A 1153433-nucleotide genomic window follows, 5' to 3' on the forward strand; every position below is an offset into this window, starting at 1 on the left:
ACAAACTTATTAGTAATTTTTTTAATAAACTTTCGTAATATTGTGTAGGAAAAAAGCTGAAAATTTCAGTATTTTCTCTATCTGCAACATATAAACCCTTAAGTATACCAATTAATTGGTATACGAATTGGAATAGGTTCGCCAAATTTTGGAAGAAGTCTATAAAATAACCTCTTGAAAGCTACCTAAAAATTGTTGTAGTTCGATGCAATAAAAAATCATATTTGGCAATTCATATTTGGCTGATACAATTGGGGTGTCAATGTATTATAATAGATACTCAGCATTCGAAGAAGTTTCTTGTGAACGAGTGTAGAACGACTTTGTTTCTACTTACTTGAAGTCAGCGGCGTAGCCAGAAATTCGGTTTGGCGGGGGTTTGGTGAAAATCGATCTTACTGTCTAAACGGCATAATTCCGAAACCATAATTTTTGAAGTTTTAAAATTATGCAGAATTATTTTCCAGAAAATAGTAACAAGGTTCGTGTCTTTAGCGAATTTGTTGCGACTTTATTGTAGTCATGAATATTAACCTGAGAAAATTCACCATAAATACTTCTTGGACGATATACCGTCAAAATTGTTTTATCAAATGATGCGCTGTTTAACGTTTGTAAAACTCATCGAAGATACTAAACCTCCGAAATTGGCGGTTTCAAAATGATGTTATCTTGACCTTAAATGACTGTTTTTAAACATTTGACCTATACATACAATTGGTCATACAACAAAAATCAAATGCTCATCAAAATCGATCAGAACCTGCTAGAGTCGAATGGAAATCGTCATTTTTCATAAATTTCTCTCTACATTCGGAAAGTGTTATCCTCGTTATTAATCATATTACGTTTTCGTCTCAACTCGACGCATTCCCAAAATAAAAACCTGTTTTAATCCATCTACGATCCATGGCTGGTTATGTTCAATACAATGGTGGGAATAAATATTACATGTTCAGTACGATTTGCACATACATACAATGGATCGACAGCCACGATCTTGAGATACTATGTGATACTGAAACATCGCTTGAAACCAGCGGCGGATCATGGAGAAAGATCCGAGAGGTCCAGGTCCTGCCGAAAATTTTCAACTTGTTAAGAAATTTTAAATTAGTTTTAATTTTAAAGTAGCAACACCTCACTGCATACTCCCTCCGGGCCGGTATGATTGAAGATTTTTAGAGTGATTGCATAACCTTTCTATACGAGAAAGGCAAAAATGTCCAAAGTCCAAAAAAGTCAATTTTTGTCAAGCATCTTAATGTTTCATGCATTTTAAAGTCATTTGGCATCAAAATACAAATTTGATTTTGAAAATTTTTCATTTCAGTTTATATGAGAATTTGCCGTGTGATTGCACTCTTTAACTCGTAACTCCGGAACCGGAAGTCCAATCAATAAAAAAAATCAATAGCAGCCAATGGGAAGGTATTACCTTTCATTTGAGACTAACTTTGTGTAAATCGGTCCAGCCATCTCTGAGAAACTGAGGTCACATTTTTTTCCACATACACACATACATACACACACAGACATTTTCCGATCTCGACGAACTCAGTTGAGTGGCATATGACACTCGGTCCTCCCGGTCGGGATTAGATTGACGAATTTTAGAGTGAATGAGAAAGGCAAAAACATTTTTAGCAAATGTTGAAAGTTATGCATTTTTTTGGTGAGCAGTTCTATGTTTCATAGACATTAAATCAATTTTAACTTCGCTTCCTATTAAATAAAGACCCTTATTACAATACATTTCTACAAAAACAAGATCAATTTGAAAATAAATCTGAGGATTATGATTGATTACAGAACTCTGGAATTTTCTATTGGAATGTTTTCAGGCAGGAATTTGATATTGATGCTATTAGACAACTGTGAAATCATGACCAATAGATCAGTTACATATCAGGACCCCATTCCGACAATTTATCAAAAGTCCTAATGATGTTAACAACAACAGGTTATCAATCCACGGATCAGATAATTGTTATTGTAATATTGAATTAAATCAGTCTGCATCAATAAATTTTCAACTTCAATCCAATATTTTTTTTTTTGGTGTTGTGGGGGGGGGGGGGGGTGTTGTACGGTGTTAAACCCCAAAACTTTCTCTTGGCTACGCCGTTGCTTGGAGTTATTTTTTTCGCTTTTCATTTTCCGATATGTTTCAGATCGATCCGATGGTTATAAGTTAGAAAAATTGCAGTGAGAAGGTTCGCACAAATGAACATTTTTGTACTGATAAGGTATCAAGTTCCTTCCAGACAACTTGGAAGTGTTCAGTGATTATTTCTAGCGGTTGTAGATAGTAAAATGAAATACAAAAGTCGTTTTATCGAAATAATGTTTAGCTTATTTCATTGGATTATTACTATATTGAACAATAAATAGGCGACAAAGAGTAATCAACAAACAACAAGCCATAACTTTTAAAGTATTCAAAATAGATATTTAAAGTCTTTAGTAAAGTTATTCGCAAAAGTAAGAGCTACAAATTTGCTGAAGACATCATTTCGATATAATCACTTCCAAGAAAATTTGTGAAAATATCTCACTCATAGGGGGATTAATCAGCAAAAGCACAATTCCAGAAGAAAGGCCATATTACCTCCATTAAATTCTCCGAAGATACTATTGACCTAAAATAAGCCGTTTTGGCGTTAATAATAGATTATATGTTTTTGGTCATATTTCTGGCAATGGGAAATGATAAAAATCTTTCGTCCGCATTTAATGTTAAATATCTCTTTTGATAATAGTCCGATTTCTACAATCTATAGCTTGTTCGAAAGGTATTCGTTAAAGCTGTCTAAAAACATATAAATTGTTAATCTATGTTGTCAATTTCGGCAGATAATTTCAAAAAACTGCAAAAAACGCCATTTTTACGCATTCAAACATTCATATCTTGGAAACTAAACATCAGAATCAAAAACAAATTAATAGCGTTCATACTGTTTTTTAGTTCTTTCATTTAAAATTGGTTTGGATAAGATCGGTTCAGCCATTGCTGAGAAACACGAATGAGAATTTGTCCGTTACATACACACACACACACCGACACACACACACACACACAGACATTGTCCCAAATCGTCGAGCTAAGTCGATTGGTATATAAGACTCGGCCCTCCGGGCCTCGGAAAAAACCTTGAAAGTTTGAGCGAATTCTATACATTTCTTTTATAATAAATGTAAAACGTTTTCTCAAGTACTTCATCACCAAAAACGAATGAGAACAGAGAACTAAATACGTTATATCAGCTTTTTTAATTATGTTTGGAAAATTTTCGGCGCAATATTAATACGCTACTATTTCGGCATATTAATATTGAATATTAGGAATCAATATTTTGGCTCGTCTCTATCATCTCCTTATATTCACTTGAAAGAAAATCGAAAAAATATAACTTCACTTAAACTGAGAACTTAGAAATATTCTCATACCCTTGTCAGATTGTCAAATTGTGAGAAAGTACATGACTGTCATTTATTTTATAGAAGGTACATCCTCTAGCAATCATGATGCAATTCTTTTAAGTGGATTTTCGGGTTATGTTCATCTACTGAAAAGATTATTTTTACTATATAGTCTTGTATATGTTATATTGTAAGGAATCTATGTTAATTAATTGGCATTTACTTGATTTTCCTATTAGATTTTTAGAATTCCGTCGCATAATAGTCACATGGCGATTTACTTTTTATTGACTTCGTTAATAGTATTTACTGAAATGAGTGATTGAAAAGGACAAATGAGGTTTATTTCCTACAAACCCTGAATTAGTTGATTTATAATTTAGCGATCGACAATAGGAATCATGAGAATAGAATATGCTTCGTAAAATTGGTTTTTAAAGGATTGTTATATAGAGTTTATTTTACACTAGTAGACAGGGTGCCGCAATATTTCATTAATCACTCGGCATACAATCGATGGAATGCGTATAAATTGACATCAACATGTTCGCTTCGATCCAAAGAACGAATATAATAACAAAAATTATCTGAAAACGGTGAAATGCTCGTATTAGAATGCAACAAAAACTCGAATCCCTCAATTATTGCACTCTCCTTTGAGCCAATGTGTTGAACAAAGAAAGCAGACGCGTCTCTAACCAACTGTTTTAAATGGGTTAAGCGATAGTATAAACTTCAAGCGTAAAAGTTGGATTGGGGCTCTTCGATGTAAGAGTCGCTTACAAAATCTTCAGTATGAAAACCGCATAAAATTTATCCGGTTCTAACAAAGTAGTTTTCGTTAATTGACTTTTAATTTTTAATGTAGCGATATAGGATTCACGGTGTCTTTTTTTAACAACTTTATGCAAAAAAAATTCAGCATCTCTGAAACTTCAGGATATGAAAGAATGTGTTTCTCCCTTTCATTTGAAACCAAAATCAAAATAATCCGTCGTGGGTTCTAGAGCAACTTTTTTTTGAAGTTTTTTCGTGAAAATATAGATTTTACAATGGAACTAGCTCATATTTCTGCCCCTAGATGGTGCTTTTGACATTCGGACAACACTAAAAGTAAGAATCTGATAGATTATTTAATAGTCTACAACTTTGTTACCAACTAAAAACCGATTTGAAATTATCCCGAAAAGTAGTTTAATATTTTAACGAATTCTAAGTCTAAGTTAGTTTCACAGAAGACCTAGTGGTTTGTCAATTCACAAGCACTTTTTTTATTTGCCAAATAGTTCTGTTTAGTTCAATAGTGAATTCAGCGGAATTTGAGAGCTTGGAAAGTCTCATCTTTTAGCTGAAAATTATGATTCCCTGATACAGGGCACCATTCATATTTTTGGGATGAGAAGTGTTGACCAAACTAGTATGATATTAATATTCTTTTTCATGATGGTAAGTGATTCCTCCCGCAGAAACAGCTTTTTCAATTATGTATGCCTTCTTTTTCATTTTTTCGATTGTTCTCAGGGATGACTGATAACTATTCTTACATGAATCTCCTACTCTGTTAGCATCTTCGTATAAAATTGACTTGTCCTGAACTTCAACCTTTATATTTGAACAAACTCAATGAAACTTTTAACGCACCATTGCAATATTTCGCGGATTTCATTACAACGCTTGGTTAAAAACGCTGATTATCCGTTTTCAAAATTAACTCAATGTGACAAACAGTGAACAAAATACTTTGAGTTTTTGGATCAAGATAATTTTTTTTGCGATATATTCGAGGACTTCTATGTATATAAGGTTATTGTTGTACTCAAATCATATTTTGTTTTCAAAAGTAATACATATCGCATAATCTAGGATCAATTTAGTAACGAGATCTCGCTTAATTGATAGGAAATGGCCGTAAAATCCAACTGCCACAATATGCTTTGCGGAGAAAATTTGAATAAATCGTTTCACGCTAACCACTAATTTGGATAGCAGTAATGGTTTGCGTTAAATTAGAAACGGTGTGTCCCAACATTTCGTCTTGAACTGAATTATAATAGCTGACTTAGGCGATCATAACCTAAATTATACGACGTATGGTCCTTTTTAAAACATAAATGTAAGCAAACCCTTGTAATCAAGCAATACCTTCCGATGAATGGTAGTCCCTTCGAACCTATCGGGAAAGATTACAAACCAAAAGCACAAATAGTTTTCTGACTCTGCCAAACATCCTTATTTTCAGAAGTTCAATTAGAATTGTCAACGTTATGAATCCCGTCTAATATTTTCATGCCACTAAACCCAATTATTTTTTTGGTATTGTAATAAGTGCGAGAAAACCAAACCAAACCAAACCGAATTTCCAAACCACTAGGCCTCGTGTAAAACTATCTTAGATATAACTTTGTTATAATCTTAAACAACTTTTCCGGATGATTTCAGATCAATTTTTAGTGGTCAACAAACTTGTAGACAATTAAATTTTCTATCAAATTCTCACTTTTAATGTTGTTCGAATGCATACAGCGCCATCTAGGGACAGAAATATGAACTATCTCCAGTAGTAAAACCTATATTGTTGTGAAAAATTTTTTTAAAAAAATTGCTCTGGACCCCCCGACGGATTATTTTGATCTTAGTTTCAAATGAAAGGGGAAAGCCCATACTTTCATATTCCGAAGTTTCAGAGATACTGAATTTTTTTTTGCATAAAATTGTTCTCATAAATACACCGTGGATTGCCTTGCGATCGAATTATTCCAGCCTGTTTTTACAATCGAGGTTCATCTTCGCCGATATTTTTGGGCGGGAAATTTTCAAGCGATTCTCTTGCTGAAGGATCTCAGTTTAATTTTTAAGAATGAGAGGTTATATCCGAATTTTACATTCCTATATATTTAAGGTGGAGTTTACGAAGCACGTTCAGTCTTTGCGACTTTTGTTTTCGGTCGCTCAACTATTGTGCAATACTGTTTCTAATCACCCAGCTTTGCTCGTTCCAGAATATGTGTTTTCCAAATTATTTAGGTCGATTGAATTTATGGTATCTTTTGGGAGAATCCAATCAACAGCTATGACTGATCATCATCCTAAGGGTTTAACCTGCAACGAATCTATTTTTATTTTGTTCCTAAGAATTTTTCAAGTTCAACAAGGTACATTTTATGAAAATTGATTGAGGAATAATAGAGATATATGCACAAGAAAATGATAAAATTTAATATGAATTACAAAAGCCCTATACCACCAACTTCTCGTGTTTGGACACAGGTCGCAAAAGCTCCGTTCGATTTCTGAGATTTTTTCACATTATGAAAACTGCAAATATGTATGATTTGCAGCACAGAACTATTAAAAAGGGGTGACTTTTGGGACAAAATGACCAAGTTCCCAAATTTTCTGAGTGCTACTTCAAATGTTATGGCATTTAATATATTATTTCTCCATATTTTCCCATCGTAATAATTTTAAAAACTTCAAGCGAAGTGGGTGGGGGTATAAAATTGTCCAAATGATGTGAAATATGGTATCTGAACTTACTTTGACATTTGTCACAATATGAAAGGGGGTACTTTAAGAATTCAAAAATGAGAGATTTTTTGCAATGTCCTAAATTCTCCGTAAACAAAATGGGAGCATTATGCTTAATCTTAATGTGGTTTTACAAAGGCAGTGGGGCAAATCATTCTGGAATTATTTTGCGAAAGCACTGTTTATATAAAAGCCAAATTCGTATTTTTATTAGAAAAGGCAAATAAATGAAAATCGTACAAGTTATAATTTGAAAAATAATTTACATATCTTTAATATATTCAGAAATATATTGGATTTTAACATCGGTCTTGAATATTGTTTTGAGTGTACCATTCTACCAATACTCAGTATTTATAACTTATGTTCATGTTCAGTATAAAACTGCCACACGATTGGATTCTGGAGTGCTATATCGATTGTAAGCAACTCTTTCTTAGTATTTTCCGTTATAATTTATATACTGAGACACAAAAGATCGGGGTAATATCCGATTTGTTGACTTCATGTATGTACAGGGTGATTCATCATGAGGTTCTCTATTTAAACTAGCAAAAAAATGAAAAAAAAAAATTAAATCGCGAAATCTTTATTATTACTTTTGCTTATTTTGAATTCTGACTTTTAAGATCACATTACAAGATTTCAAATTGTTGTATATATGCTAAATATTAGGTATACCGTACGTCCGTACGCATGATATTGTTTGCGCCATCAAATTTGTTTTCCCTTTCACCTGTGCATACAATACCGTGGTTTTCTTTGCACGCATGTAAGCTTCACAGGTCGCAGTATTATTGGCTGTGAATAAATTAAATAGATTTTCTTAGTTTCATATAATTAATAGTAGTTTTCAAAAGATGTAATTTTTGTTTTTTGATTTTTTAACATGTGTTTTGAGTATTTTTTGTATTACCTGGTATTTGTGCTTAATGAGATATAAAAGAATATTGAAGCGGGCATAGCGCAGTTGATAAATCGATTGCCTTGTACGCAGCTCACCTGGGTTCAATTCCCAATCTCGCACATAGAGCTAGAGATTTTTCTAAAGAGATTTATCTAATCCAAAGGAGGCGAATGACCCTAAGTTTAAAAGTTCTATAATCAAAATTAAAAAAAAAATACAAGTTTCTGAATATGTTGTTAAAACCGGGAAAAAATTGATGCTAAAATCGAGTGTTGCCAAATTTTCTAGCTATCTATGTGTGGCTGCCCTAGAGTTTCTGGAACAGACAGCCTTATAGCCCTGTATAAATAAATATGTGTTCATCCATAATTACGGGAAGTATCACCTTTATCCGGACGAAGTGTTTCCGTTATCGTCTCCAGATTCTGGATAGAGTGACCATCAGGAAAGCGGTTCAGAATTCTTGTTGGTCCACCGAAATTTTGACTCCGGCTCTTTATCCAGCTGAATTAACTGGCTAGTCTCCGTTTATAAGCAGCATATTAAATCCGTTTTCGGCAAACAAATGATTAATGATATTATTTTGAACAAAACAAGCTGCCAACCACGTCATCTAAACCATCTAAACCATTCGATAGTGAAAAGCAAAAAAAAAAAACAAAGCAGCTCTCCAAACAACGTGTCAGATTAAGCGTAGTTTAGCTATTATGAGAATGAACAACACGCGTTAGGAAACATGTTTTTGACTAGGCAATCTGTAAACTAGTTTGTGCATGAGTTTGTTTGTCGGCAATGCACTGAAATTTTTTCCAAGATATAAATGCAGATAAATTTCGTAAACTCTAAAATAATCATTATAAAAAACTGAAAACACAACGTTTTATATTCCTATGATTGGTCCATGCTCGATTGTCTTCAACTTGAGTTAGTAATTTTCCATGCTGAATCATTACCAGCTAGCTGTTTTTGCTATTTTTGTTATGATGGTTTATTTTTACTTCCCTCATTGGTGACGATCCGAACGCATGACTTACCAGTAACCACAGTGGTACGAAAAAATATCCAACGAACGAAAAGCAATCCTCCTTGAGCTTGAGAGGCTCGTCGTTTTTTTTTCAACCAAAATGAAAAAAAAAACAATGCAAACCAGTCTTAACTATATGGGGTCGACCAAGAATGGAAGTTATGCAATGTTATTATTTTTAACGATATTCGATGATGAACGATCTTAACGTGAGTCTACGCATTTGGACCGTGTTCGACAGAGATCATGCCTCACAGGCATTGACGTTGGAGAAGGTCAACCGTGTCAACCCAGACAACGCCAATTGTTATGTATGTGCCATTTTAGCGGTGTGGAACGCCCATGTATAGATTTAGTTAGAGAGTTACACCAAAAAAGATCATATTTACAGCAAGCAAGAATACAACATAAATGTTTCAAATAACATGTATGACAATATTGCTATATCCATTTAGATAACTTTCAGTGTTGGCCTGTGTATACCCAACGAAGTATTTGGTTATTTTTGTGATTTTCAGAAGTTTTACAAGGTCGGTTAATCATTTGAAAAATAAACCGTCACTTCAAAAAATACAAAAATAAAACTTCCCTGAGTACAGGCAGGTTTCTAGTGCAGATGAATGCTAATTACTTAGGGGCCATGCATAAATGACGTAGCATTTTGGGGGGCAGGGAGGGTATGCCAAATTTGTTACGAAGTGTGACGAGGGGGAGGGTAGGGTCAGAAGTTGTGCGACGTAGCATTAAGTTTAAAACCCATTGTTTAGAGAAAACAATTTAATGATCCTCCATTCCCAAGAGAAATGAATTTAAATTCAAACAAGTTACTTTTCATGCGGTTTTTCATGAGGTAAATTTTACGATTCGCGGAATTACAAGTTCGCAAAAATACGAAAAGATTTTGTATGCGGATTTAACTTGCTACATTAGTTTGCTAATGTTGCTAACTAGTAGACTTAGTTTGGAAGCTGAATTAAATTTTCACTTCGGATTCAACCAAACAATATTTAGTAATTTAGATGAACGTATGCTTCTTTGAATCATTGGCAGCTGCAGGATTGTGAACTGAGAGAACTTCTCTTCATGCTCCCCTTGACATATAAAATTCAAAACAAACCTATTAAACATTTTGAAACGACATATATTTAAAATAATTGAAAAACATGTAATTTTTTTTCATCACCCGGGCGCTTTGCATGGGACGAGGGGGAGGGGGTAGGTAAATGCTACGTTATTTACGAGGGGGAGGTTAGAATTTTGTAACCAAATGCTGCGAGGGGGAAGGGAGGGGTCAAAAATCGCCAAAAAAAAGCTACGTCATTTGTGTACGGCCCCTTAGTAGAAGAGTCAGCGCCATTCAATAGTTACTAGAGACTGCGCTGGTTCACTTGTCGTGTCAACTTTTTTGGACCCACTCGAAACTGGAACAAACCTAAAGTTTGAAAATTACCACGTATGTGCTTCGCATCTTCGATGTACCACGATGCCATTACCGCGATTGATTTTGTGAATGCGAGGTGTTATATCCGAATTGAAAAAGCGACAAATCCCCAATAAAGGACCTTACGTTTACCTTACCTCACCCTATACTCATCGTACTACCCACTCGGGCTAAAATTTCAACACAAACCCTGGCGTGAAGAGCACAAAACTTATAACTAAATTAGTTATGGAATTTATTTTTTTATTTCGTCTCAGCAGAATCCGTCCTTAAATTAGTATTATTCGGATAAAGTTACTATGACAACGGAGACTATTTGGATTTTCAGAAAAAAAATCCTGATAAAAAACTAGTATAGTTTCGTAGCACTTCAACAGGCATAAATTTACCCAAATTGTCTCCTCTTTCGAAAAATCAAATGTCATTACGAAGAAAAAAGCACTACTAACACTCAAACCATTTCATTTGAGAATTGAACCCGATAACTTTGGGGAGCAGTTTGGGATGTCCTGATGTTCATTCGCCTCTTTTTGAGGCTAGAAATATATCTGGGGGAACCGAACCCACATGAGCTCCGTACAAAGCAATCAAATTACCAAATACGATGAGCTTGCCCTTCAGTTGTTGTTTTTTTTTAACTTCAAACCAACATAAACTAATAAATTAGGGTTTGATGTTCCAACCACATTTACGATCTTTTACCGCCTAATGATTAGCTTGTAATGTAATAATAGGCATTGCCTCAGATCAGATGTAGTTCGACTATGTTACAAAAATTGACTGATAAGACACATGATATCTTTTTAGGAGAATTCGAAATCATTTCGTTATTGGCTAGCAAACTCGAAGTCACGAGAAAAGTAAGTTCCATTATCTTAACTGTCATTCAAAATTGTTTTTTTGCTCGGCAACTACGCATGTAGGCCAAAACTGATCTATTTTCGATTTTTTTTCTTTTTTATTACATTGAACGTAGTTGTGACGGTGTCATTGACCCAGGCTTGTGGTAACTCTCATATTTAATTTGATTGACTATTTTTCAATGTAGGACAGAGCCGATATAACAGTGATATTTTTTTTTTCTTTTTCTATGCTTACTTTGTTCTTGTGGATTATATTGAACCATTTGTCGAATGGTGTTAAGTTGTGGTTTCGATTAATTTATCGATTGGTAAATATTTTTCAGAATATCACAAAACAACGATTTTTATCGACCTTTCGAGCTTAAGAAGCAAATTACTTGTCGAATAGTTATGTAATCTTGATCGGGTGAAACATACAATTATGTGTATATTGCGAAAGGTTCGCGTTTGTTACTAGGCTGACACCGTGCAAAACAACCCGTATTTATGAATAAGGTATGTATACATTACACATACAAACACATCATTAACAATCCCCTTGAGGTCGCAAACATCGCTCTCACCGTCTGCTCCGTTGAACCGAAACAAAACGTAATCAATCTTATCAATCAGGTTCCTTAGTCGATCCGGTCAGTGATGGACATGTTTGTATACAACTGTTTCTTCCCCGACTCCGTATCGGTGTGCTGCTGAAAACAATAATGTTTGCTTACTTGTTTCCATCTTGACATTTCTATTGAAAGCTAGCTTCCACGCGCGTACTGTGATTCTGTCGTCAGATTTGCTGTGCTAAATTAAATTGTTATTATACGGTCGCATTTTCCATTTAGATTTTTTAAAGCGTTACCAGTTCGATAAGGATAGTCATAGTAAAGGTAAAGATAATTCTCAACAGCTCAAATAATTAGTAGCGATAAACATTAGTCAATGACCATGGAGTCATTGTTGACCCCTGTATGACATAAACTAGCAAAAAGTAGTACATACGTAGATTCTTCTTCTTTCATCGAACTACAACGAATATTTCTGATTCCAAATGCATTATTCACGAAAGCGTTAAAGGTTACATTAGTTTGGATATCGTACATATCATAAATACAATTATTTGTAGAACATTATATTTGACATTTGAAAAGGCATAATTGCGATTGAAGAAGCTCATCTGGGTATTTTAGACAGTTTTGTTTATCGTTTACAGGCCAAATACGATTATCTGTATACACTCGACTATCCGGTGAGATTATCCGAAACGCGATTATCCGTGGAACATGACTCGATTATTCGTAATCCTATTACTGGGAGACATTACCCTCGATTATTCGAACAATTTTTATTTCTCCCAAACCAATTTTTAAATTGTGTTAGCTACTATTTCTGTAAAAATCTATATCTAAAAAAATAATTAAATACTTTGTAGAGGAACAGAAATTTCACTTATTTAACTAATAGTTTTGAATTCAATACGATGTCTTACATATTTTCATATACCAATTAATTACAATTGATTCCCGCTACAATTTTTGGAAGAACACAATTTGATATTCTCCAAATATAATCACGAAAATACGTATTAATACAGAAGTTTCCCTTATTTAGCAAAACACTTTGAATTCGTTGCGATGACCTACATGTTTTAAACCGATTGCAACTGATGCCAACTACAATTTTATCTTAATCAATTCGATTAATCCGAAAACATACAGAAGTTTCATATGTTTGACAAATAATTGGGAATTCTACGGTGATCTACAAAATTTCTTACACCAATTGATTGTAATTAATATCAGCTACAATTTCCCGAAGAGAAATGTATGCCAGCTGCAGTAAGTGAAAGATGGAAATTTCGAAATCTGTGATTTTTCTCCGAAAAAAATCACGAAAGTGAAGAGATGTAGGAAGTTGCCCACAGATCCCGATCAGAAAGAAATAACAAAATTATTACGGACTGAGTTACTTTGTTACGATAACAAGTTGTGTTATAACTTTGGTCTCGTTAGTTGGTAAAATAACAGAAAACATAACAGAAATTCTTCTAGTATATATCAAAAATATGACAACCTGTGATAGGCTTCTATCAGAATTATAACAAATTTTGTTAGGTTCTCCCACTGCCAATATAGGTTTTATTACCTATTGTATAGTATCAACGAATTTAGCGTGCAAGTCTAAAAATAGAATAGAATAGAATAGAAAAATATAGCATACATAAAGGCGTTTTCGTTTGGCAGCAAAAAGCTTCATATAGCAAAAGCTTTTTATAGTTTGGTCAAATGATTGCATACATGCTGGCTGATTGTTATTACGAATATATGACACGCTGATGGTTATTTGTGGATTATAGGGATTTGAACCTGGGTATTCTGAGTTTTATGTGGATGTTTCCTGCATGAACCAACAACGTTGCTTTCGACTGATGTTTAATGGTAGCATAATATTCCTCGAATCCGTCAAGGGCAAAACGATTATAGATGCATCTTGTTTCCAGAACGCACACATTGAGCTTTGCCAAAGCCTAAGAACTGTTTGTTTTCCTTGTGTCATACACTTTGTTTTCATGCAGTTTTACTCACTACTACAGCTGCCTATATTACGATAGACTGGATAGCTTTATAATGTCTTTTCAGATTGGGAATGTGGGGCTATTTTTAAATTCTGAATAGTGCACTTCGGTGCTTCTCTTGTACGTTAACATGATTTACACGATTTTTAGAAATAATGTCGATGCGATATGGTAACATTGAGCGGATAAGTTACCTACATTATTTTACGGAGAATACGACATAGATTCAAAGAAACATATACCAAAGTTTTGAGGCTTGCATTTTGAGATTTCAAGTAAAGTCGTTTTCGGGGTTTTCTTATTGGCATTTTTTATATGGGGAAGATTAAGCAAACCAGTACAATAATCTCATATCTAATAAATTCTGCGAATATTATAACAGATAATCATAAAAGCCGAGAAATTGTTGAGGATTCTTCGGTGTGACAAGTTTTGGAATATTTCATGTTTTCAAAAATACATTTTCTTTTCTAAATTTGTTTAGTTTTAAGGAGGAAATTATTCAATATTTTTACATTAAAGTTTTTAGCTATTTCAAGCACTATCTAAAACACATATTTAAATTGTAACAGCAAACAATAATACCAGCTGGGATATGTATATATTCAGAGATTTCTAGGCCATTTTGGAATATTGATAGCTTTATGCAGCATACTCACAAATATTAATTTTAATCGACAATTTGAACAGGTCGCATTATTCCTATTTTAACTTTCTACAAAATGAATCAAGTATCTTGATTATTACGAAAATTTGTTAGTTCGATGTTTTTTTTTAAACGAACGAAGAACCATCGAATACAACGGAAACATTAGTACATATGCGCATTCAAAGCAATTGTCAGTTCATTGTAAGTGTCAAACTGTCTTAGGTGGAATGAAAAGATACAACAATCTCAAACTCAACTATTTTTATGCGGGAGTTTAAATAAAAAAATTACAATGCTTTGGTAACTCGAACGCACAAAATAAGATACCCACAAACTGGACAAGTTTCGGTTGTTTATGAAAAACCCGCATAAATTGGAGAAATCGGACTGAAGATCCTCGAAGATCCTCAAAATGCATCACGGTTTTGTGGAAATCAGTGTATATCAAACAGTTGTTTAAGTTCTGAAAATTCGTTTTCGCAATATGCACAATTAATTAAAAGAAAATTATTTATATAATTATTTGACTAAACCATAACAAATAGTTTAAAAATGCTTTTTTATTTGAATCCGCGTTTCTTTATTTCATCTGGAGTGCTTGATACTTCCTGCATCTTCTTTAAAATAAGTTTTATATGAAAATTATAGTCTTTAGAATAGCTTGTTGATAACTTTACGATTCCAAAACTTTTTGAATAAAGTTGAATATATACGCATAAAAAGAGACTTCAGCGTATTAGCAAATAGACAATCATTTGTATAATATAACAATCATTCACAGCTGATTGATTGATTTGTTTATTGGGGCTTTAACCAACTGGTCATTTGCCCCTTTACAATTTAGAGTTAGCAATCAATGATAATTGTGAAAGAATATGTAATATATTATAACACTATCGTTATATGCGTACATTAAAATCATATTAGCAGTTCAATGATATACCAGAAGATATAATCTTGATATAAGTTTGCTTGCCTTGCTGATTGGGATATCACAAAAATAACACAGTGAGTAATAAATATCAACATGAGATATAAATTTGATAGCTTTCTGTTATGTCGTTCTGATCGGGATCACCACTTCATCATTTCGGACAGCCTCAGCTCGATCGAGGCTCTTCATGTGAGGAGGCCCAAATAACAATTCCGGTATTTTCTGGGGAAGGTACGGGAGTCTCTGCGTAAGTTATCTGAAAAATATTACCAGATTACCTTTGGGTGTCTTCTTATTGGTCCAACTCGGGTAATGAAATGGCCGACACTTTAGCAAAGGTGGGCGCATTAGGAGGTGACATTTATGGAAGACCAATTTGCTTCAATGCATTTTTCAGCATTTGTCATCGGAGGATGCTCAACAGTTGGCAATACTCGTGGAGCCATAGGGAACTTAGACGATGGCTCATTCTATTATCCCGAAGGTATCAACAAACGTGGTTCAAGGGGATGAATGTGGGTTGGGGTTCACTCCTGTAATGTCCCGGGTCCAACCACTACACGTTGTATACGCATTTGCGGCGTATTGAGGTTGCAGAGAATAGTCTGTGCGCTTCTAACGAGGGCTATCACGACTTCGAGCACGTTGTCTGGGTATGCACTGGGTATTGCAATACCAGGTATGATTTAAAGGATTTCTTTCGGGCCCGAGATAAACCTCTCGAATTGGGATATGCTGGCAAATCGCTATTTCTTCTATATGTCCTTATTTACATTTAAAAAAAGATGTATATCCCAATATTACCCCATCTCTTTTATTTCTCTGGTGCTGGTCGACTCCACAAGGCAGGGCAGGCCTTGTGGAGTCGACTAGCACCAGAGTGCCTTCCGACGCCCATACCACGTCATAAAACGGTTTTGAAGCGAGAGCAACCGGATGGTCTGATCACTTTTGAAGGATTCCCCGCGGGTTCGAAGAAATCCACCCGTCAACCCGACGTTTTTTGTAGGCTGAGGCTCTAATTCATGTTGCCGATCTCCCGTTTGCCTGAAAGTTGCATGTTTTGGTCATTGACGCCGGCGTCGGCGGTAAAACATGATGATGAGTTATGTTCTATCAATGACCATGCGGTAGACTTGGGTGCAACGCCCAACTCCTACTTAGCAGAAGGCAAAAGACTCTTCACATTTCCTTTCGATCATGTCCATATGAGCCTGCCTAGTCCTAGTTTTCCGTTCTAAGTTTATAACTGATTCACTCTAGAATACCTATCCGTCTTTCAATTTCATTTGCTTACGTTTCTCTTAGTCTTAAATTTGCCGAAAATAGCCAACAAAATCGATATAGTAGAACCTTGCGGCAATTAAACATAGTAACAAGTTTTGTTTTTCCTTCCTTGTCATCATGTCCGCCTACTCTCCACTGTCCCTGATACAACATCGATGTTGGAAATAAACCCCATCTGAATATCATGACCAAGTATAAAATTATAAAAATTAAATTCTTATTACGTATTCCTAGTTTTAAGATAGCTGTAACGTTTTTCATAGAAATTCAATCTTCTCAGTTTTGTATACCTAATTGTATTCCTGATTTTATGATAGCTGTGAAATTTCTCATAAACTATTGTTCCCACTCTAGTATATCGAATTGTATTACTAGTTTTAGGATAGCTGAAAAAATCCATGAGAAAACGACCGACCGCAAAATATGACCATCGTCGATTCGAACGAAACTTTGCAGTTGTGTTCGGTTTATGAATCTCCCTGATTTTTTCTGCCAATTGCAATATTTTGATACAAGAGCAATTCTTCAAAAGGGCGTAGACGTTTCAACGTGCATCCATTTTAATTCGATTACTGTATTTTAAACAGCAAAACTTTCTGAGAACGAAATATAGTGAATGAATACGTCTGTACAAAAAATTATACATTGAAAAAATGTGCCATTATTCATAAAAACAAAAATTTGTGTTAAAAATATAAATTGCAGAAAATCCATTTTTTAAATTTTTTATGTATTGTTAAAAAACCCGAAAACAAAAAAGAACATTTTGAATGTGATTGCATGATGGAGAACTTATCGGTAAACAAGTTTTTCGAACAATAATGTTAGGGTAAGGTGGAGGTAAATCGGACGGTTGGGTAAACCCGACCCCCCTCTTTTATCGAAAATCGAAAGTTGTCGTGCAGAGCATCGAAAATAATCATAATAGTGGCATGACAGGATTTTATTTGTCTACATTGAGATGCTCAAACGACAATTAGTGTGTTTTTACAACTTTTGATTTGATTTTTCTATTTGTTTTTTGTTTTCTATTTTTTTCTATTTCTGATTGTTAAAGTGATTGCATAAAAATATAAGTGGATTTAAACTCTTTGATTAAAGTCCTACTATGTGCATAGATGAATTTAGTTCAACTTGCTTCATTTTTTTAATTGCATCGTAATTAAAAATGACGCGGTGCACAGCGTTTCCAAATAGGCAAAAACGTGATCGAAAAAACGATTTTCGAGCTATAGTGTCTTCAGCAAAGTTTGTCTATAAAATATTCCCCATCTTATTAAAGTATTAGTTTGATGATTAATCCCCCTAAAGCTGAGAAGCAAATTCCCCACCTTCTACCCCTCCACCATGTAACAACATGCTGGGGCAAATCCGACCTCTAAATAGTGGAGTAAACCCGACCGTTTTTTTGCTAAGAAAATGTTTATTTATTAAATTGAAATATATTTTTATTAGTATTATTTATTATTTTTTGCACAATGGTTCATAATTACCAATGAAAGACACAAAAACGTGATGAATATAGTATTCCTCGAGCAATTGCTCCGATGCCTTGGAATCTTTACGTGCTACTGCTCGTGTTTTTGACATTCCAAGATTGACATTGAATTCCATTTTTGCCTTTCTCACATAGAAAGGATATGTAATCACTCTGAAAACCGATTTTTTAATCGAAGCCTGTATGTGTGTGTGTGTTTGCAAAACTCACTCACTTTTCTCAGAGATGGCTGAACCGAATCGCTCAAACTTGATTTCAAATGAAAGGTAAGCTGCTATTGAATTTTTTGTCGATCGGACTTCCGGTTCCGGAGTTACGGGTTGAAGAGTGCGGTCACCCAGCAAATTCTCATATAAAATGGTAACACCATGGTGTCCAAATGGTGTAATACATATTAAAAAGGGTGCAACATAACTCGAATTTGCGGGTCTAGATCATTAATGATCATTCTAAGCAGCTTTGACCACATTGGCCACCTATGACGGTTCTTGATGCCCCGGGTACTTTCCAAGTTCGTAAGTTAATCTCACATCTTTTTCTCAGAGAATTCTTGACCGATTTATATAAACTTGGTTTCAAATGAAAGATACAATACTCCCATGGACTGTAATTGAATTTCATTCGTATCTGACATTTAGTTCCGGAGCTACAGGTTGTTTATTGCGACCACATAGGAATTTCTCATATAAACCGGTAAAATCGTAATACTTCAAAGGATAAAAATCCATTTCTATTTGCAAGTCTAGATTACATCATTTCTATTTTCAAGTCTAGATCACTGATGGCCAATCAAAGATTCTTTGAATTTAATGTCCACTATTGTCAGTTCCGGAATTTTCGGGTTCTGGACATATTCCACATTCCATAGTCACATCGATTACTCGGTGATAACTGAACCGATTTTCATAAACCAAATCTCAAATGGAGGGTATAATATGCTGTTGGGTGTTGCATACTCCATCAGCCCCCTCTCAACTTCCCCTCACACCATCTCTTTCTACATATACGCCCCCTCCCTCCCCTTTGACCTATATTCTCTTTATCCGCCATATACCTTTTTAGAGAATTTCGTTCCATAGCCATATATTATAAGTGAATTTGGAGTCGCTCAGCTCAAATTTGATATCGAAAAGGTCAGATCAATTCATCTTATAGTGATAAATTGATTTTATCACACATTTTATGATATAAGTTTTGCCAATAGTTGGTAATGAATACGAAAGAGAACATAAATAAAATATCCGATTTCATTATCGTCAATTCGGACCTTGCGGATAAGATTTCGACGTACTTTAGTGAACTGTAACTTTTTTACCACAAATTTTATATTAGATGATAGAATCTATCGACATTCTTACTATGACTTTCAGCTATCAACTCGGTATCGTTTGTTGGTTTTAATCGACGATTTTATTAATTGTATGTTTAGGCTAGCCTCAATTCGCTTGATTTCTTAGCTGTATTTTCGATTTAGGTATAACACTTTTTTACATTTTAACGACATTTAATTAGTTTAAGATTACTGGGTTGGGTAGGGAAAGTTATGACAATTTAGAGCCATAGTACTCAAATGAGAGCAAGGATGTGAAGTATACAGATCGGAAAACTCGAAGTATCTTTAGAAAAAGCGCTTCTGTTTTAATCTAGCCAAATATTAAAAGGCGCCTTTCTACTACTTATGCGCAAATTAATAAGTATTGATGCCTCGTTAGCTTAGTGTCGACTATCAGAGATAGTACTTCATCAGCCTTTAACTTCGCAAATTCTGTAGCATAAGCACTCAAGTTAACTAGCATAATTTTCATAATAACTTGCATCAATTTTAGACAATTTAGAAGATCCGTTTGGTGAGTTTTAGGCTGTTAAAACGGGGATATTGACAAAATCGGGACATATATTTTTCTTTCTTTTTAACAACCGAAGTCCTTAAAATATTCTTCTTTAGTCCCTTCATAACCCTTTCCAATTATTTAGTTTAAATTTCGCTTAATAGGGTCAGACAGCGCAAAATTGAAAATAAAATTAAAATTTTATTTTTTTAATATTAAGGATCACTAAGATAAGAAAAATATGCTCAAGAAAAAAATTTACTCGAATTCGACTTGGTTCGTCTGCTAGAGCTCAACAAACTACCAACTATCAATTTTCATATGAGGCTGACAAAATCGTGGGCTGATAAAATCGGGTCTTCACTATAATCTATCAATAGTACAATGCAATGCTACAACAACATGACAACAATGTTACATAAATACCTTCTCGTCTCATTGCGACTTTACTCTCCGCAAAATAGATCTTTGCCACACACGTCCATAGCGAAATAGTCCATTGTTCACATTGTTCTTTCAATTTATGTTCTTTGGGTGTTTCAAACAACTCGAATAATTAAAAATCATATTAGATTTTGTTCTGTTTGCTTTCGTCCATTTCTGGAAAGCCAGTTTATAAAAGGAGCAAATGAGTTATTTTAAATCTGCAATCTTTTCAAAATACACTAGTTATAAGGCTATTTGTAACTTGTATGGACTTATCAGCTTCAGATTCATCCAAATCTGAAAAAATCAGATCCGTCCAGATTTCGAAAATATATATTTTAGCTAATTGTCAGCTAATAGGTCATGCATAAATAATTTTCTCATATAGAAAGGATATGCAATCACTCTAAAAATCGTCAACCTAATCCCGGCATGGACATAAGGTTTCTGGGTTTTAACAGGAGAGATTTACACCCCCCCCCCTCTCCCTCTCCGGTCACCACCAATTTAAATTCCCCTTAGATCACCACTCACTGCACCTCCCCCCCAGGCCACCACCCCATCCATCACTCATACACCTCCCCCTCTCAACTCCATCATCTTTATACCACCGCTATAGCACAAGGCATTCCGAATTAAGCTGGGGAGTGGTTCGTTCGTAGTTAGCAGGAAGACAACATTGAACTAATGCTGATTAGGCTAATAAAGTATGATATTTTTTGTTTCAAGTGTTTCACCGTCGACACATAGCTCATCAGGTTCGTGCCTGCAAACTATTGTGTGTGGGTATAAAGTGTACTAAGAATGTAGTAGATGTTTCCATAATTGAAACGAACATAACCAGCCATAGACTCATAGTTTTAAGAAATGAGAAAGGCACAATTGCACCACTAGGTGGATTAAAACAGGTTTTTTCATGTTACATTTCAATAACATAACATTGATTGATTTATGATTAAAAAACCATAAAATTTGAATAATATCTGTACTAAATCAACCAAAAACATAGGCGATCGGGTTTACCCCACCATTTTTGAAAACAGCAAAAATTAACTTTTTCGTACAACGCTTGTATCTCAAAATTTTCCCGGGATACGAATAAAATGCTGTAAATAGAAAGTGGCCCCAAAAATCTAACCTTTAATTTGGTTTATAAAACGACTTGATCCGATGTAAAATGAGCATTTTACAGTCAAAAGCATTTACTAGGTCGGATTTGCTCCACCTTACCCTATACATGTTTTTTTTTTAATTTCGTACTAATTGACATACAAATCGGTAATTTTATTACAGAATATAATTCTAAGTATCATTTAAACCAAAATGCATTTAGCAAAAGTTTTTCAAAATGCGATGGTTGTCGAGATATTTGGAATTTTGATACTTTGAATTATATTCTGTAATAAAATTACAGTTTTGTATATCAATTAGTATGAAATTTAAAAACATTACTGTTAGAAAAACTTTTTTACCGTTAAGTTCTCCATCATACAATCATATTCGAAATGTTTTTTTTCTTTACGTTTTTGTTGACAAAATATAAAAAAAATTAAAAAAGGGGTTTTTCGCAATTTAAATTTTGAACACAATTTTTGTTCTTGTGAAAATTGACACAAATTTTTTACAGTGTTTATTTTTTTTCGTACAGAAGTATTGATTCCCTGTAACTCGTTCCCAGATAGTTTTGCTTTTTTAAAATACAATAATGGAACAAAAAATTGAATTTAATACATGTAGAAACGTCACACCCTTTTCAAAAATTGCTTTGGAGTCGAAATAATCTTCAGGAATCAGTAGCGACTGGCTCAAAGAACACGTTCCCCATGTTGATCGGAGATTTGTGTCTTACCATGATTTGCATTTTCATCATTTCCCTAATGGGAAGGATTGGGGAAGTGGAAAGGTTATGGGTAGGGAAAATAACGACACAGAACAATTAAAACAGAGTATTCTGCACCCCGGGAAGGATGTTGAACGATCTGCAGTTGTAGCAAAACCCCGGATGGATTCAGAATTTGTATTTAAACAGTGAGCGAATATATCAACACGCTCGATGGGAAATTAAGATCACAGAACGAAAACACCCCCGAAGAGACATTGTCATTGAAATACGGCTTAAACTATAGCTCTTTACAACACTGGGTTGGGAAAAATAGCATATCCTTGAGTTTCAGCTATCTTTTTCATAGGTTCATCTATGTATGGAGAACCAAAAATCCGGTTCCTCATTAGCATTTACATATCAAATGATATGAAGTTCCGTAATCGGATTCACAAAGATCACACGAATAATACTCAGCACGCTGAATAGTAGCCATGTGATAATTGAGTTTGCAATGTCCAGTCAGTGCACTGACTAGAATACTGCAAGTGTATATTCATCCCAAGTAACTATTCGGGGCCACAGTCTTGTGTGGCTAGTAGCACGATCTATTGGGTTACTGTTCCAAAGCCCAGTAACTTTTAGACGGTATGCACAAGATAGTGCTTCTTGTTTCACATGTAGTGGTTTTATGTTCAAGAGTGCCTCTAGAGCAGCAGTAGATCTTGTCGAGAACGCAGCTGTCATTGTCATGAAGACCAAGGAAAAATTAACGAACTGAATAAAAACTGAATAAAAAATCGTATTGACGGTTGCATGTGAATCTGCAATCATTATAACGTATAGCTAGATTCGCATTGTCGATGTGAAATAATGTCGATCGTGATTCTGTTTGCCAACATAACTAAGTTTGGAAAGTAAGCAAGCAAAAAAACATGATTAATGTTCCATTTGTTTCGTTTTCAAAGCTAGTATAATACTTATACCAATGGTAAGAGTAGTGAATGGCGAAAGGTTGCGTTTATTAGTCAATTTTGCATTAAGTCCTACAAACGTTATTGAATGTGCCTACGATTGAATCGTGAACAACCGGTTCAAGTATCAACGAAACAAATCTGCCAAATTTACCTATTTTAACCCTATTATGGATGTTAGCACACGATTCCGTTTTTAAAATAAAATCATTATTATGAAAAGTGGCATGAATTGACAGCGTACGACTTGTTTTTCAACGAATCGAATGCCCAAGAGTTTATTATACCAGCGAGATGAACAAAGATAGCGGACATTGCCGTAGTTGTGTGAGTATTGAAATAGGATGAAAATAGGCTCACATCCAACACGAAACATACAACTGTCCAAATGCCACCTCGAGAAGGATTGTTGACTGAAAGCGTGGGGATAACTATGACACAGACATGATGACCTGTTTTATTTTGCTCATGTTTAGTTCTGCTATACACATAACAGTCCTATGTATTATGGCAGTGATTCTCAACCAGGGGTCCGCGAACCCCTAGGGGACCGCGAAGTCGTTGCTGGGGGTCCACGAAGAAAAATATATTTTCTGAGTGCATATTAAAATTTCAGGTCTTGCTTCCTAGCAAATTGAAAATAACATTTTGATTGCATACCAAATCGATGTTTATCAGTGGGAATCCACGGCAACCCGGTGTGATTTCTAAGGGGTCCATGGTATAAACAAGGTTGAGAACCACTGTATTATGGGATTCCCTACACACTTGGGACAATCATGCGTAGAGCGGCAGTTTAGCACATCATTATCCATGATATTAGTAGTGGGGTATGATTTTGAAAACTGTTTAACAAAGCTAAAAAATTTCAATATTGTCTAACTCACGGTTGAAACTCCTGCTGAGTAGGACAGGTAGAACAAGGAAAACCATCAAACAAGGCCCAGCAAAACTGCAAAATACACAAAGATACACCTTTACCTTGATGTTAGCATACCAACAAATGAATACGTACAAACCTATCCGTTCTGTGTGGACTGGGCGAAATGAGTCAAGGAGGTTTCTTCACACAGCTGTTCGATGTTCGAGCTCGCGACCGTGCAAAGAGATAGCTTGCGGGGGCGTCACTTGGTCGGAGCGAAGTGGAAAATTATCACCGACACATTTTCCGTGCTTATGTGTAATGGTGCCTTTTTGTACTTATCGCTGTCTTTCCTTATGTTTGATTTCCATTCGCAGTGTCACTTCCAACACCAGTCATCTCCACACTGACTGTTGAGAATCACCGGATATTTGTTTTCAATGGATAGCGACAATCTGTTCGGAGCGTGGCCAGCTGTCTGTTGGTTGATAAAGGTTAAACAGAAACAGGCGGAAAAAAGCAAAAACTGACGAAAGAAGGCAACCTCGAAATCATATGATCGTTGCGTGATCCGGCGACGCGTGCAGTTTTCGTCCCGTTCTTTGTAGGACATTTACTACACGGTGACGGGTTTGCGATTTTTTCTTGTTCCTAAACAGTCAATCGTGAAATCGGTTTTGAGTTTGGGAAGACGTGAGATGGTGTAGGTTTTGATCGAGAAGACTGGTATAGAGGTATTAATAAACAGTATGTCATTTGCGATCAGTTCGTTCGGTGGGAAAGCTGCATTGGAATCGTTTGTCCTGTCAGAATGGGTAAAACAGTAGCGGAGAACAATACTGCAAATTTAAACTATAAACTCTTGATAATTGAATTATAGGTATTCAATTATAAATGTTCAATTATTCATTGTTCTTGTATGCAGGCCGCGAAGACAACTTAGTAAAATCGAAAGACAACCTTACGAGGAAGAAGAAAGGAACCATCCAATCCAAGACCGAGGACAAATTTTCAATGTTCAAATCCCTGAATCGCTTGACTAAGAATTTAGGCTTAAAACAGAATCAGATGATGAATTATTCGGTAGATTTGTAGAGATATATGATAATAGCCCTAATATAATTGTTACGAACTACTTTGAAGCAATTGGAGATCATTTGAGAAAGCTTTCTTTTTAGTTCTATACATATATGACAATACAGTTGGAATTAAGTCGAACTCAATGGTATACACGTAATATTCATTCTATTTCTCATATAATATGTTATATTATTTGCTTCATCAACAGTTTCATACTGTTCAAAAATTTGATATTTGTTTCATTATATTACTCTTTAGATATATTTTGAAGCAGTTTGAGTTCCAATTTGCGCAACTTTTCGATAGAAACTACGTTTAGTTAACAACAAAAACACATTTTTCTGACATCTCGGAATCGGGTTCCAATGCACCACAGTTGAGCTAAGATTTTTTTCCACTTTCTCGTTCAGTTTGTTCTAAACTAATCTAAAACACAACGAAAAAAGTCAGTCAATAATACATACTTTCATCTTTATCATTATAAACAATAAAAACAAAGCTTCCTTAAACGTAACTGTATGTATCTTGGTTGGCTCAGTTTTAGGTATACCTTGAATCTTGCACATGCGTTCACCTATTCTCATTCGACCGTACTATGTAACACGCTTAAGTAAAATTTACAAAAATAATATACAATTTACTAGTTGCAACTTGCAACATGAGTAGTGTTTGTCTGCACTTTGTAAGGTACCGTTTATTTGTCTCTTCACTAGCATCCCTGATCATGTTGGCAGCAGTAGCTTATGTGTATGTGAATAACTTGTGGTTGTGTATTTTCCGTGATACTATAATATCTTTGTCGTTTAAACTCATTGTTGTTGAAAGATTCAAAATTATATCGTTTTCCTGACACAGTAATAACACACGTCTTTTTTAATTCTCCTGGAGAAAACATCCATCTACCTAACGAGAATACACAATTGCAGTAAGTATAGACAGATTTATTGTGGTATGTTAGATGCATGCAATCAACCGATGGTTTAGTTGTCCACCAGGCATGTGGTTAAAATGGCATGACAAACACTGTAGGGATCACAATTGGAACTGGGACGTCGATCCTCGAGGTAACCTTTATTGGCTTCGGCAACGCCGCGTGGAATGCGCACACTTGTACTACGGTCAGCGACTCCCCAGCTGAACTTGTCGATCGACGAAGTTTCCAACCTGCCAACCAGTCGACGTTCGTTGTCTTTTCCTCCGCGAGGATCGTACGCCTTGATGTGTTTGGCATGCTGTTTGGAGAGTTTTTCGATTGCAGCCTTGATGGCTTCGATGCCATTCTCTGCCCGCATTTGCTTAGTGGAAAAGTTGCAGTGACCGCCGGCACCGTTCCAGTTACCTTCCATTGGTTTGGGATCGAATGTCACAACGACACCGTAATCTTCAGCAATTCTCCACAAGATATACCTGGAGACCCACAGGTCATCGGCACATTTCATGCCTAGGTTAGGTCCAACTTGATATTCCCACTGAGCAGGCATCACTTCGGCGTTAGTTCCTGCAAAGTCGATTCCTGCATACAGACAAGCGAGAGTATGAGCTTCAGCAATATCGCGACCGACAACATTCTGTGCCCCGGTAGCACAGTAGTAAGGTCCCTGTGGTCCAGGGAATCCACCAGACGGCCAACCTAGTGGTCTACCATCGATATCTAAAAAGGTGTACTCTTGTTCGATTCCAAACCATGGCTCATAGCTTTGCGTTTTGTCGTACGCATCCTGCATGGCCGCACGTTTGTTTGATTCAGTCGGTTTACCGCTCGGCTCATATGTGTCACACAGAACAATGACATCATTCTTGCCTGGCTTGAACGGATCCTTGTACAGAGCCCGTGGAACAAGTTTGATGTCTGAGTTCTTGCCCAGAGCCTGATATGTTGAGCTGCCATCGTACTGCCAGTTCGGAACGTCTTCTGGCTTCTGCGGGACATAGTCCAATACACGGTCCTTTAGGCGAACATTTTCTCCTGTACCATCAATCCACACGTATGTGGCCTGAACATACTTGGGGTCGTATTTCAACTTCTGATACCGGTCCAAAACATTTTTGTTTAGATATGCGTTGGGAGAATCCTTCAAAATACGTGCAGATCGAACCGTGCTGCTGCTGATCATGCGCGTTGTCGTCCTACCGCCAAGGGCAGAAACTTCCTGGCGAATCAATAACCCTACCACTCTCAATGCCATTTTCATGTGTTAGGCGTTGTTTGGCACGATATATTTCACTTTTTATCGACACAAACTCACTTTTCTTTCACCTCACGTCGATTTATTTTAAACTTATATCACAGCGAAACTTGGCACAGGCATTCAATGTGGCTGGCTATACCTGTAATTGAAATAAAAGGATAGTCAGTTAGTTTCGCCCTCACACTAGATGGATTAGCCTATTTACTTGAGTAGCACAAATCAACCTACCAATAAATGCTTCAGAGATAAAACATTCGAAATGGGCAATAAAGGTATGGACAACGGTTTCAAAGCAAAATATCGTCCTTGTCCATTGAATAGAGTGACTGATTAAAACAACACTGATATGGCTTCTAGTCGCAGTACGGCAACAAGTCCGACTGACTGAAAGGGCAGAGTACAAATGAATATCACTATGCAACTTTGCGCTACCAAAGCACTAGAACATGAACTACACTGAACTGAACATTCTCTCTTACTTTTTCTCACACTCCGGCGACTGCCTTTCGCGAGGAAAACTGGTCTGACGCTCACTCCCACCAAAAAACGAACGGTTGATGCGGTAGTGAATGGCGTGCCGCAGCTTGAGTCGATGATCGCTGGCGGTCGTTGTCTCGAACAGCAGGAATGGCAAGGCACAGACTCTCGAGCAGTAAGGCTTCCCGGAGCAACACGGCAAAACACTATTCCACGACACAGCACTGAATGCTACTGAACCGATTGGTTCGAACGAATTGGGCGAAATGTTGCAGCACAAATCGCGGTTCAACTACTTAAGCTAGGCCACACCAGTGCAGTAAGGAAATATATGGAAATCCACACACCACGGCAGAGAACAAGAGCTCCGCGTACTGTTTACAATGTGTGGCAACGGGGTAAATGAAGATAATAACAACCAAACAAACCAAAGTGTCGATGTGTAATTATATTGACCACTCTTACTCTCTACATGTGTTTTGCGCCAAGTGATGACGGTTCTTACTAACGCATTGGTATACAATAGCGTGGGTGGCCCGAGTAGTGGGCTGTACTATAATAGAAATGAATTGAAGTTTTTAGCATCGAAAGATAATTATGTTACACAATTATATTTTTTCATGGGTCAGATACATTCTGGATTAAGTGATGTCCGTTTAATTTATTAATTTTATTGAATTCGCATAAATTAAGGGGCTTTATCAGAGTGGACGCTAATCTTTTTTTGATTTTCGACAATTTTTTAAAAGGAAAATGTTTCATAAAATATTTTAAGAATAGTAGAAGAAAAGCATTTAAAGGGGACAAACATAGCGTAGTTGGTAAATCGATTGCCTTGTACGTAGCTCACCTGGGTTCGAGTCCCAACCCCGCACATAGGGTTAGAGAATTTTTCCAAAAGAGATTTCTTTAACCCGAAAAGAGGCGAATGACCTTAAGGTTTAAACCTCTATAATAGAAAAAAAATTAATTAGGCTATTCGTAAAGAAAAAATTTTATATCCAAAAAGAGCGACTTATGTGCTGTTTTGGAATGCTCCGAAAAAGTTCCTCTACTGCTGCCACGATGCCTGCCAAATGAGTAGCTGTAAAAAAGTCGATAAGCTATTTCCTAAACATTAATGGAGAATTTTCTAAAAATATCCAAATTCGACATAATGGGGTACTGTTATGGATATTTTTGTAAATCTAAATCGTCAGTATTCATCCAATCTAAAAAATGTCATTGCAGAGTAAACATAACGAAGAGCAATCAGTTAAAATCGATCGAGATCGATCGGATTATTACTCTGTGAGTTGCAATGACAGCAAATTTGACAAAATTCGAGAAAAATTCATTCAAATATTAAATTATAGCTTTTTCAAGACTAAATTGTATTTACCATAAACACTGCCAATCCACTATACTTGGCCCATTTCACAGAATATCGATTAACGTATAAACTATTGAATAAGTTAGAAAGAATTCCGAATTTATGAAAGTTTCACATTAGTATAGCTCCTTAATTCATTTAATTAGTTTAATTCACTAAATACTTTCAAATAATTATGTAACGTAATTGTTTTGACTTATTTGAATAATTTAATTAATTTAACTAGGTAATTTAATTATTTTAAACAATTTAATTAAATTGGTTCAATTCATTGAATTCTTTAACTCATTTAATTTAATTCAGTAATTCATTAAAATTTATTTAGTTAATTTAATACGTTTAGTTAACTTAATTCGTTAATTTATTTAATAATTTTGATAAATTTTACCTATATTATAAAATAAATAAATAATTTATCAAATTCATTAAAATCATTAAATTAATAAAATACATTAAATTTATTAAATTTATTAAATCCATTTTATTAATTTTATTCATTGAATTAATATCATTCATTTCATTAGTTTAATTAAGTAAATTCATTTAATTCATTTATATATTTCAATTTAATTAATTAATAATTTAATTAATTTAAATTAAAATAATTTTATTAATCTTTTTGCCTTTCTCATATAGAAAGGTTATGCAATCACTCTGAAAAATGTCAACCTAATCCCGGCCCGGAGGGCCGAGTGTCATATCCCATTCGACTCAGTTCGTCGAGATCGGAAAAAGTCCGTATGTGTGTGTATGTGTGTGTATGTATGTGCATATGTGTCAAATAATGTCACTCATTTTTCTCAGAGATGGCTGGACCGATTTGCCCGAACTTAGTTTCAAATGAAAGATGCAACCTTCCCATCGGCTGCAATTGAATTTTGGATCGATCGGAATTCTGGTTCCGGAATTACGGGTTTCAGAGTGCGGCCACACAGAAATTTCTCATATAAACTATAGGAAAAATTAAAAAAGAATTTTTATTTTTGATGCTAAATATGTTCAAGGTGCATAAAACGTCGAGATTTGATGCAAACTCGAAAAAAAATTTGACGACGATTCACTTTTTTGGATTTTGGCACATTTTTTCCACATCCCGGCCAAATTTTTTTTTCGACTCACATAAGGTTTCTGGATTTTAACAGGGGCGTAGTTGATGGTTTACGGATAGAGGTTACACCCCCCCCCCTCTACTGTTCACTGTTTAAAAATCTCCTTAAATCACCCCTCAGACCACCACCCCATCCAGCCCTCATACCCCCCCCCCCCCTTTCAACCCCATCATCTTTAAACCACCACTATATCACAAAGCATACCAATTTAAGCTGGGGAGTCGTTCGTTCATGGGACTTTCGCCCTCCTCACATACCCACCCCCGCATGACAAAATGAGTTAGCAAGCAGCTAACATTGATCTAATGCTGATTAGGCTAATGAAGGATGATATTTTTTTGTTTCAAGTGTTTCACCGTCTAGACGTAGCTCATCAAGTTCGTGGCTGGCATGCCATTGTGTATAAGTTCAAAGTGTACTAAGAATGTAATGGACATTTCCACAATTATGTTGAACATAAAAAGCCTTCGTGCCATAGTTTAGAGAAATGAGAAAGGCACAATTGCACCGCTAGGTGGATTAAAACAGGTTTTTCTTTTTTATTTCGGCTATGTTAGTCACATTTTCTTTTTTTACATTTTAACGACATTCAATTAGCCAGAGATTACTGGGTAGGGAAAGTTATGAAAATTAGAGCCATAGTACTCAAGTGAGAGCAAGGATGTGAAGTAAACAGATCGGAAAACTAGAAGTGGCTGGGTCATTAGAAACAGGCTTAATATCGTACGGGCTTAACTTTTGTCTTCTGCTGATGAGGCTCGAGCTTAGGCAGCATAACTACGAATGTTTTAGTTTTTTTGTTTTTTGGTCCACCCAGGCAAGCAATTGGTGAGGGACCAAAAACATAAAACTAGCTCATTCAATGAGTTTCAACGTCGCAAATGCTTAGTGTGGAAGTTTACCGTGACTTAAATTTTTGTCGGTTCCGACAGCATGAAGTAACAAGTTACTTTACGCTTGTCCGGACATGCCGTAGACTCATGTGATTCGCCTTTCTAATGCCAAAAGATCTTGACTCCTACGGTAACAGACAAAGGGTTAAGTCGCCAGTAAACTCTAAGTTTGCCCATATGACCCTTCCACGCTTTTCTAAACTTTCTCCCTTCAACTCCTTGCTCTCCCTTGAGTACTATGGCTCTTAATATTGAAAAATATACTTCACCTTCCAGTCCCTTGCTAATTAAATGCCGTAACAACAGTTGACAAATTGACTCAATACGTCGTTATAACAAAAATTGTTAACAAAAAAAGGTAAAAAAACTGCCATTTCTAGTTTTCCGAACTGTTTACTTGATATCCTTGCTCTCACTTGAGTACTATGGCTCTAATTTTCATAGTTTGCCTATCCAGTAATCTCTAGCGAATTGAATATCGTTAAAATGTAAAAAAAATTATTCATTCTATTAATTTAATTAATTTAATTAATTCCATTATTTTTTTAATATAATTAATTCAATTGATTTAATTTATCTAATTAATTTGTTCAATTTGACTAACTTAATTTATTAAGTATTAAGTTAATCTCATTTAAATCATTTAATAAATTTAACTTATTTAATTCATCTAATTTATAGGGGAACAGGGCCAATTCGGACCTAGTAAGCGTTTATGAGCTATACAACTGAAACGTGTCAACCGAATCACAAAAGACATATTTTTTCCGCACATTATTTTCTAAGACGACTTTTTCCGATTTTTTACCGTATTGTGTATAAACGGTTCTGCGTAAAAGTACATGAAAGGTCCGAATTACCCCAACTTTGTTCCAACTCGGACCACGCATTTCTTTTCGATTTCTTGCAATAGAAATGAATTCCTAAGTAATAGTTGATAGTAAACGAAAGACATTATCCGGCAGATCCAAAATCGCGACAATGCACTTGATTTAATTAATTGTTGTTACCAACAAAAATCTTGTTTTTCGACTAAAACATTCTGAAGCAACATTCGCTCCTAGCGCACGCACACGAAAACTGAGAACCGCAATATTTTGTGAGACAGAACAGAGCTACATGACAGCCATGATATACAATGAAGACTCGATTTTATCACCACCCGATTTTATCAGCGTATTGACCCGATTTTATCAGCTGCTTTCGATATCTACTGGAAAATTTGTGCAAAGTGTTATAGTGACGTCGTAATAATCGAAAGAAAAAGCAAACAAAGGCTTTCAATGTTACTTACATATAATTCTAAATTTTCTTCAGAATTAATTTAATTCTTTTAATTCATTTAATTGATTTTAATTATTTAATTAATTTAATTTATTTAATTCATTTATTTCATTAAATGCATTGAATTTATATCATTACTTTAAATAATTTAATTTATTTAATTTTTTAACTCATTTAGTCGTTGGTCTCGGTTCATGTGTCGATGGGTCGCTACCCGGCCCAGAAGGTGGAGTTGCCTCTCTGGTGTCGGTGAATGGTACAGTGTGGAATGATGCCGACGGAAAATAAACATGAAAAAACTCATTTAACACATTTAATGTCATTTACTTCATTTAAATGATTTAAAATTTGATGCATTTAACTCAATTAATTCATTTCAAATCATTAAAAAAATAAATTAATTTAGATCGCTTAATTTATTTAAATTATTTTATTATTATTTTTTTCATTTTACTCATCCGAAGAAATTATTTCAACTATTTTTTAAATTAATTTAGATAATTTAATTATTTTTATTATTTTATTCAATTTGATTAATTAACTATTTTGATTAATTTCAGGAATTTATTTAATTAAATTCATTTGAATAATCTATTTAATTTAATTAATTTAATCATTTTTTTTTTTCAATTTATATAATTTAATTAATCTATACTAGTTAATGCAATTTCCCTATTTCATTAACTTCATCATCATCATTGTGATAGAATAATCCATGTACTCCGAATCATGATAAAATGTATTGTAGATTTCCAGGTTACTCGGTTACTTTGGCGCAGGTCTCTTATCCGACATTCTCGCTACATGCCCGGGTCTATATACCTGTTTGTACACTTGGTATAGCTCGTTGCTCATGCGTCTGAACCTCTCTCCATTTTCTACTGTACCGCCGAGTAATGAACGAGTTTTTCTCTCGAAAATACCGATCATTCGATAGTGTGCGTTTTTAGCGCCCATGCCTCGCGTCCATACAGAGCAACAGGGAGTATCATCAATTTATATAGTTTCTGTGTTGTGTATGTCTGTAGGCTGGACTGGACTTTAGCTGACTACGTAAACCATAGAAAGTCATATTTCACAGCCGCAGCACGTCTTTTTTTCGCGGCTAGCATCGTTATCACATGTCATCAGTGTTCCAAGATATATTAATACGAATTTAATTGATTAAATGCATCAATTTAATTTAATTGGCTAAATCAATTCAACAAATTTGATTAAGAGTTTAAAAAAATTCCATTCCTGTGTGAACTTGGAAAAGAAACGAAATTCAATTCATGCTCACCGCGATGAATGGAATGTTTGGTTAGTTTCCCTCGTCATTCGTTCTCCCGGTACAGCGCATTCCGGTTCGCATATGTTCAGTTTCAGAAGCGAACTGAATTTTGTTTCTATGCTTGCGCTGAGAGGGATTATTGAGCAAGAGTGCACCAGATATCGATTACGCAGTTCATTTATGCTCGAAAATGTAGAAGATGCCAACTTATGCCTTCAAACTGTCCACATAATAGCAAATGAAGGCTTTGGTTGGTGAAGGAATTTATATTTCCGGTAAATACAAGCAGAAATAGGTAACTGATTTTAAAATTATGCAACTCTGACTAAATAAATTAATTCATTTAAATAAATTAAAATAATTAAATTAAGCGGTTATATCTACTTGAGTGAGTCGAAAAATTCGATTTTTTGCGTTATCTTAATGAAGAATGTTTCAACAAAATTTAAAAAGAATCTGACTATTAGAACTGAAGTTACAGCACTAAACAGTCGAAGCTGCCTAACGACCGGGCGACAGTTCAGTTTTCGCTCGTTCGTCTGCTGGCGAAAACAATATCTTAAGCTGTTATAATAAATTGAAATCTTCAGAGGTCTCAAATCTAACCCATGAGATTTCTGGAATGCTTGACAAAATTGGAATTCAAATCACTCTGAAAATTTTTACTTACTCACTGCACAACCATTGAAGTCGAGTCTACAAGCAAAACACAACCAATTCGTAGAGTGAGTGTCGATTACATGCATTAAAAGCGGATCTTAGCCTCAGTAGACAAAATAGACGCCTATCTGGAATAGCAGGTTTGGCACATTAGGTTGATCGATGGATTGTTTTCATTTCTAAAATGGCTATTGAATTGGTAAAATGTGTATACTTTAGCGTTTTATTCAATATGAAAAAACCTGTTTTAAACCACCTAGTGGTGCAATTGCGCCATTCTCATGTTGTTCGTGACAATTAGTTGATAGTTTTTTATTCATTAAGACAATATATGTCAGATGAATGTTTCATATACAAATAAACAAATAAACTACGATCCCATGACTGGTTATGTTAAATATAATGGTGGAAATGTATATGGAATATTCATATACATACAATGGATCGACTGCCACGAACTTGAGATCCTATGTGTCGACGCTGAAACACTTGAAACCAGAGGCGTACCCAGGAGGGGTAAAATTTTCAACTTGTTAAGAAAATTTAAACTAGTCTCAATTTTAAAGTAGTTTCAACTCAAAATCATTTCAAACCATTGGCGGATCCATAGCGAGGGTCCTGGGGGTCCGGGCCCCTTCCGATTTTTTTTAACTTGTTAAGAAATTTTAAAATAATTTCTATTTGAAATTCATTCTAAGCTCAAAATCAGATTTAACCACCAAAACTTACTTGAGGTTATTAGATATTACGTATTGTACACTGAACATTTCAAAATCGATTTTTTTTGGATCTGCCCTTGTTTAAAACAAAATTTTCACTGGTTTTTAATAAATGCAGTTATTGCGTATTACGTAATGTGTTCTTTTCAAAATCGAAATTTCAAACCCAATGGGAGATTTTACTCTGGATCCGCCTCAGCATGAAACAAAAATATATAATATTTAATTGGCTTGATCAGCATTAACTCAATGGCGTCCTTCGGCTAACTTATTTTATTATACGGGGGTATTTGTGTGTGAAGGGGGTGAATAACCAACAACCGAATCACCCCCAGCCTATCTTGGTACGCCTACTGGATGAAGGTGTTTGGGATGAGAGAGGGGTAGGTCTGACGAAGGTGTATGAGGTGGTCGTTTGAGGGTCTGTTGGAAAGCTATGATGGGGGGACTTTAGTTAGTCATTATTGATCTAGACTGGTAAATCCAAGTAACTTTGCATCCATTTTAATAGGTTTTGCATCATTTTGATATCATGGTGGTACCAGTTTATATGGGAATTTGCTTTGTGGCCGCACTCTTCAACCCGTAATTTCGGAACCGGAATTCCAATCAATAAAAAAATTCAATAACACCCAATGGGAACGTTGTACCTTTCATTTGAGATTGTGCAAATCGGCCCAGCCATCTATGAGAAACAGAGGTGACATTTTTTCCACATACACACATACACACATATACCCAGGCATTCTCCGATCTCGACGAACTGAGTCGAGTGGCACAAGATACCCGGCCCTCCGGGCCGGTATTACGTTAGTCATGTTCAGAGTGATTGCATAACCTTTCTATATGAGAAAGGCAAAAACATATGAAGAGAAAGCAACCAAAGAGAATTTGTCATTGTTACTTTACGACCTAATCCAAACTTTTTCCAGAAATAATTTTAAATCTAATCATATAGGACATTTTTCTAAATCGCTGTATTTGTCTGTGTTGTGCTGTATTATTCAAATGGTTTTGAGAACGGTACAATATATATATAATATTTTTAAACACTTTGGAAACCAAATGTTTTTAGATAAAATCCAACAAATGTAAGTATGTACAAACTCCAACAAACTGCTTCCAGCTATGCGCGTACTTCACAGGCACTCATTTTCTCTATATCTTTATCCTGCATCCATTTATCCATTCAACTATAGATACACGAAGATACCACCACTACTACCACCATTTATCAGATAATGAGAAGGACAAGGAAGTGGTAGTTGTAATACGAGTTCCTACCACAAACTTCAAACACTTAGCCCTCATCAGCTCTCATGACTGTTGTTGATTTTGTTTATTTGTCAGTTGGGAAAATAGTCAGCAGGGCGAGCGTAATGGTTTCGACGATATCATAATAATGATCAAAATGACAGCATGTTAACGTGGCTCGTAGAGCTAAACAGAGAGTATAAGCATCGGCATTGCTGTTTTAATTGCGTCTACCAGAAGATCCTTTGACTTTTAAAAAATAATTTTTCTTTGCTTGTGTAAATGGTTTTGGGGAGAAAATAAAACCCATTTTAAGCTTATTATGTTGACTTCTTGACCCTATCGAAACACAGCTGTTCTAAGTAGTCAATCACGTTTCCATTTAGATTAAAATTCTTTGCTATTTTCCTAATAACAATCAGACCTCATTTAGAATGGAACCAGAAACAATTTAAAATATAGTATAGATTTATCTAATTGTTGTTTCACCACAAATGTTTGCAAGAATGAAACAAACATAAGTGTTAATTTACAAATAATGTAAGTATCCCGAATGGAAAATTACTTTTACTTTCAATCATTGCTCATTGTACTTCTGGTGTCCTGACTATAGCTTGTTTTTCGTCTTAAATAATCAGCAAACTCATTGACGTAGTTTGGCACATGTTGGTCATTTTGCCTTACGGTGTGTCACGAGAGTTCATCATTCCTTTCCAGCTTCGCCCCGACTTATCAGTTTGTTTATTCTTCCTTTCATCAAATAGGAATGTAAATACATCGTATATTACCGAATGGAAAATAACGCAACAAAAGTGGCAAAATTTTGGCCGGCAAACCGGATCGAACAGGAGTGTGAAATCGCATGAAATTAATTTTTATTGTCTTAACGAGGGCCGTAAAAAAAGTCACGCGCCAACTCGAGAGCGGCAACGGCAATATCATTCGAAGATAGAGTGACTTGGCACTGTGCGGTTATTTTTTTTCCTAGTTCAACACCTTTGACTGCGCGCAGCTTAATTGGGTTAATGGGCAATCTAATCAATCTTCTTTTCGTCTAGTTCGTTCCACGCGATGCTATACCTCAAAGGGAGTCTCGATCTAAGCAGTCCAAAAAATTTGATTTGAGGGGTCTTTTATTAGTTTGTGCTCTCGACGAGTATCACATACTCCCTGTCTAATGGAATTCTCGATCGTGTTAGCCACAATCAGATCAACAAATGTACTGAGCTGATTCAATATTTTCAACTGAATGTCTTACTATAAGTTTGTTTCGATTATAAATTATTTTTTAGTTATGATGCTAGATTATTGAGTAAATGGCAAATCATTTCCAGGGCCGTCTTAGGACCACTCGGGGCCCCTGGGCACTACTGAACGAAGGAGCCTCTATAGTTGAACATAATTCTTCGTACTTCATGATGCGTTTAAGGCTATTTTCGTATACAATGCGCTCGGCTACATATAACTGCGTGAATATTGCAGCATCTATTATATATGTCAAAATATGTCAATCTTCATTGATAGATAGCCGAACATTACTAGTTTAGAAATCTACAGCTGAAGTATAAGACTTTTTAAAACATTAATTATAGACAAAATACGGAATCTATTCATATTTCTCTGTTTAGATTTTTGTTGGTTCATTCTATCTTCAAAATTTGAGGGGTTTCCCACTCTTAATGCTGCCCTCAAAAATATTGCACCACAAAAAAATCCATGTAAAGTTCGAGAAATTCGGTGAGTTTACTTTCCATAAATTAACATAACCAGAAAATTTAGCCAAGCAAACTTTAGAAAATTCAGCGCATCGCATGAATTCTATGTGATACCATCGCAAACGCAACAAACGACTTGGGGCAGTGGACGCCACAGTTTCCAAAGTGCCTGATATTCACCACCAGAGATAGATTTAATATGGTTGAAAAAAAAACAAACAAACAATAATTCGAAATGGGTCATTATTTTTTTTGGTCTGGCAGGCAATCTGCGGTTGTGGCAAACAAGGACAGATTTATGCAACGACCGGGATTATGAACTAAGGCATGCAACTTACCACAAAGAGTGCTTTCACAAACGTCAACTATTTCTTTTAGACAAGACTGTGGTTCGCCAGTGTTTTGGCCTGATTTGACATCATGTTATCGTGCAAAATCAGTTTTAGGGTTGGATAGAGTCATCAAAATAAATTTTGTGCTTAAAGACTGGAACATGCAAAACTACCCGGGATTTTAGTAAATCGAAAGATACTGGGCAATTACGAAGCAGCAGCTAAAAATCCGATGCTACTAAAAATTAAATGAAAATGTAATGAAAGTATAAGATAGCTGGGAGAGAAGTTACAGATACCATTGTGTAAAAGTTTATGAGTACAATTCAAAACTGTTTGTAAATATAACATATCACAAACTGAAACTTTTTCCTAATTTGGATAACGAATTAATCTTTGTCCCCGGTTTCTACGTAGTGCGATAATTTCGTGGACAACCTTTGGTTGTAAAACTAAAAAATATCTAACGTACTAAAAGTACACATGATACATACTACATCAATACTACTCACTTGGATGCGTTTTACTTTGGACTGAGCTCACTGAAGTCAGATGTGCAAGTACCGAGAATTCGTTTGTCTGTTTCGTTTGACCATGGATTAAAATAGTTCGTTTGACCATGGATTAAAATAGGGCTGATATAACACGATGACAATCTACGAAAACCAAGTAACAATATGCCAATAAAACTCAACTGTTAAAATTATACATTGGTTACAATTTCAACACGAACATGTCTTTAAACGAATCGATCAATTTGTCATGACATCTATTTTTAAACTACGGGGCTTACAAAAGAGTTATTCTTAACATATTGAACGTTAGCAGTATCACGTTCCTGATGTGATGAAAGTGGATATAATGTAGAATTCAGAAAAGCCATATTTTGTGTTCCAATAAACATTCCACTTTGCGAACAGAAGGCTTTGAAATCAATCAATACTGTTTTGGCAAATCCCTTTCAGATGATTTAGAATCAGGATGATTTTTTTCAAGCCTCGTGCTTCTTGCTGCAGGATAAGGAAGAACGATTCTTTGGTTGGTAGAGTATATGTCGCCGTGACTCATAGTTTATCTTTGCGTTTGACATTAATCTGGTTAAGCCTAAACTGTAATCAGCAGCTGAAGAATATTATACTTGTGATCGGTATATTAATCCAAAAATGTTCATCAAAATATTTTTGGAAACAAAAAAGATTGGGCCGCTCTCTGCTTGTGAAATTTTAATGGCGCCAGTAGTGCAGTATCCTCATCGCGGGGCTCCAAATATCCCTGGGCCCAGCGTGTCCATGCGTAAAGACGGTGCTGATCTTTTCCCGCACTAGCATATGATAACTTCGAAGGAATGGTATCAGCTATCTGATATACTGTGAAAGATAACCCTAGTTGGTCCAATTTCCAAATGTCGGAATGGCCTTTAATTATTAATTATGCCTCAAATTTGTCAAAATGTTTTTTATACTATAACATGCTTAGAAGTATCGAAGAACCTTCTAACAGTATATTTATATCACTTAGTGTGAATGCCCACTGAGAAGTCCAAAAAATTGTTTCAAAATCGTTCAACACGGGTCCAACGATGGACGTTCGTTGAACGGTTATTTGGACGTTGTCCAAATTGGTCCAACGAACGTCCTTCATTGGACAATTTTGAAACCAACCGTTCTTAGAGGGTGGTACCATACTACAAAGTACGACCGTTGCTATAATTGTTTCGAGCTCACGTTATCAGCTGATAGAGCTACATACAGGTTGGCAAACATTGCTTGTTTGCAAGGAAAATGAATACCAATTATGTGACAGCACTGGGACGCGATTTGTAAATTGTTCAGCGGAAAGATTACGTTATAGATTACATATAGGTAGGGTACTGTGCCTATTATAGCAATAGAGCCTACTTTCACCATATATCGCACCTCTTTGGTTCGAATTTTGAATATGAAGTGATGGCAGTATCAAATTGGTCAACACAGGTGTACTGTGATTGGACCACGTTTATTTCTACACTAATTTATAGCACATATATTCAAAACTATCGCTAAATACTAACTTTTAGTTAAAATAAAATTATCTACATGATATTTCCACTACTTTACCTCATTATCATAGCGAACCGAAACAACACACATAGGAGTATTTGATCGAAAAACATGGTCGAAATTATTTAATTATTTCTGGCTGTGGTGTCAGGCTGGTTGAAGTATCTCAACCAAGAATTGATCCGCTGGGTTCCTGCTCCCATGTCGTAAGATGTGACTGAAACAGGAGTCCTCAAGTCAAGGTGTTTCTCCGAGGACTGAGTGGATGGCAGGACTAAAATATGCCAGTCGCGCACGGAGTGCCGTGGGTGTTACTCTTGGTGTGTTGAGCGAATCTCTGCCAGAGTGGACGTTTGTTTCTTCGCAAATCTTGGGATTCAAACGATGGTCATGTAGGGGGCCATTTCGGGGTTCGCTATGGATGATTGAAAGCCAACGTGTTTGGTTTCTTCTAGTTACTGTACAACAAGTGCTAATGATAAAATGTGTAGTACTGTGATCGAGTCTGGTTATAGTAGAACAAATTAATATTCAGCATAAACATCCATAGCTTTGGTTCAAGAACCGTATTTCTATGAAAAAAAAACTTTTATGTTGGAAAGTACTTCACCCAGTCTTTACAGCTATCAACAAAAATGTCATGACAAATCCACGTGAAATGCCTCGTGCATGTACACTTGCGAATACTGCTATTGACGCATGTCTTATGTCCGACGTCACAACTAGCGATATTTGTTCTGTCACGGTTGATATAACTGTTGATAACATAAACAAGAAATACTTCGATTGTTCGGCACATTTGCCGCATAATGAACCATCACCTTCTGATGATGTTGTATCATACTGTGGCAGAAATGGGTTTCATTGACTGTAACTCTTTCTCATATATATTTCCTATAAAAATACGATAATCGAATATTTCGGAAATTCAATAATTTTCGGACGGATCTTCGTGGAAATTTTGAACTAGTAAAAATTAAAACTGAGCATTTAATCTCGCGAAAGTGATCCACATTCAGCTACACCACGTAAAACACAGGGTTTGATAACGTTTAGCTAGGTATCTAGTGGGGAAAATTAAATAGATCAAATGTGTTTGGTGGCAGCTGTGGATGTTCGTGATCTCACTTTAGAGACAGGACACGATCACTGTCGCCAATGCGATAATCATCTGTCCATTCTGGCACATCTATCCCAGCGATGGCATAAGGGTTTGTGCATTGGGCCGTAGTCTCAAAGGTTACAGGTTCGAATCCTGCCTCTGGGGGATTTTTTTCCACATTATTGTTTTCTCTTCACTCACTATTTTGATCTGTTTCCCCGTTGGATACCACCAAAAAGTCGTAAAATGTTTAGAACATCCAGACAGAAAACTTTATTACGAAGAACAATATGCAAGACGACCTCGAATGCAATAACATCAGAACTAAGATCCCCGTATGTATCGACAATGATATAATTACTGTGCATATACACGACTTAGCTTCGCGTGTTGTAAGAAAACGAATGATTAAACCTATTCCTTATTATTTGACCATCGAATGCAAACCACCCAGTGATGGCGTAACCTATAAGCAAACAACGCTGACTACATACTCCGGGGAGACCCCTACATGCCAGTTCTGTTTCCAGACGGCCCACTGCGAAAAAACATGCACCGAAGAACTAATCAAAACACAACAAACAACTCTAATATTAAGTTTTGTTTTTTTTTGTGTTCCGAATTCATCTCGTCAGTAACTAGCACCATCTGGGTGTCTAGTTAGACGATGTATCCAAACTAGTACCCAAATTAGCGCTAGTTACACAAAAAATTCCAAACAGTTCACACGACATATGTGAACGCCTAAAGCCACATGTCCCGAGTGATGTCCCGGGAAGCAAATATAGCTCTGGTTTGCTGACGAGAAAGCGAAGACGAACTCTTGTCTTTTGGTTCAAGAAACCAAACGCCTGGCATTATGCAATAAAAATTGGACTAAACCGTTTTGCGCGTTAAGGGCACAAGACATAATTTTAATTAAGTTTTGTTTTTTTTTGTGTTTCGAATTCATCTCGTCAGTAACTAGCACCATCTGGGTGTCTAGTTAGACGATGTATCCAAACTAGTACCCAAATTAGCACTAGTTAGACACAAAAAATTCCAAACAGTTCACACGACATATGTGAACGCCTAAAGCCACATGTCCCGAGTGATGTCCCGGGAAGCAAATATAGCTCTGGTTTGCTGACGAGAAAGCGAAGACGAACTCTTGTCTTTTGGTTCAAGAAACCAAACGCCTGGTATTATGCAATAAAAATTGGACTAAACCGTTTTGCGCGTTAAGGGCACAAGACCTAATTTTAATTAAGTTTTGTTTTGTTTTGTGTTTCGAATTCATCTCGTCAGTAACTAGCACCATCTGGGTGTCTAGTTGGACGATGTATCCAAACTAGTATCCAAATTAGCACTAGTTAGACACAAAAAATTCCAAACAGTTCACACGACATATGTGAACGCCTAAAGCCACATGTCCCGAGTGATGTCCCGGGAAGCAAATATAGCTCTGGTTTGCTGACGAGAAAGCGAAGACGAACTCTTGTCTTTTGGTTCAAGAAACCAAACGCCTAATATTATGCAATAAAAATTGGACTAAACCGTTTTGCGCGTTAAGGGCACAAGACCTAATTTTAATTAAGTTTTGTTTTTTTTGTGTTTCGAATTCATCTCGTCAGTAACTAGCACCATCTGGGTGTCTAGTTAGACGATGTATCCAAACTAGTACCCAAATTAGCACTAGTTAGACACAAAAAATTCCAAACAGTTCACACGACATATATGAACGCCTAAAGCCACATGTCCCGAGTGATGTCCCGGGAAGCAAATATAGCTCTGGTTTGCTGACGAGAAAGCGAAGACGAACTCTTGTCTTTTGGTTCAAGAAACCAAACGCCTGGTATTATGCAATAAAAATTGGACTAAACCGTTTTGCGCGTTAAGGGCACAAGACCTAATTTTAATTAAGTTTTGTTTTTTTTTTTGTGTTTCGAATTCATCTCGTCAGTAACTAGCACCATCTGGGTGTCTAGTTAGACGATGTATCCAAACTAGTACCCAAATTAGCACTAGTTAGACACAAAAAATTCCAAACAGTTCACACGACATATGTGAACGCCTAAAGCCACATGTCCCGAGTGATGTCCCGGGAAGCAAATATAGCTCTGGTTTGCTGACGAGAAAGCGAAGACGAACTCTTGTCTTTTGGTTCAAGAAACCAAACGCCTGGTATTATGCAATAAAAATTGGACTAAACCGTTTTGCGCGTTAAGGGCACAAGACCTAATTTTAATTAAGTTTTGTTTTTTTTTGTGTTTCGAATTCATCTCGTCAGTAACTAGCACCATCTGGGTGTCTAGTTAGACGATGTATCCAAACTAGTACCCAAATTAGCACTAGTTAGACACAAAAAATTCCAAACAGTTCACAACATATGTGAACGCCTAAAGCCACATGTCCCGAGTGATGTCCCGGGAAGCAAATATAGCTCTGGTTTGCTGACGAGAAAGCGAAGACGAACTCTTGTCAAAAAACAAAACTTAATTAAAATTAGGTCTTGTGCCCTTAACGCGCAAAACGGTTTAGTCCAATTTTTATTGCATAATACCACGCGTTTGGTTTCTTGAACCAAAAGACAAGAGTTCGTCTTCGCTTTCTCGTCAGCAAACCAGAGCTATATTTGCTTCCCGGGACATCACTCGGGACATGTGGCTTTAGGCGTTCACATATGTCGTGTGAACTGTTTGGAATTTTTTGTGTCTAACTAGTGCTAATTTGGGTACTAGTTTGGATACATCGTCTAACTAGACACCCAGATGGTGCTAGTTACTGACGAGATGAATTCGAAACACAAAAAAAAACAAAACTTAATTAAAATTAGGTCTTGTGCCCTTAACGCGCAAAACGGTTTAGTCCAATTTTTATTGCATAACTCTAATATGCAGCCACCGACACTAACAGATAAACCACAAACAGCCGCTCAATCAAGCAATAGCGAAGGGACATCAACTAGCGCTTCTAATCCAACAGCCAGCATCGCCAATAAAGAAGCAAATAAAGACGATGAAGACGGATTTACTACAGCGACCCGTAAGAGCATCTGACCGAAAACAGCAAGAAAGTGGTACTGATGACGACATGGACGTAAATGATAACGCGAGATAAGGCAGACCGAATGATCCTCAAGCTGGCGGCAGATAATGCAACTAATGCTTCACCATCAAGGAAGTGGATCACAACATGCAGCAACAAACCGGGTCAACAAGATCCAACAGGCAGGCATGTTTAGTCGGACTAAACTAAACTAAACTAAACTTTTTTTTTTAATTTTCACATACTTTAATTTTTTTTATTTCGATTATAGAGGTTTTAACCTTAAGGTCATTCGCCTCTTCAGGTTAGAAAAATCTCTTATGAAAAATTTCTAACCCTATGTGCGGGGTCGGGAATCGAACCCTGGTGCGCTGCGTACAAGGCAATCGATTTACCAACTACGCTAAACCCACGCCCTCAATATTGTAAAACATAAAATCTCCACGGTTCAGTTGTGCTAACGCATTGAGCTGTGTCAAAACCTATTAAAATAGAGCAGAAAGGTCAAAATTTGGTCAAACATGAAAGATCATGCTGATTACATTAATCTATAAAAAGACAGACCCATAAAATATAAAATTTTATTAATTCTGATAATTTGATATTAGGGTATATACTACCAAATGCAGGATCGTTCTAAAAACTTTAGATATTTCAAGAATACATTATAACTACTAACCTTTTCCCTTTTCAAAAGCTTCAAGAATATTCTACAGTTAGGAGGTCTCTAAAACTTCAGGGAATTTTGATGAATTTTAGTAAAAAGCTGTGAACTTCATAAAAATTGTTGTTCTACCAACTCTTGCTAAGTGCTTCAAACTACATAAAGGCACTACAAACATAGGAAACTTTCTCAAACTTTAAAAATTAAGTTTCTACATCAAGACTTAAGAATTTTTATGGAATTCCAATAAGTTTCAAGGCAGTCTTATAGATGTATCTAGTATTTTATCAAATATCCACATCCACAGTATTGACTTTTAACAATATCGCAACATTCCAATACATTTTTGAGGGTTTCGATAGAAAATGTTGCCTTGAGCTGTTTATGAAGTAGAAAATATGTACTTGTTTTTAGAGGAGCTTCCTGAGATTGACAATAATAATTACATTTCGACTAAGGATAAAATTCAAAATAAACTCAAAATTAACAACAATAAGTGGATATCTAATTGTTTACGGTTAAAAAGTAAAATATCGGTCCAGAACAAATCGTAAAAACTTTTGGTCTAGGGGACGGGCATATCGTAGTTGATAAATCGATTGCCTTGTACATAGCTCACCTGGGTTTGATACCTGACCCCGCACGTAGGATCAGAGATTTTTCCAAAAGAGATTGTTTAGCCCTAAGGTTAAAACCTCTATAATCGAAATAAAAAATTAAACTTTTGGCCTCGAGGATGCGTAAAACCCCTTACTCATCGAAAATAAATGTTATAATAATCTACTGTAGTTGTTTAATAGTGTTGAACTTTTCCTATTTTTTCAGTTTTCGATTCCCCAGCTTCGAACGGCATGGTTCTAGATTCCAGATAACATAAACGAAGCTTACCCGCATTTTTGGGCCGTCAACTAATCAATTTAAATTGTTTTCTTCGGAGGAAACCGATACAATCTTCCAGCTCGAACGAGTATATCTCTGCCAATCAAACTGATAACCCTACTTCTACAGTGTGTGTATGTAGCAATAAATCAATTTATGCACCATTTAAGAAAATAGGTTATTGATCCTTATTTTCAACTTGTTCCTACTGTCACTATTTGAATTAGTGATTTAGGGCTATTCAACGCAATATTTGGCAATTGGAAATCGAAGTTTCGTTTCGCGAAAATACATCTTTTTAATTTTACATACTGTTTTGTTAAGATACCATGTTTGGAACGGAGCGAAAATATTGATGAACAATTCTTCGGTATTAGTTGTAAAACTGTAATTTGTAATTTTATTAAACACGATAATCTGCTAATGCAACTTTGACTCGGTCCGAGGAAATTGAATAGTGTAGCAGCCTGGCAAATAAGTTCATAATAGGTTAATTTCCAAATGTTTTTTTTTTGAAATATACTTCTATGCGAGCCGTTACTATGCATTTCTTAAATTATACTGACTGAGAGACAGAGAGGGAAAGAGAGTTGCAATCAATCGCCATGGGGGAGTTTGAGATGCCTGAATCAAGACGATAAGTATTCAAATCTGTCCATCATAAATTGTTCACTCGACATCGGGCAATACACGAGTGAGACGCTGATCAAAAACATTGTATAGGTACTCAAAATCAATCGTTCGGATGATGTACTCTCCAGCGATAACATTGTGTCCCTGACTAGCAGCGTAGATAAGAACTCTTGCGGGGTTCATATCTGAAGGACTGTTCACTTCTAATTTAAAGGTATCGATAATTAATGACGTAATAGTGTCATTATCAGCTTTATAGTGCATTACAATTGGCTGATTTTGACACGTACAAAGCTTTAATCGTGAAATGAAAATAACATTTTATCAATTGGGGTTATAAAAGATTATTAGATAATGTGATTTGTAAAACTCTTCTTGAATAATTGTTGAAAAACATTCCTAATCAATTGTTCAATGTATTTTCATAAATGAATGTCGTGAATCATTTCTAAATATTAGTTTTGAAGTAAGGGTTCAATTAATCATCATAACAAAGTATTTTGTACTATCCCAAAGTTACACGAATGTTGTTAGCGTTGTGCTTGTGGTTGTGTCTATGTTTTTGGCGGAATGCTGAATAACTTCATCATGGTTCCTTGCTGATTATAAAATAATTCCCTTGGAAATGATAGGTAGGAGTTCGCTACTACCGCTGAAAGCAGATAACAACCAGTTAACATCGATCTGAGGACCAAATGAGAATCACGCCAAGCCATGAAATAGGAGACTTGTAATCACTATGTTATCACACTGATTTACGATCGATCGCTTAACGAATGAGCCTTGCACAACGACAAATGCTGACTCTTCTATTCTTTTGTTAATTTACTAAACTCTTCATCAGTCAAAAAGCATTAAACATAAAATATACATGAAATAATCAACACTTCATGACCGATTTAATCAAGTCAGTAGCCAATAATGTTTTATCAACGTGTTCAAACTAGTCTCGTTTCACGTTATCCTCTTTACTTTGCCACTTGCCATTATATGGAAATTAAACATCAGCCACAATTAAAAATCTCTACACAAAGAGACCACAATCCGGCTTGGGGAATTGAAGGTGAAAAGGATCAGTTTCTCCCATGCTCTGCGTACACCCATTATAGAGTACGGGTTTATCAGTGCATTGTGGATAGAAGAACTGACACGTGGCAGATTCTTCCGTTGCCGCAATTTCTAGGGATTAAAGCCGATAGAAAACCACTATAAATCACATAATTCAGCTCAAGGAAACTGTGTTAATTGGTCGGGGAACCGAAGAACTAATCAGAAGTGATGGTGGAAACAGTGTAAAACGAACGGGTGCTAGACTAAGTTAAAGGACATCAGCATGTGTCCATCCAGTAAAAGCATTAGGATTTGTGTGTGTGTGCGATTCAATATCAAAAGTAGGTATGATGAACTCGCAGATAAATGTATGGTAATCAAACGCAGACGCATTACATAAACGCTTAGTATTGTGGTGAATTGTGAAACGCCTTTCATTATGCAATCGAGAGTATGTGTTACATTAGCGTTGGAGTAACGTTACCTATGAATGAATGGATGGTCGAAAATAAAATTAACCGGTTCCTCTTTTATTGCGGGTTGGTACTATTGGTGAAATCGATACAGAGTAATTGTTCACAAAACCATCAAAGCTACTATAAATGGTTATATCTTGTAAAGAATTCGAGATCCTCTCTGAAATGTTTTCACGATTTTCCAAAATTTGCAGAGAAAAGCAAATAAAATAACGATGCAATTTGAAACACATCCAGTTTGTAAAAAGGATTACAATTGTAATTGTAAAGCTAGAAGACAAAACAATATATCATATTTAAAAATTTTCCAGTAAGCTCATACGAAGACGCCTTATTTTTTAAAAATCTATGCATCAAATAGTTTACGAGGTACCAATGATTGAATTTTATAAATTTATTTGAAAAAAATTACATTGAGCGTAGGTATTAGATCGGCGACTTTTTTAAACTTTTTTCGGAACACTGCTAAATCAAGTGGTAATTAGCTCTCCAAACCATATGCCAAATAGGAGCTTTTTCCTATAGCTGTACTTCACTCACAAGAGTTTAGATGTTTCTATGGCGAAATAAATGGAAAATCGGAAATAAAAATCAAAATTCAATAAAAGCTCAGTACACAGTTACTCTGTATAACTTTGTTGAAAGTTGCATAATGATTGGATGTTACCGGACAAAGTTATTTAAGATTCGAAGATCAAAAGAATTTTCGAAAATGTCCTATTCTGCAAAAAATACAGGGTCATTCCACGCGAAGTGATCAAAAAAAGATGCAAACTTGAAATCGACCTTCACGGATTTGAACAAAATTTGGAGGAATTGTTCATCTAGGGCCAATATATAAAAACCCAAATTTTTGTGTCAATTGAACCACCCCTCGTGTCATGGGAGAACCCTCAGTTTTGGAAAATTGCCAAAACCCTTGATTTTCTTTTGATCATATCTCCGGTTCTATTTACTCTAGAATCAAACCACAAGATGGCTTTTGAAGAAAATTGTTCAAGGAGTCTATAAAAAATATTATTTTTTGCCGACAGTGTTGCCAACTATGCAATTTTTTCAGTTAAATATTAAAAGTTAATTTTTCTCTCAATACGTATATTTTAATTTTGAAAATATTAATGCCATCGCGTTCCTCAGACATTTTTACATTAAAAACACTTATCGTCCCAATATAATATGAGCGCATTCTGAGATACACCGTTTTGAAGGGAAAAACTCCGATTTTCTCATATAAAAATCCATTTTTATTGGCCAAAATTGAGAAAATCTTCAAACTGTCATAAAAATCGACCCTGATGTGCTAGAAGCAAACCAAATACGTAGTTTTTCATCATTTCTCGTCTACTTCACGAAAAATTATGTTTGAACCCAGAATACTCAAGTTGGTTTTTTAGTGTTGCGCGCTTGCGATTTTATATGGGAAATTGCGGTTTTTTCTCTTCAAAACGGTGTATCTCAGGATGCGCTTATATTATATTGGGATGATAAGTTTTTTTTATGTAAAAATGTCAGAGGAACGCGATGGCATTAAAATTTTTAAAATTAAAATATACGTATTGAGAGAAAAAATAACTTTTAATATTTAACTGAAAAAGTTGTATAGTTGGCAACACTGTCGGCAAAAAATAATATTTTTTATAGACTCCTTGAACAATTTTCTTCAAAAGCCTTCTTGTGGTTTGATTCTAAAGTAAATAGACCCGGAGATATGATCAAAAGAAAATCAAGGGTTTTGGCAATTTTCCAAAACAGAGGGTTCTCCCATGACACGAGGGGTGGTTCAATTGACACAAAAATTTGGGTTTTTATATATTGGCCCTAGATGAACAATTCCTCTAAATTTTGTTCAAATCCGTGGAGGTCGATTACACGTGCCTTGATCACTTCGCATGGAATGACCCATATATATATATATATATATATATATATATATATATATATATATATATATATATATATATATATATATATATATATATATATATATATATATATATATATATATATATATATATATATATATATATATATATATATATATATATATATATATATATATATATATATATATATATATATATATATATATATATATATATATATATATATATATATATATATATATATATATATATATATATATATATATATATATATATATATATATATATATATATATATATATATATATATATATATATATATATATATATATATATATATATATATATATATATATATATATATATATATATATATATATATAAAGAAAGTATGTTTATTCAAAGATCAGGTTATTACAATCTAATTTAATTTCTTTTCGTTTGGTCTTCCTCTCGGTTGTTTTTGATAAATGTTTGCGGGTTTTGGTGTCTGGAATCTACATTGATCGCAGAGTACAATTCGATTTGCTGCAGGTGTAACGCTTCTACTAAGACACTTCGCACATTTTGCAAAGTAACCAGGAAGTGTAGGTCCAGCCTGATAATAATGCAGACAAATGGGGTCAAAACACGTTATTTTTGTACTCTGATAAAGTTCGGGAAACTCGGTAATATCTGCACCACAGACGAACAACTTGTCTTCGAAGAACTGTTGTATCTGCAACATCTGCTTTTTTCAATGGCATATCTCGTGTACAACATTCGTGGAAATTCACACTCAGTACATCGGACAATTAATCGTGCTCGGGTGTGGGCCAAAGCGAATGGAGCTTTCGGAAGATTACTAGTGTAGGTTGATGTTGCTGTTCTGGCACTCGGAACGTCTTTATCTGTGGGTTCCCGCCCAAAAACATCGGTAAAGTTTAAGAATTGTTCACCTACAAGCTCGGGACTCGGTAGCCAATTTATGTTATCGAAAACCTCTGAAGGTAATCTGATGCTCTGATGGTACCGGCACGCTGCATCTTTGCATTTTATAATTTGAATAGCATATTTTGTACAGCGTTCGTGTTTGGCTACAAAATCTTTCATCTCCGGAATGCTCATCATGTTAGCCTTGAGTAGATGTTTGGAAAAATCAAGCTCTAGCCACCGATTATTAATCAACTGTTTCAGTTCATCGATCTCGACTGAGGAAGCAGGTTGTCCAATCAACACTTTTTCACCTTTATATGTTAACCTTTGGAACCGTTCGGTTAACAGTATTCTTGCATCCTTCATTCCGTCAAGAGCTAGTTGACGAAAATCAACTTCCGGATGCCTCTGCTGTGCATCCCTCCACTGTTTCTTACTCATAAAAGAGCGCACTTTTTTTTTGTTACTTCCGAGGTGATTCCTAGCCAATGAAACTCCAACTAATGCAATGTTAGCAATGCTTATAAACCGTTCAGCTGGGTTTATAACTGAAAAAATTGGTGGTGTTCGTACAGTAGCCAAAAAACCAAGATCAAGTTCAAAAAATAATGACATGTAGCTTAAAATGACTTGAATTGACGTCACATTATGATCTGGACCTCCATCCGTTCCAAAAAACATCATCGGCTTCGAATAGTCGGTAAGAACAAGATTTTTAACAATCTCCGCCGCATGACGGAAAGCAGTGGATGGTTCAAAAATAGCATCCTTCAATATTATCGTAGGCTGTCCGTGATACCACGAATCGGTGAGCTCTCTAGGCGGAACAAGTTTGATAGTGACGGATGGCACGATGTGCTGCAGTATATTATCGTGATCCATCGCGTTTAAACCCTTTTCGTCTAAAACAGCCATCAACACTTGCCTTTGACGGCATGTAGCACTAACAGGTGCTCCTACAAACCCCACGGGAATAGAAGCTTTATCATCAAGAAAAAATATCAACGCGCTATCCGAAAACATGCCTGCAACGAGTGTTTCGTTGTAAATCTCGTAAGAATCTTAAAACTTTTAACAAACCTGCCATCATTTTCAGATATTGAAACTGCTTTGCTCCGAAATACTGATCGACATGAGCTTTGTGAAGTGTTCGTTTTTGTAACCCGAATTTAACGTTGAAACGACCATAGTACCGGTTCGCAACTTCAGAGTTGCTGTTACGTGGAACAAACTGTAACCGAAAATACTCATACGATGGTACGAAATTGTGATCAGAATTCGGGAACATTTTCTGCATCTCATCTTCACACATCTGCACAAATCTTGGAGTGACACACAGAGAGGTGATATCCATGTTATTTCTCCATGGTGACGTTCCTCGGCGATAGTATAATCGTTGGCAGCTAAAACCTTTTCGGCTGTTTTCCAGAAGTTCGCGAATTTTCCTCCTGATGAAGCTTTAGCTTCGCATTCTAGCTCTAATACCTCGGGTATTTCATACCCTTCTTCCAGTAGTAGCTTGTATCCTGCTTGCAGTGAATTTTCCAGCTCACTGTCGTCGTCTGCAACAGAAGTTGGTTAAGTAGGTTGGTTTATGTGACATAAATATGTACTTTAATTTACCTTCTACTGCAGAGACAAATTCTTGAACTTTTCTAGTGGTCCATTTAGTTGTTCCACTATACACTTCGGAAATCCGCTTGATTTTATCCTGCTTCAGACGTGATTCGAGGTTCAATTCTATTCTGCTCATTACGATTGCCGAAGCGATTGAATTCTCTTCTTTTGACACTTTCCAAATAAATGTTCCGTTCAGTTTGAACGACCTGTAGAGCTGTACAGGAAAACTTAAACATAGTCCAGCAATGAACTTATGCTTCAACCTACGCTCGGTTGGGGTGAAAAACACAATATTTATTTCCGAATACTCCAGAAGTTCAGACAGGACAGGACCTCACTAGCTCGTCTCGCTTCCCGCATGGAGGAATGATCTTCAAAACACAATTTTCTCGAGTTTCTGGGACAATTGCTTGAGCAGTAGCCTTGCTGTTAATCGCTCTGGTAATGTGTCGAATGTAGTCCGAAATTGCTTTTTAAGTTGTAAAACATCATCAAACACGATTTTCCAGCTGTGTGACTGCAGAAAACGCTTCGTCATTAATTGTTCTAATCTTTCGTGATTAAAAACTAGCTCATCCAGTTTGATTTGCGGGATGGTCTTTTTTTGTGAGTTCCATGGTATAGAACACGGTACGTCTCTTGATTAGGCGGAATAAAGTGTAGCGTTTTCGGAGATTTCGATACATTCGACGCAACAGAAAATTTATGCCAATGGCCATCTAATTGCCATAGTGTCGTGACGACTGTGGTCATGAATAGTTCCATATCTGATTTCTGATATATGCGAAAACCCACTTTGTTCTGCTCCAAATAAACAACGAGGCGATTATAAATTGCCGTTCGACCGTCTTGCTCCGGTCGTTTATCCGGCTGTTTTAAAACCGCGGCGCAGTTCATCATTTTATCAAAAACATTTGTGCTGGTTCGTCGTTTAGGAATATCTGACTTCAGGATGCACAATACTTTTGTGCAAGCACCAATTGCTGTGATAGAATCAGATATTCTATTCGTGGCTGAAATGTTATACAGTTCCTTAAGTTGGAACGATTGTGCTCCAGCATATACAATTTCTATTTGCTCTGCCCCATGGGGTAAATCGATTTTCCGCTGTATTAAATCGAAGAACGATTCGTGTAGCTCAACTCCGATCACAGATTGTTGAATCAGCTTACCATCACGTTCAATTCTGAGAGCAATCGGAACTGTGGTATTTGCGTTCTGTAAAAGAGGTGTAAGCGTTAGTAAACATTAATGTAGAGAGTAATTTTAACTTACCGTATCCATATTGATTAAAATCAATACGATTTTCTCTGCTAGAAGTTGAAATTTCCGAAAAAATTTATAAGTTTACGCAATTGGACGTGCGCTGTACGATGGAAAATAAAAACAGTCATTGTTGCCAGTCACTGTGTAGCGATGAGTGAATGACAGGAACCGCTGTTCGTTTCACACAGTAGTGTTCCTCTAGCAAGAGCCTGGACAAAATAAATATAAATAAATTGGTAACCATACGTCAGCACAAGAATATATATGAACACTGAGAAAACTTTTTACACTGAGAAAACTTTTTTTTGCCCCTCGATTTTTCGAGTCGTTAATGAAGGGGAGGGAGACAAAAACTTCGAAAAAAATTTGTAATGGCCTTATTAGGATCACTACAGCCATTGATAGAATCACTTTTGTTTGCTTACCATCTTAAAATCTACTAACAAAATCTAACATCCACACATATATGAACGCTATTATGACATTTGATTAAGTAATGTAAATCCAATTTGTCTTCAAAGATTCGATTATGATTATGCCATTATGAAAGGAATATTTTTTTTTCTTTTGAAAGTTGGGTATCGGTTTTACCCGTAATTAGCCTACAATTATACAATGTTCTTTCAAAATTGAAATTTCAGACGCACCCCCCCAAATTTTTTTTTTCTGGATTAGCCCCTGCTAAGAGATTAATGTGTACTTAAAAAGTACTTTTTATATACTATCTGAACGTCTGGTTGCTTGGATAGATTTCGTTCCGTCGAGGCGGCACACCAGTCAAAGATTATTCTGCTTGATAATAATGCACGGAAACAGGATCATAACATTTTATTTATGGACTTTTGGAAACACGCAAAATTTTCGTCAATGTAATTATCGATCTTTGATATTTTTTCCTCCGGTATTTTTTCTATTGCGTATTTCGAATACAGTAGGTAATAATATCATTGCTTTACGCCTTAACGTAAATTCAAATTTTCTTGAAACTCTGCTCGCAGAAAGGTATATATCCCCTTAACGATTCTAATAGCTTGTTAAAAACTCAAAGGAGCCACGGAGATTAATTTGTGTATGGTGAGACAGATTAAATACGGAAATATCGAGAAACTATACTATTTCATAAAAAAAAAACTCCTTAAAAGTGCTATAACATTTGTGCCCTGATCAGAAAGGATTCTCGTAATCATTACGATAGTTGCACTTTTCTTACAATAGTGCTATGCGGAATGAAGTTTGTCAAAAGACAATATTAATTTCCGTTTCGCGGTAAACTGCTGGTTATTTGCCAAAATTGAAAATTAAATTGTTCAAATTGGATGCATTCTTAGAAATTTCCTTTCACTTAGTTTATTAAATTTTTGATAATGAATCTAATAAACCGTATGCTATGCCTTACGTTTTATTGGACACTTCCAAATGTTCTTCTCATATTCCTCAATCTATACTCAATTGGATTATGAACCTATGTATGGTAATAAAATTCCGTTGAATTGTGAGTCTATATTACGCTTCCGCCTGTCAAATCGTTGTCGCTTTACGACTAAAAGATTAGTTTATTAACCAATAAATCACGAAAACATTTCTAGAGCGAAATACGAGCACTTCTACTTAAAAACCTTCCGGCTGAATAGGGGACACGTGTCCTCTGTGTGCCTGCCAGGAAACGTCACTGAATATAACCTTCTGCTACGAACGACCAACTTCGCATATTGATTTCTGGCAAACATAACAAGGATCCTACTAACAATAATACTAAGAATCCTTCCCGGTTGGAGCTCGAACATTCGACGCGCCATGGCGTTAAGACTAGCAGCGCCTTTCATCGATACAATCAGGTCAAGATTTGTTTAAATCCATTATTTGCTGTGTTTAAATTGTGTACATGTTACTGCATTCAATGATTGCCTTGGAGTTAATGTTTCACCAGGAATGTAAAAATAAACATACTCTCTACACGGCTTTGACATATAGTTTCATTGCCAGTATAGCGATGAACTCTTTGTTAGTTTCATCTAAGCATTGAACACCTGATCGGTGTTTAGATTTCTCGAACACTTATAGCTCAGTGTGTAGTTTGGTATCGTTATGTATCCGAATGGGGAATCAATACCCAAAGTAAACAGAACGCCCAGTGCACGTGTCAATGAGAGGGTGGTATGCGACCATGAATCTCGATGTTTGTGCAATGATGGCAATTTTCAAGGCATCGAATAGCCGAAGATATTCATTCATCCTTGGCTAGGTCGAGTGCTGTACGTAATCCAATGAATGTGTGTTCCCCCGGGGCACGGGGTGATGAATTATTGCATTTGACACTAATTTATAACACCTTGCTGACTGGGTGTATTGTTTTCCACATCCTGCACATATGAGGTACACCTTACAGTCTAATGTTTTGATTGGATAGGTATTGTAAACAAGTGATCTGGTATGGGGCATATGGCGCGTGAGTCGAGTGTGGGAGTGGGTCAAGTAATTACTGTCCCTGTAGTATAAACAAAAAACAATTTGATGATTTTCGTTCATTAGTTCTGCGTGCATTGTGATTGTTCTCTATTAGAGCTTTCCGGATGGTTTATCGTTGGGGGTCATTGTCCGCCTATTTCCAAGGATAACAAACGCTAAGCAATAATACAGCTGTATTGGACAGGTAGGAAGAGAAAATAAATCCTAGTTATCAAAAAACTTTTGCGCGGATCCCTGGGTAAATAACAACGTAAATTGATGCAATTCAGCTAACAATGTTTGCAGAGTCGTGCTGGAAAACCTAATTGAAATAATTAAGGAACGGGAATAGTCTTTTTTAAATCAATACAATCAGTCGCAGCTGTCGAATTTTTTTGTTTTCCGGCGGTGAAGATTGTTCTTGCTCCATTTATTCATCTATGTTTTGTAAAGTTATTTAGAAACATTTCTTATATCTATTTTCATAAAATCGTGTAAATGGGTCTACTGTAATTAACCAAAATCCATGATGAATCATTTTTTCTTTTCTCACCTGAGCCGCGGTCTCTTTTACGAACATAACATCAAAAAAATCAGTTCGGTTTCTCATCTTGCTCAGTTCAGAAGCTATAGCAGTCCAAGTAAAAATTGATTCCTTCTATCTAGTGTGTGAAACGTGAAAAAACAATCAGTGACAATGCAAAGCAAGAGTATGTCAAGTTGCGGATATACTGTGTTGCTGTTGACTTCTCGAAATGTCCGGTAAGACCATCGATTAGTGAAGTGGAGAAATTGTTGAAGTTGAACATGAAGCTGAACATAGCAGAAGTTAGTGCTGTGCAATTCTATCATTTACGTCATGCAGTACCGATTACGTTCAAAAACATTAGTCAAGCAGAATCATTCGCTTCGCAGAACAACTTGAAACACGCCGTCGAATGGAATGACATTTTAAACAGCATCCCATCGTACACTGATAATGACAGTATTAAAATAATGCTACATGATCTGGCACCACGTACTACTTCCGCCGCTATCAAAAAACTCATGTCAAAATACGGAGAAGTGGATAGTGTTAAAGAAGATACTTGGAGGAATTTCTTCCCAGGACTTGGCAACGGCGTTCGTGTAGTGAGAATGCTACCGACATAACCTATTCCCTCCTGCTTGACCATCTCAGGCAAATGCCCTCAAGGTATTGTACATTCTCAACGAACACTAGGCTACGTGCCAATATTGCGATCTGCCGCTTTACCACGGAAAACCTTGCGCAGAGGCTGCTAAGGAAATTCCCCCTGCTACGACCAAAGCCGGTATACAGTCGTCGTATGCTAAACCACAACCAGTTGGTAAACCAACCGCTGCGGACCGGGAAGCAACAAACGCCAGCTCAACAACAATCGGGACCAGTATCACTAAACCAACTGCTATTACCAACATCGAAGTAACAACGATTACACCAAATGTCTCCAAACCAACACCACCAATAAAGAATCAAACACCAATGAAGAAGGATTTACAACAGCGAGCCGGAAGTACAATAAACAAACAAGAACATCCGACCGTGAGCATCACGAATTCAGTACAGATGACGACATGGACGAGAACGAAAACGCGAGAGAAGACGAACCGAATGACCCTCAAGGTGCGGCAGACAACGCACCTCATTTTTCACCACCAAGGAAGAGGATTTCAACACGCAGCAGCAAGCTGCGTCAACAAGACCCTACGGATAGTTGAAAGTTAATTTTAATTTTCACACATTGTAAAAATCTTTAAAGACCCACGGCTCAGTTATACTAACGTACTGAGCCGTGTCAAATAAACCAGAAAAAAAAACATCAACAAAATACCGCATATTATTGGGCGTCCGTCGAATGTGATGCATGCTATTTGTTACTAGCGCATAGAAGTCCGGTTGTCTTTGTTTGCTTATTAACCCTCTAGGGCTCAAATTTTTATTTGGCTTGAAAAAACTTTTGTAGGTGGGTTTCATGATGAGAAAAACGAAAAAAATGTTGATAATTCATGTAAGCAATGGATTTTTCATTAAAGCCTTAAAAAAAGTAGGCCGCCTAGAGGCGGTGTTAGGCGCCTGGGCGAATAAAAAACAAAAACTTTTTTCTTCTAGTTTCTTCATCAAGCGAACTCAGATGGTTTATATTTTGGACTCCATCAGAACGCAAATTACCCAAGCTAAGGAGTATTTCTCGCTTTGGTTGTTTAATTATTGACTTCTAATTTATAGTAGGGGAGACCAGTGTCTGCTGGCGATGGTTTGACTTATCATGTTTTATTTTTTAATTTAAGAAGATCGTGTAAAAGAAAATTTTCGAGATTCTTCAAGTGAAATTCCGAAGTAAACAAACAAAAAAGAACAAATTTTGTTTGTGGTTACGTATATTGTATATACGGTCTCGGAAAGTTCTTTTCGCGCGCTATCGAAAAATATAGCAATTCGTGGAATAGCTTCGAACTAGCTCTAAATAACAAAAATGCTGAAATTTAAAAACTTCACCTAGGGTAATGAGCCTATTTTCGCCCTAACCATGTGAAGCCGGTGGTTAGAGCAGCGTTAGCCATCTTTGTTCAATGCATTAGAAAGCAAAGATACTGGTGCCAATGCATACGCATTGCATCGATTGTATTTCGAGTAATTAACGAAATGGTGAGGCACCCTGCCTAATACGACTAAAATGGGCTCTTCACTCTAATATGCTCAAGAACTAAACGCTTAACGTGAACGAAACAGAATGTAATGCAACATAAGTACATAGGAGAATGTATTACACAGTACTTGAAGTGCAGGACTATAAACAGCGCCATATATCTAATACAAAAGGAGAAAAAATATTTCGCCAACTTACCCCAGACTCCCCTAAATACAATTAAATGATAAGGACATCCATATTCTAACAGCAGCATTCACCCAAAGATTTTCAGCTAAAATTGCACATAAAGCTAGTTTCGGTACGATAAGTAATCACAAAAGACTGAAATTTTTTTTCGCCCAGGTGCCCAACACCACCTTTAGGCGGGCAAAGTGTTTTACCAAAAAGCTAAACTTCCGAATTATTCCACTAAACCAATTCACACCTAAAGTAAAATGCTACTAACATACTACTCAAAAATATTTTTTTAGCTACTAAAATTTCCAAAAATAGTTAAAATTTGTGAAGATTACGACTAAATGCAAAATAGTTTTTTTTTTCGCGTAGCGTAAAATTTTCACTCGTGAATGTTTGTCACATAACTTGGAGAAGTTCACAAAGTTTTCTTGATGCATGAATAAAACATGATACCTATTTTTTCACTGCATTTTTACGGACAGAGCGCTTCGTTGGTAGTTTTGTGATACCATACAAGTTCTACTGAAGTTCTGTGCGGCTCAGTTGTTATCGGTGCCTTTTTGCAAATCTTGCAAAAAAAAAATTGCTTATCACCTATTCTTGAAGCGGTAAATGGTTTCCCAAATACATATTTACTATATTGTGCGAATGTAAAAATGAAACTAAACTGTGTAGGGGAGACTGAGGAGACTTGATCCCCGGGGAGACTTGATCCCATCATTGTAACTCAAAGGCGGATCAGAATACATTAATCGAATATCCTAGAAAGTTGCGCAGTTTTATCTAAACATAAGTTTCTTTAACACAAAAAAATAAATTGGACATGTGTTACCGAATTTTTACTGATTCAAAGAAAAAAATCTCAGAAGAACTGAAGAAGATTTATTTTCTAAATTTTCAAACTTTTATACAATTGATAAAGTCACCCACTACATACTATACTTTTGCATACAGAATTACAGGAGAATGTCAATTATATGAATAAGTTATGATTGAGCTGATTTTTTTGTTCAACTATACTTGTACTAAAGTTTGCTGAAATAGATGCTATGGGTTCACTTGATCCCTTCAAATTCGTGGAGTTTTGATCCCCTTCGCCATGCTTCATACACACCACTAAAAATAACCAAATTCACACCAGAACAATTGAAGTCATTGTTACCATAAAATAACAAAAAAATACTGTCAAAAATGAACGCTTCATCGTGCAGAAACTTAACTGTAATTGTTTACTACAGTATACGTAGCAATCATGCATTCCACATTTGACGTTCCTCAACCATAATAACGACAGCTTTCAAATAATTGCACAGAGATTTGGGGAAATCGTAAAAAAATCTTGTGAGAGATGCGTAATATGTAGTAACAAAAATAGTAATATGTAATCACAACAATTTAATCAATACCACAATACATTTATAACATTGAATGGGGTTAGGTACCTATTTTTGTCCTATTAGGGAGCGTACCACATTATTTCATTATTAATTTTATTATTTCAGCTTCTTTGCTTTGTTATTAGGAGCCATTTTTTATTTCGATTATAGAGGTTTTAGCCCTAAGATCATTCGCCTCTTATTAAGAGCCAATATAATAACAAAATTGTCTTGAGAATGGTGAAAATCTTCTGTTTGAGCGCAGCAAAAACTCTAATCGAGTACTCCAATTATCACAACACCATTTGAGCCAATGCGTTGAGCAAAGATGGCAGGCGCTGCTCTAACCAAAGGCTTCAGATGGGTAGGATGATAATAGAAAAAGGGTAAAAATAGGCTTATTACCCTACATGCTCTTTTAAACACGTTTTCAAAAAATAATCAAGTGTCCCCAAATTAGGGATCGAGTCTCCACTAATCAAAGAATTTTCCAGTTTTTTGTTGTTTTCCAAAAATGCTCATAGCTCATGTCCAGTATAATATTTCCATGTAATTTTTTTATGGTTATCAGTCAACCCTAGAAACAATATAAAACTACAAAAAATACATAGTTTTTGTATCATTCCACGGAGTAGGATTGAAAAACAAAAAAGGGGATCAAGTCTCCTCAGTCTCCCCTAATGTAAATCCTATACAGACCGCGAACCGCTCGAGAAAAGCTTCGCGGGCGAAACCTTCCGCGTTGGGAAAGGACGGAATTGAGGAGCAACTGATGTGATTCTTCGTTGGTTGTTATAGCTTTGGCTGACCAGGATCTGGAATTGCAACAGTATTTTTAACAAATCTAGCAGAAGAATTCACTCTACCATTACATGTCACTGAAAATGGAACATTCCCAGAAATATAATCATCGTTTTTAGTGTGTGTGTTCATGCAATATTCATGCAAATAACTTGGTTCGTGGATTTAGGTAGGTGTTAGCTCAATTGACTTTCCGATGACCTATATCGTGTACAGCGCCAGACATGTTCCGAGGTCATCGGTCCATCAACCAGCCCCGCCTTAATGTAATGTTTGTATCAATTTGATTTTAGCATTACAGTAAAACTTTCGATTCCTTTCCGGAAGGAAGAATCGACGCGTATTTAGTGTATTTATATATATATATATATATATATATATATATATATATATATATATATATATATATATATATATATATATATATATATATATATATATATATATATATATATATATATATATATATATATATATATATATATATATATATATATATATATATATATATATATATATATATATATATATATATATATATATATATATATATATATGTTCGCATACGAAGAAGAATCCAGCGCCTTCTAGTTGTCATCGTCACCAAAATTCGCCAATCATCGACATTTCATCGACATCTTTACCAATGCCCAAAATTAGACCAGAGAGAAGGGTTTCCGGGACAACATGTTTCCGACTGAGCCACTATAAAAGGAGCAATGACAGCATTGGGCAACCTTCTTGCCCGACTGTGGAGTGAAACGTCAGTGTCATCCGATGTCAGAGAATATTTTCATAAAGTTTATATCACAAGTTATTTTATTTTGAAGTTATATGAAGAACATTATGTAGTAAAGTGAAGAAAAGCTGAAATAAGAAAATTTAGTTTAAATTACCTACTGTTTGAGCCGCCGTTCCTGCCGAAAGTCCGTCACACCTGTACCAACATCACTTACCTGCATCTGCCGTACCTGAAAAAGGAAAAAGGATTAACTCACCTGTAAGTCCAACTCCGCTGCTTTCGCTGATCGCCGTCATCTGGTCCTTCGAGCCGGATAAGTGTCGAAATTCCACTTGTCCGCAACCGCCATCCCATTGTGGCGAATCGAATCGCCATCTTACGTCCGCCATCCTGTGGATCCACTCGGCTGGGAATCGGCCGCCATCCTGTATTCAACTCTACCAAGAGGAATTCAGTTGTACAAGGCACATTTATTGCCTCAAAAAGGTAATTAGTATTCCATTAAGTTTCACCCGTCTCGTTTGAGCTACGCGGTCTTCCGTTTGCAGTTCCCGTTCAAAATGTCTACGGAACGACGCATCAAATCGCTCAAACTACGGCAGCGTAGTATCCAAACGTCCTTCGATCTCATCAAAGCGTTCGTGAATTCTTACGAGGACGATACTGACGCCAGCCAAGTTCCGGTACGATTAGAGCATCTTGTATCGCTCTGGTCAGACTTCAACAAGGTACAAACGGAGCTTGAATCACTCGATGAAGTCGGTATTGAACAGCAGTTCAAGTATCGCACCAGCTTTGAATCGTCCTACTACAAAGTAAAGGGCTTTTTGCTCACCATTAATAAAACACCCGTTACACCATGCGTCGCTTCTAGTTCTCCTTATGCTGGTCATTTCCCTCCATCGGCATCGCACGTGCGCTTGCCCGATGTAAAGCTCCCAGTGTTCAATGGAAACCTAGACAATTGGCTCAACTTCCACGATTTGTATTTGTCACTTGTCCACTCATCGGCAGAACTATCGAACATACAAAAATTCTACTACTTACGCTCTTCTCTGACTGGGGACGCTTTAAAATTGGTTCAAACAATACCCATTAGTGCCAACAATTATGCGGTAGCCTGGAACATGCTAGTGAACCACTACCAGAACCCTGCGAGGCTGAAGCAGACCTATGTGGATGCCCTGTTCGACTTTGCCACCATCAAGCGAGAGTCTGCGTCGGACCTACATTCGCTCGTGGAGAAGTTTGAAGCCAACGTCAAGGTGTTGCAGCAGTTGGGCGAGCAAACGCAATATTGGGACATCATTCTTATTCGCATGCTCAGTATACGACTGGACTCAACAACACGGAGAGACTGGGAAGAATACGCGTCAACCAAGGACACAATATCGTTCAACGACCTCACAGCTTTCATTCAGCGTCGCGTGACTGTGCTGCAAAATATTCACCCCAAAGCCGTCGAAGCACCGGCAGTAACTAGTAATGTGAAAAGGCCAAACTTTCGTCCAGTTGCTAGTAACGGAGCTAGTCAGTTTAATCCCCGAAAGTGTGTCATATGCAGTGAGCATCACCCGTTATACCAGTGTTCAACATTCTCGAAGATGCCCTTAGAAGACAAGGAGAGGGAAGTACGTCGTCATCAGCTGTGTCGTAATTGTTTGCGTAGGGGACACTTAGCCAAAGATTGTTCGTCATCCAGTACGTGTCGCAAATGTCAAGGTCACCATCATACTCAATTGTGTGCTAGTGGGGTTAATCATGGGAAGTCAATAGATTCGTCTGCCTCCAAACAATCATCTTCGCAATTGCCCGAACAGCAATCAGCACCGTCAATATCAGCCACTGTCGTCGAACGTGTCAACTACTCGACATCGAGCCACGGGCGGCAATGCGTTCTTTTAGCTACTGCCGTCGTTATCTTAGTAGACGACAACGGAAACCAGCACACTGCAAGGGCACTTTTAGACTCCGGTAGTGAGTGCTGCTTTATTAGTGAGGCTCTCGCCCAAACACTCAAAGTTCAGCGGAAAAAGATATCACTTCCGATCGCGGGAATCGGCCAATCATTCACTCAGGCCCGCCAGAAATTTGCAACGACAGTACGGTCACGCATCAGCAATTACACTGCTAATGTAGAGTTTCTAGTCCTCCCAAGGCTCACTGTAGACTTACCAACAGCTTCAGTTGACATCACATCTTGGCGAATCCCACCTGAAATCCAATTAGCAGATCCATCATTTTGTAAGGCCAATCCAGTCGACCTCATCCTAGGCGCCGAAGTCTTTTTCGATCTCTTCAAGGTGTCAGGCAGAATTCCATTAGGCGACTCGATGCCAGTGCTTGTAAACTCGGTACTTGGCTGGATAGTAGCGGGAAAGACCACGCACTGCAAGCCCATCGCTCCCGTCGTGGCGAACGTAGCTACAATTTCTGATATACATAAATTGATAGAAAAATTTTGGACATTAGAGGAAGGTCATCCGTCTCCCTGCTATTCGGTAGAAGAAGCGGAATGCGAGGAACATTTCCGTCAAACCGTCTCTCGTGCGCCAGAAGGACGGTATATCGTCAGACTCCCACTAAAACGGGACACACTAGCCAATTTAAGCGATAATCGCGGCACTGCTATCAGACGGTTTCATTTGTTAGAACGTCGGTTAGCACGTAAAGAAGAGTTAAGTCAAAGGTATCGCGAATTTATGGACGAATACTATACTCTCGGACACATGGAACGTGTCGACAACCCGCAAGAAATAACTAAACCGTGTTTTCACCTCCCCCATCATGCCGTGGTACGTGAAAGCAGCTCAACAACGAAAGTACGAGTCGTCTTCGATGCTTCGTGCAAGTCAACCAGTGGACCATCTTTAAATGACGCTCTGATGATAGGTCCAATCGTGCAAGATGAGTTAAGGTCCATCATCATGCGTTCTCGGAAGCATTCTGTAATGCTCATCGCAGGCATTAAGCAAATGTATCGGCAAATTCTGCTGCACGAGCAGGACACTCCTCTGCAACGAATTGTTTGGCGAAATTCAACTGACGCACCCATCGACACATTTGAACTCAAAACCGTTACTTACGGAACGGCCAGCGCCCCTTTCCTAGCCACACGAGTGTTAAAACAACTAGTTGAAGACGAACGAACTAATTTCCCTGAAGCAACTGCTGTACTCGAAAAAGACTTTTACGTAGACGACTTGTTCACTGGCGCGCGAAACATTAATGAAGCTACAACACTACGGAAGCATCTAGAAATTCTCCTAGCGAAGGGCGGATTCGAGTTGCGTAAATGGGCATCGAACGAGGAAGCTGTTCTAGAAGGCATCCCAAATGAAAATCGCGCGCTCCAGCCATCCGTCGATTTCCATCGTGATCAATGCATCAAAACACTTGGCTTGCATTGGGAACCGGCTTCAGATGTACTGCGATACAAAATCCAACTACCCAGTTCGGATACATCCACCTCACTCACCAAACGAATCGCACTCTCACAAATCGCTCAATTATTCGACCCACTTGGATTGGTGGGTCCGGTTGTTACAACGGCTAAACTTTACATGCAAGCACTATGGGCGATGAAGGACGAAAATGGACACTCCTGGGGATGGGATCAAGTACTCCCGAAAGCGATGATAGAACGTTGGATTGCCTACCAATCTCAACTTCCCCTTCTGAACGAGCTGAGCATCGAACGCTGCGTGCTGTGCCCAAATCCAATAACGATTCAACTACATTTGTTTTCTGATGCTTCGGAACGTGCCTACGGGGCATGTGTGTATGTACGGTCAACAAATTCAGCAGGCACCGTCAAGGTCGCCCTGCTAACAACTAAATCAAAGGTTGCACCACTCAAGCAACAAACCATCCCACGATTGGAACTGTGTGGGGCCTTACTAGCAGCACAACTTTATGAAAGGGTCGTCGAATCTCTACAACTACCAGTCCAAACATTCTTCTGGGTGGACTCAACTACGGTACTTAGCTGGCTCAAATCACCATCCACAACTTGGACCACCTTCGTAGCAAACCGTGTTTCCAAAATTCAACAAGCAACGGTGAATTGTACCTGGCGACACGTAGCAGGCAAGGAAAATCCTGCCGACCATCTATCACGAGGAATGACAGCAGAGACACTCCTAGAATGTGTCAACTGGTGGCAGGGAACAACCTGGTTGCACCTTGATGACAACGAATGGCCCATACAATGTCCATTTGCAATCGAGGATCCTGAAGCATCCATTGAGGCGCGCAAAGTAAGTTGCACAGTAGCACCGGTGGAACCCGAACCAGCCTTCATCGACCAGCTCGTCAGTAGATTCTCCCAATATCAACGAATGCTGCGGATCGTCGCATATTGTCTTAGATTTCCTAGAAACTGCCAACTCGCAAAGGAAAATCGACCAGAGAACACCTGCGTTACTGTAAACGAAACACAAGAAGCAGAAACAATTTTAATTAGACTCGTTCAGCAGCAATCATTTGTGGAAGAATGGCGGTTAATCGAAAAATCAATGCCAGTTTCCACGAAATCACGAATCAAATGGTTTCATCCCATGCTATCATCCCCTGAGCGCCTGATGCGCATTGGAGGAAGGATAAATCAATCCCAGCAACCCTACGACGCGAAACATCAAATCATCCTACCGTCATCTCATCATTTGTCAACTCTACTGGTAAGAAGTTATCATGAGCGACACCTTCATGCCGCTCCCCAGCTGCTAGTCAGCATTCTACGTCTCCGGTATTGGATTATAGGAGCCAGGAACTTGGCACGCAAAATTGTCCACAAGTGTGTTGTTTGTGTCAGAGCTCGTCCAAAACTAATCGAACAGTTCATGGCTGAACTACCAGCGAAACGCATCATCGCCTCTCGACCGTTTTCAGCAACTAGTGTTGACTACTGGGGTCCGATACTGTTACAGCCACCTCACCGTCGAGCCGCTGCGCGGAAGGCCTACGTAGCCGTTTTTATATGTTTTTGCACAAAGGCTGTGCACCTGGAACTGGTGGCAGACCTCAGCACTCAAAAATTCATACAAGCACTTAGACGTTTCGTTGCTCGTCGTGGATTGTGTTCCAACCTATACAGCGACAATGGTAGAAATTTTGTTGGAGCTGCTAACGAACTAAAAACTCTTATTCGCAGCAAAGAATATCAGCAAGCAATTTTCCAGGAGTGCAACGAAACCGGAATCAAATGGCACTTTAACCCACCTAAAGCTTCACATTTTGGCGGCTTATGGGAGGCTGCCATTCAATCGGCACAGAAACATTTTGTTCGAGTTTTGGGAAACCGTTCACTAGCTCATGACGACATGGAAACACTATTAGCGCAAATTGAATCCTGCCTCAATTCGAGACCAATAGTGCCTCTCAGTGACGATCCTTCGGACTACAACCCACTAACACCAGGACACTTCTTGACGGGGTCAGCATTGAAGGCCGTTCCTGATGTCGATCTGTCCACTGTGCCTTTCAATCGCCTAAGACAGTGGCAGCAGACTCAAAAAATCCTGCAGGATGTATGGAGAAGATGGCACACCGAGTATCTTTCAACTCTTCAGGCGAGAACGAAGTGGTGCAGTCCACCAGTACAGCTCGCCAAAAACCAGCTTGTTATCATCAAGGAGGAAAACTTGGCTCCCATGCGATGGCCAACTGCTAGGATTCACGAACTGCATCCTGATCCGGATGGCATCACCAGAGTAGTTACACTACAAACACCACAAGGGAAATTTACTCGTCCTGTTGCGAAGCTTTGTTTACTTCCCGTCGTGTCATCTGATGAATCAAAGGCAGCAGAAGCGGATCACCTGAAATAAAATACAAGGCCCTTTAAAAAAGGGGACAAGGTAAGCACCTGTCCAATATTCCCTAAATCCTTTGAACCCGCTACCGGGTCTGTTTTATTCGCCAGAAATAATTGTCAGCAGCAACCGTCGAACTCGTGGCAGCCAATGAAATAAAATGCAGAAACGTCATGTTAGATGATCATCGATTTTGGCGCGAGGGACAAACCGTTCGTTTCATCGATTAGCAGATAGCGGATAGTTGGGATGTTCAAAAATATGTTTTCTGAAGGGGTCAGGATGTTCGCATACGAAGAAGAATCCAGCGCCTTCTAGTTGTCATCGTCACCAAAATTCGCCAATCATCGACATTTCATCGACATCTTTACCAATGCCCAAAATTAGACCAGAGAGAAGGGTTTCCGGGACAACATGTTTCCGACTGAGCCACTATAAAAGGAGCAATGACAGCATTGGGCAACCTTCTTGCCCGACTGTGGAGTGAAACGTCAGTGTCATCCGATGTCAGAGAATATTTTCATAAAGTTTATATCACAAGTTATTTTATTTTGAAGTTATATGAAGAACATTATGTAGTAAAGTGAAGAAAAGCTGAAATAAGAAAATTTAGTTTAAATTACCTACTGTTTGAGCCGCCGTTCCTGCCGAAAGTCCGTCACACCTGTACCAACATCACTTACCTGCATCTGCCGTACCTGAAAAAGGAAAAAGGATTAACTCACCTGTAAGTCCAACTCCGCTGCTTTCGCTGATCGCCGTCAATATATATATATATATATATATATATATATATATATATATATATATATATATATATATATATATATATATATATATATATATATATATATATATATATATATATATATATATATATATATATATATATATATATATATATATATATATATATATATATATATATATATATATATATATATATATATATATATATATATATATATATATATATATATATATATATATATATATATATATATATATATATATATATATATATATATATATATATATATATATATATATATATATATATATATATATATATATATATAATTACTCAAAAGATCTTCCATACGTAACCTTCCGGCGAATACGCTGAATTGTATGACAATAGTAGTACACATTTAGTAACTTATTTGTCAGCTTTGTTGAATCGAATATTGTGTAGTAAGTTTCTCATTCCCTCTTGTAAAACTCGCTTACCGCTGCTCATCTCTTTCGGCATTTAGACGCCCTCGGTCGACCGTCTCATAGAAAAGATTCCTTTCATCGAATCCTCAATTTCCGTCGGAACTCGTATATGAGACGCTCAAGGGATTCTACAAGCTCGAATATCAACTACCTGAAGCAAAACAAATATATAATATGAATAATTTTATAAAAAAAAATCCCTAATTCTATAATCAACTAAGGCTGTCTGACGATTCCAGTGCAGAAGCTAATGATGTGACCATCAATAATACGTCAGACAACCTTAATTGACCCCCCTCGATACCAGTTTGGCTTTACCAATCCGTAACATGGGTGGCGTTATGAGAACAATCGAATAGGAGTTGAGAACAGTTTGAAACAACATCTGATGTTGTTCCAAATGTATATGATGTATATCGAGCCTAGTTTGCATACCGTACATAACTAGACTCACTGTTCTCCGTTCACCCACAAAGTTCCATTTTTGCCGTTAACCCTTTGCGACGTAGTAGGACGTATACGTCCCACCTACTTTTTCTAAGTTTTTATTGGATTTCTAGTTTGCGTTGAAATATAAATACGAATTCTTTCTTTTAATCAACTCTAAGGGATGTAAGGAGTACAAATAGCACAAAAAATTATGTGAATTTGTTAATTACTTATTAGTTATAAACAATTAAAACTAAAAAATCTCGTCTTTTTACAATAAATTCGGCTGTGCCTGAACTAAAAGCCCTAGAGATCTAAAAATGCTCATATAAATTTCAATCGCAATGCGCTACGCCGGGTCACCACCATCGACGCCAAATTTTACATTTATTTAGACCACAAATGGAACCAACAAAACTTTGTGCTGAAAAAAAGATAATTTTGCCCCACTCTAGCATGTAGTTCTACTTTCTGTACATGGTGAAAAAATAGGGAAAATATTAACCCATTCATGCCCATGTTGTTTGTGGACAACAACGTTTTTAAACAGCTATAACTTTTGATTAAGGCAAAATTTGCTCACAAAAACAAGTAAGGCTGATAAATGTGACTATTGCCTTTCACTTGAGTATTAATAGTTTCAAGGACCAGTTCTATAACCGAAGTTATTGCAATTCATCTGATTGGATTCCGATGGAGCAGTGCTGCCAGGAACAGTTTACGATAACGACGGAAAATGAATTTTTTTGTTGCAATATTATTGAAAATTGATAAAACTTATCAATTTGGACTGTCTTTGGCAACATTTTCCACGCAATTGGACTATTGAAAATATTATAGGAGAATTGTATTGTGCATTGGAAAATAAAAATTGAGCAGCTTCTAGCACTGCGAGGGAAGCACCTATCGTTATGAAAAAATACTTTTCGTGTTTCTTGACCCTAACGTTTTCAAGGAAAAATGGTTTTAAAACCCTACATGCACGAGAAAAAAATTGGGCATGAAAGGGTTAAAATGCTTAAAGATTGAGATTAACAGTGTTTCTACATAGACCTTTATGTTATACCTATAATCACAGATGAACATATTGAATGTTTTTGTGCATGCAAAATTCAGCACTATTCTGTACGAGATTACAAATGATTTCTCTAAATGTAGTTCTTCTACGGGGGAATTAGTCTAACGAATCACTTGAACATTTTTTTTTTCCAGAAAATGAATTCCACCAGTCTTTATTTGAAAACTTCAAATTAATAACAATGCCTGGAGATAAATATATTTCTTTCAGCCAATGACGGTATTATCCTATAGTGTACAGCAAACCGTCTGTGTAGCAATCAACATTAGCTATTCTACGGAACCATTAGCGTGCAATTTGATGTTTGTGTAATTCGGTTTATTGGGAAACGATTTTCAATTTTATAGAAGTATCACTTTTCATCTAGCTCGACATATCGGGTTTAGCCTTGTTCATCTGAATTCATCGAATTATTATCTGTAACATACTATTACGTTGCTATTGCAAAGATTTTAATCGTATCTAGCACTGCCACTCGTACTTATTCTGGTTTTCGACTGAGTGGGTCTTTCGTACGATACGGATTTGTATTATCATTCCTTCATAAAACGTATCCTTTCATTAGTGGTGTCGAGTAATGTTTTCACTTCGAGGATTTTTATGCATTTTTCATTCCATCTTTATTCCAACGACACCAGCTCAGTGCAAATGAATGTTACAGCATGGGGAGACAAAGTAACCGTAAATGTAGCATGTTCCGATCCTCGATGGTTATCAGTCACGTAAACTATTGTTCACATCACATTCAAATGTTCAAATAATTTCAAATTTTATTAGGTTGGTTTAGCAATAACAGAGAAAACTAGGTACTGTCCGCAATCGTACACCTTCACGATACAGTGGAAGCTCACTGAAAGTCAGCATGATAAAATGTTCATAAACCACGCGCCCTGTTCCGGAGAGAGCTTCCATGGCGTTGTTTATTCATTCATTGAACCTGGATGCATATGAGTATCCCACGAAATGTAGTTCACGGAATATAAAATACATTGCAGGGTGTTTTCAATGAAAGAGGAAGACGTGAGAAACAAAATGTACGTACATATCAGTCAAGCTGTGAGTTGTCGCTTGCTTGTGCACCAGGAAACCGACGACAGCACGCGTGTCGAGTAGTTCATGCAAAAGCTAGCAACGTTCAGGAGTTAAAGCGAAAATTCATGAATAGATTGCAAAATTGAATGAGATAGATGTAGTATCCGAGTGACAAACTGACACGTTGAAACCGATTCTGCAAATTTAGGATAGCAACAAAGTTAAATTTTCTTGGAACTATTCCATTGCTCTAGATTTCACCATTTTATTCTGTTCGGTTAATTATAGAAATATTTACTATTAGCAAAAAGTCGTTTCAGGTATTATTTTCCGTACATTGCAATGGGGACACTTTTTGCCTTTCTCAATAGAAAGGTATTGCAATTGCTCTGAAAACCGACGCTTTATCGGAGGTCCGGAGGGCCGAGTGACATGTACCATTCGATTCAGTTCGTCGAGTCCGGCAAATGTCTGTGTGTGTATGTATGTGTGTGTATGTATGTGTGTATGTATGTGTGTGTATGTGCGTCTGTGTGTGTACGCGAACACAATCTCACTCACTTTTCTCAGAGATGGCTGAACCGATTTTCACAAACTTAGTCCAAAATGAAAGGTGCAACGTTCCCATAGGCTGCTATTGAATTTCTAATGGATCCGACTTCCGGTTCCGGAATTACATGGTGATGAGTACGATCACGCAGAAAATGTCGATTTTAATAAATTCTGCAATGAATGTATAATGGTGAAAATTTTTCAAAAATGTGACCACAACTGCTTCGATTTGTAGTACTAGGTCATTAACAGCCATTCAAAGTCTTTTTGGTCACATTGGCCACCATCATCGGTTCCGGAAGCCCCGGCGGAAGTATCCAAATTCAGAATAACAGTCACATCGGTTTCTCGGAGATGGCTAGACCGAATCAACCAAACTTAGTCTCAAATGAAAGATGTTGCGTCCCCGTAAATGGCCATTTAATTTTATCCCGAACCGACTTCCGATTCCGGTGTTACGGGTTGTGGCGTGCGATCACATAGCAAATTGTGATTCAAACCGATACTCCGATGAAAGCAAAAAAGGTAAAAATTTCGCTAAAATGTCTCTCAAACAACTCAGTTCTAGGTCACCGACGGCCAAACAAACTTTCGTTGACTACATTGACCAGACGGTTCCGGAAGTGCCCGGGAAAAGCGGCCATCTTTCAAAACTAGCAAATTCATATCAGTATCACGGAAATGGTTGGGCCGATTTTCACTAACTTAGTCCCAAATGATAGCTATATTATCCCCACAGATGTCTATAAAATTTCGCACGGATCGCTTATATGGTTCCGGAAATATAGACGGAACCGTCCAGTCGCATATGAAATTCCCATATAAACCAGAACTCATTTTTTTTCAAAGGGGGGACCCCATGAAATTTCAGAAATCGAATTCGTATTTTAAACATCTTTAAAATGCATGAAACGTCGAGATTTTATGTTATCTCGAAAAACAATTAACCGAGGGCCGGAGGGCCGAGTCTCATATAACATTTGACTCAGTTCGCCGAGATCGCAAAATATCTGCGTGTATGTATGTGTGTATGTATGTGTGTATGTATGTGTGTATGTATGTATGTATGTATGTATGTATGTATGTATGTATGTATGTATGTATGTATGTATGTATGTATGTATGTATGTATGTATGTATGTATGTATGTATGTATGTATGTATGTATGTATGTATGTATGTATGTATGTATGTATGTATGTATGTATGTGTATGTGCGGATTTGTTAACAAAATGTCCACATCAGTTTCTTGGAGATGGCTGAACCGATTTTTACAAACTAAGATTCAAATGAAAGGTATAATATTCCCATAGGTTGCTATTGAATTTCATTTTCAACCGGAAATTTTCATTTTCTTGTTCCGGATTACGAGTTGAAGAGTATGGTTACAAAACAAAATTTTGTTGATTTGTCCACATCTGTTTCTCGGAATTTTCTGAACTGATTTTGACAAACATGATTTTAAATGAAAGGTCCATCAGCTGCTGTTGAATTTTGTGTGGATCCGAGTTCTGGTTCCTGAATTACAGGGTGATACGTACGATCACGCAGCAAATCCCGATTCTAACGAATTCTGCGATGAATGTAAAAAGGTGAATTTTTATTCTAAAATGTAAACACAACTGTTGAATTTGTAGATCTAGGTCACCAACAGTCATTCAAAGTCTCTTTGGCCACACTGGCCACCATCGGACGGATCCGGAAGCATCCAAATTCAGAATAACGATTATATTGGTTTCTCGAAAATGGCCAGACCGATTTGATCAACTTAGTCTCAAATGAAAGGTGTTGCGTCCCCGGAAACTGATATTAAATACCATCTCCATCCGATTTCCGGCTCCGGAGTTGCGGGTTGTGGAGTGCGATCACATAGAAAACTCCGATTCAAACCGATACCGCGATGAATGCAAAAAGATGCTCTTAAATATACTTACCAAGTGTAATAAGAATGAAAGACATTTCCATAATGTTATATTGTACGAACCAGCTATTAAATCATAGTTTGGAGAAATGAGAAAGGCACAATTGAACCTCTAGTAGCGGTAAGCTTGAAGCTAGTTGGTACCGCCGCACGGTACTATCTTTGATTTTAGGCCTGAGTTTAGTTCGGTCTAAGACGTTAGTACCTGTCATCGCAGAAATGGCTGCATCCTGAAGCCAAATGAAAACAGTGTAAAGGGGCGCCATATTCCTCTTGCATACATCTCAATAATTTGAATCAACTTTTCGACCTTTATGTGCAATATTATGGTCCATGTTGCACACAAACCATATGAGGGCAAGTAAGCAAGTTTTATCCCGTACGAAAAACAGGTATAATCGAGTTTTAAATGTTATTTTTTTGATATTCTTTATCGTCCTATCCATAAGGTGCTGCAGGTGCTCATTTGAAAATGCCATGTCGAAGAGTTATATTGCAGGTTAGCAGAAGTCGAATCAATTTGAAACAAACCGTAGAACGAAATTTTATAATTGGATGCAGAGCTGCATTAAATAAAAATTATTTTCGTTTGTTAGTTTACTTATGGCTATCAAAATGAGTGAAGCTGTTTAATTTATCCACAATTTTTTAGTTAGTTTAACTAGAGGCAAAGAAAAGAATATATAATCACAATGTGTACCCTTTTCTACTTTTATCTTCTCACAAAGAACACAATAAGCAAGTGGAAGTTTTCTTATATTTTTACTGCTTTTGAAAGAATCCAAACTAATATTAAATAAAAGATTGTAAATAAAGCCATGTCATACAACCTAAGTAATACTATGACGACAAACAATCTGCTACAAATATTCTCATTTTGATCATTATATAATATCGAAGCTTGCTTATATTGTTTCACTGTTTAAAATTTTCCATCAGATCTTGGACGATTAGCATTTCCACTATAGAACAAATTGTTGTTTAATTCTTAGTGATAGAACAGAAATGCACAGGGTTTGAAAGAAGTTGTGAAAGTTGAGACTGGACAGATTACTTGGCAAAATGACACAAAAAGTTGAATGTGGAAGAATCGCCCAAATTGTGTCGGAACTTAAGGGGGGTTGTGCAAGGTATTATCGGCAAAAAAATTGGATTCCTTAATTTTTTTCGATATAAAGATACGAAAGTTTTGCGGTGTACACCATAACTCAAAATCTGCTGGACCAATCGTTGATACATTTGCATAGTTGTTTTTAACATCACTAAGTAACCAATGGAGCCTTTATTTTTTGGTCGATTTTCGAACTTTTCGTAGCACTTTGAAGCCAAAGTCCGATTATTGCTAAAAAACGATGAAAATGCTATTGAAAAAATAATAATATTAAGCATTTGTAGTTACCTGGGCAATGATGTGAAGAAGAAAAACTGCAAAATTCAGTATGATTGGTCCAGGAAATTTTGAGTTACGGTTTACACCGCATTTTGTCGAGGCGCCTCCTGAAGATTCACTGTCTGCATCAAGTGTCAGGTTCAATTTGTTAAGTTATATCTGTCAATTGATTATCAGATCGATTGCAAACTATAGGAATTAATTAATTGTAATTTATTATTTTGTAACCGGGATTTGAAGTATTCTCAATTTTCGCATGACGTCGAAAAATTTCGTTTTAGCAATCCAAGATGTTGAAAGCTCAGCAATTTGGATTTAACCCATTTGACAGATTTACTTCGTTGAAAATCAGCTTTTGAAGTTGTCAAATTCTCAGCTCAATTACTGAAATTTTGGTATTTCAGGATTGATTAGGTAATCGTGCTGATAATTTAAATTACTTCATTTTCAGCAAAGTAGGTCTGCCAAATTCTATATGCATGGTTAGTGGAGTAGTTGGGTAGGATGGTATAATAAGCCCCACCAGGCTAAAATGTCAGATTTCTTTTCCAATGACTACATAATTATCTGAAGCAAATAATTGGTTTTGGCTTTTTCATGTGCTGCAGAACAGCAACTAATACAAACGTTTCCAAAAAAGGTAAGCTTCCATTATTGTTCTGTAAGCATTTGATTTAATTTGAAATAGTCAGATTTGGTTGAACTGTCTGACTACTAAATATAATGTTAGAGAAGCTTTCCTTGGAGTGGCTAGAGACTATCAATACGACTCTATACCGTTCACGATAGCATGCACCATTATTAGCAAAATAGCGAAATAAAGTTGTCACTTGGATCTTAAATAATTCTAATGTTATTTTCTTTAAGCTAAATCGAGGATTCCAAAATTATTTTAAAAATATAAATACATCAGACTATTAACTGGCATAAACAGTGAATTTTCAATTAACCTCATTGTACGGTTTTTAACATTGCCGTATACCCGAGCAGAAGAAAATAACTGCGGAATACTAAATTTAGGTATCAATACCAACGACTGTTTACCACAATATGGTATTAATGAGCTCTACATACGAGGTAAAATACCACAAAAAATACCACAGACATGTTCTACACATAACTATTTGATAATGAAACGAGTTATTATAATACCTGAATAATAATAAAACATTTTTCAAACTTCCAATAATAAAATTCACTCTATGGAGGTATTCAATAAGGCATTGGTTTGGTATTTGAAAAATTAACTGGAATACATAAATAATACTAAAACAAAGTATTATACCTCATTGAGGTATTAGGCAGGTATTGAAAAATGTTTCTTCAATACCTGCTTAATACCTCAATGAGGTATAATAATCAATTAATACTAAGTTTTGGTATGAATACCAAAAAACAGTATGCTCGGGTTATTGCCCAGTTATTTTCTCCTGGTCGGGTATTGCCGATGGCAGCATCATGTTACAGGAAAAAGACAAAAATATGACATGCTCCTCTTGCGCATACTTCGTTATTTTCAATCCTGTCTTCGGCTTTCTTCTGGATCAATATGGCTCTCTTTGCTCGCAACAAAGATGGCCATAAATAAGCCAGTTTTAACAGGTAGGAGAGACAAGCACCGTCGAGCTATATTTACCTGTATTTTTGATTTCTCTGTTCTTTCCTTCTCTCTACACGCTTGATTTCAATTGCTCATCGAAGAGTTACAGGAATGCACATTTGGATAAATCGAATCGATTATCGCATATTCAGATCAAAGTTGTTTTTGCGAATTAGAATCAAAACTGCAATAAGAATTGTTTTGATTTTTTCTTTTACATATCGCTGTGAGAATAAGTGGGATCATTTTATTCCTAAATATAAATCAATAACATGTTATCACGAATTATTGCCCATATATCTGTCGTATCTCACATCAAAGAAAGTGAATAACGAAAAAAATTAGTTTTTTTCATTGGATAGATCCAAATAAATGACAATCGGATGTAGATCGTAAAATGCACTATTTAAAAAAAAATCTTATTTTCACTCCCAGTTCACAAATTGAATCAGAATGTTAACTGCCTACAAAGTAACTCCATAAATACCCTAAGCAAAGATTAAATAAAAGATTTTAAATATACGCATTTTTCCTATTTGATTAAACTCACTTAAAAAAAAAATAAAAATATTTTAAAATTGATTGCGAACGCAACGGCGAACAATATATTTGTTCGTAAAAATATATTACTAGGATGCTCAAAACTTTCATTTCTGTTTTAATGTACTTATTATTTTATTTATAAAATCGTAGAAATTTTGTTAGCAAATAAAATCGTTCCAATCTGCATTGATGCATTACAGAAATATGCAATCAACAATATGAAATATAACAGTTGTGATCATTATGTCAAGGTTTAATTTTTTGTTTGACCTTTGTTTACTTTTTATTTAAGCTTCGCTGAAAAAACGAGTACAATTCCAATTCGCAGAGTGGTATCTAACCTTTATTTATAATTGATATTTATTCCAAACTTGTGAAAATTAGCTTGAAACGAATATAAATATTCTCCCCCCGTGTCGACAGGTATCGTGTTCAATTAGAATGATATTCACAGTTCATTTTGAATTCAAATTGAAATATTTCAACCAATTTTTTAATCAAAGTTTAAAATAACTATCATGGCACCAGTTACAAACAATGGTTCAACTACTTCAAACTTATTTTCTTTTGTGCATTGCATTGCATTGTTACTACAAAATGCTGTACATCATCGGCAACTATAAACTATCCATTAAGTTAAAGTTCTAAGTTCAGAAACATCAGTTACATGTTGACAAAATTGTTCTCACACGCTATGGAACGAGACATATGACGAAGAAAAGCTATTTTACTGCAAGAAAATATCGGAATGAAAAACAATTCTCCATGTTGTCTAATTTACTCATTTTCTTTAACATGAATTTGTTGCTTTTTAACATTGTCGTGTATCGCAGATCAGAACGCAGCCATATAAATGACAGCATCGTTGGGTTAAAGCTTACCAAATAGTTTAGGCCGGTTTAAAAGTTAGTCCGGTTTAAAATAGTTAGTACGCGTTTGAGCTTACGGCTATAGGTGGATTAAAACAAGTTTTTCAGTTCAATATTACCGTTCAATAACGGCGCGCTTGGATTTTCTATTTTGGGCTCACAATGTCATTCCCAAAAGCAATCCTTTTTGAACATTGAGCTGTTCACGCACAATTCGAGATGAGTGCAACGCTCACAAAAAACCTGTTTTAATCCACCTAGCGGTGCAATTGTGCCTTTCTCATTTTTCTAAACTATGGCACGGAGGCTTTATATGTTCAACATAATTGTGAATAAGTCCATTACATTCTTAGTACACTTTGCACTTATACACAATGGCTTGCCAGCCACGAACTTGATGAGCTACGCGTCGACGGTGAAACACTTGAAACAAAAAAATATCGTACTTCATTGGCCTAATCAGCATTAGATCAATGTTATCTGCTTGCTAACTCATTTTGTCATGCGGGGGTGGGTATGCGAGGAGGGCGAAAGTCCCATGAACGAACGACTCCCCAGCTTAAATTGGTATGGTTTGTGATATAGTGGTGGTTTAAAGATGATGGGGTTGAAGGGGAGGGGTATGAGGGCTGGTGGTGGTCTGAGGGATGATTTAAGAAGATTTTTAAGGAAGGGGAGTGAACAGAAGGGGGGGGGGTGTAACCCCTCTCCTTAAACTATCAACTACACCCCTGTTAAAATCCAGAAACCTTACGCGAGTCAAAAAAAATTTGCCCTCCGCCGAGATTAGGTTGACGTTTTTCAGAGTGATTGTATAACCTTTCTATATGAGAAAGGCAAAAAAGTGCCAAAATCCAAAAAAGTGAATCATCGTCAAATTTTTCGAGTTTGCATCAAATCTCGACGTTTTATGCTCCTTGAAGACATTTAGCATCAAAAATAAAAATTCTAATTTTAATTTTTTCCTATAGTTCATATGAGAAATTTCTGTGTGGCCGCACTCTTAAACCCGTAATTCCGGAACCAGAATTCTGATCGATCCAAAATTCAATAGCAGCCGATGGGAAGGTTGCACCTTTCATTTGGGACTAAGTTTGGGCAAATCGGTTCAGCCATCTCTGAGAAAAATGAGTGACATTATTTGACACATACGCACATACATACACACACATACACACACACACACATACAGACTTTTTCCAATCTCGACGAACTGAGTCGAATGGGATATGACACTCGGCCGTCCGGGCCGGGATTAGGTTGACATTTTTCAGAGTGATTGCATAGCCTTTCTATATAAGAAATGCAAAAAAGTGCCAAAATCCAAAAAAGTGAATCGTCGTCAAATTTTTTTTCGAGTTTGCATCAAATCTCGACGTTTCATGCTCCTTGAAGACGTTTAGCATCAAAAATAAAAATTCTATTTTTAATTTTTCCTATAGTTCATATGAGAAATTTATGTGTGGCCGCGCTCTTAAACCCGTAATTCCGGAACCAGAATTCCGATCGATCCAAAATTCAATAGCAGCCGATGGGAAGGTTGCACCTTTCATTTGAGACTAAGTTTGGGCAAATCGGTCCAGCCATCTCTGAGAAAAATGAGTGACGTTATTTAACATATACGCACATACACACACACATACACATACACACACACACACACTCACACACACATACAGACTTTTTCCGATCTCGACGAACTGAGTCGAATGGGATATGACACTCGGCCCTCCGGGCCGGGATTAGGTTGACGTTTTTCAGAGTGATTGCATAACCTTTCTATATGAGAAAGGTAAAAACGATGACGCATACTCACACACAAGGAAACTTTGTTAGTATTTGGTTTCGTATCTTTCTTCTACACCTTACATTCCCCCCACCTATCCGCCACAAGCAATCTCATCATTATTGCTGCTGCATTTGCATTTTGTTTTGTTTCATTCTTTTCTCTGCTGCTATAAATAGCTGGTGACCTGAAACTTCTAGTAAAAAATCCTGATATCAGAGATTCTAGAGATTAGAACCGACAAACTTCTATTCGGTAAAAACACCTCTTTACTACCCGTGCCATGACGACAAACTGGTGCAGTAGTAAAATGACATATATAAGCTTTAAACTAATGATGAGTGAGATAATATCGTTTGCCTCCCCGCCACCGCGTCGTCATTGACGCATTTTGCTTTGTGCCATTTCCCCGCTGTTATTATTATTTCGTTTGTATGTATGTGTTATGAACAAAGCCTTACTAGAAAAAAAAAAAGATTACGGGTTGCATCAGGACTGGAACCGACAAAAATCTACTCGCTAAAACGCCTACTTTACAGCTTAGACCATAACGACACATAATGAGCTATATAAACTTCTCATCATTGCAGCAACGATCACAAATGGGACAGCATGGAGATGATGGTATGTGTTATTTAAGTTATGTCTGGACTGAATGAGCCAACAGCGTGTAGCTATGGATACGATATTGTATTGCACAAGTATGAGGTTGGTTGAACACTAACGGAAGCTTTTCGCTCACCGTTCGAGAGCGAAAAAAACAGATGCATTTCCGCTCTCAAAGATTCTTTTTGGGTATGGTTGGCAACTGATAGAAATCGCTAGTTTTAATTGCTCAAGTGTTCGTTACTGGTTGAGAAAAAAAAACATAGTTTCACTTTTCAAGATTTCAAATCATATACACCTAACACATATTGCTCAGGATTTTTAAAATTACCCGGTTTTCTTAATATATTCAAATGAAATTTACAGACTAGAAACTTCAATCAGAACTTGGCTCATAACCCACAATATTCTCAAAGACGGTGTTAAGTCAGATCGGACTAAGTCGCAAAACATCAAAAAATGAGATAATGATATCACTGGATAAAGAATTTCGTCACCTACACTCGACATTTGCCAGATTTGAAATATGTAACAATAAATAATACTTGTAGCAAAAATTAATTTTCAATTATAATGTAAAGGATACTGCGATTCAGCATCCTTTATATTATAATTGAAACTCGTTTTTCTCGAAATCAATATTTTGCCACCTTGTCCGGTCTGACTTAACACCGACCATATCACCATATTATTAACTTGTCCAACATTGTGAGACCCGCTCCACCTTCTCGTATAAAATCTTGATAGTTGGAGAAAATTCTATACCTAAATACTTTGATAAAAGTTGCCTTCTACCTATACGTGATGGTATAGGTTCACATGAGACCTCCTGGATTGGCCAGGGAAACCTTTCTGTAACCTGTAACGGACCTTTAGATTTTGCATCATAGCCTTTATCCATTCTGTATTGAGTAAATCACTGACATATCGTCGCCTTTTCTGATTCGTTACTCTCGATTGTGTATCAATGTTTTAGGTTTCTTCTGGCGGTTGTACAATAGCCGTAAAGGATGAAGTCTAATTCAACACTAAGTAACAGCATATATTAATATACCGGCTCTTCCTCGCCAAGGTATAACTTTCAAAGCTTTGGTTTACAAACCGTATTTAAAAAATAAACTTTCCTGTATGAAATTTATTGATCGGCCCAAGATGAAGCTGTCGAATTGCAAAAAGGATTTTGTGCTGCAAGCAATCTGTAGATGTGTCAAAATAAGCTTGTTTTTTAAATCTGGAAACGACTACCGACAAATCCACATTGACAAACACCCCAAAAGTGACTTCTTGAGTTCTCACGAAGGTCCGACACTAGCTTTGTTCTACCTACTGCTTTCCTAAACAGTGGTAAACATTTCAACACTCCAGAATTTCACTCTGTCAGAAAATGTAGGGCCATCAGAAGCTAAAACTTCATAAATTCGCGCACCTGATCCATTCTTCAAAATTATCTAGTGCAGTACTCTGCGTCACTGGGTGCAAGGGCGTGGCCATCTACTTTATTGATCATACTATAATCAGTCTTTTTAGGTTGCACGTTGAGTATCATGTACTACTCCCAAGTATCATACAATTGGTTCAATTTTGAATTTCAACAGGCTTTGATCAATCACGGGAAACTAACGGGCGGTCAACAAAACTAAGCTGAGCTTAGATTGGGAATCTTTTCAGTAAAAATGACGAAATAAGGGCTATTTCGTAAAAACCCGCGGTAGTTCATTATCACATTTAAATTTGAAACTATTCTATAAGGCAATTTCATGAATAATGAAATCTTATATAATCCTCTTCTTCGTGAAGTGGAAGATTCTACAGATTAAAGATTGAGCACTTCATTTCAAACAGGGCGTTACAACTCAATAATATGAATGAAAGTAGCACAAAAACAAAACATATAAGCTTTCCGTTCATTCGAACAACTGGCCAGTTAATGCTATGATGTATGTACAGTAATCAAATAATTACAGCGTGTGTATCAAACAAGATATTCAAATCTGGAGGCACAACGTGAAAAATCATCGCCACCAGAGTGGTCTTTATCATAATCAAACAATAACAATTGCGCAGATAAGTTTCTCGGGGAAGTACACAACGTTGTGATTTTACGTTGTTTACACTGTACATACTTTTACTAATCCGTAGTTGACGCTAATTTTCCATTACTATACAGACTATACGCGCACAAAAATTCCAAAGAACTTGACACATTCATGATTACTCCATGTCGTGTCGCTATGGAATGCAGTAAACGATTTGCGACAGAAATTTTTACAACTGTCTAATTAAATATATAACTCATTTCGTTCATCAGAGTGTCATCAGCGAAAAGATTGCATGACGGGCAACCTCCTTTCTTTTCTTTTACGTTTCAGTTCTGACAAAGAATCGCGCTAATCTTCGTTTCGCGATACCCGCCAAACGATACCAACAAACCTCGCCAGACAAGAGCGTTCATTAGACGGCACTTGAAGGTCGGCTCATAAACACGTCATTGCATCTCATACGAGGAACATCACACGGGAGCTGATTTTGGTTAGGTGAGATGTAATGAAGTATTGGGGAAACTGCTGTTCATATTGTATGGATGTCCACTGCTTCAGCTTCAGGTAATTGAACTGCTGAGCTAATCATGAGAAATACAGATTCTGTAGGGGAATGTCTCAAAAATAGGTGTCACCTATAATGGAATTTCCCAAATACTTAAAGGAGACCGATCGTCTATTGCGACTCAAGAATCAATTATAAAATAACAATAGAACACAATTATAAAATCCTTTTATTTTCACATACCGATCTTTGGAAGAACAATATTTTGACAAAAAAATTGAATCTAATTTCGAAATTATCTTCTGCAGGTTCCATAACAAAAATTTATTTGTTTTTTTTTTAAGATTTTGATCATCAATTTTTATGATAGTTTTTCAAGAAATAGTTTTACGCAGATATCCCACTTTTATGCGGTTAAATTAGTGAACACACAGTATAAGAAGAAATAATTAGATTAAATGGGGGGGAGGTGGTGCCACATTCAACCGCATATTATGCCTTCCATTTGAGACTTGGATTATGAAAATCCAACCATCACCGATGAACCGATATGATTTTAATTCTGGAATATGCCCGAAACCCGGAATTTCCGAAATTGTCGATAATGGACAATATATTAAAATAATTTTTGATTGGTCAGCAGTGATTTAGACCTATAAATCGAAGTAATTTGATGTCTGAGCTATAACAATTAGGGATTTAGCGTCAAACCGGCGCTAATCTATTCCGACAAAAAGCTAGTGTCGGTTTTTGAAGATACGAAGTCGAAACGCACCTCATGACTAACAATTGTACTGGTTTACATCGGAAATTCTTATGTGACCACAGTAACCAACCCGTAAATCCATGTCAGATCTGAATAAACTTCAATAACTGTCAATGGGAGCATAATATCTTACATTTAAAATCAAGGTTGAGAAAATCGGTCAAGAGTTCGATGAAGAATAGATGTGATATTAATTTATGAACTTGGCAAGTTCCTCGCGGGCATCAATAATTGTCATAAGTGGTCAATGCTACTTTGATTGGTCATAATTTTTCTCGACCCGCAAATCCAAGTAATCTTGCATCTTTTTTAATGTGTATTGCATCATTTGGCCATCATACTGGCCGGTGCATTCTTCAACCCGCAGTTCCGGAACCGGAAGTCCGATCAACAAAGAATTCAATACCAGCTTATGGAAGGGTTATACCATTCATTTGAATCTAAGCTCGGCAAATATTTGTGCCTGCGTGCGTATGTGTTTTCCCTTATTTATAGTAAGGTTTAAAAAATTTCAAAAGTCTTGAGTGTATTGGCACTGTGTGGGGCTCACGACTCATTTTCGTGCCTAACCACTAAAATACTCTTTATTCTTTTTTCGCCCTTCTTCCTCACGGAAGTACATCAAGTTATTAGTTCGTGGGGGGGGGGGGGCGGGTTCGTTGTGCTTTCGTCGCACTGCTTTCTTTAGATCACGAGTTTTCCGCAGCTATCTTAGAGCCTCATTTGATCTTGTAATGGTTCGATCATTTAACTCTCAACTCTTCTCTTGCTTTTCATCTTCATCTATTACGTCGCTATTAAGCTTTCGGCTCAGTAAGCCGTTTAGCTGCTGATTTCATGAATTATTTAGCTCCTGTTTTCGTGAGTCATTCAGCTCCCAGCCTTATCAGTACCCGGCGGTGAACTCACCCTATTCCGACTGAGAGTTCCCCGACGGAAGAATCCCTTCCGACACCGATACCCACTTTCTTGAGCCATTTTGCTCCCGCTGCTTTATAGAGATCAACTCGTTTATTATCTGCCGGTGAAACTACCCTACTCCAAATAAGTCCTTCTCCGGCGGCGCAATTTCTATCGGTACCGATATTTGTTTTGTGAGCCAATTAGCTCCCCGCCACTTAGAATCTGCGCTACGGCGAGTTTCTCGGCGGTGGATCCCGCCTAGTCAACGAGCCAGCCAACAGGTGCCAGGGTCTGTCCAGCGATTCCTGGTGGACCATAGCTTCCAGTTTACTGGCACCCCAACGACCTTTTGCTGGCTGTTCGACGCGATCTACTCGAACTAGTCCCTGGCGGTGGATCTAGCCTACTAACGAGCTACCTATGCACCCACACCGACTTTGAGTTTCGCAGCAGCTGCCCAGGTTGGTACGCCATACCTCAGTATTGAGGATGAGACACCCGCAAGAAGACGTCTCGTACTGCATCTTGCTGCTCCGATATTCGGCATGATCCTTGCCAATACGTTAGTGGTCCTCACAGCCTTCTCCCATACATAGTCGACATGGCTGTTGTAATTTAACCGATCGTCGACCTGGTGCTTCAGCGCACGCATCGTTGGAATTGAGTGTCCATCGACACTGACCACTTTCACATGCAGAAAAAAATCCAATTTTGCGAAAGCTAAAAAATTGTCGGCAAATAGCTAGAGAGAGTGCCAGTTATCAAAGACCTTGGTGTACTCAGGGACTCGCAACTGACATTCAGAAACCATTACTCTCACATTATAGCACAGGTAAAAAGAAATCTTGGTTGCATAATATGAATCGTCAACGAGTTTATTGTAGTAAATCCAAAGTAAATTAAATTTATTGTAAGAATGACCTAAGAACGGGTGAAAAACTTTAAATTTGACGTAATGTCGATTTTTTAGTCCTTTTTCCACTAAGGATTTACTAAAGATAGTGACTACAAAGAATTTGTAGATTTTGTAGGTCATGCCTCAAGATTTTCTTGCGATGAATTTTTCAAATTGAATCGTTTTCAAATAAATTGTACGTAGTTTTGAAAAATCATGTTTTAAGATGAACGCGTTTAAATTTTAAAGAACACTTTCGATGAATTATTCGTGGTACAATGTCAATTTTGTAACAATTACATGGAATTATGGCCTTTAGACATCGCCGATTGCGATTCTGCAATCCGTTTTTCGAAATTCAATATGGCGGGCTCCCATTAAAAATAGTTGGTATTTCAGCAAAAAACGAAAAAAGTTTTTGTGATTTATAAACACCAATTTGAGTTGTTATGTATCCTAATCAAAAAATGGCGATTCTAATGCTGGACTAAATGTGACTTTAACAAGTTTGAGCATTTTTTCGTTTTTCACCGCATTATGTTTGATAACTCACAATTAGTCTGCGATACCTCTACAGATCAAGCCGTTCTCGAGGCTGTGCACATGTACAGTGCAACGCGAACCGTTCTGGGAACGTGCATAATGCCATGAACAGGTTTCTACCCGAGGCGCCGCTTCGAACACCCAAGTAACCATAAGCATTAAGCCATTGAACTATATTTGCTATATATTTGAACTAATGTTGCATTGAAACTCCATTACAGCATTAACAATGCAATGAAGGTCTATATTAGCATCAATAATGCATAACTGCGCAGTCGACATATAGCATTATCGCTTGCTCTATATGCGTATATAAAGCTGATATAACGCGTACATGCTTCAAGGATCTTTAAAGCATGTAAGCTTTATAAGTGCATTTAGTGCCATTATAGAGCAAATAAAAAGCCGATATAATGCTATTGTAATGCTGTGGGTTTATCTGTTATGCAACTCTTCTTGAAGATTATATTCGGCATATTTCATTTCAATCGAACATGTGCAATATAGTCTAGGAGGCAACCGCAGCGCACTTACCGTCAAGGACGAGGCAAGCTACCTCAGTTTGAGACTGACTAAAGGTAATTTTCGTAAAACAGTCATATTATGTGAGAACGAAAACCCATTAAGGATATTCATTACAATGCATTAGAAGAGAGACAATTGCGGTTTTAAACAGCACATCTTATTTTAATTTTTTCCTTTTTGCTCATCATACCGAAGGAAAACATAAGAAATGGTTTCAAAACCATGGCGGACAATGACAGCCAACTAAAACTTTTTAATAGCATTAGTATTGCCAATATGAGGCTTTCAAAATTGACATTTGTGTGCTGGTGCTATATAATAGCATTAGTACTGCAGAAACGAGCTGTCAATCTCTGCACGGTAATAGCACTATATTTCACCTTTTCTGGCATAATATCAGCATTATATCAGTATTTAGGGCTTCACGGCTCTTTAAGACAGCTTTATATGTGGATCTAAAGCAGATATTAGGCTACGTTATAATGCTTATTGGTTACTTGGGCAAGGTAGAAAATTTTATTTATATGCGGATCGAAAAACTCGTTTAACACAATATAGTAGGCACTTATATTTTTCAAAAATGCAAAGAAAAAAACCAAATTTTTGAAAATTTTGAATGAAAGCCTTTCCTTAATTTGTCAGGACAGGTGATTAGATGAACTTTCGTATCTATTGTTTCTTTAGCCCTAGTAGGCAGGGGATCATATTACATATTATTCAAAGCACTTACAATTCAAATTGACTACAAAATGGAGAATTTTGAAATTTACATTTTTATTTCATTGAGAAATTATGAGAAAAAACAAAAGTGGGATCAAGTGTACCCACTCTCCCCTACCATATATCTAATACAAACGAAGCAAAAGGATTGCGCTAACTCGTCCAACCACCAGCTAGTCCCGGGTCCCCATAAAAACAATAGGCTTTAAAGATAAACTGTGCAAAAATCGGTTAATTTGCTCCCAATCGGAAAAACGATATGCCCGATTGTAAGTATTGCAATAATTTCGTTTTCACCCTTTACAATCCAGGGAAAAACAATAGTCAAGAGAATTAATTTATTCCAGTCAATCATTTCAAATTAAAGCCTCCAGAACATATATGATTTTCACATGGCCGGTAATGTGGGTTCTGTGGGTTGCACCACCCACTCGAAACATGTATCTTTGCGCCCGCCATACCATATAATGTAACTCACTACCCACTCGGTTGCAATGTGTGTTACTGGGCATGGCGGGCCATGGTGAAGCATACGCAAATAGCTGCAGGCTGGAATTTGAACAGTAGTTATAATAGCAACAACAACAATTAAAAATCATTCAAGTGTAAATATTTAAGCAATACATCAAACACAAATATGAATATTTGTTTAAAGCTGCTCTTATCAGGCCCTAAATTGAAACACTGATGGTGCATCTTCTTCTAATTTGTTGTGTGAACATTAACATTTAGATTGACAAATGCAATAGTGTGCGCAACTATGTTAAATTCTGCATCATACCTGATGTAGGTTTAAATGCTGGTTAGATCAATCTTTAATAAGTACCAAATTTATCTCAGCATGTAAACTGTATGTAACTGGTAATCGATTTTTCTCTACCGTTGCATAAGCAAGCATATAATTATCAATGCTGACCGAGATTTCGGTACGGCAAATTTTAAACAATTCTTTTATACTGAGTTCGTTTATTTTTCTGGTTTCCGTTGTGATCGGAATTCAACCAGTTCAAAATGGAACAACCTATAGCTTGCGCCTATATAGATACATATATAGGACGGACATTTTGGCAGGAAGCGCATGCGCGTGTTTTTCTCTAGCTATAATTTTACTCCCTTTGGTTATAGCAAAATCAACTGCCGGTGAAGAGAAAGCCAGTCCTTTGCACCCATCGTACGGTTCGAGATATATATGTCTGGCGACGACTTGAGCTGGTTTCAGTCTGTTGATGAAGATTCCTCAGTGCATTTCGCGCAGTACACCTCGGAATAAATAAATCTTTATATAAAATAGCTGTATATGCTGACAGCAACAAGTTGATTCTCTTTTTCTTCTACCGGAAGAGCTGTTCTCCGTGTGTTGGTGTGGATTCTCACATAATTATGGATGATTTTCGCTGCAATGAAAACGGATGGAATTGTTGAACAGTGCCCTGCCATTGGGACCAGCTGAGTGAATACATGTGTTTAGTGGACGAAGAAAAGCTTATAAATAGTGATTGGAAACATGATATGCTCTGAAGAGATCTAATTTGCAAGTGAAGTTTGGTTTAATTTGGAATATCGAGTAATAGTGGGAAAGACTCTGATTAATTAGCACCAAGCAAAAGCAGAAAGGACTTCTATAAATATCTTCTGGATATAGTATTGCATCGGCCTTCGAAGTAATACAACATAGTATTCAAGGTAGGTGTTTCTAGAAACTACAAAAGATTTATGTATAATTTCTAGTGGCATAACCAAATCCCTCAATCAATGGCGGATCCAGGGGGAGGGTCCTGGGGGTCCGAACCCCTCCCGAAAATTAGTTGAGAATTTTTAAATTAGTTTGAATTTTATATTAGTTTCAAACCCAAATCTTTTCAAATAAAATGTGACCACCAATACTGATTTTCATTACATGAGGCTTTTACGTATTACGTATTATACAATGTTCATTTTAAAATTGAAATTTCGAACCCCTCCCGAAATTTTATTCTGGATCCGCCCCTGCCCTCAATAGTATTAAGTTTCAGATGGAGTATGTGGGCACAAACCACCTACCATTGAGTTGAAAGTTGAACACCGCATAAATGCGGCAATGTAGCCTTTTATATTCTATCTAATTTTAAAGTAAATGGCTCCAAACTAAAATTGAATACATCTTCAATTTTCCTATGGTAAACGTTTTGTTTATAGTCGAACTACTAATCGACTGGACTACATGCAGCTGGTTTCCTTTAACTAGATCATTATAGGTGCTTTGTTTACAGTTAAATGGCTCAAATTAACCAGGTCTGTGTTTTCGTTTGTAAGACTATATGAGACAACTTTTGTGAATGAAAACTCGACAAAAATCATGAATCACTTCTTGTTACTCTCAACTGAGCTAAACCGATACTCAGGTTTCGAATGATGGCTGACCGGCACGTAATATGACAGTAATGTTCTGACGCACGGGACTTGCGACAAAATATCTCTGCCAGATGCGCGTGGTCCTCGTTAAAGTGTGTTTTGATATATTCTGTTGGCATGGTTTCTGAAACTGTGTAGGCTTTCTAGGGTTTGAAAGTCTTTAATAGAAAGAAAACTTTCTCTGCAGAACTTGGAAGGCAATTTTTTATTTCAATTTGTGAATAACGCCTATAACGTCAGTACTGACGCATGCCGGTTACATGGTTACGGAATTCCCCCATCTTTGGTGTGGTTTTATGATTCTATTTTATAATTCTATACCTTGTAATATCACGGTGCTTTCGTTTTTAAAGGAGCACTACACTGATGTAGTCAGTGCCACACTCATCAAAACATAGATGCAATCAGTCTATCTCTTTTTTGCACGACACCGGTGTACCACCTGATATAAACGAAAATGCTATGATAGAACCGTGTTATATCGTCGCTGTTGTGCTATCTTATGACAAGCGCCATTTAGCACAATTCGAAAAAAATAGATTTTTAAAGTTTGAGATTAAATATCTTGAAACTTTCAAATAGTATAAACAATTCAAAGAATTGTTATTTTCCATAGGAAAAAAAATCATCAATTATTAACCTTTATTCATATCTTCACGTGGTCTATAAACAATCGGTGAATCTAGAAAAAATAATTATTTTTGGTTACAGTATTGCCAAGTTTGCTATATTTCCAGTTTTAAACTTAAACTGCATTTTTCACACAATTCGTGTATTTTTGTTTTGAATATGATTATGCCATTGTGTTTCTACGATCGTTTTAAACATAAAAACATCTTATGCATCAAGATTACTTGAGCCAATCATTTCCAGCAAAAAATTAAAAATTTCTCGCTATATCTCAGTAACCAAGCAGAATGTCAAAATTATGACAACGCCACTTTGTATAGATTTTTTAGACCAGTGATGTGGCATATCTCAGTTTACCCCAAAATGGCGTTTGTCATAAGATAGAACAACAGCGACGATATGTGATACGTTTGTAGTTTGTTTCCTTTTATTCGCTATGGGATAGACTAACTGTGGCAGCAAAAAATCGTCATTCCAGTTGAACTAAACTAAATAATTTTTTTTATTTCGACTAATATGAAGTAACTTTTTTACTTTTTGACGACATTCAATTAGCTAGAGCTTACTGAGTTGGGAAAGCTATGTAAATTTAGAGCCATAGTACTCAAATGACAGCAAGGATGTGGAATATACAAATCGGAAAACTAGAAGTGGCAGGGTTATTAGAAACAGGCCCAAAATCTAACGGACTAATCTTTTGTCATCTGCTGGCAGGAGACAAAAGACGAGTTTAGACAGTGTTATTGCGAATCGCTCAAGTCTACCAACATGTCTCACGGCAAAGCAGACTTGTCCCTTGTCGGTTCTCATGGAGAAAAGAAACAAGTTTGTCTTTGCCGTGTTAATATTGTGGCAAATGCAAAAGTAAGCACTTGTGTCAAATTGAAAAGCTTTTGACCCCTGCAGTGAGCCATCGAAGTGTTTACCATATGGCACTATGGGAAAATATGAGATAAAAATGCTATAATTTTTTAACTAACTATCGGAAAATTATCGTTTTTATCATTTAAAAAAAATTAAACTTTGTAATTGAATGAATATATGTGAATTTCATGTGAAAAATACCGGTTGTGGTTTTGTCATTCATATCAAATTTTCTCTTTTTATCATCTGTATTATTTTTAAATTAATTTTTGTTAAGGGTTTCTCCTCATCTAAAGCATGAAAAAGTGACTTCATTTCGATTTTTAGTAGGTAGAAAAAAATATTGTAGAACCAAACAATTCCAATTTGGGATTTACCAAATAAATCGTATAAAAGATAGACAAAACGCATATTTAGACCTATCAAGCACAAATTATTCCGATCATTTTTCGGTAAATGCATCATGGAAAAATGAGCAAAACATTGCAATTGAATACTGCACTCCATTTTACATATAAAAATTCTCTTCCTAGAAATTTAAATTATGAGGTAGTGCCAGAATACCACGAAACAGACATTGAAGAAGTCAAACATAGATTATGCTCAGTACGTTGGTTAAATATAATGAGTATAGAAAGAAATGTTAACAACGAAGAAAACCATTTTTATTAAATTATAAAGAACATAACTCTCAAGACTTTTTCAAAAAGACATATCTAACAGTTGTTTACCTTCTTTTCTGTTAATAATTAAGTCGCTTTAACATTCAAACCTCAACTCATTGCTTAATATGCTAGTCAAAACAGCTATCTTTCGGTCGGTACTATAAAATCAATGAAAAGTGCTATAGTGTCTCCGTAAAACCCGAAAGAAAAAGTAAACAAAGAGAGTCTCTAGTTGTTAGATGAAATTTTGAATAAAAACTCTAGAATTGATTAAAAAGTGGGGCGCCAAAAAACGGAAGAAGAAGTCATGGTAGTAAATTTCAACGGTTCGATTCGCAATGGAAAAATTAAAAAATAAACATAAACAGAAAGCTCATAAAATCTACAAAAAAGAACAACACTACACTAATTCACAAAACTATCACGACATTTGCAGTCAACTCGACACGTCTGTTGTAACACAAATGTTGTTACAAATATTCTATATTAGTACTTTAATATGCAAAAAAAATTCTTTCAGGAAGTTTACACCATTAATTCCGAAACCGACTGTAACCGCGACTTCTTTTGTTTTATATCTGAGTTCTCAAACGACATTAGTGTTTACCGACTGTCAGTATCCGACATATTTGCTGCACTAAATAATCAAGGCGCAGCAAAAGGACCAGGACCTGATGGAATACCCCCATTATTTTTGAAAATTCTGACAGGAGAACCCGCCATTACGCTATCTTTTCAACAGACTAAAAATTAAACATTCACAGAAAAATCCTCCTGTTAAGTGCCAATTTTCAAAACTGGGTCCAAATTGGACATACGAAATCACCGTGGAATTGCCATTATCTCTTGCATACCCAAACTATTCGAAAAAAAAGTGCTTGAAAAAAAATTCCAACAAGTAAAACATCAAATAATTTTACGAGCAGCATGGCTTTTTGCCGGCTGCTGAACTACATCTAATTTACCAAAATTTATAACATTTACTTTGAATGTAATCGACAATGGTAACCACGTGGAAACCCTATACACCGACTTCTGTAAGGCAATGGACCGTATTGACATTTTACTACTTTTATTCAAACTGCAGAAATTAGATATAGGATCAAGACTTCTGGAATTGTTGAAATCATATTTAGCGAAACCTGTTTCTAAAGCAATTCAAGTCACTTCTGGCGTCCTCTAGGGTTCCCATTCGGGCCCTCTTCTTTTTATTTTGTACATAAACGACATTTCTTTTATACTTAAACATGCTTATATATGCAGACGACTTGAGACTCTTTATGGAAATAGGTAATGCAAACGATGCCGAAATATTCCAGAATCAAGTCAATCCACGTCACATGTGGTGTACTAAAACACAACAAAAAAAAAGTAATTCACTAGTGTTCAGCAGACAATTTGATTCTCAATCAATAGACATATATTTAGGAAACTAACTTATAGAAAAACGTAAAATGTCCGAGATTTAGGCGTAATCTAAGACTCCATACTCACATTGTTGAACATTGCAATACTAAAATTAATAAAACTAATAGTATGCCGGGCTTGAACGCTTAAGCTATAATTTTGAAGACGCTTTCAAAAATTAAATTAGTATACAATACATACGTCAGACCAATCCTGAAATATTTAAGAGTAGTATGGAGTCCATATACCATCCTGCTTGAAGAATGCATTGAATCAGTTCAAAAACGGTTTCTCTTATATGCGTTCCCTCTTCTATCATATGAGGCACGCTGCATGCACATTCGAAGTCAAAAACACTTAACGAACACTGCGAGTTTGCAATAAATTATCTTATTAACGACATTATTTCCCAACGCATACAATTTGCAAATAAAATTGTATGCGCCGAGCTGTTATTTAAGATTTCGTAAAAAATATTTTTAGAAAAACATTTTGCAACAAATTATGCAAAAAAAAACGGGCTGCTCAATCGAATGTTGCACCAATGTAACCAAAATTCTGAGAAAATGATCATGCAACGTTAAAACATTTTTTTTTTCAACCGTAGGAATAACGAACAGCATGTAATCATTGTAATATCATTTTTGTAGTCTTCATCTGTTTGACGAAATAAGCATGTTTTTTTAAAAATTTCAAGGTACGCAGATTATAAGGAATCAAGAGTATAAACTATATTTTGAATATTTTTTATGAAACTATTTTCGATTTGCACTTACAGTGCCTTCATACAATGAATGAGATTGTCAAACAAGTGAAACTGATAGTAACTGTTCAGCAAATCATCTCTTTATTGTTGTTGCTTTCAACACCAACTCAAAAATCCGAGCGCGTGTTTTCCCAACGATGTCAATTGCCGCTCGGTGCAGCATTTTTTCCCCGTCACCTTTCACTGTGTTTTTGTTGGTGTGCTATAAATTCACTTTTCTGCGCTTGACTTTCCGCTTTTCGTTCAAAGATTGGTTTTTCTTCTGCCTGGCTGTGCACGGAAATAAATGTTTTCGACGTAGTTGGTATCATCAATTTTGATTCAAAGATATACATTTTCTTCAACTTTCATTGAAATAGTTTTGGAATGAGACGAGAGACGAGAACAGAAAAAATCCAACGTCAAATGCAGCCAATCATTTGCAGTCAAATGCAGGCAGATGTTCTGTTATTCCAGTCAAATAAGCTCAATGATTGGTTGATGATAAAGTTGGTATAATTGCTATTTATCTTTCCTGTAGTCGAATAGTCTTATTGTACGGTACAGTTCATTGAAGTTGCCGTCATGAAAATTAACTTTAAAATTATTGCAAGTTATATCAATCAGATTGAGAAAGAACGAGTCACTTAAATAATCAATTCAATTTTATTACTCCAGAGCACAGAGTAAAGAACTAATCAATATTAAGAGCTTATATGCTTTCTTACGATATAAATCAATTTAAACTTCGAAAAAGGTCACCCCAAACATATCTCACAAATTTGATTCAACCAATGAACTTAACAGCTATTATCTTTGATCAGATCAGTCCTATAAAATTATACTTTATTACCATAAACAACACATTGCATCGGCTTAATGCGCCAAATTCTTAAAAATTTAACATGAACTTTATGCTATTGCTCATAAAAGCTCAATGGATATAACATAATAAAATTTAATAACTTTCGGATGACTAGCTAGCTCCAATACGAATACTAATTTCAAGCAAGATCCTATGTGAGATATTTTCACCGGACAAGACTGTCATACTCCTTACCTTTTGGATACATTGAATTAAGAAATTTATTTATATATTTTTTCAGTGTTCACCGATCAGCCTAAACTAACCGTAATTAATTCGTGCCTACATTCCTTTAGTTGATTTTTTCATTTTATTGTCAAACAGCTAAAGTGCCTGTGTTATAATACATTCTTTTTATTTTTGTAAAGACATCGTTCCCCCCATTGTTGATGTTCACATTTCACATGCCAGCGGCGCTGTTTCCTATTCGATCTTCTACTCTACACTGATTCACTCGGCTACACCGTCAGAAGGAATGCAAAGATGTTTCGATTTTATATACATTTATCGTTATATGCTGTAGAATCACGGTGTGGTACTTCATATCAACTCTAGTCGGTTGCAGTTTGACAGCGATCGAAAGCATACCGCAAATGTGTCAATGTATCACGGAAAGGTCAATCTGGAAACACACGTGTGCTCTCAAATATGCCATTTCTTGAACGGCAGAAAGAAATGCACCCCGTTGACTAGAAAGCATGTGTAAGCCGTAGGAGATCAACGATGAATCACTACTGCGTGTAATGTAAGGACATGTCAGGAAGGCCCACGCGTAAATTTTTTCACCGTAGACGCCGCAGTGCAGGAAAAACGCGTCGACACTTAGTACTGTGGAGGTTGTTAACCTTTGCCATATTTTGTGCCTGTCGGAGTCAATAAATTCCTCGCGTGTGCAGCTCAATAGCCAGCTTTATCGATATTAGCATTTTATAGTTGCCAAGGAAAGGTTGGGAAATACTTCTCAGATTTGATATAATGAAGAATGATATTCTCGCAAATGGTTCAAACTTTCTCAATAGTTGGGGTTTGATACAGAATTTTGTCACACACAAATTACAGTTATTGCAAGTTAGCTAGTGGAAAGTTTTTTTTATTTCGATTATAGATATTTTAACCTACGCTATGCCCGCCTCCAAGTTATGTTTTTGGTACAGAATATCCTGCCTCTGCTCACAGGGACGGTATGTGGTTTGAATACCAAAGGCGGGAATGAGTTGCCCATCAACTAGGTGTCTTCAATCAGTCATAGAAAGCCAATACCTTTTTAAACGACTCGTCGACTTCTTTATGTCCAAAATTTTTAGCGCATGTAGGGTTCCAAAGTTATTTTTCGTTGAGACTGTTTTGATCCAGATAAGTGCTCGCAGTGCTAGAATCTGCTCAATATTTTCTTTCCACTCAAATTATCACGCAATATTTATAATAGTCCAATTGTATGGAAAAGTAGTCAAAGACAATCAAAAAAAATAGGTTTGAATAGTTTTCAGCAGTATTTCAAGACAAAAAATGCAAATTTGATTGTTAACCGTTAACTGAAAGTTCCCCTGGCAGCACTGCTCCAACGAACTTAAATCTGACTAATTGCAATGTCCTAGTTCTTCGGATAATACTTATAAGTAATAGTGTTTAAATGAGTGCTGGTAGTCTTAGTTAGTAACCTTAGTTGTTTTTATGAGCCAATATTGGACAAACCAAAAGTTGTAGCTGATTAGGAACTCTGTTGTTTGTGAACAATATGCGCCATAGTTTTTGTCTGCCGAATCTCAGCTTTTTCGCATCTTCTACTCAGATCTGAACAGCTGATATCTCAGCAAAAAATAGAATCTTGTAGAAGAATCTGACACATTTACGCTTATTTATTATACGCAATGCATATGTACAGATGCTACAATTGTGTTCTTGTCATACACGTCAAATAACTCACTTGCCTTGTCTAATCTTAAGACGAAAAAGTAGACTATTTACGTTTCATGAGTCCGTTAACCTAATTTAACGACGTACTCAAAAGCTTCGAACCAACACGCTCAAAAATGACAAAAGTCCACGCCTTTCTTTTCCTACGCCGTGGTGTATTTCATGCATTACACTGTTTTATGATTAACACCTCGGTAAATGCTAGGATGTCGATTTCAGTACCTTCCGCATCAACGGAAAGCAATCCAATGTGTTCAATCATACAATAATACAGAACGACGATGCTTCGGATTTATGGTAATAGTTTATAGCTCAGCTCAAAAACAAAAACGTATAGCTATCCGCCATATTCCTAAGTATTGTCGGCCGCGAACCTAGTTCTGTCGAAATATAGCAGGAACATCAATAAATATTCGCGATAATTAGTTCACCACCACCGGTTTGTTGTTTCTAGCGCAAGGACGGCAAAAGTAATTACCATATATCCGTTATGCGAAACCGTCAAAATGTTGACACGTCAGGTTAGCACTGGTTTTATGATTGGTGTCATTGTGAAGCGAGCAGACGTAATTTTAAGGAAAGCGGAAAACGGTTTTTAGGAAATCAATAAAAATGTTTTACACTCACACATGGAATGTAAAAATGCAACCGGATGGAGAAACTCTTGTTTGCCATTAGCCGAACATGACAATTTCATTTTCCTAACATTAAATGGCATTGAGAGGAATTGCCCATCCAGCCGCAGCCAGAAAGTTGTGACGATGGTGATTGTCGATGCTTTGTTGTGTGGCTGAGAAGAAAAACATTTAAACATAAAGGGAAAATTGATCACGGATCAACTCTTGCCCGGTTAGAACGTATTAAATTATAATCTTTAATTAAGTTGCTGCAAAATCATAGCATTTGATCGAAAACGAAAACCTACATATTTCATGACATGAGATTATACTATCGGTACATTTTCCGAAGAACTGTTTTTAATCCATCGAACGGTGTGAGAAGACGATTCTTATTGCACTTTTGAGTTTCAAGTGTAGTTATTTATGATCTTGACCGCACGCCTGCTAAAAAAATCACACCCGATTGCGTCGCAAGTACCACAGATAACAGACATTTAGACTAGTACAAAATTTACTAAAAAAACTGTGTAAATTTTCAATTTAATAATCGCTGGAAATTAGTGTCTCATTATTGATTTTAGGGATATTTCTATTTTTAGACTATTTTTAGACCAAGACACCAACTAACTAGTTCATTCAATATCAATTAAATTCCAAAAAATCCCCATTTTGATGCAATCTATTTTTATTTCGCTGAATTATTCTACGAGCCGCCCAAAACATTGCTGTTATGGAACTGAAGTGAATAGAATTTCCGCTTTGGGTAACCAGATGGTAAAACCTTTTCGAGCGATTCGCATTTGGTACAAATGGCTCCACACGCTTACACAGAAAAAAATATTTTGTAATTTTAAGTTTATTTTCATGCACATATTTGTAGCATGAATATAAATGTAAAATTAAGTTCTACCAAAAATCCACATAATTCTACAAGTGGATTGAAAATTACAGTTTCTGCAAACGGAAAACCAATGCACTTTAATGTATTTTTTACACGAATAATGAAAGTGTAAAATTGTATGATTTTTGATGCTCCAATTGAGTGCATTGATTTTAACGTAATTTTCAATCAAAGTTTTGGTTCAATCTTTGTATATTTACATTCGTATTGATTTACATGTCGTTTAAATTCCATTATTTTTTTGTGTGTAGCCGTATTTGAAACGCCAACCGGTGTTCCTCAAGAAAGTCGCCAAGGGCCACTTATCGTTCTCTTATTCATCAACGATATCTGCACCTGCATCAGGTCTTCTCTACGCTAATGATCTGAATATTTTATGTTTAATTGCCTCAGGACTCGACTCAAGATGACAGAGTCAGTATTGAGGAGTGGTACTTGCTGAATGGCATGCAGATTAACGCCAGTAAGTGTAAGGTTGGGTGCTCGATAATTCTAAAGTATTAGCAATACATCATTCCAGTTTGAATTAGCGAAAGGATGGGTTATATTCGTGACTTGAGTGTGTGATTTGATAAAGTCCTTTGCTTCGCTGACCATTCACTGCGACAACGTAAGGATTTTGCACGATTGGGCATTTTGAAACAGAATACTGCTGATTTCGAGGATTTCTATGTACTTAAAATCTGTACACAGCACACTGGTCCGAAGAGTTTTGGAGTACGCTGTACAAGTATGGGAGCTATACAACGCCGTTCGAAGTAACAAGTTGGAGTATGCTCAAAGAAGCTCTGTATGGTTTGCTCTGCTACTAAATTTACCAACACTTAAGTCTCGCTCTACTTTCTTGCAAGTAATGTTCATTTTCGATACGTTGTTAAGCAATATTGACTGTCCCAATATTCTATCAAGGATTAATTTCTTTGCTCCTCCTCGTGTTATAATTAATCGCTTCTGTGGATCCCTAGGCACTACACAGTCTAGGCCATTTTAAGGTCACTCGGGGCCCCAGGACACTATTGAACGAAGTTGCCCTATAGCTTAACAGATGTAAACAGATTATGCGTGACATCACAGAGATGATATCAGCATATTGTATTACACTTCAAGGATTCCCAAATGGGACATTTTGTAACGGCAATGGAAAAGATAAAAACCTATTTTAATCCACCTAGCGGTGCAATTGTGCCTTTCTCAATCATGAATCACGAGAATGTGTGCATTGTTTATATTCATTAAAATCTTTTAAATGTATATATTACATTTTATTATTATACATCACATGACAACTATATACAAGAAAATAAATCATTATTCGAGTTCTAAAATTTTGAAAAAGAAAAAACAGCCACGGTAATATTGAACTGAAAAAAAAGGTGCAAAATCGGCAAAGTCCCAAAAAGTCGATTTTTATAAAAAAATTTTTTTCGAGATAACATAAAATCTCGACGTTTCATGCATTTTAAAGATGTTTGGCATCAAAAATACGAATTCGATTTCTGAAATTTCATGGTCCCCCCTTTGAAAAAAAAATTGAGTTCCGGCTTATGTGGGAATTTCATATGTGACCGGACGGTTTAGTCTATATTTCCGGAACCATCCAAGCGATCCGTGCGAAATTTTACAGACATCTGTGGGGATAATATAGCTATCATTTGGGACTAAGTTTGTGAAAATCGGCCCAACCATTTCCGGGAAACTGATGTGAGTTCGTAAATTTTGAAAGATGGCCGCTTTTCCCGGGTACTTCCGGAACCGTCTATGGTGGTCAATGTAGTCAACGAAAGTTTGGTTGGCCGTCGGTGACCTAGAACAGCAAATTTAAGTTGGTTGAGAGACATTTTAGCGAAATTTTTACCTTTTTTGCTTTCATCGGAGTATCGGTTTGAATCACAATTTGCTATGTGATCGCACGCCACAACCTGTAACTCCGGAACCGGAAGTCGGATCGAGATGAAATTAAATAGGCATTTACGGGGACGCAATACCTTTCATTTGAGGATAAGTTTAGTCGAATCGGTCTAGCCATCTCCGAGAAACCGATGTGACTGTTATTCTGAATTTAGATACTTCCGCCGGGGCTTCCGGAACCGAGGATGGTGGCCAATGTGGCCAAATAGACTTTGAATGGATGTTAGTGACCTAATACTACAAATCGAAGCAGTTGTAGTCATATTTTGGAAAAATTTTCACCTTTATACATTCATTGCAGAATTTATAAAAATCGACATTTTCTGCGTGTTCGTACTTATCACCCTGTAATTCCGGAACCGGAAGTCGGATCCATTAGAAATTCAATAGCAGCCTATGGGAACGTTGCACCTTTCATTTGAGACTAAGTTTGTCAAAATCGGTTCAGCCATCTCTGAGAAAAATGAGTGACATTTTTGGTCACATACACACACACATACATACATACACACATACATACACACACAGACATTTGCCGAACTCGACGAACTGAATCAAATGGTATATGTCACTCGGCCCTCCGGGCCTCCGTTAAAAAGTCGGTTTTCAGAGCAATTGCAATACCTTTCTATTGAGAAAGGCAAAAACAACTGAAGGCGATGCGAGTCTCTTAACAGCATCCGTATAATTGAATGCGCAGTTAGTAGTTTACTGACAGAATTATCAATAGTCATTTGGCCTCCTTAGTTACACTGCGTTATTTGAGGATGAAGAGTTTCTTGGTCAAAGAGGAGGAATAATGGAGTAGGGTAGATTCACCGTAAATTCACCATTCGAACTGCATTCTCCAGGGAGAAAGAACATATCGGAGGGTGATAGACTGTCATATTTGGAGAAAAAAATTGTCCTACACATACCATCAAATCTCAACCGTTACAGAGTTATTGAACTTTTTGTGTAAAAAACTTATTTTTCCTTAAATACCTCTAACTTTAAAAGTATACTTTGTATTTTAAATCTTTTAGTTCCATTCGAAAGGTGAGAAAATTTCCTATTGAATGGTGTTTTTTGTTAATTAGTTTTAATTACCTTTTAGCTGCAAAGTAGTTAAAAGTTACTGTTTTTATTGAGGTTTTTGCTAATTTTCTCGAAATAATGAAGTATGATTATAGCAATATCCATTATCCAAAAGTTGGGTGTTAGGACGATTCATAATTTGTTCTTGGATATCATATTCCTATCTCTTCTCATTTCTTTGTAATTTCACTGCTATACTTTTCCTGTAACCGACTTGCAAGTGCTTAAAAGACTCTAATCTAAGAAATATGCATTACATCGTTATTTACAAGGTTTCATTGGAAAGCTGAGGAAATGTTCTATCAGTGCATGTACAAATATCTTTTAGTTAAGGGCACTAAATGATTTTTTACTAACGAAATAACTAAAAAAATAACGTTTTTTGGAGTTTTGTAATTATTCTAATTATTAATCAACAAAATTTATCGTTACTATTGTTCATTTGATGCCCCTTAATGATCTCTATAACTTTTTATTTGTCATTTTGCCTATATCTCTTTTCATTTTGCTGCTATTTAATAGTTAACACAGCGTGACCAAGCCACAAATGTAGTGGGTTTGAAATCGTTATTTTACATATGAAACGATGTGATAAAAACGATTTTGCGTCGAAACCAAAAGAGATAATTGAATGGAGTCAAAGAAAGAACTGCAGAACTTGCTGAGATGCATTATTTCCATGATAATAATGGTGATGTTTATTATTTACTATTTAATGAAAATTAACGAAAATGCTAATAATTGCACCAAGGATAGGAAGAATCGCATCGTTTTATGCTCACTCAAGGCTCACGCGCACTCACCCACCTCCGATGCTTTATTCTGTCTTTCTTGTTTATGAGTGTCATCTGTTGAGCTCCCGATCGGCTAAAGCCAAGCGAATATAGTAGCTCACATGTTCGTATTTTTTCTCTCTTACGCTCACCTTGGATCGCTGCGATTTAGGTTCTTTCCGATATATGTTCGGAATTGTATCCGAACAATGATGAGCGGATCCGTTCGGCAATGCGATTCTTCCTCAAAAATTTGGATCGCGATCTATGTTCGTCTAAATCGAAAATCGATTCAATTCCCACCGCACGCGAGCGGGAGCGGTGCTTGCGATTGTTAGCATTGACGCTGCCGCGGTGTTTTGTATCGATGAAGTGGTGTAGTGTCAGTCGAGTGCATGTGCGTGTTTGTAATATGCTAAGCGATTAAATGAATAGCGGACTTTACGGGTTCAATATTTTTGATGCACATCGTCAACCCAACTTTGTTATACCACAATGGATTATTGAAGCTTAAGAGCCGCTAATCATTAACAGACTTTGGAGTTTTTGTTTTCAAGACAGTTTGATGTTTTGCATAATTTGTAGTATGATAGTACAGTAAGTTGACTTTGTGAGCAAGCCGGGGTGCGTGGAATCGGTTTCTTTCACTAGACTGTTCACAGTGATGTTATGTGGATCTAATTCGGAATGATGAGCAGTCAAGAATGGATCTGGAACGTGATGTTCCGGGTACGACGATTTATCCATCTGTTCTAAATATCGTTTTCTAAATATTGTTTTTGATTGCTTATCCTTTTTGTGGTGCTTTTTGTTTTTCCTGCTGTCAATCATCATATATACTAGTGAAGAATGTTTGACTTGTTTGTGTTCCATATTAGCGGTCCTTACACGTTCAGTTGTTTTGTCAATACTGGAGCGTATTAACAAGGTTATTCAACGTGTAATGGAATGGAGGAAGTATTGACGATATGTGTGTTTTATGTTTCTTGGAGGCTGTTCATTGATAGTACAGTAAGATTACGTTTTTGGCACGTTCCGATTTTTGCATGCTCCCTTTTCGGTACACTCAGATTTTGGCAACCAATGGATTCCGTTTTTGGCAACATTATTGTTGTACATAATAGGTCTTTTAAAAAAGGCGCAATAAATATTTTTTGTATCAATTGATATCACATTTTACTTTATTTTCAACCATGGGAGTCATATTAACCCTCAAAGGCGCAAATAATTATTTTTTTTTATTTTGTGAAAGTTGTTTCATAGTTTCAATACATTACTGTGATAATTTTGAGATGTTATATTTATTGATTACAATGCAAAGAAATGTATTACTTATATATAATATAACTGGTAACAGTGTAACTAGTGTCTAACGGGATCAATTTTTATAGTAAGACCCAGAGTCTATGCACTTTAGGAGTCAAATACAGAGGAATGCGCTACACTGGATAATAAGACTATTTCTGGAAAAATAAATTCAAAAGAACCTTTTGTTTGGACAGTTGAAAGTGATTTTTGCAACAAAAATGGTTTCCTTCAAACCTAAATATCTTCAGACTTTACAATTCGATTTTCAATCTATCGAGCTCGGTCACTAAAAATATGACGACAGTAACGCACCGGGTGGAGATATCCCAATTAGCTTCGATAACGTTAGTGATTTTTACACAAGTTGAACGCTAAAGATGGACGTCTGTTCTCTGTGGTATGTGCTTCTCTTTCAGTAATAAGCTACTACTCAATTTTTACTTTCCGAAGCACAATAGAATTCCCCTAGAATCTTTGCAAAAATCCAGATGCTTGGAAAAGATAGCCGAAGACTGTCCAAATTGATAGTATTTATAAGTTCTTCAGTTCTACGCAGTTCTGTGTCGTAAGTGCCCCAGTTATCGCAATGAACACCATTCTCAGCAGATAGCTAAGCTTTTACAGGATCGTCGTCACTTCTTCCATCTGACACCACACCACATTATTAAACATACAATTTTTTTATATAAACTCAAAGATGTAATTCGGTTTGAGACTCCAAGTTTTCCTAACAGCTTTTCTGTGCCGCCTGAAGGCTTTTCACCTTTTTTTTTTTGGTCTGATCCTAATGAGAACAGTTTTGTTTAAATTCTAATATAATTCGCACAATACTCACAATCATAGAATTGCGACCTGGATTAAAATTCGCATCTTCGTAAAATTAACCATGTATCATTTCAAATTTGAATCTTAGGAAAGTATCTTTATACCGTGATTTTCTCTGAAAGTATTATATAACATGGGGTTTTCTATTAATATTAGATTCAAACTCAACCGATCTTGTCCGATTCATAAATTCCAATCGATTTGAAAATACTGTGATTTTAAAAAATTTGAGGCGGATCGAAATGTTGTTGGCCAGTTATTATGATTGGAAAAATATATGGCTACGAAAGTTGCACACGTTTTCCATCCCCGGTTTTTGAATGATGTCTATAAACAAATTCATTCACACCGATCACTCGAAACCTTTCATGCTAATTTTTTTTGATTTGTTTGTATCAAGAAACACTAAAAACCTCTGATTATTAAGAGTGATGCTTCTATCAGAGTGCTATGGGCTGCCAAGTTGTTCAATAGCCCATAGCACAGGAAAAAAAGACAAAGATAGTCTACGTTTATGTGTTTTTATCAGTTTTCAATAATAATGCAATATAACGAATTATCTACAAATTTTATTTTCACTGCTAACTGAAAATATCCCTGGCAGCACTGCTACAGCGGAATCCTTTCAGACTAATATCAATAACTGCAGTGCTATAGATAATACAATTGTAAGCGCATAAATGAATGGTTATAGTCTTAGTTACTAGCCTTATATATTTTTGTGAACAAATCTTGCCTGAAGCAAACACCAATAGTTACTTCGCCAGAACGGTGATCCTTGTTACTAAATTTCACGCAATCCACATTCCAATTATTAGTTCCAAGAGACTTAATAAACTTAACAGCATTTCAGTGAAAATTTCGTTTGGTAAACTGTTTTTAAAATTTCGATTTATCTATTATATTGTATGATATTGTTATTAGTTGATACATATGATTCCCTTTCTATCTGTTTATTCACACCTAATTTCATGCACACAAAAAGGTATGAACTTTATGCGCCGGACTCGTATGCCCTAGCTCGAATGCGTTTTTGTTTGATCTCGAAACTGAGTCAGGTTTCAACCGAAACTGTTATCACTTAATTTATTTAGACATCAATTTGAGTTATAATATGGGCCAGCTTCGCCTCTTACCAAAACCACCTAAACGTGGATAATCATATGATTGAAGCAAAAGATATTACCATTACAGTTAAAAACAAGAAAATTGATCAGCGACAATCGATATTTTGTCAATTCTATGCAAATGCATATCACCGAAAGTAGTGAGCTATATTAGCGCAATGATACGCTATAAAACGCACAACTTTCGAGATTATTTATTAGCATAGAAAAGAAGACATCTAAGTTTCCTCTCGAATGTAGCGCATGGAAGGAGACGAACGCGCCTGAACATTGAAAATTAAACTAAATCAAAACAAATCTAACCCAATTTACATTACCATCTTGTCTACATCGCAAGTACGGCATTTGTGCTTACAATGGTAGAGTTCAACACGAGCGATAACATGTATAGCGCATGATAAAATTAACACGCACCAAGGAAATGACTGCGAGTTGAACCTACACAGCAGGAATTGCCACTCCGTACGGTGTCCAGGCGGACACTGACTCCTACCGATATTTTCAGGCCAGCCATATATTTCAATCGTTCAGTTTCAGGATTGCGCACGAAGATTTGGATCATTTTTCCGAACGAACATGTTCGCTGCCGAATATGTTCGATGGCACTCATTACGATTTCCGATTCTCTCTCTCTTCGTAATCGCATACGGTGTGATGTGGAACGAGTTGTGTGGGTCTGTATCTTTTTAACGAGAGCGTAAACCCCCGACGATGTATAAGGAAACAAATTCATGTACGCTCATGGCGGTGAGCGAGTTTTCCGCACCTTGAATAGCACTAACTTTAAACTAATTTACTTCTAAAAGAATACTAAATTCACTTAACTGAAAGGTATTAATACATTTTTCTCTGTAAAATTTTTCTGGATTTCGAATAAAAAAAAAGTACAATAAGTGCCATACTTTTTCAATTAGAGCTGGTATTAGTGAAAATGAGATAAAAATATCCAAGTTAAATAACCCAAACTCATGAAAATAAGAAAAGGTAAGTGTATCATGTCAAAGAACAAATTATGCAGCTCTTCAAGATCACATCACGGGACATCAATCGAGACATATGGCTTTAGGCGTTCACGTATGTCGTGTGAACTGTTTGGATTTTTTGTGTCTAACTAGTGCTAATGTGGGTACTAGTTTAGATACATCGTCTAACTAGACACCCAGATGGTGCTAGTTACTGACGAGATGAATTCGAAACACAAAAAAACAAAACTTATTTAAAATTAGGTCTTGTACCCTTAACGCGCAAAACGGCTTAGTCCAATTTTCCCTTTTGGGAATTTATTGCATACTACCAGGCGTTTGGTTTCTTCAACCAAAGGACAAGAGTTCGTTTTCGCTTTCTCGTCAGCAAACCAGAGCTATATTTGCTTCCCGGGACATCACTCGAGACATGTGGCTTTAGGCGTTCACGTATGTCGTGTGAACTGTTTGGATTTTTTGTGTCTAACTAGTGATAATTTGGGTACTAGTTTAGATACATCGTCTAACTAGACACCCAGATGGTGCTAGTTACTGACAAGATGAATTGGATAAGCATGAACTCTGGCATGCAAAAAAACTCTTTTACGTGATACGCCTATACCCACATATTATTTTTATACCTGGCTATACTGGCAGTCAGTAGGGTAAATACGGGTATAATACGCCCCACCGGGGCTAAACGCCCCTCTTCGATTCCCAGGATTCCTGAATTATCTAAAAAGTAAAAATGACTGATAACAGTATCGTTTCATGAAATCAACGTACTAAGTTAGTTTGGTATTTTCAATATGTTGCAAAACAACAATATACACAAAAGTTTCAAAAGAGCTACTTTTATGTAAGCTTCCACTTTTTCCAATAGCATTACAACCAATTAGAAACAGTCGGATTCGATAGAACTATTTCAAGTAGCTTACTAGAATATTATAGTTACTATCTTAGATTTTAGCTAGGCTTAAAACTATGTGTGTGTAGAATTATTCACGTATTCACAATAGCTCATCACTGGCCAAAATGCCCCACCCATTGTTGTGGGGCATACTCACCGATTGCTGTGGGGCATACCGTCCTCTTGTTGTGGGGCATATTACACTTTCACCGGGGGCATTTTGCCCTGGGTGAAAGAAAAAAACTAGAATTTAGGCATCTTTGAAAAATGTTTAATAGTACTTGTATCAGGATGTTTTTAATAAAAAATGAAACGGATACTAATTTCTAACTAATATAACAATAAATTAGAGTAGTTAGTGAGAAGATCATAGCGTCGAATGGTGAAATATAGCTATTTTTGCTTAAGGGGGGCGTATTAGACCTGTTTACCCTAGTAGGTAGAAAGCATGCTTGCAAAAATGTTATGCACTATGGTACTTTCAAAAAGGCAGAAGCTTTAAATTTTGGCGATATCGGCTGTTACTAAGGGGTGTTACTATAATAGCTTGTTAGGAGTAATCATTAAATTTGCGAAAATCAAACGAAGCGGTAACAACATCGAAACAACTCTTCGATCGTATCTTGATTTTTCATCATTGGATACAATATGGGCATGAATATTGTGAAATCATGAACGCCTCGTGTATTTTCAACTATGTACATTGTACAAATTATCATCCGTGTCAATTCATACGTGAAGCATTTGGATGACATACTATTTACGCAGCACACCCGTATAGTAAATCTGTTTCACAGATAAAGTAATCAAGGTTAAACAACTCGAGCTTATATGACATACCTAACTTATCTCCGCGTATGGCTACGACCAAGCAACAACAGTTATTTGTTATGTAAACAATCGAATAATACGATTTTTCTTCTCACTCCTACACGAGACGAATAATATTGTTAAAGAACATTTGGCCGGATATTTTTGGTTCGAAATTTTCGAAATTTTTTTAGCTTAAAAATAACTCCTTTGAGTCAACGTTTTTGCACATCAGCAACTCACAGCGGATTATTTTGCAAGAAGAAATTCGATTCCTCAATTTTTCAAGTAATTGTACATTTGAATTGCATTGATTATTCGATTTACTCAATTGGAACCCATGCGGAAATCAAAATGAATTATTCTGAAACGGTTCCTTTGTCAGCTACAACATACATTCCGTAATATCCGGAAATCTGCTCCAAGCAGATCGATCCATTCGACAAATAAAATTCTCTTTGTACCATCCCACACTGCAGCATCAACGGTTTCACTCGTTTAACTTGATGGCTTATAGGTGAAGATAAATTTCGATTTTCCTACGCGGCTTTTCTATCACCAGTCAACTGTGGCGCGATATGTACGGCTGCAATACTGTATACTATATGGTTTTCCACCTCCCACATCCAACTAACTAGAGGGTTCTAAAATCCACCGCCAGTGAGCAGAAGTGGACACGTTCGAATGAATCTTTTTAATGGTACCCATTTGTATGGCGTGTGAATCTCTCTCCGCAATCACACACATACACATGCTCACTTCGTCACTTCCCACACGTCTTTCCGCGGATCTGTGAGCGATCATTCCGTCGGGATTTTTCGAAACAGGAGGAGGCACGGCTTGGGAAAGGAATTTAAGATTGGGCCACGCTGCCGTGAAAATGTTACTGTTTCGATTCGATTTGATTTGTTTTACGGCGTGTTTTGGTCAGTCGACAGCGACGTCGTCGTCGTCGCCGTTGTCGTTATGAAGTGTCGCCGCAACATCGGGACTTTGGCGCCAGCTGTTTTGATTGCCACTGGCGGAGAACCGGATGGCGAATGGTGCGATGCGTAAATTCCACGTGTCGTCACCTCTCGCAAACCGATTAATCTGAAGGGGGCGGTGAATTGGCAGGCAGCTCACTGAGAAAAAAAATGGATTTTTAGTTCATATGGCTGGTAGAGTTTGCTTAACGTGTTTTCGATTGAATAAAAACTAGTTATTAATGAGCTATTTTTGATATTTTAATTTTGCCTAGCAATTGCCTGTACATTGAGAATCGACTGCTAAATCTGTCGAAACAGAAATTAAGTTCCGCAACGGAACGTAGTACTAAGGTTTCGCTTTGATTTTGGTATGTTATCTTTTTAACTCTAATCTCTAATCTCTAAATTGGTGGGTATTTTGTTAATTTTGATAGCTTGGTCCTGTCCATCGGCATCGGCATTTATCGGCATTTGAAAACGTTTATCGGCATTTGAAAACATTTTCCTAGAAAATTAGTGTAATGAATATATTGTACGATATTCAACTGAATGAATAAGATGGATAGTTGAATGAATATTTTTTCTATTCACTGCGAGTCACAACAGGTTCATTTTCAGCCGTCAAAAAATAGCTTCGATGATTTTAACTCTGGTCCTGTCACTAGGTTAGTGTCGGATTATGATGAGACGAAGTCGAAACACAAATTCTATTTCTAATTTGGTTATAGGTTTTGTGCCCTTCACATAAAAAGGCAGTTTTAAACAATGTTCTCCTTTGTAGAGACAAATAGTTTTTTCCAACTTTTTCTTCATTGAGCAAAAATATGGCATAGTGCATATTGCATTGGTTTGTTAAGCCAACCTAGTTTCGATTTTATTAATACTCATCAGCTTAGTCAGAACTCCTTTTCTTGCGGGACATCACTCAGGACTAGGTGTTTCTCAGAAACACAAATTGTGTTTTCAGAGCTGGCATCAAACCGACAATAGTCCTGTCATTAAGTTAGAGTTGGATTCTGAAAGCTTGGACGAAGCTGAAACGCAAATTCCATAACTAATTCATGATACATCCCGTTATAGCTTTCTCCCTCTCCACCCATTTGTCACAATCTGTCAGTCCATTGATAAAATCAAATCACCGTATTCTGGTTTATAGTTGCCTTTTAAGCAAAACATGCGTTTCTCTAATTATGGATTTTCAGTATTGCTGAATCAAATTTCTGTAGAAATATCCATAACATATCTTTTAACAGCTTTTTACTATTTAATCAGGAAATAGTTTAAAAGTACGATCGAAAAGTGCAGTGAAACTGATCCCTATCATACGTTCGCACGAATTTGTGTTTGATATGCAGAATTACGCAGAAGTCCTCTCAACGCAATACAGAACCCTGCGGTGTTCTGAAATGGATGCATGTGATGTACGAGATGTGACTCATTAAAATAATATATAATACTTCCAACCGTGATGCAACCGATTCACCGCGAGCCTAACCGACTGTGGTTTTCCCAATGCTCTCCAGGGGCCATCAATGCCAGACTCTGATAATCATTTACCATGTGAAGTGTAACAGGTGCATAGGATAGCAGTGTCATAACAGTTGTTTTATCATTGCCCGCCGTTTTGTTTTGCGATGGTTGTAATCGCCTGATACCTAATAATAACACATAGATCCCTAATAACGGAGTGAAATGCGTCTCGCGGTTGTTGTAAAGTGACTAAATATTTCTGGCAAGATATCACTTTAAAAGTATAACAATTGTAGCCCGAAATTTAATCAAAAACACATTTTAACGGTAATACCTGTCTAAGGTAAACCGATATATTATGAGTACCGAGAAAACAGTTCAGAAGAAAAATAAGTATCGATAATGTTGGTATCACGTAAAACTTTTTATATTGAATTCACCAATAATTTCAATATGATAGCCCGTGTCAAAATATCGGTCAGAATTTCAACACTAATGATTCCCATTATACTGAATGAAACATTTCAATCTGTATTCGAAACTAATTACAACGATTCTATATCTAATTTCAAACTATGTACAACAAGCTTGAATAATGCGTAAATTGTTATGAAGTAGAATACTTCTTACGTTTCAATATTGGGGTCCCGTTTCAACAATTTCTGCTGAGAAATTTTCCTAGTTTTTACGAATAACTGTCATGCTACCGAATGAAATCCCAATATTTTTGCACTATATGCTTGTAAATATGTGCACGTGTTTTGTATTCAAAAAATACACGACTACTTTAAATAAAGAAAAAATTGATTTTCTGAAAATCCTTCAAAAACGACGGGAAAAAAGCGAAATTTCCAAGCCTATTTCAGGCAGAGCCGTCAAAGAGGATCATCTAAGCGTTTCATCACCAACGGGAAAGTTATTTATACAAGTCACGTGTGCTCGTTTTGTATCAGTCGATGCTCACTTGCCAAACGAGCAATATGTTGACTGTATGGTCGAGACGGTACAATAAGCGGTAGATACTATAGATTTTCGGCAACGTTGGAAAATGCACACACTCGTTCCTAAGCAACTCAATTAAATACGGGTATTCATAAATAGAGGTGCCAAGTGTCTGTTTTAATCACACGGTTTTTGAAAACTCAATCGGCCCACCCCTGAGTCGATTCCTAGTCCCACTAGGAGTACTTGCTCAAAATTTGAAGAAGATCGGATAAGTCTAGCAACCGGACCAACGTGCCTAAAGTTTGTATGGGATTTTTTGACAATTTACATGGAGAAAACCAACTAGCTCGCATTTTTACCGCTAGGTGGCACTGTACGTATCATATCATCACTGTAAGTGATAATAAGGTAGATAATTTAATTGTCTATAACTTTGTTGAAGACTGCTAGTCAATCCGGCTTTGTTAAAAGAAGTTATTAAACTTTTAACGAAGTGATGTCACTTTTGCATGGGGCCTAGCAGTGTATGGTTGTGTATCAGTGCCAGAACTAAATATATTTGTGAAATAATGGTTAGATTTAGCTGAATAGTATGTTCGGAAGAAGTTTCGGTTAGAAAATTTTAGTTCTACCTGTGACCGCATAGAGGGCGCCATCACTAACTCCGGTCCGGTAGCTAGACTTGTCCGATTTGCTTCAAATTTGGAGCAAGTACTCTTACTGGGACTAGGAATCGACTCAGGGGTGGGCCGATAGGGGTCATTCTTTTCTTGTCACTCTACTGCACACTAGATCGGCAACAATTTTAACCTTTTTCGGAACACCGCTAATTCAAACGGTAATTTACCAAAAGCCAAATATGAGCGTATTCTGACAACTCTAGTTTACTCACAGGAGTTTTCAAGTTTCTATAGTAATTATATATATATATATATATATATATATATATATATATATATATATATATATATATATATATATATATATATATATATATATATATATATATATATATATATATATATATATATATATATATATATATATATATATATATATATATATATATATATATATATATGAAAAATCGGCAATATAAATTCAAGATTCATTAAAAAAAATCCACAGTAACTCTATATACCTCAAAATAACAATTAATTTTGTTGAAGGTTGCAAATTGATTGGAGATTACTGGACAAAGTTATTCAATTTTAAAGGACAAGAGGTTTTTTTGAAAATCTCCTATTCTAAGTATGTGCAAGAAAGAGAGGCAACACATAGCTTTATATGAGAATAACTTTTTATTACAAAATCGGATCAATTTGCAGTCTTCGGCAATATTGTATCTTTCACCCAAAACTATAAATCTGTGGATTTTGAGATGCGCAAGGTGATACTGGAATTTTTTGTTTCCATTGTCGATTTTTCATATATTTTCACATGCAAATTTAAACATTCTTGTGAGTAAACCAGAAGCAACCGCCCAATCTCATATTTGGCTTCCGACCTATAAAGCCAATCACCTTTCGGGTGAGCAGTGTTCCGAAAAAAAACAATTTTGGTGCCGGTGTACTACACACACTACAGCAGGGAAACGGGTGCATGTTTTAAGAGGTTTAACTGTGTGCGAGGTGCCGAAAATACATAGCATCAAGGGACTACTATGGGATTTCGGCAGTGGTTGCATTGACTCGTACACAGATGGATTGAGTTCAACACTGCACGTTGCTACGTATGTGTGTTGCTTGTGAATTACGCTGGGATAAATTATTTTTTCTACTTGTGTGTGGGTAAGGTTGATACATGTTTTCGGCGGTTTGTGAGTGATGAGCATATTGACACCCATGTTTCATTTTTCGAATATGCGTGAGGCGTTTTTCTTTTATACCTGGAGCAACTGATAACATGTTTCTGTAGGTAGCTTTTGGTTAACGAGAAGTTTGAGCTATGTTAGAGCAGTTTCAGTTTGTTTCAAAAAGTTGCGAATCTTTAGCGATTCTTGCTAGTCAACCCAAGGGTAATGCCATCTGACCAAGATAAACCAGCGATTGGTTTTTATTGTTATCGCAGGTTTGCAAGCATTAGTATTAATCAGGATCCTTAGAGCGTATTCAGCAGCATAGTGTGAAATATAGGAGTTAAGAAGTGGAATTGGATCGGAAACAATCGCATCCCCAGCAGATGGTTTTGATTTATTATTACGAACAGTTTTGTTTCGTACTTTAAAACTGCTGTGTGCTGCCGTTCTCCTTGTTTCTCCAAACTAAACATGTTTAGAACTGTGTTTTGAATACATAAAGAGTATTCAGCACATACACTCAGCCTCGATAGATTGGAAAAGATATGAGGTTTACCGATGGATTGAATGGACGGAGTAGAGTGTCCCACTTTTGAAACGAGTGAAGGCTGGATTGCTGCCACTTCCAAACAATCACATTGCTGAAAGCAAATTATTTGTCGCCGCTTATCTCCACTAGCAATGAAATTCATAGGGTAGTATCAGCGCGTTTCACACGTGCTCACTCATATTTTGTTTATAAGCTTCAAAGATGCTAAAATACATTCGATCTACATCAGTTATGGTGTTTAATTAACGGATTACCCGACATACTGATATGATTGATCAATGCGAAAATGGTTCAAGTGATGGGCCTTTTATTCCAAACACATCACCGTATATATCAGCGGCTCTCAACCTTTTTCGTATCAGTGTCCCCTTCGAAATTAGCCATGGTTGTTGCGGACCCCCACGGTTTCACTTCGATTTTTATTTTTATTTTTGTTTTACTTGACACAACTCAATGCGTTAGCATAACTGAGCCGTGGAGTTTTAATGTTTTAATATTATGTAAAAATAAAAGAATAACACTGTTACTGCGGACAGGAAAGTCTTATGAGTCAGTGATGCTACGTGTATAGTACCTTTTTCTTGGCTGTGTTGTCCGCCAAAACTTGGGAGCCAGCTAATTTGCCTCCTCTCGTCTGGTTATCAACCTGGCACGTAGGAATCTGGCCAGGGTATGTGTACAGCGTTATTTGTCAATCGCATTTTAATCACAAGAACGCCGTTGGGAATGCCACTGCAGTATCGTTTATAATGGATTCCACTTCTCCGTATGTTGACATACATCTTTCAATGTGTTCTGGTCTAATTCGTGGCGTTAGGTCGAGTAGGCGCACTTCGTTTTTATCGTCATCCATATATCTTGGTTCAAACATTGTCCTATTCAGCACCGTGTTGCATGTTGCTCTTTGCAATAAACTTTCCAGACGTTACCATACACAGTAGGGTGGGGCATTGTTATATGGAAAAACGTAATTATAGCCTCATCAACCGAGCACAGTACTTTTTTGGTTCCATTTTGGGGTCCCAAACAACTGTGCAAAATTGGACCCGGCGTAGCGCATTGCATTTGAAATTTGTATGGAAATTTTTTTACAGGCTAAAATTTTTTTACAGACTAAAATTCTTCCTGCAGTATACCAACAATTAGATAGAAGTGTAGTCCAGGATATGCTGACCAACTTTGCCAAAGGATGCATGGTGTTATAATGTTTCTAATACAAGTTATAGCTGTTCAAAGTTCGATAGTTCGAATTAATTGCCAAAAATGATTTTCTTTGCCAACACTGCGGGTGTACCAATGATATTTCATATAGTATACTAAAATAACATCATATATTTTAGATTTATCACATTGGTATGTTTGGATGAATTATTCAAAAGCCATAGCTCAATTTCATGGGCGTAGGTAGTTTCGAAATAGGGCGTAGTGAGGGGAGAGGGGGGAGGCTTCAACATATAGAAATTCCAACTGAAATAACTAAAATATTTTCGAGTTGAAATGTTCAGATTAATTATTTTAAAACATTTGCACAATGTCCTATGCATAATAGTAACGACGAAACGAAACATACTGTAACCCTCTGCATTGACTTATATCAATGGAAGTATGTTACGTGGTGTAACTGTATGTATGTCAATTCAATATATTATTTTCTGTTTGTTGCGAAAAAGCTATAAATTTCAATTACCAACCAGAAAAAAATATTCATCTTCGCGAACCTTCAGAAACTTTATCACCGGAAAACCATGCACAAGGTGAACAGGGACGAGCTTCCAACGCATCCTTTGAAATTAAGCAATATATCAATAGTTTGAACTGTGCGTCATCCCGGCGTTGCGATCCTCTACCTCTTTCATCTTCGACAGACGCTAATATAAATTCAAACGATTCACTCGACTTTTATTGCAACTACTACAAAATGAAAATGCCATTTGTAAAGCAAGAAATGCCGGCTGCCCCTTCGCCCCATCCACCTGGCGACTAGAGCACTAGATACTGCAGCAACGGTTTTGAGAATTCCGAAAAGGAAACGTAATCAATAGATGCGCTATAGCTTCACAGATAATACGATAACTTTCTTGCCGCAATTAACTTTTTCATCACGTAAAAATGTCAACGTTAATGAAAAATGAATAACGTGTAAAGCTCTGGAATGATATGTGCTTGTGCCAAAACCCTCGAATTGGCCGTTGTCGACTGATTCACATGTCGCAAATTTATGTTGGCAAAATGATGATATTTACAGCGATGCATATTATTTTCTGAAAGGTCAACGTTTCATATTTCGACCCTGTTGTGGTATCTTATGACAAAATGTTTGGGGTATACTGATTTAGATATGTCACGATACTCCGAAAAATTTTTGGTTCAAATCACTGTATTTTGGGATTGACTCAGGTTATATTGAAGTTTTAGATGTTTTTCCATGATAACATGTCTGAGGGACACAAATTTTCACAATAAAAATACAACCTTCGCGAGAAAAACCAGTTTTAGTTTTAAACTGGAAATAATGCGTATTTGGTAACACTGTAACCAAAAATTTCTATTTTTCTAGATTCCTTGGCAAAAATCCTTCAAAATGCACTTTATCAATTGTTTCTAGACCAAGTTAAGCCGTAGATATTAATAAAGGGTAATAATTGAAGCTTTATTTGTATAAATTTGTCATGCCATATATATTTCGTCATCAACACACACACACTTATGACTCGTCTGAGCCAATCGACCGTTACCGGTAGTAGACGTAGTTGAACGGCGCTACGCTACAAGTATTTATTTGATTAATTTAATTCAAGCCGCGCGCGATTTTCGAAAAAAAAAATAGTCAGCATTATGTCGTGCAGTGTTCGATCGTGTTCAATTAGTGATGATCGTTTTTTATGGAAGTGCGAGTTTTGCAACAAATCGTATCACGCGGCCTGTGTAGGAGTGCAACGGCACCAAGAGCATCACATCACGTCTTTTATGATTCCTCTATGCTCGGATTGTCAGCATAATCTTAAAACGGGGATTTACACACGTAAAGTGCTTTTCCAACAGGAGCAGCTCTTTAATTTAATCAAGACGCAAACGGATTCCAATCTTCGAATGGCTGCTGACATCAAAAAGTTGAACGCATTTGGTGAACTGTTCGATAACATTGATCACCAGCTAAATGAAGCGGTGACTAATGTAAATAATATCACCTGCGCGAAAGTTGATTATGCGGTGTCAACATTATCGCGCACTATGGAAAACAACGCGGTCAATAAGGCCGATGAGCTCGTTGTTTTAAAAAATCATATAACGTCATTATTCAACATATCTATGGAATCCACAAGGAAGCGCATTGAGGAGTACATGGTGGAGCTCACAACTGACCTGACTCGTGAGCTAAAAAAAATATGCTGCGAAGTTCAAAATTTAAGCGTAATAACCATTGACATGGCGTCTCAATGCAACGAACATACCGGCAACCAGTCGTTTTCTGCTCGTGATGCTCTTGACGAAATAAAATCACAAGCCAGCGCTGTTGGCGACGATATTGTAGACGAAGTAAGGGCAATTGCCGCGACAATTAGTACCCTGGAAACCAGTGTTAATAATGCTCGTTTGACACCTGCGGTGTCTCCCCCCAGTCTGATGGACGAATTGACCGTCGTTTCAAATAAAACTGCTATCTCAGGTTCGCAGCATAATCAAGTGGCAAAAGATGGATGGCGCACACTTGGTTCGAAAAGAGTGTGGCGCTCCGACTGGTCAGAATATGACTTACGTAAACAGCGTCGCATTAAACAACAAAAAGAGAAAGATAAAGCAGCAAAGAGTAAAAAATCGAGAAGAAAACAGGGTACAAGATACAGCAATATCAACAGTAATAACAATAACAACTACAACTACAAAGATAGCAAGTGCAATAAGAACAGGAACCGCAATAAGTACAACAATAACAATAATCACAACTACAACCAAAATAGAAACAACAACAATAGCAACAAAAACAACAGCTACAAGTCCAATAATACCACCAACAATTTCAATAGAAACAGGCACAACATAAACAATAACGACCACAACGGAAACAGAAACAACAACATTAACAGCAGTAACAACAACAACAACAACAATAATCACAGAATAAGCAACTACAACAAAAACAGCAACTACAACAGCAACAACAACTACAACAGAAATAACAACAACCACAACGAAAACAGAAACAGCAGTTACAGCAACAACAACAACAACAGAAACAGCATTTGCAATAGGAACAACAATGGTCTTAACAACAATCACCATAACAATAAACATCATTGTTCATCTTGCTCCTGTGAACGTTCGTGTTTTCGCCAATTTTAACGCACTTCTCAGAGACAGACCAGGACAAGCATGACGCAGCTGGTAACAGTACAATAGTTTTAAACAATATTTTTACGAATAACGAATCACAACCAACTTCTTCGAAAGCCACTGAAATTTTGGTTTACTGTCAAAATTTTAATACAATGAGGAGCGCCGTAAAGATGAACGAAATCCATAAGAATATATTAGGCTCCTCATTTTCGATAATTCTAGGTACCGAAACAAGTTGGAATGAGGATATAAAAAGTGAAGAGGTTTTCGGTAGTGACTATAATGTTTTTAGAGATGATCGTGATTTACGACTAACCCAAAGAATGTCAGGCGGAGGAGTTCTCATCGCAGTTTCATCTATATTTAATTCCGATCTTATTGTCTCACCAAAATTCAAAGAATTTGAACATGTATGGGTTAAAGCACATATCGCTGATGAAATCCACATTTTTGTCTCAGTGTACTTTCCACTGGACCTAGCTTGCAAATCAACATATGAGATTTTCTTTCAAGCAGCTGAAGAAATAATCTCTAATTTTCCTCCAGAATTCAAAGTTCATATTTATGGTGATTTTAATCAGCGCAACTTAGATTTTATTCCTGACTCTGACAATGAGAGCATTCTACTTCCTGTCGTTGGTGATAACGAAACATTACAATATATGTTTGAGAAAATTGCATTGCTAGGACTCAATCAAATAAACCATATAAAAAATCAACACAATCGTTATTTAGATCTGCTATTAACAAACATTAATGAAGATTTCTGTGTTGATGAATCTCATTCTCCCTTATGGAAAAATGAAACGTTTCACACAGCAATAGAATTCTCTATTTTTGTGCTCAAGAATCATAATTTCATTGATTGTGACTTCGAGGACGTTTTCGATTATAGAAAAGCAAATTATGAAAATATTAAATATAAATTAAGCAGTGCTAATTGGCAGTCCCTTTTAAAGAATCAAGTGAACGTTGAATGTGGAGTGGAGATCTTTTATAATATTTTATGGCAAATAATACAGGAGGAAGTTCCACTCACGAAAAAACGACGAAATCATGCATCCAAAAATCCAGTTTGGTTCAACAAGGAAATTATTAATTTGAAAAATCGGAAGCAAAAAGCTCACAAAATTTACAGAAAACACAATAATCAGGATAATTTGGAAAAATACCTTAACATTCGTGACCAACTAACTTTGGCTATTTCTTCGGCACTAACTGTATATAATGCAAAAACTGAAAATGAGATCAAGTCATGCCCAAAAAACTTTTTTAATTACATCAAAACTAAGTTGAATTCATGCAACTTCCCATCAAAAATGTATTTAGATGGGAAAGAGGGTGAAACTTCAAAAGATATTTGTAATCTCTTCGCAACATTTCTTCAAGAAACTTATTCTAACTATTCAGACAATGATCGTGACTTTGAATATTTTTCTTATTTTCCTGATTATTCAAGGGATGTTGGTGTCAGTCACATTAATGTTCAAGATATCTTGTCTGGTCTCAATGATCTAGATGCCACTAAAGGCTCCGGACCTGATGGAATTCCACCTGCTTTCATAAAGAATTTAGCAACTGAGCTTACATCACCTTTATTCTGGCTGTTCAATAAGTCACTAGAATCTGGTATTTTCCCAAAAGATTGGAAAAAAATCTTTTTTAATACCTATTTATAAATCGGGTAAAAAATCTGATATTCGCAATTATCGTGGAATTGCCATTCTGTCTTGCTTTCCCAAACTTTTCGAATCCATCATAAATAAAACCATTTTCAACCAAGTCAAACATAAAATAACAAATTCACAACATGGGTTTTTTAAAGGCCGTTCAACTAGTACAAACCTTTTAGAATTTGTTGATTACTCGTTAAATGCCATGGGTAAAGGAAATCATATAGAAGCTCTTTACACTGACTTCAGCAAAGCTTTTGATAAGCTGGACATTCCCATGTTAATATTCAAACTTGAAAAATTGGGAATCGAGATGAGACTCCTCAATTGGATTAAGTCGTATTTAACAGATCGTCAGCAAATAGTAAAATTCTATGAGATGAAATCTGATATAATTAAAGTTACTTCGGGGGTTCCGCAAGGTTCACACTTAGGACCTCTTCTTTTTATTTTATATGTCAACGACATCTCTCTTATTTTAAAAAACATTAATATTCTCATATATGCGGATGATATGAAGCTATTTTTAGAAATTAGAAATAATAATGACTATAATATTTTTCACGATGAAACACAAATCTTTTATACATGGTGTTGTAAATGTTTACTGGAGTTAAATGTTAAAAAATGTAATCTCATGACTTTTAGTAGAAAACAAATCACGCCTTCCGCGTCAATTACATTAGGTAATCAAACCGTTCAGAAATGCGATAAAATAAGAGATTTAGGAGTTATCTTAGATAAAAAATTAAAATTTGTGGAACATTACAACACAATTGTTCATAGAGCTAGTAATATGCTTAATTTTATAAAACGCTTCGGATATCACTTTCAAGATCCTTACACAATTAAAACTCTTTACGTAGCATATGTTCGGTCTATTTTAGAATATTGTAGTATTGTTTGGTCACCATTCATAAAAAAACACGAAGTGAAAATTGAATCAATCCAAAAACAGTTTCTATTATATGCACTACGCAAGTTAAGATGGACAGTATTCCCTCTTCCATCTTATGAAGCACGTTGTATGTTAATAGATATTCAAACATTGAAAGAACGTCGGGACTATGCTATGCTCTCGTTTCTAAACGATATCGTCATGCAGCGTATTGACTCATCTTACATATTGTCAAAATTAAATTTATATGCTCCTACTCGTCAATTACGCAATAGAAATTTGTTCGCGATAGGTCATCACCGTACAGACTATGCTAAATTCGGACCACTAAACCAGATAATGGCTGTGTATAACGAGCATTGTGAAAGTATTGACCTTACCATGCCCCGAACAAATTTAAAACAGTTTTTCAACTCTTTACGGCATCATAGTACATAGAAATAGTTTACAGGATAGTATATAAGCAATTAATATTTATATAATGTAGTCTACATTTGATTGACGAAATAAATAAATAAAATTCTCATTTTTAGCAAGAACTATCAATAGAGTGAAACGATCTTCGCAATAATTGAGATAGTTACACAACATTGGTGAAGGGCGAACTAGGAAATTATTGCGACACCGAAAATGTCATGCCAATTTTCTTATAATGTTTAAAATCAAACCAAAATTTTAGGGTAGTTTTATACATATATTTACTTCAAAAATCAAAAGTAAAGTTAATCGATGGAGCCTTGAGTGTAAAATTGAACGCATTTTCGCTTGATGCCCTCCATCAAAGTCTTTACAGTGTCATCCGGTACCAGTTTCTCAGTTTTTTTTTTCCATTTTCTTAACATGTCCTTCTCGTCTTTGACTGTCTTCTTGCTCTTCCGAAGTTCCCGCTTCATCATTGCCCAGTACTGCTCCACCGGGCGCAGCTCCGGACAGTTTGACGGATTCATGTCCTTTGGAACAAAATGGACAGAATTGGCCTCATACCACTCCAGGACACTTTTAGAATAGTGGCATGATGCCAAATCTGGCCAAAATAGCGGAGCTTCATCCTGCTGCTGCAAAAACGGCAAAAGGCGCTTCTCGAGGCACTCCGATTTGTAGATCTCGCCATTTACTGTGCACTTTGTCACGAAGGCTCACTCCTCAGTCCGCAAGGGCAGATGGCCTGCCAAATGAGATATTTGGAGGCAAACTTCGACATTTTCTTCTTCTTAAATTTGTCGTCCACATAGAACTTGCTCTTGCCGGTGAAAAACTTCAACCCCGGAATTTGCTTAAAATCGGCTTTTATATACGCTTCGTCGTCCATCACACAGCAGCCATATTTTGTCAGCATCTTCTCGTAGAGCTTCCGTGCCCGAGTTTTAGCCGTCGATTGTTGCCGCTCATAGCGGTTTGAGACCTTGTATGTATGTAGTCCAGCTCACTTCTTTGCATTCTGGACGTAGCTCTGCGACATGCCGATCTTTTTAGCTAAATCACGGCTTGAGACGCTGGGATTTGCTTTAATCATCCGCTTCACCTTTCCCTCCGTCTTTTTGTTCTCCGGTCCAAGTTTTCTTCTAGCTCCTTTGCCGTGGTCCAACGTCAACCGCTCCTGGAACCGCTTCAACACTCTGGAGACGGTTGAATGGTGAATGTTCAACATTTTTCCCAACTGCCAGTGCGACAGGTCACGAAATTCCAGGTGTTTGGAAAGAATTTGTTCTCTCGATTCGCGTTGGTTCACCTCCATTTTCGTTGAATCGAAAAACACGACTTCGAGTTTGACAGCATGTAAACAATACACATCAATGAGAAAGTGTGCAAAATTAGGTTGATTTTTACCCAATGGTAAAAAAGTTATGCCCTGTTGAATGTGTCGCAATAATTTCGTGTTCGCCCTTTAGAAGCCTCATTTGTCTTCTCTGAATTGTTTCTATCATTTGTAGGTTTCAAAATATTAAATCCCAATCTCTAAAAATCATTTTTCTCGAAATGTGCAAAATTGCGCTTGTCATAAGATAGCACAACAGTAAAGATTTAACATTTTACCCAACCTCGAGTTCCGAATTTACGCTCGTGGCAGTAATTTTTTTTTCGAATATGGTAAAATCTTCTCAAAAAGATGAACTAGAAGAGTGATGTTGGCGTAATAAACGAACTTTTTTCGAGGTTGTATATAATGATTTTTTATATAACGGATAAAACACAGGTATCTTTTTTATTAGCTATTTTATGAAATATATTAGAATAAGCTATGTATTTTTTCATGTTCCAGTAAACTTTAGTGATTTTGGAGTGATTTTAGTTGTGGGGTTTCGTTTACGTACAGAAGAAGTCAAGAAACCATTCTAGTATAATTGATGACAAATTATATAAACATTAAATTAATTTATAATAACTTTGTCAAATCTTTGTAAATATTAGTAACAAAATGTTTTTTCTACAATAAAAACTATTGGATGAAGACTGAGAGAAATAAAGGTATACAATAAAATAGATGATATGTTTATTGATCACTTGAGTTCATGACCTAATTTGCACGAAATAAACGAGATAATAGTTATTAAGTATTAACATCTCAGCCTAGGTCTCTAGACTACATGGGAAGAAAGTATTCATAAAACTGGGTCAAGATCTAAAAACCGAATCGAAACGACTTCACTAAATCCATTTTTCCTGTTCAGTAGCAAATCATAAAAAAAAACTTTTTCCATAAAGCATTTCACTCCACCCGTTTGATCGCTCAGCTTCGTATATAATGTTTCCGCTATGGCACAGTGCGAACATTCCCAAGAATTCAGTGTGCAGTAGTAGTTTCCCCCATGGAACCGCCGGGTGCGGTGGTTTGTGCGAGTCAGCCGCCTAGGAATGCAAAAGGAATCTTTATTCAACTGCCCACCCTCGCAATTCAATTTTCACAATTTTATCTACATAACCTTGCCGCTAATCTCTGCCGGTCCCAGCTGGTCAGTCAGTCAGCTGAATTGGTTAAAAATACCCGTCAAATTGTGACATGGCTCTCGCGGATCTAGTTAATTCCCCGTTGCGGAGCATCAATCCACTCATTGGACTGGGTAACAAGTGGCCACACAGATCTTTGTTTACAAACATGTAGCATAGTAGTCCCCAACGAGAGGACCAGTTAGTCGGACTGTTGTTGCGAAAGGAGATCCACTTGATGGACCAATCGTTGAGTAATACTCTGAGATAGTTTGAAATTTATCGACACGCATATTTCGAGCTCTGCTGCTGTGGATATGTTGAGTGGCGAATGAAATGTGCGGTAAAGGAAAATAGAGACTTACGGCAACGGTGACCTTCAAGCATGTTGTTAACCGGTGAATACGATTCGTGCTACTGTCAAGAGATGCCAAACAAAATTCCGAACCTGAATCGATTGGGAGGCAAGTCGGGGGTAAATTACATTTTAATATAAGCACTTGGAAAGCCCTTCAAGAGTTAGGAAAAGGCTACTGGGAATGGTAGGTAGAGTAAGAGTTTAGCCAGGATACCTTCAACTTGTGTGCATATGGTAAAGCACGAAGATTGATGGGTGGCAAAAGGGGTGCGTCGTAATGGCAGCTGCATAATAATACCGTCACCTTTCCAGCGAGTTTAATAGGTTGGTTTAGGGTGTCCTTTGTGACTGAACATTAGTCCCAATTCAAGCAGTTCTCTTTTTCAAAGATGTTGGAATTTAGCATGAAAATATTAGTTTCAGCATTTTTGTTTGATCTTGGCTTTCGAAACGCTGATGAAAAGATACCCTAGCCTTGGCAGTATGCTTCTTTCGGAGTGATGGAGTCCTATTTTACATAAGTGAGTGAGATGAAGAGGGAATTGGTTAGGGGAGAAATTGGTTTCTCTTGTGTATTGTCGATCGACCTCGACAACTGATTGGTAATAATGTAACAGGGAAGTCTTTCAGTGTGGTTTATGTAAATGAATAATGGATGAGAGTGCTTTTAAAATTTACATAAAACTTATTGTCCGGGGTGATTTATGGGCAGTCTGAACAACTGTTCGTGGAGTGTTTGGAGTGTTAGGGGAAAACCGCCTATGGTGGGGTCATTCTTCTATTTTTCCGGGTACTGCTTTGTGTTGTAGTTCAAACATGACAACATTGTACAGTAATGAAATCGAACGGAGAGTAATTGTTAGGTGTAATGATTTTATAATTCTGTGAAGTTTTTGAAAATTACCACAACAAAGATTATGGCATCTCCAGCGTATCTGTTCTAATGGAGGCGCCTTGTTTTTAAACACATGTTGCAGACAACATATATCATTGCATGAAGAGAACAGAGGCGAAATAATAATTTCGCTTAAAGGAAAAGTTCAACAATGCTTATATATCCTTTTAAGCTACCTCATACCCAAATCTTATGATTTTGTATAAATTTTAGGTCAGTTTTTGCTATATTTTTAATATTTCATGACTCAAGGCTGTGTTTTCGAGGAATGTCTTTGCTCTATTCCGTAACGAAATCATATTGTCAACCCCTATACAGTGTGGTATTTCTTCGAGTTTTTGTTTTATTGTCGAATCCAGCCAATTTTTCTGTGACTACAACGCTGCTGTCCAATTGGCAAGAATACATACAAAAAAGCATGACAATTTTGGTCTCCTGAACATGACCTATACAAGTAGTTTCACGAATCACAGTGTTGATAAGTTTAATTTTATGTCACTGCACACCGTTATTTATATCTGTTTGTCCTTACTTGCCCTTACTTTTTGCCCCTTATTGTAGCTTCCTCACTGTCCAAGCAACATATTTTGATGTAAGTAAATGTTGACGACTATTGAGGGATTCCACGAGAAAAATCCATAAAATATGACCATCACTGATTCGAACAAAACTCTGCAGCGGGAAACGATTTCGAGAGTGCAGTACATAAAAATTGGGTCAACATTAATTTATTTTCGCCGATGTTTCGAATCATGGCTGGAACAATGTCGAGCCCTGTAGAAGATCTACACCACGGATCGAAACGTCGGAGAAGTTAAATTAGAGTCGGCGCAATTTTTACGTGACTGCACTGTCGAAATCATTTCCGGTTTTTACAATTTCCTCAGTCGAAAAGAATCAATTTACTTTGCAATTACGTTCGGTTTCTATGATTTCTTCTGGCAATTACAATATTTTTAATTGCGAGCAATTTTCGCTACGGGTGTAGCAGTTTTTTCAAGTATTATTTTCAAAAAAACTTTTGTTCTGTTATCGTATTTTATACAGTAAAACCATCTGACAATAAGTTGAACAGAATAAATAGAAAACATGTTCACTAAAAAATATTGTGACATTTTTCACGAAAACAAAAATTTATGTTCAAAATTTAATTACAAAAAATCTATTCTTTTTAAATTTCTTATTTTTTGTTAACAAATTACTTTTTAAATGTCATTGTATCATGGAGAAACTATCAGTATAAAAGTTTTTCTAACAATAACTTGTGTTTATACATGTTTCTAAATACCATACTAATTGACAGACAAAACTGTAATTTTATCACAGAATATGATTCTAAATATCTTTTCAAATCAAAATGCTTTTAACACAAAATTTCCAAAATGTGACGGTTTTCGAGATATTTGTAACTTTGCTTCAAGAAAAACAATTAATTCCTGAAATATTATCTTTTTATAAGTTATTCGTGTTTCTTCTTCGTGAACTATCGACAATTGATCATTTTAACATCTGCATGTGTATGTGGATCATGGAGATGCTATCAATATGAAAGTTTTCCTAACTACAACTTTTAACATACTTTTATCATAATTTATATGTTATGTTAGCGGATATCGCGGCGGTTGTATAACTCTTCCAATCAATGTTCTGTGTGAGGTGATACGAGACATTTGTTATTTCTGATGGTCTTGAACCATTAGCAAATGAAATTACGATCGGCAAATGATCGCTACCGTAGGGATCAGGGATCACCTTCCACATGCAATCTAACTATAGCGATGTCGAGCATAGCGATAGATCCAACAAACTTGCGCATGTTGGTGGTGGAGGAATTCGCGTCATTTCTCCCGTGTTGGTCATGTTGAAATTGTCGCAAAGATCTTGGATTAATGTTGATCTATTATCATCATGAAGACAGCCCCATACCGTACCGCGCGAATTAAAGTCTCCTAGAACTAGCCGCAGTGCCGGTAAGGATTCAGCGATATTACAAAGCGTTCGGTTCCCTACCGAGGCTCTAGGAGGAATGTAGATGGAAGCAATGCAAAGGTCTTTGCCTTTGATTAGAACTTGACAAGCGACAATTTCAATGCCTGGTATCGAAGGAAGGTTAATTCGGTTGAAAGAATAGCACTTTTTAATCCCCAGAAGTACTCCTCTATAAAGGTTTTCTCGATCCAGACGAATTACATAAAGTCGTGGAAGTTGAGATTTATATCGGAAGTTAACCAAGTTTCACATAATGCGAAAGCATCACATTTTAAACTGTTAAGAAAAAATTGAAGGATTCGATTTTCGGGAGGATACTTCTGCAATTCCACTGTAGGACAGTGATAGAATCAGTGACCTCGTTTTATAACTTAGCCATCGAAGGATACGATCGCTGCAAGGAGGGGCCATTTAGCAGTCAACTGATTTAAAAATGTTTGCACTATAGGGAAAAAACGTATCAGAATGCTTTAAAGAGGATGGAAGCTGTGAAAATTAGGTCCACTATACAGTGTAGCATTAAAATTTCATTAGTCCATTAGTGGATTGAGTGTCTGTTTCAAAAACACTTGGGGTTTTTAGTGTCCCTGGAAGTGGTTGATAATTCTTATTAGAATTAAAATATTCAGGTCCTGGAGCAACTTGCTTTGGCTTTTGAGCATCACTTCCGTTCAGGTCCTGGAGCAACTTACTTTGGCTTTTGAGCATCACTTCCGTTGAATTTATTAAATATAGTTGGCGCACTCTCAGGTAAGGACACCTTGGCACCCTTACGAGGCAGTCTATGGGAGGCTAGTTTATCCTCTTCCTGGATTTCTCTGGGTTTACAAAAGATGTTCCCTCTTGTGGATCGTCAGATTGTTGCTCACCAAAAAAGAGCAAAAGAATTTTCGGAAAGGACAGATGGCGAAGCATTCTTTAGCATTTCTGCATAAGAGTGCCTCGAGCAATCCTTAAGGGAGCTCCTAATTTTATTCCCGCGCTGCTTGTACGCAGGGCATGATTTAAGAGCATGCAAAGGGCCCTCGCAGTAAATACACTCTTCAGTTTCTCCAGAATCGTCACTTGTTGAACTGAAGGGTCCTTGAAGCAGCCAACCCCGTACTTCATCATTTCTTCGCACTTCAGACCCGGTTTGGCGACGACCCCGTCGATCTCCACTGCCATACAAGGCACATACACCCTAAATTGCTCTGTAAAACGCTAGCAGCGAGCAATCTGGTTTGCCTGGTCGAGGTAATTCACTATAACGCGTATCTTATTAGCTCGAACACGTGTTATCTTAGTTACGGACGGGTAGTTAGCAGTCAGCTCCCGTGAGATCTCTAGAACATTAGGCAATTTGGTCCATTATACCTGTCTGGGTATGTTTTAATGCGGGGAGGATGGGAAGAATCAGGGGAGGGAGTAGTATCGGGAACATCCATTGGAATATCAGGGGGTTCAGCGATAAGGTTTGAATTATTCTCACCCTCGGCCATTTAGGCACGAGGTTATATAGGGAATGGGATCTATTGAGTCGCAGTAACAAAGTGTAAACGTGAAAATAAATATAAAACAGAATACTCAGCTTCTCCAGCGGGGTCCGTTCGTCTGCACCAGACCGATTCACTGCACTAACCGGGCCACCGACAAAGCCTGTCTCAGACAAAGGCTGACCTTCACTATACTTGCACTTGTTATAACACCACTAACAGCGAGAGAAAACGATCTGCTTCGATCGCAAGCTCGGAAATGAATGAAACGGAGATTTTCTAGTGCTATTAAATTCGACCTCGTGTTGCGCTTTGTTTTTTTGCAATGAAGTTTTCTGTCTGTACCAAACTAATCAAAACACAGTTTTTGACGTGGTGTAGCTGAATGTGTGGAACTTCCGCGAGATTGAACTCCATTTTAACTCTAACTAGTTGTTCCATCTCCTAAACTATTGGTCTAACACGAGTTTTATTAAAGTCGATCGAAATTGTGTTATCCCGTTCCGCGGGTACTTTTCCATTGGCAGACCCATTTCACTGCGGGGGTTACAATACAATATTGTTTGTGCACTGAATATAGAACAAAGCGCTGGCTTGCTTGACTGGTTTCTATAGAGTAGCGATTTTTTTACTTCTGCTTTGTGCGAGGTTAGAAGAGAAACTTATATTATACAAGATTATATATTTGCTCGTTTTTTTATTTTCAAGAGTACAGAAATACCAATGCACAAATTGACAATTGCTTACTTGTTTCATGAGTTGCTGAATACACGATATTTGTATCTCTTGATTTTCGAAGTAGTGTGCAAAACAATCGAGGATCTTTGCGTGCATTGCTTTAATTTTCACAGATTTTAGGAAGTATAACATTATTGTCACAGGCAAAGTTTGTTTTGGATGAATCTACCACAAATTTGTCTGAAGTGCAAACTTCTTAACTACTTATTCAGAAAATAAATTTCGCATCTCATTGTTTTTGGAGATATTAAAACTTATTTTTTCATTACTATCCAACCACTAAACACCGTAGATTCGTTGCTTTTTTGAAAACACGCCGCACATAACCCCATTAAAGCACATGCTCGTTTCAATACAGCAACAAAACATTTACCATTGTGTGTAATCCGTCACTTCCTGGATTTCAATTCCTTCCGTAGCAACCAATGACAACGTTAAACTCAGACAAAGACGAACGTGAGTAGCTATCATTAATGGTGGCAGCTTTTTCACGTTGATGAGTTGGGTACAAACACGTAACATTGAGATTGAATTGTTTCCGAAATTATGCTTTGGCAGGGATCTTTAAGCACGTGGAACAAAAATTAAAGGAAACTAGCAACTTTGCATTTCTTTTTGTGGAGCGGTTAGTGGGATACTGAATATTAATCTAAATAAAAAGAGAAGATTTTCCTTTTGATTTTACCAGGTGGTTATTATTGAATGAAATAAGAAAGAAACCAACGGACGTAGTGAACAACGTTTGCTGTCCATACTGAACGTCTATCCCGAAAACGTGAAGTACGCTGCATACATCATCACACTGTCATTATCATCATCAGTTGAGCCAGTTCACAGGACAACCGCAGATGGTATCTTTCTCAATGCATCGTGCCACGTGCTTTAATTGGGCCTTTCATTACGGCAGTGATATCACGGGGCAACCGGGCTCTGCACGAGCGCCTACAAAAAGCAAAAACTCGCACCAGTGAACGACGGTCGTTGCTAACGAAGGATGTGGTCACACATTTACTCCATCGGGACTATATCGAAATCACATCCATTTATTTACGTAGAGCAGGACTGCACACTGCTCATAATTATATGAGGCACAGGCGTCTACAGCAACATATTCACAAGCTGCACTGTAGAGTAGCTGGAACAAAAAACTGGAAAAAATAGGAGGGAAAATTCAAACTTGTGCATCAAATTAGATTTCGTATATATTTTTTTATTACTTTTCACGTTATTTACTATTGAAGATATATCTAAAAACAAGGAGTTAATTCCTTGACACACTGTCAAACATCATCAAAAATACACACCCAATTTTCCTTCCAAAGCTAGCAAGATGAAACAGTTTCAACTAAAATTGAAAAATTAATGCAAGAAATCATTATTATCATAGAAAACATTGTTGATTATCTATTCTAACTATACTTCAACGATATTAATGACGAAATAAAATTATTTAACTAATTAATAGGTCTCAATATCATTAATTTAAACTATGAAATATAGATGCAAAGTAACACAAAGAACAGCAGAAAATAATGTTGGCCAGCTTTTTGACTCGGTTACCCATAGTGCGCTGGCTGGATTGATTAGGTCCCTTTTACTCTTTCGAACTAAAAACGTGCACTTACTCGTATGTACAGTACATAGACAAAACTTGTCCTTATCAATGACGTTTACGTCGCATCGTGGCTAATGGAGTCCACTTCAGCAACCATTGGCGATCGCAGTTGTATATACACTAGGGTGGGACAAAAAATAGATTCCAGCTCCGAGCAACTTTTTGGGTACCATTTGGGTCCTAGAACATCTGTGCAAATTCTTAGCTTGATCCCTGAAACTATATTTTTGCGCCCACTGTTCAAAGTTTACATGGGATTTTATATGGGAAAATTAACTTTCACAAAATAATTCCTCCAGGAGTCGCCCATTGCTTCCTAAAAATAAACCGTTATGTGGCTTTTGTAGGAAATTTAACACAGAAACAAAGTCTCGAAAACTATGAAATGATCTGACGCTTAAGAAAAAAGTTATTAAGCTGAAACCAATTGATGCTCTGACGATTGATAAAATATTCATTTTTTCTAGCACCACTGTTGTTGGTTGTCCAATTGTATGCAATTGTGTTTTGATATTCTCTTAATATGTCTAAATCATTTTCCCATACTGTTTGGCCACTTCGCAAGAGTTTTGAGGGATAAATTGAGTCTTCTTTTGTATATAAAAAGAGAAAATTAAAAATTTTGTATATAATTCGACCATCAGCAGCAGTGATGCTATGAAAAGTAAAATTTTCATCATTCTTCAGGGCATCAATCGGTTTTTGCTTAATAACTTTTTCAACAAGCATCAGATTGTTTTGCAGTCTTCTAGACTTTATTTCCATGATAGATTTCCTATAAAAATCAGATATCCATTTATTTTTAGGAGGTAACGGGTGACTCTTGGAAGAATTAATTTGCAAAAGACGTTTTCCCCATACGAAATCCCATGTAAACTTTAAACCATGGGCGCAAAAATATAGTTTCACCGATCGAACTAAAAATTTGCAGAGTTGTTCTGGGAGCTAAATGGTACCCAAAAAGTTACTCGGAGTGAAATTTTATTTTTTTCATATAACCATGTCCCACTCTAATATACACACGTACTAGTACGTGAGTTCACACGTGTCACATACAAATCCTCTATTAATTCCAGCATGCCAGCATACCAGTGTGGTGCAAGGTAGGCGAGGATAACTGCGATCAGGCGAAAGTGGTTATACCTACTGCGCCGCAACACGGGGTTACTTTGGTAGTGCAGGCTTTCATATAATGAATAAATTATCGTTCGGCACTTGTTCTAAATTGGAAATATCAATTCCACAGAATTTGAACAGTAACTCTGATTAGAGTTAGTATTAATAATTAATGCATGCATTGTGACAGAATCGCTTGTCTGCATATTTAAACCAGCGTCTTACCTTCTGAGCTGTCAGACAAAGGTACTTGCTTGAATATAATAAAATTGAAAATACATTTATTGTTATAAACAATATTCAGAATATATGAAAATCGCCAATTTCCTTGGATTACGATACTTGCTTCACGCGGACTGCCATTGCCAACTGTAGGCTTGATTTTAATTTTTCTATAATTTATAATTAAATTTACACAATTCCTACAAAATGTGCTTCCAAATTTTGCTTTATTCGCGCGAATATTTTCTGCGTTCTTCTAAAACCAATAGCGGAATTCTAAATGAAATACGTGACCGTTTTGGTTATTATTCTATTTAATCTCTGCATTAAAACTTATTTTAAATTAATTTGAGTTTCTCATAATAAAATCGAGCTGCTGTCAAGCCACATATTTTTATACCAATTAGCGTTACGATCTGATTCAGTTAAGACTCAACTCGAGAACCATATTAAAAAGCTTAAAAAGCACACACGCTGGTATCTAGCCATTATTGTGCCGCCAATGAATTATAGGTTACATTCGACTAACTGATATCTTGCTCTTTACCAATCTTAGCATCCTAGCGCACAGTTATTTGATTATTTTAATAAGCTGATGTCGGGCGGAACCATTATAGTCATTGTTGATGAATTGTTGGTTGCGTTTGACAAGTTCACATCTTGTTCTCTACCAACTTTGGCACCCTACGTAAACCCCTATTAGTGGAATAACCGTGCAACGAGTAGGTGCGTGCCGTTGTGTGCTGCCGTGTTCAGGATTCAGAAGAGTTAATTTTCCTTATTTATTCCGTTCCCATTGCAGATATCGTTCCGCAGCAAATCCAACCCGAAGGAACCCTCCGGAATGAAGACGGAGGATAAAACGAACGTACCGAGGGTGCGGATAGCGGTACTTGGGAATATGAACGTCGGGAAATCAGGTAAGCATCTGTTACTTTGGAATGTTCCATTCATGGAATGTTATATTTTCATTCGACGCCTCCACACATTCCAATCCGATAGCGAACAACAGAGAAAGAATTTTCACCAGCGTAATGATTCACATTTTACTAAATTGGTTAGCCCTAGTTGGACAATATATCTCCATTTATGGATGCTGTACACAGAGAAATAATGGACGGTCGAGTGAAATTGTTTACTCAAATCGTACACAAACCCCCGTAACTGTACGGAACGTTCCGTTTTTTTTATTTTAATTAGCAGATCTCTAGTCTGTTGATGTGCGGAAAACATCAGTTTCCCTCCTTTTTGGCACGTAGCATCGGGCCTACCTTCGATGATACTGTTACATATTCCACCCGTTCAGTGGAGGTGTGGTCAATACTCGCTTCAGAATGTGTCGAACGGAAGAAATATTACTCACATGGTCGTTAGGGCGCAATTGATACGATGAGTCATAGGGAACGGATTTTAAACATCTGAGCGTGTTTCAGAATGGCGAATTGGCTTGAACTATTCCGCGTCGGTCATTCAAGGTTAATATTTTCCATAAGTTTAATGCTACACAACTGTGAAGCTTTAAACTTATGTTGTTGAATTTAAAATATTGAAGGTAGTTTATAAAATATATCAGGGGGTTATAAAATATTATATGCGATAGGAACAGGAAAAGTACAATAACGATGCAATAGATGCACACAATACAATACAATACAACACAAGAACATCACGGAAAAAAATCCATTCAAAAATTCATGAAAACAAGATCACAATTTCGTGACCCGAAGGATTTACGAAAACCGTGACGAAGCTCCTGAAATTATGAATAATAAACCTCGTATTCATGAAACTACTTGTGTTTCGAAAAAAACTAGTTCTTGTCTAATATGAGCGACCGAAAATAAAAGTCGCAAGAATAGAACATGCTTCACAAAACCCGTTTCAAACATATTAGAATATAAAAATCGGAAATAAACTTCAAGCATAAAAATAGGACAGAAATCCTTCAGCCTAAGAATCGCCTAAAAAGTTCTCACCCGTAAAACTCGGCAAGGATGAAACTCCAGTATAAAAATCGTTTAAAAATAAATAAATCGCTCGTAGGAGCATCCGTATATCTTGATGTTCAAGATTAAAAGTCGGCTAACAAGATTTACTTTGTAAGAATCGGAAGTATTTCTTTCCGGTTTTTTTACTGAAGGTTTTTTTACCCGACTCTTACAAACGAATGTCCCAGTCCGATTTTTATGCTTGAAGTTTATATCCGGTTTTTATATTCTAATATATTTGAAACGGGTTTTACGAAGCATGTTCTGTCCTTGCGACTTTTATTTTCGGTCGCTCATATATAAATGGCGTTACATTCGAATGTTTGGTAGGGTTACTGTGGTTGTGCCCTGGACAGTTTAGTGGTTTTTGTGATCCTTGTTCACAATTTGGGGATATACAGACGACAGTTAAACGATGTTCATGATTGCAGGAGATTATTCGCGATTTTTGTGATATCTCATCAAGTTACCGTGATATTAATGGGTTTGCTATCGGATTTTTCTGTTAGAGTAGCGTGATTTATGTTTATGTTTATAAATTTACAATAAGATTTATGTAATTTTGCTGACAGTTTCCAGTTAAGGATTAATTTATTCTTTAGTAACAGTTTTCTTTATCCATATTTTGGAATACGATTTTTTTATATGTTGTTTCAGCTGCATTGACAGCGTTCATAACAAAAGTAACGAAACACGCTTTTCTCTTGAAACTATTTCGTTTCGTTGTTAGTGGTACTTGTATGAAGAAGGCATACTAGCGCCACCATCAAATCAGTGATACATATATGAAACAAGTACTATGTGTCAAGTTGTCTCCGGGCTGAATAGAATCAACATTTCACTGGGGGGTGGGCATAGCGTAGTTGGTAAATCGATTGCCTTGTACGCAGCGCACCTAGGTTCGAGTCTCGACCCCGCACATAGGGATAGGAATTTTTCATAGGAGATTTTTCTAACTCGAAGAGACGAATGACCTTAAGGTTAAAACCTCTATAATCAAAAGAAAAACATTTTACTGGTTTCTCAATGATTGAAACGGATACGGCACTCTTCCCTATCTGTTTCAAATCGGATTGGCTTGCAGCTGCTTGTTGAGCTATATCGAATCCACGAGGCCGTTTCGCATCTCGAAGAGATACGATTGGAACCAATGCTTGGTAACCGGTGATGGCACAGGTAGGTTCGATTTAAACATCTGTTTTAGATCCGTCTGCAAATTATTGTTTTGCTTTAGCGAGCAACGTTAGCGGCTATTTTGCATCAGCCCCTTTCGTTATGGAATGAAGAGGTGAGTTTTCAAACTGATCAGCACAATTCTCGGACATTTTATTCAGGCATTGTCCACGAACTGCCAGTGTTTGATCTATATATTTAAAATACTTCGATGCGAAGCAACTTAAAAAAAACTCTTAAAAGGGCGGCTCAGATAAAAATCAGAAAGCATAACTCGGCAGTGTTGCTAGATTGTAAACGATATACTTCAAAGAGAAACACACTGAGTTTTAGTTAATTTCTATTCAGTGGGAAAAAAGTTACAGTGTTGCAATAACTTCGTGTTCATCCTTTAACTTCATTAACTCGTAAAACCGAAATTTCATATTTCATGTAGATTTTTCAATGTAGACTCTTTAATAACCATAATCGAATATTAGGGAAATTATTGAAGTCGCGAAAATAATTGTGTGCGTCAATCATCTTTCGCTAGTCAAATGTGGGTGCACGGTCAAACGATGAAGTAAGAAGGAATCACAAAGAAACAGAAAATTTCATATATGTTCAATTTGTGAAATACACGAATCAAATTTTGTATGATGTACAAAATTAGTTTGTCGAAGAAAAATACGAAATAATTCGTCCATTGTACTTTCATTTCCTATTCTGATTACGAATATTTTGCATAGAACTTTTGTGGCATTGAATATACAAATCATCGTTTCAGATTTAGCAGAAAACCTATTGAAATATTCCTTCCTAGTTGTTTTGCTTAAATGATTAACGATCAGGATCGAATGACTTAAATGACCCTATAAACCAATCCTAGATCATCTTCTAAGATTTGCTAGCCCTGAGATTAGACCATTTGCCATCAAACGCGGGTTCCCGCCTGTTTATATCCTGGCCATGGTCATTGTTATTTTATTGTTAGCCTGGTTCTGAACGCATATAAACACATCGAATGCTCCAAAACAGTTCCATTCATAAAAAGCCAGACCCACTAAATCGCCATTAACGATTTGTGATCTCTGCTACTGCATAGTTGCTTATTTTTCTCCATAAAACCTGCTTCTTCTTCTATCCATTCCCGTGCAAACCGCCATGGCATCTCTTCCAATATCCCAGGTGTTTTTATTCAGACATTTCGCGAATTGCACGTCAGTCACATTGCAGCAAACGGCGAATTTCCACCGACGGACGACCCCCTCCCCCATCTACATACATACATACATAAATATAGGAAAATCATCAGCCTGGGATCGATGCCAAGATCCACACTCTGCTTCTATGCAATGCCATTCACTATACAGTTAGTGCGCGCACTTTCGAAATGTTGACTCGGAAAATGTTTATTTTGAACTTTTCAGTTTCTGCTCGTTTCGCACCGGGTGAGCGGGTGGAGAAACCGTGCACAATTCAATTTGTTTTTTATTCCGATCACTCGTTCGCTACGGAATAGATTCAGAGATTCAGCATGATCGCTCTCCCCGCATCATCACCATACGTGCGAGTAGAAACAAACCCGAGTGCGGGAAAAACCAAAACTAAGGTAGTTCCTCTGCTGATGCCATTTCGACATATACCTAACCTATCTACGGAGCAAGCATCTTTGTTATGAAATTCAACTATGTGCTATAGAGTGAGATATCAAAGGCGAAATATTTATTTGTTTATTTTCTTTTGCGTATTTTAGTGCGCCATCAGAGCTCAAGTTGCAGAAGTTTGGATTGAAAAGTGTCTACTTAGGAGAAGCCGGTATGAAGTAGACATGCTGACAGAGTGTGAATAGCGCAAGAAAATAGGATAGTAGTGGTGCACTTTTGTTAGCTAGAAGGTGGAAAACGGGATTCCATTAGTTTTGACGTTCGACAAAAGCAAATTGGATGGTTTATTTACTTAAACTTCGCTAATTGCAACCGGAAACAGCAGATGTGAATTCTGTCGTGCACTTCGTGGCATTTTTTTTAAACTGACGAAAATAGATTCAGATTTAATTTGTAGTGAAATGTGAAGTGAATTACTGGTCCAGTGAGATATGTGCAGAAACCAATTGCCGCACTATTTCGTTATTATCAACTACTATCCATTTTGAATAACTTATCATTACTCAACGCTGAGTAAAAGTGGTTGGGCGTGTAGATTGGAGTGACTAAAATAAATTGACTTCCATCGGGCCACCCCTGAGTTGAGGCACAAATCCCCGACTACATGCGAGGAACGTGCCATTTAAGCCAATATATTCTGATTTCTGATTCCTGGTCCTACCAGGAGTACTTTCTCCAAATTTGGGCCAAATCGGACAAGTTTGTATGGGATGTTTAGACAATTTACATGGAGAAAGCCCACTAATTGGTATTTTCACCACTAGGTGGCACTGTACGCGTCAGATTATCACTGCATGTGAAAATAAGAAAGATCTTTATATTATTTACAACGTTACAGAGAACTGCAAATCAGTCTAACTTCCTTGGACGAAGTTATTAATTTTTTGATAAAGTAATGTCTGAGCGAGTTTTGCATGGAACCTATCAGCACATAGTAGTAAATCAGTGTCGATTCTCTCGAACCTTATTTTTGCGAAATAATGGTTAGGTTTAGCTGAATAGTATAATTGTAAGAATTTGGGAACATGCTGTGAATAGTATTTGCCTTTCTCTAAAAGTTTGTGCTGGTGGTGAAATATGAAACCAAAAACAAGATGACTCATAACATATACTAAAATAGTTCTAAACACACTATTCAGTTAAAGTCTTTATTTCGCAAAATAAATAAAGTTCATGGGGATCTTGAGTCTCCACCATGTTTTGTTAGGTCCCATGCAAAACTGTCTGAGACATCGATTCATTACAAATTTACTGACTTCTTCTTAGGAAGTTGGATTGATTTGTAGTCTTCGACAAAGTTATTGGTAGGAAACTTATGTTTCTTATTTTTACTTGCAACTTAGTGTTCTTTCTCCATATAAACTTTCGAAAATTCCCTTCAAACTTCGACACGTTGGTCCGGTGGCTAGACTTGTCCGATCTGGCTCAAATTTGGAGCAGAGACTCCCGGTGAGACTAGGAATCGACTCAAGAGTAGGCCGATTTAGTTTTCAAAAATTAAATTCAATTTTTTTTCTGGGCAGTCTAGTGTAGATGTTAGTTCCCAGTAGGTCGAATTGAAACATGAGCCGGAATTCAGCACTGACAGTGATTCAAATAAACTACACATTTCGCTCCAAGGAGCCTGTTTCCAAAGGAGCGGTGGAAACCAATCATTGTTATGCACGTTTCTGGGAGTGAGTAAAAAATCAAAGCAATCCAAGTAAGATGAGACTCTTAGGTTTTCACTCCTGCTTTTAGCTCTTCCTGTTCACTGTGGTTTGCGATTCTTGTTCTTATAGCCGCTTATAGACCGAGAATTTAATTTCAACGTTTGTTAACAGTTCTTCAAGATGTGTACGTTTAACATATCTCAAATCTGGTTAAGGCTCAAGTTACTTTGTTTGAGTATGTGTAAGAATTGAACGCTTGGTAGTATGCGTAGGAAAAATTGTGTACAGCTTTGCCGCCGATTTATCCTTATAAAGCATTCAATAATCTCTAAACGAAGAAAATCAGTCAATTTATTAGATTATCAGGATTCAAATTGTGCAAAATAATTGGTGGAAAAATAATTGAATAGGTGGGATGGTGCTTTTGAAAAAGTGGTTGTGGTTTTTTCACTACGCAGTTGTGTTGCGTGTCCCGGCACAGTGTGGTGGTGTGACAAAAAATCACCGTCACTTTTTCAAATGCACCATTCCGCCCGGTCAATTGTTTTTCCACCAACTATTTTACATGATTTGAATCGTGATAATCTAATAAATCGACTGATATGCTTCTTTTAGAGTTTATTAATGCTTTATATGGATAAACCGGTGACAAAGTTGAACGCATTTTTTCCAAAGCATACTATCATGCATTCGATTCGTGTAGACGCTCTCCGAAAGTTCTTTGAACCTTAAAATATATTTCTGCTGGAGCGAAGAAATCCAAAAATTCAAATGCATAGTGGAAGGATGAGAGGGTGTACTATTTATTACTGTAATAGCCGTGTACGCTAACCATTGAATGCTAACCTATGAGATCTATCGAGAAGAAGTTTTCGCCACGAACTGTTCCAAGGTTCTGTTTTGCTTTTGTGCTTGATAAAAATGAAGATTAAAAATCTAAATTGAGTTCAACATGGGGCTTTTAAACTGTAGGCTGCAATTATAATCTAATAACCTGTTTTCTCTCCTTGGTGATCTTCATTCCAAAGAAACCAAAAAAACATGAGTTATGAAATTATGGATTCTAATGATTCGCCAAACTGTGGTTTTTCAACGCATGCTGATTGGAGTGATTTTTGAAACACTGTGTACTGATAAAATAAATTCGTATATAGAACGAACATGATTATACAATGCATAAATTTATTCGTCGTTTTCTGCAACGAAGCATTTTCGGGCATTGTAAATAGTTGGTTTCGTTCATTTCACGAACTGAAAAAATGATGACATGGAGAACAAAATTTTTGGTAAATTCAAATATTTACATTTCGACCAATTTCATTTTTGTTCACCGAACAAAATGTTCCAAAAAATTTTGGTCTCATTTTTAGGATCAATGTTTGACAACATCGATTTTTATATGAATCAGGAATCAGTAGCGACTGGCTCAAATGGCACGTTCCCCATGCTGATCGGATATTTGTGCCCTGCCGTGACTTGTCTTTTTATCATTTCCTGATGGAAATGATTAGGAAAGGTTAAGGTTAGGGATTTGAAAAATAACGACACAGAAAAAATAGACAATACGGAAGTGTTATTCACTCCCAAGGGAATAAAAGACATTTCTCGATGAGCGGATATATCAACACCTCCGAGGCGATGTTGAGATAACAGAATGGCTACACCCCCGAAGAGATATTGTCATTCAAATACGGTTTAAACTACAGCTCTTTACCACACTGGGTTAGGAAAAATAGCAAATCCTAGAGTTTCAGCTCTCTGTGCATAGAATCATCTATGGAGAATCAAAAATCCGGATACGCAATTACATCACAGCAGGGCAGTTACATATCAAATGATTTGAAGCTCCGTAACCGGATTCACAAAGATCACACAAATAATACTCAGCACGCTGAATAGCAGCCATGTGATAATCGGGTTTGCAATCTCTAGTCAGTGTCCTGATTAGAATACGGCAATTGTGCTTGAAAAATGCAACAGTTTTTTTGACATTGCCGGACTCACAGCTGCCAGAAAAGTTTTTGTTTGAAAGCAAGGTTTGCAAGCTGCGTCAGTGATTATCATGTTCGGATACAGCCCAAGAGTCAATCTTGTGCTTTATCCAACATATCGATAGTGGTAGAACTGGTTCCGAACCGATGAAGTCTGTCTTAACGCCAGCTCTAGCCAATTCGTCCGCCCATTCATTTCCATTAATACCGGAATGACCCGGTACCCATAGAAGGTAGATACCATTTGAAATGCTAAGTTCTTTGATTTGAGTTCAAAATACGATTACTAATTTCGATTTCGAATCTGCCGAACTAAGTGCTTTTATGGCAGCCTGACTGTCAGAGTAAAATTAGATTCTTTTACCATAAATTCCCTGTTGAAGTACCGATTGTACACCACACGGAATCAAGTAGATTTCTGCTTGGAATACGGTACAGTATATACCAACCGAATTCGGTTGGTTTAATCTTATTTCGTGACTATAGACTCCAGCACCTGCTCGGCTCTCCAACAAAGAACCATCAGTATAACAAACTAGATAATATTCAAGTTATCGCTCCATCCAGCCAGATAGACATTCTTCGCGAGGGGGAATTCTCATATTGAAAGTTTTGTCGGAAACCCAAGCTCATTAAGTTTCCTCAACAAGCCATCGGTGGCAAGGTTCTATAGAAGTGATGACAGCACACCACCTTGAGGACATTCGCAGACATTCAGCTTCCTTATCTCTACTTGTCTTAAGGACGAGCACAGATATCGGTTGTAAAGCATTGCGGGTATCCAGTTTGCGATATATGAAGGTACTCCATGATCTCCTGCTACTTCCAAAATGGACTCGAAAGACACGTTGTTAAAAGCACGTTCAATGTCAAGAAAAACTTCTAAGCTTGATAGCTTTTGCGAAAAAGTTGTGGTTGATTAAGCGTCCCCCCCCCCCGTTTTGAGTAGGAAAGAAGTCAGACTGATTGGTCTAAAGCTTTGGAAATGAATTGTACAGTTATTTCTAATGAAACGTATAAAAACTTTTTTCAAAATATGCTTGAAGTGTTCATATCCTTTTTAAAGTAGAACTGGAACGTTTCCATGTTTTTCCTGCGAATTATACGGGGCAAAACTTTCAATTGCCCATTTGATCGATTTGGTTGTCACAATTCTACCCCAAGAACCAAAACTATCTGAGAAGAACTCAGAGGCATTCGTCAGTGATGGCTTCATACAGCCTAGAAAGTGTGTGTCAAACATTTGAAAGCGTTGGAGTATTTTGAGATTGTTCAACGTACTAATAACTTTTTCATATTTACAAATATTAATTGGATTTTCCCCATGCGCATTCATGGATCGTTTTTGCAACAGGCTAAGCACACTCGTCATTCAACTTGTAGGCGTCATCAATTTGTATTTCGTCGCTGTTGTGCTATCTTATGACAAACGCCATTTTGGGGTAAACTGAGTTAGATATGCCACATTACTCGTCTAACGAATTTCTACAAGATGGCGTTTCCAGAATTTTGAAATTTTGCTTGGTTACTGAAATATAGCGAGAAAAGTGATTAGAAATTGTGAGTTTTTTGCTTCAAATCATTATATCTTGGGATTGGCTCAAGTTATAATAAAATTTTAGTTGATTTTATGTGTAAAAATGTCGTAGGAACACAATGGCATAATAATTTTCAAAAGAAAAATACATGTATTGGGAGAAAAACGCAGTTTTAGCTTTAAACTGGAAATATTGCCTATTTGGCAACACTGTAACTAAAAATAACTATTTTTTCTAGATTCCCTGACTCATTTCCTTCAAAATGCATCTAACCGATTGTTTATAGACCAAATGAAGCCAAAGATATGAATAAAAGTTGATAATTGGTGATTTTTTCTTTGGAAAATTTTCCATGCACGATTATGACACATCATACAAATTTTTTCATCAATACGGTGTGTATTGATGAAAAAATTTGTATGACGTGACATGTCATAGGTGTTATGACACGTGTGAGTGCGACTTTTGTTTATATTTTTAGTGAAAACTCGCAACATAATCAACAGATCTTCGTAATATTTGAGAGATTAGTACAGAATAGGTAGAAGCATCAATTGTCTTCTCTGAATTGTTTCTACCATTTATAAGTTTCATGATATTCAATCTCAAACTTTAAAAATCGTTTTTCTCGAAATGTGCAAAATGGCGCTTGTCATAAGATAGCACAACAGCGACGATTTACCATTGATTCCCATTCCCATTTAATAGGAACAGCGTTTTGGTTCAATTTCATCGATCGATCCGGTGAATGCAATTGTTTGACTGCAGAGACGTGCCAATTTTATCATTTCCCGAAATAAAGCAACCCACAAACCCTTTCCCCATTCCATGCACATATTGCATTGAAAGGTTCAAAGCTCTTTTACCAAGCTGCTGATACCGCAAAAGTTAGCCGTTTGCCTAGACAACAGTGCACACATATAGGGTAAAGTACCTATTTTGGTCCTATTAGGGATATAACAAAGATAGCAGACTCTGCTCTAACCAACGGCTTCAAATCGGCAGGGTAATAATAGAAACCAGGCGAAAATAGGCTCATTACTTTACATACAGAGGAGTGTGTATGTTGCCCTTCTCATCCCTTCAAAAATGGATTGCGATAAACCGCTTGCTAAGTGTGTTACTGAAAATAGTCCAAAGCAAGCCCGATGCGTTTGCGACACGGCTAACCACAATATGTACAGCGAAAGTGGTGTAATTCTATTTTCTGTTCGGTTGCATAAATGGGTATAAAGTACACACACACACACATGTGGACGAACACCGCGATCCGGGTTGCTCCTAAAATGATTGATCTCGTTTCTCAAAATGTGCCCACTGGCCTCGAATATTCAATTGCGTGCGTGGTGCTGTTGGGTTGGCCAGTCGTGATTTTTTTTCATTACTCTAATTTATCCGGACGAAATCTAGTTAATGTTCATAAATTGTTTAGTCAGATTATTATCGAATAACTTGCTGGTAATTTATTCTAAAAATGCTCAATTAGTTTGTCAGATTGTCGAAGTACTAACGTCATCTGATAAAACTTTTGCGCTAACGTCATACATTTTGTTGCAATTTCCAAAATCAGATGTGTTGATGCACACATGTTAGTAGCGAAATGAATGTTGCATCACAGTTTCCTTCTAGGATAGAACTATCAGCAAATTTCAAGAGCTTCATCGTGTTTGAAACTTTTTGATGAATTCGTTCGTTCACATCTCTCATCTAAGATTGTCAAGGGTTTAATTGCTTGGTGCATAACAACCAAAATAAGCGAAGACTCGTATTTTTAAGTTATATGGAAATTTTTGACAAATTTTAGATCGTTGGCAATATGAGTAATTCTGAAGCGTAGTACTGAATCATATGGCAGTCCACTATTAGTAGTAAAAACAAGGCTTAGGTTCTCGATCCCATTAGGGAATTTGACCGTATGTTTCTACATAATTATTCTAATTAATAGAAATAATATCGCGTTCCACTTATTTTTAAAGTTTTTCAAACCCGTTTATTATCTTTATTCATACGCTAGCTTAGCTTAGCTTAGTTGAATGCTCGTGAGTTTTCGGTGATTGATCAAAATCTGTTGAAATTGCATATTGAACCAATTGCACGATACTTGGGAGTAGTACATCATACACAACGAGCAACCTAAAGTGACTAAGATTATAGTATAATCAGTAAAGTAGATGGCCACGCCCATGCAAGTCAATTTTGGAAGGGAAGGAATGTTAGTTCATCACTTGTGACAATTATGACCGAGGAATTCTCTGCATCATCCACAAGTGTCGCAGGATAGGATTGGTGTTAGTAGGCAGGGAAATGAATCAGGATATATCTTGGTAGATATTGTGATTTAGCTAAATACGCGCTTTGTCTTTTCATTTAAGATTTCAGGAGTTCGACTTCCAGTAGAAATATGAATGTCGTTGGTTCCGCACAAAGATGATTTCGCTTCTTGTGTATACAGCCTTTAGTTTATTTCATACAACATGTTGCTTATGCGTAATAAGTATAATAAATACAACACTGCCCAGAAGAAGAATTGATGGGAGAAGCGTAATACTGGCAAAGACCGACTACCATATGAGCGGTTCAAACTCGAAAGAGTGACGGAGAGTACTGCACTGGATGGTTTTGAAGATAGGACCCGGCCATACATATTCTGACAGAGTGAAGTTCTGGAGTGTTGAAATGTTTACAACTATTTAGGCTATTCTACAACCGCCAGGAGTAACCTATAACGTTGGTACACAATTGGGAAAAGCGAATCAGACAGGGTGACTATATGTCAGTGATTCACTCAATACAGAATAGATAAAGGCTATGATGCAAAACCTTAGGTCCAGGTCCAGGTTAAGTCTTCGGTACGGAGCAATACCTTGATCTAGGACCTCCTAGCATGTTGTTAATCGCCTCTTACGACATGGGCGCAGGTTCCCAGTGGTTCTTTTCGTGGCTGAAATAGTGTAAAAAAATTTCAGCCCGCCGGACACCACACGGCTTTCATTAGGGTCGGGCATTGTTATATGGAAAAACGTAATCATAACTATATCAACCGAGCACAGCACTTTTTTGGTTTCATTTGGGGTCCCAAATAACTGATCAAAATTTGGGGTCGATTGATTTTGACCCGGCGTACCGCATTTCAATTGAAATTTGTATGGATATTAGTATGGGAAAACCATTCTAAAAACCAATCGACCTCAAATTGTGCACAGTTATCTGGGATCTCAAATGGAACCAAAAAAGTTCTGTGCTGAAAAAACGATAATTTTGCCCCACCCTAATACGCAGACATTACACACTAGAGTAGAAATCGAGGCGCGTTTCCCTCAAACGCGGCTATTTCATAATTTTCAAGCCATTTTTGAGACCGTATTGTTTCTTAGGAACGAAACAAAGATTTTTTTTTGGAAGATTGTGGACTGTTGATCAAATTTGAGGTTATTTTTCGGTTTTCAGTCTGGAGAATATATATCAATGGTTTATCTATATACTTATTATCCGACGTTTCGGTGACATAAATTGCGCCTTTTTCGAGAAATTAAGTTAAAAATAACGCGGCAACTAACTTAATTCCTTGAAAAAAGGCGCAAAATATGTCACCAAAACGTAGGAAAAAAGTATATAGACCGTTGTTATATTTTCTATAGAATGAAAGCCAAAATATAACCTCAAACCGAAGCAAATATATAGAAAACTATTTACACATATTCATTCTGTCGAGTGTTGCCTGAGTGAAATAGTGTTGTATCCTCCTCAAAGGGATCAAAGTGTGAAAATCACCGTACACCTTAATCTATTGTACCATGTTCGTATCACTCAATACATAAGTGAATTCTTTTTTGGTAAAGAGGAATTAACCTTTGGTTCATGCGCTTCTTTTTCGGGTTAGAAAAATTTCTAATCCTATGTGCGGGGTTGGGAATCGAACCGAGGTTAGTTGCGTACAAAGCGTAGGACTTATCAACTACGCTACGCTCGCCCCCACTCAATTAATGATATTGTCAATAGATTTATCAAAGAATAACGCCTATTGAACAAACACTATTCCGTTTGCTCTCAACTTGCTTCATAGATTCGAACAAAAGAACAAGCTAATACCTGCACAATACTCAACTAATAAAGCAATCCAAGCAGCTATCGGGGATATAAATAGTTTGTTTAATCAACGTGAAAGATTTGCTTCACAAGCTGATCATCACAGTATCAGATGTTGTCATAATTCAATCGCTCCGGTCGACTAATGAAAACTTATTAGCAAGGTACACGGTTCTATCTTCGGATTGAAGCATTCTTTAACCTGCTTCTCTCTGCTACTGCTGATTAATTTTTCCTGTTCAGTACATCATCAATATTGACGTTGAAAAACAACTCATAAACATCAGCTGTTAAACATTTAGAAACGGTAGAAGCATTTTTTTCCGCAAGTATCACGTTTCTGATCCAAATTATTATAGGTATTGTCTTACTTCTGATTAATTGGTCATAGTTTACCTTTACTCGTGTACCCCATTCGAAAACGTAGATTTGATGTTATTTTCCAAAGAATTAGGGGTAGGTAATATCCAAGGCGCACAGTGGGGCAAAATGCTACTTTCGACGTACAAAACCTTTAGCGCGCTGGGTATGTATCCTGGAGGATTAGTGTCATCAGCAAAGTAGTTTGGATGGAAATGAGCATTGTTTTGATAACTTTGATTTTGTCTAGATAAGGAGAAACTGATCTAGATCAGATATATCTTTTGACAGAGGCGTTCTTTAAAAAAAAATTCTTCGGCTAAGTTGTTTGTTTTGATATTCTTAGCACATTCTACATTGTTTCAATTGCATACTGTATCAATTTAGTTGGCTATTTCTTAGCATATGTACGAAAGACACTTATACTCTATAACCTATGTAGATGGCGCCACATTACATTTAAAAAGATAGGGTTAGGTAATATCCAGGACGTTATCGAGGTGTTGACGCACAGTGGGGCAGAATGCTACTTTTGATGCTCAAAACTTCTAGTTCCCCGGTTATGTATTCTGGAGGATTAGTGCCATCAGCAAAGTATCTTGGATGGAAATGAGCATTATTCTGACAACTATGGTTTTGGTCTAGATAAGCAGAAACTGATTTAGAACAGTTCTATCTTTTGACAGAGGCGTTCTATCGAAAAACTTTCTTCGGTAAAGTTGTTTGTTTTGATATTTTTAATATATGTACTAGAATCACTTATACTCTATAAACGATGTATATGACGCTACATGACATTAAAAAAATACGTGAAAAAACAAATTTTTATGGAAAAACCTCTGGAAAAAAGTTTTATTCCTAACTCTTCAAAAACATAAAAGGTTTCAAAGAGTAATAAGAGCGATAAAGTTATTAATTTAAAAAAAATGTGCCACAAAATTTTTAACAACCCGAAGCGCCAGATAGAGATAGCAGAAATATTGTTTGTGACTAGTCGTGACCTTTAACTTTATAACAATGCAGTTTCAACTAGCCACATAAATTTTAGTTGCCGCCGCCCATTGAGTATTGATTGCGGAATTTGTAAACTGGTTATTAGTGTGGCTCGACGTATGACATTTTTCTGCACTTTTTGAGTTCCTTTTGTGGTCCCAAATGCACGTGCAAAATTTGGAAGCAGTCGGTGTATGGGATTTTATATGGGAAAATTAATTATTTTGCATTTATGTTAATTTCAACGAATTTTCAAAATATAGTTATAACGATTTTTAATTTTATGGTTCAATCCTAATGCAGAAATTCATTACTGGTAAGACCTTTTTTGCAAATTTTTTAAGAACTTTGCGTGAAGCGAATTGATCAAAACTTTTGTACATTATAGTATATCACTTCAATACTATGCTGTAATTTTTTATGCAAAAATATTGACAGTTTTTTGTAGAACGTTTCTGGAAAAACATGATTTGCGGTGCTACCTGCCTTTTCAAAACTATTTATCCGATTTCTTTCAAACTTTGCATACACATTCTATGTAAAAAATACCTAACCCCTACGTTGAGTTTTTGAGAAAAATTTCAATTCACTTATTTTAAATAAAAATCACTATTTTTTACAAAAAATTTCGACTTTTTAATAGTAAAGGGATTGGTGGCTATGCCCTTGCATACTTCAACTTCTAACCACTGTCAAGATATGTACATCGTCATAATCTTACCACCGATCCGGCGATAACCCATCCAGCTAAGCAGGCAGTAGAAAGAACTAAAACTAATAGAGATATTGTGCACCCTTTCCACATTACAGCTCACTAGTTTGGACAAATTGCATTTCAATCTTCTTTCGACGAGACAAATTGCATACAGATGTAGAATTCAGTGACAATTTAGTTTACTCGATCGAAATATGACAAACTATGCAGGTAGGATAATTCCAAGATGTAAAGGTGATCTCATTTTTCTGTTAATGAGTACGGTTGTCATTTTTTAACGCACAGGATGTGATGGAGAAAACAAAAAACATTGCGCCTTACTCAACAAACTATTTAACTGGATAATGACTTAAACAGTTCTTGTTCAGCTTAATCTCACTGATAAAAAGCTTGTCCAGCTTTCATTATTTGTTGGGCACTTCGTTCCGATTGGTTGTTGACGTAAATATTTATATATTGCGGACCAGACCACGGTAATAATTGCTACCACGTTCGATTGGTTGGTTTTGTTGACATTGAGTTCGGCGGGCCTGGAAGCCTTGATTAATTTAGTTATCAGGAAACCAGGACCCTGTTCACACCTTACTATTTCGCCATCTTGGGATAATCCGTTCTCGGCACAGAGAAAACAACCAACCTCGAACCGGATGTCTGTGACAACGATGCCGACAGCGCGCGGTTTCTGAACTCTGAAGCATGCCCGATGATTGACAGTAGTGCTTTTGGTACACATAAGCATACGTACAGACATGCATACACACACACAAAGCAAAAGTGAGGGAATCTACAGGAGAATTGAATTACTGGCTGTTGCTATATACACCTACATATTCAGACACACCTTTCCCTGCATATTTTTCCGTTTCCATCATTTTCATCCCATTGAATCAGGTACGCGCTTGTGTTGGCATTATTTGTGACAGGCTGTTTTTGATAAATCACCGCACCGAGCTCCTGACTGTTAGAGGTCATGTCCGGAGATTGAAATTTCTATGGGTGGGATATATTGACCTGGCGGGATGCTTTTCCCAATCACGCACAGTCAGCGGGACGTACAATATTTTGACCTAGATTTGAAGCTTCATTTATTATTTATTAGCAAAAACGAGTTTGAACATCTCGCCGCGTGGGCAAGGGAGGGTGGCTGAAAAACAGCAGTAGCTACGCCGTCGCGAAAATCAATTTTTTCATGGATAATGGCAAGCAGGAATTTTTGGTTGGGTTCAAGCGGGAAGCGGAAGGCCGGGATGTGAATCGTTGCGAAACGTTCTAAGTGGGGCTACTCAGTCTAACATCTGAAGTACTTCGCATGCCCAGGAATCAGGATGACAGAGAAAAATGAGCTCGAACTTTGGTGACCTCCAAATATGGCTAATGTAATCGTCAAAGTTTGAGCAGTAGCAGTTGGGGAGTAATGTTTGGGGCATTGCTCGAGGGCATTTACCGGCTGTCATTTAACTATTTCAGTAGCTCGAACGGAAGTGAATTCCCTGTCACTCAAATTGAAGTTAATAACGAGCAATGAACTGAGCCTCATGTTTTGTGATGTCGATATTTATCTGCTTACATATAAAAGATAAAGTGTGTGATAAACTGAATTTTTGGTTATGTTTTATATATTTTGAATTAGTTTCCGCTGGTACAAGCTTCTAACATTTTTTTCCGTTCTGTATAAACAATATTTGATTGGATTAGTTTTTTTTTCAGTTTACAATCACCCTGCCTAACTTGGAACTATGCACAATTCTGTTTCCATCAGCAGCACGCACGAGTTTAGTTAATGGGCTCTTAATTCTCCTTGAAAATGTCTGCTTGGCAGCAGTACTTCAAAGCATCAGCATGATCAATCGTAAACACCAATTTTCCTTCCTATTCGAACCTAACAACAGCTGGCAATAAAACTCGGCTCGTGAACTATAATACTTAATTCATCAGACCTCATGTAGTTTCTACTCTTCCTGCTACTAATAGTCGTCGTGTAGTTTGAAAAACGAGCCGCCAAGCGGATCGGCACTTACTTGGCACGTGCGGCACTTCACTCCCCCAGAAGATGGTTGGCTTGTTATTTGAATTCTCAACGTGCAGAGGAGAAAAAATTGTTTTTCGTTCTACTTTTACATATTCAGGCAACTTGTGTGATTCATCCATCCACATGTCACACGGTTTGAACGAGGAAGAAAAACAAACTTCGAAAAATGGCCAACCTACTGGAAGTGAGCGAATGGTGTTTGCCTACTGTTGGTTGATACCAATCAAAATAAACACTCGAGAAGGTTGAAGAGGAATTACAGGGACACCAATTGTGCTATATTGTTTGGCATCACTTTCGGCAATGTGAAGGTTATACTCGAGAAAGGCGAGTAATCTCCGCTACTACATTTATTTGAAAGGTAGATTTCCCCCCATTAAAGCAGCTGGGTAGCCTTGTCCGTACCACTGTTGTACATTGTTATTAGGATTGACAAGGGTAGACCTTGACGGAAAATAATACACGAAAAGATGACACATCAAAACATCATCTAGAAATGTGGGTGATTTGTTAATTTTGAGAAGTTAATAATTACTACAATTATTTGTTTTGTTTGTTGACCAACAGGACACTAGACGCAAGTGCTGTTCGCTTATTGACATTTGAAAATAGTTATTACTTTGTAATAACAGTAACACAGCACTATGTCGACAGTTGCGATAGTGAAACGTAGTTCTAGTATCGGTGCTCGAAAATCTATATAATACAGATAAAACTGAATAAATCATAGCTCTGTTTGACAGCTCGATGCCATTGGCGAACCAAAATTAAATTGAATACTTTATACGCTGACATCACAAATGAACTCGAGTGTTCATTTTTGACAGTTCGATTGTACTCAGCCCCCTGCTAGGCGGCCATTTTGTACTAGCCAACATCTTCCTTTGTTAAAATCAAAACAACCCAATGCTATTGCACGGGCGACGTGGGCCTAGAAGCGGCTAGGCCCATCACATGTTGTCTACTGTCAAAGTCTGTATATCTCCATAGCAGATGACAGGAGTGACACCCTCCTGATTGTACTGCTTATATATTTAAACACTCATAGTAATAGATTAACGGATGTAAATATTCATGGTAATAGACACACGGATGCATAACTGGCAACTAGAAAACAAACATTTTAAACTAGCATCACCCAAAAATGTGCAAGCTCGAACGTGCTCTACTGTATTAGGTTTTACACCAACCGACATTGTCAAACATGAACTTCATTCATTATGAGTTCATTTGCGTCGTCATCTTGTAGAACTGAATTCGATCATTTGTTTTTATCAAAATAATTTTTCAAGAGATTCAATATATGAATCAAAAAAGAAGTTATACGTTTGATACTGAGCAACAAAAATAGAACAAAAAGCAAAAAAAATGCAATTTCTTCAAAAACACAAAGTTGACGAAAAAGAGCATAAGTAAAAAGCTTTTTTTGCAGTTATGTAGAATACAATAAATATCTTTCTAAATAACATTGTAAAATACTAATACGGAAATGGAAAATGAAGCATACTGTGAATAACAAAATACATTTTTTTAAATAAAATTGTAATACTTGTTCTGCTTGTTTGCATTGTATGCCGTCATAATCGTTTGACTCCGGGTTTTAACAGTTTGTTTGCTTCCAAAAAAGTACAATCACTGGTCTATTATTATGAGTATCTATACTTACATGGAATTCTTTGCGATTTGCTTCGAGTGCAACTAGTCCACAAAATTCATGTAAACAGTAGAAGCGAACTGTCAAAAATGAACACTCGGGGGATAGCAAGGAGGTGATGTCAGAGTTATAATTGAGTTCTATACAGCCAACTAACATCCCTATTTCTACATATGGAGTTTAACAATAGGCAGCAGCAAATTTTTTTCGTTCATTTGCTTATGCCGATTTTGCTTTAACCTGAAACTGAGTCAGGTTCTAACCCCAACCGTTGTCAGTTCATACATTTTGACAGCAGTTGGGGTTAGAAACTGACTCAGTTTCGCCTCAAACAAAAACCACATTACAAACAGCATTGTTATGGTGACTACGATAATGTGTCGTCGTATCACCCTCTTGGTTCTATAAGATGACGTCACAAATGAGCTCACGATGAATGAAGTTCATGTTTAACAATTCTCGGTGATTTGTTTACTTCGTTTGTTTCGTGGCTTCGAGTGCAAAGGATGTTCATCTGTTTCATTAAAACTCTCCTAACTCTAGGGTGACCAGGACAAGTCCTGACTTTTGATAGACAGTCCTGGTGTCCTGGGACTTCGAGGGAAATACTTAATTTGCCCTGGTTTTACTTTTCCAAAGGCAAACGACACATTTTGCAAGTTTGCTGAAGATATGTAAGCTCTATCTGTCATACTTTTTACTTTACAGGAAATTTAAAATCGAAAGTTAGGGAGTTTCTAAGTATTTCTTAGAAAAACTGTTTTATTCAGCTAATTTTTGCGGTATTGATTTAAAATCAAAGTCGTCTTCGGACAACTTCAAGATTGTTTTAAGTTTTTGTTTCATGGCACTACACATCTAACCATTGTTGAAAAGTTATGAGCACTTTTTCACCAAAAAAAGGGTTTATTGGTATAACAAGATCACTCATTGGGGCAAACTAAAGATAATTCTTATGCAACTATTAAAATGGTCATAATGCGATTTATAATTGAGCAAAAAATGGCGAATACGATATTTTTAAAAATTTCATGAAATTGATTTAAAAAATCTATTTTTGATATATACAGTGCTTATATCTTTTGAATAATGGAAGCTAGAGTTTTGGTGTGTTAGAAGAAAATGTTCGTCTTCAAAAACTCTGAAAAACATCTGAAGGATAGGTTGGAAAAAAAAGAAAACTGAAAAAGTAATATTAAAAATTTGGTTTTTCATGAATTGACCCTTTGTAAGATGTTCAAATTACTTTCACGATGGACAATATCAATAATATAGTTTCGTTTTCATGATAAAATATTATACTTTACAATACTTTTCTTTCATTTTAAATTGTGGTTAGGGTGGCTCCAATTTTTTTGAAATCAGAAAATTAACTTTTTAATGGTTCGAGATAGAGTTTTTCTATCTTCCAGAAAATTGAAGAAAATAAAATTTTAAAAAACTTCGTCGAAGACACTGAAACTCCATATCGTGTACTTTTACAAGTAATTTACCCCAAAAAGTAGGGTGCTTGTCAAAAAATGGTTTTCTTTGTATAACTTTTGCAGTTTTGATTTTTCATTAAGATCACTTTAGAAATACTTCCAGGTATTTTGAAGGAGAACAATTTGTCTCAATATACCAAACCTCTAGCTTCTCTCATTAGAAAGTTATTTGTACTAAACTATTTTTTTAGTAAATATTGCAAGATATAAAAAAACCGTTCTTGCCATTTTTTGGTGATCCATACTACAAAGCATGATATTTCATATGAGAGTAACGGTATTTAACCCATTATTGCCCAACTTATTTTCACGCGCATCATAAATTGTGTTTTCCGATCGAAGAAAAATGATGTGGTCATTCCAGTAAAAAAAAATTGTTTTCAAAGTAGCAGATATAATAAGGAACAAGCAGTGAAAATTTAAAATTGATCGGTTAATTGGTTCCTGAGATATGGTGATTGCCGCGGATGAACTTTTCAACAAAATATAATTCCGAGATAATCGAGTTTTACTGTCGGTGCAGCGAGTTAACGGTCTAGCGTATCAAACACTACGCACCGCATACGAGTGGTCAATGGGTAGCGGTATATGAATAGTTGTAACATAAGTTGTAGTATTCCGATTTTAATGAAACTTTGAGAAAATTTTCCTCAGCGTATGTAGTTTCAGAATATCTAATTTACAAAGATTCGATATTTTTCACTCTAACAAAAATGTGTAACCCCTTAAGGGAAAATTGATTAAAAACAAAACATAAACATCGGTTTAACCACTCTAACTTCTCTAAACATATTCTGCAAGAGTATATGAACAATATTAACTTGTTGATAATGCCTGTTCTGCGTTATTAAGTGCGTAATAGGAGTTATTCTTAGCACCTACTATATATAGTAGGTTGGGCAATAATGGGTTAATGTTAAGTGCCCTAATCGAAGACAATGCTATTTGAAAAAGTTATATTTTAATATAAAAGTTATCATAGCCTTAAAACGAAAAATGTTTAGAAGTTGGTGTTTTAAAGCAAATTATGCGCCCTAAAATAATCTTCAATTTGTCCAAAGAGTACTTTAGTGTAATTTTCGGCAAATTTGTCTAAAATGTGCTGCTCTACAACTTCATCGAAGACAGTAAAACTCTATCTCGAACCGTTAAAAAGTTCAATTTTCAATATTGCTAAAATTAGAACCACCCTAGCATCTGTTTAAACAAAAAGAAGGGCATTGCAAAGTACAACAACTGAGCCAAACATATTGTAAGGCTAAGTGATTTAATTTTAGCAAAAAAGTTAAACTTCCTGCTAAATTTACATTATGGACCCCTGTGCAACGTAAACAACTCCACCCGGTTCTGAACATGGACCAAAATCTGGGCGCTATCGATGTTGATGAAACCACAAATAGTTAAGCTTCTTCTTGGTTTAAATCGTCTTTCAAGCTTGGACCCGGTGAATTCCTACTTTGTCACAAATTTGGTATACCCCATACCCCCAAAAATGCTTCGTCATTTTTTCTTTACGAATTTATATTTTCAGTGCATCTTTCAAATTACGTTGTTATGATTAAATTGAAACCTTTTAATTATAACAGCTGTGTCCATTCTTCAGACAAACAATCCCGTAGAAAGATTGACAAGTACTCTGAATTTCGTTATTATATCTGTTGAATCGCCCTAATCAATATTCAGTGACGCTACCGCAGGTTTCGCAGAAGTGTCTACCTACGGGACCTTCATATACCGTTCCCTTAAACCGGGGTGACTTTGATCACTCGAAACTTTTTTCGTAGATCGCATATTAAACCAGAATAGTCTACCGAATCATTTTAATTTGAAATGATTTTTACTGTAAACTTATAAAATACTGATTTGTTATACTTTTTGGGTATATTGTTCGGTTTTTGGGTACAAAACCTACAAAAAACCGAAATTTGACTTTACCTTATTTTTACGAAGCTTCGTAAAGTGTCTATTTTTTATAAAACAAATAAATCTCAGGTTTGAGCAAGAGTAATAAATTACAAGCGAGTTTTTATTTTCCTTTAGAGTGGGATGTGCCAAATTTATTTTTAAGAGTTTGCTTAAATACATTTTTTTTGTGAAACTAGTTGGCAATTATTTCAAATTATTTCAAGCTGAAATTTGCAATATTTTTTATTGTTCAATAGTCCAACGTGATAAAATGGATGAAACTTTTTGTACATTGATAGTACAGTATATTGAAATACTATGTATAATACCAATTAACATCTATTTAACAATGAGTATCTCTCCAGAATTAGTTTAAACAAACATTTGAATGAAAAGCATTGACATCAATAACTTAATGTGGGTGAACATGCAGGTTAGGTTATCAAAGTCACCCCAGAATACGTAAAGGGACTTCAATTTGAAATCATTTTAGGAAAAATAACTGAAGCGGAGAATTTTAGGTAAAACCATCCAATCTTGTTCTCCATACATACATAAAAATATTAAACTTGAAAAAAATATGTTGCGTCTAAAAATATGTAATGATTACTTCGAAATGTGATCAATGTCACCCCGGTTTGCGGTATATTGAATTCAAAATGGTAATAAAATCAGATTCTTTCCAGGAGACTTACATAAAGACTTGAGACAAGACTAGATACCTCGTAATGCATGCGGTTGTTTCTTACATTTTTATTGCATTTTGTAACAAAATATTGGAATGAAACTAAGAAATTCTGTAGACAAAAATAATTTGTGCGGAAGAACAATAACTACGAAATGTAAGCACTTGACGGCACATATTTTTCAAAAGTTCTGTTGTATACATTTACGTTAATTAAATACATAAACATCAGCAGGACTGGTAATCCACCTCACCAAAACCTAACAATAAGAAGCAAAGTTCATCCTTATTAATTAATAGAAAATATCTTTAATTACTACTATTAAATGATTATTTTTATTAATAAGTTCATCCTCAATAAAACATTAAGAAAATTGTTTGTATGGTTCAAATATTTCTCAGTCGTAAGTAAAATATATTGAAGAATTAATTGCCAAACCAAATCAAAATCGAGTTACTTATTCCAATTTTTAGCACAAATTAACTAATTGAAAGAAAACAAAACGATATTATCGTTTTTCATTATTCGGGCGGCTTTCCGTGCAACCATTCAGCTTAATTCGTCGTGTTCCATTTCCCCGTAGGATATACGCTTACACACACACACACACACACTCTTTCACCATTTCATTTGAATGATTCAGACATATTTTGAACTAATTGAATGTTTTTCGACATCTCTGCAGCCCTCACCGTGCGATACCTGACGCGACGGTTCATCGGCGAGTATCGCTCCAACACGGATCTGCTCTACAAGCAGACGGTGACACTGGACAGCGGCGTGCTGGACGTGGAGATTGTAGACATCTCGGCTGAAAACGAAAATGATTTCCCCGTTGAGCAGATCCAGTGGGCGGACGCATGCCTTATCGTGTACAGCATCACGGACCGGATCAGCTACGAGTACGCCCAGCGGTCATTGGCCGAGTTGCGACAACTGCAAAACTCACCCTCCGCCTATCTGATCGGGAACAAGGCTGATCTGGACCACTTGAGAGAGGTGAGTTGCACTTTTTCTATCCGCGTGAATGGAAACGAGATGGAGGGCTTGATGTTTTTCTCATATATTGACCAAGGCAACCAGATCGAGATAATGAATGTGTAATTGGGAATGAGTGTCTGCTAGCTTGAGTGGTTTCCATTTACTTAGCTTGTCGTTTTAAACGAAATGTAGGATTTTTTGTTGGCATTATACGATGTGTTTTTCTCTCAAAAGCGAGAATCATTTTAATAATACGACGCGTTTATGGGGACGGCAGTACTTTACACTGTCGGCTCGAACCGTAAGGTACTTTCGTCTCCACCAAAGCAACCTATTATGGAGACGGCAGTAGTTTTATATTTTATAGCGTTTTCGGTTTTACCTGGTGGTACACTGATGTAGGGCAACAAAAAGAAATAGACTGATTGCCCAAAAGTTTTAATGAGTGTAGCATCGACTACACCGTAGTCAAAAACGAAAGTGCCATTCACCTAACGCCCTAGATATGACTGTTTATGTTTGAAAATCAAATTACTAAATGTCCGACATCAAACCAACCTTTGTTTCCATCCTAACTTAAGCCCTAGCTGTTGAATATGCATTTGGTTGCTTTGCGTCTCGACCTGAATCCCCCTAGACAAGTCGCTCTCGATCACTCATTTCCTCTCTCTTACTCTGCTCGATCGGAGGTGTTCCTCAGGTTCTACGACGCATTAACTCTGCCAACATGATGATACATTGCACTTTCATGAATGAACGAAATCTTCTTTTGGCGCCAGCTTGATGAGCTGGCTTTTCAGTAAGCTTAAGGAAAAACTAAGCGGCGTGGTTTTCAAACTGATGAAAAATTTTCACAGTAGCTCCGGTTAAATATGACTGTAACGATATATATTTGACTCATAGGTAAAGGAAACTGCAAATGCGACATAATTATCAGGGGCATCATCAGTCATCGGTTGACTTGGGAAAAACTCGAAAAATTTCGTGCTGTTGTTTCTTGCCAAACATTGTATGTGTGTGAAGATTTATAAAAAACGGATTTGAGATATGATGCTACGATTAATTAGGAAAAATGATCGCCATCCGTCACTAGCACCAGCCCAGTCAGTGGTCAGTGGTCGGGTGGGGGAAAATGTCTGTAACAAAATAAGAGAATTGCTACACACCGCATGGTTAGACGAAACAGACCACTGAGAAAACAGAAATGCAAAACTAAAGCCGCTGCTCTGCGTGTGTTTGTAGGTCAACTAATTTGTGCGAGTGGTACACGGCTTAGTACCATTTCCCAACAATTTCTAGGTTTTCGGCATTTTGCTTCGCTTCGTGAGAAATGAGTCCGAAAGTGCTGACAGTCAGTACTTGTTACCGTTAATCGAAATTAATTATTATTGCAGTTCTAGTGACCGCACTGCACTACGAGCATGGTTGTGGAAAAGTAGACATGCCTGACTGGCGATTGTCTACGGAGAATCTGCCGACAGTTTGACCTACATCTGCATCCGGTGGCAATTTACTGTAGAAGATCTAGTCGTAATTGACAGCTTTGTAATGACTTTCATAAATTGTGGGACTTGCTATTAAGTAAAAATTATCGAGTTTAAAATTAATCTGGGATGAAAACCCGACGATCGATATTGCTAATAAATTTGACTCCATCGATGCATCAATAGACGACTATATTCTTGTACCGGCATCGGATGGCACTGGTTGTTTCTGCATCATGTCACGTACGACATCAAGCTGCACCAAAGCCGTAGCACCCTCTGGGCACATGATAGCAATCTCTATTTTTAGCATCAATCAACCTCTGTGAACCATTACGCCATCATTCTTTGCAACCCCTGAACTGGAGACCGAGAGCATAAAATCCTAACGTAGACAGCCCGTGCAAAATCTCGGATCAAAATTCACTCCAAGAACGTCTACAGTCATAACTCGGTCAACCTTCACAATCCATTAGATGGTGGCAGAGATCATGTTCACTTTTTTTCCGTAGCTTGGATGAGCTGACTCTCGATTTGATATCGTTTCATCGAATTTAACCCCGGGTTCCAATGAACTAGCATATTTTTAGCACGGAAATTGCTCTCAAAATAAGACCTTTTGGGTTGCTATGGAGTTGGGAACTATCAAAATGTTTTATTTGTGTATGGCAGAACGTGACGTAACATGTTTAACGAAAGAAAAAAAATTAATCAAGACGTACGGGACGGAAAATTTGTAACAATTTGTGACATTGAACAAAAAGAGAATCAAGTCGGAGTAATTTGTGCGTGACGTAATTTATAAATGGTCTATAGACTTATTTTCGTTGAATGCGGTATGTGGCCCTTTCATGATGGGGAATTTGATTTCAAAATAATGATGTAACGAAAGAGTACAAATTGGTGTGAGCGAAAGTGTTCAATAAGCGTCTGACTGGTGCCGACTTGCATTTTTCGTATTTGCGACTGATGCTGAAAATATGTTTCTTTTTATCTTCGAACTCAGTAAAGGGGATACATTTCCTTGTAGGAATTAACTGGTTCAAAGGATATTATTCGTTGTAGCAACGCACGTAGAATCAAACCAGACATGTATTTTATTTCCAGGGATTTCATAGCCGTAGACTTTCTCAACAAAGCATTTCAAACCTGTTTTAATACTAATAGCCATTTCTATCATCTAGTAGACTTTACCTAGTAGTATTTAAATTATGATTTTCAGAATGTTTTTCATCGCAAGAGATGCAATAATGTGACAAAAAACCCTCGGAAGCAATAAGGCAAACCTGATTTAGATCAATTAAACGTTTGATCTTTATTGCATATAACAATACTTGTTTTATCATTTCACGTCTTTTTGACTTAGTTAACACCTGGTTGTCAGAGCAAAAATAGATTCTTTTACAGCAAATTCCCTGTTGAACTGCCGATTGTACGACACACAGAGAATCTATGACAAAAACTCGATGAGTCAAAAGGTCGAAAGACAAATGGTCGAAAATACAAACAGTCGATAGGACAAAAGGTCGAAAATACAAAAGGTCGAGCTTGCGCTTGAGCTTGTGCGACCACCCCTGGATGCTACTCCGTTATCGATCTGGACTAGCTGAAGCTGCACAGGGAATAAGTAGATAATGATGCTTGGGAGTAGCGAAACATCTTTCTATGCGCAACTCCTGGTAATCCTAAAGTTTGATCAGTACCGGCGCCGGCCAGGCCCGAACGTAGATCGCGGCAGGAAAGGGAAGAAATGGTTAGTCCGATACTTGTTTTTGCTAGAGGCCGTATATACTACTGCGCACTCCACAAGTGTCACGGGAGAAGGATATTTTTTAGTAAGTATAGAAGTTGGATTCGACGCCAGAGAGGTGATTCCACTCTATCTGGACTAGATATCGATCCACCAACTCATGGACCGGGGACCAACGACTTTACTTCCCTTCCGAAGGAAGACGTGAGCACAGATTTTTTCACCTCAGAAAAATCTCAACGACCTCGGCTGGATTTGAACCCAGGCCATCTGGGGTCGAAAATACAAAAGGTCGAAAGGACGAAAGGTCGGATAAATTTAAAGTCGAAACTAAATTTTTAACCTTTCATTTTTTTAAAAGTACCCTTCCAGGAACTAAAAATCAAATATCATAGCCAATGTATTCATAGATAAAACTTTAAAGGATTGGCAATGTTCTGTAGCAATCGCGTGTATCAGAGGTCAAATAGCTTCCAATTCAGAAACTTCAGTTCCCTGTTGTAAATATAAGCTGTTCACTTCTTCCATCTCCTATGATGAAGTATGAATACCGTCGGCTAGAACAAATGTTCTGCTTGCGTACATGCCAAACGACGTTTTCTCTCCATGTCGTTTTCTGTTTGCTATAGCGCGGATTGTGGACTTACAGGCGATACGAAGTGCGGACAAAGACGCACCACCACGTGCGTAAGGCGGCACCGCTAAACGCCGTCAGCCGGACCGTTGCATCCGTATTTTGTTTCTATTACGCTCTGTGGAGATCCCACCCTACCAGCAGTTACCGAACTCCAAGCTAGGACCTTAACAACACTTTCGTGCAAGGCAGCGCAAAATAATCACGTCGTCGTCGAATAGCTTTCATCAAATTTGGTGCAAGCAGCGCGGTACCAGCAGTCGTCAACGTGTTAAAGGTGTGAAGCGAACAACCTAACTCTGGTTTCGGAAGCTGACTTATTATTGATAGTTCTTGGAGACTCTGCCTGTGATGATAACCAATAGTTTAGTCGCGATCTTTTGATTATTACTTGGTGTCATCCCGTGAGACGGAGTACCCTTCGGCTTTTGCGTCCGCCGTTTCATTTCCACCAAAATTTAGCAATACTTACCCGCCTTGGGGTTGGATTTCTGGACGGGCAACCTTGATCGTGACAAGTGGTCCTCGTAAGAGGTGGCGCTTAAACCGCTTGTTCAGTGAACTGGGAAACGCTAAAGCAGATAGGTCCGTAGCTATATCTTGCAGGCTACAGTTCAAACAACGTGAATTTGTATTTTTGAAAATATTATTTACTCTTAGGAAAATAGTTTATATTATATTTAAAATTATATGTTTCTCTGTATATTATAGTGAAACAAAAATCGTTTGGCAATGTTATATATAGAATAAAAATGTCACATACCAATTATAGTTAGTTCATCATTTTTAAAGCAGAAGAGTAAAATAAATAAATATATCAAAACTGCCGCCTAATGTGGCTACGCCACATCGCTTTACTTCGTGTGCTGTCCGACGTCGCTCCGCTCAGTCGGACCTAAACTAATTTATCGACCCTATGGTTGAGTAAGCCGGGCAAACGAGTGGATCACAGGTTTGCTTGCGAGGGGTCGTCGCTTCCGACGGTGGATCTTTGCGCCGGTTCGGTTCCTTGGCCGCGGTTATGCGGTTACACCGCATTACGCTGGCTATGCAATCAACTTTAAATCAGTTCCGTCTTAGGTTCATCGAACATATTTTGTGCCTGGCACTATCGAATATTTCAGTGCTATAATTAATTGTGACAGACCATCAAAACACGATGTGTTGAACCCCAAATCGCAAATCATCACTGAGAAAGGAATATAATGAGCAGATCAATCACCAAATAAAGAACAGCTCATGTTATAAAGAAGGAAAAACACCAATAAATATTCAAATTATTGAATTTCACGATTTAAAAATTTTATAGCAAAATTCAAGTTCACGGTAGAATTCATTATTTATTTAACATTAACATATAAGTTAAAATTGATTTTCAGTAGTTTCAAAAATTAGCTTTATTCAGATTATTTTTAAATTTAAAAATTGCCAAGACCGGCGCAAGTTTTAAAGTTGAGGAGACACTACTTGAAGAGAGTATAGCTGCGTATGAATCGGCTGATGAATGACGGCAACGACAAAGTTTGTTCGTAATTAAGAGGATCAGTAAAAGAATCGTTACTATGCAGCTTGCTTAATAGCCACATAAGAAGTTTTGCTGACTTGACAAGGCAGTTTTTTGTTAAAAATCATTGAGAATAAAACCCCTTGCAGATCCTCTAGGCGTATGTTTTCTTCACCCAATAGATACAAAGGGCGAAATACACCGATGAAGAATTGAGCAGAATAAATACATCAGTCGGAGAGATTCTAATCCATGCAATTTCGAAGTATGTGTGGCATTAATAAAAATGCGGAAACTAATTCTCAGACGATTTTTCGAAAGAGGAACAGAAACCGAAATTTTCCGACCTTATTTCGACCAAAACCATTAATATGGAGGACCAACAGAACAGAAATATTAAATATATGTTTACTGCAGATTTGTCTGTAATATCATCCAGTGATGCAAATTTTTATTTTTAAATGCCAACGTTGGCGGGATTTTCATGACAGAATCAAACGCTTTCATTTCAAATTGATGCGTTTTCATTCTCCAGCCAGAGCCGCCACCTGCTCTGTAGTGGCCAGTTTATGTCAAATGTTCACATGTTCAGTATTTTCGAGTATCTTCCGTAATTTCTGCTTCTTAAACTTTCCACTTTGCACCGGGCTTTAGGATAGTGCATAAATGAACTAGTCTAATAACGAGCTATTATAGCTCACACAGAAATATTCAGTCAACGAATATCACGAAGTGTGCCCAAATTAGTTCTATCTAAGGCAAGTAAATGATATTACTAACGATAAATATTTTATAAAGGGCTACCGTGTCTACATTCCCGCCTATTAAGTAGAGAACGACGGCGTGACCACCGACTAGTTTTAATTGATATTTGCTTTTGGCAAAATGTGCGACTACATTACTGTACTGCGATTGAAGTTCTTTTTACTGCTGTTGTGCATTGAAAATGCTGTTTACGAACAGGAACCAAAATATTTTTTTGAACGCTGATTAACAACAATCAAGCATACAAAATGCTAATGCACTCTTTTAAAGAAAAGCTGAAGGGAGGTACACCATTCACTACGACAAAATATTATGATCTCTTGACTCAGGAAGACTGCGACTCTGACATCCTCTTGTTACTGCACCTGAAAAATATAGGCAGGTGAGATTAAAGTTAAAAAAAAATCTTGGGGACCCCCAAATATAATAGCTCGAGGAAGCGCTGATACAAAGCCTAAGAAAACCTTGATCTTAGTAATTCTAGATCAAACGAGGAGTTTCCAGCACATCCAAGAACTCCAACAAACTCAAAAGGTTAATCATTCCAGAGATTCAACTTAGAGCGGGGCTGGGTGGGATTAGGTTGGGCACTGGTCACTTTGTGTTATTGTGGGACTCCTCCCGATACCTAGGAGACTTCAATTCTCAAGGTATGAGTTATCATCTCGATTTTTTTATATTTCGATTATAGAAATTTGAGCTTTAGAGTGATTTGCCTCATTTTTAGGGTTGAAAAAAATCTTTGTAGAAAATCTCTAATCATACGTGCGAAGTTGGGAATCGAACCCAGATAAGCTGCGTATAAAGCAATCGATTTGCCAACTACCTGCTGCCCGCTTCCTGTCTTCTCTATGCTAATTAATCTAACTTACTTTACGATATTTGCTATTGCTGGTCTGTCCTATTTATACTTCTATGAAATAGAGAAACGGAGTGATAAAATTTGCGATAACATTCGCTGTTTTCCAATTTGAAATCTTTTCATTTTAAATTGTCGTGTTGCACAACTCAAACACGTACGTTATTAGATTTGGTATAAACTTTTAATTTGAGAACAACATCATTTATTGTGAATAAATCTGGATGGGACTGATAGCGCTGTAGCGTGGTCTTTTGGAGCCTTTCATGAAATCTCGGTTTTGCACACCGTTGGTTTTTACTTTCGCTTTTGTTTTGAGATCGAATTGCGAACAATGATTTAGTGTGGCACAGAAATTTTGACTAATTTTGTGACTTATATAAATTATTTTATAAAGTAGTTGATTGATAGCTTTTCCTATAATGACAGATAAAAATGATAAGCAAATTTAAATATTAGTTACAGAATTTGCGTTTCGACTTCATCTCATCAAAATCCAACACTAACTTATCGACAGGACTAAGCTAGCGCCAGATTGAGGCTAGTTTGAAAAAAAAAGGAGACGCAACTTGTATTGAACACTTTACGCTGACGTCACAAATGAACTGAGTGTTCATTTTTGACAGTTCGCTTGTACTGTTTACATGGACTTAGAAAAATTCTTTACGATTTCCTTCGAGCGAATCTAGTTGTCCACAAAATTTTCTAAGTCCATGTAAACAGTACAAGTGAACTGTCAAGAAAAGTGAGGTTAACTGTATCAAGCGTCAAGCAAGAAAAGGAGTTCATTTTAAGCTGATGAGAACTAGTGCAATCGAAACATTCGGTTTGGCTTAGCAAGCCAGGAGGATGCACTATACTTTATTTCCTCCTAAAGAGAAGAATTTGGGTGAAAACCGGCTTAACGATAGCTTTAAAAAACGGACCCTTATCCGTTTTTTGGAGCTAACGTCAATCCGGCTCTAGCTTAGTCCTGTCACTAAATTAGTGTCGGATTCTGATAAGACGAAGTCGAAACGCAAATTCCACAATATAGGTTTGTATCTTTTACGCGCAAATGCGGTTTAAACCAACTTTCTCCTTAGTGGAGAAAAATTGGTCTCCACCCAAATTTTTCTCCTCAGTGCATAAGGAAATCGCAATGTCCAAAATTGTATGTAGTTTGTCAGATACATATCCCGGTCAAAAAATGCGGACGAACATGGTCAGGCGATTCAAACAGTTTGACGTTTGACTCAACTCGCCTGTGCTAATTGCCCCTAGGAACAAATGCAATTTGCGAATGCGATTTAAAGACAATTTAAATACTTAGATAAATTTTCTGGTGACTGAAATGGACTTGATTGTTTTTCGGGTTTTTAAAACATGGCGGTTCATGTTTTGCTTAAGCTTAAAATTGTTTTTTTTTTTAAACAATTGGCATGTTCTCGCTTGAATTTTGTTTGTTTCGTGCACTTCGTTAAGCCAACGAATGTGGGAAATTGTGGAATCGTGTGTAAGTATAGTAGGACAAGATCTTTGACCTAAATTCTTAATGAACGTCAGATTGCGGTAAGTTTTGGTGTGCAATATCAATTTCACCATTGATTCTTCATATAGTTTGGTGGTGTTTATGTGAGTAGATTGAATCCGAAAATAAATATTGTTTGTAATTTTCATATTAGGCAACTAAGGGCGATTAAATGGCGCGTTCCGTGGGCGATTTAAGGGCGATTTAAAGGCGGGTAGGGTGGCAAAAAAATGACGGCGGCAAATCGCCCAAATGTTGCATTTAAAATAGCCCCCTAATTGCCAGCAATTTGCTGGCAAATTGTAGGGCAATTTGCGCATCCGAGGTGGCAAATAGCCCCCCGTTAGTCAGCAACTTGCCCTTTTTGACTGGGATATCATAAAAAAAAAATCGTGTTTTAAAACTTAATACGCTTTATCAAAAGCAACCAAAAAATAGCAAACCAAAAATGTATCAAATGCAATCTTTCCCCTCTTTCGCAGGTCCAAGAAACGGAAGGTGCTACGCTGGCCGCCTCACATGCCATCGGCTTCTGCGAAGTGTCAGTCGCCGATAATTCACCCGCCCTGTACAAAGCTTTCGAGCGATTGTTGGTCGAATCACGCGCTCGGCCGGTCAAACCCCGAAAGTTTTCCGTCAGCAAAATGTTCGGTATGTTTCCCACATCGATGCAGACTATTAATAATATAGTACTAATTGTCACTAATTCCATCAGGTACCCTCATCGGAAACAATGGCACACGACAACCTTCAACGGCGGTTAGCCAAGGCACGGTGGTCCCATGCCATAAGGGTGAACTGCACAAAACTCGGGTAATGAAACGGCGACAGGCATTTACCGCGACGGCATCGCTATGACCGACATCGACAACGACCGAGGACAATAGCTAAGTTGATTTTTTGTTTCGTCCTGCTCTCGGAAATGATAGTGCGACGTACTCTAGGACGGCGGCAGCTCAACCGGCGAGTGGTATGTGCACTACTGTGCGGTATTTCTAGTAGCTGCAGCTCGCAGCAGGAGTATCGATAGCATACCTTCATTGACTGGCATTGCGGTATATTGGTCGGTCTAGTGTCGGAATTCGGTTGAACGAGACAACCGAGGGATCCGCGGTCATCGTCAGCGAAATTAACACATATGTGATTTAAATTTAGCATTCTGTACACGACCAAGGAACGGCACACTTACTAAACGCAAATCGCACACGGAAACATACTCATGTATCCTACACTATAACTAAACTTAAAATGTTATGCACTGACAAAGCGAAATCACTGATTTTCTTACTAGTATGCCACTTTATCGTTTTAGATAGAGTGATCCGTAGGTCGTCTCTTAGAACATTGGGCGGTAATCGTTCGTTTCACAATCCAAGCAAGAGATGAGAAAGTCAGCAGGAAATCGAATGAAAGGGAATTTATGACCAACGTGAAGCAGGGATACTCCTAATTAGTATTCGGTATACAGGGCTTCCGCTCTCCTAGTGGTAACTTAATTTTTCCTGCATAGACAGCAGTGGGAAATTTTCCACTGTCACTGAGCATGCTGATGTGTTGCTTGTGGTTCAAATCTAGCAATAATAATTATTGAATGTGCGCGTCCTCGGCGGGTACCGGTTCATGCTTTGTTTGTCTTCTGTTTAATCGATAGGTTGTTTCCCGCCAGTGAACGCCGGCTGACCGACCGACCGACACACCTCTTCATCGAACACACTTGATTGGTGGGGTTGATTCCCAGTCAGTGGAAAATTTTCCCTTTAATCATCGCGCCCGTGTCGTACCGGTTTGTGGCACACCGAACGAATCTCTCTGCACTATTGAGAGGAGCGCTCGGTAGCAAATGGCACAGGGCGCGTGCGGGAGGTGGTTTCCAGGCTGTGAATATATTAGGGTGATGGGGATCATTTTCGCTAGGTTCTGTGTTTAATATTCTAACTGGCTCATTTTCTAAGGTTTTTACAAGTGCATGATTCGAAGATGCTATTTGCACAAACATTTTCTAATTTCACAACTTTTCGACGGGAAAAATACTATACCGTCTGATGTGCATTTCACCATTTATCGATTGATTCTAGGTTGTACAAATGAACTGTCGAAATTCACTTCGAACTGATTTATGTCAATAGTGCTTGGCCAAAAACGTTTACCCCTCTCCCCTGATCCTACGAAGCTCACAATAGGCGAATCACCCCAATATGTGATCCTATGTGCAGACAGCGCGCGGTAGTGTGTGCATAAAGTAAACCGTACGAAAAACACCCCCTAATCACCGGCATTGTGAAACCTCATCAATGTTTGGTATTGACTGGTATTTGCATAAGAGTCCCACATCGGATCCCCGTCATGTGACATATTTTCGAAAAAATCTCATTAGGGCGGTGAACAGGAGAAAGCGAAAATCCCCAAACAATACACAATTAAATAATATTTTTATTGTGTTCAGGCGCTCCAAATCGCTCTTGGCTTTAAAAAGAAACGGGAGACAGACGTTTTGAATAGATCACACAAGCAGGCCCGTCGGAAGAGGGGGGAGGGTGGTATGTGGTGCTTCCCCCGGGCACGGAAGACTAGAGGAGGCCCGTTTGGAGGTTTTGAAGAGAAATAGTAACTCAGATAAATATTATTTCGACAAAAATTTATTTTAAACCAAAATTTAAATTAAAATTTTAATATTTTGTGTACGATGACGGATAAAATCGCTGCAAATTTAAATTTATTTGAAGTATATAAATTACATTTTTCAATCGCTGATAACTCATAAACCATTCGATGCATTGTGATTGTGTTTTTGACTTTGACATTAAGTCGTTTACTAAGGTCGCTAACGGGGAAACCGACCAAATAATGAACAAGCGCTAAAGCTGAAATTAAAACCCCCGAATGCGATTTTCCACTCTACGGGCGGGATTCAAACCATCCTTAGCGACCCTGGTGCTACCACCCTACATATGTTGCAGTATAGCTCCGTTTACAGAATCGTTACTGCGCATGAGTAGTGCGTCTATTGAAACCACTGAGATCAATTCAAATGCGTGCCCCCAGTTGTAATTTTTTTTGCAGATAGTTCCGGTCATCCTTACGCTCAAAGGACTTCGATCTATTTCTCGCTGTTTCACATATTGGGTACAAGTATTAGCACTTCTCAATCACTATTTGTGCACCGCCAGATCGGTCGTCTCACTGACTAGAAAAAACTGGATCAAGGTTATGCCTATGAATTTTATTAACACTCATAGGCTTTTTTATTTTGTTAAAATGTCTGGCTTCTCAAATACCAGGTGAATCAAAAAAGTATCTATTAAAATGTTGTAGAAAACCCCTAAAACTTGCCTGGTGAAATTGGTTAATAAGAATTAAAAAATAAAAAGCAAAATCGCATGAACAGCCTCGAAAACCCATAAAAAAATAAATATCCAAAACTCGAAAACACCAATAGCAGTGATTTTCGTGTCTGGTAATTCGAACGATTTATTGTTCCAAAATGACAGAATTCTTGTAATACATTCACGAGAAACACGAGATTCCAAATTTTTTTAAATCAGCATGTCGCACGACCCAACTTCAAACCTTTTTGAAATTTGTCTAGTTTTCTGTTTCTTCTACTTTTTTAAATTTTGTTCAATTCTTCCGATTTTAGTCTGTTTTCTTTGTTTTTTCACATTTTCGGAATATCTTCCATATTTCCATTTTACTTTTATTACCTATTTTTTATTGTATCATATTTTTTACTTTATTATTTTGATTACTTTTTTATTTTTGCCTTTTTTATTATTAGCTGAAACCGCACGATTTTCATTTGGTTGCCTTAATACATAATCCCATTATTTAGTATTTTTTGCAGTGGCAAATTTTATATGCTTTGGATTGCCTTTATTCCATTTATTTTACTATTAATATTTTAATATTCCTCTTCTTTCCATTTGTCTGTATGTTTCATTTATTCATGCATACAAGTTTTCTTATTTATTTATAATTCATCTTATTTTTGTCCATTATTGTCCTCCGTCGCAATCATTCGTTTTGATAGTAAATTGCTGATTTTTCTTTTCCGTTTTTCCGTCTTTTGTTTGTTTATTTTTATTTTGCTTTATTTTTTCAATTTTTCCTTTATTTAGATGGTCCTTGTTCTGTTTCTTCATTTTTAGATTCAACGCACTTTGGCATTTATACCGTTTTCTATATTTTTCGCTTTTCTTTTTTTTTATTTTTTTTTTTTTTGTGTGATTTAAATTTAAATTTCTCCACATTTTAGGTTCCCTCTTGGTATTTTGCATATTTTTTCTTGGCATAGAGGGTGTCCCACATCAAACTGCATCACGGAAAAACACTGTAAAAAATATACCTAATAGACCGATCGCTTGCCAAATCATGTATCTATTGGCAACATTTTGAAAGTTTCTGTTTCCTTACTTCCTCCGGAACATCAAACTTGTGCCGGGCGGTGAAGAACAGTAGCCCCAGAAGCTGCCGGAAGTCCACCTTGACGTAAGTCTCATCATCCATGATAAGACAATGAGACTTAGTCAGCATCCGGGCCCGTGACTTTCCCATCGTGCCGTTCTTCACGATTTGGAATCTTCTGCGCATTGTATGTATGCAGTCCCTCCCGTTCCTTGCATCTCTGAAGGAAAGGACAGATTTAATTTTCTGGTCAATTTTAAAATAAAATGGCGCCCTTTTTTCGCCAAAAACGTGCGAAAAATTGTTCACGCGAAAGCGGTGAAGCGTACAGCAATGATGTCTTCTGAGATGGTTTATGATGATCCCAGATACCTTAATTTTGATGATACAGTTACAGTCTTTAATCCCCCTTGAAGTGGGTTAACTACTTCAATTTTTTCAAAGCATGAAAACCAATATGAAGTCTTCAGAAATATTAAATAACTTATTTTTGCGAACATCTCTGCTGAAGACCAAAAATCTCTATTTATAGTACACGCGAAGTTATTGACTGTTAGTTGCGAATGACCCCATAAAACCTTTTTTAACATTACTTCCTAAATATCGCAGATAAATCTTCAAAATGTTCCAGGAAGTTGTTCTTCTTATCATGATACATATCTTTCCAGAGAAGATTATCGATCTTTTGATTGCGACTTAGATTTTTTATAATAACTTTTAAACGGGCAAAACCGGGCAGCGATCTTGCAGTTGCAGTTGAAATTAGAAATGTTAGATCAACACTATTAAACTCAATAGAGTTCACTTGTCTCTTATTGTCTCCAGTAGTGAAAAACCTATTGTTTTTCTAAAAAGGTCCAATATCTTCAAAAATACCCGAGATAACAAAAATTATGCGTTAATGAAAACTGTGTATTTTGACGATTGAAATAACTTCGTAGAGTGTATGAAACCCGTAGGAATGAGAACTGCAAAGATATTCTAAAACAAATATTTTTGGGGTCATACAAATATAGCGAGCTATAACTTCTTAAGCCTTTAAAAAGAGACTTCGTGTCGAGCTTCGTGTATTCAGCAAAAATATTCGCGAAAGCAATTTCCATAATTTTTTCACAGACGTTAGCTTATCTTCTTCACCAAAAAAATTAGGTAAAAAATGTTACTTATAGGAGGATTAATCACTAAAATCATAGCGGCAAATGTTAAACCTTGTTATTTTTGATGAGTAGTCCGTAAACACTATTGACGTAAACTCAGCCGTTTTCACGTTAACAACCAATCATCATTTGAAGCACTTTATTTTTCAAAATTTGCCAAATTATTTTGAAAATACATGAGATAATCCATTGTTGTAGTAAAGCAAGTTGTCCATTTTGATAATTCAAACCATTTTATGGAACATACCAAACTTGTCAGAATGATGTTCAAAAAGTTATATTATATATTGGCTTTAAAGAGATAATCCACAAACAACCAGTAATAATGTTGAAGATATCAAAGATGAAGACTTTGTGTCTTCAGCAAAGTTATTGGCAAAAGCTTGCTCTACAACATTACTTAAGACATAATTATAATATTTGCACTTTTAGGGAGATTAATCATTAAAATAATAACACCATATGAAAGGGTTTATAATGTCCACAAATTCCTCCGAAGACTCCGTTTTTTCGATCAATTATTCGTGGTATAATGTCAATATTTTGTAAAAATCACATGCAATTGTGAGTTTTAAACATCGCTGATTACGAAAGTTTTTTGGAATTCAAAATGGCCGATCCAATATGGCGGATCCGCAAAAGTGATTTATAAACACGAATTTGAGTTATTATGCATCCATATAAAAAAAATGAAAATGGCGATTCCAATATGGTGGACTAAAATGTGACTTTAACAATCTTGAACAAAATTTTTCGTTTTTCGCCATTTTCTGTGGTTGTTTGATAACTCACAATTAGTCTGCGATAACTCTACAGTTCAAGCCATGAAATACGTTCTCGAGACCTGTGCACATGTACAGTGCAACGCGAACCATTCTGGGAATGTGCATAATGTCATGAAATGGTTTATCGTCGCTGTTGTGCTATCTTATGACAAGCGCCATTTTGCACATTTCGAGAAAAACGATTTTTAAAGTTTGAGATTGAATATCATGAAACTTATAAATGGTAGAAACAATTCAGAGAAGACAATTGATGCTTCTACCTATTCTGTACTAATCTCTCAAATATTACGAAGACCGGTTGACTATGGTGCGAGTTTTCACTAAAAATGTAAACAAAAGTCGCACTCACACGTGTCATAGGTGTGTATTGATGAAAAAAATTGTATGACGTGTCATAATCGTGCATGGAAAATTTTCCAAAGAAAAAAATCATCAATTATGAACTTTTATTCATACCTTTGGCTTCATTTGGTCTATAAACAATCGGTTGGATGCATTTTGAAGGAAATGAGTCAGGGAATCTAGAAAAAATAGTTATTTTTAGTTACAGTGTTGCCAAATAGGCAATATTTCCAGTTTAAAGCTAAAACTGCGTTTTTCTCCCAATACATGTATTTTTCTTTTGAAAATTATTATGCCATTGTGCTCCTACGACATTTTTACACATAAAAGCAACTAAAATTTTATTATAACTTGAGCCAATCCCAAGATATAATGATTTGAAGCAAAAAACTCACAATTTCTAATCACTTTTCTCGCTATATTTCACTAACCAAGCAAAATTTCAAAATTCTGGAAACGCCATCTTGTAGAGATTCATTAGACGAGTAATGTGGCATATCTAACTCAGTTTACCCCAAAATGGCGTTTGTCATAAGATAGCACAACAGCGACGTTATACCTGAGGTGCGCGTCTCGAGCCGAGAGCGTCCAATAGCCTGTAGAAACCTTTTTGCTGGCGCGGATCGAAAAACTCGTTTAACACAATATAGTAGACTAGCGCTTCTCAACTTGGGTCCGCGGAATCTAGGGGGCCTTGAAGTCGTTACTGGGGGGCTGCGAAAGAGAATATCTCGGGAATATTTTTCGGGTGGCTATCGAAATTTTATTTTTTTGTAACATGCTGAAAATGATATATTGCAAGCATTTGAAATCGAAGTTAAGCAGTGGGGATCCGCAACCACCCAAGGTGATTTCGAAGGGGGTCCGCGACAGCTCAGGGTAATTTCGCAGAAGTCCGATGTAGTAGACCATTATACCTTTCAAAAATTCAAATTTTTGAAAATTTTGAATGAGAACCTCTCCTTAAATTAACAACGATAAGTTTATTCAAATCTGGTTCTTTCGCTGATTCACTGTAGCACACACAAAAGCAGTAAAAAGGTGATGCGCAACTATAAAGATTCTATGCACTATACGCAACAGAAAACTATTTTGTTTCCAATGAATCTCGGAGTTTAAATATTTTGATGGTCGAATAATGCACAATGGTGGGGACCCTTATGTTGAACCCCTCCGGGCCCGGATTTTATCTCTACGACCCTGCACACAAGCACGTGATAGTGAATACACACAGGGGAACGTTATTGATTTCCATGGATTAAATTACTATTTGCTATGCTGGAATATTAAATCGTATGCTTCATCAGCAGGATTTTTTTTTTCAGTTATTCCAGAGTTATGGAAAGTAAACAGGAATGGCGTTGTTGATTGACCACTAAAAATTAGCTTTTTTTCCTCCTTAAAATTTAGCTTCTGAGACAAACGACGCAACGTCGCAGTAGCTTTGCCTCTAAACTGTGAGAATAAACAAACGATTCCCTTGTTAAAATCGTTTCCGGCAAATCGAAAAAAAAAAATTAAATCATAACAGACAGGCTTCGAGTTCAATTGAACAATTGATTGAGCACGTGATTTGATTAGATTTTGATGCATAAGAGCAAAGCAAAAACAGTAAACACCCACCGACGAGTACAATACAACCCAACATCCTAACAGTGCATCAAAGAAAGCTTCATTATTCTGTTCTTTCTCCTAAAAATTTGATGTATCATTGTAGGATTGATATCGTTCTTTAATACCCGAAAATTTCGAGACAGAAAAATACGTCGTCATTTGTAAAAATATTAAACGTTTGTAATTATTTTCCCTAATAACCTAACACGGGATGCGCTAAAAATATCTTCGAATATGGACGAAACGTCTCAGTTTGTTCTAATAATACTAAGGTGTCGATCAGCGATTGAATCATAGCTACCCATAGCAATCTTCTGACACATCTAAATGCCGCATCTTTCGCGAAACGCCAGCTGTCATCACAAGAGACGGACGGATCCAGGCGAGGGGTGGGTCCTGGGGTTATCGTAAAACTAGTGCAGGTTCCATCCAAACATTTGTTTTATGAAATTCGCATGGCAAAAGTTATTACCGCATCGCTCACTGTCACGTACTTTTAGACTGTACTGGACCTATTTATAATCATAAGCAGTGGTGCGCTTTTCCAGAAATAGCACATCCGGACTTCCCTGCACACCTGAACTTCCAAGTAGAGTTGGTCATCTCAAAGCTGGAACACTGAATGGTTGCAACCATTCTAAAACAGTGCATCAAATAAATAAAATCTAGACTGGCGTGAATCTCTTGCTTAGATGTGTTCTCGAAAAATGTTAGACTTTCCGCGAAATAACCACAGCACTGAAATGCAAATTTAAAAAAAATCTGAGTGCATAAATAATTCTCGTCATACGAAAAACAAATCTACGCTACTATCAGACTTAATCATTTCTCGAATAAATAACTGTGGATACGATGTGAATAATATTAAGTTGAAGCCAAGTACTAGTATTTAGTGCTCAATAAAAGGATGACAAACCTGAGAACTATGAATAATACAGTTGTACAGTGTACATATATACAGCACAAAAATATCCTTGTGAGGTTTGTGTTAAACAGTTTGACCATTATTTCAGGTTCCGTTACGAATTGAATTGTCTCAAACCAAGTCCAGTTATTTTTCGAGCAACCAAAATAGTCAAATATCAAATGAGGCTGTGAATACAAATAAGTAATATTTCGTGTGCACAAAGTGTATTGATAAGCGAACTAACAGAACAGCCTATGATATGTGGTGTAAATGAGAGAATTTAATGTACCGAAATCACTCCCAAAAATGATATTGGAAAAAATATAGTTTCGTTGTAGTTTACCTTTGATATTGGTCGTTACAGAGTAATTTAGTTAGAAACAAAATGTTCATGTATGCTGCTAGCAGTTAGGCATGATTGATACGAAAGATTTCAAGGGAATATTTTCATAAATAAGTATAGATTTACGACAAATATTACCAATAAGCAAAAACATACAACAGTTTTAGGATTCTTCCATCAAATGAAGTACTATGGAAACAAAGGCATACACTTTACACCGTATTATTAGAGTTAATTTCTGTTTAAAGATTACGGTTTAAGGAATAGTTTGTAATCTAGCCTAAAATAAAACAATTGTTCAAAATCAGTGCCTCATTTACTTGTAATATCACAAATCCTTTTATTTATTATCTCTGATGTATTGTTCCTGTTGTTGTTATGTATTGTTTATCATCCAATGAAGTTTTGGTCGCAATCTTTTGTCACTATCTGAACGGAAATATGTGCACGTGTTTTGTATTCAATTTCGCAAAGTATACGTCTACTATAAATAAAGCAAAACTAAAAATCCTTCGAAAACGACGAGAGGAAAATGCGAAATTTGCAAGTATATTTTAGGCAGAGCCGTCAAAAAGGAGCATCTAAGCGTTTCATCACATACGCGTGCTCATTTTGTGTCAGTCGATACTCGCTTGCCAAACGAGCGACATGTTGACTGTATTGTCCGGACGCCCAGTGGATCCACTCCTTACAAAAGCTGAACAAAACCTCAAAAGTAGTTTAAAATGACTGAAAATATCATCTAAGGATAATTTTGGTGCGCTGAACTCAATTTTGATTAAAGTAGGACGCTAAAATGAAAATTAGCCAACCTAGGGTGGTTCTAAAAGTTTGTTAAATTTTGCAAAAGTGAATTTTATTAACTTTTCAAAACAGATACTAGTGAATAGAAACATTTTGATTTCCTAGAGTAGTCCTTAGTTAACGAAATTATCGAAATTTGGTGAATAAAAAATTTGTTTCTAGATCTTCAGTCCAATCTGAATATCATCGTAAAAAAATTATCCCTTCATAGCTCTTTAAGAGATAATCCTTATGTACTAATTTATGAACGCATGCGTTTAGAATAGTTATAAAAGAGAGCATATCTTACAGTGTTTAATAGAATGCCTTAAATTCTTGTTTAATTGGTTTATTTATTTCTAGTTGTCGGCAAAGCTATTAAAAGATGACAGTTTTATTTGATTTTGATGAAGATCATGCCCTACTATGCTCTAGTTACAGTTGCTCATACGATGCATACTGCAGCTAAGCCGCTCAATACTTTTCTATTGACTGGAAAGTGAAAGTGATGATATGAATATCTCTCTTTATGGGTACTGACTTGGTTTTTCGTGCAAAAATATCCTGAGTATACTTTGCACTGTTTGTGTATGCTTTGAAATAGAGGAGTGAGCGTTTTTGCATAAAACTCTCGTCAATTTGGAAGTGAATTATTGAGGGAGGTTTTGAATTTGATTTTTGATTGTGATAGATTCAATAGGGAGCGCTTTGCGCTTGAAAATAAATGTTGCATCACTGGCCAATAACTAAAAATCGGGTAGAAAAGAACACTTCATACACTCATGCGTTTACCTTACATTGGTCACCAGTAAAGCTAACGACGAATACCTACCAAAAAGATAGGACTCATAGGAAAGATATAATAATAGTTGCAGTTAGTTTGCATCGTTGGCTTCTATTTATTTCTATGCTGCAGATAATTATTAAAATGTAGAAACACGAGCCATAGTTGCAAGACGGATAAGGCATACTTATATTTGCATCAAGGAAATCGCCCCAAACCCCGAATTTACAAGCAGCGTTCAGAAAAAGAAATGCATCGATGAATAATAATGCAAAACTTCATGAAATCAAAACATACCATGCGTCTCCACGAAAAAACTAATTTTTCAAATGACCAAATAAATTTTGCAAAACGGCACAAGATGACACTATGATTTTTGAAAATTCGATAAAATTCTACGTCAGTTGTACTAGATGAGATCCTTCAACACGCTTTTACCGATAAAGAGATGGCACTCTGAATGTAAATAAGTCCGCGTTAAACAACATAGTTATATTGATTTCGTTGGTAACTTTTTAAATACTCATTATTTCTCAAATCGAAATACATCATTGAATTCCTGAGATGATTTTCTATTAGAAACGCCTATATGCGTGGTTAAATTATCATTGTTGCACCTATTAAAGCGAGATGAATTAGAATGAACAAAAACTTTTTGTCGCTCAAATTCTTCCATATTTCCAAGACCTTGTACGGTTCAAAAAAATGTAGCACTTATATTTTTCAATCGATTGACTCAATAATTTGGCGAATATAGCTTTAGGTATGTTATATTTAGGAAAAAAATATAAAAAGTATGAAAATCGACAGTGCATTTTTGGGGTTTTGTCCGGCCCGGCCCCACTGTGGGACGGTACAATAAGCGGTAGACGCTATGGATTTTCGGCAAGGTTGGAGTATGCACACACTCGTACTTAAGTGACTCAATCAAATACTGGTAGTATAGAGGGGCCGCGTGTTCGTTTTAATTATTCGTCGCTCGAATATTAAACGAGCAACATCATGGCTACATTTTCGGGATCGGGATACAATCGTTCGTGTTCATGCAGGGTTTCGGTTCGCACGGCGGAAGGAGAAGCGTATGATAGACTGCACACAGCAGGGAAGCGGAAGCAAGTTTTACACGGTTTAACTGTGTGTGTGAGGTGATGCCCGCCACTGCCGAAACAACATAGCGTCTACCTCTACTATAGGATTTCGGTATTTGGTTGGCGAGAAGATTGAGCTATGTTGGAGCAGTTTCAGTTTGTTTCAAAAAGTTGCGAAGCTAGTCTGTAGCGATTCTTGGTAGTCAACTCAAAGGTAATGCCATCTGACCAAGCTAAAGCACTGATTGGTTTGTATTGTTATCTCAGGTTTGCAAGCATTAGTATTTTATATCCATTAGGTTCATTAGGGTGTATTCAGCAGCGTAGTGTTAAATAAAGGAGTATAGAAGTGGAATTGGAACGGAAACAATTGCATCACCAGCAGAGGGTTTTGATTTACTATTGCGAACAGTTTGGTTTCGTGCTTTAACACTGCTATGCGCTGGTGTTCTTGTTTTGTTGCTTCCTTCGAACCACGTTTAGAACTGTGTTTTGTAAACGTAAAGAGGATTCAGCACATACACTCAGGTTTGATAGATTGGGAAAGATATTTTTGAGTCAGGTAACGACCTAAAGACACGTTTTGGTGTGGTTTAGTTTTAGATTTATAATGTTGACTCTAGCAATAAACTGAAAATTTTAAAACTAGAACTTACTCTCCCCAGCTTAAGCAGGCGTTCTTTTTAATTCAAAATTCATGTCTTAAGTGTTACTAAAAATTATTTTTCCGCGGTTTATCCAGTCTAAGTATCCGCGAAATTCATTCGCGAATTGTGGTGCACGCTCTTGACAGAGTTGCCGTGATCGTGTCATGTGCCCTTAAATTTTTTTACTAATTGCCATTCTAAAATTTCTATGATTTGACAACGAGACTACGAATCGACAATCGCAAAAATTCAAAAGAACCAAAAAATGCGCATGAACCTTACAGAGATAATTCTAGAGCGTTTTTTCATTACATCACATCTAACAGAAACGTCAAATGGAGAAAATCGCGTGCAAAAATTTCCTTGCGACTTTCAAATTTATTTAACAATTAGAGCACACAGAAGGCTATTAATTCTACTATCACCTCTGCATTTACTCATTGCAGGATCATATAAGCATATTACATGTTTTTCGCGAAGATAATAGAGAGATAATTGATAACTATTATTTTATTACATTTCGCCGATCACTTTTGCTATTATGTTCTTTTACATATGTGGTCCTGGCAACTCCGTTTGTAGATGGTACATTCTACTGTTACGTTTAGAGAGACGGGCTTGTAGTTGTGATATATTTCATGTGCTGTATTGCAACCGAGAGTGTAGATATGAGGTTTTGCTAGTGATGTCTGATTTTTGCAAATAATCGATTATCTGTTAATCGAATAATATTTGAGAGATTGATTAATTCATTCGATTAATCGACAAAAATAATCGATTAAAATCAATAATCGATTACTTAGTAAATCCTAGTTTGTCAACAAAAAAAAGGTCGCTCGACACATTTTGAAAAATTTGGAGAGGTCTGGTCATATTTTTTTACTCTGCGACTTTCGTTTTCAATGCCACCCTTCATTAATTATGCTCTCGATTAATTGATATCAGCTACTCGATTTGCTCGATTGTACCGAAAGCTTGTAATCGATTATTGATTTTTCGATTATTTTGGAAATTAATCGATTATTTGCGTTAATTGAGTAAAAAAAGACATCACTAGGTTTTGCATTGAAAAAACATACTAAACTACAGTCGACTTGGAGAAACATCACAACGCAAAACATCACATCTACAAAACATTAGCAAAGTTTTGGTATACTATATGTGACATTTTGACTTAAGATTAAATTAACATATAAAGAGTTATCATTTTTCTCTAATATTTGTGGACGATAAAGAGTCAATGCTTAGCTTTTATTTGGCATAATAAACTCAGTTTGTTTACATTTGTTAGATATTACGTTTTGAATAAACAGTATAGAATTATCTTTTATTTGAGAGAAATAATTTCAATTTTCCAGAACAGTAAACGCGATGATATTTTTCGAGTTGGAAAAAAATCATCCAAAACGACCTGGTAAAGATAGCCGGTTGTCACGGTAAAGATAGATACGTCTACCTTTATCAGGACACATGATAGTAAACTCGGGTGATTCGTAGTTATTCTGTCTAAGCTCGACCCTCATTATCAGAAGGCAAAAATTAAGCCCGCATGATATTAAGCCTGTTCTAATGACCCTGCCACTTCTAGCTTTCCGATCTGTTTACTTCACATCCTTGCTCTCACTTGAGTACTATGGCTCTAAGTTTTATAACTTTCCCTACCCAGTAATCTCTAGCTAATTGAATGTCGTTAAAACGTAAAAAAAAAACAAGAATTACGGCAAAAATTATTTTTCAATTATAATGTAAAGGATGCTGCGATTCAAACTTTAAACGAGTTTTTCTCGAAATCAATGAATTGTCACTTAGTCCGGTCTGACCTAACACCGACCAACTGTGAATATTAAATTTGCACATTACTGAGCACAGCAGTCTTGTGAACATATTCTTTAATTATTTTCCCTTCACCCCAGTTAGGTGGCATTCGAAGAAACAGGACGATATATAGTTAATGCTTTAAAATGCACTTAATACAATGTTTCGATAATACGCAAATGCTGTATTGCGTGGCATTAGGTATCGGCATAACGGTACATAACTGCAATCAATTGCTTTCCCGAGTCTGTGTTATAAAGCTTTTTTACGCCGACTAGCAAGCATCGAGGCGAAAGGGCAACTTACGCCACGTTTTATGCCAGCTTCTCGTGCTGTTATATGTACAGAGCGCTCATAACAACGCCGATAGGACTTATATATTGCAGTTACTGGTATGGGGGGAAGGCCGTGGTCGAATCATAATTTTTCATCGAGGTAACCATTGTACAATGCTCCTAGTGAATTCCGGTCTATATCTTGGAAAATGCTTCGAAATTCGAATTGGGTTATGAAATTGTTGTGATATATTCTTAGATCGTAAAAAAACTCGATTTGTTCGATCTATTATAGTAAAGCAAGCCAATCCATTTTAGGGGGGTGGGGGTGGTAAGGGTTTCAGCGCGAAAAATAAATTTTTTTGTTGCGAATTGTTTTAGAACTTTGCGTGAAGCGAATGGATCAAAACTTTTGTACATTATACGTATTATTTCAATAACATGCTGTAATTTTTCTATGCAAAAATATCGACAAACAACTCGGGTTCGAAGCTTTTTATAGAATGTCTCTGGAAAAAACATAATTTGCGCTGTAACCTGCTATTCAAAAACTACTTAACCGATTTCTTTCAAACTTTGTACAATCGTGATTCGCTGGTTGGGCCACAGCCTTGTCCAACTAACGAATTTGATTCACTAGTTGGACCGACTAACAAATGTCAAAAATTCTCCAAAGGAGATGTTGGCAGTGTAAATTCATCTATTCAAATCTCTAAATATTGTCAGATTTAATGTTAAAGTTAATTTGACATGAGCTTTTGGCGTTCAGATGCTTTTTAGTTGGACAATGGTCCAAATAGCGGAGGTCCAAATAAAAAGCGGTCCTGTTAAAAAATGTCTAACCAGCGAATCACGACTGTATACACATTTTATGTAAAAAATATGGGAGAGGGGTAACAGTGAAATAGGGGAGACTGAGGAGACTGATCCCCTTTTTTATTTTTCAATCCTACTCCGTGGAATGATAAAAAAACTATGTATTTTTTGTAGTTTTATATTGTTTCTAGGGTTGACTGATAATCATAAAAAAATTACATGGAAATATTATACTGGACATGAGATATGAGCATTTTTGGAAAACAACAAAAAAATGGAAAATTCTTTGATTAGTGGAGACTCGATCCCTAATTTGTGGAGACTTGATTATTTTTTGAAAACGTGTTTAAAAGAGAATGTATGGTAATAAGCCTATTTTTACCCTGTTTCTATTATCATCCTACCCATCTGAATCCTTTGGTTAGAACAGCGTCTGCCATCTTTGCTAAACACATTGGCTCAAATGGTGTTGCGATAATTGGGGTACTCGATTAGAGTTTTTGCTGCGCTCAAACAGAAGATTTTCACCATTCTCAAGACAATTTTGTTATTATATTGGCTCTTAATAAGAGGCGAATAGCCTTAAGGCTAAAACCTCCATAATCGAAATAAAAAAATGGCTCCTAATAACAAAGCAAAGAAGCTGAAATAATAAAATTAAAAATGAAATTATGTGGTACCCTTCCTAATAGGGCAAAAATAGGTACCTAACTCCATTCAATGTTATAAATGTATTGTGGTATTGATTAAATTGTTGTGATTAGATATTACTATTTTTGTTACTACATATTACCCATCTCTCACCTAATTTTTATTACGAATTCCCCAAATCTCTGTGCAATTATTTGAAAGTTGTCGTTATTATGGTTGAGGAACGTCAAATGTGGGATGCATGGTTGCTATGTATGCTGTAGTAAACATTTACAGTTAAGTTTTTGTATGATGAAACGTTCATTTTTGACGGTTTTTTTTGTTATTTTATGGCAACAATGACTTCAATTGTTCTGGTTTGAATTTGGTTATTTTCAGTAGTGTGTATGAATCATGGCGAAGGGGATCAAATCTCGACAAACATATGATTACGGCCTAAAAGCCAACTGTCAAAATCCACTTTGAATGGAAATTCCAGACAAACCGTTACTAGTCGAACACAGTTCACAACAGTTTATGAAAGAGAAAACTTTTCTCTTTCGTTTATTATCAACATCTGTGATTGGCGTGTAACGGTTTGTCCGGAATTTCCATTCAAAGTGGATTTTGACAGTTGGCTTTTAGGCCGTAATCATATGTTTGTCGAGAAATCTCCACGAGTTTGAAGGGATCAAGTGAACCCATAGCATCTATTTCAGCAAACTGTAGTACAAATATAGTTGAACAAAAAAATCAGCTCAAACATAGCGTATTCATATAATTGACATTCTCCTGTATTTCTGTATGCAAAAGTATAGTATGCAGTGGGTGACTTTATCAATTGTATAAAAGTTTGAAAATTTGGAAAATAAATCTACTTCAGTTCTACTGAGATTATTTTCTTTAAATCGGTAAAAATTCGGTAACACATGTCCAATTTATTTTTTTGTGTTAAAGAAACTTATGTTTAAATAAAACTACGCAACTTTCTAGTATATTCGATTAATGTATTCTGATCCGCCTTTGAGTTTCAATGGTGGGATCAAGTCTCCCCGGGGATCAAGTCTCCTCAGTCTCCCCTACATATATTTTTCCAGCTGGTGATATTCACGCGAAATAACATTTTTGGATAATAAATAACCGATGACAAAATATATCAGTGTGCCTCATGGGTAGGAACTATGAAACATGACGTCGTCTTTAGTGGAATATTTTACCTCTATATTGTGCTTTTAAACATTACGAACAGAGCCCCTTACGATTCTAATTAAAGTTATATTGAGGTGAAAATCGTTTGTTTATGAAATAATTCACTACATCATTGCGTAACAACGGACCACCATATATGCATATAAGCTGCAATCCTAAAAGTAAAGATAATTTCTACAAAACTTGTCAAATTTTGCACTGTATTAGCAGTATTTACTACGGAAAATCGGAACCCATTCATATTTTAAGATAGATCACAGAAACTAAAAATTTCCACTATTCCACACACGTCATCGTTTCATAATTACCCAATGGGTAATTATGAAACGTTTATGAACCTATTCATGAAAATTGTGAAATTACACAGAACCATGACAAGTTATCAAAAAACTTTGGTCGCGGTAAATGTTGATCATAATATTTGATATAAATAACAACAGACTAAACATTTATTCGATGAACGGTAACTCGTAAAAATATAATAATACTTTTCATTGCAAATTTACTCTAGCTATTGCAAAACAAACAAATATGCATTAAAAGAGATAGAGTTATCGGAAGTCTTCAAAAAAAAATATCGAAACACGTGTAAAGAATTAGAAATCATGAAATATGAGGGAATGAAGCGATTCTGTTCATGCATTATGATTTTATTGCGAATGTTTCATAGTTCCTGCTGTTCCCCCGTTACCCTCTCTCCCCTACCTAACCCCTACGTTGAGTTTTTGAGATAATATGACCGTGTCCGATCTGATAAAAGCAAATCCTACATGAGACAAGAAAATAATTTAAATGCCCGACAAGTGCTTGCAGCGGTTGGGGAATGAGGGGAAATATCATTACGTGGGACGAGTTGAGAACCCCTGTAAATCTTCATTTGCTGATATAATACTAAGTAAAGGGTGTTGTGATCAAAAATTGGTCAACTTCAACTTGAAAAATCTGCACACCCCTCACTTTCCAAAAGTATGTATGTAGCATCTGCCTACTGTTTGATTTTGACGTTTTCTGAAAATGACATCGAAGCAATAGAAGCAAATCCGAACTACTCACGCGCCAAATTGGCGAAATTGTTGAATGTCGTCGAATTCACTATCATCAACGTGATAACTGTTCGGAAGCCGTCAACAGCTAGGAAGACCGGAAGGGGGGGGGGGGGGGTGTAGGTTAGTAATAGAAGGCTGGAGACAGCAAAAAACGACGAAAAGAGTGGTCAGCTTTTTCAATCGGAGCCCCAACCTCTCGAATCTACTGTCGACAAAAGGATTAATGTGCACAAGGACATCAAGACACTGTTCCTGAAGATACAAGGAAACCTTGGATTGGCCGTCAAGGAATGGAGAACCTTGGAGCAGAAAGCGGAGTTAACCTAAAAGGAGTTGTCGATCGCCAGAAGTCATTGTAAATAAGGCAAACAAGTGAGGAAGATTTATGAGGCAAAAGACAAACCCCAGGGAACGGAAACCGTGTCCCTCTCTACGCCGAAGAGGCCAAGAGGTTCACCAGGTGATGCGAGACCAGGAGATTCTAATGGGGTTTTCGATTTATTGACACCCGTGTAGTAGAGTGCACTGAAACTGCACGGTTTTTGCACTTTCTAGCAAAAGTGCAGAAAACTGGGTATGTTCCATTGATACTTCTGCTAGAAAGTGCAAAACCAGTGCAATCCACTACACCGGTGTCAATCAATCAAAATCCTATAAGAAACACTACGAGGCTCCCGGCATCAGTCTTCCCATATGCACATCGCACACAATGTTCGCTCTGGTTCTGTGCTCATATTAAACCCATACTTCGTGTATGAACTCAAACAAGCTATTTCATACCTAAACACGTGCACATGTTCGCCTGCACAACTGAACTCCATGTACGTACAAGGTGTGCGTACACATCGGTTCGTGGCACCAGTTTTCTCTTTCTCACTCTTATCGTCACTAGCGCTGACTCTTTTTGTCATGTGCAAATCGTTCTCGTGTACGCACCCGGTGTTCGCTTGAGTTCGATGTTCGAGGCGAACTTGTACATCGAGACGAAGCATGTTTGAAGTTGAACGCGTGCACGAAATTTTGTACACAGGTGCAAAATTGTACATGTTCATGGAAAGTCGGCCCGGCATCGTGGTACGCGTAGCGAACGAAGCTGCCACTAACGTGGGTAAAAACACCAAATGGGAACTCGTCGGCAGCACAAAACGGAAGGCGAACTACAAGGAACGAAACAAAGGTGAAGCACTAATAGTCAGAGCTAACTATGATTCGTAAAGAGAAGGTACGGCGCGAAATGCGTATAAACCCCGTACTCAAGGAGCTGGGCTCAGACGTTAAGAAGATCAGGGGAACTCACACCGGCTCTACTTATAGAGAGCTCACCTAGAAAGCCATGGGCGAAGCGATGGAAGTGAGAGCCTTGTGCCCGGAGGCAACCATCCAATGTAAGGACCAGGATAAAATATTCTCGGAAGAAGCTCTAAAAGAACAGTGCGAGCTTGGAGAAGTACAGATGACGATCCGAATGAAGGAGGGACCTTTCGGTTCACAAGCGGCTTCCAGTCGAAGCAGCAAACAAGGCTCTAAAAACCGGGAAGATCAAAGTTGGCTGGTTGGTATGTCCACTGAGTGTTTCTCAGCGACCGGAAGTGTGCTTCAAGTGCCAATAGTTCGACCACCTCCGAGATGTCTGATCTGTGCAAACGAAGAAGGTAATAACTACGGTACAGCAGGCCCACGATGCATAGTGGCACCTGTTGTGACAAAATTATAAAAAATAGGTTACGTTGCTAAAAATTGTGTTTTTAACTAATTTTGGGTCGCTGAACCCATTTCTGCTATCAGTTTTGAAATTCCATAATTTTTTCGACTACCTTTATGTACACCCTTTGGAAGGCATTGGTCGTTAAAGGGTTAATATACACGTTAATAATAGTAGTCAATCACATGGGATAGCAGAAATGGTTGACAAAACTAGTAAAAATCACAATTTTTTCAGTAATATGATGTTGTTTAACCAATTTGTAAGAAGATTTATGAGCTATAGGGCGTCTCCATATGGGTATATATATATATATATATATATATATATATATATATATATATATATATATATATATATATATATATATATATATATATATATATATATATATATATATATATATATATATATATATATATATATATATATATATATATATATATATATATATATATATATATATATATATATATATATATATATATATATATATATATATATATATTAGGGTGGGGCATTGTTATATGGACAAACTTAATCATAGCCACATCAACCGAGCACAGTACTTTTTTGGTTCCTTTTGGGGTCCCAAACAACTGTGCAAAATTTGGGGTCGATTGGTGTTGACCCGGCGTAGCGCATTGCGTTTGAAATTTGTATGGAGATTAGTATGGGAAAACCTACATTTTTGCATTTTTATTTCTACAGACTACAATTCTTCCTGCAGTATGCCAACAAATAGATATAAGTATAGTTCATGATATGCTGAACAACTTTGCCGAAGGATGTATGGTGTTAGAATGTCTCTAAGCCAAGTTATAGCTGTTCAAAGTTCGATACATCGAATTAAATGCCAAAAATCATTTTTATTGCCAACACTGCGGGGGTACCAATGGTATTTCATATAGCATACCAAAATAACATTATATATTTTAGATTTACCACATTGGTATGTTTGGATGAATTATTCAAAAGCCTTAGCTCAATTTCATGAGCGTAGATAGTTGAGCAATAGGACGTAGTGAGGAATGAGGGGGGGGGGGGGGGGGGACTTTAATATGTAGAAATTCGAACTGAAATGTTGTCGAGTTGGAATGTTCAGACGAATTATTTCAAAACATTTACACAATGTCCTACGCATAATAGTAACGATGAACTAAAACATACTGTATCCTTTTGCCTTGACTTTTATCAATAGAAGTTACATTACAGACTAAATCAACTGATGTCGAGTTGATATGTCAGAGGATTGCATTGATTATATTTCAGTTTAATACGCGCTATGATTTGATGTGATGCTCATTTCGATGCTGTTCGATCACCTGAAGCAAAAATTGCTGTAGGGATTTGGTGGATTTCATGTTGAAATCCAGAAATTAGCTTCACGCCTCGTGATCGAACAGCATAGAAATGAGCATGCTATCAAATCATAGTGCGTATTAAGGTTCAAGTTACCTTTTTTAAGCATGTGTTAGAATTGAACGCTTGGTAGTGTGCGTAGGAAAATTTGTGTTCAGCTTTCCCACCGGATTATCCATTTAAACCTTTTTAAAACTCTAAAAGAAGAATATCAGTCGATTTATTAAACCGAAATATAATCCTCTGACATATCAACTCGAAATCAGTTGATTCAGTCTATAACGTAACTTTTATTGATAAAAGTACAGGCAAAGGGATACAGTGTGTTTTATTTCATCGTTACTATTATGCGTAGGACAATGTGTAAATGTTTTGGAATAATGCATTTGAACATTCCAACTCGATAACATTTCAGTTCGAATTTCTACATATTAAAGTTCGAATTTTTACATCCCCCCTCACCCCTCACTACGTCCTATTGCTCAACTATCTACGCTCATGAAATTGAGCTAAGGCTTTTGAATAATTCATCCAAACATACCAATGTGGTAAATCTAAAATATATAATGTTATTTTGGTATGCTATATGAAATACCATTGGTACACCCGCAGTGTTGGCAATAAAAATGATTTTTGGCATTTAATTCGATGTATCGAACTTTGAACAGCTATAACTTGGCTTAGAGACATTCTAACACCATACATCCTTCGGCAAAGTTGTTCAGCATATCCTGGACTATACTTGTATCTATTTGTTGACATACTACAAGAAGAATTGTAGTCTGTAGAATTAAAAATGCAAAAATGTAGGTTTTCCCATACTAATCTCCATACAAATTTCAAACGCAATGCGCCACGCCTGGTCAACACCAATCGACCCCAAATTTTGCACAGTTGTTTGAGACCCCAAAAGGAACCAAAAAATGCTGTGCTGAAAAAACGATCATTTTGCCCCACCCTAATATATATATATATATATATATATATATATATATATATATATATATATATATATATATATATATATATATATATATATATATATATATATATATATATATATATATATATATATATATATATATATATATATATATATATATATATATATATATATATATATATATATATATATATATATATATATATATATATATATATATATATATATATATATATATATATATATATATATATATATATATATATATATATATATATATATATATATATATATATATATATGTATATATTGAAAACTCACTAAATTTTGAGCCAGATTCATGTTAAGTAACCCATGGGAGACCATCTCAAAAACTGGAAGGCGCATAAAGATAAATTATTGATATGACATTGAATTTTTTAATTGCTTTTTCTTGATGCAGAACAAAGGTAAACCATTTATGCACAAAAAGCTTACATCTATAGTTTACCATATTCACTCTTCTTTCCAAAGAGCCTAAAACTGCTCCAATCGGCCGTGGAGTTCCTGAGATACCACCATTTGAAGTTCGAAGATACGAACAATTCGTATGAATTTAATTGAACAGAAATCCTCGACATCACTTGCTTCAACTTCATGGTCAAAATTCATTTTTCATCCGATTATCGTAATTTTGAGAAAATTGAGACAATTTTATTTGAGAAAATTTTATTCAAAATTTTATTCAAGCTAAGAGAAAACCTCCACGGTGGACGATCGAAGCACCGATGAATCGGAAGTAACACTCCAACCGGAATCGCCGGACCGACCTTGGCACTGGACAAGTTAATCTGCTGAAGAGAGATAAGGGAGACCGCGATCACTAGATCCACCACCGGGGAGTTGACGCGCACGCATTGTTGACGACAGGTCGACGAAGCATCTGAAAACTGGATGTCGCCCTCCCAAAATCGCAGGACTGACATCGGCACAAAACCAACCAGTTGTCTAGATACAACAGTTTCGAGAGATCTTTCGACGTCGGAAATTTCTCCGTCGGAGTAAGCTAGGCCCTCCACAAGGGGCTAGTTTGAGTAGATCGTAAAGTAGCACCGGTAAATAGTCGTCGGGACACCTGTGAACTGGAAGTCACCCCCTCCCAAAGCCGTATAACCGACTTCTGCACGGGAAGCATCGATTTCGGAAAATCTTCCAAACCGGGAAACTCCGGGGACAATTTCGAGTAGATCGTAACAAATCGCCGGCTTGAATCGTCGGGGGTCCAGTGAACCAGACGCAATCGCTGGACATACCTCAGCACTCTGCTGGACTGCATTAAAGCAAGAATTACGAGTCCGTCAACGGTTTCGGGAGACATTCTTTCGTCGGGGAACGCTCCGCGAGGCAGGCTAGCTTCAGCGTCGGAGACTACGTAGAGTAACACCGAATACGACAAACCATCGGTTTAGGGTCATCGGGGCATCAGTGAACTGGAAGCGATTCCGGCTGGATCGACCACGGCAGTCAGTCCCATGTAAATAAGGAATCTCATAATACTTGGGACTGACTTGCGATTATGGGCAGTAATTTAGTTATAGGTTTTGTGCTCTTCACACGCAAAGATGTTTAAAAGTTTTGAACAATTTTCTCCTTGATGGAGAAAAAATAGTTTCCACTAAAGAGAAATATAGCATAGTGCGACAAAGAAGCGCTTACGATGGTTGCCCGAAACAATGATCGCAAGTTCAAGAAGTCGCCTAAAAAGAAGTGTTGCAAATAATCTGAAAAGCTACAATAATTATAAATTAAGTTTTATTTAAAAAAAAATAAATAAAACTTAATTTAAGTTAGGTTTTGTGCCCTTAATGCACAAAGTGGTTCAGTCCAATTTTCCCTTATGGGAATTTAAGATTGCATAATACAATAATTATATTTATCTAATTTATTAAAAGTAACATAATATCATAGAGGCAATTACAAAGCACTAACAATTTGCTTATTTTTCTAGTGCAATCTTGAATCAAAAACTGCAAGTCTCATACTCTCTATTTGGATTACGGTGACAATATTTAACTAACATTCAAATGTTCAGTTGTACATCAACACTTTAACAATGCTATCAAGCACACCTAAATTGGCCAAGATATTCATATGATCAGCTCCGGGAAACTCACGCATAAAGATCGGTTGTTTCTGCTGATTTTTCCAGTGTTGGCAGGCCTCTAGTGAGCGTCGGTTGACTGTTCCGTCACCATCGCCATATAGCAGAGTAGGCTTCCCATTCAGATCGAACGATTTTTCGTAGTTTAGACTGTGGAAAATAATGGTTAGAAGTAGGTAATAGTGAAACGCAATATATGAATAAGTCTTACCTTTCAACAGTATTTGTGCCAGTCCCGTACAGACAATGCAATTCAACTCCAGGGGCGGTAAAGTTCAACACGTAAGACAAAGTATCCTTCCGCATTTCCCAGCCGTCCGGATAGTCAATATCCCTACAATGAAAGTTACTTTTACTACTGAAATTTGTTAGTCTTAGCTCTATACTTGAAGAAATCTTCCAGCTGGTCCATAGTGTAATTTCTGGATAACGACCGAACCATCACTTCGTTTGGCTTCCAGATCAATGGACTGGGTAACAGCCATGCCAATGATGGGCTGGTAATTTGCTCTTCGCGCAGTACCTTACCGCTAAGGGCAAACGCCCCCAGGTCATCACCTACTGCGAAGCATTTTATGGTTTTCACACTACCACCCCAAGCTCCGGCAAGGGAAATAACCCTTCGGATATATTGATCTTTCCATTCCTGAGTTTGCATTTGTAGGAACAATAGCGTCATAGGGGCACCCATGCTGTGTACAATGAACGTAATCGACATGTTTTTGTTCAGAGTGTACGTCTCCTCGACCAGATGTTTCAGTTTGATGAACCAATCCTGATTTTCGTCTGCAATTCAGAATCATTTTATTATAAACTAGGAATGTAGGCCAGATAACTTACTTGGCGCCTTTCGAAAATCGTACGGCGCTCCTCGTATGGAGACATCTCGTTTATAGCCGTTTTGGACCAGCGCATTACCAATGTTCACGAAATACGCTCCTACTGTGGCGTGGGATGGATCAATCCACTCGACTGATTCCGACGAACCGAAGCCGGGAATGCGAATTTCTACACCTGGGGAATTTTGTGTTTTTCTTGTGGTACTATTGTAGTACAGCCGCATATTGTCGATCCAGCAGTCGATAACCAAGGGCAGCAACAGCTCCTTGTTAAGCCACAGATTGAAGTATGTGTCACTGGTTTTCTGACAGTAGAAATGCACGCTGCTCGGTTTGTTTATGATGGCATCCATTTGATTGCCGCCATCTCCGGGTACTGGAAATCAAGTAACATATTGTTAAACGGTTTGAAAAACTGAATATGCAATACGTCGAGGCAGCTATTTTCTAAATTCAACATATTCAAAACTCTATTACTGGTACATTACGTACATAAGTATACATACTCCAATAGAGTATTTGTTTTCAGGTGATGCTACACCGACATAACGGCAAGTTATAGAAGTATACTTATTACAGTTTGAATGAAAGTATCACCGATTACACCGGTGTAGTACAACTTTGAAAACATAAATACCACAGAACCGTGAAACCGACAGGACTACAACCGGTACAGTTGCAATAACAATATATATAGCTGCAGCCAACTTTATCGCTTCCTAATACAGAAGGAGGTCATTCGCAATCGTGCGATGCTCGCCTGATCGTTGTGTATTATCAGAACAAACAAATACAAAGCAGATTATTGCAACCTTAAGTCAGCGTTTGGCGTCATTACTTTCAATTAATATAAACGGAGCATGACAGTTGCCTTTAAAATGTGGCAAGAAAAGCGTGGAGTATGTGAACTAGGAAATGTTTTACAAACAGTTGACATTGTTCTGGGCTACGTTATTAGTCACTGACCGTACACAACTCAACGGCTAGATAGCTGGACGTAAATGTCTCAGTTATTCTAGGTACTCCACTGCCCATGATCGCATATCAGTCCCATAAAGATAGGAAATCCCATAGAAAACGGGACAAATATGCGATCATGGGCAGTCCAGCCAATTGAATGTGTCGGATCGCACATCAAACACAGGAAGTTCAGGAACCCATACCTTTTGATTTCTTGAAACGTTTTCGATGCATCTATATAATCTGCTCTTCATAAGACAAAAAATCATTACAAAGAGATCTGATGTTACAGACATCAATTTTGTTATAGATATAAATTATAAATATAAGATTAGCGAAAGCTAATTAAATTGATTTGTCGATGTTAATGAGTTTTTTTCTTCCAGTGGAACACGACATCAGCTTGAATGGTGTTTCAATTAACGCCAACGTGACTCGTTTCTTTTGAAATAATAATCAGACTAGAAACAACTAAGTATGAATCCGTCAAACTGTGCCAATTGTACTTCTATAACCTAACTCGAAAATAGGTACCTACTCACCAAAAATTACCGGAGACAGCTGCCGCTCGAACTGAAAAACATTTCGTCGCCGCAGTTTACTTTTAAGATTTTTGATGAACTTGACGCCATCGCCGAAAATTGTTCCGTATGCGGTAGAAAACGCTACCAGCAATATAAAGACGGGAATGAGCCTCATTTTCTGCTTTCTTATAAATAATATTGACAACCGATCGATACGTGTTTCAAGAAACGTCCGCTATGTACAAGCACCAAACTCTTACTGCTATTACGAAGGAGAACGAAAATTATTGATGCGCTTTCTTTGGTCTGACACTGGCTTGCGTCTATTAGTTTCTCCGGTTGCTTGTGAGCTTGTTTTGCAGAGAAGCACAGGAAAAAGAAATACGTATGCTATGATATGGTATAAAATTTTTAATAATTTACTGATAAGCGAAAAGATCATTCACAGAATAATCACGAAATTTACGCAGTGTCATTGCTTATGTCTAGCGCTTTTCTGTTTACATTTTTTAAATCCTTAACAGGGAGTCCAGGTAATATTTTTTGAAAACTGTGTGTAACATGTGTAAAAATCTTTGATTGAGGATAACGCAATTTTGTCTCAAAACGGTTTTTAGTTTGTTATAGCAAGAGGCAAAATCTGTGCATTGTAACAGAAAACTGCGAAAATTTGCGCATTATAACAGAAAACATTGAAAATCGGTGTAGTTTTGAAAATCTGTGCAACGCATTGAAAATCTGCGAAACACAGATTAATATGTGTACCTGGCATCTCTGAATTCTGTTATGAGAATTTTTCGAATTTTCTCTCAGAAGGTCCTCTTCTCAGGTTTATGCGCGTTTAAGGTAACACCACATATGTTGACCTTGTCAATTTTATTTTTGAAATATTTCAGACTTAAAGCCCGCCATAATAAAAAATATTATACACGGACTTTAACCCATACAGTGCAATGATTCCACATATTGTTTGGATGATACCCTGAACAGGTCGTTAGGTTCTTGAATCATAAAATGTTTATTAGGGCAGCCAGTAACATATAATATATTTTTAGAGGTTTCTTTCAAACCCACTTCTCATTAAAAATTCGGATGATTCAGTCCATTATACGCTCGGGACGTATCACTACACTCAAAAAAAAATGTATAAAAAATGTTATACCTATTGTATCGATTCTGTTGGCTATTTTCGGCCAATTTAAAACTAAGGGTGATCACGGAGTGGCGGCGAGAAGCTGAGCTGGCTGGAAGGGGTTTATGCTGGTACTCGTTTTGTGCGTACACATACTCACCACGGGACTCATTCACTTTGGGAACTACGGGAAAACGGACCATTTCCCAGTTAAACTCATTCCGGAACCGGTTCGGATTTTTTAATGGAGTCATTATGGATTCCAAATTAAATGCAACAACCGATTCCGACTCAGAATCGGTTATTGCATTTGATTTGGAATCCATACTGACTCCATTCAGGATTCCGAACCAAATTCCGAATGGTTTGACCGGGTTATAGCTGCTGGCAACCAAGGTGAAAGACCAAAAGGTATGCGCTATGTATCACCAAGTGAAACCTTGAATTTTCTTTCTAGTTGAACACCCGAAGACGAGGGCTGACGACTCCTTTCGAGTCCGGAGGACGATTTGAACTTTGTGGTAAATGTGCTGGTAATGTTCACTCTGTGACAAACTAAGCTATTACCCAAATTACATTCTTACTATTTATTGTTACCGTTGACAAAAACATAAATCTATGTACAAAACTTAACTATGTGACGTCACATTTAATTTTCTACTTGCGCTTTAGAAATGGTCGTTTTTTGGTGCAGATCTGGTTATGGTAGTGCTGACAGGTAGAAGATGACCGCTGGGATTAACGAACATTGTGGCAGCTGTAGACGAAGTTCTGGTGGCTAGACGATTTGTGACTAGCGCTTTGTATCCGAGTTCGAACTGCTTTAGCTTGGTATTCCAGTTCAGAATCCAAAATGGCGACGAAGCTTCCGTCGCCTCCATATGTGCTGTTTTCTGGCATCGAACGTACTGTCGATTTTCGTACCTTCGTAGCAGGGACTCACGGCTCCCCCGTTCGTGCTCTGTCCACTGCGAGGCTTGTGGCTGAGAATGCGATTTATCGTCGACCTTCCTGCCGAAGAGATGTCCTTCGGACGAAGTCCGAGGCCAGAGATAAAGATAAAGAGAGGCCGCTGGGGACCTGCCCAACAGAAATTAACAAATGAGCCACATGTTGTCTACACCAACTTTTGACCCATTGTATTTAATAATGTTACCTTTTTATCCCGTTTTACTTCGCATGTTTCGTGCTTTTCCGTTTTTAGCTTTTCCTACTTTTAACACTGTTGCAAGATATACAATTTAACTTTATAATTGGAATTAAGACAAAACTTTTTAAATTCATGACAATTACACTAACCGTACTAACATCTTTTATATATCCGACAAATTTTTAATCTTCTATTCGTTTCTCATTCTTGCTTCTTACTCTATAACAAAAAACATAATAAGCACACTTAACACCATCTAAGAAAAATACAAAAAGACTTTATATTGACTACGGTAAAACCGCGCGGACTTCCTATTTCATTGGGCGTTGGGAGCAGAAAGAATGTTCTTTGCGGTAGCTGAGTATGGCTAAGCTCGGATGATACCGAAAAAACTTCAATTTTCGCGATATCACCCGATCTGACACTTACATTGTTTAAACCTGGCAGCCCTTCCCATTGCTGCAACAGCGATGAATGACATGTTGCGCGACGTCATTCGCTCAAACCGTTGCGATTGAGTTACCCTAGTTGAGAGTGCTTCCGCGTGAGTGACTCCTCCGTCCCAGACGTAAACGTCAGACTTGGAGGACTACCACTCACACAGCTGACAATATACCTAGGGTAGGACTTAGGATTGTTGGAATCAATTGAGATAATCTAGAGTATGTTTTCATTGTGGCGAAGCCGACAATCAACATTGTAACATGGCGCTGGAACTGATATTAGAATGCGAGATGCGAGAAACCTGCACACCAAATGGGTGATGTCAGAGTGAAAGTCGAGCGGATCTGCGCCGGCTGCCCGCTTTCACTCTGACATCATGCTATTACTTTGCTGCAGGCAGGTTTCTCGCATTCTAATGTCAGTACCAGTACCAGCTCAGCTTCTCGCCGCTACTCTGTAAGCGGCCTAAGAGACAACGAAAGCAATTTCATTTCCATTTTTGCATCAATTTTGCACTCTCTCGTACAAAAGTATGCTCAACGCCTTAAATTATACCTTAGAAATATGATCGGTAAATTTCACTGCCAATGTATTTCAAAAAAGATTTTCATTTTCTGTGGCGAAAAAAGTCTACCCAAAAAATCTATATTCCAAAAGTGTAAGCCCAACTGCGCCAGGCTTCCAACAAATGTCCATACAAAAATCCGGCAAATCCACAAGAATTGTTTTCGGCGGGAAAATAATGTTTTTATTATCTTCAAGAATATGTACTATTTCGATACAACTGGTATTTTTTAAAGGCAGCAGAATGTCAAAGACGACAACAAAATTTCCGTGTTCAAAAACCGGCACAAAAAACCATTATCGAATTCTTTAAAGACCAATTTTCCCTGATCAAAATCCGGCCGAAATATCATGACTAGAGTCTGCGGTATTATAGAGTCTCATACAGAAGAATACGCTCGAGAATACGCAACACTGCCTAAAATGATGCCCTCCTCTTTGTTCCTGGCACCCACAGTTTTTGCTGTAACCCTGTCAAAAAAAATGCGGACGAACATGGTCAGGCGATTTAAAAGGTTTGACGTTTGACTCAACTCGCCTGTGCTAATAGCCCCTAGGAACAAATGCAACTTGCGAATGCGATTTAAAGGCAATTTCAATACTTAGACAAATTTTCTGGCGGCTGAAATGGACTTGGTTGTTTTTTGCGTTCTTCAAACATGGCGGTTCATGTTTGGCTTAAGTTTAAAATTGTTTTTTAAACAATTGGCGTGTTCCCGCTTGTATTTTGTTTGATTAGTGCGCTTAATTTAGCCAACGAATGTGGAAAATTGTGAAATCGTGTGTAAGTATAGTGGAACAAAATCTCTGAGTCTAAATGAAAGTCAGATTGTGGTAAGTTTTGGTGTGCAATACGAATTTCACCATCGATTATTCCTATAGTCTGGTGGTGATTAGCTAGTGTACCGATAAATTTATGTGAGTAGATAGTGAATCCGAAAATAATTATTATTTTTAATTTTCATATCAGGCAAATAAGGGCGATTAAATGGCGCGTTCCCTGGGTGATTTGGGAGCGATTTAAGGTCGGGTAGAGCGGCAAAAAAATGACGGCGGCAAATCGCCCAAATGTTGCATATAAAATAGCCCCCTAATTACCAGCAAATTGTAGGGCAATTAGCGCATCCGAGTTGGCAAATAACCCCCGCTTACCAGCAACTTGCCCTTTTTGACTGGGAACTTTGAGCCTACACGGATACGAAAAACTAACAAAAGTTGAGCTCTTTTGACTTAATCTCGGGATATCGTGGAATAAGGTAAAATTAGGTAAACTGTGTTGAAGGTAGTTTCCCTTTAACCGCGGCAAAAACCACAACCCATTGACAGGTTTTTTATACTCAACCTTGATATGCCTAAATTTAAGTTGAATCTAGCTAATTTTGAGTATACCTCAAACAACTCAAAAGTACCTTATTCCATGGAAGGCCTTGACTGAGTCGAATCTCTCTCTCTCTCTCTCTCTCTCTCTCTCTCTCTCTCTCTGTTTTTGACAACACTAATAAGTGCGAAAGCGACGCAAGACTCAAAACTACTTAAATTTAAGTTAAAAGAACTTATTCTGCGGGTTGTTTTATTTTTCCGTGTAGAACAACACACAATACACGATAAATTAAGGGGTTGCATATGTTAAGGTCGGCCAAAAAATCGTAAAGTTCAGGTTCTTAAGAATACTATCTCAATTTTTTACAAAGATTGGAGCAGTAGACGCAAAGTTATAGCGTTTTTCATTTTGCTCCCTTACGGAGGTGTGGTTTATACTTGAAACTTAAAACGCGATCATCTCGAAATTGTTTCCCAAAAACGTCTTCGCCGTGACTACGATTGCCGAAAAAGTCTTCAACCGATCTCTTTTTTTACCACTTTAACAAAAGCACCGAGGGGAACGTCACTTCAGAATGATTGTTTTATTCCGTTCAGTTTTACACGAATTCTTCAAACTTCAAACTTTTTCCGATAATTTTAGAAAATTTTCACAATGTTCTAACAAATCGAGCATTGTTAAGAAAAATCGAAGAAATTACAAAAAATCTATCCAATCTCAAGCAAATTTTGCTCGAATTTCGACGATTTTGATGGAACTGGCAACTCTGTATACTCAATGTTTGAATCTTTCAACAATTCTGGCAACAAAATTTATGTTTTTGTTTTGATTTGGTCATGCAGTTATGCTGCTGGTAATGTTTTGTTTTGGTTTCATCGAGCACTGAAGCTGTCAAAACGTGAAATTCGAGCATTTCATTTTGTTTTTCATGACACATTTCAAATCATCTTCGGCCATTTGAAACTTTTTTTGGCAATGTTGAAAATGCGAATCCATTTCGAACTAACTAATGTAAATCTTTATCAATCCGTTCAGAAATATAAATTTTATGTTCATTTCATCAACAAATCAAGGAGTGTCGTTCCCCTCGAGAATACGCAACACTGCCTAAAATGATGCCCTCCTCTTTGTTCCTGGCACCCACAGTTTTTGCTGTAACCCTGTCAAAAAAAATGCGGACGAACATGGTCAGGCGATTTAAAAGGTTTGACGTTTGACTCAACTCGCCTGTGCTAATAGCCCCTAGGAACAAATGCAACTTGCGAATGCGATTTAAAGGCAATTTCAATACTTAGACAAATTTTCTGGCGGCTGAAATGGACTTGGTTGTTTTTTGCGTTCTTCAAACATGGCGGTTCATGTTTGGCTTAAGTTTAAAATTGTTTTTTAAACAATTGGCGTGTTCCCGCTTGTATTTTGTTTGATTAGTGCGCTTAATTTAGCCAACGAATGTGGAAAATTGTGAAATCGTGTGTAAGTATAGTGGAACAAAATCTCTGAGTCTAAATGAAAGTCAGATTGTGGTAAGTTTTGGTGTGCAATACGAATTTCACCATCGATTATTCCTATAGTCTGGTGGTGATTAGCTAGTGTACCGATAAATTTATGTGAGTAGATAGTGAATCCGAAAATAATTATTATTTTTAATTTTCATATCAGGCAAATAAGGGCGATTAAATGGCGCGTTCCCTGGGTGATTTGGGAGCGATTTAAGGTCGGGTAGAGCGGCAAAAAAATGACGGCGGCAAATCGCCCAAATGTTGCATATAAAATAGCCCCCTAATTACCAGCAAATTGTAGGGCAATTAGCGCATCCGAGTTGGCAAATAACCCCCGCTTACCAGCAACTTGCCCTTTTTGACTGGGAACTTTGAGCCTACACGGATACGAAAAACTAACAAAAGTTGAGCTCTTTTGACTTAATCTCGGGATATCGTGGAATAAGGTAAAATTAGGTAAACTGTGTTGAAGGTAGTTTCCCTTTAACCGCGGCAAAAACCACAACCCATTGACAGGTTTTTTATACTCAACCTTGATATGCCTAAATTTAAGTTGAATCTAGCTAATTTTGAGTATACCTCAAACAACTCAAAAGTACCTTATTCCATGGAAGGCCTTGACTGAGTCGAATCTCTCTCTCTCTCTCTCTCTCTCTGTTTTTGACAACACTAATAAGTGCGAAAGCGACGCAAGACTCAAAACTACTTAAATTTAAGTTAAAAGAACTTATTCTGCGGGTTGTTTTATTTTTCCGTGTAGAACAACACACAATACACGATAAATTAAGGGGTTGCATATGTTAAGGTCGGCCAAAAAATCGTAAAGTTCAGGTTCTTAAGAATACTATCTCAATTTTTTACAAAGATTGGAGCAGTAGACGCAAAGTTATAGCGTTTTTCATTTTGCTCCCTTACGGAGGTGTGGTTTATACTTGAAACTTAAAACGCGATCATCTCGAAATTGTTTCCCAAAAACGTCTTCGCCGTGACTACGATTGCCGAAAAAGTCTTCAACCGATCTCTTTTTTTACCACTTTAACAAAAGCACCGAGGGGAACGTCACTTCAGAATGATTGTTTTATTCCGTTCAGTTTTACACGAATTCTTCAAACTTCAAACTTTTTCCGATAATTTTAGAAAATTTTCACAATGTTCTAACAAATCGAGCATTGTTAAGAAAAATCGAAGAAATTACAAAAAATCTATCCAATCTCAAGCAAATTTTGCTCGAATTTCGACGATTTTGATGGAACTGGCAACTCTGTATACTCAATGTTTGAATCTTTCAACAATTCTGGCAACAAAATTTATGTTTTTGTTTTGATTTGGTCATGCAGTTATGCTGCTGGTAATGTTTTGTTTTGGTTTCATCGAGCACTGAAGCTGTCAAAACGTGAAATTCGAGCATTTCATTTTGTTTTTCATGACACATTTCAAATCATCTTCGGCCATTTGAAACTTTTTTTGGCAATGTTGAAAATGCGAATCCATTTCGAACTAACTAATGTAAATCTTTATCAATCCGTTCAGAAATATAAATTTTATGTTCATTTCATCAACAAATCAAGGAGTGTCGTTCCCCTCGAAAAGCACTGTTTTTTAGCCGTTTTATGATTTTTTAAATAATTTTTAGTGATTTTTTTTGGAAATTGCGGAAATTTCTATAACTTCGACATTTTTATTGCCTATCCGGAGATAAACTAGCGTTTCGTCGATTTGTTGCTATATGTGACACAAATGAGTGCGAACGAAACAAAAATAAACGTCAAACCGTTTTTTCGCTTGCACTAATGCAAAGTGAACATGCGCGTAATTCGGCGCACGGCTGGGTGGCGCATGGCTGAAATGCCATGATGTGGATTTTAGAAAAGATTCGCCATAATATTTTTTATGTTCTCAAGTTTTTTTACAAATTGTACATTGTACCACGCAAGACGTATAATATGTATTTCATAAAAATATGGCTACATAGTTTTACCAAAATCAAACTTTTCTCTTTTTCCCCGCATCTCAACATATATAACCCCTTAATATGGAGTGAATTGAAAACCTACTATTTCGTGGCTGATAGCACTTTATTCATAATACTGTTCCATGTAATTTATTTTACATTATTACAAAAAAGGATAATAAACTGTATACAGTGTCTTGTTTAGTCGACTGAAATATTTCGCCATTATATTTTTTTTATCAACCCTATAGTTTACAGTTCGGGAAATGGGTCACGGGATTTGCGTCGGGATTTGATCAGGTAAAATTCCCGCCGAGATCTCTCTAAACTGTTAAACCAAAAACTCTGCGGCTTCTTAAAAATTCAAACAGTATCAACAACGACACGACTAGACACTGGAATTTCAAAACTGTATCGCAAATCTGACTACCCCTCAGTGACTCAGGTAACTGGTAATGTCAAACATGACTTTTGGTTAGAAAATGCATGAAACTACCAACACTGAAAAATCTGTTGTTATTTTTTTCCGAATAACCTCTTGCATCCCTTGGTTACGCAGGGAAAAACAAATACACGACAACAATACAAATGTTGATTTTTAAAATGTTATAATAGTCTGGTTATTGCGCTAATGTTACTACTATTTTCAGCGATCAAGATACGACTCAAGGATAATTCGCAGATCGGGACCAGTTTGCTGAAAAACATTCTCTTCGATAACGCTCAAGCTTTTGAAAGAAATGCTAAAAAGGTTTCGCCACTAACCACAATTGCTACCTGCTTTTGCTGATGAAATTTTCTGACATCTTCCCAGTTAAACCCATTCCGAACCGGTTCGGAATTTTGAATGGAGTCAGTATGGATTCCAACTCAATCGGTTTCGGAATCGGTCGTTGCATTTGAGTTGGAATCTATACTGACTATTCAGGAGTCCGAATAAAATTTCGAATGGTTTGACCGGGTTGGACTTTCACAGCTTCCAAAATTCCTGCTAACACGCACCAGAGTCCTACTGATGATCGTGGTACCCTCACCTATGTGCCTGCATTACCTGGCCGTAGGTATCCGAAGCTGTAGTGTTGAAAATTTAAAACAGAGCTCCCTGGAGGTCGAGCCCATTTTTAAACGATTACCTGCGAGATTGATAAGGGTAACCTGGCGACCCGGTACGTGATGTCAGACAGTTCGAGATTTTAATTGATGTTTATCTTCCAGATGCCATAAAGCTGTAAGTTTTATCTTCTACTTTTCCCGGTCATCGTTGTCCGCCCTCTCACCCTTGTGCTTGATATTGTTACTCCCAAACCAAACCCTCCCACCCTGCAAATTTATTTACCAGGCATAATCGGGCTGTCAACAGTTTTTTCGGCATTCGGCAATCGGGCTGCCTTACAATAAACAAATTAGAATCTATTTTTTTTAATTTTAATTCCAAGTCAGTAGTTTTTCGTTAAACAAAATGCCAATCTGCATTCGTAGTCCATAATAATGTTAACAAAACTCAATAAATCCTCATTTGCCTATTGAAATTCTATCGCCCTTCACTGAACGATTCTCTCACTCCGTGACTTTTCCTGGTATGTTTGAATCGGTCCGGTCTTCACCCAGGGAGCCTGATTTGTCAACGAATCGAATTGAACCTACGAAGCTCTGAACATCAAAGCGAAACATTTGCTTGCTTAGAGTACGAACCTGTTGGTTGATGCAAGTTCATCAGTACTTACTGTATTTGTGGGTGGAGTGTGCAGGATTTAAGCCAGAAATTATTCGAATGAACACATTGTTTTCATGAAGTCTCTTTTTGAAAATACATCCATTTTAATTTTTCTGAAGCAGTGTATAGCTTACATACAAGTGTTTATAGCGTTTTCGTTTTTAGAAAGTTCTACACCGATATAATGCAAAAAATAGACTGAAACATCTATGAAAGTAGGATGGGTTCCCTGCACTTTCGCAAGTAGATGTTAAACTAACATTCCTTCCCTTCCTCAACGATTGTAAGGACGTGGCCAGGTGTACACTGTGATGCTTGTTCCACTATAAAAAACGTTATTCCCAAATGTTTTTTTGCGACACGATAGCCAGCAACGATTTGTGCAATCGTATATGCTATGCTATGCTAAATAGACTGGTTACACCCAAGTTTGAATGAGTGTAGCAGCGACTACACCGGTGTAGTGCACTGTTAAAAACGAAAATGCCACTAGTGTCAATCGTACGCATACGGAAGCTGAGGATTGAAAACACCACTCAAATTTGACGATTGAATGAAATAAAGGGGCGTAATAGATATTGATAGATCGGACGGAGGCAGTGGTGGTAATATTCTGTACTCCATCGTGTAGCTACCACCGATTTAACAGAATAAAACGTAGAAGGTATTTATTTCGTTTTTGTAAGTGTAGGTTACACGTCCGAAATCTCTTCCGCAGCGACAACGCCCTGGGACTCGGTGAATAAAAGAGGCCTTGAGTGCCCGCTCCAAGACTCCCATACCAGGAGTCGGAGTTTTGGCGAGTCCCCGTCTGGGACACGCATTTCAAGAGCCCATTTTTAGACCGCCGTTTGTTTTGGATTAAAAAAAGTTTGTGCGGTGAAACAGCAGATCAGATCGTTGTTTGCTTCAATGTTTTCTTCATCATCCGACCGAAGCTCACCGCACTCCATCAGGTCATTTTACCAGTGTTCTCCGATGCCTGAGATACCACTTGGGAGATTCGACACACTTCTGAAGTGCAAGTAGATACTGTATTTTATTGTTGCAGTCAAATTATTTACACTCGTTATCTGCGGGTGAGTCGTTTGAGTGACCTAGCTTGTTCGCTCATCAAATTGGTACTAACAATGGCCTGGAAATTTATATGTTAAACGAATAATATGTAATCTATTAAAACATCTACCTTCGTATTTGTATCCATACAGCCAGTGATTCCCATTTATTCTACTTTTTCTCCGAATAGCGTTAGAATAAGCTGTAGAGAAAATTTGCTTTGTTTTCTTTTCTGCTACGGATTATCGATTGCTAGGAAACAGGAAACGCATATCAATATTTTGCAAATCAAGGCAGTGTTGCACGAGAAATTTATTTTTCGTAATTTCCGAGGGGTCTCTCAATGTACTGGTAACTGCTGGTAAATCACTCGGTCACTTTTTCTTGGGTATTTTTCATTAAGTTTCAGGTCGTGTCGTTGCAGCGAATTGCAAACCTTATAAAAATATTATTTTCCCCGTCGGAAACAATTTGTGTTGAATTGTTCCCGGCAGGATTTCTGCGTGGAGGGTTTTAAAATTCTATTTTTACCATTTTTTGTTAACCATTTTGTGTGAACGACCTATTGAGTCATTTTGTCAACAGCTGTTACGGCATTTAATTTAATTTAACTAAATTTCTATCAAATCGAGTATTGCAAAAAAAAATCGAAAAATTATGGTTAAGGCTTAAATGCCAATAATGTAAAAATCACTTTGAGGAGAAATTGTGGAGAAATCGTTATTACCCAAGCACGATGGATACTCAACGAAAGAGAAAACTTTTCTCTTTTGTTTTTTTTTATCAACGGATGTGCTGGGCGATTAACGGTTCGTCCGGAATCTCACCCTCACCCCCCCCCCCCCCAAAGTGAATTTTAACAGTTGGATTTAAAGCCCTAATCATTTGCTTGTCGAGAAATTTCTCCAATCTCAATCCAATTTTGCTCGAATTTCGACCAATTTGATGTAACTAGCAGCTCTGCATGCTCCATTTTCGAATCTTCCAATAAGTCTGGCAACAAAATTGATGTTTTTGTTTTGATTTGCTCCTGCAGTTATGCTGCTGACAACGTGTTGTTTTGATTTCATCGAGCACTAAAACCGTCAAAACGTTAATTTCGAACAATTCAATTTTTGTATGAAATTTCCATATCATCTTTTGAATGGGGCTAATAAGATTTGTAAACAAACTTTTGTGATTCTCTAACATCAATAGTAATTCTTCAAAAGGGCTAATGAGACTTTTGTAAACAAACTTATTTCGCTCATTATTCCGCTACCGAGTTGAATTTCATGAAAAATACACATGAATCAACATCTTTATCCTTGGTAGAATCAATTTCAAATGTTTTCTAAGTTGAAATGATAACAAATTAGGAGAAATCAGCAAAACAAAAGTTTGTTTACATATCTTATTAGCCCTATTCAAATGTTGATATGGACATGTACACAAGATGCGCTTTTTGCCCACTCTGCAAATAGGAGAAAAACGAAAGGCGCAAGTCAATTCTTCGATTTTCAACTGCAACCAGAATATAATTTTGACACAGAAAAGGCGAGTAACGATTTGTTCGGAATCTGCTTTCAAAGAGAATTTTGACAGCTGGCTTTGAAGCCGTAATCATATGTTTGTCGAAAGTTGATCAGAAATGTTTCATGGATTGCTTTCAAAATTGAATTGGGTCATTTTCACTCATAAGATGGGTAATGTAATTTTGCATGGTGGGTATGCAGAATCCATTTCCATCGTTATCGGCTCAGAGCTATTTTGACATTTCCACCCACACTTGCGAATCGCACAATCTTCATTAAACAACCGCATATCTCCCGAGTAACAAAGGGCCTTTGAGGACGAACTTTTCCAACAAAAATTTGTTTAATCGACAAGCAGCTAAATTGGGAGTTGTCTCCAAAGTACTACAGAGAGCACCGTAGAATCGTCAGGATATACTATTAGCATCGCTGATAGCTTTTTTATTGTACCGCGAAGCAAAAAAATCTGCCAAAATTGAACGCCAAAAGTCCTTCGATATGGCCGAGATGAAGTCGGAGCTTGATAGTGACGCGGAGCAAAACTACTCCCTCGGCAGCAATGTCGATCCAAAAAATATGCAGGAGCTGACAATCTATGTGAGTATTATTACCGTATGACAAAATCCTGCATATTTTAAATCGTGACTGTCCGTTTGTAGGTCCAAAATCTGCTTCAGAATGTGCAGGACAAGTTCCAGACTATGTCGGACCAAATAATCTCTCGTATCGATGATATGGGCACGAGGATAGACGATCTGGAGAAGAGCATAGCCGATCTCATGCAGCAAGCGGGAGTTGAGGGTGCCGACAAGTAAGGCAAGTAGCATAAGTTTTCCCTTCAGCTAATTTCATTCATCCAGGGCATCCTTATGGTGAGATATTTCCAATTGGCTAGTGTTCCCGAGGGACACGTATTTAATTTTAACTTTTTTTTAATGCAAAGACGGTTCAGTGAAACGTAAAAAAAAGTAAACATGTTAGAGAGTAAGATTTTGCACTTGCTGGCCGGTTCGGTTTGGTTTGACTAGGCATAAGAACAATGGATGTAAAATTATTGATTTAATACACACATTTTTTATTCCAATAAGTATACCAGTTGCACGAACATATGGGTCCGAACAACGCTATAAAACGAAGCATACCAAACAAAACAAATGTAAAGCAACTAGGACAACTCTTGCGTGAATTATAACCTCATGTTCCGAACGATTCCATTGATCGATTTAATAAAGTACATCGTCGTGGGGCTTCGCGTGTTTCGCGTTACATTTTTGTGTTCTTCTAGATTCTGTGGAGAATTTAAATTGCTCATCAAACCCAACGGTTCAGTTGTAATCTTTTAGCTTAATAATAGTGAACTTTGGGTCGACCTTGGTTTCCTTCGGCTGCTGGCGAGGATGTTTCGCTTCCAGCTCGTCGGAATCTGTGACAGTATCTGTATCGCCATCACTATCGCTGTCATCGGAGGATGATTTTGATCCGTTGGATAGTTTCATAGAATCCTGCAAACATCAAGTGTTCAGTATTTTGAACAAAGATTGAAACTTGAAAATAGTCACCAATGATTCAGTGGTATTCTGAACGGCCGCTGCTACATTGCTTTTGCGTTTGCCAGTAATTACTCGTAACGGATCCTGTTGAATGACTGCTACCTCGGAAGGCTCCTGTTCCTGGGATGAGTTCAAAGAAGTTGAACTCAAACTTTTGTTTTTCCGACTACCAGTCGAACTAGCGGCAAACATCGAGCTTAGGGCACCCATCGACTGTGATTTGATCCGCTGAAGAAAGTATCGATCGGAGAGTTCGTCCTGTTGTAGGTATTTTTTGAATTGCTGTAAAATTTAGTTTTTTTTAAGAAATATTTGTAGCTTTTGTAAATGAAGTGGTCGGTAGTTTACCCTATTTTGTCGTTTAATTTCTTTGTGAAATCCCTTGTGGTAAGCATAAATGAAGATTTATTCATTAAAAACCTCTATTGTGTAATCGAACTACGTTCACCCAACACGTGATTAGATAATTGGACTAAAATATATTACCTGATAATCTCGTTTCTCGTCGATATCAGAAATGTCCTGATATGTTGCAGACAACACTTCGACAGCGTTCGTATGGAACTTCAATTCTATCATAACAAATTCCATTAGCAAATTCTTTAAATCCTCTAATTTCTGCTTCTCAAATTTCCCCACAATGTCCTCAATCTCTTTCAGACTTTTCGAAACTTCCATGTTGGATTTCATCAATTCTGCATCTTTGGAATTCTTATTGCCTCGCGTGTTTTTGGCTCTAGCCTGGTCAAGCTGCTTTCGCTTGGCCAGTTCTTTATCTCTGCCCATAATTGCATCCTTCACACTGTCTTTGCATTGTTTGCAGACAACCTCATACTGAGACAACTCCGACACGATTCGATTATCCAATCGCTTCACCTCTAAGTCTTGGAAATCGCCGAGCAACGTGATTGCCTTGGACAAGCTGGAAAGACCATTAGATAATGATTTATTGTACTTTTCCGCACCGGAGTAGTCTTGTGTCGCGTGGGCAAGCTCGTCTGATTTATCACGCAAACGTGCCACCTTTCGCGTGAACTCAGCAAACGCTCCGCACAGTTCACTGAAGTGCTTTTCCACCGTGTTGATTCGCTCCAAAACAAACTTTGATTGCTCTTCGCACAAAATTGTGCCGGTATGAGCACCTCGTAACATTGGTTTTATAGATTTTGTTCTCGTTGGGAAGATAAGGATGTGAAATTTTCGGAAGATTTTTTTTTTGCTGCAAATCGTAGAAAAACTCTTATTGCTATGCCGTAACGTTTATTGAAGTTTTTGCTTCTTTTTCTGTTTAGGGATATCCGTTGCCAGGATACGTATGTCAGATTGATACTGTTGATTTCCAAAACACGATTGAAATGACTTTGTTTATTATGCTAGAAGTTATAAGAATTTTCCTCACAATGCTGATATTGCACTAAAAAGTTGTACTTGTTATAAGGATTTGCTTACAAAAATAATAAGAACACCCTTGTGCATGATCCGTCAACTACACATTCGTTTGCGCAATGTAACATAAAATGTGAGAAAGATCATACTGTATTTGGATATGAATAACCAACAAGACAATAAATTTTGTAACTTTCGTAGCAAAATTCTCCCAATTCTGGAACTTCGGATTACAAAAAACACGTGTTTTGCATGGATACGTCCAAACAAAATATCCATTTTATTCGGTCGACCCATCCTCCATAATGATAGAAAGTGAAGAATTTTCCAGCTCCGCTGCCTGTTCCAGCTGGAACTCGGGCTCTTCATTCTCGACTAGCATGTCGTCCTGGGCCATCACCAGATCAACCATCCGGCTCACATTACTCTCGTCCATTTCGATTTCTTCCAGGTCCATATCGGAAGGCTTCTCTTTGCCATCCCCCGTTGGTGCTGTTTCCGATCCTGCCGCAACAGTTCCCCCAGCAGCAGTAGCTTTAAGCGATCTCTTGATGGCTATCGTTTTCAGCAATGCCTCCGCTTCCCTCTTTGTCTCCTCGTGTTCCAAACATTTGTACGCAAAATGTGAAGCTTTATCGAATTGCTCCTTCTTTTCGTAGAAATTTCCTAACGTCATGTAGGCGTGGCAAAGGGAACTCTTGTCGGCTACTGCTTTTTCATCGGAACAAAACCTCAACAGTGCGGGAACAGCCTTTTCGATTTCATCCTGCTTCTCGTACAATCGCGCTAAATTATACAGTGCGACGCCCTCGATATCGCCAACATTATACGCTTTCTGATAACATTTCAATGCGTTGGAAGGTTTATCCAATTTCTCGTATGTTTCCCCCAACGCCACCAGCATCCGACTATCGTATGGGCGCAGCTGCTGCGCCGCCTTGTAATAATGTAAACTATAGAACGGCATCTTGAGAATTTCGTACGCCTGACCGAGACCGTACCATGCGCGAAAATCTCTCCGATTAACCTCTACAATAGAGAAGAGAAAAATAATTCCACAATAAACTTATTCGTTCAATAAAGCTTACCAACAGCCTGCCGGTAACTTTGAATGGCCGCGTTGGTATTCTTCATTTCCATAAACTCGTGTCCCATCAACGTCCACGCTGAAAGGTATCTTGGATTAAGTTTTAGCGCTCGCTGGAAATATACCACCGCCTTGTGATGATCGGCTCGTATACTATAATAATTTCCCACCACACAGCATGTCTCCGGACTGTATTTGTTAATGTCCACTGCCTTGTGAGCCAGATGTGCCATTTCAGTCTTCATGTCTTTAACAAACAGCAAATTGGAGTACGAATCTAAATTGTCCAACCGAAACGGATCCACTTCATGAAGATGCTGGAATATCTCGATGGACTTGTCCACGTCCCGCTTGTTAGAGAATGCGATCGCCAGCTGCGTCGGTACGAATATACACTTGCCGAAACCAGCAGTTTGCAAATTTTCGAATATTTTTATACCTTCCTCATTGAGGAACAGTTCGATGTTGGTATAACCAATGAAAATTTGCTTCATCCAATGGTTCGGTAGTTTGAGATTTTGAAGCATGTTTTTGTCCGTAATGAGAGGAGCTAGTTCCAGCCAGGATCCCCACATCGTCGGCGTCGCATTGATAGCTTCCACAAAAATTTGAATTGCCATCTGATTTAAGTCCAACTTTTTCAAAATTACTCCGTAAAGGTAAAGACAATAACCATCAAGTTTTCGTTGTCCGTGATCCGTTCGCAATGATGCCAACAAGTCAGAGAAATCCTTTACATGGCTGTTGGAATTCACAATCGAATTGTCGCTCATATTATCCAGTCGCTTCTTCTCCTTGGACATGTACGTCGCGTACATATGGAGAAATTTCGGAACTGATGAACTGCAGTTTCGAGTGAAGTAAGCCGATCGATCGTACTCTCGTACATCGAAGTAACTCTTGGCCAGCACATAATCGTCGTACTCTTCTTCCGCGATTCCGGCGTGTAAACTTTCAAACGACTTACCAATCAGTTTCACCTGTACCTCTGCCAGACCATGGTTCAACTCGGAAAGCCATTTCGCACTTTGTATCAGCCCGCGTTTGTTGCATTCAATAATACCCAGGATTAGATCCTGTTTTACCTCTTTTAGGTTGACGGAGAAAGTTTCATCCATGTTGAGTAATGTTTTTCATTAGAGTTCAGATTTCGAATAAATTGTACTGTACGTTGCATACACTAGAACGATTAAAATGTACGAATTTAGCCGACGGAACATGATGAGGAAATATATTAGGTATACCTATTACAATTATGTACAATATATTTATTATAACTATCGATTGAGGCGGCGTTTTGAATGAACGTCCCAGAAATCAACAAACCGGAATGTTTGCATTCGCCAAAACAGTGTTACATAGTGTTACTTTTCCAACCGTTGTTCGACCGGAATGATGCAGAACACGGGATGTTACACAACGTTACTTCACAATGACATTTCTAGTGTAACATTTGAAAAATGCCTAACTGCCAATCGTAAAAATTGTAAAAGTCGTGAAAGAAGCTTTCGTTAGATTCTTTGGAATCCTATTTAAAAAGTTGGGCCTGGTATACATGTACACGCCACCTAAAAACTACTTAAAATTCAGTACTTTTGACTCAATCTCGTGGTATCGTGCAGGAAGGTAAAATTAGGTAAACCGTGTTGAAGGTAGTTTCCATTTAACTACGGTAAAAATAATAACTCAACCTTGAGTTTAATTTACTTAAATTAAAGCTGAATTTACCTAATTTTGAATATACCCCAAACAACTTAAAAGTACCTTACTGCACGGACCCGGTCAAACGATTCGGAATTTGATTCGGAATCCTGAATAGAATCAGTATGGATTCCAAATCAAATGCAACAACCGACTCGGAGTCGGAATCGGTTATTGCATTTGATTTGGAATCCATAATGACTCCATTCAGAAATCCGAACCGATTCCGGAATGAGTTTAACTGGGGAAGACCTCGACTGAGTCGAATCTCTCGTTTTGTTTTTGACAACACTAATAAGTGCGAAAGCGACGCACAGGTCAAAAGTACCTAAATTTAAGTTAAACGAACTTATTCTGAAGGTTATTTTACGGTTGCGTGTATGATTCTCACCATCGTCGATAGAAGGATCCTTCCCTATGCTGCCCCTTAATCGCAAGTCAGTACCATGTTCTATGTCATTCCATATCCACAAGTGACTGATTACCGATTATAGACAATATGCTTCCGATTATACTGAAACTACGTTTGATTAACTGTGTAGTACCAGTTTTTCAGTCCACTTTCAAACGCTCTTCATCCCAATGCTACAATTGATAATGTAATCAATCAAATTGGAATGGCGATCTGGCTTCAAAGAAGAAATCCCATTAATTCGTCAATACGTCATTATCTTGAATGTTTGAGGTCCGCTTGTTACACACAACGCTTTGATTTCTTTTCAATTTAAAGTCGTAGATGCATTGCATATTTGTTATGATTTTGTAAGTTTGGATTGCCCTTTTCGATGGCTGTTTGTCATATAACTGCATTCAGAGATAGAATCGGTGCAAATTCTTGACGACACTTCTGCTAGGGGACTAGATTTTTCACTTACTGGAACCATAAACTTGGAAACAGATGATCATACCCTCTATCAATATATAAACATGACGTTTAAAAATACTCCTGTGGAAGAAGTTGGCATGGTTGAAATTATGCTGGATTTATCAGTCTCGTGATTTCTGAAAATCGAAGGAAGAGAAAAAATCTAAGCAAGACCTGTTGTCTAGATTCGTTGAGGGGTTGTGATAGAATTTCCAAAAATCCAGTTAATCTCCAGCGGCACACAGGTGAGTTTTGTAAACAGTAACACCTGATCGAAACAATGAATCCTATGTGAACACACCAAAATTTGGTTGTCGATTTCAGCAAAAAAATTCTGAATTTTTATTAGCTGAAAGTTTCAGCAATACAAGATGCCGAGAAATCGGCAATTTGAATTGAACCTGTTTGACAGATTCGCTTTACTGAAAATTCAGTAATTCGAATTGTAAAATTGACAGTGCAATTGCCGAATTCTCAGTATTCCGAGCTGGATTGCTGTAAATCCGGTAATTGCGCTGTCAATTTGACAATTTGAATTACTGAATTTTCAGCAAAGCGAACCTGTCAAACAGGATCAATTCAAATTGTCAATTGGCATCTGAATTGAACCTGTCAAACAGGATCAATTCAGATGCCGAACAACTTGTATTGCTGAAACTTTCAGCTGATGAAAATTCAACAAACTTTTGCTGGCATTCGTCGAAAAAAAATTGGTGTGAAGCAAGCAGACTAAACGTTCCCCAAATCTCCCGTCTTTCACAAGAGGCAATGCTCATTTCCCTTGCACTCAGTGCTCAAAAAGTTCTACCAATACGTACTGCAGTCGTACAATGCAACACATAAGCAAACGAGTAATCATTTACTGTCTACTTTGATAAATACTTAAACAAATCCAGTCTAAAACTACACTGTTGACCGTTCTTTCTGATGTACGGTGTGTTCACTCGCCTTCGGAACTACCGATCACATGCAAACTCTTCTGATCCTTCCCTCACACCTGAAAGCGAGACGGACACCAAACTATCAAAGGTTAGTCTTCCGGAGGTAGCCCTAGTCTACTCAGTACACAAGTTTCAGATAATTAAAAAAAACATTTTTCGTGAAAAAATCGTTCCAAGACCTCAAGTTGAATCTTTTATCTTCGAAAATGGAGATGGAGATATTTGCACTTGCGCCGGAACAGCCGAAACACCCCGAGTAGAACACTATGTGAGGTCTCAGTGTACATCCAATCATCGCCTCCATTTCTTGGATGTATTGGTGAACCCTGATAGAAAACTGCTTTAGCGTAGATTTAGGTTTAAATTACAGGAATAATAATGTCGAAATGGGGACATGCCATTTTTGCGAACTATGTAATTTTTGGAATTTGATTTATGCAAGCGTCTGCATGTCTGTAATGTAGTTAACCGTAGCCTGCATCATCGGAGTGGAAACGTTTGGGTTTTACATCTGTTTTCACAGATACATTATAAATTGGGATAATTTTCCTATTGAGCCAGGTCAATCCTTCATAAATAAATAAACTGAAAAAGCACACTTTGATCAGGTAGCGATGCCAGTTTCGTTTTTTTCGACGACTTTTACTTGTGAAGTCGAATTGGGTTGTTTAATTCGCCTCGTTGGTGAGCCAAAAAATGATGACTCTTTTGTATGGGACTTTAGCGTTTTTAATTTGTATTTGGTACTACTGCACTACCTGATGATTACTCGAGGGGAACGTCACTTCAGAATGATTGTTTTATTCCGTTCAGTTTTACACGAATTCTTCAAACTTCAAACTTTTTCCGATAATTTTAGAAAATTTTCACAATGTTCTAACAAATCGAGCATTGTTAAGAAAAATCGAAGAAATTACAAAAAATCTATCCAATCTCAAGCAAATTTTGCTCGAATTTCGACGATTTTGATGGAACTGGCAACTCTGTTTGAATCTTTCAACAATTCTGGCAACAAAATTTATGTTTTTGTTTTGATTTGGTCATGCAGTTATGCTGCTGGTAATGTTTTGTTTTGGTTTCATCGAGCACTGAAGCTGTCAAAACGTGAAATTCGAGCATTTCATTTTGTTTTTCATGACACATTTCAAATCATCTTCGGCCATTTGAAACTTTTTTTGGCAATGTTGAAAATGCGAATCCATTTCGAACTAACTAATGTAAATCTTTATCAATCCGTTCAGAAATATAAATTTTATGTTCATTTCATCAACAAATCAAGGAGTGTCGTTCCCCTCGTGATTACTTGCCTTTGCTGGACATAAAATTAACAACTCGAATTAATAAATATTTGAACAAATTCACATCCTGTATGGTAGTTTCAACCATATGCGATATGGTATGTTTTTATTCTCCTTTGGTCATGGCTACTCATTATGCCACTGATAATTATAGGTACTAGCTAATTCCGATTTGCCCAGCTCAAGATGGTGAGATGATAATATGAAGCAAATTGTGTTTTTTACTCGCTAGCAGAAATAGCTCAATTGGATAAAGCGGCAGTACCACTGATGTCAACATTCAACTCGACACTTTCCAGATGGCAGGTAATCAAATCCCAAAGAGAGCTGTGTGTTCAAAGAGCGCACTGTTACAAAATCATCCATAACAAAAATGATAAATTATCAATACAGATTATTGAAGGTCAAAGATTGACGCGTAATTTGACGCACTTTTTGAAGTTTTTTTTAGCGTGAAGAACACTAGAAAAAATACAAAAAATACAATTGAAATGGTTAAATAGGTGCAAAGTACCGTTATTCACTTGACATGGCTTTACTCATTCTTAAAATCTTTGAGCATTTCTTTAATAGTGAACATTTCTAAAGGAAATTAAATCCAAAATAGGACATGGCTATTTAAGTGCTACAGATTTTGGAGGCAGCATATAATAATGGAGATATCGGCGTGTGGATTTTTAAGGAATTGATCGATCATTTCATTATGTAAAAAAAATAATGCGCCTATCGGCCGACTTACTTTTTTCCCTCGATCTCTCCAATCTGTATTGGCAGCCGCAGGATGAAAACGAGAACCGAAAAGTACTTTTCAAACAGACACTTTCAGTATACTTTTTCCTGTTGCTACCCGCCTTTCTTTATCGCTTCAGAAGGATGTGCTCCTTTCTCTTTGATGATTTCGTTTTATCTGCCCTTCTTTTCGCTCTCATGTTGGTGCGAGCAGAACGATATTCCCAAACGCGCCGTGTGCATTTTATATATGACAGCTGTAGGAAAACAAACCCCTAAGTAGTGTGAGTGAAATCATTTGCATAGAACTCTATGCGCGCGTATTACGATACTCTGTAGTAGTGTGAGTGTGCGAAATGGGCATATGATTAGTTCTATGTAAACTCGTTCGATGGCATTACTGAACTGAAGACTGAATTTTGACAAAGTGAACAGGGTCTGATTATAGTAACCTATGGTTAACATGGTCAGTATAACAACAAAAACACACTATAGCTATTTCCAATATTGTTCATTAAAATCCTACCTTAAATGTATACGTTTTTTGGATGGTATTTCGCCAGAAAACTATATTTGAACCATACGAGAAATAGTAGAAACTCGGTACTAAGCGACTATTTGTGGTAACGTAAATATATAGTCCACGAAATTTTTTTTCGAAAAAGATCGTCATTTTTGTATTGTAACATAACCTAACGCTATAGCATAGCATAGCATAGCATATGCGATTGCACAAATCGTGGGTGGCTGTACAGTGATCAGCTAATATTTAACAAAATATCCATCAGTGATCAGCTAATATTTAACAAAATATCCACCATACCGCGTCGCAAGAAAAAACATTTGGGATTAACGCTTTTTCTTCATAGTGGAACAAGCATCACAGTGTACACCTGGCCACGTCCTTACAATCGCCGAGGAAGGGAAGGAATGTTAGTTCAACATCTACTAGCGAAAGTGCAGGGAACCCATACTACTTTCATAGATGTTTCAGGAAAAGGAGCTTGTGTTAGTAGGGCAGGTTAATTATCAGGAACTTATTCAACAACATTTCGTAGGAAATATTGTGTAAAATGGATGTAACTTACCTTTTGTCTATTAATTTATGGGAAACCTAAAATCTAGGCATAAAATGGTTGTAAAAATAAAAATATCTAATGCACAAAATTTCGTGAGCTCAAATAAAAAAACAAATTATACCAACGACACGACTAGACACTTGCATTCCAAAACTGTATCTCAAATCTGACTACCCCTCAGTGACTCAGGTAACTGGTACTGTCAAATTTGATATATGGTTAGAAAATATACAAAACTAGCAGCACTAATGAAGCTGTTATTTTTTCCTAACAACGATTATGCTCCGTTGCAATCCCTGGTTACGCCGACGAAAATAAATAAACAAAATAATTAAACCGTTGACGTTGGCTGCAAATGTGAAAAGTATATTCGGCAATAAATTACAAAATTAGCGCTGCTTTCCAGAGGTAAGTTATTTAATTAATTAAGAACTAGCTATTGACGACTCATCCTACTTTCAGCACCCTCGAATGATCGATACCTGTTTTGTTAAACAAATCGCTCCCTAAAATCAAAACATCTTCCCTTGCCTAGTATGGTGGATAGTGCAGCAAAAATGTTAAAACGAATTCAATTTGGTATTTGGTTAGCACGACATTAATTGATATTGAACATATTAAAGGTATAAATAAAGCGTTTTAGACAATGATGATTTTGGTATCTTATAAAAACAAAATATGATTAGAAGTCCACGTCCAGCCCGATGGCGCTTTATCGTGTTCATGGAAGTCCACCTGATTTAGAAATAGTTAAACAGCACAAAGTTATCGCTCCCGGCATGAATATGAATCTCCGGCCCTATTCTGCGCGGCGTGTGACGGGAGACGACTAATCTCACCTCACTTTCCGTGACTTTTCTCGCGCGATTCTGAGAGTCGACTCGGGTGAGATGAGATTCCCTATTGCGGTTAAATGGGCGTCCCAGTTCACCCGAAGTGACTCTTCAGAATTGGGTGAGAAAAGTCACGTAGAGTGAGGTGAGATTAGTCGTCTCACGTCACACGACGTGCAGAATAGGGCCGCTCTTGTCGAACTGGTCACTAAAATCTATCCCTTTTGTAATATCTGCTTGCATGGGTGACAGATACTAGTGCTGTGTTTGATGCCCTATTTCCTCGGTTTCGCTGATCTCGCCAGCGTTGTCTGATGCGGCACACGCTGGTTAAAGTGATGGGGCTACGACGACGTCGTTACCGCATATTTTGCAGGTAGAGGTAACTCTCGGTTCCTTGACTGAAGTCTTGTGAAACGTGTTGCGTACCCAAGCTCCAGCATTTTCTAGAAATTTTGCGGATCACCAATCTTACCGTCCTTGTTAGAACTTCCTGGGTCTGGTTCTAAGTGGCCCTCAGATTAATGAAAATCATGAGCTGAATTTTGAAAGAGTCACCACACAGTTGATATGCAAATCTACTCTGTTGTATAAGGCTCTCATTTTGATCCGGCAGGTTATCACTGGAGTGATTTAATCACGATTGAACGAACGATTGAGCTGTGAGCATGAATTTTAGTCTCACTCCATTTGTGTATTGAGTATTAAGGATTTGTGAAGTGACTACTGAAGGTCAGTTTGCTTCAATATCCTTTTCATTGTCCGACCGATGCTCACCTCACTCCATCGAGGCAACTTACTACAGTCGGCCCTATTCTGCGCGGCGTGTCACCTCACTCTACGTGGCTTTTCCCACCCAATTCTGAAGAGTCACTTCAGGTGACGTGAGATGCCCATTTAACCGCAATGGGGAATCTCAACTCACCCGAGTCGAGTGTTCTCTGGTACGTGAGATATCGCTTGGAAGGTTCGACACACTTAGATGGTATATGCAGCGACAATTGAATTCACTATCTTATACAATAATGGTGTTACTCGAATATTCGTAATCATTAAGGTTGGACAGAGAATGCGCAAAATTCGCAAACGAAAAAAGCAGTTTTTTTCCACACCGTATGTCAGATCTTCATAAAAATCAATCAGCGTATGTAGAATGTTGTTACAGTACTGCTGATTGATTTTTATGAAGATCTGACATACGGTGTGGAAAAAAACTGCTTTTTTCGTTTGCGAATTTTACCCTTTCTCTGTCCAACCTTAATATGCAACTTACAATGAGATAAAAAATGGCTTTCTGGTTCGGGCTCGAATGAATGAGTCCCAACAACGAAAAATTTTACTTAACAGATTAATCGTGCATACACTGCGGAATTTTCGAAAAATATAAAATATAGTTACAACATCCACTGTTGCTAAACCGCTTACATTTTTCATCTGTAGTTCAAGGAGATACAATTTTGCCCTTGCAAATTGCTGCTACTTCAGTGTCGCTGTCTTTTGCGACCCACTGAGAGAAAATTAGACGTCAGTACCCACTGGGATCACTCGTTTAACTGTTCGTTAAGTTGCGGCAGACAAGCAGCCCTTTGCAATTCTTACTCCAACTCAACGCCGCATTCGATACGTTTGGGGCGATGAGGAACTGCCATTTCAACCGATTTCCACAATTCGATGCCTAGCAACAGGACTGCTTCCTCGGCCAACGGAACGAGAGCAACGTTTTCCATCTTCCTTCATTTTTCTTTTTCTGGGCAATTGTCTAGTTTGGGGACTTTGGTGATGGAGGTCCGATTTTAATGCGGTTTTTTGCCAAAGAGGTGTATTTTGACCTAAATGGACCAAGTCCGAGAGCGGAAGTGTGGAATTTTTGACCAGAGTTTGATAAACTGAAAAAATGAGTTGTCCTTGGTGACACTCATAACAATGACAGTGCAGTGCTTTAACAAGCGGGCTTGTTCAGCGGGGTGACTGTGGTGCGGCTTGGCTGCATATCCAAGGACAGGGATCCGAAGCGGCGTGGGGCCGCTGAGGTTACGTTGGACGAGGCGTTGATCAACCCATTAATCAGTGTTCGGTTGACTAGTGTGGCTGCGCCGCATCGCTTTTTGGTGTGCTGTCCGATTTCGCAGCCACTCAGTCGGTTTTAAGTGTTTGAGTGGGCCGGGCAGCGAGAGGGTCACAGGTGTGCTTGTGGCTCCGGCGACGGGTTGATCAACGCCTCGTCCAACTTAACCTCAGCGGTTTTACGCCGCTTCGGATCCTTGGCCTCGGATAAGCGGCGGAACCGCATCACACTGGCTCCGCTGCGTGAGCTCACTCGTTAAAGCACTGCACTATTATTGTTGAGAGTGTTGTTCAGCGCAACTTATTTTTTCAGTTTATTAAGCTTTGGTTGGGAATTTTGCATTTACGCTCTCAGATTTGGTTTGTTTGGATTGGAGTACACCCGTTAGGCAGTAAAGCGCATCAAAATCGGACCTCTATCGCTGGAGTCTCTAAACTAGAATCAGAATTACATTGGTTTAATTAATGTATACAATACAGAAATTTGACCTCATTACCTTCTTGTGCTCAACCTCAGGTGATGTATCCTTTGAAGAATAGCCGCTTCTTGTTTCTACAACCGTTGCAGGTTCCTCGTAAGAAGAACGAGAGTGCTTACGATGTCAATTATTTTTTTTCCAGTTTTTCCTGTAACTAGGCAGTTGATTTTGTATACATACCATGGTTGCTATATAGCAACTGAAAATCAATAAACAAAGAAGTGTTGCTGAAGAAATATTTTTTTCGTTCGAATCAAGGGGTCACTCAATATACTGGTAACTGGCAGTAAATGAATCGGATCATTTTTTTTTCACAATTTTTCATCAAGTTTCAGGTCGTGTCGTTGATTATACGTTGTTTCGCATATTTCTGCGGATCTTCTGATAGAATTATTAGCACTAATTCCATCAATAAAATTCAATACGTTGTTTTTTTTAAGCCGCCATTTTCCCCAACTGTACACCCTGTAGCATAACGTCTCGTGAAATGTATATAAAAGGGACGTCGCAATTCATATATACAATACGTCGCGATGTTCGTTTACGTCAAATATAATAATCATTTGTTCTACTTCTAGAGTAGAGCCTCTAGCAGAACTCAGTCACTTTGAGCCCATTTTAATTGAACGCGAGAACGATTTCCGCTACTCGCCTGCAGATGGCGAACGGAGTACGACGTGTAAAAATTTAGTGGGGAATTGTGCATAAGTTAAAACGCAACTTTTTACTACCGAAAGGCACTTTTTCCGATTTTGTCACCGCACGACCGAAAATCTACAAGACATGAGTCAATTGAGATTCACCATCACTACAAGAGAACGGAGCAAACTATATTCTGACCAAAAACACCGAATTCGCATCTAAAATCTATTAAATATCACGAGCACAAAAATAACTTTATCACAGCAGTGCTGCCGCTCCGCCCACATAACCTAACGCTATATTCCCCAAATGGTAATCGGACTGATAGCCCAAATGACAGATACAATTTACGGTGTGGCGTGTTTATTGTCGAATCACAATATAACAAATTCTGGAAGAACAATAATCCAAATTATCCATTTATTGTTCTCGTTTATGCGGGATATCTATCCCGCCAACTGGAAATTTTAATCCGGTCGAGCTATAGCTCGGAAAGTAACGCTATGTAGCACAGCGTGTTTGGCTTCATTCAGGTCCAACTAATACTCGGAAATGTAACGCTATGTAACTGCGTGTTTTGTTCCATACTGTGTTTTGATTAATATTAATAAAATTTAATAATAAATCTTTGTCAACATTGAAAAACGACTAGAATTTGGAATATACGGAATATAATACCATTGATATTTTAAACAAACAGTGCAAGTTATAGTGTATACTTACAGCATTCGTGAGATTCAACGATGTACGGCTGGGTAGGTAAAGACTCTATGGTATATAGCTATTTCCCGATGTTCACTATTCTAGGGCGCCAACAGCCATGGGCAATTGGGTCTTGGATACACGTCGGAGATGTGTGAAAACCCACAACTAGTTGAATCATTGCCATTTGATGCAGAGTCAATTCGCACAATAAGCGCCGGAGGTGGCCATACATTGATATGTACTGATGATGGTCGTTTATTTTCAAGCGGGTGGAACAATCGTGGCCAGCTGGGTTTAGGACACACAAATGATGTGTGCCGGTTCACGTTTGTCGGCGAGTATGGGTTCAAAACAGTCGCGTGCGGCTGGGACGTTTCAGGAGGAATCAACACTCAAGGGGAGCTGTACCTGTGGGGATCGAACCTCTGGTGGCAAATTGCCGACAAAAATGCAAAATTCTATTCAACACCCACAAAATTGGAACTGCCGGCAGGCGACAAGGCGAGGAAAGTTTGCTTCGGATTAAGACACACTTGTGTGTTAACGGAGGATGGGCGTTTACTGTTGCTAGGAAAGTCTAAATTGTTGCATTACGAAACGCTAGATCGTATTGATTTGGGTGGAATCGAATTTTTTGCTTTGAAATTTCCCGAAAAGGTTGCCGATGTCGTGAGCGGTGAAAACCATTTAGTAATTCGATTAGAACGGGGAACAATTGTTTGTAAAGGAGATGACAAATTCGGACAATGCTTGAAGGGAACAGACGTCAACGTTGGCAAGCTGCAGGTTGTAAAATTACAATCGGGTTGGTCTCATTCGGGTTATTTGACAAGTAACGGTACGGTTTACCTGTGGGGTCGAAATAATTACGGCCAGCTGGGCGTGGCAGTTGATACAAGTCGTGATGGACCGACATTGTTGGATGTAGAAAGTAATGTGCGAGATTTTTGCCTGGGATCGCAGCACGGGGTTGCCCTGGCAGATGATGGTGTGTACTCTTGGGGTTGGAACGAGCACGGCAATTGCGGTACCGGGAATAACGAAAATGTGTAGGCTTTAGCGCTTGCTGATGTATGAATAGTTCTGGTTTGATTTTATTTTTGTTGTAGATGGACCCCAACAAGAATTAAACAGATGAGGCGTGCTGAGGTTGTTGCCTCCGGAGCAGCGTTTTGCTTTGTGCTGCAGAAGCGATGAATTGGGCATTGGAGTGAGACACAATCTGGTAATTATCGTATGTATTTGTTTCTACAAATCAACCTGTAATAAAAAGATTTATTTGGCTTTGTTCAGGTAGCCGGTCAGCTTTTTGTTGCCAAAATGTAGGCACTCAGTTTTGGGGAAACCCAGAAAATCGTGTCGCATCTTTTTATATAATTTAGTCAGCTTTATTGGGAGCAGAGCAACATGTAACCTTCTGTAAAATTCCCTTTTTGCGCACATATAAACTTTTGGATTATTTTTGACTGCATTCTTGTTTAGGGCAAATATATGTATGGTTAAACTTATCTCCTTTAAGTTTAAACTAAGAGAGATGGCGTCTACCTATTCGTACGAAAACCACGTAGTTTCAACGTTTAACAATGTTATAAACAAACCCGAAACTAAACCGTATTGCCCCATAATGCTAACAAACTAATCCTGATTATTACTGTGCACAACAAATTTAAAATAGTTTTTACTTGTCGATGGAATGCGCTTTATTTTTATTGAAAAATTTGCAACGTGTTTATATGGTAAATTTAAGAGCATTACGATCAATCAGAGAATCGTTACAAATATTTACTCCCAAAGGCACAGTTCATGCAGGTAGGCAAGTACGTTCCGGGATGATGTACCTGGAACCAACATGCATCCCAAACTCCCGATTGAATTATTAGTTCACCTATGTCCTTGGTGCAGAGAACACCATTTCCCGCACATTTTTGTGTCGCATTAGATTGTATAGTGAAGTAGTTGTAGTTAAGTAAACAGTGAAAGAAACGTCGGAAATGGCACAATCCTGCACTAATGGACCATTTGAAGCTTACTTCAATGCTGATCTTCAGAGGTTGCTACCAAGTGGTCAACGATCGCGACCTCTATACAGATTTAGCAATAACGACCTTGGAAGCTCCATCAGCATGGATATCGTTCCTGATTTGAATGCCCGAATGACCGACATCCGAGATGTTGAAGAAGATCTACGCATGGAGAGTACGATGCTAAGGCAGAATGACAATATTCCGATAGGACGGTGCTCAACGCCGAGTCCGGCCTACTGTTACCACTGTGATCACAAACATCGGGGAAGGTGTTGTTTGTACGTTGGCGACGAGGAGGATGACATCAATCGATATTCAGCTTGGGCTCAAGATTTGCAAAACACGTCGGTGAAAATGCAGCACTTTCCACGAATTCCGGAAGCGGTTTCCGGTAACACTACGCCGTATTGGTTTCCGCAATTTACCTGTGCCAATCCGGAACAGATTGAAAAAACTGTAAATCGAAAATCGCCGACTATAGGTGCGATTTGGACGAAACAGTTCTATCACCCACTGCTAAGCTGCAGTTTTTTGCAAGACGTGCCAGGTCGTCGGACTCAAATGCTATCACCTTATCAACAGTACATGCATCAACTGCAGGAAATGAACCAGCAAAGTGTTGAGCAACGCCCGCATCTTAACCAGAACGAAGCTAACGAGGGTATACAATTCATACAGCAATTTCATACCTACCATGTCTATAATGGTCCAGTCTACGTCCAACATCACAATCAGACCCCTTATTTCAACAGTCACCATTACTACCACCAGCGGTATTATCAACAGCAACAACATCAACAACAAAATAATTTCTACTACAATCTACAACTGCAGCAAGCAGTATCGCAGGCGCAATCCACTCAAATCGGTTATCAAATCCAGCAAGGGCTACCTAACCCATCCCAGCAACCACACTACGCAACACAGTGCAATACGCGGGCACATGCTCAGGGAATCTCCTTCCCACTGTGGATGCTATTTGGCCATAAGAAACCTACTGTGGTTGAAGACAAAAAACCACCCGCTGCTGCTGCAGTTCATCCGGGTGCTAGTGCATTTATGCCAAGCCACCACCCTTACAAAATGGATGGTTGGTCTACGCCTGTTCGGATGGATGAGGACGAACCGACGAAATATCCACAGCAATGTCCCCAATCTGGACAGATGCCGTACTTTGTGTAAGAAACGAAATGTGCGTTTGAGTATTTTTTATGGATAATGCAGTGTTTGGGGAAAATGATTGTGGAAATGCTTGTCGGTGACGGTGTTGCATTGTGTCTGACAATGGGCCACATCGTGTTTCCACTCGATCGATAGGGGTTGTTTTGACAGTTTGACATTGTCAAAATAATTACAAATTTAGGTAAATACATTAAATAGTAAAATGTAAATTCGTTCTACATGTAGCCCGTACTTTATTTTAGCTACTCTGTCTTTATTAGTCCAAAAACGTTAGTCTTCGGTTTCTCTTAGTTTACCTATACACAGTATTGGTGTTGGCTATGATAGAATGACTCATCTCATCTCACGTGCTTGTGTTGCTAGTAGTTGATTGTAGTCAATTCATTACCTATGCGGTGTACCTTGGAAATCGCAAAGTTTCTATGAGTTTGTCTAGCTCTATCCTGTTTAATATGTTACCATTGCAATGCATTGCTAATATTTTCAATATTTTTTCAGGACAACCTTACCTTGAGCCTAACCACACAAACACTATCGTCGGCGTGTCTGATGAGAGCAGGAATAATTGTCGAAGCAGTTAATATTAATGTAATATAGCTAGTTTAAGCAATTTTTATTTTGTATTTCTGAGGAGTAAAATTGTCCAGTTGATGTGCAATATGTTAAGTATATTTTGTACATATTATCTTATTTCCTAAGATAAATTTTATTGTGAATAGTAAATAATAAACGAAAAGATAACTGGATTTATGCGTAAAATCCTTCATGCATATCTATCAATATATTTAAAGTCAATGTTCGGATGTACATAATATATGGACTCCCAAAAAGCTTAACCGATTGCCGTGAAAAAATCTATGTAGACAAATTTTGTCATGTACACGGATACGGAAAACTACCAAAAGTTGAGCTTTTTGACTCAATCTTGGGGTATCGTGGAATAAGGTAAAATTAGGTAAACCGTGTTGAAGGTAGTTTCCCTTTATCCACGGCAAAAACCACAACTCATTGACAGGTTTTTTATACTCAACCTTGAGTTAAATATGCCTAAATTTAAGTTGAATCTACCTAATTTTGATTATACTTCAAACAACTCAAAAGTATCTTACCACGGAAGACCTCGACTGAGTCGAATCTATCTCTTTGTTTTTTACAACACTAATAAGTGCGAAAGCGACGCAAGACTCAAAACTCCCTAAATTTAAGTTAAAAGAACTTATTCTGCGGGTTGTTTTATTTTTCCGTGTAGCGTGTTTGCTTTATATTGGGTTAAGAATTATCTGCCCACCAGATGTCGCTTTGGAACGAATTGTGTTTTACTACTATTTCGTTGAAAGTCGCAGCAACGCGCTACGGGTATTAGCTAGTTTCTAATAAATATTCTTTGACGTTTCCGGTGTGAAATAAATAAATATCATTGTTGGCACGTTCGTGCCTATCCACACTCCTTAGGGCCATGCACAAATGACTTTTTTCGATGGTTTTCGACCCCTCCCTCCCGCTTTGTACCATTTGGTCACAAAATTCTAACCTCCTTCTTCTAAATAACGTAGCATTTTCCAAGTCCCCCCCCCCCGCTGCACAGTGGCGTAACTATATCAAATCCATGGCCAAAATTTTTTCACATGTTTTTAAGCTTTTTTATACGATAACAAGTGATGAAAAATGGTTTTTTATGGTTTTAGACAAATTTTAACCAAAATATGAAAATATTAAACCTCCTTGCAGTGTGATGCAAAGCCGAAAATAAACGAATTCCACAAGCATTATTATTTTTCAATATAAACGTGTTTTAGAGTAATCTATCAGTTTGAGGAAACTTCACATTGAGATTTAGTCTGTTTCAACTGTTTTCATAAATAAAATCATTTTGTTTTATGTTCATATGTTTATTTTGATTTTATGGTTTTCTTATAGTAGAAAAAATATTCAAGTTCTTGTAAATTCGGTTATAGAAATCTATCCAAATGACTCATTATTCAATCTGGATTATTCACGTTAACACTTGCAATCCGGAGACAAGGAACTGGAATGAGAAGATTGCATAATTTGTTTGATGCTTCGCTTACGTTTCCAAGGCAACTTGTGTACGTTACGTTTCATATAGCAAGGTTAGTGGACTAGCTGCAGTTGCACAGGGAATAAGTAGATAATTATGCTTGGGAGTAGCGAAACATCTTTCAATGTGCAACTCCTAGTAATCCTAAATTGTTTATTGATCAATACCGGCGCCGGTCAGGCTCTAACGTAGATCGCGGGAGGAAAGTGAAGGAATGGTTAGTCCGATACTTGCTTTTTCTAGAGGCCGTATATTCAACTGCGCACTCCACAAGTGTCACGGGAGGAGGATATTTGTTAGTAACAGTATAGAAGTTGGATACTACTTCTTCTTTACCGACGCCAGAGAGGTGACTTCGCTTCTGGACTAGATATCGATCCATCAACTCATGGACCGGGGACCAACCGCTTTACTTCCCTTCCGAAGGAAGACGTCACCCCAGATATTTTCACCTCAAAAAAATCTCAATGCCCTTGGCTGAAATTGAACCCAGGCCGATTGGAATGAGTGGCGGTCACGCTTACCACTCAAACACCGGATCTTTTAAATAGCCCCAATACTGATTTTTTTAATTGTATTCTCTTAAATTTGAGCAAAAAACACGACATTTTCAAACAGCTGTGAAAAACCGAATGGGATTAATTGGGAAAGTTTTCTTCGTGGAACAGTGAGAGGACACTCCAAATAATCTTCTCCTTTTAAAAGATTTGCCCGACATTGCCCGACAAAGTACTTTTTTTACTAACGAATATGTGGAAAATTGATAAAAGTAAGCACTTTTATAAAACCTACCCAAAAATGATAAAGAAAAGCTAAAATTGACCCCAATTGATTGTAGTTGATGAAGTTTGCTATGAAAAGCACAATTTTGATGTATATAGTGACTTTGGGTAATTAGTTTTAGAGCAATCTGAAAAATTTATGTATAATGGCTTTCAAGCTAATAAAATGTGTAAAAAAATCACTGATTTCAAATAATTACATACAAAAATTATCAAACGAAAACGCTTTTCTTTGTAAGCAAAGGGTTAGAGTATGTTTCGAAGAACAATTTAAGCTGAAAATATAGACAAATAAACAAAAACAATATTTTTCTATTTTGGCCAGGATTTGAAGTTAGTTACGCCTCTGTGCGCTGCCGGCTGATGAAAAAATTCAAATTTTTTTCGCATATTTTCTTCAAATATATGTCTTTACAAAAGTTTTGACAGCTTTTATCAAATTTTTTGCTATAACAGTAAATTGCATACAATATGAATCCATTTCATGACAAAAATTGTGCTGATAAGTTTGTTTTGAATTTTATATCATGGAACATGAAGAGAAGTTCTCTCAGTTCACAATCCTGCAGTTGCTACATATTTGATTCTAAAAAGCGAGCGTTCATCTATGTTACTAAATTTCTTTTGGTTGAATCAGAAGAGAAAATTTAATTCATCAACCAAATTAAGTCTACTAGTTAGGAAAATATGCCTTTCTTGTTTGTCTCCTGTAATGTTTCTTTTTGGCGGTAAATATGTATCCCATAAATTTGCAACAGCATGCAAATGAAGGCTTTTTTTCATTAGGTCCAATCTGCAGCTTCCTCTTTTGATTATTTCTGCAAAAACTATTATACTAGCTTATTACGCAAACAGTTGAATGGAAATCAGAAAAGTGACTGAGTAATTCGCGGAAGAGAAAGTAAACAAAGAGAGGCTCTCTTTTGCAGATTGGACCTATTGAAAAAAAGTATTCAAATAAGCTTTACGTTTTTTGGAGAGCTTGCAATACCGCGAATCGAAAAACTTACGTAATTGTGTGAATTTTCATTTATTTCTCTTAAGAATAGAGAAACGTTGAATTGTTTTCTTTAATCAATGGGTGTTGATGCGCGTCAAAAATTTAAACTTAATGCTACGTCGCTCAATTACTGACCCTACCCTCCCCCTCGCAACACTTCTTCATAAAATTGGTAAATTCCCCCTACCCCATAAAATGCTACGTCATTTATGCATGGCCCCTTACACTTTTTTCGCCCTTCTTCCCTACGGAACTACAGCAAGGTATTACTTCGTGGGGGTGCTCGTTGTACTTTCGTCGCACCTCTTTGTTTCTGCTCTATCTCGGAGCCTCACTTGGTTCTTGAAATGGCTCAACCTATGAGCTTTGCTTTAACTTTTGACTCTTCTCTTGCTTCTTGTCTCCATCTATTACGTCGCCTTTTTAGCTCTCGTTTCCGTGAGCCGTTTAGATGCTGATTCCATGAGCTATTTAGCTCCTGTTTCCGTGAGTCATTCAGTTCCCGGCCTTATCTCCGGCGGAACACTTTTTTCCCGAGTGGGTACTAAAATTCAGAGTGATTTCTACCCGTGGTGACGAAAGTTCAGACCTGGCGTGTGTAAGTGAACAGGAATATTCCCGGATAATATCTGGTGGCTATTTGGAAACACCCTTTGTACATGGGTTGTATGGCCGACGGCTCAGCGAAAATGTGTTCGTTGATTGCTGATACTTCAAATGTTCCAACTAACTACCAATTACTCCATTCTTTTAAGGGGTTATATACAAAGTTGAAACTCAAAAAATCGAAATTTTTTTTATTGAATTTTCTATAAGTACATACTTTTGAAAATATCTCTGCGAAATTTCATCCAGATCGGAGCATTAGATTTTAAATTACAGACGTTTACAGCGCGCTGGTTCTTCTACGAATGAAGTGGACACAAAACATTAAATGCAATTATCTCGGAATGAAGTTTTTTGAAAAGTACCGTTGCGGTGAACGTGATATCTCAAAAACTATTCATCCGATCTTCAAATTATTTGTTTTAGAATTGTTTATATTTACAATCTCGTGTACTTGAACGGTTCCCTTTTCATTAAAAAAATTTCGATTTGCAGTGAATTTTTGTTTAAAATTTTGAACACCACAAAACTCAATTTTTTGGTCAACGTGTTTATTTTGCAAGAAAAAAAAAATTATTGGGAAACCGATTCATTCAAGTACACCACAATACATTTTTCTTGATAATCTTTGTAGCTTTTGGATTTCAGTTGAGCGGTTCGGCTGGGAGAGCGTTCAACGCAAACCTCTGCAAAAAAAAACATTCTTCGGGAGATGGACCATAACTCCGACAACCTAGCATATATTTTTAAATTAAACTTGTTTTTTCTATCTTCGATAGTGCTACCAACGAACTGTCTTTCGCTTTTTCAAATAAAATTTATATAAAACACTTTAAAAAAAATCACGCACTTAGCTGACCCTCAAAGTTCGTTGCATTAATTTTCCGTTCCCACCGATAAAACCTTTCGCAGGTATGGAAGCCTGCATGACAGTGTTGGCTAACGGCAAGGTATCTCCAACGACCGACATCCCCTCAAGCTCAATGGAGGTCGATTTGGATATTTCAGCGGGGGCAAAAATAATGCCGATAAGTCCATTTTTCGATACAAATTATATTCATCTAATACAACCGGAACCAGGAATGTCTTCTTCCGGACCTAAATACATAAGCCATTTAACATCATCGATATATGCGGGACTAAACGCTCGGCCATGTACGAAGAAGTATTGTCTACGTACCCGCCTGGGAAGTAGAGATTGATGGTGTAGTCTTCTACGGGGGCCCTAATAGCTAAGTATGGGCACAGATAACAGAGGTTTAAACACGATTTGAATCGTGTGTAAATACCCGCTACTGAAATTCCGAATAAATCAGACGTCTTAAATACGTTTGGCAAACGTTTGTAGATGGCGCAGTGATCGATACAATGCAATGTGCAGCTGTCAATCACATGTAGAAAACAGTTGCGCAGATGGCAATAGTGAAACACGGATTTCCAACGTTTATCAATTTGAAAGTTTACACAGGTTTTTGAACAAATTTTGTTCTAGCCTAAATGTCTGTTATCTGTGGTATGGGGTTGGACTCTTTAAGAACCCTTTGCTTTAGTAAGTGAAAATTCTGGTTTGCAAGTAATTGCGTTCAGTAAAAATCGAGAAATGTAAGAAAACCACTAATTTTCCAGAAGCCTGATATCAAGCCTTTCGCAGAGTCTGCTTTCCTACACTTTGTTCTTTCGAACGGGGCTCGTCTACCTGTTCGTCTTTTTGTGCCGCGAAGCATGAACTGCCATCGTCGCAAACCATTGGGCCTTCAGCTACGCATTGTAGAAACAAGGCACGGTGTGAAAATGTATAGAGAACTATGAAAAGTTTTTCTACTGTGGAGAGACTCCGCATGATCTCTCCATATGTTCTACATATAAATTATATGGGGAAAAAATGAAGCACTCTTTTAAAGAACGCTCCGAGAAGAATTGCTAAATAGGGCTACGCTACCGGCCATGACTAATTAATACGCTTCTTCAATCACTAAAGAGCGAGAACTTTTAACTTTTCTACGAGGGAGTGCAAAGTTGATGCAAAAATGGAAATTAAATGCATTTATTTCTAATTTGATGCAAATTTGTTATACATTTCTAGAGTGATCTGCCCCTAGAGCCAGATGGTTACCTATCGTGCAAAGTAAACAAACATTCTTCTTTCGGAAAACATGCAAGAAAAGTAATAGTGTTGAGAAAAATAATATCATGGTGAAATATTTCAATTGACCAAACAGGACACTGTATTCAGTTTATTATACTTTTTGCAACAAAATAAAATAAATAAGCCACGAAACAGTAGGTTTCCAATACACTCCATATTAATATCTTGTGTAATTCGGTTGAAGTCACTCAAAGTTACAGCAAAAACTGTGGGTGCCAGAACCAAAGAAGGGGCATCTTTTTAGGCAGTGTTGCGGATTCCTCTGTACGGGACTCTATATTGTGCTTTTCACCGAAGATTAGCATACGACGGAATCAATTCAAAATAGCGAAAGAATTGAAAATATACCCTGTTAGCTCCATCTGCCCAGTTTAAAACAAACATCTAGCAATATATAGGACCTGTTGGTCAGGTATCGGACGGTCATGAATTGACAGTTCATGGATTTATTCACCTCTTCACTACCTGTTGAGCGAAAATCGGAAATTATTTGTTGCTATTTTTTGGTACCCATTTAATTTATTGTTTAGTGTGCCTTTTTGATGCCTAACTCGATTCTTTTGCATCCTCCTAAGTTTTTCCTTGGTTCAAGAGCGATAGTCGCTCGAACACTTCATATAAAAATCAATTCAAATTACATTTTTGTAGCCTTGCGGAATTGAAAAGGTTAAATCTTAAAAATGGCGGTTTCGTAATCTTGTCGCGATCTTATCGCTATCTTGTTTTTTTGCTATTTTTGCTAATTTCCAGTGATAACCAAAATAATACCACAGACTCTAGTTTTGACTACAGACACTTTATGTAACAGACTTGTAACCGTTGGTTACACCGTTTATTGTTGGCTTCGCCACAATGAAATATTACACGTGATTTGCTCAGTGAGGTCCACTCATCCTAATTCCTACCCTGGGTATTATATCAAGCTGTCTGAGTGATAGCCCGCCAAGTCTGACGACGGAGGGGTCATTCACGCAAGAACGCTCACGGATACATGCTAGGGATACCGATCGCATCGGTTTGAGCGAATAATGTCGCGCAACAATTCATCGATTGACGTTGCAACCAGTAGAAGTGTTGCCAATGACAGCCTTTAGGCCATCGGTCATGTCAAATACCCGATCGTAGTTTTATAGCCTTAGCTCAGCAAATGATTTGTTCGACCTCTTTCCGTTCTTAACCATCCAGCGAGATAGAAGTGCGCGTCGTGTTCTCTCGTTGAAATATTATAAATTAGTGTCGTTAGAATAGAGTGTATGAATGTTGAATGTGTGTTTCAATGTAGGTTCAGGTGATAGGCGAAGATTGAAGATTAGAATAGTTCAAATAGAAGTAGAAAATGTAAAATAGACAGTTTTTGGTAAGGAAAAAAAGGCAAGCATGGTAGGAAAAGTGATAATAAAATGTTTTTTGATAGATACACGCTGAAAGGAGAACATTCGGCACATTTTGGCTACAATACAAATATTAAAAGGTAATTTAATTAATCTACAACAGAGCTTGTACAATTTTTGTAAAATTATGACATCACTGGCACCAATTTGTTGGGAAGTTCCCTCAGCGGACCTTTTATGTTTGGGCCGGAACACATTCCGGAGAATTTCTTCCTCAGGTCGCCATTACCATCTGGGCATCATCCGTCACCATTTTGTACGGGTGTGAGTCAGCATGGTCTGGAAGCTGCTCAGCCACGCCTAAACCGAATAAGACAAAATCCATTCGGAGTCACTCGCCGAACTTCCGGATATTGCACAACGGAAAGAAACCATCGCTAGCCATGGTAACCGTCGCAAACAGCCATCACTACCAACCACCACAATCACCAGCATAGTTCATCACCAGCCAACTGCTCCAGCAATCGCTCCGGGTACCCGTCGCAGCCACCGACATCGGAGTTGCCTGAACCGTAAACCGCAAGTACCTCAGTGACGTCAAACCTAATCTAAAAGCCGTGCATGGAAAATAAATTTGTAATGTTCACGAAATCGGTGATTTGGTACAAGGAAACGAAAAACTACCTAAAATTGAGTTCCTTTGACTCAATCTCGTGGTATCGTGGGGGAACTTAAAATTAGGTAAACCGTGTTGAAGGTAGTTTCCATTTGACCACGGCAAAAATTACAACTCATTGATAGGTTTTTTATACTCAAATTTAAGTTGAATTTACCTAATTTTGAGTATACCCCAAACAACTCAAAAGTACCTTCCTCCACGGAAGACCTCGACTGAGTCGAATCTCTCGTTTTGTTTTTGACAACACTAATAAGTGCGAAAGCGACGCACAACTCAAAAGTAAGTTAAAAGAACTTATGCTGCAGGTTGTTTTATTTAACCGTGTAGTTTATTAGGTTTTACACCAACCGACATAACCCAACAAAATGAGCCGGATGAACTTCGTTTGACAATTCTCGATGGTTTGTTTACATGACCACCCGTTGCACTCGAACTCACGCAACTGACAAAATAAACAAACCACCGAGAATTGTCAAACATGAACTTCATTCAACTTGAGTTCATTCGTGTCGTCATCTTGTAGAACTCAATTTGCAAAATAGTGAGCCCAATTTAATACTTATACACTCGTTTGTCCGCTTCGTGTATTGAATACTTTGCGCTGACGTCACAAATGAACTGAGTGTTCATTTTTGACAGTTCGCTTGTACTGTTTACATGGACTTAGAAAAATTCTTTACGATTTTCTTCGAGTGAATCTAGTCGTCCACAAATTTCTCTAAGTCCATGTAAACAGTACAAGCGAACTGTCAAGAAAAGTGAGGTTAACTGTGTCTGTAAAGAACCTAATTTCCGTACTCATAAAGGAGTTTCAAGCCTCATCACTGGATGGTGGCCTGGAAACTGGTCGTTCATAGCCGCTTTTGAGAATTTATCTTTTATTTTAGGATCATTGAAAAGTGCGAACGTTAATCGATAAACCCGTTTCCATCTGTTCCCGCTGCCGAATGAGTGACCTGGTGAGCACAAGTGAAGCGGTTGATTAATACCCACAGCATAGTGCATATTTTCCCTCCCAACACCCACTGAGCAAGGCCAGGACTACAGACTAGCGGAGAGAAAAACAGTAAAACTAGCAACCATGGATGTAAACTGGCATCACGGAAGCTCCCATAAGCTTTGCATGGGCTTCCTCTTGCACTTCCCTTCTCAAAACCCTCAACGTTTGGTTGCACTTTTTGGCAGTCCGTTTGGCTGCAATTTTTGACACTTCGCTAGTCTGTGTATAAAGTGTCTGTAGTTTTGATTGGCTTGATTCTTTACAGTACCATTAAAGGTCAGACGAAACGAGTACCCAGCGCGAATAACCGTCCCTAGTAACAATTGAGGTTTTATGGTAGTATTATAGCCACTCATAAAACTAGATTGCAATTGAGTTCTTGTCGTCCGGTCTCACGAACACTTCCTGGTTGAAAACAATCCCATTTGATTTTGCCGTCTTTGTTTATTATTTTCCACCAGCTAGTGATGTAGTGTTTGTGTCATGTGCCGTGTACGTACATGAGCCGTAGGAAAGTCTATTGTTACTTGGGCGTGGACGGTCTCTCACTTCATGGTGCGCAAAGAGTGCTCAGAATTGTACGCGAAAAAGTCTTATAAGGACTTTTTGAAAGTCGATTCGCCCGAATTATGCCAAATATACGTGACGTTAGAAACACAAATGAAAAACTTGTCGAAAGCTGAAAAGCGCGGTTACGCTCGACAGATTAACGAGAGGAAAAATGTTTCCACTGGTGGCTAGGCCCTACATTGTGTATTCGATTCAACCTTTGATCGAAATACACCAGGTAACTGGCATCCCTATCTCCACATATAGAGTTTGACAATAGGCAACATCGTTTTTCCACCGATCGATGGGGGTCAGTTTGACGTCAAAATCGCTTAAAATGTCATCAACAAACAATGGTAGCAGTAAACAAAAGAAAACAATGAACACTTTAACTGATTTGATGTAAACTAAAGTGCTCCTCGTTCGTATTAAAAATTAATTTCGTTCATTTTGTTACAAGCAAAGTTCTTATGTTGGCTACGAAAATATGACGTCACGTCACCCTCTTGAAATACACGCAACCAATAATCTTTCGGTGACAACAGCATCCCATGTAGATCCACATTCAAATCGATGTTTCGCGATGAAATGATAATGCTGTATATAAACGAAACGATTTTTATCTGACAGCATAAATGCTCGCGCTAAGCATTGCAGTGCGCATATTACCGTAACGTTCATCAGAAGTTGACAGCTATGCACAGCTTCTATGCTATTTATTATGACAGTAGTGGAGCGGCGAGGGCGACCACATTGTTACAGTTTCTGAGGAAAATATGAGAGTTCCTGAGTGCTTTATCTGACAAATCATGCCAAATTACCAGATACAAATATTAGTTTGAGTTCCTTCGCACTGCTCTATTGCGGGTGATGATAAGGCGGACACTTAGGCATTTGAATGTCATTTTTATGAAAGATCGCGTAATTTTTCAGTATTTTTTGCCAGAGGACGCTCGAAAATTGGCAAATTTCATGGAACCATGGAAGTTTAGAGATCCCAAAGGTATCAACAAACCTTGGTTAAAGGGGATTGATGAGGTTAGTGGCTTTCTTCGAGCGATATCTCGGGTCATGTCCAATAATTATACGTTGAATGCGCATTTCCGGGATATTGGGGTAGTGGAGAAAGGTTATCACGACATTAAATATGTTGTCTGGTCGTGCGCCTACTGTTTTAGCACCAGATCTCTGCTAACCGAATACATTCGGTTTCATGCTACTTTAAGATGTGCTGGCTATCCTCGATCTCCCCTATATGTCTCTCATATACATCATTTTAACCACTATTGATTAGTTATTTCTTCTCTCTTGGTAGTTATGTTACCATCTACGTGGCAATTAGGTCCCAAAAGAGTTCCCAGAGGATCCAAGGAGGTCAGTCGGCGATCCGGTTCATGATGTCCTGACAGTGATCTTCCGTTTGCCAAAAAAAGTTAAATTTCTTCTTTTCCCTGTCATTGGTGTCCGCCCTCTCTTCGCTTACCCTGACTCGGTCTCTGCTACTCTGATGTTGAAAGCAATCCCTCTTGTGTATGTCTTTTGCCTTTCTTATAAAAGTGTTTCTCTTTGCTTCAATTTTTAATCAATAGTTCTTTTTGAAAAATTGCGAATTATATATTTAGTCTTTTAACATATTTCTAACTGCATCCTTTATTCTGAATAAAATCGTGTTAATATTTTTTTGTATATCGATCAGATTTCCTCGTTTTAAGAAATAAAAAATAATTAGAAATTGCAATCGAATCCTGATTATTATCGCACATTTTGAAGAAATTGAAATTGTAATGCAAAGAAATTTGTATCCGAATTAAAATATAAAATTGCTGTACATCAAGAGTGTCATTCATTTTGTGCGCGAGACACATACATGGTTAATCTTAGGTTTGGGTTTGTTCCAAACTTTAGGTTATTTTCGAGTTGGTAGTACTACCCATACTACCCACGTATTCCGTTGGCCCTGAAACAAACGACGTCTGGCTGAAAGCAGAGGGCGGTAGCATAAAAATGCAATATTTCAACCGCTTTTCATTGAAAAACACCAAGACAGTGGTGTTGGTGTTGCACTATCTTGCAGAAGTGGGAATGAACCACATCCAGCAACCGGCTCTTCCGCTAGAAAATGCAACCCCAGTACAATCCACTGCCGCGGGGATCTCAATATGTGTCATTTAGGATACGAAGAAGAGTCGTGTGTTCAAGAAGTTCGAGATCTTTAAGCGGACTCTATACGAACAGCAATATTGACAATAAACCAATTATTGAGCGCTATTTTGATTGTGTATAAATATTTTGGAAATATTTCTCTGTGGAATTTAAATGGAATTGACGTAGGTACTGAAACTGCCTTGTCAATATTTTTATTCACAACACTTTTGTCTCATGTAGGGCTCGCTTTAGGGATATGTGGACTATTGAATTTTCTGATGATGATTATTATTATTATTGCGAGTTATTGTCTTAGTCCGTTTTTTATTTCTAAGAGGATTAAAACGGTTGCATCGTTATATTTACTATAGTTTGTTTTTTTTAATTTGATTATAGAAATTTTAACCTTAGGGTCATTCTCCTCTTTTCGGATTAGGTAAATCTCTTTTGGGAAAATCTCTAACCCTATGTGCGGGGTTGGGAATCAAACCCAGGCGAGCTGCGTACAAGGCAATCGATTTACCAACTACGCTATGCCCGTCCCCTTCACTATAGTTTGTGAAGGTGAAGATATTTCAGTGAACATCAGCGCGAACGCATATTTAGGTAAATACGCAACTTGGTAAACCACGTGTCAGCTTGGGAGCTAATTTTTATTATTTTTCTTTTATTTATTTAAACATCGGAAAAATAGTTATGGTTGAAAACCAATATGAGTAAGCTCGTAAGGACATGCACAATCGAATGGAAAATGTGAAACCATTTCCAATTCAAAGTTGATGGATAAATAATTTAATTAAGTAGATGGATCCTATAATGGACATATAGTTTCGAAGATAATTTAAACTATAGACTGAATTTCCTTCAAATTAATTAAGATAAAAACATTCACTCTAAGCATATCAAACACTTTGGCAATTATTCAAGGCACTCTGAATTCGTGCCAGAGTTTCATTGATATCAGTCGTTATGAATTGTCCACATAATGTTGTCCAGTTGATCACAACGTTGCTGACGCTGTTAAGAAATGCTGTAGTAAGAGACATTTCCGACGTCATCGTATAAACCTCTCCGATTAATGAGTTCATAAACTGCAAATAGAATTAAAAAAAAATCACTTAGATAAAAAAAACATAAAAATAAACATAGATGCAACTTACCGTCAAGTAGCAATAATTTGGTCCTGCTGTGGAACAAATGGCGATCTGCTTAGCAAGAAGATTGTAATTGACTTGGCCATAGGACAGGAAGTTGACTGCAATTGGAGTGAGCGTGGCAACATAAGCAGTTTGGTTGACTAGGCAGGTTGCATATCTTTCTAGGGAAACGTTGGCCGCTTGCAGTTGACTGGCATTGGCCAGTAAGCATGCCTCTCCTTTTGCGCTCATATAACCCGACGGCAGGGAATAAGTGTAGGTTAGCAAGTTAGATAGATAGCTCTTGTATTGATTCGACATTGCCTGAATCTGCTGATTGATGTACGATGACATCTGTGAGTCAAACGAAGTGATGGAATTGTTTATCGTGCTCAAAGATGCAAAGGCTGACTGAAGCTGCGTGTTGTACGAAGCGGCGTATGTTTTGTTCAGCGACAGATAGGTTCCATTTATGTTGGCCACCAGGTTCTTCGCTGCATTTAATATGGAATCGTGCGCCTTGACAACAGCGGTATTGTAATTGCCCAAGGCTGTCGAGACTGTTTTAAGTCCATTGCTAAGGGACTGCACTATATTTCCAGCAATAGTAAGTGCCGGATAGGTACCATGCACTGTGCTGGAAAAAACACCCAAAATACACACTACCATCAACCAACGGCTCATGTTGAATCGAATTGTAAGCCTTATACGCGACTGATAGTGGAAGCCTGGTAGAAGAATCTTTTATAGCTCACGGCCCGATTGTAATCATCAATGAAATTGATTATTTTTCGCTTTCGCTTTCTTTTGTCTTATTTTCAGACATTGAAGGAAAAGGTTTGCGGGAAAAAGCTTCGTGTTCAACGTTCCATCCACTCGTGTGCGCTTGTAAATGATGTCCCCTAAAAATGCTACATTTTAATAGTTAAATTTTGTTTTACTTTAACATGATTCATACTCTTTGAATATTAGCATGTTGTCTGCCAGATCTTGTAACCAAAATTGTTGTTCGAATGACAAATTTGAATAAAATATATTCATACACCCTTGGAAAAAATGAAAATTACATCTGACGTTAACAACGTAGCGACGTATTTTTTCTGTGTGATAATAGAATTTTACATGTTATGATATGTGAAATTAAATAATGTGCCTCTTTTGATGTAAAACTCAGACTGAATAGCCAAGGAAAAGCCGAACAACTCACATTTTTATATATCATTAAATGTGAGTTTATGTGCATTGGGACGCTACTTTTATGTGCATCTGGCAAGACGTAAAGTTACAAGCTTTTTTTTGCTGTGTAGGAGATTATGACCTGGGACGGGACTTGTGTTTCAAAACGTTGCATAGTGGAAAAAATTGACCCAAAACGCGACTTTACACTTTACGCTTGATGGAAGGCTAAGTGTTGTTATTCAAAATGCATACCTTATGCAAAAATGTCTTGGGAATCGATTGCAGGTATTTAAAATGTCCTCAAAGTACGCTATCATGCTCGTTTTGCCCTAATTCCCCTTTTTGTCAGCGTCTATTTTTATTACAGGCTATATAATTTGGAAGAATACTGAATGTGGGGTACGGGTTAGTGTTTTTTATGCAAAAAAGATCAAAGATTATACGGAAGATAGTACGATTGTCTACATAAAACGTTTTAATCCATTTTGCCCCAATTCTCCCCAGATATTGAATTTTTAGTTTTCCTTTATTTCACATCACGGAAGAAGGCTTAATGCCGTTGATCAAAACTAGTGTTTCTTATGCAAAAAAGTCCAAGGAAACGAGTGGTCAATGATCATACGAAAAGAGTCTGAATGCCGTTCATCAATAATTGTATTGCTTATGTAAAAGGTCCTGGGAATCGATTGCAGATAGTCTGAATGTCAGCATGAAATCTGTGATCCCGTTTTACCCCGTATTCTTCCTATCATTTAAGATTGAACTTAAACCAGGTTTTACATTTGGGGAAGAGGTCGATTACGGCTCATCCAAAGTAGTTATTTTTATATATAAAAGTCCGGGGATCAATTGAAGATAGTTTGAAGTGTCGCACGAAACCCGTGTATCCGTTTTACCCCATAACTCTTCTCATAACTCAAGTGTGATGTTAGATCTGGCCCTTCATTTCATAAAGTGGCTGAATGCGACGAATTTTAAAAAAAAGCACAATAATCAGTTGAAGATAAATAAAACGACCGCGCGAAACATCTGTGTACCAGATTTACCCCAGCTCCCATAACTTATGTTTGAGTTAATTCTTAATCCACATTTAAGAAAAAGGCTGAGTGCGGCATATCTAGTGTATTTTTTTATATTAATGAAAACCCGAGAAATAGATTATAGATAGTTAGAATGACCGTACAAAACGTGCGAACCCGTTTCACCCAACTTCTACTCGTTTCGTTTCGTGCGGTCATGCGGACTATCATCAATCGATTTCCCGAATTTTTTTTACATAAGAATTGCTATTTTTCATCAGCCGCATTCAGCCTCTTTCCAAGAAGCACAGCCAGGTTTATCTTCCCACTTATGTTAGGGGAAGGACTAGGGTAAAACGGGTACATACTTTTCGGGCAGTTATTCTAACGATCTTCAGTATACTTCCCTGATTTTTTACATAAGAATGAATACTTTCGATCACTCGCTTTCAGTCAGATATAACTCCACACTTATATTATGTAAAGAATTCGGGTAAAACGGATGCAATGTTTCGTGCGGTCATTCTTACTATCTTTGATCGATTTCTCAGATTTTTCTACAAAAAAATTACTACTTTTCATCATTCGCATCCAGCCCCTTTCCGAGAAGCATGATTAAATTCACGCTTAAGTTATGGGAAATGTTGGGTGTTTTGTGCGGACATTCTAACTATCTGCAATCGATTCCCCGGAATTTTATACATAAGAATTATTTTTTTTCAGCCGCACTCAGCCTATTTCCGAGAAGTACAGCCACGTTTATCTTCACAATTGAGCTATGGGAGGAATTCAGGATAAAACGGGTGTCTTCCGGTCATTCTAACTATTTTCAATCGATTCACTGAACTATTTAACATAAATAAAATATCATCTGCTTTCAGCCTCTTCCTGAAATGTTGATTAAGGTATATCTCCAATTATGGTAAACGAATACAAACATTTCGTGCGGCCATTCTAACTACTTTCAATCGATTCCCTGGATTTTTATACATAAGAATTACTACTTTTCATCAGCCATTTTCAGCCTCTTTCCGAGTAGTGAAATCAAGTTTACCTTCCCACTTGAGATATGGGAAAAGTTTGGGTAAAACGGGTACACACGTTTCGAGCGGTCATTCTAACTATCTTCAATCGATTCTCCAGAATTTTTTGCATAAGAAATACTACCTTTGATCAACTGCATTCAGTCTCTTTCAGAAATGTAAAGCCAGGTTTAACTTTATACTTGAGTTATTGGAGGAATTGGGGTAAGACGGGGTAATACGTTTCGGGCGATCAGTCTAACTATATTCATACAATAACCTGGACTTTTAAACATATAAATTAAAATTAATTTGATCGGCCGAATATAGCCTTTTATCGAATACTACATATTAAGAAGACTGATATCTCCTTCCTTCCCCCATACAAACGAGAAGCGACAGAGGTTACAGCGCCTCTATTGGAGGAAGGTAGGAAGCTTAATGTAAAAATGTATATGTGTGAGTGCATCACTATGGGAAGTACCACCTTTACCCGCAAGTGGCGTGGCTGCTACTGTCTCCAGATTTTGGACAGAGTTGCCAGTCTTCTAGATATGCAGTCTTCGCTTTTATCGAACTGTAAAGCCAGGATTAACTTCAAACATTTGTTGTGCGAAGAATTGGGGTAAAGTGGATCAATACGTAGCTATGTCGTCATCACAATCTTAGTCTCCTTAGGTTGCACGTTGAGTATGATTTACTACTCCCAAGTATCATACAATTGGTTCAATATGCAATTTCAACAGGCTTCGATCAATCACGGGAAACTCACGGGCGGTCACTTAAGCTAAGCTAAGCCAAACAACATACGTAGCTGTATCATTCAGGATTTTTATTCAATTGACATGAAATGTTGATGTGTATTAAAAGTAGCCAGAATAGATTCAGCAGCACTGTTTTCCATCCCGTTTGTAACTATTATGAACGCTCTTGACTGGCGAAACGACCAATTGGAAGCTGGTTCCATATTGACGTTAGGACTGTATGAAATTATCTACATGATTGTCTTCTCTTCTCTTAGAATTTGTATATTGTAAAGAGAAACATCAATAAAAATACAATTTAATTTTTACATTCAGGTAGTATTGTACATTCTTGAATTAGAGGCGATCTTTCAGGTATAATTCTCGCGTGTTTTTTGTAAACGGCCAATAAGCATGCTGTCAAAATTCACATTGAGAAAAAAATCCGGACAAACCGTAACTCGCCGAGAATGAATGTTAACATTTTATGAAAGAGAAAAGTTTTCTCTGTCGTCTACTGCTATGACTTATAATCTGCGATTAATGGTTTGTCCGGAATTTCCCTTCAAAGTGAATTTTGACAGTATGCTTATTGGCCCTTTTCAAAAAACACGCGTGAATTATTTTAAGCAATTGTGAAAAGCATACCAAAGGAATCTGGCAACGATGAACGCTTGTCTTTAGATTTACGGCAGAGCCTAGTAGAGAAAAATATAAATAGCAAGAAGTCGTCTCTTTACTTAGTGAAATTGGAGGAAATATTATACAATGATGGCATTATTATTTGAAAATTTAATAAATCTCCATAATTTTTTAAAAAGTCTTTTTTACCAAATTAACCCTACTCCGAACTCCCCCTCCACCTTAAGAATACGGTGAAGATAATGCGAAAATAATAAACAAATAATCCCACTCTAGATCAATTACACTATATCATGATCCAACCAAACGGTGAAGTACAGAGTATTCGCAGTTCGCCCACAATACGTTATGGAACATCTGGTGGTCGAAATTTTCTTGAATGGAGCTTATTTATAAATCTACTATAGTTTACAAAGAGCAACCGTTCTAAATGTTCTGTTTCAACAAGTGTCTAACAACAAAACAAGAGAATCAATATACATAAAGATGTGGATTGTTATCACAATGGCAAAATTGTACATTCGTCGTATCGCAATCTAAGTGACAATGAAAACAATTCTTTTAAAGTGTGATATACCCTGGTTAGGTATTGCTTTGATCAAGTGTTCAAATTCCTATCCAGAAAAGATGTTAACTGGATGAAAAGAAAGATAACCATAAAGTATTGCACTCTCAGTTTGGAAGAAAAATGTTATCAAATCTTAACTTAAATTTGACTGGTTTGGTTCTCATTGTGCTGAAAAGTCCAAGTACGCATATTTCAATGTGAATGAAGCAAAACTACAAAAACCTATTTTAATCCACCTAGTGGTGCAATTGTGCTTGTCTCATTTGTCCAAACTATGATTCCATGGCTGGTTATGTTCAATACAGTGGTGGAAATATCTATTACATATTTAGTACGATTCGCACATGCATACAACGAGTCACTTGAAACCAGCGGCGTATCCAGGACAGTGGCGTAGTCAGAAATTTGGTTTGGAGGGGGTTTTGATGAAAATCGTAAATTTTTCGAAAAATGCTAAAATTTAGTATGAGTTTGATCAATTATTTAAAATTCAGAAACATAAGTATCTAGCAGATGTTATTGCAGTCTACAAACAAGAAGAATCAGCATGAAACAGTTTTCAAAAGTCTATAGATTATTTTCTTGCATAATAAGTCAATGAAGTCAAAGATTGAGATCTTCTAAAATGGGATCAATGCTCGAAAAAAATTTCAGCGTTCACGATCACCTAATTTAGTAATACTTGTGTTTGAAGGTTTGACAACTTCTAGAAGCATACTCTGATATAATAATTTTAGTGATTAATTCTCATAGAGGTAATTATGGAAAATTAACTCTTCAAAAATAGGAAGAGACGTGGTGCGTTCAGTAAAGTTGTTGGTAATGTCATTTTAAACAATTTTGTTCAAAATATGAAGGCGGCATATCCAGATATAAATGAACATGTTATATTTCTCCTTAGTGAAGAAAAATTTGGTAAAACTATTTTTTCTGAACTACGGAGAAAATTATTTAAAACAATCATTGCGAGTTGAGAACAGAAAATCTATAACTAAATTAGTTATGGAATTTGCGTTTCGACTTCATCTCATCAGAATCTGACACTAAGACTAGTTTACAAGAAACATGAAGCTTCAAGAAGAAGTATTTTTTAGACTAATTTTGGGTCGCTGAACACGAAAACGATCTTCATTTTTTTGTTTAAAGAAGTGATTTTGTGATTTTCTCAAAAACTCGTCTTTGAGCACTTTTTGTAGTTTTTAGTCAATATTTCGTGTCAAAATCATTCAATAAATTTAGTCGATATGCAAGTTGAATTATGCCGAGATGCCCTTTCCAAAAACATATAATATGTGTCGATCATATGTAAAAATTTTAGTGCTGCAAGCGACCAAAGTTTAAAAAAGTGCATTTTTGATCATTTTTAAAAGTAACTCATTTTTAAATGATTTTTTTTGCCGAAAAGCAATTTTTTTGGACCTTTTAGAATCTAAGATGACAGATAATATGTTTACGTTAATTTTAAGCCTAATATCACTAGTACCGGATGGAAAATGTTGATGCTATGGCACATTGAGCGAAATGGAAATTTTATGATTTTAGTGGACCCTGCCCTGGAGCGGCGGTTTAGAGGGTGTAGCACTGGTCTCATAAGCCTGTAGTCAAATATTCGAGTCCCTATCGGGAAGGAGTCTCAATGGGATCGTAGCACTACCCACGTAATATTCTGTGAACTGAGAATCTGCTGTGAAGCCTGGTGAAGCAGAAGGCGAAAATTCCTTTAATTCGTAAAATATGTACTCACCACAGACAAAACAAAACTTTTCCAACGATATTTCCACATTTTAAAAAGAGCACTTAGTTGTACAATGAAATATCCAAAACCATTCCAATGCCACAGGATGGATGGATGCAAACTCGAGAAGACAGTACCCAACACAAACAATAACTATCAAGTATAGAAGATTATTTCAGCCGAAAGTATGATTGTGCGAAAAATAAAAAGTTACAATTTTCACTCAGTGTTTCATACCATCTACATTTTTCATCCGACTTTTGTGACCATTAGATTAAAATTTATGCAAAAAGATTATTTATCTCATTAGATTCTAAAAGAATTTTCTTCTGTCCTTGATTTTTTATAAAAAAATTACTAGAAATATGCATTTTTTAAAAAAGGTCGAACATTAGACTTTTTTTTACTCTGGTCGATTGTAATCATAATAAATGTACATTTCTCGACAAACATAAGATTACGGCTTAAAAGTCAACTGTCAAAATTCTCTTCGAAAGGAAATTCCGGACAAACCGTTACTGGCTAAACGCAGTTCATAGCAGTTAATGCAAGAGAAAACCTTTTTCTTTTGTTTACTATAAACATCTGTAATTGGCGGGTAACAGTTTGACTGAAAGTTCCTTTCAAAGAAAATTTTGACAGTTTGATTTTAAGCCGTAATCATATGTTTGTCGAGATTTGATCTACGCATATTATACATTTTCGGAAAGGGCACATCAATACCTTTCGAACTGTTTCGATCGAATCCTATTTGAACAAGATATTGACAATTAACTAAAATAGTGCCCAAAATCTTGAAAATGCTTCTTTGGAAGAAAAAAAATGGACTTGGTTTTCGTATTCAGCGATACAAAATAAACTGAGGAAACACCTTTCTTGTTAGCTTATCGCGATTACCTTAAAATTGTTAAAATCTGTCACATTAGATTCTGAAAATATGAAAAATTATTTTGCTGTAATAAAAAATAGAGCAAAAACAAAAAAGCGGAAGCAAAAGAAAAACGTGTTTTTATACTCGAACTTCTTTGAAAGAGAAATAGAGTACTATTTTCGTATTCAGCTACCCAAAATTAAACTAGAAAACACTTTTTCCCGTAACTTCATTTTTCTTGTTAACTAGTGTAATCTTATTTGACCAAAAGAGATATGTGAAAAACAGAGTAATTTTCACTCCGTGCTTAATAACATCACCAGTTTTTGTCAGATTTTCGTGATCCTAGGCTTAAGATTTTTTTACTGATTTAACTTTTTATATAAAATCAACTAAAAATTAGTAATTTTACCATACACTACTTTTTTGACTTTGGTTGCTCTTAACTCTAAATTGTTGATATTTGATCCTAACATGTTATACATTTTTGGAATGGGCACATCAATACCTTTCAAATGGATTTGTTCCTGAGATATTGATCAAAAACTGCAAAAAGTGCTCAAAAACACCTTTTTCGAAACATCACAAAAACGATTCTTTGAAAAAGAAAATGGATATGATTATCATGCTCAGCGACCCAAAATTGACTTAGAAAACACCTTTTTTCTTCACTTCATGCAATTAACCCAAAATTTGTAAGCTAGTGTAATTTAGTTACAGGACTAAGCTAGCCCCAAATTGATGCTAGCTCCAAAAAACGGAAACACTCTTGTGTGTCTGGGCAAACCCCTTGTCCGATTAATATTTCGGAATTTTTTTAACGCTAGTTTTTTCAAATATATATTTTTTGTAAGCTTCGGAGACTCATACCATGAATGCAATGTGAATTTATTGTTTATTAACCGCAGAAGAGATTTATCAAATACAGTAATATTAGAATAAATTGCTGTAATGGTTTTCTACTAGTATATTTCGATACTCTGAATAGTCGACAAGACAAGTCAGAAATTCGTCGAAAATTTTCAACTTGTTAAGAAATTTTAAATTAGTTTCAATTTTAAAGTTGTTTCAATCTCAAAATTATTTCTAACTAAATTTACGTAATGTGTTCATTTGAAATTAGAAATTTCAGACCCACTAGGAAATTTTATTCCGGGTCCGTCCCACTTGAAACAAAAATATAATATTTAATTAGCTTAATCTGCATTATCACAATATTGTCTTTTGGATAACTTATTTTATTATGCGGATGTGTGCGTGAAGGGATAAAAACAGCGCCCTCTCCCGTCATGTGCAATGACCGTGAAGGTAACTTGCTGACAGATAAAACTATGGTAGCAGCCAGGTGGAGAGAGCACTTCGAGACATTGTTGAATGGAGAGAATGTTAGCGCGTGAACGAACAGAATAAGGATAAGTGACGATGGACAAGCTGTGGAGCCTCCGACGCTAGAAGAGGTGAAAAAGGCCATTAAAGAGCTGAAAAACTGAACTTTTCAAACACGGTAGTGAGCAGCTGAACGAAATACTTCACCGTACTCTTTTGAAGGTATGGGAAGAAGAAGAACTACCTGCTGACTGGCTAGAGGGCCTCATTTGTCCCTTATATAAAAAGGGACACAGACTGGAGTGTGCCAATTATCGAGGAACATCTCTCCTCAATTCGGCGTACAAAATTATGTCACTATGCTGTTCAACGGATTGAGGTCGTTGGAGGAGTCTTTCGTCGGCGAATACCAAGGTGGTTTTTGTGAAGGCCGATCAACAAGGGATCAAATGTTTACCCTGCGACAGATCCTAGATAAATTCCGGGAATACAACTTGCAGACACACCATCTGTTTATTGATTTCAAAGTGGTGTACGATTCAGTGAAAACAGTGTTATGGCAGATAATGGTAGAACATGGTTTTCCGACGAAACTGATTAGGCTGATTCGTGCAACGCAGGATGGATCGATATCAAGTGTTAGGGTTGCGGATGAGATTTCGACGTGCTTCGTAACCTTGGATGGAGACAGCAAAAATTGGTCTCACAATCAACACCAGCAAGACGAAGTACATGATAGCTGGAGTAATACGTGGGTCCAATAGTGATGGTGGTGGTGAACTGGTGTTAGGTGGTGATAAATTTGAAGCAGTGGAAGAATTTGTGTACCTTGGAACTCTAGTGACGTGCGATAATGATGTTACCCGCGAGGTGAAAAGTCGTTTTGCAGCTGCAAATAGGGCTTTTTACGGACTTCGTAGCCAGCTGAAGTCCCGTAGTTTGCAGAGGAAGACAAAATTCGCGTTGTACATGACATTGATAGTTCCGGTTGCCTTGTACGGCCATGAAACGTGGACGTTAAAGGAAGTTGATCGTAGAGCGTTCGGTGTCTTCGAACGTAAGGTGCAGCGAACAATACTAGGCGGTAAAGAAGAAAATAGCATCCGGCGGCGTCGCATGAATCACGAGTTATACCAAGTATATAAAGGAGTGGATATTGTCAAGCTAATAAAAAACGGTAGGCTGGTCATGTGGCACGAATTCCGGAAGAACGACAGACGAAGATAATATTCAGTAGAGAACCGGGAAGAAGCCGACGACTCCATGGCAGGCCACGTACACGATGACTGTTTGCAGTGAAAGAGGACCTAAAAGCACTCAATGTCCAGTGGAGAAGAATTCTTCACTCGGCGTAGATTCAACAAAGCGAATTGTTGCCCATCAAGTAAGTAAGCGTGAAGGAAATGAATAACCCACAACCGAACCCCCTACCTAGCTTGGTATGCTTATTGGGTGAAGGTGATTGTGATGAGAGAGGAATGGATCTTAAGAGGGTGAATGAAGTGGTCGTTTGAGGGGGATCTGTTGTGGGGCTTGATGGGGAAAACGTGCAATGAGGGAGCAGGGAGGGTCAACCCCTCACCACATACCATTAGCTACGCTCCTTTAAAATACAGAAAGCCTATCCATCTAGCTTATGTTAAGAGTGACTGCCTAACCTTTCTATGTGAGAAAGATGAGTCCAAAAAAGACAATTTTCATAAATATCTATGCTATAAAGATGCAATAAAGATATAATGTAAACATTAATCACGTAAATACCCTTTCCCTGTATACTAGGCGTAATATTTCGATTGTTGTAATGATTTATAAAAAAATAATTCCAACCAGTATAACAAAAATATTTTTAAAAAATCTTACTGCCTTTCTGTTAAAATTTTGGAACGGAATGTCTATATGTAAAGTTGTGTCATACCTCGATTTAAAGATATAAAGGCATTTTTCTTTTTTAAAATTTTCTTCTAAAAATGGTAAATAAGAAATTAAAGTATTGGCTTAGCGTTTCAGTTCGTTCAAACACAAATATTACGGAAGAATTCAAAATATACTCAAATCATTATTCACGAGATGAACAACTAACCATACTTTCGAAAAGGTAGAATAATCTCTTTATTCAAAAGAATTGCTTGTTCAGATTCGTTTCAATGTAAACATTTTCGTATCATCAACTAGTGCGAGTTGCAATAGTAAAAATACACGTCCCTACAGACGAATACAATGCCTTCATTCTCCAGTGATATTATTTTGCACCGATATAAGAGACTCACCCAGGTTGTGTTTTATCAGTTTGGTTCAATCAGTAGACACCTTTCTTCCAAAACATGATGAATCGTTCAACAGTGCTCGCCTTCGTCCTACTATCCTTCGCCTATGGGATCCAATGTGCAACGCTTACTCAATCGATTTCGGCAGCTATCAACACCTCCATGACGAAGATCAACGCAACACTCGTAACCATGAGCACTACATTCGCGAACGGCGAAAAATCAGCCCTAGCTAGTTTAATCACATTGGTAACGACCGTCAACCAGACACTCGTACCTTTGTTGACCAAGTATAACTCTTATGGGGTCGACACATCCAAAGTAGCTACCATCATCACTGGATTATCCGAACAACTAGCAAATGCTAAAGAAATTTTAGGAACTTTCGATGCTAAAAATGTTGATAAGGCTTTTGCATACGCTGTTGGATTAGTTCAAAATATAAACGCAACGTTGAACACTGCAGCCAATCAAATGACCGCAAGCGCTGTGTACGGTGGCAAGTACAATGCCACTTGTCTGAACAAATATGGAGCGATGCTGTACGCATCGCCTGTTTCGGCAGACAGAATTAATACTTGCATTCAGAATGAAGTTACCCCAATCACGAATTTGGCGACGAACATAACAACGCTGTTCAGTATTGCGCAACCGGTCGCAATTCAGATGTTCAACATGATCAACGTTTGCTCTACGTCGCCCAACTCTGCTTGCATCCAGGAGGTATGTAGCTGTTAGTTGAATGAATAGGTATTCCATTACTAACTCCATCAATTATTTGTTTTTCTTCAGTTTTTCCAAAAAATAGGCTTATTTAGTTGGGTAGCAAACTTCCCCCTCAGTTTCATCGGCTACGTCAATCCATTATCGCAAAGCATCACATACAGATTGAATCGATGTGCCTCACTGACGACTGTCGATATCGGTGTGCTAGTGGAAACCTATACGAATAACTTTAGCAAATGTCTCTCAACGGGATCGTAAGTTTCTAATGTTAATAAACTGGTAGCTATACCGAGCATGTTACTGTAATTTACATGTTTTGTAATTTATTTTATTGGGATTTAATATAAAGTGCTCAAGGAAGCAACAGAGAATGATTTCTATAGGTTCCATATACAGTATATAAACTGTCAGCTACATGAGCATTCTTGTGGTAATTTTGACTTGGAGGCATCAAATGTTATTGAAAAAAATGTAACCTTCGAAAGACCTTAGATTGCACAGGAAAAAACAACGAATTATTGAATACTTGTGTTGATCCTTACTTCCATCAGGTGTGTCTGCTACAATTTTGAGCCAAACCGGACCACTTTGACGTTATTAGGAGAGGCTATTAAATTTTATCGAGATAATATCTGAGTCAGTTATGTATGTGGTAACAGCGTGTGGTGGTGAAGTCGACTCCCACAAATTTTAATTTTGCCAGATCGATCTGTTTCATGCAAAAAGTTCGATATTGTCAAATATCGATCCTTTAAGATTGGATGAAAAAATATGCCAAAATTTTGTTCGGTAAATGAAAATAAAATCGTGCAACCATAACGAAATATTCGTGTTATATACACATTTGGTAAAATAACGAAACATTTCATTTCAATCACAAAAATTGGTTAGTTTTCTACGATGAATTTCGTGCAATGTACACTAAATATTTAAAATCACGAAAATTTTCGTTTCAATCATGAAAAAAAATTTCGTGTATTTGTAAATATGTAAGATAGGATATCGGTCTTCTGTGAAATATGTGCCGATTAAGCTGCGCATCGGCGATGACAGCTAACAAAAAGGCTGAAAGCACCAATTAAATCATTTTATTTTAAATATGTTGGATTTGAATGCTTCGTGTTCCACTCGTCAGTAACTGACACCAACTTGCTATCGGTTAGACGATATATCCAAACTAACACCAAATTGGCGTCAGTGTGTAAATCCAAACAGTTCACACAACATGTGTGAATTTTTATATTCTCAGTCGCATCGCTTGTTTGAGGCGAATCCTGACTAACAACCCACCCACTACCCAATCCGTTGTACTTATGGGAGTGTCACTGAGTCGGGGCCTTCCGTTAAATAAGTACCACATCAATACTCCAAGTAACGGTAAAGATGGTCGTGGCCCGCAATGGTGGTTTTGTTTGCATTTTGACCTGCGAAAATTGCGATCAAACGCGTTGGGGTAAAAAGTAAGTGTAACGTTGTGGGGTTAAGAATCCAATGTATGGAGAAGAGGATACAAAAATGAAAAATGTATTGTGCCTTGCAGGATATGCGATTATATGAAAGCTAAATTCAGATAGGCGCGTGACAGCCACCTATATAAATTCATAGGAAGAAGACCCCTACATTTGTAATAGAGACTGCTTATCACTCCTATAGTTTGCTTATGTTCGACTGTCTTATTGTCTGGTGGCTCCAGTGAAATCGGCCGGTGGAGCAACTGCGGCTATATTTGATGCGCCTTTCAGACGCGCGCAATGTGAGATTTTATTATAAGTGTGACAATAACACTTCATATAAGAAAAGGACAATGCACACTGGGCCAGTAAAAGAAAGTAGGAAAACGAAACCTCTAGCGGTTTGGGTAGCTAATTTTCTGAAACGCTGACTTCAGCACAGTATATTGGTTTTACCTGCGTCTTTTTTGTGAACGTAAATTAGTTTGAATTCTCTTATTTTGGGTTTTAGAGGCTGGAGCCTTAGGTACAGTTTTAGAACGTTTAAAACTATGACAAATTGTCGAAGACACTTAAGCTCTATATCTATTAGTAATAAAGTTATAGCGATTTTTATTAAATTTCACTGAAATTCACGTTTTTTGCTATTCTTCATAGGATAAAGTGCCTATTTTCACCATACTAAGGAGCGTGCCTAACTAATTCATCAATTACTCGGCCTGCACTCAATGGAATGCGTACAAATTGGCATCAACAGTTTTGCTTCATTGTTATGAACGAAGATAACAACACAAATGCGCTGAAAACAGTGAAATTCTCGTGTTTGAGCGCAACGATAACTCGAATCGAGTGCCTCTATTGTTGCGCTATCCTTTGACTCAATGCGTTGAACAAAGATGGCAGGCGCTGCTCTAACCAGCGGCTTCAAATGGGTAGGGTAATAATAGAAACATGGCGAAAAAAGGTTCATCACCCTACAATTTTGAAGACCCTTACACAATAAAATCATTATACAATACATATGTCAGGCCAATTTTGGAATATTGCAGCATAGTATGGAACCCATACACTGTCCTGTACGAAGAACGCATTGAATCAGTCCAAAAACAATTTATTTTGTACGCGCTTCGTAAACTAAACTGGACGACATTTCCCCTTCCATCGTATAAAGCACGTTGCATGCTCATTAATATACAAACACTCAAAGAACGCCGCGAATTTGCCATGCTTTACTTTATCAACGACATTATTTCTCAACGTGTACAATCCGCATCATTACTTTCGCAAATAAAATTTTATGTACCTAGCCGACAACTAACAACTCGTAATTTATTCCAAGAACAATCTTTTAGGACAAACTATGCTAAAAATAGCCCCATCAATAGAATGATGCGTCATTATAATGAAAATTGTGTAATAATTGACCTTTCCATGTCTAGAAAACAAATCAAATCTGAACTAAACCGTAGAAATAATGTATAGTATATAAGTAAATATTGTAAAACCATTCTATGTAGTCTACATATGCTTGACGAAAATTAAAAAAAAAAAATATATATATATATGTTAAATTTATCACTTCCAACATTATGCGTCTATCAGAACTGATAATTCGCGTATATGATAGAAGGCTTTCCGAATTGTCGACACGTTTTAAGTAAAATTTGCAAAAATATTGTAAAAGGGCCCTTATTATTTGCTCGAATCAAAACTCGTCGAAATGTTAATTGACGATAGGTTCATCCGGAGTGTTCATTTGTGTTTACATTTTTCTTGTGTTGCCAATTTTATTTTGTTTCCAGCACCTAATGTGGCTACGCCACATCGCTTTTGCGCGTGCTGTTCGACGTCGCTACCGCTCAGTCTGAGTAACTGGCTAACGAGTGGATCACAGGTTCGCTTGCTTCCGACGACGGGTCGGTGATCACCTCGCCCGGCGGATCCTCAGCGGCTATGCGCCGCTTCGGTTCCTAGGCCTCGGTTATGCGGCTAAGCCGCATCGAAATGATATCCCTTGAACAGAGGTTCTTGAAGGGTATCGGATGGTTACCCAGTAAAGTTTAACCGGAGATGAGCTAGAATTCTGATTGGCTCTAATTAGTTTTCCGACAACAGTGATGCAACCGATGTTAACTAAAGTCGGTTTTGTCACTGGAGCCGGAATACGAATTAGAACCAGCCAGCATTCCGGCTTAGCTGAACTGGGAAGTTTCTTAAAATTTAATGTGGGAAAAAAATTCTGGCAACGCTCCAGCACCCCGTTAAAGGGCCCATATTATTGGCTCGAATCAAACCTCGTCGAAATGTCAATTGACGATAGGTTCATCCGGAGTGTTCATTTGTGTTTACATTTTGCTAGCGTTGCCAATTTTATTTTGTGTCCACCACCCAATGTGGCTACGCCACATCGCTTTTGCACGTGCTGTCCGACTTTACTACCGCTCAGTCGGACTTAAACTAGAGATAGCCCCTATGTTTCAGTCAGCCGGGCAAACGAGTGGATCACAGGTTTGTTTGCTTCCGCCGGCGGGTCAGCGGCCACCTCGCCCGGCGGATCCTAAGCGGCTTTGCGCCGCTTCGGTTCCTAGGCCTCGGTTATGGTCTTGTCAAATTTTGGTCTTGTCAAACTGCAAATGACGTGAAAACCCAAGATGGTACCAGATAAGGTATAGGCAACGTAAAGCGAGAGTTTTGGTTTTACGATTGGCAAGATCGACATTGCGTAAATACTGATTCACTTCCCAAAAAAGAGGTTAATAAAAATGAAATTAACTAAAACAATGTTTTGAATATAGAAACTAGTGCTTTCAGCCTCTCAAAGCGTTTGCCACCAAAAATATTATTGTACACACATGCATACACCTTCTGCAGATTATCTTGAATCTGTTTTGCGTTTGTCAAATCTGCTTATTCTTATCCGGACACGCTCTTTTTCCCTTTGGTGCAGACCCTCGGCAGTAACATTACGTGCGGTGCAAAAAGTCAGAATCAACCAATCAGGAGCTGGACCATTCTGACGTAAAATCAGAGATGCCAGGTACTTTTTTCAAATGTCTGCGATAATAATTTTAAAAGTCTGGGAAGAACAAAAAATGTCAGGAAAGCTAGTGTAACCAAAAGCCTTTATACTCAAAAATCTGCAAATATCTGCAACCAAACTAAAAAATCTGCAAATATCTGCGTCATCGAAAAAATCTGCAGCTTAAATTAAAAGTCTGCGAATTTGCAGACTTGTCTGCAAATCTGGCATCTCTGCGTAAAATTGGAACAAAAACGGCCCCCCTATTGTTACGTCTTGTCTTAGCTTTCGACAAGTTTTGATTCAAGCCCACAACATCCAGCCATTGTAAAATATCCTGATTAGAAAAATCTAGAAAAATCTGTTTTCTCAAAAATTCACTGACCTTCCTTAGTGTATCATGTTATACCAAATGTGAAAGAATGCCGGATACATATTTTGATGTATTTGAAATATAGGATAATGTGCATATTATGGCAGTAGAGCCTATTGTGACTCTATTTCGCACCTCTTGTTTTCGAACTAAGCATACGGGATAATGGCAATATTTATTTGGTTGAAACAGGTGTGCAAAATAAGCTCATGTTACATTCATTATTTGTTGCGAACATATTTATTTGGAACTATCTTCTAAATCCAACATTCAGTTAACATAAAATTACCTTGAAATATCTGCTAATTCGCCTCATTCACATAGTGAACCGAAATGGCGCTTAGCAAAACTACATGCTATGAACCGGCCATTACCGTCTCATATCTCGTTGTTTCGCTAAAACTATATTAAACATTGCACTGATGCATATCTTTATTTTAACTGGGAATTCATTTATGATTAATTCACTTTAAAAGTACTTAAGTACTAGTGTTATAATAGGTTATTCAGATATACAGTGGCACGCATTATCGACATGTTTTTCCGATACACTACTACAATCAAAACAAATCTTTTACATTCAGTATTCAGGAAAGAATCAACAGTGCGGCCAAACTGAAAGATACACTTGAAAATATAATAGTAATGCAATTTCAGGTATAAATAATCGATCATATAAAGTTATTGAACTGATTGCTGATTGGCTCGGAACAATACAATGCTTGATGTGAAACTAGTCATCCGCAGTTGTTAGCCTTCGCATGATTATTTTCTGCGAGTGCAATACTAAGCGTTCTTCTTCTAACAGCGTGATGTTTACATTTGTTTTGATTCCCTTCCTTTTTACAAATCATGCGATGGCGTCCATGATCTGGATACTTAGCTAGAATCGACGCAATTGGAATATAAGGTATTGTGTTTCAATCAGATTGTTTTTCGATGAGGTGAAATTTCGTACGCCCCGGAGGCGATAATTGAGTTGAGGTGATAATATATGCGCAGAATAAAACATTTAATTTCATTTATGCTGTTTTAATGCTGTAAATTGAAGCATTTCTGCCAAATAAGTATTATATAGATGCCTAAGAAACAGTATACTGACACTTTATTCCGAGAAAGGTTTTAGATAATGTGCTTCATTGAAAACTTGTTCAAAACGCACGGTTTCACTTCACTAGATGGATTTAGACAAGAATAACAGTAATTGGAGAGGACAGCGTACGCCTATTCTCTATAATTCACGTTGAATTATTCGAACCATACGTGGAAGAAACAGGGAAGTTATTAATTCGATTTTATGACTTTTACACTCATTGTCATTCTTGACCGATAACCGATAAGCTATGATCCCGCGACGAAACCAATAAATTAGCGTTCGCCAGTATCTGTACAAAACCTTTTGAAATAAGGTTGAAGAGTTACGCTAACTGCATTTTATCACGCGATCTGGTTTTCAAAGAGGCCACATTGAACGTCCTAAAAGATGCCAACATATTCTCTGAAAAATATAAAGTCGACCTAAGCCCCTTGGCCCCAAGCAAACCCACCGTCGTACTCTGGCCGCGTCTTGGGAAACTCATTGTTATTGAACTAGCAGCGAACCGAAACAAGGCTTTGCCGGGCGAAAAAGTTAACTAAAATATCATTTATTTAACATACTAAGGTAAACTACCTTAAAAATTGAAGCATCATAAAAACATAATCTACTTTGAATACAGATATCTCGAATATATCAAGTTAGGTGTATTTGACATACTTTCACAGTAATGACTCTTTGCGAAATCTGTTCTTTTTGTTCCTGATATTCATTAAGTCATACATGTTTTGATGTTAAACAGCTTCCTCAGAATCCTGCTAAGGATGCTATCAGAATTCGGATCAGGCTTCCATGAGTTAGAAAACGTCAACATTCTGAGCAGAGTTCCATCACAGTGTTGAAAGGGATAGTCTCGTGATCAAATGTGCGTAAAAATACTGAATAGAAACCCAGCAGCACTGTGAATCGAATTTTTATTAGAATATTTGACCAGATTTCATTAGACATATGAGCATTCTTCCATCGAGCAAATCATAACTTTCAGCAGTATGCCATCTTGAAAAAGGTTCTACCAGAGCTCTGAGAAGCTTTCCTTCGGTATCGTGCTAAGGATTCTTCCAGAGTCCATTGGAATCCTGAGCAGCATACCATCAGAATTCCTAAGTAGGATACCACAAGAATCTTGAGATGGATGTCATCAAAATCCTGAGAGGAATCCCATCGGAATTCTGAGCAGAAACATGGATACGGACTCCAGGTTAGGAACGGTTCTATTACAATTCCGGCGAATAAGACAAACCTAGCTGAAAATATTGTATAATATTTCCTAAATATGTTGGTATTATAAAGTAAACCCCTGGGGTATACTATGTATTTTCAGGACTTTTACCGCATGTGTTTTGAATTTTGAATAGTATCGCTTTTCATTCAATTTATCCATATCTGTTTATTTTTTTATTATTTCAGAAACATATCATATATCATTTTGTGGACAGGAGATTGTTCTAAATAGCACGGGTATCACAAAAATAAATTAGAACCCTGTATGGCCGTGTTGCATTTTTATCTGTTTCGATAGATAGCACGCGAAAAAGATTCCGAAAAACTGTAATTAATGAATAAAAAAAATGTTACCGTTTATATTCATAAGAAACGCATATTCAACTAGCCAACCTGTATTACAGCGATTGCGATTCCAGCAGCTCCCAAGCTAACCGCGTGCGACCGTATGTAGTTACCAAAGGATTTGATACATCCGGTCTTCCGCAGGCGCTCCGGGTGTTGTTCATCTGGACAATGCACGACACCGATGCTTCCTAAGGGGGGAAGGATTTATCATTTATTACACGATACATAAACGATAAAATGCGCAAACAATATTTACCAACGGACGTTTTGCAGCAGGTTATGGGAAGGAATGTAGAATTGAATAGCTGATCATTGCTTTTAACCCAATCGTCTGATTTATCTACTCCGCAACAGTCAAACTGTGAAGATTTAATTTATTGAACTCATGAAACGTTCTAAAGTAATATTTCCTACTCATGGTACTCTAATACTCACGTCAACCTGAATTTCATCCCAAATGTAGGTGATTTCTTGACTAGTATTACCTCCGTAGTGTTCCATCGAACTGCGCAATGTAGTCGACACTAGATTATAAGTGTCGTTTCTCAGTACGTACCCACTGATACCGGCGGCCAGCTCCAAAATAAAGATCAGTACCAATAGAACCGAAAACTGTGGAATGTTTGTTTGGGGTTAGCTTCGATATAATTTCGAAGAGCGCATTTCAATTTCCCTTACCGTAAGTGTCATGCAGTAGTTTTCCTTGTACGCTCCACAGCAACCGAAGAAAGCGATTATAAAAATGAAGCATCCGATCACGACCAGAAATGTAGGGACGCTGAAAAACTGTGGATCCAAGATTTCCGCGAAGTTGTGATATGCACCTTGAACGGTTAGGCCTATAGCCATAATCGTGATGCCGGTTATCTGTGGAAAACAAACGCGCAATTACATAGTTGCAAACCTACCCTCACGCAGAACGTCATACATACCACAAAAAAGAAATTGAATAGAAATAGTAGATATTTCACAAGATTTGCACTGGTACTGAGCGACATCTTGCCGGTAGGGATTAAGTGTTACAGTTTCTGTATAAGTCTATATGTTGCTGAAAAGAAAGAGGAACAATGAATTGTGTTAAGTGATTGATGTTTTTCTTGCGAAACGATGAGCTCATAATTTTGTTTGTTTAGTATGGGTTCTTCATGATAAAGTCACTTATCTTATCGCAAAGAATATCCACGACGTTGATTTTAGAGATACATTACGCGATTTATAAACATTCTCATACGTTTATTACAAATGGATAGAATGTTGTGAATTCTTCTCCCATTTTATGTATATTAAAATTATATTGTGTGATGAGCTACAAGCATATCCGCTCGATAGACTAATGGGGTTTTTCATTGAAAAATTCCGGGGCAGTGAATTGCACTAGTGTTGCAAATGAATCATATGAGATCGTAGTGTTCAGACCGTATTTCCGCAGCCATGACGCTCACCACTGTTGTGCGTAATGAGCGTATGGGGCTATTTGGACCCCTATTCCATCAACCACCGTTCAGCGGCTTGCGGCTGCACACACGATTACACACACCACAACAAAGAAAATACATAATGCGCTGATCGACAGCTACTACCCAGAATAATTTTTTTACTCAATTTATTTATTTTTTTGCTACTTAAGGACTTTCTCCAGTAAATATTTCATAGGTAAATATAATTCCTTTGCAAAAAAATTAGCGGTCTGAATTGCCCCATAGGGAGATCCGAATAACCCCTACATCGTAAAAGGATGGAAAAACGTAGTTTTGCAAATCGTCGCTTAGCGCTGCCATGGACTAGTGCAAATGAATTTTTATAGCTTCAAAATGTAGCTGAGGTAACGTCGTTGGCCGAGGTTTCAAACTAACAATTAGGTCCTTTGACCGATAAATTATTTCACACCTAACCACCAAAAACGGCGATTTGCTTAGGTGGGTCCGAATATTTCAGTTAAACAGCTTAACTAAGAGCATAAAGCCAAAAAAAATGTTAGTATCGGGGCTTGGTGGCCTTGAACTATTCATAACCTTTTTTTGCAAAGCTACTATTTTTATCTGAAAAAAATTATTTAAAAAAATCTTAACATTGATATGAAAATTTAGACGAAAAAATTAAATAACGACACGACAGTTAATTTACGAATAATTTAAACTTTTCTTTTTGAATTCGGTTGAATACTTTTTCGACAATCGAAGTCACTGACGTTTTTAGAAAAAATTACAGTAGAATCCTTTTAAGAATTGGTTACGTGTCAGGAGGTGGGGTGGAAGAAATTTGAGACAATTCGTTACATGGGGGGGAGAGCGAGTCAATTTTGGACAATTGTTTCATGACGTATTTTATGAATGATACCAAACTTTGCTTCTAATGCTTGTATTTCTATAAAAATTTGGAATACTATTTTTAACAATCTATGCTTTAAGATAAAAGAATAACAAACAAATTGGATTGTTTGACCGTCCTCAACATATATAAACCCTTAAACCAAGTTTAACTCACCGATAAACCCGGTTTAAAAGTTAAGCGAAAGTGAAGAAACCCGCCCTAAGGAGTAGAGGTAGTATAAAAATGCGAGATCTCAGTGTGAGAATTTTAAACGTCTGAATTGTAATGTCTTTCTTAGGTATAGAACTATGAGTATTAGAGTGGGACATGGTTACATGAACAAAATGAAATTTGGCTCCGAGTAACTTTTTAGGTTCCATTTAGCATCCAGAACAACTCTGCAAATTTTTGAATCGATTGGTGAAACTATATACCCATACAAAATCCTATGTAAACTTTAAACAGTGGGCGCAAAAATATAGTTTCAGGGATCCAGCTAAGAATTTGCACAGTTGTTCTAGGGCCCAAATGGTACCTAAAAAGTTGCTCGGAGCTGGAATCTAATTTTTGTCCCACCCTAATGAGTATAAAAAGAGTGGTAGATTTAGTATGGGTAACATTCATAATTTTAATGATCATTAAGGGGTGGTTCTTATTCTTTTGGGTGAAAATAAGACAAAGTTTGTTAATTTTTTTGAATAATTGAAAGGTGTACGAACTTCCTGTTTTGACGATTAAATATGTTTAGTATTCAAGAGTTCATAAGAATCAGCATCTCAGTGAAATTGAAAATGGAGGCATCAAAACGGCGATTTCCGTCTACCTATGCGCGCGAAACATTGGCCTGAAACTAAGAGCGTGTAGTATCTTGTAGTAAACTAAAAGCAAAAATCATTATAATTTCTTACAGTTAATGAAATTCTGTACGACTTTTACCAAATTAGAATGAGATTTGATTAATTGATTGCATAATAACCATTTGAAATATAAAATTAAGATTCTTGGCACCTTATTTCAGTTGAACCATGATTAAAAAGTGTGAACAAATTATTGCTCATACTGGTTTTAGGTATAAGTCATTACCTTTAAGAAATTATAACGAATTTTGATTTCAGTGTAACACTAGACACTGAATTCAAAGCGGCTTGGCATACATGTATACATGCCTGTATATAATATACATCAAGTGATTGCAATTAGTGTAGCCTATTATTTACGAATAAACTTTTTGAAATTCGTAGGAAATGTTCAGCGAAATCGTAGAAATACGAGGAAATTAATAATTTTCACTTATTAAGCCAATATATTTGAGTTAAAAGCAATCACATTTGGCGGTGTTAAGTCAGACCGGACTAAGTGACAAAATATTGATTTCGAGAAAAACGAGTTTAAAGTTTCAATCGCAGCATCCTTCACATTATAATTAGAAATTAATTTTTGCCATATTTCTTGTTTATTGTAACATATTTAAAATCTGCCAAAAGTCGAATGTAGCTGACGAAATACTTTATCCAGTGCTATAATTATCTAATTTTTTGATGATTTGCGACTTAGTCCGGTCTGACTTAACACCGACCATATTACAACTGAATTTAAAACATGTTTCTGCCATAGATTATAGTCCATATTAATTGCTATCGATCGATGTATATACATGATATATATGTTATATAACAATGTATTGTCTATCTCGAGATAATCTAGCATTTCGTCGATTTCTTGCTATATGGGATACACACGAGTGCGATCGAAACAAAAACAAACGTCAAAACGTTTTCTCACTCGCACTGATGCAAACTAGATGGGCACGTAACTCAACGCACGGCCCGGTGGCCCATGGCTGAAAGGTCGCAATGTGGATTTAAGAAAAGATTCGCAACATATATCATAGCTTTGAATTCAAAGTTATTGGGTAAAAAATGTTTACCGCGCTCGCTTGCCGCGTTTCCGTTTATTGTGGTTTGATAATGCGGCAAAGGCTGTGACAGCGCTTTTAGTCCATGTGGGTATGCAGCAACAAAATCTGTTTACGTCTTCACTGCATTCTTCGTGATCCGTGCGCACCTGCTACTCTGCAAGTTGTAGCCCCGTGAAAAAAAAATCCAAAATCAGTCATTAATCCTAATTAATCCTAACATTATAAAAATGTCAAAAATCGAACAAAAAAGTTGTAGTAAAAAAACCCGTTTTACATTGTTTTATCCATCAACAATTACTCTTTACTTTTAGTACATTTATATGAGGAGACTACACATAAGTTGCGCATTGCTAAATTACTTTTATTTTTAGTAAAGGTTTTTTGTTGTAATGTAAGCAGTGTTGCCACTATGGCAGATATATCTCGCATGTCAGACACATTACAGCCTCCAAACAAAAACGGAAACATTTCATTCCGCAGGTTTAAAAGAAGTTATGGATCACGATTAACTCAAAGCGATTATATCTCCAGGCATTTACTGATTGAATCATTGTTTTGCTTCATCTTTGACATGTATGTACCCGGTGCAATAAATGTCAAGCTAATGGATCTATTATATGTATGAGTAAAACTATGTCCGATCAAGTTATAATCTATTTTATACCACCTCTAACAACGTTTTTAAAGAAAAGGAAGGAGATCGCTATGATTTGCCAAAAACAAGCAAAATATTATTTTAGGAGGATTGATCCCAATCGCCACTTCCCATTGCTCAGAAGTTGCGAAGCATCGTCGAAGTTTGCAACACGGTGTTGTTTTTTTTATATGCTTCGCGTACACTTTATCCACTTATTCTGCTATGCATGCAGGTTTTTTGACACCATCTATACCGGTTTTATAGCGAATCAGTTGCTTGCACCACGTCTCGCAACGCAACAGCCACGCTTTCGATACACTCTCAAAAGAATGAGAAAAAAAGTCTGGTCCTTTTGTCGATCATACTAGACCTTGAACTAAATTCAACTTTTGTCGATTGTCTATACCGTTCGCTCACTGCTTGAATCAATAGCCCTCGCGCTATCCAAAATCAAAATAATTCACTTGCCGTAATGGCTGCTTCGATAAAATTCTATTCACTACACAGCGGAAAGGCAAATTACACTTTTTTTCTTATCAGTTATCCAGTTTGCACGTAGGTACGTAGATCCGGCACATGACGAGTACGTGTAAATTAAAATTATTCACATCAGAGTGATAGATGTGCACACCATTTCGTTAGTCGTCACAAATTTTGTAGTAATCACTTGGGAGCACACAGTCCCACCCGCATGTGTTGAAATCTACGCCGGAAGAGTTACCGGTGTTTGCGATCAACATTTACCTTCACTTGTTTGCAGGTATATAACCTACACGGGTGTGTACTACAATTATGTATTAGCTTCCCGACGGCGATCTACGTCTCGTTCAGTGGAGTGATAAAATGCGACTGAGGTGTACACACAGCGACAGCGTTTTTCACTATCAGTTTTTCGATATGTTGAATACTGAAGCTTTGGGTACTGATGGGAATAACGCTACTTGTGATTTACTGTACTCATAAACGGTACTGCAATCGGGAAAAACTTGTATAGCGCAATGCACATATAATTTATCCCTTTGGAATATAGTAGCAATAAATAATATTACACTGGAGGAATGATTCGCTGGCGAAGAAAATTTAGCATCAACTTATTTTGATTGTTTTGGAGTATCTGAAGAAGCGAAGTAATTCGAAGCAAATCGAGTAAATTCTTGTTAAGTATATCAATTCAAAAGTGAGTCAAAATTTCTAAAACGAGCGCCCAAATTAGGTGAAATTTCATGTTGAATGGTAGATACATTTTATTTTTGGTAGAATTTGTTATTGTAAAATAAAATTCAGATGGAATTTTTCGACGATAATATATACATTCAATGTTTTAGCCCGTTAGGGTTTTAAAATTTAACCCAATTCACCGATTTTAACGATTTCATCAGCAATGATATCCTCGAATCTGATTCATCGAGGATTTTCTCCGGTTTGAAAAGTCACATTTTCAATTATTTTTAATCCAAAAAATTGTATTCGATTTCAATTGAAAATATGCCACATATATTACTATTAGTACACGTCTCCGGTTGATCATTTTTTTCCTTCATTTACTTCTTTCAATACATTCGACATTATTCATCTACATTTGAAATAATGAAAATATTTATTTTTCTAATTCGATATTTTTAGAAATTTTTTCTCGTAGTGTTAGGTATGTTGGTCTGTGGTAGAACCTCAATTACTAACAGGTAATTACTTTTTCGTTTTTCTGTCAAAAACTATATTAAACGTTGCACTGATCCATACGTTTATTTTAGCTGGAGGGATAAACGGGTACACATGTTTCGGGCGGCCATTCTAACTGTACTTAAACGATAACCTGGTTGTTCATATGTACACAAGAAATGATCACCCGAATTTAGTTTTTTATTGAAATATAGAGCCAGGAAAAACTTTAGACTTATGTTATGCGAAGATTTGGCGTAAAGCATGCTAGCCTGCCGCGTGGTCGTTGTAAATTTCAGTGATAAATTTTTCAGACCATTTCACATAAAAGATAATTTTTTTGGTGAACTTTAACGTAATTAAAGTTATATTTTTCCTATTGTGCAATGTTTGATGTGAATCTAGTCATTACCATAGTTCCATATCAACTTTTGAATAGGGCTAATAAGATTTGTAAACAAACTTTTGTTTTGTTGATTTTTCTTAATTTGTTATAATTTTAACACAGAGGTACCAAAGTGTCCTCGTTGGCTTCGTACTACTCCAGGACAACATTTGAATAGTGGTACGAAGCTAGATTCGACCAGAAGATCGTAGGGCCGTCGTGTTGTTTCAACAGAGAAAGCAGACACTTCTGTAGATACTCCTTGAGGTAGAAACAGTCCTGGCCACATGAGCAGATCGCTTGTCAAATCATGTATTTGTTAGCAACCTTTTTAAGTTTCTACTTCCTTACCTCCATCGGAACATCAAACTTGTGCTGAACGCAAGACTTGGACTGATTCAACTTTATGGCCACATCCCTGACCAGGGCAGGAAAATTTCGAAAAATGAATTGATTGCTGTTCGAAGCTTCACGAAGCACCTTCTCAAGCATACCACATGCAATCGATGAGTTTGACACAATCGCTGCGAACATTTAGGGGTAAAACTTATCTCTGCTCGGACGAAGCGAGCTTCGCATCTAGTTCGCTCTTTACAATGTTCGAAAAAGTTCACATTAACCTTAGAAGCACACATCGTCGAACACGAGGTAAGCTCTTGGCTCGTGGTTTTTGCGTTTTTGGAACATTTCCACAGAGTTTCGAAGCGATATTCGGTGAACACATATAAAGCGAATGCCTCGTTTATTTGAGAATCGCGAACATCGAAGTTTTATATCGCTTCAAGCATCAGCATCATGAGGCCACCGCGAACATGTACGCTACGTGACTATCTGTCTTAAAATCATAAACTTTAAATCTTATTTTGAGTATAAATAAAATGGATTATTTTAAGATTATAATTTAGGATTTAGGGATTAGGTGCGTCGCATACCTTACCAATTTATGAGCCACGAGTTTGAATGAGCGTAGTGGTAGTGAAATTCAAATTCTTTTTTTCGGAATACAATTATGTTTACTAGCTACTTTGATTGCAAACTCGTCTTTTCTTCTTCAATCGGAGTATATTTTCCCTGCCAAGGAGTTTAGGTGAAGATGTATAAAGTATGTTTAAGGGGGTAAGGGTTTCAGCGTGAAAAAATGTTTTTTGGTGAAATGACTCTTTTGGATGAAATGATACATTATAATGTACAAAAGTTTTGATCAATTCGCTTCGCCCAAATTTCTAAAAAAATCGCAAATAGTGTTTTTTAACGCTAAAACCATTACCCCTCTCTTAATAATCTCCCTATCTAAAACAAATTCTTCCTAAAAAGAACAATTTTCGGATGGAATCTCACTGCTGACGTCCGAGTTCAGTTAGACGGCGAACTTCAGTTATTTGTATCCACTGAGGGGTAGTTAGGCGTAGTCCGTTGGCCTTTGTTTTCAACTTGTTGCGGTTTCTAACGTTCTTGCGCAACATTCCTAAATCGGCTAGTCATATTCACTCAATAATATGCGATGATTTGGGTGTTAAACGTTATTTTTAATTTTACCAAATGAATTTATTAACAAATACCTACATACTTGAATCCATTATTATTGTCATTAATTGAATTATAATTTCTTGGCATCTGTACCAAACCAAGAGGAAAGCTTCCAAATGATTTTTATAATATTGTTTTATAAGTTTATTGGTTGATTACCTAATCACAAGAGACAAAATATTTATTTTCAAACATTTTCGACAGAATCTGTTCACTTAATAAATGAAGTGTCAAACTTATTACATGTTCCACTTTTATGAAATTTATTTCCTGACTCCTGTACATGTGTTTTGTGATAAATAATGAGAAGGATATTCCAACTTGTTTGTATTGTATTTGTTAACTAATTACTGATGGAGAAACGCAAAGAACTTACAAACAATGTTCTAGTGATTTTTTTTGTTGGAAATCCAAAAACAATTCTGAAAAGGACAAAATTTGGTTTATCTTCTCCATGATGTAATCTTCCCTTATTTGACTTTTACTAATAAAAAATAAAAGAAAGAAATCTTTAGGGCCCCCCGTATTTTTTTTTTGAATCAGTTATAGCCGAAATGCTTTATGTAAGGGAAATCTCGGAAAATGAGAAGCGAAATAAATAACTCCAAGTAGAATGAAAGTCGTTCTAAACTCGAACTTTTTCGAATACTGTCTTTCCATTATTATTTGCTTTTTGTCGCATTCCATATTTTGATATATTATTTTGAAGACCCATATTTAAGATCAATACAATAGTAATTATTCAAAAGGGCTAATGAGACTTTTGTAAACAAACTTATTTCGCTCATTTTTCCGCTACAGAGTTGAATTTTATGAAAAATACACATGAATCAACATCTTTGCCCTTGGTAGAATCGATTTCAAATGTTTTCTGTGTTGAAATGATAACAAATTAAGAGAAATCAGCAAAACAAAAGTTTGTTCACAAATCTTATTAGCCCTATTCAAATGTTGATATGGAATAATAAAATCAATCAAGATCAATTTCGATTTTTTTTTTAATTTTGCGGTGGTGTAATCCCTTAAGTGGTTGATTTAACGGCTTCTTTCAAAATTTATCGAACCTACTCCCATTCGTTCATTCGTTGGAGTAGTTTATGTTAAAGAGAGTGTACTAAATTAATAGGAACACTTAAATTTATGAAGTTATGACCCTCGCTCCACAATGCAGTTTGCGACAGAATTGCTCAACTGAAAATTATTAAATGAAATGAATGAAAATAAACATTAGACTATAGCATTTTGTACGCATGCACTTCAGAGGTCCAAGGGTTACAATTTCTGTTCTAGTTCTCGGATCTCCAACACATTTTTTTCGATTTTTTGGCCCAGTTCTCAAGGGAAATCCAGTTTTTAACTTTTTGCATACATATTGCATTGAATGAAGAACTTAGATAATGTATTCATAAAGTATTAGTAATAATTCGATTGTCCGTTCATTTTAAAAGGCTATTTTCTATAACTTTACAACTGATTTAATTTCACTTTCAAAATTTCTCGAAACATCATGTTCTAAAAGTTCTCAACCGATATAATATTCGAAAACAGTTATAAAAATGTCTCATCACACTGGTAGATGAATTCAAAGCGTTTTTTTAAATAAGTGCACTAAAAAACATGCGCCCTTCTAAAACATATTTCTGAATCAAAATGGTTTTACTATTAGTCGAAAACAAGATTTACAAAACGACCAGAACTGCCAAATATGAATCGGGAATGGTCGAGTTTATTGACATTCCCTATTTATTTCTAGGATTCATCATACACATCATGACGTTATTTATTTAACTGATAATCGATTTTTTTCCTTTGAATGGATATCGATATCTTTATCCTCAAGAAACTGACATAACTGGATCCTCAAGAAACTGACATAGGAACATGACTAAGATAAGCGAGCCACTCAATACGTTGTGTACATTGTGTTTAACTTCATTTTCTAGCCCTAATTTATTTCATTTGAAAATTTATCCCCGCCCTGTCACGAAATCTTGATTTTATCCCTACTGGTAATATATCAGTAGGGTATCTTAAATAAACTTGTTACGTCACTTTTCAGTTAACCCCAGCATCCATAAGCTACACATTGTCACAATTATTTTTCACCTATTCCACCCTTAATACAAGGCCTCTGTCTAGAATATACTTTTTTTTGCATAACTAGTAGGTAGGTATTTGAATAAAGAAAACTAATATCGTCCGGCGAACATGTTAGCGATGGCCCTCGCGATGCTAAATTGATATAATCCTTCGGTGTTCGCGATTCGGAAATACTTCGAGGTAATCTTTTTTTTTTTTTTTTTTTTATCTTAAAATACGTTTATTTAGGCCCAAATGCTGTAGCTTAACGAGGCCGATAATTCATTTTTTTTTATATTACATGTCACATGTTAGTGGGGGAAGGGAAAGCCGTATTTAGGGGCGGCTTGCTCCCCTCTTATGTAAGTAAAGGACAAAGGTAGGAAGTGGGATACATATTGTGTAATTGACATCGTCGTTTGCTGATTGATCATTGTGGCGGATATGCACACTTTGTTGTAGTGTTGTAGTTTCCAGCCTGTAATCGCAGGGGCGAGGGGAGGGTCGATATTTCGGATAATTATTGGCACTCTATATCATCTGCATGTGCGGTATGTCATGATGTTCTGGATAGACGGTTATCAAGAAGAGTGTGCACCGAAGACTCGTGAAGCAATGCCATATTGTAGATACAGGGATAGGTTGGTGAGATTCTACTGTGAATGAGAGAGGGTAAAATGTATTAAACTTGGACATCAATGGTTTTCAAAAAGATATAGATAAGAAAAATATAGGGGTGGTCACGGCTTGCCAGGACGTCCCGGACTGGCACATAGGGTGATCTACCTCGGGCCCGAAGGGAATCTATTAGTTGGGACCTGGCAACACAGTACTCTGCGCACAGCCAAACAACATGCTCGATGTCGTGATAGCCGTTCTCACAAACACAATGATTATTTTCAGCAAGCCCTATACGACGGAGATGCGCGTCAAACGAGTAATGGTTGGACATGATCCTTGACATCGTACGAATAAAGTCCCGGTTCACATCCAACCCCTTAAACCAAGCATTCGTTGATACCTTCGGGATAATGGAATGTAGCCACCGTCCCAGATGCCCATTGCTCCATGAGGTTTGCCAACTATCGAGCGTCCTCTGACGAGAGATACTGAAAAATTCGTTGAAGCAAATTGGTCTTTCGTAAGTGTCGCCTTCTAATGCGCCCACCTTGGCTAAAGAGTCCGCCTTCTCATTGCCCGCAATAGAACAATGTGACGGGACCCAAACCAAGGTAATCTGGTAAGATTTTTCAGATAAAGCACTCAGATATTCCCGTATTTTCCCCAGGAAATACGGTGAGTGCTTTCCAGGCTTCGCCGCACGGATGGCCTCAATGGAGCTGAGACTATCCGAAACGATGAAGTAATGGTCTGAGGGCAGGGTGTCAATGATCCCGAGAGTATACTGAATGGCAGCTAATTCTGCGACGTAAATTGAAGCAGGATCATTGAGTTTGAATGAGGCAGCAAGATTTTCGTTGAAGATACCGAAGCCTGTGGACCCGTCGAGAATTGATCCGTCAGTGTAGAACATTTTGGCGCAGTCGACTTGATGGTATTTGTTATAGAAAATATTTGGGACCACTTGTGGGCGAATATGATCCGGAATTCCACAAATCTCTTCCTTCATGGATGTATCGAAAAATACAGTTGGATCAGAAGTATCTAAGAGATGAGCACGGTTGACGTTATATGTAGATGAATTGATGTTCTGTGCCATGTAATCGAAGTACAAGGACATGAATCGGGTCTGAGAATTAAGCTCGACAAGCCTTTCGCAATTTGCAATCACCAATGGGTTCAGAATATCGCATCGAATGAGCAATCGATATGAGAGGTCCCAGAATCGATTTTTCAGCGGAAGAACGCCCGCCAGCACTTCGAGACTCATCGTATGGGTCGAGTGCATGCAACCCAAGGCAATACGCAAGCAACGATACTGGATTCGCTCCAGTTTGATGAAGTGTATGTTCGCAGCGGAGCGAAAGCAGAAACATCCGTACTCCAACACTGATAATATCGTTGTTTGGTACAACCTGATTAGGTCTCCTGGATGGGCACCCCACCATGTTCCAGTTATTGTACGGAAAAAGTTGATCCTTTGTTGGCACTTCTGTTTCAGATACCTAATGTGACATCCCCAGGTACCTTTAGAGTCGAACCATACCCCGAGATATTTGAATGTTGAAGCCTGAGCAATAGTTTGATCCATTAATTGAAGCTGTAGTTGCGCTGGTTCACGCTTTCTAGAAAATACGACTAGCTCAGTTTTCTCCGTGGAGAACTCGATACCCAGTTGGAGAGCCCATGCAGACAAATTGTCCAAGGTATCTTGCAGTGGTCCTTGCAAGTCGACGGCTTTAGGACCTGTAATAGAGACCACACCGTCATCTGCAAGCTGCCTTAGCGTGCAGGAATTGACAAGACATTCGTCAATGTCATTCACGTAAAAATTGTAGAGGAGAGGGCTTAGACATGAGCCCTGGGGAAGGCCCATGTAGCTAAATCGTGATGTCGATAAATCGCCATGCGAGAAATGCATTTGTTTTTCAGACAACAGGTTTAGCAAAAAGTTATTTAAAATTGGCGAAAGACCATGCTGGTGCAACTTCTCATAAAGAATGTTGATCGAAACTGAATCGAAAGCCCCCTTAATATCCAAGAATACTGATGCCATCTGCTCTTTGTTAGCATATGCCATTTGAATTTCTGTTGAGAGCAACGCAAGGCAATCGTTCGTCCCTTTGCCTTTGCGGAAGCCAAATTGTGTATCTGACAGTAAGCCATTTGTTTCGACCCAATTGTCGAGCCGAAACAGGATCATTTTCTCGAACAACTTCCGGATACAGGACAGCATTGCGATCGGACGATACGAATTGTGGTCGGAGGCTGGTTTTCCTGGTTTTTGGATGGCGATGACCCTCACCTGTCTCCAGTCATGTGGGACAATGTTACCCTCAAGAAACCTATTAAATAAATTCAACAAGCGTCTTTTGGCAGAGTCTGGCAGATTCTTCAATAAGTTGAATTTAATTCTATCTGGCCCCGGGGCTTTATTGTTACATGATAAGAGAGCAAGTGAGAACTCCACCATCGTAAACGGTGTTTCGTTCGCGGTATTGTAAGGCGACGCGGCGCGGTAGATTTTCTGTGCCGGGGCGGAATCCGGACAAACCTTCTTGGCGAAATCGAATATCCAACGGTTTGAATATTCCACGCTCTCGTTAGTACTGTTTCGGTTTCGCATACGTCGGGCCGTGCCCCAAAGAGTGCTCATCGATGTTTCTCTTGTTAACCCGTCGACAAACCGGCGCCAGTAACTGCGTTTCTTAGCTTTCATTAAATTTTTCATTCGCTTTTCTAATATCGCGTACACTCGATAACTAGCAACTAACCCGTCGTTCCGGAAAGTTTTATACGCGGCAGCTTTCTCCGCGTACACGTCTGAGCACTCTTTGTCCCACCACGGGTTGGGAGAACGTTTTTGGGTGTTCACGTCGGGTACTCGTTTCGTCTGAGTTTGAATCGCGCTATCGAGAATCGAGTTGGACAAAAACTTATATTCTTCCTCCGGGGGAAGTATCTGTGTTGAATCGATAGTTTTGGATATCTCAGCAGCGTAGCTCTTCCAATCAATGTTTCGTGTGAGGTCATAGGGAACATTGATTGGTGTCGATGGTCTTGAACCAGTGGTGATTGCAATTACAATTGGTAAGTGGTCACTACCGTGGGGATCAGATATTACCTTCCACTTGCAATCTAACCGTAGTGATGTCGAGCATAAAGATATGTCCAGTGCACTTGCTTGCGCAGGTGGTCTAGGAATTCGTGTCATTTCCCCTGTGTTCAGAATTGTCATATTGAAGTTGTCACAAAGGTCTTGAATTGTCGAAGATCGATTATCGTCGTATAGACAGCCCCACCCCGTACCGTGAGAGTTAAAGTCTCCAAGAAGCAGGCGGGGCGAGGGAAGGTGTTCAATCACGTTGGAGAATCTTCGATATCCCATCATGGCCCTAGGAGGAATGTAAATAGAAGCAATGCAAAGATCTTTGCCTTTGATTGTTGTTTGACAAGCGACAACTTCAATGCCTGGCGTCGAAGGGAGGTTGATTCGATTGAAGGAGTAGCACTTTTTGATCCCTAAAAGTACCCCCCCATATGAGTCTTCTCGATCCAAGCGGATAATGTTAAAATCGTGGAAGTTGAGGTTTATATTAGAAGTTAGCCATGTTTCACATAGGGAAAATGCATCACAATGATTGTAATTTAGCAAGTGTTTTAATGAATCAATTTTGGGGATAATACTTCTGCAGTTCCACTGTAAAACAGTGATCAGATCCCTGATTCCGTCTAATAAGTTAGCCATCGAAGGATACGATCGCTGTAAGGAGGGGCCATTGTTCAGTCAACTGTTTTAAAAATGTTCTTACTGTTGGTAGAATAGCAACCAGCAAGCTTTTCATAGGATCGGTAATGTTGAAAGCTGTGAATATCCAGTCCACAATGTCAGAAAATTTAAGGAATCCCGTTTTAGGTTGAGTTTCTGACTGTAAAATTGGAGCACTTGGGATTTTTGGTGCCCCGGGGAGTGCTGGGAACTCCTGGTTGTATCTCAATTTCCCAAAACCAGGAGGTATTATCTTCGGATTTGTACCAGCCCTTCCAGTTGATGAATTATTTTTATTTTGTACCCTTGTTTGGGACAACCTAGGACCCTTACGAGGAAGTTCAGGTGAGTTTTGATTAGGTCTTTTCCTAGAGTTTCCAAGCGGAGCCAAAGAATGCCCCTCGCAAGGGTCGTTAGAGGCGTTATCGTCAGTTGGCAAGAGAGCGAATGGGTTTTCGGAGATAAGTGGAACAGCTCTTTTAAGCATTTCTGCGTAAGAGCGTCTGGAGCGATCTTTGGCGGATCGCTTCAGTTTATCCGCGCGAAGTTTGTACGTTGGGCATGTCAAAAGTGCATGCGGATTCTCCCCACAGTAAACACACTTCTCAGCAGGGCTACTGCAAGTATCATCCGCATGGCGTTCCCCACATTTACCGCACCGTTGCTTGTTGCTACAGTAGGTGGCCGTGTGACCTAGCTGCTTGCAATTGGAACAATTCATGACCCGCGGTACAAACAGGCGTACAGGTAGACGAGCTCCTCCCACTTCAACGTAGCTCGGAAGTGCAGATCCGGCGAAGGTTACGCGAAACGAGTCTGATGGATAGTAATTACCATCTTCGATGGACTTTGAGTGCAATTGCTTGCACTCCAAAATCTTAACTGATTGAAGGTTAGGGTCCTTAAAGCGGCCAGCCCCATCATTCATCAGATCATCGACAGTTAGACCCGCATCACTTACCACACCGTCGATCTCCACATCACGAGAAGGGATGTAGACGCGATACTCCAGCGTAAAGAGGCTATTTCTAACGATATCATTGGCCTGTTTCAAGTCAGTAACGACTACGCGCAGTTTGTCTGACTGAACCTTTTTAATCTCGGTTACGGCCGAGTAACGTTTTGTCAGCTCCCGTGCAACAGTTATGCTGTTTAACGGTTTATTTTTGGGCCGAAAGTATACCACCCAAGGACCAGCGGATCCATCCTGGTAAACCTTGACTCGGGGGGGCTGTGAGACATTGGGGGGAAGTGGATCGACCATAACATTATCTGTCTCAGTATCAGATATACGTTCTTCTTCTTCATAATATTCCTCTTCGGAGGGTGATCCTTCTGTTTGTTCCATTTTGTTGCGGGAGCAACACGCTCGACCGCACTGTTTAACTTAAATCAAAATAAAAAATCAAAAGCAATAAAAAGAAAAAAATCGATAAGAAAAGTAAAAAACGAAACACTTCACCAGTTGGTTCCTGACGAGCTGGTAGGTGAATTGATCCTTCGTTTGTTTTATTCGTCACCCGCGTGACCTTCACACATTAGAGCTGATATAGCTCGTCTAAACAAAGCCGTCTTTCAGGCAAGAAAAATGTTTAGTAACGCACTTCACTGCACTACTTTAACTGATATCGCAGGTAACAATTATCACTCGCGGGACTGTTTATTAGTAATGCTTTACTGCAGCCTCTGCCACAGCAAGCACCTTCGTACCACCGAAAAAACTAAACCACACCGGAGAGAACAAAAAGCACTTGTTTCCCGGTACAAAGTTGGGTTACGAATGAGGTAATCTTTCTTTTGTGTTCGCGAACATCGCTTCGAAGCTCCGTGTAACTGTTTCAAAAATATCGATCACACGAACCAAGAGCTTAGCTCGTGTTCGTCGAAAACTACGCAAAAGCTTTTACATATCTTTCCGAACATCAATGAAATAAACAAGAAGCTTCCTTTGTCCTCGCCGAAGACCATGCAAAAGTATCGCCCAAATGTCCGCAATTACGATGGTAAGCGATTGTGATGCGAAGCTTGTGAATACGAACCAGTAACGCAAAGCTTCGCGCTTTGAAAGTATTCGAACATAGGTTCGGTTCGAATATTTCCTGCCCTGTCCCTGACCGAAGCATTGGGATTAGGCAGAATTGAATCGCTTTCACTACACGCTTGTGATTCTGAGCACTTGTAGAACACCCATTCTAACCGCATTTCTCCCTCCGATCGATGTTCAGAGTTTGGTAGTAGCGTTTAATCACACGATTCATCGTTGACTGCACGATTCAGAGTTCTTTTCCGATGTCCCTATGAGAAAGTTGAGAATTTTCCTGGTGCTTGTGCATAGTTAAGCTGACCAACTCTAACAAAAAAATCCGTACCCTGTACGGACTGTTTGCCTGAGCGTGGTGAATGATTTCGTTTCTTTGCGGTCTGGTGTACGTAGTTTTTAGTCAGAGTTGGTCAGCTTACGCATATTCAATTCGCGATGTTGCTTTTCAGGTGACGCATATTTTCCAATTTTCGATAAACTGACAGCGAAAAATACAGTGTAAAAATGCACTCCAAAATACTCCTACCTAAAATTTTCAAGAGGAAATATTCCATGGGTTATTTTCTCCAGCGTTTTTTTCCGTAATGCAATTTGATGTGGGACACCCTTTACCTCCATCGACTTTTCGGGAGAGTTGCAAACTACCGTCGATCTTCCTCAAAACCACAAAAATCATGAAGGGCCCTGGTTTCGACATCCTAAACTTCAGTGTCCAGTGTTTTTTATCATCTTGCTATGCTCTTTAACGAGTGTTTCCGACATAGCTACTTTCTCTCGTCGTGAAAGTCTGCAAAGTAATCCCAAACAGAAAATCTAGGAAGGATCCTGGCTCTCCAAAAGCTATCTTCTCAACAGTGTTCTCTCAGGGTTATTCAAACTATTCGAGAAAGCTAATCACTGCCGTTTTCTTAAAACCTGTTTTCGGCGCGGATTCACCGTACACCAACTTACCAGATTCATCAATACCCGCAAAAGAAACAAATCTGTCTCCAAAGTCGCTGCCATGGCTTTTCTTGATGTTAAAAAGACCTTCCATAATGTTTGACACCATGGACCGGTCTACAAACTTCAACTATACAATCTTCCTATCTTCCAAGGTGAAAACCAATATGAATTATTTATTTGTAGGCCAAAATATTTCGCGTCTCTCTGTATGGTACCGTTGGGCAAAATATTTCCGCGGGAGTTCCGCAGGGAAGAATAATTAGACCATTTATGTTTAATCTGTTCACCTTCCCGCTCCCTGAAAATGGAACTTTGAAAAGCACACATCAGACAATCATTGAAGGAGAAGACCCGCTATCCACAATTACAATACATACTGCTGATCACTCTTAAAGTTTGCTTATGCTGGTGGTTCCATTGAAAACGGCTTGCGCAAAAACTGCAGCTATATTTTATGCGCCTTTCTGACGCGCGCAAAGAAAGATTTGGGTAAGGCTTTCATGCCCAACTTTTTTTTCTAGCGCATATAGGCTTCCGAAACTATTGTTGCTGTACACTGTTGAGGTCAAGAAAAACGAAAAATTGTTTTGGTCAAGATAGTGGCTACTCTTACAGTGTTAAGCTGCTAAATTTTTACCTTCTGATGCTCAATACAATTCTCCAAGATTTTTAAAAATAGTCTAATTGCCTGCAAAAGGTAGTTCAAAACAGTCGAAATTGATAGGATTTACCAGTTTTCAATAATATTTGAAGGCAACGAAGATATATTCAAATTTCATTTTGCACCCTTAACTTAAACTGTCCCTGGCAGCACTGCTCAATAGGAATCCAATCACACTAATAATGGAATAACCTCAGTTCTACGGCTAATACTTACAACTGTTTTGCGCAAATGGTAGGTAATAGTCACAGTTATTAGTCTTACTTATTTTTGTGAATGTAAATCGAAAGTTATAGACGCTTGAAAACGTTGTTGTTTATAAACTACGCTGGCATGAACGGGTAAAAAGCGCGACAATACAAGGCAATACAGCACATTGGCAATAATTGTAACAGATTACACAGTGAATTCATCATGTTTTTCTGTTCAACTGATATTTGATTGGCAAATGATATTTAAAGGTTAATTACAATTCAATTGAAAATGAAGCTATAAGAAACAATGGCATAGTGCGAACAAAATAAACACTACTGTTAACGCACTTTCCACTATCTTTGATAACTGACTGGTGGAAACAATCCACATTAATGCACGAAACGGTCGAAATGCCCAAATCGCAAGGCGATGTCATGCCAAATATATGAATATGTCAAGCAACTGGTATAATTCCATATTAAATTTGCAAAAGGGCGAATAAGATTTGTAAACAAACTTTTATTTTGATGGTTTCTCTTAATTTACTATAATTTCAATGCAGAAAACAATTGAAATTACTTCTACGAAGGGTAAAGATTTACATTATCGCATATTTTTCATGAAATTCCACTCTGCAGCAGGCTAATGAGCGAAACAAGTTTGTTTACAAAAAACAGGTTCGCCCTTTTGACGAATTAATATTGAATTCAATGAATCGCCACTAGACGGTTATAGTTCACAAAAGGAATTTAAATTTAAAATATTTAATGGTCACGTTTTCCAGTTAACTGTTCGTAGTGCCATGTCTGGTGGATCTTTGATCAAAGCGGGGAATACAAATAATCTACAAGCACCTAAATAGGTAACAGCAGTTTTAACTGTATACTGTATAGTTACGTACTTTGGCATGTTTTTCTTCAGAAGCTGTGACATTTTATGTTAATTTACTGTATCATTTCTTTGTCGAACAGTAATTGTTACATGAAGATCTTTTTGAATCTTACAGGAAGAAGTTTTCATAACAGAATATAATGACTATAACATTTGTGGTTCTATGATAGTTTGAAGGGTAAATTTCAATTCACGTTTTAAATTCCAATGAAATCCTTATACGGTTTATGTGTACTGATTTCGGTACAACTTTAGGCTTCGTTGGGCACACCGCGTAAAAAAGCGTTAGCGCTAACACTATTGCGTGAGAGACCTATTCTTATCGGTCGAACACACCGGATGCATTCTCTTTCTCTTGCAGAGGATTGTCTTCCATCGCGCACTCACTCTCATTCATGAAAGAGATATAATTGCGCGTCGCGGCGGATCTCCAAGGGAAACCAGCAGCAGCACAACAAACAAAAATCAAAACATAAGCGTCGTCTGCTCCAGCCAAGCACCATTCTGGACTGTGTGCGGCGTTCGTTGGGAATTTGGTATTGGGTGGCTTGTGGAAGCATGTACAGTACAGTACAGTACAGTTAGGTTAGTTTACAAAGAACTCTCGTCGCGGTTGGATGTGTTTGCGTTCGAGCGGTGTGCCCGTAAGTGAAAGAGGTGAAAGTACCCACGATTGTGCATTCTTTGCCACCTTGAGCCCAAAGTAAAGTGGTTCTGGCGTTGCATCTATCTTCGATTTAAAAGTGAAGTGGTTTTGTTTTAAAAGGAAGTGAAATCACATATCGTATCCGGTGGTGCAGTAAATCTTGTGCTACGACGTCGAGCGAAGTTCTATCTAGCGTTCTGAGTTAGGTATCCATCTATTGTATGCTTGAAGTGCATTACTAAATCTGAGTGAGTGTAATTATTAGTTTCAAAGTGCCGCGCACCTTTGTTCAGATTTCGTTGTTGTGAAAGCGCTCCAAGTCTTTTGTGTCTGTATCGGAATCGTGTCTGACGTGGAGGAAGATAACTATAATACATAGAAGCAGACGAGACGAAATCTGGAATAAATAGGATTTTTTTTCTCCCATCGCAACTTGGATTAAACTCGATTTGTTTGAGACCCGGCTATCTTGCACTTGTTGTCAGGATTCCTCGTTCCGTGCTGTTCGAGCCAGACAAACGATTTGGAGCGACTATAAACGAAAGGTTTGTATGCATATATTTTACAAAGCAGACGTTATTTCGATTGATGGCTTCGTAGGATGCAAAGGTCCGAATTGCGACTCAATCTTTTTAAGCAATCGTTTTAGCGCTATTTTTAAATTAAATAACCAAATTTACGAAACGTTCTTTTATTTCATATCAGTAGCCACACTGTTAACATTTTCTATTCGAATGACCATGAAATACAGGCGGCTGACGACTGATGGGCTCGACGAATATTGTTGAATTCCTGGCTGAATCTAATAAATAACTACACTAGGCACGGGCATTGCACAGTGGCACGACTTAGAACAAAAGGTGGACTAAAGTCCAAACTTTTCCGTATCAGTTCATATAGGACGTTTTTATGTAATTTTGGTACGCTGAATTCGTTTTCGATATTAAAACATTTCAAAAATGAACATTTACTATTCATTAGGGTGTCTCAAAAATATTTTTTTTCTAAATCGTTCTTAAAATTTGTGTATATTAATTTTCGTGTGCTAAATCGTTTTTGATATTAACATTTGCAAAAAAATTTCATTATACATTAGGGTGGCTCAAAAATAATTATTTTGTTGTGAAGGTTCAAATTTTTTTGAAGACATTTTTGTGCGCTGAATTCCTATGTCCGTACAGCAAGCTTTTTTATAACGATGCGTTGAGAAGCGATCGTTTTACTAACTAAAATACCTAGTTATAAAAATTCTTCCAGAATTTCTTGCTGCTAATTACAACATATAAAAGTTTTTAGGCTACATGCTAACAAGTTAAAAAAGATTTTCAGTTAAACTTTCTACGAACTACTAAAGCAATGCAATAAAATTATCCGTACACCATCTTGAATCCGATTTGAACATTTTTCGATGTTTTGGATTCAGAAACACATGCATTTTCAGAATCGGTAGAAAACAACTGATTCCAGAATCTCCGGAGGGATGTTCCATTACTAGGATACAAATACAAATACGATTTGTAAATGTTAACGAAATCTTAGCAATGCAGTGGAGAGCCGATTTTATCAGCACCCGATTTTATCAGCACCCGTTTTTATCTACCTCCCATTTTGTTCAGCTTTAAGACCCGATTGCTCAAAAGTACGATGTGGGGTCTAAGCAGCTCTAAGAAAATGTAATTTTTGCTGACGACTAGATGTAGTATTATCGGATTCAATGGCATCTTAATATTAACCCTCCGGTACTCGCGCCAACTTCTATAACACGAGCACTCGCGCGTTGTATTTTGTACAACACAGATAGTCTTCAAAAGACCTAGTGATCCGTATAATTTGGAGCGTTATTTTTTCTGCAAACTAGGGCAGTAGATTGTGACCTTTTGGATGGACTAATGAATATGTCGGAGTTCTGCGACCAGGCGGCGCTAGTGAACATTACATTTTTTCGACCTACTGTATCTAAAGTTTCAGATTTTTCATGCCCATCTGTCTCTTCGGCAATACTGCTCTGGAGATCAATATCAACGAGATTTGGAAGTTCCTTTACCAGAGTTTTTGATTCATGAAGTTTGAATTCTGGCACTTGCGTTGCGTAAAAAGTTGATATCTCCGGGACCATACCTGTCTTGAAGATTTTCATTAAATACGCAGTCCAAAACGTATTAAGAAAATATTTTAAACATATTATTCAGATGTATTTAGCAACTAAATAATAAATAATTAAAAGGCACGGAAACACGATAAATTTTATTCTATTTAGCAGTAATAGTCAATATTGTTCTACGCAGTATAATATTATAAGTCATGTCATTAGTGAACTATACGTTTTTCAAATCAAATTAGTACACGGAACAAATTGAAGAACAATTGTTTATGTTTAGTGTTATTTTGGTTTTTAGGAAGGTTGTGTCATTATTACCATGCCTGTTCAAAGTAGTGCCTTTTAGTGATCACCATCGTGTGTGGTAGAGTGATGAGTGGTGTTTCACAAATGGTCCACAGTAGTTTTACGACTTCCAAATCGAAATTTATCTGTGTGCATGTTTCAAAATCACGAAAAATATAATTTCATGAGTATTGTATCAATATTTAAGTAATTAGTTTAGAATAAGAAAGAGGAACGTCATCTGACAATTTAGTGAGCATATCTTCGGAATATCATCGATTTATTCTTTCCCTAAGTGATATTTACCAATTTCGGTTTTAGTTTGAAGAAAACGAAAACAAGGACCTTCCAAAAAGTCAGAAATTTGAGATACAGTAGGTCGAAAAAATTAAATATTCAGGTTCACTAGCGCCTCCTAAAGGAAAAATCCCATGCTTTTCGATACACCACTTGGAACGTTTTGATCCCGTGAGCGATCCGCTACAAAAATCAGGAAACTGAAATACATAGGGTCTAACAACGGACTTGTTCATTAGAGCCACCTATTGGTGGTATTCTGAAATACCTAATGGTGGTATTCTGAAATACCGCCTCACAACTTCGTCGAAGACACTGACTTTCTAAACAATCTGGATCTTGAGATACAGTAAGCTGGAAAAATAACATACTCACCGGCGCTACCTAGCAGCAGAATTTTATTTCAAACTATTTGATCCTCCGTAGACTAGCTCTTGATCTCCTGAACAAGTTTGCCGAAGAAAGTGACCATCTACATGATCGAGATTACGAGATATGTTGAACAGAATGCTGTTTTGTTGAATTTCCCATTTAGCGCATTCTATTGTCCTGGTTTTAACAAACAATTTCAGATTTTATTGTTGCACTTGAGGTTTGTCAGTGTAAAAGTTGATTATATCTTACCCAGAACATGTTATCAGAGGCATACATAGTGGTTTGGCATTGGTAAATATCTGCAACGAAATGAAAATGAAAAATCTTGAAGTGGTGTACAAAGTACAACAGCAAGGGTGCTCGAAGTTAGAATGGACAAAGCCCATCGCTGAGTTGGAATGGCTAAATTTAAGATTATCTATTGATCATATAATGGTTGGTAGAGATAACCTCGGAAGTTAATCCTATCGATGAAGAACACACTGCGGCGAAAGGAGGTCATATTCGATACTAATTTCAGTGCTTTGAATTTGAACGAAACCTGTGCGGATAACTTTTTGGCATCTGAATTATGTGTTTGCGAACAATTTTCCTTGCAGTACATAGTAAATCTAGTCCGAATCTGATCTGAGACCGACCAGGTGTCTTAAACCAACGAGACCGGCTCAGTGCATCTTAACTATTTTGATATTCGTACTTCAAAAATCACCCATACTAAGGTTTGTTCGCGACAAAATCTGGTCACCTAAAACACACAAATCTATTCAAATATTCAACCAAAAATGAGTAAATATTTCTCACAAATATATCTGCTCCATCAAAAAATTTATGATTCATTGATGTGTCGTCACTGTTGTGCTATCTTATGACAAGCGCCATTTAGCATATTTCGAGAAAAAACGATTTTTAAAGTTTGTGATTGAATATCTTGAAACTTATAAATGGTAAAAACAATTCAGAGAAGAAAATTTATGCTTCTATCTATTTTGTATTAATTTCTCAAATATTACGAAAACCGGTTGATTATATTGAGAGTTTTTGCTAAAATGACACTACCATAAGTGTGTATTGATTTGTGCCAAATTTTTATGACGTGTCATAATTGTGCATAGAAAACTTTTTGTACAAATATAGCAATAAATTTTAACTTTTATTCATATTTTCGGCTTAGTTTAGTCTAGAAACAATCGGTGAGATGAATTTTAAAGAAAATTGGTCAAGAAATGTAGAAAAAACAGTAATTTTCGTCCACATGCAATTTTTTCAGTTTAAAAGTACAACTGAATATTTCCCACAATATATGTATTTTTCTTTTGAAAATTATTAAGCCATTGTATTCCTCAAAAATTTTTAGGCATTGAAACAACTTCAATATAACTTGAGTAAATCCCAAGATATAGTGATTTGAAGCAGAAAACTCACAATTTCTCAACGCGTTTCTCGGTATATCGAATTCTTCAAAAATAGGTTTCCCAGGTAAAGCCATAGCGGATTTATGTCCTACCCTTAAGGGGAAACTTAATGGAATTGCGCGCGGGGCTTTGCCGATTTTTTTAAAATCGCTGGTGAAAAATTTCGAAAAAAAGAAAACATACAAAACTCGAGCATCGTCTAAGCTACATTTTAGTATTTTTTAAGTTGCGAAATTTGGTGTTTTGTTCGAATGGTGTACCGGCAAAGCTTTGATTTTCAAATTTCTCTTATATTTCCTATGCAAGTACTACTTTTTATTTACATACATTTGTTGAGAATTTTATAAGGAACATTTTCACCGCTTACATTACATAGAATCGAAGCACCGTTTCGGAGATATGTACATTTTGCCGTACATTAAATCATATTTAGAAAAATCATACTTGCGCCGCTGCGGATTAAAAATTTTACACTGTTGCCGTCATTTTACCCATGCTTGGTTGGTGTGCAAACGAAATGAAATCCCACGTGCTCCTGTTGACTTTTAAATTATTCGAACTCATTTCCCGATAATCAGACCAGTTGACATTGGCCATGTTATACAAATGTATTTTGAATAAATTGATTTTTTACAGAAAATACTACAAGTTTTATTTTATCCTCGCAGAAGTCCCATTAGTGGTACACTAAACGAGCAGCCGCCGTTGCTCAAAGATGATTTCGCTAGAGTTTCTCAACGTGGTGCACTCGGGGCACTAGCATGACTGGCGCCGGAATGTTATTATTATGAATTAGAAATGTATTATGTAAATTTTGTAGTGATATAAAAAGCCTCCTAACTAAAATGCATGCAACAGTGTTTTATTAGAAATGCTACTTCTGCTTTACTACAAATAATCTGCTAACTAAAATAAATTTTGCAACTGAATTGATAAGGAATATGAATTTAATTTTATGATATGTTTATTTTATAACAGCAGATAGATGGTTTTCGATAACATGTCTCCAAAATGTAGATTGAAGTTTCTATAAACATTTTGTGCATAGATATTCTTATAACATGGTCTAGACCAACACAGCACAAGTTAGTTGGTGCTTCAGGCATGTCTGACAGGTTCACAGTTTTTTGAAACTGTTTGTAATCTGTGAATATGAATGAAAAGTATGGAACGAATAAAAATGCAATTAATACATTGAAAATAAATGTAATGAACTTATGTACATATTATAAATATGATCGAAGATAATGGTAATATATGAAGAATGTAACAAAATACTGACAATACACATCCGTTCCACACTAAATTTAGGAAGACAATGAAACTTTCGCCAGATTGTTTAGTTATAGATATGTATTACCTTCGGGGAACTTTCTTCGCATTTCTTGGTTATTGTATCGATATTTGTGAAATCAAGGTTTACGAGTTCATACATCAGATATCAGATCAGATTTTTTTTGTTATTCGAAGTGAACCTGCAAAATGCTTCACGAAATTCGAAATCAATTTCATTTAAACAAACATCTTCTAATTATTATTTTACTCTTTGAATCCTGTTTGTGTTTAAGTTTTGTCATAACTCTAAAAATAGTTAAAGATTTGGCCCGAAGGGTGATGTGTCATATTCCATTGGACTCACTTCGTCAAGGTCGGAAAATGTCTGTGAATGTATGTATGTATATATGTATGCTTGCACATGTACGTGTGTACATGGTGTAGAAACTGGATCGCCGTGATATCACAGTGATGCAAAACTTATTGAAATGGGTTCCAAATTACCTGAATTTAGCACTCGCTAATGACTAACCAAATTCGCTTTGGCCACTTTCGATGGCCGGTTTGTTGGACTTTGATTTTGATTATTTTTGCCTTCTTTTTTTGTTTTTATGTTATATTTGCCTTATTATACAGAAAGGTTATACCAACACACTGAAAATTGTCAACCTTATCCTAATTTTTTGTCTAAAATAAGCTTTTTGGCGAAACTATGAGCGTGCGGCGAGGGGTTACCACATATCACCTTCTCCCATTAAACCCATTAAATCTCCCCCATCATACCCTCTCAAACCGCAACCCCATCTCATCTTCTTCAGGCCAACCTCCGTTAGACCCACCCACTGATACCTTCACCTACCTATGACTTTTAAAGGATTCCTCGCGGGTCCGAAGAATACCATCCGCCAACCCAGTACTCGACGACTTACTAGACTGAGGCGCAAATTTGTTTCGCTGATCTCCCATAGGTGTAAACCTTTTTTCTTGTGTAAAAAAAAATATTTCAACATTGTAACCTCCTAGTTTTAAGATATCCAAAATGTAAAAACAAAAGAATTTGGCACCGCCAAGCTAACGCATTTGTGCCTATCAAATAAACGAAATGAATAAAAAAACTGGATTATGCATCTAAACATTTTGACACCTTACATTTCAAAGGTATTCCTATTTCGAGAAAACCTTTTATTATTCAACAATAGAAAAAAAAATCTGCTAGGTCATATCACAGTTCAATGGTCATAGCTTTTCCAAAGACACCATGTAAATATTTATACGTGTGATTTATATGTATGTGGTACCAAAGCCAGCTTACAATTAATTTTTTGATGGTGTCTCTTTACAACAAATTTTAATTTCTTTTATTTATTTTAGAAAGTTTACATCGGATTGCATTTTTGCAGAACATTGCGTATTATTAAGAAAATTGTAATACTAAGAAAAGGTAAATCTTTGATTAGCATTATGTTTCAAATTTATTTTTTCTCTAAACTGATAAAATACTGATTTGTTACACTTTTCAAGAATATTGTCCGATGTTTCTGTACAAATTATATTGTACAGTTTTTGTGAGTGCGCCTAAATTGTATATTTTTATTCAATAAACAAATCTTATATTTTAGTAATAGTAAGCGATTCTTCGTCTGGTTTTACCCAACGGAGCTACATTGCATTTCCGCAGTTAACGTTAACGTAACACAGTTTCGTCATTCTCGCCATACATTACACCTCTTAGAACCTCTGCGTACTTGAGCCATTTCGCCCCGAACTCCACTCGAATATTCTCCTGCGGAAAATATCGCAAACCGTTTAGCTTCGGTTTCTGTGAGTCATTTACCTCCTGTTGTCGGGAGCCGTTTAGCTGCTGATTCCATGAGTAATACTCCAGTTTCGAATATTTCTCAGCGATGAAACTACTCTACTCCGACTGCCAGTTCTCCGGCGACGGAATTTTCCTGGGTTCCAATGGGTAAGTGAGCTTCCAGCTTCGCTTCGATCTACTCGATACAGATCCAGTGGTGGATCTAGCCCGCTCACGAGCTACCCGATAGAGTGTCGAGATCAGTCCGGCGATTCCAGGTGGAGCGTTGCATCCGGTAATTCGGCGCCTCGACGACCCACAACCGGTCTAATCTACTCCGATGGAGTGTTTCCCGAAGACGGAATTTCTCACGAACACGAATTGTTGTTTTACGTTTTAACGACATTCAATTAGCTAGAGATTACTGGGTAGGGAAAGTTATGAAACTTAGAGCCATAGTACTCAAGTGAGAGCAAGGATGTGAAGTAAACAGATCGGAAAACTAGAAGTGGCAGGGTCATTAGAACAGGCTTAATATCGTGCGGGCTTAATTTTTGCCTTCTGATAATGAGGGTCGAGCTTAGGCAGAATTACTACGAATCACCCGAGTTCACTATCATGTGTCCTTGATAAAGGTAGACGTATCTATCTTTACCGTGACAACCGGCAATTGTTGTTTCACGGCGGTTTTCTAGCCGTGCTACTTTGATGACCCCTTCGCCACTTGCAGTGCAACCTGAAGAGTATAGGCGTCACTACTCTGATGACAGCGTTCCAAGTATGTTCGTCGTGAGACACCTCTTCGATAATAATAAGCACTATCACGAAGGACAAGTTCTTTGAATCTATGGACTTCGAAGTCCACGTATTCGGGTGCCATTTGCCTATTCACACACTCCGGACAAAGTGGTGATGAATAGTCTGGAGGACCCCTGCCGGCTCGAGAAAGACCGCCCGGTGTCCCAATACATGATACATTCGTCCGAATCTGTAATCCTTACCGTTGATTCCCGATGCCGGACACTGAAAGTTTGATATCTTACCGTTCTGTACACACCCGCGACACGAATAGCCATTAGAAGATACGTGCACGTTAGCTTTGTTTGTTTCCTCTTTAAGCTCAGCGCAGCAGCCCAAGCTGGAAACACCATACTTCAGTATAGAGGAGGAGATACCCAATTACTTATTCACAATTATTTTTCTTATTTACAACTACAATTATTTTTCCAAAATTGACTTTTTTGTATTTTTTAATAGTTCTAAATAATTTATGCGGACTGTCATTTGAGAAATTTGAAAATTTAAATTTTTATATTTTTTGCTATTAGCAGTCAAAGTTAACCATGTAGGTTACCCCAGTACTAGCTGGCGTCCAAAAGGGACTAGTCCCACATTGTGTTTTATGGAAATTCGAGTTTTCTCATTCTTTTTCCGAGGTTTCAAGAAAAAATAGTCGATCGATTTGCCATCAGTAAATGTAATGTTGTAGCTTACATAACTCGATGTAATACTGTTTTTAGTTTGATTGCATTGTGAGTTGACGTTTTAGCCCAAACAGTCGTTCCTGAAGGTGAGTGCCGCTTACATAATTGCTATGTATGGCTTTTTTCTATCCAATATATATTTCTTGTGCGAATGTATATTGTTAAACGTAATTTGTCGAAAATTCCAGTGAAAGTGTCATGTCGCTACATTGAAAGTTGACCGAGCAATAAGGGATCAAGAGAAAAACGGTACATTGTGGTCGGAAAATTAAATAAAATCGTGGAATCAATTATTATCTTCCGTTATGTAGTTAAGGTGTCTTCGGAAAAGTTGGTGTATGGCACCTAACGCTTTATTTGGTTGAATCATACTAGTTCGGAATTCAGTCGCAACGGCGCTTATCAATTTTTAATAAAGCTATATAGAAATGTGGTGTCTTCGAGAAAATTCTAGGTTGTAGGTTCTATCATTTTCAATATATCTTTTGAATATGCAAATTTTGTAGGTCCTGTATGTTTCGAGATACAGCATGCTTTGATTGAAAAATTTACTTACAGATTATGTTTCCAAAAATACGTCATATTTCGAAACTTGTAGGACCTACAAAGTGAGTATCTTCGAAAGATATGCTTATAAACCTGACATAAAACTTTGCTGGAGACACCATCTTTCCATCTCTGTCCATTAAAAAGTTGATTACAGCACCGTCGTAGCGACTGAATTCCGATCTAATATGAAATGATAAATTAAAGCGCTAGAAGCCATGCAACAACTTTGCCGAACACCATAACTCTAAAACGAAAGATCAAGAAAGTACGTGTGAATTGGGGTTAGCCCCTTTTGGACCCAAGGTACCCCCGGATTAACCCTTCGAACTTCGAAAATGCTCGTGAATTGAAAGGTAGTTCATATAATGGTCTTATTTTTGCTAGACAACATAAACCAATGAATTTCTAATAAATTCGTGTATTTTAAAAATAAAAACAATGTTAATTTGGAAATGCGGAAGTTTTTAGCCCCTTTTGGATGCCAGCCATTCAATTGATACTGAAACTTTCACAATTTAAACAATACACATTAAAAAAATTTCACCCAGAATTTCAATATAAAATGCCTAATGGAAAAATAGTTTCAGCTATTTCAAAATAATGCCATTTGATTCCGTATACCCTTTATCTCAACTCTTCCGAGCAGTTCCAGTGTTAACACCCCGCTATACATTATATTCCACAGTGTTGGGTCGAGTATGGCGGCCTGAGGTACTCCCGCTAATCGACCTTTCGAAGCTTCGCTGATACCTTCGGGACTGTCCAATTTAACCGTCTAGTTACCCCTTGAAAATGCCGAAAATACTTCCCATGTTTCGTCGAACGAATAATTCCTATGGAACTGAGTCTATCCGAAATGAAGTAATGGTTCGTGGCTAATGTGTCAATAATCCCTACGCTTTCGTCGTACCGCTTTATTTGCTCACGAGTTTTCCGCAGCTCCGGAGCCTCATTTGATCCGTGAACCATTTAACTTTCGACTCATGCTTTTCGTCTTCATTACATCGCCATTTATCTCCAGTCTCAGTGAGCCGTAGCTGCTGATTCCATTTAACTTCTGTTTCTGTGTGACTTGCAGCTCTCAGTCTTTTTCCGAGCTACTCGGGTAGTCCCCGGCAGTGAACTCACTCTACTCCGACTGAAAATTCCCTGAGGCGGAATTTCTCTCGTTACTTTCTTCCTTCAACTCCTTGCTCTTCCTTGAGTACTATTGCTCTTAATATTGAAAAATATGTCACCACCTTGCTTGGCTTAATGCAGTCGGATAGTCCACGCACGGTGGTGAATCACCCTACAGTGAATTCCCCAGCGGTAGTTTTCTCCCGATACCAATTTTCGTTTCCGTGACCCATTTAGCTCCCCGCTTCTTCCTGATCTACTGGCTATAGTCATGGCGGTGGACCTTGCGTACTCAACGGGCCAGTCAGTAGGTGCCGCTTGTGCTTGTCAACGTCGTCCGGTTTCGCTTTGAGTTCAGTGCAGCAGCCTAGACCGGTTCGCCTGGAGCCGTCTTGCTCCGACGTTTGGCATGATCCCTGCCAGTACGTTAGTTGTTCTCGCTGCCTTCTCGCATACATAGTAAACATAGAGCTTTAGTGGAACCGATCGTCGATTACCACACCTAGGTGATTTAGCGCGCATCGATGGTATTGAGTGTCCGCCGACGCTGATCACGACACCTTGATTTTTTTCCGGCAGCACTACCTCCGTCTGGTGGTGAGTCACTTGCAACTTGACATCAACCATCCAGATTTCCAGGACGCCAATTGTCCCTGCCGTCAACATCTCCACCTCCTCTAGGGTCTCGACGGTTATTGTCAGGCCAACGTCATCTGCAAAGCCGATGATCTAAATTCACCTGGGTAGTTCCAGTGTTAACATTCCATTGTACATTATATTCCAGAGCGTGGGCCAAGTGCCCTGAGGAGTAGTACCGTGGTACAATAGCGTTTCCTCCTTCTCGTTTGCTTCGGTGCTTTCTCCGCGCTCACGATGACTGTGTCGATGCCGTCCACCGTCGATATCCCTTTCCGGAATCCGAACTGCCTCTGCTATAGTCCATTCTCACTTTCAGCGTAGGTCGTCAGCCTGTTGAGGATGACCTTTTCCAGAAGTTTACCAAGACATCCAGCAGGCATGTTGGCTGATACGATGCTGAATCTCCTTGTGTAGGCATGTAGGCTGACACGATGCTGAATCCCTGGTTTTACAGCGACACTAGCTTCTGGATCTTCCATCTACCCGCGAAGTAGCCATCGTCCAGGCAATTCTGTAGGATTATCCTGAACTTGTGCGGAAACGCCAGCATCGCGGTCTTCAGTGCCACGTTGGGGATTCCGTTTTCGTAACGGGAGCTTTCTTCGCATTCACCCCATTTGTCTCTATAGGGAGCTCGTCGTTGGAGATTCGATTGTCACCAGATTATCCCTGTTTACATCAACGGGATCACTAAGGATGCTGAGCCTTTCGTTCTACCAATACACTCGTTGGATTCTCGACCGCCAGGGCTTCCAACATGCTGAAACCTCTTGCGTTGGTCAGCCTGCTACCCCACTCCACGGCCCAAGCGTCAAAGTATACTAACAACTGGCGTTCGTACGACTAACGAGTCGGTTAGTGCGTCCAGTATCTGATTGTACTGTTCTAGTGTCCATCTCGGAGGATCATAGCAGCTACAGACGAATACACCGATGATCCTGACGATCACAAAGCCTTCGTGTGTGTTATCCATCATCTCTTGGACAGGGAAACCACCCATTACTTGAATTGCAGCCATCTCTACACCACCCAGTTACCGTTATCGGGAGGAACACGATACACCTCTGAAATAATTGCAACGTCGCCCTTCGTTTCTGTTGTTGACTGACACAACAGTTGCTGTGCTATTTCGCAATGACTGAGGTTAAGCTGGGCTATCCCAATCATCGTTGGCTTGCCTTCACCTTTTCGTGCTCTGGACATAAGTAGCATCATTCGTGCAGAGCAGGCACTTCGGTTGCTTTGTGCAGTCACTAGCAATGTGTCCCTTCTCCCCACATTTTCTGCACAGATCAGATGTGTTTCTCGCCTGATGATTGAAACACACCTGAAACACCTTTCCGTTTGATTAGTGGCTCTAGGTATCAATTGTAATGAGTATACCGACCATCCGACTTTGATCTTACCGGTCGACATAAGCTGGTTGCCTGTAGCTGGCGGTAAGTCTATCGCTGCTGCCTGTGTGCCACTATATGCCTTCCTCAACCTGATTGGCATCTGCTATTTGTCACGTTACATTGCTGTAGTAGCGCTCTTCTCACTTCGTCTTCCGTTGTGATCTCGTCCAGATTTCTGCATTCGACCACCGCTTCTTGAACTAAAGCTCTCACATTTGCTTCTCCTTCCACCACTTCTGCCACAAGTTCCAGATAGGTCGAGCTCTTGATTAATTGATTCTTCTTCAGCTCAAACAGAATCTCGCCTTTCTGAGTACGCCTGGTTCTTAGGGACCGTACACTAATTACGTAAGGTATTTTTAGAACATTCCAACCACCCCCTTCCCCCCAGATTGGAATTCGTAAGATTTTGACGAACTCCCCCTCCCCCTACATAAGATCTTATCATGATTTTTGTAATTAAAAAATCATATTGTTAATTCATTGAATAAGATAGCGAAAACGATACTTATAAAATTATTTCAAGAAAATTCATGACAAAATTTAACTGCATTCATCTGTAGTAATTTTATTTGCATCTTAGTAGAACAACTTTTGGGTAATATTTAGAAAAGCCAATCTTGTCCATATAAGCTGCTTCGCTATATTTCACTTCCTTTGAATCTATTTTCTTGTGATGCAGAGCTCAAAAGAATTTATAACCTGTTCTGGCATGAATTTAGTCTGAGCTCCAACTGTGACGATTATCGTACGCATAGTTCCGACATCTTCGAATTTTCTTGAAGTAAAATACAGTTCACACTCTGGAAATATTCGGGCCACAAGATCTGTCACAATCGCATGACAGAACCTTTTTCGAATACCTTGCGGTTTGAACAAAAAGTATGAATAGAAGGATATTGGACCATCAACACGAAGAGTGTCAGTACTTCTTAACTTGTAAGGCATACTGTGACCCCAGTTCCCGAACAGAACAATATGCCACCAAGCGTCAAGAAATTGATGTAACTGCTCTAACACCATCGACAATTAAGACGCTCCTCACGATGGCAACAATAAACAAAATTACATAATTAATTTAACAATCATATCCTGCTGTTGCAAAACACTTCGATTCCAGGTCCACCCTTCCTTGGCCATGATGTACAATATGTGCTAATTTTGTTTGATATAGAAAATGTTCATGGCACAAATAATAAATAATTCTTGTGTAAAGAATATTTTTTCTTATTGATTTCATTTTCATACTTTTTTATGATATTACGTAAGAAAGAAGAAACCCTCCCTCCCCCTCAGATAATAATTTGTAAGATATTTTGAAACTCCCCCTCCCCTCATATGCCTTTACGTAATTAGTGTATGGCCCCTTACTACATTGTCCTCCAGCTCCTTCAGCTTGGGACCCTCTCTCACCCTTTTTGAGGATCGCAGCGTACGTCACGCCGTCGTTTGCTTTGACGACTAGAGCGTCTCTCATACACCTCTCCTGGTGCGGCCGATGGTCTTCTTTCTATCCATTTCTTATTGTTTTTCATCCTCTCTTCTACGGTTTCTACGATTTGCCATCTACTCTCAATTTGTCTGCTGTTTCACTATCTTTTGCCAACCTTGCTCTTTTCACAGAATGGGAATACCCGTCAACCTTCGGCGTCTCATAGGCTTTACTTCACTATCTCCGTGGTCATCATTCTCTTTTCAGCGTTTTCAGTATTCTCCAGTAACGGCATTGCCTCGCTACTGCTACGGCAGATTTGATGCTAATCACTTGATCCCTGATCTGTCCGTCACGTCGTCCCTGCTTTTCGCGCGTTTGTAGACTTTTATGATTTTTGCCTCAGTTTCGTCACTTTAGGCTGGTCTTTTTGGGTAACACACCTGAAACCTTAGCTTTCTTTGGCGACCTATTGCTTTGTCACTGCTCGTGCTTGGTATGGCCTCCCTGGGCTGCTCTCACTGCTGTTGCGGTTGCATATGCTGTTGCCCTTGGTCGTTTTGCTGGGTCGGCGGCCTCGTTAGTTCATTTTTGGTGAACGGGTTCACCACACTTGCTTAGTTAGATTTTTTTTAAATTTTTGTTGTTTTGTCTTCTTCCATGCTCTTTGGGTCACAACTTCAAGCCGCTATCTACGCCCGTAATAAGTAGTCGCCTCATATGATTTCATAGTTATTTTGCGAACAGTGAAGTCGCATGTAAAGGATGATGCGGTCTTTCATGGGGTACCGCGTTCAGAGCCGGCGCTAGTCAGGAACGTTCAACTAGCCTATTTACCGGGTTTCGAGCGTACTTGGAGATCTGCCAAAGTTTCAACGGGACGGGGGGTAGCTAGTAGCATTAGCTCACATGCCGTTTCGGGAAAGTGTATCCATCCTAGGGTAAAAGAATGGCTGTCGTTTGTCGGTCAATTTCGAATAAATCGTTATTCTCAGCCATGTTTTGCCGACAGTTGGATTATTTATGATAAAATCTTTAGCGGAAGAGGCGCCGCTTCGACGGAGCTTCTTTCGGATTTATGTGGGTTTTCACAGAGGTTCTGCAGAGCCCAACATTGCTTACCCCATTATGTCCTAACAAGACTCCCCAACTCGCAATAAATCCCGGGGGTGCGGGGTCGTGACGCCCTGAACTCTTGTCCTGAACTCCTTCTGCCCATGTGTATGTATGTGTGCATGTTTCTAAAATGTTACTCATTTTTCTTAAAGATGACTGGACCGATTTGCTCAATCTTAGTCTCATGGAAGGTACAACCTTCCCATCGGCTGCTATTGAACTTTGTGTCGATCGGAATTCCGGTTCCAAGTTAAAGAGCGCGACCACAAAGCAATTTCCAAAGAAACTGGTACCATTAAAATAACGCAAAACTTCTTAAAATGGCTGCAAAATTATTTGGATTTTACAGTCTAGATCACTAATGACAAACCACAGTCGATTTGATCACATTGGCCACCTCCGAGGATTCCTGAGTCCACAGAAGCTGGAACTATGCAAGCGGAGAGGGAGTAAAAGGAAAATTAAAACATCCAATTTGTATTGTTGATGCCAAAGCAGACCTATTGATAATTTCTCTATTAGAACGGTGAAGGAGTCGCGATGTTTCGGAACGAAATGTAAAACACAATTTTTGCGATTATAAAAAACTGGCGGATCTTGCGGTTGCGGTCTTTTCCACCTTCTATTTTGTTTGCTACTTTTCTGACTCAATCAGTAATCTAGACTGTCTCACCATAAACAATGTGTTCAATAATTATTTAACGCACAGAGTGTAAAAACATTTTTTTTATGGTTCAAACTTATAAATTTAGACGATTATATTTATGTACTGCATTTGGCGCCAACACCCCCTCCCTCTTAACCATATCATCTGTATACCAATACTATATCACCAGGTATACAGGTATTCCAAAATAAACTGGGGCTGATTCGGTTGTGGGTTACTCACCCCAGCCTGTCAAAATATGGTAGCAGGAAGACAATATTGAACTAATACTGAGATAGCTAATTCAAAATTATAGTTTTTTGTTCCAAATGTTTCACCGTCGACACGCAGCTCATTACGTTCGTGGCTGGCGAGCTATTGTGTATAGGTGCAAAATGTACTAAGAATGCAATAGATACTCCCACAATTATATTAATCCCAATCATGGAGTAATGGTTTAGAGAAATAACAAAAGCACAATTGCACAACTAGGTGGATTAAAATAAGTTTTTCAATTGATTATTGCCGTGTTCCGTTTTAAATTATGATCACTAGTTCTGTTTTAAATTATGATCATGATTTACAAAACAAATCCGACATTGATTCCACATAACAATATTTGTAGTGGTCAGTAGGATCGTAGCACTAGTCCTGCAATTGTTTTGTACACGGTATACTAAGAAGATTGTTGACATAGTATGTCAAGTTCCGCAATGAAATGTAGTACCAGTGTTTGCTTTATTACAAAATTTAAAAGTCAATGCTAGTAATTTAACTAAATCAATACTCCTATTAATAATTATTACGAGAAAATTTTATTAAATTGATGACCATTCGAAAACCTACATTCTCGAGTTGCGGCCAAACAAATAATTTGCTAGGAAATTAGATTTACCCTTCAGTAAACGAAACCCTTTCTGGAAATTATGCAAAGTACTCAGGAGGTCTCAGAAATTAATTCCAGTTTGATAAAAGATAAAATAAAATCAACAATTGTCTGATGATGAGTTCGAAGCAAACTTAGGAAAATTTCTTTGACATTGTGCGTAACAACCTGTACAAAATCATACGAGTACGCATTCGTTCTTACCTGATCTATAAATGTTTGAAATTAGCATTTTATTTTGAAAAATGGACTTTTTTAGATTTTTTTTTGTGGGCTCAATACCCAACAATATGATCAAAGTAGCTCAATTATTAGGTGCCAGTCTTCCGTGTTTGATTTGAAAAGGATTCAAAGAGTAAAATAATACTTAGAACATGTTTGTTTAAATGAAATTGATTTAGAATTTCGTAGAGCATTTTGCAGGTTCACTTCGAATAACAAAAAAATACATCAGATATCAGATCAGATTTATTTGATTTATTTGAAACGGCTCAATGCGTTAGCACAACTGAGCCGTGGGTCTTTTAATTTTTTACAATAACTTAAAAAAAATGCTATGAATGTCGGTCTTCCAGATCTTGTTGACGCAGTTTGCTGCTGCGTGTTGAGATCCTTTTCCTTGGCGGTGAAGTCGCTTGGGAGTTCATTCAGTCTGCCTTCTCTCGCGTTATCGTTCTTGTCTATGTCATCATCGGTACTGCTTTCTTGCTGTTCACGATAGGCTCTTATTTGTTTCTTTTTCTTACGGGTCGCTGTTGTAAATCCGTCTTCATCGTTATTTGCTTCTTTATTGGCGATGCTAGTTGTTGGTTTGGGAGCGGTAGTCGTGGTTGTACCTGCTTTATTGGTTAATTGGATCGTTGTTTTTGGTTTATATGAAGGTGTCGGTGGCTGCTTGTTAGAGTTGGCTGTAGTAGCTTTAGATTGGTTGCTTCCGCGCATGTTTTTCCGTAGTGGGCTGTATGGTTACAGAATTGGCATGTTGGTGTCTGCCCGGGATATGTGATTAGCGTTGTTTGCTTATAGGTCACTCCATCTTTCGGAGATTTGCATTCGATAGTCATGTAAGAAAGTATTGGTTTAGTCACTCGCATCCTCACAATACGAACGCCGTTGGGAATGCCGGTGCAAAAAATTCTCCAGGTGTCATTCGTAATAGATTCTGCTTCTCCATATTGCGACATGATTTGTTTGATGTAATCTTTCTAAGTGCGCGGGGCCAAATCATGAATACGTACGTCCACCATGTCGTTTTCCATATGCACCGGGATCTTGATTCTGGTGTTATTAAACTCGACCTCGCGTTGCATGTTGTTCTTTTCAATGAAGTTTTCTGCCTTTGCTAAACTTCTAAACGTGATCAAAACACACTTTTTAACGTGATGTAGCTGAATGTACGTAACTTCAGCGAAATTATGCTCCATTTTATCTTTAATTATTTGCTCCACTTCCTGAACTGTGGGTCTAACACGAGTTTTATTAAAGTTGATCGAAATCGTGTTATCCCGTAGCACGGGCACTTTTGTTTCATTTGGCAAACTCATTTCACTCCGCAGCCGGGGGTAACAATACAATATTGTTTGTGCACTGATATGATATGGACTGCTTGTGCGATAGGCACCGATCGGCTTGTAGGGAGAATTGACTGTTTCACTTGTGCGAGTCGATTTTTAGCTTCTACTCAGGACGAGATGTGAAGACAAACTGATATCTGATGTATGAACTCGTAAACCTTGATTTCACAAATATCGATACAATAACCAAAAAATGCGAAGAAAGTTCCCCGAAGGTAATACATATCTATAACTAAACAATCTGGCGAAAGTTTCATTGTCTTCCTAAATTTAGTGTGGAACGGATGTGTATTGTCAGTATTTTGTTACATTCTTCATATATTACCATTATCTTCGATCATATTTATAATATGTACATAAGTTCATTACATTTATTTTCAATGTATTAATTGCATTTTTATTCGTTCCATACTTTTCATTCATATTCACAGATTACAAACAGTTTCAAAAAACTGTGAACCTGTCAGACATGCCTGAAGCACCAACTAACTTGTGCTGTGTTGGTCTAGACCATGTTATAAGAATATCTATGCACAAAATGTTTATAGAAACTTCAATCTACATTTTGGAGACATGTTATCGAAAACCATCTATCTGCTGTTATAAAATAAACATATCATAAAATTAAATTCATATTCCTTATCAATTCAGTTGCAAAATTTATTTTAGTTAGCAGATTATTTGTAGTAAAGCAGAAGTAGCATTTCTAATAAAACACTGTTGCATGCATTTTAGTTAGGAGGCTTTTTATATCACTACAAAATTTACATAATACATTTCTAATTCATAATAATAACATTCCGGCGCCAGTCATGCTAGTGCCCCGAGTGCACCACGTTGAGAAACTCTAGCGAAATCATCTTTGAGCAACGGCGGCTGCTCGTTTAGTGTACCACTAATGGGACTTCTGCGAGGATAAAATAAAACTTGTAGTATTTTCTGTAAAAAATCAATTTATTCAAAATACATTTGTATAACATGGCCAATGTCAACTGGTCTGATTATCGGGAAATGAGTTCGAATAATTTAAAAGTCAACAGGAGCACGTGGGATTTCATTTCGTTTGCACACCAACCAAGCATGGGTAAAATGACGGCAACAGTGTAAAATTTTTAATCCGCAGCGGCGCAAGTATGATTTTTCTAAATATGATTTAATGTACGGCAAAATGTACATATCTCCGAAACGGTGCTTCGATTCTATGTAATGTAAGCGGTGAAAATGTTCCTTATAAAATTCTCAACAAATGTATGTAAATAAAAAGTAGTACTTGCATAGGAAATATAAGAGAAATTTGAAAATCAAAGCTTTGCCGGTACACCATTCGAACAAAACACCAAATTTCGCAACTTAAAAAATACTAAAATGTAGCTTAGACGATGCTCGAGTTTTGTATGTTTTCTTTTTTTCGAAATTTTTCACCAGCGATTTTAAAAAAATCGGCAAAGCCCCGCGCGCAATTCCATTAAGTTTCCCCTTAATACTACACCTCCTCAAGGAAATGCCCGTTTGCAGCTCAGAATATACACTCAGGTTTTTTTTACGCGGGGGATACAGGCCGCGTAAATGAAAACCGCGTAAATGAAAACCGCGTAAATTTCAAAATCCGCGTAAATGAAGACCACTTAAATTTAAGAATCCGCGTTAAAGGGAACCTCGTTGATGGATACCGCGTAAATTTCGAAATCCGCGTAAAAGAAAACCGCGCAAATTTCAAAATCCGCGTAAATGAAGACCACTTAAATTTAAGAATCCGCGTTAAAGGGAACCTCGTTGATGGATACCGCGTAAATTTCAAAATCCGCGTAAATGAAAACCGCGTAAATTTCAAAATCCGCGTAAATGAAAACCGCGTAAATTTGAAAATCCGCGTAAAAAAAAACCGCGTGAAAAAATACCGCGCAAAAATACAGCGTAAAAAAAACTTGAATGTACTATCAGAACGTAAGAGGACTACACACAAAGATTGATAAGTTGTTCGTAGCTATATCTGACGCAGAAAACGATGTCATTGTCCTGACAGATACATGGGTGAATGACGAAATCAACTCACTGCAGACCTAGATATACGGTCTATCGTAACGATCGTGATCCAATCATTACTGGTAAAAAGGGGCGGTGGACTACTCATCGCTGTTTCTAATCTGTTAGATTCCAAACAAAAGAATTTTCACATTAACCGTCTAGAACAACTGTGGGTGAATATTAATAGCCACGGTACTAGCACATGTATATCTCACTTCGGACTCCGCGGATAATATAAACGTTATTTAGAAGAAGATAACTAACAGACGAGGGGTGGGCGTAGCGTAGTTGGTAAATCGATTGCCTTGTACGCAGCGCACCTGGGTTCGAGTTCCGACCCCGCACATAGGGTTAGAAATTTTTCATAAGAGATTCTTCTGACCCGAAGAGGCGAATGACCTTAAGGTTAAAACCTCTATAATCGAACTAAAAAAAAAAAACTAACAGACGAAATCGCACGTTGGATTTTCTATGCATAAATAAAGTATCATACATGAACTAGCATGTGTACAAAGCAGACGAGTCGCTTATTGAAGTAGACTCACATCACCACTCACTTCATATTTTACTTGAGCAGACCTGTCCTCAAGAGGTTATCTTTGATGAGATGCTTGAAGAGTTGAAGTTCAACTTCTCGAAAACCAATTGCTCTAGAAATAACGTACTGCAAACCGTCGATTGGGTGACCTCGCTCAATAGCGTTACCGATGTAAATTTCGCAGTAGAGAAGTTTTCGTCTATCCTCACACGACTGTTCAATATATATGTCCTGGCACCGGGTCCTAGGCCGAAACCACTTTGGTCCAATCAAAGATATCGAGAGCTTAAGCGGTTGAGAGTAGCCGCGCTTCGGCACTATACTAATCGACGGCATCCCAACACAAAGCGGGAGTTCATTTATACCAGCAACAATTACAAAGCCTATAACCGCTTTCTCTACCCCCGATACTTGCTACTAACTCAATATGATCTTGAGCGAAATCCTAAACGTTTCTTGTCTTTTGCAAACAGCAAACAAAAGGAGTGCACGCTTACTTCTAGCATGACTTTAGCAAACGAAAGAGTTAACACAATCAGTGCCGTTTGCAATCTGTTTGCAACACATTTTCGAGTGCATTTGAAACAGTTCTGACAACTAGAGTTCGTGATATGCCTTCGTAACATAAGTTTTTCTGATGAAACTATTGTTTCTGGCATTGTAAAGATGAAACCCGCAACATCACTTGGACCCGACGAAACTCTTGCCATTATCTTGGAAAATGCGTCAGTGCACTCGCTACTTCTCTAAAGCTAATCTTAAATCAATCGTTACCGCAAGCGACGTTTCCTCTGTGTTGAAAAAGTCGGTTATGTTTCCCGTCTTTTAAAAGGCGAGAAGCAGGATGTAGCAAATTATTGACGCATATCCACTGAACAACACCTCCCATGGCGACATGACCGGCAACATTAGTGATATGGGGAATCTCACTCTCTTTTAGCATTCAGCGCGTTAACATACAAACGGTTAAGACTTTTGCGATAATCCATGCCCACTAAGGCCCGCGATCTCGCAAACATGAAAACTCTCCGATGATTAAGTGAATGCTTTAGCACTAATAAACTTATAAACGTGGTCTCAAGCGTATACGTCCGCGTTCGCCTGATCATGAATAGGTTACATCCGGAAGCTCATACTCTCAGTCCTAGTAGTCTAGGTCCATTCCTTCTGTTGGACCAATCATAAAAAGATGACGTTCGTATCCGCCAAACAGCAGTTCCATGGTGGCATGACCGGGTACTCTAGTAACATGGCAAAACTCGACCTCTACTAGCATTTGAACGATACACTGAAAATTAAGTATCCAATTAACGGTCCGCACGGTCATTCAAGAACACACGTGAATATGTGAATGGCCACACTGCTATAAAATCGAATTTATGCACGCGAAGTCATATACACGCTAGCAAACGCGACATACAAACGTTGACGCGATCGAACACATTAACATGTAAATTCTCGAGCCCTTCGTGATGATATATAAAGACGAAGATGTAATCGAAATCATCCACGCACATTTACGCCCAAATTTTCGCAAACACAATAACGCCCCGTTGATTTAAAGAACGCTATAACACTTATAATCTGAGTCGCAGTCTCAAGCGCAAACAAGTAAACGCTCATCCTCATGCGATCGTGACGTCCCTACGCCCACACATCTGAACCGTACACTCAATACCATAATTAGAATAACGGCCAGCTGTAATTGGTCTTAAGCAGTGTTTAAGTGGGTGACATTCCCCGTTTCATCCGCAATTGTAGTGAGCGATTCTGACTGGGTGCCCTTACGAGAACCCAGCTTCCAGCAGAACCACTCCCGAAGAAGCAATTGGAAATTGAATTCTTTTTGTGAATTTACAATTGTGCCAGCGTTCGATTGGAAAACTGCACATCGAACCGCAAATCGATTACAAAATTTTGGCACGGGAATAAAGGGCACAAAATCGAACTGTTCTGCCAATTTTTGATTAGCCTTAAAGCACCTGTCAGATTCTGATGAGACCAAGCCAACACGCTATGCTCTCGATTTACTAAAGTTAGTATAATTTGCCGTTATTAATTCCAGAAGCTGGCTTTAATTCTAAATATGTTCCTGAACAATAACAACATTATTGTATAGAACGAACACAGACAAATGCGCTACTTCCGTTATTTCTGGTTAACCTTCCGGTGGTATACTACAAACTATCAATAAAGTGTTCTAACGTAAAAATCTGTAAGTCAAAATCGCAATGCGCCTGATGTATTAATTACTGAAATCCATTATGTCAATCGGTACGTATGCCAAACGTTCGTATGCCTAAAATTTCTATGGTCCAGGAACTATTTATGCGAATATATTAGATATATGGAAATTATAGATAGAAAATCGAGATCCAAAGATTCAAACAAAACTATAGAAGCTGCATATCGCGAAGCTGATTATTACTAAATAAAACTGGAAACGTGAAAAGATTAAAGTGTCAGCGGTTTGTTTTTGAAATATCTAAAACCACTTTCGTTCATCATTAATTTTTGTTTTCTTTTACTATTGTTTAGATAGTGATGAAACGGGGACAGGAAAAAAGCTGAACTAAAAATTGATTTCATTGGAAAAATTCCGTTGTTTTTACATCAGGAAAATATTTTATAAAATCCTACGAAACATGAAATACTGATGGATTTTTTCAGCCATATTGTATAGACACCATAATATACATAATATATTTTCTTTTAAAGAGTTCCTTCACTGTTTACGCTTCCCACTTAATGTTTGCCTTTATAGACTCTTGAAACTTCATACAACTCTTTGTATGCCTTTGCCAATCGTTCCTACATTCGGCTATGCTATTTCCACATTATATCGTAGAAACGTCGTTAGTACCAAGATAATAAATTGATATGGTAGCGGTCGTACGTCATTTTTTTCGAAACGTGAAAAACACAGTTGTTCTGTTATTTGCTATACACACACATAAATATTCTCAACGCTCTTAACTCAAAGAATGACTGCTAGCAATCTCCGAATCGAATGTAGAGAAACAGTTCCAAACCGATTATGTATTCGAGATAGTCACGCAGGCTAATCATTGCTGGTGGCTGGCGGAATGGGTGGACTGTTTTGTGAAGTTCAACTTGTAACACAGTGTTCTGTTGCGTTGGATGTGCTGTTTATTCGACACAAGACTCTCCTCCCCCCCCGCTCTTTATTTCCGTCCCGAAAATGAAGGAAGCCACTTGTGGCCGTTCGGCACGAATCCATTGAAATCGTCCCCATCCACGGTTGCTAGACAGTAAACGCCATGGGATGTGCAAGTCAATTTGAAGAAATTTTGCGTCGAAAGTGTTATCTGTATGTCTGTTTTTGTGTCATGGTATGAAAGGAACTTCACAAACGTGTAACTGTTTTATGTGAATGACTCAAAGCATTGTGTGAATGATTAGTTTTTGATATTGTGTTAAATAGTTTGGTTTTAATGAAGCATCCCTAAGTTTTCTCTTGGTTACTGGCCCCTCTTTTAATACTGCTCTGATAAAAAAATTGGCGCCGGCTTTTGGCAACGAACCATAAATCATACAAGTGGTCCAGCGGTCGAGGGTGAACGTGCTTTACAACCAAAACAAAACTTTTGCTTTCTACGGTTTCAAAATTCGAAAAATTTCTACAGTACAGCAAACTCTTTTTCTAGTGCATAGGAAAGCAAACTAAAGCGTCGGTACTACATTTCGTTCTACAGACTTTTTACCGACCATATCCTACTAGGTCGTACTAATATAAAATTAAAGAATGTTGGATTGCATGTTTGTCTTCAATAATGAGAACGGATAGGGACGTGTAACCTTTTCACAATTTGTTCTGACTGAAATTTTTGCGCCGAATTGCGTCTTTTTATTAGCATTCATCCCCATGTGCCTTCAATTTAGCACGACGCTCACCACGCAGATAGGGGAACGGAGTCATCGAATGCATGGCAATCGACATATCTGCCAGAAAACAGGAAAGTTGAATGCTTTTATTAAATTTAAAATTAATTTCACAGTTTCTAACCATCTTGAGCTACTACTACACAAATATTTGTCAAAGAAGTGCATTTTGATGAAATTCTTCCAAATGCCCGCCTATAGCGCCATAACTTCATAAAGATGCCTCACCTCTCGGGCGTCGGTGCTAGACATTACTCATCATATTCGTTTGAAAAAATGCACGACAGTGCCCTCTTCTAATCTACATTATATTGAAATATATTGACCTTGAAGCTGATCTCGTACTAGGAATCCCATAAGGTCAAAGGTTATCAATATCAAATGCCCAATAATATACTAACCACAATCATCTAATTTGTCTTGTCAACGCTTAGGGTTAGTTATTATTACAGCATCCTTTATGAAACGCACAAACGTCTCTTCTACTGCTCTGCGGTCGGTTCCAACGATGTTTATGTCGTCCGCGAAAAATCGCGATTATAGCTCCGTTTATTTAGACTATCGTATCGTATGTTCGCATCGCTCTGATTCAATCCATCTAATGCCACAAATGAGTCGAATATCTCTCCTGCTGTTTTGAAGCTTGATTCTGACTTATGTAGCGTCGTATAAAACAACTTAATCAGATTTCTCAGAAAGCCATGCTCAAGCATTATCTGGCACAGCTTTTTTCGCTTAACTGAATCATACGTTGCTTTAAAATCGACAAACAGATGAAGACCCGCAAGCTATATTTGCGGATAGATTTTTTCTAGCACTCATTCAAAAGAGCTCGAAATTCTACTACCACATCTAGTATGAATTTTTGAGTGGAGTTATACTTTAGGCATGGCCGTACAGTGGTCTTCTGGCGCCCTTGGCGGAGCCTTATTTTTGCGCTGTTTTTCGCCTTAGAAAAATCGCTTTTTAGAAGGATCTCTAAACCTCATGTGCGGGACTAGGAATCGAACCCAGGTGAACTGCGTACAAGGCAATCGGTTAACTTCTTTAATGATTTATCCTCACTTGGTTTATAAAGCAATTTAAGATTTCGAAAGTCAGGAGTCTTTAGGAGTAGGACAGGGTTTTTTTGCTGGAGACTGTAAAATTAGTTTGGCCGGGAGAGTTACATGAAGATCGGTTTACTGAGTAGACTTCACATTTATTGGGGAATTCAACCCGCCTCTATCATACAGAAAACGGTAGATGGATGAAAACAAGGTGGTGTGGTATTCCGATGTAGAAATGGATGGGATATGGAACGAGATTGTTGACGAGTTAATTTATATTGGAACACTAGTGACATTTTATATTGATGATAACCACCAGGTGAAAAGGCATATTTCAGCAGCGAAAAGGTTTTTCTACGGTTTGCATAGTCAGCTGGAGTCTCGTAATCTTCACACGCATACAAAATTTGCTTTATACAAATTGCTGATGCTCCCTGTTGCTGGGCGTGGCCATGGGACCTGGAGAATCGCGAATGTCCCAGGCGTATGACTCAAACATTATTTTGGAAAGCTCATCAAGCACGACATACCTCAATATGCTGCACATGTAGCGCGAATGCTGAAAGAATAATTAGCTATAGCTATGTTGCCACGCGGCGTACAAGGAGACTAGAATCTGGTGACCTAAGATAAGATAGGGGAATTATCGTGAGCATTAGAAGGTAATAATTTAAGTAGTATCTAACGCCTCGAGGGAAGCGCTTATTTTGATCAAAAGATATTTTGTTGAGTTTCTGGACCCCAACAGTTTCGACGTAAAATAAGGGTTGGTGTCCACTACAAGCCGCGTTGCATCTGGCAGCAAAAGCCCAAAATTGATCCACTTGTCCCATGACTAAAAAACAAGATTCTTTTCTTTATTACCTGCATCTTCCAGATTGTCTACTTCTTGTGCTAAAATCAATTCTTATTGTTTCTCTTATCTATTCGTTGTCTGCTTCTCTTTCTAGTAGTTGGACTAATAATAAAGAACGCACGTGTAAAATTGCTGAAGACTTCGTTATACAAAGTGAGATTTTCAGTACAGTTAATGCTTATTTTGGGCCGTTCAAATTTTTTTCACATTCTCGTTGCGAAAACAATCGATATTGTTTTAGTTGTAGTCCCAGTTTCTTTACTTCTCCTTATTTCTTTTCTAAATTAGTTGGTGCTTTTCCTTTTGCTAGTTTGTCTTCCATAAAAATTATATTTGAATTGAGTATATTTATTTAGTACTTACTTGGCATAACCAGTAGTTAAATAAATCGCGCATGGAAATGAGTATTCAGAATCGGCATTCTATTATTTGCGTAGAATCAGTATTGTATTATACTATTTCTATGGAAATAACACAGTTTTTCATTCATGTTGTCATATTATTTTTGCATTTCAATATTAGTAAAAGTCCCTTTTACAACGAAACCATTATACATATGTAATTCCAACTATCTATAAGAATAGTACTTGATACAACCAAAAAGTAAAGCATACACATATACCTGTTGCATAAGATTTATAAAAGAATTTAATTTATCCTGTCAACTTGAAAAAAATATTAACAATTTAGTAAAATGATTTTTTCCCTTTATGAAAAATGTGATCGGTTGTCGGCACCCTAAGAAAATTTACTGAAAATGGAAAAATATGAATGATAATCATCAAGATTCAAAGGGAAAGGAAAATTTATTAATTTCGACAAACATCAAAGGCATTATGAACATCATTCTTCATCAGAATGCACTGACGGATCGCATTGAGTTACTTTCCGGCAGTCCATTTTTTTACCAAAACTTCAGACAGATCAGATAAGAGTCAGCCAAAGGGGGGGGGGGGGTCTACAGGGTTACACCCTCCCAGCAAATTGTCTGGTCGTGACAATCTGGTATATACAGTGCTACCTAGCGGTGAAAACACGATCAGGTGGGCTTTTTTCATGTAAAAGTAAAACGCTGAACCGGAAGTCGCCTTCCTGGTTTTCAGAATGGTGCCAAAGATCGATCTCTGGTATCTATTCGTAAAACCCGTTCCAAAATATCCATATTGATTAGGTTGTTGAGAGCATTTGCTACAAAACATAGGGTGCTGACAACCGACCATGTATGGGTGCCAACAACCGATTTTAGTAACCTTTTTGAAAACTGATATAAAAAATTGTGACGAACATTTCGGTGCCATTCTATGTTGAATCACAAAATTGAATAAATTCACATCGTAAATATTCAATGCACATACATGTTCGATCGATTTACTTCTTTCTATAACACTAAGCAAATCATAAAAAAACTTTTAAGTAGAGTTTCACTTGTTCAAAAAATATATTGGTTGTAGAACAGAATATTCGAGTCTGTTTGCTACAGCAATCGGCACAAAAAGATCGTGGTAAAATAACACACGAATAATATTTATCAGAATGTCTATGTCTGGTTTATGTCAAAAGCTACATAGGGGTGTCGACAACCGACCACTTTCCCCTACCGACATGGCAGAAACCATCGAAAACTCATCGCTTGATGGAAAAGTGGACGAAACTGATTTATTCAAATATTGCCCAGAGCAATTATTAAATGATAACGCTATGGGACACTTGCTAACAAATTTCTCCTTCCCGTGATATATGTGGAGATGTAAATGATTTCTCGGTCTCATGCTATTCCCAAGCATGCTGTTCCAATGAACATTTTACAATCGCAGTTGCTTCTAGTTAATAACGGTGTAGTAACCATGGACGATCTCTTATGCTAATTTCTGTCGCATTCCTGAAGTTTTTTTTTTCGCACAGAGCTCTGGCCCATGTATGAAGAAATTTGCCTTAAAGACTCAGCTGATGGTAAAATGGATGTGGAACAAGATACATCATCAGAGACTCCGTGGGAGTGGGCGTAGCGTATTGGTAAATCGATTGCCTTGTACGCAGCGCCCCTGGGTTCGAGTCCCGACCCCACACATAGGGTTAGAAATTTTTCCTAAGAGATTTTTCTAACCCGAAGAGGCGAATGACCTTAAGGTTAAAACCTCTATAATTGAAATAAAAAAAAAAAAAAAAATCAGAGACTCCGACTACCCATTTAAAATCATACACATTGAACTCGATCGGACCAAATCTGATCTTATTTAAAATCAATGCTAAATCTTCTAAATAGATCGAAAAAACTAACTATTTAGCAGTGCTAGATATCTTGAAAGTTCGCTCAGATATGCTCAGAATTGTCATATTCTGTCTAAAGTAAACCACTAACGTTACTGATGACGAGTCTTTTATGAAGGATTACCGCGTCTACATGTCCGCTCACAAAATTAAGATCGACGGTGTTGTCATTGATTCAAGTTTGCCATGCCATGCCATCTGCTAAAATAGCACATTGTTGCAAATAGGGTCGAAAAGACAATCGCGCAGAGAACTATAAGGATGACTCTTGTACATGCCTGTTATTTGCTCACACAATGTGCCACAAATACACCGATTAATAATAGGGCAGCACAAAAACACTGCGATGTGCAGAACAACCGCACAAAGAGAAACTTGAAAACGAAAAAGAGTAAGATCTGTGCACCAAGAGCTGCACAATTTCGTTCAAAGAGTCACCTTGAAGACACACTTTTTTGTGCCTCCCTTCACTGGAAAGCAGGTAGGAAGGCGAATCAAACTACAGTTCAGATAAAGTTTGCTCGGAAGAACGTTTTAAAAATGTTTTTTGTTGTCTTCTCTACTTACGTGCGCGTGGGACCAAGATGCACGCTAAAGTGCCTCTTTATTTCTACTCTTTGTGGTGTGCAGCCATGGAGTAGAACACACGTGTGGGAGCAACACACTTCGGAGTGAAGAGGTTTATTGTGAAAGAGAAGAGCGGTGGTTCGAATGAAAAGTGCAAAGAGCTTTTGTTATTCTTCTCTTTATTTGCTCTGAGGTGCATAACATCCCTGCTCTTGTATTGGGAATGCTTATTGTGGGGAGAGTTTACATGATCTATCAAACAGCGAATGAGAAATCTGAAGCGTTTTCTTAAAAGGCGCTAGTAGCACTCTTGCAGAAATACTAAAAAGAGCTGCGCCACTCACCATGATTAATAATTATACTCTCTTTGATAAGGAAGACTCAATTATCATGCGGGGACATCTTTTCTTACTCCTAAAAACCACAAGCAGATGAGATTCGTTGGTAAGGCTTAAATTTTTCATATCAAAGGTCGCCGAATATAACAGCTCGAGGAAGCTCTAACAGAAAACCGAAACAAACTATTCATGGTCGTAGAAGTTGGACAACAACAGAGATTCAACTTTGTGCAAAACTTGGCTAGGTTTGGTACCGGCAAATTTGTGGTATTGGAGAACGCCTCCCAGAACCGAAGAGTCTTCAATTCTCGCTGTATGGTATGGGGTTGTCTTCTCCATTGATTAATTGATAATTGATCTAGCTTACTGCACGATTTTTGCTACAGTTTTAAGGATGTGGCCTACATTACTGCCCACTTGTGTTTCCATAAAACTGAGAAAACAAGCGATAAATTTTAAAGGGACAAATTTCCGGATACGGGGAACGTGCCAATCGAGCCAATATATTCAATTAGTTATTCTATTATCCACTTTACATGCGAGAATAACACCACTTCCCTAATTTATTAAAGTTGAATTTAAATGTTTCGTGTTCCACTCGTCGGTACCTGATACCAACTTGTTGACAGTTAGACGATATATCCAAACTAACATCAAATTGGCGCTAACCCCAAACAGTTCGCACAACATATGTGAACGCCTAAAGTAACTGGGTGAACCTAGAGCTTTTATGCTTGGTTAATCGATACATCACTCGGTACCAGCCAGTTGCTTTAGGCGTTCACATATGTTGTGCGAATTATCTTGTAAGGGCTCTGCGAAATAAAGAATGCGCAACATGACTCTTCATCGACATTGAGGGAGCCTTCGACAATATCGAGTGGGTTTTTTGCTTATACGTATATGCCAATACGCATTGAAACTGCCTAGTCCTAGACGTCCAATAAGTCAATTCGTGTGGCACGCGGTAGGAAGGCGGGGGGGGGGGGGGGGGGGAGGCAAGTAATGCTTTGATGTCCACTTACACGAGCCGTCGGTCTCCCATCACCGGTGCGGCACGTTAACGGAAAGTCAAGATTGGTGGCCCGCGGTTCCTGGGGAGACGTTCGCGTGCTGTCGATGGGTATTTTATTGCCTAAATTGTATTTATTATTGACATTATTTGTTTGCTTGTTTTATGCGGAGGTTATCAGCTACTTTTGTCCGCGTCCTTTCTCATCCTTTTTATAGGGTGATTCGTCTTTGAGGATGAGCCGCCTTGGTTGTGCAACGTTTGTTTACGATCTTGTTTTGTTGGAGGTAGGTGGTGGTCTTAATTTTGTTTTCAGTATTGTACATGTCTTGTAGTCTGTGGTCTTGGGAGTTCGTTGATTTGAGAGCATTGAAGGAGAACAAGTGTTCGCAGGTTGATGGCAGTGGTACCAAGAGGAAGACAGGACGTCATATTGGCGAGTCAACATAAAAAACTTTGTAACAAAATTAACTAAATTGGTCTAAATACAAACGAGGAGTACTTTAGTTTGAATCAAAATAGATAAAGTGTGCATTGTTTTCTATTGTTTACTGCTACTGCTGTTTGTTGATTACATTTCAAGCGGTTTTGGCGCTGTCAAACTGACCCCCATTGATCGGTGGAAAAACGATGTTGCCTACGCGGATGTTTTGTCATATTCGTTGGTGTGCTTTTGGTCGATTGCATCACGTTCATTGTAGTGGTTGTTCTCGTTGTGTTGAGTACTTTCGTACACTTTTGAGTGGTACACGCGGTGTGCTACTGATTGTCATGTTGACCGTGTTTCGTCATGAGCATAGTGATGTTGGAGCTCGATTATTGTCGCATAGGGCGACAGTATCAAAGCTCTTCATTATTTCTTGCATCTTCTGCTGATATTAGCTTATCGTGGCTTTAAATTAGTGAATTACATTTTTTCGTTCTTATAATCATATTCTAGTTGTTAGCATAAAAACACGCGCGCGTCATCGGTTGTATGTTCAACATATAAAGTCGGTCGTGTCAGGCAATTAGGTGGTACTGTTTTTATTCTCTTCAGGTATTTTATTCGCTTCAGGTAGCGTAGCAACGCGCGCGAATAATAATAACATAAGAGTCTGCATCTCTTCAAATCATTTATGGAGAAACTAATACATAATTGTCATACATTTACATACATTTCTTATAATAATAAATACCAAAGTTTACGCACGATTAATTACACTTATATTACGAAACCTTCAAGGTATAAACATATCTTTTTCGAAAAATGTCTCCAGGCAGTAAAGGTAATCGCTTCTTCATATATCGTATTGCTCTTGGAATGTTGCGGTTCACCGGAATACAGAATCAAGGAATATTAAAATCGTGGATGGTTCATTCAATTAAACACAAGCAACACTCGCGACAGTCGGCTGTCCGGATTTGAAGTTGCATTTTTTTCAAACCAAGCATTTCCGAATTAATTCAATAAACGATAAATATATCATAAATTCTCGGCAGCCGGCTGCCCAGATCAAAAAAACACATGATAACAGTTCTGAGAAAGACATAGATCGCATCACTTATCAAGGTGAATCCAGATTGTGTCTAACTCTTTACCCCATCCTACTAACATAAACACCTTCCCGTGGCAAACGTGGAGATGCAGAGATATACACGGTCTCCGTAACAACGTTTGTCACACTAACATTCCTTTCCTTCCCCGATGACTGTAAGGACGTGGCCGGCACCGTTATTGGCATTTCAAAGTATAGAACTCTCGAAACGTGCACATTGAGAATGGATAGCTACTCCCAGGCCCCATTCGTTGATTCTCTGTGCAATTTCGCTAGTTCTGGTCAATCACGGAGTAGCAACTACGAATTGTACGGTCATCATGCTCATGCTCATGCTTATTGAGGGAGCCTTCGACAATACTCGTCATCTAATCGTTGAGTGCTGCTGAATCAAAGGTTACACTGTCGAATGGATTATTAAAATGTTGTGTTGCCATGAGAACTACTACAGGCTATCCCCAAAGAGGAGTGCTGTCACTCCTTCTCTGGTTCCTGGTAGTATTGACAGGATTCTGAATGAATTGGAAGGTCTGTGATTTGAAGTGACGGGTTATGCAGACGACATTGCCATCGCTCTTCTAAGAGCGAGGATGAATCTATGATCTCGGACCGTACTCAAACTGCTCTAAACGTATTGCCATGTAACAAAAGAATTATTTCATAAACCCTTATAAATGACGGCAATTCCATTTTCAAGGTAAAGAAAAGTCTTACTTCCTCTAATGATGTGCATCTGAAAATTTCTGTAAAGAAAAAAACATCGTTCGCTGTTCTCTGGAACACATGGAGAGCACATCTTGCTCTAATATGACCGTCACGTTCCACGTTCCCCTAAAACGTGGAACGCCAACGGTCAGTGCTTCTCAAAAAATAACCAGAATAAAAGCGCCTTGAAGAGTATCGTCGCATATGCCAGATATAGCAAGTGAGCAAAGATGCTTGATTGACTCTATTTGCCTCCTTTCTCCGACACAATTGGTGAGGTTGACATTTTGCTTGACCTTTTTTTCGTCGTTCAGCTCTGCATAGCAGCTGAATGCTGACAAATTGATCATAAAAATTTGATTTTCATACTTCTGACCAAATTGACCTTTCGGAGTCAATCCATACACTTTCCAATAGAATTTCTGTTACCGAGTCCGGGCAGTGAAAGAATAGCTATCAAAGAAGTGAACAATCTAATGTAGGTACGTTCCATCGTTAGCCGCGTGGGCAATAAAAATCAAGTGCAGTTAGAAAAATAAAAAAACACGGGGGCGAAGGAAATAAAAACGGTCGCCTCATGTTTCCCCCAATTTGTTTGCAGATGACAGCCAACAATATTCGATAACATCTTGTCAAACGGTTATCAGTGACTCCCGATTGACGGTCGGGACACATTCTTCCACAATTTACACGTTTCGCTATCGCGTTACAATGGCAATCAATGTGCGGTCGGAGAAGCAGATTGGCGTGTAAGTAGAGCTTCCAAGACGTAGCAGTTTGTATGTGCTGGAATCGATTTGAAATGGCCCAAAATCAGATGCAATGGACTTATTGCCCATAAAAACTTTGGTTTGTAGTTGTTTAGCACACTCAGAATACACCGCTCATCAAAATATATCCGTAACTTTTTCGTGCAACTTCCTTGCATGATTTTTGGGAACCAGCTTTTTTCAGCGCTATGCTTTGATATTTGTTGGCATGGTACGAGGGTAAACTTTTTCGTAAACAGATTCGTCGAGCTGTACTGTTAGTCCTATTAAAAGAAATTGGTCGATTCGCGCCAGGGGAACGCAGATTTCGTCTAGAATGCCGTCGTAATGGACGATGAAACGTACCTCAAGGTGAATTTAAAGCATCCCCCAGGTAAAGAATTTTACGCGATTACCAAAAAATGAAAAGTTCAAGTTAAAGCAGAAAAAGTTTCCAAAAAAACTTGGTGTAGCAGCCGATTTGCACATGTCGACTGAAAAGTGAAATTTTTGTGTCACATTTTGGACACATTCAATCAAGACATTTATGATATTAAGTGTTTGCAACAACGCTTGTTGCCTTTTTAAAAGAAACACAGTGGTTCTGTTTTGGCTAGACCTAGTTTCCAGTCACTTTGAAAAAATGGTACAGGAATGGTATACCTGCAGCAACGTGCAAATCTTACCCAAGGATAAAATCTCTCCAAACCCGCCAGAGTTGCGCCAAATTAAAAAAAATAGCGAGAAATCGTTAAGCGGAATCTTAAGAAAACTCAGACAAAATGTTGGAAATTAGAAAGTTGACGTTAGGCATCTGCAACTGCGTTATTGATCGGGACTATCTGAAATTGCACCGAGAATCTATCATCTAGCATCATTCAGTGTACAATTCCTGATCCTGATAATAGTTGTTTATTGATCAATACTGATGTCTGCCAGTCCCGTACGTAGATCGCAGCAGGAAAGAGAAGGAATGTTAGTTCGACATTTATCATTACAAGATCCCGTATATAGTACTGCACATTCCACAAGTTTCACGGGAGGAGGGAGATTGAGAGTAGGGATCAGTACGGTAAAATATCAATTTCAAACGAAAATATTCGTTTCAATTGAAACTGCGAGTCTTTCACTGTAAGCATACCACCACTATATCAGTTGAGCTCTGCGGGATGCTCGTCCGGATGATTATGTTTACTACCAGGGGCCCGGTGGCCATGCTTTATTTTACAAGTATAAAACAAATACACTCAAGAATGACAAATGTTCCGAACCTTTCTTTCTCCTCATCTTGGAGCAGTTGTCTCTCTATTTTTAGTTTTCTTACCTTTCTTGTACCCTGCTGAATAATTGTTGACAGATGACTGTATGCAGCTAGCGAGGTTGGCAGTGCAGCCAATTTCTTTGTCATATTTAGATATGTTGCTATAATACACATAATAATTATAGTTACTATATTCATAGTTAGGCGGAGACACTGAGCGGAGCCCATTGAACACGTCAAATGGCGGAGCCAATCGAGCATGACGTCACATAACATGTTCTCTTTGGATGTATATGGAAAAGGTATTGTAATTATGGTCATAATTATTTTACTCTTTTCTTGTGTTATCGAGTGTAGAGAAACGAGAAGATCAAGATTTTTTCGTAACGCAAAGAGATATTCGCACAAGTATGAAATCATATCATCAGATCTTCGAATTGGTTTTCTATTCGTACATGTAAAGTTCGTACTCACGACGTCAATGAAATCATTAAGCTAGAGCTTGAACATTTGCATGGGTTGCAAGTGTTTTCTTCCTGGAATAAGAGCTGCCAGTTTTCCGGCTTTTGTGTCCGCCTAACTCTATATATAGGAACTCTAATAATAATGACCGTTTTATTAACTCTCGTTTCTCATTTCCAAAATGTATCTGGAACTAATCAATCCAACATTTTTATCAAATGCTACATGTTTCTAGCAAATTTGGCCAGCATAACAGCCTATTCATCAGAATCAAATTTGCCACAAAAATTTATATAGAAATCGTATTACTAGTTGCCTTGGCTTGCCTTAGGATTAAACGGTCGAACTCGTTAAAGGTCCAAGATGATAGATAACGGAAATCGATGGTTAAAGTCATTTCAAACGAAGGCGCAGTTGGTTGAGTGGTAAGCGTGCCAGCGACCCATCCCAGTTGGTCTGGGTTCAATCCCAGCCGAGGTCGTCGAGATTTTTCTGAGGTGAAAATTCTTCCTTCGGAAGGGATGTAAGGCCGTTGGTTTCCGGTCCATGAGATGATGGGTCGATATCTAGTTACTAACAAATATCGTCCTCCCGTGATACTTGTGGAGTGCGCAGTATAGCCCCTAGCAAAAGCAAGTATCGGACGAACGTTCCTTCTGCGATCTACGTTCGGGCCTGGCCGATGCCGGTTTTGATCAATAAACACTTTAGGATTACCAGGAGTTGCACATTGATAGTTGTTTCCCTAATCCCAAGCATAACTACCCTCTGATTCCCTTGCAACTTCAGCTAGTCCAGATCGATAACGGAGCGGCAGCCAGGGTGGTCGCACAAGGTGAAGCTTGAGCTTGGCTCGATGGTTAAAGTCATTTTAAAATCAGAGATGAGGGCAACATGGATACCATTTAAAAGGAGGTGAGGCCATTTTGAAATCCAAGATGACGGCCTTTGGTTACTAAGAAACAGTGAAAACAACTATCAATATGGGTATCATTTAAAGTAGTCATAAAACACCGGAATTTATGAATTTAGGCCATCATGAAAACAAAGATGGCGGTTTCCGGTAACCACTAAAGCGAAAACCATAATCAATATATCTCGACAAACATGTCAAATGGTCCTAAGTGCAAATGAGAGCCTTGCTTTGTTTACTTTCTCTTTCGATTATTACGGCGTCATCTTAAAACTTTTCAATATTGTTTCAGGATATATCGAAGAACTCTGATGTCGACTAGCTTATTCTGCTAAGAGTTGAGTTACAAACGTATAAACTGCCGAGTTATTAGCGAAAGAGGAAGTAAACAAAGAGAAACAGCTTTTAGGACCATTTGACATGTTTGGCTAGATATATCTATATTGCTTTTACAAGGTTGGTCAGTAGATGACGGAAACTGATGATTGAGGACATTTTGCAATCAATCCAATATGGCGACATTTGGTTACTTCAAATCAATAAATCCACCATCGATATGACCTGTTTATAGCATTCATGTCGAGCAAAATCTTTTCAAATTCTTTCTGATAGAGAACATCGACTATTCTCATGTCTGTAGACTGTGCTCGTAATGTGTTCCTATAGAACCAGTGTGGAAGTGTTTTACCCCTTTACCATGTCATCGAAACAGGAAAATATCGGAAGAGGTGCAAAGAAAATTGCTGAATTACATATTTGACTTTAGCAAAGAATTTGACAGCTTCGTACAATAATGATAGCATACTGCGGCTGTCATAATTATTTTTCAAAATTTCTTAAATTCGCTTAAAGCTTGTTGGAACTGGTTGTAATGAAAAACGTATTTGGTAGTACGTTCATCTCTATTATATTTTTGTTGCAAATTTGATTCTGATGAATAGGCTGTTATGCTGGCCAAATTTGCTAGAAACATGTAGTATGTGATAAAAATGTTGGATTGATTAGTACCAGATAAATTTTGGCCAAATGTGTGTTAATAAAACGGTCATTAATATGTGTGTTATAGCAACATATCTAAATATGACAAAGAAATTGGCTGCACTGCCAACCACGCAAGCTGCATACACTCATCTGTCATCGGGCACAAGAAAAGCAAGATAATCAAAAACACGAAGCCAGTTGTCTCTTCTTGTCTTAGGCTTACCCGGATCTCATTTGACTGGTGCTCACAAGGTAAATTGAAAGCGGATCTATTCATTTGAGAAGATCAAACGAAGGAGGTTGACTATGAATTGCGACTCATTTGAAAGAGACGGTGAGTGAAGAGCCATGAACCGAGCTTCATATCAACAGCATCTGATACGTTAAATGAATATGAATGCTACCGTAGACGACTGGTTGACTGCGTTCATTCCGTTTCGATTGAATGAAATGAAATTTTACTGCACTGTTAGGGATAGATATTCGATTAAAAATTGTGCCGTAATTCACACGTGATTTAAGATATTAGGAGACTCTGGGCGCCCGACAACCAACAGACATATTAGGAATATCATGAAGACGAATAGCGACAAAATGTCTACTGATATATCTAATTCAAATATTATTCTTTGAGAAGACAAACAAGCAAATGGAAAAGCTCCAAATAATCTCAAAATATTTTAAAAAATAGTAGAAAAATTGAGAATACAATTAAAACGAGTGTCGATTGTATTCACGACGAGGGTATGAAATAATTTTGAGCGGATCAAAATAAGTATTAACTACAAAACAAAAGTTTATTTTGTATGACAAACATTCTAGAAATTTCACGTGTGCGTCATTTATTATTTTTCTAAATTCTAGAAAATGAAGCAAACAGGTTTTTTTACGAATAGATAACAGGTATGAGACAAAATTTAATAATTTAATATTCAAAATTAGAAAGTCTAGAAAATGCAGAAAAAGAAAACGAGAATCCTGCTTTTGTTGCATCATACGATATGGGAGCAGAAGCTGAGTGGATCAATTCTTGACTTCTATCGCCGGATAACACACGGACTAGGTTTGTCCGCAACAAAATAATAACGATATCATCCTTCTTGTAGACCACAGCCCTTTCTACGAGCATCGGATATCCAATAAACGATAATAATTGTATTGTGGGAAAATCGTATCAAAAATGATTTGCTATTCCATTTGTTGTTGCAGCTTCGGCTACGATGCGTTCGCTGCGCCAGGTTGCTTTGTTTCATTTTCTATACAAGCAGAATGCTTCATAGGTGAAAAAAGTTTTCTTGTGAATGGTGAACGAACGGTTCGAGATGCGATGTTTCCCATGCTTACGAGCAACAATATTGTGCCGACCATTCCCAAGCGATCCTGACGCGAAACTAATGGATTATTCTAAGAAAAATTTGAGTTGAGTTATTAAAAAGTGGAAAGAAGGAAGGAAGATCTCATAACTCCCCGCAAGGTGCAATTGAAGTGTCGCAATGGAACCGTTCATCATCAACTGCACTTTCCGAATAATCCAATGTCATTCGGTAAATCACAGCTGATCCCAACATATCTTATAAGTATTCGGAGAAACTGAATAGTAATCTGTTGACGAAGCCATCTTCGAAAATGCTACAAATGTTACCAAAAAAATAAACAATCCTACCGAAGCCCCAGACAGCCCGTGTGCTGTATGTCCAGATGCTGACGAAGTTCAATAGATTAGTCTTGATCGACGATAAATATATGCGAAAGTCGATTTTAAACAAATCATGCTGCTCAAGGCAGTTTCAAGTTTGTTTTTAGTGTTAAAAAAATGGGGCGCAATAACAAGAAGATGTCACCTGTAATTAAGTCCCATGATGTTTTACGTTTTGACCAGATCGAGCCAGTTGCCACTGTAGCAAGAACGTTCGACAATGATGGAACACAGCTCATCTTAAAACAGCTGAATCCAACAAATTATTCCCAGCTCCGTCCATTAGACAAGTAATGGGCGATAATGAAGATTACGGCAACAGTCACTAACGTCACATTGGTAGGAGCTAGCCTAGACCGTGACATAAGAAGGCGTGCGCCGGCTGTTACATGGCATCAACAGAAAAGGGCGAGGATTTCTTCGCCGTAGTGATGGATGATTTATTTCTGTTCTTTTCGCGAAAAATCTGTTATTACCCTTGTTTCAAATTTAATTTTTCGATTGCAAAAAGGAATACGCATTTCAAAGGCACCATAAAATAATAACAATAACAATAACTCGAATGAAAAGAATAATCCAAAGAAAAACGAACAAAATAAATTATATGAATGAAATTAATAAAAAAAAAGTATGAAATTTAATAAAATAAAATGAATGAATTGATAAAATAGATTACATGAATAAAAGTAATATAATTGAAAAGTTGGATTTTGATGTTTCGTGTTCCATTCGTCAGTAACTGACATCAACTTGCTATCAGTTAGACGATGTATCAAAACTGACACCAAATTCGCGCCAGTTAGACACTAAATCCAAACAGTTCACACAACGTGTGTGAACACCTGAAGCAATTGGCTGGTACCTAGTGATGTCTCGTTTAGCCAAGCACAGTAGTTCTGGGTCGCTGACGAGTATAGGGAAACGAACTGTCTTTTGGTATAATAGCCAAAAATTTCGTTATAATGCCAAATGCATTCAAAATGCATGAAAGGTCGAGGACTGACTTCAAAGCAAAAATAAAAGTTTTTGATACTTGATTGATTTGCGGCACAGAACAAAACCAATAGTTGTCAGGGTTTTATGGTCTGTACTAAACCGTTGTTAAAAACATGTCCATAAAATCTTTCATTTTAAACTGTGAAGCCACTTTCAATTTTGTTTAAGTATTTTCACCATGAGGTTATAGGATCTCAAAACTTCGATACTCTCCAGTTTTATTGGGCATCAAAAAAAAATTAGTTTGGTTTCGGAATCTATGGCCGGTTACGTCCTTGTGGACGTGGTTTGGTGTGGTTCTTCCTCTCGCCACTAAATTGTTGCGTATATGTGGGTAGTAGTAGGTCGTGTCGGATAGTACTTTCCACAGTTCATTTCATTTCATTGAATCGCACAAAACCTTGAAATCTACAAACAGAAGATAAGTGTACCAGTTGTATTTCCGAAATTTATTCATCAGTATTTGTCGCAGGGTTAATATCTGGTTCATTCACTATGCTGTATTTCTCCTTAGTAGGTATTTTTTCACTAAGAAGAACATTGTTTGATATTACATTTGCACGTGAAGAACACGAAACCAATAACTAATTTATGGAATTTACGTTTCGACTTCGTCTCATCAGAATCCGACACTAACTTAGTGTCTGGACAAAGCTAACGCCGATTTTTTTTTTCAATTTTTTCCATATTGGAGAAAAAATAATTTGTACCCAAATTTTTCTCCACTGTGGAGAAATATATCATAGTCTAAATTTTATTGGATTGCTAAGTAAAACCAGATTTCGACTTCATTATTTCTCATTAGCTTAATCAGAACTATAATTTTTGGCGCTAGCTTAATCCTGGTATTCGTCGATAAAAAATCCAGCTAATGGGGACAGCCTACTAATCGGAACACAGGAGAAATCTTTGTATGCGGTATTAAGGATCTTTATGCCTCAGTAGTTATTACACTCGAGTTTATGGCTCTTCTTATAGGTAGGGCATATGCGGCTATCCAACCGGTTCAGTAAAGCTGCAGAACCGAATAAATGTATTTTCTTATAAATGAGTTATCTTTCGAGAATTTTCCCTACTTTCTCGGGAAAAAGTTTGGTGTACGCATTGGATTTACAACCGCATTCAACCATCAAAATTTTATGATCCGATCAAATGTTATGGCACAACTGAAGACACTCCCGTACGCATTTCCATCATATACGTGTGATATACGTATAGGTATATCTAATGTCGAACATCATGTAGTGTAGTTCCACGCTAGACCGTTATTGGAAGAAGAGATTACTCAAACCAAGCAGCGTGATAACTAGGGTATGAGCACATGGTCTATTTTTATTTTTGCTCCTAATTACATTAATTATATGGAAGGAAAATTGGAAAAAGGGATCTGCTATCAATTTGTTCAATTAAAACCATTAACCGCGCTTCTTCTGGGAGGCACCTTGTATACCACTACACGAGCTGTGTTATCAGATGAATTTAAAATCTTTGTAATTATATATTTATGCAAAAAGTTTTCAATTAAATTTTGTTTGAAATGTAAGAAAGCCTAGACTACTGGAAATTATTCATTGTTCCATAATCATTATACAAAAGTTTAAAGATAAAAGTGTCAACGATGTGAATCTTGCAATCAAGATTAAGAAACCCACTCAAGGAGACTTCCAGTCTTACTACATGCACACACGTATCAAATACTTCAACCCCAAAATAAATCTAAATAAACAACCGCTGCAACATACATCGCCTATTTTCATAGGGAAAAAAAGTTTTTCTGCGTCGACACAATTGCTTGCCAGGTTATTTTTTCTAGCCTGCAGATTTGTTGCCATATCCACAATATTGAAATCGTGCCGGCTCTTCTTACTACGGTTTGGGATGTAGCTACATTTCTAAACTAGCACAGGATTTCCCTCGTGTTTCTTTACCCATGAAGGGTGCTTTTATCGAAAAAGGGAACAGAGATTTGGCACGATTGCTCGGTATATCGTTGAAGGGGAAGGTTGGAAATTCACAATCGAGCTGCACAGCTTATTGAATTGGTGGAATTTCTGGCTCGATGGGTTACTGAATAGCAAATACGAAAAATAATAATGTTTTTAATTAAAAATTCTTGGCAATCAAAATTGGTCGAGCTAATAAAATTAAATTTCAATTTGCTCTCCTAATGAAGTTTAAGGGGTTTAGCATATTTTGTGACCTTAATTTTAAAATTATTCAACTTGTCACTACTCTGAGTCGAAATGCCGGATTTACGATTTTTTTTTACTTCAAATAGATGGAAATTGTATTACTTCTCATGGATCTATTCCGAAATCTTCGCTCTTTGGGACCATTAATAAATTACGTGACGCGTTTAGGGGGGAGTAATAGGGGAGGGAGGGATAGAGAAATTTGTGACAACTTGTTACATGGGGGGAGTCAATTTTGGCCAATTTTCGCGATACGTAATTAATGAACGGTCCCTTTGGGTAATACTGCATGTCGTGTTTTAGTTCTTGATATACATTCAAAGCCGCCTAAAGACCACTGGATGACCCTTGGAACCATTGAACTGAGGTGTCCCTCACACAGATAAAATTCATATAAAATTATGCCAACATACTGCACATAAAGGGAAGGCGACCAACAGAATAAAATTAGGCGTGTTATTACATCGTACTATGTGTACTATTTTTGCATTCGATTCTATTCATTCGGGAAGATCGGATTGGATAAATTAAGGTACACTTACATGTTATATTTCTCCTTTGTGAAGAAAAAATATGGGTAAAAAGCTATATTTTCTCCACTAAGGAGAAAATTGTTTTAAACCACTTTGCGCTTAAAGATACGAAACCTATAACTAAATTAGTTATTAGAGACGTTTCGAGTTCGTCTCATCAGAATCCGACACTAACTTAGTTACCGGACTAAGCTAGCGCCGGATTAACGCTAGCTCCAAAAAACGAAAACACGATTTGTATTTCTGAGCAAACCTCTAGTCCTACATGACATGAGAAAAGAAGTTCTGATTTAAGCTGATGAGAATTAATGAACCGAAACTTGGTTTGGCTTAGCAGGCCAATGCAATATGCACTATGCTATATTTCTCCAAGTTTATTTATACCTAATTAATCTCTTTGCTCCTTTTCTATTCGACATGTTGTGATTCCTTTTATTACTATATCCCAAATTAGATTCATACTAGCCCTCACTAACACAATAAATTGCATATTCGCTTATATAAGTACAAACGCTCGGGTCTTTCGCGATAACACAAACCTTATCACAAACGAGAATTAGACCGGCAACAATTTTGACTTTTTTTCGGAACACTGTTAAATCGAACGATAATTGGCTTCACATACCATTTGTCAAATATGAGCTTTGTCCGATAACTCTAGTTTACTCACAAGAGTTTTCAAGTTTGTATGTATGAAAATATATGAAAAATTGGCAATAGAAATAATAAATTCAGTAAAAAATGACAGTATCGTCTTGTGCATCCCAAAATCTGTAAATATATAGCTTAAGGTGTATGGATCAACATTGCCGAAGACTGCTAATTGATCCTATTTTGCAGTAAAAAAGATATTATCATATAAAGTTATGTGTTGCCTCTCTTTCTCGCACATGCTTAGAATAGGAAATTTCAAAAAATTCCGTTTGTCTTTAAAATTAAATAACTTTTTAGAGGAGCCTCCAATCAATATGCATTCTTCAACAAAGCTGTTCGTTATAAAATAAGCTACGCCACCGTAAGTTTTGAGGTATGCAGACTTACTGTGGAATTTTTTATTGGAATTTGATCTTTAATTTCTGATTTTCCATATATTTCACCATAGAAACTTCTAAACTCTTGTGAGTGAACTAGAGCTATAGGAAAAATCTCATATTTGGTAGATGGTTTGTAGAGCTAATTACCAGTTGATTTAGGAGTGTTCCGAAAAAAGTTCGAAAAAGTTGCCGGTCTAATATACATATACTTACGCCCGCGGCTGCGCCAACATTAAAACACCCCGGTAATTAAGTGAACGTCGTAGCACCTATAAACTTACTAACCCGGTCTCAAGCATTAATCCACCGCTCACGCGATAATCGATCGGTCACGTCCGGTTATCTCTACCCTCAGTCCTAGCAATCGAGGCTCATACCTTTAGTTGGATAAATAAAAAAATGACGATCATATTCAATAGACAATGACGACATAACCTGAAGCTCTAGTGATATCGGAAAATTGATTTTCTTCTAGCATCTAGCATTGGTACCATACACTAAAAATTAAGAATCAGATTCACGGTCCGCGCGTTGATTCAAGAATACCTTCGTATATGCTTGGCCACATGATTATAAAATAGAATTTATACACGCGAAGTCACATACACGTGACAAACACGTTAACATACAAATGCTTGACCCCTTCTCGACCATCCACGCAACCTACACCCGCGATCTCGCCAACATGATAACATCCCGGTGATACGGTGAACGTCTCAGCGCATATAAATTGGTCTCAAGCGTGAAGCTAAAAACTCACGCGCTCGCACGATCATGAATCGGTCACCTCCGGATCACCACTATCCTTGGTATAAGTAGTATAGGTCCATGTCTTCAATTGAGATATAGCGAGAAACGTGCTTAGAAGTTTTTATTTTTTTGCTTGAAATGACTGTGTCTGGGAATTGGCTCAAATTATCTTGATGTATAAGATGTTTTTATATGCGAAACTCTATCTGAGAAACACAATGGCATAATCATTTTCAAAACAAAAATGCTAGAATTGTGAGAAAAATCCAATTTAAGTTTTAAACTGGAAATATAGCATATTTGGCAACACTGTATGCAAAAATAATTTTTCTTTCTAGATTCCCTGACTCATTTCCTTCAAAATGCATCTCACCGATTGTTTATAGACCAAATGAAGCCAAAGATATGAATAAAAGTTAAAAATTGTTGATTTTTTTCTATGGAAAATTTTCCATGCACGATTATGACACGCCATACAAATTTTGTCATCAATACACACCTATGACACGTGTGAGTGCGACTTTTGTTTACATTTCAAGTAAAAACTCGCAACATAGGCAAGCGATCAACGTAATATTTGAGAGATTAATACAGAATCAATAGCATCATCTATTGTATTCTTTGAATTGTTTACACCATTTATAAGTTTCAAGATATTCAATCTCAAACTTTAAAAATCGTTTTTCTCGAAATGTGCAAAATGGCGCTTGTCATAAGATAGCACAACAGCGACGATTTTAAATAGAATTTATTTATGATTATAAAATAGAATTTATACACGCACATACACGTGACAAACACGTTAACATACAAATGCTTGACCCCTTCTCGACCATCCACGCAACCTACACCCGCGATCTCGCCAACATGATAACATCCCGGTGATACGGTGAACGTCTCAGCGCATATAAATTGGTCTCAAGCATGAAGCTAAAAACTCACGCGCTCGCACGATCATGAATCGGTCACCTCCGGATCACCACTATCCTTGGTATAAGTAGTATAGGTCCATGTCTTCAATTGAGATATAGCGAGAAACGTGCTGAGAAGTTTTTATTTTTTTGCTTGAAATGACTGTGTCTGGAAATTGGCTCAAATTATCTTGATGTATAAGATGTTTTTATATGCGAAACTCTATCTGAGAAACACAATGGCATAATCATTTTCAAAACAAAAATGCTAGAATTGTGAGAAAAATCCAATTTAAGTTTTAAACTGGAAATATAGCATATTTGGCAACACTGTATGCAAAAATAATTTTTCTTTCTAGATTCCCTGACTAATTTCCTTCAAAATGCATCTCACCGATTGTTTATAGACCAAATGAAGCCAAAGATATGAATAAAAGTTAATAATTGTTGATTTTTTTCTATGGAAAATTTTCCATGCACGATTATGACACGCCATACAAATTTTGTCATCAATACACACCTATGACACGTGTGAGTGCGACTTTTGTTTACATTTCAAGTAAAAACTCGCAACATAGGCAAGCGATCTACGTAATATTTGAGAGATTAATACAGAATCAATAGCATCATCTATTGTATTCTTTGAATTGTTTACACCATTTATAAGTTTCAAGATATTCAATCTCAAACTTTAAAAATCGTTTTTCTCGAAATGTGCAAAATGGCGCTTGTCATAAGATAGCACAACAGCGACGATTCGTCATATTTGTCTACCAATAGCAGTGATAACTTGAAATTTTGTAGAGAGTGATTCTGGCGGGGAGTCCTTCCGAGAATCTAGAGCTGTAGAACTGCTCTAGTAGAAGAAACTCTGGAAAAATGACCACCCTATCCCATCTTCCACAGACCTTCAACTTTTTCAGTCCTATCGCCTACACCCACAAAGCATACCAAAATAAGCGCTGGGGGAGGGTTGTGGCTTTTCCCTCTCCCTGACATCCACCTCCGCATTCCCAAATGAGTTAACAAGAAGACTACATTGAACTAGTGTTGATTAAGCTAATTAACTATGATATTATTTTGTATGAAGTGTTTCAGAGTCGATACGTGGCTCATCAAGTTCGTGGATAGCGAGTAAGGTGTCCCAAAATAACATCATGTTAAAAATCATCGGGCTCACATCTTAAATGGAAGGTTAGGGTATTAGGACCACTTTCTCCTTCGGAGTGTATTTGATAATTTTGAATTTTAATTTTTTTTTAATGGGCCGATTTTGGATAAAATTTCTAATTCATGACTGTGCTCCTGAACTGTCTGGTTCTTTCAGCATTTTTTTTCATTTTTCTGAAGACATTTGGTAAGTTAGTTTGTGTTTTTATAGTTTTTCTTCAAAATTGGGTATCTGTGTGTGTATGTAACCAACAAATGCACATCGGTTACTTGGAGATGCCCCAAATCGATTTTTTTAAACTTCGTTTTAAATGAAAGATACAACGTTCCCGTAGGCTGAATTTTATTTAATTCCGACTTCCGATTCCGGAGTTACGGGTTGTAGAGTGTGGCCACACAGCAAATTCACATATTTGCAGGCATTGCATTTATCGCTCATATGAGTAAATGCACCCGGATAGTTTGCTACTGCGACAATAAAAACTCCTATTTTCACACGAAAAGTTATTGGCACTCACACAACTTCTCCGAATAAATACAACGTGTTATTTCTCCGGATAAATAAAACAGCCGGAGAATGAACGAATGAGTTTATCACGGTATCCTTTTTTCGCTCGCTGCTTTCCTGTCGTTATTCCAAAACACGAAAAAACAAGTCTGTCATACTTCTTTGCCGCTTTTCTTTGTAACAAAGTGTATTTTTGGAAGTTTTTTTTGATTTCCACGAAATTAAAATTTTATCACCTTCTCCGGTGAGAAGGAAAAAGTCAAATAAATTTTATCCGGAAAATCATTCTCACGCTATTTGTGGAGACGGAGAATTTTGCGACTCATCTTATCTCGGAAAAGTTGGACATCGGATAAGCTTCTTCTCGCGTGAGTGAGAGAGAATTACAATGCCTGCATATTTGCCTTTTTCATATAGAAAGGTTATGTAATCACTCTGAATATCGGTAACCTAATCCCGGCTGGAGGGCCGTGTGTCATATACCATTCGACTCAGTTCGTCGAATTCGGCAAATACCTGTTTGTGCGTATGTGTGTATATGTATTTGACCAAAAATTGCACATCGGTTACTCGGGGCTGGCTGAACCGATTTTCTCAAACTTTAAATGAAAGATACCACGTTCGTATAGGCTGCTATTGAATTTCATTTAATTCCGACTTTCGGTTCTGGAGTTATGGGTTGAAGAGTGCGGTCTCACAGCAAATTCACATTTTTGCCTTTCTCATATAGAAAGGTTATACAATCACTTTGAACATCGTCAACCTAATCCCGGCCAATTTTTTGACTAATATAGGTTTTTTCTGTATATTAACAGAGCCGTAGCTAGGAGTATGCGGTGAGGAGTTTGCACCCTCCCACGCATCACACACCACCCTTATCTAAACCCCCTTCCCCCATCAAGCCCCCACTACCTAATGAAGTTTCCCAGTTCCTCCAGACTAAACTTTCCTAGTGGGTCTCAAATTTCGATTACGTTACGCATTAACCGCATTTAATGAAAATCAGTGAAAAATTTAATTTGAAATGATTTGAGTTTGAAACTACTTAAAAATTCAAATTTCTTAACAAGTTAAATTTTTCTGGCGGATCCTGGATCCTGAATCCGCCGCTTGTTTCGAGGGTTTCAGCGTCGACACATAGCATCTCAAGTTCGTGGCTATCGATCCATTGCAGGTATGTGCAAATCGTACTGAATATGTATTAGACATTTCCTCCATTATATTAAACATAATCGGCCATGGAATAGTAGTTTGGACAAATAAGAAAGGCATAATTGCACCATTAGGTGAATTAAAACAGGTTTTGTTATATAACCTTTAAACATTTTAGCTATTCATCAAAAATAATATTGTCCAAAAAATAAAACGAATCCAGTGTGCTTAGACCACATAGTGTTTTTCGGAAACTAGAATGAAATTGATGAAAAATTGCGTTCTCTGTTTGTGCCTAGCACGTCGGGATCAAATTTAATGAGCATTTGATGATTTATTTTGTGCTATCGATAATAAAAATAACGATAACTTAGCTAATGACACCAAGTTTTTTATAAATTTTGTGAAAACTTAATTTTCCATAATCACTTCTAGGAGGTCTATTCACCAAAATTATTGTATCAGAAGATGCGCTGTATTCTGTTGTTAAACTTTTTCGAAAATTCAAAATTGTCTATTCCGGAATTATGTGATCTATACCGTAAAGATCAGTTTTTCAACACTCACCTCTCTATTTTGAATTTTTCTTCACATTAAGGTAGAATGGAAATGAGATCTTATATACGTAATCTGAATACGCCATTCAATTCAGCATTCAAATATACGCCAGAACTTGCCATTAACTCGACATTTTTTTTAATTTCGTTATTTTCAACCCCGCTAGTCTGTTATTAATATACTAAATAATTTAAAAAAATGCTCGTAAAAACCGATTCTGATGTACTAAACCCAAACGGAAAAGCATTTTTTCAGAATATTCCTTCCATTTTCCGAAAAACAAAATGCGGACTAAGCACACTTAAATTGTTTTATTTTGTAGAACAGTGTTGTTTTTGATGAATAGCATAAAATGTCAAAAGGTTATTTAACCCTCAAGCTAAAATTGTGACTTTAACAAGCATGGCTCCTCAGACCCAATGAAATCAAAAGCCTCTTTTTGTCGTTTTATCACTGAGAGAATCGAAAGCCCGAAAATATATTTCAAATTACAAGTTCATTGAAACTAGAGAGCTGTAAATAGCCGAGCCTCTGCGACTCGTTGCCGTTTTGAGGGTTAACAAAACCTTAAATATCAGCCGTAGCTATACAATTTCTTTAACAAAATTTCGCCCCTATATTTGGCCCAACGTTTTGAAGTGTGTCCTACACTTTTAAAATTTTGTAGTTAACCAGTTTTGAAGAAAAACTAATGAAAAGCAAACAAAAACTCAACTCGAAATGTGCGTTTTTGCTGCCTTTGTTCTTACTGTAGAATATGAAATATTATATCAATTTGTATTGAATCACTGTCGATAATAAAGTTGTAGAATATTCATACCTTCTATTCAGCAATGTTCCCAATCATTTATTTCCAGTAGTAGTTAAGCAAGCGAATATGAAATGAAGCTAACACACATCGAACACCGGATAAACACAATCTCTTTCGGTTTATTCCAGAATGCCTAACATTAAATTTCCAACAATAGATGGCTTTGTTTTATACCAGTCAAATATTTTTCAATGCTGGAATGAAACTTCGTTTTGGATGGTATTCAGTGCGATGCTACTATTATACTCTGTGATATCTCTCGCTGGGATACTACGTTACCATGCAAAGAGCACGAAAGCGATAAGTCCAATGCATTAGGTCATCCGTATTCCAAAAAGGCGTTCGCTGTGTGATAGAGTACATAGACGATTGAATGGGATCTGTTTGCGTGGGTGGATAAACTGGAAGTTTGTTCCAGTACTTGCTTCCGTTTGAAAAAAAATCCCTTGTTATTCCCGCTTGTTGCCGTAGGCAGAAAAGAGCAAAATTGTCAGTCCAGGAATAATTTTGTCCTGCTTCGATCCGAGTGGTCGATTTCTGTTTGAAGCCATTTAGTCAAGCATTCAGCGTATTCCAGAAAATGATAATAAAAATGTTATGCAAATTTTGATACGAACTCTTCTGAATTTGTGCTCTCTACGATGGGAGAATAATCATGCAATCAATGCTCATTCTTGTAGGATACAGAAAGTGAACAAAATGAATCTTTGACTGTTCACTGATAGCGGTAAGCTTAAAGCTAGTTGGTACCGACGCACGGTACTATCTATGATTTTAGGCCTGAGTTTAGTCCGGTCTAAGACGTTAGTACCTGTCATTGCAGATATGGCTGCATTCTAAAGACAAATGAAAACAGTGTAACAGGCCGCCATGTTCCTCTTGCTTACATCTCAATAATTTGAATTAACTTTTCGACCTGTATGTGCAATATTATGGCCCATGTTGCACACAAACCATATGAGGGCAAGTAAGCAAGTTTTATCCCGTATGAAAAACTGGTATAAGCGAGTTTTAAATGCCATTTTTTTATATTCCTTATCGTCCTATCTATAAGGTGCTACACGCTCATTTCAAAACGCCACATCGAAGAGTTATATTGCAGGTTAGCTAGCAGAAGTCGAATAATTTTGAAAGAAACTGCAAAACGAAATTTTATAAATGGATTCAGAGCTACATTAAATAAAAATTGATTTCGTTTGTTAGTTTACTTATGGCTATCAAAATGAGTGAAGCTGTTTAATTTGCCACAATTTTTTATTTAGTTTAAAAAGAGGAAAAGAAAATAATGTATAATCACAATTTGTACCATTTTCTAGTTATATTTTCTCACAAAGAACACAATAAGCAAGTGGAAGTTTATTTACATTTTTACTGCTTTCGAATGAGTTTGGTTTTGCGGTGTACATCATAACTCAAAATTTACTGGAGCAATCGTTGAGACATTTGCACAGTTGTATTTCACGTCATTCCACAAGTAACTGAGGGAGCTATTGTTTTTTGGTCGATTTTCGAATTTTTCGTAGCACTTTGAAGCCAAAGTCCGATTATTGCTAAAAAACGATGAAAATGCTAGTGTAAAAATAATAATATTAAGCATTTTGCGAAAAACCTCTTGTAGTTACCTGCGCAATGATGTGAAGAAGAAAAACTGTGTAAAACTCAGTACGATTGGTCCCGGAAATTTTGAGTTACTGTTTACACCGCATTTTGTCGAGGTGCCTCCTGAAGATTCACTGTCTGCTTCCAGTGTCAGGTTCAATTTGTAAACTTATATTTGTCAATTCATTATCAGAGAGATTACAGACTATAGGAAATAATTGTTTGTAATTAATTATTTTGTAACCGGGATTTGAAGCTTTCTCAATTTTCGCATGACGTCGGAAAATTTCGTTGAACTGAACGTTTTAGCAATCCAAAATGTTGAAAGCTCAGCAATCTGGATTTATCCCATTTGACAGATTGACTTTGCTGAAAATCAGCTTTTGAAATGGTCAAATTCTCAGCTCAATTACTGAACTTTTGGTATTTCTGGATTGATTAGGTAATCGTGCTGATAATTTGAATTACTTCATTTTCAGCAAAGTATTTTTAAAATGTGCATTGTTCCAAAAAGAATAAAATCACATAAAACATCTAAATACAAAATATTTTGAAATTTATTACGAACACAACGGTGATCAATATATTTATTTCGATTTTTGACATATACATTAATAGTTCTGAACCATTGGTACATATATCTACTTTTATCTTTTACTTTATCTACTTTTTTATATTTTACATTATCTACTTTTCCCAAATATGGCTTGAGCCGCGAATCAGAAAATAATACGGCATAAATTTGGAATACGTCAGATTAAAATATTAAGTAACTCTAGAAATAATTAAACAGGGAAAGATTCTGTCAGTTGTTGTAATGATCATACGTTTGTTTGAAGGAAAATTGCGTATAAATGGCACAAATAGTTACAGTGTGGTCGTAAAAATATATTGCTAGGATGCTTAAAACTCTCATTTCTGTTTTAATGTACTTATTATTTTATTCATAAAATCACAGAAATTTTGTTAGCAAATAAAAACGTTCTAATTTGCATTGATGCAGTACAGAAATATATCTATATTATCTGTCTACCACAGTGCAAACAAAAATATGAAATATAACACTTGTGAATGTAAAATGATCATTCTGTCAAAGTTTAATTTTTTGTTTGATCGTTGTTTACTTTTTATTTAAGCCTCGCTGAAAAACGTGTACAATTTTAATTCGCAGACCTTTATTGATAACACTAGTTTACAAAATAAAAATAAAAATCTGAACTTCAATATTCCAACACCATTTCTGATGTAAAATTTTGTGCTGAATCCGAAAATGAGGTACAAAAAATTTACAGTAGAACAGTTTTCGAGTTACAGTAAAAAAATGAATTTCACCTTTAAAATAAAAAGTGCGTTCAGTAAAATCCAAGTTCCTTCGGTTGTAGCGCATCGATATGAAATATTATAATGATGAATTAAAGGTAATTGAATGCACTTTCGATCGCTAGAACATTTTGTTTTATTGCGACCACTGGTTCTAACTTTATTTACGAATCTATTAAACTTTTTCTTCTTTTTCTTCGTGATTTTTTTAAGAAAAATGAGCGTTTGGTCAATATTTTGAGCAAGATAAAGCAATCCTAAAATTTATATATTTATGGTTAATTAAAGCCTGCTAATAAACAATGAAAATAAGAACTTATTGGGTTAAATCGGATTGAAATTGCTAAAGTTATTTAATTTTTCGTAGAATGGGGATTTTTGTGTTTCTCTGGGTCAACTTATTGCACCGTCTCGATTCCAATTTTTCTAGGGTTTGTTTCATAATATATGAGGGACTCTCTGTCAGAATTCTGTTGAACAAGTAAATGGAAGAATTTTGAAAGATTTTAATGTGGGGTAATATTCGAACTCGTTTATCCAAATGATTCAAGACTTCTGATAACAATAATTTCAGGCTCAATGAAATTATAATCATCGAATGATTGGTATGCAATACTGCTTATAATCTTTACAAGTGTATTACATAAAATAACACTCTTATAATACAAATTTCGTTGTAAACTAAATACTCACATGTCATAGAATTCGTTTTTTGAATCGCTAACTGCTCAACTGGGTTTTGTACAATGTTAATACAAACTATACGAATCCGTAGAAATATGTGATACTACATACGTCAATTATTATAAAATTAATAATACGTAAAACTTTAAATTTGTTTTCCTTCATAGAACAACTAGCAAGTCGTGTTTTAAAATTGTGTAGGACATCGAACAAGACTTATTTTAGGTTTAAAATCTCAAAATCTGATCTTCAGAATGATTTGAAGAACGTAGAATATTTTATAATTGCACTTAGATGTTTTACGCATTATATTGAAGTTTTGTGAACCAGTACAGTAAAATCGATACATCGTGAAAGCCAATGTGAATCCAATATAATTTCAAATTATAAACTTCAAGACGTTTTAATAACGTAAAATAAACTGATAGTAGAACAAAACGTGACGAAATCGGTGGATAAATCATCATTCGTGAAGCTAGTCTCCGAATTTTACATTTTGCACCGTCATAAGCTTCCGCGTGGTGTACAACATGTTTTGAGTATATACGATTCTGTACGACACATGTAAATATTATGCGTATTTCTTAATGCCCAATTTTTGATGATATTACTCTACTAAGCCTGTAATTATTGCTATCAGAAGTCTTGAATCATTTTGATAAACGAGTTCGAATATTACCCCACATTTAATTCTCTCAAAATTATTCAATTTATTAGTTTAACAGAATTTTGACAGAGAACCACTCATATATTATGAAACAAACCCTAGAAAAAATTGGAATCGAGACGGTTCAATAAGTTGACCCAGAGAAACACAAAAATCCCCATTCTACAAAAAATTGAATAACTTTCACAATTTCCATCCGATTCAACCCAATAACCGCTTATTTTTTATTGATTATTAGCAGGCTTTAATTTCCCATAAAATATAATTTTTAGGATTGCTTTATCTAGCCCAAAATATTGACCAAACGCACATTTTTCTTCAAAAAATGACGAAAAATTAAGAAAAAGTTTAATAAATTCGTAAATAACGCCAGAACCAGTAACCGAACTGAAACAAAATGTTCTAGCTCATAACAGTTTTAGCCTTCGCCTTGAAAGGTTGTGTTTGCTGATTGGTTGTAGCAACCAAGGCTGTGCAAGCCGTGAATAGGCTAGAAGTTTGTGTACCGTGTCAGTATTTGATGCCGTGTTGGTGCGGAGACAGGCAGGATTGTTTGTTGCGAGAGCGGTCGTTTGGTGGTGGTACCACGCGATAAGCGAGTGTTGGTGCGAAGGCAACGAAGTCTCAGGTAAGCGGCGCCCCACCTTGGTGGTAGTAGTGGTTGCGCTGCATACAACCGGCGCTTGCGACGGAGTGAGACAGAGCTGCATCTGGTTGGTGAAGCGGTTCGCTTCATCATCATTCATTCATCCGTATTAGTGCAGATACGGGATTTTGAGTATTTGTGTACCTAGCCACGCTGCGTAGTAGGGGAATACCTCTGGACCCACAGGTAAGCGGCGGCCCCACCTTGGTGGTGGTAGTGGTTACGCTGCATACAGTCGGCGCTAAGTGAGACAGAGCTTCTTGTTGGTGAAGCGTCTCGTTTCATCATCACTTATTCATCTGTGCTAGTGCAGAAACGGGCTTTTGTGTATTTGTGTACCTAGCCACGCTGCATAGTAAGGAAATACCCCTGGACCCACAGGTAAACAGCGGCTCCATCTTGGTAGTGGTGGTTGCGCTGTGTTCAACCCAAGCGTGACAGAGGGAGACAGCGAGAATCTGCAACTCTTCGAAGGACAGGTAGATTTTAATATAATTTTGCTAGTGTTAGTATTTAATTTACTTACTGTGTATGGTAGGCGAGATGGAGGATAGTGAGATGGAATCCTCCATTTCACAAGAGCAAAACTCTTCTGATCCCCCTCCCTCAACTCCCCTTAGAATAAAATTATACCCCCAAGGGTCTTCTGGACCTTGGCAGGTTTTCTTCAGGCGGAAAGGAAAGCCATTAAACCTTGTGCAAATTGCACGGGATCTGACTTCACGATTTTCTGCTGTAACAGAGATCGTGAAAGTAAATAAAGATAAACTTCGAGTTAGCATTGATAACATTAGACAAGCTAACGAGATAGTAGCATGCGAACTCTTCACGCGTGAATATAAAGTTTATATACTTTCGCGCGATATAGAATGCGATGGAGTCATCTCCGAACCCAGCCTCACTGCCGAGGATATACTTAAGCATGGTGTTGGTTGTTTCAAGAACACCCTGCTTAATAAAGTAAAAATACTCGATGTTAAGCAATTGTACTCAGTATCAATTGAAGAAGAGAAAAAAGTTTACCGACCATCCTATTCATTTCGTGTAACTTTCGCTGGGTCTGCTTTGCCTAGCCATGTTCTCATTAATAAAATTCGTCTCCCCGTTCGCCTTTTCATCCCTCGTGTGATGAATTGCCTCAATTGTAAACAGCTTGGCCACAATAAGGTACGGTGTGGCAAATGTGGGGGGCCTCATCAAGAGGATACATGCAATAAAAACTTAGAAAAATGTTTACATTGCGGAGAAACTTCACACGAGCTCCTTGCATGTCCCATATATAAAATGCGGGAGGAGAAAATTAAACGATCCTTGAAGGAGAGATCTAAGCGCTCTTATGCAGAAATACTGAAAAATGCTACTCCTGAACCCACGGTCCCAGAAAACAGATACGCTATTCTATTGCCGAAAGAGTCTGACTCTGACGAAGCGTCCGAAGGTACATCATTTGTTTTACCTAGAGGATCCAGGAAAAGAAAACAATCCTCTTTTCCCAAACTGCCAAGCAAGGGCCTTAAAATTTCTCCTCCAACAAATAAATTGCGGCCAAAGCTAAAGAATTCCGATGCAATACCGAAGCCAGTTCCTCCCGGTTTTGGTAATGTACAATCCAAACAGAACACCATTACTGGAAATAATAAAACTTCAACTTCCTCCGAGCCTCAACCGGGGATAGGTTTATTGAAATTTTCTGAAATTGTTGATTGGATTTTCAAAGCATTCAATATTTCTGAACCACTAAAAAGTATACTTTCAGCGTTCCTCCCAACAATTAGAACATTTTTAGAGCAGCTGATTGCTCAATGGCCCATCCTTGCAGCGATTGTATCTTTCAATGGGTAATTCACCTCCTCCAATGAAAGATTCCATCACTGTTTTACAGTGGAATTGCAGAAGTATCATACCTAAAATTGACTCCTTAAAAATTTTGCTGCATAATTTGAAATGCGATGCTTTTGCTTTATGTGAAACATGGCTTACCTCAAACATTAATTTCAACTTGAATGATTTCAACATTATTCGCCTAGACCGAGACACCCCATATGGAGGAGTGCTTCTAGGAATTAAAAAGTGCTATCCTTTCTATAGAACTAACATCCCCTTGTTTGCGGGCATTGAGGCTGTAGCTGTCCAAACGAATATTAAAGGCAAAGACATGTCTATCGCTTCTATATATATACCTCCCAAAGCTCAAATTGGACAACGTCAGATTTTTGAGGTAGTGGAATCCATGGCTGCTCCGCGGCTGATACTGGGAGACTTCAACTCGCACGGAGTATTGTGGGGTTCCCTCTTCAATGATAATCGATCCTCTTTGATATACAATGTTTGTGACGAGCTCAATATGACAGTTTTAAATACAGGCGAAGCAACACGCATTCCCAGACCACCCGCACGACCAAGTGCATTAGATCTATCTCTATGCTCGACATCACTTCGGTTAGATTGCACGTGGAAGGTTGTACCTGATCCTCACGGTAGCGATCATTTGCCAGTCGTTATTTCAATTAACAGTGAATTAGGCCTCACGAATTCAATCAATGTACCTTATGACTTGACACGAAATATTGATTGGAAAAAATACCAATCTTTAATTTCCACTTCTCTTGTTTCGACGGAAGAGCTACCACCTACCGAAGAATATGAATTTCTAGCGGGTTTGATTATTGAAGCAGCAGAACAAACCCAAACGAAATGCAATCCTGGCATGATAATGAACAGCCGGCCTCCTAATCCCTGGTGGGACAAAGAGTGCTCGGATGCATATGAAGCTAAACAAGTTGCTTACAAAGAAATTATGAAACGGAAAGGGTGTACACGTGCAAACTTTGAAAATTATTCGATTTTACAAAACAAATTTGACAGTCTCCGTCGTGCTAAAAGTCTAGTTATTGGAGACGTTTCGTTGATGGCTTGTCAAGAGAAACATCAATGAGTACTCTTTGGAACACAGCCAGAAGAATGAGGAATCGAAACGTAACTAATGAAAGCGAATATTTTTCGAATCGCTGGATATTTAATTTTGCCAAGAAAGTTTGTCCAGATTCTGCTCCTGCGCAGAAAATCATTCGCGATGCTCCCACAAGTAACGATTCCATAGATTCGCCTTTGACAATGATGGAATTTTCAATTGCACTCCTCTCATGCAACAATAATGCTCCGGGTCCAGACAGAATTAAATTCAACTTGGTGAAAAATCTGCCTGACCTAGCAAAAAGACGCTTGTTGAATTTATTCAATAAGCTTCTTGAGCAGAACATAGTCCCGCACGACTGGAGACAAGTGAGAGTTATCGCCATTCCAAAACCGGGAAAACCAGCCTCCGACCATAACTCGTATCGACCGATTGCAATGCTATCCTGCATCAGGAAATTGTTGGAAAAAATTATCCTACGACGTCTCGACAATTGGGTTGAGGCGAACGGCTTGCTATCAGATACCCAGTTTGGTTTTCGGAGGGGAAAGGGAACGAATGATTGTCTGGCGCTACTTTCGTCAGAAATCCAACTAGCTTACGCAAAAAAAGAACAAATGGCGTCTGTGTTCTTAGACATAAAAGGAGCATTCGACTCTGTTTCCATTGATGTTCTCTCAGAGAAACTACATCAATGTGGTCTTTCACCAATATTAAATAATTATTTATACAACTTATTGTCAGAAAAGCACATGCATTTTTCATATGGCGATTTGGCAACATTCAGAATAAGTTACATGGGTCTCCCACAAGGTTCTTGTTTAAGCCCCCTTCTCTACAATTTTTACGTGAATGACATTGATAATTGTATTGTCAGCCCATGCACTCTAAGGCAACTTGCAGATGATGGCGTGGTTTCTGTCACAGGACCAAAAGCCATAAATTTACAACAACCACTGCAAGATAGTTTGGATAATTTATCAAGTTGGGCTTTGAAGTTAGGCATCGATTTCTCTACGGAGAAAACAGAGTTGGTTGTTTTTTCAAGGAAGCGTAATCCAGCTCAGCTTCAGCTTCAGTTGGTTGGTAGAATGATAGCCCAAGTCATGACCTTTAAATATCTCGGAATTTGGTTCGATTCTAAAGGTACATGGGGAGGCCACATTAGGTATCTGATAAAGAAGTGCCAACAAAGGATAAATTTTCTCCGAACAATAACCGGATCTTGGTGGGGTGCTCATCCAAGTGACGTGATAAGATTGTATCAAACAACGATACTTTCAGTAATGGAATATGGGTGCTTCTGTTTCCGTTCAGCTGCAAACACTCACATTATTAAATTGGAACGAATATAGTATCGTTGTTTTCGAATCGCCTTAGGTTCCATGCAATCGACACATACGATGAGTCTCGAAGTTCTAGCGGGAGTTCTTCCCTTAAAAGATCGATTCTGGGATCTCTCCTCTCGTTTACTTATACGATGTGAGGTTATGAATCCACTTGTAATTGAAAATTTCGAAAGACTTGTCGAGCTTCAATCCCAAACCAGATTCATGACAGTGTACTTCAATCACATGTCACAAGAAATAACGCCTTCTAGTTATGTTCTGACATGTGTTAATATATTAGATACTCCCGATTCCACTTTATTTTTCGACACGTCCATGCAAGAGGAAATTCGTGGAATCCCGGATCACCAGCGCTCTCTGGAGATCCCTAAAATATTCATAAGTAAATACCAACACATTGACTGCCATAAAATGTTCTACACTGATGGGTCACGAATCAATGAGGGCACTGGCTTCGGTATTTTCAACCATAACACCGCGATCTCTTTCAAGCTTGCAGAACCTGCCTCTGTTTACACAGCCGAACTAGCAGCAGTTCACCATAGTCTGGAAATCATTGATACTTTACTTCCGAGCCATTATTTCATCCTCACAGATAGCCTCAGCACAATTAAGGCACTACACTCATTAAAGCTTGATAATCACGCTCCGTTCTTTTTGAAGAAGATACGAGAATACTTAACCAAATTAACAAATAAATCTTATCAAATTACCTTAGTGTGGATTCCCGCTCATTGCTCCATACCGGGTAATGAGAGAGCGGATAATTTAGCCAAAATAGGGGCGCTGGACGGTGACATCTATGAAAGACCTATTGCCTTCAATGAATTTTATAGCGCTTCTCGTCAGAGGACGCTTACTAGTTGGCAAACATCATGGGACAATGGAGATCTGGGACGGTGGTTGCACTCAATTATCCCTAAAGTATCAACGAAGGCATGGTTCAAAGGGTTGGATGTAAGTCGAAACTTCATTCGTGTGATGTCTAGACTCATGTCCAACCATTATACGTTGAATGCGCATCTCCGCCGTATTGGGATCGCAGAAGATAATCAATGTGCTTGCGGAGAGGGTTACGAAGACATTGAACATGTTGTTTGGTCTTGCATTGAATATCGTGAAGCCAGATCCCAATTAATAGACTCCTTACGAGCCAGAAGAAAACCACCCTATGTACCTGTTCGTGATATCCTCGCTTTACGAGATCTTACATACATGAGCCATATTTATCATTTCCTGAAATCAATAAATATTCAAATATAATTATCCCCACAATGTTTCTAGTTTTTTTCCCTTGCTACCCACAAACAATTTAGATTTCTTCGCAGTTAGTTAAGTTAGATAAAACGATATAAATAAAGAAAAAAAACAAAGATTACAGAAAAACTATCAATAGGTTTACAATGAAATTCAAGAAAATAGATTATAATTAAAAACATTCAAAATGATGATTATCCTCAGTGTTAGCATTAGAAAGTGATTTTTTTTATAACGTGATAGTCTTAAGAACCTTTGTAACATGTTATGTAAAAAAAAACCCCGGCGTAAAAAAGCTTTTGCAAATGCCGTGTCAAATAAACGTTTTATGAAAAAAAAAAATGTTCTAGCGATTGAAAGTGCATTCAATTAATTCAACATTATAATATTTTATATCGATGCACTACAACCGATTTTACTGAACGTACTTTTAATTATATAGGTGAAATTAATTTTTTTATTGTAACTCGAAAACTGTTCTACTGTAAATTTTTGGACCTCATTTTCGGATTCAGCACACGATTTTACATTGAAAATGACCACCAGCTTATTTAGTTCAGAAATGCTGTAAACTAGTGTAATTGATATTTATTCCAAACTTATGAAAATTCGCTTGAAACGAATATTACTGTTCTCCCCCACGTCGATATGTAATACCTATCAGGTATCATGTTCAATTAGAATGACATTCACAGTTTATTTTGAGTTTAAATTGAAATATTTTAACCAATTTTTTAATCAAAGTTTGTAATCTCGACAAACATACGATTAGGGCTTAAAAGCCAACTGTCAAAATTCTCTTTGAAAGGAAATTCCGGACAGACCGTTACTCGCCAATCAGATGTTAGTCGTAAACAAAAGAAAAAAGTTTTCTATTCCATTAACTGCTCTGAACTGGGTTTAGCCTGTAACGGTTTGTCCGGAATTTCCTTTCAAAGAGAATTTTGACAGTTGGCCTATAACCCGTAATCATACGTTTGTCGAGAAATAACTGTCATGGCACCAATTACAAACGATAGTTCAGCCACTTCTAACTCGACGAGCGCCTATTCAAACTGAATAAAAACATGCATATGTATACCAATTCATTTTCATTCAATATTATGTCACTACAAAGTGCTGTACATCATCGGTCCAACTATCAACTCTCCAACACGTTAAAGTTCTAAGTTCTAAGAAACATATCGGCTACAAGTTGACAAAATTGTTCTCACACGCTATGGAACGAAGAAAAGCTATTTTACTGCATTAAAATATCGGAATGAAAAATAATTCACCATGTTGTCTAATTTACTTATTTTTTTTAACTTGAATTTGTTGTTTTTTAACATTGTCGTGTAACGAAGATCAGAACGCAGCCATATAAATGACAGCATCGTTTGGTTCAAGCTTACCAAATATTTTAGGCCGGTTTAAAAGTTAGTCCGGTTTAAAAACTGTTGGTACGGCTTTGTGCTTACTGCTATGAATTTACCAAGCACATAGGACTAAACTTTTTTCCGTTTTTCCGTTTCTGGCCATATCGAATGGAAGGAATGGGTCATATGGTGGTATTGAAGAAAATTGATATCATTTTCCTTTATGCGGGCATTAGAGTGAAGATACCCTTTATCTTTTCACAATGCAAGCCGTACGTGGGAAAAGAGAGAACCATCTTGGGGATTTGTGTAGGCGGTAATTTGGTATCCAATAGGCATTACCTATAAGTATAGTGATAACGATATAGAGGATCATTAATTTGTGTTTTTTCGGGAGGAGCACCTTATCCATATCAGTCTCCTTTTCGAACGATTTATATCAATTTAATAGCCGATTTCCGTTTCGAAGTGGGAATAATAGCAAGAGTCAAATGGCATGACCACCGATCTGGGCTCAGTACACATTATACCATGTTTTGTACGCTTCTGTTCAATGCCCGTCGCATCGAATTACCCCACAATAAAAAGTGATGCTCATACATGCAGGGGTGTTGTAAACAATGGTCTATAAAAGTATGGTTTCCTTGCGTTTCGATTGTACATTACAACTCGCCCGTTTCAACAGTATGTTATCAGACGAAACAATCATTAAATGACTGCACATGTGTCCACTGTTCATACATGTCTGCATTTAATGCGTTGAATCGTAAGCGAATGGATAGGTCTACATCGGTGATCACCCTGCTGGGTAGGTCTATGCTGTTTGTTTTAATTTGCATACGCACAGGCTCGGTGGGTGTGTTTCATTCTGTTAGATTATATTTATGTGTATTTTCATATTGAAATAAAAGTTGTAGCTACACGAGAGTTTTCACCGGAAGAAGCTATTCGGCAATACCACAAAATTTATTAGAAAACATAGGGGACAAATACTAATCCTGAAGGAATGATAGTTTTATGATAGTGTTCTGAATAGTGTTCCTTTAGTAGTTTGAAATGAAAGACTTATGGATTCCGAACGAAAAGGGGCAATGTAATGTATACAAGATGTGTAACGAATTTTTGCAATAAATTGCATTTTATAGAAAAAAATGCACCAGCTAAAGTGTGATGGCTTTTTTTTTATTTTGATTATAGAGGTTTTAACCTTAAGATCATTCGCCTCTTCGGGTTAGAAAAATCTCTTATGAAAAATTTCTAACCCTATGTGCGGGGTCGGGACTGGCTTGTTTTCTATCGTAGCATATGGGAATATTAAATCATTGAAAATGCTTAACTTGACATTATAAAGCTGTGGCTAAGTGTAAAACTGAAATTTGATATTCGACTCGCGTCACGAAAATGTGGTATAAAGCGATATAGGATATAGCGAGAATTTGCGTCATTAAATTACCAGTCGATTCAGAAAAGTTCAACTTAAAAATCGGTTGGAACTTTATTCTGGTATTTTAACAAAAAACTATTGAAAATTCCGTGCGTGCAATCGTAGAATGCATGCATTTTGTTAGAGTTACACTAATAATTTTTCAAATGGTCGTAATGCTATTTTTGCCCCTCAACAAAAAAATGCTGCGGACTAAACCACGAGTTATTTGTAGTTGTTCTTAACAATTCTAGCTTGTAAAATATCATGGACAAAGCACGTTTTCATAACGCCTTGGTGTACGTTGAGTCCGCAACCCTAATGTTGATCGAAGAACTACAAACTTATTGGAGGAATTAAAGGTGAAAATTGAGGCAAATTACAAAACGTTGATCGATGCTGTACCAAAAACGCCGATTCCTGGACCATTGAAATTTTCCTTTTATTCTGCTACAAGCAAGAGAGACAACGATGATACAACCTCCAATCCGTCTAAGTTGCTACGTGGTACTGATGCCGCAAGATTATTGCTGTCTCTTCCAGTGTGCTTCTTTTTCAATCGTTCTTTCGCTGAAGGAATTTTTCCTATCACCTGGAAAGAAGCAGCAATCGCATAAGGGTGAAAATATTCCCAACGTCGAAAATTACAGAGGTATCTCATTATTAAACTATTTCTCTATAGTTCTCGAAAAGCTGGTTTAGAACGTCACCTATGCAGCTGCATTCCACATTATCTCGGAGTATCAACACCGGTTCAACAACTTGTAACCTGATGGTTTACACTTCTATGTTGTTTCCCGCCATCGAGAAGCTTCCTCAGGTGGACGCAACTTATGTCGATTTTTCAGAAATGCAGTAGGATTCCGTTTTTGGCAACACTTTTATTTTTTTCAGTTGCCAAAACCGGAACCGTGCCAAAAATGGAACCTTATTTTTAAAGTTTAGATTTTCAATCTACGACTCCAAAAATGTTTCAAGCATTTTAATCATGTGAAAATAAGAAATAAGAAAATTCAATTTTATTCATGTTTTTATTAAATTCAGTTGTAGCTGCATTCATCATATTTAATTATTTGTGTTGCTTGCTATTTGTGTCATGATTAATATTTTTTTAACATGCGTTACATAATTTAGTTGCTGAACCAAAATGTAAGTGGAATCACGGTGTATTTATTAGAACAATTTTATGCAAAAAAATTCAGCATCTCTGAAACTTCGGAATATGAAAGAATGGGCTTTCCCCTTTCATTTGAAACTAAGATCAAAATAATCCGTCGGGGGGTCCAGAGCAACTTTTTTTTTTGAAGTTTTTTTTCGTAACAATATAAGTTTTACTACTGGAGAAAGTTCATATTTCTGTCCCTAGATGGTGCTTTATACATTCGAACAACACTAAAAGTGAGAATTTGATAGAAAATTTAATTGTCTACAAGTTTGTTGACCACTAAAAATTGATCTGAAATCATCCGGAAAAGTTGTTTAAGATTTTAACAAAGTTATATCTAAGATAGTTTCACACGAGGCCTAGTGGTTTGGAAATATGTTTTCTCGCACTTATTATATTACCAAAAAAAATGATTGGGTTTAGTGGCATAAAAATATTAGACGGGATTCATTACGTTGACAATTCTAATTGAACTTCTGAAAATTAGGATGTTTGACAGAGTCAGAAAACTATTTGTGCTTTTGGTTTGTAATCTTTCCCGATAGGTTCGAAGGGACTACCATTCATCGGAAGGTATTGCTTGGTTACAAGGGTTTGCTTACATTTATGTTTTGTTACACGGGTGTTTTAGAAAGGACCATACATCGTATAATTTAGGTTATGATCGTTTAAGTCAGCTATTATAATTCCGTTCAAGACGAAATGTTGGGACACACCGTTTCTAGTTTAACGCAAACCATAGCAGTAACTGTCCAAATTAGTGGCTAGTGTGAAATGACTTATTCAAATTTTCTCCGCAAAGCATATTGTGGCAGTTGGATTTTACGGCCATTTCCTATCAATTATGCGAGATATCGTTACTAAATTGATCCTAGATTATGCGATATGTATTACTTTTGAAAACAAAATATGATTTGATTACAACAATAACCTTATATACATAAAAGTTCTAGAATATATCTTTTAAAAAAAAATTATCTTGATCCAAAAACTCAAAGTTTTTTGTTCACTGTTTGTCACATTGAGTTAATTTTGAAAACGGATAATCAGCGTTTTGAACCAAGCGTTGCAATGAAATCCGCGAAATATTGCAATGGTGCGTTAAAATTTTATTGAGTTTGTTCAAATATAAAGGTTGAAGTTCAGGACAAGTCAATTTATACGAAGATGCTAACAGAGTAGGAGATTCATGTAAGAATAGTTATCAGTCATCCCTGAAAACAATCGAAAAAATGAAGAAGATGGCATACATAATTGAAAAGGTTGTTTCTGCGGGAGGAATCACTTACCATCATGGAAAAGAATATTAATATCATACTAGTTTGGTCAACACTTATCTAAAACTTCTCATCCCAAAAATATGAATGGTGCCCTGTATCAGGGAATTATAATTTTCAGCTAAAAGATGACTTTCCAAGCTCTCCAATTCCGCTGAATTCACTATTGAACTAAGCACAACTATTTGGCAAATAAAAAAAGTGCTTGTGAATTAACAAACCATAGGTCTTCTGTGAAACTAACTTAGACTTAGAATTCGTTAAAATATTAAACTACTTTTCGGGATAATTTCAAATCGGTTTTTAGTTGGTAACAAAGTTGTAGACAATTAAATAATCTATCAGATTCTCACTTTTAGTGTTGTTCGAATGTCTAAAACACCATCTAAGGGCAGAAATATGAACTAGTTCCATTATAAAATCTATGTTTTCACGAAAAAAAACTTCAAAAAAAAAAGTTGCTCTGGACCCCCCGACGGATTATTTTGATTTTGGTTTCAAATGAAAGGGGAAAGCCCATTCTTTCATATCCTGAAGTTTCAGAGATGCTGAATTTTTTTGCATAAAGTTGTTAAAAAAAAGACACCGTGGAATCCAATCGGAGTCTGGAAGAAGGCGAAGAAGGCTCTTCAACATTTAAGGACAGCTTGATGTGCCATTTTTAGGTGAATCGTTCCATGGTTGGCTTGGCATGTGTTGGACTTCGTTAGAGGAAGTCTGGTTCACACAAGATTCGCGATATTGCGTATATCATATACTACGTAGCCATTATTTTCAATCTAAGTAATTATATATTCCTTACAATCAGTACATCATCCATTATATTCAACATATTTAAATTTCTTATTCTCACACAAAGAGATATATAATCTTATATGTTTCTTATTTTTCACCGTATTTAAAATGTATACTGTATTTATCACTTTAACTTTAAGCATTACATGAAATATTTTAATTATATCCATTTCATATTCATAACCATACATTCACATTATATATTCGCCGTAGTGCTTCAAGGAGGCATCTGTATAATTCAAGAATGTTGAACATTTGACGGAATGGAAGTCAACGTTAATAAATGCAAAGTAATTAGTTTCGGACGTTTGCTTACTCCGGGGCGTTATCAATATAGCCTACAAGTAGGAAATATTAAAAGCGTCGACTCGATTCGTGAATTAGGAGTGCTCTTAAATTGGAAAGTTGACCTTTTCCGACCATATCACCGCGACAACTGCTAAGACTTTCGGAATGCTTGGTTTCTTAATGCGGAGCACTTCGAATTTCGATGATTTCTACGCACTAAAATTTCTTAACTGTGCCCTGATCAGAAGTATTCTGGAGTATGCTGTATAAGTGTGGGTACCATAACATGCCGTTCGAAGTGACCGACTAGAACGTATACAAAGATATTTCGCGCGATTCGATCTCAGGGCACATGCATGGATAGATCCAGTTATATTGCCGCATTACGGCAGAAGATGTATGCTACTCGTCTACAGACTCTGACAACTCGTCGAATCTTCCTGCAAAGAATTTTGGTTTTTGACCGGCTGTCAGGTAATATGGACATTCCTGATCTTGTCTCGGGCGTTAATTTTTGTATGCACCTCCCCGTAGTCTTCGTAACCCCACTCTGTTATCGACCCCCAGACACCATACTGCATATAGACAAAATAATCCACCTGAAAAATGTTTCCTCAGATCTAACGAAACTTCTTCTTTGCTCGATTCTAATATTTCCAAGCGTAGTTATAAGTTATTAGTAAAAAATATAAAGTTTTAAAAGGCTATCTGTATGTTGTATAGCAAAGATTAAAAATAAATAAACAATAAACAAAAAGCACTTCAATTTAATAATTTTCAAGATTTTTTAAAGTCCTTACTGAACTTTAAACTCATTATAATTAACCACCCAGTTTGAAATGCTTCAAACATGGAGGGAGAATTTAGCATTGCAGTCATCAATTGAAACATTGATTACTGTAAAAATTTCAACTTCTCTTCTGTAATACTACGCAAATCGAAGGGAGCAAAAAAAGCTTTGTTTCGAGATGAATTTAGAGGCGTAGTATGACTGAGATAGAAGATCCTTGGCTAGGTAGAGAAGTTGCATTTGTATTTTGGATCGGTTCAACACGTTTTGTAGAAGGACACCATAAGAAGTAGATATTTTTTTTCTTTTCTAATTTTGCCGAAACAACGAAAAAATTTCTCGAATAGACCATGTCCAGAAACTAAAGTTATGGTTTCCATGACAGTTACACGCTTTTGAATTTTCTGTGGTTCTTTCACAGGAGAAACGTCGATTCTGTGCGCAACATCACCATAAATCATACAATTAGAATCTTTACAACATTTTTGTTCCTTGTCCAAAACCTTGATATCTACGACACTTGGACAGATTTTGAATACTTCCCGCACAGAGAACAGACGTCCATCTTCAGCATTCAACTTGTGTAAAATCTCTAACGGTTTCGAAGGTAGTTGGGATATCCAAACCAGGTGCGCTACTGTCGTCATGTTTTTTTGTGGCTGAGTTCGACAGAATTGACAGCGGTTATTCCTCTGTCCAGTCAAACTAGCCCGGAACCGGTTCGGACTTCCAGCACGAATTCCAGCTCAAATGCATCAACCGATAGAGTCGGAATCGGTTGTTTTCTTTGAGCAAGATTCCATACTGAATCCATTCAGGATTTCGAACCGGCTCCGGAATGAATTCGACGGATAGTTGGGATAGGTTGGTGTGACGGCGCTAGTGTTTATCGTATATTAATTCAAATGTTTACACACGTTTTTTAAATATTTTTGTTTGATCATGGACACGTCTGTTCTCTGTGCTGCATGCATATAGTGTATAATGTTCCCGCTTTACTCGCACGTGGAGCTTAAAACGTACTTTTCTGATAGTTTCAAATTATTAACCTCATTACGGTTGAAATACGATTAAAAAGTTTGGGGGTATGGTAGTGCCGTTAACCTTTCATTTCATAAGGATAACTTGTGAAGTGAAAGCAAAGTAAATTTTTCAATTGATTGAACATTTCGTTTAAACTTTGACCTTGCGGCAACCCTTTCAAGGCAGCCTTGAATGGAATGTATGTAACTTCTCCGTGAGATACAGGAGTTTCTCGACAATCTCAATCTCCCCTAAGACTGTATAGAGACTTTCACATCCGGAAGGAACGTTGAAAACTAAGTTCGAAAGGTTCCGAAGTCGCAGATCATCACTGTTATCGGCGGAGGTGATTGGAGTTTCTTCACATTGGTGTTCATGTTCTTGTTATTTTCCGTCGGCCTATTTCCGCTACGAGGCCAAACACCGACGCCAGAGAGGTGATTCCACTATCTGGACTAGATGTCGACCCATCCACTCATGGACCGGAGACAAATGGCAACAGATTTTTTTCACCTCAGAAAAATCTCAAGGACCGCGGCTGGAATTGAACCCAGACCGAGTGATCCCGGGACATCATTCGGGACATGTGACTTTAGGCGTTCACATATCTCGTGTGAACTGTTTGGATTTTTTTGTGTCTAACTAGTGCTAATTTGGGTACTAGTTTATATACATCGTCTAACTAGCCACCCAGATGGTGCTAGTTACTGACGAGATGAATTCGAAACACAAAAAAACAAAACTTAATTAAAATTAGGTCTTGTGCCCTTAACGCGCAAAACGGTTTAGTCCAATTTTTATTGCATAATACCAGGCGTTTGGTTTCTTTAACCAAAAGACAAGAGGTTGTCTTCGCTTTCTCGTCAGCGAAGCAGAGCTATATTTGCTTCCCGGGACATCACTCGGGACATGTGACTTTAGGCGTTCACATATGTCGTGTGAACTGCTTGGAATTTTTTATGTCTAACTAGTGCTAATTACTGACGAGATGAATTCGAAACGCAAAAAAACAAATCTTAAATGGAAGTTAACCTAGTTGCTAGATTCTCGGGTGGATCAGTTACCCGTTTTCGTTTCTTTTTAATGTTTGGCGCACGGCCTTTCTAAGAGAACCCAAACATGTTAGAAAAATTGAATATTTCGTTAGACTGAATTATTTTTGAAAAAAGCTTGAATAGTGAACACGACTGATTGAATAGTAACTACAGGTAGTCTTGAGAACGTTATGCAATTGATGTTGAGGGTTAGGTAAACCAGGAACTAAGGAAGCGTCTTATTTTTAGTACGGAAAGTATCATCAGCATTTAACTTTTATTATCACTTTCCATTTTAATTTTTATTATCACTTAAACTGCTTTTTTGAAAAAAAAAAAAAAAGAATTTGTTCGTCTTATTTACGGAGCGTCTTTTTCACGGCGGATTCGACTTGAATCAACATTGAAAAAAAACACTCCGTTAATAAGACGACCAAAATTAGTCAACAAAACAGTTTTAGAAATAAGTGATAATTAGTCAAATGCTGACGATACTTTTCGCTCTTAAAATAAGACACTTACGCCTTTCACACGAACATATATAAAACAAACCAACGTATTCAAACGTCTGGATTTTATTGTTGGAGATTCTTCGTCGTTGTGGAGTGTGCATTCTACTTATGGATCCGACCCTTTCTAGCTCTTCATACAGCGTTACATTGAAAGACATTTTCTAGCAAAATTTGCGTTTCAAAGCAACTGCAGTCACTGGCCCTTGTACTGATGGTGGGATAACTACATCATCATCATCATCATCATATGGAACTTCGTGTTATACAGCGAAAAGAGCCCAAACAATTTAGCCGAAATATTTTTGTACCTCCTTGCAGTCTATACATCAATACTTGAATGTTCAAGTATAGCTTAAACCATAAAAAAATCATACCGTTTTATGATATTTCATGATTTTCATTTATTCATGTCAGAAAACGTGAAGCTTCCTGGTATAGTAGTAATACGTGCTACAGGCTATATCATGTATTTGAACTGGTCATACTTTATGTTTTTTCATTGCTTTTCTTTTGCTGTTGTCAGGCGATGGTAAACTGAAGAAATTTTTCTCGTTTGTATATGCATGGGTTACCATGAAAATAACCGGTGGAGATGGTTTCAGATAACACAACCCCCCTCTTGCTGACTAATTCAGGTATGTGTTCCTTCCCGTTACTGACCTGTAGAATCCGATCTAGAAAAAAATCGCGCGTCGTTGACTCTTAGATTGCCGTAATGATACATTATCCATAGAAGTCAGATCCACAATAATTACACGCTCTGCATGTAATCAGGCCGTATAATCAGGTGTTCCAAATACCGATGTGGGTGCTACTATTTTCGTAGTCGTACTCACATGTGCAATGAAACTTTTGACAGGAGACTTATATTTCCAATAAGTATATTCAGTGGCGTAGCCAGAAATTTGGTTTGGAGGGGGTTTTGACGAAAATCTTAGATTTTTCAAAAATGTTGGCGGGTCTATTGATGACATTTAATCTGTAGGCCGCGATCGACTGGTTACTACCGTGTTCTGCAGTAATAGCGAAATGGGATGGTGTGAGCGGGCATGGGCGCTATAACCCTACCGTAGCAGAACTAAATACCTGTCGCAGGTGCCAGTTATGTTGGGTGGCGGACTACGAGACAGGTTAGGTCAAGTTCAACTAGTGGCTCAAAAAACACCACTTTACTAACAAAAGCATGAGCTGAAAACTCGCAACTTCGAAACCGTAGCATTGGATGAGCTTTGATAGATAAGGCAGAAGGTGTGGAAATGCGGGGATTGAGCGACGGCACAAGAGCTGGGCAAAATGCGCCAACGCGTGATCAAGTGGCAGACGATCAGCGAAAGGATATGTGTAGTGTGGATCAAAGGCCATTTCTTCGACTAGAGCATTATCAATGTGCATTGACCTCACGAAGCCGAGAAAGATGCATTTTATGCGCAGCTGGAGCATGTCTATGATAGCTGCCTATGGCGGAATGTTAAACTCGTCATCGGTGACATAAACATCCTGATAGGCCGGGGGCATTGTATAAAGCGGTTATCGCACAGGATAGTCTGCACACCTTATGAGGTGTACACATTATTTGTGTAGAAATCTCACGATTGATAAGTATATTATGACGAACACCTAAATAGCGAAGCAGTAAACGACAAGAGTATTGCAAGAATCAGCTTGTACACGCGCGCAGTCGACGACAGATTCCGGATCTACCTAAGATTCATGAAAAAAATAGGACGGTTGAACCGCTGGCAATGATCAACTGTCAAGTGAGCTACTCAAACACAGAGTACAGGAATTGACTAGAGCACTCCATTGGGTGCTTTTGAAGATCTGGAAGCAGGAAATTTTACCAAAGTATAGGATGTAGGGAGTAGTATGCCCCATCTATAAAAATTGTGTTAAGCGGGATTTTTGCAACTAATTACCGATTAATCACATTACTGAACTGCCCTTGTATGCAAAGGTGACGTAAACGCCATCCAGTATATTTTTCAGTATATATAAGAAAAAGTTAAATTTGACCAAGGTGGCGTTGAAGTCACTTTTACATACTAGGATAGTAAAGTCATCTACAAGGTGTTCTCCCATATTCCTTGTTGCCGCCTATAACCGTTAGTAAGGGAATTCGTAGTGAAATATGGCCTATAATGCACAAATACGGGTTGCATTCATATCTTCAACCAAGCTATTTTCAATAACATTCTTGAAAATGTTGCTGAAGACACTAAGCCTCGAACTAAATTTGATTGCAGTTTGTAATGCATCCAACTGGAAAAATTAATCAATAAAATTATGCTGCTAAAGTGCTAAATACTAAACCTCCAAAAGCTGAGGGTTTCCAAATTATGGAATCTTGTCGCCATTCAATTCGATACCCAAATGTACATCATAAATAGCGAAAAACGCGAAAAATTTTAATTTTTTTTATTACCAATTTTAGCTAGTGGCACTTTATATAAATGCACATAAAAACCGATTTTGACCTGTTAGAGACAAGCATAAAACGCCACTTTTCATCAGTTTCTATGTAGGCGTTTTTATTGAGCTATTTTGCTTGATATTTACATGATTTATCAACTATAGGATCCTCACTAAAATATTAGTTACAAGATCCCATTCTCACAATTTACAAAAAGTCCCCATAACGTTTAAAACATTTGGTTCTCAATGTAATGAACAGATAATAAACTTCCGAAATTATTATTTAAATATTTAACAAACTAGTCAGCATCAAACTTTTTTTCTTCAATTCAAATATTTTGGTTTGGAGGGGGTTTTAACCCCCAAAACCCCCCCTTAGCTACGCCACTGAGTATATTCTTTCTAGGTGTATAGCACAGATGTTTTCGAACGGTTTCGGTAATTCCTGGAAAGGACACTTTGCAAATAGAATTATTTCTCGATTACTTAGTCTGCTTTGCAGTCAATCTTTCTGGTCCAAAATCGATTAAGGATTAAGTTAGTATACATCACGTATGTTTCGCGGTGTAAGTTATTGCGTTGGAATGATTCGATATACTGTCTGGAGTAGTGGGACGACGGATGCACTAATTACAAACGTTTCGCTATTGGTACGAGGTACTTCTTACACCTTCTAAACAGATAACATCGGAGCACCATTGATAACCATCGTGTACTTCGAGATGAAAAAATCAGGGCATAATTTTTTGGACAACGCGAAAGCTGTTGAAATATACTTCTTTAGTTCGGAGATAGTAACAGTTCAACATATGGCAATTATTTAATACTTTTAACCGAAACGAAACAATTGGCCCATTGCGGTTAGGGCCGAAATCTACACAATAGAAATCTTCCCGCCAAAAATTAATTCGTTTGTCATAATCCTAGAGCAGCCAAAATTGCAACGCAATTCGTTGCTGGCTTGGAATTTGCGAAAATAGAATCTGCCGAAACAAAGCGTCAAACTTGACGCAGAACTTTGTCCGCTTTGCCTCCACCGCAACGTCTAGTGAAGCTTCATTCGGGATTAATTCAATTACCAACGGTTTTATCATTCACTCACAACGAATAAATGTGCATAATAGGAACGTGTTGTTTACGCATGAGCTATTTCCATTGTAATTTGATATGTGAGTGTCATCTTTTAGGTGTTTGCCGAGGTGACACTTTTGCATGTTCATTGTTCGAGAAATATCTAGGTGCACACGGGCCAATGTGGAATTGTTTGCGCTAATTGAACAAGAGCTGAGGCTCACTGCGATAGTTGCTTTTCATCCAGGAGACGTAGGCAAACGATATTTTGCATTTCTAATAGAACGGGATGCCGGGTGGAAGGTGCCATAATATTTCGATAATTAATCAGTTCGTTCCTAAGAACAATTAAAATAATCAAAGTGACTCGATAATTGTATTTGTGGTTGGGTGAAATGAAAACTCAATTCAAATGTCACTATTTTCACGCCTATGCGCCAAAGAAAGTTCACAAGTCTCATGAATGCATGGAGAACAAAAAATCGAAATGACACTATTTAGTTAGCAATCATAGCACTTCTTGGGTTCTAAAGCGTAAAGTGAAAATAAAGAAATATGTATGTCTCTCTGCCAAACATGCTACAAAAATGCAAATGTGATAAAAGTTGTATGCTCTACTTTAACTACAAACTGTCCCACCCCTTACCGTATCTGTACTCATGCATACGACATAAACTGCTTGATACGTCCAACTACATATAAAACTTGTCGAAAATGGTGAGCGTTATACAGTGCCAGTGTTACAGGGTGTTAATCTTCTAGCACACATTGGCATCTAGAAAATTGCGTTGAGGTTGTGGAATGTAAATTTGGCTGTGGGCTACAAACGTTCTCGTTTGTCTGTTCGCTTTCGATGTGAACTTTTCTTCCTTCGAAGCATTCTGAAAAAGTAATCACTTTGGTGTGATTCCAGCATCCTTATTATAGTATGTACCTAATAGTAAAACATTTTAATAACATGCAGTTCTGCAGAGAAATTTAATGACGTTATGTGGAGTTCGGAAAATATGGGCCATGGGGTATCTTGTGCAATTCCTTAGTAAATGTTGTTGCTTTGTCTTTCTAGTTATGGCGAAATGGATTTATTTTAATGAGGAATATTTTTAAACTTACAATATGGGTACTAGACCGGCAATAATTTTGACATTTTTTCTGAACACTGCTAATTTGAATGGTAATTGGTAATGATAATCATTTGCAAAATATGAGCTCTTTCCGATAGCTCAAGTTCACCCACAAGAGGTTTCAAGTTTCTATAGTAATAACGTATGAGGAATAAAATTTGGACAAAATTCAAAAGGCAATATTTTTGTAGAAAACCCTTTAGCTTATTAACTTAATGTGGTATAAAAATTGAGTCCATTCGAAAAGTTTTATGACAGTTTGCAGAAACTTTTTGCAAAGGAGTCGAAAAAATTGATGTTGGCATATTCTTAATCTCTTACTTAATTTTGATTATCGTGTTTGTTAGTTTTAGGTCAAAAATTACTGGCATATACACTCTGCATCAAATTATCACAGAAATCCTCATTTGGATGCAATTTCGGTACATTTGGAGGGTTATCAGCCTTTTGTACAAAAGGTATGCCATAATCCTCCAATGCGCCAAAGCTTTTTTTTGGCATAACAGCTAGGTGCCAGATTGGCCGTTCGCTGTCATTTTGTTCCCATGGTTTCTCCTAGCGGGTTGAAATTAACACTAGATGTTTAAAATAAGTGTGCCTAGAGTATGACGTTTAGTACGGGGCCTTGCGCAGGGTTGCGTTTTTGTTTTAATGTTGGAAGCGTTGTCCGAATTTCATTCCGCATACGTTATATATGGAAACTCGGAAATAAAAACTTAAATTCCAATAAAATATTTCACAGTAACTCTGCGTACCTCAAAATTTACAGTCGCGGGGTTTATTTTATTACGAATCGCTTTGTTGACGATCGCATATTGAATGGAGGTTGCTCTAAAAAGTTATTTAACTTTGAAGACCAACCAATTTTTTAAAATTTCCTATTCTAAGCATGTGCGAGAAAGAGAGGCAACATATAACTTTACATGAGAATATCTTTTTACTGCAAAATCGGATTAATTCGCATTTGCTCAAATTTGCGTATTACGTTTTGAAATATGTACGATTGGCCCAAATCTTGGAAAAGGTAGTTTTGTGATAACTTTCGAAACCAACGTTCTGATTTGCCTTTGTTCACAGTATGCCCCATGGACTTAATTAAATTAGTTATGGAATTTGCATTTCGACTTCGTATCATCAGAATTCGACACTAACTTAGTGACAGGGCCAAGCTAGCGCCGGATTGACGTTAGCTACAGACTCAGCTTGTTACGTAATTCACGACTTTCTTCGATTAGCTGAAGGTTTATACTTACTCTATAAAAGAATCGCACCGGCGCTGTCTATTGTATGCTTGACCGGAAGCACTGGTCTTCAAAGAAGGGGAAAGAGCATACATGAAACAGAGAAATATACCATGCCAATTCATTTGAACAAAACTTTGTTGATGATTTTTCGACTGCATTTTGAATCCATTTCATATTTTTGGCAAGGTACTAGAGGAGGATTTTCAAGGTGTATTTGGAGCCATATTACTCAAGGTAGAGCAAGGGTTTGAAAATCAAAGTATAGAGAAGCTTGGAATAGGGCCAGCAAGCTTAAATTCTCTTGACAACTTAACTCTTTTGTCTTCTACTATAGAAGTTGGAATGTTATGTCAATTTTATCAAATGCAAATTAAACGAATATTCGGCTTGCCTCCAGGATAGTTTTATGTACTTATCACCTTATGCCTTTGAACCAAAAAGAAGTTAAGTAATGGAAGACTAATTACATTCCAGATCCTTGCTAATTGCATATCACTAGATTTTATAACAAATTTTCATATGCAAAAATTCCCAAAGGGGAACCACCTAGTGGTGCAATTGTGCCTTTCTTATTTGTCCAAACTACGATTCCATGGCTGGTTATGTTTAATACAATGATGATTCAGTACGATTTCCACATACATACAATGGATCGACAAGATCTTGAGATACTATGTGTCAACACTGAAACATCGCTTGAAACCAGCGGCGTATCAATGAGGAAGATCCGGTGGTCCGGACCGTGCCGAAAGTTTTCAACTTGTTAAGAAATTTTAAACTAGTTTTAAATTTAAAGTAGCAACTCCTCATTGCATACTCCTACCTAAGCCTTTGCAGGTCAAAAAAAAATTTTGGCCGGGATTAGGTTGACGATTTTTAGAGTGATTGCATAACCTTTCTATATTAGAAAGGCTAAAATATGCCAGTCCAAAAAAGCCAATTTTCGTCAAAAACTTTTTTTTCGAGGTTTCATCAAATCTCAACGTTTTATGCATTTTAAAGTCATTTGGCATCAAAAATGCAAATTCATTTTTGAAATTCTCCCTTACCTCTTTGAGAATTTTTCATTCATTCAGTTTATATGGGTATTTGCTGTGTGGTCGCACTCTTCAACACGTAACTCGGGAACCGGAAGTCCAATCAATAAAAAGTTCAATAGCAGACGATGGGAAAATTGTACCTTTCATTTGAGTGTAATTGTGTAAATCGGCCCAGCCATCTCCGAGAAACAGAGGTGACATTTTTTTCCAGATACACATACATACACACACAGACATTTTCCGATCTCGACGAACTGAGTCGAATGGCATATGACATTCGGCCCTCCGGGCCGGGATTGTTGCCGATTTTTCTAGTGATTGCGTAACCTTTCTATATGAGAAAGGCAATAATACATTTTTTCCTGTGCGTGCATTGGGTTATAACTCCTTTCATATCTGCATTGAACATGAAGCTTTCACAAATATTTATCAATTGGTTCGGTTATTTGAACAGTAGTGCATGCGTAAATAGTGTTTACTTCCCTATCGACAGCTTTTTGGTAATATTTCAAAGGTTTTCTTCCATTTATGCTCACTTAGCTTTTAGGTGATTTTCCAAATTGACGGACCGGTTTCCTTCTCATTTTTCTATTTACATAAAAACCATCAATCAGATCAAAACTATTTGTAATGCGTGAGGTAGGACGTTAAAGTTATATTCTGCAGGTTTGGTTTTTCAAACATTTAGGAACGGGTTTGTAGATTCCCATGGATGAAATTAAACTGAAAAGTGTTTTAGTCACGTCAAATATTTCTTTATTTCAGTGGTTGGAAGGAGCAGGAACAGTACCTACCAACCGATATGTATCAATTTCAACAAGCGCAGCTATCTTAATTATACTATGGTTAGATAAATGTCACGTTCCTTGTGTAATGAAATACAATCCGTTCTGTGCATAAAACATAAATGTCCATTAATTTTCTTCCATCCCCGATTTTGAACTTTCAATGTTCTAATTGTCTCCTTTTCATTTTCTCTCATTGCAGGTAAAGCAGTTCAAATCCGGTGCAAAATATCCCATTATTAATTATTCCTGACTATCGGTATGTGCTGGTTGGTAAAAGCCTTTTTAAAACACCGGCTACGAGGACTGGCATAAATTTACTCACCCACCTGAAGGTAACCTTTGCGTCATCAGCAGTAGTAGTATTATTGCCATCGTTTGAGTTTATGTAGATGGCGTAATGTTATACAGTAGTGTACCGATTTTTTCAACTTTTTGACCTGATTTAGTCAGTTTTGTGGTATTAATGTTCAGTATTCTCGCATTCGAAAAAATTGATGTCATTTGACGGGTGCGCGACGTTAAGCATAAATACGTTAGACATAGTGAACAATTGACATAATTAACAAAAAATAGCCGTATGGCTTTTTATTGTAGATATTTCAACCTTAGGAATATTTTTTTGGGTCACAAAATCTGTGCTTTGCAACACCATCCCCTCGTATAACTTCAACAAGAAACTTCAAAATGAACAATATTGAACGGTTACACGTGTAGATTTTTTTTCCTATTGATTTTTCATATTATTGCAAAAAGAAAGATGGATACTTGCTTCATTTAAGGGAATAGTTTTGATTCAAATACATTTCAAGCCTATTCCATGCATTACCGACACATTTGAAATTAAATATTGATGATTAGCCCAGGTAAGCACCGAGTATTAGTACATTCAGTAAAGTTGCATATTATTTGCATTTCAGATACTTCTTGCAGTATATCAGCATTTTGAGTGCCTAATTGTTGTAAATTAGTTTATAACAAGCTATTTGAATTCTAGTAGTCAGTAATCAGCATTTTTTTTATTAAGATCATAGAGGTTTTAACCTTATGGTCATTCGCCTATTTTTGGGATAGAAAAATCTTTTTAGAAAAATTTCTAACCCTATGTGCGGGGTTGGGAATTGAAGCCAGGTAAGCTGCGTACAAGGCAATCGATTTACCAACTACGCTATGCCCGCTCCCCAATCATCTACCTTCAACAAATTCATTAGAATATGTATTAACCACAAATGTTATTTTTTCGAACTTATTAAAACTTGTAACGGATTGTATGTCTCTTCCCTCACATTTAACAGTTTTTCTAGTTTTATCTTTTGTGATAACAAGATTTTAATCATTGTGTTGAATAATATGGAACGAATTTCGAAAGTATAAAGTTATTCAAGACAAATATTTTGTTCTTATGTTTATTCAACATGCATGTATGTAAGCACTAATCAAATCATATGTGTATTTTCCATACCTAAATACAAATGAGTTTCCCCATGCTAAGTGTCCGGCCTGCTTTTTTATTTGAGCAAAGATTTCTTTTAAGCGGATGGGGCAGGGGTATAAGGTATTTTCGTTTAAAAAATTTCGCTCTAAAAAATATTTTTGCGATGCCGAGAGTGTTTGTCTATTCAGCCAATTTCCATCCAATAACGCAACATTTGAACAATATTTTTCTGAATTTTCACTGCAAGTATTGAAATTTAAATTTAAATTGCATGATGGCGACCTACGGTTGAGCCATATTATCGATAACCCTAACAAAAATTTTGGAAGAGGCTTGACGCGTCGATTGTGGAAGTTGATATTTGGAATTATTTTCAAATTCAAAATGGCGACTTCCGGTTGAGCAATATTCTGGATAACAATTTTGGCATGTTTGGAACTGGATAACCCTAACAGTTTTGGCATGTTTGGGCTTGAGGAGTAGATGATGAAATTTGATGTTTGGCGCACTTTTGAATAAAAGATGGCGGCTCCCGGTTGAGAAATATTGTTGATAACCCTAACAATATGGATATTTTTGGAACGGGCTTGAGGAGTAGATGGTGGAATCTGATGTTTGGTGCACTTTTGAGATTCAAGGCGGCGGTTGAGCAATATTTTCGGTAACCCCAACCATATGAGTATTTTTGGAACGGGCTTGACGAGTAGATGATGGAAACGGATGTTTGGAACCATTTTGAAAACAAAGATGGCGACTTCCGATCGAGTGAAATTCTCTATAATCGGAACCATCAGGGTTTTTTTTGAAATTGACTTGACAAGTTGGTGATGGACATCGATAAGTGACGTTATTTTTAAGGCAAAGATAACGATTTTCGGTTGAGCAAAATTTTCTAAAACATGTCATCACTATATCTATCTCTATACGTCTACTAAATAATTTTCCCATTCCGGAAATATTCATATTGTTGAGGCTATAAAGAATTTATCCAAACCGGATGTCGCCATTCTGATCTTACAAAATGGCTTCTGAAGTCGCTTTCCGTCATGTACTCGTTAACTTGATTCTGGAAATATCCATATTGCTATGGTTATAGAGAATTTATACAAACCGGAAGCTGTCATCTTGGTTTGCAAAATTGCTGCCGACATCGATTTCTGTCACGTAGTCGTCACCTTCATTCTGAAAATATCCTTATTGTGGAGGTTAGGGGAACATGGGGAGACTTGACCAGGTTTTCAGCTAAAACTGCATAAATCTCTAAAAAAGCCTTCAATCCCTCAAAAGTCATTGAGATATAATGTGCAAAGTTATTGTGCGTCTTCATAATTTTTTGCAGAATTTTTAATTTAATTTTTAATCCCACTTGACCAAGAGAATTTTGAAAAATCATAACAAAAAATAATGACATAAAACATACTGTAATTATTTTTTCCATATTATCGAGATCTTTAGGTAGAATTAAAAAATATAAAAGGGTTTGACTTGATAAATTTCGATTTTTTTAATGCATTTCTTTTTAAGGATTAACTGTGCTGCTTGCATTGCATGTTCACACGTCACGAAATCAGTCCTACTATTGCTAACTTTATTTACTAATACTAAAATATAAAAACTTATGTTTGAGGTGAGATTTTTTTATGGCGTGATTAATATTAACAGTAGATACCAAAGCATAATCAATATCTGGAATTTTGTATCTTTCTTCAGCTAATTGCTACTTGGTCAAGTCTCCCCATAAAATCTTGGTCAAGTCTCCCCAACATTAGTTATTGCGTTTAAATTCATGCAAATTCTAGTAATAATTATTCCAATGTTCCAATTTATGTAAAATCATTTCACTGCTTCACAAGGATTAAGATGGTATTATTCACAAGGATTAAGATGGTATTATTGAGATGGTTCATTAATAGTAATAATTAATAGTAATTAGTATTAATGCAAATTTATTAATCGCGAAATATTTTCTGTAAGGAAAGGATTTTTCATTCCAAACTTTTAAAATTACCTTAAGAGATTGGAAAAATTTTAAGAATCGAATACAAGACGCCACAGCCAAAAATAGAATTTTGCGCTTGGTCAAGCCTCCCCATGTTCCCCTATAGTAGATCTAAACTGAATGTCGCCGTTTTTAGTTTTCAAAATGGCTTCCCACATCGATTTCCGTCATCTACTCGCCAAACCTATTCCGAAAATATCCATATTGCTGAGGTTATAGATAAATAATCTAAGCAGGAAGATGTCATCTTGGATTTTAAAATAGTTTCAGACATCCGTTTCCGTGTTTCCGGCATGTACTCATCAACCCCATTCCGAAAATACTTTACTTTTATAAGCAATAGTTAGCTAAGAATATGTCAAATTGTTTCGTAAAAAAGAGTTCGTTATATCGAATTTAGTTCGTAAAGAAGGTTACTTAAATCGAATATTGCGGAAAAAGAGTTCGTATATGGAGGTTTCACTGCATTTTGTAATGAAAATTTGAGGAAATATTTCATTTGTGGCATTATTATATGGAAATTGAATGAATGTACAAGCACTCTCTTTTTCGTATTTTTTTGTTCAAAAGGATGTGCTTTTTATCGAATTAACTTTACCTTATATTATTACAGCAGAATAAAATGTTAATTTACACGGAAAACAAATCCGTTCATAAATGCATAAAAAAGATGATGATTTCGTGACCTGAACGATTTACGATAACCGTGACCAAGTCTGAAATTATGAATAATAAATCTCGTATTCGTGAAACTATTCGCGTTTTCAAAAAACTAGTTCGCGCCGAATATATACATGGCGTTACATTCGAATATTTTTAGCAATGCACAGCCGACAGTCAAATGATGTTCGTAATTTCAGGAGCTTATTCGCGATTTCTCATCTCGTTAGCAAGCTATTTTATTCATGAGTTTACTATCGGATTTTCCCGTTATCGTAATATTTTAGTCATGATTTCAGGGTCGTAGTTACGATTTTTGATAGTTTAATCACAAATAATGTGATTTATGTTAATGATGTCAGGAACTTTGGGATGAGTTTCATAATTTCTATTCACGTTGTCGTGATGTTTTAGTCACGAGTAGAGATTTTTGTATATTTTTGTTCCCGATTTCAGTATCTTAATCGCGATTTTTGATATTTTTGTGACAAGTTGTGTGATATATGCTCATGACTTCCGGATCTTTGTCTTTCTGTTCACGTTATCATGATATTTTATTTTATAGCTTACTTTAGAATTAGACACGGTGAGTAATGTGACTCATGTTTTTGTTATCAGCAGTTTTATCATGGTATTCATAATTTCTCTTCGCCTTATCGCGATCTATTACAATCGGTTTTTTACTCGGAGTAACGTGAACTGGATTATAAAAGTGTAACTGATTCACGGTATCTTGTTCCGTGAACTATTTCATGAACACGATTTGTGGTGCTCAGCGCAGTTTTTGTTTTTTCTATGCAGACATCACACTGAACCTTAGTAAATGAATAACGATGTTCGTCATAATAGTTTTCTTAGGGACCATTCATAAGTTACGTAACGAAAACACTGCCAAAAATAAGCCCCCCTTCTATAACAAATTCTTTAACACTTTTTTTTTCTTCAGTAAAAACGTGTTAGGTTACGCTTCTAGCTTGCTCCCCGTTCCCCATATATTAATATGTTACAATTTATCGTTCCCCCTCCCCCTAAAAGTGTTATGTAATTCATGAATGGTCCCTTATAGCTTCTGCTCGTACCTATTATTGGTCGCTAGGATATTTCGTGAAACAATGCATGGAACAGAAATGATTTCACGAATAATACTCCATTTTTTGTGAAAAGCGCGCGAAATAGACCATAAATCATGCACTAGCACGGATTTTGGATCGTGACTAATATATTAGGAATCGTGAACCAGTTCACGAATACATGAATAATATTTTGGAATTTTGTGATTTATTTCACGGGCACACTTGGTCAGTTGAGACTATTATACTAAGAACATAATTATAAAACACATTATTTTTATTCATGGTTCCGTTTTCGTAACGTAAAAACGTGATTGTTCTTAAATTCATGGCACTTTGTTCACAATTTTAGGAACGAGTTTTTTCGATGTACAAGGGGGCGGAGATCTAGCACTTCCGCTCATAAATTTCCTTATTGGTGGTCCTGATTGCGATGTAAATGTCGCTCTTCAAGCCACAGGAACAGATTGCCTGCCACACGAGATATTTCTTTGCGAACTTCGACAGTTTAATGTATTTGAAAATCTCAGTCATTTTCCTCTTTATTTCACGTATAGTATTGCTGTCAAAGAAGCTCTTTAAAATTTGCCTTGACATAAGTTTCGTCATCCTGTACTTCGCATTCAAACTTCGTCAGCATCTTCATTGCACAATCTCTGCGGTCATTCTCTGGTCGACTTGTTTAGCTTATTGTTATGATTTGGAGTCACCACCTTCTTGTGAATGGACAGTCCGGCTCGTTTTCAGCTGTTGTAGATGATACTCCCAGATTGCTTGCGAATTCTTGGACGGAGAGGTTGAGGTTCCGCTTGAAATCGCTTTCGTCGTTTTTGTGGTCTCTGGTTTGCAATTTCCGCTCAATCCAGCCTCACGGTTGTCGACAAACGTTTTCTGGGTACTTTTATTACGTTGTTTTGGCACAATCAACAATTTTGCCAACTTGGCGTGATAGTAGTTCGGATTTTCGAGATGCGCGAGCAAAATTTTGCTGCTATGCGATTTTCTTAACTGATAATAGTCAAATAATAGGCATGACGCTACACACTTACATCTTTAAAATAAGGGTTGTGAATGTTTTTAATGCACGATGAAAAATGTTGAAGTTGACTAATTTATGATCGTAACACCCTTTAGACTCCTGAACTGTCAACTATAGAATGCTAATCTCGATATTAGCTGCAAATGGTTTATCCAGTACTGTAAGTAAAATTAAGTTTTTCGCGCGATACAAGGAAACATTGATAGTGTGATGTATATCTAAAATAAGGACCAGGAGCTGCAATGGTACATTTTTACAATATTACTTCCCAAAAACTATACAAAAAGATAATTTAAATTTCCTATTTTGTCTGTCGTAAACACAGAACGTCGGGATATTACTGTACTTAGAACTTCACAGCATGTTAAACGAATAATAGTGGTGGCATCTCTCCACCTTACGAAGGGTACAAATTTGTCACACGACATTGAGAATAACTGAAACATACTCTATTCTTTGGGCCAAATTACAAGTGAAGCACAATGCGCATAATGAAACGTTGATTGACGCTCAAGTACCACTTGGGAAAGTTGTACCATGCAGGAACGTGATACCGTCGTATTTTACAGTCGCTATTGAAACTGTTATGGGCCATTTGAGAAGGACTTCGAGTCAACACACACACATCGAACAAAACCACGGTGTGGGCGGTAATAATGGGTGGAATTAGAATATATAACTTTTCTCATTAATTGTGCATTTCCACGGAGACGAAATGAAATGCGTTTCCAGAGCCTCAGCGTATCCTGCCTAAGCTTGAAATGGATTCCTTCTGCTAATGAAATAGTATAGGACAAAGTAATCTCCCTAGAGCTGCTACCACCTAACGATGTGCCAGACCAGACGCGTATTGTCGGATGGCGGTTTGTATCACAAACTAAGCAAATAAGATTTGTCTTCAGAAAATCGCCTGTTTGTTTCACGTATCCTTGGGCAACTTTTCTTGATTAGTATCAAGCAGGGAAAGCAATTCGTAGAATTGTCGTTTTTCTTCCATTACCCACATGAATACTGTCTTTTAATAGTATCAATTTTGTTAAAGGCTTGTGTTTGTAATCTATCGAGACCATGGAGTTAAGCACGTAGCGCTCAATTTAGTATGATGTTGTCTCTTAGAAAATTACTCAACCGCTTCTGGCAGTTCCATTGTAAGATAGTGGAAAACTTTCATTGTTTAAAGTATACCACAGATGTTGCTCTTGTGGATCTCACATAATTTTCATCCATGCTGCAATTAGGCGCTTGGTCAAAATTTTAGAACATAAACAACTCATCTGCAAGTTGCGGGCTCAGCGGGCCGCCGTCATACATTTATTCATAAAGCTAGTCAGTCAGTTGAGCTTCCAGATGAAGTGAGCTAATTGCTGCCGGAAGCTGCTTGACTGTGTGTACGTACAACCATAGCAAAACGGTTTCTGAACAGCTGATGTGGCTAATAAAGTTAAATAGGAAGCTTCTGAATACACACTTCATGAATATTTCACGCAAACTTGGCACTAACTGCCACATCCACTGGTATCCACGTTGACCAGTATGCTGGCGGGGCGCGTTGTACATATATCCCAACCAACTGGTTGTTACTGGGTGGGTGGCTTTGGTCGGGAGCCAGACACGACAAGTTCTCACCAACTGCTGGAACAGCTCCCAAATGGTCCATGGGTGGCTGCTGTTTGTTTTAGTCTCAAATGGAGGGTATTTAAAACAAAAGCGAGCATCATTAACATACAGAAATGGGAATCCTTTGTTTTCTTCGGTGGATGCTAATACGATCCGGTGGAAATTTTTCCACATATAATGAGGAATACACCGGTGCATCGCACAGGGTAGTAGCTGGGAGTGAATTTTGGTCAAAAATATCTATTGCTGCTATTGGTTTTTTAATGGACTGATATGAACTAAAAATTGATAATACCTTATTGAGGGCGGCTTAATTTTGCGTCTATTTACGTACCAGTGCAAATGTTTTTTGCATTCCTCAGAATGCGTGTTCTTCCTATGCGTAAATCTTTTGTTTATCCCAAAGGGAGCGGAAGGGATGCTTGTGCTCCTATCTATAAAGACAAAATATTCCGAATATAATATTTGGACTAACCGCACCTCAATGAGCCTCAAATTGAATTTTGTCAAATTTCTTGAAAAAATTTGAAAAATTTAAATCTTGAAGCATAGTACTTCCCGAGCAATTTGATTACTTTTATAACAGAAATTTTAAAAAAATGGAAGAGAGAAGTTGTCACCTTTTAGTGCATTTTAAGCCGTGGTTACTTTTTTTAAAAATGTTGTTTCATTACTGCATAAAATTGTCTTAGAAATGCACAAATTGAGTGGGTTTTGACGTAAGTGCCAAAAGCTTTGTTAAAATTGTTGGTAGTGTCCAACTTTGGTCTACGTGATTTCTGAATCAGTCGATTAAGAAAAATATTTAAAAATATCATTGTGTGACATTTTTGCATTCTTTCAATTTTTAACGTATTTTGACGTTCTCTTCATGCTACGAAAATTTACAGTATAATTTGAAAACAACACGCAACCAATTTTTTTTTTCATTTTTATTTTGACCTCGAATTTGTTCTTGTAAATTCTCTGTGCAGGGCACTTCCTTTACTCCATCGCATCGTGCTATTGTGTGCTCTACAAACCCGAAATGATTCGCCAGCCACGATTCAGAGCTTGTGAAAAATCATGGCCAGATAAATTTCATAGCTTCATAATAAGGAAAAACCACACTTTATACAGTGACCTGTACTTTGACTTTTATCTGTTTTGACGAATTTATTTTTATGAAAGGGACTCGGGTGCTCATTTAATTTGTGTGTTATTTTTTCATGCAAATTAATTCGAAAAATTTATTTAATCCGTTTAATCTGTGATTTTATAATTATGAGTTTATTCGTCGACGTATCGGCCGGTGGCGTAGATTACACATGCTTTGACGTTCCATTGCTCTCGCTGCTACAAAAGAAGCGATTACGAAGCAAACGAATGTAAGTATAAGCTTTTTCCTATCTTTTTCATTGATTCTTCTTTGTTTATCGTACTACCCTCCTGCATCCATGGCTGCATGTAATTTACGGATTTCCGAAAGAAACATCTGAGCTTCCTGGTAATCTTGATACATATGTACCGAATTAAAAAATATATCACCGCCAATCAGGTGGGCCTGAACCTTCGATGGTAAATTTTTGGAATGAGAAAAAAATTAATTTATTGAACACGTTAACGTACAAATGCTCGAGCCCTTCGCTATGATACACGCTATAGCGAAGTCCCTACGCCCGCACATACCAGAACCGTACAATGACTATCATATTCAGAATCACGGCCCGCTACAATTGGCCTAAAGCAGTGTTTTAGTGGGCGCCATTGCCTGTCTCTTCTGGAATTGTAGTGTGTGATTCTGACGGGGAGCCCATCCGAGAACCTAGCTCCAGTAGGACAACTCTTGAGACAAAAAATTGTTTGCCGTATAATTTTGAATCATCTTCATTTTGTACGCTGCACAGTTGGCCTGGCCGCTTTAATGATTGTGTCACATACCATATGTACCAGAAACATTAATATTGACAAGAAAAATTGTAGGCGAACGTCTGCAATTTTCTAGGATCTCTACAGACGAATTTCGCGCTAAATCGTATTCAGGGTTGGCAGCACCCTCTCAGATTTTAATGAAACTTTCTGTGCATGAAGACTTTGTCACAAAAAGCCACTTTTCATACTTTGTTTTTCCAAAAATGATCTAGACTGTCTTTTGAAAAGGGTCAAACCTTTTTTACCATTTTTTTTTCAAATAGCTATAGTCTAAAAACGACAAATTCTACAAAAAAATGTTGTAGGAGTGATTTTCACAAAATTAGTTGAATTTTTTAATAAAAATATTGAAAAAATTCTTCATCGCCTCCTACTCTGAAAAAAATCGATTTTAGAAACTTAAAGTCCATTTACAAAAAAACATCTTTGATTTGGATGAAATTTTGCTCCAAGATAGGTAAGTATTTTCCCTACCTACCGTCAACAATTCAAGTTGGGCACTTTCAAAAAAAAAAATTGTAAAAAGCTTTTCCTTGTCCAAACTGAATTTTTTTCAGTGTATTTTTAACGAAAACTAAACTAATAAAAGTCATAATCATCTCAGAATCCAATTTCCCAACTACTAGTTGCCTGATACATACAAAAAGTATCAGTAACGAATTTGGTATATATTCATAACAAAACTTGTATGAGGGCAAAAATAAGTCATTAAACATCATCGATATATGCGAGATTTAACTATGTACCACTTGGCCGTGTACGAAGAAGTATTTCGTCTATGCACCCGCCAGGAATGTAGAGATTGATGGTGTAGTCTCCAACAGGGGTCTTAATTGCGAAGTATGGGGTTCGCTCCTTCCACAACCGTTTGCTACGGCCAATTAAAATTCTGGTTTACAAGCAATTTCGATCAGGAAAAATCAATTGGGCCTACAGTGATTTATTGTAGAAACAAGGCACGCTGTGGAAAATGCGGCGAGAATCATGAAAAGTTTTCCTACTGTGATCTCACGACATAACTCGCATATAAATTCGGTGGGGACAAAATGAAACATTCTTTTAAGGAATGCTCCGACAAGAAATTCAACGCCACCAACGACGACTAATTTCTACGTTTTCTTGTACACTAAAGAGTGAGAATCTGACCATCCCATTGTGGGACCATTTTTTAATGTGCCTATAAATTTTCGAAAGAGGAAAATTAGTTTTCTCTCCTAAGCTTCCTTATAATAGCCTTAGAGTGTCCCTTGAAGGATGCTGTTACAAAACCGAAGTAAGTGGTTCCTGGTCTCGGTAATTTTAGAAACTAGCAGAAATTTCTACATGGGACATCAAAAACCTTCCTATATGTCAGTTCCTACATTTTCCCCCATGTTTTACACAATGCATTTGCACTACGTTTAAAGGTCAGACAAAACGAGTACCCGATGCGAACAACCGTGAACAGTCTCCTACTTCGTGGTGGGCGGAGATTGCTTAGAATTGTACGCGAAAGGGACTTTTGAACGTCGGATCGCCCGAATTTTTCCCAATATACGCGACGCTACAAATGCAAATGAAAAACTTGATGAAAGCTGAAAAACTCGATTAATGGCACCGGTCTGTCGATGGATTAACGGACGGATCATCATAGAAACAATGTTTCGTCTGGTGGCTAGGGCCTACGTTGTGTATTCGATTCATCCTGTGATTGGAAGACACGGAACGTTCGTCATATGATGACAGCTATGCATCGCTTTTATGCTAATTATTATGACAGTAGTGGTGAGTGCACTTATAAAAGAGGCTGCCAACATTCTCCCCACAAAACTGTGGGTTTTATATTTACCTATCAACGACCATGCCCACATCGTTACAGTTACAGGAGGGTCTCTTTTTGATAGAGCATGGAAAGCATTCTTTGTACTTCCTGGAGAAAACATGGGAGTTTTTGAGTACATTATCTGAAAAATCATAGCAGATTACCTTAGTTTGAGTTCTTTCGCAGTGCTCCATTCCGGGTAATGAGAAAGCGGACAATTGGATTAGAATTATAATGAGAAGATGGACATTTAGGCATCAGAAGGTGATATTTATGAAAGATCGCGTAGCTTCAACGAGTTTTTAAATATTTCTTCTCAGAAGACGCTCGAAAATTGATAAATTTCCTGGAGCGATGGAAGTTCAGGAATCCCAATGGTATCAACAAACCTTGGTCCAAGAGAATGGATGTACAATTATTTTACGTAGAATGCCTATCTCCTGCGTGTTAGGGTCATGGAGAGCGATCTCTGCGCTTGTGGTGGCGGTTATCGCGATATTAAACATGTTGTCTGGTCGTGCGCTAAGTGTTCTAGTACCAGATCTTCGTTAAACGAATTTCTTCGGCCTCGTTCCAGGCCAGGCCGAGATGATATAAAAAAATTTGTTACTGATAGTTTTTGCATGTATCAGGCAACTAGCAGCTGGGAAATTGGATTCTGAGATGATTATGACATACATTGGTTTAGTTTTCGATAAAAATACACTGGAAAAAAACCTATTTTAATCCACCTAGCGGTGCAATTGTGCCTTTCTCAATCATGAATCACGAGAATGTGTGCGTTGTTTTTATTCATTAAATGCTTTTAAATGCATATATTACATTTTATTATTATACATCACATGACAACTATATACAGGAAAATATATCATTATTCGAGTTCTAAAACTTTGTAAAAGATAAAACAGCCACGGTAATGTTAAACTGAAAAAAAGGAGCAAAATCGGCAAAGTCCCAAAAAGTTGATTTTTATAAAAAAAATTTTTTCGAGATAACATAAAATCTCGACGTTTCATGCATTTTAAAGATGTTTGGCATCAAAAATACGAATTCGATTTCTGAAATTTCATGAGGTCCCCCCTTTGAAAAAAAAAATTGAGTCCCGGCTTATATGGGAATTTCATATGTGACCAGACGATTTAGTCTATATTTCCGGACCCATATAAGCGATCCGTGCGAAATTTTATATACATCTGTGGGGATAATATAGCTATCATTTGGGACTAAGTTTGTGAAAATCGGCCCAACCATTTCCGAGAAACTGATATGAGTTTGCTAGTTATGAAAGATGGCCGCTTTTCCCGGGCACTTCCGGAACCGTCTATGGTGGTCAATGTAGTCAACGAAAGTTTGTTTGGGATGTTATAGCTATCATTTGGGACTAAGTTTGTGAAAATCGGCCCACCCATTTCCGGGAAACTGATGTGAGTTCGTAAATTTTGAAAGATGGCCGCTTTTCCCGGGCACTTCCGGAACCGTCTATGGTGGTCAATGTAGTTTGGTTGGACGTCGGTGACCTAGAACAGCAAATTTAAATTGTTTGAGAGACATTTTAGCGAAACTTTTACCTTTTTTGCTTAAATCGGAGTATCGGTTTGAATCACAATTTGCTATGTGATCGCACGCCACAACCTGTAACTCCGGAACCGGAAGTCGGATCGGGATGAAATTAAATAGCCATTTACGGGGACGCAATACCTTTCATTTGAGGCCAAGTTTAGTCGAATCGGTCTAGCCATCTCCGAGAAACCGATGTGACTGTTATTCTGAACTTAGATACTTACGCCGGGGCTTCCGGAACCGATAATAGTGGCCAATGTGGCCAAATAGACTTTGAATAGATGTTAGTGACCTAATACTACAAATCGAAGCAGTTGTGGTCATATTTTGGAAAAATTTTCACCTTTATACATTCATTGCAGAATTTATTAAAATCGACATTTTCTGCGTGTTCGTACTCATCACCCTGTAATTCCGGAACCGGAAGTTGGATCCATTAGAAATTCAATAGCAGCCTATGGGAACGTTGCACCTTTCCTTTGAGACTAAGTTTGTCAAAATCGGTTCAGCCATCTCTGAGAAAAATGAGTGACATTTTTGGTCACATACACACACACATACGCACATACACACACATACATACACACACACATACACACACAGACATTTGCCGAACTCGACGAACTGAATCGAATGGTATATGTCACTCGGCCCTCTGGGCCTCCGTTAAAAAGTCGGTTTTCAGAGCAATTGCAATACCTTTCTATTGAGAAAGGCAAAAAGGTGCGAAATCGGCAAAGTCCCAAAAAGTCGATTTAAAAAAAAAAAATTCGTGATAACATATAATCTCGACGTTTCATGCATTTTAAAGATGTTTGGCATCAAAAATACGAATTCGATTTCTGAAATTTCATGGGGTTTGAAAAAAATTTTGAGTTCCGGCTTATATGGGAATTTCATGTGTGACCGGACCGTTCAGTCTATATTTCCGGAACCATACAAGCGGTCCGTGCGAAATTTTACAGACATCTGTGGGGATAATATAGCTATCATTTGGGACTAAGTTTGTGAAAATCGGCCCAACCATTTCCGAGAAACTGATATGAGTTTGCTAGTTATGAAAGATGGCCGCTTTTCCCGGGCACTTCCGGAACCGTCTATGGTGGTCAATGTAGTCAACGAAAGTTTGTTTGGCCGTCGGTGACCTAGAACTGCAAAGTTAAGTTATTTGAGAGACATTTTAGCGAAATTTTTACCTTTTTTGCTTCCATCGGGGTATCGGTTTGAATCACAATTTGCTATGTGATCGCACGCCACAACCCGTAACTCCGGAACCGGAAGTCGGTTGGGGATAAAATTTAATAGCCATTTACGGGGACGCAACATCTTTCATTTGAGACTAAGTTTGGTTGATTCGGTCTAGCCACCTCCGAGAAACCGATGTGACTGTTAGTCTGAATTTGGATACTTCCGCCGGGGCTTCCGGAACCGATGATGGTGGCCAATGTGACCAAAGAGACTTTGAATGGCTGTTAATGACCTAGTACTACAAATCGAAGCAGTTGTGGTCACATTTTGGAAAAATTTTCACCATTATACATTCATTGCAGAATTTCTTAAAATCGACATTTTCTGCGTGATCGTACTCATCACCCTGTAATTCCGGAACCGGATGTCGGATCCATTAGAAATTCAATAGCAGCCTATGGGAACGTTGCACCTTTCATTTGGGACTAAGTTTGTAAAAATCGGTTCATCCATCTCTGAGAAAAGTGAGTGAGATTGTGTTCGCGTACACACACACATACGCACATACACACACATACATACACACACATACATACACACACAGACATTTGCCGAACTCGACGAACTGAATCGAATGGTATATGTCACTCGGCCCTCCGGGCCTCCGTTAAAAAGTCGGTTTTCAGAGCAATTGCAATACCTTTCTATTGAGAAAGGCAAAAATCAGTTTGGACAATGAAAAGTTTTTTTCCTTGAAAGTACACAACTTGAATTTTTGACGGTAGGTAGGTAACATAATTACCTATAGTGAAACAAAATTTCATCCAAATCAAAGATGGAGTTTTTTTGTAAATCGACTTTAAATTTTAAAAATCGATTTTTTTTGAAGATATTTTTTCAATATTTTTATTCAAAACTTTGACTCATATTGTGAAAATCACTCCTACAACATTTTTTGGAGGATTTGTCATTTTTAGACTATAGCCATTTGAAAAAAAATTGGCAAAAAGTTTGACCCTTTTCAAAAGACAGTCTAGATCATTTTTGGAAAAACAAAGTATGCAAAGTGGCTTTTTGTGGCAAAGTTCTCATGTACAGAAAGTTTCCCTAAAATCTGAGAGGGTGCTGCCAACATTTGTTCGAGTTGACGCGAAATTCGTCTATAAGAAAACTATCAGAACCTAGAACATCGTTATTCATTTGATAAGGTTCAGTGTGATGCCTCGACAGAAAAAGAAAACAGCGCTGATACCAAAATACATTATAGAGCCACAAATCGTATTTGTGATATAGTTCATGGAACAAGATCTTGCTTATTAATCACACATTTATGTTCCTGTTATTATTATCGCGATACTCCGAGTACAAAGTCGAGAACAACCAAAAAATAACAGATCGCGATAAGGCGAAGAGAAATTACTAAAGTAAGCTTTAGAATAAAATATCTTGAATTTCGAAAATCTTAACTAAGATCCTAAAATCATGAATATAACACACATTACTCGTGATTAAAATATCAAAAATCGTAACTAAGATCCTGAATCCATGAACATAAATGACAACTCATGACTAATATATTACGATAACGTGAATATAAATTATAAAACTCTTGACAAAGATCCTAAAATCATGAATATAAATCACATTACTTAAACAAAAATCGTGACTAGTATCCTGAAATCATGACTAAAAGACCTCGAAATAGAAATTACGAAAATCGTGACTACGATCCTGCAATCGTGGACATAAATCACACTACTCTGATAGAAAAATTCACATTCACATTACTTACACAAAAATCGTATCCTGAAATCATGACTAAAACACCACGAAATATAAATTACCATAACCGTGACTAGGATCCTGCAATCATGAACATAAATCACGCTACTCTGACAGAAAAATTCGATAGCAAACAGAATAAAATATCACGATAACTTGATGAGAAATCACAAAAATTGCGAATAACCCTGCAACATCGTTTAACTGTCGTCTGTGTATTCTCCAATTGTGAACAAGGATCACAACAAAAACTTAACATGTCCAAACATTCGAATATATCGCCATGTATATAATCGACGCGAAGTAGTTTTTTGGAAACACAAATAGATTCATGAATACGAGGTTTATTATTCATAATTTCAGGAACTTGGTCACGGTTTTCGTAAATCCTTCAGTTCACGAAATCGTGATTTGTTTTCATGTACTTATGACCGGATTTTTTTCCGTGTGTGAAGTACGTATAAGAACATCGGCTTATGGATCCAACCCTTCTTGACCCTTCAGCGATAAATTGAATGTCATTTGCTCGCAAAATTTGGCTTTGCTGTTACAAGCAACTGCAGCCATTGGCGCAGCCCTTGCACTAATGGTGGCTTCACTACATCATCATCATATGTTATTTTGTAGTTGCTATCGGATTTTTACTCGAAGTAACGTGACAATATGAACTGGATCCTAGAGGTTGATTGATTCGCGGTATCTTGTTTTGTGAACTCTATAACGAACACGATTTGTGGCTCTATAAAGTAGTAGTGGTACGCAACGCAGCTTTTTGTTTTCTGTTCGGACATCTCACTTAAACCCTATCAAATGAATAACGTTGCTCGAGGCTCAAAAGTTTTCTTATATCTACTGCTCTTACCTTTTAATGGTCGCAAGCAGCTGGGCACAACTATATAATATTTCATAAACAAGTGCATGGAATAAAAATGACTGCATGAACAGTATTCTAAATTTTGTGGAATAGTTCACGTGAAAATTTCGTGACCATGTGTAGAGTTGCATGAAATTGTAAATGATTAGAGATATCTTCTAAGTATCACAAGCACGCAAAATAGAATGTACTAGAAACCATGAACCAGCTCACGAGCCTTTCATCCTCAGGACAAAAACATTACAAATATTTGCTTGCTTTGTCAAGTGGGGTGTAACATTGAAATTGTTTCCACAAACAGCTGTTCTACAACAAAACATCCCGTGCACATCGAATCCGATTGGACATTAACCAGAAATCCAAGACGAGAAAGTCATCTTTCACTTCATTATATTTCATGATTTTATTAGATATTTCACGAGCACGCATGGTCAGTCGTGACTATCATACCAGGAAACGTGAACCAGTTCACGTATACGTTAGTAATTTTTCATGATTTTGTGAACTATTTCACGAGCACGAATGGTGGGTCGTGACTAATATACTAGGAATCACTCCACGTGAATAATATTTTATGATTGTGTGAACTATTTCACGAGAACGTAAATTGCACCGTGGCTAATATATTAGTCATGAATTAGTTCACGAGAATTGAAAAATCCATGAAAAATGTTCGTGATCCTTAGAATATTTGTCGAGAAACTGTGAACGAATTCCCAACCATTAAAACCAGATCATGATCAAGATGTAATAAATCATGCATCAGTTCACGTTGTATAGTCGGATTATGAATAATGTTCCTAAATCTATGAATTTAGTCACGAGTCAACCTCTGGTTTATGAATTTTCATAAAGTTGTGAACTAGTTTACATATAGAAAATCGGATTGGTAGTTAAATGGCCGATACCGTGACTGAAGTTCACAAAACTAAAACAAATATCTGCACTAAGAAAAGCGTTTTATAGGTGTTACTGAAGTGAAACTGAACATAGTTATAAAACACAAGATTTTGGTTCATGGTCCTGTTTTCGTAACGTAAAAACGTGATTGTTCCAGAATTCATGACATGACGATTCACGATTTTCATTTTTTTCTGTGTTCGAAAGACCAATTTTTTTCTGTGTTCGAAAGATTGATCAATGATTTATTCAGTAATTCTCGTCAGAGGACACTCGACCATATGAAGCACTGTGGTACTTCGTCGATGGCTTCGAAGGTTTCGGCGAAGCCTTGGTTTCTGAAGGGGAGGGGGGGCGTGGTTGCATCTTCTCTACACTCAGGCAAAACATATAGCGAATTTCATAGGAATATCGTATACTTTTTAGCCACAAGTAGCACGTAAGAAAATCATACGATTATCTTATGAAACGGCATTTATTTGGTCAAATCGGTTTGCTATGATTTCATGTTCCATAAGGCATCTTGGATTTATCATAAGATAATATTATAGATTTCTCATATGTTTATGAGAATCATAAGATGCTCGTATGAAATTCAAACGACTGGCATATGCAATACCTTATAAAATAATAAGATAATCATAAAAGCCGTATGTTTTTCATGTTAATCTTATGAAAACATAGTTTTGTTACTTTTCTATGCATCATAAGATAAATCATATGAATTTCGTTGTACGTTTTGCCTGGGTGTATGTGTAACTTGTGTACATCTTTAAAACCATCAATGTCGAAATTTAGCTCAAAGCGACATAGTATAGCTCCATCGTATAAGCCTACAGTATGAACATCGTTCATTTTAGTTTTAGTTTTAAGTTTTAAGAAGAAAGAAAGAAATTTTATTTAATTTATAAAATTTAAAATCAAAGAAATTTGCACCGCCAGGTTAACGAAAATATGATGTGCTAAATAAACGCACTGAATAAAAACAGGCATACCAGGGCTTTGATTGGTTAGTTATTTGATTCGACAATATTTGAAGAAATACTAATTATAATTATTCCTGACTTTCCTCACCTGCTATCTAACCTTTCCACATCAAGTGTGCCACGAATAATCGCTCGGTCGACAAAACTGACAATGAGTTACAGATACTTCGACAGATTGCAGCAAAAAATTGTAGATCTTATCCTATTGAAAAACCGTCAGCTTAGGAGCTTTTCTCGATTCCTGTTGGACGTCGACTTTTTGCGGTTCGTTGAAGCGGTAGAAGATTCGGAGTGTTATTTGGAAGACCTGTTCAGTAAATCTCATCGAGGAAGTGGATTCGTTCTGCCAATAAAACGAATCGATTTCCTGTGCCAATCGAAGGTTCTTTGCATCAAAAAACTCGAATCTTTAGAACGGGATTACTGGAGACATCCTCGGGGCTCCCACGCAGAGAAAATATTCTTCCAACGACTATCGAAGTACTAAAAATTATTCTTTTTCCTTTCAAGCATTTACTACTAACATACTATTTTACAGTACTCTAAAGGCATTCCACAACTCATTTCAAGAGTTCAATCAGGAAGTCGACAATCTTATCCGACAGCTACCAGAAATATATCAGGTTGTTGAGTATCAGACCCTTCTTTGTCATACCAGATTCCTTCATCTGATTGTTGTTAAGAACCACGAAAACATTCAAAGAATTGCTCATCTCGGATCTCTGCGGTCATACTGCACACACAATGCCGCTCTACTTAAACTAGAAGTACTGAAGCTTTTCCGGAACCTATTGGTAAATTTTGTGCAACTCGTGGAAGACATGGATTCCGTACATTCATCCTCGCTGGAGTCACTCCGGGACAAGCTAAACATGGAGATCAACCTATCCCGCGAGGAAATGGTGATCCAGGAAAAGGAAGTGGTAGAGCTCCGGCATGAAATGTTTCCAACCTCGGAGATCAGTCTCAAAGACCAACGAGACACAGCGATTGACCAGCTGGAAGTGAAGGAATTGAACCTGGAAGTGCGGTTCAAATCGATTGATCTTCTGCAGACCAACATTCAGGGATTGGAACTTCAGGTGGCACAGTTGATCGACGAACGACAACGTGCGCAAGAGCAGTTAACCGTTAAGCGGGCAGCTCTCCGAGCAGGTATAAGAGAGATTATTCGGCTGGAGAAGCTGCTGCTGCAGATTGAGCTAGAAATGTCGGATCGTTTGGTGGAGTTCCAACAAAAGCTGGAGGAATTGGAAATTAAGCGATTGGCAATCCTACAGGACGAAACATTAACCGAAGAGGAACGAGCGCAATTGCTGGCGGAGCTGGAGCAGGAAATTGCGGCGATCCGAGAGAAGCATGACGCCGATCAGCAGTTGCTAAAGAATATATGCGATGAACTGAAAGGGTTATCCAAAGGTGTCACTGATGATCCAGTTGGGTTCAGAAGCGAATTATGGCAGAAACATTTAGATGAGATTAGAGAACTGGAGGAAATGAAGAAGAATGCAACACCGTCGGAGTTACTGCTGATTGAGGCAAAGATTGCGGCGCTGAAGCAAGAGTTTGAGGAAGGCATAAAGTTGCTGGATACTGCTAGTGCCAGGATTCAGTTTTCTGAAGACGAAAATGGAAGGTATTTCATCAATGAAAAAGGACAAAAGGTTTATCAGAGAGAATCTGGAGCTTCACAATACATTTTAACGCCGGACGGTCGCTGGGAGAAGATTAACGAAGGCGTTGAATTGCAAATGGACGAGAAGGGCGAGTTCTATTTGGACAATTTTGGTAGGAAAATCTATACGAAAAGATACTTTGACGATGAGTTCGGAAAATATTATGTCGACAGTAATGGGCATAGGATTTATTTGGAAGAAAGTTCCGTAAGCGATTGGCACGAAGGCGAGGATCTGAGTGGCACCGAAGCAGTGACCGAAACATTTGTCAGTACTGACATTTCAGAAGAAGCTATACCTAGCACATCCGATGTAAATATTTCCGACGAGATAAAAGAACAACGTGCTTCCGATATAAAGTATATTCAGGACACTTTCGGAACAACGATCAAGAAAGGATTGGCACTCGCTTTTTTGCATCAGCCCGAGGATCCAATAGAATTTCTGGCAATGTTTCTGAAAAAATGTCACAGAGATCAACAAATTGAGGCGGAACGAAATAAATTGATGGTGAAGGTGATGCAGATGAAAGAGCGACCAATAAGTAAGGTAGTGTAGTATTTATTGCGATTCCTAATTTTGCTACTTTTCGTTAATTCGAAGTATTGTTTTTAGAGTTCCTCCGACGATGCTTGTTGAGCTTCTTTGGAATCTCTTTGAATTTATACTAATTGTATTTTTGCTTGGTTTGTTGATAACATTTTTAATATTTAATATATTTTTAACATTTTGACGGATAAATAAATAAAAAATAATTATGGTTCCACAACATACCTCCGCAAAGGTGTGAGCTGCACGATTTATCTAGAAGATTCAATATTTTGGCTCATGACAAAATCAGTTAACCAAAAAAAACGAACTGTTTCAATTTGCGGAGCTTTTCATCAAAAGAACACGATGATTTGTTGGCTACGGGCCCTTTACGAAGGAGTACAGTGCATATGCACCAGCAAATCGGGTGGAAATCTGTGGGGTCGTTTCCGATTCGAGTTTGAATTGCTTAGATCTGCTGACTGGTGGGTTTGGCTGTTTTAATGATCCCATGCTTCAGCCAGTATAGATACTGCAGTTTGCATTCAGCATCAGTCGCAGCTGACGGGAAGAGGACATCGCAGATCTTCGCAAAGTCTGCTTTACTCAACTACTTCTTCTTTGACACCTGTTCGCCGTTTATTATCCCGAAAATCGATTGTTTTAAATTTTAATATTCATTCAATCGAGTCAACTTCCCCTCGACACCAGTTGTCGCTTGCCAAACTAAAATTAAAGGCCTTTGCATTGCTCCCACCTACATTCCCCCATTTTTCACACAATATTTCTCCAAAGAAAACTTGATTGAATCTTTTATAATTCTCATATTAGGTTATCAAGAATCTGCTAGAACACCGGGAGGAACCACAATGAGCAAACACCGAACTATTTTAATAGGTTTTCTGTTTAACGCGCGAGAGAAATATAAATGAACGAGCCTGCTGAAATCGTAAGCAGACTAAGAGGGCGATTTTAAAGCTGCTACACTATTTATTTACATTTTTCTTCTCATACACACTAAATGTGCCTAGCTCATATTTTAATTGATTCAGCTGTACAAAAGTTGTATGCAAGATAGGTTACTTCCATTTTGTGTCATTATGATGAATGCAAAAAACTGTCTTTTGGACGCACCAATTTTAAGAGCTCGTAATTGCACATTGCTAAACAGTATGTTAATCACAAGCGTGTTGTTTCAAATGATCATTTTGCATCTAAATTGCCCCTGAACGGAAAAAAATTGTTCCCAAAATCGTGAAAAAAGTGCCATGAATTCTGGAACAATCACGTTTTTATGTTACGAAAACAGGACCATGAACAAAAACCATGACTTTTATAATTATGTTCAATTTCCCTTCAGTAACGCCCGTATAACGCTTTCATTAGTGGAAATATTTGTTTTTGTTTTGTGAATTTTCATAAAACCCAAGGTTGACTCATAATTTTATTCATAGATATAGGAACATTAGCTCACAAAATCAAAATATTCTGGCTATTTTTTTCCTGAACTATTTCACGAAATTCGAGATTTTATTCATGAATCCATTCAATCCTCGTGAACTAAGTCATGATCCCTAGTATATTAATCACGGTCCAATATCGTGAAATGGTTCACAAAATTATCAAATATTATTGATGTATTCGTGAACTGGTTCATGATTCCCATTATATTAGTTACGATCCAATATCCGTGCTCGTGAAATAGTTCACGAAATCATGAAATATTATTAATGTATTCGTGAACCGGTTCATGATACATAGTATAATAGTCACAACTTATCATTCGTTTTCGTGATATAGTTCACGAAATCATAAAATATTATTCATGTATTTGTGAGCCAGTTGGTTCCTAGTACATGATTTGCGATCTATCTAGGATTTATTTGCGTGCTTGTTGCTTGCAACATGGTAATGAAATTTTTTGTGACCTCTTTCACAAAATTTGGAGTATTATTCGTGGAATCATTTATGTTCCGTGAACTTTTTCTTGAAATACCCAACTGATAGCGACCAGTAATAGGAACGAGCAGTAGATATCAACAAAACTATTAGGACCTTGAACACCAAGAACGTTAGTCAGTTGATTAGATTCATTATGATGTTCGGACAGAATACGATAACTGCACTGAGAACCCCAAATAAGCACAAGATATCGCAAATTAGCCTTATTTTAATGATCCAGTTCATATTGTCACGTTATTCGGAGTACAAAACCGTTAATAATCAAAAAATAATAGATCACGATAAGGCGAAGAAAATTTACGAATACCATGATAAAACTGCTGATATCATAAACATTAATAACATTACTCTTTAAAAGTAAGCTTTAAAATAAAATATCATGAAAACATGAATAGAAATTACAAAATCGTTATTAAGATCCTGAAATCAAGAACACAAATCACACAACTAAAGACAAAAAATCCAAAATCGTGTCTAAGATCCTGAAATCATGAACATGAATTGCTCTTTACATGACTAAAATATCACGATAACATGAACTGATGTTACTAAAATCGCGACTTAGATCCTAAAATTATGAACACAAATCAGACAACTCGTGACAAAAATATTTAAAATCGTGACAAAGATCCAGGAATCATGAACATGAAGCACTCCACTCATGACTAAAATATCACGATAACGTGAATAGAAATTACGAACATCGCGAGATCTTGAAATCATGAACTTTAATCCAGCTAACGTCATGAGAATTCACAAGAATCGTGAATAGGTTCTTGAAATCATGAACAACGTTTGACTGCCCACTGTTTAATTCCAAATCATGAACAAGATTCACAACAAAAACTAAACATGTCCACGGTTCAAAAACAGTAACCCAACCAAACATTCTAATGCAACACCATGTACATATTCAGGGCAATATGGTTTTTAAAAAACGAATAATTTCATGAATACGAGATTTATTATTCATAAGTTCAGGAAATTAGTCACGGTTTTCGTAAATCGTTCACGCAATCGTGACCATTTATTCATGAATTTATGAACGGATTTTTTTCCATGTGGTCAATAATGGAGTGGCAACCGCGGACAATTTCTTATATTTAAACAATCATTTCTGTTGTGTTGTGCGTAGATTTTTTGCTGACATTATCTTGGTGTCCGAAATTTAACATCGACACACTTTCTTCCATTTTTAAATGTTTACTTAGTTTCATTAATTAATTTGATAGTGTGTACAAAAGGGTGTTTTCTCCAAATTTGATCCTATATCACCCCCGCTGTCCATAATCACGGTTATTCAAATTGTTTTTGAAATATGTCGTATCGAAAGAGACACATAATTCTAGCACCTATGATATGTGCGAAAGCCCTTTCTCGTGTCAACGAACTTTTGCACGACAAAGTGCATGTTGTGTTTTCAAATGATTAAATCGATATTCGAATGACTTGAATACACCCCCACTCGTTCAATAACTTATATGGACTTCCCGTTCCCCTGGATCCTCGGTTACGATGCGGACACAACAAATCGGTTGCTATCGACGCCAAGTGGATAAATAATGAATGAGCTGTTGCCCTGGATTATCAGTAAAACATTCTTCACGATGGAAAGCTCTACAACAATGTCAACGTTTTTCCGCTGTCAAATTCTTCATCGGAGCAACAAAGTAATATTGTATGCTATCATGAGTCCTAATTTATAAAGCAAATATTTGAGACAGAATCAGAGCACAAACCAGTCGGCTTAGAGGGAGAAATCATTTTTCATCACATTTTTTTACAGCTCGACAAACATGCAATGGTAACAGAGAGCTCCATGTTTGCTTTTGACATAAATCAACCCAAATTGTTCGGTGAGCAGAACATGCGGATATATTCCGCCAAGTGGAACGAACGCACATTGCAATCCGTACATTCAACAACGGTAGAACAAATTTTTGCTGAAGTTTAAAGGATAGGACCAGGGTATTTGAACAGTGTGCTTGTCGTCACCATGATTTGGTACTACAGAAATCGGGTTCGCGGTAGCAAATAGCTGTATTACGATTAATTTTTAGGCCAAATTCTGTATCGAAATATTGTAAAAAGGATGTTTTATTTGCGATTTGAAATACCAAATTTGTTTTTTTTTCCTTTCCTATGAAAGATGTGTAGCAGCTGTTTCAATTTTTGGGATTCCTGTTACAACATTCACTAACGTTCTCTAGAAATATTTATCGATTTTTTCGTTTCTGGCAATGATTTACTGTGCAGTGCTGTACTAAAAAAATGTTTGCTTACCCACTTCAGCAAAAGTGAATTGAATAACACACCGCCAACGCCAAGAACAAGCAAACAGCATATATTAGCAAACAACCCATATCGGATTTCACCTGCGAAGCTCGTATGCCACATAGCGTCTATGTTGCTGTTGCCATCACTTCCACTACATAATATGTCGCCGTACACTATCAATCATCATCATCTTAAGTGACAACATCTGACCAGTAGCTGACGAGGAAGTGGGTTCCGGGCATACGCCTGTTGCCATATTATGGATATCAGCGACCATTTTTCGTCCCAATCGGTTCACACTATCCCCCGGTAGACACTGACTGACTGGCAACGGAGGAAAAAATATTGTAGGATATCTGTCGATTCACCCAGCTCCGTGGCGAAGTATTCAGGCACAAACGAGCTATCATCCCTGGGTGGCAGCCCCAGGCAAGATGGTCAAATTTTTCATACAGGAGGAACCCTACACGAAAATAAATAATACAGTGTGCGACTAGACCAATTCCGGTGTCGACAGTCTGTGCCGCTAGTCAACTTGTCAGCAGATGTCGCCGAAACAAATCTCCGGTATTCCATTCTCCCTGACGCTTTCCGGGTTGGAAAGCAACCGATTTGGCCGGATAGAAGCAGCATGGTTTATAGCGTAAATGGTGCGGCCATAAATATTCAACACAGGTAGCAATTCGAACGAAACGGCGGAGCAAGAGGCTGCCACCAGCTTTGTGCTGGGTGGTGTTAGTGGGAAATCGTTTGGGGGAGGTATTCGAGAGGGTGGATTCATAACGACTTTCAATTTTTCGACTGAGCGGCTCCATTACGCAAATCAGATCAAACCACCACACGCCGTCAAGTGAGCAGTTATAAAGATGTCAGTGTCGTGAATTGTGGTGCATTATGTGCTCAAGGTTTAAAGAAGAGGTTATGATTTTAGAACTGATAACTGATTTTCTGTTCGTAGGCGGTAGTGAATCACCATAAAATGAGAAATGCTGATTCGCGACAGTTTTACTTGACTCTTAGTCGATTCAGTGATTCATTTGAGAAGATGGAAGACATATCTGTTTGATTTTGAATAGATATTTTGATTCCATATATACAAATAGGTGTGCATATGTTCATTGCTCACAGCTAACTCACACTATTTGCTACATTTTAGGAACATCGTGCTTCATAAGTTCGGTGCAGTGCATTCATTCAGTTAATTTCAGTTTAAATTCAATTTCAGTTTCAAACTGAATTTTGCTTTTACGCTGACCCTACAGGCCCTACATGCCCACATATCATCAAATGTTGTTCCTTAGGCACATCTTAACATGTTTTAACAGGATTTTTATATAGATAAGAATATCAAAAACAAGAAAAATTAGTAGTATTTTTTCTTGGCTTTGAAATTCTTTTCAATATAAAAATTCAGTTAACAAATTTTCTAATGCGATTAGAGCTATAAAACATGTTAAGATATGTCTAAGGAACAACATTTGATGATATATGGGCATGTAGGGCCTAATAGTCATTTTTGGCGAAACTTCTTAAATTCACACGTAGAACAAAAATCTGGGCTGACCCATGCATATTTCAAAACTTTTTCAAAATGTGGAGAGGTCTAATGCACACAGAAATAGGCAATTATAGATTCGCTCAACAGTAAAGTTTTTACAGGATCGAACTTTTTAAAAATTAATTGTGGTTCACTCACTCTTTTTCATGAGTTGATTTTTTTTATCAATTTGCGATGCCGGCCCTTCAGTTGAACTGATCAAAAAAAATAATGCTCATATCCACTAAACAATCAGTCGCATGGCGGCATGACCGGGTACCCTAGTGATATGGTGAATCACACTCTCTTCTAGCATTTAGCAGGTTAACATACAAACGCTTAGACCTTCGCGACCATCAACGCACACCAAAGCCAGTGATCTCGCAAACATAAAAACAGCCCGATGATTAAGTAATTATATTAGCACATATAAACTTAAAAACGCAGTCTCAAGCGAGAACCTACAAACGCCCATTTTTGCGCTATAATGCATCGGTCACGTCCGGAAATCTCTAACTTCGGTCTTAGTTACCGGGATCTCTAGTGATATGAGACAATTTACTCTCTTCTAGCATTTGACCTATACTCTAAAAATTAACAATTGAATTAAGAAAGAGCGATCATTCAAGAATATACGCGAATATACGAATGGACATGTGGTTATAAAATCGAATTTTTGCACATTAAGTTACGTAGACGCGCCATACAACCGCCCATGCGATCGAACACGTTAACGTACGAACGCTCGATCCCTTCGCGACGATACACGCGATCGTGAAGCCACTACGACCGCACATATCTGAACCACATAATGAAGATCATCAAGAGACCAGGCGATAAGAACACGTACAAAAATATACAAACGCTCAAGAGTTTTGCGATAATACAAACCCGATTACCAATACGACCATTCACGCAAACCTACGCCCACGATCTCATCATACCATGCACTTACAAATTCACAAACGCGGTCGTAAATGTGAACATACAAAGCTTCATAGAATCCCTTTCTCGCGCGATAATTATTCGGTCACATCCGGAAGCACCCATTCTCGGTTCTCGAAGTCTAGGTAAATGTCTTTAGATAGACACTATGTACCAAATATCAAGTTTCAGGGCACCATACTCGAATAATCCAATGATATAGGGAATTCACTCTCTTCTAGCATCTGAATCGTGCACTGAAAATTGAACATCTGCATCGCTTTCCACGCGAACATGAAGCATGGCTAAGAATCTCTCAAATGGTGATTTTCCATCAAACCTCAACCGTTACAAAGTTGTTGAACTTTTTGTCATAAAAATTTATTTGTCTTAAAATATCTCTAACTCAAAAAGTACACTTTGTATTTCAAATCGATTAGATCCTTTGAGAAGGTGAGAAAATTTTCCATTGAGTGATGCCCTTATATATTTCAGCTAATGAGTTTAAGTAACCTTTTCAAAGTAATTTATTTAAAATTTAACAATTTTGATCGATTTTTCGTCCATTTCTTGAAAATCTTAATAGTTAACATATTCATTTTAATTTATCAGATTGTTAGTGTTAAAGAGCTGCTTAATTCGTTTTTTGACATGATACACTTATCTTTTCTTGTTTTTAAGTGTTTAGGTTATTGAACTTGGATATTTGTATCTCATTTTCATTAATACTAGCTCTAATTGAAAAAGTATGGCTTTTATTGTACTTTTTTTCTCTCTCTTTTCATTCGAAAGCCGGAAAATTTTTTACAGAGAAACAAAATCTAGTGGTCAGAGCACGCGCCTGGAAATTGTATGGCCGGGTTATGACGAAGTACAACGTATGCCTTCTCATGGACGACGAAACTTATATCAGGACCGATAACAGGAAACTTCCCAGTCAAATGTTTTATCTGGCTACAACATGGGATGATGTCCACAGCAAATCCAAGTTCGGTTTCGCCAATAAGAAACTGACGATCTGGCAAGGAATTTGCAGTCGCATACTTAAGGGGGCGTCTGTTGTAGAAAATCGGTGTAAATCGATTTTTTCATTCGTTTGTTATTATTGAACCTCTAGAACAATCTCACGCAACCTTCTTTTGTGTTAAACAGTTATGTGTTCCTCGTGCGTATTTGTTTTCAAATCCTCTGATTGATCGTTCTAAGAAATCGCATTCTTCAAATTGGCGGACACGATAACTCGAAAACTATTCAACGGATTGACTTGATATTTTTATGAGAATTCATAAAGTGTGAGCCAATCGATGAACCACGGAAAACTGGATAAAATATATTTCTTCCCAGTATTTTGAAGAAAAGTGAGCAAATTTAGCTTTAAAATGAGATTTTTTGGTTTTTATGATGGCATTTTCCGGAAATGAAATTATTTTCTATTTTTTTATTCATCGAGTAACTACAAGTCTAAGTTTTATAAAACTTTTATAAAACTAAACGTCTAAGTTTTATAAAGCTTTATATAACCTGTTTTCGACAATTTTATTCGAAGTCCGCCGTGGCGCTCCTCGCCGTGATAATGGTTCGACGTTAACTCTTGGAACGCTCGTATGTTTGGCTTTGTGCGACTGAATTTTTTTTTCTTCGTTCATATTGAATGGATAAATAAACCCTAATATTGCACAAGAGGTCCATTGTTGCCTTACCTTCAAAATCGTAAAACAAAATTACTTTCGATTTGAGCACTTTAAACCACACACCTAGAAAAAATAATGTAAATTTACGTCTCCTGACCCTGACATATACGAGCATCAAAAATGACTTAGTTTTACGTTTGATTTAAATTTTACATGACGTTTAATTTCGTAAATCATGTAATTTTATGTTACTATGTTTTAATTGCCGCAAGGTTCTACTGTATCGATTGTAACATGTAATTTTACTCCACATACAGCATTTGTTCTGAATGGTAGGAAGTGTAATTTTATGTCATTGCGCATGTAAAGTATATGTTTCATGTAAAATTAAACGGAACACGGTAATGTTCCGTCATTTCGTAAATTACGGTTTGTTGAATTGTGTCATGTTTGCAATTACGTCAACGATAAAATTCAGATTTTTTTGGTGTGCAGTTGCACCCCTTAAAACCAAGCTTTTGATTAACTCAAATCGGTAATTCATTTTAAATTGTATTTATAAACCACGGAAATCACATGTGTTTGATCCGTTTTTACATACCTACATCTCACTATTGTCGATGTGGAAATTATTTACTATAATGAACAGCTCATGCAATGAAGAATGACTAATTCTGTGATTTAGTCCTATATTTGTCAATGCAAGTGTTATGTTTTTGTTGCAATCAAAGCGATCTGTATCCTAATGATTGATCTGTTCAACACGTTGCAGAGCTTACAGCTCTCTTATCACTTATCTTAACTTATCTAAAATTAGTCATTCTATAACTTTACATGTGTTATGGTTGGGAGAATATAGAATGATAAAATATAAAATTTTTGATCTTGGTTAAATTAGAACTACGCAAACTCTCCCAAAGACGTGATAATGCATTCTGGTGCAGTGTCTTTAACAATAAGTGGAAAAATATATATTCGTTATAATGACGAATTTATCATACATTTAACAAAAAAGTATTTTGCTCATAGGAGGGTAACTATTAATAAACAAGAAATGAGATCATGGATTTGTAGCTTCATTCTGATCTAATTTCCGATGCCTTGATTTGAAAATAAGAAATTTACATGCGAATAAGAAGTAACTGTTGATCATTACATCACGGTGTCTTTGTCGAAAAACTTTATTCAAAAAAATTCAGCATCTGTAAAACTTCGGGATATGAAAGAATGGACTTTTCCCTTTCATTTCAAAGTAAAATTAAAATATTCTGTCGGGGGATCTAGAACAACTTTTTGTTTTAAAGTTTTTTGATTGAAAACTTAAGTTTTTTGATGAAAATAATTCGCATTTTCGCTACTAATTGGTACTATAGACATTAAAAAAAATACTAAAAGTGAGAATCTGACGAACAATTTCATTGTCTACAACTTCGTTGAATGCTATAAATCGATGTAAAATTACCCGAGAAAGTTATTAAAATTTAATCAGTTTTTAGGTGTGCACGGAGCCTATGGATTAAGAAGTCGATTAACAAGGACTTACAAAAGAATGTTGGGTTCAAATGAACAGTAAATTCAGATAAATTTCAATGTATACAAAGTCCCATTCTAGAAAAAATATATTTTCAGATTCCTCCGGATCTTTGGCGAAAATGACACTTTATGAACTATATGAAAGGTGTGGAAAGGTGTTGACCAAATTTATTCGATAATCTTATACCTTTTCAAGATGTTGATTAATGTAGTAACGGATTTTATCATGCCATTTTCATTTCTTTCCTCTCTCTAGGAGCTGGCTAATGTAAACTAGAATGACCCTTCTTCCTGATCCTATCCTGCCTGGTGAAATACAATTGGCTTATATTCAAAGCTTTGTATTTGAATGAACTAAAGTAAACAGTTGGAGTCATTGTAATAAACGATGGATTTTATTGCAATTTTGGGTTGAGAATCCTGTTTGTCTTTATCAACATTAAAAGAAAGATGATTGAAAGAGAAAAAAGCTCTTCAAGTTTTGGATCCATGTTTGTTATCTTTTGGGGTAGATTCATTTCATCAGAATTTATAGATGTAGATTTTTGCTTGTCCTCAAATTTTATTTCTAAATCGAACACACCTCACATAATCTTAGAAAACAGAACAAACCCAAGTTTCATAATTTCCCTTAAGAAGAAATTCCGGAGTCGTTACTCGTTGAACACGGATCACAACAGAAAACCAAAATGAAAATATCAGGCTGGCATTCAGTAAATTCTCAAAGTAATACAAGTCTGTTTATTGAAGATTTACCTCTTAATATGGGATAAGAGCAACGACAACATATCAACAAGACAGAGTTGCCAGTTCAGTTCAGAATCTGGAGACATTAACAGCAACACGTCTTTCGGGTAAAGGTGATACTTTTTATATCTACTTTTATATTGAGATCCCTATCTTCGTACAATAGACAAAACCTTAATTCTCATTTACTATTGCGATTTCTGTTCAATGTACAGCAATTCCCAAAAGTTAACAAACTTGAACATAAATCTCATCGAATTATTTTTTCTATCCTTCATGAAACTGTCAATCAGGGGTGGCATTGTGCATCTCGAAACGAAAGGTTTATTGTATGCAAGGTAGGATTCTCAATCGAAATCAAATCAAATGAATATCTAATCGAGTTTGATCAAATATATAGTTATATATTTGGCTTAAATTTTACAAGATACCAACGAGCAAAAAGGTTGATTCAAGATTACATCAAGCATACTCCAGAATGAGCGAAGAAATAAAAAAGAAGAAACATATATCTGTGACAGAAAAAAAAAACTGTTTCATTTTGCTGCATTACCAAGCATCTATCAAAAGGGTCAAATTTTATCTACTCTTCTCTCTCCTTGCTCCTAAAATATCATTTGTGAGCATAAAACGGTGGAATCTGGAATTATGTTTTTCCGCTTAAAAGTGGGACTTTATTAGCATTCAAGTTCTTCTGAGCACACTATTAAAATAAGGCAATCCCTTTTTTTTACAAATGAAAATAATTTTGGAATAAAGCTTCTTAACCAATAGGCCCCGTGCGAATCTATAAATTTTGATAAAAATTTAATAGCTTTCTCTGGCGATTTTAGATCGCGATGTAGTTTTCTACAAAGTTGTACACAATGAAATTGTCCATCAGAATCTCACTTTTGATAATATTGGAATGTCTAAAGTACTACCTAGGGGCAAAAATGTGAACCAATTTCATTGAAAAACCTAAGTTTTCAAACAAAAAAACTTTGAAATAAAAAGTTGTTCTGGAGCCCCCGACAGAATATTTTAATTTTACTTTCAAATGAAAGGGAAAAACCCATTCTGTCATGTGCTGAAGTTTTAGCGATGCCGATTTTTTTCGAATAAAATTGTTCTACCAAACACACCGTGCATATCTATTATGATCATGAACGAATGCCATCCGATCAGTCAAATTGAAAGTTGATAATATAGATAGATTCTTCAACTATCTTAGCTTCAGTCAGGACAGCAATCGTTGACTAAGGATCTGTTTCTATATCGGTCGACAGACATGTTTAACTTCAAAACTCAATCTTATAGTGTTGTACAAATGATTCTCGTAGAACTACACCACTAAATATATAGGGAAACATGGCACCTACCTAAGCAAATCGCTCTTTTAGGTGGATAGATGTGAAAAAATTTACTGGTCAAAGGTCCTAATTGTTAGTTTGAAATCTCAGCTACATTGTGGTGCCATAAAAGCTCATTTGCATCACTCCATGCCAGCAGCGCTATGCGGCGATTTGCTAAAGGAATACCTTCCTACGGGGCAATTCAGACCGTCATTTTTTTGCATTTTAATTATGTTTACATGTGGAATATTTATTAGAAAAACTCCTTAAAAAGCAACGCGATTTTTTTTATACTTTATCATTTAGTCACAGCTGTCGATTGGCGCATCACGTACTTTCTTTGCTGTGGCGTGTGCAATCGTGCGTGTAGCCACTGAACGGCGGTTGGTGGAATAGGGGATCCGAATAGCCTCGTTCACTCATTTTGCACAAAAGTGATGAGCGTGTTGAAAATATCCGTGTTTTCACCCTAACAAAAATCATTCCTTATAATAGGAGCCTAAAGCTTTCCAAAATATTTACCTACTATTACAATGAATTTTGTTTTGGGGATGGCAAAAGAATGAAACACGTTGTATCTCCTTTCTAAAAAAAAAACAAAGAATTAGATTCAGCTGTCAAAATTTATGTTTTAGAATAGCGGTTACACTAATATTTATGACAGTTTTAATAACCCCGGGTCGCCCTAATATTTTGATAATGATGTTATTTTATTTGTTAATATATTTGGATGTGTGATACAAATCGAAATATGTTTCTCTCGTTAATTTTAGGTGCGATAATTTTTTTCAAATTCTTCACGAGATTCATTGTGTTTATTTAAAGAAATATGTTCAATATTAATTATTTTTTTTAAAAAAATTTGTAATACAGGTGTCAGCCAGCCAGTATTTTGCTAAAAAAAGAGAATGTGAGTAAAAAATCAAGGATGAATTCAAACTTTTTTTTAATTGAACCGGTTTTGAGCTCTGAATTTGAAAAATTGTAACTTATTTGGTCTTCTAATGACTGCCGTTCCGACTTGTGTTTGTATTTCTACTGATAATGAATGTTTCGCATCTTCAATTCATCATTAATTGGATTCAACGTGTATAATATTTCTGTTCAGTCATGGATTGAGTACATATTTCATCTCACATATATTTACCTATAGCAATTATTTGGCCAATTCGGTAAAGCATATTCCACTAATTAATCGCAGCATCGCAATGACTAATTTAGAGGCCAAATTACGAAAATAACTCAATTTTTGCGCTTCCACGAAATACCTGTCCGCATTAGTGTAGAAAATGTCACGCATGCTAGCGGTAATATGCGAAAAGCTTCGTCAGACGATACAAAATTAGAATCTGAAACGCTCATGCTTTCAAATTGAGGGAGCCCATGATAGTGGCATGCTGAACAAGTGGGCGACCGGGCTATGCTTTGCTGTTCGTGAAAGACAACGGCTAACGATTGTGGGATTTTCAACAAGTGCTTATACTTTTCCCCCACTAACCGTCTGATAATAGTTGCCTTTTATGTGGCTTTACATCGCCAACAGCAGAGTTTTATCAAAACTTTCGGAACGCTAGCAAGCTGGCTGATCGACATCGTAAATAGCTGGTGTGGAATGTATCATGCCTAACGACGACCATCCGCGAGTAATGGTATGGACGAGTATGCCACTGAGTAGCGATTAATTAGAGGAAATTACTATGCCATCGCTGCGAGGGGAAGGCAATAATGGTACCGATTCTAGAACGTCTGTCTCGAAAACGAGGCGCGTTTAGTCTTGACGTTGGCATTTAAGCACCCCGGCGGATACACAAAGGGAAATGTAACCAAGTTTGTTTAATTTGTCGAGGAATTAAATTGTCGGACTGGTAGCTGTTTTCGTTTTCGCAGTCTTGCTTTGGAGATATCATATGTATCTTACGGGCAGTCTTCTACAATTGAGATGCGTATTATATTAGTGTTTAATGTTTGCTCTTTTTTGGAGAAGAATATTTTGGTTTTATATTAAACAATGAAAATGCTATTTCAAATTCCGAAATGAAATATTTCCCAGCGAGAAACTTAATAGGATAAAATATTTTTGAAATATTTTCAATGTCCATGCTTTCTCTCTGCATTCTCTTCCTACAAAGAGCTCGGATGTCATAATTTTGAACTGCTGCTTGTAATGAAAAGCTAAATAGATACGTCAAAATTACGAATCGTATCATTTGTCTCCGGCAGAACCCATCCCCGTTGGTCTCGGTATTGAGCTAGAGTATGCCTGGTATGCGGGATCTTTTCGGTTTAATAGGCTTTGCAAAGTTGGAAAGCAATCATCGGAATCGTACTAAAGATCAGACTAAACACCTCCCACTGATTCTATTATTAGGGAAAATTTAAAGTAATCGTCGACCTCGCAGGGCATGACATCCATTTATCGGATAACAATAGATGGATGCTAGCCATACTCTAATAATAGAATCAGTGGGAAGTGTTTAACCTGCTTTTTTGGCTGCAAGGAATATTATTTATTGTCAGCTTAGACCAAAATATTTTGCTCTATGCTGTAGAAAATGGTAATTTTCTATAAATTAAAATAATGTGGGCTTTAGTTCGGTGATGCTCAAATTCCTGCGTCTTCCTATTTTACCTACACAACTGATTTTTCTTTACTGCTAAATTGATATCAAAATCGTAAATTAAACGAATAGCGAAAGCAGGAGCGGTAGGCGTAGGGATTTGTAGCGCCGTTTTTGCAAGGACAACTCTATTACACACATATTCATTCTATTTATTAAGGAAAATTAAATCATATAGATAACAAAATTGCAAATATTTAGAAATGAACGCGAGAGAGTGAATAGATGTTGTAAAAAACAATAAAGCTAATTACCCTGCAGAGCCCATCCAACGATCGGCCCCCTATTCAATGGTCAATTCGACGCAAAATCGTTTTAACTCGAATATTGAATGGAATTTGGAAATTTGAATTAAAGCGAACCATGGAAGTAGTAGGCGTGCAACATCATTACAATATAAATTTTCACTGCGTGTATTTTTGTATATCGCCACCTACTAACTTTTGTATGTTGTATCGCATCAAACGCCATTTTTGCACCATTATTATTTTAGTCGATTATAAGCTGCTTTGAAATTCAAGGAAATTAAACTTTAAACGATTTATGCAGAAACAGATCAAACAAAGCATGAAGCACATGTTTCAATATAATTTTAAGCGAATACAAAATTTCGACCCTCAAATTTTCAATATAAACTATGATCGGCAAACGGGTTTTTGAAAATTTTGAGTCGTATATATTGCCTACAATCGCACCTCAGTCCGCTGTAGGTAGGGAATCCCATTGAACATGGAACTGACTTGCGATTATGGGCACTGCATAACGACCACGAAATAATTAATTGCTTTTAGAGAGTGTTTTTCAAAAAGTTTGAATACTCTGCAAGTTTTCGTTCAAGCAACTGCAGTTAGAATTAGCTGCAGTTGAACGTGGCATATCAATCCGAAAAGCTGGTTTGGTATACTGCATTCCTTTCACAAATTTGTTGGATTCCAACGAAATATGCGTAAGACCCGTAAATAGGCGTAAGACCCGGAAAATCTGCTAATTGCCGAGAAGGTCTCCATTCGTTCGTTTTCTAGAAAGTGTGAACAAGTGCCATTACAATTTCTATTGATGTTTTAAGCTGTTGCTCACGTTTTAACATTCAAAAAGCTCGGGCTATGGTTCGACTTTTGGAAGTTTGGTGTCTTCAGAAAAGTTGATATTGGATCAAATTGAGCATTATTTTGAAAACTTTTGGTTTCGATCTAGGTCTAGATCAGCTCTATTTTTTAAGTGAAGAATTCTAGCAAAACTTTTCTTCTGCAAAGTTGTTAGTCTAGGCATTTTTGAATTAATATTCGAAGTCATATATATTTCCTCCCCTAGGTTGACGGGTTTGACGGTATTGCAAACTTAATCAAGCATATTTGTGACATATGCTTTAAGATGGTTATTGCATTACGCCTCGATAGTGGTGCATCGAGGAGACCGAGAGGGCTTATGGACCTGTTGTATTCATACACTCAGATCACTGTTTTATTCATACACTTCACCAGACCAAACTAACGGTTAGCCAACAACCTGTGTACACTGGCATGGCCGATTGCCGGATCACTATGGATTGCCTTTTTCTGTTGGCTGTGTTACCAGATATTGTTCAACAGCTTAATGGCAGTGTTTGTGGGCACGGCTCGCCGTAAGAGTCATTGTGTGTCGATTTATCGGTCGGCTTCGTCAACGGGATCAGGCATATAACAATTGAACCCGATAAGTTGTGTTGTGTTGTAATAATTGTAGTTTATAGTACTTGTGTACAATTATTATGTGCTCGTCGTATGTTTATCTGTGTATGTGTTCGTCGGAGTATTTGTGACAGTTGGGTCAGGGAATGGATGCAGAACTGGCGTATATGATTGAATAATGGGTAATCCTTCCTAGGATTCGTTGGTCACTTTCTCCCGGTGTTCGATTCGTGCATTCGATTCGACTCATTCGGGAAGATCGGATTGAATAAATGAAGGTACGATTAATTTACCGACGTGCATGAATCATTCATTCTCGGTCAGTACAGCATGATAAATTTAAGCAAAATGCAATTGTCCTTTGTGGTACAAAAACATCATTTCCTGGCATTTAGCCGAGTTCAATTAGTTTGATTGCATGTCACATGTGTTTTTTTCTACTTCATTAGTCTGTTTTTGTTGTACTTCTAGTAGTTTGGTCGTTGAAGTTTTCATTATAGTTTTTGTTATAGTTTTCATTAAAGTTTTCGTTAAAGGTTGTATTCAAGCTTTTGTTAAAGTTTCATTCGAGTTTTTCTACAAGCTTTCGTTCAAACTTTTGTTCACGTTTTCGTTCAAGTTTTCGTCCAAATTTTCGTTTTTATTCCCGTACCAAGTTTTGCTCAAATTTTTATTTTCATTCAGATTTATGTCAAAGTTTTCGTCCTAGATTTTGTTCAAATTTTTGTTCAAGTTTTAGTCCAAATTTCTGTCCAAGTCTTCTTCCCAGATTTTGTCCAAGTTTTCGTCCAAGTTTTCCTCCTAGTTTTTTTAGATTTTCGCTCAAGTTTTTGTCCAAGCTTTCGAGTTTATGTTCAAGTTTTCGTCTAAATTTACGTCCAAGTTTTCGTCGAAGTTTTTGTCCAAATTTCTGTCTAAGTTTTCGTTCAAGTTTTCGTCAAAATTTTCGTTTTTGTTTTCGTACAAAGTTTCGTTCAAATTTTTGTTTTCATTCAGATTTGTCAAAGTTTTCGTCTCAGATTTTGTTTAAATTTTCTTTCAACTTTTCGTTCAAGTTTTCATCCAAACTTTCGTTGAAGTTTTAGTCTAAATTTCTGTCCAAGTTTTCGTTCAAATTTCTATCCAAGTTTTCGTTCAAATGTTTATCCAAGTCTTCGTCCCAGATTTTGTATAAGTTTTCGTCCAAGTTTTCATCCAAGATTTTTTTCAGATTTTCGCTAAAGTTTTTGTCCAAGCTTTCGAGTTTTCGTCTAAATTTTCATTCAAGCTTTTGTCGAAGTTTTTGTCTAAGTTTTTGTTCAAGTTTCAGTCCAATTTTTCGTATCAATTTTCGTTCAAGCTTTCGTTCATGTTTTCGTCCTAATTTTAGTCCTAATTTTTGTCCAAATTTGCTTCCAAGTTTACGTCCATCGTACAAGTTTTCGTCCAACGTTTCGTTCACCTTTTGGTTTGGTTTTCTTTCAAGTTTTCATTCAAGTTTTCTTCCCGGTTTTCGTTCAAGTTTTCGCCCAAGTTTTCGTCCAAGTCTTTGTTCAAGTTTTCGTCCACCTTTTTGTATTTTTTTGTTTGTTCGGCTTGTTATGTTTCCTTTTATCACTAAAACTTAAATGAGATCCATACTAACACTCACCAACACAATTAATTGAATGTTCTCTCATATACACTCACAATCTCTCCAAATCCAAACGTACAAACGCTCGCAGCCTTCGCGATAACACAAATCTGGTCACAAACGCGAACTTGCAATTGAAATCATTCTCAAATACTTATGCCCGCGATCTCGCCAACATTAAAGCACTCGCGCAATCATGAATTGGTCTCGTCCGGAAGTCTACCCTCGGACCTAGCAGACTAGAATCATGCCTTCAGTTGGACCAATTAAAAAAGGCGCTTATACTCACTAGACAACACGTTCCATGTCGACATGAGTGGAAACTCCGAGTGGCGTAGACCCATGCCTTTAGTTGGACCAATCATAAATGGCGCTCATGTTCACTAGATATGACGACATGACCGGAAACTCTAGTGATGTGTGGGAGCTCTCTTCTAGTATCTGAACCATACACTGAAGATTAAGAATCAGATTCACGATCCGCGCGATCATTCAAGAACACACGCAAATATACGAATGGCCATACAGTTCTAAATCGAATTTATCCACGCGCAGTTACATACACGCTAGCAGACGTGACAAACATGTTAACAAACAAACGCTTGAGCTTCCTCCACGCACCCCTAAGCCAACGATCTCAAAAATATGAAAACACCACAGTGATTGAGTGTGAGTACATTTTAGCACTTACTAACGCGGTCTCAATTACGGACCTACAAACACATGAGTTCGCGCGGTCATAAATCGATCTGTTCGAAATTTTCTTATTCTCGACCCTGATAGCATAGCCATAGCATGCCTTCAGTTGGACTAATTGGAAAAAAATGACGCTCATATACACTAAAAACACGTTCCATGGCGACATTACCAGGAACCTTAGTGATATGGGGAATCACACACTCTTCTAACATTCAGCACGTTAACATAGAAACGCTTAAGACTTTCGCGATCATCCACGCACACCAAAGCACGCGATCTCGCAAACATTAAAACACCCCGGTGATTAAGTGAATGTTTTTGCACTGATAAACTTGTAAACGCGGTTTTAAGCGAGAACTTGAAAACGCCCATGTTCGCGCGATCCGGAAATCTCAACCTTCGTTCCTAGCAGCCTAGGTCTATGCCACCAGTTGGACCAATAAAAAATGACACTCATATCCACTACACAACACGTTCCATGGTGACATAACCGGAAATTCTAGTGGGGAAGCTAGCTCAATTGACAAATACATTAACATACAAATGCTCGAGCCTTTCGCGAACATACACCTGCGACCTCGTAAACATGAAAACACCCCGGTAACTAAGTGAACGTTTTAGCGATTTTAAATTGTTCGTACGGTCATGAATCGGTTACGTCCGGAAGTCCCTACTCTCGACCCTAGCAGCCTAGGTCCATATCTCTAGTTGAACTAACCAACAAAATGACGCTCATGTCCACTAGACAACACGTTCCGTGACATACATATGTAAATTATGTATCAGATTCACGGTCCGCGCGATCATCCATAAACACACGCGAATATGCGAATAGACACATTGTTTAAATTTATTTACGCGGAGTTGCATATAGATTAACACACGCGCCATATACGTCCATGCGGCATACTAACTCACGTGGCATACAAACGCCCACGCGATCAAATATGTTAACTTTCAGACGCCCGAGCGCTTCGCGATGATACACAAAGACGAACATGCAATCGTGGTCATACTAAGCACAACTACGCCCTATGATTTAGTAAACACTATGGTCTTAAACAGTGTTTTAGTGGGTGTCATTTCCCGTCTCGTCTGCAATTGTAGTGAGTGATTCTGATGGGGAGCCCTGCCGAGAACCCAGCTCTACAGCTCCATCAGGACGACTCTTAAAAAAAGAGAGCTTTTATGTTTTTTTTTATCTTCTAATGATTGATGTTTTGTATCTTTAGTGGGGACGGCTGATAGCACAAATTAGTTCTCCAAAATGATTAAAATAATAGCAGCATGAAATTACAAATTTCGTGGATGCAGGAAACTAATTTACGCATACATTCTGTGGTAAGTTGAATAACAAGGTCAGATTTATATTGAAAATAATCATGGAATCATAGTTTGGATAAGTGAGAAAGGCTCAATTGCACCACTAGGATTAAAACAGGATTTGTCTTCACCATCACTTTATGTCAATATATCGTTTGGATTAGTTCCATGCGATTTCCACGGAGACGTTCACATCCAACATCAATGACACGGAAAATTTTGACATGTGGGGCATCTGAATGCGCACACAAACAAATGAATTCAATTTATCCCGACAGAGCGATAACGTGTCTTTGACGTTCTTTTCCGTTAACGCAAGCCGATCCATCGAGCGAATCGTACTATAATCACAGTAGCTTATGTGTAACTGACACATCCAGAAAAAATGGCACGCCCAACAACTATCAAAGAGGCACTTCAGCGCTGGTCCCAGGACAACGAGGGGGCAGATCCAACTCAAGCCAAAGACATTGAACTGCAGTTTCAATGGCCTCCGATAGAGAAGATGGACGGAACGCTTTCCTCGTTAGTAGAATGCGAGTAAATATTACCTTAAATATGATATCAAACAATGAACCTGTTTACCATTTGATGCTAACACCCAAATGATACAGAAAGCTCAGTCTGTCGTCCAACATGATCGATAAGATAATCGGTGTGAGTGGAATGAAACATCTTCGAATTTTGTCACTGGCTCGTAACTATATCAAATCATTGAATGGGATCGTAAGTGTACTGTGAAATCACTTTGATGTCACTTTTGTTGCGAACGAAGTTTTCATAAACTAATCATCTCACTACACTACACAGGAATCCCTTGGTGAAACCCTTGAAGAGCTTTGGGTCAGCTACAATCTCATCGATAAGCTCAAGGGTGTTGAGAGTTTAAAGCGACTCAAAGTGCTCTACATTGGCAACAACTCGATCCGGGAGTGGGGCGAGTTTAACAAGCTGCAGTCGGTAGCCACGCTGGAGGATTTACTATTTGCCGGGAACCCTTTGGTGGAAAACATCGATGAAGCCGCCTACGTAAGGGAGGTTCAGAAGCGGCTTCCATCTCTGAAAAAACTGGACGGGGAGAATATGCTGACGGATGACGAGTGAGCGTTAGTGGCATCCTTTGAATTATGCAACTTTCATTTTATTGTTCGGATGGGAACTGTGATGAAATAATAGCTATTTTAAAATGTTTGTATATCTATAGAAGGCACTTGTATTTGATGAAAAATGTTCTTGACAAAATATTTACGTAGCTAGCTTGCATTTTCTTACAAGCCTCAATAAACGGTATATTAAATTAAATGACTACTTGCAAACTCAGTTGAAATTTGCCTTTCATTCACTAGACGCTCGGAATATCAGTGGAAGCATAATTAAACTTTTTAGTAAAGTTGTTAAATTCTTTTATCCTCTAGTCTGCATCCAGAAGCCCAGTTTCCGTGGGAATGGTGGCGGCAGCATAGAAGAAAAAATGCCGAAAGAAATCCTTTTGCCAGGCAATAACCGTACAGCTTGTTATGACTAATAATTAGTCTTTTCGCGTCAGCGAATACAGTAAAAAACGGGCATTTCTCGGTTCTGTTTTTTTACCCGCAACCAACCCAATCACTAAAAAGGCAAATTGCTCCGATCGAGTTATGGATTAAATTAGATTATATATTCAAGTTGACAAGTTGACATCCCTTTTTTCTTTATCAAAACTTTATAATGTCGCTCAACGATCTGGCTGCTTATGCTGATATTGAATGTATTATTTCGTTAATAAACGGCTAATGAAAAAGATTTTGCGAGGGATTGTACAGTCCTTTTTTGCATCATATAAGGGTCGGCGAAGCAGCACCGAAAGGCCGCTGTCATGATTATACAACGAAAGAGTCATGATTATACATCAAATTGTCGGGATTTCCTTAGAGTCTTTAACAATTCAATGTAAACTGTAATTGAAGGAAGTTTAGTTGTTGTTCCGAAACATGAAGCATTGATGTTATTGGTTATTACCAGAAAGTAAAATAAAATACTCAAACTTATCGAGACTATTGTTGCATGCATTAGATATGGCTTGTGGCTAGCATTTCCGGTTTTACCCAGTGCTACATCGGTGTAGCGCAAAAAAAGAGATTAATTGATTACACCCAAGTTTGAACAAGTACCTATAGGATCAACTACAACAACAACTACTACTACACTGGACTGCACTTCCAAAAAACGAAAAGACAATTAGTTTCAATCATGAAGTGGATACCATTTCCTTTACGCAAAGCTCCATTAAAAGTATTCAAGTGGATTACCTAACAACTGTGTTACTCCTACAAAGAAGCTACATCCAACTCGAACAAAAGCTTATTCCCGCGAAAAGTTTATCACAAGTCCAGCAGACATTCCTGAGAAAGCAACATTGGATACTTTTAGAGGAGAGTAGGAACTTTGCAAGCAGCTGAGCACCTTGAATGGTTTGCTTGAGCACCTGTTCAGTTTCGCGTTTCGTGTTAAGCTAATGCAATCTTTTGAAAACAGAAGCTGATGGATTCTGTTGGCTGCTTGACTTTTTGTACGGAAACATTCACATTTTTTAATCCCTGATTCCCTGCCCTAACGCTCAGTAAGGGAAATGGGCGCGTTGCACCAAGTTGTTCGAGAAGACGCATTTCGATTGTGAGTCAGTGAGTGCTTGACACTCAAAAATGCTTGAGTCGATTGCACCCATTGTCAAACAAAAGAAACACCTGAAGAGTATGCACTATGCAATGGAAACAAAGGAAAACATAAACTTGTTCGAAACGCAATCATTGTAAATAATAGTTGCATAGGCTGCGTAATATTCACGTTCATTACTGAATCACAAAAGTCGACTTCTTTTTTATCTGCTTACTTGTTAGTATTGAACCTCTAGAATAGTCTCCCGACATCTCGGTGGCCACGCTTCTTTGTTTTAAACAGCCATGCTGAACTTCTTTTGTTTTAAACAGCCATGCATTCCTCGCGCGTTTTTGTTATAACACACGAAGATTTCAATGTATCAGCAACAATTTTCGAAAAACTGACAGCGATAAAAATACAGTGCAAACAATACACTCTTAATTACTTCTACCCAAATTTTAAAGTGAAATGGGTGGGGTCATTTTCTACAACGTTTTTCCCGTGATGCAATTTGATATGGGACACCCTTTAATAACGTTTTTCTCGAATCCGCGTTTTGCCTTTCTCATATAGACAGGTTATGAAATCACTCTAAAAATCGTCATATACCATTCGACTCAGCTCGTCGAGATCGGAAAATGTCTGTGTGTGTATGTATGTATGTATGTATGTGAGTGTATGTGGAAAAAATGTCACCTCTGTTTCTCGAGATGACTGGGCCGATTTGCACAAACTTATTCTCAAATGAAAGGTACAATGTTCTCATCGGCTCAAGCAAACCATTTTTTTATTGATTGAACTTCTGGTTCCGGAGTTACGGGTTGAAGAGTGCGGCCACACAGCTAATTCCCATATAAACTGAACTGAAAAATGCTCAAAGGGGGGAGTAAAGGAAAATTTCCAAATCGAATTTGTATTTTTGATGCCAAATATCTTTAAAATGTCGTCGAGATTTAATGTAATCTTGAAAAAAAAAAAAATTTGGCGAAAATTGACTTTTTTGGACTTTGGCACCTTTGTGCCTTTCTCATATAGAAAGGTTATGCAATGACTCTAAAAATCGTCAACCTAATCCCGGCCGCGATTTTTTTAACTTATTTAGGCGTAGGTAGGAGTATGTAATGAGAGGATGCTACTTTAATATTGAAACTAGTTTAAAATTTCTTAACAAGTTGAAATTTTTTGACAGGGTCCGGACCCCCCGGATCCTCTTCCTTGATCCGCCGCTGGTTTCAAGCGATGTTTCAGTGTCGACACAGAGCATCTCAAGATCGTGAATGTCGATCAATTGTATGTATGTGCAAATCGTACTGAATATGTAATATTCATTTCCACCGTTGTATTGAACATAACTAGCCATGGAATCGTAGTTTGGACAAATGAGAAAGGCACAATTGCACCACTAGGTGGATTAAAACAGGTTTTTCAAATTGGTGAACACGATAACTCAAAAACTAATCGACGAATTGATTTTTTTATGAGAATGCACAATATGTGTGGCCTGTCGATGAACCATAGAAAACCGGCGGAACAACTTAAAAAAAAATTAATAAATTAAAATGGAGCTTAATCTCTCGGAAGTTACGTACATTCAGCTACACCACGTTAAAAACTGTATTTCGATTGCGTTTAGAAATTTACCACAAGCAGAAAGCTTCATTGCAAAAAACGACATGCTGGACGAGGTCGAATTTAATAACACCAGAATCAAGATCCCCGTGTATATGGAGAACGACATGTCTGACGTTCGTATCCATGATTTGGCACCGCGCACTAAGGAAGATTATATCAAACGAATTATGTCACAATGCGGAGGAGTGAAATCTATTACGAATGACACTTGGAGAAATGTTTTCACCGGTATTCTCAACGGCGTTCGTATTGTGAGGATGTGAGTGACTAAACCAATACCTTCTCACATGACCATCGAATGCAAATCATCGAAGGATGGTATAATCTGCCAGTAAACAACGCTGATCACAAATCTCGGGCAAACCGCAACATGCCAATTCTGCAACCAGATAACCCACTACAGAAAAATATGGGCAAAAGCAACTTGTTAAAACTCAACTACTACAGTCAACTCTAACAAGCAGTCACCGAAACTTACAGATAAACCAAAAAAAATGACCCAATTAACCAATAATCAAGGGGCAATGACAACAACTGCTCCCAAACCAACAACTAGCATCACCAATAAAGAAGCAAATACCGATGAAGACGGATTTACAAAAGCGACTCATGAGAACAAGAAACAAATAAGTTTTTGTTTAAAAAAATAATTTACGAAAGAAGCTTACGGGCGCAATGATTGGATACGCTAGTGATTTCCCTCTAGATCTGAACCGTGCACTCAAAATCCCGGTTCGCGCGAACGTTCAAACGTCCACACGAATATGCAAGGGGTTACACATTTATACAAGCAAATTTATACATACAAACGCTTAAGCTCTGCACGATATTACAACCCTGAACATCTAGCATCTGAACCGGATACTCAAAATTAAACATCAGACTTGCGGTCCGCGCGAACATGCAAGAACCCACGCAAAATACAAACGCTCGAATCCTTTGCGATCATCCACGTACATCTACGCCCCTTTCTCTTTCTTCATTCGATCATTGATTTCACCAGGATTGATTGCCGGATCGGTTTTTATTTTTTGATTATAGAGGTTTAGGGTCGTTCGCCTCTTTTTTCAGATTAAAAAAATCTCCGTTACTGGGAATCGAAGCTGTGTGCAAGGCAATCGATTTACCAACTACGCTATTCCCTTCTCTTTTACCGTATCTTCACTAAAGTTGTTCGTACTTAAGCTGACACCGGGGGAGGTAAGCGATAGGAATTCTGTACGAGCTATAATCCCTGTTAATTTCTACACCAAGATGCCATTCGATGGTCTTATTTTCTAAAATGTTCACTGATTGGCCCCGAGACCAACACTGAAAACACCATGGGTGTATTTCTTCGCTAGGAATCACTTCAAAGGATCCAATTGAATCAGTGTACTATTTTAGGGACATCTAAGCCTAATAGTGCCCAGGAGGCCCAAATTCTCGAAAGTGATGAGATTGAGATTGCTTAATCTGGTTGAAGTACAGTGTTTATAGTGTTTTGCTGAAGAACCTTATGTTGTCGTATTTTACGCTATTCGTTTTGCTTACATTTGTAATTTATAAAGTTAGGGGGAAGTGGGGCAATTCGGACCCCCAGCTGTTTCTCAGCTATGGTAATATTATGAAAAGCGTATATATCATTTTCATGGCTGTCGTGTAGCTCTGTTCTGTCTCACAATATTTTGCGGTTCTCAGTTTTCGTGTGCGTGCGCTAGGAGTTGTTGCGAATGTTGCTTCGGATTGCTTTTTTTGAAAAATGTGTAAGCCGAAAAACAAGATTTTTGTTGGCAACAACAATTAATTAAATCAAGTGCATTATCGTGATTTTGGATCTGCCGGATAATATTTTTTATTTATATCCTGTTTTGGGCGAGACTATTAACTATTACTTAGGCCAAAATAGGAATTCATTTCTATTGCAAGAAATCGAAAAGAAATGGGTGATCCGAATCGGAACAGGTTTGGGGTAATTCTGACCTTACATGTACTTTTGCGCAGAACCGTTCATACACAATACGGTAAAAGATCGGAAAAAGTCGCATTGGAAAAAAAAATGTGCGCAATTGATCAGGCTTTTAGGAAAAAATATTTATTTGTGATCCGGTTGACACGTTTCAGTTGTATAGCTCATAAACCCTTACTAGGTCCGAATTGGCCCAGTTTCCCCTATCTGTTTAAACAGAAATCTAATGACATTTTTTATCTTTCACAGGTAATTATTATCTATACAGTGGTTCACCTGGCAAGGCATATATGACATCTGGAAGCAGGTATGGCCGGTATGAATGATCCAGCGGAGTGACCTGCTTTTTATATTGTATATTTTTCGTATTCATGTAACAAGGTGTAAGTGAATTCGTCAAGGATGGTTCTGAGGCTGATATAGAAATCAGCAATCAGCACGAATGATCAGGCCAACTCGTTCGCCCATTCATTACCAGTAATACCGGAATGGATGGATACCCATAAGATGATAATCGCATTTAAATTGCTGCGTTCTCCGATTAGTGGTCGACATGGAATAACACGGTGCTACAGTGATTTTGTACTTTTCAAGAGACCTAGTATGAGTTGTAGATCTCATCAAATGCAACACAAAACAATGTATGAAAAATGTTGTAGGGGAGATGACCCAATAGTGGATGAACTATGCCAACGCCTAAGCAATTTTAAATGTAAACTAACTCAAATTTACTTATATATGGTATGTATTTGCATTTATTTGAAAGATTTTTCAATTTAACAGCTAAAAAAAATCCATACATGTAAGTTAAACCTCTACTTTTTGCAGTATGTTTAGAAAAAGGAAACGCTGTGTAAGACCCAATAGTTGTGATAGTGTTTCTATAGTTGGAAGTCTATGTTCCTATAGTTGTAATATATGTTTTCGCTCATCCACATGGGTTATTTCGTACCATTTTAACGAATATAATGATTCGAACATTAAACATTATCGAATTCTAATAGTATAATAGTATAAATAGTATAAACAATTATTAATGTATTTTCAGTTTTTTGGTTTTACAGTAATGTGTTCGACAGGATACCCGGGTATCTTTTCATATTTCAATCCATGAAATTCCAGTGTTCTTCTCCAAACTGGGGATTGGTATTTAGTGACATCTTAAAACATCCCCAAGCTTAGCGTTTTAGGGAATAAAATTTGATGATGTGGAAACGGGGCCCTGAGCAGGGCTTCTAGATTTTTTTACCCCGTAACAGGCCGACAACGGCACCCGGGTACTCAAAAACTGAACTGCTCATAACTGCGGCATTTTCTAACCCATTTTGACTCTTTTAGCTGTTTTGGATTCAGGAACCCATCTTCTTTTAGACTCTGTGAAAATGAACCGGATGAATTCATCTGGTTGTCGGGATTTCGGATGTTTCGGAGGAATGATCCGGTATTGGAATACCATTTGTAAATTTCAATGGGATACTGGCAATATGGGTATCAAAATTCATGATTTGACCCCGAAACGGACATTCCTGAACAGGTTTTCGTGGGGCCGTGGGTTGCCGTTTGGATGTCAAAGTATCATATGGTCTCGTAACGATGAATAACAGATTTCTGAAACAATTGTAACAAATTTGATTTTTGGTTTTTAAAGGTTAAAGATGTTTTTGTGTTGGTTAAAAATCATAAAGAGTAAAAATAATAAACGAGGACAATTACGAATAACCAATTTAACAACTGGCTACTTGTGTACTTATTTCTATTTTTCCATTGAACGTAATTTTCGTAATTTATTGTCACTTTGAAGTTGTCAACCTCGTTAAAATGACCCCAATCTATTGAATGGAAAAAAGATGTTACATATTCCCAAACTATGTGTGTAGAGAATAGAAAGAAACACAACTCTCATATCAGTGGTAGCTGAACTGAGACAGAAGGCAATTAAAAAGTGAACCAGAATAAGAGTAGAGTGGAAACAAAGAAGAAAACATCTATCCGTACCAGTTTGGGATGAACGGAAATGGTAGTACAACTAATGCAACAGGTAACACAACTATACCACCATGGCAGGCTGGTTTGACCCAATAGTCGTGCTATACGTTTTTATGAGAATGAATAGCCAAGGCTATTTTTTTTTGATGCTGGAAACTGCAGTTTAACTTATTTTACGCATATGTATAAATATTCATGTTGCGTTTTGTTTTTACTTAGCTTTGCAGTTAGAAAAATAGATCTATTACTATTACAACTATACCGACATGACCGTATTGGCCCAATAGTTGTAATACACGTTTTATGCGAAAAAAACAGTCTAAACTATACCTTTTGATATTGAAAAGTACAGTTTAACTTAGTATTAGAATGTATATGTAAAAATACGCATGGTGGGTTATGTTTTCACTTAGTTATGGACTTAAAAAAACAACTGGCTCTACTATTACAACTATACCGACATGTTAGGTTACCCTGGCCCAATAGTTGTAATATACGTTTTTATGCGAAAGAATAGTCAAAACAATACTGTTTGATATTGGAAAGTACGGTTTAACTTCTTAGTAGAAAGTATATGTAAAAATATACACTAAACCGTTTCACTTAGTTATAGATATTTGATACTGTTACAGCACAAATTCTTGTAGTATTCTAAGTAATATTAGAAATATGAAATTTTTAAACTGATATTTTTCCCCTAACGTTATTTAAAGAATCAAAAACAACCAATTTTCATCACTATCACAACTATACCTGCTATCGCAACTATTGGGTCAGCTGCCCTATACCCTTAAAATCTTGATTTATAGCAAAAAACGATTTTTCTAAACTTTCGGCACTAAACATTTTTTTGTGCGGTCATTTTCTCACCGTTTATTAATGTTTTTAGTGTTTTGGAAAGAAGAAAAAATTACCTTTCCAACGGTATACCATGTTATGTTCTTTTGTTAAACGTACTACGCAGTTTTGGGACAACAATATGAAAGATACCTTTATTTTGCTATTTTTTCATTTAAAATATAAAAATTGCTCAACATTTTTATTAGGAAACCTTTTTGCTGTAATAAAAATTTAAGGAGAACATTTAATTCCGCATCCAATGATCTATGCTTGATCAAAATCGGTTGAAAAATGTCTGAGTTGTTATTTTTTCTAAATTAGAAACCTGCTCGCATGAACTCTTAAGGGGTTAGTGAGGTATTGTCTCGCACTATATGATGCTATAATTATATCTTCAGTTTTCATGTTCAAAGTTCACACAAGTACTCTTGAATGTATACGTATTCGAGCAAAAAACACGGCGTGTTGATTTTTTTTCCCTTAAAAGTTCATGCGAGCTAGTTTCTAATTTGGAAAAAATTTATAACTCTGCCATTTTTAACCAATTTTGATCACAACTAGGTCGTTGGATACGGAATTAAATGTTCTCCTTAAATTTTTATTAAGACAAGGACGCTTCCTAATACAAATGTTGAGCAATTTTCATATTTTTAATGAAAAAATGGCTAAATAAAGGTAACTTTCTTATTGTTATCTCAAAACCGCATAGCACGTTTGACAAAAGAACATAACATAGCATACCGCTGGAAAGGTAATTTTTTCTTCTTTCCAAAACACTCAAAAAATTAATAATCGGTTGAAAAATGATTGCGTAAAAATATTTTGTGCCGAAAGTTCCGAAAGATTTTGAGGGTATAATAAATTGATCAAACGTGGTTTAGTGTTGTATTTGACCAGACCTACAACCTTTACTATATCAGTTTAAAAGTACATTCAATTATCTTTATTTTGTAACACCGTGTAATTCGACCGGAAACCACCCGAACCAAGCGCTTTTACGGCTATCAGAACAGAAAGAGTTTGTTTTTATCACAGATTGCCTGTTGGAACAGTGTACGGTGTCTACCGAGCGTATGAGATTACCCTAATATCATTTCACGACAGTAAACACTGGTACCGGGTCGGCTTTCCAACAAAGAACCGTCTGTGCAACAAACGACGTATTCTTCTAGTTGTCGTTCCATACAGCCATTTCTTCACTCTTCCTCACATTGAAAGTGATAAAAGCAAAATGTCAACCCTTTAGTCCTAATTCCGCAAGAAAGAATAGCTCAGTAACACAAATCTTGTTTTCGTTTTTGGAGCTAGCGTCTATTCGGCGCTAGCTTAGTCCTGTCACAGTTACTGTCGGATTCCAATGAGACGAAGTCGAAACGCAAATTCCGTAACTAAATTAGTTTTGTGTCCTCATCGCGCAAATATGAATTTAAACTATTTTCTCTATAATGGAGAAAAATAGTTATCTAACTTTTCTCTACTTAGCATAGAGAAAAAAAATCAGATTTATTATGTTAGGTATGGTCCTCATGCCTAAAATGTTTTCTAATCCGAAGATTTTTTCCCCTTTGGAAATTTTTTGCGCGTTTGAAACGTGCTTTGAAGTAGAACCGGAAAGATAACCTCTTTGGAAGGGAACTGGATCTTTTCTTGGAGACTGCAGCAAAAATATCAACAGTTGATTTGATCAATTCACTTGGCATGATTCGAGCTAAAGCAAAATAATCAGAACTTTCCGAAGAGAACGTAGGAATAATCATCGGTGATAAATCCGCACAGCCTGGAAAAGCGGTGTCAAAAAGACAGTTGAGTATTTCATCCTCTTTTGAAGAGTATTCATTATTTATGGTTTTTATAGAATTGACATGAAAGTCTTTCGATTTCGAGGCATTCAATGAGACTAGAGACTAGAGATATTTGCACATTGACTTGACGAACCGGCTACGCTGCGGTTCTTCCTAGCTTTTGTGAATAGTTTTCTTAGTCTAGAAAGCTCAATATTCCTCCAAGGAGTTCCTCTAGAAACATGTACAACTCGAAGTGTACAAACTTGTTCCTATGCTATTACTATAAGGGCCATCCATATACCACGAGGACACTTTAGGGGTGGGTAGGGATCACAAGAAAGTCCACGCTTGTCCATGGGGAGGGGGGAGGGGTTATTGGAAATGTTCACGTGGTCTGTTCATCATGTATTTGCCTGTTATAAGAAAATGAAATAAATTTGTATCGTCATTCGTGTGGTTGCTTACCTTCAATTTTTTTCAAGATGTTGAAAAAGCCAAAGTGCCAATAACAGCATAGTGTGTGATGGGAACTATCATCAAAAAAAAATCAGAGGAAATCGCGCGAAACAAAATCCGAAAAAAATATATCTGAATCATTTGATTCAATCTTCTGTAACTTGGTCAAATACCACTAATTTTGGATTTGAAAGCTTGTAGTTGAAATTACGAGCCAAGTCAAGAATCCTTGGGTCATTTCATTTTTTTATGTTATTAAGATGAATCTTTAAAATGTACATATAAAAGATCATAATGTCGTACGGAAATGAGATATTCCCATGGAAATTCACAAAAGACGAAAGAAGTGTATGATATTTTGTGGTTGAAGTTTGAACGATTTCCATTGCCCTTCTTCGCCATATTAGTCTAACGCATCGTAGGTAGGGGGGTAGGGGTACAGGAATTGGCCATGCTTGTCCACGGAGGAGGTGGTTAAAAATGAAGCTTTTTTGTCCACGTGGTTTATGAACGGTTCATAAGAGAGTTTGTTGTATACACAACCTCATTCAAAGCACTTAAAATTCAATAATTAGAAAATACCAACGATATCTAGTCACAAAGTTCTCTTCGCAGAAATTCCGGTTCGTCGATTTGGAATTTATAATGACATTTAAGGAAACATTTGAATGATCAGAGAAAGTATATTTACGAATTTCTGAAGATATGGTCAAGGCTCCGAAAATGGCAACCACAGGCGAAATTTTTTTTTATCAAATTTTGCGTCAAACTGTTCGTTTTTCGTATGTATATAATCCCTAATATTAAAAAATATGAATGGTGAGCCAGAAAAAAATTCCTTGTCTGTCATTTATAAAAGTTTGTTGATGCTACTAGCATGACCTGAAAATGACTAAAAGACCGTAAGGAAATAACAATGTACACAAAATCTATATTTTCAACTTTTTGCTTGGAACCACATTTTTCCATCGTAGTCTAATTTAAATTTGATTATATGGCTTGAAAAATTGAGATGAATATGGATAAATGCTTATTTTCAATTATGAAGTAATGGTAACCATATAACTTGTAACGTGATAGATCAAAAATTTGAAAAAGTTTTGTGGGCCACACTAAAAGCATGCATACAATGTCTAACTTATATTTTTTCTTACTACTTTGAGTCTACTTTTTGAAATTGTATTGTGAAAACCTTAAGATTTTATTCATTTTTGAGAAAACACAGTTGATCTCATGTAACGTGACAGATGTTTTCTGCTATAAAGCAATTCCATCAAGTTTGATTCAATTACGTAAAAAATAATTACCATCTTCGATTCTGATGAAACCTTTTACGTTTCATCTTTATGGGAGACTAAGTATTTTGCATTATTTGACAAACAATTTTTATTCAAGAGTAATATTTAAAAAGGGCGTATGAAAGTAAATGTAAAGTGAATGCACTACTTTTAAAATATATTGTTCGAAAATCGCAAAACTACATGATAGCGAGTTCTAGGGAATCAATTCTTCTGTGAGAATATTTTTGGTGAAATTTTTCAATAAAAAATCAAAAAAATGTAAAAAATACAATAACAAAACACAATGATTTGTTTGTTAACGAAAACCTAAAAATTGAGGAAACTGTAATTACACTATTAGGAAATTATTAGTAAGGAAGCATTTTTAACTTCAAGTATGTTTCTAAATTTCTTAGTATTTGCCAGTCATAAATATAATTTCCTTATACAATACTAGTACTAAATATAATTTTGAAGCTAAATGCTCTTAAGAAAAATTTTCCGAAATAATTTGATTTTTTTCTTCAACAAAAATATCTAGTAATTTCTAGTAGATCTGGAAAATTCGCTTTTTTAATACGAAACTCACAGATAGCAAACGCAAAAACATAACACGTTTAAAATTTAATTGCGAATAAAAAATGTTTAAAATAAAATTGCTTTGTAGAGAAAATAACAATAAAAGGTTTTAACATATTTCAAAAATTCTTTTAATTTTTAAAATTTAATTTTTTTATTTTAATCTAATTGATTTTTCTTTAAATAATTTAGTTATAGATTGTATTTCAAAATGGTTTTTCAATTCAAAACTCTCATGAAAAATTGTGCTTCAAAATGCAGATGTTTTTAAGTTATTTTAGATTTTTTTCGACATAATATATTACTTCGTGAAATTACGACCTTTTCATAAGTTATTCGCGTTTGTTCATCAAAACCAATTTGTTTTTCAAAATAAACATGAAATTTCCCGTTAATATTCAGTTCCCAGACCAAGGATGATTTTTGCACGACTATCTCGATATGCTTGTTTCAATAAAAATATAGAACTGTAACGTGACAGATTCCGGTTGTAACGTGACAGATCATTGAGAATACTCCATAAAATCGAAAACAAAGCTTTTATTCAGGAAAACTTTATTTCAAACTCTTCCTTGTTTTCCAAGCTTCAACTTAAAACTGTGTTCATGCAAATTTGTGAGCCAACGGAACAGACTTTTTCAATTTAGTCGGGCAACCTCCAAACTCACTGCGAAAATTGTGTAACGTGACAGACGTATTAAAATGAAAATAACACGAAAACCGTTCATGATAGAAAATAACTTTCTGTAGAAAAAATGTGCGGTTCTGTGACCTTAATAATGTGCAGTTGGGATAGAATCTGATTTTATCCTTTTTGCTGACTTATCTTATGAAATATGCGTAAAAATGTAACGTGACAGACAGAAGCCTTGACCATATACGGAGCACAGAGTTACATCTAACACCACCTTCCCAGACCGTGCGAATGTTGGACGATTTCTCACGTTGAGTATATGCAGGTTCGTAGTACTTAAGTATTGCATCAATTCAGTGCCTTCAACATTGATATCTGAGATGTTCCAAATTGTGTGGTGGAAATTTGCATCACTGCCGATTATAAATGGAAGCCCTTTTCAGCTACTATATGATAAAGCACTTTTGAAATCATTAGAAAATGATTTATTATTTGGTTAATATACCGAATCAGAAACGTATTTCTTGCCTATGTTATGCACAATCATATTTGCAGTAAAACACAAATATCACGAAATTCGAGCTTGAATATAAGTTCAAGAGTTCGTCGAGCATAAGGATTGTTCTGATGCTGATCTAATACCCAGGACTACTATATTGGGATGTTTTTGACTGTAGCTTCAGTTCAGATAATTATCATTATCATATAAAACCATCTGACAACCCTTCTCTAACAAATGTGTTTTTGAATGGGTAGAATACATGAAGGGGTTAAGATGAATCAGGGAATATATCTAAGTCATACAACCTATACTATATCGCCACAGGATGCAAACGAGATAGCTACCACCGAACCGAACAGTTGATTATTCTCTACTTTCTATACATGTAGTACAAAGCAACGACACACCTGCAGAAACTCGTATTTCTGAGGGATGTATAATGCAGTTTGCATGTATTATGGACATAATGTTCAAAGAAGCATTTCGTATCTCCTGTAGATAAAGCGTACTTATTAGAGAAACTATGCGAATGCTAGCGAAGAAACCCACGGATTGAATATTTTAGATTGGCGAATAAGAGGAACTATACGAAATGCATTTTCCTTGTTTGCTGAACCGGAGAGTCCTACTCGTTAGCTCTATATCATCACAATTAGAACTTGACCTGCATCACAACGTACCATCGCTATAATTCAACTCAAATATGCTTTCCATAAGATACATCTAGCATAAACTAGCAATCATTTGTTATTTGCACTCACTTAGCATGAAACCAGATTATAGAGTTTGCTCTAGGATATACACACCTGTGGGGAACACCAATTTTTTTCTTCTTGTGATTTGCAGTAGGGGAGACCGCAGCTCGTTTGTGTCGTTTTTCACTTTTCATGTTTTACATTCTTTTTCTTTTCAAACAGACCGATCGCAATGAAATACATTGACTAAAAAAGTAGGCTGCCCGAGCAAAGTCCGATATTAAATTAAAAACAAAACATGATGTAGCATAATGATTACTTATGTCGTTATACTAGATTTAGCAAAGCGTTTGAGATAAGCAAAATTTACTTGCATCACTTGAAACCCTAACATTGTAAAACAAAATAAAATACAAGATAAATACTTAGGAGAACATATTACAAGTAAATTGAAGTATACAACAAGAAACCATCGCCAACTTATCCCTAGTTCCGGTCTCCCTAATGTGAAAATTCGATTTGGATGCTGTCGACAATTTGATGCCAAATGCTCCTGGCAGTTCGCAAGTGGAATGGGAAAAAGAATTCAACTAAAGGATTGAACTTGAGGGTAAGAGTTCTGAACGATTTAAACAAATAATTTTCCACTCATCCTTTATGTCTTATTTCGACATCAGTTTCTACTTAGCTGCACCTCCAGCAGGATCTACTCTTGAGGTTGTGATGTGGTAGAGATGTTACACCTTGAAATAATATCTAACCGCTTGTCAATCTAGAAGTGGAAGAGAATGTTGAATGAATCACCAGTACCACACCAAGCATGGTATCAGCTCGAAAGTTTGTGATCGCTAACATAAGAATAGCAATCTTATGTAGGGTAGACGAACCCTTATTCATCTCATTAGTCAGAATGTCACTATTTCGTTGATAACTCGACTTAGATTAACTGGATTGCGCTTAAATAGGTATCATCATCTTTGCTTCGTTCCTAAGAAGCAGTGCAGTTAAAATTTTTGCTTGAAAAATGTAAAATGCTCGAGTTTGAGCGAAGTGAAATATCGAGTACAACGTACCCTTATTCATCGTACCATTTGAGCTAATGCGTTGAATAGAGATAGCAGACACTGCTCTAACTAATGTGTTCGAATGGGTGGGATGTATTCAGGAGCTAAGATGAATTAGGGCACAGTAACCCTATGAGATTTTTCCCAGATGTATCGTCCACAACAAAGGAAAAATTCAATTCCGGTACGTATGTCGAGATCGAGCTATAATCTTCAAAGCCACCTGGGTTTGTTCGGATTTGTGCTCCGGAGAATGGAAACTTTCTGTTCTGGGCATGTTTGCGATTGAATGAAATACTATACAAAGAATGCAGCGAAAGCTAGGCAACGAAAAGTTGAAATGAATGTATATATTTCTCCTTGGTTCAGGTGGTTTGTCTGCGTCTTACGCAGCGGAAAGTACGATGTAATGGAAATAAGGAATGATAGATACCAACTTCAAGTTAACGTCATAGCACCACAGAGAACAGACATCTATGCTAGAACAAATAAGTTCAAAATACTTGTGTGAACATTTGAACGAATATTCATTAAAGCACTCGCACCGCCATATCAGCAACTAGAGGTATAACTAAGCTGACCAACTCTGACGAAAAAACCCGTACGCTTTGCGAACTGTTTGCCTGAGTGTGGTGAACAATAACGCTTCGTTACTGCAAGGTGTCCGCATTTTTTCGTCAGAGTTGGTCAGCTTAGGTATAACTATATCAGCCATTTTGAATTTTAAGGCCTCTATGTGATCAGTTGTCAATTCAGTCAAACTCAGTAGAGCACCTGGTGGTGATATTTCAACTACCTTTGGATAAGCCATTAGTTTTTACACAACCTTAACTTTTTTAAAATGAATGATGTTAGTTATGAAGCTATTTTTTCCGATTTAATTTTATTTATTCTATTGGCAGTAGTCTTCACTTTATTATTTTCAAAATTGCACACATTTTATTCTATGTAATCTTAAATGTTCGTTGATTTAAATTATATCCCCATGACTTCTACCTCTTCATTCCAATTTGTCAGTTTTCACAGCATAAATAAACTCTACTGAATTGACCCAATTGATCCTAAAATGGATGTCAAACAAGATTCGTCGCAAAATACTCCGAGTTACCGTTTAAAATCAAACACATTGAACTGGTTTCGACCATATCCGATCTTCTTTCGGTAGTCCGCGAAATATTCTAATATTTCGCAAGACACAGAAATATTCAACTGTGCCAGATAAGTTCGCCTACATAAGCTCATAATTGTGATATTTTGTGTAACGCTAAACAACGACGCTACTGGTGACAAGATATTCATGAAGAACTAACGCGTTTACATGCCTGCTCACAAAGTTGAGATCGATGGTGTAGTTATCGATTTGAACTTACCATGCGTGGATCTGATGAAGGACGGGATTGGCTGCTTCAATAACCCCTTGCTCCAGTGAGCGAAGATTTTGAGTGACAATTGCACCGGTCGAGACTGCTTTGCGTCTTCTTTGACAAGGATAGTCTGCATGATCGGTTGTTTGTGTCGCGCGTCATGCATGCAGTACTGCATTAATTACAAGCAAATGGGCCTTTGTAGCAATGGTCTTAGACAATTAGAAGAAACAAAGAGTTTCCAACGCTTCCAGGAACACAAAAAATCTCATGTAACATATCAACCAGAAATTCAACTTATTCAACTTAGTGCAGGATTGGTTGGACCTAGGTTGGGCTTCGTCAACTTTGTGATATTACAGAACTCCTTCCGACATGAAGGAGACTTCAATTTTCATGGTACGGCATGGGGTTATCTTCTCGATGATAATTGATCTAACTTACTCTACGATCTTTGCTACAGCTTTAAAAAGGTGGCCTGGTTTACTGCCTATGACCACATTTCCGTTCCCTTTGTTCCTATGAAATTGAAACAACGAGCGGAAAAAGTTTGCAATAATTTTCGCTATTTTAGTTGAAATTTGAAGTATTTGTCTTGTTCGTTATTTTTTTCTAGACTAACAGCGTAGTCTTCTGGCCCCTGTGGTAGAGTCTTAGTCATGCGCCTTTGTGCTGTCTGCTTTGGCTTTCTTTTTCAGTTCGACTTTCAAACCGTAATTTTGTGTGTACCTGGGAATAACACTTCTATCCTGACTTATTTTATGGCTTAACCTCACTTATTTTATAAAGCAGATCAAGATTTTAGCGCCTCCCTAAAGCTGGCACCCTTGGCGGGGGCCAACCTAGCCAACGCTACGGCTCTGGCTGCAACTAAAAAAAAACAAGCACCGCCAATGCTAGATTTTTTTGAATATCTGCAATATTCATACTCTTCGAATAAAAGTAGAACTGCCAATTTTTTAGGCTTGTACATCGTTTTGTTTAATTTCGAATAAAGTAACATCTCGTACCCCCAGATTTAAAAAATCGTCGAAAAAAGTACATTCGCTTCAATAGATCTAGCTTGAAAAATATTAAGCCAAGCATAAAATCATTATTGCCAAAGCGTACTGCTCCAATCAAATTAAATTAAAAATTTGAGATAACGTTTTAAGGGACTTAACTTTCCATAGAAGAATGAAACAACTTTCGATTTTTTGGCCAACCTCAACCAATGTAACCCCTTAAAAGGTTAATTAGATGCATTGACTGGAATTTCTGAGAAAACTTTCCAGCAATGTTTCAATAAAGATCGAAAGACGCTGTTGTCGTCTAGCATATTATGCTAAGAGTTGAGAAGCAAACGCAAAAGCCGGCGAGTTATTCACGGAAGGGAGGGTAAACAGGGAGAGATGCTCATTTGGGCTTATGCTTTTTTCGCGTGTTTGTCTATTTTGTATAGTTTCCTTGCCTAGCCTTGTGATTCCATCACTCATTATGATCGATAGTTTGTATAGCACCAACTAGTTGGTTTATTAGAGTCGGCATTTGACCCATATTTCAACATTAGAGGTCCCTGAATATTTGTATTTCTTTACCGGTGTATGCGGAGTTGCCGACTAGATTGTCCGGCCAGTAGCGAAGTCTCTTGCATTTATTGTGGTATTGAATTAGTAGTAAAGTTTCTTTCCATTTTATCGTTTATCTAAAAATTTTCTCAATGTGGCATAACCAGCATTTAGCATAACAATAAATAAATTGCGCGCGGATATGATTGTTGCAATCGGCATTATAATACCATCGTTTGTCTGAAGATGGAGATGAAAATGACTCGATTTTCTATTTTTGTTTTATTATTATGTTTGCGGTTCAATATTAGTAAAAGTCTCTCTTACTACGAAATAATTATGTGTGCAATTCGAACAATAAGAATCGTATCTGCTACGACGAAAAAAAGCAAATCGCAAACAAAGATCTACTGCAAAGACACATTATCTTATTCAAACGATCGCAGTGGAAAAAAATAAAACAGACGCGACAAAATTTACGAAAAATACACAGCGTGATAAAAAATTTCGATTTTTTTAAATTTTATAAAAGATCCTCATTGCCTGCTATCCGGAATTCATGTTCCTTCCTTATGGGGCCATTCGTATTAATACAACAAATGATATATTTCACAAATTCTCGGCAGCCGGCTGCCCAGAGCAATTGTTACACGATAACGCTGGTGGCACCATTACTAACAGATCTCCCCTTCCCGCGATACATGAGGAGATGCAGAGGATTTCTCGGTCTCTAGCAGCGACATGTATCGGACTAACATTCTTTCCTTCCCCAGAAAATCTGCATTCGGTCGTGGCCGTCGTCGATATTGATCAGCATGGAGGCAACAATATAGATTGTACAATGTGGTTCATCATGTTATTCCCAAGCATGTTGTTCCAATGAACATTTTGCAATCTCATTTGGCTCTGATCAATAACGGAATAGCAACCACGGGTGATCTTTTATGATTATGCTTCATTGAATGGAATTTCTGACGATAATATTCAGTAGAAAAATTCTTCGACCTTCCAACAGATATGATATCAATATAGAAAAACTGCAACTTTCTTTGAATTATAATCATTTTAAGATAAATAAACCAATATCACAAAAAAATTATTATTTCTAGCTGTTTGAATTAAATTATATACATAGAAAATTTAATTTTTACCAAATATGATCCTCTACCAATCAATAAAACCACTTCGGTGCTGATAGTTGTGTTTTGCGCCACTAACCTTCACGTTATGATTAAAATGATGCCATCTAGCGGAGGACACTAGTACTGATGTGTCAATGAGCGTCACCAACTTTATGGCATGAAAAGTTATGTGATGCAAATAGACTTCACATTTTCGCAGGGATGATGGCAAAAAAAATCAAACGACGTAAATGTAGGACCGCATTCGTTATTTGATCAGAATTTTGTTATTTCCGAAAGTTTTGCAGTTTCAAATACTATTGCACGTATATTAAATTTATAAGACTTTATAAGACAATTCGTTGCAAAATTATAGAGAAAAATGGATCGAGGATATCATTTTCGAAAAAGGGACAGATTTTGTTGAAAGAACTGGTGAAAGAGAGAAAATCGCAGCGAGATATTGCTCTCGTCTTCCAGAAAGACCGACAACATGTTCAATGCTTGATACGGAAATAAGGGGAAGCGATGGAACTCCCAGTAAAATTAGCGCCGTTGATAGTACTTACCGCAAACAACTTTTCACTATGGATACATTCAAAACAGTATCATAGATAATCTAGAATAATCAGTGTCACCCAGAACTATCCAGAGGAGGCTTATGGAGCGTAAAATTGTTAGTAGAAGTTCCAGGGAAGTTCTACTAGACCAGCAGACACCTGTAGTTCGATTGTAGTTCACCAAAAAACAAATAAACTGGGCTGGTTCAGAAAACCAAAAAAAATAGCAGTACATCTTCTGGCCAGTTGAGACAATGGTGTAAAATGGTTGGTTGGATTTGATGGAAAACGATTGGTTCGATGTTCAGAAAATTCTGAATGTTAGTCACGTTACATTCAAACATGGACGAGAGAATATTATGGCTGAGTGTTGTTTCTCTTGGTACTGAGTTGGTCGAATTTGCCAAATCATATGTATTATTATGGACCAATATTTTTATGTTGAGGTCATTATAGATTCCATATTTCCACGTGCTGAGCGATTAATCTGAAGTATCTGAAGTGTCATTTTTTTCAAGATAGTGGACCGAATAATACCTCTCCCACTGTTAAAAATTGGTTAGATGCCCATATCATCTAAATAATGGAGTGGTTCTTAAGCCAAATAAAAACCTATGACAGATCGTTAAAAAATCAATTGACCATCAAAACCACGAAATAAATAAGAATAGTGTGATCCGCCGTCCTAACCACTGCGTATCGCACTGTGACTTAATCAATGTCGAGTAGATTGCCATAAGTAATAAGTAATATGCTTTGTTGACAAATACAAATGATAGAATTTAATTAATTTTTATAGAAGTGTTCCAAAGTGGTCTTATTATTTTGTCGTTAATTTTTCGAAGTTCAAATTTAATTTCTTTAAGTTTCAATGTAGATACGTTCTATGCTCGTCTTATTCATAAAAAGTAGTAGTGAATTATTTGATTTGCGAAAAAATAACTCGATAAAGAAAATTACTAATTTTGCATTTTGTCTAAGGTGGTCTTATTGTTTTGTCCAACACTGTACGTATAGACAACAGACGATTCGAATGGGTCTAGAAAAACAATAACACAGGCCCATCATCTTTTGCGAGATAAACAAGTTTATATCTCTAAATGTGCAGGAATAGAGCTCTTTCATTCATCTAAACTGGTGTATTACTCTAGCACACTCGAATACAATTCAAACAACAGCAGATTCTACAGGATTACAGCTTATCCTTTGTTTTGTATTTATCTTACACACACCACTGCTTAATTTCTATATCGTCGCTGTTGTGCTATCTTATGTCATGCGCCATTTTGCACATTTTGAGAAAAACGATTTTTAAAGTTTGAGATTGAATATCTTGAAACTTATAAACAATTCAAAGAAAACAAGTGATGCTTCTATCTATTCTGCATTAATCTCACAAATATTACGAAAATCGGTTAACTACGTTGCGAGTTTTTACTAAAAATGTTGGGAAAACCGAGGCATTTAAAAAACCGGTTTTTGCGGTATTGGGAATGAAAAAACCGATAAAACCAGTAACTAGATGGAAAATAAAAATAACAAGCGGTATTTACAATGCAGACGTTCATCTTGTTTTGGTACCAATTCATTCTTCAGTAACGCAATAATCGATCAACACACGTTACTTCAGTATCTCTGATGTATTTCGGTTGCTTGTTTTGCATCGTAACATGACAAGCGGGAATGTCGGCATGTTGTCTAACTCGCTTATTGGACCAAAAGGCATGCATGTTAGTTAGATGCAGTTGGCGTCCCGAGGTTTTACAAACAAGTGCTTCTCACCTAAAGTTTCGGTTTACAGCTTATCCAAATACTTCAATATTGACTGTGCAACAGAAGTTTAAACATATTCAAGCGTATCAAAGACGCTTCACAGTTCTAGATTCTATAGGTCAGGTATATCCAGGTGAAATTTGTCACATGTCCCCAAAAGGTCATTTGAACAGTCATATTTAGATTATGAAACCACTTGAACATCAATTCCACTTCGTCATAAAACCAGCATTTATTTGCTAATCTTTCCAATTTATTTTTAACGTAACCTGTTGTAATATTGATGGAAACCTTTTGAAAAGAATATTCAATATAGCGCCTTTTCTTAATTAAAATTATAGAATCTATCAACAGCGCTTTATGAACGTATTGAGCTTTAAAGGTTTGCACAGTAAAGGACAAAGAAATACACAATGAAGTAATGGGCGGTTAAAACCCAAAATAAACAATACAATACAATGAAGTATGTGGGAATGTGGAATTGACAGATTTTGTCTTGCAGATCTACTTATTCCAGTACAATTTGATGTGTACTGTTTCATATAAAAGTGTTTTGGGTTGTTATATCGAGCTCTATTATCCCGAAATACGCGATCTTACTATAAATGGGACCTTATTTCAGAACATTACCTAGCGAAAAGGTTTTAAAGTGTTTCGAAAGCTTTCAAGTTTTGAATAGTTCATCCTAACAAAAATACCGATTTTTCATGCTTAAAAAACCGATATTTCGGTATAGGATATTTGGACGGTTTTACCGGTTTTCGGTAACGGTAAAACCGGTACTCCCAACCTTAATATCTTTGGCTTAACTTGGTCTACAAACAATGGGTTACATGTATTTTGAAAGAAATGTGTCAGGGAAACTAGCAAAATAGTAATTTTTGGTTACAGTGTTGCCAAATATATTTCCATATATTACAGTGTTGCCAAATATACTATATTTCCAGTTTAAAACTGCATTTTTCGCACAATTCGTGTATTTTTATTTTGAAAATGTTTATGCTATTGTGTTTCTCAGACAGTTTTACATATAAAAACATCTAATACATCAAGATAACTTGTGCCAATTCCCAGACACAGCCATTTTAAGCAAAAGTCACAGAATTTCTCAGCACGTTTCTCGCTATCTCTCAGTAACCAAGCATAATTCTAAAAACGCCACTTTGTAGAGATTTTTTAGACAAGGAATGTGGCATATCTAACTCAGTTTAACCCAAAATGGCGTTTGTCATAAGATAGCACAACAGCGACGATATCTGAAGACGATAGAACTTCAATTGGATTGGAATAGCGTACGAACGACAACATATCCATGTGGCGTTTGTTATAATTTGTTTTCTTTTAATAATCGAATTTCTCCTTCACAAATCTACCACCAGATGTTGTAAATTTCTTCCTCCAGTTGCTCTGTTGAGTGTATTGCCGCTTCCGGTCGATTATGCTGGCATACGAAAAAAATTTTCAGCAAAAGGAAGAATGGGACTGGAGAGAAAGTCCTTTCTTTCGGTTTGGTATTATAGAGACCTGCTTTCTTCCGGTTTTCTCGGAAAAGCTTTCCCTACACGGCACAGCGGAGTAGTTGTCCATGTCCATATTCAACCGATTGTTAGTTTTATATGTTACGCAAGAATGAGCTTCGTTACAAATATTCACGTCATTCGGTACTATATAGACATCGCATTTTTTTTTTATAAAATCTCTTACAAAAACGAATGTCCAGAAAGTGAAGTGGATCTATTGTTGAGTCTTGACAGTCTTTTGACCCAGGATAGTAAATTTAGTAAAGCGCTTCCGGAACTTGACCTTTTTTCTCCGCAGGCTTCCCAGCTGATTCTGTACACTGAATTGACACCATAAAATATTTGGACAAAATTTCAGTGCGCTGGATTCGTTTTTGATCAAAATGCGACACTGATTTGAAAATTAGAATAGTTCCAATAACATTTAATTTTTGAAAAATTCTTACACTGCAATAAAATCCTACGCCAAAAAACCTATTTAATCCACCTAGCAGTGAGATGAGACATTTCTTACACATATCACTGTTCGATCATTCATTAGTTTGCAGAACTCACGCGAATTTGACACCCAATTAGAGGTGAGATGAACACAGTTTTGGGTCATGCACGAAAAAACCTCGAATAAACTTATAAATCATAGAAAAACAATCAAGCAAATGAAACTAAAATTTTATTAATGCAAAAAAATGAAAAAAAGTAATCAAATTGATGGAATGGCTACAATAATTAATATAAATCAGCTTAATAGAGTAAATAAATCAAATTAAATGCATGAAATGAATAAAAAGAACGACTGAAGAGAATTAATAAAATTAATAAAATTAAAAAAAACTGAATAAAACATATGAACTGGAAAAAAAATAAAATGAATCAAATAAAGGAAATGAATAAAATCAATGAATGAATAATGGGGATAAAATAATAAAATAAATTAAAAGAATAAAATTAATAAAACAAACAAAATGTAATATAGATGAAATTAACTCTTTCATGCCCAACTTTTGTCTGGCGCATATAGGGTCCAAAACCGTTTTTCTTTAAAAGAGTTGAAGTAAAAAAGGCGGAAAAACCTGTTTTAATCAATATAGGTACTCCTCTAGCATAATTTTTACCTTCCGACCCTCAATACATATCTTCTGCAAAGTTTTCGATAGTTCAGTTGGGCGGAAAAGGTAGTCGAAGATAGTCCAAATTAATAGGATTTATCATTTTTTTTTAAATATTTTGAGACAATGAAGATATATCAAATTATATGCAACCTGTCTTTTTCCCGAAGGAAAAGGTTGCATACTCGTAGGCGTTTGGCTCCCATACCAAAAGATAGTTCGTTTCCCAATACTCGTCAGCGACCCAGAGCTTCTGTGCTTGACTAACCGATACATCACTCGGTACCAGCTAGTTGCTTTAGGCATTCACACATGTTGTGTGAACTGTTTGGATTTAGTGTCTAACTGGCGCTAATTTAGAGGTAGTTTTCATACATCGTCCAACTGACAGCAAGTTGGTGTTAGTTACTGATGAGTGGAACACGAAACATTAAATTCATTTTTTTACCGATAGCTGTAAATCTCTTTGGCAGCATTGCTCCAGTTGAATCCAATCAGAGCAATTGGGTCGTAAAGCCATATGCTGTTTTCGATTTTTTCCGATGTAAACAATGTTTTAAAGATGCGATTAAAGATTATAACGAATTGTGCGAATTTGAAACCATTAATTCAGAAAGCTCTGAATTGTTTGTGAAAATACCATTTGGAAAATGGTGAATTAATATGCAAATGCAATGCGCTGGTGTTTTATGATCATCCCTCCCCAAGGTTTAGGGGTTTGACGGTATTGCAAACATCATCAAGCATCAATTGCTTTAAGATGGGTATTGCATTACGCCTCGATAGTGGTGCATCGAGGAGACCGAGAGGGCTTATGCGCCTTTTTTATGTTATATGTTGCTTCATACTCTGCACCTGCGCATACCAACGCTAAACCACTGGTTTATGCGCGGTGTCGTGGCTGACTGGCGGATCGACATAGATTGACTTTTGTGTTTGCAAATATTGTTCTATTGGTGATATTCGTGGATGGGGCTCACGGAGGGAGTCATTGTATGTCCATTTATCGGTCGACTTCGTTATCATGCTTATACCAATTGAATTAATTTAATAATTAAATTAATTTAATAAAGTAGAATAAGTAGAAAACTATTAGTTGTAACTTTGAGATAATCGTAGTTTTTCGTACTAGTGTACAACTGTTATGTGCTAGTCGTATGTCTATCTATGTATGTATTCGTCTGAGTATTTATGACAGTTGGGTCAGTGAATGGATGCAGAACTGACGTATATGATAGAATAGTGGCTAATGCTTCTGGTGATCAATCTGAGCATTTGGTTCTATACATTCGGAAAAATCGAATTGGATATATTAGGGTAAAATAAATTTACCGACGCACGTGAGTCATCCATTCCCGGCCAGCATAGCATGATGAAAGTCTAACAGCATGCAATTGTCGTTAATGATAAATATACAACATTTGCTGCATTTAGACGAGTTTGATTGAATGTTACATATGTTGTTCTATTCTACTTCATTAGTCTGTTTCTTTTGTACATCTATTAGTTTGATTTTCCATTGTATGTATGTATGCTAAAATAGTATTGTTCAATTTATACACTTCTAGTCAAGCTCTTTGCATCTTTTTTTCTTTATTCGGCATGTTATGATTTCTTTTATTATTATATCTCTACTATACGCTATCTATACTCATATAGGTACAAACGCTCGTGGCCTTCGCGATAACACAAACGCGACCATGCAATTGCAATAATCCACATATACTTACACCCGCGATTTCGCCTACATGAAAACACCCCGGTAGTTAAGTAAACGTGGCATCTTTAAACTTCCAAACGCGGTCTCAAGCATTAACCCACCACTCGCGCGATCATGAACAGTCACGTCCGGAAGTCTTACCTCGGTCCTAGCAGTCCTGACTAATGTCTTTAGTTGAACCAATCAGAAAAAAAGACGCTCATATTCACTGAACAACACGTGCCATGGTGACATGACCTGGAACTCAAGTTTCCCCATAGGGAAACGGACTACCATCTGTACCATACACTAAAAATTAAGCATTAGATTCACGGTCCGCACGCGATCAAACAAAAATACACACTACGTCATTATAAAATCTAGGTTATACATGGGAAGTCACATACACGCGACAAACACGTTAATATACAAATGCTTGAGCCCTTCAAGATCATCCCCGGCACCTACACCCGCGATCTACTAAACATGATGGCATCCCAGTGATAAAGTGAATGTCTCAGCTCCTATAAATTTTCAAACGCGGTCTCAAGCGTGAACCTAAAAACTCCCGCACGATCATGAATCGGTCACTTTCGGATTTTTCTATCCTTGATATCAGTAGACTAGGTCCATGCCTTCAATTGGATCAATTAGAAAAAAGAAAGCTCTCATATCCACTGGACACCACGTTACATGGCGACATGACCGAGGACTCTAGTGATATGGGGTAACTTACTCCCTGTCAGAATGTGAATTGTATACCAAAAACTAACTATCAAAATGAAGGTCCGCGTGACCATCCAAGAACGCACGCGTGTATAGGAAATGCCACACGGTTACAAAATCCAGTCTTGTACACGCGAAGTCACATGAACGCGAGCACACGTGACAAACACGTTGACGTACGAACGCTTAAGCCCTTCGCGATTAACAACGCACACCTACGTTCGCGATCGCGAAAACTTAATAACATCCCGGTAATAAGGAGAACGAAACGCGTTTCAAACGCTGTCTCAAACACGAATCGGTCACGTCCGGAAACCATTATTCTCTGTTCTAATAACTTAGGTCCATTCATTCAGTAGGACAAAAAAATAAAGCACTTATCCACTAGACAACACGTTCCATGGCGACATCATCGGACACTCTAGTGATATGGAAGATCTCACACTCTTTTAGCATCTTAGCAGTACACCAAAAAATAAAGTATTAGACTCACGATCCGCGCGCGATTATCCAAGAACACATGTGAATATGCAAAAGGCACACGGTTATAAAATAGAATTTATACACGCGAAGTTACATACACGTTAGCACACGCGACATACAAACGAACACGCGATCGAACACGTTAACTACAAATGCTCGAGCTCTTCGCGATGATACACGCGATCGCGAGTCCCTACGCCCGCACATACCTGAACCGTACAATGAATATGACATTCAGAATCACGGCCCGCTACAATTGGCCTAAAGCAGTGTTTTAGTGGGCGACATTGCCTGTCTCGTCTGCAAATTGTAGTATGTGATTCTGACGGGGAGCCCTTCCGAGAACCTAGCTCTACAGCTCCAGTAGGACAACTCTCGAAAAAAATGCACTGGGTGTTTTATGATCATTTTGTTTTTGTTCTTCTTTTCTTGACGGCGCCGTTTAAGATTATCTGGTGCTTCTACGTTATTGATGGACCTTAGTTAGTTATTAAAAAAAATGAAACGTTCAATTTGTTTTGGAATTCAGGATGTCTTTTTTGTAGCAGATTTCTGAAAAAAAAAGATTTTTGTGAGGAATGGAATTTATAGGTTCAGTATTTTGGTAATTGGAAATAGTAAAATGAGATAATGTCACGTGTGCTTTCAAGCCCCTTAAACAAAGAGCGATTGAGAGAATACGCTTCATGTATAGTAATAGCTGTGAATAGTATTCATCTGTCTTGAAGTAAAAAGAAATGAGTGTAAAATATCTTGGCTTCATTCTTATAGCTTGCGAATTATTTCGTTCAGAATTTTCGTTCCGGAGATATGGGATGATGAGTCCCATACAAACCAATATCGTGACAAATGAATGGTTCAGACTATCAGAATAAGTATTTCTGGAGAAAATTTAGAAAATTTAGGAGATTATTACGACGTCACTATAACACTTTACCCTAATTTTACAGTACATATCGAAAGTCGGCGGTTTTTGCTAGAATATTAAGCAAAGATTAGAGTAGTAAATGTTCAAGCGACCGAGTAATTAACAGAAGAGAAAGACCCCAAAGAGAATCTCTAAATTTTTACTTACGTCCTATTCTAAATTTTCTCTAGATTTATATTCTTCGAAAAGCAAGCGTTCATAGAAAGTATCCCCAGCCATATAAACTAATTTTGAGACATGAACATTCTTGAAATTACAAATCTTAGCTCTTCGCAAATAAATATGTTTTCAGCCACATTGATTATGAAAAAGGTACACTAGGGTTTTTAGTACAAATCGTGTCAATTCTAGCCAAACATTATTGTTTTTGGCAAACATTTAGTCAGATCAACTATCTGGCCAATGCATAAACTCTGACTGTAATGCTCGCTAAATTACATGTAGAATACGGAGCACTCAAGCGATACGTGTACTTAATTATTGAACAGCCATTGAATCTTTAGCTGAAGCGTTGTCAGCCTAGGGCAAATATGGACAACTGACACCTTCGCTATTAGAAGGAACATTACACTTGCATCCCTCATCGAATCGAATTCAAGGAATCTTTGGGAGACTTTTCTTCACGGATCGAATTTTTAAATAATTTTGGAATGTTATTTTTCATAAAAGTTGGTACCAATACGATGAATATGCATTTCCAGTAATATCATTACAGACCAGACTTTGTTTTCAAATGACATATTTATTCATTATTTTCAAACATCCATAGTAGCTAGGTAAGTCAAACATTTTTCAGAGATTCGCAGGGATTTTCTTAATTATAATGTATATAAACGCGCAGTATAGAATTGAATAACAATGGAGTTGATGTAGTTTTCGATTTTTTGGTCATATGCCTTTCCGTAGTGCAACGTTTCGAAGGGATATCTATTCATCTTCAGGGAAAAGCAGGGTTTGCACATAAATGAGTTATAGTTTTGTCAAAATGCAAATATATTGCAAAGTTTGTCATATTTTTTTTCAGGTAGAATGTACTATTAAGTTTGTTTCCGTGAGTGGCTCGGTTTGCATTTGAGTTGAACTTGTATATTAAGGTTTGATAAATAGTTCAAAAATAATTGAGTAAATTCACAAATTGTTTTCGTAGGCGAATTCCTTGAATCACGTAGATGTGTTTTCATACTTCGATATTCAAAATGGGTTAAGTTTTGCTCCTAAAACACCTCTAAAGCAATAGTCTTTATGTAACGGTCTGAATTTTAGTTATTGAAAATTGGTAAATGAGGAATCAAAATACAAAATTTTTAATATCTCCGCCGTTTGTGAACGGATTTAGATGATCTGTGACTTGTTAGAAAGATATTTTTATAAGCATTTATTTGCACTCAATAAATTGCTTGTTTCGTTAAGTTCAGTTCAACCATTACTGAGATAATCACATGACATTAGGTTACAGCCATACATACACACACCCACATATACAGACTGTCTCAATTTGTCGAGCTGAGACGATTGATATATGAGACTCGGCCCTCTGAGGCTGGGAAAAAGTCTTCAAAGTTTGAGCGAGTCCTATATACATCCTTTTGAGAAATGTAAAAGCATAAGCAAAGTTTTTTTATTCTTTTCATATTTTCAAAATATATTTATATTTGTGATCCTTTGCCTTTGTGATCGTTTTAAGCGACGACAATCTCTTTTATTGAATATGAAATATAATCGGTCCCATCAATAATGCACTACTATGGTGTGTAAAAAACATTTTGTGATCTATTCATTTCGTAGCCTCACTGCTATGACATATTTACTGAACTCTTCGTTTGATTATGAGACGATTGTTGCTCCATGGATAATGGAGAACCGTATAACGATGTGTTCTTTATGCTCAGATCTACGGAGCCGGCTTCGACATCAAACTGAAGCCATACAACCACGAACATTTTTCTTCTCGTGGTGTGGCAAAAAATATTCCCGTACCGCATTCATCATAGTCACTCGGACGGACTCCAGCCTGCATTCGTACGATATGTATGTTGCAATTTGCAACTTTCTATCGCAAGTAGTCTTCGCCCTCAATTTTTCTACTCCAGTTGATGACAGCGATTATTGTGGTTGGTGGTATGTTGTTTACTTTGAATCACATTTCGAAAAGTTACCAAGTCTACCAACGTGGTATGCCGCATGTTGTTTAAGATATACTGAGCAAATCGAAAAATGTGTGCAATGCCAGAAATATGACATTCTACCCTTTCCTACCAAGAGATCTCATTTCTGGTTGAGTTCGTGTGCAAAGGACAGTGCCGACGTGACTTCATGAGATAACGTCAGTACGGGCGTAAATTATGATGTTTAAAGCTTGTGAAGTTGGCACGTCAAATGCACGAGTTTTTGGCCGGCGCGAACGGTTTAATTTATAAGTTTTTATCTTGGTCGCTCCATTTCGAGTATAATGAGTTCTTTTAAACTTCAAAAATAGTAGCTCTCGCTTAAAAATGTGTTGAAATTGCACCAGATGTTTTATATGTACATACGAAGAAACTGCATCGTATTTTCAATGAACTGTTGAAAGTGACACAACCCAAAAACAATTTTGGGACGATTGTTGAATACTTTTATGTTTTCCACGCTCTTAAATCTTCCATCAGGTTAACGATAGTGAACGAAAAAAATATTAAATGCAAAATTCAATGAATCGATATTTTCAAGCACTTTTCAATCGAAGCTAAATTTATATTTTTCTCGCGATGCGAACTTGCCTCACCGAGTAATAGAATCGGTTCCACTTGCGTGGGGATGGGTGATGGGCATTCGGTTCGTTGCTGATAGGCTGGACGGGGAAAAACCATACGATCGGGCTAGTATAGGCAAAACGCCGCTAATGAAAGGTATTATTATTTCAATACACACCCCTCAATACGTGGCTTCGCCGCTATTTTCCATTTTTTTCTCTTTTATCATTTCAACGTCCAGCTCAACAGCGTCGAGGAGTAGAATTTCATTTATTCATGGCACTGGCACAGTATGCGAGTAGAATATGTGAGCTACCTTTATTTGTTCACGTTGACCGCGTTCCTTAGTGGTAGTTCCGTATAGAAACGTTGTTTGCCATAGACGGAATAAGGAAATTTCTTTCAGCACAATGACTGAAAACGAAAAAGTTGCAGGTTTTAGAAATGATTTTTCTTTCCCCAGTCTAATATTACTGGCTGTAGGATGCCGTTCCGAGGAAGTGGAACCGTTTGAAGATCACTTAGAAAGGAGCGAGCAAACAAAACTCGGATAATTTATGTATCAAATTTTGGCCTCGGTGAAACATAATAGCTATCAGGTGGTAGTGGGCAAGCAGGGGACTATAGGGAACTGTAAAGTGATTAAGATTCGTTTGATACTTCTATATATTTTTTTATTGTTTCCGAAGCTCTTATTCATGGGGCAGTCTGCAATTGAGACTTTGCATAGACATACTATATGAAGATTTGGCACGTTTTCGATTACATAGGAAGAGATGCTTTCAATAGACGTCTAATTCAAGAGCGTTTTTGTGCTACATTGCCAACTAAACCGAGTCAGGAATTTAGGGTAAAAGTTTGTTTTGTATCAGTTTTGATTGTTAGAGCTCGTTGAGCCTAGTTGTTGAAATGTGAAAACTGGTTGGATGTAAAAGAGAAAGGATAATATATCACAGTTGATTGTTCTATATATGAAAGTTCACTGTTAAAATTCACCAACCCAGATAATCCGTTGATTCTGATGGAACGGAGAAGTTTCTGTGTTTAAAACCAGATGCTTTTAATGTATAAAGTTTATGATTTACCTACACGAGACAAACAATAAATTCTCTCCACACATATTTATATAACGCGGTGGAATATGGAACTAAGATTTGCACTCAAAAGATGACTTGTAGCATGTAGGTACTAAAGTAGTTCCAAGCATACTGTTGAGGTAAACTTAACTATTATTTCGTAAAAAATTAAAGTTCGTGGGCATCGACTACTTATTCACCACCATGTGCTGTTAGGCCTCATGCAAAACTGAATCAGACATCCTCCATCAAAAAGTTAATAACTTCTCCTAAGGATGTTGCACATAAGAGTATTTCAACCAAAAACCTGGCCAAAATCCTAAAGTTTAAATTTGGATGAACCACGATCATGTTACTATTTTTCTATTCCTCGATACTTCGTTCTCTGGCTGTTTTTTTCAATTCTCAGAGATGATGAGACTTACGTCAAGGCGGACTGCCAGCAGCTTCCGGGGCTACTGTTCTTCACCGCCCAGCACAAGTTTGATGTTCCGGAAGAAGTAAGGAAGCAGAAACGTTCAAAGTTAAATCCAATAAATCCATGATTTTGGAAGCGATCTGCTCATGTGGCAAACGGAGTGCACCGTTTGTGACTACCGGGACTGTAAACGGGGAGATCTAGCTCAAGAAGTGTCTACAGAATCGTCTGCTTCCTCTGTTGAAGCAACACGAGTGTCCTACGGTCTTCTAGCCGGATCTAGCTTCGTGACTATTTAAATGTTGTCCTGGAGTGATTCGAAGCCAATGGGGTCTCATTCGTACCCGAGGACATGAACCACTCCAACGTACCGGAGTTAAGACCCATCGATAAATACTGGGCAATTATGAAGCAGGCATTACGAAAGCATCCCAACCCGAGCAGAAGAAAACAACTGCGGAATACTAAATTTGGGTATCAATACCAACGATTGTTTACCACAATATGGTATTAAAATGCTCTACATAAGAGGTAAAATACCAAAAAAAAAAATAACGCAGGCATGTTCTACAAATAACTGTTTGATAATGAAACGAGTTATTATAATACCTGAATAATAATAAAACATTTTTCAACCTTCCAGTAACAAAATTCACTCTATAGAGGTATTCAATAAGGTATTGATTTGGTATTTGTAAAAATCACTAGAATACATAAATAATACTAAAATAAAGTATTATACCTCATTGATGTATTAGGTAGGCATTAAAAAATGCAATAAAAATTGGACTAAACCGTTTTGCGCGTTAAGGGCACAAGACCTAATTTTAATTAAGTTTTGTTTTTTTTTGTGTTTCGAATTCATCTCGTCAGTAACTAGCACCATCTGGGTGTCTAGTTAGACGATGTATCCAAACTAGTACCCAAATTAGCACTAGTTAGACACAAAAAATTCCAAACAGTTCACACGACATATGTGAACGCCTAAAGCCACATGTCCCGAGTGATGTCCCGGGAAGCAAATATAGCTCTGGTTTGCTGACGAGAAAGCGAAGACGAACTCTTGTCTTTTGGTTCAAGAAACCAAACGCCTGGTATTATGCATAATACCAGGCGTTTGGTTTCTTGAACCAAAAGACAAGAGTTCGTCTTCGCTTTCTCGTCAGCAAACCAGAGCTATATTTGCTTCCCGGGACATCACTCGGGACATGTGGCTTTAGGCGTTCACATATGTCGTGTGAACTGTTTGGAATTTTTTGTGTCTAACTAGTGCTAATTTGGGTACTAGTTTGGATACATCGTCTAACTAGACACCCAGATGGTGCTAGTTACTGACGAGATGAATTCGAAACACAAAAAAAAACAAAACTTAATTAAAAAATGTTTCTTCAATGCCTGCTTAATACCTCAATGAGGTATTAATAATCAATTAATATCAGGTTTTGGTATGACACCAGAAAATAGTATGCTCGAGTTATTGGCCAGTTATTTTCTTCTGGTCGGTACTAATGGGTTATATTTTATTATCTGGAAGCTTGAAAAGGATTGGTCTCTAGATAATTTCTCACAGCGTTTTTTTTCCATGATGCAATTTGATGTGGGACACTCTTTATTTCTAGTTAACCACCATTTTGGATTTCAAAATGGCCTCAATCACCAATCTTTGTCATCTACCAACCAGTCCCCTTTAAATGACACCCCTATTGATGATGGATTTCACTATTTTGTGGATATCGAAAATGATACACATATTGATAGTAGTTAACAAATGATACTCATATTGATAGAAGTTTTCACTTTTTTATTGTTATCGAAAGTCGCCCTTTTCAATTTAAAAATAGTTTCTATCGTAAATTTCTTGACCACCACATTTCAAATGACACAGGCTCCATCTTCAAAATGACCTCAATCACCAATTTTCGTTTTTTACCCTCTCAAATGACACGCATATTAATAATGGTTTTCACTTTTTCTTGGTTACCGGAAACTGCCATCCTGAACTTCAAAATTGTCCCAATCATCAGTTTTCGGCCTCTACTGACACCCCCATCAAATAACACCCATATTGATGGTGGTTTTCAACCCCTTCCAAGTGATTCTCATATTGTTCGTGGTTTTCACTGTTTTGTAGCAACCAAAAGCCGCCATCTTGGATTACAAAATAGCCTCAATCATAGATTTCTGTGATCTACTGACCAGACACTTTCAAATGAAGGTATTAACAGGTTTATTGTAACCGAAAACCACCATCTTGGATTTCTAAACAACCTCACTTATTAATTTCCATCACCTGCTGACCACCCCCTTTCAAATGATACCCATATTGATAGTTGCTTTTACTGTTATGTTGTAGCCGGAGGCCGCTATCATGGATTTCAAAATGGCCTCATTCATCCATTTCCGTTATCTACTGATCAGATCGTTCTGATTCCCATATTTATGGTGGTTTTAATTGGTTTGTAGTGCCCGGAAACCACCATCTTGAATTCCAAAATGGTTTTAAGCACCAATTTTCGTCATCTACTGGTCAACCCCTTTTAAATGACACCCTTATTGATTATGGTTATCATTGTTTGTAGTTGCCGGAAGCCGCCATCATGGATTTCGAATGGCTGCAATCATCATTCCTGTGATCTCCTATCCACCGCCTTGAAAATTGCAGCCATATTGATGATGGTTTCTACTCTTTTGTGGATACCGCAAACCGCTATCTTTGATTTAGAAATGGTTTCAATTATCAATTTTCGTCATCTGTCGACCACTCCGTTCCAAGTGATACCATATTGATAGTGGATTTCCTTTTTTATTGATATCGGAAGTCGCCATCTTGGATTTCAAAATGATTTCTATCGTTAAGATTCGTCATCTCCTGACCACCACATTTCAAATGACATTTGTATTGATAGAGGCTTTCACTGTTTGTGGTAACCGGAAGCTTTGATTTTTAAATGGCCTCAATCATTAATTTCCATCATCTGCTGATTAGCTGCTTTCATATGACACCCCTATTGATACCAGCTTTCGCTGTTTTGTGGTAACAGGAAGCCGCCATTTTCCAAAGAGCCTCAATATTCAATTTTCCTTTTCCTACCCTTTCAATATTAATAATGGAGTTCACTTTTTTGTGATTACCTGTAACTTCATAATTGTCTTAATCATCAGTTTTTGGCCTCTACTGACTCCCCTCCTTCCGTTTCAAGCGACACCCATATTGATGCTGATTTTCAACCCCTTCCAAGTGATTCCCATATTGATGGGGGTTTTCACTATTTAAGGTTCCCGAATACCATCATCTTGGATTTAAAAGTTGTCTCAATCATCAATCTGCGTCATCTACTAACCAACCTTTTTCAAGTGGCACCGATATTGGTGATGGTTTTACCTTTTTTGTGCCGCCGGAAACCACCATCTTGGACTTCAAAATAGCCTCAATCATCAGTTTCCGGCATCTGGTGAGCATCCCGCTTCATATGATACGCACAATGATAGTTGTTTGCACTGTTTTCAATCGTCAATTTTTGTCATCTCCTCACCACACCCTTTCAAATAACAACTTTTTCTAGTAACTGGAAACCACCATCTTGGATTTCAAAATTCCCTCTATCATCAATTTTCGGTATCTGCTGACCACCCTTTTTCAGATACCACCCATATTCAATGTGATTTCACTTTTTCGTGATAACCAAAACCGCCATCATAGATTTAAAATTGGCCTCAATCATCAAATACCATCAAATAACACCCGTATGGGTGCTGGTCTTCACCTTTTGTGATTACTGGAAACCACCATTTTGGTTTTTAAACTATCCTCAATCATCAGTTTCCGGCATCCGCTGACCATTCCGATTTATATGATACCGTAAACCGGGGTGACATTGATCACTTTTCGAAGTAATCATGACATATTTTTAGACGCAACGCATTTTTTTCGAGTTTAATATTTTTACACCATGTACTGATGTATGGAGAACAAGATTGGATGGTTTTACCTAAAATTGTCCGTTTACAGTTATTTTTTAAAAATGATTTCAAGTTGAAGTCCGTTGTCGTGTTCCGGGGTGACTTTGATAACCTGCATGTTCACACACATTAAGTTATTGAATGCTTTTCATTCAAATCTTTGTTTAAACTGATTCTGGAAAGATACTCATTGTTAAATAGATGTTAATTAGTCTTATACAAAGTATTTCAATGTACTGTAAAATTCGAGTAACCAAAATTCGTATAATTTGTGTCCAACTAGAATAAAAGATTCTGAAAACTTTTAAAACTGCTAAAATTGTTTTGTTTCAGTGTTTTATCAATGTACAAAAAGTTTCATCCATTTTAACACGTTGGAATATTGAACAATAAAAAAATGTTGCGAATTTTAGCTTAAAATAATTTAAAATTATTGCCATCTAGTTTCACAAAAAATGTATCAAAAATAAACAAACTCTTAAAACTAAATTTAGTATATCCCAATCTAAAGGAAAATTTAAACTCGCTTGTAATTTATTACTCTTGCTCAAATCTGAGATCTATTTGTTTTATAAAAAATAGACACTCTACGAAGCTTCGTAAAAATCAGGTGAAGTCAAATTTCGGTTTTTTGTAGTTTTTGTACTCAAAAACCGAACAATATACTCAAAAAGTATAACAAATCAGTATTTTATAAGTTTAGAGTAAAAATCAATTCAAATTAAAATGATTCGGTAGACTATTCTGGTTTAATAAGCGATCTACGAAAAAAGTTTCGAGTGATCAAAGTCATCCCGATGATCAAAGTCACCCCGGTTTACGGTACCCATATTGATAGTTGTTTGCACTGTTCTGTTGTAACCGGAAACCACCATCTTGGATTTCAAAATCGCCTAAATCGTTACTTTCCGTTTCCTACTGAAATGTTATTTTTGTTATTAACCATATTGAATTTTTATCTAAACTCTACGCAATCTAAAAAATACATTTTCAGCAAATGTTGAAATGTATGCAAGTTTTCGATGAGTAAGTTTTTTATAGACAATCAACCTATTCAAACTTAGCTTCCCATTCGAAAAATTGTCTCTAATCCATATTTCATCTTTCCAAAAATGAGCTCATAATAATTCAGACAGTTATTTTATTTTAAATTGAAGTAATTTGACAACTATGGGATTTCGGCTAAAAGATAAGTTACAAGATCACCTTCCCACAATTTTCCAAAAGTCCTCATGGCGTTTTAAACACGGTTGTCAATGTAGTGATCGGAGAATATTTTTCCAAAAATATTTTATGGAATATTTAATTAACTTCGTCAGTATCAAATAATGTTTTCAATCCAATTAATTTAGGTTTGGGGGAAAGAGTTTAACCCCCAAAATCCCCCCCCCCTGGCTACGCCACCACGTCTCAGAGCGCCCTGGTTGGAGACTCCAGTGAGATAAGGGGGTTCACTTTCTTCCTTCGACTAAACCGTACACCAAAATTAAACACCAGGGTGGCGACTCGCGTGAATATTCAAAAGCCCACGAAAGTATGCAAACAGTTACAGACTTATATTAACGAACATCCCCGCACACCTAAGTCCACGATCTTGCATTCATAAAAACGTTCCGGTGTTCAAGTCAATATGGTAGCACTTAGGGTCCGTACACAAATGACGTAGCTTTTTTCGGCGATTTTTGACCTCTCCCTCCCCCCTCGTAGCATTTGGTCACAAAATTCTAACCTCCCCCTCGTAAATAACGCAGCATTTACCTACCCCCTACCCCTTATCCCATGCAAAGTTATCGGGGGATGAAAAAAAATTACATTTTTTTTTATTTCGATTATAGAGGTTTTAACCTTAAGGTCATTCGCCTCTTCGGGTTAGAAAAATCTCTTATGAAAAATTTCTAACCCTATGTGCGGGGTCGGGACTCGAACCCAGGTGCGCTGCGTACAAGGCAATCGATTTACCAATACGCTACGCCCACCCCCAAAATTACAAATGTTTTTCAATTATTTTAAATACATGTCCTTTCAAAATGTTTAACAACTTTTATCAGTATTTTCATTATAACAGCAAATCACGTGCAAAATAAGCCCATTTCATGACAAATATAGTGTTGATAGTTTTGTTTTGAATTTTATATGTATGTCAAGGGGAGCATGAAGAGAAGTTCTCTCAGTTCACAATCCTGCAGCTGCCAATGATTCTAAGAAGCATACGTTCATCCGAATTACTAAATATTGTTTGGTTGAATCCGAAGTGAAAATTTAATGCAGCTTCCAAACTAAGTCTACTAGTTAGAAAAATTAGCTAACTAATGTAGCAAGTTAAATCCGCATACAAAATCTTTTCGTATTTTTGCTAACTTGTAATTCCGCGAATAGTAAAATTTATCCCATGAAAAACCGCATCAAAAGTAACTTGTTTGAATTTAAACTTATTTCTCTTGAAAAAGGAGGATCATTAAATTGTTTTCCTCTAAACAATGGGTTTTAAACTTAATGCTACGTCGCACAACTTCTGACCCTACCCTCCCCTCGTCACACTTCGTCACAAATTTGGTATACCCTCCCTACCCCCCAAAATGCTACGTCATTTATGCATGGCCCCTTACAAATTTATAAACTCGGTCTTAAGTAAGATTTTACCAACCCGTTCGCACACGATCGGAAGCCTCGGCATGTGGTGCTAACAGCCTAGGTCCGTGCCTTCAATCATGGTCTTAGAAAAAATCCCTATATAGTTATGGCGCCAAGGGCGGGGAAACTCACTCAACGTGGATTGACTTTTGCTGGGGACCGTGTTTGCAAACATTGTTGCACCGTTTAATGGCGGTGTTGGTGGACACGGCTTTTACATACATGTTGGCACAGGCGACATAAAAACGCATTAACGTTCCAACGCTCGAGTACTTCGCGATGGTACACGTGATCGCGAAGTCCCTACGCCCGCACATACCTGAACCGTACAATAAATATCACATTCAGAATCAGGGCCTGCTGCAATTGGCCTAAAGCAGTGTTTTAGTGGGCGCCATTACCTGTCTCGTCTGCAATTGTGGTGTGTGATGCTGACGGGGAGCCCTTCCGAGAACCTAGCTCTACAGCTCCAGTAGGACAACTCACGAAAAAAGAGAATGATTGAATTGAATGAGATGAATAATATAACTAAACAAGTAAAATTTGAAATATATTGTTGTGTTTTTTAATTTTATTTGTGTTAACAAAATTAGGTTATTAATAAAATTGAAAAGACTAGGAAAATCTTTTGGTTAACAAGTTTTGACTAACATTGCTTGTCTAGTATGTAGAATTTGCAATGACGTCAAATGGTGGTGCATCCTATATTTTGTACCTAACTGTGAAAAGCCAGGAAACTTTTCACAGTGATATAAAAGTTAGCGGTCGTATTCCTGTCGTGTACTACTTCTGAACCAGCCAGTTTGATTTATATCTTTTCACTTTATGAACCAAATGAAATGCATGTCTTGCTTCAACAAAGGCTCTATTTCGCAATTTTAATTCCCAGCCGGATTTGATTTTCATAACAAACATTAAGATTTTCATAACAAACATTAAGAAGACAGATGATCGAATGAATTGTGCTTTTAAGAACTAAGCGGCAGTTGCTAGTGGACCCGATCAGAATGAAATAACAAGATTATAACAAAACAGAATTTGTGTAATATATTGTGTTATAAATTAGGTCTCGTTAGTAGTTAAAATAACAGAAATTTATAACAAGTAACAATGCGAGATACAGTTTAGAAATATTTCTGTTATGTGTTTCTGATCGGGGAGGAGCACGCGGCAGCACAGTCGGTTTTCTGTATCAAATATACCGTAGAGATGCGATATTGTGAAAATTCCGGTAGACGACGAATGATGCGTTTTTGACATTGAAAAAATTCGAGCCAGTAGCTCTGAGGTACATTTTTATGTACCTATGCCATGCAATAATCCCTCTATCATGCTCACCCTCGCCTATTTATGCACTGTTTTTCTAAACATCAACAGAAATCGCTCCAGTTTAAAACCATATATTTTTTCCATTTAGAAAATGAACAACAGCTAGTATTGTAATAATAGTCCCCAAGCGTTCGCTGGTTTTGACAAAGTAAAAACTTTCCTTCAACTGCGCCGAAATTCCATTTCGATTTGCTGACGTTTAATCTGCTGTTTTTCACTTAGCCTTTTTTGCACAAATTTACACAGCGAAATATGAACTTCACCACCCGTGACAATGAGCTTTGCTTTTTCGACAACTTCCGAATCGAATGACATAAACTGTGCGGTGACTTTTTGCTACTTTAATCTACATTGCCTACGGATGTTGGATCGAAAGAAAGCCAGTTTTTGTTTCTCGGCTACTGGTTGGGGAGCTGAGTTGTTGAACTTTTTTTTCTGTGTTAGACAATAGAACACCTACACAGATTATTTTGTCCACTCTGCAAACAAAAAAAAATGAAGACAAAAAGTTTTTCACTTTCATGATTATTCGGCTGTCGAACTTTTCTTTGTTCGTTATGCAACTTTTCCAAGGCACTTCGACAGTAAGTGTATATCAATCAAAATAAGTTTATTCTGTAGGCGTTTTCATTCTAATTGGCAAGCATGTACAGTGCTAATACATTGTATTGATCGTTAATTTTTTCTAGATGTAAAACTTTCGTTCAAGCTAACATGAGCAACACCTATCAGAAATTTACTATACATTGGTGATTTATTGTTAGGAATTCCAAACTCAACAAGCTTGTAATTTCCACCCTTGTTTGACCACATGACTGAATTACACTGAACAATGAAGTGAGTTTGATTACACAATACTTTTACTTTGAATAGCCCTCTGGCTGTATATCCCTGAAATGGACAAAATTTGTTTTACCATTCATGTTCTGATGAATGTGTTACAAACGTCCGCAAAAATATTAAATTAGTGAAATCCAGTAATAGTCCTTATTATATTTTATTGTTTTACTCACTCATCTACTTAAATCTTCAATTACTATTGGCATTGTTTTAAATTCGAACAAAAGATTAAATGTTTCGAAAGCGTTCAGTAGAACAGTAACTACCATGCGACTCCATTAATTCCAGCTTGCCGCGAATGCTTGGTGCTTATTTCCAACATGGCAATAAAGTTATATAATTGATTACTTGTATATCAATTAAGCCGTTAGCAGTACACATAATATTAACAAAATCCGATCTGAAAATATTGACATAATTCCATAAGCTTCACACAGCAGAGATAACTGCCCGAGTGCCAGTGGTAGTAATCCAATTTCAACTTACGCTTTCGGTATCATGGCTCAGCTGATAGCAGCCTGTTTCGTCCAATGGCGATGACAATTCGTTCATATCAACCATATTCTAACTGGATTTACATTAATCTTCTGGTAAAATCCCTCATATCTGGTGAATGTACTGTCACTACTCGTTTGCCTTCGTGGAAAAAAATCGCTCAAGTGTATAGGAATACTATGATTGAATGCGCCACTTTTTCCTGAACCGTTCGCTTTTATGCTATGTAAGGAGGCATATGACGAAAATTGTTCGTCATTCACCTCACTCGTAAATAATGCTTGGAGGGTTATCTTCTGAAAAATTGGCCTTCATTACGTCGCTGTTTGCGGTTCGCGAGTTGAGGTAAGACAAAATGAATTTTATGTTTCCAGGCACGTGATTGTCAACAGAACAATGAATTGATTTTTTTTTTTTGGGAACTAAACAATGCTGAAAAGAATATTAAAATAGCTAATAGCATATGCCAAATTCCCCTGTGCTTATTTTGGACGCGTGATTTTAATATTTAATTTTTAGCATGATTTTATATTCACCTCTTCAAACAGCAAATTTTCCCGGACCTCGATAGAATTGTTAGGTTCCAAGATTTGTATACTGAAAATAATAGGAATTGATTGTTTTACTTCCATTAAACGTCAATTTGCCCAACATTATCCATTACATGTTGATTTGCTTCCATTGTCGAATCATTTCGAATTCACACAGGTATCAGACTTTACCCAACAGGTACGATCCCCGCACGTCCCATCTTCCCATAAATCTTCACTCGGCCTGTATCGGAAGCCAGCCGTTTTCAGGAGAGAGAAAACACACCACAGTGATTTATTGTTATGCTGATCATTTGACTGTACTTCCAGTGCAGAACGTGCTTTCAAGCTTGTGCATAATGGGGTCGTGCATAGCGATTACAATTTCTCATATTTCTGGTTTTCACATTTACAATTTTCTCAGACGTAGTAAAACGTGCGCGGGGGAAAGGAATTTTCTTGCAATTGACGTGTATCAGCATGTTGATGAAAGCTGAAAGTCAGTGACATGTAACTTTGGTGTAATTTGAAGCGCTGCTTCACGCATTAGTTTGCGTCGCTTTAAGTAGATTTTAGAGACAGTATTTCGAGTTCATGAATAATGATATGGTCAACGATTCTAATTGAATGGAATAGTTAATGATGAAACAGCGTCAAAACTCGGTTTTAAAAGCCTGTTAAACCATGGAATATTCTGTGCAGCAGGTGAGGTGATGTTGTACAATAACTTTTCAAATTGGGACTGACGCTGCATCAGAGACGGTGCACTTTCGTCGGCCTTTTCAATTTTTACACTAATTAAGGATTTTTTTATTCGATGTCAACTATACATATAGTATTGGTAATCAAAAATGGTTTGAACTCCGTCTCTCTCGAAACTTTCTAGGAATGGATTACTACTATATGCACGTGAACGCTACCGATCGCATTGCAACTAAATTATTAGTTGTATTTGTAAACATGGATTGGTTTAAATTTGATACAACTAGAAGATTATTGATTTTCCTAAACCGTCATTATTGTTTTTGTGCCAATTAAACAGTGGCTGAAGCAAGTAAACCATCAAATTGGATATATGATGCTGACAGTTGGTATAGACGCACTCTCTCTTGCTCTCTAAACCGCCAAATATCCGCTATTTGTGATGAAAGGTGTCCACGGGCAATCAGCTGAGATAAGAGAAAAATCGACCATTTTTAAAAGAAATTTTAGCAAGTCTCTGTTTTCGGCAAACATGTTAACTACTTTCTGGGTAAACAGGAAGAGGCGGGGCGGGCATAGCGTAGATGGTACATCGATTGCCTTGTTCGCAGCTCACATGGACTCGATTCTCAACATTGCACATAGCGTTAAAACATTTCCATAAAGATATTTTTCTAACCCGAATATAGTAAAACGGGGAAAATGTAAACAATATATCACTACTCACTATAAATAGCTCATTTTAAAAACGGCGCAATTCTACGAAGGTTTTTTCGCTGATTTTGAAAAAAAAAAGTTTATTAAGTGGCTATTTATAGTGGTATTGCAGGCAAGTGAAGGTCATCGCCATCCAAAAACCAGGAAAACCAGCCTCCGACCACAACTCGTATCGGCCGATTGCAATGCTGTCCTGTATTCGGAAGTTGTTCGAGAAAATGATCATGTTTCGCCTCGACAATTGGGTTGAAGCAAATGGCTTACTGTCAGATACACAATTTGGCTTCCGCAAAGGCAAAGGGACGAACGATTGCCTTGCGTTGCTTTCTACAGAAATCCAAATGGCCTATGCTAACAGAGAGCAGATGGCATCAGTCTTCTTGGATATTAAGGGGGCTTTTGACTCAGTTTCTATCAACATTCTGTCAGAGAAGCTGCACCAGCATGGTCTTTCACCAATTTTAAATAACTTTTTGCTAAACCTGTTGTCTGAAAAGCACATGCACTTTTCGCATGGCGATTTAACAACATCGCGATTTAGCTACATGGGTCTTCCCCAGGGCTCATGTCTAAGTCCCCTGCTCTACAATTTTTACGTGAATGACATTGACGATTGTCTTGCCAATTCATGCACGCTAAGGCAACTTGCAGACGACGGGGTGGTCTCTGTTACAGGGCCCAAAGCTGCCGACTTGCAAGGACCATTACAAAATACCTTGGACAATTTGTCTGCTTGGGCTCTTCAGCTGGGTATTGAGTTCTCCACGGAGAAAACTGAGTTGGTTGTTTTTTCTAGGAAGCGTGAGCCGGCGCAACTCCAGCTTTTATTAATGGGTGCAATGATCAACCAGGTTGTCACATTTAAATATCTCGGGGTCTGGTTCGACTCTAAAGGTACCTGGGGATGTCACATTAGGTATCTGAAACAGAAATGCCAACAAAGGATCAATTTTCTCCGAACAATAACTGGAACATGGTGGGGTGCTCACCCAGGAGACCTGATCAGGTTGTACCAAACAACGATATTGTCGGTGATGGAGTACGGGTGTTTCTGTTTCCGCTCCGCTGCGAACATACACTTCATCAAACTGGAGAGAATCCAGTATCGTTGCTTGCGCATTGCCTTGGGTTGCATGCACTCGACCCATACGATGAGTCTCGAAGTGCTGGCGGGCGTTCTTCCGCTAAAAAATCGATTTTGGGAACTCTCATATCGATTGCTCATCCGATGCGACATTCTGAACCCGTTGGTAATTGAAAACTTCGAGAGGCTCGTCGAGCTTAATTCTCAAACCCGTTTTATGTCCTTGTACTTCGACTACATGGCACAGAGCATCAATCCTTCTTCGTACAATCCCAACCGTGTCCGTTTCCTAGATACTTCTGATTCTACTGTATTCTTCGACACATCCATGAAGGAAGAGATTCGTGGAATTCCGGACCATATACGCCCGCAGGTGATCCCCAATATATTTTATAATAAATTCCGAGAAGTCGACTGCGACAAAATGTTTTACACTGACGGATCAAATCTCGATGGGTCCACTGGCTTCGGTATCTTCAACAATACTATCACCGCTTCATTCAAGCTCAATGATCCCGCTTCAGTTTACGTCGCAGAGTTAGCTGCAATTCAGTACACCCTTGGGATCATCGACACTCTGCCCACAGATCACTACTTCATCGTTTCGGACAGCCTCAGCTCTATCGAGGCTCTTCGTGCGGTGAAGCCTAAAAAGCAATTACCGTATTTTCTGGGGAAGATACAGGAGTCCTTGTGTACGTTATCTGAAAAATCTTATCAGATTACCTTTGTTTGGGTCCCCTCTCATTGTTCTATCCCGGGCAATGAAAAGGCCGACTCATTAGCAAAGGCGGGCGCATTAAATGGTGACATATACGAAAGACCAATCTGCTTCAACGAATTTTTTAGTATTTGTCGTCAGAGGACGCTCAACAGTTGGCAAACCTCGTGGAGCAATGGGGAACTTGGACGATGGCTACATTCGATTATCCCAAAGGTATCAACGAAGCCTTGGTTCGGGGGGATGGATGTGGGTCGGGATTTTATTCGTGTAATGTCCCGACTTATGTCCAATCACTACACCATGGATGCGCATTTGCGGCGTATTGGGCTTGCGGAGAGTAGTCTGTGCGCTTGTGACGAGGGCTATCACGACATCGAACACGTTGTCTGGGTGTGCGCCGGGTATTGTGACGCCAGGTCTCAGTTAAAGGAATCCCTTCGGGCCCGAGGTAGACCACCCAATGTACCAGTCCGAGATATGCTGGCAACTCGTGATTTCCCCTATATGTCCCTTATTTATACCTTCATAAAAACGATAAATATCCCAATTTAGCCCCTCTCTTTTATTTCTCGTTTTTAGAGTTTCCTCCTGCCTTGTGGAACCGATCAGCTCCAGAGTGCCACTATGTAACCGCCATCGCCCTTACCACTACGCCTGCATAGAAGGAAACTGAAGCGAGAGCGACTCGAGGTCCGATGACTTTTGAAGGCTTCCCCGCGGGTCCGAAGAATACCATCCGCCAATCCGGTACTCGACGACTTACTATACTGAGGCGCAAATTTGATTCGCTGATCCCCCTCCCCCCCCCCCCCCCGCCGTTCGAGCGAAAGTTGCAAGTTTTGCTCTTCTTTCCCTGTCTCTCCCCTGTCCTTGATACAACTGCTGCTACACTGATGCGGAAATAAGCCACCCTTTGAATATCTTGACCAAGCATAAGTTTTAGTTAAAAAATTCAAATTAGTGTTCTGTATTCCTAGTTTTAAGATAGCTATAATTTTTACTCTTTATTGAAACTCTTGTCCTCCATCTTGTAAATAGAATTGAATCCCTAGTTTTAAGATTTCTGTGAAATTTCTCATAAATATTTGTTCCCCCCTTTTGTGTACTAAACTATATTGTTAGTTTTAAGATAACCGTAAAATATTTCGTAAAATACTATTACTCCCCCTCTTGTATATCTTGTTTTAAATTTTTTCATAAAAAAATCTTTTGGCCCTCTTTTGTATATTGAATCTTATTTCTAGTCTTAAGATAGCTGTAAACTTTCTTTTCCTTTGTAAAAAAAAAAAAATATTTCAACATTGTAACCTCCTAGTTTTAAGATATCCAAATGTAAAAACAAAAGCATTTGGCACCGCCAAGCTAACGCATTTGTGCCTATCAAATAAACGAAATGAATAAAAAAAAAAAATAGTGGTATTGCAAACATCATCATGCATATTTCGCCCATTAATTTTAAAGAAACTCGCGCGAATGGCTACCCGAATGAGCAGCCGCTGGTGCTGAAAGAAGATTTCGCTAGAGTTTCTGAAGGTGCTGCACTAAATACAACGGCGCGAGTACCGAAGGGTTAAGGTAATTATTGCATTATACCTCGATAGTGGTGCATCGAGGCGACCGAGAAGGCTTATAGGCATTTTTGTGTTTTCCCTACTTTGCACCAGCCTTAACTAACGATCAACCATCGAAGAAACGTAAAAGTAGAAGCTTTTTAGTGTTAGTGTAGTAACAATTGTACTATTTAGTACTAGTGTACAATTGTTATGTGCTAGTCGTATGTCTATCTGTGTATATGTTCGTCTGAGTATCTGTGACAGCTAGGTCAGGGAATGGATGCAGAAGTGGCGTATATGATAGTATAGTGGGTAATCCTTCCTACGATTTAATGTTCACTGTTTTTTGGTGATCAATTCGAGCATTCGATTTGATTCATTCGGGAAAATCGGGTTGGATTATTTAAGGAACGATTAATTTACCGACGTACGTGAATCATCCATTTCTCGTCAGCATAGTATGATAAAAATCTAACTGAATGTAATTTTCGTACATGGTAAATAAATATCATTTGCTAGCATTTAGACGAGTTCAAGTAGTTTGATTGCATGTTACGTATGTTCTTTTCTTCTACTTCATTGGTCTGTCACAATCTCGTACAAACGTACACACGCTCGTGGCCTTTGCAATATCACAAACCTGACCACAAACGCGAACATGCAATTGTAATAACCCACACATACTTACGCCCGCGATCTCGCCAACATTAAAACACTCCAGTAATTAAGTGAACGTTTTAGCACCTATAAATTCACAAACGCGGTCTCATACATTTACCCACCTTTCGCGCGATCATGAATCGGTCACGTTAGACGTCATCTTCGGTCCTAGCAGTCTAGACTCATGCCTTCAGTTGGACCAATGAAAAAGTTACCCTCACTTAGAACACGTTCCACATTTTTTTCTATGTGTGTAATATGTGAACCGTACAGTGGAAATTAATCACCAGATTCACGGTCTGCCCGACCATTCAAGAATACACGCGAATATTCGAATGACCAAATGGTTATAAAATCGAATGTATGTACGCGAAGTTATATACACGCTAATGGACGCGACAAATACGTTTTAACATACAAATGCTCGAGCCCTTCGCGATCATCCATGCACCTTCCTACACGCGCGATCTCGCAAACAGGATAACGCCCCTGTGACGAAATAAACGTTTTAGCACTTATAAATTCACAATCGCGGTCTTATTAGGGAACCTCCAAACGCCCGTGTTCGCGCGATCATAAATTGGCTACTTCCGGAAGTCCCTACTCTCGGCCCTAGCATTAGAGTGGGACATGGTTATATGAAAAAAATAAAATTTGGCTCCGAGTAAATTTTTGGATCCCATTTAGCTCCCAGAACAACTCTGCAAATTTTTAGCTCGATCGGTGAAACTATATTTTTGAGCTCATGGTTTAAAGTTTACATGGGATTTCGTATGGGAAAATTGTCTTTTGCAAATTAATTCTTCCAAGAGTCGCCCGGTATCTCCTAAAAATAAACAGATGTCTGATTTTCATAGGAAATTTGCCAAGGAAACAAAGTCTAGAAGACTGCAAAACGATCTGATGCTTGTGGAAAAAGTTATTAAGCAAAAACCGATTGATGCCCTGATGATTGATGAAAATTTCCCTTTTCATAGCATCACTGCTTCTGATGGTTTTATTATATACAAATTTTTTAACTTTCTCTTATTATGTACAAAATAAGCCTCAATTTATCCCTCAAAACCTTGCGAAGTGGCCAAATAGTATAGATAAACGATTTAGATACGTTAAGAGAGGATTAAAACAAAATTGCATATAATTGGACAACCAACAGCAGTGGTGCTAGAAAAAATGAATATTTTATCAATCGTCAGAGCATCAATCGGTTTCTGCTTAATAACTTTTTTCTCTAGCATCAGATCGTTTCGTGGTTTTCGAGACGTTTTTTCTTTGTTGAATTTTCTATACAAGCCACATAACGATTTATTTTTAGGAAGTAATGGGCGACCCCTGGAGGGTTTTTTTTAAATTAACTTTCCCATGCAAAATCCCATGTAAACTTTAAACAGTGGGCGCAAAAATATAGTTTCACCGTTCGAGCTAAGAATTTGCACAGTTGTTCTAGGACCCAAATGGTACCTAAAAAGTTGCTCGGAGCTGGAATCTATTTTTTGTCCCACTCTACCCTAGCATCCTAGATCTTTGCCTACAGTTGGACCAATAAAAAATGACGCCCATATCCACAAGACAACACTCTCTTATAGCACCTGAACCGATCATCCACGAGCACACGCAAATATGTGAATAGGCACACAGAATTTCTACATACAAACGTCCACGCGACATGCTGACGCCCATGCGATCGAACACTTTAATTCACAAACGCCCGAGCCGTTCGCGATGATACACAAATGTCGAACATGCAGTCGCAATCATCCACGCACAAAACCTTCCCGATAATATAGTGAACGCTATAACACTTATAATCTGATTAAAGCAAACTCAAATGCGCACAAGTAAACGTCCATTCTCGCGCGATAGTAAAACCTTACTCCCGCACATCTCAACCGTACACTCAACATCACAATCAGAATCACGGCCCACTGCAATTGGTCTTAAGCAGTATTTTAGTAAGTGAGTGATTCTGACGGAGAGCCCTTTCGGGACCCTAGCTCTACAGCTCCAGTTGTTCCAGTTATGTACTTTAAAAGCAAAGAAAAGTGAGATACCGTCACTCTTGTGCTATATTATGACAAGCGCCATTTAGCACGTCTCGAGAAAAACGATTTTTAAAGTTAAAGATTGAATATCTTGAATCATATAAATAGTAGAAACAAATTAGAGAAGACAATTTATGCTTCTACCTATTCTGTATTAATTTTTTAAATATGACAAAGATCGGTTGACTATATCGAAATTTTTTTGCAAAAAATACACAAGTCGAACTCACACGTGTCATATTTGTGTACAGTGTTGACAAACATACAATTTTGCCAATTTAATAGCAAAACTATATTTTTATCGCGTTATACGTATTTTTCTTCTGAAAATTACTATGCCATTGTGTTCCTCAGACATTTTTCTACACATAAAATCATCTGAAACATAAAATCTCTACACATAAAATCATTTGAAAATATAACTTAAGTAAATCCGAAGATACAGTGATTTAAAGCAGACAACTCACAATTTCTCATCAGGTTTCTCGCTATATCTCAGTAACCAAGCAGAATTTTAAAACTCTGAAAACGCAACTTTCTAGAGATTTTTCAGACAATATCTAACTCAGTTTACCCTAAAATTTCGTTTGTGATAAGATTGAAGATGGTCAAGATCATATAATTTAGAAACCGGTAATATCGGAAATTTTGTATCTTCAAAGAAGTTTGACAATCATCCTGTAAGTACTAGGGAGAATTAATGCTTCAAACAATATTTTTTGGAAACTTGCCGTCCTCTGTGAAAAGGTAGAGAATGCCATTACAAACAACTTTGTTGAAGACATTTAAACTACACTTATATCTATAAAATCTCCTTAGTTTCATTGAAAAAAATCAATGTGTGATCTCCTAGTTTTAAGTAATTTACAATGTAAAACAAAACAAAATTGGCACCTTTAAGCTAACGCAAACGTGACTTATCAAATAAACGAATTGAATAAAAAAATACACTTATATCGCATATCGTGATATAAAGCACTCGTGACGAAAATTTTCTAAATCAGGTTTTATAAATCAGGTTTTTTTCTTTTTAACTTGTTTATTGTATGCTTTGGAGACTCAAACCTTGAAATAATTGTGTATTTTATTATTCTAAACAACTTTGTTGAAAGTTAAAGAAGTATAAAAGTTGTCGGTAACATTAATATAACTTTTTGCTTTTCTCATATAGAAAGGTTATGCAATCACTCTGAAAAACGTGAACCTAATACCGGCCCGGAGGGCCGAGTGTCATATCCTATTCGACTCACTTCGTCGAGATCGGAAAAAGTCTGTATGTGTGTGTATGTATGTGCGTATGTGTCAAATAATGCCACCCCTTTTTTCTCAGAGATGGCTGGACCGATTTGCCCAAACTTAGTCTCAAATGAAATCCCATCGGCTGCTATTGAATTTTGGATCGCTCGGAATTCTGGTTCCGCAATTACGGGTTTAAGAGTGCTGCCACACAGAAGTTTCCCATATAAACTATTGGCAAAATTAAAAATAGAATTTTTATTTTTGGCTGGCATAAGGTTTCTGGATTTTAACAGGGGTGTAGTTGATGGTTTACGGAGAGGGGTTACACCCCCCCCCCCTCTACTGTTAACTCCCCTCCCTTTAAAATCCCCTTAAATCACCCCTCAGACCACCACCCCATCCAGCCATGAGGGCTCCCCTCCCTCTCAACCCCATCATCTTTAAACCACCACTATATCACAAAGCATACCAAATTTAGCTGAAGAGTCGTTCGTTCATGGGACTTTCGCCCTCCTCACACACCCACCCCCGCATGACAAAATGAGTTAGCAAGCAGATAACATTGATCTAATGCTGATTAGGCTAATAAAGTATGATATTTTTTGTTTGAAGTGTTTCACCGTCGACACGTAGCTCATCAAGTTCGTGGCTGGCAAGCTATTGTGCATAAGTGCAAAGCGTACTAAGAATGTAATGGACATTTCCACAATTATGTTGAACATAAATAGCCTCCGAGCCATAGTTTAGAGAAATGAGAAATGCACAATTGCACCGCTAGGTGGATTAAAACAGGTTTTTTTTTATTTTGATTAGAGAGGTTTTAACCTTAGGGTCATTCGCTCTTTTCGGGTTAAAGAAATTTCTTTTTGGAAAAATCTAATCCTATGTTGGGAATCGAACTCAGGTGAGCTGCGTACAAGCAAATCGATTTACCAACTACGCTATGCCAGTCCCATTAATATAACTTCTTTTGAACCACTGATACCGTGAATGCATGGAGCTTTCATGGCTTCATCAAAGTTGCTTGTGAGACAACATTGCTGGAGACACTAAAACTCTAACATTTGAAGAGTTAATTGCCCAAATTGATCTCGATGAGACTTAATCACTAATATTATTTTATCAAAATATGCACTGTATTATGTAGTAAAACATCATCGAAGATACTAAAACTTCAAGATTGGCGGTTTGCAAATAATGTATTACCCATACAATTGCCACCGAATATTGACTAATAATGCACAATAACGAATGAGCAATAACTTTTTGGGAACCTATAGGAACTTGCAGTTTTTGTAGCGGCTTTAGGCCATAGGTCGATATAGAAGTTATGTACGCGACAGTTTGTTTTGGTAACTCATTACAGCACACGAATAAATCTGTTCCTCACATCGGGTAGTTTCTATAGTACCTATTATTTTAGATGGCAACAACAATAAAGTCTTTGTATTACGGGAGGAAATCATTGTTAAAGCTATTAGAATGAAAAATAATAAAGGATTTTCCATTCTTTATTTCATGAGCTGTTCCTCAAGATAAATATTTTATTCTTAACGAATGCAAAATGTGCTTTATCCATACTTTATCCTATTCTATAAGATCAAAAAGGTTCAAGCATTCTAGCTCTTCCCACCCGACGCCAACACTGCTCAAAATGAGTTTCTTTGAGTGATACAACATCACTTATCGTCCTTTATGCTTAATTTTCATTATACCTAACGGACGTAACTTTCGTATGCCAAACCAATTAATGCCTAATGATGAGGTTCACCCGATTTAATGCAACTGGGCCCCTCTCATTTATGCAAACTGTGATTCCATGGCAGCATTCAAAGCCTTATATAATGTATTTTTGTCAATTCCACTTGTTGGCTATTTTTATAATTCCAATACGATTAAATACGATCACAAACAAGTTGTTTTCGTCGAACATTGTTTTCAGATTCGGTTCACTTTTATTCACAAATCCAATCGTAACGTTCATAGCCTTTTCACTCACTATACCTTAAACACAAAAACACATACGCACACAAGCGCGGACATTTTCGAAGCTCGGTGCGCTCGAACGAAATGAGTGAAGAAACGAGACTCGGCCCCCGGAGCTTGGTTACAGAGTCTATTTCCAGAGTGATTACACAATTTTTCTTTGTGATAAAGCCAAAAGGTTGTGGAAATTCCAACTGTGATCACACTCATCAAGTTATAATTCGGAAACCAAAGAATTACGACCCAAATGAAATTCGATAGCAGTAAATAAGAAGACTTTATTTTTTATTTGAGACTTAGTTTGTGAAATCGAGTTAGCTATCCCAGAGAATGATATTTATATTTAATTAATTGACTTTGTCACGTCCTTAAAGGTTCCCGTTCCGTCGGAGGTGGCCAAAGGAGTCAAAGAGCGTTTAATTCGGCGTGAGTGAGCCAAAATCTCAAACTCACTTCAACCCGTAACTCCGGAACCAGAACTCCCATCCAAACAAATTCCAATAGAAGTCAATGGCAATATTACTTCTTTCATCTGAACTAGAAAAAACTCTAGAAAGAGAACTGCGGAGAGAAATACAACGTATTCAACGTATGCCCCGGCTTTGTATGGCAACACGTCCAATGTTATAAGGACAGGCAGTGTTCGATTGGATTCGTTTGACAGCTAAACCCGAATCCAACCGATTCAAAATGGAGTCTCCGCAGTTCTCTTTCTAGAGTTTTTTCTAATCTGAATCTGTTTAAACCAGCCCAGCTAAAAATATTTTCCAAACTCAATAAACTGATTCGAATGGTGACTCGGTCGGGGTTTCGGTTTAAATGGTGGTTTTGCTTTCTTATACCAACGAAACTTAAAAATATACAACAATACAAAAAGGTTTCTCAAACAAAGACGATTACATACAGCTGTATCACATAAATAAAGAATAACATTAATTTGTAATGTTTACATCTGATTTCGTCACAATATATCACGCAGGAAGAGATTCTAGATAATTTTAATTCAATTCTTTGAATTCAATGGTGTTTGAAAAACAGCTTATGAAAACGTAAAACTTCTGTCAACCTAATTGCGGCAGTATGCATATGTTTAATTTTCTTGTTTAAAGTCCACCCTCTCCCCACTAAACGCCCCACCCTTTTACACGGTTCTGAGTTCACACCCAAACCCAGAACAACGGACAAGTGACAGCCGTCTGATCCTTTTCATTTCGTGCCTGGCTCGGTCCCGGCTGGATCCGGACACGTAGGCAGTTAACCTTTATGGGTACGATTCAATCGCCCTGTCCATTTTTCCTCCTAGAGGGGTGGAAAATATACGGCCGACCATTCGGTACCACGTGTACATGAACGGTGTAATTATCGTTAAATGCTCCAGAGCTCGTATCGAATGTCGTCTCGATGCGCTGGGAAGGGATGTTCGGTAGGAATTGGATCACAAGGAAACGAATCCTTTCAAATGTTATTTATGTACCCGGGAATGGGATAGAAGAAATAAGCAACAAATTGACAGAATGTATTGCGATAGCTTTCGGTTGAATTGAATACCATGTCTCTTTTCAAAGGTTTCACTATCGACAGAAGAATCTTCAGCTGTAAAGAAATTTGTTTTGCAAACCGATCCTGTGCAAACACCAACCTCAGAGTTGAGGCAATATTTTCATTCAACTGTATCATGGCAGAATCTTTTCACTTTAATCATGTTTGGAGATCATTTTGCATGGAAGAGCGACATACTGTTGAATCCATTTCTGTTTGTAAGGCAAACAAGCGTTACAGGCACCCCTGAAAGGAAACATGGCTAAATTTCAACGATGGGTAAAATGATCTCAGTATCAATTACTCTATTTTATTGCTATATTAGTTGGAAGTTAGTTCCGATTATTTTTTGTTCTTGAAGACGTCGTAATAAAAGTAGTATACTTTTTCAAAGATGATTTAATTGTAGTTTCTTGCTTAGTGCGAAATATTAATTATTGGGTCAATGACGTCTTCGAAGGAATTTGTGGACCCTTTTCTATGGTGTTATGATTAATCTTAGTTGCTATCTTTACCAACTTTCCATTTCTAACTACAGACAGCCGGTCAAACAATAATCCTCAATAACCTTAAACCAATATCCTGTATCCCTAACGAAGGAATAACCAAATAAAAAGACGGATACACCAAGGTCACTCAGAACCACAAGAAGCATCAAAATATAAACAACTGTTAAAACCAGAATTGCTCTAGCGACAACGACATGGACGTACACGAGAGTAAGGGAGAGGACAGACTGTACAACCAACAACCAGTGACGGTAAAGTGAATAATGGAAATAACGGTGTTTGATGGGTGTAATCCGGTACGATGCCCGGATTACGCCTATCAAAAATTACTCAATAACTTCTAAGTCACAAGAGATAGATATGATATTTAAGAAGTTATGTTAAATAAAGTTATTAAGGGACCATTCATAAATTACGTAACGCAAAATTGCCCAAAATTGGCTCCCCCTCCCCCCATGTAACAAATTGTCACAAATTTCTCTATCCCCCCTCCCCTATTACGTAACAAATTCTTCGAAAAACTTTTTTTTGTATAGGAAAAACATGTTACGTAACGATCTAGCTTACTCCCCCTCCCCCATATGTCACAACCTGTCTCAACTTCTTGTATCCCCTCCTCTCCTAAACGCGTTACGTAATTTATGAATGGTACCTAATGGCTAATTTACAAACAACAGTTTGTAAGTTCGAGCGTACTCTAAATAGATATTTTTGATCTTCACACAGATTTTCACAAAACAAGCTTTTCAACGTTTCTGGAGACTTCATCTTGTTGTTCATACTTTGAAAAAAAAATGTAATTATGTCACCAAAATGAACGGGCAAAATCCTTGGATCATCATGAAACATCCCAGAAGACATCATTGTTATATACTTTACCGTTCGCAAACCGGGTTCGCTAGCAACTAACTGAGACATATTAACGAACCAAACCGGGGTTCGTAAATTTAATTGGTTCGTAAAAAAAGGGTTCATTATTTGGGATTTGGTTCGTAAAAAGTTCTCTTCTCATTTTTAAAGAATTTCCTTTCGTAAAAGCAGTTTACAAAATTGAATGATTATATAACTTAAAAACTATTCTGTATCAAATATGGTAGGTATGCTTATATTTACTCATTTTCCAGGTATTCCAAGAATTTCCTGGAGTGAAGGTCTAAAGATCTACAAGCGTATTCAGTTATCTTTCGGTCTTATATGGTATTGGTATTGCGTCCAATTGATGTTTATGGTCCTCCAAGAACTTTTTGATATACCGAACTTGAGATCTATAAGCGTAATAAGTAATATGTTGATGACTTTTTTTCTCTCCACGTTCTTTGAAGTTCGTGACATAATGCTGTAGTATAAAGTTCAATGGATGTCACAGGTCAATTAAGGTCGTCTTTGAGCACAGATCTAAAGCTTTACAAGCAAAACCACTATTAAAAATAGCAGATAAAATGATTCGATCAAAATGCAAGTGAAGCGAATCGCAACTGACTTGACGAGTACATAACGGATATTGAAAATTTTTGTAACTGGCTTGACAAGTAGATGGGTATTTTCGGTACGGGCGTGACAAATAGATGACGGAAATCGATAGGAGACGCCATTTTGAAATTCAAGATGGCGGCTTCCGGTTGAACAATACTTTTTAAAACTTTAAGAATATGCAAAGTTCTTATATAGGATGGTCCTAGCATGCGTCAAAATGAGCATTGCCTCTGTGCTCGTATGTGTGACAGTTTCTACGTCGAATAGTAATATCAAGTTTTATAGGCAGTTTCTGTTCACTACCACTAACAGTTTTGAAGTATGCTAGGACCTTACTTAGCGGAACTTTGAACAATATGGGTATTTTGGGAATGAACATGACAAGTAGATGACGGAAATCGATGAGGGACGTCATTTTGAAATTCAAGATGGCGGCTTCCGGTTGAGAAAAACTTTTTTAAATCTTAATATGGGTAGTTTTGGAATGGGTGTGACAGGCAGATTACGGAAATCTATGAGAAACGTCATTTTGAAAATTCAAGCGACTTCCGGTTGAGCTAAACTTTTTAAAAGGATTTTGTCGTTTTCGTTTGAGGTAGAAACTAACTCAGATTTGGACCTAACTGCTCTCAAACCGTATGTTTGAAGTCAGTTTCGAACCTAGGTTATGCGCCACTGAACTGAAAATTGGGTTAGGTTCTAACCTGAAATATATTTCGAGTTCGCTCACACCAACGCAGTTTTGCGAGAACCCAACATAGTTTTAATAAATACGTTTGTTTGAAGCAACTAAGCTGGGTTAGTTTCTAGGTTCTAAAGCGAAAACGACATAACAATAACAATATTTTTGAAACAGGCGTGGCAAGTAGATGACGAAAATCGATTTTCATCATCCACTCGTCAACAACAATAACAAAAATACCCATATTGTTGAGTTTATGGAGTTTTTTAAACCGAAAGTCGCCATTTTGGGTTTCAAAATGACCTAAAACATAAATTACCGTCATTGTGGTTATAAATAGTTTTCTAAACTATCTTGGATTCAAATTGGCCTAAAATATTGATTTTCGTCATCTACTCGTCAACGTAATAGCCGTAATAGTAAGTAGGGTATTGCAAAAAAAATCTCTTTGAATTCTCTCAATTCTCTCTTCTTTCATAATGTGAAAAATGTCAAAGTAAGCTCAAATGATAAATTTCACATCATTTGGACAATTTTAGACCACCGGATTTCCGGAATTCAATCGCCATTCCCATTCCGAAAGTACCCATATTGTTGAGGTTATAAAGAGTTTTCTAAACTGGATGTCGCCATCTTGGATTCAAATTGGCCTAAAATATTGATTTCTGTCATCTACTCGTCAACATAATAGCCGTAATAGTTAGTAGGGCATTGCAAAAAAAAAATTCTTTTTGAATTCTTTCAATTCTCTCTTCTTTAATAATATGACAAATGTCAAAGTAAGCTCAAATGCCAAATTTCACATCATTTGGACAATTTTGGACCACCGCCTACTTCGCTTGAAGTTTTTGAAATTGGTATTATAGGAAAGTATGGAGGCAAACTATTTTAAATGCTATAACGTTTGAAGTGGCACTCAGAAAATTACAATTTATACTTTATAAAGGATATAATATTATTATTTGAATGGAGACATTTCCGTTTCTCGAAAAAATACAGGAAAGTGGGGTACTGGGTTATTTTGTCCAAAAACCCCTATTTTTAATAATTGTTTTGTTTCGTGAAAATTTAGCAGTTTTCTAATGTGAAAAAATCTCAGAAACCGAATGAAACCTTTGTTCGAATACGAGAAGTTGGGGTTATATGGTCTTTCGTCATTCATATCAACTTTTATCATTTTCTCGTGCATATATTTCTATTATTTTTCAATCTATTTTCATAAAATGTACCTTGTTGAACGTGGAAATTGCTTAGGAACAAAAAAAGCTTCGTTATTGGTAAAATTCAGAACCATCGGGTTTTTTGATATTTAGTCTCGCTTCAACTTTTTTATCATTAAATTGCATATATCAACTCAATTTAACAATAAATTATTATTTAATTTACTACTTCTAGTGTAAATAACGCTTAGGAATCAAGTATAAAAGTTTAATTTCTGGAAAAATTCTGTAAGTTGGGGTATCAGGACTTTTAATGAACAAAATGTGGTTTGTAGAATTAATGTCAAAAAATTGGATGTTTCTGAATTTTACCAGTAACGAAACTCTTTTTATTTTGTTCCTAAAATTTTTCCACTTCAACAAGGTACATTTTGTGAAATAATAGTAGAGACAAATGCTCGAGAAAATGATAAAAGATAATATGAATGACAAAAGGCCCTATAACCCCAACTTCTGGTATTCGGACAAAAGTCGCAAAGGTACTTTCTCTGTCTAGTACATATGTATCAAACGACTTAATTTTTTGATTATCCGACGTTTCGGTCGTTTTTGGCGACCTTTTTCAAGGAAAATTATCTGTCTGTCGCTATTATAGATAATTTTCCTTGAAAAAGGTCGTAAAAAACGACCGAAACGTCGGATAATCAAAAATTAAGTTGTTTGTTACATATATACTACACTACACTAGATAAGGATGGAAGCATTCTGATGGATGGACGATAAGTGACTGAAAGATGGAAGCAACACTACTTTGAACACTAGTGGCAATGAAGTAACGGATGCAGAAGGGCAAGGCAGCGGAGGAGAATACTACGTCAGTACGGCGGACGACGGGTACCAGCCTATTCCTACGCTGAGGGAAGTTAAAGATTCCATTCAACAGCTCAAGAACGATAAAGTAGCTGATAAGGATGGCATTGCAGCTCAACTCATCAAAATGGGCCAGAAAGACTGGCCATTTGTCTGCACACACTGACAGTCACAATCTGGGAATCTGAACAGCTACCGAAGGAGTGGAAGTAAGGGGTTATTTGTCCCATCTATAAGAATGGCGACAAGCTGGAATGTGAGAACTATAGAGTGATCACCATCCTGAATGCCGCCTACAAAGTGTTATCCCAGGTTATCTTCCGACGCCTGTGACCTATTACTAATGAGTTCGTGGGGAATTATCAGGCCGGTTTTTTTAATGGGCGCTCGACAACAGACCAGATCTTCAGCGTGCGGCAAATCTGCCAGAAATGCCGTGAATGCCAGATCCCAACGCACCATCTGTTCGTCGATTTTAAAGCGGCGTACGATAGCATCAACCGCACAGAGCCATGGGAAATTATGAACGAACACGGCTTCCCAAGACTAATTACAGCGACTATGGAGGGATGGATTTTTACACGATCCAGTCAATTTGTATGTTTTGCAGATGACATGAACCTTTTGTGGAGAACATTTGAAACGGTGGCTGAGCTTTACACCCGACTGAAAAGAGATGCAGCAAAAGTTGGGTTGGTGGTGAACGCGTCTAAAACAAAGTACATGCTGAGTGGAGGGACCGAACGAGAAAGATTCCACCCAGGAAGCAGTGTTACGATCGACGGGGATGCGAACACTGTGCGTCGGACAGCGACTTTTCGATGATGAAGAACCATCGACTTTATTTCTCTTTAGTTCTCACAAGTCTCCTATCTCATGCCTCCACGCGAGTCTAAGTCTATTGATGACATTTGGTCCTTAGACCGGCGACGACTGGGTGAGGATGTGAAAATGAAAAATAAAAATGAGGATCGGAAATCAGCCGCAACAAGACTTTAATCTGACTAGTGTCGATGATCGCGGGTCAATACAATTGAAAATTCGCCGCGTCTGTATTTATTAATCTAATTTCAAGTTCCGTTATTGCTAACCAGCCCGTGTATCATCTTAACAATTCTTTTTATTTCTCTTCAATGGTCGTTATTATCGCTCGTATACGTGAATTTTACAAATCATCCGATACGTAAAATAGGAAACACATACCTTGATTTATAACATCTCGCGCTATCATAACTCTTTGTCTATCTAACCTGTTATCACGCGGTAGTTTTCAACCAAATAAATATATCGTAGAGAAGAAGTAGCTAATTCTGTTCAAATACTGTTACAATAGATAGTGATCCGGCCCATTACGCATATACGATTAGCTCTTCTAGGAAATACTCCCACGGTCGGCTGTGTGAAGTTCAAATTGCTTTTGTTTAGGAAACATGGGATACTCTCGGTAGCCGGCTACCCAGAGTTTAAAAAGAACCAAAAACTAAACAAAATCTTTTCTTTTTCGAGTGATCGTGTACTCGAAGGCTAACTAAACAACTACATAATAAAATATTATTTACAGGTCGTATCGCTTGCTTGGAGCGAATCCTAGATCTTATACTCTTCCAATCTACCAACTCCGCGACACCTATGGAAGAGTCTGATGAATCGTCGTCCTTCCGTTAAGTAGGTGGTGCATCAACACTTCCCGTCTATCTTATCCTTTATCCTTCCCCGTGAACGATGGAGATGGGGGGCGGCCGGCAAGGATGGCTATCATGTGTTGAGGTTTTAATATGGGTCGGATTGGTATGAATTCCTAGTTACCACTTCCTAAGCAATTCTTATTAGATAATCAGCAGTCATACATGATGAAGTCAGTGTGCAATGCGCCAAAGTCATCGTTACAACGCAACGCATGAAGAACAATAGACTTTATTTCTCCTAAGTAACCCGCGTTTTGATTCGAAAGGCTGAGAAAATCGACTTCCTTTTTTGTTTTTTATATTAACTTTTTTAATGTTCAAAACAAATTTAGAGAAAGGGAAATTACTTTAAACTGTTGATATGAACAATTCTCCCAAAGACAGCCTGTGATTATAATCGATGGTTTGGCATCTAGTCAATTAAGTTCACGCTCTTTGACTTTTCCGACCACTATGCAATCGCACTAGATAAATATAAAACCATAACCGTAAATAGATTAAAACTACTCTGGATAAATTATTAGGTAAATTAAATCAGCTTTCGCGATTAACTAACCCTCCCTGTTGTCTTGTTTCAGTTGCCGCATCACAAACCCATCATAAACGCTGCAGTACCGAGCCCAACCCACCAAAATGCCGTCGGTCGGAGTAGCTTGCGTTAGATATCTGGTGTTTTTCTTCAATTTCCTGTTTGCGGTAAGTGTTTACCAACCTACCTACCTACCTGTAGTTGGGGAGCTTGGAGAGGTTCTAACCACGAATGGGTATCATCCATTGTAACACATTGTTCTGTTCAGTGTAGCACGTCGAGCAGAACCTTCTTCCGGCGATATTTTTCACCTGCAGTGTTCTTTATGTGTATGAGACATCTTAATTTCGCGCCAAACGGAGCAAGCTTTAGTTCTGTCTGGTATTATTCAATTCAGTTCACGGAATGCTTCCTGGTTGATGCCAAATAGTCTGTGCAGTTGCAGTCGAGGATTGTGTGACGCGAAGTAGTCAAACCAACAAGAAAGCAACAAGCGGGAAACTAAATTAATTCAATTTTCTGGGGAGGATGTACCGAGGAACGACACTGCCCTAGAAGCAATTGCTTCCGGAAGTGGTGATAGCGCTAAAGTTTGTCTTTTTATGTTGCCTCCAATGGTCGTGAAAACCACCGACGAGAGTTTTGTGGTTGCTGATGGTGGGAAATACAAACGCCAAAATGGGATAGCAGTTTTCGACAGCGTTATGAGCATTAACGATTCTGTATTTTTTTTCTCGTTTCGTTTAAAATCAAGCGAATAAAGCCTGTTCTATCTAAGTATGGTTACCAAATGGCGCATTTTCGTGGCAGATTTATCTTCACCGAATATCAGCTTAATGTCGTTCAGCGAATTTAGTGCCAATTCGTCTCGATAACATTTACGGTGTCATTTTGGTTCTGCTTCCGATGTCGTCGTGCCCATTCATCGAATGGCAAAGTTCCCTGATGGCTGAAATTAGAAAAAAAAAAACCTTCACCCGAACAAAGTGCAGTCAACGAGATGGAATGAATTGAGTGCGACTCCCAAATGGACAAGCTTCTGTTTCGATTAATGTTATTCGGATTTTTTTTATCAGACTCTGGAATGGAACAGGAAAAACCCTCGAAATGAGAAAATTTAACGAATTGCTTTTTGTTTGGTGTGCTTAAAATGCAAACGAATGTTGTAAGACTGATAGAATGTTAATTCACCTGGCGCGCTTTACGGTAGCCAGCTTGGTCTCGTTTTCATTAGACCAACGGTTTCAGATTATTCTGTTCCGAAGCTAGGTAAAATAGCTTTGAGGTTAAAAATTCATTTTGCTTTATGGTTTTGCCATCAAACACAAAACCTCTCGCTCAAATATAATAAAAGGATACGAAACAAAGTAGGCATCTGCTTGGAAGCTCAATCTCAAATACCCGGAGGAACAATTATAAGCCAACTGCTAAGCAAGATCCTGGAAATGGCTTGTATTGAATGAATTAAATGAAAAACTCTTTTTGTTCTGATTGAAAATTGCTTTCATGTGGAAGTAGGCTTCATTCTCAACGCAGTGTTATTTTTATTTACTCCATTGTAAGGTGGGTGCTCCTATAGTTTATGTGTACCAATAATTGCAGTAGTGGGTTATAAGCCTAACTAAGGCACCAACCATGACAAAATTTTGTACTGGTTCTTCACACTAAAATCGTGCGACAATGAAACTGCTATTCTTGGATTTTTCTCAAATAACAATAGAAAAATTGATTTTCTTTGAATTTTGGGCTCCCTTGCATCTATAGTTATTCTATTGGGGATCTATCATATATTATGTAACGCTTTTAGGGGGGGACGGGAGGGATTTGCAACAATAAGAATCGAAATTGTGCCTATAGTGGCACAAGCGTTTTTGAATACATAAATTGGTTAATAAATAATCTTTATATTTTTTCTATTAAATAGGGATTAAAAGCTTTCGTTCAACATATCCACATCGCCCATAGATCTATTCATTGATTTTTTAACAGAAGTTTTCCTTAAGTATACGACTATTGGTACATCAACCCTACACTTATTTGCTGGCGAGATATCATAAAAAATAAACTCAATTGGTTGTGAATGTGTGTATTACCTGATTGCGTGGTTTCCCCCGTTTTCAATTTGTCCTGTTGAAAGCTTCCATAATCAATAGCTCTTTTGAACGATCAGGATCCATTTTTTTAATTAGTGATTTAATAAAATGCTTCCAATGGCATTTGCATTCAACATTGAATTCATTTATCAATGCTTCAATAACCCAATAAATTGTTCCAATTTATTTTAATGGTTGGAAAAATCATAAAGTGAGTATATACAGAGAGTGTTTGGAATGGAGTGAAACATATTCAAGCGCATGGTAGCAAGTATAAACCTATGTTATAAAAATAAACATGGAATAGAGTTTATTATTTTTGACAATTCCGATGATACCTCAAAAAGTTTAGATATGATTGCCTTGAACTGTGAATATGTACAGTGGTTTCAAACACGATTTTGAGGAACTTAATTATTTCGAGTCAAGACGTTCTATCGATTTGGTATTTTCTACGCAGTTTGTGCGTTACTCTAGAATCAGTTCACCAGATGTTGTTTGAAGAAAATTGGCTAAGAAATTTAAAGAAATACTAGTTTTTTTGCGGCAGTGCTGCCAAATATACGATTTTTTCAGTACTTCTTTCGCAATACATATATTTTGTTTTTGGAATTTCTAATGTCATAGTGTTCCTTAGATATTTTACATATATAACAATTAAAACATCAATGTAATTTAAACAAATCCCAAGACACAAAAATATAACTTTTTTAAGAATTTTAACCTATCGAAGCTTTCGACTTATTTCAGGGCTGGATTTTTGTAAACACAATCAGCCCACCCCTGAGTGGATTCCTAGTTCTACCAGCAGTGTGTGCTCTAAATATTAGTCAAATCGAACGAATCTAGCAACCGGACCAACGTGTTCGAAATTTTTAAAATCTTTCTCAACAGCTTACATAGAGTAAACCCGCTAACTTGTATTTCCTCCGCTAGGTGGCAGCGTAAGCATTAATGTATCACTGCAAGTGAAAATAAGAAAGAAAATTTTATTGCCTACAACTTTATCGAAGACTGCAAATCAATCCATCTTCCATGGGAGAGGTTATTACACTTTTAGCGAAGTGCTGTCTTGAGTCAATTTTGCATGGGGCCTAACAGCACATGGTGGTGAATCAGTATTCGATTCCCACGAACCTAATTTTATGACAATTAATGGTTGCGTTTAACTGAATTGTATGTTTGGAACTATTTTAGTACATACTATGAATCATATTTTGACTAAAAAAATTTAGGTCCATATTTCACTGTAATTATAACTTTTAAAGAACTAGAGAAAGAATTCCAAGTAACAATTGAAGTTTTAGAGCACGCTACAAGTTCAATCTAAGTTTTATGAGTGACTATAAAACTATCATGAAACCTCAATTGTTACTTGGGATATGAGCATGTTCACACAAATTACTGGAAAAGGCTTGTTCTACAACTTTGTAGAAGATAATTTCTATCTCTTTTCGTTTTGAAAAGTTACTGTTGGTGGCCTGGTATAGTGAAATGTAGAACATTTTTTTAGTTAGAAGATGACTCAGAGAATGTACTAAAATTCTTTCAAACATACTATTCAGCTAAACGCAACCATTATTCCGCAAAATAGTAAAAGTTATAGGAATCAACTATTGATTCACCAACACGTTCTGTTAGACCCCATGGTGAACTGACTCAGACGTCACTTCATTCAAAGTTTCATAACTTTTCCCAAGGAAGTAGGATTAATTTGCAGTTTTCGATAAAGTTATAGTTGCAATGGAATTATCTATCTTATTTTCACTTGCAGTGATAAATTGATCCATACAGTGCCACCTACCGGTAAAAATGCAACTTAGTGGCTTTTATCCATGAAAATTGTCAAAAAATCCAATACAAATTTCGAATACAGTGCCACCTAGCGGTGAAAATGCAAGTTAGTGGCTTCTATCCATATAAATTGTCGAAAAATCCCATACAAACTTCGAACACGTTGATCCGGTAGCTAGACTTCTCCGATTTGCTTCATATTTGGGGCAGACACTCCTGATTGGACTAGAAATCGACACAGAGTTGGTCCAACAGGGGTTATTTTTTCTTATCATTCTACTATATAGTCTTCACTAGAAACATACTACGTCACGTAATAGCTTCCACTCTTGCTCTTATATAATTTGCTATATATCAAAATAATAAAACCAAGTATAACATTGTGCTTTGTACTATACTTTTAAACTAATCGGTTATTTCAATTATTAATTTTCTCTTCTTCTTGGCATTAATCGATTACAATAAGCAACTTTGTGCAAAATATGCACTGATTCTCAGACTGGATAAACTGGGGAAAATAATTTTAAGTTAAGTTACACTTAAGACATGACGTTGCAAGAATTCTCAACTTAAAAGAACGCCTGTTCAAGCTGCATCTAAGGAGAGCAAGTTCTAAATATAAAATATTCAAATTCTTTATATACACCCTTTATCTTGTTTACGACGGATCCATTCGTACAAATGTGGTTTGTATTCTCGCTTACGACAACAAAATCAAATGTGCTTATTATTCGATCGAATCGCTTTGGAACGAATCTCGCATTCGCCGGAAACAAGAATAAGGGTAATATTCTAAAACACGGTTCGAATGTGTTTTGAATGAAGCAAAAAAAAAACGCCAGCGTACACCAATATTAAAGTTCGAAACAAACTGTTCGTAATAATAAATCTCTCTTTGCTGGGGATGTGATTGTTTCCGTTTCAATTACACTTTTAAATTACCACGCTGCTGAATATACCCTAAGGAATTCGATTGATATTAAATACTAAACCTTAAAAATCAATCAGTTCTTTATCTTGGTCAGACGGCATTACTTTTGGGCTTCGCAACTTTTTGAAACAAACTGAAACTGCTCTAGTATAACTGAATCTCCAAGCCTACCAAAAAAAATATTTAATTTCTTATTACATTTGGATTAATAATTAATCAAACATTTCTTTCTACAGTTCACTTCATGAATCAAACCGTCTTGCTCATCAGGTCATTTTATTTACGATCGAATCCGATTAAAGAAAGCAGACAGAAAACTGCGATGGAAAACCGAACTAATATCTGGAACTGCTTTAAAATTTTAAAAAGTTTTCTATTGTGTGCGGTAAACAACCAGACCGATGCTTAAACATCATGTTTTAGACAATACAGTCACAGTGCTTGTATAGGACAAGCTTTATAGTATTATTTTGCCGTTATTGTAATTTTCCTAAAGTACACATAAATGTAGCGAATGCAGTGATCTTAATCATATATCCAAGCAAAACATATACAAGAATCGAAAATAATTTTATGGATGGAGTTAGATGCATTTTTTGCAGCGATTTTTTGAGAAACAGTGCATCCAATCATAAATAGGCTTTGTAGTACCTATGTATTGGTAGAATCAAAATGGGATAGGTTGAGTAGAAATGAATCTCGTGGAATCAATAAATTGATGAAACGTAAATAATAAACCTTCGTTGCACTCTCTTCTATCTATTCGCGTGAATTTGTTGCTAAGAAAGTTTTCGTCTCCTTAGCCTGTCATGGAGACGACAACGCAAAGAAAACCCGAAAGCTTTCGCTTCGCGCAACGAAAGCTCAGATTTCTATCATACACGCAAAACTTGGATATACCTACACATTCGCCTCAAACAATAAACCCAAGCGAACGGTGTACCGTGCTTGAATCAAAAAGCTGTGCCAGTATATCGTGTCCGTACACGAATGGAAGATACGCACCAAGCAAAATGAGTCAACGCTGGTGATGATGGGTGGTGCGAAAGAGACAACTAGTACCACGATGCTAGCCTCTGCTACCCTGGCTGTGGGAGCAGAGTTGCCACTATTTTTCAAAGAAAATCTGGCAGTTCAACTAAAAATGTCTTGCAAAATCTGGCACTTGACAGCGACCTCAAAATTATCGACCCTGTGTCAATGGATTTTTGTTAAATTTGGGACATTATTACCCAAATTTTCAAAATGTGTATGTGGCAGCTTCTAAAACTTAAAAATCTGGCAGAATGAGAGGTTTGTCTTTTTGTCTGGAAGCTGACAAAAACTCTTACCCGAGCTTACCCGACCAAATCTGCTCTTTAAATAGTCGATGATGACGTCATTCATAGAAGCGTTGTGCGTTAGGTACATAAATCTGTCGTGCCAGACTAGGGAAGCGCAGTCTTCTGTGTGCAAATGCGTGGTATTTTAACTATGTTGAGCATTATTTAAAATTTTAATGTCATGATATCAAAAATCTTTGGGTTTATCTATTGGAATCTATTCTTAGAAGTATTTCTGAGCAATATGCGCAAAAAATTGAAAATTTGCCGTAAGATGGCTGAATTATAAGCGTTTAAAATTGGACCACTTTTCGTTACATACCATTTTTGTTGAATTTGCAAAGTGCACCCCCATATCGAAAACAAAGACGTAGTCCTACGTCAAAACGCATCACGTGTATACGAAATATGAAAACTGTGTATATCAATACGCTCATTACCCTACGTACCCCCAAATCAAAAACATTTTGCCTGGAGAATTTCACCCGTATCAACTCAACGAGCACACAAGCAGAAAAATAAATTAATTTATCCCAGTGCAACTCACACACATCGCACCCTGCTGTGTTGAACTCAATCCAAAACTACCCTACCCACCCACAAAACTACATTTCTTTAGTAAATTCTCTAAACTGTAGCTTTTGTTCTTGAACGCCAATATTTTGATATCGTTTCCAGTGAGCATGATATCTCGTGAACCAACTCACAGACCTCTCTTCAATTTTGGAATGTTGTTCGTGATTATAATAGCGTGACGACAATATTTCAAATTAATTCTGTATTTTTTCCTAAAAGTAATTTTTATAAATACCCAGTTTACCCACCGTAAAAATAAAATGTTTGCAGAAATAAAAATACCCTCGTTAGGGTACCAATTATTTTAAAAAGGAACAACTTCATGACTTTAAAATAATTAGTAAATTGTAATTGATTTCATATGAATCGCAACTGGCTTTCTCAAAAAATCCGTATTCAAGAACATCGTTATGGTACGAAGCGGAGAGAACCGTTTGCCTCGTACATCGAATATTCCATATCGACATGTGTTTCAAAAAGTGGCCTCCAATAAATTAATATAACTCAAGATGTAATGATCCGATGGAAAAGAAATTTCGGGAAAATAATAATTAAGTTATATAATAAATAATATAGTTTTAAAATGTTAAATAATAATTTTTTTCGGCTTATATTATCTCGTCAAACATATACAACATCTTAGATTTTCTAGGCATCCTGGGTATCAAAGAAAAAAGTTAGTTAAAGCCAAGTTCAATATTTTCAGTTAAATTCTTCAAATACATATACAAACATACTGATATTTCGTTCAATACACAACCAATAGTAACGTTGTCTGATAAAAATACTAATATTGATTCTGACGAGCAATCGATTATTAAAATTATTCAACTTATCGGAAAATAACGAACCACCCTATGCATTCTTTTATTTACTCAAAAATACAATTTATTATTGACAAAATCATGCTTGAAACAATAAAACATACATCCATAACCATATAAACACGAGATTAAAATACACTTTTGCCGAAATATTTATTTTGTATTATTCGCCTACGGAGGGACCACTGTGACTGCTGAAAATCCATAGCGTATACTATCGATTTTCAGCAGAGGTGGCATTAACTCGTACACAGTTAAACCGTGTACAACTTTGCATCCGTTTCCTTGCTGTGTTCTAAGTTTATCGTGCGCTCTTCGCTCTGCCCGATTTGAAACTGCAACTTTGTACACCAACGATTATACCGTCCAGACGATATAGTCATCATGTTGCTCGTTCGGAAAGCAAGCGACGAATTATTGAAAGGGGAATGCGGCACCTCTATTTATTAACAACCCCTCTTTGATTGAGTCACTTGGGTGCGAGCGTAGGCAAATGCCAACGTTGCCGAAAATTCATAGCTACATGTTTGGTCAGTTGGTAACGAGGATTGCAAAAAAAAGACCTGATCGATTTTCATGTTATTGGTATCAAATTAAATGAAATTTCAAGCTCTTGAATGTGAACCCGATTTCCACTGTTTTCTAGCTGGAAACAGCAAAATAAACTTTAGCTTTTCATTGAAGGGCTTGAATTACCTTAATTTGATATGAATATCATGAAAATCGATAAGCCGTTCTCTCGCAATCCTGGTCGTCATCTGAAAAACATGTCGAATTTGCGCGTTAATATTTCCGAAATAACGACAAAAAAATAGCATATTGATAATAAAGTCTTCTGAGTAAAAAAAAGTGTAAGCCTTTAGCATGAAAACTTTTTTTTGTTTGACCAAGCAAAGAAATTGAGTATGATTTTGACTATTTATATGGTAGTCCCCCCATTAAGTGGAGTAAATAGCACAGTAAATTATTCTCTAGAAAACATGAGCATGATGACCGTACAATTTGTAGTTGCTACTCCGTGATTGACCAGAACAAGCGATATTGCACAAAGATTCAACGAAGGGAGCCTGGGAGTAACTATTCATCATCAAAGTGCACGCTTCAAGAGTTCTATATTTTGTAATACCAATAACGGCGTCGGCCACGTCCTTACAGTCATCGGGAAAGGAAAGGAATGTTAGTGTAACAAACATTGTTATGGAGATCGTGTATACATCTGCATCTCCACGCTTGCCGCGGGAAGGAGTTTTTGTTAATACGATGGGGTAGAGAGTTACGCAAATCTGGATTCATTTTGATAAGTGATACGATCTTTGCAATTCGTGGAAGTGTTATCATGTGTTTTTGCTGTGGACAGCCGGCTTTTTTGAAATACTCGGTTTGTAAAAAAGACAACTTCGGCTATGGACAACAGACAGTCGGTAGTGTTGCTTATATTTAATTGAATCAAACGGCAGGTGAACGATTTTATTATTCCTTGCTTCTTGATTCCGACAAAACACGACATTCCAAATACAATGCAATATAATGAAAAGCGATTACTTTTAGTGTCCCGACACCTCAAACCTTATACCAAAAATGAACTCGGGAAAGGAAGCAATAAATTCAGTAAAAATGTGCATCCCAAAATCCTCAAAAATTTAGTGAAAGGTTTGCGAGTCCATTGTATAGTCCATTATAACCTTCAATAAATGCACAACGTTCAACGAGGATACTGTTTGTAATCAAATTAAGCTGAAGTGGGATGCAGAGTTATTATGAAACTGTTTACCTGATTATCTAGCCTCATTTTTGATTTTTCTTGTATATTACCATGGAAACTGTATTACCATGGAATTTTTGTACGCGGAAGGCTCACATTTGGCTTACGGTATATGGAGCCAATTTCCATTTGAATTAGCAACGATCCAAAAGAATCATAATTTATCCCGAAGTGTTATGATACCACCAGCAGAACCGGGGCTAATGCACCCACAAATAGCAATGCTTCATTAAACAATTCCGAAATCGTCTAATCACCCGATGTTCGCAGTTCTTGATAGCATTGTAATTAGCATTATTTCAATTTGCATATAAATGAAACCTAAACAGTTTTGATGGTGCTTCCACAACTATTAGCATATGTATTCCATTCCGCACGAATGTGTTGTTCTACCGCACTAAACACTCACAATGCCTGATGCGGTTTTGCTGCCTCCAACCGCAGGTGAATTGAAAACGGAGGTAAATTTTGCAGCACGATTAATTCCCGCGCTGGTCGATTTATACGGTACAGGACAATTAAAATCAATGACCGGACATTTGATGGTAAGAAATGATTTTAAATGTACTAGCGCTTGGATTCGACCAATTTATAAGGAGTCTTTGGTAGTGCGTGGAAATTATACTCTTATCCTTACTTGATATTTTCATGGATAGTGGTACAAAATTTTTTTCGGACGACCGCTCGATCGAACTATAATTGGCTCTACAAGCCAAATGCCAAAAATGTATTCGTTCCGTAGGTTTTCTCTTGCGAATTTTCAAGATTGTATTTGAAAATATTTGAAAAAATCGGCAAATGAAGGAGTATGCAGTAAAAAATGCAAATGTCATCCTGTTCATCTTAAAATACTCAAAAATATAGACGAAGATTCAAGGATCAGTTCCGCATACTGCAGATTGAACCGATGTTGCAATAAAAAGTTATTTTATTATAAAGTTAAGTTACCCCTTCTGCTCGTATTCAGAATAATTACATTTTGCAAAATCTCAATTGAGAAAAAAAAATTGATGAGACTAGTTAACTTTTTGTGCATAAGGACCATACATAAAGTATGTATTTTAGTGTTACGGGTTCTCCTCGTCAGTAACTAACACTAACTTAATGCTAGTTAGATAAGTCTACACCAGCAACAAATTGGCTTATGTTGGTGTTAGTTATTGGCGAGGAGAATCCGAAACACTAAAAACCATATTTTATATTACATTTTCTATTAATATTCAAAGTTAACCTCCAATAAACATATAGGTACTATTTAACAAAGCTAAGTAATAGATTAAGAGTTGGAGGGAATGTGCTATTTTTAATTTTCATTTCCTGTTTTTATTCTGGGTTTTCCATGCACATACACAGGCTAATGAGACTATTTGAGTCCATTAATGAGGGTATCGTACTATTTCGTTGATTGCTCGGCATTCGTCTGATATAACACCTATAAATTGCTCTCATTATCTTTGCTTTGTTCTTAAGAACTAGTATATTAACCAAAATGAGCTGAAAACGGTCAAATAGCCGTGTTTGAGCGCAACACAAAACTTGAATCGAATGTCCCAATTTTTATCTTGCCATTCGGAGCCAATGGATTAAACAAACATGTCAGACACTGTTCTATCCGATGGCATCAAATGGGAAAACTTTATATTTGGTAAAAAAAAAACTGTATTTGCGTCGGTCTGCTGTATATAGACATTTTCGAATCCTATGCAAACAAGGATAGGCATAACATGAGATTGCAATCGACATTCGATCCGAGCATTATCTACGAATGGAATCGTTTTGTATATTCAGCCTAGGTAGACTATGTATCATCTCGTAACGCGTGTATTATTTCGCTACCATAAGATTATGCGATATCAGTCATCTCTGTTATCATTTATCTGAAACTAATTAGTGTAATTAGCAATCCTCCAGCCTCTAGCGCCTGCTTATTCTTGACCTATTTATTAATTTTGATACCGTAATGATTAAATACCTGTAGAATCAAATCAGTGATCTGAAAATGTTTACAAGAAGACGAAGTTTGCATACATGACAGTAAATATGTTCAATTTTTAAAATGGAAACGCCTGACCTAGAATTATGGGTGAATATATCACAATCAAACTCAAATCTCCGCCTCAAGCTGCAACTTGTATCAATACGCCAGACGAAGCTTCCTGGCGAGCTGTCAGTATGATGTGCCGATTTACCCCCTCTCGTATGGATTGCGAATTTGTTGAATCATCATCACCCGTAGGGATACACTGCAGCTGAGTCGAGTTAGGTGTAAACGGATTTTGGTGAAGGGTTCTACAACGGAAATAATGGAGGAGTGCAGGCACCTATGTATGACCGTGGAAGTTTAAAGTGGGATGAAACCTCGATTTTCATTCTGTAAATGGGGGATATGATTTGATGGATGGTGTTTTATAGGGAGCAAGATCATTTAATCTTTTAATGAATTGGGTAATATGGGGCAATAATTTTTCGGTTCGGTATTCTAGAAAAAGCGTTCAAATCACATTGACCATTTTGAAGGGTAGCGGTCACCTCAGGATAACAAATTAGTATAAATGAAATAAATAGATCCTAATAGTTATGTGTATCATCATTCTTGGTTTTATTATTGTAGGTTAATCGTCGCTATTCAGTGCAAATAGCTTCGAATGCCCTAACACAATGAACTGAGTGTTAAACTCGGTTTGGAGAATGATTATACACTTATTGGTTTCGCAAGTTTAATTCTTACAAAATATGTCAACATCCATTGGATTGAAGCCTTAATTCTAAATTTCGCTGAAATGATCATTTTTAAAGAATTATACATATTTTCGGTCGAATATAACGAGTTAAGAAGAAAGTAGTTTCCTGTAATTTATTACAAATCTATGTTAATGTAATAGAATATGTTTTATGCACGGAAAAAAATCTATTCATAAATTCATGAAAAAAATCACGTAAAATTTACCGTGACGATCACAATTATAAAAAGCGTGAGTAAGCTTCTGAAAATATAAATAATAAAGATCGTATTCGTGAAACTATATTTATTTCCACAAAACTATTTCTGTTATTGCTCCTCGCGTTATCGTTATTTTTTGTTCATGAGATCACCCATTTTTGATGCGGTGTCATGTGATTCGTGTTTATGATTTCAAGAGTTTAGTCACCATTTTTATAATTTCTTTGCGTTATCGTTATATTTTATTCTCGAGGATGCTATCGAATTTGACATGCGGAATACTGTGACTCATGTTTATGATATTAACAGCGTTACCATGATTTTCGCGAATTTTATTCGCGTTATCGTTATCGTTTTCGTATTCTTTCCGGACATCATCCTGAAACTTATCAAATAAATAATGTTGTTTGAAGTCCTGATAGCTTTTTTATATCTGCTGCTTGACCCTATGAACCGGTCGCTTCGGGCAGGACACAACTGTATTATATTTCATTAGTTAGTTGACAGAACACAAATGAATAAATGAATACTATTTGAAATTTTGTCAAACACTTCGAAAAACAAAATTTCAAAAAAAAAACATGTAGAATTACATGAAAGTGAAAATAAACGGGGATGTCTTTTAAATTTGTGAACTTATTCGCAAGCACGCAAGATTGTTCGTGAATAATATAATATGAATCATGAACCAGCTCACGAATCCATAAACAAAGTTCTGATTTCTTTGAAAACAAGTGAAAACATGCATGCAAAAAATTTATTAATTTATGTATCATATATCTAATGAACTATATCATGAAAATGAAAACGTATCTTACTATTTTGGGAACTATTTTACTAGCACAAATAGTGAATAGTGACTAATATACTAATATTTTCAACCTTTCAATATACAAATTCACTGTATGGAAGTATTCAATAAAGTATTGATTTGATATTTGTAAAAATTAAGATTTTAAGTTTATTTTTTTCTTTTGTTTGATTTGCTTTCTTCTCCAAAATTTCAACGGGACGCCCAACGTGCGATGGACTCTCAGAAGTCAATTAAATAGTTTTCTGAAGCCATTCTCCATTTGTAGCTATGAATCGATTTGTTTCCGTGCAAAATTGAACCACATATTTTGCTTCAACAGTGTTTCCAAATGACTTAGATGGTGCCGAAACACTTTGAAGTGCTTTATCATTTTTTTCGCAGCTAACTAAACCTAAATCTTGCCTAGAATTATACAAAAGAAATATCCTTGCAAAAGTTTGAACTTCACACGGACATTGTAGTAAAACGAGGAAAAATATCAAAAATAACAAATTATTCATATAGCTCGCATTCAAAATGGCGCAACTATGCGATAGTTTTTTTACGCAGATCTAGTAGTATTTGGATGAAACTTAATCAGGGTACAGGTATATTTTTTAGAGTATATGAATCCATCTACACCAAAATATTATCCTGACCTTGGTTTATTAAATATAAGAAATGTAAAACATAGGATATTTGAGTCGAAACAATTCGAATCACTAATGTTTAGTTGATTTTGTTTCCACGCGCGATTTCAAACGAGCCAAGCAGAAATGAAAACCCCTACCTTTGACCGTTAACAGTGTTGCCAAACTTTAGCAAATACACGCAACATGGTTGCCATCTAATGCAGAAATTACTAGGGAATATGATGATATAGTATAATGCCCTTGATAACGGTTTTTGAAAGTTTGACTTTCGGCCAGCATTTTCGGTCAAATACTCTTCTGTGCGGCATCAAATTGAAGAATATGAAATGTTATGTTATTCCCAAGCATGTTTCTTCAAATGTCCATTTTACAATCTTCATTGATCTTAGTTAATGACATAGTAGCAATCACGGGTGTATTCTTCCCAGTCAGCCATTTTGATGGTATATTCCAGTTGCAACTAAATTATTCATATTTATATGAATTAGACTTGATTTTGGTGTTTCGAATTCGACTCGTTAGTAACTAGCACCAACTTGGGACTATGCCTTAAAAAAGTTATACTAAATGCACAAAATATTCATATACCTAACCGATGACTGTATTCGTACATAACTACCGAAATTAACGAAAACAATACAAGTTGAACGCGATAGCTGATAGTATTAAAGCGTTTCTAGAAAATACATTTACGGATGTATATACAACACAATCTGACATGGTATACGATATGTATAACTCATTTGCAATTCTGGGACACTATATAGAGTAATTTCGGGAGAGATGCCGCATGCCTATTGCATTGTCTTGCTTAGCCGAGCTATGATTCGATTTCATTGATTCTCATTGGCTTAATCAAAACTTTTTATGCGGGACCATTACGTAACACTATGGATTTGCTGATGACCACCAACAGTGTCTCCTTTTTTGCTAGCAGCCTCAATCCGACGCTAGCTTTCTTCTGGCTCCAAGTTGGTGCCAGATTCTGATGAGACGATGACGAAAGGCAAATTCTATAACTATTTTAATTTCAAAGTTTGATGCTATATAAATAAAAGTGGACAGCGTTGAAGTACTAACAGTTGTATTAAAATTATTTTCTCGCATTTCTTTATTTTGATGTATGTCATGTTGTTTTTTTTTTCTTTTTTCAAGGCTTTTGAGAAAATGTTCAACGGAAATTATGCGAAAACAGAATAACATTGAGAAAAGATTTGCCCTCGAGCAGGAATCGAACCTGCGATCTGTCAGTCTCTAATTGTATGCGTTAATCAGTCCGCCGTCAAGTAACCGTGCTGACGCCGTCACAAATTATTGTCTCTGTCCATCACCATCACGTTTCTTCTGATACACGAGTGCAGTTCAACCTCTTCAGACTAAAGTTGACTCTCTAAACGAATTTGATTTTTTTGTATGTAGGGATTTTTACGCAAAATTTACCACCCCAATTTTTTTCCAAATTTCGGTTTAGCTGTCAAAAATATTCGTCTCTTTATTCTTAAGATATTTTATCTCGAATTTTTACTTTTTTCAATCGACCGTACTGTAATAACAAAATAAGATACCAAAAATTCTGCAAGAGATGTAATGAGCGTTTTTTCTCTGCTTTCGGATGAAGTATATTAAAACTTAATCATTCTGTTTATTTCATGAAAAATATTAAAAAGTTATAAACAAATATTTTTTGTCAAACTTGTACATGATTTTTTTTTATTGGATAATGTAGTCAAAACCTGTTTCTTAACTCCATCGAAATATTGGAGTGGACAAATTAATACTTGCGGTGTTGTGAATTTTTGTAAATACAGTGTGGAGATACATGAAAACAACCAAAATATGATTAAGACCCTATGATTGAATAATATTTTGATTGTTTTTGTGTTTTGAGTATAATGGAAATATTTAACGTAATGCATTAAATGATGGATTATATAATTAAAATGCATATTTTAAATATAGTGAAAATATAATATATATAGGAATATTTTGATCTGTAATGAATTGAAAAATTGACTATAAGGAATGCTATACTGACTATAATGCATATAATAATTTCGAATAAGAAGGATGGCTTTAATGCTTAGAATACATTAACCTGTGCCAACTAGAAAATCTACCGGTCCATAACTACTTCTAGGAGGATTTAACGCCAAAAATGGTTTCTGAAGATGTGCTGCTTTACTTTGTAAAACTTATCTAAGATAATAAATTCCAAAGTTAACGGTTTTTAAATTATGTGCTCTTGACCTTGAACCCCTTGACAGTTTTCGACATTTTCAAACTATTCATATCATTGAAAATGCAACATGCACCTGCTCGAGATATACTGAAAAGGCCATTTTTCAAAAGTTTCCTTCTGCTTTCCGAATGTGTTATTCTCGTTATTAATACTAAGTTTTGGTCTCAACTCTACCCATTCTTAAAAAAAAACATTTTCAGCATATGTTGAAATTTATGCAATTTTTCGGTGAGCAGTTCTATGTTTCATAAGCATGACACATATTCAATCCTTTCAAAGTGAGCTTATGGTTGATTGTAAATCCTAGAATTATGTTTATTAGTTTGAATCCGTTTGCATTTGAGTCTTCTCATGCAAGTATTTTATATGATAATGATATGATTTGACAACTATGAGATAAGTTACAAGATCCCTTCCCACAATTTTCGAGAAGTCCCCAAGCTGCTTGAAACAATCAATACGTTGAGAAATGATCAGACAATTATTGTTGTAATATTTAATTAAATTTGTCAGTTTCAATAATTTTTTCTTCAAGTTAATTAATTTGTTCTTAAAAAGGGGGCTTCACTCCCGAAACCCCGCCCCTCCCCCTCCCCCCATTGGCTACGGCGCTGTATCGAAATAAAGTGCTGTACAATAACGCATTTCCAATCCTAAAACGAATAAACCGTATCGCGGAAAAATATCACCGTTTTAGAAAAAAAAAAACAGTATAAAAACAATTCATATCATCTTCAAAATCGAACTAACACTTGGTAGCAGTAGCATATCATCGCATAAAAAAGGTATGTTGTAAAGTGATTATTTTTTTACCGCATACGACAGTTGACATTTTTGTTAATAAATTTCAGTTGTTATGTGAATAAATCATCGCACTTTCTATCGTTGTTCGGCTAATGAAAAAAAAGTTACCACCGACTCTTTCCAATTTATGCTCTATGACGTGTGCCAAACTTTCAAAACTTTCGCATCTGGTATTCGAAAAAAAAATCAATTTTATGCCACACTGTTTTTATTACACCGAACCATTGCGCCAAAAATATTGCCCAATCTGGCTGAAAATTATATGTTAACCTTCCGGAAGTCGCTCTAGTGCACTGAGTGCACGCTGCTCTGAAAATCTAGCGAAATCGTCTCAGGGAACCAGCGGCTGCTCGTTCAGTGGGCCAATTGCGCGACTTCCGGAGGGTTAAGGTAATTTTGGGGTGTTGAGCTCATTTTTAATGTCAAAAGTTATAAACGATGAGATAAATTTTTCCATACAGTGTTATCAAATCTTTTTTTATTAGCATAATGCCATTTTTATGATTAATCTTTTTTTTTACTGATTAGATATCACTGAAACTAGGTATAACAACATAATAATTGGATAAAACTACTTTCAATCTCTCCAAAAAGTGTTTGTTTACGTTTTATTCAGTTCTTCTTTTGCACAAATCACCATGCTCCTCCATATCAGCAAACATTGAAAAATGTCCATTTTAACACCTCCGGGAAAAAACGGAAAACGACACTTTTAAATTCGAAAAGTATAGATTATTTCCCATAGAATGTATAACAAGTGACCGTTCCGAACTGTTTCACCTGATTGTACAGATTACATTTGTGAAAAAGGAATTTGCTATCAAGCCACTTAAGATATATTTGTAATAATATTACATAGTTCGAATCAATGGCGAAAAGGTTGAAATGATCAACAAAGTAATTTAAATGCCCTTTAAAATGAAAATAGTTGTACTCAAATCGAATTTGAATTGAAAGAGCAACATATTTTTGAAGTGAAGATAGATACTGTGATTTCGAAAATGAATTTCATTAGAATTGTCTGATACATCGATGCTTAAATTGCTATTCAGAATTTATGTCTCATTCGGTTGTCACAAAATACAGAGAATATGTCATTCAGTACTAGGAAAAATAAAAATATCAATATTAGAAACATAGGTTTTGTCCGGTTTTCGGCCACTGTGCGCCACGCCAATTTTATATTCGGTATTATAGCGTTTGCTGCGTCTACCGCACGTGTGTTGAACAGCATCGTGTAAACCATTTTCTATAATAAATGAATTTCGTGTCGGCCAGGGAGCAATTTCAATTGGTTTTCACATCGATAATGGTAGTGGTCTATCAAGCCTAATATTTTCACGTCCTAGATAGCAGCGATTTTTATTGTGAATTGCATTGTCATAAGGTAATGATAAGCAGTATTTTTCACTCATAGCCTCGAAAGTATTGGTAAATTATTGGTAGTTTACAGTCGGTCCGTGCAAAAACAAAAACGCTTTTGTTTGGCTCTATTTCGAAAGCAGCGAATAAGATGAAAACCGATGGAAACTGTTTCGTTCACTTTAATCTGCACGTTGCTTTGCAGGCCTTACAATCACCGAGAAAACAGATAGTTGCTGCTTTTTTCTCTTCGTTCAGGATTGATTGAAGTTACCCGCATGTGTTCCGTAATCAGAATAATTATTCTCATACTGGAAAATCACCAACAGAGACTGCTCCATGCAGATCCATCCCAAGGGGGCTCAAATCATAACGTATGGCAACATTCGCGGGAAATGTATAACAATTAATGTGTCCTGACGGCCGCGCCGCTTTGGTTGCACTCGGTTTCGAGTATATAGTTTGGTGCTATAGTATGTACCAGCAGAAAAGAGTATACCTACTAGAGGAAGCAAAGCGCTGCTATCTAACTATGTGCATAAACATTGGTACCCTTTACTTTGTTTTGGCAATACATGACAAAATAATGAAGCTATCATATGCAAAAGCGAGATAGTACCCAACCAGTGCTAGCAGCAGCTTGCGACCTCTAGCAGTTAGAATCTCTTTTTTAACAAGTAAACCTCGTTCCATTCGACAGAAAGTTCATGATGTTCACCGGCTATAATACTTCAAAGGACAGATCTTCGTGGAGTGAGCTGAAATGGTGAAATGGATTTTTTTCCGCTTTTATTTTTTTTGGGTACATTTCCTTCATTTTGCTTATTTTTCCTATTAGGTAGCGGAACAATGTATTCAGTTTATGTTGAAAATTGGTTTGCAGGTACACTGTGGTACAAAATCGAGTAGACAATGATCCCACATTTTATCCCGCATAACGGTAAGATAATTGTGTGTGAGAATCGAATGATGAAAACCAATTTTGATTTCTCCCAAACTACATTACGCACCCATAATGTTCAATTAATGTCAGCCACAATTTCTAGAAGAATCGATGATTTCTAAATTCTCTGAAGTACAAAAATTATACTTATTCAACAAATATACTTTGAATTCAATGCTATGTACCTTCGCCCCTTTTTCGGGTTAGAAAAAACTCATTTTGAAAAATCTCCAACCCTATGTGCGGAGTTGGGAATTGAACCCAGATTAGCTGCGTACAAAGCAATCGAGTTACAAACTAGGAAAATATGGAGGTATAATATATTAAATGCTATAACTTTTGAAGTAGCACTCAGAAAATTACGATTTATACCTCTTTTTAAAGGAAATAACCTTAGGAAATAATATTTGAATGGATGCATTTTCGTCATGCTGCAAATCATATACATTTTGCAGTTTGCTTTATTATTCTTCAATCAATTTTCATAAAATGTACCTTGTTGAACGTGAAAAATTCTTAGGACAAAAAAAAAACTAGATTCGTTACCGGTAAAATTCGGAAGCATGAATTTTTTTTTACATTAACTCTACAGACTACATTTTTTTCATTAAATGTCTTAGTATCCTAACTCCCCGTATTCTATTCTAAAAATGAAACTTTTCTTATGTGATCCCTAAGCATATTTTACACTAGAAATAGTACAATAAATAATAATTTATTGTTAAATGAAGTTAATATGTGCAATTTAATAATAAAAATGTGGAATCGAGACTAATTGTCAAAAAATCTCATGTTTCTGAATTTTACCGGTAGAAAATCTGTTTTTTGTTTTTTTGTTTTAGTCCTAAAGATTTTCCACGTTCAACAAGGTACATGGATATATGCACTAGAAAACGATAAAATTTAATGTGAATGACAAAATGCCCTATAACCGCAACTTCTCGCACTCGGACGAAGGTCGCAAAGGTGCCGTTCTGAGATCGCAAAATATGTATGGTTTGCAGCACGGAGCAGAAAAATTATTAAAAGTGCTAGGTCATTTTGGGGACAAAATAGCCCAGTATCTCACTTCCCCTTATTTTTTGAGAAACAAAATCATCTTCATTCAAATACTAAGGTAAAAAGAGGTAAAAATCGTAATTTTCTGAGTTTATTGCATTTAATATATTTTTTCTCCATATTTTCCCTAAATACCAATTTCAAAAACTTGAAGCGAAGTGAGCGGGGTTCTAAAATTGTCCAAATGATGTGTAATTTGGCATCTGAGCTTACTTTGACATTTGTCACAATATGAAAGGAGGGGACTTAGAGAATTTAAAAAAAAATGTTTCGCAACGCCCAAGCCCGCCCCCTACATATTTGCATACACCAATCGAATATAACTGATACCAACTATTTCCAGAAGAACACAATTTATTATTCTGTAGAAATAATCACGAAATTACTTAGAAATACAAAAATATCTGAGTTCATTGCGGTGTCTTACATATTTTAATGCAAAAATTGATTCCAACTGATACCGGCTAAAATTTCGGGTAATACTATATTTTACATTCTCTTAATAAATTCCAATAATTCGAAACATAAAATTTAGTTCTGTATTTTTTTATCGAAAATATCATGGAAGTGAAAAGTTGCAAGCTGGGTTTCTATTCGTGGAATAGCTACCATGAAGTACGGTAGATTGTCGATGTTTGAACTGATGTTAATAGAAGTCCTCTTCAGTAAAAAAAACTAATAAAAGCACTATGCTAAAACTTCTCTTCAATGGAGAACAATTAAATAAAAAAAACTATTTTTTCTTCACTAGGGAAACAATTGTGTAAAACCACATTTGCGCGTTAAGGGCGCAAAACCTATAACTAAATTAGGTATGGGATTTACGTAACGCCTACAATTCATCAGAATCCGACACTAACTTAGTGACAGGACGCAAATATGGTTTTAAACAATTTTTTCCTTAGTGTAGAAAAAGTAGTTTTTACCAAAAAATTTCTCCACTAAGGGATACTTTATTTCTCTTAGTGAAGAATTTTTTTTGTAAGAACTACTTTTTATACCGAGTGAAAGTGAAAGTAAAGCAAAATGTATGATTATAGCCCTACAGCTGGAGAAAGGTCTGAATGTTTTGGTTTTTATTTGATTAAAGCAAAATTTACACCTCTCCGATCCGATTCAGTGACGGTTCAATACCGTGCACGGACATTAATATTCTTTTATATACTTTAAATGCGAGCATTCACACTTCTCCGGCACGGATCTATGCCGGAATGCTCGTATTTGACGTGTATGAAAGAATATTGGGGGGTGGCCGTAGCGTAGTTGGTAAATCGATTGCCTTGTACGCAGCGCGCCTGGGTTCGAGTCCCGACCCCCCGCACATAGGGTTAGAAATTTTTCATAAGAGATTTTTCTAACCCGACTAAGGCGAATGACCTTAAGGTTAAAACCTCTATAATCGAAATAAAAAAAAAGAATATTGATGTCCGTTCGCGGTACCGAACCGTCACTGAATTAGATCGGAAAGGTGTAAATTTGGCTTTAATCAAATATACCCTTTAACATACAGACCTTTCCCTAGCTGTAGGGCTAAAACTATACATTTTGTTTCACTTAATTTTAAAAGGAATATGCAACCACTCAATTTTAAATTATGATGTATAATGCTTAGATATAACCATGAAATAATTTTTTATATGTATAATATATTTTGATGTAGTTTTTGATCGGGCGAAAAACTGGTGCACCCATTTAGACTGTGAACCATTTGGCCATTTTTTAACCTTTAGTTAAAATTTGACAGTTCGAAAGTTATTTTCTTTTGAATGGAAAAATTTAATCGAGAGAGCGAACCATTTCAAAAGTTGACATGCGATGACCACAAGTTGGTAGAGGTGTGAACATTTGTCGATATTTTAAAATTAGTTTTTTTTCTTATTACATTAAGTATGACAGGCATAGCCTCGAAAAGTAAACATCCACATCATGAAATAACCCAAACAAATCTTAACACGTTATCGTTTCCATCTTTATCCCTTAATTTTGTATTGAAAAATATTGACAACCTCAATTAGGTACAGAAAATGTTTCCACCTTTTTATTCTGCATCATGGGCAAAATTTTAACCATCGAGCTGTCAAATTTAACTATCGCTCTGTCAATTTTAACTATGCTCCAGAGTAGGGTTATTTTGCAAATAACTTTCGAAGTGTCAGATTTTAATTAAAAGTTAAAAATTTTACCAAATGGTATGCGCTTTATGTGGCCTTATACTACGTTCACACTACAGAGTTAAAACACGTTATAATAATTAGGATCAAGAAAAATGTCATCAAGATAGCGTTAAAACATGTTTTAACTCGTAGTGTGAACGTAGTATTAGCTTACTCAAATTGATTTTTCCGATGCTTCTGGGCGTTTGATCTAGTGACTGTTGAAATTTTCAGTCTAAAGTGTGCTATCAACTGATAAACATTTACTTGTGTGTCTAAGTCGTAAAGTTCATTTCACACATTTGTTTATTGCGCAAACTGTTTTGCATCGAACTCTGTTGTAAATCGTTCAGGTAAGTACCTAAAACACTATGTATCATTCCGCGGATGGATCCTTCTTGTACTTTTGCAGCAAAATGGAGGGAACTGCGTAATGATAAACGCTGCGCGGTACCCGGGAGATGTACTAGAAATGTGCATAAAATGAATACGCAATGGCATGACGTGGTATGCCGCATGCATAAAAAAAACCATTGCCGTTTCTATGGTTCGGTACCAACTGAGTGGTTACCGGCAGGATGGGAAAACTCCAGCATCAAGATCTGTGCTAACGGTAGAGGAGGAGGAGGGGAAAGAAGTTAAGTGGTTGAGTGACATGCAGGATAGGGGTTTTCCGGTTTTCCGAGCGACCTTGCCTTTAAAGTCAACAAATTTGTCGCATCAGTTCAACGGCCAACTCCATTATTAAAAACGGTCATCCAGGTCAGCACATATTGCAAAAAAATGAAGACAAAATTTGATTAATGGTTTTTAGCAAGGAAATGCTTCGAATCATTTCCAGAATTTTCCCTGCCTACTCTGGAATATATAACAGCTACCAGCGGACGGGTCAGCGAATCTGATATTCGAGGTTGGTTGGCTTGGTTCTCTGTAATGAGGGATTCGTTATTAAGCAATGATCAAGCAACTTGGCTTATCCCGCGGCGATGAAACATCGTTTCATTTGCATTCGAAGAGCAGAGAATTTATCGCTAAAAGTGGCCTCCGTGATGTATACGAAATTAAGCAAGCTACTGGAAAGCAGAAACGCTATGACGATGTTTGCATTTAGCGCAAATGGTACCGCGCTGACCCCACAAGCCATTCTACCAGGACAAAGAGTTCGCAGGGAAGTTGCGCAAGGGTTTTCTCTTGGTTGGGTCGTTGGAGTCAGTGACCGCCGATGGATGACTGCAACTATTGCAACGCTGTCGTCATGACAGAAAACGAAAACTGCGTTGAGCAATATTATAGAGTTACAAATCGTGCTCGTAATATAGTTCACAGAACAAGATACCGCGAATCAGTCACACTTTTATGATCCAGTTAGTATTGTCAAGTTACTTCAAGTAAAACATCTGATAGTAACCAAAAAATAACATATCGCGAGAAGGCGAAGTAAAATTACGAATATCATGATAAAACTGCTGATATCAAGAATATAAGTCACATCACTCCACGTGTCAAATTCGAAAGTAAACTTAAGAATAAAACATCACCATAACGAGCTACATTACGAAAATCGTGACAAAGATCCTGAGATCATGAACATAAATCACACTACTTGTGACAAAAACATCAAAAATCGTGGCTAAGATCCTTACAAAAATATCAAAAATCGTGACTATGATCCTGAAATCATGTTCATGAATTACTCTACTCATACTGTAATATCACGATGACGTGAATAGAAATTACGAAAATTTCGACTAAGATTCTGAAATCATGAACATAAAAATGCTATTCTGACAGAAAAATCCGACAGTAAACTCATGACGGTAACGTGATGAGAAATTACGAAAATCGTGAATAAGCTCCTGGTATCATGAACATCGTTTAACTGTTGGCAGTGTATCCCCAAATTATGAACCAGAATCACAAGAAAAACTAAACGTGTCCAGGGAACAGCCACAGTAACTCAACCAAACATTCGAATGTAACGCCATGTATATATTGGGGGCGAACTAGTTTTTGGGAAACGGTAATACTTTCATGAATACAAGGTTATTATTCATAATTTCAGGATTTTGATCACGGTTTTCCTAAATCTTTCAGTTCACGAAATCATGATCTTTGTTTCATGAATTTTCGAATGGATTTTTACAGCGCTATCACCCTCCTCCGCGGGTGTCCGCAGATGTCCTTTTCAACTGGTTGGCAGGATACTTCAGAGACTACTTTATCAATCGACTCGGAACAACTCGGGAAATGTTCGAAAAACGAACCACTATCGTCTGATGCGAGCCTTTTCATTTTTTTTACATTTTCACAAAACTTACAGGTTGATTTCCAACCAAAAATTTGCATGTTTTTGTTTAAACTCAACAATTTTACCAAACTTTCGCATTCAAGTAAATATATTAAAGTTTTGTCTTCGACAAAGATGTAGAGCATATCTCTGCCAACAACTTCGTTGAAGACACAATATTTTTATCTTTAATACCTTCAACGTTGTTGCTTGTGGATGACCCCCTAAAAGCCAAGCTGAATCCTTTATATAACCTTTTAAAAAACATTCTAACATTTTGAAAAAAGTATATAGTATGAAAAAGGACAAATTGCTATATTACTGAATTAGCTTATTTTGTGTATTTTCGAACGAGATCAACAATTTGAAGAAATAGTGATCCAAATAGCAATGTATTGTTCACTTTGAAATGGCCAGACTAATGGACTCACCCCTTGGTGCTATGTTTTTAGTGATTATTCCTCCTATAAGTGAGATTTTTCCATTTCAATTTTTATTAAAATTTACACAATAACTTCGATATTATAAATGATAGACCGATGATTTGTATCTTGCCAAGTCGAAAAACTATCTGAAGCATACTCAAGTTGTATCTAGGATATCTAAGAAGTTATAAAAAGCATTTCTTGGGGAAAATAATTCGTTAAAATTGTATTGGATTGAAAGTGGTTTATGTTGATAAACCATAAACTGTCTGTATGTGTTTGAACTCTGAACTACCCGCCAGGTGATACAGGGTACTACATTGGAAAACCACACAATATAGCAGCAAGTATTTCTCTGGCAGCTATATATCGGACGCTCATTAACTTGTTCGCAGTATGCAGGTGACAAATGAGCTTTAAATCATGAATTATTTATTAATGGCTTCCAATGAAAACCCTCCACCTGCCCGCAGCTAGCACGTCGCGTTCAGGATCTTTTTTGCAGCCTGCAAAATTGATCCTGCATGTGATTGCCACAGCTCTGCACAATGACCATTCTCGCAGAGATAGCAAACTACCGAAAGACCCTTTGTCCTGGCGGGAAAAGCGGAAAAAGTCAACAGCATCTTGCTCCTTTTGCTTCCAGATTTAGTATTTAAGGTTTCCCACCCTAACACTGTGAGGAGAAAAGTTTCACTGCTACTGCATCTTTTCATTTCCTGGTCGCCATGCCAATATAAGTATGTACTATATAATATTATAACAAAGAAAGCGAGGTGAAGTTTATAATGAGTGCGGTTATAAAATATGATGGCACCTTTTCACTTCCGCATAGCTTTTTCGCTTGTGTTGTCCCAAGTTACTGGAATTGAATGCAATTTAATATTGGGAAAAGAAAAACTACTATCATTGTTAAGATTCTTTTGTTATTAGTCACAAATCTTATTGAAAATAAACATGCCTTTTCGATCTTTTTTTCAGATCACCGGATTGGTCGTTGTAGTGACCGGAGCTATCATCCAGTCATCGTATCATCATTATTCAAACTTTCTTGGTAAGTAAAGTTGTCAGGTTTTCGCACTATATTATCATTTGGGAATACCTCTATAGATGAAGTATCGATTGCCAGAGAGGAATAGAGGAAAATGTAAACCTGGACAACCTTCCTCTCGGAAAAATCTTATTTTTTGCCATTCCTTCCTCATTCCAACATATAGGGTTGAGTTGTTTAGTTCCTTCTGCGAATTTTTCAAATCCTTCAAATTCATCTGCAATTTGCTTTCTGTTATCCTATGATAAAGCGAATTATTGATGAGCTAAAGCGATTTACTTTTGTGTTCATACCACTTAAAATTATTTTTTTCTATGAACAACGGATAGAATGAAATCAACAATCGCACTCTTGCAGTTCTGATCATAGAAGGTGGCTTTTAATTACGCTTTGATAACTATAGCGGTTAGGTTGGGTGAGGGTGGTCCATTCAAACTGATTGGATCTGCCATGGATCACCAGCGCACTGAAGTTTTCGATTTCATCGAAGAATCACTGACCGGAAAGCTTGATGGCACAGCTGGTCTTCTGTGTTCAATTTAAAGGGTGCATTCGAAAAAAAATGAACACATAAAAAATAGGTTACCAAATATTTTCGGATTCTCTTCAAGCCTTCTGGAAATAAAGTACTACTAAAGGGTGCTTTTTAATCATAAAAGTCGTTAACAGCAATTATTACTTGATTACATAGCGTATGGTATTCAATTTACAAATTCAATTCGAGTGGTCGACGCTCTTTTTTGACGGCTGAAAATGAACCTGATGCGACTCGCGGTGAATAGAAAAAATATTTATTCAAATATCCATGTTATTCATTCAGTTGAATATCGTACAATATATTCATTTCACTAATTATCTAGGAAAATGTTTTCAAATGCCGGTAAAGCATATGAAACAACAATCATCATTGCTTACATTGTGCCAGGGCCTACTTCGATGCGTTTGAATCGTTGCCGCACGATCGCTTCGTGTAATAATCGGAGACGAATGAAAATCTGCATGGATGAGAGGGCGGTTTGTTCGTTTGACGTTTTCAACTGCGTCACTGAATATTGAAAATGAGTGCGGCTGAATATGATCAATTTTCATTTAATGAAATTGAATATTTTTAACTCTGATCAGTAGCAACTGGATCAAATGACACGTTCCCTATGTCGATCGAAGATTTATGCCTTGCCGTGATTTGTCTTTTCATCATTTCATGATGGGATCAACATCCCTGAGGGGATATTGCGATAATAGGATGGCAACACCCCCGAAGAGATGTTGTCCTCCAAATACGGCTTAAACTAAAGTGATCAGACGTCCCGGATTAGGCGGGACAGTCCCGGATTTCGAGGTCTTGTCCCGCATGGTCAAACGTCCCGGAAAGTGTCCCGCATTTGTCAAAATGCGGATTTTTGTTTCAAAATACTCATATTGTACATTCATATTCAGGGCCGCAGAGAGAAAATACGGGCCCGGGGGGTCCAACGTACGGCCCCCCACCACTGTGTATTGCCTGAGTACAAAAAAAAGTTAATGTTTGAAATTCATTACTGTGGGAGTTTTTTTTAAATACATTTTCGACAGTTTTGGTGACTTTGAAAAGCGTCATTTTTGTCAATAGTATTTATAAAAGTACGGAAATGGAAAGATTAAAAATGTAGTTATTACAGAAATTAAAAATATCTAAACGGCGATCAACGGCAATAGATAAAAGAAAAACAACAGGAAAACTAAATATTAAAAGAATGTAAAAAAGAGCTACAAACAACAAAATCAAACAAATAAACAAATTAATGTCAATTGTCAAAAAATATTTAATCTAGAAAAACCAAAATAAAATCTATAAAAAAAAATGATAAAAGAAAACAGGTAACTAGAAAAAACATATTCGAACATTATTGAACAAATGTTGAAAATAATGAAAAATCGATAAGAAAGTAGGAAAAATTTTAAGAATAAATAAAAATGAAAGAAAAACTACTAAAAAGAATACAAACATTAATATAAAAAATGCATAAAACTGAAAAACTCGATAAATCAAGAATAATAAAATTTATTTAACATTTAAAACAAGACATATTTAAAGCAATAGAACGTTAAGAATGCATAAAATTACAGGAGTGTATATAAAAGACAAGAATAAAATAACCATAGAGAAATTAAAATAAATGGACGAACCGGAAAATTTTGAAAAACTGGAAAAGTGGAATGATGAAAAGACAAAAAGTAAAGAAAATTGGATAATGAACAAAAACGGAGCAAACAGACAAAATGAAAAACAAAGATAGTAGGAAAATGCCAACTTGGTATACTATAGAAACACAAAAATGGAGAAATTAACACTAAGAAAATGAATAAAATGGATTAAATTATTTAAAGAATAGAAAAACACTAGAAATGAAATTTGAAATAAATTAAAATAACGAACTTAATGTAAAATCAAGGAAAACTGCGCATAGTGTTAAAAAAAGATCAAATGTTTTTTTAGGAAAATAAAAAAATCAATATAATATAATATAAACGTACAAGAAAATGGTTAACAGAAAAAGTACTTTCAAAATAGGTTAAATGGAAACAATGAAGAAATAACAATAACGAATAAAATCTTAAGAAAAGGGTATAAGAAATAAATAAAATTATATTAAACGATCAGTGGGAAAAATAAAACTACGAAAAACGAAAAGTTAAAAACATAAGGAAGAAAATAGGAGAAAGGTAAAAATTAAACAATAAGACAAATTGGAATGAATTTGAATAAGTAAAATTGCTTATGGAAATGAAAAAAAAATATGACAAAAACGGAAATAGAAAAAGGCTATGATAAGAATAAATGTAGTAAATAGACAAATTCTAAAAATTGGATGGAATGAAAAAAGAAACAAATACAAAAGCAGAGTATTAAAATATGAAACAATTAGAAAAATTAAATAAAGGGAGCAGAATTTTCTCGAAAAATTGTGAATAAAATGAAATAACAGAGAAAAAACTATAAATTAAAGTAAGTGATAGTGATAGCAATAGAAAAAAGAGAAAGTTTATTTATTTATTTATTTATTTATTTCGTCAATCGATGTAGACTGGTATAGTTACAGTAATGTTTACATTTTTCTTATTTACTAAAATATATATATACGTAATTTTATTATAAATAAAACAATTTCAGCTTTTACAGAATCATTTTCTTATGCGTTAGAATTTCTTTTATGTATAAAATATTGTGTGAGTTTTAGTTTGGACATTGTAAAATCAATTGATTCGCAATAGCGGTTATAAACAGCCATCATTCGATTTATAGGGCCATATTTTGCATAATTTGTGCGATATGGAGTTATTGAGAATATGCTTCGGTTTCGTAGCTGTCGAGAAGGTGCATAAAAGTTCAATTTGGATAAAATTTCGGATGAATCAATACGATGCGAGACGATATTATTAATGAACGAAAGCATTGCAAATTCACGACGTTCCTTCAATGTTTGTATATTGATAAGCATGCAGCGTGCTTCATAAGATGGCAGAGGAAATGCTATCCAACCTAGTTTACGAAGGGCAAATAATATGAATTGTTTTTGTACAGATTCTATTCGTTCTTCATGTGTGCTTGAAAAAGGGCACCAAACGATGCTGCAATATTCCAATATCGACCTAACATAAGCAATATATAATGTTTTGATTGTATACGGATCTACAAAATGATAACTAAAGCGTTTTATAAAACTGAGCATGTTGTTAGCTTTGTGAATAATTGTGTTATAATGATCAATAAAATTTAACTTGGAATCTAATATAACGCCTAAATCCCTAATTCTTTCACATTTTGCTACAGTCTGTCTTCCTAAGGTAATCACAACATTCGGTGTTTGTCGTTTTCGACTAAAAGTGATTGAATTGCATTTTTTCACGTTTAGCTGTAGGAGGCTTTTTTGACACCACGTGTGGAAAACTAGAATTTCGTTTTGGAATGTATCAATATCCTCGGCATTTCTTATCTCCAAGTAAAGTTTCATGTCATCGGCATAGATTAGTACTTTCAGTTTTTTGAGAAGGAAGGAAATATCGTTCACATATAAAATAAACAATAGAGGTCCTAAATGAGAGCCTTGTGGAACTCCTGAGGTGACTTCAATTGGATTAGATTGCTTTCCTTTGAATTTGATTATTTGCTGGCGGTTGGATAGATATGATTCTAACCACGTACGCAGCTCAGGCTCAATTCCCATCTTTTTTAATTTATAAAAAGGAACGTAAAAGGAACGTAAAAAGATGGATAAAATAAAAAAATGGAAATACATAAAAAAGGCAGAATCTTAAAATTGTAGAAATACAAATACAATCCACAACTTGAAAAAATAGATAAATGAAATTTTAACAAAATAAAAAAAATCCATGTAAAAATTAAAAAAAAATGAGAAACATGGATCAAATTTCAAATAAGGGTTAGGGTTGAGTTTTACGCTATGCTGGTTTCGAAAACATTCATAATCCTATAAAAACATGAATTATTCTTTGTGTTGGTGTGTTAGCACACCTTAAAATATTTTACAAGAATGTTGTAACTGATTTCTAGTAAATAGTTCAAAAATAAAAATAAAATCGTTACGTTCAGGAAGCGACGTTCAAAATCTCACGCTCACTGCTCCAAAACGAAAAGATTTTGTATGCGGATTTAACTTGCTACATTAGTTAGCTAATCTTGCTAACTAGTTGATTTAGTTTGGTAGCAGAGTTAAATTTTCTCTTCGAAATCAATCAAACACAATTTAGTAATTTAGTTGAACGTATGCTTCTTAGAATCATTGGCAGCTGCAGGATTGTGAACTGAGAGATCATCTCTTCATGCTCCATGACATATAAAATTCAAAACAAAACTATTAACACTATATTCCTCATAAAAGGGGCTTGTTGTGCACGCAATTTGCTGTTATAATGAAAATGTTGATAAAAGGCCGTATTTGAAAGAATTGTAAAACGTATTTATCTTTTTTCCATTCCTGGCCGCTTTGCAAGAATATCTCCGAAAAAAAGCTACATCATTTGATTACGACCCCTAGACAAAAATGTTTCGGTATCATCTCGTATCTGAATATGATTTTTTATGGATTTTGTAACAATGAACGGCAAACAAAATATATTAAATTGTAAATTTAATTTTTTGGATTATTTCGAATTATTTAGGTATATCAAGAGTTTTTGATGATTCATTTGACCAATTGAGCTCTCAAATAGAGGTAGGGTTACCGCCTCTAGTGGTACTTTCACCAGTAGAGTTTTACTGAGCAGGGGATAGACTTCAAGAGACACATGGGTATCAATTACAATTTCGAATTAAAGTGATCACTCGATAGAAGTTTGGAGCGCTTCCATTGATTTTTATTGTATAAAACGCTTAAAAACAAATAAATATGCACTGTTTTATTTCTTATGCAGCTCGTAGCACTAGGAGGAAAATATCTTATTTTCTTCACATTCACCGTAGAGTGTAATGTTTTGCTAAAGCACTCCACCTTTCTGTGCCGTTCACATTTAGTTGTATGTTTTTGCATTTGTTAACAGTTTTGTCGATTTATGTACTTGGGTGTAGTACTTCGCTCTCCTTCCTTCCTACAAAGAATCTAAAAGCACCAGCCACTCTCGCTGTGAAGGATAACCCGAGCGAGCTTTGCTCTGCTCCTCAATAAACAAACACGGGTTGTGAAATCACACTTCAGTTTCTTTCGAAAATCTTTGTGAGGAACAATGATCCATTGAACCGAAGGTTCAATGGGGTAAAGTAAACCCAAATGACACTTTTATAATAATTTTAGTCAATACCGAGAGGGTTCAATGCGGTACAGTAAACCCAAATGGCACTTTTATAATAATTTTTATCATTACCAAGAGGGGCCCTCCTTAACAATTAGGGCCTGCAACCCGAGGATGATGTTTATGAGGACTGTGTGCTGGACGATTCCTGGTAAAGATAAGGGCAACGTAAAATTGCAAAATAATCCAATGGATTCTTCCGGGCGAATTCGGATTTACCTGAACGAAGACACGAAATTCGTCTCCAAAAACCGGTGTGGCAACCCTAAGCAGGGTTTTTTTCAATAATTACTTTCGATACTAATCCAACGCTTTCGAAGATTGGAAATTCAATAAATCAAAAAAATTAGAGGATTGTCTACAAGACACGACCACTTGTTACTTGTTGTTACTTTTCTTGTTATTGTTCACTGATAAAGATACAGAATTGATTATCAACAAGCACAGATTGAAGACAAGCTAATAAAAGGGATTTTTGCATAATGTATGAATATTTGTTTATGTTATGATTCACTGGTAACCCAAGTAACAATTGAAGTTTTATAGCACGCTACAAGTGCAATCTAAGTTTTATGAGTGGTTATAAAACAACCTTAAAACCTAATGTGTTACTAGGGAATGATACAGAATTAACAAGCGCACAATTAATACAAAATAATGAAAGGAATTTTCTAATTGAATTCTTTTTCCATTATGTATTCATCCTAATAAGGACTGTTTGCTGATAACTATGTTTTGTGATACGGAACGAGAATCCTTTGAAACGATTCGAACCTTGCCGGCGATTCGCTTCTGCTACGTACACACACGAACATTTTCCTTTCGCAGCTCATGTCAAATAAGCACTGAAACAAGGTGATCTCTTTTATCAACTTTTTGGTGCAGATAGAAGACCATCCTTTTGTACGACAAATAAAAATATTTTCATCATTCTTTTTGGGGTGGCTTTCCCATAGTGGCAAGATTTCTAGTTTGTACATTATTAATTTGAAGAATATTTGCTTATATTATAATTTACTGGTAAAGATACAGAATCGACAAGCACAAACTTAATACAAATTAAAAAACGGAATTTTCTTCATCAATTCTTTTTCCATTATATATTCGTCCTAATAAGGACAATTTGCCAATAACTGTCTTGTGATACAGGACGAGAATCCTATGAAACGATTTGAGACTTGCCTGTACGACTAAACGCACTGCATAAACCAGCAATTCGCCATTTGTTCCGCCATCGTCGCTTAGAAATGCGAGCAAAATCCTTCCACCACACAGAAACGCTCCCCTTCCATGACTCGTATCAAATGAAAGATGTATCTGAGACCCTACCAGCAGCAGTAGCAATAACCTACCTCGTTCCATCAGCAGAGTAGGTATGGCAGTGAATTACTTCGGTCAGAAACATTCCTTTTATGTCATGCGATGAAATGTGTAAGACGTTTATGAGTGTCGAGATGAGGTCTGTGTTAGGGAAAGAGTTGCGCAAGTTTGTGAAAATTGTATATGTTTTCCCTGCGGATTTACGGATTTTTCAATAGTGTGCTAATAAAACACACAGATAAATTTGATAACAATTTTTTACTGGCAATTTTCTAAATCGATTAGTGTTCAAATCATGAAAATCTATAAACAATTAATAAAACGTGAGTGAAAACTTGGTATGTCTTCTTACATTTTTCCAAAGCATTTACAATAATACGGATTTTTCAATAGTGTACAGTTGAAATACCAATTTAAAGTTGCAATCAATTTTCAAGTTGGACTTCTCTGAATCGATTGGTATGTAAATGATACAATTCCATCAACAATTAACAACGCTGCAGTCGTTTAAAATTATGCCACATTTTCGCGACGCGGATCGAATTTTAGATTTTAATTTTACACCTAGTCTCAGCCCCATATAGTGTAGTAAAGCATTTTCAATGCTAAAAATCGATTTCATATTGGCGAAATTTGAAGACAATCTCATGACTTCTAATCAAACCATTTAATTGTTTAACCCCTACAAGTCTGATCATATTTTTGTTTCGATTATAGACATTTTAATCTTAAGGTCATTCGCTTCTTCATTCAGATTACGAATTTTCCTATAAAAAAATCTCTATTCCTGTATTTGGATTCGAACCCAGGTGAGCTGCATACATGACATTCAATGTACAAATTCCGCTATGCCCGCTCGATTCTGATCTTGTTTCGATGCGAGAATTAGGTTGGTATAAATATAGTTGATATCAAATATGCAGTAGTTTAGAATTTTCGCTATTCTAGTTACCTCATGCACAAGATATTGAATTTTCAATTACATTCTCAAATAAATTTTTGTCGAAAAAGTATTTGTCAAAATTTTAGTTCCTGTTAAAAATCCGGGCCCCCTTCAAAACTCCGGGCCCGGGGGGAAACACCCCGCCCCCCCCCCCCCTCTCGGCGGCCCTGTTCATATTGTTCAAATCACTCATAAAAATTTTGAGTCGTGCTGCCAAATTTCCCAATTACGTGGAGAATGTGAAAAATGAGCCATTTTATCCTGATTGTCACAATGCCCTTTTCGACTTCTAATATGACCCAGGTCATGAATACTTACGACAATTTTCTCAATCTTACACAAGTTGTGCAATTATTTGGGAAAGGTAAGGTTCTTGAACGCGTCCCGCAATCGTCTTGCAAAACATCTGGTCACTTTAGCTTAAACTTAAGCTCTTTGCCACACTGGCTTAGGAACAATAGCGTATACCTGCTTATTGGCTTTATATGCCACTTACTGTACAATTTTCTTTCATTAGTTTTATTCTCCGTATTCTGTTTGTCGCTCTGGTTCGGCAACTTCCGAAATTTGTATACGTGATGCTCAATAAAATTCATAGAAAAATTTGCTCTAGTATTTTTTAAAATGTGCGCATTCCAATATAAACTACCCTTAATTAAAATTTCTGCCATTTTCATCCCTTTGCGAAAAAAATACAAACCAATAAGTGTGTCCTTTTTTTCGAATACCACCTTTAGTGCACAGATAGCTAACTTTTGATTTATCAATTTTTCTCTTCCCAACACACAACACATAATGAATCAACCGTACGAACTCGACCGGCACGTCTCCTGGGAATGCTTGTGTGATGCCGTCACCGTTCTGTGGTGCCGTACCGTCTATAGGCGAAAGCTTCTGGACCGCACCTATAGTGCTAATCGTGATTGGATCTGTCATATTCGTCGTAGCCTGCTTCGGATGTTGTGGAGCAGCGAAGGAAAGTCCCTGTATGATTATCACGGTGAGTAGAGTTTGACGGATGGTTGTGGTTTTTTCCATGGGGATGATGGGTGGGATTGAAATGACGAACAGAAGGTCAGGGTGTTCATAACAGTATAGTGCAGCTGGCTGGGTGCGAGCGTGAGTTAAATGCTCGGTCAGAAGTGTGAAATAAATCTTGCACTGATAGCAATGACAAGAGACATCATTTCAATTTAAAGCTAGAGAGGCTGTTGTGTACACTACCCGTCCAAAGTATGGTGTCGTTTCAATAAGTAGTATCAGTCGTTTCAGCGACGTTGGTCTGAAGAACAAGGAGTTTGGGAAAATGAACAGTTGGACACTGTCATCATGTGGTGTGAATCACAAAGTTTGTGGCTTCAAAGAAGTTATACGATGGACACAATTATTAGACATGTTTACATAGAAACATCATACATCATTTCTCATATAAAGAAAGGTTATGCAATCACTCCAAAAATCGACTTTCTGTCATATACTGTGTGGGTAAGTGTGTGTGCATTTCTTTAGGGAGCAGACAAAACTTTTAAAAAAGCCCTGAGAATGCAAAAAATGTATAAAACTCTAACGTCTCAGGGAACGGGTTTGGTCTGCCTCTTGACCCACTAAAAACCACTTCTCTTGCCCAGAACCAGATTTCTCCCCGGCACTACCTTACGGTATTACTTCGGGGAGGGATTTTTTATGTGCATAGCACCCACTCTAATTCAAGTACTTAGTAATTAGTTCCTTCAGTAGGGTTACATCACCACTCCTCGACACATCACCAGTTCTCGACCATCCACACAGACTGGAAATTTCCCGAAACCGAGCCAACCAACCAGGTATCGAGGTCAATTCGGCGATTCCGGTGGAGTGCCCGATTCGCTAGTGTCTTGGCGACCCACGCCTGGTGTCTGGTGTCTCATCGTGGACTACTCAGTCTAGTCACCAACGGTGAATCTAGCTTACGCCGACGGAGAGTTCCCCGGCGAAGGAAGTTCTACCGATTCCGGTTCTACTTTGGTTTTAGCACCACTACTTCCCCCCTCGTTCCATTTCACCCCACTACCCCGAAGAGCTATTTAGCTCCCGACTTTACTAAAATCTTGTTCGCGAACTACTTGGTCTAGTCTCCGACGATGGATCTAGCCTAATTCCCAGGCGAGGGAGGTTATCCCGAAACTAAGCGGTAGATATCTCCGGCGGATATCGGTGTTTATTTCGCTGAGCCATTAGCTCCCCGTTTCGTCCCGATCTACTCGATATAGGCCTCGGCGGTGGACCCAGCCTACTCAAGAGACCAGCCAGTAGGTGCTGAGATCCATCCAGCGATTCCGGGTGGAGCGTAGCTTCCGGTTCACTGTCACCCCAACGACCCACTGCTAGCTATTCGACGCGGTATACTCGGTCTAATCCCTGGCGGTGAATCTGGCCTACTCACGAGCTACCCAGTAGGGTGTCGAATTCAGGTCCGGTGATTCCAGTGGAGGCTGACGTCCGATTCGCTGGCGCTCCGACGACCTAAACAGTGGTTTCATGGCGACTTTCTAGCCAATGCAATGGCGCTACTTTGTTGGTTCCTTCGCCACTTTCTCTGCAGCTCGGAGAATATACTCGCGACCACTCTGTTGACAGCGTCCCAGGTATACTAGTAGTAGCACATCTCTTCGAAGATATTGTCAACTGTCACACCAGGCATACCCCTACGAACTTCTTCGAACCTAGGGCATTCGAAGATCACGTGTTCCGGTGTCTCTTGCATGTTCACACACTCCGGGTAAAGGGGTGGCGAAGTATGTCCAAACCGAAGCATCCGTGCCCGGACAAAAACTGGGTCAAATAGAAGTTCACCTGTCATGCTTCCTATGCGCCCAAGCCAACACATTTTGGACGAGTCGGGGGGTCCACCTTCCTTTCATCGCGTTGTCCTACTCCTGCTGCAATTTAGCCAACGAGTCCGCTCGGACCAGTCTCCTTGCGTTACGTGCATTTCTCCACTGGTAGAATTCCACATCCTCGATCAGCGTGATGCATATGGCGATAACGCATACAGCCTCCGACGAAATTGTTCTGTAAGCACTCGCGATTCATACGGCCATCAGCTGGAATGTCCTGTTCAGTTTTTCACGGTTTTTCGCTCGGTTTTTAGCGCAGAACCTCAGGCAGGAACCTCATATCGGAGTATCGATGACGATACAGTAGATGTCAGACGTCTCGTGCTGCTTCTCGGGTCGCCGACGTTTGGTATGACTCTCGCTATTGCGTTGCGTCCGACTTTTCGCAGGCGTAGTCGACGTGGTTAATGAAGCTCAACCGGTCGTCGATTATTATTCCCAATCGCTTTAGTGCACATTTCGATGCAATCACGTGCCTTCTGACGTCCATCTGCATCCGCTGAACCGCTTTGAAGTGACTGACCAACAATACTTCCGTCTTGTGGTGAGCTAGTTGCAGCTTGACGCCGTTCATCCAGCTCTCGATCGCGTCTATTGTCTCCGTCACCGACACCTCCACTTCTTTAAGTGTCTCACCCATCACCGTTAGTTAGGGACCATCCATAAATGACGTAGCATTATATGGGGGAGGGGGGAGTTTTGTATTTTGTGATGATGTGTGACGACAGGGGGGTAGGGGGTCATGTCATGCTACGTAGCTTTTTTAAAGGGGAATAGGGGTTGACCTGATGTCACGACAATCTTACCCGTTTCATCTAACTAACATCGTTTTTGATTTTTTTTAAATCTTTTACGGGGACAACGAGGGGGGTGAGGGTTACCGTCAAGCTACGTAATTATCAGGGGGGGTATATGGAATTTTGTGACGAAATGCTACGATGGGGGAGGGGGGTGTTTAAAATCACTCAAAAAATGCTACGTCATTTATGGATCATCCCTTAGTGACACGTCGTCCGCGAAACCCACGAATTTCACTTGCTTGGGCAGCCGCAGTGTTAAGACCCCATCGTATATTCCATTTCAAAGAGTTGGACCGAGAATAGAGTCCTAACGAACGCCGGCTGTGACTTGTGATCTCCTCTTCGCTTCTGTTTAGACGCCTTCTCAGAACTGTGCAAATTGCATCCACTGTCGATGCTCCTTTGCGGAATCCGAATTGTATGTTGTACGGTCCGCGCTCACCCTCCGTGCATTTCATCAACCTGTTAAGGATGATTCTTTCCAGGAGTTTTTCAAGTGTATCCAGCAGACATATGGGATCGCCCTGTGGCTTCGGGCTGCGGCAACAACACCAGCTTCTGGACCGTCCACATTTCGGGGAAGTTGCCTTCATTTAGACCCTTCTAGCACCATCCTGAACATGCCGAGATATGCCAGGATCGCTGCTTTCAGCACCACGTTTGGTATTCCATCACGACTGGGGGCTTTCTTTAATTTCAGGTGCTTCGATACTTCTGTGAGCTCGTGGTTAGTCACTTACCGATCGTCCGTGTTTAAAACTTGTTCTTCGCCGTGCGGTGTTGGTGTCTAAATAGTTCGATCGCCCCAGGGATTGGCGTCTACTTCTCGGCACAGCTTCTTCTGGCAATCTGACTTGCTAAGTCTGATCTCCAATTTTAAAGCGACCCTAACTTTCCGAAACACTGCCTTGTGCTGTTCTCTATCTGGCTCCAATGTTGCTCTCTGATCCCGCTTTCTGACTCTGAGACAAGCAACGCCTAAGCGTCTCGTTTCACCAGAAAGCTGGACGCTGTCTATTATGTGGTTCCATTTTTCGCGACATTGTGGCGTCACAAGCCGTCGCAATCCTTCTTGTTACATCAGACGCATCCACGTTGTCGGTCTCGCTGTTCGGCCGAAGTGTCTCAACAAAGAAGTCTTTGTTGAAGGCTTTCGTCTTCCACTTTCGCTCACCGGTCATCTTCTTCGTGCTGCAGCAGGGTTCCGTTGACCGATACGCTAGTGGATCGCCTGGTGGTCGCTATGCGTATACGTTTCGCATACTCTCCAATCCATGTTCGCCGTCAATGAAGGACTTCAGAATGTGACATCGATGATAGACTCCCTCCAGTCTCGCCGAATGCGCTAACCTTCATTGCACAATCTACGTTTAACTTTGCTAGAGGCTTTAACTTCTGCCTTCTCACCCATTGATTTGGTAATAGTCTTCTGCAAGGTCGAGCTGCTAGTTGTGGGATCATTCTTCAACTCGAAAAGCATCTCGCTTTTTTGGGTACGCCTGATTCTTACCACGTTTTCCCCCAAATCCTTCAGCTCTGGGCCCTCTCTGACTTTCTTGAACAGAGCTGCATACGTCGTTGCGTCATTGGCTTTGACGAGCGAGGCTTCTCCCTTTGGCACCTTTCGACGATCCGAAGGTTTTCCTTTCTTCTGCTCCCCCTTTCGCTCTTCCTTCAGTTTTCGCTGTTTCCCGTGTTTCTCTTGCCGACTTACAACGGTACTCCAGCTCTCTCCTTGTTGGATGACGTCCTTTCCTTCGGCAACAACAGCGTCCTCGGGCGTCTGCCTCTTGGGCCCGATCTTCCGTCTCCTGGCGAGGATCTTGTCCTCTTTGGAGTCACGGAAACTGGCGTTTTCTCCACTCCAATCTGCGTCTCCTTCCTCTGCTTCTGGGGGGTTATAAAGATAGTAGCCGACGCCAGTGCTCGGTCAGTTACAACAGCTCCACCTTTCCGTGACGTACTCCTTCACGGCAGACACTAGTGCCTTTCGGATTTTGAGAACCATCTCCTTAATGTCCTTATGTACATTGTTTCTCGCGTCCACAAACTTGTGGACCTCCTCCATCAAGTACTTCGCTGCCACTACTTTTGTCTTCTCTGGGATTTAACTCATCCCGCTCTGCTCTGGCTGTTGTTGCTGCTACTTCCCCTCCTCCTGCTCTTGCTGAATGACTTCAGCTTCTGTTGGTGGTGGTGACCTCACCAAACCACCTCTGATGAACGGATTCGCCGTGCCTGCTCCGTATGTGTGAGTTTCTTTGTTTTCTCCATTTTATTGGGTCCCAACTCCGGGCCGCTATCTTCACTCGTTGTACGTAGTCGCCTCTTGTGATCTCATGATTATCTATAAAGCAGGGAGATCATGCTAGTCTTGACACTATCCTTCATGGGAGGTAGTGTCCAAAGCCGGATCGGCGTAAACTCGGGAATGATCCATCCGAGCCTAGTGTCACACACTAAATGGTGATAAGTTTTTTAACGTACCTGGAGAGCTTCCAGGGTTGTGTCGGGACGGAGGCACCCGTGCTGTTAGCTCACTTGCCATTTAAAGCCGATGTCATCCTTCGTTACTCAGGGAGTAAAACAGCACGCCTGTCCGCTCAAAGTCGCCGTCAAATTCGTGATCCGTGTCCTGTCCGTTGTCGTTCGCCATGGTCAGTATGCCATAATCAGGATGTCACTGACGTTGATTTGGTTGGGCTAGGGTGCTTTTATTGCTATGATCTTAGATTACTGCAATCTTCGGATCTTAGCAGAAGCGGCACAGGCTCGCTTTGTCAGAGCTATTTTCGGAGTTATGGTTTTTTTGCAGAGGTTAAGAGGAGTCCAATCCAAAACCCACCATAGTCTAGCAAGATTCCCCAACTCGTAGTAGGAGTGGGGGTGGGAGGGCGGTTCGTTAAACCCCTAGACTCCTGTTGTCCCTACTGCGCCCTGTATGTGTGCGTATGTGCGTCTGTGTGTATGTGACTAAAAATCTCACTCACTTTTCTCAGAGATGGCTGAATCGATTTTACACAAACGTAGTTTTAAATGAACTGTATAACGCTCCCATAGGACGCTACTGAATTTTCAATTGATCGGACTTTCGGTTTTGGTGTTACGGATTGAAAAGTGCGGTCACACAGCCAATTCCCATGTAAACTGGTAACCCTGTGATGTCCGTATGATGAACTACATATTCAAATAAGTTTAACATTACTTGAAATTGTGGGTCTAAATCACTAATGACTAATCAAAGTAGCTAAGGCCACATTGGTCACCTATGACGGTTCTTTAGGCTCCCGGGGAAGTCGCCTAGTTCCTCAGCTAATGTCACATCTGGTTCTCAGCAAACTCTTAACCGATTTTTACAAACTTGATTTCAAATAAAAGATATAATACTCTCGTTGATTGTTATTGAATTTCATTCAATTCTGACTTTTGGATCCGGAGTTACAGGTTGGTTATTTCGTTCACATGGGGATTTATAATATAAATTGGTACAATCGTAATACCTCATAACTTTAAATCAATTGAAATGAACATTGAATTATTTCGATTCGCAGGCCTAGTTAACTGGTGACGAATCAAAGATTCTTGGAATATATTGTTCATTATCGATAATTCCGGAAGTCCCGGGTTCCGGGCATATCCCAGAACTAAAGCCACTTCGGTGATGACTGAACCAATTTTCGCTAAAGTAACCTCTCAAATGGAAGGTTTTAGCGCATTTACCTAAAATTCCACGCGGCCTTCCCTATCGGAAGGAACGGCCGCGTTTCATGAAACACCGCGCTTAGCCGATCTGTGATAATATTGCAAAGTTGCATAACGAAGGGCCGAATGAGAACCAGTGGCGTAGTAGCGGGGGGGGGGTTTGGGGACAAAACCCCCCCCCCCCCGAAATATTTTGGAGAAATTTGAAAAAAAATGAATATGTTAAACAAAAATATGCCTAATATTTTAAATGAAATTCTCAACGTTTCAATTGCAAAAGTTATCTTGTGAAAATATTTCCTTGTAGTGAAAATTGGCTGCAGACTGGACACCTACCTGTCGGCACGTTGTGGACGCTAGCTCAACCGCCGAGGACTATAACGAGTAGATCGCGGCGAAGCGAGGAGCTAGGAGCTTAATAGTTCACGAAACGGATATAGGTACCGAGAGAAATTTCGCCACATTCTGTAGTCCTTGACTGACGGCGAACATGGACTGGAGAGTGTGAGAGAAGTATCCCCATGGAGGCCACCAGGCGATTCCCTACCATATCGGCCAATGGAACCCTGCTGCAGCACGAAGAAGGACGGGCGGCAAGCTAAAGTGGAAGACGAAAGCCTTTAACGAAAACCTCTTTGTTGAATTACTTCGGCGAACAACGGAATCAAGTACGTTGATACGGCTGACGGCTAGAAGGATTGTGACGGCTTGTGACGTTACAACATCACGAAAACTAGGGCCATGTAGTAGACGGCGTGCAGCTTACTGGTTAAATGAGTAACTCAGTACGCTATGCGCTTAGGGTTGTGGTACCGGTAATACCGGTACCGAAAATCCCGGGAATACCGACCCATTTTTGGTACCGTAATACCGGTACTGAACAAAAGCCAGTACCGGTATTTTCGGTACTATACAATTTTTCATGACAAATATGTTAACTCTGCAGGGGGATCTGTTTCAAAATATCGGTATGCAAGATAACGTTTAATTATATTAATTTGCCTTCTAGATAAATCGTTGAGATAACACCTTTGTGTGGGAATGAGGTAGGGCCATCATCATAATAATTCTAGAAGTTAAAGTTTTATTAGCGACATTCCGATTGGTTTCCATTATTCACTGGGTGGCGCGTAATAAGACTATGGTTTAAGTCATGTCTGTATTTGGTTTGCTCTTAAACCTTTATCTATAAAAGAACGAACAGCGTTTAGACTTGGTGAACTGCTTCAAATGGGGCGATTTGTAATTATTGGTGATCGGAAAATTCAGCAAAACTCCATAGTTTACAGGAAAGCAAGGAGCCTTGATATGCATTAGAGAATAGTGGGCGAACGACATAAAGGTCGTAACCAATTTTCAGAAAAGCAAGAGAGGAAATGCGATTAACCTGCTCGGATTTACTGCCATTCTCGCTTTGATTTACTGTTGTTAATAGGGTTTCATACATTTACCATCTGTTCAAATCGACAAAAGTCGCACCACTTAGCAGTTATTGATTTCAAAGTGGCCTAGATTTCGAAATTAAAGAAGGTGCCCTATATCAAAATATCTTCTGTGAAATAAGTCTTGCCATTCCGAAGCAATGAAAAACAATAAACATGTTTTTGATCAGCAAAAATCAATCATCTGAGAATAAAATCATCAGTTTGAGCATTCAATTTCAGTTTGAAGCATTTTTCGAATTTTTTTAAAAAAATATTCGAGTACCGGTACTTTACCGGTACTACCGGTACTGAGGGCTTCAGTACCGTAGTACCGGTTCTCGCTAAAAAGGGTCGGTACTGCGAACCCTATATGCGCTGCTTGTCTTAGATCCAGAAGGCAGGTTCAGAGCGCAAGATCGGAGAGTAAGGAGGAGCGCAAGCGACGTATCTAGAAGGTAGGGACTTTTTAAAACGGGAGATCAAGCTTAGCAAGCCAATTGCCATAAGTAGCTGTGCTGAGAAATAAACGCCAATCCTTGGGGGACGCGTACTGATTCGTCATGACGAAGACGAGGGTCCGTCGACACCAGCTGAAATATGCCCGGGTAAGCTAAAGATAATCGTTGAGGGTCTCTTCCCGAATCACGATTCAACTACCTGGTCACCGACACCGTACGGCGAAGAAGAAGGAGGCAACACAGTCGAGTGGCAAGTGACTAACAACGAGCTCAAAGACGCGTCGATGTGACTAAAATCAAAGAAAACCCTCGGTCCGGATGGAATACCAACCGTGGTGCTGAAAGCTGCGATCCTGGCATATCCGGACATGTTCAGGATGCTACTGCTGACGTCTTTAGACGAAAGTAATCCCCGAAATGAGGAAGGTGCAGAAACTGATGTTGCTGCCAAAGTCAGTGAAGTCACCGGGCCATCCAGCCTCGAATAGCCCAATGCCGCAGCGTGCCATAAAAGAATGAGCCAGATCCTGAAGAGCTACTTCCAGAGTAGAGCACTGCTGTACCAGACGGCAATGCGAGTCGCAGCGGGCGTTACTCAGGGCTCCATTCTCTGTCAAACACTTTGGAATGGGATGTAAGATGCACTGATAATATAAATTCGTGAATATAATAAATCATGCAATGCACGAATTCATTCGTCGTTTTCTGCAACGAAGTATTTTCGTGCATTGTAAATAGTAAGTTTCGTTCATTTCATGAACAAGAATGGCCGTATGGTGAACGAAAGTTTTCGTAAATTTTACACATTTAATGTACACTGCACGAATGTTATCGTTGATAACGACATTATTTTTCGTGAATGAAATGAAATGTTTTGTTTATTTTAATAAACGTTTGTGTATATTACGAACGATTTCGTTGGTCGCATGAAATCTTTTCGTTTATCTTAGAAAAGTTTTCGTATTTATTGACCTCTTATTGTTTTCAGTCGATCTTTTAGGATCGATGTTTTTTTTATTTAAAAAAATCGATGTGGCCAAATCGCTTTTATTGTAATACGACGAAATGGCCGCTTGATGAACGAAAGTTTCTTTTATTTTAATAAACGCTTATGTATATTACAAACGATTTCGTTGGTCGCATTCGATCTTTTAGGATCGATGTTTGACAGCACCGATCTGGCAGAGAAAAACTCAAAATTATTCATGCAAAATCAACGAGCAGTTCACGACGGCTCAACTGATTCTGTACTGCTCCAGATTCTGAATCAACTGGAAGCGAAAGAGGTTCAGGAAATCTTCCTGCAACCGGCGGACACGGATACGACTACTAAATAGTCAGACAACAACAATTATCTGACGAATAGCAACAATGGTTCCATATTGCTCTTTTGACGTGGACGGTTTGACGAATGGTGCTCGTAAATATTATAAAGATATTCGTATATAACAGCGAACGACTCGTTTGCTGAATGAAGCTGTTTCGTAATAAGCCAACGAAAGTCATTTCGTGGTTTTCACGAAAAACTCGTAATAAAAAATAAAAGGGTTTCGATAGAACTACATCATATATACGAAAAATTCGTATATTTTATTAAAGTTGTTTGTACGAAATAAATTCCTAGCGATTTACGAATATATTCTATCAGTGTGGGGTCTTAACAATGCTGCTGCCAAGGAAAGTGAAAATCGTTGGTTTCGTGGATGATGTGTCACTAACGGTGAGACACTTGAAGAAAATCGGTGACGGAGACAATCGATGCGATCGAGAGCTGGATGAACGGGTCAAGCTGCAAATAGCTTGGACAGCAACTGAAAAGCGGTTCAGCGGATACAGATCACCATCGAAGGGCACGTGAATGCATCGAAGCGTGCACTGAAGCAATTGGGAGTGATAATCGACGACTGATTGAGCTTAAACAACCACGTTGATTACACATGCGAAATGTCGGGTCTTTATCTAGTGTTTCGTCATCGATACTGCTTGGGGTGCGGCGCTGAAAACCAAGTGAAACCGCGAAAAGCTGAACAGGACGCTTCGACTACTGGTCGTACGAGTTGCGATTGCGTACCGGAGGCAGTATGCCTTGATGCCGAGATGATCCCCATCTGCATTACCCTGACGGAGGATATCAAGTGCTACAATCAATGAAATGTCAGCAACGTGATGAAGATGATGAGAATCGATTCGATGATGACGTAGCTGCAGGCATAGGATAATACGGAGAAAGGAAAGTGGACCTACTGGCTCATCCAAACCTGTCGACGTGGGTCAATAGAATGCACGGAGAGATGACCTTCAACCTGAAACAGCTTCTACCGAGCCACGGCTGCTTAAGGAGTATCTTCATCGGTGTGGGCACGCAACGTCAACACTGTGCCTGGAGAGTCTTTGAATGTCCGAGGTTTGAAGTGACGTGCAGGGAGCTACTTAAAAGGTTGAACACCGCTGATGTAGATCATGACTGTCTTACAGCGAAATGGACATCGAACAACGGTTTCGGGAGAGCAATCACCACCAGGGAACTCTCCGCAGGTATAAGCTAGATCCACCGCCGAGGACTAGTCGTTTAGACTGCAACAAAGCAGCGAGTATGAGTCGTCGAAACGCCAGCGAACCGGATGTCACGCTCCATGCAGATTTGCCAGACCGACTACGGCACCCCACCGGTTGTTCCGATAGAAAAATAGCGAAAACCAAAGAAGAATCGATATTGGGAAAACTTTTTTCGCCAGGGAACTCTCCGCTAGCGTAAGCTAGATTCACCGCTGGGGACTAGACTGAATAGACAGCGACGAGACACCGCTAGTCGCGGGTCATCGGCGCACCAGTGCATCGGATACCCTGCTTCACCAGAATCGCCGAACTAGGCACCTAACTGATTAGCTCGATCTCGGGAGAACTTCTCTCGCCGGGGAATACTCTGTCGGAGTAGGTCAGGTCCATCGTCGGGCACTAGACCGAGTTGTTCGCGAACAAGTCGAGGACTGAATGGACCATCAAGGAAGTAGTGCTAAATGGCCCAAGAAGAGAACTAAAAGGCTTAAAGGAGTTGCGGTGCTAAATGGCACCGGTTACGGAGTCAAAGGGCTCAAGAAGTTGTGGTATTGAAATCAAATAAGAATCGGTATCGGGAGAACTTCTTTCGTCTGGGACCTCTCCTTTAGCTTACAGTCAGATTCACCGCCGGGAACGAGACCGCTTAGACCGCGACGATAAACCACCAGTCGCGCCGGGGCTCCAGCAAACCGGATGCCCACTCTACCGGAATCGCCGAACTGACCTAGCACCTGGCTGGTTGGCTCGAACTTCTCTCGCCGGGGAACTTTTCGTCGGAGTAGGCTAGATCTATTGTCGGGGACTAGACCAAGTAGTTCGCGAATCAGTCGGAAGCTCAACGAGGAAGTGGTACTGAATGGCACAAGGGAACTGAAGGGCTCAGTAAATTAGACAGTCTGAAGTTTGCCGCTTAGATTGTCCTCGTAGGGGAAGAGCATTTATTCTATACCAACAGCTAGCTTTCCTACCTTGACTACCCAAACCTGTTCCCTGAGTTGTTGGTTTTTGAACATTTTTTTCCTGCTCAGAATGTTTTTGAACATTTTTTCATATATATACAAAAAAAATTTCATATCCCCCCCCCCCGAAAAATTTTCTTACTACGCCACTGATGAGAACACAAGTTGTTCCAAAAATAAGCCCTGCGTTATGCATCATTTTGTGCAGGTTGAGTATACTAGATGCAAGAGGTGCCAAATTCACCACGTTCAGTAAAATTCAAAAATTCTTTTTAGATTACAGAATTGATAAAATTGTTTTATTGAGCTATACATATCAATCAAATTCTGTTTTAAAAATTGCCCTTGCGTTTAAATCAAAATGAGAGGCTTCTGACACCCGCAAATAGCAAATTCCAGTACTAGTTAGACCAAAAACTTACTGGCAACCTTACACTCTTACAGCGGCCTTTAATAAGTAGTTGGTGCGGCGTGTACGTTTCAGTGAATATCTCAATACAATATGCAGTTCGGTGTTGGTCCTTCCATCTACCCCTCTCCCGTCTTCCTCTCACACTCCACCGCTTTGCTCTTTCACCCATCCCAGGTTAAATGGTTCCCGACGCATGTTTAACTTTCCACTAATTATACCCCTCCCCCATCACCACGCATTTCAAAATATGTTAACATGAAGACAACATTGAACGCACTCTGATTAAGCAAATTAAGTATTATATTTTTGTCTGTTTCAAATGTGTCAGCGTCGACATGTTGCTTATCAGGTTCGTGACAGACATACACTTGTATTTGATTACCAAGTGTAAGAAGTATGTAACATACATTTCCACAAGGTTATATTGAACTTAACCAGCTATTAAATCATAATTTAGATAAATGAGAAAGACCTAAACGCACCACTAGGTAGATTAAAACAGGTTTTTTGCAATGGCAATACCAAATAAAAATCAAATACGCCGGGGTTCCATAGGTTACCTTATTGCTCTCCATCACAAGTTTTCAAAAACGAATGAAACTGGCAACACTATTCTGATGCTGGAAATTTTGCTAAGCTGGTGATTTTGTTCTGATTGTACATCCATCCATCATCATTGTCAAGTACGATTTACACCATACGTCAGGCTTCCGTCCCCTGAACAGCACGTCTACGGAACGTCAAAATTAATTACATGCAGTTAAATGAATGGATTCACACACAACATCAACTGCACGGAACTGTTTGACATGCGGAATGCATGAAGGGGCACACAAGAAACGTTGAACGACTTATCCTGATGGAACGATGACGTGACACGTTGTCGTTCTTTTCCGTTGACGGAAGCTGATGTATCGTCTGAATCGAGCTTTAGTTTTATTGTTGAATCCGTTATCCACTGCCACATCAAAGACTAATACCAAATTTATTTAGAGATATCGGTGAGTTGAATTCGGTAGCGAAGATGACCTAATTTGGACTGAGAGCAAATTTACAATACGAATCTAGGCAGTCCAACCTGGTTCGGGAAAGATGCTGTTTCGAGCTGCTCCTGATATGTAGAATAGATGTTCTTCGGTTTAATTCTTCCCTGCCAGCTGTAACCCGTCAGGGTAACAATTTAGCACTGGGTGGAAATATACCTATTTTGCGTACTCTCTCCGTAGAGTGTATTTGTTTACACAATATTATACTCACCGCTGTTCGATACCGTTCACATTTAGTTGTAAATTTTCGTTCATTTTCGCGTTTGTGAACGGTTTTGTTTGTGCAGATAGGTGTAGTAATTTTTGTTAAACATTTGTGTATAAATAACATAGGGCTTAGATAGGCCACCGCTCTCCTCTTGCTGCAAAAAGTGTGCTGACTATGCTGCGCATCGGGATGACAGTTATAAGGCGAGGCGGTTGGAAGATTTGTTTTGGTCATCGGCGGCCATTGTGAAAAATCAGAGTGACGAACCACGCCAGTGAACAGACGCCCAGAATTATCCATCCCTTTTCGAGACAGTTCAGAATATATTGGCTTAAATGGCACGTTCCCCGTATGTAGTTGGGGGATTTATTTATGTTAGCATGAAGCGAACATTGAACCCACTCTGATTAAGCAAATTAAATATAATATTTTTGTTTGTTTCAAATGTGTCAGCGTCGACAGGTTTGTGACAGACATCCATCTATATATGATTTCCTAATGTAATAATAATGTAATAGATATTTCCACAATGTTATATTGAACTTATCCAGCTATTAAATAATAATTTAGATAAACGAGAAAGACATAAACGCACCCCTAGGTAGATTAAAACAAGTTTTTTGCAATGGTAATACCAAATAAAAATCAAATACGCCGAGGGTCCAATGCTCTACATCACAAGTTTTCAAAAACGAATGTAACTGGCAACTCTATCCTGGTGCTGATAATTTTGCTAAGCTGGTGATTTTGTTATGATTGTACATCCATCCATCATCATTATCAAGTACGATTTACATGATACGTCAGGCTTTCGTTACCAATACAGCACGTCTAAGGAACGGATGGATTTGACCTGAAAAGTTTGGAACTAGTTGAAAATGAATGATACTTAAATACTTTGGTATTGAAGGGAAATAAATCTGAAATATTTAGAATATCTTGAAAGAACGGCTAAAAATAGAGGTCGTAAGCAGAGTGGCCAGATAGAAATCCTTAATATCGGTAAAGTCACCAAAGGTTTATCGGTAGGGCGGGTTGTTGTCCCAAAAACGTAGTGTTGACATAGAATTGTAAAATACTGAAAACACAGATCTCAGACTAAATCCAACTCAAAAATGAATGTTGAGTAGGATGTGGCCAAAATCAAGAAAACTCGGTAGTTTTCGGTAGGGGGATAAGAAAATATCGGTAGTTTTGCCTTGGTCGTCTGTGAATCGGTAGGGAAGACCAAAAGCGGTAGGACTACCGATAAATTGGTAGGTCTGGCCACCCTGGTCGTAAGAGAGTGTATAAGTCGGCTAAACACTTCAAGCAATAAGATAAAATTCACATTTCTATAGATGAACATGTGAAAAGGGCACAGGCGTCACTCTGTGTTGGCGTCATCACAAAACTTTTCAACATTATTTCAATAAATATCGAAAGACTCTGATGTCGTCTAGCATATTATGCTTAAGCGTTAAGAAGCAAACGTAAAAGTTGCCGAGTTATTGACGGAAGAGAAGTAAACAAAGAGACTCCCATTTGGACTTATGCCCTGCTATGTGATAACGATTGTAGGTGCTTGTTGCGGTTGCGAATAGGACTTTCTATGGTTTACGTAGACTACAGACGATCACAAAACTTGCTTTATACAAATCGCTGATAATACCTGTTGCTCGTTACGCATTTTTGGAAGCAGGATATCAAGTGTTCGGTGTTTTTAAAAGAAGAATTCTGTATTCAATACACGGCGGTGCATCAGAAAATACAGAATGGCGCACGAATCACGAGCTGTACCAAGTACACAAACATCGGGAAGATGATAAAATACGACATACTCCAGTGAGCTGGATATGCTGTGCGAATGCCACAAGAACGATCAGTTAAAGTATTGCTGAAAAGAGATTCTGGACGAGATCGTTCACTTCGTTGCACACTCCGCATTTGCCGGCTATGTGCAATCAAGGAAGATTGTCATGCGGCGGGCATTCAAGGAAACTGGCAGCCCAAGATCGAGTAACCTGAACGTCTGAAATACATTCGGCCATGATTCGGAGCATCCGGATAGTTCGTCGACGATTATAATGATAATAATAAATGTGTTTATATCTGACAATATTTACTGGATCGATCCCATGTTTTTGACACCGTGTGTATAGGACATTTAATATGTACGTAAATCAGGCCCGTACGCAAGGGGAGGGTTTTGGGGGTTCAAACACCTCCCATGAGAGTTTTGAAAATTTCTTATTTTTCTGATGTGGAAAAACAATAATACTGTGAGCCGTTTTTATACACAAAATGTCATTTGAGTTCGGTTATTCTAGTAACAAGTTTTTGAAGAAACCCTGGAAGAGAGACTATAAAAGGATGTAAGTCGGCATCGCTGGATCGTTTCACGTCTCGGCATGTTTCGGTATTAACAACAGTATTGAGTAGATCAGTTACACAGCAAAGGTCGGTCAGCGAGCCAGTAACAGCAACTAAGGTGGAATAATAACGATTGAACAACACGAACTCGGAGAAAATCGAGATATCATTGTCTAGAGAAATTCCACCAGAGTGACTGAGAACTAAATAGCTCACGAAAACGAACATCGGTATCCGGAGAAATTAGGCCGTCGGAAAACTCTCAGCACCAGCTAGTAGATAAATAGGAACGAGTATCGCCAAAAAAGTAAAAAAAAAACCTGCGAAGATGGTTTTCAAGAAGTGTAAGTAGTTATGTTCGGCATCTCTGGATTAGATTGCGTCTCGGCCAGCGACGATATTTGCAGCTAACCTGAGTTATACCACGAAAGGGGTACAGCAAACAAGAAACAGCATAAATGAAAAAAAAACACGAACCATTACAACACAAAATAAAAAAGAGCCATAGCACAATCCCTGCTGCAGTAATTCTTAACGGTGGGCTTGGAAGGATAAGGATAGGGAGGAAAAAGATGATTCGGTTTAGTCAGTAGGCTTACTACAAACAACCACAGTTGGAATCCGACACTACCATGAGCCGAGTCGACACAAAACTCAGCCTTCTAGGACTCGGAAAAAATCGTCATCGTACCATTTACAGAGATTACCAAACTTCCCGTAAAATGGAACCATTTTGTCGGTTTTAAATCTAAAAATTCAAATTTATTTTTGCATGTTTCGAAGTAAAATAAAGTGCACAACCAACTGAACCGAAAAGTTAAATTTTCAAATTTTTAATATTGTATATTCGTCTCTTTTCAGTTCTCCGTCTTTCTGGGATTGGTATTCCTGGCTGAGATTGGAATTGGTGTAGCCGGATACTACAAGCACGAAGAGCTGAGCGGAATCCTAGAGAAGGGCTTCAACGAAACGCTCGACAACTACTCCAACAGCCTGCCGGCCCAGGAAGCCTGGAATCTGGTCCAATCGGAGATGAAGTGCTGCGGTGTAAATGGACCAGAAGATTGGGAACCCATCTTCAAGAACGATACCGTACCAAAGTCCTGCTGCCACGAGCTACCGATGGGGGTCAACAAGTGCACTCGGAAGTATGCAGACCATGAAGGTTGTTTCCCGAAGCTGTCGGCGTTCCTGGGTTCTAAGTCGTTGATTCTGGCTGGAATCGGGATCGGATTGGCTGCTGTCCAAGTGAGATAGACCGGAACTAAATTTTATCTATTATATTTAATTGACCACTAATGTTATTTCGTTCTAGCTTGTGGCAGTCCTGTTGGCTTGTTGTCTCTACGGATCCTTCCGGCGACAGTACGAGACTGTTTAAATCGGTACACCGATTGAACGAAAGTTGCATCGAATTTTCGTCAGGTAGTGTGAGAGAACAACTTTATAGGGAATACTATAGACTATTCCAAAAATGAGTTTTTAAAGCAGAAATCAAAGAAAATCATATACAAAACCATTATTTGTATAATCCGGCAAAGCGAAAAAAATATCGAGTTCGTAGCAAAACGACTGCGAATATTTCAAACTACCTAAAAAGCATTGGAGAAAGAAGATTTAATGAAATCTTTTATTTTTTGTTACACTGCAGACAAAATGAAAGTTCAGATATTATAATCAAAAAAAAGACACACACACATACCAAGCACCCATATATAAGTCGGGTTGGTTTTTAACTGAAATTGAAATCGAAATAAATAGTAGTACAGCTACTGCCAATCAATATTTTTCACATCAGGATTATCATCTGCACCCAGCTACCCAGGGACCTTCCTATTCCGACAAGTTTTTTCAATAAAATTCAAATCAGTTTAAGCAAGTAAATCTACCACTCATAACCACTCTCCCCACGCTTTATAGCACAGTTCATTATTAAAGTGGGGTAAACCCAGAGATGATCAAAGACCAACGTCATTTAAACTGATTCGCAATGTTATACACCGAAAAAAGTGGGGATGATTTGCCAGCACATTCAAGAGTGTCAGCCGCACCCACACACAATAATATTCGTAGTTTGTAGATAAGACGTGCAAAATGTAAAAAAAATCCGTCAAAAATTTGTTGAAATATAAAATGTATTGAAATATGTAAGAGGAAATTTCCTCCAGAAAAAGTAAAATCTTTTTAGATTGCCAAGTGAAACGATAGAACCAAACTCAATGGAGTTCGAGATAAATACCAACGTTTACCGTGCATTTTTAGGTGTAACCGAAGTGACCCCATCCGCATTATTGCTCTTTGTAAGTACACGCACCTAGAGGCTTTAAGCCAGCTTTTAGATTGGCCCAGTTCTCTCACCGCCCAGAGTATGGAAGCTTTTGTGTTAAGGTGGAATCTCAATTTGTGAAATTGTTCTACAGTTTTCTGCAAGCTATATGATTATTCTAAATTTAGTTGAAAAATATCGATCTATTCCGTCAAAATATAATTTCTTAAGTGAGCATCGCTTAAAATTCCATCCAATACTACGGGCAACACATTCCACTGTAAAGCGATTTTGATTACATACATATGTCCAGTAGACACCTAAGGAATGATCAGAACAATAAAATTTCAAAGCAACAAAAAACAGTTCTAGTTTGCTCCGTAGATAATTTAGATGTAAACACTATCGATGTATTCGCATTTCATGAAACCAGAACAGGAACAAACCCTCAACAGGTCTTGCTCAATCCTATCATGTCCGCAGACGCATACCGGCGGCTATTACCAACGATGGATGGCCACCACAAACCAGAGAATCAAAATGGACCCAACACACTTCAATTTATTGAAAGTTTGACAAACAAAATAATCGAAAGTAAATTCTAGTTATATAGAAATCTACTAGCGATACCCCTTACATATAATACATACAACAATACAAATCTATTTTTCTCATATAGGCCGACAGTTAATTGCGCAGATTAAAAATGTTATGGCTGCTTATATGGAAAAGAGACGCAAAGGGCAAAACAAGCAAATGTCGTATTGATATTTTTATAAATGTATTTTAGCATTTAGGTCTTGAATAAAGATTGGCTTAAATCATTTTCTTTTTTCTTTTTGGGTGGTTTTCGTCTGCGACCGTACAATGTAGTATGTTGTACCTGTTTTCATTTCTTTTCCAGTCTCAGTCGGCGAACTCAATTAACTCTGAACGCAATCGAAAGTTGATGCTAGGGTCTTTTTATCGGAATATTGTTGTAATATAACGGGTGTTCAATAAAAAATGAGAATCATTTCAATACATTTCTGTAATTAAAGTAACGAGCGTAATTTTTTTTTCTGCTCTGGACTCCCTAAAATGGGTGGCATGATTCTTTTCGCTCGGGTGCTGACAGTTCAATCGAAGATGGCTTCGAAACAGCAAGCACTCCGCGAGCGTGTTGTGCGGTTTTACGAAACACATGGTCATCGTGGAAAAAAGTTTACGGTAGATCACTTTCGGGACGAAAACGTGCCCATGAGTACAGTTTACCAGATCCTGGTTACCCTGAGCGTGAAGTGGAAGGCCGGTAGCGGCCGTGCGGCGAAGATAATAACGAAGAAGAAGAAGGAGGCGTTGAAAAAGCTGTTCGACAACAAGGACGGAACGAGTTTGCGTGACGCCGGCCGAGAATATCACTGCTCCCATACCTTGATTCATCGAACCCTCAAGATGGAGAACATCATCTGTCGGAAGAAGACTCGGCCCCTCGAGTACCCGGACTAGCAGAGAGCGATCGTGAAATCGCAGTGCCGTTGGATGACGAAGAACTACCGCGGGAAGTCGTTGGTGCTCGACACTTCCGCTCTCAAACACCCATATTCCAAGAAATGACAGTTACTATTCCAGCGACAAGCCGGCCACACCCCCTGCAGTAAAAATAAAATAAATATTAAGCATACATTTGAAAAACAAAGTTATGCTGTACATCGTCATATCGGACAGAGGGATTTCAAAGCCGTGGTTCAAACCGAGCGGTCTGGCCATCAATCAACAAGTTTACCAGGAGGAGTGTCTTGAGCAAATTCTTCTATCGTTCTTAAAAGAGCATCATACGGAGGGAAAGTACGTCTTTTGGCCGGACAAGGCATCTTCCCATTACGCCAAAAAGACGCTGGTGTATCTTGAGCAGAAAAAGTTACGGCACGTGCCGAAACAAAGGAATCCAACCAACTTTCCCCAGCGCCGTCCCATTGAGGATTTTTTCGGCTCCCTCAGTGCCCTAGTGTACAAAAATAATTGGCAGGCCAAGGATACGAAGCAGTTGACCACCAGGGTCCGGAATTGTATCCGAAATATGGACGTCAGTTCCGTCCAGCGCTCTTGTGAGAGCATCGCGACTATGTTGCGTCGTCGAACGGCTGACCAGGACCCCTTCTTCAATAATCATTGACGATTTTTGAATGATCCAATCCCAGTCAGCATAGTATGACACAATCCTAATAGAATGCAATGTTCCTTCCTTCTACTACATTAGTCTGCTTTTCTTGTACTTCTATTAGTTTGTTCTTCCATTACTCATGCATACCAAAAATAATTTCGGTCTATTTATACGCTTCTACTTATTCTCTGTGCATCTTTTTTATCCTGATTCGGAATGTTATTTTTCCTTTTTTACTATATCTCAAATGCATACTAACACAATCAATTGCATATTCTCTCATATTCACTCGCAGTCTCTCTCATATTAAACGTACAAACGCTCGTGGCATTTGCGATAACACAAACCTCACAAACGCAAAGAAGAAATTGCAATCATCTACTCTTACTTAGGGTCGCGATCGCGCCAACGTTCAAACAGCCCAGTTATTAAGTGAACATTCCCAAGCAACCAAAAGTTCGTATAAGGGAGCTGCATAAGCTTCTCGTTTTAAGTAATTTTTCAGTACGTTTTATGCTCTAATAGCGGTTTAAGCAGCTTTCAAGTTCCAATAAAGCTTAAGCAGCTTGAAAGTTCGCGTAGAACATTATGTGACCTTTAAAGTGTGCTTTTTAAGTATTATCCGAACTTCTGGTTGTTTGGGTTGTAGCTTTAATAAATTTACAAACGCGATCTCAGACATTAAACCACCGATCGCGCGATCATGCATCGGTCTCGTCTGGAAGTTCCTACCTTCGGTAAAGTCTAGACTAATCCCTTCAGTTGGATCAATCAAAAAAGTTGCTCATATCCACTAGACAACATGTTCCATGGCAACATGACCAAAAACTCTAGTGATATAGAGGAACTCTCTTCTAGTATCTAAACCGTACACTGAAAATAAAGCATCAGATTCACAGTCTTTGCGATAATTCAAGAACACACGCGAATATTAGAATGGCCACACGGTTATAAAATCGAATTTATCCACGACAAACACGTAAACATACAAACGCTTGAGCTTCGTCCACGCACAGCTGTGCCCGCAATTTCGCAAACATGACAAAACCCTGGTGATTAAGTGAGCGATTTAGTACTTATGTTCGCGAAATCATGAACCGGTTACATTCGAAAGTCCCTACCCTCGACCTTAGTAGCATAGGTCCATGCATTCAGTTAGTCAAAAGAATGACGCTCATATCCACTAGACAACAAGCTCCATAGCGACAGAACCGAGAACTCTAGTGATATGAGAGAACTCACTCTCTTCTAGCAACTGAAACGTACACTGAAACTTAAGTATCAGATTCACGATTCACACCATCATCTAAGAACACGGTTATAAAATCGAATTTATACACACGAAATGACATACACGTCAGCACACACACGACATGCAAATGCCTACCTGATCGAACACATTAATTTACAAATGCTCGAGCCCTTCGCGATGATACACAAAGACGAACATGCAATTGCTCATATCCACTAGACAACATGTTCCATGGCAACATGACCAAAAACTCTAGTGATATAGAGGAACTCTCTTCTAGTATCTAAACCGTACACTGAAAATAAAGCATCAGATTCACAGTCTGTGCGATAATTCAAGAACACACGCGAATATTAGAATGGCCACACGGTTATAAAATCGAATTTATCCACGACAAACACGTAAACATACAAACGCTTGAGCTTCGTCCACGCACAACTACGCCCAAGATTTCGCAAACTAAAAAACGGCCCGATGATTTAGTGCACGCTATATTACTTATAATCTGATTAATGCGGTCTCAAGCGCGCACAAATAAACGCTCATTCCCACGCGATCGTAAAGTCCCTACGCTTGTACATCTTGAACCGTACACTCAATATTACAATCAGAATCACGGCCCGCTGCAATTGGTCATAAGCAGTGTTTTATATTTCCCCGTCTCGTTTGCAGTCATAGTGAGTGATTCTGATGGGGAGCCCTTCCAAGAACCCAGCTTTACATCTCCAGTAGGAAAACTCTCGAAAAAATATAGTGTTCGGGACAGAGCAGACTAAAACATGAATGAAAAACCTTCGAGTTTGCTAGCTGTTGTTTTCAATATTTATTGTTACTGTTTGCTGCCAAAATTTGATAAACGAAGACAAATAGTCTACGTTTGATCGTGAATGCGGGTGGGAATTGGACTTGGTCAACGATAATCCCTAAAACCAACGTAACATTATTCTGATTTTTGTAGCATTCTCGTACTTCTAATCAGAGCCGAAAAATGTCTGTTTCATTTACCAAAATTAGGTGAAAATGAGACGAAAAAGCGAATCTACTTCTCATTCCACTAGATTTTTGTGATATCGAAAATGAGACAACGTCTGAGGATAAATCATGCGTGTAAATTCAAAACAGAGCGCGTTCATCATTTCTTCTGCGTACTCGTTTTCGGTTTGATATTGAGAATGATATTGGTACCTTTGGTATTGAACATAGTGCTTGGGAAACGATAATATACTAGTAATGTATGTATTCGTCGCTGCTCGATTTTGTGGATTTACGAGCTAGCGATGGCATTGGAATACTGAGGCATGATAGGTATGCATATTCTTCGTGTTTATTGTGTTCTAGTTATATTTTACGCCGCCTTGCATTAATATCATTTTATGAAAATCAAAACGAATTCGAAAATTACGAAGTGTGAACTAAAACAAGTTTGAATATTCGTATTGTCATAGGAAAACGAAAGTAGCTACTTCATCTACTCATTTTCGTAGGAAGCTTCGAGCTTTATTTTTTTTATTTTGTATGTATAGTACGAAAGGAGGCAGTGAAAAGAAAATGAAAGTTTCGAATTTTATCGCTTATTGAATAGATACGAAAATTATATGCCCTGCTCCTAATACTCATTGGCAAGGTCTGAAAGAAAAATATTGATTCGTATAGGGTGAACGTATTTAAATAAGCTTGACAATATTTTATTATCTCGTTCAGGGTTTACTTTGTGTACCAGCTGATTCCGCTTGGCACTTCAATACCGGCTCAGTTTTTTAGTTCCTGTTCATAGTAGAATTAAACAATTAAACAGCTGCATAGTCAACAACACCACATTTAATCACGATATCGCCTAGTATCTCCAAACTAACATCCTACACCGCTAACGATAAGATGGGTGTCTTAACCGGTAGGAACATAAAGCAAGCAGCAAAATCAAACCACGAGCAACAAGGCAGCGATAGCGATGATTACATGCACGTGTTTGCGAGAGGGATGACAGACTTAACTATCTTCAGGGCACAGGAGGCACGCAGCAATTCCTGCTAAGAAAAAGAATCTTGGCACACATTAAGAGTAGCGTGCATAGGAACCGCTTAAGGTGAAGCGATGCCAAAATCACAACAAAGGTTCGGTTATGTTCAGCTATGTTCGGGTTACGTGCAGCATCTGTGTGCGGTGGAAAGTACTATACCGATTTGAGATGGCACGCACACAAGCGTATCGTTCAGCAGTCAGCTGACTGCTTTTGGCACCACGTGTTTCATTTGTTTTGAAAAATAAAAAGGTACAAATTTCCCAAACGAATTGAAATTCCGTGAAGAGAATCTACTCATCAGCTTGTGCTAACATGCCTGCATACAGTGATACAATTTCTAAGCAATCTGATATTGCGAATCTTTTGTAAAATCCACATCGTGACATATCAGCCATGCGCCGCCAAGCCGTGCGCCGAACCACGCGCCTATTCACTATGCATTAGTTCAAGCGAAAAAAACGATTTGACGTTTATTTTTGTTTCGTTCGCACTCATGTGTGAAACATATAGCAACAAATCGACGAAATTCTAGTTTATCTCGGGATAGACAATATAAGACAATCAAGTTACAAAAGATTTTGTCTTGCGCGCCAATGTAATGTTTTGAATTTGACGATGAAATAAAAAGAAGAAGCAGAAACGACGTCGGCCATTTTAGCTGCCACCTTCAGCATGTCCTTAATGATTGCTTAATATTTTGAAAAATATTTAAATTTAAAGTTCCAATTTTTAAGGAATCCCCAAATTGTAATATTTAAATACCCTATAGGACTGACCAAATCATTTCATCACTGAATAGTATTGACTGCTTTGTTTGAATTCTTGAAAATCAGAGCATATTTTACCGAACGGTAAAATAAAATACACATTATTTCACTGTCAACAACTAAAACGTGATTTAACGTTGTCGAAATAGCAGGGCTCTATGGTATAGTGAGTACATATGTGTTCACTTTCTCATCACCCGCTCCAGTGAGAAATTATGCTTTCTCATTATCGATTCTGAAACATAGCTCTGAAACGTCAGCACTCTGCTCTCGCTCGTAGTACCTTTCATCCCGTTATTTTGTTTCTTTTTTGCTCTTGCACGCCTATGCGCAGCATAGAACATCGCAGCACAGCTGAGCTGAGACTGGCTGGTGCGATGAAGACGACAAACGTCAAATTCGAGAGTAGCAAAATACAAAATTGTTGATTTTTTCAAACTCTTGCCGTGCACAGTGTTATCGCATATGTCGCCGAATTCTTGAATGGTGTTTTTGTTTATCTACCGAATCCTTGAACTGCTTCCGCGAGTGGAATCAAATTTGTTCTTTGGTATTTATTTTCTGCTGAATGACGGTGTGAATTTAGCAGTTGAATCTGCAAGTGTTTTTAATCGGATCGTATTTTGATTACCAGTCAAGTGGTTGTTTTTGGTTTCCAGGTTTTATTTTCATCAAGTTAAATTTATTTGAAGAAGTGGAGAAAAGTGTATCGGAGTGTTTCTTTGATCTAAATATCGACTAGAACTATGGATGACCTCGGTAAGTACACTAATCTCAGGTTTATTATATAGAGACATACAAAGTCCATGTTAATTTATTACCCATTGAAATTTACAATTATATAGTCCAAAAATACTGTAATTCAACCAATTACTTAAAATTCATTTCGCTTTTAAGCATTATCATAAAAGATCGCCCGTGTGTTGCAGTCCCGTTGCTGACCAAGACCAATTGAGTTTGCTAAATGTTGTTTGGAGCAACATGCTTTGGAATAACTTGCTGATGCATATTGTGCAGTCGATCCTGATCCCTGCATGTGGTTCAATACTGATGCCGGTTACGTCCGACTGCAGATCTTCCGGGAAAGGAAGGAATGTTAGTCCGACACATATTCTAGCTAGGGAGCTAGGAATATTATTGTCGTGGGTTGTTTCTCTTGGTATGGGGTTGGTCCAATTTGTCGGATCAAACTTATTATGAAGCAATATTTTTATGCATGTTATGCAAATGCTTTTTATGCATTTTATCTTTAGAAATTCCATACTTCCATTGATCCAATATATTCTGAATTCATTTTATTCATTTTTAGCAGTGGTGCTGTAAACTGGTCTTATGATTTTCTCGCTATTTATTTGAAGATCAAATATTCGTTTTAAGTTTAATGTATAAGGAGTAGATATGATCTATTCTCATGTTATTCAAAAAAAGTAATAAATTATTTTGCGTAAAAAATATTCAACGAAAGAAAAAATAGAAACTGACTAATTATGTATTTTATATAAGATAGCCTTACGATTTTGTCTAACACTGTATGTTATTTTTTCTTGGAAACAGTGACATTTAGTGTTAATTTACTGCATCTTTTTCTAAATTCCGCGTGGACTTCACCACATGACCTTACTTACTATTATTTTAAAATCCATCAACAAGTGCGCCGCTGTCAATTCAGTCGGTTTCATTCTATTCTACCCCAGGAAGAGGGGGAGGGGATACCGGCCTCCAACAATTGTGGCCAAATCGAATTCCCCGCTTTCAAACATATGCTGGTATTATATCCTAAGGGAAGTACTAAAAATTTAATACCGCTTCTGGCACAAGGTGATATTTTTATCCCTTTATGGGCAGCTATGACCGAGGGTGGTGGTTAGTGGCTCTCAGTCTTAAATTTGCCGAATATAGCCAACAAAATCGATACAGTTTGTATGTATAAGTCTAATTGTGAGTCCTACTGTGGTGGTGTGCGCGTGAAAGACGTGAGTTTTTGTGTTCGTGTCCAGGCGTGCAAGTTCTTCCATATCACTAGTGGATGGGCGCCATTTTTTATAGGTCGAACTGATGGCATGGACCTAGGCTGCTAGGGCCGAGTAGGGACTTCCGGACGTAACCGATTCATGATCGTGCGAACACGGGTGTTTGAAGGTTCACTCTTGGGACCGCGTTTGTAAATTTAGAAGTGCTAAACCGATCACTCCGGGTTGTTTTCGTGTTTGTGAGATAGCGGGCGTAGGTGTGCGTGGATTGTGGCGAAGGTCTCAAGCATTTGTCGCTTTCGCTAGCGTGTATGTAACTTCGCGTGCATAAATTTGATTGTATAATCATGTGACCATCCGCCTAATCGCGTGTAGCACGGGCGTTTGTAGGTTTGTTCACGTTTGAGACCGTTTTTGTAAATCTATGTGCTAGACGGTTCACTTTATCACCGGTGCGACCTAGATGGCGACTTCTGGTTCAGTGGAATTCTCTAAAACCCGATTCATGTGGGCTTTTTTGCAACAGACTTGATGAATAGTCGCCAAATATCAATGTCTGCGGCCATTTGGAATACCAAGATGGCGATTTTTAAATGGCCTCAGACATTGATCTCTATCATGCGCTCATTAAGCCCGCTGATTGGGTTATAGAAAATTCCGTTAGACTGGAAGTCGCCATCTTGGTAATCCAAATGGCCTCAGACATCCATATTTGGCGTCTACTCGTCCAGCCCGTTCCTAAAATACCCATATTGATTAGGATTTAGAGAATTCCGCGAAGCCGCAAGTCGCCATCTTGATTTTTAAAAGGGTCTCACACATCCATATTTGGCGTCTACCCGTTGATACTGTTTCGAAAACAACCATATTTTTAAAATGCAGATCAAAAGGAAACCACTTTTTTCAAAACTCTTCTAAGGAATTAGAATGAAAGCAGAAACTACTTACAAAATCCGTGCAAAAAAAAACTTGTTCAAAAATTGTGTAAGTCTTTTGCCTTCTAGAGGACATTTTTGATAAAACTCCGAAATCACCCCTTTTCCTAAAATCGTCTCTTTTCCATTTAATGTAACGCGTTTTTTGCACAGTTTTCGGAATTACGCGGTTTTTTTTTAACACGGATCTCGCAATTAACACGGTTTTTTTGCACGATTTATTTTACACGGTATATATCCCTCGTCCAAAAAAACCTTTGTGTATTGTCATCTTCGGGAGTGCTGGCATTGCACATTCCAAGTTTAAAAGAGTCCCAAACCATCGCCAAGCCCAGGGCACCTCCAAAGAATTTGGCCCTAAACCCACTTTGTACATTATTTCGACCGTGGTATGAGTGGGTAATAAAGATCGATAAGTGAAGTACTAAATTTGATCACAATGTAGCTTTACTAACGAGAAAGTAGTCGTAGCCAGTTTCTATTTGATAGTAATCTCAAAGGGAAAGATTTTTAGTCCTCTTGTTATTGCTAGAGGCAGTGTGAAAGTGTTAGCATGGATATGGATTCAATTGAGAATTGTTATGAGATTCGCGTATGATAAAAGATTAGGGAGTCTATAGGTGGCTGGCATAAAAATATAGTGAGAAAAAAATTGGAATTATTTTTTTCAAATATTTCTTAACAAAGAAAAACTAGCAAAAGGAAAAGAATGAAATAGTTTCGAAAAATTAATTGAGCGTAGTAAACATCTCAAAAACTATAGATTTTGTTCATGAAGTGAATATGAAATAATTTTGAGCGGCCTAAAATATGTATTAAATTTACCGAATGCTTTACGTTGTATGATAGATTCTCTAGCAATATCACGCACGCATACGACAACAGATTCCAGCCGTTCTTCACCAATGTCGCTTCCGCTCGAAACGAAACTGAGTCAGGCTTCGTTGGGGCTGGAACCCGATCTAGTCCCAGGCTTGTTATGGTGACTTGAGATAGTCACTTGAAACGGAATGTAATTTTGAAAATTTCTTAGTGAAAACAGTTCCACTAATAAGGCAATAGACAATATGTTGTCCGATACAAGAAATGGTATAGCACATCGAGGAATTCTTGCTTTTGAATTTGGTTTTTATTATTAATTTATAAGCTACCACTTTCACCGTTGGAATTTGCAAACGTGGTCTGGTGGGTGCCCCCATCATACAACTTGAAGCTAACGAAGTGAGACTGTCCAGCGCAGATTCGTACGAAATGTGTTACGTCAATTGCCTTGGAACGATTCGCTGAACCTGAACCATACGAAGATCGTATTAGGACTACACACTAGTCGATTATTAGGACTACACACTAGGGTGTCCCAAAATGACATCATGTTAAAAGTCATCGGGCTCACTTCTTAAATGAAAGGTTAGGGTATTGGGACCACTTTCTTCTTCGGAGTGAGTTTGCTAAAACGCTTCCTACTGGTGGCGACTTTTGATTTTTTGAAAAATGGGCCGATTTTGGATAAAATTTCAAATTTATGCCTGTTGAAGTGGTCCTGAACTGTCTTAGATTTTTTTTCAGCATTTTTTATTTTTCTGGAGATCCAAACGGAGAAGTTTGGTTAGTTAGTTTGTACAAATTTGGAATTATAAGAGCGACAGGGCCACTAAAACTTAGTAAAAAGTGAAATTTTTGGTGTTTTTCAGTATTTTTTCTTCAAAACTGGGTATCTACAAAATTTTAAAAGTACAGAAAACACTTTATATAGTTGAGCCGAATTCAGGGGCGTAATTTTGCTGAAGAAAGTGTATAGCTATGGCTAATGGGGTATGAGTTATTTAAGTTTTTGTTAGATAACCTTTGACATTTTTAGCAATTTTTCAAAAATAATGCTGTTCCAAAAAGTAAATCAGTTCAAATGTGCTTTGACCACACATTGTTTTTCCAAAAGTAGAATGAAAATCATGAAAAATGACGTTTTCTGTACGTCTTTAGTATGTCAGGACGAGGTTTAATGAGCATCTGATGATTTTTTTGTAACTTTAATTATAAAAATAATAACTTTGCTAATGACGCCAAGTCTCTAATTATTTTTTGAAGAGTTAATTCTCCATAATTACTTCTAGGAGGCATCTTCAACAAAACGATTGTGTCAGAAGATGCGCTGTATTCTGTTGTAAAAATTTTTCGAAGATATTTGCCCCAAATTTGACTATTTCGGAATTATGTGATCTAAACAGTAAATATCAGTTTTTCAACACTCACCTCACTCTTCTGCATTCTTTAAAGTTCCTAACATGAAAATAAGACTTTATATACAAAATGTAAGTACGTTTATCAATTCAGCCTTCAAATATACGCCATAACTTGCCATTAACTCGTGTTTAATTTTAGTGATTTTCAAACCCGCTAGGTGGCTATTAGTATAGAAAATATTTAAAAAAAAAATCGTCAAATGCTCATAAAAACCGATTCTGATGTACTAGAGACAAGCGAAAAACGCCATTTTTCATCATTTTTCTTCTATTTTCCGAAAAAAGATATGCGGACTAAGCCCACTTAAGTTGTTTTATTTTGTAGAACAGTGTTATTTTTTATGAATATCATAAAATGTCAAAAGGTTAATTAACAAAAACGTAAATAACTTATACCCCATTGGCCGTAGCTATACACTTTCTTCAGCAAAATTACGCCCCTGAATTCGGCTCAACTATATAAAGTCTTTTCTGTGCTTTTAAAATTTTGTAGATACCCAGTTTTGAAGAAAAAATACTGAAAAACACCAAAAATTTCACGTTTTACTAAGTTTTAATGGCCCTGCCGCTCTTATAATTCCAAATTTGTACAAACTAACTAACCAAACTTCTTCGTTTGGATCTCCAGAAAAATAAAAAATGCTGAAAAAAAATCTAAGACAGTTCAGGACCACTTCAACAGGCATAAATTTGAAATTTTATCTAAAATCGGCCCATTTTTCAAAAAATCAAAAGTCGCCACCAGTAGGAAGCGTTTTAGCAAACTCACTTCGAAGAAGAAAGTGGTCCCAATACCCTAACCTTTCATTTAAGAAGTGAGCCCGATGACTTTTTTAACATGATGTCATTTTGGGACACCCTACTACACACTTTAGAAGATCGTAGACCCGCGTCGTAAACTGCCTTCGTGTCTAAGCTTCTTATGGCTGAGTATGATGTTCCCGATCCTCTATCACACCAACCCGTGTCCTTTGTTCTCAAACACTGCTGCACTCTGAAATGCACAATACTAACTACGCTGCCAACAACCGATATTAGAAATGACCCGTCGCTTCAACGATTATAACGACATCTTCGACTTCGTCATTAGTTCCGCGCATGCCACTTTAAGTCATTTCTTGTTAGTATAGTTCATTAAGACTCAATTATTTAAATACAAATACAAGAGAATGTCGAAATTCGCTCCAAATCTTCTGATTAGGCAGGCGATTTGTAGAAGCGCAGAAACGGTTCAACTCCTATTCAACTCAAATTTATAATAATTTGCAATTTAAATGATGATAGCATATAAAACATGATTACATTAAGGACTATTTTCAGACAAGTGAGAACAACTAATTATTTATCTATTGAAGCATTCAGATTCTTTTATGAAATTGATACTTTTTATATCATTAGACAGGCTTATTTTTCTAGGCAATTTTTCTACTAGATCCTTGAAATCATGGCAAAAACAGACCAGTAATTTTGTTTGTTGACATGTAAAGGGTGTACAAAAATACTACTGATTTCTCTACAAAGCATAAATAAGAACTATAGCTGTATTTACCTAGATTAAGCAAATATTATATTTGAGCACACAAAGCTTAACGGTTTCATTTCGGAATTCATGGATTTTTGGACAAATACAAAAGAGATGTTTCAATGAATTAATTAACTAAACTAGCCGGAATTTTATCTACTATAGGACTGTTCACTAATCGAAAGGAAATCCCCTGATTACTGTTATCTTGCAATTTACGTAAATTTTGTTAAATGTAACCAGAGCTTAAAAAATTGACATCCCTGCGTGAACTTGAAAGAGAACCGAAATTCAATTCCTGCCCGCTGTGCTGAATGAAATGTTTGGTTCGTTTCCCTCGTCATTCATTCTCCCGACATATCGCATTCGGGTTCGCATATGTTCGGTTTCAGAAGCAAACTGAATTTTGTTTCTATGCTAGCTTATTAAGCGAAATGCACTAGACATAAAATACGCAGTTCACTAATGCTAGAACTGTCCACATAATAAAAAATGAATGCTTTGGTTGGTGAAGGAATTTATATTTCCTCTGCCCTCAAACATTCGATTCTGCATGAAATTTCAGTTAGTTGGAAAGTTAATGAATGACCGAAGCGTTGAATCTGAATGTTAGTTTCGATAAGCAGAAACTGTTTTTGAAATTTCGAAGCACTGAATGTAACATTGATGACACCACTAGAATTACTCGAAACTATAAATATGGGTAAGCTAAATAATTTTAGCTTGCTTGCGATAAATCAAAGAAAACACATCGCACTTGCTTCTCCTGTGCCGAAGAGACTTTCTTTCTTTCTATGTTTTTAAATTATTGTAATATTTCTGTGAATCTTTTGCAAAATTTTTTGTCAGCGGCAGTTTTCGTGATGCGAAGATGCTTGCAGTTACACTTTCTAAGTCAATTCAAACAATTATCTCAGTAATTGGTTCGTTTTAATTAGCTAAAGTTTTTTTACAATCATCATCAAGATTGGAAGAGATGCATAACTTCTTGAAGAAAGCTGTAATGCTTTTTGATTACCGGTTTGTTTTACCAAAATTTAGGAAACAATTTCAATTCCACCATAACGTTGAATGTTGTGCGGATAACGAAGACGTAATGTGTTTTCGAAAATGCTGTTTTATTCAAACCGAATTGAGAGGATCAGAGCGAAATTCCGAAAGCACTCGTTCTAAGTGCATAGAAAAGATAGAAGAGGTGCTCTTGAGGCTTCTTAGATTAGCTGATTCTTTTTTCCTCCTCCGTGATTTCTGATCATCTCTCATTTTAGTCCAAAACGAATAAAAAACAGATCGTGAGACTGCTATATACTGAAGACATAAAATGGAAATTATTGGACTAATAGATTCAACCAGTCACAACATTTTAGTCGCAACAGTGTTGGACGAGAACGGCTTCCCTAGGAAGCTGACAAGACAGATTAAGGCTACGATGGATGGTGTATGGTGTTGTGTCAAAATTTCGGGCGGCCTCTCGGGTCCGTTTGAAGCACGCAGGGGACTAAGACAAGGCGATAGGTTGTCCTGCCTGCTGTTCAATATAGCGCACGAACGTGGACATAATCGGTAGAAACAAGGATACTGTAGCAGATCTGTATACCCGAGTGAAGCGCGAAGCAGCAAGAGTAGGACTGAAGATAAATGTGTCTAAGACGAAGTACAGGCTGGCTCGCGATAGGGAACGCTTGGGCAGTAGTATTACGATCGACGGCGACGAGTTCGATGGGGTTGACGAGTTGATCTATCTAGGCTCATTGGTGACTGTGGACATAACACCAGCCGGGAGAGCAGAAGGCGTATTATCTCTGGAAGTCGTGCTTACTATGGGCTCCGCAAAACTTTGAGATCCAGGAAGCTTCACCACCGCACGAAATGCGCCATGTACAACACACTGATTAGACCGATGGTTCTCTACGGGCACGTAACGTGGACAATGCTCGAGGAGGACCTGCAAGCACTCGAAGTCTTCGAAAGAAGGGTGCTGAGAACGATCTTCGGTGGTGTGCAGGAGGATGGCGTGTGGAGGAGAAGGATGAACCACGAACTTGCGCGATTCTATGGTAAGCCAAGTATCCGGAAATTAGCTCAAGTTGGAAGGGTACGGTGGGCGGGGCATGTTGTGAGGATACCGGACAACAACCCCACCAAGTTGGTTTTCATCTCCAACCCGACAGGTACAAGACGGAGAGGAGCGCAGCGTTCCCGGTGGTTGGACCAAGTGGAGCAGAACCTGGCGAGTATCGGACACCTGGAGCATATGACCGAGTGACGTGGCGGAATATTGTGTAACAGATTAAATCATGTTAATATGATGTATAATCAGGATATAGTGTTGCAAACTCGCATGAATGGAACGAATTCCTCGCATGAAAGTGAAATTAAGTGCCAATGAAAATGATGATGCGTTAAAATGACGCGAAAGCAAAAACTGTTGCCTCAGCTATATCATTCTCAGTAAATTGAAATATTTTTTGCCTAGTACGCTTGAATGTGATGTCTAGTATTTATACTAAGAGTACAGAGTGCACAGACCTAATACAGTAATTCAAATCGGGTACAATTCAAAAACGTGTCATTTAACTTTAAAAAAGAGTTTCCAATATCGAGTATTACATCTGAGTTTTGTTAAACACGACAATCACTTGCGATGATGCGTTCACTTTTGGAGAGTTTTAGTACTCAGTCGTCCATTAAACTTCTTCTACTATTTTTTAAATAATTCATAAGTGAACTCATCTCAATGCTTTAGCCAATCGAAACAGTGGTTCTGTTATCTAGGTATATCTATTTTCAACAATTAAAATAATAAAATGAGTTTTACTGGTTGTCCAACAGATCTCACGCAAGCTCTTAACCATTGCACGTAGATACCTGTTTACGAAGCAGGGAAGTATTTTTTTTCTCGCCAACTGCGTAAAGGGGGTCGTTCATATCTATCTCGCTATTGAACACTTCGGTTGCATAATCGTGGTTGCTGTCTTTATGTTCGCAAACATGCTTGCTTATTGCCTTTTTCATTGGGAATTTCCTTAATGATTGTGCTGGCTGTAGATTTTGAGATATTGACGCAGCTTTTGCCGTTGTCAATATTTCCTGTACATGTGCCACATATTTCGTAATTGTTTGTGTTCAGCGGTAAATAAATCGTAATGAACTGGAACGAACTAGTTTGCCTTTGATATGTGCAAAGAATACTATGTGTAATTGTACTATCGAATTATGTTTTGTACTGCATTTCTCCCATATGTGATATGTATCTGCAAGTAAGCGATATCCGATCTTGTAACCGAACATTGATTCTCTCACCGTCCATTTATATGAAGATCTTGATTACAGAATTGTCCCATACAACCATTAAAATTTAATGGCTTTAAATCATTCAAAATCAATGATTTCGCCTGATCCAATTTGTTGAACGCTATGAGCGCAGAATACCTGAGGTGGTAGAACTCAATAAAGGTGGATATCGTAAGTATAGCCTCCATATTTACCTTCAGAAAATGTTTCTTATCACAAATACTCGGTCTTATGCGAATCATCACTAATCACAGTATTTGGCCGGTGCACCACTTCTTGCTTCTGCGACTCACTCATATCGACAGAATACTAGGGCATAGTATAGTAGAAGTTTCCTTTGTTCTTCAGACAAGGAACACAATATAAAAGTAACTTTATTTGTCGTTCGCTTCACGCCGGCTGGGACAGAAGCATAAACCACACTGAATTTCGTGACCATTGATTTTGGTTGCTGGAAACAGCAATCTTCTAACTTTATCCCAAACCAAACGAGCTACAAGCTAAAGTCGCTGATAATAATGTGTTTGAAATTTATTTTCAAAACATTTCGGGGGTGGGGGCTTCAGGCCTCTATCCCCTCCCCCTCTCTAGCTACGTGCCTGCCCAGTAGGGTGGAAAAAAAATAAGATTCCAGCTCCGAGCAACTTTTTAGGTACCATTTAGCTCCCAGAACAACTCTGCAAATTTTTAGCTCGATCGGTGAAACAATATTTTTGCGCCCACTGTTTAAAGTTTACATGGGATTTCGTATGGTAAAATTGTTTTTTGCAAATTAAATCTTCCAAGAGTCGCCCGTTATCTCCTAAAAATAAATATATCTCTGATTTTTTATAGGAAACTAGCTAATACCCATCGCGCTTTGCAGCGACTTTTGACGAAATAGGGGAAAACACAATTTGTTCCGTAGCGCCATCTAACGGGCAGATAATCCCCCACCAATAGCACACAAACGCGCTCCATCACAAATGCCTACTGTGTATAAATTCTCACGGAAATCGGTTAAGCCGTTTGGGAGTCTATAAATCATATACATACAAACATTGACTTATATATATATATATATATATATATATATATATATATATATATATATATATATATATATATATATATATATATATATATATATATATATATATATATATATATATATATATATATATATATATATATATATATATATATATATATATATATATATATATATATATATATATATATATATATATAAGTCAATGTTTGTATGTATATGATTTATAGACTCCCAAACGGCTTAACCGATTTCCGTGAGAATTTATACACAGTAGGCATTTGTGATGGAGCGCGTTTGTGTGCTATTGGTGGGGGATTATCTGCCCGTTAGATGGCGCTACGGAACAAATTGTGTTTTCCCCTATTTCGTCAAAAGTCGCTGCAAAGCGCGATGGGTATTAGCTAGTTTCCTATAAAAAATCAGAGATATATTTATTTTTAGGAGATAACGGGCGACTCTTGGAAGATTTAATTTGCAAAAAACAATTTTACCATACGAAATCCCATGTAAACTTTAAACAGTGGGCGCAAAAATATTGTTTCACCGATCGAGCTAAAAATTTGCAGAGTTGTTCTGGGAGCTAAATGGGATCCAAAAAGTTACTCGGAGCCAAATTTAATTTTTTTCATATAACTATGTCCCACTCTAGTGCCCAGGCTCAAACAAAAATGGCATAAGGTGATTCGTATCCCGGTTGACACCGCAGGTGCTACATAGTGTTGCATCATATTGCTCAATGATACAGCTATGCCAGCCGTAGTCTATTTTTCTTTCCCTTCAGGAAAAAAGTAGGCCATACTAAATTCCAATATTTATTAGATTGCGGTGAACATTTGTGTGAAAAATTCCTCCAAAGACACCCTCGATGGTTCGCCTCGCCTTTTGGCATTTCCGCAAACTTTGCTTAGGTGCAATATTATTGTTTAGTTTTTTTTTTCTCCTGAGTGCCATACAATATTGGATAATAATCTACACCAAACCAATTGATTACAAATGAAGTAGGTAATAGCTCAAAACTGCCGATGGACACTGACTATCGATATAGGCATATTTATACGCTTAAGAGTCAACTACTTCCACAATGCACCATACATTTCGCGTACCGACCAACTTGAGTCGTGAGTGCTATAAAAGGAATGCAAATTCCGCGTCCCTAATTTGGGTATCGTTTAGTCGGGTGTCTCAAGACGATGCTTATCAAGACGTCTATGTAAGAGAGGCTGAGCCCAGTGAGACACCATCTTTTCAAACATTATTTTCCTTATGTTTACGGACAGACTCGTATCTAGATGTCTTCCTTATTGACGTTTGTCCTTCCTTTTTCTACAGCGACCCCAAATCAATAATTAAAGCGTGTAGCGCGTGGTATCGATTCCCAATATCACGTGTTTCACTACCATCTGCGAATCGTGTTTCTATTTGTGAATCATGACACGCTTACTATGTCAAGGGCACCATTAAATCGAATGGATTGAGCTAATTTTAAACGATCACTTAGTTAGAGCAAATACTTGAAATTCATCGTGTCCATGGGATTAGCAGACGTTGGTATTTTTAGAAATGTTCTAAACTCAACTAGCTCAGAATCGACCGACATGTTTCCACCTCTCACTACTCAAGCAACTGGTTCCGCTATCTGCATCCTTATCGGCGTAACGTCAATACCAGATGTTTTCGCCAAGAACCTCCACCCATTCGCCTTTCCCAGCTACAATGTTCCCTTCAGCTCCACTTATCCGCTAATCGCACATCACTCTGTCCATCACACATTTCTCACGCACATTTCCCTTTCATCCCCACTCACTATATGTATACAGTTGTGAAAATAAACGACAATAATATCCACAATGCTGTCGGCTGCCGACATTAGTTGAGTGCAGTCTCTATTCTGATGCAACTAAAAATAGTGGACCCCTGCCGTTATGCCTTTCTGCTGCTGCTGTCAGTTTGCTCTATCGAATGGGGATGGTCCGACGAGCGATTTGAAATGCCCCATCGCGGAATGCACTTTGAAGTCCCTTTCATACTTCCCACATTGACTAAACTTGCGGAAAGATTTAGCGGTTTCTGGTTTGTTTTGGTGCATGCCACCTTCTAAACATGGATCACTAGCTGGGATGTAACGCAACGAGAGACACTATTATGATCGCTCACAGAGTGTTCGGTGGTGCGCTTTTCGGACTGGAAATTTAGGAGGAATTTTGTAGAAGGTTTGGTTAATCTTACAATAAGTAGCACATCTATTGATTCGCATAGTTTTCAGCCGAAACAAATCTAGGGATGTTTATTTTTAGATACATGTCCTCCGATAATAAATTTTGCCTAGGATTGAACACAACCCAACGAAGATTTTCCATGATCTTGAACCCTCCACTCAAACCCACCGTGATCGACCGTTCCATCAATAACCACCCGATCGCTTTGGTCTCCGTGTCCATTCATGCCAGATGATCGTATAGTAAACACGCCAAATTCGACCTGACCAAGACGGTGTGGAGTGAGCACTGGCCCAGTCGGCGCAGCTAGTGAACTGATGTGTAATCGCTAAGCACACATTTTTATGCCGAGTCAACAGCCGCGCCGCGAACGCGAACGCGTTGTTGGTGGATGCTGCTTGTTCCCCCGCTTGCATGAATGCATTGGTCAGTTGTACGCTATCCGATTAGTCGTAACTATGATCGCGATCTAGTCACATGTTGTAAATCACGCACCGCGTTCATTCGGTGCAATCGAAATCACGCGTCGTTTTAAGGTGGACGTGAGTGTAACAAGGAAGTGTGTGCTTTTTTACTTCCACCGCCGATCGACGCTAGATGGCAGTCAGAGTATGGCAATGAACGAATTTGACCTGGTCATTTTTTGATAGTTGTGTGGTTCCAGTTTTCCGTGTACATATTTGATCTATACTGTCTAACTAACCGTGAGAGGAGTGACGGTTCAACTGACAGAAGTGACGTGATCTAATTAGTTAATTAAAATTGATTAAGTGGATGGTGTTTTCCGGATTATGCTGCGGCATGGTGCGTTTCCTTCTCAGTTTGTCGGGGCTCTCGTTTTCTTAAGTCGGTTGTTTGGCAAGATGTCACTGCATGTGTCAACTTGTTTTTGAAACTACTCTTATGTATGTATGTTGTTCAAAGGTTGACCGGCCGATTGCTGCGTTGTTTACAAAGTCGCTAAGAGACGGTTGTTTGTTGAATTGATTACATCGCGTTCAGGGAAGTGATGGGATGTGTTAATTGATACAATGAGATGATCTGTCGTTATGTGCACGTATGAATGATTGTCATTGTCCAAAGAGTGATTTTAAGCTGTTTCTATTTTACTTATGTAATGTGATATTGCACGCCTGACCAAAGGGTGGGTCAGCGGGGGTAACTATTCCGGGATCCGATTCCCTTCTGGGGCTCACATTTTTGCCTGAAAATAAAATTGGATGGATGGAGGCAGGGAGAAATTTTTTTGTATCTACACAAGAAAAACCAATGAAGAAAACTGATTCAATACATCTAGTAGTGAGATAAGACGTTTCTTACGCATATCATCGTTGGATCATTCATTAGTTTGCAGACCTTATGCGAAGTAGGTACCCAACTACAGGTGGGATGAACACTGCTTCGAGTCCTGCACTAACAAAACCTCAAACTGAATAAATAAAAGAAAATCAATAAAACAAATAAAATTTAAAAAAAGGCAAAAAATTTAAAAAAAGTTTTCAAGTTCATAAGATGAGTAGAATGATTATTATAAATCGAAATTTAATAAATACATGAGATTAGCTCAGCTCACTAAGTCCAAAATTCGATAATATTAAAAAGGTATAAAATTAATAGAATAGAATTTGTTTCAAACTAGCAAATGGGTTGAAATAAATATAACATGAAAAAATGACTAAACAGGCTTAATAAAATGAAGAAACTGAATAAAATGCATGGACTGGAAAAAAATCATAAGATCAATAAAATGAATATACTAAATGAAATGAAATAATTGTATTGAATAATTGAATAAAATAAAAAATATATGAAACGAATAAAATGAAGAAAATGAATGCGACAAATAAAATAAATAAAACAAAATAAATGAAATACAACGAATGAAATTAATTATATGAATAAAATTAATAATATCAATATATTGAATAGAATTACAGTACAGTTTCGATTATATCACGGTCGGTCTGTATTTTAGCGTGATATATTTGAAGCGTGATATATTCAAAACAAAACAAAAGATTACATTAAAGCATTCATCCATGTATTTCTATAAACAAAAAGTAATAAAAAGTTAAAGTTAGTCAAAAAGAATAAATTATATTAGGGTAATGAGCCTATTTTTGCCATGTTTCTATTTTCATACTACTCATTTGAAGCCGTTGGTTAGAGCAGCGGTCGCCATCTTTGTTCAACGCATTGGGTCAAATGGTATGGCATCAGCGGATAATTGTTCTCCACACAGCTTCACTTTACGTATCCCGTACCGTTTCTTAAAATTGTTGAACCACCCAAATCTAAACTTGAAGGAATCTGGCACGTTTAGATGTATTCGAATGGACTACGATTCAGTTCTCGTTGTTTCAACATCCATATAAATAGTCCCATATCCAATCGTTGATGTTGTCCTTCCAAAAGAAAAGGTTTCACATCCATTCAAGAGAAACTACCATATCTCGGCATACCTAACATATCTTTTTAATTTTGTTTTTCTCATCATTGTGTTAGATTTTCCTGCGGATAACAAAAAATTAAGCGCCTAAAAAAGAAGTCGTTTTTTTACCCACTACACCAGACGCCTTCTTAAGGACACGGCACTTAAGTTACGAAGAATTTAAAACAAAAACTACTACTTAGACCTCTAAAAAGATTTCAGATTCATTCTTAAGAATCTATTCTTTAAGATAAAAGAATAAAAAAGTTCGACTTTTTGACCGACCCCATCATATATAAACCGTTAACGAAATAGTCCGAAACCCAATAATAGGCTCATTACCCTACATGTAAATAAGCAAATCAATTGTAAAAATATCCTAAAAGTATCAGGACATAATATGTGGCTTAATTGGATCACAACGCAGTGTGCCTTGTCTGTTTTTCAAAAAGCGTGATATAATCGAGACAAAACCGTGATATAATCGAGGGTGATATGAACGAGTATTGATATAAACGCATAGTGATATAATCGAAACATTACTGTATTTAAACAAACAAAATAAATTCAATTAATAAAAGAAATTTACAGAATTAAATGATTAAAATAAAGAATGATATTAAAAAAATTGTAAAAAACATAAAATAAAGAAAATTGTGTCAAATTATTTGCATAAAATGAACAAATTGAATGACTGAAAAAATTAGTCAGAATATTGAAATGAAAAAACTGAATTAAATGTATGAACTGGAAATAATCAATAAAATGCATAAAATGAAAACAGTGCACAAAATAAGTTAAATTAATGATATGAATAAATGGTATGAAATGAACAAACTGATCAGAATGAATCAAAAGATTGAAACGAATAAATTACATAAAATTAGATCAAAATGAATGAAATAAATGATTGAAATGAAATTATCATATATTTAAAATTAGTTAAATATTCAAAATGAAAAAAATAGATAAAACGAATAAAATCCATGGGCTGTAAAAGTGAGTATTTAGAATGAAATTAAAAGAGATGATTTGAATGAAATATATGAATAAAACGAATTGCACAAATTCGAGAACCATTGTTTCAGAATGTTCTGAAATATTTGTGAAGATTCTTTTGTTTGAAAAAATGCTAATTAAGATACAAATACAATGCCCTTTCCAGTGCTTCCATTTGTTTTCGTTTTCGCCTCTTTATTTTCGTTCTTTTTTTGTCGGCGTCGTTTAAGTTTATCTGGTGTTTCTACTGTATTGGTGGACCTTAATTAGTTATCAGTAAACTGGAACGTTTAATTTGTTTTGGAATTCAATGATGTCTTTTTAATCACAGATTTCTGAAAAAAAATAGAAAGCGAAACAGAGAGAGAGTGCGCTTCGTGAATGAGACAGGTAGATATTTCAATGTACTCATTCGTATTGAAGGAAATGTGAAGTGTAGTATTAACTTTATTTACTTTACTTTACCTCATAATACGAATGGATGACACATATAACCGTATTAAATTTCGGCATCTTTAAATCGCTAGAATTCGTTAGATTTTCTTATGCTCAACTACTGTATTTTTAAATCCTATACAAAATCTCATCTCTTCAAATTCACAACCTGCTCGAATTATTTTATTTTTTTAAACGGGTACTCATAGAGCATTCAGCAATAAGTGTTTCGCGACTAAAATCTCTATGCGATTTATTATTCAATAAACCAAGTTAAAGTAAATTTGTCGGAAAATATATTGGTTGAAGCAAGTAGAAATCTACGGGAAGTAGAGACAATCTATCAACGATGGCACTCATATGGTAATGGTAGGGTAATTTGGGGAGAGATGCCGCACATTTATAAAAATCGATTCTGCATCAAAGTAAACCATTCAATATTCGATTAAATCATTTTAATCAATTGCGATAAGTTTCTAAAATACTGTGAAATGGATTTTGCAATGAAAAAAAATCATCAAATTTTCACGAACTTTTTTTTTTAAAAAAAGGTCATTGTTGCATATGCGGTAGGGTGTCCCAAAATGACATCATGTTAAAAAAGTCATCGGGCTCACTTCTTAAATGAAAGGATAGGGTATCAGGACCACTTTCTTCTTCGGAGCGAATTTGCTAAAACGCTCCCTACTGGTGGCGAATTTTAATTTTTCGAAAAATGAGCCGATTTTGGGTAAAATTTCAAATTCATGCTTGTTGAAGTGCTTCTGAACTGTCTTAGATTTTTTTCAGCATTTATTTTCTGGAGATCAAAATGGAGAAGTTTGGTTAATAAGTTTGAACAAATTTTGAAGTATAAGAGCGGCTGAGCCATTAACAGTTAGTAAACAGTGTCATTTTTGGTGTTTTTCATTAGTTTTTCTTCAAAACTGGGTATCTAAAATTTTTTAAAAGTATAGAGAACACTTCAAATAGTTGAGCCAAATAAAGGGACATAATTTTGTTGAAGAAAATGTATAGCTACGGTAAAAGGGATATGAGAAATATAAGTTTTTGTAATATAACCGTCGACACTTTTAGCAATTCATCAAAAATAATAATGTTCCAAAAAATAAAACAATTCAAATGTGCTTAGACCACATATTGCTTATTGGAAAATTTAAGGAAAATGATTTAAAACGGCGTTTTCTGTTTGTCTTTAGTTCGTCAGGATCGGGTTTAATAAGAATTTGATGATTTTTTGTACCATCAATTATAAAAATAACGATAACTTTACTAATGATGCCAAGTCTCTAATTATTTTTAGAAAAGTTAATTCTCCATAATTACTTCTTACAGGATTATTTACCGAAATTAATGTACTAGAAGATGCGCTGTATTCTGTTGTAAAACTTTTTCGAAAATACAAATCCTTCAAAATTGACTATTTCGGAATTTTGTGATCTAAAACTAAAGATCAGTTTTTCAACATTCATCTCACCTTTCTGCATTTTTCTTCGCTCTAAGGTACCTAACATGGGAATGAGACTTTATATACAAAATCTGAATACGTTAGTCAATTCGGCATACAAATTCATGCCGTAACTTGCCACTAACTCGACGTATTTGTTTAATTTTCATGATTTGAAACCCCAATAGGTGGTTGAATCTGATCTAGTAGAGACAAGAAGAAAACGCCATTTTTCATCATTTTCCTCCTATTTTACGAAAACCAAATGCGGACTAAGCACACTGAAATTGTTTTATTTTGTAGAACAGTGTTATTTTTTTATGAATAGCATAAAATGCCAAAAGGTTATCTAGCAAAAACTTAAATAACTCATACCCAACTAGCCGTAGCAATACACTTTCTTTGGCAAAAATGCACCTCTATACTTAGCTCAACTACTTGAAGTTTTTCCTATGCTTTTAAAATTTTGTAGATACCCAGTTTTGAAGAAAAACTAATGAAAAACACCAAAAATTACACATTTTACTAAGTTTTAAAGGCTCTGTCGCTCTTATAATCCACAATTTGTACAAACTAACTAATCAAACTTCTCCATTTGGATCTCCAAAAAAATAAAAAAAAAAGGCTGAAAAAAATCTAAGACAGTTCAGGAGCACTTCAACAAGCATGAATTTGAAATTTTAGCCAAAATCGGCCCATTTTTCGAAAAATCAAAGTTCGCCACCAGTAGGGAGCGTTTTAGCAAATTCACTCCGAAGAAGAAAGTGGTCCTGATACCCTAACCTTTCATTTAAGAAGTGAGCCCGATGACTTTTTTTAATATGATGTCATTTTGGGACACCCTAATGTGCGGGTGAGACGCCGCACCGAGGTCACAAACTGAAAAATGGTGAACAAAAGTATTTTTTTAGCTCTCGTTGATGTTTTTTGTGATAAGGTGTCCAGCTGAGTTTCTTAAAGTTTGATTATACCTACAAATCGGCCAGCACCTTTACTTTTCTTAAGGGGGTACTACCATTTCCAGGAACATTTTTTAATAAAACATTTTAAAAATATTTTTCTTTCGCAACCTTGTGTAACGGTTAAGTTTGAGTAACTTAATTAAGGGTACTGTTTATCCGTACGTTTGTACGAGTGATATATATCTATGTGTTAGTAGGGTTCCATAAAAGCAGTTTTGGCTGTTTCTCCCAACAATGAATTTATATAACTTATATTTGTTCTTGAAAGATTCATTTTGAAAAAAAATAGCATTAATTCCTTGAAAATTTCGTTTTTATCCCAATATTGACATCACTACAAATCAATGCGTTCACGAAAATTAGTGCCTGAAACTTTAAAGAATAAACCGAAGTAATTAATACTTAGATACACATTGCTTGTTTAAAAACATAGATAAATAGACTCATAATCCTATATGTCACTGTGTTAAGTCCGTTAGTTTGTGGATATACCTTATTAAGAACATATTAAATGAACGCAAATGTTCATTTAATGACATTCCGATGTGAAAAAAATACTTGTTAGCTATGGATCCTTCGCCATCATGTGCGGCATCTCACCCGCAATTTTGATGCGGCATCTATCACAATTGTAGGGGAGAGATGCCGCACGACGACATTTTCCTCTGAAATTATAGATGACTGTACTCATGATCAGAATGCCTTCTAAAAGGTCCCAGCTATTCAACTGATACATGATTTACCAAAAAAAATCGAACAATTTTAAAAAACGAAATTTTAATATGGTATTGAAAAATTTGCAACACGTGATGCAACTGGACGCACAAAATCATTAATATAATTTTCGTGAGTTAATAATAAGGATTATTTTACATCTCCAGTGTTGTAATTCTTCGAAAGACAATCTCGTATTACCGTATAAAAGTGACCCCATACACGAGACATAGAGAGCGTGGCATCTCTCCTGACGCGGCATCTCTCCCGAAATTACCCTACACTAGCGCCACTGTGAAATCAGTGTTACATATATGAAACAAGTCTTTCTGTTAGGCTAGGCCGTTGCATGTTCCGGATTCCTTCATGAAAATACTTGAATTGCCACTATTTTAATGAAGTAATCGTAAAAATATTGTGTGTTTTGTTCAAGCCATGAACGGATTTGTAGAAGTTTGGAGTCGTCCCGAGAACTCCATTGGAGATGTCGGAGTATCTCTACTGGTGCGCATACCGTACTAGCTAATGATGTGACCAAGGGTGCAAATGCCTACCTTTTCTACGGCTGTAATTTTTCCTCCTTTCTCATACGACGTTGCTGTCGTTCGCTAGTGCAGGACGCCCAGCGCTGTAACATGACAAAATATACTGCCCCCAGTATAGCCACCAGACGCGAGCGATGCAGCTTCTCTTTCCTTATTTTACACTTTTTAATATTTTTAATCTATTTATGATTTATTTTTAATATTTTTTATCTATTTATCACAAACGACGACATGACGGTTTATTTACGGCCTCTCCCTTTGACTATGCAGAGAAAAGTATGCAAAGCGAGAGAACAAACTTTACTACGCCACACTATCACCGAGCAGTCGGAGTATAGCAGCAAAACAAAAATGAATTTTACCGTTGTGCGAAAAAGTGTACTCGGTTTAGCTACCGTTCTGGCAAGAGCAGTAGCCAAACCGTCACTGTAGCGGGCTGTGCGGCTTGTGCAAATGTAAATGTACTGGATAAAATGTAGTTTCCCGGCACCGTTCGCATCCCTGGATGTGACATCAAGAACGCGTAAGAGAATCTTCAACACAAGTTTAAGCTTGACCTACCAACCAGTAACGCGGGTGACGTCGTGTAAACTGTCGAGTACGACTTACCAATTGACAGTGCTTAATTTAATACATGTAATAAATTATACAAAACTAGTCTTGTAGGAATGGTTTTCGATGAAAAAAAAAATTAAAAAAATTGGTTAAATACGACGGGCAAGGTTGTTTGAATCTGTCTTCTCTATGCCTCTTGTTTCCCCATTCGTTAGCCGCCGATTTATCCTACTTTCCGGTTAAGATATTGACGATTTATAATGTCGTTTTTCATTGATAAACACTGGGGCGGTGGATTGCACTGGTTTTGCACTTTCTAGCAGAAGTGGGAATGAAACACGTCTAGTGGCCTGCTCTTCTGCTAGAAAATGCAACACCAGTGCAATCTACCGCCCCGGGGTTTTTCAATGAAAAACCCCATAAGTTTCTCAGAACATTACAAATGCGATGTTTAATAATAGTAAATATAAATGCCAATTCCTTTCGTCAGTAATTAGTTTTGCCATGGGCAGATATAACTGGACGCGTATGGTGCTACTTCAGGTTCGAGTGATTCTGAGGCTTGTGAGGCTTGGCTCTAGCTCAGGTCCCTAAATTCAAAAATCTTCGGGAACTTTGGTTGCTTCTCCGAATTAACAAGTGCGGTTCAGATCGGGTTTCTCTAATTATAAATTTTCTGGTTCGGGTCGGCCTCGGGTTTTTCAATTTTGAAATTATCGGGTTCGGGTCGGGCTCTAGTTTTATAAAATTTTCATTTTCGGGGGTCGGGTCGGGTTCGGGTTTTGCAATCTTGAAATGTTCGGGCTCGGGTTGAGTTCGGGTTTTTCAAATTTTAATATTTTGGTTTCGGGTCGGTTTCGGGTTTTTCAATTTTCAAGCTCTCGGGTTTGGGTCGGGTTCGGGTTCGAAAAAATTGAAACCCAACCATCTCTAGTGTACAAGGTTTGGACCAACTTGTTTATGTATGAAAATTCATTTTTTCTTCATGTCTACTTTCCATTTTCACTTCCTTACGATACTTATCATACCTGCTTTATTATGACCCAGTGTTTTTCAATTGGCCGGAATTCAGGTGCGTTCGGGAGGTTAAGATCCTTTGTGAGGAAATTGACCTCCTTAACCTCAGAGCGTGAAGTAAACGCTTTTGGAGACATTCTTTCAAGTAGACCTACCTATTGGCTGTTCCGGTTTACCGCGAACGGGGAGTTCCGATTTCCACAGGAGCAGATTACCTGCCAAATCATGTATTTTTTTTAGCAAAATTGGACATCTACTGACGACGAACTTCCGATGAACAGTGACGAAAAGGAATCGAGGAAGCTGATTTCAAATAAGTCTCATTATTTATGACGAGACAATACGGTTTCGTTAATAGCAGAGTGTAGAGCTTCTGCGCACGTGGTATTCCCACTGTTAACTGTCGTTCATCGCGATTCGGCTTCTTTTAGACTGTATACGCGTGTTATCCTTCACGTTTTTGTATCCTGTATAAAAAATTAGGCTAAATGCAGTTTTTTCGCCCTGTCACTGAACTATTGGGATTTCTCTTGAAAGCTTCAACTTCAACTTCAACTTGACGGATCACACTATACGGAGATCCATTCCGGCTCCTTTTCTGCTTCCTATCGGCGGTCAAATGTTCGTTGTACCGTAGCGAATCACAACTTACCGTAGATTGGACCATTCCCAGTTTCTCTCAAGAATGTGAACAAATCGGTCAAAAATTTTATTATAATATGTAATCATGTTCCTTTTGCAAGTTCAGTTCATACAAAATAAAGAAAAAAATATTTAGGGGACGGGAAAAGCGTAGTCGGTAAATCAATTTCCTTGTGCGCAGCTCACCTGGGTTCGATTCCCAACCCCGCACATAGGGTTAGAGATTTTTCTAAAAAGAAACTTATCCATCCCGAAAAAAGAGGCGAATGACCCAAAAGTTAAAACTTCTATAATCTAAATTACAAAAAATATTCACTCGAATTTTTTTAAGGGAATGCGAATTGCTGGTCCTTTCGTTTGACTCCTTCCATCAAGTTTTGTATATGGGTCATTCCACGCGAAGTGATCAACGTGTAATCGACCGTCACGCATTTGAACCAAATTTGGAGGAATTGTTCATCTACGGTCAATATATAAAAACCCAATTTTTTGTGTCAATTGAACCACCCCTCGGGCCATGGGAGCACCCCCCATTTTGACAAATTGCCAAAACCCTTGATTTTCTTTAGGTCATATCTCCGGTTCTATTTTACTCTAGAATCAAACCGCAGATAGTCTTTGAAGAAAATTGTTCAAGGAGTCTAGAGAAAATATTAATTTTTGGCGGTAGTGCTGCCAACTATGCGATTTTTTAATTTAAATATTTAAAGTTAATTTTTCTCTCAATACATATATTTTAATTTTGAAAATTTTAATGCCATCGTGTTCCTCAGACATTTTTGCATAAAAACACTTATAATCTAAATATAATTTGAGCGTATCATAAAATACACCGGAAAGGGAAAAAGTCGCATTTTCTCATATAAAAATCCATTTGTTTTGCCCAAAACTGAGAAAATCTTCAAACAGTCATTGAAATCGATCCTGGTCTACTAGAAGAAAACCAAAAACGTAGTTTTTGATCATTTCTCGCCTACTTCATGTTAAATTATATGTGAACTCAGAGTACACCAGTTTGTTTTTTATAGTTGCGCGCTTGTGATTTTATATGGGAAATTTCCACTTTCTTGCTTCAGAACAGAGTATCTCAGGGTGCGCTCAAATTATATTGAGATTATAAGTGTTTTATTTATTTATTTATTTATTTATTTATTTATTTATTTATTTATTTATTTATCTATTTATCTATTTATTTATTTATTTATTTATTTATTTATTTATTTATTTACTCTTATTTTTCATCTGACCTGTGTTGGTCTACATGAAGCCCATTTCAGGTTAAACTTCAGAAGCAATCCTCAAATGGGTGTAAAAACCAATCATCTTTTCAAATTTTTAACAGTTGATTACAATGATTTTACATTATATATGGGACAAATGTAAAAAAAAAGCAATTTATTAAATTAAGGAAAAGTTAACAAACATAATATCTTATTCTTACTGATTTGCCGTTGAAAATTTCCTTAAGAAATATGATTTTGCTTTTGATGTGAAAAGCCATCGGCTGTTGTGTATACCTAAATCATTCTAATTTACAAGCGCATTTCGAGTGAGTCAGGCTGTTGACGCAAATTATCCGATCGAGAGGCACGAAATCACGATCACCAGCTAGAGTTGATTCTCTCGATGTCAGAGCTATTATTTCTGTAGTATGAAAGCTACCACTAGTTGATGTGAAACGAGGGTACAAATAAACACCGGAGGTCCTCTGGTTGTCGTCACACTCTCTGGCGCTCTAATTGCGCTTCGACGGTTCGATGCTGATTTTTGGGATAGTGGGTAGGTGAACTTATTATTGACATCCGGAACATCCGATTGTAGTCGATTGGCTGCGTTTGTTGATCGACTGTAGGAGGGTAAATAATAGGAAGGTTTACTCTAGGTAGATCACTTCAACGTAAGCTCATGCTGTACAATTGTACATGACCTTTCCCAAGTTTATGGTCAAGTCGTTAAGAGATGCTGGCGTGATGTGTGAAGGAAATTTCCTTTTCGGGCACACGTTGATCACGCTTTTCGGTTGGTCTTTTTTCAGCTGTTTAAAAATTATCGCATTCGCTGTGTTTTCTGTGCGGCAAACATCTGAAGGCGATGGTATTTATGCGTGCGGTGTACAATAAGGTAATGTTTCATTAAATCGTTGTCCGGATGGTTTCATTGCCATTGATACTGATTAAAACAAGTGAAAGAAAAATTTTAGTGTGGAATTAAAACATAAGTTATGACGTTTAATCTGGACAATGCGTGAGGTAGGTAATTGTAGATATAATAATTACTGATACTTTCATAAAATATTTTACAACTGCATGTCAAGAGGACACTAAATCTAACCGCAGAGAACAGACGATCATGCTCGAACAAATACATTTAAAATACTTTAGTAAATATTTGAATGAATATCCGCTAAAACAGTGGCTCCGCCATGCCAGCTTATTCCAACTAGAAGCATCTGTTAGTTATATCCCAACTACCTTAGAATTAACCGTTTATTTTCACACGACTTTAACACTAGAGATGGACGACTGTTTTCTATGATCGAATGGCGAACAAAAATTGTTTTTTAAATACCTTTTTTACACCCTAAGATCTCGTATTTTATACTACCGCTCTACCCCAAAAACCAAACGTAATCGAAATAAAAACTACTAGATTTGCCGTGTAAACGAAAAGTCAAACGTCAACGTCACTTAATATTTCAAAAGCAACCCGAATAGAAATTTACAGCAACAAAACCATAATTTTTTCTGTGATAATGCAATAACTTACAATAAATTCTAATGTTTGGCTACAATACAAAAACAATAAACTTTAACGTTTCAACAGTAAATTTTAATATAAAATCGACTTTCATAGTAAAAAAGCGGGGGTGGTTATGTATCTTAACATTAAAAAATCGACTTTTTCCCATGCATTTTTTGCCCATAAACAGTAACATTTAATGTGAATTGAGTGTATCATTTTTTCGCTAGACAGTAAAATTAGTTGTTACAGGAAGTTTTATTGTAAATCTACAGCGAGAACTCTGCGTCGAACAATGTTGAAATAGTTATAACCATAATATCTATTGTTTTATGACTGTTTGTAGGGTAAAAGCTATTGTAGATTTCTAAACGGAAATGCAGCTGAATAAGTTTATAATATAGTTCTCGACAAACATATGATTACGGCCTAAAAGCCAACTGTCAAAATCTACTTTTAAAGGAAATTCCGGACGTACCGTTACTAGCTGAACACAGTTCACAACAGTTTATGAAAGAGAAAACTTTTCTCTTTCGTTTACTACCAACATCTGTGATTGACATGTAACGGTTTGTCCGGAATTTGCATTCAAAGTGGATTTTGACAGTTGGCTTTTAGGCCGTAATCATATGTTTGTCGAGAGTTTATAAGTTTTGCTAATAATAACTACGCAAAACTAAGAACTTCTACGGCAGCGTGTAAAAACATCGAATTTGCTTCGTAAAGTTCCTTTCCTATTTTATGATGTATGTAAACATGTAGCTAGTTCTCGCCGAATAACTGTCATAGTTGTAAAGAACGAATCCTAGTTCGGTTTCTTCGCGTGAGAAAGAGAGCGAGAAGCAATGAGAAATACAATCAAAATTTAATTTAATCAGAACTTTTCATATCACGTTCGCCCGTTCTCATGCCTCACGGCAACCGTGGCTCGCATCGATCTGTCAAGTTGGCTTCGGGAGTTTACAGTCAGAAAAGTATTGGGTTAGAACACACACACTCGCCATTCCGGTTTTCGCTAACCGCAAGCCTTGCGCAGGCAATAATTATTGTTGTTATTAATACCGTGGCGGTGTGAGTGCACGAGGCGAAAGTACATAATCATCGTCGTACAAAAAAAAGTGTTGCGAATTCGTGTGGTGAGTCGTGAATAAAATACTCTAGTTCGGTGTCTTCGCCTTTGTGTTATTTTATCCGAGATCGAATTATTTTTTCACGCCAACCGAGGAAGAAAAAATACCATCTCTGATTCACGGTGGGAAGGAAACAAATTACAGAACTTGCAAGTGATTTCGTTCGATCGAAGTGTGCTGTAGTAAAGGATCCCCGTCGTACGGACGTCAAGTGAAGTGAAAAATATTTCGATCGGTACGATTTTTGCAACGAAAAGCAAAACTGCCAGATTTTCTCGACACCACTGGATATACTAGCAGCAGAATGCATATTGCATAATATTTCAACAGAACGAGCCATTTGGAAATCGAAATTAGCCTGAGGACAAAGTAAGGTGCATCGCAGACTGTGGAACAAGTTAAAATTTCTCTTTGTAAAGAGTCTGAAGGTGAGGTGGAATAATTTGCGGATGCATACGTATTCCGGCGTGTGGTGTGCAGTAGGAAAGAGGGCGATCAAACATGAGCGAAATAATCTGGCCATCAAAAATTGTGTTTTTTTTCGTCGTGTTCGCCTCGCCTCTTTGCTCCTATACAACGTGATTGCTGTGGTCGCATACTCACTCGCTTGGCTGATGCTATCTCGCGCTCACTATTTTTGCGATAGAATGATACAGAGTTGCCAGTTTTTTATGTTAATAGGGATGGGGGATTTTGTTCGCACACTGGTAGCGTAAAATCTGGGACAAACTTGGGCGTTTATTGACTGCCATCTCGGTGTAACTTTATTTTCTCTACAAGACATTGCATTGTTGTTGTTTGTAAGTAGAACATCAAGGATGACCACATCGACCGATGCGCAATTTACTCACATAGCAGCAGAGTTTTCATTTCGACAAACGATCTAAACGCTCTGCAATTGTGAGACGCTTAAGAATTCGCATGTGAACGAATGGTTTTGGAAAATCAACGCGCAAATCTTTTTGGTTTTTCTTTATTTAAATAACAGTATTGTTATCCAGTTTACCAACTGTTGGAAATTGTAAAACTGAATCGCATTGAATGGCATATTTTTTGAAGTTATAATAAATCAAGACTTTGTTACTCAAAAGCAAAAACTAACTCAAACTAAACATTTGGGTATTTTCAAATATATCAAAACAGGAATATGTCAGAGCTATTCGACGAAGATAAAAATTTTGATTACAGTGAAGACCTGTTTTAATCAGCCCCTTGGTGAATTTTAGAATGATAAAACAGGGACATTGACAAAATCGGTATATATTTTCTTTTTAAGAAACCGAAGCTCTTAAAATATTCTTTTTAGTCACTAGGTATAGCCTCAAAACCCTTTCTGATAATTTAGTTAAAATTTCCCTTAAGAGAGTCTGGCAGCGCAAAATTTAAAAAAATGAAATTTTTATTTTTGCATATTTCGGATCTCTAAGATGATGAAATATGCTCAAGAAAGGATTTACTAGAAGTCAACATGGTTCGTCTGCTAGAGTCCATCAAACTACTAATTATAAATTTTCTTATGAAGTTGACAAAATTGGTTCAAAAAGCTGATAAAATCACGAATCTCAATAGTGCTGATCGAAAACAAGTCAAATTCGATACTTTTTAAGGGGTTACATACCTTTTTGCAAGGAATAAAATTTACGTAAAGGTATGAAGCAATGCTTTTATTACATCAAAGTAATAGTGTTATGATAGTGAAAAAATAAGCATAAGTTTATAAAAATATTAGAATAATTAGAAATGTTATGGCTTGTTCCCAGAAACCTTTTTTGTTTACGAGGCTTGCGATGGTCACGATGGAAATCCAACAGATCAACTAAAATCTCAAAACTTAAATTCTATTAGTAAAGGAGTATTCCTCGTACTTTAACGATTAGTTGAATATATGTTTTCTCCTAGATACGGGCACGTTTTTCTCTAAAAAATACTTTAAGCTCTAAAAATTGTGTTAAAAATTTTTTATATGAAGCAAAAATTTATGCATAAAAAGGGAATCTTTAAGGAATGGAAAATCCATTTTTGGAAAAGGACATTTCGAAAAAAAAAAAATTTCTAGTTGCCACTGCCTTTGTTAGTGAAGCATGCTTTGAAGCGCTATAATTTTCCATCATTGCTTGGATCTTTTTGAAAATTTGGGAAAATATTCTCAAGAAGTAATACTTTCAGAATTTTTTTTTTTCGATTTTTAGAAAAAATTAATAGGTATGTAACCCGTTAATAAGTGATGTATCAGAAATGCTCCAATAGGGATCTTTAATTTGGAAAAATTGTGCCAGTTTTTCATATGTATTGGTAGCGGGTGTCCTTACGAGTACACTCATATCATTCTTAAACCTTAATTATTCTTTTATGATTTTTAAATTTAAAAAATCCAAATTAAACTCAACCAGCAAACTGACAGTTATCCTATTAAATGACGTATCTGCAAATATCTCGTTCGCCTCATTGTTAACCGGGACAGCATTCCACACAGCATGATCTGGTACTTTGTCAATCCGCTAGCAACCTGCCATCCCAAGTTTCATCTGCAAACTATGGTAGTTCTGATAAGGCAACCTATAGGGTCGTGCAAGTCGCATGGGTTTGGATGTGTTATTGTCCTAAAAGGAAACAAACTAAAAAATGTTTTTTTTCAATAGTTTCGGGCCAAAAAATTGAAAAAGGACTGAGATATTAACTCACGGTACTAATCTGCATCAGAATATGCCTTAACCCGCACACCCCTAAAGATCCCTATTCATAGTACTTTAATTACTGAAATGATTGTAAGTACAGCGCCTTCGTACATTAAATACGCAACATTTTTTTATTACTGTCAAGATGTACTTCAAATACTTCCAGTATGTACACATCGACAAAAGAAATATTTTTAAATACTTTCATTACCTTAATTATATTCAAAATACGTTGATATTTTCGATGCGACGCACTCAAACCTGCTAGTGCTTGCCCCTCAATCTATGCTCAAGTCTGGCTGAACTAAGAAATTCGGAACTTGTTTTGGTGCAAAAAAGTTTTATAGTTATTCAGATTGGTTTCATCCAATACAATCTCTTAAAATCACCAATGATCTGGACATAGTAATTTCTGAAGCATCGATAATATTATTAGGGCTTAGGCTGATCATTGCAATTTGGGTGGGGTGGGGGGTAATGTTTTTTCTGTAAAATAGGACATTCTTTTAAAAGTTTATAGTGATGATAAGGATTAGTATATTCATTGAATTGTCATGCAATAAGGCCACAATTGAAAAATATATTGTCCAAATTTCATTGCAAAATGCTGAAAGTTGAACAAGTGACGGTGAATCTTCGGAGGCGCCTCGTCGAAAACTTGTTTTGGCGATGTGCACCATAACTCAAAATGTACTGGACCAATCGTTTTAAAATTTTGCGCAGTTTTTCAAATTATTCCCCAAATAACTGCAGGTGCTTTTATTTTTGGCTCCATTTTTGAAGTTTTCGTAGCACTTTGGAACCAAACGTCCGATTTTTGCTAAAAAATCAACATATTGGGGAAATAATACTAAAATATTTGTAAAAGTTTCCGAATCCACCGAATCATAAGAAAGTTAAATGGAGTCTGGGCACAGAATTAGCACATATTTGAAAATTGCTGTTCATTTTTATCTAGATCAAGTATAATGGTTCATAGCTGTTTAGCATTTAGTCGGGAATCATTTTTGCATGAAAGCAGTCTCTAGACAACGAGGGACGCTTTCCACCAGCCTACGCTAACGCTCTGTTAGAATTAACAGTTCTCAAACTGAAAACCATGATCATTCAGATTCTTTGAGATCCAGATATCATTCAGATTCTTGGATTACTTCGCTTTGGCGTGTTTTCCACGTCGTTCCAAATTTTTTTATTAGCTTTAGGTCGGCGGGTGCAGGCCACGAAAAATCGTTAATCATCTGATCAAAGAGCCACTGTTTGACGAACCGAGATGTATGCTTAGGGTCATTATCATGCATAAATGTTCACCACATAGACCTGCAAATAGGTACATGTGATCCTGCAATATTTGCTTGTACTGATGCCAATCCATCCTGCTATCAATGCTAACGATTGGCCTCACACCATGCCATGAAAGAGCAGACATTGCCTCCGTGTTTTACTGATTTTATGTTACCTATACTGAGCAGTGTGATGCCTCTTTGCTGAAAATTAAACATAACCTTTACTATCCGACCCAAATCGATTAAATTCCAACACACCGCTCCAAAAACATTTCTCCTAAAAGTTGATTTCCGTACAACTTAGCAAATTTTATTTTAGTTGTCGAATTGGTTTTAGAAATGCGTGGTTTTTGTTGTGCAATAAGGGCAATAAAAAGCTGTTCAGACGTAATATTCATATGGTTTTGCTACTCACTGACATGTCAATGATCTCGTTCAACGCTGTTTTTGATTTCAGTGGGCGAAATTGACGGATTTTTTTAATTTCATTGTGATAAGACGATCTGCTATAAAATGTCATTTATCGTGGAGGACGATTGTGTTTCATAGAATCAGTTGTAATCTGCCCTTCGAAAGGCTTTATTACATTATGACCGCTTCTTGGAACGTCCGACATATTCCAAGATAAATTTATGATATTTTCGTTATTTTTCACGTGAAAAATTGATTTTCTGAGCTCGTCGGTGCATGACGCGCTTTAATCTACCCATACAACATTTTATTCGGATAATGTTCAAAAATATAGTATTTTAAAGCTTACTTTTTGTAATACAAAAAGTTTGTTATGTATTTTTAGTTGAATCGGAAAATAGACACAAAAATCTTCAAGTGTGCTGATTCTGTGTCCACACTTTTTCCTCCACATAACGTGTTTCCTTAGAATGACAGCTATAACCAGAATATAGCAGCATATATTCCACGAATACAAGGTATTTGAAACTAGGAAGTAACCATAACACACTCCACACATACTGAAATGAAAATTCAAGAAAATGTTCGAATGTTGGATGGTTCAATAACTGAAATATCAAAAAATTGCACAATCTTTTCCTAAAAAATACGTTTTAACCGGGAAAAAGCCTTTGTTTTCTCCCTCAAAATTAAAATAAAACCTGAGTTGGTAGATCACTATCCACACATCAGCCCTAATTCGCATCCACCGTACTAAGATTTCTGACAGCTCATTTACAACCCCAGATGCAAAGTCAAACCAAAAGGAGTTTGGTTTGTTTTCCTCACGAAATACCTAACATCAACTAGTTTTTGCTGTTCCATTTTTTTTTGTTTTCCCCACGAAACAATTCGGTACCGTTTTTTTAACGGGAATAGAAAGGTCAATATGAAGCGTATCAGCTGATAATTTCGATTTAGAAAAACTGAACAGCTGATATTTGCGACGCAGCAAAAATGGCAACCCTGTATCGTTCCGGCGAAATTGTACATATTTTTCGCTTTTGTTTTTTCCCCGGTTCGCTCACTTCCTGACTCGCACAGCTCACTCTCACCGTCATCGAGCCGATGAGTTCGATGAGCTACTTGTGCAATTCGTCGGATGAGCTGTGAGTTGAGCGCAGTGTGTATTATTCTCAAATTTGGGAGAGCGAGTGAGCGCGTATTCGTCAGCCAGCCCAGAAGAGCCGTACAGAGTTATGTGATGTGCGAACCAGCAAATAGCGAGTTTCACAGCCGCGACACAGACAGAATACCAGGTGTAATAATTTAATTTACATTGATATTTGTGTCCATTACCCATTGTGACCACTTTCCGGATCTTTTCCATCATCGCTTGCTGCTGGAACACTCGAAATCAGGAACCGGAACAGCGACGAAAAGCGCCTTTTGCCGTGGCAAACTACGCCTCATCGCAAAGAAAGTGGAGGACCGTCATCAGAGCAAGCTTCCATTTTGCTATTTTGCCTTCTCGCGTTTGACAGATCGGCGACACACGGCAGGAGCAGCTTAGTGGAACGTCAAAGGTTTTACATCCAAAGTGGAAAAAGCTCTCGGGCGGAGTATCTACCAATTCTACGGCACAGAACCGGCAAACAATAGTCGACGAGCTGGGATTTCTTCCGAGTGCAGACGGGGGCTTAAAGTACGTATTCCCTGATTGACCAGTTTAGTTGCCGTAAGGCGAAGTACTACCTACTTGAATATCAAATTTTCCTTCGTTTTCTCAAAGTTTCTTCTTCTTTTTTCTTACTACCTTCCCCACTATTTACTCCGTCTGTTATACCGATTCCGTGTTGGTGTGCGTCTGCTCCTTTTCCTTGCGTGACCGCGGTTGATTCCTGAAAAACGGGAAATAACCTGTAATTAAATCGCTGACGAAAAAATAAAAACACGCACTCATACACAAACAAAAACAACAAAAAATGTCGAACGATGACGGATCCAAAACGTTGTAAATATTCTTCCAGCGCCGCTATGGATTACGACAAAAACGTCGAAGCAATGGATACGCAGGACGATACCGAGTTAGATGCCCCGAACGTACAGAACCTTACCCCGGCAGTGGTAAACAATCCGGCAAACGGTGGCGGTGGCACCGTCACGGCTGGCCCTGAACAGATGAACATGGACGATCAGGACAATCTGGATGACGAAGTGCGCTCGGAGGTAACCTTTAGTTTTAAGGTGGAGAACTTGAGCAAGCTGACCGATTCCGTGCTGTCACCTGCATACAACGTTCGGAACCTGCCTTGGAAAATTATGGCCATGAGGCGAACCAACGACAGCACTTCGCCCCCGAGCAAGGGGCTTGGTTTTTTCCTGCAGTGTAACGGCGAGAGTGACAGCACAAACTGGAGCTGTTCCGCGTCGGCAGAACTGAGGCTGCTCTCAGTCGAACCCGGGAGAGATCCGTTCGTACGGAAGATTCGTCACACATTTAGCCGAATCGAGAACGATTGGGGTTTCTCATTCTTCATGAACTGGCACGATATTCTCAACCCGGAAAACGGTTACATCCAAAACGATGCCATCACACTGGAAGTACACGTGACGGCCGAACCTCCACGGGGTATCTTCTGGGATTCGAAGAAACACACCGGCTACGTAGGATTAAAAAATCAAGGAGCAACATGCTACATGAACTCATTACTGCAAACCCTCTACTTCACGAATCAACTGCGTAAGGCAGTTTACAAGATGCCAACTGAGGCTGACGACGACTGCAAGTCGGTCGCTCTCGCCTTGCAACGAGTTTTCCATGACTTGCAAACTCAGAGCAAGCCCGTTGGTACGAAAAAACTGACCAAAAGCTTCGGCTGGGATGCCCTCGATTCATTCATGCAGCACGACGTCCAAGAGTTCCTTCGCGTCCTGCTCGACAAGCTGGAGAATAAGATGAAAGGAACCAGTCTCGAAGGGACCATTCCCAAACTGTTCGAGGGCAAAATGATCTCGTACATCAAGTGTCAGAACGTGAATTACACAAGCCGCCGTACGGAGACGTTTTACGACATTCAACTCAACATCAAGGGGAAGAAAAATATTAATGAGTCTTTCAAGGATTACATCGCCACGGAGATTCTGGATGATGACAACAAGTACGACGCCGGGGAGCATGGTTTGCAGAAGGCCGAGAAAGGAATCTTTTTCAGCAAGTTCCCTCCGGTTCTGCATCTGCATCTGATGCGTTTCCAGTACGATCCGATTACGGACAGTTCGGTGAAGTTCAATGATCGCTTCGAGTTCGACGAGAAGATCAACCTGGATTCATTTCTGGAAAAGCCGGAGGATACCCCGGCGACGTACATACTGCACGCGGTGCTGGTTCATTCGGGTGATAACCATGGCGGGCACTACGTGGTGTACATCAATCCGAAAAACGACGGCAAGTGGTGCAAGTTCGATGACGACGTCGTATCCCGGTGCTCCCGGAACGAAGCCATCGAGCAGAACTACGGCGGACAGTATAACGATTTGACCATCCGGCATAGCAGCAACGCGTACATGTTGGTCTACGTGCGCGAGTCGGTGATTCATGAGGTGTTGGAGGACGTGAGTATTGTGTGCTTTTTTGTTAAATCGTTTTATTTATTTTTATTAATGCGCACTGAAAGGGTATTCTGCTGTTTGAAGCGGTGTTGATGTTTTTTTAGCTGTTTTACCAGTGATTTAAAATTATTATTTTTTGGCTGCGATATGGATACAGTGGGGGATATAAAAAGATAAATGATTCGTTCTTAGTTTACTCATTTATTTATTATCTGATCATAAGGAGATGTTTGTGTGTACTCATTCACGTCGTAGATTTGTACAGATGCTTAGCCAAGAAATCGCTAGAAAATATCGTTCTTTGCCGTACCGTTTTTTACTACCGAATTCAGAGTCTAGCTTTCGCATGAAGTCCGGCTCGACTTTTACTGATTTCCATTTACCCTTTACAATAATTACCAGATGCGTTGACTCATGAGACTTCGTAATTCAACTGTGATATCCGCGACTCTTGTGTTCAGTATGTTAGTGAAGTTGCGAAATCGAAAATTGGTTTGTGCTGAAAAGGGTGTATAATTTCTTACTGTCGTCTGAACTATTTGTTTTCTTATTAGAACATCCGCTTTGAGGAAGACAATTTTATAATAATTACTAGAGTTGCTGAGCCCAATCAGTTAATTTAATGTGAGCGTTAGTGGTGTTGTTTGTCTGTAATTCATGTTGGGGGACATGGGGGAGGACAGATTGCATTAAAAGTATGAATGCGAATTAGTGGTGTGGTTTGCAGTTAGGTGTGCAGCAAATTCGTTTATGTTGTACTCCCGAAGCCTAAACAAGCGGTCTTTAATATCGAAGAGTAGTTTTTCATATTAAGTGAAGTCTAGGTTTGCAACGTTTAGGTCAAAGATCATGGCTATACCGATACTGAGATGGTTTATTCTAGTCATAGTGACGGGAAATTTTAATCATTGCCCAACTAGACCAGTGGGTACTGAACATGGGGCCGACCAAGAATACAAGGCGTTTTCGTAATATTAATCCTCTTTTTATATTACGATCGGGAGACTGAAATTTTTTTCGCCTCATTCGAGTAGATCGTGTCCTCAGGAATTTCATATGGAAGACCAGACAAAACGAACTGCAGCGACGAGATGCATTATCTTCAACTGCGGCTCATTTTCTTGATCACTCGTCGCAATCGCGTTAAAGTCCACTCCAGCTACAACTGCTTTCGCGATATTTATTATGACGTGGCAGCAAACGAGATGATTATCGTGACATTTTTTTAACCCTCCGAAAGTCGCGCAAATGGCTAACTGAACGAGCAGCCGCTGCTGCTCTAAGACGATTTGGCTAGATTTTCAGAGCAGCGTGCACTTAGTGCACTCGCGCGACTACTGGAGGGTTAAATAAAATATGTGTCTGATGTTTTCGTTAGCAAGTGATCATCCATAGCATCTGTTCGGCGTGCCAAGAATCAGGTCGCACTTTAATTCCTCTCATTTTAGTAGAGCTGGTATGGCTCGAGGACCACAGGACTTTGTCTTGAAGAGTGAAGCGCTTCATCTGGATCAAGTTCTGGCACGACATTGCTGGTTTACAGGCTCTTGGTGCAGTTCATTCATTCCTCCTAGTTCAGCTGACCATGACGCTGTTTCAGTGGTAGCCGAATCTGCGTGATCTGATACTCCGTTGCAGACATAGCGCTTCTACAAATGGTTGCTGGGCAAGAGGACTAAACGGGTACTACACACGCATCACTCGTCCTGCATGTCAGATGATCTTTCCAGAGATCCTTATCATAGTTCATTCGAGCATTGACTTGCACATGTCTGGCACGTCGAAGATCTTCCACATCATCTTTCGCATTGAGTTGTCGAACTTGCTTGCTGTTGTCATCCTTTAAATTTAGGAACTTACTGGGTGGATGAAGTAGTTCCAGGGACATTAGCATCGGTCGACCAAGCAAGATTTCAGCAGGTTATTTTATACCAGGTGCAATTCGGTAGGACGTTGATCTGTAACAGTGATATAAGTGCTTTGTCCAGGTCAGCCTCTCATATTTGAATGCCAATTTCATTGGCAGTCCTTTTGAAGGTGTCATAAAGCGTTCCAGCTGTCCTGGTACTGTTTCCCGATACATGATCATATTTGCTTTGCAAAACTTTTCGAAGGCATCATTGGTCAGCTGCTTGTCGTTGTCCGTCACCAAAACTTCCGGTATCCTATTTGCGTTTGGATGAAACTATTTTCGGTCCCTTGGAGAATGTTAAGGATACTTAACTAGCAATAAGTAGTTGCTGCTGATCGGAGCAACGAAGTTCGCATTTACTCGCTACCAAGGTTTCCTCAGATGTCGATCACGATTCAAGCTTCCTCTCAGCGTCGCATATCACAACCGAAGCACATTGCTGACTAGCTTGCACAGGAGCTGTGATTTGATCATTAGTGTTTGGCGAAAATACTGCTAATGACCGCATACGGTTGACATCAGGTTCCCTCTGTTTAATTGTTCGACGACTTTCTATTGCAGCATCTCCGGGATGGCAATACGGTCACCGTACATTTTTACGTTTTGCGTAGATGCTCGATGACGACGATGTTACACATAATCGATATAATGATGTGTTCCTCACTCGGCCTAATAACCGTGTATATTAAACGGGAGTGAATATCTGCAAACACGAAATGGTCATTGGAAATGTAATCAATACATTTAACCGTTGGAGGCGGATTTCTGTATACGGCGAAACAACTACCGTAGATCATTCTGTGGAATTTAGCGAACGCCAGGCCCAGGACTTCTTTCTTAATCTCACTGTAGCGGTAGTCGGTTCGAGTTAAGGATCAGGATGCATGGCATTTTTGACGAGGGGTACAGGGCGTCCGCATGAGCGGAGATAGGAGAATTTCCTTGAAATGTTAAAGACAACGTAGACAAGCATCCGAGAAAGTGTTACTTTCCTTAATTAGTTCTTTCAGTGGTTGACGAAGTGTACGTATTTTCCGGATGTATTTGCTATAATAGTTAATCGCACCAAAGTACCATTGACGCGTAGGCATTTCATGGTAACGCTAACCTTATCCGTGTCAGCACGGATACCGTCCGTATCGAAAAACCAGAGCAGATACTTCACCTGGCATATAAAGAAGCGACACGTTTCAAGCTTGATCGTGAATCCATACTTTTTGAGTCGGTGCAGAACATGGACGTAGTTTTGCTTGATTATTTCTGAGCGGGATTCCAGTTGCGGTTCAATTGGAAATCTATTAATCGTTCTTCACATTGAGCTGACCGCGCTCAAAATTGCCGATTAAACTTTTGGAGGTATCCAGCACCTTCTATAGTAGGATATCCTACGTCTGATTGATTTGATAAATCAAGCGCATTCGAGTGTCTTCGTCCTTGGACGATCTCCAGTCGCACAACAAAATTGGACCTGTTCCTTTCCAACTCTTGCAGCTTAAGGTTGAACAGAGAATGGGCAAAAATCGAAAACGAAAAAAGCAGTTTTTTTCCACACCGTGTGTTAGATCTTCATAAAAATCAAACAGCTTATGTAGAATGTTCTTACAGTACTGCTGATTGATTTTTATGAAAATCTAACATATGGTGTGGAAAAAACTGCTTTTTTCGTTTTCGATTTTTGCCCATTCTCTGTTCAACCTATCGACACAAGCCCGGTGGTTCACTTCGCATTGGCCGACGGACTGCAAACAGATCCTATTTACTATCCGCAGCATTCGAGCGAGTCAACCATGAGCTAGGCAAACTCGGTATTCACGAACAACTTATTCGTTGGTTTCATTATTATCACGATGGAAGACAACTTCGAACCCATTTCGCTATATCAAGCATTCTTGGCCAAGAAATATTTCCGCTCTATTGGTCGAATTACGAGGCCTTCGTTTTTCCTTTGCCGACGACATGAAGAAAGATGGACATGTACGGGATTCAACCGATGTCGTTTTTTTTCAGAGTGAACTGGACAATTTTAGTATGTGGTGCGATAAAAATAATCGGTTTTTAAACCGAACGCAACTCTATTGTCACGTTCGCGCTAAAACCAGGCTAATTACCATTAATTGCTAGACTTAAACATGGCAAGACTGGTACTGGCGTTCATATTCCATGTATAGTGGATAAGGATTCAAGATAGCTAGGGTTCATGTATCGGCGGATAGTTACATAAATTCTGTACAGTCTTGCTGGTTCATCTCTCCAGAAGTGCTGTTCGGAATCTTTCTATTCGTCATCGTTGTTTCCAATTCTCTGGCATCGCTGATTCTGGTTCCTCACTAGATTTAGTGTCGTGTCTATGTTGGCTTCTGTGATGTGGAGTGTAAGCAACCTACTCCGGAACCTACCTGGTTCGACGGGGGGCCCACTGGTTTTATAGTGTGCTGCTGGGTACATATTATGTGTGTATGATGCAAGCGCTCCTCTCCATTTATCTGCATGTGCATGGGTGAGCGCTCGGGGTGAAAAGCTAGTTTTATATGGCATCCAACAGCTTGGCATTTTTGAAAAAAAAGGAGAACGTACCCTGTTCCCCTTCGGGCTCGTTAGCCAGTACTTCTCTGATGGATGAGGTTCCGTAATTCTTCAAATTTCGGGCATTAATTCTTCGGGTAAGGCTGGTGTCGATGTTTAAGACTCGATCGTATCAGGATCCTGGGCGATCTCGCTGTAAGCGTGCACTGGACGGTTGAGTATTTTCGGCGATATTGTTGTATATGTTCTTTTCCGTTTCAAGCTGTGGACAGTCGTTTCCGGTCGTCTTCTCCAGGAAGTTACGTGCCTGCCTAAGGATTTTAACCCTAGCCACCCGTCGAAAGAGGAGAATCCCGAGTTCAACGCATGTGGTCTGCGTGGGGGTGCTTGGTAGCAGATGCAAGTCTGATTGCTCCGTAATATACCGGCGAGAGAGCATCGATCAGTCCTGGATTGCTACACGTTAATTCGATTGATAATAGCCATGTGCTGACGTTAATGACGGTGTTTCGATGCCAGCTTATAGTGCGTATCGAGCGTTTCGTACTTGCACTATCTTTTTAACCTGTCGAAAATGTGGGAGAAATGACATCTTCCTGTCAATATGATCATAACTCAGCTATAGAACATTAACTGGGAAAATTTAATTAACGACATCGTTTAGTCAACATTTTCCTCAGAAATCACTATCATAACACTTTGCAATATATTCTTAAACATGAAAAATATTCAATTTTTGAAAATCATTCAAAATTACCTTGAGCGGGGCAAAATGCACCTGTCCGGGGGCATAATGCACTACAACAACGGGGCAGAATGCTCGGTGAACAAGTATATAGTTTTCTTTTCTAACGGGATTTCACAAAAGTGTGCCATTAAATAGCCTTTGGTTATGCAATTAGCAGGTTTGCAGAACGATTTTCCTGTTTTCGATTAAAAAAATCAGCAAAATCAAAGAAGAGGGCATTTTGCCCCGGATGGAGCAGAGATATAAATTTAGCAAAAAGTAAACTATTTAGTAGATTTTTAACATATAGTTCGACAGAATAATGAGCTACCGTATAAATAGAACTGTAATGCACTGGTAGTAAGACAGCATTTATAAGAGCTGAAAATGCTTATTGCAGGAGCCACAATAATTACATGAGAAGAGCACGTTATTGTTTATTGTTTATTTCTCTAGCTGCTATTGATGTACGGTTATCAAATTGTATTATTACTATGGCGGACTTCCGACTTCCGACCCTTTTTTTTAGAAATTTTCAGCAGTTTTCGATATAAGCAAGGGGTGCATTTTGCCCCCGGGGTGCGTTTTACCCTATCTTCCCCTAAACCTGCCGAGATTTCTTCGCACTTCCCACGAGTGTTTAAGCATACCTTCTCTCCACACATTCCTTCGCGATATCCAGAATTGCGATGTCTACGTGTAAATTTTTCTTCAGTGCGCTGTTGACTGTCTCTCTTGGTGAACCAATGGTCCATTAAGCAATCCTCATATGCCATCTGCGACGTTTGGTGGTTTTTGGTGGTTAGTTGTAGTGTAGCATTACAAGGTAGCAGTTACCCCGGTGTCGTCGTGAACCAACTGCGTGATCCTGCAATGGAGTTAGAACAGATCGTTAGGTCTATTGATGATTTGGAGTGCCCTCTCATAAATGTTCTTCCATCGTTTGGTGTTTCTGCGTTCATTTCTTATGCGATTTCTAGTATCGTGCTCCTCCTTACTCAATTGCTGGAAGAGCTTCCTTAGTTGACTATATTCTGAGGGATGTATATTAATACTACAGTGCATACTGTGGGATATGTAATTTCGTGAGCTATGGCTATAAGATCAGTGCCTAAGTTAATTATCTCGAAGTGCATGTTTGTTCGAATTCCCAGTCCGATTGTAGGTTGGTTCCACGAACTAATTCCGACCTGTACCTGCCACCATATCATGTGACCAAGCCGTGTTGTATCTCGAATGGGTTTCCTGAATTGCTAAGCATATATCTTGAGCGTTTTTTTCAAAACGTCATATCTGCAATGAGTTACTCTCTTTGTTTACTTTCTCTTTCGATTTTTACGGCGTCACTATAACACTTTTCACTTATTTTACAGTACAGATCGAAAGACGGTGGTTTTAACTAGCATATTATGCAAAGAGTTGAGGGATAAATGTTAAAATGGCCGAATTATTAACAGAAGAGAAAGTAAACAAAGAGAGTAACTCATTGCAGATATGACGTTTTGAAAAAACGCTCAAGATATGTGACAACTGAGTGAGGATTTGTTGAAGTTCACTGAGATTTGATTTCAGTCCGTTTACATTGCATTGTGAGGCCAGTGTAAACTTTTCAACTTGTACAGGATGTGGGATTTCGTTGTAATTGTGGCAACAGTTTCCTAGTGGTGGTTCTGTGTAATTGGTGTTGCAGTAAGATCTGGTGTTGCTTTGACTGGCGGATAATTCCCCCAGAGCCTCATTGCTGAACGATGCACGTATTGATGATGACGAGAGGCCCGCTGAATTGAAGGATGGTTTATTTACCGGTTTACCCATCGTTACGGTGGCGATTTCAAAGTTTGGGGTATCTTGATTGTCGATTATCTTGCTGTTCTTGACTCTATACGCTACCGGGTGCCAGAAGCATCCGGCGATGTGACTTAGATCCCGGCTTTGCGTTTGTATACGTTGACAGTGTGGTATGCGGTCTGACTTTCTTCATTCGAACCTTCTCGCAGTATGGCTTCTAGGACATATCAACATACCAATTGACATGTGTTTGTAGATGGTGTCCTATTGGAAGCAATTTGGTGTTGTCTGTCGGGCCTCTCTCAAGTGACAGTGGTTTAAGTTGTTGTTCCTTTTGGTTGGTAGTCTCGATGGGTATCGGGGCGGCTGAAATGTACGCTGGTTCCGCTATTTCAAAAGTTCTGCCAGTTAGACGATATATCCAAATTAACACCAAATTGGCGCCAATCTAACTGGCAGCAAGGTGGTGTCAGTTACTGACGAGTGGACCACGAAACATTCAAATCCAACATCCCGTGGTATTTGTGTTGTTTCGGGAACTGATGCGTGATTCAGTGGATTGTTTGAGTTTTTTCGTTTTTCAACGGGTTCCTAGATTTATCTGTTCTAGTTTTATAACTTTTATTCTTTTTACGTCCCGGTTTATATTTTCACGATTCTGATGTTCATTTTCGTACGTTGTTTCGGCGTTTGTAGGTTGAGATGAGATGTACGTGTTTTTCATGGCGAATTCACTAAAGGCCTTGCGAAGTGTTGTCATTTCTCTTAGAACTTTCAAATACTTATCCTTTGCTTGCATTATTGGAGATTTAAGTTGCTGTATCAAAGCAACCTTGTCTTTGTCGGTTTGATGACTTTCAGAGGAAGTGCGTAATTTTTCAATTTCCTCGCGTAGTATATTAATAGTGCACTGCATAGGCGCCAGGAAATATTGTCGAACAATTCTCGACAAACATATGATTACGGCCTAAAAGCCAACTGTCAAAACCCACTTTGAATGGAAATTCCGGACAAACTGTTACACGCCAATCACAGATGTTGGTAGTAAATGAAAGAGAAAAGTTTTCTCTTTCATAAACTGTTGTGAACTGTGTTCGACTTGCAACGGTTTGTCTGGAATTTCCATTCAAAGTGGATTTTGACAGTTGGCTTTTAGGCCGTAATCATATGTTTGTCGAGAATTGTCCGGACCAACCATAGGTATATGTTCTCTGGAAGGAAAGATCCAGCGAATGATAATATCAATTAAGGGGCCGTACACAAATGACGTAGCTTTTTTTCGGTGGTATTTGACCCCTCCCTCCCCCCTCGTAGCATTAGGTCACAAAATTCTAACCTCCCCCTCGTAAATAACGTAGCATTTACCTACCCCCTCCCCCTCGTCCTATGTAAAGCGCCGGGTGATGAAAAAAAAATTCCATATGTTTTTTAATTATTTTAATATGTTTGACAACTTTTATCAACATTTTCATTATAACAGCAAATTGCGTGCAAAATAAGTCCATTTCATGACAAATATAGTGTTGATAGTTTTGTTTTGAATTTTATATGTCAAGGGGAGCATGAAGACAAGTTCTCTCAGTTCACGATCGTGTAGCTGCCAATGATTCTAAGAACCATACGTTCATCTAAATTACTAAATTTTGTTTGGTTGAATCCGAAGTGAAAATTTAATTAAGCTTCCAAACTCAGTCTACTAGTTAGCAACATTAGCTAACTAATGTAGCAAGTTAAATCCGCATACCAAATCTTTTGCGATCTTGTAATTCCGTAAATCGTAAAATTTACCTCATGAAAAACCGCATCAAAAATAACTTGTTTGAATTTAAATTCATTTCTCTTGGGAATGGAGGATCATTAAATTGTTTTCTCTAAACAATGGGTCTTAAACTTAATGCTACGTCGCACAACTGCTGACCCTACCCTCCCGCTTGTCACGCTTCGTCACAAATTTGGTATACCCTTCCTACCCCCCAAAATGCTACGTCATTTATGCATGGCCCCTTAAGGGTATTGATCGTATTGATATTGAGATCTTCGTGATGCGGGGTATGGAAACGACATTCTGACTCTGAAGTTGCTCGAGAATTGCCTCCGGGATCATGCTTATGATATCAATGACGTAAATGACCCCCTGTATCATATTAAGTGCAGGATGGGAGATCACTTCGATAGGCAAGGGTTTCATTCCCATTTTCATTGCCATCAGGGCTAGCTACAAGCGTTTAGCTAAGGGCCGGCCCGCCATCCCTGTCCGGGTGATTTGGATGCCGTTCCATTATTTCGAAAAATCCACTTTCACGTAGGCGCTCGTTGTTTAGAGATTGCTCCCTCGTCTGTATACTGCCGTTATACGCATATTTGTCCAATATTCTACGGGATTTCTTATATAGATGGGACAATTTGTAACCGCTCGGTTACAAATAATAAATATTTCTTAAGATGCAATTTTGTTTAATCTGGTGGAAGGTTTAATACCGATGTAAATAATATTATTAAAAAAAATAAAACCCAACCCTATCAGCCTTGTGGGTACAACTTCAGTGGGCGGAATTTGGGAAATCTGGCAGGAGTCAGCTACGAGGGTGATTGGCTGCATTGGGATGGGTTGGTACAAGAAGGAACAGAAGGAAATTGGAATGAGGTTCGTAGTAGCTGCACGACGGGAAGCCGCTCTCTTGGGTTTCAACCACGGAAGCGAGTGGATCAAAATCTCAAAAGTTCAAGTTATTATTGTTAACCAGAAGTGGTGAAACCGGCTAGTTTAGCCCTGGTCGCCGGCCTGACTGAAGTCGCCGGCTAATTATCAAGGATCAGCGAAGAGTTTGCCTGTCTCACCCTGATCAGTACTAGTGCTGATACGGCTAACCGTAAAAGAGATAGCAGGCCGTCGTCGCGGGTTTCATGGACCGTGTGTCGTTAATCGCTCCTCCCGCTAAACACCAAGGACGACCGCGTGGCTCGAGGACCCGCCGCAGCAGAAAGATTGACGCCAGGGACGATGTGCCCTATCGCCATCACCAGAAATTAAATTCAATTCACACCTTTCGACCAGATCCGAAAACCCTCCCACAACAATATGCGACCCTGGGACCCGAGGACCAAAAAGAGGCCTTCCGTGCCCACCCCCGGAACGTCCATACCAGGCGTTGGAGCTTAAGCGGGTTCCCTTCAGGACGTTTTTCCTGGGGGGCTGAGAGTAGCCGCGATCCCGTAAACGGTAACAAATTATACGTATAACGGCAGTATACAGCCCTAACCTCACTTTTCTTATGACGCAATAAGCACTTCAAAACGCTTTTTTTTCAACACTCTTCTCTGGTTGACCGAATTTGTCGCGACGCGTAGACTTTGCAGCAATAACGACTAGCGATGCACGGAACGAATCGATTGCGACAAGGGTGAACTGGCGGCATGAATTGTTTAATGGAGATTTCTGTAGTATCTGGTGTCAGATCGTATATACTGGTTCTGTCGTCATCCATATCCCAGAAAATACAAATCATACCGCCGTTATTCTCGGAGAAATACACTGAAGACCAGATTTTATCAGCCTCCGACTTTGGCCTGATCTTATCAGCCTGATATGAAAATATGTTTGATTGGCTCTTGCAGACGAACCAAGTAAAACTCGAGTGCATTCTTTTTTCAACATATTTTTCTTAACTTAACGATCCAAAATATGCAAAAATAAATGAAAATCATTTTAGGAAAATTTATACTAACTAATCAGAAAGGGTTATAACACTATGTCTACAGACTAAAGAATTAACAGCTTCGATTTATTAAAAAGAAAGAAAGAAATATGTCCCGATTTTGTCAATGTCCATTTTTTTTAGCCAACATGAATCTAACTAACTAACCTTTCTGCATTGGCTCGTCAATCCATTTTGGACGATATCAGTGCAGCATTCCTGAAATTATTGATTTGCATAATTGAAAATATAAACTGTAAGTTTACCTTTAATAAATCTTTCTGTTCATGAATAGAATGGCAGATACAATACAATTGAATAACTCTTTTTATGTGGCCCAGTCGTATTTACTTCCCACTAGGAATGAAAGCAATGGTTTACTTTTTGTGCAGTGAATACCCTTTCGGCGCATTGGCTTAAATGATATTACTCTAAAATACCGCTAACACACTTCAAATCCCCCTCACAGGTCAAAAGCACGGACATTTCCGACGAGCTGCAGGAACGGTTGGACGAACAGCGTCGTATCCAGCAGTGCCGCCGAACGGAACGCACCGAGGCGACCAATTACATGAACATCAACGTACTGCTGGAGGATCACATGGAGGTGTACCAGAAATCGGATCTGTTTGATCCGGCAACGACCACGTTCAGGACGTTTAAAGTTCGCAAATCGACCACCATAGCGGAGATGGCGAGTTTGTTTTCGAAAACATTTAAGATCGAACCGGAAAAGATGCGGATGTGGACGGTCACGAAGAACGGTTCGAAGATACACAAGTTTCAGCTGATCGATCCGAACGCAAACGAAACCTGCAGTAAGTATGGCCATCCGGATCCGAAGAATTCTTGGACCATTTTCCTGGAGCTAGCCTCGCCGGATACCAATCAGTTGCAGCCAATGGAACCCAGTGATCTGTTGATATTTTTCAAATGTTACGATCCAATCGAGAAACGGTTAAATTACTGCGGGCATGGGTTCTTCAAAATGTACCGGTTTCTGTCGGACGAGGGCTTTCAAAAGGAATGTATTCGGCGGGCACATTTCGAACCGGACACGGAAATCACACTGTACGAGGTGACCGATATCAACAAGGCAGTTAAGATGCAGGATTTCTTTGTGATTGAGTCAGCACTGTCGATGCCCGTTAACGGTTCGATTATTATTGTCGAGAAAAGAAATCCAGGAGTGGAGAATCTGGAGTTCCCGACCTGTGAAGAGTATCTGAAAGACTTGTACTGCCGGGTGGAGGTAGTTTTTGTCGATACATTGAACCCCAATGATACTGGGTTCACATTGGACCTATCATCAGAATCTAACTACGAACAGATTGCGAAAGCGTGTGGCCGGCGGATTAATTGTAACCCATATGAAATTCAGTTCTTCAAGTGTAAGAACTTTTGTGAGATCCCCGGACAACCACTACCCCACAATTACAGCGGTACGCTGAAGGACATTATGTGTTACACGAAAGCAAAAGCAGTGAAAAAAATGTTCTATCAAAAACTGTCCATCTGTATCAATGAGCTGGAAAATAAGAAACAGTTCCGCTGCCTTTATCTAATGCCGAATCTGAAGGAGGAGAAGGAACTGATACTTTATCCAAACAAGGACGGTACCGTGCATAACCTTCTTGCGGAGGCGGCCAAAGTGATTGAATTCAGTGAGAACAGCACCAAGATCCTGAGAATATCTGAATTATCAAAAAATCGGCTCACGTTAGGACCCCCTAAGGACACCCCACTTGATCAGCTCCATGAATACACGGACAATACGTTCGTGCAGCGGACAGCCATCAGCAATCAGAAGATGTATCGGATCGAGGAAGTGGCCGAGGATGAGTTAAACCTGTCGGAGAATGAGATGCTCGTTCCAGTACTGCATTTCACCAAGGATATTGGTAGCATTTTTGGGATCCCCTTCTTCATCCGGACGGTGGATCACGAAACCTTTGCCAGCCTAAAGGAACGCTTGAAGAAGAAGCTAAACGTTTCGGACAAGGAATGGGAAAAATACAAGCTAGCCATTATCACCGAACACATCGACTACATCGACGATGAGATGATTGAGATCAATCTGGAGATGTTTAGAATGGATCCGAGTGAACCCAGCTCTCGGACCTATCTAGGGTTGGAACACATCAACAAAAATACCAAGCGGAGCAGGTTTAACTACATGGAGAAAGCGATCAAAATTTACAATTAAGATTCCTTTTTTCCTTTACTAATTAAACGCATCCTTCCCATCTGCCACCCTTCGCTCGTTTGTATGATCAATCTGCGATACGTCGGTTGTTGTCACCGTTGGAGGGTCACTTGTGTTCGCTTTCTCCACATCAGCAGTAGCCAGAAAAAAACCACTACGGAACAGAGGAAACAATTTTTATTGCTAGTAGTTTTAATCAAATTGTTTAATTGTGACTAAAAACGAAAAGAAATATACAAAATGTCTGTCTAGACCGACACCTAGCAAAAACATAGGCCCGCGCACTCACGTGATGATAGCTTCAACGGCAGAATAAAAGAAAAGAAACGGTCACGTTCCAAAATCGAAAACAACAAGGTTTAAAGTGAATGAAAAAACTGTTATTAATTTTTTTAATTAAAGTTTTTTTTTTATAATGACAAGTTTAAAATGAGAATGATTTATGAATTGAGCAACTCAATTAGTAATGATCAATTGCAACTTTCAATGGGAACCATGATAGTGGGGGATGGTTGCAGCCAATCCCCCGTGTTCTCGTGCAAATAAAGGAGAAATTGATTTTATTAGCTTTTACGTTCGATGACGACGACGTTTTTGACCACGATGACGCTTGCTTCCTTCTATCATCCCAGAGCTGGTACACGCTCATTTTCTCATTGTTTCGTTCTACCCTGTTGTTTTGCTCTGTTGCACCCTGGATGAATCCTTTTAACTGTATCTATCGGAACAAACACAAAACAAAAGTGGATAAAAGCAAAAGAGAAGTTAAGGAAAATCGATTATTTATATTTAAATATTAAAACAATGAACAGAAAGGTTAAACAATTAAGACTATAGTTATTAAGTCGCTAACTGCAAGAGTACATAATAACTACATGCTCGGCTAGTAAATCCAAGAAAAAAAATATATATGCTGACCGTGGAAGGAAGCCCGATATAATATTGAGCCACTCAACCTGGAAGCTGGAAGCGTAAGCCGTTTTAATTTTCCCATTTTTGTCACCACTCAGTCAAACAAGAAAAATCACTTCGCTCCTCTGCTCTTGAACATAAGAAACTCAAAGCCAGTGTGTCGCAGGCAGTTCCGTGATACCGTCGGGAGGTAGTCGTGTAGAAAACGCATGTATGTATATGGAACAAATTCTCTTAAAACGCAGGCAGATGCACATTGGGAACATATAATCTAACCAGTGGCAGGGCACGCGGATAGATCGGCAATGCATTGGAATGGGCGATGGTTCGAGGCACCACCACCCTCGACAATGAGCGCGTGCCTCGGGTGCAGCAAGATGTGAATCAGTATAACATTAACAACATAATTAAAAAAAATACACTTCAAGGAAGAGAGCTGTTGAGAGTAAGAGATGGATGGAGCTAATTGTAATAAAACAGTAAAAATTATAAAAAATGAAAAAATAATAAAAAAATGTTCGAAAAATCAATGCGTCGGTGTGTGATTTGTTTCTTCTGTAGGTAGACTTTCAGTTATGAATGTTTGGTCTTGTGGTATCAAGGTAAGGTACTGGTTTTATGAGCCAACATTCAGATGTTCGAACCTGCGCTACGGAGGATTAGACAGCATTTAGATAATAATCTTTCGCGCGACGATAATTATATTTCTTTGCCTTTCAGCTTTTGTTCTTAGATACGTGCAAATACTAAAGCTAGGGTGTGAATTTTAGTTGTATTTTCTAATAGCAATATTTTTGAGTTTTTTAAAGGCTTTTGAGCTGAAAAACAAAATGTCAAGCAGAATGCCCAAATCCAATTGGTAAAGCCCTAAAGTTGTTACAGTATCACTTCGGACTTTGAGCATTCTGGTTGACCCTTCTTAAATCGAGAATTGCATCGATAAAGCGAACTACAATTTTTTACCAAGTCAAGAGCAAATCTAACCTTTAAAGTAACAAATTTGTGCTAAACTGAACATCCCACCGTAAATCACCGGCCCTCATGGAGATGGGATAGATAACCTAAAGACTGCTAGGTATAATCGGCGTGACATCGCACTATCAAACCGGCGGAAAGGCGTGGACTGAAACGGTAAAAGATGCTTCCTTTGGCAGTCCGCTACTAGCGTTCGTTGTAATCGGAAACTTCTGCCGCGGTTCAAAAATTATCGTCGTTTATCGATTGTGGGGTTGTGTGTCGTTTAGCAGAATTCGTTCAGTTTTCTTATATTGGTTAGTAATATCACCTAACAGTCAGGGATACGTGTGGCGATTTTGTTGAGAAAGTGATGATACTAATTGAAACCCAGATTCACCTAAGCATTGTGTTCTGACCAAATGTGCAAAATTGGACGTTGACGCTTTTTTGTCGCGTGGGATGATGCCACGAACGGGTGCATGATGATTTTCTGTACACTCATAGTTAGATTACTTGTTTGTGTTTACGTCAATACAAACAGAGGTTGAGATAAGCAAGGGCAGCATGGTACAGCGGGGCAAGTGGAAAGAGTTTTATCTTAGTTGAAATTCACATTTCTATTGCAAAATAGATAATTATAAATCAGTTGGAGATTAATTTAGTTTGGTTATTTTTGGTAAAAAAAATTCAAACCACCTCTAATTTAGAAATGAATACATTATTCCGAATTCGAATTACAATAAAGATATTTTCCTATTTGTTCATTTTACACGGCTCGATGCGGGAGCTTCAAGGAGCCGTGGGTTTTATATACCTATATTTACTTAAAATAAATAATAAAAATAACATGTTTAATGTGTTAGCATCGCTTATAATTTACCTTTGCTAGCCGCGTTCTTTGTTTTTTCTCGACGGTGGAGCTTTTTCGGAGTCGTGGGACAATACCAAAGAGTCATTCAGTCTGCTTTCCTTGATCGTCGCTTTAATTCATAATATCCAACTAAAAATCCTAAAAAATGTTCTTTACTACTCGAAAGGCTAAAGTACATCGACAAATTCTTATTATTAATTTACAAACTACAATTCACTCTAGCTTGAACCAATTTTATTCAATTGTTCGACGTGGTTAAAGACGCTGAATTTGAATGAGTTGAAAAATATCCAAGAAATGTTCGTACAGAGAGAAGCGCGTAATTTGCTCTAAACTCTAATCTGGCAGGTGATTTGTGGATGAGGAGAAACGGTTCAACTCCTATTTTCTTAATCTGACGCCTCGCCACTATTACCAGCTCCGTGGCAGTGGTCGGAAACACCAAAAACATGAATTTAATTCACTAGAGGCCAAACCAACGAATATATTCACAGGATGTCTGACACATTCTCCTTTCTTATGCTATTAGCCCCCGTCCTTCCCCTTCCAAACCCATTCCACCGCATTTTAGTATATGATCACGTGAAGATAACTTTAAACTGCTAATTAAGCTTATTAAATATTATATTTGTTTGTTTAGAGTGTGTCCGCGTCGTGGTAGTTGTGGGATACGTGCTAAGAGTAATAATAAAGGAAAAGGATATCACAATTATATTGAACATCGCCAGCTAATGAATCATAGTTTGGATAAATGAGAAAGGCACAATCGCACCTCTAGGTGGATTAAGGTAGGTTGTTATGAAGGGATATCACTGTGTCCAAGTATCGTCAAGTCTAAGCTTGGTATTGGAAATTTTATGCTCAACAACTTTGTCGAAAATCGCAAGGTGATCTGGGAGGATCCAAAAAAGTTATGTCTGACTGATAGTGGTAAAGGGCTCCATTCTAATTCATTTCAGAATGATTTTCTGAGTCATAAAGGTAGTTGGGAAATGATAAAAGTGATTTTTTTTCCTGGCGAAAGTTCAGACTTAGTCCACATTTCAACTTGCCCTGGTGTACCCTAATTTATTCGCTATTTTTACTATTGGAGGACGATGCATTTTACGGTTTTGTGTGCAGCGGACGCATCCTCTCGTGGGTGGTTTTAATACAAGTTCTCGCTGACATGTGTGCCTGCATTCAATCAGGTGTTTGGCTGTTGCTGAAAAACAGTAGGGAAAAGTAGGTACATAAAGACTGATAGCTTAAGGTTGAATTACAGATTGTATTCGTCCGTGATTTGGAGTAACATTCTATCAATATTAATTGGTCAGGAAATGTAGGAAATAAATAGGAAGAATATTTCTTCATGGTTTTATATTCTTAAAAATCGACATTATTAATTTGGTCTGAAAATCCAAAGTGGAAAGGAGTCCAACAGAATACTTCGTTAAGGCCCGAACACAACGAGAGCAGCCAATGGCGGATCCAGGGGAGGGTCTTGGGGGTCCGAATTTCTGTAGCTTGTTGAGAATTATCAATTAGTTTCAATTTTAAATTAGTTCCAAACTCAAAATCGTTCCAAACCAAATTCGACCATCGAAACTGATTTTCATTAAATGAGGTTATTACGTATTAAGTAGTGTACTATGAATATTTCAAAATAAAAGTCTGGATCCACCGCTGAGAGCAACATGGTGTAAAGCGGTATGCGCAAACTTCCAATGTATTGAAATACGTTTGGTAACCCACATTTAGTAAGTTGCGGTAATACCGGTACCGAAAATCCCGGAAATACCGACCCATTATTGGTACTGCCATACCGGTACTGAACAAAAGCCAGCACCGGTATTTTCGGTACTATACAATATTTTTTGTTACTATGTTTTAATTGCCGCAAGGTTCTACTGTATCGATTTTGTTGGCTATTTTCGGCAAATTTGAGACTAAGAGAAACAAAAGCAATGAAATTGAAAGACGGATAGGTATTCTAGAGCGAATCAGTTATAAACTTAGAACGGAAAACTAGAACTAGGCAGGCTCATATGGACATGATCGAAAGGAAATGTGAAGAATTCTTTGCCTTATGCAGAGTAGGAGTTGGGCGTTGCACCCAAGTCTACCGCATGGTCTATGGTAGAACATAACTCATCATCATGTTTTACCGCCGACGCCGACATTTCCTTTCGATCATGTCCATATGAGCCTGCCTAGTTCTAGTTTTCCGTTCTAAGTTTATAACTGATTCGCTCTAGAATACCTATCCGTCTTTCAATTTCATTGCTTTCGTTTCTCTTAGTCTCAAATTTGCCGAAAATAGCCAACAAAATCGATACAGTAGAACCTTGCGGCAATTAAAACATAGTAACATATAAACTAGTTGGTAAAAAAGTAGATAAAAATTCGATTTCTTCTAGCTGAGCTGTGTCATTAATTGCTATCAGCCATCCGTGTGTGCGGAACGAAAGAATCAATAAGTAGTTCAATCACAATAGGATCGGTGCGACACCGATAGCTTGGTGTCGATTGAATGCATACGTCACGGCTTGATGCTAGCAGAAAGGGAAAAGAATGATCGCATAGTCGTTCTAGGCGAGGATTTGTGAAGAATTTTTTGCCGGCGTCGGCGGTAAAACATGATGATGAGTTATGTTCTACCGTAGACCATACGGTAGACTTGGGTGCAACGCCCAACTCCAACTCTGCATAAGGCAAAGAATTCTTCACATTTCCTTTCGATCATGTCCATATGAGCCTGCCTAGTTCTAGTTTTCCGTTCTAAGTTTATAACTGATTCGCTCTAGAATATCTATCCGTCTTTCAATTTCATTGCTTTCGTTTCTCTTAGTCTCAAATTTGCCGAAAATAGCCAACAAAATCGATACAGTACAATATTTTTTATGAAAAATATGTATGGTAGCGGGACCCGCTTCCAAATATCGGTCTGCAAGATGGCTTTTAATTATATTTAATTATTTTCCAGATAAATTGTTCAGCTTACGCCTTTGTGGGGAAATGAGGTGGGGCCATCATCATAATAATTCTAGAAGTTAAATATAACGAACTCCCGTTGTACTGAACGATATGTTTAAATTTTAAATGCACTATTTGGTCGATATAAAATTTCAACTATCTTCTACTAAATTTCAAAGTATTTATATCTAGCATAAGAGTAAAAATTTGACTTTTTTATTAGCGACATTCCGATTGGTTCCAATTATTCATTAGGTGGCACGTAATAAGGCTGCATTTGGTTTGCGCTTAAATCTTTATCTATAGAAGAACGAACAGCGATTTAGTAGTTTACAATTTAGAGTTGATGAATTGCTTCTAATGGAGCGATTCGTGGTGATTGAAAGCGTCAGCAAAACTCAATAGTTTACAGGAAATTAGGTGCCTTGGTTTGCATAAAAGTCGAAACCGATTTACAACAAAGTGATAATATCGAGAGGAAATGCGACCAACGTACACGGATTTACATTCCAGGGTAGTTTTATAAATATATTTACTTCAAAAATCAAAAGAAAAGTTAATCGATGGAGCCTTGAGTGTAAAATTGAACGCATTTTCGCTTGATGCCCTCCAACAAAGTCTTTACAGTGTCATTCGGTACCAGCTTCTCAGTTTTTTCCATTTTCTGTCTGTCCTTCTCGTTTTTGACTGTCTTCTTGCTCATCCGAAGTTCCCGCTTCATCATTGCCCAGTACTGCTCCACCGGGCGCAGCTCCGGACAGTTTGGCGGATTCATGTCCTTTGGAACAAAATGGACAGAATTGGCCTCATACCACTCCAGGACACTTTTAGAATAGTGGCATGATGCCAAATCTGGCTAAAATAGCGGAGCTTCGTCGTGCTGCTGCAAGAACGGCAAAAGGCGCTTCTAGAGGCACTCAGATTTGTAGATCTCGCCATTTACTGTGCCTTTTGTCACGAAAGGCTCACTCCTCAGTCCGCAAGAGCAGATGGCCTGCCAAATAAGATATTTGGAGGCGAACTTCGACATTTTCTTCTTCTTAAATTTGTCGTCCACATAGAACTTGCTCTTGCCGGTGAAAAACTCCAACCCCGGAATTTGCTTAAAATCGGCTTTTATATACGTTTCGTCGTCCATCACACAGCAGCCATATTTTGTCAGCATCTTCTCGTAGAGCTTCCGTGCCCGAATTTTAGCTGTCGATTGTTGCCGATCATCGCGGTTTAGGAAGTTTTGTTTCTTGTATGTATGTAGTCCAGCTCTCTTCTTTGCATTCTGGACGTAGCTCTGCGACATGCCGATTTTTTTAGCCAAATCACGGCTTGAGACGTTGGGATTTGCTTTAATCATCCGCTTCACCTTTCCCTTCGTCTTTTTGTTCTCCGGTCCCGGTTTTCTTCCAGCTCCTTTGCCGTGGTCCAACGTCAACCGTGGTCCAACGTCCTGGAACCGCTTCAACACTCTGGAGACGGTTGAATGGTGAATGTTCAACATTTTTCCCAACTGCCGGTGCGACAGGTCAGGAAATTCCAGGTGTTTGGAAAGAATTTGTTCTCTCGACTCGCGTTGGTTCACTTCCATTTTCGTTGAATCGAAAAACACGACTTCGAGTTTGACAGCATGTAAACAATACACATCAATGAGAAAGTGTGCAAAATTTGGTTGATTTTTACCCAATGGTAAAAAAGTTATTCCCTGTTGAATGTGTCGCAATAATTTCGTGTTCGCCCTTTAAATAAATCTAAATCGAATGAACCTTAATATTTTACCTACACACAAAAAGAAATTTTTATTGTTGATGTAATTCCAAACGTGCCACAATCTAACAAACCGTAATTGACGAAATGACGAAATATAACCGTGTTCTGTTTAATTTCACATGAAAGATGTACTTTCCATGCGCAGTGCCATAAAATTACACCCTTCAACATTTTAAACAAACACCAAATGTGGAGTAAAATTACCTGACTCGAAAAATTCAACGACTTGAAAAATTAAAATCAAACGTAAAACTATGTCATTTTTAATGCTCGTATATGGCATGGTCAGGAGACGTAAATTTACACGATTTTTTCTAGGTGTGTACGATTTCAATGTCAAAACCTACGCTGAACATAAAGCAACGCAGTTCTCGAGAAACAGTAAAAAATAGGTCTACTTAAAAAAAAACCTGTTTTAATCCACCTAGTAGTGCAATTGTGTCTTTGGATTTAAAGCTATGATATAACATAGTGGAAACATCATCCACATTCTTATAACACTTGGTAAGTATATATGATGGCATGACTGCCTCGAAGCTGATGAGCAACATGTCGACGCTGACACACTTGTAACAAACAAAAATATAATATATAATTAGTTTAATCAGCATGAGTTCAAGGGTGGTGAGGGGATGGGAAAGTTGAGAGAAGGATGCCAGAGGAAGGAAAAGGAGGGTTGGATGGAGGCTACAACCGCCAACTTTAAATTATACCTTTCATTTGACACTAGGTTAGTCAACATTGGTTGTCATCAGCTTTAGTTGTGGCTTTAGTTCTGGAATATATCTGGAGCTTCCGAATGAAGCTCGGGACTTCCGGAATTATCGATAGTGGACCATTTATTCCAAGAAACATTGATTCATCATCAGTGATCAAGGTATGCGAATCGAAGTAATTTGATCTTCATTTCAATAGATTTTTAACCTTTGAGGTATTACCAGCCCGGGGACAACTTGACAGCTCCCATATATTGAACTCATAAGCAAATTTGGTGGTGATTTGGTGATGTCATGGCGGCTCGAATGGAACAAAATTTAAATAAGGCGCATCCCATCTATTATTTTCTACATCTGTAAAAAATGAACAATTTAAGCATTTCTATCACCAAATTTATTTCGCTGTTCAAATTAAAAACTGTCCATACCTTAACAGAAACATAGATTCCATTTTGGATCTAAAAATCCAAGAAAAATAAATCAATTTTCAGAAATACAAGAAGATGGTTTTGAAAATCGAGCCACTTCCACTTATATTGAAATGTGGCCGTACACAAATGACGTAGCTTTTTTCGGCGATTTTTGACCCCTCCCTCCCCCTCGTAGCATTTGGTCACAAAATTCTAACCTCCCCTTCGTAAATAACGTAGCGTTTACCTACCCCCTCCCCTCGTCCAATGCAAAGCCCCGGGTGATGAAAAAATACATGTTTTTCAATTATTTTAAATACATGTCCTTTCAAAATGTTTGACGACTTTTATCAACATTTTCATTGTAACAATAAATTGCGCGCAAAATAAGCCCATTTCATCACAAATATAGTGTTGATTGTTTTGTTTGGAATTTTATATGTCAAGGGGAGCATAAAGAGAAGTTCTCTCAGTTCACAATCCTGCAGCTGCCAATGATTCTAAGAAGCATACGTTCATCTAAATTACTAAATTTTGTTTGGTTGAATCCGAAGTGAAAATTTAATTCAGCTTCCAAACTAAGTCTAATAGTTAACAGCATTAACTAACTAATGTAGCAAGTTAAATCCGAATTCAAAATCTTTTCGTATTTTTGTGAACATGTAATTCCGCGAATCGTAGAATTTACCTCATGAAAAACAGCATCAAAAGTAACTTGTTTGAATTTAAATTTATTTCTCTTGGGAATAATGGAGGATCATTAAATTGTTTTCTCTAAACAGTGGGTTTTAAACTTAATGCTACGTCGCACAACTTCTGACCCTAGCTTCCCCCTCGTCACACTTCGTCACAAAATTGGTATACTCTCCCTAGCCCCCCCCCCCCCCCCCAATTTTGCTAACTGTGTAGAAAATCCTACATATTTCGTTTATATTCCCAAACAAAATTCTAGAATTCTTGACGTTCTTAATTAATTTGAAACAAGATGTCATATGTTCTCGAATTGTTAGGCTTGGTGATTTACTTTCATTGGCCAAAATGATTTTCATTCATATTTCTCGGGCAAAAAGCACAAATGATTTAACGATTACACACTTCACACAACAATAAAACAACGACTTCCAGTTAAATTTATAATAAGATTTATGTACCTTGCTGACAGTTTCCAGTTAGGGATAAATTTATTCTCTAATAATTGTTTTCTTTATCCACATTTTGGAATACGCTTTTTCTAAATGTTGTTCTTGCTGCATTGACGTCGTTCATAACACACGTAACGAAACACGCTTTTCTCTTGAAACTATTTCGTTTCGTTGTTCGTGGTACTCGTATGGAGAAGGCATACTAGCGCCACCATCAAATTAGTGGTACATATATGAAACAAGCACTATCTGTCAAGTTGTCCCCGGGCTGGGTATTACGATTGTACCAGTTTATATGAAAAATTCGTATGGGACCGCAATAACCAACCTGTAACTCCGGAACCAAAAGTCAGTACTGAATGAAATTTAATAGCAGTCAATGGAAGTATTATAACTTTCATTTGAAATTAGGTTTGTAAAAATCGGTTAAGAGTTCGCTGGCAAATAGGTGTGATATTAGCTTATGAGCTTGACGATATCAAGAACCGTCATAGGTGACCAATGTGATCAAAGCTACTTTTAATGATCAAACGCGAAAATCCAAGTAATGTTGAACTTATTTGAATATGTATTACATCACTCGGACATCATGGTATTACCAGTTTATAAGGGAATTTACTGTGTGACCGTACTCTTCAACCCGTAACTCCGGAATTGGAGCGTTATATCTTTCATTTGAAACTAAGTTTGTGCAAATCGGTTCAGCGGTTCTCTGAAAATTTGAGCATTTATGTATTGTTTTCGTCTTCCATGTTTTGGGATATCATTTTTAACATCCTAAAGCACATTTTAGACTAATAAATAGAAAATCGATTTTTTTTTTAAATTCTGTCGTGGTATAACCCCTTAGTTCTATATTTTCGGAACCACATAACCGATCCGTATGAAATTTCAGAGTCTATAATGTACCTTTCGTTCGAGACTAAGTTTGTGAAAATCGGCCCAGTCATCTCCGAGAAACTGATGTGAGTTTTTAATGTTGAAAGATGGCCTTTTTTCGGGCACTTCCAGAACTGTCTATGATGGTCGACGTGGCCAACAAGATGTCGATCGGCGATCAGAACACTAGAACCGCAAATGCAAGATGTTTGGCTCCTATTTTAGCAAAAAATTCTTTTTGCATTTATGGCGGTATCAGTTTGAATAGGAGTTTTTTCTGTGATCACACTCCACAACCCGTAATTCCGCAACCGGAAGTCGGATCGAGATAAAGTTGAATAGCAGTTTTCGGGGGCGCAACACCGTTCATTTGAGACTAATAGCGTTTTCGTTTTTTCTTGGTGGTACACCGGTGTAGTGCAAAGAAAGAGATAGACTGATTACACCAAAGTTTGAATGAGTGTAGCGCCGACTACACCGGTGTAGTGCACTGTCAAAAACGAAAATGCCATAAGCTTAGCCAAATCGGTCTAGCCCTCACTGAGAAATCGATGTAACTGTCATTCTGAATTTGGATACTTCCGCCGGGGTTTCCGGAACCGTCGATGGTGGCTAATGTGGCCACAGAGACTTTGAATAACTGTTAGTGACCTAGAAATACAAATCCAAGCAGTTGTGGTCACATTTTGGAAAAAAAAAATTCACCTTTATTCATTTATCGTTGCATACGTTGAAATCAGGATTTGCTACGTGTTCGTACTCATCACCCTGTAATTCCGGAACCGGAAGTCGTATCAATTAGAAATTCAATAGCAGCCAATGAGAACGTTGTACGTTTCATTTGAGACCAAGTTTGTTGAAATCGCTAAAGAATTCGATGAGAAATGGATATGACATTAACTTGGGACTCGATAAGTTCCCCGGGGGCATCAAGAACCGTCATAGATGGCCAATGTGGTCAAAACAATTTCGATGGGTCATTAATGATCTAGACACGCAGACCAAGTAATGTTGCACACATTATAAACATGTATAGCATCATTTGGACATCATGGTTGAACCAGTTTATATGGGAATTTGCTGTTTGATCGTACTCTTCAACCCGTAACTCCGGAACTGGAAGTCGAATACATAAAAAAATAATAGCGACCTATGGGGAGGTTGTACCATTCATTTGAGACTAAGTTTGAGCAAATCGGTCCAGCCATCTCTTAGAAAAATCGGTTAGATTGTTTGACACATACATACATACATACATACATACACACGCACACCCATACAGACATTTGCCGATCTCGACGAACTGAGTCGAATGGTATAAGAGATTCGGCCCAGCGGGCCTAGGTTAAAAAGTCGAAATTCCGACCGATTACATAACCATTCTATATGAGAAAGGCAAAACATTTACTAAAATACATTTATTTCCCAAATAGTATCATTTTGAAATTTTTAATATCAAGTTGATGGTAAATAAGTTTGCTTTCCTAATCGGAAAGTTGTTTTATTATGTGACGATTTTGTAGACAAATTCTGAAAAATGGAAAAATTGAAAATGAAAAATGTATAAATATGATATTGAATAATAGAACAATGAACAGATTTAAAATTAAAACTGGAAAATTTATAGTTTAGATTTTTAACCAATTGGAAATTAAAAAAATGAATTTTGAACGATAGCTAAAAACTGGAAAATGAAAAATTTAAGACAAGTAAAAAATTAAATTCAAAGCAGAATTTAAAAAAAATTGCGTATAGGAAAATGGAACATCGTAAAACATAAAATGAAAAATGCACATTTATATAGTGGAAAATTGTGAAATGGTCAAATGAAGACTGACAAATAAAGAAATGGAGATTCAAAAAATGAAAAATATGAAAATGCCCTATTAAAGAATGGACAATGATAAATAAAAATCAAGAATGTAAAAACCGAATTTAGAAAAATAATATGAAAGATAACACATTGAAAATTGAAAATTGGAGAAGTGAAAATAGAAAAATGGCAAATTGGTAGTTTTATTATACACACTCAATTCAGTTCGGTAAATTCCGCACTACCCAACTAATAAAATTTTTCAATTGATAACTCAGTGAAGCTGATCATAATTTTCAAAGATATATTTTGCGAGTTTCAACAAACCAAACGCCACCTTTACTGAGATCTCGGCAAAAGATTTCGTTAGCTGAGTACTTGGTTGTGTAGGACTCAGTAAAAATTTTAAAAAGGGCTGAGTTTCGGTAGAATAAATTAAGTCTGTGTGCGACCTAGGGACCTTGTCTGATAATAACAATTTAAGGTTCAGGGGAGTTGAGATTCAATAATGATCAAATATGCAAACATCAGAAAGATATACATTTTAAAACTGTGCGAACATGGAAAGAGTTCAACGGCGAGCTTCAAGAAATTATTATTTTGTACATTGTGCTCATGAGGACAGATCCACAAGATCTGCGACCAAAATATAAAATCTGCGAACTAAACTAACACTTTTTCGAACGTTTGGGAAGATCCGTGAACTGTATGAAAGTTATGCAAACTTTAGTAATGTTCTAACATGTTCAGGCAAATTCTATAAACTTAGCCCAAGTTCTACGACTTCCATGCATATCAGCGGGGGAAGTCTACTACCACCCTGTTACACAATGTTGTCTACAACATTGAAAAAGCTTTTTCACAAAAGCAATCAAGTTTAGGAGTTTTTCTCGATATTGAAGGTGCTTTTCACAACGTGTCTTTCGAATCCATTTTGGAAGCAGCACGAGATCATGGAGTACCTTCATATATCACGAACTGGATACACGCAATGCTTAGCAACCGACATCTGTGCTCATCGTTAGAGTAGAGATGAGGAAACTGAGTGTCTGCGGATGTCCTCAAGGTGGTGTGCTGTCACCACTTCTATGGAACCTTGTCGCCGATAGCTTGTTGAGAAAACTAAATGAGCTTGGGTTTCCGACGTATGGTTTCGCCGATGATTATCATATAATGATCACCGGTATTTGCATTAACACACTTTTTGATTTGATGCAACAACCCTTTTGTGTTGTTGAGCGGTGGTGTCTTCATGTTGGACTATCAGTTAATCCAAATAAAACCTCAATGGTGCTTTTCACGCAACGCAGGATTACAACCGGAGCTCGTCCATTGCAGTTTTTTGACTCTGAAATTATTGTCGAAGATCAAGTTAAGTACGTTGGGGTAATTCTCGACTCAAAACTTAATTGGACAGCTCACATCGATTTCAGGATCAAGAAAGCTTGCATGGCCTTTGGCCAATGTAGACGGGCTTTCGGCAAATCTTGGGGACTTAAACCCAAGTACATTCAGTGGATCTACACAACAATTGTTAGACCAATACTGGCATACGGGTGCCTTGTTTGGTGGCAGAAGGGAGAAGTCATGACAATCCAATCAAAGTTAAACCATCTTCAGAGGATGGTCTTGATGGCGATGACTGGTGCGTTCTCGACAATACCTACTGCTGCTCTCGAGGCACTTTTGAACATAAAACCACTACATGTGTTTCTGAAACAAGAAGCACTTTCTTGTGCATACCGTCTTAAGGTTACTGGGCTCTGGAACAGTAACCCAATAGATCGTGTAACTAGCCACACAAGACTTTGGCCACAAATGGTTACTTGGGATGAATATACACTTGCTCCCAGTGACCTTACACTCACATGTAGTTTTCCTTCTAAAACTTTCAATGTGAGAATTCCTCTTCGTGAGGAATGGCTGTCTGGCTGGATGGAGCGACAACTTGAAGAATACGTAGTTTGTTATACGGACGGTTCTTTGTTGGAGGGCCGAGCCGGTGCTGGTGTCTATAGTCATGAGATGAGATTAAACCAATCTCATTCGCTTGGTAGATACTGTACCGTATTCCAAGCAGAAATCTTTGCGATTCTGTGTGGCGTACAATCCGCACTTCAACAGGGAATTTGCAGTAAAAGAATCTATTTTTGCTCTGACAGTCAGGCTGCCCTGAAAGCACTTAGTTCGGCAGATTCGAGATCGAAATTAGTAATCGCATGTCGAACTCAAATCGAAGAACTTAGCATTTCAATTGCTATCTACCTTCTATGGGTACCCAGTCATTCCGGTATTACTGGAAATGAATGGGCGGGCGAATTGGCTAGAGCTGGCGCTGCGACTGATTTCGTTGGTCCAGAACCAGTTCTACCACTGTCAATAAGTTGGATAAAGCACAAGATTCGCTCTTGGGCTGCATTCGAACATGCCAACCATTGGCGTAGCTTGCAAACTTGCGTTCAAACAAAGGCTTTTCTGCCGGATGTGAATCCGAAAATGTCAAGAAATTTGTTGCATTTTTCCAAGCACAACTGCAGTATTCTGGTCAGGGCACTAACTGGACATTGCAAACTCAATTATCACATGGCTACTATTCAGCGCGCTGAGTATTATTCATGTGATCTTTGTGAATCCGATTACGGAACATCATATCATTTGATATGCAATTGCCCTGTATTAATGCAATTGCGCATCCGGATTTTTGGTTCTCCAAACATAGATGAACCTATGTACAGAGAGCTGAAATTTAAGGATATGCTTTTGTTCCTAACCCAGTGTGGTAAAGAGCTATAGTTTTTTAGCCGTATTTTAATGACAATATCTCTTCGGGGGTGTTGCCGTTCTGTTATCTCAATATCCCCTCGTGGGTTTTGATATATCCGCTCACTGTTTGAGTAGAGGTTCTAAATCCCTCCGGGGGTTGGAAGTTTTAGTCCTGCTGTTGTAGCACCTGCAGATTGTTCAGCATCACTCCGGGGGTGCAGAATGCTCTGTTTTAATTGTTCTGTGTCGTTGTTTTCCTTACCCCTAACCTTACCACTTCCCCAATCCTTCCCATCAGGAAAATGATGAAAAGACGATTCTTTTTCCATTTCTATTTAGGCATTTCTAAGAATTTCTACCGTTCCAGAAATTCCACGAGATTCGGATAAGTTTGAAAAGGTTCAGTAAACCGCTGAGAAGATCTACATGGAAATTTGCGAACTATTATATTCTTTCCCGAAACATATTACGGCAACAGAGAGATGAATTCTATAAACTTATTGAAAAAGTCCTATGTGCAAATAAGAGCCTCTCTTTGTTTCTTTTCTTTTCCGCTAATAACTCGACCGCCTTTGCTTTGCTCACTCGTCGAAATCTTACTCTTCCGATACGTACTGCATTTTGTTGGAAAGAGTAATGGTGACGCCGTAATAATCGAAAGTGAAAAAAAAGAGATTATTTTCAATAAGTTTGCGAGAATTGCAAAATCGGATTTAAAATAGAGTAGAGTGGGGTCAAGTAGGTCAGATTTGTTTGGCGAGCTCGTGCGATGGTATTTTTGCACCGATTTAGACAAACAAGCACTCGTTGGAAAGGTTGTACATCTGGCAAAGGTTTGCCAATAATGATTCTATGTTTGGCTAAATATTTTTCAAGTTAAATCTAGTAAGGCAAAGGTACTTTTTTTCGACGATTTTGAAATCGGGGGAGGTGGGGGGGGGTACGATAAGTAACCTTATTCGAGGTTAAACAGATCGATGTACAAGCCTAGAAAATCAGCAATTCTACTTTATTTGAAGAGTATGATTACTGCAGATATTAAAAAAAATCTAACTTCGGCGGTTGTTTGCTCAGTTCGTAAAGACTCCTGCATCACTGAATCAGTTAAAAGCGCAGCTTTACGTCGCTTTCGGCCTCGATTTGATGGTTTGCGCAGGAGAGTTTTGGCAAATGGCTTAAAGTCTTCAAATAATTAGCGATGTTCTCTACCGTGTATCTAATTCACGCAACATGAGCGACCTCTGCAATAACATAGCAAAGATAATGCCTATTGTACCTATTGTACCTCTATACCTATTTGACCGCATTCTACTCTATTAATTGGGAGGCAATCGTTTCGAGTTGATTAATTTATAAATGTCTGAGAACGTAATTAACATCGGTTGTTTAAGAAGAACAAGAAAAACAAATAAAATTCTACGTACGTCACTAGAGAGTGCAATTTAAAAAAAAAACTGAAATTTTCAAAACGATCTAAGAAAATTTGTTTCAGCTACATTTCCAGCCAGGCTTGAGAAAAACGCGTTTTAACTTTTTGTACGCTCGAGGTTCGTCACAAAACGTTGCAGAAGAATATAAAATTGGAACATTTATCACTATTTCGACCATCAAAAAAATTTGATTCTTCCCTTTTGTTACGGCTTCAGTCACAAAACTGTTAGGGAAGTTTAGCGAACTTCAAGGAGATTCTACAATATTTGGGTTACTACTGCGTATTTCAGGCAATTTCTGCAAAGATCTGCATCGACGTATTGCAGAGAAGATATGCGAACTTCAAAGACACTCAATAAACCAAATTAAGGTTTCTGAAAAATCATACGTATTTCAAAGTGTTCTGTAAACCATCGGAAAGTAAGGTGAAGTTTAGGAAAGTTTTACAAACTGCCGGAAAGTAATGTTAAATTGAGCAAATTTTTGATAACTTTGGAGAAGTTCTGCAAGCTTTGAAAGAACTATTTTAGGAAATTTCTGCACCATTCAAGAAAGAAAGGAGGGCGGCGTAGTTTGGGAGTTTTCGGGCTAGTGGCAGGTTCACCAAGCTTAGGGAAGTTTTACAAACATTATCCCAACAATTGGATTGAGCTTCTTAACAGCCCTAAACATCCCTGCAAATCGCAGAACATCCCTCGATTTCATTGAATTTTTCTGTAGGACTTCACTTAAGGCTCCTAAACTTTCTCACAATTTCCGCGATAATTTTCTTCCCTCTCGTTCCGAAAAACCCCTTACAATAGCTCTGAGGTTGGTCGAACACTCTAGAAGTTCACTTAACGTTCGCCAACATCTCATAACATATCTGGATATCAGGTCGCGAAACGTCCCTAAAGTGCAAGGAATGTCCCTGAAATTCGGGGAACTTCACTAAAACTAAAGCTTTCAGAACCGCTTTAAATATCACATCTTTTTTAAAATTTTGAACCATTCTGAAGTTAGCAGAACTTATATAAAGTCTGCACAGAAAATACCCAAATTTCCTTGAAAATTAAAGAATTTTTCTGAAATTAGCTAGTATTTCGTAAAAATGTCTTAGCTTGCCAATTACTAAAAGTTTCCTTAAGTTCATGAACCGTCCGCTCACACAAGTCCTCAAAAAATGACCTGAGATTTGACTCTTTCCGAATGTTTGTACATTTTTAACAGAATTTCCTTGCAGTTCACAGACTTTGTGTAAAGCTACCAGTGCTGCCTTACAGTTCTTAAACTTCCTTGAAGATTGTCAATTCACGTAATTTTGTTGAAGCTCTGCAGCTCCTAGAGCTCACGGAACATTCCTGAAATTCTAAATTTGTCGATTTTCCTTCAAATTTTCAGAACTTTTGTCATGGTTTCCGAAGTTTCCCGTAGTATAAACAAAGAACGCGAAATATGTACTTCAAATGGTAGATTTTCACTGAAATTATTGGAGCTTGTACCGTAGTTTGTACCTGAAGTTCGAAGAACTTCTCAGAAATTTTCAAAAATGTCCCAAAAATAGCTCAACTTCCCAAAAATTTTCAGTGCGTCCCTGAAATGTTTAGTACCGCTTTAAAGTTGTTTGCAGTATTATATGAAGTTTATAGTACTTTGTTTATCAAAAATGCAAAAACAAACAAATGGTTGACGAATCATTGTGGCCAAAATTTCAAAATCAATTTTCAGAATTTCTTAAACCAAATTTAATTTTTATTTTAAGCCAAATTGTTATTTGGAACTTCAATTTTGGGGGGCGGACATGGCGTAGTTTGTAAACCGATTGCCTTGTACGGAGCTCATCTGGGTTCGATTCCCAACCCCGTACATAGAGATTTTTCCAAAAGAGATATCTTTAACCTGAAAAGAGGCGAATGACCCTAAGGTTAAAACCTCTACAATAAAAACATTCAATTTTCAGTTTCTGGTATATATATTACAGGGTTTGACGCGGTTGACCAATAGGAATCGGTGCCGAGGTGGATCAATATACTGTACAATGACAATGACAATGAAACGAATCTCGATACTTTGTAGTGAAATATTTAAAAACCTAATTGAAATGACATTCGTACTTGTGGGGATGAGCCCTATTAACCACACAATGACCTGAATTTTTGGTAGTATCCAACAGATCGAAATATTGAGCTAAACGAACGTAATTATGTGAACAAATCACTCCAGAGGAGGGTTCGAACATGCAATCTTTGGGACTTCGGCCCAATACACTAGCATTTATGTTATCTCTAGGCTATGATGCATTCGCAGAAAAACACATGAGCACTCAGAATCTTCCCTCGCCTCCCTATTTTCATTTCCCTGCTGGATACCACAGCCTCGAGTTAGTTCAAGAAATACTTGTGAAAATACTACAGAGTTCTAGGACCTTGCTTTCCGGGTTTTCCGTAAGGTCTTTTCGAAATCAATAAAGTCATGCCTTGATCATAAACTCACTGATTCTGCCAAATAGAGTTCATATCCACAAACTGGACGACTGATTACGGATGAAGTCCTGCAAGCAAAAAAGTGTCGATAGTATTTTTTTTTTTTTTCAAAATCAGTTATTCCGGTAGTACCAAAATAATTTCCATTCGTCTTCGATGTGCATTATTGAGAACCAGCTGATAATTTTGATAATTGTTCAACGGAACGATACCACTTCGTATAAGAGCATTCGGCTGAATAGGATTCCGCCAAAGGACATGTAGTCAAATGATTCTACAGACATAATAGAATTAATCAATTGAACTAACACCGAAGGTAACAGATACTGCCAATTAAAATTCACTCACACGTCCCGTGCCATTCGTTTACAAGGAGACAACTTGACGACTTTGACCGCATGCGTGTTTGTCGCTGGCAGATTTATTTGACCACTCACCCGGTCAGTTCAGATGAAAGAGTTCTTTTCCTCAAACCGCAGATCATCGAACAAACGGGCGTCGGCGTCAAATGTCGCCGTGAATATTTTCCTCGCTTTTCTGTCTCTTTCTCTCTGTTTCTAGTGTGTGATGTCTTGATGTAGCAAATCACGATTCAGACAGTATAACGAAAATGATTCTTTTTGTTTGTCTGATGCTGGCTGCCGTACGTTGAATGATCAAACTGGGCCGGAAACTGAGTGGCCAATAACGAAAACTAGATGGAATGCCCACATCGGTTGTAAAGGTTTTCTTCTGGCTTTGTAATGTGTGGGAAATCTTGCTTTTGGAATTGTGGGTCGATTGGTTTGATTTAGGTCAGAAAAGGAATCTGGTGGGACGTTCATAAAATTTTCGCATTGCCATAGATATTAATAAATTCCGAAACCGATAGCATTATTTAAGATAATGACGCGCAGAAGTTTTTTGACGCGAAGGTAAATGTTTATTGCTTACCATCCGTTTCGCGTGCGATCGGTCGTCAGTTTTAATCTGTGGCCCAGATGTGAATGTCTATGCGTGCGAATAAATATAATACCCTACGGTAAAAGCTCTGATTGTTGGCTAGTGCATCGTTATCAATCGTTTATTTGAGCATAATTTGAACATAAATTAGAAATAGATTATGACTAAATCGTTTAAAGTTAAGAGGTGATACAATGTTCAAAAATACCGTTCCGCTATGTTGCATATACGTACTTCGTTTATCCAACTTGGATGCTACCTGTTGCGGGTCTGATCAGTGGATCATTATTAGATCATACCCTCCGAGCATGAATTTTCATTTCCCTGTCGGGAGTGTAATGTCCTCAACGAAAACACAGCTTCAAATTTAACTGTCATGTTTCCTTCTCTGCCATATGATCGAACCATACCTCACTTCTCGCTTAGTTACTACCAGAATCATCTGATATTATGGACTAAGCTACACATTTTTTTGTCCTCATTATTTGGTGACCAACACTGCCCTACCCTACCCTACCAAACCTTTCGTAGGCGCACCCAACAGCAATGAAAAATGATTCAATTTCTTTTTCGTTGAATCAAACTCTAGCGTAAAACCAACAGAAAATAACTTTATTCTAAAACTCGCCTTGTGGTTTGCAAACAGTCGTCAGTCGGCGCGTGGTGCGTCGATCGAAAGAAAAGTTCGCCAAGTTCATATAGAGAAAGAGAGAAGGATGGAGACACCAGGCAGCGTGCAAAAGAAAAAAAAACCACCTCTGTGTCTTTCCGAAACGCCATCAGGAAAAGCGTCAACTATCAACGATGACCGGTGGTGCGGTAGGCAACGGGGACATTTGTTTCGGCGGTGGCCGGCAGGAATAAATCGGTCTGTGGCAGTTGATCTCTGTTCTAGAGGGGAGAGTCAGTTCAAACGTTTCTTCTAGCAGCTATGGACGGTCATTGCGTTTGACCGACGACGACGGGCGGATGAATCAACATAGCGCGACTGATCGTAGAAAGGAAACAAGTGGTTCCTGTTCGTGCCGAAAAGTTGTTGCTTCTCAGTGGGTGATTGTGGGTGGTTGTGTCATGTGTGTACAGGTGCGATAGATCGGCGTTGTTATTGTTGTCACTGTTGTTATTCTTTTCTATTAAAAGTTGAAAAGTTTCATGGTGATTAATTTCCAAGGGAAGAGGGTTTGGGAAATTTGTGACGGCGCAGGTTGATGGGTTGTGATCGTACGTTCGAACTGCCGCTAGTGGTGGAGTGCCTGTTGCGAGAACACAACAAGCGGTTCTTGTGAAATGTGATATTTTCGTCGATTTTTGTGTTTATACTTGCTTGTCCAATTACCGATGCTAAGAGAAAGAAGAGGACGAGACCCGTGGCGGCATTAGTTGGACACACTCTCTTTTTTAATGACGATCGTTATGCGGAAGACGCAAAATTATTAGCCTTGCGGTGTGTTACTTGCACCGGGCGAAGAAGACCGCAAACACTCATCGCTCCGAGCCAAGAGTTTCGAGGTTTGATGAAGTCCGTATTTTTAGATTGATTGTGTTGCCGGAGTTAATTCATTCAATACGGTAGGGAATAGTTTATGACGAATGCAAAGGTGAAGTAGTGTGTACATTTAATTTTGCCGTTCACCTGGTAGGCGGTGAAATTTTGAAATGGTGTAACGTCTAAAACAAAAGCTATTAAAGTGGTGCGTATGGTGTTGTTTGTGGAGTCGCACGGTTCTTCGTTAGTTGTGCAAACGTAGCCCGTGAGCTGAAAGTGCCCCAACCGCGATGGACAGGACTTGTTATGGAAAGTGGGATCCTGGAGCACGGCAGCCATATCGGTGTACACTACGCGAACGAGGAATAGCGCCTGGATGTAAGTTATATATGATAACTGATTGTTTATTCACTAGTTGACAGGTTATTAATAATTTCATTAGATTTTTTTGTTTACATTACATTTCTAATTCAATTTATTAAGTGTTCAGCTACAATACTTGATTTTTATCCCTATTGTTTACATTATTTGGTTATTTACTATTAGGATATTATTTGCTTTCGCAGTTAAATGGTTTTTGTTGAAAACTTTTTTAACTGCTAGCTTTGTTCAGAGAATATCACGAAAATACTAATACAAGGTTGTCCCACTCATAAACCTTAAAGAAAAGTTAATCTTGACTAGCGTTTTTCTCGGACACCTTACATCTTCATTAAGGGACTTGCATTTATATGCGTGTAAAGGGTATAGGGAGGTAAAGATATTATACCTGTTCAAACGAATAAAGTCTGGTTCACTTAGAATCCGTAAACATAAAACCAGATGTCTCGCGATATTTATTTGAAGCAGACAAACTATAATTTAGGCAAAATGAAGGTATTTTATTGTACCATTATGAAACAAAATGGCAAAATTACTCCGGCGGTGTAGTTGGTAATGGAAACTTTGGTTTTACTTCGCAGCTATTGCCAGATCATTAATTTCCAGGCGAATTTAGCTTCTAAAACAAAATCGAATTGGCTGGGGACATCACTTCGTGTTGTAATAATACTTTTGATCGGGAGCGCAGACAGATTCTCCAGACGATACTACGAATGGTGTCCCACTTTTTGCGACATCCCGAAAATCCTGAGTTTCGCTTGATCCACCGAAATTTTCCAGTTAAGTTACCAATTGAAAGTTCCATCACGACGTTGAGTGGTAAGCGTAACCGCTTCTTACCCCAGTCGGTCTGGATTCAATTCCAGCCGAGGTTGTGGAATCGTCTTCCTTCGGAAGGGAAGTAAAGCAGTTTGTTAGGATCCATTTGCTGAAGGGTCGATATCTATCGATAAAAGCAAGTGCAACTTCTTAAAGGTCCGAACTGTTCCGCAACGGTTGCACAATATTTTTTGTTATTGGATGTACGATTAGTGAAAATCACCATTGAGGTTTTGTTTGGATTAACAGATAACGCAATGAAAATACTTCATTTCTGAATTGCACGCAAGGCTAGTTGCATCGAACCAAATATTAATTTAAGAAAATACGCATGATCAATATATGGTAGGGTAAGGTGGGGCAAATCCGACCGTTGGGTAAACCCGACCCCCCTCTGTTACCGAAAATCAGAAGCACTACGCGAACTAATATCAATGGTGTCGTGTAGAGCATCGAAAATAATCATAATGGTGGCATGACAGCATTTTATTAATCTACATTGAGATGCTCAAACGACAAAAAGTGAGTTTTTACAACTTTTTATATGACTTTTGTGCATTATTGCCTACAGGATATTTCTGATTGTTAAAGTGATTGCATAAAAAATGTAAGTGGATTTAAATTCTTTGAATAAAGTCCTACAAAGTGTGTAGATGAATTTGGTTCAACCTTTTTCATAACTTTTTTTAATTGCACCGTAATGAAAAATGACGCGGTGGGGCAAATCCGACCTCTAAATAGTGGGGTAAATCCGACCGCTTTTTTGCTAAGAAAATGTTTATTTATCAAATTGAAATATATTTTTATTGTTATTTTATATTATTTTTATGCAAAATGGTTTATAATTACAAACGAAAGACACAAAAACGTGATGATTATAGTATTCGTCGAGCAATTGCTCCGGTGCAAATGGGAATATCATTACGTGCTCCTGCTCGTGATTTTAGCATTCCAAGATTGACATTGAACTCCATTTTCTTCATGTTACAATTCAATAACACAACATTCATTGATTTATCATTGAAAAACCATAAAATTTGGGTAATATCTGCGCTAAATCAACCAAAAACATAGGGGGTCGGGTTTACCCCACCATTTTTGAAAACAGCAAAAATGAACATTTTCGTTAAAAGCTTGTATCTCAAAATACTCCCAAGATACGAATAAAACGCTGTATATAGAAAGTTGCCCAGGAGTCTAACCTTTAATTTGGTATATAAAACGACTTGATCCGATGTAAAATGAGCATTTTACAGCCAAAACCATTTACTAGGTCGGATTTACCCCACCTTACCCTATATATGGTTGCTAAGCACAACGTGTATCCATTTCGTGATACATATGTAGGGGAACATGGGGAGACATGACCGGGTTTTCAGTTAAACCTGCTCTTTCTGAGATCGTGTTTCTGGTCAAGTCTCTCCACTGCCGGATAGCTTGACCAAAGTCTGGGTAGATTTGACCAAGAGAATTTGGGAATATCAGAACAAAAAAATAACGACATAAAACATGCAGTAGTAATTTTTCCCATATTGTCGAGATCCTGAGGTGCCAGTAAATATACGGTTGCACTTAATAAATTTTTATGGCATTTTCGTTTTTGACAGTGCACTACACGGGGTAATTGGTGCTACACTCATTCAAACTTAGGTGTAATCAGTCTATCTCTTTCTTTGCACTACACCGGTGTAGCACCAAGAAAAAACGAAAACGCTATTAGTTTTTCTAATGCATTTCGTTTTAGGGGTTAACTGAACAGCTTACATGTTCGCACGTCACGAAATTATCCGTATAACTGTTAGCTTTGTTTACTAGTACTATACAGATATATATTTCCTGATTACACATGATATTAACATGATTTAATCTCTTCCACGATATTCCGCCACGTCACTCGGTCAGTTGCTGCTTGTCTCCAACATCTCTCAGGTGCCCGATACTCGTCAGGTTCTGCTCCCCTTGGTCCAGTCATCGGGAACGCTGCGCTCCTCTCCGTCTTGTACCTGCCGGGTTGGAGGTGAAAACCAACTTGGTGGGGTTATTGTCCGGCATCCTCACAACATGCCCCGCCCACCATACCCTTCCAGCTTGAGCTACTTTTCGGATACTTGGCTCACCATAGAGTCGCGCAAGTTCGTGGTTCATCCTTCTCCTCCACATGCCATTCTCCTGCACACCACCGAAGATCGTTCTCAGCACCCTTCTTTCGAAGACTTCGAGTGCTTGCAGGTCCTCCTCGAGCATTGTCCACGTTTCGTGCCCGTAGAGAACCACCGGTCTAATCTAGACGGCGCCGGTGGTTGAGTGGTAAGCGTGACCGCCACTCATTCCAGTTGGCCTGGGTTCAATTTCAGCCGAGGTCGGTGAGATTTTTCTGAGGTGAAAAAATTTGTGGTCACGTCTTCCTTCGGAAGGGAAGTAACGCCGTTGGTCCCCGGTCCATGAAATTAGTGGATCGATATCTAGTCCTGGTAGTGGAATCACCTCTCTGACGTCGGTAAAGAAGAAGTATATCCAACTTCTATACTCTTACTAACAAAAATATCCTCCTCCCGTGATACTTGTGGAGTGCGCAGTAGTATATACGGCCTCTAGCAACAGCAAGTATCGGACTAACCATTCCTTCCCTTTCCTTCTGCGATCTACGTTCGGGCCTGGCCGGCGCCGGTATTGATCAAAAACACTAGGATTACCAGGAGTTGCACATTGAAAGATGTTTCGCTACTCCCAAGCATAATTATCTACTGATTCCCTGTGCAACTTCAGCTAGTCCTGATCGATAACGGAGTGGCAGCCAGGGGTGGTCGCACAAGCTCATGCTCAAGCGTAGAGAACCACCGGTCTAATCAGTGTGTTGTACATGGCGCATTTCGTGCGGTGATGAAGCTTCGTGGATCTCAAAGTTTTGTGGAGCCTATAGTAAGCACGACTTCCAGAGATAATACGCCTTCTGATCTCCCGGCTGGTGTTATTATCCGCAGTCATCAATGAGCCTAGATAGATGAACTCGTCAACCACCTCTCGAACTCGTCGCCCCCGATCGTAATACTACTGCCCAAGCGTTCCCTATCGCGATGGGTTCCGCCAGCCAGCATGTACTTCGTCTTAGACACATTTATCTTCAGTCCTACTCGATCTGCTACCGTTTCCTTGTTTCTACCGATTATGTCCACGTCGTCAGCGAAGCACACGAACTGTCCGGACCTCGTGAAAATCGTGCCCCGCATGTTGAACACCGCTCTTCGCATTCCACCTTCCAGCGCTATATTGAACAGCAGGCAGGACAACCCATCGCCGTGTCTTAGTCCCCTGCGTGTTTCAAACGGACCCGAGAGGCCGCCCGAAATTTTGACACAACACCTTACACCATCCATCGTAGCCTTAATCAGTCTTGTCAGCTTCCCAGGGAAGCCGTTCTCGTCCATCATTTTCCATAGCTCTACACGGTCCACCGTGTCATATGCGGCTTTAAAGTCAATGAACAGGTGATGTGTCGGGACCTGGTATTCACGGCATTTTTGGAGCATTTGCCGTATAGTAAAGATTTGGTCGTTTGATGATCTGCCGTTGATGAAACCTGCTTGATAACTCCCGACAAATCCATTTACCAGCGGTGATAGGCGCCGGAACAGAATCTGGGATAGCACTTTGTAAGCGGCATTTGTCACTGTGATCGCTCTGTAGTTTTCGCTTCCTTCCACTCCTCCGGTAGCTGTTCTCTGTCCCAGATTCTTTCGATTATTCGGTGCACGCTTTCCGTCAGTTTCTCCGGACCCACCTTGAAGAGTTCCGCTCCTAGACCATCCCTACCAGCTGTCTTGTTGTTCTTGAGCTGTTGAATAGCCTCGTTAATCTCATTCATAGTGGGCGCCGGTACATCCCCGTCGACTACGACACTGACATAATCGTCCTCCTCGAACGCCCGATTGTCCGCCTACGCACCATTCAGATGTTTATTGTAGTACTGCCTCCACCTTTCGACCACCTCACGTTCGTCCGTGCCACCTTCCTTCTCTCTACACATTTCGACCCGCGGCACAAAACCGTTGCGAGAGTCATACAGCTTCTTGAAGAACGTCCGCGTTTCTGGAGAGCGATACAGCAGCTCCATCTCTTCTCTCTCAGACTCTTCCAGGCGGCGCTTTTTGTCTTGAAAAAGACGAGTCTGCTGTTTTCGCTTCCGTCGATATGACTCCACGTTCTGACGAGTGGCTTGAAGCAACATAACTGCGCGTGCTGCATTCTTCTCGTCCAATATCTCTTGGCACTCGCCATCGAACCAATCGTTCCGTCGACTTCTCTGTACGTATCCCAGGACGCTCTCCGCAGTGCTGCTTATGGCTGCTTTAGTCCTGGTCCAGCAGTCCTCAAGGGGAGCATCGATGAGCTCCTCTTCCGGTGGCAGCGCTGCTTCAAGATGCTGCGCGTACGTTGTCGCGACGTTGGTTTCCCTCAGTCGGTTCAGGTTATACCGCGGCGGGCGGCGGTATCTCACACTGTTCACTACGGATAGTTTTGGACGCAGTTTAACCATCACCAGATAGTGGTCCGAGTCGATGTTAGCGCCCCGATAGGTCCTTACGTCGGTAATGTCCGAGAAGTGCTCAATCAGAACATGATCAATTTGCGTCTCTGTTTGTTGCGGTGATCTCCAGGTGTATCGGTGAAGGAGGCGGTGCTGGAAGAAGGTGCTCCTTATGGCCATGTTCTTGGAGGTGGCGAAATCGATTAGTCTTAGGCCGTTCTCGTTTCTTCTGCTGGTGGGCGCTGAACCTTCCAATTACCGGTCTGTATTTCACCTTCTGGCCAACCTGAGCATTAAGGTCGCCGATGACGATCTTGACATCATGTCTTGGGCAGCGATCAGAATCAGCGTATTCACGCTCCAGCTGCGCGTAGAATTCGTCCTTGTCGCCATCGCTACTTCCGAGGTGGGACTATTCACGTTAATTATGCTGATGTTGAAGAACCGGCCCTTGATCCTCAACCTGCACATTCTGTCGCTGACCGGCCACCATCCGATCACACGCTTTTGCATCTCCCCCACCACCATAAAATCTGTTCCCAGCTCGTGTGTATTGCCGCAGCTCTGGTAGATGGTGTGGTTCCCGCGAAATTCCGTAGACCCCTCTAACACACCTCGTGCAGCGCCACAATGTCGAACTTGCGGTCTTTCACTATATCGGCGTTGCGTAGTTTGCGAGTGCTCCCGATAAAGTTAAGCGACCTGCAGTTCCATGTCCCAAGTTTCCAGTCTCTTGTCCGTTTCCGTTGCGTACGTCTGTGCCAATTTTGTCCATCCGAAATTTCTTGTTGAACTTCCTGAGCATGCTATTTTTATGGGCGGCTAGCTAGGCCTGCGCCAACCTTGCAGTAACGCTGAAGGATCACGGGAAGAGAGGTAAAATTTAACCGAGAGAGCGAACTATTTCAAAAGGTGACATTTGGACAGTTATTTAGAATTGACAGCTGCGATGACCACAAGTTGGTACAGGTGTGAACATTTGTCGATATTTTAAAATTAGTTTTTCTTATTACATTAAGGGGGTCTTCTACTCGCGAGGGTTAAAATTGAGCACTTTTTTGGGAATAAATTATAAAGCATCTACTCAATGGATTTGGAAACTTTTTTTATTTCGAAGATACATGTTTTGACCTTTCAAACTTTTAAAGACGAAAAGAAAAATCTCTCGCGATCTTGAAACTTCATTGATGACATTGATGTTGAAATTGGGTAATCTGTAATCAGAAAACTCATATTTTTTATAATCATAGTCACGTTGACTATGTTTAGACAATAGTAATTTATTTTATTTTATCATTTGTAAAAGTTATGTAACGAGTTGTGAAAATTTTCAATATTTACGTTATTTTTTGGCCTATTAGGGGCCATAAAAATGGAACAAATTGACATTTTGCAATCCTTCTCGAGCAAACATAGCGGTATGTTTTCTGAACAATTGGAGAAAAAAATTTTGAAATCGGACCAGTAATTCCAGACCAGATAAAGTACGGTGTATAACTCGACAGTCGGTCCGCAGAGCTCACCTTCCTCATCACGAAAATGTTCTTGGCTTTGCACATTTTTGCCTCTCTCTGTTGAATTCGGACCTGTTTTGCCGTGACACTCTTTTTACGTTCACTGTCGAGTAGCACATCTTTCAGTAGCAGGTCCCAAGGTAATTTCCATCACTTCCATAGTATCCCTAAAATCGATGAAAATCCTTGGTTGAGGATACTGACTGCTAAATAAGTCTCAACATTGACCACATGCCTGCCAGAATTTGTGCATGTGTTTTGGCGATAAGGAACAGATTCCACTATTCAGAGACTCATTGATGTTTTGGGTGTGCGCTCCTAAGCATCTTTCTAATAAATCATTAGATGATAGACTTTCGTAGATCCTGACATGTTCGAATGTTTCTAAAGTTCTTTTTACTTCAGCCTGACACCACTTGCACCAACTGTCCTCGCCGGGTGAACACATTGAGTGGTAACGATTTTCGTTCGATGACGAGCAGTGTTCAGCAGATTGCATTTCGCATATGTTCTACAGAATTTGAGTTTCTTGGAATCGCCAGCCCGTAAAATTTTGTTAGCTGGCCGATTGATTTGTCCGTCAGCTTTCCCTTTCCTTTCCCACCGATACCTTTGTTTTCTTTCTTCAATTTTCGTAATCTTGTTCCCATACGCTTCTCAACACGTCCGACGCATTCTTTCTTCCGTACAATTTTGATTTTTCCATAGACAAGCGCCATCGTGGTACGCCGCGCTTAGTATCTCAGAAACGGCTGGAATGGGTACCTTTCGGTTCCCAGAAACATGTCAAGGAATATGATTTTCACAAAATCCTTTCTGTGGCGTTTTCTCAGATACATATAGATTGGAATTAAACAAAGAAAAGAAAAATCGATTTTCTGAAACCAGAGTAGAAGTACAAACGCTTACGATCTTCGCGATCATCCACGCACATCAAAGTCCGCGGTGTCGCAAACATGAAAACACCCCGGTGATTAAGTGAACGTTTTTGTACTAATAAATTTATGAACGAGGTTTCAAGCGGGAATCTACACACGCACATATTCGCGCGATAATGAATCCACTGATCCATGGCGACATGACCGGGAACTCTAGTAATATGGGGAAACGTACTCTCTTCTAGCATATACACTAAAAATTAAGAGTCAGATACACAGTCAGCGCACGATCATCCAAGACCACACGCGAATATGCGAATGGCAACACGGTTACAAAATCGAATTCATGCACCTGAAGTTACGTACACGCTAGCACACGTGACAAACACTTTAACATACAAACGCTTGAGCCTTTCGCGATCATCCACGCACACCTTCGCCCGCGATCTCGTTAAGCAGGATAACACCCCGGTGACTAAGTGAACATTTTTGCACCTATGAATTTACAAACTCTCAAAAGTCTCAAGAGTGAATCTACAAATGCCTGTGTTCGCGCGATCATGAATCGGTTACATCCGGAGCTCCCTAGCAGCCTCGGTCAGTTGGAACAATCAGATAAAATGACACTCATATCCACCAGACATATTCGTTTTTGTGTATCATCGCGAAGGACTCGGGCGTTTGTAAGTTAATGTGTTCGATCGCGCGGGTGTTTATATGTTGCGTGGACGTTTGTATGTAGCGTGTGCTAGCGTATATGTAACTTCGTGTGTATAAATTCAATTGACGACCGTGTGTTGATTCGCATATTCGATTGTGTTCTTGGATGATCGCGCGAGCCGTGAAGCTTATACTTAATCGTCAATTACGGTTCAGATGCTAAAAGTGAGTTCTCCCATATCACTAGTATTCCAGGTCATATCGGCATGGAACGTGATGTCTGGTGGATATGAGCGTCATTTTTACTGATCTGTCCAACTGAAGGCATGGACGTAGGCTCCTAGCAATCGACAGTAGGGACTTCCGGAAGGGAACCTTTTTTCTTTATTTTTTATTAACGTGACTTTAAATTGCGGAAGTGAACGCGCGAACACAAGCGTTTGTAGTTTCGCTCTTGAGACCGCGTTTGTAAATTTTAAAATGCAAAAATGTTCACTTAACCACCTGAGTGTTATCTTGTTTAGCGAGATCGCGGGCGTAGGTAATCACGAAGGGTGCAAGCGTTTGTATGTTAAAGTGATTATCGCTTGTGCTAGCGTGCACGTAACTTCGCGTACATAAATTTGATTTTATAATCGTGTTGCCATTCGCATATTCGCGTATCGTCTTGAATGATCGCGCGCTGACCGTGTATCTGACTCTTTATTTTTAGTGTATGGTTCATATGGTAGAAGAGAGTAAGTTTCCCCATATTACTAGAGTTCCCGGTCATGTCACCATGGAACGTGTTGTCTAGTGGATTAGTGGATTCATTATCACGCAAACATGGACGTTTGTCAGTTGCCGCTTGAACCCGAGTTTATAAATTTTTTAGTGCTAAAACATTCACTTAATCACTAGGGTATTTTACAGTTTGCGAGACTGCGGGCTTTGGTGTGCGTGGATGATCGCGAAGGTCTTAAGTGTTTGTATGTTAACGTGGTGAATACTAGAAGAGAGTGAGATTCTCCATATCACTATTGTTCCCGGTCCGCACTTGAGATCGTGTTTATAAGCTTATAGGTTCTAAAACATTCACTTAATCACCGGGGTGTTTCATGTTTGCGAGATCGCGAACGTAGTGCGTGAACGAAGCTTGAGCGTTTGTGTGTTAACGTGTTTGTCGCGTGGTCTAGCGTGAATATAAATTTTAAGAGGGTCAGAAATATTTAAGGGGTACACTACTGTAGAATTTAAAATAAACGAAATTTTATTTCTCTAAAATGTATTTTGGGATCGTTCCAATTTTCAATTTTGCTGCAACGCCTCTTATTTATACCTCGAGCATACTGAAAACTTAAACCGCGTTTTTCTAAGAACCACATTTTTGCAGCTGGCCGGAAACGTAGCTTGAACAAATGATTTTTGATCATTTAAAATTGTTACAGTATATTCAGTGGTGTAACCTCTTAAAGCTGTGAAAATACGGTCCATAATATCAGAGAAATTTATTAAGCCAGCGCTGGTTCTTGACATGGGAACACTAGGGGTTTTTGAAATCCCCGGAAGTGCTAGGAACTCCTTTTCTGTGCTCAAGTGTCTGAGACCAGGAGCTGCTTGCTTCAATTTTGCACTAGTACTTCCTCGAGCTGTTATTTTTGGAGTTAGTGTAGATATTCGTAGAGACCGGTGGCGTAACTATCTTTAGTGTTTCTGAGAAAGATCGTTTAGAGCGTCCCTTAAGGGAGCGCTTCAGGTTCTCCTCGCGATGTTTGTATGCAGGACATCTCGGGAGATCATGTGAACCTTCCCACAGTAGACACTTTTCAACATCCCTTCCACAGAAGTCATCCACATGATTCCCACAACGAACCCTATTGCTACAATGGAAGATTGTGCCCCAGCGGTTTGCAATTAGTACAGTTTATGACCCGCGGCACAAAAAGGCGAACATGTAGACGAACATTGTCAAAGAGGAAGAAGTTAGGTAGGGCATACCCGGCAAAGGTTACCCGACGAGTCTGAATTGATGTATATCCTCTTTCCGGCAGCTGCGACTGATGCTGAATCTAAACGTTTGCACACCAGTATCTTCACTAGCTAAAGCATGAGCCAACCCTATGTGTCAGCAGATCCGCTCAATTCAAACTCGAATCGGAGACGACCTCACAAATTTCAACTCGATTAGCTGCTACATATACTCTGAACTCCTTCGTGAAGAGCTCGTAGCAATATCGTCAGCCTGCTTCCAACTTTTTACCAGCACTTGACGCTTATCCAGGACGAATTTTAAAAATATCGGTCAAGGCCGAACATTGTTCTGTCAGAGCTCGAGAAATCTGCAATACATTCGAATACTTTTTGGCTAGGATGAAGATTACGAAGGGCACGGTTGCGGAGCATGGATATACCTTGAGCCGGGGAGTCGATTTTGTCTGGACATCCATCATACCTTGAGGCGAGCCATTGTCAAGAAAAGTCATTTTTTGCACGGACCTATTGTCCAGTGCGCATTAGTAAAGGGGAATGTAATATAATAGCGGTACATATATTTTAGTACTCACAAGATGAGTAATACTGGGAATGCTCAAAAATACCTCGAAAACGGAGTAGCTTAGTTCTGCTTTATTACGCTACACTGCATGGACCGAAAAAACGTCTACACGCTCTGAGAGTCACTGTGCGAATGATAGTTTGTTCCTACTCTATCGCAGGATGTTTTTTATATATTATTTTTTTATTTGATTACATAATTTTGTTTGCATTACATTTCAAATTTAGTATATTGGGTTTTCAGCCACAAGTGGTGACTTTACATCCCTATTGTTTACATTTTTCGATTAATTATTTTTAAGATATAATATGCTTTCGCAGTTAAGTGATTTTTGCAGTAGAAAGTTTCAAACCTACTTGTCATGTGAATAAGGAGCTAAACAAATCTTATAAACTAACTTAAAAACTATAAAGAGAGCTAATCGTTGCAATTGGTGATTGCAACCATTTTTGTCGGAAGTTACTTATAATACTGTTCGTCATAATTTCTAATGTTTCTATGTTTGCGAGTCTGTGCAACTCGTTTGTGCTAAACCAGGAAGGACGCTTCAAAATCATTTCCAGAATTTTATTTCTTCCTAGTAGCACAACAACTTGCCCAGATTGGCACTGCATATAGCATTGCCGGTCTAAATATTTGTTTATAAATTAATAGTTCTTTAGGAAGAGCCTAGACTTCCTATTTATAAGAGGGTATAAACATTTTATATATTTGTTGCATTTTGTTTGGTTTCCTTCAAGTGAGTTTTTTTATCGTAAATCAAACCCAAGTATTTAACTTGATCTGACTACGTTAAATTGAAATTATTAAATTTAATAATATGGTTATTATTTGGTTTAAGACAAGAAGCCCTTTGGCTTATGCGGAAACACAATCAATTGTGTTTTTGCCGCATTAGTGGAAATTTTCCATTTTTTCAGGTAATCATTGAAAATATTCAAGCTTCGTTGCAGTTGACTGCAGATAATACGAAGACTCCTACCAGTGGCTGAGATGCTAGTATCATCACAGAAAATTGTTTTTTACAGCCTGCGAGTAGATTTGGAAGATCAGAGGTGAAAATATTGTATAGGTTTGGTGCGACGCTTGACCCTTGCGGGACACCTGCTTTTACGGGTAACTTATTAGATTTACAATTCTGATAAGAAACCTGTACAGTACGGTTAGTAACATAATTTTTAACTATCTTTATTATGTAAATTGGAAAATTGAAATTCCCCATTTTGGCAATTAATCCTTTGTGCCAAACATTGTCGAGTAGTAGAGCAAGTCCAGTGGAATAGCCCTCTGAGATATTTGCCTTTATCATGTTAGTTACTCAGAAGTTAAAGATCGTCGTCAATAATAGGAGTATTAAATTTTATCTGTGTTGTTGGTACTGCTAAATTTCTAGCATCAACTATGGAATCATTTAAATTTCGTAATGCCGTATCAATGTCAACTATATTTCGTAAATCATGATCATGATTAAAATTATTCTTAATATATGTTTTGTACCTTTCCCAATTCGCTTTGTGATAATTAAACACTGTGCTAATGGGATTGGAAACAGCTTCTTGAGAAAGTGAAAAAGTTACTGGAAGATGATCAGAATCAAAGTCAGCATGTGTAATCAATTCGCTACAAAGGTGACTTGGATCTGTCAAAACCAAATCAATTGTTGATGGTTTCCTTACAGACGAATAGCACTTAGGACCATTCGGGAACAAAATTGAATAATAACCAGCAGAGCAATCATTAAAAAGTAGTTTACCGTTGGAATTGCTTTGAGAATTATTCCAGGCTCAGTGTTTGGCATTAAAATCACCGATTATGAAGAATTTCGACCGATTTCTTGTAAGTTTTTGTAAGTCTCCTTTCAAGAAATTAATTTACTCGCCAGTGCACTGAAAAGTCAAATAGGCTGCAGCAATAAAAATGATACCAAGATCGGTTTCAACTTCGATACCCAAACTCTCGATCACCTTGGTGTCAAGAGACGATGTAACAGAATGTTTGATCCTACGATTCACCGCTATTGCGATTCCTCCGCCGGATCCAACAATTCGTTCAAAACGATGAATAACAAAAGTAAAAGTAAAAAAGTTTCGGTCACAACGGCTATATGCACATTATGTATCCTCAAAAAGTTGAAAAATTCGTCTTCGCACGTTTTTAATGAACGAGCATTCCAATTTAATAAATTTAAATGATTATTTAAAGTCATTGTTAAACTTTAATTTTATTACAATTTTGTTAGCAAATTCCCACCCCGCTTGAAAAGCTTCAAACATGGAGTTAGAATTTAACATAGCAATCGTCATAGGTAAGATAGATTCTTGCATGTATTTTAATATTTTTCTTCCGTTACGCTACCTAGATCCATTGGACTAAAGGAAGCGTTGGGTGCAAACGAGATTGTAGGCGTGGTAGCGGTAGCCGTTATTTTGGCCTTGTTACCTGCCACTGAAGCATAAGACGCCACACCATTGTAGGATGGTGTGACGGAGGTAGAAGAAGTTGTTAATCTATTTTGAATCGGATTAACACGTTTGGACGTGTTTTCTTGAAGTGTTCCTGAAGAAGTAGGTACATTTTTTATTTGTTGTTTTTGTTGTCTAGAACGAGAATTTATAATTTTTTCTCGAACAGGACAACCCCAGAAATTCGATTTATGATTTTCGCTACAATTAGCATTTGAAGCTTTTTGTGGTTTTTTTCACCGGACAAGTATCTTTCGTGTGCGATTTAGCACCACGGATCATACATTTGGAATCCAAATGACAATTTTTTGTGCCGTGCCCAAAGTCTTTACTCGCACGTGGAACATAAAAAGTGTTTTTTTTAATACTTTCAAATTATTAACCTCAGTACGGTTGAAATGAATTAAATAAAACTCCTGGATAATTCCGTAGCGTACTGGCGTATTATCGCCGCTAGCCTTTCTCTTCATAAGAATATCTTGTGAAGGAGAAAAGCTAAGAAAATCTTTCAATTCGTTGGATATTTCATCCAAACTTTGACCTTGTGGTAGCCCTTTCAAGACAGCCTTGAATGGTCTATCTGTATTGAAATCATATGAATAAAATTTATATAACTTCTCCGTAAGATGCTGGAGTAGTCGTTTGTGGCCAATCAATTCCTCCGCTGTAACTCGACATTCTCCTCTTCGGCCAATCTGAAAAGAGACTTTCACGTCCGGGAGGAACGTCGAAAGCTCAGTTCGAAAGGCTTTGAAGTCGGAGATCATCACTGTTATAGGCGGAGGTGATTGCGTTTTCTTCTCATTGGCATTGTGCACAATGCGAGGAAATTTACAAATTTTGTTATCTTCACATTCGGATAAAACATCGAATGAGTTGCTGCAATCAATTGAATTTTCGGGTGGAGAAGATACCCTTTTCCATTTATTTTTAATTTTTGGCACATGGCCTTTCTGGGAGGACCCAGACATGTTGTAAGAATTAAATATTTCTTTAGGATGAATTATTCTTGGAAAATGTTTTTGTCTTGAAAAAGACTGATTGAGTAGAAAAAAGTAGGTAGTCTTGAGAAAGACTGATTGTCGAAAAATATAGGTAGTCTTGAGAAAGACTGATCGAGCGAAAATATAGGTAGTCTTGAGAAAGACTGTTACTGTTGAAAAACTCTACACTGATAAAATAAAGTACCCATGCTTAGAAAACTACGCATTTTCAATAAAAGTGGAATAACCCATTAAATGGGTAAAGAGTTTTTACCCATAAATGAGTACAGACCTTGTACGTCAACCTGGGTATAGTTTACCCATTATTTTTCGCAGAATTGTTACAACAAAATGCGTAAAAATAACCATTTATGAAAATCGAGCCAGGATTAAAAATGCTGTCAGTAGAATTGCTTCTGAATAAAAAAAAAAATAAATAAAATAACACTCATTTCACATTATTGTCTCCTTACAAAAGTATAGGAATCTAGATAGAGATCCTATTCCAAAACTCCTTAACAAAATAAAACCGCCAACTAGATATATTTTTGATGGCTGGATCTTTTGGCTGTTCTAAAAATGCCGAACTAGTGCATATTTGCAACATCCTCAGTAGTCTAAACAGCCGTTGTTTTCGGAGCATTGCCGAAATGTTCCGTTTCCACCACGGACTCCGATGCAGGCCGATAATTTGCAGGTTCCGCTACGATCCTTAGTTAGCAGGTTAACTTGCTTGAAATAATTCTTAAGGAGTTTTCACCCATTGTTAAGATCAATATACCCATTGACATTACCTCATCGAGTAGTTGTGAAATGGACAAAAAGTACTCATTGTTAGAAACAAAAAAATACCCATTTTTTGACAGCTTGAATAACTTCCGAAAATGGGCAATTTGAATACAGAAAATGGGTAAAGTTTTTTTTACCGTGTAGGTAAACCAGGAGCTATCAAGATTTGTGACCGGTTCGAACGAAGGTTCAAGGATGTAGGATAGTGTTTATGTTGCATTACATCTTGTTTCATAGAAATATTTCACATTATTTGAGGTACACAACGAGAGACAGCGCCATATGTCTAATAGAAACGGAGAAATAGGGACTCTAACCTACCCCGACCCCCAACTAACCCCGGGCTGCCTTACTTTCCTCAAATTATTTTGCAAACAAAATTTTACATATATGCACACAAAAAACTACCTAGAATTGACTTATTTTGACTCAATCTTGGGATATCTTTGAATACTGTAAGTTTAGGTAAACCGCGTTGAAAGTAGTTTCCATTTAATCACGACAAAAAATCAGAACTCATGGTTAGGTTATTTACACTCACCCTCACGTTCAATAAACTCAAATTTAAATTAAATTTACCTAGGTATTCAACGGAAGAGCTCGACTAAGTCGAATTTCTCGTTTTAATTTTGACAACAGTAGTAAGCGCGAATGAGACGCAAAACTATCTAAATTTAAGTTGAAAGAACCTATTCTTCTAGTTGCTTTATTTTTCTGTGTAGAAAACTTGTTGCATATTTGAAACCGGGCTATCTGCGAATGTCCGCCACCAGAAGGCGTTATGCTTACAGTGCATCGCGACAAAGCTTTTAAAGTTGCGTGAACTACATGTTCGCCACCTACTCAAAACGAGTTGGAGTGTCAATGCAAACTATACCTCGCTGAGGGTAGATTAGGTGCTGAGTCTATTGTCACTCAATCAATTTTAACCCTTTAGTTAGAGTAGTGTCTGCCATCACAGTACAGCTTAAGGTATCGTAAAATCTGGGACGCGCGATTAAAATTTTCGCTTCTCACGAACACGATTGTTTTTTCTTTTTTCACGCATGTTCTGTTTACTAACTATTTTTTGGAAATGGTTCATACATTGTTGACCGAGTATTATTGACGATACAATGTAGCTTCCAATCTAATATGGCTAAAACAGGCGAAGCACCCTATTCTATTCGCCGCCGACTCGGGTTGATACAAATTTAGAACAGTGCTGTGTTTCATTCATTCGCCTTCGTCGTCCGCATACGTGCGCGCTCACCTAGTTCTGTTTCTCATTTGATTTGGCAAGATGAATGAGCGAGCAGGCGTGGGATGAACGATCGTCCGGTTTCTCGCGGGGAAGGTCGTCTCTCGCGGAGGGAAGGTTTCCTATACGTTCAGCCTGCTATACCGCAACTTCCTGTCGCTGTCATCAGGGTGAGAAGGTGCACTGCCCACAGACTAGGACAGTACATTTTTTCGACAACAAACACTGCCTTGTTAGCTGCTTGGTTTATCAACATTTTTGTTTGTTTATCATGTTGAGGCGGTGACCTCATTCCCCGTCGGGCCTGCGTTTTCGAGAATGCAAAATAATTCTGGCTAAATCTTCGTACTGTCGTTTTTTTAATTCCATGGAATTCCATGGAAAGAAATCAACAGAATTGAATAACCCTTCCGGAGCTGGTCATAACAGCTGGTGAATTGTTCAGTCAAAACGCTGGCTCCCTGATGGCCATCATTTTTATACAATTACCCGTAATTATGTATTTACAAATCGTACCTGATCAGATTCCAGGAATTAAATTCTCATTCATAAAAAAGTTTTCCTGGTAAAAACTCATATTTTAACGCCACGCTAGCGCTTCCCGGTGCTCACTTACACTATGTAGACTGATCGTTCGCAGGTTAGAAGCGACGTGAGTTTGAAGCGACCCAAACGATATCACGAACAAATCTCTCCGATCGTGTAGGTAGACACGCAACACCATCGCTGGTAATCGATCGAGGGTAATGCGTGATCTGATACCTACTCACCATACTCTCCGCCAGGAAATCCATGCGCCACCGATCTGTGAATTACGATGACCCACACACCAACTTGCGTTCATATTTTGCTGCCCAAGCAATCGACGTTAGCGAACCCAACCGACGACGGAGGGTTAGTCATATGCTAAAATCCAGTCTCGGCACGGCACGGTGTGTGATTGTTTATCGAACGCTTGCAATAGCTTCGCGATTCAGTACGATCGGTTTTTCGGCGGTGCACGCAAATGGTCCGAAAAGTGCGTTTTCTGTGGTGAAATCTTATCGATCCCGGTGATTTTCAAGGTTAGAGTGATTGGTGTTGGTGCGAATCGTAAATCTGTCAAATCGGTGCAGTTCCTGGGATCGAACCTGACCCTCAAACCGGTTGGAAGTGTTCCAGAAATTCAACGAAGGCAGTGGAACAGACGAAAAGAATTTTCCTTGGGAAAGTGTGCTAGTTTGATTCTTTTTACGTTGAGCAAAAACCGGAGCAGGCAGGAAACATGTCTGGTAAGCATTCGACGAAGCGGAATTCTTTTTCCAGTGCTAATTTGTCATCGCATTCCGAACGCAGCAGCAAGTGATCACAAGTGACGTCATCTATGCTGATGATCTTTACCGAGGCGGACTGGGTTAGTTGTGTTGGTGATCTTCATATGTGTCGCGTCGAGTGTTTTTTGTTTATCTTGCACCGGGTGGCTTTGGTTTTGGGGAGTGTGGGGGTGGGTGAGATTCACAGACAGCAGTTTTTTTTAACTTCGATTCCTTTGCTCGTAAACAAGGAATGGCATATAACTTTACCAGCTCCCGGTGTGATTGGAATCAGTGAATTGGAATGGACGGTGTGATCATTTGGTTTGAATCAAACGGCGAAACGGACAAAGTGGAGTTTTATTTTTAGAATTTAGATTTCTTGTTATGGTGTTTGCCTATCCGAGGGAAAAAGGTGAATCTGGTTCTGTTTGAAGCCGAGGAATGTGTGCATAGTACCTGTACCAGGTGTTTGGTTCTTATACCTCTTCTTATACCTCTTCAAACCTCTGTGTTTACTACCGAGACATCACTCGGTATCAGCCAGTTGTTTAGCGTTCACGCAAGATGTGCGACTTTTTGGATTTTAGTGTCTAACTAGCGCCAATTTGTTGGTTCGGACTTATCTAACTAGCATTAGGTTGTTGTTAGTTACTGACGAGGAGAATCCAAAACACTTAAAAACCATACTTGGCTAGGTCTTGTGATACTATGCATAAAAAATTGGACTTTTGCATATGATATTAGTATTACCTTAATCGGCATAAGCTCATTTTATTCCTCGTCTATATCAGCGGTTCTCAACCTTTTTCGTACCACGGACCCCTTAGAAATTGCCCTGGGTTGCTGCTGACCCTTACGGATAAACATTGATTTTGTATGCTATCAATATGTTATTTTCAGGAAAGAAGACTTGAAATTCCAATCTGCACTCGGAAAATATATTTTTCTTCGCGGACCTCCAGCAATGACTTCGCGGCTCCCTAGGGGTCCGCGGACCCCAGGTTGAGAATCATTGGTCTATATGGTTAACATATTATTCATTTGGTTCTTCGAGTAAAGTTCCGTGCTTAGAGCAGTGCTACATCTTTCATCTATCAAATCGACGAGAAAAACGCGGATTTTTTAATTAACGCGATTTTTTTAAACGCAGTTTTTTTTTAATAAACGTGGCTTTAACTTTTTTTCATAAAACGTTTATTTGACATGGCATTTGCAAAAGCTTTTTTACGCCGGGGTTTCTTTTTTACATAACATGTTACAAAAGTTCTTAAGACTATCACGTTATAATAAAAATTCACTTTCTAATACTAACACTGAGGATAATCGTCATTTTAAATATTTTTATTTATATTCTGTTTTCTTGAATTTCATTGTAAACCTATTGATAGTTTTTTTGTAGTCTTTTTTTATTTTTTTCCTTTATTTTATTATTTGATCTAAGTTAAATAACTGCGAAGAAATCTAAACTGTTTGTGGGTAGCAATGGCAAAAAACTAGTAACATAGTGGGGATAAATATATTGGAATATTTATTGTTTTCAGGAAATGATAAATATGACCCATGTATGTAAGATCTCGTAAAGCGATGATATCATGAACAGGAACATAGGGCAGTTTTCTTCGGGCTCGTCTAATAATTGGGATCTAGCTTGACGATATTCAGGGCAAGACCAAACAACATGTTCAATGTCTTCGTAACCCTCTTCGCAAGCACATTGATTATCTTCTGCGATCCCAATACGGCGGAGATGCGCATTCAACGTATAATGGTTGGACATGAGTCTAGACATCACACGAATGAAGTTTCGACTGACATCCAACCCTTTGACCCATGCCTTCGTTGATGCTTTAAGGATAATTGATGCAACCACCGTCCCAGATCTCCATTGTCCCAAGATGTTTGCCAACTAGTAAGCGTCCTCTGACGAAAAGCGCTATAAAATTGATTGAAGGCAATAGGTCTTTCATAGATGTCACCGTACAGTGCCCCTATTTTGGCTAAATTATCCGCTCTCGCATTACCCGGTATAGAGCAATGAGCAGGAATCCACACTAAGGTGAATTGATAAGATTTAATGTTAATTTAGCTAAATATTCTAAGTATTGTTAATTTTGCTAGGTATTCTCGTATCTTATTCAAAAAGAACGGAGCGTGATTATCAAGCTTTAATTAGCTTAGTGCCTTAATTGTGCTGAGGCTATCTGTGAGGATGAATTAATAATAATTTGATAAGATTTATTTGTTAATTTAGTTCTCGTATCTTCTTCAAAAAAAAAACGGAGCGTGATTATCAAGCTTTAATGAGCGTAGTGCCTTAATTGTGTGAGGATGAAATAATGGCTCGGGATTAAAATATCAATGATTTCCAGACTATAGTGAACTGCTGCTAGTTCGGCTGTGTAAACAGAGACAGGTTCTGCAAGCTTGAGAGAGATCGAGGTGTTATTGTTGAAAATATCGAAGCCAGTGGCCTTATTGATTCGTGACCCATCAGTGTAGAACACTTTATGCTAGTCGATGTGTTGGTATTTACTTAAGAATATTTTAGGGATCTCCAGAGAGCGCAGGTGATCCGGGATTCCACGAGTTTCCTCTTGCATAGACGTGTCGAAAAATAAAGTGGAATCGGGAGTATCTAGTATATTAACACATATCATAACATAACTAGAAGCTGTTATTTCTTGTGTGATTGAAGTACACTGTCATGAATCTGGTTTGGTATGGAAGCTCGGCAAGTCTTTCAAAGTTTTCAATTACCAGTGGATTCATAACCTCACATCGTATAAGTAAAGGAGAGGAGAGATCGTAGAATCGATCTTTTAAGGGAAGAACTCCCGCTAGTACTTCAAGACTCATCGTATGGGTCAAATGTATGCAACCTAAGGCGATTCGTAAACAACTATACTGTATGCGTTCCAGTTTAATAATGTGAGTGTTCGCAGCTGAACGGAAACAGAAGCACACATATTCCATTACTGAAAGTATTGTCGATTGATGCAATCTTATCAGGTCACTTGGATGAGAACCCCACCAAAATCCGGTAATTGTTCGGAGAAAATTTATCCTTTGTTGGCACTTCGTTATCAGATACCTAATGTGGCCTCCCCATGTACCTTTAGAATCGAACCAAATTCCGAGATATTTAAAGGTTGTGACTCGGGCTATCGTTATACCAACCAATTGAAGCTGAACCTGAGCTGGATTACGCTTCCTTGAAAAAACAACCAACTCTGTTTTCTCCAAAGAGAAATTGATGCCTAGCTTCAAAGCCCAACTTGATAAATTATCCAAACTATCTTGCAATGGTTGTTGTAAATTTATGGCTTTTGGTCCTGTAACAGAAACCACGCCATCATCTGCAAGTTGCCTTAGAGTGCATGGGCTGACAATACTCACTCACGTAAAAATTGTAGAGAAGGGGGCTTAAACAAGAGCCTTGTGGGAGGCCCATGTAACTTATTCTGAAAGTTGCAAAATCGCCATATGAAAAGTGCATGTGCTTTTCTGACAATAAGTTGTATAAATAATTATTTAATATTGGTGAAAGACCACATGGATATAGTTAGTTATGGAAGCAGAGTCGAATGCTCCTTTTATGTCACAGACGCCATTTGTTTTTTTTGCGTTCCCTTTCCTTTCCGAAAACCAAACTGGGTATCTGATAGTAAGCCGTTCGCCTCAACCCAATTGTGTCGAGACGTCGCAGGATAATTTTTTCCGACAATTTTTTGATGCAGGACAGCATTGCAATCGGTCGATACGAGTTATGGTCGGAGGCTGGTTTTCCCGGTTTTGGGATGGCGATAACTCTCACTTGTCTCCAGTCACGTTCTGCTATGAATGTTCTGCTCAAGAAACTTATTGAATAAATTCAACAAGCGTCGTTTTGCTAGGTCAGGCAGATTCTTCACTAAGTTGAATTTAATTCTGTCTGGACCTGGAGCATTATTGTTGCATGAGAAAAGTGCAATTGAAAATTCCATCATTGTCAAAGGCGAATCTAAAGAATCGTTTCTTGTGAAAGCATCGCGAAAAAGATGAGGCTTTAGCTTTGAAAATGCTTTAATCGACTATATGTGGCTGGGGATAGGTGAATTTGCGTCATTTGAATACCAATCGATTAAAAAAAGTCCAACTTAAAAATTTACTGCAATTTTAAATTGGTATTTCAACTGTACACTATAGAAAAATCCATATTATAGTAAAAACATTGTAAAAATGTAAGCAAATAGACAAAGTTGTCGCTTACGTTTTGTTACGTCGAACAACAATCGCTTCAGACAGTTGCCAGTAAAAAAACTGCTTTCAAATTTATTTGGGTATTTTATTAGTACTATATACTAAAATAGGGAGAACGTATACAATTTTCACAAATTTGCGCAATACTTTCCCTAACAAAGACATCATTTCGCACATTTCATCGCTTGATATAAAAGGAATGTTACCGAACGAATTCCTTCACTGCCATACCTACTCTGTTGGCAGATTATCGAGATTATAGCTGTTACATCGCTCATTTGACATGATCCACGGAAGGGGACTGTTTGTATGTGTGTACTGGAAGGATTTTGTTGTTCGCAATTCCAAGCGATGTTGGCGCAACAGAAGCGAGATTGCAAATAGCTGATTTATAGTGTGCGAGCAGGTGAGATCTTCACCATCGAAAAAGTGTTTCGTTTGCGGTATCGCGAGGGGACCCAGTGCGGTAGATCTTCTGTGCCGCAGCGGAATCCGGACAAACCTTCTTAGTGAAGTCGAATATCCAACGGTTTGAATGTTCCACGCTTTCGTTAGCACTGTTTTGATTTCGCATACGCCAGACCGTGCTCTAAAGAGTACTCATCGATGTTTCTCTCGTTAATCCGTCAACAAATCGGTGTCAGTAACTCCGTTTCTGGGATAACATCAATATCTACATTCGCGTTCTAGTGTCGCGTACTGTCGATAGTTAGCGGGTAACCCGTAATTCCGGAAGATCTGGTACATGGCGACCTTCTCCGCGTACACGTCTGAGCACTCTTAGTTCCTAAAATTCTGAAGAATAAAACAAAAATAAAAACATTAATGGTAAAATTCAGAAACATCAAACTTTTTGATATTTACTCTACAAATCACATTTTTTTCATTATTTGTCCTAATACCTCAACTTTCCCTATTTTTCCAGGAATGAAACTTTTCTGATGTGATCCCTAAGCATATTTTACACTAAAAGTAGTAAATTAAATAAAAATTTTGTTGTTAAATGGAGTCAATATGTGCGATTTTATGATAAAAATGTGAAATCGACACTATATGTCAAATAATTTTATGTTACTGAATTTTAACGATAACGAATCTATTTTCGTTATAATCCTAAGGATTTTCCACGTTCAACAAGGTATAGTTTATGAAAATTGAGTGAAGTATAATAGAGAGAAAATGATAAATGGTCATATAACCCCAACTTCTCGTATTCGGACAAAGGTCAAAAAGGCTCCGATCAATTTTTGAGATTTTTTCACATTAGAAAAACTACAAAATATGTATGATTTGCATCACGGAGCAGAAAAATCATTAAAAAATAGGGGATTTTGGGGCCTAAATGACCCAGTACCCCACTTTTCCGTATTTTTCTAGAAACAAGAATATCCCAATTCAAATACCAAGATTATTTCCATTCAAAAGAGGTATAAATTGTAATTTTCTGATTGCTACTTCAAAAGTTATAGCATTTAATGTATTTTTCCTCCATATTTTCCCATAGTACCAATTTCAAAAAATTTCAAGCGAAGTGGGCGGGGGTCTAAAATTGTCCAAATGATGTGAAATTTGGCATCTGACCTTACTTTGATATTTGTCACAATATGAGAGGGGGGGCCTTCGAGAATTAAAAAAAAAATTTTACAATGCCCTATTGAATACCACCAAAAAAGTCCTAAATAAGGTATTGCAAATTACATCAGAAACAAAAAAAAGTTAGATGTTTTACTATAGGGAGGCTTAATTGAGATTCTTTCCAAAGGGTCATAAATATTTGCTCTGAAAATCCACATTATCAGAGAAACTTATTAGGTCGGCGCTGGTTTCTTTCTCCGGCTGAGATATGGGAACACTTAGGGTTTTTGATAATCCAGGATGTGCTCGGAACCCTTTTCATGAACTCAGATCTCTGAGATCAGGAGCTACTTGTTTAGGTTTCGTACCAGTACTTCCTCGGACTGTTATTTTTGTAGGACCTGGCAGGGACACCTTCTGGCCTTTATAACGAAGTTTAAGCTAGGAAATATCCTCATTTTTTATTACTTCTAGGTAGAGCAGAAAATGTTCCCTTGTGGGGGTCATCAGAGTCGCATTCGGCAGTAGTCAAGTTAGTATAGATATTCGTAGAGGCCGCTGGCCTTGCTATCTTTAGCATTTCTGCAAAAGATCGCTTAGAACGTTTCTGAAGGGAACGCTTCAGTTGCACCCCGCACTATTTGTATGCGGGATATGATAGGAGATCACCACAGTTGAGACACATTTCGACATCCTTTCTACAGGAGTCATCCACGTGATTCTCTTCGCATTTCTCACAACGAGCCTTTTGGCTACAATGGAAGGCTGTGTGTCCCAATTGTTCGCAATTAGTACAGTTCACCCGCGGCATAAAAAGGCGAACAGGTCAACGAACCTAGTCAAAGAGGAAGTAATTAGGTAGGTCGAAGGTCACCCAATAAGAGTCATGAGTTGACATATGTCTTCTGTCCGTCAGCTGCGCCTGATGCTGAATGCAAACGTTTGCACTCCTGTATCTTCATTGGCTAGAGCGTGGGGTTGTTCAAATAACAAACTTCATATGTCAGCACACGCTCGTAATTCTAACTCGAATCGAAGATGACCTCGCAGACTTTAACCCGATTTGCTGGTACATACATACGATTTGCATATACTCTGTACTCGTTCGCAAAAGGCCCATAGCCAGCAAAATCATTTAACTATTTACCACCACCCGAAGCTTTACAGTGCGTATTTTCAATATTTCTATCACGGCCGAATATCGTTCCGTCAGAACTCGAGAAATCTTTAATAAAATCAAACACTTTTTCTCTTTTGCTCAAAAGAAGATCACGTAGGGCCGGTGGACAAGCACGGGTAAACCTTGAGCCGGGGAGCCTATCTTGTTTATTTGTCTTGGTATAATTCCATCTGACATAGTTTGTCTTAATGAAAACTTAAAAGTATAAATTGAAACTGAGTTACGCAATTACGAACAACCCGAAAATGATCAAGTATTCGTTGACGAAGCACATTAGACGACACATTAAAATCGAAGAGATCATCAAATTCGTTGAATCGCGAGCAAACGAATCGAAGCGGGTCATGCTGTCCGTACTGTGTATTTCGTTACTCCAGAAAAAGGAAGTTACGACGACGAAGTTGTCTCTAAGGAGCGTACAAATTCAATTTAGTAAGCAGAGCCGAGCTGTCAATATCGCTCGCGAGTATCTTTGCGGCGAATAATCCTTGCGAGGTGATCCGTCGTACCTCCAGCGGCTTGATGTTTGACAGACGACAGCGATCCTCGTATGGCGGCAACTTCATTGGGTCTCACCACGGCGGAAACCGCAAAGAGTATTTTACATCTCACCTTGAGTGCTTCCACTGTCAGGGGAAGTCATTTGTGCACGGGCCTATTGTACGCTAGTAGGGGAACCAAAAAAGGGGAACGTAATATTATAGCGGTACCTATTTTGGATAACGGTATCCAAGCAGCCCACAAGAGACGCAACACTTTTTGTCGAAAATTAGTTTCCTATTAGAGATGGTCGGGTTTCAATTTTTTCGAACCCGAACCCTATTCACTATTATTGAATGTCGAATTTGTTATGTTCTGAGAAGCTTATAAATCGTCGATATCTTAATCGGAAAGTAGGATAGATCGGCAACTAACTCATGGGGAAACAAAATTTCTACGTTTTGATCAAAAACCATTCCTCAATAGCAATTTTGTATAAATTTTTACATGTACTGAATTAAGATATATAAATTGGCAATTCGTATTCGACAGTTCACACGACGTCACCCGCGTTGCGTTTCAAATGCTTGCGACTGTCAAAACGACCAATCAGGAGCGGGCTAATAGATAGTTTTTATTGTCTCTACTTCCCGTAGATTTCTACATGAAAAATTAATCGTAATTAGATTTTATATGTGAAACACTTATTGTTGAATATTCTCTTATGAGGACTCGTTTAAAAAATAAAATAATTCGAGCAGCTTGCGAGTCTGATGAAAAGAAATTTTATATATGCATTCAATCAAAAAAACAATATTTGAGCACCAAAAAATATGACGAATTCTAGCGATTCAAAGGTAGTTAAATTTAGTACGGTTATATGTGTCATCCATTCGTATCACGAAGTGAAGTTCATAACCACACAAAGAAACTGGGTGTTGTGTATAGCGGTAAACAGCATCAAGAAATGGTTGGGTTTGATTTGTTCAAAATCCGAACCCGAAAATTTCAAGTTTGAAAACCCCGAATCCGACCCGAGCTGGATTGCACACTGGCTTCAAAGAATTTTTGAAAATGTCCCATTCTAAGCATGAGCGAGAAAGAGAGGCAGCATATAATATTATATTAGAAAAAGGATACATACGATGATATTGGCATTTTTTTACTGAATTTATTGTTTCCATTACCGATATTTCATATATTTTTACATACAAACTTAAAGATTCTTGTGTGTAAACCAGAAGCATCCGAACAAGTTTGTATTTGAAATGGGGCTTCTGGAACAAATTACATACGATTGAGTGGTGTTCTGAAAAAAAAAAGTCAATTTTTGTGCCGGTCTAATACACATAGTATGAATAGGTTTGTCATCAGAGTTGAGCTATATGTTGTTTCTAATAATTGTAACGATATTTCTTTGTTCAGAGCACTCATTTCTAACTTGTCACCCAAACAAAAGTGTGCCATAAACCACGATTGTTTACCGCTTCCAAAAATTCTTGATGACCCAAGTCAACAGCGCTAATGTTCCGAAATAAATCAGAATGCGTCCGTGTGGCTGTGTGTGTGTATGTAAAGAACGATCAAAATACAACGGATGGCATTCATAGATCGTTAGTAGGTTTCGAATAGACCTACTTCATTCTGGTATAACAGTAGTTCTGCATAAAAGGTAATTTCTGCTTTACTTTACGACGGCATAGTTTTTTTAATGGGTACGATTACGTAACAGCAGCTTGGCATCGATCGTGTCGCTTTCGCGTCCCACTTTCCATCCTATCTAGATTCATATGGCACAGGCAGAATGCAGAGGTAGCACTTTGGTAGCTTTTCTTTCGGTGTTGGACTGATTATTATAATTTATTGGACAAGATGCTGCCTAATTTGTGTGTGGCAATAAATTTCGTTAATAACAGTTAAATTTATTGTTATATTCATAAGTCTGCTTTTTTGCGAAATGATATGTTGGATCTAGTTGTCAATGAAAAAAAAAATCGTTGTTCACATCCGTATTAAGAGAATATATTTTGATTATTTGAAAAGTAGCATTCCAACGATCCAAACAGTTAACTAATCCAGTGCTTGCCAACTATCGCTAATGTCGTAAATATAGGGTAATGAGTCCAATTCCATCATATTCCTATTATCACCCGACTAATTTGAAGTCTTTTTTGTTAGATCAGCGTTTGTTATCTTTGTGCAACACCAAATGGTAGGGTGAAAATTTGGAAACTCATTTCAACTATTCGTTTCGCTCAAAACCGAGTATTTCACACTACCCAGGCCACTTTTATTAATTTTCAGGAGCGAGGCAAAGATATTGATACCAATTTAGAGACCGAGGGATTAACAAAATAGAGCAGAATCCTTTCTAATAGGGCTGAAATAGGCTCATCGGCTTCTGCGATGGAAAAGCTAGCGGTACCTTACAAGTCCATCAACGGTTCCGTACCGTCTTCGTGTTGCACTTTCCCACACCATAGCAGGCATGATGGAGCAATGTCTATATATATCCGATAATAGTTGCACAGAAGAAGATCTGGATCACAACGCGTAACCTTGAACTTTCTGCTTGTGATGTGAAGCAGATAGGACAAACGAAGTGGAGCAAAATAAACTTGCCGTCATCGAACCAACTGGGCTACTTATAAAAAAAACGTATTCATTTAACACCAACTTAAATCGTCTTTCAACGCCGTTGTTTGTTGGGCGCATTAACGTGTCAACGAGAATTTGCACATGTGTTTAATTAGTGTTTAATTTCTCTTTTGATATTCACGGCGCCATCAAATAACAATCCAGTAATTTTCAAGAACATGCCAAAAGACTATGATTCGATTAGCATATTATGGCAAAAAATTAAACAGCAAACATAGATGTAACCGAATGATTAAAGAAAAAGAAAATAAACAAAGATATGCTCTCATTTGCACATAGAACCATTTGAATAAGTTTGCTAGAATTATAATAGACACTTGCGTTGTATGTAGAATCTATATATAAATTATAGATACATACCGTTGACTGGTTCATTCATGAAACGAAGTGTACGTTTTGTAGTTCTGACAGCATTCATGTGTCTTTTGTAATTAAGTTAAACAAATACTAGTAGACATACACGTTGCTACAAAATCGAAAACCGCACCTTGCAAGCAACGTAAGGACGAAACATTATACCCTTAGCGGCATAATATTAACCAAAACCGCAGTTTGTTATTCCCACAACAGTTGTAATTCGAGGCTCATCTTGAGCTGTCGGAAGTGAAATCTATTATATAAGTCGTAAATATAATATGTTTATAATCGTTCATAAACATTCTCGTATTATTCTAGTGGCTTTGTTGTAATTTGTAGAAATGTCGTTGAGGACACCAAAGAATGTTTGGCAAAAAAGGAATCTTCCTAACCAATCATTTAGTTATCGAATGTCGAACTGAAAACAAAGATCTCGCTATGTCAATTATTATTTAGCTTTTATGTGTACCCTGTCATTCTGGTATAATTGGTATCTAGTTGGTAGACGCATTAGCGAGAAGAGGCACTGCGATTAAACCTTTCATGCCCAACTTTTTTTCTAGTGCATGTACGGTTTCAAAACTATTTTTCCTTGTTAACGGTGGGGTCAAGAAACACGAAAAACATTTTTTTTCATAAAAATAGGTGCTTTCCTAATAGTGCTAGATGCTACTCAATTTTTACCTTCCAATGATCAATACAATTATTCTAGAATATTTACAATAGTCCAATCGCGTGGAAAACGTAGCCAAAAACAGTCTAAATTGATAAGTTTTATCAGTTTTCAATAATAATAAATAAGATATAGGAAAAATTAATTTTCCGTCGTTAACGTAAACTGTTCCTGGCAGCACTGCTCCATCGGAATCCAATCAGGGTACTTGCAATAACTTCAGTTCTACAGCTGATCCTTGTAACTGTATAAACTCAAATGAAAGGCAATAGTCATATTTATTAGCCTTACTTGTTTTTGTGAGCAGATCCTGCCTCAAACAAAACTTATAGCTGTTTAAAAACGTTGTTGTCCACAAACAACATGGGTATGAATGGGTTAATTTCGTTGGTCCAGATTAGTTTGATAAAGTACAAAATTCGCTCATGAGTGCCAACCATTGACATACTTACCTTGCAAAAAATGTCAAATAATTTGTTACAGTTTTCTAAGCACAGCCATTTTGTCAAGGCAGTCATGTATTATATGGGTACTATTGAACTGATACTGATAATAATTTGTGCTATCTGTGTAAATCCGATTACGAATTGTCATTTCATTAAAATCAATTTCGGTGAAACGACTCATTTAGCGAAATGAGATTCGGCGAAACGATTTCTTCGGCGAAGCAACATTTGACGATATGGCTATCGGCGAAATAACAAAAGTTCATACACATTGTGGAATTGGCCGGTTCCACGATTCTACTGACCACCAAGAATTACTCGGGCTCGAAAATACGACGAGAAACCAGATGATCTAAAATTTTGAAATATAAAAAGCTGATATTTATAGTGCTACTTAGTGGAAAAATGTGAACAAGCGTTTTTCCTCCATACAGATTGTCTAAGAATCGCATATAAACTTCAAGAACGTTGGTCTGATAGATTTTATCATTTTGGCTCGAAATTGGACCAGAATCTCCCGGAATAATAAGATAATATAATAAGAATCGACTCAGGGTTGGGTCAATATAGTTTTTCAAAATTAATTTGTCTATCTAACATACCGTGTTTTTGTTTGAGACTATACCATAGCTTTACTTGAGACCCCAACACTCTATGTGTTCTTTCAGTAAGAAGAAAATTCGTCACAAATTTTAGAAGGTTGTATCTATTTTTCCGTGTTATCAACCAAGATTTGTCGGCCGGGTTATAAAAACGGGACTTTACTGTTTTGTGCATTAGGTGTTAAAGTGTCATTTACCATAAACGTGTTATAAATTTTAAAGTATTCATACTTGGCATCTTCAGCAAAGTTATTCGCAAAAGTAAACATTACCAGTTTGTTGAAGACATCGTCTCGTTATATTTGTTGAAAAGGAAATAAATAAAAATATCTCACTTTTACAGGGTTTAATCAGTAAAAACTCAGTATCAAAGAAAAGCATTCATAAAATTTTCCGAAGATTTCATTAATACGAGCTCAAGTAGTTTTATTGCATGTTAAAGCGTTCTATTTTTCTATTTCATTAGCCTAATTTTGTTGTACTTCTATAAGTTTTATTTTCCACTACTCATTTATACCAAAAATAATCTTTATGCACTTCAACTTAAGGGGGTGGGGTGGCAAAGGGTATCAGCGTTAAAAACACTTTTTGCTGCAATTTTTTTTAAGAAATTTGAGTAAAGCGAATCGATTAAAACTTGTGTACATTAAAATGTATCATTCCAGTAACATGCTGTAATTTTTCTATACAGAAATATCGACAAGCGACTCGATGACGAAGCTTTTTGTAGAACCTCTTTAAAAAACACGATTTGCGGTGTTAACTGCCATTCAAAAACCACTTAACCGATTTATTTCAAACTTTGCATACACATTCTATGCAATAAATAGTTGAGTTTTCGAGCATGTTATTGAAAGGATACCTTATAATGTACAAAAGTTTTGATCAATTCGCTTAACCCAGATTTCAAAAAAAAAGTTTTTTCATGCTGAAACCCTTGTCTCCCCCCCTTGAATCTTTTTTATTTTAATTTTTTTTTATTCGGCATGTTTTTCCTTTATTTACTATAACTTAAATTAGATTCATAGCAACACTTGCCACTGCATATTCTCTCTTATACACTCACAATCTTTCATTCCAAACGTATAAACGCTCGTGGCCTTCACGATAACACAAAATTGGTAATAAACGTGACCATGCAATTGCAATCATCCACACATACTTACGCTCGCGATCTCGCCAATATTATAACAGCCCGGTATTAAAGTGAACGTTTTGCCACTTATACATTTTCAAACATGGTCTCAAGCGTTAACCCACCGTTCGCGCGATTGTGAATCGGTCACGTCTAGAAGTTTCTTCTCTCGATTTCAGCAGCCATGCGTTTAGTTGGACTAATTAAAAAATGACGCTAATATCTACTAAACAACACGCTCCTTGGCGACATGACCGGTAACACTAATGATATGGGGAATCTTATATACAAACGCTTAAAACCATCGCGAACATCCACGCACACCAAAGTCCGCCTTCTCGCAAACATGAAAACACCCCGGTGATTAGGTGAATATTTTGTCAATAGTAAATTTTTACAGGCGTTCTCAAGCGTGAACCTACAAACACCCTTGTTAGCTAATAAATGATAATAAGTTGGTCACGTACGCAAATCTCTACCTTCGGTCCTAGCAGCGTAGGACCGTTGGATCAATAGAAAATGACGCTCATATCCTCTAGACAACACGTTCCATGGCGATACTAGTGATATGGGGAAACTTACTCTCTTCTAGCATCTGAACCGTAGATTAAAAATTAAGTAACAGAATGGCCACACTGCACAGTGGTCTAGAATGCGAATTTAGCAGGAATTTTAACTTTTTGCTAAAATTAAATGACTTAGCCTTACAACATGTTTGGCAAAGTTATTGTGCTTTGCAAGGCACTTGTTTTTGTTTAAACAGATGCTAGAGTGGTTCTAAATTGAGCAATATTTTAAATAGAATTTTTTAACGGTTTGAGATAGAGCTTTACTGTCTTCGATGAAGTTGTAGAGCAACACAGTGTAGAGAAATTCGCTGAAGACATGCAAGCTCTAGCTTTTATATTTTCCATTTCACGAGAAATTCAAATATGAGCTTTAGGGTGTTCTTTAAAAAAACGGTTTTATTTCTATAACTTTTGAAGTTTTTTTTACGCTAAAGTACCTCTTGGACAACTTGAAGATTATTTTAGGGCGCATAATTTGCTTTAAAACACCAACTACTAAACTTTTTTCGTTTTAAAGTTATAAGAACTTTTATATAAAAATATAACTTTTTCAAATAGAATTTTCTTCGATTCGGGCACTGAACATTAAATACTGTTGCTTTCAAATGAAATAGCATGCTTTGTAGTATAGATCATCAAAAAATGGTAAATACTATATTTTTTATATCGTGCAATATTTACTCAAAAAATAGTTTAGTAAAAAGTATATATAACTTTCTAACGAACGAAGCTCGAGGATAAATAAGACAAATTGTTCTCCTTCAAAATATCTGAAAGTATTTCTAAAGTGAAAAATCAAAACTGCAAAAGTTATACAAAGAAAACCATTTTTTAAGAAACACCCTAAATTTTTTTGGCAAATTTCTTGTAAAATGAAAAGTACACGACATAGAGTTTCAGTGTCTTCGACAAAGTTTTTTAAAATTTCATCTTCTTCAATTTTTTTTGCAAACAGCGAATCTCTTTCTCGAACCGTTAAAAAGATAATTTTCTGATTTTAAAAAAATAGAACCACCCTACCCACTATTTAAAATAATAGAAAAGTATTGTAAAGTGCAATATTTTATCATGAAAACGAAATTACATTTTTTATATTGTACATCGTGAAAGTAGTTTAAACATATTACAAAGAGTCAATTAATGAAAAACCAAATTTTTAATATAACTTTTTCAGTTTTCATTTTTTTCCAACCTATCCTTCAGACATTTTTCAGAGTTTTTGAAGACGAACATTTTCTTCTAATGCATCAAAACTCCAGCTTTTATTGTTCAGAAGATATAAGCACTTAATATTTCAAAAATAGATTTTTTTAAATCAATTTTATGAAATTTTAAAAAATATCGTATTCGCCATTTTTTGCTCAATTATAACTCTAATCATGACCTTATTTATAGTTCATTTGCCCCAAATGAGTAATATTGTTATTCCAAACAAACCCATTTTTGGCAAAAAAGTACTCATAACTTTTGAACGGAAATAGTTAGATATATGGTGCCATGAAACAAATTGTTCGCCTTGAAACAATCTTAAAGTTGTCTGAAGACTAGTTCAGTTTTAAATAAATACAGCAAAAGTTATTGGAGTAAAACTGTATTTCGAAGAAACACCCTAAGCCCCGACTTTAAATTTGTTGTAAAATAAAAATTATGACAGGTAGAGCTTACATGTCTTCAGCAAACTTTTCCAAAATTTGTCGTTCTACAACTTCGCTGAAGGTCGTTTGGCTCTAGCTAGAATGGTTAAAAGGTTAATTTTTTGATCTTGGTAAAATTGGAACCACCTTAACTGTTGTTTTAACAAAAAGAGGGGTCTCATAAACTACGAAAACTTCTCCAAAGACTTAATAAGGCTAAGTGTTTTAGTTTTAGTAAAATCTCAAAATTCCTGCTAAATTTGCATTCTGGACCACTGTGCACTGTTATCAAATCGATTATACGCACGGGAAGTTACATACACGCAACACGTATGTTAACATACAATCGCTCGATCCTTTTGCGATCATCCACGTACACCTACATCCGTGGTTTTGCTATCAGGATAACATCCCGTAAGTGAACGTTGTTGCACTTATCCATTTATAGACGCGGTTTCAATTGTGAGCAAACGCTGTAGAAAATGACCCATTGGGTATTTTCTGTTGAAAATTTGGGTAGAGGTAGTTTATAATGTATTGTTTAGGCTGTATTTTTGTCGCTGGCAGTTTTTTGAAAGCCGATAGATTGAAATCTGCGTGTGTTATAGCAAATACACACGAGAAAAGCAAGGCTGTTAAAAAAAGAACTTCAGCATGCCCACCGAGATTGCAGGAGACTATTCTATCCTGCAACCAACTCTAGAAGTACTCGTCTACTTTAATATTTTTATGAATATTCTTGAAATATGCGGAATCAACATTTGAAATCTGCCGGAAACAGCAATATCATTTAAATATCAGAGTTTAAAAGGAAAGTTAAATTCGAAATTTCGAAAAATTAAAAATAAAATTCAAAGAATTAAAAAAAGTTACATACGACAATTGTTAATGCGAACTATGGGCTACGACTTGATACACTTGGCGTGTTTTCTAATTCGTCTATCATACACGATTGGTTTCGAAATAGGGTATACCACTTATACTTATAGATTCGAGTGATTTTGATAATTTGGTTTGAAAGCAGCTTTAAACAATCCTTCCTCAACAAAGAAGGCATAGAATAGCTCTTATTTTGAATGGTGAAAATATAAAATAGTTGAGCATGGATCGGTCATCTGTTAACGTAGTGGGATCTTCATTGAAAGAGAGAATGTGGCTTGTTCCGGAGTTAGAAGTCGACTGTGCCAAGTTTTATTATATCAGCAACGTCGCTTACATTCAAGAAGTTAAGAACAACGTAACCACCTTCTACTGTGGGATACAGTAGTAGTCTAAAAATTGTTTCAGCATTATTTGGATAACTAATAAGACTTAATTACAAGTGAGATTATAATAGTATATTGACAGGTCGGACTCGACTATCCGGGGATTTCAAAAAATCTTATCCCGGATAATCAAATCACCCGGATAATCGAATCAAACTTTTTTTGTGTTATTTTATGAATTTAAGCTGTATTTGCGAAGAAATTGGAAATAAAATGATCAGGGTAAATTTTCCTATTATGTAAAATGTAAATGTACCTATTTTGGCCCTACCCGATTTTTCCGAATTTCAAGGTGTGATTTGTATTTTTAGTTGGTTTTCATGTATTATTTATATTGGTAACGAGTTAACGGCATGTATTAGTTATATTTATAGATATTTGTACAAGAATTCTAAGACACGCTTTTTAACAATGTGTGTCTTCTGCAATACAGGTCAAACTCAATTAACCGGGGCTTCGATTTTCCGGGGTAAATGATTCGATTACTCGTATACTATAAAAAAAGGTAAATATGTAAGCTACGGGTCGTCTGTTTCTTTTAACCCTCATTCTAGTTCACGGTGCCCTTGTCCTTGTAACATCACTTAGTTGATCAATGTCGTACCGGTTTGTCAGGTGATCACTATGCATGTAGTCTTCGGAAACTATCCCACTCATGTTTGTCACCAGCGAAGAACTACACAAAGTTACGTAGATGATGGGTTCTCGGCGGCTTTAGCAAGAAGTACTGCTGGTGCCCTCTTTACAAAGCCTAACATCCATTTTTGCTTCAGCTACCCAAGAATTGAAATCGCCTCCAGAGACTGCCGGGTCTCTTATCAGAATCTTGTTAACCATTTCTTGATCAACTTCTTTCTACCGCATATAGGGTTCCAAAACTATTTTTTCTTAGAACTGTTGCCATCATGAAACACGAAAAACCTGGTTTACTAAAGCTAGGTGCTTCTTTCGCAGTGCTAGAAGCTGCTCAATATTTACCTTCCGATCAAGTCCAATTTCATGAAAAAGGTAGTTGAAGGTAGTCTAAATTAAACAGTTCTATCAGTTTCCAATAATATTTACATATATTGGGCTACGAAAATATTCCAAAATTTGACTTTCACCATTAAAAGAAACTATCCCTGGCAGCACTGCTTCAGCGGAACCCAATAAGATTAATTGTGATAACTTCTGTTCTACTCATAATATTTATAACTGTTAGTGCTCGAATGAAAGATATTAGTCCCAGCTATTAGCTTATTTGTATTTGTAAACAAACGTTGTGTAAACCAAAAGTTATAGTCGTTTAAAAACGTAGTTATTTATCAACAACATTGGCATGAATGGCTTAAAGATGCCATTGGAATTCTGAGCAGGAATCAATTGTTGAAGGGGATAATGGACGAAGATCATTGTGTCAAAGTCCACTGGAACTCACAGCAGGATATTCATCAGAATTTTACACCGGATTTCATTGCAAATAGGAACAACGTTCTATCAGCATCTTGAAAAAATCATAATCTTCAGCAGAATGCTGTTTTGAGCAGGATTCCATCAGACCTTTGAGAAGCTTTTCTCTAGAATCCTGCATCAAAATTCAGCGAAAAAACCATAGAAATAGGGATAAGGATTAAATCGAAATTTCATAATCAAAAATCATCTCGCTGTTTGATTGTAGTGCAAACAGTACCAAAGATATAATCCGAATAACAATTATTTTTTTGAAACAATTAGTTCAAATTAGGAGTGTTCCCATGGACCGAGGGGTGGTTAAAAATGACACAATAATTTAGGATATTATATATTGGCTGTAGATGAACAATTTCTTCAAAATTAGTTCCAATTCGTGAAGGTCGATCCCAAGTTTTAGTTTTTTGGCCGCTTTGCGCGGAATGACCCATATATAAGCTATTTTTGAGGTAGGCCAAAATTTGTGAGGAGGAACCCTAGACCCCCCGAAAAAAAGTTTTGTTGACTCCGATGATCGAATTAGCACTACAATCAGACATTCTAGTTGAAATTTGATTTTTTTAGAAACACCTGGATAATCGAATCATTTTCCCCGGATAATCGAATCACGAATAATCGAATCCCCGGATAATCGAGTCCGACCTGTACTTGTTTCTCGTAATTTATCATTGTGTAATATCAGGCCATTTGTAATTCATGGTCAAATAGATTAGTTATGCGAAACCTAGACAGAAACACTCCCGGTCTCATTTGAGGCAAAACACAACTAACACTAGTTTACAAATTTTGGGTTAATTGCATGAAGTTAAGAAAAAAAAGTATTTTCTAAGTCAATTTTGGGTCGCTGAGCACGAAATATCCATTATCCATTTTCTTTTTCAAAGAACCGTTTTTGTGATTTTTTTAAAAAAAGGTCTTTTTGAGAACTTTTTGCAGTTTTTGGTCAATATCTCAGGAACAAATATTCCGATTAAAAAAATTAAACGACTCACCATTCGAAAGGTATTGATGTGCCTATTCCATGTTAGGATAAAATATCAACAATTTAGGGTTAAGAGCAACCAAAGTCAAAAAAGTTGTGTTTGATAAAATTACTAATTTTTGGTTGATTTTTCATAAAAAAAATAAATAAGCAAAAAAATCTTTTAAAATCTTATGTGACAGGCAAACTTCTCACGTGAATTTTAAGCCTAAGATCATGAAAATCCGACAAAAACTGGTGATGTTATTAGGCACCGAGTGAAAATGGCTCTGTTTTTCACATATCGTCGCTGTTGTGCTATCTTATGACAAGCGCCATTTAGCACATTTCGAGAAAAACGATTTTTAAAGTTTGAGATTGAATATTTTGAAACTTATAAATGGTAGAAACAATCCAAAGAAGACGATTGATGCTTCTATCTATTCTGCATTAATCTCTCAAATATTACGAAGATCGGTTGACTATGTTGCGAGTTTTTACTATGAATGTAAACAAAAGTCGCACTCACACATGTCATAGGCGTGTATTGATGACAAAATTTGTATGACGTGTCATAATCGTGCGTGGAAAATTTTCCATAGAAAAAAAAAACCATTTTTTACTTTTATTCATATCTTTGCGTTCATATGGTCTATAAACAATCGGTGAAATACATTTTGAAGGAAATGAGTCAGGGAATCTAGAAAAAAAAGTTATTTTTGTTTACATTGTTGCCAAATATGCTTTATTTTCAGTTTACAACTAAAACTGTGTTTTTCTCACAACTCGTGTAATTTTCCTTTGAAAATGTTTATGCCATTGTGTTCCTCAGACATTTTCACACAAAAAAACATCTACAACTTCAATATAACTTGAGCAAATCCCTAGATACAGTGATTTGAAGCAAAAAACTCAAAATTTCTCATCATGTTTCTCGCTATATCTAAGTAACCAAGTAGAATTTCAAAATTCTGAAAACGCCACTTTGTAGAGATTTTTCAAACAAGCAATGTGGCATATCTAACTCAGTTTACCACAAAATGGCGTTTGTCATAAGATAGCACAACAGCGACGATATCTCTTTTGGTCCTAAATAAGATTACACTAGTTTACAAGAAAAATGAAGTTACGAGAAAAAGTGTTTTCTAGATTAATTTTGTGTCGCTGAATACGAAAATAATACTCTATTTCTCTTTCAAAGAATTTCGAATTTAAAAAAAATGTTTTTCTTTTGCTTCCGCTTTTTTGTTTTTGCTCTTTTTCTTATTACAGAAAAATAATTTTTCATATTTTCAGAATCTAATGTGACAGATTTTAACAATTTGAAGGTAATCGCGATAAGCTAGGAAGAAAGGTGTTTCCTCAGTTAATTTTGGATCGCTGAATACGAAAACTAAGTCCATTTTTTTCAAAGAAGCATTTTCAAGATTTCTTTGAAAAAGGTGTTTTTGGGCACTATTTTAGTTAATTGTCAACATCTTGTTCAAATAGGATCTTATCGAAACAGTTCGAAAGGTATGGATGTGCCCTTTCTGAAAATGTATAACATGCGTAGATCAAATCTCGACAAACATATGATTACGGCTTAAAAGCCAACTGTCAAAATTCTCTTTGATAGGAAATTTCAGACAAACTGTTACCCGCCAATCACAGATGTTTATAGTAAACAAAAGAAAAAAGTTTTCTCTTGCATTAACTGCTATGAACTGCGTTTAGCCAGTAACGGTTTGTCCGGAATTTCCCTTCAAAGAGAATTTTGACAGTTGGCTTTTAAGCCGTAATCGTATGTTTATCGAGAAATGTACATTTATTATGATTACAATCGACCAAAGTAAAAAAAGTCTAATGCTCGACCTTTTTTAAAAAATGCATATTTCTAGTATTTTTTTTATAATAAATCAAGGACAGAAGAAAATTCTTTTAGAATCTAATGAGATAAATTATCTTTTTGCATAAATTTTAATCCAATGGTCACAAAAGTCGGATGAAAAATGTAGATGGTATGAAGCACTGAGTGAAAATTGTAACTTTTTATTTTTCGCACAATCATACTTTCAGCTGAAATAATCTTCTATACTTGATAGTTATTGTTTGTGTTTGGTACTGTCTTCTCGAGCTTGCATCCATCCATCCTGCGGCATTTGAATGGTTTTGGATATTTCATTGTACAACTAAGTGCTCTTTTTAAAATGTGGAAATATCGTTGGAAAAGTTTTGTTTTGTCTGTGGTGAGCACATATTTAACGAATTAAAGGAATTTTCGCCTTCTGCTTCAACAGGCTTCACAGCAGATTCTCAGTTCACAGAATATTACGTGGCTAGTGCTACGATCCCACTGAGACTCCTTCCCGATAGGGACTCGAATATTTGACGACTGGCTTATGAGACCAGTGCTACACCCTCTAAACCGCCGCGCCAGGGCAGGGTCCGCTAAAATCATAAAATTTCCATTTCGCTCAATGTGCCATAGCATCAACATTTTCCATCCGATGTTAGTGATATTAGGCTTAAAATTAACGTAAACATATTATTTGTCAACTTAGATTCTAAAAGGAGCGAAAAAAAAAAAAATTTCGGTAAAAAAAATCATTTAAAAATGAGTAACTTTTAAAAATGGTCAAAAATGCACTTTTTTTAAACTTTGGTCGCTTGCAGCTCTAAAAATTTTACATAAGATTGACACATATTATATGTTTTTGGAAAGGGCATCTCGGCACCTTTCAACCTGCTTATTGACTAAATTAATTGAATGATGTTGACACGAAATATTGACTAAAAACTGCAAAAAGTGCTCAAAAACGAGTTTTTTGAGAAAATCACAAAATCGCTTCTTTGAACAAAAAAATGAATATGACCCAAAATTAGTCTAAAAATATTTTTTCTTGAACCTTCATTTTTCTTGTAAACTAGTCTTATAATCAATATTGTTGTTTGGTGCATAGGACATTTTTGAAACTTTGAGTCAAGTAAAAAGAGTGCCCAACGTCGAATATTGGTCAAATCAAAAACGATAAAAATCGCTAACAAATAGTTGTTTCTAAATTTGTCCACATTGTGTGAATCAATAAGTAGCTTAGAGAAAGATAGATCTTAAAAATTGCGGTTCGAAAATTCAATTGAATTCTTTTTAAATAGACTAATGTGTTACTTGGCATGTCAATTATCTCTAAAAATGTTGTAGAACTTCTGAAGAACTATTCAAAATTTTCAATATTCAATAGTTAGTTTTTGTGTGACCTTTGAAATGTTTGAATATTTTGAAAACCGGTAAAGCACACTGTTTTGCGAAGCATAACTCGTGACTAGAATTGAATTGACATCAATCTTTCTATTTATCTACCGTACACTTTGCGACAGCTACTTCGCGGTTTCACCTATATACCATATCGATCTTTCGTGTGTTTGGAAAACCTGATCCCATCGCAAAGTTGATCTAAGGAAGAAGAATATATATGGGCATTGTCTTGCAACAGGGTTGAAGCAAATTATGTTTTTTATATTTTAACCTTAAATTATAATTTGCAACAATTTCAATTTTGAATGAATTTTGCCAACTATTTAGAATTTAATTTGAGACGTACAGAATGTCGCACTTCCCATTGGATCCATCCCTGATATCTGCAATAGCTACCGCTTCTAAACGCATCTCTATATCCCTCCGCCAATCCAATGTTTAGCCGATCCGCCTGACACTGAGTTTTGTTTACGTTGTCACATTCGAGCGGGTGCGTTCGATCGGTATGGTCCGAGGAAGTTTAGCTACCTTACCAACCTACCTCGCACTTTTCACTTCGCAACCATCTAAGACGACGACGGCTGCGACAGCGGGAAGCAGTCAGTAGTAGCAGCAGCGGATTCCGCAATATTTCGCGCTCTCCGCGGTATCGCGTCGCGTGTGCCACACTTTGATGGCAGTGTTGTGTGGCTGCCTCATTCTCTCGATTTGTGTGTTTGTTCGAAGACGCTGACGGTCGGTCATCATTCCGCGCAAGAAAGGTTCAGTTCGGTGGAAACTGCGATCTCTGTCGACCGTTTTTTGTCGCCCCGTTTTCGTTGATAGGTTTGGTTTATTATAGATAGAGGTTTTCCATCCGCGATTCACCTTTGTGATTTTATTTTTCTGTGTGTGGTGTACCAGCTTTCGGGTTGATTTGCATAAATTAAACTCCAGAGTTCGATCGTGACTAAATTGAAAGAGCATTTCAAGGATCAGAAGCGCGGTGGCCTATTTGTCATGCTGAGTGTCACGAGTTTTGCAACTGTAGAATCGGTTGCCTTTGTTGATGTTGTTTTGCGGCTGTTAATGTGATGTTCTGAAACATTTACTGTAGCTTGAACAGTCAGTGTATTTAGTCAGTGCAAAGGCAAAGGCCAATTTTTATCAATGAGATTTGCCGGTTAGAGAAAAATCCTAGAGCTTCGTGCGAGAAGATAACGTGACGATAACAGTGAACTGTGCTAATATATTTACAATGAAAAAGATCAACAACAGCTAGAGAGAAAAGACGTAACAGAAAACAGTGTCGAGGCGGTCGATGTAAACACCGAAATTATTTTTATCAATGTGCCGTGTTGCAGAGTGAAGAAAAAAAAACAACACCGTGTGAAAAGTGTTTGCGTTCTCTTAATGGTCGTTGAAATGTGTTGGAGAGGAGATTTTTGCAGAATTTTATGTGTTTAGTTTCGGGTGGCAGCATATGTGTGGTGATCTTTGGCAAGGTCGCCCTCGCACGTTTTACTTTTTTTATACCTAGCTGTTGAATCAACTTTTAATTGTTATAGATTGGGAGTTTATTTTAACTTTCGGTGTTCCAGCTTGAGCAACGCAAAGTGGTTTAATTTTGGCTCACGTACTAGATGTAGTTAATTGATTAACTTTTTGTTAATCTGGTTCTATTTTAGACATAAACAAACAAGTCGGTTTTGCAGATAAAAATTTATTTTATTTCATAAGTTTGGCATTGAACTATCAGTAAATGTTATTTAGTTATTGTGCTTATTTAATTCCTATTATTGAGTAGGCATACCACACAATTGTGTCTATATTATTCATAAGAATCTGTGTTATAACACAAGTAGCTTCAGCATTGTTAAAAGTTCGTATTTGAGTGAAGCGAAAATTCGAATTGAACGTCTCTTTTTTCATCACACCATTTGGCCTGTGTTAAGCCAAAGAGGACCAAGCGCCATTTAGAGATACATGCTCTAAAATCGCTATCGCATCCAACATAGCACCAGCAACAGCCACATCTAATTATTTTTGGGAACACAAATATCAAACGAAAGCAAATAAGTGGTCTTTAATTTGCCACGCTAATGATAAGTTACCTAAAAATGCATTTTAATATGAAAAATACCAGAAAAAAATTATGGCGCTCAGTTCGGTCTGGCTTAACGCAGGCCATTTAAGCCCATGACAGAGATAGTATAAGCTGCTCTGATGTCTTCAAATCAACATGACACACATTCTATCTTAAAAAATTCAATATTGCACTGAACGAAAGCAACATCGCGTCGTATTTTTCTAGATTTTACATTTATTGACATGTAAATTAAAATAATTTATATCTTTTAATGTACAACTCGGTTGGATAAACTAGAGAATTACGGTCGTGTATGTTTACATTTTCTTAAATGTGAATTGCACCACTCCTTTTGTGTGCTTTTCGCGACACGTAAACTGTTATCAAAAAGATTTATATCTTCATAATAGAACAATACACGAGGATTGTGGACGGGGTCGTCTTAAGACCACTCGGGCCTTCTACACGGAAAAAATCCGTTCATAAATTCATGAACAAAAGATCACGATTTCGTGAACTGAACGATTTACGAAAATCGTGACCAAGTTCCTGAAATTGTGAATAATAAACCTCGTATTCATGAAACTATTTGTGTAGCTCGCCCCAAATATATACATTGCGTTACATTAGAATGTTTGGTTGGCTTGCTGTTGTTTTTCCCTGGACATGTTCAGTTTTCGTTATTATTCTTGATCATAATTTGAGAATACACAGCCGCCAGTCACATGATGTTCATGATTTCATGAGCTTATTCACGATTTTTCTGAGTTCTCATCACGTTACCTTGCTATTTTATGCATAAGTTTACTATCGGTTTTTTCTGCCAGACTATCGGGATTAATTATCATGATTTCAAGATCTTGGTCGCGAATTTCGTAATTTATATTCACGTTATCGTCATATTTTAGTCATGAGTAGGGTGATTTATGTTTATGATTTCAGGAACTTTGTCATGAGTTTCATAATTTGTATTCACGTTATCGTGATATTTTATTTTAGAACTTGAGTAATGTGACCCATGTTCATGATACCAGCAGTTTTATTCTTTAAAATATTTTATGGACACGATTTGTGGTGCTCAACGCAGTTTTCGTTTTCTGTCCAATCATCAAACTGAACCTTTTCAAACGATGTTCGAGGTACTAATAGTTTTCTCATGTCTATCTCGTACCTATTACTGGTCCGTAGCAGCTAGACATTACATGAAAAAGTGCATGAGTCAAAAAAGATTCGACGAACATTTTTTGTGAAATAGTTCACGTGTGAAATTAAAATTAATTAGAAATATGTTTTAACAAGCACATAACATAGATCGTATCACGTGCTAGGAATCATGAACTAGTTCACGAATCCATGAATAATAGTTCATGATTTTATTAACTATTTGACGAGCACGAATGGTCAGACGTGACTATTCTACTAGGAATCATGAACCATTTCAATAATATTTTATGATTTCGTGAACTATGTCACGATCACGAATGGTAAGTCGTGACTATTAATCTAGGTATTATGTACCAGTTCACGAATACATGGAAAACATTTCATGATTTTGTGAACTATTTCACGAGCACGGATATTGGATCGTCAATAATATATTTTGAATTATCACCCAGTTCACGAATACATGAATAGTATTTGATGATTTTGTGAACAATTTCACAAGCACGAATGTTAAGTCGTGGCTATTATACCAAGATTCATGAACTAGTTCACATATACATGAATAATGTTTTATAATTTTGTGATTTATTTCACAGGCAAGTATGATGGTGACTATCGTACTAGGCATCATGAACCAGTTCACGAATTCATGGATAATATTTCATGATTTTGTGAACTATTTTACAAGCACGGATGTATTAGGAATTATGAATTAGTTCACGAGAATTGAATGTATTCATGAATAAAATTCCGAGTTTCGTGAAATAGTTCACGAGAAAATATCCAGAATGTCTTGATTTTGTGATCTAATGTTCCTAAATATAAAAAATCCTCATGAGTTAACCTTTTCTTTTATGAATAATTGAATAATGTTCATAAAGTTGTAAACTGGTTCGCGTACAGAAAATAGTCACAGGGCGGAAACCGTGAATGAAGTTCACAAAACAAAAACCAATATTTTCACTAACAAAAGCGTTATGCTGGCTTTACTGAAGGGAAATTGAACATAATTGTAAAACACGCTATTTTTGTTCTTGTCCTGTTTTCGTAACGTAAAAACGTGATTGTTTCAGAATTCATGGTACTTTATTCACGATTTTGGAAATAATTTTTTTCCGTATAGTCACTACGGAACTGAGGGGCCGCAATAATTGAACAGGTACAAACTGTTTTAGAGTGTAATGATAAAAAAATATCCCCAGCATCATGAGCCCTTTCTACTTTATGCGATTCCGAGATTTTTTTTCCATATTTGAGCGGAATCAGTTATTAAATTCATTAAAAGAATAGGTGGGAATTTAGTAAATCCTTAAAAGTTACTAGCATTTCGGACCGATAGCGGTAAAACACTATATGCTGTGGTGGGCCTTCGAACTCAGTTGAGTTGCGTACAGTGACGTACCCTCTCCGGACGGGGTAATCTGATCTTCATAGTTGTAAAGTGTTGTTTGAGGATGAAAAGTATGTCCGTCAAGAAGGGGGAATGATGGAGTAGGGTGGGTTAAATGTCCATTATTTGAACGTTATCTCGACTACTTTATACATACTCCATAATTATGTGTAACATAAAAATGACTTTGCTTTTTTCTGGAATAGTTATTTTAGTTTTCCATTGTTACATCTAAATTTCTTAACACAGAGGATATTCAATGTCAGTAACTTTTTTAACAATTAGACAAAAATTGCTATTTTAGAAGAAAATCACAAAAATGCCACACTTTTTAATCGGCAGGTAGCCGTTAAAATATGAAGGCAAACATTTAGACCGTTTTTCGGTTGCATTTTCGATAGATTATAGAAAGAGAGTCCTCGTCAGTTAATTCTAAAGTAAATAAATATTCTTTTTTCGGGCGCATGCTCAATACAAACCACAACAATGTCGAGGATTCATTTGACTAGATAACACCACTGAAACCACTCAGACATTACACTATTGCAATCTACGAAAAATAAGTATCAATATGCCAATAAAATTCGACTTCTACATATATGTTTGTTTGTGATCCAAACATGATTATTCCATGAAACGCATGTATTTCAAAATTTAGACTACGGGACTTACAATAGTTACATTTTTTGTTCAGTGCTACTGTTTCTGATATGATGAAATTGGACAAAGTCGATTGCTAACTTTGGAATTAGACACATTTTTTCTTCCAATCAATAATTCATTGCGTTTACAGATGGCCAAATCTTACAGCCTTTAAAATCAATCAATATTATGTTAAATTTAAGCGCGCAATATATGTTATATATTCCGACAGAAGTTTTATGCATTCGGGGAGGCGTAGAAAGCGAAAACGTACATTTTTAGTAATAATAACTATCTATCTAGTCAAATTGGTGTTTCGAATATGGCGCCGGTGGTTAAGTGTCGGTTAAAATGGTGGAGTCGCCTCTCTGATACTGGTGATAGGCACTGAGGGCGGAATGAGACCGACTGACGATAAATTATACGAATTCGAATTACATCGAAATTATTCGAACCTATTAATATGAGCGGCACAAATAATTTCAATGCCAGTCAGCTAAAACAGTCGAAATACAGAACATATGATATGATGTAAACTGCATTTTCCGATGTACCTTCGGAGATTCACTATAAATAATTATTTAAATGTACCTTGTATAACCAAAAAAGAATTTTTAAAACCATTTTAACCGTTAAAACCTGTCGTCTACCCCACTCCCTCATTAACCATACTTTGATTCTGAACCCCACAATATAACAATAGGACCAATCGACAAGAAATTGTGCACACAATATTTTCCACCGTATGTCCAGGAGTCTTCAAATATCCTTAAAGGCACGTACATTTGCTTTGATTTCTCGAATTAGATTTAGTAAAGGTAGGGTCGATTGGTGTAGACACTTTCAATCACACTTTCGCAGGGAGATTTTTAAACTATTTTGAGATTTTACGAAAATAGCATTATAAATTTTTTCGTTGTCGGTTACTGCTGAATATTTGCCGCATCTGCGGTTCGCTTGCCAAACAAGGATTTTGTAACGAATTTCGACATGTTCCGACTTCCTGTACAGGTTCCTTGTGCAAGTTTAACCCTCCGGAAGTCGCACATATGGCCCACTGAACGAGCAGCCGCTGATGCTCTTAGACGATTTCGCTAGCTTTTCAGAGCAGCGTGCCGGAAGGTTAAACACCGTGCTCTAATTGCTGCTCCTGTTCGATGCGTTTCGAACTTTATGTACGTACCTATATGTTTGAAAAAAAATGAAACTTGAATCGAATTGATTGTCAGACGCTCTTTAAAAGTCTTCTTCACATGTCATACGATACAATGTTCGATGCCGAGCTGTTACCGATCCATTGTTACGCACGCACTAAAGAGTTACAAACAATTAAATGCAACTATTGTTTGGTATATAGCACTTAGAATGATTTTATATTCATCCTCGGGGCCCTAAAAATCTTGTTGCCCATGGCCCTGGCCCAGTGTGCCCATGCGTAAAGACAGTACTAATTTTGGACCGACCTAACTTTATAATGTAATATTTATTTTGGGATGGCAACGTGATAGTGATACATTTAAGAAATTTCAAAAAATGCAAACCGGATTTTATTTCTTTTCTATTTCACTTTCTATTTCACCTGTAAAAGTAGTCAAGTTACAATGTATATAGTTCTATTAAAGTATTTAGCCCTTGTATTTGGTTATGGCCTCAAGCTCAACCAAATGTGTCAAAACACAGACGATTTACGTCTCCCAACTTTTTAGCACACATTCCCATGTTGTTAATACCAATGGATTCGAATAAGGACACAATGCGCGATATTCAGAGGATTTAATGAGATGTGGGAATTTTGCTTGCAGCACTGCTGAAAATTGGTAATTAGAACGCTCAGAAAAAAAACTGATTCTATTCGTAGTTCCACCAGGAGTGTCTGTTCCAAATTTGAAGCAAATCGGACAAGTCTAGGTACCGGAGCAACGTGTTCGAAGTTTGTATGGGATTTTTGGACTATTTACAGGGAGAAACCCCACTAGTGCGCTTTTTCACCGCTAGGTGCCACCTTATATATCAGTTTGTCACTAGAAATGAAAATAAGATAATTTTTGCCGAAGATTGTAAATCAATCCAACTTCCTTGGGAGCTATAGGGCATTTGGATTGGCTCGCTGTCAGAATCACTCACTCCAATTGCAGACGAGACGGGAGATGTCCCCCATTAAAACACTGCTTAAGGCCCATTTGCAAGGGGCTGTGGTTCTGATTGTAATATTGAGTGTACGGTTCAAATATGCGGGCGTAGGGACTTTACGATCGTGTGGGAAGAAGAGTATATGTGTTTGCGCATGATCAGATTAGATGCAGCGGTGTTAACAAAAATCATCTGGGCGTTTTTGTGTTTTCGAAATCTTGGGCGTAACTACGTGGATGATCGGATGATGCCTGTTCGCCTTTGTGTATCATGGCGAGGGGCTCGAGCGTTTGTATGTTAACGTGTTCGATCGCGTGCGCTTTTGTATGTCGTATGTGATAGCGTGTATGAAATTTAGCGTGTATAATTTCGGTTTTGTAACCGTTTGGCTATAGGGTATAGACTTCTGGACGTGACCGATTCATGTTCGCGCGAGCACGGCCGTTTGTAGGTTCACAGTTAGGTCCGCATTTGTAAATTTACAATTATAGATAGTTCACTTTATCACCGAAGCGTTATCATGTTTGGGAGATCGCGGGCATAGGTATGCGTGGATGATCGAGATGAGGTGCCAAAGATCATCTGTTATATTATCATCTTTGCGAGTTCTGGCATGGGGCACTCCAAATTTAAAAGAGTCTCGGATTGGGGCTCATCGCCAAGTCCACGGCATCTCCAGAGAGAATTTTGCTCTAAACCCAGTTTGAACATTATTTCGTCCATGGCATAAGCGGGTAATAAAGGTTGCCAAGTTAAGTACTAAATTTGATCACAATGTAGCTTAACTAATGAGAAAGTAATCGTAGCCAACGTTTCTATGTGGTATAATAACTGTAATACTACTTTAGTGGAAAAACCACCAGACCACGCCAAGGCACAGTATTATGCCGAAGGATATACCCTCAAAATTGTTATCTACGGTAAAAAAGAATCTGGGGTCCTCTGTACAAAAAAGGCTACGTTATCATTTTTCAGCCGATTTTAAATTTTTCAACAATTCTGGAAAGAAGAAAAATATACTTTTCCAACGGTTAGAGCCGTAGCGTGGCCTTCGGGAGCCCTTGGCGGAATTTCAGTCTTACGCCCTTTGCGGCATTTGTCTAACCAATCGAGCAGAAAAGTAATGCCATCCATATGAAGCTAAATTTTAAATACAAGCTCGATGCAGATTTGTTCTAATATAATCCAAAGTCAGGTGTTTTAAGGTTGCGGATAAACAGTTTTTTCGGAAGACTTTGGGAAATAAGTTGACGCTAGTTACTTCAAGGCGACGGATCTTTCTGCAAGACTGGATGTGTAGATCTGTTTATTGAGCTGACGATTTATTAGGGAATTCAACCCGCTTTTATCACAGAAAAATTCGAAAACTTTATTTGAATATTTGTACCTTCACCAACCGTTCGGTATATTCCGCCTTATTCTGCATTATGACGGAATTATTCGGACGAACGTGGTTCGATCAACTCTGACTTACGTTTACTTTTGCTGTCGTTATTTAGAATACAAATTAGAATCGTACGAAAAATCGATTCGTCGTAATGCAGAATAAGACTGATTTACATCCGATGCTTGTAAACTGGTAAAAATACAGAAAAACTCGATTTAGAAAAGATTTGACCGACGTTCGTTCGTGGTTGACTGTCGCTCATTTCATGTAAATTCCAGCCACAAATCTGTATATTCATGGAAGCAGTTGACGCTACACTGATAATATAAATTCTTAAATATAATGAAATCGATCATAAAATACACGAATTCATTCGTCGTTTTCTGCAACGAAGTATTTTCGTGCATTATAAATAGTAGGTTTCGTTCATTTCATGAAGAAGAATGGCCGCTTGGCGAACGAAATCTTTCGTAAATTTTACACGTTTAATGTATACTGCACGAATGTTATCGTTGATAACAACATTATTTTTCGTGAATGAAACGAAATGTTTTGTTTATTTTAATAAACGTGTGTGTATATTACGAACGATTTCGTTGGTCGCACGAATTCATTTCGTTTAACTTAGAAAAGTGTTCGTATTTATTATCCTCTTATTGTTTTCAGTCGATCTTTTGGGATCGATGTTTGACAACATAGATTTTTTTTTAATTTAAAAAAATCGATGTGGCCAAATCGATTTTATTGTGGTACGAAGACATGGCCGCTTGATGAACGAAAGTTTTCGTAAATTTTACTTATTTAGTTTACATTGCACGAATGTAATCGTTGATAACGACATTATTTTTCGTGAATGAAACGAAATGTTTTGTTTATTTTAATAAACGTGTGTGTATATTACGAACAATCTTGTTAGTCGCACGAATTAATTTCGTTCATCTAAGAGAAGTTTTCGTATTTAATAGCATATTCTTTTACATTGCTCCGGCAGAGAAAAACTCAAAATTATTCATGCAAAACCATCGAGCGATGGCTCAGCTGAATTCGTACTGCCCCGGATTCTGGATCAACTAGAAGTGGAAGAGGCTTAGAAAATCTTCCTGAAACCGGCGGACACGGATACGGCTACTAAATAGTCCTCGGTCTGACCGTCGTGAACATCAACAATTATCTGGCGTATAGCAATCCATATTGAAGCTCTGTTGGCGTTGACGGTTCGACGAATGGTGCTCGTAAATATTATAAAGATATTCGTATATAGCAGCGAACAATTCGTTTGCCGAACGAAGCTGTTTCGTAATAAGCCAACGAAAGTCGTTTCGTGGTTTTCACGAAAAACTCGTAATAAAAAATAAATGTGTTTCAATAGAACTACGAACGATTCATAATATGTACGAAAAATTCGTATATTTTATGAAAATTATCTGTACGAAACTAATGCATAGCGATTTACGAATATATTCTATCAGTGTATGTAGTTGGAGGTAATGAAGGGAACATATATTCAAGAGACTGTTTATTACTATGTCAATAGTTTGTATGGAAGGAAAAAAACCATCGAGTTTTATAATTAGACACACTTCGAAATTATAAGCACCTCTTTGCAAAATTTCAGCTCAATCGGATATAATTATAAACATAATGCATTTTTTTCAAATTAGATGCACTTTTGATGTACATTTCTAGAGTGATATGTACCAGACACTGACTTCCCGTTTGAATCATACATATTGAACTCTGATCTTTTTAGATCATAGACAATCCGCTAAATACTCTAAAGATTTCTAAAGAATTGCGCGCAGATAGGCTTAGAATTGTGTTATTTTCACTAAAGAAAGTCATCGATAACGTTACTAGCGACATGCATTTTATGAAGGATTACAGTGTCTACATGCCCGCTCACAACGTTGAGATCGACAATGTAGTCAACGATTCGAGTGTGTCATGCGTGGATCTACTGAAGCACGGAGTTGGTTATTTCAGTGACCCCTTGCTCTAACGAACAAAGATTTTGAATGGCAATCGAACTGGACGGGACAAAATGGTGTATCCTTTCATACTCGTGTCAAGTAACCTTTGACAGGAAATTCCACATAACCATGCCACGTGTACAAACAGCGTCCAAGGAATCTGAAGCATTCCCTTGAAAAGCGCTCTGAGTACTCTTTTGCAGAAATATTTAAAAGAGCTGCGCCACTCACCACGACAAATCATTATGCTCTCTTGGTTGAGGAGTGTGATTCTGATGATCCCCATGTAGGACCATCTTTTACTGCTCCCAAATATTATAGGAAGATGAGATTTCTTACAAAAGCTTCTCTTGAGAGGCCACCATTTATGCCAGCTCGAGCCAACTGACACAACACCGAAGTAAATAGTTCTTGGTCTTATGGCATTTTCGTTTTTGACAGTGCACTACACCGGTGTAGTTGGTGCTACACTTATTCAAACTTGGGTGTAATCATTCTATCTCTTTCTTTGCACTACACCGGTGTAGCACCAAGAAAAAACGAAAACACTATTAGAAATATGAAATAAGTCAAGCAGTTTACGGCGCTTCCAGGAACACCAAAAATCTCATGTGACAATTCAACCCGAGATTCAACTTAGTGCAGAGCTCGTTGATGATCGACAACTTTGTGATATTGCGAAACTCTTCCCGGCATCGAGTAGGCTTCAATTCTCACGGAACGGCGTAAGGTTGTCTTCTAGATTACAATTGGTCTAGCTTACTCCACGATTCTTGCTACAGCTTTAAGGAGAGGGGCTGCTTCATTGCCCATGATCACAAATCTATCCCATTGTATTTCTATGAAACTGAGTGAATAAGTGATAAAGTTTTCAGTTGAAATTTTCGTGTAACTCAAGCACGTTCGTTGTTTCTTCATTTATTATATGAAGCAGATCGGGATTTCAGCACCCTCCTAAGGTTGGCGCCCTTGGCGGGGGCCAACCCGGCCAACCGTACGCTGCGACTCTATCAACGGTATGCTAAAAATTTATTTTGTAAGACACATAGGAGATTTTCTTGCGTTTTTTTTCATGCAGCATATACATATGGTTTTACATTTTTCCTGGCACGTCGTTGTTCGAACGATAATTCAAAATAAACGTTTAATACTGCGTCCAATGACATTTGGATCATCAAAATTAGTCGAAAAATCAGAGAGTTTTTCAATTTTTCCCAAATTAGGTTTATGTGGTTATGTGTACAACAGTTGTCTTCTTACATTGGGAGAAGGAGATAGCATTTGGTCACGGTTTTAGCAAATACTATTTTATTTTGTCTATTGTCTACGTTCCGAAGGTTTACGTGTTCATCTTTAGGGCAAAACTACAATTACAACTTTATGACAGATTTACAAACAGTACAGAATTACTTACAACGGTTACAATCAGTCTTCCCAAATGAACATCGAACAACATGTTCGCTCTAGTTCTGTACTCATCTTATACCCACATTTCGTGTGCAAACTCGAACGCGTTAATGCGTACCAAACACCGTGCACGTGTTCGTCTGCACATCCGAACCCCATGTACAGGATCTTTGCACTAGTTTTCATATTCTCCCTCATCATCACTAGCGTTGACGCATTTTGTTTTGTGCATGCCTTTCTTGTGTATGCACACGGTGTACGTACACGGTGTTTAAACCTAAGTTTGCACATCGTTCTTTTGGGTTCGGCGTTCGATGCAAACCTGTACACAAAAGCAAAGCATGTTTGAGGTTGAACGCGTGCACGAAATTTTGTACACGATTGCAAACTTATCGAAGTTCATGGGAAGACTGGTTACAATAATATCATAGTCAAGTGATTTTGAACATGAAATCTCAACACGCAACACGCTGCTCCACACTGTAATATCGTTAAGTTTGGTTGAAAAATAATTTTTAAAGGAAATGTTTAATTTATCGGAAAGTTTACATAGAAAAACCCCGCGCACCTCAATGTAGTACAAGATGGCACTTTAGTATTCGTAAGATGAATCTTCTATGTTGCAAGATCTACCTAAATTAAAGCGGTAAAAAATGAAAACTAAAAACACCACCCACTAGCCCCGGTCTCTCCTACAATACACGCAAATCGATTTCAAATCAATCATCTTTCCCACAAACTAATTCGTATTAGCTTATTGTTGATTTTGTAGAAACAAACGTCGGTTTTAACGCATGCTGCTTCAGGATCAGTTTTACAACCGGCAGCCGCTAAACGTTGAGGCGTGACCGATGATAATGCTGTATGTGGACGATGCCCCCCGGTTGTGATCCCAAGCGCATGGCGTAGAGCCGGACACGCGTTGCTTATTTGCTACATGAGTCACTGCGTTTTTCCGTTCATTGATGGTGCCCCGGTCGGTGAGTTGAAACTGACAGCTCTACAACCTTGAAAATCTGGGTGTCCCGACGGTATGAAAATTTTGCTGGTCCTATGGTGGTTCTAATTTGTTAATTTCAGTTGAGCTGTTCGGGAAATATTTTTTCTTGGTTATCCGATTTTTAGTCTCATTACAGTTAAAAATTGAATCTAAAATATAGTAATTCGTTTATCGTTTTAATATTATTAAAACAATATTCTCTAAAATATTGTTTACGTCTAATTGCGAACTTTTCCAAAAGCTTTGCCCCGACAGATTCACCCTACCATGGCGCGAAACGGATGACGATTCCGACTCATCTCGAACCGGCGGCAAGTGCAGACTAATAACGGCTCGCTTCACCGGATGAACGTGCCGTGTACCGAGCAGAGTTGGTTAATTGTAGGATTATTTTTAGATCATCTGCGGGATTGCTTTTGCTACGATAGTTTACCTGGTCTGAGTTATGAAGGTAGCTCTAACCACGTGTGTTCTGACCACCACCACCACTGAGCAACTGGTCAGGCGGTGGTGACTTGGTGACGTTACCTGCTACAATTTCCTCTGTTCTTGAATTGAGTTGGTGTTTTTTAAACGCCCACCAATTTTTCCGTAGTAAAATGAAATTAATGAATTCGCTGACGATTACAGACTTTCGGTTGGGTTTACTGCTTGCAAACATTTGTTGGATGAGCTTCACCGATCTTAGTTCTTCGCTGAGATCTTGAGTAGCTGGTAATTAGGATGAATGAGCTGTCGTGTTGATTATCCTAGATAATTATTTAGGATTTGATTCTAAATATCACTATTCTTACAGCGAAGATGAGCATGAAACAGTTGAAACGAAAATTTATAAACAGTTACTTTCTGTTGTGAAGACTTTCTTCGACAAGTATCCAATCTGATTCCTAGCGTAAAGGAAAATCGGCGGGTTCTTGATCTGAATAAAATAATTAAATATCAAATTTGTTCTTTGAACTAGATAACATTAGGTACTAATGACACAAATTATTACAAAGATTCCTTCGATGGATTTAAAAAATGTTATGATCTGAGATATACTTTTAACAGCATAGTAACGAATGTTGTTACGTAGTTTTACAACATGAGACAAATATTCCAAAAATCGTGAATAAAGTGTCATGACTTCTGAAACAATCACATTTTTTCGTTTCGAAAACAGGAGCATGAACAAAAATCTTGTGTTTTATAATTATGGTCGATTTCCTTTCAGTATCGCCTGCATAAAGCTTTTATTAGTGGGGATATTTGTTTGTGCTTTGTGTACTTCAGTCACTGTTTCCGCCAAGTCATTGCCAAATCAATCTTTGTGTGTGAACTAGTTCACAACTTTTTGAGCATTATACATAAACTAAAGTGTGACTCGTGATTTTATTCACAGTTTCAGGAACATTATTCAGTGTCTGACTGTACGACGAGAATTGATTCATGGTTTATTTATTTTGATCGCGATCTATTTTTCATCGCTGTAAATTAGTTCACAAAATCTAAATGGTGTGGATATCTTCTGGTGAACTATTTCACGAAACTTCGAATATTATTCATTAATCCATTTAATCCTCGTGAACTAATTCATGATACCTCTTATATTAGTCACGATTTAATATTCGTGCTCGTGAAATAGTTCACAAAATCGTAAATTCATGGTTTCGTGAACTGATTCATGATGCCCAGTACATTAGTCCCGTTTCATCATTCGTACTCGTGAAATACTGTACAAAATCATAAAATATTATTCATGGATTCGTCTACTTGTTCATAAATTCTAGTACTTTATTCAAGATCTATCTTGCTCGCTTGTGATATTAGGGAAATACCTATTTTTAATCATTTTCAATCTCATGCAACTTTGCACATGGTAATGAAATTTTCACGTAAGCTATTTCGTAAAATTTAGAATATTATTCATGTCCAAAATGAAAACAAAAGTTGCACTGAGCGCCAAAAATACATCGTGGAGCCATAAATCGTGCTCGTGATATAGTTTTTCTAAACAAAATACCGCGAATAAGTCAAACTTTTAGGGTTCAGTTCATTGTTAAAAAATCCGAACCAAAAATTAACTTATTAAAATAAGGTGAAGAGAAATTACGAATATCATGATAAAACTGATGATATCATGAAGTTGAGCCATATTCCAAATGCGAAATTCAATAGTAAGTTCAAGACTAAACTATCACGATAACATGCATACAAATTACGAAAATCATGAGTAATATCCTGAAATCATAAACATAAATCGCGCTACTGTGCCAGAAAAATCGAACACGGAATTCGTGACTAGAATACCAAAGTACCTCCTGAAATCATGAAATAAATCACGTTATTTTGCCTGAAAAATCCGATAGGAAATTCCTATCAATTCCTCCTGAAATCATTTACACTCACATACTTTTTATGCGGGGGATACAAGCCACGTAAATGAAATCCGCGTAAAATTCAAAATCCGCGTAAATGAAAACCGCGTAAATTTCAGATTCCGCGTAAATGAAAACCGTGTAAATTTCAAATTCCGCATAATCGAAAACCGCGTGAATTTCTAAACCCGCGTAAATGAAAACCGCGTAAATTTTAAAATCCGCGTAAAAACCGCTTGAAAAAAACACCCAAAAAAATCATGAGTGTTCTCATTTAACAGTCGGCTATTTAAGTTGATATAGTTTATAAAAACATTTTATCCCTAAATTATGAACAAGAATTATAATAAAAACTAAACATGTCCAGGGAATAATCACAGTAACTTAACCTAACATTCAAATGCATCGCCATTTATATTTTTGGCGAAAACTAGTTTATTGCAAACGCAAATAGTTTCATGAATATGAGGTTTATTTTGTATAATTTCAGGAACTTGGTCATGATTTTCGTAAATCGTTTAGTTAACGAAATCGTAATTTTTTCATGAATTTATGAATTTGAGATTTTTTTCGTGTGTCAATAGGATATATTATCCTTATTATAATGTTAATGATTCCATCGTACCAATAAATAAAAATACACGAATTGTGAGAAAAATGCAGTTTAAGTTTTAAACTGGAAATATAGCATATTTGGCAGCACTGTAACCAAAAACAACTATTTTTTCTAGATTCCCTGACTCATTTCCTTCAAAATGCATCTCACCGATTGTTTACGGACCAAATGAAGCCAAAGATATGAATAAAATCTAAAAATTGATGATTTTTTTCTATAAAAAAATTTCATGCACGATTATGACACGTCATACAAATTCTGTCATCAATACATACCTATGACACGGGTGAGTGCGACTTCGTAATATTTGAGAAATTAATACAGAATAGATAGAAGCATCAAACTTATAAATCGTACAAACAATTCAAAGAAGACAATATTCAATCTCAAATTAGTTTTTTCTCGAAATGTGCTTAATGGCGCTTGTCAAGAGATAGCACATCAGCGACGATATGGGAATAGTTGTAGAAATGCATTAGTACACGCGGAATTACAAACGCACTAGCAGTTGTGACACACAAACGTTCACACGATAAAAAGGCAACGCACATAGAAACATGTAAACGCTCGAACCTTTCACGATAATATAAAACCCGATCATGAACGTGATCATTCACGCATACCTACGCCCACGATCTTGCTATCATGAAAAAGTCACGACGATTTAGCACGAATTTATTTAAGCGCATGCATAGAAACACTTCGGTAATCAAGTCAATATGTTAGTACTTACGAATTTCGGTCTCAAATACGATTATACCAACGACCGTTTCCACACGATCATTAATTGGTGACGTGCGGAAGCCCCTACCTTTGATCCTAGCAGCCTAGGTCCATGCCTTCATTCTTCATCTAAAAAATACCATAGAAATCAGGGCGCCTTGGTCACATACTGTATTGATATGGGGAAACTTACTTCCTTCAAAATCTGAACCGTACACTCGAAATTGCGGTTCTCTGGAACATTCAAGAAACCACGCGAATATGAAAGCGGCTACACAGTTATACAAACAAATTTATGCACGCGATATGCACAAGCTCACGTGATCAAACCCGTTAACATACAAATGCTCGAGGTTTGTGCTATAATACAACGCTGGTCACAAACGAGAATATGCAACAGCGAGGAAACCTACCTATCTCACAAGCACGAAAACGTACCTATTATTAGGAACTAGGTGAACTTTTTAATACCTACGAATACGTGGTTTCATGTGAGATTACAAATTTACAACTTTTTTCCTTTTTTATTTCGACTATGTTAGTCACATTTTCCTTTTTACATTTTAACGACATTCAATTAGCTAGAGTTTACTGGGTAAGGAAAGTTATGAAAATTAGAGCCATAGTACTCAAGTAAGAGCAAGGATGTGAAGTATATAGATAGGAAAACTAGAAGTGGTAGGGTAGGCCGAGTCTGTTCTCACGGTAAAGATGGACAAGTCTGTCTATGCCAGGAAACATGCTGTGAACTCGAGTGATTCGTAGTTATGCTGCCATTATCAGCAGAAGACAAAAGTTAAGCCCGTATGATATTAAGCCTGTTCTAATGACCTTGTCACTTCTTCGCGTTTTCCGTTCTGTATACTTCACACTATGGCTCTAATTTTCATAACTTTCCCTACCCAGTAATCTCTAGCTAATTGAATGTCGTTAAAATGTGACAAATTTATAACTTATAAATTTACTTATAAATTTATAACCGCGATCTCAAGCGAGAACATATAAACGCTCGTTCCTACGCGATCATGAACATTACATGCTCTGACATCTGAACTGTGCACTCAATATCACAATCAGAATCCCGGACTGCTGCATTGGCCTTAGGGAGAGTTTTAGTAACTGACATTTCCCGTTTCGTCTGCAACTGCAGTAAGTGATTCTGACAGGCAGACAGCTTACAGCTCTAGTGGGATCACTCCAAAAACCTCCACCTAGTGGTGCAATTGTGCATTTCTCATTTCTCCAACCTTTGTCTCCATGGCCGGTTATGTTCAATATAATGCGAATATCTCTATTACATTCTTAGCACACTTTGCATCTATACACAATGGCTCGCCAGCCACGAACTTGATGATCTACGTGTCGACGATAAAACACTTGAAATCAGCATTAGTTCTATGTTTTTCGGAAAGTGTCCATCGGAAAACAGACTGAGAGTGAACTACCGAAACGGTGACAAATTCACCTATTTATTAGACACACTGAGAAAAGATATGTCCTCAAGCAGGAATCGAACCTACGATCTCCCAGTCTCTGATGCTGCCATCTCAGCTTCCCCACAGTGTCATGATCACCGCCACAGTCCCAATTCCTACCAATGGACCCGCTCTACCCCCAAATGCCTCTTATAAGGCAGTCGTCACCGCCCCTTCTCAGGCAGAATTCACTCGCTATCTATTTTTAGCACATTCAGGTTTGAGATATCATTATCACTGTTTGCTTCCCATTAGCTAGCTTAGACACCGCCAGACTTTGGTGACTGAAGTTTGTATGGGGTTTTTCAACAAATTACATGGAGAAAACCCTCGCATTTTCGGCGCTAGGTGGCACTGTATGCATCGTATTATCACTATAAGTAAAAATAAGAAAGATAATTTAATTGCCTACAACTTTGTCGAAGACTGCTAGTGAATCCGACTTTGTTAAAGAAAGTTATAAAACTTTTAACTAAGTTATGTCTGAGTCAGCTTTGCATGGGGCTTAGCAGCGCAAGGTTGTGTATCAGTACTTGATTCGCACGAACAAGTACTCCTGGTGGGACTAGGAAACGACTGCGGCATGGGTCGATAGGGGTAATGTTTTTCCTGTCACTCTAGTGCCCACCCTTGGTACCTCAAATGTGTACCGTTTCTTCTCAGTAGGTCGCAGTTTATATGCAAAATATAACTCGTCATCGATATCCAAATATTCTCAATGAAAAAGAGTCACACAAACACCCTTTCTGGGTTAATATTCGTAGTATGCCATAAAATTTATTGCAATTTTATCTCTCTCTCACTGCTCGAGCTAAACTGTCGCCTGTTTGTGGTTCACGAACAATGCGGAGAATTCTGCCATCCGTTCTCCAATAAAACAATTCGCCACATCTTAATAAAGAAAAACTGTCTCCGAAGTGGCAATAATTCCATCTAGCCATGCCTAATTGCAGCCGGGGTGAGACTTGTTGAACTTTAGAAATAAGTCTGTTGCGATGCAGTCACAGAATGACATCATTAAGTATGTAGCTGTAGGTCACCAGTAAAAATGCGTGGTGAATCGATACAGGTTCTTGGCGTCGAAGTGCTGAATTTTAAATCTGTATCACATATAAATATGTTGATAATTCAAATATTTGAAATTGATTTTAGTTGGTTCCAGGTGTGATATAACCCTGTGAGAATATTTGGCGCCCTCCAATTAAGGGTTATTATGGTGTTATGGCCCTCAGGAATGTCATCTTTAGCTTTAAGCTTACCGAACAATTGCTGCCTCCGAAAAACTAAAATACACTCTGTGATAAATCGACTGACTTATTTTCTTAGCAATATAATCGTGACCGTTTAAAATTGTGGTACGTGCAGTGCGAGAGTTCTGTTTACCCGATACTAAGTAGTTCTGCTAGTGTTTGAAACTTTAATTAAAACTACACGGAAGTTAAGCTTTGCCCGAAACTCTAAGTAGGTTTCGCTAAAATTTTTACCTATAGTGCACTCGGTACATTACGTGACAATTGGAGGGTTAAGACTAAGCTTCTGAATGCATATTGACAGATAAATGTAGTGTGGGACTATAAGTGATACAAGAAGACACTGAACGCGAACGTTTGGATCCACAGATTGCCCTTGTGCTATTTTCACGTTAGATGCGATTTCTTACAGAACGCCGGGATTTTCGTTTCGAATCTGAACAACCGAGAGAGGAAGCGTACATGAGATGGCAAAGGCAGCCATGAAACCCAGTCAAACGGAACCGTTCGAGGATTACCTGAGTAAGTGCCGGTGGGATGTTTTGTCAGAGACATCCGATTAAGAAAGAATAGCGCAGTTTTTTTTGCTTGCTTGCTGAAACCAATTTATATTTTAGCTAAATGGACACGGTTTGTTTGAAATGTCGAGTTTTTATTGTATTTATTTGTTGGCGCCAGTCGGGTCGCTTCGGGCATAACGTGTCACCGAACAAAAATAAGGGAATGACGGTGAGTCATGGCGGTGCTCTTGACACTTTTTCATGAAAAATGTAGTATGTTCAATCGAGGCAGTGCCGAGCGACAATGGGTTGAGATCGACGTTATGGAACCCATATGTATGTTTGTTGAGGATTGAATCACGTTTCACGAAACTGTGAACAAAAAGATTGTATATTGGGGCAGTATACACAATGGTTTAATCAGATATCTGATTTTAATGACGAATACTTGGAAATCTTCTGAAATGAGAATAGCTCAGTAAGTGACAAAAGTACACCTAAATCTGGTAGAACCTGCAAAATTCTAACCATTAGCCGAGAAAATCTTTTTGGTCTGGTTAGCAAAACATTTTTGTGGTTTAAAATTTGGGTTTGGTTATAAAATTCCATAACATTAACACTAAACAATAGTGTACAAAGAAAAAATGAACTCATGACAAATATTCTAGGAACTTAATTTTTATGTATCATGAAGTCTTTTTTCATTGTTCCAATGATGCGAAATTTTGTATTTGAGTTTACGGTAAATATTTTGAGGATTGAAAAAAAATGCAATCATCGAAAGATCTTGAAAATTGAAAGAATTCAAGATTCGAGGGGATGTATTGATCATGAAATTGCACATTCAAATGCTTATTTTTGCGTGAATTTTCCGCAACCAGCTAACAATTTAAATACCCCCCTCAGTCACTTTCAAGCTGACTGAAGTTGCTCGTAGAATCAAATGCTTTCAGTTAAGATGAAGAATAAATTCATTCATCGAAAAAGCATACATTTGTTGTATGTGGAGCATCAAAGTAAAGCTTCAAGAAAAAGTATTTTTTAGACTAATTTTGGGTCGCTGAACACGAAAACAATATTCATTTTTTTGTTCAAAGAAGCGATTTTGTGATTTTCTGAAAAAAAACTCGTTTTTCAGCACTTTTTGTAGTTTTTAGTCAATATTTCGTGTCAAAATCATTCAATTAATTTAGTCAATATGCAGGTTGAAAGGTATCGAGATGCCATTTCCAAAAACATATAATATATGTCGATCATATGTAAAATTTTTAGTGCTGCAAGCGACCAAAGTTTAGGGAAATTCAAAATGTGCATATTTGACCATTTTTAAAAAGTTACTCATTTTTAAATGATTTTTTGACCTATCGGGAAGGAGTCTCAGTGGGATCGTAGCACTAGCCGCGTAATATTCTGTGAACTGAGAATCTGCTGTGAAGCCTGTTGAAGCAAAAGGCTAAAATTCCTTTAATTCGTAAAATATGTACTCACCACAGACAAAACAAAACTTTTCCAACGATATTTCCACATTTTAAAAAGAGCACTTAGTTGTACAATAAAATATCCAAAACCATTCAAATGCCGCAGGATGGGTGGATGCAAGCTCGAGAAGACAGTACCCAGCACAAACAATAACTATCAAGTACAGAAGATTATTTCAGCCGAAAGTATGTGCGAAAAATAAAAAGTTACAATTTTCACTCAGTGCTTTATACCATCTACATTTTTCATTGGACTTTTGTGACCATTGGATTAAAATTTATGCAAGAAGATTATTTATCTCATTAGATTCTAAAAGAATTTTCTTCTGTCCTTGATTTATTATAAAAAATTACTAGAAGTATGCATTTTTTTTAAAAAAAAGGTCGAACATTAGACTTTTTTACTTTGGTCGATTGTAATAATAATAAATGTACATTTCTCGGCAAACATCCGATTACGGCTTAAAAGCCAACTGTCCAAATTCTCTTTGAAATGAAATTCCGGACAAACCGTTACTGGCTACACGCAGTTCATATCAGTTAATGCAAGAGAAAACTTTTTTCTTTTGTTTACCATAAACATCTGTGATTGGCGGGTAACAGTTTGTCTGAAATTTCCTTTCAAAGAGAATTTTGACAGTTGGCTTTTAAGCCGTAATCATATGTTTGTCGAGATTTGATCTACGCATATTATACATTTTCGGAAAGGGCACATCAATACCTTTCGAACTGTTTCGATTGGATCCTATTTGTACAAGATATTGACAAATAACTAAAATAGTGCCCAAAAACACCTTTTTCAAAGAAATCTTGAAAATGATACTTTGAAAATAAAAATGTGCTTAATTTTCGTATTCAGCGATCCAAAATTAACTGAGGAAACACCTTTCTTCTTAGCTTATCGCGATTATCTTAAAATTCTTAAAATCTGTCACATTAGATTCTGAAAATATGAAAAAAAATTCTGTGATAAAAAATAGAGTAAAAACTGAAAAGCGGAAGCACAAGAAAAACTTTTTTTTAAACTCGAACTTCTTTGAAAGAGAAACAGAGTATTATTTTCGTATTCAGCGACCCAAAATTAATCTAGAAAGCACTTTTTCTCGTAACTTCATTTTTCTTGTAAACTAGTGTAATCTTATTTAAGACCAAAAGAGATATGTGAAAAACAGAGCAATTTTCACTCGGTGCCTAATAACATCACCAGTTTTTGTCGGACTTTCATGATTTTAGGCTTAAAATTCACGTGAGAAGTTTGTTTGTAATTTTACCAAACACTACTTTTTTGACTTTGGTTGCTCTTAACCCTAAATTTTTGATATTTTATCCTAACATGTTATACATTTTAGGAATGGGAACATCAATACCTTTCGAATGGTGAGTCGTTTGTGTTAATCGGAAGATTTGTTCCTGAGATATTGACCAAACACTGCAAAAAGTGCTCAAAAACACCTTTTTCAAAAAATCACAAAAACGGTTCTTTGAAAAAGAAAATGGATATGATTTCCGGATATGGATATGATATGCTCAGCGACCCAAAATTGACTTAAAAACATATTTTTTTCTTAACTTCATGAAATTAACCCAAAATTTGTAAACTAGTGTAATTTGTAGTCAATAATTGAATGGCCGCGCTGCACCGAATGAGTAGGGCTTGAATTGAAATTAGTTTCTCTTTCAGTATCACCTGAGGATGTCAATATTTCGGAGCTGTGGTCTCCTAATTCTTCAAATTTACTATATAAAATACCTGTAACACTCGTGACGAAACTAATCAAGGAATTAGTTTTTGTTCGGTAAGAGGTTTTATTCTTAAGACCAATTACTTATTTTTTCGGGATTGAATCAATTATGTATATAACCCTATATGACGAGATTATGAGCTGAACCTAGGTGAGCAGCGTACAATTTTCAATTTTCAATAGGACGTAAGTAACATTGAGAGCCTCTCTTTGTTTACTTTCTCTTTCGTTTACTACGACGTCATTACAACACTTTGCACTAATTTTCCAGTACATATCGAAAGCCGACGGTTTTTACTAGAATATTATGCAAAGAGTAGAGTAGTAAACGTTGAAATGACCGAGTAATTAACAGAAGAGAAAGACTCCAAAGAGAATCCCTCATTGTTACTTACGTCCTATTGAAAATTTTCTCTAGAATTGATTTACCAACTTTGCTAGGCACACTCCGCCTTCCCGTAATTTTCATCAGCAAATTTCAGATCGTTCTGAGTTCAACTACAAAAGATTGTGTTACTAAATTTAGATGAGACACAAGTTTTGAAAAGGAAATTAAAATAAGTCACAATTATAACAAGGGATATATAAAATAAGAAACTACTTGATGGAAAAACTAAAATTCCAGGCTTAGTTTGCATAATATGTTTAATTCGTATATCAAAATAATTTAAAATGATTTATAAACGAGGAAAACGGATAGTTTGACCGAATAGTTCTTTAGCCAAATTGGCTGAATGATATTTGGTAGAAAGAACGTTTGACCTATAGAATGCTTTGCCGAAGGAGCGTAATTCTTTGGGATAGAGGCGTGCAACATATACAGATTCCCATCCATCTCTGAACTGATATTAAAGTACTAGTGTACGAAAGAAGTAAGGTATTATTATTTTTTTCACTTGTTTCTAACATTATACAAAAGTAAAAAGGCACATAAAACACGACAGAAGTCATCCAATCATTTTTTTAATCGGTCTACTTTTGTTCAAGTCACGACTACGAATGAGCCATGTAAACAACAGGCAGCCTGTCCATCTGGTATGGATTGACTTTTTTCCCTGCCGTCGAAAAAGCACTACTCGAACCCAACACTGAGGTCGTTGAAGGTGGAAATGAAACTAAATCTACAGGAGGTTGCTTATACAGTGAAAACCCGTTTGTATCAGCCCCTTTGGTGTATTTCAGGTTGACAAACAATGACGAAACATATTTATTTATTTCTTTTAATAAATCAATGCTGTTAAAAATTCTTTAATCCGTAGACATTGCTCTCATAACCCTGGCTGGCTGAAAAAATCGGGTCATAAAGCTGACAAAATAGGGGCTGATAAAAACGGGTCTTCACTATATTCAGTTTTATCAGCTGCGCCGTTCAGTGCTGATATCATTGAACACTGCCAAGAAGAATGTTTCACCGTTGAAATTGAGATTTGCGTGTATATGGAAGATGACAGAATAGAGGTGCGACTGCACAACCTAGCTCCGTGGACTACCCGTGAGCCAATTGTGAAATACATGTCGCCATGTGTTGTCCTATCGGTGGTCTTTTGACCAAACAATTCAAAACACATTGAACAAAAATTACACAAACCACGATATGTATTCAACAAGGGCAGATCTCTACATACCATCACTGTTATCAGACAATAGAGAAAATTTTGCGCGGAGCATACTGAAGAGAATACATCACACTTGGTTGACCACGAATGTACGGATAACCAACCCGAATCTTCAATACCTGAACCACAAACGGTTGCCAAATTTGTGGCTGATGTTTAAGTCATTACAGCAACTACATGAGAAGCGTCCAGCACTTCCAAATCAACAGCCAGCCCCATCAGCGAGGAAGCTAATATCAATGATGGTGGGTTTACGCTCGTGACCCATATGTGCAGGAGGCAAGGACGAGTTGGACTTATTAGGTTTTTGGGAAAGCTTTCGTAGTTCATGAGCCCCTTTTTGTTAACACAATCGTTAGGGTGGTTCTAATTTTACCAAGATAAAAAAATAACTTTATTGAAGTTGTAAAACGACAAATTTTAAGAAATTTTGCTGAAGACATGTAAATTCTATCTATTATACTTTTCATTTTAGAAGAAATTTAAAATCAATGTTTAGGGTGCTTCTTAGTGTGTCTTAGAAAAGCTATCCTTTTAATAATAGAAGCTAGAGCTAGAAGCCTTCAAAAACTTTGAAAATCATCTTAAGGATATGTTAGAGATCTAGCATTTTTAGAAAGTCAGTATCTGCCACTAAGCAGATCAAAACCTATGAGGTGGTATAACGGCTGCTTCAGAAAACTACCGTTAGGCGGCGCTAGTGAGCTTGTCAGTTGTTCAACCTAATATATCTCAAATTTCTTGATTTTTTAGCGAGTAAGTGCATTCGGCAAAGTTGCTCACGAGATTAAAACCTTCGAGGTGGTACGTCGAATAATATGGAATTCTTCCTCTAGGAGGCGCTAGTGAACTTGAGCATGTATTTTTTTCGATCCACTGTATCTCAGTTCCTGTCTTTTTGGAAGGTCGTTGTTCTATTTTTTCTTCGAACTAAAACCAAAAATGGTGAATATCACCAAGGGAAAGAATAAATCGATGATATTCCGAAAATAAGAAAATAACTCAGTTAAATTAATTTATTCATTTACAATTTTGGAATATGTACGCAAAGAAATTAAGATTTGGAAGTCGTAAAACTCATGTGTACCATTTCTGTAACACCAATCAACCACTCACCTTCCTAAGTACAGAAAAATGCTAAACAAGCTCAATTGCGCTTCAATTTCTTCAACGTACTGATTTGATTCGAAAATAGTGTAGCTCACTTATAACATGAATTATACTATCATATTTCTAAATAGTCGCAATCTTGAGAGGCAGAAATCATGAATATGCATGCTTACTAGCGCTACCTAGTGGCAGAATCCCAAACTATTCAGTGTTTCGCTTCGTAGGTATTTATCTCTCGTGCAACTATATCGAAGATACTGTCCTGCTAACAAATAAGGAATTCGAGATACAGTAGGCCAAAAATGGTATGGCCACTAGCGCCACATAGTAGCAGAATATCGAACTCTTTTGCATATCACCTCGTAGGCTTTGATCACCAGAATAACATTGCCGAAGACACATATCTGCTGAAAAATCAGACACTTTAGATACAGTAGATCGAAAAAAGTAATGCTCGCTGGCGCCGCCTGGCGGTAGAATTCCATCATGTTAATTTGCCCATCCGAAAGGCTATTATCTACTGCCCAAGTTTGCAGAAGAAAGTAGTGCTCCAAATGATACGGATCACGAAGTATTCTAAAGACTATCTGTGTTGTACAAAGTACAACGCGCGAGTGCTCGTGTTGCAAAATTTGGCGCGAGTGCCGGAGGGTTAAACTTCTTTCACGGTGGACAATATAAAAGATTACAATACTTTTCATTTATTTGAAATAGTGGAGGCCGATCAGAATGCAATAACGAGATTGTAACAGAAATCAATTTTGTAGCGAGCTGTGTTATAAATCTGGTTTCGTTAGAAATTAACAGGGAAATTATATCAAGTAACAGCGCGAGATATAGTTTTAAAATATTTTTGTTATGCATTTCTGATCGGGAGTTCAAAATTTATCAAAATCTATAAAATACCTTTAAAATGGTTCGAGATAGAGTTTTGTAGTCTTTAAGAAAATTGAAGAAAAATTAATTTTAAAAACTTTGTCAAAGACACTGGAGTTGTTTGTCTTGTACTTTTCATTTTACAAGATATTTGCCAAAAAATTAAGGTTCCTAAAAAATGGTTTTATTTATACAACGTTTTCAGTTTTGATTTTTCGTTAAGACGACTTTAGAAACCCTTTCAGATATTTTTAAGAAGAATAGTTTGTTTCCGTATACTGAACTTCTAGCTTCTTGCGTTAGAAAGTTCTATATATACTTTTTACTGCAAATAAACCATTTTTTAGTGAATATTGCAAAATATAAAAAATATCGCATTAGTCATTTTTTGTGATGTATACTACAAAGTATGATATTTCATATAACAGAAACGTTATTTAATAATAAGTGTCCAAATGGAAATAAATAGTATTGGAAAAAGTTATATTTTTTATGCAAAAGTTCTCATAACCTTCAAACGAAAATAGTAGTAGCCTTCGAATACTTTCCAAGTTTTTCAACAGTTATTTTAGTGTAAAATGAGAACTACAAAAGTTATATAAATAAAACCGTTTTTTAATGAACACCCTAAGGTTTACATTTGTATTTTTCGTGTAATATAGGAAAAATTTAGTTAAAAGCATTTTGATTTGAAGTTATATTAAAATTATAATTTTGGATAACAAGTTGCATAAAGTTTGAAAAAATTTAAGAAACTCTTTTTTGCTTTTTTCATGATTCAGTTTAACATGTTTTCTTTTACTTTAGGTTTTTGCTGACAAAGATTAAAATTTTAGAAAATTTTGGTTTTTAATAACTTTTTTTTCAGTGCATATTTTTCCGTGCAGAAGTATTCATACCCTGTAATTCTTTCTCGGACAGTATTGCTGTATGAAATATGGGAATCGCAGAAGTTTTTTTGGAAACACGAGTTGAGTTTTATCGGAATCGAAGTCACGATTTTAAAGCTTTTCCGGCGGATCTTCGTGGAATTCCTCTACATCCTTTGTAAATCGTATCCTTCCATTTCTTATTTTTTTGCGCATTCAGCAAACGTATTAAACTCTGTGCTCGCTCATGAATTATTCCAAAAATTAACTGTAAGTGCTGAATAATTCCGAATAAAAATACTCTCTTGAACAAATTCGACCCCCAGCAGGCTCATTTGGATGCGAAGTACAAATGTACTTTGCACATCGCCTCAGTACTTTCTTCATTGGTCGCAGTTAAAATGCGAAAATTAGTGCATAATCCACAGCCTGCCAATCCATCAGCAGAAGTTCGAGAATCGGAATAAAATGCCACTTTTAGATTTACGAGTGTTTACGTTCCCAATCCCCGATGGTGTGGTGGACTTTACGGCTACGTCGTTCGTGATTCGTATTTTCCCTTTTGCAAAATGTCGAGAGGTAAATGCCCGATGGCAGAGAGATTTCACGCAGTATACAATGTCGTGTTGTCCGAGATTTTGCTTAGTTGAATAACACCATAGGGTTTTGTCTTGAAAAGTAGACTGACTACCGTGTTGAGAATATTTCATGCGACTTCAGAATGGTTTGAAAATTTAATCTAATTTTTCATTGAAAGAAAACAGAGTTTTCAATCACCATTTACCCAATTTTACGTGTTAATATTTGAATGTTTTATTTATTTTGAGGTAATTTTTATAAAACTTGTTCTATCGTAATCGTAATTCATACCTTGATTTTTATGCACACACAGCATTGATTATACTCTGCACAATTTCCTTATCTTTTGTTTGTCAACCAAATTTCATCTGCACTTCAATTTTTTCTAGTTAATAAAAGAGCCATTTAGCCACCCCTTTTTTGTTAAACGGAACTTTGCCACTGCGACCGCTATTCAGGTTATCTTTTGTGGCTTCTCCACGCCTTAACCATGACTTTCGCAATCGTTCATAATTTTTCGGTCGACCCCAACTCCGATATATCGGCCAGATTGTACTCCACAGTGATCATTATAGCCCCACTATCTACAACTGTTCTATCCTCACATATAATGTTTTTATATTTTTTCACTTCCTAAGACACAGTATGATTTTCTCAATTTATGGTGGCGGAGGTGGCGATTACTGTTATTGTTTTATCTGAAGCTACAAATTGCTTGCCCTACAATATAAAACAGGCCTCCGACACAAATTTCTTCATCCATTTCCTCATCGAATTTTCAAGTATCAATCATGAAATGCTAAATGATAAACTCATTGTACATCCCCGTATTCGAGACACCACTCCGATCTTTCAACCAGAACTGACGTGAAAAATTCAATAAGATATTCTGATCTCGCCAATTTCCAATCACCTTTTGGCCCCCAGACCACTCGATATGCTTGCTTTGAATTGCATTCTGCTGGCACACGTCGAAGTCGCACTTTCGTCAAGCGACTACATGCCCTCGTCATTAATCGCTGTCACTGGTTGTGGTTGATTGGTGAGAACATTCGTCATCATATCGTGTTTTTGCCACCATCATTAAACGAGATATGTATACACCACGAGGAGATAGGTAACCTATATGGATACAGAGTGAAAGAGAGCATCAGACACATACAGTCCGCACGCAGGGTGCTCGCTTGCCCCGTGTTTACCAATCTGCCTGCCTTGCTTTCTTGGAGTTTCTTCGCGCTGCTGGACAGTGAGTACTGGAAAACGTGTGCGATATGAGACCAGTGTGTCTTGTTTAGTCTTTTTGCAGCGATAAACGCGTCAATACCATTTAAAGGGAGCGCAATTCGCGCAGCTTGAACGGAAGCGTAGTTTCTATTGATTATTATCGATTACTCTTATGGTGATTTCACGGGAATGTCCGGAACGGAAGTGATAACATATGAAAGTGTCGCAGAAAATTGCCAAGATTTTCTAGGTAACGTTTGAACAGTTGCCAATTTATTCTCAGTGACACATTGTGTGTTTTCTTACAAAGCAGATCGCTTAGTCATTTAAACATTTAATCTGATACGATACTTGTAGATAAGAGGCTTCGGTGGCTCAATGGCGTAAAACTAGTTTGAATCAAGTTTAAAATGCGGCTAATTTTGTGCTTGTTTCTACTATTTTTTATTCCAGATGCTTTACTAGCTGATCTCCAGAATACAGTGCCAGGACATAATCAACATGTTGGTGGTGGAGGTGGTAGTGGCGCATCCTCCGTTCCTGGCTACGGCAGCTTGAACGGAGTCAGAAATAAACAAACTCCGAGTCCGGTAAGTGATGTGAATTGATTATTTTGAACGTAGTGTCAGATCAGTAGCTTGTTTGAATTGTCATGTACCTCTCGGAAAAATTATTAGCATCGCTATGCAAACTTAATTGTTCTAAAAATAAAACAACAAGTGTTTGTGAAGGCCAAAGTTACTGAATCAGCTGCGATCATTTGCTTTCGTTATATGCATAAAGTCTAGCAGTTCGGTTTTTGGTCGCTGAGAATTATTTGTGTTGATCACTACAGTGTAAGGAAAAATACCTCAAAGAAACCATTTAGACTATCCGCACCGGTGCGTAAATAAATGTGTGACACCCACTTTCGCACAGGTCTAAATGCTGGCGAAATTCTATTCTTTTTGTTACTTTATTTTATTTATGTGACTTTAAATTAGTTTCATTCACCATGTTCAATGTTATTCTGTTTCCACACCGCACAGTGACTCTACTCCATGCAAATTTGGAAATAATCCAACAGGCGCATGTATTTTAAAACTGCTTTCCATGATTTGCCAAATGTATGATTTTATCATTATACTGAATGGGCATACATGGAAGAGAGAGGTTAAAACTGCCTTTCATTTGATATCAATGTCATGAAAATCGATCAAGCAGTTCTCCTGCAATCCTGGTCGCCAAGTGAAAAAACATGTTGTCTTTGCGCGGTTATATCTCCAAACGAACAAATATTTTTCTTCAAAATAAAAAAAAAAACGTTCAAGCCTTCAACACGAACATTTTTTTGGACCACTCGCATAGTCGGCTATCCGAAGTTTAAGATACTTATTTGGCCAATCGTATTTATACAACAAATGATAAATTTCCCAAATTCTCGGCAGCCGGCTACTCAGAGCAATTTTTGCATGATAACGCTGTTGGCTCACTTACTAACAACATTCACTTACTAGCAAATGGCCAGTACTGCGAAGTGACCATCAATTGACTCTAGCTCACAGTCTTCTACCACTTTTTCGTGTAGGGGAATTGCTCAAAAATTGAAGCTGTCTTAAGTTAAAGAGCTTGTAACCTTTCAGAAGTAAAGTATTTCAAAGCTAGCGTTTTATTTATCGATAAGTTAAATAGTGAAAATTATCATTTTAATTATCCAAATTGGTCGTCTGAAACCGCTGCATAATTTGTTCTTTGATTCTTGTTGTTTCCATGCATTAGGGTTACTGAACATGCTCCAACTCCAAAATGCCCGTTTTGGTACCATTGCACAGTAATGGTCCAAAATGTAAATTTAGTAGGAATTTTAACTTTTTGTTAAAATTAAATGACTCACAACATGTTTGACAAAATTGTTGTACTTTTGTACTTTGGTTTAAACAGAAGCTAGGGTGGTTGTAATTTTGGCAATATTTAAAATTAAACTTTTTAACGGCTCGAGATAGAGCTTGGCTGTCTTCGATGCAGTTGTAGAAAAACACATTTTAGACAAATTTGCTGAAGACACACAAGCTCTAGCTTTTATACTTTCCATTGCCCCACTAATCCAAATGTAAGCTTTAGGGTGTTCCTTAAAAACGGTTTTATTTCTATATGTTTTTTAGTTTTTATTTTACACTAGAGTATGTTTTGGACAAGTTAAAGATTATTTTAAGGCGCATAGTTCACTTTGAAACACCAACTACTCAACTTTTTTCGTTTCAATGTTATGAGAAAAAAATATAACTTTTTCTAATAACATTAAATACTGTGGCTGTCATATGAAATTTCAAGCATCACCGAAAAATAGCATATACGATATTTTTTATATCTTGCAATATTTACTCAAAAAATTGCTTGTTTTAAGTAAAAAGTATATAAAACTTTCTAACGAGAGAGGTTCGGCATATTGAGACAAATTGTTCTTTAAAATATCTGAAAAAATAAAAATATTTCTAAAGTGATGTGAATGAAAAATCAAAATTTCAAAAGTTATATAAAGTAAATCATTTTTCAAAAACCCCCCTATTTTTTGGTAAATTATCTGTAAAAAGAAAAGTATACGACATAGAGTTCCAGTGTCTTCGAAAAAGTTTATTTTCTTCATTTTTTTTTGGAAAACAGCGAAACTCGATCTCGACCCTTACAAAGTTAATTTTCTGAGCTTAAAAACATTAGACACTATTTAAAATAATAAAAAAGTATTGTGAAGTGCAACATTTCATCATGAAAACGAAACTATATTTTTTATGTTATCCCCGTAAAGTAATTTTAACATATTACAAAGGGTCAATTCATGAAAAACCAAATTTTTAATATAACTTTTTCAGTTCTCATTTTCCCTACCTATCTTTCAGATGTTTTTCGGAGTTCTTGAAAACGAACTTGTTCTTTTAATACATCGAAACTCTAGCTTCTATTATTCAAAATATATAAGCACTTGATGTATCAAAAATATATTTTTTTAAATCAATTTTATGAAATTGGAAAAAAAATCGCATTCGTCATTTTTGCTCAATTATAACCTAAATCACGACCTAATTTATAGTTAAAAAAAATTACCTTTGTATGCCCCAATGAGTGACATTGTTATTCCAAAGAACTCCATTTTTGGCAAAAAAGTGTCCTTAACTTTTTATCGAAAATAGTTAGAAATATGGTGCCGTGAAACAAATTATTCGCCTTAAAGCAATCTAAAAATTGTCTGAAGACTACTTCAGTTTTAGATCAATACCGTAATAGTTATTTGAATAAAACAGTTTTTCTAAGACACAGCCTAACTTTCGATTTTTAAATTTGTTGTAAATTCAAAAGTTTGACAGATAGCGCTTACATGTTTCAGTAAACTTTTCCAAAATTTTTCGTTCTATAACTTCGCTAAAGTTTACTTGGCACTAGCTAGAATGGTTCAAAAGTTAATTTTTGGATCTTGGTAAAATTAGAACCACCCTAACTGTTGTGTTAACAAAAAGAAGGGGCTATCAAACTACGAAAACTTCTCTAAATACTTAATATAGGGAAAGTTGTTTAGTTTTAGTAAAATCTCAAAATTCCTGCTGTGCAATCGTATTACAGTGAAGACCCGTTTTTATCAGTCCCTTGGTGAGTCTTAGGCTGATAAAACGCGGACATTGATACAATCGGGGCATATATTATATGGGGTAGATAAAATCGGGGGCTGAAAAAATCGGGTACTGATGAAATCGGGTCTTCACTGTAATACGACAAATGATAAATGCCTCAAACTCACGGCAGCCGGCTACCCAGAGCAATTTTAATATGATAACCCCATTGGCTCACTTACTAACAAATCTTCCCTTCCCATATGGAGAAGCAAAGGATTTCTCGGTCTCTAGCAGCGACATATGTCGGACTAACGTTCCCTCCATCCTCAGAAGATCTGCATTCGGACGTGGCCAGCGTCGGTATTGATCAGCATGCAGGGAACAAAATAGATTGTACAATGTGGCTCACCGTGTTGATCCTAAGTACGTTACTCAAATGAAAATGAAATTGCACTCTCATCATGTGATTTGGTTTTAATCCTTATTTTTCTGAAAACCATATTTATATATTTTTCTAAATATATGGCATTTTTTAAATCACAGAACAAACCCTTCGATTTGAAATGTTTATATGAAAATGTACTTGATTTTACAACGTTTGCTAATGTTTTTTGATCCTGTGTTGTTGTTTCTGTGCAACTGGGTTATTGAATTGCACAAACTAAAAAATACCCCTTTTTTGTTTCCACTGGAAGGATGAGAAAAAACTTTGTCCTAATATTCATTCATCATTAGAGTGTTATTAGTTTTGGTTAATTTTCTCGAAAAAGTAAATAAAAGATGGTTTTAGCTGTTTTCGTCCGCGTCCCTTATCACCAATTTTAATAAGGTGCTTTCTTTGAGAATTAATCACCTTGGGTTAACAATTCATTTTTTCTGATCTGATTTTATTGTAAATTAGTAGTAGTCGTCTGGTTTACGATTTTCCAAAAGTGCACATATTTTGTCGCATGTAATTTTATATGTTCGTTGATTTGGTAGCGTTTCTGGGTGATGCCAATGTTTGAACTGAGCAAACTAATTTCTTTGTTGGTTTAGTGCTTCTTTGACTAACTAACGAACTAATTCATAGGACATTTCATGCGCGTGGGGAACACGCATGGTCTTGTCTGAGTGGAACTTTTGAATCCGGCTACCAATTTGCGGCAGTCTTACCTGCACGAAGAAAAAATGTTTTGTTATCGTATTCATTATATTAATTGTATTTAATTGTAAGCATTATTTTCGATTTGTTCATGAAAAAATACGAAAATTACTCAACAATTTTATAAGAAAATGCCTTTGTTTCAATAAACATTTAAGAAGAATTTATTCCCCATCTAATGACATCTAATCATCAAAATCGATTAGGAAAAGGCAAAGTTTTTTTTAATTAGAAACTTCCTCGCATGAATTTTTAAGGGGACGGTCTCAAAAAAATCGATTTTTTTGCTCGATTATATATTCATAAGTATGCATGTAAACTTTGATGTTCAAATTGGAAAAAATAACGAACGATATAATTACAGAATCTCATAGGAGGAATTCCACGAAGATCGTGACAATCTTAGATTCCCGTTAAACTTTGCACATTTCACCAGCATGGAAATCCACAGCCAATAATATTATTTTTTTTAATGGTCCAAAATGTAAATTTAGTAGGAGCTTTAACTTTTTGTTAAAATTAAATGACTCACAACATGTTTGATAAAATTGTTGTACTTTTGTACTTTGCAAGGCCCTTCCTTTGGTTCAAACAGAAGCTAGGGTGGTTGTAATTTTGGCAATATTTAAAATTGAACTTTTTAACGGCTCGAGATAGAGCTTGGCTGTCTTCGTTGCAGTTGTAGAAATATTTTAGACAAATTTGATGAAGACACACAAGCTCTAGCTTTTATACTTTCCATTGCCCCACAAATCCAAATGTAAGCTTTAGGGTGTTCCTTAAAAAACGGTTTCATTTCTATATCTTTTTGCCTTTCTCATATAAAGAAAGGCTATGCAATCACTGTAAAGCCGAGTGTCATACACCATTCGATTCAGTTCGTCGAGATCGACAAATGTCTGTGTGTATGTGTGTGTCATTTAAACTCACACAATTTTCTCAGAGATGCCTGAACCGATTTTCGCAAACTTAGTTCCATCTGAAAGGTATAACGCTCCCATAAGCTGCTATAGAATTTTTAGTTGATCCGACTTCCGGTTCCGGAGTTACGGGTTGAAGAGTGCGGTCACACAGCAAATTCTCATATAAACTGGTACCACCATGATGTTCAAATGATGTAAAACATATTAAAATAGATGTAACATTACTCTAGTTTGCGGGTGTGGATCCTTAATGATCAGTCAAAGCAGCTTTGACCACATTGGCCACCTATGACGGTTCATGACACCCCCGGGGAACCCGCCAAGTTCCTAAGCTAATATCACACCCATTCCCCAACCAATTCTCTACCGATTTTTACAAACTTGATTTCAAATGAAAGATACAGTAATACCATTGACTGCTGCTGAATTTTATTCGGTTCTGACTCTTGCTTCCGGAGTTACAGGGGTGTTAGTAAGGATACACTGGAATTTCCCATATAAATCGGTACAATCGTAATACCTCAGAGGCTAAAAACTATTGAAATGGGCACCAAATTACTTCTAATCGCAGATATAGATCACTGATTGCCAATCAAATATTCTTTGAATATATTGTCCACTATCGACGATTCCGGAAGTCCGGAATTCCGGGCATATTCCACAATTAAAGTCACATCGGTTCTTCGGTGATGTGATGACTGAACCGATTTTCTCAAACCAAGTCTCAAGTGGAAGGCAAAATATACAGTTGAGTATTGCGTCACCACCCCCCGCCTTACCCTTACACCTTCCTCCTTCATCACTCCCCTTCCCTTGGATCACCCTCACGCCCGCATTTCCTTCATCCACCCCGCATACCGAAATAAGATGAAGGCTTTCTGACGCATCCTCCACTCCCACTCTACTAACCCCCCATTCCCTCCACTTTCAAACCCATTCCACCAACATTTCAAAATATAATCACATGAAGATAACATTGAACTCATGCTGATTACGCTAATTAAATATTATTCTTTTGCCTTTCTCATATGGAAAGGTTATGCAATTGCTCCAAAAACCGATTTTCTAACCGAGGCCCGGAGGGCCGAGTCTCATATAACATTCGACTCAGTTCGTCGAGATCGCAAAATATCTGTGTGTATGTATGTGTGTATGTATGTATGTATGTATGTATGTGTGTATGTGCGGATTTGTTAACAAAATGTCCACATCGGTTTCTCGGAAATGGCTGAACCGATTTTTACAAACTAAGATTCAAATGAAAGGTATAATATTCCCATAGGTTGCTATTGAATTTCATTTTCAACCGACATCTTGTTCCGGATTACGAGTTGAAGAGCATGGTTACAAAACAAAATTTGTTGATTTGTCCACATCGGTTTCTCGGAGTTTTCTGAACCGATTTTGATATAACTTGATTTTAAATGAAAGGTCAATCAGCTGCTGTTGAATTTTGTGTGGATCCGAGTTCTGGTTCCTGAATTACAGGGTGATACGTACGATCACGCAGCAAATCCCGATTCTAATGAATTCTGCGATGAATGTATAGAGGTGAATTTTTTTTCCAAAATGTAAACACAACTGTTGAATTTGTAGATCACCAACAGTCATTCAAAGTCTCTTTGGCCATACTGGCCACCATCGACGGATCCGGAAGCATCCAAATTCAGAATAGCGGTTATATTGGTTTCTCGAAAATGGCTAGACCGATTTGATCAACTTAGTCTCAAATGAAAGGTGTTGCGTCCCCGGAAACTGATATTAAATTCCATCTCCATCCGACTTCCGGCTCCGGAGTTACGGGTTGTGGAGTGCGATCACATAGAAAACTCCGATTCAAACCGATACCGCGATGAATGCAAAAAGGTGCTCTTATATATACTTACCAAGTGTAATAAGAATGAAAGACATTTCCATAATGTTATATTGTACGAACCAGCTATTAAATCATAGTTTGTAGAAATGAGAAAGGCACAATTGCACCTCTAGGTGGATTAAAACAGGTTTTTAGTTTTTATTTTACACTAGAGTACGTTTTGGACAAGTTGAAGATTATTTTAAGGCGCATACTTCACTTTGAAACACCAACTACTCAACTTTTTTCGTTTCAATGTTATGAGAACTTTTTTATAAAAAATATAACTTTTTCTAATATCACTATCTTCGATTAGGTCACTTAACATTAAATACTGTTGCTGTCATATGAAATTTCAAGCATCACCAAAAATGGCATATACGATATTTTTTATATCTTGCAATATTTACTCAAAAATTACATATAATATTATTTTGACTCAATTTTTTAAAAGGGCTTGAAAGTTAATTTAGAAATAAAATGTTCGATTACCGTACTTTATACAACAAAACTATCTGAGAACGAGTTACAAAGAATGAATACTTCTACACGAAAAATATATACACTGAAAAAATGTAGTGTCATTTTTCACAAAAAAAAACAGGATAAAGGGTGGTGGTCAGCTATCCCTTATTTTTATAAAGTGATTCATCAGCAGTGCTATTTTTGAAAATGAACCACCTCGGTTATGCAACTAGTTTTTTCGATCTTATTTGCAAACAATTAAGCAGTCTTCATTTCGTAGTATTCTGAATTGCATATATTTTGTTCTATGTAATTTTAAATGTTCTTTGATTTGATGTTATTTTAAGGGAACTTGTATCCGCCGGTTGATGCCAGTCGAGCTGACATTTATTTACACCAAGGAAACTAATTTCTTTGTTTGTTTAGTGTTTTCTTGTCCAACTAGGAAACTAATCCGCCGGGTATTTAATGCGCGTGGGGAATACGCATGGTCTTGTCTGAGTGAATGAAGACTTTTGAATTATGTATGAGGGTTGAGAATTAACTATTCGCAAGAAGAATTCAAAAGCACTTTCCAATTTTCGGCAGTCATATCAGCACGAAGAACAAATGTTTTATTGTCATATTTTTGTTGCAGTTGAAAATCGAAATAGTGAACTTGCGTCTTTCGGGTTTTCTCCTATTTTCAGCGTGTGTAACTAAAGCGCAACTGGTGTAGATGATGCGCAAGTTGATTTCCTAACATGCACACAAGATGCGTATTGGTTGCCCACTCTGTAAATAGGGAAAAAATATTTCGTTTTTCAACTGCAACCAGAATATTCAATGGTTTACTTTGAGTCCATTGAAACATCAATACATAATATTAATTGTTCTTATTGTATTAAGTACTTGCATATGCTTTGGAGCAGTAAATGCACTCTATTACTGTTACGTTAACCATAATTCTTCATGAGTATCAACATATTGTAGCTTGATTATTGATACAAAAGGTGACAAGTTAACTTCTTTTCGTTCTTATTGTTTTTAATCTTGTTCTAGTAATTAGCGTAAAAAACTGCGCACATGTCATCGGTTGTATATCCGACATACAAAGTCAGTCGTTTCAGGTATTCCGGTAGGGCTTATTTTATACTGTTTAAAATGTGCTTTAGATTGCATTGCAACGCGCGCGAATAATTATAACAAAAGAGCCAATAGTCTGCAGAGAAAAAAGCCAATACATAATTGTCGTGAATAATAATACCAAAATTTATACACGATAAATAATGCGTGTATTACGAAACCCTTAATTGCATAGATATATCGACAAATGTACCGAGACACTAAAAGTAATCGCTTTTCATTATATTGTATTGTTTTTGGAATGCCGTGTTTCGCCGGTATGAAGTGAAGAATAATAAAATCGTTCATCTATGGTTTGATTTAATTAATCATATGCAATACTACCGACTGACGGTTGTCCGGAGCTGAAGTTGTTTTTTTACAAACCGAGCATTTCAAAATTAATTCAATAAACGATGTTGCGGCGCAACGCTATTCTTGTACGCTCCCCAGCCTACAATTTCATTTTGGTCTGTCGCATTTTTTACAACCAACTTGCAAATTTGTGTGCGTTTATAGCAGAAGCAAAATTTTCAATGATGTATATGATTAAGTGTAAAGCGTCTTTGAATAAAATTGCTCAGTTCAAAGCCGATATCCGCCATGGCCGGCAGACTGTTTCACTCGTCGTTTTCTTAGGAACTCCTGATGGCATTCTCCCGTCTACATCATTTTAACGCAGGGACTAAATGCTGGCGCGATCAAACGATAAATCTATCGTTAATTGTCGGCAGCCGACTGTCCAGAGCAATATTCACATAACACTACTGAGATATGCATATATACTTTGATCTCACTAGATGGATTAAACTGGACTATTAATAAAAACCTCAATGAAAAAATTAGTTCATGGGATAAATGAATATGAAGCAATCAGAAATTGTTCACCTTTGATGATCTTCACGATGGTAATCAATTTCACGGATAAGAAGTAATTATCACAGCAAAGAATATTCGCTCCGTGAACCGGACGCCGTCTACGCTATTCTAACTGGGACAGTTCTTCACACTGCCAATTTGCGATATCGAAGTCGTAACATCTGACGCGTCAGCCCGAAAACTGATCTCATTTCACCACTCGTTTGTTCTGATTTGCTGCATTCCCTCGGCTATCTGTAAGTTTACAAACATCCCGCCACGTGATGAGCCGTATAGACAAAAATCGTGTCGGCATACTACGAATTTTAACGAGGTGCCAATGATATCTGCAATGATTTCGGTAGCTTTCCTATCTACGACTCAATCGTGTTGGATGACACATTTATGACAGCGATGTAGGTTACCTTCGCCGACAGTATCATTTTGTGTCAAAAAATGTATTGGGTTTTGATGAAGGCGTCAACGTACTTGTGGGATGTCGTTGTGTTCGGATTAATTGTCATATGATTCACCAATCGGACGCCCTCACGGTCGAGTTTTTATCCTAATTACCTTATTTCGTTGTCTACTGTCTCCGTACTATTATACTGTTGTTTTGCATGACAATCGGTACTATTTTGCAGGAAAATTACTCTTCCAGACTTGTATCAAAATTGGTCCGAGTAATCTCATAAACTAAATAAACTCAGATTTTAAAAAGGCGATTTGTAGATTTCCATGTAAGTAAAAAATCGACAAAGTCCAGAATTTGGAATTATTCGAAATATGAGTCAATGCGGTCTTTCAACTGCCCAGTTTGCGCAATCTGTCATGATATTAGTATGTCTAGACATCAACCTCATAAGTGACGATATCACGCATCCATCTTGAAGATTTGGACCTCATCCAACTTGTCAGGACTATAATTTGAGCCTTTGATGTTTTGAATTTTTGTTATTTACGACGTTCACTAAATTTTACGCATCAAGCATCTTTATTTTTAGTGGTTTAATCGTTGGCAAAGGTGGAACCGTTTTCGTAGGGAAATTGGTGGAAGCAGATTAGAGAGATGGTGAGATTTCATAATACCACACACTGCGAGTAACACCAATTTCATGCGCCAATTTGCCTATTAGCCGCCCAGTCAGGTTGCACTCCTCACCAACCATTAACCAATTCAATGTTTACTTACGTATGCACACAGCAGGAGAAATTATTTTTACGGTGTGGAGCTGTTATGAACCCTGCTATTTCTAATTATGTGGTTCAATTACGCGAATTCACCATGGGTGCATATTTTCTGCATCTGTACTGTAAAACCAAACTGTAGCTTAATGATAATGCGTAAAACAATTATTCTTTATTATTGAACCCTCTTCTTCTACTTGAATTGCTATTTAGTAAACGTTGCACCGTGCCTAACTTGTTTTTTTTCTCTCTTATTTGCAGCAAATGTACCAGAACACGACTAAAACTGTTACTGAAACACGTACCGCCAGCGCCAATGGGTACAACGGTTCTCTGCCACGGTCGACTACGGCGCATCACAGCAACAACAATTCATTGCCAAGATCTGGCACGCCTCAGAAATTGCAAGCATCCACTTCCGGAAATCTGTCCGAGCTGGATTCCTTGCTACAAGATTTGAGTAGTGCCCGATATGGAAATATTGTGGAAAAACGTGAGTTTAAATCGAGGCTAATTTTAGAACGCTTCTTCTAAATACGTGTATTTATAATTAACAGAAACCGCCAACAATGGGACGATTAGTCCATCACCATATGCCACCATCAACGATACAATCAAGCGTCCTTCGGTAGACAGTCTGCTAGATGAGCTCAGCAATGCCAATGCTAATCCGATTTATGCCGTACCGTACGGGTAAGATATTGGATCGAGGAGTGGAGCAGATTGTTTGTTTTTGGTCCTTGCCTAATGATTTTATTTTATATTTTAGCAATCAATCGCCAAATCCGCAGCCGCATCCCGGTCGGCAGGTTACGATCACAGTGCGGGAGACTACTACTGAAAAGTTAACTGGGACGCCTAGTGCCAACTATCAGGATCAAAGTAAGTCCGGTGTTGTGTCTCGCTTGTTTTTTCGTCATTTTTCTACATAGTACAAATTATAGCATAATGGCATATTTGTCCCATGCTGTACTGGATTTCCTATCCACATAAGAGTATAGGACTGACTTGCGATTATGCACAGTATAGTGTATACTCAAATTCTTCGATTTGAATTCGGCATGCTATCACTAGAAGCTACAAATTCTGCATCCCTTGCAACCATTTGTGACAATAGTCGTGTATGAAGATGCACATGGATATTGTGCCAACGATCTGTGAACTGTAGTCTACATGCTTCTTATTTAAGATGTACATGTAGAGATTTAATATTTATCAAAGCTTTAAGAACCGTAGTCGGAGTTGTGACTGCATCAGTCAACGCTATGTGTTCAGGGCAATTCAGTATATTCAAGTCCTTGCCGATTAAATGTACCGAATCATTGTTTTTGATATTGTTTGCATTATGCTGCTGCAAAAATGGCAAGAAATAGTTGATGATGCTTGCCAACTATTTGCTGATGTTCATCGTGGTTTGGGAAGTTTGTATCCTTTTATGTATGTGATTCTTGCCTAGGTTGGCAAAGATGTAATATTGTGCAACATGAGGCCAAACTAAGTCGCCATTCTCGTCTGATACAGAACTCATATCCCTTGACACGGTGCCAACCACTTTATGCCTTTTTTGCTTGAACCCGGAGCTGGGTTGGGTTCCTGGATCCAACCGCTGTCAGCTCATACATTTTGACGGTTGGGGGTGGAGCCAATTTCGCCTCAGGCTGGAGCTGCATTAGTGAAGATCAGTGGGCTGCATGCTCACAGGGAAGGGGAACAAACGGCGCGCGTGGTACTCGCCATAAAGAGTAAAGCTTTCGGTACAGTTGATGTTCATTTTGGGCCGCTCAAAATATTTCATATTCCCTTTATAAATAAAATCACGTTCTCTGTTGTAGCTTCGATTTGTTATGTTCCTAATACTCTTTTCGCGGTTCACTATAGACGATTATAAGCCGACGTGTTTGGTATCTTCTAGTTGCTGTACAACAAGTGCTGATGATAAAACGTTTAGTGCTATGATCGAGTATGGTTAGAGTTGCACAAATTAATCTTTAGCATAAAAATACAGCAACTAATAATCTATCCTGCTTCGTGCAGAACGGAAAAGCTTCCATAGCTTTGGTTGAAAAATCGTATTCCCATAAAGGAAACTTCTATGTTGGAAAGTTACTTAACCCCGTCTTCGTTGCTTTCAACAAAAATGGCATGACAAATCCACGTGAAAAGCCTCGCGCATGTATACTTGCGAATGGGGCTATTGCCGCGTGTCTTATATCGGACCTCACAACTCGCGATAATTGTGCTGTCACGGTCAAAATGATTGTTGATAACATAAACAAGAAATATGTCTATTGTTCGGCATATTTGCCGCATAATAAATCATCCAACCTTCTAATGATTTCAGACGGGCTGTATCATACTGTGTCAGAAATAAGTTTCTCCTCATAATCAGCAGTGATGCAAATGCCCACCACTTAATTTGGGGCAGCTCAGATATCAACTTGAGAGGTACCGTAAACCGGGGTGACTTTGATCACTGGGGTGACTTTGATCACTCGAAACATTTTTCGTAGATCGCTTATTAAACCAGAATAGTCTACCGAATCATTTTAATTTGGAATGATTTTTACTCTAAACTTATAAAATACTGATTTGTTATACTTTTTGAGTAAATTGTTCGTTTTTTGGGTACAAAAACTACGAAAAACCGTAACTTGACTTTACCGAATTTTTACGAAGCTTCGTAAAGTGTCTATTTTTTATAAAACAAATAAATCTCAGATTTGAGCAAGAGTAATAAATTACAAGCGAGTTTTTATTTTCCTTTAGATTGGGATGTGCCAAATTTAGTTTTAAGACTTTGTACATTTTAAATACATTTTTTGTGAGACTAGTTGGCAATTATTTCAAATTATTTTAAGCTAAAATTCTCAACATTTTTCTATGGTTCAATATTCCACCGTGTTAAAATGGATGAAACTTTTTGTACATTGATAAAGCACTAAAATAAAATCAGATTTATCAGATTTAAAGGTATCCAGAATCTTTTATTGTAGTTGGACACAAATTATACGAATTTTGGTTACTCGAATTTTACAGTACATTGAAATACTTTGTATAATACCAATTAACATATATTTAACAATGAGTATCTTTCCAGAATTAGTTTAAACAAACATTTGAATGGAAAACATTGACATCAATAACTTAATGTGGGTGAACATGTAGGTTATCAAAGTCACCCCGGAATACGAAAACGGACTTCAACTTGAAATCATTTTTGGAAAAATAGCTGTAAGCGAACAATTTTAGGTAAAACCATCCAATCATGTTCTCCATACATCAGTACATGGTTTAAAAATATTAAACTTGAAAAAAATGTGTTGCGTCTAAAAATACGTAATGATTACTTCGAAAATTGATCAATGTCACCCCGGTTTACGGTACTGAATTGATGGAATACTTAAGTAGTTCAAATCTGCACATACATTTGCACGGTCCGGCAGAGAAAAGTTGTTAGGTGTAGCTCTCTGCTCTGGAAAACTGGCTCGTACTAAACCAGCTCGAACCGTCGTTATCTGATCAAAAGTACATCGTCTTTGATCATTTAAACGTCCCGCTAGAGATCGTCACATATCGTAATCCCAAATCTACGAACTAGGACCTCTACGAAGAGGGCTTGGCGACCAAGTTTCATGGGTATCTTCCACCGATTGAATCTCCACGTGACTTGGATAAGGTCGTGGATAAAACAAGCTCATCCATAGTAGAAGCGTGCCAAGAGGCTTGTTCGTTTCTAGATATACGTGCTTCTACAGGGACACCTTGATGGAATAACAAACTTTTTCTACTCAAAAAGTTATGCAGAAGAGCTTAGAATCGCAGACGCAGGGACGGGTCGGAGGTTTTAAGTTGGCTCGCAAATTATAGAGAATGCTCGTCGATCATGCTGAGCAAAGTGGTTGGAAAAGCCTCTGCACAAATGTCTCAAGTCTCAACGAGACTAGCAGATTAAAGAAATTACTTTCGAAATCGAAGGACTTTTGTGTCAATTCGATTAGAACGTCTAATGGTGAATACTCGTCTGACGAAGATGTAGTACTCAACTGTCTTTTTGACACACACTTCCAAAGTTGTACGGAGGCATCACTGACGACTGCCCCTGAGATCACTGAGACTGCCCCCCCCCCCCTTTTCAGGTAGTTCTGATTCTTGGGCAATTGCTCCTAGGATTTTGACTACCGAATCGATCAAATGGGCGATTGAAAGTTTTGCTCCGTCTCCGGGAAGATGGAATGGATATTAACATTTCAAGCATATTCTGGAACAGGTTCTTGCTTGTAGTCTTACAACATAATACATTCCATTAGCGTGGCCGGAACTAACTGTAAATTCATTCCCAAACGTGGCCGCGTCATTTATGGGGAGGCAAAGAGCTTCAGACCGATCAGTCTGACCTTCCTTCTCAAATCAGTGGAACGTTCAATTGACCACTTCATTCGGGATGTTGGCATCCGCTACATGCAATGCAACATGTATATGAGTAAGGAAAGTCTGTTACACAACGCTTGAAAAAGCTTTTTCACAAAAGCGATCAAGTTTAGAAGTTTTTCTCGATATTGGAGGTGCTTTTGACTGACCTGTATTTGGAATCCATTTTGGAAGCTGCACGAGGTCATGTAGTACCTTCATATATCACGAACTGGATACACGCAATGCTTAGCAACCGGCTTCTTTGCTCATCGTTAAGACAAGTAGAGATAAGGAAACTGAGTGTCTGCGGATGTCCGCTAGGTGGTGTGCTGTCACCGATTCTATGGAATCTTGTCGCCAATGGCTTGATGAGAAAGTTAGGTTTCACACTGTTTGATATGATGCAAGCAGCATTATGTGTCCTTGAGAAATGGTCTATCAGTTAATCCAATTAAAACAACAATGATGCTTTTCACATAACGAAGGGTTACAACCGGAGCTCGTCCGTTGCATTTCTTTTACTCTGAAATTATTGTCGCCGATCAAGTTAAGTACGTTGGGGTAATTCTTGACTCAAAACTTAATTAGACAGATCACGACGATTTCAGAATCAAGAAAGCTTGCATGGTCTTCTGCCAATGTAGACGGGCTATCAGCAAATCTTGGGGACTCAAACACAAGTACATTCAGTGGATCTATACAACAATTGTTAGACCAATACTGGCATACGGGTGCCTTGTTTGGTGGCAGAAGGGAGAAGTTATGACAATCCAATCAAAATTGAACCATTGAACCAGGATGGTCTTGATGACGCTGACTGATGCGTTCTCGACAACAACTACTGCCGCTCTAGAAGCACTCTTGAACATAAAACTATTATATGTGTTTCTGAAACAAATAAGCACTTCCGTCTTAAAGTTACTTAGATTTGGAACAGTAATCCAATATATCGTACAACTAGCCACACAAGACTGTCACCCCAAATGGTTACTTGGGATGAGTATACACCTGCTCCCAGTGACCCTACGCTCACACGTAGTTTTCCTTTTTAGAACTTTTAATGTGAGAATTTCTCCTCACGAGAAATGGCTGGATAGAGCGACAACTTGTAGAATATGTAGTTTGTTATACTGTCGGTTCTTTGTTGGAGGGCTGAGCCGGTGCTGGAGTCTAGTGTCGTGAAATGAGATTAAACCAATCACATTCGCTTAGTTGATACTGTACCGTAATCCAAGTAGAAATCTTCACGATTCTGTGTGGCGTACAATCGGCTCTTCAACAGGGAATTTGCGGTAAAATAATCTATTTTTGCTCTGACAGTCAGGCTGCCATGAAAGCAATTAGTTCGACAAGTAGTAATCGCATATCGAACTCGAATCGAAGAACTTAACATTTCAAATGCTATTTACCTTTTATGGACACCCATTCATTCCGGTATTTCAGGAAATGAATGGGCGGATGAATTTGCTAGAGCTGGCGCTGCGACTGAGTTCGTTGGTCCGGAACCAGTTCTATCACTCGATAAGTTGGATAAAGCCCAAGATTCGCTCTTGGGCTGCATCCGAATACGCCAACCACTGGTGTAGCTTGCAAACTTGCGTTCAAACAAAGACTTTTCTGCTGGATGTGAGTCCGAAAATGTCAAAGAATTTGCTGCATTTTTCCAAGCACAATTGCAGTATTCTAGTCAGTGCTCTGACTGGACATTGCAAACTCAATTATCACATGGCTACTATTCAGCGTACTGAATATTATTCGTGTGATCTTTGTGAATCCAATTACGAAACTTCATATACTTTAATATGTGTATGTAATGCAGTTTAGTATCTCCATACATAGATGAACCTATATATAAAGAGCTGAAACTAAAGGATATGCTATTGTTTTTTAACCAAGTGTTGTAATTAAGGCCGTATTTGAATGTTAAAATCTTTTCGGGGATGTTGTCGGGAATGGGGAACATGTCATTTGAGCCAGCCGCTACTGATTCCTGAACACCAAATTGACGCCAGTTAGACAGATGTATGCAATATATATTTTGCTCAAAGAAAAAAAATGAATTAGGGTTAACGCTCTCTAATTCATCTGAGCCCCTCTATTCATCTCATTGTCCGATCACTCCAGTTCAAACAAGGAATACAGTAATGCGGTTTCATATAATGATTAATGCAAGTAGTACAATTAATTCCTGTGAGTTTTCTTAACACTTCGGCATTTATCAAACTATCAAAATAGGCGCAGTAAACTCATAATAAATTGAAAAACAAAGCACTAATTTTTATTTCCAGATTTCTTACCTTGAAATTAACGATGCGACTCATTTTTTAATTGCTACTAGATCAATCATCTCGAGACGTAGCCACATTTTTCACTTAATTACACTATGATTCACCATTATAGCATAAATTATTTTTGCAGGGAACAATTAAGCACTTATTTTTAGGAAAATTACTCAATCCACAATTATGAAAAACTACTTTTAAATAGAAATAAGATTGAGACCAACTTTTTCAAATTTTATGTTCGATTGTGCCTATATTAATCCCAAAACACATCGCACAAGAATGCCAAATCGAAATATGCTATTGAAGATTTGCAAGAATTGTTAGTGGTGAATTAATAACTGTCATAGTAAAAAGAGTCAAGTTTTGGGTTGATCGTAACGATAAATTTCATAAGAATACGTAATTGATAACTTAACTTGATTCAATCCATATTATCAATTAATAGAACGAAATAAAAATGTATAATTATATTGAATATATTCTACACTGATACGTTTGGCTGCACTGAATTCGTCTTGTTACGTGTAAACACATTGCTAAGAAGTGTGCGTACACCCTGCATATACAATGGCGATTAGGTCAGTTCAACTCAGTTGAAATGCTGGCCGGCAAGCTGAAATTATATTTTTGGCAATTTGCTTTGCGTGGTTTGACGCACAAAACAACACAACCGGTCGCTAAAAATTGCCTGGATTGATACGTTTTGACATGCAGTGATTTTCATAAAAGGGCTTAGTCAAAATATTCTATTGAACTGTCAAGGCGACCGTACAGCGTACACGAGATTAAAATACTGTAAATATAATAATGTACTGAATAAATACTTTCAAGACGCCAACATTATATTGATTTTAAGCGGATGTCAATATTTTCGCTTGTATATAGTTCTTCGTTTCATGTGTTTCACGTTTCTCGAAAATTTGGGCCGCGCTGATTAAAATAAAAAAATAATAATAAATTATCGTTTATCGACGTAATGAAATTTGTCCTCGCCTTATGTTGCAGGTAAGCAGGAAATGCAATAGACTTACCAAAACACCCATGTTTATGAATCAGCTATGTCAAAACATCCGGAATTTCTTTCGGAATACTGATTGATTTTCGTGTGGCTCAAAGGCAACAACCGATTTCGACACAGAGTCGGAACCGGTTTTTGCATTAGATCTGGACAACAATCATTATGATTTCTGAATCTTGTTACGGGCGGTTCGACCAGGAGCTGACTTCTACGATAGTTAGTGTCTTACATTTTGTTCGGATAATTGAATCGAGTTGTTGCTGGTTTGCTTCTTTGTGCTTCAGCCTTAGAACCCGGTTACGGGGGAAAAGTCTCACCTGAGGGGCGGGTTTAAGGTTACACGACTTGGTGCCTGCTTCTTGTCACAGAAATTAAGTAATTTCTCTGCTATCGAAGGAGTCAATTATGTTAAACTTCGAACTTAACCGGTAGTCGAAATCTGTGTATCATTTTTTTGGTATCATGGAGTTTTTATGTTAGAACGAAATGGAACCTTTGTGCTATCCGACAGTATTTCACATTTTGTGAACAGTTGCTAGAAAGTTTTGACATAACTTTCTTCCGATATTTTCGACTAGTTGTTGTGAACTCACCGGTTATCATCCTGGGGTACACGTACCCCTGGAATTATCGTGATTATTTTCCTTGGGTACCGAGTACAAAACGGGTTCTATATATTGAACGCGTTAAATCCTAATGCGAATAATTTTACGGAGCTCTATCTATTGGTGAACTTTTAATGTTTAAGCAACAAAGGTTTACTAACTCATTGAGCAACTGTTATTTTTCGTGGTATCCAGAATATCGTTCAAGAATAGGATTGTTCCGTCTGCTTATCAATATTTAATAACTCTGGAAAGTGTTTACGCTACATATGTAACTAATAATATATATATATATATATATATATATATATATATATATATATATATATATATATATATATATATATATATATATATATATATATATATATATATATATATATATATATATATATATATATATATATATATATATATATATATATATCACAACATCCGGTTTACTACAAAAAAACGGGAAATTTCTGTCGGAAACGAAAATATTCGTACAGAAAACTATATGTGGGTCGTTCTATAAAACAGTAGTGATATGGCGTTTCTACGTGCTTAAATTTATCATATTCTAAAAAACAAATGGAAATAATTAAAGGGTTGTGTACAGGACACGACCACGGTGACATTAAAAATGTAGCTTTTTTCAAGAGCGTGCAAATGAATTTTATCTATCACACATATCGACTCACGTTCTTGTTCACTCGCCTGTTTTCATATGTTACAATTTGCTATATACCCTCCCCATCAAAACATAATTTATTGAAGATCTTTTAACGGTAATCTATTAATTAATCAAGTATCTCACTAGGCAATTGGAATTATTTGGCTGATCCATCTAGTAAAAATAGGCTGGTCTGTCCAGAAAATATATTCAAAAGAAAAGTTCCATATTGAGAGCTGTGATGAGGAAGCCCACGCCCGCCAACGGAAATATACAGATTCTCATGAAATATGAAATTTCATTTTCCATTTAAATTTTCAATAATGTACTAATGAACTTAAGTAAACAATCTTAAGTTTAAGTATTTCTTGATCGATTAGTGGTGGAAAAATGAAATTATTTGATAAATTACATTGTTATGCGGGTTTTTATGCTATCTTGGTGGCATTTTTCTTGTTGCTAATTATTAAAACGTGTTATAACTCTGTAGTGTAAACATTGTATTATTAAAACAATTCTGCAGCGTTTTATGTTATATAGGTGTTTTATGTGGTAATAGGACTGACATAATTATATCTTCAGTACAGCGGTGTTTCATAATTTAAAACAGATTTATTTTAAAATTTAAATTAGTATACCCAACCGTTCTATTTGTTGTATACTTTAATGCTACGTTCACACTATGAGTTAAAACGTGTTTTAACGCTATCTTGATGACATATTTCTTGTTGCTAATTATTATAACGTGTTTAACTCTGTAGTGTGAACATAGTATAAAACGCATTTAGAACTGTGTTTTAAATACATAGGGTAGGACAGATATTCTGACTGGATAAACTGGGAAAACAATTTTAAGTCCAGTAACGCTTAAGACATGGCTTGAATTTGAATCGACAAAGAACACCCGCTTCAACTGCTGCTGGGACGGTAAGTTCTGTTTTAAAATTTTCCGTTGTGTGCAGTACGAAACAAAAGTGTTTGAAATTAGAAAACAAAAAGTTCTGCTGGGAATGTGATTGTTCCGATGCAATTACACTCAGATTTTTCACGCAGGGGATACAGGCCGTGTAAATGAAAACCGCGTAAATTTCAAAATCCGCGTAAAGAAACCTGAGTGTACCCTCCTATATAAAATACTACGCTGCTGAACAGTGCAATAACTACAGAAGCACATTGTCAGATGCCTTACTGATAAAAAACATATAACCGAAAAATGAAACATGAAAACCAATAGGCTCTTTACCCTACGCAGCTACAAAGCGCCGTAAACATGTATTAACAAGTTACAACGCACACGCATGCATAAAAATAAATATATTTTTTTCAAACGCAACACTCTTAAGCAGCACACACCGTATTGAATTAAATCCAAACCACCCCGCCCACCCACTTTGCAAATCATTCTGTGACACCGTGCTGGTACCCGAAAAATCCGCACACGGCCACCGCTGCCGAAAATGCATCTTACCCGTTCGACATAAGAACAAAAACTGATTCAAACGGGTACGCGTCACCTCTATTTATAAACTAACCGTATATGGTTTAGTCACATAGGTGCGAGTGTGTGCAAATGCCAACGTTGCCGAAAATCGATAGCGCTTATTGCATCGCCCGGAGACGATGTTGTTCGTATGAGACAAGAGCAACAACTGATTTAAACGGACATGCGTCGCTTCTATTTATGACTTTTCGCCTTTCATTGAGTCACTAAGCTGCCCTCTTTTGACGGCTGTGTCTGAGAAATCTGCCTCACGAATGGTAATTTTCCCGTTTTTCGTGAACTTTTTAATTTTACCAATTTCCAAAAGTCTACTTTTATTGGGGAGATATTAAATTATTACCATTATTTAAGTTAGGTGTTTCTGAATCGGTTGGTGTATGAATGATTAAAATCCATCTAGTAATATCGAAGTTATAAGCGTGCAAACCTTACATAGTTTCGTTACATGGGAGATAGTTTAGATTTTAGAATGACACCTAGCCCCAGATAGTGGAGTAAGACATTTTTAATGTCAAAAACATCGTTTGCCTCACACACAGTAGGGGATATCCGAAAAAGTTGACACCTATGAAAATCCATCAACAATTAACAAAACGTAAGCGAAAGCGTACGTTTTCACAATGTTTTCAGAATAATGAGGATTTTGGAATAGTGTACAGTTGAAATACCTAAATAAAGTTGCTAGTAATTTTTAAGTTGGACTTTTCGGACTCGATAAGTGATTAAATGATGCTAGTTTATCAATAATCAATAACGCTTCAATCGTTTAAAAATAGTTTTACACCTAGCCCCAACTGCATATAGTCGAGTAAAGTATTTTCAATCTAAACTATTTATTTCACATTAAATTTGGCTATTGCTGATTTTCAACCTCTGCACCGAACCTCTGCACCTTTTTTATCCACACCCACGTAGGTTCAATTTCTTCTGCCGGTCTTACATGCACAAGTACATAAATGTTCTATTCCAATTTTAGTGTAATTTATCCACTACTTGTTGCACCAAACGATGCGCTTTTTCATATCTAGAAACTTTGAAAACTATGGTTTAGGATTACGGTTAACAACTCTGGTGAGGCTTTCACCCGGAGATTTTAACCTACCTGGGTACCTACTTGAAGAGAAACATGGATAAACGCTGAAAGCGGACAGAAATTTAAATCAAAACAGTCGCTCGACATTTTAGAACACTATTCGATTTTTATTAAATACACTTAGTTTTTTTAAGCGGATTTTTAAATTTACGCGGTTTTCATTAACGCGGATTTTGAAATTTACGCGGTTTTCATTTACGCGGATTTTGAAATTTACGCGGTTTTCATTTACGCGGTTTTTTTTAATTTACGCGGTATCCATTAACGAGGTTCCCATTAACGCGGATTCTTAAATTTACACGGTCTTCATTTACGCGGATTTTGAAATTACGCGCTTTTCATGTACGCGGATTTTGAAATTTACGCGGTTTTCGTTTACGCGTAAAAAAACCTGAGTGTACTGCGTTGAAAAGATACAAGTTTATTTCTTTCAGCCCCCTTTGTGTCTCTTCCGATTAACAATTTAGCTGGTTGGAAAATCACCAAATTGGCTCATATTAATCGTTTAGTGCTTTGTTTTGGCCATGCATAATGCGCACCACTTGCCTACACCTATTACATAGGGCTGTAAATTGTTACGTTTAAGAATAATTTTGTCGGTTTAGGTAGGCGTAGAATTTAACTTCCACGGCACGCCGCAAAAAATCCAAAAGCACCAACCACACTCGCTGTGGAGGATAAGCCGTACGAGCATTAATTTCCAAACGAGAAATTCTCAGAGGGGCCCAACGAATCCGGTTGTTTGTCACCACCAGTTTCTAATAAGGAGCATAGCCCTGCTCTTGGACGCTGCAGGAGCAACCAGTATAAACATCAGAATAACTCGTTTGAAATTCAGTATTATGAAAGTAAAAATTATTCCTCGTCTCACTAGACCTGGAGAAATTGATGTAACACCCTGAGATCGCCTCCAAGAACTGGAGTCTCCGGGACAAACCCGGCGGGTAGATTGGGACACCATGCACTTACGCATGCGTACAAGATTGCGTACAAGTTTTACATGTAAAAACTGTGAGTCAGATTAACTTTGTCAAATGGAAGTAAACAAGTCTTTCAGTTACTTATTCTTATTATAAAATCCAATTAACAAATAAATATTAACCAAAAATTAAATATAATGCATTAAAGTTTAGATTGTCTTCAATTATTTAAATTGTTTGAAGTGTCCAACCTATAAGACACATTTTTTTACCATTTTTGCGTCATGCAGAAAATTGATCCTGAGTCTTATTTAAAATTGCAAGTAAACATCTTCCATTCGCAGACATTCAGCCACATAATATATCTACAAAATGGTGTACTAAAAGCTAAAAAATATTGTCATGGAAACAAGATATCAGCTTCTAAACAAACCCGTCCCAACCTAGACTACATTCCCTTATATCTAAGAAAACAACTTGCTTCACTGGTTGAAGGCGGACAGATCGATTCGAGTGACAGTATTGTTAAGAACCAGGCGTCTCCGTTAAGCTAACCAAGTGAATGCGCCTGTGGGGTATGCAATCTACTTACTGTTCCACAAAATGTGTTGCCAAACGTTTCGGTCGGAAACCTACGTTCACCTCGGACGAGAGACAAAACCGCATAAAACATTCTCGTAAAATAAAGTGACTATTTTGAAATTAATTATTATTTTTATGTTGTCTATTTCCAGTGTATCAACAGCAGCTAACCCAGAATGAGCAGGCGAACCACACCTCGTCGGCCACCAAGGAACTCGATGACCTCATGGCTTCGCTATCTGATTTCAAGGTAAGTAGAGCGGGCATCTCGCACTCTTTTTCCCGTACTGCATTGTTACGATGATGGGGACACTCGCGCTCCAGTGGGATGGTTGGTGGTAAAAATAACCCAGATTGCGAAAAATGTCCGTTTATGCATTCCAATTAGCACACTTGCAAAATTATAAATATACATGCGAAACACAATTTCGTCCCCCCGATGGTTGCTTGACTTACTGGCCGAAGCGAACCGGAACAAGAAAGTCTTGAACGGGAAAAATCTATTTCGATCATTTTGCACTGCACACGGGCCTGTCAATCCTTGATTTATTGATGTTGCGATATGAGTCGCGGCTTCCGAAACAGTTTCTCCGAATCGCTGCTGATTGCAGATGCTATACAACGCAAGCGGTGCTGGGTAAAAGGCAATCGAATACGCGTATCTTGTTGCTCGATAATATCACTTGTTTGGGTTTAAAAAGAAATGCTATTTGAATAGTTACTGTAATATTCAGTGCAAAACATGTATATATGCTCGGTAAATTAGCCGTGAAACCAACTGGCCATAGTGATTATCTGACTCCCGTGGCATAACCGATTCTAATCAGAATCGGCTGTATCGGATGCTAACTAGAGCCAGCCAGAATTCCAGTTCATTTGCTAGCTGGGCTTACTTTGAAACTTTTTTTCTCACTTTTTGAAGATTTTTTCCGTAAAAATATAAATCAACACAGAAAATTCCCTATAAATTACTGTAAAACATTTTTGAAGAACACTATCCGAATGATATGTATAGTAGCATAAAGCACAGCGCTACTTGTATATCGTTTGATTTATAAACCAGATTGCCTAATCAGTATCATTCGCGGTTCGTTATACCGCCAGTTCCTAGTATTATTCATGTTTATATTTTTGTCAGTTTCGGTCGATATCATCTGACTGCGGTTAATCAAGATTGCGCCATGCGAGAAATCACATTGCTTGGGATAGCCTCGAGTTAATCCCGTTGACGGAGTTTTTATAAATAAATGTTAACCCCATCTACTACCGTTTTGTCATGGGAGGTTTTTCGTGGGGTGTTTGCCAAACTGTGATGATTTTCAACACTGCCAACTATAATAAAATGTATATGAACGGTTATAATGTTTTTGATTCACAACCTTTCTGAGGGAAGCAATTTCCTGAATGTTGTACAATAACTCTAAGGTGCGCTGAATTGTTTGTTTGAATTGTATATTTTATGTGTGTGTTTTATGGCTGCCATTTGCTATAATAAATTCGAATTACGAATAATATAACTGAAAAATGGGATCCAAAGTGCGGTTGTTGGCGCCAGACACCTGTTGTGTGACATTAATCGCAATTTTGTTTTACTGTTCCTTTGTTTACTGCAACAAAGTTGATATATGTAATACATTTCACATGTCGTGTTGACCACACGCCATAGCACCTCTTGACGTGTTTGCATAGAATTATCAGCATTCAGATTAACATGTTAATTGATGGAACATTTTTTTCGGCGTTGCCGAAGCTCATTGAATGCTATCGAAAAATAACCCTCTACACACGGCTTGCTCCTAGTTTGTTCCCATGACTTTTTTGAATTCAACGTAAACGCTAAAATAATCATTTGTCTAATACACATGCCCTCGAAATCCGAAAAATCCCTCATAAATCCTGGTCGATATTTAGTTGCCTAACGCAGTCGTGCGGTCGGCGACTCATTTTCATTAGAAAACAATTTTACGATCGACCAGAGAGCGTGTTCTATATTTAGCAACCACCGGAACTTGGTTCAACAGGCTAACACTCCAGCTTGGATCTGTGTGTGTGTGCTCAGCTCAACTCAGTGGTTTATAATTGAATTTATTCTCGTGCATCATAAATTTCAAGCTTGTCTAAGTTCAAGATCACAAACGTCTCGCACACTGTCGCTGCCATATCCCACGCAGGGACGTGCTCTAAACCATTGCGTTCACTGCGAATTGGGAGTAGGTACCAAAAATGCATCCTCATCCATCCTCATCGAACGTGTGCAAATTGTAACTTTTTCGGATTTACTGCTGTGACCATTGGAAAAATTTTTGAAGGTTACAACCTCTCACCTACCTGTTGACAGGCACTTTGGAAATGGTTTAATAGCTGTCACATCGTAAAGGCACCGTCTTTGCTGCTACACATGCCGGGCTAAAAGCAATTGAAACAACAAACCGACTCTACAGCCATCTTGACGTTTGGTATTTTGATTGTTTGTCGTGCCAGAACCCGGTTGCATCTAAATCGTTAAATGCACATCTTTCATCCGGGTGTGGCATCATCGGTTTCGGCGATTTGCAAGCGTAAAAGTTAATTACTTTTCGCTCAAATAACCAGTGCCAACATGCTACGGTTGCCAGAATAACCCCCGAGAGTGATTGGTGCTTTCCGCCGAATGTGCATTCTAGTGGTTGGAACTGGCGGAAAATATGTGGTGAAAATTCAGAAATCAGCATTTACAAATTAATTCAAGCGTAACTGCATCGGGTTGATCGTACCCAGAAGGAGTTATAAAATTGGACGTCAAGACGTAACAAAATTGAAAATGGTTGTATCGTTCACTGCCCATATAAGCATAAGAGTCCCATATGGATTTTTGTCGAAAATGAGATATCTGTTGGATTGTATTCTGCATCACCACTGAATCATAATGCACAAATAAGATTACCAAGTTTGTTCAGAAAATATCGAAAAAAATACCAAAACATGGTTGTCCCATCCATAAGGCTCAATGAAAAATGTAAATCTTGAACAGCGTTTTTCTCGGCTTGCTGTTTTTCCATATGGGACTCTTATGCATATATGGGCAGTTCATGTAAAAGAAATTATTACTTTTAGGGTGTTTTCGGAATATCCTAAACTTCATCTTATCGCGTTCAACCTATTGCAAAGACACGATAACGTAGAGCAACAATAAAGAATTATTTGAGCAATTTGAACAGTATGTGTGCACTGGAAGGTGTTCAATTCCTCTCAGGTAACACAGTATCGGTTGACATTAAAGGCAGTATATATCGTCCTTCCGCTCATTAAACAGAAACTTTTCCTAAAACTGAAATTGAGCTCGGCTTCATGCGGTTCCATCAGATCAAAAACGCGTGAATATTGAACAATAATTTTAATTTAATGGTTTATGCATTATTTTGAACGACACCCGGTAGGGGGCATAACGTAGTTGGTCAATCGATTGCCTTATGCGAAATGGGCCTGGTTTAAAAAAAATGTATGGGTAATGTCAGAGACATAACCGAAGTGAAGTAGAATTGCTGTATTTTTTCTATCTTCTGTATGGTTGCATTAAAACCAGCTATTTCGGTGTTCCTGGTGGAAATCCCAATATAGGTATTAAATGCCATAATTTTTGAAATAGCATACGGAAAATAACACTTTATGCCTTTTTAAAGGAAAAAACTTCAGTACTTTTATGGAGATATCTCCCTTTCTCGAAAAATACGGGTAATTTAATTCTAATAATGTTTCTGCTTCATTCTGTAAATCATAAAAATTTTGCAGTTTTTCTAATGTGAAAAAAATTCAGGAATCTAATAAAACCTTTGCGACCTTTGTCCGAATACGAAAAGTTGGGGTTTTATGCAATTTTGTCGTTGATATTAAATTTCATCATATTTTCGGAATGGAAATATTTCTTCAATCAATTTTTATGAAATGTATTTTTGTTGAACGTGGAAAATTCTCATGAACAAAATAGAAATTGTCTTGTTACAGGTAAAATTCAGGAACATCAGATTTTATGGCATTTGGTATAGAAACACATTTTTTTAATTAAATGCCCAAATACTCTGACATCCCGTATTTTTCTGAAATTAAACCTTTATCATGTCGTTTGTGAGTAATGTTTACACTAGAAGTAAACTGAATAATAATTTATTGTTAAATAAAGTTGAAAATTTGAAAGTGAGTCAAAATTTCAAAATATTTAATGTTTATGAATTTTACTGGTAACGAATCTAATTCTATTAAATAATAAAAATTGATTGAAGAATAGAACGAGAAAATGATGAAATTTGATATGTAGAAAGCCATAGAACCCTAACTTTTCGTTTTCAGACAAAGCTCGTAAAAGCTTCGTTCGATTCCTGAGATTTTTCATTAGGAAACTATAGAATATGTATGATCTACAGCATAGAGTTGAAAAGTTATTAAAAATAGGGGATTGTGGTGTCAAAATATCCAAAAAAACGCAATTTTTTGTATCTTCATTATAATACTTCTTTTAAAAATGGTATGAACTGTAATTCTTCGAGAGCTACTCTCAAAGTTAAAGCATTTAATATATTTTTTCTCATATTTTTCCATAGTATCAATATCAAAAACTTCAAGTAAATTGAGATGGAGTCTACAATTGTCTAAATTATGTGAAATTTGGCATCTGAGCTTCCTTTGACATTTGTCACAATATATAGGAGGTATTTGAAGAATTAAAAGAAAAATTTGCCTTGCCTTAATGCACATGTATATGAGTTTGCGGAAATTTGTGGATTTAATAGATTGACGGCGCCGGTGGTTGAATGGTAAGCGTGACCGCCACTCATTCCAGTAGGCCTGGGTTCAATTCCAACCGAGGTCGTTGAGATTTTTCTGAGGTGAAAAAATCTGTGGTCACGTCTTCCTTCGGAAGGGAAGTAAAGCCGTTGTTCCCCGGTTCATGAAATTGGTGGATCACTATCTAGTCCAGGTAGTGGAATCATCTCTCTGATGTCGGAAAAGAAGAAGTTGATCTTCTATACTCTTATGGGGTTTTAGAGTGATTGACACCGGTGTAGTGGTTTTGCACTTTCTAGCAGAAGTGTCAATGGAACATACCCAGTTTTCTGCACTTCTGCTAGAAAGTGCAAAAAACCAGTGTCGTAGCCAGAAATTTGGTTTGGAGGGAGTTTTGATGAAAATCGCAAATTTTTTGAAAAAATACTAAAATTTAATATGAGTTTGATAAATTATTGAAAACTCAAAAATATAAGTAGTCATTCCAGTCATTCCATTCCAGTCATTCCAGTCCAGTAGTCAACAGATGTCATTCCAGTCTACAAACAAGATGGATCAACATGGAACAGTTTTCAAACCTCTATAGATTATTTTCTTGTATAATATGTCAATGAAGTCAAAAATTGCGATCTTTTAAAGTGGGATAAATGATCTAAAAAATTTTCAACGTTCAAGATCACCTAATATAATAATCCTTGACTTTGAAGGTTTGACAACTTCGGGAAGTTATCAACATAAAATAGCGCCTGCTTTGATATAGAAATTTTAGTGATTAACTCTCATAGAGGTAATTATGGTGAATTAATTTTTCAAAAATATTAAGAGACATGGTACCTTCAGCAAAGTTTTTGATAATGTCATTTCAAACAATTTTGTTGAAAATATGGAGGCTACATGAATTCAACATATAGGGATTTAAATGGACTGGGCCTGCTATATTTCTTCTTAGTGAAGAAAAATTTAGGTGAAAACTATTTTTTTCTGCGCTACGGATAAAATTGTTTGAAACAATCATTGCGAGTTGAGAACACAAAACCTATAACTAAATTATGGATGGATGGAACTGAAACTTGCGTTTCGACTTCATCTCATCAGAATCCGACACTAACTTGGTGGGCGGACTAAGCTAGCGCCGAATTGATGCTAGCTCCTGAAAATGGAATCACTCTTTGTGTTTTTGAGTCCTTTTAATATCTGGGAATTATTTGTTTTAAATCCAGTTCCCTTATTTTTTTTGTAAGCTTCAAAGGCACCTTGAACGCAATGTGAATTTATTATTTAATTACCGCAGAAGAGATTTATCAAATACAGTAATTTCAAAATAGCTTGTTGTAAAGGTTTTCTACTACTATATTTCGATACTCTGAATAATATGTCTTTGACAAAGTTGTTTGAAATAGCACTTTCGAAAACTTTGCTGGAGACATTAAGTCTCGACCCAAATTTGGTTGAAGAGTAATTCTTGTCTATAATTACTTCTAGGAGGATTAACCGTCAAAATTATTCTATCAGCAGATGAACAGTTTTACGTTTTGAAATTCTTCATTGTTACTTAACATTGAAATTTGGCAGTTTCGAATGAATGTGATCGTGACCGTTAAAAATTTATCGAGCATTAATTTTACTTTTCTTCATTAGTCAACTCACAACTTACAGTACTAGTACGTAGCACACAAAATTTTAGTACGCCATTCATTGCATCCTGCTAAGAGGCTATTCATATAGTTGATAATACAACAAAAATCCAATGCTCATAAAACCGATCCTGACCTGCTAGAGGCAAAATTACATCAGCTTTCAACTAGTTTCTGAAATGTTATTCTTGTTGTTAACCATATTGAATTGTTGTCTAAACTCTACACAATCTAAAAAAATACATTTTCAATAAATGTTGAAATGTATGTAAGTTTTCGGTAAACAAGCTTATGTTTTATATGCAATCAACCTATTCAAATTTAGATTCCCATTCGAAAAATTGTCTCTAATCCATATTTTGAAGCATCTTTCCAAAAATGAGCTCATAATAATTCAGACAGTTATTTTATTTTACATTGAAGTAATTTGACAACTATGGGATTTTGGCTAAGAGATAAGTTACAAGATCCCCTTCCCACAATTTTCCAAAAGTTCTCATGACGCTTTAAACACAGTTCTCAATGTAGTGATCAGAGAATATTTTTCCAAAAATATTTTGTGGAATATTAAATTAAATTCGTCAGCATCAATTTTTTTGCAATCCTATTAATTTTGGTTTGCGGTGGGGGGGGGGGGGGTTAACCCCCAAGACCCCCCCTGGCTACGCCACTGGCAAAAACGGTGCAGTTTCAGTGCACTCCACTACACCGGTGTCAATCAATCGAAAATCCTATTACTAACAAAAATACTTGTGGAGTGCGCAGTAGTATATACGGCCTCCAGCAAAAGCAAGTATCGGACTAACCATTCCTTCCCTTTCCTTCCGCGATCTACGTTCGGGCCTGGCCGGCGCTGGTATTGATCAAAAACACTTTAGAATTACCAGGAGTTGCACATTGAAAGATGTTTCGCTACTCCCAAGCATAATTATCTACTGATTCCCTGTGCAACTTCAGCTAGTCCCGGTCGATAACGGAGTAGCAGCAAGGGGTGGTCGCGCAAGCTCAAGCGCAAGCTCAAATTTGTGGATTTAATAGATTTTTTGTATCAAAATGATGTTTTTGAGAGTACTCGATAACTCCATAACTATAAGAGATAGAAATGTCAAAGTTAGTCAAAAAATGTGTATTTTCTTATGCTGGACGTAATCTAACAACGATTTGAAAGTCGAGAACATCACTAGGCGAAGATATTTGAAAAAAGTGATTTTGAATATTGTATCATACAAAACTCAACAAATGTCTATTACAATAAACAAATAGATATACAGTTTCGTCATCAAAATTGTTTCTTAGCCTATGCCCCACAACTTTGCTGAATAAAGTAAATTTTTAAATGTATGAATGAGTAAACAAAAATTTGCTACTTATTTTTAGGGAGACTAATTACCAAACTGAGTCAAAAATAATAGTTTCTGCGATATCTTTTTAATCGAAAGGTAACCGAAACATATAACTTTCCATCATTATAGAGTAATGTATCTTTTATGGCAGTAGAGCCTATTGTGACCCTATTTCGCACCATTTGGTTTCGAAACAAGCGTATGGGTTAATGAGAATATGGCTAAAAAAGGTATGCAAAAATTAGCTCGAATTATATTCTCTATTAGTTATATTTATATTTATTTAGAACTTTCCTATAAATTCAACTTTTAATTAAGATACAATACACTTCTTGAAATATCTGCTAATTCTCCGCATTCACATAGTAAATAGAAACCGGACGCAACGGCGAATAGAAAAATTATGTGCTAGCACTAGTTAGGACGCGCTAGGATTGGCCTAGTGATGTGCTGTATTATTCAGAAATACGGATGTATACATTATCGCCATGCTTTTTCGATGCCCTATCACAATCAAAATAAACTTTTTGCATCCAGCACACATGAAAGAATAAGCAGTGCGGCCAAACTAAAACATGAACTTAAAAATATATTGTAATGCAATTTCAGGTATAAATAACACTAGTTTACAAATTTTGGGTTAATTGCATGAAGTTAAGAAAAAAGGTGTTTTCTAAGTCAATTTTGGGTCGCTGAGCACGAAAATCATATTCATTTTCTTTTTCAAAGAACCATTTTTGTGATTTTTTAAAAAAGGTGTTTTTGAGCACTTTTTACAGTTTTTGGTCAACATCTCAGAAAAAGATCTTCCGATTACCACAAACGGCTCACTATTCGAAAGGTATTGATGTGTCATTCCAAAAATATATAACATGCTACGATAAAATATCAATAATTTAGGGTTAAGAGCAACCAAAGTCAAAAAAAGTAGTGTTTGGTAAAATTACTATTTTTTAGATGATTTTTCATAAAAAAATAAATCAGCGAAAAAAATCTTTTAAGTCTTATGTGATAGGCAAACTTCTCACGTGAATTTTAAGCCTAAAATCACGAAAATCCGACAAAAACTGGTGATGTTATTAGGCACCGAGTGAAAATTGCTCTGTTTTTCACATAACTCTTTTGGTCTTAAATAAGATTAGACTAGTTTACAAGAAAAATGAAGTTACGAGAAAAAGTGCTTTCTAGGTTAATTTTGGGTCGCTGAATACGAAAATAATACTCTATTTCTCTTTCAAAGAAGTTCGAGTTTGAAAAAAAAATTCTTTTGCTTCCGCTTTTTTGTTTTTGCTCTATTTTTTATTACAGAAAAATAATTTTTCATATTTTCAGAATCTAATGTGACAGATTTTAACAATTTTAAGGTAATCGCGATAAGCTAAGAAGAAAGGTGTTTCCTTAGTTAATTTTGGATCGCTGAATACGAAAACCAAGTCCATTTTTTTCAAAGAAGCATTTTCAAGATTTCTTTGAAAAAGGTGTTTTTGGGCACTATTTTAGTTATTTGTCAATATCTTGTTCAAATAGGATCCGATCGAAACAGTTCGAAAGGTATTGATGTACCCTTTCCGAACATGTATAATATGCGTAGATCAAATCTCGACAAACATATGATTACGGCTTAAAAACCAACTGTCAAAATTCTCTTTATAGTAAACAAAAGAAAAACGTTTTCTCTTGCATTAACTGCTATGAACTGCGTTTAGCGAGTAACGGTTTGTCCGGAATTTCCTTTCAAAGAGGATTTTGACAGTTGGCTTTTAAGCCGTAATCAAATGTTTGTCGAGAAATGTACATTTATTATTATTACAATCGACCAAAGTAAAAAAGTCTAATGTTCGACCTTTTTTAAAAAAATGCACATTTCCAGTAAATTTTTAATAATAAATCAAGGACAGAAGAAAATTCTTTTAGAATCTAATTAGATAAATAATCTTTTTGCATAAATTTTTATACAAAGGTCACAAAAGTCGGATGAAAAATGTAGATATGAAGGTATGTAGGTATGAAGCACTGAGTGAAAATTGTAACTTTATTTTTCGCACAATCATACTTTCAGCTGAAATAATCTTCTATACTTGATAGTTATTGTTTGTGTTTGGTACTGTCTTCTCGAGCTTGCATCCATCCATCCTGCGGCATTTGAATGGTTTTGGATATTTCATTGTACAACTAAGTGCTCTTTTTAAAATGTGGAAATATCGTTGGAAAAGTTTTGTTTTGTCTGTGGTGAGCACATATTTAACGAATTAAAGGAATTTTCGCCTTCTGCTTCAACAGGCTTCACAGCAGATTCTCAGTTCACAGAATATTACGTGGCTAGTGCTACGATCCCACTGAGACTCCTTCCCGATAGGGACGCGAATATTTGACGACTGGCTTATGAGACCAGTGCTACACCCTCTAAACCGCCGCACCAGGGCAGGTCCGCTAAAATCATAAAAATTCTATTTCGCTCAATGTACCATAGCATCAACATTTTTCATCCGATGTTAGTAGTATTAGGCTTAAAATTAACGTAATCATATTATTTGTTATCTTAGACTCTAAAAGGTCCGAAAAAATTGTTTTTCAGTAAAAAAATCATTTAAAAATGAGTAACTTTTAAAAATGGTCAAAAATGCACTTTTTTAAAACTTTGGTCGCTTGCAGCACTAACAAATTTACATATAATCGACATATATTATATGTTTTTGGAAAGGGCATCTCGGCACCTTTCAACCTGCATATTAACTAAATTAATTGAATGATTTTGACACGAAATATTGACTAAAAACTTCAAAAAGTGTTCAAAAACGAGTTTTTTGAGAAAATCACAAAATCGTTTCTTTGAACAAAAAAATAAATATTGTTTTCGTGTTCAGCGACCCAAAATTAGTCTAAAAAATACTTTTTCTTGAAACTTCATTTTTCTTGTAAACTAGTGTAATCAATTATTTCAAGTTTTTCAACTGATTGCTACTTGCAGAGATTTTATGTTCATCTGGACATAAAATTCGGCTCGGGACAAGGCAATGTTTGATGTGAAACTAATCATCATCAATTATTAGCCTCCGTATGATTATTTCCTGCGAGTGCTATACTGGGCGCTCTCCTTCTAACAACTATTGCCTGAAAAAGTAGAATGCGTCGCTATACAAATCATGCGTTGGCGTCCATGATTTGGATATCTAGTTAGAATCGACGCAAATGGAATATAAAGCATTGTGTTTCAAACAGAATGTTTTTCGATGAGGAAAAACTTGGCATGTCCAGGAGACAATAATTGGATCGTTGAGGTGAGAATTGATGTACATAATGGAACATTTATTTTCATTCATGTTAAAAATAGACATTTTTGCTAAATAAGCATTATGTACATTTTTATGAAACAGTAACTGTAACTGTAACTTTATTCTGAGAATGTTATAGATAATATAGCTTCCTTTAAAAGTGGTTTAAAGACTGTGCGGCCCTTGCCTTAATAGTGACAAAATAGACTCATTGCCTTAGATTTCAACAAATGATTTCCAATTTTTTTTCCATAACTAACCCAGTCGAACTGGTACCAGATCTGTAATCCGACGACCCACTACAGAAAACGAGGTGCCGATGTAACTAACGAACTCTTGCTAACTCATATATAGTCATCTAATCAATAATACTCTTCGACAAAGAAATGACTTAAATGTTTTCATTTTCGATGCAAACTTGCGGTTTTTGTCTGTCACTAGCTGGTCAGGGTTGGTTGTTATAAACATTCTCATTTATTATGAGTACTCTTATTTATTACCATACCAGTGAGATTGAAAATATAGAAAACTGTTAAAATAAATCAAGTAATTAGGATTTATATTAAGTTTTTATGTCTCCAATAAAGTTGTTCGTACCGTAAACCGGGGTGACTTTGATCACTTTTCAAAGTAATCATAACATATTTTTAGACGCAACAATTTTTTTTCAAGTTTATTATTTTTAAACCATGTACTGATGTATGGAGAACAAGATTGGATGGTTTTACCTAATATTCTCCACTTACAGCTATTTTTTTCCAAAAATGATTTCAAGTTGAAGTCCGTTTTCGTATTCCGGGGTGACTTTGATAACCTGCATGTTCACCCACATTAAGTTTTTGATGTCAATGTTTTTCATTCAAATGTTTGTTTAAACTAATTTTGGAAAGATAGTCATTGTTAAATAGATGTTAATTGGTATTATACAAAGTATTGCAATGTACTGTAAAATTCGAGTAACCAAAATTCGTATAATTTGTGTCCAACTAGAATAAAAGATTCTGAAAACCTTTAAAATTACTAAAACGGGTTTATTTCATTGCTTTATCAATGTACAAAAAGTTTCATTCATTTTAACACGTTGGAATATTGAACAATAAAAAAATGTTGCAAATTTTAGCTTAAAATAATTTGAAATAATTGCCAACTAGCTTTGCAAAAAATGCATTTAAAATAAACAAACTCTTGAAACTAAATTTGGTACATCCTAATAAAAATCAAAATAAAAACACGCTTGTAATTTATTACTCTTGCTCAAATCTAAGATTTATTTGTTTTATAAAAAATAGACACTTTACGAAGCTTCGTAAAGTGTCTATTTTTTATAAGTATTTTCCATTCCAAGGTAAAGTCAAATTTCGGTTTCTTGTAGTTTTTGTACCCAAAAACCGAACAATATACTCAAAAAGTATAACAAATCAGTATTTTATAAGTTTAGAGAAAAAATCATTTCAAATTAAAATGATTCGGTAGATTATTCTGATTTAATAAGCGATCTACGAAAAATGTTTCGAGTGATCAAAGTCACCCCGATGATCAAAGTCACCCCGGTCTACGGTAATAATATTCGCAATAAATTGCCGAATATACTAAACCTCTAACTAAATTTGATTGAACAGTTAGCTCTCCATAATTTCATCTAGGTGGATCACCAACATTATTTTATCAGAAGTTGCGTCGTTTTATGATGTAGAACTTTTTCAAAGGTACTAAGCCTCCAAAGCTGACAGTTTCGAAATAAGGTAAAATTGTAAATTGATTGTAAAATATTACGCTTAGAGGCGGAAAAAAGAAGTATTTTTCGTAGTTTGTTTTTAAGAAAATTAAGAAAAATTTTAAAGTTTTGGTGGGTCTTGTAGCTCGTCTCGCTGCGGACGTCGAAATTGGCAAAAGCGATCCTGCCCGCAATGCTAATCTGAGCTCATAAAATCAACGAAATCAGACAAATTATTTCATCAATAGGTGCCCCAACCTCAAGAAATTGCAAAAATGGCTAGTACGGAAATTTCAAAATAAGCCAAAAAAGTCAGTACGCATCATTCCCAAGTATTCCTGCAGAAGATTCAATTAACCTATTAGATTAGTTATTTAAACAAAACAGCAACAGTCTATCGAAAAGCAAAGTAAGATCTTATATTAAACTTACTTGCCGTTGCATGGAAGAAAATTATTTCACATTTCTTCTATAATCAAATCAAGGGTGCTCCTATGGGTGAACTACTCTCTCCATTTTTTCGTGAACTATTTATGGCAAACCTAGAGGAATGTTTAAAGGAAAAAGCGAGTTACCAGACCGTTGGTCGAGATACTTCGATGACATCTTCTGCATCTCCAAACTTAGATAGTTATCCCGGATGTTGGAAACCATTATGCAGACTGACATCGAGAGATATTCTTTTTCCCTGGTCTCGGAAAGTTAGTGTCGTTGTTTCAGTCAGATGATCTAAGAGTCTTTGATTTAGCCAGATTATGTATCGTAGCAAAAAATGCAATCTTTCAAACCGAAAAAAAAATGATTCTAGAATCTCGAAGCCTCTACGCAAGCCAATGCATCTTTGTCTACTCAGTTCCACAACAGCAGTACACACAAGCAAACGAACTTCCGAAGCGTGAAGATGCAAATGATTATGCAATAACTTTGCAACTTTACTGTCGTTTGTGTGGTAATTGCTACAGTTGCTATCGTTGCAATCACACCACACTGGCATGATTCGTCCGTAGAGTAATGGCTCCAAACGTGTGGATTATTTGTATATAGAGTAACTGTGACATAATTCATCTTAGCACCATTTTTCATGCCACCCATTTGAACACATTAGTAAAAGAAGTGTCTGCTATCTCTATTCAACGCCTTATCTTAAATGGTAGGGTGAGTAAGGGTGCATTGTACTCGACTTTTCACTTCACTCAAAGGCGAGTATTTTCCGTTTTCCAAGTCAGATTTCTTTGTGCATTGTATTACTTCTTAGGAACGAAGCAAGATGTTGAAACCTTTTTACGCGTAATCCATTTGTTAGTTAGCCGAGATATCAACGAAATTGTGTGACATCCTGACTAATAAGGTGAATAAGGGCTCTCTGCCCTAAGTAAAGTAAGAAAGATTCCCCAGCTTTCGAAACGTAATTTGAATATTTTGGTATTATACATTACCAACCACTGCCAATAATTAATAAAGTATGTTAAGTTCGAAAATCAACCACTTGAATGTTCTTTTGTGCTGAATGCAATATTAGCTATGACTGTGAATCATTGTCTATATATGTTCTACACTATAATCCGTCACTTAATAATTGAACTGGGACGTTTAGAGCTACAGTTGCGACTTGCTAATAGTAATACCACAATGCAGCTGTTTGGCTAATCTGGTGGCGTGAGATGCAATAACAATCGATGAACTAGTCATCGATTATTGTTTTGCTTAGTCCCCATCGGTGATAGGGGAAGTGGTTTTGAGATGGATACTAGAGTGGCAAGAAAAAATTAGAAAAAAAACCTATTTCAAACACACGCGACCGAAGCTCGTTCCTGAATGATTCCCGCAAATTCCATGCACCGAGCCGCCAATCTTGAACAAAACGAATTTTAATTTTAGTTAAATGCTGCTATTCAACCTGGTCGAATGTCCTCTGTTCGGGAGACGGCATGTCAACACCGGGAGAGAACATGATAATTAGGATGGATCACGACACTCCGGCTATGTCACACCCACCAATTTTTTACGAATAGATAGCGCAGCCTATAAATTAAATTTCTTCTAATAATAACATTCAACCAAAACCAAACATTTTTACGCAAAATCAATGAGCTCTTGGATTCAATATCTTGCGCTTCTAAGATCCGCGCAAAACTATGACATTATTTCGTTGAAAGTTTATTAATTTCACATAAAGACAAAGTTTTAAATATTACATCTGACGGTGAAAATTTCTCCACAATCATCAAACATATTTGTAAAATAATTTGAATTGTTCGATTTGGTTCAAATTTGGGACAGGTACTCCAGGTGAAACCAGCTACCAACTCAGGCATGGGTCTGAGTTTTTCAAATTTCGTTTTTTGCCAGAAAGTATCACGGTAACAATCTCTTTACAACTTTACAAGTCGAAATTGGAATATTGGATGTAATTTCATTTTTTTCATATGAAAAAAACAGAATCCCAGAGTAGTAAAGGTGGTGAAAAGATATTTATAACTTTTGATAGATTCAGTTGTAACTTATGGTGCGCGGCGTTACGCGCGTTTCTCGTATACGTACTAGAGATAGTAACAGTACGGGCGGACGTCGGCTGGGTGGTCTTTATTTGATAACTCATTCAAGCAATTTACATAAGTCCATTAACAGGAAGGGTTGATGGTGTAGTAATCGTTTACACTGTTCTGAGTATTTGTAATTACCTGTATCCATACTTCATCGAATTGATTCTGACGGTAACTTGGAAATCGATATATATATTTAGTGTCGCTAACCAAATTGTTGTGAAGAGAATGTCGTATTAGTCAGACAGTATATTGGATTGATATAAATATTTTGATCAGTGCAATGGTCTTACGACATTTTGATGCCAACTGTGTTTTTCCGAACTAAGCAATCATTTAACAAGCTAAAACGTGACCTGTATAAAAATGACTTTTTTGGAACACCGCTCAATCGATTGTTAATTGGCTCCATACCCACACAAATTTTAAATATCGTATTTGAAAATATATAAAAAAATAGACAATGGAAACAATTATTTCAGTCAAAATGCCACGATAAAAATTGACGAAGACTATGTTATCTCATTCTCCAACATGCATAGAATAGGATATTTTTCGGATATTTTTTATTGATTATGGAGGCTTTAACCTTAGGGTCATTCGCCTCGTTTCGGGTTAGAGAAATCTCTTTTGAAAAAATCTCCAACCCTATGTGAGGGGTTGGATATCGAACCCAGCTGAGCTGCATACAAGGTGACCAATGCACCAATACACCAGGCTGACGCTGACTTTTGACTTTCAAAGTAAAAATACTTTGTCCGGTAACCTTCAATCAATATGAAACCTTCAACAAAGCTGTTTGTAAACAAATAAGCTACGCGGCCTTAATTTTTGAGGTGTGTAGCTTGTATGAAAACGGCACTTCGTGTCAGTCAACTAAATGGAGTAGTGTTCGTGGCGCAATTAGCCGACTGTTTTCAGATTTGGGAATCACGATGAACTTTCAGCCGTATCCAAGCGACTGGTTTACTCCCGCTTGCTGTGTATGGGGATGATTTAATTTATGCACTTCGTCTATTGAAAGAAGTAAAAGTAAAACACGGCGGTTTGATTTGCACGGATCGAATATTGTTGAATGTTGCATCCTCGTTAGCTCGATTCTTATTGTATCTCTTCCCAGATGAAATTGTTGTTTAAAGCACTATTTGCACTTATCCGATCTGATTCAGTGACGGTTCAGTACAGTGTACGGACACCAATATTTTTTTATACATTTCTATACTGTGTACTGGCACGGTACCGTGCCGGACAAGTGTGACTGCTCACATTTGATGCGTATAAAAGAATATTGGTGTCTATGCACGGTACTGAACCGTCACTGAATCGCTCAAATACGGGGGATACGCGATACTTATGCACGGTTGCGCATTGTATGGGTAATCAATGCTTTCTAACTCTCTTTAAAGTATCTGCAAGATATGATGTACTTCATTTAGTCTAATTCATATGTGGTCGTGTTATTGTGACAGATGAGGTTAAATTTGGTAGAGGGCCGGATTTCATTTTTTTTCGAGCCGGTGCCCGACCTGAACAAGAGAGTTTGAAAACTGAAAAATCGCACCCGAACCCGAAAATATAAAAATTGTTAAACTCTTACACACTCGTACCCGGGTTTAGACCGGACCCGAAAATAAAATTCCTTAGTGGAGAAGAAATGGAGAAGTTTTTGCCAAAATTTTTCTCCGCTAAGCCGGAATGTAGCCAAACCATGTTTCGATTTCAATAATTCTCATCAGCTTAATCAGAACTCCTTTCTGGCAGAGTAGTGTGATTAATGCTCATAATTTTAGGATCTTGGTCACGATTTTCGTAAGTTCTCTTTACGTTATCGTGATGTTTTATATGTAGAGTGATTTGTGTTCATGATTTCAGGATTTTAGTTCATATTTTTGATATTTTAGTCACGAATAGTGTGATTTATGTTCATGATTTCAGGATTTTAGTCAGGATTCTCGTAATTTATGTGCACGTTTTCGTGATTTTTGCTTTTAGAGCTAACTTTCGAATTTAACACGTAGAGTAATCTGACTCATGTTCATGATAACAGCAGTTTTATCATGATATTCGTAATTTTTCTTCGCCTTATCGTGATATGCCATTTTTATTAATTACAATCGTATTTTTTACTTCAAATAAGATTGTATGACCTGAATCATAAAAGTGTGACTTACTCGCGGTATCTTGTTTTGTGCACTATATCACGGACACGGTTTGAGGCACTTTAATGTATTATTGCGGCTCAGCGCCGTTTTCGTTGTCTGTCCGGACATCACATGGAACTTTATCAAATGAATACCGATGTTCGAGGTTCTAATAATTTTCGTATATCTGCTGCTCGCACCTATTACTAGTTGTTTGCAGATGGACATAACTATATGACAGTGGCGTAGCCAAAAATTCGGTTTGGTGGGGGTTTTCATAAAAGTCGATTATTTTTTGAAAATGCTAGAATTTGATGTAACTTGGACAAAATAATCTACAAACAAGAAGAATCAATATGGAACAGCTTTAAAACCTCCATAGATAACTTTGTCATATAATAAGTTATAAAAGTTAAACAAAATGCATCATTAAAGTGGAATTAATGTTCGAAAACTTTTGCTACGGTTAAAATTACATAATTCCGAAACCGTCATCTTCGTCAACTTCGAAAACGTTTCCTAATGTAAAACATCGCGTATTCCGACATTATTTATTTTAGTAATGTATTCACCTAGAAATCATCATGAAGGAAAAATAATAGTAGATAATGTGTATTTAGAAAAGTTGTTGAGAATGTCATTTGAAACAACTTTGTTGAAAGTGTGTGAACAGCATTTCTAGCTATGAAACGATATTTACTAAGTTTCCTTATATCAAATTTGCTTCAAAACAACTATTTATTTAGAGATTCAGAAACTCATACCTTCGACAAAATGTGAATTTTATTGTTTATAAACAACAGAAAAGATTTATCGTATACCGTAATATCAGAAGAACACTCTTGAAAAAATTACTGAAGACCTAGAAAGTTGACGATTTCGAAATGATGTAATCTTGACCTCAAATAATTTTATCATTGATAATATAACAATAATCAAATGCTTTTGAGAATCGATCCTGACCTACTAGAGACAAACTGAAACGCCATTTTTCATAATTTTCCTTCTTTTTTCTGAAAGTGTTATTTGGTTATTAACCATACTACGTTTTCGTCTCAACTTCACGCATTAATAAACAAAACATTTTTAGCTAATTGAAAATTATGGAATTTCGTAGGCATTCGACATATTTCAACTTCGCTTTTCATTCGAAAAAATGTCACTTGTCCATATTTCGGTACATCTCTTCAAATGTGAGCTCAGCATGATTGGAAATCTTACTGTTAAGGGGTTATATACAAAGTTGTGGCGAAAAAGTTCGGGATTTTTTTAAAGCGTTTTATGAAATTTTTTTTGAAAAAGCCAGCCGGTAGTGCTATCGAGGTTCGAAAAAACAAGTTGAATTGAAAAAAATATTGAAGGGTGGGTGAATTGAAAAAAATATTGAAGGAGTTATGGCCCATCTCCCCTAGCGAGTTTTTTTGGCAGAGGTTTGCGGTGAACGCTCTCCAAGCCGAACCGCACAACTGAAATCAAAAAAGTAAAAAGATTATTGTAGAAAAATGTATTGTGGTGTACTTGAACGAATTAGTTTCACAATAAAAAAAAAATTCCTGTAAAAAAAACCTGTTAATCAAAAAATGAGTTTTGTGGTGTTCAAAATTTTAAACAAAAATTCATCGCAAAGAATCAAATTTTTTTGGACGAAAAAGGCCGTTCAAGTACACGAGAATGTAAATACAAACAATTAAAAAAAATGAAAATCGGATGAATAGTTTTTGCGATATTACGTTCAACGCAACGCACAGAGGAGTAACTAAGGTCAAATCCTGGCCAAAATTATTTGTTGCTACTATTGCTTTTATTATGCCTTAATATGAACATAAAATAGACAATAACTAGTTTTTGGAACAATTTAGCATCCACCTACCAGTGCAGAGGTCATTTTTTCTATATCCTTTCGAATACTAGTAATTTCGAAGTGTTCTTTGCGAATACATTTGTTTTTCCAGTTGCAAAAACAGTTGATAAGTGGAAAAGGGAGGAGAAAAGGGACACCTGTGCATATTTTCATAGAGATTCATTTTAAAAATTGGCCCTGCAGCATTTCGGTGTACCTCAAATTATTAAAAATTGCAATATTTTCAAATCGCTCGGAATTAGCAGATTGGACAAGATCGAAAGAATTCGAATGTTTTTCGGATAGCTTGAATCTGGTTTTGTAATACTGCTTCAGTAACTTTGCCGGATCTCGTCGTATAATGTAACTTTTTTATCATCAGTTTGGAATAAAATGTTTAAAAACGTATATTTTTAAGTTGCTGCAATGCACAGCAACACTACTATTTTCAGTCGGTTTTAGTCTAAAGTTATACAAATGGCTGTGTTCAACTACATTTGTAATAATATTGTCTTACTTAGTACAGTCATCATCACTAGAAAGCGATATTGCTGGATATATAATTAAAATGATTAAAAAAAACCCCTTAAAATATCACCATTTTTCATCCATGCAAAAAATCTTTACAATTTTTGACATACTCCTAATTTTGCCATGTTATTCATCAGGTTTTTAGCTATATAAAAAATATAACGAAGGAGAAAATCGAATAAAAAATTAAAGGGTTGTGTACAGGACACAACCACGGTGACATTAAAAATGTAGCTTTTTCACGAGCGTGCAAATGAATTTTATCTATCACACATATCGACTCACGTTCTTGTTCACTCGCCTGTTTTCATATGTTACAATTTGCTATATACCCTCCCCATCAAAACATAATTTATTGAAGGTCTTTTAACGGTAATCTATTAATTAATCAAGTATCTCACTAGGTGATTGGCATTATTTGGCTGATACATCTAGTAAAAATAGGCTGGTCTGTCCAGAAAATATATTCAAAAGAAAAGTTCTATATTGAGAGCTGTGATGAGGAAGCCCACGCCCGCCAACGGAAATATACAGATTCTCCATGAAATATGAAATTTCATTTTCCATTTAAATTTTCAATAATGTACTAATTAACTTAAGTAAACAATCTTAAGTTTAAGTATTTCTTGATCGATTAGTGGTGGAAAAAATGAAATTATTTGATAAATTACATTGTTATGCAACGTTCGCACTGCCAGTTAAAACGGGTTTTTATGCTATCTTGGTGACATTTTTCTTGTTGCTAATTATTAAAACGTGTTATAACTCTGTAGTGTAAACATTGTATTATGAAACCAATTCTGCAGCGTTTTATGTTATATAGGTGTTTTATGTGGTAATAGGACTGACATAATTATATCTTCAGTACAGCGGTTTGTTTCATAATTTAAAACAGATTTATTTTAAAATTTAAATTAGTATACCCAACCGTTCTATTTGCTGTATACTTTAAAACGCAATTAGAACTGTGTTTTAAATACATAGGGTAGGACAGATATTCTGACTGGATAAACTGGGAAAACAATTTAAGGTCCAGTAACGCTTAAGACATGGCTTGAATTTGAATCGAAAAAGAACACCCGCTTCAACTGCTGCTGGGACGGTAAGTTCTGTTTTAAAATTTTCCGTTGTGTGCAGTACGAAACAAAAGTGTTTGAAATTAGAAAACAAAAAGTTCTGCTGGGAATGTGATTGTTTTGGATGCAATTACACTCAGATTTTTCACGCAGGGGATACAGGCCGTGTAAATGAAAACCGCGTAAATTTAAAAAAACGCGTTAATGAAAACCAAATGAAAATGAATTTCAAAATCCGCGTAAAAAAAACCTGAGTGTGCTCTCCTATATAAAATACTACGCTGCTGAACAGTGCAATAACTACAGAAGCACGTTGTCAGATGCCTTACTCATAAAAAACATATAACCGAAATATGAAACATGAAAACCAATAGGCTCTTTACCCTACGCAGCTACAAAGCGCCGTAAACATGGATTAACAAGTTACAACGCACACGCATGCATAAAAATAAATATATTTTTTTCAAACGCAACACTCTTAAGCAGCACATACCGTATTGAATTAAATCCAAACCACCCCACCCACCCACTTTGCAAATCATTCTGTGACACCGTGCTGGTACCCGAAAAATCCGCACACGGCCACCGCTGCCGAAAATGCATAGCGTCTACCGCTTAGTGTAGTGCCTAGACACTGCAGCCATCATCTTACCCGTTCGACATAAGAACAAAAACTGATTCAAACGGGTACGCGTCACCTCTATTTATAAACTAACCGTATATGGTTTAGTCACTTAGGTGCGAGTGTGTGCGAATGCCAACGTTGCCGAAAATCGATAGCGCTTATTGCATCGCCCGGAGAAGATGTTGCTCGTATGGGATAAGAGCAACAACTGATTTAAACGGACATGCGTTGCTTCTATTTATGACTTTTCGTGTGTGATTGAGCCACTAACCTACACTCTAATGACGGCTGTGTCTGAGAAATCTGCCTCACGAATGGTAATTTTCCCGTTTTTCGTGAACTTTTTAATTTTACCAATTTTTAAAAGTCTACTTTTATTGGGGAGATATTAAATTATTACCAATATTTAAGTTAGGTGTTTCTGAATCGGTTGGTGTATGAATGATTAAAATCCATCTAGTAATATCGGAGTTATAAGCGTGCAAACCTTACATAGTTTCGTTACATGGGAGATAGTTTAGATTTTAGAATGACACCTAGCCCCAGATAGTGGAGTAAGACATTTTTAATGTCAAAAATTTTGGTTATTTGCCAGGAATATGTTCTAGTTACTCCTCTGTGCAGCGGTGCAAACAACTTAGTTCCGAGATAATTGCGTTTCAAATTTTGTGTTAACTTCAAAACGCGAAAGAACCAGCGCGCTGCGAACGGCTATAGTTTGAAATCTAGTGCTCCAATCTGGCTTAAATTTCGCACAGATATTTTCAAAAGTATGTACTTTCAGAATATTCAATAATTTTTTTTTCGATTTTTTGAGTTCTAACTTTGTATATAACCCCTTAAGCTTAGTTTCAGACTGCCGGAGAGAGTTTCTATTGGAGATATTTTATATTTTTTCTCATGTAGGTATTTTATATGATGCTAATATGATTTAACAACTATGGGATCCCAACTACGAGATCAGTTACAATATCCCGTTCCCGCAATTTTGTAAAAGTCTCCCTTATGCTTAAAACAGTCCTTATGCTAAAAACAAGCAATTAATTGAGAATTGATCATCATATTTTTTGTTGGAAAATTTTATTAAATTAGTCAGCATCAATAAGTTTTTTCGTGAAACCAATAAATTTGGGTTTGGAGGGAGTTTAAATCCTCATCCGATTTTTGTTGAACGATTCACCAATTTCAAAAATTAATTATTTATTTTACAGAAATAACGCTCTCGCAGTTTTTTCACCAAAAACAACAAAAGTTTCAATCATTCAAATGAAACAAAAAGATTGAAAATCCATTTGCAATATTGGAAGATATATAGCTTTGAAAAAAACCATTTTTGCTTTGAAAATCGCCTGTAACTATGCAAACAAAAGAGATAGAGACTTCATTGCTTCGACAAAAATGTGTATTTACAAAAGTTCTAAAAATGTCTAGAACAAAGTATTAGCGAGAAATTAACACATAAAAAGATATTAAAGAAAACCAATTTTTAAAGAGCCACCCCACCTTAAATATTGCAAAAATCATAGCACATGAACCATTAGAGATAGCCACATAGTTTCTTCAGAAAAGTTGCTTCAATTTGATTGATTTATAACTTTGTAGAACATTATGTAGCTGAATTTTACATATCTAAGAAGTTGATACTTTGAACACCCTAACCACAAGGACCGCCCTATTTGAACTAATATAAAAAAATCGGCAAGAAAGTACTAACAAAGTTTGCCGAAGATACTATATATCTAAAATCAACGGTTTTGGCGCAAACAGTTTTGTCTTCCTAAATACAGCTTTGGGACCATAGTGCACTGTTATATAATATTTCATGAACGAAAAACCAAATTTTGTGAAATAGTCTTTATGAAATTATCATGACCATATGCAGAGTTGTATGAAACTGGATATGTTCTAAATATCACAAGCACTCAAGAGTCGTGAATTTCACAAATCCATGAACAATATTTGATGATTTGGTGAACTATTTCATGAGCACGAATGGTCGTGACTATTATACTAAGACTCTCGAACTAGTTTGTAAATACATGAACAATTATGCACAAAACATTTATGATTTTGTGAACTATTTCACGGGCACACTTGATTAGGTGTAACTATTATTCTATGAATCATGAACCAGTTCGCGTTTCGATGAATATTGTTTCATGAGTTTATGACTTATTTTATGAGCACGAATGGTGAGTTGTGACTAATATACTCGAAATCATGAACCAGTTTATGAATACATGAATAATATTTCATAGTTTTGTGAACTATTTCGCGAGCATGGGTATTGATTCGTGACTAATATATTAGGAATCATGAACTGGGTCGCGATGATTGAAAAAAGTCATGAGTTTCGTGAAATAGATCACGAGAAAATGTTTCGAGTTTGTGAACTAATTCACAATCACGAAAACTAGATCATATTCAAGATGCAATAAATCATGAAACAGTTCTCGTTGTATAGTCGGGCTCTGACTAATGTTTCTAAATCTATGAATAAAATCACGAATCAACCTTTGATTTTATGAATAATCTTTATATAGTTGTGAACTAGTTAAAATACACAAAATCGTTTTGGTAATGACATGCCGGAAACCGTGACAGAAGTAAACAAAACAAAAACAAATGGCTGCACTAAAAAAAGGGTTATTCAGGCGTTACTGAAGGGAAATTGAACATAATTGTAAAACACGTGATTTTTGTTCATGGTTCTGTTTCCGTAACGTAAATATGTGATTGTTCCAGAATGCATAGCACTTCACGATTTTGGGAACACTTTTTTGCGTGTACAGACAAGAAATGGTTGGAAACCTGGGAGTTCCAAATTTGAAAAACATGCAAAAAAATGTTAAAAGTTTCAAAAATCAAAACCCGACAGAATTCGTCATCTCTGATATTTGGCATATGGTTTGTGGAGCCAATTACCATTTGGATTATTAAATGTTCTCAAATATGATGAACATTGTTGCTGGTCTAATATGTAAACATATTCATGCGCGTTCCATTCACATCTGGCTTGAGTAAATTGAATCGATCGATTATCTCATTCACATGCCATTCAACATAAATTGGTTCTGATTGGACAGCATTCGATAACCGTTAGCTCATCTTTCGCTAATTAATACAAATGGATCACTATCTAGGGGCCATTCTCTTCTCCCTGATCCGAAAAACGCGAACATCGCAGATACTTAAATTTTCGCCATTTTCAACGTCAGCATAAGGAAATATAAAAATAAAAATTGCGTAAAGCATTATGTCCAGAGTTCCTCGTGATCCAGACATCCACAGGAAGGAAGAATGGCATGACAGCGACGCAGTCAATGATGATTTGCACTAGTTAGCAGCATGCGTCCGTGGGGGTATTTTTAACTGCTAATGTCACGTCCGAGAGTGTTGAATAGAGATTATTTCTCCTGCCATTCTTACCAGAAATGTTTACATAGCTCTTCATACTAAAATATGTAAGCAAAAACGATCAGTGGTCAAGGGAAGTGGAACGAAAAAGTGACACAGAAGGGACGTTTTCCCATTTATGTCTAGTCGTTAATATGGATAATTAAAATTTAGCTTATTTTGAGCTGGTAATCATGTATCGATTACCCAAAATCTCATTATTCATATGCAAGAGAACTTTAAGATACCCATTTTTTTAAGCATTGAAATTATTGCTTTCATCCTTCTACAAAATATCGTACGGAATCGGATCATATTTTAAAGATGGATTAGCGCTTACCCTTGAGACGATCGAATAGGTAGATGTAAATGTTCCGCGGCCTGAACTAATATGTTTTGATACCGTCGTCGCCGGTGCCAATGGCTAGAATAATAATAAATTCTAGCTTGGGTTACCAGTAAACATTTTCGTCACGTTTGTTTTGCGTACGTGGCGACAAACTTTAATCGAATTGATGACCATTTATCATTTCGATGGGTCGTTTGGCAGGCAAGTGATCTTCTGTTGACCATGAAAATTATAAGGTGTGAAATAGAGTAATGAAACTAGGGATGCTTTAATATATTATCACCAAAATAAATTACAAGATTTGTAAAAAGAATTTTTCAGCATTCATGGAGTTGAGTGCATATAGCATTGAAAATTTAACAGGCGTCTGCTTCCATTCGATCTTTCCTTCATTTCTTCTTTTGCTCCTCTAGCACTGCCAACCACCCACTCTCGACAGACGTTCAATGGTCACCGTGCAGCAACCGCGTCACTCGCTTATATACCAATCCGTTGCCACCGACCCATAATTTTTGCTTGGGATGCGCGCGCTTTTGCGAAAGAGAGAAGCCGAAAAACCCAAGCGCCGTGTGCAACTCGCAGCGATGTTCAAAGGCCCAACCAGACAGATATGTTGGAAGACCAAAGGAAATCCCCCATGAAAACGAAAACACCCACCAGCGTGTTTCATGCGCTCGGGGCCGTAAAGTAGAGAGTGTGATGCTGATGATTACCGGCCAGCAGCGTTCTCAGATTTTATTTTTTTTTCAAACCCTCCTGTTGCGTTGGGCGGCCGGATGTTACAGGTGAATCGTGAAGGAATATGCCTTCGGTTAATTTGCGCCCCATTTGTCATGCTGCTTTAAGATGCGAGAATATCGAGGCCACTAATTTGGCCAGAACGGACTAACCTACCTGACAGACATACTGACTGACTGACTGAGTATGATACTTAGGTTTGCAAAATGATCAAAATTATTCAACCGTGCAGTAGATTAATGTGAACGTGTTTAAAGGAGAGAGAGAGTGTAAATATCCGAAGCGGTTGTTTACGCAGTTTCGAGTACAATTTGTGGTGTAGGTACTCGGCGAGGTGTTTCGGTGAGGCGAAGAAAATGAATGAAAGACTAATAGGTGTCATGACTTTGATATGAAGCGTTCCTACAATGTTATGATGAGTGGGAGGACATTTACTGTCTTTTTTCGTATAGCCAAGGAAACGATATGCTGAATCCAAAATTATCGGCACGAACTACGTCAATCTATATTTATACAATTCGTTTTATTTATGTCCACGTTCTACATTTCTTATACATGAGATGTATGTAAACTGCCCAAATTTCGAAAAACTTTGCTGAGATATAAGACTTTGCACTTCTAGTCTTATATTCCCATCGACTCAGCTCGACGAATTGACAATAATTGTGATGTTCTTGAGAAGTTAAAAAAAACTGCAAAAGGCCTGTAATGTGTTGGCACTTTCGTTCCTAACCCCCAAAAGACTTCTTACTTGCTATCCTACCTTTGCACGAGAAGACTGCATCAAAGTGCTACTATTATTGTTATTGTTAGTTTTCGTTTCTCTTTCAACAAAGTAAAAAAACAAATATTACCGTTTTAATAATCTAGATAATGCCCCCTATCGTGTTCTACCGTTATCTTGTTTGTTTCGACACAATCTTAGGATCTTATTTTAGACACATCATTTGCGAATTGCAACGAAACAAAACGAGATAGAAGTATTGTGTCAAAAAACAAATTTTAGAAAATATTAATACGCATCAAATGAATAATTACAGAAAGTTACACACTATATTAAACTATAGAGACCAGATTTTCTCGGGACGAAGGCGCCCCGTTTAAGAAACCTAGAAACATATCACGGATATCTTTTGTATAGCTTTTGAAAGACTACGGAGTTGCTTGCAATGATTTGTGAGTTGAATCATACTAGGAGTCTACAAAGGCATCGTAAGAATCGAAATAAATTGGCTCCATTTACACTTTCTCTACGTTATTAGCATAAGCATGAGAGATCGCCCGTGCTTGCTACTCCGTTATTGACCAGAACCAATTGATATTGCAAAATGTTCATTGGACCAACATGCTTGGGAATAACACGATAAACCACATTGTGCAATCCATATTGATTCCTGGCTGCTGAACAATACCAATACCGGCCATGGTTAAATGCAGATCTTCTGAGGAAATGAAGGAATGTTAGTCCTATACATGTTACTGCTGGTGACCGAGAAATTCTCTGCATCTCCACATGTATCATGGGAATGAGAAATTTTTTAGTAAGTATCAATAGCATTATGATGTTATAATTTCTCTGGGCAGCCGGCTGCCGAGAATGTGGGAGATTTATTATTTGTTGTATTAATACGATTAATACGCCTATGAGGAGTATAGCTTATATTTTGATAAATCGATAACGGGCATTGCAAATTTGTCCGAAGAAATAGGTGGAAATTTGAAATCTCTCTAACTCTGGTTTATCATTGAAATCTAATTCTGATTAGTTTTTTTATAGGGCTTTGGGAGGGGTTAAAAATAGAATATACCTTTTCGATTTGTAATCGATACATTGTAAAGTATTCAGATTTTACCTTGGAAAAATACAATTTTAAAAACGTTATAGCTCTTTACAACGCGGGCGCGACGTTTGGCATAAATATGTTAGGCATAAGTACGTTAAGCATAATGAACGTTAGGCATAATAGACGATTGGCATAATATACTTTAGGCATAATGGACGATTGGCATAATATACGTAATGGACGATAGGCATAATCCACAAAAATATAAAAAACGCTATTTTTATTATAGAGATTTCAACCTTACGCTTGTTTTTACGGGTTAGAAAAAACGCTTTTACCATGCCTTCGCATAACTTTAGCGAGAGACTCCAAAATGAAAAATACCATGCGAGATATTTATCCCTTATATGAGTTTTTTTTCATTTTTTCTGTAGACGAGATCAGGAAAGTATCCCTTTATTTAAGTGGACTGCCCTAGTAACAATTGAGCTTTTATGGTAGTTTTATAGCCACTCATAAAACTTAGATTGCACTTGTAGCGTGCTATAAAACTTCTATTGTTACTTGGGTCTTTTGGTACAAGCACATTTCAAACCTCTTAGATGTATGTATTACCAATACAGTTGCATCCAAATGTTTTAAAAAAAGCAAAACAATGAACAGACATTAAATTTTGGAATTTATGGAAACTGGCAGTGTTATGCACATCACCAACATTACTGATTTTACGCTTGTTATACGAATAAACTCTCTCTCTCGTATCAGAGTTTCCGTAGTCCTATTTGTGATGGCCTTGAGAAAATCAGTTTATTTAATAATATGGGACATAATCAATATAGAACTAGCAATATTCGTGCATTCGTTGAATGAATTATAGAATGCATCATTTTTTCTTTCATAACATGTTTTCGAAGTTATATATTTTCTCCTTGAACAATTATACTATGCATGCATGTAAGAACTAATCTAAGTTAACCATTACATGCTCAAGTTTTTTCTAGCGTTCATAGGGTTCAATAAATACGAAAAACCCGCTTTGATAGATGCTTCTTTCGCAGTGCTGGAAGCTGCTCAATATTTACCTTTCGGTGCTCCATACAATTCTGGAAAATTTACAATATTCTATATGGTACGAAAAGATAGTCGAAGAGGGTCAAAATTGATACGTTTTAGCAGTTTTCAATAATAATGAGAAATAATGAAAATATATCAAAATTTCATTTATCAACGCTAACTGTAAATATTTTTGATAGTAATGCTTCAGCAGAGTTCTCTCAGATTTAATTATTATATATATTGTCTTCGAATAAATAATTTTCGGACAGGCTAAAATACTATGCTAACTTAAACCTATTTTGAATTTGAACATTTTTCTACTTATGTTAAAGTCGTAAAGGTGAAAAACGCTATTGAAGAGCTGGCAGCAAACATCCATTGGGTTATTCTGGCCGTACTGCGTGCGATGAGAAGAGCGCCGAAAGAAATCTATTCGTCGCTACGATCTACCAGGAACGTTGAAGTTCGGCTTTGCAAGAAGCACAGGGCAGTCGCTGCAGAAAAACTCTCCTGTTTCGTAGTGTAGACAGGTCGATGAGAGCACAACGATGTTCATATGGTGGTAGTTCAAAGCGATTACTCCAGGGAAGCCGTCGAAGTGCATACCAGACGAAGTTCTTTTGCACACATTCTATACGATTAATGTGCACGGTGTGATACAAGGCCCAAACAATAACTCCATATTCTAGAATACTGCGTACTAGACTGACGTCGTTGAAATCTCGGGTGTTTCGTTTGATGAGTCCTAGTACTGCATAGGCTTTAGCAGTTACTGCGTTGATGTGTTCGATGAAACGTAACTTACGGTCAAGTATAACACCAAGGTCCTTGATGGAAGAAATTCGTTCTACTGGAACAGCCCTCACAGCATACTCAAACGTAATTGGCGAGAGTATTCGTGTAAATGTGGTTATGTTGCATTTCTGAATGTTTATAGTCATTCCGTTTCTATCACACCATGCCCTGATCCTACACACTTAATTTTTTCTGCCGAATCTCAGCTTTTTTGCATCTTTTGCCGAAATCTCAACAGCTGAGATTCAGCAAACATTATTTTTTGCTGAGATCTCAGTAAAAGTGACGTTTGAGTGCTGAGACTCGGAAAATATTTCACCAAAAATCAGCAAGCTAATTTCACTTTACTGAGATATCCGTTTCTAAATTTGCTGACTACACAGCTTTTGGGCAATTACCGAGCCGAATTGAGTGTGTATCGATGTCCATCTGAAGTGCACAACAATCTATCAGAGTTGTTATGATACGATAAATTTTCAGATCATCTGCGTACATCACTTTACACGATGTCAATTTGCTGCAAATGTCATTCACAAAGAGCACGAATAGAAGTGGTCTAAGGTGACTTCCTTGAGGTACACCAGATGTGATGTCGAAAGGGTCTGAAAGTACAGTTCCAAGTCTCACAGATGCACTGCGGTTTGTAAGGTACGAAGAGATCCAATTGGTCAACCAGTCCGGAAATCCGATTCTCCTCAGCTTTTCAACAGCAAGCTGATGAGGAAGACAATCGAAGGCTTTTGAGAAATCTACATACACTGCATTAATTTGTTGTCGTTTTATCAATCAGCGTTGACACATAGCTCATTAGGTTCGTCGTTGTTGAGCGTTTTCTAACAAACCCATGCTAATCTGTAGTGATGATGTGTTTCACTGCAGGGTAGAGCATATCTAGCAGCATACTTTCAAAAACTTTAAGGTAGCTCAGGATTGAAATTCCTCTGTAATTTATAACGTCATGGACGTCACCGGCTTTATGAATTGGTGTTATTAAAGCATCCTTCTACTTGGCGGGAAAAATACTTTCACCGAGAGAGAGCGATTGAAAAGCATAGATATCGGTGCAGCTAACGAAGAAGAGCATTCCTTGACGAAACACGGTTGTATTCCGTCCGATCCTGGTCCCTTTGAACCGTCAACATTACGTAGATTGGTGTACACTTCGCGTTCGGTGAAAGATGTTACAGGCAAATTCAACGAGAACGTCGGCTGACTACTCAGGTACGATTCAGACAAAGGTGGTGGGTTATTACTTAGCACACTTTGAAAGAAAGACGAGAATAGATTTGCTGACTCCGCAGGTATCGTTGAGGTCCTGTCACGGTAGTTCACGGTTTCAGGAAAACCACGGTTGGATGTTTTGTTCCGAAAATAAGCCCAAAATTGCTTCGGCTCGTCCTTCATGTTACTCTCAAGTCGTGAAACGTATGATCGAAAGCAATGATTGAAATTGTCGCTCTAAATCTCCCACAAACGATTTATCATCTTCACCTCTTGTCCGGAACAATCGTTTACGAGCCTTCCTTAACCGATTTCGAAGATTGCGCAGCTGATCATTCCACCAAGGACGTTTATTTATACAACGGCGCAATCGCCTTCTCAGAGGCACGTGTTGTTGAAAAATTAAGTCCAATTCACGATAAAACCTGTCCACAGCCTCCTCGAGGGTAGTGAGGCCAGTGATAACATTTCAACCCAATATATGTTTGAGATTCTCGCATTTTGCTCGTCGTAATCGCATTGATTAAAATCATACCACATATCTACATCGTCAATCACTGGAGAACCGTACAGAGTCTCAATGGTCAATACAAACGGATGATGATGATGATCCAATTTCATTAGCGGTAGAGGTGGTTCTAGGATTTCAAAATCACTGGGAGTGCTTACAAAGGCTAAGTCAAGTAACCCTCCATTGTCATTCGTCAGGTAATTTACTTGTAAACCAGAAGCGATCATAGTTTCGACTATAAACGACATGGGCATAAAGGGGTTGTTGTGCGTTATTCATATCTTAATACAAATAAGACTGATTTTAAGCAAGAGTGTTTAGCCTATTTTAGTGATGTGCAATTTATCTGTCGTTCGCCGAGAAATGAACACAAGCTGAGTTTCCGCATGCTAAGGATTTGTTCTGCATCTTTTATTTGAGTGAAGAAAATGTTGATCGCGTTTGATCAGCTTCCAGAGTAATTCCACAACATCAAAAAATTTCGAACATTTGTTCTCTTGCCACCCGAGGCTGTCACCGCCAAAAAGTGATTTTCTTAAAGTGATACTGCAATATGATAACACGGTGCTACAGTGATTTTGTACTTTTCAAGAGACCTAGTATAGGTTGTAGATCTCATCAAATGCAACACAAAACAATTTATGAAAAATGTTATATTCCCTTAAATCTTGATTTATAGCATAAAACAATTTTTCGGAACTTTTTTTACGCGATCATTTTTCATCCGATTTCAAATATTTTGAGTATTTTGGAAAGATGAAGAAATTACCTTTCCAACTGTATCATATGTTATGTTCTTTAGTTAAAAGTACTATATGGTTTTGGGACAACAATATGAAAGTTACCATTATTTTGCTATTTTTTAATTAAAAATATCAAAATTGCTCAACATTTTCATTGGGAAATGTCTTTGCATTAATAGACATTTGATGAGATCATTTATTCCGCATCCAATGACCTATTTATGATCAAAATCGATTGAAAAATAGCTGAGTTATTATTTTTTTCCAAATTAGAAACCTGCTCGCATGAACTCTTAAGGGGTTAGTGAGGCATTGTCTCGTACTATAAGATGCTATAATTACATCTTTCACTATTTTATCCAATTCCAAGTTCAAAGTTCACACACATACTTTTGAATGTATACGTAATCGAGTAAAAAACCGTTTTTTTTAAATTTGATATGAGACCGTCCCCTTAAAAAATCACACGAGCAAGTTTGTAATTTGGAAAAAAATAATAACTGCCATTTTTCAACAGATTTTTATCATAAATTTGTCGTTGGATACGGAATAAAATGTCCTCCTTAAATATTTATTACAACAACTACGATTTCTAATAAAAATGTTGAGTAATTTTCATATTTTTAATGAAAAAATAGTCAAATAATGGTAACTTTCATATTGTTGTCCCAAAACCGCACAGTTCTTTTAACAAAAGAACATAACATAACATATCGTTGGAAAGGTCATTTCTTCTTCATTCCAAAACATTCAAATTTAATTTTAAAATCGGTTGAAAAATGAGTAAAAAATCCACCATTCAACCGTATCCAGAGTGTTGAAGCGGTTCCAGGAGCGGTTGACGTTGGACCACGGCAAATGAGCTGGAAGAAAACCGGCACCGGAGAACAAAAAGACGGAGGGAAAGGTGAAGCGGATGATTAAAGCAAATCCCAACGTCTCAAGCCGTGATTTTGGCTAAAAAGATCGGCATGTCGCAGAGCTACGTCCAGAATGCAAAGAAGAGAGCTGGACTACATACATACAAGGTACAGAACTTCCCAAACCGCGATAAGCGGCAACAATCGACGGCTAAAACTCGGGTACGGAAGCTCTATGAGAAGATGCTGACAAAATATGGCTGCTGTGTGATGGACGACGAAACGTATATAAAAGCCGATTTTAGGCAAATTCCGGGGTTGGAGTTTTTCACCGGCAAGAGCAAGTTCTATGAGGACGACAAATTTAAGAAGAAGAAAATGTCGAAGTTCGCCTCCAAATATCTCATTTGGCAGGCCATCTGCTCTTGCGGACTGAGGAGTGAGCCTTTCGTGACAAAGGGCACAGTAAATGGCGAGATCTACAAATCTGAGTGCCTCGAGAAGCGCCTTTTGCCGTTCTTGCAGCAGCACGACGAAGCTCCGCTATTTTGGCCAGATTTGCCATCATGCCACTATTCTAAAAGTGTCCTGGAGTGGTATGAGGCCAATTCTGTCCATTTTGTTCCAAAGAACATGAATCCGCCAAACTGTCCGTAGCTGCGCCCGGTGGAGCAGTACTGGGCAATGATGAAGCGGGAACTTCGGAAGAGCAAGAAGACAGTCAAAGACGAGAAGGACATGTTAAGAAAATGGAAAAAAAACTGAGAAACTGGTACCGGATGACACTGTAAAGACTTTGATGGAGGGCATCAAGCAAAAATGCGTTCAATTTTACACTCAAGGCTCCATCGATTAATTTGATTTTTGAAGTAAATATATGTATAAAACTACCCTAAAATTTTGGTTTGATTTTATAAATTATAAGAAAATTGGCATGACATTTTCGGTGTCGCAATAATTTCGTGTTTGCCCTTTAGTGCATGATGTGCCGGATACTCATACTCATTTTTTTCGCAAAACTTGTCCAATCTATCTCTCTATTGTTTTTAAAGCTATTGCTATGCGAAAAACCTGTTTAAATCCACCTAGTGGTGCAATTATGCCTTCCTCATTTATCTAAACTATGATTTAATGCCTGGTTGCGTTCAATATAACAACGTTGAAATGTTTATTATATTCTTATCACACTTGATAAGCGTATGCACCAAAACGCGAAAAACGAAACCACATGAAAAATAAAATTTGTTTCATTTCCGCACTTTTTTGATTTTTTGTGGGTAATAGACATCCTGAAGTATCGAGCAATGCAACTGTCAACTCAAAATTGTTATTGATATTGAATATATCGCGCTCGATTTTACATTGCCTCTTAGTGAGTAAAAACAAGCAAAAATTGAACATAATGTGTTACTTCGTGAAATTACGACCTTTTCATAAGCTGTTCACGTTTGTTCATCAAAATCAATATGTTTTTCACAATAAACATGAAATTTCCCCTTAATACTCAGTTCCTGAATCAAGGATGATCTGTGTACGACTGTCTCGATATACGTGTTTCAATAAAAATACAGAACTGTAACGTGACAGATTCTGGTTGTAACGTGACAGATCATTGAGAATACTCCATAAAATCGAAAAGAAAGTTTTTCTTCAGGAAAGCTATATTTCCAAGTCTTCTCGGTTTTCCAAGTTTCAAATTAAAACTAAGTTCATGCAAATTTGCAACCTCAAACTTACTGCGAAAATTGTAGAACTTTCTGTAGAAAAAATGTGCGGCTTAGTGACCTTAATAATGTGCAATTATGATAGAATCTGTTTTTATTATTTTTGCAGACTTATCTTATGAAATATACGTAAACTTGTAACGTGACAGACACAAGCCTTGACCACATACCGGGGCGGAATCTCGTCAAACCTTCTTGGCGAAATCGAATATCAAACGATTTAGACGCTCTCGTTAGTACTGTCTCTCGCTAATTCATGAACAAACCGGCGCCAGTGACCACATTTTATGGCTTTCATGAAACTTTATATTCGTGTTTCTATCGTCGCCTATTGTCGCTAGCAAGCAGGTACCCCGTCATTCCAGAAAGCATTTTACGCGGCGGCCATCTTTTCCCACCACGGATTGGGAGAACGATTCTGAATATTCGTGACAAGTACTGGTTTAGTGTGAGTTTCATTCGCGTTGTCGAGAATCAAGCCAGCCGAAAGCCTATCCTCTTCCTCCGGAGGAAGTTCTAGAGTAGATTCGATTTTGTCGGATATCTCGGTTATTGTTTATAGGTGGCACAGCAGAAGATGTCCCCTTCTTAGGTTAATTATCGTTGCATTCGTTAATAGACGAGTTTGTATAGATATTCTTAGAGACCGGCGGCGTAGCTATCTTCAACAGTTTTGCAAAAAAAACCGTTTAGCGCTTCCCCGAAAAGAATGCTTATGTTTACTCTTGCGCTGTTTGTACGCCGGACATGCCTGGAGAATATGTAGATTTTTTTCCCACAGCAAAGACACTTTTTGAAACCTCTTCCACAGGAATCATTTAAATAACTCCCATCGAAATTCCCACAACGAGTCTTTTTGCAACAATGTGTGGCTGTATGTCCTTACAATCAGTGCATGCACAAACAGGTAGACGAGCCTTGTCAAATGTGAGGTTGTTTGGTATGGCAAATCCAGCGAAGGTCACCCGATAAGAGTCTGAGTTGACATATGTCCTCTTCCCGTCAGCTGCGACTGATGTTGAAGGGAATCATCAGTATTTTCAGTGCCTGAAGCATAGGGTTTTTAAAACAATCAACTCCATGTATCAGCAGATCCGCGGAATTCAAACTCGAGTCGGCAACGACTATACTTATTTCAACCCGGTTTGCTGGTACATATATTCAGTACTCTTTCGTAGAAAACCCTTAGCCACAAATATTATTTACCTGCTTCAAACTATTTACGGCCACACGAAGCTGATCAGGGAACAATATTTCTGTCACGGACGGACGGGTGGGTACAATTTCATTCGGGGAGTCGATTTTATTTCGACATCCAATCCCGAGGCGAATCATTTTCAGGGGGAGTCATTTTTGGACGGGCCCATTGCCCAGTTTTGGATGATATGGGAGACATGAAGGGAGAATGTAATATTTAGGCTGGCAACTTTTTTGAACTTTTTTCGGAACACTCCTAAATCAATTGGTAAGTGGCTCTACAAACCATCTGCCAAATATAAGATTTTTCCTATAGCTCTAGTTCACTCACAAGAGTTTAGAAGTTTCTATGGTGAAATATATGGAAAATCAGAAATTAAAAATCAAATTCCAATAAAAAAATCCAAACTTACGGTGGCGTAGCTTATTTTATAACGAACAGCTTTGTTGAAGAATGCATATTGATTGGAGGTTCCCCGACAAAGTTATTTAATTTTGAAGACAAACGGATTTTTTTAAATTTCCTATTCTAAGCATGTGCGAGAAAGGGAGGCAACACATAACTTTATATGAGAATATCTTTTTACTGCAAAATAGGATCAATTGGCAGTCTTCGGCAATGTTGATCCTTACACCTTAAGCTATATATTTACAGATTTTGAGATGCACAAGATCATACTGTCATTTTTTACTGAATTTATTGTTTCTATTGCCAATTTTTCATATATTTCCACATACAAACTTGAAAACTCTTGTGAGTAAACTAGAGTTATCGGAAAAAGCTCATATTTGACAAATGGTATGTGAAACCAATTACCGTTTGATTTAACAGTGTTCCGAAAAAAAGTCAAAATTGTTGCCGGTCTAGTAATATATTAGCGGTACTTTACATGTACAACGATTAACGGTATCCAGGTAGCTCACAAAAAACGAAACACTGCTACTGCTCTGTTGGTCGAATAACGGTTAACGCACATACACAAAGGTAGAAACAAAGACAAACTTCGAAGAGTCGCACAAGATAGCATTGCAAGCAGATTACCAACCTTCGTACTATACACTGCATGGACTGTGCAAGACGTCTTATCGGTTTGAGAGTCACCATACGAATGATTGAACATTGCTTTATAAATATTGTGCACCAGTCGACATTAACCACCAGCTTACAATACTAGGGTTTCGGGGTGTACACCCAGGTTTTTTACGAAGTTTTTTTGCGAGGTTTTTACGCGGATTTTCCAATTAACGCGGTTTTTTACGCGGATTTTCCAATTAACGCGGTTTTAATGCAAATAATTTAGAAGAATTTTGGCTGTTTTTATTTTGCGCGGATTTCGCCATTACCACGGTTTTTGCAAAAAATGTTCTTTTTGAATGCAAAAATAGTCCTTTTGAATGCAAAAGACTTAAAAGATTTTCGGAAAGATGGAAGAGACGGGTCTGGAAGATTCCTTATCCCTTATTCCTTATCCAACAATATGGGTATTTTCGGAATGGTCTTGAAGAGTAGGTCCCAGAAATTGATTTTTGACGCCATTTTGAAATCATAGATGGCGACTTCCGGTTTAGCGAAATTCGCTATAACCCAATCAATATGGGTATTTTCGGAATGGTCTTGACGAGTAGTAGACAAAGATCGACATTTGACGCCATTTTGAATTCCAAGATGGCGACTTCCGGGTTAGCCACATTCACTATGACCCAGTCAATATGAGTGTTTTTGGAATGATCTTAACGAGTAGGTTCCAAAAATTGATTTTTGACGCCATTTTTAAATCCAAGATGGCGATTTCCGATTTCGCGAAATTCGCTATAACCCAATCAATATTGGTATTTTTGGAAGCTGAAGTTGTAGTACAAATAGTTTCAATTAAACAGTTGAGTTTACTTAAATTTAATCAATATGTTTAATTTGAATAAATTCAAACCCCCAACTCACACCACATACCTCTCTTTCTTCTCTCTCTCTTCCATTCTCACCGCACTTTCCTGGATGAACACATAAAAATACTTTGCATTTTGCTGGTTTATGATTAGATCTTATATTTGAGGGTGATTTAGATGATTGCCCAAATTTTTCATGCGAGAATTTCGGTAAACCGGCAGTCGCCATCTAGAATTTTAAAATGACGGCACACATCGACGTTTATCTGCTACGCGTCAAAACCAACCTTCATATAACAATTTGATGGGAAAATATGTTTCTCGCAATACCTATCTTGGTTTGATCTTACAGTGCCAAATACTACAATAAAAATTGGATCTTCCATAAAAATTGCAATTTTATCTAATTTACGTAGCCTGTTTGAGCAATTTTGAGTCACTTCCTATTTCAGTGGTCCTCGTAGGTCAATGCTATTCAAGGACCTCGAATGCTCTGAAGACCTACGGTTTTCTACGCAAATTCTGCGGAATTTGCCACCGTACCATAGAAAACCAAATAGCAACGTACATGTAATTTTAGACACTGGAAGATAATTTTGAGAAAAGCCATAAAGTTAGATTTGTTTTTTTTTGCGGAAAACAGGATGTGACACAAAAGATTCGAAGACACACTGCTATCAACACCAGTCTGTTGTTGTTTTTCGTTGCTGAGAGTTGTTATGATGGTATGCGAATAGTTCATTCAGTCACATAAACATCGTTTACTCCACTAATGCCTGAGGGCTTTGGATTATCTCGCGGGCAGATAGAAGCGGTGGGTGGGATGTCTTCTGGCCGTCGCGTCGCCACTGAACGAGAGTAGGCATATAAAATTGAGAATATTCAATATTTTTTGCTTGCATGCACCAAGTTTCTCTCTCTTCGTTTTGCTCGTGTTTCCTGTGTGCTTAGTACAAGTAAGTAAGCGCAAAATCCGTGTCCACTCAGAAAGTAGTCAGTTTTATTCGAAGCGGCGTCGCAGCAAGACTGTTCAGCATCGGCGTTGTCAGTTGTTAGCCAAACGTTCATTTTCCATTTTTTATCGCAAGTTTCCATTTTTAAAAATGTTTTGCTGTGAATCTAATCTAACAAATTTTCCTCTTTTTCATTTACTTACAGATCTCCGCCGGATCCCACCAGCTCCAGGCGGTAACGGATTACGCGAAACCAAACCAGGGCACAGCGCACTATCAGAGCACTCTGACCACGGTGACCACGACCGAACAGTTGCCCCCCGCAAACGATCAGTTGGATTCTATGTTAGGAAATCTGCAAGCCGACATGAGTCGCCAGGGAGTCAATACGACCCAGAAGGGCTGCTGTAATGCGTGCGACAAACCGATCGTCGGTCAGGTTATCACGGCTCTCGGCAAAACGTGGCATCCGGAGCACTTCACCTGCAATCACTGCAGTCAGGAGCTGGGAACGCGAAACTTTTTCGAACGCGACGGAAATCCGTACTGCGAGGCGGACTATCACAATCTGTTCAGCCCTCGTTGCGCCTATTGCAACGGACCAATTTTGGATGTAATGATTTAACTGGTGGTTGAGGATTTTCTTCGAGAATGCGTTCAATGGAGGCGGGTGGTGACTTGTGAATTTTGTGTTTGACCACGGGTCTCCATAGTTGGTGCTAGTTAAAAAAAGTGAACTTACTCGAGCAAAGTCCTCAACCAATGTCATCGTATTTCATTCGCAGCGCACGGCGGGATTTACTAAATCGTGCAATTTGTATGTTTTGCTTTTTTTTGTCCCGCTTCAATAGAAATGCGTAACGGCCTTGGAGAAAACTTGGCACACGGAGCACTTTTTCTGTGCCCAGTGCGGACAGCAGTTTGGCGAGGATGGATTCCACGAGCGCGATGGTAAGCCGTACTGCCGCAACGATTACTTCGACATGTTCGCGCCGAAGTGCAACGGATGCAACCGGGCCATCATGGAGAACTACATTTCCGCGCTGAACAGCCAGTGGCATCCGGATTGTTTCGTGTGCAGGGTGAGTTGGATATAACTTTGGCTTTGCGGCAGCTGGGATTTTTTTGTCAGCGACGTTTCTGAGCAATTTCGGTTTAAATCATCTCCCACCAATCGGATGATGGTTAAACGCGTCCGCGTGAATGTGCTTTTTGGGAATAGTCGCCGTTCCACTTTCGTATTCATTCTTTCACTCACATGTTAAAAGTTGGAGGAGAAAAAAAATTAATTATTATTAGCATTTTTTGAGCAACTGGATGTCATTGCATTACTTTACAATCGTATTGAACAATTTCTTCACAAAAATCTGCAATTATGTTTTTAACAATTCTCAATGTTAAATAGTCAATGAAACCCTACTATCCCTATTGCATTACTTATTCTTCAATCAGAAAGCCACAAGGAGAATATTACTAATATTTCACGTTCCCCGTAACTCTAAATTGAGTTATGACGCGATCTAACATTCAATCGGATATTCATAGTTCACCCACATCGTTCTAAGAGAGGCTCATCGCTTCACTTCTGCGTACGTGACTCAATTTCCGAGGCAAGCTGGAAGTTTGATCGAGTTCGCAAACGTAAGCTTTGGAAACACATTAATTTTTACGATAGACGAACCTAGTACCGATCGAATATACTTTTCCTAGATTTTTAATCAACGGATAAAAACGCAAATGATTTGCTTTCATAAACTTAACCATCGTTGCACAACCATCGGAAGCACAAATATTTACATTCTACTATTTCACTGTCCGTCATGACGCGGGGAAAAATCAACAAACTCGTGCGTTCCTTTTCATGTGTGAGAAATTTGAAATCGCAGGAACAGATGTTAAAATCGGAAATATATGGGATTTTAGCTGGCTTTGAAGGACGATTGACATCAAAGGGATCGATTGAATGAGAGCAATAATTAAGTTTTATTTATAGGACTGCTCAAAACCGGTCACTGGCAAGTCGTTCTACGCGATGGAAGGCAAACCCGTCTGCCCTTCGTGTGCCGGAACAGAGGAAGACGAGTAAGAAGTGTCCGTGGAGATTATCCTCCTGAAGTTACCATCTGCGGTGGCGATCACACCAACACCAGCCTTACCTACGCACATACCCACGCAAACTAGCTTCTTGTTGTTGTTACTGTTACTACCAATCTGTACTTGTTACCAATGTTGCCTTGTTCCGGTTAACACATATCACACATGCACACAAAGTTAAAACGGCAGCAGCTGAATGTAGAGACCTCCACAACCCGGAGCGTCCCAATGACCTAGATATTGCGAGACCCCCGTCCCCGATTCGTCGGAGATGGCCGGTGTCTTGCCACATGCACAACAAAAAAAAATGCTTCGAACTTAGCCGCACAGTCGATGGCTATTCTTACTTTACAGGTGTCCCAAACAGACTAACCATTAATTACACCCTCGACCTACGCAACCGGCTATTTGACAGACGATAATACCTTTCTCTGAGACGAACAAACATCTTGACATTAGTGGACAGCATAGTCCACTTCCCTTACGTAAACAAATACCCTCGACCAGAGTTGAGATTTGAGAGAAGATCAAACGAACAGATATTTAAGATTGTTGTTAGAAGTAAAAGGAAAACAAATTGTCATTATAATATAGTACCATAATCATTGTAAAACAAAAATAGTATTGTAAATAAAGAAGACTAAAAAAATGACGAAAAAAACAACAAAAAACAAACACAAAACCACAATCGAATGCGCATTGCCGCGAAAGATGCTACTCACCCGGAGGGTGTCATGTCACATGGCAGTCACCCTGCAGACATGCCTACCTACCCCTCCTCGTACTTGAATCTAGCACCGGACGTAGCTAGCATACACAATTGGTTGGATCACTTTCCTCAGTGTGCAAAAATCTTCCATCCCCCTGATTCTTTATTAATCTTCTAGTCGGATGAGATCATCTTTCGCGGCGCGAGGTACGTGCTTCTCGTATCACATTTCGCGATGAAGTCACGATGCCGAACTATTATCGATGACGTCACTAGGTACACACTACACCAGCACACATACACGAACACACACACACACACACAAGCAAACACAGACACGCTTGGGTAACGCTAGGCGCACGAATGATAAACATACGATTGACCGAAGAAAAAAAAATGAAAACAAACATGTTTACGTTTGGCAATGTATGCAGAACCGACTCTCTCAAACTCTCAACTCAAGGTACCTCCGACGCCCATCCACAAACCCATTCATCGCCGAAGTGGTGGCGTCGACACCCCGTTCTACCACGATCCCCCCAGTACGGTAAAACAAGGTTAAACTGTTTCTGTGACCTTCATTTTCTTATACGCAGCCGACGATAGTTATCAGGAGGGAGAAGAGGGGGGGTTGATTTGTGTGCTATAACTCGTACCTAACTCATTTCGGTTACGCCCTTGCCCACTCAACCGTAAACAACCGAGACAGCATGGCTATTTTCAGCGTTCTGATTCATTTTAGTTATCTGTTTGTTTCCGATAGCGGGTATCTTTTTCGTTATCCTCACGAAAAAAAATGCGAGTTCTTGATAGAAAGTTTTTGTTTGACGTAAATCGACCGATTTATTTGTGGTTAGGACCTTGAACGTAGCGTCGTTAGGCTTAAATGATTATTGTTAATCGAATATATAAAAGAAATGCAATCTACACCAGGTTTTACGGACTTTTTGGATTTGTTTCTAAATTTACATTTGTACTGCGCAGATGTCATAGTCCAGTGGAAGTGTCAAGGCCATGGATTGCATTAGTTGTGCGTTATGAGGAATTAGGTCTTAATTTGGCAGAAGAGCCAAATTGACTATATCGATTATCTAAATCGATTAATCTTTCGAAAGAATTTTACGCATTATAGTGTCTACTCGATTCTGTCATCTTTCCTAACTCCTTTCCGCTCATCTTGTTTGTGAACAATAACGTTTTTAAATAGCCACAACTTTTAATGGAAATATTTTCGTTGCTCGAAGAATAGGGCGAGTTGGAGTTTTGGGACATTTTGTCCAAAAAATCCACTATTCTTAATACAAATTCTGCTAAATGCTGCAAATCATATATATCTTGCATTTTTCCTAATGCGAAAAATTTCTCAAAAATCGAGCGGATTTTTTGCGATCTTTGTCAGAATACGAGAAGTCGGGGTTCTAGAGCATTTTGCCATTCATATCAAATTTTGCCATTTTCTCATACATATTTCTATTATTCTACAAAATTTGTAAAATGTAGGTTAATGAGCCTATTTTTGCCATGTTTCTATTATCATCCTATCCATTTGAAGCCGTTAGGTTTGAGCAGGGTCGGCCATGTTTGTTTAACGCATTGGGTCAAATGGTATGGCGACCATTGGAGCACTGGATTTGAGTTTTCGTGCGCTCAAACGCGAGTATTACCCTGTTTTCATGGCATTTGTATTCTTATATTGGTTCTTAACAACGAAGCAAAACCGTTGATGGTAATTTAGATGCATTCCATCGATTGTAGGTAGAGTAATTAATTAAATAGTGAGACACCCTCCCTTATATGATAAAATAGGCACTTTACCCTAGCTTGTTCAACGTGAAAAATTCGCAGGGATATAACGAAAAAAGATTCATTACGGAAAAATTCAGAAGCATCAGATTTTTTGACATTGAATCTAGTATCCATATTTTTCATATAATGTCCTAATACCCCAACTTTTTATTTTTTTTCCTATAAATGAGACATTTACCATGTGATTTCCGAGCATTTTTCACACTGAAAATAGTAAATTAAATAATCGTTTATTGATAAATAGAGTTTATATGGTCTATTTAATGATAAAATGTGGGATCTAGACCATATGTTAAAAAAATCTTATGCATCTGAATTCTGAAATCGACGGCAAATCTACTATTTCGTTCTTTGGGATTTTTGACGTTCAACATGCTACATTTAATGAAATTTTATGAGGGAATATTACAGATATATGCACGAGAAAAGGCCAAAATTTTATAATAATGACGAAATGCTCTAGTACCCCAACTTCTCGTAGTCTGACGAATGTCGCAAAGATTCCGTTCGATTTCTGTGATTTTATTCACATTAGAAAAACAGCAAAACATCTAAGATCTGCAGAGTAGAGCAGAAAAGTAATTCAGAATAAACGATTTTTGAGACAAAATTTCCATCGAATTTCTAAAAATGTTTCCTTAGAAAAGGTATAAAATGTAATATTCCGAGGGCTGCTTCAAAAGTTATAGCATTTTATATATTTTTTTCCTTATATTTTCCCATAATGTCATTGTCAAAAACTGCAAGCGAAGTGGGCGGTGGTTTTAAACCGTCCATATGATGTGAAATTGGACATGTGAGCTAACTTTGACATTTGTCACAATAACAAGGGGTGGTGGTTTCAAGATTTAAACAAATGCGATGCCCTAAGGAACAGCATGTGGCCTTAAATGTGTTTTATCCCATATTTTTGATTCCTGTGTGCTGTCAGGGTCGTCCTAAGACCATTTGGGATCCCTGGGTACGATTGACTTATCAGGAATCAGGGATCGGAAGATATTGGCTCGATTGGAACGTCCCCAATGTTATTCGAAGAATTGTGCCGTCGTCTTATCACTTTTCTGATGGGAAGGGAATAGTAGGTGTAAGAAAAGAGACAAGGAAATTAAAAATAGCAACTCAAAACAATAACCAGCCTGAATTCTGAAAGAATAGTGAATAGCTCTTTACCACACTAGGTCAAAAACAACAGCATTTCCTAGAGCTTTACACATACATAAATTCATCTATGTATGGATGATCAAAAATCCGGATACGCAATTGCATTACTTCTGTAGTAACATCTCAAATAATATGAAATTCCGTAATCGGATTCACAAGGATCACACGAATAATACTCACCACGCTGAATAGCAGCCATGCGATAATTGAGTTTGAAATGTCTAGTCAGTGCACTGACTAGAATTCTGCAATTGAGCTTGGAAAAATGAAACAAATTCTTTGGTATTTTAGGACTGACATCCGGCAGAAAAGTCTTTGTTTGAACGCAAGTTTGCAAACCACGCCAACGGTTGGAATGTTCGGATACAGCCCAAGAGCGAAGCTTGTTCTGGACCAACGAAGTTAGTCACAGCGTCCGCTCTAGCCAATTCGTCCGCCAAATCATTTCTAGTAATGCCAGAATGAGCGGTTAGTCATGACGGGTGGATAGCATTTAAAATTCGATTTGAGTTCGATTACTAATTTCGATCTCGAATCTGTCGAACTATGTGCTTTCAGGGTAGCCTGATTGTCAGAACAAAATAAATTCTTTTATCGCAAATTCAAACATTGGATTTATTGGATTACTGTTCCAGAGCCCAGTAACCTTAAGGCAGTATGCACAAGAAAGTGCTTCTTGTTCCAGAAACAAATTTATTTATTTTCAAGAGTACCTCTAGAGTAGCAGTAGGTTTAAACGCACTAATTGTCGCCATCAGGACCATCCTTTGAAGATGGTTTAACTTTGACTTAACGCTCTCATATGCTTGTATTCTTCTAACAATTGTGTAGATTGGTATGCTGCTACTACGAAAGAGCTTGTTTTTATCCATGACCTCATCTAAGTCATTTGGGGTTCAACCGTTGGAAAATACCCATGAAACATCGTCGCTAAGCCCTCTTCGTACAGGTCCCAGTTCGTAGATTTGGGATTACGATATGTGTCAATATCTAGCGAGACGTTTAAATGATCAAAGAGGATTAAATAGCGATGGTTCGAGCTCGTTGGGTACGAGCTAGTGTACCAACTCATGCGAAATACTGTCAGAACAGAGAGTTACATCCAGCACCTGTTCTCTGCTATATTGTGCAATTGTTGGACGATTATCTACATTGGGTATACGCAAATTTGTACTGCTTGAGTATTCCATCAATTCGGTGCCTTTCAAATTGAGATCTGAGCCACCCCACCAATTATATGGTGGGCATTTTCATCACTGTCAACTACAAGTGGAAACCAGTTTTCAGTATGATACAACCCTTATGAAATCTTCGGTGAAGTCGGATAGAAGATCTGCGTGATTAGTAATATTCACAAGCATACATGCACGAGGCATTTCACGTCGATTTGTCATGTCATTTTTGTTGAAAACTACGAAAAATAGCTTTCCAGTATAGAAATTTCCTTTATGAAAATTAAGTTCTTGAACCAAAGTTAGTTTTTCCTTCCTGCACAATACCAATCACAGCACGACAAAATTTCATCATCTGCACTTATTGTATAAGATACCATGTCGCCTATAGCTAGCCCTGAAATGGGTTATATGGACATGACTAAGCTGACCAACTCTGACAAAACTACAATGAGCAGCCCTATGGGGTTGCACGAACTGTAGACGTAGGACTGTACTACTTAATGTAAAATATTTATTTTCTTAGTACATTTAGAGTAATAATAAATCAAATGATTTCTTGCGTAAAGTTTAAGCACAACCAATCAACATCAAATGTTACATATTGAGCCAAACCTTCATTTCATTTGTAGTAGGTGATCGAATCCGATTAAACTTATTTGAGATGATCTGAAGAAAGAAGATAGAAAACGGTGACCGAACTAATATCTGAAACTAAATTTTTATAGTACAAGTGATCTGTAAAACTTGTAAAAACTTTTCGATTGCGTGTAATTAAAAACCCGAGAAGAAAAATCTAATGTTAGACAATACATACACATTTCATGTATAGACCAAGCTTTCTAGTTATATTTTGCCATTATTGTAACATTCCTAAAGTAGGCATAAAAATGTAGCGAATGCAGTGGTCTAAATCATATATCGAAACTATAAATTACAAGAATCGAAAACAATTTTATATATATATTGCAATCTGTGTTTAGGTCAAAAATATCTTCTTAATATCTGATAATTGAAACAGAAAAAAAACTGTGATAAATTTTCGGAAAATCTGTAAAAATTCACAATAGTTACAAAAATCTGTCAAATTGTCATCAAAATGCCAAGAATCTGCCATCTGTTGAAAAGAATCTGGGGGAAAAATCTGTGAAAGTGGTAACCCTGCCAAAAAATTAGATATACCTACCTACACATTCGCCTCAAACATTAAACCCAAGCACAAAGCAAAATGAGTGAACGCTGTTGATGATGGGTAGAGCGAAAGAGATAACTAGTACCACGACACTATGTTAATCGTGTTTGCAAATGGAACTCGAATGTACAAGCGTTTTTGTGTACGAATAATTGTGTTCGAGATTGTACATAAAAATGTGCTGGAAACAAGCATAACACAAAAGAAAACATAGTGTTTGAACGGACAAGCTCAGTCGCGCGTTGGACTCCACAGCCAGTGTAACGGACTTCTAACTCAGCTACACTGCCGTTCTACGCCCAATTGTCCCATGTTGCAAAATTGGCAACTGAGAAAAACGCGATTGAAGATGAAAATTGTATTAGCCATCTGGAGGGATACGGTGTAACAAATAAAGCTTTATTGTCCAAAATTACGTTCATGGCAATCGTTTTCATTATAATCAGTCCAGTTTTTTATTATAGAGATTCAATTAACGTTAGTTTTAAGAAAAATGTTAAGTGGGACTGTTATGCCGAGAAATCGAGCGGAAACCGGAAAGTTCTACGCATATCAGTCCCATAACGATCTATGTAAATGATGCTCATAGCTCATTTTTTTACAAAAGTGTATGTCGTGAGTTATTTTTGTTACTCGGGAGACTTGTTGCTTTATCAAAATTGGACATAGGGTAAAGTACCTATTTTTACACTATTTAGAAGGGTACCTCACAAGATCATTAATTACTCTGCCTACACTCGATGGAGTGCATTAATATGGCATTCACAACCTTGCTTCGTTCTTAAGAACCAATCTAATAACACAAATGGCCTAAAAACGATGAAATGCTAGTGTTTGATCGCAACTAAAGTTCCAATCGAGTGCTCCAATTGTCGCCCTACCATTTGATCCAGTTTGTTGAACAAAGATAGCAAACGCTGCACTAACCAATGGCTTCAAATGGGTAGCGTGATAATAGAAACATTGCGAAAATAGGCTCATTATCCTAGATGCGTTCGCCATGTTATGCAAGCGACGATGGTAATGAAGAGCTTTACAGGATTGTTCTCACTGCTGTGATTAATATTGCCACTGCCATTTTTAATGATCCTGTATTTTTCCATCAATTTTTTCAGTGCCCGACATCTAGCGTAATGTACTTCTTAACTAAACGCTACGTAATTATTTTTTTATTGCGCACTTTTTTGGGATTTTTGTTAGTGGGACAATTATGCGTAGAATATCAACAATGGGACAAACAGACTTGGTATTTTTTCACGAAGTCTTCGAACAAACTTTATGATTTGGATGTGTTTTCTGAAAATATACATCAAAAAGGACTGTTTGGTTAAAAAAAGTGAAAATGACTAAAAAGCAACATGGGACAATTATGCGTAGAACGGCAGTACAGTGGCTGTGAAAACACACAGCGCCGTGATGTACTCCACCTGCCGTTCAACAGGCAACTGAACTTGTCCGGCCAAATCCGTTCTTTAAATAGTCGATGATGACGTCATTCATAGAAGCGTAGCGCGCTAGGTACACTAATCTGTCGTGCCGGACTTGGGAAGCGCTACCTTCTGTGTGTAAATGAGCGATATTTTGACTAGGTTTCACATTATTTAAATTTTTAATTCCATGATATAAACAATCTTTGGGTTTATCTATTGGAATCTATTCTTAGAAGTATTTCGGGGCGATATGCGCAAAAAAATTGAAAATATATCGTGAGATGGCTGAATTATATGCGTTTAAAATTGGATCACTTTTCGTTACATATTATTTTTGTAGAATTTGCAAAGTGCACCCACATATCGAAAACAAAGACGTAGTCCTACGTCAAAAAACCGTACGCTATGCAAGCGGTGTGCCGGAGCTTAATGAATGATTATGCTTCGTTGCTGATTGGTGTTCGGATTTTTTGTCAGAGTTGGTCAACTTAGACATAACCATCATTTGAATCCCACGATTTGCGAAGAAATAAACGTCGTTGTCAGAGATTAACTAAACACAGCAAGGGTAAGACCCACGATACTCCGTGTGCGACTGGCATATTTTAGTCCAGCCAGCCATTCAGTACTCGGCATGTAGATACATCTTAACTTGAGTACTGCTGTTTTCAGTCGCCGCTTACAACATGGGAGCAGGGCCATGTGGATCGATTCTTGGCTGAAATACTTCAACCCGCCGGATGCCACACGACCTCTAGGCTGGTTTTGTCCGGAGAAAAGTAGTAGAAGCCGTTGTAAAAGACGACTGAAAACAGGAGGTTTCAAGTCAAGTTGTTTCTCCGTGCCAAGGACTAAACAGGACTAGAATATGCCAGTCGTGAACGGAGTGTCGTGGATCTAACCATTGCAGTGTTAAGCGAATCTCTGACACAGTAGACATTTGTTTCTTCGCAAATAGTGGCACTCAAATGATGGTCCCTAATACCCATTTCGAGATTCGCTCTAGGCGATTATAAGCCAACGTGTTTGGTATTTTCTAGTTCCTGTACAACAAGTGCCGATAATGAAATATGTCGGGCTGTGTCAAGTATGGTTAAAGTACTTTTCAGCATAAACGTACAGCCACTATGAATCTATCACACCTTGTGCAGGAAGGAAAAGTTTCCATAATTTTAGTTCAAAAACCGTGTTGGAATGCTTCTAAGCCCCTATTTCATAACTCGCAATATTTGTGCTGTCAAAGTCAATAGGACAGTTAATAACGAAAACATGAAATACGTTTATCACCTTGAGGAATTCCACGAAGATCCGTCCGAAAATCTTTAAAATCGTGACCGACCATCTTAGATTCCAATGAAACTTTACACGTTTCACCGTCAAGCCTAAATATTTTCCACAGGTAATAAGATTATTTTGACTCAAGAGCAACTTTTCCAAAGGGCGTAAACGTTTCTACGTGTATGAATTTCAATTTTTTTTGTTCGATTACTGTATTTTATACAGCAAAACTACCTGAGAACGAGTTACAGGGAATGAATACTTCTGTCTGAAAAAATATACACTGAAAAAAATGTTGTCATTTTTCAAAAAAAAAAACAAAAATTTATGATAAAAATTTAAATTGCGAGAAAACCCATTTTTTTAAATTTTTTATATTTTGTTACCAAAAACCTAAAGAGAAAAGAAACATTTTGATTGTGATTGCATGATGGAGAAAAAATCGGTAAAAAAGTTTTCCTAACAATAACTTCGTACATGTTTTTAAATTTAATACTAATAGACATACAAAATTGTAATTCTATTACAGAATATAATTCAAAGCACCATTTAAAATCAAAATGCATTTAACAAAAATCTTCCAAAATGCGATAGTTTTCGAGATATTTGAAATTTTGCTCCTTCAAAAACAATTAATTCGTGTGCTCTTTTTAAAAGTTATTCGCGTTACCCCATCAAAAAATGTCAAAAATTTAATGTTTATCGTTTTAAAGACGTAAAAGCAACTTTTTTAGTGTATTTGGATCCTGGAGAAGCTTTCAATAAAAAAGTTTTTCTAACAACAACTTTTGACATTTTTTTTATAATTCTTACTATTTGCAGTCAAAAATACAATTTTGTTTTTGAATATGAACGCCATTTTAAATCGAAATGCTCGTAACAAAAATTTTCTAAAATGTAGTAGTTCTCGAGATATTTTAACTTTTGTTTTAACAACACAATTATTTTGTTTTATTACGACCTTTTCATAAGTTAGTCGCGTTTCTCCATCAACAATAATAGGTTTTTCAAAAGGCCCGTAAACTTTCCTGCAACTTTCTCTTTGACATCAAGGCGATATTGTGAAATATTTTAAAGTTACATGAAAACAACCAACATATGATTCAGCTATATAGTTTAATCAACAGACCCTATGGTTGAAATATATTTTGGTTGCTTTCATGTAACTTTCAAATGGTTTGCAATATCGCCTTGATGTCAAAGAGAAAGTTGCACGAAAGTTTACGGGCCTTTTGAAAAACCTATTATTGTTGATGGAGAAACGCGACTAACTTATGAAAAGGTCGTAATAAAACAAAATAATTGTGTTGTTAAAACAAAAGTTAAAATATCTCGAGAACTACCACATTTTAGAAATTTTTTGTTAAGAGCAATTCGATTTAAAATGGCGTTTAGAATCATATTCAAAAAGAAAATTGTATTTTTGACTGCAAATAGTAAGAATTATAAAAAAATGTCAAAAGTTGTTGTTAGGAAAACTTTTTTATTGAAAGCTTCTCCATGATCCAAATACACTGAAAAACTTGCTTTTACGTCTTTAAAACGATAAACATTAAATTTTTGACATTTTTTGATGGGGTAACGCGAATAACTTTTAAAAAGAGCATAATTACACGAATTAATTGTTTTTGAAGTAGCAAAATTTCAAATATCTCGAAAACTATCGCATTTTGGAAGATTTTTGTTAAATGCATTTTGATTTTAAATGGTGCTTAGAATTATATTCTGTAATAAAATTACAATTTTGTATGTCAATTAGTATGAAATTTAAAAACATGTACGAAGTTATTGTTAGAAAAACTTTTTTACAGATTTTTTCTCCATCATGCAATCACAATTAAGATGTTTCTTTTCTCTTTAGGTTTTTGGTAACAAAATATAAAAAAATTTAAAAAATGGGTTTTTTCGCAATTTAAATTTTTATCATAAATTTTTGTTTTGTTTTGAAAAATGACACAACATTTTTTTTCAGTGTATATTTTTTTCGGACAGGATTATTCATTCCCTGTAACTTGTTCTCAGATAGTTTTGCTGTATAAAATACAGTAATCGAACAAAAAAATTTGAAATTCATGCACGTAGAAACGTTTACGCCCTTTTGAAAAATTACTCTTGTATCAAAATATTCCAATTGCCAGAGAATATCATGGAGATTCATACAGCGAACACACCTGCAAAGTTTCGTTCGAATCGACGATGGTCATATTTTGCGGTCGGCCGGTTTCTCATGGAATCCCTCCCTTCTGGTGATTTTAAAAGGGGTGTATCATACTGTGGCAGAAATGGGTTTCCACTCATAATCAGCGGTGATGCAAATGCTCACCACATAGTTTGGGACAGCTCAGACATCAGTTTGAGAGGCACTGAATTGAACGGTATAAATCTGTACATACTCGCTAGAGGAAATGGCCCAACATTTGCACGGACTGGCAAGGTGTTAGATGCAACCCTCTGCTCTGACAGTACTGCGCATGAGTTGGAAAACTGGCTCTTTCCAACGAGTTCGAGCCGTTGTTGTTATTTGATCATAAATCCTTCATTTTTGATAATTTAAACGTCTCCCTAGATATCGTTACGTATTGTAATCCCAAATCTACGAACTTAAGGGGGGGGGGAAGGGTTGCAGCGTTAAAAAATCAGTTTTTTTTGTCAATTTTCTTAGAAAGTTGCAATTCCGCCATTTTATTAGCAAAAAACCCCTTAATTGAAAAATTATCTCAAAATCTTAACGTAGGGGTTAGGTATGTTTAACATAGAATGTGTATGCAAAGTTTGAAATGAATCGGTCAAGTAGTTTTTGAACGGCAGTTAACACCGCAAATCGATTTTTTCCAGAGACGTTCCACAAAAAACTTCGTCACAGAGTCGCTTGTAGGTTTTTTGCATGAAAAAATTACAGGATATTATTGAAATGATGTAGTTAAATGTACAAAAGTTTCGATCAATTCGCTTCACCAAACTTTCTAAAAAAATTAACACAAAAACTGATTTTTTTACGCTGAAGCCAGCGTAGTGTGGTGTCTCCCATCATTTTTTCTGATTGCAAAATAATGGGTAGGTTTAGCTGAACAGTATGTTTGAAAGAATTTTACAACATAATATGAGTCACCCTTTGGCTTGAAAATTTAAGTTCCACATTTTATCGAATAGAGGACACCATCACAAACTTTTTGAAGAGGAGAGATATAATCATCTTCACTTGTAGTGATATTTCAATGCATATAACACCACCTACCGGTGAAAATACAAGCTAGTGAGTTTTCTCCATGTAAATTGATGAAAAATCATATACAAACTTCAAGCACGTTGGTCTGGTATCTGGACTTGTTCGATTTGGAACAGACACTCCCAATAGGACCAGGAACCCGCTCAGTGGTGGGTCAATGTGGATCATACTTTTTCTTGTCGTTCTAGTGTCCATCTTACTCGGGTGTCCATTTTAGACGCAATACCCGGAGTAAACTGTATAAAAATGTGCTTTAAAAAACAAACCCTCTTGATCATAAATAACAGATTTATGCGCAAACATTTTTTCTAATCCCTAAAGGGAACGTATTAATTAATCAATTTGTACACTGGGACACAACATCCAACTTGGAAAAAATGGATTGCCGGTGTTTCTTTAGGCCTTTACATATGTTGTGTGAACTGTTTGGATTTTGTATCTAACCTAAGTTGGTGTCAGTTACTGATGAGATGTATTTGAAACATCCAAATGCAACTTGTCAAATAACTATACGTGTTGTTACAAATCCTTTAAATGGGGCATAACTTTAAACGACCGGTTAAGCTAGCAAATCTCTAGCTGCATCAAGATGCAACAACTCAGAGAATGTGAAACATGTTCGCTACAAATTTGAGAAATTTTAGCGGGCCCTTTTGCCAAAATCAGAGCATCTGCTAAAAGCGGTGTGACCATGCACAGCACGCAAGCTGCCAGTGAATGTCCCATACTGTGTGTGTGAAGAAACACTTTCCCACGGAGCGGTACTCGTACTGTAGGGTGACTGCACTTATTTTAGATCTTTTTGCCTTTCTCAATAGAAAGGTATTGCAATTGCTCTGAAAACCGACTTTTTAACGGAGGTCCGGAGGGCCGAGTGACATTTACCCTTCGATTCAGTTCGTCGAGTTCGGCAAATGTCTGTGTGTGTGTGTATGTATGTGTGTGTGTATGTATGTATGTGTGTATGTGCGTCTGTGTGTGTGTACGCGAACACAATCTCACTCACTTTTCTTAGAGATGGATGAACCGATTTTTACAAACTTAGTCCCAAATGAAAGGTGCAACGTTCCCATAGGCTGCTATTGAATTTCTAATGGATCCGACTTCCGGTTCCGGAATTACAGGGTGATGAGTACGATCACGCAGAAAATGTCGATTTTAAGAAATTCTGCAATGAATGTATAATGGTGAAAATTTTTCCAAAATGTGACCACAACTGCTTCGATTTGTAGTACTAGGTCATTAACAGCCATTCAAAGTCTCTTTGGTCACATTGGCCACCATCATCGGTTCCGGAAGCCCCGGCGGAAGTATCCAAATTCAGACTAACAGTCACATCGGTTTCTCGGAGGTGGCTAGACCGAATCAACCAAACTTAGTCTCAAATGAAAGATGTTGCGTCCCCGTAAATGGCTATTAAATTTTATCCCCAACCGACTTCTGGTTCCGGAGTTACGGGTTGTGGCGTGCGATCACATAGCAAATTGTGATTCAAACCGATACCCCGATGGAAGCAAAAAAGGTAAAAATTTCGCTAAAATGTCTCTCAAATAACTTAACTTTGCAGTTCTAGGTCACCGACGGCCAAACAAACTTTCGTTGACTACATTGACCACCATAGACGGTTCCGGAAGTGCCCGGGAAAAGCGGCCATCTTTCATAACTAGCAAACTCATATCAGTTTCTCGGAAATGGTTGGGCCGATTTTCACAAACTTAGTCCCAAATGATAGCTATATTATCCCCAGAGATGTCTGTAAAATTTCGCACGGATCGCTTGTATGGTTCCGGAAATATAGACTGAACGGTCCGGTCACACATGAAATTCCCATATAAGCCGGAACTCTAAATTTTTTTTTAAAAGGAGGGACCCCATGAAATTTCAAAAATCGAATTCGTATTTTTGATGCCAAACATCTTTAAAATGCATGAAACGTCGAGATTTTATGTTATCTCGAAAAAATTTTTTTTTATAAAAATCGACTTTTTGGGACTGCCGATTTTGCACCTTTTTGCCTTTCTCAATAGAAAGGTATTGCAATTGCTCTGAAAACCGACTTTTTAACGGAGGCTCGGAGGGCCGAGTGACATATACCATTCGATTCAGTTCGTCGAGTTCGGCAAATGTCTGTGTGTGTGTATGTATGTGTGTGTATGTATGTGTGTGTATGCGCGTCTGTGTGTGTGTACGCGAACACAATCTCACTCACTTTTCTCAGAGATGGATGAACCAATTTTTACAAACTTAGTCCCAAATGAAAAGTGCAACGTTCCCATAGGCTGCTATTGAATTTCTAATGGATCCGACTTCCGGTTCCGGAATTACAGGGTGATGAGTACGATCACGCAGAAAACGTCGATTTTAAGAAATTCTGCAATGAATGTATAATGGTGAAATTTTTTCCAAAATGTGACCACAACTGCTTCGATTTGTAGTACTAGGTCATTAACAGCCATTCAAAGTCTCTTTGGTCACATTGGCCACCATCATCGGTTCCGGAAGCCCCGGCGGAAGTATCCAAATTCAGAGTAACAGTCACATCGGTTTCTCGGAGATGGCTAGACCGATTCGACTAAACTTGACCTCGAATGAAAGGTATTGCGTCCCCGTAAATGGCTATTAAATTTTATCCCCAACCGACTTCCGGTTCCGGAGTTACGGGTTGTGGCGTGCGATCACATAGCAAATTGTGATTCAAACCGATACCCCGATGGAAGCAAAAAAGGTAAAAATTTCGCTAAAATGTCTCTCAAATAACTTAACTTTGCAGTTCTAGGTCATCGACGGCCAAACAAACTTTCGTTGACTACATTGACCACCATAGACGGTTCCGGAAGTGCCCGGGAAAAGCGGCCATCTTTCATAACTAGCAAACTCATATCATTTTCTCTGAAATGGTTGGGCCGATTTTCAAAAACTTAGTCCCAAATGATAGCTATATTATCCCCACAGATGTCTGTAAAATTTCGCACGGATCGCTTATATGGCTCCGGAAATATAGACTGAACGGTCCGGTCACACATGAAATTCCCATATAAGCCGGAACTCAAATTTTTTTTTCAAAGGGGGGACCCCATGAAATTTCAGAAATCGAATTCGTATTTTTAATGCCAAACATCTTTAAAATGCATGAAACGTCGAGATTTTATGTTATCTCGAAAATTTTTTTTATAGAAATCGACTTTTTGGGACTGCCGATTTCGCACCTTTTTTCAGTTCAATATTACCGTGGCTGTTTTTTCTTTTTCAAAATTTTAGAACTCGAATGATGATTTATTTTCCTGTATATAGTTGTCATGTGATGTACAATAATAAAATGTAATATATGCATTTAAAAGCTTTTAATGAATATAAACAACGCACACATTTTCGTGATTCATGATTGAGAAAGGCACAATTGCACCGCTAGGTGGATTAAAATAGGTTTTTATTGATTATGCCGAACAAGAAGCAACAAAACTGACGTAAGAAATATAAAATAAAGGTTATGGGATGAAAATTAGATCAATCACCCCAGATTAACGGTAGTTAGACAATACGATGTTCAAAACGAACTCCCTTGAGAAGGTGATTTTGGTATGTACCATGCTGATCCTCTTTTGTTGCGTGGGATGATCGCGTGTCTATCGCTTTGTGCTACCAGATCTAATGTGGTGGGAAGATATGGCCAACACTGTTCGTGTGCAGATTTATTACACGACTCATATATCACGATGTAAATCGAAAGGGACGAGCGATTTTTAAGGAGCTCATCACGAGAGCACTCTGCTTGTTTATTATATCTCTACCCACGAGCTGATGCCATTTTTAATTTTAACAAGAGTCTAGTCGGCAACAACTGGCTGTAAAATTTGGAGACTGCGTACATTCATCATTGACCGAGCGGTGTCCCGTCCACTTCTCCGTTCTATCTTTCATCCAGTGAGCATCTTGGCGGTACTATAATCGGGTAATAATAATAATCTTTTACTCGTCGAAATTTGCTCTTCTTATTGCTGTCTCGAAAAATATATGTAGAGCGATGATGCAATTGTTTTTGTGTAGGTTTAGCTGTGGGGCTTACTGGCAAATTAACGCTCTGCAAAATGACCTGTCGTAGAATCTAATGATGTCGCACTTTCGACTGCTGTCATCTTGAATTGTTATGTGTAGAAGCTGGTTGGATGAAAGGTAGCCGTCAACTAAGCCTGGCAGCCAACTAAATGACATGTTTGAACAACAATGTATTCGAATTATTGTTTGCGGATTATCAGATAGGCACAGTGTATCATCGCATAGCAGCAGTATCCTATGCGCTGAACTTCAAACGATAAGAATATTTTGTGTTAGTTACATCGCATTCCCTTTTGTTGGCTTTAATTTTTATGGATGCCAAGTGCGATGAAAATGTCAAATTTAAGGTATGTAACTCACCTTAAGAGTTATTAATACATACACAGACATATTTCGAATCACTGCCGACTGGACACATTTATATCAATGGTGTACCTGCCAAATCAACCTATTGAAAATAGCAGCGGCCATTTATTCAATGAGCGTGGTTGAAGAATACATGTGCAAAATAATTTCCGGTAAATCACGAAAAAGTGAGTTTTTGTTTGACTTCGTATGAAAGTATTCTGTAATATTGTCGAAATCATTCGAAGCTCAAATTTACTAGTTATTAGAAATAAAGATGTATTCATCATGTTTTATGAATTTTATTTTCTTAAACTATATAGACTAACTCATGTCAGCATTGAATCTTACTTATAACACAGAAAACAAACGTCTCTCTCGAGCGTTAAAGTTTTGTAAAAATGAACGGTCTACTGAAAAGTAATTGTAAAATGACCATCAGGTGTGCTACTTATTTGAAAGTCGGTCACATGTCCGACATAGTTATACATACCTCTAGTTGGATGTAGATGGTATACCGGAGCTATTGTTTTAACGGGTACTCATCCAAATGTTGACTGTTATTGTAGACTAATTTGTTCGAAGATAGATGTCTGTGCTCTGTGATTATAATGACATTAATTTAAAGAATACACACCACTTTGGTTGACTCGACCCAGTACATAAGTGTTTCATTATTCAGCTGACTTTTCTTATACTAATATTACACGAATAACACGGTGCTACAAAATAAAAAAAATTGAATGTGCTTTTAAAGGGGTCTGTTAAAGGTTGTAGATCTCGTCAAATACAACACAGAACCACGTTTGATCAATTTAATATGCCCTCAAAATCTTGATTTATAGCAAAAAACCATTTTCAGCACGAGAAAGTTTCTAATTTGGAAAAAAATAATGACTGTCATTTGTAAACCGATTTTGATGCTCTTTCTAAAATTTTATTTAAACAAAGACGATTCTTACGAAAGTAATTTTTCTAATTTTCATAGAAAAATCGCAAAATTATGGTTGTTTTCATATTGGAGGAATTCCACGAAAATCCGTCCGAAAATCATTAAAATCGTGACCGACCATCTTAGATTCCGATGAAACTTTGCACGTTTCACCGTCATGGAAGACTAAATATTTTCCACAGGTAATAAGATTATTTTGACTCAAGAGCAACTTTTCAAAAGGGCGTAAACGTTTCTACATCTACGAATTTCAAAAAATTTTTGTTCGATTTCTATATTTTATACAGCAAAACTATCTAAGAACGAGTTACAGGGAATGAATACTTCTGTCTGAAAAAATATACACTGAAAAAAATGTTGTCATTGTTCAAAAAAACAAAAAATTATGATAGAAATTTAAATTGCGAAAAAAACCCATTTTTCTAAATTTTTTATATTTTGTTACAAAAATATATAATATAAAAAATTTAAAAAAAGGGTTTTTCGCAATTTAAATTTTTATCATAAATTTTTGTTTTTTGAAAAATGACGCAACATTTTTTTCAGTGTATATTTTTGACAGACAGAAGTATTCATTCCCTGTAACTCGTTCTCAGAGAGTTTTGCTGTATAAAATACAGTAATCGAACAAAAAAAAAATTGAAATTCATACACGTAGAAACGTTTACGCCCTTTTGAAAAATTGCTCTTGTATCAAAATATTCCAATTGCCAGAGAATATCATGGAGATTCATACAGTGAACACACTTGCAAAGTTTCGTTCGAATCGACGATGGTCATATTTTGCGGTCGGCTGGTTTCTCATGGAATCCCTCATTGGTGACCAAAAACCGCGAAGTATTTTTGATAAAAGAACATAACATAGCATACCGTTGCAAAGGTCATTTCTTCTTCTTTCCAGAATATTGAAACAATTGAAAATCGGTTGTAAAATAACCACGCAGAATTTTTTTTCATGCCGAACCCCCCGAAAAATAGTATTTTTGCCATAAATAATGATTTTGAAGGTATACAACATTTTTCAAACATTGTCTTGTGTTGCATTTGGCGAGAGGCCACTTGAAAAGTACAAAATGACTGTAGCACCGTGTAATCAAAGCATGAACATGGCACCAACTGTGCGACATACACGCGTCACCAATATGCGCCATAAGTGATTAAAATAAATTTCCTCGCTTCACGCTGTAAACAAACGAATGTAAAAATAGAGATGACAGGTGCTGGTAGGAAAAATTATGGCGGCGGCATTCTGGCTATGCACACACATCTAGGGTAAAAGGACACATTTTGGAACATTTCGTAATGGGGCTCAAAAACCAATGTACTCGTCAATTCCAACCTACCGTCGACCCTGAACTTTATCGCTAAAAAACCTGTGTGCTAGAACGAAGACACTTGTGGGGATGTTTGTTAATAGTGTTTGCAATGGTATAATGGGGAAACTTCCTGTGGCGCTGCAATTTATAGGATAGTGATAGAACTCGTCTAAGGTAGCGTGATTCAGTCACATTTGAGCGCAGTGTGGCAATTACTGTTGATTACCCAATCGTATAATCGTGATTAAAGTTTTGTTTTGATGGAACTAGCGTAAACTTGATATGGCTACAAAAGTTGTGCATCGCTTTTGACTTTGAAGTAATACTGAAGGACGTTCAGCGAAATGCTTTGTTTGTGAATATCTGATTAACAGAAGGCAATTGTCCGAACTACAACCGTTACCCGAAATATCTTTTGTTTCACATATCTAATATTTAATAAAGATTGTAATGACAATGATAACTCCGCAATAAATTCATCGATCGATCTGATTTTGTTAGAGGCTCTTAGTCTTTAGAGAAAACGTTATAAAAACAACAGCACTCTAAACGAAACGGTCATAGTTCCATCAATTTTCCTTAATGTTTTAATTTGAAGCACATGGAAGTATATTTTCTTAGATGCTCCATTAGACTGGCTCGTCATATAGGGGAGAGTGGGTACGCTTGATCCCACTTTTGTTTTTTACTCATAACTTTTCAATGAAATAAAAATTTCAATCACAAAAATAGTGACCTGTAATGACGACAAACAAACAAAAAGTTCGGTCGGTGAATAGAAAGTTTACGTGAACGTCAACAATAACACGAGAGAAGGTAGATTGATTGAAAATCAAATCTAATAGAACAATGCTGAAAATATATCATCACCAAGAAAAAGGATCTTAACACGTAGCACAAAATTGCGTAGGGTGATGAGCCTATTTGCGCCATGTTTCTATTATCACCCTACCCATTTGAAGCCGTTGGTTAGAGCAGTGTCTGCCATCTTTGTTCAACGCATTGAGTCAAATGGTAGCGCAACAATAGGGGCACTCGATTCGAGTTTTCATTGTGCTCAAACACGAGAATTTTACTGTTTTCAACGCATTTGTGTTATTATATTGGTTCTTAACAACGAAGCAATGCGATTGATGTCAATTTTTACGCATTCCATTGATTGTAAGGCAAGAAATTACCTTGCTTAGTATGGTGAAAATAGGCTCATCACCCTATTATTTTGACGTGAGTTTTCAAGGTTCTTAGGAACGTGTCCAATGGAAAATAGAGAAAGAATGACCGGAACAGCGAGATTGAAGATACGGCGAAAATTCACCTTTTTATTGAACACACTGAGAAAAGATGTATGGCAGAAATCGAACCTGCGATCTACCTGTTTCTAGTTGGGTGTGTTAACCACTCCGCTATCGAGGAACTGTGATGATGTCAACCCAAATTCTACCAGCATCGTAAACAGAACTTTAGTTCTGTTGTTGCGTTTAGTTAGTTGCGTTCAAAAGATTAAACACGCAAAATATTTTTGAAGCTAAAGACTTCTGGTGTTTCAATATAGGGTTCCGCTTCAAAATTTTCGGCCGGAATTTTACTCGAATATTTTAAAGTGAATATCTTCTGTTGTACTGAATGAAAACATTAAATTTGTGCGCTAACAATTTTTTTTAACTGTTTCTGTAGAATTTACAATTATTGAAACTGACGAAAGTAATGGATTTTGTGACAGCTGTTAGTATCTGCACTATGATTGGTCCGTACAATTCGCTTACAAGCGAGCCAGACTGGCTCCACCTCTTTGACGATGAAATTGAACTATTTCTGTTCGATGGCCGGCTCCTTTGGCTTCGAACGTAAACTGAGCCAGGAGCAAAATCGGGGGGTGATATGCGAGTGCGGCATCATTCGTGTGTTCCACTCGTTCTGGCTACACTAGCACGTCCTGTCAGCCTAATCCATCGTTTATTGAGAAAGGGTCACTACGTCCAGCGTGTCGGTACCGGAGCACCCGTTTTCCTGAACAAATTGCTCTCCGGCGTGACTATTTCCGAGGGTGGTCTGCTGACTAATAGAGGAATATGGGGTAAAACGCATCCGCTATGGAAATATGGTCACAACTCAGCTATAGAACATCAGTGGGGAGAATTTAATGAATGATATCGTTTAGCCAACATTTTCCACAATCATAACGCTTTGAAAAATATTTAAAAGCGTGTAAAATATTCAAGTCTTCAAAATCATTAAAAATTACCCTTTGAAAAATAAGCGGGGCAAACGCTCCAGTGCACCACAACAACGGTGCATAATGCACTCCAACAACAGGGCAGGATGCATAACAACAACGGGGCAGAATGCTCGGTGCGTAAGTAAGTAGCTTTGTTTTCTGACGGGATTTTACAAAACTGTGCTATTAAATAGCCTTATGTTATGCAATTAGTAGGTTTTTAGAAAGATTTTTCTCTTTTCGATTAAACAATCAGCAAAATCAAAGAAGAGGGCATTTTGTCCCGATGGAAATAAATAATAAATTTAGCAAAAATTTGAACTATTTAGTAGATTTTTCATATATAGTGCGACAGAATGATGAACGACGGTGTAAATAAAACTGGAATGCACTGATATAATAGTGAAACAGCTGTTATAAGAGCTGCAAATCCTTGTTGCACGAGCCACAATATAATTACATAAGAAGAGCACGTTATTGTTTTTTGTTTATTTCTCGAGTTGCTATTGATGTATGGTTTTTCAATTTTGACAGTGTATGGCGGAGTTCTGATTGATGTTTCCCTTTTCTAGAAATTTTAAGCAGTTTTCGATAAAAGCAAGGGGTGCATTTTGCCCCGGGGCTCCCCTATCTATGCCATTCTGCTGCTAAAGAAGTCCGAAAAGAAACCGAAGAAATCTGCTACCACCGGAGAGAATAAGAAAAATGCTGGTAGTGGTGGTGAAAAGGCAGTTCAGGACCAACAAAATATGCTTGTAAAGAATTATTGTTGCTTATTTTCCGTTATTGCTATTCCTCATGAATTTTCTAGATTGAGCAGTAGCCCACCCATTCAAATTGTGACAAATATTTTCGATTGGTGAGAAAATCACTGTTTAATAATGAGCTGTGAATAAATAAACAAATCAATAATAAATAGGCTGTTTATAGCTCTATATAGCACATATAAATTAATTATTGGCCGGTTTCCTGTTACCCTAACAAACAGCAAATGCATAGGCCCTATTAGGTGGATAGATGTGAAAAAAAATAATCGGTCAAAAGTTCTAAATGTTAGTTTGAAACCTAAGCTACATTTTGGTGCCATAAAAGTTCATTTGCACCACTCCATGGCAGCGCTAGGTGGCGATTTCCAAAACTCTACGTTTTTACATCCTTTTACAATGTAGCGGTGATTCGGACCTCCCTACGGGGCAATTCAGACCGTCATTTTTTTAGTTTTTTTACAATTTGACTAGATTTACTTATGAAATATTTATTAGAGAAACTCCTTAAGAAACAAAAAAATCCTATATAAAAACTTAATTTGGTTAGTCACAGCTGTCGATTGGCGCATCATGTATTTTCTTTGCTATGCCGTGTGCAATCGCCTGCGAAGCCGCTAAACGGTGTTTGATAGAATAGGGGTTCCGAATATCCCCGTACGCTAATTTCGCACAAAAGTGGTTAGCGTCTAGAAAATGTCTGTGTTTTCATCCAAACAAAATCATTCCATAGAATAAGAGCTTCAAGCGTTCTTAAATACATTCCTTTCATTTTTTCAATTTTATTTGTTGCTTGAATTACGGTTTTTGCATTATAGTGGTTTTTGTTGTGAGGATGGCAAAAAAATGAAACACGTTGTATCGCCTTTCTAAACAAAACAAATAATTAGATTCTGCTGTAAAAATTAAGGTTTTAGAATTGCGGTTCCACGAATATGTACGACAGTCAGAAAGTCTTACAATTTTCTGAGAAATCGAGGGGGTCCGAATTACCCCCACTGCCTTAATAGCCCCGGGTTCCCCGATATAATTAGCGGATTATCCTCTCATCGGCAAACACGCGCTTTTTAGCTCCAATAAAGCGATGGGTAGATAATGTCAGAGATATAACCGAAGTGAAGTAGAATACATTTCAGGCTGAATGCTGAAATTTTTGCTATCTTCTGAGAGGCCGTTCACATACCACGTGGACAAAAAAACCTTCCCCCTCCGTGGACAAGCGTGAACAATTCCTGTACTCCTACCCCCTCCATACGATGTCCACGTGGACTTCCCATATTTAATTTCATGAAACATGGGAAAATTATCCTATGTGTTAGACCTCTATGGCGAAGCAGGACTTTATGAAAATCGTTCAAACTTCAACCACAGAATATCATACAGTTCTTTAGACTTTTGTGAATTTTCCATGGAAATATCTCATTTCTGAACGACATTATGATCTTTTATATTTACGTTTTTAAGATTCATCATAATAACATAATAACATAACATACCCCATGGATTCTTGAAATGGCCCGTAATATCGACTACAAGCTTTCAAATGCAATATTAGTGGTATTCAACCAATTCACAGAAGATGGAATCAAATGAGTCAGAAAGAAATTTTTTTTCTCGGATTTTGTTTCGCACGATTTTTTGATGAAAGTTACCAACACACACTATGATTCGAATAGGCTCTGGTGAGAGATGGACGTGAGTTTTCAACTGTCGCGTTTTTTCACGAGCAAATGCAGGATAGTTTTAAAAGTGGTGCATGGAGCTGTACTAGCCAGTGAATAACCACCGGAGTACAGTGGTTAAGTCGCCTGTGTATGAATCCTCCAGATCCTTCGATGACTTGTCAGTGATAGTGCCACCTTATTGGCAACAGAAGAGGAAAGGGTGACTGGCCCAGGGCCACCCTTAGTCCCGATGCGATTACAGTGTGCAACACTGATAGTGGCGTTTCACCGGAGAGCTCCCACACAGCAGCAGTAGTGGCAGTTTGCAGCTACCATATCGTCTTCAAAGTCTTCATTGGCACGGAACATCCAGTCACAATCGACGTCGACACGACAGCAGGAAGAATGGTGATGGCACTATTAAATACTATGCTGGCTTTTGTCGGCTTCAACAGATATGGGACCATTCATAAATTACGTAACGCAAAAATTGCCCAAAATTGACTCCCACCTCCCCCCATGTAACAAATTGTCACAAATTGCTCCATCCCCCCTCCTCTATTACGTAACAAATTCCTAGAAATTTTTTTTTTCTTCAGTGAAAACATGTTACGTAACGATCTAGCACACTCCCCCTCCCTCTATGTCACAACATGTCACAATTTGTCGTATCCCCTCCCCTCCTAAAAGCGTTACGTAATTTTTGAATGGTCCCTATGCCGGCTTTGGTGTTTCGTCGCTGGACATGGTCCCTTCCAAAGCATCTCAGCAGTTGCCGACAAAGTGAAAATTACCTTAGGAATCGAAACAAGGAGGATGTCTCTTTGAAGTAGGATTTTCTTAGTCTTCATATTTATTATCGGTGAGCTCGTTCTGATTATTATATTATGCAAATATTACTATATATTTATTGATATCTAATCCTTCTCAAAATTTGGCGTGAGCTTGATTACGTGCTTCAGTAGTATTTCTCTCAAAAGTCATACCTACTAATAGTATGCCAACAAAATAGTGATTAAATCAAAACTCGCAGCATTGAAATTAGAATCACTTTTCATTAGATGATTAAATGAGTGAAAATATTTTGCGTACTTTTAGTTGTTTAGGCGTTTTTATCTTTATGTTTAGTCAATTTTCTCTAACATTTCGTCATTTTACTCTATCATTATTTCAGAGAGCGAGTAAAGGCGCTATAACCTGGCTCATTAGCCATGACAGGGTTAAATATCTCTGTCCCATCCCAGGAACCAAAGGAGTGGCATTAACCCTCTTAGCAATATCACTCCCAACGATTTATCAAACCCCCATTAAATTGAAACCCCCATTAAAGCTCATGAACAATATTTTTCGTAAAGAAATTGTTCAAAAATGTTGCAAGTGTTCTACTAGAAGCTGTGTGAACTGAGAACAAAAATCATTTCGATGCCAGCAAAAAGTGCCCCAATCGGAATTTTGAGAAGACCCACCTCCTTGGAATCGGACCAACCTTGTACACTGAGCCAAAAACTGTTTCATCCCAACAAATCACTGAATCTGACAAAGCCTTCCCACGGCTCACAACTGCTTTAGGCAACATACAATACCAAGCGAATCTTCGGAGTGATAGTATCGGAAATGTGAGCATGGTTGGAACAATGTGGATCCATGTTGGGCCATCGTCATATGATCGTTCTCTACATAATCACCATGTTGACTTCATTTCGCATTCCGTCGTCTATGATAATTTCTTGATGTTGAATCTTTGGCACTAACCGTTAGACGAGAATATTAACTACAAATTTCCTCGCGGAAATCGTGAGTATATGTATCAAGATTGATGGAGAACTGTTAAGAATAGGGAAATTTCTGTGAAGTCCTACCGTGAAGGACGATAACATTTTAGGACCTGAGAATCACCGTTGATTCTGGGTACCTGTAGGCATAAAAAACAAGGCAAAAGCGACTGCTGCTACTGTAAAGTAGTAAACAAGCCATGCCCGAAGAGCGATAGGTTGCCAGGAGCATTTTCTCCCGATGAATACAATTAGGATTATGTTGACGACATAGGAAATAAAGCAATGTTCCTTTAAAATGGGATTGTGGGACTTAGCATTACTTAAGCGGTGAGTTCGTTTTAATTACACTAGTTTACAAAAAAATAAGTAACGAGAAAAGGTGTGCAGCGAGTAAAGGCGCTTTTCCTCAGCCAGGGCAAGGTGTAAATACCTCTGTCCAATCCGAAAGAAGTGACATTAACCTTCTTAGCACAGTAACTCCCAACGATTTATCATATCCCCTTCAAACGGAAACGGTTGGTAAGGTTGTCCTCGTTTCTTCCTCTTTTAAGATTCAAAACGATTCGTTAATCAAATTATACAATAGAATAATTTAGTTGCCGTTTAATTTTGAAACATCTTTGTACCCAACTCTGCACAGTAGGCCTGGCCGTTTTCATATTTGAGAATTTCAATAGGAATACTAACATAACTTTTAATACATTCCTTTGTTGTTCAAATCATGTTGTTTAGTAAAGAAATACGTAAAATAAACTAAGGGTTATAGTTGGTTAGAGTAGCATCTACCATCTTTTTCGGCGCATTGCCTCAAATGATAAGGTAACGAATAGGGCAGTCGATTAATTGACAGTAGTTATCGTTACGCCCAAGAACGAGCGTTTCATTGTTTTCGAACCTTTTGGTATTATATTAATTCTTTGGAACAAAGCCATGATATTGGTAATACCACGGTGCTACAAAAAAAAAACAAAAAGAATAAACCTTTCAAGTGGCCCAGTATGTGTTGTCGGTCCAGTCGAATGCAACACAAAAAAAAATAGTTGTATAGTTTGAGGGGTTATATATGTTGAGATGCGGGAAAAACTGGGAAAAGTTTGAATTTTTGTGAAGGTATGCAGTCATATTTTCATGAAATACTTGTTATACGTCTAGCGTAGCACAATGTCCAATTTGCAAAATCCACTTGAGAACATAAAAAAATAATAATTGTCGAAGTTATAGCAATTTCCGCAAAACGCGTTTTTTTCATAGAGGTTTGCCGTGACCATGATTCCAGTTCAACAGCTCAACTGAAAGCATAAAACTAAAAAAAATCATTAGTATATGTACCTGTGGTGTTCTTGAACGATTCATTGTAACAACATTTTCTTCTTTCTAGAAACGGGGATGATTTAAAAAAACTGCTATTTTCGCCTGAAAAAATAATAAAAAAAATTATAACCTTAATATGAAAATTTTGACGATGAAATGAAATCGTTCAAAGGACACAGCAGTTAAATTACGAACAAGCTAAAAAAAGTTTTGAGATACGTTGAAAACTTTTTCGGCAATCTTAGTCACCGCAAAGACGTTTTTGGGTTTTTGTTCTAATGTTAATGCGGTCGGTTGTCACGGTAAAGATGGACTTGTCCACCTATACCAGGACACATGCTAGTGAACTCGGGTGATTCGTAGTTATGCTGCCTATTCTCGACCCTCATTAGCAGAAGACAAAAATAAAGCCCGTACGATATTAAGCCTGTTCGACTCACCCTGCCACTTCTAGTTTTCCGATCTGTTTACTTCACATCCTTGCTCTCACTTGAGTACTATGGCTCTAATTTTCATAACTTTCCCTATCCAGTAATCTCTAGCTAATTAATGTCGTTAACAGTGTTACGAAATTTCAAAATCAGTTACCCATTTCTGCTTACATTTACCGAAACCGACATTCAGATTCAACGCCTCCCTCATTCATTCACTTTCGAACTGACTGAAATTTCATGCAGAATCGAATGCTTGAGTGCAGAGGAAATATAAATTCCATATCAACATTTGAATAAGGCTAATAAGATTTGTAAATAAACTTTTGTTTTGCTGATTTCTCCTAATTTGTTATCATTTCAACACAGAAAACATTTGAAGTTGATTCTACCAAGGATAAAGATGTTGATTCATGTGTATTTTTCATGAAATTCAACTCGGTAGCGGAATAATGAGCGAAATAAGTTTGTTTACAAAAGTCTCATTAGCCCTTTTGAAGAATTACTATTGAATTCATTCACCAACCAAACATTCATTTGTTATTACGCCGACAGTTTGAAGGCAGAAGTTAGCATCTTCTACATTTTCGAGCATAAGTGAACTGCGTAATCTATATCTGGTGCAGTTTTGATTAATAATCCCTCTCAGAGCTAGCAAAGAAATAAAATTCACTTTGCTTCTGAAACCGAACATGTCCGTACCTGAAAGCGCTGCGTCGGGAGAACGAATGACGATGGAAACGAACCAAAAATTTCAGTCATCGCAGCGGGCATGAATTGAATTTTGTTTTCTTTCAAGTTCATGCAGCGATGTCAATTTTTTTAAGCTCTGGTCGTTAAAATGTAAAAAAGAAAAATGTAAATAATGTAGTCGAAATAAAAAGGGTTAATGCGAAAGAACATTAAATTTCGTGTCCAATGACATTTTTATCATCAATATCAGCCGAAAAATGCCGGAGTTCTTCAATTTGTCACAAATTAGGAATTCTCTCGTATGACTTATTTTCTATTCTGTATTATCAAGTATTTCATATACTTAGGGTACGGTGGGGCTAATCCGACCTTTGGGTAAACCCGACCCTTCTCTGTTATCGAAAATCGGAAGCACTACGCGAACTAATATCAATGTTGTCGTATAGAGCATCGAAAATAATCTTAATGGTGGTATGACAGCATTTTATTAGTCTAGATTGAGATGCTCAAACGACCATAAGTGTGTTTTTACAACTTTTGATTTGATTTTGTGCATCATTGACTACAGGATATTTCTGATTGTTAAAGTAATAGCATACAAAATGTAAGTGGATTCAAATTCTTTGATTAAAGTCCTATAAAGTGCAAAGATGAATTTAGCCCAACTTTTTTAATATTTTTTTTTAATTGCATCGTAATGAAAAAATGGGGCAAATCCGACATCTAAATAGTGGGGTAAATCCGACCGCTTTTTTGCTGAGAAAATGATTATTCATCAAATTGAAACATATTTTTATTGTTATTATTTATGATTTTTTGCACAATGGTTCATAGTTACAAACGAAGGACACAAAAACGTGATGAAAATAGTATTCGTCGAGCAATTGTTCCGATGCAAATGGGAATATTTTTACGTGCTACTGCTCGTGATTTTGACATTCCAAGATTGACATTGAATTCCATTTTCTTCATGTTATAATTCAATAACATAACATTCATTATTTTATCATTGAAAAACCATAAAATTGGGTTAAAATCTATACTAAATCAACCAAAAACATAGGCGGTTAGGTTTACCTCACCATTTCTGAAAACGGGAAAAATGAACGTTTTCGTAAACCGCTTGTATCTCAAAGTTTTCCCAAGGCACGAATAAAATGCTATACATAGAAAGTTACCCAGAAGTCTAACCTTTAATTTGGTATATAAAACGACTTGATCCAATGCAAATTGAGCATTTTACAGCCAAAACCATTTACTAGGTCGGATCTGCCCCACCTTACCATATATTGTGTCCCATACACCTAGCTCAATCCCAAGTATAGCCAGACAATTTATCACGTTCTCTTCTTATTTACGCAGGACTGCCGCCAGCCGTTCTTCGGTGGATCCTTCTTCGACCACGAGGGCCTGCCCTACTGCGAGACGCACTATCACGCCAAACGGGGCTCGCTGTGCGCTGGTTGCTCGAAACCCATCACCGGTCGGTGCATCACGGCCATGTTCAAGAAATTCCACCCGGAGCATTTCGTGTGTGCCTTCTGTCTGAAGCAGCTGAACAAGGGCACCTTCAAGGAGCAGAACGATAAACCCTACTGTCACCAGTGTTTCGACAAACTGTTCGGATAAACGGTTCGGGTGGTAGTGGATTTGGAGTCATTTTATCTTCGTCGTGTTTTTGTTTTCCCTCCCCCTTTTATTTCCCCATGCGGTTAGATCTGTGCGAGTATTTTTGATTTTCGAATCGACTGTTTAATTTCGGGTTAACTTAGTAGTATGTAATTTCTGTTCGAATTTTGATTGAAATATTTACTTAACGATAGTAATATAAACAACTGTGCGGGAGGCGTATGGTGAAACGCTTGTCTAGTTATATAAATATTTTGTTGTTCTTTTTCTGCGCAAAACTGAATGCAAACAAGTTGTACACAAAGTGGTAACTTTGCTGTCAGAGTCGAGAAACTGGCAAATTATTTTCATTGTGCAACTGACACCACAGACACACACAATGTTAACCTATAGAGTATTTAACAGTTTTAAACGTGTAAGCAATTAACGAATAAACTGTGGAAATAATATAGCAAAGTATGGCGTCATTGTAATGAATCTTGAAAACAAGTCAATCTGTATTAAAACCCGTTTCCAGCAACTAAAATAGTAACCATAGCAAATATATCAATCCAGGTTGTGGATTAATTCAGTGTATTCGAAGTTGATAGTGCACATAATTTAGTAAACGATACGACGAAACATGTTCAAAACTGTAGAATTGATGGTTCAAAATTCTGAATTATTTTTATTCCCAAACAAAGTTGGGGAGTATAATTTGCACAAAATCGTTGGTGTGCCATTTTGTTTCATATATATCATTCTGACAGAATCCAGCCGATTGCATAGAAATAACTGCTGCCGTTACATAGAAAATAAAATGTCATAAAAAGCAGTTATATTGGTTCCCTAACATTTAATAAAGGCAGTTAAATAATAATGCTTCTGCAATCTTCACACGTAAATAAAGAAACACGTTGATGCAGTCAATTATCCGAAAGTCCAACAGCACGACTTAGTATTTATTAAACCCTCCGAAAGTCGCGCAAATGACTCACTGAACGTTATCTCTTAAAGAAAGCTAGTGAGCATGTTTATCATGTTTCCACGTATCTGCCACTTTCGTAATGTTCGCAGAATGTCATATCTCCAAATGGTGTCGTACGCCTTGGCCAAGTCAAGCGATGCTATCCGACAGTGGTAATGACCTCTCCAACGTCGCAAAATATGTGTCAGTACCCAGGCCGGATCTGAAGGCATATTGTCGAGTGTCTAGCCGCCCGTTCGATTCTAGCTCGGTAGTTAATCGTCGATTCACCATCCGCTCGAATTCCTTCGCCATACAGCTCGTTAACGTGATTGGCCGGAAAGCAGATGGACTCGTGTCACTCAAATTCGGCTTTGGGATTGGCACAATAATACTAGTTCGCCAACAGGATGGAAATACACCACTGCGCCGAACCCTGTTGAACAACTCCAACGAAGCAGTTTCCACCGATAATGGTAGTTGTTGTAGCATTGGATACCCGACTGAATCCGGACCTGTAGAATTACTTCGTCCTCTGTCGAGCGCCCATACGAGCTCATTCAAAGTGAAGTCGGAGTTATAGATGTCGTCGGTCTCTTCTTCTTAATTTGAAACGAAGGAGGGTAATGCTCTGCTAGTTCTTCAGCCACTTCTTCTGCATTATTCGTGTAGCCAGCTGAACGTTTAATAACAGCTGGTCGTTTCTGACGTTTTCCTCTTAACGCATTCACTGTCTGCCACATTTCCGATGTAGTGGAGTGGAGTTGTTTGGTATCACAGATTGATTTTTTGTTGCTGCCCGCGCTTCCTGTAAGTTGTTTAGTGCTTTGGGTTTTCGTAGGTCCTCCATTTCGATAAGCTTCAGTGTTCTTTCTTCGACTCTTTATGGCTGCTTTCACCTCCGGGTACCACCAGGGAACTGCCTTAGGTCCGACCTTTCCGGTATTGCAATGTTTGCTGCAGTGATCAAATGATCGACAAAACGGTCGATTGACATTTCGATGCCCGGTTGTGTAGCGTTGGCGGTCAATCGTTCGTAAGCTGTCCAATCCACTTGGTCGTACATCCATTGTCGCCATTTTGTTGGAACATGTGAGAACCCGGGGATGGAATTCACCGACTGCGGTTGGCACTGGGGAAGGACTTCGTGTAGTTTTCGCTGATTTCTGTTTCGACGCTAGAGTTGCTGAGCCATCGTGGTACATTCTTGTCTCGTTCAGGTGAAAGCAATGGTTGGTTCCAGAGATGTATGTGAGCGGTGATGTTAGTCGCTTATGTAAAGGAATTTAGCTCAGCAGTATTCGCAATAGGTTTGGCAAAGTCGGAACTGTGGAGGGTCCAGCTCCGCAGTGCCAACCGCTGTCGTACAAACTACACTATCATGTTTGAAAATACCGACTGCAGTCGGCACTGGGGAGAGGCTTCGTGTAGTTTTGTTGATCTCCTTTTGAACTTCGATCGGGATTATTTGTTTGTAACGGTGAAATCGGTGTCCTTATCGGCCACAGAGGTGAATTCACCATCGACGGCCCGGATAGTTCCTTCATGCTGCTGTGCTTGCGTTGGAAGCAGTACTACACTTTCCTCTCTTCCAAACCGATCTATCTCGTGGTCAGTATTCGTGGGTTATCGTTGGTATCCAAACGATGATAAAAATGAGAATTATCGAAGAGGTTGGCTAGGAGGCGTCTCAGTAATATCAATATCATCGTCTGTATAACCCCCCATGGTTTCGTTGGTAGTAGAGGTAGCGGATCATTTTGGTGGTGGGCTCCAGTTATCCGATGAGGTTGTCGTTGGTTTACTGAACGGTGTGTGTTGCTTTTATGGTCTTCCTCGTTTCGAATCCGTATTAGTTGCTGGTGAGTTGTTCTTGGATATTGTTATTGGCCCGGTTGTCTGGTTCGTCGGTTTTTATTCTTTACTGTGCTGTGGTTTTTCTTGACTAACGGACTGTTGCTTCATCTAATGGATGTACGCTATCATTTGTTCGATTTTCTCGTCCTTGCGTTTGGTCTCCACCAGAAGTTTTGCGATCTGCTCATCCTTCCTCTTCATTGTTAGTTGTAACTCTTTCAGCTTGCTAAGGATCTCATTCGGTTGTGCTGTGACCTGAGCGCAGTTGCCTTTACTCAGATGTTCAGCTCGTTTGCGTTCTTACGGGAATGTTAGATTGTCGCGGACTTTCATTTTTATGACCTCCATTTCTTTTTTATAAACAGGACATTCGCGGCTCGTTGGTTGATGATCGCCTTCACAATTCCGACAGTACGCAGTTTCTTTACATTTTTCTTCGCCGTGTTCTTGTGAGCAGTTAAAGCATCGCTGAGGACCAGGACATCGAACGAACGTAGTTGAAGCACCCGTAACAGAGCATCGGGTTCGGTAAGTATGGGCGAGTAGGAACGTGAAGCAAACCGATCTTTATGTATTCCGGGTATGTGGTCTTGCAGAAGGTCAAGATTAGCGCTGGCGTATACATTCTTTTCTCGACTTACTTTCGTGTAATTCACTGTACACGAATGACTTCCTGGCTTATAATTTCTTGTAAAACATCCTTCTCTTCCATATGAATCAGATCGTAGCAGAAAATTACGCATCTGCGTTTGTTCAGACTCGGATGGGTTTCAACCACTACTTAATTTTCTGCAACTTAGCAACTTGGGCAGGGTTCTGAACTCGAAGGGTATACCGTGTCCCTTGAGCTTCGGTATTCGCTCCTTCGATTGGACCTCCAGCGACAACTTCAACCGATTTTCCAATAATGAACGGGTTTCTTGGCAAAGGTACACCGTCTTTACCTGTCAGTAGCAGGAAAGTCAATTCGCCGAGTTTGTCGGGTCCATGCAATTTTTTTCTACTTGATCCTCCCGGGTCACCGTTACACGCGGCTGCCATCTTGGCTTACACCACCAGGCGTTGGAAACTACTATTTGGCACGGTTACCCGATACCGCCTCCCAAATGGACAAAAAGGCGAAGAAAAGGATAGATCTTACCTTATTTGCCCCTTCAACGTCGGCTTTTCTGGAGTGTTCCACAATTTTGGGACACACTGTAAGCCAACAGAATGGCAACTACCTTTTTTACGCTTCTACGTTGCCTTGAATGAATTAAACGCGCAAAAATATTTTGCATCTTTTTCCTTTTTTCGCCGTTCCAATACTTTTGGCACGCACTGTGGCGTCCAATTCGCACTGAATCATACTGTACCACTCTCTTCGGCAGATCAATGCAAGAAAAAAATATTTTCTTTTTTTTAAAACTTTTCGTCAATTTTCCAAACTCGAAAAAACTTGCATTCAGCCCACCGTCCCAGTCACACTTGCAACCGGCACAGCCAGTGAATAAAACCGCACTGGCAGCCACAGCGATGGCTGTTTGTTTTGATTATTTTGCCGCGATAGTAGATTAAAATTCACTTATTTCAGCCGTTTCTTCACCGATTTTCGTGAAACTTTCACTGTTCACAACTGCAATATAACCTTACTCACTGATTCGTAGCGTTTTGTATCGCGGCGATCGCGAAAAACACGCCGAAACACCGTGTAAAAATCAAGAACGCGCGCTGTTTAGACCGTACGGAACGGTGTTTCCATGGTCCAGCTCCTGATTGGTTGATTCTGACTTTTTGCATCGTACGCAATGTTACTGCAGAGATAGCGAGGTGATGTTTGGAAGTGTAGCTATATTTATAGGGAAAAATTATCATTACTTTTGACAAATAAAATTATTGTGGTTAAAAAAGTAAAAATGACTAAATTGAACAGAAAATGTGCGGCAAAGTGAAACAAGTATTTATCATGCATTTACCGTATATGTGGTTGATTATCTTTAACAAAAATAAGACATGAACCACACCATAATCTAATTTTTTTCAAAAAATGGCTTCATCAAACCTTATTAAACACCCATGACATGGAAAAACGGTGCCCTTCATCAATATAGTGGATTTAAGATACAAAATAATGCCGGCATAAAATAAATTAATAACACTCCATTTTAATTAATAAAAATAGCAACACTGTTCGGAAGATTACGGCAGGGTGAAAATGTGAGAAAACAAGAATACCGAAGGAAAAATGGTCGGTGTTAAGTCAGACCGGACTAAGTGACAAAATATTGATTTCGAGAAAAACGGGTTTAAAGTTTGAATCGCAGCATCCTCTACGTTATAATTGGAAATTGTTTTTTATAATAATTTTTGTTTTCGGTTGCAAATTTTAAATCTGGCAAAAGTCGAATGTAGCTGAAGAAATTCTTTATCCGGTGTTATCGTTATCTCATTTTTTGATGTTTTGCGATTTAGTCCGGTCTGACTTAACACCGACCAAATACGAAGCCGATTGTCACGTCTTGTTTTAGAATTAGGCCAAATCAACTGTCACCAACGTAATAAAAGCGTCCGGAAAACGTTTGTCGACAGCCACGAAGACTGGAGCTGTTTCAAGCGGAACCCCGATCTCTCTGTCCGAGATGTCGCAAGCAAGCTAAAAGTTTTCGTTTGCATCGAGCTAAAAAAACGGCTGTCGATTTACAAGAAGGCTGGCTCAAAAATTTGACAGCTTTGCTGGCTCAAGATAGAGTCTTCACATATCTCCCCTAGAGGATGACTAAAGATAGATAGCTCATTGACTGCTTCAGATGAATTACTCCAAAAGCATTTCATACAACTTTGTGGAAGACACCAACTTTCTGTCTTCTGTGTATATAATGCCACCTAGCGGCGAATACACGACCAGATTGGCTTTGATCATGTAAACTATCAAAAAGTCCCACACAACCTTCAAGCACGTTAGTCCGGTCCTTTTTTGTTAGGGGAAACTTTTCCACTGCGACCACTATTCAGGTTATCTTTTGTGGCTTTGTCCGGTACTTGATCTTGGTCGATTTAGCTCAAATTTGGAGCATACACTACTGGTAGGACTAGGAATTGGCTCTAAACAATCGATCAGGCGGCCAGGAACACATCTGATTTTGCCAATGCTCGGTCTTCTATCAAATTTATTCTACATTATTTTCACATCAATTTGTTCGAACATTTTCCAGGTTATGCGCAATACACAAAACTATCGATTTTTTATATTTTTTTCAGAAAATTTGGTAGAGGAGCGAGGTTACCCTTTTGACTCTCTCCTCTGACTACGTATGAGCGTGGACTTCTGCCTGACTTCTCTTAAGCTTTAGTCAAAAATGGGCTGCCTGAAACTCACTCATTTAAATTGAATTCGATCCGTTAGTGCAATAGCAGTGCGTAATATTCGAACCAGTTTTTCACATACACATATGTATTGTGCTTCTGATGAAGAATGATGTTCAAAATGTCGTTGATGGTAGTTGAAACGAATAAATACCCTTTTCTTTATGAATCCTAATAATTCTCATTCATATTTTTGCGTTTTCAGTAATTTTTTTTAACGCATTTTTTCAATTGACAAAAAATTATCATTATCACATTCCCCTGCGATTTAAAATGCGCGAGAGATATTTAAATCGCATTTTTAAAACTTGCAACTTAAATCGTGCGATTTAAATCCTGCATCCTAAATCGTCGCGATTTAAGTCGTACGACTTAAATTGAGCGATTTGAATCGTGCGATTAAAGTTGTGCGATTTAAGTCGTGCGATTTAAATCTCGCGATTTAAATCGTACGACTTAAATCGTGTGATTAAATTTTAGCGTACTCAAAATCGTAAGAATAATTTTTAATAATATTGGTGTGATTTAAAACGCACGAGAGATATTTAAATCACACTTTAAAACGTTCAACCAAAAACGTAAGATTTTAAACCTGCGATCCAAATCGTGCGATTTGAATGTTTTTAAAATCTGGAGGCACGATAGGTCACTTTTGATTAGAGGTTGAATTAAACAAAGTACACGCCTAGAAAATCACCGGTTCAACTTTTATTTGAAGAGTATTAATACTGCAGATTATTTAAAAAATAAATTAACGTCATTCAGGTAAGAAAATGAGAAGGGCAAATGATTGAACAATCATAAAACCGCGAAAGGAAATGCAGATGCGTCTGGCTTTGTACTTGCGAATGACTTCTTTGGTGTTCTCTTCGTCGTCAGAGTGTGGAATTGAAATTGTTCATTCCGGCTCACATGGTTGCTTAGCTGTGACACGATCAGTAGGAACCTATAGTGCCCCCAAACGGCTGACCTTTCGTGCCCCCAAGCGTATGTTTCATACTGACGTCCGTATTTTTTTCAAAAACAAAAATATCTGAAAACCAACACAAAACTCGTCTTCAGTATTAATTTTTATGATAGAAAAAACAATACGATTTCGCGGAACAATGATTAATTCAGCTGATCCACGGTAACAGCTGAAATGACAGTCGTCAGTGATGTTCTCTACCATGTATCCAATTCAAACAAGATGAGCGACCTCTGCAATAACATAGTAAATATAATGCTCTATACCTATTGTACCTATTTGTCCCCATTCTACTCTACCATTTAAAACGCGCGAGAGAGATACTTAAATCTCATTTTAAAACGTACAAACTAAATCGCACGATTTAAATACTGCGATCTAAATTTTACGATTTAAGTCGTACGATTAAAATCGCACGATTTAAATCGTACGATTTGAATCGCTAGATTTAAATCGTACTACTCAAATCACACGTTTTAGATCACAGGATTTAAATCGTACGATTTAGGTTGCACGTTTCAAAATGTGTTTTTAATATCTCTCTCCCGCTTTTAAACCTTAAAAAGGCAAGGGGTCTCAGAGGCTCGGCTATTTATAGTTCCCTAGTTTCAATGAACTTGTAATTTGAAATACAAATGATCGAGTGTTTGCGGGCTCTCGATTCTCTCACTGATTAACGACAAAAAAGAGGCTTTTGGTTTCATTGGGCCTTAGGAGCGATGCTTCTTGAAGTCACAATTTTAGCTTGCCTTTTTGAGGGTTAAATAGTACCAATATAATTTTAAATGTTTCTTGCAAGTTTGAGTACGATACGATTCGTGCCGCATGAATGGTACGCTTTAAATCGCACCATACAAAGTGCGCGATTTAAATCGTGCGATTAGAATTTAAATTTAAATCGCATGACTTGCATCGTACGATTTAAATCGCTCGAGAGATATTTAAATCACATTTTTAAATGTGCAACCTAAATCATACTAGTTAAATCCTGCGATTTAAATCGTACGATTTATATGGCACGAATTGTATCGTACTCAAAATTACAAGAATAATTTTAAATTATATTGGTATGATTCAAAATCGCGCGAGAGGGATATTTGATTCTCATTTTAAACGTGATGAGGATAGTACCAACAGTTTACTTGTTCTTATTGGTAGTTTTTAACATAAATTTAGTATATTTGAAGTTTTGCGTCTCATACGCACTTTTTAGTGTTGTCAACAAAAAACGGGAAACTTGATTGAGTCGAGTTTTCCGTAAAAGCAGATATCTTTCGGTTGTTTGTAGTAATCTCCATATTAGGCAATTTTAAATTAAGCTAGGGTGAAGAAATCGGTCCTTAATCGTTAGGAGCAATTATTGTTAAGTGTTTTAAATATCACCGTGATTGTGTCTTGAGCACATTTTTTATTTTTTTTTACATATATTGACCAAGATATAACGCACAAAGCGGTATGAGCAAAAATGTTCGACACTAGATACCGCTTCGATCGCTTCACGTTGTATATCTTTTGACGTATGCATCACCAACACAGCTATCTCAGATAGCCGGTAATTCGATTCAACTCTGTCACTTATGCTGTTCTGTGTTTGTATTATCATTCGCTTATCCATCTAGCATGCACCAGCGTACGTATACTTATGCCCCCTTTGGATTCTGCCGTGGTTGGCTCTTTCCAGGCAGGCAGAACATGCTTTGTGGCGTTTATGTCGCTATTTGTGTATTCGTCCGGTTAGTTTGAGCTGTGCGTTCCGCCCGTTCACATGGGTATCGCGTTCTGTCGTCCCCGCATACAGAAAGGTGTGTACCTGTGCTTATTCTGCTAGCTAGATCTGCGGCAGCGTGTTTCATATCGTACAATAGTATCAGTGTCTGGCATTCGGAGAAAATCATCAGAACCGGCTTTTTTATGTGAAACGTTTTCCGGCTTACCACAGGCAGAGTGTGTTGATTTTTTTTGTTTTAATTATCAGCTTTTTCGTATGTTTTTAATTAAGACTATCGTTTTTCGACCGGTCTGATCACGGGTCTGGGAGAGTGCTAGGAGCGGGCCAGAAGCAGTGAGAAGAGTGAAATGTGATTCTGGTTGGTTCATGTGTGTGCTGCTCTGGATATGTGCGTTACAGTGCTGCCAAAGGGTTTGGGATGATGTTATTGACAGATGATAGTTTTATGCAAATTATTAGTGAAATTCGGATGATTTGAATCGATTAGGATAAAAAGCTTGTGCATTATATCATTCGATAATAATGAGAAGGAACCAAACTCATCGAAATATTTTATTATTTGGTTTAGGGGACATTTTGTAGATCACGTGTGTACTTCACAAGTATGTCATACCAACTAAATGAAATCTTCTTGACTCATCAAACCAAAAATTGAGTGTAATCTCGTGCAAAGTTTATACGAGAGATGAGAACAGTTATTGTTTAGAAAAGGATGATAGGTAAAAGTCGGCAAAGGCGGACACTGTGGGTAAGATGGACACCTTGCGTATCTCCCAAACTGCCAAATTCAATAAAAAAGTAATGATACGCTAACATTTCTAAAAGATTTCAAATGCTTCTGAAAGATGCTGCAATAATGAAGTATGCGAAATATCATATATTTCAGTAAAACTATTTGTTTTTTCGACGGTATGGTAATAGATATAATTTTTTGATAGTAGAAAATAATGTTTTAAACCTGACAATCGTTAATCTCGGGAAATATTTCTAAATGAGCATGAAGTAGTCGGTATTCAACGCTTGGTTGGCGAAAACACGGAAATTTTACCAAATATTTCTGAATGTACACACAGTTTTTAAAATTTGTCATGGTAGGAATAACGGACGAAAAGATGGACATATTTCTTACGTGAATACAAAACAGAATGCCGTCATACCCATGGGCAGCGATGCCAATGTTTCAGATTTATCTGGAATCTTCAAGATTTTTCCCAACCGAACAGACATTTGTTGAAGCCAGACATTTCACCAGATCTTTTAAATTTTGCCAGATTTTTCCAGATATTTTGAATTCTACGTTTCACCCCAGCGGGGATAACATTATGCCAGATTTTTCTGAGATAGTTTTTTTAAGTTTCCAATAAAAAGACAAAAACCTTTAGAATTTTAAAAGTTGTTGAATTTTAAATCATGGTAATCTAGGTCATATTTTTCCAAACAAAAATCGATCAATATACGTTCTATGAAGATCAAAACAAATGTCAAATTTCTATGACTTTGAGTCGCTGTCCAATAACAGATGTTGCCAGACATTTTTTGTTGAACTGCCAGATTTTCTTCGAAAAAATAATGGCAACCCAGCCATTGGGCTACTTTTTAACAGAAAAACAGAATTTATTGCCGAGAAGCGTCTCACTCTGCTCTTATCCTAAGTCCATCTTTTCTAGTGCTGCCTATTCATCTTTCCCACGCCAAGTGTCCATCCTTCCTGTACAACTTTTGAAACAACGGTTTTGTGCCTTTTTTCACGACCATTTTAAACATATTCCTGTTTTAAATTTTATTAGTATAAGTTACTATATTGGTGCCACATGATCTCAAATCGCGGTTTACGTGCAATTTGCGAGTAATGCATCAATGGATGCGTCGAATTTGCTGTTTGACCTTAAGATATCCGTCTTAGGCACAATCCCTCTAATTATTTTTTGCATTTGCAAAGCGATTCAAATAAACTGTATCGCTTTGAGAGTTTACGAATTGCTCAATTTGATTGTTTTTCATCAGAAAGCACCTTCGGAATTTGACCGCTTTCGGCCAAGCGGTACAAGTCCTTCGCTCTTTCAACTCTAATTTGTTGTTGCTTTGGTATGAGATTATGAGCTTTTTGGAACTTGCAAGGCTTCACCTTGAGTTCATTTTTCAATACGCGCCGAAAGCTGCGGTCCGATATTTTAAGCTCATTAGCCATTTGATTGGCACCGTCGTGGATTTCGCTCTAGTCGCTTCTTTACTTTTTGAACCATCTCGGGTAACGTTGCAGTCTTTGGATGACCACCTCCATAGCGTTTTGTGATGCTATCAGTTCCATCGTTACGAATTATGGTGCAATTAACAAAATTTTCTTAACTTTAAGATGTTCGAGCTCGCGATCAATCGCTGGTTGTGATTCTCCAGATAATCATAAAGCACTTTTTTTTTGAAATGCATCACATATCATCATTTTGTGTTCATTTTTGGCAAAATAGTTTTATACGCTTGTAAACAATACTCCAAACTGTCCTTCACCTAATTTATAGACAGCTGATGCCAGTGCGCCAGCTACAAGAACGGCCTGGAGTTGGTTACACTTCGAGTGTCGGATTAGGGTTGCCCAGTGCTGCGAAAATTCAAAATCAGTTACCTATTTCTGCTTGTATTGACTGATGCCAGTGCGCCAGCTACCAGAAACCAACATTCTGAGTCACCGCCTCCCTCATCCATTAACTTTCGAAATGACTGAAAGTTCATGCAGAATCGAATGCTTGAGTGCAGAGGCAAAATAAATTCCTTCATCAACCAAAGCATTCATTTGTTAATATGTGGACAGTTTGAGGGCAGAAGTTGGCATCTTCATTTTCTAGCATAACTGCGTAATCTATATCTGAACTGCGCAATCTATATCTGGTGTATTTTTGGTCAATATTCCCTCTCAGAGCTAGCACAGAAACAAAATTCAGTTTGCTTCTGAAACCGAACATATCCGAACCTGAATGCGCTGTGTCGGGAAAACGAATGACGAGGGAAACGAACCAAACATTTCATTCGTTCACGCAGAGAGGTCAATTGAGTAGTTTATGTCGTTTCTGCTTACGTTATATGATAGGGTGCGCTTTTCCATATTTTAAACATCTTGCGGCAATATACATGAAACTAGAGCTTCTTTATGACGACACATAGATGTCCGTACCATCAAATATCCTCATCCCAGTAAATTACATTCGTAATGAGATTTGGAATATGGGCTGATTTATGATGGAATTCCAACCGAAGGCAACAACCCATCCTGAATGAATCGGTTTTCGAATCGGTTGTTACATTTGCGCTTAAATTCTAAAAGAAAACATTCCGAATGCGATGAGCAGGGAGTCTGCTGTCAAAACGAGTGAAACAGAGAGTTGTGGGAGAAAGAGTTTTAACTTTTCTTGGTGGAAACCAATGAGTAAAATGTATGGACGCAAACAGTTTTTTAAGATTTTATATGAAAATTTTCAAGTAAGTATCTAAATAAACTTCTACAAACTGTTCCCATATTTTTTCTGCATCAAATGTGTATTCATTTTACAACCACAATATTATAGTTTCTCCAAAATCCCAAGTTTTAATATCTTTCCCATACATTTAAATTCACCATAGCCACCACTGAAGCAGTGCCATCTCTTAAATATTTCCTTGAAAGTATTACCTAATTTTTCTAAGCTCTGGGGTTGCCTCCTCCGGCGAGGCTTTCACCCGGAGATTTTTACTGACCTGGGATAGGCTTGTATAGAAGCACGAGTGTACGTTGAAACCAGACCTATCTGCTGAATTTAAGTCTATAAACTCTTGCAGTCTTTTTGTAACTCGTCAAGATATCAATCACCAAAATTGACTCATATTCACCGTTTAGTGCTTTTATTTTGGCAAAACATAATGCACATCACTGTTCTAAGCTTTTCTAATTAGGCTATCAATTTTTCGCGCTTGTAAACCATTTTGTCGATTCATATATGTGTGAACTTTCAACTTCCCCGGCTAACGCCAAAAAATCCAAAAGCCACGGCCACTCTCGCTGTGGAGGATAAGCCGAACAAGGATTGCCTCAGCTAACAGGAGAAGTACAGTGAAGCAGTCAGTAGAGGGGCAACGGAATTTTTGCTGGGCGCAAATTCGATTATTCATCATCACAGTCGCTAGGGAGGTTCCAACAAAGGAACGAAGCTTTTCTCTCTGGTCAACAGTTAATGACCGCTGCAGGTGCAGCCAACATTTACACCAGAAGAATTCGTTTAAAAGAAGCAATTTCAGTTAAAATAATTCATCGTCTCACTAGACCCGGAGAAATTGGTGTAAAACTCGGAGGCCCGGAGATCGGCTCCAAAAACCGGAGTCTTTGGGTCAAATCCGGAGAGGTGTCGGACCCTGTACGTTTGTGAAAATTGGTCCAGCCATCTGAGAAAAATAAGTGACATTTTTGACACAAACACACACACATATAAAGGCTTTTTCCAATCTCGACGAACTGAATAGAATGGAATTTACATTTTTTGCGTAAACCTACGCTAAAATTTTCAGAACTTTTCTGAAGGTAGCAAAACATCTATAGATTTTTCACTGCTCGAGAAATAACTAGACTTCCTTGAAGCTTGCTGAAATTTTCTGAAGTTCACTAGTATTTCGCAAAACTTTTCTGAAGTGCAGCAAGATAAGGTACTTACAGTTTCCTAAAGTTCGCCGACCATCCCTGAAATTAGTAGAAGTCCGCACGAAGTAAACAAAGTTTACAGATCTTCGGCTATGTTGGCATACTTTCTTGGACAGAATTTCCCTGCAATTACAGACCTTCTCTGAAATTTGCAGTGCTGCCTTGCAGTTTAAAAATTCTCTTGAAGATTGTTAGTCGTCTCTAAAGTTCACAAATTTGCTTAGAAGTAACAATTCGCCATAATTTTCCGAGGTTCACAACCCACAAAAATCGCAGAATATCTGCACTATTTTTCGAATTTCCTTGAAGTTTGCAGAACTTTCCACTAGTTTCACGATTTTTGCTGAAGTATGCAAAACTTTATTGAATTTCGTAAATGGTAATGTTTTTATGAAGCTTGCAAAACTTACTTGATGGTTGAAATGTTTAAAAATATTTCGAAATTTGCGAAATATCCGAAAAAATCGCCTAACGCTCATTTGAGCTTTGTACTACTGTTCGGAAGCAATGAAGTTTGCAATACATTTCAAAAGTAAACATAATTTCTCTGAAGTTTTCATATTCTCTTTTAAGCCCACCATATTTTCCCAAATTTGGAGTTCGAAAAACTTCGCCGACGGACATGGTTCTTCAGTAAACTCTGACTAACTCCATCGAAGTTTGTAGAACTTTGCAATATTTCAAGCATAAATCTTTTCGAAAATATGGAAATCTGTCTCCAGTTGAAAGAGTTTCCTCGAAGTTTCTATTCTATTTATGTTCTGTAGTACGACAGTTTACTACATAATTAGAACGAAAGTTAATGACATTCTCAATAACGATTTCAAATACAATATCATTGAGATATAATTGAACTACAAAAGCAGTATTTCAGTCAAGCAGTCATAATTTTTCTGAAAATTTATTTTATTACTATATCCTTAATTAGATTCATAATAACACTCATCAAAAACTCAAATCAATAAATTGCCTATTCTACCATATACACTCACAATCTCTCTCATTCTAAACGTACAGACGCTTGTAGCCTTCGTGATAACACAAACCTGGTCACAAATGCAAACATGCAATTTCAATCATTCATACATACATACTTAGAAAAAATCGTGTAAAATTACTTCTCCTGACCATGACATATACGAGCATCAAAAACGACATAGATTTACGTTTGATTTTTATTTTACATGTCGAATTATGCGAGTCACGTAATTTTACGCCACATGTGGCGTTTGTTTAAAATGTTGAAGAGTGAAGTTTATGGCACTGCGTATGGAAAGTACATCTTGCATTTAAAATTAAACAGAACGCGGTTTTATTTCGTCATTTCGACAATTACGGTTCATTAGATTGTGGCAAGTTTGGAATTACGTCAACGATAATTTCAGATTTTTTTGAATTGTAGTTACTTCTACTATCTCGTCAACATTACAACACCCTGGTATTTAAATGAACGTTTAAGCACCTATGAATTTACAGACGCGGTTTCACGCATTAACACAACGATCGCGCAATCGTAAGTCGGTCACATCCGGATATCTCTACCCTCGATTCTAGTAGTCTAGACTCATGCCTTCAGTTGGACCAATTTTAAAAATAGGACTCATATTCACTAGATAACTTCTAGCATCTGAACCGTCCACTAAAACTCAAGTATCATATTCAAGGTCCACACGCGATCATTCAAGAACTTGCGAATGGCTACACGGTTATATGAAATAATTTATACACACGAAGTTACGTACACGCTAGGACAAGCGACAAAAACGTTACCATACAAACGATCGAGCCTTTCGCGATCATCCACGCATACCTACATCCGCGATTTCGTAACTAGGATAACACCCCATGGGATTCTGACGGGGAGCCCTTCCGAGAACCTAGCTCTAGAGCTCCAACTCTCGAAAAAAAAATTAAAGGTAACTTCAATCACCTCAATTTGAACGTAAAAATGAAATAAATAGTTTCTTTTTTAAATTTTCGCTAAAAAAATAATAAATAAATAATGTTCCATATTATCGATGAATCCATACCACTTTGAAGCCGGTGGTTAGAGCAGCGTCTACTATCTTTGTTCAATGCATTGACTCAAAGGGTAAGGCGATAATTGCGGCACTCGATTCTAGTTTTCGGTGGTTCCAAACACGAGCATTTCACCGTTTTCACTTTTCGGGCCTTTTGTGTTTGGTTCTTAAGAACGAAGCAAAGATGCTGATGCCAATTTATATGCAATCCATCGATTGTAGGCCGAGTAATTAATAGAATTGTGAGGTGCCCTTCTAATAATGCAAAATAAATAGGCTGTAATTTATCATGAAAAGATGAAGCTGCTTGCTATACTTTTATACCACCGCGATGACATTTTGTTTTGAGCATAATTCTCGGGGAGTCTCGGTTCGACAAACAATTAAGCCTCTCTATGAAAGTAAAAAGATAGTACGTTCAATATCTTATCATGTTGCTAACTTCTTAATGGGTTACTTAACCCATTCATGCCCATGTTGTTTGTGGACAACAACGTTTTTAAACAGCTATAACTTTTGATTGAGGAAATATTTGCTCATAAAGATAAGTAAGGCTAATAAATGGTACTGTTGCCTTTCATTTGAGTATTCACAGTTACAAGGATCAGCTCTGTAACTAAAGTTATTGCAATTAGTTTGATTGGATTCTGATGGAGCAGTGCTGCCAGAGACAGTTTACATTGACGACGGAAAATGAATTTTTCATATATCTTCGATATGATGCAATAGTATTAAAAACTGATAAAATTTATCAATTAAGACTGTCTTTTGCTTCGTTTTCCATGCAATTGGATTATTGTAAATATTCTAGGAGAATTTTATTGAGCATTGAAAGGTAAAAATTGAGCAGCTTGTAGCACTGCAAGGGAAGCACTTATCTTTATGAAAAGAGGTTTTTCGTGTTTCTGGGATCACGTTTTCAAGTAAAAATAGTTTTCAAACCAAAAGTTGGGCATGAAAGGGTTAAGGTGGAAGTAATTCTACATAGCTCGCAAAAGTTTAAATATCAGATAGGAAATTATTTTGTTCCGCAAAAATACGTGTTTCGATGCCACAAACAACTTAATGGAAAATTCCAAGAACGTAGGAAAATGGCTAAAAAGTTAGCATGAAAAAACATACTTTAAGGGGCCTTCCATATAAAATGATCCACGTCTTGAAGACTACGAAGGATACATATATAATGTCTTCAACAATTTAGTTTGTAAAAATATTAACTAAAACTTTGCTGAAGACACAAAGTCATTATCTTAATAAGTTCTAAATGAATTAATCATTGATCGGTATATTCCTATAATGATCGATTACAAAGGCTAACCCCTTAAAAGCCAATTCTCTAATATTTTTTATCAATAGGGAAGAATTGGATTAAACCAATTTGTGCATTAACTCGAAGTAAGTTGTACTTTTGTGTTTCGAAATCATCTCGTCAGTAACTGGCATCAACTGGCACTAGTTAGACACTATATTCAAACAGTAACGCGACAAACATGACGCTGAAAGCAACTGTCACGTTACGCGTGATGTCCCGAGAAGCTGGTGCTAGTTACTGACGAAATCAAGTTCGAATCAAAAAAATCCAACTTTAAGTGATTAATCCGGCTAGAAGTGGGATATTTCTTGTAAATATTTTTGTTGAAGATGTGAGCTGAAATTTTCAGCAAAGTTGTTGAGATTGTTTTCGTGATTATCTTTGCTGAATTGTCTTTATTTTAGTACATTAGAAGTCATAGCGCGTTACATTTGGATGATTTTTTTTAAATGTGTTTTCCAATTTCATTCCTACGAGTTTCGATGAAGCTATTCCAATTATTAAAATACACAACCTTCATTAAGGGGTTATATATGTTGAGATGTAGGAAAAAAGGGAAAAGTTTGAATTTTCGTAAAGGTATGTAGCCATATACTCATGAAATACTAGTTATACTTCTAACGTAGTTGTGTTCAATTTGCAAAATCCACTTGAGAACATTTAAAAATAATAATAATTGTCGAAGTTATAGCAATTTCCGCAAAACGCGTTTTCTTTCAAAGAAATTTTTCGTGACATTTCAGTCCAACAGCTCAACTGAAAGCATAAAACTAAACAAAATCCATTAGCATAGGTATGTGTGGTGTCCTTGAACGATTATTTAAAAAAAATCTTTTTTTGGAAACGAGGACGATTTTTCCAAATAAAAACACTATTTTCATCTGAAAATCATTATTAAAAAATTCATAACATCGATACAAAAATTTTGACGGTAACATGGAATCGTTCAAGGACACGTCGGTTAAATTAAGAACAATTAAAAAAAAGTTTTGAAAATGGTTGAAAACTTTTTCAACAATCATAGTCACCGCAAATACGTTTTTGAAAAAAATGATTTCGAGATAATCGCGTTTAAGGGGGGGAAGGGTTTCACCGTAAAAAATCAGTTTTTTGTTAATTTTTTTTTAGAAAGATGGGTGAAGGGAATTGATCGAAACTTTTGTTCATTATACTATATCATTTTAATAACATTCTGTAATTTTTTATGCAAAAATATCTACAAGCGACTTGGTGATGATGCTTTTTGTGGAACGTCTCTGGAAAAACACAATTTGCGGTGTTAACTGCCATTCAAAAATTACTTAACCAATTTATTTCAAACTTTGAATATACATTTTATGTAAAAATGCTTAACCCCTACGTTGACTTCTTGAGATAATTTTTCAATTAGGGTGGTTTTTTTACTAATAAAATGGCGGAATCGCTGTTTTTCAAGAAAAATTTCGCCATTTTATGAGTAAAAAGCCCCCTTAATTGAAAAGTTATCCCAAAAACTCAACGTAGGGATTAGGCATTTTTTACGTAGTATGTGTATGCAAAATTTGAAATAAATCGGTCGAGTAGTGAATGGCAGATAATACCGCTAATCGTGTTTTTCCAGAGACGTTCCACAAAAAGCTTCATCAACAAGTCGCTTGTAGATATTTTCGCATGAAAAAATTACAGAATGTTATTAATATGATGTAGTATAATGTACAAAAGCTTCGATCAATTCGCTTCACACATCTTTCTAAAAAAAATGACAAAAACTGATATTTTTACACTGGAACCCTTACTCCCCCACCCCTATAAAGTTTCAAGTATAAGCGACGATGAAAATCGCTGTAACTTTGCGTCTACTGCTCCGATCTCTATCAAAATTTGGGATTACATTCTTAAGAACCCAATCTTTAAGATAGAATTTTTTTTTCGATTTTTTGGCCGAGCTCAATATATGTAACCCCTTAACGCATATTTCTGGAGAAAATAGGACGTAAGTAACAATGAGATATTCTATTTGGGGCCTTTGCTTTCTGTTCATTACTCGGTCATTTCGACATTTAGTACTCAACTCTTTGCATAATAGTCTAGTAAAAACCATCAGCTTGCGATATGTACTAGAAAATTTGTACAAAGTGTTATAGTGACGTCGTAATAATCGAAAGAGAAAGTAAACAAAGAGAGGCTTTCAATGTTACTCACGTCCTATTCTAAATTTTCTGCAGATTTTTTCTTATCTCATATCTTCTCAAAGATATTGGAAATTATTTGAAAAAAAAAAACGTATTACAATTGAAACTTTCGCTAGTTTTATTAAAAAAAATATAGAATAACTACTAAGTCATACGAAATAGACCGATGATCGAAGCGCTATCTACGATATTTAAGAAGTTTAAAAAAGTTTTCAAGTGTACAATACTGAAGATGGCAATCACGATATTTTTCTATATCTTGGAATATTTACTCAAAAATCGTTTATTTCTAGCAAAATGTACATATATAACTTTCAAACGAAAGTAGCTAGAGGTGCGGTATATTTAAACAAATTGTTCTCTTTTCAAATATCTGAAATCATTTCTAAGGTGATCTTAACGAATAATAAAACCGTTTTTTTAAGAAACTGTCTATTTCTAGTAAAATGATATGTACAAGACATAAAACTCCTTTTCGACAAAGTTTGTTTTTTAATTTAATTTCATCAGCTTTCTGAAAGACTGTGAAATTCTGTGTCTAACCATTAAAAAGTTAATTTACAGATCATAATAAATTTAGAACCCTCTATCCGCTATTTAAAATAATATAAAAATCTTGTAAAATGCAAAATTTCATTGAGAGAATAAAACTACATATTTTATATTATCCACCGTAAAAGTAATTTAAACATATTACTAAAAATCAATTAACGAAAAACCAAATTTTTTATCATATAGCTTTTTCAGTTTTCATTTTTTTTACTAACAATCTTTAGGTGAATTTTAGAGTTTCTGAATGCAAACATTTGTTTCTAACACATCACAACTTTACCTTCTATTATCAAAAAGATATAAGTACACTCAGGTTTTTTACGCAGTATTTTTTGCGCGGTTTTTTCACGCGGATTTTGAAGTTTACGCGGTCTTCATTTAGGCGGATTTTGAAATTTACGCGGTTTTCATTTACGCGGATTTACCGTAAACCGGGGTGACTTTGATCATCGGGGTGACTTTGATCACTCGAAACTTTTTTCGTAGATCGCTTATTAAATCAGAATAGTCTACCGAATCATTTTAATTTGAATTGATTTTTACTCTAAACTTATAAAATACTGATTTGTTATACTTTTTGAGAATATTGTTCGGTTTTTGGGTACAAAAACTACAAAAAACTGAAATTTGACTTCACCTGATTTTTACGAAGCTTCGTAAAGTGTCTATTTTTTATAAAACAAATGAATCTCTGATTTGAGCAAGAGTAATAAATTACAAGCGAGTTTTTATTTTCCTTTAGATTGGGATATGCTAAATTTAGTTTTAAGAGTTTGTTTATTTTTAATACATTTTTTGTGAAACTAGTTGGCAATAATTTCAAATTATTTTAAGCTAAAATTCGCAACTTTTTTTATTGTTCAATATTCCAACGTGTTAAAATGGATGAAACTTTTTGTACATTGATAAAACTGAAACAAAACAATTTTAGCAGCTTTAAAAGTTTTCAGAGTCTTTTATTCTAGTTGGACCCAAATTATACGAATTTTGGTTACTCGAATTGTACAGTACATTGAAATACTTTGTATAATACTAATTAACATCTATTTAACATAAACGGGAAATTTTAGGTAAAACCATACAATCTTGTTCTCCATGCATCAGTACATGGTTTAAAAATATTAAACTCGAAAAAAAATGTGTTGCGTCTAAAAATATGTAATGATTACTTCGAAAAATGATCAATGTCACCCCGGTTTACGGTACCTGTGCATTGAGTTCTACAAGATGACGACACGAATGAACTCATAATGAATGAAGTTCATGTTTGACAATTCTCGGTGGTTTGTTTACTTTGCCAGATGCGTGAGTGCGAGCGCAACGGTTGCTCATCTGTTACATTCGAACACACGTAACTTCCATGTAAACAAACCACCGAGAATTGTTAAACGAAGTTCATCCGGCTCGTTTTGTGGGGTTATGTCGGTTGGTGTAAAACCTAATTGAATCAAATTATTACCATTCTATTGAATCGTTTCCCGGCGGCACCGGCAAAACTATTGGCAACACTATCCAGATAAAACCGCCGCACCGCCAACTTCTAACGCGCCAGTGCCTGACGAGAGCATTGCATCGCACACCTCCGTCTGCTATTCGCGGTTCCTGCCACGCTCTGCTGCCGATAGAATAAACCCAAGTATTTTTTTTCCTCTGCCAACTTTTCAGCCTGCTCAAAGCTTTCTTTCCTGGCACAGCCAGTTCAGTCAGTTGCCCGGCGTCGGTCACTAGATCAGTGTTGTTATTTGAGTGTCATCCCAACAAAATCATCACTGCTGTTTTCCCGGGTAGGTGTCTGTGCGGTTGACGAGGTATTTGGCCTGGGTGAAATTGATACCAAGTGCTGGCCACTTGAGTGTCTGTCGACGAACGAAGACACACGTGGTTAAGACGACTGATTGCTAATAACCATCATTGTCCCGCAATTGACTCTCATCTAATTCAACTCCACCCATTGAGTGATGAAAGGTGCCACCTTTCGCTAAGGTTAATTAGAGAAAAAGAATTTTAGAATTGAAGTTGGAAAACGTGTTTTCTTCGGTGTGTGTAAATGTGCAAAAATTTGAAGTAGATTTTTTATCAAATAAGCAATGTGCGATAATTAGTTTTCAAGTGGTGCCTAGCGTCGGAGTGTTGATAAGTTTGTATGACTTCCGGGTGTTATGAGTAATACATCGTATTGGTCACCAGGATGGAAGATTTATAGTGTGCCCGGGTTACAAGTGGTTTTTCGGGAAATGTGTGCGGTCTCACTACGAGATATTACCATGGTCTAAAGCGCATGACCAAAATTTTCCACCCTCTGTGCATGGTTCGTGGGAGTGTGTGTAGCAATAATGCGCGCGGAGGAAGAGCATGAATTGTGTGTTTATTCAAAATTTTTTTTTGTAATTGATTAGTCGTGTTTCTTGCTTTTCCAGTGTTCTGAACTAAAGAGTAAAAAGTCAGCACGAAGAAAAACATTCATTCATAATTAATATGAGATGGTGTACGTGATGGTGTGCAGCCGAGAAAAGTGGCGATATCGATTCTTGTTGCTTCCGGCTTTTTGATCCCTTGCTGGTACTGGCTCGAGTGTTGCAAAAAAGAGACGAAAACGACGAAGCTATTTCAGTGCTAATCCTCAATTCGTAATTTGCCCTGCTCCCATGACCTTTGAAGTGAACTTTAAGTGCTTGAGAAAAGTGATAATCGGTTCTTCCCTGGAGGTATTCCCTAAATATTTATATCCGTCGGAGTGCTGGATGGCAAGCTGTTGCTAATTTTGGATCTAATAATGTGTAATTTGTAATCAACTCTGCGGTGATTTAGAATCAATTTTGCGAAGACTACTCTTATTGCAGAAAAAGATGAGTTGTGAACAGTGCGCTGCATACTGATTCCAGTCTGTTAAAGCTTTTTGGTTCAGGTATTTTTATAATTATAATATTAGCGCGATATTTGATTCTCCAACCGTGTTCATGGCTTTAGCTCCAAAATTGTGCGAATAGTCCGTCTATCTAAATATACGGCGATATCTTCAACTTGATGATATGTAAATTGATAACGATCAGTCGCTCCAGCTACTAGGGGTATCCTAAGTGGGTAGCTATCATGAATTATCACCGCTTTGGCATTGAAAATACCTTGCTCCACTATTTTGATCTGGTTGTTAATGAAGGGTCTGCCTCAGAAATTTGCTGATGAGAAAGCGAAAACGAACTCTAACAGGCCCCACATTGGTGCTAGATACTGATGAGGTGAATTCGAAACACAAAAATCAAACTTGATCACAGTTAGGTATTATGTCTTTTATGAAATAAAATGGTTCGCCCATTTTTTCAATTTTCCACAGTTCCCAGCAGCCAAACTTTCAACTGCTTAGTTATGGAATTTGCGTTTCGACTTCGTCTTATCAGAATCCGACACTAACTTAGTGACAGGACTAAGCTAGCTCCGGATTGACGCTAGCTCCAAAAAACGAAATCACAATTTGTATTTCTGAGCAAACCCTCTAGTCATGTGGAATGTCCCACAAGAAAAGGAGTTCCGATTAAGCAGATGAGAATTAATGAAATCGCCACTTGATGTGGTTTAGCAAGCCAATGCAATATGTACTATACTATATTTTTCAGAAGTTGAGAATAAATTTGGCGAAAGCTACGAATCTGATTCTGATGAAATGAAGTCGCAACGCAAATTCCATAACTAATTTGGGTTTTGTACTCGTTATGCGATGCGATGTTTTAAACAATTTTCTCCCAATTTTTTTTCCTCAAAGGAGAAATATATGCTCTGTATCAAGAATATTTTAACTACGGGGAAAAAGCTGATTAAGATGCATTTAAGAGCGTCCTTGAATAGACACATTCTGTACTTTAGAACGAAGCTTAGAGGAGGAAATGTTCCTCCTTTTTCTATTGCTTCTAAGCGCATCAGATGTTCCCTCCTGGGGTTCACCAGAGTCGCCTTCGCCAGTAGACAAGTTAGTATGGATATTCGGAAAGACCGATGGCGTAGCTATCTTTAACATTTCTCCAAAAGATCGTTTCGAGCGTCCCTGGAGGGAATGCTTAAGTTTCTCCACACGCTGTTTGTACGCAGGGCATGTTGGGAGATCATGTAGATTTCCCATACAGCAAAGACATTTTCGTTCTCTCTTGCACAGGCATCATCCACATGATTCCCACCACATTTCCCACAACGAACCTTATTTCTACAATTGGTGGCTATGTGTTCCACTTGTTTGCAATTATTTCAGTTCAAGACCCGCGGCGCAAAAAGGCGAAAAGGTAGCCGAACCTTGGCGAAACTCATCCGCTAAGAGTCTGAGTTGACATAAGTCCTCTTCCTGGCAGCTGTGACCGATGTATCGTTTGCAGTTCAGTATCTTTATTGGTTGAAACATGGGGTCTTAAAACATTCAAACCACTGTGTCAGCAGAACCGCGCAGTTCAAACTCGAGTCGGAAGCGACCCCATCAACTTCAACCTGCGCAACTGGTACATATACTCCTTCGTAAAAGGCCCGTAGCTAGCAATATCATTTGCCTGCTTCAAACTATTTACCTCCACCCGAAACTTATCGGGGCAAAGTTTCGATATTCCTGTCACGGCCGAGTATCGTTCCGTCAGAATTCGAGAAATCTGCAATGGATATGCCTAAAAACATTGCTAAGGGAAGTATGGTACTAAAATGTTCCTGAAATTTTTTATAGCTGTTAAAGGTTCGATGATTCGATTTAAAGGTAAAATCTCAGTTTTATGATAACACTGCCGGTGTACCAATGTAAGGTAGATTTCATAGCGAAATAACATCGCCGCTTTTCTGAAGTTGTACGTTCAGATGAAATATTCAAAAGCATTTGCTTAATTTCAGAGACGTTGTTAGATGACGAAAGTGTTCGCGGTGTAAAGGGAGAGGGGGGTGGGGGGGGTTATACGAACAAAACCAAGTAAAGTTTCGTAGGAAATATTATCGAGTTAGTATGTTTAGGTCAATTATTCAAAAACGTTATGATATAATAGGACGATCTTTTCGATACTGTTCGATCTACCGCAACGAATTTTGCTATTAAATTGGGTTTCTTGTAAATTTCTTGTAAAAATCGGGAATTAGTTTCACGCTTCATTCAGCCACATTCAAGTGATCAAACTGCATTGAAAAGAGCATCCTAGACATCGACATTACGCTCATTCGTATTATTCACCTAAACAAACCAACTCGACAATATTTATGTAATTTCAGTACGAGACTCTTTTTCTGTTTGTGTGTATTATATCCACCATCCCCTCCGCCATACCATCTCTCTGGCCCTTTCATCATGTAACTACGGCTATGAAATTGGGTTAATGCTTTCAAAACAATTACCCGAATATACCAATTCAGTAAAACAAAAGACTGCGAAGTTATTTCAGCTTGATATCTGCCTGCCATTGATACACCGGCAATGTTAAAATAAATGATTTCTGCCACTTAATTTGAACCGTCGAACTTTGACCAGCAATAACTTTGTTCAGAGACATTCTAGAACCATACTTTGTTCGGCAAAGTTGTTGAGCAAATACTTTTGTTTAGTTGAATACTGTAGGAAAAACTGGGTTCTCTGCAATTGAAAATGAAAAATAGGAGATTTTCCCATGCAAATTACCATACAAATTTCAAACGCAATGCACTACGCCGGGTCATAAGCAATCGACCCCAAAGTTATTTGGACTGCCAAATGGAATCCAAAAAGCTTTGTTTTGTGATAACGATAATTTTGTCCCACCCTAATATACCTTGAACCGGGGAGTTTTATGCATTTTATGCAAAATTCCCAAACCAGAAAATTTCGGAAAAGATCAAATTTTGTGTGCATAAGGACACAAGACCTAGCATAAAGTATTGTTTTTTAGTGTATTGGATTCTCCTCGCCAGTAACTAACACCAATTTGATGCTAGTTAGATAAATCTAAACCAGCAGCAAATTGGCGCTAGTTAAACACTAAAATCCAAAAAGTCACACGTGTGAACGCTAAATAACTGGCTTATGTCAATTGATGTCTCGATAGTAAGCACAGAGGTTCTGTTCAGAGGTGGTTAAGAAAACCAACCGGTACGTAAATTCACCGGTACGGTTCTCAAAATCTCAACACGTGTAAACGAGTGATGCGCATCGTGTTCGGTTTTGATTTCGTTCACACGGTAAAGGAAATCAAAACCTCAACCGAGTCTCAGTTTCGAAAAACAAACCGAGTCACTCAGCACCGTTTACATGTGTGTACGAATTTCAACTTGTGTTGATGTATTCTCAGTAGCGGTTTCGGTTCGGGTTCAGAAAACCGAACCTGGTTTTTTCTGTACACGGTGCTTCGGTTGAAAGAAGAGGCAGCAAATTCGTCTGCAGTGCTGCCGAATAAATAACTGAATTGAGTTCAATTAGTTGTTGAGAGTCGATGGGGCAATATCGAACTGGCTAACTGCATAAACGAGAACAATAAATTGATAAGCTGTATTATTGTTTTTCCACAATTTGTCATATTGTGATTCAACAATAAAAACGCCATACGTTAATTGTTTCTGTCATTTGGGGTATTGTTTTCAGTCCGATGGCGAATATGGCGTTAGGTTATGTTATAATAAAAAAACGACGATTTTTGACATTGAAAATGTCACGGCACTCTCTGGGGCAGGGTGTCATTCTAAAATCTAAAATCAAACAATGTCACGTTTTTGCTTCGCTATTTTGAACGCTTATAACTTTATTATTTATGAATAGATTTCCGTCTGGTTATCAGAAAACAATTCGGAATTTACTGAAATTATGTTTTATTGCAATAGTGTTTTTGTATTTCAATGGCACACTATTGAAAAAAACAAGCAAAAATGAATAGATCTCGGAAGACGTGAAAACTCACATACAACAGCCAATCTATCCCCAACAGAGCCGTCAATAGGGAGCACCTTAGTGACTCCAACGAACACGAAAAGTTATAAATAAATGTGCCGCGTGCCTGTTTGAATCAGTTATTGCTCTTTTGCCAGACAAGTAACATCGTGCCTATAGCGTCTCGTATGACAGATTTGAGCACCCAGCACATTACGCTTCTACGAATGACGCCATCCTCGACTATTTAAAGAATGTCATTCCTCGAGCGAGTTCATTCTCCCGTCGAACGTCAGGCCGCAAAGAACAGGGTAGCAATCAGGAATGTTGGCAATGCGCTGCTATGAGTGCTGCATTTGATCACTGCCACCACTGCGCTCGTGATATCTCCTTTCCATGGCTCTGATTGGCTGTATTGATTTTGCCGATGGCGTCATCCTCGGATATATCACTTTCAGCATTGCTCGGGCGAGCTCATTCTCTGGTCGAACGTCGGAGCGGAGACGATAGCAATAGCCGACAGATATATTTAAATTATACAGTGCGTTGTGTACTGCTTTGCACACCACAACCGCAGCGTTACGGCACTCAGTAGTCAGTGTCAGTGCTAGTCAGCATGCCGTTGCGATGAATCTGGTACCGCGTTGCTTTTTGTGACACTAGAGTTTTTAAACTGACAAAAAACAAATCGATGGTTCGCAAATTTGGAAAGCCGATTGTTTTGAGCTTCGTGGAACACCTTAAAGCTCGGTGTATTTACACCGGCACACTCTCTTGTTCATTTCGATTTATTTAGGTACTCATAAAAGATCAAAATAAAACCTTATCGACTCAACAAAAGTAGGTTTCAAAGCAATTGTTTGAATACGCAATAAATAAATTTTTAAATAAATGCATAGTTTCGCACTGTCTAAGTAGTTCTTTTTAGCTTTCATATATGTGCGGAAATACTATGTATACTTTTAATATGATGACAAACGATGTAAAATGTTTGAAGTATTCGTAAAATATAACGCTGTTTTTTGTATTTCTTATAGATTAATCCACGTATATATCGAAAAACATTAAATATGTGCACGTTTCGTTGACATCAAATAACTCAATTGATGTTTGGCAACCCGGTGGTTAACGACTACTCGACAAAATGAATACTTTCTAGCCAAATATGGTCCTAAGTGCAAATGACAGTTTCTCTTTGTTTACTTTCTCTTTCGCTAATAACTCGGCCGTTTATACGTTTGTTCCTTAACTCTTCGCAGAAAATACTTGTCGAAATCAGTGTTTCTCGATATATCCTGAAACAATACTGAAAAGTTTTATAATGGCGGCGTAATAATCGAAAGAGAAAGTAAACAAAGAGAGGCTTTCATGTGCACTTAGAACCATTTGACATGTTTGTCGAGCTTTGTCCGACCATATCCGTGAAGAGAGTAAACGTGCGATATTTCGATTATTGTTTCGATTTTGTGGGCTGTTTTCGGCAAATTTAACCCTTTATAAGGCCCAGAGTTTGGGGCTATTAATGGATGTTATATTAATAGAAACACGGTTCTTTCACTTAGTTTAGAATATATTTACATTTATTTCGTAATAAAATAATGTTTTGAAAATATACTTGGTACCACCCGTACTGCCGTTAGAAAACGTCAGTCTTCGTAATTTTTTATGTATTTCCTACGAGATTGGTGGAAATATCAAGACAAATCGGGCTGGATCAAAAATTCAGAAAGAAAGTAAGGTCAGTTACTGGTTGTTACCTGATTAACAGTATATAACCCCTGGATTCTGAGGATAAGTTGAAAAATGAGACCGCAGATTACAGACGTTCGTTTATTCATTTAATTTTTTTCTTTGCAATTTTTACCACTCATGATCCAAATTTTCGGATTAAAAGAAGTTGTTTTTACAAATTTGCATCACCAACTTATAGGGTCTAGAGTATTTTTTTCAAAATCGAGCTAATTTTATTATCCAAAAGAAAATTGCCGTATTTTTTTAAAAAACTCTTCACCAATCTGACACTTTTCACTGTATCTCAATAAAAAGTAATAAGAAGAGTTGCCAGACTCCTAACAAGTAGATTTCATAAGATTTAAACACTTTTCACTTCATATTTCTTCGTTATGAACGAAACGAAAATGTGGCAATATAGGGTGATGAGCCTATTTTCACCATACTAAGCAAGGTGCCTTACTAATTCGGTAATCTCTTGCCTTACAATCAATGGAATATGTAAAAATTGACATCAACCGCTTTGCTTCGTTGTTAAGAACCAATATAATAACACAAATGCGTTGAAAACAGTAAAATTCTCATGTTTGAGCACAATGAAAACTCGAATCGAGTGCCCCTATTGTTGCGCTACCATTTGACTCAATGCGTTGAACAAAGATGGCAGACACTGCTCTAACCAACGGCTTCAAATGGGTAGGGTGATATAGAAACATGGCACAAATAGGCTCATCACCCTAGTTGCCACTGCCTTATAAAGGGTTAAGACTAAGAGAAACGAAAGCAATGAAATTGAATGATTGGTATTCTAGAGCGAATCAGTTATAAACATAATACAGAAAACTAGGACTAGACAGGCTCGTATGGCCATGATCGAAAGGAAATGTGAAGAATCCATTACCTTCTGCTGGTAGGAGTTGGGTTTTCCACCCAAGTTTACCTCATGGTCGTTGATAGAACATAACTCATCATCATGTTTTACCGCCGACGCCGCGAATTATATTGCACACTACATTTTAAATGTCGCCGTCCTGTACACAACCCTTAAATTTTTTTTACGAGCGAAATCTTTTTGAAAAGTTTGAATTCGTACAGTACAGCATGAAGTTGTATACAATTTAACATATGTATTCTTAGTTAGTATAATAAGAGTTGGGTATTTTCGGAATGGGGTTGACGAGTGCATGACGGAAATCGATGTCTTGAGCCATTTTGTAATCCTAGATGGCGACTTCCGGTTTAGATAAATTCTCTATAATCTCAATAATATGAGTATTTTCGGAATAGAGTTGACGAGCGCAAAACGAGAATAGAACCCATATCGGTTATGGTTATCGAGAATTAACCGGAAGTCGCTATCTTGGATTCCGAAAAGGTTCCAATTGTCCATTTTCATCATTTACTTAAGTTAAGCCCTAGAGCGTAATTTGATAAAGCATAAACAGAAGTAAAAAATTTAAAAACTAAGCGATCAGCGAATTACAGTTTTTGTCGATTTAGGGTGATGAGCCCATTATCGCTATGTTTCTATTATTACGCTACCCATTTGAAGCCGTTGGTTAGAGCAGTGTCTGCCATCTCTGTTTGACGCATTGATTCAAATGGTAGCGCAATAATAGGGGCACTCGATTCGTGTTTTCGTTGCGCATAAACACGAGAATTTCACTGTTTTCAGCGCATGTATGATATTTTCTTGGTACTTAACAACGAAGCAAAGCTGTTGATGCCAATTTGTACGCATTCCATTGTTTGTAGGCCGAGTAATTAATGAATCAGTGATGCGCCCTCCTTAGTATGGTGAAAATAGGCACTTCACCCTATCTAATAAAAACGAAAAATTGTTTTTTGTTTCTTTCGCGGTCTCCCCTACTTGTTTTTTATAACGGTATCCAAGCAACTCGCAACATGAGAAGCACTGCCACTGCTGTGTTGGTCGAAGAAAGGTTAACGCGTACACACAAAGAAGAAAAAAAAATGAATTAGATGATTGTAGGGGATGAATTTAGCAGGATAAAGTTTAACTGGTTATCCTGACATACCTGTCGGATATTTATCTTTATATTTACCATTTCCGATCGTTTTCCCCTGTTGGATACCACCAGTCCTAAATAAGGTATTGGCACTTGAGTCAAAAGACAAAAAATTGAATTATTAGCTTTATATATTGTTTCAGTATCAAGAATTGAGATGCTTACTGAGAGTGCTCAGAAACAGAGTTCTAATTGTAAAATTATGGTTTTTATCAATTTGAAAATCTTATTTTTTTTCTGGCAGGAGAATGGTAAACAATTTTTAGAAAGGGGTACGTCATGGAGATCAATTCACTTCAATGTCAATCGGATTGTCAAAAATTAAAGTTTACATGGGATTTCGTATGGAAAAATCGAAAAGATTTCGTATGGAATTTACAAAAGAATTCTTCCAAGTGTCGCCCATTGCCTTCTAAAAATAAATCGATGCAAGATTTTTACAGAAAATTTTTCAAGGAAGCAAAATTTCGAAAACCGCGAAACGATCTGACGCTTGTTAAAAAGTTATTAAACAAAAACCGACTGATACTCTGAAGATTAAAGAAAATTTCAATTTTAATAGCATCACTACTTCTGACTGTCGAATTATATAGAAAATTTTAAACTTCTTTATTGTATATAATAAACCACAATTATCTCTCAAAACTCTTGTAAAGCGGCCAAACATTTTAAATAACTGATTGAGATACATTAAGAAAATATCAGAAAAAAATTCCATATAATTGGACATCCAACAGCAATGATGCTAGTAAAAATTAATATTCTATCTACCTTCAGAGCATCAATCGGTTTCTGCTTAACAACTTTTTCCACAACCGTCCGATCGTTTCGTAGTCTTTGAGACTTTGTTTCTTTGTTAAATTTATTATAAAAACGTTTTTAATCCACCTAACAGTGTGATGAGACATTTCTTATAACTCTTATCACTCGCTTCGGATATTATATCGTTTGAGAACATTTAGAACTTGATGCTTCGCGATGTTTTTGATAACACATAATACATGGGATAGTGGCAGGACTCAGCATAGGCATAGGACAACATCAGTGCTAGAAATCTCAAACCAAATCAATGGGAAAGCGAAAAAATGGCCCATAAAATAGACATACAGACGTATTATTGTTAATGCTCTGTTAATAAAATATCTAAATTGTGGTGGGAAAACTGAATTTTCCTAAAGGGGTTATATATTGTACTGAGCCAAAAAAATCGAATTTTTTTTTGAATCGATTTGAAGTTTATACTTTACTCAAATTTCCAACGCGACTGAGAACTAAGAAATCAACGCTTTTTCTTGAAAAGGGTGATACTAGCAGTGATACCATTCAAAGAAAATCAACAGTGAATATTTCCAGACTTGGTTTTATTTCCTATTTAAGAACTATTGTGTTTTTTACATCCTAGATTGCATGATTCAGTGATCGAAACCCAAAACTTCATAAAGTATTTGAAATTATTAAATTAAAATTTGTTTTTGCTATTGAAAATGCCAAAATGATAGTATCGCCCCTTTGGCGATTGTTTACTTTTTCGGTCCCACCTATCAGCATTGAAGTATCGCCCTTACGTTTTTTTACAATAACTACCGTTCTACACCACCGATTTCGTCCGTGTTTTTTCAATAGCGATCATTGTTACTATTTGCAGCTGGTATCAGCTTGATAATCTTAAAAAATACGAAAATAACAGTTTCGCCTCTAAACTGCTAGCAAAAAAGTATCGCCCTGCTTGTTTGCATGGAGCGTGGAGGGCGAAACTTTAAATAAACAAACAAAAATATAGTTTCGCCCGTTGTATTTTTTGCTATAGTTTAAGAAAGCAATATCGTAGGATCCAATTTTTTAGGTTAATTTGTTGCGTTGAAAGCCCTCATTCGCATGTATGAAAAAAGCCTTATGTTTACATTTGTAAGTATCGCCCTTTTCACAAAAAAGCGTTGAAATGAAATCGCAGCTCCTGATATCACGCTATCTCTGAAGTGCATGCGCGCATAGTTTCAAATTTTACTTCGACATCGACTTTTTCTAAAGGTGACTTCCCAGTAGTATCCTTGATTTGAATTATTATCGCTAATCATAATGCCAAAGAACAAATAAAAACCTAACGAAAACGAACCGTTTGGGAAAATCATCATCATTACTGGAATTTTCATTTTCACGAAACTTTTCGATAACCTTCCGTCACTTGCGTTAATGCACTGGGTGCACAGTGCTCTGAAAATCTAGCGAAATCGTCTTAGGGCACCAGCGGGTCTAATTCAGAGCTATTTGCGCGGCGAGTTAAATCTGTAAAGAATACTCAAAATTAATTTCTATTCCATAATTTTCAGTTCAGCAATTCGAGAGATCGTGCTCACCGCAAGCCATGAAAAATAGATTACGTTGTGAAGCGATGGTCATTATTTATTAAAAAATCACGGTTAAATAAAAAATTAAACTATTAAAAAATTTCAAATAGTTTATAATTTTCACAGACTTATTAGGAAAAATTGTTTAATAAGCTTTCGTAATATTGTGTAGGAAAAAAGCTGAAAATTTCAGTATTTTCTCTATCTGCAACATAAAAACCCTTAAGTATACCATTTAATTGGTATACGAATTGGAATAGGTTCGCCAAATTTTGGAACAAATCTATAAAATAACCCCTTGAAAACTACCTAAAAGTTGTAGTTCGATGCAATAAAAAATCCCCAAAAATGAAATGTACCTATTAATGTGAAACACAGTGCATAATACATACAATAAAGACCCATTTTTATCAGTCTCATGGTGCGTTTTAGGCTGACAAAATGGGGACATTGACTAAATCGGGCAATTTTTTTCTTTATAATAAACTGAAGCTGTTAAAATATTCTTCCCGTCCCTTGATGTAGTCTGATAACTATTTCTGATTATGATGAACTTTTCATTTTTGCATATTTCCATCATCATGATAAGGAAAACATGCTCAAGAAAGGATTTACTCGAATTCAGTCTTGTTCGTCTGCTAGAACCCGTCAAACATATGTTCATATTTAGCTGATAAAATCGGGGTTTCAATGTTTTATAATAGATATTCAGCATTCGAAGAAGTTTCTTGTGAACGAGTGCAGAACGACTTTGTTTCTACTTACTTGAAGTCAGCGGCGTAGCCAGAAATTCGGTTTGGTGAAAATCGATCATACTGTCCAAACGGCATAATTCCGAAACTGTAATTTTTGAAGTTTTAAATTATGCAGAATTATTTTTTCAGAAAATAGTAACAGAGTTCGTGTCTTTAGCGAATTTGTTGAGACTTTATTGTAGTCATGAATATTAACCTGAGAAAATTCACCATAAATACTTCTTGGACGATATACCATCAAAATTATTTTATCGAATGATGCGCTATTTAACGTTTGTAAAACTCATCGAAGATACTAAACCTCCGAAATTCGCGGTTTCAAAATGATGCTATCTTGACCTTAAATTACCGTTTTTAAACATTTGACCTATACATATAATTGGTCATACAACAAAAATCAAATGCTCATCAAAATCGATCAGAACCTGCTAGAATCGAATGGAAATCGTCATTTTTCATAAATTTCTCTCTACATACGGAAAGTGTTATCCTCGTTATTAATCATATTACGTTTTCGTCTCAACTCGACGCATTCCCAAAATAAAAACCTGTTTTAATCCACCTAGTGGTGCAATTGTGCTCATTTGTCCAGACTACGTTTCCATGGCTGGTTATGTTCAATACAATGGTGGAAATGAATATTACATGTTCAGTACGATTTGCACATACATACAATGGATCGACAGCCACGATCTTGAGATACTATGTGATACTGAAATATCGCTTGAAACCAGCGGCGGATCATGGAGAAAGGTCCGGGAGGTCCAGGTCCTGCCGAAAATTTTCAACTTGTTAAGAAATTTTAGTCTAGGCCGGTATGATTGAAGATTTTAAGAGTGATTGCATAACCTTTCTATATGAGAAAGGCAAAAATGTACCAAAGTCCAAAAAAGTCAATTTTTGTCAAACATCTCAATGTTTCATGCATTTTAAAGTCATTTGGCATCAAAAATACAAATTTGATTTTGAAAATTTTTCATTTAAGTTTATATGGGAATTTGCTGTGTGATTGCACTCTTCAACTCGTAACTCCGGAACTGGAAGTCCAATCAATAAAAAATTCAATAGCAGCCCATGGGAAGGTTGTACCTTTCATTTGAGGCTAACTTTGTACAAATCGAGCCAGCCATCTCTGAGAAACAGAGGTCACATTTTTTTCCACATACACACATACACACACACACATACACACACAGACATTTTCCGATCTCGACGAACTCAGTCGATTGGCATATGACACTAGGCCCTCCGGGTCGGGATTAGATTGACGAATTTTAGAGTGAACGAGAAAGGCAAAAACATTTTTAGCAAATGTTGAAAGTTATGCATTTTTTTTGGTGAGCAGTTCTATGTTTCATAGACATTAAATCAATTTTAACTTCGCTTCCTATTAAATAAAGACCCTTATTACAGTACATCTCTACAAAAGCGAGCTCAATTTGAAAAGAAATCTGAGGATTATGAATGATTACAGAACTCTGGAATTTTCTATTGGAATGTTTTCAGGCAGGAATTTGATATTGATGCTATTAGACAACTGTGAAATCAAGACCAATAGATCAGTTACATATCAGGACCCCATTCCGACAATTTATCAAAAGTCCTCATGATGTTTACAACAACAGGTTATCAATGTACGAATCAGATAATTAGTATTGTAATATTGAATTAAATCAGTCTGCATCAATAAATTTTCAACTTCAATCCAATATTTTTTTGGATTGTGGTGGGGGGTGGGGGGTTTGTATGGTGTTAAACCCCAAAACCTTCTCTTTGCTACGCCGTTGCTTGGAGTTATTTACTTCGCTTTCATTTTCCGATATGTTTCAGATCGATCCGATGGTTATAAGTTAGAAAAAATGCAGTCAGAAGGTTCGTACAAATGAACATTTTTGCACTGATAAGTTATCAAGTTCCTTCTAGACAACTTGGAAGTGTTCGGTGATTATTTCTAGCGGTTGTAGAGAGAAAACTGAAATACAAAATTCGTTTTATCGAAATAATGTTTGGCTTATTTCAATGGATTATTACTATACTGCCCATGATCGCAAATCAGTCCCATAAAGATAGGAAATCCCTTAGAAAACGGGACAAATATGCGATCATGGGCAGTATATTGAACAATAAATAGGCGACAAAGAGTAACCCACAAACAACAAGCCATAACTTTTAAAGTATTCATAATAGATATTTGAAGTCTTCAGTAATGTTATTCGCAAAAGTACGAGCTACAAATTTGCTGAAGACATCATTTCGATATAATCACTTTCACAAAAATTTGTGAAAATATCTCACTCATAGGGGGATTAATCAGCAAAAGCACAATACCGAAAGAAAGGGCATATTGCCTCCATTATATTTTCCGAAGATACTATTGACCTAAAATAAGCCGTTTTGGCGTTAATAATAGATTACATGTTTTTGGTCATATTTCTGGCAATGGGAAATGATAAAAATCTTTCGTCCGCATTTAATGTTAAATATCTCTTTCGATAATAGTCCGATTTCAACAATCTATAGCTTGTTCGAAAGGTATTCGTTAAAGCTGTCTAAAAACATATGAATTGTTATTCTATATTGTCAATTTCGGCAGATAATTTAAAAAAACTTCAAACAACGCCATTTTAACGCATTCAAACATGCATATCTTGGAAACTAAACATCAGAATCAAAAACAAATTAATAGAGTTCATACTGTTTTTTAGTTCTTTCATTTAAAATTGGTTTGGATAACATCGGTTCAGCCATTGCTGAGAAACACGAATGAGAATTTGTCCGTTACATACACACACACACATAGACACACACACACAGACATTGTCCCAAATCGTCGAGCTGAGTCGATTGGTATATAAGACTCGGCCCTCCGGGCCTCGGAAAAAATCTTGAAAGTTTCTTTTATAAGAAATGTAAAACCGCATAAAGATTTATTTTTAGGAGGCAATGCATGAGTCACCATTGTATCCAGGTTTGCACACAAGTCCCGTATAGCGATTGCTGGCCGATCGAAGCGCCGGCTAGTTGCTACTTGTTGTTGTCATTTCAAAGCGACAGTTTTATTTCTTACACAAGTTGAAAACTTCACTTGTATGTCAGTTCTCGGTGGTCATATCTACAATGTCGGAATACCACATAGGAAGAAATGTGTCCATGCGAAATTACTCATAGACCAAATAAGCTCAAACACGTCACTCACCTCAAAAGGTTGCTGCGCTTTAAATCGTGAGCGTTCAGACTTGACTAAAGGCACGTCAGTGATCATCTCTACTGAGCTAATTTGGTTCAGGGTAATACCATCCTAATATTCTCCATCCATCTACACTGGATCTTCTTTTTACACGAAAAATGAGTGCGTGTAAGAAAAATATTTCGTGAGTGCATAAGAGACTGTCTGTCTGGAAAATCAAAGAGAAAAAGAGAAGAAGGGGAATCTGGAAGGGGAAACGGCATAAAAACGCGTGAACAAATGATCCACTGTACCTCAGTACATATTATTACCCGGGTAACTACCATTATCGCATGTCTGGTGACAATAGATACGTTGGAAATTGTGAAGCTTGCTGACTACTCATAGGCGGTGGAAGCAAAATAAAACACTGTAATTATCTTCGCTGTGAATGTGTTCACCATAACTACCACGTGGTTTTGCAGCCCCCATCACCCTCGTGCTGGTATGAATGTTTTATTTTATCGGCCAGCTCATCACATTATTGGTTTGTTCAAGGCTGCACGAACGATGTATCGTCTACTAAATTGAAACGAAAACAAACTAGAATGCCCGCCTGAAACCAGATACTGCTGAAGGATGACATAATATGCAAAACAAATTAGCAAACAGATAAACATTTGTTCCGGCAATATCTGGTAGAGGCTTAAAATCTTCCGACCAAGCAGTTCGCTTAAATTTAGTATGTCGCTCACAAGTGGTTAAAACTTGACGTAGTCGACGAAATTGATGTGGTTTAGGTCCGATCGGACTGAAAAGCCAACAGAAATGCTAGGGCCTCTAATGGGTTCCATAACGGTATGCCTTGATGAGGTAAAGCTGTTTTTGTTGTGGACGTGTGCATTTTTAATAATGAATTGCCCTGTATGTACTGACTAATTCAAGGTGCCGGATATTACCCTAGCGCTGAATATTTATGGTTGTCAGTTGCGGTTAAATGATAGTACATCGCATATCTTATCAGTTCGATGCGGTCCGAGATTGCTATTAGGCCACCTGTGATTTGTACACACCACTGCTGCAGTGGCGTTGGCAAGAGCGGTTTTGGGAGTTATTGCTCCCACCAAATTGAAAAAGAAGATGAGTGTAATAATTTTGAGCTTTTAGCGTTGGCAAATTTCTGATTATTTTCTGACCAATGTAGGTATTTAAGCATCAGGATCAGAACACAACGACTAAAATAACACGTTCTCTTTGTTATTGGGAAATTTGTACCTTGCTGTACAATACAATCTCATTCTTTTCCTGGTGAAAAAGATTAGGGAAGAGGTTCAATTTTTAAACAACACGGTTCTCACGGTAAAGAGGGACAAGTCTGTCTTTACCAGGAGGCATGTTGGCGGACTTCTAGTTTTCCGATCTGTATATTTCACATCCTTACTCTCACTTGAGTACTATGACTCTAAATTTTCATAACTTTCCCTACTCAGTAATTTCTAGTAAATTGAGTGTCGTTAAAAAGTAACAAAATTAAGTTTCCATGAAGAAGCTCGTGGTTGCCACCAAGGATTGGCGTTTCTGTGTTGTTTCATTCCTTTTTCCAACAGCGAAAAACTTGGTAAGATATGTTAACCCCCCCCCCCCCCCTCCTTCCTCTTTACCATGTACTTCCTCCCTTTACGCTTAAAGGTGTGATGTGTTTTTTTAATGGTCCTGTAAAAATATTTTATAGTCGTTTTTTGAATATATGTTTTTGCAAGCAAGAGACAGCATGCAACAAATGGTTATCCTTGGTTTTGATACACGGAAACAAATACTTTATCGTTTTCATGAATAAAAAATCATGAAACCAAAAATTTTGTCATCCTTAGAAATCATGATAATGGTTCATCATATCATGATAAAAAAGACGAAGATCATGAACTATAACAAGCACTCTCATGATTACTGATCATGGTCGCTACTTGTGTAACACATACCGGCAATGTTTGCCATGTGAGAGCTTGGTTGCCGCTATTTAGGGGCCGCCGCGATGAACGAAGAACTTTAAAATCACGTAAATAGAGTAAATTTAAGTCCAATAACTGTAATTGATTTATAGGCCCAAACCAAAGGGTATAATCGGAACTAGCCATTGGCGTTTATTCGAGGCTAGGTGGATTTGGAAACACTTGTTCTATTATGACGATCAATATTACAATCCTGTTTTAAAGCTGCTCACAAGCTAATATGTTTTGAACATAGGAAAATTAGCGTGAATTTTTAGCACTAATTCCAACAGATACGGATATTTTACGGAATACTTTTTTTAAAAATTACGAAAGCTCTCATGGTGTTTTGTGATATTTAGAAGTGAAAATTTTCTCGCATATCAAATAGGTAGGGTGATGAGCCCATTATAGCTATGTTTCTATTATCACGCTACCCATTTGAAGCCGTTGGTTAGAGCAGTGTCTGCCATCTTTGTTTAACGCATTGAATCAAATGGTAGCGCGACAATAGGGGCACTCGGTTCGTGTTTTCGTTGTGCTCAAAAACGATAATTTCACTGTTTTCAGCGCATGTATGTTATTATCTTGGTACTTAACAACGAAGCAAAGCTGTTGATGCCAATTTGTACGCATTCCATTGTTTGTAGGCCGAGTAATTAATGAATCAGTGCGGCGCCCTCCTTAGTATGGTGAAAATAGGCACTTCACCCTAATAGATAAGCCATAAGTTCCCGAACCAGTCAAAGGAGTAAAAATAGCAACAGTATTTAGGTTATCTCTATCCTATGCTGGTGGTGCAGAAGCTAAAGCATTGATCTCAAAAGGCCCTTCATTGAGGGAATATCACCAGTACGATCAGCAATACACCGCAGTTGTCCAATTGCGCGTTAGAAATCGGTTACGAAAGTTGACAATGACAAGAAAATAAAATCGTCGAGTATTTTATGTAATAAGCACATTAGGATCTCAGGTTTGTTTAAACACGAAGAAAAATTCTAATATGCTCAAACTGCAGTTATTCGTTGCATCAATACTGCAGCTCAATCTCTTTCAACATAATTGGCGATTTTAAAATCTATTCATTAGGGTTCTAACACGGTTTTTGAGAAAAAAAACCCTGGTGAATGAATAAGCGTCGCTTTGAAATTAAGTCTTTTGCATGAAAATTCTGCCAATTTAATATTAGTAATTGTGAGAGGTTAATTAGTTTTAACAAATAAATTATAATTGGATTGATAAATTCATAATTTATTTTAAATTTCAAAAAAAATTGACAATTTTTAGAAAATTTGTTGATGTTACCTGTAATCAGAATCATCATTAAAACGCCTGAAATTATACTCGTCGACGAAAAAAGAGTAACGCCTGAACTGTGTTACGGACAAATAGTTCATGATATGCACAGAAATCATGGTGTATTTTCATAACATGGAAAAACACTATATTCCGAAAATACCTTCCAAAATATTTATGGAGTTATCGAGAATTTTAGTTCCAAAAAAGCAATATTTCTCTTTTGGAACTAAAACTCTCGATAACTCCACAAATATAAAAGATAGTAATAAACTTGTTCTACAAAAATTTTTAATTTTTTATGCCGGATAAAATCTTGGAACATTTTGAAATTCTAAATAATCACTTAAAAAGGTATTTGATTTTCAGTGGTGCAAAGTGTCTATTAACACCAAAAGATAGATACATACTCTTCAGCAAAGTTGTTTATTATTATATTTCCTATAACTTTACTGAAGACAGATTTTTTCATTTTCATAAATTGCCAAACAAAAATTCGCTTCTCAGCTTTAGGAGGATTTATTACCAAACTAATAATTCTATGAAATGGAAAATATTGAATAAACAAACTTTGCTGAAGACACTATAGCTCAAAAATCGTTTTTTCGTTTTCAAAACAATTTCGATCACGTTACCCTCCCTTGTTACAAAAATGCTCGTGAATTGAAAAGTAGTACATGTAATGGTCTTATTTTTTCTAGACAACATGAGTCAAAGAACTACTAATAAAATAATTTATTTTTACATTAAAAAAATGTCAATTTGGAAATGCGGAAATTTTTCCCGTTTTCTGTACAAAATGCAAACAGTGGTATTCACGCGGAAGTGAAGATCGTACCAGATAATTATTTTGACCCATATCGGCCATATCCCGGCGTAAACAAGTGGGTTACACCCTTTTGTACGCCAGCTATTCAGTTACGGCATGCGATAACGCTATGCTATATTTCCCTCTAAGGAGAAAAATTGGATAAACACCAAAATTTCTTACTATTGCGAAAAAATTTGGTGAAAAACTAGTCTTTGCACGTGAAGGGCACAAATCTTAACCCATGACTTTATTAAGTTAGGATTTGTGACCTTCACGTACAAAGACTGGTTTTTCACGAGTATTGAAAATTGTGTTATCCAAATGGTTGGATTTTATTGCTAGAAGAAGATTCTTGGTCACTTGGGACCGTCCATGTGGAGTGCGCATAAGAAGTTCTGCTTATGGATCCAAGCCATTTTGGCCCTTCAAACAGCGATACACTGAAGGTCGTTCGCTGGAATAATTTTGGCCTTTCTTCTAAAAGTAACTGCAGCCGTAGTGGCGTAGTCCTTGCACTGTTGGTACCTTTAACACATCATCATCAGACAGCTTTTGTAGTTTTTAGCAGCCGTGCACCGAATTTTGATAAACATGGTTTTCATAAAACGGGCTTCAAAGTTTTTAAAAGCAAAAACATTAAATTAAAGGAAACTTACAGACACGAGATGCTAATTAGCTATACTCCGAAACTGTGCAAGAATATTTTCTGATAATAGTTCTAACAATTGAAACAAAAAAAAATCAATTTTTTAAGCTGACTGATGAGGAGATCCCTTTAATATCTTGCATCGTGTGATTGATCTACGCTATCATAAAGCTGGTTTGCGATCGAAACTCGACAAGCACCCTACCAAGATCCAGTTTTTGTATGAAAAAAGTCAATCCTCTGTTGGTATTTAGCTTTTTTTTCGAAAGTTGTCCTAGAGCTAGGTTCTCGGAAGAGCTCGCCGTCAGAAACACACACAACAATTGTAGACGAGACAGGAAATGTCGCTCACTAAAACACTGCTTAAGGCCAATTGCAGCGGGCTGTGATTCTGAATGTGATATTCATTGTACGGTTCAGATATGTGCGGGCGTAGACTTTGCGATCGCGCGTATCATCGCGAAGGGATCGAGCATTTGTACGGTAACATGTTCAATCGCGGGTGCGTTTGTATGTCACGTGTGCTAAAGTGTATGTGGCTTTGCGGGTATAAATTATTATAACCGTGTGCCTTTCGCATATTCGCGTATGTTCTTGGATGATCGCGCGCGGGCCGTGAATCTAACATTTAAATATTGGTGTACGGCTCAGATGCTAGAAGAAAGTGAGATTTTTCATATCACTCTCCCGGTCATGTCACCATGATGATATGATCTTTATTTTTTGATTGGTCCAACTGAATGTATGGACCTAGGTTGCAAGGACGGAGGGTAATGATTTCCGGACGTGACCGATTCATGAAAGCGCGAACATGGACGTTTGTAGGTTTGCGTTTGAAACTTCGTAAGTGCTAAAACGTTCACCTTATTACCGGGGTGCTATCAAGTTTGCGCGATCGCGGGCGTAGATGTGCGCTGTTGATCGCGAAGCACGGTGTATTTATTAGAACAATTTTATGCAAAAAAATTCAGCATCTCTGAAACTTCGGAATATGAAAGAATGGGCTTTCCCCTTTCATTTGAAACTAAGATCAAAATAATCCGTCGGGGGGTCCAGAGCAACTTTTTTTTTGAAGTTTTTTTTCGTAACAATATAAGTTTTACTACTGGAGATAGTTAATATTTCTGTCCCTAGATGGTGCTTTATACATTCGAACAACACTAAAAGTGAGAATTTGATAGAAAATTTAATTGTCTACAAGTTTGTTGACCACTAAAAATTGATCTGAAATCATCCGGAAAAGTTGTTTAAGATTTTAACAAAGTTATATCTAAGATAGTTTCACACGAGGCCTAGTGGTTTGGAAATATGTTTTCTCGCACTTATTATTTTACCAAAAAAAATAATTGGGTTTAGTGGCATAAAAATATTAGACGGGATTCATTATGTTGACAATTCTAATTGAACTTCTGAAAATTAGGATGTTTGACAGAGTCAGAAAACTATTTGTGCTTTTGGTTTGTAATCTTTCCCGATAGGTTCGAAGGGACTACCATTCATCGGAAGGTATTGCTTGGTTACAAGGGTTTGCTTACATTTATGTTTTGTTACACGGGTGTTTTAGAAAGGACCATACATCGTATAATTTAGGTTATGATCGCTTAAGTCAGCTGTTATAATTCCGTTCAAGACGAAATGTTGGGACACATCGTTTCTAGTTTAACGCAAACTATAGCAGTAACTGTCCAAATTAGTGGCTAGTGTGAAATGATTTATTCAAATTTTCTCCGCAAAGCATATTGTGGCAGTTGGATTTTACGGCCATTTCCTATCAATTATGCGAGATATCGTTACTAAATTGATCCTAGATTATGCGATATGTATTACTTTTGAAAACAAAATATGATTTGAGAACAACAATAACCTTATATACATAGAAGTCCTAGAATATATCCCAAAAAAAAAAATATCTTGATCCAAAAACTCAAAGTTTTTTGTTCACTGTTTGTCACATTGAGTTAATTTTGAAAACGGATAATAAGCGTTTTGAACCAAGTGTTGCAATGAAATCCGCGAAATATTGCAATGGTGCGTTAAATGTTTCATTGAGTTTGTTCAAATATAAAGGTTGAAGTTCAGAACAAGTCAATTTTATACGAAGATGCTAACAGAGTAGGAGATTCATGTAAGAATAGTTATCAGTCATCCCTGAAAACAATCGAAAAAATGAAGAAGATGGCATACATAATTGAAAAGGCTGTTTCTGCGGGAGGAATCACTTACCATCATGGAAAAGAATATTAATATCATACTAGTTTGGTCAACACTTATCTAAAACTTCTCATCCCAAAAATATGAATGGTGCCCTGTATCAGGGAATTATAATTTTCAGCTAAAAGATGACTTTCCAAGCTCTCAAATTTCGCTGAATTCACTATTGAACTAAACACAACTATTTGGCAAATAAAAAAAGTGCTTGTGAATTAACAAACCACTAGGTCTTCTGTGAAACTAACTTAGACTTAGAATTCGTTAAAATATTAAACTACTTTTCGGGATAATTTCAAATCGGTTTTTAGTTGGTAACAAAGTTGTAGACAATTAAATAATCTATCAGATTTTCACTTTTAGTGTTGTTCGAATGTCTAAAACACCATCTAGGGGCAGAAATATGAACTAGTTCCATTGTAAAATCTATGTTTTCAAGAAAAAAAACTTCAAAAAAAAAGTTGCTCTAGACCCCCCGACGGATTATTTTGATTTTGGTTTCAAATGAAAGGGGAAAGCCCATTCTTTCATAACCTGAAGTTTCAGAGATGCTGAATTTTTTTGCATAAAGTTGTTAAAAAAAGACACCGTGCGAAGGGCTTAAGCGTTCGTATGTTAACGTGTTTTTTGCGTGTGCTCGCGTGAATGTGACTTCGCGTGTACAAAACTCGATTTTGTAACCGGGTGACCATTCACATATTCGCGTACGTTCTTGAATGGTCACGCGGACTGATATTTAGTTTTCGATGTACAATTCACATTCTGACAAGGTGTGAGCTACCCCATATCACTAGAATTCCATGGAACGTATTGTCCAGTGGATATGAGAGCTTTCTTGTTTTTAATTGGTACAATTGAAGGCATGGATCTAGGCTGGTGGTACCGAGAATACACTTCCGGAAGTTACCGATTCATGATAGCGCGAGCGCAGGAATTTGTAGGTTCACACTTAAGACCGCATTTGAATTTTTATAAGTGCGGAGACGTTCATATTATCACCGGGATGTTATCATGTTTGCGAGATCGCGGGTGTAGTTGCCGTGGATGGTGGCGAAGGGCTCAAGCATTTGGATGTTAATGGGTTTGTGCCGCGTATGTGACTTCGCGAATCGAATTTATATTTTATAATCATGCGACGTGTATTTTAGAATTATCATGCGCGGACCGTGAATCTGATGATTAATTATTAGTGTATGGTACAGAGTGCAGAAGAGAGTCAGTTTATCACTAGAGTTCCCGGTGATGTCGTCATGGAACGTGTCTTCTAATGAATATGAACGTATTTTTTTGATTAGTCCAACTGAAGGCTGGGCTGCTAGGATCAAGGTTAGACTTCCGCACGTTTCTGTTTCATGATCGCGCGAGTGGTGGGTTAATGCTTGAGACCGCGTTTGTAGGTTTATAGGTGCTACAACGTTTACTTAACTCCCGGGGTGTTTTCATTTTGGCGCAATCGCGGGCGTAAGTATGTGTAGATGATTGCAATTGCATGGTTGCGTTTGCGTCAAGGTTTGTGTTATCGCGAAGGCCACGAGCGTTTGTACGTTTGTACCTACATGAGTATAGACAGAGTATAGTATGGCGATATAGTAATAAAAGGAATCATAACATGCCAAAGAAAGAAAAAATGCAAAGAGATTGATTAGGAGTGTATAAATTGACCGACACTATTTTGGTATACATAAGTAAAGGAAAAGTAAACTGATAGAAATACAAAAGAAACAGACTAATGAAGTAGAAGAGAAGCATACATGTAACATATTATAATCAAACTACAGTAACTCGTTTAAATACAGCAAATGTTGTTTAATAACAGTTTCATTCTGTTAGACTTTCATCATGCTATGCTGACCGAGAATGGGTGATTCAAGTCGGTAAATTAATTGTACCTTAATTTATCCAATCCGACCTTCGCGAATGAATAGAATTGAATGCACAAAATGAACACCGGAAATATTAGCCACTATTCTATCGTATACGCCAGTTCTGCATCCATTCCTGATCTAACTGTCACAATCACTCAGACGAACACATACACGACTAGTATATAACAATTGTACACTAGTGCTAAAACCACAATTATTACAACACGACAACTAACAGGTTTCTACTTATGTATTTATTAAATTAATTTAAACTTTACATTAATTGCACAGGCTAACTGTGCACGATGCCGAAGTTGACCGATAAATTGACACACAATGACCCCCACTGTGAGCCCCGTCCACTAACACTGTCATTAAACTGTGGAACAATGTCATCAAACACGCTCCACAGCAAAAGTCAATCCACGTCGACCCGCCAGCCGGTCACGCCAGCGCGCACAGGCTAGTGGTTGAGCATTAATATGGGCAGGACAAGAGAATGAAAAATCACAACACATAAAAAAGGCCTATAAACCCTCTCGGTCTCCTCGATGCACCACTATCGAGGCGTAATGAAATAACCATCTTAAAGCAATTGTCTGACAGAGGTTCTTTAGCACTGATGCACGCAATATGCTTGATGAAGTTTGCAATACCATCAAACCCCTCAATCTAGGGGAGGGTAATCCTTTGTTGGAATTTAGTTAGATACTTAATGTGTCCTCCTCAAGTACCTTCAACGTCGAACCAGAGCTTAAGGTACTTAAATGTCAAAACTTGGGCGATCATTTTACCGGTTAGCAGAAGCTAAAGTGGGTCACGCTTCGTATAAAAAAGCGACTAGCTCGAATCAGACAGAACACTTGCAGCAGCTAGCATCTTTAACGTAGCTTCGTAGTATAGCCTAACCGTAGGCGTTAAAAGATAGTCGGCGGCTATTTTATCCAAATAATAAACAGCGAGAATGTCAACAAATCGAACAATGTTTTCATAAAAAAATATTTCAACATTGTAACCTCCTAGTTTTAAAATATCCAAAATGTAAAAACAAAAGAATTTGGCACCGCCAAGCTAACGCATTTGTGCCTATCAAATAAACGAAATGAATAAAAAAACAAATCGAACAATATTGACAGCAGAAATCAGTAAAATGTTACGACTGGTTGCATTTATTAGATTGTAAGGTAGGTTTAAATTTTCGGTTTCGTCTCTTCAGTATGTGGCAGCCTATCATTTTTTTGTGTTCGTTTAGAAGTAAGCCACTTTTCACAAAGAGCATAGCAAATCACATTTCTGGAGATGTATCAAATATCAATTAAAAAGAATCAATTTTAGTAATACTTCTGCAATTCCACTGTTGAACAGACATGATATATCTACCCTCAGTTAATTAATGTGCCGTCGAAGGATACGATCGCTCCAAGAAGTGGCCATTGGGTAGATAACAACTTCAAAAATGTTTGTTTTGTTGTTTGCAGTGGTTTAATAGAAAATATCGAAGGCTTTGAAACTCAAATCCACAAAGTCAGAAAACTTCAACAGTCTACCTTCGAGCTGAGTTACTGGTTGTAAAGTGGGGATTGTTGGGGGTTTCGTTTTGTTACATAGTGCTGGGAAATCCTGCACGGATTTTAAATTTCTAAATCCAGGAGGCAGTTGCTTCGGTTCCATACCAACATTATTTGATTTTGTTTCAAATAACATGAAGATATCTTAGATCCTTTACTGGGAAGTTTAGACGAAGAAAGATTCGGCGATAACACCGTCAATCTCTACGTCTCGTGAAGGTACACATATTCAGTACTCCAGCCTGAAGAGCTGCGTTAGCTTGCTTCAGGTTAAACAAAACAACGTGAGCCAGCAATCAAATGTCGTTTTGCTGACATAGCTTCTAAATTTGTCGAATACATGGAAGTTGCCGAGCTGAATTATGTCTGTACGTTAAGGTTCATGGCAATATGAGTTATGAGCGCGTGAAACTATCCCCTACGAGACAATCTGCGTTATCGTTGGAATGAATCCTTATCGACGGCACCATCGCAGAAGAAGGCGAATGATTTACGCGCAAGGGGTTCCGGGTAATACGGAAACCACTTCATTACCACTTGTAGCGAGCGCTCTGTCCAGCGTTGATCCTTTGAAAGGGCCTGGTCCGAATTGCTTGACTCCTGTGTTTATAAAGCATTGTGCCCGAGCACTTTCTGCACCAATAAGTATTATTTTTCAGCGTTCAATCTCGGAAAATATTTTCCCAATGGCATGGAAAGAAGCTGCTATAATTCCTATTCATAAGGCTGGAGATAGGCACAATGTTGTAAACTACAGAGGAATCTCGCTGCTGAACTGTCTAGCTAAAGTTCTGGAAAAGTTTGTGTACAATACGATGTACGCTGCTTCTTCCAACATAATCGACGAACGACAACACGGATTTATGAAAAAACGCTTCGCCACTTCGAACTTGATGACGTACACGAGCTTTCTAGTTCCAGCTATAGAGAAGCGTCAACAAGTGGACGCTATATATTTTGATTTCGCAAAAGCATTCGACAAGGTACCCCACAACATTGCTGTTTTGAAGCTGGAACGACTAGGCTTTCCTGAGTGGGTTACCAGATGGCTGCATTCTTACCTCTCACAACGATCTGCCTTCGTTAGAATTGGCACTACATGCTCAAGCGCATTCGTAACGCCAACCGGTGTACCTCAAGGAAGTCACCTAGGGCCACTGATCTTTCTCTTATTCATCAACGACCTCTGCACCCGCATCAACTCTGAAAAACTGCTCTATGCTGATGATCTGAAAATCATTCGTTCAATTGCTTCAGCACTCGATTCTGCTGTGCTCCAAGACGATATAGCCAATATAGAGGAATGGTGTTTGCTGAACGGTATGCAGATCAACATTGATAAATGTAAGATGATAAGTTTCGGACGCTCGGCAAATATAAAGCGTTGCGAATATACTCTTCAAGCCTGTGTCATCGAGCGGGTGGATTCTATCCGTGACCTGGGAGTGTTATTCGACAGAAAACTTCGTTTCGCCGAACACATCACTGCAACAACAGCGAAGGCTTTTGCAACATTGGGTTTTCTAAAACGGAACGCTGTCGATTTTGTGGATTTCTTCGCACTGAAATCTTTATACTGCGCACTGGTCCGGAGCACTTTGGAGTATGCTGTACAAGTATGGGCGCCATACAACGCCGTTCAAAGTAGCCGACTGGAACGCGTTCAGAGAAGTTTTGTACGATTTGCCCTCAGAACGACCCTATCCATCTTCCGCCGTATAATAATAGATGCATGTTGCTAGATTTGCCAACGCTGGAGTCTCGCCGCACGTTCTTGCAAAGAATGTTCATTTTCGATATGTTGTCGAACAATATTGACTGTCCCGACATTCTCTCAAGGATTCATTTATTTGTTCCTCCTCGTGATATAAGGAATCGTCCGCTTCTGTAGATTCCCAGGCACCGCACTGCATATGGCCAGAACAATCCGCTAGACAGATGTTGTAGCAGATTCAACGAAACTGTTTTAGTTTATGACTTCCATACCACTATATCTAATTATAAGTTAGCAATTAGAAATTTTTATCATTGACACTAGCAAGAGTATTAAGTGTAATCTGTACGATATATCGAAGATGTGATAAATAAATAAATTAATACTGCTGAATTGATATACGAAATGATACAGACTTAATCTAAACCTATCCACAAACATTAAAAAAACTCTGGAAACAAAAACCCCGGGGTGAAAGCTTTTATGTGAAACAAAGGGTACAATGCAAAATTGGAACCAGTACCAAAAAATACCAATTCACATGCTTTTTATGAACATTCAACAGGTATTGAGTTGTACGTAATTTAAGTTGTTGTTTTTTGTCTCTAGAACCAACAGCTCGAGTAGGGTAAAGCGTTCCAAACAAACGTTGGTGTTGAAGTTGAATTTTTTTTAATCCAGGCAATTCTGGAATAATGGTGATCCCCCAAAGAATCGATTGTGTATCGCTGATACTATAGGACGCAACGAATTTATTACCAACAGTTTCATACTCGTTGAAGGTAATATCAGTATTCCACCCAGAAAATCAATATAACAAACTAAACGCTAATCAGACGTGGTCAGGGTTAATATATTCTTCGGTATGCTAATTATTACAATGTGACCGAGAAAAGTCATTTCAATTTCGTTCCTAGTCAAGTTTGAGTTCAAGCGTTTTGTCGCGATGAATCACCATGCGTAGCGTAGATAGAAGATATAAAAAGCCACCAGCGCACAATTGATGACAGAGTAGAACAATTCATTTGTCATTAGGTCAGATCGAGTACGGCATGCGCTTCGCGTTGAATGAATTTTTTTTGCTATTCGTTTGATTGCTGATTTATTGTAATCAACCTTCATTTATCGCAACACGACTGAGCACTAACCGGATTGTTCCAATTTTATTTTGTTTCAGATAGATAAATCTCACAGTTCAACCGCCACCATTCAGCACTAGGATGACGAAAGATGATGGTGACGGCGTCGTACCTGACCTGCCACGTGGTCCTCTCTGCGAGTACCGTAATCGGGCTAAATTCAACTGGAAAGAGTTCAAGAAGGTGCTGGAAGATCCAAAATTGACGCAGATAAAGGTTGGTCAACAAAACAACTTCAGTTTTCTTTACGTTTAAACAAATCCCAAATTTTAGTACAATGTATGGCGCAAACTGGAATCGGAACCGCTATTCACACCGTTGACATCAACCCTCTCAGTGGATGAACAAAAGGAGCGTGCAGCCAAACAGGTCAATCGAATCGCAGATCTAGAACTTGCTCCGGCGGAAATCTACTCCTCGGATTACAACTATCGGGTGCGATATCTGATGAGTATCAACGAAGCACTGCATGCCGTCTGTCCTAGTATGTCGGTAAAGATTGCGTTGGGTGTAGGCCTCTTTACGAATTCTCTGCTGGCCATGGGAACCGAGAGGCACTCAGCGATCTACAATGCTGCGTGGAATAGAGAGGTAAATACGACAGGAAACCATGCTTGAACAAATCAATCAGCAGCCAAATATTTTCAGATCATCACCTGCCTCGCTATCACGGAAGTTAGTCACGGTAGCAATACCAAACGGTGTCGCACAACGGCCACGCACGATCCCGAAACGCAAGAGTTTGTTATCAATACTCCCGATTTCGAAGCAGCCAAGTGCTGGGTTGGGAACCTTGGGAAAACGGCGTCAATCGCTCTACTGTTTGCCATCCTCTATACCAGCGATGGTCAGAATCACGGTCTTCAGGGTTTCTTAGTGCCAATTAGAGATCCAAAAACGTTACAGCCCTACCCGGGAGTTATCGTTGGGGATATTGGTGAAAAAATCGGTCTGAACGGGATCGACAATGGGTTCGTCATGTTCAACAACTACCGAATACCGAGGGAAAATATGTTGAATCGAATGGGGGATGTTACACCGGAAGGTGTATATGAGAGTACATTTACGGAGCCAGGAAAAATACTGGGAGCTGTGCTGGAATCGTTCTCTGCCGGTCGGCTAGGGATAATGCAGGAATCGTCTAACACACTGTCACATGCAGCCGTGATTGCAGTTCGATATGCTGCGCTGAGGAAACAATTTGGACCGGAGAAAGACGGTCCGGAACAGTCAATTATAGAGTATCAGTTACATGTAAGCAAGAGAATGAAAAAGAGTAAATCTAGAGAAAATTTTCAATAGGACGTAGGTAACAATGAGAGATTCTCTTTGGGGTCTCTCTCTTCTGTTCATTACTCGGCCATTTCAACATTTACTACTCTACTCTTTGCATAATATTCTAGTAAAAGCCGTCGGCTTTCGATATGTACTGGAAAATTAGTGCAAAGTGTTATAATGACGTCGTAATAAACGAAAGAGAAAGTAAACAAAGAGAGGCTCTCAATGTTACTTACGTCCTATTGAAAATTTTCTCTAGAAATATATTTCTGATTATGATTATTTTTTATTTTAGCAATGGAGAATTTTCCCATACCTCGCAGCGGCCTGCATTCTTAAGGTTTCGGTATTTACGCTTACCGAGATCTACCTGCAAACGGTGCAGAAATCTCAAGCAGAATCCAATGGCTTTGAGCTGCTGACCCAAATTGTGTCGGAAATTCACGCTTTGGTGTCCTCCTCGAAGCCACTCGTGACGTGGACGGCACGGGATGCTATTCAAGAATCGAGGGAAGCATGCGGTGGGCATGGTTACTTAAAGGCAGCGAATCTCGGCGAACTGAGAAATAATCACGATCCGAGCTGTACTTACGAGGGAGATAACAATGTGCTGGGACAGCAAGCATCTAACTGGCTACTTCGACAGTGGAAGGGATCGAAGGTGGAGAGCCCGGTGGGATCGGCAAATTTTATCGAGCGACGCGAGCTTATTCTGAAGAATAACTTCGAAGCAGTGCTGGCAGCGAACTGTAGGATAGATAGTTCTGAATGTAAGTACAATAGCATGGTTCTCGGTGGTGTGCAAAAGATTATTTGGTATGTTATCGACTGGGTACCCCGGTACCTCATCGAATTTAATTCCATGAAATTCCAGTGTTCTTACCCAAGCTATATATTGATATTTAGTGAAATTTTAGAACATCAACAAGCATTCCTTTGGGGAAATAATTTTGACGATACAAGGGGTATTTTTCACTTTCTGGGAACTCGAAAATTTAAAACTCCATAATTATCGAAATTTTATGCCAATTTGGACGTTTGGATGTTTTGGACTCAGGAACTGATCCACTTTTAGAAGCTGCGAAAAAGAACCGAATAAATGCTTCAGGTTGCCAGTGATCTAGATTTTGAGGTATGTTTCAGTATTTAAATACTATTTGTTAATTTCAATGGCATTCTGGCAATATGGATGCTAAAATTCTTGGAATTACATCAGCGTATTTCATAATTATGGGACGCTTTGATGGTTTGACCCCAGAACGTTAATTCCGTGGCAGGTTCCCGTGACGCGGTAGTGACAATTCCGCAATGATAAGAAACAGGCTTCTGAGACAATTCCAAGAATTTGGATATCTATATTGATAGGATTTGATTAAAATTTATAAATCGTTTCCCAGTACTGGAACACCCCTCCGGAAATCTGAATTACCGGAACCAGATACATTCGTACGCCACAAATACTAAAAGTGGACGTGTTTTTGAATTCAAATCATTCAAAATAATCCAAATCGGTCAAGAATTTCAATGGTTATGAACTATTAAGGTACAACTGAGAACTCCAAAAAAGAGCGTTCATCTTGGAAAACGAAAAAAGCTGTCTTTTCTCACGCCGTTGGAAAAATTTTCATGCAAATGAATCAATCAATGTATTTGGTATTAGGGTACCACTGATTGATCTTAGTTAAACCTCTAAATTGTGGGAACATGGGAAACCTGTCGGACTGGTAAAGGTGATCTGTTTTGGACACGTAACGGTTAAAAGTTGTCCTAATTAGCGAATACATCACTTTGTGAGTTCATTTTGGGGCCTCAAATGATCGCAAAGTTTGGGGGCGATTGATTGCTGTTTTGAGTTTATGTGGAAATTAGTATGGGAAAAATTACTCGCGTCTCTAGTCGTATAGGTCGCGGTTTTTCTTAAGTTTAATAGGCAACTGATAACAGTAACAGGCCCGGATTTTCTATAATATTATTACGAGCTCAAGATAGGATGGTTGAACTAGTTTAAACTTCATGTCCTGTACTATGAAAGTATTCTATTGAAAAATTGAACAACTAGGAAAATGTTCAAACATGAGCTATTTCGAGTAGAGCCGTCCCAGGCTCCTAAGCGACCTAATCAAGTATTTGGAAACGCTTCGTGTCCTTTTTGCACTATCATTCGTTGTTTGCTAATCGACTATATGTGGACTATAAGCGAAGGCAGTGCAGTAAGCAGAAGTCAGTCTATGGACTTTTGACAGCCATAAAAAATACATCGTGAATTATTCTAGTCAATAATTAGATTTTTGATTTTGGTTCGATCATGAGACTCGTTTTCTTAATTTTGGAGGGTTTAAATTTATTGAACAAAAGTGGCCAACTCCTTAAATATCGCTTGCCAAATAAAAAATCCTTCTTCTATACTTCTTGTTCCGTGCACTACCAGAAATGGTTAACTTAGAGGAGGCATCCATCACAATGCGGAATTGTGTTGTGATCGATTCCTTGTACATATTCCAAACTTTGTCTACGTATAGCCGAAATGAAAGTGTTTAGAGTTCTAAGGTGATTCGTGTTTGGGAACAATTTGGTTGTAAGTGAGATAAGCGTGCAGCAACCATAAATCGAGGCGTAACCATTTTTAACCCATTCATGCCCATGTTGTTTGTGGACAACAACGTTTTTAAACAGCTATAACTTTTGATTGAGACGAGATTTGCTCACAAAAACAAGTAAGGCTCATTAATGTGATTATTGCCTTTAATTTGAGTACCAACAGTTACAAGGATCAGCTCTAGAACTGAAGTTATTGCAATTAGTCTGATTGGATTCCGATGGACCAGTGCTGCCAGGGACAGTTTACGTTGACGACGGGAAATGATATTCTCATATACCTTCATTATGGTGCAATATTATTGAAAACTATTAAAACTTATCAATTTAGACTGTCGTTGGCTACATTTTCCACGTAATTGGACTATTGTAGTTATTCTAGGAGAATTGTATTGAGCATTAGAAGGTAAAAATTGACCAGCTTCTAGCACTGCCATGGAAGCACCTATCTTTATGAAAATAGGCTTTTCGTGATTCTTGACCCAACCGTTTTCGAGGAAAAAAAGTTTTGAAACCCTACATGCACTAGAAAAAAGTTAGGCATGAAAGGGTTAACTACACTCTAAAATGCTTCAACATTTTTCCAACATTTCTCATAAAATGATAAACTAATAATTTGAAAACATTTCTGGTTTTCGTGCTTGTGAATTTGTTTACAAATTCCAAACAGTCTAAATATTTTCTCGTACACTGTTTCATAAAATTCAGAATATCATTCACGAACCTCCTAATGCATCATGATCTGATTTCTTATTCATAGTATTGTGCGCTTCTCACCAACCCGGACTCTGCACTTTCAGAGTAGGAGTGATAAAACTGCTACTGAAAACTGCGAGCTGCCAAAATACATGTATTTCAAGATAGTACTTTCATAGACAGACCAGTCGAACTAACCAGTCTATGAAAAGAATTTGATAGAAGCATAGTAAGTGCGCAGTGCGGTTAGAATCCAGTTTTAGGTGCCACAAGCAATGTATTGGTTACGATTATCCATTCATGCACGAGAAAAATTCTACAAATCCATAAAATAAGTTTCCATTTTCGTGATATAGTTAATATAATATGCAAGGTTGTGCGCGGTCCTAATATTTTCAACTGTGCAATTCCACACAGCTCAAAATATTATTCATGGATACATTCTTGCTTCGTGAATTGATTATTAGCTTGTAGTATATTAAAACCAAGCTCAATTTTATGTCATCGTGAATAATTGCATGAGTTTAAAAGATATGCCCAACCATTTTCACTTTCCATTTTGATCATGGTTGAAGCTACGAAGTCCTCTTCGTTATTTTTGTTATTTGTTACTTAACTGGGTGCAATCGGGTTGTCTCAACAATTGATTTCTGCAACATGTGTGCACCAACTCTACACCTACCGTCTCACCGTTGCACTTATCAGTATGTGCGGTGCTATATGGTCACAACCTTTGACCGCGCACCCGGCTTCCCATGAGCATTATGGCGGCTCAGAGGCTGTTATTTCATGTTGCTCAGGGATACATTGCTCCTACACACATATATAAGTAATGATTTCTACTATAGTAAGGGAGTTTTTAAAAAAATAAAATGAACTGATCTGTCCGGTTGCTCCGGCTGAACTAAAATTTTATTTCTAGCTTTGTTTTACAGAGGCCTGGCTAACCTAACAAAAGTCCCTACTCAGCAAATTCTCACTCCAGACGGTTCCCACGTTGGTTGAGGTGTCCAGTTCTTATCGCTGACTAGGGTTGTGGTACCGGTAATACCGGTACCGAAAATCCCGGGAATACCGACCCATTTTTGGTACCGTAATACCGGTACTGAACAAAAACCAGTACCGGTATTTTCGGTACTATACAATTTTTTATGAGCAATATGTTAACTCTGCAGGGTGATCTGTTTCAAAATATCGGTCTGCAAGATAACGTTTAATTATATTAATTTGACTTCTAGATAAATCGCTGAGATAACACCTTTATGTGGGAATGAGGTGGGGCCATCATCATAATAATTCTAGAAGTTAAAGTTTTATTAGCGACATTCTGATTGATTTCCATTATTCACTGGGTGGCGCGTAATAAGATTATGGTCTAAGTCATGTCTGTATTTGGTTTGCTCTTAAACCTTTCTCTATAATAGAACGAACAGCGATTTAGTAGCTAACAGTTTTAGACTTGGTAAACTGCTTCAAATGGGGCGATTTGTAATTATTGGTGATAAGAAAATTTAGCAAAACTCCATAGTTTACAGGAAAGCAAAGAGCCTGGATATGCGTTAGAGAATAGTAGGCAAACGACATAAAGGTCGAAACCAATTTTCAGAAAAGCAAGAGAGGAAATGCAATTAACCTGCTCGGAATTACTGCCATTCTCGTTTTGATTTACTGCTGTTAATAGGGTTTCATACATTTACCATCTGTTCAAGTCGACGAAAGTCGCACCACTTAGCAGTTATTGATTTCAAAGTGGCCTAGATTTCAAAATAAAAGAAGGTGCCCCATACGAAAAATATCTTTTGTGAAATGAGTCTTGCCATTCCGAAGGAATTAAAAACAATAAACATGTTTTTTGATCAGCAAAAATCAATCATCTGAGAATAAGATCATCAGTTTAAGCATGCAATTTCAGTTCGAAGCTTTTTTCGAATTTTTTAAAAAAATATTCGAGTACCGGTACTTTACCGGTACTACCGGTACTGAGGGCTTCAGTACCGTAGTACCGGTTCTCGCCAAAAAGGGTCGGTACTGCGAACCCTATCGCTGACCCATGCTATGCCACATGCGCCTGCTCTAAGCGGGATAGCGACTGTTCCAGTTGTTGTTGTTGTTGGGCCAGGTGTAGCGTTCGTACCTGGGCCTCGGCTAGACTGTTCATAACTTATACATACACGAAAAAATCTGTTTATAAATTAGGAACAAAAAATCACGATTTCGTGAACTGAGCGATTACGAAAATCATGACACAGTTCCTGCAATTATGGATAATAATACTCGTATTCATGAAACTGTTTTTTTTTAAAAAAGCTACAAAAATGTACATGGCGTTACATTGCAAGTTTCAGTTGAGTTACTACCCAAGTAGTATATGTAACAACTCGAAGAAAAATTATAACCTATTTGGTTGAATAACAATTGTAGAAAAGTATTAAAGCATTTTTTCAGACCATGGTTTGTTGCTATTAGACCACAAACGAGTTTGTTGCTGCTAATCGAACCGTAAAAAGTGATTTTGTTGACTAAAAGCATCATTTTCCATTAAACAACACCGACTTTAAACGATACTTAGTAGGTGGAGCCTATTATGTTTGATAACTGTTACTTCATACTATGTTGCGTTTCGGCTTCGCCTCATCAGAAACCGACACTAACACATTGTCGGAATAGATTAGCGCCGGCTTGACGCAAATCCCTTAAAACTAAAACACACTATGTGTTTCAATCAAACGACTGATCAAACGTGATGTCCCGTTCGAGCAGAAGTTCTGTTTATGCCGATGAGACACAAGTGAAGCCGAAACTTGTCTTGGCTTAGCAGGCCTATGCGAAAGCACTATGCTATATTTCACCCTAACGAGGAAAATTTGGTAAAAACCAAAATTTCTCACTAGGGTGAAAATTTGTTGGTAAAAACCAGTCTTTGTACAGGAGGGCACAAATCCTTATTTCATACTATGTTGCGTTTCGGCTTCGCCTCATCAGAAACCGACACTAACACATTGTCGGAATAGATTAGCGCCGGCTTGCCGCAAATCCCTTAAAACTAAAACACACTATGTGTTTCAATCAAACGACTGATCAAACGTGATGTCCCGTTCGAGCAGAAGTTCTGTTTATGCCGATGAGACACAAGTGAAGCCGAAACTTGTCTTGGCTTAGCAGGCCTATGCGAAAGCACTATGCTATATTTCACCCTAACGAGGAAAATTTGGTAAAAACCAAAATTTCTCACTAGGGTGAAAATTTGTTGGTAAAAACCAGTCTTTGTACAGGAGGGCACAAATCCTTATTTCATACTATGTTGCGTTTCGGCTTCGCCTCATCAGAAACCGACACTAACACATTGTCGGAATAGATTAGCGCCGGCTTGACGCAAATCCCTTAAAACTAAAACACACTATGTGTTTCAATCAAACGACTGATCAAACGTGATGTCCCGTTCGAGCAGAAGTTCTGTTTATGCCGATGAGACACAAGTGAAGCCGAAACTTGTCTTGGCTTAGCAGGCCTATGCGAAAGCACTATGCTATATTTCACCATAACGAGGAAAATTTGGTAAAAACCAAAATTTCTCACTAGGGTGAAAATTTGTTGGTAAAAACCAGTCTTTGTACAGGAGGGCACAAATCCTTATTTCATACTATGTTGCGTTTCGGCTTCGCCTCATCAGAAACCGACACTAACACATTGTCGGAATAGATTAGCGCCGGCTTGACGCAAATCCCTTAAAACTAAAACACACTATGTGTTTCAATCAAACGACTGATCAAACGTGATGTCCCGTTCGAGCAGAAGTTCTGTTTATGCCGATGAGACACCGCCGGCGCTAATCTATTCCGACAATGTGTTAGTGTCAGTTTCTGATGAGGCGAAGCCGAAACGCAACATAGTATGAAATAAGGATTTGTGCCCTCCTGTACAAAGACTGGTTTTTACCAACAAATTTTCACCCTAGTGAGAAATTTTGGTTTTTACCAAATTTTCCTCGTTAGGGTGAAATATAGCATAGAACTGTTACTTGCAAGTAACTCAATACTATAGTGGAAAGCAGCTGTCAGCGTTTGTTCGCAATAAGTATCATATAAAGAACAAAATACTTGTAAACTTGGAAAATACTTGCCGGCACTTCAACAAAACAAATTTGCAGCAACGAGAAGGCGTCATTGATGCAACTGTTTTCGTTGTTTTTCTTCTGTCAACGAATCAGCCACAACGAGAAGGAGGCCATGATGCTTTCATAATTTTTTGCGCCAGGTTCGCATTGCATATTGCTAGGCGCAATCGAAAGGAGGGATTCCATGAGAAACCGGCCGACTACAAAGTATGACCATCGTCGATTCGAATGAAACTTTGAAGTTGTGTTCGGTTTATGAATCTCCATTATTTTCTCTAACAATTGCAATATTTTGATACAAGAGCAACTTTTCAAAAGGGCGTAAGCATTTGTACGTGCTTTAATTTAAACATTTGTTTGTTCGTTCACTGTATTTTATACAGCAAAACTTTCTGAGAACGAGTTTCAGGGGATGAATATTTATGTGCGAAAAAAATATACTCTGAAAAAAATGTGTCATTTTTCACAAAAACAAAAATTTGTGTTAAAAATTTAAATTGCAAAAAAACCTATTTTTTCTAATTTTTTATATTTTAGAAACAAAATAAGAGAAACGAAACATTTTGAATGTGATTGTATGATGGAGAACTTATCGTTCTAACAATAACTTTATACCTGTTTTTTAATTTCCTACTAATTGACACACAAAACTAATTTTTTTACAGACTATAATTCTTAGTCTTATTTTAAATCAAAATGTATTTAACAAAAATCTTCCAAAATGCGATAGTTTTCGAGATATTTGGAATTTTGTTCCAACAAAAACGTTCGTGTGATTATGCCATTTTTAAAAGTTATTCGCGTTATCTCATCATAAAATAACAAAAATCTAATGTTTATCGTTTTAAAGACATAAAAAATGTTTTCAGTGTATTTGGATCATGGAGAAGCTTTTAATAAAAAAGTTTTCCTAACAACATCTTTTGACATATTTTTATAATTCATACTATTTGCAGTAAAAAATACAATTTACTTTTTGAATATGATTTTAAACGTTATTTTAAATCAAAATGCTAATAACAAAGAATTTCTGAAATGTTGTAGTTCTCGAGATATTTCAATTTTCTTTTGTTTTCTTACGACATTTTCAGAAGTTATTCCCGTTTATCCATCAACAATAATAAGTTTTTCAAAAGACCTATAACATTTCCTGTAAATTTCTCTTTGACATTAAGATGATATTGTAAACCATTTGAAAGCTATACGAAAACAACCAAAATATGATAGAACTATTTAGTTTAATCATAAGACCCTATGGTTGAACAGTAATAAAATCAATTTCTGGCACCTACTCGTCGAGACCATTCCAAAAATATCCTTATTGACATTATAGCGAATTTCGCTAAACCGGAAGTCGCCATCTTGGATTTCAAAATGGCGTCAAAGATCAATTTCTGGCACCTACTCTTTAAGTCCATTCCGAGAATACCCATATTGTTGGTGTGCGGGCCATAAGGAGTCTTCCAGATTCGTCTCTTCCATCTTTCCGAAAGTCTTTTGCATTCAGAATATTTTTTGCAAAAACCGTGTTAATTGCGAAATCCGCGCAAAATAAAAACTGCCAAAATTCTTCTAAGTTCTTTGCATTTAAAAGGACTTAGAAATTGTTTTCAGAAAAAAGTCTAAGATTATTTTTACAAAAAACCGCGTTAATTGTGCAAAAAAAACTTCCAAAAATCTTTCGCTGAGAGTTTTTTTTACGCGGAATTTCGAATTAACGCTGTTTTTTACGCTGATTTTCCAATTAACGCGGATTTTCCAATTACCGCGGCTTTTTTACGCGGATTTTCAAATTACGCGTTTTTTACGCGTATTTTCTAATTAAAGCGGGTTTTACGCGGTACGTATCCCTCGCGTAAAAAAATAACCTGGTTGTACCATTAAAGAGGCTGGCTGGGTATGCGACGTAAAATGATTCATGATTACATATTGATCGTGATTTGGTTTACATGGTTTTGAAAATTTAAACAGTCTTGATGTTTTCTCATCAATGAAACTCGGAATATTACTCATGGATCCATTCAAGCCTCGTGAACTGGTTTATTATTCGTGATCTTGAGATTGTTTCCAAAATCATGACATACGTTCCCACTTTTATGATTTAGTTAATGAAATATACAATTTTGCGCATTTTATATTAACAATTTCATGGAGCTCAGACTATTATTCACAGATTCGTGATCTGGTTCTTTTGTGCTTTTGAATAGGTTTACAAATTTGGAAGATATTCCAAATCATTTTCACTTCCAAGCAACTTTGCTTGTGGCCTTGAACTTTTTATGTGAATTTTTTGCCAAAATTTGGAATCTTATTCAGGGATTTGTTTTCGTTCCGCAAACTTTTTCATAAAATATAAAACAGCTGCTAGCGACTAGTCCTAGGTATGGGCAGTAGATATATAAAAACTGTTAGTACTATTAGGAACTTTGTTATTCATTTGAATCACTGAACTGAATTATAAGTGCAATGTCCGAAACGAAAACGAAAACAGTGCTAAGCATTACAGAATTAGATTACAGAGTTCGTGAAATAGCACACAAAACCATAAGATAGTGATGTTCTGTTTCGTTTTTATGATCCAGCTCATATTGTCACGTTACTCTGAGTGAAAAATCCGATAGTAAACTCAAGACCAAAACATTACGATAACGTATATAGAAATTCCAAAAATCGTGACAAAGATGCTTAAATCATGACTATTAATAGCTTTACTCCATGCGAAAAAAACAAGAATGAATTCACGATAGCATGAAGAAACTTTACGAAAATCACGAGAAACATACTAAAATTAGGAACATCGTTCAATTCTCGGCTCATTCTCAGTAACCTTACTGAAAATTCGACTGTAACGCTATGAATTTTTTGCATAAACCAGTTTTATGAAAACACAAATATTTTCACGAAAACGAGGTTTATTATTTATGACTTTGGGAGCTCGGTCACGATTTTCGTGAATGGTTTATTTTACAAAATCATGATTTTTTTCAAAAATCTATGAACAGGTTTTTTTGGGCATAAAAAATATTTATCATAAGAATGATCGTAAATTTTCCCACCCAGGAAGGATTTTCTGTATTAGTAGCACTAGTCTTGCACATTGCGATAGATGGCAAAAATTCGTCACACCAATATACGCCGGAATACCGCTTTATCGTAGATACCAACAGCGTGACTTCGCCAACGCTACCGCTGTCGGTCAAAAAATTTTCTTTCGCTGCCGCATTGGCAAAAATACATCGGCACTTATATCTAAATGGAAGCAGCCATGTTGGTTTTCAAAATGGCTTCAATAATCAATTTCACTGTTTTTTGGAATCGAAAGCAAAATGGTGTCAATCATCAATTTCCGGCTTTTGCTGACCATTTTCTTACTAATGACATCCATATTGATGATGGTTTTTTGTTTGTTTTGTGGTAACTGGAAGCCGCCATTTTGGTTTTCGAAATGACATCAAATGAATCCATTTGAATCCATCCCGAACCGGTGTATGATCGAGGTTGAGGGAGCTGTAGAACCGTATGGTTGAAAAAAATGTTGCATTTTGCATAAATTTATGAATCCAGGCCGATAGTAGGCCTATACGAGGCGGGATCGCCTAGTAACTTCCCTGACTTTAACAGCACCAATAGCTTCTGTACCTTCCACATTTTGGAGAAGTTGCTATCATCTAAACACACCAGCTCCATGTTGAACATGTCCGGATATACCACAGCTGTTAGCGCCATGTTTGGTATTCCATCGCTGTTTACTACGTGACCTCAGTTTTCGCGGCATTGAGGCGTCACAGACCGTCACAATTCTTCTAGATCAGCCGTATCAACATTTTCGGTCTCAATGTCTCGTCGAAGTGCCTCAACGAAGAGCTCTTTGACTTTCAGTCGCCGATCGTCCTCCTCCGTGTCGCGGAGCCTTCATTGCACAATCGTACGTCTAACTTCACTAGAGCTTTCTGCAGAATACATCCTTTTGTGTTGGTTACTCTACTGCCCACTCCACAGCCCGCGTATTGAAGCCACCACCAATGATGAGTACCGCCTTTCGGCAGATCAACTGCTCGGTTAGCTGTAGGTGCGTAACAGCTGCACATGAAGACGCCGTTTTGTATATCTTTCTTGAGGTAACTCGAAACCTCGCTTGAACTATGATATGGCTTAACCTTTCATCCGTTTAATTCCCGACATTCTTCTTGCTTTCCGTCATTCTCTTCATCTATTACGCTATATAGATCCTCTGCGTACTTGAGCTATTTAATCGCAAGACAGCCGTGTGAGCCGTTTAATTCCCGTTTCGTGAGCCTTTTAGCTCTCAGGTGGTGAAACTACCCTAGTCCGACTGAGAGATCTCCGGTAGCGGAATTTCTCTCGGTATCGATGTCCCAGTTTTGCCACGAAACAAGTGAGCAATTTAACTCTCCGCTTCGTCGCGATCTACTCGATGTAGTCCTCGGTGATTCAATGAAATATTTCAGGGAAGGTTTGGTATCTAATCCCCTCCCCCTCCCCGCTGCTACACCACTGCTAGACCTGTTGGCTAAATCCTTTGTCCTTGAATAGCAAAGTGGGTTTCGAGATGGACGATTGTCGGCGGAGTCCTTGCGATAAATCCTGGATAAATTCCGGGAAGGCAATTTGAGAATTCACCATCTGTTTGTGGATTAAAATAGCGTACGATTCAGTGAAACAAAACGGATTGTGGTGGATAATACTCCGACAAATATGTTTAACTGATTCGTTTGGGGCTGGGGTAATGTCTAGGACTTAACCGGAGTGTAGTGACTACTCGTTTGACTTGTAATTCAAATCGAATGATACTCAATTAAATATGTGGGAATGTTTCAAGTTATTCTTTATAATAATTATGGTGGTTCTGAAAAGAACCTTTGTTATTGGCGTCTGCGTTGATAGGGGATGCGCTGGATACTAAGCTTGTTGAGACATTCATTCATGAAATGAACAAATTTCATATTTTCTTGCTTTGATATATCAATGTTAAAATCTCTCGATACAACCATCGGAATCTTATTTTTAGCGTACAGAAATGAATCACGCCTAGTGAAAAACTAGGGGCGGGTAATGTCTGGGACAAAACCGCGATGATCATATTCTTAAAAATCTGCTTGTATCTCGTTCAAATCGCTATATTTTACGCATTAAGTTGATTCACCGGGCTCAGTGAAATTTTCCTGGGGATCCCGTTCGGTTATCGACCGAGTTCTCCGCATTGAATACAGGTCAATAATTTCATATGATTTCAACAAGCAGACAATGTACTTGTATGACAGGTGGGAGTGTTTTGAAGTGGTTTTAGTGGAGGTAACAACATAAAATCGTCTATTGGACATTTTACAATGATTCTCCTTAACCCCGCAAAACCACGGGGTTGGCAGCAGAGGGTTAAGTTGTTTGGAAGAGATGACAGCTATTATATGATAGCTAAAAATATGAAATTGTTCTATAAATTGCAAAGTTATTGCCGTGTTAACCTGAAAATTTGTCATTTCATTCATATAGGAACAATCATTGAAATTATGTCAATTTAAGCTTTGCAAGATTTGAAATAACTTCGAAGTGTGATCACGACACCCCTGTTATGTCATATACATTACCAACCCATCTTTTCCATTATGCATTCGTCCTAATAAGGACGGTTTGTAGATAACTATGGTGATACAAGACGAGAATCTTTTGAAACGATTCAAACCTTGCCGACAATTAGATTTCTTCTGCGTACACACATACGAACATTCCCCTTTCGCAGCTCATACCGCTTTGCATCGAGGCGTTCCTATTTATTAACTTTTCGGAGCAGATGGAAGGCCATCCTTTTGTGCGATAAATGAAAATATTTTCATTCTTTTTGGTGTAGCTTTCGCTTAGTGGTAGAGTTGCCACATTCACTGATTTTCTTGGAAGGATTTGCAAAAACCTTCGGGTTTGTAGATTAATTTGATTTTTTTTTCCTTTTTTATTTCGACTATGTTAGTCACATTTTCTTTTTTACATTTTAACGACAACAGCAGCAATCATCATTTAGATTGATGCTTATCGTCGACAGGTTTTCAGTGGTGATCTTGCGTGGCTTAATTTTTGTCGGTTATCACGGTAAAGATAGACACGTCTACCTTTATCAGGACACATGTTAGTGAACTCGAGTGATTCGTAGTTATTCTGCCTAAGCTCGACCCTCATTAACAGAAGACAAAGATTAAGCCCGTACGATATTAAGCTTGTTCTAATGACCCTGCTACTTCTAGTTTTCCGATCTGTTTACTTCACATCCTTGCTCTCACTTGAGTACTATGGCTCTAAGCTTCATAACTTTCCCTACCCAGTAATCTCTAGCTAATTGAATGTCGTTAAAATGTAAAAAAATAATTTGAAAAATATTTTCCTATGATTCACTGGTAAAAGTACAGAATTAACAAGCGAAAACTTAATACTAGTTAATAAAAGAAACTTTCTAATTAAATTCTTTTTCCATTTTGCATTCGTCCCAATAAGGACGGTTTGTAGATAACTACGGTGATACAATACGAAAATCTTTTGAAATGATTCAACCCTTGCCGACGATTTGTTGCTACTGCGTACACACATACGAACATTTCCCTTTCGAAGCTCATACCGAATGAGCACGCTTTGCATCAAGCGAATCCCTTTTATAAACTTTTCGGTGCTGATGGAAGGCCATCCTTTTGTGCGATAAATGAAAATATTTTCATCATTCGTTTTGGTGTAGCTTTCGCTTAGTGGCAGAGTTGGCACATTCACTGATTTTCGTTCTCGTGCCGTGCATGAGCCTTTCTTTTCCGTCCGGCTTCTAATGGCATAACCAAAACGAATATGCCTGCTTTCCCCCACCAACTACTTTCGTCAAGAAACCCAATACGAATAATCATAGGAACAAACATGTAGTGGACCTATATTTAAAACTTTTCATCATTTTATTGTTCGGTTGATGCACCATATTGACGGCTCTGTGCGGGATGGGCTGAAAATTTTCACGTTTCCGAGGCGTTTTCGAAAGATTTTTCAAAACACTATTTTTCCATTGATAATGAATGTTCTACATATACAACATTGGTACAAATATTTTCGACAAAATGCCGAAGAAATTGATTAAATCCATTCAGTACAACAAAAGATGTAAGCGTTCAAAACCTTACATCATTTTTCTTCCGAAATTTTGAAAAGGGGCCCCTATATTGAAAAGTAAGTCGTTAGTCACGACAAAATAGCCGGAGAGATATCTGGCGCGTTCGTGACTTTAGATAGATTGAAGCAGAATGATGCACTTTCTAATTTATTGTTCAACATAGTGCTTGAAGGTGCGATACGAGATCTTACATACTTCCTTGGCGACGACATTGTTGGCGTGGGTCGCAGAACATTAGAAGAATCGTTTGTGTCCTTTTAGAAGGAAGGCTGCGATTGTAAACTTAGGCACGATAAATCACGATAGCTGGTAGAAGGTAGTCCGAACGATGTTAGTTCCGAGGTATAAATATATAGGGAACGGTTTGAGGTAGTCGACGAACTAATATATTTAAATTATCGAATAAATTATTGATTACTCGTCACTCTGCTTACCAGATACCCTCGAGTTTGTAGTATCACCCGACTTAAATGCTTTTTTTTTCTTACCTTTCTTTCCAGTTATAACTCAGTGCTACGAATGGCTGATGTGCTGGCTTTTACATTCAACCAACGAGCAATTTGAACGTGTAGAAAGGAACGATGCCGACCGATTCAAGGCAAGAAACGATTCACAGGTGTACCGCGCGAGAGATCTGAGTCGGGCGTACGCAGAGTATAACGCCTTGGAAAGCTTCAGGTATGTGTCCTCTTCGAAATATCTTGGCAAGAATTTATAACAAAATTTTGTAAAAATTTTAGAACCCGGTGCCAACGCGGGGACGTTTCGACGGACCTGAAACCAGTATTATTCAACGTGTATCTTCTGTACGGCATGTGGTGCATCGATCGACACCTAGCCACCTTCTACGCCGGTGGGTTTGCCGTTGGACCACGATTCGCCGATGCTGTGCGAGGCACCTTACTGGAAGCGTGCGATCAGTTCAAGGATTCCGCTGTTGCTGTTGCGGATGCATTGGCTCCACCGGATTGGGTTCTGAACTCAGTGTTGGGAAAATCCGACGGGCGATTGTACGAAAATATCCAGAGCGTTTTTATGACGAATCCAGGAGCAATGGAACGACCCTCGTGGTGGAAGGATATCATTCCCACCAAAATGAAATCTAAGCTGTAAAGAAAGCAGCAGCAAACGAAACACAAGTTTTCAAATTACGGGTTACGAAAGACGTGAGCAATCTGATGTGGAAGGGATACCGAAAGATACATAAGTTTAGTGCAATGGGAGAAGTGTAGTGTTGTTTGTTTGAAAAAGCTGTAGTGTATCCCGATCCTACCTCCATCTGGATAAAATAAAGCTGTGAACAACCGAGACAAGCACAACGGCAAAAAATATCATCCAAAGTTACATCTTTCCGTGTAATCGTGCGAACATGGTTTATGATCTTTTAATGATTCTCATACATATGAAAACATACCACCCAACCGTGCAAAAATGGTTAAAAAATCAACAAAGTGTGTCTTATTTTCAAATCTACATATTTATATGCTAAAATGAATCAAATTTTAGAAAACGAAGAAGAAACCTCTTTCTATATATACCCTTTGAGAATGTTTATGACAGTTACTGTATTTATCTATATCAAAACTTGCTCTACAATGCTGTTATTAGTTTTCTCTTCATTCAATGAAAGGAAATTTGTTCAACACATTCGTTTTATAGGACCTGTGGCAGTTAAGTTGTTTACTTTTTTCTCTATATTCTATGTACACTACGATTACAAATCTGTAAAGAAAATATATGTTACTATTCACTTAAAATGATCTCCATTCGTATAGGATCATAAGGAGAATTACTATTGTTTATCAGTATCACTTCTATAATGTGTTATACATTTTGTATTTCAGAAAGTGGTCTTTAGTATGATATACTGAGTATACTGAGACAGTATTCGTTGTATTTGTCTTGAATGTGCAAAATGTAACCTAAAATCGAGCACTTGCTGTGACGAAATAAAGAAACTTGTGCGAAATATTTGGATTGTCTGTTATTTGCCAAAAAATCAAACGAATTACTCCATATAATTGTACGTAAAGACAACTGCGAACATTGACCATAAAATACATAAACTTTATTTTTGATTTTAGAAAAATACAATAAATTTTTCGAACTACAAACCTTAAATTATATTCATCATCAATTTAAATTAAATTGCAGCTTTGTTTCCTTGAAGGAAAAAACGACCAACGCGTTAGAACCACCTCACATCACTCTACATTGCTCTTCATTCTTCTCCCCTGCGCTGCGACTGACCTTCGGTGATTTGCCACCCGAAATACTCATGCCCAGTCGCGCTCCTCCTTCCTCCAGAAAGTACTTATCCTTATGTCCCGAGTAGCTGTAGCTTTTCATTTTCACTCGTTCAGCATGCGCCACCTCATCACCTTCCGGGTTGAGTAGTATAGTGGTCATGCTGTCACCGGTAGCCCACGATTGACCCTTCATGACTAGGGTGCAGGAAGAACTCGCCTTCTGTCCGGTTGAGGCTGACATGATGGTCGCTGTTGCGTTGCCCTCGATTTTCGCTGATTTTGGAAACTTGTAAATTACTTCAGACGATTCGGTTTTGCGACGTATTTGCCAACCGTCAAGCTGGTAGGTTTCCTTGGATTTGTTGTGAACTTTGACGAATTTTCCCTCCGGATCGCACTCGGTGAGCTCGAGATCGCCTTTTGCTGATGAGGTGACGGAATAGTCCAGGGAATCGTCCAGGACATCTCGTCGGCGTTTTAGCGAAGGGGTGCGAAATAGCCGTGAGGAAGTGCTGATGGCAGAAGCGGTGGCTGTGGTGCTTGTTACATTCGGAGTGATATTCAGACGGGTTTCCTCCGACGAAAGTAGCTTATCGTACGCAGCGATTTCCATATCCAACGAGATCTTGATGTCCATAAGGTCTTGGTATTCCTTCAAATGGACTGACATCTCATCGCGAAGATGATTGATTTCTTTTTCCATCTTCTGTCGTTCGTCCTCGTGCTGGGCTCGTTCTGAACTGAGACGGTTCTCAAGGCTATGAATTCGGGCATCGTAAAGTTCGGAGATTTCATCACGGTTCATGCGAAGTTGAGAATCGTACTGATCACGAAGCTCCTGAAGTGTCTGCTGTAATTTTGTTTCATACTGCTCCATGAGAAAACCGTCGATTTCACTAAGGTCACTCTGTCGGCGTAATTTACTCTCACTCAACTCCTGAAGATGAACCTGCTCCTTGAACGTCAACTCCTCCCTCAAGCTCTGAACGTTATTCTCCAAGTCCACGCGAAGCAAAGTTTCATGTTCCAAATCCTTCCTCATATTTTCGAACGTTTTCTTTAGTTTAGCCGCCTCCATTTCCGTTTCCCTCAACTCATCGTGCAGTTTTTTTCGTTCCGAACAGGCACTGTTATAGTTTGCTGTCAACTCGATTACTCTGGCCTCGCTGATTCGCGCCTCTTTCTCCACCTCAGTTAACTCTTTAGTTTTCTTGTTCAGCTTCATCCTTAACTGATCACTTTCCTCCCAATATCGCTTGGCATCGATCTCCACCTTCGCTTTGTCCCGTGCCGTTTCATCCAGTAGCTTTCTTGCATCGGTCAGTTCGCCCTCATAAATCGATTTAAGATTGGCAATCTCCCGGTTGGCTGCATCCTGACTGGCGGCTAGTTCAAGTGAAAGCCGCGAGTTTTCTTGTTCTAGAAAGCGAACACGTTCTATGTAACATACCAGACGATCGTTCAGGTTAATCAGGCTGTTCTTTTCCTGCAGCCGACTGCGTCGGGAGGGACTGAGTGCTGTTTCTGAAATTTCCGTCATACTGGACACGGTTGAGGCTGACGATGAAACGGATTGGGCGCCCGATGTGGACGTCGCTTTGGTAGCGGATTTTTTCGATCGTTGGGACATTGTCCTCTGGGAGGCTGCCCGTTACAAAAATCGGTGGTTGATCACGTGCAAATGTGTTGATTGCCCGACGAGAAGCGTTTCTGAAAGGTAGCCATTGTTATCAAATTTGAGGTTTGGTCGATGAAAACTACTCGTGTACCTACCACTAATGCTTTTTAGAGCGAAATAAGTTGGAAATAACTTATTATCTTATTATTTTCCAAGAGAGAACTTTTTCTCTCGTATGCACGATCATTTATGAGGCAAAGAAATGAAATTTTTAGCATCGGTACTTGTGCTGACTGCTTTGTGACTGTTAGCAGCAGAAGGCGCGCTTTTCTATACTGATCTACTGCTGCTATTGTGAGGATCAATCGGATCAATAGGTATAAGTTGTGTGAGTGATCGATTGGTTAAGTATTATCTTATGGGTATTGGGTATATTGCATGATGTGATCGAAAAAATGGAAGCTATAAAAAATTCGCCAAACTGTTTGTTACGGGTTCGGTTGTGTTATTTCATAGAATGAATCCAAATTTACTATAAGGTCTGTTCCAGTACCAGGAGAAACTGGAAGTACTCCGGAGAAAATCGTTCCTGTACTCTCTTCTTCTCTTTTTTCTTCTTCTGGTAGCAAACCGGAGTAAAAAGGAGCAAGAATTTTTGCTCCTGTTTACTCCGGAGTGACTTCCGTGTACTGGAACAAACCTATAGAGTATAAGCAACCCTAGAACAATAACTTCAACGCAAAGTTCTTCCAGTAGATAAAACTTCATGTAACAATCAATTTTAGTCCAACAAAAGTGGTACTGAATTAACACAAAATATCACTATTTCGTAGAAAAATGCATGGAAAATCGATTTGTTTTAATGTTAAGATACGTACCAACTACACACTTTATGCATAGACTTGCGGATACAAAAACAGTAAAACTAGCAATCATGAATACTTACAGGCATCACGGAAGATCCCATAAGTTTTGCATGAGTTTGCCTCTTTACTTCCCCTAGCAATACTTTCATGCTTGTTTGGCTGCATTTTTGACACTTCGCTAGTCTGTGTATAAAGTGCCTGTAGTATCAATCCCTCGTTTTACATTTCTTAAGAAAGAAATACATTGGATCAATTCAAACTTTAAAAACTTTTTCCTAGGCTCAGAGGGCCGAATCTCATATACCAATCGACTCAGCTGCACGAATTGGAACAATGTCCGTATGTGTGTATGAGTGTGTGTTTTGGCATTTCTCATATAGAAAGGTTATGCAACCGCTCCGGACTTCGACTTTTTAACCAAGGCTCAGAGGGGCGAGCCTCCTATACCATTCGATTCAGTTCATTGAGATCGGAACAAAATTGTATGTGTGTATGTATCAAATATTATCCCTCATTTTTTCAGAGCCTGCTGGGCTGATTTGCACAACCTTCACATTAATTTAATTCCCATCAGCTGCTATTGAATTTTGAATTGATCGGACTCGGTTCCGGAGTTACAGGTTGAAGAGTGTAGTCACACAGCAAATTCTAATGTAAACTGGTGCCACCATGATGGCAAATAATGTTATACATATTAGAATATATGCATACATTTACATTTTTTACTGTGTTGACGGTGTAATCAATTAAATTTTATGTCTGATCACAAATTGACATATTTTCATGTGTAATATCTGGTTGTGCAAAAATATGTTTAGTTTATGTAGAGTGAGAAAGTGGTCCCACAAAAATAAATAACAAGTGCTGTCCATAATTGCTGCTAAGTGTCTGTTTTGTAATTTGTTAGCTTATTTTGCCCGGGCCAAGTGCCCGTGGATACGAACGCTGAAGAAAAAGAGCACGGCAGCTCTAGCCAGCCGTGTGCTCAGTGCGCTACGTCTATTGTCGATGGTCATGCGAGTGTTGAATGCTTCGGTCGATGTAAATTGTCGATCCATGTAGGGGAACTGGGGGCAAGTCCGACACCATGGGTAAGCCCGACACCCCACGACTTTTCCCAGATGTCAAATTTTGAATTATGCAATAATAACAGGATATCATTAGTACGATTATTTTGAGTATTTCGAGACACACAGGTGCCATATAGATTCATCCAACGTCACAAAATAAACAAAACATGCGAAAACAAAGTTGATGCACACTTGGATGTTATTTTTAGTTGAAACACTTTAAGGTTTTAACAGCACAAAGGCTTTGAAAATCACCAGTATTTTTGCCGCACATTCTAATCTACTCTCCACATCATTATTTATCTGCGTTGAGGATAAGTTTGAGTATTCCAACACTGTTTATTGGACATTTAACAAAAATGTGCACTGTTGGGGTAAGACCGAACGTTTTAGGAGGGGTAAGATCGACACGCTATTTATTTATGGTTGAGTTCATTTTTGATTCAATGCGAACGACTGGGAGTTATTTACGGTATTCTACTTTTATAACATCATGTTAATATTTGAAATATACGGAAACTCTGGTATTTGCATTTATTCATTGTCAGTATTGTCTCAAGCCGACCAAAAAATTAAAAATCAAATTGAGCGCTATTCACAGTTTTTATATACAACGAATGGAAAAAGGATAATCTAATATGAGATTCTAAAATGATATTGAAGAACAATTTCCATTGACTGCCGGATTGTTGATCAACAGAGTTCCGAAAAATCATAACACGAATCGGATAGCTTACTACAAAAGCGTATGTTACTTCTAAGTGAATGAATCTTAGTAACAGGGGATATATTCTTCTTGCAGAACTGATCTTACTTCTTAGAATGGTTTCACAAGCGCTTATACAGCTTGAAAAGATTAAGAGGGAAAATCTATACCATAATACAAACCAAGTGTTGAACATTATTTATTCACACCACACATTCGTATGCTCTTCCTCTTGCTAAGCGATGAAATTCCAGAAAGCTTGCATTTGTATCACATATACTCATATGCACATAGTTACACTTTATCACACATACACAACACATTTTTAATGAAAAATATTGGACAAAAAGAAAGCTAACAAGGGTGTCGCTCTTACCACTTCGGGGTGTCGGTCTTACCCGCAGCTTTTTTAAAATGTTATCTTTCTCCATTTTTTGGCAACCAATAATTTTTAATGAATACAATTTTTTGAAACACTTAAAAAATTATATTTTGTTAAGAACCATCTAAACAAGGATTACGCACAGAATATACAATTTTTGGAGCTTTGCGGTATTTTAGAAAAATGATTGCGCTTAAGGTGTCGGACTTGCCCCCAGTTCCCCTACGTTGTCTACCCGGGGTGACGGAAGAAGAGATACACTGAAGTCTTTTTATGCGGTTTTTTATGCCACTTTTTCATGCGGATTTTCAAAATTATGCGGTTTTTTTATGCGGATTTTCGAAGTTATGTGGTTTTTTATGCGGATTTTCAAAGTTATGCGATTCTTTTAATGGCATCACCTGAAGCGAATTTTATCGAAATATATATCCTCATGAATGCACATGCTCAAACAAAAGACATAAAATGTTTATATTTTTATTTTAGATTATTAATTACTAGTCTTTGGGTTAAGAATATGAGGAGAATTCATGATGTCAGTGAAAATAAAAACAGAAAGTGACTGAAAACCTTTTTTCCTTTCTCATAATAAGGTTATGCAATCGGTTCGGAATATTGACCTTTCAACCGAGGCCCGCAGGGCCGAATCTCTTATACCATACGACTCAGTTCGGCGAGATCGGAAAAAAGTCTCTATGTGTGTGTGCATTTTTTTTACTTGGTGGTAAAGCTTTTACGCCGACCCAGCACACATTCTGTAGTTAGACCATACTACCGATTTCGTCCATCCTGTGCCAGAGTGAGGGACTTTGAACAGACAAGATAACTGAACTCCACCAAGAAGTCCGACATTCGCCTGAACCCCCGGATTACATTTGAAATGACTACTTCGGGGAGAGGCGTGCTAATTCACTTCCCTTGATTCCAGGTCTAGCTGGTCGTGCTAGATTTCGCTGGTCTCATAACCAGTCCTGCACGGCATGATATTCTACATGCCCTCCTCTCTACGTGGACCAGTTGGATGCCGTGATCGATCCAGCGATTCCGATTGGATGGGTGGCTTCCGATTCACTGGTGCCCCGATGACCCTATACTGATGATTTGTCGCGTTCGGTGCTATTCGGCGTAGTCCCCGACGGTGGAGCTAGCCTACTTCGGCGGAGAGTTCCCCGACGAAAGAATGTCTTCTGCAACCGTTGACGGATGGGTTATTCTTCCTTCGATGTAGTCCGGCAGAATGCCGAGGTCAGTCCAGCGATTCCGGGTGGAAGATTGCGTCCGGTTCACTGATGGCCCGACGATTCAAGCCGGCGATTCGCTACGGACTACTCGAAATAGTCTCCGACGGTGGATCTTTCCTACTCCGACGAAGAGTTCCCCGGCAGTGGAAGATCTTCCGAAACCGATGCTACACGGGCAGATGCCGAAGTCGATACTGCGATTCTGGGTGGAGGGTGACTTCCAGTTGACAGCCACCCCGACGACCATTTACCGGTGCTACTTCCTGATCTACTCTTACTAGTCCCCGGCGTTGGGCCTAGTCTACTCCGACGAAGAAATTTCCCGACGTTGAAGTTTCTATCGAAATCGTTTTCTCGATGCTGGTTGGTTAGGTACGTCAGTCCTGCGATTCTGGGGAGTCACGGTTCCGATAGCATAAGTCATTAAGTGACTTTACGCTTGTCCGGACATGCCGCAGACTCTGGTGATTCCTATTTAATGCCAAAAGATCTTGACCCCTGCGTTGCAGAAGACAAAGAGTTAAGTAACCGGGAAACTCTAAGCTTGCTCATATGACCCTACTCCACGCTTTTCTAAACTTTCTTACTTCAAATCCTTGCTCGTCCTTGAGTACTATGGCTCTTAATATTGAAGAATATTTCACACCTTATGTGTTTTTATGCGGATTTTCAAAATTATGCGGTTTTTTATGCGGATTTTCAAAGTTATGCGGTTTTTATGCGAATTTTCAAAGCTATGCGGTTTTTTATGCAGTTTTTTTATGAGGTACGAATCCTCCGCATAAAAAAACTTCAGTGTAGTACTATTGCAGAAAATCAACAATGCCGTGTTTGTGTGCTATGCGTGTTTAGCACTTAATGGGTTCGAGGATAGGCACAGTGAAAAACGATTAGATGAAATTGCCAAAAAATTAGATGATCTCGGGGATGTTATGGAAATGGCAAAAAAATTCAAACGGTGAAAAAGATAGTATATTCAGAAATAGTGCGAATTAATAAATGGTCTGCTAACGCTGTTGGAGATAAGGATGAGCTGCCTCGACGTATACTTACGCGATCATCTGCCAACTCTAGAACAAACCAAGAGAAAGGATTACATTCTAAAGCCGGACCAGTAGTCATCATCAGACCAAAAGAAGGCATACAGGTTGACGATGCGCGTGCTGAGCTGCGAAGGAAAGTGGATGCCCGAAGTGTGAATGTGAAACGAGTGTCTAACGGCAAGAATGGTGAGGTTGTAATTGCGCTGAATGATGATGAAAGTGTCGAGCTGTTGAAGAAATACGTAGAGCAAAACATGGATGGCAAATACGATGTCAGCGTCAGAGAGAATTTAAGACCCACTATCAAGCTAGTCGGTATGAGTGATGTACTGGATGAAAATGAGCTGAGAGAAACATTAGTGATCCAAAACGACGTGTTTGAAAATCTGACGCACTCCAAGCTTCGAAAAGCATACCGCAATGAGAAATTTCAACAACTGCAGCGCTATCATTGAGCTCGACAAAACGTTCACTGCGGTCATGCAGAAAGAAAAACTTAATAGCGGGTGGGCCCGATGCAGGGTGCTTGATGGACTGCACGTGACAAGGCTTTAAATGTTGCGGATACAACCACAAGAGCAATGGATGTAAAGCAGAAATTTCAAAGTGCCCAATCTGCAGTGAAAACCACCCCGAGAAAGAATGTAATCGAAGACGCGGAAGTGGGCAAACTGTGAAAGTCTCAACATTAAGAGAAAGCTCAGCATTGACACAAATCACGCTGCTTGGAGTGTTCTTTGCCCGGTCCACACTAAACCCTTGGAAAAGCGGAAAAATATGATTGTTTATTCAAAGTAGCCATCATTGTAGAGTTCAATAGATCGTTCCTTCAACGACGTTCATCTGCTTCCCACGAAACTTGCATGTTTCCGGTCAGATCCACAATTGCAGCAATCAGCCCGATTCCATCAACGGCGCTCATCTGCTTTCTACGGAACTTGTATGTTATGGCAGCGGCCTCTCCCGGTCAGGTAAAGCTAAGGAGGGTATATAACCTCCCGAAGCTACTCAAGATACTGCGTACCTTAAACTAGATCCACAATTGCAGCTTGGCGACGGGTGCAATCAGGCAGATTCCATCAACGATCAGAACGTCAGAGGACTACGCTCCAAAATTGACGAGTTGTTCATTGCTGTTTCAGACGCCGAATATGATGTTATTGTTCTAACCGAAACGTGGCTGAATAATCAAATCAATTCACTCCAGTTTTTCGGCTCAAAGTACACGGCTTACGATCGCGATCCAGACAGTATAGGGGAACAACGCGGTGGCGGTGTGCTTATCGCAGTGTCTAACCGGCTCTCGTCCAAACATAAAACTGCTAGAACCGATCTCGAAAACTATGGGTAGATATTCCGGGTCGCGATACTAATATTTGTGTGGGTGTAGTGTATATTCCCCCCGACTCCGCATGTGATATAGATATTATTCGGAAGCACATAGACTCAGCACTTGACATCGCAACTTCCATTCAACCCAACGCGGCTCATCTACTGTTTGGTGATTATAATCAACCTGGACTTCTATGGAAAAGTACCTCCTCCGGCTATGCCTTCCCAGACTCTTCTGAATCAACCTTTTCGAGAGCCAGTATTGCCTTACTGGACGGAATGTCTGTAATGAACATGCTGCAAATGTGTACAGTAAATAACAGACGAAATCGAACGCTGGACCTCCTTTTCGTAAATGAAGAAGCTTCTATTAACTGCACCGTTTCAGAAGCCCTTGAGCCGTTAGTTGCTTGTGACACACATTATCCTCCTCTTCTAGTAACGCAGATTTGTCCCCAGTTAGATGTTTATGACAAAATGCTAGATGTCAGAGAGTTCAATTTTTCGAAAACTGATTTCCATAGGCTTCAAAACTCACTGCAGGCAGTTGATTGGGAGACTTTGTTGAATTCCGCGATCGATGTAGATGTTGCCGTAGAAAAACTTTCACTGGTCCTAAAGCAGCTTTTTAGAATTCATGTTCCCGCACCACGTCCCCGACCAAAACCAGCATGGTCCAATCGTCAATTACGTAAACTGAAAAGACTGCGAGCAGCTGCGCTTCGGCATTACACCAGCCCACTATGGGTCACAAGAGCGGTTTTTCGGTACAAAAATCAATAACTCCCAAACCGTTCATTTTAGAGAAATTTTGCTTGAGAGAATATTTTTGGAAATTAAATTGGCTTTCTTTTAAAGTAAAATGTAACTAGGGTGGTCCTCTCGAACATTCTTTTCGAAAAAATATTTTTCGAACTAAATGGTGTAGCAAGGTACTTACTTCAGCAAAGTTGTAGAAAAATGTTTTTCAAGTAACATTGTCAAATACATCAAAATTATAGCATTATCGGTTTTCATGCTATAATTATTTTTCTTCTTTAACCTAGGGTGTTTCTGAAAAAGTCAGTTTTGTAACTATAACTTTTTAAGTAGTTAGAATATCTTAATACTCTCTATGAAGCAATTTTAGTACTTTTCATTGCACATATTTTTGCTGAAGAATGTGAATCGATATCATTCTTCGTTATCGAGTTACAATCATTTTTTTAAATAAAAATGATAGTTTTCAATGACCTCTAACTCAGAAGGTTGCAAAAAGTAGCAGCTAAATTTGTACTTTTTCGAAAGTGCATCAAAATTACTATCAAATATCTCAAAATCAACTTTTGTTTTTTTATCCTTCAGCGAAAAATGTTGACATCAACATTATGATCAAATGACATCAGCTTACGGTTGTTTTTAACCCTTTCATGCCCAACTTTTTTCTAGTGCATGTAGGGTTTCAAAACTATTTTTCCTTGAAAATGGTTGAGTCAAGAAACACGAAAAGCCTATTTTCATAAAGATAGGTGCTTCCATGGCAGTGCTAGAAGCTGGTCAATTTTTACCTTGTAATGCTCAATGCAATTCTCCTAGAATAATTACAATAGTCCAATCACGTAGAAAACGTAGCCAACGACAGTCTAAATTGATAAGTTTTATCAGTTTTCAATAATATTGCACCATAACAAAGATATATGGAAAAAACATTTTCCGTCGTCAACGTAAACTATCCCTGGCAGCATCGGAATCCAATCAGACTAATTGCATTAACTTCAGTTCTAGAGCTGATCCTTGTAACTGCTAATACTCAAATTAAATCCAATAATCACATTAATGAGCCTTACTTGTTTTTGTGAGCAAATCTCGCCTCAATCAAAAGTTATAGCTGTTTAAAAACGTAGTTGTCCACAAACAACATGGGCATGAATGGGTTAAGGGCCTGGTCATCGCCATTTAGCACCTGCTTTACTAGATCAAAAAGTCGAGTTTTTAAATGATTTTTTGAGCTTGTCAAATATATGTACACAAATATTGAAAACGTTAGGCTCAGCCAGATATTTAATTTACTATTCTACATAACTATTTTATTATAATCGACATCATCATAATTATTATAATCACAATCATCAACATCATCAGCATCGTCGTCGCTATAGTTATCTGAATCGTGTTTCTTTTCCCAAAGATTAAGTTTTACTTTTCCTTTTCAAGCACAATTCATGCACTCGGTTTTTTGGACGGCAGTATAAACAGTATAAAATGTAGAGCATGTTACTTTAAAAAGCGAATGAATTAAGGATTACCCTTCATTCTGTTCTGAGTAAGCGACGAATTTCTGTGAATGCTGGTTTAGGAGGAAGTGCATTTTTTTGGAACTGTTAACAGCTTCTCAAAATATTTCGAATTTTTATCGAGCACTCTAGTCTCAATTTGATGACTGTCTTTCCAAAATTGATCAAACCTTTTACATGTTTTAATTGCTACAGCTTTTGCATTCCGAGCGAAATTCTTTTTTTCATTTTCTCCCACATCAAATGATCTCATAATTTTCTCAAACCCAGCCTTTATTTTATTTCTATTTTCACCTTTGGTCACTTTCCAGGGATCGAATGATTTTCTTTTATCCATTTTAACGGAACTAATAATACAAAGCACTACACGCGTTCAACAAAGCAGTCGTCGGCTACTGCGATTCGATTCATGAATGGGATTGATACCAATTAAACTGTCACGACTCGTGGTGTTGTTGTTTATATATGACATCGAAGGACAAAAAAGCAAAAGTTGATTTCGAGATATTTGATAGTATTTTTTATGCATTTTCGAAAGAGTACAAATTTAGCTGCTACTTTTTGCAACCTTCTGAGTTAGAGGTCATTGAAAACTATTATTTTTATTTAAAAAAATGATCGTAACTCGATAACGAAAAATGATATCGATTCACATTCTTCAGCAAAAATTTGCGCAATGAAAAGTACTAAAATTGCTTCATAGAGAGTATTAAGATAGACTAACTACTTAAAAAGTTATAGTTAAAAAACTGACTTTTTCAGAAACACCCTAAGTTAAAGAATAAAAATAATTATAACATGAAAACCGATAATGCTATAACTTTGATGCATTTGAAAATGTTTCTTGAAAAACATTTTTCTACAACTTTGCTGAAGTAAGTACCTTGCTATACCATTTCCTTCGAAAAATAATTTTTCGAAAAGAATGTTCGAGAGAACCACCCTAGTTACATTTTACTTTAAAAGAAAGCCAATTTTATTCCCACAAATATTCTCTCAGACATAATTTCTCTAAAATGAACGGTTTGGAAGATATTGATTTTTGTACCGAAAAACCGCCCCTGTGACCCATAGTGCAGCCAACGAAACCCCATTACAAAACGAGAGTTTATTGAAGCCAGCAACAGTTACAAGACGTATAATCGCTTTCTCTATTCAAGACACGTAGCGCAAACCTAATCGCACCTGAAACAAAATCCAAAGCAGTTTTGGTCTTTCGTTAACGGGAAACGTAAGGAAAATGGGCTTCCTTCTAGTATGTTTCTTGAAAATGAAACACCAAGCACCACAAGCGGCAATATGCTCTTTCGTTAAACCAAAGCATACATATCGAAGGACCAACATGGCTTTTTTGCAGGCGGATCAACAACCATCAGTCTAGCTCAATTAACATCGTACTGCATCAAAAACATCGAAGATGGATTACAAGCAGACGCTATATACACTGATCTTAAAGCTGCTTTTGATCGTGTAGACCACTCTCTTCTTCTGGGAAAGATCGAGCGACTGGGTGCTCCATCAAATTTTACACGGTGGCTTAAATGATATCTCGTAGATCGTTTTCGGTCTGTGAAATTAGGAAGTAACGTGTCATATAGCTTCATCAACTTGTCGGGTGTACCTCAAGGGAGCAATCTTGAACCGTTGCTTTTCTCTTTATTCTTCAACGACGCTCGCTATGTTATTATCGAACTTCAGCGACATCTATATGCTTTTTTTAACTTGTGTAATCGCAACTTGTTGGCTCTCAGTGTGTCCAAACGCTCTATAATAGCGCAGAAAAAATCCAATTCTCTGCTACAACATCGCCGGCCAATTACTAGAGAGAGTGTCAGTTATCAGAGACCTTGGTGTGCTCTTGGACTCACAACTGACATTCAGAAACCATTACTCCCACGTTATAGCACAGGCAAATAGAAACCTTGGCTTTATAATAAGAACCGCCAAAGAGCTTACTGATTCATATTAGATATTATTTATATTATATTTATCATATTATTACTCTTAGAACCCAACAGAGCTACCACCACATTCATACATTGATCGCTGTCGTCTGCTCGATATGGAAACTCTGGCAAAAAGGCGAAATACACTTGGAACGGTATTTGGTGGGAAAATATTGACTGGCCAAATGGATGCCTCAGATATTCTCTCTCAAATCAACATCAACGTACCACCCAGAAGCTTTAGATCACGTAACTTTTTAAGACTCGACTTTCATCGCACCGAGTACGGTCAGAACGAACTCATAAGGGCGATGTGTAATGTTTTCAATAGTGTGAATGACCATTTCGATTTTTATGTTTCTAGTGATGTTTTCAAGAAGACTTAGCTTATAAGATCATGCTAAAATATTTCTGTAATATTAGTGTATGTAATTTTTGTTAATTTGTAATGTGAGATCATTGAAATTGTTGAAAAAAGATTATGGGTTTTTACGCGCATTCGAGGTCTGCTTCTGAAGTGAACCTTGAAATGGGCTTTACCCCTACAACAGCAACATTAAATTTTATGTAGACCAACACCGGTCCAATGAAAAATCAGAAAATAAATAAATAAATAAATAAACAATAATGGTTTCCCTATTCAACAAATTAGCAATTCGAAGACAGCGCCGATAGTTAAAAGGCAAGAGTGCAGAAAGTAGAGTCGTCTCTCTGGTGTTGTTGCAGACATTCAGTGCGAAAAGTTGAAAATAAATTTGAATAATAACAATAATATGCATTTTCACCAATCGACAGTGGAAATGTTCGATACCTTAATAGCTATGTACAATTTGTTCAAAATAGCTTTCATAAAAAAGCATTGAATTTACTCGAACCTATTAATATGAGCGGAGTAATTAATTTTAATGCAACAGTGTGTCGTGCACGTCGTCGTGATGCATAATTTGCCTTTGCGTTTGTCATTTGTCAGTAAATTGAAATTTTGGATTTAGTTAGGTAAAGCTGGATTCTAATTGTCAAATTATTTTATTTAAACAGTACAAGAATGTTCTGCTTATGTTAACCATACTTTGATTGGGAATACTCCACAATTCAAATATTTTTGTGGGATCAATGGAAAAAAATGAACGCAAAATATAGGTCACCAAATGTCCGAGATTCTGCAAATATCCTCAAAGGCACGCACATTTGTCTTGACTCCTTTAGTTTAGGGTCGATTATTGTAGACACTTTAAATCACACTTTTACAAGGGTATATTAAAACTTTTTTGGAATCGTAAATGCACAAAATAGTTTTAAAATGGGTTTACATTGAGGACAGCCTGTTAATAGAGTGGAGTGTAGTTCAAAAATAACAATCTATCAGTAGCATCAGTCTAAGATGGCATAGTGTGGAAGCCACGTGAAACCTCATGAAGTGCAGAAGTCACTTTTGAACGTTACCATGTAGGTTTGTTCGTGGATGGTTCCAGATGTGATGAAGAACTTAATATTTGCCACATCCGCGGTTCGCTTGCCAAATAATGATTTCATAGCGAATTTCGACATCTTCTATGAAGTTCCATGAAGTAATCCACTGTGTGATGGACATGGTTAGATGGAGGAAGAAATGCGTTCGGTTGGATTGGATCACCTCATACCTCCTATCATCAAAAAGGGCCCCGAATTCAGGGGTAATGGCTTTCGATGAATATTGGAGATCCAACAAATGATAGACCGAGATATTTAAAACTCCGTATTCACGTTTATTGAATAAAACGTTCCTGAAATGTGTCGGCTATTTTAATTCACGTCTACTTTAGTAAGACTCTACGCTAACTTACGTATCTTGCCAATTCGATCGACTATTTGGCCTACACCTACTCTTCTGTACAGGAAACTGCGATGCTAACTAAATCATAGATTTAAGTAGATTTATGTGTTCAAATCACAGTTTAATTTAATTACCTTCACGCTCCCGAATAGTTCACGGTAATGATAGTTCTCAATGATAGGATTCCATTTAGCATTAATTTTAGGCTAGTTTTATACATGGCTACGTAGTTGAACACCTGATTTTCTAGCTCCCTTAACAACCTTTCGTATTTCAGCAAATGTCAATTTGGCTCCTGGGGTTCATGTTGGTTGTTGACCTTTTCCCAGGGGTGTGTGTTGTTCGACACTGTGCAGGTAACAACGATCCTCAATACAGCACATAAGATACTTTCTCGTGTTCTGTTTAGCAGCCAACACACGTAGGCTAAATACATTGTCGGTGAATACCAAAGCGGGTTCCAAGAGGGATGATCAATAGCCCTGCATATTTACCCTGCAACGAATTCTTGATCAATTATGGGAATAAAACTTGCTGATCATCTCTTTGTGGGTTTCGATGCGACCTACGATTCAATGAACGAAACTAACGGTGGCAAATAATTCTTGACCATGCTTGTCGACAATACTGATTAGGTTGATTCGTGTGACGCTGGATGAGTCACAATCAAGCGTTAAAATGGCCGAAGAAACTACTTATGCGTTAGTGACGTTATATAGTTTGAAACAGAGCGATGCACTCTCTAATCGTGTAACTAGATTTTCGGTCCGAGTACCCTTAGTGGGTATGAGTTTTTAAGGGACAATTACCTTAGGTACGAGGACTCACGTGGGCTCCTCTCCCGTTAACTGCAGCCCGTGGTCTCATAGCTCTCTATGAGGTTAGAGCAGGTCTGCAACAAAATGGAAGAAGAGAAACCGATTAATCTACATTCACTAAACGACAATTCGTACGGTACATCGAATCGTTCTTATCACTCATAGAGAAGACGCTAAGTCGAATCGTAGGAGGTATTAGACTCGTCTCCTCCGGCCGCTTTCGTCGGTATAAGAGTCATCGTGATGGATGCTACCTTTGACTCGTGGTTCGCCGCATGTGCACAGAAACGTAACCATCGTCACGAGATCTCACGTGCTTCTTGGTTCCGTGAACGACGTCGGCATCACAGGAGTTGATCGCAGAGCAGTGGAAGAAGCAGTTGGCGGTAAAACATAATGATGTGTTATGTTTTATCAACGACCATGCGGTAGATTTGGGTGGAACGCCCAAATCCTACTAACAGAAGGCAAAGGACGTGTCTTTTGATCATGTCCATATAAGCCTGCCTTGTCCTAATTTTCCGTTCTAAGTTTATAACTGCCTCGCTCCAGAATACCTATACGTATTTCAATTTCATTGCTTTCGTTTCACTTTGTCTTAAATTTGTTGACGAAATTGACACAGTAGAACCTTGCAGCATTTAAAACATAGTAACAACAATCTGCGATGTTTGAACATAAAATAATAAAACTGAGGGACGCGGCTCGAATCAGTTTCGGAATGCTATGAAGTCAGTGCATTGAATCCAGACAAATGCGGTATTTAAAATCGGATTTGTTCATTTTCTTATTACGTTTTCAAACATTTTTTTTTTACTTCTACATCATCTGCTTAATTTACATGGAGCTCCTAGTAAATGTTCCTTTTGTTCAAACACATGCGCTCGATACACCATCGATCATCGTTATGTTGTTAGTACCTACACACCAAAAAAATCTGAATTTTATCGTTGACGTAATTGCAAACATGACACAATTCAACAAACCGTAATTTACGAATTGACAGAACATTACCGTGTTCCATTTAATTTTACATGAAACTATACTTTACATGCGCAATGACTTAAAATTACACTTCCTACCATTCAGAACAAACGCTGTATGTGGAGTAAAATTACATGATTTTCGAAATTAAACGTTATGTAAAATTAAAATCAAACGTAAAACTAAGTCATTTTTGATGCTCGTATATGTCATGGTCAGGAGACGTAAATTTACACTATTTTTTCTAGGTGTGTACGTTCGTAACTAAATCACTTTCATTCCAAATCGGATGCACCGAGCAATAAAAACAAGCTCCCCCGTGATCCACTCAATGGTGCATTGAGCTAAGCCAACAATTAGCCTTGAAACAATTTCATTAGCCATCCACCTTCCATTCGTGGATGGTCACCCAGCAATTAAGACATACAAATGTTTACTAGTTCGATAATAGCTAATTGAAACGCATTTGAATTTACTCCCAACTCACAGTAGTGACAATTTTCATGGCAAGAGTTTTGAATATTCCAAATCATTCGGATTGAATCACTCGAGTGAAACGCTTCGTCTCGTGAATCGTTTTCACAACTGGTTGGATCGTGAAACTATAGTAATCTGTTGGCTATCCACTTTTTTGTGTTCAGCAAGTGAAATTCGCAGAGCATTAGTGTGAAAATGCAAATCGTAAAACTGATTGCCTTTTTCGTTGCTGCGCTAAGTGGTTTCGTTTGTGCCGAGGAAACTAAAACATTTCCCGGGTGAGTGAAGTTGAAAATTGTAAACGAATCGTACGACTTCAATGTTGGTAGTAATCGATTATTTTATTATTTGTATATTGTTATTCTAGTGCCGAAGTAATAATTCCGGCAATAATAGGACAGGTTTTGCCTGCCATTATCGGTGGAATCACAGGCGGTGGCGTTCCTGGCTTAGGAGGAGCCAACCGTCCTGGATTGCCACCGTTTGCATCATCCCATACCACCGCCCTGGGTACTTCTATCGCTAATCTGCCGATTACTTTGAGGTATGTTATTAACGGTTTGGTACATACTTTCCTTGATGTATCCGTGTATTAGCTTTTATCGATAATTTGAAATAATCTTAACTCTCAAGTTTCACCAGCCATAGTGGATCGATCTCGACTAACGCCAACACAAATGCCGGATCTCACGCAACGGCCGGACCAGGACCGATGGTAGCGGCAGCAAGTGTCACCGGAACGAATCCAGTTCAGCAATTCTCCAAACGGTGGCAAAAATTGTTCAACAATCTTGGATAATTCCGACGGTTGGAATTGTTCTTGATTAGCCAAAGATTAGCAGTAAACGATAGTGAGTTAAATGGATTAAACAAAGTATTAGATAAAATTAAATCGATAAAATTGTCACGAAGACATACTATTTTCTTTTTACTCAGAGTGAGTGGAGTAAATAAAAATTGTTTCAAAATTTGTCAAACTTTGGTGATATATCGCTGTTCAACGCAAAAAGGTAACATCAACACGAATAGGGAATACTTATCGCGTAAATTCTGAACAACCTCAGTTTTTTTTCTTTTGCTTTATAACTTACAAAACGGGAATCCCACCGAAGCCCACAATTTCGTCATTTTGGAGTATCTCGAAGATTGAAATGACTATCTCATCATTTTACTTTCAAACATCTAATTTTATTTCCGTACAGCATCTTATGCTGTTGACTGGTAGAGTAGCTTAAACTTGTATTCTTATCACTGAGCACGAAGGACGTAATTTTTCACGTCATTTGAATTCTAAAAGTTTATTTAATTATCGAAATATCAATTTGATATTTATTAGGGATGTCATTTCGTGAAACCAATGCAATGCAATTGAATAATATGTACACTTAAGAAAACATTTAGTTTCATCAATACATGGCAGCCGACTTGACTACCAATGTTTACATGTTAACGTCTGGCCACGGATGACGTGCCATAAGCGCAGAAGTTCTGATTGGTGATACGAAATTTGATACCGTTTGGAATCAGGCCTGTACTCAAGGTATTTTTTTTCGGGCGGTTTCCAAAAGTTAAATGCATAAATGAATTAAATCTGATGACTTGAAATAGACATTGAAAGCTGAATGAAGTGCTGAAAATAATTCTAAAATTGAGATGTGGAAACCAATAATCCTAAAAATGGGAAAATGGGGCGGGCATAGCGTAGTTGGTATATCGATTGCCTTGTACACAGCTCACCTGGGTTCGATTCCCGAACCGGCAAAAAAGAGGTGACCCTAAGTTTAAAACCTGTATAATCGAAACAAAATAAAAAAAAACATATTTACAGCGAGAGTTACAATAATGGTACTCAATATTTTGAAAATTCAAAGGAATGTTCAAATTCGCCCAAGTGGTGGTGGAATTGGAGACGCAGTTTTAACTCTGTTTTGACCTGATCTAACGTTCTGACTCTATTTATAGTTTTGTAGTTTTTATATCACGCGAATTTAATGCCTGTTATAGGCTAAATTTTGTTTGGATCGGTATGCTGGTTTCGGTGTTAAGGGATCACACATCAAATCACCTTATAAAATGGTTTCACCTTGACACATAAAAAGTGTGTTTGATCCTCCTAGTGGAGCAATTATGCCGTTCCGATTTGTCATATAATGGATCGAGAGCCACGAACTTGAGGTGCTATGTCGGTCACGGTCACGAATTGAAACGCTGAAACGCTTGAAACTTTCGGCGGGTCCAGGAGGAGGGTTTACATTGGTCGGAACCCAAAATCATTTCAAACTAAATTTTTCACTGGTTTTTATTAAATGCGGTTATTACGTATTACGTAATGTGTACGCCGCTGTTAAAAAACAGAAAACCAATAAGATTAAAAAAAAATGACCGGGAGTAAGTTGACGATGTTCAGAGTGATTGCATAACCTTTCTATATGAGAAAGGCAAAATGTAATTTGCTATGTGGCCGCACTCTTCAATCTATAACTCCGGAACCAGAAGTCGGAATTAAATGAATTTAAATAGCAGCCTATGGGAACGTTGTATCTTCTATGCAAGACTAAGTTTGAGAAAATCGGTTCGGTCATCTCCAAGTGACCGATGTGCATTTGTTGGTCACATACATACACACACATGAAATGGAGCAAAACAAAGAAACTCGTACATATGGAGCAGGCGCGACGAATCCGTTCGCCGGAGGTTGAGTTGGTGAGGTAAGTCATTCAGCAAGAGCAGAAGGAGGGGAAGCAGCAGCAACAGCAGGTAGCTGCAACAGGAGCAGCAGCAGAGTGGGAGGAGTTACACCCCACAGACGTCAAAAGTAGTAGGAGCGAAGTGCTTGGTGGAGGAGCTCCACAAGTTTGTGGACGCGAGAAACAGTGTGCATAAGAACATTAAGGAGATGGTCATCAGAATCCGAAAGGCGCTACTGTCTGCCGTGAGGGAGTATGACAGGACAACGCGGAGGGCGGATGTAGATGAGCGAGCATTGGCATCGGTTAAGGCTACTATCTTACTAGCCCCTCCGTAACAGGGTAAGGAGAAGTAGCTTGGAATGGAGAACACGCCAGTTCCAATGAAGACAAGATCCTCGCCAGGAGACGAAAGAGCAGGCGGGCCAAAGAGGCGCTCGAGGACGCTGTTGTTGCCGAAGGAAAGGACGCCAGCCAAGAGGGATAAAGTTGGAGTACCGTTGTAGGCTGGAAGAAGAAACACGGGAAACAGGAAAAAAAGAAGGAGGAACAAAAAGGTGAGCAGAAGAGGAAATCAGAACCCTCGGCTCGTCAGAAGGCGCCAAAGAGAGAAGCCGTGCTCGTTAAAGCCAATAACACGACGACGTATGCAGCGCTGCTCGAGAAGGTCAAAGAGGACCCGGAGCTGAAGGATTTGGGGGAAAACGTGTTAAGAGTCAGGCGTACCCAAAAAATGAGATGCTCCTCGAGCTGAAGAAGAATTCCACGACTAGCAGCTGAACTTTGCAGGAGACTATTGCCAAATCAATAAGTGAAAAGGCAGAAGCTAAAACCCTAAACCCGGAGACGATGATTGCGTGTAAGGACCTTGATCAAATCACGACGGAAGACGAGCTGAGAGGTGCACTGAAGCAGCAGTGTAACCTGGGCGAGGTGCAAGTGACGATCCGGTTGAGGAACAGATACGGAGGAACTCAGACCGCGATGATTCGTTTACCGGTAACCGCTGCCGATAAGGCACTGAAGGTAGACAAAGTTACGGTCGGATGGTCGAGATGCACATTGAAAGCCGCCCCACGAATAAATAAACAAGCGCAGAAATGCTTCAAGTGTTTGGGCTTGGGACACTTGGCGGGGGCTTGCAAAGGCCCGGATAGATCAGGGATGTGCTGGAAATGCAGGGAGATGGGCCATCTTGCGAGGGACTGCACGCAGAGGCCGAAGTGCTTGCTTTGCATCCCAGCGGACGGAAACGACCATCAGACGGATGGCTTTAAATGCCCTGCCTACAAGAACGCGACTGCAGGCCAACGGTAATGGAGATACCCAGATAAATCTGAATCACTATGACACCGAACAGCAACTGTTGTGCAGTCTATGACAGAAATAATGTGTGATGTTGCTTTGATTGCACAGCCGTATCAAGTCTCCTCTGATAAAGGTAACTGGGTGAATAGATCGGGAACAGCTGCGATACAAGTTATGGGCAAATTCCCCATTCAAGAAGTAATAGAACGCTCGTACGATGGCATCGTGATCGTCAAAATCAACGGTGTCTTTATATGCAGCTGATGCGTTCCTCCAAAGTGAACAGTGGAGCAGTTCAGCCTAATGCTGGAGCAGTTAACCGAGCAGTTGATCGGTCAGAAGCCGGTATTTATTGGAGATGACTTCAACGCCTGGGCTGTGGAGTGGGGCAGTAGAGTGCACAAGAGGATGTATCCTGCTGGAAGCTCTAGCGAAGTTAGATTGTGCAATGAAGGTTCTGTTAGCACATTTCGAAGAGACGGGAGGGAGTCCATCATCGACGTCACATTCTGTAGTCTATCATTGACGGCGAACATGGATTGGGAAGTGTGAGAAACGTATACGCATAGCGACCACCAGACTATTCACTACCATGTCGGTCAACGGAATCCTGCTGCAGTACGGAGAAGGATGACTGGCGAATAAAAGGGGAAGACGAAAGCCTTCAACAAAGACCTCCTCGTTGAGGCACTTCGGGCGAACGGCGAGACCGAAAAGGTGGTTGCGGCTGACCTAACAATAAAAATTGTGACGCCACAATGACGCGAAAATTGGAACCACGCAGTAGACCGCCTCCAGCTTACTGGTGGAACAAGACGCTTAGTACGCTGCGCGATGCTTGTTTTAGAGCAAGAAGGTGGGCTCAGAGAGCCAGACAGAGAAGCGTTTCGGGAAGCAAGGGATGCTTTAAAACGGGAGATTAGTCAGATTGCCATAAAGAGCTGTGTTGAGAATTGGACGACAATCCCTGGGGCGACACGTATCAAGTCGTGATGGCAAAAATGAAGGACTCGCTGAAGGTAATCGGGTAAGCTGAAGGTAATCGTCGAGAGTTTTCCCGAAGCACGATCCAACTGTCTGGTCGCCGACACCGTATGGCCAAGAAGAAAGAGCAAACACGGACGATCGGCAAGTGACTAAAGACGAACTCGCAGAAGCATCGAAGCACCTGAAATCAAAGAAATCTCCCGGCTCGCATGGAATATCAAGCGTGGTGCTGAATCCTGGCATATTCGGACATGTTCAGGATGGCGCTGCAGAAGTGTCTAAATGAAGGTAACTTCCCCGAAATGTGGAAGGTCCAGAAGCTGGTGTTGCTGCCAAAACCAGGGAAACCACCTAGCGATTCGGCCTCGTACAGGCCCATACGTCTGCTAGATACACTCGGAAAACTCCTGGAAAGGATCATCCTTAACAGGTTGACGAAACGCACGGACGGTGAGCGCGGACTGTCCAAGAAGCAGGTCGGAGTTGAGGGTCTGCGCTGAAAACATAGCGGAACCAAGAAATACTGAACAGGACATTCCGGCTGATGGCCGTACGAGTCACGAGTGATTACAGAACAATATCGTCGGAGAAAGTATACGTTATCGCCGGGATGGTCCCCATCTGCATCACTCTGGCTGAGAACGTGTAATGCTACCAGCGGAGAAATGCACGTAATGCAATGAGACTTGGCAAAGTGGCAGCAGGAGTGGGACAACGCGGAGAAAGAAAGGTGAACCCACCGACTCATCCCAAATGTATCGGCTTGGGTGCATGGAAAGGTGAACTTCTATTTGACGCAGTTTTTGTCCGTGCACGGATGCTTCCGGAAGTACCTGAATCGGTTTGGACATACTTCGTCACTCCTTTGCCCGGAGTGTGTGGACGTGCAAGAGACACCGGAACACGTGGTCTTCGAATGCAGTAGGTTCGATGAAGTTCGATACGGTATGCCTGGTGTGACAGATGAGAATATCGCCGAAGAAATATGCCACGACGAACATACCTGAGAGGCTGTCAACAAAGTGGTTACGACTATACTCTCCGAGCTGCAGAAGAAGTGGCGAAGGGACCAACAAAGTAGCGCCATTGGCTAGAAAGTTGCCGTAAATCACCGGAATCGCCGGACCGATCTCGACACCCTACCGGGTAACTAGTGATTAGGTTGGATCCACCGCCGGGGACTAGATCGAGTAGATCGGGATGAAGAGGGGAGCTAAATGGCTCACGGAAACGAACATCGATATCAGAAGAAATCTTCGCTTTTGGAAGAACCTATCTCGCCAAGAAATTCTCTGTCCGAATAGGCTAGAGCTGGATATTCGGCGACTGGATCGAGTAGTTCGCGAACAATATTTTAGTAAAGTTGGGAATTGAATGGCTCATCGGGGCAGTGGGGTGAAATGGAACGAGTGGAGAACCATAGGGTCTAAAGGAGTTGCGATGGCAGCCAACGGGCTCAAGAAGTTGTAGTGCTAAAACCAAAGAAGAATCGGTATCGGGAGAACTTTTTTCACCGGGGAACTCTCCGTCGCCGTAAGCTAGATTCTCCGCCGGGAACTAGACTGAGTAGACCACGACAAGACACCACCAGTCACGGGTCGTCGGGGCACCAGCGATCTCGACATCTGGTTGGTTGGCTCCGTTTCAGGAGAATTTCGCTTGCCAGGGAATTCTCCGTCGGAGTAGGCCAGGTCCATCGTCGGTGACTAGACCGAGTAGTTCGCGAAAACGTTGGGAGCTCAACGAGTAAGTCGTGCTGAAAGGTACGAGAAGGGAGTTGCGATGCAAATTGGCACAAGGGAGCCGAGTTGTGGTGCCGTCCAGATTTTCTTCGTAGGGAAAGAGCACGAAGTCTCGACCCACAGCTATGTTTCTGACTGCCCTGCAGAAATTTTCAGCCTGTGTGGATGGTAGAGAACTAATGGTGTGCCCAGGAGTGGTGATGTAACCCTGCTGATGGACTAAGTACTAAGTAGTTGAATTAGAGTGGGTGTTATGCACATAAAAAAATACATTCCCAAAGTAATGGCGTAAGGTAGTGCCGGGGAGGATTCAGGTTCTGGGCAAGAGTAGTTGTTTTTAGTGGGTTGGGTGGCAGCCCAAACCCGTTCCCTGAGACGTTAGAGTTTTGTATATTTTTTCTGCATTCTCAGGGCATTTTTGGAAGTTTTTTCCTGCTCCCTAAAAATAACTCACACAGACATTATCCAAATCGTCGAGCTGAGTCGATTGGTATGTAAGATTCAGCCCACCGCACTTCGGGGAAAAATCTTGAAAGTTTGAGCGAATCCCATACATGTCTTTTATAAGAAATGTAAAAGTTACTTAGTACTCTTAACGAAAAACATTTTGACATAATTCGATAGAACATGATATCAGCTTCCAATGAAATAAGGATATAAAGCATATTTTGTAAATGGGATTCTTTTAAGCACTACAGAACACTACACCTCACAAGACTATAGAAAAATATTAATAATAAAACTAAAAAGGAACGAGAAGGAATAGGCATATAATTTTGAAGAACAAATTATGGATCGGTTTGACTCTCAACTTCTGGGTAATAGGTATTGTTATGTTCAAAATTTGTTACAAAATTAACAAAAACTTTAGCAAAATCACAAACTGTTGAGTACATCACTAAAAGGTTACTTAATTCCATTTACTGAAAGACATGCTTTATTTAGTAGGAAGTTTTCTCGGCTTTCAAATGGACCTGAAAAAAAACGACAAAATAAAGTACGCAAAGTAGATCTATAATTCTGTAACGGTTGACATTTGGTGGTGTGTGTAAAATGGTTTTTTTATCCCAAATATGATCCTCCATCACCCCTCGAGAGGTTCTTAATCATTTATATGAGTATGAACGTTTGTCATTTTCGAGGGTGTTGGATTTTCGCGTGTTCATTTAATAGGATCAAAAATCCAACAATACTTAAGAACATTGGAAGCTGACGTCATCAGAGTAAAAATGTTCGAAAAATTGACAGTTCACCGAGCTTGTTGTTAGAAAAACTAAATTTCGAGTACTGGATAGAATCGAATATTTTCTAAGTCCTTGTAAACAAGCTCTCTCATCTGTCCGAAAAGTGAGGTTATACATTTTCATGCAATGGTGTATTGGAGAAGAACTTTTTCACTATACCCCATCCAGCATAAAACGACGACTTATAAAATTCCAGAATCCTCCACCGCACAATGAGCCCACCTTTAGGAAAATTGTCCTCAGAATTGACTACGAGTCGTCGCCGTAGTCTACGACCCACAATGAGTCGAACGTCGACGCCAAGACGTGACATTCGTGCACCGGCGAAAACGAAACGAAGATTCATTTGTGTCGTTTTACTTCAGTATAAAACAGCCACCGCGATCCTCTCACCGCTTCATTCTGATAGCGGAGACGATCGAGTGCGATCATTCTTTCTTCTTGTATTTGTTCGTCCATTCAAGATTGTTGCTACTGCTACTGTTGCGTCCGTGAACTTGACCGCACATAAGTAAACACGGAAAGTCAGTATTTTTTTTTTTCTCGTGCTCGTTCGATTCTAGCAGCTTGTGATAGTGCTAGTTGGTGGTAAATAGTTATGATTTATGTTTGTTGACCAAAACAATCCTCCGGTGAAGGGCGTTTCGAAAGTTTTGCAGCGATAGGACTACACCGAGCTGATAGGTGACCTGAAGTGAAATTTAATTGGATGACGTGCTTACAAACCGGCCAGCAGATGATCAAAATTCAAAACCGCGTTTCCGTACCTGTGAAACAAGTTTCTTGAAGGTGTTGTGCTTCGTCGCATGCGGAAAACCCCCGACATATTGGTGGACTGATATATGTTAATTGAGCTCACTGCCTGGTAGTCAAAGTCGTTTGCACGAATTAGAAGATGAATCGAACTTCGAGTGAAAATTGGATTGGTTTGTATTAATGAAGATGGATGTTCAATTTGGCTGGAAATAACCGTCGATAGGTCTAGAAAAAATACTGGATGTTACACGAAGGAACATTGTGTTAGCAGAAGAAGTCGTGATGAGACGAAAAATACCGGTTTTGGATCTTGCTTATTCGACCAGTCTTTGGGAATTCTGGAATAACCATTGTGCTCATCTAAGAAGTGTTTTGGAACTGGAAACACTCAAATGTGTTATTTATGTGGGAGAGTTCATTGAATGTGATTTAGTTCTGAAGGTTATCAAATGCAACGGAGATTATGTAACCGCAACTTAGTCACTTTTGTAAAACCGCATTCTAGCTTCGGAACTGTTTTATATGTTTGGCTTTTCCACATCTTGAAATATACCTACGTAAAAAAATAAAATATGAATGGTTGAAATCATGTATCATCCAATACATAAGAGGTCCGACATACCTGTGCAACCGCATTATTGATATAAAAAAACCGTTACATTTTTTTCTTCTTATTCAAGATAAGTTGGTTATCAATTTTTGTTTTCTATGGCAATGATTGTATATTTTCGTATTAACTTAGGTATGTACCTGTTCTGTGTCGTTGAGAGTTGTCGAAAGCTATATTTTACGTACAAAAAACCTACGTGGATATTAGGTGCATAGATAAATCTGCATCTGCCTACAATTAGTTGTTCTGATTGGTCACGGTTGAGAATTTAAACGTGATTTGTAGTACTCAATAGTGAACGAAAGCGACATCGTTAGCGTTGCCCTCGTTAGCCAGCTGCTTGATGTCTAAAATTTGCAACTGGTTTGTAAACTACATCTAATAAGGATAGGAAACATCTAATGTAGAGCTGATAATTGTGTTTTTAGTTCAGTGAATGTTTCCAAATAACTTCAATGATCGTAAATGTACACGGTCAATACAGCTTTACTGTGAAAAATTTTCAATGGGAACTAACATTTAAAGTGTGTCTCACTTAATTGCATCACGAAAAAAACTCTGTAGAAAATTACCTAGTGGACCGATCCTATTCAAACTTTCAGGCAATAAAATTTAACCTATTAATAAGCTTTTGGAAAATTTATTTAATTTAACACCATAACCGTACGCTCGCACCGTACGCTTAACTCTGCCCATTAGGTTTTGTACAACATCTGGCTGCAGCTTCTTCTGTACGTAAATCCATTTTTTCTTCATATCTTCCCCAGATTTGTCTCCTTGGGATGATTTAATAGTGTATGCTTCATCATTACCCATTGTTGTTTCAAAAGAGGAAGCAGACACTTCTGTATACACTCATTGAAGTAGATTTCCCCGTTTACAGTCCCGGTAGTCACGAACGGCACACTCCGTTTGCCACATGAGCAGATCACTTGCAAAATCATGTATTTATTGGTAAGCTTTGAAAGTTTCTGCTTCCTTATTTCCTCTGGGACATCAAACAGTGAAGAACAATATCTCCGGAAGTCCGCCTTGACGTATGTCTTATTATACATGATGCCTTTCCCACCAAATTTTGCCGTTCGTCACGATTTGGAACCCTCTGCACTTTGTACGTATGCAGCCCCTCCTTAGATATATTCAACTTTTTGACCACATCCCTGACCGAAGCATTGGGATTCCGCTTAAACACTTTCACTACCCGCTTGTGATCCTGATCACTAATAGAACATCCATTCTGATCGTATTTCTCTTTCCGTTCGATGTTTAAAGTTTGGTAGTAACGTTTAATCACACGACACACCGTTGACTGCACGATTCCAAATTGTTTTCCTATGTCCCGATAAGAGAATTGAGGATTTTCCAAGTGCTTACGCAAAATAAATTCGCAACGTTGCTTTTTGTGTGACGCCATTTTTCCCAATTTTAGAAAATCTGACAGCGATAAAAATACAGTGTAAACAATACACTCTAAACTAATTTTTCCTCAATTTTCAAGAGGAAATAGCTAATAGGTTATTTTCTGCAGCGTTTTCCCGTGTTGCAATTTTATGAGAGAGTCGCCCATTGTTTATTTCCTCTTTCGATAACGGTAAAACTAATTGTCCACTGCAAATAGTGTTTATGACTACCATTGGTAATGCAAATAGTTAAAGGATCAATGTTAAAGCGACCGATTTTTTTTCCCAGAAGGGTTTTTGTCTCCTGAATTTGCCTTGTTATTCTAAACTAGGGGTTATGGGTTAGGGGCTTAATGAAAATCCCACCTCCCCCCGAAATGTTTTATTGAAAAATTTGAATAATTCAATATTTTTAACAAAAAATGCCTTATGCTTTAAATGGAGTTCAGTAAGTTACTTTTGCAAAATTTGTCATCTGAAAATGTTTTCTCGTAGTGAACATTGGCGACACTTATATCGTGACCAAACTTGAGCTATTAATTCACGAAACGGACATCAGAACCAAGAGAAATTCCGCCGCCAGGGAACTCTCAGTCGGATTAACGTGAGCTTTGCGCCGGGAACTATCCGGGTAGATCGCGACAAAGCTGGAAACTAAATGGTTCACGAAAACGGAAGCTAAACGGCTTACAGAAATGCCTTGCGGTAACTTACCGCTGAGTAATATCCGACTGGAGTTAGGGGCAAAATGGCTCAAATACGCAGAGGATATATATAGCGTAGTAGTTGTAGAGAATGACAGTAAGCAAGAGAAATGTTGGGAAATGAATGAATGGTGGAGCTATTTCATGGATCAAGTGAGGCTCCGAGTTAACTTCAGAAAACTCGTGAGCAAAAGGCTTCGCGATCGCCAAAATCAGTGGTGTCTTCATTTGCAACTGTTACGCACCTACTATCAGTTCAGTCTAACGTTGGAACAGTTAACCGAGCAGTTGATCGGCCGTAATCTGGTAGTCATTGGTTGCTTTAATGTCTGGGCTGTGAAGTGGGTAGTAAAGTAACAAACACAAAAGGATGTATCCTGCAGGAAACTCTAGTGAAGTTATACGTATGATTGTGAAATGGAGGTTTTGTTAGCACATTTCGGAGAGACGGGAGCGAGTCTATCATCGGCGTCATATTCTGCAGTCCTTTACTGACGGCGAACGTGGACTGGATAGGCAAACAACAGGCGATTTGCTACCACATCGGCCCAGGAACCCTGCTGCAGAACGGAGAGGGACGACCCGCGAGCTAAAGTGGAAGACCTCTTAGTTGAGAACTTCGGCTGTACGTTGAGAACGTTGATGCGGCCGATCTAACAAGAAGGCTTGTGACAGCTTGTGACATCACAATGCCGCGAAAATAGGAACGGCGTGACGGCGTGCAGCCTCTGGTCCGGAGTGTATACCATACATGGTGCTGAAAGCTGTTATTGTGATATATCCGGAAATGTTCAGGATGGTGCTGCAGAAGTGGTGATGCTGCTATAGCCAGGGAAATAACCGAGCGATGCCGCCTCATATAGGCCTATGTGTCTGCTGAATATACTAGAAAAAACTGAAAATTGATCGACGACCGGTTGAGCTTTAACAATCACGTCGACTACGCCTACGAAAGGTCGGCGAAGGCGACGAACGGGATAGCGAGGATCATGCAAAACGCCGGAAGTTCAAGAAGCAGCACGAGACGTCTTCTAGGCAGTGTTCCGTCATCGATAGCCTGGCAGAGGATATAGAGTGCTACAATCGGAGAAACACCAGAAACGCGAGAAAGACGATGAGAGTCGATTTGATGGCGAGGTGGCTGCATGAATAAGACAATACGGAAAAAAGGTGGACCTAACGGCTCATCCTTAACCTGTTGACATGGTTCAATCGGAAGTACAGAGAGGTGAACTTCCACCTGACACAACTCTTGTCGAGGCACGGCTGCATCCGAAAATATCTTCATTGGACCGGGTATGCACCGTCACCGTTGTTTTCGTGGTTTTCGTAAGTCCAATGTTCGAAACTATTCGCAGGGAGATGCTTGAAACGGAAGGACCGGTCATCTACACGGATAATGTTGTCCACCAAATGATACGCAACGTAATCACGTGGAACGCGGACAACAGAATGGTGACGCAGATCACGACTGCCTTACAGCGGAAACTACGAAATGACGAACAGCGAGCAACGGTTTCGGGAGAGCAATCACCGCCGGGAAACTCTTTGCCGAAGTTGCTGGGGATTAGTCGAGTAGACAGCGACAGAGCACCAGGATTGGGTCGTCGGAACGCTAGGGAACCGGACCGCTCCTTCCGCAATCGCCGGACTGACTACGGCAACCTACCGGTAGGCCTGAGAGAAATATAGCGAAAACTGAAAATCGGGTCACATTAGAAACACTGTATGATTTGCAGCATAGAGCATAGAGGTTATTAGCAATAGAGTTTTTTAGGACATAATGTCCCAAAACTCCAATTGCCCGTATTTCTCGCGTAATGGAAATATTTCCATTGAAATGCTAAGAATGTTTCCTTTAAACAAAGGTATTTTCCGAATTATACTTCCAAAGTTATAGCACTTATGATTATGTACCATTTAAACCAGATATGGCTCGCCACATTCGTTTACTTCCCAACCTGCTTGGTTTCCTCTAGTTGTTGTGCAATATAGCAGGTATTAACGTACAGCAACTATGAAACTATATTGACTTATGCAGGAAGACAAAGTTCCCATAGCATTGGTTCAAGAACCGTACTTCCATACAGGAAACTTCTCTATTGGAAAGTTACTTAACACTGCCTTCATTGCTTACAACAAGACAGGCATGACTAACCCACGTGAAATGTCTCGTGCTTGCATTCTTGCAAATAAAAGCTATTGACGCGTGTCTCACATCGGAGCCCTAGTAACAGTTGAGGTTTTATGGTACTCTTGAAGACCTTAAAACTCAGAATGCTCTTGTAGTGTGCTATAAAACTAGAGTTTCTACTTGGGAGCTCACAACTTGCGATATTTGTGTAGTCACAGTTACACTGACTGTCGGTAACATAGACAAAAATTATATATGTTTACCATATAACGAGTCATCACCCAATGATGATTTCAAAAGCATTGCATCATATTGTAGCAGAGGTGGATTTCCGCTCATTATCGGCAGTGATGCAAATGCTCATCACATCATTTGGGTCAGCTTAGACATCAATGTGAGAGGCTTTCAGCTGATGGAGTATATAAGTAGTACAAATCTCCATATTCTGAATGTGGGAAACCGACCAACTTTTGCTAGGTCTGGAAGAGAGGAGGTATTAGACATGACGCTGCACAGTGGCCGGAGGCTGGCCAAAACCCCAAAAATTTATTTTTGAAAAATTGATATTTTATATTTTTCCTAAATTTCTCATGTATTGATTGATGTATATTCAAAATTTTATGATCGTTGGATAAGAACACGATTTTTAACACGAGTTTAAACATACCAAAGTCCGGATTTTTTTAATGATTTTCATTTCCGAAACCATCATTGCTCTGTTCACTTCAAATGCATGTTGCTCTTTTGATTTTGGTCCGATTTTAGCACAACTAGTTTCATTGGGTAGAGGAACGAAAGAACTTGGTTAGTGAGTAAAATTCATTTGGTAAATTTGCTTGGAACTATGACTTTTTGGTTTAAATATGTTTAAGGTGGTCAGATCAAAAATACTTTGTTCACTAATGTATTCTGTACAAATTTCGGAATCAGTTCGGAACGGTCACATAGTATACATTCTATGTGAAATTACCTCTACTTTTCGAATATCATGGTCTCGTTCTGCGCCTAGGTGCGCAAAAAGTTTTAAGCAGATTTTGAAGCTTTATTGCTGATATGGAGACGCATGGTGTTTTGTGTAAAATAGTTAGACAATCTACAGTAAACCAACACGTTCAACAATGGTTTTTAAGTAGTTTTCTTCATTTTTTATGATATTGTTGACATTGGTGAACAGTAACGGAAAATCTATCATGAAAACGGGATCATAGTTATAAGAAAGGTTCAATGACACTGTATGGAAAAATGCATTTAATATTTTACGACTTTTGACATCAAAAATGAGCTCAGCACCCCAAAATTAGCTTAAATTGTGATTTTCAGCCAAATTAGGTAACATTTGAGGTTTTGTCCGACTTTTGTTTGAAGAGCCGCCACTGTGCGCTGTGCTCTGAAAGAATTTCGCAGCTGGGAAATTGGCATGTTCCAAATGAAACTGAACCGTCTTTAACCGATGAAACTGGGACCTCTTTTTGGAAAGCTTGGCGACTGAATTTCATGGATTTTTTCCAACAATTAGTCAACTACACGACTTGGAAAACGAAATTGAAAAGTAGCAACTTTTGACATTGCCGTCCACGAACTATCTGAACACGAAATTACCACTGCACTAAAAAACTTGGACGCATCAAAAGGACCTGGACCGGACGGAATAGCACCAATATTTTTAAAAAATCTAGCAGAAGAATTCACTCTACCACTACTACATATTTTCAACATGTCACTGAAAAATGGAACATTCCCAGAAATATGGAAATCATCCTTTTTAGTGCCAATTTTTAAATCAGGCGCTAAATCGGACATCCGAAACCATCGTGGGATTGCCATTATATCATGCATTCCAAAATTATTCGAAAAACTAGTAAATGACAAAATATTTCAGCAAATCAAAAATCAAATAACAAGCAAGCAGCATGGTTTTTATAAAGGCCGCTCAACAACATCAAACCTTTTAGAATTTGTAACATTTACTGTAAATGCAATGGACAATGGCAACCATGTGGAAACACTCTACACAGACTTTAGTAAAGCATGACATACCTTTATTACTCTTCAAACTGCAAAAATATGGCATAGAAAATAAACTATTGAAATGGCTCGAATCATATTTAACGAAACGTCAACAAACAGTTCGCTTTCAGAATATACTCTCGGAACCAATTTCTGTCACCTCTGGCGTACCCCAGGGTTCCCACTTAGGCCCTCGTCTTTTTATTTTGTACGTTAATGACATTACCTTTATACTCAAACATCTTAAAGTGCTTATATATGCAGATGACATGAAACTTTTCATGGAAATAAGAAATGTCAAAGACACTGAAATATTCCAAAACGAAATAAATATATTCCACACGTGGTGTAGCAAAAGTCTACTCCAACTTAATGTAAAGAAATGCAACTCAATAACCTTCAGCAGAAAAATTTCAAATGTTCCCATAGACATACACTTAGGCAACCAACTTGTAGAAAAATGCAAAATTGTACGAGATTTAGGCGTAATCTTAGACTCCAAGCTCACATTTGTTGAACATTATAATACAATAATAAATAAAGCAAAAAGTATGCTGGGCTTTATTAAACGTTTCACCTACAATTTTGAAGACCCTTACACAATCAAATCATTATACAATACATATGTCAGGCCAATTTTGGAATATTGCAGCATAGTATGGAACCCATACACTGTCCTGTACGAAGAACGCATCGAATCAGTCCAAAAACAATTTATTTTGTACGCGCTTCGTAAACTAAACTGGACGACATTTCCTCTTCCATCGTATAAAGCACGTTGCATGCTCATTAATATACAAACACTCAAAGAACGCCGCTAATTTGCCATGCTTTACTTTATCAACGACATTATTTCTCAACGTGTACAATCCGCATCATTACTTTCGCAAATAAAATTTTATGTACCTAGCCGACAACTAAGAACTCGTAATTTATTCCAAGAACAATCTTTTAGGACAAACTATGCTAAAAATAGCCCCATCAATAGAATGATGCGTCATTATAATGAAAATTGTGTAATAATTGACCTTTCCATGTCTAGAAAACAAATCAAATCTGAACTAAACCGTAGAAATAATGTATAGGATGACGTCGTGGATACAACAAACTCGTTCATAGAAGCATTCTCCGAAGAAGTTTGTCCGCTTCGCACTGTTAAATCGATTAGATGATCCCCTCGGTAGGGAGCGAAGGGCCTGTAACCGGCGTTAGCGTGACGACTCCAAGGCTTTCAGGCCAGCTCGTACTGCATATAAGAAATGTTTTAGATCTGCAGAGCTTGTTGGCTGGCAAAATCTATGCACAAATGTCTCTAGTCTGAATGAGGCTTCTCTCGAAATCGAAGGATTTTCAGATAAACTCCTTAAAAACCAGAGATGGTGTTTATGTGACGGACGAAAAAGATGTTTTTAATTGTCTCTTCGATGCACACTTTCCAGGTTGTTTCGATCCGGAGCTGAGCAATGTTCACAGAACTCATTTTGGTGATTCCGACTCGTGAGCGCTAGCATGTATATTAGTTACCGTAAACCGGGGTGACTTTGATCGTCGGGGTGACTTTGATCACTCGAAACTGTTTTCGTAGATTACATATTTAGCTAGAATAGTCTACCTAATCATTCAAATTTGTAATGAGTTTTACTCTAAACTTATAAAGCAGTGATTTGTTAAAAATCTAAACTTTTACTTTATCTTATTTTGACGAAGCTTACGAATGTCTATTTTTATACAACAAATAAATCTTAGGTTTTAGCAAGAATAGTAAATTCCAAGTTTTTTGCCTTTCTCATATAGAAAGGTTATGCAATCACTCTGAAAAACGTCAACCTAATCCCGGCTCGGAGGGCCGAGTGTCATATCCCATTCGACTCAGTTCGTCGAGATCGGAAAAAGTCTGTATGTGTGTGTGTATGTGTGTATGTATGTGTGTGTGTATGTGTGTGTATGTGTGTGTGTGTATGTATGTGCGTATGTGTCAAATAATGTCACTCATTTTTCTCAGAGATGGCTGGACCGATTTGCCCAAACTTAGTCTCAAATGAAAGGTGCAACCTTCCCATCGGCTGCTATTGAATTTTGGATCGATCGGAATTCTCGTTCCGGAATTACGGGTTTCAGAGTGCGGCCACACAGAAATTTCTCATAAAAACTATAGGAAAAATTAAAAATAGAATTTTTATTTTTGATGCTAAATGTATTCAAGGTGCATAAAACGTCGAGATTTGATGCAAACACGAAAAAAAATTGACGAAGATTCACTTTTTTGGATTTTGCACATTTTTGCCTTTCTCATATAGAAAGGTTATGCAATCACTCTGAAAAACGTCAACCTAATCCCGGCTTTTTTCGACTCGCATAAGGTTTCTGGATTTTAACAGGGGCGTAGTTGATGGTTTACGGAGAGGGGTTACACCCCCCTCTACTGTTCACTCCCCTCCTTTAAAAATCTCCTTAAATCACCCCTCAGACCACCACCTCATACCCCTCCCTTTCAACCCCATTATCTTTAAACCACCACTATATTACAAAGCATACCAATTTAAGCTGGGGAGTCGTTCGTTCATGGGACTTTCGCCCTCCTCACATACCCATCCCCGCATGACAAAATGAGTTAGCAAGCAGATAACATTGATCTAATGCTGATTAGGCTAATGGAGTATGATATTTTTTTGTTTCAAGTGTTTCACCGTCGACACGTAGCTCATCAAGTTCGTGGCTGGCATGCCATTGTGTATAAGTGCAAAGTGTACTAAGAATCTAATGGACATTTCCACAATTATGTTGAACATAAAAAGCCTCCGTGCCATAGTTTAGAGAAATGAGAAAGGCACAATTGCACCGCTAGGTGGATTAAAACAGGTTTTTTCTTTTGTATCGGATGTGCCAAATCGATTTCTGAGAGTTTGCTTAATTTAAAAAAAATGTTTTGTGAAACTAGTTAGCAATTATTTCAAATTAATTCAAGCTTAAATTTGCAATTTTTTTTATATACAATACTCCAATATGTTAAAATCGATGAAAATCTTTGTTAATTGATAAACCGCTGAAATAAAACAAATTTAGCAGTTAAACAAGTTTTTAGATACTTTTATTCAAGTTAGACCCGATTTATACGAATTTTGGTCAGTTAAATTTTACAGTATATTGAAATGTTGTTTACAATGCCAATTAACATCCATTTAACAATGGGTATCGTTTTAAAATTAGTTTAAACAAACATTTGAATGAAAAACATTGACATCAAGAACTTAATGTAGGTGAACATACAGGTTATCAAAGTCACCCCGGAATATAAAAACGGACTTCAAATTGTAATCATTTTTGAACAAATAGTAGTGAGCAGAGAATTTCAGGTAAAACCATCCAATCATGTCCTTCATACATCAGTACATGATTTAAAAATATTAAACTTGAAAAAAAAATGTGTTACGTCGAAAAATATGAAATGATTACTTCGAAAAGTGATCAATGTCACCCCGGTTTACGGTACCACTGAATCGGTCAAGTAGGCTGTTGATTGCTTTGCTCCATAAAAATCACGCGGAAAACATGGAATCTTTCCCGTGCTACTACAAAAGGGATTTGATATTCTCAAATGTGTTGAAAAAGATTATGCTTTCCAGTCTTGCTACCGGGTATATCCCGAAAGCATCACGAGAAATACCTGTTAGATTTATTCCCAACTTCTTCTAAAAACTTTGGAACTGATAACCGATCATCACACCAGGAACATTAGTTTAGTTTAATATCCACTGCACAAAATGCAACATGCATATCAGTGTGCCTAATAGTTCTAAACAAGCTACCATCAGAACAAGTGAAAAGTTAACTCCTAAGAAAAAGAAAAACCTATTGTATTTCCTAGGCACGAAAGCGAACATGAACATCCGATTGTGAGCACTGAAATTCCAGCGATCACAATGTGCACTTATACAACAAAGAGGCAGCACTGAATAATCCCAAAGTTAGTATGGCGAACGAAGTAAATGATTCCCTGTCGCTAAAAAGGATCACCGCGCGAAGTGTGAAACTGAGTATATTGAGTCGAGCGGATAGGCTTAAATTTTCTTTCGTTGTTTGTTCCTTATTAACAAAAAATTTTATGCAGCGGCCCGCTTTTTCAAAAATTTTGGCCGGCTAGGTAGTGTGATTACCCGATCAGAAACACATAGCAAAAAGATTTCAAAACTATATCTTGCTTTGTTACTTGTTATAAATTTCTATTATTTTAACTACTAACGAGACCTTATTTATAACTCAATATATTACGAAAATTGCATACTGTTATAATCTTGTTATTTCATTCTGATCGGGATACATTACCATTGTACAGAAGGAATGCTTTGCTTCCCGATCAGAAGGGCATAACTGGTTTATAACACCTGGAGTTATTTATTTCAAAAATATTTTGAAACAGAACCTGTTATAAATCCGGCTGGTTAGTTGTTAAAATAACAAAAAATAAAACAAAAACCTGGCTAATTATAACAAATTTGTAACAAAATTTGATATGATTTTATCAAAGTTAAAACTAAACGAGATATATTTTTTTCCAAAAGTATGTAGGCATTCTGTGAGAGAACTGTATCAGATATAATCATCTAATGACAGTGACCTAGTAACAAACGATCAATTCGTAAATTGATGTTCTCATAATAGATTATGTTATAATATTGATAGTATAGAAAACTGTCCGCAATCCACTTTCAATTCCGTTATCTGAATATAACTCCAGTTGTTATAAATATCAACCATAGTTATAATAGTGTTATTGTTTTGTTATGCTCTTCTGATCGGGATTTAGCGCTATTCATTCAAAAAAGTACGCGATTTTTATATAAGTTTAAACTCAAATCAAAGAAATCTTATTCTAACACTGATTGAAGACTCCCAATAGAAAAACCACAAATATGTCTAATATGACCATACCGATTCAATGATGTTTAACACACAGAAAGTAATTCGACGGTCTCCTTCTAACAGTAGCAATCAACCTGCACACTATTGACACGCTAATTAATGATAACCAGCATTTTTATTAGCCACCAGTAAAGATACTTTCCGATTCATTTTGTCAAAAAACGCGCTGTTTACTCTCCTTGGAGCGGATTTTTATGCCTTTATGAGTATGTCTGAATGAGATTTTTTTGAGCGCTCGGTGATGACATCACCTACGTGTTGCTTCTGCTCGGTCTATACTCTACTAGCTTGGGCATGCCAGTTTGTCGTGGATTTTGGTCGCGTATAGTCAGTCAGCTATCGGACTGGGAGAAGCGATTTGTTTTGCCATTTTTTGCTACTGTCGTGTGATTCACCGGGAAACCGCAAAAGATTAAATTAATCAAACGAGCAAAATAAACAATTTCTTTGCGTCGCATCACAATGGATCGGTACTTTCAAAGGTGTGCATTGAAGTTATGAATTTCATTTAAGTAGGATTGGTTGGAGGATTTGTGGAATTTGTTGATAAAAAGCAAGGTTGTATAATTTTCATTCGCCTGAATGCGAATTAAACTCATCTGCCGAACGGCTTTCCGTGCTAGATTTATCGAAAGGTAATACTTGAAAGAACCATCAAACAGATTGAAAACGAGAGCCGAAATCAAGCTCGAGAGAGTGAGAGCGACGGGAGACAGAGAATAAACTAACTCACAGCATAGGTTCATTCATATGCCATTCTCCTCAGACCATTTTCGTGTAGGCTGTGAGTCCACACTCGCACGAATTTTCGGAGCCAAGAATCATGATAATGAAATTCGCAATAATTGAATGAATCGCTTTCGCTTGAATGCCATTCGTGAACGCCATTTCGATGCCGGTGCTGTTGCTGTTCTTGTGCGCGTTGGTTATAAGTATCTACGTAATTGATTCTCTTGGAAAACGAACATCGGAATACTGCTAGCGGCTGGTGGCTATAAAGTGTTCTGCCTCGCTTCCCTGATTAGGAAGGAACTGATTTTAATGGGCTGCTGCCGTCTCCGGGAATCAAAACATTGCGTGAAAAATTACCTGATATACTAAATGAAAGCGCGCACGTCTGTCGTGAAATTGAGCGCAGTGTTCAAGGCATTCCAATAACATAAATCATGAATTAATTTGGCGGAAAAACATCGCAAGTAAATCAATGGTTTGTAAATTAAGGGGTTACACCACCATAAAGCGCGAAAAAAGCGGTAGGGTGATGAGCCTATTTGTGTCATGTTTCTATTATCACCCATTTGAAGCCATTCGTTAGAGCAGTGTCTGCCACCTTTGTTCAACGCATTGAGTCAAATGGTAGCGCAACAATAGGGGCATTCGAGTTTTCATTGTGCTCAAACACGAAAATTTTACTGTTTTCAACGCATTTGTGTTATTATATTGGTTCTTAACAACGAAGCAAAGCGGTTGATGTCAATTTTTACGCATTCCATTGATTGTAAGGCAAGAGATTACCAATTACCAATATGCAATAAATAGATGAATTGAGATCTTGTTAAATGGAATTTATAACATAACAAATTTAATCGAGTAATTTTATCACAAGATGGAGAATTCAATTTCGAAAATAAAGTATGATTCCGTTTTTGGCACGTTCCGTTTTTGGCATGCTCCCTTTTTGGTACACTCCGATTTTGGCAACAATTGGGTTCCGTTGTTGGCAATAGTCTTGTTGTACTTAATAAGTCTTTTAAAAATTTACAATAGATATTTTTTGTATCAATTGATATCACATTTGACTTTATTTCCAAAGATTGGAGTCATATTAACCCTTAAAGGCGCACATCAATTTTGTATAAAATTTTGTGAAAATTGCCTCATAGCTTCAATACATCACTGTGATAATTTTGAGATGGTTTTCGCAATGTTGTTTTAAAACAGCGTTATGCATTTAAGGGTTAACTAAATTTTACACTATACGTGTTGTATTTAATTATTACAATAAGTATATAAATGAATTATTTAGTGTCTGACGGAACCAATTTTTATAATAAGACCCAGAGTCTTTGCAATTTGAAAGTCTAGAACAGAGGAATGCGCATGCATGCATAATAATAAGACTAGTTCTGGAGAAAATTTTCAATAGAACCTTAGTAACATTGCGAGCCTCTTTCTCTTTCGATTATTACGACTTCGCTACAAAACTTGGCACTTAATTTTCATTACATATCGAAAGCTGACCATAGTGCGTCCCAAAGCCGTATTTAGGAATACAAAACTAATAGCACCCAAATAGTTTGTTTTAGCTTTATCCTTTATGTCTTTGGCAAATTTGTTAGTTTTTTTGGTAATTTTTTTAAATGAGTTGAATTAGGGTGGTCCTTGTGGTTAGGGTGTTCAAAGTATCGACTGTTTAGATGTGTGAAGTTTACCTGCGCAATGCCCTACAACATAATAATACAATTAAATGGGAGCAAGTTTGCTGAATAAACAAGGCGATGTATAATGGTTAATTTGTTATAATTTTTTAAAAAGATTTGAGGTAGGGTGGCTCTTGAAAAATCGGGTTGTTTACCTCTCAAATGCATTGTTCTAGAGATTTTTGGAACTTTCATTGGCGCATATTTTTACCGTAGCACTGATGTTTCAATCCATTCTGTTTGAACAGTTGCAAGTGATCTTTACAACAAAAATGTTTTTTTTTTTTTTCAAACCTACATATCTTCAAGCATTGCAATTCGATTTTCAATCTATCAATTGCATTTGAAAGATCAACGATTGATTTGTTATGGAGAATCAATAAATGTAATTATTTTTTAAAAGAGCTGTGTTTTTTAAACAAAGTTGTTCATTAATTTTCAGAAAGAAGAGATAACAGCCCCAGGAGCGAAATCAACACTACCATGCAGTGAATCGTTTGAGTTTTGACGTCCAGTGGACCGAATAAAAGCGAATGGAATTAAATGATATGTTACACCTCCGTAACAAGGGGCATTGCGCCCGAGAAGTGCGCGAAGATTGTGAGAATTTTACTTTTTTATTTTGGTTATAGAGATTTTAACCTTAGGGCCATTTGCCTCTTTTTGGGTTAGAGAAATGTTTTTTTTTTTAAAATCTCAAGGCAATCGATTTACTGATCGAGCTATGCCCGTTATCTCGAGAATTCTACTGGATGACGGCTGAATTTGATTAAACATGAATAAAATTGAATTTGCTAATTTTTTCTTTCATCTCATTCCATTTCACATAATATTACACATCCTTGAAACATTTTAGAAGTCGTAAATTGAAAATCCACACTTTAAAAATAAGGTTCTATTTTTGGCACGGTTCCGGTTTTGGTAACTGAATAAAATAAAATTGTTGTCAAAAACGAAATCCTACTGCTCTGTGAAAATTTCAAAGCGATAAAAAATCATTTGCTCTAGTTACATTTCGATCAGCTAAAAAATGGTTTTGAGAAAAACGCGGTTTAAGTTTTCAGTACACTCGAAGTGTACATAAGAGACGTTACGGCGGAATTGAATATTTGAAGATTTATATATTGCTTTCGTCTTCTATTTATTGGGATATCATTAGATACGAAATTTGCAAAAAGCACATTTTTGGGCAATCATCATGGTGTAATAAATAACAAAAAAATTGGATCCATATTAAATTTTCTCAAAGTATGCAAATTATATATACTTTCCAACAACAATGTCTATTTAAGAACAGCGTCCCGTATGGAGCATAAAGTAGCTAAAGTGACAACAATTGGGTAATCTGAATTTTGTTTCTCATAAAAACTTGATTCGTCGAAGTCGATCTGTAAAAAAAATCTATATATAGTGTTGTGGAGAATAAACTTCTAAAGGGGAGGTTATTTTTTCTTTTGGACATAAAATAGGTATGTTTGAAATTGTTTGTGGAATAATTAAAAGACGTAAGAACTTTCAGCGATTTCCGTCTGAGAATCCGCGCGAAGCATGGTCCGAAAACTACGAGTCTGAAGTAAACTGAAAACAAAGATCATTACAATTTATTAACCCTACATCGGTTTCGTGACGTTTTCTGTACGTAAACGGTTTTGTGGGGTACATTCATAACCCAGCACTAAAATCGCTCTAAAATGTCTAATTTTTATTCAATTTATAAATAAATTGGATAGTTTTGTTCTAAAATCAATCGTAAACCAGCCTGTTTAAAAATATTTGTGTTTGGTCTATTTTGTTATGTAATATTAAAAATTTTATAGAATAAATCTTTAAAATATGCCAAAATTCCCATTTTTCCCTAAATATTTCTATAACTCCGGTAGTTTACAACCGATTTTAACCTTCTACACTGCGTTGTGAAGATTATTAAATTGTCTTTTGAACTAAAAGTAAATAGTTCCAAAACCAGCCAAAAAGTGTATTTATTCCGATGATTTTTTGAACATCGAACGCTAACACAAACAGTAAAGATACAGCAATATGCAGTAACGGTGATAAAACAGGAAGGCATCAAAGGAATAGGTAGAGCCAGTGCATTGTAGTGTATATAAAGTAAGTGCGCTCCAGACCCTGGGATACAGAAGATGATGAGTAGGGCGTGATACGTATTAAATACAAATCATATTCACGAATGAGTTTTGCCTCTTTCATCCGCTAAAGCAAAAATTACGATAATGATCCAAGCGCATTTTATACTTACTTTGCTGTAGTAGCTGTATTTTATTAAATAACAAATTCTATTGTTCAGCAATGTTGAAGCTTACACTATTTTATACAAGTTTCTCGCTTACTATGTATCGATATTTTGCTTACAGAAAAAGATATAATCAGTTTTCCGAATTATGTACGCATGACAAAACACTAACGTAAACGGTTTTGTGGGGTACATTTGTACCCCAGACACACTTTAAACGGGCATTGTTAAGTTGATCAAGTGAAATGAATAGGTATCGCCTGCTATAATGGAAGTTTAATAATAAAAATGATTTATGACAAAGATTGCTTGCAGTTGAAATAAACCGTAACAGAATTACAGGGATTGCAAATAGCCCCGGGGTTCAAATGTACCCCACAAAACCGTTCTAGGGTTAAAAGTCAATAATTTCTTAATTTAATTTCGGATCTCTAAGAAATGAAAAATATACTCAAGTAAGGATTTACTCGAAATCAGCTCGGTTCGTCTGCTAAAACCCATCAAACTACCAACTATCAATCGGGTCTTCGATGTATTCCACAAAAAAACAATTTTGTTTTTAATTTTTTGATTATAGAGGTTTTAACCTTAGAGTCATTCGCCTCTTTTCGAGTTAGAGAAATCTCTTTTGGAAAAATCTTTAACCCTATGTGCGGGGTGAGCTGCGTACAAGGTAATCGATTAACCAACTACCCGTTCTCACAAAAAAGAATGAAAAACATTTTTTTTATTTTCATCCAAAAGATAAAGAACAGCCAATTCAGTCTGCAAATTATTACAGACAAAATCTTTTACACGTACAGCCATCAAATAAATATTATAAAATTAATACCTCATTAAAATTCAGAAAATGTCTATGGTTACTCGTATATGTACATTACTTAACATATATCGTTGTGGCAGACAGCTAAATCGATTATAACAATCTTTCTCTCGTTTAAAGGCTAATCAGTTATAATGAATGTTTAACATATCGATAAGAAAGAAAAGTTCTAGTGGTCAGAAACAATCTGATAAAAAGTTTGATGGTCTGATACATTTTGCATAAGCGGTCCAGGGTTGGGGTAATTCAAACTTCTGATGTACTTTTGCGGTGAAGTGGTTATACACAATAAAAGTAAGAGATCAAACCGTATCAGCTAAAATATGTGTAATTGATCAGGCTTTCCAGCAAAAAATAAGTCCAGCAAGTCGGTGAACACATTTCAGATCAATAGCTCATAAACCGTTATGGGGTCGGATCAAAAAAAAATCGGAGGGGGTTCGAAACTTCGATTTTGAAATGTTCTATGAACTATAACCTCATTTAATTTAAATCATTTTTGGTGGTCTAATTTAATTTGGAACGAATTTGAGTTTAAAATGAATTAAAATAGAAACTATTTTAAAATTTCTCAACAAGTTGAAAAATTTCGGGACGGGTCCGGACCCCCAGGACCCTTCCCCTGGATTCGCCATTGAACGCTTACTAGGTCCGAATTAACCAAGGTCCCCTAGGCCTTTCTCAAGGACCGACTGGATACTATATTGCTCTTATATGCAAATCTTTTTTTTTTCGATAAGTTTGCTACATTTACAACTCAACTTGTTACGAAAACAGCATTGCAATAAAATTATGTTATTTCATTTTGATCGGATATGTGTAGGAAAACTTGTAAATGTTAAACTTAATGTAATATAGTGAACTGTGATTCGATGTTCGACCTATTCGATGTAACAAAATAGCTTACAATGATAGAATACATATAAAAATACATTAAGTGAAAATAAGTTAAAATGTCAGTTTAAATACAATTTATAATATTTCAAATTATACGGTTCATCAAAATCAATTCATTCTAAAATATGGTTCTTCTACCTTGTAGAACCCGTATTGCAATGTAGAATTTATATGTTAGTGTTGAAAAAAGTTGCATACAATAATTACCTATAATTTGCTTACGAAAATTGAAAATAACCCCATCGTTATTTTGTTCTACAAAAATTCTTACTGATGATGGCGGTAATGTATATTTTTTTGACATTCAATTTCTGACCTGTAGACTCAATTTCCGAATAACTCTGTCTTTCGCAAAACACTGTGCCAAATATTTGAAAAAGAAAAAAAGTTTTGATGAACAGTTTAAAAACACTATAGCACAGTGACTATAGTATCGTTGAGTCATATGTTTGCAGAGAATACAAAATATTTCCTTATAGTGTTATAGACCGAAAAATAGCGACAATTTCATTCCTATCACCCATATCCTTTTTGACTCTTCATGCAATGGCTCGTGATTATGGTTAGTGGGTAATACTTGATCAATTTATAATGAGAGGACAGCCCAGTGCTATGGGCGGTGGACCTGCTGCAATGGTTGGTAGTAATACACACACATCATTGGAAGCGCGATAATTTCTTTGCAAATCACTGGGCATCTGCACACGTTCGAACGCTATGCATCTGGTAGCCTTTTTATCTACTGACTCTTTTTCCGGCAGCCAATCACAACACACATTCTTTCAAAAAAAATTCTCAAGAGTGGCGAAAATCACATTCGCATGAAAATGCTGCCTTCAGATTCAGTGAGCGTGGCATTCGGAAGAATTTGCTTCATCCATCGAACGAAATGCTGTGTGAGCAATTCTAAGCAAGATTGTGCCAGCCTCTACTCAACTACGCCACTCATCAGGCATTGTATTCATCGCATGAACAGAGAGAGGGGGATGAACAAACTATTATGAGATTCGACGTGTGCATCATCACAGCACAAAGCGAAACGGGAAAAAATCGACGTTCACTCAGCAATCAACAAGCTTGATAAAAAGTAGCAATACAACATCTCTTCGGGTAACGGTACTGATGCGTAGAATATTAAGCGTATGACTAATATCGATGTATCGACTATTTGTTAGTGATGTGGTAATTGAACGGCAGTGATGTGAGTTGATGGTGTCTGCTTGCTTCATTTATTTTTTTAACACCCATATGTGTTTATAATGGACAAGGTTATGTTTTGACTTTGAACTGCAAATATTATTGATTCAATTAAAATATAGCATGTTAGCAAGAAAAAATGAAGCAGTTAATTGGTAAAACGTAGTTCATACGAGGAAGTGATTTTTTTGGCATGCAAAACAAAGTTTGAACTGGCCTAATGTTTTTGGGAGAAGCGCCGGACACGCGATCTGGTTTTGAATATCTAAGGATATGCAGTACATTGGTGAACTATCCTGTATGATTTTTCAAAAGCCGCTTATGTAAAAATGCGGTAATTTAATGTCGTTTACGTTAAAGAAAGATTTGAAAAAGGCAATCAATTGTTTTTTGTCACATTTCACCAAGTTAAAACTTACACCCTTCGAAATATTTGGAAGTCCAACACAAGTATTAACTTTTAGTATTACGAGCATCATGGAAAGTTTAAATTTAGCATAGATATTTAAACATTAAAAATACGTTTTTGAAAATATGAACGATGAGGGTCAATTTGGACAGCAGCAAATCTTTGAAGTGTAGCAATATTGGGAACAGTAAAGATTAAGAGGATAGTTTTGTTTTGTAGTGTTATTGGTAGTATCGATCATTCTCCGCCTGTTTTTGTTCGGTTTGTTGATTGAGAGCTTCAAACAACGTCATCAAACTATAATCGACATACCAGGAGTATTCAATTTGATTGATTCAGTCAGGTTTACGATTTGCCTATTCTTAGTGTGCCTAATTGTTTCGTTATTTACCCCTCCTGTAATTCATGAATCACGCGATGATCTCATTTAGTGCGTACGTACTATTTTCACTACAGCTGCACCGTTGAATAACGCTTCGGAGGTCGCGTTCAGTAGTCTATGAAAGTATTTTTTGGCGCCGTGGAAATATTTTACCATGCCAACTGCATCTTGCGGGTCATTCATCTCTTTTGTTGTCGCTTGCATCCCTATCTTCTTCTAGAGCTTGCGGACCATAAGTGTGAACCATACGTCGTTATTATTAGTGCTGGTTGTTGATTTTGAGGTACTTGGTACAGCTTTTGCATTGTCATTATTGCCTGCCTAGCAGCTATACATCTGGCTATCTTTTTTGTGGTTCAGGTAATGGTACTGTAGACTGCGCATTGGTTTTGATTACCTTAGATGAATTTTCCTTAGTGATTCAGAGCATGGTTTTCGTATTGTGTCATCTGATCACAGAGCTGGCACGTATTACCTCCTCATCAGTGGCTTCTAAAAAGGATTTTTTTTAAAACATGAAAACAATTAAATTGTGTATTTTGAACACCCACCAAATTATCTTTTGCGTATTTTTGAACAAATTTTTATTCAACAAAAAAAGTCAAAATATATAAAAACGGCGGATTTTTAAAAAGTCTCGCGCAGCAGCTCGCCACGAACAACTCAAAATTCGTTGAAGATTCAGCCCGTAATTTTTATCTGAATCCAAAAAGTGAAATTCTTCAATATTCGGAAGGCTTTTCAGCACAGAATAGACTATTATGATGATTGAAATTTGAAATTTTAAACATGTTAATCGTTTTGCCTTCTCAATAGAAAGGTATTGCAATTGCTCTGGAAACCGACTTTTTAACGGAGGCTTGAAGCGCCGAGTGACATATATCATTCGATTCAGTTCGTCGAATTCGGCAAATGTTTGTGTGTGTGCGTCTATGTTTGTGTGTATGTGACCAAAAATTTCACTCACTTTTCTAAGAGATAGCTGAACAGATTTTCACAAACTTAGTCTCAAATGAAAGGTGCACATTCTCATAGGTTGCTATTGAATTTCTAATGGATTTCTAATGGAATGTCGATTTTAAGAATTCTGCAATAAATGTATAAAGATGATTTTTTTCCAAAATGTGGCCGCATCTGCTTCGATTTGTAGTACTAGGTCACTAACAGTCATTCAAAGTCTCTTTGGCTACATTGGCCACCATCATCGGTTCCGGAAGCCCCGACGGAAGTATCCAACTTCAGAATAATAGTCACATCGGTTTCTCGGAGATGGCTTCACCGATTCGACCAAATTCAGTCTTATGAAATTTCATCCTGATCCGACTTCGGGTTCTGGAGTTATGGGTAGTAGCGTATGGTCACAATGCATTCAAACCGATACTCCGATGAAAGCAAAAAAGGTAAAAATTTCGCTATAATGTCTCTCAAACAACTTAACTTTGCAGTTCTAGGTCACTGACGGCTAACTGAACTTTCGTTGACTACATTGACCACCAGACGGTTCCGGTAGTGCCCGGGAAAAGCGGCCATCTTTCAAAACTAGCAAACTCATATCAGTTTCTCGGAAATGGTTGGGCCTATTTTTACAAACTTAGTCCCAAATGATAGCCATTTTATCCCCACAGGTGTCTGTGAAATTTTGCACGGATCGCTTATATGGTTTCGGAAATATAGACTAAACCGTCCGGTCACTTATGAAATTCCCGTATAAACAGGAACTCAAAACTTTTTTCAAAGGAGGGGACCTCATGAAATTTCAGAAATTGAATTCGTATTTTTGATGCCAAACATCTTTAAAATGTATGAAACGTCGAGATTTTATGTGACATCGAAATTTTTTTTATCAGGATCGACTTTTTGGGACTTTGCACCCTTTTTGCCTCTCTCCTATAGAAAGGTTATGCAATCACTCTGAACAGCGTTAACAACGTTAACTAATCCCGAGTGCCATCTGTCATACATCATTCGAGTCAGTTCGTCGAATTCGACAAATGTCTGTATGTGTGTGGGCGTATGTTTGTGTGTGTATGTATGTATGTATGTATGTATGTGACCAAAAATAAGCACATTTGGTCTATAAACAAACGGTGAGATGCATTTTGAAGGAAATGAGTCAGGAAATCTAGAAAAAATAGTTTTTTTTTGGTTACAGTGTTGCCAAATATGCTATATTTCCAGTTTAAAACTAAAATTGCATTTTTCTCACAATTCGAGCATTTTTGTTTTGAAAATGATTATGCCATTGTGTTTCTCAGATAGTTTTACATATAAAAACATCTTATACATCAAGATAATTTGAGCCAATTGCCAGACACAGTCATTTGAAGAAAAAAAATACAAATTTCTCCGCACGTTTCTCGCTATATCTCAGGAACCAAGCAGAATGTCAAAATTCTGTAAACGCCACTTTGTAGAGATTTTTTAGACGAGTAATGTGGCATATCTAACTCAATTTACCCCTAAATGGCGTTTGTCATAAGATAGCACAACAGCGACGTACTGTCAAAGTCTGTATATCTCAATAACGGATGACAGGAGTGACACCCCCTGTTAGTGATCCTCAAGGCGCTATGGGTGCTTAGAATCAACGTTATATCGATTGATTTCAAGTGTGGTAAGATTCGGCGAAGTGGAAGGATTATTGGAAGTGATTATATGGCTATTCACGAAGTTGGATATCGATTCTATCCAGTTTCATCACATAAGGAATGCTGTACTGCTCACAATCAAGAAGTTCCAAAGGAATATAAACTGTGTAGGCAGTTTCAACTATGTACTATTTTAACTATCATAGTTCATTAACTAGTGAACTATAGTTGACCCTGTTTGCATTATAAGACTTAACGTCTATATCATGATCAAGGTGTTCGTCATACGCAAACGAGAAAAACTCGAAACGTTAAATCCAACTTATAATGCACGGTCAAATGGTGTACTTAAACAAATCCTTGGCAAATCCAATTCTAATTTTAGTTGACTCAGTTCGAAGCAAAGCACGACATTTATGATAGATTGGACATTCTTTAGCTACAGAGCTATGAGAATAACTCCAAAAAATGTAATGGCAATACTAACGAGCAACGGTTCAAATCAACAACAAACAATTGTTTTTATAATTTGTCAGCATTCCTCACAATGCTTACAAATTATAGAAACAATTATTTGTTGTTGATTTGGACTGTTGCTCGTTAGTATTGCCATTAAAATTTTTGGAGTTCTTCTCATAGCTCTGTAGCTAAAGAATGTCCAATCTATCATAAATGTCGTATTTTGCTTCGAACTGAGTTGATACTTTACGGATAGTAACGTTTGCTCATATGTAACCGAAACGTGGCAATTGTTGACATAGAATACCCACGATGTTAACAAGTTGGGACTCGACACGTGAAAACAGTACTACTAAAAATATTTAGTACATAAGAAGCTTCGAACTTAGTTTACGAAAACCACCCTAAACGTATAATGGAATACGAATATTTTTTCTGGTCTAAACAACGTTCAAAATGTTGATGGTAAACCTGTCCGACTTCATCATTCCGCCTACGCCAGGGTACTTCATCCTCAAACAACGTCTTGCAACTATGAAGAACAAATTACTACTTATTAGCACTTTTTGATTACTGCTACATCATGCAAAGGTTATTAAGAGAAACACCTTGCAATGTCTTTTATTTCCATCCTTCAAATGTCCTGTTGTCTTACCAATTGCATGCAGAACAATATGTTCCCAAAATTGTCAATAAAGTGCCATGAATTCTGAAACAATCACGTTTTTACGTTTCGAAAATAGGACCATGACCAAAAATTATATGTTTTAAAATTCTGTTCAATTTTCCTATTTGTTAACAAATATGATGTGATGTAGCAGTAATCAAAAAGTGCTAATATGAATGAACATTATTTATAAAAACAAGGGTTGATTCATGATATTATTGATAGATTTAGAAACATTAGTTAAAAAAATAAAAAAAATCTGGATATTTTCTCGTGAAGTATTTCTCGAAACTTGGAATTTTATTCATGAATCCATTCAATTCTCGTGAACCAATTCACGATACCTAATATGAGTCACGATCCAATATCTGTGCTCGTGGATTTTTTTACAATATTATGAAATATTATTCATGTATTCGTGAACCGGACCGTGATTTTAGTACAGTAGTCACAACTGACCATGCGTGCCCATGTAATAACTCACAAAATCATAAAATTTTCTATGTATTCGTGAGCTGGTTCATGATTCTTATTATAATAGTCACAACTCATCGTTTGTGCTCGTGCCATAGATCACGAAATCATAAAATATTATTCATGTATTCGTGAACTGTTTCATGATTCCTAATACAAATCATGACTGACCATTCGTGCTCGTGAAATAGTTTACAAAATTATAAACTATTATTCATGTATGCGTGAACTGGTTCGTGAATCCTAGTATAATAGTCGCGACTTACTATTCGTGCTCGTGAAATAGTGCACAAAACCATCAAATATTATTAATGTAATCGTAAACTGGTTCATGATTCCGAGTGCAAATGTCACGTCTGTCCATTCGTGCTCGTCAAATAGTTCACAAAAATCATGAAATATTATCCATGGATTCATGAACTGTATCATGATTCCTAGCAGATGATTCTTAGCACATGTTTTAGGATCTATTTTCCATTATTGAAATTTTCACGTGAACTATTTCACAAAAATGATTCGTAGAATCATTTTTGTTCCATGAACTTTTTCAAAAAATGTCCAGGTGCTTGCGACCAGTATTAGGTACGAGTAGTAGATATTAGAAAACTATTAGGACTTCGAACATCGTTATTCATTTGATAAGTTTCAGTATGATGCCTGGACAGAAAATAAAAACTGCCCTGAGCACCACAAATCGTGTACGTGATATAGATCATACAATAAGATACCGCGAAGCAATCACATTTTTATGTTCATATTGTCACGTTACTCAGAGTAAAAAAAAAACCATATAACCCAAATAATAACAGATCGTCATAAGACGAAAAGAAATTACGAATACCATGACAAAACTGCTCATATCATGAACATGAGTCACAATACTGAACGTGACCAATTGGAAAGTAAGCTCTAGAATAAAATATCACGATAACGTGATTAGAAATTACGAAAATCGTAACTAAGATTCCCCAATCATGAACATAAATCACACAACTCGTGACAAAAATATCAAAAATCGTGACTAAGATCCTGAAACCATGGACATAAATGAACATAAATCTCTAATCGACGATATAACGATAACTTGAATAGAAATTATGAAAATTACGACATTCCTGAAATCATGAGTAAAAATAATACTCGTGATTAAAAAATCAAAAATTCTGATTAAGATCCTGAAATCATAAACATGGATCATTCTATCCGTGACTATCACGATAACGTGGATGGAAATTACGAAAATCGCGACTAAGCTCCTGAATTAGTGAACATAAATCCTGCTAGTCGGACAGAAAATCCAATCGTAAGCTCATGAATAAAATAGCACGGAAACGTGATGAGAAATCATGATGGGTCACAACAGTAATCCAACCAAACATTTGAATGTAATGCTTTGTATATATTCGGGGAGAACTAGTTTTTTTTTGGAAACACAAATTGTTTCATGAATACGAGGTTCATTATTTTTTATTTCAGGAGCTTAGTCATGGGTTTCGTAAATCGTTCAGTTTACGAAATCGTGATTTTTTTTGTGAATTTATGAACGGATTGTTTTCCGTGCACCATTGCAATGTGTTTCTTTTTGAAAATCTTGGATTGAAACACGAAGGTTCTTCGTGATATGATGCTTTCTCATTTTAAACTCAGAGTGTCCGGGAATTTGATTTTTTGGGAATCTTGCGCATGACAGTCACTTACCATAAAATTTTTGGATCAACGCAGATCATTTTGTGTGTGTATGTATGTAGCGGAATTTATAACCATATCTCATATTTCATGTATTTTGATGATTTTTCCCTTACAAACCGTGTGCCTATTTGCCTCAAAATTGGAAGAGCCTTAGAATGGTATCGAGAACCATACTACTACATATCTGTTTATACCTGTTCAGTAATAGTGGCTCCTTTGTTTATAGTGACCAGGGGCCCCGAGTGGTCTTAAAACGGCCCTATTATCAACCATCAAATTTATAACAAGCAAAGCTTCGAAAGGCCTTTCACAGTCGCGATTGATAAGCTCTGTTATTATATTAGTTCATAAAATAAACGCCCTTAATGAACTTTCAATAATCAGAATTCTCTCTCTCCCCGTGTACAGGTAAACATGTTTACGTTTTTGATGATTTCTGCCCTCGTGGCCGGAGCTAGTGCTGGTAACATTAAACTTCTATAATCGTAATCGAACGCACACCTAACGATGAACCCTCTTTCTTCTGTCATTTTAGGATATGCCAGCAGCCAGTACGCCGGTGCCGGTACGTCATCAGGTCTCTACAATCAGTTCAGTCCCAACTATGACCGCAATGCCTATGCTGACAAGTACCCCTATACCAATACAGGTTACAACGGGGGTTTCGCGTCGAACTTTGTCGGATCCGGCGGAGTCGGATCCGCGGCCGGGACCGGTGTTTTTACGCCCGGATTTGCACCCTACCAACCGGTGCCAGCCTACCCGAACGTGTTCGATTTCAGCAGCTTCTTTCATGGATTGCAGTCTAACTTTGCCAAGTAATGCTTTTGCCTTCCAAAAACCTGCTACGACTTTTTGAAGTGGCCAATACCACAAAGCGCTTGCTTAATTCCTATACTATGAATAATTCTGCCTGACTTCTGTGAACAATAACTCTTTCTGTTGTGATTCCCTTTGCTTCGGAATATGGTATAATGGAAGACGAAACCTGTTTCGTTAACAGCTTTCCGGACCCGGATAAAGATGATGTCACGTACTCATAATGAGCTCACGTCGTTGTCCGCTGACGTATTTACAGATTGCATTTAAAATTTTGCGGCGTTTTTACGTGAAGTAGAACGCATTTGGTGGCAGGGTTATCAACATTCTAGTGATTGACGCTAGTCATAACATGGGTTGGGCGGTTATGTTAAATATTTTAAAATTATTTTCGATTGTTTGTGCAATCAATTGCAAACTCCCTCGTTTTAACCTAACTCTGTATACTAACCTGACCAGTTCAGCTACCCAGGCTTTTGCAACGGCTGGAGCCACGGCTGCCGCCTCAGCGTCGCAGTATGGACGGTACCATCCCCATCAACAGAACCTCCATTATCAGCAGCGATTGCAGCAGGGCCAAGGATATCCCTATTCAACCAATTATAATAATCATTACAATCACCAAAACTACAACGGTCTTAATAGCAACTTCGATCCTATGAAGTAATTTAACGCACGGAAAAAAAAATTCATGTCGCATCTAATATTTGTTGACTGGTAGATGACTGTTATTGCTTCTAATCGCTAGTTAATTAAAATAAATTTATAATTAACAATTAATAAAATTCTCTCAATATGCAGTTAGAGTATAATCAAGAAGAATTCTTGAGAATAGTTTATTGATTTGTCTATACGATTAGAGGCAGTAATGTTATAAAATAGTATCTAAATTTCTTAGACAAATCTCATATCCTCGCTCGTATCAGAATTATCGTTAGTTCTCACTTCATATACCGCCAAACAATGGAAAACTGATGACATCCGCTCCGAGTGGCGATTCATAAATAAGCCTCATTCATTAACCGATCCATTGAAAATGTGTTCGATAACTACATTCCTCTCATTCATCTTCATCACCATTACACTTTTTATTCAGACTTAGCTGAACCCAACCCGAACCCCATTGGAACTAACCTTCCGCTAATGACAAATCGTTTGTTTTTATTTTCATGCTGCGTTACTTGCACCCTTCCCCGATGATGACCTGTGTGATTTATTGTCGCTGCACGATTATCAGCTTGTATCAGCAACAGATAGCGCACCAGAATGCTCTCTTCAATAATATCCGCCAACAGCAGGCCGCTTTTGCAGCACAGAGCGCTGCCGCTGGCGCTGGAGCTGGTGCTGGTGGAAACTTTGGCGGTGCCGGTTATGCTGGATCATCGGCTTCCTATGGACCATCTGGCTTCCATCAGACGGCGCAAATTTATCCGGAAAATCCGGTTGGTGAAGTTGATGTTTTTTTTGCTGCGTTGTGTAACAATGGTAAATTTTTTTTCTGTTTTTAGAATTCGCCCAATATCGACACTCGCTTTGGAGGTGACACACCACAAGGAGGAAATGGTAAGTTGATTAAATGAACCCACTATTGGGGTAGACTAAATGCAGGCCCACAGTATTCTTCTGGTTAATAAACCCGCCAAATAGAATTCTTTAATATCGATAGGCTCTCTAAAAGTTTCTCAGTAGTTATCGTAGGGTTGACATAGAATTGTAGAATACTGAAACATACGAACCACGAATAACCCTTTGCGAAAATTTAGAAAGGATGCTTTAATTTTTGGGCCACCTAGGGGAACTGGGGGTAAGACGGACATGTTAAGGTTATACTCAAATAAAACATAGTAAAAGCATGTTTTTGTCAACATGAAATACTCTATGTTGTAGCTCCATATGTTGGCTTTCGAGTGCCCAGAGGGATTATGTTACAAAAATCAACAAGTATCTTTTTTGAAAGAAATAGAAAACAAAGAAATATCTGCACTTTTTCCAGACTGCGGGTGAAACGGACATATGGTGGGGGTAAGACGGACATGTCGCCGGAAGGATGATCACAACACAAAATATTAAAATTTACTGTTTCTAATGGATGTTTTGGATAGTTTTTGGTTCTTCTTAATATATATGTTCAATTCGAGGTGAAAATTAACATTTTGGGGTTCAATTTAAATTTGAAGCAAATGATGTATTTTCTAATATCGTTTTTTCCGTTGTCATAAAGAGGCTATACAATCAGTTCCAATGATCAGTCAAATCATTATACAAAACTGGAAAGTTACATATTAAATACGCAATTAGTAACATCAGTTCCTCGATTACACATAGCCAGAATATGGGACCTGCACAAAGTCTTCTACCTTTTCCAGGTCCTAAGAATTCCGTATTCAGCCTCGGTCACATTAACGTACATCTTGCAGTCTACTACATGTGAGACTTCAGCTAACTGGATGTTTCTCCACGTTTGATTGCTAGAATTTCGTTTCTACACGCGAGACATTCATATAAGGATGAATCAATAGAATTAATCAAGACTGGCCGTTTTGCCCCACCAGTACACATATTTTTAAAACGCTCGCACTTATTTACTCGTATAAGAACTTACCTGTTATTTTCCACAAAATTGTCATTTAAGAGTTACATTATCGAAATACACGAAAAAATCCGCGAAAAAATTGATTTTGTCCTCGATAAACCTTAAAATCAGAGACGTAAAAATTACATCCGTACGAAGATGCACTACTGATTATCAATGTTTACTTAAATTTTTCGCTTTTAACAATATTCAAGGCCTACTGAGTGCTTCATAATTCAAGGATATCCATAAAGAGAGAGTACTCATATAATGCAATTGAACTTTATATGCTATATGCCTAAAGTAAACATGTGTCCGTCTTACCCACATTTCCCCTACCACCTATGAGATTTCAGATTAAACCCGAATGGAAAATAGATGTTGGTATAGGCTATGCCCAAAGTCAATGAAAAGTTCGTCGAGATCTGAAAATGCCTTTTTTCATAAATGACCGAACCGATTTGCACAAACCATGGCATTTCAAACGAACGATATAACGCTCCCAAAGGCTACTATTGATTTTTTGGCTATCGGACTTGCGGTTTTGGAGATACGAGTCGAACAGTGCGGTTACCCTCATGGTACCACCATGATACCAAGATGATGCAAAACTTATTAAAATTGATGCAGAATTATCAGGAATTGCTGGTCTAGGTATGACTAGCCAAAGTTACTTTGACCATAATGTCCACCTACGACGGTTCATGATCCCATCTAATCGGGAACTAATGTATTATTATTCGTTTTTATGGTCTGCAAAATCGAGCAAAACGTTTTTCTTTATCTAACGCTAACTCGAAGTCGTCTGCCAGAAGAGGGGAAGGTTGACTGCTCATGTTTGCTTGTAGAAGTCCGTCCTAAATGTGAAAATATCCTGGTTCATTCAAGACTCCACCACTAAATGTTAAATTTCGACCTGATATGGCGATACGTTAGTCCGTTCAAGATGGCGTCGAAGACTTTCCAAAACAACAGCCACTGATACGTGTGGGAATAAGGTAGTCACGTCCAACGATACAAGAATTCCGCATCATCTTTATTTCAATAGGTAACGCGTCCCTACATTTTCATTTCATCCACCAGCCACGCAAAGGTTGGACGAGATTGGGCGCATAAACACAAGCAGACAGTGTAGTAAGGGGACCTTCGCGTTAGAGCCGTAGCGTGGTCTTCTGGCTCCAGGGCCGGCGGAAAGCGTGGGTAGTATGGGTAGTACTACCCACTCGAAAATAACCGAGTGGGTAATTAATTACCCACTCGAAATTTTGAACCATTTCAAAAAATTTAGATGCGCAACGCATGTATCTCGCACTACACACATTTGAAAACATCGATGTACCACAATTCCATTTGCATAAACGAACGTGGTTTAATGTGAATGTAATGTAAGCGTGTGCATTGCGAAAAGGGAAACAATCCTTACTAATGGACCCCTCACCCTATGCTTTCTACCCACTCGGGTGTAAAGTATTTCGCCGCCCCTGTCTGGCTCGCTTGGCGGAAACCTAGTTTTGCGCTCTTTTGACTGTAACTGTAACCAGCATTTTGTTTGTATATTGAACTCCATTGAACTGATTAAAAAATTCAGATAAAAGTGGGATAGGTTTTGTAGGACGGATTCGACGAACACCATTGGGAGCACCTGAGTAGAAGTTATTTGACATGAGTTATTTAATTACGGGATTAGAGGGAAGTGGTGCCAGATCGCGCAGTCGTACCTCGATTAAAGCATCATCTATATATACCGGGATGTACCGTATAGTATATACCGGGATGTTGACTTAGCCATTCTCGTATTCGACGGCCTGCTGCATGTCAGTTCGCTCGATAGATGACTCTGCTTGGTCCTGAAAATGATCAGTACATTATGTTTGATGTGTTTAAATCACAGGGTGCAAGCATTTACCACATTAAGCTTCATATTTACTTACAATAACTGATCTACTCCTCGAATAAAATATCGGGGCTGCTATTCGCTCATCATAAACACTCATCGCACATTAGTAGCTAATTAGAGACAACGATATCTTCCTACTACAGAGTAGACATTTTTTCCAAGAAGACAGTAAGTGCACCCAAAATCCGATGGGTATGTTTCTATTACTTTTGCGTAAGATTATATTGTCTTTTCGGTAACAGACCACGCAATTGCGCATTGCGGTATTAAACTCATATTCCCGCAAAGGTAGTAAACGGTGGAATGACGAAATTCTATGATAGTGTTAGTGTCGGGTCAAACCAACTGCAATCCTGGCAGATTTCTGCCCAAATTCATGCTGGAATCTTCCCCAATATTGACAGAAACCAGCCTGAATAACGGATTTATTTTACTGGGTAGGTTAGATAGTGAAATAAAAATTATAGTCAGTTTCCGGATCCGGTGCAGTTCCCAATCCGGACCAGTTTCTAAACCCGGTCCTTCCGGATCCGGACCAGCACCCGGATCTGGACCAGCACCCGGATCCGAATCAGTACCTGGATCTGGACCAGTTGAATCCACCCCAACCCCTTTTCCCCTTACTAGGTCCGGACCTGAACCATGCCCAGACTTTCTGCTTAGATCCAGACAAGTGTCTGGATCCTGACCCTCGGTTCGGATGCGTCGATCCAAACCGTAGGTCTTGCTTCCCATACATGACGGGAAGGACTGTGCATGATTTGTGCAGTCGTTACCTTGCTGCTGACGTCCGTGATAGAAAAGAAATGTCAATTTAACACCAACCGAAATACCCCACCACTATTCCGAGTCGGTTTTTTTCTGATTGTGCTTTGAAGCTAGCCGAGTGTGAGCCGATCTCGAAACTCGTCTTTATCCTCATAGTGTTTGCTTCGCTTGATGCGCAATCCAGCTTTTTACGTGCCATAATGGCGGTCTAAATTGTTCAGTTCGTAATACGTTTAATTGCCCTTTTTTGACAATAACCGTTAACGCCAGCTTGACAGCAACGTCCAGTTGAAGATGTCGGACGTTCATTGAACGCATTGGACTAACGTAGGATGACTTAATCTCGCTGCGCGGTTGACGTAAACGATTATTATCAAAAAAGGGCCATTAAACGTATTACGAACTGAACAATTTAGACCGCCATTATGGCATGTAAAAAGCTGGATACAATAACAAGTGAACCGCTACACACTTCCAGACAATCCGATGCGTTAATATTTATTGCATGAGAATTGATGAAACATGAGTGCGACGCAGAAAAGATTTAAATGTGTTGATATTGCCGTTTTTTATTTATTTATCAACAGATTAAGGCCGAAGTGGCCTGTGCCGTATACAAAAGATTCCTCCATTCCACTCGGTCCATGGCCGCGCGTCGCCAGCCACGCAGTCTGCGAAGGGTCCGCAAATCGTCTTCCACCTGGTCGATCCATCGTGCTCGCTGCGCGCCACGTCTTCTTGTACCGGTCGGATTGCAATTGAGAACCGTTTTCACCGGGCTATTGTCCGACATTCTGGCTACGTGCCCGGCCCACCGTAGTCGTCCGATTTTCGCGGTATGAAAGATGGGCGGCTCCCCCAACAGCTGATGCAACTCATGGTTCATTCGCCGTCTCCATGTGCCGTCTTCCATCTGCACTCCACCGTAGATGGTACGCAGCACTTTCCGTTCGAAGACACCAAGTGCGCGTTGGTCCTCCACGAGCATGGTCCAGGTCTCGTGCCCGCAGAGAACTACCGGTCTAATCAGCGTCTTGTAGATGGTCAACTTCGTACGACGGCGAACTCTGTTCGACCGAAGTGACTTGCGGAGGCCAAAGTACGATTTCCTGCCACGATGCGTCTACGAATCTCTCTGCTGGTATCATTGTCGGCGGTCACCAGTGAGCCCAAGTACACGAACTCTTCAACCACCTCGATTTCGTCGCCACCGATGCAAACTCGAAGCGGGCGGTTCTCATTCTCTTCTCGTGAACCTCTTCCTATCATGTACTTTGTCTTCGACGTGTTGATGGCAAGTCCGACGCGCTTGGCTTCTCTTTTCAGTCTGATGTAGGCTTCCTCCACCTTCTCAAAGTTTCGTGCAATAATATCAACGTCATCGGCGAAGCCAAGTAGCTGAACGGACTTTGTGAAAATCGTACCACTCGTGTCGATCCCTGCTCTTCTTATTACACCTTCCAGCGCGATGTTGAGTAACAGACACGAGAGACCATCACCTTGCCTTAACCCTCTGCGTAATTCGAAGGGACTCGAGAGCGTCCCTGAGACACGTACTACGCACATCACCCGATCCATCGTCGCCTTCACTAATCGCGTCAGTTTGTCCGGGAATCCGTACTCGTGCATAATCTGCCATAGCTGATCTCGATCGATAGTGTCGTATGCGGCTTTGAAGTCGATGAACAAATGATGTGTGGGCACATTGTACTCGCGGCATTTCTGCAGTACTTGACGATATTGCCGTTTGGGGAATTTTTTGTTGCAGTCGTTTTAGTATCAAAAAAAAAAAAACTCTTATTACCGTAAAAGTATTACGGCCAAGTTTTGAGTGTGCAAATCGGTTTAATGAGCAGACGATTTATTGGGGAATACAATCTGCATCTTCCCGGGTAGTGAGCACGATTCGTTATTGAAGGCTCCGGCTCCTCGTTTTAAATCATACACATCTCAAGCTCAAAAGTACACCCAGATGTTCTCAGACTTGATATAACCTGCCTAATGAAAGCAATCGGCATTACTGGCGATAAGTATTTTATATAGGTGTATCGCGCCTACATGCCAACCCCCACAGTCAAGATCGACGGCGTGGTTACTTTTTCGAGTTTTTCATGTGTGGATCTACTGAAACACGGGATCGATTATTTCGATGAACTTTTGCTCCATTGAGTGAAGATTTTGAATGGCAACCGCACAGGATGGGGCAAAATAGTAGTTGCTGAGCGTATAAAAAGCACCCGGACAATCTGAAGCTTTCCCTTAAAAGACACTTTAGGCACGCTTTTCCAGATATGCTCAAGAGAACTACATCATTCCCCATGACAGAGCATTATGCTCTCTTGGCTCGGGAAGAGTTCAACTATAACGATCCCCTTAGGAACATTTGAATAAATCTGACAGGGTCGTGGCGTGGTCTTCTACCGGCTTTTGTGGAGTCTCAGTTTTGCGCCCCCTTCAGTGATTATATTGACTTTCACTTTCAGTTCGACTTTCGGTCAATAATTTAGCGTTTACCTGCAAATGGCATACATATTCTGGCTTGTTTTATAGTAGGGGAACATGGGGAGACTTGACCAAGCACAGAATTCTATTATTAGCTATGACGCATTCTACTAGGTTCGTAAAAAAATTCAAAAATTTTTGTATGCTTGTTTCGATCCCTTAAGGTAATTTTAAAAGTTTGGAATGAAAATTCCTTTCCTTATAGAAAATATTCCGTAATTAATAAATTGGATTTAAATTATGTAATTTTTTATCAAACTTTGTCTGGACATATCTACTCGAATAATAATTACTTTTAAAGTATTTATATAACATCTTATTGCTTATGAAATAGTGAAGCGATTTTACATAAATTGGAACATTGGAAAAGTTATTACTAAAATTTGCACGACATTGAACGTGAGAACCAATGTAGGGGAGACTTAACCAAGATTTTATGGGGAAACTTGACCAAGTAGCAATAAACTAAAGAAAGATACAAAATTTCTGATATTTACTATGTTTTGATATCTACTGTTAATACTAATCACGCCACAAAAAAACCACCTCGAACACCAGTCTTTATTTTTTAGTATTAATAATCAAAGTTAGCATGGCGAATTTCGTGATGTGTGAATATGCAGTGCAAGCAGTACAGATAATCCTTAAAAGGAAATGCATTTAAAAAATCGAAATTTATGAAATGCAACGCTTTTGTATTTTTTACTGCTACCTAAGGATCTCGAAAATATGGAAAAAAGAATTACAGTATGTTTTATGTCATTATTTTTTGTCCTGGTCAAGTCTCCCCAGGCCTTGATCAAGTCTCCCCGCAGTGGGTAGATTTGACTAAAAAAACGCTCATAGAATTTTTTTTATAACTTTTGCAAAAATAAATTCAAAATTCTGCAAAAAATTATGAACACGCACAATACCTTTGCACATTTTACCTTTTGAAGGATTGAAAACTTTTTTAGAGAGTTATGCAGGTTTAGCTGAAAACCTGGTCAAGTCTCCCCATATTCCTCTATTCTACTTAATTCATGCAGCCGATCAAGATTTCAGCGCCCCATAGGGATGGCGCCATTGCCGGGGGCCAACATGGCCAACCGAACGCTACGGCTCTGCTATGGTTTGGGGACATGAAATCTCCGTTCGAATTTTTCTTCTTCTATCAGACGAGCTACTTTGTAATGAACAAAGTTTTTACGACGCCATTCTATTTGTTGCTGATTTTAAAACACGTTTGGAACTGTGTTTTAAATACATGCAAAATTTTCAGCAGAGACACTTAGATCCGATAGACTGGGGAAAAATAAATTTGAATGCAGTAACGCTGAAGACATGGAGTGGCATGAATTTTAAATTGAATAGAACATCCGCTAAAATAGGGTTACCAAATGGACTGAGAGCAACTTAAGAACATCCCTGCCAAATCCATTTGAAATTTGAGCCTGAATGTCACTTGAGCCATAATTCAGAAAAAAACAGTCGGAATTCTGGCTGATTTTCCAGCGGTTGAACTGGGACGTAGAAACTCGATCGAGACAAATTGGAATGGTGTAGTGCCAATACCGAACGAAGATAACCACTTTGGCCAAACCTGATATTGAGCTATCCAACAAATTTTGGTTATTTCTGAGTAAAATAACTTTTGGTTGCAATGAGTCTCAGAGAGTACCCCAAAAATAATAATGTATACATGAACTTTAACCCATATATTCCAACGATTCCATATATTGTTTGGATGATGCCCTGAACAGGTCGTTAGGCTCTTGGATCATAAGATGTTTATTAGGGTATGCATTAACCCTCCGGAAGTCGTGCAAATGGATCACTGAACGAGCAGCCGTCTAAGATGATTTCGCTAGATTTTCAGAGCAGCGTGCACTCAGTGCACTAGCGCGACTTGCGGAAGGTTAACAAATAAAATCGCTGGAAGGGATTGAAATTGACAATTGAAATTGATTCTCTTAGAAAATCTGAATAATTTAGTACAGGGTGATTCGTCAAAACGTTTTTTTATCTAGCAAAAAAATTGGAAAATGGAGTAAATCGCGAAATGTTTATTTATCAATCGAAAAAACATTTTTTGCCATTTATTGTTTGAAAACAATTTCTTTTAAATGTTGACCATGTTGGCGCTTTAGGTAGTTCATTCGACTGGTTCAATTTTGGATGACGGAGTATTTCAAGTGGTATCTGGCTAATTGGGTCTAAAAAAAAACTCTTTTTTTATTACATACATCGATAAAGCTGATTTTCGTGATTGCAACAATGTATTTTTCCAACTCAGGAAACGTGAAAATAAAATTTAAATTTAAAATAAAGAAATATGTTGACAGTCTGGATTTGACACTATCAGAAGGATTTGACATTTCGAATTTCACGACAAATGATGCCCTGTCAGAAAAAATGAACACATGTTTTTCCGGTTTTCCCGCAGGATTATTTTTATTTGACATAAAGACCATACAATGAATATAGTTTTTTTTTCGATTTGGGTGTTGTCTTGATGGGCCAGATGTAAACAACCGCAGTTTTCCTATGTATGGTTGCCAAGTTTATATAAGATTTATTTTAAAAAACAAAAAAATCGTTTTTACGTATTATAACGAATTTTTTTTGAAATGATGTTGTATTATGTATATTGGACCTAAAATTTATCGAATGGAATGGAAAAATGTATATAGCTTAATGACCCAATTACTCGCGTAATGTTGGTTTCCAATGCTTGGGGATGTCCCCGCCGCTATGTTTTCTTCACTGCGTGCTGAATGTGGTCAATTTGTTCGCTAATCATCCAATAAGGAGAACTGCATCTCTTACTTTTTGATTGTATGGCGAATAGTGGAGTCAGTTGGCCGATTATGTCGACTATATATTATGGTCGGAGTGCACGAAGTACATTTCTCACAGTTCGCTGATTTTCGAAGTATAGTTGAATAATTTGAAGATGGCGAACCGGTGTTCCGTTCCGTTATAAAATGACAAACAATACTAAACTACAATAGCATGACAGTTTGTAGTTAGCACCCGTTAACTATTAGAAAATGTCCTGTTAAAAATCGTCACGTTGAACCACCGTGTATACGCCAAGGTTGGAAATTTAAAATTAAGACCATTTGAAGTAAAATAAGGACGCTCTCCAAAAATTTCATAAATAAGGACATGTCCTTTAAAATAAGGACGGTTGGCAATCCTAGCTAAAACTGCTGCTGGGGAGTTCTAGTTTTAAAATTTTCAGTTTTATTTTATAGAACTGTCAAAATTGTGAATCTATACCTGAAACACTCCTGAACATGCTCTAACACAACTGCACATAGATTAGTCAATTGGCAAACTCTGTATGTAGAGATAGGGATGCCAGTTGCCTGTATAATCCAGTCCACGTGTGGCTGTGTTAGTGAGACAGTTGATGTAAAATTTTGTTGGGTTTTAACGAAGACTGCATATCAAGAAGACTGGCAACTCTGTCCAGAATCTGGAGACAGTAACAGCAACGCCACTTGCGGGTAAAGGTGGTACTTCCCATAGTAATGCACACACACATATACACTTTTACATAAAGCTTCCTACCTTCCTCCAATAGAGGCGCTGTAACCTCTGTCGCTTCTCGTTTGTATAGGGGAAGGAAAGAGATATCAGTCTTCTTTATATGTAGTCTTCTGTTTTAAGCAAGAAGGTGACATGACTTCATACTATCGTAGTCAAGATCAGAACTTTGTTTGAAACAAAATAATGGCGGAATACGAACGAGGAGTACTTTAGTTTGCATCAAATCAGAGAAAGTGTACATAGTTTTTTTTGTTTACTGCTCTGCTACTGCTGTTTGTTGGCATTACAAGCGATTTTGACGTCGCCAGACTGACCTAATGACGTAAATGTAAAGGTCTGGCAGAAAAAGGGGTTTGTCCGCATTAGTAACTCGAAAAAGGTAAATAATCCAGAAGGAACACGTGGTGACATCATCACCCAAGTAACAATAAGTATAAAGCCATTGCACTATATTGGCTATACATTTGCACTAATGTTGCATTGAAACTCCATTACAGCATTAGCAATGCAATAAAGCTCTATATTAGCATGAATATACAGCCGAAATATAACATTATCGCTTGCTCTATATGCGCATATTAAGCTGATATAACGCGTACATGCTTTAAGGATCTTTAAAGCACGAACAAATGAAAAGCCCATATAATGCTATTGTAATGCTGTGGGTTTATTCGTTAAACAACTCTTCTTGAAGATTATATTCGGCATATTTCATTTTAATCAAACATGTGCAATATAGTCCAGTCAGCAAACGCAGCGCACTGGCCGTGAAGGACGAGGTAAGATACCTCAGTTCGAGACTTACTAAAGGTAATTTTCGTAAAACATTCATATCAGACATGAAAACCCATTCGGGATATTCATTACAATGCATTAGGAGAGAGTTAATTACGGTTTTAAACAGAACATTTTATTTTAAAATTTTTCCTTTTTGCTCATCATACCGCAAGGAAACATAAATGATTGCACTATATTTCGCCTTTTATGGCATAATACCAGCATTATATCAGTATTTAGGGTTTCATGGCTCTATAAGGCTGCTTTTTATGTGGATTTAAAGCAAATATTAGGCTACGTTATAATGCTTATTGGTTACTTGGGCAAGTTAAAAGATTTAGTTGAATGAAACTATTCAAAAAGTTAAAAGCATCCCGTTTCTCGCCCATAAACTTGCTGAATGCATCAGTTGCCACAAAAGCAATTTATTCAGCTTATGAAAAAATAGGTTTGTTCCAATACCAGCAGGAACTGCAACTACTACGGAGTAATCTCCGGTCCGAAGTAACGGGAAGTAAAAATCGTAAGCATGGGTTAGAATTGAGCGCTTGGTAGCATGCGTAGGAAAAATTGTGTGCAGCTTTGCCGCCGATTTATCCTATAAAGCATTCATTAAACTTTAAAAGAAGAATATCAGTCGATTTATTAGATTATCAGGATTCAAATCATGCAAAAAAATGGTGAAAAAAATTGACCAAGTGGAATGGTGCTTTTGAAAAAGTGGCGGTGATTTTTCGTCACACCACCATACCATCCCGAGGCACGCAACACAACTACGTAGTGAAATATCTGAAAATTCATTTTCAAAAAAATTGGTGTGGCGAATATTCAGCAGAATACATATTTTTTCAATAGTTGATAATGCTGGGAGACATTTATAAATTATACTATGAACCCTGGGTACAGTGGCGGATCCAGGGAGAGGGTCCTGGGGGTCCGGACCCTCCCCGAAAATTTTTAACGTCTTGAGAGATTTTAAAATTGTTTCTAATTTAAATTCGTTCTAAACCGAAAACCAGATTCAACCACCAAAACTGATGTTAATTAAATGAGGGTATTACATATTTCGTATTGTAAAAATAACATTTCAAAATAGAAATTATGGACCCCATCCGAAATTTTTTTCTGCATCCGCTCCTGCTTGGGTAATCAAATATTACCATGCGTCTGCTTCAGGCACATCATGAAAAATCACCATTTTTCGTACATCGGGGCGGAAAGGGGAAAAACAAGACATTCATTTCGGAAAGTATACTAATTTTCAAGAGTCAACCTACAAGCAAACTGTTTAAAAAAGTACAGCCACTTTGAACATTGATACGTCTGGTGCCTAGGCCCTACGTTGTGTTCAGCTTCTTTAATCCGGAATTGGTTGGAACCCAAGAATTTACCTTGCAGGCAAGTACAATGCATACTTTACGAAGGTGCAGAACGGTGGCAGAACGAGCGACGGCAGGAACGTAGGTAGCAGAGTTCGGATTCAATGGCAAATCAAAAAATTTATTAGTACAACTACCAAACCGACTGCTCACAGCGGTGGTGGGATAGCGAAAGAGAACGAGTCACATTTTATCACACCTACATATACTAAACGTAAACATAATTTCACTGCTTGATCTGACACTACAGGTTCAATGCAATTCGCATGTTGTCATAGCGTTTGTCAAATGACAGTAACGCGTCGCACAGTGGCGGCTCTTCAAACAAAAGTCGGACAAAACCTCAAATGTTACCTAATTTGGCTGAAAATCATAATTTAAGCTAATTTTGAGGTGCTGAGCTCATTCTTGATGTCAAAAGTCGTAAAATATTAAATGCATTTTTCCATACAGTGTCATTGAACCTTTCTTATAACTATGATCCCGTTTTCATGATAGATTTTCCGTTACTGTTCACCAATGTCAACAATATCATAAAACATGAAGAGCACTACTTAAAAACCATTGTTGAACGTGTTGGTTTACTGTAGATTGTCTAACTATTTTACACAAAACACCATGCGTCTCCATATCAGCAATAAAGCTTCAAAATCTGCTTAAAACTTTTTGCGCACCTTGGCGCAGAACGAGACCATGATATTCGAAAAGTAGAGGTAATTTCACATAGAATGTATACTATGTGCCCGTTCCGAAATGATTCCGAAATTTGTACAGAATACATTAGTGAAAAAAGTATTTTTGATCTGACCACCTTAAACATATTTAAACTAAAAAGTCACAGTTTCAAGCAAATTTACCAAATGTGTTTTACTCACTAACCAAGTCTTTTAGTTCCTCTACACAATGAAACTAGTTGTGCTAAAATCGAACCAAAATCAAAAGAGCAAGATGCATTTGAAGTGAACAGAGCAATGGTGGTTTCGGAAATGAAAATCATTAAAAAATCCGGACTTTGGAATGTTTAAACTCGTGTTAAAAATTGTGTTCTTATCCAATGATCATAAAATTTCGAATATACATCATTCAATACATGTGAAGTTTAGGAAAAATATAAAATATTAATATTTCAAAAATAAATTTTTGAGGTTTTGGCCAGCCTCCGGCCACTGTGCGTCGCTGCTATGGTGATTATGACGTTAGCAGCGGAAAGGGCGGCCATAAATGCTGTGCCGTAATAAACATTATAATTTGAACTTAATGTATATATTTATTCTATGTTCTTCATGTCTAAGCGAGAAAAAAGGCTTGTATCGACTAAATTGAATAGCAAGTAAGCAAGTCCAGCGAATAACCTTTCAAATGAAACCACTTTGATTCTAATCGGAATCTTAACTATAAGGATAAATGCATTTGAATAACTCAGGTTTTTTTTTCCAAAGTTGATAATCTATTTCACCTTTGAAGCTCTGTAAAAAAAAATTATCTTTCGTCCTCAAGACCAACCTGTTTACTAACAGAAAAAATATTAAATATCGAAAACCCGAAAATGAAATTTCGGGGTTTTGTCCGGCTAGGCGACACTGTGCGCATTATCGTTTACTGGGCAGGAATAGTGAAATGATGTTTTCAGTGTTGCCATATTTATACTTTTGACGAATAATATAATTGTGGTCAAATAAGAAAAATGATCAAATTGAACAGAAATTGTACGGCAAAGTAGAACAAGTATTTACCAAGCATTTGCGTATATGTTGTTGATTGATTTTAGCAATAATGAGAAAGCAACCAATCCATAATCCAAACATCATGGCAACTATCGCATTTTGGCAGATTTTTGTTAAGTTCATTTTGATTCGTATTCTGTAAACAATTACAATATTCTCTGTCAATTAGCATGAAATTTCAAAACTTGTATGAAGATATCGTTAAAAAAAACTTTTTACTGATAAGTTACCTAACATGCACTAGAATTCAAAATGTTTCGGTTTTCTTTGGTTTTTTTTTGACAAAATATAACAAAATCAAAGAAATGGGTTTTTTGCAATATAATTGTTTAACAAAAATTGTTTGTTTTTATGAAAAATTACACAACCCGATGAGAACAAAATCTTTCATTCGCGTAGTATATAGTAAAACAATTCAGAGCTTGCACTTGTTAACATATAATTCCAGTACACATCGACTCGCTCTGTTCATATTAAAAATCGATTGTTTTCATTTCAGGCTTCGTCGGTGTTTCCAGCTTCTCATCGTCATCCAACATCAATGGGCAAACGCATCGCGAAGCTGCCACCACGGTGAACGATAATGGGAAAGTGACCTCGTATCACGTTCGCTCGTAATGGGGGTAAACATCGCGGGAAGGGAAAGCGGTCGCCCGGCAAAAAGGACACATCATTACTATATGATCTGAATTGAAGCATGGGATTACAGCAGATGTTGCACTGATTACGCTGGATTTTATGTGTAATTTAATGAACAAATTATTTAAAACATATGGTAGATATAGCCGCGGAGAACATTCACTGTACTTAGGGATAGCTGAGCTGAGAGAGTCGCTTTATCGGAAACATTTGCTTTCCATGTTTCAAAATATTTTAATAATGCTCGAAATTTTTGAGATCCAATAAAATGTTTCTTATCATTCGATATTTGATTAACGTTTGTTTACTTTTTCATAAATAATAAAATTTCAGGTCATTCCAGAAAATATATGCTTTTAGAAAGAACGCTTTCGGTTTTCTTTCGTTCAATTTTGTTTTAGTGAGCTTCAACATTGCGGTTGAAGAGGATCCAACAGTGTGAGTGTCTAAAATATGTTGCACATCTTTGCCTTTCTCATATAGAAAGGTTATGCAATCGCTCGGAATATCGAAGACGGAAGGACCGAGTCGACTCAGTTCGACGAGATCGGAAATGGTCTGTGTATATGTAGGGTTGCTGCGCCCTAATTCATCTTAGTTCCTCTATTCATCCCACCCATTGGAACACATTAGTTAGAGCAGTGTCTGCTATCTTATTTCAACGCATTAGCTCAAATGGTAGGATAAATAAGGGTACATTGTACTCGTCTTTTCGATTCGCTTGAACGCGAGCATTTTGTATTTTTTAACTGCACCGGTTCTTAGCAACGAAGCAAAGATGATGATCCCTATTCAAGTCAGATATCTGCTACGCAGCCATGATTTCAATGCCAAGATCTAAAACGTAGCGTTAAGTTCGATCCACAATGTACAGAATCGATTCCCTTCGGTACCACTTTATAATACTCGAGTTCGTTTAATTTGTTGATGCATTATGGTGCAAAGTTTTTGTTATTCATCAACATGTCCAAAACAACACTTTTCATCAATTAGCAGTGCAATATTCAAACTTTTTAATAAACATTTAAAGATTGAGGCATGCCGTAACGTGTCTGAATAGTGAAGATCGAGCTTCGAGCAAAATTAGCAGAACAATTTGAACTATCAATTTGAACTGTTACGGGTTAAACTATGCAGACACATGCGAAATTCCCATATAAACCGGTACAATCATTAAATCTAAATGATTCAAAACTAATAGAAATGAGTTCTAAATTGCTTGAAATTATTGGTCCACCAGATCACTAATTGCAAATAAAGGTCTCCTTGGCTACATTGAGAACTGTTGAAGATCCCAGAAATTCGGGAAAATGGCCAAGTTCCAAAATTAGATTCTACCTGTTTCTCATATATTGCTGGCTCGATTCTCATAATCTTAGTCTTAAATGAAGTCTTATTCACATTGATTGCTATCGAATTTCGTTTGAACGAAGTATTGGTTCCGGAGTTGAGTAATCCGATCACACGTGAATTTTCCATATAAAACATTTTACCTTTCTTATATTGAAAGTTTATGCAATCAGACTGAAAATCGATCGTTAAACAGAGGCCCGATGGTCCGAAACTCATACCGTTCGACTCAATTCGTTGAGTTCGACAATTATGTGTGTGCTTATGCATGTTACCAACAATTGCACATCGGTTACTTGAAGATAATCGAACCGATTTTCTAAAACTTAGTCTCAAATGAAAGGCATTGGTTGCTTTTGAAATTATTATTGATACGACATCCGGCTCCGGAGTTACTGGATTAGACGTGCGGTAATAAAGTAAATCCCCATATAAACTGGAACCACCATGATACCTAGAAGATGCAAAACTTATTACAATTGGTATTAAATTACGTAGATTTGCAGGTCAGAAGACGCTTGGACGGTCTTGACCCCCGGAGAAGTTGCCAATGTTCAGCATTAATTTCACGTCTATTCCTCATATGATTCTTCATCGATGTCCACCATCTTTCAAATTTGAAATGATTGATGCAATGCTTCAATTGGCTGCTGTTGAATTTCATCCCGATCTGACATTAGTTAATTAGTGTGGCCCCATAGAAATTCCCCGTATACCTCTTCCATCACAATATTTAAGGCGGTTAAAAACCACAAAATGTGATTATTGCAACCACGGCAAATAAATTAATTGTTCAGGAGTAGAACCACCCACCTCCCACTACAGCCCTGGAATGATACACCAACCCATACAGTCCATTTCGCTATCAACCATCATCATGAGCGGGATCGTCATCGTGTCGTCAGGGTAGTACTATCAGCAGTGTCAGCCGTTATCGTGGTAGTGCTGCACGATCGACGGACATGTGGTGGTAACCCACGATCATCACCAACGATAGAGCGGGAGATCGTCAAAACGAGAGATCGCCCGAATCCAGAAAACATCGCAGGCTATACTGCATAGCTTCGGACTGACCTACGTGTGAAGGTGCAGTCCAGTGTCTTTCCAATCACCGATGAAAACGGTCCACTGGACCACGCTAAAGTTTTATATGTTTAGATTAAGTTCAATAAATGCATGTTAGATGGTTTAAGTAAAATAAATTGTTTTATATGGAGTGTAACTATTGTAACCCGCGTGTGCTTTATTGATCGTATGATGGCCTACGTGCACAGGAGGATTGATATCAATTAGGCAGTTAATCCGATCGCCAATCGTCAAGCAGTTTAGCTTCAAGCCCGTTGCACATCCCGGCGGCTACTATCTGCCTGCACTAGATCTAAAGGTGGGTTTCTATTGCTTTTCGGTGTTGGCCAGGACCAGGGAGCCAACATTTTGGTCCTTCGAACCGGATCCCGGACCGGGTCTGGTGTCAAAGAAACCTACCAGCGGACGCGTCGATGCTGGGTCGGCGCCATTGTCATCGCGGGCACTATTAAAAACCGCCATCGCGGCTTTACCAAGGGAAACAATTACACAATACCTGATCGGCCATCGCATGTTGGACCGACGCTCAAATTCCGCCATCGCTTTTCGCCTGGACATTGGCGCCAAAGGATTTTTCTCAGGTGAGTTGATCCGCTACTATATGTCCAGCCGAAGCTGGCACACAAACTCGTGCTAACACCAATTTTTCTTGCCGTTGTTCGGATAACCAATTGTTTTCTCGATTGCGGGAGATGAAATCGATATCAACGGAATTGTGATTCATTTACGGTTGCCGTTTCCATAAACATCGGCACTCGATCATCGGTTGGAGTTTGACGAAATTATTTACTACGTGATCGACGTCGGTTGCGTTTCATCATCATTAACCAGTGTCAAGGAAGACTTTATCAGGAACTTTCGACAATCAATTAAATCGGGATCAAGGACGTGATTCGAAGAGGGAGCGCCACATCAAGGTTTTCCAGGTTAGTCTAGAATAGAGTATATGTCAGCCGAGGCTGGATTCGGAAAATACACATCTTGATTATTGTTATCCTTTTCGACTGTGTTCTTGTACCTTTGTTGAGCCCTGGATTGAGTTTGCACGAAACTATTTGGATTCTTTTACCTTGGATTGGGATGTTCGGTTGCACTGCTTGTTTCTCCAGGTGAGATACAGTGGTATATGGCCAGCCGTGGCCAAGGTTTATTGATACTACACCAGAATTCTCCTCCTCTTCTCGCAATAAATAATTTGCGTCGCGCACCTGAGCAATATTAACGAATACAAGGTCAACATTGGAGTACCACTGCTGATTTTACTTTGAGATCTGCATTTGATCTCTGCGCAGCATTTTTTCGTCCAGGTAAAATACAGAATAGTATATGCCTGGCGAAGCTAGGACCAATCGCAGTATACTACACCAATTTCATCTCCTCTCGCTTCTGACGAACGACCACCATGCCTCCTACTGCATCATCCGCTGCCAAGAAAGGAGCATCCCTGAAGGCGCTGACGACGAGGTTAAAGGATGTTCAGTCCTCGTTCAACGATATATGGCAGTTTGTGGAGAACTGCACGGAAGAAACTACTATCACCGATGCGGAAATACGCCTGCAGAAACTCGACGAGCTGTGGGAAAGGTTTAGTGACATCCTAGTCGAGATAAAATGCCACGATGATTTTCCTGCCGATGGTGATGGTTACGAGAAGGAACGAAAGGAATTTAGTGACTATTACTACCGGGCAAAATCGTTTCTCGTAGATAGGGTCAAGGAGCGACAGGAACATTCGGTTTTGGAACAGTCCATCCGTGTCGGAGAGACGTCGATGCATGGCACGTTGGAGCACGTACGCCTCCCACAGATAAAACTGCAGTTTTTCAACGGTGACATCGACGAGTGGCTTAGTTTTCGGGACCTTTTCACTTCACTCATCCATTGGAAGTCGGACTTGCCCGAAGTGGAAAAGTTCCATTACCTCAAAGGGTGTCTGCAAAGTGAACTAAAGAGCCTTATTGACCCTTTGCAGATCACTAAGGCCGATGACAAGCTGAAGCGGAAAGCGAAGCGTTTGCGGACGCGTCTGAGCACTTTACATAGTGTTTTGCCGCGTTCGCCCCGCTTTTACTATGACAGTATTACGCGTTCTACATGCACACACCAAAGAGATAGGTCAAACGCATTCGCTTCGCTTACCGCTACCGCATCGCAAATCGCGTAAGCATGTCATCGGCCTAAGGCAAATTATCAAATTGCCTGGGAAATGTTGTTAAAAAGGTACAACAACAGCAAGCTGCTGAGAAAGCGACAGATGGAGTCGCTGTTCAAGTTGCCTAGCCTTTCGAAGGAGTCCGCATCAGAGCTACATATTCTTCTGGAGAGTTTTGAGAGGGCTGTCCAAACTCTCGATCAAGCTGTACAACCTGGAGATTACAAGGATCTTCTTCTCATTAGCCTTCTCACCACGCGTCTGGACCCAGTGACTCGTAGGGGGTGGGAAGAGTACTCGTCAAGCAAGGAAGTGGATACACTGAAGGATCTCACAGACTTTCTCCATCGTCGAGTGCAGGTGTTGGAGTCGCTACCACCAAGGTCGGTGGACAACAGGGGCACCCAGCAGTCACAAGTGCCTTCGAAACAGAAACCACCTGTTGTGAAGACTAGCTACAGTACAGCACAATCGTCTGGGGGACGTTGCGTGGCATGCACGGCGAACCATCTGCTGTATCAGTGCGGTGCATTCCAGCGGATGTCAGTATCAGATCGGGAAGCACTACTTCGGACTCACTCCCTCTGTCGTAACTGCTTTAGGCAGGGCCACCAGGCGAAGAATTGTCAGTCCAAATTTTCCTGTCGAAATTGTAAGGGTCGGCATCACACGATGGTTTGCTTCAAACGAGAGAAGGAAAATAATGCCAAGGAAGCAAAAATTGCTAATGGTGAGAACGCATCTACATCCAAGGAGCCTCAGACACCTGAATCTCTTCAAGTGGCCAACGTAGCAGCTACCGATGTGTCAGCATCTAACACAGTTCAACAATTTTCATCGCAGGTGTTACTGGCCACCGCAGTAGTCGTTATCGAGGATGATGACGGCAGACATTTCCCCGCTCGTGCACTGCTAGACTCGGGGTCGGAGAGCAATTTTGTAACGGAGCGATTGAGTCAAAGGTTGAAGGTTGGACGACAAAAGGTAAAAATTTCGGTTCTCGGAATCGGTCAGACCGCCACTAAGGTCAAGCAGCGGATTTTAACCACGATTCGGTCACGCGTTTCTGACTTTTCACGGGAAATGAGCTTTCTCGTATTACCCAAGGTGACGGTAAATCTACCCACAGCCACAATCAACGCAGCAGGATGGGCAATTCCAAATGGTGTTAAATTGGCCGATCCGTCATTCTGTGTGTCCAAGGGGGTGGACATGGTACTCGGCATTGAAGCCTTTTTTGACTTCTTCGTAATTGGTCGGAAAATATTACTTGGCGAGCAAATGCCAGCGTTAAACGAGTCGGTATTCGGGTGGGTGGTTTGCGGCGGCTTATCAAACCCCACTCAGTCACTAAAGATTAATTGCAATGTTTCCACGTCGGATAGTTTGGAAGCGCTGGTGGAACGATTCTGGGATTGTGAAGGAATCGAATCAACGGTAAATTATTCTCCTGAGGAGGCGCGCTGTGAGGCATTGTTTGCACAAACAGTTCAGCGTGGAGCAGATGGGCGGTATACTGTTTCTCTACCAAAGGACGAAACAATCCTTACTCGGATGGGCGATTCAAGAGACATCGCATTCCGAAGGCTCCTAGGCACAGAGCGAAGGCTGGCAAGGGACGCTGGTCTACGGGAACAGTACGTTTCATTCATGGAGGAATATCATCGTTTGGGACACATGCGAAGGGTCGAGGCAACGGCGAGTGCTCCAGTTAGGCGATGCTACCTACCGCATCACCCAGTAGTTAAGGAGGCGAGCACTACTACCAAGGTTCGAGTAGTCTTTGACGCGTCCTGTAACACATCGTCGGGCATCTCGTTAAACGACGTATTGCTGGTGGGGCCAGTAATCCAGGAGGATCTACGGTCGATTATCTTGAGATGCAGGACCAAGCAGATAATGCTCGTGGCCGACGTTGAAAAAATGTTTCGGCAGATCTTGATCAGTCCGGAGGAGAGGCCATTGCAATGCATCCTTTGGCGCTCGTCACCTACTGAGGAGGTATCAATGTACGAGCTAAATACGGTTACCTATGGTACCAAACCAGCACCGTTCCTGGCAACTCGAACGCTGCAACAACTGGCAACAGATGAAGAGTATCGATTTCCGTTGGCTGCAAGGGCAGTCATCAAGGACACGTATATGGATGATGTGATAACAGGTTCGAATGATGTGAATGAGGCGATGCTGCTAAGGATTCAATTAAACGAACTGCTGGATAGTGGATTATATTTCGGCTCAGGAAGTGGGCGTCGAACTCGACGCAAGTATTGGAAGGCATTTCCAACGATGATTTGGCAATTCGTGATACCAAGGGAATAAGTTTAGACCCAGATCCCTCAGTGAAGACATTGGGGCTCACGTGGATACCGAATACTGATGTTTTCAGGTTCCAGTTCAACATTCCACCACCGGATGAAACGGATGCACTATCAAAACGTCGGGTTTTATCGATAATAGCTACACTATTCGATCCTTTGGGACTTATAGGCGCCACCATCACGACCGCCAAGCTGTTCATGCAGCTTTTATGGACTCTTAGAGACAACGATGGAAATCGTTTGGATTGGGATCAATCGTTACCACCGATGGTGGGTGAGAGTTGGCGGAAATTTCATCTGCAATTGCCACTACTCAACGATATACGCATCGAACGAAGTGTAATCCTACCCGGTGCCGTATCCTCAGAAATACACTGCTTCTCGGATGCCTCTGAGAAGGCATACGGGGCTTGCCTTTATATTCGCAGCCAGGATGTAGAGGAGAAGGTAGCGGTTCGACTGTTAACCTCTAAATCAAAGGTTGCTCCATTGAAAAGCCAGACAATTCCGAGGTTGGAGTTGTGTGGAGCGCTTCTCGCAGCCCAGTTGTTCGAAAAGGTTCAGAAATCCATCGGAATTAGAATGCCTGCTTACTTCTGGACTGATTCTACCTGCGTATTGCGTTGGATTAACGCGGTTCCGACGACGTGGAGCACGTTTATTGCCAACAGGGTGGCAAAGATCCAGAACTTGACGTAAGAAGGAGAGTGGCGTCATGTTCCTGGCAAAGACAATCCAGCAGATTTAATATCCAGAGGGGTTTCTCCACAGGACATTCTCAGTAACTCCTTCTGGTGGCAGGGCCCTACCTGGTTGGCAGAATTTGGAGAGCGGTGGCCTCAGTCTCCTGGCGATTGTAACAGCGAGGAAGGAAACGAAGAAAGGCGTCGCGCTGTTGTCGCAACAACATGTTCATCGGTAAAGGAATTCAACGATTGGTACATCTGCAAGTTCTCATCATATTCGGATCTGGTTCGACGTACAGCTATTTGGTTGCGCCTCATTAAACTGCTTCGCACTCCAAAGGAAAATCAGCCACCTGGCTTTATTACTACCATCGAACTGCGGAAAGCAGAAGAAACCCTTGTTCGTCGTGTACAACTGGAAGGGTTTGCTAATGAGTGGAAGGCTCTAACGAATGGTAAGCCAGTATCAGGTCAATCGGCTTTACGTTGGTACAACCCTGGTGTCGCAGAAGACCGTCTTATTAGGCTTGGTGGACGACTCAAACATTCACAAGAATCGGATGATACCAAGCACCCTATAGCTCTTCCAGCTCGTCATCGCTTCACTCGGATGCTACTGCAACATTACCACGAGCGATTGCTTCATGCTGGACCACATCTACTTTTGAGTGTAGTAAAGCTTCGTTTCTGGCCTTTGCGTGGAAGAGATATGGTAAGACATGTTGTGCACAAATGCCAAAGATGTTTTCGTGCGAAACCAACTCCGGTACAGCAGTTCATGGGAGAATTGCCATCAGCTCGCGTGACAGTTTCTCGGCCATTTTCGAAAACAGGTGTGGACTATTTCGGGCCAGTGTATTTGAGACCCGTACCAAGACGAGGAGCAGTGAAGGCATATGTCGCCATATTCATCTGTCTTTGTACCAAAGCAGTACACATTGAGTTGGTGTCGGACTTGTCTACAGATCGGTTTATGCAAGCACTTAGAAGGTTCGTGGCACGAAGGGGCAAGTGCACCGACTTATATTCCGACAATGGCACAAATTTTGTCGGAGCTCGCAATAGGATCCAAGATTTTTTTTCTCTTATTGAAAACAAGCAGCATTGCGAGCAGGTGTCCAGGTATTGTGCGGAAGAAGGAATGCACTGGCACTTCAGTCCCCCAAGTGGACCACATTTCGGCGGTTTGTGGGAAGCCGCAGTCCGTTCAGCTAAGCATCATCTCTTAAGGGTCATCGGTGACAGTCCAATCACACCTGAGGATATGCACACCTTGCTGGTTCAAGTCGAGGGATGCTTGAATTCGCGACCAATCACAGCTGTCTCCGATGATCCCAACGACCTGGAACCATTAACCCCTGCTCACTTCCTGGTAGGATCTTCGTTGCAGTCTATCCCAGAACCGAACTATCAAAATGTTCCAACAAATCGTCTGAAACAATGGCAACTGGTGCAACGGAAGTTGCAAGATTTCTGGACGAGATGGCGGAGGGAATACCTGTCCCAGCTACAAGGCAGAGTGAAACGCTGGCGTCCACCTGTACAAGTGGAGGTCGGAAGGCTGGTAATTATTCAGGATGAAAATCAGCCGCCTTTCCGGTGGAAAATGGGAAGAATCGAAGTTGTTCATCCGGGAGCAGACGGCGTCGTACGAGTGGTGACCCTGAAAACAGCCACTGGGTTGCTGACACGACCGGTTGAGAAACTGTGCATTTTACCTACTGCAGAATGCTCCGAGAACGATGATTCTACTGAACGAGAACCCCAGTAACTACACTTCCCCACATCCTGTCCTGGTCGAAGAGGAGTTTTCTTGTTTATTTTTCAGAAATTCTGCTATTTCTGGGTGGGTGAGGATGTTCAGGAATAGAACCACCCACCTCCCACTACAGCCCTGGAATGATACACCAACCCATACAGTCCATTTCGCTATCAACCATCATCATGAGCGGGATCGTCATCGTGTCGTCAGGGTAGTACTATCAGCAGTGTCAGCCGTTATCGTGGTAGTGCTGCACGATCGACGGACATGTGCACAGTGGGACGACTTAGAACAAAAGGTGGACTAAAGTCCAAACTTTGCCGTATCGGTTTAAATAGGACGATTTTATGTAATTTTGATACGCTGAATTCGTTTTTGATATTAAAACATTTCAAAAATAAGCGTTTACTATTCATTAGGGCGTCTCAAAAAAAAAAATTATTCGAAGTCGTTCTTAAAATTTGTGTATATTAATTTTCGTGTACTAAATCGTTTTTGATATTAACACATGTAAAAAAAAATCATTATGCATTAGGGTGGCTCAAAGAATTATTTTGTAGCGAAGATACAAAAAAAATTTAAAAAAAGTTTTTGTGCGCTAAATTTCTATTTTAATTATAAAATCAGAAATTAGCTTTACTACTTATTAGAGTGGCTCAAAAATAAGTATTTTGTCTTTTATAATGTTTTTTTTCAATAGTAATTTGGAATTTATTTTCCATATTGAAATGAATTAATTGACAACTTATTATGGGGCTTCAGAAATGACTATTTTGTTTTTGCGAATCAAATAAGATGTGTTTGACTAATTTTGGAATATTTATTTTGTTAGTGGGTTACTTGATATGAAAGCTACCTTTTCTATCATTTTCAAAACAAACATTTTGAGCATCTTAGTGGAATGTTTAATTACATTCACTAATCAACAAGATTATCAACGATTTTTTCTTCGTAGGTGTGTTTTAAGTTGCTTAGATTGCTTATTTCATATCATAAATGAAAATAAATCCAAAACCCTTTTTTCGTGTATATGGTTCATTTCTTATTTTATTTGGATAATATCGCATACCCTTAAGCTATATCAGTGCTATGCAAATTCGGATCAAAATAGACTCACCAAATGACTAAAACTCAACTGTGTTCACTCTATTTGACAGTTATTAAGCAAGTTAGCAAGAAATAGTTCCAGAAATTTATACCCTATTTCAGATGGTTGAAAATATTTGTTGATTTTCAATCAGTCTTAATACCTCTACCATCTAAAAACATACTTCCCACTCAGCTCCTTAGTCTTGATCACTAGTAAAACCCTTGTAGATCATGCTCTCAATGCTATTTGAAAGTTGTGCATGTATTCGTGTCATTATTCTAGCTATAAAGTGATTATCCAAATTCAATATCAGTAATAACCATGCGTCTCCATCCAGTTTTTTTTAAATTTTGACTGCTTATCGCAAGTTTTCGCAAAACTAGCATATACTCATTTGAAAGAGAAAATTAAAAGCTTTCGAATGAGTATAGTGTGATCGCGGGCATTCACGGGCGTCGTTGTTGTTATCGCATTTGCAGTTTGAATTCAATAAAAATTCATGACAAACTGTTATCTAAACACTAACAAAAGTAACTAGTGACTTATTTTTGGCGATTTTATGGTGTAATTTTATCACACCGATAATTTTGGTCAAGTAATGCAATGCATAAAATCAACCATTTCTTTGAAAAACGAAAATAACCGTAGTAGTTCCTATGGTCAAATTATGCAAAAAACATTTGAATTACGCCCTTAAAAAAGCTGCCAAAAATTCATTTTACGTTCAAATCACTTAAAATCTCGCAAAAATGTCTCTGATGGCTCAGCTGATAGAAGAAAAATACTAGCGAGAATATCGCATAACATTCATATATGGACTTAAGTCCGGGCTCGTCCCACTGTGATGTGGTGGTAACCCACGATCATCACCAACGATAGAGCGGGAGATCGTCAAAACGAGAGATCGCCCGAATCCAGAAAACATCGCAGGCTATACTGCATAGCTTCGGACTGACCTACGTGTGAAGGTGCAGTCCAGTGTCTTTCCAATCACCGATGAAAACGGTCCACTGGACCACGCTAAAGTTTTATATGTTTAGATTAAGTTCAATAAATGCATGTTAGATGGTTTAAGTAAAATAAATTGTTTTATATGGAGTGTAACTATTGTAACCCGCGTGTGCTTTATTGATCGTATGATGGCCTACGTGCACAGGAGGATTGATATCAATTAGGCAGTTAATCCGATCGCCAATCGTCAAGCAGTTTAGCTTCAAGCCCGTTGCACATCCCGGCGGCTACTATCTGCCTGCACTAGATCTAAAGGTGGGTTTCTATTGCTTTTCGGTGTTGGCCAGGACCAGGGAGCCAACATTAATTACGACCCAATTTCTGGCAACTCTGCCCACACGGACAGTCAGATGAACTTTGTTTATGGCGATTTCGCTTGAACCTGAAACTGAGTCAGGTTCTAACCCCAACCGCTGTCAGTTCATACATTTTGACAGCAGTTGGGGTTAGGAACTGACTCAGTTTCGCCTCAAACAAAAACCACATTAGTTTTGGTTTCGAGTTATTAGTGAATGCGCGAAAGAATCTCGATTACAAAGTATGTTCGTTGTGCTGCTATAATACGGAATTGAATCCTGATGCATCCGAAATATATAGTCATTATCATCATTCATAAATAATTGCACAACTATCTGCCGGCTCTTTAAACATGTCAGATCGGAAATAATCTTAGATTATCTTTAGATTCCGTAGTTTCTGTCCCAGCATACCTTAGACTTCTTCATCAGCACAAATGATCGACAAATTTTTACCTATTGAAATCATCTGATCAGATTTGATACATCGAGATATTAGATTTAAGCCAATGTATTCTGAACACTCAACTATGTGTATGAAAATATGATACAATTTTGAACAATTTCTGTTTTGAGAACATCGATAGGAATACATTTTGATTTTCGGCTTATTTTGTTTGTTTCTGTTTACGTGCGATTTAAATGTAGTATCGTTTTGGGGGGTGTGTGTGTGTGGAAAACACGCGATGTATTTGGTTATGCGTCATAACCACTCTACTCGCTCCACACTCGGTAACACGGGGTAATTTTTATGATTTCAGATCAACCCGGAGAGTCGATTCAGTTCGACAAGATTGGAAAATGTTTGTATGTGTATGTGTCTATGTGGCAAATAATATTGCCTCTGTTTCTGAGAGATGGCTGGAACGATTTGCACAAACTTACTCTTGAATGAAAGGTACAACCTTTCCATCGGTTGCTATCGATTTCGGTTCGATTGGGATTGCGGTGCCGGAGTTACGGGTTGAAAAGTGCGGCAACACAGTAATTTTTCATTTAAACTGGAACCACTATCACCACTATCAAAACGTTGCAAAATGGATTAAAATTGGTGCAAATTAAAGATTATATTTTGACATTGAAAATGTCTTACTGCATTATCTGGGGCAGGGTGTCATTCTAAAATCTAAAATAAAACGATGTCACTTTTTGCGTTAATTTGAACGTTTTGAACGTTAATAGCTTTGTTATTTATGATCGGATTTCCGTCGGGTTATCACCAAACAATTTGGAGTTAATTGAAATTATGTTTTATTGCTATAGTGTTTTTGTATTTCAATAGCACACTCTTGAAAAACAAGCACAAATGAATAGATCTCGGAAAACGTGAAAACTCCCATACATCAGTGGACCTATCCCCGGCTGAGCCGTCGACGTTAGTGACTCAAACGAACACGAAAAGTTATAAATAAATGTGCCGCGTGCCTGTTTGAATCAGTTGTTGCTCTTTTGTCAGACAAGTAACGTCGTGCCTATAGCGTCTCGTACGACAGATTTGAGCACCCATTACCAGCACACTACGCTTCTGTGAATGACGTCATCCTCGACTATTTAAAGAGTATCATTAGGGGAGACTGAGGACACTTGATCCTCGGGGAGACTTGATCCCATCATTGTAACTCAAAGGCGGATCAGAATACATTAATCGAATATACTAGAAAGTTGTGTAGTTTTATCTAAACATAAGTTTGTTTAACACAAAAAAATAATTTGGACATGTGTTACCGATTTTTTACCGATTTAAAGAAAAAAAAATCTCAGAAGAACTGAAGAAGATTTATTTTCTAAATTTTCAAACTTTTATACAATTCCATATTAAATTTGCAAAAGGGCGAATAAGATTTGTAAACAAACTTTTATTTTGACGGTTTCTCTTAATTTATTGTAATTTCAAGGCAGAAAAAATTGAAATTACTTCTACGAAGGGTAAAAATTTACATTAACGCATATTTTTCATGAAATTCTACTCTGCAGCAGACTAATGAGCGAAACAAGTTTGTTTACAAAAAACACTTTCGTCCTTTTGACGAATTAATATTGAATTGATAAAGTCACCCACTACATACTATACTTTTGCATACAGAATTACAGGAGAATGTCAATTATATGAATGCGTTATTATTGAGCTGATTTTTTTGTTCAACTATATTTGTACTAAAGTTTGCTGAAATAGATGCTGTGGGTTCACTTGATCCCTTCAAATTCGTAGAAATTTGATCCCCTTCGCATTGTTTCATACACACCACTGAAAATAACCAAATTCACACCAGAACTATTGAAGTCATTGTTGCCATAAAATAACAAAAAAAACTGTCAGAAATGAACGCTTCATCGTACAAAAACTTAACTGTAATTGTTTACTACAGTATACGTAGCCACCATGCATCCAACATTTGATGTTCCTCAACCATAATAACGACAGCTTTCAAATAATTGCACAGAGAATTGGGGAATTCGTAAAAAAATCAGGCGAGAGATGCGTAATATGTAGCAACAAAACCTATTTTAATCCACCTAGCGGTGCAATTGTGCCTTTCTCAATCATGAATCACGAGAATGTGTGCGTTGTTTATATTCATTAAAAGAGTTCGAGTTCTAAAATTTTGAAAAAAAACAGCCACGGTAATATTGAACTGAAAAACCTGTTTTAATCCACCTAGAGGTGCAATTGTGCCTTTCTCATTTCTCCAAACTATGATTTAATAGCTGGTTCGTACAATATAACATTACGGAAATATCTTTCATTCTTATTACACTTGGTAAGTATATATAAGAGCACCTTTTTGCATTCATCGCGGTATCGGTTTGAATCGGAGTTTTCTATGTGATCGCACTTCACAACCCGTAACTCCGGAGCCGGAAGTCGGATGGAGATGGAATTTAATATCAGTTTCCGGGGACGCAACACCTTTAATTTGAGACTAAGTTGATCAAATCGGTCTAGCTATTTTCGAGAAACCAATATAACCGTTATTCTGAATTTGGATGCTTCCGGATCCGTCGATGGTGGACAGTGTGGCCAAAGAGACTTTGAATGACTGTTGGTGACCTAGATCTACAAATTCAACAGTTCTGTTTACATTTTGGAAAAAACTTCACCTTTTTACATTCATCGCAGAATTCGTTAGAATCGGGATTTGCTGCGTGATCGTACGTATCACCCTGTAATTCAGGAACCAGGACTCGGATCCACATAAAATTCAACAGCAGCTGATCGACCTTTCATTTAAAATCAAGTTTGTCAAAATCGGTTCAGAAAATTCCGAGAAACCGATGTGGACAAATCAACAATTTTGTTTTGTAACGATACTCTTCAACTCGTAATCCGGAACAAGATGTCGGTTGAAAATGAAATTCAATAGCAACCTATGGGAATATTATATCTTTTATTTTAATCTTAGTTTGTAAAAATCGGTTCAGCCATCTCCGAGAAACCGATGTGGACATTTTGTTAACAAATCCGCACATACACACACATACATACATACATACATACATACATACATACATACATACATACATACATACACACATACATACACACAGATATTTTGCGATCTCGACTAATGTTATATGAGACTCGGCCCTCCGGGCCTCGGTTAGAAAATCGGTTTTTGAAGCAATTGCCAGGCCCGTAGCCAGGATTTTGTTTCGGGAGGGGCTTAAAAATTATTGCATAAATGTATTAATTCTGATGACTTGAAACAATCACTGGAAACTGAACGTAATTATGAAAAGTTCTTAGTGAAAACAATTCCAAAAATAAGACAATAGACACTAAAAACTCTAATAATATGTTGCCTGTTACAAGAAAGGCTATAGTGCATCGACGAATTAAATTTGATTATTTTTGATTTACAAGTTAGAAATTTCTCTAGTTACAAAAATGAATAGTCAAGAGCTCAAAGTATTAAGGGCTGCTTGAAAATGCTACGCTGCATGCTACGCTGCTTGAAAATGCTACACATTCGATACACCTTTACAATTTGTAGAAGACGCTAAATTGGAATGAGTAGAAAAATATCCAAAAACCCGTCTCATGAAACTTTACACGCATTTGCTAATCAGAAGAACGAAACCAACGTCAAGGTTGTCCCCATGAATAGGAATATATCAGTGTGAAATCAAAGTTTACCGTTGCAAAGAATGTCCGAACAAAGTGAATGTCGAAATTTGCTTCAAATCTTCTGATAAGGCAGGCGATTTGTAGATGCAGAAAATAGGTTCAACTCCTATTTTCATGATCAGGTTTCTTTCTACTATTACTAGCTCTTTGACTTCATCCGAAGTTTGCGTTAACTCGACTTTATGAAATTTTCAATTTAAATGATACTGATCATGTCGTAATCAAAACAATCCTGAAAAAAATACATGTTTTTTTCATTTGACTCTCATAGGTAATGGGTTAAAGACTATCTTCGACAACATTATCAGGCAACTCAGAATAACTATCTTTTTATCTATTTAAGTTGATTCTTTTTAGGTACTTTTTATATCATTGTACTTATGAATTAAAAATATCGTAGACTGATTTTCCTAGATCCCTAAAACTATAGTAAAAGTCAAAATGTAAAGTGAGTGCAAAAACTACTGATTTCACTACAAAGCAAGAATGCCTTAGCTCTATTGACTTTTGACAATCTTGCAAAACCGTTGTAACTTGAGAAGATTACCTAGATTAAGTAAATATTATATTTGAACATTTTGGTTTTATTTATTTATTTGAAGGTTTTATTTCGGAATTCGTGGGGTTTTGGACAATGTCAAATATATATTTCAATGATTTAATCTACTAATGGAAACTACCCAGAATTTAATCTACTGAGCGAAACTGCTCAGAATCTATTCACAAATCGAAAGAAAATTACTTAGCACTGATTACTCAATGCTTCTAATTTACATAAAATTTGGTAAATATAACATTGATGACACCACCAAAATAACTAGAGACTATAAACATAGATAATAATTTCAGCATCACTTGCTTCCGACACATGGAAGAGAACACATCGCACTTGCACCTAATTTGCCGAGGCTTTCTTTTAGAGTTGTCTGTTTTAAATTACAGCAAATTATCCGTTTCCTGTAAAACTTTTGCAAAACTCTTTGCCAATTCATTAAACAAATATGAAGACTAATCTGTTTAGTAATAGGTTTGTTTGTGAATAAAAATAATTAGCTCTTGATTTTTTTCAATCATCATCAAGATTGGAAGAGATGTATGATTTCTTGAAGAAAGTTGTAATGTTTGTCTGATTACATGTTTGTTTTATCACTATTTGGGAAAAAGTTTCAATTAAAGTTGTTGCACCTAACGCAACGAAGACGAAATGAGAAGATCAGAGCGTAATTCGGAAAGAACTCGTGTTGAGTGTATAGTAAAGATAGAAGAGTGATCTTGAGTCGATTTAGATTGGTTGATTTTTTCCTCTCTTTGCTCTCTTATTTAAGATTATCTCTCTCATTTTATTCCATGACGAGCAAAAACGGAACGAAAGACTGTCACATACTTAAGACATGAAATCGAAACTGTTATCCCAACTTATTGACTTATAGATTCAATCAGTCTCAACATTTTAGTCCCTCTTCGTGATTGCCTATTATTTTACCACTTTTTGCCCGGTCCACTTTTAAAAGAATTTTTTTTGCACGTTTGTCGAAGATATCACGGATTTACGGATTAACAGTGTATTAGTACGGAACGAATCACTCGTAACAATGAAATGAAGCGTCAATAAAAATGGTATTGCGTTAAAATGACGCGAAATGAAAATTCTATTCTCGGCTCAATCGTTCTCAGATAAATTGAAATACTTTTTGTGTAGCGCAGAGTAGTGTACAGAGAACAGAGTGTACAGTGTGCACTGACCTAATACAGAAATTCAAAATTGTGTGCAATTCAAAAACTTATCATTTAAAAATAACAAACTGGGTCGTGGGTCTTTTATATATTTCCTTATGTAAACAATAAAAATAATATAACGAGTTTATGTGGTTGTCCTACAGATCTCGCGCAAGCGCTTAGCCATTGCACGTGGAAACCTGTTTACGAGGCGAGGAAATATTTTTTTCCTCACCAACTATGTCTTGGGGGGGAGTAGTTCATTTCTATCTCGCTATTGTACATTTCCGTGTCATCATCGTAGTTGCTGCCTTTATGTTCGCGAATATCTTCCTTGCTTTTCGCCCTCAATAATTGCCCTACCAAATAGATTCCATTTCTCCCAAATGTGACATTAATCTGCGAGTAAGCGGTATCCGATCTTGTAGCGGAACATTCATTTTCTCATAGTCCATATACAGAAGGATCTTAATTATAGCATTGTCACACACAACCTTGTGCTTTAAGTTGTGCGAAATGAATGGTTTCGTCTGCACTAATTTGTTGAGCGCTAAATGCCTGCCATGGTAGAACTGGATAGAGCCGGTTTCCGAAAGTCTAATCTCTATTTACACCTTCAGGATGCGAATGATCAATCATTTTATAATCACCGCATTTGGCTGGAGCACCAATTCTTGCTTCTACTAATCACTAATCTCGACAGATTATTACAGCTACAATTAAAGTAACAGTCTCTTGTATTCTTCAGACAAGGCACACAATATAAAAGTTACTTTTTTGTTGTTCGCTTCGCACTGGCTCGAGCAAAAGCATAAAGCACACTGAATTTCGTGACCATTGCCTTCGGTAGAAATAGCCTTCTTTAACTTTTTCTCAATAATTTGTTCAAACCAAATAAGCAACAAGTTTTGTTAAAAGTCACCGGTTTTTTAAATTTATTTTTGAAAAATTTCGGGGGGGGCTTTAGCCCCCTAGCCCCCCCTCTGGCTACGTGCCTGGCAATTGCATAACTTTTCTATATGAGAAAGGCAAAAGAATAATATTTAATTAGCTTAATAAGCATGAGTTCAATGTTATCTTCATGTGATTATAATTTGGAAAGGTTGGTGGAATGGGTTTGAACGTGTAGGGAATGGGGGGTTAGTAGAGTGGGAGTGGAGGATGCGTCAGAAATCCTTCATCTTATTTCGGTATACGGGATGGATGAAGGAAATGCGGGCGTGAGGGTGGTCAAAGAGGAGGGGAGTGATGAAGGAGGGAGGTGTAAGGGCAAGACGCGGGGGGGGGGGCGGCGACGCAATACTCAACTGCATATTTTGCCTTCCATTTGAGACTTGGTTTGAGAAAATCGGTTCAGTCATCACCGAAGAACCGATTTGACTTTAATTGTGTAATATGCCCGGAATTCCGGACTTCCGGAATCGTCGATAGTGGACAATATATTCAAAGAATGTTTGATTGGCAATCAGTGATCTAGATCTGCGATTAGAAGTTATTTGGTGACCATTTCAATAGTTTTTAGCCTCTGAGGTATTACGATTGTACCGATTTATATGGGAAATTCCAGTGTATCCTTACTAACACCCCTGTAACTCCGGAAGCAAGAGTCAGAACCGAATGAAATTCAGCAGCAGTCAATGGTATTACTGTATCTTTCATTTGAAATTAAGTTTGTAAAAATCGGTAGAGAATTCGTTGGGGAATGGGTGTGATATTAGCTTAGGAACTTGGCGGGTTCCCCGGGGGCGTCATGAACCGTCATAGGTGGCCAATGTGGTCAAAGCTACTTTCATTGATCATTAGTGATCCAGACCCGCAAACTAGAGTAATGTTACATCAATTTTAATATGTTTTACATCATTTGAACATCATGGTGGTACCAGTTTATATGGGAATTTGCTGTGTGACCGCACTCTTCAACCCGTAACTCCGGAACCGGATGTCGGATCAACTAAAAATTCAATAGCAGCTTATGGGAGCGTTATACCTTTCAGATGAAACTAAGTTTGCGAAAATCGGTTCAGCCATCTCTGAGAAAATTGTGTGAGTTTAAATGACACACACACACATACACACACACATACACACACACATACATACACACACAGAGACATTTGCCGATCTCGACGAACTGAATCGAATGGTGTATGACACTCGGCCCTCCGGGCCTCGGTTAAAAAGTCGATTTTTACAGTGATTGCATAGCCTTTCTTTATATGAGAAAGGCAAAAAGGTGCGAAATCGGCAAAGTCCCAAAAAGTCGATTTTTACAAAAAAAAATTTCGAGATAACATAAAATCTCGACGTTTCATGCATTTTAAAGATGTTTGGCATCAAAAATACGAATTCGATTTCTGAAATTTCATGAGGTCCCCCCTTTGAAAAAAAATTTGAGTTCTGGCTTATATGGGAATTTCATATGTGACCGGACGATTTAGTCTATATTTCCGGACCCATATAAGCGATCCGTACGAAATTTTATAGACATCTGATGGGATATTATAGCTATCATTTGGAACTAAGTTTGTGAAAATCGGCCCAACCATTTCAGGGAAACTGATGTGAGTTCGTAAATTTTGAAAGATGGCCGCTTTTCCCGGGCACTTCCGGAACCGTCTATGGTGGTCAATGTAGTCAACGAAAGTTTGGTTGGCCGTCGGTGACCTAGAACAACAAATTTAAGTTGTTTGAGAGACATTTTAGCGAAATTTTTACCTTTTTTGCTTTCATCGGAGTATCGGTTTGAATCACAATTTGCTATGTGATCGCACGCCACAACCTGTAACTCCGGAACCGGAAGTCGGATCGGGATGAAATTAAATAGCCATTTACGGGGATGCAATACCTTTCATTTGAGGCCAAGTTTAGTCGAATCGGTCTAGCCATCTCCGAGAAACCGATGTGACTGTTATTCTGAATTTAGATACTTCCGCCGGGGCTTCCGGAACCGAGGATGGTGGCCAATGTGGCCAAATAGACTTTGAATGGATGTTAGTGACCTAATACTACAAATCGAAGCAGTTGTGGTCATATTTTGGAAAATTTTTCACCTTTATACATTCATTGCAGAATTTATTAAAATCGACATTTTCTGCGTGTTCGTACTTATCACCCTGTAATTCCGGAACCGGAAGTCGGATCCATTAGAAATTCAATAGCAGCCTATGGGAACGTTGCACCTTTTATTTGAGACTAAGTTTGTCAAAATCGGTTCAGCCATCTCTGAGAAAAATGAGTGACATTTTTGGTCACATACACACACACATACACACACACATACATACATACACACATACATACACACACACAGACATTTGCCGAACTCGACGAACTGAATCGAATGGTATATGTCACTCGGCCCTCCGGGCCTCCGTTAAAAAGTCGGTTTTCAGAGCAATTGCAATACCTTTCTATTGAGAAAGGCAAAAATAGTAATATCTAATCACAACAATTTAATAAATACCACAATACATATTGAATGGGATTAGGTACCTATTTTTGCCCTATTAGGAAAGGTACCTCATTATTTCATTATTAATTTTATTATTTCAGCTTCTTTGCTTTGTTATTAGGAGCCATTTTTTATTTCGATTATATAGGTTTTAGCCTTAAGGTCATTCGACTCTTATTAAAAGCCAATATAATAACAAAATTGTCTTGAGCATGGTGAAAATCTTCTGTTTGAGTGCAGCAATAGCTCTAATCGAGTAACCCAATTATCGCAACAACATTTGAGCCAATGCGTTGAGCAAAGATGGCAGACGTTACTCTAACCAAAGGCTTCAGATGGGTAGGATGATAATAGAAACAGGTTAAAAATAAGCTTATTACCCTACATGCTCTTTTAAACACATTTTCAAAAAATAATCAAGTGTCCCCAAATTAGGGATCGAGTCTCCACTGATCAATTTTTTTTTTCCATTTTTTGTTGTTTTCCAAAAATGCTCATGATCTATGTCCAGTATAATATTTCCATGTAATTTTTTATGATTATCAGTCAACCCTAGAAACAACATAAAACTACAAAAAATACATGTTTTTTATCATTCCATGGAGTAGGATTGAAAAATAAAAAAGGGGATCAAGTCTCCTCAGTCTCTCCTACTCGAGCGAGTTCATTCTCCTATCGAACGTCGGGCCGTAAAGAACAGTAGTAGCAATCAGGCATGTTGACAATGCGCTACGATGAGTGCTGTATTTGATCACTGCTACCGCTGGGGGTGGGCAGGACGACTGGTCTAGGCTTCCAGCGGCCAAGCACTCGTGATGTCTCCTTTCCATGGTTCTGATTGGCTGTATTGATTTTGCCGATGACGTCATCCTCGGATATATAACTTTCAGCATTGCTCGGGCGAGCTCATTCTCTGGTCGAACGTCGGAGCGGAGACGATAGCAGTAGCCGCCAGATATATTTAAATTATACAGTGTGCTGTGTACTGCTTTGCACACCATAACTAAAGAGTTACGGCAGTCAGTACTAGTCAGTACGCCGTTGCGATGAATCTAATACCGCGTTGCCTTTTGCGTCACTAGAATTTTTAAACTGACAAAAAAAAAAACAAATCGACGGTTCTCAAATTTGGAAAGCCGATTGCTTCGTGGAACAACGGCCACTGTCTTGCTCACTTAGATTTATTTGGGTAATCGTTCCGCATAAAAGATTAAAATTTGTGCGCATCGAAAATGTTGAGCCCTAGTTAGCTCGACCCATATCGTAACCCGGCGAATTTCGACCCCGACCTCCCCCTCGTAGCATTTTGTCACAATATTACCCCTCGTCACAAATTTGCTACACCCCTCTACCCCCTAAAGTGCTACGTCATTTATAAATGGCCCCTAGCACCGTGGCAAATTTAATACTAAGAGAAACGAAAGCAATGAAATTGAAAGTTAGGTATTCTAGAGCGAATCAGTTATAAACATAAGACGGAAAACTAAGACTAGACAGGTTCATATCCCAAGTAACAATTGAAGTTTTATAGCACGCTACAAGTGCAATCTAAGTTTTATGAGTGGCTATAAAACTATTATAAAACCACAATTGTTACTAGGGATGGGATCGAAAGGAAATGTGAAGAATCCATTGCCTTCTGCTGGTAGGAGTTGGGCTTTCTACCCAAGTTTACCACATGGGCGTCGGCGGTAAAACATGATGATGAGTTGTGTTCTACTCATCATCATGTTTTACCGCCGACGCCGCGAATTATATTGCACACTACATTTTCAATGTCGCCGTGGTCGTGTCCTGTACACAACCCTTAATTCTTTTTTGTTTCAAGTGTTTCACTTTCGCACAGAGGAGTAACTAGAACAAATTCTTGGCCAAAAATCAAATTTTTTTTTCGATTTTTTTGGTTCGTTATATTTTTTTACATACCTAAGAACCTACTCTATAACGTGGCAAAATTAGGAGTATATCAAAAATTGTTAAAGAATTTTTGCATGTATGCCCAATGGTGATATTTTAAGGGATATTTTAATGGTTTTCGTAATATATTCAGCAAAATCGCTTTCTAGTGATGATGACTGTATTATATAAGACAATATTATTACAAACGTAGTTCAACACAACCGTTTGTTTAACTTCAGCTTAGAACTAACTAAAACAGTAGACTTGCTGTGTATTGCACCAACTTTAAAAAATACCTTTTTTAAACATTTTATTCCAAATTTGAATGATAAAAAAGTTGCATTATACGGCTAGATCCGACAAAGTTGCTGAAGCAATATTACAAAACAAGATTTCAGCTGTACAAAAAATATTCGAACTCTTCCGATCTTGTCCGATCCACCAATCCCAAGCGATTTGAAAATATTGAAATTTTTACTAATTTGAGGTACACCGAAATGCTGTAGGGCCAAATATTATGTTCGTCAAAATGTATCTCTATGAAAATATGCACAGGCGTCCGTTTTCTTCTCCCTTTCCCACTGATCAAATGTTTATGCAACTGGAAAAACACATGTATTCACAAAGATCACCTAGAAATTACTAGTATTCGAAAGGATATAGAAAATTGGCCTCTGCACTGGTAGGTGGGTAGATGCCAAATTGTTCCAAAAACTAGTAATTGTCTATTTTTAGTTCATATTAAGGCATAATAACAACAATTGCAGCTGCAAATAATTTTGGCCAGGATTTGAATCCAATTACTCCTCTGTGCGTCGACGCGTAGCTCATCAAGTTCATGGCTGGTGAGCCATTGTGATTCAGTGCAAAGTGTTCTAAGGATGTACTAGACATTTCCGCATATTGAACATAACCAGCCATGGAGTCATAGTTTAAAGAAATGAGAAAGGCACAATTGCACCACTTGTTTATTGAATGCTGTCGACAATTTTTATTTCTTCCTTTCCCACTTCCTTACAGGCTACCTCTTACCTTAGCGCTTCTCTTTCTTCTCTTCTTCGGGGCCCCTTTTAGGTCGTCTCAGAAACCCGCTACCATTGCAATCATTATCGCCACTCGCAATGGCCGCCAGTTTGTCGATCTTAGCTCTTGGTGGTGGGTACTGGAAACTTGGCTGCGTTCAAAGGCCTTCTGACGGTGTTCCACTTTTAGATAAATCACAGACACTTTTGTGACATATTCACACTCGATAAACTAATCGTAACAATTTCACAAATCTTGGATAGAAATAAAAACACTGTTTACAATATGGAAAATCGCTCTCTGGTCGCACTCTTCCACCCGTAACTCTGGAACCGGTACTCCGATCGACATTATTGAATACATACGCCCACACAGACCAGGAGCGGATCCAGAAAAAAAATTCGGGAGGGGTCCGAAATTTTTATTTTCGAATGAACGTTGTACAATACGTTATGGGTCAAAACCTTATTTAATGAAAATCAGTTTTAGTGATCAAATTTGGTTTGAAATGATTTTAAGTTTGAAACTAATATACAATTGAAACTAATTCAAAATTTCTCAACAAGTTGAAAATTTTCGGAGGGGGTCCGGACCCCCAAGACCCTCCCCCTGGATCCGCCACTGACCCAGACACATGCATACATTTGCCGATCTCGAGGAACTGAGTGGGGTAAAAAGGCGCATATAAAAAAAAGTTATGGCGACTATTTGTGTTAGGAATTCAATTTCTATGTAATAATGCCACATTTGAACAATATAAGCGCGGCGCGAAATTTCAAAGCAATTGATACAGGAGATTTCGAGTTTTGGTGTACATCGCATTTTTTCGAGGTGACTTCTGAAAACTTATTGTCACTCGACCAATTTTCAACATTTTGCAATGGAAATTTGGGGAAATATTGTTCAAATGTTGTATTATTTTATGGAAGTCAACCGAATGGACTAAAATCTTCCGTGAAGCCAAATTTTTTTTTCGAGTGCGATATTTCTTGCACTATTTTGAAAATATGTTGATGGATGATAACCACAAAAAATGACTGTTCAAAAAGGAGTTTTCTTTCTAAACATAAAAATATTTCTTATGGGAAATGCTTAAAAACCGTTTCTTTTCAAGCAGCTGACATAAAACCTCTTAAACAAAAGCATAAGTCTCACAATAAAGTTTCTAAAATGGGATGTTGATATTGAGAAATATGCCTGATTTCAAACAACATTCGATGGTACATTAAATGATGTACCTTGAAATGATTCAATATCGTAACTCTTTTTCATTTATTGGATTTTGGGTGCTTTAAAGCATGTTTTGTTTTAGTGAATAACTATATTAGTAAGTTTAACTGTTTTGTTACGACTTCGTCGCATCAGTAGCTGACAGACCGTCTAAGCTGTCAGCTAGACACATAATCCCAAAATGTCACAAGTTGGTTGACCGGTAAAAAGTTTTTTTTATTATATTTGGTCTATACAATTGAAAAGCGATGTTAAAAAATTAGTCATTAGGACTATTAGCGTTGTAATTTGCAATGGCGTTGACCTATATTTCCACAGTACAAGGCTATGCGATAGTCGCCTGCATAAAATCACTTTGTCAGCTATTATCAATCCAGACAGTTGACCAAGACCCACTCTATAAACGACTTCCTTCTCATCCCAAGCGGTACTGTGCTCGGTCAAGGTAGCAGTCCCAAGCAAGTGGCGCCTTTCGTTCATCGACTTCCCGTTGTGATTGTATTGTTTTCGACGAATTGTTTTTACATATTTTCAACAAGTTGTCATCTACCTACCAGTTCTGATATGTTGGGAATTCCGAAAGCCGTTATTTATACCTGGAAATCTATATTTTCAATTGAATTTCTGAAACGATTTACTGAACATGCCTCAGAATGGTTACCCGTGTTCACGTTTCACTATCACCAATCCGATGCGATACACTTCCAAGGAATTTATGTACTGAATGGTAAACACTATTCCGAATCGGATTGCAGAAAATCAGCGAAAATAATTGTACCGTATTTTGCAACGCATTTGATTCGGGAAGACGTGATGCCGCAAAAGCGTGCAAGAACCCAGCGATATGCGAAAGGTCATCAGCGAGGGGTCAAAATGGCGATTATTTCTCGCGAGCTCGCACGGCTTTATTCACTCGGGGATGATCTTATAAAGTGAACAGTTTCCGCCGGATCGGGCTAGAAAGTGGACGTTAGTTAATTTAAAATATCAACAAGGAGCAAGCATTTATAAGTTGTGAAGATTGTACTAGGGATTGGATGACAAAATCATTGCGATATCCAGACGATCAAAATGTTTAAATCAGGATTTTTGATGGTGCTGATGCTGGGATCGTGTCTAGCAGGTAAGATTGTGCTACGAGTTTCGTTTACAATAAACGTGATTAGTTGGTTTTGCTCACTTGGCTAGCAAAATTCTTCAAGAATTCTCTTATGTTACATAAATTAAATGAATGATATTTGTGTTTTCAAGTCACCCGGTGTTTATTTCAAACATACACATTGTGTTATCAATATACGTACTTACTAGGTGACGCTAAATGTGGGAACAAATGAGGTGCAGTTTTGTGTTCGGCTCATAAACGTTGAACGTGCTGTATCATGAAAAACAATATTCACCTTTTCTCGAGTTTCAGTTATAGTCAGTATCCAACGATTACGCAATGATCAAATTTAATTGCAGTGCTGTTAGTTCCAGAGCCAAAAACTAAATTACATATGAACACTCCAGAAGAACTCGTATCCTCGCTAAAAATCGTTTCTATTTTCGGAAGATTATAGGCATTCTTTTTACCACATATAAATGATAGTATAGTGATCCAAATTCAAGTCAATTAGGGAGGATACCACACTATTTTGTTAAGGTTTATGTGTACACGGTGGTATGTTAGTATGTGTCTAGCCTAGTCTAGTCTACACATACACAGCCAATACATGTAGGGATTCTGGAAAATTGAAGACGTTTGCCTATAATTTTTCTTGTCAATATTAATGTTTGTGGCACATATGATATGTGACACAATCATTAAAGCGGCCAGGCCAACTGTGCAGCTAACAAAATTAAGATGATTCGAAATTATACTGCAATTAAATAATTCATTTAATGAAGAATTTAATCAACGAACTATTTCAAACCTTGAATAAGGAAGAAACATGGACAACCATACCGACCGTTTCAATTTGATGGGGATTTTATAAATCGTTGGGAGTGACTTGGCTAAGAAGGTTAATGTCACTCCTTTGGTCCAAGGTTCCTGGGATGGGATAGGACAGAAGTAATTAGTCCTGTCCTGGCTAATTAGCCTAGGTTATAGCGCCTTTACTCGCTCTACATCTTGTCCTGGCTCGCTCTCTGCAATGAAAGGTGACACAATGTATAACGCATTTAGAGATATGAAGATGAATTTTTTACTTTTATATCAAAAGCTTACCAGAAAAGTGTAAACCTTTTTTGTAACGAGCTAGATATTAATTTAAATTAGAAATCCTAAAAATATAGTTAATTCTAACTACTACAAGAGTATAGAAATGAAACGTAAACTTTGTTATATTTACACAAGACATACGTGTGTGTCACGATTCCAAGCAACCGTTTCCGTACGCGTTATCAATGTTTGCACACCAACCACTGATTATTGTAAGTAACGAGATGTACTAGAGACAGCTAAGAGCACAATACTACTGTCTTATTAAAGTTATAGTCTTCTATACTACAGTCCAAATTAAGGTACAGACTATAGTATTATTAGTAGAACAAAATTCAATGGAACTCAATAGAACTTTAGGGAATGTTAACAACTGAAAAATGTGTATTCTGATAAAAATTGTTAACACCAATTTTTCGAAAATGAATTTTCAGATATAGTGCACTTTATATTCGTAAATGTCGAATTTTCGAACCACACTAATTTGTCAAAATTCGCATCAAATATGAGTTCAGCGCCACAAAATTACCCCAATGTGAAGTTTTTATCAAATTCAAGCCACCTTTGAGGTTTGTCCGGCTTTTGTATGGTATGAATCACTGTGCGTCAGTATGGCTTCGCTCTCTCGCTGAATGAAAGCGTACTGGAAGAATCTACTGTAGTTCGGTTAGTCCTGCTCGTCTGAATAAGCATGTATTGACAAAATTTCCGTAAACAGAATGGTCGTTGTGCGCGACGATTCCAAATTTTTCTCTGCACTTGTGCTGAGGTAATCGACAAAATTGTTTCCAAGACAGCTGAAAACTTTTTTGGTAACTATGACACCACGTTTTATTTTGGCAAGTTCTTCTAATTTGTCTTATAAGGTCTTCAAAGTCGGAGAGTGTGAGTTTTAAAAATCAAAATGAGACTCGTTCGGTTTTGGTTTTGAGTAGAAAATTTGAAAATCCTGTCATATCTAATATATAGGGTAGACGTGCCCTTATTCATCTTATTAGTCAGGATGTCACAATATTTTGCTTGTAACTCGGCTTACAGTGATTGGATTGCGCTTAAATAGGTATCAGCAGCCTTGCTTCGTTTCTAAGAATCAGCAACATAAAAAATCTGGTTTGAAAAATGTAAAATACTCGCGTTTGAGCGGAACAAAAAATCAAGTACAACGCACCCTTATTCATCCTACGCTTTGACCTAATGCGTTGAATAGAGATAGCAGACACTGCTCTAACTAATGTATTCAAATGAGTGGATGAACACAGGAGCTAAGATCAATTAGGGCACAGTAACCCTATACAAAACTTACCGCTGTGGGGCCGCACCGGCGCACGAGCTGCGGAAACCGGTGTTGAATATTACTGTGAACTGTGAGCGCCGCGTCATATCTTGGTTCTGCTGACCCATATAAAACTTACCGCTCTAGTCTCTAGCCGCACCGGCGTAGCTACCGAAACCGGTGTTGGAAAATACGGTGAACTATGGGCGCCGCAGACGAACGTGAACCTGCTGAAGGCAGCACTCATGCCCCGAATACTACTAGTTCGAGTGATCTGTGGGGTGTCATTCTTTACAAAATATTTGAAAAGTCTAAGTTAACTATTACTCTGGTTCAGATTTATTTTGCACGACTAACGCACTTCGTTTGAAGGTGGCGAAGATGAGTTCACCAAATATTGCTGATTTCTTTCACAAAGCAATGAATATAAAAAGAAACAAATCAAATTTAATACAAATTAAGGAAAGTAATATTTCGCTATATGCTACAATTGAAATGTAGCATCCCACTAAGTCGCTCAAAATTATGTAACAAAGTCATTTTGCTGCAATTTTACCAAATCACTTCACTGTTAGTTGTGCTTATCACCAGGTGCACCAAGGAATGGCAGATTTGTTCTAATCCAACTGACTATGTCAACATCAAACGAGTTCTTCCCGTGTTGTTGCTACTCCTGCAGCGACCCTTAGCTGTTGGCTTGGGAAGTGAGTTTTGCCCCTTTGTTGTGACCTCTGGTAATGAATAACCGACACCACATAGTTCTTCCCTTGTGACGCCACAGCCTCCTTTGCTCCTTTCCTGTTAGTTATGGAGGAGAGCAATGCTCGTTTGATTTATCCTCCGCAGTGAGAGTAGCTGGTGCTTTTGTACTCTTGGCATTTAGTCGGGGAAGTGAAATACTACATCAGATTGAACCGACAAAACCGTTCTCAAATGTGAGAATTTTACAGCTTTACTGTAACGTAGTAATAAAAAGCGATTAAAGTGTTCTAAAATGCGGAGCAATCGCTTTGATTCGAATTTCCGTCTGGTTCCACTCAAAATCTACCACCCCCCAGGTCAGTGAAAACCTTTCGGGTGAAAGCCTCTTCAGAGGTGGCTACCCTAGGTAGCCAGCTTTTTACTGGTGGCTGCGTTTTCAAATGCACACTCTATTTTGACAAGTCGTGTTTACAGTGTCAACTTTAACACATTGACAGTAGGGTCAGTTTTGACAAGCCATCCCTTCCGCTTGATGTTTCACAGCTCTCACCTACCCTGCTCATTTATGTTCTCAATTTAAACGTTAAACGTCAAATTTGAAATTTGTTAGTTTGTTTTCAATCGCCTTTTTTAAGGATATCAATTGCTTCGCGTATCTATTTATAAGGATATTCTAAGCTGTTTGAAAGCTACTGTGTGTTAAGAGAATTATGGGATTAGTACTTTTCTTCTTACCAAAATTCATCGCATACGAAATTACCAGTAATAAACAATTGAAAATTGCCTTTAAAAGCACTTGGGAAAGCATCTTCTAACGATACAGCAGCTTAATAGTATCTGTTTACATCCGTGCGATTTTGAGAATAATTTTGTACCAAAATCACCAGAAAATTGATAATTGTCAGCTGGTGAAAATTGATAATTGGTTTCCTTAGTATAGCAATGTTAAAATTGCCATTATAGGGTTGATTAATTGCCGTATTTAACACTGTTAGATAACTGATTTTTGTAGACCGATTGCGTGTTCGTAGTTTCGACTAGTAGATGTTCTATATTTTCAATTCGGGTCGAGTGCCGCTATTGAATTTGTCGTAAGAATCCAGTTAACCCTCTAGTGCCCAAATTTTTATTTGGCTATAAAAAACTTTTGTAAGTGGGTTTCGTGATGAGAATAACGAAAATAATGTTGATAATTCATGTAAGCAATGGATTTTTCATTAAAACCCTAAAATAAGTAGGCCGCCTAGAGGCGGTGTTGGGCACCTGGGCGAATAAAAAACAAAAACTTTTTTCCTTCTAGTTACTTCAACATAAGCGAATTCAGATGGTTTATAGTTTTGATTCCATCAGAACGAAAATTACCTAAGTTAAGGAGTATTTCTCTAGTGCTTTGGTTGTTTAATTATTGACTTCTAATTTATAGTAGGGGAGACCAGTGTCTGCTGGCGATGGTTTCACTTATCATGTTTTATTTTTTAATTTAAAATGATCATGTAAAAGAGAATTTCGAGATTCTTCAGGTGAAACTCCGAAGTAAACAAACAAAAAAGAACAAATTTTGTTTGTGGTTACGTATATTGTATATACGACCACGGAAAGTGCTTTTCGCGCGCTATCGAAAAATCTAGTCATTCGTAGAATAGCTTTAAACTAGCTCTAAATAACAAAAATGCTGAAATTTAAAGACTTCACCTAGGGTAATGAGCCTATTTTCGAAGCCGGTGATGCCGGTGGTTAGAGCAGCGTTAACCATCTTTGTTCAACGCATTGGAAAGCAAAGATACTAGTGCCAATTCATACGCATTGCATCAATTGTATTCCGAGTAATTAAAGAAATGAAATGGCACCCTCCCTAATACGACTAAAATGGGCTCTTCACTCTAATATGCTCGAAAACTTAACTTAAAGTGAACGAAACAGAATGTAATGCAACATAAGTACATGGGAGAATGTATTACACAGTACTTGAAGTGCAGGACTATAAACAGCGCCATATGTCTAATACAAAAGGAGAAAAAAAAAGATTCGGCCAACTTAACCCTGACTCCCCTAAATATAATTAAATGATAAGGACATCCATATTCTAACAGCAGCATTCACCCAAACATTTTAAAACATGCTTCTTTTCAGCTAAAATTATACATAAAGCTAGTTTCGGTACGATAAGTAATCACAAAAGACTGATTTTTTTTGCCCAGGTGCCCAACACCGCCTATAGGCGGCCAAAGTGTTTTACCAAAAAAGCTAAACTTCCGAATTATTCCACTAAACCAATTCGCATCTACAGTAAAATGCTACTAACAGGCTACTCAAAAATATTTTTTTAGTTATTAAAATTTCCAAAAATAGTTAAAATTTGTTTAATGAAGATTACCACTAAACACAAAATAGTTTTTTTCCACGTTTTCATGGAATTTTCAACTTTGAGCTTCAATTGCCTTTAACAGAAAGCTACGATTATTAAAAAAAAATGTGTGTGTATGAAAGATGTGAGCGTTGGGAAGAAATACTAGTGCGGATGACAACATACAATCATGTTTTAGAAGTTTTATTTAGATTTTTCAAGAGACCGCCTAGAGGCGGTGTTGGGAACTAGAGGGTTAACTGTGCGAACCTGTACCGAAATCAGTTTTTTTTAATGGAAAAACTTACAAAATTTGTATTTGATGTAATGAGAACAGAATTAAACGCCTAGCATGCTCAAAACATTGAATCTGAAGGACAGTTTATCAAATTTGACACGACTGATGATTTGTTAGAATTGACATAGGACGAACGATTTGTCAAAGTGGGGTGCGCATTTGGGGACGCAGCCACCAACGAAAAGCTGAACACCGGTAGTTTTATTAAAATAAATGGTTTTTGCCGTTTAACGGGTCCTCTTATATCATTGTGCAAAAAGTACACAATGTTTGATATTTTTTTAAGAAGTAAAATGACTTAGACATGTGCGCTATTATGAAAAATGTTTATTAAGGTTTCAGCTATAAAATAAAAAATTTCGAGTGTAAGGTGTCAAAAACGGCGTCCAAAACGGCGGCTCCAGCAAAAGGAGTTTTGAAAACCGACCTCATCTGCGGGCACGATACAGATCGCAATTCGTCGTCTACAAGCAGCAAACAGAACCGATCTTGAAGATTACATTCCGTAGAGGCGCCCCAACCTAAAAAAACACGAAATAAATCGATATAGAAACAAAATGGCGGCCACTTGAAAATAAAGTATCGTTTTTCGCAGGATTTTTTCCGCTTTGGCCGGCTGTAAAAAATCGTTAATGATCAGAATATTGCGATTTTGTAGGCACCCGAGAATGTTGTCTTCTTTTAGGCGGACAAAACCCGAAATTGACTGGTTGAATGAATCAAAAACGAAAATTCCCGCAGATTCGAAAAATCTTGTTACGAGAAGGCCGCCATTTTGGACGCCATTTTTGACACCTTACACTCGAAAAATTTTATTTTATGGATGAAATATTAATAAACATTTTGCAGAATAGCGCACATGTCTAATAGTCTGTCCCTATAATGAAAGATAAGCATATTTTAGCACATGTAGAACAAATCAAGTTTCTAAAAAATCATCTATAGCGGTAAGCTTGAAGCTAGTTGGTACCGCCGTGCGGTACTATCTCTAATTTTAGACCTGAGTTTAGTCCGGTCTAAGACGTTAGTACCTGTCATCGCAGAAATGGCTGCATCCTGAAGCCAAATGAAAACAGTGTAAAGGGGTAGCATATTCCACTTGCATACATCTCAATATTTTGAATTAACTTTTCGACCTTTATGTGCAATATTATGGCCCATGTTGCACACGAACCATATGAGGGCAAGTAAGCAAGTTTTATCCCGTACGAAAAAAAGGTATTATCGAGTTTTAAATGTCATTTTTTTGATATTCTTTATCGTCCTATCCATAAGGTGCTGCACGCTCACTTGAAAATGCCATGTCGCAGAGCCGTCTTAAGACCACTCGGGGCCCCTGGGCACAACTGCGTTGAGGGGCCCCTATAATTGAACAGGCATATACTGACATCTATGCCACCTTGAAATATATATTATATTTTTCAAATTGATTTGATTTGTCATTCAACCATGTGAAAGTATTAAAAATACTGTAGGTATCAACATATATCGAGAAAAAATTTAGATTTCCATCACTATAGATGGCCTTGTAAATGTCCAGGTACCGTCGAAAAACAGAAAATGATTTTGATAGATCTTAAAAAGATATAGCATTTCTGAACAATCTTACCGAAAGTGACAATGAGCATTACATACTATATGCGGTTATGGGAGTTCGAACTCAAGTGAGCTGCGTACAGTGTAATGGACTTACCAGCTGCGCTATTCCCACCCCATATGATATAATCTGATCTTCATTGTTGTAAGCCGTTGTTGGGGGCTGAAGAGTGCCTCCGTCATTAAACGTCCATTTTACAATGTCGACGATTCATTCAATCATTGTCATGAGCCAATAAAATTCAACTTGTTGAAAGATGACGACTACGTGATTTACAAAAGTTACATTGATTCGTACAAAGTTGTTCTCAATTGGAAAAAGTCAATTCCCAATTTAAAAAAGCCACACTTTTTTCAATCATAATTCAACTACATTTACAGATGATAATATTGAATATTGCAGTCATTGAAATCAATCGACATTATGTCGAAGCGCGCGATTCGAAGTTCATTCTTTTTAGATATTCATATTTTTCGCTACAGGATTCTTTGAAATAGTGTCTCTTCCTACACAAATTGCCGGTGAGGTAGATTTTTGTTATATATTTTAACAGAAGTTTTGTACTTTCTTTTATAGCGAACGGTTCGGAGAAACGAATATAGCAAACAACTACGTATTTTCATATTCAACAAATTAGTATCTCAAACACGGCGCCGGTAGTTAAGTGGCAAGTCTAGGGTTTTGATGGTAGAGTCGCCTCTCTGATGTCGGTGATAAGCACTCAGTGCAGAAAGAGACAGAAAGAAAAAAATAACAATAATTAGCCTTTTCAACTTTCGAAATTACTCGAACCTATTAATATGAACAACACAATTCATTTCAACAATTCACTGACACAACTATTAGCAGTTCATTAATAATCGCCCACAAACAGAAATGCAACCATCTACCAACGAAGCTCATCAAATACGAAAAGCAAATGCTATATCACTTTGACTGCAAAATTATACAAAATGTAAACCCAAACATAATTGAACAAAAATTTAAGTTACAAAAAAATTCATTTCAATACCAGTAATGTAAAACACTCGAAATAGGTCACAACGAATGCACGTGACCGTGAGGCACAAATTTTCGACTACTGATTCCTGATTCTGACGACCTAAAATATTTTTGATAAGGCGGGGTGTCGTACAAAAATAACATAATTGATTCTGTACCAGACTAGGACAGCATAGTGGAAAATGCCTAATCTGGCCGCGAAAGTATCGTGAAATCTCAAGAAGTCCAGGAGGAGAATTAAACTGAATTCCTAGTTTTAAGATAGTCGCAAAAAAAAAAATTAAACAGATTACTGTAACTCACTGTTGTATATAGTATTGAATGTCTAGTTTTAAGATAGCTGTAAAAATTTTCCTCTTTTATAAAAAAATATTTCAACATTGTAACCTCCTAGTTTTAAGATATTCAAAATGTAAAAACAACTTGGCACCGCCAAGTTAACGCATTTGTGCCTATCAAATAAACCAACTGAAAAAAATAAAAAGTCCAGGAGTCATTTTTAGAAGTTCTCATGAAGATTTGTCCATTCACAATCCCTGTGATGAAGAAATTAAAATTTTCCACATGCGCGGATCGCTTGCCAAACAAGGACTGTGTAACGAATTTCGACATCTTCTTCTTCCACTTTCTGTACGGCTTCCTTGTGCAAATTTTGCCACCTTGTTGCCACTCCTGGTGCCTTTCGAACTTTATATACCGTAAACCGGGGTGACTTTGATCATCGTGGTGACTTTGATCACTCGAAACTTTTCTCGTAGATTGCTTATTTGGCCAGAATAGTATACCGAATCCTTGAAATTTGAAATGAGTTTTGCTCTAAAACTTATAAAATACTGATTTGTTATATTTTTTGAGTATATTGTTCGGTTTTTGGGTACAAAAACCACAAAAAACCGAAATTTCACTTTACCTTATTTTACGAAGCTTCGTATAGTGTCTATTTATTATAAAACAAATAAAGCTTAGATTTTAACAAGAGTAATAAATTCTAGGTGAGTTTTCATTTTTCTTTAGAGTGGGTGCGCCAAATTTATTTCTAATAATTCGATTATTTTGAAAACAATTTTTTGTAAAACTAATTGGAAATAATTTCAGATTATCTCCAACTAAAATTCGCAATATTTTTGTATATTAAATACTCCATAGTGTTAAAATAGAAGGGACTTTTTGTATATTGATAAACTACTGAAATAAAACAAGTGGAGCAGTTGAAAATGTTTCAAGATTCTTTTATTCTAGTTGGGCTCAAATTTTACGAATTTTGGTCACTCGAATTTTACAGTAGAGTGGAATACTTTGTACAATGCCAATTAACATCTATTTTTAATATTTAATAATTGAATATCTTTTCAGAATTAGTCTAAACAAACATTTGAATGAAATATTGACATCAAGAATTTAATGTGGGTGAACATGAAGGTTATCAAAGTCACCCCGGAATACGAAAGCGGACTTGAAATTGAAATCATTTTTGGACAAATAATTATCAGCGAACAATTTGAGGTAAAACCATCAAATCTTCTTCACCATACATCAGTACATGGTTTAAAAATGTTAAACTTGAAATGTTAAACTTGAGAAGATGTGTGGTGTTGAAAAATATGTAATGATCACTTCGAAAAATGATCAATATCACCCCGGTTTACGGTACGTATTGTAGAAAACATTTCATTGGAGCGAGTAAAGGCGCTATAATCTATCCCAGGAGCTTAGGACCAAAGGAGTGACATTAACCTTTTTAGCCAAATCACTCCCAACGATTTACCAAATCCCCATCAAATTGAAACGATCGGTACGGTTGTCCACCCAAGTAGCAATTGCAACTTGTTGGAGGTTTTAAATGTTGCACAACAGCTACACAATATTTTTTATTGTTGGATATATTTGAAAATAATTTCCACGGGTTTTTAAACTGATTGTGCAACTATGTAAGTAAAGAGCTGGCCAATAGTGTTAAGTATGCAAACACCAATAACAGTTGTGAAACTAATCAGAAACTTTGCTAACTTGCACAAACAGTCTAACAAGTTGCAAATGCCTCTTTGTTTGCCATTCCACCCTAAAACAGAACTGTCCAACTACCGAGTGCTCGACAAATGGCACAGCTATTGTTTCCATTGTTTTGCTGCAATTAGGAACATGTTGCACAACATACAAACAAAGTGCGCTTTTTCCATAACATAGTTGTTACCAAAAGAGTTACAAATACTATACAGTAACAAAGCGTGCTACTTGGGCACATTTCTTCCTTATTCAAGGTTCAAAATGATTCGTTGATTGAATTTTTCATTAAATGAATAATTTGATTGCCGTATAATTTTGAATCATCTTCATTCTGTACGCTGCACAGTTGGCCATATGTACCACAAACATTAATACTGACAAGAAAAATTGTACGTGAAAGTCTGCAATTTTCCAAGATTCCCACATGTAATGGCTGTGTATGTGCATAATAGACTAAACCAGCATTGTAGAAGATAATTCAAAAATGTTTTTGCTCAACATGATTTGAAACTTGAATCAAAATGTTGGATTGACGTTTGAATTGGTCCAATACCATCCTGATAATGTGGTGCCTCGTTCCCTATCGCTACCATCACTCCGGTTGATTGTCTGATGCTCTCTAAAATCACATTGGATAAGGTGCAATGTGTGAATTCGAGCAACTGATCCATTGTTTCCCCGCAAGCTAAAGAGTTATACACAATTAAGTGCTACTATTTTTTGGAACTATGATTCTATATTCATCCTAAGTTGGGGGCCCCCAAAAGTCCGGGGCCCCTGGCCCTGGCCCAGTGTGCCCACGCGTAAAGACGGTACTGCCATGTCGAAGAGTTGTATTGCAGCAGAAGTCGAATCATTTTGAAACAAACCGTAGAACGAAATTTTATAATTGGATGCAGAGCTGCATTAAATAAAAATTGTTTTCGTTTGTTAGTTTACTTATGGCTATCAAAATGAGTGAAGCTGTTTAATTCACCTACACTTTTTTAGTTAGTTTAACTGGAGGAAAAGAAAATATAATCACAATGTGTACCCTTTTCTACTTATATCTTCTCACAAAGAACACAATAAGCAAGTAAAAGTTTTCTTATATTTTTATTGCTTTCGAAAGAAACCAAAATAAGATTAAATAAAAGATTGTAAATAAAGCCATGCCATACAACATAAGTAACACTATGACAGCAAACAATCTGCTACAAATATTCTCATTTTGATCGTTATTTAAATAATATCGAAGCTTGCTTATATTGTTTCACTATTTATAATTTTCCATCAGATCTTGGACAATTGGCATTTCCACTGTAGAACAAATTGTCATTTAATTCTTAGTGATAGAACAGAAATGCACAGGGTTTGAAAGAAGTTGTGAAAGTTGAGACTAGACAGATGACTTGAAAGCTCAGCAATTTGGATTTAACCCATTTGACAGATTTACTTCGTTGAAAATCAGTTTTTGAAGTTGTCAGATTCTCAGCTCAATTACTGAACTTTTGGTATTTCAGGATTGATTAGGTAATCGTGCTGATAATTTGAATTACTTCATTTTCAGCAAAGTAGGTCTGCCAAATTCTATATGCATGGTTAGTGGACTAGTTGGGTAGGATGGTATAATAAGCCCCACCAAGCTAAAATGTCAGATTTCTTTTCCAATGACCACATAATTATCTGAAGCAAATAAATAGTTGTTTTTGGCTTTTTCATGTGCTGCAGAACAGCAACTAATACAAACGTTTCCGAAAAAGGTACGCTTCCATTATTGTTCTGTAAGCATTTGCTTTAATTTGAAATAGTCAGATTTGGCTGAACTGTTTGATTACTAAATATAATGTTAGAGAAGCTTTTTCAATCCTTGAAGTGGCTAGAGACTAACAATACAACTCTATAACGTTCACGATAGTATGTACCATTATTAGCAAAATATCGAAATAACGTTGTATACCATGTTCGCACTACAGAGTTAAAACATGTTTTGATAATTAGCAACAAGAAAAATGTCATCGAGATAGCGTTAAAACACGTTTTACTTGTGTGAACGTAGTATTAGCCAATTGGATCTTAAATAATTCTAATGTTACTTTGTTTAAGCTAAATCGAGGATTCCAAAATTATTTTAAAAATATAAATACATCAGACTATTATATGGCATAAACAGTGAATTTTCAATTAACCTCATTGTACGATTTTTAACATTGCCGTGTATTGCCGATCAGAACGCAGTAATGTAAATGGCAGCATCATATTACCGGAAAAAGACAAAAATATGACATGCTCCTCTTGCGCATACTTCATTATTTTCAATCCTCTCTTCGGCTTTCTTCTGGATCACTATGGCTCTCTTTGCTCGCAATAAAGATGGCAATAAAGAAGCCAGTTTTAACAGGTAGGAAAGACAAGCACCGTCGAACTATATTTACCTGTAGTTTTGATTTCTCTGTTCTTTCCTTCTCTCTACACGCTTGATTCCAATCGCTCATCGAAGAGTTACAGGAGAGCATTTGGATAAATCGAATTGATTATCGCATATTCAGATCAATGTTGTTTTTGCGAATTGGAATCAAAACTTCAATAATAATTGTTTTATTTTCTTTTACATATCGCTGTGAGAATAAGTGGGATCATTTTATTCCTTGATAGAAATCAATAACAAACAATAACACATCAAAGAAAGTGAATAGAGATCATAGATCGTAAAATGCACTATTTTATAAATTTTCTTATTTTCACTCCCAGTTCACAAATTGAATCAGAATGTTAACTGCTTACAAAGTAACTCCATAAATACCCTAAGCAAAGATTAAATAAAAGATTTTAAATATACGCATTTTTTCTATATGAATAAACTCACATAAAACATCCAAATAAAAATATTTTAAAATTGATTGCGAACGCAACGGCGATGTTCGTAAAAATATATTACTAGGATGCTTAAAACTTTCATTTCTGTTTATTTATAAAATAGTAGAAATTTTGTTAGCAAATAAAATCGTTCCAATCTGCATTGATGTATTACAGAAATATGCAATCAACAATATGAAATATAACACTTGTGATCATTCTGTCAAAGTTTAATTTTTTTTACCTTTGTTTACTTTTTATTTGAGCTTCGCTGAAAAAACGTGTACAACTCTAATTCGCAGAGTGTGATCTAACCTTTATTTATAATTGATATTTATTCCAAACTTGTGAAAATTAGCTTGAAACGAATATAAATATTCTCCCCCAGTGTCGACAGGTATCGTGTTCAATTAGAATGATATTCACAGTTCATTTTGAATTCAAATTGAAATATTTCAACCAATTTTTTCATCAAAGTTTAAAATAACTATCATGGCACCAGTCACAAACGATGGTTCAACCACTTCAAACTTATTTTCTTTTATGCATTAAATATGATGTCACTACAAAATGCTGTACATCATCGGCCAACTATAAAATATCCACCAAGTTAAAGTTCTAAGTTCAGAAACATATCAGTTTTGACAGAATTGTTCTCACACGCTATGTAACGAGACATATGACGAAGAAAAACTATTTTACTGCAAGAAAATATCGGAATGAAAAGCATTTCTCCATATTGTCTAATTGCCTCATTTTCTTTAACATGAATTTGTTGTTTTTTAACATTGTCGTGTATCGCAGATCAGAACGCAGCCATATAATGACAGCATCGTTGGGTTAAAGCTTACCAAATAGTTTAGGCCGGTTTAAGAGTTAGTCCGGTTTGAAAATAGTTAGTACGCGTTTGAGCTTACGGCTACTAGAGGTTCTGCGAATGCGATTCATAAATGGGCAGTTTTGAGTAAAATTGTTGTAAATAAACGGTTTTCGTAATTTTTTCAGTCTGATTTTTTTAAATATTCTTTTTTTTTATTTTTCTGTGGACCTTGGACAATAAATCCCACTTAAAAGTTTTTTCCAATAAGTGCTTATATTAATAATAGAATCTCTTAACCCTCTAGTTCCCAACGCCGCCTCTAGGCGGTCTCATTAAAAATCTAAATAAACCATATATGGCATGATTGAAGGGGTATTTTGGCCCTTTCTGTTTTTGGCGATAGTAATAACTCGATTTCATCAATGCCATTGTTTGGGTCATCTTTGTTGAATTCTTCACATGAAGCTACTAATCGTATAATTACTGAAATATTTTCCGAGCATGTTTAAGATTTCCGAGCAAACTTTGACATGCATAAAATGATTCTTGGTAGCCAGTGCTGATGGATCTTTGGTAAAGATAAGTTGTATCGAATCAGTGGAGTAAAGTTTGGATAACATAATCTGGTAGCGTAGGTTCGAAATATTTAACTCTAATCAGAACCATGATTAAATTAATTGTCCAATGGTTAAGAGCTTGGTAAAGAAAAGTACTGGGAAATGTCTGATCAGAATAAAACAGATCAAATCTCTGTATGCTCTGCTGTGTTTAGATTAAGTTAACTAAAACATATTCCAATATTTTGATAGAACTGGATTTGTCTTTAACACAGATCAATCAGCATGGGCTACAAAGAACCGTTTCAGGTATGTCAAAGTTTGCTCGGAAATCTTAAGGTTAATCTGAAAATGGTACAAAAAATTACAACGAGATAAGAAGTTTTCTACACTGCGTTTTCAAAATTTTCGCTATCAATTAGTAGTACTAGTACTTTATAAGCTTTATTTCTTGAACAAAATCGGCGGGGAAATAAAGTGCTATATCTATTTTTAAAGTTCGTATATTTCTCCGTTCAACCTGAAATGACAGTAATGGACGTGCTGAAAAACAGGCGATTTATGTGGAGAATTGCACGAGATGCCTCTAAAAAAGACACCGATAGAAATGAATGATTACTATCACCCAAAATAGGAAAAATTAAAATAACTCTTTTAAACCTTTAATGATACCATATTTATTCGATAACATAGGACATGGTTTCAATTTCAGTGTTTTGTTATGAGACTTATCATACATTAACATTAATAAACAAATCTAATCAATCGTGAATGTTATACAGGTTTTAACAAGATTGGCGTTATTACTTATTCGATAAACCGACCGAATTTTCACAATATTTATTTACGATTTTTTTTGTAAAAAAATAGTACTTTCATATACATGCCTTCGGTTTAATGAAAAAAAAAAAATTATTGATATTTGATTTGTGCGTGGATTTTTTTCAAAATCGTCTATAAAATATTGTTTTGGCTTTGTTTAAGACGTTCTATCATTGATATACGCACTTATTGTAAAAACAAATTTTAAATGGAATTTATTCTCCAGGGTCCACAGAAAAATAAAAAATCTTTAAAAAATAGTTGGACTTTGGACAAATGGCGAAAACCGCTTATATACGACAATTTGACTCAAAAATATTAATTTTTCATAAATCGCATGTGCGTATCCCCTAGATGACTCTTTAGAAACATAATTTGTTCTACAAAAGTGCTTAAAATATGCTTATCTTTCATTATAGGGTTGAGCACCATGACTTTTCGAACATGGATTTTTTTTGGGATAGCCTAATGTCTAAGTCATTTTACTGCTTCAAAAAAAATTATTAAACATTAGGTACCTACTTTTTGCCACAATTATATAAGAGGATCCCCTTAATTCCAACCATTGAACTTTGAACAGTTATAACTTTGTTCAGAGACATTCTAGCACCATGCTTCCTTCAGCAAAGCTGTTGGGCGAACCTTCAGCTATTCTTTTTTTTATTCAGTTGCATAATGCAGAACCAACTGCGATCTTCAGTATTGCAAATGCATAAAGGTAGATTTTCCCATACTAACTACTTTAAATAGAAAGACAAAGCATACACCATCACAAGTCGAGGTCATCAGTTCAAAAGTGGGTTTTGTTGATAAGAGTCAACATCAGGCAGGAGCTTCCATTTCTTTCAAATTCTTGTGCTTTGAAATATGAAAATTACAAATCTGTATGACGTTCATATTAATACTGGTTATATATTAGACAATAATTGAAGTATAACTATAGTTTGCTTATAAAGTAACAATAAATAATTAGTCCCTATCGTACGCCTAGCACTGCCCGTTGTAGCAAGGCGCCGATCTGGTACGAGGAATTTCGTTGCTTCGGTGACAAACATTGCACGGTGCCGGCATTCCACATGTACTGCAGGTAGGTGCAGCTGGTGGCGGCGGCGGCGGTGGCGGTGAAGGTGGCGATGGTGCACAACGATTGCACGGAGCTGGAGCACCGCAAATGCTGCACAATGGAACTGGTTGCTTTAGGAGATCTCTTGCAACACTTTCGATTAGTTTGATGATGGGGAAACTGTTCGGCAGGCACTGTTTGATGGTTTCCGATAGCCGAACTGGTTCGCTACAGTACTGCCTTCGAATGCTGGCTTCGCAGTAGCGAGTGTTGTCGCAAAGAAGTACCGCATTGCCGTATTGCGTGTAGAGACGATCTAGCACGATACCATTGGGGGGATCATAGAAACCCGCCCGAACGGTTGCAGTGAAAAGCAGGTCGGGAAGTTGTTTCGCTTCAAGAATGTTCCCCCGGCAGATGTCTTCCAGCACGTGGCGAGGGATGTTCTCGATGGCAATGGATTCGGCGATTACTTGATTCAAGGCTAGTTCTCTATACGGGATGAATTGCTTTTCCTCGACAAGGTTACCGAAATGACGGTAGTAGCACAGGAACGTATGGTATGCTCGTCCGAACTCATCATCCTGTGGAAGGGTTGATACGGTTTTCTGTATACAGTGTTGGGTACGGTTATTGTGGTAGCTGTCAGATTCGGCCGGTCGGAAGAAATTTTTGATCACACGATCTCTTGCGCCGTTCGCGTTATCCCAGGCGTTCAAGTTGATCAGTATGCAATGGATCAGTTTGCGAACGCTCGGTTCGTCCGGGTAACCGTTCCGAGAGTAGCGTTCGATGGTTTCGTTCGTAATTCGCAGGTAGGAGGCACATTCCTGTTGTGCACTTGATAGCGATTTAAGATTAGGTGAAATCCAGTGTTCTGCGTAGGATAGTCCTGGCAGGCCGACGGCCAATAGCAGAACAAATGTAACGAACTGCATTTTAAAGACACCGCACCGGACTATAAGGGATATTAAGATCTACAGATATACAACTCGACTGATCACTGACCGAGTGACTTCTGACTTTTATAGTGCAAATTGTAAGAAGTCACTAATTTCAAGACGGACTGTGCCGAGTATTGACCTTTTGGGCACGAATCGCACGGACCGGTTAGCTAAGGTGTTTTTTTAGGTGTACCTGTCATGTAAACAACGCGTGCTGCGAAGTAATCTGTTATGAGAACTCACAGTAGGTGTTTTCTCTTTTCTAAGAACTTGTATAACTGAATGCAGTTTTGATGCACTTCCTATGCACTTGTTACATGAATGTTAGTACCGGAGAATAATGCTTTTTTTCTGTTATTTGTACTTTCAGACATTGCCGCGTGGAATGACGATCGCGCAGAGTTCAAGTTAGGCAATAAGTATGGACATTTGAATCGAATTCTTACTATTCCATTTTAATTAGACAGCAGCACGTCTAGCATGAATACTAATCAACTGTTCTCTTTTGGCTTCGCCGCAAACATTGCATGACCCATTTTCATTAACACACTCGTTGTCGCTGCTGGATTGGTCTTCAACTCTTCCAGTGGGAACAATGTTAAGGGACTGTGAGTACTGTACCGACCGTAGATACTGACTTATCTTGCATGGAAGAGTGACACGTTTCAATACATTTTAGCCATTACACCCAACATGAGGCGTCGGTGAATGCTGCCCGCAAGGGAGCAGCGGAACGGCTTGCACGGATTAGTGGCAGCTCGGGAGGAATTCCATGTGGAAGTACGGTTTGCTACAGCAGTTCTGGGTATGCTTTCGATCTATAGTGATGTTTAGAAACATTGTTTTTAACTTAGGTCCCTTTAATAGATTCTCCGACAATAGTGATGCTGAGGCAGTTGGCCAAGGAATTGTGGGTTTCACCGGTGGATCAAACAGTGCTAGTAGTTCCAAGTATCAGGCCAGCTCCCACCACGAGGCGGTGAAAAGTGCGGCAGTTCCAGTTTATCCTGTAACCGGAGGTTCCAAATCTAGTTATGTCAGCGCTTCACAACGGCACAGTGCTTCCAGCACCAGTTCCGGTCAACCATTGAACTACATCATTGGTTCCGATGGTATTAAAACGAGGTCCAATTTCGGAGCTACTAGCGGAACAACCGTTGTTCAACCCATTGTTGCATCTGCATATCCCATTGGTCAAGAGTCTTCCCAGAGCAGTTATTTAGCTGGAAACCGTGACAGCACCTCGGGAGTGTACACAGTACCAGTCGACAGTAGTAACGCTTACAGAACTAGATCCAGTTATTCAGCTGCCTCGGAAAGAGAAAGTTCTTCCGTAGCCCAACCGATTGTCCCGGTGTACAGTTCGGGCGAACATGCCTCCAAATATGTCGCCACTGGAAGACAGGAAAACCGTCAACGCTACTCCCCATCAAACACCTACGTCGTCTACAGCAACCCCATTCCCGTGCGAGTATACACACCAGTGAATTCAAATTTTGAAAGCTCAGCCCGTTTTGCAAACTCCGAAGGCACAGTTCACACACCCATCAAAGTATACCCAGTTCGAACATCCGATCAGTATTCTTCTGCTGAAGATCAACAGTCCATTCAATCCGCTGACCTTCTATCGCAACCTGTCTACGGAAGCTCTTCAGATCGTTCTTCCCAGGCTGCATCCAACTACCGGTCCTCTTCCAGCTACCGTCCAGTTTACCAACCAGTGTACAATAATCGTGTGTCAGCTTCGGAACGAGCGGAAGAATCTCACAGCCAAACTTCGGATAGTTTAGCTCCCGTAGTAGCCGCCGTTCCAGTTGTTAGTTCCGCATCCGAACGGCAGGAAGAGCGTCGTTTCGAAGACTACACTCGCAAAGGTAGCACGTACGTCCCGGTCCCATTAAGCACCGACGTAGCATCATCCCAATACGCCGCGCACGATCATAGACGCATTCAAGCAGGATCCGCCTATATTCCCATAGTCCCACCTGGAGGTTCTACTTCTTCCTCATCATCAAAGTATTCCGCGCAGGAGCACCGTGAACAGCAAGGATCCTCGTACGTCCCCATAGTTCCAGTTGGATCAACTTCTTCGACCTCTTCAAAGTACTCATCCCAAGACGAACACCATCAGAAGGCAACCGGTTATCCGTACGTGCCGATAGTCCCAGTTACTGGAACAACTTCCTCCATAGCTTCCCAACATTCCGCTCAGGAACGTCGCCAGCAGCAGGCCGCAGGAGGTTTATACTACCCAGTTGGTGCAGCTAGTCAGGGATCCCGCTATTCGGCCTCTGAATCGGCCAACAGCTATAACCAACAGCGGGTGAAGGGTGGAAACTACGTCCCATATCCGATTGTCAACGATGATTTAGGACAGCGCTTTGGAGCAGGTGGACTTGGTGGTTTCGGAAACAACAACGACCTAGGCGAACTTATGACCGAGTCGGAGCGATTGGCGAAGTTGCAGTCGAGAAATGCCTACAGTGGGGCAGTTGCCGGTAGTTCAGCCATCGATACGGAGAACCGCTTCGGAGATGATAGCAGTAGCACCAGCGATATCGGCTTGGGTGGCTTTAAACGGACAAAGTCGTGGTCTAGTAGCTCGAAGTGGGCCTCAGGACAGAAGGTAGGTTATGAAACTATGTTGTAGAGGTTATAGTTTGATTTTTCTTTTTTATTGGTCCCAACAGTACGGTGAGGACGGTAAGATCAAATCTTACAGCTCGCTATCGACGGCAGAAGGTGAACAGCACAATATCGATGGAAAGAAGACCGGTTACAAGGCGGCGACGACTACCCTGGAGGATGACGGAAAGGTCAGCACGTACAGCTTACACACGCCGTAGAAGAGTTATAGAATTAGATAGGTGATAAGTAATTTCGACTGAAATAAATTTTTAGAAATCGAATTTAGGATTTAATTTGTCGAAGATGGTAATTTTTATCATAGAGAGGAAGACGAATTCAGTTCGCCTACCTAAAGAAGAGTTTTAGTATCAGGATTCAGAATGAATGGGCCAAATGGCACGTTCTCTGTTGGGAGTTTGTGCGTGGCGTGTGTTCTCATAATTTCCCCTCGAACCTCGAAAAAGTAATTGCGTGACTACTGAGCAGTTGCGTATCAGATGATATGAGGCTCAGTAGTAGGGAGCACAAAGATCACATGAATATGACTCAGCGAACTGAATAATAGTCAAGTGGTAATTGAGTTTGCAGTGGCCGGTTAAAGCCCTGATCAGCATGCCACAGTGTATGAGGTTTCTCGAAATCACTTTGTACGGTTTTTCCAAAACTAGCTTGCAGTGCTCGGTTGAAGACCAAGACCGGATGCTTTTCGTTTTTCAACTTGTTGAAATTGGCAAAGTAGGCTCAGGACTATCTAAGCCAATTTCGGCGCCTGCTCTGGCCAACTCATCGGCCCATTGATTACCAGTAATACCGGTATGTCCGAGCACCCAATCAAGGTTGATAGTATGACCAAAGCTAAGTTTTTCTATTTGAATTCGGCACCCAATCACTAGCTTGGAGCATGATTTATCCGATCTAAGGGCCTTGATTGCAGCCTGAATATCGGAGTAGAAGTTCATAACTTTTCCGGACAAACTCTGTTGAATGGCCGATTGTACCCCTCATATAATCGTGAAAATTTCTGCTTGGAATAGTCACAGTACAGTATCTATCTAGCGAGTAAGATTGTTCCAATCTCATTTCACGACAGTAGACACCAGCACATCCCTTCAACAGAGAACCGTCAGTGTAACAAAACACTTGCGTTTGATGACGATTCCTCTCGAGAGGGAATCTTCACATGTAACATTCTGACAGCAAAATTCATGTGAGTGAGTGCGAGCAAGAATTTCTTCGTCCCACGTAACCATTTGTGACCACAGTCGTGTATGATTGGTAGCAAGATCAGCATGGTTACTGTTTCAAAGACTAGTAACCTTCAATCTGTATGCACATGATAGTTTTGAGTGTATGTGTAGTGGTTTGGTGGGTCTCAACGCTATGAGCGTCATTCTTTGCAGATGGTTTAGCGTTGACTGGACCATTATTACCTTCCCATCCCGATCAGAAGGGCATAACTGATTTATAACACCTGGAGTTATTTATTTCAAAAATATTTTGAAACAGAACAGTTATAAATCCGGCTGGTTAGTTGTTAAAATAACAAAAAATAAAACAAAAACCTGGCTAATCATTACAAAATTGTAACAAAGTCTGATATGATTTTATCAAAGTTAAAACTAAATCAGATATAATTTTTTTCCAAAAGTATATAGGTATTCTGTGAGAGAACTGTATCAGATATAATCATCTAATGACAGTGACCTAGTAACAAACGATCAATTCATGAATTGATGGTCTCATAATAGATTATGTTATAATATTGATAGTATAGAAAACTGTCCGCAATCCGCTTTCAATATCGTTATCTGAATATAACTCCAGTTGTTATAAATATCAACCATAGTTATAACAGTGATATTGTTTTGTTATGCTCTTCTGATCGGGATCAGCCACCACACAAGGCATCCATTTGACAGTATTGGATGTCAATTGTCGTATAAATCTATTAGATGTTAGGTCTTTCCAAAAGTTCATCAGCACTGCCCAAAGACCATGCATGCTTTCTTCACCCTGAACTCAATGACGGATTGAGACAAGGCTTAGCTAGAGTCATTTTTTGCGGGACATCATGTAGTACCTGGAGATTGTTCAAAAACACAAATCGTGTTTTCGTTTTTGGAGCTAGCGTCAATCCGGCGCTAGCTTAGCCCTGTTACTAAGTTAGTGTTGGATTCTGATGAGACGTAGCCGAAACGCAAATTCCATAACTAATGCACCATAGATATTTGTCCAACATGAAAACACCATTGCTCAACAACTCACAAGGCTTGCTACATCAAAAAGTGTATTAAGGCAAATACCGTTGATCATTATATGATGATCATCGGCGAAACTATACGTTGAAAACCTGATCTCATTAAGATTTCTCAATAAGCCTTCGGCGACAACGTCGTTTTCTTATCTCTATTTGTCTTGACGATGAGCACGGATGTCGGATGCTAAGCATTGCGTGTATCCAGTTTGTGATATATGAAGGTACTCGATGACCTCGTGCTGCTTTCAAAACGGATTCGAAAGACACGTTGTCAAAAGCACCATCGATTTCAAGAACAAACACGTGAACTTTATTGATTTAGCGAAAAAAATTTCAATGTTATAGACAATATTGCGTAACAGGGTGGTAGTGGACTTCACACGCTGATATGCATGTTGCATTGCACGCAGCAGGTTTTCGTCCAAGCTAATACCCCAAATAAAGTGGTCGAATAAACCTTCTACTGATTTGAGAAGGGAGAAGGTAGACTGGTTGGCCTAAGCTCTATGTCTCCTCATAGGTATCGCAGCCATCAATTATTTCCTGATAAGCTAATGAAATGTATTTTGTTAGAAGACTACAAGTAAGAAGTTTTTTTTTTGTTTAAAATATGCTCGAAGTGTTCATATTCTCTTTGAACTAGACTTGTAATGATTCCATCTTGTCCTGAAGACTATAAGCAAAATATTCCAACGCCCGTTTGATCGATCTGGTTGTCATAATTCTACGAGCAGAAGCCAAAGCATCAGAACCACCTGAAAGAGACAGTCGTCGGCGAGGGTTCCGTACAGTCTGGAAAGAGTAGCCAGCTTAGCTTAGGTTAACTTAAGTAGACTGCCCGTAGGGCTCCGTACAGTCTGGAAAGAGTATGTCACAAAGTCAGTTGAGTACTACAAATTCGTCAAATAAGTATTAAATCTAAAGAGCGAACACGAAATTATTACGACACATTCAACAGAGCATAACTTTTTTAACATTGGGTAAAAATCAACCAAATTTTGCACACTTTCTCATTGATGTGTATTGTTTACATGCTGTCAAACTCGAAGTCGTGTTTTTCGATTCAACGAAAATGGAGTTGAACCAACGCGAGTCGAGAGAACAAATTCTTTCCAAACACCTGGAATTTCCTGACCTGTCGCACCGGCAGTTGGGAAAAATGTTGAACATTCACCATTCAACCGTCTCCAGAGTATTGAAGCGGTTCCAGGACCGGTTGATGTTGGACCACGGCAAAGGAGCTGGAAGAAAACCGGGACCGGAGAACAAAAAGACGGAGGGAAAGGTGAAGCGGATGATTAAAGCAAATCCCAACGTCTCAAGCCGTGATTTGGCTAAAAAGATCGGCATGTCGCAGAGCTCCAGAATGCAAAGAAGAGAGCTGGACTACATACATACAAGGTACAGAACTTCCCAAACCGCGATGCGCAGCAACAATCGACGGCTAAAACTCGGGCACGGAAGCTCTACGAGAAGATGCTGACAACATATGACGACGAACAGTATATAAAAGCCGACTTTAAGCAAATTCCGGGGTTAGAGTTTTTCACCGGCAAGAGTAAGTTCTATGTGGACGACAAATTTAAGAAGAAGAAAATGTCGAAGTTCGCCTCCAAATATCTCATTTGGCAGGCCGTCTGCTCTTGCGGACTGAGGAGTGAGCCTTTCGTGACAAAGGGCAAGTAAATGGCGAGATCTACAAATCTGAGTGCCTCGAGAAGCGCCTTTTGCCGTTCTTGCAGCAGCACGACGAAGCTCCGCTATTTTGGCCAGAATTGGCATCATGCCACTATTCTAAAAGTGCCTTGGAGTGGTATGAGGCCAATTCTGTCCATTTTGTTCCAAAGGACATGAATCAGCCAAACTGTCCGGAGCTGCGCCCTGTGGAGCAGTACTGGGCAATGATGAAGCGGGAACTTCGGAAGAACAAGAAGACAGTCAAAGACGAGAAGGACATGTTAAGAAAATGGGAAAAAAACTGAGAAACTGGTACCGGATGACACTGTAAAGACTTTGATGGAGGGTATCAAGCGAAAATGCGTTCAATTTTACACTCAAGGCTCCATCGATTAACTTTTCTTTTGATATTTGAAGTAAATATATGTATAAAACTACCCTAAAATTTTGGCTTGATTTTAAACATTATAAGAAAATTGGTATGACATTTTCGGTGTCGCAATAATTTCGTGATCGCCCTTTACTGTTCTCGTTGACACTTGATACATTTATGCATAAATTGTTCCAACCACATCGTACGAAGGATCGAATGGTATTTCTGTATGCTTTTCGAGCCAACATAAATGTCTCCCTACGTCTATGATTCCAAGCTTTTGTACACAACTTTTTGAATTTTTTACTGCAATGCACGATAGACGGTACAAACAGCCGAACAGCTAGATGAATCTTGTCGAACACCATCCACCAAAGGTTACCCGATTCTGATTTGAAGGAGCGTACAAGTTTATCCCATCCTGTGTGATTATCATTCAAAATCTTCGCTCAATGGAGAAGGAGTGCTGGATCCACGCATGGTAAACCTGAATCGGTGACCACACCACCGATCTTAACATTGTGAGTAGGCATATCGACTAGACTGGTTCAATTTTTGACTTTTAGCTCCACCAGACTCTACTGATTCCTTTTATAGCCCTTAGTAATTGTGCAAATTTTGGTACCGATCGGTTGTGTCTACGGACCCTCCAAAAATTTCAAAGTTTATTTGGAAATTAGTATGAAAAATCGGTGAAAATTGAAAATAAATTCTTAAAATATCAGCTCCTCAATCAATTCATGAGAACACTATATATTTCAAAAGCTATTCTTCTACTGAACACATTTGTGGAACATTATAATTTAATGAAAATTCGCTGAGAAAAGTTATTAACTAAAGAAGCAGCATGACTTCAAAACATGGATTTTATTATTAATCATAACAACCCTCTTTGAATATCTGCATCTGCCATACGCGAGCGGTGGGTAACAAGTCTAGTTTACACTTGTATAACGATGGAGCTATTCAAACAGGGTTACTATGATTAATAATAAAATCCACTTGTTTTTCCACCGTTTTTGTAAGAAACGCTTTCATTTGGTCGAACCCCTACCAAACGAGGCTCATGGCTGTTAACTATTTACCTTGGTCTGGAAGTTCAGAGGGTAAGGCGTTGGTTTCATTAGCTAATTATCGTATGTTCAAGCCTCGGACAGGAGGGATTCTTAGTAATCAGATTCCTTGCACTAGTCATGCAATTGCCCTGTTCATTGTTAAGACTCGGCTGCGAGGTCTGCTGAAACGAAACTTAGTACTGAAGACTTAGGCTAGACAGACTCATATCGGAATGATTGAAAGTTTTCTGTTTTTTTAGCTGACTCACACTTGAATATCTATCCACTTTTCAATTTTTATTACTTTCCTTTCTCTCTGCAATCAATTTGTCGAGAAAGCTAACAAAATCGATACAGTAGAACTTAGCCGTAGTTTAGGCGTCATTTCCTAATTGTTTCATATTTAGCTCCTTTGCTTAGGGAATACGTGGCCAAAATATTGAGTTCTGTATACAGAATAGCCCAATCGTCCAGATTCAAAACCCGATCGTTTTTCTTCCTTTGTTTATTTGACATAGCTCATAGCGGTAACTTAACAGGGCCGTAGGTTTTCCATGGTGTGGTCTCTGATTAGACTACTTGCACGCAGAAGTTTGCCTCTCATGGGTATATGGTGTTGTTTGTTTAATAATAATTCCGTGAGTTCTGAGTTGTTTAGTCGGCAAAATGCCTTTTTCAAGTATCAGGTGTAACGGATTCTACTTCTCCGTATTGCGACATGCATTTTGCAATTAGCCTAAAAGGAATATGCCATATCTCATGTACACAGGAACCTTAATTTCTATGTTGTCATTTTTAACAACGAATTTTAGATTGTTTTGCAACGAATCTTTCTGCTTGGCCTAAAGTGTTAAATGATATCAGTACTGCATTGCGCAGGTGATGGTACTGAAGAAAAGCAACTTCCGTTAGTCTAAGCTAAATTTTCAGAAATTATTCCGCATCATGAAAACTATTTATAAAAGGTAATAAATAAATATGTTTTATCATTGCCCCCATTTGGCAATCAAAGAACACCAAAGGGGCTCATAAAATCGGGTCTACGATGTAATACCGCTACGTCATCAGCCCTTGGCTTAGTTTTGAAATACGCAAATATAACAGGCAACATGGCTAGGTTTGAGCAAGAAGTCGTTTCTACTTCCTGTCATAATCAAAAAATATCCCACGCCGTATTACGCCGTCGCGCCGCAACCAATTTTGGCGAACGGCGTCACACCGATACGAAGCCGCCGCCTGTCAAAATCGCACCACGGTCGTCGATAATGTTATTTTTCTTGAGCTCATCTCTACTGACAATGCTGCTAGCGCTGATAAATTCCGCAACTTCCCGTAGCGTGCTGTTGGCCCGGTTGATCCCCGCCAAGGACGCCAGCTTTAGGAGTCATAAGTTGAGGATAAGTCATAAAATAAGTCAGGATAGGAATGCCATTTGAAAGTCGAACTGAAAATGAAAGCCAAAGAAACCATGAAAGGGGCGCTAAACTGATACTCCGCCAAGGGCGTCAGAAGACCACGCTACGATCCTGACTATGAGTGAGTTCGTTTCATCCGCGACCTAACCCGTGGTCAAAGACGATGTACTTATGTTTTTTTTATACGTTCATCTGACAATGAGTCTTAATGAACTAAATTACAAATAATTAACCTAAAGTGATAACAAACGATTTCTAAACTGTGCAGAACTAATGACGAAGTCGAAGATGTCGGTAAAATCGTTGAAGCGACGGACCATTGCTAGTATCGGGCTGTTGGCAGCGTAGTGAGTGTTACGCATTTCAGTCTGCAGCAGTGTTCGAGGACGAAGGACACGGGTTGGTGCGTAGAGGTTAATTTGTGATAGGAGATCGGGAACATCATATTCGGCGAGAAGAAGATTAGATACGAAGGTAGCTTGCGACGCGTGTCTACGATCTTCTAAAGTGTGCAGTCCTAGTAATCGACAACGGTCTTCGTATGGCGGCAAGTTCAGCGGATCATTCCAAGACAATTGACGTAACGTATATCTTATGAATCTGCGCTGGACGGCTTCAATTCTTTGGCTCCAAGTTGCATGGTAGGGGCACCAGACGACGTTTGCGAATTCCAACTGTGAACGCACCAGCGAACAATACAACGCTTTGAAGCACAAAGGGTCCCGGAATTCATTGGATATTTTGAACATAAAGCCTAGTAGACGATTAGCTTTGTCAATGATCGCTGAGAAGTGATGGGTGTACGTTAGCCTTTCATCAAGGATGACGCCCAAATCTTTTACATGATCAACGCGTTGCAGCTGAGTTCCAGCGATGTTGTAGTTGAAAGTAAACATGTTCCTCGTTCGATGAAAGCTGATAACAAAGCATTTAGCAACACTAAGAACCATCATGTTTCTTTTACACCAACTATAAAAGGTATCAAGGAGATACTGTAACTCACGGCAATCGGTTTCTTTCCTTATAATTAGAAATATTTTCAAGTCGTGGGCGAAGAACAGTTTCCCTCCACGCATTAAGACGAAAGCCACATCATTCACGAACAGTGAAAACAGTAGCGGACCAAGTGTACTACCTTGAGGAACTCCAGAATGGTTGGAAAAGGACTCAGATTCATTGTTACCAATTTGAACAACGACTTTTCGGTGAACAAGGTATGATCGAAGCCAACGGCAGAATCGGGCAGTGCATCCAAGTTTATGAAGCTTCGTTAGCAGTATCTCATGGTTAACAGTGTCGAAAGCAGCCTTAAGATCTGTGTAGATTGTGTCCACCTGCAGTAGTGTGGACATTTGTTCCGTACAAAAGGATGTGAAGGAGACCAGGTTCGTCTCCACCGATCGACCGGGAAAGAATCCGTGATGACAAGTGCTTATGTAATGTTTACTAGCAGAGAACAGCACCTCGTTGATAAGTGATTCGAAAATTTTTGACTCGACGCTCAGCGAAGTGATTCCCTGGTAGTTCACGATGTTGCCTTTGTCACCTTTCTTGTGTACCGGAAACATGACTGAACACTTCCAATCATCGGGGAATTTTTGCTGCTGAAATGACATGAAAAGGTGCGTCAGTGGAATCGCTAAAATATCCGAACATTTTTTCAGAACAGCTGAAGGCCTGGAGCATACGACGATTTCGTTTTTTGTATTGCAGAGAGAACCGATTGTTCTGAAATGGTGAATACATCCATATCCACCGCACCAACGGGAACATCACGGGACGCGTTGTCGAGTTCGATGGCAGTTGGCGCATCGGTAGTTAAGACACTCGAGAAGTAACTGGCAAATAGGGAATACTTTGTCGCCGTCGTAGTCGCTACTTCGCCATTGTAGACTATCCTAGACGGAAGACCCGTTTCCTTCCTCCTCGTATTAACAAAAGTCCAGAAGCCCTTCGGATTTCGTCATAAGTTTTGTTGGGTGCGGTTCACATATCCTTTGTACAGCAATTTATTATAACAGCGGTACTCATTACTGGCTATTGCGAAAAAGCGCTTGAGAATAGGGCATCGTCGATTTGTGTACGCACGTAGAGCTTTGGCACGGATGCGTTTCAGATTCCGAAGCATTGCGTTCGACCAGGGAGGCTTCCTGGGAGGTTGATAATTTGGAACAGATTTTTCAACACAGTCAAGGAGTAACCGATTATAGAGATCAACTGCAACATCTACTAGATCAGTTTTGCGAAAATTACGACGATTCACAGCTAAAGCTTCTTCATATAGTGGTGAACTAATGGTGGAAATGGATATTTCTAAAGCGGGGTGATACTTATCCAAAGGAACGATTACACTGGAAGCTTCACTCACAGAACACTCAGGCAAAGTATTCTCATTGATAAAGACAAGGTCAAGAAAACGAGATTGATTGTTGGAAACCGTGCTTACATGACTTAGTCCGTGAAAAGCCATCCCGTCCAGAAGTAAGCGGCTGGCAGGATTTGTTGTCGAGGATAACGGGTTAGGGTAAGCGTACCCACGTCCAGAAGAAACCCACATGAGTCCTGGCTGGTTGAAATCGCTAAGGACTATTATCACATCGTTTGAATCTGCCTGAGAAGAAGCGCGCTCTATGGAATCTAGGTGGAACTGTAAACAGCTCCAATAAAGTAATTCTTCGTTTGCGTAGTAATCTTCGTCCAAAATGCTTCAATGCTTGATGAACTATCCACACCAAACTCACAGGAGGCAAGTGCGGAAGAAACAGCGATTAAAACTCCCCCGGCGCGACCATGGACACTGTCACGAGCACCTCGATCTGCACGATAAACCGCGTAAGAATCCCCGAAGAGCTGCATCAATGTAATACGATCATCAAGCCAAGTTTCCGGTAGAACGAAAATATCGTATTCGCCGTCAAGAGCAGCCAAGTACAAGTCCTCGATTTTCGTCCTGAGCCCGCTAACGTTTTGGTAATACAACCGCAAACCATCGACGCCATGTGCAACGCGTCCCGACAAATTGCAAGGACGTGATGTACCCGATGGCAAGCTGGAAACCAGAAGGTTTTCCGGAAGCGGATCGTCATTTAAAGCAAAATACTCGCCTGAGAAGGGAGTTGGGAAGACCCCCTCACGACCTCCGAACGCAGGGCCGGGACGACTAAGCTGGTCGCTGGCTGGTAGCACGACTGTGTCGGAGCGCTCGGGGGTTCAGATAGCGAGGGCTCGAGCTCGTTAGGTACGATCCAGTTTACCATGCCATGATAAATCAGACACCACGTCTCTGGCAGATCGTGCAAATGCTGGCCGATTTCCTACATTGAGTGTTCCATCAATTCAATAACTCTCAAATTGATATCTAACCCAAATGATGTGGTGGGCCTTTGCATTGCTTAAGGGGAGTAAGGGTTTCAGCGTGAAAAAAATTGAACTTTTCGCGATTGTTTTGTTGGGAATTTGAGTGAAGAGAATTGAACAAAATTTTTGTTCAATATAATGTATCATTTCAATAACATTTTGTAATTTTTCCATGCAAAAATTTCGACAAGCGACTCGGTTAAGAAGCTTTTTGTAGAACGTCGCTGGAATAACACGATTTGCGATGTTAACTGCCCTTCTAAAAAATACTTGACCAATTTATTTAAAAATTTGCATGCACTTTCTATGTAAAAAATATTTAACCTCTACGTTGAGTTTTCGAGATAATCTTTTAGGTAACGGGAACTTTTATTTGAAATAATTAAAAAAAAACCTTACAATGGACTAATTACAACATATGCATTCCACACAGAAAAAGATTGTTCCCAAAATCGTGAATGAAGTGCCTTGAATTTTGGAACAATCACGTTTTTACGCTACGTAATCAGGACCATTAACCAAAATCATGTGCCTTATAATTGTAGTCAATTTCCCTTCAGTAACGCCCGCATAACGCTTGAACGGGTGTTTATTAAAAAATGAAAAAATTTTCAGTCATGTAGTTGAAAAACCAAAAAAAATTTCAACGAATTCAGTATTTTTTATTAAAATCATAATGTTTATTCTTCAAAAAATGTCAATGAATATTGGAGAAGGGGCCCTGGTCAGCCGCACGACGCAACTTAGTCGCGATGCTCTCACAAGAGCGCTGGTGGTCAACTGCTTCGTATCCTTGGCCCGCCAATTTTTTTGTACACTAGTGCACTGATGTAACATCTTTTTTTCTGCTCAAGATACTCCAGCGTCTCGGAGGATGCCTTGTCCGGCCAGAAGACGTACTTCCCATCCGAATGATGCTCCTTTAAGAACGGCAGAAGAATTTTCTCAAGACACTCCTCCTGGAACTTGTTGATTGATGGCCAGACCACTCGGCTGGTCCCACGGTTTTAAAACCCCTTTGTCCGATATGGCGATGTATAGCTTATTTTTTTTTAAATTTATGTTTAAAGTTATATTTTAATTCGGGGGGTGTGACCGACCTGTCGCTGAAATGCAGCTGTCATTTCCTGTAATGTGGGTCTTGGAGAGCGGAAAGTAACTTTCGTCGTCCAGCACGAACGGCATGCTGCGGTAGTTCTTCGTCATCCACCGGCACTGCAATTTAATGATCGCTATCTGCTCATCCGTGTACTCGGGGGACCGAGTTTTGATCCGACAGACGATGTCCTCCATCGTGTCAAACTCGTTCCGTCATTGTTGTCAAACAGCTTTTTCAACGCTTCCTACTTCTTCTTCATCATTATTTTCGCCGGACGGCCGCTACCGGCCTACCGCTCCACGCTCAGGGTTTTTTTTGTACTCACGGGCACGTTTTCGTCTCGAAAGTGGTCTACCGTAAACTTTTTTCCACGATGACCATGCGTTTCGTAAAACCGTACAACACGCTCGCGTAGTGCTTGCTGTTTCGATGCCGTCTTCGATTGAGCTGACAGCATCCGAGCGACAAGAAACATGCCACCCATTTCTAGGGAGTCCAGAGAGCAATTCTCTTGTGGAGAAGAAAAAAATACGTTCTTTACTTTAATTACAGAAAGATACTGAAATTATTCACATTTTTTATTGAACACCCGTTAATTACTGGAAATATTTGTATCTGTTTTGTGAACAATGTGATGGTTTCCGCCAAGTTATTAACGAATCGATTTTGTGTACGTGAATTGTAATATTGTAATAGTGTAATATTCATAAAACCACTCACGACTCATGATTTCATTCATAGAGTTAGGAACATTAGTTCACAAAATCAAAATAGTCTGAATATTTCCTCGTGAACTGTTTCACGAAACTCGGAATTTTATTCGTTAATCTATTCAATCATCGTGAACTGATTCATGTTTCAATATCCACGTTCGTGAAACAGTACACAAAATCATCATATATTATTCGTTTATCCGTGAACTGGTTTATGATTCCTAGTACAATAGTCATGAAACAGTTCACAAAAACATAAAATAATATTCATGTATTCGTGAATTGGTTCATGATTCTTAGTGCAATAGTCACTACATGCCATTCATGCTCTTGAAATAGTTCACGAAATCGTAAAATATTTTCATGTATATGTGATATTTAGAAGATATTCCCATTTTTTTTATTTTGATTATCGAAATTTTAACCTTAAGGTCATTCGTTTCTTCGGGTTAGAAAAATCTCTTAAGAAAGATCTCTAACCCTATGATGGTTGGGATTCGAACCCAGGTGAGCTGCGTACAATGTAATCGATTTACCAACTACGCTATGCCCGTCCTCATATCCCAAATCATTTCCAATGTTATGTAACATGGTCATGAAATTTTCACGTGAATTATTTCACAAAATTTGGAGCAATGTTCGTGGAATCATTTTTGTTCCATGCACTATTTCATGAAATATCATATATATATATCCCATTTCATAAGATTCAGTGTCATGTCTGGACAGAAAACGAAAGCTGCACTGAATACTAAAATACATTATAGAGTTACAAATCGTGCTTGTGATAGAGTTCACAGAACAACACATCGCGAATCAGTCACACTTTTATGATCCAGTTAACCCATTCATGCCCATGTTGTTTGTGGACAACGTTTTTAAACAGCTATAACTTTTGATTGAGGCAAGATTTGCTCACAAAAACAAGTAAGGCTAATAAATGTGACTTTTGGCTTTCATTTGAGTATTAACAGTTACAAGGATCAGCTCTAGAACTGAAGTTATTGCAATTAGTCTGATTGAACTTCTATGGACCAGTGCTGCCAGGGGCCGTCTACGACGAAAAATGAATTTTTCATATATCTTCGTTATGTTGCAATATTAGTGAAAACTGATAAAACTTATCAATTTAGACTGTTTTTGGCTACGTTTTCCGCGCAGTTGGACTATTGTAAGTAATCTAGGAAAATTGTAGTGAGCATTGAAAGGTAAAAATTGAGCTGCTTCTAGCACTGCAAGGAAATCACCTACCTTTATTAAAAAAGGTTTTTCGAGTTTCTTGACCCCACCGTTTCAAATGAAAAATAGTTTTGAGACCCTAAATGCACTAGAAAAAAGTTGGGCATGAAAGGGTTAATATTGTCACGTTATTCTAAGTAGAAATCCGATAGGTCTCAAAAAATAACATATTGGGACAAGGTTAAGAAAAATTACGAATAGCATGATAAAACTCCTGATATCATAAACATGAGTCACATCACTTTACGTGCCAAATTCGAAAGTAAGCTAGTAAACTCGAGAATTAAATATCACGATAACGTGCATGTAAATTAAGAACGTTGTGATTATAATCCTGAAATCATGATCATAAATCACATTACTCTTGACAAAAATATCAAAAATCGTGGCTAAGATCGTGACTTCATGAAAATGAATTACTCTACTTGTGACTAAAATATCACAATAACGTGAATATAAATTACGAAAATCGTGCCTAAGATCCAAAAATCATGAACATAAATCATATTACTCGTTATTAAAATATCTAAAATCGTGACTATGATCCTGAAAGCGTGGTTATCTCTAATTCAGATTTTAAGAGGTAGTGTGAAAAAACACGGTCATACAATTCAGTAGTACAAAAAGCATAAGAAATATTCGTTAGCGTATTCGTTCAAACTTTATATTTGTGGTGAAGGTACATCGCGATAGGTAAACAACCTGACACGAACAACCACTAGGTAGCCAAGTCTGCAGAAATTTGTATAGAAAAATGGGAAACTAGACAGTAGAATAACATCAAGTAGCCGCACGACCAAATCCCAAGCATTGTTGTGTTCAGTTACATGATTCAGCAATTTTAATTCAACATGGTGAAATGATTAGAAAATTGTTTTGCAAACCATCGAACCTCAAGGAGGTAAAAAGCATAGCGTTCAGCACAAAAATGTTGTTCGCCATGTAAGGTACAACCGAACTTGCGTAACCGGCAGTTGTTGTGTACAATCCATGAACGAATCCAAACAAACACGCTCCTTCGTGACGATCCAGTCAAATCGTCAAACCACAATCGATAGGATAATTTGACCGGCATATGTGAAAGCTATAAAAGCCCGAATGATTACTAGTACAAACATCAGTACATTTCTTCGACTAATTTTGACAAACCGAAAACAGACTGGACTTAGAATGAAACTTGTTTTGTCCATCTGCCTACTAGCCATAACTTTTCCCGCCCTGGCGCTAGCGGAGCATTGGAGGTCACCCAATCGAAAATCGGTTTCCAGTGCCCGACAGGAGTGTGCTTCATACCTTCGGATACCAGATGAAACACTTGAACGAATCGCACGTAGCGGCTATCCCGCGGAAGGCAACGTTCCGAAACTGGTTCACTGTATACTGATCAACTTGAACGCTTGGGATGATGCGAGGGGCGTCAAGGAGGAGGTGATGAGAAACTTCTTCCGGCCTGCCGAATCGGATAGTTACTTCGAAAACCGTACCCATCTTTGTTTGCAGAACACGGTGGCCCAGCTGCCACTATGCAAAACCCTTGAACGTGCGTACCATTCGTTCCAGTGCTACTACCGTCACTACGGCAACATTTTCGACGAGGGACAATACATACCATTCCGTGAGAACTCCATTCATCAACTCGTACAGGAGGCTCTAGCAATTGAAAATGTGCCCCGTGAATCGTTGGAAGAGTTTTGCAGAGGTAACGTCCTAAATGTACCAGAATTCCCCGATCTGCTGTACACGATTTTCGTTCGCGCTGGAGTCTATACTCCTGAGCATGGAGTTCGACTGGATCGTTTGTACAGCCAGTTCGGGGAGCAAGAATTATTATGCGAAAGTACGCGTCATTGCGTGGGTGCCGTTTGGCGACAGCACTGCCATGAGCCGAATCGTCTCTATCAAACAGTCAAACAGTGCCTCACACACCTAGTTCCAACGATTGCATTGGTTGAGGAACATGCTCGGAAACTTCTCAAGTGGCCAGAATCAAGCTATTGTAGCTGTGGACAACCCGCACCCTGCAGTCATTGTCCGGTCCCAATTCAGACGTGTAGCAGCTGCGGTTCACCAGCGCCGTGTAGTATTTGTAACAGAGACAACGAGCCTTGCCGAACGAAATCGTATCCGTGCTACAATGGACAATGCTGGGTATGAGACGGTTACTGCGTAGCAGTTGGGTACTTACTTACTTGGGGTGATTATTGTAAAGTGTGAATCGTTCAATAATTTATCGCAACAAGGACGTTGCGTTAGCACGGAGAATGAACAAGCAACTTAAAAATAACATCTAGAAAATGTTAGGTGGTACGAAAGTGTGCTAGAAGTTGCTAGAAATGAGGTTCCAATTATTTATTGAAAAGATCACTTTTAAAAAATATACTAATTAAAAAATAAATAATACATGTTTAATCTATCTTAATTAAATGTCTGGTGTACCTGCCGGAGGCAGTTTGTTGTGATCCTTAGTGAAATACAAAGGTTCACATTAAACTGTTTTTTTACTTTTTGATATATTTCTTCGGCTATGATTAGAAAAAGACTGATTCGCAATACAAATTGTTTGAATGTTTATGTTAAAGTAAGCTATTTACTGTTGGCAAATTCTTCGTATAAAGCTTTGTGTAATGAATATACACAAATATAATATAAATAAAGCAGCACTTTCGCATTATTTGTTGAACGAACCATTCAATATTCATTCATCAAAAGGGCTAAGAATCTTTTTGTAAACAAACTTGATTCGCTTATCATTTCGCTTCAAACTGAAATTTCATGAAAATATTCGTTAATCTATATCTTTACCCTTCGTAGAAGCAATTTCAATTGAAAGTTTTGGGGAACGATCGTCAAGAGATTGCCTGATCACAGCGTAGCAGCAAGTTCATAAGGCGATCAGTTCAACAGTCACATGACTATCGGATAACACACGAGGAAACTGGTTCGATGTGGAGTGCCAATGAGCAACAGATGAGAAAAATCAGACTAGGAGCTTATTGTCGCACTGGTTATATGTTAGAGCAGTGTAGTGAGCTGAATACCGCTGAAAATGACGATCATGGCAAGGGCGTAAGGTTTGTTAATTATGGACTAGCATGAAAGAGACAGTTTAAAATGTTTTATCAGTTTTGGGCATGTAGCGCGCAGGAGAGAGACTCGGTAAAGTGATCAGTAGACCATCTCTAAGACGTCGTCGACTTTTGGGGAAAGCTTTGCTCTCACTGGAGGTACGCAATCGAATAAAATATGTGTGTGAAACGTGACTGGAAAGTGTCTCCCTGGAAATGTCTAATGCATTCATGGTTCGCATCAAATACCCAGTCGCTATAAATAGCCCTGGTTTACGAAAAATAAATTGATTGCTTTCCTAACTATGTTTTCTAAATGTATTTTGGACCACTAACAAACCCCGAAAAGTGTTTTTGAATATTTTCCTCGAGTTGCTCAGAAATTTTTTTTTGTTATCATTTTTCTTATAAACTTATTAGAGATTCACCCAATACTATAAACAGAGATTTTTTTTTAAATTGAAAATGTAATTTTAGGTGAAAATCTAAGTCAGAATTCACATATCTAAAAATAGATATCATAAAATGAAGCTAAAAAAAATTAAAGCAAAATAAAAATTATTTTTAAAACTTGAAGCCCACAGTGAAAAAAATATATCAGTGGGCCATAATCCATTACCAAATCCTGACGAGATAGATATAGAAATAATATATTTCGTGAATGTTTTGATCTGATTACTCATTCTACATACATTCTAAAAATTAAAAAATCCAAGTTAGAAACATTTGAAACTCTATGAATGTAGAATCGTTATGAGTCATCTTTTCCGGTATAGTTCTCTTTGTAGTCGGTTCTGAAAGTTTTTGACTGCAATTTGCTTACAATGTGTAAAAATTTTGAAAAAAGTTAATGTTTTCATAAATTCTCACGAGAATTTATTCTGTACAAAAGAAATGAAAACCCGAGTATGATGATAATCAATGACCAAACATGTATACACTCAAAAAAGTAAACGTTATGCCTATTGATTTTATAAATAGATTTTTGCAATTAACGGAGGTATATAGACGCTATTTGCTGGCACATAAACCTAATGTGTGTATTTATAAGAAATATTAATCTTACATTCACATTTCATAACTATTAGGCACATAAAACCCCATTCTATAACAATATGCACATACAGGGTGTTTGGTTCATGGTTAAGAATCTCTCGGGGGTGATAGACTGTCATATTTGGAGAAAAAAATTGTTCTGCACATACCATCAAATCTCAACCGTTACAAAGTTATTGAAGTTTTTGTGTTAAAAACTTATTTGTCTTAACATACTTCTAACTCAAAAAGTATACTTTGTATTTCAAATATTTTAGGTCCACTGGGAAGGTGAGAAAATTTCGCATTGAGTGATGCCATCACATATTTCAGCTAATGAGTTTAAGTAGCCTTTTCAAAGTAACTTATTGAACATTAAACATTTTTAATCGATTTTTCGTTCATTTCTTGAAAATCATAATAGTTAACCTCATCATTTTAATAATCCAGATTGTTAGTCTTGAAGAGCTGCATAATTCGTTCTTTGACATGATACACTTACCTTTTCTTATTTTCATGAGTTTGGGTTATTTAACTTGGATATTTTTATCTCATTTTCACTAATACCAGCTCTAATTGAAAAAGTATGGCACTTATTGTATTATTTTTCTTTTTATTCGAAAGCCCTTTCAGTTAAGTGAATTTAGTATTCTTTTAAAAGTAAATTAGTTTAAAGTTAGTGCTATTATTAGCATTTTCGTTAATTTTCTTAAAATTGTAAATAATAAACATCACCATTATTATTGCATTTCAGCAAGTTCTACAGTTCTTTCTTTGATTCCATCCAATTATCTCTTTTGGTTTCAACGAAAAATCGTTTTTATCACATCGTTTCATATGCAAAAATAACGATTTCGAACCAACTACATTTGCGGCGAGGTCATGCTGTGTTAACTATTAAATAGCAGCAAAATGAAAAGAGATATAGACAAAGTGTCAAATAAAAAGTTATAGAGAACATTAAGGTGCATCAAATGAACAAGAGTAACGAAAATTTTTGTTGATTAATAATTAGAATAATTAAAAAACTCTCCAAAAAATACAAATTTTTAGATATTTCGTTAGTAAAAAATCATTTAGTACAGTTAACTAAAAGATATTTGTACATACACTAATAGGACATTTTCTCAGCTTTCCAATGAAATCTTGTAAATAACGATATAAAGCATATTTTTTAGATGAGAGTCTTTTAAGCACTTGCAAGTCGGTTACAGGAAAATTATAGTAATGAAATTACAAAGAAATGAGAGATAGGAATATGACGTCCAAGAACGAATAATGAATCGTTCTAAAACCCAACTTTTGGATAATGGATATTGCTATAATCATACTTCATTATTTCGAGAAAATTAGCAAAAACCTCCTCAAAAACACTAACTTTTAACTACTTTACAGCTAAAAGGTAATTAAAACTAATTAACTAAAAGATATGAGAGCATCATTCAATAGGAAATTTGTCTTAACATACTTCTAACTCAAAAAGTATACTTTGTATTTCAAATATTTTAGGTCCACTGGGAAGGTGAGAAAATTTCGCATTGAGTGATGCCATCACATATTTCAGCTAATGAGTTTAAGTAGCCTTTTCAAAGTAACTTATTGAACATTAAACATTTTTAATCGATTTTTCGTTCATTTCTTGAAAATCATAATAGTTAACCTCATCATTTTAATAATCCAGATTGTTAGTCTTGAAGAGGAAAGAAATGAGAGATAGGAATATGACGTCCAAGAACGAATAATGAATCGTTCTAAAACCCAACTTTTGGATAATGGATATTGCTATAATCATTCTTCATTATTTCGAGAAAATTAGCAAAAACCTCCTCAAAAACACTAACTTTTAACTACTTTACAGCTAAAAGGTAATTAAAACTAATTAACTAAAAGATATGAGAGCATCATTCAATAGGAAATTTTCTCACCTTTCGAATGGAACTAAAACATTTAAAATACAAAGTATACTGTTAAAGTTAGAGGTATTTTAAGACAATTAAGTTTTTTACACAAAAAATTCAATAACTCTGTAACGGTTGAGATTTGAGGGTATGTGTAGAACAATTTTTTTGTAGAACAATGTGTAGTACCGGGATAATGATGGCAACGTCATTGATAATAGGAACTCCGCAAACTGCCCGGAATTCCACCCAATCTAAATCGGCACAATCTATAAATATATAGAATGGATACTTGGGTAAGGATGCTAATTCAATGACCAGATACTGGAAAAAAAAGCAGCCAGCGGTGTTAATCAGCAGCTTGTGCAGAAATTAAATGCAAATATCAAGCCCAAAGCTCAAATTTTCATTCGAGACGAATAAAAACCGCAAAATCCCACAATGCACAGTGGTTCCATTCCTTAAGAGAGGGTGTCATAAATATGTGCAATGCAAATATCGCTACTAAACTATATTTATTTAGTAAATTTTAGGTCGCTGAATCCGAATTTTATATTAAAAAATTGATTGTATCCACCTAACAGTGTGATATGGCCTTTCTTATTACACTAATCATTCATGTTTAATTAACATTATGTTTTGCTCTAATATTTTTTAGAGTATCAAATAGTACATTTTTTGATGCGCTTGCAAAAAAAACCTTGTTTTTTATTGTAAATTCTTGAAACTGCAGCTTTTGTGTTTGAGCGCCAATATTTTGATATCGTTTCCAGTGAACATGATATCTCGTGAACCAAATCACAGACCAATCTTCAATTTTGGAATGTTGTTCGTGATAATAATAGCAAGCTTACGACAAAATTTCAAAACTAATTGTGAATGCTTCCCTAAAAAATTTTAAGAATACAACGTGTTTTAGCCACCGTAAAAATAAAGCTTTTTGCATAAATAAAAAATATCCTCATTACGGTACAATAATTTTTAAATAGAGTAACAGTTTATGACTTCAAATTTATTTGTGAATTGTAACTACGGATATGGTATGAATCGCAACGGACTTTCTCAAAAAATCCGCATTCGAGAACATCGTTGTGGTACGAAGAAGAGTGAGCCGTACATCGAATATTCCATTCTGACATGTGTTTCAAAAAGTAGCGTCCAATAAATTAATATAACTCAAGTTGTAATGATCCGATCAAAAAGAAATTTTGTGAAAATAGTAATTAAGCTATATAATTTCGAGATCTGAAGTATTAATGAATAACATAGTTTTAATGTGTGAAATGAATTTTTTCGTCTTGTACTAACTCAATCATCAAACGTCAAACATATACAACATCTTAGATTCTCCAGGCATTCTGGGGGCAGACATGCGCAGCTGAATTCTGGTTTAAAAGGAACTGAATAGTCTGAAGATATTTTTAAAGAAAAATTCGCGAAGGATATCGAGGGAAAAAGTTAGTTAAAGCCAAATTCAAAATTTTTAGTTAAATTTTTCGAATACACATACAAACAAACTCATCTTTCTGTACTCCATATCCACCTAAACCCGATAATTATCGTTCAATACACAGCTATTAGTAACATTGTCTGATAAAAATACTAATATTGATAACTACAGTTCGACAAAAAAAATTTCTGATGAGCAATCAATATTATTTAACTTAACTTATCGGAATATAGCGAACCACCCTAAGAATTCATCTATATACTAAAAAATCAGTTCATTATTGTCAAAATCAAGTTGGAAACAATAAAACATATATCCATAACCATATAATCACGAGATAAAAAACACGCTCTTGCAAATATATTTTTTTAATTTATTGGACTATGGGAGGACCACTGTGCAATGTACCTTTAAACTACAATAAATACGCATAATTTTCTTCTAATAACGTTTTATGCTAAAGCATACTTCCAATTGAAGGCATCATATTGGCTTTGCTTATTGCAGGATACATAAAGCAAATGTTAAAAAATCCAGTCAACTCATATGAAATCACAACTTTAAATATTCTTAAAAAAATCCATGCCTCAATAGTTTACGAGTTATGTGGGACTGAAAAATGGTCACTTTTACTAACTTCAAAAAAATCATATTGCAAAAAACGTGAGATTTTTTTTTGCATCAAAGACTATGAGAAATTTTTTTCGAGGAGGTTGAAAATGTTTAATGTTAATTTTTAAACCTACTAAAAATGTGATGATAATTAGATACAGAATTACTTTGATTACCTTTTTGAGAAACCAGTTTCTACATTTAAGAAATAAATGAAACAACTTAAATTTCAATAACAAAATAAAATAATTGTTTTACAATCGAACCTTTGCCAGAAATCTATCTGACAATGAAGGTTTATCAGGAATCAGAATATATTGGCTCAAATGGCACGTTCCCCGTACATAGTCGGGGATTTGTGCCTTGCCGTGTGTTTTCATCATTTCCTGAGCGGAAGGAAAAGACAAGGAGGTGTGGAGAAATAGAATTGGAAGAGTGGGAAAAATAACAGCACAAAACAAAAATAATTTACAGGTAAGTTAAACTCACAAGTAGTTCAACTTGCCTGCGAATAAGCCTAAAGCTCTTTACCACATTGGATAAGAAACTTTAGTATGTCTCTGAGTTTCAGTCGTCCAAACATGGTTTCGTCTATATAAGGACGGCTGAAGACTCGAAATCGTAATTGCGCTACCGCTGGACAGTTGCATATCAGATGATATGAGGTTCCGTAGTCGGATTCACAAAGATCACATGAAAAAGACTAAGCGCGCTGAATAGTTGCCATAATTGATAATTGTGATAATTGAGTTTGCAGTGGCCGGTTAAGGCCCTGGTCAGCAAGCCGCAGAGGAGCTTCGAAAAATGTAGGAAATTTTTCGAAATCACTGGGCACGGTTGTTCTAGAAACGCCTTTGTTTGGCGACACGTTTGTAGATTTTTCCAATAATTGCGGTGCTCGGACGAAGCCCAGGACCATATTTTTTCCCTTATCCAACTTGTCGAAATTGGCAGCGCGGGCTCAGGATCAACGAAGTCAATCGCTGAACCTGCCCTGGCCAATTCGTCAGCCCATTCATTTCCAGTAATACCGCAATGTCCTGGCACCCAGACAAGGTGTTGACAATGCTTAGTTCTTCGATTTGGGTTAGGCACGCGATCACTAGCTTGGACCGGGATTTGTCTGAGCTAAGGGACTTGATTGCAGCCTGACTATCGGAGCAGAAGTTTATAACTCTGCCGGACAAACTCAGTTGAAGGGCCGATTGCACCCCGCACATAATCTCAAAGATTTCTGCTTGGAATACAGTACAGTATCTACCTAGTGAGTTAGATTGTTCCAATCTCATTTCACGACAGTAGACACCAGCACCAGCACGTCCCTCCATCAGAGAACCGTCAGTGTAACAAACCACTTGCGTTTGTTGTTGTCTTTCCATAAAGCCAGACAACCACTCCTCTCGAGAAGGAATCTTCACATGGAATGTCCTGTAAGGAAAACTACATGTGAGTGTAATATCGCTGGGAACAAGCATATATTCACCCCATGTAACCATTTGTGACCACAATCGTGTATGACTGGTAGCAACATCAACATGGTTACTGTTCCAAAGCCCAGTAACCTGCAGTCTGTATGCACATGATAGTGCTTCTTGTTTGAGGTGTATGTGTAATGGTTTGATATTTAGAAGTGCCTCAAGAGCAGCGGTCGGAGTCGTGGTGAAAGCACCAGTCAACGCCATGAGCGCCATTCTTTGCAGTTGGTTTGACTGGACTGTCACCACCTCTCCCCTCTGCCACCACACAAGGCATCCGTATGACAGTATTGGACGTACAATTGTCGTGTAAATCCAATAGATGTATTTAGGTTTGAAACCCCAGGTCTTTTCAAAAGTTCGTCTGCACTGCCCGAAGGCCATGCACGCTTTCTTGACTCTGAACTCAATGTGAGCAGACCAATTCAGTTTGGAATCCAATATGACTCCAACGTATTTGACTTGATCTGCACACAGTAGCTCAGAATCAAAGAACTGCAAGGGACGAACCCCGGTTGTTATTCGCTTCTTCGTGAAAAGAACCATTGAAGTTTTGCTTGGGTTGACTGATAGTTTAACTTGTCGACACCACTGTTCGACAGCTCTTAATGCCTGTTGCATTAAGTCAAAGATTGTTCCGATGCAAAATCCAGTAATTAGTATTTGGTAATCGTCAGCAAACCCGTAGCTTGGAAATCCAAGCTTATTGAGTTTCTGCAACAAGCCTTCAGCTACCAAGTTCCATATCAAAGGTGACAGAACGCCGCCCTGAGGACAACCGCAATTACTCAACTTCCGTATCTCAGCCTGTCGCAGTGACGAGCAAAGTATGCGGTTACTAAGCATTGTGTTTATCCAACCCGAGATACATGCAGGTATCCCATGACCGCGCGTCGCTTCCAGAATAGACTGGAAGGACACATTGTCAAAAGCACCCTCAATATCTAGGAATACACCCACGCTAGATTACTTGAGCGAGAAGGCTTTCTCAATGTTGTAAACAACATCGTGAAGCAGAGTTATCGTGGATTTCACACACTGATATGCATGTTGCATTTTGTGCAGTGGATATTCAACTAAACTAACGTTCCTGATGTGATGATCGATTATCCGTTCCAAAGCTTTCAGAAGAAAATAACTTAAGCTGATAGGCCTAAAACTCTTGGCTTCTTCATAGCTTGAGCGCCCCCCTTTGGGAATAAATCTAACAGTTATTTCTCGCCATGCTTTCGGGATATACCCGGTAGCAAGAATAGAAAGCAAAATCTTTTTCAAGACATGTTTAAGAATATCAAATCCCTTTTGCAGTAGCACGGGAAGTATTTCATCTTTTCCGGGTGATTTGTATGGAGCAAAGCTGTCAACTGCCCACTTGACCGATTCAGTGGAAACCAATGTACGTGCTAACACTAACGAGTCCGAATCACCAGAATGAGATCTGTGAACATTGTTCAACTCCGGATCGATACAACCTGGAAAGTGTGTGTCGAAGAGACAATTAAGAACATCTTTTTCGTCCGTCACATAAACACCATCTCTGGTTTTTAAGGAGTTCATCTGAAAATCATTCGATTTGGAGAGAATTTTATTTAATCTGCTAGCCTCGTTCAGACTAGAGACATTAGTGCATAGGCTTTGCCAGCCAGCCCTTTCTGCAGATCTAACACATTTCTTATATGCACTACGAGCTGACCTGAAAGCCCTGGAGTCATCACGCTGACGCCGGTTCCATGCTCTTCTCATAACTTTCTTCATTCTTTCAAGCTCAGCCCTCCACCAAGGGGTTCCTCTAGTCGATTTAACAGTACGAAGTGGACAAGCTTCTTCGTAGGATGCTAATATGAATGAGTTTGTCGTATCCACGACGTTATCTAAATCGTCTAGTTGACTAATTTTTGGAAAATATCCATGAAATTTAGTCGCCAAGTTTTCCAGAAAGAGGTCCCAGTTTGTAGATTTAGGATTACGATATGTTACCACATTGAAGGTGACACCAAAATGATCGAAAAATATATATTTATGATTGGATAGAGACGATTCAGTTTCATTTGGAACCTGCCAATTTCCCAGCTCATGCAAAATTCTATCAGAGCAAAGTGTTATGTCTAACACCTCCTCCCTCCCAGACCTCGCAAAAGTTGGTCGGTTTCCCACATTCAGAATATGGAGATTTGTACTACTTATGTACTCCATCAGTTCAGCGACTCTCAGATTGATGTCTGAGCTACCCCAAATGATGTGACGAGCATTCGCATCACTGCCGATAATGAGCGGAAGCCCATTTCTGCTATAATATGATACAACGCTTTTGAAATCATCAGGTATGCTGAACGATCTATATATATTTGTCTACGTTTCCGACAGTCAGTGTAACTGTGACAACACAGATATCGCGAGTTGTGAGCTCCGATATGAGACAGGCGTCAATAGCCTTATTTGCAAGAATGCAAGCACGAGTCATTTCACTTGGGTTAGTCATGCCTGTCTTGTTGTAAGCAATGAAGACAGTGTTAAGTAACTTTCCAAAATAGAAGTTTCCTTTATGGAAATACGGTTCTTGAACCAATGCTTTGGAAACTTTACCTTCCTGCATGAGTCGAGATAAATTCATAGTTGCTGTATGTTTATGTTGGAGATTGATTTGTGCTATTCTAACCATTGTTGATTTGAGAACTGTACATTTCATTTCCAACACAAATTGCACAACAACTAGAGGACACCAAGCGAGTTGGGATGTTAACGCATATAGCGAGCCATATCAGGTTTAAATGGGACATGATCATTTGATTCCCACGATTTGCGAAGAAAATAATGGTCCACTGTGTCAGAGATTCGCATAACACAGTAAGGGCAAAACCCAAAATGTTCCGTGCGCGACTGGCATATTTAGACCCTCTTGTACCTAAAGGCAGAACACTTGATGAACTTTCATTCGTATCGTTCAAAGCTGGTATTGACTTGCAGTTGAAAGATTTATCCCTATCCAAATCAACATGGCAGAAGGGAATTGTTTTCCGACCATTTGATTTCCAGCCCTCGTCGAACACACGTAATATTTTTCGCTTCTTGCCAACACCAGCAGACACTAAATCACAATAAGCCACTCTTCGCACGTTCCTACTGTCACACAGAAAGTTCTACTGATGCTCAAGAATTACCAGCGGATTTAACCTGCACCACACCTGCACATCAGTTTTCTGCTACCAACAGACGTGGTCCGAATCGTGAAAAAAGTTACCGTCCAATCTCGCTTTATTATCAGAACACTCGTGGAATCCGGACGAAGACAAATTGTTACTATTAAATATTTCTCAGTGCGATTATGACGTTATTGCCTTTACTGAAACTTGGCTGAATAACGACGTTTCAAACTCTGAGCTAGCTCTGAACTATACTATATACCGTTGTGATAGAAACCCCCAAACCAGCCAGCACAGACGAGGAGGGGGGGGGGGGTCCTGATAGCAGTAAAAAACGGTCTTCAGAGCTCTGCTATTTGTATTGCTGACTGTGATCAATTGGAGCAAATTATCGTTCGCATCTCATCACCAAACTTTGATATGATAGTGTGCTGTATATATCTGCCGCCCAACAGTGAGCCCCTGTTGTACGAGCAACATGCTATATGTGTGAAAAAATTAATTGATCTTGCGGGTGATCGTGGTGTGGTTTTGATTGTTGGGGATTATAATCTCCCTCAATTACGTTGGATGTCGGATGAAAATTTGAACTGTATGCTACCGGTAAATGCTTCGTCTGAACAGGAAATATCCCTGGTTGAGTCAGTTATGGCCAACGGAATGTCTCAGATAAACGATCTCGAAAACGTAAACGCGAGACTTCTTGACTTAGCGTTCATTAGTGACACTGATTGCGTTGAATTGTGTGAGCCACCGTTACCATTGCTAAAGATCGATCAACATCACCGGCCTTTTATCTTGCTATTCGAGCTTGACGTTATTAAGCAAAACGCTCCTGGTATTGTAGTTGATTCCCCTGGCTTAGATTTTACCCGCTGTGATTTCGAGAGGCTCAACACATTGTTCGCCGAAGTTCATTGGGAGGAATTTCTTGTTGGTTGCAGTGTTAATGAAGCTGTGACAAATATGTATGACAAAATGTATGCTATATTTCGTGATGTTGTTCCTGTGAAGCGACCTCGTCGTCCGCGTGGTAAAAAGCAGCCTTGGTGGAATAATGAGCTACAGAATCTACGGAACCGTCTTCGCAAGGTTAGGAAACGATACTTTCGCTGGAGAGATGATCGGCACAAAGCTGAGCTGCATGCCATTGAGAGCGAATATAACTCTTTGCTTGCGCATTGCTTTCGATGCTATATTCATCGCACGGAGGAGAACCTGAAGCAGGACCCCAATTCATTTTGGTCATTTGTAAGAAGCCGTAAGCAGTCGTCCGGAATCCCACAACGTGTTAGTTACAACGCAATTACAGCCGAGTCCCCGATTGAATCGGCAAATCTATTCTCATCCTTTTTTCAAAGTGTGCAAAGTAATAACCGACCACCTTTGTCTGAAGCATATTTGAATAGTCTGCCGTTGTTCGATTTGAATATGTCGCTATTCAATTTTTCGCCGCGTGATGTGAAGCTGAAGTTGCAGTCTATTGATGGTTCTAAGGGTGCTGGTCCGGATGGCTTACCGCCTATCTTCTTCAAGAGCTGTGCTGTAACGTTGGCTGTTCCTGCGAGTATAATTTTCAACAGGTCATTGTCCGAAGGAATTTTCCCGAGTGTCTGGAAAACAGCATCTATTACACCGATCCACAAGGCAGGTAGCATCCACGATGTTGAAAATTTTTGAAAGCCTCGTTCATGATTTGCTGTACCCGAAGGTTCACCACATCATTTCCGAGTGGCAGCATGGATTTGTGAAAAAACGTTCGACGAGTACTAATCTTATGGCGTACGTTTCGTCACTTAGTAGCGCGCTTGGAAAACGTCAGCAGGTTGATGCCGTTTACGTTGATTTTGCAAAAGCGTTCGATAGGGTGCCTCATTTGTTAATCGTGGCCAAATTTGAGCGCATGGGACTTCCTGGGTGGTTGACACGGTGGATAATGTCATACCTCACCGAGCGTAGTGCATTTGTGCGCATAGATGAAACGAGATCATCTCCGTTTGTGATAGAGTCGGGTGTGCCTCAGGGTAGGCATTTGGGCCCGCTACTGTTTATTTTATTCGTAAACGATTTGTGCTCCGCTATACAGTCTCCTAAGTATATGTTTGCTGATGATCTGAAATTTTTCCGTGTAATTGCGTCGGCAGTCGATTGCTGTGCTATTCAAGCTGATATTGATATGCTGCTAAATTGGTGTACTCATAACGGGATGGAAGTAAATGTGCAAAAGTGCAATGTGATATCGTTCTGTCGAAATAGGCACGTCCTGACATTTGATTATAGAATGGCAGAAAGCAGTATCAACCGAGTTAATACGATAAAGGACCTAGGCATTCTCATCGATAACAAACTAAATTTCGCGCAGCACATTGCAATGACTACAGCCAAGGCCTATGCCGTGCTCCTACTTTCAGTCGCCTCCTACGACACGGGAGCAGGACCCCAGTGGTTCAATTCTTGGCCGGATACCACACGGCCTCTGGGCAAGTTCATCTGTACACATCGAAATTTGATAATCGAAACTCAACAAAACTTCACCGAACTACCATCAGCCGAGAGTCTCAGCAAACAAAAATTCGGCAAAATTTAAGCGGATCATCGGTGAAAAAAACTTCGGTGCGTAGAGTGAACGTTCCGCTGCGTAATGCAGCATACTGGGGAGTTCGCCCAACTCTTCCCAGGCTCCGTTCGCCATTGAGAATATTTTAAACCCCCTCAACAATTTTACCCATAGCACGGGTCGCATAACACTATGGAATTGGGGTTCCCTGTTTGGTGGATTTTTACCACAGGAACAGGTAGTCCGTAGTGTAATTCTTAGCCGGTTGAAACAATCACTACCGACACTACACGGCTTATCTAGGCTGTTCGGTGAAAGAAGCTGACATTGAAGGACAGCTTCCATAGGTGGCCGAACAGCCGACTAAACATAACATAACTGAATGTTTTTAAGCCGTTAGCCCCCCCTAATGGAAAAGGCTGTGCACGCCTACGGTTATAGATGTTTAAAAACGTTGTTGTTTATAAACAACATGGGTATGAATAGGTTAAGTTAGGGGCGTTTTAGGAGAAACATTTGATTTCAGAAAAAGTAATTCTGTAAGGTTGAAATTTGATGGTATAAATAGAACAATTTTCCCCACAATATGTTTCTTTATAACTCCTCGAGAGATTCTAAATTTGTATACTGCCCATGATTGCGAATCAGTCCCATAGAGATTGGAAATCCCACATAAAATAAGACAAATGTGCGATCAAGGGCAGTATCCATGATGGGTAAAAGGATTAGCCTTTCCGGCTTCGGTAAGGGAGTTCATTTTGAAAGTGATTGAATAACCTTTGTATGTACATAAGGAAAAAAACATATTTCCAAATAGACGTTCGATGTTTGAATATTGTGTCCCGCCACATGGAGATAACGATAGACCTAACAAAACACCGATCATAGTATACAGAACAACAATCTCGTGTAAAATGTAGGTCATTAGTAAGCTGCATTCAGTGATAGACGAGTTTCAGTTTGAAAAGCAAGAATCGTGTGACTGTAAGCATAGCATTGCTTTAAACTATGCACCTTCTAACTTGCCTGGGATTAAATTGCGTGATCGCAATATGCACTGCGGGTCATAAAAAAGTTTGTCTAAATTTTCTAGTAAATAATAAATTTATCATTTTAGCACCATTCACTGACTGGAAACTTGGTGGACAAACTGGTTTCGGAAGCGGAGTTCTCTTGAAGTAAGTTGTTTATAGAATCCGTTACTTGTGTTCAAATGAAAACATATGTTGAAGCAAACTACAAAATTTCGGCGAGAAAGTGTACGAAAAGAAGCGCGAGTTCCTGAACGGTGTAAACGAGAAGGTATCCAACCTGTTGTGGATTCCGCCACTACCTACTACAACGGAACCGACGACTACGATGCTAGCAATAGCTCCGACTCCGACAAGCCTTTTTCACCACCATTCACCAGTTGAAGCCGACGATCGTTTGATATTCACCTCAGACGATAAAAATGACGATGCCTACGTACCGAATTTGGCAATTGTAAGTTGAACATGTGAACATCACTCGGGAACCGTTTTGACTTTGAACATCTTTCCAGTATGCTCGGAGTAGTTTTCTTTCGCCGAACGATCTTCTTCAAGCATCAGCACCGACTGACAAGGAACCAGCTAGGGTTGCGGTCAATGTAAATAATAACTTTAGTTTATTTAGAAAAAGCTTATCACAATAAATCTTTAATATCGCGACTCTGATGGCTCTGTTTCTTTTGAAATATTTGGCGGTGATATTGGTTCGCCGTTAATGTCCACAATAGTCGCAGGTGGGTGATCACAACCGACTGGGTGCGAATCCTGGGGATCGGAGTTTTGATCGTCGTAATCCAATTGAGGAGCTATAACAAACTGCAGGTTAGAAAAAACTTTCAAATTATTAATTTCACATTTTGATACCTGCTCGCGAGCCAATTGTTATCATTGTCAAAACAATGCAGAATAGTGTATATTTCATGATTTGGAGTGTTGGCCTTGAAACGGTGACAACAAAAAATGCCTCTGCTGACTGCCGGCTTAAACTAAACTGCTTTGCTTTTCATCGCATTTATACCGAAGTACATACAGCTGAATTGAAGCGCACTGTCATTCACTCGCCGCCGACGATCGTTATCAGGAAGCGAAACGAAACGTTTCGAAATGCCAGCTCTGTATTCCGTTGCGCCATAATCCCGTCCAAAGGGGGAGTCTAGGGTGGGCGAACTGTTGTCATATTATGAAGCTGAATATGAATAGAATAAGCAAAATGCATATGGTTTATAGTAGCAACACATTCACCACCCTATAGAACCGTTGCTAATATGACGACTTTGTCGGCTTGTACAGTAGAATTAGACCGTACTCTAAAAAAAGTTATGGTTAGATTTGTTTTGCAATATATGGAAAATTTGTCGGCATTTTATGCAAACAAAAATTAGAGAATATGTGGACGATTATCAAGGTGAACCTTTCTATATGACAGTGGTTTTCAACCTTTTTCATCCCATCATGTACCTCTTTCCTGAAAATCCTTGCTGTCGTGCTCCATACACAAAAAAATCTCTGAATTCAAGAAATTAAATGCACATGACCCACGAATTTCGCGCCACTTTAATTGCCAGAATCGGATGTGAAAAAGTCACGTAAAGTGAAGTGAGATTTTGAATAACGGTAATATGTAACTTCACTCCTGGTTGAAAATTACTGCTATATGAGAGAGGCAAAAATGTGCCAAATCAACAAAGTCCTAAAATGTCGAAGCTCGCCAAATTTTTTTTCGAAATTACCTCAAATCTTGACGTTTCGTGCATTTTTAAGACATTTGGCATCAAAATTACAAATTCAATTTTAAAATTTTCATTTGCCTAGAATATTTTTCAGTTCCTGCTTACATGGAATCAAGAACCGTCGTAGGGTATTATTGATTCTAGACTGGCCCATTCTAATATGTTTCGCAACATTTTGATATCATGGTAGTACCAGTTTATGTGGAAAAATTGCTGTGTATCCACTTTATTTACCCCGTAACTCTGGAACCGGTACTCCGATCGACCAAAAATTCAATAACAGTCGGGTTGAATTTTTCATTTGAGACTACGATCAATCTCCAAGAAACAGAGGTGACATGTTCGCAAAATTCTCACATAAACACACACATACATGTACAAATTAGGGATTAGATTGGCGATTTTCAGTGTGATGGCATATCGTCGCTAGACAGTGATGCCACTCTGAACAAAAGTTGGCTAAAATCTCTAAATCAGTCGAAATCACTAAACTAGGTTATTTTTGTACTCTGGATTCCATTTTGGCATATACGATTTCATACAAAACGGTTTTGAATTGATTAGGGTGGTCCCAACACACAAATAAGAAATTTCCTACCAACATAGAAAAGGTTAGTCTTGGCATTAATGTTACAATCTGGTTGAACGGTATATTATTCAAAACCAATAAATTTCAGGCATTTTCCTGATCTTTGCAAATATCGTTTGTGCTTTCTATTCGTTTATAAATATATCGTTTAACCACTTCTATTTTTCGTCTGTGTTGGATATATTAAATACGTTTGGTAAAACATCTCTTCCTTTTAAAGAAAGTTTCTATATAATCAAGTAAACAAATGATTGTAATAAATAAAATCAGCCCGAAGTCATTATTTAAAATAAGATCGTATCAATCAGAAAAACCAGCTTCTTTCAATAGTGAAAATTCACAAGTATGTTTTACGCCCTTTACAGTAAACTTCTATCTGAACATTCTTTCACATATTGTTTCTTTCAATCCGTCAACGAACGAAGGGTAACTTTCAAATGCGCGTACATAACCTCCACAGCCTCGAATATTGATTAGTTTCAAAAACAATTCTAGGTCATAGATGCGTTTCATCTTCTGTTATTATTTAATTAGAAAACATTTCTAAATATATTTATAGTACGATTTTTCAACATATCCAACTTTTTACGTTCCATAATGGCGGTCTAAATTGTTTAGTTCGTAATACGTTTTATTGTTTAATAAAATTTTAGATAAAATTGAATTTCGTATTTTTAATTTTGGCTAGCTTTGCATCACTGTGCCCTGTTGTGCGATCTTATGACAAGCACCATTTAGCACTTTTCGAGAAAAACGATTTTTAAAGGATGAGATTGAATATCATGAAATTAATAAATGTTGGAAGCTTTTCGGAGAAGGCAATTGATGCTTCTATCTGTTCTGTAGTAATCTCTCGAATTATACGAAGATCGGTTAACTATATTGACAGTTTTGCTTAAAATGTAAACCTATGTCACTCGCATGCGTGTCATAAGTGTGTATTGATGATAAAATTTGTATGGCGTGTCGCAAATGGGCACAGAAGATTCCATATAAAAAAATAATTACAACTGATTCGTAAAATTATGCGTTATAGATCACTATGCCCAATGTTATACTTTTTCATGCGGTATCATGTTACAAAATGATGGAATTGGTACACAAAGTTTTCACAATTTACCTCCTTTTTTCGGGAAAAACCTAAGAAAAGAGAAGACAATCGCGTAGCCAATTTGATCCAGTCCTAACCTCAATATTGAACCAGCTTCTGATTGGTCGTTTTGCCAGTCAAGAGCGTTCATAATATTTTCAAACGGGATGAAAAACAGTGCTGCTGAATTCATTTTAATTACTTTTCATGCACATTAACATTTCATGCAAGTTTAATAAATACCCTGAATGACGATATAACTACGTGCATTGTTAAGGGAGACACGAATAAACATAAAATTCAATTTTTAAATGCAGCTAGTATTGTGAATTCTTGACAGAGGTTCGATATTTGAGGTACAATAATTTTCAGCAATTGTGAAAAACATGCAAATGGAATCTGGCAACGATGGATGCTTGTTGTATTTGGAATTACGACAGGGTCTGGTAGATAAAATTAAGAAGAGCAAGAAGCCTGTTGTCGTCTCTTCTCTTAGGGAAAAACGATAAAGAAAAGTTGAACCTAGAAGTTTGGAATTTCTAGACTTTTACTCATTCATAGAGAGCAACGATTTTCAATCGAGTTTAAAATTTTCGGACATTCCTGAAGGGCAGTACAAAAAAGTTACGAATAAGGTTACGATTTCGAACTCAATTTTAAGACACATTTTCAGTCAAATCTATATGAACTTGTACTCGAATTGTGTGCTGGAGTTTCAATTTTCAGTTTCTGGTAAATATTACCGTTTTTGACCAGGTTGGGCAACGGGAATCGGTGCCGAATGGGGTCATGTTTGGCATGCATAGATGAATGCAGAACAGTCATCATAAATCACAAGTTTATTGACAGAATACTAATAATAAACACAACCAAAACAAAAATAAGAATGTACATATCAGTTTTTTACATGATTGGACCGATCTTGGATGTTCCTCAGTCGATTCCGATGCTGAATTCGGTGATACCATGGTGTTTCACATAATACTGAACAAGTGACAATGTGGTCAATCAATGAAACTGATTCCAAACTTTTGTAATATTCTTGAAAGTTTAAATAAAATCCCATCTAAAATGATGTTGATACTCTGGTTCAATTGCTGGATTCTACGTGAAAATCAACCGGAAAATCCGTAACATCCGTAGAACTGTCAAATTCATTAATCTACTTCTAGAATTCTACAGTTTTTTCGAAAACATTTATTCACGTTGCATTGGCATAAATTTCTAGTTTCGAGTGAAAAATTGAGCGCATTGGTCACATAATGACCATCCGGAAAATCTGGAACATTCGCTGAACTGATCAATTCATAAAACTGGTCTTAGAACCATGGGTTTTTAGTGTTTCTTGAATTCTCATTTGAACGAGTTCGTATTTATGACCTACACATGTTTTTTTGCCTGCATAATGGCCTTCCGGAAGATCTGTAACATTAATGGAACAGGCCAATTCATGAACCTTGTCCTAGAGTTCTAAGATGTTTTGGAATATCATTCGCATAAATTCGGGAATATCATTCGCATAAATTTGTACTTGTGACTGCGATATAGACCCTATTCGTATCGTTCCGGAATATACGGAACTGGCTCTGGAAGTCAATAGTTTCCTCGAAAGTTTTTTTGGCGTACGATTACGTCTTTGTTTTCGATATGGGGATGCACTTAGCAAATTCTACAAACATGGTATGTAACGAAAAGTGGTCTAATTTTAAGCGCATATAATTTAGCCATCTCACGATAAAATTTCAAATTTTTTTGCGCATATCGCCCCGAAATACTTCTAAGAATAGATTCCAGTAGATAAACCCAAAGATTTTTGATATCATGGCATTAAAAATTTAAATATTGTACAACCTAGTACAATTTTAATATACAACCAACCACAGAAAGTAGCGCTTCCTAAGTCCGGCACGCAGCAGATTTGTGTACCTGGCGCGCTACGCTTCTATGAATGACGCCATCATCGACTATTTAAAGAGCGGATTTGGCCGGACAAGCTAAGTTACCGGTTGAACGGAAGAGGAGCTGTGTTTTCACAGCCAGTGTAGCTGAGTTAGAAGTCCGCTACACTGGCTGTGGAGGTACGCTACCCATTTCCGTCCAACACGCGACTGAGCTTGTCCGTTCAAACACTACGCTTTCTTTTATGTTGTGCTCGTTTTCAGCATACTTTTATGTACAATCTCGAACACAATTATTCGTACACAAAATCGCTTGTACATTCTAGCCCCATTTGCAAACATGGTTAACATAGTGTCGTGGTGCTAGCTGTCTATTTCGCTCTACCCATCATCATCAGCGGTATATCTAATTTGTTAGCAGGGTAGGTATATCTAATTTGTTAGCAGGGCTACATTATTCGCAGATTGTTCTATGATTTCACAGATATTTTTTCACAATTTTTGATCTCAGATGGCAGATTTTTGGCATTTTGATGAAAATTTCCTATTTCAGTTATCACAGATGGTAAAAAGATATTTTTGACCGAAACACTGATTTCAATGTGGCATCCCTGTTTGTTAGCGGTTGCATGCGTAACCTGCATGATAACAATCTGTGCTTTCGTTGCGCAAAGACGAAAACTTTATAGCTACAAATTTACGCGGATCGATGGGAAGCACAACGAAAGTTCGATGAATTCATTGATTCATTTCCACTTCACGTGATTCATTTCCACTCAGTCTATCCTATTTTGATTCTGCTAATAGCTACATACTACAAATACTATTTTTGAATGACTACACAGCTACTCGAAAAACCGTTGAAAAAACTCATCTAAGTCCATATATAAAATTGTTTTCGATTCTTGTATATTTATAGTTTCGCTATATGATTAAGACCACTGCATTCGTTACATTTGTATGCTTACTTTAGGAAAGTTATAATAATGGCAAAATGTAACCAGAAAGCTTGGTCAATACATGAAATGTGACTATATTGTCTAAAATTTGATTTTTCTTCACTGGTCCAGGTTTTTAACCACACACAATCGAAAAGTTTTTACAAGTTTTAAAAGCTATAAAGATTCAGTTCAAGATGTTAGTTCGGTCATGGTTTTCTGTCTTCTTTCTTCAGATCTTCTCAAATAAGTTTAATCGGATTTGATCACCTACTACAAATGAAATGACCTGAAAACCAAGAAGGTTTGGTTCAATATGTAACATTCGATGTTGATTGATTGTATTTAAACTATACGTAAGAAATATATTTGATTTATTATTACTCTAAATGTATTAAGGGGTTTTATTCAAAGTTGTGGCGAAAAAGTGAACCAAGTTCGTGATTTTTTAAAAGCATTTTATGCAATTTTTTTTGAAAAAGCAAAAGACAACTCGTTTGTAGTGGAATCGAAGTTAAAAAAACAAATCGAAATAAAAAAATATTGAAGGTTGGCGGAGGAATAGCCCATTCCCCGTAGCGAGTTTTTTGGCAGAGGTTTGCGGTGAACGCTCTCCAAACCGAACCGCTCAACTGCAATCAAAAAAGTAAAAAGATTTTTGAAGAATCCAAATTTTCTTGCAAAAAAAACGTGGTAACCAAAAAGTTGAGTTTTGTGGTGATCAAAATTTTAAACAAAGATTCATGGCAAAGAATCCAAAAATTTTTGGATGAAAAAGGAACCGTTCAAGTACACGATAATGTAAATACAAGCAATTCAAAAAAAAAAATATGATAATCGGATGAATAGTTTTTGCGATATCACGTTCACCGCAACGGTACTTTTCAAACAACTTAGTTCCGAGATAATTGCGTTTAAAGTTTTGTATTAACTTCATACGCGGAAGAACCAGCGCGCTGCGAACGGCTGTAGTATGAAATCTAGTGCTCCGATCTGTATAAAATTTCGCACAGATATTTTCTAAAGTATGTACTTTCAGAATATTCAATAATTTTTTTTCGATTTTTTGAGTTCCAACTTTGTATATAACCCCTTAATAAAATAAATATTTTGCATTATGTAGTATAGTACTACGTCTACAGTTCGTGTGTCCCCATAGGGCTGACCTTTGTAGATTTTATATTTAATATTTTGTAGTTTTTCAAAATAATGGCTTGCATGAATATTTTGCGCAAAGTACAGTGTTGTCACAGTAGCGTTGCGTGTTACCAAAGCATTACTGGTCAGATTTTTTTTAAATCAATTTTCGCCCCATTTCGTGGTATTTTCCAAAACCCGATTTGTCAATTTTCTCTCTTCCAAATACTTTTTCAAAAATATCGAAATTCCATTTTTTACCGTTTCTAGAACATTCTTTAAACTTTTGGAATCATTCGATGTTTTTGAAATCTTTTGAAAATTCGCATAGTTATAGTATTTTTTATAGAAAAAGTTGATACCGCGCTTTCTTTACTTTTTTTTTTGTTCAAGCCAACTTATGTATTATTGATTCAATAAATTCCGTACTATCACCTACACACATCGAAGGAAATGATTTAGTATACATTTCCTTTGTTTGCATTTTTGCTTGCGAAAATTGCGATCAAACACGTGGGGTACGTTTCTACCCCAGTGCAACGTTCTAAGGTGAAAAAGTTAGTGTAACATTTTAGGGTTAAGTATCTCAAAACGCTGTTTTGAGCCACTGTGCTATGTGGTGTTGTCGTTGGTCGTAAATCGATTCTATTGTTCGCACATGATATCGAAACGTTTTAAACTTTCAAACTATTCGGACAAAAATAAATTCATTGATCTAATGTTATTAAAAAATGCAATATATTTCTTATATTTACAGCAAAATAAAAACGAAATAAATATACCAAACAGTAATGAACTGTTTCAATCCCGGTGCTGCTTGTAGGGCACTTCCACCTTGTCCTGTACCTTTTTTCGAGGTGTTGGCAACACTGGATTTGATGGAGCACGGTCCCACTGCTGATATGTCCCGCAGTAGCATGGTTTTGGTTCATCATGCCGGGCTACGTGGTAGGGAATGTAGCTTTTTACGTAGATTGGGTTACCTGTGGAGGGAAAATTTTAAAATGTTTGAAAACTATGTATGAACAAGGGATCAAGTGTCAAAAATGTTCCAGGTGACATATAAACAATAACCTCGAGGGTACGTAGCGTACAAAAGGGGCTAACTCACAATTCACACACGAAGTCGAAACGCATCCATGACTTTAACGCCATGGGACGCACTTCGACTTCGAAACCGACACTAACTTTTGGTCGGAATAGATTAGCGCCTTGATGCTAAATTTCTAAAATCAAAACACACTTTGTGTTTCAATAGAACTACTGGTCAAACGTGATGTCCCGTCCGAGCAGAAGTTCTGTTTATGCCGATAAGACACCGCACAGTGGCCGGAGGCTGGCCAAAACCTCAAAAATTTATTTTTGAAATATTGATATTTTATATTTTTCCTAAATTTCTCATGTATTGAATGATGTATATTCAAAATTTTATGATCATTGGATAAGAATACGATTTTTAACACGAGTTTAAACGTACCAAAGTCCGGATTTTTTAATGATTTTCATTTCCGAAACCACCATTGCTCTGATCACTTCAAATGCATGTTGCTCTGTTGATTTTGATCCGATTTTAGCACAACTAGTTTCATTGTATAGAGGAACGAAAGAACTTGGTTAGTGAGTAAAATATATTTGGTAAATTTGCTTGGAACTATGACTTTTTAGTTTAAATATGTTTAAGGTGGTCAGATCAAAAATACTTTGTTCACTAATGTATTCTGTACAAATTTCGGAATCATTTCGGAACGGTCACATAGTATACATTCTATGTGAAATTACCTCTACTTTTCGAATATCATGGTCTCGTTCTGCGCATAGGTGCGCAAAAAGGTTTAAGGAGATTGTGAAGCTTTGTTGCTGATATGGAGACGCATGGTGTTTTGTGTAAAATAGTTAGACAATCTACAGTAAACCAACACGTTCAACCATGGTTTTTAAGTAGTGTTCTTCATTTTTTATGATATTGTTGACATTGGTGAACAGTAACGGAAAATCTATCATGAAAACGGGATCATAGTTATAAGAAAGGTTCAATGACACTGTATGGAAAAATGCATTTAATATTTTACGACTTTTGACTTCAAAAATGAGCTCAGCACCTCAAAATTAGCTTAAATTGTGATTTTCAGCCAAATTAGGTAACATTTGAGGTTTTGTCCGACTTTTGTTTGATGAGCCGCCACTGTGCACCGTGAAGCCGAAATTTGTCTTGACTTAGCAGGCTTATGCGAAATACTGTACCCATACTGTAATTTTATTACATAATATAATTCTACGTATCATTTTAAATCAAAATGCATTTAACAAAAATTTTCCAAAATACGATAGTTATCGAGATAAATAATTCCAACAAAAATTATTTCGTGTGATTATGACCTTTTTAAAAGTTATTCGCATTACCCCATCATAAAATGTCAACAATCTAATGTTTATCGATTTAAAGACATGTATTTAGAACATGGAGAAGCTTTCAATAAAAATGTTTCTCTAACAAACATCATATTTTTATAATGCATACTTTTTACGCTCAAAAACTCAATTTTATTTTTGAATATGATTCTAGACGCCATTTTAAATCAAAATGCCCATAACAAAAATTTTCTGAAATGTGTTAGCTCTCGAGATATTTTAAATTTTGTTGTAACAACACAATTATTTTGTTATATTACGACCATTTTACAAGTTATTCGCGTTTCTCCATTAACAACAATAGGTTTTTCAAAATTACTTTTTTTATAACTTTCCCTTTGACATCGAGGTGATTTTGTAAATCATTTGAAAGCTACATGAAATCAACCGAAATACGATTCAACTATATGGTTTAACCCTTTCATGTCCAACTTTTTTTAAGTGCATGTAGGGTTTCAAAACTATTTTTCCTTGAAAACGGTTGGGTCAAGAAACACGAAAAGCCTATTTTCATAAAGATAGGTACTTCCATGGCAGTGTTAGAAGCTGGTCAATTTTTACCTTCTAATGCTCAATACAATTATCCTAGAATAATTACAATAGTCCAATTACGTAGAAAACGTAGCCAACGACAGTCTAAATTGATAAGTTTTATCAGTTTTCAATAATATTGCACCATAACGAAGATATATGAAAAAATCATTTTCCGTCGTCAACGTAAGCTATCCCTGGCAGCACTGCTCCATCAGAATCCAATCAGACTAATTGCAATAACTTCAATTCTAGAGCTGATCCTTGTAACTGTTAATACTCAAATTAAAGGCAATAATCACATTAATTAGCCTTACTTGTTTTTGTGAGCAAATCTTGCCTCAATCAAAAGTTATAGCTGTTTAAAACGTTGTTGTCCACAAGCAACATGGGCATGAATGGGTTAATCATCAGACCAGTAGATACCAGCCCCCTGGCAACCCTATAACAACATATGGAGTTTGACAGCGACCTGCATATATGGGGCGTTATAGCTATAAAGCCCCAAACAAAGAATTTTGCGCGGTGCTATGCACAATATTGAAGCATTCCAAACGACGTTTTGCATCTTGCGGGATGATTAGATACCATATCATTCAGAAAATCAGCACTTAGTAACCAAATACAGCTTTCAATGATTCGATCCAAAATTATTGTTTTGATTTTCATGGCAGTGATGCTGACTGTACAGAGACGCCATTCTTGACAGGGGGCTGGTAGATACAGAACACTGGATTAGCATTGTCGCTGGTGTTCCCATTGTTTTCGCCTCGGAGCATGTTTGATTTGCTTTCGGTATATATCTGTCAAGATATCGAAAGTCTGGCCTGCTGAAAATATGGCCTGCTTGTAACCACAAACCGTTTAGTTGAACTTCAAATTAATGAAATGCAGAGTTTGCCTATTTTTTAATTTCAGTCTTGTTTATTCTGCTGTGATTTTGTGCATTCAAGACCGAAAACGTCCAATGCATAAAATTTAAAGCAGAATAAACGAAAGGCAAACAAAAAAATGATGTGATATCTGCTGTGAAACAAATTTGTATGAGGTATACCATTATAATTTCATTAGTTTTCACATGATATCAATGCATGACAGATAATTTTTATGTGCTATTACAAATCGAAAAAATTATGTGTGAAATTAATATATTCAATATAACGAATTTTCTCGGTGTATATTTTCGACTGTTAGGGGAGCCCGGGGCTAGTTGGCGTTTGGGGTAAGTTGGCGGAATCCCTTTTTCTCTGTTTCTATTAGACATATAGCGCTGCCTCTTCTTGTGTACCTCAAGTTATGTGAAACCCGTTATCCAATGTGGTTTTGTTGCAAAACGATTTGTTTGGTGGAAGTTGTAAGTGATATTGTGTTTTCGAGCATACCAAGGAAATTTTCTAAATTTCAAATACTTTGCGTTTTTTAATTTATTTCCCGAATGTTTATTTTTTTCGATAGCGCGTGAAAAGAGCTTTCAGTATCTGTATAGATATTACATCTATCCACAAACAAAAGTTATTTTTTAAATAGTTTTATATGCGGTTGGGGCAAGTTGGCGGTACTATTTACAGTGCAAAAAAGTCATCAAAAATTTTTATTTCTGGAATTCACTCCAAAGTAAGAAAAACTTTTTCTTGTGTATCTCGCTAATGTAGGAGACATTTATTCCAGCTAATTGCATGAAGAATTTCGAAAATTTGCTTTTGAATAGGGAGTACGCGTCAAAGTCAAAATGCCGGGGTATTGAAACTGAAATATAATAGCAAATGTCGGTTAATATACAGTTTTGTCGAAAAGACATTCAGCACCTTCTAAAAGGACCCTTGAAGCAATTGAATCTCCATTTAATTGCTTAGTTTTTGGCGTATAGCCACATACCGCCAACTTACCCCGGGGCCGGGGTAAGTTGGCGGGTTTTCCGCGTCACATATTTTTGTCTCTAAAAATCCAGACAATGCATCAAACACTTTAAAAAATCAGATATGTTGCCAACAGTCTGCTCTTTCATGCCGCGTGTTCTATTTTGCAAGTTCTACCTACATCAAAGCGATAAAAATTGAAAACTGAAAACATCGCCAACTAGCCCCGGTCTCCCCTATTTTTATGAAATTAAAGAGTTTGTTTACACCGCACATGGAAAAATTAAGTACATGTTTAGTGTGTGTGTTGTTAAACTTTTTATTCGAAAAACGTGTTTTTCTAGACAAAACCCCTTAGAAAGTAATTGCACTTGAAAATATTCATATATAATTGGTTTGACGATCTCATACAACCGTTTAAAAAAATTGAAAAAAGATCTTCGAGATGGATTTATACACATATTTTCTAACAACTCTTCGAAACCAAATTAAATACATTAGATTGGTTTTTTAAGTATCAGAAGAGGCTAAATATTTCATTTTCTTTTTATATTGTGACAACTTTTTGTGTGTAGATTATGAGATATTATTTCTAGAAAATTATTTTTTTTTAAATACCCTCCACTATCCCCCACACCAAGAAACTCACACAGAGAGTCCCCTGGTAATGGACACAACAATAATAAAAACAAAACAGAAATACGCGGAGATATAAACTACAGCAAAAAAATGAACAAAGTGAAATCCCAGTGGAATCAAGTTCCTTTGAAGGGATTCACAAAGCTTATTTGAATTCTAAATACTAAATTTATAACTAAGTGATAACGTTTGTGGTTACGAGCAAATACGAAAATTAGAATAGGCTAAATAATATTAAAAGAATAAAAAGTAGGAAAAAACTAGCAGAAGCCAGAAAAACCTACACACTTAGATGGTTGACACACTTACAAGATATATTCGTTTACGTTTCGTATCATATGCTGCTTAAGCTTGCTTTTAAAGAGGATGTTATTTGTTACGGTTTTCAAGGCAATAGGAAGTGCGTTAAATTTGGAAGGTCCGTGGATTGAGATGCGCGTTAAACCTAAGTTTGTGCATGCACTGCTTCTCAGTAGCTCGTTTGCGCTTCTAGTATTCCGAAGGTTTACTCTAGCTGAGAATACAATGTTGTGATGAAATTTTGGGTTGTTTAAAATATTATGTACATAAATAATAGTTTGAGTATCTCGTAAACCAACAACGGGGATAATTCTGTGGCGTAAACTGGTATATAACAAAACCGTTGAAAATAAGGGAGGCAAATTAAAGATTACTTTGATACATCTATTTTGCAATATTTGAATCCTTTTCAGTTTCGATTTGGCAGCGTGACCCCAGACGACAATCAAATATTGAATGATTGAGTGAATGCATGCATAATAGAATTGCAATAGTGCATCTTTGGGAACAAAACAACGTACTCTTTTCATAAGACCACATAGTGATGAGATTTTGTTGGCAACATGTTGAATGTGTATGTCCCATGAAAGGCATGAGTCTAAATGAAGTCCTAAGTATTGGAATGATGAAACTTTTTCAATCAGTAATGTTCCGATGAATGGATCGGAATGCGGTAAAATTTGTTTCCGTGGCGAGTGAAATATCATATATTTTGTTTTTGTCAGATTCAGTGAGAGGTTATTGCCGTTAAAATATTCGATGAGGCTCGCTAGATCGGATTCAATGTATTTGATGATTGGCTGAACATTGGAATGGGGATAGAACAATGCTGTGTCATCAGCAAAAAGTCTTGGAGTCCCATGCAGTTTCAAATTACCTAAGTCATTGATGAAAATCAAGAACAGCAGAGGACCTATGTTACTCCCTTGTGGAACTCCTATGTCAATCGGTCGTAGAGTGCTGCGGGCACCATTTATTACCACAAATTGCTTTCGATCTGTTAGATAACTTCTAATCAATTCATTGGCAATACCTCTTATCCCATATCGGTCGAGCTTTTCTAATAAGATTCTGTGGTTTATTGTATCGAATGCTTTCTTAAGGTCGATGAATAAGCCCCCCACGACCTTTTTTTGGTCAATTTCACGGATTAGCTCATCAGTGAGTTCAGTAATAGCAGTCGCCGTTCCACAACCTTCCCGGAAACCATATTGGAATTTATGAAGAACATCGTTCACACGCAAAAAGCTAACAAGCCGATTTGTTAAAAGCTTTTCTAAAATTTTATTCAGCATCGACAATGTTGAAATTGGGCGATAATTTGAAGGGTTTGTAAGAATCACCGGATTTGAATATGGGCGTAACTTTAGCAATTTTCAAAACGTTAGGATATGACCCCGTAACTATTATGCGATTGAAGAGTTTAGCAATAATCACAGAGAGCGGTCCTATATTGGCTTTCATTACATCTGCTGATGTTATCATGACCCCTACTTTTTTAACATCAAGCTGACTAATGAGGATTCCAACTTCACTAACACTAGCAGGCTTCAGAAAAATAGAACTGCTAACAGACTTAACTGGCTTCAGAAAATCAAATTTGTTTTTTGGGAGTTTGTCAGCTAGATTGTTCCCGATCGTGGCGAAAAAGCTATTAAATACTTCAGCAACATGTAGATCAGAGTCGATAATGCAACCATCCTTTTTTAGTTTTATTGGTTCACTTGTTTTGGTACGACCAAAAACTTCGTTAATTTTTTTCCACACGTTTGAATGACTAGAAGTTTTTAGTATATTCTCATAATATTCACATTTGCATCGCTTTTTGGCGGTTTTAACTTTATTTGAAACGTGTTTCAACATTTCAGCAGCTTGCGCATCATTAGGATTACGTTTAACTTTATCAAGGTAATTATTTTTTATTTGTATCAACCGCCAAAGGCTATGGACAATTTTCTTTTTTAACATTAACATTTTTCGTAAAAGTTTTGGTGCAGTCAACCAGTAGGTTGTTATAGGTTGTAATGAGAGTATTTAAGGTAGCTTCAACATCATCAGTAGTTTGAAAATTGTTCAAGAATCTGGAGAATTGGTTTTGCAGCCTAGCACGATCGACAATGGTCATTCTTAACTCTTGTTGTTTCTTTCCTTTACAAATAGGGAGAGACGAAATAATAGGAAGATAATCGCTAATATCGCTAAAAACCGTGTAATTATGCAATTGTGAAGCAAAATCTATAGGGCAAACAAAATGATCTAAAATATTATTGCTAGTTGGCCGTGTTGCGAAAGTATTTGTGCAAACATAACTATATGATTCTAATAATTGTTTGTATCTAACTACTATGTTATTATTGTGAAGATTGATTGGGACGTTCACATCACCCGCTATGAAGTATGGTTTAGCCGGGGTAGCATTAGATAACCAATTTTCTAATATATTCTGAAACGAGTTGTAGTCGAATGATGGGGGTCGATAAACACCAATAACGTTATACAGATGGCTCCGAAGTTTTATTTCTAAATGGATGTAATGCAAACCATCGATTGTTTGGTTATCTATCAATCTGCTTTCCAGAGAACTTCTTACAAACACTGCTAAACCTCCTGTCGAGTTACTACGGCAAGAGAAAAAGGGACGATAGCCAGGGATGTTATAAACACAACAGTTATCCTTCTTAACCCAAGTCTCACCGATAACAATAACATCAATACCTAGTTTACATTCATTTACAAAGTAAATCAACTCATCAAACTTTTCATAAACATTAACATTCCACTGAACAATATTCAAAAGATTCGTGTCATTTAAATCACATTTTTTATTAAATTCGTGTAAGTTATCATAAAATTTATTTAATATTGTATTGGGTGTAAAATCCATTTTAATTTGATTGATTTCATAGAATTAAAAGAAAAAAAACTTATTGTGTGCTTTTCTTCCGCTTAGGCGATGGAGAATGCACAGAAGTTGATGGGCCCTCAGGTGTACACGCTGGTTTCAAAAAAAGTCTCTTCACACGACTGAGATCTTCTCGAGTTTTTACCAACTCGGGCTTACTATTATCATCTTTTTTTACTAGTATAACACCACCCCTTCCCGCCCAAATATACTTCACGTTTAGCGATTCTTGGGACTCTCTCAGCTCTTTGAGCAATTCCAGAGACAGCGGAGTCAATTCATCGCGCAAGGTCACATTCATAGCTCTTCCGTTAACAACAAACTTGTCATCAATCAAGGTCGATGATAATTTACCAAATTGTTTCTTCTTGGCAAAAACAGCCTCTTTCGAATCTTTATTAGAAAACACAATTCTGATTGGAGCCAAGCCATTGTTCGGTTTACCACTGCCAAAAATCCGCTCAGCAGATACTACTAATCCCGCATTTTTTATTTGAAAAACTCTTTAGAAAATGACCCATTTTCTTGCACCACTAGATGAATTAAAACAGGTTTTTACAGTCAATTTAGTGGAATAAAAAGTTTATTTTTGTCAATGAACGTGTATTTGTTTTTCTCAGCATAGTAAATGATAATTATGTAGTAAAAATATATACAGGATTCAAATAAAATAAGTCAGTTTGAGTAAAAATTACACTTGAGAATTATTTACAATATATGCCCCCTTTTCTTGAATTGCACAGGAACATCAAAGTTCGTATACTCAGAAGTTATACTAATAATTACATGAAGTACACCTAGCACCACTGTTGTTGGTTGTCCAATTGTATGCAATTTTGTTTTGATCTTCTCTTAATGTGTCTAAATCATTTAACCATACTGTTTGGCCACTTCGCAAGAGTTTTGAGGGATAAATTGAGTCTTTTTTTGTACATAATAAGAAAAAAATAAAGATTTCGACCGTCAGCAGCAGTGATGCTATGAAAAGTAAAATTTTCATTAATCTTCAGGGAATCAATCGGTTTTTGCTTAATAACTTTTCCACAAGCATCAGATCGTTTTGCGGTCTTCTAAACTTTGTTTCCTTGACAAATTTCCTGTAAAAATCTATACATCTATCTATTTTTAGGAGATAACGGGCGACCCTTGGAAGAATTAATTTGCAAAAGACGTTTTCCCCATACAAAATCCCATGTAAACTTTAAACCGTGGGCGCAAAAATATAGTTTCACCGATCGAACAAAAAATTTGCAGAGGTAATCTGGGAGCTAAACGGGATCTAAAAAGTTACTCGGAGCGAAATTTTTTTTTGTTTTTTCATATTACTATGTCCCACTCTAATGGTTATGTATCAGTACTCGATTCTCACGAACTAAACGATTTCGTGAAATAATGGTTAGGTTTAGCTCAATAGCATGTTCAGAAGAATTATAATAAATAATACGAGTGATGTTTTGGTTAGAACATTTTAGTTTCAGATGTTACCGCATAGAGGGCGCCAACACTAACATTTCAACGGAAAGAGATAGAAATTAGCTGTCTTCAACAAAGTTGTAGAACAGGCTTTTTTCAGTAATTCTTCCGAACATCCCAATATTCTATCTCCCTTCTATCAAAAGTTAGTGTTGGCGCCCTCTGTGCGGTCACGGGTGGAACTAAAATGTTCTAATTAAAAGATAACTTGTATCATGTATTATAATTCTTCGGAACGTACTATTGAGCTAAAACTAATCATTACTTCACAAAAATGTATAGTTAGTGGAAATCGAGTACTACTGCACATTGCACAACCATGCACTGCTGCGCCCCATGCAAAACTGACTCAGACATCACTTCGTTAAAAGTTTATTAACTTCTTTCAACAAAGCCGGATTGACTAGCAGTCTTAGACAAAGTTACTTACAGTGATAATACGATGCATACAGTGCCACCTAGCGGCGAAAATACGAGCTGGGAGTTTTTCTCCATGTAAATTGTCGAAAAATCCCATACAAACTTCCGGCACGTTGGTCCGGTAGCTAGACTTGTCCGATTTTCTTCAAATTTGGAGCAAATACTCCTGGTGGGACTAGGAATCGACTCGGGGTGGGCCGATTAAGTTTTCAGAAATTCATTATTTTTCAGTCTTTATTTATTCAGTCTAGTGTAGCATCATGTCTATTGTTTGATCATGACATTTGCTCTTCAGTTCTCGCGTGTTTTTTTTGTAAACGGCCAATAAGCATACTGTCAAACTTCACTTTCAGAGAAAATTCCAGACAAGCCGTGGCTCGCCGAGAACGGATGTAAACATTTAATGAAAGAGAAAAGTTTTCTCTTTCGTATGCTGCAGTGGGGTTAATCGGCGATTAATAATTTGTTCAAAATTTCTTCTCAGAGTGAATTTTGACAGTATGATTATTACCCCTTTTCAAAAAACACGCGAGAGTTGTGTAAATGACATAGAAGCATAGGAGCAACATTTTGCTTGCGCATCGCGAAAATCCAAACTACTCGCACGCCAAGTTGGTGAAATTGTTGAATATGGCCAAATCAACTGTCACCAACGCAATAAAAGTGTTCGGAAAACGATTGCCGATAGCCTGGGAGACTGGATCAGAGAGAAATCGAAGGCCGTAGGTCGCAAAAACGACAATAAGAGTGGGTAGCTGTGTAAAGTGGAATCCCAACCACTCCATCTAAGATGTAGCAAGCGAACTGGAAGCATCGTCCACAGCGCGGAAGCTGTACATGAAGATGTTAACGAATGTTAATTGTGTGGTACAGGATGACGAAACCTAAGTCAAGGCAGAATTTAAACAGCTTTGTAGACAGGAATATTATACGTCGACTGAGAGAAGAAAGGGGACAGATTATCAAATGATTTTTTTGTAATGTCCTACCAGATAATAACGCGAGTTAGAGAATATGGGATACTTGACAAGGTTTTCAGTTGAACCTATGTAAATTTCTAAAAAAGCTTTCCATCGATTAAAACTCGTTGGAATGTAATTGACGGCGCCGGTGGTTGAAAGGTAAACGTGACCGCCACTCATTCCAGTTGTCTTGAATTCAATTCCAGCCGAGGTCGTTGAGATTTTTCTGAGGTGAAAAAATCTGTGGTCACGTCATCCTTCGGAAGGGAAGTAAAGCCGTTGGTCCCTCTCTGGTAAAGAAGAAGTAGAATCCAATTTCTATACTTACTAACAAATATCCTCCACCCGTGATACTTGTGGAGTGCGCAGTATCGAATCTCGCCTCTGGAGGATTTTTTTTACATAATTGCTTTCGCTTCACTTACCATTTCGATCAGTTTTCCCCGTTGGAATACTACCAAAAAGTATTCAAATTTTAAGAATCAAATAGAATACCTTATTGATAATTGTTGGATCGCGTACTTGGTCAAGTCTCCCTATGTTTCCCCACTGAAACGTTAAGCATCATCTGACTTCTGAACTCGGAAAAAACCTCCGAAATGTATCCCGTTGATAGCATTCTTTGGATTGTGAGATATCCTGCCCCATTTTCTTTTTTATTGGATCTAAAATAAGCATTTCTAAATTACGTAAAGTACGTTGCATAAAGGTGTAAAAACACCTTGCAATCGTATGTTATGTAATTCGTTCACATAGCCAATGCATAGATAGAAAACCTGCAAGCATTATCACGAACCTCTAAAGTCGTAATCAATTCTCCGAAGGTACGGCCGTTCCGTGGTCCACACTCCCATCACAGGTTGAAACCGGTTCCAACCGTCGTAAGGGCCACCACCAGGTCTACGTTCATCAGATCTATGCACAAAAGTTGGTCGGCCATGCAGCGTAACTCCAGGCCTGCTCCTGTCATCATCGACATCATTAGAAATTGTTGGCCTTGAAGGTTTTCCTTTCGTCGGCAGCCCATTCATTCCTTTAAACACGGGGACGCTAGCGTTATCATCATCTTCCTCACTTTTGTTACTTTTCCAAATCTCCGTTCCGTTCTTGTTTCTTGCATCCACTTTCACATTCACATTGTTCGTTTCATTCGCAGATTCTTCCGAAACCTCAATCGTAATATCGGTACGTACACCAATTGTCTGTCGTTCCACCGATTCTGATCCGGAACTTCCGGAGCTTCCCGAACTGCTTTCGTCATTCTCCGGATTAGCAACACGTTTCAATTTTGAAGTATCGACCGTCACTTGAATTTTGGGATAATTCTTAAACACACTCACAAACCCATTGTCATCATTCAGATCTCCAACTTCCGTAAAATCCACTTTGGAAGAAGGATTCACAGCACCACAGCTCACGGCTAATCCAACGATTAGAATCGCAATCCCCGAAAACATTATCATTTTAGAAGGCAGTTACTCGCGCGGGTTATTCACAGAACAGAATGAAAGATCTCCGGTCGCAGCAAGTGATGAGCAGCGACTGCCGTGAGATTGGGATTCAAAATTAGCTAAATGGAGTCGCATGTCTAAATGACCCTACGGGGTAGCAGCAGTGGCGGCGCGTCGATTTGCGCTCCGTATCAAACCTACGACAGATCTTAACCTGAAGGCAGATGAAAACAGAAACGTATAATAGATAATGAGGGAATGAATTTGAGCACCACCGCACGCGCAGCTCCCAACAACGCACCTACAATGGTACCGGAGGTATAAGCGATTTTAGCTAATCGCGATTTTCACGGTCAAGATGAGACACGGACAGTTGGATATGCTTTGGATAGGGAGTTAAAGTGTAATATGAGAGTATTAAAATTAATAATGCTTTGAATATGTTATTCGATTCGAGTCTTTTTTATAATCCATCTAATGAGCGGATCAATTTTTACGGTTTGTTTGTTTAGTCCTTCGGTTGTTTGATCCGTCTCAATGTATAGAAAAAATAGTTTGTAGCATACACGGATGTCGATGCATTTTGATTGAATGGGTCAAACAAAAGGTTGCTGTTCTAGGAAATCAGCCAAATTTGGTTATTGTTATCTAATGCAATTTTGCAAAAGTTGCAGGATGTTAAATTCCACTACAACATCACAAATCTGTAGCTTCCAATGAGGGCACGAGAATTGTGTTTTTTTAAAGAACATGTAGACATTGCCTGCCCAATCTTATATATTACCGGAAAAATCGACAATTCTTTGCTCAGTGAAATAAAGCTGAGATTATTCACTTTAATAATTGAAACCTTTGCCCACTACCCCTTTGAGTGTCAACTAGTCAACCATCCTCTATATAAATATATCACATACACGAAACTGCCACCTGCATGCAAGCACACGTGCAATCAATTCGAAGATTCTACCCCGAAGATACGGGCAGCAATTGCATCTCGCTCGTCTTCGCAGACGGAAGGAAGTTGCGTGATTTTCAAGACCCATCTTCAATGGAAACGAACGCACCTCCTCCATCTTGGCGGTTTGTGTGACCGCTGCTGGCAGCAAATATATAAATCAACGTTTGATCTTCAAAGCAAGTTCTAACCTCGCCCTCTACACATTGCCAAGGCTTGACAGTTCAAAGGCACAACGCAACGCCGCGCAGCTATGCTACATACAATCAAACTGGTCGGGCAGGGGTGCTTGGTGGACGCGCGCTCGGTAGCAAATTTATAGCCAATTGTCAACTTAGGAGGAGACTGCTTTCGACTGCATCAACGCCGTTGCGATCGCTGTTTCGCTTCAAGTGATTGATCAGTCAGCTTTGGGTGATTTACTTATCTTTGAGGCTGGTTCTATTGTTACGTGAGAAACGAGCTCGTACCCGGACGGCGGCGGCGGTGGCGATGTGCGAAAAGTTCACGACATACTCGGTTGGTTTCGATAGCTTTTGGTAGAATTCAGCTTAGAATCGAGCAGCCGGTGAGCATCCGACCGAATGAGTTAGATGAGCTAGCTCCGATTGTTGGCATTGACCTTGGAAGCACTTTGCTAACGTCTCACGATATAACTATAAAATCGAAAGAATAAAAAAACACTTTGAAATGGCGATACTAGTTAACATCGAATTAGCGGAATTTACAAGCAACCGGATTCGGTATAATACGAGACGATTATTTGGCGGGCATTAGACTCACTTCTAATTCTTCGCACAGATTTATGATTTCGAAAGGAAGAAGAATGAAGAATAAGAAAATGCTCCGCGGTGTTAAATGACATCTGCTGTAGTGATGATTAAAATTCAAACAGTGGTAAACAACATTAAAATGGGCGGCCTTGCTTAAATCAAAACTATTGTGTTGAAGGTTATCAAAAATTTGACACTATGTTACGCTCCCGTGTGAATACTACACGGAAAGCCGTTATGGGTATACTGTAATTTAAACAAAAAATTAATAAATCTTCATTTACCTTTACGATTCTTTCTAGTTTCATTCGCTTATTCACGAATTTTAGATTGTTTTTTTTTATCAACGACACGTATTACATCAATGTATGGTTAACGTCATAGGAGTCATAATTTCAAGTTATGATTGAAAAGTAAGATATCAAAGTTTGTCCTAATTTTGTCGCGCTTATTTTTTTTCGGCGAAACATTAAATTGAATACTTGCTTTGTAATCAACAAAACATTTTAACATCTCAATATATTTTCATTTTATTTGCACTGATTGCACAAACAAAAATTCTGTTTAATTTCAAAGGGGCAATTTGTCTGATCTCAATTTTGTATCTTTAACCATTAAAACGATCAAAAACAATAACAACCTAAATAATCATTTTAAATCACATTGGCGCGTAAAGGGCACAAAACCTGTAACTAAATTAGTTATAGGAGAGACGTTTGCGCCCGCTATGTGGTGAAATGTGGAGCTAAACTTTTCTAGCCAAGAAATGACTTATATTATGTACTAAAATTCCTCTGAACATACTGATTAGCGTAACTCAACCGTTATTTCGCCCATACAAACGTCAATAACGTTGTTCCGGTACGTGGACTTGTACGATTTGGCTCAACTTTGGCACTTATACTTAAATTTCTTTCTTTTGTGAATCCTAGGGTGACATTTCCTATCTCGATTTGAAACTTTTTGAAGTCGTTTCGATTAAATTTATTCGAATAACCTTTTTTGCACGGTTTTTTTAACACGGCTTTTTTAATCGGTTTTTACGCGGTTTTCACAATTAACACAGTTTAGTATATTTTAAGGCCATTTAATGGCAAAAGACGATTTCTCAAGAAGTTTTTTTTTGCGCGGATTATGCAACTAACACAGTTTTAGCAAAAGTATTCTCCTTTTGAAGGCGAAAGACTTAGACGATTTTTGATCAAGTTTTCTGTTTGGCACGGATTTTGCATTTAACACGGTGTCTGCTTTTGTTCCCACTTCTTCTGAATGCAAATAATTTAGAAGATTTTTGAAAAAGTGGAAAATGCGAATCTTGAAGATTCCTTCTGGTCTGCACTTCCACAATATGATTGTTTTTGGAACAGTATTAACGAGTAGTTAGTCTAACAAGGCGACTTCAGGTTATATGAAATATATGGATTGATGAGTAGATGCCAAATATCGATGTCTGAGGCCATTTTGAAGACCAAGAAGACTACTTCGGTTTAGTAAAATTTTCAATTCCCACAACAACGAGAATTTTTGGAATAGCTTTGATGAATAGATACCAGATGTGAATTCAGGAAATGATGTTTTATTCCAAGATTGTGACATCTAGTGTAGTGGACATCTCATTAACCTTAATATTACAGTGAAGACTCGTTTTTATTATTTCACCCGATTTTGTCTGCCTCCGACTTTGTCTGCCTCTGATCTTGTGAGTTTTTTAAGGCATTCATTTTATTCATTTAATTTACTTCATTCTATTATTTTATTATGTGCATAAGTTTTATTCATTGCATTCATTATTTACATTTCGTAAATTTCATACCTTAAAACAATGTTTTTCAATAATTATATAGCTTCTATTCGCTTATTTTTATAGGTCATAAATTATATTTTAATTTGTTCGTTGTAGGGGAACATGGGGAGACTTGACCAGGTTATCAGCTAAACCTGCATAAATCTCTAAAAAAACTTTCGATCCCTCAAAAGTCAATGAGATATAATGTGCAAAGTTATTATACGTGTTCATGATTTTTTGCAGAATTTTTAATTTAATTTTTGAAATGTTACAACAGTTTTTCTGTGATGGTTTTTTTTTGTCAAATTTCCCCACTGCGGGGAGACTTGACCAAGGCCTGGGGAGAGAATTTTGAAAAATCATAACGTAAAATAATGACATAAAACATACTGTAATTATTTATTCCATATTCTCAAGTTCCTTAGGTAGCAGTAAAAAAATATAAAAGGGTTGCATTTAATAAATTTCGATTTTTTTAATGCATTTCCTTTTAAGGATTAACTGTACTGCTTACATTGCATGTTCACACGTCACAAAATCAGTCCTGCCACTGGTAGCTTTATTTACTAATACTAAAATATATAGACTTATGTTTGAGGTGGGATTTTTATGGCGTGATTAACATTAACAGTAGATACCAAAGCATAATAAATATCAGGAATTTTAATTTTATTCTTTCTTCAGCTAAATGCCACGTGGTTAAGTCTCCCCATAAATTCTTGGTCAAGTCTCCCCAACATTAGTTATTGTGTTCAATGTCATGCAAATTCTAGTAATAACTATTCCAATGATACAATTTATGTAAAATCATTCCACGGCTTCATAAGGAATAAGATGATATATTAGTACTTTAATAGTAATTGGTAGTCGAGTAGATATGTTCATACGAAGATTGATAAAAAATTACACCATTTAATGGAAATTTATTAATCATGGAATATTTTCTGTAAGGAAAGGATTTTTCATTCCAAACTTTTAAAATTACCTTAAGGGTTCGAAACAATTATAGAAATGTTTTTGAAAAAAAATTGAGAACCGAATAGAAGACGCCATAGCCAAAAATAGAATTTTGCGCTTGGTTAGGTCTCCCCATGTTTAGTTCTTTTAGTTTATATTTCTCATTTTATTCAGTTTCTGTATTTCTTCAGTAATTTCATAAATTTTTACATTTCTTACAAAAGAAATGTATAGGAGGGCCGAGTCTCTTATACCAATCGACTCAGCTCGACAAATAGGGACAATGTCTGTATGTATATGTGTGTGTGGGTATGTATGTATGGGCACTAATGTCATGTAATTATCTCAGCAACGGCTGAACCGATCTTAAAGAAACTAGTTTGAAATGAAAGGCCTACCGTTACCATGAATGCACATATCACCAAGTAATCCACCTAGTAGTGAGAAAATAGATTTCTCACATAACTCATATTCATATTATACTCGTAGCATCACCGAGAGCAACTGTGTTTTTGAATAACAAAATACTAGTGAAGTTTTATCTTCTTTTGCAAGATTTATGTTATACTGATTATGGGAAAAAAATTATCTGGTGCATTATGTATAGTAAAGATGTAAGGAATCAAAACTTCGCCCTATGTACAAAAATAATGTCACAGAACTAACCATAATTTACAATTCCTCACTTGCCCCCTCCCCCCCGATATCTCCCAAATCGTGTTCGTGGCAACTGGCACGACTCAGATCTATCCTGATATTTCCAATTCCATTTCTAAAATGTGCCATAAGATCTTCAACTAACCTGAAATATTTCTGTTTCCCTATAAATAGTTTTCCATTTTAGTGTAGAACAGTGCCACTTGCGTAAACAAACTAAATATTACATTCCACTTGAAAAAGAAAATATTTGTGGTCCTGGCAAAAATTGCAAAATATTTGTATTATGAGAAAACTATAACTAATTTATGTTTAAACCCTGATTTACACTGAAGATGAGGGGCGATTCCTTCGAAACGTTGCACTAAGGAGAGTCATACGACCAAAAACCGAAAACTACATCAAATCCAATCTAATTCCACTCTATACTGAGCGTTTGTATATACTATAATTACGGAAATCCTTGAGTATAATTTATCTATTCATTCAATAATTCTATAGCAGAATTACTATTCTACAAAAATCTAGAGAGAAATTCCAACTAAATTGATTGTTTGTTTTAGATTTAAATGATTAAATTTATATTGGGTGCGCATTACAATTATTAGTTTAGTTTTTTTCTGCCATGAAGTAAATAAATTTCATAAGCCATTTTTTAACGAAATAAAATGACTTAAGATTTTGCATTAATGTCAAGAAGAAATTTGATACAAGATGGATAGGGACGGGGAACCAAAAGTATTCTTCGCTGAAACAGATGCACTTACACCAAAGATCTTTACATAAATAGTGCGAGCCAGTCTGCTTCCTCATCTCGTACAGATCGGAAGTCAAAAAGTGTCAACAACAAACAAAAAAAAAAAGAAATACTACCCGCGCCACTTCTATCTAACGTATACATATACACGATTATAAAAACAGCAATGTCTCGTTGCTCCGCTTCTGCGAGGGAAATGAGTGAATCACAAAATAAGTTCCACCCATTACGGGAGAACACGCAGACCCGTCTTAGACCCACAGCGCGCGAGGTGGAACGGTTGACTACGGTGACAATGGAACCTGTGCTTAGAGAAGTGTCACACATACAGCTACATCATACAAGGCATGTAGTACCAATAACGTTCAACTCCTTAGCCGAGCAGAATGCTTCGTAGCGAAGAACACCATGCAACACGACATCGCATACGAAATTACCCAAAGTTTCATGTCGAAGTATGGAGAAGTGGATTCCGTCGCAAATGACACTGGAAAAACGTTTTCTCTGACATTCTCAAAACTCGGGTGGTGCGAATGCTGTCTTTTGAGAGCAGATCATCTCATAGAGTAAACTGCATTCAAATTATGCTATGTACGGGTCATTCCACGTCAGATTTACAACCAAAATTGTAATTCCTTCCAAAAATTTTTCTTGCATTGTTTAGTCAAAAATATTCGACAAGTATTTTTTGTTTTGGTTTAAAATTATATATTTTATGCAAAAAATATTGAAGGGAATTAAAATTTTTGTTGACGTGGAATGACGTGCATTCTGCAAATGTTAGAAGCAAATTTTTTTTAAAGTCACCTTGAAAACATTTTGATAACAGAATTATATTAAGAAGATTGTATGAAAATTTTGGAATGAATCTCGAAGTATTTTACGCGATATTTTAATCTTTTTAACATGATTCTTAATATTTTAGTAAAATAATAAGTAAAAAATTAGAACAGCTTTAAAAAATTCAAATTGCTTCAAATAATTTCAAATTTTATAAGTTATATAACAAAAAAAATATGATTTATTTCGGTAAGCTCATATGAAAACGTAACTTCGTTCATTTAATATTTTTTGCCTTTCTCATATAGAAAGGTTATGCAATCGCTCCAAACATCGACTTTTTAACCGAGGCCCTGAGGGCTGATTCACATATACCTTTCGACTCAGTTCGTCGAGTTCGGAAAATGTCTGTGTGTATGTATGTGTATGTGAAAAAAAATTTCACCTCTGTTTCTCAGAGATGGCTGAACCGATTTGCACAAAATTAGTCTCAAATGAAAGGTACAACCTTCCCATCGGCTGCTATTGAATTTTTTGTTGATCGGAACTCCGGTTCCGGAGTTTCGGGTTGAAGAGTGCGGCCACACAGCAAATTCCCATATAAACTGGTACCACCATGATATCCAAATGATGAAATGCATATTAAAATGCATGCAACATTACTTGTATTTGCGGGTCTAGATTAATAATGGCTAATTGAAGTAGTTTTGACCACATTGGCCACCTATGACGGTTCCTGATGCCCTCAGGGAACTTGCAAATTCCTAAGTTAATATTCCGTCTATTTTTCAACGAATTCTTGATCGATTTGAACAAACTTGATTTCAAATGAAAGAAATGACACTGCCATTATCTGCTGTTGAATTTTATTCCGATCTGACTATAGGTTTCGGAGTTATAGTTTGATTAATGCAGTCACACAGGAATTTCCCATATAAACCTTTACAATCGTAATATCTCAGAGTTTCAAAATCTACTGAAATGGACAAAAAATAAGGGCCGAGTGTCCTATACCATTCGACTCAGTTCGTCGAGATCGAAACATGTCTGTGTGTATGTATGTGTGTGCAGACATGGCAATAAAATTTCCAAATCGGTTTCTCGGGGATGGCTGAATCGATTTTCACAAACTTAGTCGCAAATGAAAGGTGCAACGTTCCCATCGGCTGCTATTGGATTTTGTTTTGATACGACATTTGCTTCAGGAGATACGAGTTGAAGAGTACGGTTACATAGAAAATCTTGTTATAATTTGTCCACATCAGTTTCTCGGCATTTTCTGAACCGATTATCACAAACTTAGTTTTAAATGAACGGTACAACGTTTTTATTAGCTGCTATTGAATTTTATGTGGGTTTGACTTTTAGTTCCGGAATTACAGGATGATGAGTACGGTCACGCAGAAAATCCCGATTTCAACGGATACTGCGATGAATGTATAAAGGTGATTTTTTTTTCAAAAATGGGACCACAACTACTCAAAGCCATTGGCACCATCATTGGCCACCATCGCCGGATCCGGCGGCCCAGGCGGAAGTATCCGAACTTAGAATAACAATTACATCGTTTGGACCAAACTTAAATAAAAGCTTTTACTACCCCGTAAACTGCTATTAAATTTAATTCTGATCTGACTTACGGTTCCGATGTTGCGGGTTGTGGCATGCGGTCACATAGAAAATTCCGATTCGAAATGATACCTCGATGAAGGCAAAAAGGTAAAAATTTCGCTAAAATGAATATATCTGTGTCATACAACTTGCATTAGCAGTTCTAGGCCATTGACGGCCAACCGAAGTTTCGTCGACCGCATTGACCATCGTAAACAGTTCCGGAAGTGCCCCGGAAGAATCGCTACCTATAAAAATTAACAAACTCACAACAGTTTATCGGGGAAGGTTGGGACTTCACAAACTTAGTCCCAAATGAAAGATATATAAGCCATAGATGTCTATAAAATTTCGTACGAATCGGTTATATGGTTCCGGAAATATAGACCGATCCTTCCGGTCACCTATGAAATTCCCACATAAGCCGGAGCGATTTTTTTGGGGACCACATGAAATTTCAGAAATCGAATTCGTACTTTCGATGCCAAATACCTCCAAAATGCATGAAACGACTAGATTTTATGTTATGTGGAAAAAATGTTCGGCTGCTATTGAATTTTATGTCGATTTGAATACGTTTCCGGAGTTACGGCTTCACCCCTCAAAAAGCAAAGAATCTCAGAGGCCCGGCTAGTCACTGTTCTCCAGTTACAATGAACTTGGAATTTGAAATACAAATGATCGAATGTTTTCGGGGCTTCGATTCTCTCACTGATAAAACGACAAAAAAGAGGCTTACAATTTCGTTGGGTCTTAGGAGTGATGCTTCTTGAGGTCACAATTATAGCTTGCCTTTTGAGGGTTAAGAGTGCGACCACACATATAAACTGATACCACTATAACAGTCCAAATCACTAGTGACACACCAAAGTCGCTTTGACATTGACTATCTACGACGGTTTCTGAGTTCATAAAAGTAGGAACTGAATAGGAAAATTTAAAAATCGAATTTATATTTTGATACCTAATGTCTTTAAAATGCACGAAACGTCGAAATTTGATGAAATCTCGAAAAAAAATTAACAAATATTGATTTTTTTTTGCATTTTGGCAAATTTTTGCCTTCGCCTTTCTCATATAGAAAGGTTATGCAATCACTCTGAAAATCTTCAAACTAATTTTCTTTCGACTGACATAGGATTTATGGATTTTACAGGAACGTGGCTAGGGAAGAAAGGAGGACATCAGGTCCGTGGCTGGCGAGTGTGTGTAGGTGCAAAGTGTATTAAGAATGTAACAGACCAGGCCCGTGCGCAAGGGGAGGGTTTTAGGGGTTCAAGCCCCTCCCATGGGGGTTTTGAATTACTTTCAAAATATTATAAACTTCCTGTTCAGGGATGAAATTATACAGCGAGCCGTGTCATTCGAGTTCGGTCACTCTAGGAACAAGTTTGTCGGGATCTCTGGATCGGTTCATGTTTCGGCATGTTTCGATATTAGCACTAGTTGTGAGTAGATCAGCTTCACAGCAAAGGTCGATCAGCGGACTAGCAAAGTGATCTAAGGAAAAAGCATGATGTCAGAGAAAATCAAGATATCGTTATTATTATTTATTGCCGATGATCTCTCCATCGGAGTGACTGACAGCTAAATGGCCCGCGAAAATGGTCATCGGTATCGGGAGGAATACCGCCGCCGAAAAATTCTCAGCAGCAGCTAGCAAATAAATAGGAACGACTAACGCCAAGAAGGATAAGAAACCCTGCGAAGGTGGTTGTAAAGATATGTAAATCATTATGGTCGACATATCTGGATCGGTTTATGTCTCAACAGATGACGACATTTGCAGCAGATCTGAGCAGGTCATATATACCGAGAAGGATGGACAGCACACAAGAAAAAGCATCAATGGAAGAAACATGAACGATTAACACAAAATAAAAAGAGCATGAGTACAATCCCCACTGAAGTAGTGCCTACATGGAAAAAATGCGATCATTAATCCATGAAAAAATGATCGCTATTTCGTGAAATTAACGATTTACGAAAACCGTGACCAAGTTCCTGAAATTATGAGTAATAAACCTCATATCCATGAAACAATTTGTGTTTCCACAAAACTAGATCGTCCTGACTATAAACATGGCGTTACATTCAAATATTTGGTTGGGTTACTGTTGTTCGCTGGACATGTTCAGATTTTGTTATGAGTCTTGTTCATAATTTGGGAATACACATCCGACAGTCAAGCGATTTTGATGATTTCCGGAGCTAATCCTCGATTTTTGTAATTTCGTATGACGTTATTTTATTCATGAGTTTACTATCTGATTTTTATGCCATGGTAGCGGGATCTGTGTTCATGATTTCATGATCTTTGACGCGATTTTCGTAATTTCACGTTATCGTGAGATTTCAGTCATGAGTAAAGTGATTCATGCTCATAATTTCAGGATCCCAGTTACGATTTTAAATATTTCATTAACGAGTAATGTGATTTATGTCCATGACTGCAGGAACTTTGTCATGGTTTTCATAATTTCTGTTCATGTTGTCGTAATATTTTAGTCACGAGTGGGGTTTCATTTTTATTTATGTTCATGATTTCAGGATCTTAGTGACAATTTTTGCTATTTTTGTCACGAGTCGTGTGATTTATGATTATAATTTCAGGACCTTAGTCACGATTTTTGTAATTTCTGTTTATCTTATCGTGATATTTTATTCTAGAGATTACTTTCAAATTTGACATGTGGAGTAATGTGACATGATATCAGCCGTTTCATCGTGGTATTCGTAATTTTCGCCTTGTCGCGATCTGTAATTTTGTGGCTACTATCGGTTTTTTCCTAGTTGTAACGTGATAAGGTGAACTAGATCATAAAAGTGTGACTGATTCGCGGTATCTTGTTCTGTAAACTATATCACGAACACAATTTGTGGCGCTCAGCGCAGTTTTCGTTTTCTATCCAGACATCACACTGAACCGTATCAAATGAATAACGATGTTCGAGGTCCTAATATATTTTTTGTATCTACAGCTTGTATCTATTCTTGGTCGCTAGCAGCTGGATATTTCATGCAAAGTGCACGGAACAAGAATGATTCCACGACTAATACTCCAAATTTTGTGAAATAAGTTCACGTAAAAATATCATTATACTAGAAATCATGAACCAGTTCACGAATACATGAGTAATATTTAATGAGCTTAGGGACCATTTCACGAGCACGGATATTGGATCTTGAGCAATATACTAGGTTTTACACCAACCGACATAACCCCACAAAATGAGCCGGATGAACTTCGTTTGAGTATTCTCGGTGGTTTGTTTACATGGAAGTTACGTGAGTTCGAATGTAACAGACGAGCACCCGTTGCACTCGCACTCACGCAACTGACAAAGTGAACAAACCACCGAGAATTCATACTCTGTTGCGTTTCGGCTTCGCCTCATCAGAAACCGACACTAACTTATTGTCGGCATAGATTAGCTCCGGCTTGACGCAAATCCATTAAAACTAAAACACACTTTGTGTTTTAATCGAACGACTGATCAAACGTGATGTCCCGATCGAGCAGAAGTTCTGTTTATGCCGGTGACTCATCGGCGATGAGACACAGTTTCACCCTAGTGAGAAATTTTGGTTTTTACCAAATTTTCCTCCTTAGGGTGAAATATAGCATAGTGCCGAGAATTGTCAAACATGAACTTCATTCATCATGAGTTCATTCGTGTCGTCATCTTGTAGAACTCAATTAGGAATCATGAACCTGTTTACGATTACATGAATAATATTTGATCGATTTGTGAACTATTTCACAAGCACGAATGGTAACTTGTGACTATTATACTAGATAAAATGAACTAGTTCACGACATGAATAACATTTTTTTAAAAACTAATACTTTTAAAAAATATCATATTCAGCCAAAACAAAAAATATGTGTCAATTATTTTTAGCTGAAGATTGCAAGTAAAATTTTTGGAAGAAATTAAAGTTTTGCTTGTAAATATGACGTGCAATGATCCATATAAAACGAATAAAACAAATAATATCGATAAATTAAAAAAAAATCAATAAAATTACAAGATAAACAGAATTATTAAAACGTATAAAAAGATGAAAAAATAACAGAATAGTAGAATAATGATTAAAATAAAAAATTAGGCAATTTAAAAACACTTGAAAGTTTAATAGAATAAATTAAAGTGTAACATTTGTATGAAATTAATAAAATGAATAAAATGTATGAATAAAATGAAAAATTTGGGCAGATGATTAACATGAAGAAACTGAATAAAATTGATGAGGTGGAAAAAATATCATAAAATTCAAAAACCGATTTAAACCACCTATCAGTGAGATGAGACATTTCTTACACATATCACTGTTGTATTATTCATTAGTTTGCCGAACACACGCAAAGTTGGCAAGCAACTAGATATGAGATAAGCACAGTTTCGAGTACTGTATGAATAACACTTCGAATAAACTGAATAAATTTAAAAAAGAATCAAATAAAAATTTAAAATAATTATGAAGCAAATAAATAAAGAAAAGTTATTCATAAAATGGATAGAATATACCTAATATTTTTCTAGCACATATATGGTTCCAAAACCGTTTTTCTTACCTGTTTTGATCAGTTTTTCAACAATATTTGAAGACAACGAAGATATATCAAAATATATTTTTTCACTGATAACTGAAAATGTCTCTGGCAGCACTGCTCCAGTGAAATCCAATCAGAACAATTTCAACAACTTCAGTTCTACGGATATTTCTTGTAACTATTAGCGCATAAATAAACGGTGATAGTTACAATTATTAGTTTTACTTTTTTGTGAGAGAAATCTTGTCTAACCGCAAAGTTATAGCTGTTTGACAAGGGGTTGTTCATAAATAACTGGGTATGCAGAGGGTTAACCCTCCGGCACTCGCGCCGTTGTATGTTGTGCAACACCTTCAGAAACTCTAGCGAAATCTACTTTAAAGACGAGCGGCTGCTCATTCGGAAAGCCATTCGCGCGAACAAAGTGAACAACAACTAGTAATCTCTCGATCTAGTGTGCATTGTCTCGAGAACAAAGGAAAGATTTAATTTATTCTTGCCATCATGAGTAAAGTTGATGAAAAATCTCTACTCCGACCCAACACAGCGGTCGTTGACTTTAAATTCTGTTCAATGAGATTGATTTTTCGTGAAGTGGAATACTTGCTGAAAGTGAAGATGCAGCTTAGGCTCAAGGAGGTTATGTATCTTCAGTATCATCATCTTCGCAATGTAGTACTCATATCATTCAACACGTTAGCCCAAGCCGAACGTTTGGTTTTGCAGAACAACTTGAAGCACGTGGCTGAAAGTGATAAAGTTGAAATTAAGATTCCCTCGTATATAGAAAAAGACTATGTAGATGTAAAGCTACATGACCTATCACCACGTACCCTTCCTGATCTAATCGCAATACGAAAAAGTAGCATCCGTTACACGTGATACGTGGAGAAATTTCTTCCCGGGTACACCTAAAGACGTTCTTATGGTGAGGATGCGGATCGAAAGACCTATCCCCTCCCACTTGACTATAAAACTAAAACCCACGAAGCTACTATTAACCAAACTACGTTATGCACCCATGAGAGGCAAATTCCTACGTGCAAGTATTGTAATCATACAGCGCACCACGGACGACCTTGCGCGGAAAACACAGATGAGAATGCATCTCTACCGATTGCCAACGCATCCACGGCAAACCAACCAAAAACAGAGTTTTCAATACCAATACCTGAACCACAAATGGTTGCCAAATTTGTGGTAGCTGTTCAGTCCAAATTGACAACTGCCAAAGCAGAACCCAGCGCCCCGAAAACCACTGTAGGTAGCAACGGTGAAGAAGACAACGGATTCCCATTGGTCACAGCAAGAAGCAGGAAAGGACATCTGGTCGCGAGCACCATGGCACTTTTAACGAGGATGACCTTATGTGAAGGACAAGAGTGAATTAAATGGTCCCCATGACGCAATAGGCGAGCCGCGAAAGAACGTCTCCGCTCGCAATAAAAAGTTGCGCGCACGAGATCCAACGGATATTCAATAATATTTGCTTTGATTTTTATTTTTTACGTATTGTAAACACATGAAAGATCCACGGCTCCGATAAGCTACCGCTATGAGCCGTGTCAAATAAACGAAATAATAATAAAAAAATGAATAGAATGAATAAAATAAACAAAATGAAGAAAAAATTAAAAATGGTTTCTTTCTATATATTTTATAATTTTTTTTCATTTTGTTTGCTTTTAAACAATAAAATAATTGAAATGGAAAAAAGTGATAGAATTACTAGAATAAATTAAATTATGTCTAGTTTTTGTTCTAGATGAAATGAATGACTGAACAAAATTAGTCAAAAAACAAATAAAATATAAAATCTTGTGCGGACGGGGCGGAATAAAAAAGTGCAACCTCGTGGGTGGAATTCATTAAACTGGTTTATTACCTATATGAAGACTTTTTTGTCAATAGTTCCAATCTGCAAATGAGAGCCCTCTTTTTTCGCTTTCTCTTTCGCCTATTACTGCAAAACCATAAAGCTTTTTAAACATTTATCGGTATGTTTCGAAAGACCAAGGTTTTTACTAGCCTATTACGCAAATAGTTGAAGGTTGGTCAGAAAGGTGACCGAGTAATTCGCGGAAGAGAAAGTAATCAAAGAGAGGCTCTCTTTTGTAGATTGGACCTATTGAAAAAAAGTCTTCATATATGGTTCAACACAGACACTAGTTCAAAAAATACGGTGCTGATTGTTAGAGGTGGTTAGGCGAAATCAGGGCTGGCACGTTCGTCACCCGGCGTGAGTGTAGATGTTGGGTTGTGTAGAGGGCTGTTCGTCGTTTATGTTCTGACAGTTTTCTTAGACCTTTTCACTTAATTTGATAAAGATTAGGAACAAGGTTCGAAATATGTGCACAATGGCTGAATCTACTAGTGTTTAGAATGTGAACCTTATTAAGACCATTGGTACTTTCCAACCATCAAAAATAAAAATAATAGTTCAATGGAAAGATTTCCAAATTTTCCTTCTCCAGACAGGCGTTTTAACACCAATGAGGGCTATATTGATTAGTAAAGAAAAAAATTATTGCGAGTGGGACCTCTACTTTCCAATTGGCCCCAGCTATCAACACGGAGCTGAACGGAGCAAATACTGTAATCAGTTCATGGAATTTCTGATTTTATCCAATTGGCGTCGTTACTAGCCAATCCACATAAATCACGAAAACAATTAAGAGTTTGAACGAGAAAGGGTAAACATTCTTAATAAAAACTACGTGGACTACAAATGAAAGAAATATCTTTCATGTTAATAAATGTCATAAAAAACCTGAGATATGCACACAGTTTGTTATCAAGTATCTTTCGAAACCGCCAATAGGAATTAGAATTGTTAGGTAATGTGTCGTGCTTCGTATCAATGGCAATCCAATAAACTTTGTCTATAATCACCATATAATGAAAAACCATTCGTACTTTCAACCTATAATGATAATTAACAAAGTCCGCATTTCATGTAACCTGTCGGATAATGTTGAATACAGTTGTATCAAAAGGGACCAAGCCGCTGATTGTTGACTCATCACACAATTAGTCGCCCTTTCACCTACTTCCTAGCTGCAGACCATAGCAAACCAATGGCGTTACAAAAGACACCAGCTCATTGACCCGACACATTTGAACGGGAATCACTCAAAGCTATTTACACCCCATTGGAAATAGGTACCATAAAAAGATATCAAATCGCGATAGTCCTGTCAGCCAGTCCGGATAATGAAATTCGGTGAATCTAATTTCGAGATCCTTGATGAAACAAAATGCTTCCCGCGAGGGTTTAGGATAGAAATGGTGTGGATGCATAGTCACCCGAGATAGAGCCATCAGCAGCTACAAATTGAGTCATCATAATCTGTTTCATTGTAAGTTCTACACTTCGGAGAAAAAAGACCAGGATCATAATATAATAGCGGAACTCAAATTAAACACCCTCTTGTGTAAACCTTCCCCATCCAATTCCACTTTTCGACGATTTTTGATTGGATCGCCTCGGTACTGCTCCTGCTTCCTGATGGTAGATTTGTCTATCTACCCTATGAATTTGTAGAGGGAATATTTCCCATTTTCGTTCTTTGCTGGCTGTTGACACAATCGCGTTATTATCAGCAGCTATTTTCACCACTCCCACCGCACCGCCACCTGATCCATTCCACCCGTCCCGCTCGGCAGGGATGGAACTATCAGCCGGTATTTGATTTTCCTTTAGCTACCCCCCTAGGAGCAGTCGCTCTCTTCTTGCACACATTGAAGACCAGAGCAAACCTCCCGCACCATTTGGCAGTCAATTGGAGGAGCTTCTGATTGCTAGCTGTTTTTCCGAAGCGCTTTCCTTCTCGTAATGATGCATTTCAAACAATTTCAAACAGAGGGAGCGCCAGATGGAGAATTGATGTTTGCATAGCCTTATCGTGCTCTGGAGAGGTATAGTAACTACGCTACAGAATCGCATTATCGACGACGATCTTCTTATAACGTCGTCGGTACTACACGGGTATTTCAACATGATGCCGAGAAATGGGCATCAAGGAGCTATCGTTTTGGGAAATGTTCATTTCAGAAAGGATGGGGTCGGAGGGGGTTCGTTTTGTAAGCGTTCGAGGATCTGCACCGTCGATGTTGTTAGCGGACTGCTGAAGAGGAAATCGTTTCCGGAAATATCTTTGTTGTTTTATAATGTAGCAAATTGAATCAATGAACGGGAAGAGGATTGTTTTGTTTTGGTGGAATAGATATTTTCAATGTTTCACTTCAACTGTGGATGGCTGACAATCAAGGACATTGTACTGTTTGTTGCAATCATTATCGACTTAGAATTTCTGCTGGATAGTAACTACATGTGCCCACTATACTAACACACACTACACGTTTATATTTCATTGTGTTTTGGTGTGTACAACGGGCGAAACTGTATTTTTACTTGTTTATTAAAAGTTTCGCCCGCCACGCTCCATGCAAACAATAAGGGCGATACTTTTTTGCTACCAGTTTAGAGGCGAAACTGTTTTTTGCCTTTTTTATGATTATCAAGCTAATACCAGCTGTAAATAGTAACAATGATCGCTATTGAAAAAACCCGGACGAAATCGGTGGTGCACAACGGTAGTTATTGCAGAAAACAACGTGAGGGCGATACTTCAATTGTGATACGTGGGACCGAAAAAGTAAACAATCGCCAAAAGGGCGATACTATCATGAATAGCAAAAATAAATTTCAATTTAATAATTTCATTTGCTTTACGATGTTTCGAGTTTCGATCACTGAACCATGCAATCTAGGATGCAAAAACACAATAGTTTTTAAATAGGAATTAAAACCAAGTCTGGTAATATTCACTGTTGATTTTCTTGGAATGGTGTCACTGCTAGTATCACCCTTTTCAAGAAAAAGCGTTGAAATGGTAATTGGCTTCAAGACAGCCATAACCGAACGAAAATGATTTGACGACAGAAACTTAGTTCTCAACTATTTATTTTTTATGAAGAAGTCTCAGTCTGTGTAAGTTAGAATGTTTCTGTGAAGCAGCGAGCTTAGCCTTTTTCAACATGAATTTTTGATGCCACAATAATGTACGAATGTATCATGGTGGAAACTTTTGCTGAAAACCTTGACCGCTGTTGTTCTATTTCTCATTATTTCGGTGCACAATTGGTTCCAATTACCAGATTTCTGATCCAATTCCAACCAAACCACCTGCAAATGATTCGGAATTCATACAAGTTTCATAAACCGTAGGGCTTGAACTGTTCAGATATTCGGCTCCGAATTTATACGACAATTTCATGAGGTCTTTCCGAGGCAAATTTAAGCCAGTTTCATTAATTTTTCAAAGTATAGCTTGAAGACTGGTGTTAATATAACATGAACATTGATAAATTGTATATGTAAAGGCTCTAAATTAATTTTGAAACCATCTAATAGACGTAGTGGATCCATAATGGGTAGCCTGTTATTCGACACCAGAGTTACAAATAATCGAAGCTCTTTATTGACGGCTGAAAATGAACCTGATGCGACTCGCGGTGAACAGAAAAAATATTCATTCAAATATCCATGTTATTCATTCAGTTGAATATCGTACAATATATTCATTTCACTAATTATCAAGAAAAATGTTTTCAAATGCTGGTAAAGCATATAAAACAGCAATCATCATCGCTTTCATTTTGCCAGTGCCTACTTTGATGCGTTTGATTCGTTGCTGCACGGTCGCTTCGTGCAATAATCGTAGACGAATGAAAATGTGCATGGATGAATGGGCGGTTTGTTCGTTTGACGTTTTCAGCTGCGTCACTGAATATTGAAAATGAATGCGGCTGAATATGATCAATTTTCATTCAATGAATTTGAATATTTTTAACTCTGTTCGACACACTCAATCTACTAACAATGCAATCAGATGTAGTCATCAGATCACACGGGGCAGATTACGACCAACTCCAGAATAACCGTATGCTCAGAAGTCTTCAAATGTGCTTGAATAGTTCATAGACAACCGACATGATGTAATTTTTCAGAAAAGGAAGAAGTACTAGAGATTGCACAGCTCTTCTGACATCCCAAATTCAATTATGTTTCAATCAAAAACAAGACATGATTACAACATTTTTAGACATTTCAGGAGCTTATGATACTTGTCAGTGGCGGATCCAGGGGGAGGGTCTTGGGGGTCCGGACCCCCCCCCCCGAAGATTTTTAACATCTTGAGAATTTTTAAAATTCATTCTAAGTTCAAAATCTTTGCAAATCAGATTCGATTACCAAAACTGAGTTTATTTAAATGAGGGTATTACATATTACGTATTGTACAATGAACATTTTAAAGTCGAAATTTTGGACCCCATCCGAAATTTTTTTCTGGATCCGCTCCTGATACTTGTTAATTTTCTAAACAATTCTTTTTCAAAATTATGCATTTTTATTTAAATGATTCAATCCGATTATCCCGACATAGTCATTTTAGTATACCTCAAGGATCTTGTTTAAGTCTATTTTTATACAATATTTACACTAGTGATATTTATTAATTTGCCGATGATATGGTCCTTTCAGTTGTTGGAAAAGATAGACACGCTATTCAAAATTCCATACAATCTGCCTTAGATAGATTAGAAAATTGGTCTCTAGAGAATGGATTCACTTTTTCGATTTCTAAAACTCAGTAGGGGAAACCGAGGAGATTTGAAACAGAGGAGAGTTGAAACAGTGCTCATTACTAGCGAAACAGTATAGTTAGGGATAAAACAATAATGCAGTTGTTTTAGGGGCCATGCATAAATGACGTAGCATTTTGGGGGGTAGGGAGGGTATACCAAATTTGTGACGAAGTGTGACGAGGGGGAGGGTAGGGTCAAAAGTTGTGCGACTTAGCATTAAGTTTAAGACCCATTGTTTACAGACAACAATTTAATGATACTCCATTCCCAAGAGAAATAAATTTAAATTCATGCGGTTTTTCATGAGGTAAATTCGGTTGATGCGGTTTTTCATGAGGTAAATTCGCGGAATTACAAGTTCGTAAAAAAAAGAAATGATTTTGTATGCGGATTTAACTTGCTACATTAGTTAGCTAATGTTGCTAACTAGTAGACTTAGTTTGGAAGCTGAATTAAATTTTGACTTCGGATTCAACTAAACCAAATTTAGTAATTTAGATGAACGTATGCTTCTCAGAATCATTGGTAGCTGCAGGATTGTGAACTGAGAGAACTTCTCTGCAGGGGAGTACCCTTGACATATAAAATTCAAAACAAAACTATCAACACTATATTTGTCATGAAATGGCCTTATTTTGCACGCAATTTGGTGTTATAATGAAAATATTGATAAAAGTCGTCAAACATTTTAAAAGGACATGTATTTAAAATAATGGAAAAACATATGTATTTTCATCCCCGGCCGCTTTGCATGGGACTAGGGGGAGGGGGTAGGTAAATGCTACGTTTTTTATGAGGGAGAGGTTAGTATTTTGTGACCAAATGCCACGAGGGGGGAGGGAGGGGTCAAAAATCGCCGAAAAAAAGCTACGTCATTTGTGTACGGCCCCTTACTTATATCGTGCCCACAAACCCTACAATACACGCCAAATACGTTAAATGAGTGGTTGAGTATTTACGGTAAACACACTACATAAAATGAGCAAAAGTAAGTTTTCGTCTTTTTCTTCAAATTAGTCTAAATAGGATATTAAGTGATGTTCGATCATGAAAATATCACTGTTATGTAGACTAAGAGTTAACATTTATGAATTGTATGCGTTTATTTCTATCTTTGCGATGTAGACATTGTAAATTGTGTATCAAGCCTATCTTCTCGACCTAGGAGAGTTGAAACACCTTGTTGCAACTCTCCTCCATGATAAACTTCTAGTCTTATGGTAATGTTATAGTCACATTAACGTCCCTGAACAAATAATAATAATCAAGATTCTTCTTTCCTGAATTGACAGCAGCGATCAACGTTCTCAATTTATTAGATCTAGGTCATTTATAACCACGGAATAAGCATTCTCCTGTCAGCTTCTGAAGCTTGATGCGAAGTGACCATAATTCAAAACTACTTCCTAAATGGATACCAAATTACATGTTTACACAAACCCGTATCACTTGTAGTCATAAATAATATCACTGGTCATATCAACCATTTTAAAGAATGCAGAATGTTCTAGAGGAAGTAGTTGGAAAATAATACATAGCTAAATATATGAAAAAATAGGTTTTAAATTTCTTGATGTTACAATTATAGTTAATTAGTGGTTAGGCAAAGTATCTTACTGTTATTACTGTTGCGATAAGTTCAGAAATTCCTGCATTTGTGATCAACATCTAGCATTATTTTCAAAACAAGTGTCAGTTTATACGTAGATATACGCTGTGATAAATAATGATAATGATACATGTCATTTTAAGGAATTATCTTAGTGCGAATGAATAAAAATGACGCAATTGTAACATTTGATGGCTTAGAAAACGTTTTGATAATTTTTAAAATAATTGGTTACTTGTTTCAACTCACATTACTTACCTTACCTCGGTATGAGGAGAGTTGAAACAAAGAGAACACTGTTACAAAAATCAATATATTGATGCTTTGTTATTAATTTGTACCAGTTATTCTGATGTAATTTGATAAAGCATAAACAGAAGTAAGAAATTTATAAATAAACAATCATCGAATGTCAGTTTTTGACGATTTATCTAACAGAAACAAAATATTGTTTCAACCCTCCTCGGTCTCCTCTATTTCATTTTTACACGTAAAAGATCAATTTGGAATTTTCATCTTTATCTGAATAATCAGGAAATCATGACAGTTAATGAATATAAATATTTGGGTATTTGGTTTGATAGTAAACTTACTTGGAAAAAACATATTGATTACCTTATTAAAACTTGTAATAGGAGAATTAATTTTCTAAGAAGTATCACTGGCACGTGGTGGGGTGCTTCTCCTTCTGATTTAATAACACTTTATAAAACAACTATTTCTTCAGTTTTAGAATATGGTTGTAATACTTTTGGATCAGCTTCAAATTCTCATCTTTTAAAATTGGAGAAAATTCAAAATCGATGTTTAAGAATATGTTTGGGTTTAATGCATTCAACACATACTAAATCTATTGAAGTTATTTCTTCTGTTCTTCCTTTAAAATTTAGATATCATGAACTAAATTGCAGGTTTTAACACAATTCTAATGCTCATCCAATAGTTCCTATTCTTGACTCATTATTTGAAACTAATCCTTCAGGTAGAATTTTAATGCCCTACATATTGTTGTTGTTGTTGTTGTTTATTTGTGGCTTTAACCTCTGTGGGTCATTCGCCATAGTGCCTTACATATTATGTATCACAGAAGAAATAGTTAAATCTCCTACCCATGTTTACTGTTCTTTCAATATTAATGTTCATTTTACAAAAAAAACCCATGATAGATACTTCTCTAATTACTCAGCTAAACAATATTCATTCACATCATCTGTTACAATTCGCCAAGTTAATTTTTCATCAAAAATTTGTTAATATTGATGAAAAATATTTTTTTTTACTGATGGATTGATGAAAAGTCCGGTTTTGGTATTTATAACAAGGAAATCACTTATTTTTACATTTCTTATAAAAGAAATGTATAGAATTCGCTCAAACTTTCAAGATTTTTTCCGAGGCCCGGAGGGCCGAGTCTTATATACCAATCGACTCAGCTCGACGATTTGGGACAATGTAACGGACAAATTCTCATTCGTGTTTCTCAGCAATGGCTGAACCAATCTTATCCAAACCAATTTTAAATGAAAGAACTAAAATACAGTATGAACGCTATTAATTTGTTTTTGATTCTGATGTTTAGTTTCCAAGATATGAATGTTTGAATGCGTAAAAATGGCGCTTCTTGCAGTTTTTTGAAATTATCTGCCGAAATTGACAATATAGATTAACAATTTATATGTTTTTAGACAGCTTTAACGAATACCTTTCGAACAAGCTATAGATTGTTGAAATCGGACTATTATCAGAGATATTTAACATTAAATGCGGACGAAAGATTTTTATCATTTCCCATTGCCAGAAATATGACCAAAAACATACAGGGTGTTTGGTTCATGGTTAAGAAACTCTCGGGGGTGATAGCCTGCCATATTTGGAGAAAAAAATTGTTCTGCACATACCATCAAATCTCAACCGTTACAGAGTTATTGAACTTTTTGTGTAAAAAACTTATTTGTCTTAAAATACCTCTAACATTAAAAGTATACTTTTGTATTTTAAATATTTCAGTTCCATTCGAAAGGTGAGAAAATTTCCTATTCAATGGTGTTCTCATATCTTTTAAGTAATTAGTTTTAATTACCTTTTAGCTGTAAAGTAGTTAAAAGTTTGTGTTTTTGAGGTGGTTTTTGCTAATTTTCTCGAAATAATGAAGTATGATTATAGCAATATCCATTATCCAAAAGTTGGGTTTTAGGACAATTCATAATTTGTTCTTGGACGTCATATTTCTATCTCTTCTCATTTCTTTGTAATTTCATTACTATAATTTTCCTGTAACCGACTTGCAAGTGCTTAAAAGGCTCTAATCTAAAAAATATGCTTTATATCGTTATTTACAAGATTTAATTGGAAAGCTGAGAGAATTTACTATCAGTGTTTGTACAAATATCTTTTAGTTAAGTGTACTAAATGATTTCTTACTAACGAAATAACTCAAAATTTGTGTTTTTGGAGAGTTTTTTAATTATTCTAATTATTAATCAACAAAATTTATCGTTATTATTATTCATTTGATGCCTCTTAATGTTCTCTATAACTTTTTATTTGACACTTTGTCTCTATCTCTTTTCATTTTGCTGCTATTTAATAGTTAACACAGCGTGACCTCGCCACAAATGTGGTGGGTTCGAAATCGTTATTTTTGCACATGAAACGATGTGATAAAAACGATTTTGCGTCGAAACCAACAGAGATAATTGAATGGAATCAAAGAAAGAACTGTAGAACTTGCTGAGATGCATTATTTTCATGATGATAATGGTGATGTTTATTATTTACTATTTAAGAAAAAATAACGAAAATGCTAATAATAGCACTAACTTTAAACTAATTTACTTTTAAAAGAATACTAAATTCACTTAACTGAAAGGTATTAATACATTTTTCACTGTAGAATTTTCCTGGTTTTCGAATAAAAAGAAAAAAAGTACAATAAGTGCCATAATTTTTCAATTAGAGGTGGTACTAGTGAAAATGAGATAAAAATATCCAAGTTGAATAACCAAAAATCGTGAAAATAAGAAAAGGTAAGTGTATCATGTCAAAGAACGAAATAAGCAGCTCATCAAGATTAACAATCTGAATTATTAAAATGATGAGGTTAACTATTAGGATTTTCAATAAATGTACGAAAAATCGTTTGAAATTGTTTAATTTTCAATAAATTACTTTGAAATGGCTACTTAAACTCATTAGCTGAAACATGTGAGGGCATCACTCAATGCAAAATTTTCTCGCCTTTCGAATGGAACTAAAACATTTAAAATACAAAGTATACTTTTAAAGTTAGAGGTATTTTAAGACAAATAAGTTTTTTACACAAAAAGTTCAATAACTCTGTAACGGTTGAGATTTGATGGTATGTGTAGAACAATTTTTTTCTCCAAATATGGCAGTCTATCACCACCCGAGAGATTCTTAACCATGAACCAAACACCCTGTATAATCTATTATTAACGCCAACACGGCTTATTTTAGGTCAATAGTATTTTCGGAGAATTTAATGAAGGTAATATGGCCTTTCTTCTGGACTTGTGCTTTTGCTGATTAATCCCCCTATGAGTGAGATATTTTCACAAATTTTCTTGGAAGTGATTATATCGAAATGATGTCTTCAGCAAATTTGTAGCTCTTACTTTTGCGAATAACTTTACTAAAGACTTTAAATATCTATTTTGAATACTTTAAAAGTTATGGCTTGTTGTTTGTTGATTACTCTTTGTCGCCCATTTATTGTTCAATATAGTAATAATCCATTGAAATAAGCTAAACATTATTTCGATAAAACGACTTTTGTATTTCATTTTACTATCTACAACCGCTAGAAATAATCACCGAACACTTCCAAGTTGTCTGGAAGGAACTTGATACCTTATCAGTACAAAAATGTTCATTTGTGCGAACCTTCTCACTGCATTTTTTCTGACTTATAACTATCGGATCGATCTGAAACATATCGGAAAATGAAAAGCGAAAAAAATAACTCCAAGCAACGGCGTAGCCAAGAGAAGGTTTTGGGGTTTAACACCGTACACCCGCCCCCCCCCCACAACACCCAAAAAAAAAATATTGGATTGAAGTTGAAAATTTATTGCTGCTGACTGATTTAATTCAATATTACAATAACAATTATCTGATCCGTACATTGATAACCTGTTGTTGTAAACATCATGAGGACTTTTGATAAATTGTCGAAATGGGGTCCTGATATGTAACTGATCTCTTGGTCTTGATTTCACAGTCATCTAATAGCATCAATATCAAATTCCTGCCTGAAAACATTCCAATAGAAAATTCCAGAGTTCAACCATAATCCTCAGATTTCTTTTCAAATTGAGATCTAGATCGGAAAATGTCTGTGTGTGTATGTATGTGTGTGTGTATGTGTGTATGTGGAAAAAATGTGACCTCTGTTAATCAGAGATGGCTGGATTGATTTGCACAAAGTTAGTTTTAAATGAGAGGTACAACCTTCCCATCGGCTGCAATTGAATTTTTATTGATTGGACTTCCGGTTCCGGAGTTACGAGTTGAAGAGTGCTTTCACACAGCAAATTTCCATATAAACTGAAATGAAAAATTTTCAAAATCAAATTTGTATTTTTGATGCCAAATGACTTTATAATGCATGAAACATTGAGATTTGATGTATACTCGTAAAAAATAATGTTTGACAAAAATTGATTTTTTTGGACTTTGGTACATTTTTGCATTTCTCATATAGAAAGGTTATGCAATCACTCTAAAAATCGTCAATCGTTGCGGCCCGGAGGGAGTATGCAGTGAGGGGTCGCTACTTTAAAATTGAAACTAGTTTAAAATTTCTTAACAAGTTGAAAATTTTCGGCAGGACCCGGACCTCCCGTATCTTTCTCCATGATCCGCCGCTGGTTTCAAGCGATGTTTCAGTATCACATAGTATCTCAAGATCGTGGCTGTCGATCCATTGTACGTATGTGCAAATCGTACTGAACATGTAATATTCATTTCCACCATTGTATTGAACATAACCAGCCATGGAATCGTAGTCTGGACAAATGAGACAAGCATAATTGCACCACTAGGTGGATTAAAACAGATTTTTATTTTGGAAATGCGTCGAGTTGAGACGAAAACGTAATATGATTAATAACGAGGACAACACTTTCCGAATGTAGAGAATGAAAAATGACGATTTCCATTCGACTCTAGCAGGTTCTGATCGATTTTGATGAGCATTTGATTTTTGTTGTATGACCAATTATATGTATAGATCAAATGTTTAAAAACAGTAATTTAAGGTCAAGATAGCATCATTTTGAAACCGCCAATTTCGGAGGTTTAGTATCTACGATGAGTTTTACAAACGTTAAACAGCACATCATTTGATAAAATAATTTTGATGGTAATCGTCCAAGAAGTATTTATGGTGAATTTTCTCAGATTAATATTCATGACTACAATAAAGTTTCAACAAATTCGATGAAGACACGAACTCTGTTACTATTTTCTGAGAAATTAATTCTGCATAATTTTAAAACTTAAAAAATTACGGTTTCGGAATTATGCCGTTTGGACAGTAAGATCGATTTTCACCAAACCCCCACCAATTGTAAAATTGGTATTGTAAAAAAACGTAAGGGCGATACTTCAATGCTGATAGGTGGGACCGAAAAAGTAAATAATCGCCAAAGGGACTATATACTATATATCATTTTGTCAATTTCAATAGCAAACACAAATTTTAATTTAATAATATCAAATACTTCATGAAGTTTTGGGTTTCGATCACTGAATCATGCAATCTAGGATGTAAAAAACACAATAGTTCTTAAATAGGAAATAAAACCAAGTCTGGAAATATTCACTGTTGATTTTCTTTGAATGGTATCACTGCTAGTATCGCCCTTTTCAAGAAAAAGCGTTGATTTCTTAGTTCTCAGTCGCGTTGGAAATTTGAGTAAAGTATAAACTTCAAATCGATTCAAAAAAAAAAAATCGATTTTTTGGCTCAGTACAATATACATAACCCCTTTAGGAAAATTCAGTTTTCCCACCACAATGCATTGATTGAGGAATTTAGATATTTTATTAACAGAGCATTAGCAATAATTCGTTTGTATGTCTATTTTATGGGCCATTTTTACGCTTTCCCATTGATTTGGTTTGAGATTTCTAGCACTGATGTTGTCCTATGGTGATTTGAGCGATTCTCTGAGTCCTGCCACTATCCCATGTAGTATGTGTTATCAAAAACATCGCGAAGCATCAAGTTCTAAATGTTCTCAAACGATATAATATCCGAAAAGAGTGATAAGAGTTATAAGAAATGTCTCATCACACTGTTAGGTGGATTAAAAGCGTTTTTACTGATGGATCGATGATTGATGAAAAGTCCGGTTTTGGTATTTATAACAAGGAAATCACTTATTTTTTTCGCTTACATTTACCATGTTCTATTTTTGTAGCAGAATTAACGGCTTTATTATTTGTATGCACGATAATAAGAACATTAGAACCCCAATCTTATTATATTTGTTCTGATAGTCTAAGTTCTCTATTAGGAATCACAAAATTCGACCAACAAAACTCATCATTTGATATGGTTAATTCGAGATGTAATAAATAAACTGAACACAGAAGGTTTCTCAACTACTTTTATTTGGGTACCCGCTCATTGTGATATATACGGGAATGAACAAGCAGATAGGTTGGCTAAATTAGGAGCATTAAGAGGTGTTTTATATGAACGTGGTATTCAAAGTAATGAGTATTTTCCTTTGATATGTATAAAAATCAATTTACATTGGCAACAATCCTGGGATTCGAGTGAAATGGGACGTTTATGTCACTCTGTTTTACCAAATATCAGTCGTAAACCTTGGTTTTATAAACTAAACGTAGGACGATTATTTAAACAAACTTTTTCTCGTATAATGTCAAACCATAATTTATGCAGAAGTCACCTTTATCGCATTGATATTATTGAAACAAATCTATGAGAACGCTCAGAATCTTATGAAGATATTGATCACATAATATTACGTTGTTCTCGATATTCTGAAACTAGACACCATTTTATTTCTTCTCTTTCTTCTATTGGGAGACCTATTTTCCACTCTATAAGAGATGTATTAAGTAATAGAGATTTAGCTATCCTCAAATTTATATTTGAATTTCTTTTAAAATCAAATATCAAACTTTGATTCTTCATACATTATAATGTCTTTACAGGTACGCAATGGACAACCGACGATGACTGAATCAAGATGAAGCACAGCTCCGTTATGGTTTAATTTTTAACCGAGGGAGCTAAAATAGTTTAAGAATTTTGTGTATATACATATTTTGGAAAAGATAAGTAGGTTTTTTATGCCTTTTTGAGAAGAGATTGAAAAGAAATTTCACTCAAAGGGGCTTTTCCCTACTTCTAAAAAAATTGAAAAGTAATAAATAAATACAAGATATCAAGGTGGTACCTCTAGAGTGCCACTATGTAACCGCCGTCGCCCTTACCACTACGGAAACTGAAGCGAGAGCGACTCGAGGTCCAATGACTCTTGAAGGACTGAGGCGCTAATTTGTTTCGCTGATCTCCCGTTTGCCCGAAAGTTGCAAGTTTTGCTCTTCTCTCCCGGTCACCATATACGCCTTCTCTCCCTTGTCCTTGATACAACTGCTGCTACACTGATGTGGAAATATGCCCCCCTCTGAATATCTTGACCAAGCATAAGTCTTCGTTAAAAAAAAATAAAAACTATTGTCATCCATCTTGTAAACTATTGTCATCCATCCTGTAAATAGAATTGTATCCCTAGTTTTAAGACATCTGTGAAATTTCTCATAAATATTTGTTCCCTCTTTTTTGTACCAAACTATATTGTTAGTTTTAAGATAACTGTAAAATATTTCGTAAAAAACTACTCCCCCTCTTGTATATCAAACAAATATTTCGTAAAAAACTACTCCCCCTCTTGTATATCAAACTGAATTCCTTGTTTTAAAATTTTTCATAAAAAAATCTTTTGCCCTCTCTCTTCTATATAGAATCTTATTTCTAGTCTTAAAATAGCTGTAAAATTTCTCTCTTTTTCAATAGTAATAGTAGCCGATGGGAAAGTTGTACCTTTCATTTGAGACTAAGTTTGTGCAAATCGGTCCATCCATATCTGAGAAACAGAGGTAACATTTTTATTTTCCACATACACATACATACAAAGACATTTTCCGATCTCGACGAACTGAGTCGAATGGTATATGACAATGGATTAGGTTGCCGATGATCAAAGTGATTGCATAACCTTTCTATATGAGAAATTGTCCCATGTATATAGGGAATCCCGTAGAACATGGGACAAATATGCGTTGAGCGGCAGGAAACAGGACCGGCGGAACACTTTTTTCCCGAGTGGGTAGTAAGATTCGGAGTAATGTCTAGCTGTACTGACGAAAGTTTAGACATGCCGTGTGTATTTAAAAATCAAAAAATACCTGACATCAGCTGTTGGCTATTTGAAAACACCCTTCGTTAAAGAGTTTTATATCCGACGGCTCAGCGAAATGTTTTTGTTGATTACTGATACTACAAATGTTCTACAGCTATGTATTAATTATTCCATTCTTTTAAATTTCGTCGCTTTAATTTTCTGTTCATTGCGAAAAATTTTCATTTCGCGGGCACTGAAGCCCGCATGATAGTGTTGACTGATGAGAAGGTATCTCCGACGACCGACATCCTTTCAGGCTTAATGGAAGTCGATTTGAATATTTCTCCGATGGCAAAAAATGCCGAGAAGTCTCCTTTTCTATTCAAATTATGTCCATCTAATATAACCGGCCCCTGGAGGATCTACTACCGGATCAAAGTTAAGCCATTTAAGCCATCGATATATCGCATGATCTAACTAAACAACACTCGACCATGTACGAAGAAGTATTTTGTTTACGTACCCGCCCGGGTAGTAGAGATTGATGGTGTAATCTCCGAGAGAGAACTTAATTACGAAAATGGGGTTAGCTCCTTCTAGAACCCTTTGCTTCAGTCAGTGAAAATTGTGGTATTCAAGCAATTGCGTTAAGCAAAACTCGAGGAGTGTAAGAAAACAATTTATTTTCAATCAGCTTCATTTCGAGCCTTTCACCGGAACTGCTTTTCTAAACTGTGCTTTTGAACGGGGCTCAATGTTCGCCTTTTTGTACGTGGGGGCATGCCTTGCCGTCGTTGCAAAGCTACCTATTGTAGGAAAAGTCTTCCTACTGTGGAGAGACTTCGAATGATCTCTCGACATATCCCGCATATAAATTACGTGGGGAAAAATTGAAGCATTCTTTTAAAGAACGCTCCGAGAAGAAATGCTAAAGAGGGCTACACCACTACTAATTTTTACGCTCCCTTATTTACTAAAGAGCGAGAGTCTGATCATCCCGTTGCGGAAACATTTTCTTATGTGCATATAAATTTTCCAAAGAGGAAAATCATTTTATCTCTTAAGTTTCCTCATAAAGGCCTGAGAGTGTCCCTTAAAGAGCGCTTAGAAATTAACAGGAATTTTCACATGCAAGTCTCAAATCTTCCTGTATTTTTCCCAGGTTTTGCACAATGAATTTGCATTATGTAAAACCTGGTTAACTTCCGACGTAGATCTTTCACAATTTTAACATTAGGTTGCCTTATCGATGATCACTGACCTGTCTTATTGTATGATGTTTGCAACAATTTTAATATGGCCATCTTCAATACGGTAGAAATGACACGAATTCCTACTCCACCAGCGCGTAAGATTTATCGTTGTGCTCCACCTCGCTACAATTAGTGCGCTCATTAATTCAAAGATCTACACGTCTATTACATCCGAAACAATTGAATTGAAACAATAAATTCCTCCAGTGAAGCGACACTGCGATTAAAGGTCAAACGAAACGAGTTCCCGGCGCTAATAACCGGGGACTCCATGGTGGGCAGAGATTACTCAGAATTGTGCGCGAATATATCTAAAAAAGCTTTTTAACCGTCAGATCGCCCATTTTTTTCCGAATATACTCGACGTTAGAAACGTAAATGAAAAACTTGGCGAAGCTGAAAAACGCGATTATTGGCACCGGTTCGTCGACGGGTTAACGAGAGAAACAATGTTTGCCTTAAGTTGTGTACCCGACCTTGGATCGAAATACGCGGAACCAAAAATCCTTTTCGTCGACAACACCTTCACATTCAAACGTTAGACGTTTCGCGATGAAATGGTAATACTGTATATAAATGTAATGATTGTTCTTTAAACACACAAATTTATCTGACAGCAAGGATTCTCGCGCTAAACATTGTAGAGCGCATATCACCGCAACATTTGTCAGATGATGGGAGCTATCAATAGCTTCTACGCTAATTATTATGACAGTAGTGGTGAGGGCGATCATAAAACAGGCTGTGCTGCAAACATTTCCCCCACAAAACTCATGGTTTTATATTTACCTATCAACGACCATGTTCACATCGTTACAGTTCTAAGGAGGCTCTCCGATAGGTGGAAAATGGAAAGCACTCCTTGTCTTTCCTGGGGAAACATGGGAGTTCCTGAGTGCTTTATCTGAAAAATCGTACTAGATTACCAGATACAAATATTAGTTCGAGTTATTTCGCATTACTCCGTTCCAGGTAACGAGAAAGACGACATTAAGTTTAGAATGGTAATGAGAAGGCGGACACTTGGGCTTTAGAAAATGATATTTATGATAGATCGCGTAATTTGAATTATTTTTTCAGTATTTCTTGTTAGAGGACCTTCAAATATTGGCAAATTTCGTGGGGCAATGAAAGTTTAGGAATCCCAAAGGCATAAAAAACCTTGGTTAGGGGGGATGAATGAAGGTCGTGTCATGCTTCGGGTGATATCTCGGGTCATGTCCAATCATTATACATTGAATGCGCATCTCCGACGTATTGACGTCGTGGAGAGCGATCTCTGCCCTTGTGGTGACGGTTATCGCGACATTAAATATGTTGTCTGGATGTGTTGGATAGCCTCGATCTCTCCTACATGCCTCTCATATACATATTTTTAAACACGATTGGTATCCAAATTTAGTTATTTCTCTCTTTTGGTTGACGTGCTAACAGCTATGTGGAAATCTGATCCCACGAGTTCCCAGTGGATCTAAGGAGGCAATTCGGCGATCTGGCTCGTGATGTTCTGACAGTGATCTTCCGTTTGCTAAAAAGCTGCAAGTGTAATTTCTTTTTTCCTTATCATTGTTGTCCGCCCTCTCCTCATTTTTCGTGATACGTGATACAGCTACTGATATTGGAATCAATCTCTATTGTGTATATCCTTCTTTATTTTCCTTATGGAAAACCTACTAGTGTTTCTCCTTGTTTCAATTTTTAATTAAATAATTGTTCTTCTTTAATAATTTATAAATTGTACGTCTAGTCTTTAAAAATATTTCTAACTGCATCTGTTAGTCTGAATAAATTGCATTAATAGTTTTTGTGTATCGATCTGAACTCCTTGTTTTAAGATGTAGATGTTCGAAAATGTAGAAATATGAAAATAATTTCAAATTTCAAATAAATCCCTATTATTGTCCCATATTTTCAAGAAATTTAAATATCTAAATAAAATTGTAAATTTATTGTTCATCGAGAATTTTGGATGCATGCATTTTGTGTGCGAGACACATACACGGTTAACCTCAAGTTTTGGTTTGTTCCAAACTTTCGAGTGGGTAATTCTCACCTCGGCCATTTTCGAGTGGGTAGTATTACCCATACTACCCACGTGTTCCGCCGGTCCTACCAGGAAAGTAGACTGGTGGTCTTAGAATTATTTATTAAAGCTTATCGTAATGTACAAAAACAAAATAACACATAGAAAATAATTTTGTCCAACTTTTTAGCCAGTTACCCCATAGTGAGATGGTGTGATTTAATTAACTATTCGCCACATTATAATCGTAGTAGAAAATGAGATTCTGAAATTTGATTTTACTAAATTTTCTAAATTGTAAATAAGATATTTTTCATCTGGAAGTCGAACTGAATCGAACGACATATGCACTTCCGGTGAAAATTTCAACGTGTCGATATGTTGGTTTTCACCGAGTGCTAGATAATTCGCTTTTTTCACCTTGATTGGGCGAATTACTCGTGCTGTGGTGGACCAATTTTGTGGCGCTGCGAGTTTATCGTCGGATAGTCACAAAAAAGTAAAGTCCTTTGGACTATAAACGAAAATTAACTGGCAATATAGCTTTATATGCTGTTCCATTTTGGGCTTTGTTTCACAAACAAGCCAAACAGAAGCGAAGAAGAAGAAGAAGAACGACATATGTATGGGATTCGGCTTTCAATGACTTGATGAAGGAATTCGGAGCCCAAAAGACCCCATCCGAATAGTCAATGCCTTAACGGTGTTGTCAATAAAAGAGGTAGCTGGGTATGTTTGCATATGGGTCGATATTCTATAAATAAAACTCCTTTGACATGCCTTCCGGTCGATAATCTGCACGACAATTGCTTAACTAACAAGCATTAATGTGAGTGCCATATGTCGTTGCCAGATCTATACGTGTTCATTCTTGATATTCGTCGTGACAGTATATTTGTAGCACTCAATTAAATGCAATCGTTTCACTCCATTTCACCATCGACTATTGCAAACTAATCTGGCGGTTGGCCGGACCATTCCAAGCGGATGAGCCACATGATGCCTCATCTTTCGAAACTCAAGTGGCCCTCGTCGATTCACCCTCTTTAGTTGCACTGCACAATTAATAGGGTTTGCTCTGGCGACGACGGTCATTACCGGGTGCAATCAACAAACAGTGCAAAATTATGGCACAGGAAGACAAATGGTTAGATTCTAATAGAGTACCTATAGAAGAGCATCGAGAGGAATTGTTCACAATGCACCCCTCTTATTTGGCATTATATAGGTTCCTTTGGTAGATACCTGGGCATAGATAAATCATGGTAGAATGAGGATAATTTATGCACTATTAGAACATTAAAAAACTTTTTGGTCACTGGTTTCAATCACAAAACATTTATTTTCCTTACCAGTCAAGGTTACGACGAGGGCTTCATCTTCAGGACAAAATAACTAAAACGACGTTAAAAGCTAACGCAAAATAAATGTTTTGTGAATGAAACTCAATGTGCTCGTTTGCGTCTCCGCTATTATTATAGAGACGACAACTTGTTAAAATACTTGAAAAAAAAAAATTAAAAGCATTTTACTTGAAGAAATCCTCACTGTTGAGTAAATAAAAGACTGAGCTAAAATTGCATACAAATAAATATCCAACAGTTAGTGTAACCTACTCTAAGTTTTGCTTGGACTGCATCCTAACCTTTTCAGAGTGCAAAGTCATTCCCATGAATTGAGGACATCATCATATCTGACATTTGAATAACGTGAAGGAATGTATGATGAAATAAATAAATACTACGGTAAATATGTAGCACCGAATAAAACGCGCTGCATGTGAAAAACTTATTCGTATAAATATAGTTTTTTTTTCTAACCTCAATCGGATCATATAGCCTATTCTACCAATAGATCCAATTCGAATATGTTTTTGCATATTTACAGAAATCCTTATCTAAACGTCTAAGCTATTAAATCGATTCAAACTTCCCTCTCCGATGGCGCCATTTGAACTTGTTCCCCAGCATTGAAATACACGAAACCAGGGCAAACCTTTCCAGAAACAAGGACAAGTGGGGCTTTGAAATTGTGCCGGAAGCAAGCTGCTGTTGAATTAGACACGTGAATGTATCCGTCAGAATATCATCCCCGGGGACATAGATTGCGAAACTTGAGTGATAATACGAATGCATATCTATTAAATGTCTCGAGTTTGTTAAATCCTTGACCCCTGCAACAAAACTGCGTTGAAGAAGAGTACCTCTATTTATTCTGGTACATTGAGACCAAATTAGAGGCCATTCCGGGAAGGGTGAATAAATGAACCGAAACTCGAAATGGCTTTTCATTGTTATGTCTTAATTATTGGCGTACTCCCTAACAGACAACTGTCGGAATTAGGTGCTGCGAAAGGTACTTAAAATTTCGGGCAAGGTTTCCGTGATTGTGAAACGAAATAAATTGGGTGAATCCTTACGGAGCTCATTGAAAGCGAGGGGACTGTGGCAGTACCAATAACGGAGTGAATGGGAACAAAAGATTTGTTTCGAAGGGGATTTTAATACTTCATTATTCGGAACATTGGAAGCTTATCAGTTAGATGCATAATTCATGAAATAAATTGCAATAAAATTACAAAATACTTTTATAGAAATTCAATGGTTGAATAATTGCGTATCAATTCGTAGGTATTTCCGTTCGCTTCAGACTACTCGTTGAATAAATTTATTGGAAACTAACTTGAAATAATATGAATAATTGTGTAAAACCCGATAAGTTTGTTAAAAAGGACCTTCGAATAATACGGTGGCACGATGGGCCAGAATTCACCCAGCCGACAAGATCAAACGCTACCGAAACAAAAACTACTCATAAATTCTAGTGGTTCTGACGTATTTCCATGCATATTTTCACAAGAGAACCTCCCACTTTTTCCTAGCTTTATCACATTGGCAACATGAAATATGTTCTTCCATTGTTACAACAGGTTACAATCGGCCCCTTGAAAGCTGAACTGGAAGCGGAAAGTGTAGTGTAGTGCTGTAGAGTGCTTCTGTTTGTCGAACCTACACAAAAAAGCCATATTGGGGGGAAGTAATTTATGTGTCGCAATTTGAATGGGAAGTGCGTGCGAGGTTGAGGGGTGCTGGTTCAACCCTTTCAGCTGGTATAGGCAGCAACGTAGCCCCAAAAGAAACGAGTCACTTCAAACGATTCCGGACATTGCACTGACATCGCCGTTCGCTACCTTGCTACTATCGCCTCATTTTAAACAAGTGAAACTGACTTTTCTGCACAAGTTAAAAATTGCATCACGCGTTTTCGTTTATTTGGTTGGTTCCAGAGAGTTCACGTTAAACCTCTACTACCCAACCATTTGCTTTGCTCTAAAAAGCTATTGTAGATTACCATTGTAATAAAAAAAAACCGAGAAGCATATTACAATAAATATTCATATTCATAAAAGTTGGGAATATTTTGTTTAAGGTTCAACTGAAAAAGTTTGGAAAAGCGGCCATCTTGGAAAATGAAAAAAGCAGTTGTTTATCACACCGTTGGAAAATATTCATGAAAATGAATCAGTGTATTCGAGGCATTGGTAAAAGTCAAGGGGTCCCTGTCCCAGTCACAAGTACAAATTTATGCTAAGGATATACCCTGTTTTTATTCAATTCAATTCGTTTATTTAAGGCACGTTTGCGTTAGCTTAAAGGTGCCGAATTTGTTTTGTTTTACGAATTTTCCCTGGGCTTCGATGATGAGCCTAAGGACGAGTACTCTTGATTATGTAATATCCGAGCGATCGCTGGTTCTTTGATCTCTGAATCTCATGACTAACAATCATTATATCGAGTGTTTTGGCGGATGGCTGGCATGGATGTTTCTACTTTCGAATGGAGGGACATATTGGTTCAGCTGATCGAAGATTCATTTGATCTTGGATATAGTGAGCGATTCATTCGATTCGGATCCATAAACGTTCATCTATAAGAGATGATCAGGTGGGTGTTTTGATCTCCAAACTCGCTCTGTCGCTCTGTCTCGTGAAGAGACCGAGTAACACTCGTCTATAATGAATCGGATTCACTGTTTTCAGAAACAGGGACGACAATCTCTTATAGGCGGAACCTCTTCCTTCAACACACTGTTCAGTCCCTAGTTAATGGTCAACTAGCCCAACATAATGAACTGAAACAAGGTGTTTTTTAAGAAATCCAATCCATGCGAACAACATTATTAAACACCCAAAAGTAGTTTAGATGCATGTAATATATCTGTATTGACTCAATAGTAAAGAAAATCTTTATATTTCCCGCTTTATAGATCAATTTACTCTGCCTTAACATTATCCATGCATGCTAAAAATAATCTATATTTGTGTTCAAACTTTATCTATCTTTGATTGACTTATTTTTCTTTTTATTACTATATCAGAAACATACTAACTCTCACCAACACAATAAATTGAATATCCTCTTCCATTCTTCCATTCCATACAATCTCGCAATCGCTCATGTACGTTTACAAATGCTCGTGGCTTTCGCGATAACACAAACATGGTCACAAACACGAACATGCAATCGCAATCATTCACATATGCTTACACTGACGATCTTTCCAAAATTTAAACAACCAGGTAGGTGAATTTTATAATTTATGAATTTACGCGGTCGCAAGCCACCGCTCGCGAATCGATCCCGTTCGGAAGTCTCTACCCTCGATTCTAGCAACCTAGCCTCATGGCTTCAGTTGTACCAATAAAAATGACGCTTGTATACATTTAATAACAAGGTTCCATGCCGACATGACTCTAGTGATATGAAAGAACTCACTTTCTTCTTGCACCTGAACCGTAAACCGAAAATTAAGTATCAAATTCACGGACCGCGCGCGATCATCCAAAAACATGCGAATACGCAAAAGGCTCACGGTTTTGAAATAGAATTTATACACGCGAAGTTACATACATGTTAGCACACGCGACATATAAACGCACACGAAACGAACACGTTAACGTGTAAATGCTCGAGCCCTTCGCGATGATACACGCGATCGCGAAGTCCCTACGCTCACACATACCTGAACCGTGCAATGAATATCACATTCAGAATCACGGCCCGCTGCAATTGTCCTAAAGTAGGGCGCCATTGCCTGTCTCGTCTGCAATTGTAGTGTGTGATTTTGACGGGGAGCCCTTCCGAGAACCTAGATCTACAGCTCCAGTAGGACAACATTCGAAAAAAAATTGCTTTGTTTTATATAATAAATTTATTAAACTAGGTGGTTACATACAAAGGCGTTGTTTATGTTATATAAAGGCACGCATAGAGTGAAGCCAAATCTACCTATCGAACAGTCAGATGGCTACCTATCGTGCAAAATAAACAAACATTCTTCTTTCGGAGAACATGCAAGAAAAGTATTAGTGTTGAGAGAAATAATATCATGGCGAAATATTTCAATCGCCGAAACAAGACACTGTATTCAGTTTATTATACTTCTTTGTAACAATGTAAAATAAATTACATGAAATAGTATTATGAATAAAGTGCTATAAGCCACGAAACAGTGGATTTTCAATTCACTCTACTGTTTAACTCGGGTGAAGTCACTCAAAGTTACAGCAAAAACTGTGGGTGCCAGGAACAAAGAAGAGGGCATCATTTTAGGGAGTGTTGCGCATTTCTCTGTACGGGACTCTATAATACCACAGACTCTAGTTACATATTGATTTTTTTATAAATGAAACCAAGGAGACTTTATAGCTACCTTATACATATACACGAGAGGGTAATCTAATTTTCTTAAAAATGACCTCCCTATAATTAGTTTTTATAGTAATACAGTTTGACATTTTTAGCAGGAAGATTGCTGGAGCAAATAATTAATAACTAAGGAGGACAATTTTACAACCATCTTAAAACTAGGAATAACTAGAGGGGGTGATTGTAAAGATTCGAAGAGATTAATTATAGCTATTTCTATGAGTTGTAGTACAGTTGGGCGTTTTCAACGAGATTATGTAATATAATAGTTAGAACTTCTTCGAGTCGGCAAGGGGGTTCCTCCAAACGGCTCAGATGCGGATTAGAAAGACTTCGAGTTGCACGTGTGATGTTTGTACTGTAGGTCTCATGTTTGTTGGCTCATTCGACAGAGATGTTTTGTATAGCCTTGGAGTCGCATCAAACCGTCGTGGGTGTAAAGGAGGTAATTAACCCTCCGGAAGTCGTGCCTGTGGCCCACTGAACGAGCAGGCCGCTGGTGCCCTAAGAAGATTTCGCTAGATTTTCAGAGCAACGTGCACTGAAGGCACTAGTGCAAATGCCGGAAGGTTAAATCTGTATATTGATGGATTTTAGGAAGGTGTATACGAGGGACATATGGAGAAGATCGCAGCTTGCCATAACATCTCGAACCGGGACGTTGGGTGGGCTTCCTCGGGCCCAGTGCACTCTTAGAAAAAATAAAAATTACATTTGACGTAAACAACGCAGCGACGTATTTTTCTGTCCGATAATAGGATTTTACATGCTATGATATGTAAAATTGAATATTGTGACTCTTTAGATGTAAAACTCAGACAGAATTACCTAGAAAAAGCCGAAAATCTCACATTTTTTCGTGTAATAAAATCTAAATTTTGTGAATTTTGACGCTCCTTTTATGTGCATATGGCAAGACGTAAAGTTACATGATTTTTTTCTGCTGTGTGGGTATCCATTAGTCGATACTTGGCGGAACTTTACTCGGTGCACGACCAGACAACGTGCTCGATATCGTGATAACCGTCGCCACAAGCACAGATACCAGTATCCACGAGCCCAATACGCCGGAGGTATGCATCCAGCGTGTATTGGTTTGCCATATCTCGGGACATCACACGAATGAAGTCTCGACCCACATCCATCCGCTTGAACTAAGGTTTCGTCGATACCTTAGGGATTATCGAATGTAGCCACCTTCCTAGTTCCCCTTTGCTCCATGAAGTTTCGAAAGTTCTCTGATGAGTAATATTGAAAAATTCGTTAAATAAAATTGGTCTTTTATAAATGTCACTTTCTACTGCACCCACCTTAGCCAAAGAGTCCGCCTTCTCGTTGCCCGGAATGGAGCAATGAGAAGGTACTCAAACCAAGGTAATCTGGAAAGATTTATCAGATAAAGCACTCAGTAGCTCCCGTATTTTTCCCAAAAAATACGAGAATTGCTTTCCATGTTTCGTCGAGCGAAAAGCGTCAATGGAACTGAGGCTATCCGAAACGATGAAGTGATGACTCCAAGGGTATACTGAATAGCAACTAGTTTTGCTGCGTAAACTGAAGCAGAGTCACTGAGTTTGTAGGAGGCGGTGAACTTTTGATTGAAAATACCGAAGCCACTGGACCCTTCGTGGTTTGATCCGTCAGTATAAAACATCTTAGAACTGTCGACTTCTCGGAATTTATTATAAAAAAATGTTTGGAACCACTTGCGGGCGTATGTGGTCCGGAATTCCACAAATCTCGTCTTTCATGCATGTGTCGAAGAAAACAGTACATTCAGATATATTTATGAAATGCACACGGTTGGGATTGTAAGAAGTCGCGTATTGTCGATAGCTAGCGGGTAACCCGTCGTCCCGGAAGGTCTTATACACGACGGCCTGCTCTGCGTACACGTCTGAGCACTCTTTGTCCCACCACTGATTAGGAGAACTTTTTGTATGTTCGCGCCGGGTAACCAGCCAAAAAGCTGTACTCTTCCTTCGGAGGAAGTTCTTGGGTAGATTCATACTGTCGGATATCGCGGCAGCATAGCTCTTCCAATCGATATTTTGTGTGAGGTCATACGAAATATTAATTCATTTCAATGACCTTGAACCGTTATTTAATGAGATTGCGATCGGCAGGTGGTCGCTGCCGTGGGGATCAGGGATTACCTTCCTCGTGCAAATTTACCGCAGCGATGTTGAGCAGAGGGATAAGTCTAAAGCGCTCGGGCGCGCTGGTGGGGAGGATTTCGTGACATTTCACCCGCGCTTAAAATTGTCAAATTGAAGTTGTCGCAAATATTGTGAATTATCATCATGAAGGCAACCCCATTCCGTACAGTGAGAGTATCCTAAAACTAGTCGCGGTGCAAGTAAGGATTCTAAGATGTCTTGTAGCCGTTGGTGCCCAACCGCGGTGTTTTGGCGGGGACTATATATGGAAGCTATGCAAATACCTTTGCTTTTGGTTTCAAAAGCACTCCTCCGTAGGGGTATCTCGATCCAAGCGAATAATATTAAAATCGTGGAAGTTTGGGTTTATATCGAAAGTTAACCAAGTTTCACATAAAGCGATTGCATTGCAAATTAAACTACTTATTAGAATTTTGTAGGAATTTATTTTCGGGATGATATTTATGCAATTGCACAGTAGAACAGCGATCAAATTCGTAACTTCATTAGATGAGTTAGCCATCGAACGATACAATCGCTGAAAGGAGGGGCCATTTAGCAGTAAACTGCTTCAAAAATGTTCTTACTGTAGAGAGAAAAGCTAATATTGGTTTTTATTATCCAGTCCACAATGTCTGAGAGTTCGATAATTCCAGTGTCGCGATTATTCTCGACGTGAAACAAAGGAACACTTGAGATTTTTGATATCCCGAAAGTGCTGGGTACTCCTTCTCTGATTTTAATACCCTCCCCCCACGCCAAAAGTCTACGTAGACTTTTAATTTTTTTTATTCGCGGAAAATGTGAAATTAGCAAGCTGTTCAAATAAAAATTTGCGTTCAGATTTATTTCAAGCTTTTTAAATATTAAAGAAAGGTTTTTCAAATTGGTTTTTTATCTATAACTGATCAAATCAATTAATACCAATTCAAAGTGCTTTCCAACGATTGTGTAACTTTTCAAGGTTAGTCACTCAAGTATATGTAAAAAGACATATTGCTATAACTCGTTCAAATTTTGGCCGAAGTGGACGCATTCTTTCGTGCCGTTTACAACGTTTTGACGAATCTTCATTCGACAAATATGTTATAACTTTATCAAATGAACGCCTACATCAAAACTTATTACAGATTCGGAAAGTAGATAAAATTTCACGAAAGATTCAATCAACATGATCTGAATATACTAGAATTTGATTATTTGACTTTTATTTAAATATGTTGAATGTTTTAATTTGTGACGCATTTTAACGTCACGGTACATTATCGGGCATAAAATAATCCTCTTCCATTTTTCTTATGTAATTGATAGCCATATCACATGAGACTATTATCGCAAAGTATCAAAGCTTAATTCCGAATATTTTCGAAGATAAATATAGTAGAACCGGTTTGCACGGAGTGGCGTAGGGTCAAGATGTAAAATTTAACGGGTGTTTAAAGATTTTGAAATCAGTGTAAATGATTGCAAGCGAAACTGATTAACTCGAGTAAACACTTTGTTGTAGAAGTTTAACTACAGCTTTAACCACCGAAATCAATAAATAAAAGAATAATCCACTTATTGTTAAAAATCGGGTGTTTTGTTGTTACAATGGTGGTTTTAATGATTAACTTTGACCATTTTTTAACTTTTTATGGTTCATGCATTTAATGATCCATGCATGTCTGCTAACTAGTTGTGGCTCAGATAATTTCATAGTCAAAATCTTCCGTCGAGGGGAATTATGGGCGATCGTCTTTAGAACTGTCATTTTGTGTTATTCATAGATCAAAACTATATCAAAATATACGCAAGAAAGAACAACGTTTGAGGTTGCCCAAAAAAAAGTCGTGGGTTCTGGGTTGAGTGGTCGCTTAAGGTTCAAGTGAGAAAGCTTGGAAAAGCGGCCATCTTGAAAAACGAAAAAAGCAGTTTTTTCTCACACCGTTGGAAAAATCTTCATGAAAATCAATCAGCAATACTCTACCAATGCCCCTAATACATTGATTCATTTTCAGGAAGATTTTTCCAACGGTGTGAGAAAAAACTGCTTTTTTCGTGTTCCAAGATGGTCGCTTATTGAGGCGTTCTCAGTTGAACCTTAATGAGTAGTTACCTCAAAAGTGTACCAGCTTTGAAGTGTCTGCATAAATACACCTAGCTGAATAGACCGATATTTTGAATACGACTCTCTTTAAATCCCATTTATAATTAGTAATACGAGAATAACAAAAATAAAAGTCTACGTAGACTTTTTCAAAGCCCCCCTCCCCTCCCCCACTCGTAGACAAAAGTAGACTATTGATAGACCCCCCCCCCCATTGAGTCTACTTGGTTTATGAACGGCCCCTAACTACTACTGAGTGCAAACGCTTGCACTCAAGTATTTTCACCGGCTGAAGTAAGCGGTCTCTAAAACGGCTTACCCCGTACTGCAGCAGATCCTCGCATGTCAAACTCTCATCGGTGACGACGCCCTCAGACTGTACTTTTCAGGAGGGTGTCACTCCTGTCATTCGCTATGGAGATATACGGACTTTGACAGTAGTCAACATATGATGGGCCTAGCTGCATCAGGGCCCACGTCACCCGTGCAATAGCATTGGGTTGTTTTGATTTTAACAAAGGCAGATGTTGGCTAGGACAAAATGGCTGCGTAACAGGGGGCTGGTACTTTTAGAGCTGGAATATACACATAATAGTCCTGCTTAAACCGCTTACAGCAAGCAATATTGTTTGCCTGCTTTGAACTAGACAACACGACCCTAACTCTGTCTGAGCGGACCTATGTTATTTCGGTCACATCCGAGAACCATTCCGTCAGGTCTTTCAAAATCTGTAAGAGATTTAGCGATGTTGATTTGGGCCGAATGAACACCACAAAGGGACCACTCGAGAGCTCTTGATATTGTTCATTGAAAATCTAACAAATCATTTGGGTAAAAGTTCATATAGATTTGGCTGAAAATGTGTGTTAAAACTGAATTCGAAATTCGGGTCAATATGACCCGCTAATACCTTATTCGTAACAAAAAGTTAACTCCTAAAGATGGGCAAAGATTAGCGTTTTTATGGAACATTTTATTTACATACAAATGATGCTCTATGAAGGCAGTATATTAAAAAAATCTTCGCCAAAATTTTTTGTTCCGAATCATATTGCTTTACAGATGTATGCAATCTGTGAGAAATTCAGCTCGTTGTTGCCTCGCGAAGAGCAGTCTTCAGAACATAGCCTTAAACTAAACTAATAAAGAAGCCCGTCCGGTGTGTGCCACTTCAGCTTTCGCACGAGACACACAGATACAGTAGAGTGACAGGAAAAAAATGACCCCTATCGGCCCACCTCTGAGTCGATTCCTAGTCCCACCAGGAGTACTTGCACCAAATTTGAAGCAAATCGGACAAGTCTAACTACCGGACCAACGTGCCTGAAGTTTGTATGGGATTTTTCAACAATTTACATGGAGAAAACCCACCAGGTCGCATTTTCGCCACTAGGTGGCACTGTATGCATCGTATTATCACTGCAAGTGAAAATAAGAAAGATAATTTAATTGTCTACAATTTTGTCGAAGACTGCTAGTAAATCCGGCTTTGTTAAAAGAAGTTATTAAACTTTTAACGAAGTGATGTCTGAGTCAGTTTTGCATGGGGCCTAACAGTGCATGGTTGTGTATCAGTACTCGATTCACACGAACTAAACATTTTTGTGAAAAAAGGGTTAGGTTTAGCTCAACGGTATGTTCAGAAGAATTATAGTAAATATTCGGACTCATGCTTTGATTAGAAAATTTTAGTTCCACATGTTACCGCATAGAGGGCGCCAACACTAACTTTTCAAGAAAGAGAGATAGAAATTTGGTGTCCTCTACAAAGTTATAGGACAGGCATTTTTCAGTATTTCTTCCGAACATCTTGATACTCTATCTCTCTTCTATGAAAAGTTAGTGGTGGCGCCCTCTATGTGGTCACAGATGGAACAAAAATTTTCTAACCAAAACATAACTCGTATTATTTACTATAATTCTTGTAAGTATACTATACAGCTAAATCTAACCCTTATTTCACAAAAATGTATAATTCGCGGGACTCCAGTACTGATACACAACCATGCACTGTTAGGCCCCATGCAAAACTGACTCAGACATCACTTCGTTAAAAGTTTAATAACTTCTTTTAACAAAGCCGGATTTACTAGCAGTCTTCGACAAAATTGTAGACAATTAAATTATCTTTCTTATTTTCACTTACAGTGATAATACGATCCATACAGTGCCACCTAGCGGCGAAAATGCGACCTGGTGGGTTTTCTCCATGTAAATTGTTGAAAAATCCCATACAAACTTCAGGCACGTTGGTCCGGTAGTTATACTTGTCCGATTTGCTTCAAATTTGGTGCAATTACTCCTGGTGGGTCTAGGAATCAACTCAGGGGTGGGCCGATTGAGTTTTCAAAAATTCATCATTTTTCTGGGCAGTCTAATATACAGTGACACAATCTCATTTTCGTACACCGCTATGCGGAATGCTTACATGCATTAGTTTACGAGAAATTTTATTTGCCTTGTACGCAGCGCACCTGGGTTCGAGTCCCGACCCCGCACATAAGGTTAGAAATTTTTCATAAGAGATTTTTCTAACCCGAAGAGGCGAATGACCTTAAGGTTAAAACCTCTATAATCGAAAAAAAGAGAAATTTTATTTAGGGTAGACGAGCCCTTATTCATCTCATTAGTCAGGATATCACACTATTTCGTTGATAACTCGACTTAGAGTTATTGGATTGCGCTTAAATAGCTATCATCATCTTTGCTTCGTTCCTAAGAAGCAGTACAGTTAAAAAAATTTCCTGGGAAATGTAAAATACTCGCGTTTGAGCGAAGCGAAAAGTCGAGCACAACTTACCCTTATTCATCCTACCATTTGAGCTAATGCGTTGAATAGAGATAGCAGATACTGCTCTAACTAATGTGTTCAAATGGGTGAGATGAATAGAGGTGCTAAGATGAATTAGGGAGCAGTTACCCTATGCAGAAATAGTTTACTAGACAGTAGAGGGAAGATAAAATAATTATCTTTGTACTAGAAATGCTGATTTTTTCAAAAATAATCATAATTCTAAAGATAGTCAAATATACATTCAATCTCATATTCGTACAGTACAGATATTTTTTTTAAAATGCAATTGAAATTTCTATAATAAGTATTCAATGTGGTAGCTTTTGCTTGAAATTACAGTTTTCAGTCGTATTGGAATGCTGACCACTAGTTTTTGTGTGTATTCAACTTAAATTTTATCCCATTATTCTAAATAGTACTTTCTAACATCATTCTTATTATAATCCTGATAGTTTCGCACTTTTTATCCAAATACTTCCATATGTTTTTCTAATCAGTTAATAAACGGGGTCCACAGTGGAGAATCCATAACATTTAAACAATTATAAATTTAATCTAAACGTTTTTTGCACGCCTTATGCTTTAGGTTCTTCTTCTGATCGAATTTCCAATATCCAGCATTTCTTAGTAAAAGTACCATTTTACGGAAGCTTTGCTTTAAAATTTGGTTTTAAGAATTTCACATTAAAATACACATTCTGATCCATCATTCCATCAATGAAGACCAAATTTCTAGCACTTCTAGTGGACATAAAATACTCCATACAATAACTCCACTGCACAGTGGATTAAAACGCGAAAAACGTGATCGTTTTAAATAACTTCGAAATGGTTAGTTATAGCGATATACTATCTTCGGAAGAATTTATGACAAATTTAGAGTGGTCTGCCCGTTTTTGCCCGTTCATGCATTATTTGAGTGCAAAATAGGCCATTTTTCGAATAAAAATCGTGAATATCTCAGAATCTGCTCAACATATTAAGTTGCTTCCTTCACCGAAATTTTGTATTTCATCAATTGTGATAGTTTTGTAGAACATTTTGAACTTCCAAAAAATCTTGGAAAGAAGTTATAATGAAAAAATTGATTTTTTTCGGTATGTCCTCTAATAATGCTCTATATCTCAAAGACTATTAAAGATAGACTATCACCACCTTCAGTAAAGTTTTTTGTAGAAGAATTTACTACAACTTTGCAGAATACACCAATTTGCTATCTCTAATTATATGAGAAATAAATTTTGTATCTCACGTATAGGAGGATTAATCATCAAACTTTTGAATTATAAAGATGGAGCGTCTCATTGTCATAAATTCTTCCGAAGATAGTATATCGCTATAACTAACCATTTCGAAGTTATTCAAAACGATCACGTTTTTCGCGTTTTGGACCACTGTGCACTGTCCCTGCGCTTAGATGCTATTATAAGGCTTTTACGTCCAGGTATGACTTAGATTTTCTCCACTTGAAACAACAGCCATTTGAGTCAAAGATGTTGAATTTTTACTCGTTGACAAATTTTACAATTTTTCCAATATTCCGATAAAATGTTTCAATATTGTTTAGTAAATATCAACAATCAATTTGTTGTTCTTCTCATTGATGAACGGCTTCTTGCTCAGAACACAGACATTGTAATTGTCCGTTCTCCATACATTACGAACCGTGCCATAGCGGACTCATACTTAAATGCTATGATTCAATTTATTTACCATGTATATAACATTAATTACTCGATTTTCTCAAATTTTTCTAATTAAAAATCGTTTATATCTCTTTGTAAATTTTTTACAGTTCAAGTTTTTCGAAATATCTGCTCGACGTTTCGCCACATCAAAGTTTTTAACGACATGTTAAATAGTTGGACGTAACCTTTGAACAATTTCAAAGATTTCATGAAGTGAAGCTTCATTTTGGTGGGTAATAATTAATGTCCGTCCCATAATGGTAGTTAGTTTACTTTTTTAACCATTACGTTAATTTGAGAGAATTTCTTAAACTAATCATAAAATCTATTTTTGTAAGTAAAACAAAAAAAAAATAAAGAAATAACGGATTTTAAATTACAAATTAATTGACTTTTCAAAATTGTACGAATATTAAATTGTGCCATTTTCACACCAAGTAATGATTTTTTATGTATAGTGCACGGAAACTTGCACACTTTATATTTCATAAGATAAGAAAATGACAGATTATGATTCTACTACCGCAATTAGAAAACAATATCTATATTAAATAGCGCAAACATCTATGAAACAATATTAAACATATACACTAGAGGTGTACAAATATGAAATTGTGTCACTGTAGGCGTGATGGCGAAAGAGCATGGAGCTCTTATTCTCATGTTTAATGCTTCACTTTACAAGCTCTGACCGGAAGCGCTCCAAAGCCTTCCGAAGCAAAAACCTTTGTGGCAAACAGAATGTGAATGAATTGGATTGAGCAAACCGCATACATTTTGCACATAACCGTGTTAACCGCTAACGGAAGCCTCTAGCGCTACACTCGATAACTAGACGAACGTCCAAGAGACACCCAGATAAATACCGATAATAATGAGATTGTGTCACTCCGCAACTGTCATCCGGAAAAGAATTATTTCCAAATGAATGACGATAACAAAATGGTCTGTAGTAGGAGAAGAATGAAACAAAACAAAAATCAGATATTTATTTCGATTTGATGAGGGCAGATAGAAAGTAAATAATGCGTGAATGTTATCAAAAATCATTAGATCGTTCAGGTGGAAAATGGAAAAATAAATGTGTGGGTATCGGACGAGATAAAAAAAAGACGGGTGGGTAATGTCTGCGACATAACCCCAGAGATGTAGAATACATAAGGAACACGTTCTTCAAATATGTTGATACTCATTGGAATTTTCGGACAAAAGGTGATTTGGGCGAGGAATATTTCAAATTATTCTTTACAAAAATGATGGTGAAAAGGACCGTTTTTGTTGGCGTTGTTGGCCTTGGTGAGGGAGATGGCTAACGATGAAATGAATTGTTAGCATGAGGAAGTCGCATAGTACTGGCCAATGGCAGAACAGATAATAATTGATTCCTGAAAATCAATTTTTCTTTATTCATTTAATTATACATACTTACAAATCTAATAGAAGATTCCTGGTCATATTTCTGAATCATTAGTGCGAACATTGTGTAATTTGGTTAAGTACAATGAAAGTTACAAACTTTCCAAACTCGACCTTCTGTTCCGAAATATTGAAATGGGGTGTCTTTATTAAACCGTTAGTCGTGGTCACAATAAAAAAATGGGTGGGTAATGTCTGTAACATAACCGAAGCGTCGTGACTGCAATTCGAGACGTTAATTTAAATCTAATAATATTCAACAGAATCACGTTTGAATGGGAAATTTTCAAATAATGCTCTATGGTAATAATGGTGGTTCTGAAAAGAACCTTTGGTATCGGCTTTGGGTTTGATCGTGATGCGCTGGATCGTTGGATATATTTGGCATGATAGCTACGTGCCTGGCGAACTGTTTTGTAGCCTCGAACAAAACTACAAGACTTGCTTCTTCGGGTACCATTACGACTGAACTTTAGAAGCTTAGCTCGACTTTGAAATCCTGCACAATCTCACGAATCAGACACTGGTAGGGCCATTTTGTTTGCTACTAGCACGGAGCTGCACAAAAAAATCATTTAATGCAGTTAGTTCACGGAGGCTGCCAAAAAGCTCGAATAGAAGCATGCGACTTCAACATTTCTCTTAAACACATGCAATTGAAGCAACACTGATCACTAGAGGGATGGTGAGGGAACACGCGCATTCGTTTTGGTAATTCTGATAATAACAGTAGAAAGGAATGGAAAAGCAGTGCACGAAACGAGCGAGAGGATAATTTAAATTTTTGTTCCGTGTGCAAGCTACTTCTTTCCACACAACGTATTATGTTGATTGTTGAAAGTTTGTTACACATCTTAAAATGAAAGTTTCAGTTTAACTCTCACTAGAACACAATTGATTGGTCCTGAAAAGAACCGTTGCTTTTATTTTAATTTACGCCCACTCCCAGCGGACACTGTGAGCCAGTCTGATTTTTTTTTGCGAGAAAGTTACGTACTTGGCGCTCTATTTTGTATCCTCAAACAAACCGACCAAGTAGGCATCACTGGCTTCATTACGGCTGAGTTTTGTAAGCGTAGCTCGACTTTGAAGTAACACACAACCTTACGAACCAGACGCTGGAATGTTATCCAGCGGATTAGTTGCTCCGTTGCCCTTTAGTTGGGGCGAAATACTGGCATGACGACAGTTCCTGATCAGTAGTTAGTTGCGATGGGCCACCGGTAGCTGGGGCACTTTTGCGGACCGTCATCATTGCCAACTGCTTTCCTCCGGTGGACTGGCTGCTTGCTAGTGCTTGAACGAATACGAATGATGAGAAAAACCGACCGACCAATATTCATATATTGGTCATATATAACCTTGCGGCAATTAAAACATAGTAAAATATTCATATATGAAAACACGAGAAAGCACTACTATCGCTCTCTCGCTCGTTTTCGTGCCACTCCTGTGCCTTTCCTTTCCGTTCGGCTACCAATACTAGCATAACCAAAACGAATATTCTGTCTTTCCATCGCCTTCAACCTAGTGGCCAGTGCTAGCAAACTTGCATGTTCAGTTTTTCAATAACAACATTCCAACAATATTTTCAAAGAATGTTGCAGATTTGAAAAGAAGGAAGGAAAAGATTTTCACAAATTTAAATTCTTTTGTGTTATTTGTTAGCGCTGATAAAGGATATTTTGTTTGCTACTAGCAAGGAGCTGCACAAACAAATCGATTTATGCAGTTAATCAACGGAAGCTGCCAAATAGTTCAATAAAATAATTCAAATTGTAATAGCGACATGCAATTGTGGCAACACTGGCCATGGGATGGTGAGAGAATACGCACTTTCGTTTTAGTTATGATGGTATTAGCAGCAGAAAGGAATGGAAATGCAGTGCACGAAAACGAGCGAGAGAGGATAATTTAAATTCTCTTTCTTTCCACACATCGTATTTCTTATATAGCTTTCTGAAAATTATTTGTTATACACCATAAAATGCAAATTTCAGTTTAACTCTTATTAGAACACAATTAATTGGTCCTGTAAAGAACCGTTTATTGTTTTATTGCGGGAGCATAATTCAGACGCACTCCCCGCGGACACGGTGAGCCAGTTTCTCTTATTAGAACACAGATTAGTTTCTCTGTTGCCCTTTAGTTGGGGCGAAATTCTTGCAGGGCGACAGTTCCTGATCGGGTTGCGATGAGTCACCAGTAGCTGCGGCACTTTTTCCGACCGTCGTCATCGCCAACTACTTTCCTTCGGTGGACTGGCTGCTTGCTAGTGCTTGAACTTGAACGAATACGAATGATGAGAAAAACCGACCGACAGATATTTTTAAAATCGCGCTAATATGCACTACTATCGCTTTCTCGCTCGTTCTCGTGCCATGCATGAGCTTTTCCTTTCCGTCCGGCTTCTAATGGCCTAACCAAAGGAATATGCCGTCTTTCCCCCACCAACTGCTCTCGTCAAGCAACCCAATGCGAATAATCATAGGAACAAACATGTAGTGGACCTATATATAAACTTTTCATTATTTTATTGTTCGGTTGGTCTACCAAAGTGACGGCTCTGTGCGGGATGGGCTGAAAATTTTCACTTTTCCGAGTCGTTTTCGAAAGATTTTTCAAAACACAATTTTTTGTTATTAGTGCATGTTATACATACTTCAAATTTTAATACAGCATAGAGGAACAGATTTTCAACAAATTGGCCTAAAAATCAAATTATTCTGTTAAGTATGATAAAAGTTATTAACGTTCAAAATCTGACGCGGCGCCGCAGCCGATAATTTGAAACGGGACCCCTATATTGAAAGCTTAAATGTATTCTACATTAAAAAAAGGACGGGACACTTGATTCGATTTTCTATCATTTCATTATATGTACATACAGTAGTGGCGCTCCTGTTTGATGCGTTCCCATTTGTCGTCGAATCGGTTTTGATCATGAGCGTACAGTTTCTCAAACGGTGAGCTCTGGAGCTAGTACCATTGGAATACGGACTGGAGTGTCTTCCGTGCTGCAATCCGTTATGCAGATGCAATAAAAATCTCGTTTCCCTACAAAAGATATTTCGCTGCTTCAAGAGATCCACTCGATGCAAGCAAAGTAGTAGTGCATGGAGATGACGGAAGAAAATGCTATGTAAACACAACACAGTGAACGTGCATCAACTGACGGATGCAATCAATATGTGCATGCGGAATGGAAAACTGTTTGCTCTATGCAAGTGCGGTTCCGAGAACAACTACATACTTCAACTTCAGTGACATCCCATTTTATTGGCATTTTATTGACTGCAAAATATTTGATTTGAGTGCGGCACTCTAGCATCCTTATGGAGCCAAAGAAGTATGGGAAACAGAATTTTGATTTGTTCAATGAAGTAATGGATTGATTTTTGCTACGATTTGAATTCGTTCTCGGTGGCAGGACTGTACAGTATATATTCCGTTGACAAAGTCCTGCGAGTAAAATACACAGATCGTAAAAAATAGCATTTGAAACGTGACAGATCAGACAATTACTTCATGAATATTTGATGAGTCTGCCAGCAGGTGAAGCGAGAATGCTCGGCAGTTTTTCCTTCTCAAGTTCGTTGATGGTAGCGCTGGGTAGTTTACAGTTTTTCTTTCCTCGCTATATCTGTCATCCTGAGCACAGACCGCAAGCTATGGATCCATTCATATAGGAGAGTTAGCAAATACCCACTGGGTAGTAGTCAAAATAACGACTGGCCGCTTGCCCGGGAGGATAATCGCCTCTTTTCAATTACTATCATTTAACTCCATTCGTCAGGTGCTAGTGGTGAAGTTCGGCGAGATTTCTGATAAGTAGAACGAGCAATCATAGTTTCTGTTTAACTACCACATCAGGAACAGTTCCATTCCATTGGAAGAGGATTGAACTTTTTCCCATTTAACGAATTTCGTTACCTGTTTCGATTTGTAGCACCGTGGGGTTGCGAATTCCGATAGAGCGAGGAAACTAAAAAAATCAATAAAGCGAGGCAAGCAAACAAATACCTACATTGTAAATAGTAAAAACAGTTCCTTTATTTATAAGATTAAAAGAGTTTTTTGTTTTATTTTACCATCTGGAATTAAGGGCTGGACGGTATACGAGCGAGGTTCCAAAGCAGGTTTTAAGGATTTGAAAGATTATTTTGAATTGTACGTTAGAATATCAAGCAATATCAATGTTAACCTTCCAGCAGACGCGCTAGTACACAGAGTGCACGCCACTCAGAAAAACAAGCAAAAGCGTCTTTGAACACCAGCGCCTACTCGTTCAGTGAGCCATACGCGTGACTTCAAGAGGTCCAGACATACAGCTTTCAACAGGGTATAACTTCTCAACGGGTGATTATGGACAAACGGTTTTGCCTTCGTTTTGTAGGTGAAATCCAGTCCTATTAGAATAATTGGTAGTATAATTACAGTTTTTGCCGATAGGAAAGCTACACGGGCTCGAAAACAGGTTAAAATAAAATCAAAATCAGTCATAAGTCTTTACACAGCATTCACAGCTATTTTATTTCTTCGAAAAAGTTGTGTGTTTTGTAATGATAAAAAATACCTTTGAACATTGTTAACGCGAAAAGTCAGAAACAAAAAAGTTATTAGTTAAAATAAGAAATGGAGGACTTCATCATAGAAAATACCTTATAACTCAATAACGGTGAGTGACAGAGACAACATGTCTTCTGCAAAATTTATGAAAATACTCTCCTCTACAACTTTGTCGAAGACGGCCAAGCGCTATCTCTTTCGGTTCAAAAGTTAAAATTTTTTATAGCCTACTATGATCAATTTTTTAAAACAACAATGCTGCCAAAAGATGGCGCTTTTTACACACACAAACATTGTAGAATATGTAAAATCGCTAATATGAACAGTTTTGACTCCAATGAATTAAGTACCTCTAAACACTGTTTTGAGCCACTGTATAATGGTGCAATTGCGTGTTTCTCATTTATCCAAACTATGACTCAATTGCTGATTATGATCGATATGTGAAAAAGTGTGTTACATTCTTATTACACTGGGCACGTATCTACAAGCATACGACTGCCACGAACATTTCGACGCTGCCACATTTGAAGCAAAAAATTTAAATAGCACTTTTTTCGTGCTGCTATCATTTATACACCGCGGTGCACTGTAAGGACTCTTTGGTAACACTTTTCAAATTTCACTATTCACTTCCATCTGTAACAGATACGCGTAGTTCGCTCACTATTTATGTGCATCATCAGTGTCGTATTTTAGACTATAGAATAAGTTGTGGGACCCTCTGATACTTATCCCTTCTACTTAACAGGTAACTTCTTGATTGGAGCTTGGTTGTTAGAAGTTGGTAGTAATATGCAGTGGCGGATCCAGGGGGAGGGTCCTGGGGGTCCAGACCCCCTCTGAAATATTTTTACTAGTTTAGAAATTTATATTAGTTTCAAACCCAAAATAATTCCAAACCAAATTTGAACATCAAACCTGATATTCATTAAATGAGCTTATTACGTATTACGTAATGTTCGGACCCCTCCCGAAATTTTTTTCTGGATCCGCCCCAGGTAATATGAAAAGCCACAAGTATTCATTACTCTGATCGCGGTGTAGTGGTGACTACCACGATCAGAGTACTCGTAGCCTTTATTTTTAGTGTGAGGGAAAGGATTAGTGACAAGAAAAAATAACCCTTATCGGCCCACTCCTGATTCGATTCCTAGTTCCACCAGAAGTGCTTGCTCCAAATTTGAAGCAAATCGGACTGGTCTAGCTACCGGACCGACGTGCCTGAAGTTTGTGTGGGATTTTTCGACAAGTTACATGGAGAAAAGCCACTAGTTCGCATTTTTGCCGCTAGGTGGCACTGTATGCATCAGATTATCATTTTTAACATCTGAGGAACTACGATTGTAACGGCTTGTATGTGACCATACTAACCAGTGCTGTGCAATCTCACGATGGTCTTTGAATTGTGACGGTAAATATGAAGTGACCCTATCACCACAAAAATGACCGTTATTTCATTTCCATTATCCTTGGATTGTGTTTCAGTTAGCTATCTCTCACGGAATCCGTGCGAGAGAGAACGCATTGAAATGATAGACGGATTGAGTACCATTTATTTTGTATTGGTATAGTTAACGAAATATTATCAGTGTATTGTATTCAGACAGCATGCGATGCTTTGTTGAATTTTTCTCCACGTTTCTGTTTCTTTTATGCATAGCTATTTATGTGAAACCGCCTGTTTGTTAATTCTAGCTCGTTGTTTGTAATAAGATGACCGTCATAACCGTATTTATATTGCTAATAAAATGACGGTCAGTTTCCCTTTCTCTCAATAATAATTGCAATGAGTGAGAGATTTAGAAGAGAACCGTCTAACTGTTGTCATTTCATTGGAATGAGAACCGTAACTCAATAAGCATCGCTTACTGTTTTAACTGCTAACCGTTTCATTTTCTTTTGTCTAGCAGATTTGCCATCAGTACCGTGATGGAGCTCAGCACTGATACTAACCAACCTAAATCCTCGGAACCAAAAATCAGATCTAAGTGAAATTCCATAGCAGTTAATGGGAGTATCTTTTCTTTTTTGAAATCAAGTTTGTAAAAATCGGTAAAGAATCCGTTGAGAATTAATTGGGCGTTAACTTAGAAGTTTGACAAGTTCTCCGGTGGCGTCGAAAACCGTCATAGTCGCTCAATGTGATCAAAGCTACTTCGATTGGTCATTAGTTATCTAGACTCGTAACTCCAAGCCGTTTTGCATACATTTTAATATGTATTGCATCATTTTACCATCATTGTGTTACCGTTTTTTTGGGAATTTACTGTATGACCGCACTCTTTAACCCGTAATTCCGGAACCGAAAGTCCAATCATTAAAAAAATTAATAGCGACTTATGGGAGCGAAATAGGTTTTTGATTTAAGTTCATTAGAATTGAGGTTTGTATAAATCACGGCAGTCTTCTCTTATAAAAATGAGTGATATTATAAAATGCAGTAGATTTGACATTTGACGAACTGAGTCGAATGTTATATACAACTTGACTCTTATGCCTCGAATAAAAAATCGTTTCTCATAGTTATCGCATAGCCTTTCTTTATAGATGAGAAAAGCAAAAACATAATAAACAAACAAAAATAGGAACCAACAAAAATACTACTATATACAATCAGTTTTTCACATTTTTCTCAAATTTATAACTTCCAATGTAAAATTTATTAAGCATACTGATTTCAATAAGCAAACAATGTATTTGTATGACTGATTGGAATGTTGTGAAAAGGTTTTCTTAGTAAACCTACTACATACAATTTTGTATTGAAGTGTTTAAAAATGAATCTTCTAATCTGCTTAGAGACGGGATTGCAAAGGAGAGAATTCATTTATGAATTTTCATTCACAATCATTTAAGTTTGCAACGTCAATAGATTGTTTTTCTTTGTTTTATACGTCCGAAGTAACCATAAGCATTAAGCTATTGCCAAGCAACTGGCGTCCCTATCTCTACATACAGAGTTTGACAATAGGCAACATCGTTTTTCCACCGATCAATGGGGGTCAGTTTGACAACGTCAAAATCGCTTGAAATGTCATCAACAAACAGCAGTAGCAGTAAACAATGCACACTTTCTCTAATTTGACAAACAAACAAAAGTGCTCCTTGTTTGTATTTCGTTAATTTTGTTACAAAGTTTTTTTATGTTGACTACGTCAATATGACGTCATGTCATCCTCTTGGCTATTGCACTGTATTCGCTATGATGAGGCAATAATATAGCTGTAATTTTGCAGTAAAAATGCAATGATGTCATACATTAGCATCGTTTATGCGATGCCGGGTCATTAGGTCGTAGGCCGAACGGGTCATTAGGCCGAAACGGTTAATACCCGAATGGAGCATTAGGCCGAATTGGTCATTAGACTATTTATTTATCACCTTCTAGCAAGCTCGTACAGACTTTTACTTAATTACTAATTACTTATACATAGAATCATTACACCCATGTTTTTTTTTCTCGCGGTTTTTTGGGCGGTTTTTTGTGCGGTTTTTTACGAGGTTTTTTTTGAATTAGGATTTTCGAATTAACCCTCCGGAAGTCGCACAAAAGGCTCACTGAACGAGCACCCGCTGGTACCCTAAGACAATTTCGCTAGATTTTCAGAGCAGCGTGCACTCAGTGCAATAGCGCGACTGCCGGGAGGTTAACGCGTTTTTTTACGTAGATTTTCCAATTAACGCGGTTTCTTTACGCGGATTTTCCAATTAACGTGGTTTTTGTAAAAATATTCTAAGTCCTTATGAATACAAAATACTTAGACTTTTAAATGAAGTCCTTTCAAATGCAAAGAACTTAGAACAATTTTGGCAGTTTTTTTTTGCGAGGTGAACATGAAGTGAACATTGGATGAACGATAAGTTGTAAAAAGGATTTCTAAGGATTTCATTCTACTTATGCAAATTTTAAATAGAAATTTTGACAATTTTTCTATTTAAGAACAGCTCATGTTTAAAAGAAGGGAAAATCATCAATGATTTAATCCGAACTACCTAGTCTGTACTGTTCCTAATTATTTAAAGATAAATGACATACTTTACTGAAAATTCATCCTTCTTTTAACTATGAGCTGTTCTTTAATGCGAAAGTTTGCAAATTCCTAATTTCAAATTCCACAATTTATGATATCTAATTCAAAGCAAATTTTATTTTTAAAATCTTTGTGTAGATAAACTCAGTGAATTAAGCGTTTGTTCTGGTTCTGTTACTTTCAATAGTTTATGTACAATTTTAAACAAAATAAATTATATTAAATGATTTTATTCGTATTAACCATCATAGGGATTAGAAAATTTAATTAAAAAAATCATCTTGATTGCGAGCCCAGATTCGCTGTTATTGCTTGAAGATAATCAATAGTATCAAAATTTTGTAAGTTCGTAGCAATTTTGCACAGTTTCGCATCAAGTATCTGATCTTTGGTACGACGCTTCTTCTCGGAGATGAGTGACATATGCGCCCAGATTTGTGAAGCGATAAATTTTCCTCTAGTCTCAGTTCTTCGATGATATGCATCAGATCAGCACTGCGATTCACCAGACGATTCCAACGACTGCGCCATGCTTCAATTTGGTTGGTGGTACGTGGCTGCTATTGAATTTTGTATCGATCGGAATTCTGGCTCCGGAATTACGGGTTTAAGAGTGCGGCCACACAACTTTAAACTCATCTAATGCCTATAGAGTTCTATGCAAATCCGTTCACACACACTAATTGGGGGTTTGTTTTCCTCCAGCTGTCATATATAAAACTGTCAGCCAATTTGAACATTTGAAATAGCTCGCCTAAAGTATTTGTAATGGTGTTGAAATGCTCTATGACACTGTAAAACTTATTACGGACACATACAATACCGGTTGGTCAAGCTCCATGATGAAAATAATCCGACCGAAAAGCTATTTTCGATTTGGTTTCCTCCACCTATGACAGGTGGAGGAAAACAAATCGTTGAACACACTAATACAGTTACACATTGTCAAGTACTCTATTACATGCACAATTATTAGAGGTTTAGTTAATATTTCGGTAAATTGTTAGCATCTTCCATATACATATATTAAAATATTATTATTATGTTTTGGTGTAGTCAAAATATATTCGATCAGAATACGATAGATTTTCAGTTCGTTTTTGTAATATGCGATCAGAAGGAGTTATATTTTTTCGCGAAAGAAAAGCTCTACTTCCTCCATACATTAGTTTGTTATGTATCTACCAGTCGTATGGACGAATCCCAAACGAATTTTTTACAAGAGCGTTTTTATGGTCTGACCAGTGCTTTGTTTTATTTTCTAAACCCCGTTCGCTCAAAATTGTTCGCTGTTATTGATTATCAATTTTTTTTTACAATACGCTTAGGTAAAGTGACTAGTCGTTTTCAGAATGAATGCAGGTCGTGTTCAAAAAGCATATTCACGATGTGCGTTTTCCAAATATTGCACAACTTGTGTAAGACCGAGAAACTATTCATAAGGATTCATGACCTGGCTCACATTAGAAGGTCAAAAGGGCACCACGATAATCAGAATAAATTGGCTCCCTTTGCACATTCCTCACGAATCTCGGAGACAACATAACTCAAAACTTTTATGAGTGGTTTGAACAATATGACTGCAATACGGGTATTTTGGAATAAAAATCTACATTTTGCTTTCCGGGACGTTTTACCATGCGGAATAAGACATTGAAATCCGGGACTATCGCGCCTGATTCGGGACGTCTGGTCACTTTACTATAAGGATATTTTGGTGATATTTTCGTTTTTGACATTGAATTACTCCGGTGTAATCGGTGATAAACTCACTCAAACTTGGGTTGGGTGTTATCAGTCTGTCTCTTTTTCAAGACTACACCGGTGTAACACTGTGCGATAACAAAAATGCTATAAGAAACTGCTAACTGCTACAATTGAAGAGGCGATAATGATCACTTTCCTTCATAGCGTAAGCCAGCAATTGAATAAACTCGACCAAAGTAGGAATGAAACATTCTAGAATTTTAGACTCAGGCGTTGTCGGTTTATTGGCGATCCATGGAGCCGACGATAGTTTCTTAGCAAGAGATCCACCCAAGATGCATGAGAAGATGGGATAGCTAAGGAACAATAAGGTCGCTGACAACGATCAACTGCCATGTATTTTATTCAAAGGCGTGAGAAAGGTATTGGCTCTATAGAAAATTACCCCAGAATAAATATCATTTTTTATCAAAGAAAGGTATTGGCTAAACCCGGAGGAGACTTTACCGAGGGATATGATGGAAGCAGTGTTGTCCAATGCCTCAACCGTCACAATGCTGAATGTATTATAACAAATTTGCTAGTGCATAACCAATACTAGTTATGCTAATCCCTTTTCAATTAGTTTGCTGGATATATAGTTTGACAAGCCATATTCATCAACAAACAGGGGAATTTACTACTAGTCGGCCTTGAGAAAAACTTTTCCGATACCATATTGTTGCCAAAGTCAATGTAAACAAATGGTAATTGTCCTTTTTTGTTTCGGGGAGGAAATTCTGGTCCACAGGTCGTCTATGCGTATACTCCAGGTTGGAATACGTCCACTTTTTTATCGTGAAGGGATCAAGGTAAGTTGGATATCATCAATACTAGAGTATCGAAGATAGGCGGTCCAAAAGAGAAAAGAGTTTGAGAATCTCATACTGTTCGATCGGTACTGAGCTCAGAATCTTTCGGACAGGATATCTTCGAATCAGACAAGTGCATTAAACCGCTCTCTATTTCTTATTGTTTCTTGCTATTTATTACAGGAATCAATGCGCTATGAATACGCTCCTCGCTCTAATAACCTAGGAATGAGCGTTTTTGTGAACTTCCCAATAAGCCACAGTTGACTTTGAAGTGGTCCGGTAAGGTGCATAAAACGTCGAGATTTGATACAAACTCGAAAAAAAAATTTGAACAAAATTCACTTTTTTGGATTTTGGCACATTTTTGCCTTTCTCATGTAGAAAGGTTACGCAATCATTCTGAAAACTGTCAACCTAATCCCGGCTAATTTTTTTGACTGGTCTAAGGTTTCTTGATTTTAACAGAGGCGTAGTTGAGGGTATACGCATAGGGGTTATCCCCTCCCTCTACTGTTTACTCCCCTCCCTTTAAAATCCCCTAAAATCACCCCTCAGACCACCACCCCATCCAGCCCTCATACTCCCTCCCCTCTCAACCCCATCATCTTTAAACCACCACTATATCACAAAGCATACAAAATTAAGCTGAGGAGTCGTTCGTTCGTAGGATTTTCGCGCTCCTTACACACCCACCCCCGCATGACAAAATGAGTTAGCAAGCAGATAACATTGAACTAATGCTGATTAGGCTAATTATGTATGATATTTTTTTGGTTTCAAGTGTTTCACCGTCGACACGTAGCTCATCAAGTTCGTGGCTGGGAAGCCATTGTGTATAAGTGCAAAGTGTACTAAGAATGTAATGGAAATTTCTACAATTATGTTGAACATAACTAGCCACCGAGCCATAGTTTAGAGAAATTAGAAAGGCACAATTGCAACGCTAGGTGGATTAAAACAGGTTTTTTTTGTATTTATTAAAATAGTTTTCATTTTTGTTGAAAATCTGCAACAAACGATTTTGTTGGATATGTTTCCACCAGTTCATGCTTGAGTGAAAAAAACATCCATTATGCCGTGAACCAGGGAACTCTGCGGCAAACGCATTGATAAGACCCTTCCCAAATCTGGTAAAATCACTTCTGGATGCAGTTCAACGTCGATCTCATCAGCAATTTCGATAAGCTTAGATAATACTGCTCTATAGAGAGATTCTGATTTGCTTGTCAACTGGGCAAACGCCAAAGGGGAACGCAACATCGTGGGAAGGTGCAGTGCTCCCCTCGATAGTAAAAAACAGACGAAATAAACTAGTCGAATGTATTGTAGACCAGGTTGATCGTTCCTGGACCGTCAATAACCATTCTCCCTGAACTCATAACGTATAGGCATTCTCCTTGTTTACGCACATTCAGCAAATGCGGGGTGCTAATTGGTTATGCCAAATCACTCTTATGCCAAATGGAATTATGCCAAATGGCATTATGCTAAATGACCATTATGCAAAATGGCATTATGCCAAATGACCATTATGCTAAATAACCTTTATGCTAAATGACTATTATGCCAAATTTCCATTATGCCAAATGGTCATTGTGCCAAAAAGCATTATGCCAAAGGGCATTATGCCAAATGACATTATGCCAAATGGGATAGAGCCATTATTTCGAACAGCACTGTTGCTCTGCTAAAGTTTCTTTAATGCTATTCATCTGATGTTTTGGTTCAGAGATTTCTTTGTGCAAATTCTCATCAAGTTTTTCAATCTTCGGACTTGGGTCGACTAGACTAGCTAAATTAAGTTCAGCAAAGTACCTGGAAGAGGTCCTCGAATTCACTATGTATAAATCGAGCAAAATGCGAGGGTGTCTAGCGTAAAAGGGCCTTGCATCTGGCGGCCTAAGATCACGCTACTCGAAATACATCCAGTCATGATCCGAAACATGCAGATTGGTAGGAATTCCACATGGAAATTTGCGTTACAATTTATCGGTGGCAATTTTGAGATTTTTTAAACTTAGAATAATAACGATAAACATATTTGTACGCCATCATTCTCGATGCATATTTACTGACGTAAGGGAAAAAATTAATAGAAAAGATGCCATGTCTGAGCAATTTGGGTAAACGAGCGGATTACTTGCGAGGGGCCACCGCTTTGGATGGCGGGTCGGTGGCCACCTAACCCACCGAATCCTTCTTGGTCGTGGTTATTAGGGTGGGACAAAAAATAGATTCCAGCTCCGAGCAACTTTTTGGATACCGATTGGGTCCTAGAACATCTGTACAAATTCTTAGCTGGATCCCTGACACTATATTTTTGCGCCCACTGTTTAAAGTTTACGTGGGATCTTATATGGGAAAATTCACAAAATAATTCCTCCAAGAGTCTCCCATTGCTTCCTAAAAATAAACCGTTATGTGGGTTTTGTAGGAAATTTAACAAAAAAAAACAAAGTCTCGAAAACTACGAAACGATCTGACGCTTAAGAAAAAAGTTATTAAGCTGAATCCGATTGATGCTCTGACGATTGATAAAATATTCATTTTTTCCAGCACCACTGTTGTTGGATGTCCAATGAAATAGTAGGCGAGATCTGACTTGAAACAGTTAATTTTTTTCTGTCGATAATTTTTCTCGCGATATTTTCTGTTGTTTTTCATAGTAGCACCGGTTTGGTGGTTTAAATTTCGGTTGTTTTTGGCTGGTAATACGCGGGTGAAGTGAAGGGGACTTCCCGAAAGAGCTGAAGATGTGAACGGTCGACTTACGACAGGCGATCCGAACCAGAAAAGGAAGATACAAGGAAGATTCCAGGATAGTTGAGTGAAGAAGAGTATGAAGCTGTCTGGTTTGAAGAGCATTGAACCCCAAATCTGTTTCCGGTGAGCCTGTTCCGGTTATATTTTATGTTTCATATATTTTATATTTTGTATAATTTTTGTTGGCTGATCGGGATTTACTGTGTTTTTATTTAATTGAAGGCTGCACTAGTGTGTTGATAACGCCTGTTTTTTCCGGGTGGAGTCATCTTAAATGATGTAAAATATCGGACGGCTGCAATCCACTAAATTCCTTCTTCCATGTCATAGGAGGTGGGAATATTCATTTCTTACTTCATCTGAATTTTCTTTAAGTCAAAGCTACAGTAATGTTTACTGCTGCTCTTCTGAAAATGGACGGACGTGCACGAAAGGATGTTTGTGGGGTGTGACAGGACGGGACGAGATGTGTAGTTGAAATGAAGAAGCCGTATTCATGTACCATTTTCGATTATCGTGCACCGATGCGGTGGAGTACTTTAGTTTTGCACTTTCGACCAGTATCAATGAAACTATCCATTTTTCCCTTTGCTCAGAAGTGCCCAATCTGTGCGCGAAACTACTCCGGCGCACATCAATCGAAAACTCTAATATATGAGGACGAAGATATTCTCTTGGGTGCTACCGTAGATAGGTAACCCGATGTTGTCATAACAAGAGTTTGTCGGGTATAGTGGTTGATATGTGTTTCCGTGTCCTCCAGTAGTCGTGGTTAAATTGTGCTTTAGGGTTGCCAAAATGACTACGACATTAAATTTCAAAACACTTTAATTTTAGTATGTCCTTAATTTACACCTAATTACAATATTTAATATGAAGTTGGAGATGAATGGTAGTAGCCATACGCGTCGGATGCTAACGATTTTTTTACTTTTGTCAATTTAACCCTCTGGCACTCGCGCGAATGGCTCCCCGAATGAGCAGCCGCTGGTGCTGAAAAAAGATCTCGCTAGATTTTCGGTAGGTGTTGCACAAAATACAACGGCGCGAGTGCCGGAGGGTAAAAAAAAATTTTCGCGGCGAATGTGTACGTAATATGTGTGTACTTACTTTGTGAATTATTATTGCAATTTTCATGACTTGTTATGGTTTCTTATCTTTTTTATCTTTCGTGTTTGTTTGAGGAATCACTATTGTTGCTTTGAGCCAAATAGAAATAGCAATGACTTCTCAGTCGATTTTTAGTATCGGTTTGGCCTATTGTGAAATATACGGTACTGTTATTTGTGTTTTCCGTCAACGCTCAACAAACGCGGAAGGTTTCTGTTTTCTAGTTCCTGTACTGCCTATTAGGACATAGAAGTGCTGTATAGATTTTTGTCGAAGGTGAGTTGTCCGTTGGTTTATATTTTTATGCGTTTTTTTGTTTATATTACTACTAATATACCGATTTCGCTAATTTTCTCTATTGTTTCAGAGAGCGAGTAAGGGCGCTATAACCCTGGCTCATTAGCCAAGGCAGGGCTAAATACTTCTGTCCCATCCCAGGAATCTAGGACCAAAGGAGTGACAATAACCCTCTTAGCAAAGTCACTCCCAACGATTTATCAAACCCCCATCAAATTGAAACGGTTGTGTACGGTTGTCCACGTTTCTTCCTTATTCAAGGTTCAAAATACTCCGTTGATTAAATTATTCATTGAATGAATAATTTGATTGCCGTATAATTTTGAATCATCTTTATTTTGTACGCTGCACAGTTGGCCTGGCCGCTTTAATGCTTGTGTCATATTCAATATGTGCCACAAACATTAATAATGACAAGAAAAATTGGGGACGAACGTCTGCAATTTTCCAGGATCCCTACATGTATTGGCTGTGTATGTGTAGACTAGACTAGACTAGACTAGACCACTGTTGTTGGATGTCCAATTATATACAATTTTGTGTTGATCTTCTCTTAATGTGTCTAAATCATTTATCTATCCTATTTGGCCACTTCGCAAGAGTTTTGAGGGATAAATTCAGTCTTCTTTTGTACATAATAAGAGAAAAATTAAATTAAATTAAATTAAAAATTAAAGATTTTGTATATAATTCGACCGTCAGCAGCAATGATGCCATGAAAAGTTAAATTTTCTTTAATCTTCAGAGCATCAATCGATTTTTGCTTAATAACTTTTTCCACAAGCATACGATCGTTTCGTGGTCTTCTAGACTTTGTTTCATTGACCAATTTTCTATAAAAATCAGACATCTATTTATTTTTAGGAGGTAACGGGCGACTCTTGGAAGAATTAATTTGCAAAAGACTTTTTCCCCATACGAAATCCCATGTAAACTTTAAACCGTGGGGGCAAAAATATAGTTTCACCGATCGAAATAAAAATTTGAAGAGTTGTTCTGGGAGCTAAATGGGACCCAAAAAGTTACTTGGAGCGAAATTTTATTTTTTTCATATAACCATGTCCCACTCTACTGGTTATGCGACAAGATCGTATCACACTAGATTCGCCGCGTGCATTAAAACAGTGTGGAAACTGGTGGTTCATTATTCAACAAATTATTCAGCAAATAACATTTCCGGAACAATTTCCTGAGCGCTTTGGCGAAAGCTCTACCGCAGAATACTGCAGTTAGTCCGCAAGATTTTAAACCTGTTTCTAATGATCCGACCACTTCTAGTTTTCCGATCTGTACGTTTCACATCCTTGTTCTCACTTGAGTAATATAACTCTAAATTTTTAATAACTTTCCCTACTCAGTAACTCAGTAAGTTCCATAACTTTTCCTACTCCCGGCTAATTGAATGTCGTTAAAAAAGAAAAACGAAAGTGTGACTTTATAAGTCGAAATTAAAAAATGCAGAAAGGTAATATGTAATAGCCTCATTTAATTGAAATTAGTGTTAGTAGGTGGTCGACTCTGGTTTGGAATGAATTTGAGTTTAGAACGAATTTAAAAAAGAAACATTGCTCAAAATTTTCAACGCGTAAAAAAATTGGGGAGGGGGGGGGCGTACCCCTTGGATCCTCCCCCTGAATCCGCCACTGGCTACGGTTGTACTGACTACTAATAATTCTTCCTGGCTGGGGCTCGAACATACGACAAATAGCTGATGAGAATAGCATCGTCTATTATAGTTGAATTAAATGAAAGACATCTGTTTTAACATGATTTATTCTCCAGGCAATAAAACAGTAAACGATTCGTTTAGTTGAGCTACGCAGGCTAAACTTATATATATATATATATATATATATATATATATATATATATATATATATATATATATATATATATATATATATATATATATATATATATATGTATATATATATATATATATATATATATATATATATATATATATATATATATATATATATATATATATATATATATATATATATATATATATATATATATATATATATATATATATATATATATATATATATATATATATATATATATATATATATATATATATATATATATATATATATATATATATATATATATATATATATATATATATATATATATATATATATATACCTACTGTCCTAGTCCTTCTTGACGTCGACACCGCTTCTTTAGTTTCTAGCTGTGAATAAGGCGAGCAAACGCAGCAATCACAGTTTAGTGAAAATTGAAAGGAACAGCTCATGATTTAAACAAGCAAAAATATATAATGTTGTTAATAATGTTCTCCAAGTTAGGCGCTAAGAGGTCCTGAACGAATCGCAACAAACTTTCCACCTCAAGAAAGGGGGGGGGGGGGGGTTATACACTTAACTTCACCAGTTCAAATAAACTAAAGCACACGGACGCCTGATATCAAAATAGGCCAGAGTTGAAAGCTGCTGGACCTTTTATAAGAATTACAGGTTGCATTTCCCTCCAATTCCTTACCCGTAATCGATTTTTAAAAGTTTCGCTGGATGCCGCGATAAGTGCCATACGTTCTCACAAAGATGGCAAACACTCATGACAGCGGTACGCACCCTTTAGCTACCCTGCTTTCTGTTGTTGTGAATTTTAGTACAAGAAACGTGAAGGTTCAACGAACAGATAAATAATATTGTTGTAAATCTAAGCGATGAAACCAACGGTTACAAGGATTAATTGTGAAATTCCACTAAGTCGTTCAAAAAGTTTTGAATTCTGTAAGAAATTATCCTGACATGCCTTCTGATCATTTCCCTTTCCTACTAGTATGGTTCCTTTCCCGTGATGCTCGTGGAGAGACAGAGGTAGCCTCCTTTCCTTTTCTACTCTGGTAGAACAGTCTTGGTCGTGACAGGCGTCGTTGTTGACTATTTTGTGAGCATGTTAAGTTAGTGAAGTGGCAGTTAAGGATGACCAAACCTAATACATCACTTACCGTGGACTGCGCCTTGAAGGCCCTCTTGGAACGACTTACACAAGCCCATCAGGCTCAGAGGAACGCCAGCGATGATGGAGACACGATGTCAATCAGTTCTTTCTTTTTTCCCTTTTTGCCATTTTTCTCATATAGAAAGGTTATGCAATCACTCTAAAAATCGTCAACCTAATCCAAGTCCGGAGGCCCGAGTGTCATGTGCCATTCGACTCAGTTCGTCCAGATCGGAAAATGTCTGTGAGTATGTATGTGTGTATGTGGAAAAAATGTCACCTCTGTTTATCAGAGATGGCTGGACCGATTTGCACAAACTTATTCTCAAATGAAAGGTACAACCTTCCCATCAGCTGCTATTGAATTTTTTTTATTGATTGGACTTCCGGTTCCGGAGTTACGGGTTGAAGAGTGCGACCACACAGCAAATTCCCATATAAACTGAAATGAAAAATTCTTAAAGAGGGGAGTAAGGGAAAATTTCAAAATCGATTTTGCAATTTTGATGCCAAATGACTTTAAAATGCATGAAACGTTAAGATTTGATGAAATCTCAAAAAAAAAATTGACGGAAATTGACTTTTTTAGACTTTGGCACATTTTTGCCTTTCTCATATAGAAAGGCACTCTAAAAATCGTCAACCTAATCCCGGCCAAATATTTTCACATTTCTTATAAAAGAAATGTATAGAATTCGCTCAAACTTTCAAGATTTTTTCCGAGTCTAATATACCAAACGACTCAGCTCGACGATTTGGGACAATGTCTGTGTGTGTGTCGGTGTGTGTGTGTATGAAACGGACAAATTCTCATTCGTGTTTCTCAGCAATGGATGAACCGATCTTATCCAAACCAATTTTAAATGAAAGAACTAAAAAACAGTATGAACGCTATTAATTTGTTTTTGATTCTGATGTTTAGTTTCCAAGATATGAATGTTTGAATGCGCAAAAATGGCGTTTTATGCAGTTTTTTTAAATTATCTGCCGAAATTGACAATATAGATTAACAATTTATATGTTTTTAGACAGCTTAAACGAATACCTTTCGTACAAGCTAAAGATTGTTGAAATCGGACTATTATCAAAAGAGATATTTAACATTAAATGCGGACGAAAGATTTTTATCATTTCCCATAGCCAGAAATATGACCAAAAACATGTAATCTATTATTAACGCCAAAACGGCTTATTTTAGGTCAATAGTATCTTCGGAGAATTTAATGGAGGCAACATGCCCTTTCTTTTGGTATTGCGCTTTTGCTGATTAATCACCGTATGAGTGAGATATTTTCACAAATTTTTTTGGAAGTGATTATATCGAAATGATGCCTTCAGCAAATTTGTAGCTCTTACTTTTGCGAATAACTTTACTGAAGACTTCAAATATCTATTTTGAATAATTTAAAAGTTATGGCTTGTTGTTAGTTGATTACTCTTGTCGTCTATTTGTTGTTCAATATAGTAATAATCCATTGAAATAAGCCAAACATTATTTCGATCATTTTACTATCTACAACCGCTAGAAATAATCACCGAACACTTCCAAGTTGTCTGGAAGGAACTTGATAACTTATCAGTACAAAAATGTTCATTTGTGCGAACCTTCTGACTGCAATTTTTCTAACTTATAACCATCGGATCGATCTGAAACATATCGGAAAATGAAAAGAGAAATAAATAACTCCAAGCAACGGCGTAGCCAAGAGAAGGTTTTGGGGTTTAACACCATGCAATCCCCCCCCCCCCCCACAACACCCAAAAAAAATTGGATTGAAGTTGAAAATGTATTGATGCAGACTGATTTAATTCAATATTACAATAACAATTATCTGATCCGTAGATTGATAACCTGTTGTTGTAAACATCATGAGGACTTTTGATAAATTGTCGGAATGGGGTCCTGATATGTAACTGATCTCTTGGTCTTGATTTCACAGTTGTCTAATAGCATCAATAGCAAATTCTTGCCTGAAAACATTCCAATAGAAAATTCCAGAGTTCTGTAATCAATCATAATCCTCAGATTTATTTTCAAATTGATCTCGTTTTTGTAAAGATGTATTGTAATAAGGGTCTTTATTTAATAGGAAGCGAAGTTAAAATTGATTTAATGTCTATGAAGCATAGAACTGCTCACCAAAAAATGCATAAATTTCAACATTTGCTAAAAATGTTTTTGCCTTTCTCATTCACTCTAAAATTCGTCGATCTAATCCAGACCGGGAGGGCCGAGTGTCATATGCTAATCGACTCAGTTCGTCGAGATCGGAAAATGTCTGTATGTGTACGTATGTCTGTATGTATGTGTGTATGTGGAAAAAATGTGACCTCTGTTAATCAGAAATGGCTGGATCGATTTGCACAAAGTTAGTCTCAAATGAAAGGTACAATCTTCCCATCGGCTGCTGTTGAATTTTTTATTGATTGGCCTTCCGGTTCCGGAGTTACGAGTTGAAGAGTGCAATCACACAGCAAATTCCCATATAAACTGAAATGAAAAATTTTCAAAATCAAATTTGTATTTTTGATGCCAAATGACATTATAATGCATGAAACATTGAGATTTGATGTAAACTCGAAAAAATAACGTTTGACAAAAATTGATTTTTTTGAACTTTGGTACTTTTTGCTCTGTTACTATTTTCTGAAAAATTAATTCTGCATAATTTTAAAACTTCAAAAATTACGGTTTCGGAATTATGCCGTTTAGACATTAAGATCGATTTTCACCAAACCCCCACCAATTGTAAAATTGGTATTGTAAAAAAACGTAGGGGCGATACCTCAATGCTGATAGGTGGGACCGAAAAAGTAAACAATCGCCAAAGGGACTATATACTATATATACAATCATTTTGTCAATTTCAATAGCAAACACAAATTTTAATTTATTAATTTCAAATACTTCATGAAGTTTTGGGTTTCGATCACTGAATCATGCAATCTAGGATGTAAAAAACACAATAGTTATTAAATAGGAAATAAAACCAAGTCTGGAAATATGCACTGTTGATTTTCTTTGAATGGTGGGTTTTTTTTTTCAAGAAAAAGCGTTGATTTCTTAATTCTCAGTCGCTTAGGAAATTTGAGTAAAGTATAAACTTCAAATCGATTAAAAAAATTCGATTTTTTTGGCTCAGTACAATATACATAACCCCTTTAGAAAAATCAGTTTTCCAACCACAATGCATCGATTGAGGAATTTAGATATTTTATTAACAGATGATTAGCAATAATTCGTTTGTATGTCTATTTTATGGGCCATTTTTTCGCCTTCCCATTGATTTGGTTTGAGATTTCTAGCACGTGGCTGTCGATCCATTGAATGTATGTGCAAATCGTACTGAATATGTAATATACATTTCCATCATTGTATTGAACATAACCAGCCATGGAATCGTAGTTTGGACAAATGAGAAAGGCACAGTTGCACCATTAGGTGGATTGAAACAGATTTTTTTTATGACTTGATTCATTTTTCGACCGAGAATGGACAAAATTCCAGTATTGCAAAAATCACTGCCACCCTATTGTTCGAAAGTGGAAATGAAAAAGTAAACACCAAAGGAATGCAAAACTGAGACTCTGCGAAAGGCACCAGAAGACCACGCTAGGACCCTGATCATAAATAGTTCCGGTATTTCATCATGCTCGGATATGAGTACCGTAACATGAAACAGAAAATCCCACCAAGGAGGGATACTCCGCTAAATAAAATACAAAAGAGACAATCGAGTATAAATATAAATTGTTCACCAGATTAAAAATCTAGAAACTTTCGAATGTAATACCCCTCTACCGCTGCTAAATAACTCCCTTATTTTGGTTAGATAATCCCTCTCGGTCAACTTGAAACTGCCATCCACCACCATCCCCAAGGGAGCAGATAGAATACATTCACACTTCAAAAGAGGTCCCGAAAATTAAAACCGGTGTGTATAAAAATAAACAATTTCGAAAGTAAAAGTAGGGGCAGATCCTCCCACAATTTCGGTTCTTTCCCCCTTGTGCACTGGAAAGAGGGACAACTTATTGATAAAAACCATTTGCTATGAGTTATGGCTCCTGCTTGAATTTGAAGTGCGATAGTGGCGTTGCTGAAAGGGAACAAAAGTGTAATACTCTGTCCGGGCTTGTCCAGCAGCGATAGAGGAAATGGGTGAGGTGGTACGAGTGGAACTATTTCGGGGATCATGAGCACCCTTTTCGGTTTGGTGCTGAGGATGACAGTTCTTTTTATTTTTGCAAAAAAGGATGGGGAACGGACAATGAAATCTGGTAGTAATTCAGTATTTCCGCTGGTCATTTTTAAAGCAGTTAGGATTACGAATGTGAATGAGGTTAAAGATTCGAAGGATTTCATCTTGTTTTCGAGTATGTTGGCACCATGTTCGTTCAGTGAATCAAAGTTCAGAAAAATGTGTTTAAGTGGGAGTGGACATAGCGTAGTTTGCAAATTGTATATCTTGCAAGTAGCTCACCTGGTTTCGATTTCCAAGCTCTTATGTAGAGTTTTTCTTAACTCTCCTGAAGTCGCGCTCTCTGGAAGAGGCCCACTGAACGAGCAGCCGCTGGTGTCCTAAGACGATTTCGCTAGATTTTCAGAGCAGCGTGCACTCAGTGCACTAGCGCGACTGCCGGAAGGTCAAAGAGATTTTTCTAACCCGAAGCAAGGCGAGTAACCATAAGCCTGTAACATCCATAATCGTAATAAAAAAAGTATTTAGGTAAATTTTTAAACATATTTTTTGAGCGAGTCACTGATATTAAAAATACACTCGAAAGAGAAACTGGTCAACATTTGATTAATATCTGTCAGGTATGAGAAAAGTTACGCAAGTTTTAAAGTGTCGCAATAATTACCGACTCACCCTTTATGTGCTCGACAATACGTTATTTTTGCAGGCTTAAACTTTTACATATTTTCTCGATCCTTTATTTTATCCAGCTTCAAATCAGTACATTTTCCCGAGTTTTGAAATGCTGTCAGATGTACCTAATGACCTATAATTATTTCGAATTATCCCAAAACAGCTCGACCGCATATCGTGACAGTGCCCACTAAATCGGATTTCAAACTCTTCAACTCTAATCTGCAAAAGAAAACCTCATTTTCAGTGCAATTGTGTAAAACTTTCAAGAGATCCTCATTTCGGTGTTTGAAATTGGTTCATTCAGACTGCGAGCCCGGTCTGATGCCTAGCTAGTTCTCTACCAAGAGACTGACCGAACCTCTCGTAGCTCTAGTAGTTTGCATTTGAATAGCCATCATCATTGAGTGCCACCCGGACCCGGGCTAGCCTCGGTCCACCCGTGTAGCCCTTTCGAGCAAAATACACTGTGTTCATAACGGCGAGCATAATTCATAATTTGCATACCTATCTACTTTTACTTCTGCCTGAAACAAACCGAGTCATTTGCTTGGGCAAGGAATTCAAATTATTTCATCGCACAGAATAAAGAATCTGCTCTTGACTGGATTTGCATTAAACAATGCTGCAACTTTCAGGAGGGTGTCCGTTGGAAGAGTTTTCTTTTCTGATCACAGGAATTAAATCGTTAGTGAACTTCAGCTGTTGGTACCGTACGTACAGCATGCAGCTCCGTTTACGCCTGCAAGCATCAAGCGGTAGCAAAAGTGACAGCACAAACATAACTAGCGCCATAGTCTTTTTCATCGGCTCGATGCGATTTCCCCTTCGCCGATGTAACGCTGGTTGAGTTCATAACGCTTGGGCAGCGGCAAAATCTGCCAGCATCAAACATGTGATCGGCCGAAGTTGAAATATTCGAAGCGCATGACTAGATGTTAGAGAGCAACATAGTTGTGTATTCAGTAGCATATTGGAACTCGAAGGGGTCGGATGACGAGTGTTAGATTCATGAACGGATGTGATATATCTTTCAGAGGGTTTCAATTACATTTCCGTTAATTTGTTTCGAACTTACAACGGAAAGTACGCTGCTACAGCCAGTAAGTAGGAATGGACGCTTGACGTAGCTTCAAAACAGCCGAATTCAATTAAAATTACATGCCTCGATGCTTTCCAGTGTTGTGATGTATTTTTTTACTCGATCATTGTGACTGATCTATTTTCTTCCAAACTGACTGAAGAGATTATAATCGATTACACTAGTTCACATGGAAAATTAAGCTGCATGAAAAATTAGATTAATTTTAGCTCGCGAAGCACCCATTTTTACCTTTCTTATGCGTTAAAGGTATAGCAACGCCTAAAACTTTGAAAACGGTTTCTGAAACACGGGGGCCAAATCTGATATTACAATCGACTTAGCTCAACAATTTGGAACCATGCCTGTGCGTGTATTAGGGAACCAATATTTAAGGACATTATACCAGCTAGCCCCAACATAGCTCCTACGCCATACACTCCTCCTTCCCGTGCCTAACCATGTATCCAACATGAGCAAATATAAAAATACGTTTTTCAAGAAACTAACCTTGCCGGCGTGCCACGAAACTTCTACTTGAGGAAGCTAGAACATTTTCTTATAAAACCAACCCGAGATTTTGACGGAATATGTGCGAAAATATCACGCCTTCACTTGGAGTTTCTTTTCGAAACACTTATTTTTCTTTTTCACATTTTCATTTCACTTGTTCAAATGCATTTTATTCACACACCACTGCAAAAACAGCCGCTAACCTTTAATCGTTTACTAACAAATCTTCCAACTTTCTGCCACTATGCAGATGACCGAAGGAAAATGACTGAAAACTCTTATTTGTGCTTTTGAAGCGAGCCGGTATCTTGCAACAAGCGTGCGTTCCTGGCTTCCACATATCCTCACCTTAAGGTCATCCTGAATTTTTTAAGAGAACTCAAAGTTTTAGCGCCTAGAAAATCATAAATTTGAAAATAGATTTCAAATTTTTTGAGGCGAGTTATTTCGCCAAAAGTCGTTATTTAAAATATCATTAGAATGCTTATAAATGTTTTTATTACATTAATAAACATTGTAATAAGAAGCTTTGAAACAGTTATAAACGGAAGGAAAAAGTATTTTCTGTGCGGTATTTATTGAATAATTCCTTCTTTTCGCGTTTAGATTAGGATACATAAATCTGGAACAGAAATAACATACTATTTAGAATCGGACTTTATGGCTTATTTTGAAATAATGTGTAATGCTTACTGTTACTTGGGGCCAAGCCAAAGAACCGTAGCGGCGTAAAACCGCTGAGGATCCTCCGGACGATGTGGCTGCCGATCCACCGTCGAAAGCGGCGGCCCCTCGCAAGCAATCCTGTAATCCACTCGTTTACCCGGCTAGCTTAAACTTGAGCGTGCGCGAATAAAATCGAGCGTAGCCAGATAAGCTACGGCACGGTAGCTACAATTACATTTTAAAAATATTGAACTACAGTAGGATTCCATTTTTGGCAACAATTTTATTTTTTCAGTTGCCAAAATCGGAACCGTGCCAAAAACTGGAACCTTATTTTTATTTTTTTTACATTTTACATTCAATTAGATAGAGATTACTGGGTAGGGAAAGTTATGAAAATTAGAGCCATAGTACTCAAGTGAGAGCAAAGATGTGAAGTAAACAGGTCGGAAAACTAGAAGTGGCAGGGTCATTAGAGCAGGCTTAATATCGTGCGGGCTTAATTTTTGTCTTCTGTTAATGAGGGTCGAGCTTAGGCAGTATAACTACGAATCACCCGAGTTCACTAACATGTGTCCTGGTAATGATAGACGTGTCCATCTTTACCGTGACAACCGACATTTTTTTAAAGTTTGGATTTTCAATTTACGACTTCAAATATATTTCAAGGATTTTTAATCATTGGAATGAGATGAAAGAAAAAAAAATAAGAAAATTCAATTTTATTCATGTTTTTATCAAATTCAGTCGTCGCACAGTGATCACCTTCCATACAAAGTCCGACAAAACCTCAAAAGGGGTCCGAATTTGATGAAAACTTCACATTGGGGTAATTTTACGTCGCCGAATGCATATTTGGTGTTAAGTTTTTTAAACCTCAAAAATTGGGAACCTAAGGTGGTTTGAAAATTTAACATTTACGAATATAAAGTGCACTTTAGCTTAGTGAATTTTTAGTAGAATACAATTTTTTCAATTGTTGATAATGCTAAGAGGCATTTATAAATTAAATTGCGAACCCTGGGTAATCAAACATTACCATGCGTCTCTTTCAGACATATCATGAAAAATCATTTTTATTCATACCTCGAGGCAGAAAGAAACAAACCAGACATTTAGTTTCGAGAAGTACACTAATTTTCAAAAGTCATGAACTACAAGCGATCTTTTCGAAACTGTTTAAAAAAACCTGTTTTAATCCACCTAGCGGTGCAATTGTGCCTTTCTCATTTCTCTAAACTATGGCACGGAGGCTTTTTATGTTCAACATAATTGTGGAAATGTCCATTACATTCTTAGTACACTTTGTACTTATACACAACGGCATGCCAGCCACGAACTTGATGAGCTACTTGTCGACGGTGAAACACTTGAAACAAAAAAAATATCATACTCCATTAGCCTAATCAGCATTAGATCAATGTTATCTGCTTGCTAACTCATTTTGTCATGCGGGGGTGGGTATGTGAGGAGGGCGAAAGTCCCATGAACGAACGACTCCCCAGCTTAAATTGGTATGCTTTGTGATATAATGGTGGTTTAAAGATGATGGGGTTGAAAGGGAGGGGTATGAGGGCTGGATGGGGTGGTGGTCTGAGGGGTGATTTAAGGAGATTTTTAAAGGAGAGGAGTGAAAAGTAGAGAGGGGGGGTGTAACCCCTCTCCGTAAACCATCAACTACGCCCCTGTTAAAATCCAGAAACCTTATGCGAGTCGAAAAAAAAATTAGGTTGGCCGGGATTATGTTGACGTTTTTCAGAGTGATTGCATAACCTTTCTATATGAGAAAGGCAAAAATGTGCCAAAATCCAAAAAAGTGAATCGTCGTCAAATTTTTTTTCGAGTTTGCATCAAATCTCGACGTTTCATGCACCTTGAATACATTTAGCATCAAAAATAAAAATTCTATTTTTAATTTTTCCTATAGTTTATATGAGAATATATATATATTTTCCTATAGTTTATATGAAACCCGCAATTCCGGAACCAGAATTCCGATCGATCCAAAATTCAATAGCAGCCGATGGGAAGGTTGCACCTTTCATTTGAGACTAAGTTTGGGCAAATCGGTCCAGCCATCTCTGAGAAAAATGAGTGACATTATTTGACACATACGCACATACATACACACACACATACACACACATACACACACATACATACATACACACACATACAGACTTTTTCCGATCTCGACGAACTGAATCGAATGGGATATGACACTCGGCCTTCCGGGCCGGGATTAGGTTGACGTTTTTCAGAGTGATTGCATAACCTTTCTATATGAGAAAGGCAAAAAGTACAGCCACTTTGAACAAATAATTTTAATTTAATGCACGATTTATTGTTTGTTCTTCAGAAAGAGTGACTGAAAAGAAAGCCTTGTATCGACTAAATTGAATGGCAAATATAGATCCAGCGAATAACCTTACTGATGAAAACAGTTCGACTCTAATCGGAATCATAACAAAAACGATATTATTCATTTGAATATCATAGGTTTGAACACAGTTTTATTTCCAGAATTCATCATCTATTTTACCTTTGAAGGTCTGTAAAAAATCTATCTTTTGTTCTCAAGACTTAATATTTTGAGAAGACTCTAATCAACCTGTTTACAAACAGAGAAATGTGTTAAATCATGAAAAATCCAAAATAAAATTTTGAGGTATTTTACGGCTAGGCGACACTGCGTCGTACAGTTGAGTAGTCTCACAATCTTCGCGCACTTCTCGAGTACAACATATCATTTAATTCGAATCGCTTTTCTTCGGACCACTGGACGTCAAAACTCAATTAACAATTCACTGCATGGTAGTGTTGATTACGCTACTGGGGCTGATATCTCTTCTTTCAGAAAATTAATGAACAATTTTTCAAGAGTTTTCAACCTTTAAAAAAATCATAATAAATTAACCATTAAAGATAGCCTTGTTTATTCTGCAAACTTGCTTCAATCTACTTGTGTTATTATATTGCAGGGCATTGCGCAAGTAAACTTCATACATCTAAACAGTCGATACTTTGAACACCCTAACCACAAGGACCACCCTAATTCCATTCATTTGAAAAAATCGTCAAAAATCTAATAAATTTGCCAAAGACATTATAAAGCTAGGATGGAATATGGAAGCTATCATTGTTATATTCCCTAAACACGTGCTTTTGATATGTACTGAAAATTTAGTTTTGTAGCGACGTCGTAATAATCGAAAGAAAAAGAGGCTCGCAATGTTACTAAGGTTCTATTGAAAATTTTCTCCAGAAATAGTCTTATTATGCAGTGTAGCGCATTCCTCTGTACTTGACTCTTAAAGTGCACAGACTCTGGGTCTTAGTATAAAAATTGATTCCGTCAGACACTAGTTACACCGTTACCAGTTTATATCATACATAAATAATACCACAATAGATCTAAATACTGGTCGCAGTGGTTCGTCTCCAACAACAAGAAATACATTAATTATACATTTCTATACTTATTGTAATCATTAATATGACACGTATAGTGTAAAATATAGTTAACCCTTAAATGTATAACGCTGTGTTAAAACAAAATTGCGAAAGACATCTCAAAATTATTTCAGTAATGTATTGAATCTTTGAGACAATTTTAACAAAATTTGGAAAAAAAATAATTTGTGCCTTTGAGGGTTAATATGACTCCCATGTTTGGAAATAAAGTCAAATGTGATGTCAAATGATACAAAAAAAAAATATCTACTGCACATTTTTTCAAAGACGTATTATGTACAACAAGGATGTTGCCAAAAACGGAACCCTTTTGTTGCCAAAATCGGAGTGTGCCAAAATGCTAAAGCATGCTAAAAACGGAACGCGCCAAAAACGGAATCTTACTGTATATGGTTAGCGACTAGTTAAACCCATTCCCCGCGCGTGATGCCATATGACATCACCAGACATGAGTTGTACAATTTTATAGTAATAGATTGCTACAACATAATCGAAGTGATACATAATTTACAGAGCATAGACTAAGCTGTGTTTTGATGTATAATGCAGTGCGATTCGTTCAACTATCATGCTGTATAAAAAAATGCTTTTCCCGTTAATCTCTTGCAGGGAATTATTGAACCAATAATAAATATATAATATTGTTGAACACAATCTCAGTATTTTACATGCAGCCAAACCATTGACATGGCTTGAACATTGACTATTACTTATGGTTATAGATTCTTAAATAAGACCAAATTTAAATACCGATTCACTCTTGATATTATTTAATTATTGAAATTACTTTTGGTACACATTCATTCAATTAAAACTAAATTAGGTGAAACGATCCAGTCAGCTAGAGGATTTTCGGCGAAATGACCTGTGACGAAACGGCATTCAGCAAAATGGCTTTCGGCGTAATGAATCAGATTTTTAAATTACTACAAATTGGCGTTTTCAGGTTATTGGAATTCAGCCTGTTTACTGAGATGCACAATGAACAAGAAATGCACCAGAAAAATCTGTTATAATTCGCCTAGTGGCGCAATTGTGCCTTTCTCATTCATCAAAGCTATGATTTAATAGCTGGTTACGTTCATTGTTTATTACATTATTAACTAACGTTACGTTACGTAATTTATGAATGGTTCCTACTTAGGAACCATTCATAAATTACGTAACGCGAAAATTGCCCAAAATCGACTTGCCCTCTCCCCATGTAACAAATTATCACAAATTTCTCTATCCCCCCCCCTCCCCTATTACGGAACAAATTCCACGAAAACAATTTTTTTGTTCAGCAGAAACATGTTACGTAACGATCGAACCTACTCCCCCTCTCCCGTATGTCACAACATGTCACAACTTCTCGTATCCCCTCACCCCTTAAACGTGTTACGTAATTTATGAATGGTCCCTAACACTTGGTAAGTATATATGAGTGCACGACTGCCACGAACCTGATGAGCAATATGTCGACGCTGACGCACTTGAAACAAACAGAAATATATTATTTCTTCATGTTAACATATTTTGAATTGCGTTGTGGTGGGGCGGGTAGGAGAATAATTAGTGGGACGAGAGGATGCGTTGGGAACAACTTAACATATTTTGGTATACGGGTGGGTAAAAGGAATACGGGTGTGAGAGGTGGCGGGGGAGGTGGAAGAGTGTGGGGAGGGGTGTTAGACTAAGAAGGACGAGGGGTTGATGGAGGGTTCAAAATCGAACTACATATTAAACCTTCCATTTGAGACTAGGTTAGTGAAAATTGGTTCAGTTATCACCGAAGTGGCTTTAGTTCTGGAATATGCCCGGAACGCGGGATTTCCGAAATTATCGATAGTGAACAATATGTTCCAATAATCTTGGATTCGGCATAAGTGATCTAGGCCTGCGGATCGAAGTAATTTGATTTTTAACACATGATACAATACGATTATACCAGTTAATATGAAAAATTCCTATGTGACCGCAAAGCCCAACCTGTAACTCCAGAACCAAAAGTCAGAACTGACTGTAATTCAATAACAGTCAATAGGAGTATTACTCCTTTCGTTTGAAATCAAGTTTGTAAAAATCGGTTAGGAGATAGCAGCCTATGGGAACATTGTACCTTTTATTTGAGACTAGGTTTGATGAAATCGGTTCAGCCATCTCTGAGTAACCGATGTGCATTTGTTGGTCACATGCATACATACATACATACATACACATGCACACACATACAGACATTTGCCGAATTCGACGAACTGAGTCGAATGGTATATGACAGACGGCTCTCCGGGCCGGGATTAAGTTGAGTTCTGAGTGATTGCATAACCTTTCTATAGGAGAAAGGCAAAAAAACAATAAAATAATTGAAATGGATAAAATGAGTAAAATTATTGAATTAACTAGTATAAAATAATGATATAAATGAAAAAACTAATAAAAAGAATTAAATGAATAACACGGATTAGATGAATAAAATGAAAAATTTATAAAATGAACAAAACTATTAAGGTGAATGAAATGAATGATGTTATTAAAAATAATAAAATTAAAAAAATTAACGAAATGAATAAAATAAATAAATAGTATGGATCAAATAATAAAATCAATAAAATGAATAGCATGCATAAAATAGAAAAATGAAAACCAATTAAATCAATGCAATGAATGGAATTGATAAAATGTATAAAAAGAAGAAAAAAATAAACAGTAGGGGAAAGAGGGTAACAGTGGAACTATGAAAACAATACGTTTTCATAGTTACACTGTTACCCTCTTTCCCCTATTTCCATTCTGTTTTCACCTTTTCGTTTTCTGTTGGTGACAGCGTCGCTTAAAATTTTCTGGTGTTTCTACTTTATCGATGGACCTTAATTAGCTATCAGGACACTGTAAAGTTCAACATTTTTTCATACGTTTATTTGACACGGCATTTGCAAAAGCTTTTTACGCTAGTTTTTTTTACATAGCACGTTACATAAATCCTTAAGACTAATTTTAACTATACTAGTAATTTGTCTAAAACTAACACTGAAATCACTTTATTGTTTGCTTTTTTCCTTACTTTGTTGTATTTCATAATGATCTAGTATTTTCGGGTGTATTTATTTACTTTTTTCTGTTATTGTCTAAACTTAAAAACTGAATATTCTAGGACACTTTAATTGGTGAATGATTAGCCTTGGATGAGAGTATGAGGAGATGAATTTAATTAAATTTTGACAGACGCTGTTTTTAGAAAATGATAGATAAGTTCCACGTATAGAGGATCGCGATACGCCAGGATGTCTCTAACAGGAACATGGATTGGTCTTCCTCGGACTTGTAAAGAATCTACTAATTGTGATTTGGCTTCACAATATTCAGTGCAGCACCAAACAACATGCTCAATGTCGTGGTAACCCTCTCCACAAGCACAATGATTACCCTCAGCGAGCCCAATACGACGGAGATGCGCATCTAAGGTATAATGATTGGACATGCCTTCGTTGATAGTTTAGGGATAATTGAGTGTAGCCATCGTCCCAGATCTCCATTGTCCCAAGATGTTTGCCAAGTCTGTCGAGAAGCGCTATAAAATTCATTGTAAGCGATGGGTCTTTCATATATTTCACCATCTAATGCACCAATCTTGGCTAAATTATCCGCTTTCTCATTGCCCGCAATAGAGCAATGGGCGGGGAGCCACACTAGGCTAAATTTATAACATTTTCTTGTTAGGTTACTCAGAGATTCTCGTATCTTCCACAAAAAGAATGGATCTTGATTATCAATCCTCTTTGAGCGTAGAGCTGCAATTGTGCTGAGACTATCAGTGAGGATAAAGTAATGGTTCGGGGTATAGTATTAATTATTTGCAAACTATAGTGAACTGCTGCTAGTTCCGCTATATAAACAGAGGCGGGTTCTGCAAGTTTGAGAGAAATTGAAAAATTATTTTGAAAATACCGAAACCAGTGGCCTCACTGATTCGTGACCCATCAGTGTAAAACATTTTAAGGCAGTCTATGTGTTGATACTTACTTGTGAATATTTTAGGGATCTCCCGCGAGCGTAGATGATCCGGAATTCCACGAATCTCTGCTTGCGTGTCGAAGAATAAAGTGGATTCAGGAGTATCTAGTATATTGACGTATGTGAGAACATACCTACCAGGCGTTATTTCTAGTGACATGTGATTGAAATACACTGTCATAAATCTGGTTTGGGGTTGAAGTTTGACAAGTCTTTCAAAATTTTCAATTACCAGTGGGTTCATAACCTCACATCGAATAAGTAAACGAGAGGAGAGATCCCAGAATCGGTCTTTTAAAGGTGGAACTCCCGCTAGTACTTCAAGTCTCATCGTATGGGTCGACTGCATGCAACCTAAGGCGATTCGTAAACAACGATACTGTATCCGTTCCAGTTTAATAATGTGAGTGTTCGCAGCTGAACGGAAACAGATGGGTGTATCTGTATTCCATTACTGAAAGTATTGTTGTTACTTTGAAAAGGCTACTTCGTAACGTTCAACTTGTTTTGGAATTCAATTTCAGAACCATCAAAAATCATTTGTTCGGGCAACTTCAAAAAGTGGTTTCGAGAAAATCGTATTCAAAGTTTTCAGTACACTCGAGGCATTTTTTTGTTGGAGACGGACCACTGCAACAAACATTTAGATCTATTGTGGTATGCTCCTTCCTTAATCTAATGTTGTTTTCGGTTTTAGAATCGGGTCGCCCTAGGTTCGCTACAATGTTTACGCCGAGTTATCGAGGACTCAAAGTCTGCGTGGCATCAGTGCACTGTATTCGCAGACCAAATTCTGTGATATTTCACTTTCCGATCCGCAGATGCGGCATGTAGGGGAGACTGAGGAGACTTGATCCCATCATTGTAACTCAAAGGCGGTTCAAAATACATTAATCGAATATGCTATAAAGTTGCGTAGTTTTATCTAAACATAAATTTCATTAACACAGAAAAAAGAAATTGGACTTGCGTAACCGAATTTTTAACGATTAAAAAAAATCTCAGAAGAACTGAAGAAGATTTATTTTCTAAATTTTCAAACTTTTATAAAATTCATAAAATCACCCACCACATACTCTACTTTTGCATACAGAATTACAGGAGAATGTCAATTACATGAATACGTTATGATTGAGCTGATTCTTTTGTTCAACTATATTTTTACTAACGTTTGCTGAAATAGATCCTATAGGTTCATTTGATCCCTTCAAATTCGTGGAGATTTGATCCCCTTCGCCATACTTCATACAAACCACTGAAAATAACCAAATTCACACCAGAATAATTGAAGTCATTGTTGTCATAAAATAACAAAAAATGTCAAAAATGAACGCTTCATCGTAAAGAAACATAACTGTAATTAGTATACGTAGCAACCATGCATCCCACATTTGACGTTTCCCAACCATAATAAAGACAGCTTTTAAATAATTGCACGGAGATTTGGGGAATTCGTAAAAAATCAGGTGAGGGATGCGTAATATGTAGTAACAAAAATAACAATATCTAATCATAACAATTTAATCAATACTACAATCCATTTATAAAATTGAATGAGGTAATGTACCCGTTTTTGACCTATTAAGAAGGGTACCACATTATTACAATAAAAATTTTATTATTTCAGCTTCTTTGATTTGTTATTAACGTCCATTTTTTATTTCGATTATAGAAGTTTTAACCTTAAGGTCATTCGCCTCTTATTAAGAGCCAATATAATAACAAAATTGTCTTGAGAATGGTGAAAATCTTCTGTTTGAGCGCAGCAAAATCTCTAATCGAGTACCCCCATTATCGCAATACAATTTGAGTCAATGCGTTGAGCAAAGATGGCAGACGATGCTCTAACCAAAGGCTTCAGATGGGTAGGATAATAATAGAAACAGGGCAAAAATAGGCTTATTACCCTACATGCTCTTTTAAACATGTTTTCAAAAAGGAATCAAGTGTCCCCAAAATAGGGATCGAGTCTCCACTAATCTAAGAATTTTCCATTTTTTTGTTGTTTTCCAGAAATGCTCATAGCTCATGTCCAGTATAATATTTCCATGTAATTTTTTTAGGATTATTAGTCATCCCTAGAAACAATATAAAATTACAAAAAATAGTAGTTTTTTATCATTCCACGGAGTTGGACTGAAAAATAAAAAAGGGGATCAAGTCTCCTCAGTCTCCCCTATCTTCATAAGATGATATTTACTCAGATAGTGTCCGGTAAGTAGTCCTGTCATGATGCATAGTTCTTTTTTATTTAATATAAGCAGCTCAAGGCATCGATAGGTGAAATAAATTTCTTTGATTGTCGCAGGCCAGTTACGGCGATACTCCAAGTGTTGATTATAGCTGTGATCTCCCACTTTTTCAGCTCCATTTTGAGGGCTCTCGACGAAACTCCACAGAATGGTTCTGGTCCGATAAAATTAGCGGAAGACTCTCTTCTTGCTAACTCCACAATGTCCTGGAACCCAGTACAGTTTTTGTTAATCACTCGAGGTATACATTAGAGGCGTTGCGGCAGAATTTAAAATTTGATCATTTATCTTTCATTTTTTGGTGTATCATTTTCAAGGGTCCAAAGCACACTTTAGGTTAGGCCAATAAAAAATCTATCTATAGTGATGTAATCCTTAACCAACCGCACGAGAAGTGTGTTTTCTGGATTTAGTGTCTAGATATCGATCAAGTCGTTCTGCTGATACTGATGAGATGAACTCGAAACACAAGGTCCGAGTTCTTGCGTTCGTATTCCTCATATTTTATCGTCGATAGCAAGCAGAACATAACAATAAGTTCTAGAATAGACCTAATGCTGTAAATACACATCATTAGGTTGAAGCCTTTCAAAATTCAGTACATGTGGAAAAAAATACTATATAAATCAGTTTGGTTATCAGATGTAACAGAATGGCGTAATCAGAATGTGAGAAATTCAACAGAAATAGTGATATAGTGCTGATAATGGTATTCTTTGTAAATTCTTTGATGATTTAAATAGATTTTCTCAAACCAATGGATTTTTTAATCATTTAAAGGCATGTTATAACTGACAAAAAGTAGTGTACTGAGAGTTGAAATTCTGAAAAGAGAAACTAAGCTTCGAAAAGGGAGGAAACTCCTTGAAACCCCGAATCTACTAAACGACAAAACGGAAGCCAGCAATAGGACTTCAAAGAACACAAAACAAAAGCGTGTAGATTGTGTCTCCTCCCGCGCCGTCAGAAAGCGGTTGCAACGTTTTCATCTCTAGCTCAGAACGCACGACGAAAAGAAGTGAAAATGTGATGAAAAGCGAGTAATCGATTTACGGAAACACGAAGGAAATGTCGAAATGATGGGAGGAAATGAAATCAGTTAGCAATCTATTCAGAGTTTCCCAACGCAGTGCAGCAGCCGCCCGCCCCAGAGAGAGAGAGAGAAAGTCAACCTTGATGTAAAATTCAACTTTTAAAGACTCGCCCCGCATCATTTCGGAAGTTTGAAAGCTGCGAAAAGTTTTCCCCCAGCCCAGCTGATGCAGGAAATTTGACAGATCATAACTTTGTCCTCATCAAAAGCCATCAACGCGCGCGCCCTCTATGCCTTCCGCCGCCACACACATAAACCACAGCCGCCCTACAGTCTATAGGAAATATAATGCAGCGTTGCATTTTGTATTTCGCCGCAAGCCATAACAATTATAATAACAATAATCGTCGGTTTCTCGTCGGCATTCCGGCGCAGCACCGATGTGCGTTCATATTTCCGTCAGCATTTAGTTTTAGTATTTATATTTGACGTCTGGCGGAGCGTGGTTTGACTCAGGGGAGCATTTGTCATTTTTATTACTGTACTAATAGTCCCATGCCGTAGCAAAGTTTGGATTAATTTAGAAATACATTATGGTTTTGCCTGAGTAATGGGGGACAGATATGATCGCTATGGAATTGTGAATTGAAGTTAATGTAATATTTTACACAGTTCGGAGTTGGAGGGAAGGCTGCACCCCGTCAGATTTTTTTTAAAAAGTTTTGGAAATTTGTTTTTGTAACTTCACACATTTAATTTTTTCTGCCGAATTTCGCATCTTTTACCTAAATCTCAACAGCTGAGATCTTTGTAAACATTTTTTGCCTTTCTCAATAGAAAGGTATTGCAATTGCTCTGAAAACCGACTTTTTAACGGAGGCCCGGAGGGCCGAGTGACATATACCATTCGATTCAGTTCGTCGAGTTCGGCAAATGTCTGTGTGTGTATGTATGTGTGTGTGTATGTATGTGTGTGTGTGTGTGTATGTGCGTCTGTGTGTGTACGCGAACACAATCTCACTCACTTTTCTCAGAGATGGATGAACCGATTTTTACAAACTTAGTCCCAAATGAAAGGTGCAACGTTCCCATAGGCTGCTATTGAATTTCTAATGGATCCGACTTCCGGTTCCGGAATTACAGGGTGATGAATACGATCACGCAGAAAACGTCGATTTTAAGAAATTCTGCAATGAATGTATAATGGTGAAAATTTTTCCAAAATGTGACCACAACTGCTTCGATTTGTAGTACTAGGTCATTAACAGCCATTCAAAGTCTCTTTGGTCACATTGGCCACCATCATCGGTTCCGGAAGCCCCGGCGGAAGTATCCAAATTCAGAGTAACAGTCACATCGGTTTCTCGGAGATGGCTAGACCGATTCGACTAAACTTGACCTCAAATGAAAGGTATTGCGTCCCCGTAAATGGCTATTAAATTTTATCCCCAACCGACTTCCGGTTCCGGAGTTACGGGTTGTGGCGTGCGATCACATAGCAAATTGTGATTCAAACCGATACCCCGATGGAAGCAAAAAAGGTAAAAATTTCGCTAAAATGTCTCTCAAATAACTTAACTTTGCAGTTCTAGGTCACCGACGGCCAAACAAACTTTCGTTGACTACATTGACCACCATAGACGGTTCCGGAAGTGCCCGGGAAAAGCGGCCATCTTTCATAACTAGCAAACTCATATCAGTTTCTCGGAAATGGTTGGGCCGATTTTCACAAACTTAGTCCCAAATGATAGCTATATTATCCCCACAGATGTCTGTAACATTTCGCACGGACCGCTTGTATGGTTCCGGAAATATAGACTGAACGGTCCGGTCACACATGAAATTCCCATATAAGCCGGAACTCAAAATTTTTTTTAAAGGGGGGACCCCATGAAATTTCAGAAATTGAATTCGTATTTTTGATGCCAAACATCTTTAAAATGCATGAAACGTCGAGATTTTATGTTATCACGAAATTTTTTTTGCCTTTCTCATATAAAGAAAGGCTATGCAATCACTGTAAAAATCGACTTTTTAACCGAGGCCCGGAGGGCCAAATATCATACACCATTCGATTCAGTTCGTCGAGATCGGCAAATGTCTGTGTGTGTATGTGTGTGTGTGTGTGTGTGTGTGTGTGTGTATGTGTGTGTGTCATTTAAACTCACACAATTTTCTCAGAGATGGCTGAACCGATTTTCGCAAACTTAGTTTCATCTGAAAGGTATAGCGCTCCCATAAGCTACTATTGAATTTTTAGTTGATCCGACTTCCGGTTCCGGAGTTACGGGTTGAAGAGTGCGGTCACACAGCAAATTCCCATATAAACTGGTACCACCATAATGTTCAAATGATGTAAAACATATTAAAATTGATGTAACATTACTCTAGTTTGCGGGTCTGGATCACTAATGATCAATCAAAGCAGCTTTGACCACATTGGTCACCTATGACGGTTCATGACGCCCTCGGGGAACCCGCCAAGTTCCTAAGCTAATATCACACCCATTCCACAACGAATTCTCTACCGATTTTTACGAACTTAATTTCAAATGAAAGATACAGTAATGCCATTGACTGCTGCTGAATTTCATTCTGTTCTGACTCTTGCTTCCGGAGTTACAGGGGTGTTAGTAAGGATACACTGGAATTTCCCATATAAATCGGTACAATCGTATTACCTCAGAGGCTAAAAACTATTGAAATGGTCACCAAATTACTTCTAATCGTAGATCTAGATCACTGATTGCCAATCAAACATTCTTTGAATATATTGTCCACTATCGACGATTCCGGAAGTCCGGAATTCCGGGCATATTCCACAATTAAAGTCACATCGGTTCATCGGTGATGACTGAACCGATTTTCTCAAACCAAGTCTCAAATGGAAGGTAAAATATGCAGTTGAGTATTGCGTAGCCGCCCCTTCCCCCCCCCCTCCCCACCTTGCCCTTACACCTCCCTCCTTCATCACTCCCCTCTTCTTGGATCACCCTCACGCCCAGATTTCCTTCATCCACCCCGTATACCGAAATAAGATGAAGGATTTCTGACGCATCCTCCACACCCACTCTACTAAACCCCCATTCCCTACACGTTCAAACGCATTCCACCAACCTTTGCAAATTATAATCACATGAAGATAACATTGAACTCATGCTGATTAAGCTAATTAAATATTATTCTTTTGCCTTTCTTATATAGAAAGGTTATGCAATTGCTCCAAAAACCGACTTTCTAACCGAGGCCCGGAGGGCCGAGTCTCATAAAACATTCGACTCAGTTCGCTGAGATCGCAAAATATCTGTGTGTATGTATGTGTGTATGTATGTATGTGTGTATGTGTATGTGTGTATAGATGTGTGTGTATGTGCGGATTTGTTAACAAAATGTCCACATCGGTTACTCGGCGATGGCTGAACCGATTTTAACAAACTAAGATCAAATGAAAGGTATAATATTCCCATAGGTTGCTATTGAATTTCATTTTCAACCGACATCTTGTTCCGAATTACGAGTTGAAGAGTATGGTTACAAAACAAAATTTGTTGATTTTTCCAAATCGGTTTCTCTGAATTTTCTGAACCGATTTTGACAAACTTAATTTTAAATGAAAGGTCCATCAGCTGCTGTTGAATTTTGTGTGGATCCGAGTTCTGGTTCCTGAATTACAGGGTGATACGTACGATCACGCAGCAAATCCCGATTCTAACGAATTCTGCGATGAATGTAAAAATGTGAATTTTTTTCCAAAATGTAAACACAACTGTTGAATTTGTAGATCTAGGTCCCCAACAGTCATTCAAAGTCTCTTTGGCCACACTGGCCACCATCGACGGATCCGGAAGCATCCAAAGTCAGAATAACGGTTATATTGGTTTCTCGAAAATGGCTAGATTTGCTCAACTTAGTCTCAAATGAAAGGTGTTGCGTCCCCAGAAACTGATATTAAATTCCATCTCCATCCGACTTCCAGCACCGGAGTTACGGGTTGTGGAGGTCGATCACATAGAAAACTCCGATTCAAACCGATACCGCGATGAATGCAGAAAGGTGCTCTTATATATGCTTACCAAGTGTAATAAGAATGAAAGACATTTCCATAAAGTTATATTGTACGAACCAGCTATTAAATCATATTTTGGAGAAATGAGAAAGGCACAATTGCACCTCTAGGTGGATTAAAACAGGTTTTTTGCTGAGATATCAGTAAAAGTGACGTTTAATAGCTGATATTTGAAAAATATTTCACTGAAAATCAACAAATAAATCTCACTTGACTGAGATATTAGTTTCTAAATTTGCTGACTACACGGATGTTGGAAAATTTCCGAGGCGAATTGAGTTTCAGATAACTGAATCTGAGTAAAATTGGAGGAATGCTTCCGTAAAGTGATTCAAAACCATTAACAAAAGCAACTTGATTCTTATCAGCTCAAACTGGAGATATTATGGATGCACCAATGAACCACAAACAGGATTATTCCACAACCTATACTGGTAGAAACATTTCCATAACTTGATTATAGCCCACCATCATCACATCACATTGTGCTCTAAGCTCTACAATATTCATCTGCAATGGCTACATGAAACACGTTTTCCGACACCTATAGAAAATCATTTGCATTCGTTGTCAGCCTGGTACGTAGCTGCTAAGGTGCCTACAAATGGCAGAGCACTGATTGAAACATGCATGAGGAATGTGACCACCCTCCACAGGCGAAAATCGTTATTGCAAATATGATAATTTCGCTGTTGTTATTATAAACATTCCTGTTATCGCTTGCGAACCAAACAATGCAAACATGGAACCCGTTTCGAGTCCTAGTGCATACGTGTGGGATAGGAATATTCTCAAGAGTCCGGAAGAATGCAGCTAACAAGTTTCTCCAAATCGTTTATGTGGATGCGTGTGTGGTGTAAAAGATACCGACAGTTGCCAGCGCTGCAAGCAAGCGTTCGGCACAGAAACAATAAGTCCCTACTTTCCTTTCGGACGACCAATGCAGTGTGCCCTAGTTCAGATCAACCATTTATTATTTACGTTTTATCTCAAGCCGTTCATTTCCCTGTACGGTTCTCTTTTGTTCCTGTTTCAATCCATCAGAGGATAAATGGTTTGTGGGATCATCCAACCGGTTTTAAACTGCACGCGATGTTGAAAGGAGTACCAACATAAGATAGATTTGAAGCATTATTCATACTCGTGTCGGTCGTATCATCGCTATTACAGCCATCGCATATTTGTGCGGCTGTGATGACTTGTCAAGACGTTGCAATCGTAGAGTCAGTGACGTTTCCGCAAACATCGAGCAAATTTGTTGGTTAACAGATGTCTGTGACATAACGGGAGTGTCGTGACTACACTTCGGGGCGTTAATTGAAATCTAAGGATATTCAATGGAATCACGTTCAAATGGGAAATTTTCAACTATGTTTCTTCTTTTCAAATCTGCAAAATTATTTGAAAATATTGTTGGAATGCTATAGATGAAAAGCTGAAAATGCAAGTGTGGCAACACTGTCCACTGGATGGATGATAGAGGAAAGGCGCATATTCATTTTGGTTATGCTAGTAACAGTAGTGTAAAAGGGTAAAACGTCGCTGTTGTGCTATCTTATGACAAGCGCCATTTAGCACATTTCGAGAAAAACGATTTTTAAAGTTTGAGATTGAATATCTTGAAACTTATAAATGGTATAAACAATTCAAAGAAGACAATTGATGCTTCTATCTGTTCTGCATTAATCTCTCAAATATTACGAAGATCGGTTGACTATGTTGCGAGTTTTTACTATGAATGTAAACAAAAGTCGCACTCATACGTGTCATAGGCGTGTATTGATGACAAAATTTGTATGACGTGTCATAATCGTGCATGGAAAATTTTCCATAGAAAAAAATCATCACTTTTTAACTTTATTCATATCTTTGGGTTCATATGGTCTATAAACATTCGGTTAAATGCATTTTAAAGGAAATGAGTCAGGGAATCTATAAAAAATGGTTATTCTTGATTACAGTGCTGCCAAATATATTTTATTTCCAGTTCAAAACTAAAACTGTGTTTTTCTCACAACTCGTATAATTTTCTTTCGAAAATGTTAATGCCATTGTGTTCCTCAGACATTTTCACACATAAAACCGTCTAAAACTTCAATATAACTTGAGCCAATCCCTAGATATAGTGATTTGAAGCAAAAAACTCACAATTTCTTATCATGTTTCTAGCTATATCTAAGTAACCAAGTAGAATTTCAAAATTCTGAAAACGCCACTTGTCCCTTCTTCAATTTCAAGGATTCCTGAATATCTAAAAAGTAAAAATGACTGATAACAGTATCGTTTCATGAAATTAAAGTACTAAGTTAGTTCGGTATTTTTAACCCTAGAACGTTGCACTGGGGTAAAAATGTACCCCACGGCTTCCTTGGAACCGTGTGAAGAGCGAGAATTCGGCATTTACCAATCTGGGACCCTAACCATAATTCAAATTAGAGTTCCTAGTAAGAGTAGGAAAAGATGGTATAGCCAGTTTGCTTATAGCCTTTGTGGAAGCAGGTGTCAAAGTTAGCGTGGGGTACATTTGTACCCCAGTGTACGGTTGCCGTTAGTGTTTTGTCAGGTTTCGTGCTGTCAGTGGAAATGTGATTCGTGACAATACCAGTTTAAATACCAGTTGTTTTACTACGTAAGTAACAATTAGTGTTATACAATCGTTTTCAATCATTTATTTAATTAATTTAATTGAATTTTGAAGCGGGACAAAATATCGTTCTAATTTTTGCTGATTCTTATTGTTTTCTTGTTTATTTTTTACAGTTTTTCAAAACAATGGCTCGCAAGTATAATTTGCGCACACTAACTGCTGTAACAGTAACGTTGCGTGTTACCAATGGTCAGAAATATTTTTTTCATTTCAATTTCCACCCATTTTGTGGTATTTTCCAAAACACGATTTTTAAACTTTCACTCTTCAAAATATTTACACCTTTTCAAAAATATCGAAATTCCATTTAATTTTTTTTCAAATCGGTTGAAAATTCACAAAGTTATAGTATTTTTTATGAAAAAAGTCAAAACCGCGATTTTTTCTCTTTTTATTTTGTTCAAACCAATTTATGTATCATTGATTCAATAAATTCCTTACTTTCACTTACACAGCTGTTTTCGCAATTAAAAAAAACGAAATAAATTATGTTTATGTTTATAACGACTGGGATGGTTTTATCTGGATGAATTTGAACAGCTGTCTCAGTCAACAAAAAAGCAAAACGAATGTTTTTTTTACTGCCCGACGTTTCGGCCTTTGGTGTTGGCCTTTTTCAAGAGAAACTGTTAATTTATTGGGGATATCGTTAGTTAGTAATAACAATAATGCACAGCTAGTGACGATTAACATTGTGAACAAAAACTTACTACGGTCTCTCGTTTTTTGTTAAGTTGTCGCTGTCCGACTTTGCGGTGTCTGATTGATTTTCTTCATGCGTATGCAAATTAAAAATAATAAAAATCGTGGTTGCAAGGGGAAATTTTTTCGATGTCACTACTGCACTATAAAAATAACGATTGATTTGAAAGCCTAAACATAGATATTGGGAAAGCTCATCTGGTCTATCGTGGTCCAAAAAAAATGACATTACGGAGCTTTTGATGGAACAGTATCACTGCCGTTATACGCATAATTGTCCCATATATATAGGGAATCCCATAGAACATGGGACAAATATGCGTATTACGGCAGATCAGTGATAGTAGAAAAACTTTTTCGTCTGTTTCTGCTACTACAACTGATGGATTTGGTAGCGTGCAAAATACCAGCGTAGGTTGTGTTGACTGTGCTAGGTGTGTTTGCAATGTGACACATCTCTAGCAGTGGTAATGTCGAAGTCCGGAGTGTGCGATCGATGATCTTCGTGTTCACCAGATCAAAACTATACTATACTCAAAACTAAAACGTTGGATTGCAGTTGTGGGGGTATTGGATCGTTGATCTGTTTGAGTAGGCACTTGGTTGTTTTGATTGGTCTGTACGCGAATTTCAATGTTGGAAAATCTTGCCGGAGAGTTGATGTGATAATTTTGCTTAGGACTGGGATGAAAGGAATCGATCTGTACGTTATTGAAGAGGGAATGCTGGTGGTGCATGGTGATGTTGTGGTGGTGAGCTGTGATGTTGGGATATAGAATCATGGTGCTGAATGGAGAATTTGCTAATGTTTCTGTTGATGAGTCGGTTGATCAGCGAAGATGGATAATCATTTTGCCGCAGATGTTGGAAGATGATGGGTTTTAGTTGGTTGATTGGTTTGTTAGTAGATAGCATCACCACTCGTTTAATAAAGTTGGTTGCTACGTTGACTTTGATAGATGTTGGGTGTAACGAGTGAAAATTTAGAAGTCTGCCTGAGGCAATTGGCTTGGCATACCATTGCGTGGATATAGTTTGATCGTTGCTGCGTATGATTAATGTGTCGAGAAATGGCAATGTGTTGTTTGATTCCTCTTCTATTGTGAATTGTATGTGCTCATTGTAGTCGTTGAAAGTGTCCAATGTATACTGTACTTGATTTTTCGGCAGAGCCAACAGTAGATCGTCAGCATACTTCCGTAATACTGGAATTTCAAAGGGAAGACGCCTTATCACTGTGTTTAGGAGATTTTCCATTACCAGATCGGCTAATATTGGCGACAAAGGGCTACCCATTGCCGTTCCAAATGTTTGCAGATAGAATTTGTCTCGGAACTGAAAGTAGCTGTTGTTTAAGCAAAATTCTACGATCTCTATAAACAGATCTAAATTGATATTGGTTGTTGTTTTGATATCAGGCCAGTTCATGATGATATCGTGGATGACAAAATCTTTCGGTATATTGGTAAACAGAGATACTACGTCAAACGACACTAGTACATAGTCTTTAGGGAGCTTTATCGTGTTGATGTATTCGGCGAATTTGAAGCTGTCCACTATGTTGTATTTGCTATGGAAACTCTGTTTTAGAGCGGTTGCGATGAATTTTGACATGTTATAAGTTGGTGCAGTTACGTTAGGGACGACTGGGCGTAGCGGAAGCGCGGGTTTGTGTGCTTTGGGCTGACCATAGATAGATGGGCAGGTAGAAGTGCTGGTCTGTAGGCAGCGTAATGTTACTTGATCTATGAGTTTGATGTTTTGGAGTCTTGTGGTTATTTGATTGTTCTGACGTTGTATGCTGGATGTTGGGTCCTTCGGTAGAACTTTGTACGTTGTGCTCACACGTCTGGATGCTCTTGCAGGAATGTTTTGGTGGTTGCTGACTCTTTTTGACAGAAACTCGTAAGTGGTGTTTTGCGCTGGTGGGATTTTGCTCTTGAAATGTGATTTTGGATGTGCGATACAACTTGACATCTATTGTTATCTTGAACGAATTTGTCTGGCGATGTTTGAAGGATCGATTCCAAGTCAGCGATCAGATGGTATTTGACTAGGATTTACTATCGGTAATGAAAATTTTGGTCCCATACTCAGCAGTAACTGCATTTCAGGCGGAATGTGCAAGTTGGTGGCATTTAGTATTGACTTATCGTTGATGGTGGGAATTTTGTCTGCAGTAGGGTCGGATGTACGTAATAAATTGATCAGCTTGGAGTTGGTTTTGCGTTTTAAGATGTGCTTTTTGTTTTCAAACGATTGGTTTTGTGTAGCTATGAATCGGGAGGTGATTTCTGTTGTAGTTGTAGTCTCTATTTGTTGCTGGGTTATCTGTAGGATGCGTTTGAATTCTTTGAATTTATAGTGGGTGTGTTGTATTTCTATGTTGAGTAATCCTTTTTTGAAACGTTCGACGGTATTTTGCAGCTTTTGTGTGTATGGACTGTGTTCTTCAAGTAGTGGGTGGATGCATTTCAACGAGTTCACAATGTGTGCCGGAAAAAATCCTCGTTTGCGGCATTCATAAACATTCGTTTTGCTTTTTTGTTGACTGAGACAGCCGTTCAAATTCATCCAGAAATAAATGATGTGTTATACATATCTTTTGTTAGCATTTTTACCTGCGAAAATTGCGATCAAACGCGTGGGGTACATTTATACCCCAGTGCAACGTTGCAAGGGTGGAAAACGCAAGTGCAACGTTCTAGGGTTAATATGTTGCAAAACGCCAATATACACGAAAATTTCAAAAAAGCTACTGTTATGTAAGCTCCCACTTTTTCCAATAGCATTACAACCAATTAGAAACAGTCGGAGTTGATCGAACTATTTCAAGTAGCTTACTAGAATATTATAGTTACTATCTTAGTTTTTATCTTCTTGTGGAGCATCCAATACACCAAACCTGATCAAAATTATTTTGAAGGTTTTTTATTCAACAAAACACTTATAACTCCATAAAAAGTGGACTGGAGGGTTCTGGAAGAAAAATTGTTCGAATCAATCCACCCTGAAGTGATATTTTACTATTTTCATTGTTGTTGAATTCATCTTTTTAGATAAATATAATAATTAAAATTATATGGATGGTTCTGAAATGAAATCTGTTCGAAACTTTTCGTAAGGATTCATCACCTGGCTCATATTAGAAGTCGAGAAGGGCACTGCGACAATCCGAATAAATCGGCTCAATTCGCATATTCCCCACATACTTCGGAAATTGAGTAGCACGTCTCAAAACTTTAATGAGTGTTTTGTACAATATGATTGTTTTGGAGCAAAAATCAGCTATTTTGGTAAATGTGGAACCCTTTCCGAAACGTTTTACGATGCGGGACAAGACTTTAACATCCGGCACTGTCCCACCCAATACGGGACGTCTCGTCACCCACCAGAAGTTTTGGCGACGCTTACTGTAGTCACTTAAAATTTTGGAAAATTTTTATTATGTCAGCGAATTTTCTAGAATGCGCATTTAGCCCAAGAAGATTCTAGAATTTAAATGTTTTGTAAACATTTTTGCGTGTTAAGAAAATATTCCTTCTTATAACTGATTGCCTCCCATTACTACTTGAAATCATGTCATGCCAATGTCTACGATCTTTTGTCCTGTAGGCCAGGAAGGACAAATGACCTTGAATATTTCATCTACTTTGTAGAATCACTCGCAACACACCTTTCTGAACATTCCTCCATTAAACCAAAAAATGCTTTCTTATAACTGTGGCAATAGTTCCGCCATATCCTGAAACATATGCAATTTGATAAAAATCGCCAAATATTTTAAAAGTGGTTTAAAATGCAAAATCAGCAACATTCAGCAGATTTTATTGAACTATTATAACAGGCAGAACCAGTTTTTCATATGATATGTTTCATTCAACCGAAAACTACCGGAAAATCAACTTTTTCAATTTTAAGTGAACTTGAAAATTTTCATTGTTATATTTAATATGTGTGTGTCTATGATGCTCAATAAATATTAAGGTAATTTAGTTGAATTAGAAATACATAGTATGATTCTACAAACCTTCTTTTACAACTTTAATAGCAGTTTTGAATAAAAAGCGCTTCAGATTCCCCTGAGCTTTTTAATTAAACTCACAGTATTTCATAATAAGACGCAACGGAAAAAGAAGCCAAAGCCAATCGATTAGTACCTCTTGTTACGTGGGTAAACACAACATTTAAAACCACCAAAATCTGCAAAACGATTCTAAAATCATCACACTACATCATTAAACAGCACGTAACAATGGTAATATAATTTGAGATTTTGTACTTTTGATCAGGTTTTGAATTAATTTTCTCCTCTGTGCCTTGGCTTAAAACTATGTGTGCGTGTAGAATTATTCGTGCATTCACAACAGCTCATCACCGGCCAAAACGCCCCATTTGTGTGGGGCATACTCACCGATTACTGTGGGGCATACCATACTCTTGTTGTGGGGCATATTACACTTTAACCAGGGGCATTTTTCCCTGGGTGAAGAAAGAAAAAGCTTGAATTTGGGCATATTTGAAAAATGTTTAATAATACTTGTATCAGGATGCTTTTAATAAAAAATGAAACGGGTACTAATTTCTAACTAATATAATAATAAATTAGAGTAGTTAGTGCGGAGATCATAGTGTCGAATGGTGGAATATAGCTATTTTTGCTTAAGGGGGCGTTTACCCTAGCAGAAGGGAATATAAAGGCATATGGCGCGAAAACGAACGAGATAGCGTAATGAAAAACCCATAATTCCCTCATGCTCATGGTCCAAATTTACCCCCACTGCATGGTGTTTTGATAATGTTTGAAATGAGTGCAACCCATGATCCGGAAAATCCAAAATGAAAAACCATATTATGGTGCATTTTTGAGTTTTTGAGACCATTTTATGGGGTTTTGGTGATCCCGAGTCCTCTTTTCTCATCATTCGTTTGGAGGGAAAGCTCCCCGCAAACAATTAGCAACGATGACCAACCGCAAAATTGCACCAATCAGCGGTAGTGTTAAGAAGCCCAATCGCTACCGACCAGGAACTGTCGCCCCGTGTGAAATTTGCCGCTATCAGAAATCAATGGGGCTTCTAATTCGAGCGCTGCCCTTCCAGCGAATGATCCGTGACGTGTACAGGACTTCAAAACACCAATCTATGCTTCCATAGGTCTGCCGTAATGGCCTTCCAAGAAGCATGAGAGGCCTACTTGGTTGGTTTGTTCGAGGATACCAATCTGTGCACTATCCACGATAACGGAGTGATATGCTGAAAGACATACAACTGGCTCGCCGGCTCCGCGGTGAGCGGGTATAAATTGTGCTCTCACAATAAACCACAAATGAGCGGGTTCAACGATGTATATCATTAGTCGATAGAACTTTTAGTTACAATTAACAAATTTGACAGATCCTCAAAATTTACATTAATTAGAAAAAAATCTAATTAATTCTTTATGCGAAGAAAATATTCGTCCAGAAATGGGCGTTTTTATTCGGCCAGAAAGCTTTCGATTGAGGTTGCGCAGGCCTTCTTTTTGTCTTTTTGTAACCACTAGCAGCGATTCCCGCCTGCTTCAATACTTTAGCGGAAAGATATTCCATCACTACTGCCAGGTAGACGGGTTCTCCGGCACCAACACACCCTGGAGACAGGCACGAACTGTTCGTGTTGTGGCTTTTCCTTCACCTTTACTTCATTACCGCGTCCAGACATAACGAGCGCATATATGGTGTAGCTAAAACGAGTGTAACACACGAATGATGCCGTGCTCGCGCACAACCCCCGGTTTTGTGTTTGGTTCAGTTTGCGTTCGAAGCCAAAGGGGCAAGCCGTCGAACAGAAAGAAAACCAACTCTCGCGTTCCTCGCACACTACTTCTTGCGCACAGTGTGTTCTGTGCTCAGTTCAGTTTACGTTCAACGCAAAAGAGTCGGCCGTCGAAAGCAAACAGTTTACTTTCGTCGTCAAAGAGGGGAAGCTTCGAACGAAAACTAGTCTGGCTCGCTTCGTCCGTTGTTCGAATTGTGTGGACCAGGCATGGCGCCGATAATTTCTGCTTTTAGAAAATCCATCATTGCCGTTATTTTGAGTAATTGTACATTCTACGAAACTAGTCACAAAATTGTTTTCCACTCAGGTAGTGCAAACATCTTTTTTTCATTCAGTACAGCGGCAGATATTTGCATTCAAAAAAGGGTAAAAATTTCTACCGAAAATTTTGAAACGGGGACCATATCGTCGCTGTTATGCTATCTTATGACAAGCGCCATATAGCACATTTCGAGAAAAACTATTTTTGAAGTTTGAGATTGAATATCTTGAAACTTATAAATAGTAGAAATAATTCAAAGAAGACAATTTATGCTTCTATCTATTCTGTATTAATCTTTCAAATATTACGAAGATCTGATGACTATATTAGGTGTTTTTGCTAAAAATGTAAACAAAAGTCGCACTGACGCGTGTCATAAGTGTGTATTGATGACAAAATTTGTATGGCGTGTAACAATTGTGCATGGAAAATTTTCTGTAGAAATAAATTAACAAATTTTAACTTTCATTCAAATCTTCGGCTTAATTCGGCCTAGAAACAATCGGTGAGATGTATTTTAAAGGAAATTGATCAAGGAATCTAGAAAAATTAGTAATTGTTGTTTACGGTGCAATTCTTCCAATTTAAAAGTAAAATTGCATTTTTCTCTCAATACATGTATTTTTCATTATGTCAGTGTGTTCCTTAGATATTTTCACACAAAAAGTCATCTGAAACTTCAATATAACTTAAGCCAATCCTAAGATAGAGCGATTGGAAGCAAAAAACTTACAATTTCTCATCATGTTTCTCGCTATATCTCAGTAACAAGGCAGAATTTCAAAATTTTTAAAAAGGCCATTTTGTACAAATTTTTCAGACAAGTAATGCGGCATATCTAACACAGTTTACCCCAAAATGGCGTTTGTTATAAGAAGGCACAACAGCGACGTTAAATTGAAACGTTAGAAATATTATACTTTTAAAAAGAAGCGACTGCCACAGTTGACATTTTGCACTCTACATTAAAAAAAATAAAAGAAAAGCTTGATTATAAGATACAAAGCTTTGGGAAACGAATTTCAAAATTTGACCGGTATTAATGCTTATCCGCGGCTTGGTCAACTTCCCTCCAGTGGGTCATGCTGTTCCTATTCCGCGAGAAATTCAAATATGCATGGTTTAACGTCGTAAAAAGACGGGGCTGACAATGCAATGAAATACTGGCGTGCACGGGTCCAACAGTGCTGACCAATCATGGAACAAATAATAATTGATTTCTGAAAATCAACTTTTCTTTATTTATACATACTTAGAAATCTAATAGAAGATTCAAGAACATTTTTTTTGACTGATTAATTAAAACATTGTGTAATTTGGATCAATACAAGAATTGTCACTAACTTTTAAAAACTCTACCTTCTGTTTCTTCTGATTTTTTTTGAAAAGAGAACTCTATATTGAAACGTTGGTCGTAGTTACAACAAAAAAAAGTGCGGGTGACTAAAATCGTTTTGGATATTGAGAATATTTTACTGCATTATCTGAGGCTACGTATCTTTCTAAAATATAAAATCTATCTATGTCACCGTTTTGCGTTACTATTTTGAACGGTAATAACTCTTTTATTTATGCATTCGTTTTTTCACCAGCTAACAAATCATAAACAACTGAAATTGAGTTTTACTGCTGTATTGTTTTTGTGTTTCATTAGTACACTATTGAAAAACAATTAAAAATGAATTTGACATGTTTTTAAGTTTTTGTCAAATATTTAAAATATTTTATATTTTTACTCTCTTTACATTTTTTGCGTTTTTTACTTTTACTTTCTTACTTTTTTCACGTCCGTCCAAACCTTTTTCGGGCTGGACGTGGTTTAAACGCTTCTTAGTTTGAGACGTATCAATTCGCTAAACTGCTCGCTGCATCCAATTTATCGTTTCTCGATCTCAGAATAGCTTACACGCCAATTTAATAATCGTTCCTTTTTATTGCATTTTCGGCACACTCCGGTTCAACCATCCGCCCATCACCATACTCCGGATTGGAAACTCGTTCGACAACAATCAACAGATGAGCCCTCAAAAAGTACATCTTCTTTCGACAACCGAGTTCAGTTTGACGAAATAATTGGCTTTTTAAGTTAAACGGCAATTCTCGGTAGAAGAGTAGTTTTCCTCGCGGGTCTAGTGGCGGACAAGAAAATATCTTTTTCCAAAAGAATGAAATCAAATTGTTTACCTTTGAAATTTTGGTTAGAATAACGTTGAATTATTGCAATTGTTTCCAGATAGTGATGAGTTCTGTTAGTACTGTTTTGCTGGAACTCGATGTTTTGAAATTGTTTGATTGATGAAAATTTTCAGCTAATAACCGGGGGCAATGATATTCAAAAAACTACGTTATGATGACGGTTCGATGCCGGTTGGAGTATAGCTCCGCAAGAGTGAATTGCATTGGAGCATTCCGTTTGCCCTCGGCCGGGAGAAGAACTGACGTAATTGGGTCCTTTCGTTACCTTTTGGCTCATTGTTCGCAAATATTCAACCGCCGGGATTTCGAACCCAGCGATCAGTTTATAATGTTCTATAATTTTGTTTACATTTCGTGCGGGTCACCGCGGCGATGGTTTGGCTGATTTGGTAGGAAAGTAAGGCTTTCATTAGCCAGCGGCATTCATTGAATTGCATCATTGTTGAAGGAAGGTATATGATTAATTTTATGATATGTATTGTCCGCTTCATCATCATAGCAGAACCGACCAACTGCTGGCGGTCAGAACGTGTGCTTTGACTCGGTGGGAAGGAACGGATAGCGAGCAGTGGAGGAATTCACAATCGACAAATCTTGAACTTTGTATTGTTCATAATGAAAGCATATTATTTAAATACAGTTGAGTTCTCACATCTATGGAATTGAAACTGGAGTGGCAGTAATTATTTTTTATTTTTAAAGCAATTTTTAAGGAAATTGAATGAAATAAAATAAATAAAAGACATGTAATAAATATGATAAATAAAATAAATAAAAAAAGCTACATCATTCAATAAAATATAAAACGAGCAATAACTCTCGCCTACTTCATACCTTTATCAAAAATCTCCTGTCGCGATGCCGAAATGCGACATTTTTCACATCCATTCGTAATTTTCGATTCAGGCATGGTTTTGATTGCACGCGAGTCAAAAAAATGAATGCAAAACCATTAATTCCATAACAGGTTGGTGGTGGGCGCAATAAAGTAACACTCTCCAGGCAGATGTGCATAAATATATTATTAAGTGTCTGCTGGCATGCGATTGCTAGCCTGTGAAGATTCCACCCAGCTATATAGGGTGGAAACGGGAAAGAAAGTTTAAAAATATACCTTCTTGCTGGCACTTCTTGCGGCCGTTACCTACCGGGCTCGACGATGGCCAACTTGCAGTCGGAGTCGAGCGAAAGTCGCGAATGCAGCGAAAGCCCAGAAGACCAGAACTCCCGGAGACTGCCTGGCGAGTGATTTATGAACAACTGCAACAATGTTCCGTCACGTGTTTGCGCATTCTGCTGGAAAAAAAATGCCGCTGGAACGGTGTGCAAGAGTTGTTGAATTTCCCTAGTTGATATCTTACTACAGTTACTCTCACAGCAAACTGTAAAGTATGTAATTTGGAAATTTTTAACTGTGCACTGAAACTAACTTCTTTGTTGCCACCAGCATTACAGGGACATTTCTCATACGCCTTCCAGAACCGGGAATTGGTCCGCGTTGAAGGGTCTCAGCGCACTCACTCGTGAAACGAGTGTACGACCGAATAGTTCTTTGTGGGTGGGAGGGCAGCCAAAAGAATCCTAGTGCTGCATCCTGCGCACGGAGTGGCACAAGGCCAAAAAAGACGCTTTCCAGCGTAGTGTGAAATAGAAACAAACAGAGCCGGTATGCTGCCATCTTCTATCTGGCCTGACTTGACTTGACTTGGCTCTAGCGACTCTAGCGAGGACCCGAAGAGTTTGTTTTCCCCGCCACGCTCCACGCTCAGCTTAGCTCGGCTTTCTGCTGTGAGGCATTTCCCGGCTGCTGACTGTTTCCTTTTCCGCTGAACCGTGAAGGTAAATACCTAATAAATTTTAAATCCAAAGGATTTGTATCCTTTTTGTTTTCCTTAGCACTGCGTTCAGTTTGGAAGTTTCCGGAAGAAGGGGGATTCGCTCGTTTGCCGGGTGCAACCGAAACGGAACTGTTTAAAAGTTTTACTCAATCTTTATGCTATTGGCAAGTGGTCTTAAGAAATGTTAAAGTAGATTCAGAGTGACTTTTATCGATTCGTTGTTTTGGCATCTTCTCTTTCGACACTAGTACAAGTGATCATCTGGAAAATAACAATAAAAAACACTTAGCTGCAACTGTTCAGTTCAACTTTATTGTTTAGAGGCGAGTGATTCTTGACCGTCGCTATTTAATGCAACCCAAAAACAAAGTGACACAAACTGCAGGCGACCTAATTTTTGGGTTTAAAAGGAGAATTGCCATTTAAAATAGTTCACTTTCCGTACCATGTTTCAGTTCATAATTTTGCATCCGTAGCAAACAGAAGCATAGCAAATCACAAAAATTTTCAACCACACCACGTTTCAGAGATTATTAGCAGCAGCCGTAGCCGGTTTATTCCTGTGGTTGGTAATAATCTCTAACTTGTGCTACGTGCTGCTGCAGTCGCATAAATTCTACGACACAGCATACGGGACGACCACCGGCGGAATCGGGAACCCCAGCCGGCTCTCGACTTGCTTCTGTTTATTGCGAGCATCTCGGCAAGGGACCGTTCCGTTTTCCACCGACCACAGGCAGATTCGTTTTCTTCCAACACGCGGGAATCGCTACCGCCATAGCCTTCGTTCGAAATGTGTAGGTACAATTCTTTATTTACGATTTTCCAGCATTGCATTATTATGACTCTGGGACGGTTGGGCATGACTCGTGAACACTTATCTTTGAAATCTACCTTCTCCACCGATGGTGGTGGTGGTGGCGGTGTTGGTCTGCGGGTATAATCCTTTTCACGGCCTGCCCGGTCTGGAGAGCTCATATTTTCGGAACGTGTTGCACAATTTAACCGATTCGGACAACCACACATGCACCAGGTCGACCAGAGTGTAGCCGAATATAAGTCGCACTTAGAAATTCATACATAACCACACACTTAAACTGCCGAGTGAGGAGAGGCCCATGTGGCGACGGTCATAGATATAGCGATTTGAAAACCATATTTGTATTTTTCTTCTACTTCAAGACTGTTTGATCCTAACGGACAGGGTGCGACATTTCTCACAAATATTTGCCAGACAGTGCAACATTTGCTCCAATCACTCATTCTTGACCTTTTGACTATGATCTAATAGCTTTTACCTGGTGTTACAATGACCGCATATGTTACATTTGCGTTTCGATGAAGCTGAGAAAATAAGCGATACAATTTCTTACTTCATAACAAGTGTTGTTATTTACATTTCTTGTGTTTTCGGTGTTTCTGGAATAGGCCCTACTTAACGGAAAACTTATGTACTGAAGCTTTCGATTGAAAGTCACCTATGACCAGGATTCATCGCGTTTTTTTTTATTCATTTCGTTTATTTGATAGGCACAAATGCGTTAGCTTGGCGGTGCCAAATACTTTTGTTTTTACATTTTGGATATCTTAAAACTAGGAGGTTACAATGTTGAAATATTTTTTTTACAAAGGAAAAGAAAGTTTACAGCTATCTTAAGACTAGAAATAAGATTCAATATGCAAGAGAGGGCCAAAAGATTTTTTTATGAAAAAATTTAAAACAAGGGATTCACTTTGATATACAAGAGGGGGAGTAATAGTATTTTACGAAATATTTTACGGTTATCTTAAAACTAACAATATAGTTTAGTACACAAAAGGGGGAACAAATATTTATGAGAAATTTCACAGAAATCTTAAAGCTAGGGATTCAATTCTATTTACAAGATGGAGGACAAGAGTTTCAATAAAGAGTAAAAATTATAGCTATCTTAAAACTAGGAATACAGAATACCAATTTGAATTTTTTAACTAAAACTTATGCTTGGTCAAGATATTCAGAGGGTGGCTTATTTCCGCATCAGTGTAGCAGCAGTTGTATCAAGGACAGGGGAGAGACAGGGAAAGAAGAGCAAAACTTGCAACTTTCGCTCGAACGGGGGGGGGGGGGGGGGGATCAGCGAAACAAATTTGCGCCTCAGTCTAGTAAGTCGTCGAGTACCGGATTGGCGGATGGTATTCTTCGGACCCGCGGGGAATCCTTCAAAAGTCATCGGACCTCGAGTCGCTCTCGCTTCAGTTTCCTTCTATGCAGGCGTAGTGGTAAGGGCGACGGCGGTTACATAGTGGCACTCTGGAGCTGATCGGTTCCACAAGGCAGGAGGAAACTCTAAAAACGAGAAATAAAAGAGAGGGGCTAAATTGGGATATTTATCGTTTTTATGAAGGTATAAATAAGGGACATATAGGGGAAATCACGAGTTGCCAGCATATCTCGGACTGGTACATTGGGTGGTTTACCTCGGGCCCGAAGGGATTCCTTTAACTGAGACCTGGCGTCACAATACCCGGCGCATACCCAGACAACGTGTTCGATGTCGTGATAGCCCTCGTCACAAGCGCACAGACTACTCTCCGCAAGCCCAATACGCCGCAAATGCGCATCCAAGGTGTAGTGGTTGGACATAAGTCGGGACATTACACGAATAAAATCCCGACCCATATCCATCCCCCCGAACCAAGGCTTCGTTGATACCTTTGGGATAATCGAATGTAGCCATCGTCCAAGTTCCCCATTGCTCCACGAGGTTTGCCAACTGTTGAGCGTCCTCTGACGACAAATACTAAAAAAATCGTTGAAGCAGATTGGTCTTTCGTATATGTCACCATTTAATGCACCCACCTTTGCTAATGAGTCGGCCTTTTCATTGCCCGGGATAGAACAATGAGAGGGGACCCAAACAAAGGTAATCTGATAAGATTTTTCAGATAACGTACCCAAGGACTCCTGTATCTTTCCCAGAAAATACGGGAATTGCTTTTTAGGCTTCACCGCACGAAGAGCCTCGATAGAGCTGAGGCTGTCCGAAACGATGAAGTAGTGATCTGTGGGCAGAGTGTCGATGATCCCAAGGGTGTACTGAATTGCAGCTAACTCTGCGACGTAAACTGAAGCGGGATCATTGAGCTTGAATGAAGCGGTGATAGTATTGTTGAAGATACCGATGCCAGTGGACCCATCGAGATTTGATCCGTCAGTGTAAAACATTTTGTCGCAGTCGACTTCTCGGAATTTATTATAAAATATATTGGGGATCACCTGCGGGCGTATATGGTCCGGGATTCCACGAATCTCTACCTTCATGGATGTGTCGAAGAATACAGTAGAATCAGAAGTATCTAGGAAACGGACACGGTTGGGATTGTACGAAGAAGGATTGATGCTCTGTGCCATGTAGTCGAAGTACAAGGACATAAAACGGGTTTGAGAATTAAGCTCGACGAGCCTCTCGAAGTTTTCAATCACCAACGGGTTCAGAATGTCGCATCGGATGAGCAATCGATATGAGAGTTCCCAAAATCGATTTTTTAGCCGAAGAACGCCCGCCAGCACCTCGAGACTCATCGTATGGGTCGAGTGCATGCAACCCAAAGCAATGCGCAAGCAACGATACTGGATTCTCTCCAGTTTGATGAAGTGTATGTTCGCAGCGGAGCGGAAACAGAAACACCCGTACTCCATCACCGACAATATCGTTGTTTGGTACAACCTGATCAGGTCTCCTGGGTGAGCACCCCACCATGTTCCAGTTATTGTTCGGAGAAAATTGATCCTTTGTTGGCATTTCTGTTTCAGATACCTAATGTGACATCCCCAGGTACCTGTAGAGTCGAACCAGACCCCGAGATATTTAAATGTGAAAACCTGGTTGATCGTTGCACCCATTAATAAAAGCTGGAGTTGCGCCGGCTCACGCTTTCTAGAAAAAACAACCAACTCAGTTTTCTCCGTGGAGAACTCAATACTCAGCTGAAGAGCCCAAGCAGACAAATTATCCAAGGTATTTTGTAATGGTCCTTGCAAGTCGTCAGCTTTGGGCCCTGTAACAGAGACCACCCCGTCGTCTGCAAGTTGCCTTAGCGTGCATGAATTGGCAAGACAATCGTCAATGTCATTCACGTAAAAATTGTAGAGCAGGGGACTTAGACATGAGCCCTGAGGAAGACCCATGTAGCTAAATCGCGATGTTGTTAAATCGCCATGCGAAAAGTGCATGTGCTTTTCAGACAACAGGTTTAGCAAAAAGTTATTTAAAATTGGTGAAAGACCATGCTGGTGCAGCTTCTCTGACAGAATGTTGATCGAAACTGAATCAAAAGCCCCCTTAATATATAGGAACACTGATGCCATCTGCTCTTTGCTAGCATAGGCCATTTGAAATTCGGTTGAGAGCAACGCAAGACAATCGTTCGTCCCTTTGCCTTTGCGAAAGCCAAATTGTATATCTGACAGTAAGCCATTTGCTTTGTCCAGGCGGGATAGGATCATTTTCTCGAACAACTACAGGATATAATTGCGATCGGTCGATACGAAATGTGGTCGGAGGCTGGCTTTCCTGGTTTTTGGATGGTGATGACACCCACTTGTCTCCAATCATGTGGGACAATGTTACCCTCAAGAAACTTATTGAATAAATTCAACAAGCGTCTCTTGGCAGAGTCTGGTAGATTCTTCAGCAAGTTGAATTTGATTCTGTCTGGCCCTGGGGCTTTATTGTTATATAATAAGAGAGCAAGTGAGAACTTCACCATCGAAAACGGTGTTTCGTTCGCGGTATTGTAAGGCGATGCGGCGCGGTAGCTTTTCTGTGCCGGGGCGGAATCCGGACAAATCTTTTTGGCGAAATCGAATATCCAACGGTTTGAATATTCCACGCTCTTTCTATACATTAGTTGAATGCAACGAACGCAAACTACAAATCATGGAAAAATAAAACCATAAATTTAAAAAATATGAAGGTATTTGCTGATTTAGATCAATCTATGGTTATGATACGGTTTTTGTTGGAAATTTTGTACAATCGTGATTCGCTGGTTGTGTTGACAGATGTTGGTCAAAGGTGATGTTATTAGTACAAGTTCATCTGCTCATATCACTAACTATTGTCAGTGTTATTGTCGAATTGAACTTATCATGAGAATTTTTACATTTAGACGTTTATACAGCAATTGCAATCAACTACTATATAAAATGGATAGGCCGCTATTTTTAAAACAAAAATATTCACTAAATAATGATAATACATATAGTTCAGATCAATTATATTGTCTGTTTATTGATGTAGATGACTCTATTTTATATTCTTCTTAATGAAAATTAACGATGAAACGTCTACCTGTTCAATAATGAAAAAATAATTAGAATCTGTGAACAATTCATTGAGATATGGCCTTTTGAAGTAAACATTCTAACTTTTATCCATTTTTTTAATTTAAACATTATATTTAACGTTTGGTAGACAACCCTATTTTGATATTTTTTTCAGTACACCATATAAATAACACCTTTTGTACATTATATTTATATAATTAAATGGTACGGTTTTCCTTTAAAAACCGCGACACGTATAAACAATCTAAATAGTCAATGAACAAACATGGATTCACACTTGAAGTCTGGTAGAAAACCCATCTATGACCGCATACCACATCCAAACCGTTATAATTTTCGATTCCGTCAATGAAATATTTTCAAACTTGCAGGGGATATACTTGATTACTATATTTTTCGAATGCCATGTACTAAATAAGTAGACAAATATTTTTTTGTTTATTGAGATAGGAACAAACCCGTGGGTGTTTGCTGGTAGCCCTATGAAACGTGTCATAAAACTTCAAATTGCAATTTCTCTCGAATCTCTCGATGGATCATTTTGAAATTCACTGAGAAGATGCTTTGACACTGTATCTTTCGAATGCCGTATGACAAATTTATGGTCATTTTTTGTTAATAACCGTTTTGAGGAACACCGTGCCCTGTGTTCAGAACTGGCATATTGAAGTTGTCACAAAGGTCTTGAATTGTCGAGGATCGATGATCGTCGTACAGACAGCCCCACCCTGTACCGTGCGAGTTAAAGTCTCATAGAAGCAGGCTGGGCGAAGGAAGGTGTTCAATCACGTTGGAGAATCTTCGATATTCCATCATGGTCCTAGGAGCAATGTAAATAGAAGCAATGCTAAAATCTTAGCCTTTGATCGTTGTTTGACAAGCGACAACTTCAATGCCTGGCGTCGAAGGGACGTTGATTAGATTGAAGGAGAAGCACTTTTTGATCCCTAAAAGTACCCCTCCATATGAGTTTTCTCGATCCAAGCGGATAATGTTAAAATCGTGGAAGCTAAGGTTTATATTTGAAGTAAGCCATGTTTCGCATAGGGAAAATGCATCACAATGATTGTAATTTAGCAAGTGTTTTAATTGATCAATTTTGGGGATAATACTTCTACAGTTCCACTGTCAAACAGTTATCAGATCCGTGATTCCGTTTAATAAGTTAGCTATTGAAGGATATGATCGCTGCAAGGAGGGGCCATTTTTCCGTCAACTGTTTTAAAAATGTTCTAACTGTTGGTAGAATAGAAACCAGCAAGCTTTTCAGAGGATCGGTAATGTTGAAAGCTGTGAGTATCCAGTCCACAATGTCAGAAAATTGAAGGAATCTTGTTTTAGGTTGAATTTCTGACTGTGAAACTTGGGATTTTTGGTGCCCCGGGGAGTGCTGGGAACTCCTGGTTTTATCTAAATTTCCCAAAACCAGGAGGTATTATCTTCGGATTTGTAGCAACACTTCCAGTTGATGAATTATTTTTATTTTGTACCCTTGTTTGGGACAACCTAAGACGCTTACGTGGAAGTTCGGGTGAGTTTAGATTAGGTCTTTTCCTAGTGTTTCCAAGCGGAACCAAAGAATGCCCCTCGCAAGGGTCGTTAGAGGCGTTATCGTCAGTTGATAAGAGAGCGTATGGGTTTTCGGAGATAAGTGGATCAGCTCTTTTAAGCATTTCTATGTAAGAGCGTCTGGAGCGATCTTTGGTGGATCGCTTCAGTTAATCCGGGCGAAGTTTGTATGTTGGGCATGTCAAAAGTTCATGCGAATTCTCCCGACATTAAACACACTTCTCAGTGGGTCTACTGGAAGTATCATCCGCATGGCATTCCCCACATTTGCCGCACCGTTGCTTGCTGTTACAGTAGGTGGCCGTATGACCTGGCTGCTTGCAATTGGAACAATTTGTGAATCGCGGTAGAAACAAACGCACAAGTAGACGAACTCTTCCCACTTCAACGTAGCTCGGAAGTGCAAACCCGACGAAGGTCACTCGAAACGAGTCTGATGGATAGTAGTTCCCATCTTCGATGGACTTTGAGTGCAATTGCTTGCACTCCGAAATCTTTACTGATTGAAGGTTAGGGTCCTTAAAGCGGCCAACCCCATCATTCATCAGATCATCGACAGTTAGGCCTGCCTCCCTTACCACACCGTCAATCTCCACATCGCAAGAAGGAATGTAGATGCGATACTCCATCGTGAAGAGGCTATTGCTAACGATACCATTGGCCTGTTTCAAGTCAGTAACGACAATGCGCAGTTTATCTGAGTGAACCATTTTAATCTCGGTTAATGCCGAGTAACGTTTTGTCAGCTCCTGTGCAACAGTTAGTTTAGCTGAGATATTATCCATATTTACAAAATCTCCATTTTAGTATTTGTCATATCGTGGTTCAATCTATCAAAAGCGGCAGATAGGTGGATGTAAGATATATCAATTTGAGCGTGGCATTCCAAATTATCAGTTGTGTAGACAGTTAGACAGGTTAGTTGCTAAAGTGCTTCCATAATCATCAGCTCGAAACAGCGCTCAATGAAGTTATTCCATGATAATTATCGTTGTCTCTTTTATTTCTTATTTATGAACTGGAAGCATGTTCGCAGATTTCTAGAAAGATAGAAAAATTCCCCATGCAAGAGATGTTCGAAAGATATTTAAAACTAAATCCAATAGTTTTTATGTGGTTTTATCCATCTGTGTAATTTATCATTTAAAGCATAAACATGGCGAAATTCAAACAATTAGATGCGAAACGGAGCAACAAAATTACAATTGGTTTCTCGTACTCTGCTTGAGAGATAGTTTACCTCGGTGCAGTTGTTGTTGCGGTCGGCCGTAACTACGACCAGGACCAGAGTGAATGAGAAGACTTCATAAAATAATATCTGGCTTGGTGGAGAAAACTAGGACAATTCATGCGCTTTCCTCGATATTTATTTTTTTATTTATTTATTTATCACCGCCTTCGATTGACTCGCACAGGTTGAACTGCTTAGTACTAGCTAAATTAGGTTTCTTATTCTAATACAAAATAAGTGTTTGGACATATCAAAGTCGAACTTATCATAAACTTCATTAAAAACACGAAGACACGAATCAAATGGATGGTGGTGTCCGTAGTTAGTCCTGTGGTACGGAACTGCCAATAGAGGTGAACGCTATCTGTTCAAGAAGTGTAGGGCAGTCAATACTTCCTGTGATGACATCGAACACGAACAAACGCTGCATTCTAATGCGTCTTGCTGACAGACTTTCCAAGCTGATCAGTCGACATCGGTCGGGATAAGAAGGAAGATTAATTGGGTCATTCCAAGGAAGCTGGCGCAAGGCAAAACGTATGAACTTCTTCTGAACTCGCTCAACTGCAAAAACTTGTGTCACGTAGAAGGGAGCCCATACAGGAGAAGCATATTCCAGGATGCTTCGCACCAGCGAACAATATAACGATTTCAGGGCATATATATATCAGTGAAATCCGAAGCATGTCGACGAATAAATCCGATTGCAGAGAAAGCTTTGTCTGTTGTAATAGCCACATGTTCCTTGAAGTTCATTTTAGTGTCGACAGTCACACCCAGATCGCAAATAGAAAAAACTCGCTCGAGTATGACCGATTCCATCATGTATTGATGACGAATGGGCCTAATGCAACGCGTGAATGATATCATTTTGCATTTGATGCTGTTAATGCGCATTCCATTATCGCTACACCAAACGAGCATAACGTTTATGTCTCCTTGCAATGCCATACAGTCTTCCAAAGAAGCGATCACGACATAGAGCTTCACATCGTCGGCAAAGGAAAGATTAAAAGAGGTGAGAAGCGCATATAAATCGTTCACGAAGATGTTGAAAATTAGTGGCCCGAGGACGCTTCCTTGGGGCACATCGGATGTGATACTGAACGGTTGGGATCGTGCCATATTCACTACAACATGACCAGTTCTGTCCGACAAGTACGAAAATAGCCACTGCGTAATCCATGCAGGAAACCCTATGTGTCTCATTTTATCAATGACCAAAATATGCGGTACAGTGTCAAAGGCTTTTGCGAAGTCCACATACACTTGTAAGTAGGGGTTTGCCCGCTACTCGGGTTCTTATTTGCCCGGCGTACCCTTCGTTTCAGGGCGGCCTAGGTGCCTCCACAGAATTTCGGATTTTCGTAACAACAAAAAAAAGGTAAACAAAACAAAATAAATTACTAGATTTACCGACTTTTATTCTCCGCTACTCTCTCAATTGCTGCTGCTACTGGTGATCTGCTAATCAGCTTTCGGCGATGGCGGAAGGCGAAGGTTTATCCGACCGGCCGGGACTCCGACGGCCGTGTTCTCCCGCAGGTACCGTTGGCTGCTATTGCAGCGGTCCTTTACAATTAGCCAGGGAGGTGAGCAAGGCTCTTTTGTTGGAACCTCCCTAGCGACGGGGCGATTAATCGCCGGGTCCACTCACTCCCCGTGAATGGCCCAGGTAGATACCGCAGTAAACTACCTCAGGTGGATCCGTTGTCCAACCTGCTTCACCCTCCTTTGCGATTAACTGTGGAGGAGAGCTATGCTCGTTCGGCTGATCCTCCACAGTGAGGGCGGCGTGGTGTCACTGGGTCCTTTGTAATTAGCCGGGGGAAGCGAGTGGCTCCTTTGCGATTAGCTTCCCGTTCCCGGCGACCCAGCACCGCACTATACACTGTGCCCGAACCACGGGCCGACACTTTCCGACGGTCTTAGTTTGCCGTCGCACGCGCGCACTGAAACTTTTCTCTAGTGGCGGAAACTGTCCCACAAAAACTTATTACGGACGTCTGTTATTCGCCGTGGTTCGTCACTATCTGTCCATCTCGATGGCCGCCTTTTTCACTCCACCGAACAACCACCAAAAAACACACCGCCGCATAGCTGTCATTGCCATGGTACAGCATAGTTAGCAATCACTTTTACAGCGAGAGGAGAGCGGAGACCTACCTAAACCTTATGTTACTAATTCACAAACGTAAAACAAAAATTATCTAACCTATCTGTACGAATAAAACCGTTCACAAACGCGAAAATGAACAAAAATTTACAACTAAATGTGAACGGTTCCGAACAGCGGTGAGCATAGTTTTACGTAAACAATACACTCTACGGAGTGTATACGCAAAAAAAGGGTATATTTCCACCCAGTGCAAAATTGTTACCCAGGCGGGTTACAATCTCGCCCACACCGGTTGGAAAAAAAATTGGAAACAATTTTTTTCTAACCTAACACCTAACACCGATACAATAATAATAACGAAATGAATCAATAAATAAACAAAGAAAAACTAACTACACCTAATCATTTCTTCCGCAATTTATAAATTTTCATCTCAAAAACTAATCGACCGGATGTCCTAACCGGTGAACTGTTTGTCTGTGTTGGGTCTGATAATACTGACAGCATACGCGAAGCGAGAGGTTGTCAGCCATTGTCACTATTCGGTTATGGGTTGAACCCTAAATCCAATCCAAAAACAAGATCGGAAACAACCGATATTCCAAAAATTCTGCAAGTGACATTGACAATTTTCAATGTTTCAACTTGCAGGGGAACGGTTGTCGGCATTATATTGTTCTTTTCATCGACTGTCCAGAAATGTCTTACGTGTCCTTACGATACCAGTACCACACACTTGTGTTGGGGATTCAATCCAAATACATTCATACAATCCCATTCATTCATCCTCAATCACTGGCCTGCTCGATCATTCCCATTCCGATAAGCACTTCGAATTAACCCCAAAACAATTTTATCTTATCATTCACACATGCATTCATTCCTTCAATATGATTCTGCACTCATACATCCACACATACCATACCGCTTAACACGTCATCGTTTCTCCCATTCACAGACATTCCGGACAAAAAAATTTGTATATTCGTCCCTTTTCGCCTCAAAACGCTTCGTACATGGCAAAGGAAACGTTTGAGAGGGACCAAAGAATGTCTTTCGCATAATTTAAACAGATCAAAATGATTCCCGCTGGAATCAAACGAACCACCCCAGGTTTAACCACAAACCCAAAATTATGCGAAATAAAATTTAATTATTCGATTCGAGATCGAAGATGCGTGGCGCTTTTCAACCCACATCTCCCCCTAACACCCATACCATCCTGATCCGAATCGGGCTACACCTGAATGATGCAGAGCATTGGTGCGAACATCGAGGAAAGTGTCAAAAATGATGATGATATCATCCACCTGAATGGATGAATGAATCATCATCAAAACAATACGCGAAATCGGCGTCGCAAATTGTTTTTATTCGCGATTTTTTTACCGTTTCCGCGCGATTTCGAGTATTATCTCGGTCGGGAATTAGCCGTGCTAATGTTTGTGTCCCTATTGGAAAAGGGAGTAGTGATTTTGTGCTCCCAACAAGGAGATTTTATACAATTTAGTGCACCCGTAGGTGCGAGTGTTCCCCACGAAGAGGGATTTTAGAAAAACTTCTGTTGCCGAACACGGCAGAAAGTGTATTTAGATGCGTCCGGTGCCCGGGAGAACGGCACGGTATAGGAATTGTGTCCTTTTTTTAAGTGAACTGCATCCTACCGTAGTCGTCACAGGTACCGGAGCTTATATTTCGTGTAAATAATTGGTTACCTCACTGCGCGAGTGGGGCGCAAAAGAATTTTTGTTTTTGTTTGCCGGACACGGCAGAAAGTGTTTGATTAATGCAACCGTTGACCGAATGACGGTACGATGTAGTGCACTTGTTTTTGTTTTAAGTGGAGAAGTGCACCCTACCGTAACCGTCACCGGCGCTAGAGCATATATGTTGCGCGGATGTTTGCTTACCACACTGCGCGAGTGTGGCTCTGAAAAATGCATGAAGCTAATGAAGAAGCTTCCCGCGGCAGAGTTGGTGTTCCCCAATAAAAATAGAGAAGACGGAGAAATGTTTATTGTTTTTTTTTCGGACCAAAGTCCGTGTTGTTGCCGTCGGGAACTGACGGCTTCTTTTGGAAAACTCCCAAGTGAGTAATCCATATAAAAGCATACCGTCAGTCCACAAACGGCACGGAAAAGTTTTTTTTATGCTGGTTTAAGGAGATTTGCTGGCCAAACTCCGAGATTTTTACCTGCTAAATCCTCCAGCTCGTAGGAGGATACACCCTTTTTTGAGACAATTTTTGCCGGTAAGTATTGTGGTCCAAGTTTAGCATTGTAAGACTCGAGTGCATTCGACAACTTCATGTTTCGACGGTACACCATTTGTCCCGTTTCAAAAGGTTTGGAGAACTTTCGATGACGCAAGTTGTACTGATGTCGAATGCCCTCGCTTGACTTTGCCAAATTTTTGACCACAATCTCCCGGATTTTGTCTATCTGTTGGTGTCTTGTTTCTAGATCACCCTCACCGGAAATCCTGCTGAAGTCATCGGCAGATGCCATTTCACACCCGTGTATAATGAAATGAGGACTAAACCCAGTGGAGGAATGAACGGTAGTATTTAGGATGTGCTCCACATCGGTGATGTGGACATCCCAGTTGCGCTGCTCGGTTCGAGCATATGCCCGGATTGCGGTGTTTATCGAGCGATTTGTTCGCTCCACTGGGTTAGCCTGCGAATGATAGCGGGAATTCAGCCAATGTTTGACGTTGGTTTCTTTTATGAATTGACTGAACTCCTTCGAGGTGAAAGTGGAGGCATTGTCGCTTAGCAGAATTTCCGGGTTACCATGGCGATTGAACCACTGTTCGCGCAGTATCGTACAGAGTGATGTATTAGCGATTTTGCGAACGGGGGTTAACATGACGTACTTGCTGAAGACGTCGAGGACGACAAGCAAGTGTCGATTGCCACGTTTGCTTTTTGGAAGAGGACCAATATAATCCACAGAAACCATTCGCCATGGTGCATTAGTCGCACGCGACTGACCCATTTCGGGCTGGACTGGGACGAAAGGAGCTTTGATTTCCTTGCACGTCTCACATTCTCGAATAAACTTTCGTACTTCCGATCCCATACGAGGCCAGTAATATCGCAACTGGATCGTTTTATCGTATCCCACGTGAAGCAAATTTTCGTGGGTACGTTGGATCAAATCTTGACGGAACTCGGGTGCTGGGACGAGTTTCCAACTGAACCGCGAGTCGCACGGAACAACTTTCGAGTTGACATACTTGAAAAGTTGATCATTTTCTACTTTGAAGTCGGCATAGTCGTCAGGATTTTGGATAACTTTTGACTTCATGGAACAGTACCAGTCTGAGGTGGACAAAGCTGAAACGGCTGCTACGGCCCGGGATAACGCATCAGGAACGACATTGTCCTTGCCTTTCCGGTGCTCAATAGACATGTCGTAGAGTTGCAATTCTAAACTCCAACGACTCAAACGTGAACTGGTTTTCCATTTAGTCTTCAGTATCCATGTAATCGCTGACGAATCAGTGACCAGTCGAAAATGATAACCTTCCAAGTAACCTCGAAAGTGTTCAACCGCCATTATCACCGCCAGACCTTCCTTCTCAGTTGCATGATAGTTCCTTTGGGGAGTGGTCAGTTTGTGCGAAAAGTAAGCAACTACTTTCTCACCTTCGGGATACTCCTGCACCAGAACAGCAGCGACTGCTACGTCACTAGCGTCTGTCTGAAGAATGAATTCTTTGGAGAAGTCTGGTGGGACTAAAACTGGAGGAGTGACTAGAAGTTCCTTAATTCTAAGGAACGCGAGTTCTGCCTCGGAGTTCCAAACTAAGCTCTTGGTTTTCGTTTTGAGCAGATCGGTCAAGGGAGCAGTGACCTCACTGAACCGATCAATGAAACGGCGGTAATAACCGCACATACCGAGGAAACGACGAAGTTTCGTCACGGTAACCGGTCTCTCGTAGTCGAGAATCGGTTGAATTTTGTCAGGATTGACCTTGAGTCCGTCCCGATTCAACAAATAACCAAGAAACTTAAGTTCGGGGACTCCAAAACGGGATTTTTCCAAATTGATGGTTAGGTTGGCTCTTGCTAGACAGTCGGCCACTGCTTTGAGCAACTGTATGTGATGCTCGAACGTTTCGCTTACCACGATAATGTCATCTTTTTTTTTTTTTTTTTTTTTTTTTTTACAATGGAGAAGACTTTTATGTCCTAGCCCAGTACACGTGCTAACGGTAGGGTCCAATCTACCACACGGGGTGCACTGGGGGCGTGTCGGACTCGAATGGTGACCAGCCATTAATACCGACTAAACTCCATTGGGCTCCGCCATCATTCCTCCCAGGAACTACCTCTCGGTATTACTTCTGGGGGGATGGCTGTACTAAATGTACTCATTCACTCTCACTCGCGCGATCATACATCCTGTATGAGGCTTACTTGGGTGCTCTCTCAATCACACTTTGATTCACTCTCAAACACTCCCACATGAGGCTGACTTTTGTGCTCACCTTTTACGTTCCATGCGAGGCTGACTTGTGTGCTCACCTTACTCATTCCTTGCTAGGCTTACTTTTGTGCTCGCCCTACCCATACCATGTGAGGCTGACTTGGGTGCTCACCCTATCACCTGATTCACTCTCAATCGTGCCACTCTATTGTACCTTTGTCACTCCCTCTGGCATCCCATGTGGGACATTTTTCTTAGGCCCCACTTCTGACATACCATGCGAGGCTGACTTTTGTGCTCACCTTTTTCATTCCTTGCTAGGCTGACTTTTGTGCTAGCCTCTACCAACCTGTGAGGCTGACTTTTATGCTCACCCTTAACATGCAGTGTGAGACTGACTTGGATGCTCACCCTTTCACTCCTCTGCCACGCCATGAGGCATCGATAGCTTAGTTCCAACATACTACGCTACGACCCTCCCGTCTTGGCATGAGGCAGTCCACTTATACGCCTATACACTCACTCTTCTGTCTTGCTTCGGGGTGGCTGGGTTTACCCCTTACGCGGTTGCCATTCGCTGCGCCAACCTACCTCGGCATGAACAGACCATTCACTCTCTTATTTTGCGCTTGGCCTTTTTCGCTCCAACTAACCAATCACTAGTTAGCCGTGCCCGCCGTCTGTTGCTCGGTTCGCCAGATTACCTGTAGCCTACTGGCAATCTGGATGGTAGCAGCCGAGACTGCGTTCCACTTCTCCACCGTTTGACACATCCGCTGAATAAGGGTATCCGGGGTTGTGTCCCAGCCACAGACGTCAAGCATTGCTCTTCTTTCGACGTCGAACCGATGACATACGAACAGTATGTGTTCGGCAGTTTCATCTACACCTGGGCAGTCCGGGCAGACTGGGACCTCCGCGTGCCCGAACCTGTGGAGGTACTGACGGAAACAGCCATGGCCTGACAGGAATTGTGTCAGGTGGAAGTGAACTTCCCCATGGGGTCTTCCCACCCAGCTCGATATGCTAGGTATCAGCCAGTGGGTCCACCTACCTTTCGAGGAGTTGTCCCACTCACGCTGCCATCTGGCGACCGAGGTCACCCTGGTGCGCTCGCGGGCTCCCCTATTTCCACGTAGCTCAAAGCACTCCTCATCTTCCCGAATGACCAGCCCGACTGGCATCATGCTCGCTATCACGCAGGATGCATCGTGTGATACCGTGCGGTAGGCAGATATCACTCTGAGGCACATCACGCGGTAGGTGCTCTCCAGTTTCTGTAGGTAACTGGTTACCCTCAGTGCTCTTGACCATGACGGGCCGCCGTACCTGAGAATAGATACGGCAACGCCTGCCAGTAACCTACGTCTACTGGCGCACACCTTTGAGCTGTTGGACATCATTCTCGATAGTGCCGCAACAGCAGTCGACGCTCTCTTGCACGTATAGTCGACATGGCTGCCGAAGGTCAGCTTGTCGTCTATAATGACTCCGAGAGACTTCAGACTTCGCTGTGAAGTGATCGCGACTTCTCCCACATGGATAACTGCATGTTGTGCCGACTTGCGGTTGTTGACGATAACTACCTCCGTCTTATGATGAGCGAGCTCCAGGCCTCTCGCGCTCATCCATTCCTCCACCGTGCTAATTGCGTGTTCTGCGGTTAGTTCTACCTCAGGAATTGACTCCCCGTAGACCTCCAAGGTTACGTCGTCGGCAAAGCCGACGATCTTGACCCCAGGAGGGAACTTCAGTCTCAGAACCCCGTCATACATGAGGTTCCATAACACCGGGCCTAGGATCGAGCCCTGCGGGACTCCGGCGGTAATCGGAACCCTTTTCTGACCGGCATCGGTCTCGTATAGCAGTACGCGGTTTTGGAAGTAACTTTCCAGGATCCGGTACAGACCCACCGGTAGGCTAAGCCGGTGTAACGAGAGCGCGATGGCATCCCAGCTTGCGCTGTTGAATGCATTCTTCACGTCAAGTGTCACTAACGCACAGTATCGAATACCTCGCCTTTTTCGTTGGATCGCTATCTCGGCAGTATTTATTACTGAGTTGAGAGCGTCCACTGTGGACTTACCCTTCCGAAAGCCAAACTGGTTGCTTGACAGACCGTCCGTACCTTCCGCGTACGGGGTGAGCCTGTTGAGGATGATCCTCTCAAGCAGTTTGCCAGTCGTGTCTATCAGACAGATTGGTCTGTACGCCGATGGGTCGCCTGGCGGCTTCCCGGGCTTCGGCAACAGCACCAGTTTCTGCCTTTTCCATCTATCGGGGAAACGGCACTCGTCAAGGCATCTCTGCATAGTTAGCCTGAACATGTTCGGGTTCGCTATGATCGCTGCCTTGAGAGCGTTGTTCGGAACTCCATCCGGCCCTGGAGCTTTGTTCATTGCTAGGGATTTAGCCACTGCGAGTAGTTCTTCGTTCGTCACTGGAGCCACCATTTCGACCGTGCCCGCACTGTCTCGTAGTGCAGGTGGCCAGGGGCTTGTGGCTCGAGACGGGAAGAGTACTTCGATAATCGTTGCCAACCGGTCCGGAGACCGTTCTGGGGGTGAGGAGCCCCCTTTGGTCTTGGCCATCACAATCCGGTAGGCGTCACCCCACGGATTCGCGTTGGCACTCTCACACAGGTTGTCGAAACACGCTCTCTTGCTGCTTTTTATAGCCTTGTTAAGGGCTAATTTCGCAGCTCGAAACACTTCACGGCGGTTCTCTCTTGCATCCTCGGTGCGAGCTCTTTGCATCCTACGTCTAGCTCTGAGGCAGGCTGACCGTAGAGCTGCAATCTCGGCACTCCACCAGTATACCGGGCATCTGCCGTTTCTTGGCAGTGTTTTTCTCGGCATAGTGGCGTCGCACGCGCGTGATAGAACAGCTACCAGCGCATCCCCGCTTAGACTGTCGGTGTTGGCCTCCAGTCCCAGGGCCGCGGTGAAAGCTTCGCTGTCGAAGTGATTGGACTTCCACCCGCTTACCTGACAGGGATCTCCCGCCCTCGGATGCTGCACACCATAGTTGATCTTAAAGCGGATTGCTAAATGATCACTATGGGTGTAGCCTTCGTCTACCCTCCATTCCATGCCTGGAGCCAGACTCGGGCTGGCAAAGGTCAAATCAATCCACGCCTCCACTCCGTTTCTACGGAATGTACTAGCGGAGCCATCATTAGCTAGCACAGTATCGAGTTTCGCAAACGCTTCCATTAGCGCTTGACCCCTGCTATTTGTACAGCGGCTGCCCCACTCCACTGCCCAAGCGTTGAAGTCTCCCGCTATTACTACCGGTTTCCGGCCCACGAGGTCCGACGAGAGCCTGTCGATCATCTGGTAGAACTGTTCTATTGGCCACCTTGGTGGGGCGTAGCAGCTGCAATAGAACACACCATTGATCTTGGCAATCGCCACACCCTCGGCGGAGGGGTGTATTACCTCTTGAACCGGGAACCTTCCCGTTGTACAGATTGCCACCATTCCAGACCCGTCCGACACCCAATTGCCGTTGCCGGCAGGGATGCTGTACGGGTCTGATAAGAGGGCGACATCTGTCCTCGACTCCGAGACCGACTGCCACAGCAGCTGTTGGGCTGCTGCACAATGGTTAAGATTTAGCTGTGTGACTCTCACGGCTTCTTCTTATTTAACTCGCCGAAGGGACACGAAGGTCCGCCCATAGCATGTTTATGGGCTTGCTTCTTGCTGGTGCAGATTAGGCACTTATATGCCTTAGTGCACCCCCGCTCTTTATGCCCCTCCTCGCCGCATCGACGACATAGCTTGCTCCTGTCTAGGCCTTTACATTCGTAAGCTTTATGGCCGGATTCTAGGCACCGATAGCACCTGTCCACTGAAGGCGGCTGGGGTATACTAATAGGGCATACCGACCAGCCGATCTTCAGCTTCCCTTTCTCGGTTACCTTTTTGGCATCCGCATTCAGTAGCCTGAGGTAGGCTACTTGGGTGCCAGAGGGTCCGTCCCTCAATCGCACAGAGGCCCGCTCGATTGTGACGCCGCATTGCTCCTTGACGGCTGCGACGACGTCTTCTGCGGTCGTGAACTCGTCCAAGTGCTTGCACTGGAGAGTTGATTCCGCACCTAGCGACCTGATTTGGGCGCCCTCGCCAAGGACCTCTTGAGCCAAGGCCTTATATATTGCACTTGATTGTGCGCCTCGCTTCAGCACCAGGAGCATCTCTCCCGTGTTGGTGCGTCTTACGCTACGCACATCCTGCCCAAGGGCCGAGAGGCTTTCGGCCGCCTTCATCGATTTAAGGACATCGGCGTATTTGTCCTTGTCGGTTTTTAACCACAAGGCTTCGCCTCTGTCCTTGGCCTTCCTCGCAGGCCGCGGTACCTCCGGTTTCGGTGCCGGCTTCTTCTTGGTAACCAGCGTCCAGGGGTTTGAGCCCCCCTGCCCCGGTCGTGTCGGGTTGCTGGTACCATCGCTCTCCACAGCGAGGTCACTCTCGCCCTCGCTCACCTCACCCAGGCGGCGTTTGGCCTTGACGGTTGCACGCCGAGTGGTGTCGGTTTTGGCACCCTCTCCTGGCGACTTCCTAGGGCGCTTCGCATTCGATGCCGTCTTGCGATTGCCCTTTCCCTTTCCCTTCGAGGGGAACTCGGTCGCCGCTCCGATCGACGTGGCTGCTCCATAGAAGGTAAAGGCCACTGTCTGTGAACCTCTATTAACCTTCTCTCTTTCCTCCCTATTGGAGGCCACTGTCTGGGTTTCTCTGTCGGGCCTCTCCCGACATTCCACCCTCTCAACATATGCCTGCTGTTCCTGTCTTGCGACACGAACAGCTTTCCGGAGCTCCAGAAGGCTCAACTTCAACTCCTTGGCTATGTTCTGCTTTGCGCTAGCGAAGTCGATTATAGCATCGAGTTGCTTCGCTACTTTGCGCATCGCAGCTATTGGCCCCTCCGATGCATTGGTAGGGGTATTGCCTACCGCTGCTGGGGGGTCACTGGTGCTTTCGAGTACAGCACTCATCGTTCCACTACTCTCCCCACGGGGGGGAGACCTCGCCAAACCACCTCTTGCGAAGGGGTTTGGCACCTCCGTCTGCTTATTTTTATTTTTATTTTGCTCCATGAAAATTCCCACGAGTAGCGCGAGAAATATATGTCCGCCACGCCAGAGCTCCGCATTAGCGTGGTAAGGGACGCTTACTGTGGGGGTTGCCCAGGTACCCCACAGGCTCCGTTAACGATCGAGCATCTTTTTCACCCCCTCGATCACTCATCCCTCGGCACGGGTCGCTTCACGCCTTGGAATTGGGGTTATGCCCTACCTTGCTTTACGTGGTGATCTCGGCCCGGATCATCACAACCATCCTCCTTTACCAGGGCTTTGGACCTGTAGCTCTGGATCTCAATAGTTCCATGTACGTATGTTATTACAGACATGCTACTATTGGGATCCGTCATTCGCTAGCGGAGTTACGATAATGTCATCTAGGTAAACGAAAACGTAAGGTTCCCATTTACCTCGTCCTAGAACCTGGTCCATCAGTCGCGCCAGAGTAGCGGGGCTGTTGACGAGACCAAATGGTAGACGAGTAAATTGGAACATACCCCTGCCGGGAACACTGAAAGCGGTATATTTGCGACTATTCTTGGCCAGGGGTACCTGGAGAAAGGCCTCCTTCAAGTCTATAGTAGACAGGTACTTCGCCTTGGGTAAGCCGCCCAATATTCGCCCATTGGGGCAGAGGGTATGCATCTCGTACAGTACGCTCATTGAGAGGCCTAGCGTCTAGACAAAGGCGAATTGAGTCGTCTGGTTTCGTGACCGCCACAATATTAAGCGACCAATCCGAATCAGACTCCTCGATAATACCCATAGACCGCCATCGGTCAACTTCTTCCCAGACCTTTGACAGTTTCTTTGGGCTCATGTGATAAGGATATCGGCAAACGGGGGCCGCACCTTGGAATTCATCTTTGATGACAATCCTGTGCTCTGTGAATGAGGTTGGGCTTAGCCTTCCGGGCTCTACTGCCTGGAAACACTTCTTTACTCCTTCTACGCGCGCTAACTGTTCCGAAGTGAGTATCGACTCACGCGGTACTTCATCTTCTTCGTCGTCTTCCGATTCCTGACCTGAGTTCAACAGAGCACAGTTTTGTATCTCAGGAGAAATCCCAAAGGCGCGCCAAAAGTCCATAACTAGAATGGAGTTGACGATCAGATGCTCTACTACAAGAGTGCATAAGACCTTTGTCAAATTTTGAAAAGTATACGGGAGATACGCTTGTCCAATGATTGGTAAGGATTGACCATTTGCAGAACGTAGTTCGAATGGTCGTTCCAGACTTTTCAAGGGACTTTTCGAAAACTTTCGGTATAGCTTTTTAGTTATAATTGTGGCGTTACTACCACTGTCGAGCAAGGCTTTGAAGGATTTGCCGTACACAGCGACAATTGCAAATGGACGGTTATCGAACGGGTCGTCAAGGACGATGGTTTCGACAGACAACGAATTATCATAGTCCTCATCACGAGCCGGTCGAAAACTGTCGTAAATCTGGGGATGGATTGTTAGTTGTTCTTTGGAGCGCTGCTTTACTGCCAATTGCGACTTCAGTTGGTTCTGATCCCGTTTTTTAGGCAGTAAGGGCAACGAGAAACATCAAATCCTTTAAAACCACACACGATGCAGAAGACCCGATTTGGTTTCCGGCATTCCTCATATTCATGTCCTTTGTCTCCACAATTGTAGCAGACGCCGAGCACGGGAGGACGATGCTTTTCCACCAAATACTCCAGACACATTATAGGTTTCTGCGGTGGTTCGACTTGTTTCTGATTTTGACTGTTTCCCTCGAGATTCTTGCCGTCCTGATTCCCTTGCTGTTTCTTTTTCTGGTTGTCAGGAGGCTTGTTTGAATCAAGACCTGCCGGTTTGGCATTCTTGCTCCAAAACGTTTTGGATTTTGCGTTGCCGTTATTCTGTCCAGCTCCCTTTTGGTTTTGATTATTTTGTTTTTGTTTGTTTTGTGGTGGATTATCAGAATAAGCAGCAACTTCCCGAGAAGAACCGAAAACTTTCTGATAAATCGGCGTCTTGGAGGCGTCGATCGATTTACCAAGACTCATCAATTCTGAGAGCGTGTTCACTGGCCTGAGGATAAGCATTTGTTTATAGTCGGCTTTCAGGTTCCGCTTGAGCACGTCGAGTTTTTCGCTCGGTGTCATTGGAACCGTCATAGCACGAAATATTTTCTCCATTTCCAGGAAATATTCCTGGAAAGATTCGTTACGCATCTGCCGGCGCTGGAGAGCCTTCATTTTGAGCGTAGCATCAAGTTCAAGATGTACGAAATTTACCTTGAGCTCGCAAACAAGATGGTTCCAGTTAAACAACCGGTTTTGCGCACGCATAGCCTGATACCAGGTCAAAGCATTGCCAGTGAACAAATGCATCGCAGAATTGAAAAGTTCATCTTCGCACATTTGTTCACACGCAGCGTAATTTGCTACGGTGTCCAAAAACTCATTAAGTCCAGTTCCTTCATCAGTTCCAGCATACTTCCGAATCTTCCAATCAGCGACGCGTTGCGGGTTTCGCGAGTAATTCCTGGGGGCCACCATCGATCCGTTTCCCGCATTGGTGGATATCGAAAAGTTCGGATATGATGGTCCCGCCAGCTGTTCGGTCAATTCAGGAACGTAAGGCTGGTTCTGAGTTTGGTACGGGGCTGTGAATCCAGTATTCTGTTTCGGTTTCTCGATAGGAAGTGATGGACATAGATTTTGTTGACCCGAGAATCCTCGCTTCAACACAAATTGATCGGGACTGGGCGCCAGTGTTGGGCGAGGAATTTCTGGTTCATCAAATGAATCGGGTACGTCCATCAAACGCAAATCTTCCAGATCGGTCTGCAGATCCATCTCGGGAGCACTTTCCTTCTGATGTACTAGTGCCCGAAGTTCACTGATGGATTCATGAAGTGATACAACTTCTTGAACCGTCTTTCTTAAAACTGACGAAATGGTTGTCAGTGAAGCAATCCCACCCATTAGCGTTTCAGTAGCTTTTGAAAAAGCCTCAGACCCCTGAGACGCTAGGGCTCTATTATCGTCGGATTGCTGTCGCAATTGTCGAATCTCGTCCCTCATCTCGCACAAGACACGCAACAGGTCGTCCCCTACGAGCTGTTTAGAAAGAGATCCTTGGTTATCGGAAGGATTGGATCCCTGTGGAATTGCAGGTACGTCTGTACTCAGCAAATCTCCCAAAATTTCTCCATCCTCCCCTTCTTGGTTGTCGGGAGGAAGTGCTGCCTGTTCGTCGTTAAAATGACTGGCATAAACTGCTAGAACTTCCTCCAGCAACCCCGAAATTTCCTGGTTGACCTCCCCTGCCGCATAATTTCGGATAACCTGGAGCCTAGACCCCAAATGAAGCAACCGTGTTCGGTAAATCTCCTTGTTTGGGCACCGGTACTGGAGATCTTCCTTGATTGTTAGTAATTTACCAAGACAGATCTCCTTTTCTTCACCCACGTCACCCCGGAAATTGCGAACTAATTCCCTCCGAGACGACCGCTCATGCGACAAAATTCCCCGAAGACGCCGCTGCCGCTGGACACCCGAAAGATCCGAATCAGGAGAGATAAAAATGCTTCAAGATAGCAACTCAAAATCCAGCTCATCGAAATGTAAATGATCGACGCGCATGAACACACACGCTTGGTTAAATTTCTCCAACGCCATCATAACTTGCGGTATATTGGAAGAAATCACCAAGACACAAAGCATGTAAGTACTGACACGGTATTATTTCTGATTTTTCGCCCACTAACGATTCCCTTAAAATTTCAGGAAATCAAGCTGCTCCAAAAATGTCTCAAACCGGATTGAGAATACAAGGCGATTGGCCACCGCAACCGAATAAATGACAACAACCTTCAAACTACTCGTCCGGCAGACCAAACACAAACAACGCAATCCACAAATTCGGACAAAAATAAAAAGGAAAAAACAAAAAATCGAAAAAATACGCCAACAAATGTAAATAAATAAATAATACGACCGCGGAACAATATTGCGGAAGAAACCTCACCGACTGTTCTACGAAAATCCTAGATTTAGTAGAAGCACCCCACACTCCGGAAGAAAAAAATATTTTCCAAAATAGGAAAATATTTTTTTCAGTGTGTTTTGCGCTGTGCGCCAAATGTAAGTAGGGGTTTGCCCGCTACTCGGGTTCTTATTTGCCCGGCGTACCCTTCGTTTCAGGGCGGCCTAGGTGCCTCCACAGAATTTCGGATTTTCGTAACAACAAAAAAAAGGTAAACAAAACAAAATAAATTACTAGATTTACCGACTTTTATTCTCCGCTACTCTCTCAATTGCTGCTGCTACTGGTGATCTGCTAATCAGCTTTCGGCGATGGCGGAAGGCGAAGGTTTATCCGACCGGCCGGGACTCCGACGGCCGTGTTCTCCCGCAGGTACCGTTGGCTGCTATTGCAGCGGTCCTTTACAATTAGCCAGGGAGGTGAGCAAGGCTCTTTTGTTGGAACCTCCCTAGCGACGGGGCGATTAATCGCCGGGTCCACTCACTCCCCGTGAATGGCCCAGGTAGATACCGCAGTAAACTACCTCAGGTGGATCCGTTGTCCAACCTGCTTCGCCCTCCTTTGCGATTAACTGTGGAGGAGAGCTATGCTCGTTCGGCTGATCCTCCACAGTGAGGGCGGCGTGGTGTCACTGGGTCCTTTGTAATTAGCCGGGGGAAGCGAGTGGCTCCTTTGCGATTAGCTTCCCGTTCCCGGCGACCCAGCACCGCACTATACACTGTGCCCGAACCACGGGCCGACACTTTCCGACGGTCTTAGTTTGCCGTCGCACGCGCGCACTGAAACTTTTCTCTAGTGGCGGAAACTGTCCCACAAAAACTTATTACGGACGTCTGTTATTCGCCGTGGTTCGTCACTATCTGTCCATCTCGATGGCCGCCTTTTTCACTCCACCGAACAACCACCAAAAAACACACCGCCGCATAGCTGTCATTGCCATGGTACAGCATAGTTAGCAATCACTTTTACAGCGAGAGGAGAGCGGAGACCTACCTAAACCCTATGTTACTAATTCACAAACGTAAAACAAAAATTATCTAACCTATCTGTACGAATAAAACCGTTCACAAACGCGAAAATGAACAAAAATTTACAACTAAATGTGAACGGTACCGAACAGCGGTGAGCATAATTTTACGTAAACAATACACTCTACGGAGTGTATACGCAAAAAAAGGGTATATTTCCACCCAGTGCAAAATTGTTACCCAGGCGGGTTACACACTGAATCAACTTGTCGCCTGAGCCCAATTTCGCGGCACAAGGTGTTGACGTAACACATTAGATTAGTAGTAGCGGAGCGATGTTTCATAAAACCATGTTGGCTGTGACAGATTATTGAGGATGCAACATTGTACAACACGCTGTGGATCAGTTTTTCAAAAAATTTGCTTAAACAACTCAGACGCCACGATAGTTCACGACGCGATTACAGTTTCCGGACTTGTAGATCGGAACGATTGAAGCTGATTTCCAAGCCAACGGGAAAACCCTGTCACGCAGCAAGCGATTGAATAAAGAAGTGATGGGTAATGCCAGCGCATTGGAGCAATTCTTCAGCAGTATGGATGGTATTCCATCAGTTCCAGGGCCTTTGTCTACGTCGAGATCATCCATGATTTTCAGTACTTCGACAGCAGAAAATTGAATGATGGGTAGATTAATGTCATGTTGGGCTACATTAGCGAACCAATTGAAGTGAGGAATCGGCGATGATTTGGTGAATACGCTCTCAAAGTACTCGGCGAAAAGATTTGCTGCTTCTACATTAGTGGTAGCGGTGGCTAATACATTGGTTGGGATACTGGTAGTCGACTTTTGATTTCTCACGAAATTCCAGAAACATGACGGGTTTTGTCTTACATTGTATTGAGCTCGAGCCACATAATTTTCATATGTAGAGACAAGAAGTCCATTGTATGTCGTTTCTACTTCACGAAGGATGTGTCGCTCATTGTCGGACTTCCTCAGAAAGAAACGGTTGCGTGGTTTCCTAAGAACGTTTCGAAGATTTCGAAGCTCAGGGGTCCACCATGGCTTGTTATGAACTGGGGATGTTCTTTGTCTCTTTTGCGGCACGTGGTCACTGATCATCGCGTACAGCGTGTTGTAAAAAACTGACACGGCTTCGTCCAGTGTTTCTTTCTGTAATGTCGCTTCCCATTCGATGATTGCGAACGCGTCATTTAATCGACCAAAATCACACGAGCGAAAATTGAAATTTATTCCCACAGCATCATTGTCCAGTGTGGTTGCGCTATTACAGCTACCATTAAGTAGCATAACAAATGGTGCGTGATGATCGTCAATCGGTAAAAGTGATGTTGATGTCAATATGCTCCGGCAAACTGACAAACACAAGATCGAGGAGCCTGCCGTTTATATTTACAATATCGTTGACCTGATGCATACCAGACGCGAGCATAGTTTCTATAAGGCATTGTTCGATCTCACTCGAGATATTTGATGGAATGTAGCCGTTAACGTCCTCGTCTAATTGCCACTGTAGATTAGGAAGGTTGAAGTCTCCTAGCATTAAAATCATGCCAGACTCAGAAGAAGTGTCCGACATAAGCTGCACTGCATTCACATGAGCGTTATACAGGTCAAGAGAAGCGTTTGGTGGAAGATAGATGGCAGTAATGTACAGCAAACGATGTTCAGATTTCACTCGAACTGAAACTTGTTCAAGCTGGTCACAAATTGGCAGCGAAATAGATTCACAACTCAGGCCTTTTTTAACAGCAATCAGTACTCCGCCTCCCTGCGAGTGGCTGCTGGTCAATGAGCTACGATCGCATCGAAATATTATATAATCGGACGAAATTTCTGCACTGTCGATATCCGATCTTAGCCAAGTTTCAGTGAAACTGGATAGCTGCAAGCGGAGTCGGGAGATTTTAGTTCGTATACCTCTGACGTTCTGATAATATATCGAAAACAAGCGGTCAGATGACTTGGCATTCAATGTTCTTTCCGCTGCGTTGGTAGCTCTAGGAACATTCGCGGTGCATTGACTCGAGCCACTAGAAGCGATTGACATTACAGGAAGTGAATGGTTCGAAGAGTGCGCATACTTGCCTGCAACGGAGGTTTGGAAGACCCCATCTCCGCACTCGAACACATTACCGGGATGGCTGGAGGTCGCTGGCGGCAATGGTGTGACTGTGACGAGGGGATTAGGGGCTTCCATAAGGCGAGTAGATGTGCATCCCGGCGACTCGATAAACGTTGATGATGGAGGCGTCGACAATTGAGTACTGAAGAGTTGAGTAGGAGTAGAATGCGTGTAAACAGGAACGTTTTCGGCAAGAGCGGAAATCCTGAGAGCTTCTGTGTGCCCCTGATGTGTGGCAGATTCGAAACGTGTTGATGTTGAACTGCTAGAAGCGACATATGTTACCGGTGGTAAATTTCTCACATTATCTGAGTACTTGCCTGTGATCACGGCTTGGAAGACCCCTTCTTCACACTCATACACAGGACCGGGATGACTGTTGGTCGCTAGCAGCATGGGCTCGACTGTGACGAGGGGATAAGAGGCTTCCATAAAGCAATCAGGCATGCATCCCGGTAGTCCACACAGCGGCGTGGTTGAAAAATATCGACTAGCAGCCGAATTGCGGTTGAGCTGGTTGATTAAATTGAATTCATAATTCGGGGAGTTGGAGTGGACGACGGTTTCGTTTGCAGCAGCGGTGTCATTGGTTTCCTCGTTTTCAGGGGAAACTGAAATTTTTGGGATCCGAAGTCCTCGAATTCCTGAAAAAATAATCCTTCCGGCCAAGAAGCGGGATCAAGAGCTTTACACTTGAGTGCAGTGTTGAGCCCAATTTTGAACGACACAAATGAAAGAGTTGCAATGTCCTTGTCTTTAGGAACTAGCTTCACTACTACAGGCTCATCGTCCATGCCAAGATTTGCTTTAGCCATAGTACGAACAGCTTCTTTTGTGACGTCCGGACGAATTCGTGACAAATAAAGCCAGAACTTTTGTATATTTTCGTTATTGCAGATTGGAACAGACATGACATTATCATTTGGTTTTTTACTACCCACATGGCTTTCTGGAACTCTTATTGCTACGTCAAAATCACGCTCACGGGGTCGTTTCAAGGCCCTCCGTTGATCAATTGTGGGCCACTGCGAGTTAGCGGGTGATGAAAAAGTCGCTAGGGGCTTCGAATTCAATTTTGTAATCTCAGAACGCAGCTCCGTTATAGCGGTAGTAAGAGAGGCTATCGGTGATTTTTCATCACCATGATTCAAAATCGTGCGAAAATGAGAATTTTCAAATAGTTCGGAGCAATTGTCACACATTCAGAAAAGACTTTTTCTGTTGGATGTAAAATAAGACTGCAGTGCACGCGTCACTCCGGAACAATTATTCATGTGAAAGAGCGCTCCGCAGTATCCACAACAAATTACAAAATCGATACCAGTAATTACATCCGAGCACTTTGCACAGTGTTTCGCCATATCAATGCGCCTTTCAGTAGACTCTCAAACGTAGGTATGATGCTTCAGACGAATGGGTCGACGAGAGGGTAGTGGTTTGTTCACGCTGTTAATCACTAGCACTAAATCGATTTTCTATCGCTCCAGCGCCAGATACTTGCGCCAATACACACAACACCGATGAAATGATCGACAAATGCCAGGACACCAGGACAGTCTGTTCAAAACCAGAACATGTCCTGGTAAACCAGGACGTATGGTCACCCTAATTTAACTTTCTGAACATTAATCTCGTACACAAACTGAATGCTGACCATTTTTATATGATAGAGCTCCTTTATGTACCCATTATGTCTTTCCGTCTAGAAGTTTTACAAAGATTGTCTTTTTCAGAAGGCCTCCGGCTATTTTCACCGCCTCTTATCTCTCACAATTACCTTTCAAGATGACTGAAAGCTCACACCATAATAGATGCTAGATAAGATCAACGATAAGAGGAATCATTTTCTTTTTTGCTCCTTTCACACAGAAGCTGGTGTCATAAAAAAGCGGCCCGGGAAAATTATGACTAAAATAAACACCGCACCATAAGGCCCGACTCACGGAAACGGTATGACAGAAAAGTTCACATCCTGCTGCTCGACGAGCAGTGAGCGAAACTGTACGAAGTCAAGTGCCAGAAGCAAATTGACGCATACGTCAGACGACAAATTTTCTCCCTAATGAAACGTCCTCATTTATAAATCGAGCCATCCAGATTGCTATCGCTAAAAACATACCGCCCTATATCTATATGATATTTGATAGCGTACATCTCATTTTCCTCGGAAAATATGTACCTAGTTTTTTGTACGCTCATGCCTCACTGCCTCGAACTCTGAGAAAAGAAACACATGCAACCTACAAATGACATCGGAGTGCCTTATTTTTTGTCCTTTCAGTAGTTCGGCTGAATATACACAGCATAACTATATGCATACAGTGTTTACTCTGACAAATGGCACACGCCAAACAGAAGGTTCAATTTCGGGGGAACTAGCCTGCATTGCCGGTTCCAGTACTGTTCATCAGGCATGTGCCGCCACTGCTGCTGCGGTCGATGGTGAGCAAATAAACACTCATATGTACGTACACACATGTGGTATGATAGGAAAGACAACATTGTAATATATTAATATGTGGGCTCGTGGAGACAATTCTATTTCAAATAGAGTACTATTTCTAAGCAATGACTGTGGTGGATCATGTTTAAATAAGTTTATGCTGGTTTGGCTGTGGTTTGATGTGAAATAAACCGTTTGCTGACTTTGAAAATTGACACTCCCCGGCAGCATTGACTCGCTAATGGTGAACTACATTAACTCCAATAAATACGTTTGATCAGTGAGTCAAACTTACCAACTTCATTACCCCCTGTCCCAAAAACTATGCTGATAGATGTTGCACCATTCGCTCAGCACGACAATTTGCGCCATCTGGTTGGGTCAAGATAAAACCACCTTCACACCGTAGATGATCGCCCCATTTACTTTAATCCGACCAAATTGTCAAAACTGCTCACCGATAGTCATGAAACGGATCGAGCAATTTATTGGCCCAAATGCATGCATATATTGCCGCTGCTCGCCAACACCCCCGAATCAGCTGTCACAGAGCAGATTATTATTATGGCTGTAATATCCGGCACGTGCTGCCATTTAAAATTGGATGCGAGTGGTAAGCGTATGCATCACCAGTGCCTAGGCCGAGGCGGGTGCCTGTGTTGCACGTCCAGATAAAAGTCATTGTCCCAGTCAGCGGAAAGGATGAAGCGAGTAAGCGACCATGTTGACACCGGGACAGCCACCCCTTGAGGAAGTTGTGGGTGACGATGTACATGTACAATTGGTGTGTTGCAACCGTTGCTGCTCTACTACCACTACTACATTGTGTTGGTTATGAAACTGGCTGCTTGCAAGTGATAGCAACTTTTTATGGAGATAATCTAGGTCGAAAATAGCACATCGTACTTTATGCATCGTTTGTAAATATAGTCCGGAAATATCATTCCACTTTTAATGAGCAAAAAAATGAACATTCCTGGTTTCGTGACAATTCTAACTGACAACTTCATTGTTTCTAGGCCACCTTAATTATATGATGTTTTATTTACAACATGAGCATTATCCACTGAAAAAGTGAGCCTTTCTATTTAGCAGCATAGCAGGAAACACATCACCCCACTTTAGAGCATCCATTGCGTGACTGGAATAAATTAAATGAGATTTCAGCTTCCGCAAGTGAGATTTTTCTGTCTTCGCTAAATCAAAATTAAACCAATCTAGATTGGCCGAAAAAATTGAGCAATCTATTTTAATTACACTCCTGCACGATGGACGAACCGAGCGATGCGAGGGTCTAACCGAGGGGCAGAGAAGCAACATCAGCTGGTCTGTGTAGGTTTGGAACGTGTCAGCATTTTACGAACCATTCCAGGCACGTACCAACATTGTTAGTGTGCAGCAGTGGCATGAATAATTAGAACAGTACGGAGGGAGTTTTAGAGCCTCAGGACATTGAACTTGCAGTCTGCAGTTGAGCTTCAGTTTTAGTTTGTTATCTTTTAAATTGTCTATTTGCAGAGTGAAAGCACAGTTTATCCGTCTTGCTTAAAGCAGACGTGGAAAGTATTTTATGTCGTACTTTTCGCAAATTGTTCAACTTGCTAATTGTTTTGAGATTCTCAATGTCTCTGCGTTGTTTTCGACTTGCATTCGTGCTTCAAGAAACCAGTGTATTTATTGAAATTTTGAATACTGAGGATTTATACAGTAGTGGTTGTTTTCAAATAGTTCAAGAACAGTCTCTACGCATCGCTCGATCGAGATAGAAGTGTTTTGTTTTCGGTCTGTTGGAAAAAGAACAGTGCGGTAATCCGCGTTCAAGGTTATTTTGCCATTCTCTGCCTCTTCGAGGTTTGGACTTTTATTTTCTTTTGTGCGTGTGTTAACCGTTAGGCCACATTCCTCAACCTTTTGTTCGTAAAGCGAGGATTGAACAATAACCAGCTATTTAAGCTGGACTGGTGCGTCGTGGGAAACGAGTATACAGATAAGTGAAATCAACCTTTTTGATACATTTACGGCTTTTTCCCGTCTGCGCGGGTGCTGACCCCGTGCGTTGACGGTGTCGATGGCTTCCTCCCCGGATGGCCAAATGGAGATCGAGTCGACTCCTAAGGCTCTCCCCCGACCCAAATAATATCCAGAGCTCTCGACCGGTCCCTTTGTGGTCTTCTTTCGGCCCAAAACAAAATCGCTGAATCTATTACAGATTTCAAAAGACCTGACGGAACGGTTCTCGGCTGTGATCGAAATAAAAAAGGTCCGCTCAGACAGGCTGAGGGTCGTGCTGACTAACTCAAAGCAGGCAAACGATATTGCTTGCTGCGAGCACTTTACGAAGGACTATCACGTGTATATTCCAGCTGTGAAAGTACAGTCTGAAGGCGTTGTCACCGATGACAGTTTGACATGCGAGGATCTGCTGCAGTACGGGGTTGGCCGTTTCAGAGACCGCTTACTTCAGCCAGTGAAAATACTCGAGTGCAAGCGTTTGCACTCAGTAGTAGTTACGGGGGATGGTTCAAAAACGTACCCCCACTCAAACTCTTATCGGTTGACCTTCGCTGGTACCGCTTTGCCAAATTACGTCCTCTTGCACAAGGTTCGTCTGCCTGTGCGTCTGTTTGTGCCGCGGGTCATGAATTGCACAAAGTGTAAACAATTGGGTCACACAGCCACCCATTGTAGCAATAAGGCCCGCTGTGGAAAATGCGGGGAGAATCATCTAGATGATTCGTGCAGTAAGAATGCTGAGAAGTGTCCTTACTGTGCAGAGAATCTGCATGATATCTCGGCATGTCCCGCGTACAAACTACGCGGGGATAAACTAAAACGTTCCCTTGCTGGACGATCCGAACGTTCTTTTGCAGAAATGCTAAAGAAAGCTACACCACCAACCTCAACAAACATCTATGCTCACTTGCCTCCTAACGAGGGCGAGGCTGATGACCCACAAGAGGGAACATCTACTAGGGCGCCTAGAAGTTATAGGAAGAGGAGGAACATTTCCTCTCCTAAAGTTCGTTGTAAAGGCCAGAAGGTATCCCTTGACGGGACTCAGAAAGTCACATCTATTGGAAGTGTTGCAACCAAACCGAAGCAATTAGCTCCTGGTCTCGGAGGATTAAACTCAGAGAAGGAGTTCCCAGCACTTCCCGGAACATCAAAAATCCCAAGTGTTCCTCTGTTTCAGTTCGAGAATAATCGCGGCACTGGAATTATCAAACTCTCGGACATTGTGGACTGGATAATAAAAACTTTCAATATAACTGATCCTATTAAAAGTCTGTTGTTAGCTTTTCTCCCTACAGTAAGAACATTTTTGAAGCAGTTGACTGCTAAATGGCCCCTCCTTTCAGCGATTGTATCCTTCGATGGCTAACTCATCGAACGAGGTCACGGATTTGATCACTGTTCTACAGTGGAATTGCAGAAGTATCATCCCGAAAATCGATTCCTTCAAAATTTTAATAAATAATTTGAGTTGCGATGCATTTGCATTATGTGAAACTTGGTTAACTTCCGACATAGATCTCAACTTCCACGACTTTAATATTATTCGCCTGGATCGAGACACCCCCTATGGAGGAGTGCTTTTGGGGATCAAAAAGCGCTATTCCTTCTACAGAATTAACCTTCCCTCGATAACAGGTATTGAAGTTGTCGCTTGTCAAGTAACAACCAAAGGCAAAGATCTTTGCATAGCTTCCATATATATTCCCCCCAACACCGCGATTGGGCATCGCCGGCTACATGACATCATAGAATCCCTGCCTGCACCGCGACTAGTTTTAGGCGACTTTAACTCTCACGGTACGGAATGGGGTTGCCTTTATGATGATAACCGTTCCTCTTTAATTCACAATATTTGCGACAACTTCAACATGACAATTCTAAACACGGGTGAAATGACACGGATTCCTCCCCCACCAGCGCGCCCAAGCGCATTAGATTTATCCCTTTGCTCGACCTCGCTAAAGTTAGAATGCGCGTGGAAGGTAATCCCTGATCCCCACGGTAGCGACCATCTGCCGATCGTAGTCTCAATCAATAACGGCTCAAGGCCATTGGAAACAATCAATATTTCGTATGACCTCACACGAAATATCGATTGGAAGAGCTATGCTGCCGCGATATCCGACAACATCGAATCTACTCAAGAACTTCCTCCGGAGGAAGAGTACAGTTTTTTGGCTGGCTTGATTCTCGACAGCGCGAATCAAGCTCAGACTAAGCCAGTACCCGGCGCGAACATACAAAAACGTTCTCCCAATCCCTGGTGGGATAAAGAGTGCTCAGACGTGTACGCAGAGAAGGCCGCCGCGTTTAAGACCTTCCGGAACGACGGGTTACCCGCTAGTTTTCGACAGTACGTGACGTTAGACAAGCGAATGAAGAGTTTGATGAAAGCCAAAAAACGCGGTTATTGGCGCCGGTTCGTCGACGGATTAACGAGAGAAACATCGATGAGCACTCTTTGGGGAACAGCCCGACGTATGCGAAATCGAAACAGTACTAATGAGAGCGTGGAATATTCAAACCGTTGGATATTCGATTTCGCCAAGAAGGTTTGTCCGGATTCCGCCCCGGCACAGAAGATCTACCGCGCCGCGTCCCGTCACGATAACGCGAACGAAACACCTTTTTCGATGGTGGAGTTCTCACTTGGTCTCTTGTCGTGTAACAATAAAGCTCCAGGGCCAGACAGAATCAAATTCAACTTGTTGAAGAATCTGCCAGACTCTGCCAAGAGACGCTTGTTGAACTTATTTAATAAGTTTCTTGAGGCTAACATTGTCCCACACGATTGGAGGCAAGTGAAGGTCATCGCCATCCAAAAACCAGGAAAACCAGCCTCCGACCACAATTCGTATCGACCGATCGCAATGCTATCTTGTATCCGGAAGTTGTTCGAGAAAATGATCCTATCCCGCCTCGACAGTTGGGTCGAAGCAAATGGCTTACTGTCAGATACACAATTTGGCTTTCGCAAAGGCAAAGGGACGAATGATTGTCTTGCGTTGCTCTCAACCGAAATTCAAATGGCCTATGCTAGTAAAGAGCAGATGGCATCAGTGTTCCTAGATATAAAGGGGGCTTTTGATTCAGTTTCTATCAACATTCTTTCAGAGAAGCTGCACCAGCATGGTCTTTCAGCGACTTTAAACAACTTTTTACTAAACTTGTTGTCGGAAAAGCACATGCATTTTTCGCATGGTGACTTATCGACATCACGATTTAGCTACATGGGCCTTCCCCAGGGCTCATGTCTAAGCCCCCTGTTATACAATTTCTACGTCAACGACATTGATGTATGTCTTGACAATTCCTGCACGTTAAGGCAACTTGCAGACGATGGCGTGGTGTCTGTTACGGGACCCAAAGCTGTCGATCTACAAGGACCATTACAGAATACCTTGGACAATTTGTCTGCATGGGCTATTAAGCTGGGTATCGAATTCTCCACGGAGAAAACTGAGCTAGTTGTATTTTCTAGGAAGCGTGAACCAGCACAACTACAGCTTCTATTAATGGGTCAAACTATAGCTCAGGTCTTCACAGTAAAATATCTAGGGGTCTGGTTCGACTCGAAAGGTACTTGGGGATGCCATATTCGGTATCTGAAACAGAAATTCCAGCAAAGGATATACTTTCTTCGTACAATAACCGGAACGTGGTGGGGTGCCCACCCAGGAGACCTAATTAGGTTGTATCAAACAACGATACTGTCGGTACTGGAATACGGATGCTTCTGCTTTCGATCCGCCGCGAACATACATTTCATCAAACTCGAAAGAATTCAGTATCGTTGTTTGCGTATAGCCTTAGGGTGCATGCAGTCGACCCATACGATGAGTCTCGAAGTCCTATCGGGCGTTCTCCCGCTGAAAAATCGATTTTGGGAACTCTCATATCGATTGCTCATTCGATGCGATATCTTGAACCCGTTGGTGATTGAAAATTTCGAAAGGCTTGTTGAGCTCAATTCTCAGACCCGTTTTATGTCCCTGTACTTTGACTACATGGCGCAAAATATTAATCCTTCTTCTTACAATCCCAACCGTGTGCATTTCATAAATACTTCTGAATCTACTGTTTTCTTCGACACATCCATGAAAGATGAGATTATTGGAATTCCGGACCATATACGCCCACAAGTGGTTCCAAATATTTTTTATAATAAATTCCGAGAAGTCGACTGTTCTAAGATGTTTTATACTGACGGATCAAACCTCGAAGGGTCCACTGGCTTCGGTATTTTCAATCAAAAGTTCACCGCCTCCTACAAACTCAGTGACCCTGCTTCAGTTTACGCCGCAGAACTAGCTGCTATTCAGTATACCCTTGGAGTCATTGACACATTACCCGCAGACCATTACTTCATCGTCTCGGATAGTCTGAGTTCTATTGACGCTATTCGCTCGATGAAACATGGAAAGCACTCCTCGTATTTTTTGGGGAAAATACGGGAGCTACTGAGTGCTTTATCTGACAAATCTTTCCAGATTACCTTGGTGTGGGTCCCTTCTCATTGCTCCATTCCGGGCAATGAGAAGGCGGACTCCTTAGCTAAGGTGGGTGCCATTGAAGGTGACGTTTTTGAAAGACCAATTTGCTTCCACGAATTTTTCAGTATTACTCATCAGAGAACCCTCGAAAGTTGGCAAACCTCGTGGAGCAATGGGGAGCTAGGAAGGTGGCTACATTCGATAGTCCCTAAGGTATCGACGAAACCTTGGTTCAAGGGGATGGATGTGGGTCGTGACTTCATTCGTGTGATGTCCCGACTCATGGCGAACCATTACACGCTGGATGCACATCTCCGACGTATTGGGCTCGTGGAGAGTGGTATCTGCGCTTGTGGCGACGGTTATCACGATATAGAGCACATAGTCTGGGCGTGCACCGAGTACAGTTCCGCCAGGTCTCGGCTTATGGACACCCTCCGGGCCCGAGGAAGACCACCCAACGTCCCGGTTCGAGATGTGTTGGCAAGCCGCGATGTCCTCTATATGTCCCTTATATACACCTTCATAAAAATCATCAATATCCAACTTTAACTGCCCCTTTTTCCTTATCATTCTCAGAAGCGCTCTCTTCCACCTGTACCATACACCCACGATGGTTTGATGCGACTCCAAGGCGACACAAAACATCCCTGTCGAATGAGCCAACAAATACGGGACCTAAAGCACGAACAGCACACGCACAACTCGAAATGTAGCCGATCAACATCTGAGCCGCACTACGAAATCGTCTGGAGAAACCCCTGCCATCTCGAGAACGACCACCCGGCGTCCCAGTACATGATTCTTCCTGATGAAGACCACCCTGATTCTGTAATCCATCCGTTGATCTCTCGAAGTCTGAAACTGAAATAATGTTCTCCCCCTGCCATGTTTGTCCACCCTACTTCCCCTGACTCTTATACACAGAAGTAACACCCCTTCCCCCCCCCCCACCCCAATTATCTTCATGAAGCATTTAGCTCTTCTTGCCTTTTCTAGTTTTAACTATTATATTATATGATCTCGTTGAAAATGCCCAACTCTACTACCACATAAAATAACTCTAATTAATGTCTCCGAATCTTTACAAAATTTAATCACGCCCTCTAATTATTTCTACTTTTAAGATAGTCGTAAAAATTTTCCCCCTTAGTTAAACATTATTTGCTCCAATAATCTCATTGCTAAAAATGTCAAACCATATTGCCATAAAAACTAAATGACCCCTCTAATCTTACGAAAATTATACTACCCCCTTGTGTATATGTATAGCTATAAATTAGCCTTAGTTTAATTTCAAAAATCAATATGTAAGCCCCTAGTTTTAAGTAATTTAAAATGTAAAACAAAACAAAATTGGCACCTTTAAGCTAACGCAAACCTGCCTTATCAAATAAACGAATTGAAAAAAAAAAAAATAGTTCAAGATCCGTCACTAACAGGCTTTGGTGAAAATGAACATAAGTGGAATATCATGAACCACTGCAATAAGCATAACAATGGTTATACATTAAAGATCCCAGTGCGTATCGACTATATCTATTCTGAGGTACAACCGCACGATCTTTTATCGCGCGGAAAACTAATCGATGAAAGAATCTGATTTGTCAATTAGTTTATAACAACTAAAATTCTAAAATTTCTCTAGGTTATTCCAGTCAGATTGAGCACAAATATATTACACATCCGATTACCATGAAACTTTTATGATTTATCTATTATTGGAGACTAAGTAATGTATACAGGCATTCAGACCATTTTGAAGGGAGAATATTTTTTTAAAAAAAGGGCTAACGTAGTTTGCACATTGTTTTCAAAAAAATATGGGTAATATCAGAGACACAGAGCCGTAGAGATATAATACGGGCCTAAGGAGTCTAACGCACGAGCCCCTACCACTGTATATTGTCCGAGTACCAATAAGTTAAAGCTTGAAGTTCATTGTAATTCACTGATATTATATATATATTACACTGAAATGTTATAGTTATGCACCAGTTTTTTGCTCTAGTTGTTTGTAGTTCGACGGAATAAACGAAGAGCTGTTAATACTTTGGAATATTTAATAATACACCCAGGTTTTTTTACGCGATTTTTTTTTTGCCCGGTTTTTTACGAGATTTTTTTACGCGGATTTTTCAATGAACGCGGTTTTTTTACGCGGATTTTCCAATAAACGCGGTTTTTGCAAAAATATTCTAAGTCCTTTTGAATCCGAAGGACTTAGACTTTTTCCGAAAAAAGTTCTAAGTCCTTTTAAATGCAACAATTTTAGAAAAATTTTGGCAGTTTTTATTTTGTGCGGATTTCGCAATTACAACGGTTTTTGCAAAATATATTCTAAGTCCTTTTGAATGCAAAAGATTTTTTTCATTTCAATTATAGAGGTTTTAACCTTAAGGTCATTCGCCTATTCGGGTTAGAAAAATTTCCTATGAAAAATTTCTAGCCCTATGTGCGGGGTCGGGACTTTAACCCAGGTACGCTGCGTACAAGGCAATCGATTTAGCAACTACGCTACGCCCACCCCTACCATGTTGGATTTAAAAATGGCGTCAAAAATCAATTTTTGGAACCTACTCGTTAAGATCATTCCAAAAATACTCATATTGACTGGGTTATAGAGAATGTGGCTAACCCGGAAGTCGCCATCTTTGATTTCAAAATGGCGTAAAAAAATCAATTTCTGACACCTACTCGCCAAGAACATTCCGAAAATATCCAAATTGTTGGGGTGTGGGCCATAAGGAGTCTTGCAGACCCGTCTCTTCCATCTTTCCGAAAATCTTCTAAGTCGTTTGCATTCAAAAGGACTTAGAATATTTTTGCAAAAACCGCATTAATTGCGCAATCCGTGCAAAAAAAAACTTCCAAAAATATTTTAAGTCTTTTGCTGAGAGTTTTTTTACGCGTATTTTCGAATTAACGCGGTTTTTTACGCGGATTTTCCAATTAACGCGGTTTTTTGTGCGGATTTTTTACGCGGTACGTATCCCCCGCGTAAAAAACCTGGGTGTACCTCTTCGAATTTTTTGGAAACTTTGAAAAGAGCCATTTTTGTCAATAGTAAACCCGGGGCTATTAAGACAGTTGGGATAATTCGGACCTTCTCGATTTCTCAGAAAATAGCAAGACTTTCTAACTATCGTACACATTCGTGGAACCGCTGTTTTGAAACATTAATTTTGAGAGCTGAAGTTGATTCTTTGTTCTTTGTAGAAAGGAGATACAACGTGTTTCGTTGTTTTGCCATCCTCAAAACAAAAATCATTATAATGGACAAACCGTGATTAAAGCAACAAACAAAAGTAAAAAAATAAAAGGTAAGTGTTTTGGAAAGCTTGAGGCTCCTATTTTATGGAACGATTTTTGTTTGGGTGACAACAGAGATATTTTCGAGACGCTTACCACATTTGTGCGATATGAGCGCATGGGGCTATTCGGACCCCCTATTCCGTCAACCACCGTTCAGCGGCTTGCGGCTGCGCACACAATGGCACACACCACAGCAAAGAAAATACATGGGCCGCCAATCGACAGCTGTGACATTCCAGATTAAGTTTTTGTAAAGCAATTTTTTTTGCGTCTTTAGGAGTGTCTCTTGTAACTAATTCATAGGTAAACATAATTCCATTGTAAAAAAATTAAAGAAAAATGACGGTCTGAATTGCCCCGTAGGGAGGTCCGAATTACCTTTACATTGTAAAAGGCTGGAAAAACATAGAGGTTTGCAAATCGTCGCCTAGCGCAGCCATTGAGTGGTGCAAATGAACCTTTTATGGCACAAAAATGTAGCTGAGGTTTCAAACTAACAATTAGGACTTTTGACCGGTAACTTTTTCACATCTATCCACCTAAAAGAGCAATTTGCTTAAGTAGGTCCGAATAGCCCCGGGTTCCCCTATTCATAAAAGTGAAGAAATAAAAAGATTAAAAATACAGTGATTTCAAAAATTCTTAATATCGTCTAAAGAGAAAAAGACAAAAAACAATAAGAAAAATTGAAAGACTGTACAAAAAATTAAAATCAATTATGACCCCCCCCCCCAACCCATTTTAGTATGTCTACTAGGTGAAGGTGATTGGGATGGGAGAGGGGTGGGTCTGAAGAGGGTACATGAGGAGGTCGCTTGAGGGGGATCTGCTTTTGTAGATTATAATGTATCATTTCAGTAACATTCTGTAATTTTTCCATGCAAAAAATTCGACAAGCAACTCGGTGAAGAAACTTTTGGTAGAACGTCTCTGGAACAACACGATTTGCGGTGTTTACTGTACACAGAACTCAACTGCATATTTTGTTTTCCATTTTTGAGACTTGGTTTGAGAAAATCGGGTCAGTCATCACCGAAGAACCGATGTGACTTAAATTGTGGAATATGCCCGGAATACGAAACTTCCGGAATTGTCGATAGTGGACAATATACTTAAATACTGTTTGAATGGCAATCAGTGATCTAGACCTGCGAATCGAAGTAATTTGGTGACCATTTCAATAGTTTTTAGCATCTATCTATGGGAAATTCCAGCGCAACATTACTAACAAACCTGTAACTCAGGAACCAAGAGTCAGAACCAAATGAAATTCATCAGCTGTCAATGGGATTACTGTATCTTTCAGAAAGTCGAGTTTATAAAAATCGGTCAATAATTCGCTGGGGAATAGGTGTGATGTTAGCTTAGGAACTGGGCGAGTTCCCTGGGGGCCTCAAGAACCGTCATAGGGGGCCAATGTGGTCAAAGATGCTTAGATTGACCATTAGTGATCTAGACCCGTAAATTAAAGTATTGTTGCACCCATTGTAATATGTTTTACATCATTTGGACATCATGGTGGTTCCAGTTTATATGGGAAATTGTTGTGTGACCGCACTCTTCCACCCGTAACGCTGGAACCGGAAGTAGGATCAACTAAAATACAATAGCAGCTAATGCGAGCGTTATACCCTTCAGATGAAACTAAAGTTTGTGTAAATTGGTTCAGCTTAAATCACATACACACTTTAAACCATTTGTGCTAAAATATAGTGTAACCTATCAAATCAACATTTTGCATAGTTGAATGAGGACGTATTGCGAGTAGTTTTAGATCGGTTCCACTGAATTCTAAAATTTGTGCCACCCTTACCCACCCCCTTAAAATATAGTAAATATGACTCTCATATTAGAAAATAAAGTCAAAAGTGATATCAGTTATTACAACAAAATGTGTATTGAGCATTTTTTTAATATTTACTATGTACAACAACAATGTTGACAAAAAACGGAATTTCTTTGTTGCCAAAAATGGAATCTAACTGTATTTTTACATTTCTTTGAAAAGAAATGTATAGAATTCGCTCAATCTTTAAAGATTTTTTCCGATGCTCGGAGGGCCGAGTCTCATATACCAATCGACTCAGCTCGACGATCTGGGACAATGTCTGTGTGTGTCTATGCGTGTGTCTATAACGGACAAACTCTCATTCGTGTTTCTCTGCAATGGCTGAACAGATCTTTTCCAAACCAACTTTAAATGAAAGGCCTATCACCCAGACAGAAACGCTATTCAATGGTTTTTGATTCTGATGATTAGTTTTCAAGATCTGAATGTTTGAAGGTGTAAAAATCGCGCTTTTTTCAGTTTTTTGGAATTTGCTGCCGAAATTCACAACGCAACTATAAACAGTTTATATATTTTTAGAAAGGTTATACCTTATGTTACCTTTCGAGCGAACTATAAATTGTTGAAATATTATCAAAAGAGATATTTAACATTAAATGCGGACGAAAGATTTTTATCATTTCTCATAGCCAGAAGTAAGACCAAAAACATTCAATGTATTATTAGCGCCAAAAATGAAAAATTTTAGCTCAGTAGTATTTTCAGAGAATTTAAAGCATACAATATGCCCTTTCGTTTGGTATTATGATTTTACTGATTAATCCCCCTAAGAATAAGATATTTTAATAAATTGGAAGTGATTGTATTGAGATGGTGCCTTCAGCTAATTTGTAGCTCTTACTTTTGCGAATAACTTTACTGAAGACATCAAATACATATTTCTAATACTTTAAAAGTTATGGCTTGTTGTTTGTGGATTACCCTTTGTCGACTATTTATTGTTCAATATAGTAATAATCCAATGAGCCAAATATTATTTCGATAAAACGAATTTCATTATTCTTTTTACAACCCCTAGAATAACTACCGAACAATTCCAAGTTGCCTGCATGGAACTTGATCACTTATCGGCGCAAAATTTTCATTTGCGCGAACCTTCTGACTTATAACCATTGGATCGATCTGAAACATATCTCGGAAAATGAAAAGCGAAATGAATAACTTCAAGCAGTGGTGTAGCCAAGAGAATAACTTGGGGTTTAACCACCCCCCCCCCCCCCTCAGCCAAAAAAATAATTGGATTGAAGTTAAAAATTTATTGATGCTGACTGATTTAATTTAATATTAAAATGATAATTATCTGACCAGTTCATTGATAACCTATTGTTTGAAACATCATGAGGACCTTTGAAAAGTTGTGGAAATGCGATCCTGATCTGTAACTGATCTATTGGTCTTGATCTCACAGTTGTCTAATAACATCATTATCAAATACTTGCCTAAAAACAGAGTTCTGAAATCAATCATAACCATAATCATAATTTCCTATCATATTGAGTTTTGAAGGGGTGTACTGTAATTTAGGTTAGGGTCCTTTTTAATAAGAAGCGAAACTGGAATTGCTGTAATGTCTATGAAACTTAGAACTACTCACCGAAAAATTGCATAACCTCCAACATTTGCTGAAAATGTTTTTATTTTGAGAATGCGTCGAGTTGAGATGAAAACGTTATAGAATTAATAACGAGAAAACCACCTTCCAAAAGTAGGCGAATTTATGAAAAACGGCGTTTTCCATTCCGCCAATTTCGCAGGTTTCATCTTCGATGAATTTTGATGAAATATTTTTGGCGTTATATCCTCCAAGAAGTATTTATGGCGAATTTACTCTTCAAACAAATTTAGTTCCAGACTTAATGTCTTCAGCAAACTTTTGGGAAGTGCTATTACAAACCACCTTGACATGAAGGCTCCAGGTGTTCAAGGTTTTAACATATTTTAGGCTATTTCTATTTAATTTTAAATTGAAATATTATGATTTTACTGTTTATGATAAATCTCTTCTATTGTGTATAAATGTGAAGCTCACAATAGGAAGTTATTTTAGAAAAAAAAACTAGATTAAGGAACACTTCGTAAATATCATTTTATAACTCGATATAGCGAAAACCCGTTTTATTCAACCCCCTTTGTTTATGTTAGGTTGACAAATAGGGATAATGGCAAAACATATTTGTTTATTTTTTTAATAAACCGAAGCTCTGAACGTTTTCTTTATTAATCCCTAGACATAATCTCATAATATTGGTTGGTCGATAAAATCGGGTCAAAAACTGATAAGAACTGGGGCTGATAAAAACGGATTTTCAATGTATACTCCATATATGTAGTATTAATGCCTACAATGAAGTTGTTTTAAATGAGAGGCTCAACAAATTCACTAAAGACAGGAACTCTGTTCCAATTTTTTGATAAAACTGATTCTCTATAATTTTAAAACTTCAAAGATGGCGGTTTCGTAATTATGCCATTTGGGCAGTAAAATAGATTTTCACCAAATCCCCACCAAACCGAATTTCTGACTGCGCCGCTGACTCTAAGTAAGTAGAAACAAAGTCGTTCTACACTCGTCCACAAGAATCTTCTTCGAATACTGCCTATCTATTAAAATATATTGAAGACCCGATTTGATCAGCCCCCAATTTTATCAGCCTCATATGATAATATGTTTGATGACAAACAAGGCTGAATTTGAGTAAATCCTTTCTTGACCATGTTTTCCTTATCTTAAAGATGCAAATATGCAAAAATAAAAAAATCAATTGTTTAAAATTTTTGCGTTAGAAGACTATATTAAATAATCAGAAATAGTTATTAACATCAAGGAAAGAAAACAATATTTTAACATATTCAGTTTATTGTAAAGAAAAATAAAATGTCTAAAACGCGACATGTCCCCATTTAGTCAGCCATTTTATCAGCTTAAAACACACCATGGAGATGATAAAAACGGGTCTTTACTGTATTTATTATTTACAGTAATAGATACATCCCATTTTCTGAGGGTATGTTCTTTCAATTGCATCGCATTACATCAATTTTTAGATAGTTTTCGAGGGGTTATTTTATCGACCTCTTCCAAAATTCGGTGAACCTATTCCCATTCGTGCGATAGTTTAAGTTAAAAAGGTATCCTAAATTACTTGGTAAATTTAAGGGATTATATGTTGCAGTTAGAGGAAATTCATAAATTTTCAGCGTTTTCCAACACAATATTACAAAAGCTTATTAAACAACTTTCCCTAATAAGATTATGCAAATTATAATGTTTCGTGAAAAAGAAAATTCCAGTAATGATGATGATTTTCCCTAACGGGTTGCGAGAGTTTTTTATTTGTTCTTTGGCATTAGGATTAGGGATAGTAATTCAGATCAAAGATACTACTGGGAAGCAATTTTTAGAAAAAGTCGATATCGAAGTAAAGTTTGAACTATGCACGCATGCACTTCAGAGGTAGCGAGATGTCAAGAGCTGAAATTTCAGTGCTTAGTTCTCAGCCGCTTTGGGAATTTGAGTAAACGCTATTGAGTATGAACTTCAAATCCATTCGAAAATTAGTTTTTCGATTTTTTTGACTCAGCACAAGGAAAATTCAGTTTACCCTACACAATGTATTGATTGAAAAATTTATATATGTTATTAACGGGGCATTTGCAATAATTCGTTTGTATTTCTATTTTATGGGCCATTTTTCCGCTTTTCCATTAAATTGGTTTAACCTTAGAGATTCCTTGCACTGGTATTGTCCTATACTAATTTGAGCGATTCTCTGAGTCCTGCCACTATCCCATGTAGTATGTGTTACCAAAAACATCACGAAGCATCAAGTTCTATATGTTCTCAATCGATATAATACCTGAAGAAAGAGATAAGAATTATAATAAGTGTATCATCACACAGTTAGGTGGATTAAAAGCGTTTTTGAAGCAGTAAAATTACTTAGAAATATGCACTATTCTGCAAAATGTTTATTAAGGTTTTACTTACAAAATAAAAATTTTCGAGTGTAAGGTGTCAAAAATGGCGTCCAAAATGGCGGCTGTCTCGGAACAAGATTTTTCAGATCTGCGGGCATTCTCGTGTACGGATTTTGTCCATATAAAAGAAGACAACATTTTCGGGCGCTGTAACCTACAAAATCACAATTTGATCATTAATGATTTTTTACAGTCCGCCAAAGTGGAAAAATCATGCGAAAGACGATGCTTTATTTTCAAGTAGCCGCTATTTTGTTTATCTTTCGAGTTTTTTCATGTTTTTTAGGTTGGGGCGCCTCTACGGAATGTAATTTTAAAGATCGTTTTGGTTTGATGTTTGTAGACGACGAATTGCGACCTGTATCGTGCCCGCAAATGAGGTCGGTTTTCAAAACACTTTTGCTGGAGCCGCCATTTTTTTGACACCTTGCACTCGAAATTTTTTATTTTATAAACGAAACCTTAATTAACATTTTGCAGAATAGCGCACATGTTTAAGTCAATTTATTGCTTTACAAAAAATGTATTAAACATTAGGTACCGTAAACCTGGGTGACTTTGATCATCGGGGTATCTTTGATCACGCGAAACTTTTTTCGTAGATCGATCATTAAACCAGAATAGTCTACCGAATCATTTTAATTTGAATTGATTTTTACTCTAAACTTATAAAATACTGATTTGTTATACTTTTGAGTATATTGTTCGGTTTTTGGGTACAAAAACTGTAAAAAAACCGAAATTTGACTTTACCATATTTTTGCGAAGCTTCGTAAAGTGTCTATTTTTTATAAAACAAGTAAATCTCAGATTTGAGCAAGAGTAATAAATTACAAGCGAGTTTTTATTTTCCTTTAGATTGGGATATGCTAAATTTAATTTTAAGAGTTTGTTTATTTTAAATACATTTTTGTGAAACTAGTTGGCAATTATTTCAAATTATTTTAAGTTAAAATTCGCAACATTTTTTTTATTGTTCAATATTCCAAGTGTTAAAATGGATGAAACTTTTTGTACATTGATAAAACACTGAAACAAAACAATTTTAGCAGTTTTAAAGGTTTTCAGAATCTTTTATTTTAGTTGGACACAAATTATACGAATTTTGGTTACTCGAATTTTACAGTACCTTGAAATACTTTGTATAATTCGAATTAACATCTATTTAACAATGAGTGTCTTTCCAGAATTAGTTTAAACAAACATTTGAATGAACAACATTGACATCAATAACTTAATGTGGGTGAACATGCAGGTTATCAAAGTCACCCCGGAATACGAAAACGGACATCAACTTGAAATCATTTTTGAAAAAATAGCTGTAAGCGGACAATTTTAGGTAAAACCATCCAATCTTGTTCTCCATCCATCAGTACATGGTTTAAAAATATTAAACTTGAAAAAAATGTGTTGCGTCTATAAATATGTAATGATTACTTCGAAAAGTGATTAATGTCACCCCGGTTTACGGTACTTTGTACCACAATCAGGGCCGCAGAGAGAAAATACGGGCCCGGGGGGTCCAACGTACGGGCTCCCACCACTGTGTATTGCCTGAGTGCAAAAAAATCAATGTTTGAAATCCATTGGAGTTCACTGATATTATGTATAGTGCACTGAAATTTTATATTTTTTTGCTCTTGTTGTTTGTAGTGCCAATGAAGAAAAAAACGTGGAATTTTTTATACTTTGGGAGTTTTAAATACCTCTTCGACAGTTTTGGTGACTTTGAAAAGCGCCATTTTTGTAATAGTATTTATAAAAGAAAGGAAATGACAAGATTAAAGATGTAGTAACTACAAAAATTAAAAATATCCAAACGGCGATCAACGGCAAAAGATAAAAAAAAACAATAGGAAAACTAAATATTAAAAGAATGTACAAAAGAGCTAAAAACAACAAAATCAACCACATAAACAAATGTCAATTGTCAAAAAATGTTTAATAGAGAAAAACCAAAACAAAACCTATAAAAAATTGATAAAGGAAAACATGAAACTAGAAAAACATATTGCGAAGATTAAAAAAGTCGAACATTATTGAACAAATGATGAAAATAATGAAAAATCGATAGAAAATTAGGAAAAAAAATTAGAATCGGTGAAAATGAAAAAAAACTACTAAAAAGAATACAAATATTAGTATAAAAAATGCATAAAACTGAAAAACTCGATAAATCAAGAATAATAAAATTTATTTAACATTAAAAACAAGAAATATTTAAAGCAATAGAAAAAATAAATATAACGTTAATAATGCATAAAACTAGAGGAGTACCTATATATAAAAGACAAGAATAAAATAACCATAGAGAAATTTAAAAAAATGGACGAACCAGAAAATTTTGAAAAACTGGAAAATTGAAATGATGAAAAGACGAAAAAGTAGAGAAAATTGGAAGTATTGAACAAAAACGGAGCAAACAGACAAAATGGAAAACAAAACATAGTAGAAAAAAACCAACATGGTATACTATAGGAACACAAAAATGAAGATATTAACACGAAAAAAAAAAAAAGAATAAAATGGATATTATTTAAAGAACAGAAAAAGCACTAGAAATGAAATTTTAAATAAATTCAAACAACGAACTAAATGCAAAATTAAGAAAAAGTGCGCATAGTGTCAAGAAAAGATAAATCAAATGTTTTTTTGGGAAAATAAAAAAAAATCAATGCTAACGTATAGGAAAATAATCAACAGAAAAATACTTTCAAAATAGTTTAAATGGAAAACATGAAGAAATAACAATAACGAATTAAATCTTAAGAAAAAGGTATAAAAAATAAATAAAATTGTATTAAATGAACAATGGGAAAAATAAAACTACAATAAACGGAAAGCTAAAAACTAGAAAATAAGGAAGAAAATAGGAGAAAGGTAAAAAATTAAACAATAAGACAAATTGGAATGAATTTGAATAAGTAAAATTGCTTTTGGAAATGCAAAAAATATGAAAAAAAGGAAATAGAAAAAGGCTATGACAAGAATAAATGTAGTAAATATACAAATTCTAAAAATTAGATGAAATGACAAAAGATACAAATAAAAAAGCATGGTATTAAAATATGAAACAATAGGAAAAAAAATAAAGAAAGCAGGATTGAAAACTGAGAGATCTTCTCTTCATGCTACAAGACGTATAAAATTCAAAACAAAACTAATAACAGTATACTCGTCACGAAAGGGGCTTGTTGTGTACGCAATTTACTGTTATAATGAAAATGTTGATAAAAGGCCGCATTTGAAATTTTTTTAAAAAGTTTTTTTTTCCATCCCTGGCCTCTTTGCTAGGGGGAACTGGTAATCGAAAATCGCCGAAAAAAGCTACGTCATTTGAGTATCACCACTTTACAAAAATGTTTCGGAATCATCTCGTATCTGAATATGATTTTTTATAGATTTTGTATCAATGAACGACAAACCAAATATATTAAATTTTAAATATAAATTTTTGGATCATTTTCGTATTCTTTTAGTATATCAAGAGTTTTTGATGACTCATTTGACCAAAACGCTTAAAAACAAATAAATATGCACTGTTTTATTTCTTATGTAGCTCGTAGCACTAGGAGGAAAAATATCTTATTTTCTTCACATTCACCGTAGAGTGTATTGTTTTGGTAAAGGACTCCACCTTTCTGTGCCGTTCACATTTAGTTGTATGTTTTTGCATTTGTTAACAGTTTTGTTGATTTAGTTGGATGTAGTGATTCACTGTCTCGGTTATTCACAAAGAATCCAAAAGCACCAACCACCCTCGCTGTGAAGGATAACCCGAGCGAGCTTTGCTCTGCTCCCCACACGGGGTGTGAAATCACACTTCAGTTTCTTCCGAGAATCTTTGTGAGGAACATTAATCCATTGAATCGAAGGTTCAATGGGGTAAAGTAAACCCAAGTGGCACCTTTAAAATAATATTTGTCAACGCCAAGAGGGGCCCTCCTTAACAATTAGGTCCTGCAACCCGAGGATGATGTTTATGAGGACTGAGTGCTGGGCGATTCCTGGTAAAGAAAAGGGCAACGCAAAATTGTAAAATAATCCATTCCGGGCGAATTCGGATTTACCTGAACGAAGACACGGAATTCGTCTCCAAAAACCGGAGTGGCAACCCTAAGCAGGGTTTTTTTTAATAATTACTTCCAGCGCTTTCGAAGATTGGAAATTCAATAAATAAAAAAAAGTCGATTTCAAATTGGCGAAATTTGAAGACAACCTCATGACTTCTAATCAAACCATTTAATTGTTTAACCCTTACAAATCTGATCATATTTTTGTTTGGATTATAGACATTTTAATCTTAAGGTCATTCGCTTGTTCATTCAGGTTAGGAATTTTCCTATAACAAATCTCTATTCCTTTGTGCGGGGTTGAGATTCGAACCTAGGTGAGCTGCGTGCATGACATGCAATGTACAAATTCCGCCATGCCCGCTCGGGCCTGATCTTGTTTCGATGCGAGAATTAGGTTGGTATAAACATAGTTGATATCAAATATGTAGTAGTTTAGAATTTTATTCTGGTTACCTCATACACAAGATATTGAATTTTTAATTGTATTTTCAAATAAATTTCTGTCGAAAAAGTATTTGCCAAAATTTTAGTTTCTGTTAAAAATCCGGGCCCCCTTCAAAACTCAGGGCCCGGGGGGAAACACCTCGGTCCCCCCCCCCCCCTCTCGGCGGCCCTGACCACAATTATATAAGAGGACCCCCTTAAGCCATCTAACGACTAATTGAAGGCAAAACTTCAGCTCAATTAGCAGATGCTTTCTCTCTTGTAATTTTCAGTTTCTGTTTCTTCAAATAAAGCGTACACGAGCTCCCATTAGACCCCATTAGTTGCAGCCGTTTTCTCTGTTGTCCTGGTCCGTTTCGACAGCTCCGCAAGAAATTTATTATCACCAAACAAATTAATAATTTACACCGTTTTTTCCATTCCTTCTCTTTTATTCCACTCAGCCTCTATCGATTGCTTTATGGTGTTTGAGCCGTCATAAAATAAAAGTGTAACCTGAGAACTCTGATTCTTTTGTGGCTCTGTTTAAATGTTCGTTTCGCTGATTCCATTTCTCCTCCAGCAATGATCGGGAAGACCAGCTTTTGTACATTTTTATCATTTGTTTCAAACCCCTTACCGAGGTTGGAAAATTAGCATAAGATATAAAAAGTATGAGAAAGAATTAATAGCATTGCTTGGTGAAATTTGGCATCTTCTAATCGCTAGTCCAATAATTGCGAATGCCATGGTCCCACTGTTGGGACCTTAATTTATTTCAGTTGTCTAGCGTCCATAGGTCAGTTCTCTGAACTTATTAGGAAAGCATCGGAAATATATGATAACAAATGATTAATGGAGTTTTATTCAGTATAATCACTTCCAACTTCAAAACACTGCTCGGTGTTAAGTGTTGTTCGAATACAATCTATGGCACCCTTCTATGATTTATGTGGCTATGTGATTCATAGTGCGTGATAAGAAAAGGTTAAAGAATCAACAATGCTGGTCGGCCGACTATTTTCATAATCGCAGAAAAATCAGACGCATTTTGTACAATCACACGAGGAAAATCAATTGCTGTGGTTAAACTCAGATCCCGACCCTGTCCGGCATCTGCTAGTACGAGACACACTTCAGCAATAAATCTCCACCAATTTCCGCGAGGCCACACAAAAGGATTCTCCGACAGCGGCAGGCTGGAAATCTAACGACTACGGATACGACAGCTCAGCGGGAAATGCAAAACACAATAAAATGTCAATTTAGCACCAGTCGAGTGTCAAGGATTTCCCTCCTTCTGCTCTCCCAAAGGATCGATCCTACGTGCAGCAGTGAAAGCACGCGTACGTGAAAAGATAAAAACGCAATAAGTGCAGTCACGTGGCGCAAGGATCGGTGCAGCCCAGCCTCCGATCAGGAGTCGACATTAGACAGCATTCGGGGAAGCACGCCTCTCAAATTTGATTAAAAAGGATGAAGTCTGGATTGTTAGAGGGGTTTCCAACGTAGTTTTATTTTCGCATCCCTTCTTGGTGGTATGTTTTACGGATCAAGAACAATGATTTGGGTTCGTTTAGAAAACCAGCTAGGATATGATTGTCCTAAAATTAAAAACAGAGACCACATGGCGTGCACTGGAATTGATTGAATTGGCACAGAAATAATTAGAATTTTACAAACACACTGGATTAAATTTAGAACGGGATATATTTTGTAAAATTGTTATCTGATTAGTTCGCACCCCTCACAAATCCAACTATTCCACACCAATGCAACCACCAAAAAGTGATCAAAATCTTATCTGGAGCGCGTGAAAAATAAATAAGAATTTCATTAAAAACTTTACCATGATTAGAAGGATGAACCGGTAATCCGTTCGGTAAATACCTACAAACGCGCAAACAACTAAATCAACTGAAGTGAATCCACCCGGGGCATCATCTCCCATCGTTTCACCACCGGTCTCTATCTTTCGGGAAAAGATGGAAGCGGGAAAACTCTCGATGTGTGAATTTCCTTACCCTCGTCGAACGGGTGTGAAAAGTTCCTAACATATTCATCGCTATTTTCCGGCAGCGGAAGAGGGAAGGCGACAAAAACCAGACAATTACACCATGAATATTTTATGAGATTCGAAATTCCGCGAGGATCACGATGGTAGTATGTGTGTGAGTGTGTGTGTGATGGAAACTTTATTACACGTTGGTTGCGGCTCTACTGGCAGAGGCTAAGGGAAAGCAACTTTCCCTTGGGAGGAACTGAACCATGTCCTATCCCTCGCTTGACTGGATAGCCTGAGTTTATCGTTGTTTTTTTCATCCGATGTGGGGAGGGGTTGCAGAGCAAGAGAAAAAAAAATGCACGATTTGCTAAATGCGAAATTGTTCAACGCAAATACAAAATTGGTACAGTTTCTAATCCGCGTGTGGTGGCTGCAATAGGGTGCGAAGATCAAATTGTGTACAGCAACCGATTCGGAACTGGACGGGGTGCTGCAATCGAGTGCGTGAGGGAATCGAAAATCAAATAGTTGTTATGGGCCTCTTATTTATTTACTTTATTTTGACGTGCGCCACGGGACTGTCTGGAGAGCAAATGCCATTATTTTTTTTACGATGCCCATGTTTTTAGTTACAGTTCGTTCGCGAGGGGTAATAAATTTTGCATTAATATTCGGGTAAACAGAAAAAGGCGCTTGTGTGTGACATGGGAACCGGAGAGTGCAATATACATTCAGTCGGGTGTGTCTGATAAACAGTATCCATGTGAATTAAATCCTATGAAAAAATTTAAATTTTTCAGTCATGTTTTATTGTGAAGAGGGAATGTTTCAAACATTTTTATAACCATGCGAAACAAAATATCTTTTGTGGCGGAGTAACGCTGTAAGTCTTCGCCGCATGTGGGACCTTCCAATTTCACACTCGAGTCTAAAACATACTCAACAAATTCTTCCGAAACATTAACCAATTAACAGGAAAATTATTTTCAACTCCAGCCAGTCACCACCAGACACTGGCAACAGGAGGGGGCCGCTTTATAGAGACTGGAGAAAAGGAAAGGCGAAACATAGAAAGAAGAAAAAACAGAAATTTATTCAGCGCAAAGAGCTGCAGTTAAAATATTTACCCACAATATTTAACCGAGGCAGCGAGAAGGAAAAACTTGAGAAAACAAACAAAATACCCTGCCCGGCACAGTGCGGAGCAATATGTACCTACCTAGAACCGACACGTCAAGAAGTCTTGCAGCAATTGATTCGGCTGAGGGCGATTCGAAGTTTCTAAGGCAAATAATGCGTTTAGCCTTCAAGTGCTGCCCGCAATCGGACTGCATGGAACAGTGTAGATGCAGTGTATAGACAGCGAGAGGGAGAGTGCTATTTAACGTTCGAACGTTGCAGGAAAATATATCAATTCTTGGAGGAAGTGAGGGAAAGAAAAAACAACAAGAAAACAAGCAAATGGAAGGCCACACACGTGCTTCCATATTTTAGCCTAGATCTGGTAATCGGATAAGATCAGGAATTGCTTTTGCTCCTGATGCCTGTGCTACAAGCGACAGCTCTATAATAGAGGCTGTCTGAGGGCAGGATCCTGCATTATTCATGTTTCAAACCTCAAGGACAAATCCAAAGATGTGATTGTTGTTGATGTTTATTTCGAACACTACCTAGAGTTCTAGATTTCTGTAAGCGTTGGAAAATGGGATAGAAACAGATACGCATCTAAGCATAACTGTTATATTTGGACTAGATAACATAGGGGGGAGGGCACGCTATTCTAACAAATTATATCTAATAAGCGATTTGAAAATTTTGTAAATTTAGAAGCATCGATTTTGGAAAATCAATTCTTATCACGGTTCATATTTAGAGAGTGGCAATAGAAATGTATAGAATTCGCTCAAACTTTCAAGATTTTTTCCGAGGCCCGGAGGGCCGAGCCTTATAAACCAATCGACTCAGCTCGACGATTTGGGACAATGTCTGTGTGTGTTTTTTTTTACAATGTAGAATACATTTACGTACTAGCCCAGTACACGTGCTATTAGTAGATGCCAAGCTACCACACGGGGTGTACTGGGGGTGTGTCGAATGGTGACACTGCCATTAATACCGACTAAACTCCATTGGGCTCCGCCATCGTTCCCCCCAGGAACTACCTCTGGGTATTACTTCTGGGGGGATGGCTGTACTCATTCACTATCGCTCACGCTTTCATACGTCCTGTATGAGGCTTACTTGGGTGCTCTCTCTGTCGCGCCTTGATTCACAGGCTGACTTTTGTGCTCACCTTTTTCATTCCTTGCGAGGCTGACTTGTGTGCTCACCTTACTCATTCCTTGCTAGGCTTACTTTTGTGCTCGCCCCACCCATACCATGTGAGGCTGACTTGGGTGCTCACCCTATCACCTGATTCACTCTCAATCGTGCCACTCTATTGTACCTTTGTCGCTCCCCCTGGCATCCCATGTGGGACATTTTTCTTAGGCCCCACTTCTGACATACCATGCGAGGCTGACTTGTGTGCTCACCTTTTTTCATTCCTTGCTAGGCTTACTTTTGTGCTCACCCTTAACATACCGTGTGAGACTGACTTGGATGCTCACCCTTTCACTCCTCTGCCATGCCACGAGGCATCGATAGCTAAGTCCCAACATACTACGCTACGACTCTCCCATCTTGGCATGAGGCATTCCACATATACGCCTATACACTCGCTCTTCTGCCTTACTTCGGGGTAGCTGGGTTTACCCCTTACGCGGTTACCAGTCGCAGCGCCAAACCTGCCTCAGCATGAACAGAACATTCACTCACTTTTCTGCGCTCGGCCTTTTTCGCTCCAACTAACCAATCACTAGTTAGTCGTGCCCGTCGTCTGTTGCTCGGTGCGCCAAATTACCTGTAGCCTACAAGCAATCTGGGTGGTTGCAGTCGAAACTGCGTTCCACTTCTCCACCGTTTGACACATCCGCTGAATAAGGGTATCAGGGGTTGTGTCCCAGCCACAGATGTCAAGCATTGCTCTTCTTTCGACGTCGAAACGAGGACATACGAACAGTATGTGTTCGGCAGTTTCGTCTACATCTGGGCAGTCCGGGCAGGCTGGGGCCTCCGCTTGCCCGAACCTGTGGAGGTACTGTCGGAAGCAGCCATAGCCTGACAAGAATTGTGTCAGATGGAAGTGAACTTCCCCATGGGGTCTTCCCACCCAGCTCGATATGTTAGGTATCAGCCGGTGGGTCCACCTTCCTTTCGAGGAGTTATCCCACTCACGCTGCCATCTGGCGACCGAGGCCACCCTCTATTTCCACGTAGCTCGAAGCACTCCTCATCTTCCCGGATGACAAGCCCGACTGGCATCATGCTCGCTATCACGCAGGATGCATCGTGTGATACCGTGCGGTAAGCAGATATCACTCTGAGGCACATCACGCGGTAGGTGCTCTCCAGTTTCTGTAGGTAACTGGTTACCCTCAGCGCTCTTGACCATGACGGGCCGCCATACCTGAGGATAGATACGGCAACGCCTGCCAGTAGCCTATGTCTACTGGCGCACACCTTTGAGCTGTTGGACATCATTCTCGATAGAGCCGCAACAGCAGTCGACGCTCTCTTGAATGTCCATTCCTCCACCGTGTTGATCGCGTGTTCTGCGGTTAGTTCTACCTCAGGGATTGACTCCCCATAGACCTCCAAGGTTTTAATGTAGAATACATTTAAGGTTTCAATATAGGGGTCCCGTTTCAAAATATCGGCTGCGGCGCCGCGTCAGATTTTGAACGTTAATAACTTTTATCATACTTAACAGAATGATTTGATTTTTAGACCAATTTGTTGCAAATATGTTCCTCTATGCTGTATTAAAATTTGAAGTATGTATAACATGTACTAATAACAAAAAAAATGTGTTTTGAAAAATCTTTCAAAAACGACTCGGAAAAGTGAAAATTTTCAGCCCATCCCGCACAGAGCCGTCGTTATGGTAGACCAACCGAACAATAAAATAATGAAAAGTTTATATATAGGTCCATTACATGTTTGTTCGTATGGTTATTCGCATTGGGTTGCTTGACGAGAGCACTTGGTGGGGGAAAGACGGCATATTCCTTTGGTTAGGCCATTAGAAGCCGGACGGAAAGGAAAGGCTCATGCACGGCACGAGAACGAGCGAGAAAGCGATAGTAGTGCATATTAGCGCGATTATATAAATATCTGTCGGTCGGTTTTTCTCATCATTCGTATTCGTTCAAGCACTAGCAAGCAGCCAGTCCACCGAAGAAAAGCAGTCGGCGATGACGACGGCGGAAAAAGTGCCCCAGCTACTGGTGACTCATCGCAACCCGATCAGGAACTGTCGCCCTGCAAGAATTTCGCCCCAACTAAAGGGCAACAGAGTAGGCTATCGTTCCAGCGTCTGGGTCGTGAGATTGTGCAGGACTGCAAAGTCGAGCTACGCTTACAAAGCTCAGTCGTAATGATGCCCCGAGAAGCCAACGATGCCTACTTGGTCGGTTTGTTCGAGAATGCAAAATAGTGCTTTCTAGCTCACCGTGTCCGCGGGGAGTGCGTCTGAATTATGCTCCCGCAATAAAACAATAAACGGTTCTTTACAGGACCAATTAATTGTGTTCTAATAAGAGTTAAACTGAAATTTACATTTTATGGTGTATAACAAATAATTTTCAGAAAGCAATATAAGAAATACGATGTGTGGAAAGAAAGAAAGAGAATTTAAATTATCTTCTCTCGCTCGTTTTCGTGCACTGCTTTTCCATTCCTTTCTGCTGCTACTACCATCATAACTAAAACGAATGTGCGTGTTCCCCCACCATCTCATGGCCAGTGTTGCCACAATTGCATGTCGCTATAACAACTTGAATTATTTTATTGATCCTCTCTAGTATTGATAAAATATAGAACATGCAAAGTACACTAGTCGCATGCTTTTATTCGAACTTTTTGGCAGCCTCCGTTGATTAACTGCATAAATCGATTTGTTTGTGCAGCTCCTTGCTAGTAGCAAACTAAATAGCCTTTATCAGCGCTAACAAATAAAACAAAAGAATTTAAGTTTGTGAAAATCTTCTCCTTCCTTCTTTTCAAATCTGCAACATTCTTTGAAAATATTGTTGGAATGTTGTTATTGAAAAACTGAACATGCAAGTTTGCTAGCACTGGCCACTAGATTGAAGGCGATGGAAAGACAGAATATTCGTTTTGGTTATGCTAGTATTGGTAGCCGAACGGAAAGGAAAGGCACAGGAATGGCACGAAAACGAGCGGGAGAGCGATAGTAGTGCTTTCTTGTGTTTTCATATATGAATATTGGTCGGTCGGTTTTTCTCATCATTCGTATTCGTTCAAGCACTAGCAAGCAGCCAGTCCACCGGAGGAAAGCAGTTGGCGATGATGACGGTCCGCAAAAGTGCCCAGCTACTGGTGGCCCATCGCAACCAACTACCGATCAGGAACTGTCGCCATGCTAGTATTTCGCCCCAACTAAAGGGCAACGGAGCAACTAATCCGCTGGCTAACATTCCAGCGTCTGGTTCGTAAGGTTGTGTATTACTTCAAAGTCGAGCTACGCTTACAAAACTCAGCCGTAATGAAGCCACTGATGCCTACTTGGTCGGTTTGTGGGAGTGGGCGTAAATTACAATAAAAGCAACGGTTCTTTTCAGGACCAATCAATTGTGTTCTAGTGAGAGTTAAACTGAAACTTTTATTTTAAGGTGTGTAGCAAATTTTCAACAAGCAACATAATACGTTGGGTGGAAAGAAGTAGCTTGCACACGGAACAAAAATTTAAATTATCCTCTCGCTCGTTTCGTGCACTGCTTTTCCATTCCTTTCTACTGTTATTATCAGTATTACCAAAACGAATGTGTTGTTGCATGTGTTTAAGAGAAACGTTGAAGTCGCATGCTTCTATTCAAGCTTTTTGGCAGCCCCCGTGAACTAACTGCATTAAATGATTTTTTGTGCAGCTCCGTGCTAGTAGCAAACAAAATGTACCAGTGTCTGATTCGTGAGATTGTGCAGGATTTCAAAGTCGAGCTAAGCTTATAAAGTTCAGCCGTAATGGTACCCGAAGAAGCCAGTCTTGTCGTTTTGTTCGAGGCTACAAAACAGTTCGCCAGGCACGTAACTATCATGCCAAAAATATCCAACGATCCAGCGCATCACCATCAACACCAACGCCGATACCAAAGGTTCTTTTCAGAACCACCATTATTACCATAGAGAATTATTTGAAAATTTCCCATTCAAACGTGATTCTGTTGAATATTATTAGTTTTAAATTAACGTCTCGAATTGAAATCACGACGCTCCGGTTATGTGACAGACATTACCCACCCATCTTTTTTTATTGTGACCACGACACCCCATTTCAATATTTCTGAATGAACAGAAGGTCGAGTTTGGAAAGTTTGTAACTTTCATTGTACTTAACCAAATTACACAATGTTCGCACTAATGATTCAGAAATATGATCAGGAATCTTCTGTTAGATTTGTAAGTATGTATAATTTACATGAATAAAGAAAAATTGATTTTCAGGAATCAATTATTATCTGTTCTTCCATTGGCCAGTACTACGCGACTTCCTCATGCTAACAATTAATTTCATCGTTAGCCATCTCCCTCACCAAGGCCAACAACGCCAACAAAACCGGTCCTTTTCAGGACCACCATCATTTTTGTAAAGAATAATTTGAAATATTCCTCGCCCAAATCAGCTTTTGTCCGAAAATCCTAATGAGTATCAACATATTTGAAGAACGTGTTCCTTATGTATTCTACATCTCTCCGGTTATGTCGCAGACATTACCCACCCATCTTTTATTTGACCCCAGGAGGGAATTCAGTCTCAGAACCCTGTCATAGATGAGGTTCCATTCCATAATACCGGGCCTAGAATCGAGCCCTGCGGGACTCCGGCGGCAATAGGAACCATTTTCTGACCGGCATCGGTCTCGTATAGCAGTACGCGGTTCTGGAAGTAACTTTCCAGGATCCGGTACAGACCCACCGGTAGGCTTAGCCGGTGTAACGAGAGCGCGATGGCATCTCAGCTTGCGCTGTTGAATGCGTTCTTCACGTCAATTGTCACTAACGCACAGTATCGAATGCCTCGCCTTTTTCGTTGGATCGCTATCTCGGCAGTCTTTATCACTGAGTTGATAGCGTCCACCGTGGACTTACCCTTCCGAAAGCCAAACTGGTTTCTTGACAGGCCGTACGTACCTTTTGAGTACGGGTTTAGCCTGTTGAGGATGATCCTCTCAAGCAATTTGCCAGTCGTGTCGATCAGACAGATTGGTCTGTACGGCGATGGGTCGCCTAGCGGCTTCCCGGGCTTCGGCAACAGCACCAATTTCTGCCTTTTCCATCTATCGGGGAAGCGGCACTCGTCAAGGCATCTCTGCATAGCTAGCCTGAACAGGTTCGGGTTCGCTGTGATCGCTGCCTTGAGAGCGCTGTTTGGAAGTCCATCCGGCCCTGGAGCTTTGTTCATTGCTAGGAAATTAGCCACTGCGAGTAGTTCTTCATTCGTCACCGGAGCCACCATTTCGGCCGTGCCCGCACTGTCTCGTGGTGTAGGTGGCCAAGGACTTGTGGCTCGAGACGGGAAGAGTGCTTCGATAATCGTCGCCAAAAGGTCCGGAGACCGTTCTGGGGGTGAAGAACCCTCTTTGGTCTTGGCCGTTACGATTCTGTAGGCGTCACCCCACGGATTCGCGTTGGCACTTTCACACAGGTTGTCGAAACACGCTCTCTTGCTGCTTGTTAAGGGTCAATTTCGCAGCTCGAAACACTTCACGGCGGTTCTCACTTGAATCCTCGGTGCGGGCTCTTTGCATCCTACGTCTAGCTCTGAGGCAGGCTGATCGTAGAGCTGCAATCTCGGCACTCCACCAGTATTCCGGGCGTCTGCCGTTTCTTGGTAGGGTTTTCCTCGGCATAGTGGCGTCACACGCGCGTGATAGAACGGCTACCAGCGCATCCCCGCTTAGACTGTCGGTGTTAGCCTCCAGTTCCAGGGCCGCGGTGAAAGCTTCGCTGTCGAAGTGATTGGACTTCCACCCGCGTACCTGACAGGGATCTCCCGCCCTCGGATGCTGCACACCATAGTTGATCCTAAAGCGGATTGCTAAATGATCGCTATGGGTGTAGCCCTCGTCTACCCTCCATTACCTGCCTGGAACCAGACTCGGGCTGGCAAATGTTACGTCAATCCATGACTCCACCCCGTTTCTACGGAATGTGATAGCGGAGCCATTATTGGCTAACACAGCGTCGAGTTTCGCAAGCGCCTCCATTAGCGCTTGATACCTGCTATTTGTACAGCGGCTGCCCCACTCTACTGCCCAAGCGTTAAAGTCTCCCGCTATGACTACCGGTTTCCGGCCCACTAGGTCTGACGAGAGCCTGTTGATCATCTGGTTGAACTGTTCTACGGGCCACCTTGGTGGAGCGTAGCAGCTACAATGGAACACACCATTGATCTTGGCAATCGCAACACCCTCGGCGGAGGAGTGTATTACCTCTTGAACCGGGAACCGTCCCGTTGAACAGATTGCCACCATCCCAGACCCGTCCGACACCCAATTGCCGTTTCCTGCAGGGATGTTGTACGGGTCGGATAGGAGGGCGACATCTGTCCTCGACTCCGAGACCGACTGCCACAACAGCTGTTGGGCTGCTGCACAATGGTTAAGATTAAGCGCTGTGATGTTCACGGCTTCTTCTTAGTTAACTCACTTTAACTCACGTAATCATGCTAAGGGTGGACACGAAGGTCCACCCTTAGCATGATTACGGGCTTGCGGTGCAAATAAGGCATTTATGCGCCTTAGTGCAGCCCCGCTCCTTATATCCCTTCTCGCCGCAGCGACGTCATAGTTTGCTCCTGTCTGTACCCTTGCATTCGTACGACTTATGGCCGGACTCAAGGCACCGATAGCACCTATCTACTGAAGGTGGCTGGGGTATGCTAACTGGACATACTGACCAGCCGATCTTCAGTTTTCCTATCACGGTAATCTTTTTTTCTTCCGCTTTCAGTAGCCTGAGGTAGGCTACTTGCGTGCCGGAGGGTCCCGCCCTCAGGTGCACAGAGACCCGCTCAATTTCTGCGCCACATTGTTCCTTGACAGCAGCGACGACATCATCTGCGGTCATGAACTCGTCCAGTTGCTTACACTTGAGAGTCATTTCCGCCCATAACGACCTCACCTGGGCGCCTTCACCCAGGACCTCTTGGGCCAAGGCCTTATAAACCGCACTAGATTGTGCGCATCGCTTCAGCACCAAAATCATTTCGCCTGTATTGGTGCGTCTCACGCTGCGTACGTCTTACCCGAGGGCCGAAAGGCTATTTGTCCTCCTCGGTCTTTAACCACAAGGCCTCGCCTCTGTCCTTGGCCTTCTTCGCGGGCCGAGGTGCGTCTGGTGTCGGTGTCGGTTTCCTCCTAGTGACTAGCTTCCAGGGGTTTTCGCCCCCTGTCCCGGTTGCGCCGAGTTGCTGGTGTCTTCTTTCTGCTCGGCGGGGTCATTTGCGCCCCGGTTTACCTAGGACCAAACGGCGTTTGGCCGTGACGGTTCTACCGCCGTTTGGTGTTGTTTTTTTTGCACTCTCGCCTGGTGACTTCCTAGGACGCTTCGCGTTCGACGTCGTCTGGCGCTTGCTCCTGACCTTCGAGGGGAACTCAGCCGCCGCTTCGAGCGACTTGGCTGCTCCATAGAAGGAGAAGAGGAAGGCCCCTGTCTGGGTACCTATGTCGGCCTTCTCTCTTCCCTTTCTCTTGGAGGCCACTGTCTGGGTTCCTCTGTCGGCCTTCCCTCGACATTCTACCCTCTTGGCGTAAGCTTGCTGTTCCTGCCTTGCGACTCTTGTTTTGCTTCGCGTTTGTGAACTCGATGATACTATCGAGTTGCTCCACAACTTTACGCATCGCGGTTGGTGGCCCGTCCAGCACGTTGGTAGGGCTATTTTCTACCACTGCTGAGGGTCACTGGTGCTGTCGGCTGCAGCCCCCGTCGCTCCACTACCTTCACCACTGGGGAGAGACCTCATCAAACCACCTTTGGCAAAGGGGTTCGCCACCTCCGTTTGTATATTTTTATTTTTATTCACTTCGCTCATTAATCCCACGAGTAGCGTGTGTATGTGTCAAACAATCTCACCGATTTTTCTCAGAGATGGCTGGACCGATTTGCGCAAACTTAGTCTCAAATGAACGGTACAACCTTCCCATCGGTCGCTATTGATATTTTTTTTATTGATCCGACTTCCCGTTCCGGAGTTACGGGTTGAAGAGTACGATCGCACTACAAATTCCCTTATAAACTGGTACCACCATGACGTCCAAATAATGCAATACATATCAAAATGTGTGCAACATTACTTGGATTTGCGTATCTAGATCATAAATGACCCATCGAAGTCGCTTTGACCACATTGGCCACCTGTGACGGTTCTTTATGTCCCCGGGGAACTTGCCAAGTCCCTAAGTTAATATCATACCTATTTCTCAGCAAATAATTCACCGATTTTTACAAATTGAATGAAAGGTACAGCATTCCCGTTGTCTACTATTGAATTTCTAATTGATCCGAGTTCAGTTTACGGAATTATAGGGTGATGAGTAGGAATACGCAACAAATCCCGATTACAACATATACGGTGATGAATGCGAAAAGGTGAAATTTTTCCCAAAATGTCACCACAACTGCTTGGATTTGTACTTCTAGGTCACTAACATTCATTCAAAGTCTCTTTGACCACATTGGCCACCATCGACGGATCCAGAAGCTCCAGCGGAAGTATTAAAATTCAGAATAACAGTTACATCGATTGCCCAGTGATGCCTGGACGACCAAACTTAGCCTCAAATGAATGGTATATAAGATTTTATGGTCACCGCAACATATTTATTTCATGGACTTGTTGACTTTTCTCGGTGAAAATGAAAACTCCAAATTTTCCCATTACCACACGTAACGTTTCGGCTTACTGCTCTTCAGCCATCGTCGGACGCCTACAAACATTTATTTAGCATTAACGTTAACATCAATTTGTTCACAAAAAAATACAAAGCTAGCATTCACAAATTAAACACAATTTACAATTAACTCACATAAACTTATATCACGCATCTCCATTCACTCTCCACCGCTAGGCGGGCGATCACTCTTCGACTGTCTGCGTTCCTCGCTATTCAAACACTGTCGAAGCTTGGTGACCAGACCGTCGTATGTTGTGCAGAACGTTCCACATTCTCTTTGTAGGTTCACCGTTTTTTCCTCGCCGAGAATTTTGATGTGAAACATCTCTGCAGTTAGTCTGCTCTCCTGGTTTTCGATTCTTTCCAGTATCCGGGTGTTGTCGAAATCGAAGATGTGTCCTTCTTGCAATGTGTGTTGGGCTAAACCAGTTCTCGCATCTTTTTTCTTCGCGTCGTTCTTGTGTTCCGCTACTCTCGTTTCCAGCCTTCTCCCCGTTTGTCCTACATACGTTTTGCCATCGCCTGTTCCACACGGAATCGAATACACCACGTTCTTCTGTTTCCCTGGTGGGATCGGGTCTTTCAGTTTGGAGAAAATTCTGTTTTTTATTTTATCTTTTGGCTTGAAAGCAAGTTTTGTATCGTGTTTTCTCAGAATTTTCTCTAGTTTTTCACTGAGTCCCGGGACGTATGGCACAGCTACATATGCCATTTCAGCACAGTTTCATGGAGGCGGTTAAGCTTGTGTTGGAATCGAAGTTTTTCGTACATCGGGGTGTAATATATGCACAAACTTTCGGCGTCCCTATGGGCTCTCCACTCTCACCAGTCATTGCGAATGTGGTGATGGAGCGATTGGAACAGAAGTGCATAGCATCATTAGAGAGAAAACAAATACCTCTAATGATGTACCGTCGGTACGTAGACGATTGCTTCTGTGTGGGCAAAAGGGAGCACATTCAAGAAATCTTAGACTCGTTCAATAATTTCCACAGTAAACTCCAGTTCACCATTGAAGAGGAGGACAACGGGAAATTGAGATTTCTTGACATGATGCTAACCAGAAACCATGATCGCATCGAAAGAGTTTGGCTACCCAAACAAGCGGATGGTAGATATCTGGATTTCAATTCAGAGAGTCCCTATTCGCATAAATGCAACACGGCAATTGCACTCGTAGATCGAGCAGTTAAGCTCTCCGACTGTAAAAACCGACCAGCGGCAATCGAAACAGCCAAAAAGATATTGCGAATAAACCATTACCCCTACTGGTTTGTTCGCAAAATTCTGAAAGATCGGGTCCATAAACACTATAATGGCCTACAGCAGAATAAAGATGCGACTGCTGAAATGGCATATGTAGCTGTGCCATACGTCCCGGGACTCAGTGAAAAACTAGAGAAAATTCTGAGAAAACACGATACAAAACTTGCTTTCAAGCCAAAAGATAAAATAAAAGATGGGTGGGTAATGTCTGCGACATAACCGGAGAGATGTAGAATACATAAGGAACACGTTCTTCAAATATGTTGATACTCATTAGGATTTTCGGACAAAAGCTGATTTGGGCGAGGAATATTTCAAATTATTCTTTACAAAAATGATGGTGGTCCTGAAAAGGACCGGTTTTGTTGGCGTTGTTGGCCTTGGTGAGGGAGATGGCTAACGATGAAATTAATTGTTAGCATGAGGAAGTCGCGTAGTACTGGCCAATGGAAGAACAGATAATAATTGATTCCTGAAAATCAATTTTTCTTTATTCATGTAAATTATACATACTTACAAATCTAACAGAAGATTCCTGATCATATTTCTGAATCATTAGTGCGAACATTGTGTAATTTGGTTAAGTACAATGAAAGTTACAAACTTTCCAAACTCGACCTTCTGTTCATTCAGAAATATTGAAATGGGGTGTCGTGGTCACAATAAAAAAAGATGGGTGGGTAATGTCTGTCACATAACCGGAGCGTCGTGATTTCAATTCGAGACGTTAATTTAAAACTAATAATATTCAACAGAATCACGTTTGAATGGGAAATTTTCAAATAATTCTCTATGGTAATAATGGTGGTTCTGAAAAGAACCTTTGGTATCGGCGTTGGTGTTGATGGTGATGCGCTGGATCGTTGGATATTTTTGGCATGATAGTTACGTGCCTGGCGAACTGTTTTGTAGCCTCGAACAAAACGACAAGACTGGCTTCTTCGGGTACCATTACGGCTGAACTTTATAAGCTTAGCTCGACTTTGAAATCCTGCACAATCTCACGAATCAGACACTGGTACATTTTGTTTGCTACTAGCACGGAGCTGCACAAAAAATCATTTAATGCAGTTAGTTCACGGGGGCTGCCAAAAAGCTTGAATAGAAGCATGCGACTTCAACGTTTCTCTTAAACACATGCAACAACACATTCGTTTTGGTAATACTGATAATAACAGTAGAAAGGAATGGAAAAGCAGTGCACGAAACGAGCGAGAGGATAATTTAAATTTTTGTTCCGTGTGCAAGCTACTTCTTTCCACCCAACGTATTATGTTGCTTGTTGAAAATTTGCTACACACCTTAAAATAAAAGTTTCAGTTTAACTCTCACTAGAACACAATTGATTGGTCCTGAAAAGAACCGTTGCTTTTATTGTAATTTACGCCCACTCCCACAAACCGACCAAGTAGGCATCAGTGGCTTCATTACGGCTGAGTTTTGTAAGCGTAGCTCGACTTTGAAGTAATACACAACCTTACGAACCAGACGCTGGAATGTTAGCCAGCGGATTAGTTGCTCCGTTGCCCTTTAGTTGGGGCGAAATACTAGCATGGCGACAGTTCCTGATCGGTAGTTGGTTGCGATGGGCCACCAGTAGCTGGGCACTTTTGCGGACCGTCATCATCGCCAACTGCTTTCCTCCGGTGGACTGGCTGCTTGCTAGTGCTTGAACGAATACGAATGATGAGAAAAACCGACCGACCAATATTCATATATGAAAACACAAGAAAGCACTACTATCGCTCTCCCGCTCGTTTTCGTGCCATTCCTGTGCCTTTCCTTTCCGTTCGGCTACCAATACTAGCATAACCAAAACGAATATTCTGTCTTTCCATCGCCTTCAATCTAGTGGCCAGTGCTAGCAAACTTGCATGTTCAGTTTTTCAATAACAACATTCCAACAATATTTTCAAAGAATGTTGCAGATTTGAAAAGAAGGAAGGAGAAGATTTTCACAAACTTAAATTCTTTTGTTTTATTTGTTAGCGCTGATAAAGGCTATTTAGTTTGCTACTAGCAAGGAGCTGCACAAACAAATCGATTTATGCAGTTAATCAACGGAGGCTGCCAAAAAGTTCGAATAAAAGCATGCGACTAGTGTACTTTGCATGTTCTATATTTTATCAATACTAGAGAGGATCAATAAAATAATTCAAGTTGTTATAGCGACATGCAATTGTGGCAACACTGGCCATGAGATGGTGGGGGAACACGCACATTCGTTTTAGTTATGATGGTAGTAGCAGCAGAAAGGAATGGAAAAGCAGTGCACGAAAACGAGCGAGAGAAGATAATTTAAATTCTCTTTCTTTCTTTCCACACATCGTATTTCTTATATTGCTTTCTGAAAATTATTTGTTATACACCATAAAATGTAAATTTCAGTTTAACTCTTATTAGAACACAATTAATTGGTCCTGTAAAGAACCGTTTATTGTTTTATTGCGGGAGCATAATTCAGACGCACTCCCCGCGGACACGGTGAGCTAGAAAGCACTATTTTGCATTCTCGAACAAACCGACCAAGTAGGCATCGTTGGCTTCTCGGGGCATCATTACGACTGAGCTTTGTAAGCGTAGCTCGACTTTGCAGTCCTGCACAATCTCACGACCCAGACGCTGGAACGATAGCCTACTCTGTTGCCCTTTAGTTGGGGCGAAATTCTTGCAGGGCGACAGTTCCTGATCGGGTTGCGATGAGTCACCAGTAGCTGGGGCACTTTTTCCGCCGTCGTCATCGCCGACTGCTTTTCTTCGGTGGACTGGCTGCTTGCTAGTGCTTGAACGAATACGAATGATGAGAAAAACCGACCGACAGATATTTATATAATCGCGCTAATATGCACTACTATCGCTTTCTCGCTCGTTCTCGTGCCGTGCATGAGCCTTTCCTTTCCGTCCGGCTTCTAATGGCCTAACCAAAGGAATATGCCGTCTTTCCCCCACCAAGTGCTCTCGTCAAGCAACCCAATGCGAATAACCATACGAACAAACATGTAATGGACCTATATATAAACTTTTCATTATTTTATTGTTCGGTTGGTCTACCATAACGACGGCTCTGTGCGGGATGGGCTGAAAATTTTCACTTTTCCGAGTCGTTTTTGAAAGATTTTTCAAAACACATTTTTTTTGTTATTAGTACATGTTATACATACTTCAAATTTTAATACAGCATAGAGGAACATATTTGCAACAAATTGGTCTAAAAATCAAATCATTCTGTTAAGTATGATAAAAGTTATTAACGTTCAAAATCTGACGCGGCGCCGCAGCCGATATTTTGAAACGGGACCCCTATATTGAAACCTTAAATGTATTCTACATTAAAAAACAGAATTTTCTCCAAACTGAAAGACCCGATCCCACCAGGGAAACAGAAGAACGTGGTGTATTCGATTCCGTGTGGAACAGGCGATGGCAAAACGTATGTAGGACAAACGGGGAGAAGGCTGGAAACGAGAGTAGCGGAACACAAGAACGACGCGAAGAAAAAAGATGCGAGAACTGGTTTAGCCCAACACACATTGCAAGAAGGACACATCTTCGATTTCGACAACACCCGGATACTGGAAAGAATCGAAAACCAGGAGAGCAGACTAACTGCAGAGATGTTTCACATCAAAATTCTCGGCGAGGAAAAAACGGTGAACCTACAAAGAGAATGTGGAACGTTCTGCACAACATACGACGGTCTGGTCACCAAGCTTCGACAGTGTTTGAATAGCGAGGAACGCAGACAGTCGAAGAGTGATCGCCCGCCTAGCGGTGGAGAGTGAATGGAGATGCGTGATATAAGTTTATGTGAGTTAATTGTAAATTGTGTTTAATTTGTGAATGCTAGCTTTGTATTTTTTTGTGAACAAATTGATGTTAACGTTAATGCTAAATAAATGTTTGTAGGCGTCCGACGATGGCTGAAGAGCAGTAAGCCGAAACGTTACGTGTGGTAATGGGAAAATTTGGAGTTTTCATTTTCACCGAGAAAAGTCAACAAGTCCATGAAATAATCAAATGAATGGTGTTGCGTCCCTAAAAACTGCTATTGAATTTTATTTCGATCCATTCTCCGATTGCGGAGTTACGGGTTGTAGAGTGTGGTCACAGAGAAAACTCCTATTCAAACCGATACCACGATGAATGCAATTTTTTTGCCGAAATAGGAGCATCTTCAATTTGCAGTTCTATGTTATTGGCGGCGCATCGCAATCTTGTTGGCCACATTGACCATCGTAGATGGCTCTGGAAGTGCCCGGAAAAATGGAAAAATGAAAAATTCAAAATTAAACAACTCACATCAGTTTCTCGGAGGTGTTTGGGCCGATTTTCAACCGTAAGGAATATTATTCCTATAGACAGCCATGAAATTTCGTATGGATCAGTTGTAGGGTTCCGGACATATAGAATGAATCGTTCGGTCATTTGACGCCAAATGTCCTTAAAATGCTTGAAACGTTTAGATTTTGTTATCTCCAAAAATTGAGAAAAATAGACTGCTGATCGCACATTTTTGCTATTTTCTTAGAAAAAGACAAAGCAATCGGGCGAGAATTTCGACCTTTTAACCGAGGCCCGCAGGGTCGAGTCTTTTACACCATTCGATTCAGTTCGTTGAGATCGCAAAGCGTCTGTGTGTATGTGTGTGTGTCAAATAACGTCATTCAATTTTCTCAGAGATGGCTGATCCGATTTGCATACAAACTTAGTTTTAAATGAAGGTATAACACTCCCATAAGCTGCTATTGAATTTAGTTGATCCGACTTACGGTTTCGGAGTTATGAATTGAAGAGTACGGTCACACAGCAAATTCCCTTATAAACTGGTAACACCATGGTGTCCGAATGATACCTATTCTAATAGGTTCAACATTGTTTGAATTTGTGGGTCTAGATCACTAATGACCAATCAAAGTAGCTTTGACCACATTGGACGCCTGTGACGGTTCTTGATGCCCCGAGAAACTCGCCAATTTTCTACGCTAATATCACACCTATTTTCCAGCGAACTCTTGACCGATTTTTACAAACTTAATTTCAAATGATAGATACTTCCATTGA

At 37.9% G+C, this 1153433-nt stretch overlaps 23 protein-coding genes and 3 long non-coding RNA genes across 62 annotated transcripts; 17 read left to right on the plus strand and 9 right to left on the minus strand.

Moving 5' to 3' along the window:
- Window positions 1-24473: 24473 nt before the first annotated feature.
- Window positions 24474-25968, plus strand: LOC131678267 (uncharacterized). Its single transcript, XR_009303612.1, has 2 exons — window positions 24474-24842; window positions 24953-25968. It is a non-coding gene; the product is annotated as an uncharacterized LOC131678267 (long non-coding RNA).
- LOC131678266 (glutamine synthetase 1, mitochondrial-like) lies at window positions 25236-28079 on the minus strand. Of its 3 annotated transcripts, none has more exons than XM_058958284.1 (3): window positions 27776-28079; window positions 27525-27680; window positions 25236-27435 (listed from the first exon to the last, which is right to left on the minus strand). In XM_058958284.1, the coding sequence occupies exon 3, from the start codon at window positions 27297-27299 to the stop codon at window positions 26088-26090; it is 1212 nt and encodes a 403-aa protein (XP_058814267.1). In that variant the 5' UTR covers window positions 27300-27435; window positions 27525-27680; window positions 27776-28079; the 3' UTR covers window positions 25236-26087. The 3 variants fall into 3 exon arrangements, with proteins under 3 accessions (XP_058814267.1, XP_058814268.1, XP_058814266.1); XM_058958285.1 differs by having other exon boundaries at window positions 27502-27680; XM_058958283.1 differs by lacking the exon at window positions 27525-27680.
- A 34632-nt stretch (window positions 28080-62711) lies between these two features.
- Window positions 62712-67979, plus strand: LOC131679515 (uncharacterized). The gene has a single exon (XM_058960253.1). It carries the CDS (start codon window positions 62712-62714, stop codon window positions 67977-67979), a length of 5268 nt encoding a protein of 1755 aa, XP_058816236.1.
- Window positions 67980-89114: 21135 nt separating this feature from the next.
- On the plus strand, window positions 89115-175797 carry LOC131678269 (ras-related and estrogen-regulated growth inhibitor-like protein). Its single transcript, XM_058958287.1, has 5 exons — window positions 89115-89568; window positions 133360-133477; window positions 157143-157456; window positions 166427-166595; window positions 166660-175797. Exons 2-5 carry the CDS (start codon window positions 133402-133404, stop codon window positions 166800-166802), a joined length of 702 nt encoding a protein of 233 aa, XP_058814270.1. The 5' UTR covers window positions 89115-89568; window positions 133360-133401; the 3' UTR covers window positions 166803-175797.
- Window positions 175798-190499: 14702 nt separating this feature from the next.
- On the minus strand, window positions 190500-193551 carry LOC131678271 (phospholipase A2 group XV-like). 2 transcript variants are annotated; one of them, XM_058958290.1, is made up of 5 exons: window positions 193075-193551; window positions 191574-191948; window positions 191120-191519; window positions 190945-191067; window positions 190500-190883 (listed from the first exon to the last, which is right to left on the minus strand). In XM_058958290.1, the coding sequence occupies exons 1-5, from the start codon at window positions 193229-193231 to the stop codon at window positions 190661-190663; spliced, it is 1278 nt and encodes a 425-aa protein (XP_058814273.1). In that variant the 5' UTR covers window positions 193232-193551; the 3' UTR covers window positions 190500-190660. The 2 variants fall into 2 exon arrangements, with proteins under 2 accessions (XP_058814273.1, XP_058814274.1); XM_058958291.1 differs by lacking the exon at window positions 193075-193551 and adding an exon at window positions 192065-192213.
- A 12107-nt stretch (window positions 193552-205658) lies between these two features.
- Window positions 205659-206575, plus strand: LOC131678272 (heat shock factor-binding protein 1). The gene is made up of 2 exons (XM_058958292.1): window positions 205659-205998; window positions 206061-206575. Exons 1-2 carry the CDS (start codon window positions 205900-205902, stop codon window positions 206214-206216), a joined length of 255 nt encoding a protein of 84 aa, XP_058814275.1. The 5' UTR covers window positions 205659-205899; the 3' UTR covers window positions 206217-206575.
- Window positions 206576-206726: 151 nt separating this feature from the next.
- LOC131678273 (CBY1-interacting BAR domain-containing protein homolog) lies at window positions 206727-208207 on the minus strand. Its single transcript, XM_058958293.1, has 4 exons — window positions 207438-208207; window positions 207300-207332; window positions 206961-207233; window positions 206727-206903 (listed from the first exon to the last, which is right to left on the minus strand). The coding sequence occupies exons 1-4, from the start codon at window positions 208101-208103 to the stop codon at window positions 206727-206729; spliced, it is 1149 nt and encodes a 382-aa protein (XP_058814276.1). The 5' UTR covers window positions 208104-208207.
- A 376-nt stretch (window positions 208208-208583) lies between these two features.
- Window positions 208584-210813, minus strand: LOC131678274 (cell division cycle protein 23 homolog). The gene is made up of 3 exons (XM_058958294.1): window positions 210669-210813; window positions 209426-210604; window positions 208584-209366 (listed from the first exon to the last, which is right to left on the minus strand). The coding sequence occupies exons 2-3, from the start codon at window positions 210540-210542 to the stop codon at window positions 208618-208620; spliced, it is 1866 nt and encodes a 621-aa protein (XP_058814277.1). The 5' UTR covers window positions 210543-210604; window positions 210669-210813; the 3' UTR covers window positions 208584-208617.
- A 4981-nt stretch (window positions 210814-215794) lies between these two features.
- LOC131678276 (uncharacterized) lies at window positions 215795-216687 on the plus strand. Its single transcript, XR_009303614.1, has 2 exons — window positions 215795-216445; window positions 216500-216687. It is a non-coding gene; the product is annotated as an uncharacterized LOC131678276 (long non-coding RNA).
- A 3938-nt stretch (window positions 216688-220625) lies between these two features.
- On the plus strand, window positions 220626-225571 carry LOC131678275 (secretion-regulating guanine nucleotide exchange factor). Of its 5 annotated transcripts, none has more exons than XM_058958298.1 (4): window positions 220626-220810; window positions 220863-221809; window positions 221870-221994; window positions 224465-225569. In XM_058958298.1, the coding sequence occupies exons 1-3, from the start codon at window positions 220799-220801 to the stop codon at window positions 221955-221957; spliced, it is 1047 nt and encodes a 348-aa protein (XP_058814281.1). In that variant the 5' UTR covers window positions 220626-220798; the 3' UTR covers window positions 221958-221994; window positions 224465-225569. The 5 variants fall into 5 exon arrangements, 4 of the variants coding, with proteins under 4 accessions (XP_058814281.1, XP_058814279.1, XP_058814282.1 ...); XM_058958296.1 differs by having other exon boundaries at window positions 221870-221985; window positions 224465-225568; XM_058958299.1 differs by having other exon boundaries at window positions 220874-221809; window positions 221870-225571.
- Window positions 225572-237117: 11546 nt separating this feature from the next.
- Window positions 237118-238104, minus strand: LOC131682912 (uncharacterized). Its single transcript, XM_058964725.1, has 2 exons — window positions 237424-238104; window positions 237118-237354 (listed from the first exon to the last, which is right to left on the minus strand). The coding sequence occupies exons 1-2, from the start codon at window positions 238081-238083 to the stop codon at window positions 237166-237168; spliced, it is 849 nt and encodes a 282-aa protein (XP_058820708.1). The 5' UTR covers window positions 238084-238104; the 3' UTR covers window positions 237118-237165.
- Window positions 238105-248799: 10695 nt separating this feature from the next.
- On the plus strand, window positions 248800-249913 carry LOC131678290 (uncharacterized). Its single transcript, XM_058958327.1, has 2 exons — window positions 248800-249491; window positions 249561-249913. Exons 1-2 carry the CDS (start codon window positions 248826-248828, stop codon window positions 249750-249752), a joined length of 858 nt encoding a protein of 285 aa, XP_058814310.1. The 5' UTR covers window positions 248800-248825; the 3' UTR covers window positions 249753-249913.
- Window positions 249914-256794: 6881 nt separating this feature from the next.
- Window positions 256795-262728, minus strand: LOC131678291 (CD63 antigen-like). Of its 5 annotated transcripts, XM_058958330.1 has the most exons (8): window positions 262612-262727; window positions 261240-261384; window positions 257935-258050; window positions 257681-257869; window positions 257438-257614; window positions 257259-257361; window positions 257048-257190; window positions 256795-256979 (listed from the first exon to the last, which is right to left on the minus strand). In XM_058958330.1, exons 3-8 carry the CDS (start codon window positions 257998-258000, stop codon window positions 256908-256910), a joined length of 750 nt encoding a protein of 249 aa, XP_058814313.1. In that variant the 5' UTR covers window positions 258001-258050; window positions 261240-261384; window positions 262612-262727; the 3' UTR covers window positions 256795-256907. The 5 variants fall into 5 exon arrangements, with proteins under 5 accessions (XP_058814313.1, XP_058814311.1, XP_058814316.1 ...); XM_058958328.1 differs by lacking the exon at window positions 261240-261384 and having other exon boundaries at window positions 262612-262728; XM_058958333.1 differs by lacking the exons at window positions 261240-261384; window positions 262612-262727 and adding an exon at window positions 262391-262562.
- Window positions 262729-277138: 14410 nt separating this feature from the next.
- LOC131678292 (CD63 antigen-like) lies at window positions 277139-511788 on the plus strand. The gene is made up of 6 exons (XM_058958334.1): window positions 277139-277831; window positions 457890-458007; window positions 483783-483855; window positions 492787-492902; window positions 509560-509946; window positions 510014-511788. The coding sequence occupies exons 2-6, from the start codon at window positions 457945-457947 to the stop codon at window positions 510077-510079; spliced, it is 705 nt and encodes a 234-aa protein (XP_058814317.1). The 5' UTR covers window positions 277139-277831; window positions 457890-457944; the 3' UTR covers window positions 510080-511788.
- On the plus strand, window positions 373895-376153 carry LOC131679516 (repetitive organellar protein-like). The gene is made up of 3 exons (XM_058960254.1): window positions 373895-374223; window positions 374282-375968; window positions 376035-376153. The coding sequence occupies exons 1-3, from the start codon at window positions 373895-373897 to the stop codon at window positions 376056-376058; spliced, it is 2040 nt and encodes a 679-aa protein (XP_058816237.1). The 3' UTR covers window positions 376059-376153.
- LOC131678293 (dynein axonemal light chain 1-like) lies at window positions 396193-396918 on the plus strand. The gene is made up of 3 exons (XM_058958335.1): window positions 396193-396354; window positions 396429-396540; window positions 396625-396918. The coding sequence occupies exons 1-3, from the start codon at window positions 396200-396202 to the stop codon at window positions 396916-396918; spliced, it is 561 nt and encodes a 186-aa protein (XP_058814318.1). The 5' UTR covers window positions 396193-396199.
- Window positions 511789-517677: 5889 nt separating the features above from the next.
- On the plus strand, window positions 517678-751376 carry LOC131678296 (paxillin). 8 transcript variants are annotated; one of them, XM_058958354.1, is made up of 10 exons: window positions 517678-517696; window positions 517806-517905; window positions 656847-656983; window positions 667773-668004; window positions 668069-668204; window positions 668281-668393; window positions 680733-680830; window positions 719474-719881; window positions 720120-720350; window positions 750218-751376. In XM_058958354.1, exons 2-10 carry the CDS (start codon window positions 517893-517895, stop codon window positions 750482-750484), a joined length of 1635 nt encoding a protein of 544 aa, XP_058814337.1. In that variant the 5' UTR covers window positions 517678-517696; window positions 517806-517892; the 3' UTR covers window positions 750485-751376. The 8 variants fall into 8 exon arrangements, with proteins under 8 accessions (XP_058814337.1, XP_058814332.1, XP_058814339.1 ...); XM_058958351.1 differs by lacking the exons at window positions 517678-517696; window positions 517806-517905 and adding exons at window positions 627305-627645; window positions 646640-646921; XM_058958353.1 differs by lacking the exons at window positions 517678-517696; window positions 517806-517905 and adding exons at window positions 627305-627645; window positions 646812-646921.
- LOC131678294 (ubiquitin carboxyl-terminal hydrolase 7) lies at window positions 543805-566225 on the plus strand. Of its 2 annotated transcripts, none has more exons than XM_058958336.1 (4): window positions 543805-544400; window positions 549742-550025; window positions 550351-551935; window positions 563047-566225. In XM_058958336.1, the coding sequence occupies exons 3-4, from the start codon at window positions 550358-550360 to the stop codon at window positions 564781-564783; spliced, it is 3315 nt and encodes a 1104-aa protein (XP_058814319.1). In that variant the 5' UTR covers window positions 543805-544400; window positions 549742-550025; window positions 550351-550357; the 3' UTR covers window positions 564784-566225. The 2 variants fall into 2 exon arrangements, with proteins under 2 accessions (XP_058814319.1, XP_058814320.1); XM_058958337.1 differs by lacking the exon at window positions 543805-544400 and adding an exon at window positions 549515-549639.
- Window positions 751377-759263: 7887 nt separating the features above from the next.
- Window positions 759264-817897, plus strand: LOC131678295 (peroxisomal acyl-coenzyme A oxidase 3). 9 transcript variants are annotated; one of them, XM_058958342.1, is made up of 7 exons: window positions 759264-759398; window positions 800186-800363; window positions 800421-800738; window positions 800796-801401; window positions 801721-802195; window positions 816484-816661; window positions 816724-817897. In XM_058958342.1, the coding sequence occupies exons 2-7, from the start codon at window positions 800229-800231 to the stop codon at window positions 817094-817096; spliced, it is 2085 nt and encodes a 694-aa protein (XP_058814325.1). In that variant the 5' UTR covers window positions 759264-759398; window positions 800186-800228; the 3' UTR covers window positions 817097-817897. The 9 variants fall into 9 exon arrangements, with proteins under 9 accessions (XP_058814325.1, XP_058814330.1, XP_058814323.1 ...); XM_058958347.1 differs by having other exon boundaries at window positions 759269-759398; window positions 800190-800363; XM_058958340.1 differs by lacking the exon at window positions 759264-759398 and adding an exon at window positions 759405-759540.
- A 132-nt stretch (window positions 817898-818029) lies between these two features.
- LOC131678297 (lamin Dm0-like) lies at window positions 818030-820200 on the minus strand. The gene is made up of 2 exons (XM_058958357.1): window positions 820006-820200; window positions 818030-819942 (listed from the first exon to the last, which is right to left on the minus strand). Exon 2 carries the CDS (start codon window positions 819860-819862, stop codon window positions 818183-818185), a length of 1680 nt encoding a protein of 559 aa, XP_058814340.1. The 5' UTR covers window positions 819863-819942; window positions 820006-820200; the 3' UTR covers window positions 818030-818182.
- Window positions 820201-832448: 12248 nt separating this feature from the next.
- On the minus strand, window positions 832449-833930 carry LOC131683593 (uncharacterized). The gene is made up of 3 exons (XR_009304537.1): window positions 833481-833930; window positions 833332-833414; window positions 832449-833017 (listed from the first exon to the last, which is right to left on the minus strand). It is a non-coding gene; the product is annotated as an uncharacterized LOC131683593 (long non-coding RNA).
- Window positions 833931-834704: 774 nt separating this feature from the next.
- On the plus strand, window positions 834705-835778 carry LOC131678298 (uncharacterized). 2 transcript variants are annotated; one of them, XM_058958360.1, is made up of 3 exons: window positions 834705-835079; window positions 835169-835345; window positions 835444-835778. In XM_058958360.1, the coding sequence occupies exons 1-3, from the start codon at window positions 834997-834999 to the stop codon at window positions 835598-835600; spliced, it is 417 nt and encodes a 138-aa protein (XP_058814343.1). In that variant the 5' UTR covers window positions 834705-834996; the 3' UTR covers window positions 835601-835778. The 2 variants fall into 2 exon arrangements, with proteins under 2 accessions (XP_058814343.1, XP_058814342.1); XM_058958359.1 differs by having other exon boundaries at window positions 834708-835079; window positions 835435-835778.
- A 7372-nt stretch (window positions 835779-843150) lies between these two features.
- LOC131678299 (pupal cuticle protein 36a) lies at window positions 843151-886461 on the plus strand. Of its 8 annotated transcripts, none has more exons than XM_058958364.1 (8): window positions 843151-843357; window positions 869965-870019; window positions 870092-870133; window positions 870206-870374; window positions 870835-871038; window positions 871613-871817; window positions 871884-871938; window positions 886031-886461. In XM_058958364.1, the coding sequence occupies exons 2-8, from the start codon at window positions 869971-869973 to the stop codon at window positions 886147-886149; spliced, it is 843 nt and encodes a 280-aa protein (XP_058814347.1). In that variant the 5' UTR covers window positions 843151-843357; window positions 869965-869970; the 3' UTR covers window positions 886150-886461. The 8 variants fall into 8 exon arrangements, with proteins under 8 accessions (XP_058814347.1, XP_058814349.1, XP_058814344.1 ...); XM_058958366.1 differs by having other exon boundaries at window positions 870092-870121; XM_058958365.1 differs by lacking the exon at window positions 843151-843357 and adding an exon at window positions 855598-855782.
- A 3547-nt stretch (window positions 886462-890008) lies between these two features.
- On the plus strand, window positions 890009-895536 carry LOC131679517 (uncharacterized). Its single transcript, XM_058960256.1, has 4 exons — window positions 890009-890766; window positions 890827-893025; window positions 893148-893774; window positions 893835-895536. Exons 1-4 carry the CDS (start codon window positions 890009-890011, stop codon window positions 895534-895536), a joined length of 5286 nt encoding a protein of 1761 aa, XP_058816239.1.
- Window positions 895537-912296: 16760 nt separating this feature from the next.
- LOC131678301 (uncharacterized) lies at window positions 912297-932742 on the plus strand. 2 transcript variants are annotated; one of them, XM_058958371.1, is made up of 6 exons: window positions 912297-912492; window positions 930204-930252; window positions 930421-930441; window positions 930513-930638; window positions 930701-932459; window positions 932524-932742. In XM_058958371.1, the coding sequence occupies exons 1-6, from the start codon at window positions 912441-912443 to the stop codon at window positions 932677-932679; spliced, it is 2163 nt and encodes a 720-aa protein (XP_058814354.1). In that variant the 5' UTR covers window positions 912297-912440; the 3' UTR covers window positions 932680-932742. The 2 variants fall into 2 exon arrangements, with proteins under 2 accessions (XP_058814354.1, XP_058814355.1); XM_058958372.1 differs by lacking the exon at window positions 930421-930441.
- Window positions 932743-970092: 37350 nt separating this feature from the next.
- Window positions 970093-982334, minus strand: LOC131678320 (uncharacterized). The gene is made up of 2 exons (XM_058958382.1): window positions 981580-982334; window positions 970093-970274 (listed from the first exon to the last, which is right to left on the minus strand). The coding sequence occupies exons 1-2, from the start codon at window positions 982244-982246 to the stop codon at window positions 970093-970095; spliced, it is 849 nt and encodes a 282-aa protein (XP_058814365.1). The 5' UTR covers window positions 982247-982334.
- Window positions 982335-1153433: the final 171099 nt, after the last annotated feature.

The sequence above is a fragment of the Topomyia yanbarensis genome, chromosome 2 (genome assembly GCF_030247195.1).
Source record: "Topomyia yanbarensis strain Yona2022 chromosome 2, ASM3024719v1, whole genome shotgun sequence".
In the NCBI taxonomy this organism is placed as follows: Eukaryota; Metazoa; Arthropoda; class Insecta; order Diptera; family Culicidae; genus Topomyia; species Topomyia yanbarensis.

Excerpts from the sequence above, each read along its gene's own strand:
- LOC131678294 (XM_058958336.1), top strand. The coding sequence starts at position 550,358 with ATGGATTACGACAAAAACGTCGAAGCAATGGATACGCAGGACGATACC. Across the intron at positions 551,936-563,046 it reads TTCATGAGGTGTTGGAGGAC|GTCAAAAGCACGGACATTTC; the intron begins GTGAGTATTGTG and ends TCCCCCTCACAG.
- LOC131678297 (XM_058958357.1), bottom strand. The coding sequence starts at position 819,862 with ATGTCCCAACGATCGAAAAAATCCGCTACCAAAGCGACGTCCACATCG.
- LOC131678291 (XM_058958328.1), bottom strand. The coding sequence starts at position 258,000 with ATGTCGCTCAGTACCAGTGCAAATCTTGTGAAATATCTACTATTTCTA. Across the intron at positions 257,615-257,680 it reads ACTACTGCATGACACTTACG|TTTTCGGTTCTATTGGTACT; the intron begins GTAAGGGAAATT and ends AACATTCCACAG. Across the intron at positions 256,980-257,047 it reads TCGCAATCGCTGTAATACAG|TTTTTCGGAATCTTTTTCGC; the intron begins GTTGGCTAGTTG and ends CATTAATTACAG.
- LOC131678272 (XM_058958292.1), top strand. The coding sequence starts at position 205,900 with ATGGCCGAGATGAAGTCGGAGCTTGATAGTGACGCGGAGCAAAACTAC. Across the intron at positions 205,999-206,060 it reads TGCAGGAGCTGACAATCTAT|GTCCAAAATCTGCTTCAGAA; the intron begins GTGAGTATTATT and ends GTCCGTTTGTAG.
- LOC131678266 (XM_058958283.1), bottom strand. The coding sequence starts at position 27,299 with ATGAAAATGGCATTGAGAGTGGTAGGGTTATTGATTCGCCAGGAAGTT.
- LOC131678292 (XM_058958334.1), top strand. The coding sequence starts at position 457,945 with ATGCCGTCGGTCGGAGTAGCTTGCGTTAGATATCTGGTGTTTTTCTTC. Across the intron at positions 483,856-492,786 it reads TCATTATTCAAACTTTCTTG|GCGAAAGCTTCTGGACCGCA; the intron begins GTAAGTAAAGTT and ends TACCGTCTATAG. Across the intron at positions 492,903-509,559 it reads GTCCCTGTATGATTATCACG|TTCTCCGTCTTTCTGGGATT; the intron begins GTGAGTAGAGTT and ends GTCTCTTTTCAG.
- LOC131678320 (XM_058958382.1), bottom strand. The coding sequence starts at position 982,246 with ATGATAATGTTTTCGGGGATTGCGATTCTAATCGTTGGATTAGCCGTG. Across the intron at positions 970,275-981,579 it reads AATTGATTACGACTTTAGAG|GTAACCCAATCTACGTAAAA; the intron begins GTTCGTGATAAT and ends TTCCCTCCACAG.
- LOC131679517 (XM_058960256.1), top strand. The coding sequence starts at position 890,009 with ATGCCTCCTACTGCATCATCCGCTGCCAAGAAAGGAGCATCCCTGAAG. Across the intron at positions 893,026-893,147 it reads GGGCGTCGAACTCGACGCAA|GTTCCAGTTCAACATTCCAC; the intron begins GTATTGGAAGGC and ends TGATGTTTTCAG. Across the intron at positions 893,775-893,834 it reads GCAAAGATCCAGAACTTGAC|AGGGGTTTCTCCACAGGACA; the intron begins GTAAGAAGGAGA and ends TTTAATATCCAG.
- LOC131678296 (XM_058958349.1), top strand. The coding sequence starts at position 586,574 with ATGGACAGGACTTGTTATGGAAAGTGGGATCCTGGAGCACGGCAGCCA. Across the intron at positions 668,394-680,732 it reads TGCCAACTATCAGGATCAAA|TGTATCAACAGCAGCTAACC; the intron begins GTAAGTCCGGTG and ends GTCTATTTCCAG. Across the intron at positions 720,351-750,217 it reads CGGATTGTTTCGTGTGCAGG|GACTGCCGCCAGCCGTTCTT; the intron begins GTGAGTTGGATA and ends TTATTTACGCAG.
- LOC131678295 (XM_058958342.1), top strand. The coding sequence starts at position 800,229 with ATGACGAAAGATGATGGTGACGGCGTCGTACCTGACCTGCCACGTGGT. Across the intron at positions 800,364-800,420 it reads CAAAATTGACGCAGATAAAG|TACAATGTATGGCGCAAACT; the intron begins GTTGGTCAACAA and ends CCCAAATTTTAG. Across the intron at positions 802,196-816,483 it reads TAGGATAGATAGTTCTGAAT|TTATAACTCAGTGCTACGAA; the intron begins GTAAGTACAATA and ends CTTTCTTTCCAG.
- LOC131678298 (XM_058958359.1), top strand. The coding sequence starts at position 834,997 with ATGCAAATCGTAAAACTGATTGCCTTTTTCGTTGCTGCGCTAAGTGGT. Across the intron at positions 835,080-835,168 it reads GAAACTAAAACATTTCCCGG|TGCCGAAGTAATAATTCCGG; the intron begins GTGAGTGAAGTT and ends TTGTTATTCTAG. Across the intron at positions 835,346-835,434 it reads AATCTGCCGATTACTTTGAG|TTTCACCAGCCATAGTGGAT; the intron begins GTATGTTATTAA and ends TTAACTCTCAAG.
- LOC131678301 (XM_058958371.1), top strand. The coding sequence starts at position 912,441 with ATGTTTAAATCAGGATTTTTGATGGTGCTGATGCTGGGATCGTGTCTA. Across the intron at positions 930,253-930,420 it reads GAGTTCAAGTTAGGCAATAA|TGGGAACAATGTTAAGGGAC; the intron begins GTATGGACATTT and ends CAACTCTTCCAG. Across the intron at positions 932,460-932,523 it reads AGTGGGCCTCAGGACAGAAG|TACGGTGAGGACGGTAAGAT; the intron begins GTAGGTTATGAA and ends TGGTCCCAACAG.
- LOC131678269 (XM_058958287.1), top strand. The coding sequence starts at position 133,402 with ATGAAGACGGAGGATAAAACGAACGTACCGAGGGTGCGGATAGCGGTA. Across the intron at positions 133,478-157,142 it reads TATGAACGTCGGGAAATCAG|CCCTCACCGTGCGATACCTG; the intron begins GTAAGCATCTGT and ends ACATCTCTGCAG. Across the intron at positions 157,457-166,426 it reads ATCTGGACCACTTGAGAGAG|GTCCAAGAAACGGAAGGTGC; the intron begins GTGAGTTGCACT and ends CCTCTTTCGCAG.
- LOC131678293 (XM_058958335.1), top strand. The coding sequence starts at position 396,200 with ATGGCACGCCCAACAACTATCAAAGAGGCACTTCAGCGCTGGTCCCAG. Across the intron at positions 396,355-396,428 it reads TCCTCGTTAGTAGAATGCGA|AAAGCTCAGTCTGTCGTCCA; the intron begins GTAAATATTACC and ends CAAATGATACAG. Across the intron at positions 396,541-396,624 it reads TCAAATCATTGAATGGGATC|GAATCCCTTGGTGAAACCCT; the intron begins GTAAGTGTACTG and ends TACACTACACAG.
- LOC131678273 (XM_058958293.1), bottom strand. The coding sequence starts at position 208,103 with ATGTTACGAGGTGCTCATACCGGCACAATTTTGTGCGAAGAGCAATCA. Across the intron at positions 207,333-207,437 it reads ACGAGAAACGAGATTATCAG|GGATTTCACAAAGAAATTAA; the intron begins GTAATATATTTT and ends GCTTACCACAAG. Across the intron at positions 206,904-206,960 it reads AGAATACCACTGAATCATTG|GATTCTATGAAACTATCCAA; the intron begins GTGACTATTTTC and ends TGATGTTTGCAG.
- LOC131682912 (XM_058964725.1), bottom strand. The coding sequence starts at position 238,083 with ATGAGCCGTTGGTTGATGGTAGTGTGTATTTTGGGTGTTTTTTCCAGC. Across the intron at positions 237,355-237,423 it reads CAAATTATTGCTACTTGACG|TTTATGAACTCATTAATCGG; the intron begins GTAAGTTGCATC and ends TTCTATTTGCAG.
- LOC131678274 (XM_058958294.1), bottom strand. The coding sequence starts at position 210,542 with ATGGATGAAACTTTCTCCGTCAACCTAAAAGAGGTAAAACAGGATCTA. Across the intron at positions 209,367-209,425 it reads AAGTTACCGGCAGGCTGTTG|AGGTTAATCGGAGAGATTTT; the intron begins GTAAGCTTTATT and ends TCTCTATTGTAG.
- LOC131678275 (XM_058958295.1), top strand. Across the intron at positions 221,810-221,869 it reads ACCGGGAATAACGAAAATGT|ATGGACCCCAACAAGAATTA; the intron begins GTAGGCTTTAGC and ends TTTTTGTTGTAG.
- LOC131679515 (XM_058960253.1), top strand. The coding sequence starts at position 62,712 with ATGTCTACGGAACGACGCATCAAATCGCTCAAACTACGGCAGCGTAGT.
- LOC131679516 (XM_058960254.1), top strand. The coding sequence starts at position 373,895 with ATGAGTTACAGATACTTCGACAGATTGCAGCAAAAAATTGTAGATCTT. Across the intron at positions 374,224-374,281 it reads TTCTTCCAACGACTATCGAA|TACTCTAAAGGCATTCCACA; the intron begins GTACTAAAAATT and ends ACTATTTTACAG. Across the intron at positions 375,969-376,034 it reads AAGAGCGACCAATAAGTAAG|AGTTCCTCCGACGATGCTTG; the intron begins GTAGTGTAGTAT and ends TATTGTTTTTAG.
- LOC131678299 (XM_058958361.1), top strand. The coding sequence starts at position 869,971 with ATGTTTACGTTTTTGATGATTTCTGCCCTCGTGGCCGGAGCTAGTGCT. Across the intron at positions 870,020-870,091 it reads CGTGGCCGGAGCTAGTGCTG|GATATGCCAGCAGCCAGTAC; the intron begins GTAACATTAAAC and ends CTGTCATTTTAG. Across the intron at positions 870,375-870,834 it reads TTGCAGTCTAACTTTGCCAA|TTCAGCTACCCAGGCTTTTG; the intron begins GTAATGCTTTTG and ends TAACCTGACCAG.
- LOC131678271 (XM_058958290.1), bottom strand. The coding sequence starts at position 193,231 with ATGAGGCTCATTCCCGTCTTTATATTGCTGGTAGCGTTTTCTACCGCA. Across the intron at positions 191,949-193,074 it reads GCTGTCTCCGGTAATTTTTG|TACCCGGAGATGGCGGCAAT; the intron begins GTGAGTAGGTAC and ends CTTGATTTCCAG. Across the intron at positions 190,884-190,944 it reads GGCACAAATACTGTTGAAAG|TCTAAACTACGAAAAATCGT; the intron begins GTAAGACTTATT and ends TATTTTCCACAG.
- LOC131678290 (XM_058958327.1), top strand. The coding sequence starts at position 248,826 with ATGATGAATCGTTCAACAGTGCTCGCCTTCGTCCTACTATCCTTCGCC. Across the intron at positions 249,492-249,560 it reads ACTCTGCTTGCATCCAGGAG|TTTTTCCAAAAAATAGGCTT; the intron begins GTATGTAGCTGT and ends GTTTTTCTTCAG.